At 46.9% G+C, this 1,153,433-nt stretch overlaps 2 protein-coding genes and 1 pseudogene across 2 annotated transcripts; all 3 read left to right on the forward strand.

Moving 5' to 3' along the window:
* The first annotated feature begins 56,807 nt into the window (after positions 1 to 56,807).
* LOC144805712 (NACHT, LRR and PYD domains-containing protein 12-like) lies at positions 56,808 to 935,331 on the forward strand. The gene is made up of 16 exons (XM_078672213.1): positions 56,808 to 56,904; positions 70,531 to 70,905; positions 71,506 to 71,658; positions 72,404 to 72,628; positions 123,161 to 124,880; positions 366,801 to 366,971; positions 475,365 to 475,535; positions 596,451 to 596,621; positions 712,639 to 712,809; positions 752,055 to 752,228; positions 774,413 to 774,586; positions 778,073 to 778,246; positions 855,973 to 856,146; positions 884,203 to 884,373; positions 886,047 to 886,186; positions 935,239 to 935,331. Exons 1-15 carry the CDS (start codon positions 56,808 to 56,810, stop codon positions 886,144 to 886,146), a joined length of 4,221 nt encoding a protein of 1,406 aa, XP_078528339.1. The 3' UTR covers positions 886,147 to 886,186; positions 935,239 to 935,331.
* Positions 935,332 to 935,518: 187 nt separating this feature from the next.
* On the forward strand, positions 935,519 to 937,746 carry LOC144805717 (uncharacterized; annotated as a pseudogene).
* A 44,414-nt stretch (positions 937,747 to 982,160) lies between these two features.
* Positions 982,161 to 1,072,477, forward strand: LOC144805708 (TRPM8 channel-associated factor homolog). The gene is made up of 7 exons (XM_078672209.1): positions 982,161 to 982,777; positions 993,075 to 994,051; positions 1,028,104 to 1,028,198; positions 1,029,388 to 1,029,601; positions 1,031,403 to 1,031,642; positions 1,041,496 to 1,041,830; positions 1,069,434 to 1,072,477. Exons 1-7 carry the CDS (start codon positions 982,161 to 982,163, stop codon positions 1,069,683 to 1,069,685), a joined length of 2,730 nt encoding a protein of 909 aa, XP_078528335.1. The 3' UTR covers positions 1,069,686 to 1,072,477.
* Positions 1,072,478 to 1,153,433: the final 80,956 nt, after the last annotated feature.

Below are 1,153,433 nucleotides of genomic sequence, written 5' to 3' on the forward strand. Positions count from 1 at the left end.
ATTCACTGACAGGTCGTTCTGACATTGTCACTGGTAATCTCTCGAGTTTCTCAATGCTCAGGATTGTATAATCAGCACCCTTCTGTGCCATACTGACTTGTTTATCAGTAAGGTTAAAGATATTGAATAGTGACGTTGTGTTGATTAAACGCCAAGGCACATAGCCTGAACGCAGATTTTGTAACGTCCAGCCAAGCTGTACAATAGAACGCAATTGAGACTGACCGTGTTGTAACAACAGTAAGTCTTGCGATATTATGTCGATTGCTGAAGACACAATGCTGTCCAATGAAAAGATTCTGGAGGACAGAGTCATTAACCCATTGTCCACTACAGAAAGTGATTTTTCCAAATTAATACGGTCAATTTCCCGTATACTTTCTGCTGTCTCAATTTGAGTTACCTTCCAGGCCTCGTTGTAAGCTGCATATACAGAGGCTGCTATGAAGCGTTTTTGACGCTGTTTGCGCGGTCCCATAATGAAATCACGCAAGTCAGCACCATCAGTAAGTAAAGTTAGGTGTTGCTTAATTTCTGTCAGTGTGGAAGTTTGTAGCCATTGAAGGCAGAGTTTGCCCACACTGTAGGTGGTGATTATCCCTGGGTGTTGTCTTTGGGAATATCTAGGGTCTGGCCTGGTCAATGTGAACCCCTGTGTTTTGTTCAGGAATCTGTCTTGACAGTTATTAGTATCTGTGGGCCAGATTAACCATTGTTTCCAATCAGGATGTGTTCTGTTTTGGTTTAATACATAGTTTACGTCTATCTCTTCATCTGTAGAGCTATTGCTGTTCATAGTTGGCTTTGGAATAGACGGTTTATTTAAGTCTTTGATTTTGGCTAGGCCAAGACAGGTAGTTTGTTGAACAGTGTCATTCAAAAATATAATTTGTTCTAGGATCATGCAGGCTCTAAACAATGATTCTATACCTTGTACTTGCCATTCTTTTGTACCCCAAACACTTTTTACTTCAACATTTTTGTCCCAATAATCAAAACCAAATGTATTCATTTGTGCAAAAAATGAGTCTGAATATATCAATTTCGTGTTTGTAAGAATGGTTTTTGTTCCTATCTTATTTGACAATTTGAAATAAAATGTTTCAGCATTACTTGTGTTGAACCCTGAAAAGTATGAATATTTGTCATAAAAGGTTCTTGAGCTTCCTTTTGGAGGGGTTGCACAATGTTCCCATTGATTATAATTTAAAACATTTCTAGGTTGTGCAGATTTATGTAGAAAATGGTTACCATAGTGGTTGTAACAGTACATACTATCAAAATTAGACGAACCCTGCAAATAATCATGTTTGGTAAATTTAGCAGACATCACTAGGTCAGACATCATATTATTAATACTTTCAAAGTCCCAATCATCAGCAAATGAGCTTGGTTTTACAAAGTCACTCAATGAGATCTTGATTTGGTGTGGATATTTCAGGATTTCAACCGGACCATAAATTTCATAGTCAGTGTTGTCCCATGCTACCCCACCCGCTATAGGATTGGCTGTGAAGTTGACTGAAGAAAGTTCTCTTTTCTCGACATGTGAAGATGTGTGTGGTTTGAGGATCAAGTTGATTTTCTGGCTTGCTGTGTCCATTTTAGCATATTTTCCCTCAATGAAGCGTCCCAAGCATAGTATCATGATGAGCCAAAGTATGAGGATAAATGCACCAAAGGCCACCCAAAATTCAATCCATGGAGAAATCAGATAGGTTTCTTTCAGTTGTTTCAAACGTTCCTTAGCTTTATCTTTAAAGGTTTTTGTTGATGGCTGTGTCTTTGATTCACTGAGGTCTTCAGAGGAATCATCGAAGTTTATGAAGTAGCCGGATGCCGTTCTGTCAATTGTTCCAATTGCTTCAGGATTACTGTTTATTGCATATTCGTTTGTTACTTCATTGTAGGTTGGTGTGTCTCTACTAAATGTTTTTATTTGGGTTTTTAGAGGTGTGAGTTCCAATGCATTGTTGCATAGTCCTTGTTGTTGTTCTGTAGGCGTTTCGAATGTGATTAGCCTCTTAGTTAGGACCTCTGTATTGGTAGCAAACCTTGATGTTCTGCTACTTATCGGGAGTCCACTTGGCCTACTGTTTGTTATCGGCCACATGATTGTGGTTTTACCAGGTCGATGGATACAACTCGGTTCTCCTTTTTACCAGCAAGCGGCGGTAGTACAACTGATCTTGTCCCGTTGATAGACAAGACAGGAACTGCTTTTCTGTAAGAAGGCCCAAATTCCTTCTTTACAGCGATCTTTTCTCTGACTAGATCCCCGACTTTTGGAATCCAGACAGGTCTTGCTGGGACAGGTGGTGGTTCTTCAGTGGTTGTTGGCTGCTGTTTCAACTTTATGTTGCTCAGGTCTTTTCTTGTTTCGTTTAAGTCCTGCAAAATAGCCAAACGATCTTTGATATCAAAGCTTTTTTCCTTCACCACTGAAGTCTGACTGTCAAGATCTAAGACCAACATCCTAGTTCCAAACAATAATTCGTACGGACTGAATCCCCTCAGAGAATTTCTTGGCAGGTTGTTTAGACTACGTTGGACACTTATTAGATGTTTGACCCACCCAGCTCCCGAACCTAATATCCTTTCCGTTATAGATAGCTTTATGCCTTGGTTTTTTCTTTACACCATCCCGTATCCCTCAGGAAGGAAGTGAGAAGAATCCCGCTGTGCTATGCTCATTTGGCCATGTTTCCCCACAGGCTTGAGGGCTAAAGTGAAAACATTGGTCAAACGTAGCATGCTCCTAGCGTATATGCCATTTTGACTCGCAAATCTTTGTATAACAGTCCCGACGTCAGCCGAGTGCTGGGGTCTACATTATAAGTGGAAACTAGTCTTTGTTTGTTAATAGGACGCCTTATTCACACTGGTCTTATTGATTATTGCTTAGCCCTTCTTGAGAGAAACGCCGTGGTATTACACCCTTTCTCTCGCCGCTGCGATCTCTGTTGTAGTCCGGGCGTTTTTTTTACAAAAATGTGATGCTGCAGGCTCATGCCTGGCCACCAGTACACTGATTGTAGTTCTTCCAGAGAATCTTTTAGTTTGAGATGACTAAGACCCTCACCTATATGTGTGTCTACAATTAACAAAGTTCTCCTGTCCATGTTTGGAATTACTCTATCCCCCACTCCAGGGATTCGAGCAAAAGGAACGGAGTTTGCATCGATTATGTATGTATAACTGAGTGGATAGTTGATCGGTAGCGCTGAGCAGTCGCCTTTTGATGACGTTCTCACCGCCAGCACTGTTTCACCGTCAATGTATTTTACTGTACGCTTTTTCCTAGCTACGGAAGCCGATTTAGTTGCTACCGCTGTGGCTGTCTCAGCCAATGAATTCCCTGCAACGTGAACGCCATCACGCTGATGACTCAGTGTATGTATCACGTGAGTCTTTGGTAGTTCTTTTTGTAACAGAACTATTTGTTCCCAAAGCAGTTTTTGCTTTATTGTTGCACCTGTGTCATCTTTGTAACCGTTTTGAATCCATTTCTGCAAATCGTTGTTATATGATTTGACGCAGTAATATGAATCGGACACTATAAGTGTCGGGAATTCGCGATCTGCATTATCTAGCGCCATTTTCAATGCTATTATTTCAGTCTGTTGTTCTGAGTTAGTTTCTACTGAGTGTGTTTTTGTTAATAGAGGTCTTAGTTTACCTCCGCGCCACACTTCTTTTGTAATCTCACATGTGGGGTTGTATGCTTGTTCTCCCCAAACGGAGGGTTGAGCATGTCCGTCTGTATAGATTACAAATGCGTACTGTCGTAACGGCAGAATGTCGATTGGCAGAGGGAAAGTTCTTTCATATTTTAGATTCTAGTATTTTACTCTGTCCGATATAATTGAATTCACCCATTGTATCCATTCCGGATTCAATGCTGTTGTTGGTAAATTACACGGTGTTGTTAATGCCTCAAAGGCTGATTCTGCTGTTCTGACTGTGATACGTCTACCGTCAGCTTTATCTTTTTCTCTAGCTATTGCGGTTTGAACTGCATGAACAATGTTTTCTTTAATGCTGAACTTCTTTTCAGCTTCTGTGTACAAGTGTGATTTGAATGCAATTGGTACCTTTTCTCCCTCATTAGAGGTCAGGTATGTGAATCCGCATCTTCCTGGGATGACTCGAATCACAAGATTGCGTGTGTTATCACGTGTTTCTAATTTTGTTTTAATTAGCATGTCTGTTTGTAAGGATCTCAGAATTTCTGTGTGTATTTGAGTCCAATTGGTTCTTTTAAAATCTGGTTTTATTAGATCATAAAGGGGTTTGACCCTTTCTGCGTAATTTGCAATGTATGTTCTTCCGAAATTTAGGAAGCCTAGAATTGACTGTAGGTTTTTTAGTGTTCTAGGTGCTTGGAGTACGGCACATTTCTCTAGGAAATTGTTAGCCAGGCTTTTGCCTTCACTTGATAATTCATATCCTAAGAACAGGACTGTTAGATGGGCAATTCTAGATTTTTTAAAGTTGAATTTGTAACCCTCTGCTGCGAACCCAAGTATTATGGTGTTCACTCTCTTCAAGTGAGTATCCAAGTCATCATCTGTCAGGTATATGTCGTCGACATAAGATAATGCTTCGTCATCATATGTTTGTAGTAACTCTGTTACTCTCGCTGAGAATAATCCTGGGCTGTTCTTGTACCCCTGGGGTAACCGACAGAATTGTTTTTGAGCGCCATTTATTGAGAACGCGGACAAGTATCTGCTCTCTGGTGCTATATTTTGACAAAAGAATCCATTAGAGATGTCTAATGTTGTTTTGTATTTTTTGCGCACTATGTTATTCATTAGTGCAGCACTATGCGAGTTTTGCACTGCAAAAGTTTTGCAACATGAGTTAAGGTGTCTGTAATCCAAAACTAGACGATATGAATTGTCTGGTTTGGAGACCGGAAACAAAGGGTTGATCATTTGTGAGGTGCAAGTTTCAATCACCCCCTGGTATTCTAATTGGTCTAGGATTTCTTTTACCTGTTTTTTAGCTTCTTGCTTGATTGGATACTGTATTTGTGCAGTAGGTTGTGATTTTAACTGGATTTTGTGAGGAGGAGAGTCTTCATCCCATCCTACATGATTTTTATATAAAGCAGGAGCTTGAGCTACTGCCCACTTTCTAGCAAGTGTGTATTTTTTATGAATTGGGATATGATTTGAGAAGGCAGGCATAATTATTTCTTCGCCATGAGGGCACTCCCTGACAAACTCTGGTGGCCAGTCTTTTTCAGCTAGAAGGATGTCATAGCCCTTGGAGAGATTATCCCAAAATAGTCCCCTTATTTTTCTAGTCTTATCCCCTTCTATACGTAAAGTTATTTCATATATTTTCTGAGGTTTGCTAACTCTGGTGTCTGCAGTTTCCACTTGAAGGTATTCATTCGTGTCCACTGTCTCCAGATGATTCATAAGGACTTTGCGAGCTATGCTCACTTCTGCTGCGCTGTCTAGCATTGTCTGAGCCCATTCTCCGTTTTTCAGTTGTGTCCTCATTATTCTCGGCATTGTTAATTACTTTAATACTGGCTACCTTCTTTTTTGGAAATTGTAATTTCTTTTTTAGATGAGCAGGTTCCTTGTCTTTGGACTTGACGTGCTCTTCTCTTTGTTCTGATCGTCCTCTTCTTTCCGATTTCTGCGAGGAAGTCTGAAAAGATTGAGAGGGGCGTGTATCAATTTCTTGATATCTATCAGGCTTCTTTATATTATCCCTATTTCTAAGGTTGTATCTTTTCCCAGAGGGCTCACTTTGGGGAGACCTGCTTCCTTGGTTTGGAGATCTTTCTCTCCGCCGAGGAGACCTTCCTCTGGACTGGAATTTCTTTTCTTTAGGATTGGATTGTTTGTTTCCATCCCAGCTCTTTTTTTGTGATGTTAAATTATTATTAAAAAATACTTTTTCAGGACTTTCAATCAGTCGGGGTTTTACTGGTATTCCACCTAAACTATCTCTACCTAGTTCCTCATAGGATTTTTCTATAATTCTGGCAATTTCAGCTGGTTGGTCTGCTAAATCTGTCTCTTTTAACCTTTGGCGGATCGCCACGTTTGCTGCTTCTCCCTTTATGTTGGCTAGTAGTATTGCCGAGACCTGCTTGAAGTCTTTTAGTAATTTCATACCAAGAGTTAAAACGGGTTCTGGACCGTATTCATCTTGAATTTGTTTTAGCACATCTGGTATTACCGAGATGGATGGAACACCATGCGTTTTTGTGTAAATGGGAGCAAAGACTGTACCCCAAGTGTCACAGTCCTCCACGTGTGGTGCGATTCCCATTGGAAGACAGATAGTCAGAATCCTGTGTTTTTCTAACGGGGTGGTGTCTGGAAACACCGCCTCTATTTGGGTGATTTTTTGTGCTAACCAGAATGGTATTTGTTCCCGTTTAGCTGGTACTTTGCCTAGGCAGGACTGTATGTTCTGTGGTGTAATTTTATTTGTGTTCCCCTGATGAGAGGTCAGCTGTGGAATTTTAATTGCTGGTTGGATTGTTGAAGTCCGCATTACATATTGGACTAATTGTCTATGTACTTTTATTAATTGTTTTAGTTGTACTAAAAGATCTGCTGCAGACATTCTTTCGATGTCTGGATGTGGTGTGTATCCGGCTAGGACCGGCCACGTTGCTCCTGGTCTACCTAATGGACCGAGCCTGGTGATGTGATTATTATGTTTTAGGGCGCCATTAAACAAGAGTAGGTGCTCTTGAAATTTAAGTGGTACTTCCACCTCCTCGAAAGGAGTGTACTCATTAGGAGGTTCCTCTGTTTTGTAATAGTGGAAGTGCTTTGTTACAGTGTTTGCTGCTGGAAAGTGTATCCATGAATAGAATACCTCTGTCTGCCGATATTCGTGTGCCTCTATTACGAATATGACTGTGCCACCTCTAGGTGTCAGTCCATTTTTTATAAGTTTTAAAGTTATAGATTTTCTTATGTTGACCGGGATGAGTATTATATCCGGGTCTGCTTCTTGCATAGTAATATCAGCTGCTACGAGTTCAGCTGCTATTCTAGCTTGCCTTTTTTTCTCCTTCGCTGTCTGACATTGTACTGTCCAGAAGGTTATTACGTTTGTTTGCAGATCAGGTTTCTTATGGAAACAAAGATTAGATGCACAATATTTTGGAACAGTGCATCCTTCAACGTTGACTAAACCAAGAACCATACATAGGAGTTTCCTCCTGCGAGGTTTGGCGGATATGACCTTTCACCCACTCCAGACGTCTTTGGAGTATTATGGGAAAAAAGGGGTCTGAGTGAAAAAGCACGACTGAGTTACTCTAATGTCTTGCGTTAGTTTTATCGCCTTTCCAAACGTTTGGGCGCCATGTAGTGTAGTTCCTATTATCCCAATAGGCTCTGCGCATTGGAATAATACCTTCAATAGTATAGGCCTAGACCAGACGTTAACTAGGTCTTCTATTGTCGATATTAGACTTAAAGTTTTGGGTTTTCCAGCTAGCTCAGAGTTCACTAGAAACTTTCTCGAATAGGCAAGGAGGAGTTGAACTTCCCTGGATAGACAAGAAGGGATTTAGTTTCTGACAACCATAGAACATGACAACTTTGCTCTCCCCTAATCAAGAGTGTATATCTAGAGTCGTGTGAAAACAAAAGACAACTTATTTTACTCAGTCAGTACGTGCATTCTTAGTCTCACCAGATTGTAGAGAAAAGGAAGAGACGGGCGTGTTCAATAAAAGATGGTATTTATTGATCAGTCTCTTTTCTCATACAAGAGAAATGGGTCGATATTATCGCAATACTCATGGTTAAGTAAAGTGCATACAATAAAAGCAGAAGTATAAAATAATACTGTAAAAACATTTATATGGTTTCTAAGCCATATGGTGGTTTAAAATGGATAAAAATAGATACATACACATATACATTTGACTAATCGTACTCAACTGGTGTTTCTAACTACGCCTACCCCAGTGTACCTGACCTAAGCCTAATACGTGGGTGGGAATAGAAAGTAAGAGTTTAAGTTAAGTTTGTTTTGCCAAGTGACTGACTCAAGAATTCTCTGCAAGGGGTTATTCAGTTCTGTACCTGAAATCTAGGATGGTTGAGGGATGGTATCTCTCGTCTTTGGTCTCGATATTCCAGGCTGCCTGCAAGGGCTGCTTGGAAGCGCCGGAGCTGGTTTTCTCGGCAGGAGAAAGCAGCGTCTCGTTCTCAGCGCGTCAGGAAGGCGGGGCTGCGCCAGCGGGGTCTGCTCTGCTCTGGGCTTCGGCAAGTCTGGCTGCTCCGATCTCGTCACCACCGCGTGTGTTTGCTTAAGGCAATATCGGTAATATTTATACCTGTAAGGTGCCGAGATTGACGTAAGGATGGACATAGATACGTCAATAAGGATGTCATACGAACTGGTCGTTAGCACATTCTTTTGCTGAAGTTCTCGGTGAAATCAAAACAATGGCCGCAGGGTTTTTCCCAGGTTGTCATAGGTTTGATTTGTTTTGAGAACTCTGTATGCCTTATCAGGGGCTGGAGGAATATTGCTTGCCTAATTAGATGGCAAGCGTTATGACCTAATCAGATAACACGTTCCTGTGCCGTGGTGTGGCTTAATCAGATAACGGTTTCTGCATCATGGGATGGCTGCTAGTTAACTTGTTAACCAGAACAGGGTCAGGAATAGGGGGATCGATACAGAACCTATAGGAATACATCACAGTGCTACACCAATTAGAGGATGCTGCAGCATTCACACACGTCTAGATTTATGATAAATCTGGAGATGTGCCTTGTTCTATGAGTGTTCTGTGCAAACACGCACAGCAACACCCATAGAGCGCCCTTTCAACGTAAAGTGGTATGTATAATAAGGTTGTATTTACATGGAGAAGAAAAGGTACACAGACTGCCTTTTCCTCTCTTTGTAACAATGAAACAGTGTCTTGCGATATAAGTATGATGCACATGCATAGTATATAAAGAAATAATTTGTATTAGGGTTAATGGCTAGGTCAATTCTTATTCTATGAGTAATATGTAGAAAAATGTCAGTACTGCATAGAGAGAACAAGATAAATTTATAAGCACCATGTCTCTCTATTGAATACCATACCATGTGTGTTGCAGAGAGGTGCTCTGAAGCTGAGTCTTATTTGATACCAGTCTGCAATGGAATTTTCTGCCACATATCTACTCCATCCATCTTCCCTTTTTTCAGCTGTGTGCAAACACACGCCATTGGGCATTTTAATACTTACTTAAACTTACCTCAACAGTAATACACATAAAAAAACGCTACACATTTTATTCAGTTATTTTTTATAATCTAAATTGTGGTAAATTGCATATTTTATAAATTAGGATCTGTGAAAGAAAATACAAAATATTTATAATATATAATAATATATTTTTAACAGCACAGCATAATTTTAACATTTCACAAAGTATTTTCTTTGCCTTTTTTGCTGATCTCAGAATATATTGAATTCCACTAGAAATAGTGATTTCAATCATACTCATCACATAACAGCGGGCAAAAAAAAACAATCAGTAAGATTGTTTAAAGAAAAAACAAGAATCTATCCTTAATAAAATACCATATAATAGAAATTACACACATATAAAATACTTACTGCTAAGCAAATTTTATAACTTACATTTATAAACCCTATAAATGTTGTTGCTTAAAACTATATGCCGAGACAGTGTGCAAGAAAGAGTCCCTAATGCTGGCACTTTTGGAGGCGGGGCTTGCTCGAGGAACATGGCGGCTGGCTGACGCCGGCCGCGGGAGCTCCCGGGGCAGCAACTCTTTCATCCAGTGACTTAGACGCATTTTAAAAATATATTTATGGTAAGAATGTGGCAGCCTGCCTAAAACTGGCAATTATACCTGACTTTGATGCTCTTTTTCTTTTTTTCTCTCTCGGCGGCTGGTTGTTTCCTCCAGGGGGCCGGGAGTTGGCTTCTCTTTTCTACCCCGCTCAGCTGCTCGCTGCTCTGTGGAGGCGCATATGGGGTGGAGGCAGAGCCAAGCTGTGGTTGAGGATCCAGGCTGCAGTCACTAGGATAAACTTCCGAGGTTCGGAGGGGAAAGGCAGCAAGGTAATTCAGCAGGTGGTCTCCGTGCTGAGCAGCTCTGTGGCACAGAATTCCCCTGGCTCCCTCTGTGATTTGGTAAGATGGGAGTCCGGTGGGCGTGAGGTCCAGCACGTTGATATTAATCCTTCCGCCCTCTGTTTGGAACTTTAATGTGGTCTCCCTGAAGGCAGAAAAGGGGCTGTGCGGGTTGTTAACAGCGGGTCTGATCTTTTTGAAAATCATCGTGGTAGGGGGAGTGGGGGTTAGCCTGTTTTATTTTGTGTATCCCCGTTCTGTTAGTATTGTAGTTTGTAGTATAGTATTATTGTTCTCCTGTGTTTTTGGCGCCCCCGGCCCCTGCCGCGCTTCCCGCCACCTCCCCGCTCCCCGCCCCTCTCCTCTGCAGCCCTCCCCATTCACCGCCCTGCTCCCCGCCTCCCAGCTGCCCCTCCCTCGCTCTGCCCCCCCCCACTCTCCACATATGGCAGAGTGGCCAACGCGCAGCGGACGCGCGCAGCGGGAGCACCGAATGAGTGGCGAAGGTGCGCCAAAGGTAAGCCCGTCTGCGCCCGTCCGCGCCTGGACCGCGCCCAGTGCCAGGACCCCTGGCCCCCACCGACGGAAGCCAAACCGACGGACCTACGACGCCACAGAACTCAACGCTCTCAACACCGGCCGAATCCCAGGCTGCTACCGAGCCACACCGAGACGCACCCACGGACCCTTCAGCTGCCACTCCTGCAAGTTCACCTGCAACCGGACCCACGCTACACCAGCACCCACCAAGCCGAACTCCAGCACCACCCACCTGAAGTGCATCCTGCTCAACACCCGCTCCGTCCACAGACACGCCGTCGAGCTCTGGAACCTGCTCGACACCACAGCCCCAGACGTCGCCTTCCTCAAGGAGACCTGGATGAACGCCTCCTCAGCGCCCGACATCGCCATCCCGGACGGCTACAAAATCATCCGGAGGGACCGCGTCAACCAGACAGGAGGAGGCATCGCCATCATCCACAGGAACACCATCCGCATCACGACCAACACCGACGACACCCTCGCACCCACCGAACACCTGCACTTCCAGATCCTCGTCAACCCCAAGACCACCCTCAGAGGCACCCTCATCTACAGACCCCTGGGACCACGCACACAATTCAGCGAAGACATCGCCGACTTCATCCGCCCACACGCCCTCCCCTCCACCGACTACATCCTCCTCGGGGACCTCAACTTCCACCTGGAGAACAACAACGACCGCAACACCACCACCCTGCTGGACAACCTCGCCAACCTCGGACTCAAGCAGCTGGTCAACACCCCCACCCACTACGCTGGACACACGCTCGACCCGATCTTCTCTTCCAGCAAGGACATCACCTTCAGCCACGCCACGGGACTCCACTGGACGGACCACAGCTGCGTTCACTTCAGCTTCAGAAGGACCACGTTCCACCATCACCAGCTACAGGTTCCCCGCAGAAGCTGGAACACGATCACTACAGACCAGCTCACTACTGCCCTGAGCAAGAACCCCCCCACCAGCACAACGAACCCCAGCCAAGCGGCCACCAACCTCTCGAAATGGATCAGCGACTGCGCAGACGACCTCGCCCCTCTGAAGACCCCGCCCAGCAGACCCAGCAGCAAGAAAGCCCCATGGTTTAACGACGAACTCAAGAGCTCCAAGAAGAACTGCAGAGCACTCGAGAAAACCTGGCGCAGAAACCCAACACCAGACAACATGACAGCCCTCAAGCTCGCCACCCGAAAACACCACCAACTGATCCACGCCACCAAGAGAACCGCATTCAAGGAACGACTGGACAACAACGCACACAACAGCAAGGAACTCTTCAACATCATGAAAGAGCTCTCCAACCCCAACGCCGGAAACAATGACATCACCCCTTCGCAAGACCTCTGCAACTCCCTCGCCTCCTACTTCCACAACAAGATCGCGGACATACACAACAGCTTCAGCACTCAACCGACGCATGCCACGACCGAACCACCGCCCCACACAACCACCCTCCGCGCCTGGACCCCGATCAGCACCGAAGACACCATCCACACGATGAACTCCATCCACTCCGGATCTCCGACAGACCCCTGCCCTCACCACGTCTTCAACAAGCCCAACGCTGTCATCGCACCCCACCTACGGGACATCATCAACACCTCCTTCAACACCGCGACCTTCCCGGAGAGCTGGAAGCACGCCGAACTCAGCGCTCTACTCAAGAAACCATCAGCTGACCCCACCGACCTCAAGAACTACCGCCCCATCTCGCTGCTCCCGTTTCCGGCAAAAGTCATCGAGAAGACCGTCAACAAGCAACTGGCCGCCTTCCTCGAGACGAACGGTTCCCTCGACCTCTCGCAGTCTGGCTTCCGGGCCAACCACAGCACCGAGACCGCCCTGATCGCAGCTACCGATGACATCCGAGCCCTGCTCGACAACGGAGAAACAGCGGCCCTCATCCTCCTGGTCCTCTCCGCGGCCTTCGACACTGTCTGCCACCGTACCCTAGTACAGCGCCTCAGCAACGTCGGAATCCAGGAGAAGGCACTGGAGTGGATCACCTCCTTCCTCGCCGGAAGGACACAGAGAGTCCGCCTCCCCCCGTTCAGATCGGAGGCCACCGAAGTCATCTGTGGCGTTCCTCAAGGCTCCTCGCTCAGCCCAACACTCTTCAACGTCTACATGAGCCCCTTCGCAGCCATCGCACGCCAGCACAACCTCAACATCATCTCCTACGCCGACAACACCCAGCTGATCCTCTCCCTCACCAACGACCCCGCCACCGCCAGAGCCAACCTGCATGAAGGGATGACAGACGTAGTTAAATGGATGTCGAACAGTCGCCTGAAACTGAACTCGGACAAGACGGAAGTCCTCATCCTGGGATCATCACCCTCCGCCTGGGACGACTCCTGGTGGCCCCCCGCCCTAGGCAGCGCACCCAAACCAACAGACCACGCACGCAACCTGGGATTCATCCTGGACTCCTCCCTCTCCATGACCAGACAAGTCAACGCCGTCTCCTCGTCATGCTTCAACATCCTGCGCATGCTACGTAAGATCTTCCGATGGAGCCCCACCGAGACCAGGAAGACGGTCACCCAGGCCCTCGTCACCAGCCGTCTGTACTACGGCAACTCCCTCTACGCCGGAACCACCGCCAAGCTCCAGAAGAAACTCCAGCAGATCCAGAACACCTCAGCACGCCTCATCCTGGACATCCCCCGCCGCAGCCACATCTCCGGACACCTGAGAGACCTGCACTGGCTCCCGGTCAACAAAAGAATCACCTTCCGGCTCCTCACCCACGCACACAAAGCCCTACACTACCAAGGCCCAGGATACCTCAACAGCTGCCTCAACTTCTACGCTCCCAAACGCCAGCTTCGATCGACCAGCCACGCCCTCACCGCCGTCCCCCGCATCTGAAGAGCCACCACAGGAGGAAGGTCCTTCTCCTACCTGGCCGCCAAGACCTGGAACTCCCTTCCAACCCACCTCCGCCTGACCCAGAACCACCTCGCCTTCAGGAAGCAGCTCAAGACCTGGCTATTCGAGCAGTAGCGGACCCCTTCCCCCCAGCGCCTTGAGACCCTCCGGGTGAGTAGTGCGCTATATAAATGCTTTGATTGATTGATTGATTGATTGATGGGGATAGCTATCCCTGCAAAAAAACAGATATCAGCTGTGTTCCAGTTTTGAGCCCAAAAACAAAGAAAAACAAGCAGATGTAGAGGGGAGTGCAGGAGTAGTGGTTCCAACTACTCCACCTAAAAGGAAAACTACTAAATCTGGCGATAATAAAAACCTAAGAGTGGCCAAGGTAATTCGCCCTTCTCTCAAAACCACCCCCTCACTTAAGTCTTATTTTAAGATAATGGAGCAGGCAGTTATCTCCAAGGAACCGACAAACACCCCTCAGCAGAGTCCCCCTTCGATCTTGATTGAAAATGTTTTTTCTTCTTTAATGCTGAACACCAAACATGAGAAAGGGGCTAGTTCTGCTACTATGGTTAAACCACCTAATCCTTCTACTGGAGACACCCCCTTAATTTCGGTCCAGCCTCATGCACCTTCTGCTGCTCCTGCCACTGCTACTGCTACCTCTCTTCCACCAGTTTTACTAACACACATGCCTATCGGAGCCAGCAGCGAGGCTTCAGATGGTGGAAATGGAGCAAACAAAGATAATTTAAAGGAGGTACCGGCAGCAGTGGGGGAGAGAGGAGGACAGTCGCAGTTAGAGTCCTTGCTTCAGTCTCTAAGGGGCGATCTACTCTGGAAGGTTGAGATTTCAGAGGCAAACCAGAGAGGGATTCACGAGAAGTGCGAGGCTCTGGATGCCAAAATGGATGATATTGGCACGCGTACTGGGATCCTTGAATCAGAAGTTAAGGCCCTTTCAGAAGCGGTGCAGGGAAATACAAAGGACTTAGAGACCCTAAAAGCTCAGAATAGATCCTTGCAGGCGGATATGGAACAGCTTGAGATGCAAGCAAGGAGGAACAACCTGGGAATCCTTAAAATACTGGAGGGATCAGAGAGTGGAGGATTTGTCTGTGAACTCCTTAGAGAGGGAGTGTTGAAAGACAGACAAGATATCGATCTGGAGAAAGAAATTCAGAGGGTCCATAGAGACCCCTTTAAGTTAGATCCTGATAGGAAGGCCTCCAGAAAAATAATAATTAACTTTCATACTTATGCAATCAAGGAGTTGAATCTGGGAAGAGCTTTAACTGAAACAGCACCTCAATTTGACGCTCTGAATTATCAAATCAACTCAGACCTGGGAAAAAGATCTGCCCAAAGGTAATGGGAGCTTGGCTCCAGAATGCCTGAGTTAAGAAGTCAGGGGCTCACGTTCAAATTAAATTCCCTGCATTACTGAAAGTGGTGTAGAGGAACAAGATGTATCATTTTAGTTCCCCAGAAGAAGTCGATCTCTTCTTGGCTCAAATGAAGGGGTAAATAGGAAAACAGGTATTTTGATTTTGATAGACACTAATTCCGGTATGAAATGTAAGTTAAGGTAGGAGGCCTCACGGTCACCTTAGAGAGGAGAGGAGAAGGGAAAAAAGAGGAAAAAAAGATTTAAAAAAAACTATACATATTCAATAGAGCGGGGTTATGATTTTCTAATTATTAGTCATACTTTCATTATTTGGTGATGTGCCTCTGCTGCCTTGGGGGTGGTCCGAATAGGTGGTTATTCATCGCCAAGGGATGAAAGGAGGTTTCCACACGGGAGTGTGGGGGTGGTGCACAGGTTTGTGGGGAGCAAGTGGGAAAACAGAAAAATTAGTCCTCATTCAAGTCAAAGAAAATAAAATGTTAGATCAATGTGGGTAGGGCGCCTTAAAAATGAACAGGTCAAATAGAATTAAGTTTATAGCGTGGAATGTGAATGGATTGAGAAATAGGAGGTGATGCCGCCGCGAAGCGGACGCGCTTTGCGGACGCGCCGGATCGTCGCCGGAGTCACGCCAGAGTCTAGCCCGTCTGCGCCTGTCCGCGCTGAGGACGCGTTGCAGGACGGGCAGGGCGGTCTCTCTTGCTCCTTCACTAAGCAAGAGTTAGGTATTTTTACCACCTTGCTTTCATTGAGACCCCCCCCCCTCTGCCGTTCCATCATACTATACCCCCTGAGGGTATACATATCAATAAGTGTGGCTGCAACCCTTCCATACCCGCTTGTCCCAGATTACCTAGAAAACGTCAGGCCAAGGCTAAGTCCTCTGAACCTCCGGAAACTCTAGCTGTCTTTCTTATGAACGCCAGATCTTTGATTAAAAACAAGATAGCATTTAATGAATTTGTAGCACAGAGGCAGCCTTCCTGGGGCTTCATAACAGAGACCTGGGGTCCTGTTTCATCTGGCCCTGATCTAGTCGAGGCTATTCCTGATGGCTATGCCCTGACTAGAATGGACCGAACTGGGCGCAGGGGTGGAGGACTGGGAATTATCTTAGATCTCATCCCCCTCGGAGAACCACGAGGCACTGTATTTTACCATACAGTTGGCTCCCTCTGCTTTTTTTGCTGGTATCCTTTGCTATAGGCCTCCTGGCCCAAGGGCTAATTTTTGCCATAATCTACTCACATTATTGGAACCTTTTATCAGTAGGTCTAAGTTCACCCTCTTTGGTGATTTTAATTTCCATTTGGAACTATACGATGACAATAACACCAAATCTCTAATAGATGGTCTAACCACTTGTGGGCTTAGCCAACTTGTTGACGGCCCTACTCATACGGACGGACACACTTTAGATGGTATCTTTTCTAATGACACCAGACTAGCGATCGGAACTCCAATCCCCCTGTCCTGCTCCGATCATAGGGCAATACCATTCTATCTCAACATGACTTCCTGATCAAACCAATTTGAAAGGATGGGAGATTAGGAGGAATTATAACAATATATCCAACATTACACTTATCCCCTTCCTGACAGACATCCGTCTCCTTTCTCTGCCTGAAGCAAATTAAGCTGCTCTGGGTCTGTCGGCTGCTCTCTCTAACGCTTTGGACACGCTAGCACCCCTTAAAAAACATTACTCGGCCAGGAAAAGTCCCTTGTCGCCCTGGTTCACGGAACATCTAAGACTACTACGGCAGAAATGTAGACAGAAGGATAGAGCTTGGTATGCCTGTCCTGACCCCCAGGGGATAAACCTACATAAGTTAGCCTTGAGAGAGTATAAAAAGGCCATAGCGGAAGAAAAAAAGAACTACTTCAGCAAAATCACAACCTCACTAAAATCATCTAGAGTGCTTTTTAAAATCATCGATACTTTGTCAACACCTAAAGTCACTGATTCAATTAATGAGTCGCAGGAGCTTTGCGATGATATCGCAAGCTTCTTCCACTCCAAAATCTCTGACATTCATACTTCCCTCAAATCCATCAACACTGAATTGGATACCAATAGGGCCCTCTTGCCCCCTCCCCCTCTTCTTCCCACAATGAGACCCTTGAATTGGGCTCTCCTCCCAACTTCTCCAGCTTCCCTCATCTGACGCAGGACAAATTAAATTGCCTTCTTGATGCCACTAAATCATGTTCACCTCTTGATCTCTGCCCTCTAAAAATCTTGAAGTCATGCAGAGAGGCCGTCCTTCCCCCCCTCTTGGAGGTTATGAACAGGGCCATCACAGAAGGGGGCTTTCCAACTCCATGGTAACTGGCAGTTGTTAAGCCTCTTCTAAAGAAGCCTTCCCTAAACCCTGAAGTCCTAAAAAAACCTCTGGCCAATATCTATGCTTCCATCCCCTGCTAAGATACTTGAGGCCCACCTTAATTCCCATTTGACTACATATTTAGAAAAGATGGGTCTTTTGGATATTTCCCAGCATGGGTTTTGTGCTGCTCACAGCACCGAGTCTGCCCTCACTGTCGGTGTTAACAACATCCGCTCTGAGGTGGACAGAGGGCAGACTACTCTATTGGTGCTGCTTGATCTTACTGCAGCATTTGACACCCTGTCCCCTTCAATCCTGGTATACCGGTTGAAGGGGATAGGGGTGGGGGGAAGTACCCTGAGTCTCCTATCTTCCTTCCTCTGTCAGAGACAGCAAAGGGTAAGCTCGATAGCTTTCTATCTCCCTCTCAGGCCGTGCAATGTGGGGTCCCTCAGGGCTCTTCCCTGAGCCCCCTGTTATTCAACGTCTATGTAACCCCACTTGCCGAGGTAATAAGATCTTTTGAAAACCAAATACTGACTTATGCAGACGATACCCAAATTATCATTTCCACCACCTCACCGACCAAAGAGACTGCCTCCAAATTTCGAACGTGCATGGAAGCAGTCTCGCAATGGATGGTGCGTAACTACCAAAAGCTCAACGGGGAGAAGACGGAGGTCCTAATCTTTGGAGGAAACCATAACATCAGGTCAGAAGATTGGTGGCCCCCCTCTTTGGGAGACTGCCCTCAACCTACCAACTCGGCTAGGAACCTTGGCGTCCTCATGAATTCTGCCCTCTCCTTTAACCTCCAGGTAAACAGAACAGTATCCACCTGCTGTAACACCATCCGGATGTTGAAAAAGATCGCCCCCTACCTGTCAACTGACGCCCGCAAGCAGTCAACAGTTGCCCTGGTATCCTCCAGTCTTGACTATTGCAACACACTCTATGGGGGCATAAATAATAAATCTCTCCATCGCCTCCAGATGGTTCAAAATTCAGCAGCCAGGATGGTCCTATATCTACCCAGGTTATCATCTGCAACTCAGGCTAGTAAGGATCTCCATTGGCTACCTATACATGCCAGGATTTCCTTCAAACGTATCTGTTTGGCTCACAGGGCTGTGTTTGGATCTGGCCCTAAAGGTATAAAGACTCTTGTTAGTCCCTATTCTCCCAAGAGAACCCTCCGTTCGTCCTCAAGAAATCTGCTTGCTGTGTTCAGATTTAAAAAGGCGAAATGGGGAGGAAGAGCCTTCTCTATTCTGGCCCCTAAACTGTGGAACAAACTCCCTCCTGAACTCTCCAGCCAATCCTCTTTGGTGATTTTCCGGAAGCTTCTGAAGACTTGGCTCTTTTCTCAGGCTTATTAATTCATCCTCTTCTTTTATTTTCATATACCTTTATGTGTGGACTGCACCTTGATGCCCTTTGGGTTAAGTTTGAGCAATATAAATAAACTTTCATTTATTCATTCATTTAGATCAATGTGGGTAGGGCGCCTTAAAAATGAACAGGTCAAATAGAATTAAGTTTATAACGTGGAATGTGAATGGATTGAGAAATAGGAGGACGATGTCCCGGGTCAGCAAATTTTTAAGAACAGTGAGGCCCATTTCTGCTTTCTAGAAGAAACCCATCTAGAGGCCCTTAAGTGTAAGCAGGGTTTTGGTAAGCTTAGATGGTTTCAGGATGTGCTGTGCGCTGAACAGAAAGGCAGTACAAGGGGAGTTGCTCTAATTGTTAGAGCTAATGCGGTAATAAGGGTAGAAAAATGTGATACAGATCAGTCGGAGAGATGGCTGGTGGTCACCCTGACAGTTTGTGGGTCACCCTTAGTGTGAGCAGTCTATTATGGGCCGAATGAAGACAATTCAGTGGCCCTTTTGAAATTAGAGGCTAGTTTACTAAATACATCCGCACCCGTTATAATTGGGGGTGATTTTAATTTGGTATTGGATAAGCAGTTGGATCACTCCTCCAAAGCAAAATACATTACCCCACCTAGAATGTTTTCTGTTCTCAAAAATGTTATTAAAGAATTAAATTTACTGGACATTTGGAGAGTAAAGAATGGAATTTTAAGGGATTATTCTTTTTATAGCAAGAAATATAAACACCATTCTAGATTTGAATATTTCTTGGTAGATCAGACTATGTTTCCAGAAGTTGAGTCTATAGTACATATCCCAGAGACTATATCAGATCTTTCAGCCGTGGAGTTGATACTCAGCTTTAAACAAAAGGAGTGTCAGAGAAGGTGGACCCTCGATAGGACATTGCTTCTAAGAAAAAAGAAGCAAAAGCGGATGAATATTTTAGGTTTAATATCATCTCTGCCAAGCATCAGATAGTATGGGAGGCCTTTAAAACCTATCTAAGAGGGTTATTAACCTCTATAATGATCAGCAATAAGAAATCTGTGAAAAAGGCTGAAATCGACCGGCTCAATAAGATCAAGGAAGAATTACAGCAGGCCTCTCTGGCTTCCCAGAATTTAGTGCTGCAGTTGGAAAGAGAACTAGAGGGTCTTCCTGCAGATTTCCAGGCCAATCTAGATAGGATCTTGAAGGCTAGATGGGATGCTAGTAGGCTCCAGCATTTTGCATATGGTGAGAAATGCGGTTCTCTCCTAGCCTGGAAGACCAGGGCAGACAAGGTGAGAAACCAGATAAGGAGCTTAATTCAAAGAGGGTCAGGAGTTTTATTATACGAGGACGATAAGATCCGGGAGGAGGCCAGATCATTCATGAATAACCTGTATGAGGAGGATATTGAATTTAGACCAGCAAGAGCTAAGGAGTGGTTACATTCTACAGATCTCCCACAATTGGCCGAAGATAGACTGTTTTTTCATACAAGTATAACTGAGGGCGAAGTCAGAGCACAACTTAAAAAGATGGCTAAGGGCAAAGCAGCTGGCCCGATGGGCTTCCAATAGAGGTTTATCTTGGGATACTAGATAAGGTGATGCCGGTTTTAAAAATGTGTTTAAACAAATATACAAGTCAAGTTTAAATACTTTATTCGACAACATTGTCATAAAAGCAGATCCCTAAGCTTATACAAATATAAATACTAGTCTAAAAATAAAAAAGTATTAAATTCTAAGCAGTTTATACTTGTTGGCGAATAAAACAAGAAATAATCCTTTTTTAAAAAAGAGACACAGCACAAAGTTTAAATCACAGGGTCTAGTAGTGCAGTTCATAGGAGTTTTAAAGTGCGCGTGCGTATTATCCATGCCCACCCCATATATTTAGCCACTGCAATTGCAAGATTAGGGGCACAGTTTGATCTTAAAATTCTTAAGGCATCCAAACATTTCCTAGTGCCCAAGTTTCTGCAAGCAGGCTTCAACCATCTATTCCTTGGGGCAGCATATAAGGGGCAAACAAATAAAAAATGTGGGATATCTTCAGCATGAATTTTACAATAAAAACAAGTATTTACATTGTCCGGACACCAATTGGCTGTGAAAGCATTTAAAGGTAAAGAGCCAATTCTAAACTGAAAATACAGTTTTCTATCTAGGGGTTTGGAGATCAGATCCCAAAACTGTTCAAATTTCGGGATTGGTTTAACTTCCAAAAACTGGGATGTCAAGGCAGAAGATTGATCAGAAGTCAATGCAGCATTGTTTATCATGTCCCAGTACAATTTTTTCAATATGCTCTTAGTCGGGAAATCGCCTGGGTCTGCTGCAGACCATAAGTGTTCAAGGTGCAACTTTTGAAGCAATAACCTCACTTCCTTAAGCCATGGTACTTTGTGGAAGGTATCAGAATTATCAACATCCAAGAGGGCAGCTGCGTAATGGCTCAGCTCAGGGGTGGTTTTTATGCGCCTCCAATACAAGAGGGGACGCAGTCTGGCCATGTCCTCGATCCTTTTCCTCCCAAGATCGTAATGGAGTGGGGTCGAGGGAGTGCTCTGAGGAGCATTAATAATGCGCCGTAAGAATTTGTTCTCTGCAACTGCTAGTTTGTTCAAATTGGAGAAACCCCATAATTCTGAACCATAAAGGCATGCACCCAACACTTTCATGCCATAGATCTCCAATATGGGCTGGATTGGTTTGGTGAAAGACAATTTATGTTTCTGGGCAATTGCCCCTGCCAGCTGGTTAAATTTAAGCACTACAGAGTCCATATGTGATCTCCAATTCATATTAGCATTTAAAGAGATGCCCAGATAGATAAAAGCATCCACTTCTTCCAAGTGAGCCCCGTTGTAGATCATTTTCCCCTTAAATTTCATGGAGGGATTCAAGTTCATAAATTTGGTTTTAGATGTATTTATTTTCAAGCCCCGAATTCGACAGAACTCACCAAAGGCATCTAATGTCTTTTGTAGGCCGCTAGGGGTCCGCGAGACCAGCAGGGTGTCGTCTGCAAACATTAGTACTGGAACTCGTTTCCCGTCTAATATTGGAGCATCCGTTGGAGATTGCTTCAAGAAGTCAACTATGCCATTAATATATAGAGAGAATAGGGTGGGGGCCAGGACGCAGCCCTGTCTCACGCCTCTCTCCACAGGGAATGATTCTGTGACATCGCCCTGGGCACCCCACCTAATCCGGGCATAGTTGTGCTCATGCAGCCTTACAAGCAAAGTCAATAATTCGGGGCTTATTCCTAGTTCCCTTAGGACAGTCCAAAGTTTTTGTCGAGGGACCAGGTCAAAAGCTGACTTTAAGTCAACAAAAACAGCAAAAAGGGGACCTTTTAGCAGGGTTACATTTTTCCAGTAGATAGTTAAAAAGTGGAATACCTGGTCGACAGAGGAAGTTAAGGGGCGAAAACCAGCTTGGTATGGGGAAAGGATGTCCTTATCGGCTATCCAGGCTTGAATCTTATTTTGTACCATCCTGCCCATCAGTTTTTGGGCGCAGTCAATAAGACTGATGGGCCTGTAGTTGCTTGGTAAAGCCTTATCCCCCTTTTTGTAGACTGGAATTATTTCCGCGCCTTTCCATGTTGCTGGAATCTTTGCCCCCTGTGCTATGGCATTTCCAAGCCACACAAAGTATTTGCACCAGCTTTCTCTGTCCGCTAAAAATACATCCGCCGGTATTCCATCAATACCTGGTGCCCTGCCTCTGGTCACTCCATCCATTGCCTCCTGTACATCTTTCGCTGAGAATAATTCATTAGTAAAGAATACCATCTCTATGGGGAAATCAGTATGCGACCCTGAATTGTCTGCGTACTGAGGTTTAAAAAAATCAACCCAGGACTCCTTTGCTACATGATTTTTTGGACAATCTGGAATGCCCCCAGATCCCCACTTTAGTATGGCCCAGAACTCTTTCTGATGTTTCTCAACACATGTTTTCTTTAGGTCCAGCCAAAGATTCTCATCCCACCGCTTTTTTGCCTGGATCTGAATTTTCCTATATTTGTCCCTGGCATTTAAAACTCCTACTTTGGATCTTAGTGCTATGCTAAGATTTTGTCTAGCGATTCTGCAAGATCGATCATACCATCCCCTTTTTTTGGGTGGTCCAATACCCTTGCTCTTCTTGGATGTTTTCAAGAATAGCTTCTGTATATTGTCAAAAAACTTTGGCTGAGACTCTTCAATCTGTACTTTAAAATTTATATCATCTGTTAAAACCTGTTGTCTGGATACTTCATCAATGACTAGCCCCTTAAGTGCCTGCATAGCCTCTAAATTATCTGCTAGGGTTATCCATCTAATATGGCGGAGATTGTTGGTTGGAACAACTTCTACATTCGTCAGGTTTCTAGCTACATTTTCGCAGGATACTTTTTGTTCTACGTTGAGGAGCAATGACAAAGGATTATGATCGCTCTCTAACCTTGCGATAACCTGCATATCAACAACTTTGTTCCATCCTCTAACATCTACCAGGATATAGTCTATTCTACTACTCGATCTTAGGTTATCAAAGGTATGCCTACCCTGTAGGTCCGAAAGGGTTCGGCCATTGGCAGCCCTCAGTCCTCTGGACAGGCATAGACTTTTAGTCTGGACAGCTACTTCCGTCCACTTTGTTACCATCGGAAGATCCAACTGGGGAATTCCCCACTTAGCATCTTCCTCTTGAGTCAGATCACTATCCTCACAACCTAGAGGTTCAAATGTTGTATTTAGGTCTCCTCCCACCAAGATAATGTACTGGGTAGCTAACATCTCTAAATCATTATCTAAGGCACCTATTATATCAGAAGATGTGCCCCCTTTGGTTCCCCTTGCATAAATATTGTATATTGCCATCTTGTGGCCAACGCCCCAGTTGAGCACAATAGAGAATAGGTCACTATTGATAATATGAATGTGCCTAATAGTACATTGCAAAGATTGACGTATCCATATGAGTAAACCCCCTGAGGGGCGACCCTTAGTATTCTTTTTCGCGGGCACATAAAAGTTCAGAAAGCCCTGTCGAAAGACTGGTGTCACTGACCATGTTTCCTGTAACAACACAATATCGTACCTGTCAATGAACTCACACCAGTCTGGGGTCTCTATTTTATATTTAAATATACATGCAGGGGGAATGCACTCCAAGTTCATGGTCTGAAGCAACAGTGACCCGAATTTTGAAACCGAATAAAGACCCGCAATACATTGATTCCTACAGACCTATATCCCTATTAAATTCTGATCATAAGTTTTTGCAGGGATATTGGCAGCAAGGGTGGCTACAATTATGAAGGAAATAGTGCACCCAGATCAGAGGGGATTCATACCCGGGAGACAGCTGAATGACCTTATCTTTCAAGCAGTAAGTGCAATTGATGTTGCGGCAGATAAGAAGCTTCTGCTTACGATAGTTGCTATAGATGCCGCTAAGGTTTTTGACCAGCTGAACTGGCCATATCTCTGGGAGACTTTACAAAGCTTTGGTTTTCCGCGCAATTTTGTGCAGGCTGGTAAATTTTAGTTAATGGTGCTCTGACGGATTGGTTTAGTATCTCAAGAGGCACTAGGCAAGGATGTCCTTTGTCTCCATTATTATTTAATTTATATATTGAACTCCTAGTTTGCTGGCTCAGGGCCGATCCGCTTATCAAACCATTTAAAATTGCAGAACTAGAGTTAAAATTTGCTTTGTATGCGGACGATCTCCTTATGTACACATCTAATCCAGTTAAAGCTATACCTAGGCTGTTTGAGAAGGCTGAAAAATTCTGTGAAGTTTCTGGATATAAATCAACAAGGATAAGACCGAAATAATGGAATGGAATTCAGCCAATGGAACCCAGGGGGCAAAGTCCCGAATGAGGTAATTTGGGATCCATTTATCCCAGGATTTGGTGGACATACCAAAGATTAACTGGAAGAGGGTCTCTAAAGAGTTTGGCAGTCTGTTATCACGCTGGGCAAACCTTCCTTTAAATATTTACCGGAGGGTCAACCTCGTTAAAATCATAATTTTGCCCAAAATAACTTTTCTGTATAACTCGATTCCATTACCATTCAGCCCAAAGAATATCGCTAAATTGCAGGGGAAAATTGGCTCTTTTATAAGGACTTACTGTACCAGATCTACTCACTCACTGTCACGCATTCCATTAAAAAAAATTAAGAATTCTGGCCAACAAAACCGATGCTTCCTCATTAGGTGTACTCTTACAGGCAATGTTGCAGGACGTTCCGCAGGGGCAGGAGTTTTTTCTTTACAAGTTTGGAGATCCCAAGTTCTACAAAAAAATTAGACTTAATATTATGAGAGCAGCATTAAAGAACAAGATCTATATTAGAAGGTGTTTGAAAATATCATATTACACATTACAGGCTCCAATCTGGGACTCTCCCATGACCCATGAATGCCTCCAGGATCAACTTTGTCAACCACTTAAATTGGCTGGTATTAGATGTTGGGGAGATCTCGAGAAAGACTCACAGCTGATTAGCTGGGAGTCACGTTCCAGTTTAACTCATGGGACACTGACAAGATTTAAGTTCTATCAGCTATCTGCGTGGTGGGCAACACAGTCCTGGGGCAATGAGGATGCAAGTCTGAAATTCGATTCAGTCTCTAGAACGGGCAGTTGAAAGCGGGAAGTCTCGTTTTGGTACTGGACCCTTTTGGAAGCAGGTGAAGAGGTGGAATCGGGAGTTAGAAAACTCTGGGGTAGTGATTTTGGAGGCAATGCTTAGGTAATGTATAACCTCTGGAATGACTTGTTTTCTATGTTACAGGCAGTAGTTAAACCAGCTGCAATTAGGAGGAATCATCTTTTTACTGCCTACAGAGTTTATTTGACTCCATGGAAACTATACAAAGTGACCAGGAGGGAGTATTACTGTCCCAGGTGTAAGTATCCAGCAGCAGACAATTTCCACATGTTTGCGGATGTTTTCGATTGAGAATCAAACATTTTTGGCCCGAGGTACGTGGCTTCTTAGAAGTGGTGCTGCATCAGCAGATTGAAGTCAGTTCGAGAACAATAATTTTCGGTCTTTTGACAGATTATCGTATGAATGCTTTGGCCTCTAAATTTGTGTTTTATGTAATAATCCTTGCAAGGAGGGAAATTTGCAGGGCTTGGAAATATGAAATCCCTTCGACCTTTGCGGAATGTCTGAAACATATTATTTTCACCAGCGAATCAGACAGGGCTTGCGATAAGCATACACAAGATATTTGCGGTTCTAGTGGCCTGGAGGGAGAAGTGAAGCTGGTCCTATGATTATGCCAGGGTACTATCAGTCCTGTTTCTCCCCAGTAACATACGGTCTTCCAGGAGCTGTGAACAGGAGTGGGATAAAGAAACAGTATTATCTTGCGGGAGAGCTCCTTTTTTCTTTTGATTGGCCTTATCCGAAGTTTGGAATGGAATGGGCCAGTATGGAACGATTGGCGGTAACCCATTAAGAGCGTCCCCGAAGGCATGTATGAGGACAAGGAATTTCTCTTTTTGTTTTAAAATAAAAGAAAATCAATCAATAAGATTGTTTAAAAAAAAACAAGAATCCATCCTTAATAAAATACCGTATAATACAAATTACACATGTATAAAATACTTACTGCTAAGAAAATTGTATAACTTAAATTTATAAACACTGTAAATGTTGTTGCTTAAAACTATATGCTGAGACAGTGTGTAAGAAAAAGTCCATAATTCAAACATATACCTTTCCTTGAGGCCAAATGGTATTATTGCAATTCTTTTTTTTTTAAATTGTCCAATAATAATCCTATTAAATCATAATAATACATTCCTCAGAGGCTGATTTATCTTCCTAAAATGTTGGCTATAAAATATTAGGTAGGAATTTTGTAATTCACTAGGCAAACGTTGCTTGAAAACCAACTGAGCATCATTACAAAGTGTCCAGCCTTTTTCACATTTTAGATAGGCAGTGTAATGTCCAGATGTTGTGGAAGGACCATCATGGAAAATTATTGCTACTGCTACAAAAGTCCTTCCTGATATTGATAGTTGAGTTGCTGCAAAATGTTTTATTAAAGTGTCCAATTTTCTTCCATCAGCTGTACAACGTTGCATCATTAAAAGTATATATTGTCCATATCTTTGTATAAATAATGTTGATAACATTTCTGATTTGCATTGGCTACGCTCCATGTTTTGATTTGCTGCTTTAACTAGTTTATTGAAAGACACTGATTTACAGTCCGGTAATTTCAAATATAGAAATCTTTCAGTGTCTACGTTAGTGCTAGATGTAGACATACATTTTTCACAATGATGTTCCCATTTATAACAAAGATCACAATGATGTTCCCATTTATAACAAAGACCACAAATACAGTAAGCATATGCATTAGAAATTCCTGAGCATCTTGTTGGATATTCTGTGTAAATTGTGTAAAACCAGAACATACATCCAAAAGATTACGACCATCACAAACAATATTGACCACTACATTAGCATAACAGTTAACACCTGAACTATTTTCTAACTGATAACCAACAATCTATTCAACAGTGTCATTTTTCTTTTTGCTTGCAATGACAACATTATCTTTTTTCCCCTTCTCTATACCTTCACTACAGATATTCTCATTCCTTCTTTTTTGACCTACTGCACGCTTTTCAAATACAGGATATTGACATAAATTGGAAGCATATGTTCTTCTTAACCTTTTATACTCTTTTACACAGTTTGCATCTGCAATAACCTTTGTGTCAACAAAATCAATCAAAAACAATCCAGATAAAGTTCTGACTCGCGACAAAGCAACATATGTCATACCCTCTTTAAACACAGTACTTCCAATGTTCACCAAAGCACTGTGTACACTTAAACCTTAAGATGGTTTCCCAAACGGCACTTTGCTGAAGGATATTACGAATGAAGGAGACTTAACTCCAAAATTACGTTTAGAAAACCATCTTTTTTTATTACACACAACGACGAAAACTGAAGAAACACACAGAATGTTCAAATGAAATTGAAATAGCCTTGAGAAAGCCCTGGCGCCACTCGCCACACAGGGCGAAACACGTGTCGGCTGTTTGTGCTCAATCTTGAATCAAAACTTTAATGAGAATGGAATGAATTCTTTACATCTTACCGGCACTTTGCACCCAAGGAAAAAGGATTTAGCCTCAAATTAATGCATCTACAGAACAGGAATACATACTCACACTTTCCTCAAAACTTTGCAATTTTGAAGCTCATAGGGCCCAGAGCCTTGAGTATGATTCCTTTGCCTCTCTAAAAATTGTGATAATAGATATAGGCCTGGAATCCTCGGACCCATTGTTTTGTTGAACCTTCAATACAAGTGTGAAGGTGGTTACACTATTACATGCATAGTGCATACAAGTTTGATGCACTCCGTGCCCTAAAGCCTGGCTCACTGCATGAGTACATGCATACTAACTCAATGATTTCAATACTCTAAGAAGATACACTGGGTGAATTCATAATTTATTGAGTTTTACTTTTGGGAATGGATTAGTACATGGTACTGAAAGAGTCACTATGGGATTGCAAGAGCACTCACAGGGTGTTTGCTGGAGTATATGGATACTAATTGTGGAATTGGAGGCCTGAAACACAAGTGTGAAGGTAGTTAGATTATTACATGCATATTGCAAAGCATACTGACTGAATGATTATAGTACTCTAAGAATCTGAAAGTCTGTACGAGGTAATATGACTGCACACATTCCACATTTTTTAGAAATGCATACGTTTAGTGCACGACTTCTACGCATTGGGTGCGCAACTCTTTAACATACGTTAATCCATCTTAGCGTTAATGCATCTTTTCGTTTGGACCTATTTTCCATAGGAAATCCTCAACATTCTATTCCCAATAACTTTGGTGCCGGTTGACGAACCTTCGCAAAATTTTCAAAACTTTTGGCCAGCTCCGATCCGCTCCTATCCTGAAGGTCTCGGGACGATTCGTCAAGCGGGGGCTGAGAAAAAAGGGGGTCCCAAAATGTGTTTTCCCCATATGCAATTTTCCATAGGAACCGTTCATCGCAGGTACAGCCCGAACTGCTGTGAGGAATTACACCAACTTTGGCAAATAGGTAATTCTTAGTTCAGACTTGTGCCTTTTGCTTAAATGGTGTAAATCCGTTCAGTAGTTCCTGAGAAAATTACAATTAAATGTACATATATATCTATGGCCTCCGTGGATCCGCTCCTCCTGAGCGCACCCTAAGCGCACCGTCCCGATCACGCGCTGAAATCTAATTGGCTGTCAAGTGGTTGCCAACATTCGAAACCAGGAAATGTTGGCAGCCATTTTGTGCCTCGGTAGAAGCGAGGATCTCGAAATTAGTGGAACAAGTGTTCAAAATGTATAAAGGGAGCAGGTTAGAAATATTTGTATTTTATTGAAAAAACAGAGAAATGTGCGCTAGGTGCATGGATTTGCCTTACAAAAAATAAAAACCAAGCGAGGGCTCCTGTGCTTGTTTAAAAATTAGCTTCCTGGGAGGGTCAAATCCCAGGGTCTAAAATATTACATTTGATTGGGGTTCAGAGGGGCCCTGTAGCCCAGGGACCACCATTGCTCGGTGCTACATAATAAATGGGTGAGGGAGCTCAAAGGTCCGTCTAAGCCCCGGGGATTACCACACTCCGGGTCTTTTTACATTTTGGGAAGCGCACCGCGTGGTCTCCATTCTGGAGCAGTTGAAAGCCTTGTTGAACACTACCCCCCAGGAGCGGGTCCTTATGTGTCTTGGGGTGCCTACCCCTGGGACACTGCTGTTTGCTATGGCAGGGCGGGAGTCAAGGTTTCCGTTCTGTCAAAGCAAACTTGAGGACATATTAACAAGTGCCATTTCGCTGGCATTTTTTAAAAAAAAGCCAAAAAATGCGGTGAAAATTATATTGCCTTATTTACTAACAGACACTAAAATGCATTAACGCATGTTAACAGCCGGTTTGCTAATGGCTGGCCTCATATCTCCTATGAGTTGCAATGTCGGCATTCCTAGTGGCAAGGTAGGGTTTCCTATGACAATATAACAATGAAGAGGGAGGTATGACAACAGAGTTGTATTTACAAGGCGGCCCCGGATTTGAGGACCAATAGCAAAAGTATTGGTAATTACGGTTTATGTCGGAGCCTAACATCTGTTGTGAAGTAGACTTTAGCATGTTTAAAATGCAAGGTGGATTGATATGTTAAGTCCATAGTCGTATATTAAGAAGCGTTTCATTTGCGAAAATGAATTATCGCTGTATTTCTTGCAATATTGGAGGCATATTTACAAGGACACGTTAAAATTATCATCGCTTTAGCGTTAAGAAAGTGCTTCTAAAGCTGCCATATTGGGCTTAATAGTAGGCTTTTGAGAATTCATGAGAATTCCAATAGAAGCCCAAGTTTACACCAGAATATTTGAATGCTATCCTTGTAAACATGCCCATTAAAGATTCCTAATTTTATCGTTAAAAAAATGATCACCTCCTGCTAATTTTTATTCTTCCTCTGGATCCCATCTCATGGGCGTATATTCAGCGTTGGGAACTGTGGGTGGAGGCCCAATGTCCTTAAGGTGCCAGTCAGCTCCCTGCGTCCTTCGGAAGCCACAATTACTTTTCCACACGGGGATCTGCTAATATGCAGCTCCCTGTGGGGAAAAGCATTTTGCTTTGTATTTTAAATGAGAGAGTAGGTTTTCGTGTTCTCTCTTTCAAAATGCAAACCAAGGGGCATATTATCAAGAAACAGCGTTAAAATTATTGCCGCTTTAGCGGTAGAAAACTGTCGCTAAAGCGGCGATAATGGGCTTGATAATATGCCCTCGTGAATTCCCATAGAAGCCCATGTTCTGGTGTGAACATGGGCTTCTATTGGAATTCTCTACGGCATATTATCAAGCCCATTATCTCCGCTTTAGCTGCAGTTTTCTGACGCTGATGCAGCGATAATTTTAACGCCGTGCTTGACAAAATGCCCCCAAGTTTACTATGGCAGGGCAGGAGTCTCGGCTCTCACTCTGCCATAGCAAACAGCAGTGTTGAAAAAATCTTCCGGTAAGACAACAAAGGATTATGAAGTCCATTATCGCCGGTTTAGCTGTAGTTTGCTGCCGTTAAAGCGGTGATCATTTTAACGCTGTCCTTGTAAATATGCCCCTAAGTTTTGGAATGTCGACAATCCTGTCTCCCATTTAAATAGGTCTCACAAAGAGAATCTAGACAAGCAAGACAACTCCCTGGACTTTACCAAGACAAACACAATAATCTTATTAAAAACAAACACACCACATACAACCTCTCCCAAAATAATATGTTACCTTTCAAATTGATTTCTAGATTAAGAAGTATGTCAGTAACACACCAGATTTTCTTATACAGAATCTCTGTACTATACAGCTCTTAGCAAAACCAAAAATAGCAAACTTTCCCTCTCATTCTGTACACATATATATGTAAATATCAAATCACATTGCTTCCCACATTAATTCAAAAGCTAACACACATTTCTATTGGTTACACATTTCAGCCCTTTCTAAATGACATAAATTTAAACCCTACCCCCAATCTGCTCACTGCCTGTTACCAAAGAAACAGTTCATGGAACACTCAACTAAACTCATAGGTCAAAAGTTTAGCACACAATGATGCTTGATGCAAACAGCAAGTGTGCTTGACTTTTCAAAATATCAGCTTATCCTTTGTAATGTTCCTTTCAAACCGTTTTTTTTAACCAATAAGAAACATGCTTTTATAAAACAAAAACATGCAACCTACTTTTCAGACTAGAATGAGCTCAGACAGCCAATTATTTCTTTTTTTTTTCAAAATGCATCTTATCCACCATTTTAGAAAAATCTCCCTTCTCAAACTGCCATTTCACATACAGAGACCATCTGAGTGCATCCAGTCCTCCCTGCAAGATGCTTAGAGTATGGATTGTGGGACACAGCTATATTTTCTGGAGCCAAATATATGCTGAAAATAGAGGCATGGACAAAGACCTTGCTTTGCCAAATGTAGACATTAAATGGATTGGACATAGAGGGTTAAAGTGGCACCAATTGATGCCATTGGTTAAATCATTTTTGCATCAACACCCTGACCTCATAATTGTGTACTGTGGTGGCAATGACCTAGGCACTTTGACTGGGGTATGTCTGGAAATGCTTATGAAGGACACCTTTGGAGAATTTATTTCACTTTTCCCCCAAACAGCCTTTGTCTATTTTAACACATGCCAAAGGCAGAAATGGAACAGGTCCAATACATTTTTCCCACAGATTGAGAAAGCTAGGAAACATGTCAATAAATCTGTTTCTGCTTTTCTCTGAGACTATAGGATGGGGTCCATTTACCAGAACAATCTGCATTTCAATATGGATGACATCTACAGATGAGGGTAACAGAGTCTTCCTCGTCAACTTTAGACTCTGCATAGGTACTTACTTGTAGGAACCAAAATCTCTCAATAAACACAAGGGCTCTTTTTAGAGCCCCCCCAGATCTAAACACATAAGATTGATGTATATCTCCCCCAATTTTTTTGCTTGGAGTCGTGCACCCAACACGTCAGAGTTGTGCACCAAATGCGTAAAAGTCGTGCACCAAACACGCTGGAGTCGCGCACCCTACACGTTAGTAGTCATGCATCCAACATGCACACACCAGGGGGGCCGCACTGAGCACCGAGCTAGGTGCACAAGTCCTAATTTTACCGTAAAAAACAATAAATAGCCCCTATCACTAATTTCTATTATCCCCGGGGACCCCATTGCCCAGGGGTTTATATAAAATGTTGGGGACCGTGGGGGGAGCCCCAATGCCCCTACGGTCCCAGCCGGCTCCCCGCGTCCTTTGGGAGCTGGCATTGCTTTTCCTCATGCGGAGCTGCTAACATGCAGCTCCCCGTGTGGAAAAGCAATACGGTTTGGATTTTGAAAGAGAGAGCTGGTTTCTCTGCAAGAGAGAGCAGGTTTCCCTGATCTCTCTTTCAAAATCCAAACCAAGTTTGCTATGGGAGGGCGGGAGCCTCGCCTCCCGCAGTATCATAGCAAACAGCAGTGTCCCGGGATGGGGACCCCGGGACACTGTAGTAGCCGGCCCTGAGGGGTGGCGGTCCCAAGGGCCCCCTTCCAATAATACACAAAGACCCGAGGGGTGGTGGTCCCCGGGGCTTGGGGTGCCTTGACCCCCCAACCACATATTTTGCTGGGGGGAGCCTTGGAGCCCCCCAACCATTTATTTTGAAGCCCCGGGGGTGGCGGTCCCTTGGGCCCGCCACCCCAATATATATATATATATTACCTACTGGTGGTTGCCAGTAGGTAATATATATATTACCTACTGGCGGTCGCCTGTAGGTAGTTATAGTTAGGACCTAGTTTCCATAGGAAATGCGCAACCTTCTATTTGGGATGACTTTGGCGCCAGTTGACGAATCTTCGCGAAATTCTCCAAGAAGATGGGGTGCTCCGCTCCTTCCCACAAAGTTTCGGGATGATTCGTCAAGCGGGGGTCGAGAAAAAAGGGGGGTCCCAAAACATGTTTTCCCCATGCAATTTTCCATAGGGACATTTAGACACGGCTACAGCCCGAATTGCTGAACGGAATTACACCAAATTTGGCAAAAATGTAGAGTTTGGTTCGCACATTACGCGTTTTGTTAAATGGTGTAAATCCGTTCAGTAGTTCCTGAGAAAATAAAAAGTAAAATCATAGATATAGCTATAGACGAAGTACTGTATGCATACAGTACGTGTACACTCCAAACCAGGAAGTATTAGCAGCCATCTTGTACCTCAAGAAAACTGAAAAAGAAACACGAAAAACGCGAAAAATGCAAAATGGGGACAGGGTAGAAACAAGCTGACCCCCTAGGCCTGCTCAGGGGGTTCCACAAGACCCCCAGGACCCAAATTATTATTATTTTTTTTAAACGCAGCTCCCTGGCGCATACTGGAGGTTCCTAGTAGGCTAGTTGGCACCCAGGGACCCTCAGTATTCAAGGGGATTTAGTTCCCCCTCTGGAAATGTGCCAGGGGACTGCTTTGCAGAGAGTTGTAATGAGGCCACACCCCTTTTTACAACTCTCTGCAACGCAGCCCCCGGGTGCATGGTGGAGGTTCCTGATGGGCTAGTTGGCCCACAGGGACCCCAAGTATGCAAGGGAACTTAATCCCCCAACTTAGAGCGTGCTACGGGGTGCGTTTGCACAGTGGTGAAGGTAGGGGGTGGGGCTTGAGGTGATATGTGAGCAAACATGCCCTGTGGTGCGTTTTAAGTTGGGGAATTAATCCCTCTTCAATCCAGAGGTCCCCTAGGGGCCAACGAGCCCAACAGGTACCTCCTGTAAGTGTCACAGAGCTGCTTTAAAGAGTGTTGTAAAAAGGGGGTGTAGCCTCTGAACACCTCTCTGCAACGCAGCTCTCTGGCACATACTGGAGGTACCTGGTGGGCTAGTTGACCCACAGGGGACCTCAGAATTGAAGAGGAATTAATTCTCCAACTTAAAACGTGCCACTGGGCGTGTTTGCACACATGTAACCTCAGGCCCCGCACCCTTCCTTCACTATTGAGCAAAATATTCCTCTAAAATCAGCCGAACTACGAATTCCGATTTACTCACCTGTTATCAGGAGAGACCTCAGTGCTGCATCTTTCAGCCCACTACTGATCCTGAAAAGTAATTCTAACCATACTTACAGTATCTTGAATTTCCTTCCATAGGCTAACATTGACTGGTTTCACTTGGAAATTCTTCTAAGTGTGGAGTTTTGGAATTTAAAAAAATTCCTCTAAAATCAGCCAAACTACGAATTCCGATTTACTCACCTGTTATCAGGAGAGACCTCAGTGCTGCATCGTTCAGCCCAGTACTGATTCTAAAAAGTAATTTTAACCGTACTTACCAGTAACTTGAATTTCCTTCGATAGGATATCATTGCCTGCTATATCATATATATATATATATAAATTAAAAATATATAAAATAAAATAAAAACATTACAATTTCAGTATTTTAAAAAATATTTTTTCAATTCATAATAAAAATATGTAATGTAATTTAAAAAATAAAATATCTAAAAATAAATACTTTAAAACAATGTAGTAAATCAGTATAAAAAAATATAACAAATAATACATTTAAAAATTATCATTTATAAAACCTTTGAAATTCACTGAAAAAACCATAGGTTTCAGCCACATTAGTTAGGAATTAGCATTTAAGAAACCTTAGAAATTCACTGAGAAAACCATAAGTTTTACACATGTTATAGTTACCAGGACATTTCACTCATACAAAACCATTGAAATTCCCCTGTTATAGTTAGTTCATCTAACGATAACTCGCGTAACCGCAATGCACTGCTGATAACATCACATATTACATCACTCATGACATGGTCAGTGACATCACTCATGACATCACTGATGACATCTCAAATGACATCACTGATGACATTTGATAGTGTTCTATAGATCATTGACAGCATGTATGAGTGAATCTATAGGTAAGTGATTAGATGTGTGTGTAGATCTAGGAATCACTGAGTGGGTTTTTAGAAACTTGTATTGGTGTGCCAACTGTTTCAAATATGGTACTCTGTATTTTACTGTGAGTGATGAAAAGTTATACTAGTGTATGATGAGGTGTATCAGATTGTCACGTGGATGAGGTCATCAGTGATGTCATCAGTGATGTCATTTGAGATGTCATCAGTGATGCCATCAGTGATGTCAGTGACCATGCCATGAATGATGTATGTATTTATGTATGTATGTATTTATTTACTTATTAAGCGCGGCTGCCACCCAAAGGGTATCCTGGCGCTGAGACTGCGTCCGTGCTACAAACAGGTCTGCCATTACATTTACCTTGGGAACAAGAACGTTTTCAGGTCCTTTTTAAAAGAGGAGAGATCCTGTCAGCTCCTCAGTGCCAGCGGGAGTGAGTTCCAGAGAGTCGCGGCCGTGAAACCAAACGCCCGGCCGCCCATCCTCACTCTATTTATCCTTGGGACCGTCACTAAGAACGCAGAGGAGGATCTTAAGGATCTAGTGGCGCAATACCAAGAGAAAAGGTTTTGGATCGGCGTCGGCCCCTGTCCATGCAGGGCCTTAAAAACAAGACAAGCTGCCTTGAACGATATTCTCTGCTGGACAGGTAGCCAGTGAAGATCAGCCAATGCTCCAGTGGAGGAGGCAGATCGAGGACGCGCTAGGGCCAGCTTGGCTGCCATATTTTGTATCCTCTGCAGTTTTAGGATTAGAATTTTTGGGGCCCCCAGAAGTAGTGCGTTGCAGTAATCTAACCGACTAAGAATAGAACTGCGCACTACTTCTGTTCTAGCCTCTTCAGGGAGGAGTGGTAAAATCTTACGTAGGGCCCGGAGTAGGGCCATACAAGTCGCTATGGTTCTGTTCACCGACGCATCAAGCTGCAGTTTGAATTCAAACAGAACTCCCAGATTACGGACCGACTTGGCGGCCTCTACCGTGCCAGGAATAGATACAGGCCAGAAATCGTCCGGAAGCGGGCGCTGTGTACAGTCTTAGGAGCAGTGGACCACTTCCGTTTTTAGGCTGTTAAATTGGAGCGAATTCGCACACAGCCACTCGGCTGTAGCCGACATACAGCGATGAAATGTGTCCATTGATACTGCCTTGGCGCCCTCGAATGAAAAAATCAACTGGGTGTCATCGGCATAATTGATGACCGATATGCCGAATGACTTTATCAAGGCGACCAGAGGTTGGAGGTACAAGTTGAATAAAATAGGGCTGATCGCCGATCCCTGAGGGACGCCTTGTTCCACACGATGAGTGGCAGATTGATAAGGTGGTAAAGCCACTGCCTGCTGTCTGTCACTAAGATAAGATGTAATCCAGCTCAAAGCCAGGCCAGTGACTCCTGCCATCTGTAGACGGCTCAGCAATACTGCATGGTCCACCGTGTCGAACGCGGCCGACATGTCAAGCAGCACTAAAAATGCTGATTTGCCCATGTCGACTCGCGCCCTTAGATCGTCCAACACGGCGACCAATGCAGTTTCCGTGCCGTGAGCCGGCCTAAAGCCGAACTGTGATGTATCCAGGCACAAGTTGTTTTCCAGGAAACTGGATAGAGTTCTTGTGACCCACTTCTCTACAACCTTTATTATAAAAGGCAAGAGCGAAATGGGCCTATAATTGGCCGGATTTGAGGGGTCCAGAGAAGCCTTCTTCAGCAATGGTCTAATAATTGCCATTTTCCAGCTTTCTGGGACCACTGCTGTGCTTAGTGACTGACAACAAATGGTGTGGAGCGGCGGGAACAGCTCATTTTGGAAAGCCTTCCAGATCTTGTGAGGCATAGGATCAAGTGGTGATCCTGAAGACACCCCGTTTGCCAGAAGGCAGAAATCTTCCAAGGAGGGGCACGGAAAGCAGGACAGCTGATCCCCCATGACGGATGGTTCTATCGGGGAGAGCACGGAAGATGTTGACTGATCAGAACTCTCGAGTCCACTCAGGATTTTCCTAATTTTCTCCTCAAACGCGTCAGCCACAGAATCACACAAGTCCTGGGAGATGGGGATAGTCGAGGCAGCACAAGGCGGATGGGCTAAGTTGTTTACCAATTTTAACAAAGCCTGCGATTTATTAGCGGCCCTGGTCAAAGTATCCGCCAAAAACTGAGCCTTGGCTTTCTTCAGCTGGGTCTTATATTCCTGCAAGGTCGCTTTATATGCAACCTTGTCTGCTTCCCTATATTCTCCTCTCCAGAGTCGCTCCGCCTGCTTACAGCGAAGTTTTTGCTGGCCCAGATCCTCCGTAAACCAGGCATTGGTTCTTCTAGGTCTGTCCCCTACTTTTCTTAAAGGGATCAATTTATCCAGGGATGTTCCGATCTGCTGACAAAAGGCCTGATAACTTTTACCCACATTGTCCTCTGCCACAAAGGGTTTGGACAGCAAGGTGGGTCTGGTTGAAGATTTCAAGAGACGAGACCACCGCCTGCCGGTCCTAGCCGCACCAGGGCCACCCGTCCTCCGTGTACCAGGCAAGAGGACAGATAGCAGAACCAATGAATGGTCGGTCCAGCATTGAGCCATGACTTCTCCCACAGAGACTAAATCACTGTTGGCAAATACAAGATCTAGAATGTGTCCTCTAGTATGGGTAGGTGCCTTAACCAGCTGTGCAAGTTGTACATTGCTACATGCTTGGCATAGTTCTCTGTACGCTATGTCTTGAGGGCCAGAAGGCCAGAGGTTAAAGTCACCTAGCACCAATAGTCTAGAGTGGGAGTTTGAGAGGTCGTAGATCAGGTCAATCAGAGGCTGAGCATCCGTGGAGGTTGGGGAGGGTGGTCTATAACATAAAAGACCCGCCACCAAGGTACCGCCTTGGGCCATGATGGAAAAACCCATGAGCTCAAACCCTGATACCTCCTTCACCTCCAATTGTGAAAGCGCGATGGAATCTCTGAAGATGTATCCTAATCCACCACCTCTGCCAGTTGTTGTAGGCGAATGTTTTATGAGGTACCCCGACGGGCAGGCCCAGCCAAGCTCTACTTCACAGCTAGTATTAGTCCAGGTCTCTGTTACAAAGAGGACATCAAGATGTAAAGAGTCTATCAACAATGCAATTTCCGCATGGTGTTTTACAAGAGAGCGGACATTGAGTAGGCCACAGGTAAGGGGGGCGGCGAAAGGGCGAGTAATGGTGCGACCTCTGGCGCGGTCACGAGGCTGTACTAAGGGATCCAGATCTCCTAGTGTGTCCATAGAGGACGCACCAGACGTGCCCGAGACGCAAACGGGTGCAAACGGGCTTACCTCTGGCGCACCTCCGGCGCGCACCCGCTGCGCGTCATCGCTGCGCTCTGACCGTCTGCCCATCTTATATAGCCCTACACGTGGGAGGAGTGTGAGGGGAGAAAAACTATTCCCCACTCAAAGATGGCGCCCGTAAATCGGCTGCCCCAGATGCCCTCACAAAGATGGCGTCCGCGAGAGTCCCCGGTATCAGTCCCTGGCTGCCCTAAATCCTGCAAATGCAGGGTGAAAACACCTTTAAATGCAAGTAAGCAGCTAGCGCTATATTAAGCACAAGGTACATGGCGCAGGGGTAGTGAGCGGCGCAATTAAAAGGTCGAATGACAAGTGAGGGGTTTTAAAATTAAACAGCAACCAGCGCGCTGCACGCAGCAAATCTACCTGTGCGCGATCGTCCTGGCGCTTAAATACACTCCTGCACACCTTTTCCAGACGTGGGAGGAGTGTGAGGGGAGGAAAACTATTCCCCACTCAAAGATGGCGCCCGTAAATCGGCTGCCCCAGATGCCCTCACAAAGATGGCGTCCGCGAGAGTCCCCGGTATCAGTCCCTGGCTGCCCTAAATCCTGCAAATGCAGGGTGAAAACACCTTTAAATGCAAGTAAGCAGCTAGCGCTATATTAAGCACAAGGTACATGGCGCAGGGGTAGTGAGCGGCGCAATTAAAAGGTCGAATGACAAGTGAGGGGTTTTAAAATTAAACAGCAACCAGCGCGCTGCACGCAGCAAATCTACCTGTGCGCGATCGTCCTGGCGCTTAAATACACTCCTGCACACCTTTTCCAGACGTGGGAGGAGTGTGAGGGGAGGAAAACTATTCCCCACTCAAAGATGGCGCCCGTAAATCGGCTGCCCCAGATGCCCTCACAAAGATGGCGTCCGCGAGAGTCCCCGGTATCAGTCCCTGGCTGCCCTAAATCCTGCAAATGCAGGGTGAAAACACCTTTAAATGCAAGTAAGCAGCTAGCGCTATATTAAGCACAAGGTACACGGCGCAGGGGTAGTGAGCGGTGCAATTAAAAGGTCGAATGACAAGTGAGGGGTTTTAAAATTAAACAGCAACCAGCGCGCTGCACGCAGCAAATCTACCTGTGCGCGATCGTCCTGGCGCTTAAATACACTCCTGCACACCTTTTCCAGACGTGGGAGGAGTGTGAGGGGAGGAAAACTATTCCCCACTCAAAGATGGCGCCCGTAAATCGGCTGCCCCAGATGCCCTCACAAAGATGGCGTCCGCGAGAGTCCCCGGTATCAGTCCCAGGCTGCCCTAAATCCTGCAAATGCAGGGTGAAAACACCTTTAAATGCAAGTAAGCAGCTAGCGCTATATTAAGCACAAGGTACACGGCGCAGGGGTAGTGAGCGGCGCAATTAAAAGGTCGAATGACAAGTGAGGGGTTTTAAAATTAAACAGCAATCAGCGCGCTGCACGCAGCAAATCTATCTGTGCGCGATCGTCCTGGCTCTTAAATACACTCCTGCACACCCTTTCCAGACGTGGGAGGAGTGTGAGGGGAGGGAAACTATTCCCCACTCAAAGATGGCGCCCGTAAATCGGCTGCCCCAGATGCCCTCACAAAGATGGCGTCCGCGAGAGTCCCCGGTATCAGTCCCTGGCTGCCCTAAATCCTGCAAATGCAGGGTGAAAACACCTTTAAATGCAAGTAAGCAGCTAGCGCTATATTAAGCACAAGGTACACGGCGCAGGGGTAGTGAGCGGCGCAATTAAAAGGTCGAATAACAAGTGAGGGGTTTTAAAATTAAACAGCAACCAGCGCGCTGCACGCAGCAAATCTACCTGTGCGCGATCGTCCTGGCGCTTAAATACACTCCTGCACACCCCTTCCAGACGTGGGAGGAGTGTGAGGGCAGGAAAACTATTCCCCACTCAAAGATGGCGCCCGTAAATCGGCTGCCCCAGATGCCCTCACAAAGATGGCGTCTGCGAGAGTCCCCGGTATCATCCCTGGCTGCCCTAAATCCTGCAAATGCAGGGTGAAAACACCTTTAAATGCAAGTATGCAGCTAGCGCTATATTAAGCACAAGGTACACGGCGCAGGGGTAGTGAGCGGCTCTCATGTAATATGTGACATCATCAGCAGTGGATTGCCGGCTCGTGAGTTATAGTTAGCAGAACTAACTATGATAGAGGAATTGCAATGGTTTTGTACGAGTGAAATTTCCAGCTAACTATAACAGCCCTTAAACCTGTGGGGCCCGATTCACAGAACTAACTTAAGACAAAATCCTAAACTTACTACCATTTTGGTATTCACAGAATGCACTTACTCATTTAGGTATTCACAGAAGGCACTTACTCAATTCAGTATTCACAGAAGTTAGGAGTCCTAACTTTAGGACTCCTAAATGCCTTCTGGGAATACTGAAAGTCTTAAAATTGGGATTTTTCTCAGTTTAGTAGTAGTAAAGTTAGGACTCCTAACTTTAGTACTCCTAAATGCCTTCTGTGAATATCGAAAGTCTTAAAATTTGAATTTTTCTCAGTTTAGTAGTAGTAAAGTTAGGACTCCTAACTTTAGGACTCCTAAATGCCTTCTGTGAATACCGAAAGTCTTAATATTGGAATTTTTCTACGTTTAGTTGTAGTTAAATTAGAAAAATCCTAATTTAATGACTTTTGGTATTCATAGAAGGCATTTAGGAGTCCTAAAGTAAGGAGTCCTAACTTTACTACTACTAAACTGAGAAAAATCCCAATTTTAAGACATTCGGTATTCACAGAAGGCATTTTGGAGTCCTAAAGTTAGGACTCCTAACTTCTGTGAATATCGAAATGAGTAAGTGCCTTCTGTGAATACAAAAATGAGTAAGTGCATTCTGTGAATACCAAAATGGTAGTAAGTTTAGGATTTTGTCTTAAGTTAGTTCTGTGAATCAGGCCCATGGTTTTTTCAGTGAATTTCGAAGGTTTTCTTAAATGATAGTTTTTAAATATAATATTAGTTATAGGTATTTTTTATACTGATTTTCTACAGTTTTTTAAATGTTTATTTTTACATATTTTATTTTTAAATGACATTGTATATTTTTAATATAAATGGCAAAAAAATGTTTTTTAAAATATTGAAACTGAAATATTGTTTTTTTGTTTTATAGTTTTATTTTAATATATTTATATTATTTTCTTTATTGTTCTTTTTTCAATTTTTTTTGGAGGAGTCGCCAACCCAAAGCGTACTTTTCACGATCACTGCGCAGAACCTAGCCGCCAATTTAGGAATGTTGTGAAGGATCCACGTAGGCTGTGCGATGGGTGCGTAATTTCTGAGATGTGCTCGATTGCTATGCAACCGGTACGTGACTCCAGCTCCCGCGCATTCCTGACACATGCACATTACTGTACGCAACGCTTGGGCGGTGACTAGTTCTGCGTGACGTCATATATGTGTTGGGCGCGGTGGGTGCACGACTCCAGCGAATTTTTTTTTATGTCTAAAATGATATATATATATATATATGTCTTTAATATATATATTACGGCAAGACATTATCTAAACTATTCATAAACATAATATATTTTTCCTTGTAATAAACTTACATTTCTTTTAAATGCAATTTCGTGAAGTCGTGTTGGGTGAGTGCTGCCTGTGCGCACGGTGCCGGACCCCATGTGAGCTGAAAAAAAAAAGATTTGATTGGTTCATAACATTTCCCATTGTAACTTTTGAAGGACCCCACCCATTTCAATCATTCTTCTTTGAGCTTCTTTGGAGAGACATCTTTGTGCTTAGAAGAACTCTATTAGCATCATTTTGTTGGGGTGTTTTTGAAAACCAAGAGAATATGGCTTTAGGACAGCAGCCACAGGAGAAGTCAGAACTTGGGGACCTATTAAGATGGCGGACGGACCTGCGTCCGTCCACCATCCCCGAGGTGGAGGAACCGTCCGCAGGGGCAGCGGCGGTCCCTCTGGTGCAATTAGGGTGTGACCGCCACCCTGGCGGTCATATCCCGTATCTTTAACCTTGTGGCGGGTGCTGCTTGAAGCAGCACCCGCGGCAAGGTTAAAAATGCATTTGTTACATTTACATGCACAAAGCGGCAGGCACCACGCAGTGCCTGCCGCTTTGTGCATGTAAAAGATGGGGGGTACCATAGGTACCCCCATGTGCACCCCCACCCCCAACGGGCCCCCAAACACCAAAGACCACATGCTTTTTCACGGCAGAAAAGCCGCCGCGGAAAAGCATGTGTCAATGCAAATCGTAATTTGGCTGACGGTGTCTTGCAGACACCGTCACCAAATAGCCCTCCACACCCTGTGGTTCAGTGGAGAACGGACCTGCCATCCGCCGCTGGTCCCACCGCAATCCCACTGCCATCCTAATCTGGCGGTGGGAGATGTCTGTGGCCGCGGCGGTGAATCCGCATCCTCCAGGCCAGCGGTGGCTTCCGCCGGCCCGGGGGATGCGGATTAACCGCCATCCTAATCGGGCCCATTCTTTAGAGGAATAATTTGCACCAGAAGCTCCACGTCCTCAAAGGCCTGTGTCGGTGGTGTGGAAGCTCTTTACTTTTCCGGAAGGGCAGAAAAAGGTCAATGCCACAAAAGTCACCTGTCGGATCTGTGAGAGTCTTGTTGAGAGGTAGTGCCGAAAAAAATATTCTTGCGGTACTGCCTCAATGTACAAACATCTTAAGACTCTCCCTCTGGTTAATCTGGCTCTGGAGGAGTGTAAGAGAGCCAAAAGAATCCCTCCACCTGCAGTTCCTGAAACCTCTAGAACTTCTACAAGTGCATCACCGCCGGACATACGTCCTGAATTCGCTTTTCTGAAACAGCACTTCATGAAGTGCAACAAACTCATTTCTTTTGGAGACCAGTCTGTGGAAGCAGTTTGTGGTGCTCAATGTAACCATTGTTGCTAGTTTTTTGTTTGCTTTGATTTTAGGAATGACACATAATTCCTAAAGTTTCCTGTTTTTTTCATGTTTTTTTTTTGAAAAAACACCCAAAAAATTAAAAAGTTGTTCTGAAAACACAAAAAAATATTTTAAAAAAAATATATTTTCAGACCTAACTTCTCTGTTTAAAGAAAGAACTATATTTGTATGATAGTGTGTGAAAGTTTGGTTGAATGGATGTGTAGAGCATCATTGACTGAAAGAATGTATTAGTAGTGTATGGTGAATGTATAAGTGCAGAACTATAAGGAAGTGCTGCAGCGTGACACTGTAAGCTCTTTAGCTGCACTGTGCTGTGGTACTTTCTAAGCACAGGGATGCAACATATGTACAGAAATTTGTTGCAACTCTATGCTTCCCTCTGCACTGCTGCACAAAGTGCAGACATACAGTGACACAGGCATCCTTGCACCATGGCACACGCATGTCTGTGTTGTGGACAGATTGTTTTTGTGCAGGAAGGGACACCTTCCTGTACAAAAACAATCAGTGAAGGCATTTTTCGCTTTCAATGTATGCTGTGCAATGCATCATACATTGAAAGAGAAAAAATGAGGAGAAATTAAAACAACTCTCCTTGTTGTGCCTTGCTACACCAACTCGAGGATGGGGCAGCATTCACACACATTTCCAGATTTATGATTTATGATTAATCTGGAGATGTGTATTGTTCTATGAGTGTTGTGTGCAAACACCCACAGCAACTCCTATTGAACGCCACTTCAACGCAAAGTGGTCTGTATGATGAGGTCATATTTACATGGAGAAGAAAAGCTACACAGGGGGCCTTTTCCTCTCCTTGTAAATATGAAGGAGTGTCTGTAGCCATCACTATGTTACAAAAAATGACATATTGTTGGTACAGGATGCTTGTAAATCTGCCCCATAAGTGCTTAGGTATTGGCAGACTATTACAATAAAAACATATTGCTAGTTGATTGATATAAAAATTGCATGAGAGTGACAGTAGGTAAGCACAGAGGTATCTCTCCAAAGATGCTAAAAAATGAATGATTGAAATAGTTGCGGTCTTTCAATAGTTACAATGGGAAATGTTATGAACCAATCTAATCTTTTTTTTCAGGTCACATGGGATCCTATGATAGAGAGATTCCAAAACTACATAGATATAAACTGGGTATTTTGAAGAGTGTATTAATACTTTGTAGCTTCTTTCAGGTTTGCATACTTGGGGGGTCATTAGGATGACGGGCGGACTTAGTCCGCCCGCCATCCTATCGGGACTAGGGACCGCCCGCCATAAGGGCTGCATTCATAACATTGTGGTGAACGGTGCACTCTGCACCGCCCACCACAATGCTATGAATGCTTGCACGCATTTGCATACACAATGCGGCAGGCACCGCGCGGTGCCTACCGCATTGCATATGCAAATGCAGGGGGGTACCACAGGTACCCCCCATGTGCACCTCCACCCCTCCTTCACTTTGGGGGCACTCACGGGGCCCTCAAAGTGAAGACCCATGCCTAAAGGCATCAGTTACACCCCATCTTAATATGGCTGGCCGTGTCTCTTAGACACCGCCACCATATTATTCCTTTTCCGCCCCGGCCGCAAGGCGACCGGGGCAGAAAAGCAGCGGACGATCTTTCCGTCCGACGCGGTCCCCCCCCCACTATACTAATATGGCGGGGGAAAATTCTGGACACGATGTTGGGCGATTGCCTCCGCCAGGCCGCCGGTGGCTACCGCCAGCCTGGCGGATTCAATCCGCCCGACATCGTAATGGGCCCCATAGTATATAAAGAAATTGATTTGTACTAGGGTTAGTGACTAGACCAATCCTTAAGTATTTCCCTCGGGATTCAAGAGGACTTTATCCCCTAAGTTAAAATGCCCACAGAGCATGTTTGCACACATGTCAACTCAGTCCCCCCCTTTCTTCACCAGTGTGCAAACGTAGTCCATTGTGCGTTTTAATACATAGTTAACCTTACCTTGACAGTAGTAGGTATGAAAAAATGCTAAACATTTTTTTCAGTTGTTTTTTATAATTAAAATTTCTGAAAATTTAATATTTTAGAATTAGGATCTGTGAAACAGAAGATAGAATACAGTTATAATATATAATATTATATTTTTTACAACACAACAAAATGTTAACATTATATAAATGATTTTGTTTGCCTCTTTTGCTGTTCTCAGAATATATTGAATTTCACTACAAAGAGTGATTTCAATGTTACTCATCACATAACAGCGGGCAAAAAAAACAATCAATAAGAATGTTTGAAAAAAACAAATCTGTATCAAAAAACTATTTCTAAACATACCATAAAAACTACATCCTCAATAACACACCATATAATACAAATCACACATATATAAAATGCTTCCTTCTAAGAGAATTTTCTTACTTGAATATGAAAGAACTCAAATAATAATTCAATGAACAATTATTTTTAATTTCCATACACTGTAAATGGTGTTCTTTAAAAATATATGCAGTGAGAATGTGCAAGAAGAAGTTATTAATTCAAATGTATACCTTTCCTCTAGGCCAAATGGTATTCCTCAAATCCTTTATACTGAAATTGCCCAATAGTAATCCTATTAATACATTTTAATATATTCCTCATAGTCCAAATTATGTTCTTAAAACTTCGGTTTTAAAAATATTAGGTAGGTATTTGGTAATTCGTTAGGCAAACGTTGTTTAAAAACCAATTGAGCATCAATACAATATGTCCATCCTTTAATGCATTTTAAATAAACAGTATAATGTCTAGATGTTGTAGAAGGACCATCATGGAAAATAATTGCTACTGCTACAGAAGTTCTTCCTGAAATTGATACTTGACTTGCTAAAAAATGTTTACTTAATGTTTCCAGTTTTTTTTCCATCATCTGTACCACGTTGTATCATTAAAATTATATATTGTCCATATCTTCGTATAAATAATGTTGATAACATTTCTGATTTGCATTGGCTACTCTCCATGTTTTGTTTTGCTGCTTTAACTATTTTCTTTGTTGAAACATAATGTCAAATATTTAAATCTTTCAGTATCTAAGTTAGTGCTACATGTATACATAACATTTTCACATTGATGTTCCCATTTATAACAAAGACCAAAAAGATTTTCAATTTCTATTCCTTCATTTTCCAAAACTGCAAGCATATACATTAGAAATTCCTGAGCATCTTGTTGGACATTCTGCGTAAATTGTGTAGAACCAGAACATATATCCAAAAGATTACGAATATCAGAAATGCTTTGCCTTTTACTTTCATCAGTTTTCAATTTTTCATAAATACTAGTTGTTGGCGGAATTTGCATAGTCGTGCTATGCAAAGCTCTGCGAAACGGTAAAAAATCTCTGAGAACATGCAGAAATTCCGCAAACACTCAGAATTGCTTCTTTGCTATGCTTTTTTCCTGTTTGTGATCGCTGTTTGCATGCTCGGGGGGAAATATCTTGTGAACACGCATGATGAGAACGCGAACAAGCAAAAAATTCTGCGACAACACGTAGCGCAGAATTTTAGGCAATTCCGCGTTTTCCGCAGAAAGCAAAATTACCCAAATTCCGCAAATTCCGCGAGCGGGACGGAATTTACCACCCAGGCCTAATAAATACAATGCAGCAAGGAACAAAATCTTTTTTCACGGTTCTCCATAATTTGCTGTTGCAAACTTTCAAGAAAAAAAACAACATTGGCCACTACATTAGCATAGCAGTTGATACCTGAACTATATTTTAACTGATACCCAAGAATCTCTTCAATAGTGTCCTTTTCCTTTTTGCTTTCAATCTCAACATTATCTTGATTTTTCCTTCTCTATAACTTCACTACAGATATTCTCTTATCTTCTACTTTGACCAAATACACGCTTTTCAAATACAGGATATTCACCTAAATTGGGAGCATGAAATTGAAATTGAAATTGAAATTAAAATATTTATAAAGCGCACGACTACCAGGCGGTTTCTTGGCGCTAAGGATGCGGATCAGAGGCCAGGAGGGGGGTAGGCCGCTAGTGTGGAAAAACTTGGGTAAAGAGAAATGTCTTCAATGCTTTTCGGAACTCCAGATAATGAGAGGCGGACCTGAGGGGAAGGGGAAGGGTGTTCCAAAAAGCAGGAGCAAGAGTGGAGAATTTCACGCCTCCCGACTTCTTCTTCCTGAAGTGAGGGACAGACAGGAGAGATTGCGAGGAGTGCAGCTCTCTGCTGGGAAGGTAAGCCTTCATTTCAGAAGTGATGAAAGCAGGGGCCGTCCCTGCCCGGGCCTGGAAAGTGATGCAGCCCATCTTGAAAAGGGCGCGCTCCCGGATGGGCAGCCAATGCAATGCTTTGAGCAGGGGGGTAACGTGGTGAGACTTCGGGAGGTTGTAGACAAGTCGGGCGGCCTGGTTTTGAACCAGCTGAAGTCACCGAAGGTTGTATGCGGGGACACCAGTGTACAGAACATTGCCGTAGTCAAGGCGGGAGATGACCATGGCTGAAAGAATAAGTTTAAGGGCGGAAAAAGAAAAGAAACGGGAAATCTTTCGAATGGTGCGGAGAGTAAGAAAACAGGATGAAACAACTGAACTAATCTGGGAGTGCAAGGTGAGGTGAGCATTTAATTTTATCCCTAAAGTCTTGACAGAGGAGGAGGGAGAAGGAGGAAGGCCCAAAGAGGAAGGCCAAAACAAAGAGTTCCAGGGACTGAAGCAACCACCTGTCAAAACCAACTCGGTTTTATCAGGGTTGAGTTTCAAATGGTTGTAGTTCATCCAGTCCCTGATGAAAATCATGACAGATTGAAAGTTGTGAATGGACTCTGGGGAAGAAGATAAATTAAAAATAAGCTAAAGGTCATCAGCGTAGTTGTAAATTGTGACCTCCATCTGCTGTAGTGCAAAAATGAGAGGGGAAATGTACAAATTAAACAGAAGGGGGGACAGAGAAGACCCTTGTGGAAACCCACACTGAATCTTACAAGGTGGAGCAGAGAAATCAGCCAGGTGGACGGCCTGAGTGCGGTCCCTCAAGAAGGACGAGAGCCAAACCAAATCGGTTCCCCTGATGCCAGCCGCCCCGACACGGGAGAGAAGGATGGAATGGTCAACCGTGTCGAAGGCGGCGGATAAATCAAGGAGAACCAAAGCTTGGGGTTGGTTGGTGTCCGTACCCTCTCTGAGGGTGTCCATAACAGAAAGGACTACGGACTACGTGGAGTGCCCAGGGTGGAAGCCAGCCTGACGAGGTGCTAAGCAGCCATTTTCTTCAACGATAGCGCTGAGCACTTTAGTGACGTGGCGTTCCAATATTTTTCCTAGGAAAGGTAGGAGGGAGATGGGGCGGTAGTTTAGAAGTGAAGAGGTGTCTGCACCGGGCTTCTTAAGAATGGAAATTATAGTTGCGGATTTGTGAGGTTGTGGAACAATGCCTTGGGCAAGGGAGGTATTGAGGAAAGTGAGAGGGGGGGAAGGACAAGCCAGATAGATTTGTCTCAAGATATGTGCAGGACAGATGTCGGATGGGGAGCTGGACTTTACCGTTGTGAGAAGGGACTGGAACGTCTCTCTGGTCAGGGGGGAATGTGGTCAAGGTGCAACCGTGGGGGCAAAGGCTGAGGATCCGAAAAAGAGAGAGAGGGGGGAGAGATGTTGGACTTAATAGTTATGATTTTCTCCATGAAGTAGTTGTTGGGAGAGTCACAGAGGGCCTGAGAATGGGAGGGTTTGAGGGTGACTCTGTCCGAGAAAGCCAAATCTTGCACAATTGTAAGCAGATTTTTTTTTAAGGAGAAATAATCAGTCTTGGCAGAGAGAATAGACTTCTTGTATTGATTAAGAAGTGTAGTGTATTGTAGCTGGAGAGTAGGACAGGAGGTGCGTCGCCAAGCGCGCTCTGCCTGCCGTACTGCCAATTTGGTCTCCTTAAGTTTGTCACTAAACTACCTATTTGCGTCGTTGGCGTGCCTGGCAGTAACTCGTCTTAGGGGGCCACTTGATCGCAGCCTCTGGCGAGCCATTTGTTTGAAGTGTCCGCTGGGGAAGAGGAAGAAAGGTCTTGAAGATTTTGACTGTAGGCAGAGAGAGAGGAGCAAAGGGATGTCATGTCGACGTGGTTCCAATTGTGTGCCCAGGTATTCCTAGGGAGTGGTGGTTTCTTAGTGAGACTGGGGTGCAGGAAAAAAGAAATTAAAAAGTGATCAGACCAGGCACAAGGGGAAATAACAGGGGAAGAAACAGGACAGTTGAGTGACCAAACCTGGTCTAGGGTGTGCCCGTGAATATGGGTAAGGGTGTGAACGTGAGACAGAAAGTTAAGAGAACAGAGAGATTCCGAGAACTCTTTGGATAAGAGGTCCTCAGCAGGGTCGGAGGGCCAGAAGTTGAAATCACCTAGCACTAGAATAGAGGAATTATTCACCGCCAGGGTGGCCAGCAGGTCCTGGACCACGGGAAGAAAGTGCGGGATTTGTTGTGGAGGGCGATACATGAGCAGACACGTAAGAGGTGTTAGGAAGGAGGCAGAGCGAATGACTAAATAGTCGACCGTTGTGATGGAAGGGGCTGATAGTAGTTGAAAATGGAGTCCAGAGCGGACAATCAAGGCAACGCCACCGCCAGCCTTCCTCGCCGGTCGGTCAGCTTGGAGGGCATAGTAAGAGGAGGGGAGGGCGGCTAGTAGAATTGGCAGGGAATCCGGCAAAACCAGGTCTCTGTAAGAAACAGAACATCAGGCTTCTGCGTGTCGAGCATCACAAATAGTTCATGATGATGCTTACCGCGGATCTGGTGTTCAAAAGAAAGACAGAGATTGCAGGGGCCGCTCAAGGTGAGGGAGGCGGTTCTGGTAATATAGGGGTGGAGGGGGGCAGGGGTAATGTGCAAGGGGTGAGAAAGGGAGTGGGAGAAATCGGCTTAAGGGGAAGTTTGGAAATGTTGGCAATGGCGGAACCTGCCAGTGGCCACGAGCCTTGTAAGCATCGGAGCTGGGCTGACGAGTAGGTAAGAAAATGGGCATAGTAGGGTGCCCCTAGCCCCGGCTGACCGCGGACGGGCGCAGACGGGCTTGCCTTTGGCACCCCTTCGGCGCACCCGCTGCGCGCGTCCGCTGCGCGTGCACATGGGGAATCTTTAAATAGGGGAGGAGCGCGAGGACTGCATCGCTGACCTGGGCAGCCTCTGAGCCCCGGTCCAAGAGGGTGCCCGCTACCCCGTCAGCCCGCCGGTTCAAGCGGCACTCAGCCGTGCCAGATCGGGACTCGGGGAGCCGGGATCAACAGAATAAAAAGTAAGTGCAAACTAACAAGTTTAAAATCAACACCAGTTTAAAAGAGCTGCTTTTGTACTCAAAGTGGCGAAATGAGCGAGGCCTTCGTGCACAGCAACTGCAGACGCGAACCCACTGCCACCGGGTCACTAGCATCCACTGTGCGCGTGCAAAGGGAGCTCCTAAATAGGGAAGGAGCGCGAGGACTGCAGCGCTGACCTGGGCAGCCTCTGAGCCCCGGTCCAAGATGGCGCCCGCTACCCCGTCAGCCCGCCGGTTCAAGCGGCACTCAGCCGTGCCAGATCGGGACTCGGGGAGCCGGGATCAACAGAATAAAAAGTAAGTGCAAACTAACAAATTACGCTCTTCTTACCCGATTATACTCTTTTACACAGTTTACATCTGCACTAATCAGTCAGTCAGTCAAAAGGCTTTATTTCGATAAAAATTATCATAAAAGCTTCATAGTAAAAAATATACACAAATTCATTTAGAAAAAGTACGACAGATTAATTACATTGGAATTTTAAAACCTTATTTTTTCATTAAAAGAAGCATTACATAAATAGTTTTAGGTAAAAAGAGGATTAAACCTTTTCTTTTAGCCTTTTGCTCCTAATGCGCCAGGCCCACGATAAAAATTTAGACAAAGTGCAAACATAAAGTGAACGTGAGTCTGACTTTAAAATACGAAGTGCCTCAACATGGTGTCTAGTCCCCAGCATACGACACAAATTCTTAAGCCATTTACTTCTTGGTTTGGTATATTCATGACACTCAAACAGAAAGTGTGCCACTGTCTCCTGTCTGTGTGAACACGCAGGGCAGAGGTCTGTGGTCAGAGTTGGCTTTTTCCACCGACAAGTAAAAGAATGCAGAGGTAGTGTTCCAGTTCTAAATTTAAAATATAAGGACCTATCAAATGGTTTCTCAATAATGTCTAAATAGAGTTCCCGAATTGGTAAGTCCTTGAAACACAGAAAGTCCCCTGTCAATCTACCCAATGTGGGATCAGTGCTCCTCTTGTTCAGAATCCAACTCCAGTACAAGTTCTTAAGTACTGCCTTTGGCGGAGATGATTTGTCGGTTCAGGCTTCACTTATACCCAGATTGCACAAAAGGGATTTCATGTCCTTTAACCATTTAATTTTATGCCATCCAGGCAGAGACATTATTTCAGAGAACCCTTTCACATAAGACGCGAGCTCCGGAACTCGCCACAACCGGGCCCATAGAAGTAAAGGTCTGAACCTTGCCAAATCTTCAATAGGTCGACAGCCAAGGTCAAGCATTAATGGAGTTGTGGGAGTACCTTGTGGGAGTGACATGATTGCCCTACAAAACTTCCTTTCAGAGCTTGCCAGTTCGTTGATTTTGCATGAACCCCATAATTCTGCCCCATACAAAGCAGAGCTAACTCCCTTTGCTACATATATGTCAATAACTGGAGCTATGGGTCTTATAGCACAAGAGCGTTGTTCCTTCAGAAGGGCCCCAGTTACCCTCTTGTGGGCTAGCAACATTTTGTCTAAATGAGGGGCCCACTGCATGTTGTGTGACAAGCGGATTTCCAAATAATCAAATACGTCTACCCTCCCCAAAGGTACGCCATTCAACTTAGGAGGGCGTACAGGTTTTTTGGGCGGATTTATTACAAGATATTTTGTTTTGTCTGTATTGATTACAAGGCCCCGCTCCACGCAAAAGGTCTGGAAGTTGTTAAGGAGTTTCTGGAGACCCGTTGGGGATTTAGACAGGAGGAGCGTATCATCAGCAAAGAGAAGAGTAGGGATACGCGTCTCCGCCAGGGATGGTTCATCTGAAGGGTCTTTAAGCAGGTGCTCAACCACTCCATTGATGTACAAAGAAAAAAGAGTGGGAGCCAGAACACATCCCTGGCAAACTCCTCTCTCTACTGGAATACTGGTAGTTTTTTCTCCCCCTGAACCCCATCTAATCTGGGCAAAGCTGTTATCATGGAGCCTTACAAGTAGTATTAGAATGTAATTTGGTATCCCCATATCACTAAGACTCTCCAGAGGGTCTCCCTGGGTACAAGGTCAAAGGCAGTCCTTAAATCGATGAATGCGAGATAAAGACTGCCTTTGCCTATGACCACCACCTTCCAGTACACTAGCATCAGTCTGAAGGCTTGTTCTATTGTGCCAGTGCCTGTTCTAAACCCTGCCTGGAAGTCAGAAAGAACATTATTTTCATGAATCCATTCCAATATTCTGGTCAATAGTACCTTACCAACTACCTTTTGACTTATATCTAACAGACTAATAGGCCTGTAATTGGACGGGTCATCCCTAGCGCCTTTTTTAAAAATTGGGACGACCTCCACCCCTTTCCAGGATGTTGGGACTGGGGCGCCCCTACAGATGGCAATCAGTAAACTGTGGATAAGTTTCCCCCATGTCGTAATGTCAGAGCGCAGCAAATCCCCAGGAATGCCATCAGGGCCAGGTGCCTTTTGGGGCTTAATGTTACCGATGGCATATTCAACCTCTTTTATAGAGAAATCTAGATCTATTGGGTCTACTTCCCAGTCCTTTTGAGTCCTAATTGGAACCACTTCTCGTACCTGATCTTCCTTAGATGTGTCTAGGGTATTATGATTAGATAGGCGAGTGTATAGCCTAGAGAAATGGATAACCCACTCTTGGCTGGTGATGTTGCATGTTATGCGGTCACTATCTGGTCTGTTTCTTATTCTAATGATATCCCAAAAGCACCTCGAGTCTTTCCTTGCACTAGCCTCTTTCAAGGTGCGCCAGAAGTCCTCATCCCACTCCTTTTTAGCTATTGCCAGTGTACGTCTGTACCTTTTCCTAGCTTCTTGTATCTGGGGTTGTATTTTACCTTTGATACTTTTAATTAGGAGGGATTTTGCATGTCGGCATGTAGAATTTTACCAATCATGCTTACCCATAGGCTTCCGGGATGCCATATTTCCTTTCACACGCCCCTTTTTCAGAAATATTTCGCCTATAGACCTAAGAGTGTCTTCAAAGATTGCTGTCACCCCATCTATTGCCAAGAGTGCGTTAGTGGTGTCTAGCTCCGATTGTGCGGACACAAGTAGTTCTCTTATGTTTTTAAGATTAGTCTCGTCAGTGGCAATATGGTTCCATTTTAAACGTTTCCCACAGGCAGATACAGAGGTTTTGTGGGCATCGTTAGGAGATTTCTCAGTTGATTTGTTAGACCAGGGGTTTGATACAGAACGAGAAAGCGGATTATGATCGCTTTCCACAGTAGAGAGGACTACCATATCCTTGACTCGATCCCATTGCATTACATCTAGCAATATGTAATTAATCCTGGAAGTATGGTTGACTCTGTTATATGTGGCAGCACCCAAGGGGTCAGATGGTGTTCGGCCGTTCACGGCTCTTAGGCCAAACTCTACTGTCAGGGCGTTTAATTGGATCGCACTATGCGACCATTTCTTAATCGGGGGAATATTAAGGAGCGGAATGCACCTTCTAGTATCATCCTCCCACAAGTCCAAAATATCATCAGAGGGGAGTGGCTCATAAGTACAGTTGAAGTCACCCGCAACTATAATTTTTGCACCTTCAGTTTTTTCTCTTAATTCCACTTCGAGTGCGGTTACGATGGGGGACATAGACCCATATTTAGTGCCTCTGACATAGATATTATACAGATCCAATGTGAGCCCCCTACGAGGACCATTTAAAGAGAGTCCTAAGATGTCCGGGTTATTAATCTGCTTGATTTTTATGTGGCAATTGAGAGAGATATTAATCCAGGTAAGCAAGCCACCTGAAGGGCGTCCCTTCCCATTTATGTGTCTCTCTGCAGGCACAAACTATGTTACGTAACCGACTCTATGAAGTGGTTCTAAGCTCCAGGTCTCCTGGAACAGGCAGATCTTATGTGCCTCCACTAGAGAGTTCCATTCAGGTGATGCTAGTTTGCGGTGTATACCCGCTAAATTCCAACTAAGAATAGTTAAGGAACCCTTTTCGTCATAAACATTACTCTTTCCAGGATCCGAAGCTCTATTTAAAGGTATAGTCACAGATAAGGGTGTTGACACAACGTGACCAGCCATTTGTGGAGGAATAGGACTGGCACTAAAATTCATAGTTTCCACTGGGATGTTCCCTTCCTCATTTAGACACATGTCTAGTGGTGGAATATTTATTTCCTCAATATCAAGTCAATCCACCTGATCTAATACGCAAAACCTGTTCCAGTGTGAATATTGTAATAGGAATGGGTCAAAATTAGGGGTATCCTGCCAGGAAGGTTGTCTTTGCAGAAAACTTGGCTGAGGGACTTGTTGGAATGCCCTATTTGTAGGAAATCTATTTCTTGGGATTTGCCTTGGATGGATTAATGGATAGAAGTATGAAAGAGGTAGCGGATGGATCTGTGTGTTAGAGGCACATGTTAGAGTGCTACATATGTAATCTACCGCAGCCATGTCTCTAAAGTTGATAGTTATAATATCCCCTGCTATGGTTTTAATGTTTCTTCCTATCCATTCACCTCGTCTAACCGCTAGTATTTCTCCAGAAATATTGGGGGGTAAGGGTCCATTTACATGCAACCATTGTACGCATTTGTTCTTTAGTTCAATTTGCGTTTCCCTTTTTCCCTCCTTCAGTGATGGTACCCCAGCTAGTACGACCACAAAGGGTAGGGCTTCTGGGGGGAGATTAATTGTCCTAAAGCGTGACAATCTCGTCTTTTCTACTTTATCTTTGTTTATTCCCTCTACACAATGTTGGTCAGTTTTACCTGCCAAAGAAGGAGCCCCACCCGATCCATGCCCCTTCTTTGGTGAAACATGTGTGTTAATAGAAGGTGCACTAGGCTTCAGAGAAGTGGGAGCTTTCTTCCCAGACAGAGCCTTACTTTGAGTTGTGTCCGTTGTTGAAGCTAAGGGTTGTTTGGGTATAGGAACCTTGGCATTCGGGGTGTTTTTATTATTGATAATAATAGAGCCCCCTATTGCCCCCCCCCCCCTTAGATGGTGTATTATCCTTTACCGATTGCCTAATGGGGCCCAACCCTCTGTTGTTTATTAGGGACGTCAGCCTGTCAATTTTTGACATTAGAGGTTTAATGTGGGCACTAATAGTATCTTCGAGATCAGCCTTAAGGCCCGCTACCATGTTTGCTACCCAACAAGGTATTCCTGCGCCTTGAGACCCTCCGGGTGAGTAGTGCGCTATATAAATGCTCTGATTGATTGATTGAGGGATCGGGGCGACAAGATTATGATTTTGCGTAGTACTCTGGCCCTTTTTCCTTTTATTTTTATTGTGTACCGGGGAGACACTGTTCTTTTTTTACTCTTGTTTACTTGGAGTTAGCTTTCCTCCACCTTGAAGGTTAGTCAGGTTACTCTGAGGAGATTCAGTGGTCCTTAGAGGCTCAGTTGGAGTTTGAGCGCATGGAAGATCAGCAAAGGAGGAAGTCACACAAAAACTAAGATCCAAGTCAACAGTAGGGTCAGTAGAGGTAACCAGGGGGTCTATAACTACAACTTGCGAATCATGTAGAAATATTGTAGGTGGTAGCGACATTCTTCTTTCTGTATTAGCAATAGCAGTGGCCACCACCCCTATGGTCTGTTGCAACATTTTGTCAATCGCAGTGAGTGTTGGAACCGGTTGGGGGGCGACCATCTTCTGCTTAGTGCTTGACCTTAAAGTAGGCATCCTGCTTAGTTTGGCAGTTTTTCTCATATTGCACAGGAAAAGGGCAAGCCAAAGGATTAATCACTAGTGAGAAAACGCACTCACAGACTAAATAGATAAAGCCAAGGTTTCCAATAGTATCTTGGTGTAATAAATACCTTCGACAATGGTGTACAACAAACGTTGGGGAGGTGGCCCAGCCCGGCCTCTTCTGGCCTTGGAGGGCCGTAGAGGGCTCGCCCTTTGCCCGGGCTTTGCCCGGTGCTCCCGCGCGCTCCCGCGCAGCGTGTAGTGTGACCTTTTATATTTGTTCACTAAGGCGACCTGGGGGCGGGGCTACCAGGGGGCGCAGACCAGATTACCCAGGTCAGGCAGGGACTCCTGGGAAATGGAGTCCCTGCAGCACACCACCCCTGGTACGATGTATCCTCCTGCCCCAGGCACAGCCAACAAGGTCCCATGGTGGCGAACAGCAAGCCGTGCAGCGGCACCCGCGAAGCGGGTGCTGCAAGTCGTAGAGGCGAAGGCAAAAAGGAGAACAGCAGCAACGTCCCAGGTAGGGTCTCCTCGGCGTTTTGGATTTGAGATTCCCGCCTACTTCAGGAAGTGCAGGGAGATTTGTAGGATGTGCCGTCCAGGGGGCGGGGGTACCAGGGGGCGCAGACCAGATGACCGAGGTCAGGCAGGGACTCCTGGGAAATGGAGTCCCTGCAGCACACCACCCCTGGTACAATGTATCCTCCTGCCCCAGGCACAGCCAACAAGGTCCCAAGGCGGCGAACAGCAAGCCGCGCAGCGGCACCCACGAAACGGGTGCTGCAAGTCGTAGAGGCGAAGGCAAAAAGGAGAACAGCAGCAACGTCCCAGGTAGGGTCTCCTCGGGTAGGGTCTCCTCGGCGTTTTGGATTTGAGATCAAAATCAATCAAATACAATCCAGATAAAGTTCTGACTCAGGACAAAGCAACATATGCCATACCCTCTTTAAACATGGTACTTCCAATGTTCACCAAAGCACTGTCTACACTTAATCCTTGAGATTTATGAATAGTCATTGCATATGCCAGAGAAAGTGGAAACTGTTTTGTACGGACATATAAATCTTTAACAAGCAAAAAACGAACTGAAGAACAACCAATTTGTTTTACTTCTTCAATTTGATCAAATTTGATTTTAAAAAATGTAATTCCATCTCTATTTTGATAATTAACAAAATCAACAACTTTACCCACTGCTCCATTTACTAAACTTTTTTCCACATCTAAATTACGCCTTAAAATTACCCGACAGTTTACACATACATATAGATTCTTTTCCAAACCAGCAGTTTTAGATATAGATTTTTCTAAAGAATCCAATTTAGTTTTTCTGTCAATATAATAGTGATTCCTTCATGCTCTATTTTATCAATAGAAATTACAGGGGAACCCTACTTACAAAGAACCAGGGTAATTATGTTATATTGAGAGACAGTGGTTCTAGTAGACACAATGAATAATGATGCAATGAAACAACTGCACAATGGAAATACAATTGTAAGGGAAAAAGGATAATGCAAGGGGAAAACAAAGAGAACTCTACACAGTAAACCTTGTTGAATTTTTATATATATATACGCAACAAAGAACATTGATATGTAAGCATATATCATTTTTAGATCATTTTTAAATTCAAACGACTGTATGCTTTGTGCAGTGCATCCCCAAGTGAATCATGGAACCAGTGAATAAATATATATATAGTGAATTTGTGCAGGACAAAGTTTCCATATGTACAAGAAGAGACCAGTTAATAGAATACAATGACAGCACAAATGTCTGATAACATCGGCTATGTTCAGTCTTTTCTGTACTCGTGTCGACGGCGTTTCAACCCCTCTGTTGGGTATGGGGTTTCTTCAGGACGATAGATATTGGGGATATCTGCACAAAAGCGCAAAAGCGTCATTTTGCAGGCAAATAATGGAGGAGCGAGAAGGTAATTGTATTAAGGATTAGGTCCACAAGGTTACCTGAATTGCGAGGGAGCAGCCTTAGTGAAGGTGTAAAATCCTGTGCTAGTGAAATAATTAAAAAAAGCTCTCACGTGAGTACCCAGCCGGATGCTGCGTGGCACATGTAGGGGAAGAAACAGAGTTTTGGATAAATTACATGCATTTTCATTTAAACATGGCTAGAGGCCTATTTCATTTCTTGAGTGCCTCTTACCTCACCGTGATGAGGTGTAGGCTGCCTTCAATGGATGGCGGGTGATGAATTCTGCTGTTTGAGCTAGTTGGTGGAAGACACGTAATGGTGTCTGCTTGAAAACAGAAAAAACTGGTAATGATTAGGATGAGGAATGAAAGGAGTGCTATGTTGAAGGAAAGCACTAAATGCTGACTCAGGCGTTATTAGAACTTACTTTTGAGCAGTCTATTGGACTGATTAATAGCCGGGTCTCCTACGATCAGGTATTGGCGTGTAGCCGGATCAGACTCTTCGCGATGCGATGACAGCCACTGTCGGTGTTTGGTCTCTTTTTAAATGTCAGCCGGCCACGAGATTCTGTTAGTTCAGCCTCATTGTCGAGCGTTGAGCCGTCGCTCAATCCGTGATTCGGCGATGCGTTTCCGTGACAACCTCTCTCAGGTCTGTCAACGCCAGTGTTTGTTTATCAAATCTCGTGAGATGGATGGTTGTGGAAGCAATGTTTAAACATGCATTCCTACGGCGTTCTATGCCGCGTTACTATGGCAACCGCATAACCGATTATGAGCCAAGTCTAACGTAATTTAAGTACACGGGATTCCATTAGTATGCCTGGTAATGTTTATTTGTGATTAGGCGTTTCGTTTCTATGACAATCGCTAACGTTTACGTGCTGCGTCACGTGGGATGAGTTGCTGCAGAAGGACTGCTTGCACGTAAATCTGTGCCGCATTGCTATGTCAACCCTGGCTCTGATCTACAGATGCCCGAGTTCGCGCCCGCCTCCTGCAGTGAAGCATGTATCCGAATAAAGATAATTGCCGACTAACGGCACAACGGATAGTCTGTTGTCTTTTGATGTTATAAAGATGCTGCTTGCATATAACCCTCCAACATATAATGCATTTACCATTTTGTTTCAATGGTGACAATAGTGAGTGAGGATCTATCCATGCACATTTATGAATATGCAATGTGAACAATTAGCAACCACAAACAACAAATAAACATTCACAAAGCGTCTATAAATCAATATTGTTAGTATTCACGTTTATCTGTTCATATTATTGACTTTGCACAGATATCGATGTTTCCAATCATTGACAGTTTTTTAACTACAACTGTCATGGACTATAATCCACGCTCACATTCTTATTCTAAATCATGTTATACACAGAAGCAAGTTAGATCTGCTAACTATTGTAGTCATAATTTTTGTCTACCAATTAGTGCAGATTTGTTACAAATCCACACCATTCATCCGCCGAGTTTAGGCCTGCTTCAATAGAGTTAGCCCTATCTATCCATATACATTCTATGCGCTGGAGGATAGTGCTGAAGTCTCCACCTCTTTCTGAGAGGGTGGCGATCGCTATTACTTGCCATCTTATTTGGTCGGCAGTGTGCTGTTTTTCTGTATAGTGAGTGACCAGAGGTGCATTTGGGACTGACCTCCATATACGACTTCTATGTTGGCTGATTCTGGCTTTTACAGGTTGTTGAGTCTGGCCAATGTACATTAGGTTACATGTGCACCAGATACAGTACACCACGTTGCGTGTATTTTATCAATAGCCTCCAATTTTATTATTTGTTCATTTTCTAGCTTCAAAAGTTGTTCATTGAATTTAGAGCACTGGTGCAGTGTTGACATTAGGCAGATTATAGATTTATTTTCTGTAAATTTCATGTATATTTTTTCAGGTATTATATTTTCATTTGGAAACAAGTTTGTAAGTAGTCGACATTGCAATGCTTGTTTGCCATGTTCTGTCAGTACTCCAATTCTTATATCTTGAGCTCTTTGTATTCAAAATATGACCAAATGATAACATTTCCAACACTTCCCAAAGACTCTCTGGTGTCTTCATGTGCAAGTGTTTTAAATACTGGTTGTCCTTTCACAGGAGTAAGTTGCAGTAGATCTCCAAAAACTACCACATGTTTTCCTCCAAATAAGACATCACACTCAGTTTTAAGAATTTGCTGCATTCTTAAATGCACAAAGGCAAGCATTAAGTTTGAGACCATGCTTAACCTCATCAATAATCAGAAGTTTCATTTTCTTTAGCACTCTTGAAACTTCATAGCAAGCTTCTCCAGATAGTTTATTATATTCCAATTTATTTTCATGCTCTACAGGTAGCATAAGTAAACAATTCCTTTAATGTTGTGTGCTGCCAACCCAGTTGGAGCAGTTACTACACAAGACAAATGAGAGTCAGCTGTTTTCTGTAGATAACTGGTCTATACTTTAAGAAACGTTTTCCTGTTCCAGCTTGTTTAATGACATACATTCGGATAGGTTAAAATGACGTGCATGTGCATTCTTTCTTTTCATGAAGAAATCCATGGGCAATCTGTTGTCTCACTTGGTGATATATTTTTTTCTGTTCAACATTTAGTTACATCTTCTTGAGCTCGTTGCATTACTGTTTCCACCTCATTCATGGCGATTGCCCCTTCATTTTCAATAATTGGTTGTCCTAGTGGACCTTGACTCAGTGGAGCAGAACTTTGACTGTCTTGAGAACTGTCTCTAGCAATCTCAGCTGCAATAGTAGCTTCTTGATCGATTTCATCTTTCAACATTTTCAGAGAATTTGCAAAAACTATACAATCTATGGTATCTTTACAAGCATTGAAGGAATCTTCATAGCTCTGAAAATCTCCAAGTAATTCCAATTCTGTACGCGACGGTTTGAAGAGTGGCAAAAGTGCTAAATAGTAAAATTCCCTTTTATCAGGAATATCACAGCTCAGTTTTCTGTGATTAATCAAATTTCCTTACATTTGTTTCACCAAACATACTTCATAACCAATCACTGCATATTTTCCTTCATTTATGTTTTCTGTAGTGTTCCATTTAAAAGTGTAATATTGAAGCACTTCATAAATACATATGTTCTCAAGATGATGACTTCTATTTGGATAATATGTGTAAACATGTTTGTTTTGCCAATATCTATACTTTCTGGTTCTTTTTCTGCTAAATATTCGATTTCGTGTACAGATTGAAGTACTCGATTTTGCATTGCACTAAGACCTAGACTCACACAAATGATTCTTCTGGATTTTGAGTATAAACTTGCAGATGATAACCGATCAGAGCATTCATACCCTCCAATTTCTCGATGGGATAACATCTTCAAACTGAAACTGTATAATTTTTTACTAAGACTCTTCTCGTGAGAAATTTCCTCCCACATTTCTTTCAATTCCATCTTTTTTATTTTTGTAATACAGGATGTCACATACCGGGCAACAGCAACGGAATTATCCGCAACATACTGAATATCCATATTAGCATTCCACATTGAGAGAATAACTGGATTATTATCATTGATATATTTTGATTCTTCACTTTTTCTCAAAGTGCATGTATTTTTTGGAGATTTTCTAGTTATGGTATGTCTCACAGCTGACATAAAATTGTTTCCTCTTCCTTTGGAAATTACAGGACATGGACATCCAAAACGATATTTGGTATACAACTTTTCCTTAGACTTGTACTTTCATCGACAGTATTTTCCACATCGATGACTTCGGAATCGTAAGACTTGTTGCCTTAAGTTGTTTTCTTCTGTTCTTTTTGGTATAGCACATGTGGCATATTCTTCAATAAAAGACAAAACAGTATCATCCGAATCAGTTCTGAATTTGGGTGCATCGTTGCTCCAAATCAGCATATGTGTATGAGGAGCACCTCTAGCTTGATACACCTTTCTCCAAAAGAAATCCACATCTTCTCCAAGAGGAGGATTCTTTTTATTACAGATAAAAGACATCATAGCTTCAAACCTATGATTGAAATATCTGCATACTTTAACAGGATCCAAAGGGCACAATTCTCCAGGTGTCTTGAATTCAAATTTTTTATATTCGAATTTGCCTCTCGAGGAAATTCAAATAAATCATCCGAAGGGTATTCAGCACAACTTAGGGTAAGAAACCACGTAGGAGTTACTAAGTTCTTTAGCATGCATTTACGTTCTTAATGACAACGGTACCAATACTCATTAGTACCACGCTGATATGGCATCAAATTAATCAGCTGAGATTCTAAATGATCGTCTTTCTGATGTACTTTATCCATAAATTCCTTTGCAGAAACATTTTGAAGATTTACTCCTGTTTTTAATATGTGGTTAACTGTATATGAAAGTCCAGACAAGTCACTTTCAAACAAAAGATGAAATATATATGGGATACATTGTCAAAATCTTGGATCTTTTGCAAACAATCTTGTTGTCGATATTCAGATGCAGGAATCTGCACAGATCGTTCATTATGTCGTCCACATTTTCCTGTTGGGAACAGCTGCGGAAAACAACGAGCTTCCAAACTTTTTCCCCGATACACTCATGGGACTTCCCTTCGCGTTTTTCATTTGGAATATTTCAATAGTATTCCTCATCACTTCTTTCGAATGAAGTGGATGTACACTATAATGTTCATAGGTTTCTTCACTTTTGGACATGTCCCCTTCAATTTGACCCTTCAATTTGACCACTTGACGTTTCAGTATCATCTCCTAAAAGTATTTCTTCTTCTCCAACATACAATTTTTGTAGTAATCTTTGTCTATCAGATATAATGTTGCCTTTTGCACTTTTCCTAACATCCACTAATTCTTGCCAGATTTTCTTACTCTTAGTAGGAACACCATTAACTAGAATAACTAGTGGTTCACTTTCTACATTCTCTACACCAATAGTTTCAATATCTTTCTTTAAATCTGGAGGTAAATATACAACTCACCCTTTTAATCCTCTCTGTAAATATGTAGGAGGGAATTTACCTGTTTTAGGCTCCATACGAACAATAGCTTGAGATGAGTGCACACATTGAATCAGAATAGACTCATACGTATTTAAATCTATCAGTTCGGGAGGAATTGTTGCCAACTGTAGGTCATTATGGACAGCTCTAGAGGGCATTTTATTCTTGTCTAATTTGTTATAACAATATTTACGTCAGCCCGGGAACATGGACCAAATAGGTGCGGTTATGGGGCAGGACCCTTGGCAGTAGTCTATTTCCCTGATGAAGAGCATGCTAACAATGCTCGAAATGCATTGGATATGTGGAGAATAACCATGCCCGATTTATAAATGGAATTGTTTGAATTTGAAAAAGAAATAACTGAAATATATACAACACCAATGAACATTAAATAAACGCACAAGATGTGCAATGAACTTTGAATGGAAGTAGTTTTCTTTTACGAAAGGAACATCGTGAATGTGTGTGCCAACCGAGGGATGGAACTAGAGGTTCTCTAGCCCCACAATTTCTGGTTATAGTTGCGACGTCGTAGGACACTCGACGCCTCCTTGTTGTGCACCACCAAAGTACATACCATAGATCACCAGTTGACTAAACTTAATAGCTGTGCATCTATCCAAACAGAACTATATCAATGATGTACTGCTAACATCCTGAAATGATGAAAAACACTTTGACATACTTTTCTAGATAGACAAGCCATAGAATGACCATGCAAACCAGTATTTTTTCTCTTCTCACTCTGCAAGATCTAGTCCTTGCAACATCTTAATTTTTTGTTTAACACTTTTTTTTACTATATTCTCGTAGGAAATTGCATACAATATCAGTAGATTCCTGTTGTTTACTACAAATACTACTGCAATCCCAAGTATACACTGGGGCTTTAGGAGGTGTCCCTAGAACTTCATCAGCTGTCACCTTTTCTACATTTCTGAGAACCATCTTCTCTTTCTCAATTGGACAACCATTTCTAACCTCATAAGCTCGACCACTGGTATCAACTGCATGCAATAAATTATTGGTCTGCATGCAATAAATTATTGGTCTGAAAATAACTCTCTTCATTAAAGAAAGGCTCTGAACTTGAACAGTGTTTCCATTCACCCAAAAAAAAATCACAAAAATTACTTCTGTTAATTACTCTTTTCTTCTTACTTTTGGCCTTCATAAAATGGATTGGTTTATCTAGTGATCAGTTTCTATTTAAAACTAAAATGAATAATTTCCTTTTGAATTCAAAAGCCTTTTCAACAATTTCAAATTGCTTCTTTTTTTATAAAATAATGCTCTTTTTTATATTTTCTCACATCTTTCAACAAATTAGAAACAACTCTATTATAAAAAATCTTGTTTCTGATTTCTTTATACTGACTCTACCTTCTTTTACTATACCATGTGTCTTTTGAATGTCATTTGTCATTTTTTCCATTTTTTTATTCATATTCTTTTTTCTGGTCGAAGCATTCTTTGTACTTTCCACAATCTGCACACTGTTTCTAGGCTTTGAAAGTTTTGCAATAAATTATTTACTTGTCTTACCGGAAGACCTATTCTTTTTCCCCACATGTTGTTGGTCATCCAATACTTGTTGTTCAGTTTACTTTAGATAATAGTCCTTTTTCTGTTCTTTTCTCTTTGCTGACTTTTTAGGCATGATGAGTTTATTTTAATAATGATAAACAATATCTATAAAAAATAAACATATATACATTTATTTTGGTAAATCTATAAAATATAATGTTCTATTACTAAACAAACACATTGTATACAAAAAACATTTAAACACTTCCTTTTATAATCACAATCAATTGACTGAAGTACACAGGTACTAATTAAATATTTATTACAAAGAAAAGGTTTTCTACAAATCCATACACAGAAAATGAGTACCTAGAGTAGTACTAGTTCACAGCACAGTATACCATTGCTTGTCTGAATGCCTGACTCATTCTCCAAGTGCATACACAGTGACTGGGTTCAAAGGTGGCTACTAGTTGACAGCCCAATAAGTGTATAAGTGCTTAAGGTTCAGTAGAGAAATGAGATACTAGGAGTACACACAGACTCACAGAGTGATTCTAGAAAATCATGACTATTCCCTGGACTTTGCCAGGACTGACTCAATAGTCTGCAAGGAATTAGCTAACCATATGCTTAGTGCACATTTGACTAAACCACTGCTTGTCTGAAAACCTAACTCATTATCCTCAAACATACACAGTGACTGGGTTCTCAGAACTGCTACTAGTTCATAGCAAGGTAAGTTAATAAGCGCTTATGTGTCAGCAGAGAGATTAAATAAGCACATGCTCTGTCAGGATGATAATAAGACTACACACAGACTCACAGTGTGATTGCAGACAGGTAGCACTATTCCCTGGACTTTAGCAGAAGAGACACACTAGTCTGCAAGGGGTTAGGTGACCGCATACATTCTACACATTTGACTACAGCAGTCCTTCTGTGAATGCCTGAATCAATGTGCAAATGCATAAGCTTTGACTGGCTTCTAATACTACTAAAAATTGACAACAGGATAGATTTTTCAGCAGTTATGTGTTAGGAAAGAGATGAAGTAACCACATGCTTCTGTCACAATGGTTGCACAGTTGGACACAGACTCACAGTGTGGTTCCAGACAGGCAAGACTATTGCCTGGACTTTAGTTGAAGAGACTTAGTAGTCTGGAATGGGTTACGGGACTGCATACAATGGGCTCATTTGACTGTTCCACTGTTTCTCTGAATGCCTGACTCATTATCAAAGTGCATACACAGTGACAGGGTTCTCATAGTGCTAATACTTATCATAACAATAAGTTTATAAGCACTTATATGTCTGCAAAAAGATTAAGTAAGCACAAGCTTCTGTCAGGATGATTCTAAGACTACACACAGATTCACAGTGTGATTGCAGACAGGCAAGACTATTCCCTGGACTTTAGTAGAAGAGACTCAGTAGTCTGAAAGGGGTTAGGTAATTGCATACATTCTACACATTTCACTACAACACTGCTAGTGTCAATGCCTGAATATTTCTGCGAATGCATAAGCAGTGACTGGTTTCTAATACTACTAAAACTTGACAACAGAATAGGTTTTTAAACAGTTATGTGTCTGGAAAGACATGAAGTAACCACATGCTTCTTTCACAATGGTTGTACAAGTGCACACAGACACACAGTGTTATTCTAGACAAGTAACACTATTCCCTGACCTTTAAGGAGGAAAGACTCACTAGTCTGGAAGGGGTTAGGTGACACATTCTACACATTTCACTACAGCACTGCTAGTGTCAATGCCTGAATCATTCGGTGAATGCATAAGCTGTGATTGGCTTGTAATACTACTGAAACTTAACAACAGAATAGGTTTTTAAGCAGTTATCTGTCAGAAAAGACATAAAGTAGTCACATGCTTCTGTCACAATGGTTGCACAAGTGAACACAGACTCACAGTGTGATTCTAGACAAGCAAGACTATTCCCTGGACTTTAGCAGGAGAGACTCACTAGTCTGGAAGGGGATAGGTGACTGCCTACATTCTACACATTTAACTTCAGCACTGCTAGTGTCAATGCCTGAATTATTTTGCGAATGCATAAGCAGTAACTGGCTTCTAATACTACTGAAACTTGACAACAGAATTGTGGCAGATCTACAAGAAAGTGCTGCAGCGTGGCAATGCAAGACCTTTGGCTGCACCACACTGCGGCACTTTCAGAGCACAGGAATGCAACATATCTACAATGATATCTCGCATTCCTGTGCTCTTTCCTGCGCTGGTGTAGAAACAGCTGCCATGCACCGGCGCAGGCACCCTGGCACCATGGTGCAAGGATGCCTGCGCCATGGGGAGATTGGTTTTGTGAAGGAAAGGGCACCTTCCTGTACAGAAGCAATCACTGCAGGCATTTTCCTCTTTCAATGCGTGCCGTAGAATGCAGCACATATTGAAAGAGGAAAAAAACAGGAGAAGGAAAACTTTTCTCCTCGTTTCGCTTGGCCTCGCCACCCCTATGGTGGTGCAGCAAACTGACGCATTTCCAGGTTTACGATTTCCCGTAAATCTGGAAATGCATCAGTGGACATGGGTGTTGCGTGGGAACACCCAGAGCAACACCCATGTCCCGCCCCTAACACACAAAGTGTTGTGTGAACAGGGGAGATATTTACAAGCACAGGTTAAGTCACACAGGGTGACTTTACCTGTGCTTATAAATATCCCCTAGCAGGCTGCGCCACCGGTGCGTCACGCAACGTGATGCACCTGGTGGCGCATGGGGCTTGTAAATCTGCCACTAGGTTTTTAAGCAGTTATGTGTCAGCAAAGACATGAAGTAACCACATGCTTCTGTCACAATGGTTGCACAAGTGGACACAGACTCACAGTGTGATTCTAGACAAGCAAGAATATTCCCTTGGCTTTAGCAGGAGAAACTCACTATTCTGGAAGGTGTTAGGTGGCTGCATGCATTCTACACATTTCACTACAGCGCTGCTAGTTTTAATGCCTGACTCATTCTAGGAATGCATAAGCAATGCCTGGGTTCTAATATTACTGAAACTTGACAACAGGATACGTTTTTAAGCAGTTATGTGTCAGTGAAGACATGAAGTAACCACATGCTTCTGTTACAATGGTTGCAGAAGTGGACACAGACTCACAGTGTGATTCTAGACAAGCAAGACTAGTCCCTGGACTTCAGCTGGATAAACTCAGTAGTCTAATGAAAAACAAAGGCACCACATACAACCCCTCACAAATTAATAAGTCACCTTTCAAATTGATTTGTAGATTTAGAAGTATCTGAATCACATGCCAGATTTTCCTATTCACACAATGTCTGTAGTGCACTGCTCTTAGCAAAACCAAAAAATGGCAAACGTTTCCTCTCATTCTGCACACATATACATGTAAATATCAAATCACATTGCTTCCGAAATTAATGCCAAAGCTAACACATATTTCAATTGGTTACACATTTCAAACCTTTCCAATTTATATAACTTTCAACCCTACCCCCAATTCTGCTTAATGCCTATTACCATAGTGTTATATTCTCATATTCATGATATCTTGTATATTCACTGAATGTGTTTCTAATGTTAAGTATTCCTTTAAGTACCTGAAATAATGTTGGGCTTGTTACCTAGGTGCACAGTCTGTGCATTCTAGAGTTTAAACATTAACAGGGCAGTTGGCTCTGAGCTGTATCTTCATCTGGTCTGCTGTCTCTGTTGTGTGGCTTATTCCTAATAAACCTCAACTTTCTACTACCGCTGTTCGAGTTAATTACTACAATTTTACTGGCGACGATTCCTGCCACACAGCCATTATTTAAGAAGTCGGAAGATTCACTCTACAAAAAGGAAACCTTTACTTCAAAATGACGCAATCAACTTTCGAGGAGCAGACTGTAACTACTGGAATGCGGTAAGACTATTCCAAGTAATTCCCGCACAACGTAGGACATCAGTCTAATCCTACCTTGCAGACATCACATGCTTTTTCTGTTTCGCTGAAGAACCGCATGGTGCTTGCGGATCATATAAGCGATGTTTCTTGCGGTTTCTGGCATGTCATCATGAGTAGAGGTGCGCGATAATCGAACGTGGGCCTACCCTATATCGACCGACGAGTAACCCAGCGCATGCACATAACCTCTGCCTGAGTGCCTAACTTTTACGCTCCATTCGTCACAGTGCAAAGCAAGGTTTCCAGGCAAAGGCTTGTCTCTGTCTCAGACTCCTACGTTCATTTTACCAAGTGCGCTATTCAAGCCTCATCTGCACGACTATTCAAGCAAATGTGGGACGGCGAATCGGTACAGTGATTTGCACACTTACTCATTTCTTTACAAAGCATTTTCGGAAACTTCAAATGCCGGATGTTCACAGTGATCCGCACACTAATTAGTAGCATTGTGACTTCAACAGTGATCCACACACTATTTATTAGTATTGTGTCGTCAACAGTTATCCACACATTAATTCACGATTGGTGAGTTTTCAAACTGCGGATCTACTCAGTGATTCGCACACTAGTTAATAACATTGTTTTCTAAATTAAACTTCACTTCAACAGTGATCCACACACTTATTCTATATATATATATATATATATATATTTTGTTTAGGTGAACTTTCTCACAATTTCATCCTATTCTTTTCTAGTGCATCCTCTGCGGATCTACACAGTGATTCGCACACTATTTATTCCCATTGTTTTCTAAATTAAACTTCACTTCAACAGTGATCCGCACACTAATTCTATTTTTTGGGGGGTTTATTAATTCCAAATTGTAGTTTACTCAGCATACTTATGTAATATATAGTTGGTCTAAGTACAGCCTATTATATTGTTGTAACACGTCTTAGTTATTTTAACTCCACCTCCTACTTTTCTGGAGTCTGCTGGGGATCCTCCAGTGAGATGGGAAGTTTGTTTTGATGCATTTCAAACTTATCTTGGCACAATAAGTGCATCTAGGTTCAGCAATGAATGAAAGAAATTTCTACTCCTTCTTTCTCTAGGGTTTGAAGGAAGATCAATTTATAAACATCTCCCTGAGGTTGTTCATCCCCCTGGTGAAGATATAGATGTCTTCCAAGAAACAGTTTTAAAATTGAAAACACGCTTTGACAAACAACCAAGTTTAATGGTTTTACGACACAAATTTTTCAAGAGACTGGAGAGGATGTTGACTCATACATTTCTGCCCTTCGCAAATTGGCCGCTGAGAGTCAATTTGAAAATTTCAATGATCAATTGATCAGGGATCCATTTTTCTGTCATTGCAAGCACAAACAGATACGTCAAAAATTGTTATCCTTGTCGAATCCTGACGTAGACGAAACATTAAAAATTGTTAAGAGCATAGAGACTTCTCAAGTTTCCTTGAAAGAATTAGAGGAGAAGCAATCAGATTCTATCAGTATTGTTTCATCTAATCCTAAATTGAGACACAGTGAACTTTCGAAGTCAGATAATAAAAGTTCTACAATTAGGAACATGAACTCTGGTACCGACATTCAAACTACAAAACAAATGTTAAACAGATGTGGGAACTTTCAACATCAAAAAGGCGCAATATGTCCTGGTGCTAATGTAGTGTGTAGTTACTGCAAAAAATTGGACATTTGGCTAAAGTATGTTTAAAAAAAAATTAAACTAACAAAAAAGATCTGTTGCTTGTGTTCAAGAGTCCGATCATGAGTCTGACTCTGAAATTCTTTCTGTAGTAACTGATATTGGAGATTATGTTTCATATGTTGAAGAACCTATTGAATGCATTGATCCTGTTGCTGAGATTATCATAGGTGGAAAACCTTTAAACCTATTAGTGGATTCTGGAGCTAGAATCACCATGTTAACCAAAGAGTTATTTTTGGAAACGTGGGGTGAAAGAATGCTTTTACCACCTGACCGCTCTCCTGTATCCTCTAAAGGTCGGAAAATAGACCTAATGGGATATTTTGAAGATGATCTGTTGTTTAAAGGGAGAAAAATGAGGGGGAAGGTCTATATTGCTGTAAAAGGCTTGAATATTTTAGGATGGTACCACCAAGGCTTGTTCGGTATGATTTTAAAGCCTGGTTGTGCTGAACAAGTCCATGTGGTTTCGGAAGGAGAAGAACTTGTCAAATGGGAAGATCAATTGCCCGCAGCCATTTCCAATGAACTTGGCACCATTCGCGGGTTCAAGCATTGAATCATCGTTAAGGAAGGTTCTTCAGCTGTTGAGCACAAATTAAGGGGTGTACCATTTAGTGTTGGAGAAGATCTCGAAGCTGAACTTAAACGATTATGCGAACAAGGGATCATAGAACCAACTGAGTCTTCTTTGTGGCTTTCCCCACTTGTCGTAGCTCAAAAGAAATGTGGCAAGCTGACCTTAGGTCTCTAAATAAAGAGATCTGAGTGGACTCATAATCCCTCCCTAAGATTAGTGACCTATTTTCTTGTGTCAGAGGCTCTCAGTCCTTTTCTAAATTAGATTTGGCCAATGCGTACCACCAGATTGAGTTAGAACAGGAATCTCGTCATCTTACAGCTTTCATCTCTCCCTTTGGAACCTTCCAAGTGGATGCCGTTAGGACTTGCTTCAGCGGCATCGGTTTTCCAATGTGTTATGCAGGGTATGCTAGGTGATATTAAAGGAATTCTTGTTTTCCAAGATGATGTCCTCATTCACACAAAAGACATTGCTTCACATAATCTCCTTTTGAAGAAAGTGTTTGAGATTTTTAAGGATCATGGTGTAGTTGTGAAGCCTGAGAAGTGTAAGTTTCTTAGTGATAAAATAGAGTATTTTGGGCATCTCATATCAGGTGAGGGAATTAGGCCAAGACAGGGTCTGTTAGATGCCATTATAGATGCTCCCATCCCAATTGACAAAACAGGTGTGAAGTCATTACTAGGATTACTAGAGTATTACTCTAAGTTTATTCCCAATTATGCATCGATTGTACGTCCAATTAGTTCATTACTTAGAAAAGGTGTTTCTTTTAATTGGTCTGATGAATGTGGTGCAGCTTTAAGTAGTGTTAACCCCTTCAGTGCTGTGCGAATTTCACTGCAGTGCTGAAGGGTTTAAAACCGTATTGGCTCATGACGGAAATGTTCCGTCATCAGCACCGGAGCACCGACGCTGATGACGGAACCGTTCCGTCATGAGCATGCAAGGGGTTAAAGAGCAACTTGCCAACAGTGATGCTCTTAAGCCTTACGATCCATCTTTATCCACATGTATCACTGTTGATGCGAGTCAGGTTGGTTTGGGGTGTGTTGTGATTCAGAATTCTCCCAGTGGCGAGAATAAAATTGCTTTTGCGTTAAGAGTTCTCAGAGATGGAGAACTTCATTACTCCGTGATTGAAAAGGAGTTATTGTCTTGTCTCTGGGCCATTGAAAGATTTTGTGCGTATGTCTGGGGAAGAAGATTCTTATTGAAAACCGACCACAAGCCTCTAGTTAGTATCCTTGGTGCAAGTACGAGTAAATGTTGCTCACCAATAATTGTCAGAATGGTTTCCCGTCTGATGCAGTACCAAATCGATATTGTTCATTTTTCAGGTGGAAGGAACGTCAGAGCAGACTTTTTGTCAAGATTTCCCTCAGATATGAATAAAATGAATTCAATTCTAGATGATGATTGTGAAAATGATTCTGGTGACTGTTTTATTGCTGCAATTGCTTTATCTGAACACAGTCTTGGTTCTGAAGAATGTTGGCTTGATGCTCTTTCTCAGGATGAATTTCTTCAACAGGTGTGTGATTATGTGAGGAGTGGATGGCCAAGTGAGCGTGTTTAGCCTCATTATTTGCAACCTTTTTGAAAGGTTGAGTCTGAAATTTCGATAGAAGGTGGTGTTTTAGTTCATGCTGACAAACTCATTCCTCCGCAAAGTTTACGAAAAAATATTGTCACGGCCCACGAGGGACACTTGGGGTTAACGCTCACTAAACGCAGGGTCTAAGATTGTTTTGGTGGCCTTCTATGGACAGTGACATTTCTGAAGAAGTGGATGATTGTTCTATTTGTAGATGTGCTGACAAAGGTTTAAAAGTTGCCACTCGTCCTCTTTATCCTGTTCAATGTCCTCTTGTTCCTTGGTCAAAATTAGGATTGGACATCATAGGTCCATTAGAAATTTTACATGGAGGATGTCGTTTTATTTTCATATTAATTGATTATATGTCAAAATGGCCTGAACTGAAGTGTGTTAAAGATACTTCTTCTTTTAGTGTGATCAAATTTTTGTGCAGGAGGGATTTCCAGAGACTTTAGTGACTGACAATGGTACCCAATTTATCAGTTCAGAATTCGAAATGTTTTTGAAGTTTTCCAACATAAAACATGTACGCAGTACACTTTACCACCCACAGTCAAATGGTCTCGTAGAACGCATGAATAGGGTTGTGGGGGGCTGTGCCAGGTGGGCTAAATCCTCTAATTCTGACATTTTGAACTCTATCAAAAGTATGTTGTTCAGGCAATGGGACCTCATCGGCATCACAAAGATAGGGGACCTGTGGATAAGAGGAGAAATAATATCATTTGGCGCCCTGCTAGAAAAATATGGCTTGGCTGACACAGAGAGATATAGTTTTATGCAAATTAGACACATACTGCAGAGTGCAATCCCAGCAGGCACAACACTTGCCGAATCCTTCCCCCTGAAGGATAGGCTCCTTACGGATTGGCTGGAAAAGAAGGCTATCTCCCAAACGTACCGTAAACTAGTGAATAATCTCCCAGACCCTATAGTAGTGTTCCGCAGCAAATGGGAGGTAGATATAGGGGATATAGGAGACTCAGATTGGATGAATGCTCTGGCATCCCCCAGGGAGACAGCCATACCGTCACGACGTAAATTAATCCAGCTCAAGATATTACACAGCGTATACTATACACGCACTATGCTGCACAGACTGGGTCGTACGCCTGATCCAATTTGCTTACGAGGGTGCGGGCAAAGGGGAACGTACTTCCACACCATATGGGAATGTCTTAGTATACAAACATACTGGGAACAGGTACTAACTGAAATCTCAGAGGTGGGCGAAGCAGAGTTGCGGCCAGATCCCGGATGCTGCCTACTAAACATTTGGAAGCCTACAGACCTCAGCCTAGCATTACAGACATGGGCCACACTGGGATTAGCAGTTGCAAAAAGGAACATTGCAAGGAACTGGGGAATAGGTACAGCCCCCACACGAGCACAGTGGGAAAATGACATGGACATGGCAATGATGGCAGAAAGAGCTGTCTATCAACATAGGGGTTGCCCCAAAAAATGGTCTAGGATATGGGGGAAATGGAACGAATCATGTGGTAATATTTGTGAGCCACCACAGTCCACCACAGACTCTGACACTCGCCCATAAGCTCATACAATACATGTGTGATTCTCCGGGTATGCCTGGGAGAGACGTTTGAGGCGGGGACTTCTGGGTGGAGGAGACCCGGGGGTCACTGAATGCCAGCATTAATTGTGGATTGCAATCTCTGCAGTTATGTGCGATTTGATATTGTATGATTGTTTATCACCAGACATGTTTCCTTTTACCTCGGAGGAGAAGCAAAATGAGGAGGGGGCGGAGGGATGGGAAAGGTCGGACTGAAGCCATAAAACTGTATTACAATGCAATGATGTGAGTGCGGAGATCCAGCTTTTATCTATGACACTGTTTATGGAGTAGTTGTTGTTCACGTTTGACTTTAGATCTGCTGAATGTACTATCCTATTGAAACTCCTAATAAAAATTTTTTTTTTTTTAAAAGTATGTTGTGGTTCAACAGGACCACTCCCCATTCCACAACTAAAGTTTCACTGTTTGAATTACTAAGAGGAAGAAAGGCGAACACAAGTTGGATGAACAAGTTGGATGAACAAGTGGGTTAAGTCCATTCATGATATAAATGGTCTTTTGAGCATTGCTAATGAGAATTTTAAAGTCTCTCAAGCTAAACAAAAAGAATGGATTGATCGAAAGAAGTGTACTAAGACCGTAGCGGTACATGTTGGGGATTTTGTTTGCGTCAAATCTTCCATTCATGTGAAAAAAGGTGAAAGTAAATTTGGACCTCCTGTCCTTGTTACTCGCGTTGGGACAAATGCAGTACAGGATAATGGTGGAATGTAGGAAAAATTGTTAAGGTTAAAAACTCGTCACCTTCCAATAAGATGTTTCCTCCTAAAACTGTTAAATCTGTTTCTTCTCCAAGGGGTGTTGATCCCCACTCCTCGTTGAGAAGAAGTACCAGAATGAAAATGATTCCTTATCAAGTGTAATTGTTTCCTATTGATTTATATGATAAAGTTCTTTATCTGGTCTTTATTTTGTTTTCTTATTTCTCTTCATTTTATTTATTTTGTGTTTTATTAGTGAGAAAAGAGGATATGTTATATTCTCATATTCATGATATCTTGTATATTCCCTGAATGCGTTTCTAATGTTAAGTATTCCTTTAAGTACCTGAAAGAATGTTGGGCTTGTTACCTAGGTGCACAGCCTGTGCATTCTAGAGTTTATACATTACCAGGGCAGTTGGCTCTGAGCTGTAAATTCATCTGGTCTGCTGTCTCTGCTGTGTGGCTTATTCCGAATAAACCTCACCTTTCTACTACCACTGTTCGAGTTAATTACTACACATAGTAACAGTTCATTCAACACTCAACTGACCACACAGGTCACAAGTTCAGCACACATTGTTGCAAATTCAAACAGCAAGTGTGCTTGACTTTTCAAAATATCAACTTATCCTATCTAATATTCCTTTCAAATAGTTTTTACTAAAAAAATAAGAAACATGCTTTTAAAACACAGAAACATGCACCCTATTTGTAGGTCTATAATGTTCTCAAACAGGCAATCATTTCTCTTCTTTTTTTCAAACTGCATTTTATCCACCATTTTAGAAAAATCTTAGATTTCAACCTGCCCATTTCACATACAGACACTTCTGGAGCAAAAGGTATGCTAAAAACAGAGTTATGTAGATATTATATGGATTGGACAGTGAGGATTAAAGTGGCACCAACTGATGCCATTAGTTAAGTCCTTTTTGCATCTCCAACAGCCTGACCTCATAATTGTGCACTATGGTGGCAATGACCTAGGCACTTTGACTGGGGTATGTCTGGAAATGGTTATGAAGGAACCCTTTGGAGAATTGATGTAACTTTTCCTGCAATTTGCCTTTGTCTATTCTAACATATGCCAAAAACAGAAATGGAACTGGTCCAATCAATTTTGTCCACAGATTCAGAAAGCTAGGAAACATGTCAATAAAGCGGTTTCTGCTAATCTCAGAGATTATAGGATGGGGTCCATTTACAACAACAATCTGCATTTTAATATGGATGGCATATATAGGAGAGGTGGTGCACATTTTACAGATGAGGTTAACAGTCTTTCTCAACAACTTTAGACTCTGCATAGGTACTTACTTGTAGGTACCAAAATCTCCAGATAAATGCAAGGGCTCTTTTTAGAGCAACCCAATTTCTAAACACATAAGCTAGATGTATATTTAAAATATGTAATTTTTTTTTTGTTTGGAGTCACGCACCCAGCCCATTTTGGGGTCGCGCACCCAGCGCGTTCACACCAGGTGGCTGCGCTGGGAGTCGCGCATCCAACGCGTTCACACCAGGGGACCGCGCTGGGAGTCGCGCACCCAATGCGTTCACACCAGGGGGCTGCGCTGAGAGTTGCGCACCCAGCACGTTCTCACCAGGGGTCGCGCTGAGTGCCGCGCTGGAGTCGCGACTCCAATTTTTCAGTATTTTTTCTTTTTTAGCTCCTATCAGTAAATTATATACTCCCCAGGGACCCCATCCCCCGGAGCCTATACATAATGATGGAGCCCCAATGCCCCCACGGTCCCACCGGCTCCCCGCGTCCTTCGGGAGCCGGCATTGCTTTCCCACATGGGGAGCTGCTAACATGCAGCTCCCCGTGTGGAAAAGCTATTTGGTTTTTAAGCAGTTATGTGTCAGCAAATAAATGAAATACCCACATGCTTCTGTCACATTAGTTGCAAAAGTGGACACAGACTCAGTGTGATTCTAGACAAGCAAGACTATTCCCTGGACTTTAGCAGCAGAAACTCAGTAGTCTAATTAAAAACAAAGGCACCACATACAACACCTCACAAATGAATAACTCACCTTTCATATTGATTTGTAGATTTAGAAGTATCTGAATCACACACCAGATTTTCATATTCACACAATGTCTGTAGTGCACTGCTCTTAGCAAAACCAAAGAAGCATTTGCAATGCAATAGGCCTCGCAATTGCGAGATTTTGACCTATTGGCATTGTAAATGACAATGCCTTTTATTTATGTGTTTAAAAAACCTGCACTAATAAAAGGCATTTGTCATTTGCAATACAAATAGGTCATAGTTTCTAACAAGCGAGACCTATTGCATTGCAAACACTTGTTAGAAAATGTCCCGGGAGAAGTTATCTGTCCACTAACTTAACAAAGCCAATGTACCATTGCGCTCACGTGGCCATGAATTGAGGTACTGGGTTTTTCAGAACCGGTACCGAACCGGTAACCCAGAGGTGTCAGGGTACACCCTAAGACCTCGAGTACTTTCCTGATTCAGACACAGAAACTCAGAGTCTTCTAGGTGAAGTCAAAGATCGAATGTATTGACTGCAACCAAGTAACAGGCGTCCTGGAAGTACAACAACACGGTGTGTATATTCTCAGGAGACTGCTCAATCTTACAAAACCAGGCTTCTCTTTTTACACGAAATATTGTGCTTTAGGCAAACATTCTTCACATTTTAGTATACCATTCACATGTTTTCACTACAAAGGAAAAGCAGAGTTATGATGACAAGCCCACATTACAGTTCGTCCAGCCCATAACAAATCACCCGGCAAGGCCCAACATTTTCATCAGATATCGGTGGACCCCCAATAAAAACGGGCACCTCCTCCTCGTAAAGCAAGTAAGAGAGAAAGGAACAGGGACAGGTGGGAGCAAGATTAGGCAGGGTGAGTGTGCGATGAAAAGGTTTATGGCAGGCTGTGCCTTGATGCTATCTCGCTCGGCCACTGGGAAAGGAAATGGCCGGGCAGGTTCAGCCTGGGGCAATGGTTTCAGCTTGCCCAGGTCAGAGAGAAGTCAATTAAGGTGTACGTGTCCTTTGGAATCGAATTTAGCTGTATTATAAGCCTATGTGAGGGCAACTCACAAAATGGCTGCCGTACACAAAATGGAAGCCAAGGGTTCAGGACGAAAATGATGATTTCGAGGTGAAATCGTCACTCGAATATGACGAAAATGCTTTTACATAGTGTACTAGCCATTCTCGGTCTTTTGATACCAAATTCGTCACGTTATGATGAAGTTTTATTCACGAGTCCAGAATTTTCAGAACTACAGAATGGCCGGGAGGCGTGTTATGTGAGAGAGCCCAGCTGCAAGCTAGCGCCCTTATCAAACCATCCCTCTCTCAGTGGACAGGCTTGGGGCCCATGCAATAAGGCTGCAATGTGGCAAATGCGTGCTGGCCCCATCTCCCGTCTCTGAAAAGCTAAAATAAACAAACTATTTAAAATAAGACTTAAAAGCATCAGTCTTCCTTCCAGGGTACTAGAAAAAAACAGAACTCAAATGCCAGGAATCGGAAACAGAATGTAACCCCTGCACCTCCCACCCCACCTACAATTCAAAAAACCCAAACTTTCTCCACTGCTCTTATGGCCCTTGCCCCGTGTACTCACAGAAAGCAGGTTGCCAGCTCCAGCGAGTTGTAGGGGGTTCGAGGTGAATGTGAATTACAAAGAACAGACAGCGGGAGGACACCGGGGGTGGGTTAAACCGAACGGACAGCTTGAGAAACAGGAATGTTTAGAACCAAACGCAGTGGTGTCACACGAATGAAAGGCCGGGTTGACCCTGCCAAGATTTGAACTGGTCATATGCAGGATTACACAGATCTTTGCCAGAGTAGCTGCACTGTCCATGCCGTCTGCCATGCCAAGTAAGCATGCCATCCCAGATTAACTTTTTTTAAAGGTGACCTGGACTTTTGCAGGGTATTTCATGATTAGGTCTGGCTACAGTCTCCTTATCTTGTACTAAGACAGCAAACATATTTAAACCTTGAAAGAAGAATAAGCCACCCACAGACCAAACATATATACACCTCACTAATTGTAAAGTCACCAATAATAAGTGTTGAAAGGAACAAAGGCTAGGTATCCTGCCCTTAGTAATGGACATATACACTCACCATTTTACCTGCTATCATTATTAAATTGTAAATTGGAGGCTTTTAAAATGGATCTCCATAAGGGGATTTAGGTACAATACAAACATGATCGAATGTTGTTGAGAGCAGCAACACTACCCTTGACCCGGAGGTCTTAAAAAACTTCCGCCCAATCTCGTTGCTTCCTGCTCCGGCAAAGATGCTTGAAGCTCATCTGAACAAGCATCTTGCGGCTTTTGTGGAATGCGCGGGCTGCTTGGACTCCTCCCAGCATGGATTTAGGAGGGGGTATAGCACCGAGTCGGCCCTCACCATTGTGCTTGACAACATCCGTAGGACAGTGGACGGGGGCCAGACCACCCTCCTGGTCCTTTTGGATCTGACTGCCGCCTTCGACACCCTCTCTCCCTCAGTACTTACATCTCGTCTGAGGGACGTGGGGGTGGGGGGGGCGGCCCTGGATCTACTGACCTCTTTCCTCGCTGGGAAGGAGCAAAGAGTCAAACTGGGCGGGTTTCTATCTCCATCCCGATCTGTGCCATGTGGGGTCCCTCAAGGGTCGGCTCTTAGTCCGACCCTGTTTAACATCTATGTGACCCCACTGGCCAGACTTATAAGATCTTATGGGATGGAGGTAGTTTCCTATGCTGATGACACCCAAATCCTCGTCTCTCTCTCCCATTCAGATGTGCAGACCGCCTCCAAGTTTAGATCTTGTATGGAGGCGGTTGGTCACTGGATGATCCAGAACTCTCTCAAACTGAATGGGGAGAAGACTGAGGTGATGGTGTTTGGAGGGAGCAATAACATCTGGTCAGATAGTTGGTGGCCTAACTCGCTCGGAGCTTGCCCTTCCCCTACAACATCTGCCAAGAATCTGGGGGTGATGATAGACCCGGTTCTGGATATGAATGGCCAGGTGAGTAGAACCATCTCCACCTGCTGGGGCCTAATCCATACCCTTAGAAGGATTAGGAAATATCTATCATTAAAATCCAGAAATCAGGTAGCTGTGGCATTAATAGGCTCGCGGCTAGACTACTGTAATGCGCTGTATGCGGGGCTGAAAAAGAGCCTCCTGCAGCGCTTACAGGTGGTCCAAAATGCCACAGCAAGATTTGTCTTGGACGCTCCCAGACGTACTTCGGCCACGCTAGCCAGGAAAACACTGCACTGGCTTCCGGTAGAACACCGAGTACGGTTCAAGGTCCTATGTATGACCTATAGAGCCATCACAAAAAATAGTGACTCTGGGGTAAGTTCCATCATTTCTAACTACATCCCTGGAAGGAACTTGCGTTCCTCCGGGAAACTGCTTCTCTCAGCCCCTCGTATACGAAGAGCTAAATGGGGCGGTAGGGCCTTTTCCACTCTTGCCCCTAAATGGTGGAACGAACTCCCTTTGGATCTTAGGTCCCTACCCACATTACAGGCATTTCGTGGTGCACTTAAAACCCGCCTCTTCCTGCAAGCCTATGTGTGATGGATGATTGGTTCTACTTTCTGATTTTATTGTTAGGCGCCTTGATACCTTCGGGTTATTGTTTTTGCGCGTTACAAATTATTTTCATTCATTCATTCATTCAACTCCTCTAAAACAAGCAACTGTCCTTGCCTTTTTATTTATTTGTTTATTTTTCACAGAATAAAGTCCCTTTGTAGTGGCGGTTGGGAGCTGAGATGCTATTTAAACCCAAGCATGTGGTGGGTTTTCAATAAATGGCACAGTGCCAGGTTCAAATTGGAATGTAACAAGCAAGCTCCACGTCACACCAATCCCCCAGTAGGAGTTCAGCTGGAAGGTGTTCCCTCTCCACAACAGCTAATAAATAACTACTAAGATGACCAGGAGCACTTTCTCCAAAACAAAACACGAAAAATGGCGGCAGTTGGAGGCTATGCCTACTTCTATCAACATGAACGCACGCACACCTGAAATTCGAAACAGCGCCATAAACAATAGCTCGCGTGGCAGCAGGAGGGAGGGATTCACTCGCAGGGCGATAATTGCGCCCAGATGGGCCGCGTGCTCCCGCAAGTGAATCTCCTGACGTGCACGCGTTGACATTGAAGACAATGGAACGCATGCACGTATTTGGCTGAAAAGCTTAAACGACCGGAAAAACGTCTTTTTCCTTTGCAGGGCATGCGCGCTGGGAAGGCGAGACCTAAAAATGGCACACTTCTCTCATTCTGCACACATAAACATGTAAATATCAAATCACATTGCTTCCCACATTAATTGAAAAGCTATCACCTATTTCTATTGGTTACACATTTCAACCCTTTCCAATTTACATAACTTTCGACCCTACCCCCATTCTGCTTAATGTCTGTTACCGTAGTACCATACCATGGAACACTCAACTGAACACCCAGGTCACAAGTTCAGCACACATTGTTGCAAATTCAAGCAGCAAGTGTGCTTGACTTTTCAAAATATCAGCTTATCATATCTAATGTTCCTTTCAAACAGTTTTTACTAACAAATAAGAAACATGCATTTAAAATACAGAAACATGCACCCTATTTTTCAGGTGCGCGGATCCTAATCTGTAGGGTACGCGGATCCTAATCTGTAGGGTGCGCGGATCCTAATCTGTAGGGAGCGCGGATCCTCTGCGGCCATAGATATCGAAACTTTTTTAATTATAATTTTCTCAGCAACTACTGAACAGATTTACACAATTTAACCAAAAGTTTTCTTTCTGAACAAAGAACTAGCTTTTTGCCAAATTTGGTGTAATTCCGTTCAGCAGTTCGGGCTGTAGCCGTGTCTAAAGTTTCCTATGGAAAACTGCATGGAAGAAACATGTTCGGGACCCCCCTTTTTTCTCGGCATCCACTTGCAGAATCACCCCAAAACTTTCACATCGCGAAGATTCATCAACCGGTGCCAAAGTTATTGAAAATAGAATGTTGTGAATTTCCTATGGAAAATAGGTCTTAACTATAACTACCTACTATTGACCGCCAGTAGGTAAAATCTATATATATATTGTTGCACAACCGGATTCCATTAAGGAACACGCTCTACAGCGGGTGCATCCGCGATGGGGCTGAATCCAAGCCCAAATTTAATTGTTTAACAAAATTGCAAAGCACTCCACTCCCAGTTCGTTTTTAAGCTTATTTATTCAGCATTCTGGCTACAACTAACCCGTTGCAGCCCAAAGAGACCTTTGTCACGGTGAAGGTGATATTTCAGCCCCGTCAGCAATACCACTAGCGAGTGCCCATATGTACTTGGAACAATTATCTCTGTCAGAAAGGAAAACATCACCAGGGATGCCATTAGGCCCTGAAGCCTTATTCCTGACCACCGAGTTTATACTGTGTGATATTTCCTCTAGAGTAAAAAAATGAGGGGTCTGGAGAGTAGTAGATATGGGAATCAAGCCTTCGATAGCCAGTGTTTCTGTGCCAGTGTAGATTGCAGAGAAGTGTTCGTGCCAGGTGGAAGTGGCAATGTTATTAGAGGGAGGCCTTGGTCTATCAGTGTCTCCCCTGGTCACTAAATGCCAAAATTGTTGGGAATCCTTATTTTGGCAGGCATCCTTGATCTGGAGCCATCTGTCCTCTTCCCAATCCTTTCTGGCTTTGGCCTGGGCTTTCTTGTAGGATCTCCTCGCTACTTTCAAGTCTGCCCCATTGTTTGCTCTAATTGCCATGGCTAATTGTGGTCTTGATTTTGTACATTCCTGGAGGAATGTGGTCTGGCTGACTTCGGTTTGCTCTGAGGTCTGAGAGGGATGCTAAAAAATGAAGCTAACTGTTTAGAAAATCGTGTGTGACATGACGTAATCTTTGTGAACCCATCTTGCTGCTCCAGTAGGTTAAGTAGCTCACTAGCAGTCTCTAGCAATTTGTCTTTCATGTCCTCTAATTTTTAAGTATCTATGGCTACACACTTCAGTTGCCTGTTATTATTAGTTGGAAATACCTCCTTGGTGGATGGCCTTGTATGCGGGTGGCCAAGGTTTTTATCCCACAGAGGTTTACAGCATGTAGCTGTAATGCTGTATGGGTCCATTTTTTAATGGTTGGCAAGTCTAAAGAGGGAACGAGCCACATCTCGTCCACATTATCAATGTCAGATACATCTTGGGAGTCCAGGGGTTCAAAGGTCGTATTAAAATCCCTTTTACTGGTGACTGTGGGTCCCTCTCCTTTAGACAATTTTCCAGATCCAGAATGGTGAGAGAACTCAAACCAACCTTGGCAGGCTGGGCATAGAACTTGAAGAGGTCATGTCCAGTGCCGCTCCTGTCCCTGATAGGAAGGGCTAGGATGCCAGGGCTTTTGATCTTAAGTTCTCGGGTGGTAAATTGAAGATTGATTTTTACCCAGATCAACAGTCCCCCTGATCTACTGGCGACTGCTGGGCAGCTATAAGTGACATAACCAGGAATAAAGAAAGTGGTAATGGACCAAGTTTCCTTCAGACAACTAACATCAAATTGCTCAATATACTGGGACCAATGTGGTAGTGCCATCTTGGGCATCACTCTGACAATGTTCCATGATAATATACGAAGGTTGGGAGGTGTTCCTCCTAGAGCTAGGTGGGAAGATTGGATCTCATTCAGTCTGTAGCCTGATACTGTAGTGTAGTTCCTACATTCCCAATAGGCTCTGCGCATTGGAATAATATATCCTATAGTTTAGACGTAGGACTGAGGTCTACTAGGTCTCTATCGAACATATTAGACTTAATTGTGAGTGCCAGGTAGCTCAGAGGTCACTAGAAACTTTCTCGAACTCACAAGAAGGGATTAATTTCTGACAACCGCATAAACATGACAACTTTGTTTTGTAGTGTGTTATCTAGGAAACCTGAATCGATATTCCTATTTTATGCCCTTGTCCGGTTATAATCGATAATATCCATGCAACGGCATAATAATCATATCCATAATTCAGTCGTATCACATGCTGTCACATTAAGCAAGGCTACTTCTCCGGCCCCCTAGTAAGCACACCGAGTTCTCTAAACAAAACCAAGCCTCTAGCAACCTGGGAAATCCCCCTTGCCTTTGTTTTGATTTTGTCCTAGAACTCCAGTAAAGCACTGTAAGAACGGCCAGTTCTTAGTGACATCTTTATTGACGTCTTATGTCCAACCTTACGTCAAACCCAGGCACCTTTCAGGTATAAATATACCAAGGTTGCCTTAAGCAAACACACGGTGGTAATTCTGGAGCAGAGCAGCTATCTACTTCCGAGAGCCCAGCTGATGCGAGAGCCCACGGACGCTGCCCCTCCTCCTTGACGCGCTGAGAAAGACTCTGTCTTTTCTCCTGCCGAGAAATCTAGCTCCGGCGTTTCCAGCCTACCCTTGCGGGTTGCTGGGATATCGAGTCCTGAGAGAGAGATACCAGACCTCCTGCTTTCTATTACCCAGGTACGGAACTGACTAAACCCTTACAGAGAATTCTTGAGTCAGATTCTTGGCAAAACAAACTTAACTTAAACTGCTACTTACTTACTCCCTCCCACGTATTAGGCTTACGTCAGGTACACCGGGGTAGGCGTAGTTAGAAGCACCAGTTGAGTACGATTAGTCAATGTATATATGTATGTATCTATTTTATCTATTTTAAAGTATCATATGGCTAAGAAACCATATCAATGCTTTTACAGTATTATTTTGTAATCCTCCTTTTACTGTACGCACTTTACTTTACCATGAGCATTACAATCGAGGCAATTCATTTCTCTTGTATGAGGAAGAAGACTGCTCAATAAATAACACCTTTTATTGAAAACGCCCGTCTCTCTTTTCTCTGCATTCTGGTGAAACTAAGTACGCACATTTGACTGAGTGCAATAGCTGTCTTTTGTTTTCACACGACTCTAGAGATACACTCTTATTCAGGGAGAGCAAAGTTGTCATGTTTTATGGTTGTCAGAAGCTAATCCCTTCTTGTCTATCCAGGGAGGTTAAACTCCTCCTCGTTTATTCGAGAAGGTTTCTAGTGACCTCTGAGCTAGCTGGCAAACCTTAAGTCTAATATAGTCAGTAGAGACCTAGATAACCACAGTCCTACGTCTACACTGCTGAATATATTATTCCAATGCGCAGAGCCTATTGGGAATATAGGAAGTACACTACATGGCGCCCAACGTTTGGTAAGGCGATAAATCTAACGCAAGAAGTTAGAGTAACTCAGTCGTGCTTTTTCACACAGACCCTTTTTTCCCGTAAATACTCCAAAAGACGTCTGGAGTGGGTAAAGGGTTAAAAATCCGCCGGAACTTAGTAGGAAGAGATTTCTATGTATAGTTATTGGTTTATTCAACGTTGAAGGATACAGTGTTCCAAAATATTGTGCACCTAATCTTTGTTTCCTTGAAACTTGATCTGCAACAAAAACCTTTCTGTCAGTAAAATGGCAGAAAGTGAAGAAGAAAGAGAGGCAGCTAGAATAGCAGCTCGACTCCTAGAGGATGACACAAGTCTCCTACAGAGTGACCCGGATGCAATACTCATTCCGGTCAACATAAGGAAAACTATAACTCTTAAACTTATAGAAAATGGACTGACATTGAGAGGTGGTACAGTCGTATTTGTAATTGAGGCACATGAATATCGGCAGAGAGGTATTCTATTCATGGATAAACTTTCCAGCAGCAAACGCTGTCACACACGAATTCCACTATTACAAAATAGAGGAACCTCCGGAAGAGTACACCCCTTTCGAGGAGGTGGAAATCCCATTAAAATACCAAGAGCACCTGCTCTGGTTTAAAGGCGCCCTAAAACATAATAATCACATCACCAGAGCTCGGTCCACTAGGTAGACCAGGAGCAACGTGGCCGGTTCTAGCCAGCTACACACCACATCCAGACATTGAAAAAATGTCTGTACCAGAACTTTTAGTCCAGCTAAAAATAATAGTTAAAATACATAGACAATTAGTCCAATATGTAATGCGGACTTCAACAGTCCAACCAACTGTTAACATTCCACAGCTGACCCCTCATCAGGGGAACACAAACAAAATTACACCACAGAACATACAATGAGGTCTGGGTAAAGTACCCATAAAACGGGAACAAATTCAATTCTGGTTAGCACAAAAAATCACTCAAATAGAGGCAGTATTTCCGGATACTACCCCTACTGAGAAACACAGAATTCTGACTATCTGCCTTCCAATGGGGATTGCACCACATGTGGAGGACTGTGACACTTGGGGCACAGTCTTTGCTTCAATTTACACAAAAACACATGGTGTTCCGTCCATGGCGGTAATACCCGATGTGCTAAGACAGATTCAAAATCAATACGGTCCAGAACCTGCTTTAACTCTGGGTATGAAATTACTAAAAGACTTCAAGCAGGTCGCGGCTATATTATTAGCCAACATAAAAGGGGAAGCAGCATCTGTAGCGATCCGCCAGAAATTGAAAGAAACAGATATAGCAGAACAACCATTTGAACCTGCCAGATTCAAAGAAAAATCCTATGAAGAACTAAGAAGAGATAGTTTGGGTGGGAAACCCATGAAACCCCAACTAACTGAAAATCCTGAAAAGATATTTATTAAAAATAATCTAAACACTCCAAAAAAGAGCTGGGATGGAAATAAACAATCCACTCCCAAAGAAAAAAGATTCCAGTCCAGAGGAAGGTCTCCTCGGCGGAGAGAAAGATCTCCGGACCAAGGACACAAGTCTCCCCAGAGGGAGCCCTCTGAGAAAAGATACAACCTTAGAAATAGGGATAATCTAAAAAAACCTGATAGATATCAAGATATTGATACACGTCCCTCTCGATCTTTTCAGACTTCCTCGCAGAAATCGGAAAGAAGAGGACGGTCAGAACAAAGGGAAGAGCACGTCAAATCCAAAGACAAGGAATCTGCTCATCAAAGTAAAAAATTAAAATTTCCAAGAAAGAAGGTAGCCAGCATTAAAATAGTCAAACATGCCGAGGATACTGAGGACACAGCTGAAAAACGGAGAGTGGGCCCAGACAGCGCTAGACAGCGCAGCAGACGTGACCATAGCTCGCAAGATCCTGATGAATCATCTGGAGACAGTGGACACGAATGAATACATTCAAGTGGAAACTGCAGACAGCAGAGTTAGCAAACCTCATAAAATATACGAGATAACATTACGTATAGAGGGAGATAAGACTAGGAAAATAAGGGGTCTATTTTGGGATAACCTTTCCAAAGGCTATGACATCCTTTTAGCTGAAAAAGACTGGCCACCAGAGTTTGTCAGGGAGTGCCCTCATGGCGAAGAAATGATTATGCCTGCCTTCTCAAATCACATTCCAATTCATAAAAAATATACACTTGCAAGAAAGTGGGCAGTAGCCCAAGCTCCTGCATTATATAAAAATCATGTAGGATGGGATGAGGACTCTCCTCCTCACAAAATCCAATTAAAATGTCAACCAACTGCACAAAGGCAGTACCCAATTAAGCAAGAAGCTAAAAAACAGCTCAGGGAGATCTTAGATCAACTTGAATACCAGGGGGTGATTGAAACATGCACCTCACAAATGAACAATCCTTTGTTTCCTGTCTCCAAGCCAGACGATTCATATCGTCTACTTTTGGACTACAGACACCTTAACTCATGTTGCAAAACTTGTGCAGTACAAAACTCACACAGTGCAGCACTAATGAATAACATTGTGCGCAAAAAATACAAAACAACATTAGACATCTCTAATGGATTCTTTTGTCAAAACATTGCACCTGAAAGCAGGTATTTGACCGCTTTCTCAATAATGGGCTTGCAGAAAAAATGTTGTCGACTCCCACAAGGGTTCAAGAATAGCCCAGGATTATTCTCAGCAAGAGTAACAGAGTTACTACAAATGTATGATGATGAGGCATTATCTTATGTCGATGACATCTATCTAACAGATGATGACTTGGATACTCACTTGAAAAGAGTAAACACCATAATACTTGGGTTTGCGGCAGAGGGTTACAAATTCAACTTTAAAAAGTCACAAATTGCCCATCTAACAGTCTCCAAGCACCAAAAACGCTGAGGAACTTTCAATCAATACTAGGTTTCCTGAATTTCGGAAGAACTTACATTCTAAATTATGCAGAGAGGGTTAAACCTCTCTATGAATTAATTAATAAAACCTGATTTTAAACCAATCAATTGGACTCCAAAACACACAGAAATTTTGAGATCATTGCAAACAGACATGTTAGCAAAAACAAAATTGCAAACTCGCGATAATACACGCAACCTTGTAATCCGAGTCATCCCAGGAAGATGCGGATTCACGTACCTGACCTCTAATGAAGGGGAAAAGGTACGAATAGCATACAAATCACACTTGTACTCACAAGCTGAAAAATCATTCAGTCTTGCGAAAAATGTTGTAAATGCGGTTCAAACAGCTGTAGCAAAAGAAAGAGCCCAAGCCCAAGGCAGACGGATCACTGTTTTAACAGCAGAATCAGCCTTCGAGGCATTAACAAGCCCATGTAATTTAACTACCGTGGCATTAGATCCAAAATGGATACAATGGGAAAATTCTCTTGCTACAGAAAAAGTGAAATACTATTTTGATCCGGAAATGAAAAAATTGAAATTTCTAACATATGAAAAAGAATATCCTCTGCCTAACGACATTCTGCTTCTACAACAGTACGCCTGTGTAATATATACAGACGGATATGCACAACCCTCAGTTTGGGGAAAACAAGCTTATAACGCTACGTGCGAGGTTGTTAAATGCCGATGGCGCGGAGGTAAATTGATGCCACTGGTAACAATATCACAATCTGTAAAAGACAATTTAGGTCAACAAACTGAATTAATAGCTTTAAAAATGGCGCTCGACATTGCCGATCGCGAATTCCCGACACTAATAGTGTGCGATTCGCATTCCTGCGTCAAATCATACTATAATGACTTGCAGAAATGGGTTCAAAACGGTTACAAAGATGACACAGGTGCCACAATCAAGCAAAAATCGCTTTGGGAACAAGTAGTTCTTTTACAGAAAGAACTACAAAAGACTCACGTGATACATACACTGAGTCATCAGCGTGATGGCGTTCACGCTGCAGGGAATTCATTGGCTGAGACAGCCACTGCGGAAGCAACTAATCCGGCTTCCGTAGCCACAAAATAGCGTTCAGAAAAATACATAGACGGGGAAACCATGCTGGCGGTAAAAACGTTTTCAAAAGGCGACTGTGCAGCGCTACCCGTGAACTATCCACTCAATTATACATACATAATCGATGCAAACTCCGTTCCTTTTGCTCGAATCCCTGGAGTGGGGGATCGAGTGATTCCAAACACGAACAGGACAATCTTCTTAATACAAGAAGCACACATGGGATTAGGTCTAAGGCATCAGATGATCAAAGAATCTCTGACAGAATTACAATCAGAATACTGGTGGCCGGGAATGAGCGTGGATAATCACAAATTTGCAAAAAATTGTGAAAACTGCAACAGAGGTCGCAGTGGCGAACCGACCGAAGTAGTGCCAGAAAACCTAATAGAAAGCATAAGGCGACCTATACGCATGATTAAACAGGAAACATGCGTCCCAATGTATATTATTTAAGACTAGATTCACTTAAAATGTAGACACCAGCGCTCGGCTGACACCAGAACTGTTATAAAAGATTTGCGAGTCTATATCGGCACATACGCAATTGGCATGCTACATTCTGACCAGAGTCCTGCTTTTAGCTCTCGAGCTTATAAGGAGGCCATGACCAGCATGGGCATTGCATTGCGGTACTCTTGTCACTTCCTTCCTGAGGGAAACGAGATTGTGCAAAGAAAAAAACGAGACATAAAGCACTCTATAACGGCGAGGGTATTAGGTACGGGTGATGGGTGGGTCAAACATTTAACAAGTGTCCAACGTAGTCTTAATAATCTGCCAAGAAATTCTCTAAAAGGTTTCAGTCCGTATGAACTATTGTTCGGGACTAGAATGCATATTCAGGACCTCGATAGTCAGACTTCAGTGGTAGAAGAAAAATGCTTTGATATGAAAGATCGTTTGGCTATTTTACAGGACTTAAATGAAACAAGAAAAGGCCTGAACAACATAAAGCTAAAACAGCAGTCAACAGCTACTGAAGAGAAACCACCTGCCCCAGCAAGGCCTGTCTGGATTCCAAAAATTGGGGATCTGGTCAGAGAGAAGATCACGGTGAAGAAGGAATTTGGGCCTTCTTACACAAAAACAGTACCTGTCTTAGCTGTCAACAGAACAAGATCAGTTGTACTACCGCCCCTTGCTGGTAAAAAGGAGAACCTAGTTGTATCCATCGACCTGGTAAAACCACAATCAGGGGCCAATAATAAGTAGTGGGCCCAGTGGACTCCCAAGAAATAGCAGAATACCAAAGTTTGCTACAATACAAGAGGTTCAAACTGAGAGACTAATCACTTTTGATAAACCTGCAGTGAATAAAAAAGGACTATGCAATAATGCCATGGAACTTGTGCCTCTTGAAACCCAAATTGAAACAGTTCGTCAAGAAACACCTGTCTACAACGATGTAGCCACAGACTATGCTAATGAAACAAAGAAAATTCCAAAAGCAAATAAAAAACCGGAAGCAATTCCAACAATTGACAGAACTGCATCTGGCTACTTCATCAACTTCGATGACTTTTCTGAGGATCCGAGCGAACCTGAAGAACAGGCAACAACCAAATCTTTTAAAAACAAAGTAACAGAACTCTTTCTTCAACTCAAAGAAACCTATCTGATTTCTCCATGGATTAAATTTTGGATTGTGTTAGGTGTACTTTTCCGCCTGCTTTGGCTCATCATGGTACTTTGTTTGGGAAAATTAATTGAGGGAAAATAGAGTACAATGGACACAGCAAGTCAGAACATCAACTTGGTCCTAAAACCACACAAGTCATCTCACATTGAGAAAAGAGAACTATCATCCGTGAATGTCACAGCCAATCCAATACCCGGTGGGGTAGCTTGACACAAAACAGATTACGATATTTATGGCCCGGTCGAGCTCTTGAAGTATCCACACCAGTTCAAGATTTCATTGAGTGACTTTGTAAAACCGAGCACATTCTCTGATGATTGGGACTTTGAAAGTATTAATGATATGATGTCAGATTTAGTAATGTCAGAAAAATTTACAGAACATGATTACTTGCAGGGTTCATCTAATTATGACGAATTGTACTGCTACAACCACTTTGCTCATCACTATTTGCATAAATCTGCTCAACCTAGAAATGTTTTAAATTTTAATCAATGGGAATATTGTGCAACTCCACCAAAAGGCAGTTCAAAAAATTTTATGAGAAATTCCCATACTTCTCAGTGTTTAACACAAGTGAAATAGAAAACTTTTATTTCAAAATGTTAAATAAGATAGGAATGAAAACAATGCTGACAAACACTAAATTAGTCTATTCACAAGCATTTTATGAAAAAATGACTACATTTGGTTTTGATTTTTGGAAAAACAATATTGAAGCAAAAACCATCTGGGGTACCAAAGATTGGCAGGTCCAAGGTATAAAATCATTATTTAGAGCCTGCATGATCCCAGAACAAATTATATTCTTGAATGATACCATTCAACAGACAACCTGTCTTGGCCTAGCCAAAATTAAAGACTTAAATAAACCGTCTATTCCAAAGCCAACACCTGACAGTAATAGCTCTACAGATGTCGAGATAGACGTATCCCATATTTTTAACCAAAACAGAACACATCCTGATTGGAAAAAATGGTTGATCTGGCCCACAGATACAAATAACTGTCAAGATAGATTCCTGAACAAACTACAGGGGTTCAAATTGACCAGGCCAGACCCTAGATACTCCCAGAGACAACATCCAGGTATAGTTACAACATACAGTGTAGGAAAACTCTGCCTCGAATGGCTACAGAAATCCACACTGGCAGAAATTAAGCAACACTTGACTTTATTTAAAGATGGTGCTGACTTGCGTGATTTCATAATGGGACCACGCAAACAGCGTCAAAAACATTTCATAGCGGCCGGTATATATGCAGCTTACAACGAAGCGTGGAAAGAAATGCAAATTGAAACAGCAGAGAAAATACGGGAAATTGACCGTATTCATTTGAAAAAATCACTTACTGTTGTGGACAATGAGTTAGTGACTCTGTCTTCCAGAATATATTCACTGGACAGTATTGTATCATCTGCTATAGATATAATAGAGCAGGACTTACTAATGTTACAACACGGTCAGTCCCAATTACGTTCTATTGTACAGCTTGGCTGGACGTTACAAAATCTGCGTTCAGGCTACGTGCCTTGGCGTTTAATCAACACAACGTCAATATTCTCTATCTTTAACCTTACTTATACACAAATCAGCTTGGCACAGAAAGGAGCGGAATATACAATTCTGAGCATTGAAAAACTTGAGAGATTACCATTGACAATGTCAGAACGACCTGTCATTGAATGGATAATACACGGAATAATAACTATTCCGATAACAACTTTCAAATTTAAATTCTGTCAAGAATATATACCAGCAGGCCAGTATGAAAGGTTGGGTAAAGGGTACATTAAGTCATCATGGAAATTACCTTACACACACACATGTTATAGTGAAAAGGAACAGAAAGTATTTCTTAGTGGTAATAATAGTAAAAGATCACTAAGAGGTATACTTTGAGGTTCCGTGACGATTTTACTCGTGTTTGTAACATTGTCGTAAATACATAATTTTGGTATCAGTGAACCGCAAATGATCCATTTAGTATATCCTGGTGTTTTCGCTATGCTACGAGCAAGAGCACTCCAGTTACAAACACATTTCTGTTCTACCCATGGCATCCATCTTAGAACACGGAAGCCATTTTGTATTCCTTGCCCTCACATAGTCAATGGACACGCAATGACCTCTTTTCATTAAAGGACACGTAGGCTTTAACCGGCGATTCACCTTGCTAGTGACACGTGCACCTTAGGCCAGCAACGCTGTAGCAGCATGACTCGGCAAGAACTGCCTCCCCAGCCTGAGGCCAGTCCTGCTATACTGGTTCTTGTGTTCGTTGGCCTGATCATGATTAGGCGGCCGAAACTGGTAACCGTGCCCATTTACGACCCACAAACATCTCTTATCCTGTCTTTCTATCTTCTGCACCTGGCTCTGCTCCTTTCCTTCTGGGCCTTTATTAGGGGGAGGTAACGAAATTTACGATGAGGCGGTCCGGGTCTTGAATGAGAAATTGACATGGGATTATGATGGAATAGTGGGAACCCCTCATTCGTAATGTTTTGACATCAGATACTGTTGACGATTCCTGTGCAACGCCAAATATTTATTGTTTAAGACACGAATGTTTAGAACTGTGGTAACATGTAAAGAATTTGCCCCGAGCAGAATATTTAGTATATAAGGAACAACCCTCTTTGTACAAATGGAACAGGCTCCTAGATACTGCCCATGTGTAGTTTCTGTGACTTCTGTGTCCCTGCAGTAATAAACCTTTGGTCTTTGACGCCACCATCGAGAAGCCCGTGTTTCTGTTTGTTTGTGCACTGAGACAGGTTGAACTCCGGGGTCTTCGGGTGTTTTCCCTGACACCTCTGGACGGAACCAAAAAGTCCAGAACTCCAATTGGCGCCCAACGTGGGGCGACGTCATTCGGTACCGGTCCAAAAGCCTGAAGAGTTCGAGGAGCTTCGTGTGAAGATTTCAGAGGGAGGCGCCCCACTTCATCGATCCCGGCATATCGCAAAAGTGGCCCCGACGTTCTCTTCCGCGAGGGTTCCCGTTCAGACGGCTGCAGTGGTCCGTTGCCTTGACCGTCGCCCTGTCTTGGACCCGAGGTGCAGTCCTTAGTACAGCGAGACGTGACGGGTTTCTCCTTGGTGACGTCTTCAGTGCCTCAGTTAAGTATTTTGTGAGGGTTGCTCCTGTTTGGATAATCCTTTTAGTTCTCAGTTCAGTTCAGTTCTGTAAGATTATCACTGTTTATTCTGGTTACGATAATCATTCTGTTCAGTTCAGGTATCGATACATTTATCAGTTCTGGTAGGCCTAAGTTTTTGGTTCGAGTGCGCATTTTTTCTGTTTGTGTCTCGTTTGTTTTGTGTTCCGGATTATAAAATGGTAAGTCGGAAAAATTGTATGTTGTCTTGTTTCAGTTGCAACAGTGATTCCCAGTTGGAGGACTCGTGTTTGGTTCCTCCGATTGGAACTCCCCTTTATGATCTATATTGCAAATTTGGTGTGGGCCCTATCTCTTATAACGAGGTATGGATCCACTATACAGAGAAAGATGGTGTCCTTAGTTGGCCACTACATGGTAGTTTTGAACCTGAAGTTCTCGATAATCTAGAAAGAAGGTTGTTTAAGAAGAAAGCCCGGCCGGCAATGTTTGATTCTTTTCGTTATTGGCGAAAAGAATCTAAACAGAGAGAAATTAAAAAGTTGAAGAAAGAACAGAAAGAGCAAGAGTTGACTTTAGAACAGTCTGCTAAGCAGCTGCAACTCAACGAGTCTGAGAAAGCGATGGAGGTGGCCAATAGAGAGCGTAATTTAGCGATAGACAAGTGCTATCCTGCTTTGCCATCGAGTACAGCTAAGATAGTAGAGGACCCTGAAAAGGATCCCCTGTTGTCTTACTTGTTACGATCACCCCCACCGTATGCACAGGGTGCTACGGCTCCACCTATACCGAATGTTCAATTACCGGTTGCTGGACAACCTGGTGTCCCTGTTCCCGCTCCCCTGAATCAAGTTCCTGTACCTCCTGTGGTCAATATTAATGTTCCTTCGACAACCCCTCTTCCAGGGTTGCCGGCTTCTTTACCTATGCCTGTGTCGCTCACACCTGCTAGTTCACAAGCTATTTTGCCTGCTACTCCTACTGTTCCTAATCTATCTGTTCCAACTGCTACTCTATTTACTGCCTCTGCTAATATTATGACTCCACTTTCTGTTCGTCGGAGAATCACTGATTCTGTCTCTAATATTCTATCTCCCTTCTATAAAACTCTGATTAAGACTCCTACCTCTGACTCTGTGCAGAGGCGTAGTCAGCTTCCCAGTACTGAAGAGCGAGGAATATTAGATTCGACTGCTCTTAGATGGGTTTCAAAAGTTGGAAGATATAATGTACAAGATGTATTAGATACATTTATGCAATGGAATGAACCGACACAACGATATGTGTTCGATGAAATGTGTTTCCTTCTACGTGAGGAATTGGAAGAGGATGACCCTGAATCAAATCTAGGAGAATTAATTAATGTTCAGAAAGAGTTTGCTGCAGGTATGATAGTTGGTCAAAATATAAAAGAAGCGATGGAACTGGTTCTAAGTTATAGGACCGACTCATCCCTTCGTTCACCGAGAGAGTTAGAGAAACGCAGTACGAAACAAAATCGTCAATACCCAATGAGAGAGGTTCCACCAATTTGGCGTGAAGCTGTGCAAGCTAATGCAAACCTTGGTATTGCAGCCGCTCCGGCCCAATTCCAGAGAGTATGGATACATATTCCATGGAAGCGAGCTGAAGTATTAGCAGTGAAACAGGCCTTGCCAGATCCGCGTAAAAATCCTGCAGGGTACTACAAAGAGTTGGCTCAAACAGTTGACGCTTGTGTATTGAATCTTGCTGACATAGATCTGCTATTTGGTAATGTAGTACCGCAACCAATTTGGGCTAAAATTCGTAAAGAGAATCATCCAGTTGCCCTAGGTGGTGATTGGGCAGCTATAATTGCAGCGGATGGTCAACAAATAGGTGGTTCTAAACCTGAACCCTTAATTGCTAATTTGCCTGGTAGGATAATCGATTTAATGAAAACCTTGATGCCAGCATTGCGCGTTAACTGGGACAAATTGTCCGCGTGCAAACAGAAGAAAGACGAAAGCGTCTCCGACTTTTTCACAAGATTCGAGGAGACTTTCGTGGATCATAGTGGTCAGGATATGAGCACAGAAGGAGGCCAGAGATTATTTGTTGATAAATTTGTGCACAATCTGTTGCCAGAACTTAGTGGTAAATTAAAGAATTCTGAAAGTGCGTGGGCTGTCTCTACGACTGCGCAAATACACAGATGAATGTTCCTAGCACGCAGAGAGAAGTACGTGCCTTTTTAGGTATTACCTCATATTGTAGGCAATGGATCCCAAATTTTTCTCTTTTGGCAAAACCATTGGTAGCCTTGACTGGGAAAGGTGTTCCGAGTCCGGTACCATGGTCTGCAGAATGTCAGCAGAGTTTTTCTGAGTTACGAAATACACTGTGTTCAGCACCTGTATTGGGTACACCCGACTACAGTAAGCCATTCACGCTCTATGTCCACGAGAGAGAAGGTTGTGCATTGAGTGTTTTGACGCAGAAATTTGGTGATAAACAACGCCCTTGTGCGTATTTTTCATCAACGTTAGATCCGGTAGCCAGAGCATTGCCTAGTTGCTTGAGAGCTACAGCCGCAGCTGCAGCTTCCATTCGACAATCTGCTGGTTTAGTAATGAACAACATGCTAGTGGTTATGGTTCCTCATGCTGTGGATACACTCATGAACCGAACCAAGACGCAGCACCTTACCAGTGCTAGATTATCAGGTTATGAACTGACACTGTTAGCTAGTCACATTCAGATCAACAAGAGCAACTGTACATTCTAGAGTAGGGCTTAGTCCTTATGAAATAGTTTTTGGTCGTCCTGCAAATGTTTGGGGGGTACCTAGACCAAAAGAATTCAAGCAGCTGGAATACCCAATGTTAATTGATTACCTTTTCGACTTGACTGCTAAATTGAGTCTTATTCACCAACAGGTTTTCGATGCATTGCCAAAGCCACCGGAGAGTCCAGGCCATCAGCTGAAACCAGGTGACCAGGTGGTCATTAGAAATTTTGCAAGAACGAAAAATCTTCAGCCCAGATTCATTGGCCCCTTCCAAGTCTTACTAGCAACGAGAACTGCTATTCGTGTGGCCGGAAGGAAGAACTGGATCCATACGACACATGTCAAACGTGTGCCTCTACCACTTCCTTACGACAACTGGGTAAAGAAAGGAATCAGTGCCTCTGAAGCAGAACAAACACCCAGGTTCATCCCTTTCAGTGATGCAGAACTGATCACTGATACATCAAACTCTGACTCTCCTCCTGAAACTGCTCTTTTGAACCCTGAACATTTGCCATCTGCGAACGTGAACATTGCAACGTCGGCTGAAAATACATTGTTTCCAGACCAGACAGCTCCTGCAAAACTGAGATACAACTTGCGACCTCGCAATATGGACAAATAAAGCAGGAAACTGCCTATTTTCAGATTTGAATTTCCTATACATTGCCTCCAGCCAGGAAGTTTGCTAATACTTTGTATTGTTTCTTTTTGTTTTAAAATTGCCTTGCCGTCTGGGTAGCCGTAGGGTCGTGGCTGTGTGCCTAGTTGAATCTGCGGGGGTCAGACACAAGGTCGATCTTTCTGTTAGTTCTGGGAACTCCCAGGGCTGATAGAGGCATTTTCATCTACGTACACATCATCAGTGGTCACGAGCGGATTGTAGAAGATGGAGCTTCCTGAGCTGCAACGAGAAAATGTAATTTATGTTCGCAGAAATAGACTGTACAGAATACTTCACAGCAAATGCTTTCTAATGCAATGTGCAGTTACATTTTTAATTGTTTTGATAACGTTGGTGGGTGGAATCGTCTTTGGTGTACATTTGATTTTTATGCCAGTAACTACAGTACCTCCCCTTGATCCTACTACTTCTACGGTTTCTTCTATGCATTCTTTTCACTCATTTCCTGAACACGAACAAGCTCGACGCTCAGAATTTATTAACAATACATTTGTACAGCTCTTGCATCAACACCAACTGGTAGTTAATACTACAGACTGCTGGGTGTGTGGCTTGATACCTCACACTATGGATAAAGGCATTCCCTATCTAGTCTTGCCTTTTAGCTACAATGGATCATTTCAGGCCTTTCAGACCATTTTTTCATATGCCCTTGAGACCTATCCTCCGCGTCCACCACGGTCCACTAAATACAACTCAGCCAACAAAGCTTTAGTCCAGGGAATTATTGACATGATTAAAGACGTCAATAATACTCCATCTTACCCTAGAGATGAATTACGGGTGTATTTGAGTTGGAACTCTACCGAGTATCGCCTTAGTTTGGGAGAAAGCAAGCGTAAAAGCTCCACTTCAGTTTGGGTCGTGCCTCACCGAGGTCAGGTCTGTTTACAAGGAAATGGGAGAAATCTGAGAGCTCAGCTAGGGAGGAGTGAGTGCGTTGAGACTTATGTATTTCCGTCTAACTCCTCCCCTGCCTTCCTTACTGCTAGGGGTACTTACTTCATCTGTCAGGACAGAGCATATACATGGCTGCCTGCTGACTTTTCAGGTTCATGTTATATTGCTCGATTGTTACCTCCGACATACACTGCTTCTTCAGATTATCACAAGACCAGAGTAGCAAGAGGTGTCTTCAGCAAGGAAGATACCGCTGGTCAGGAAGCTGGAGACTTCTTCAAAGGTTTCCTTCCGTTTTGGGGGCCTATGGCCAATAGTAGAAATCTACGTCAACTAACACGGGTAGTTGAATCTACTATTACAGAAACTGCTGGTGCCCTTAGTAACTTAACAGCTGAGCTTCAGGCGGATCGTCTCATGACGTTGCAGAACCGAATGGTTCTAGACGTAATACTTGCAGATCGAGGTGGGGTATGCAGAATGATCCAATCGAGCTGCTGTGTCTTTATTCCAAATAATGCTCCAACAGTCTATGAAGCGATCTCTAAGCTACACAAGATTTCCGACTCTATACACGTAGATAAGGGAAACTGGTCCTTCATGGAGTGGTTTTGGACTCTGGTATCAGCGTGGGGATGGAAGGTTCTGATGGTCATTGGTGTCATCCTAGTATTTCTGTTCTCGTGCTGCCTTATTATCCAATGTGGTCCCGCTTTGTGTAGTCTCTGTGCTGCAACCTGTTTCAGAAAACCACCTGCATTAGGAGAAAAGGCACGAGACAGGATGATGATGCAACAACATGTCACTGACCTAATGAGCATAGAATTAGACTCTGACTCTGACATAGACTGAGTAATTGCCTATGTAAGGGCAAAAGGAGGGTCTGAGGTTCCGTGACGATTTTACTCGTGTTTGTAACATTGTCGTAAATACATAATTTTGGTATCAGTGAACCGCAAATGATCCATTTAGTATATCCTGGTGTTTTCGCTATGCTACGAGCAAGAGCACTCCAGTTACAAACACATTTCTGTTCTACCCATGGCATCCATCTTAGAACACGGAAGCCATTTTGTATTCCTTGCCCTCACATAGTCAATGGACACGCAATGACCTCTTTTCATTAAAGGACACGTAGGCTTTAACCGGCGATTCACCTTGCTAGTGACACGTGCACCTTAGGCCAGCAACGCTCTAGCAGCATGACTCGGCAAGAACTGCCTCCCCAGCCTGAGGCCAGTCCTGCTATACTGGTTCTTGTGTTCGTTGGCCTGATCATGATTAGGCGGCCGAAACTGGTAACCGTGCCCATTTACGACCCACAAACATCTCTTATCCTGTCTTTCTATCTTCTGCACCTGGCTCTGCTCCTTTTCTTCTGGGCCTTTATTAGGGGGAGGTAACGAAATTTACGATGAGGCGGTCCGGGTCTTGAATGAGAAATTGACATGGGATTATGATGGAATAGTGGGAACCCCTCATTCGTAATGTTTTGACATCAGATACTGTTGACGATTCCTGTGCAACGCCAAATATTTATTGTTTAAGACACGAATGTTTAGAACTGTGGTAACATGTAAAGAATTTGCCCCGAGCAGAATATTTAGTATATAAGGAACAACCCTCTTTGTACAAATGGAACAGGCTCCTAGATACTGCCCATGTGTAGTTTCTGTGACTTCTGTGTCCCTGCAGTAATAAACCTTTGGTCTTTGACGCCACCATCGAGAAGCCCGTGTTTCTGTTTGTTTGTGCACCGAGACAGGTTGAACTCCGGGGTCTTCGGGTGTTTTCCCTGACACCTCTGGACGGAACCAAAAAGTCCAGAACTCCAACTTCTGTGTCAAGGTATTAACCTGCATGGGGTCTGTGAGGGGACTTCAAATAACCTTTCATTTCACCAGCATGGCACACCTGCAACTCGAATAGAGCCATTCTTTAGACGGCTTTCTAACGGGAGCTACATTCTAATAGTGGACCACAGATGTTGTGGCATGGTGCCAGGAAAGCTTATCTAGTTAGCGTTAGTTCCATGGTCACTTGCTGTATGCAAGTATTGTTTCCAAACAGCACTCCAGACAGGGAGGAAAACATTTGGCCATTTTTGAATATCTCTTCTATTCGAATTGATACTTTAAGCAGAATGAAGTCTGTCCTTTTGCAGACAACTGTGCCCTTGACGTCATCAAAAGAAACGTATGATCTGCAAGTCGCAAGGACAACGGCAGAGATACATAGCCTTTTATCAGCAAATTGCCCCCTACATTTCGCAGAAATGTTAAGCCAAATCCTAAATATGTCAGATACTGGCGGTATCCCACATATATTTAAGACAATTTTTTCGGGACTGTTAACACCCTTCACAACAGTTCTGGGCATTTTTCCTAATTTTGTCCATTCTGTCTTTGGTGGCCTACCACTCCTGTTGGGACTCGTAACAGGCATTTTATTTTTGATTCTCCTGCTTCGTTATGGCAAGCCAAAACGCAGACAAGACTCCAGCAACAATGGAAGAAACGATCCTAGCTATACGCTATCGGGACTGCATAACTAAAGTCCTTGGATTAGCCCGGCTAAGAGATCTGAATATGACCTGGTTTCTTTCATTCAGACCCATCTGGCAGATCTGTGTCTTACCTGTGCTACGATGTATGCTATGCGGAGAAGAATGCGTGTTGGACTTCTGTCTTACACTACAATCAGAAGTACCATTGGATACAGATACTTTGCTAAGTCCTGTAACGGCTCATGCATCGTGTCGTTCCCAGCGGTTGCCCATCCTGATGACGGCATTCGTTGAGACTTCACCACTGCGATTAAAGGGTAGTGAAGTACGAGATGAGAGCAACATCACCCAGGTACGACCTTCTGTGAGCACTGCTGATCCTGTCATCGATGATAGCAATCATGCTCATGACTGCGCGGTTGCGGCATTTTCCTACTTAGTCGAACTTTCACCTGAAGCGGTAAACTGCTTTTTTGAAAGTCTGTCTGAAATGATGTTTTCCCCCGAACAAAAAGAATAACTTTTAAGCAAACTAGTACACAGCGTTCCATGAACTATGAATTCGGCCTTCGGCTTTGATAAACAAAAGCTACTGAACATATTTGGAACTATATATATTTTTTCTCTGTCCCCTGAAAGCGAAATTATTTTATCCCAATTCCAAACTATTTACCTTTTTTTTGGCACATGTACTCTGCTTGAAGTAGAACTATTCTTAGGGAACAGAGCTTCTATTTTAGGACCTCTAAAGACAATATATCACGTCTAGCACATTTACAGCAACTGTATTTATATGTGATGGAATGGTCTCGCACCTTTTTTCTGTATTAAGAGCCATTTCATGTGTAAATTGCTCAAATCAATCATGCCGATATATATATATGCATCATTTTTAATGAATGATTACACTGCTTGAAACGCGTACAGTACCTATAATCATTTTCATGTATTTCGCATACACCATTTCAAATGCAAAAATGTATTTTGGGGTGGGTTGGTATACACATGCACCTTTTATGTTTACTATTGCTTAAGTTTTAGTAATGATGGACATTAATTCGTGGAGTGGGTGTAGTGTGTTATCTAGGAAACCTGAATCGATATTCCTATTTTATGCCCTTGTCCGGTTATAATCAATAATATCCATGCAATGGCATAATAATCATATCCATAATTCAGTCATAGCACATGCTGTCACATTAAGCAAGGCTACTTCTCCGGCCCCCTAGTAAGCACACCGAGTTCTCTAAACAAAACCAAGCCTCCAGCAACCTGGGAAATCCCCCTTGCCTTTGTTTTGATTGCGTCCTAGAACTCCAGTAAAGCACTGAAAGAACGGCCAGTTCTTAGTGACATCTTTATTGACGTCTTATGTCCAACCTTACGTCAAACCCAGGCACCTTTCAGGTATAAATATACCAATGTTGCCTTAAGCAAACACAAGGTGGTAATTCTGGAGCAGAGCAGCTATCTACTTCCGAGAGCCCAGCTGATGCGAGAGCCCATGGACGCTGCCCCTCCTCCTTGACGTGCTGAGAAAGACGCTGTCTTTTCTCCTGCCGAGAAATCCAGCTCCGGCGTTTCCAGCCTACCCTTGCAGGTTGCTGGGATATCGAGTCCTGAGAGAGAGATACCAGTCCTCCTTCTTTCTATTACCCAGGTACGGAACTGACTAAACCCTTACAGAGAATTCTTGAGTCAGATTCTTGGCAAATCAAACTTAACTTAAACTGCTACTTACCTACTCCCTCCCACGTATTAGGCTTAGGTCAGGTACACCGGGGTAGGCGTAGTTAGAAGCACCAGTTGAGTACGATTAGTCAATGTATATATGTATGTATCTATTTTATCTATTTTAAAGTATCATATGGCTACGAAGCCATATCAATGCTTTTACAGTATTATTTTTTAATCCTCCTTTTACCGAACGCACTTTACTTTACCATGAGCATTACAATCGTGGCAATTCATTTCTCTTGTATGAGGTAGAAGACTGCTCAATAAATAACACCTTTTATTGAAAACGCCCGTCTCTCTTTTCTCTGCATTCTGGTGAAACTAAGTACGCACATTTGACTGAGTGAAATAGCTGTCTTTTGTTTTCACACAACTCAAGAGATACACTCTTATTCAGGGAGAGCAAAGTTGTCATGTTTTATAGTTGTCAGAAGCTAATCCCTTCTTGTCTATCCAGGGAGGTTAAACTCCTCCTCGTTTATTCGAGAAAGTTTCTAGTGAACTCTGAGCTAGCTGGCAAACCTTAAGTCTAATATAGTCAGTAGAGACCTAGATAACCACAGTCCTACGTCTACACTGCTGAATATATTATTCCAATGCGCAGAGCCTATTGGGAATATAGGAACTACACTACATTTTCCCCAAGATAAAACATATCTTCAAAGTTGTGGAAACAATAGATAGATATTTCACTCAGTCAATCGTGCATGCTTCGTTTTACTAGAGATGCAGGGAAAATAGATAGACGGGCGTTTTCAATAAAAATGTTTTATTGAACAGTCTTCTTTCTCAAGCATCAGAAATGAACTGCTACAATCGTAACACTGGTTGTAAAATATAATGCATACAGTAAATAGTAGAATAAAATAATAGAGCATTGTATGGTTCCTAAACCATAGATAAATACATACATAAATAATAGAGGCTAAAAGTAGTTAACTGGTGCTTCTAAAATACACCTACCCCGGTGTACCTAACCTAAGCTTAGTACGAGGGAAGAAGTAAGTGAGGTGTAGCATAAATGTAGTATTCTTTTGCCAAGAATCTGTCCAAGATTTCTCTTAGGGTCTAATCAGCTCCGTACCTTAGTTTAGAATGGAGAAGATCAGTCTCAGGACTCGATTTCCCAGCAACGCGCAGGGTAGCCTGGAAACACTGGAGCTGGATTTCTCGGCAGGAGAAAAGACAGCGTCTCTCTCTCTGCTGGAGGGTCGAATTCCTTCTGCACTTGCTGTAGCAGGGCACGTCGGGCAAGTAGATAGTCGAACTGCTCCAGACCACAGTGTGTTTGCTTGGGCAAGTGTGGGCATATTTATACCTTGAAGATGCCGAGTTTGACGTACAGTTGGACATAATAACGTCATCAAAGAGCCTCAGTTCTTTGAAAACTCTATGAGTTCTTGGTGGACAAATCAATATTCAAGCGAGGGGAGGTCCCTAGCTGCTGAAGCTGAGTTTTTCCAAGAAATCGTTGTGGATTTTTGGAACTAGTGAAAGTAGCCCTGCTGTATTTGGGCTGCATGACCTATGCCTAGATATGGTTATGATCTCTATGCCTATATAGGGATATGGTGATTTATACCTATATAAGGGCATATATCGGGAAAATTACAATAGGGTCCTAAAATGATACACAAAAATACTTGGTCAGCGATATTATCAGGCCGAGTTGGAGCCTCCTCTCTAGGGGTAGCGGTAATAAGCTGTTGAAAAACAGGCTGCCCCGGAGTACTGGGCTTTGGAGTTGGTAGTGTTGTATCTATACAGTGCCCCGGTTTAGTTTATGGTGTTCAACCTTTCTAGTAGAAGGGAATGTTGGGTAAAGTGGACTGGTTTGGCATGCTAGTCAATCATTGGTGGCTAAAGGTGAATCAGAAACTAGAGGGATTTCTTGGCTAGTGGTTGTAAACTGCTGTGAGTTGCTAAAGGGATTGTTTGTTAGTCTAATACCCATTTAGGTGGGAGAACATGTTCTTGCCTCTAGGGCTTTGAGGTTATGGACTATAGAATTGATTAGGGAGTTGTGATGCAATAGCCTCTCTGCCCATACAATATCCTCTCTAACTGATGGTAGTGTTAGACAGACATCTATCACCTATTCCTCTCCACAAAGCAGGCATCGTAGAACAGGTAAGATGCAATCTTGACAGATTGGTCAGAATGACAGGAACCATGTGGTATTCAGATCTCTCAAACGACCCAGGCCAAGATCTGTGTTATTCTGTCACGATGCCTCATAGCCTGGAGCGCATTTCCCATGCTGACTTGGGTATCGCTAGTGACCAGATTTGCCGTAACAGAGCAGGAGGAATAAAAATAAGATCCCTGCTACAAGTCCCAAAATGTGAGGCATGCCGCCAAACACAGAGTGTACGAAGTTAGGAAAAATGCCCAGGACTGCTTCAAAGGGTGCTAAAAGTCCCAAAACAATCGCCTTAAATACATGTACAATGCCGCTGGTATCAGACATGTTTAAGATACGACCAAGCATTTCTGCGAAATGTATTGGCCATTTTGTAGATAATAATGCATGTATCTCTGCAGAAGACCTTGCAACTTGCAGATCATACGTCTCTCTGGATGAGGTCAGTTGCACAGTTTTTTGTGAAAAAATGGCTTTCATTCTGCTTAAAGTATCAATTTCTATAGAAGAGATGTTCAGTGAAGGCCATATTGGCGACTCCCTGTCTCTCTTACTTTTAGGAAACAATACTTGCATACAACAAGTGACCCTGGCTGACACAGTAACGAGATAGCTTATTCCTGGCATCATTACACTACAGCTGTGATTTTTTAACATAATGTAGCTACCATTGGAAAGCTGCCTGAAAATTGGATCTATCACCGCTGTGGGTGAACCCTGCAGGTGGCAAGAAAGGTTATTGGAAGAACCCTCACAGGCTCCGTGTAAATTTATACCTTGACACAATAGTGTACAGCTTAGTGAGTATTCACAATTTTTACCACTAAGAAATACTTCCTTTCCCCCACTCCAACATTTGTGTGTGTATGGTAAATCCCAGGTCAACTTAATGTATTATTTACCCAAACTTTCATACAGGCCTGCTGGTATATGTTTTAAGCAATATTGAAACTGGAAAATCGTCACTGGTATCATGATGGTGCCATGTATTATCCATTCAACTGATGGTTTCTCAGAAACGGTCAATGGTAATCTCTCCAGTTTTTCTATGCTCAGCACCGCATAGTCTGCTCCCCTCTGTGCCAAAGAGATTTGTTTATCTGTAAGGTTAAATACAGTAAACAATGACGTAGTGTTGATTAGACACCAAGGCACATAGCCAGAACGAAGGTTTTGCAACGTCCAGCCTAACAGCATTATAGAACGTAACTGAGACTGACCATGTTGTAACATTAGCAAGTCCTGTTCCATTATGTCTATGGCAGAGGATACAATGCTGCCCAAAGAATACATTCTGGACGACAGAGTTATTAATCCATTGTCAACTACAGAGAGTGATTTCTCTAAATTAATACGATTAATTTCTCGTATTCTTTCAGCTGTTTCCATTTGCGTGACTTTCCATGCTTCATTGTAAGCAGCATATATACCGGTGTATATGAAACTTTTATGACGTGGATTAAGAGGTCCCAGTAAGAATTCTCATAATTCAACGCCATCCTTAAGCAAAGATAAGTGTTGTTTTATTTCTGGAAGTGTGGATTTCTGCAGCCATTCAAGGCATAATTTTCCTACACTATAAGTTGTTATTATCCCTGGATGTTGTCTTTGGATATATCTTGGATCTGGCCGAGTTACTGTAAACCCTTGTGTCTTGTTCAGGAATCTATCTTGACAGTTATTCGTGTCTGTGGGCCAGATTAACCATTTTTTCCAACCAGGATTTGTTCTGTTTTGTGCATATATAATTTACGTCTACCTCCTCATCTGATGTTAAATTACTATCAGGTGTGGGCGTAGGTATGGACGGTTTGTTTAAATCTGCCAAGACAAGATGTCTGTTGGACAGTTTCATTTAAGAACATCATTTGTTCTGGGATGATGCAGGCTCTGAACAATGCTTCTAAACCTTGTACCTGCCAGTCTTTTGTGCCCCAAACAGTTTTTGTCTCAATGTTGTCTTTGCAAAAGTCACAGCCTAAGGTGGACAATTGAACATAAAAGGACGCAGAATAAATTTGTTTAGTATTTGTTAACATACTTTTCATGCCTGTCTTATTAACATTATTAAAGTACAAACTTTCTGGGTTTGTGACATTAAAACCTGTAAAATATGGACATTTTCTAAGAAATGTTTTAGAACTACCTTTTGGAGGTGTTGGACAATGTTCCCATTGATTATAAGTTAAAACATTTCTAGGGTTTGCAGATTTGTGCAAGTAATGATGACCAAAATGATTGAAACAATAAATTTCTTCATAATTTGATGAACCTTCTAAGTATTCAGGTTTTGCAAATTTTGCTGACATTTCTAAGTCTGTGATCATGCTATTAACATTCTCAAAGTCCCAATCATCAGAAAATGTGCTAGGTGAAACAAAATCACTCAAGGAAACCTTAAATTGATGTGAAATCTTTAGCAACTCGACAGGGCCATAAATATCATAATAAGTTCTATCCCATCCTATACCACCGGGTAGAGGAACGGCTGTGATGTTCACTGATGACAGGTCTTGTTGTTCACGATGAGATGATTTGTGTGGCTTCAGGAGCAAGTTGATGTTCTTACTTGCTGCATCCTTTTTACTATATTTTCCATCTATCAGCTTCCCCAAACTTAAAACAAGAATGAGCCATAGTAGGAGAAAAAGTACACCTAATACAATCCAAAGTTCAACCCATGTTGAAACCAGATATATATTTGCAAGCTCTTGACCAAGTTCCTTTACTTTTTCCTTGAAAGATTTGTTTGCTGGCGTAGTTTCAGGTTCACTAGGATCCTAAGAAAAGTTATCAAAGTTGATAAAATAGCCAGAGGCAGTTCCGTCAATTGTTGGTATCGCATCCAGATTATTTGAAATCGCTGGAGCTGCTTGTTCCCTTGACACATTTGTATAGTCAGATGCTACATCATTGTAGACGGGAGTTTCTTGACGAACTGTTATTTGGGTTTTAAGAGGCATGAGTTCCATGGCTTTGTTGCATAGTCCTTCTTTTCTCACTGCAGATTCTTCAAAGGTGATGAGTCTTTCAGTTTGAACCTCTTGGATAGTAGCAAGATTAGGTTGTCTGCTACATCTTGGGAGTTCACTGGGCCTGCTACTTATTATCGGCCACATGGTGTGGTTTTACCAGGTCAATTGACACAGACTGGTTCTCCTTTTTTCCAGCAAGCGGCTACAGTAGCACTGTTCTCGATCTGTGGATTGCTATTCCAGGTACTGGTTTTCTGTAAGAAGGCCAAAATTCCTTCTTGTCCGCTTTTTTCTCCCTGACCAGATCACCAATCTTTGGAATCCAGACAGGTCTTGCTGGGACAGGTGTTTTTTCTTCAGTGGTCGTTGGCTTTTCGCTGGTGTTGCTTAGACTTCTTCTTGTTTCATTTCAGTCCTATAAAACAGCCAAACGCTCTTTGATAGCAAAGGGTTTTAGTTCCACCACTGAAGTGTGATGATCGAGATCTTCAACCAAATAATATTACTAAAAAGGTTTTCATATGGAGGGATTCTACCAAGAGAATTTCTGAGCAGGATATTAAGACTATGTTGAACATTTATTAGATGTTTGACCCACCCATCACCCAAACCTAATACCCTTGCTGTTATAGATTGCTTTATGTCACGTTTTTTTTTCTCCACAACCAAATTTCCCTCAGGATAGAATGGACTCGAAAGCCACAATGCAACGCCAAAGCTGGCCATGGCCTCCCTGTAAGCCCTAGAGCTAAAAGCAGGACCCTGGTCAGAATGTAGCGTGCCGATTGTGTATGTGCCAATAAAGACTCTCAAATATTTTATAACAGTTCGGGCATCAGCCGAGCGCTGAGGCCACATCAAAAATGAATCTGGTCTTAATATTTGTGGGACTGCATCAGTCCATTCGGACGTCCGCATGTAGATAGCTTTATGCTGTCTAACAGTGGTGTCTATACTGGGCTGGCTACACTGTAGTCAGGAATCTGGTGGTCTTCAAAGCTGTGGTATTTGAAACAGTCATCGTGTTAGAGACGGGACCCCCGGCTGGCCATGGCTTACGCCAAAGTCAGTCAGGGATCACCATTTCTAAGTCAGGGCAAGGGAGTTACACACCAAGATAACCCCTGCTCACCCTCTAGGTAACATGACGCGAGCATAAAAGGCTAAACTTGGAGGCGATGTGAGTTAAGTGTTTGCGCACGCACCCCCAGCAACAACACCCAAGGCCCACCACAAAGGAAACTCCACACAAGGTTATATCAAAAATAGCCTTTGTATTATAATAAAAACTCATTAGATAACAAAACACACTTTACAATGTGCCAACAGGCACGGGCAGAATTTACAAGGGATTATGTACAGGACAGGGCCACCTGGACCACTGTCAGGGGTATGCACTTTTAGAATTAGCACTTGTAGGTATAACACTTAGCACATAGACATATAATTACTGTAACACCAAAATAGTAAATGTAGCACACAACCAGTAATTACTGGTAAAGGGTAAATACCTCCTACGCAACCCTAACCACTGTAGGAAAATCACGCAGGGAACTAGGAACTTATTATCAGGACCTATGGGGACATAAACAATCACCTAAGCAAGTCACATTTAGCAAAGGTAATGAAACATAAACAATCCTCTAAGCAGGTCACTTTTAGTAAAGAGAAAGAAACATGAAACACAGTGCATATGAGGCCTTAAAACACATTCAGAGGTGCAGGTAGAACATTTGCGCAGGAATCACATAAGCAAGTAAACCATAAATTGCGCAAGGCGCACATAGGCACAACACTAGAACTGTCCCCAGGCCAACTGGCCTCGCAAGGGCGGAAATGCCCTGAGTCCAAATGGCAGGTAGGCTGCACAGGCAACCAAGAACACAAGCCTAAACGTAGCAACTGTCCACTAAGTGCTCGACAGTTGTAAACTCTGATGATGCCAACGTTGGAGCCTTGTGGGCTCAAGAACAATGGTGGGGCGAAACACAGCGTGGGAGCCACGGGGCTCTAACCAACTGCCTGTGTCCCCCAAGAGCCTCTCAGGACTCGCAAACAAATATAGACTGGCACTTAAGAGCTTCAGCGCTCTAAAACAATGAAATGCCCCCAGAGCCTCTCGGGGCTCAAAGAACAACTGGGGCCCAAGAGCCTTTCAGGGCTCGCCGAACAATGGGGTCTTGGAGCCTCAGGGGCTCGAAAATAAAGATCTGGCCATCCTGAGCCTCTCGGGGCTCGTCACAAATGTGGGCGGAATGTTTGAGTCCCTCACGGGGGACTCGGGGTAAGTAACTGCGAGCCTCTCAGGGCTCTGAATCAACAATGCGCCTTGAGCCCTTCAGGACCGCTCAACAATGGGGGCTCAGGCGTCGGAGTCCCGCTCGGGGGACTCTAAAATTATAATATGGCCCCAAGAGCCTCGGGGGCTCTACAGACACCAAAATGCCCCAGGGGCGAAGATCGGGCTACTGGGGGGGGGGGGGCGGACACCGGCAATGTGTCCTGATGCCCTCCCTCTCATGCAACTCAACACCACGGGCCCCCACTCACCTAGACCTGTGGCGGGGGCTCCCCTGGCCGGTCCCGTGCTCTGGGCCTCTCTTTCGGCGGGCGGGGCTCTCTCTCACTCGGGGGAGCCTCTTGGGGGAACCAGGCAGCCTCAGAAGGCTTCTCCTGTGGGCGGCGCGGGCTCCTCTTCCCTCCTCGAACTGCGGGGGCGGGACTTCCGCTCCTTCTCTCAGGGCCGCGCTACCATTGGCCGGCCAGTTAGCTGCTTCCGGGTCGTCGCAGGCAGCACGGTGGCCTGGTGGGGGGAGACAGAGAAAGCAAATGCCGGGTGGGCACCGGCCCGGGCCACAAAAATAGAGGCAAGGTCCCTGGCGGGGTGGGCACCTGCCATGGGACTAACTGGGCAAGTAAAGCGGGCAAATGCGGCGTGGGCAGCCGCTAGAGCAAAAATAAAGCGCTCAGAGCGCTAGGGCAAATAAAGCGCTCCCAGCGCCGAAGGTCAAGAAAAAGCGCCCTCAAGCGCTAGAAGGCAAATAAAGCGCTCCCAGGCGCTATCAGCAAGTAGGGCTTCAGCAAAGTCCTTTTAGGCAGGCAGGGGGGCAAGGCTGGGCCCAGAGCCAGCTCACTGGGTCTCCAGGCAGGGAGACAATCCAAGTGGCGGTCCTCCTGGCCCCAGCAACAGCAGCAGCCCCCTCTGGCAGGATCCTGGAACAGAACAGAGAACAAATTGTAAGGGGACACAGCCCCTTCTTATACTACTAAATCCTTTGTTTGTAGGTGCAGGGTGGGGGAGAAACCAGTCACAGCTGGTTTTGGAGCACCCTTGATGGCTCAACCACCCATTTCATTCACTAGGGAGGCTAGGGTCGTTAGACGCACCACAGGGGGCGGAGCCAGCAATGTGTGGGGAAAGCCCAGGCCCATCAGGAACCAGGTGCAGCCCTCCCTCACATCAGCATGCTGATCTCTCCACTCACTCCTGGGCAGACTCATCCAGACTTCCTGGAGCCAGGCTTGCCAGCCAGCTCCAGCCAATCACGCTCCAGACCCTCACTGCGCACACACATCAATGTCTAGAAGTGGCACTTCCCTACTAGACACATACACGCTGCACATACCATTGCGTAGCATTCACTCTCACGAGTTCGCACATGCCAAACTCAGGCCGGCACTCCCCACACATCAGGAACTAACATGGACACACACATTCCCCATGCATTCCTATGGGAGGGCAGGCCAGCCACACTACACGCACGCACTTTACTCTGGGACACAGGGAAAAGGTGCGCAGAGACCCAAAAATCACTATCACAGATCACATACTAAAAGCAAAAAGATTAGGGGTGAACCTGCCAGAAGGGCCAAGTCCAATACATCGCAATAAATTTCAAATTTGTATATGTGAGCTTTCATCCCTGGCCACCAGTCCATCTCTTCTAATTCTAGTAGAGATTTAGAGATCCCTTGATGTATCAGACCTTCTCCCATATGTGCTTAGAAAATGAGAGCACCTCTCCTGTTCCTGTTTGGAATGACCCTATCCCCTACTCCAGGGATTCTAGCATAAGGAACTTGCATCAATTATGTATTTATACTCAAGTGGATAATTTAGAGGTAACACAGCTCCGCTGCCTTTGCTCGTGGCACTGAGAGTGAGCATGGTTTCACCGTCTATTGTTGTTTTTTAACCAGTGATTGCAGCTACGGAAGCCTATTGCACAGCTACCTTTGCGGCTTCATCAGCCAATGAATTCCCTTCAACGTGAACGCCATCACGCTGATGACTCAGTGTGTTTATCACGTGAGTCTTTTGTAGTTCTTTCTGTAAAAGAACTACTTGTTCCCAAAGCATTTTATGCTTGATTGTGCAACCTTTTGCGTCTTTAAAGCCATTTTGAACCCAGTTCTGCAGATATTCATTGTAAGACTGGACACAGTAATATGAATCGCACACTATGAGTGTGGGGAATTCGCGATCAGTATTTTCAAGCGCCATCTTGAAAGCTTGGAGTTCGGCTCGCTGAGCTGTACAGTCTCCTAGTGATTGAATGTTTGTGACCATAGGTCTGAATTTACCATCGCGACAGCGACCTTTAACAATCACGCACGCAGCACTATAAGCTTGTTTACCCCCAATTGCGGGCTGTGCTGATCAGTCTGTATATATTATACATCCGTAATGTTCTAGAGGCAGAATCTCAATGGGCAGAGGACATTCTTGTTCGTATTGTAGACATTTTTGTGTTTTCAAGTAAGGGTCAACAGCAATAGAATTAACCCATTCTATCCATCTTGGATGTAGAGCTTTTTGCATTTGGAATGCTTGCCTTCGTAACTGCCTCTAAGGCAGGTACAATTGTACCGACTTTAATGCGTTTACCCTGTGCGTGGGCTCTCTCCTTTGCTACCGCAGTCTGAACAGCTGTCAGAATTTTTTATGTTGAGGTGAATTTCATTTCAGCTTGTGTGTACAAGTGTGATTTGTAAGCTATTGGTACCTTTTCACCTTCATTAAAGGTTAGGTATGTGAATCCACATCTCCCTGGGATGATTCGGATTACAAGGTTGCATACATCGTCGCGTGTTTGTAAATGTTTTGTTGCTAACATGTCTGTTTGCACTAAACGCAAAATTTCTGGGTGTTTTGAGTTCAATTAGTAGGTTTGAAATCAGGTTTGATTAGTTCGTAGAGGTTTTAACCCTTTCTGCGTAATTTAGAATGTAAGTTCTTCAAAAATTCAGGAAACCTATAATTGACTGTAAGTTTTTCAGTGTTTTTGGAGGTTGGAGCAGCGCACATTTTTCTGAAAAGTTTGCTGCCAGGCTTTTGCCTTCACTTGATAACTTGTATCCCAAGAATAGGATGTTGAGGTGGGCAATTCGTGATTTCTTAAAATTGAATTAATACCCTTCAGAGACGAATCTAAGTATTATGATGTTCACCCATGTCAAGTGCCTGACCAAATCATCATCTGTAAGGTAGATGTCATCGACATAGGATAATGCCTCATCATCATACGTTTGTAGTAACTCTGGGGTATATTATCAAGGGGTTTATCTCCGCTTTTTTGGCTTTAAAAGCCAAGAAAGCGGAGATAAAATTATCTCCCTATTACCAAGCTGTCGCTAACACCAGTTAGTGACAGCTAATAGGAGATAGCGACCATCTTGGGCCCCGCTTTGCATGTCAGTGATATTTATCACTAATGACATGCAAAGTGGGCGTGCCAAGATGTTAGCGACTGGAAACAGTCGCTAACATCGCTATCTCCTATTACCAACTTTTGGAGATATTCGCGCTAAGCGCGAATATCTCCAAAAGCTAACACCTGCCCTGAGCAGTTCTTCACCATGTTATCCAATGGGAGGTGGATAACATGGCTAAGAGCATTTGCTCGATAATGCATGAATATCCTGACTTTTCAGCGATATTCATGCATTGCGGCCGTTTTTTATCGCATTTGCGATAAACCTTGCTAATAGCAAGGTTTATCTGCGATAAAAATCGCCGATGTGCGGCGATAATTTTTGTCTCTATACAAGTTAGAGACAAAAATTATCGCTAGTTGTTGGTAATATACCCCTCTGTTACCCTGGCTGAAAATAACCCTGAACTATTCTTGAATCCCTGGTGGAGACGGCAAAATTGTTACGGTGTCCCCATTATTGAAAAAGTGGTCAAATACCTGCTTTCTGGTGCAATGTTTTGACAGTAGAAACCGTTTGAAATAGTTTTATATTTTTTGCGAACAATGTTATTCATCAGTGATGCACTGTGTGCATTTTGTACTGCAAAAGTTTTGCAACAAGAGTTTAAATGTCTGTAATCCAAAACTAGACAATATGTATTGTTCAACTTGGAGACAGGAAACAAAGGATTGTTCATTGAGGAGGTGCATGTTTCAATCACCCCTTGGTATTCAAGTTGATCTAAGATCTCCCTGACTTGTTTTTTAGCATCTTGTTTAACAGGATATTGCCTTTGAGCAGTTGGCTGATTTTTTAACTGGATTTTATGGTGAGGAGAGTCCTCATCCCATCCTACATGATGTTCATATAATGCTGCAGCCTGGACCACAGCCCATTTTCTGGCCTAGATGTATTTTTTATGAATAGGAATATGATTAGAGAAGGATGGCATAATGATCTCTTCGCCACTCCCTGACAAATTCTGGTGGCCAGTATTTTTCAGCCAGAAGAATGTCATAACCCTTAGATAGCTTCTCCCAAAAGAGTGCTTTTATTTTCCTTGGTATGTCCCCCTCCATCCCGAGCGCTACTTCGTATAACTTATGGGGTACACTAACCCTGGTTTCGGTAGTTTCAACCTGAATATATTTGTTCAGATCCACTGTCTCCAGATGATCCTTCAGGATCCTACAAGCTATGGTGACTTCTGTTGCGCTGTCCAGCATTGTCTGGGCCCACTCCCCGTTCTTGAGGTGTGTCCTCAAGATCCTCGGCATGTCTGATTTTTAGACTTTGTACCTTCTTCTTGGTGAATTGGGTTTTCTTATTTTTCTGAACATGTTGATCGTCTTTGGACTTCACGCGTTCTCCCTTTTGTTCTGACCGTCCTCTTCTTTCTATTTTCTGCGAGGAAGTCTGAAAGGTACGAGAGGAACGTGTATCAGTATCTTGTTATCTATCAGGTTTTCTCAAATTATCCCTATTTCTAAGGATATATCTCTTTTCAGAGGGCTCCTTTTGAGGAGACCTTCCTATGGACTGAGAACACTTCTCTTTAGGAAGTGTCCGTTTAGTGTTCCCCCACACTTTTTAGGAGTAGTGAGGTTATTTTTTATAAAAACTTTTTCAGGATTTTCTGTTAGTTTAGGCTTTACTGGTTTCCCTCCTAAACTATCTCTTCCTAGTTCTTCATAGGATTTTTCAATAATTCTTGTAAGTTCATATGGTTGCTCAGTTACATCTATTTCTTTTAGCTTTTGGCGGATCGCCACTGATGCTGCTTCACCTTTAATGTTAGCTAATAGTATAGCCGAGACCTGTCTGAAATCTTTTAGTAATTTCATACCCAGATTCAAAGCAGGTTCTGGTCCGTATTCATTTTGAAACTGTCTTAGGACGTCTGGTATCACCGCCATAGACGGAGCACCATGTGTTTTTGTGTAGATTGAAGCAAAGACTGTACCCCAAGTATTGCATTCCTCCACATGTGGAGCAATCCCCATTGGTAAGCAGATTGTTAAAATCCTGTGTTTCTCATGAGGTATACTATCGGGAAATACTGCCTCTTTTGAGTAATTTTTTAGCTAACCAGAATGGAATTTGATCCCGTTTTGCGGGCAACTTACCAATGACTGATTGTATAGTCTGTGGTGTAATTGTGTTTGTGTTCCCCTGATGAGAGGTGTGCTGTGGAATTCTTACAGCCGGTTGGACTGTTAAAGTCCGCATGACATATTGAACCAACTGTCTATGGATTTTAATTAACTGTTTCAGCTGAGCTAACAGATCTGGACCTGTCATTCTTTCAATGTCAGGATGTGGTGTATAGCTGGTTAGTACCGGCCATGTTGCTTCTGGTCTACTTGGTGGACCGAGCCTGGTAATGTTATTTTGATGTTGTAGGGCGCCTTTAAACCAGAGCTGATGCTCTTGGTAAGTTAGTGGAATTTCAACATCCTCCAAAGGAACGTATTCTGCTGGAGGTTCCTCCACTTTATAGTAGTGGAACTCATGTGTTACTGAATTTGCTGCAGGAAACAGAATCCATGAATAGAATACATCTGTCAGTCGATATTCATGTGCCTCTATTACAAATATTACTTTACCACCTCTCGATGATACTCCATTATTTATGAGTTTGTAAGTTATAATTTTTCGTACATTTGCTGGGATGTGTATAACATCCGGGTCATCTTCATTAAAACCTGTATTATCTAGGTTTTGTGCAAGTGCTGCTGCTGCAGCTCTAGACAATTCTTCTTCACTTTCCGTAATTTTTTACAAAGGTTTGCAGAGCAAGTTTCAAGGAAACAAAAGATAAGGTGCACAATATTTTGGAACACTGTATCCTTCAATGTTGAACAAACCAAAAACTAATACATAGGATTTTCGTCCTACTCAGTTATGGCGGATATTATATCTCCTTTTACCCACTTCAGACGTCTATTGCATTTTTTTACGGGAAAAAGGGGTCTGTGAAAATCACGACTGAGTTACTCTAGTATCTAGTGTTAAATTAGTGCCTTATCAAATGTTGGGCGCCATGTAGTGTAGTTCCTATATTCCCAATAGGCTCTGCGCATTGGAATAATATATCCTATAGTTTAGACGTAGGACTGAGGTCAACTAGGTCTCTATCGAACATATTAGACTTAATTGTGAGTGCCAGCTAGCTCAGAGGTCACTAGAAACTTTCTTGAACTCACAAGAAGGAATTCGTTTCTGACAACCGCATAAACATGACAACTTTGCTTCCCCAAGATAAAACGTATCTTCAGAGTCGTGGAAACACTAGATAGCTATTTTACTTAGTCAATCGTGCATGCTTCATTTCACCAGAGGTGCAGAAAAAATAGATAGACAGGCGTTTTCATTAAAAAGGTTTAATTGAACAGACTTCTTTCTCAAGCATAAGAAATGAACTACTACGATCATAACACTGGTTGTAAAATATAATGCATACGGTATAAATAGTGGAATAAAATAATATTGTAAGAGCATTGTATGGTTCCTAAACCATATATAAAAACATACATAAATAATAGAGGCTAAAAGTACTCAACTGGTGCTTCTAAAATACGCTTATCCGGTGTACCTAACCTAAGCTTAGTACGTGGGAAGAAGTAAGTGAGGTGTAGCAGAAATGTAGTATTCTTTTGCCAAGAATCTGTCCAAGATTTCTCTTAGGGTCTAATCAGCTCCCTACCTTAGTTTAGAATGGAGAAGGTCAGTCTCAGGACTCGATTTCCCAGCAACTCACAAGGGTAGCCTGGAAACACTGGAGCTGGATTTCTCTGCAGGAGTAAAGACAGCGTCTCTCTCAGTGCGTCTGCTGGAGGGTCGACTTCCTTCGGCACTTGCTGTAGCAGGGCGCGTCGGGCAAGTAGATAGTCGAACTGCTCCAAACCACCATGTGTTTGCTTGGGCAAGTGTGGGCATATTTATACCTTGAAGGTGCCGAGTTTGACGTACAGATATGGTGATTTATACCTATGTATTGGCATAAATCGGGAAAATTACAATAGGGTCCTAAAATGATACACAACAATACTTGGTCCGCGATATTATCGGGCTGAGTTGGAGCCTCCTCTCTAGGGGAAGCGGTAATAAGCTGTTGAAAAACAGGCAGCCCCAGAGTACTGGGCTTTGGAGGTGGTAGTGTTGTATCTATACAGTGCCTCGGTTTAGTTTATGGGTGTTCAACCTTTCTAGTAGAAGGGACTGTTGGATAAAGTGGACTGGTTTGGCTTGCCAGTCAATCATTGGTGGCTAAAGGTGAATCAGAAACTAGAGGGATTTCTTGGCTAGTGGTTGAAAACTGCTGTGAGTTGCTAAAGGGATTGTTTGTTAGTCTAATACCCATTTAGGTGGGAGAACTTGTTCTTGCCTCTAGTGCTTTGAGGGTATGGACTTGGTTTGCATCCCTAAGATATAGTTCTATAGAATTGATTAGGGAGATTTGATGGAATATCCTCTCTGCCCATACAATGTTCTCTCTAATAATAGATATGCACCCCCTCACCTTGCGTATCCAATGTATGGATTTATTTATCAAGTAATCTTTGCCCTCGTTTTTCATATACAGGACAATTTTAGGTACATTTGTCATAAAGATGGACATAGCGCAACTTTGGGCCTGATAGCTCGGTTGGCAACTACTCCCTTCTTTTGTGCAGCCTCTGCTTTGGATTACGTCAGATCTACTCTTAACAATCAAAGTTGTCGGGGGAAAGGTGGAAATGGTCATTAAAGGGACTATACTAGTCAAAGTGTGAGACGGCTCCTTTGTAGGTCCCTTGTCTGCGCTGGGCCGCGTTCATCAGAAGTGCCTCTATCTATCAAAAGTTTAACTTGAACAGTAAGTGCTAACATTTGTGTTTAAGTGAGGTTATTTCTCCCCTCAGATCTAAGATAATCCTGGCGGTATCCTCGCTCTGCCAGGTTGTCTCCACAGAAAAGCTCCCAGCCCACTGCACCCTTGAATCTTCCTCTAAAGGTTCTGTAGTCCTCCTTGGCAAGGAAGGATCCATCTCTAGCTCATGCACTTCCTCTATTTGGAGCTGGGCTGATCTTGGAGCTGTAGAAACCTGTTTGATAAGACAATATTGGTGGAAGTGTCGATGTCAGTATTGATCAGGGATTTTTCTACATCTGCAGTGGGAAGTAGGAGTGAAACTACGTCCACAATACCAGTGCTGTCTATAGAATATGTAGCAATGGGGGTACCGGGAGGCAACATTTTTCTACTCTTCGTTTTAGTAAACATTGCAGGAATATGTTTTGCAAGATCAGGAGTGGGACTATGGGTTATGGGCGGGCTCTTCAGAAAGTTATAGGTTGGCTGTAGTAGCAGTGCAGGTGTCAGGAGCCAGGATTTCCAGGCATTCCACTATTAGGTCATTGATACAATCCAGGACACAGTTTTGGTTGTACTCTTACGCGTCAAGTAATTCTGCTGGCCTTCAGACGGGCCCTTCGGCCCGCCCCCTCCCTCACAATTAGACAATTTTATTTTACCCATAATGTTGATCAGTATAATCAGTATAATTTGTGATATAGTTAATACTTGGGATATCGATGGTATCTACAGCGGTGTGACTTAGGGGTGGTAGTAGCTACGTCTATATATGATTGTGTCGTGTGTCGTGTGTCATGGGTCTATCGAGCTTGGAATATGGCCTAATGCAATATTTAAGATAGCAAACCCTCCCAAAACATAAAGGGTGCTCAGACCTCAAATAGCGAACAAAGAACAACAAATCAACCCACAATTTGATAGAGAAAGTCACATTTAAAAAAATAAATAAATACAAATTAAAACAAGTAACTACAGATAAAAGAAAGGTGATTGCTTAGGTGTGGATGTTGCTATCAAAGTCTCAAGTTCTCAGAAACCCAATGTTAATGGAGGGAATGAGGTGGCAGTCATGGCCTCAGCCAAAGGCAAAGAGACAGTCTCCTAGCAATCAGCTAAGACATATAGTCTGTTCAGACAAGGTGATAAGGTGATGGGAAAAGCAGCAAAGGTGGAGCAGGAGTGTAGGTGTCCTGTGCTGCAGGACCCTGGTGCTGTTTTATACGCCTCCTGGTGCGCTTGTTGCATGGAAGCGGCTCCCTTGTCGCGAGGAGCTCTGGTGAATATAGCCTGGGCCACCAGAAAAGCAGCAAAGGTGGAGCAGGAGTAAGGCCGTCCCCAATTAACAACGAGTACGTTCAATCGGTGGTTCACTGAAAGCTAAAAGTGACGCAATAAAAATATCTGGGCTGAAGATACGGCATAAGGATGGTGGCAGAGAGCAAGCCTAACACCTAGGCAGTGAGGTCAACTTCAGCTGGAAATCACAGAGTGCCGAGCATGAGTGCCCGTGCTCTGAGGAAGTCGGGAATTGTACTACTACTACTACTACTACTACCAGATGCTCCTTCTTTGCCCTCCTCACACTTGAAAGAGGAGGAAAGGTTCCATAGGTTGGATCCCAAGAAAGCAGGGAACTTTGATTTAGATTGTACCAAGGATCATCGAGTGGACAATCAACTTTTCATGGGGTTCTCTGGGAAAAGAGTGAGAAGGCTGAGCAGAGGAGAGCTTTGTCAAGGTGGATAGTTCCATATATCAAGATCTACTATACATCGGACTGAAAGCAACCATGTTGGACCTGGCCTCGTGGCGTGGTTCCCCCCGTTCCTCATTACCCCATTAGCATAGCCCTGCACCCAGAGTCCCCTGGTCGTCCTGCTCCCTGTACGCCCAAACACCGTAATCAACGACCAGCCCCGCATGTCCCGTCCCGCTCCAGGCTCCGAGCGCCCAAAACCTGCATGCCCCACAAGGCCCGGCAGCCATTTTCCTTCCCCGAGGTCCCTGACTCCCTGGGCCTAGCATGACCCCGGCCCCAGCGAAATTTAGACTCCCAGGCACGCCAGTCCCGGCTGGGGGGGGGTAAAGGGCCCCCCGGGTGAGATAAGCCAGGGAGTTTCGATGGTACCTCCGGCCTCCCCTGAGAGACTGGTTTCTGCCACACCTTTGGCCCTCCCCTGTGGGCCAGTTTCGATTGCACCTCTGGCCTCCCCGAGTGCTGGCTCCAGACCCTGCTGGGCGTCTGGGAAATCCCTGACGCATCTTCAAAGGATCAAAGAGCCAACCGCCGGACCTCTCCAACGGCCAGCCCCCAAGGCCTGAGACCTCCACCTGCGAGGGCCCGGACATCAAAGGGCCACTGGACTATATCAAGGCCCACCTAATAACTAGCGGGCAGTTGTATCCTGGACAAGAAAGCCCTGCTGATCTGATCGCGGCTGACCCTTGGGAGAACTGAACCTTTGAATTTCTGAGCCCTGCTGACGCTGTCGCGACTCCTTCTTGAAACACGGAACTTGACCATCGGAGCTCTGCTGACGCTGTCGCGGCTCATCCCTGCAAAGAACGAACTAAGACCTCCGAGCCCTGCTGACGCTGTCGCGGCTCATCCTTGCAAGGACCGAACTAAGACCTCCGAGCCCTGCGGACGCTTTCGCGGCTCGAGCTTGAACTCAAAAGAGATCTTCGTGAAACCACCTGAGCCCTGCTGACGCTGTCGCAGCTCCTCAAGACCATCTCCGGATCGAGCCCTGCTGACCTCGTCGCAGCTCGAGGAGAACTCTGGTCCGGCTGGACCATCGACGCTACCATCACGACCTGAGTCGACTCGAAGTGAGTGAAGCAGCCAGTACGACCATCATCTTCCGTATCCCCCGGCTCGAGGATTAAGAGCTGCGCGCAGGGTACGCTTCGTACTGGCCTAAAGACTGAGACTGTCTCGCTTCCCCCTTCCCGAATTTCTGAAGACTTTACGATCCCTCGATAGCTTGTAAATAAGAGTGCTGATTTCTTCTTACTGTTTGATAAAGAACTTGTTACTGTAAACCTACGGTGTGGTGTCTGTTCGTAAGTGTGGTGTGAGCTCAGTGTGTAAGATCCTAGACTCCAAGTCCTCCCCGGTGGGGACCTCACGTTAAAGACTCGGCAGTATTTGTGGGAGAGGTGGGTCCTGGGGTGGTCGGGTGAGCATAACCTGGCCCTCTGAGATCACCCCTTCTAACAAACCACCAGAGGCCTGAGAGCCGATTCCACCAGGGCCAAGGCTGCGACCACTTTGTTGCCACAAGGACTGACTGTCCTTGATATCTGCCACGCTGCGCTGTGGGCATCGGTCACTCTTTCACAAGGTACTACTGCCTGGATGACCTGGTCCGGCAGGTGGGACACTTTTCCCTGGCTTGGTTCTGCAAGACTTTTTATCTTGAGTCCACTCCACAGACCCTCCACCTTTGGGAGTTATTGCTTTTCTACCTATTCTCAGTCAATCAATCAGGTGTTTGTATAGTGTGGCTACTCACCCGTGAGGGTCTCAAGGCTCTGGGGGGAGGGATGCTTGTCCGTCTGGGTGTGGAGGTTCAGTCGAAGAGCCAGGTTTCGAGGTTGAAAATTCTCAGGTGAAGCATCTGCTGTTAAAAGTCTCTCTTAAAGGAACAAGTTATTTACCTTTTGTAGTCCTCTTTCTGGTGCATACTCTATCTATCCGCAGATTCCCCCCTGCCTTTCCACCTCTCCGTTTTGTGACCAGGTCTCTTTTTTATACTCCACCCCTGAGGGTGCAGAAAGGGTGTCTTATACGGCACGGCTTCATCACTTCTGGGGAGTATGAATCGGTGTGGACGATCTTGCAGCCTGTATGTGTTGGTTCCAGCCATGTGTTTGTGACGAGCACTGATTATTTCTGTAATCTTATATAGCAGTGGGCATGAAAATGTGGGAGTGATCCCTCAAAAATGGCTTTAATTATGAGTTTAAGGATACAATCCAATCCCTTCATAAACATGGATTGGAATTTCAGTTTTTGTTGCAAATACCACACCCGCAACTTCCCCCTGACAGATTTCACAAGGATAATCCTGTCAGACGTTTTCAGGGAATAATGAGTGGTAAAAATGCCACATACATTGAAAGAGGAGCAGAACACAGAAACAGCGATTCTACATGTAATTCCCCATTTTCCCATAAACTCAGATTAGCAGATTTATACAGTTTCTGATGAATGGCTCAGCCTGTGGTAGCGGTAGTTCCTGGGACCAGCGCACAACTCACTCATTACCAGGGCACTTGTGATTGGACATTTACCTTGGCATTGGTGGTGTGTGGAGATCCACCCCTGGACTGTGGCCCCCGCGGCTCCTCGTGTGATCTTCACTCGCCATCAGCGATTTTTACTCTCTTGATGAATGTAGAGTCTCCCACACGACTGCTTCAGGGGTTCAGATTCCATTACAGACATTGTAGTGGAGGACGAGGCATTTAAAGGGGGGCTGCACGTGGACTGGTGGGCTGCGGACATGTTTGGAAGAAAGATACTGAACCGCTTACTTTGTTGTTTTTCTTAAGTATTTGTCCTTGTTTGATGAGCCTGTGATGTATTTCTTTTTTTGCTGAAGTACGTTTTCAGGAAATAAATGTAGTTATAACTGAGCCTCCATTTCCTATAATAGTATTCTTTCTTGGGATAATGTCCTTGATCGACATGTACTGATTATTTCAATCCAAAGTCTGTCATTTCATAACAACAAAGAATCCCCAATGCTAAGATCTCCCCACGTAATGTCTTATTCTCTTCAATATCACCAAACAAATACCACCCATTGCAGCAACTATAAATACATCTGAAATGTTTCATGTTCATTGTGACCATGCAATTAAATTAAACTGTAACACTGTTAACTCACATTTTATTCCTAAGTAGATTTTTCATATGTTTTCTCTATTTTTAAACAGATCACAAGACGAAGTACAAGCAGTATATTAAAGAGGAATTCAGAAAAATGAAGGATAATGACAGTAGAATCGGTGAAACTGTGTCTTTAGAAGGAAGGTATACAAAGCTCCTCATTTTAAAGCACTACCGTAATAAGAAAGATAAAGAACATGAAATAATGTCTTGTGGAAAGAGACATCTAGAGCTTATGGAAGAAAGAGCTGCAGATTCATACTCTAGCATCAAAGATTTATTTTCCCCTGAAAAGGATGGACACATCCCCAGGACTCTGGTGCTCCAGGGAGTGGCTGGGATCGGAAAGACAATGACTGCTCGAAAGATCATGTTCGATTGGGCATCGGGCAAACTCTTCAAACACAGATTTGAGTATGTGTTTTACATCCACTGCAGAGAATATAACCAGCTGAGTGCACAGAGGCCGATCGCTGACCTCATCTTACCCAGCATTGAAGGGGGGCCGTGCCTGTCAATAAGTGACATAGAAGCCAACCCCGAAAGGATGCTCTTCATCATCGACGGCTTCGATGAACTTAAAATCCCTGAAGATTTGCTGTCTGGTGATCCTGATAAAAAATCTCCAGAGGGTAAAACAATCTTCAGTTTATTAAGGAATAGGTATATACAGGATTCATATAAAATAATCACCACCAGGCCAACTGCTTTGGACGCCCTTGAAAAGTGCGTGAAGGATGAACGCTTTGCAGAGATTCTTGGGTTTTCTGAAGCCGGTAGGAAAGAATATTTTACAAGGTTCTTTGGAGATGAAATACAAGCTGCACTCGCTATCAGAATTGTAAAAGAAAATGAAATTCTCTACACCATGTGTTTTGTGCCCATCGTGTGCTGGATTGTCTGCAGTGTCATCAAGGAGCAGATGGAAGATAAGGAGGAATCTTTGCGTGATTTGAGAACAATTACTTCTGTCTACCTTCTTTTTCTTTTCAATTTATTAAAGCAGCAGAGTATAGTTCCCGTACAGCAAAATATTACCAGTAACTTAAAGAGTCTGTGTGCCTTGGCTGAGGATGGCATCTATCAACAGAAAATACTATTTGAAGAAAATGACATAGTTAAACATGGTGTAGACATACCTGCTGTCCAATCCCTCTTCCTCAACAATATTGTTTTTAAAGAATGTACTGATATGGTCAGCGTCTACAGCTTCATCCACTTGACCTTCCAGGAGTTTTTTGCTGCGCTCTTTTACATACTAGACGGAAATGATACAACTGCAGAGAACACAGAGAGTCCGCAGCGAGCCGTGACCCGCTTACTGAAGGAATACACAGAGTTGGGAAACAATCACTTGATGCTGACTGTGCGCTTTCTGTTCGGCCTTCTCAGTAAAGAGAGACTGGATAAGATAAGTAGTAAATTCCAATGGGAAGTTTCACCAGAAATTAAACCCGTGCTACAGGCCTGGATAACAGAAAAACTAAAACAAGAAGTAGACAGGATCACTAGCCACATGGTGGACTTATTCCAATATTTGTACGAGACTCAAGATGAAGAGTTTGTGACAACAGAACCTGTATGTGTGAAACACATAAGTATAACAAAAAGTACGATGAGGCGCGAGATGAGTCCCATGGATTTCAGAGCACTCGCATTCTGTTTACAGCATTCAAGAGTCGAGAGCATCAATCTACAGGACATTCCACTGAGGCCCGAGGATATCCAAGCGCTGAAGCCGCTTATAATGAAATGTCCCAGTCTTCGGTAAGTCTCTCATTTTCGTATATTGCACAGCATCTGTGTCTTAGAGTAAAAATACTAAAAAAATAGTAGCATGGGACTTCCTGTCAGGGATGTGCAGTATAAAACACAGGAAATTACATTTGAACTTTGGCAGAGTTTGTCGGCTGTGCTTGGCGTTATCTTCTATTGCACATCACTGAGCCTTGCTAGGCATTTTGTTTCATGACGCTTCTGCGGCTGCTGGTAACTTTGTCATCACGCGTGTGCTTCTGTGAGTAAGGGGCACAGCTAACCATCTGTTCAGCGAATTCATATTTCACAAACTGTTTTGTTACCAGTCTAGAGTAATTCCATTAAGAAATTAGCAGTTTCCAGATTCAGGGCTACTGGGTGGCCTTTCCTCATGGAATTCCTGCTACCATGAGTCAATCCCCATGGAATAGGGAATTACAGTGTGGACTGGAATTACACAGTTCTCTCTGAAATAAAGCGCACATTTACTATCTTCTCTACGCATGCGTTAAATGTGAGTGGTAGGGGGCCCGCAGCAGGGGTGGGGAGGACAGTTGAATGGATTGTGGAAGGAAATGAAAGTCAAGTTATAGTAGGATTTTGTGAATAGCCAAAAAGTGGAACATTTACTCAAAAGTGTAAGTTACTCAAAGTGTGAGTAACTTTTGTGAATCAGAACCTTGCTTTTTTATTCCATACATCAGCAGAGCCTTGTTAGGCGGCCGGACGTTTGTCTACTTCACATCGTCTGTTCAGAATGTCAAACCCAGCTTCCCACATGACACTATCTGTAGGAAGCTGAATCTCTATATAGTGCACTAAAGCAAAGTACACATGTAGAGTCCAGGCATCCCTTATTGGTATACAGATGCAAAAAGGGTAACATTGAATTCTCTCTTTTGTGGTCATGTGGGGGAGGAGTTTAGAGTTATCAGAGGGTGGTGGTAAGCAGTTGTTGTACTCAGAGTCAATAAATGAGACACACACTCAAGAATAAATCTGAGACCAAATAAAAAAATAAGTTGTATATTTATATATATATTTGATACCAAGAGTTTCGTAAACAAGTAATTATGTTTTGAGATATTGAATTTCACAGGTAAATAAAATGTTCTCTTAAATGCATCTTTACGTGTAATGCTTTCCTACAGGAGAAAAAGACATATACAGGTACTTGCAGTTGTTTTCCGGGGGTCCCCTTCAGGGCCAAAGTACTATCAGCAGTTAGTGTTCCTGCCCTGGGAAGTCGAGGTGCAGAGGTGCTGGTCAGGTTGGTAGCCTTTTGCGCTACACCGAAGGAGAGGGGGGGCACCTAAAGACAGGCTTTAGAGTCAAGTCCGAGAGCTCCCGATAAGAGCCTCGGTTCACAAGGGTCCTGGGAGCAAGGCAGCACAGTTGGTTTTTGAGAACCTGGGCCGGCGCACTCGCGTGCAGAGGGGTAAGGTTAGCTGATCTGGTGCATCCCAGGTCTTTTGTATTGTCAGTTTCGCCAGTTGAGCATGCAAAAACCAGGACTGCTGGGCCACTCTGGAAATTGGTCTCTGTGGTGCTGCTGTCCTTTAATGGCTGCTCACTCTCAGTGTTTTGGAGTCCCGACTGGACTCAAACAGGTTTTGGTTGCTGCAAGTGGTCCGGTATTCCGGGTAATGGTGCCATATGGCTCTGAATCGTCCTGGCATCTTTTCACTTTGTGGGGAGACGTATCTGACCTCCTAGAGCATGGGACCGGCTGTTTTTGTGCCTGTGGACCAAAGGGGAGTAGCTCCTATACTCGAAGGGAGATTGCTGGCAAATTGCAAAGGGCTGGCAGTCCACCCCAGTTCTTGGTAGAGGCTCAGCTGCAGGATAAATGTTTTTTTTTATATCGAGCTGGTGCAGGCAGGCAAGGTTTGGCACTAAAAAGTCCACAGCAAGTTTTCAGTTCTTGTTTTCGCGTCTCTTCTTTGTCCTCTTCTTCTGGGTCCATCGACTCTGAGTTCCTGGCATCAGGGGTGCCCCCTAAATACTCAATTTAGGGACATTAAGGGGAGTGACAGGTAGTAGCCAATGGGCTAGTCACCTTTAGGGTGACTACACCGCCTATATGACCACTTCCTGTGGGAAGTGGGCATAAGCCTAACCACCAAAAACCAAGGTGGTGAAATTCTAGTTTGCGGTTCATATCAGGTAGTCCACCTAACTAGCCAATATTCCCACCTGTCCTTGTGCAAAATGGGCCCTGGGCAGGGGGTGTCAGTTTGCCTGTCTGGGAGAAGCATGGGTCACATATCAAAGGCAGCAGAGGCCTTGGAAGCCTCCTACCTTGATATGCTGGTCACTTAGACATCGTCCTTGGAGGAGGTGACAACACATCCTGCCGAGGCAGGCTTTGTTTCTGCCCTGAGAGAGCGCAGGCTCTCACCTGCATGGGAGTAGAAACCTGTCTGTGGTGGGAGGCTGCTCTACACCAGTTAGCCAGTACACTAGAGGTTTGTAGGTTTTCAGGGAGCGTCTCTAAGGTGCCCTCTGGGAGCATGTATTAATAAATCTACCACTGGAATCAGTGTGAGTTTTTTAATACAAGATACCAAACATCTTTAGTTTCAGTGAATCCATCATGTGGCTGGGGAACTCGTAATCACCAGTGCCTGGTACATACACTCATGAAGGCTTCCCTGTTCACTGGCAGTGTCCAGGGATCAACTTGGACACCACAGGGACATATCTGCTCATGCAGATATGTCCTCTCATTTATTACAATGCAACCTGTCTTAGGGCTATAAGGCCTGCTGCAGGGGTGACTTACATCTATTACATGCAGCATCTGTAGACATGGCACACAGAGAGGATGACATGTGGTGTCTTCACTTTTGTCTGCACCATGTCACGTAGGCTGCAATTTTGCGTGAGTGTGTTGAGGAGTTCCTTAGGGTGGCACAATACATGCTGAAGGCCTTAGGTGCCCTCCTTAGTACCCATGCCCTAGGTATCAGTGGCACCATTTACTAGGGGCTTACAGGGGTGCTAAACTTATTGCCAATTGGGGGAACAATTGTACAGTTTTAGAAAACGAAATCTGCCACTGGAGACCTGCAAGGGGGAAACTCAGTGCACTTCTGTCAAAAATGCATCATATGCCAGGCAAACAATGATGGGGTGACCATGTCCAAAAGGGTCACTTTTCTAAGCTGCCCATCCTTAGGAGCCTATTAATGAAGGTGAACTTACACATGAGTAAATCTACACATGGAACTTTACCCTTATTCTTTGTAGTAAAATTACTACTTTAGGCTACTCAACCTTTCCGAGAGAAAATTTACTAGAAAGTGTACACGTACATGTCTCCATTTAGGTCCTTTCCTAATAGCTAATCGCATCGGTATGTATGAATGTTTTGTGACCGCAATTGCGATCACAAAACATTCACATTTTACCACCGACTTCAATTAGGTGGTAACCAATTTGCAAATGGGAAGGGGTCCACAAGGGACCTCTTCCCCTTTGTGAATGTTTGTAAAAACGTTTTTAAGAGCAGGTAGTGGTTCCAGGGACCACTAACTGCTCTTAAAAAATGAAAAGAAAACTTTTTATTTTTTGTTTTGTAAAGCATCTCATTTACCTTTAAGGAAAATTGACTGTTCTACAAAAACAAAAAAATTGCTTTATTGAAAAGCAGTCATGGACATGGTGGTCTGCTGATCTCAGCAGGCCTCCTTCCCCGTGATTTCTGCGATTCCTATGGGGTCACAAATTGCAACAAACCTCATTAATATTCATGAGGTAGGTCATTTGTGACCCCCTAGGAATCGCAAAAGGTGTACTATACACCTTCATACATTGAATTTTGCGATTTCCTAATTGCGGATCCTTGTAATTTGCAATTAGGGATCGCAAAATGCGAGCTACATTCATCTGGCCCTGTATCACTTTTATCTCAGTATTACTCTGAGGTGCCTGTTTTTTTTCTTCAGTTGTGTCATTTTTAGTGGTATTAGGCTAGCAAAAGCTTCCTGTAGCCACTCATATAATTTTTGAACAGAATGTCTTGTGTCTAGATCTGCACTGGATGTTAGTTGTGTTTCTAAGTCTTCCAATTTGAGTTTGTTCCACTGTCGATAGGTAAATGCACGTAAGGTGGTTTTAGGGGCGTTGCTTTGTGTTGTTTTATGTTTGAAATCAAGCAAATGGTGGTCTGACCATGTGACTGGAGTAATTGTTTGCAAGATAACTAGTTCTTTATTAGCAAAAAAACATCTAGGATGTTTTCAGAGATGTATTTGGGACTGTGAGTGATCTGATGCAGGTTCAGTGTGTCTAGGCCAGCGATGATTGTTTTTGGTTGTTGAGGTCACCCAGAATGTGTAAGTTGGAGTGTATTGTTATCATGTTTGAAACTGTGTCTAGAAGTGTCTCTGGGAATGTTGCATTGCTAGGTGGAGGTCTATAAAGGAGCAGGAGGTTATAGAAGGGAGATGGTGTAGGATTGCATCTGGTGAAAAGTGCCTCACAATATTGTATGGAGATGTCATCAGCTTTAGTTATATGTAATGTTTGCCTGAACACAGCAGCTAGGCCACTTCTTCTTTGCCTATACGATATTTTGGGATTGATTGATAGCCTAGATGATGGCCTAATGCAGGACTAGAGCCATATCATCTCCCAACCATGATTCATTTATGCAGAGTATGTCAGGTTTCGCAACAGTGAGAAGGTCATAGATGTGAGGTTTGTTTTTAGAGAGTGATAGAGCATTTATTAGTAGAGAGTTTAGAGAATGTGCTTTGGCAATAGTGTGCCTTCGTTTTGTAAAAGAGTGAGCAGTGTTTTGTGGGCTTGTAGCAGGTGTGTACGTAGTTTGGTATTGGGTATAAGAGGATAGCAATTGTGTAGGTGTTCTGTATCGTGTTCCTTGTCCAGCAGGCTAAGAAGGCATTTTGATGGGTCTGCGTGTGTAGGTGGTAGGGACAGTGGTTGAGAGCGAGTTGGTGAGCTGTGGTGTTTTTTAGTGTAATGTTGTAGTGCAGTAGACATGGAGAAGCAAAGTTGTGAGGAGTGGCATGTAGCTTATTTTGTTTGCTTCTGTTTAGGGTGGAAGGTGTATGGGTTAGGTGTGGTGCTGCAGCATGCGGGTCATGTAGTAAGGTTCTAAATTGTCCAATGCATGAGAGGCAGTTAAACGAGAGTTGTTGTCTTGTTGTATATGTGTTAGGTGTGGGGGAAGAGAGAAAGCTTGGCATTGGAGTTTGACCATGGTGTGTATCCTTTATGTAGTCTGCAAGGTGGGTGTATGTTTGTAGTTTGTGATGGAAAGAATTGTGAGGTGTGTATGAGATATTTTGTTCTGCTGGTGCTTGTGTTATATTTTGATTTTGGGGAGTAGTGAAAGGAGTTTCTGATGTATATGTTTTCTCAGAAGGAGTTGTATATAGAGTATTGTTTGTTAGTGAAAGTTGGAAGGCAAAGGAGGTGGTGATGTGTTTGTGAGTAGAGTGTATGTTGTGTGTAAGAGGGGATGAACTAGTTAAGAGTGGTTGTGTTAGATTTGATTGCTTCAAGAGGTAATATGTGTGGTGCAGTAGAATTTAAGGGCCAGATGTAGGTAATTCCTATTTACCGACTCTTAAATACCGACTCATACCGAATCGGTATTTAAGAGTCGGTAAATAGGAAGGAGGCAGATGTAGGTAAAAAATGACCGAATCTGTAAGAGTCGGTATTTACCGAATCTGTAAATACCGATTCGGTATTTCACATTGATTCCTATGGGCCTTGAAGCCCATAGGAATCAATGTGAAATACCGATTCGGTATTTACAGATTCGGTAAATACCGAATCCTGCAAGGGTGCAAGGGGTGTCACTTTGACACCCTCTAGCACCCCAAGTACAGGCATGTGTACCATGTGGCACACATACATGCCCTAAGGGCATGTCTGTGTGTTACATGGCACAGATGTGCATGCACACCTGATTTCGGTATTTTACCACCCAATAGGATTGGGTGGTAAAATACCGACTCTTAAGGGCCCTTGGCACTCTTAGGAGTGTCACCTACATATGGATTTACAGAATCGGTATATTTACCGATTCGGTAAAATACTGAAGTGGTAAATTTACCGAATCGGTAAATATACCGATTCTGTAAATTCAGACCCACCTACATCTCAAAAGCCAAATACCGGTCGGTAACGGCCGAAATCGGCCGTTACCGACCGGTATTTGGCGACCTACATCTGGCCCTAAGTGTTGTGTGGTTGTGGTAGTGTAGGAGAACGAAGAGGAGGGTGTTGGTGACTGGAAAGATGGAAGGCTGAGTATAGGTTTGTTAGTGACAAAAATGGGGTCTGTTAGGAGTAATTAGAGAAGGGAGTGTGTGTCTGGATGGGATATAGGGCCAGATGTACGACCCATCTAATTTGCGAGTCTCTAATTGCGTTCTTTTGTGACTCGCAATTTGCGACTCACAAATTGCGATTTACAACAGTGTTTGCGATACCTAATGTGGTCACAAAGTGCCTGCCTCATTAATATTAATGAGGCAGGTGCATTTTGTGACCCCGTTGGGAATGGCTAGCACTCCCAGGGACGGTGGCCTGCTGGCGTCAGCACACCACCATTTTTTTTTTAATGCAGCCCATTTTCCTTAAGGGAAAACAAGATACATTTAAAAAAAAAAAAATTAAACGTTACTGTTTTATTTTTTAAGAGTAGGGGGTGGTCCGTGGTCAGTGCCAGTCACAAAGGGGAAAGGGTCCCCTTGGGACCCATTCTCGTTTTGTGAATGGCTTGCCACCCATTTGAAATGGGTGGTAAATTGTGAGTGTTTCGCAGCCGCTATTGCGGCCAAAAAACAACGAGTCGCTATTAGGAAAAAACGCCCTTGGCACGCCCCTTCCTAATAGTGATTCGCAAACCCTATAGGGTTTGTAAATAGGGCAGACCAATTTTGTGGTCTCAAACGGGCTGATTTCCCGTTTACGACTGCAAAAAATAGTCATACATCTGGCCCATAGTTAAGTATGGTGTGGATTTGGTTTGTAATAGTGATTAGTGGATTTTTTAGTGGTATAGGACAGAGTTGTGTATTGTTTGTAAGTGATGGTGCAAATGTGTGGTGGCTTGGATAGAAGGGTGTATAGGTTTGGTTTCTGGGGGTTTGTTGTGGGTGTTGAGACATTGACTTTGTGTAGGGTTAGTTTGTAGTAAATGAGTAGAGTACATGTGCTTTGAGTCTGGAAATCTGGTTGTGGATGGGGTAGGATGGGTACTGGTGTGTGTGTTTTTGGGCAGCATTTCTAGCCGTAGTCCTGGCCAGTCTTGAACAGGCTCAAACCTTGGCCAATGGAACCCAAGCTCTAACCCTAATCAAACACACAACTAGCCCTAAACCCTAGAACCAAGAGGACATTAGCCTCTTACAGAAAATCACAGCCCTAGTCCCAGGAGCAAACCAGAAACCAAACCAGAAACCCTAGGGTCAATAGAAACCCTAGCCCCAGCCCTAGTCCTAACAGCCAATCAGACATGAAACCCTAAGCCCTACATCCAATGAAAACCCTAGCCCTAGCCCTAGTTCCAGCAGACAGTCAGACATGAAACCCTAAGCCCTACATTCAATAAAAACCCTAGCCCTAGCCCTAGTTCCAGCAGACAGTCAGTCACAAAACCCTAAGCCCTACGTCCAATGGAAACCCTAACGCCAGTAACCAATCAGAAATCCTAAACCTATCCACCAATCAGATCACTAACCCTAAGCCCTACATCCATTAGAATCACTGACCCAGGAACCAATCAGAAACCTCAAATTGTCAAACAATAGGAACACTAACCCTAATCCAATAGAAACACCAGATACAGCCACCAATCAGTGCACAGATGTAGCATCCAAGAGAAGCTAATGTAAGGTGCCTGCGACATCCGGCACAGTTTGCGGGGCAGGGGGGCTGGGAGCTGCTCCTCAATTCAGAATCTGCTAGGAACCAGAGGAGAACCAAACGCTCATCCTAAAAGGTCTACCCTCCGCCATTGCACCACTATCTTAGAATGATGATTTGTGATGTAATATTTCAAATAGCTTAATGGCGGAAAGTTCAAAAATGAATGTCACATTGTGAGTCTACAGCACCCCACACACGGTGAAATCTGTAATATCTGAAATTCATTAAAATAGTAAGAACACAACGCTAAAGGAGTATTTAAATATGGACCCATATACTTTCCTGGTGTGTCCTGTCCCTGGTGATGAGGGGGCTTCCAAGATCTCTCGGGGAGGCTTGGGGGGGGCTAAAATGTGGGTAAGAAAGGGTGCGGGTTGCACACAAGCATATTCATAGCCTTGTAAGAGTGTGCACTAGATTGTATATAATATTGGTGACTCTGGCCAATTATTATTATTTTTTTGCAGTTGTTTTTATAATGCAACATGGTCACCAGGTGCATCACAGAAGGACATATTCATTTTTTTAGGCAAGGGGAAATTAAGAGATTTGCCCAGAACCACAGGATGTTTGAGCCTCCCGCCAGACTCGAACCTGGTTTCCAAGCCCAGAAGTTGGCCGCATTGCCGTTAAGCTACACCATCTTCCAAATGTGTGATAGCTAGTGTGTCTTGCCCAAGATGAGTATAATCAAGTTCGTTGGTGCTGTCATCATGTCTGAGAAAAGTTTGCTGGTACCCGCAGAGCAGTTAAAGATACAGAACAAGTTTACAGGCGGAAGGGACTGATGTCTACAGAACAAATAAAAATAGAAATAATATAAAGTTAACAGGTTTGTTTACGAGGGAGATGCTGTTGGCCCACTGAAACCCTCCCAACCGAGCAGTGGCCGACCCTGAACAAAACAAGAAACAAAGCTGAAAGCCTTACCAGTCCTCAGCAGAGCTCTTATACAATGCAGCGAGAGACAGAGGTCGGAGCAGCGTGTAGGTTTACAGTCTGTGGGGCGTACGTAACAACACTGTGCAGGCAAAATATCATTTTAAAAAGTCAGTTTCAAAATAAAGGAATGTGTCCTAACAGTACCAATGTCGTCCGGCAAACTAAAAGTGCCTGCGCTCCCTTTACAGGAGATACGGCGACTTGCAGACCGGCCGCCTCTGCTTCAGAAAGGAGGGGTCGGCCTCCAGCAGAAGCCTGCCTCAAGCGAAAATAAAATGTTGCTGTTGCTTCCCTTCCACAAGAATATGGCGTCGAACAATGGCCATAGTAAAAAAAAAAAACAATGCCTTTTACCTATGTGTTTTGGCTTGGAGTGTTGTGTATGTATGAACAGAGACGCAGATGCAGCACTGCCTAGAGGACTTAGAATGAAGGAGTTACTGATGGGACCAGAGAAGCAGCTAGAAGCACTGCCTAGAGGACTTAGAATGAGGAATTACTGCTGTGACCAGAGACACTGCTGCAGCACTGCCTAGACGGGACCAGAGAATCCACTAGAAGCACTGCCTTGAGGACCAATGAAGATTACCACTGGAACCAGATAAACAGCGAGCAGCACTGGTTTAGAGGACCGAGAATGAGGAATTACCAATGGGACCAAGACACAGCTGTGTTGTATATCAATGGGGTAACCCCTCAAGCCACTGGACCCGGGTACAATGTGGTACACAAAATATGTCACAGTGGCACACATTTACACAGTAGTATCAAGATGTGGAAGACTTAATCTGGAGAACTTAAAGAAAGTAAACCTCCCCGCAGCCTTTAAGGAACCGCCTCCCGGCAGCGCCACGCTAAATTAGCCGTAATTACTTTCCTTTAGCTCATGGCCTCCAGCTTTTATGCCATAAGCGTGCCAGTCTCACACGCGCAGCCTGAACTATGAATAGTGATTCCGCATGTGTCTTTCTTACTTTAGAATCACAAACATTACTTCCCTTCGTAACCAAGCTCTGGTAAGCGCCCACTTTATGCTATGAAATTGGACCGTTCTATCTGCATTAATTTACAATTAGCCTAATGATTAAGTTAGGAATTCCCCAAATTGGTGTTTCTTTTGTTATTTACTTTGCTTCTCACTTAAAATTATGTGCGGATTTCTATATACGTTTACACTAATAATATCAGCTGAATGTATACCTATGCGTAGACCCTACTTCTATATACATAATTACCAAGCACGTGTCTTTGCGCATGCTAGATTCACACTAATGTTTCTACCTATAACAGTTTAATCTTTTTTTCACGCACACCTAATAATTATGTGATAACGCAGGTGGGATCACCTGATAAACATAGATGATTTACTTTGAATTAATTTGAGTCCATTGAATACCAAGTTCGTAGTCATATGTTTTATTTCAATTGGATCAGCCGACATGCATAGATGATTAACCTTGATTTTTCTTGTTTTGCTTGTTTACCGTTTGAATTTAATCTAGAATAAGTGTGTATATATGTGCCAAAATACTGCATTAAACTTGACAATGTGACTCCTTTCTTTCCCCTTTTTTAATTTTTCTTTCTTTCGTCTTTCTCTTTTCTTCTTCTTTCTCGTTTTTCCCCTCTTCCGCTTCTCCCCCACCTATTCACACTTACTCCCAATCCTCCTCTCTCTACCTTCTGGTCTTTGTCCCTCTGTCCCTCAATTTTAATATCATACATTGATACTAATCTTTTACTCCGTTTCTTGACTTTCCTTCTATTTTCCTACACACTGTCAGCCTTGAAAAAGCCCACGGCCAATAGGCCACTAAGGCGAAGCACGTGTCGGCTGTTTTTCATTATTCCTGTCCTCATTTCATGTATGGAATAACAAATAAAGACCACGCATGCGAAACCATCAAAGAACGTCTGATAATCATTCTTCACTAACGTTGACAAATCGAGAGGGCACAATCCTCCATCTCCCTCTATACTTAACCCCATAATGGATCTTGGGTGAAGCCATTTGTGAGGAATGTGCCACAACAAAATTGGACCCTGACAATTGTAGCACCAAAGCCCAACGTAAACATCACCATTGTTGGACTTGGCCCTTCTGACAGGTTCAGCCCTAACCTTTTTGCTTTTAATTGTGACATGGTGTTAGTGATTTTTTGCTTCTACGCACTTTACCACTGTGTCCCAGGGTAAAGAGCGTGCGTGTAGTGAGGTTGGCCTGCCCTCCTGTTGGAAGGGGGGCCGGCCCCTGAGTGGCAGCGTTCAATCGTACTGGTCACACAGGTACATCCCTCTCCCAGGAACCTGCCTAGCGTTTGGGGTCGGACCCTTAGTTGAGGGTTTCGGGCATTTGTATTTGTACACACAGGCGAGCCCCCAATGCCACAGATGGACACCAAACAAGTAGAGGTTAAGAAATTTCTTTATATAAACATCACAAAGCAATAGGACTGGCAACTATAGGTAACGGGGGTAGTACAGTCCAACCGGCTCCAGTGGCGGAGAGGGTATGGACAGGGTTCAGATAGCGGGGGTATAGTGACTACTTCGCCTACTCACAATCTTTCTCGAGTTTAGGAATGTGAGTCCTGGCAGTCTTTAGGCTGTGGGTCTCTCCGCTCCTGAGGGGTGGTGATGCGCGTACCTGAAGCACGACTCGCAATCTGTGAATCACGAGGTAGGTTTTGTCCATCTGCAAGAGAAGGACCCGATGGGGAGGGACTCGCAATCCTCGAGTCTGCTGGGGTCCTGCTCGGATGGCAGCTGATGCTCCGTGGGACTCGCAATTCTCAAGTCTGCTTGGTTCCTGCTCTGATAACAGCTGTGGCTCCGTGGGACTCGCAATCCTTGGGTCCGCTTGAGGGTACGCGCTGTTGTACCCTTCTCACTCAGGCGTTGCTGGTACCCTTCACGGTGCACTCCTGCACTGGGACGTCTGGGGGTACGCTCCGGCGTACGCGTCGTACTCTGGGCTGTGCTGGTCTGCCCCGCAGTACGCTCTTCACTGGGACGCTTGTGTGACAGGAGCAGAGCTGCGACAGAGTCCGCAAGGCTCGAGGTCAGCAAGGTGGAGCCGCGACAGGGTCCGCAGGGCTCGAGGTCAGCAAGGTGGAGCCGCGACAAAGTCAGCAGGGCTCGGGGTCAGGAGGATAGAGCCACGACAAAGTCCGCAGGGCTCGAAGTCCAGAGAACAGAGCCCCAACCACGTCTGCAGGCTTCTTCCGAATTCCAGGACGAACCAACCCCTCGTGTACCACCAGCCACAGTTATATTGTTTCCCTTCCTTTGAAGTCCTTTGAACTCGCTAGTCTGGCCCTGGGGGTCCTTCCCTGGCGTGTCCCGCTTCCGGCCAGCTGTCCCTTATCGTTCATTCTCGGGAGTGAGGGACCGCAGATGACCAGCAGGGCAGGAGCCAGCCCTTGGGCGCCAGGAGGTTTCACTCCACTCCTCCGCCCCCTTCCTTTGGCAATTGCTCGCCATCGCCAGGCGGGAAGATCAAACAGCCGATGACTTCAGTGTTTGGGGGAAGGGGAGTTAGGGAGTCCTTGGGACCGGGTGTAGTTTACGCTGGGGGGCGCTGTGGGTCCACGATAGGGGCACGGTCTCGGGGTTCTGGGGGAAGGCGCTACTTGGCTGTTGTGGTGGCTTCCCCGGGGTCAGGGAAATCTAGGAGGGATTAGGGGAGGCTGCTAGCTTCAGAACGGGACCGGCACATGGGCTTTTAGAGGAGAAGAGGGTTCGGGGGTCTACGCCAAGGGGGTCAGGTCTAACACACGTCCCCCCCAGCTGAAAGGCAGGGAGAACTACCCATCTTCTTGGGGGTTCTCCTCACTGAGGCGTAAAAACGTTTGACAGACCGTCTGCGTTGGCGTGATTGGAACCAGGGCGGTGTTCTATGGTGAAGTCCATTGCCTGGACAGGAAATGGACCACCGCAACAGTTTTGGGTTTTCTCCTCTCATCTGCATGAGCCACCTGACGGGCCGGTGGTCGGTTTGGACCCGGAAGTGAGTTCCGAACAGGTAGGGCCTCAACTTCTTCAGGACCCAAACCACCGCAAAGGCCTCTCGCTCAATGGTACTCCATGTTCGCTCCCGGGGTAGTAATCTACTGCTGAGGAAGGCAACTGGTTGGTCTTGGCCTTCCTCATCCAGCTGGGATAGCACTGCTCCTATGCCATGTTCGGAGGCGTCGGTCTGGATAACAAACTCTCGCGAGTAGTCACTGGCCTGAAGCACTGGGGCGGTGCACATGGCGGTCTTCAATGTGTCAAACGCCTTCTGACAGGCGGGGGTCCAGTGCACTTTCTTAGGCTGTCGCTTGGAGGTCAATTCTGTCAGGGGCCCCACTATGCTGCCATACCCTTTGATGAATCTCCGGTAGTAGCCGGTGAGGCCGAGGAAGGCCCGCACTCCGGTCTGGGTCGTTGGGGGTTCCCATGCCAGGATGGCGTAAATCTTGAGTTGAAGGGGCGCTACTTGGCCGCTTCCTACTTGATGCCCGAGGTAGACTACGGACCCCTGCCCAATTTGGCACTTACTGGCCTTGATGGTGAGTCCGGCTCGGCGTAGGGCCAGTAATACCTCCCAGAGGTGTCGCAAGTGCTCTCCCCACGTGGTGCTGAACACTGCGATATCATCTCGGCATGCGGCGCTGAATTCATCCAGCCCTGCCAATACCTGGTTGACCAGTCTCTGAAACGTGGCGGGGGCGTTCTTCATCCCGAACGGCATCACCCGGAACTGGTAATGCCCATTGGGGGTGGAGAAGGCGGATCTCTCCTACGCCCCTTCCGTGAGGGCAATTTGCAAGTACCCGGAGGTCAAGTCGAAAGTACTGAGATAACGGGCCGCCCTCAGACGGTCAATGAGCTCGTCAGCCCGGGGAATTGGGTGCGCATCTGTTTGGGTGACGGCATTGAGTCCGCGGTAATCTATGCAGAGCCTAAGTTCTGGCTTGGCCCCTAGGGCGGACGCTTTTGGAACCAGAACCACGGGGCTGGCCCATGGGCTGTCAGAGGACTCCACTCCTCCCAGGGCAAGCATCTTGGAGACCTCTTCCTTAATGCAGGCACGGACTCAGTCAGGGACACGGTAGGCCTTTTGTCGCACCGGGGTGCTCTCTCCTGTGTCCACGTCGTGGACACAACAATCGGTGATGCTGGGGACTAGGGAAAATAAGTCTGCAAACTGTCCCAACAGCTGGCGACAGTCCTCGCGCAGTTCCGGGGTCAGGGAGGGGAGAGAATCACTCCCTCCATGGAGCCATCCTGCTTCTTAGCACAGAGAAGGATGGGGAGGGGTTCAGTTTCCTCCTCTGCCCTGTCATTGGTGGCAAGGAGCATGCTCACCTCAGATCGCTCAAAGTGGGGTTTGAGGCAGTTCACGTGGAGGACCCTCAAAGGGTTCCTCGGGGACTGAACGTCTACCAGGTAGGTTACCTGGCTCTTGCGCTCTACTACTTTGAAGGGCCCAGTCCATTTGTCCTGGAGATCGCAGGGTTCCACTGGAGCCATTACCCACACCTGTTGTCCCGGCTGAAACTCGACCAGGGTAGCGTTCTGGTCATACCAGCGTTTCATTTCGGCCTGGATCGCCTCGAGGTTGGCCTCTGCCAGTTCTCTGAACTTCCAAATCTGATTCCTCAGAGCCAGAATGTACCGGAACACCTCCTGGGGAGGGTTCCGGGGGACTCTCTCCCATCCCTCTTTGACTAGACTTCGGGGTCCTCGGACCGGGTGGGCGTAGAGTGGTTCAAAAGGGCTGAACCCCAGGGACTTCTGGGGAACTTCCCGGTACACGAACAAGAGGCAGGGTAGGAGAATGTCCCACTTCCGCCTCAGGGGTTCTTCCAACCCCATGATCATTCCCTTGAGTGTCCGGTTGAATCGCTCAACCAGTCAATTGCCTTGGGGGTGGTACGGGGTGGTGAATTTGTATGTCACCCCACATTCCTGCCACAGGGACTTCATATATATTTCGAAATGAAGTTTGTCCCCCGGTCGCTCACTACCTCCCGGAGAAATCCCACCCGAGAGAATATCCCCATCAGGGCTTGCCCCACCACGGGAGCCGTCACGGTTCGGAGGGGGATGGCCTCAGGGTACCTGGTAGCATGGTCCACCAGGACAAGGATGAATCTGTGGCCCATGGCCGTGCGGGGTCCAGGGGCCCCACGATGTCGATTCCTACTCGCTCGAAGGGGGTACCGACCACCGGAAAGGGCTGGAGAGGTGCCTTGCGCTTTCCCCCGCTCTTCCCACAGGCCTGGCAGGTTTGGCAGGACTGGCAGTGGGTCGCCACATTCTGGCGCATCCGGGGCCAATAGAAATGGGTGACCAGTCGGTGATAGGTTTTATCTTGTAAAAGGTTGCGACACTTGGAATGGGTGTCGTCTCCCTGAGCACAACCAATTGGATGTGAGGACGTCTTGAAGAATTTAATCAAATTTCAAGGAATCATGTTTTCCATAGTAATTTATTCCATGTTTTTTCACAGGGAATTGTGTATATCATGTAGAAAATTGCTAATTTAACATCCTTAAACTTCCCAAGATGTTCAAAAGGACCATTGAGAATTCACCCAATGCATTTCGGACTAGTAAAGTCCTTGGTCAGGGGTGGTCTGAAAATAATATAGAAAAAATATATGTAGGATCTTTTCAAGTGTCTCATTGCACAAACACATTTAAAGAATAAACAACAAATCACATGCTGCTAAATCATTGAGAGGTAAACCATAATAGTATCAGAAACCATAAATGTGATTATAAAAAACGGGTAGCATAAAACCCAATAACCGAGCGTTCTGAAATGGAAGAATAGTTGATAGTCCCTGGAAATTGTGAACTGAAATAAACCATGAGTGTGTCACGTTTACCCCAGATATAACAAACGAATTTCAGAAAATGCAAGTAGCTCGAAGTTAGTTTGAGAAACAAAAGCTTTGATAGATTGTGTACCAAACTCGTAAATGCCAAGTAAAATGATGTGTCAAAAATAAAACGTAACAAAAATACTAGCGAGGGTAAAGAAAGAGCGTGGACCCGAAAATAGTACCAAGGTCAAAAAGATAGCGTGAACCCAGATAAATCAAGCCGGATATACCGTGTGAGAAAGTGCGGTTAGTTAAATAAACGTGCTAGCAACAAGTGTATAAAACTTACTTGAAGGTTCAGAAACGAACAGCGTATCCACGCCGTACAACTATCATTACACCAAAACATGTGTTCGTATAGATGAAATAGTAAAGGGTGAAAGTAAGCTACACATATAAACATAGAAAGAGGACAAGTATGGTGGTGGCCATCTTATAACGGTGTGTTTGAAAGATAAAAAGTAAATAGAGAAACTAAACAGATCAATACTGCCCACATATGAACCAGTACATAAAAAATGCAAACAGCATATAAGAAGCAAATATCAAGAAATGCAGATAATTCATCACTTCACAGGTAACACAAAAATTCCACACGATCATTTAAACCCAGTGGTATTGAGGATTGCAGAAATGTAATCCAGTAATTTTCCCTTTGCAAGAGAAAAGTATTATTGTCTCTGTCATCGCGCTTAGGCACCACTTCAACAGCAGCGAATCGTAATTGACTGATGTTGTGTCTAAATTCTTTGAAGTGAGCTGCTGCAGAAGATTTGAGGTTTTGAGTCCTGATGTTTCTTTTGTGTTCATTGATACGTATCTTTTTTTTTTTTTTTTTGTCCTCATTTGCCACAATGATTTGTTTCCATGATGAAGTCGAGTGGTATACGAGTGGGGTGCTGTCTCAGCAGATATTTTAGCTGGTGGGGTTCAGATTTAACTTTCGATACTTAACCCTCAGCTCCTCCTTCTCAACCAACTTTATTTCACCAAACGAAAACAAACCATTAAAAAAAAAGTAGAAGTTTCCACAATGATACCTGGCCCTGGGGTATGTCCAAGTGGCTTAATCATTGGACCCGGGGAAAAAGAAAAAAAAAAAAAAAAACGAAACTCAATGTGCCCAATTTAGTAGATACCAAAACGCCTTTTTATTTGAGTTACTAGACCTACCCAGGTCTAATCTGGAGACAGTTAGAATCGAGGAGTACCAGTCTTCTATTGTAGGGGGCAAAGAGTCTTTCCATCTTCTGCATATCTCCCTCCTGGCAAGCAAGATAGAATAGAAAACTAGCTTCTTCTCTGAGCTATGGAGACCCTCCCTAATGCCAAAGATAATCAGTGGGAGATTGAGGACTATGTTCGAGTTCAAAGATAAAGACAAAGTTATTTTTATGTCCTCCCAAAAAGTTGACAAAACGGGACACTCAAAAAACATATGACAGTCCGAAACAGCTACCTCACCACATTTAGGGCATGCTACCTGGCTCCCCTGTGTAAATTTCGAAAGCCTTAATGGAGAGTAGTAGGCCCTGTGGATAGTAAAGATGTGATTTCTACGGAGCCAAGATGGTTTCACTACATCCCACAACATTCCACAGGATAGGCTCCAGAGCGTTTGTCGATTACGCCCCATTATGGTTGATGACCAAAGGTCCTCTGGTAATGAGAAAGCTCCATTCCTTTCCTCCATAATCAGGTTGTACCATGCTGAAATTTCCTTTTTAGCGGGAGGTTTATCGACCAAGGATGATATTAATTGGCTGTAACCTCCTATGGAGAATTTATTTCCACGCGTTGTACGAGAAGCATATGCGTGGGACCAGCTAGCTATTTGCATATATTTAAATCTAGCAAAGTTTATGCCAATGATGTTTCTAAGACACTACCACGGGAGCAGCTCTCCTTCTGTGAACAAACCCCCCCAAACAGCCAACCCAGCTTCCTTAATTGGTATCGCTAGACTGTCTCTCAACCAAACGGGAGTCTCAGGGAGATCCCACAGTGGAGTCCTGCTGTTGTAATACCCTACCTTAATGGTTTTAGTTATCTGTGCCCACATTTTGGCCATTCCTTTCAAGATCTTCAACTTAATTTTTTTAAAGAACTTGGGGTCCCCAAACTTAAACAAAAACCCGGAATGGCTAACCCCTTCACCTGTGAGAAGGGTGGAATACAAAGAACCAGCCCCATACCCTGATGGATTTTTAAGAAGCACTCTGACATGTGATAATTGAAATGCCCATGCATATATTTGGAAGTCTGGGGCCGCGATTCCACCTTTTTCTCTGCGCCTCCTAAGATTTTTCCAGGAGATCCTCGAAAGGCGGTTACTCCAGATAAAGGAGTTAATATCCGATTGTAGTTTATTTATTAATGAGGGATCAAAATATAACGGAATTGTGTTGAAAAGAAAAGAGACCTTAGGTAAAATAGACATTTTAATTAAATTAACCCTTCCTAAAAATGATAAGGGAAGTTGTGCCCATGACATTAATAATTTACGGCATTCCTTATCTACAGCTACAAAATTTATCTTGGCGATCTGATTGATATCTTTGATGATGTTAATACCCAGGTATCTCAACTTATTCCCCAGGCGTATCATGATATCTGCTGGAATCTGATCTACGTTCCAAATCAACACCTCTGTTTTGTCAGGGATGATCTCATACCCAGAGATTTCTCCGAACTCCGAGGCCAGCTTTAAAACTACTGGAAGCGCTGTGTGTACCTCTGAGGTGTATACCAGAATATCGTCGGCGTATAGGGCCACCTTTCTCTCCCACCCCTTATACATGAACGGTCTGATGTTAACATTCTCCCTTAAACTCTGGGCAAATGGTTCAATGTAAAGATCGAACAAGAGTGGGGAGAGAGGGCAGCCCTGCCTAGTACCTCTCGAGATGTTCAAGGGCTCAGATAGAATGCCATTTACCAAAATACAAGCACTCGGATTCTGGTATAACAGGTTAAATGCTCTCCGCATTTTTTCACCCACGTTGAACTTCGCCAAGGCCTCCGACAGGTAAACCCAGTTCACCCTGTCAAAGGCTTTGGTTGCGTCCAGCGTGAGGACCGCTAAGAGGAGGGACTCCAGAGAGGCCATATCTATTGCCCCTATTAGATCATAAGTTAACTCGTGTAATTGTCGTCCCTTCACGAACCCTTTCTGATCTGGATGAAGGATTTCAGGAGCCACCATTGCCAGTCTCTTAGCAAGTATTGTGGTAAAAATCTTATAATCCACATTTAGAATTGATATGGGTCTATACGACCCACATACGGAAGGCGCCTTTCCAGGCTTTAGGATTAGGGTTATAGAAGCGTTATCCCAAGATGATGGAGGGCGAATACCGTCTTGTAGAATTTGATTAAATAAAGTTGTCAAAAAGGGGGCTACTTCTTGCACCAATGCTCTATAGATTTCTGCTGGTAGACCATCCGGTCCTGCAGCCTTCCCTTTTTTTGCATATTGAACGGCTTTTTCAACTTCTCCCTCTGAGATTATGCTATCCATATATTCACTCTGTTCACTCGATAGAGTCGGCAAAGCTATTTGATTCAGCCATTTCCTAATTTGGTCAGGGTCAATTATTTTGTCTTCATGATAAATTTCCTGGAAAAAGTCTCTAAAAGCGAAAGGAGAACATGGCGGCAGACGGCTGAGCTGCCGTGGTGCTCCGTGATGCGGGCTTCTGCTTACTTTACCCGGTGACCCAGCCTGATTCGATCCGACCCGATTTAACTAATGGGAAAGCACTCATCGAGATAATTCCATCACTTTAAATCATTACTGTCCGTTTTTAATCGTGGTAAAATTGTAAAAGTGTAAAAACCTGCGGACTTTGAACGGAACTGTGTCCCTCGGAAGCGGGAGTCTTTTCACCGTGTCTATGTGTCAGGATCCCTCCTCCCAGTAAGCTTGATGCAGATTCACTATGTTTTAAAACAAGAAAATGGAGCGCCAGCCAAGGCATCACGTGGTCCCGTTTGTGGAATGCGCGGAATGCTAGGTTAGCAGTCTAGCCTCTTCCAGCGCGTGATTGGGAGTCCAGGTGCAGCGCGCGCTCCTTCGGAACTGCGCACTTCACTGAGGAATCCGGTCACAGAGGTCGTGTTTGAGAGTGTCCTAGAAAATTAGGTTTAAGAAGAAACGATTCCAGTCAGCGAGGTGTTTATCTAAACTTCGCTGCCTTGACCTTGGAGAGTCACGACGACAAAAGGGTTGCAGAGCGTTTTAAGCAGAGTTCGTTTCAAAGGAGAAACTTGAGCTCAGTAAACGGTGTGTCAGCGAGGAACATTACCCAGAGCTGAGAATTCCTGTCAACAAGTCACAGAGCGCGGAGAGAGAGAGAGAGACTCGTTTGGAGCAGAGAAGAAATTCAGAGCTAAGTGGGAGGTTTTCTGTTATCTGTTCAAATTCAAGTGACTATCTATAATAATTTAGCAAAGTTACCAATACAAGGAAAATTCGTGAACTGCTTAAATGAAGTTAAGACTTGCTCACTATTGTTGTTAACCGTCTGCTGAACCAGTGCTAGGCAGAAGACTTCAAGTATTATCTAGAAAGAGTTAGGGACAGTGTTAGAGAGGTATTCAGTACCAGTTTAAGGAGCTTACAAGGAGAAGAAAAGAGAACTTACCTGAAGGAAATGAATGAGATTAATTCATCTAAATTCAGGAGAAAGCACCCAGTATAAAAGAAGAATTTATAAAAGAAAAATATAAGGACAACGTTAAGATAACACTGGTAGGTAGAGAGAACAATTGGAATATAATTTGTACAAGTACGGAGTATAGAGCAGAAAACTATAACAATTTATTATTTTTCAGAAGTTAGAAGGTAGACCTGTCATCTGGAAATACAGAATAGGCAGACCACTCCAAAACTACACTTCAGTATAGAAGAGCAGCAGGTCGCTACTGATTCCTGGGTAGGTGTTCCTAGAAAGAGTAATAAGGAAACCAGAGTAGTTCATAGGTACAGTGAAATTATTGTCTTGTATATGCTTGGTATCCCTAGGGTTCTTCGAGAAGCTGATTGACAAGCTGATTGAAGATTCCAACGGAACTCCAGAGGATCAGGATCAGTCTCTTCTGTTTCTCTTTTGTTATTTTATCCAATTTCCCCCTTCCCCCTGTCTAATCAGTTAGAGTCATGATATATTTCTGATTCTGATTGGTTGGAAGTGGGAGTCGGGAAGCTAGCATCTTCTGTTCCTGTGCAAGTCTTCGAGAGGATTGAGTCGGAAGGCAAGTGGACTCTGACAGAGTGAAGTGCCCACGTTGTAAACTTGCACCCGAACAGAATGGTTGAGGGAGTTAATTTGCAGACTCTGGGGGCGGTTTTAGATACAATACAAAAGGAGTTGGTAGCGGTAAAAGAAGAAAACCAAAGACTGAGACAAGAGGTGATAAACTCCAGAAAAGAAACCGCAGAGTTAGCGCAGCGAGTTGGGTCATCATATTCAAGAAATAGGGAGACTCCGATAACATCTACGGGGGAAACTAGTAGACTAACCACACAGGTAATACACTCCTTGTCCCCGGTTATACCCCTAGCGGCACCAGAGAGGTTTAATGGGGATCCCCAGAAGGCACAGGTGTTCATCACACAATGTTCCTTGCACTTTATGTGTCGCCCTTCTATCTTCCCTGACGCACAATCTAAAGTGGCATTCATCTTATCGTATTTGAGTGGATATATGGCCGCATGGTCAATGCCCTTGGTATCTAGAGATGATCCTCTTCTACAGAACTATGATGAGTGTAAAAAAGTATCTTTGCGAATATTCGACCGAAGAAGAATCTCCCAGGCAGTGGACAATGAGTTGTTGGATCTGAAACAGGGCAATAGAGACTTAGTGGCGTATTTGGCCCAATTTAACAAGTTAATTATGGAGACTGATTGGCCAGAAAGTAAAAGAACTGCAATATTCTATTGTGGCTTACGAGATGAATTAAAAGATGGTCTGGCACAAATACCAAATCGACCCACTGAGATATCTGCCCTAATAGATCTAGTATTAGAATTGGATTTTCGTCAAGGGGAACGGAAGGGTGAAAGAAGACGTGAGTTTCGGAGCACTGTACCCCGTTTTGATAGAGCAAAGTTTGAACCAGGTAAAGGTGCAGAAGGATACAATGGCTCAGAACCAATGCAAATCGGAACGATAAGGGGACCGCTTACTTAGGAAGAAAAAGAGAAAAGGCGAGCCAGTAATTTATGCATGTATTGTGGTTCAAGCGGACATTTTGTGAGAAATTGTCCAAAGAAACCCAAAGGATCCTATAAGCCGAAGGAAAACTAGCTGCACCACCTGTAGAAGGAGTTGTACAGGTGGATGCGAGTCAAGAATCAACTCCAAAAGAACACCAATTAGCAAACACCCTACAGTCGTCTTCCCCACATCTCATATTATCAATGACCATCAAGTTTCGTCAAGAAGTGCGAGAAGGCATAACAGTTATGGTTGACTCAGGGGCAACGGGAAACTTTTGTGACCAGAAATTCGCAAACAAGATAGGATTGAGAGCCATAGCTAAAAATAAGAGTGAACCAGTCAGAGCCATCGATGGGACGAATTTATCTTCTGGGCCTATAGTAAGTCACACGGAATTGCTGCAGTTGATTCGAGAGGATGGTCATCGAGAAGACATTAATTTTAATTTGATCGACACACCTCAGTTTCAGCTGATTCTTGGGCTTCCTTGGCTCACTGAGCACAATCCAACTATAGATTGGGCTGCCAGAACCATAGAAATGACTTCAGATTATTGTAGGAATAATTGTTTTGGAAACCAAACGGAAGACCATAAGGAAAATCCGGCTCAAGCCTTGTGTTCAGCGGATGCAACGGTGTTCGTGATCAATACCCAGTCAATACCCCCGGAATATCAAGATTTTGAAGATGTGTTTGATGAGCAGGAAGTGGAACAGTTACCACCGCATCGTGTCTATGATTGTAATATAGACCTTGAACCAGGGGCGAATATGCCGTGCAGTCGGGTTTATGCTCTGACCGAAAAAGAGCATGATCATTTAAAAGAGTACCTCAACAAGTATTTAGCAAATGGATTCATTCGTCCTTCTCAATCCCCAGTCTCCTCGCCTCTGTTCTTTGTACCGAAGAAGGAAGAAGGCGAGTTGAGGACTTGCATTGACTATCGTGCAATCAACCGAATAACTAAGAAAAATAGGTATCCATTTCCCCTTATTTCCGTCTTGTTAGATCAGGTGAAAGGGGCACGGATATTCATGAAGTTGGATCTAAGAGGGGCTTACCACCTCATCCGAGTAAAAGCTGGGGATGAATGGAAAACGGCGTTTAGGACCCGTTTTGGATTGTTCGAGTACCAGGTGATGCCCTATGGGCTGTGCAATGCCCCGGCTGCTTTTCAGCATTTCATAAACGATGTTCTCAGTGAATACATAGATCAATGTGCAATAGTTTACATTGACGATATTTTGATCTACTCTGTTGATGCACAAGAACATCGGAATCAAGTACAAAAGATTCTACAGAAGTTGAGAGAAAACAAGTTGTTTGTCAAGCTGGAAAAATGTGCTTTTAACGTTACAGAAGTTGAGTTCCTGGGTTTTGTGATCTCGCAGTCAGGTATTCACATGGACAAGCGGAAAATTCAGGCTGTGCTGGAATGGAAGTCTCCGACTAGTGTAAAAGAAGTGCAAGCATTCATCGGTTTTGCAAACTTCCATCGAAGGTTCCTTAGTGAGTTCTCCTGGCGAATCCTTCCTCTCACTAGACTGCTGAGGAAGGGAGTACAATTTGAATGGTCCGAGGAAGCAGAATCAGCATTCAAGGCCTTAAAAGATGAATTCACTTCAGCTCCGATCCTTCTTCATGCAGACCCATCTGAGTCCTTCTATGTAGAAAGGGATGCTTCAGATTTGGCTGTGGGAGGTGTACTTTCCCAAAGGAATAAGGAAACTGGTCAACTACACCCCGTGGCCTACCGTTCACGGAAATTGACCCCAGCAGAGATCAACTATACAATAACCGAGAAGGAACTGTTAGCAATAAAGGACGCTTTCAAAGAATGGAGGCACTACTTAATGGGAGCCCATCATGTAGTCACAGTTTACACTGACCATCGTAATTTGAAGTTTTTAAAATCAGCCAGGACCTTAACACCTCGGCAACTTTGTTGGTCATTGTATTTCGCCGACTACAATTTCGTCATTACCTACAGACCGGGAGCTCAGAATGGAAAGGCAGACGCCTTGTCCCGAATGGGTACAGGAGAGGAAAAAGGGGAAATTAAGACACAAGCAATCATTCCCAATTCTAAAATCATCGGCGCAGTAGATTCTTTGAGTGTAAAAGAACAAATTGTCCAAGTCATGTCGCCTGAGAAAATGCTGGAGTGGGTGCAACAAGGAGATGGAAGAGAAATCATTGATGGATTACCTTATCAGACTGAAGCCTTGTACTTACCCACTTTCACACTACAGAGACAAGCCATGAATGAATGCCATGATCATCTGTTGGCAGGCCACAAGGGTGAACTGAAGACTGTGGACTTAGTTAAAAGGAAGTATTGGTGGCCACACATGAACAAGGACATTGAGCAATATGTACAGACATTTGAGATTTGTGCGCAGGGAAAATCAGAACGGCAAGCACCTAAGGGATTACTACAACCCTTGCCCAATCCTCCTTCTCCCTGGCACGCAGTCACCTTAGATTTGATAACTGACCTTCCCACTTGTCAAGGGTTTAATACCATCTTAGTGGTAGTGGATGCATACACCAAAATGGCGCATTTTGTAGCTTTGAAAGGAACTCCAACCGCTAGGCAGTTAGCAGCTCATTTCAGTGCACAGGTGGTGATATTACATGGAATTCCTGAGGTCATGATATCGGACCGAGGAACTCAATTTGTGTCTCATTTTTGGAAGGCCTTTATGAAGGGACTTGGGGTTGAGACACGTTTTTCCACCAGTTTTCACCCAGAGACTGATGGACAAACTGAACGAGTGAACCAGGAAGTAGAACAGTATTTAAGGTTATTCACGTCGAAGCAGGGTGGAGAATGGTTGGACTATTTATGGACTGCAGAATTTGCCTATAATAACGCAAAGAATGTGTCCACTGGTTATTCACCATTCTATTTGAATTATGGCAAACACCCGAATTCCACAGTGCAGGATGTTCACATCTCGGTCCCGGCAGTTCAGGATTTAGTAACTCACTTACAACAGGTACATGAAGATGCATCTAAGAATTTAGAGCAGGCCAAAAGCAAGTATAAGAAGTATGCTGATAAAAAAAGGAGAGATTCCCCAGATTTGGAAGTAGGTGATGAGGTTTGGTTAAATACTAAGAATCTTCGACTAAAAGGCAGTCAAAAGTTTCAGCCTAGATTCATAGGACCATACCCCATTGTAGAACAGATCAATCCAGTAACCTTTAAACTGACCTTACCGTCGAAACTAAAAATTCACCCAGTTTTCCATGTCTCCTTATTAAAGAAATCAGTTGTAGGGTTGCGAAAAGAAGGAGTTCCACCACCAATTCAGTTGGAAACGGGATTAGAATTTGAGGTCAAGGAAATTTTGGATTCCAAATTTGTAAGAGGAAGACTGTACTATCTAGTGGACTGGAAAGGCTGTGGGCCAGAGGAAAGGTCTTGGGAGTTAGAGTCAGATGTTCATGCTCCTAGGTTGGTGCGTCTCTTTCACCAAAGAAATCCTACCAAACCTAGACCGGGAGGACCCTCCTTGGTGGGGGGTACTGTCAGGATCCCTCCTCCCAGTAAGCTTGATGCAGATTCATTATGTTTTAAAACAAGAAAATGGAGCGCCAGCCAAGGCATCACGTGGTCCCGTTTGTGGAATGCGCGGAATGCTAGGTTAGCAGTCTAGCCTCTTCCAGCGCGTGATTGGGAGTCCAGATGCAGCGCGTGCTCCTTCGGAACTGCGCACTTCACTGAGGAATCCGGTCACAGATGTCGTGTTTGAGAGTGTCCTAGAAAATTAGGTTTAAGAAGAAACGTTTCCAGTCAGCGAGGTGTTTATCTAAACTTCGCTGCCTTGACCTTGGAGAGTCACGACGACAAAAGGGTTGCAGAGCGTTTTAAGCAGAGTTCGTTTCAAAGGAGAAACTTGAGCTCAGTAAACGGTGTGTCAGCGAGGAACATTACCCAGAGCTGAGAATTCCTGTCAACAAGTCACAGAGGGCGGAGAGAGAGAGAGAGAGAGAGACTCGTTTGGAGCAGAGAAGAAATTCAGAGCTAAGTGGGAGGTTTTCTGTTATCTGTTCAAATTCAAGTGACTGTGTATATTAATTTAGCAACGTTACCAATACAAGGAAAATTTGTGAACTGCTTAAATGAAGTTAAGACTTGCTCACTATTGTTGTTAACCGTCTGCTGAACCAGTGCTAGGCAGAAGACTTCAAGTATTATCTAGAAAGAGTTAGGGACAGTGTTAGAGAGGTATTCAGTACCAGTTTAAGGAGCTTACAAGGAGAAGAAAAGAGAACTTACCTGAAGGAAATGAATGAGATGAATTCATCTAAATTCAGGAGAAAGCACCCAGTATAAAAGAAGAATTTATAAAAGAAAAATATAAGGACAACGTTAAGATAACACTGGTAGGTAGAGAGAACAATTGGAATATAATTTGTACAAGTACGGAGTATAGAGCAGAAAACTATAACAATTTATTATTTTTCAGAAGTTAGGAGGTAGACCTGTCATCTGGAAATACAGAATAGGCAGACCACTCCAAAGCTACACTTCAGTATAGAAGAGCAGCAGGTCGCTACTGATTCCTGGGTAGGTGTTCCTAGAAAGAGTAATAAGGAAACCAGAGTAGTTCATAGGTACAGTGAAATTATTGTCTTGTATATGCTTAGTATCCCTAGGGTTCTTCGAGAAGCTGATTGACAAGCTGATTGAAGATTCCAACGGAACTCCAGAGGATCAGGACCAGTCTCTTCTGTTTCTCTTTTGTTATTTTATCCAATTTCCCCCTTCCCCCTGTCTAATCAGTTAGAGTCATGATATATTTCTGATTCTGATTGGTTGGAAGTGGGAGTCGGGAAGCTAGCATCTTCTGTTCCTGTGCAACTCTTCGAAAGGATTGAGTCGGAAGGCAAGTGGACTCTGACAGAGTGAAGTGCCCACGTTGTAAACTTGCACCGGAACAGAATGGTTGAGGGGGTTAATTTGCAGACTCTGGGGGCGGTTTTAGATACAATACAAAAGGAGTTGGTAGCGGTAAAAGAAGAAAACAAAAGACTGAGACAAGAGGTGATAAACTCCAGAAAAGAAACCGCAGAGTTAGCGCAGCGAGTTGGGTCATCACATTCAAGAAATAGGGAGACTCCCATAACATCTACGGGGGAAACTAGTAGACTAACCACCCAGGTAATACACTCCTTGTCTCCGGTTATACCCCTAGCGGCACCAGAGAGGTTTAATGGGGATCCCCAGAAGGCACATGTGTTCATCACACAATGTTCCTTGCACTTTATGTGTCGCCCTTCTATCTTCCCTGACGCACAATCTAAAGTGGCATTCATCTTATCGTATTTGAGTGGAGATATGGCTGCATGGTCAATGCCCTTGGTATCTAGAGATGATCCTCTTCTACAGAACTATGATGAGTTAAAAAAATTATTTTTGCGAATATTCGACCGAAGAAGAATCTCCCAGGCAGTGGACAATGAGTTGTTGGATCTGAAACAGGGCAATAGAGACTTAGTGGCGTATTTGGCCCAATTTAACAACTTAATTATGGAGACTGATTTGCCAGAAAGTAAAAGAACTGCAATATTCTATCGTGGCTTACGAGATGAATTAAAAGATGGGCTGGCACAAATACCAAATCGACCCACTGAGATATCTGCCCTAATAGATCTAGTATTAGAATTGAATTTTCGTCAAGGGGAACGGAAGGGTGAAAGAAGACGTGAGTTTCGGAGCACTGTACCCCGTTTTGATAGAGCAAAGTTTGAACCAGGTAAAGGTGCAGAAGGATACAATGGCTCAGAACCAATGCAAATCGGAACCATAAGGGGACCGCTTACAAAGGAAGAAAAAGAGAAAAGGCGAGCCAGTAATTTATGCATGTATTGTGGTTCAAGCGGACATTTTGTGAGAAATTGTCCAAAGAAACCCAAAGGATCCTATAAGCCGAAGGAAAACTAGCTGCACCACCTGTAGAAGGAATTGTACAGGTGGATGCGAGTCAAGAATCAACTCCACAAGAACACCAATTAGCAAACACCCTACAGTCGTCTTCCCCACATCTCATATTATCAATGACCATCAAGTTTCGTCAAGAAGTGCGAGAAGGCATAACAGTTATGTGTCAGGAATGGTCTAGACCCTAACATAAACCCGCTTACAACCCCACACCAAATGGTTCCTACAGACACGATGTTATGTAGTCACGCTGTAAATTGGACACAACTGGTGGCTAAATTCAGATGCAAGATGGATGTCGCCGCCTCCTATGCCACTGACTGCGCTGTTGGGCAGCGTTCTAGTCTTGCACTCTGACGCGCTATAGCTGGAAATATGATGCGCAAGCATTTTGACCGCTGCGCACTTCAACTGTAATTTCCTGAGAGACGGTAGCCTAACCGTGCTCTCTAGCCCTTTTGAACCGCTTCTCGCGGTAAATACAAGTCCGTTATTCCTGCAGACACTTGTGTTCCTGTCACCCCTTCTCAGCTTCTGTTTTGTGACAGCGCTTCATTTTTGGGTCGTGACCTTTTGAACTTCGTCAGCTGTGTAGCGTCTACGAAGTTATTTTCCTTGCACGTATTCCAGAGAAGACAGCGTTTATTCCTGACAAGCTGTGTGGGGCTTCAGCAGTTATTTCCCTGTGAACGCACTTCAAGGTGAACAGCGTTTCTTTTCTGACAAGCAGTGTCTGAGCGTCAGCTGTTATTTACCGGTAAGAACTTTCCTTGTAATACCGGTTCAGTCCTCGCTGGTGTCAACACTGGAGAACTTTTTCCTGTCTCTGTTAAACGTCACATTATTCATTTGGAGAGAAGCTCCTGACTATTTGGTCTCAGACGAAGACGTGTGACATTTTCTGAGTTCCTGTTATTAAAAGACTATAACTATGTACAGCGCAGCTATTCCTGAGATAGCATTAGAACGTAATCTTCTGGGTTAAGCTTCAGTGTTCATTCTTCGCAAGACTCTGTGAAGTTGGCGGCAGCTGGGATATTAGTCAAGCAGGTTCCTGAATGTAGATAGAAATATATATATATATTTTTGCTTACCAACTCTACTCTTCAGCTACAGCGTTCTATCTTCTGAGAATTCCATTTCCCCCCAGAAACTATTTCTAGCCTATCAGCTCCAGCTCCACAGAACAGTATTCAGACTTAACTTCAGCCAGAAAGACTCATGGTCAAATCTTACGTAAACCAACTATAAGTCTATTCAGCTTTTGAGTCTTTTCAGAGAGAGGCTCATGTACACACTCAGTCAGGTAACGCAAGGGGTTAGAGAAAAGTATATTCTAGTTGAATTCAGATGTTGTGAGAATGTAGTAATGGTTTGTTAACTCTTGCAGGTGAATAACCATATTCAGAAGAAGAAGGAAGTCACCAGTGTGTCTGTCTCTCTGTTTGTAATCCACTTCCCCTTTCCCCCTCGCCTCTGGGTACAGAGAAATCTGGTTCAGTGGTGGAAGGGAGTTGGGAAATTAGCATCACATCTTCAGCCAGGCGTTCCTACGGAAATCTGGAATTCCAGGTACTTACCTTTGACAGATTGAAGTGCCCGCAGTTGCCTTCCGTCTGGGCGTCATGGCTGAAGGTTTAGATTTGAAGGCCCTGGGCTCTATTTTGGAAGGTTTACAAAAACAGTTGAGTGAGACTAGAGAGGAGGTCAAAAAATCTAATCAGGAGACTAGTTATCTTCGCCAGAGGCTTAATGAGCTTACTATTAGTCCCAGTCCAAATTTTGGTGGTCAGAGGTCTCAAACATTCAGTCCTTCCCCTTCGTCCTCAGAACTTACAACTCAGGTAGTGCATGCTATGTCCCCTACAATTCCTTTAGCCCCGCCTGAAAGATTTCTGGGAGACCCAAACAAGGCACAGGTATTTGTTACTCAATGCTCTTTGCATTATTTGTGCAAACCAATAATTTTTAAAGAAGATCAGTCAAAAGTGGCTTTCATGCTGTCTTACCTGAGTGGCGATGCTGCGGCGTGGTCAATGCCTCTGGTATCCACCAACGATCCAGTGTTATATAATTTTGAATATTTCAAAACTGAATTTTTGCGCATTTTTGATCGACGAACAATTTCTCAGTCAACCGACAACGAGCTTTTGGATTTGAAACAAGGAAATAGAGAGTTGGTGGCATATCTTGCTCAGTATAATAAGCTGATAGTGGAAACGAAATGGCCAGAGGCCAAAAGAGCAGCCATATTCTATCGAGGTTTGAGGGACGAATTAAAGGATGGATTGGCTCAGATTCCTAAAAGACCAACTGATGTTTCGGAATTGATAGATTTGGTTCTTCAAATTGATCAGAGACAATCTGAAAGACGTTCAGAACGAAGAAAAGATATCCGACCAATTCCTCCAAGGTTTGACCGAATGCGTTCAGAAGTTGGAAAAACTAAAGAAGAAGTAACTCCAGAAGAACCGATGCAAATTGGTACTGTCCGAGGACCGTTGAGTAAAGAGGAAAGAGAGAAGAGACGAGTAGGGAAGCTGTGTATGTATTGTGGAGGTTCAGGTCATTTTTTAAGGGAGTGCCCTAGACGACCCAAGACTGCGTCATGGGTAAAAGACAAGCTCCACCAGTAGAAGGAGTTGCTCTGGTGGAAGCAGATTCTAAGACAACTCCCAACCTGCAAAGTTTGGCGAATACCTTACAATTTTCTGCTCCTCATCTTATTCTCTCATGTCAAATCTCTTTTGGTAAATCCGGTCTGGCCACTGTGGCAATTATGATTGACTCAGGAGCCACTGGAAATTTTTGCGATCTAGTTTTCGCTAAGAGTTTGGGTATCCAGTTTGTGAAAAAGGCCAAACCTGAGCCTGTACGCGCTGTTGATGGAACTCCTCTATCCTCAGGTCCAATATCCTTTGATACGGAAGTGATCACGATTTTGGGGCCAGGAGAACATTGTAGTTACATCAGTTTCAATCTAATAGATGCCCCGCAATTTCAGTTGATTTTGGGGTTACCTTGGCTAACAGAACACAATCCCAAAATTGACTGGGCTAGGCGAACTGTTGAATTAAGTTCTGACTACTGTCTACAACATTGTTTTCATCCAGTTTCCAAGGAGAGTGAGCCAATTATCTCCTATTGTCTAGCTAATCAACCTCAGATGATTTGCACGGTGGAAATTCCTGAAATCCCAAAAGAATATCAAGATTTAAGATCAGTATTTGATGAAAAAGAAGCTCTTAAACTTCCCCCCCATCGGGAATATGATTGTAAGATTGAGTTAGAGCCTGGAGCGTCTTTGCCATGTAGTCGGATCTACGCTCTTTCAGAATCTGAGAATCTGCATTTAAAAGAGTACCTTGATCAGAATTTGGCCAATGGCTTTATTAGACCTTCGCAGTCTCCAGTCTCCTCTCCTCTTTTCTTCATCCCAAAGAAGGACAAGAGTTTGAGGACTTGCATTGACTATAGGGCTTTGAACCTGGTTACAAAGAAAAATCGTTACCCGCTACCACTCATTTCTGAGCTTCTGGATCAGGTGAAAGATGCCCATATTTACACCAAATTGGATTTAAGAGGGGCTTACCATTTGGTGCGGATGGCTGAAGGAGATGAGTGGAAAACGGCATTTAGAACTAGATTTGGTTTATTTGAATACCAGGTTATGCCTTTTGGATTGTGCAATGCACCCGCTGCCTTCCAACACTTTGTTAATGATATCCTTCGGGAGTATCTGGATAGGTTTGCGGTGGTCTACATAGATGACATCCTTATCTTTTCTAAGGATTTAAAAGAACATGTTCATCATGTACGAACCATCCTAAAATGTTTATTGGAGAATCAACTTTTTGTCAAATTGGAGAAATGTGTTTTTCATTCATCACGAGTCGAATTTTTGGGCTTTATTCTTTCCCCACAAGGAGTTTACATGGATGATACTAAGTTAAAGGCAATCCAAGATTGGCCTGCTCCAAAATCCGTAAAAGAAATCCAAAGCTTTTTGGGGTTTGCTAATTTTTACCGACGTTTCATCCAAAACTTCTCTGAAAAGGTGAGTCCCATCACACGATTGCTCAGGAAGAATGAAAAGTTTGTGTGGGGTTCCGCGATGGAGGAAGCCTTCCAGTTCTTAAAAAAATCTTTTATCTCAGCACCTATTCTGCAGCATCCAGACTCATCAGAACCATTTTTTGTAGAAGCAGATGCCTCAAATTGGGCCATTGGAGGAGTCTTATCACAACGACACCGAAAGACTGGACAGCTTCATCCAGTAGCTTACCATTCTCGAAAGTTATCACCTGCGGAGATTAATTATTCCATTGCAGATCGAGAATTATTGGCTGTGAAGGAAGCTTTCCAAGAATGGCGTCATTATTTACTGGGCGCAAGACATGTGGTCACAGTATTTACTGATCATAGAAATTTGCAGTTCCTGAAATCAGCTCGAACCTTGACCCCCCGACAACTCAGGTGGTCTCTTTTCTTCGCAGATTTTGATTTTGTTCTAACTTACAAACCTGGGACTGAAAATGGAAAGGCAGATGCTCTTTCTCGATTGAATCCAGAAAATGATCCAGCTGATGAGCCAGAGACTAAGTCTGAAGAATTTATCATTCCTAAAGAAAGAATTGTGGCAGTTTCGGTGGTTCATGACCTGGAGGATCAGATCAAAGAAGAATTTCTGAAAAAAGAATATGAGAATTGGACTTCAGAGGGTCCAAATCGGTCAGTAAGGGATGGAAAACCATTTGTCCAAGAAAAAACATTTGTTCCTGGAGCGGAGTTACAAGAAAAGACAATTGGTTTGTTTCATGATCAGCAATTGGCCGGACACAAGGGAGTAACTAAGACTTTGGAGCTCTTGAAGCGGAATTTCGATTGGCCGGGCATGGAAGCTCAGGTGAGACAGTATGTTGCCACTTGTGAACAATGTTTAAAAGGGAAGAGTCTTAGACAGTCTCCACAAGGTCTTCTCATGCCTTTGCCAATTCCTCCTCATCCTTGGCACACAGTGTCGATGGACTTCATAGTCGAGTTGCCATCTAGCCAGGGTAATTCCGTCATTTGGGTAGTGGTAGATCAATTTTCCAAGATGAGTCATTTTGTCCCGCTGAAAGGTCTTCCAAATGCCACTCAATTAGCTACTCTGTTTGTTCAACATGTGGTAAAACTGCATGGAATTCCCCGGGTGGTCATTTCTGATCGAGGGTCTCAGTTCGTGTCTCGGTTCTGGAGATCCTTTTTGAAAGGGTTAGGAATAGACTCTCGTTTGTCCTCCAGTTATCATCCTGAAACGGATGGACAAACGGAGAGGGTTAATCAAGACCTTGAACAATATCTCCGGATCTATTTGATGGAACAAGCTGGGGAGTGGCCATCTTTACTTGGTACAGCAGAGTTTGCGTACAATAACTCAGTACACTCTGCTACCGGGTTCTCCCCTTTCTTCTTAAATTATGGCAGACATCCCAACATGTTGGCAGGTCAAGTAGAAGTTGAGGTTCCGGCAGCTGGTGATTTAGTTCTGAAATTACAACAGGCATATCAGTTAGCTTCAGCAAATTTGATTAAGTCAAAAGCTAATTACAAGAAGCAGGCGGATAAGAGTCGTAAGGAAGGACCAGTTTTGGCACCAGGGGATCAAGTTTGGGTCTCTACTCGCCATATGCGGTTGAGAGGTAACCGAAAATTTCAGCCAAAATTTGTGGGCCCTTATCCAGTGGTGCGAATGATAAATCCAGTGAGTGTCAGGGTTGGCTTGCCTAAAACCTTTAAAATTCACCCGACTTTTCATGTGTCCTTAATCCGCAGACATCCACCTAATTTGCGTAAGGTCCTGCCTCCAGCTCCAATCCAAGTTCAATCAGCTGAGGAATTTGAAGTAAAAAGGATTCTTGACTCTAAGATTAAAAAAGGTCAGGTCTTTTACTTGGTTGATTGGAAAGGCTATGGTCCAGAGGAAAGGTCCTGGGAACCCAGTTCAAACATTCATGCCCCCAGATTGGTGAGAGAGTTCCATAAGGTTTTCCCACAGAAGCCTAGAGAGGGGGTTTTGGTGGGGGGTACTGTCAGGAATGGTCTAGACCCTAACATAAACCCGCTTACAACCCCACACCAAATGGTTCCTACAGACACGATGTTATGTAGTCACGCTGTAAATTGGACACAACTGGTGGCTAAATTCAGATGCAAGATGGATGTCGCCGCCTCCTATGCCACTGACTGCGCTGTTGGGCAGCGTTCTAGTCTTGCACTCTGACGCGCTATAGCTGGAAATATGATGCGCGAGCATTTTGACCGCTGCGCACTTCAACTGTAATTTCCTGAGAGACGGTAGCCTAACCGTGCTCTCTAGCCCTTTTGAACCGCTTCTCGCGGTAAATACAAGTCCGTTATTCCTGCAGACACTTGTGTTCCTGTCACCCCTTCTCAGCTTCTGTTTTGTGACAGCGCTTCATTTTTGGGTCGTGACCTTTTGAACTTCGTCAGCTGTGTAGCGTCTACGAAGTTATTTTCCTTGCACGTATTCCAGAGAAGACAGCGTTTATTCCTGACAAGCTGTGTGGGGCTTCAGCAGTTATTTCCCTGTGAACGCACTTCAAGGTGAACAGCGTTTCTTTTCTGACAAGCAGTGTCTGAGCGTCAGCTGTTATTTACCGGTAAGAACTTTCCTTGTAATACCGGTTCAGTCCTCGCTGGTGTCAACACTGGAGAACTTTTTCCTGTCTCTGTTAAACGTCACATTATTCATTTGGAGAGAAGCTCCTGACTATTTGGTCTCAGACGAAGACGTGTGACATTTTCTGAGTTCCTGTTATTAAAAGACTATAACTATGTACAGCGCAGCTATTCCTGAGATAGCATTAGAACGTAATCTTCTGGGTTAAGCTTCAGTGTTCATTCTTCGCAAGACTCTGTGAAGTTGGCGGCAGCTGGGATATTAGTCAAGCAGGTTCCTGAATGTAGATAGAAATATATATATATATTTTTGCTTACCAACTCTACTCTTCAGCTACAGCGTTCTATCTTCTGAGAATTCCATTTCCCCCCAGAAACTATTTCTAGCCTATCAGCTCCAGCTCCACAGAACAGTATTCAGACTTAACTTCAGCCAGAAAGACTCATGGTCAAATCTTACGTAAACCAACTATAAGTCTATTCAGCTTTTGAGTCTTTTCAGAGAGAGGCTCATGTACACACTCAGTCAGGTAACGCAAGGGGTTAGAGAAAAGTATATTCTAGTTGAATTCAGATGTTGTGAGAATGTAGTAATGGTTTGTTAACTCTTGCAGGTGAATAACCATATTCAGAAGAAGAAGGAAGTCACCAGTGTGTCTGTCTCTCTGTTTGTAATCCACTTCCCCTTTCCCCCTCGCCTCTGGGTACAGAGAAATCTGGTTCAGTGGTGGAAGGGAGTTGGGAAATTAGCATCACATCTTCAGCCAGGCGTTCCTACGGAAATCTGGAATTCCAGGTACTTACCTTTGACATTATGGTTGACTCGGGCAACGGGAAACTTTTGTGACCAGAAATTCGCAAACAAGATAGGATTGAGAGCCATAGCTAAAAATAAGAGTGAACCAGTCAGAGCCATCGATGGGACGAATTTATCTTCTGGGCCTATAGTAAGTCACACGGAATTGGTGCAGTTGATTCGAGAGGATGGTAATCGAGAAGACATTCATTTTAATTTGATCGACACACCTCAGTTTCAGCTGATTCTTGGGCTTCCTTGGCTCACTGAGCACAATCCAACTATAGATTGGGCTGCCAGAACCATAGAAATGACTTCAGATTATTGTAGGAATAATTGTTTTGGAAACCAAACGGAAGACCATAAGGAAAATCCGGCTCAAGCCTTGTGTTCAGCGGATGCAACGGTGTGCGTGATCAATACCCAGTCAATACCCCCGGAATATCAAGATTTTGAAGATGTGTTTGATGAGCAGGAAGCGGAACAGTTACCACCGCATCGTGTCTATGATTGTAAAATAGACCTTGAACCAGGGGCGAATATGCCGTGCAGTCGGGTTTATGCTCTGACCGAAAAAGAGCATGATCATTTAAAAGAGTACCTCAACAAGTATTTAGCAAATGGATTCATTCGTCCTTCTCAATCCCCAGTCTCCTCACCTCTGTTCTTTGTACCGAAGAAGGAAGAAGGCGAGTTGAGGACTTGCATTGACTATCGTGCAATCAACCGAATAACCAGGAAAAATAGGTATCCACTTCCCCTTATTTCCGTCTTGTTAGATCAGGTGAAAGGGGCACAGTTATTCACGAAGTTGGATCTAAGAGGGGCTTACCACCTCATCCGAGTAAAAGCTGGGGATGAATGGAAAACGGCGTTTAGGACCCGTTTTGGATTGTTCGAGTACCAGGTGATGCCCTATGGGCTGTGCAATGCCCCGGCTGCTTTTCAGCATTTCATAAACGATGTTCTCAGTGAATACATAGATCAATGTGCAATAGTTTACATTGACGATATTTTGATCTACTCTGTTGATGCACAAGAACATCGGAATCAAGTACAAAAGATTCTACAGAAGTTGAGAGAAAACAAGTTGTTTGTCAAGCTGGAAAAATGTGCTTTTAACGTTACAGAAGTTGAGTTCCTGGGCTTTGTGATCTCGCAGTCAGGTATTCACATGGACAAGCGGAAAATTCAGGCTGTGCTGGAATGGAAGTCTCCGACTAGTGTAAAAGAAGTGCAAGCATTCATCGGTTTTGCAAACTTCTATCGAAGGTTCATTAGTGAGTTCTCACGGCGAATCCTTCCTCTCACTAGACTGCTGAGGAAGGGAGTACAATTTGAATGGTCCGAGGAAGCAGAATCAGCATTCAAGGCCTTAAAAGATGAATTCACTTCAGCTCCGATCCTTCTTCATGCAGACCCATCTGAGTCCTTCTATGTAGAAAGGGATGCTTCAGATTTGGCTGTGGGAGGTGTACTTTCCCAAAGGAATAAGGAAACTGGTCAACTACACCCCGTGGCCTACCGTTCACGGAAATTGACCCCAGCAGAGATCAACTATAGATTAACCGAGAAGGAACTGTTAGCAATAAAGGACGCTATCAAAGAATGGAGGCACTACTTAATGGGAGCCCATCATGTAGTCACAGTTTACACTGACCATCGTAATTTGAAGTTTTTAAAATCAGCCAGGACCTTAACACCTCGGCAACTTTGTTGGTCATTGTATTTCGCCGACTACGATTTCGTCATTACCTTCAGACCGGGAGCTCAGAATGGAAAGGCAGACGCCTTGTCCCGAATGGGTGCAGGAGAGGAAAAAGGGGAAATTAAGACACAAGCAATCATTCCCAATTCTAAAATCATCGGCGCAGTAGATTCTTTGAGTGTAAAAGAACAAATTGTCAAAGTCATGTCGCCTGAGAAAATGCTGGAGTGGGTGCAACAAGGAGATGGAAGAGAAATCATTGATGGATTACCTTATCAGTCTGAAGCCTTGTACTTACCCACTTTCACACTACAGAGACAAGCCATGAATGAATGCCATGATCATCTGTTGGCAGGCCACAAGGGTGAACTGAAGACTGTGGACTTAGTTAAAAGGAAGTATTGGTGGCCACACATGAACAAGGACATTGAGCAATATGTAAAGACATGTGAGATTTGTGTGCAGGGAAAATCAGAACGGCAAGCACCTAAGGGATTACTACAACCCTTGCCCAATCCTCCTTCTCCCTGGCACACAGTCACCTTAGATTTGATAACTGACCTTCCCACTTGTCAAGGGTTTAATACCATCTTAGTGGTAGTGGATGCATACACCAAAATGGCGCATTTTGTAGCTTTGAAAGGAACTCCAACCGCTAGGCAGTTAGCAGCTCATTTCAGTGCACAGGTGGTGATATTACATGGAATTCCTGAGGTCATGATATCGGACCGAGGAACTCAATTTGTGTCTCATTTTTGGAAGGCCTTTATGAAGGGACTTGGGGTTGAGACACGTTTTTCCACCAGTTTTCACCCAGAGACTGATGGACAAACTGAACGAGTGAACCAGGAAGTAGAACAGTATTTAAGGTTATTCACGTCGAAGCAGGGTGGAGAATGGTTGGACTATTTATGGACTGCAGAATTTGCCTATAATAACGCAAAGAATGTGTCCACTGGTTATTCACCATTCTATTTGAATTATGGCAAACACCCGAATTCCACAGTGCAGGATGTTCACATCTCGGTCCCGGCAGTTCAGGATTTAGTAACTCACTTACAACAGGTACATGAAGATGCATCTAAGAATTTATAGCAGGCCAAAAGCAAGTATAAGAAGTATGCTGATAAAAAAAGGAGAGATTCCCCAGATTTGGAAGTAGGTGATGAGGTTTGGTTAACTACTAAGAATCTTCGACTAAAGGGCAGTCGAAAGTTTCAGCCTAGATTCATAGGACCGTATCCCATTGTAGAACAGATCAATCCAGTAACCTTTAAACTGACCTTACCCTCGAAACTAAAAATTCACCCAGTTTTCCATGTCTCCTTATTAAAGAAATCAGTTGTAGGGTTGCGGAAAGAAGGAGTTCCACCACCAATTCAGTTGGAAACGGGATTAGAATTTGAGGTCAAGGACATTTTGGATTCCAAATTTGTAAGAGGAAGACTGTACTATCTAGTGGACTGGAAAGGCTGTGGGCCAGAGGAAAGGTCTTGGGAGTTAGAGTCAGATGTTCATGCTCCTAGGTTGGTGCGTCTCTTTCACCAAAGAAATCCTACCAAACCTAGACCGGGAGGACCCTCCTTGGTGGGGGTACTGTCAGGATCCCTCCTCCCAGTAAGCTTGATGCAGATTCATTATGTTTTAAAACAGGAAAATGGAGCGCCAGCCAAGGCATCACGTGGTCCCGTTTGTGGAATTCGCGGAAGGCTAGGTTAGCAGTCTAGCCTCTTCCAGCGCGTGATTGGGAGTCCAGAGGCAGCACGCGCTCCTTCGGAACTGCGCACTTCACTGAGGAATCCAGTCACAGAGGTCGTGTTTGAGAGTGTCCTAGAAAATTAGGTTTAAGAAGAAACGTTTCCAGTCAGCGAGGTGTTTATCTAAACTTCGCTGCCTTGACCTTGGAGAGTCACGACGACAAAAGGGTTGCAGAGCGTTTTAAGCAGAGTTCGTTTCAGCAGAGAAACTTGAGCTCAGTAAATGGTGTGTCAGCGAGGAACATTACCCAGAGCTGAGAATTCCTGTCAACAATTCACAGAAGGCGGAGAGAGAGAGAGACTCGTTTGGAACAGAGAAGAAATTCAGAGCTAAGTGGGAGGTTTTCTGTTATCTGTTCAAATTCAAGTGACTGTGTATAATAATTTAGCAACGTTACCAATACAAGGAAAATTCGTGAACTGCTTAAATGAAGTTAAGACTTGCTCACTATTGTTGTTAACTGTCTGCTGAACCAGTGCTAGGCAGAAGACTTCAAGTATTATCTAGAAAGAGTTAGGGGCAGTGTTAGAGAGGTATTCAGTACCAGTTTAAGGAGCTTACAAGGAGAAGAAAAGAGAACTTACCCGAAGGAAATGAATGAGATTAATTCATCTAAATTCAGAAGAAAGCACCCAGTATAAAATAAGAATTTATAAAAGAAAAATATAAGGACAACGGTAAGATAACACTGGTAGGTAGAGAGAACAAGTGGAATATAATTAGTACAAGTACGGAGTATAGAGCAGAAAACTATAACAATTTATTATTTTTCAGAAGTTAGGAGGTAGACCTGTCATCTGGAAATACAGAATAGGCAGACCACTCCAAAACTACACTTCAGTATAGAAGAGCAGCAGGTCGCTACTGATTCCTCGGTAGGTGTTCCTAGAAAGAGTAATAAGGAAACCAGAGTAGTTCATAGGTACAGTGAAATTATTGTCTTGTATATGCTTAGTATCCCTAGGGTTCTTCGAGAAGCTGATTGACAAGCTGATTGAAGATTCCAACGGAACTCCAGAGGATCAGGACCAGTCTCTTCTGTTTCTCTTTTGTTATTTTATCCAATTTCCCCCTTCCCCCTGTCTAATCAGTTAGAGTCATGATATATTTCTGATTCTGATTGGTTGGAAGTGGGAGTCGGGAAGCTAGCATCTTCTGTTCCTGTGCAAGTCTTCGAAAGGATTGAGTCGGAAGGCAAGTGGACTCTGACACTATGCCCTGCTGCAGCGGCTGCGTTACCGCGGCAGTCTTCCAGGATTCGGCGTCTGGGATCAGTGTTTACGGTACTGCGGCATTTCCCCTTGACCCAGCTTCTGTGCTCGAGGACCGCGATACCGCGGTACGTTCCTTTGATGGGGCTGGAGTCGGCGCGGGTGAGGAGACGCTGCATGCTGTTTGGAGGAGCGAGCTTCCTCCTGTGATACTGCGGCGGTGGTCTGCGGCAGCTCTGGAGCTGAGGAGGGGGAGGAGAGCCCGAAACTTGGTGAGAGTTTCTTGTGGCATTTCCACCAGAAGTTGTGAGTTGTCAGCGTCAGCACCCACGGTGAGAGTGGCTTCCGAAGTGGTGGAAGGGTGTTTCAGCAGCAGTAAGGGGGATCCCCAAGAGGTGGGTAGCCCAGAATTGAGTTCTCCCCCTCAGATTAAGACTAGGTCTAAGGGGCAGGGTGGTAAGAGAGGGGGGAAAGCGCTAGCAACCCTCTTAATTAAGGAACCAGCACTGAAGGAGAGTGGAGCTTCTTTTTTAACAACAGAGGTGAAGAGTAAGGGCACTCGCTCAAACACTGCTAAGCTAAAGGCTAAAACAAAGGCAAATACTAAGAGCGTTAATGTTACAGAACTAGGTTCTAAAATTACACCATTGTTGCGCTCATATTTTAAGGCTTTGCCGCAAGTGTTACGCCTTTCTAAGAACCAGGAAATGGCAGCCCTTAATGATGCCGTATATGCTGGCCCATCGCTTGCAAGGGAACATGATGCTGCTTTTAACTCTCCCCCTATATTGAGCTCGTCTTCGGCTCCATTTACTGACCCAGATTTGGGCACAACTACCCTCCCGCCCTCAACGTATGAAGGTGTAGTACCTACAATGCCTATAATGCCGCAAACTGAACTCCCTGCTGATATTTTAGACTCCCTAGGAAATGGGAGTGGATTACTAGCAGCAAACAGTTTATCATCAGCTTCGGCTTTGGTTGAAGAGAGGTGGAACATGAATATGAATAGCGCCGGAAGTCCAAGGGGTGGTACAGGTCCTGATCGGCAAGAACAGATGGTGCTGGAGCCCTCCGCTATGATTTTTGCGGAACCTATAGAGGAGTTGGTAACTGGAGCAAGAGGCGAATGCCCCATAGTAAGCAAAGTTGGAAATGAGCTCCCATTGCAGTCTCCTGTACAGCAGCAGCAGAGTGTCTCTGTTAGTTTAACACAAATAGATACCGCAGTTGGCATTACAGCAGAGTCATTGATGGCAATGTTCTCTGCACTTTCCCAAGATATAAAGAGGGGCTTTGACGAGTCCTCGGCTAATCAAGCGGAGATGAGGAGTTATTACGAGTCCCTTGATACCAAACTAGAGGGCCTGGCGTCAAGAACAGGCGTATTAGAAGAGAATATGGGAGCATTGTCACTGCATGTAGACAAAGCTGAAGAAGACATAGTGAAGTTAAAGAGAGAGGACCAAACCCTTCAGGACAGGATGGAGGTGTTAGAGAACAACGCCAGACGCAGTAACATACGGGTCCTCAATGTGCCTGAAGGATCTGAGGGTTCTGAAATTAAACAGTTCATGGTCCAGCTTTTGAAGGATTCACTAAGCCTGGGATGTTCAATAGAGGAGCTCACCACTGACATCCAGCGGGTGCACAGAGAACCCTTTAAACATAATCCACAAAGGACTAAACCTCGTAAGATCCTGATTAATTTTCATACATATGCCCTCAAGGAACAAATTCTCAATCAAGCCCTTAAACAGAAATCTCTATCAGGGAAGGGATTCTCTTTTCAAATAAGATCAGACCTAGCCAGGGTCACACTTGAGAGACAGTGGGAACTAGGTAGGCGCTTAGACGCTTTCAGGAAGGTGGGCGCTACAGCGAAGATAACATTCCCTACAGCGTTAAAAGTTATGCATAATAATAAGATGTATAACATTAGGACAGTGCAGGCAGCGGATGAGCTTTTGTTGGAGCTGGGCAATAGGGCTTCTGCACTGTAGGGGAGATCGGGTTTTAAAGGGACCTTAGTAATGCAACTTGTGATGTCTCCCTTCTTTGTTTAAGAACATAGTTAAAGGGAAGAAAAAAAAAGGAAAGAAAAAAAAGGGAGGGAAAAAAAAAGAAACCTGGCATTTACACATATATATGCACATAACGAGAAAAAATAAATAAATAAATAAATAAGTGAGGATAACTTTTGGTCATTCTATTAATTTTATCCTTCCATACGTTCTAGCACATAAAATAGGCACAATGGCCTTTACACAAAGGGTTGGGCTCAAGATTAGGTTGGGACCGGGTGGGTTAGTCGAGGTCCGTAGGGGGGTGCCATCTACTGGATTTGATCCGGTTACATACATCTAGGGTTCTCCATGGGACGGGGGGTGGGGGGCGGGGTTAAAAGTAAAATAATTCTCATTTGTCACTTCAATACGTTGTTTTATGAAGTTCGGTGGACACTTTATGGCCTGGAGATGAGTCTGTTCTGGTTAGAGCCCTGTTTAAAGTGGTATAGCGGTATTCCCGGGTCTCAACACTACTATATGGAAAGAACTTGGCTGATCTTTTTTTTTCTTTGGGGATGGCTAATCTAAAGAAATGTTCCTGGAACATAAATGGCCTGCGGACTAAACCCAGAGCTAGAAAATTGTTTCAGTATCTCCGGGATATGGACGTGCAGGTTATTCTGCTCCAGGAAACTCACCTGACCCAAGCTGAGTTAGATGTATGGGTGAAGAAAAATAGGTGGATTGACTTTGCGGTTTCCACCTCCCAAAGTACAAATACAAGGGGAGTATCCTTGATTCTTAAAAAACAGCTAAAGGCAAGATTGTTAAATTGCAAGGCTGACCCAGGGGGCAGATGGGTCATCGCATTATTAAACATCTTGGGGGCTCAATTTACTTTTGTGGGGTACTATTTATTTATTTATTTATTTGGGGCAATTTTTAGAGCGCGCAAATACCCGAGGGTGTCTCGGCGCTGTGTCACAGAACTCTCCATAGGAAAGGAAACTAGGCATGGAATAGCCATGTTTTCAGATTTTTTCTGAACTTAAGCAGGGTAGGTGCACACTTAAGGTGGAGAGGGAGAGTGTTCCACAGTCTAGCTGTGGCAACGGTGAAACGTTTGTCTCCCCAGTTAGCCCTTCTTGTGCGGGGGACTGTTAGCAGATGGGCAGAAGATGAACGCAATGTTCTTTGCTGTTCAGGTGGGCGAAAGGCTTGTTTTAGAAATAGGGGGCCATGGTTATGAATGGCTTTGTACGCTATGCACAAGGCTTTAAATTTGATGCGGCTCCTTACCGGCAACCAATGCAGCTGTTGGATGTAGGGGGAGACAGATGCAAATTTAGGAATGCGTAGCAGGGTCCTAGCTGCTGCATTCTGTACAGTCTGTAATTTATTAAGGACCTTTTGTTGTGCATTTAGGAGTAAGGCATTACAATAGTCAGTCTTGGAAAAGACTAGCGTGCTGACTAAAGTTTTGCCTGCGGAAGATGGTAGGTACGGAATGAGTTTTTTGATTTTTTTTAAGGTGTGGAAGGCAGATGAGACCACTGAGTTTGCGTGCTGCTGGAAGGACAGTTTGTTGTCGAAGATGACCCCCAAGTTTCGTACCTTGATCACTGGTACTGGAGGTTGTCCCATTTGTTGGGGCCACCATTGAGGAGACCAGGTTGGTTGTAGTCTCCCGAATGTCATCACTTCTGTTTTATCAGAATTTAGCTTGAGGCAGTTTGATGACATCCAGGAGCTTATTGCTTCCATGCCAGATTGGAAGTTTGACGCTACTGTTTGGCCATCATCGAATACGGACAACACCAGCTGTGTGTCGTCTGCGTATGTAGTGAGAGAGATACCATGGGACTTGATGACCCTCGCTAAGTCAGACACATATATATTGAACAGTGTCGGGCTTAGCGAGGATCCCTGTGGTACACCGCAAGGCAGGGAGAAGGTCTGGGAAGTGTATTGTCCCAGCTTCACCGTTTGTGGGCGGTTTGACAAGAATGAGGCCAGAAGCTCCTTAGCCTTGTCCCTTACTCCTATGGCCGCGACACGGTCGATCAGAGTGGCATGATCGACCGTGTCGAAGGCTGCGGACAGGTCTAAAAGTATGAGGACTATGGCCCGAATCAAGACGACCCCTCAGTATTAGAGACCATCTTTTTTCACCTTTTATCTTTCCCTGAGCCAGTAATATTCGCAGGTGACTTTAACATCGTACTTGATCCAATTTTGGACAAGTCCCCAAACAATCGGTCCCATATCCCCTCAAAATCTAGGTCTTTTTTGCTTAGCTCGATGAAGCAGTTTGGATACGTGGACGTTTGGAGGGAAAGGTCTGGGACTCAGCAGGGGGTCTCCATTAGAAACTATAAATATCATCATCAATCACGGATTGATTTCGTACTGGTCAGCCAGAGTTTAGTGGCAGGTGTTAAAGATATTCATTATTTACCCATACACTTATCTAATCATGCGGCCGTGGTATTGGATTTATTAGTAGCTCCCAATGCTTCATGTAGGAGATGGACATTTGATCGTTCCTTGCTCTCCCACCCTGATGACATCTTATCTCTTAAAACGGAGGTCCGGCATTTTCTCAATGAGAATGTTGGGTCAGTTGATAATGGTATTGTCTGGGATTCCCTAAAGGCATTTTTACGAGGCCTTATCACCGCTAAGGTGTCCTATAGAAGGAGGGAATATAGGGAGGCCGTTGCTTTGGTTGAAGCAAACATAGTTAAAGCTCAATATGATATTGATACCAACGGGGCTTCCTCTGCAACTCTCTTATTAAATCTACAAAATAAGCTTCTCTCCCTAAAGGGGCAATTAACCTCAATCTTAAACCAGCGTGTTCAAGAAAGATGGGACGCTAGTAAGATCGTCCATTTTGAATACGGTGAGGGCGCAGGGAAATTATTAGCCTGGAAATCCAAAACTGATCAAAATTCGTAACAACATAGATTTGATCACGGTTAACAACATCCCAAGATCATCAGACCTGGATATAAGACAGGCTTTTAGAAACTTTTTCCAGGAAATGGATACGTATCTTCAGCTTGCGAGAAGTTTTCCCAGTATAAATCAATCCACAAGGACATTTAATAATATACACCAGATTTTCAGTATCACATGTGGTATTGAGTTTCAGCTTAATGTCGGTGCCTTTCATGGGATGTTTCAAAATTGACCCTCTGATAAGGTTGTTACAGTTTTGACAATTAAAACAAGGTTGATTGCCTTTGTAAGCGTTGGAATTTGCTTGTTTCGGTTTGGTGATGATTTCTTTTAAGTTGTGACCTCTTTTGTAGGCAAATAATGGTGGACCTTGAAAAATGTGTTTGAAATCAGGTTCAGTACCTATGATCGACCAATGTTTGAGTATGGATGCCTTGAATGATCGCGAGTTGACTGAATATTTAGATACAACCACAGGTCTTTTGCTGGTATCTCTGTTTTTAAAGGTCAATGTCTCCTGTCGACTCAATTTGTCACAACGTTCTTTGGCATTTTTGAGCATGGTTAGCGGATAGCCTCTTTGCTCAAACCGTCTGATCATGGTGGTTGCCTGTTCTTCAAACTTAGTAGTCTCAGATACGATTCGTTTAACCCGAAGCAATTGGGAAAACGGTAAATGGTTTTTCAAAGCAGTCTGGTGAAAAGATTTGTAATGTAAAGTGTTATTTTTATCAGTGGATTTTCGGTATAGGTCAGTTTCCAGATGATCCTTAACACGGGTAATTTTGACATCAAGGAAGGTGATAGTTTCTTGACTGACCTTATGGGTAAATTGAATGCGGTCATTGACATGATTCAGTTGTAGTAGTGCATTGTTCAGAGATTCATGGTCTCCCTGCCATAAGACAAAGATGTCATCAATGTACCTTAGGAAAATCCTGGCATGTCTCTTCCAAGAATCAAGGTTCAGTATATTATTCTCTTCAAAATACTTCATGAACGCATTAGCGTAGACCGGCGCGGCACAGTTGCCCATAGAAGTACCGCACAACTGTACAAAGTGCTGGCCCTCCCACTGGAAGTAACTCTGGTACAGTGTAAAATGCATTAATTGCATGATGAAGATTTGGAAATCAGTGTCCAAGTTGGAGTGCAGTAACATGTTCTCAATGGCTTCCATGCCCAAATCGTGCGGTATGCTGGTGTAAAGTGATTTTACATCAATAGAACAGAGCCAAATGATATCATCATCTTTAAACAATATGTTGTTGATATGATGTAGAAAATCTGTGGTATCTTTGACATATGTGCGTGACTGTTGCACAAAAGGTTGAAAGTATTTATCTATCAGTTTGCCAGTCGATTCATGAATGCTTCCACGGGTTGAAACAATTGGCCTGAATGGAGGATGTGTCAAACTCTTATGAATATTAGGTAGCATGTACATGCTGGGAGTTCTCGGATTCTTAGGAGTCAAAAACTTCACGGTCTTCTGATTGATAATCCCATTCGCGTGTGCTGTAAAAAGAATGTTGACCAACACTTCAGTAAATTGTTTAGTAGGGTTGTGTTGAATAGCCTGATACGTATTATCATCAGAAATATGTTCTTTCACTTGATTGTGGTAAAAGTCAGTGTCCATAAGGACCAAAGCCCCTCCCTTGTCTGCGGATTGGTAGGTGATCCCAGCATTCCTAGCTAGGTTGTTTAGTATGGCAAATTCTTTATTCGTCATGTTGTTGTGTCTTGGGTTGCGTCGGTAACTGAAACCAATGATGTCATGTCTCACAAGATTTTCAAAAATGTCAAATGATTTATGGCTGATGGGGGCAACAAAGGTGCTCTTATTGCGTAAGCCTTTGAGTTGATCAATTTGATCACTTGTTGTTACCGGAAGAATGTTTTCAAAGTAATGTCTGAGTCGTAAGTTCCGCATAAATTTAAATAGACTTATCTCCAACTCAAGCTCATTAGTATGGCTAGTGGGAACAAATGAAGTGCCTTTTTGTAGAACAGATTTTTCTTGTTCAGTAAGTCTATGCGATGAAATATTGACTACTAAATTCATTTCTTCTTCAGATCCTTCAGTTTCTTGGTCGCTGCAGTGCTCCTGGTGTCTCGTTCTGTTTCTTTGTCTTTTCCTTTGGCTCCTCCGGGGTCGTCTCTTTCTCCTAAACCTTCCTCTAAAAAAGGAACCGCAGCAGAAGTGGAAGTACTAAGTGTTAATTCTTTACTTGTGGAAGGTTGTTGAGAGCCAATTCTATTAATATTGGTGCATACATCATCCTCTAAAGAAGATGTTTTGGTTTCTGTGTTCGTTTTGTACGGTTTATTTTGACGACGTTTGGCGTAGACTTCAGCCCAGGAGTAAACCTCCACTAATTTGTAGTCAATGGTATCCCTTCTGTATTTACGTATCTTACGCTCATAAATTTCTCGTGTATGTTTGTCCAATTGTACAATTGTTCAGCTATATCCTCCAGCATCTTGGTCAGTTCCTCCTTGGTTAGCATGTCGGACAAATCCTTTTTACATTGTTCAATGTCTCTATTTAAATCTTCTGAACTCTCAATGATTTTGCAGCATGTGATTTGTTGTTTATTATTTAAATGTGTTTGTGCAATGAGACACTTGAAAAGATCCTACATATATTTTTTCTATATTATTTTCAGACCACCCCTGACGAAGGACTTTACTAGTCCGAAATGCATTGGGTGAATTCTCAATGGTCCTTTTGAACATCTTGGGAAGTTTAAGGATGTTAAATTAGCAATTTGCTACATGATATACACAATTTCCTGTGAAAAAACATGGAATTACTATGGAAAACATGATTCATTGAAATTTGATTAAATTCTTCAAGACGTCCTCACGTCCAATTGGTTGTGCTCAGGGAGACGGCACTCATTCCAAGTGTCGCAACCTTTATCTTGATTACTACACCTTGTCGGGGAGTGATATCTCTGGTGCACACCACAACTTAATCCACATTTACAACTGCGGAGTGCGTAACCTCTACCTTGTTTGCATTTACTTACCCTGACTGGGTTACTGCACCCCTTCTTTACCAACATGGCTTACGATGACATCACAGCACTCACTGATTTAAAAGCTGACACCTTTGCCTTTACCACTGATGACATCGACAAAATATATGCTTTGATCCCGGAAGTGTCCACACATCCTACTGTAACAAGAAGCAAAGAGAGTTGCATCAAGCAACTTCTATACCCAACAAAAAAAGAAATCAGCCAAAGGCTTCATGCCAGAACTTTAATACGCTACCATCGAGCGCAACGAATCCCTAGGGGTCTCCAAATCCCGCTGAAACCACTACTATGCAAGAACAGCTCCAAATTCGTGGATAGATGGTACGCCATCTTAAATAAGTGTTCGTTGGACCTTATACTTCTAATTGTGGATGAACTCTCTAGAGCTCTAGAAGATTTAAATAGAGACATTGAACAATGTAAAAAGGATTTGTCCGACATGCTAACCAAGGAGGAACTGACCAAGATGCTGGAGGATATAGCTGTACAATTGGAAAAACATACACGAGAAATTAATGAGCGTAAGATACGTAAATACATAAGGGATACCATTAACTACAAATTAGGGGAGGTTTACTCCTGGGCTGAAGTCTACGCCAAACGTCGTCAAAATAAACTGTACAAAACGAACACAGAAACCGAAACATCTTCTTCAGAGAATGATGTACGCACCAATACTAATAGAATTGGCTCTCAACAACCTTCCACAAGTAAAGAATTAACACTTAGTACTTCCACTTCTGCTGCGGTTCCTTTTTTAGAGGAAGGTTTAGGAGAAAGAGACGACCCCGGAGGAGCCAAAGGAAAAGACAAAGAAACAGAACGAGACACCAGGAGCACTGCAGCGACCAAGAAACTGAAGGAGCTGAAGAAGAAATTAATTTAGTAGTCAATATTTCATCACATAGACTTACTGAACAAGAAAAATCTGTTCTACAAAAAGGCACTTCATTTGTTCCCACTAGCCATACTAATGAGCTTGAGTTGGAGATAAGTCTATTTAAATTTTTGCGGAACTTACAACTCAGACATTACTTTGAAAACATTCTTCCGGTAACAACAAGTGATCAAATTGATCAACTCAAAGGCTTACGCAATAAGAGCACCTTTGTTGCCCCCATCAGCCATAAATCAGTTGACATTTTTGAAAATCTTGCGAGACATGACATCATTGGTTTTAATTACCGACGCAACCCAAGACACAACAACATGACGAATAAAGAATTTGCCATACTGAACAACCTAGCTAGGAATGCTGGGATCACCTACCAATCCGCAGACAAGGGAGGGGCTTTGGTCCTTATGGACACTGACTTTTACCACAATCAAGTGAAAGAACATCTTTCTGATGATAATACGTATCAGGCTATTCAACACAACCCTACTAAACAATTCACTGAAGTGTTGGTCAACATTCTTTCGACAGCACACGCGAATGGGATTATCAATCAGAAGACCGTGAAGTTTTTGACTCCTAAGAATCCGAGAACTCCCAGCATGTACATGCTACCTAAGATTCATAAGAGTTTGACACATCCTCCATTCAGGCCAATTGTTTCAACCCGTGGAAGCATTCATGAATCGACTGACAAACTGATAGATAAATACTTACAACCTTTTGTGCAACAGTCACGCACATATGTCAAAGATACCACAGATTTTCTACATCATATCAACAACATATTGTTTAAAGATGATGATATCATTTGGCTCTGTTCTATTGATGTAAAATCACTTTACACCAGCATACCGCACGATTTGGGCATGGAAGCCATTGGGAACATGTTACTGCACTCCAACTTGGACACTGATTTCCAAATCTTCATCATGCAATTAATGCATTTTACACTGTACCAGAGTTACTTCCAGTGGGAGGGCCAGCACTTTGTACAGTTGTCCGGTACTTCTATGGGCAACTGTGCCGCGCCGGTCTACGCTAATGCGTTCATGAAGTATTTTGAAGAGAATAATATACTGAACCTTGATTCTTGGAAGACACATGCCAGGATTTTCCTACGGTACATTGATGACATCTTTGTCTTATGGCAGGGAGACCATGAATCTCTGAACAATGCACTAATACAACTGAATCATATCAATGACCGCATTCAATTTACCCATGATGTCAGTCAAGAAACTATCACCTTCCTTAATCTCAAAATTACCCATGTTAAGGATCATCTGGAAACTGACCTATACAGAAAATCCACTGATAAAAATAACACTTTACATTACAAATCTTTTCACCAGACTGCTTTGAAAAACCACTTACCGTTTTCCCAATTGCTTTGGGTTAAACGAATCGTATCTGAGACTACTAAGTTTGAAGAACAGGCAACCACCATGATCAGACGGTTTGAACAAAGAGGCTATCCGCTAACCATTCTCAAAAATGCCAAAGAACGTTGTGACAAATTGAGTCGACAGGAGACATTGACCTTTAAAAACAGAGATACCAGCAAAAGACCTGTGGTTGTATCTAAATATTCAGTCAACTCGCGATCATACAAGGCATCCATACTCAAACATTGGTCGATCATAGGTACTGAACCTGATTTCAAACACATTTTTCAAGGTCCACCATTATTTGCCTACAAAAGAGGTCACAACTTAAAAGAAATCATCACCAAACCGAAACTAACAACTTCCACCGCTTACAAAGGCAATCAACCTTGTTTTAATTGTCAAAACTGTAACAACCTTATCAGAGGGTCAATTTTGAAACATCCGATGAAAGGCACCGACATTAAGCTGAAACTCAATGCCACATGTGATACTGAAAATCTGGTGTATAATATTAAATGTCCTTGTGGATTGATTTATACTGGGAAAACCTCTCGCAAGCTGAAGATACGTATCAATGAACACAAAAGCAACATCAGGACTCAAAACCTCAAATCTTCTGTAGCAGCTCACTTCAAAGAATTTAGACACAACATCAGTCAATTACGATTCGCTGCTGTTGATGTGGTGCCTAAGCGCGTTGACAGAGACAATAATACTTTTCTCTTGCAAAGGGAAAATTACTGGATTAAATTTCTGCAATCCTCAAAACCACTGGGTTTAAGTGATCGTATGGAATTTTTGTGTTACCTGTGAAGTGATGATTTTTTATGTACTGGTTCATATGTGGGCAGTATTGATCTGTTTAGTTTCTCTATTTACTTATTATCTTTCAAACACACCGTTATAAGATGGCCACCACCATGCTTGTCCTCTTTCTATGTTTATATGTGTAGCTCACTTTCACCCTTTACTATTTCATCTATACGAACACATGTTTTGGTGTAATGATAGTTGTACGGCGTGGATACGCTGTTCGTTTCTGAACCTTCAAGTAAGTTTTATACACTTGTTGCTAGCACGTTTATTTAACTAACCGCACTTTCTCACACGGTATATCCGGCTTGATTCATCTGGGTTCACGCTATCTTTTTGACCTCTGTGCTATTTTCGGGTTCACGCTCTTTCTTTAACCTCGCTAGTATTTTTGTTACGTTTTATTTTTGACACATCATTTTACTTAGCAATTTCGAGTTTGGTACACAATCTATCACGCTTTTGTTTCTCAAACTAACTTCGAGCTACTTGCAGTTTTCTGACATTCGTTTGTTATATCTGGGGTAAACGTGACACACTCATGGTTTATTTCAGTTCACAATTTCCAGGGACTATCAACTTTTCTTCCATTTCAGAACGCTCCGTTATTGGGTTTTATGCTACACGTTTTTTATAATCACATTTATGGTTTCTGATACTATTATGGTTTAACTCTCAATGATTTTGCAGCATGTGATTTGTTGTTTATTCTTTAAATGTGTTTGTGCAATGAGACACTAGAAAAGATCCTACATATATTTTTTCTATATTATTTTCAGACCACCCCTGACGAAGGACTTTACAAGTCCGAAATGCATTGGGTGAATTCTCAATGGTCCTTTTGAACATCTTGGGAAGTTTAAGGATGTTAAATTAGCAATCTGCTACATGATATACACAATTTCCCGTGAAAAAACATGGAATAAATTACTATGGAAAACATGATTCCTTGAAATTTGATTAAATTCTTCAAGACGTCCTCACGTCCAATTGGTTGTGCTCAGGGAGACGACACTCATTCCAAGTGTCGCAACCTTTTTCTTGATTACTACACCTTGTCGGGGAGTGATATCTCTGGTGCACACCACAACTTAATCCACATTAACAACTGCGGAGTGCGTAACCTCTACCTTGTTTAGGTTTTATCTTGTCCCAAGTGCCCCGCTAGGGGTACGTCATGGGCGAGTTCCAGTAGGAAGTTCCGGAAACACAGGGGTATCACCAGCACCCGGGCGGACCCTAGCTCTGCTGACTTGGGCTCGCTGTAGAGGAGACCATTCTCCCAGTAAATCCAGTGGGACCCGGACGGATCTCCGGCTGCCTGGGGGGTGGCCTGTTGCCGTAAGCCCAGGAGAGTGGGATAGGTGGCCTGTTCCTGGCAGAACTCTTCCCGTAAAGGTCCCCCTTCCTGTCGCCATTGGTCTAACCCTGGTAGGTCCCCCAGCTCTGCGATCTGCTCATCAGTTGGGCCCTGTGCATCTCCTACGGGGTCAGTTTTCCCGGGGGGGTCAGGTTCGGAGGGGTCTGGTTGTCTGTCCTCCCGTTCTTTTCCCTCTAAGGCGGGGCTCGGGCCCGGTCGCCTGGGTCACTCATCCGTGCGGCCATGGCCCGAGTGGTGGCACACACCCATTCGGGTAGACCCATCATCCTCAGATGGGTCTTTTGTTCCACCTGGGTCCACGGGGAGGTCTCCAGGTCGTTGCCCAGTAAAGAATCGACTGGCATGGAGGTTCGGACGGCTACCTGCAGGGTGCCATATACTCCCTCCCATTCAAAGGGTATTTGCGCCATCTCGCAGAGGCTTTCCAAATTGTCGGACGCTATGACGGGACATAAGACGGCGGGACAATCTGTTCCTTGGATACCAAGTGACAGCGGACCGGCGTGACACTGGCCCCGGTGTCACGTATGGCCTCTGCCCGGTGTCCGTTGACGGTCACCCACTGTGTGTACTTGGTAGTATTGTGGGGCAGTGGGGTTCCGGGGACTATCCCTCCATCTCCTGGGGAAACCAGGGACATCGCCACATGTTCCCACTCCTCGGGAGCTTCTATCTCCTCCTCGAGGGCGACGGCGGTCAGGTGACGGGGAGGATTGCCAGAGATGGTGGGTTTCTTGAAGAGGGGACATTGGGGGTCACTAGCAAAATGGCCAGGTTGTTGGCACTTGTAACAGGCGGTGGAGCTCCTCAACCCTGATCTGTTAGGAGGGGGCTCAGGGCTTGTCTGGGGGAAAGATGCAGATGCTGGTTGCTGGTTTCCTTGGGGGCTACACTGGGGCCCCGGCGGGAATTCTCGCGGCCTACTTTGGCCTCCCCCCCTCGCTGTCGGGGGTCTTTTTCATTCCTCGCATAGTCACCTACTGGGCCCCTGGGGACCCGGGTGTTCATCCAGCTGTCGGCCTCTACAGCAAGCTTCCTAGGGTTAGTAAGCTTGCTGTCAAGGAGGTGCTGACGCAGTTCTACGAAGCAATTTAAGGAAAGGTGCTCCCAGGCGATCAGGTTAAACAATTCTTCATACGTGGAGACCTTGCTGCCCTTGATCCAACCTTCTAAGGCTCTACTGTAAAAGTTGACGTATTCCACCCAGGTGGTACCCGGAAGCTTTTTGCAATCCCGGAACCGCTGTCGGTACATCTCTGGGGTGAGCCCGTACCTCTCTAACTGGGCCCCCTTCATATGGCTGTAGGAATTCAGTACTGTGGAGGGTAGCTCTAGCAAGGTATCCCTCCCTTCACTTAGGAACCGCCCCACAACCCGGCCACCCAATCCTTCTCCGGGACCCGGTGTGAGGTCATCGCAACCTCATAAGCTTTAAACCATTGTTGGATGTCATCATTCCTATAATACTCCTTGACTACGTATTTGGGGATGTGGACCTTGGTTTCTACTGTTCCCCGGGGTCCCGGCTTCCTCGTTCCTAGCTTTGAGCTCGAGCTCCTTCAAGCTCCTGCCCTCATGCTCTCGCTGCAACTTCTTTTCTTCCAGCTCTCCTTGTAACCTCAATTCCGCTATCGCTAGTTTCCGTTCCGCTAGCTTTAGCCCCCCTTCAATTTTTAGCGTGGCTAGCTGTAGCTCGTGGGCTCTGCCTCTCTCTCTGTCTGCTAGCTCCTCGGGGGACAGTACCCTATCTAACGGGTTACTATGTGCAGGGGATGCTGCTCTCTCTTTCTCCGGGGCCCCGGTTTCATCCTGCCGTGCATCCCCAATATCATTCTCTTCTACCTGGGGAAGCAGGGTTCTGGACTCTACCCAGGCCCTCAGGGTTTTGTGGAAGTCTTCCTTGGTGCTTAGGCCAGTAGTGGGGATTTGAAAGTCCTTACAGAACTGTTTTAGCTCCCTGTGGGTGTAGTGATCTAGTTGGTCTTCTTGGAAGGTTGGGTTCCCTTGGGGCTGGATAGTATTCATGGCTGTTGGGGAGGTTCGTCTCTTTCTTCACTAGCTGATGGAATATTTGGAAACTTGACGCTTCGCTACTTCGGGGTTATGTCAGGGTGTGTCTTTGCTAAGTGGCATGTTAGTCTTCCTTGTGTAACAACCACAAATGCTGATTCGTATCCTTCCGTCTGACTCCAGTGTTGGAAGGGGGGCCGGCCCCTGAGTGGCAGCGGTCAATCGTACTGTCCACACAGGGACCTCCCTCTCCCAGGAACGTGCCTAGTGTTTGGGGTCGGACCCTTAGTTGAGAGTTTTGGGCATTTGTAGTTGTACACACAGACGAGCCCCCAATGCCACAGATGGACACCACACAAGTAGTTACAGGTTAAGAAATTTCTGTATATAAACATCACAAAGCAATAGGACTGGCAACTATAGGTAACGGGGGTAGTACAGTCCAACCCGCTCCGGGCAGGGTTCAGATAGCAGGGGGTATAGTGACTACGTCGCACCTCTCACGATCTTTCTCAAGTTTAGGAATGTGAGTCCCGGCAGTCTTTAGGCTGTGGGTCTGGCCGCTCCTGATGGGTGGTGATGCGCGTACCTGAAGCGCGACTCGCAACCTGTGAATCACGAGGTAGGTTTTGTCCATCTGCGAGAGAAGGACCCGGTGGGGAGGACTCGCAATCCTCAAGTCCGCTGGGGTCCTGCTCGGATGGCAGCTGTTGCTCCGTGGGACTCGCAATCCTCGAGTCCGCTTGGTTCCTGCTCTGATGACAGCTGTGGCTCCGTGGGACTCTCAATCCTCGAGTCCGCTGGGGTCCTGCTCTGATGACAGCTGTGGCTCCGTGGGACTCACAATCCTCGAGTCCGCTGGGGTCCTGCTCTGATGACAGCTGTGGCTCCGTGGGACTCACAATCCTCGAGTCCGCTTGGGGGTACACGTTGTCGTACCCTTCTCACTCAGGCATTGCCGGTACCCTTCACGGTACATTGCTGCACTGGAACGTCTGGGGGTACGCTCCGGTGTACACGTCATACTCGGGGCTATGCTGGTCCGCCCCGCAGTACGCTCTTCACTGGGACCCTTGTGTGACAGGAGCAGAGCCGCGACAGAGTCCGCAGGGCTCGAGTTCAGCAAGGTGGAGCTGCGACAGGTTCCGCAAGGCTCGAGGTCAGCAAGGTAGAGCCGCGACAAAGTCCGCAGGGCTCGGGGTCAGGAGGACAGAGCCGCGACAAAGTCCACAGGGCTCGAAGTCCAGAGAACAGAGCCGCGACCACGTCTGCAGGCTTCTTCTGAATTCCAGGACCAACCAACCCCTCGTGTACCACCAGCCACAGTTATATCGTATCCCCTCCTTTGAAGTCCTTTGAACTCGCTAGTCTGGCCCTTGGGGTCCTTCCCTGGCGTGTCCCGCTTCCGGCCAGCTGTCCCTTATCGTTCACTCTCGGGTGTGAGGGACCGCAGATGACCAGCGGGGCGGGAGCCGGCCCTTGGGCGCCAGGAGGTTTCACTCCACTCCTCCGCCCCCTTCCTTTGGCAATCGCTTGCCATCGCCAGGCGGGAAGATCAAACGGCCGATGACTTCAGTGTTTGGGGGAAGGGGAGTTAGGGAGTACTTGGGACAGGCTGTAGTTTACGCTGAGGGGTGCTGTGGGTCCACGATAGGGGCACGGTATCGGGGTTCTGGGGGAAGGCGCTACTTGGCCGTTGTGGTGGGTTCCCCGGGGTCGGGGAAATCTAGGAGGGATTAGGGGGGGGGCTGCTAGCTTCAGAACAGGACCGGCACAGGGGCTTTAGGGGAGAAGAGAGTTCGGGGGTCCACGCCAAGGGGGTCAGGTCTAACACCTCTCATAGGAATGCATGGGGAATGTATGTGTCCCTGGTAGTTCCTGATGCGTGGGGAGCGCAAGGACGAGTTTGGTATGTGCGGACTCGTGTGATTAAATGCTGCGCGGTGATATGTGTGACATAAATGTGTCTAGTGTGGAAGTGCCATATCTAGAAGTTGGCATGTCTGTGTAATTTATGTAAATTGGCTGTCTGGCTTGTGATTGGCTGCAGATGGCTGGTGAGCCTGGCTCCAGGAGTCAGGATGGGTCTGCCCTGGTGGTGAATGGGAGATCTGCATGTTAATGTGAGGAAGGGGTGCACCTGGGACCTGAATAGGGCTGGGCTTTCTCCACACAATGCTGGCTCCACCCCCGTGGTGCTACTGATGACCCTAGCCTGACTAGTGAATTGGAAGAGTGGTTGAGCACAATAGAGTGCTCCAAAACCAGCTGTGACTGGTTTTTCCCTTAACCCTGTAGCCTAGACAAAGGATTTAGGTGTATAAAAAGGGGCTGTGACCCCTTGCAAAATATTCTCTTGCCTGATCTTAATTGGAGGGGGGCCTGCTGCTGCTAGGCGCCAGGTGGAACCGCCACTGGGACTCCCTTCCTGCCTGAAGGGCCCTGTGAGCTGGCCCCTGGGCCCATCTTTGTCCCCCAATTGCCTTCCTAAGTACTGCTCCAGAAATTTTGCCTTCAAGTTCCTGGAAAGCGCTTTGTTTTTCCTCCCAGGGGAGCGCTTTTATTTCTAGTTGCAGCACCGAGCTGCAAGACTTGGGTGTAGGGATTCCCCTGCATTCGTGCCTCCATCACGGGAGCCCACCCCGCATTGTGCGTGAGGAAGAGCTGGTGCCCACCATGCGTCTTTGTGTATGTTTTATACTTTAATACGGGTGCCCACCCCATTTCATATTGAAATTAAAGAGGGAGCCTACCCCTCGTCACCGCCGCAGCCCGGGACGACAAATTCACCGCCGCGACCCGGAAGTGACCCTGCCTGAGGGCGGAGCTACGCACCTTCCAGGCCGGCCATCGCTGAGAGAGAAGAAGTGGCCAGTGAGAGGGAGCACGGGAGCCTACCCCGCCTCCCAGGACGTCCCGAGAGGTGCCAACGGGGCTCCGGTGAGGGAGAACCCCGCCCTCTGCACCCGTGAAGCTGCAGAGGGTCCCGCAAGCAGGCGAGAGCTCTAGCCAACCGATGAGATAGCCAGCGTCCCCCGTCGCCTCCAGGAAGCAGTCCGGTGAGTGGAGCTGCCAGGGAGGAGGGGGCGCGAGAGCGAGGCACAGGGTCGGAGTCCCTTTCCAGAGCGGGACTCCCATGGGCATTGGGGGCATTCTTTTGTATTTCGAGTCCCCAGAGAGGGACTCCAATGGTAAAGGGCCCCTTGTTCTTTAAAGGCTCCGTGGGGGCCCGGGCAGATTCCTTGAGCGGCCCCACTTGATAGCAGGCTGCTCCAACGTCGGGGGCATTTGAGTACTTCGAGCCTGCGGGCTCCAAACGTCACGGGGGCATTTCCGGAGGTAGAGCTGCCTCGGCTGGCAGAGGGCCGCTCCCCCCACAGTTGGCAGTATTTGGTCAGAGCCCATGAGGCTCCAAGGGGGCACAGTTGTATGTGCATAGAGCCCACGAGGCTCCAACGTTGTTTTGGCCCCTACGGTTCATTTGAGAGTCCCAGAAGAGAGCCAGGAGGCCCGCTGGTGCCAGGCTCAGTTCTCCAGTTGCCCAGCACTTAGTGGGCAACTGCTACGTTTAGGCTATGCGCAATCTTCTTGGCTGCCTGAGCAGCCAGCCCTGACTTTGCTGGACACAGGGCGTTTCAGCCCCTGAGAGGCCAGTTGGCCTGGGGAAAGTTTATGTGTTGTGCCCTTGCATGGGGTACATGTTTATGCCCTATGTGATCTTTGCGCAATTGTGATTACCTCTGAATGTGTTTTTATGCATCATGTGAAAATCTTCTTGCCTATACCTCTAAATGTGTTTTATGCATAGGAGGTTGTTTTTCCTAGTATAGGTGATACTAATAAGTTCATGATTTCCTGCGTGATATTTTCCTAAGGCGGTTAGGATTGCCTAGGTGGTACTTACCTTTTACCAGTGGTTACTGGTTGTGTGCTACATTGGTTATTTGGTGCTACAGTTATTATATGTGCTAAGTGTTATTCCTAAAAAGTGCTAATTCTACCAAGTGTTTGTTATAAAAGTGCTTATTTCTGACAGTGGCCCACGTGGCCCTGTCCCATGTACATAATCCCCTGTAAATTCTGCCCGTGCTTATGGCACATTGTAAAGTGTGTGTTTATTATCTAATGTGTTTGGTATAATACAAAGGCTATTTTTATATATAACCTTGTGTGGAGTTCCTTTTGTGGGGGGGCTGGGATGTTGTGGCTAGTGGGTGCGTGCGCAAATACTTAACTCACATTGCCTCCGGGATAAGCCTTACTGCTCGTGTCACGTTGCCTAGAGGATGAGCAGGGGTTATCTTTTGGCGTGTAATTCCCTTGCCCTGGCTAGAGTGGTGGTTTCTGCCTGGTTGTGGCTCAAGCCTTAGTCAACTGGAAATCCCATTTCTAACAACCATGGAAGCTCAAAAAAAATTGTGATTTTATTTCATCACATAATTGAAAACACAAGAATAAATCCAGTAAATAAGACAATACATGTCCTGCCTTAGCATAAAATTGGTGAAAGTGAAGGGAAGTGACAAGTGTTTGGGAAGGAATAGTGATAGTGATGAGGGAGGGGAAGGTAGTGTACATTACATACATCAACATTAAATTGACCTATGCAGCCAGACTCCTGGCATTCGCACATATGGCAAATCATAACATATGAATATAGGTACAGATAAACATTCTTTGTCGCCTATGTTTGACACAATGGAAAAAGCTGTCGACGTTTCGACCCCTTTGAACAAAAAGGTAGCTTGCACCTTAACAGGGGGTCTTCATCAGGACCATGTTGGACTTGTGAGGGGGAAGCTCCTATGAACAAGGAATTATGGGAATAATCTGGTGATGTAGCATTGGGAATATATCAATCAGTGTAATAGTATATAGGTAATTACCAATGTGAAACAACAAGATTCATCAGGCTGTAGATTGACAAAAGGGCCCATAAGGCTCCTTCAACAAGATAAACAGAGGCAACATCTCTAGGGTAAGAGATCCAGCTAGCAGATGAATAGGCAGGGTCACAGTTAGAACTACAACACCCAACTGTTGCCCCGATGCTGATGGAGCAAAGTGTCCGAGAACCAACTATCCTCCACCCTCGCCCAGAACCCATCCACCGACCACACTGACCCAGACGAAGCCGCCCGTATCCTCAGACAGTGGATCGAGAACTGCGCCAACACTCTTGCCCCGCTCAAGAAACCCGCCATCAACCACCCCAGCAAGAAAGCCGCCTGGTTCGCCGAAATGGCTCCACGACCGCACACCAAACAGCTACGCAGCCCACAAGGACAATAATCATGTTCTGTAAATTTTGCTGGCATTACTAAATCTGACATCATATCATTAATACTTTCAAAGTCCCAATCATCAGAGAATGTACTCGGTTTTACAAAGTCACTTAATGAAACCTTGAACTGGTGTGGATATTTCAAGAGCTCGACCGGGCCATAGATTGCGTAATCCGTTTTGTCCCATGCTACCCCACCGGATATTGGATTGGCTGTGACATTCACTGATGATAGTTCTCTTTTCTTGATGTGAGATGACTTGTGTGGCTTTAGGACCAAGTTGATGTTCTGACTTGCTGTGTCCATTGTACTGTATTTTCCCTCAATGAATTTTCCCAAACAAAGAACCATGATGAGCCAAAGCAGGAGGAAAAGTACACCTAACACAATCCAAAATTCAATCCATGGAGAACTCAGATAGTTTTTTTTGAGTTGATGAAAGAGTTTAGTTACATTGTCTTTAAAAGTTTTTGTTGTTGGCGATTGTTCTGGTTCGCTTGGATCTTCAGAAAAGTTATCGAAATTAATGAAGTAGCCAGATGCAGTTCTGTCAATTGTTGGAATTGCTTCTGGATTATCATTTGCTTTTGCATTTTTTGATTTATTAGCATAGTCTGAGGCTACATCGTTGTAGACTGGTGTTTCTTGATGAACTGTTGCTATTTGGGTTTCAAGAGGCACAAGATCCATGGCATTGTTGCATAGTCCTTTTTTATTCACTGTAGGTTTATCAAATGTGATTAGTCTCTCAGTTTGAACCTCTTGTATTGTAACAAGTTTTGGTACTCTGCTATTTCTTGGGAGTCCACTGGGCCTACTACTTATTATTGGCCACATGATTGTGGTTTTACTAGGTCGATGGATACAACTCGGTTCTCCTTTTTACCAGCAAGGGGCGGTAGTACAACTGATCTTGTTCCGCTGACAGCTAAGACAGGTACTGCTTTTCTGTAAGAAGGCCCAAATTCCTTCTTCACCGCGATCTTTTCTCTGACTAGATCCCCACTCTTTGGAATCCGGACAGGCCTTTCTGGGACAGGTGGTTTATCGTCAGTGGCTGTTGGCTGCTGTTTTAACGTTACGTTGCTCAGGTCTTTTCTTGTTTAATTTAAGTCCTGTAAAATAGCCAAACGATCTTTGATATCAAAGCATTTTTCTTCTACCACTGAAGTCTGACTATCTAAGTCCTGAAAATGCATTCCAGTCCCGAACAATAGTTCGTACGGACTGAAACCTTTCAGAGAATTTCTTGGTAGATTGTTAAGACTACGTTGGACACTTGTTAAATGTTGGACCCACCCATCACCCGAACCTAATACCCTCGCCGTTATAGATTGCTTTATGTCCCTGTTTTTTCTTTCCACAATCACATTTCCCTCAGGATGGGAGGGACAAGAGTACCGCAATGCAATGCCCATGCTGGTCATGGTCTCCTTATAAGCTCGAGAGCTAAAAGCAGGACACTGGCCAGAATGTTGCATGCCAATTGCGTATGTGCCGATAAAGACTCGCAAATCTTTTATAACAGTTCTGGCGTCAGCCGAACGCTGGGGCTACATCCAAATGAATCTCGTGCAGGAATCCACTGCTACCATGATATATTTATAGTTGCCATCCCTTTGTAAGGGACAACAGTGGTCCAGGTAAACACAGGATAATGGTTTATCTGAGATTAGAAGGGTCGTCTGTGCTGGTCGTTTCACTGTTGATACTTTCATTATTTGGCATATTTCACATTCTAGAACATAGTTCCTAGTTTGTTTTCTCATGCGCGGCCACCAATATCTCTGTTTTAATAATGATATTGTGGCGGAAACGCCAGCATGTGCAGAAGCCAGCCCTTCGTGTGCCGCTGTAATTAGTCCTAACCTGTGTTCCATGTTTGGAATTGCCCTATCCCCTACTCCAGGGATTCGAGCAAATGGAACATTATTCACATCAGTTATGTATGAGTACTTTACTGGAAAGCCTTTCGGGAGTGATTTTATATCATCTTTTACCGTAGCACTTACAGCTTGCAATATATCGCTGTCTATTTTTGTTTTTGACCGGGTGATAGCAGCTACGGAAGCCGTTTGCACAGCTGCCTTCGCGGCCTCATCAGCCAATGAATTCCCCGCAACGTGAACGCCATCACGCTGATGACTCAGTGTATGTATCACGTGAGTCTTTTGTAGTTCCTTCTGCAAAAGAACTACTTGTTCCTAAAGCGTTTTATGCTTGATTGTGCCACCTTTCGCATCTTTGAAACAGTTTTGAATCCAGTTCTGCAAGTATTCATTATAAGACTGAACGCAGTAATATGAATCGCACACTATTAGTGTGGGGAATTTGCGGTCGGTATTTTCAAGCGCCATCTTAAATGCTAGTAGTTCAGCTCGCTGAGCTGTACAGTCTCCTAGAGATTGCGTTTTAGTGACCAGTGGTCTAAATTTTCCTTTGTGCTAACAACCTTTAACAATCACGCACGCTGCACTGTAAGCTTGTTTACCCCCAACTGAGGGTTGTGCTGATCCGTCTGTATATATATCATACAGCCGTAGTGTTCTAGAGGCAGAATCTCGGTCGGCAGCGGACATTCATATTCATATTGTAGAAATTCTTGTGTTTTCAAATTAGGATCAAATTTGTATACTACGTCTGTTGCAGGAAGAGAATTAACCCATCGTATCCATCTCGGATCTAGTGCTTTAGCATTTGGAATGCTTGCTTTTGTTACCGCTTCCAGGGCTGGTACTGGTGTAACGATTATTATTCGTTTACCTTCTGCTAGGGCTCTTTCTTTTGCTACAGCAGTCTGGACCCCAGTTAGAATTTTTTCAGTAGAACTGAATTTCATTTCAGCTTGTGTGTACAAATGTGATTTGTAAGCTATTGGTACCATTTCTCCCTCATTAGAAGTCAGGTACGTGAATCCACATCTTCCTGGGATGACTCTGATTACAAGGTTGCGTGTGTTTTCGCGTGTTTGTAATTTTGTTTTAGCTAACATGTCTGTTTGCAATGATCTCAAAATTTCTGTGTGTTTTTTAGTCCAATTGATTGGTTTGAAATCTGGTTTTATTAATTCATAGAGAGTTTTAACCCTCTCTGCATGAATTAGAATGTAAGTTGTTCCGAAATACAGGAAACCTAGTATTGATTGTAAGTTCTTCAGCGTTTTTGGTGCTTGGAGGACTGCGCATTTCTCTAAGAAATTGTCCGCTAGGCTTTTGCCTTCACTTGATAATTCATATCCTAAAAACAGGACCGTTAGATGGGCAATTCGTGACTTTTTAAAGTTGAATTTGTAACCCTCTGCAGCAAACCCAAGTATTATGGTGTTTACCCTTTCCAAGTGAGTATCCAAGTCATCATCTGTTAGATAGATGTCATCGACATATGGTAATGCCTCATCATCATATCTTTGTAGTAACTCTGTTACCCTTGCTGAGAATAATCCTGGGCTATTTTTGAATCCCTGTGGGAGTCGACAGAAATTTACTGCGACCCCAATATTGAGAAAGCGGTCAAATAGCTGCTTTCAGGTGCAATGTTTTGACAAAAGAATCCATTAGAGATGTCTAATGTCGTTTTGTATTTTTTGCGCACGATGTTATTCATTAGTGCTGCACTGTGTGAGTTTTGTACTGCAAATGTCTTGCGAGATGAGTTAAGGTGTCTGTAGTCCAAAACTAGACAATATGAATCGTCTGGCTTGGAGACAGGAAACAAAGCATTGTTCATTTGTGAGGTGCATGTTTCAATCACCCCCTGGTATTCAAGTTGATCTAAGATCTCCCTGACTTGTTTTTTAGCTTCTTGCTTAATTGGGTACTGCCTCTGTGCAGTTGGTTGACATTTTAACTGGATTTTGTGAGGAGGAGAGTCCTCATCCCATCCTACATGATTTTTATATAATGCAGGAGCTTGGGCTACTGCCAATTTTCTTGCATATGTATATTTTCTAAGCATTGGAACATGATTTGAGAAGGCAGGCATAATCATTTCTTCGCCATGAGGGCACTCCCTGACAAACTCTGGTGGCCAGTCTTTCTCAGCTAAAAGGATGGCATAGCCTTTTGAAAGGTTATCCCAAAATAGACCCCTTACTTTCCTAGTCTTATCTCCCTCTATATGTAATGTTATTTTGTATATTTTATGAGGTTTGCTAACTCTGGTATCTGCAGTTTCCAACTAAATGTATTCATTCGTGTCCACTGTCTCCAGATGATTCATTAGGATCTTGCGAGCTATGGTCACTTCTGCTGCGCTGTCTAGCATTGTCTGTGCCCACTCTCCATTTTTCAGTTGTGTCCTCAGTATCCTCGGCATGTTTAATTATTTTAATACTGGCTACCTTCTTTCTTGGAAATTGTAATTTTTTATTTAGATGAGCAGGTTCCTTGTCTTTGGACTTGACGTGCTCTTCCCTCTGTTCTGACCGTCCTCTTCTTTCCGATTTCTGCGAGGAAGTCTGAAAAAATCGAGAGGGACGTGTATCAATATCTCGATATCTATCAGGTTTTCTTAAATTATCCCTATTTCTAAGGTTGTATCTTTTCGCAGAGGGCTCCCTCTGGGGAGACTTGTGTCCTTGGTCCGGAGATCTTTCTCTCCGCCGAGGAGACCTTCCTCTGGACTGGAATCTTTTTAGGTCGAGCGACCTATCTCAATGCGCATGCGCATTGAGCGGGAGCGAGATGTATATTGGCTTATCGAGAGTTAACCTAACTGGTGATTCCACTGGCGATTTCTTGCAGTGCATGTGCTTTTGAGGTCATTGCGTAAGCGCAAGCCCTAAAGAGCGCGTGCACAATGCCACCAGCCGCCTGCCTGCCTGCCTCGCATTACCACATCAAAGGCGGCCGCGTCGTCCCCCTGCTGCTTCACACCCTCATGCCGCTCTCCCTGCTCAGCCCCCTCCCCTGCCCGCCGTGTCGCATTTCTCCTCCCCCCTCCCCACAGCAATGCCCTCTGTCTTGTTTTACCCGTTTCTTCTTTTCTCTATCTGTCCCGCGTCCCTTTCTCTCTTTGCATCGCAGCGTCTTTTTTTTTTGCTTCTGAGTACCACCACCACCAGTACTACCACCACCAGTACCACCACCACCAGTACAACCACTACAAATACTACCACTACCAGTACTACCACCACCAGTACCACCACCACCAGTACCACCACTACCACCAGTACTACCACTACCAGTACCACCACCACCAGTACAACCACTACCAGTACTACCACCACCAGTACTACCACCACCAGTACTACCACCACCAGTACTACCACCACCAGTACCACCACCTCCAGTACTACCACTACTACTACTACTACCACTACCAGTACCACCACCACCAGTACTACCAGTACCACTACCACCAGTACTACCACTACCAGTACCACCACCACCAGTACTACCACTACCAGTACCACCACCACCACCACCAGTACTGCCACCACCAGTACTACCAGTACTACCACCACCAGTACTACCACCACCAGTACTACCACTACTACAGCCACCAGTACTACCACTACTAAAGCCACCAGTACTACCACCACCACTACTACCACCACCACCACCAGTACTACCACCATCAGTACCACCACCACCAGTACTACCACTACCAGTACTACCACTACCAGTACTACCAGTACCACTACCACTACCACCAGTACTACCACCACCAGTACTACCAGTACCACCACCACCACCAGTACTACCACTACCAGTACCACCACCACCACCAGTACTACCAGTACTACAGCCACCAGTACTACCACTACCACCACCACCAGTACTACCAGTACCACGACTACCAGTACTACCACTAACAGTACCACCACCACCAGTACTACCACTACCAGTACCACCACCACCAGTGCTACAAGTACTACCACCACCAGTACTACCACCACCAGTACCACCACCACCAGTACTACCACCACCAGTAATACCATCACCAGTACTAGCACCACCAGTACCACCACCTCCAGTACCACCACTACTACCACTACCAGTACCACCACCACCAGTACTACCAGTACCACCACCACTAGTACTACCACTACCAGAACCACCACCACCAGTACTACCACTACCAGTACCACCACCAGTACTACCAGTACTACCACCACCAGTACTACCAGTAATACCACCACCAGTACTACCACCACCAGTACTACCACTACTACAGCCACCAGTACTACCACTACTACAGCCACCAGTACTACCACTACCACCATCACCAGTACTACCACCACCAGTACTACCAGTACCACCACCAACAGTACTACCACTACCAGTACTACCACTACCAGTACTACCACTACCAGTACTACCAGTACCACTACCACCACCACCAGTACCAGTACCACCACCACCAGTACTACCACCACCAGTACTACCAGTACCACCACCAGTACTACCACCACCACCACCAGTACTACCACCACCACCAGTACTACCAGTACCATGACCACCAGTACTACCACTACCAGTACTACCACTACCAGTACCACCACCACCAGTACTACCACCACCAGTACCACCACCACCAGTACTATCACTACCAATACTAGCACTACCAGTACTACCACCACCAGTACCACCACCACCAGTACCACCACCACCAGTACCGCCACTAGCCACCAGTACTACCACTACCAGTACCACCACCACCAGTACCACCACTACCAGTACTACCACCACCAGTACTACCACCACCAGTACTACCACCACCAGTACCACCACCTCCAGTACTACCACTACCATTACCACCACCACCAGTACTACCATTACCACCACCACCAGTACTACCACTACCAGTACCACCACCACCAGTACTACCACTACCAGTACCACCACCACCAGTACTACCACTACCAGTACCACCACCACCACCAGTACTACCAGTACTACCACCACCAGTACTACCAGTACAACCACCACCAGTACTACCACCACCAGTACTACCACTACTACAGCCACCAGTACTACCACTACTACAGCCACCAGTACTACCACTACCACCACCACTACTACCACCACCACCAGTACTACCATTACCACCACCACCAGTACTACCACTACCAGTACCACCACCACCAGTACTACCACTACCAGTACCACCACCACCACCACCACCAGTACTACCAGTACTACCACCACCAGTACTACCAGTACAACCACCACCAGTACTACCACCACCAGTACTACCACTACTACAGCCACCAGTACTACCACTACTACAGCCACCAGTACTACCACTACCACCACCACTACTACCACCACCACCAGTACTACCACTACCAGTACTACCACTACCAGTACTACCACTACCAGTAATACCAGTACCACTACCACCACCACCAGTACTACCACCACCAGTACTACCAGTACCACCACCACCACCAGTACTACCAGTACCACCACCACCACCAGTACTACCAGTACTACAGCCACCAGTACTACCACTACCACCACCACCAGTACTACCAGTACCACGACCACCAGTACTACCACTACCAGTACCACCACCACCAGTACTACCACTACCAGTACCACCACCACCACCACCAGTACTACCAGTACTACCACCACCAGTACTACCAGTACTACCACCACCAGTACTACCAGTACTACCACCACCAGTACAACCACTACTACAGCCACCAGTACTACCACTACTACAGCCACCAGTACTACCACTACCAGTACTACCACTACCAGTACTATCACTACCAGTACTTCCAGTACCACTACCACCACCACCAGTACTACCACCACCAGTACTACCAGTGCCACCACCACCACCAGTATTACCAGTACTACAGCCACCAGTTCTACCACTATCACCACCACCAGTACTACCAGTACCACGACCACCAGTACTACCACTATCAGTACTACCACTACCAGTGCCACCACCACCAGTACTACCACCACCAGTACCACCATCACCAGTACTACCACTACCACTACCAATACTACCACTACCAGTACTACCACCACCAGTACCACCACCACCAGTACCACCACTACCACCAGTACTACCAATACCAGTACCACCACCACCAGTACCACCACTACCAGTGCCACCACCACCAGTACTACCACCACCAGTACTACCACCACCAGTACTAGCACCACCAGTACCACCACCTCCAGTACTACCACTACTACCACTACCAGTACCACCACCACCAGTACTACCAGTACCACCACCACCGGTACTACCACTACCAGTACCACCACCACCAGTACTACCACTACCAGTACTACCACCACCACCACCACCAGTACTACCAGTACTACCACCACCAGTACTACCAGTACTACCACCACCAGTACTACCACCACCAGTACTACCACTACTACAGCCACAAGTACTACCACTACTACAGCCACCAGTACTACCACTACCACCACCACTACTACCACCCCCACCAGTACTATCAGTACTACCACCACCAGTACTACCACTACCAGTACTACCACTACTAGTACTACCACTACCAGTACTACCAGTACCACTACCACCACCACCAGCAGCACTACCACCACCAGTACTACCAGTACCATGACCACCACCACCAGTATTACCACTACCAGTACCACCACCACCAACAGTACTACCAGTTCTACAGCCACCACTACTACCACTACCACCACCACCAGTACTACCAGTACCACGACCACCAGTACTACCACTACCAGTACTTCCACTACCGGTACCACCACCACCAGTACCATCACCAACAGTACTACCACCACCAGTACTACCACCACCAGTACCACCACCACCAGTACTACCACTACCAATACTACCACTACCAGTACTACCACCACCAGTACCACCAACACCAGTACCACCACCACCAGTACCACCACTACCACTAATACTACCACTACCAGTACCACCACCACCAGTACTACCAGTACCACCACCACCAGTACTACCACTACCACCACCATCAATACTACCACTACCAGTACCACCACCACCAATACTACCAGTACCACCACCACCAGTACTACCAGTACCACCACCACCACCAACACAACCAATACCACCACCAATACTACCACCACCACCAGTACCACCATCATCACCAATACTACCACCACCACCAATACTACCACCACCACCAATACTACCAGAAGCGTGGCTCAGTGGTTAGTGGAGAAGCGTGGCTCAGTGGTTAGAGGAGGCAGACCCGGAAACTGAGATCGGTCCTGGACCAGGGTTCGATTCCCCGCCTCGGCGGGTCTCGGGCTCAAAAATTCCACGGACTCGACAATTCTCGCTCCGGTGCCTACTCGACTCACGGGGTCACACTCTGCGACTCTGGGCAATAGCTTGCTTAATCTCCACTACGGCCCCTCGCGGCGGGATGCCTGGCTTTCACCTTGTGGATACCCTGCCAGGGTATCTCACAGGGGAATACCAGGACGGGTTCCCTAAGCAAGCGCCTTGATACCTTCGGGTGATACGTGCGCTATATAAGTCGCAATACATTTACCACTACCAGTACCACCACCACCAGTACTACCACTACCAGTACTACCACCACCAATACTACCACTACCAGTACCACCTGTACCACCACCACCAGTACTACCACTACCAGTATCACCACCACCAACAGTACTACCAGTTCTACAGCCACCACTACTACCACTACCACCACCACCAGTACTACCAGTACCACCACCATCAGTAGTACTACCACTACCAGTACTACCACTACCGGTACCACCACCACCAGTACCATCACCAACAGTACTACCACCACCAGTACTACCACCACCAGTACCACCACCACCAGTACTACCACTACCAATACTACCACTACCAGTACCACCACCACCAGTACTACCACCACCAGTACTACCACCACCAGTACTACCACCACCAGTACCACCACCACCAGTACTAACATCACCAGTACTACCACCACCAGTACTACCACCACCAGTACTAGCACCACCAGTACCACCACCTCCAGTACTGCCACTACTACCACTACCAGTACCACCACCACCAGTACTACCAGTACCACCACCACCAGTACTACCACTACCAGCACCACCACCACCAGTACTACCACTACCAGTACTACCACTACCAGTACTACCAGTATCACTACCACCACCACCAGTACTACCACCACCAGTACTACCAGTACCACCACCACCACCACCAGTACTACCACTACCAGTACCACCACCACCACCAGCACTACCAGTACTACAGCCACCAGTACTACCACTACCACCACCACCAGTACTACCAGTACCACGACCACCAGTACTACCACTACCAGTACTACCACTACTAGTACCACCACCACCACTGCTACCACCACCACCAGTACTACCACTACCAATACTACCACTACCAGTACCACCACCACCAGTACCACCACCACCAGTACCTCCACCACCAGTATCACCACTACCACCAGTACTACCACTACCAGTACCACCACCACCAGTACCACCACTACCAGTACTACCACCACCAGTACTACCACCACCAGTACTACCACCACCAGTACCACCACCTCCAGTACTACCACTACCAGTACCACCACCACCAGTACTACCAGTACCACCACCAGTATTACCACTACCAGTACCACCACCACCAGTACTACCACTACCCGTACCACCACCACCACCAGTACTACCAGTACTACCACCACCAGTACTACCAGTACTACCACCACCAGTACAACCCTACTACAGCCACCAGTACTACCACTACTACAGCCACCAGTACTACCACCACCACTACTACCACCACCACCAGTACTACCACCACCAGTACCACCACCACCAGTACTACCACTACCAGTACTACCACTACCAGTACTACCACTACCAGTACTACCAGTACCACTACCACCACCACCAGTACTACCACCACCAGTACTACCAGTACCACCGCCACCACTACCACTACCAGTACCACCACCACCACCAGTACTACCAGTACTACAGCCACCAGTACTACCACTACCACCACCACCAGTACTACCAGTACCACAACCACCAGTACTACCACTGCCAGTACCACCACCACCAGTACTACCACTACCAGTACCACCACCACCACCACCACCAGTACTACCAGTACTACCACCACCAGTACTACCACCACCAGTACCACCACCACCAGTACTACCACCACCAGTACTACCACCACCAGTACTAGCACCACCAGTACCACCACCTCCTTTACTACCACTACCAGTACCACCACCACCAGTAATACCAGTACCACCACCACCAGTACTACCACTACCAGTACCACCACCACCACCACCACCAGTACTACCACTACCAGTACCACCACCAGTACTACCAGTACTACCACCACCAGTACTACCAGTACCACCACCACCAGTACTACCACTACTACAGCCACCAGAACTACCACTACTACAGCACCAGTACTTCCACTACCACCACCACCAGTACTACCACCACCATCAGTACTACCAGTACCACCACCACCAGTACTACCACTACCAGTACTACCACTACCAGTACTACCACCACCAGTACTACCAGTACCACTACCACCACCACCAGTACCAGTACCACCACCACCAGTACTACCACCACCAGTACTACCAGTACCACCACCACCAGTACTACCACCAGCACCAGTACTGCCACCACCACCAGTACTACCAGTACCACCACCACCACTACTACCACTACCAGTACTACTACCACCACCAGTACTACCACCACCAGTACCACCACCACCACCACCAGTAGTACCACTACCAGTACCACCACCACCACCAGTACTACCAGTACTACAGCCACCAGTACTACCACTACCACCAGTACTACCAGTACCACGACCACCAGTACTACCACTACCAGTACTACCACTAACAGTACCACCACCAGTACTACCACCACCACCAGTACTACCACTACCAATACTACCACTACCAGTACCACCCCCACCAGTACCACCACCACCAGTACCACCACCACCAGTACCACCACTACCACCAGTACTACCACTACCAGTACCACCACCACCAGTACCACCACTACCAGTACTACCGCCACCAGTACTACCACCTCCAGTACTACCACCACCAGTACCACCACCTCCAGTACTACCACTACCAGTACCACCACCACCAGTACTACCAGTACCACCACCACCAGTACTACCACTACCAGTACCACCACCACCACCACCAGTACTACCAGTACTACCACCACCAGTACTACCAGTACTACCACCACCAGTACTACCACCACCAGTACTACCACTACTTACGCCACCAGTACTACCACTACCACCACCACTACTACCACCACCACCACCAGTACTACCACTACCAGTACTACCACTACCAGTACTACTACTTCCTGTACTACCAGAACCACTACCACCACCACCAGTACTACCACCACCAGTACTACCAGTACCACCACCACCACCAGTACTCCCACTGCCAGTACCACCACCACCACCAGTACTACCAGTACTACAGCCACCAGTACTACCACTACCACCACCACCAGTACTACCACGACCACCAGTACTACCACTACCAGTAACACCACCACCAGTACTACCACCACCAGTACCACCACCACCACCACCAGTACTACCAGTACTACCACCACCAGTACTACCACCACCAGTACCACCACCACCAGTACTACCACCACCAGTACTACCACCACCAGTACTTGCACCACCAGTACCACCTCCTCCAGTACTACCACTACTACCACTACCAGTACCACCACCACCAGTACTACCAGTACCACCACCACCAGTACTACCATTACCAGTACCACCACCACCAGTACTATCACTACCAGTACCACCACCAACACCACCAGTACTACCAGTACTACCACCACCAGTACTACCAGTACTACCACCACCAGTACTACCACCACCAGTACTACCACTACTACAGCCACCAGTACTACCACTACTACAGCCACCAGTACTACCACTACCACCACCACCAGTACTACCACCACCACCAGTACTACCAGTACCACCACCACCAGTACTACCACTACCAGTACTACCACTACCAGTACTACCACTACCAGTACTACCAGTACCACTACCACCACCACCAGTACCAGTACCACCACCACCAGTACTACCACCACCAGTAATACCAGTACCACTACCACCACCACCAGTACCACCACCACCACCAGTACTACCACCTCCACCAGTACTGCCAGTACCACCACCACCAGTGCTACCACTGCCAGTACTACTGTTGGAAATGGGATCCCTGGCTGGCCAGGGCTTTCGCCAAAGTCAGTCAGAGACCACCACTGCCAAGTCAGGGCAAGGGAGTTACACGCCAAGATAACCCCTGCTCACCCTCTAGGTAACGTGGCGCGAGCAGCAAGGCTAAACTTGGAGGCGATGTGAGTTAAGTATTTGCGCACGCACCCCAGCAACAACACCCAAAGGCCCACCACAAAGGAAACTCCACACAAGGTTATATAAAAATAGCCTTTGTATTACACCAAAACACATTAGATAAAACACACACTTTACAATGTGCCAGAGGCACGGGCAGAATTTACAAGGGATTATTTACAAGACAGGGCCACCTGGACTACTGTCACGAATCAGCACTTTCAGAAGTAACAATACAATACTTATAGGCCTAGAACTTAGAACATAGAGCCTATCGGACAGTACCTTCCATCCTGGTTGCGCGTGATAATGCGAGTGACCTCCTTAGTAAACTTGAGCGGGTGGCCCAGCGAAGCGGCGCGACTCAGGGGAGAGCGGCGCGGCTCGAGGCTTGAGCGGGCGGCCGGCAAGGTACAAGCGTTTCTCTGGGGCGACCAATGTGTGCGGCTCAGAAGAGGAGGGGAAGGCAGGATGCGGGCGACCCAGCGAAGCGGCGCGGCTCAGGGGAGAGCGGCGCTGCTCGAGGCTTGGACGGGCTGCCGTGCACGAGCTGCCAAGGGAACGAGCAAGGCACACTTCAGCGAGGCCCCAGGGGCCCAGGGAGATCAGACAAGTCCCAGCAACTTGTCAGGGAAGGCACAATAGAGTCCACTGGTCCTGGGACTCTGGTCAGGGGGCGAGCTCAGTATCAAGCCCTTGGAATATCACTTAGAGCATAACAGAAAATCACTGTAGCACAATATAAAAATAGAGCACACAACCAGTAACTACCACCTATGCAATCCTAACCACCTTAGGAACAGGTCACGCAGGGGGGCCAGGACCTCACTAGCACCACCTGTAATAGCAAGCACATAACGCATGATGCAATGCATAACATTCATTCAGAGGTGTAAGGGAAACACATGACGCATCAACACACGTTCAGCGGTGTAAGGAACAAGGCACATGATGCATCAACAACACATTCAGAGGTGCAGAACACAGGGTGCGCAAAACATACTACACATTGTACATTTCCTAACACCCAAAAGCAATAGGACATAGATCATAACAGCATCTAAACCTCAGTTAGCGCATAAATCACCTTTAGCGCAGAACTCACAAAGTCCAGGTTGCGCCACTTGCGCCAGAACCTAAACGTAGCAGCTGCCCACTACTTGCTGGGCAGCTGAGGGACAGAACAGGGGGCCTAAACGCTGCAGCTGGCACTAACTGCTGCGCAGCTGGGGAAAGGCCAGGGATGAAGGAGTGCGCCTCACTCCTAAAGTCCAGAGTACATGTCCCTAGGAAGCAAAATACCTAAACGTTGCAGCTGCCCACTACTTGCTGGGCAGCTGGAAGACAAATCTGCACCAGGGGCCCTCACTGGCCCCTCAGGAACACTGTGCCCAACACGTTGGAGCCCTTCACAGGCTGTGAATCCATAATGGGTGCACGGGAGCACTCTGGCTCCTTAAAGAAATACATGTCCCCCTCGTTGGAGCCACGGGGCTCTGGGAATCAGCTCTGCTCCTGGGAAGAGCTGTGTGGGGAAGCATGGGCCCCTCAGAACAACTGCGCCCCATTGAGCCACCTAGGCTCTGCAAATACTGGGGGGGCTTTGTGGAGCCAACAAGGCTTTAAGACAACTTCATAGCCAGCTGGAGGAGCGGCCCGCTACCAAACGGGGCCGCTCAAATGCTGCCTCTCTTCCCCCTCCCCCGGTCCAGCCCTGACTCACCGGGCTGCACTGGAGGCATCTCGCCGTTTCTGCCGGACTCCACGAGGTCTGCCGGGGCTCTCCCTTGCTAAAGGGAGCCTCGGAGGGTGTCAGCAGGGCAGCGGGCGGGGCTCTCTCACCTCATGAGAGCCCCGCTTTCTCAACACACCGGTCTTCACCCGGTCCCCCATCTCGGGACCGGGACTGAGCTCCAGGCTCAGTCTTCCTGACGGCGCTGGACAATCCCAGCGCGTCGGCGGGCGGGACTTCCTCCGGCAAACCGGAAGTCCCGCCCCGCGTCAGGCACCGTAGTGCCTGACTTCCTGTTTTGCGGCGCTCGGGCCGCGGCGGTGAATCTCGGGGGCATTTCAGAGGGGTGGCACCCTCCAGATGAAAGAAACAGCGAGGTGGGCACTCGCTTAAAGTAATAAACTATGGCAAATAACGCCGGGTGGGCACCGGCTGAGATCAATAGCGCTCCCAAGCGCTAAAAGGCAAATAAAGCGCTCGCCCAGCGCTAGGCACACAGAATACGGCTCTCATGCACCAGGGGTCAATGGAAAGCGCTCCCAAGCGCTAGGAAGGAAAATACAGCGCTCCCAGGCGCTAGGAAGGCACAGAAAGCAACAAAGTCCTTCAGCAGTCCATCTCAGCAGTCCAGGGGCTGGGCAGGGCTCAGGGAGGCAAGCCTTCCCCTGAGCCCAACCAGCAGCACGCCCCTGGCAAGATTCATGTTGGGATCAAGAACATTTTCCAAGAGGTCACAGCCTCTTTTTATACAGACAAATCCTTTGTCTAAGGGTGCAGGGTGGGGGAGAAAGCAGTCGCAGCTGGTTCTGGAGCACTCTTGATGGCCCAACCACCCATTTCATTCACTGGGGAGGCTAGGGTCGTTAGACACACCACAGGGGGGCGGAGCCAGCATTGTGTGGGGAAAACCCAGCCCATCCAGGACACAGGTACACTCCTCCCACACATCACTCATGCTAATCTCACACTCACCACCGGGCAGACCCATCCAGACTTCCTGGAGCCTGGCATGCCAGCCAGCTCCAGCCAATCACGCTCCAGCACCCTCTCTGCACACACACATCAATGTCCAGAAGTAGCACTTCCCTTCTAGACACATACATGCCGCATACACCATCTCGCAGCATTCACTCTCACGAGTTCACACATACTAAACTCGAGCCTGCACTCCCCACGCATCAGGAACTACCAGGGACCCATACATTCCCCATGCATTCCTACGGGAGGGCAGGCCTATCTCACTCCACGCACTCAAGAGTGCGAACGCACTTTCCACTGGGACCCAGTGAAAGTGCGCAGAAACCAAGACATCACTATTAGTTATTTAATAACACGAGGCAAAAAGTTCAGGGGTGAACCTGCCAAACGGGCCAAGTCCAACACAACCCCCTTCCAGCCAAAACGCAGGGTAGGCCAATCACTACTGTGATGGACTTCCCTGCTTGGGGCGATAGAACACGGACGCGGGCCCGCACTGCAGGGACACCCTTCGGTTCTACGCCACTTTGATTCATAAGACAAGCACATACTTAAAAAAAAAACAGGCCCAACTAGGCTACCACACTGGTACTCCTTAGTTGTCCACGGCTAGGACCAGGCCCTAGGCCACCCAGATACCACTGGTCCCTGCCAATCCACAGAGTGGGGGGTTGTAACCCCTGGCCTACACTAGCCACTCTCCACTCCCTTTCTCAGTGTAGTTCCAAACTACCACTGATCCTTCAACCTAGGGTCCGCACCCTCAGGCTGACCAGAGGTCACGGGCAAGAATGCCCCACCCTACCTCTACTTCTGAAGCACCCTCCAGAACACAACTCTCCCACCAGTTTAGGACCTGACTTCCTCAGCAGCAGTGACCACAGTCAGACCAGCACAAGAACGGTGTAGTAAGGCGTTGCACTTTGCGGGTTGCCAGATGCGGCGCAGGCGGCGGCTCGCGGACCGCGTCGAGACGGGGACGGCGAGCGGCATAGACTGCGCGGCCGAAGGCAGATGCTTCTCAGTGCGGTGCCTACAGGACACCAGGCTGGTCATGACAGATAGGTCACCGCTCCCTTAACTGGTCTACCACCTGGGATTCAAATTCACCGGATGCACAGGGGTCAGACTTCCTCTGACCCCCTTCCAGAGTTCTGCACCCTCCCACTGTAGAACAGGGTCCCTCCACTTAAGGTAGGCCCCACCTGCTCTCAGGGTAGTACCACAACACTCAGCCAAGAACCCTAAAGATCCCTGCTAGGCCTGTACCACCCCTTCTGGGAAACACAGGGTCTCTTCACTTAAGATGAGCCCCACCTGTGTTCACAGGGGTACCCCTAGAAGACAAACCGGCCAGGACACTGGCTACAGTCGCCCTGCCGTCCAGGACAGGCAACACCTAAACCTGGCTCCCTAACCTAGGGACGCTACCCTTTGGTTAGATGCCTGGCGCACCAGGACTTCTACAAGTTGAAAACAAAAATCTAAGACTTTCTCTCCTCCTTCAGCAGCAAGGCAACCACTGCAGGTCAATCCCCAGACAGCTTACCCGGTTCCTTCTCTTCAGGCAGGAGTCCCCTCTTGTAACTTCAGGACACTACATACAGTTGCCCTTACGTCCAGATCCGGAAACACCGGCTACTGGCTCCCCAACCGAGGGACATACCCCTTTGGTCAGATGCCTGGCGCACCAGGACTTCCTTGAGGGTGACACATAACTAATGTGTCGTGTACAAGTCTGCCTGACACTCAGGACAGAAGTGGCATCACCATGGTCACTCCCTGGCGATACAACCCTTCTGGCTGGCACCTGACCCACTGGCTCTTCCACTGGGGAACCTATCCCCCTCGCACCCCTCCATCTGGACTTCTGCACCCTCCCAACTGGAGCGGTACTGCCAGACACCAGAACTACTGGAACCCTGGTTACAGAGGTTCCACATTCTCCAGACACTCTGGAAGATCCTCCTCAAATGACCTATGGGTACAGCCTAGGCCCCCGACCTGATGTTCCCTTCAGAAACATTCCAGGCCCTGACACTGGGTTTTGGGCACCTGGAGACATGCAGTCCCACCCACTCCTTCTCCTCTTGAGACAGGACGTGAGCCCCTACACCGAGACCTAGCTGGGCTACACTGAACCTCTTCCACCACGCTGGGCTGGAAGACACCTCAGACACTCCTTTTGGAATCACTCCATCCCCTATGCCTCTCTCCTCCCAGAACATTACCAACTCCAAGATTCTGTCTCTCACAGACCACAGAAATCAAAAGCAGGCTCCACTGTCTGCAGACGTTCTTGTTAAAAGTTTAACACACAGGACTTAGGTATCTGAACAAAACAAGAGTACACAAGCATTCAGCAAGCTCCCCATCCAGAGAACTCACAAACACGTCCAGCGCCACACACCATTCATCCACACACACCCCTCCCCAGACTGGTAAGGCAGTTTCTACCACCCCTGACTTCTCAACATGACCACACTTGACACAGGTACCATTACTCCAGGACAGGGACGGGGGACACATGCACTGGACACACTTATGCTGCCACCACTGGATCCCACCCTTCTGGTGAATCCAGAAAACACACTGCACTTAGGGGGATGATCTACCCTCCCGAGCTAGGGACACCTAACTCAAAGTGCATAAGAAACACATTTCCACAGAAATGACATTTTCAGCAAACTTAAAACAATAATCCCCAAAATGGGGTTATCTAATATGCAGAGTTTTGTGGTGCAGCCAGCTGCTACTGTGGTACAACGCAAACACAAATCCTTATCCTCACCGCTGCGTCCAATGTTGGAAATGGGATCCCTGGCTGGCCAGGACTTTCGCCAAAGTCAGTCAGAGACCACCACTGCCAAGTCAGGGCAAGGGAGTTACACGCCAAGATAACCCCTGCTCACCCTCTAGGTAACGTGGCGCGAGCAGCAAGGCTAAACTTGGAGGCGATGTGAGTTAAGTATTTGCGCACGCACCCCAGCAACAACACCCAAAGGCCCACTGATCCAGCGGCCTATAGAAAATATATCATAAACAACGCTACCCAATTTCATAACCTATAAACAAAATTCTATACTAAATATGGACCCATTTATAAACCTGACATATTTTGGGCCTACTGAATCAGGTGGTCAGATTAAATCTATATACACATTATCTACAAACTATATACATTTTTATACATCTGCGGAAAGAATATTGTCATTAGAATAAAACTTGACCATTTAAACGACCACCATTGGCGACGTGATCTAGCTAATAGTAACCTACACTTCTGAATAACCAAGACCAGCTTGTTTGTCAAAAGTAAGATTTTATTTACTAAATTATGGTATATAAGTTGATAGTTTTATAAATGAATTTTATTAGCAATAAAGCAAGCATGATTGTAAAGAAATATAAGAAAAATACAATTTAAGCAAGTAAATCAAATTTAAAGTGAATATATAAAGTTTAGCATTTCTAAAACCTAATTCCCTAACTGAACTAAATAGATAGAAATTAAAGAAAAGTTCTTTGAGGATTCTTACGTGCTCCACGCAAAGTCCAACAGCACATCACCCTCATCGGAAAGTCAGAAAGCAGCAGCCAGCCCATCCCTAAGGGCTTGACTTTTTATACCTTTCTACGCTAACTAAACTAGCAAAGGAAAGTTTTCAGAAATCTTCGACGTCCCATTGGCTAAGAGTGACAAGTGACATGTCACCCACTTTTCAAAACTTCCATTAAATCACATTTCTTAGAGACCATTGTCTCTTCCACGTGAAACCAGAAGCTTCCTGAGTTTGCAACAAATGTATAAAGTCATTCTCGCAGCGTCCATTGACTTTCAATTGACTTCCGCGGATGCCAAGTTAAGGACTGACAAAATGTTCTTTTTCGACCTTGGCCATGTCCGACAGAATGATGACAGCACATTAGTTTTTGCTTTGTGAACGCAGCTTTTGACGAATAATTTATTTCAGAATGGGCGTCTCGTGATTTTTGCAGAATTACAAGTCAGCTCTTTTCTGCGACTCAAGTGACTAGGCCCAAAAGCAGGCAACTTATGATTTCTAGTATAAAACAAACACAAGAAAAGTATTAATGTAAGAAATAATGTAGATTCTGTATCCACCCCAGGATTTACTAATTAATTAACCCACCCGATTAATCAAAATGTTACCTAGCCATTGCAAACAAATAAAGCAGCGTTTATATCTACCAGTCTCCGTTATTCCATGAGACTCATATGCACCTAGAATAGTAGAAATGACATCACACAGACAAGGAAAAGCAAAACAAGCACATGCTTCTTTTAAGTTTGCAGCAGTTAGTAATGACAAAAACGAAAACAATAAATTATTTTATTATTTTACACGAACAAAAAGATGCAACAATTATGCACGTTTATGAGCACACATGTTAGTCCCCCCATGTGTAAAGTTTAATCTAAGTTGTATTAGCACGACATATCACAAATCATTAATATTATTATTCATGTTATGGAAATATGACTTCGCGAGTTTAAACAAAATTTTGTTTTCTATCTCGCTCCATCAACTCCCTCATCTGGTGATTAACAAATCACCACACCAGCACTCAAAATTTTGATAATTTAAATTTCTAAGAAATCGATTCAAATTCATTTGTATCAGTAAACCTAAAAGTCTGTTTCTGCATAATCTTTGGAATTAGCATAACGCTCTCTATGTAACTCCTGTAATTCGATCTCTCTTTCTTCTTCTTTTCTGAGTTTATAGATTCTTTTCTTTTCTTTCAACTGTTTCTTTCTTTTATGTAACAAACAACCTATTTTGGTCAAAATAAAAATGAATACTATTATAATCAAAGGTGCCAGAATCTTGCCAAGAATTGAACTTCCGATATTATGAAACCAGTTTTTAATTGCTTGAAACCTTTTTGAAAGTTTCCCTGTAAAATCATCTTCTTCTAAAGGAATTATCTCTGAATGCATTTGTGTAATATTCTTAATATACATTTCAATATTCTTACTTTCATCAGGTATATATGTACAACAATGTTGTACATGTAAAATGCCACAGACTCCTCCCTCTTTTGCTAGGAGTATGTCTAAAGCAAGGCGGTCTTGAATTACCATGGATCTAATTGCAATAACTTCAACATTTACTAATTGAAATCCATCAGCTGTGTCAGTTGATAATCTATCAACTATAGTGGACAATTTTCTGATTCTCCCTGCATTTAGGGTTATACCAACAAAAGGTATTACAGCTTGAAAAATATCTCCCAGAACTTCAGTAAAAGTTTCTCTTTTAGCTCTATTTACATAATTATGAATTTTAAACAATCCTTCTGAATCTCTGTCAACATGAAACACTTTAGGAAAAACAATTCCCACATAACAAGTTCCATACCAGTGGTCTGGAAGGTTGTAGTAGGCTTTGTCACCACAAACAAAATAAATCCCAGGAAAGATAGGATCCTTTCCACCTTTAAATCCCCAACCTCCCAAAATCTGATAAGTATCTTCACAGTTACTTGCACCTACAAAATAATTATCAAAAAGTGTATTGTCTCTTCTAATGCAAAGCTTTCCACTAACTGGTTTGTCTATGTGAATTGCAATATTTTCAAGCATTTTGCCATTTAATTTCTCATCCTCTTTTTGCCAGAAAGCTGACTTAGTCTGCTTGACTAATTCATTCCTCTTATAAATTGCTCTTCTCTCCTCAACCATATTCAAAAATTTCTTTCCTTCAGCACTTAATTTACATGTTAGATTATTCTTATAAGCATACTCGTAAGTGAGTTCATTAGTAACAAGGAAAAATTCTCTCATTTGTTTTGCTTTCTTATGCTTATTTAAAGCATTATCAATCTTAATATTTGCAAAAATTTCATCATAATTTGAATAGTAATATTCTAAACGTCCAGTTTGATAAAATAAACTAGTTAATACACTACATGTTACAGCATAAGTGAGAGGAAGCATATTATATGTTACTCCCTCAGAAACAGAAGCAGGTAACTTAACGCAGACATAGCAGTCTTTTGCATCCATTACCTTAACATATTCACTCAATAGCTTTGTGAATGTATTACTTGAAAAATCACCAATTGATTTATCTTGATGAATGTTAGGCTGATGATCAATAACTTTTGTAGACGCACTATGTTTAGTTTGACTAACCAGAGCTTTGCTTGTTATGTTAACTTTGTGTAATTCTCTATTCATCTCCAAAGGGATAATCACAGCTAGAACCAACCAGAGCAGAACTAAAATGAGCAGACATACCAGAGTCATCTTACAGCATCTTTTAAAAACAGAACACTTTGAAGTGCTCTCCTTAACATAAGGCATTCTTGGTTAATTTTAGCCTCAAAAAAAATAAAAATAAATTTTAAAATTTATATACACCCCCCTTTTAAAATTTCTTTTTCTTTTCTAAAACCCTAAACAAGATTTCTTCGACCTTATGTCATACATAAGTTTTCTTCAACTAAACAGTTTTTCTTCGACCTTGTGTCAACTAACAAATTTTCTTCAGCCTTTTGCCAATTTAATATTTCTGTACTTCAATCATTGTCACTAATTTCTTGGATTTCGTTTTCTTCTTCACTACTATCATATATGTCAATAACAGGTGGAATTACTAAGTAAGTCCACTCAGGAGACTTGTATTTTTGGTTTGGTCTTATTATTCTCTTCCCTTTTCTCGATATCACTTCAATTTTTCTTCCAACTCCAACTTCTTTTCCAGGACTCTTTTGACTACTGATTTCTTCAACTTGTTCTTTTGGCTTTTTGATCAATCTGACTCTCAATCTTCCACCTGGCCAGTAGTCTGCTTTTCTCACGTACTTCTTCTTTGGTTCAGAATTATTTGATTCTGACTTCCAAGTCCTTTTCTTTCTGTTTTCACTTTCACCTTCCACGTCACTTTCTTCAGTTTCGTAGTCTGAAATTTCAATTGACTCAGGAACTTCTCTATTCGGCAATTTCACTCCTTCAGGAATTTCACTTTGTCTTCCATCACTGGTACTCGGTAATTCGTTTTCCTCCTCTTCCTCAATTACCTCCAACTTCCCAGATTTCGGATATTTGTTCCTTACTTCAGAGTTTGTTCTCTGCCTTTCGATACTCTCCTGGTCTGAAACTTCTTTTTGTTCTGCTTCTTTGTCTTCAATGGAGACAACCGAATCCTCAGTTATCTTTCCTTTTAACAGATTCTGTTCACCTTCAGAATCTATTTCAATTATTTCCAAGTCTTTTCTTGTCAGATTTCCATTCACTGGCACAGTTTCCAGATGTCGACTTTCTTGTCGATCTTCAGAATCTGGAATTATTTCACCTTCTGTTTTGCCTTCTGCTTCAGAATCAGAATCCTCTGTAGTATCACTTTCAACATCAGAACTCTCAGGAGTTGGTACTGGAATAGTATGACTAGGATGTATCCAACGTTTCAATCCTCTGCACTTTACAGCATTAGTAGTGATCAAGATTATCTGCCTAGGTTTCTGCCATCTAGGAGCTAGACAATTCCTTCTCCGATGCACTTTTGTTCTGACCCAATCGCCAGGTCTCAGATCATGTGTCAAAACCTTTTCATTTGATTGAGCTTCAGTTCCCACCTGATTAGACACAGAAGTTACCATATCAGATAACCTTTTACAGTAATCCAAAATCGCACTGTCATTTATGCTCAACAGTTTACCTACAGGTACAAAAGCTTGCCTCATAACTCTTCCCATTAATATTTCATGAGGACTCAAACCTGTCTTTTTATCTGGTGTACTTCTTAATGACATCAAAACAAGTGGAAGAGCATCAGTCCACTTTATACCTGTTTCAAGACACATTTTTCCAATTCTGTTTTTAATTGTTCCATTTATTTGTTCAACTACTCCTGATGCCTCTGGTCTGTATGCACAGTGTATTTTCTGCTCAATGCTCAAAGCTTCGCAAATTAATTTCATCAGTTTGTTATCAAAATGGCTTCCTCCATCACTCTCAATAGTGACTGGAAAACCGTACCTTGGGATGATTTCTCTGAGCATTAGTTTTGCCACTGTAATTGAATCACAATGTCGTGTAGGGAAAGCCTCTACCCATCTTGAAAACAAGCATACAATTACAAGTACATATTTCAAACAATTGTGTAAGGGCATTTCAATGAAATCCATTTGTAACCTGGTAAAGGGACCACCTTCTCAACCAATTATTCCTGTCCCCACCACTGATTTTCTGTTTGGATTCATTTGTTGGCATGACAAATACCTTTGACAAAAAGATTCAGCAATAGTTCTAAACTTGGTATTGAACCATGTTTCTCTGAAAAGTCTAACCATAGAATCTCTTCCTAGATGTGCTGGACCATGATATAATCTGGCCATGTCAGCAATCAAACAATTTGGTAAGACTACTCTGCCATCTTTGTAAACCCACACTCCATCTTCTTCACGTGGTCTACAATCTGATCTTAACCATAAGTCTTTTTCTTCATCTTCTGCTTCATCTTGTAAATCTCTAATCTCATGCCATGTCTCTACAACAGTTGTTAGCATTAATGAATTTGAATCAGTTTCTTTACTCCTCTCCCGATTGTATGAATAATTTTTCCTTGCGCAGTATTTAGCTGTTTCATCTGCGAAGGCATTTCCCTTGGAAATATAATCAGTTCCTCTAGTGTGCGCTGCACATTTAACAATGGCGATTTCTTTTGGCAATTGTATTGCTTCAATTAATCTCCTAATGAAAACTACATTTTTAATTGGTGATCCTGCTGATGTCATGTATCCTCTCTGTGACCAGAGTTGTCCATAATCATGCACAACTCCGTACCCATACTGACTATCAGTAATGATGGTAACTCTTATATCCTTTGATATTTCACATGTACGAATTAAAGCAATCAATTCAGCCACTTGTGCTGAACGAACTCCTTCAAGACATGATGCTTCTTCAATATCTACGACTGTACAAACTGAATATGAAGCTTTTAAGACACCTCCTTCGGATCTTAAACATGACCCATCTACGAAGTAGACAAAATCCGATTCAGACAAAGGTCTGTCTTTGATGTCTTTTCTTGGTTTAGTGCAGAATTCCATGACATCTAAACATTCATGTTCTGTTTCAATGTCATCAACAATTTCAGAATCAGGCAGTAATGTAGAAGGATTCAGATTCAAACATCTTGAAATCGAAACATTATCTGCTCCTAGTATGATTTTCTCATACTTTGTCAATCTGCTACTTGTTAGATGTTGAGTCTTACCTCTTGTCAGTAATATTTCAACTGAATGAGGCACAAAAACTTTCACTGGAAATCCCATAATGATCCCCTCACTTTGTTCGAGGCTGATACTTGTAGCTGCAACTGCTTTCAAACAACCTGGTAATGCTTTTGCAATTGGATCAAGAACTGCAGAGAAGTATGCAATAGGTTTCTTTAAATTTCCATGTCTCTGAATTAACACAGATAATGCACATCCTTCTCTCTCACTGCAATACAGTTCAAAATCTTTTTCATAATTTGGCATACCTAAAGCAGGAGCTTGGCACAAGCTCTTTTTCAGATTCTCAAAAGAATCCATCTCAGCATCATTGAGAATAATTGGATCTTTTACATCTGACTTTGTTAGTCTTTGTAGTGGTTTTGCAATTACTGAAAATCCACTTATCCATTGTCGACAGTAACCAACCATTCCCAAGAACATTCTGACCTGTCTTTGTGTTCTTGGTGGTAACATTGCTTGAATCATTTTTATTCTTTCTATTGTTACTTGTCTTTTTCCCTTTGCAATTCTGTGACCAAGATATTTTACTTCTTGTTTGCAAAACTGTAGTTTTGCTGGGGACACTTTATGTCCTTCTTCTGCAAGGCGATTTAACAGAATTATTGTGTCTGTTACACAGTTTTCTCTTGTCTTTGCAGCTATTAACAAATCATCAATATACTGCACTAGCGTAGACCTACCAGGTAAGTCTAGATCTTCTAATGATCTTTTTAACAGTTCGTTAAAAATTGAAGGACTTTCTGTATAGCCCTGAGGGATTCTTGACCATCCGAGGGTCTTACCTTGGAATCTGAAAGCAAATATTTCATAACTGTCTGGATGTAAGGGAACAGTAAAGAATGCATTGCAAAGGTCAATGACTGTATACCATTCAGCATCATGTGGAATTTGAAATAGAATTACTGCTGGATTTGGAACCACAGGACAACATGGAACGACAATTTGATTAACCTTTCTCAAATCTTGTACGATTCTAAATGTTCCGTTAGACTTTTTAACTCCCATAATTGGTGAATTACAAGAGCTACTCTCCATTTCTTTTAATACACCTTGCTTAATTAATTTTTCAATTATAGGTGTAATACCTTCAATTGTTTCTGTTTTCATTTTATATTGTGGAGTGTTTGGAAATTCTATTCCCTGTTTCAATGTAATTTTTACTGGATCTACGTTTTTCATCAGACCCATTTCATTTCCAGTAAAATCCCATATTTCAGATTTCACTGTTCCTTTGAGTTCTTCAGGTAAATCTTTTTCTTCAAATGCAGGAAACAATTTTGTTTCTTCTGCTTCCATCATCATCATTGTCATTCTGTATAAACCATCTTCCTCCATTGTTTGTAACTCAACTCCATCAGGAGAACAATATATTCTACAATTCATTTTACATAGGATGTCTCTGCCCAATAGATTTACTGGACTACTATTACAAACCACAAATCTGTGTTTATCTCTGTAGTTTCCAATTTCAACTGGTACTGGATCAGTTAAGTCAGTTTTAATTTGCTGATTACTTACTCCGACAACTTGGATGGTATCCCCAGAGAGAGGTAGGTTTTCAATTTCTACTGATCTAACAGTAGAACGGGTAGCACCAGTGTCCACTAGAAAAGTGATGTCTACATCATTAACTTTCCCGTTTACAAAAGGACCAGACTGGTCAACCTCAAGAGTGGCTCCAACGACACACTCTTCCTCCTCTCTCGGGCACCGTCAGCAATAATCATCAGAATCGCTGTCTTGACTTTCTGTTAATAAGAATTGTTGTGAAGCATTTTGCATTTGAACCCTTTGCTGCTTTTGCTGTTTTTGTGGTTTTATTACCTGTTCACTTCCCTGAAATCCCACGTTTGGATTATATTTTTGAACTCCCCCACAATTCGGAAAAGGTGGTTGTGGCAATTGGTCTTGACGATTATTCACCTGTTGTTGTTGCTGTTGCTGTAACTGTCGCTGAATATTAAATTCGTTTAACCCCTGTTGCATCTGTAGCTGTCGCTGCAGGTCAACACCATTCTGCATCTGTGGATTTAATAAGGGATTCTTTAAGTTTTTAGGAGGATGAGGACACTCGTCTCTCCAATGTCCAATTTCGCCACAATTAAAACAAGGTAATCTTTGCTTCAACTCCTCAATCTTTGGGCTAAATTTCTTTGGGAAATTATTATTTTTAAACTTTCCTTGTATCTGGTTTGTATTTCCAGTTTGAACAAAATTAGTGTTCTTATTACCCATGCTGGCAATCTGTTGCTCAGCCACTTTTACCTGAGCCCACATGGCTTTCTCCTTCAGCTTCTTCTGTTTTACTTCTATTTCATCGCTGCAATACTTTGCTTTTCTTAGAATATCATCTACAGATAGTGATTGCCATCCGACAATACTATTTCTGATCATTTCTCCAATTTCAGGTTTTAGTCCATAAACAAATCTATAGACAAAATGGCTCATGTCTTTTTCATCTAATTTTTCATAACCACTGTATTGTTTAAAGATTAACAGTAGTCTTTCATAAAAAGAATGGACTGATTCTTTTGTTTCCTGTTCTGTTCTTTCTATTTTAACCCAATCAACTTCTTTGGGTGGAATTTTGTTTTTCATCCAAACAATTACTTTTTCATAAAAATCCATTACAAGTGGATTAGGAGCACCTGTTTCTTTGATTCGCTCAGGTTCTGTTTTTGGCCAACTAATCGATATTTTGCATTCTGTCCAAAGATCTGATGGAACGACAATGTCAAAAAATCCATCTAAATCAATCCACAGAACTTTTGACACTTTGATAAATCTATCGACTTGCCTGTACCACTCAACTGGTTTTTCCCTCAATTTTGGAAAGTCATTTGTAAATAACAGAATGTCCTGTCTCGACCAAGGGACATGTACATATCCTCCACCTGCAATTTCTCTCATTGGAAATTGTTTTGACAATTTTTCCAATCTTTCATCTTCCTTCTTTTTCGTCCATTTTACTCTCCATTTGTTCAGTTCTCCTAGCTTTTTGATATAGACAATCAAATCTTTAATGTGAACTATTCTTCCCATTGAGTTTAAACTCTCAATGTCACTTTCTGAAAAGTCTAATCTGTAATGCTTTGCAAAATTCTTTTGTTTACTCACATCAATTTCAAGTTCTGCTGCTAGATCCTCTAGTTGATCATATTTGTTTTTCGTTTTCCACTGAATGCTTTTGCAAATGAACAGTAGTTCATCATCTCGATAGTAATTTAAACTATCTGGACCAATTGTTCCAATTATTAATTCTTCGATATTCGCTTTTAATTTGGCCACATCAAGTTTTGGTGTGGGTACCCTGGCTTCAGGACTCCCTATATCTGATATAGCACCCATTGGTGTTTTTGGAGATAAATCCTCATTGAAGGTTAAATCAGGCATTCTCGATTTAGAAGAGTTTATTTCAGATAAATCTGAATAAAATTTTTCAGCAGCCTTTTGAATTTCTGTATTTAAAGGAATAGTTAATCCAGTTTTGTTTGTCTCCTTTTGATCAAATACGGGCTGAACAGGACCAATTGTTACTGGAACTGTCACAGCTTCCATGCCTTTTGTCATTCTTTTTATTAATTCTTCTTTTGATCTTAAATATTCATTATAATCAACATCTTCAACATTTCTTGCCTCTCTTGTATAATCTTTTGGAGGTTCTCTTGCTCTTGGAGTCATTGTAAAATGTCTACCTTCATTTCGAGCATTCTCGAATTCTGGTCTTCTAGGAGTTTCAATGATTTCACAATTATTTGGATAAAGTTTAGGAGCTTCATTAATTGGAGGTGCACTCGGTGAAGTTTCAGTAGAAACCACCGGAGTCGACCATGATCTAGGAGGTCTCAAAGGCTGATTCTTTCTAGCAGTTGTATATATTTCTTCCATAACTGCATCCTCAGATTCACTTTCCATTGATTTCCCTGTAGGAGAACCCATTACCATTTCATGAATTAAATACAATCCTTCACTCATGTTTCCCTGTCTCCACATTCGCAATCTATCTTCATGAGTTTCTCTTTTCCAAGATGGATTTTTAGAAGGTCTTTTAATTCCACTAGCTTCTCTTTGTAACTGATACATCTCGTCTTCCCACTCAACTAAAGCTTCAAATTGAGTTGGTCTCGGTTTTGGAACAAGAGCATTCATTTTCTCTCGTAAATTTCTTAAGACTTTTACATTAAATGAACCATCATCAGGCCAAGTTAAAACACCGTCGTTTTTAGTATAGCGTTTCCAACTGTCGAACCATAAGACAGTATGATATCCATATTCACCTTCCATATACGCTCCAGGTGTTTTATACTTATGAAGTAGTTTACCACCTCGCGTTTCGATTTTCTTGTCAGGTGAAAATAAATTCTTAAACTTCTGGAATAATGTTGGCTTTTTCTCAACATGTTTAAAATGATAACTCATTTTTAAGAGTTAAATCTAATTCACAAAATCGTTCGTAAAATATTTCCGGGATGTTCCGTAAAACAACCAATCCGTGCGCGAAACACACCAACAAGCCAATGACAGTTGAGCTACGTCACTTTTCTGCTCAACCAATAAATTTGGAGTTTTTCCGAAGGACCAATCAGCTCACAGGCCGTCAGAGACTCAAGAGCCAATCAGAATATAGCTTGTGACGTAGGTCACCCAATCCCAGCGCGGCTCTGTGACGTACACAGCAGCTGCGGTTTCTCGTTTCTCACTCCTGGCGCTTACCCCTCCTTCACAAAATCTTTTCACAGCGCCATTTTAAGAACACTTTTCAGTGTAAATTAATTCTTAACAATGACTATAAAGACAACATCTGTTCGTTTCACTATTTAGGATAGTTTACATACATTCAAGTATCCACACTTCGGAATAGACGGCGCTATTCACACTAAGGATAATATTCAATTGTCAGTAGAGTAACTTTACCCCACCCTTCTAACACGTATAATTATGAACTCGCTTTGCTCTGAACCCACCGCGAAGTGAAAGTTCTAAGAGTTCCACTTGAACATAAAATACAATTCAAACTCGCACTTTCACACTGAAATCTCCCTAATTTCAAACATACATGAAATCCGTACAGGACTCTCACCTGTTTATAGAAATCATGCACCGTTAGCAAAATAACGACGTTATCCGTACAGGGCTCTCACCTGTTTATAGATATGAAACATGTACCCGTACAGGACTCTAACCTGTTTATAGATAATCATGCACCGACGCTAATTTACCCTTCACTCAAGCTCGGATATAACTAATACTTTTATCACAGTGAGTTTTATGGAAGGCGCTTTGTCCCTATTCTCATGCTGCTTTAATTTCTTAGAAAATCCTCACTTTACAAGATTCAGACCTAGCCCTAAAACTGTGCTGCTCGGCGACAACACTATGGTACACGGCGATACCTCTTGTGATACTCGGCGATATCACTACAAACAGAACAGATGGCTTGCGTGACTAATTTCTCGCCACACAATCTATACCGGTATAGCTTACAGATAGCACGAAAAACGAACTTAACATGTGTTAAAACATCGATCCTATTTCCATACCATAACACTTTAGTAACCCTTAGCAACCAACATATTACCTTGGTTACCTTTAGCAACCATCAATTTCTGCTACCAGAGAATTGATCCAGCGGCCTATAGAAAATATATCATAAACAACGCTACCCAATTTCATAACCTATAAACAAAATTCTATACTAAATATGGACCCATTTATAAACCTGACATATTTTGGGCCTACTGAATCAGGTGGTCAGATTAAATCTATATACACATTATCTACAAACTATATACATTTTTATACATCTGCGGAAAGAATATTGTCATTAGAATAAAACTTGACCATTTAAACGACCACCATTGGCGACGTGATCTAGCTAATAGTAACCTACACTTCTGAATAACCAAGACCAGCTTGTTTGTCAAAAGTAAGATTTTATTTACTAAATTATGGTATATAAGTTGATAGTTTTATAAATGAATTTTATTAGCAATAAAGCAAGCATGATTGTAAAGAAATATAAGAAAAATACAATTTAAGCAAGTAAATCAAATTTAAAGTGAATATATAAAGTTTAGCATTTCTAAAACCTAATTCCCTAACTGAACTAAATAGATAGAAATTAAAGAAAAGTTCTTTGAGGATTCTTACGTGCTCCACGCAAAGTCCAACAGCACATCACCCTCATCGGAAAGTCAGAAAGCAGCAGCCAGCCCATCCCTAAGGGCTTGACTTTTTATACCTTTCTACGCTAACTAAACTAGCAAAGGAAAGTTTTCAGAAATCTTCGACGTCCCATTGGCTAAGAGTGACAAGTGACATGTCACCCACTTTTCAAAACTTCCATTAAATCACATTTCTTAGAGACCATTGTCTCTTCCACGTGAAACCAGAAGCTTCCTGAGTTTGCAACAAATGTATAAAGTCATTCTCGCAGCGTCCATTGACTTTCAATTGACTTCCGCGGATGCCAAGTTAAGGACTGACAAAATGTTCTTTTTCGACCTTGGCCATGTCCGACAGAATGATGACAGCACATTAGTTTTTGCTTTGTGAACGCAGCTTTTGACGAATAATTTATTTCAGAATGGGCGTCTCGTGATTTTTGCAGAATTACAAGTCAGCTCTTTTCTGCGACTCAAGTGACTAGGCCCAAAAGCAGGCAACTTATGATTTCTAGTATAAAACAAACACAAGAAAAGTATTAATGTAAGAAATAATGTAGATTCTGTATCCACCCCAGGATTTACTAATTAATTAACCCACCCGATTAATCAAAATGTTACCTAGCCATTGCAAACAAATAAAGCAGCGTTTATATCTACCAGTCTCCGTTATTCCATGAGACTCATATGCACCTAGAATAGTAGAAATGACATCACACAGACAAGGAAAAGCAAAACAAGCACATGCTTCTTTTAAGTTTGCAGCAGTTAGTAATGACAAAAACGAAAACAATAAATTATTTTATTATTTTACACGAACAAAAAGATGCAACAATTATGCACGTTTATGAGCACACATGTTAGTCCCCCCATGTGTAAAGTTTAATCTAAGTTGTATTAGCACGACATATCACAAATCATTAATATTATTATTCATGTTATGGAAATATGACTTCGCGAGTTTAAACAAAATTTTGTTTTCTATCTCGCTCCATCACCACCACAAAGGAAACTCCACACAAGGTTATATAAAAATAGCCTTTGTATTACACCAAAACACATTAGATAAAACACACACTTTACAATGTGCCAGAGGCACGGGCAGAATTTACAAGGGATTATTTACAAGACAGGGCCACCTGGACTACTGTCACGAATCAGCACTTTCAGAAGTAACAATACAATACTTATAGGCCTAGAACTTAGAACATAGAGCCTATCGGACAGTACCTTCCATCCTGGTTGCGCGTGATAATGCGAGTGACCTCCTTAGTAAACTTGAGCGGGTGGCCCAGCGAAGCGGCGCGACTCAGGGGAGAGCGGCGCGGCTCGAGGCTTGAGCGGGCGGCCGGCAAGGTACAAGCGTTTCTCTGGGGCGACCAATGTGTGCGGCTCAGAAGAGGAGGGGAAGGCAGGATGCGGGCGACCCAGCGAAGCGGCGCGGCTCAGGGGAGAGCGGCGCTGCTCGAGGCTTGGACGGGCTGCCGTGCACGAGCTGCCAAGGGAACGAGCAAGGCACACTTCAGCGAGGCCCCAGGGGCCCAGGGAGATCAGACAAGTCCCAGCAACTTGTCAGGGAAGGCACAATAGAGTCCACTGGTCCTGGGACTCTGGTCAGGGGGCGAGCTCAGTATCAAGCCCTTGGAATATCACTTAGAGCATAACAGAAAATCACTGTAGCACAATATAAAAATAGAGCACACAACCAGTAACTACCACCTATGCAATCCTAACCACCTTAGGAACAGGTCACGCAGGGGGGCCAGGACCTCACTAGCACCACCTGTAATAGCAAGCACATAACGCATGATGCAATGCATAACATTCATTCAGAGGTGTAAGGGAAACACATGACGCATCAACACACGTTCAGCGGTGTAAGGAACAAGGCACATGATGCATCAACAACACATTCAGAGGTGCAGAACACAGGGTGCGCAAAACATACTACACATTGTACATTTCCTAACACCCAAAAGCAATAGGACATAGATCATAACAGCATCTAAACCTCAGTTAGCGCATAAATCACCTTTAGCGCAGAACTCACAAAGTCCAGGTTGCGCCACTTGCGCCAGAACCTAAACGTAGCAGCTGCCCACTACTTGCTGGGCAGCTGAGGGACAGAACAGGGGGCCTAAACGCTGCAGCTGGCACTAACTGCTGCGCAGCTGGGGAAAGGCCAGGGATGAAGGAGTGCGCCTCACTCCTAAAGTCCAGAGTACATGTCCCTAGGAAGCAAAATACCTAAACGTTGCAGCTGCCCACTACTTGCTGGGCAGCTGGAAGACAAATCTGCACCAGGGGCCCTCACTGGCCCCTCAGGAACACTGTGCCCAACACGTTGGAGCCCTTCACAGGCTGTGAATCCATAATGGGTGCACGGGAGCACTCTGGCTCCTTAAAGAAATACATGTCCCCCTCGTTGGAGCCACGGGGCTCTGGGAATCAGCTCTGCTCCTGGGAAGAGCTGTGTGGGGAAGCATGGGCCCCTCAGAACAACTGCGCCCCATTGAGCCACCTAGGCTCTGCAAATACTGGGGGGGCTTTGTGGAGCCAACAAGGCTTTAAGACAACTTCATAGCCAGCTGGAGGAGCGGCCCGCTACCAAACGGGGCCGCTCAAATGCTGCCTCTCTTCCCCCTCCCCCGGTCCAGCCCTGACTCACCGGGCTGCACTGGAGGCATCTCGCCGTTTCTGCCGGACTCCACGAGATCTGCCGGGGCTCTCCCTTGCTAAAGGGAGCCTCGGCGGGTGTCAGCAGGGCAGCGGGCGGGGCTCTCTCACCTCATGAGAGCCCCGCTTTCTCAACACACCGGTCTTCACCCGGTCCCCCATCTCGGGACCGGGACTGAGCTCCAGGCTCAGTCTTCCTGACGGCGCTGGCCAATCCCAGCGCGTCGGCGGGCGGGACTTCCTCCGGCAAACCGGAAGTCCCGCCCCGCGTCAGGCACCGTAGTGCCTGACTTCCTGTTTTGCGGCGCTCGGGCCGCGGCGGTGAATCTCGGGGGCATTTCAGAGGGGTGGCACCCTCCAGATGAAAGACACAGCGAGGTGGGCACTCGCTTAAAGTAATAAACTATGGCAAATAACGCCGGGTGGGCACCGGCTGAGATCAATAGCGCTCCCAAGCGCTAAAAGGCAAATAAAGCGCTCGCCCAGCGCTAGGCACACAGAATACGGCTCTCATGCACCAGGGGTCAATGGAAAGCGCTCCCAAGCGCTAGGAAGGAAAATACAGCGCTCCCAGGCGCTAGGAAGGCACAGAAAGCAACAAAGTCCTTCAGCAGTCCATCTCAGCAGTCCAGGGGCTGGGCAGGGCTCAGGGAGGCAAGCCTTCCCCTGAGCCCAACCAGCAGCACGCCCCTGGCAAGATTCATGTTGGGATCAAGAACATTTTCCAAGAGGTCACAGCCTCTTTTTATACAGACAAATCCTTTGTCTAAGGGTGCAGGGTGGGGGAGAAAGCAGTCGCAGCTGGTTCTGGAGCACTCTTGATGGCCCAACCACCCATTTCATTCACTGGGGAGGCTAGGGTCGTTAGACACACCACAGGGGGGCGGAGCCAGCATTGTGTGGGGAAAACCCAGCCCATCCAGGACACAGGTACACTCCTCCCACACATCACTCATGCTAATCTCACACTCACCACCGGGCAGACCCATCCAGACTTCCTGGAGCCTGGCATGCCAGCCAGCTCCAGCCAATCACGCTCCAGCACCCTCTCTGCACACACACATCAATGTCCAGAAGTAGCACTTCCCTTCTAGACACATACATGCCGCATACACCATCTCGCAGCATTCACTCTCACGAGTTCACACATACTAAACTCGAGCCTGCACTCCCCACGCATCAGGAACTACCAGGGACCCATACATTCCCCATGCATTCCTACGGGAGGGCAGGCCTATCTCACTCCACGCACTCAAGAGTGCGAACGCACTTTCCACTGGGACCCAGTGAAAGTGCGCAGAAACCAAGACATCACTATTAGTTATTTAATAACACGAGGCAAAAAGTTCAGGGGTGAACCTGCCAAACGGGCCAAGTCCAACACAACCCCCTTCCAGCCAAAACGCAGGGTAGGCCAATCACTACTGTGATGGACTTCCCTGCTTGGGGCGATAGAACACGGACGCGGGCCCGCACTGCAGGGACACCCTTCGGTTCTACGCCACTTTGATTCATAAGACAAGCACATACTTAAAAAAAAAACAGGCCCAACTAGGCTACCACACTGGTACTCCTTAGTTGTCCACGGCTAGGACCAGGCCCTAGGCCACCCAGATACCACTGGTCCCTGCCAATCCACAGAGTGGGGGGTTGTAACCCCTGGCCTACACTAGCCACTCTCCACTCCCTTTCTCAGTGTAGTTCCAAACTACCACTGATCCTTCAACCTAGGGTCCGCACCCTCAGGCTGACCAGAGGTCACGGGCAAGAATGCCCCACCCTACCTCTACTTCTGAAGCACCCTCCAGAACACAACTCTCCCACCAGTTTAGGACCTGACTTCCTCAGCAGCAGTGACCACAGTCAGACCAGCACAAGAACGGTGTAGTAAGGCGTTGCACTTTGCGGGTTGCCAGATGCGGCGCAGGCGGCGGCTCGCGGACCGCGTCGAGACGGGGACGGCGAGCGGCATAGACTGCGCGGCCGAAGGCAGACGCTTCTCAGTGCGGTGCCTACAGGACACCAGGCTGGTCATGACAGATAGGTCACCGCTCCCTTAACTGGTCTACCACCTGGGATTCAAATTCACCGGATGCACAGGGGTCAGACTTCCTCTGACCCCCTTCCAGAGTTCTGCACCCTCCCACTGTAGAACAGGGTCCCTCCACTTAAGGTAGGCCCCACCTGCTCTCAGGGTAGTACCACAACACTCAGCCAAGAACCCTAAAGATCCCTGCTAGGCCTGTACCACCCCTTCTGGGAAACACAGGGTCTCTTCACTTAAGATGAGCCCCACCTGTGTTCACAGGGGTACCCCTAGAAGACAAACCGGCCAGGACACTGGCTACAGTCGCCCTGCCGTCCAGGACAGGCAACACCTAAACCTGGCTCCCTAACCTAGGGACGCTACCCTTTGGTTAGATGCCTGGCGCACCAGGACTTCTACAAGTTGAAAACAAAAATCTAAGACTTTCTCTCCTCCTTCAGCAGCAAGGCAACCACTGCAGGTCAATCCCCAGACAGCTTACCCGGTTCCTTCTCTTCAGGCAGGAGTCCCCTCTTGTAACTTCAGGACACTACATACAGTTGCCCTTACGTCCAGATCCGGAAACACCGGCTACTGGCTTCCCAACCGAGGGACATACCCCTTTGGTCAGATGCCTGGCGCACCAGGACTTCCTTGAGGGTGACACATAACTAATGTGTCGTGTACAAGTCTGCCTGACACTCAGGACAGAAGTGGCATCACCATGGTCACTCCCTGGCGATACAACCCTTCTGGCTGGCACCTGACCCACTGGCTCTTCCACTGGGGAACCTATCCCCCTCGCACCCCTCCATCTGGACTTCTGCACCCTCCCAACTGGAGCGGTACTGCCAGACACCAGAACTACTGGAACCCTGGTTACAGAGGTTCCACGTTCTCCAGACACTCTGGAAGATCCTCCTCAAATGACCTATGGGTACAGCCTAGGCCCCCGACCTGATGTTCCCTTCAGAAACATTCCAGGCCCTGACACTGGGTTTTGGGCACCTGGAGACATGCAGTCCCACCCACTCCTTCTCCTCTTGAGACAGGACGTGAGCCCCTACACCGAGACCTAGCTGGGCTACACTGAACCTCTTCCACCACGCTGGGCTGGAAGACACCTCAGACACTCCTTTTGGAATCACTCCATCCCCTATGCCTCTCTCCTCCCAGAACATTACCAACTCCAAGATTCTGTCTCTCACAGACCACAGAAATCAAAAGCAGGCTCCACTGTCTGCAGACGTTCTTGTTAAAAGTTTAACACACAGGACTTAGGTATCTGAACAAAACAAGAGTACACAAGCATTCAGCAAGCTCCCCATCCAGAGAACTCACAAACACGTCCAGCGCCACACACCATTCATCCACACACACCCCTCCCCAGACTGGTAAGGCAGTTTCTACCACCCCTGACTTCTCAACATGACCACACTTGACACAGGTACCATTACTCCAGGACAGGGACGGGGGACACATGCACTGGACACACTTATGCTGCCACCACTGGATCCCACCCTTCTGGTGAATCCAGAAAACACACTGCACTTAGGGGGATGATCTACCCTCCCGAGCTAGGGACACCTAACTCAAAGTGCATAAGAAACACATTTCCACAGAAATGACATTTTCAGCAAACTTAAAACAATAATCCCCAAAATGGGGTTATCTAATATGCAGAGTTTTGTGGTGCAGCCAGCTGCTACTGTGGTACAACGCAAACACAAATCCTTATCCTCACCGCTGCGTCCAATGTTGGAAATGGGATCCCTGGCTGGCCAGGACTTTCGCCAAAGTCAGTCAGAGACCACCACTGCCAAGTCAGGGCAAGGGAGTTACACGCCAAGATAACCCCTGCTCACCCTCTAGGTAACGTGGCGCGAGCAGCAAGGCTAAACTTGGAGGCGATGTGAGTTAAGTATTTGCGCACGCACCCCTGCAACAACACCCAAAGGCCCACCACAAAGGAAACTCCACACAAGGTTATATAAAAATAGCCTTTGTATTACACCAAAACACATTAGATAAAACACACACTTTACAATGTGCCAGAGGCACGGGCAGAACTTACAAGGGATTATTTACAAGACAGGGCCACCTGGACCACTGTCACGAATCAGCACTTTCAGAAGTAACAATACAATACTTATAGGCCTAGAACTTAGAACATAGAGCCTATCGGACAGTACCTTCCGTCCTGGTTGCACGGGATAATGCGAGTGACCTCCTTAGTAAACTTGAGCGGGCGGCCCAGCGAAGCGGCGCGACTCAGGGGAGAGCGGCGCGGCTCGAGGCTTGGACGGGCTGCCGTGCACGAGCTGCCGAGGGAACGAGCGAGGCACACTTCAGCGGGGCCCCAGGGGCCCAGGGAGATCAGACAAGTCCCAGCAACTTGTCAGGGAAGGCACAATAGAGTCCACTGGTCCTGGGACTCTGGTCAGGGGGCGAGCTCAGTATCAAGCCCTTGGAATATCACTTAGACCATAACAGAGAATCACTGTAGCACAATATAAAAATAGAGCACACAACCAGTAACTACCACCTACGCAATCCTAACCACCTTAGGAACAGGTCACGCAGGGGGGCCAGGACCTCACTAGCACCACCTGTACTAGCAAGCACATAACACATGATGCAATACATAACATTCATTCAGAGGTGTAAGGGAAACACATGACGCATCAACACACGTTCAGCGGTGTAAGGAACAAGGCACATGATGCATCAACAACACATTCAGAGGTGCAGAACACAGGGTGCGCAAAACATACTACACATTGTACATTTCCTAACACCCAAAAGCAATAGGACATAGATCATAACAGCATCTAAACCTCAGTTAGCACATAAATCACCTTTAGCGCAGAACTCACAAAGTCCAGGTTGCGCCACTTGCACCAGAACCTAAACGTAGCAGCTGCCCACTACTTGCTGGGCAGCTGAGGGACAGAACAGGGGGCCTAAACGCTGCAGCTGGCACTAAATGCTGCACAGCTGGGGAAAGGCCAGGGATGAAGGAGTGCGCCTCACTCCTAAAGTCCAGAGTACATGTCCCTAGGAAGCAAAATACCTAAACGGTGCAGCTGCCCACTACTAGCTGGGCAGCTGGAAGACAAATCTGCGCCAGGGGCCCTCACTGGCCCCTCAGGAACACTGTGCCCAACACGTTGGTGCCCTTCACAGGCTGTGAATCCATAATGGGTGCACGGGAGCACTCTGGCTCCTTAAAGAAATACATGTCCCCCTCGTTGGAGCCACGGGGCTCTGGGAATCAGCTCTGCTCCTGGGAAGAGATGTGTGGGGAAGCATGGGCCCCTCAGAACAACTGCGCCCCATTGAGCGACCTATTCTCTGCAAATACTGGAGGGGGGCTTTGTGGGAGCCAACGAGGCTTTAAGACAACTTCATAGCCAGCTGGAGGAGCGGCCCGCTACCAAACGGGGCCGCTCAAATGCTGCCTCTCTTCCCCCTCCCCCGGTCCAGCCCTGACTCACCGGGCTGCACTGGAGGCATCTCGCCGTTTCTGCCGGACTCCACGAGGTCTGCCGGGGCTCTCCCTTGCTCAAGGGAGCCTCGGCGGGTGTCAGCAGGGCAGCGGGCGGGGCTCTCTCACCTCATGAGAGCCCCGCTTTCTCAACACACCGGTCTTCACCCGGTCCCCCATCTCGGGACCGGGACTCAGCTCCAGGCTCAGTCTTCCTGACGGCGCTGGCCAATCCCAGCGCGGCGGCGGGCGGGACTTCCTCCGGCAAACCGGAAGTCCCGCCCCGCGTCAGGCACCGTAGTGCCTGACTTCCTGTTTTGCGGTGCTCGGGCTGCGGCGGTGAATCTCGGGGGCATTTCAGAGGGGTGGCACCCTCCAGATGAAAGAAACAGCGAGGTGGGCACTCGCTTAAAGTAATAAACAGGGGCAAATAACGCCGGGTGGGCACCAGCTGAGATCAATGGCGCACCCAAGCGCTAAAAGGCAAATAAAGCGCTCGCCCAGCGCTAGGCACACAGAATACCGCTCTCATGCACCAGGGGTCAATGGAAAGCGCTCCCAAGCGCTAGGAAGGAAAATACAGCGCTCCCAGGCGCTAGGAAGGCACAGAAAGCAACAAAGTCCTTCAGCAGTCCATCTCAGCAGTCCAGGGGCTGGGCAGGGCTCAGGGAGGCAAGCCTTCCCCTGAGCCCAAGCAGCAGCACGCCCCTGGCAAGATTCAAGTTGGGAACAAGAACATTTTCCAAGAGGTCACAGCCTCTTTTTATACAGACAAATCCTTTGTCTAAGGGTGCAGGGTGGGGGAGAAACCAGTCGCAGCTGGTTCTGGAGCACTCTTGATGGCCCAACCACCCATTTCATTCACTGGGGAGGCTAGGGTCGTTAGACATACCACAGGGGGGCGGAGCCAGCATTGTGTGGGGGAAACCCAGCCCATCCAGGACACAGGTACACTCCTCCCACACATCACTCATGCTAATCTCACACTCACCACCGGGCAGACCCATCCAGACTTCCTGGAGCCTGGCATGCCAGCCAGCTCCAGCCAATCACACTCCAGCACCCTCTCTGCACACACACATCAATGTCCAGAAGTAGCACTTCCCTTCTAGACACATACATGCCGCATACACCATCTCGCAGCATTCACTCTCATGAGTTCACACATACTAAACTCGAGCCTGCAATCCCCACGCATCAGGAACTACTAGGGACACACACATTCCCCATGCATTCCTATGGGAGGGCAGGCCTATCTCACTCCACGCACTCAAGAGTGCGCACGCACTTTCCACTGGGACCCACTGAAAGTGCGAAAAAACCAAGACATCACTATTAATTATTTAATAACACGAGGCAAAAAGTTCAGGGGTGAACCTGCCAAACGGGCCAAGTCCAACAACTACCAGTACCACTACCACCACCACCAGTACTACCCCCACCAGTACTACCAGTACCACCACCACCACCAGTACTACCACTACCAGTACCACCACCACCACCAGTACTACAGCCACCAGTACTACCACTACCACCACCACCAGTACTACCAGTACCACGACCACCAGTACTACCACTACCAGTACTACCACTATCAGTACCACCACCACCAGTACTACCACCACAAGTACCACCACCACCACCAGTACTACCCCTACCAATACTACCACTACCAGTACTACCACCACCAGTACCACCACCACCAGTACCACCACTACCACCAGTACTACCACTACCAGTACCACCACTACCAGTACCACCACTACCAGTACTACCACCACCAGTACTATCACCACCAGTACCACCACCTCCAGTACTACCACTACCAGTACCACCACCACCAGTACTACCAGTACCACCACCACCAGTACTACCACTACCAGTACCACCACTACCACTACCAGTACCACCACCACCACCAGTACTACCAGTACTACCCCCACCAGTACTACCAGTACTACCACCACCAGTACTACCACCACCAGTACTACCACTACTACAGCCACCAGTACTACCACTACTACAGCCACCAGTACTACCACTACCACCACCACTACTACCACCACCACCAGTACTATCACTACCAGTACTACCACTACCAGTAATACCAGTACCACTACCACCACCACCAGTACTACCACCACCAGTACTACCAGTACCCCCACCACCACCAGTACTACCAGTACTACCACCACCACCAGTACTATCAGTACTACAGCCACCAGTACTACCACTACCACCACCACCAGTACTACCAGTACCACAACCACCAGTACTACCACTACCAGTACCACCACCACCAGTACTACCACTACCAGTACCACCACCACCAGTACTACCAGTACTACCACCACCAGTACTACCAGTACGTCCACCACCAGTACTACCAGTACTACCACTACTACAGCCACCAGTACTACCACTACTACAGCCACCAGTACTACCACTACCAGTACTACCCCTACCAGTACTATCACTACCAGTACTACCAGTACCACTACCACCACCACCAGTACTACCACCACCAGTACTACCACCACCAGTACTACCAGTACCACCACCACCACCAGTACTACCACTACCAGTACCACCACCACCACCAGTACTACCAGTACTACAGCCACCAGTACTACCACTACCACCACCTCCAGTACTACCAGTACCATGACCACCAGTACTACCACTATCAGTACTACCACTACCAGTGCCACCACCACCAGTACTACCACCACCAGTACCACCATCACCAGTACTACCACTACCAATACTACCACTACCAGTACTACCACCACCAGTACCACCACCACCAGTACCACCACCACCAGTACCACCACTACCACCAGTACTACCACTACCAGTACCACCACCACCAGACCACCACTACGAGTACTACCACCACGAGTACCACCACCACCAGTACTACCACCACCAGTACTACCACCACTTTACTATCACCACCAGTACTACCACCACCAGTACTACCACCACCAGTACTAGCACCGCCAGTACCACCACCTCCAGTACTACCACTACTACCACTACCAGTACCACCACCACCAGTACTACCAGTACCACCACCAGTACTACCACTACCAGTACCACCACCACCAGTACTACCACTACCAGTACTACCACCACCAGTACTACCAGTACTACCACCACCAGTACTACCAGTACTACCACCACCAGTACTACCACCACCAGTACTACCACTACTACAGCCACCAGTACTACCACTACCACCACCACTACTACCACCACCACCAGTACTACCACAACCAGTACTACCATTACCAGTACTACCACTACCAGTACTACCACTACCAGTAATACCAATACCACTACCACCACCACCACCAGCACTACCACCACCAGTACTACCAGTACCACGACCTTCACCACCAGTACTACCACTACCAGTACCACCACCAGTACTACCAGTTCTACAGCCACCACTACTACCACTACCACCACCACCAGTACTACCAGTACCACAACCACCAGTACTACCACTACCAGTACTACCACTACCGGTACCACCACCACCAGTACCACCACCACCAGTACTACCACCACCAGTACTACCACCACCAGTACCACCACCACCAGTACTATGTTATGTTATGTTAAATTATATTTATATAGCGCACGGCTACTCCGACAGAGTGTCCCGGCGCTTTCCACAAATAAATCAGTGTGTAATAACATAACACGAAACAATACAGAAAAGAAAAACCCCCCAGAAAGCAACTAAGCATTAAAAAGCCATGTCTTCAAGCTCTTCCTAAATTGAAGAAAGTTAGGAGTACTGCGCAACGCCAGTGGTAAAGAGTTCCACAACTGAGGTGCCTTAAAGCCAAAGGAGCGGCCCCCAGTGCGGGCCTTATGCACGCGAGGAACCACGGCAGTGAAAAGAGCTGCAGAGCGCAGTAGGCGAGCAGGGCGATAGAAAATCAACCTGCGCCGTAGATATCCGGCCCCAGAGCCAAACAGTGCCTTGTGCATCAACGTAAGGGATTTGAACATAATCCGCTTACGGATAGGCAGCCAGTGGAGCTTCTGAAGCAGCCCCGAGGCTCGCGATCGCCTATGCAGGCCGAAAATCGCGCGGGCAGCAGAGTTTTGTGCAACCTGTAGACGCTGGACCAGGTAGTCTGGGAGGCCGAGGAAAAGGGCATTGGCATAGTCCAGCCTTGATCCAATGAGCGCCTGCACAGTGATCCGCCTATGCTCCGCAGAGAGCAATGGAAGAAACTTGCGGAGCATCCTCAGAACACCAAAGCAGGCGCCCACCAGACCAAGTACATGGGCTCTCAATGACAATTTATTGTCAAGTTTAACCCCGAGATTTTTGGCAACCAACGATGACTGTGCCGGGGGATTCATTTCAACCGGCCACCATTGTCGCCATTCAGGGTCAGTGGCACATCCAAAAAAGAGAACCTCAGATTTGCTGGAATTGGCCTTCAAGTTGTTATGCTGGAACCAGTCAAATACCATGGCCAAACAGGCCCGAATACCCTCTCCATCAAATGGCTGGTCTTTGCCACATGTGAAGAGGAGTTGCGTATCGTCGGCGTAGGACACGATCTGGGCCCCATACGCCTCCACCGCCGCCGCCAAAGGGGTCATAAAGATGTTAAATAATGATGGGCTCAACACAGAGCCCTGTGGAACCCCAACCCCCAAAGGCGGCATCTCGGCGGAGCGCTGCGAGACCGAGATCGTCTGGCGGCGGCCTTCCAAAAAAGATGTAAACCATTTGAACACCGTCCCCCTAATGCCGATGTCATGAAGCCTGGCGAGGAGCGCCGCATGAGGGACGGTGTCGAAGGCCGCCGACAGGTCCAACATGACTAGCATGGCCTTGCCACCAACATCCAGAGTCTCCCTGATGATCTCAGAGACCTCCAACAGTGCCGTTTCCGTACTAAAATTAGGACGGAATCCGGATTGGGAAGGATGGAGCAGATGGTTCGTTTCTAAAAAGCTCGACAAGACTCCATGAACATGTTTTGTTGAAAATTAGTACGGTTTGGTGAACATTATCTGCGCCATCTTGCCTCTTCCCCTGATGCCACACTTTTGTCGTGCGCACCCGCCATTTTAAGATGCCCTGATCAGAACAAACCCTTTTGCATGCCGCTGGCCCCTGACATAGCCCTTCGCCCTCACTAAGCCTGCACGCTGACCAACCCCCTGCTTGCACCTGCCTTGAATCATAAACCCCTCTTCGGCGCTGCTCTGCCCCAGGCCCTCATCCTGTTCCCAGCGCGACACCTCCCTTCTTCCCTTTCATGATCCCCGGCCCTTAGATGCAAACCCCCTTTTCCCCGTGTGCCCGTTTGTCTTCCCCGTTCCCAGGCCGACACCCAGCTCTGCCGATACTATTCCTTGCCCCTCCCCGCACAATAGAAAGCTTCCCCCATCAAAGGATCCCCGGGTTGATCAAAGCCCCCTCCCCATGAGATCCGATCGACCCCCACATTCCATGAATCGGCGGAATATCCAGCTGCGCGATACTCATCACCTGTTGTGACTAGGGTGGGGACTTCAACTGTAAATGTGTGTGGGAACGGGCCCGAAGGGGGGATTCCGGGAATGTCTTTCCGTACATCAAAGCTTTATCATATGTATGTAAACTGTAATAAAAACCGCAAACACTGTATATAAGGGGCCAGGCCTCAAACATAAGTTAGAGCACCTCAGAACGATACCTGCTGTCCGTTTTGCTGTGTTCTCCTCCGGAGAGAATAAAAACCTTGTTTCCTGCTTTCCAGTCTCCAGCGCCTGCCTCTTCATTGATTAAATAACTAGAGGGTCACAGAGGCAATACCGCCGGGCAAATATCGATTGTCCCCGACCCGACTAATTGTTTTAACAATTGGCGTCCCAAGCGTGGGGCCCATCAGCGACTCGTGGATCCAGTGGGAGAGGTCCCGACGACAGAGTGAACGACTGCAACGATCGGGAGAGCTCTTGCCCAATAGACCCTCGTCTGGCAGCCGATCATCCGAACTTCACTAGTTCCGAACAGACCTCTCTCGAGTGATCTACGGTCCTGACTGGGGACCATTAGGAGTGCCGTGAGAAATACGAGAAAAAAAGGACGAACGGGCGCTGGATTCGGAAGACAAGAAACTGTCCACACGGTTCGGGTAAGGTCGTGTAATCACGACAAGCTGCGAAATGATTGCTTGATTGCTTGATTGTTGAAAAAAAAAAAAAATATATAAAAAAATACTAGTATTACTCTTTTTTGACCTATTTGGAGATTCACTGTCTGCACACGGAGAAACAGTAGGCTCCTTCTCTTTTGCAAACGGTGAAGGATAGGTAACGTAACCGTCGCGCCTATCTTTCTCCCCCACTGACTCTATTATTTCTTAACGGTTTTTGGGAGACTCCCCTCTCCCTCACTGATTAACTGGGTTCTTTAACCCCGAACTACTGTTCGCAGATTGTCTTCTGGAGATTCTCTGTCTGCAAACCGGAAACAACAGATTCCTCTTTGCGGTTAGTGAAAGGGTAGAGGACGCAGACTTTTGCGCCCTACTTACTCTCCCCATTGTCCTTTCTCTATCTTATTTATTTATTTGATTGTTTGATTGTTCCTCGTTATTGGTTACTCTTTTTTATTTTTGTTCATGAGGTATTCACTGCCTGCAAACAACGAAGAATAGGAATATTCTGTCTAGTCTTTGCACCTAGTGATAAGATAGGCAGTGCTGACTTTTTAGTCCCTCGTTACGAGCCGTCATGTCTGTCTTCTCCCCATTGATTGATAATTGGTTCAGCCCGGACCGTGTATTAGAGGTGGACCATATAGCTCCACTAGAAGGCACCCCTAATAAGGACATGTTCATAAACTATGGATTAGTTACCATAGCCTATAATAAATTGTGGCACAGGTATACCAAAGAAAGTCAAGACAAACAGTGGCCACTGGCAGGATCCTTTGACCTTGATAAAATAGAAACGTTGGAAATAGCCCTTCGCAATAATAAGACAACGCCTATTATGCTCGACAGTCTCGGTATGTGGCGCAGAGAGGCTATGCAACGACAGAGAAAAGACGAGGACAAACCAGGTAGAGAAATATACCGACAGGACAACCCCGGGACACCGCTACCCAAAAGTTATCCCCCGACACTACGCAAAAGACGGCCAGACTTAGGGCCAGACCAATGCGCTTTTTGTAGATATGTCGGACACTGGAAAGCCCAATGCCCGACTCTACTGAGCGTGAGTAAAGGCAAAGGGCCGACAGGAATGACAGGCCAGCAGAATGAGAAAAAGCGCGAGACAAAGAAAAATCCGACTCACACGGACAGACCAGATAGAACCACCACGTTTGATTATGCCCGATGGCACAGGTTCCGCCAGAACGATTTCAGCGGCATGTTCGAGTTTTCCTAGGTCGGACAATATAAAAACGGGAACCCAGCCTAGTTCTAAGTTAACAGACGGAAAAAGATAATTTTGGCCAAATAATCACTGTTTCATGTTTGTCTTCGGATCTTGCGTGTCATACTTTCCTACTACCCCCCGTCTGAGTTTGTGTGTACGTAATATATGAATCTGCGTCATCCCCCTGCACGTGCTTCCATGTTACATAAACTATGTTAATAGAAATTTTAGCATGAAACAACCTGGAAAGAAAGAAATGGGAAACGAAATCAGTAAGCCACTGATAAACACGAACTTTTATTTTAACATAACAGGCAAGGGAAAACACAATAACGCTAGAAAAACAAGAACGGTAAACTGTAGAACATGAAAGTCAATAGAACATTCGCCCCCCCCACATTCTGGAACCTTCCAAAGTAGGGCAGGGTTACGGCTACGCCCAACCAGCGGCAACCCATATAAGGCGGGCCCCGCTGCCAACTCTTGGTCAGGAAATCTTAACATATGGGGAAGCCGGAGGAGAGGCAGGGGCCAGCGGAGTCCAGCCGCAACGGCCCTAGGTAGTTGCCGGTAGTCCCGCCACATGCCTCCTCGGCCCAGCCGCAACGGGCCTGGATAGACTTAAGTAGTCCCGCCACATGTCCAGAGAAGAACGAGGCACCTCTTTCTTTTCCCTTCCGTAACAACCGCAGCAGCTCTGGGCGGCGGGATGCCCTGTCCATACCTCTGCAGGAATGCGTCCAGGTCGGGCTGGGAGGGAGAGGCGACGCGGACGAGCCTCTCCCACCTCCACCGATAGGAGGTCTCCCAGCCCCCGGCCCAACGCCGAACACCCCCAGTCAGGCATACTTGCGCAGCACCGAACGTGCAATGGTGCCCATATTTTCGGAGCACCGAATATGCAATGACTGCACCGATACTTGCGCAGCACCGAGTGTGCGCCACAGATGGCCATACTCCCACAGCACTGAGCACGAGACTTGGGGAGCACCGGATGGGGAGAGACCTTCGTGCGGGCCGATGAAAAAGAGCAGCATGGGGTGCACCGGAAGAAGGAGACGGCGCGAACGAGTCTCCCTCGCCCCCCCAGGTGGGGGCATCACAGCTGCACCCCAGCCGAACGTCCTGCTTTCACAAAACAGAGCCCTCTTCCTTTCACTCCGAAGGATCTCTTCCACTCTTGCAAACTCGACGAGAGTGGCCCCTGTAGGGCCTCAAAATGGCGTCTGGGTCCGCTGGAAGGCGGGCCCCGGCCGCTAGAGTAATTTTGACCAGCAATATGACTCGGACACTTGCCCACTGGGGCACGAGCCCCCATCTCCGACAGCATCTCCGCAGCCTTGAAGATTGTACAAAGGTCCCCGGCGGAGCCTTCGGCCCCTGCAGGCTTCCGGTAAGGGACGGCTGCCTTGATCACTAACGAAACAAGCATGACATTGCCACTCCCTCTGTTAGCATGAATACTAGAACTGCCGAAAAGGACTCTGGTCCAACTGCCGGTTGTAGGAAACATTTTTCCCTGATGCTACTTCCGGACTGAGCCGGCCCCGCCCAAAATGGCGCTGGTATCAATAGGAACTTACGAACACCTCGTGGTGTTCCTTCGCACTAATACAAACTTGATGTTCTGAGACTTATATGATCCTTCGTACACTTGGCTAGAAAAGACAAGGAGAGTTCACTCGACGAACATTGTGAAAGGGTCCCGTTAAAAATGTTGATTACAAATGTGCGGTGTATTATATTTTCGTTGCTGATGTATAACCCCATTTATGACGCACACATACGGTATGCATATAGGAAATCTGATTGCGACTATTATGATTATGCTTCTAAATTATGAAATAAATGCCCCCGAACCCCCAGCCAATTAATAGACGTTTTAGTTTCTTACAAATGAATGAATAAAACTTTCCAATGTATTTATTGCTGCAAGACGACACCCCCACTGTACGCACTTTAGCCATTGCCACGTCCGGCCAAATACGACCGCACCCTCATAATCCACGTACTGAAATGATTTTGCAAAATAAAGGTTTTCGAAACTATGGACGGGTATTGCATGCTTTATTTTAAAAATGTGGGATCGGTGGGAAAGTTCTTTTCTGTGCACCCTACTCTGCTCTCTCTTTAAGGTTGAAAGAAGATGGTTGCCCAGCCCTGGAGGTCGGATCGGATCGACAACACGGCACTCTGCCTTCAAAGTACGCGACTGAGTCATGAACTCTCGCATGGAGGAAGACCTCGACTTCCAAGGATGGGTAAAACGAACGGTGTAAATGGGGAATGTAAAAGAAGGGTGAAATGAAATGATGTAAATATTATGAAGTACAACGCTCGAAGGTACTAGGGAACAGAGTTGAACAAAGAACTAATGAACCGCAGAATGTCACAGCGTTGAAGGAGATTTAAGGACCCCGATAGCTAGATGCACCTACCAACTGGATACCTCACACTAGGTATCTTTGGTTTTCTTCTTAACGTTTTCCTACACCCGACCTATAAGGGCACACTGCCCCTCTCCCCTCCCGACCCCAGAAACCATACCCCCGGGACTCTGCCCCGAGGAGGAAAGACGAGTAAGAGGTAAGTAAAGGACTTATGAATCCATGTATTTGAATATGCGCGAATGCTGTCTCCCCCACCCCCTTTTCCCTCCCTCTGCAGGTTACATCAGAGATTACAGCCGAGGTGTGGCGAAGACCTGAAGCCTTGCCGTGTCTAATGTACGAAGCAGACTAGCGCTGCAAGGTGGTGCCTAAGCACGCCTACTAACTACTCACGTATCGAACAAACCCGTAAAATTAGTATGACCTGATAAAAAGTGATCACCCTTAAACCAGACCACACGAATGAACCCATGTCACGTATGATGCGAAACTATGAGAGAATGTGTGTGTGTGACTGAGGCGTTGACCCAACTGGTCGAAGGACCGAGAATGCGAGAAAGTGCGACAAAATGGTACCTCCTTTCTTCTTTCCTTTTTCTCAAGGCACGTCCCCTCTACCCTGTCTAATGCTCAAACTGCATGATTACAAGATTCTAACACAGACCCGTGAATGTCCTTTACTGTGTAATGCACTAAATAGCCTTTTCTTGAATACACTGCCACCCTCTCTGTTGCACGTGTACTATTTAGCCTGCCGTTGCACTCTCTCTCTCTCTCTCTCTCTCTCTCTCTCTCTCTCTCTCTCTCTCTCTCTCTCTCTCTCTCTCCCTCTATTTTTGCACTCCCACTCTTCCGAGCGATTAGCCCCGAAATTGGCAGACTGCCACCCCTAGCACACCACCTAATTGGCTTCAAATACCGTCAGTATTTGCACAAAACTTGTCTTTAATACAATCACCCTGAGACCGTGTCATTACCTCTCCTTTTCCGCTAGAAGTCAATGAACCGAGGTTGGGCCGTAAGGGAAAGGACAGGTAAGACGACAGAGGTTCCCTAATCTGGCCCGTAATAAGGGAACTACATGTCAACGGCTCCTATGGTATAAAAAAGGACCTCAGAATACGCGACCCTCCCCGCCCCGAATTGTCGCAATACCCAGACAGGAAAAATGATCACCCCTGTTACATCCCCTGTATCAGCCGCTCCAAACTGGAGTTATGAAACTACCCCTCATTCCCGGTTGTGAGAGATGGGTCGATTTACGCCCTTACCATAAGTTTTCTATGTCCCTAGTTGTTTCCCATAAAACCCCTGTCTTTTCTGATTAAGTAATCAGGCCGTAGGAAGCTACGTAGGAACCAGAATGATGTTTTACAAGGTTAAAAGACTAGACCAAAGTGAAGAAATCGTTGAAATGAACCCTGCCGAAAGTGAAAAATGTTTAGTTGAAAAACAGGACGCATTGATAAAAAGAAATGTTTAGCCTATGTTCGTCCCTCAGCAAAATACCTGTTTAGTACCATGTCGATAGCACACAGTACCCTTGGTAAATATAAAACCCTAGAGAACGGCATATCTTTGTCAAGCTCGTCTTACGAAGGTAGGTCTCCATCAGATAAACTGTCGAAACTGTAATGAATAATTATGAAAGAAAGTCATAGTACATCCAACAGGCCCGTCATCGGTCATTTATATGTTAGTTGTGAACCCTAAAATAACGGACGTTTTCATTTCTGTCTGAAGCTGGGAGAGAAATAGACTTTTGTGATTACCTTCCTCTGCAAATTCTCTAAAGACTGTCTTTTCAAACTCGTTTAAGGGTACGGCTGTCAGGAGAGAGAAGAGCACGAGGCCTGACTGCAGACTATGGAACACCTGCGACATGGGCCAAGGCGAGACCGCGACAGAACAGAGCTACAGGACGAGGCACTACCTCCAGCAAAGTGAGAAGAAAGGGCTAACCTGATGCCCCCGCTCTATGTTCGAATGTGTGCCGAAAGGTCCCCGCTCTCTAGACTCGGTCATGAGCCCGCCCATCTGAAGTCTCTCGTTCCCCTAGTTTGTTCCTAATTTGGCCTTGCTCCATCCCCCTTTTTCTCCGACCTACCCTATGGACTGTTTTGTACGCTCTTCTTCCATCTGAACTTTCTGACAATCACCTCAAAGGACACAGGGCGAAAAGGACCTTTCCGACCAGGAATACGAGGGAAAGGTCGTGCCCTGCAACGCGAGACCTAGAATAGAGCTGGACCCGTAGCTCCATCGCCGGTGCTCCACAGCGCCAACGAAAGACAACAAAGAATACTGAGAACTCGTTAACTACGAACATTTTGACGTCCTCAATCACCGTTTCTGCTGCGCCTCATTTCTCTCCCAGCCGCCATTGTATTGATCATGCTCCAATCCGAATCTGATATATGTAATAACCTACCAGTCCACGTTATGAAATGTACTTGCTGCTCTCGCTACAGAATCGTTTTTGTATTGCATTTCTATGACTTTCCTGCTGACCAAGTTTATCAAAGTTTATCAAATAGGTCCACCTCCTAAAAACTAGAAATCTCAAAATGTATTGTTTACAACTCTTTCATCTAGGGTTCCTACCGTTTTCTTTCTCATGCCCACCACAATAGAACCGAGTAGAAAATGAACCAGCAAGATGTCTTGAATATGTTAAAGGGAGGACTGTTGAAAATTAGTACGGTTTGGTGAACATTATCTGCGCCATCTTGCCTCTTCCCCTGATGCCACACTTTTGTCGTGCGCACCCGCCATTTTAAGATGCCCTGATCAGAACGAACCCTTTTGCATGCCGCTGGCCCCTGACATAGCCCTTCGCCCTCACTAAGCCTGCACGCTGACCAACCCCCTGCTTGCACCTGCCTTGAATCATAAACCCCTCTTCGGCGCTGCTCTGCCCCAGGCCCTCATCCTGTTCCCAGCGCGACACCTCCCTTCTTCCCTTTCATGATCCCCGGCCCTTAGATGCAAACCCCCTTCTCCCCGTGTGCCCGTTTGTCTTCCCCGTTCCCAGGCCGACACCCAGCTCTGCCGATACTATTCCTTGCCCCTCCCCGCACAATAGAAAGCTTCCCCCATCAAAGGATCCCCGGGTTGATCAAAGCCCCCTCCCCATGAGATCCGATCGACCCCCACATTCCATGAATCGGCGGAATATCCAGCTGCGCGATACTCATCACCTGTTGTGACTAGGGTGGGGACTTCAACTGTAAATGTGTGTGGGAACGGGCCCGAAGGGGGGATTCCGGGAATGTCTTTCCGTACATCAAAGCTTTATCATATGTATGTAAACTGTAATAAAAACCGCAAACACTGTATATAAGGGGCCAGGCCTCAAACATAAGTTAGAGCACCTCAGAACGATACCTGCTGTCCGTTTTGCTGTGTTCTCCTCCGGAGAGAATAAAAACCTTGTTTCCTGCTTTCCAGTCTCCAGCACCTGCTTCTTCATTGATTAAATAACTAGAGGGTCACAGAGGCAATACCGCCGGGCAAATATCGATTGTCCCCGACCCGACTAATTGTTTTAACAGTTTCTCGGTGATCTTAGCCAACGCCGGCAGGAGTGAAATTGGCCTATAATTGGCCAAGACCTCAGCATCGAGACCTGGCTTTTTCAAGAGGGGAATGACCATCGCCCTCTTCCAGGTACAAGGCACCTTCCCTTCCCTCAAGGAGGCGTTGAGGATAGGATTAACCAGAGGGTTCACCACCGCCGCCATCTCCGCCAAAAATCTGGCCGGGCAGGGGTCAAGTGGCGAACCCGATTTAAGGCTGGCAAGCAGCACCCGCGACGCCTCGCTCGTGACAGCAGGAAAATCTGTCAGAACAGCGACCGGCGTGGGCGGTAGCTCACATCCCGCACCGGGGCCGCAATCACTAACCACGGTGCTCTCCGAGAAGGAGGCTTGAATCGCCTTGATTTTATTTGTGAAGAAGCTGGCAAGATCACAAGCCCACGACTCCGATGATACTAACGGGGGTGTCTGGGAGCTGGGGGACGTGAACTCCTTCACCACCGTGAAGATCTCCTTGCAGGAGTTCGCCGCTGCCTCAATCCTCCCAGCCAGGTATGCTTTCTTGGCCTCCAAGATGTCCCGGTGATAGGCCTTGATAGCCGCCCTATAGGCAAGTTTGGCCTCCCCATTATACTGAAGGCGCCAGGCCCGCTCAGCAACCTTGCACTGGCTGCGAGCCACCCTCAACGCCTCAGTAAACCACGGCGCAGATCGCCGTGCTACCGTGGACCGAGGGGCAACTTGCGGGGCAAGATCGTCCAACCTTTCGGTTAGCCACGACTGCCAGGCCTCCGTGTCTTTTTCCAGAACACCCGAGAGCTGACAGGGGTGTTCCGCGAGCGCCTGCTCCAGCATATCGGCTGTCACTCTGTGCAGCGCTCTCGAAGCTGGTCTAGGTAACACGGGGGCAATATTACCCGGCCGCCCAATCTCCGGCACCGAGAACTTGATCAGCCTGTGGTCTGTCCAGAGCACAGGCAAGGTTTCTACATCAGCAACCGGAACTGATGAGAACACTTGATCAAGAGTGTGCCCTCTCTCGTGCGTGGGACCAAACACGTATGGGACAAGACCCAGCGGGGATGTTATATCCAGCAGTTTAATTGTGTCCGGGTCGACTGTCATATCAAGGTGGAAGTTAAAGTCGCCCGCCACAATACAATGCTGAGTGGTCAGTGCCAGCTCAGAGATGGCAACCTGCAGATCCTCCAGGAAGGAACCCATGGGGCCTGGCGCCCTATAGACCAACAGCACCTTCAGTGCTTGGGACGGGGACAGTCTAAGCGTGAGGGCAATGGATTCCGAGCTCCCAATGGGGTTCGGGGGGAGAACCGAGCATGAGACACTCTTCCTCACCACCACCGCCACTCCACCGCCCCTGCCCTTCTCTCTGTCCTGCCGGTAGATGTTGTAGGCCGGAGGAATAGCGGAGAAAATGTCAGGGTTCGACGCTTCTCCCAACCAAGTTTCGGTGAGGAGAAGACACAGAGGGTTTTCCCTCACAAGAAGATCGAATAAATGTAGAGCGTGACAGCCCAACGACCTTGTGTTCAGCAACAAGCACAGATGTTTAACGGAAGCCTCAGGGGGTCTATGCACGTTGACCGGAGTCCACGTGGGCGACCAGCCACAGGCCGGACAGCGCCTCTTGCCGTTACAGCGGCCAGGGAAGACCGAGCGGCATGAGCATGAGAAAGTCCGCATGGCACGCAACATCGCCGAGGTGTAAGTGCGCATCCTCCCTCATCAACCGGCCGTGACGCAGTCCTCCGACTCCCTGGGGCCTCCGGGACGCTGACGGGCGCAGACGGGCAGGACTCCGGCACGACTCAGGCTAAGCGAGGGCGTCCACCTGCGCGTACCGCTGCGCGTAGGGGAGCGACTTTAAATAGGCTCACCTGCAAGCCCTTTGGCGCGCGAGTCCGCTCAAAGATGGCGGCCGCCGCCGAATCTCAAGCCCCAAACTAAGATGGCTGCCGAAATGGAGACCCGGACCCACCAAAATAGTGGTGCTTTGGAGGCACAGAGGTGCCCTTTTTATGTGCAGTGAGGGGAGCGGAACACAGCTGAAGACAGCGAGTTATTTAAAACAGGTAAGGGAGTAAGCCCACAACACAAAAAAAACCAAATACTAAAACAAAATCGAGTTAAAAGAGATTACACAGCGCTATGCTAGCGCGCTTCCAGCAGTGTGGTAGGTGATATAGGACCACTACCAATACTACCACTACCAGTACTACCACCACCAGTACCACCACCACCAGTACCACCACCACCAGTACCACCACTACCACTAATACTACCACTACCAGTACCACCACCACCACCAGTACTACCAGTACCACCACCACCAGTACTACCACTATCACCACCACCAATACTACCACTACCAGTACCTCCACCACCAATACTAGCAGTACCACCACCACCAGTACTACCAGTACCACCACCAACACTACCAATACCACCACCAATACTACCAATACCACCACCAGTACCACCATCACCACCAATACTACCACCACCACCAATACTACCACCATCACCAGTACTACCACTACCAGTACTACCACCACCAATACTACCACTACCAGTACCACCAGTACCACCACCACCAGTACTACCACTACCAGTACCACTGTGGTAAATAAATAATTAATTACCGGTAATATTTTTGAATACAGTGAATAAAACAGATAGCTCAATAAATAAGAGACAGGATTCGAGGTATCGAAGTCTGACAGGCTTTAATCAGGCATAAGGGAAGGGACAGGAACGGGATAGCCTGCACGGAAATAGAATGAAGGCAGCTGCCGGGGAAATGGGAATCGGGGTATTGGCAAAGAAGGGTAACTTTCAGTAACAGTACACAGTATATATACTAAAACAATTACATTACATTCAATACAGTAGGCGTAGCAGTAGGCGTAACTCGTAGCAGTCGCGAAAGATAAGAGTAAAATGGGTGTAACAAGAAGGCGTGTACAGGGCGTATACATAGACATGTGATGCAAACGTCACAGAAGTGTCATAAATGGGGCGGAAACATGGAGGGGGCTACCTGAGCAGCTGGGACCTTTAACCTAGTGGTGCGCGCAAACGGGCAATGACGTGTTACCAGGAGGAACTGGGGCTATGACTTCTGCGCTAGAAGAGGAGACTACAGTCTACGGTGTCAGAACGACTTGTACCTATAGTATATCTGGTATCTGGTGTTTGGAGTACATATTGATAGAATCCAAAAGTTATCAGGGCAAAGGCTACTTGACACTAAGACTGGTGCGTGCATAATTCTACATGTATTGCGTGTGCTAGGAATATTCTATGAATATTAATACAGTATTTCTCTTACATGGAGACAGGAAGGCTAGACCATGGCTGAAACTACTGATGCGATTCAGTAGCTTAGGAATGCAGAGAAGGAAGGCTGGACTGATAACTAGAAGCATAACATACTCTTGGCAGACTGGCAGGCAGAGCCAGGCCGGGCCGGGCACTGCGAGGCAGGAAGTAAGTGAAGGGTCAGGGATGCAGGTGGGGGCTGTATCGCTCCTCGGAGAGGGTTCAGGAGACAGGAGCTGAATCTGATGTCCGGGCCCTTTTGAGGCCTAGGAACGGGGACAATTCAGTGAATTAACGTGCACACTGTAAAATGTGGCAACATAGGCCTAATACTCGTTGCTTTCACGAGAACTGGAAACTGGCATACTAGAGATGGACACAACTATAATTGCGTCTTTAATCGATCATAGGGGGATACATGCATATCGATCATGCACATATAGCATAATATGGGGAACACGTAGGCACATATAACATGGCAAAATTTACTTTTCCACATTCCCTCCTTGTGCCCTACGTTTCCATTAGGAAACATCAATATTCATGATACCATCTATCTGTTCATATAGCATCATTTGCTCGTCTCGAATTGTCTTGGAACGGGACTTAGGACTAGGAATACAAGAGGTAGCACACATGCCGCAAATCGCAGGGCCACATTGTAAACAGAGGCAGCAACTGAATATGATCATTACTGCTATACCTAGGAATGACAATACTTTCCATCCCCAGGCAGATATGATACTCCAGAGCCAACCGGACCATGTCCAGGTGCCTGGATTCTGGTGTAACTGATGGGCAATTTTATGGAGTCTGGTTATAGCTGAATAAACAGACGGCGCGTTATTAGGAATGAAAATGCAGCAACTAGATCCGATGACTCTACAAGCTCCTCCTCTATCGGCCAGTATGACGTCAAGAACGAGACGATTTTGGAGCACAACGAAACGCATAGCAGATTGCTCTTCAGTTAAGTTACCTAGAGCGGAAGTAGTCTCATTCACTACTGCTTCAAGGGTTCTGGTTAACCTACGTATTAACTTACTATTCTGGACAGGTCCTATAAAGAAAAAGAAACCTTTATTGAAGTCTTGATACTGTTCTAGAGTAGTTTCAGTTTGATCGACAATCGGGGACTCGATCTCCCTTCTATGTCTAACGTGTACTAGATGTGTGTTTCTGTGATAATCAGATGGGGCTAGAAAAACTGGTGGCAGTAGGAAGGCAATGTAACATGTTCCATCCCAATCGAGGGGCAGACGAACATATGCGGTCTGACCACAAACAAAATAAGAATGACGTGAGGCTTTGAAAATAGATTTCCCACTGTCACTATACTCGACAGTAGTAGTACAATCACTATGACCTACATGTGCGGAACCATTCTTTCTGACACATAATTCGCCTTTGACTGGTAGTACTGAAATAGCAGGTAAATCTGGAGTAGTATCGGACTGAACATTCAGGACCATGAAATTCGAGGAATAATTACCTAAATCATATACTTCATTTTCTAGATCTAACCCTGTTCGATGGGAAAGACCTTGCTTATCTGGGAAACATGTTCGATTCAGAAGGGACATATCAATTGAGGATGACGTTAACGTGGACCATGCTCCACACGAACCATTATGTGAAAACGGATAGGGAAAGAGTGGCAGAACTCCCTTCGGTGTCTAGAAAGGGGGGAGTCGACCACACACCCAACAATTAGTGGCATTGCTGGTCTGGTGTGAATAGTGCAACATTCGGATGAATGTATTGTTACGCATAGCAAGACGATAGGATAGCTCGTGAGGAGGCAGATCACTAAATGTGTGCTCTACTGTAGCATTAGAAAACATATGTACATGTAAAATTGGAAAACATAAATGCAAAGCATAACTTGTGCAGGTAATCATAAGACTCAAAAATAACAAGAAGAATAGAACGATAATACATCTTTTAGAGTTTTGGCTAACTCTCTCACTGTGTGGGTCTGTCTCATACATGTCAGGAACCTGTCTAACCGTTTCACCCGAGAGGGACTTAGACAATTAAACTGGCTGACTTATTTTACTAGACCGTAGCTTATCTTTATACTCCTGCTGCAGAGTTTTCTCTAACAGGGGAAGTTTGAATTCAGAGTCTGTTTTTAGGCAGTCCTTAGGAATAAGGCAGTCTTTAATAAATGTCTTTTGTCGTAATCCATGGAATTTCTTGATATGACTGATGTGGACCCATCCCTTCCGGCCTTCTAGCTTGACTGCGGTCCTTGTTGTCAACAACACCATTTGGGGCTCCTTCCAACGGGGCTCCAGCGGACTTGAACGATCAAAATTTCGCACCAGGACATATTCTCCCGGAACGACTTCATGCGGTTTCACCTCAGTGTTGTCTGGAAATGCAGCGGCAACCTGTGAACGACAAGAGTGTAGGGCAGACATCAAGGAAGCTAGGTAATCTGTCAGCATATTACTGGAAACGTCTGTAATACTACGGGGTCTAGGTGTACCCCACATGTTTGGAGGGCGGCCGAATACGACCTCATACGGGGACAGACCTGATCTGGAATGTGCAACCATTCTCATGTAAAAGAGCGCAACTGGCAAAGCTACTAACCAATCTACACCTTTCTCTGTACACACTTTAGCAATGCGGATTTTCAAAGTCTGGTTATGTCTCTCTACGAGACCGGCTGCTTCAGGATGGCGCACACAATGGAACTTCCACTGGTATCCTAACAGAAGGGACACATGTTTCATGAGCTCAGATGAGAATGGCTGGCCGTTATCTGAATACACGACCCTAGGTAGTCCATAGCGGGGAAAGAACTCACGAACCAACTGCCTGGGAGTGGTCGCAGCTGTGTAATCTGGAACTGGATATGCTTCTGTCCACCTGGACAAAGCGCATACAACTACGAGGACATACTTAAAACCTCGACATCGCTCCATCTGAATATAATCCATCTGGAGGACTTCAAAAGGGTGGTCAGGAGGTTGGAATCCACCTTGTTCCACCGGGACACTTTTACCTGGATTGAACTGACAACATATCATACAGGTACGGACTTTCTGTTTGGCTGCAGCTCGTAAATGCTTATTGAACCAAAGGTTCTGAATACTGTCTAACATAGCTTTTTCTCCTAGATGTGCTGGACTATGTGCGGTATTAATAATGACTTGAACCATAGAGTCGGGGAGAAACCATGTGGCTTTTCCCTTCGTCAACCATCCTTGATCTGTCTGGACCCCTCCTTGTTCGGACCATTTCTTGATTTCTTCGGGAGTAGCGTGTAACTGTATGTCTATGACATCTTGTGTAGGGTCCTTAACTGTCATACAAGTAGTCTGATCTGGAGTGAGTGTCTGTGTCGTGTTAACTGGAATGTCTGGAGTCTGAGCTGTAAGCTTGGCTGTTCGATCTGCTAGATCGTTACCTTGGGAAATAATGTCAGTGACTTTCGTATGTGCCTTGCACTTCATGATAGCAATAGCTGTCGGTAAATGTATTGCATCTAACAGAGCTTGAATGAGGAGACCATGCTGGATCTTGGTTCCATGAGAAGTCATAAAACCTCGTTCTTGCCAGAGCACTCCAAAGTCGTGTACGACTCCGAATGCGTAACGTGAATCTGTGTATATGTTTACTTTCTGGTTCTTGGCACGTATGCAGGCTTGGGTCAGAGCGACTAGCTCAATACGATGTGTTTCTATAACTTCGGTTTCAGTAGTCACTGCATACGCGGCTACTAGTTCTCCTGTACTTGTTCTCATACATGAACCATCCACATAAAGTGTCAGGTCGGGATCAGGTAATGCAATATCTGTCAAGTCTTGTCTTGGCTTTGTCATGGTGTTAACAACTTCCACACAGTCATGTGTGGCAGGATTTGAAGTAACTGACGGTAACAATGTAGCTGGATTTAAAATGTTGCAGCGTCGGATTTCTATGTGTGGCTGAAACAGTGTCAGTTCATAACCTGTTAAACGTGCAATTGTCAAGTGCTGAGTCTGGGTTCTGTTTAAAAGAACTTCCACAGAGTGTGGAACTTGTACTGTCAGAGAGTGTCCTAACACTATGGAATCACTTTGTCTGATAGCTAGAGCTGTGGCTGCAACTGACTTGAGGCACGCAGGCAGAGCCTGGGCCACTGGATCTAATGTGCTTGAAAAATAAGCACAGGGCTTGTATTGTCCTGCTTGATCTTGTGTGAGAACAGATAATGCAGTACCATCACGTTCTGTGACAAAAAGTGTAAAAGGCTTACTGTAGTTCGGTATTGCTAGAACAGGTGCTTGGCATAAGGCTTTCTTTAATTCATTAAAAACAAGTGTATGTTCCTGGGTCCAAGGGAGGACAGTCGATACGGCTGCCTCCTGTGTCGTTAACTGTATCAGTGGCTTGGCTAGAAATGCATACTGAGGAATCCATTGTCTGCAGTAAGAAGTGAGGCCAATAAAAGCTCGTACCTCCTTCTGTGTCTTGGGCTGTGGAAGACGTGCTATTAACTGGATACGGTCAGGTGTCAACTGCCTACCCCTCTTGGATAGTAAGTGTCCCAAGTATACCACTTGCTGGACACAGAATTGTAATTTGGAAGGGGACACCTTGTGCCCCATCTCGGCCAGAAAATACAGAACTGTAAGTGACGCACGTTCGCAGTCACGTTCAGAACGGGCTGTGATCAGTAGATCATCGACATACTGGAGCAGGGCAGTGTCAGTTGGCATGTGAATATTGTCTAGTTGTCTCTTAAGTGCTTGACTGTAAATACTAGGGCTTTCTGTAAAACCTTGAGGAGCTCGTGTGAATTTATAGCTTCTTCCATTTAAACAGAAACCGAAAAGATACTGGCTGTCTGGATGAATGGGGACACTGAAGAATGCGTTTTTGAGATCGATAACTGTGAAGAACGTAGCTTCAGAATCAATGGCTGTCAAGAGGGATGAAATATCTGGGACTACTGGGTACTGGGGTATGATACATTTATTAAGCTCTCGAAGGTCAATCACTAATCGATAAACTGGAGGTACTTTTGGATCAGTACGTTTCAGGACAGGAATGATAGGAGAATTACATACGTTGGAGTCAGTTTCTACGACCACTCCTTGAACAATAAGTTCGTCAATAATTTTAGATAAGGCTGCTACAGCCTCAGGTGGCAATTTGTACTGTCTGATTCGTGGTAATACTACACCTTGCTTCAGAGTCACACGATGGGGTGTGATATGCATACAACCTACATCAGTTGGACCTTGCGCCCATAAATGCTGTGGTACCTTCAATAATCTTGGATCAAAATCACGTAATACATAATGACCTTTAAAGTCTCTCAAAAACAGGCGGACCCCTTCTGGGGAACAGCAAATAACTGCTCCTAATTCTTTTAATGTCTTAATGCCTAACAAATTTTCTGGACAAGATTTCGTGAGTAACAAATCAGTAGTTCGGGACAATGGACCGACTTCTAGAGTAACTGGTTTCGACATTTCATTAACAATAGGCTTTCCTGAAAATCCAAGGGAAACATTTCTAGAGCCTGAGAGCGGAGCCCCTGGAACCTCGTCATGACTGATGGTAGTCCTACTTGCCCCTGTATCAATCAGAAACTTTCTGTCTTTCCCTAATACTTGACTGTATACATAGGGACCCTCTTGATCTACAGGTATCTCGATGAGAGGCAAGCCTACCTCCCTCTCTAGGCTGTTTCATGAATATGGCTGATAATCTGGATACTCTGTCTGGGCATACTGGTACATCTGCTGTGTAACATGCTGTGTTGCAGCGATAGGCTGCGGTGCTGTAACTGTCTGTTGTGCATTCTGTGGTGGCTGGGAAGTCTGTGAAACTTGTTCTTGTCTAGGCGGACGTGGTCTTTCTTTGGTTTTACCAGTAGCTATGTTGTGTTTCAGAACTGCACACTCGTTTATAAAATGACCTGGCTGTTTACAGTAATTGCATGTCCCTTTAACGGGAGCTGCAGGATGACTGGCTTGATTCGGACCCCTCTTCTGACTGTCCTGTGGAACAGATTGTGCAACTAATACTTTCATTTTCGTGTCTTTCATACGTCTCCTTTCGTGTTCCTGCTCTTCCCTGATTCTGTTCTGGTGATACTGGAGCATTTGTAACATTTGTGACGGAGTATTAGCTTGTCAGGTACTTTCGACTTTCAATACTCGATTTTTAACTTGTGGACTTGAATTCTCGACTAGTTTAGTAACAAAAAGATGAGGGTACGATTCACTACTTGTTTTCAGACCACTATTAATAATAAAACATTTTTCAAATCTAGAATAGAAATCACTAGTGTCTTCATCTTGTTTCTGTTTACAAGCTGAAATGGCATCCCAATCTTCCTTTTTCGTGGCTAGTAATCTTGGCAAAACTTGCATCAATAACTCGGGCAATTCTTTAGCTTTCTCCCCAAGACCAGTACCTGGTACTCGTAAATTATCTTCAGCTTCTAGAGCTGTCCAATCGATCTTTTTCTCTCCCACCTCCCATTCTTTTTCTTTGAGTTTTTCATATACCCCTGCGGGCAACAGGACCTTTAGCATTTTAATGATATCAGGATACGTGTATTCTCCCATACGGAGCATGTCTTTTAATTCACGGTGGAACCCTGCTGGATCTTTGTCGTGACAGGGAATTAACTTTTTCATCTCTAAGAGTTCCATCTTTGTGATAGGGGTGTAAACAAATACTCGTTCTAGATCACCACCCGTTCCTCTAACTGGGTGTACTTCTCGTAACGGATTCTGTCTATCTATGTAAAATGATTTACTTTCTGGGGGTGAGACATGAACAAAATGCGGATTTAGAAACGTTCGATATTTGTGGCGCTGTTCTAGAATGATACTAATTAAATCAGTACCTAGACCTCTCCATCTATACTGGAGTAATTCCTTCAAAACATCATGTAGAGGACCTGGATCAGAATGCTGTCCCTCATACAGTGTAATGAGGTGCTGGATCATATACATACCCACCAGTCGCTGCTCGGCTGGGGGCAGTTTCAGAAACATTTGTGCCACTATTTCGTCTGGAAAAGTGGTAGAATCAGTAGTCCACCGGACTGCTGATCGGGCTAGTTCTTGTTCATGCATTGTACTAAGCTCACTATAGCCTATTCGTGATTTCAGAATGTGATCGGTAGCTTGGAATACTTGTTCAAGAGAACCCTGTTCTGGTGCTGGAGGAGGGAAAACTTTCTTGTGATCTAGGCGTGAATGTCGGTCGGAAAGTCTAGTTCTACCTACATACGCTATTCTGGAGGGATTCTCGTCGTCTACCTCTTCAGTAGGAGAGTCGTCTTCTTTCTCGGTTACTTGTGCTGCTTCTCGTTTCTCGTGTAACTTTATTATTTCCCTACAAATTTTCTTGTACATACTCTCTATACAGTTCTGTGTCTTGTGTCTTCCCTCGGCTATATGGTCACTCCACTTGGTCAGGACTTTCATTTCTTCTTGATCTTTTCCTGGACAATCTTGTTCTCCTATTAAACAGTTAATTAAAAACTTTAAAAGCATAAGCTGGGTCTCGACTTTTCTTTGAATCATGGCGTCGCGAACACTTTCTGGATCCACTCCTGTACGGATAAAACGATATATTCTGTCTAGATGTTCTCTCATATCAGGCAGGGTGTCCAAATAGTCGGTCACCCGTCTTAAACGTAATGAATATATAACCATAGTACCGTCGCCTGGAACTGGATCATAACGACATTCGGTAAGTGCTCGCTTGATATCTGTAAATGTTTGAATTTTTGGCGTACGCTGTAACGCTCGTTCATGTAGCTCAAGTAGCGTCATACGTCTGTGTTGAGGCGGGGTTCCAGGAGGACTTCCCCCGCGGCTCCTAAACTAGAATCATCGGTGGGTACTGTACGTGCTGGTAGAGTGACTGATGTAGCTGGTACATGTACTGTAGGCTGGGCCGGGGGTGCTGTAGCAGGTGCTGCAACGGGTGCGGTAACGTGAACTGTACCCACGGCCCCGGTGGCTGGAGGAACGGGAATTACATTATTTACGGGAGCAGGCGGAACAGGATTTGCATATTCTGGGACTGTGTCGTCCAAATAGGACGAGAGAAAAATATCAGCTGCGGTCGGTTTGTGACGTAGCTTAATCGGAACTAATGGTGCCGGGAAATTACATGGTGCTTCTGGGGTTGCTTTTGGCAAGCCCTCGGCAAGAAGAGGATACATACCCTTAATAAGGGCATTTCTCTGTCTGTCTGACTGTTCTGCTTTAACTCGTTCACCTACTTCGATTAATTCCCTTTCTTGGGCTCTTTCTGAGGATTCCCTACTTAATTCTGTTTTTCTGATTTCTTTTTCGGTTCTTTTATGAGATTCTTTGCGCCATAACTCGATGGCATCTTTCTGGGACTGTCTGGCTTTCTTTTTCCATAATGCTTCTTCTACTCGCATGATGCACTCGGCATCCCATGTGCCTGATATGGGCCATCTATATTTCTCTTCTAACTCCTTGGTATAGTCCACCCATAAGTCTAGATATAATATGGCACTTAAGCCATGCTTATGATACATAAAATGACCGGGACTGTCCCTAGGCGGGACAGGAACTGCTTCCTCGAGTAACCCTTTTCTGGTCTTTAACTGACGTAACTTGGAGAATAGAGGCATTCTAAACTTGAATCTGAACACAATACAATACACGATAAATACAATAATGACTAGAAAAACAAATCACTCATACCACGACATTGAAAACACATTAAATAACATTTAGAATAACAGTTCGGACAGAAATATTACCTGGTATACTGAAAACAGAGACATGAATTTCTCGAGAACGGAACTTACTAGAATTACTAGATGCACTGCTAAAACAGTACGAAACATACCGGTCCCATAAAGAGACACGTCAGGACCCGTGTCCACCTAGGTGAACACTTCGGACTGGATCTGCGTACCCAAACCCACGGACCAGAGACAAATTAATTGACCCTGTCTAGATACTACCCCAGCAACGGTACTCACCGGGCAGCAAGAACGGAAGGCCTCGGACTGGACTGGACTGCTACGACGTCGGACTACGAACTTCGGACTTCAGTTACAGGTGGGCCTCCGGATACCTCGGACCTTGGACTCTCGGCTTGGGCTCTGGTCGGGACTCGCCGCGTTCCTCACCGCCTCGTCTGGATGCTGGACCGCAACCTCCGTCTCCTCCGTGGGCCTGAGGGATACTTGAAGCAGAAATATCTGCACGTGCACGGTATGGTTCCGTCACGGCTGCAGAGGATCAGGGGGCCTGCGTGGCTTCGCCGGCGCGTGGGGAAAGGGCAAGTCCCTGTTCGGGCGCCATTATGTGGTAAATAAATAATTAATTACCGGTACTATTTTTGAATACAGTGAATAAAACAGATAGCTCAATAAATAAGAGACAGGATTCGAGGTATCGAAGTCTGACAGGCTTTAATCAGGCATAAGGGAAGGGACAGGAACGGGATAGCCTGCACGGAAATAGAATGAAGGCAGCTGCCGGGGAAATGGGAATCGGGGGATTGGCAAAGAAGGGTAACTTTCAGTAACAGTACACAGTATATATACTAAAACAATTACATTACATTCAATACAGTAGGCGTAGCAGTAGGCGTAACTCGTAGCAGTCGCGAAAGATAAGAGTAAAATGGGTGTAACAAGAAGGCGTGTACAGGGCGTATACATAGACATGTGATGCAAACGTCACAGAAGTGTCATAAATGGGGCGGAAACATGGAGGGGGCTACCTGAGCAGCTGGGACCTTTAACCTAGTGGTGCGCGCAAACGGGCAATGACGTGTTACCAGGAGGAACTGGGGCTATGACTTCTGCGCTAGAAGAGGAGACTACAGTCTACGGTGTCAGAACGACTTGTACCTATAGTATATCTGGTATCTGGTGTTTGGAGTACATATTGATAGAATCCAAAAGTTATCAGGGCAAAGGCTACTTGACACTAAGACTGGTGCGTGCATAATTCTACATGTATTGCGTGTGCTAGGAATATTCTATGAATATTAATACAGTATTTCTCTTACATGGAGACAGGAAGGCTAGACCATGGCTGAAACTACTGATGCGATTCAGTAGCTTAGGAATGCAGAGAAGGAAGGCTGGACTGATAACTAGAAGCATAACATACTCTTGGCAGACTGGCAGGCAGAGCCAGGCCGGGCCGGGCACTGCGAGGCAGGAAGTAAGTGAAGGGTCAGGGATGCAGGTGGGGGCTGTATCGCTCCTCGGAGAGGGTTCAGGAGACAGGAGCTGAATCTGATGTCCGGGCCCTTTTGAGGCCTAGGAACGGGGACAATTCAGTGAATTAACGTGCACACTGTAAAATGTGGCAACATAGGCCTAATACTCGTTGCTTTCACGAGAACTGGAAACTGGCATACTAGAGATGGACACAACTATAATTGCGTCTTTAATCGATCATAGGGGGATACATGCATATCGATCATGCACATATAGCATAATATGGGGAACACGTAGGCACATATAACATGGCAACATTTACTTTTCCACACCACCACCACCAATACTACCAGTACCACCACCACCAATACTACCACTACCAGTAACACCACCACCACCAGTACTACCAGTACCACCACCACCAGTACTACCACTACCGGTACCACCACCAGTACTACCACTATCAGTACCACCACCACCAGTACTACCACCACCAGTACTACCACCACCAGTACTACCACCACCAGTACTACCACCACCAGTACCACCACCACCAGTACTACCACCACCAGTACTACCACCACCAGTACTACCACCAACAGTACTAGCACCACCAGTACCACCACCTCCAGTACTACCACTACTACCACTACCAGTACCACCATCACCAGTACTACCAGTACCACCACCACCAGTACTACCACTACCAGTACCACCACCACCAGTACTACCACTACCAGTACTACCACTACCAGTACTACCAGTACCACTACCACCACCACCAGTACTACCACCACCAGTACTACCAGTACCACCACCACCACCAGTACTACCACTACCAGTACCACCACCACCACCAGTACTACCAGAACTACAGCCACCAGTACTACAGCTACCACCACCACCAGTACTACCAGTACCACGACCACCAGTACTACCACTACCAGTACTACCACTACCAGTACCACCACCACCACTACTACCACAACCACCAGTACTACCACTACCAGTACTACCACTACCAATACTACCACTACAAGTACCACCACCACCAGTACCACCACCACCAGTACCTCCACCACCAGTATCACCACTACCACCAGTACTACCACTACCAGTACCACCACCACCAGTACCACCACCACCAGTACTACTACTACCAGTACCACCACCACCAGTACTACCAGTACCACCACCAGTACTACCACTACCAGTACCACCACCACCAGTACTACCAGTACCACCACCACCAGTACTACCAGTACTACCACCACCAGTACTACCAGTACTACCACCACCAGTACTACCACTACTACAGCCACCAGTACTACCACTACTACAGCCACCAGCACTACCACTACCACCACCACTACTACCACCACCACCACCAGTACTACCACTACCAGTACCACCACCACCAGTACTACCACCACCAGTACTACCACTACCAGTACTACCACTACCAGTACTACCACTATGAGTACTACCACCACCAGTACTACCACCACCAGTACTACCACCACCAGTACCACCACCTCCAGTACTACCACTACCAGTACCACCACCACCAGTACTACCAGTACCACCACCAGTACTACCACTACCAGTACCACCACCACCAGTACTACCACTACCAGTACCACCACCACCAGTACTACCAGTACTACCACCACCAGTACTACCAGTACTACCACCACCAGTACTACCACTACTACAGCCACCAGTACTACCACTACTACAGCCACCAGCACTACCACTACCACCACCACTACTACCACCACCACCACCAGTACTACCACTACCAGTACCACCACCACCAGTACTACCACTACCAGTACTACCACTACCAGTACTACCACTACCAGTACTACCAGTACCACTACCACCACCACCAGTACTACCACCACCAGTACTACCAGTACCACCACCACCACCACCAGTACTACCAGTACTACAGCCACCAGTACTACCACTACCACCAGTACTACCAGTACCACGACCACCAGTACTACCACTACCAGTACAACCACCACCAGTACCACCACCACCAGTACTACCACTACCAGTACCACCACCACCACCAGTACTACCAGTACTACCACCACCAGTACCACCACCACCAGTACTACCACCACCAGTACTACCACCACCAGTACTAGCACCACCAGTACCACCACCTCCAGTACCACCACTACTACCACTACCAGTACCACCACCACCACCAGTACTACCAGTACCACCACCACCAGTACTACCACTACCAGTACCACCACCACCAGTACTACCACTACCAGTACCACCTCCAGTACTACCAGTACTACCACCACCAGTACTACCAGTACTACCACCACCAGTACTACCACTACTACAGCCACCAGTACTACCACTACTACAGCCACCAGTACTACCACTACCACCACCACCAGTACTACCACCACCACCACCACCAGTACTACCAGTACCACCACCACCAGTACTACCACTACCAGTACTACCACTACCAGTACTACCAGTACCACTACCACCACCACCAGTACCAGTACCACCACCACCAGTACTACCAATACCACCACCACCAGTACTACCACCACCACCAGTACTACCACCACCACCAGTACTACCAGTACCACCACCACCAGTACTACCACTACCAGTACTACTACCACCCCCATCAGTACTACCACCACCAGTACCACCACGACCACCATCAGTACTACCACTACCAGTACCACCACCTCCACCAGTACTGCCAGTACTACAGCCACCAGTACTACCACTACCACCAGTACTACCAGTACCACGACCACCAGTTCTACCACTACCAGTACTACCCCTACCAATACCACCACCACCAGTACTACCACCACCACCAGTACTACCAATACTACCACTACCAGTACCACCCCCACCAGTACCACCACCACCAGTACCACCACTACCACCAGTACTACCACTACCAGTACCACCACCACCAGTACCACCACTACCAGTACTACCACCACCAGTACTACCACCACCAGTACAACCACCACCAGTACCACCACCTCCAGTACTACCACTACCAGTACCACCACCACCACTACTACCAGTACCACCACCACCAGTGTTAGAAAGGCGACCCGGGGGAGGCAGAAGATGTCTGACTGACCACCCCTAGGTCCACCCCTCCGTCGAGAAGTAGCCGAGCGTTACCGAGAGACCTCCTGAATGAGGGCCCTCTCCTAGGATCGTACAGAAGAGTAATCACAACACTACAAACGGACACCACACAGGAGGTCAAGTTCTCAAGCTTTTATAAGTAATAACGGTTGCGGGTTCTTGGCAGTATATACAGCGGGATCGCGGGATCCGTAAAGTCTCGGACAAGGAGGGTAAGGTAGCGGGACAGTCTTACTCTGGGCGGAGGAAGGGATACCCTACGCACAGCTCTCAATCCTCGAGCTGGGGGGTTCCGAGAGGTTCGAGCCGCGGCGGCGCCAGCAGGCTAACAAGATGGTTCAGCAAGGTAGGACGCGGCAGCGCCAGCAGGCTCTCAGATGGTTCAGCAAGGTAGGCCGCGGCAGCACCAGCAGGCTCTCAGATGGTTCAGCAAGGTAGGCCGCGGCAGCGCCAGCAGGCTCTCAGATGGTTCAGCAAGGTAGGCCGCGGCAGCGCGCAGCAGGCTCTCAGATGGACGTCGGGTTACAGGAAGGATGAGTTCGTCTGGTGTCAGCCGTGACAGCGTCAGCAGGGCTTCCAGTCCAGGATACAACTGGCACCCTACTCCGGGGCTTGCCCAGATATAGGACGGAGGTCCTTTGATGTCCGGACCCTCGCGCCTGGGGGCCAGAGGGGCCGGGATGATGGTGTCCAGACACCCAGCAGGGGGGTGGAGCCAGCGCCCAGGGAGGCCGGAGGGCGATCGATACCAGGCGTCCGGGGACAGCTGGAGGGCCATCGAAACTCCTCTCCCTCCGGGATCTGTCAAGTGGCCACTCGACCACCTGGGTGGATCTTGGTGCCTCGATGTCTGGGCTTCGCTGGGGCCGAGGCTGGGGCCGAGGCCACGTAGTCGTGACGTGGTGGGCCCAAGATGGAGTCGGGCACGGCCTCGTGCTTAGGTCGTGATGGGCCTACGCTGGGGCCAGGCCGATGATGGGGATCCGGGATGGTGGCCGGATCTGTGGTGGTGGGGCGTGCAGGGTCGGGCAGAAGGGGTCGCCCGAGGTCCGGAGGAGGGCTGATGTCGTCCTGGGCCCGCCATGCGGGAGGGGTAGGACCACGCCATGAGGCCGGGTCCAACACGCGTCCCCCCCAGCTGAAGGCAGGGGAGAGTCACCCATTTTCTTGGGGATTCTCCTCGCCGAGGCGGAAGAATCTGGACAGGCCGTCGGCATTGGCGTGGTCGTTGCCGGGGCGATGCTCCACAGTGAAATCCATCCCCTGCAGAGAAATGGACCAGCGCAGCAGTTTCGGGTTTTCTCCCCGCATCTGCATCAACCAACGCAGGGGCTGGTGGTCGGTCTGGACTCGGAAGTGGGTGCCGAAGAGGTAGGGCCGGAGCTTCTTGAGTGCCCACACCACGGCAAAGGCTTCCCTCTCGATGGTGCTCCACCGCTGTTCTCTTGCCAGGAGGCGTCGGCTGATGAAGGCCACAGGCCGGTCGATTCCTTCGGGGTTAACTTGGGAGAGGACCGCCCCGATGCCGTGCTCCGAGGCGTCGGTTTGGACTACAAACTCTCTGCTGTAGTCGGGGGCCTGGAGCACAGGGGCGGTGCACATGGCAGTCTTTAAAGTCTCAAAGGCTGTCTGGCACGCAGGGGTCCAGTGCACCTTCTGGGGTAATTTCTTTGAGGTCAGTTCGGTGAGGGGCCCCACAATGCTCCCGTAGTCTTTTATAAATCGCCGATAGTATCCGGTGAGCCCCAGGAAGGCTCGGAAGGCGGTCTGGGTGACCGGGGGCTCCCAGGCCAGGATGGCGTCTACCTTTGGTTGGAGGGGAGCTACTTGACCGCTCCCTACTTGGTGTCCTAGATAGGTCACGGACCCTTGGCCTATCTGGCATTTGCTGGCTTTGATGATTAGTCCGGCCCGCCGTAGGGCCGTCAGGACATCCCAGAGGTGGGACAGGTGCTCATCCCAGTGAAGGCTGTACACCGCAATGTCATCTAGATAGGCGGCGCGGTATTCTTCTAGTCCGGCCAGCACCTGATTTACTAGCCTCTGGAAGGTGGCTGGCGCATTTTTCATGCCGAAGGGCATCACTTTGAAGTGATAGTGGCCATCTGGCGTCGAGAAGGCCGATCGCTCTTGTGCGCCAGGAGTAAGGCCGATCTGCCAATACCCCGCCGTGAGATCGAAGGTGCTGAGGTATCTGGCGGCCCCTAGGCGATCGATCAGTTCATCCGCCCTGGGGATGGGATGTGCGTCGGTCCTGGTGACTGCATTCAGTCCCCGGTAGTCAACACAGAACCGGAGCTCGGGCGCTGTTCCGGGGGAAGCGGCTTTCGGGACCAGGACAACGGGACTGGCCCAGGGACTGTTGGAGGGTTCGACTACCCCCAGGGCCAACATCTTGGCCACCCCGGATTGGATGCAGGCCCGAACCCGGTCGGGCTCTCGAAAAGCTTGTTGTTTCACAGGGGGGCAGTCTCCGGTGTCCACATCGTGGACGCACCACCGGGTGACCCCCAGCGTGAGGGAAAACAGATCCGCAAACTGCCCCAGCAGCTTCCGGCAGTCTTGTTGCTGCTCTGGGGTCAGGGTAGAGGAGAGCAGGACCCCTTCGAAGGAGCCGTCCTTCTCGGTGGTGCTGAGGAGATCTGGTAGTGGCTCGGAGTCGTCTTCAGCCCCGTCATCGGTCGCCAGCAGCAGACTCAGTTCAGTGCGTGCAAAGTGCGGCTTGAGCCGGTTAGCGTGTAGAACCCGGAGGGGGTTCCTGGGGGACTCCATGTCTACCAGGTAGGTGACGGGGCTCTTGCGCTCCACCACCTTGAAGGGCCCCGTCCATTTGTCCTGGAGGGCACACGGTTCAACCGGAGACATGACCCAGACTTGCTGGCCCGGCTCGAACTCGATGGACGAGGCGTTCTGTTCATACCAGCGTTTCATTTCCTCCTGACTGGCCTCCAGGTTGGCCTCGGGCAAGTTCCCTGAACTTCCGAGTCTGATTGCGGAGTGTCAGGAGGTACCGGTAGACATCCGGTGGGGCATCTCGAACTGCTGTCTCCCAGCCTTCCTTGACCAGGCTAAGGGGGCCTTGAACCGGGTGTCCGTACAATAGTTCGAACGGGCTGAACCCCAGGGATTTCTGGGGTACCTCTCGGTAGGCGAACAGGAGGCAGGGCAGCAGGACATCCCATTTGCGCCGGAGGGGCTCTTCTAGGCCCTTGATCATTCCCTTCAGTGTCCTGTTAAAGCGTTCCACGAGTCCATTTCCCTGGGGATGATACGGGGTAGTGAACTTATATGCGACCCCGCACTGTTGCCATAGGGACCGCATATGCTTCGAGATGAAGTTGGACCCCCGATCACTCACGACTTCTCGGGGGAAGCCGACTCGGGAGAAGATGCTCATGAGGGCTCGGCCCACCACGGGGGCTGTGATGGTTCGGAGAGGGATGGCCTCAGGATAGCGGGTGGCATGGTCCACCAGGACGAGGATGAAGCGGTGCCCCTGCGAGGTGCGAGGGTCCAGGGGCCCTACGATGTCTATTCCCACTCGCTCGAAGGGGGTGGTTACCACAGGGAACGGCTGGAGCGGGGCTTTGACTTTCCCCCCGCTCTTCCCGCTGGCTTGACAGGTCGGGCAGGTCCTGCAGTGGTTCTGTACATCAGTGCGCATTTTTGGCCAGTAGAAATGGGTCACCTGGCGGCTGTAAGTTTTGTCCTGCCCCAGGTGCCCGGCGAGGGGCACATCATGTGCTAAGTTCAGGAGGAAGTCTCTGAACCGGAGGGGTACAACCAGCACCCGGCCGGCCCCTAGCTCGGCAATCTTCTGCTCACTGTAAAGGAGGTCGTTGTCCCAGTAGACCCAGTGGGACCCCGCGGGGTCTCCAGCGGCTTGCGTAGCGGCTTGCTGTTGCATCCCCTCGAGGGAGGGACAGGTTTTCTGTTCCTGCCGGAACTGTTCACAGGTGGGGCCACCTTCTTGGCGCCATTGAGCGAGTTCTGGGAGGTGGTTGAGCTCGGTGAGATCTTCTTGGCCGGGCCCTTGGGGGCCGGGCTCGGTGTCGGCGTCCTCAGGGACGACGGGTGGCGGAGGTGCGGGCTATTCTGGCTCCTCTGTTGGAGCTTCCCCCGCTGGGGCGGAGGCTCGGGCGGACATGGAGCGGGTGGTCGCACAGACCCACTCAGGAAGGCCTAGCATCCCCAGGTGCTCTCTTCGTTCGACGCCAGCCCATGGGGAACTTTCCAGGTCGTTCCCAAGGAGGCAGTCCACGGGGGCATCGTCGCGGACAGTCACTTTCAGCACACCCGACACTCTCCCCCACTCGAAGGGGATGCGGGCCATCTGACACAAAGTTTCGGAGTTATCTGCGGATCGGACTGGGCACAGGACGTTAGGAAGGATCTGTTCCGGGGTCACCAGATGGCAGCGGACCGCTGTCACGCTGGCCCCAGTGTCACGGAGGGCTTCGGTCCGGCGACCATTAATGGTGACCCACTGGCGGTACTTCTGGGTGTTGCCGGGGATCGGTCCTCAGGGGATCATGTCGTGAGTACCCAGGCAGGCTAAGGTCATGGCGGCGGGCTCCCACTCGGCCTGCTCGTGGTCGTCGTCCTCTTCCTCACTTCTTTCTTCACCTAGGGCAGCTGCCGCGATCTGGCGGGCTGGGGGCCCGGTGGTGCCGGGTCGCTGGTTCATCGGGCAGAGGGGGTCATTCGCATAATGACCCTGTTGCTGGCATCTGTGGCACGTAACGTTCGGGCGGGGCCCCGGCCTGGCTGGGGGGGCCCCCTCTCCGGCCCAGGGATGGCGACGTGGAGGTAGGGGATGACCCCTGGGGGGCGTCTCGACCCCGGCTCTGGCCTACTCCACCACCTCGTGGTCGGTGGTTCCCCGGGGACCCCCGGCCGTAATCTCCCATCGTGTTCCGGGGAACTCGGGTGCTGGCCCATCGGTCTGCCTCGACAGCGAGTTTTCGTGGCTCAGTCAATTTGCTGTCGAGGAGGTGCTGCCGGAGTTCGACGAAACAGTTATTGGACAGGTGTTCCCATAGAATGAGGTCGACCAACTGCTGGTAGGTGGTGACCTGGCAGCCCCGAGTCCACCCCTCGAAGGCTCTACTGTAATAGTTCACGTATTCCACCCACGTGGTACCGGGGATTTTTTTGCAATCTCGGAATCGCTGCCGGTACATCTCGGGGGTGAGTCCCTAGCGAGTGAGGAGGGCGGTCTTCATGTTCTCGTACGAGGTCCTCTCGGTATCAGGGAGCTCCAGCAGGGCGTCTCTCCCTTCGTTGATAAACTTCCCCCACAGGCCGGCACCCCAGTCCCTGAGGGGTACTCGATGGGCGGCCATGGCGACCTCGTAAGCTTTGAACCACTGCTGGATGTCGTCGTTCTTATAGTACTCTTTGACGACATCCTTGGGTATGTGCACCTTCGTGTCCACCGGGGGAGGTGAGGTCTTATCCCCGGAGGTGGCAGTCTCGTTTGCCTTGGCTTTAAATTCTAGTTCTTTGAGGACGCGCTCGTGCTCGAGCATGAGTTTCTTCTCCTCGAGGTCTCTTTGTCTTCGCTTTTCTTCTAGGTCTCCTTCTAGCCGTAGCTGCTCGAGGGCTAGCTTCCATTCTGCCAGTTGGATCTCTCCTTCTTGTTTGAGACGAGCAAGCTCCAACTCCTGGAGCCGGTTCCTCTCTCGTTCTCGGGCGTCTTCGTGGGAGAGGCCCGTGTTTGGGTTTGCGGGTCTCTCTCCCGCTGGGTTCAGCTGAGCCTCCGGGCCTCCGTTCGGGCCCGGGCTATCTTCACTCGGAGGTGGCGCCTCACCGGCGTCCACCCAGGCCTGCAGGGCCGATTTGAAATCTTCTTTGGTGCTTAAGCCAGTGGTAGCGATGCCTAGATCTTTGCAGAATTGCTTCAGCTCCTTGTGACTGTAGTCTTCCATTTTCTCCTTCTGGAATTCTGTGCTCATGGTCGCAGTGGGTTTTTCTGGGTAGCGAGTGAATCACTCTCTGTACGATCTGCGTGGGCTCGGATCCCAGCGCTTGCCACCAATGTTAGAAAGGCGACCCGGGGGAGGCAGAAGATGTCTGACTGACCACCCCTAGGTCCACCCCTCCGTCGAGAAGTAGCCGAGCGTTACCGAGAGGCCTCCTGAATGAGGGCCCTCTCCTAGGATCGTATAGCAGAGTAATCACAACACTACAAACGGACACCACACAGGAGGTCAAGTTCTCAAGCTTTTATAAGTAATAACGGTTGAGGGTTCTTGGCAGTATATACAGCGGGATCGCGGGATCCGTAAAGTCTCGGACAAGGAGGGTAAGGTAGCGGGACAGTCTTACTCTGGGGGGAGGAAGGGATACCCTACGCACAGCTCTCAATCCTCGAGCTGGGGGGTTCCGAGAGGTTCGAGCCGCGGCGGCGCCAGCAGGCTAACAAGATGGTTCAGCAAGGTAGGCCGCGGCAGCGCCAGCAGGCTCTGTAAATGTAAATGTAAATGTAAATGTAGTTGAGCTTATATAGCGCACAGCTACCCGCAGTGGGTGTCCCGGCGCTTGCTTAGGGAACCCGTCCTGGTATTCCCCTGTGAGATAGCAGGGTATCCACAAGGTGAAAGTCAGGCATCCCGCCACGAGGGGCCGTTGTGGAGATTAAGCAAGCTATTGCCCAGAGTCGCAGAGTGTGAACCCGTGAGTCGAGGAGGCACCGGGGCGAGAATTATCGAGTCCGTGGAATTCTTAGCCCAAGACCCGCCGAGGCGGGGAATTGAACCCTGGTCCAGGACCGATCTCAGCTTCCGGGTCTGCTGCCTCTAACCCCTGAGCCACACTTCTCTCAGATGGTTCAGCAAGGTAGGCCGCGGCAGCGCCAGCAGGCTCTCAGATGGTTCAGCAAGGTAGGCCGCGGCAGCGCCAGCAGGCTCTCAGATGGTTCAGCAAGGTAGGCCGCGGCAGCGCCAGCAGGCTCTCAGATGGACGTCGGGTTACAGGAAGGATGAGTTCGTCTGGTGTCGGCCGTGACAGCGTCAGCAGGGCTTCCAGTCCAGGATACAACTGGCGTCCTACTCCGGGGCTGGCCCAGATATAGGACGGAGGTCCTTTGATGTCTGGACCCTCGCGCCTGGGGGCCAGAGGGGCCGGGATGATGGTGTCCAGACACCCAGCAGGGGGGTGGAGCCAGCGCCCAGGGAGGCTGGAGGGCGATCGATACCAGGCGTCCGGGGGCGGCTGGAGGGCCATCGAAACTCCTCTCCCTCCGGGATCTGTCGAGTGGCCACTCGACCACCTGGGTGGATCTTGGTGCCTCGATGTCTGGGCTTCGCTGGGGCCGAGGCTGGGGCCGAGGCCACGTAGTCGTGACGTGGTGGGCCCAAGATGGAGTCGGGCACGGCCTCGTGCTTAGGTTGTGATGGGCCTACGCTGGGGCCAGGCCGATGATGGGGATCCGGGATGGTGGCCGGATCTGTGGTGGTGGGGCGTGCAGGGTCGGGCAGAAGGGGTCGCCCGAGGTCCGGAGGAGGGCTGATGTCGTCCTGGGCCCGCCATGCGGGAGGGGTAGGACGACGCCATGAGGCCGGGTCCAACAACCAGTACTACCACTACCAGTACCACCACCACCAGTACTACCCGTACTACCACCACCAGTACTACCAGTACTACCACCACCAGTACTACCACCACCAGTACTACCACTACTACAGCCACCAGTACTACCACTACCAGTACTACCAGTACCACTACCACCACCACCAGTACTACCAGTACCACCACCACCACCAGTACTACCACTACCAGTACCACCACCACCACCAGTACTACCAGTACTACAGCCACCAGTACTACCACTACCACCACCACCAGTACTACCAGTACCACGACCACCAGTACTACCACTACCAGTAACACCACCACCAGTACTACTACTAGCAGTACCACCACCACCACCACCACCAGTACTACCAGTACTACCACCACCAGTACTACCACCACCAGTACCACCACCACCAGTACTACCACCACCAGTACTACCACCACCAGTACTAGCACCACCAGTACCACCACCTCCAGTACTACCACTACTACCACTACCAGTACCACCACCACCAGTACTACCAGTACCACCACCACCACCACCACCACCAGTACTACCACTACCAGTACCACCACCACCAGTACTACCAGTACCACCACCACCAGTACTACCAGTACTACCACCACCAGTACTACCAGTACTACCACCACCAGTACTACCACCACCAGTACTACCACTACTACAGCCACCAGTACTATCACTACTACAGCCAACAGTACTACCACTACCACCACCACCAGTACTACCACCACCACCAGTACTACCAGTACCACCACCAGTACTACCACTACCAGTACTAACACTACCAGTACTACCAGTACCACTACCACCACCACCAGTACCAGTACCACCACCACCAGTACTACCACCACCAGTACTACCAGTACCACCACCACCACCAGTACCACCACCACCACCAGTACTACCACCTCCACCAGTACTACCAGTACCACCACCACCAGTGCTACCACTACCAGTACTACCACTACCAGTACTACCAGTACCACTACCACCACCACCAGTACTACCACCACCAGTACTACCAGTACCACCACCACCACCAGTACTACCACTACCAGTACCACCACCACCACCAGTACTACAGCCACCAGTACTACCACTACCACCACCACCAGTACTACCAGTACCACGGCCACCAGTACTACCACTACCAGTACTACCACTATCAGTACCACCACCACCAGTACTACCACCACAAGTACCACCACCACCAGTACTACCACTACCAATACTACCACTACCAATACTACCACTACCAGTACCACCACCACCAGTACTACCACCACCTGTACCTCCACTACCAGTATCACCACTACCACCAGTACTACCACTACCAGTACCACCACTACCAGTACCACCACTACCAGTACTACCACCACCAGTACTACCACTACCAGTACTACCACCACCAGTACCACCACCTCCAGTACCACCACCACCAGTACTACCAGTACCACCACCAGTACTACCACTACCAGTACCACCACCACCAGTACTACCACTACCAGTACCACCACCACCACCACCAGTACTACCAGTACTACCACCACCAGTACTACAAGTACTACCACCACCAGTACTACCACTACTACAGCCACCAGTACTACCACTACTACAGCCACCAGTACTACCACTACCACCACCACTACTACCACCACCACCACCAGTACTACCACCACCAGTACCACCACCACCAGTACTACCACTACCAGTACTACCACTACCAGTACTACCACTACCAGTACTACCAGTACCACTACCACCACCACCAGTTCTACCACCACCAGTACTACCAGTACCACCAGTACTACCAGTACTACAGCCACCAGTACTGCCACTACCACCACCACCAGTACTACCAGTACCACGACCACCAGTACTACCACTACCAGTACCACCACCACCAGTACCACCACCACCAGTACTACCACTACCAGTACCACCACCACCACCAGTACTACCAGTACTACCACCACCAGTACTACCACCACCAGTACCACCACCAACACCAGTACTACCACCACCAGTACTACCACCACCAGTACTAGCACCACCAGTACCACCACCTCCAGTACCACCACTACTACCACTACCAGTACCACCACCACCAGTACTACCAGTACCACCACCACCAGTACTACCACTACCAGTACCACCACCAGTACTACCAGTACTACCACCACCAGTAACACCAGTACTACCACCACCAGTACTACCACTACTACAGCCACCAGTACTACCACTACTATAGCCACCAGTACTACCACTACCACCACCACCAGTACTACTACCACCACCACCAGTACTACCAGTACCACCACCACCAGTACTACCACTACCAGTACTACCACTACCAGTACTACCAGTACCACTACCACCACCACCAGTACCAGTACCACCACCACCAGTACTACCACCACCAGTACTACCAGTACCACCACCTCCAGTACTACCACCACCACCAGTACTACCACCACCACCAGTACTATCAGTACCACCACCACCAGTACTACCACTACCAGTACTACTACCACCACCACCAGTACTACCACCACCAGTACCACCACCACCACCAGTACTACCACTACCAGTACCACCACCACCACCAGTACTACCAGTACTACAGCCACCAGTACTACCACTACCACCAGTACTACCAGTACCACGACCACCAGTACTACCACTACCAGTACTACCACTACCAGTACCACCACCACCAGTACTACCACCACCACCAGTACTACCACTACCAATACTACCACTACCAGTACCACCCCCACTAGTACCACCACCACCAGTACCACCACTACCACCAGTACTACCACTACCAGTACCACCACCACCAGTACCACCACTACCAGTACTACCACCACCAGTACTACCACCACCAGTACTACCACCACCAGTACCACCACCTCCAGTACTACCGCTACCAGTACCACCACCACCAGTACTACCAGTACCACCACCACCAGTACTACCACTACCAGTACCACCACCACCACCACCAGTACTACCAGTACTACCACCACCAGTACTACCAGTACTACCACCACCAGTACTACCACTACTACAGCCACCAGTACTACCACTACTGCAGCCACCAGTACTACCACTACCACCACCACTACTACCACCACCACCACCAGTACTACCACTACCAGTACTACCACTACCAGTACTACCACTACCAGTACTGAGGAAAATTGAATTTTGCCCTGTCATGTGTCCCTACCTGTTCCCCATCATATGTTATATGTGCATGATTAATACGCATATTTACCCCCTTTGACCGAATAAAGACGCAATTATAGTTGTGTCCAACGTTAGTATGCCAGTTATCCAGTCTTCCTGAAAGCAACGTGAATTAGGCTTTTAGGCCTATGTTGCCAACGTTTTACATTGTGCACGTTAAATCGTCGAGTTGCACCCGTTTCTAGGTCTTACAGGGCCTGGACACCAGATTCGAGCCTCAAGTCTCCTGAAACCACTCCGAGGAGCGATGCAGCCCATCCCGCATCCATGACCCTTCACTTACTCCCTGCCAAGCAGCGCGGTGCCCGGCCTGGCCTGCCTGCCTGTCTGCCAAGAATATGTTATGCCTCTAGTTATCAGTTCAGCTCCCGGGCTTCACATTCCTAAGCTAACGAACCGTATAAACATCTTCATCTATAGTCTAGTCTTCCTGTCTCCATGCAAGAGAATTACTGAATTAATATCCATAAAAGATTCATAGCACACGCAATACACTAAGAAATATATGCATGCACTAGCCTTAGTGACAAGTAGCCTTTGCCCTGATGACATTTAGATTCAAGCAACATGTTCTCCAAACACCAGATATCAGATATGCTATAGGTACATGTCGTCCTGACATCCCAGACTTTAGTCTCCTCTTCTAGTGCCAGAAGTCAGAGCCCCCAGCTCTCCCCAGTTACACGTCATGGCCTGTTTGCGCGCACCAGTAGGTTAAAGGTTCCAGCTGCCCAGGTAGCCCCCTCCATGTATCCACCCACTTATGACACTTCTGTGACGTTTACATCACATGTCTTCGTGCACGCCCTGTGCACGCCTTCTCTTTACGCCCATATGTTCTTATCTTTCGTTTGTCACTTGTTACGCCTACTGTATTCAATGCAATTGTACTGTTTTACTATTTATACTGTATGATGTTAATTTGACATTAGGCTTTTACTTCCCTTTGTCCTGTGTCTGTCCCTTCCTGAACCTTTGCAGGTGATGGAACCCGATGGTCCATTGGCTCGAGCCATCTGATTAAAGCCTATTCGACTCAGATACCACGGATCCTGCCTCTTATTTATTGAGCTATCTGTTCCAGTTAATGCATAGAAAAATAGTACCGGTAATTAATTATTTATTTACCACATAAATGGCGCCCGAATAGGGACGAGCCCCTTCCCCACGCGCCGGCGATGTAACGCAGGCCCCCTGACCCTTCTACAGCCGTGACGGACCCCTACTGTGCACGTGCAGATATTTCTGCTTCAAGTCTCCCTCAGGCCCACGGAGGAGACGGAGACTGCGGTCCGGCATCCAGACGAGGCGGTGAGGAAGGCGGGTCGTTTCGACCAGAGCCCAAGCCGAGAGAGCAAGGTCCGAGGTATCCGGAGGCCCACCTGTAACCGAAGCCCGAAGCCCGAAGCGCATGCATAGTGCGTAGCAGTAACCAGACGTCGTAGCAGTCCAGTCCAGTCCGAGGCCTTCAGTTTGCTTCCCGGTGAGTACCGTTGCTGGGGGTATCTAGACGGGTCCATTAATTTGTGCCCGGTCCGACGGGTTTGGGTACACAGATCCGGTCCGACGTGTTCACCTAGGTGGATACGGTATGACGTGTCTCTTTAGGAGACCGGTATGTTCTGTACTGTTTTAGCAGTGCATCCAGTAATTCTAGTAAGTCTGTTCTCGAGAAATTCAAGCATTATGTTTTCAATGTATTAGGTAGTATTCTGTTCGAACTGTTATTAATGTGTTCTTGATGTCGTGGTATGAGTGATTGTTTTGCTATTTCATTACTGTGTTCATTGTGTATTGTGTTCAAGTTCAAGTACGGTTCAAATATGCCGCTGTTTTCAAAGTTACGTCAGATAAGAACCAGAAAAGGGTTACTCGAAGAATCAGTTCCTGTCCCTCCCAGGGACAGTCCTGGACATTTCATGTATCATAAACATGGCTTAGATGCCATACTGTATCTAGATTTATGGGTGGACTACACCAAACATCTTGAAGAGAAATATAGATGGCCTGTTTCAGGAACATGGGATGCCGAGTGCATCATGAGAGTAGAAGAAGCATTATGGAAAAAGAAAGCCAGACAATCCCAGAAAGATGCCATAGAATTATGGCGTAAAGAATCGCATAAAAGAACTGAAAAAGAATTCAGAAAAGCCGAATTAAGTAGGTAATTCTCAGAAAAAGCCCAAGAAAGGGAATTACTAGAAGAAGGTGAACGAGTTAGAGCAGAACAGTCAGACCGACAGAGAAATGCCCTTATTAAAGGTATGTATCCCCTTCTCGCCGAGGGTTTGCCGAAGGCGACCCCGGAAACGTCCTGTAATTTACCGCCACCCTTGGTCCCGACTAAGCTACGTCATAAACCGACTGCAGCTGAAATTTTTCTTTCTTCCTATTTAGATGAAACTGTCCCAGAATATGCAAATACGAATCCTACCCCGCCTGTTCAATCTCAGCACCCTGTTGATAATGTAATTACTGTGCCTCCAGCCGTTGGTCCCGGGAATCCTGTCCATGTGCCAGTACCCCAGGACCAACCCACTTTAGGTACGCCTGCTTTACCAGTCACGTTACCAGTAGCCGCACATTCAGTATTAATTGACGATTCCAGTTCAGGAGGGGCAGGGGGAGGTATTCCTATCACCCCGCCTCAAACAAAACGCCTGACGCTGAGAGATGCAGCGTTACAACGTACCCCGAAAGTGACTACGTACGAAGCCCTCAGAAAGTATTTCAACGAGTGCGGATCTGATTGTAGATATGATCCAGTACCAGGTGAAGATAGTATGATAATATATTCCATACGCTTACGACGAGTTGCAAGCTTCTTGGTTACCATATCAAATATGAAAGAACATCTAGACAGAATATATCATTTCATCCGAACAGGGGAGAAACCAGAAAGTATTCACGAAGCTATGGTACACAGAAAAGTCGAGATTCAAGGCATGATTTTGCAATTTTTAATAAATTGTTTAATAAGAGAACAGGATCATCCTGATAAAAATCCAGAAGAGATGAGAGTCCTGACCAGATGGAGTGACAATATAGCAGAAGGAAAACACAAGACACAGAATAGTATAGAAACCATGTACAGAAAGATTAGTAAAGAAATTATAGGGATACACGAGAGGGAGAAAGCAAGAATAATAGCAGAGAAAGAAAATGACTCTTCAGACGAAGATGTAGACACCGAGAATCCCACCAGAATAGCGTATGTAGGTAGGACGAGACCTTCTGATAGACACACACGCCTAGACTACAAGAAAGCTTTTCCTCCTCCCGTACCAGAACAGTGTTCTCTTGAACAAGTATTCCAGGCTACCGACAAAGTTCTGAAATTACGGATTGGTTACAGTAAACTTAGTACCATGCATGAACAAGAACTCGCCCGATCAGCAGTCCGATGGACTAGTGATTCTACCACGTTTTCAGACGAAGTAGTGGCTCCAATTATTCTGAAGCTTCCGCCAGCCGAGCAGCGACTGGTGGGTATGTACATGATCCAGCACCTTATTACACTGTACGAGAGTCAGCATTCTGATCCAGGTCCTTTATATAATGTATTGAACGAGTTACTCCTAAACTGATGGAAAGGTCTAGGTACCGATTTAATTAGTGTCATTTTAGAACAACGCCACAAATACAGAACGTTCCTGACTCCGCATTTTGTTTCTGTTTCACCCCCATTCTACATAGATAGACAGAATCCGTTGCGAGAAGTACATCCTGTTAAAGGAACGGGGGGTGAGCTCAAACGAATATTTGTTTACACCCCTATAACGAAAATAGAGCTACTAGAAATGAAAAAGTTAGTGCCCTGTCACGATAAAGATCCAGCAGGGTTCCACCGTGAATTAAAAGACATGCTCCGTATGGGAGAATACACGTATCCTGATATCATCAAAATGTTAAAGGTCCTGTTGCCTGCGGGCATATATGAAAAACTCAAAGAAAAAGAATGGGAGGTGGGAGAGAAAAAGATTGACTGGACCGCGTTAGAGAACGAAGATAATACACGAGTCCCAGGTACTGGTCTTGGGGATAAAGCCAAAGAATTGCCCGAACTGTTAATACAAGTCTTGCCAAGATTACTAGCCACGAAAAAGGAAGACTGGGAGGCCATCTCAGCCTGTAAACAGAAACAGGACGAAGACACTAGTGATTTTTATTCCAGATTCGAGAAATGTTTCATTATTAATAGCGGTCTGAAAACAAGTAGTGAGTCGTATCCACATCTTTTTGTTACCAAACTAGTTGAGAATTCTTTACCACAAGTCAAGAATCGAGTATTGAAAGTCGAGAGTACATGGCAAGCTAATACCCCGTCCCAAATGCTACAGATGTTACAGTATCACCAGAACAGAATCAGGGAAGAGCAAGAACACGAAAAAAGACGTATGAAAAACACGAAAATGAAAGTACTAGTTGCACAGTCCGTTCCACAAGATAGTCAGAAGAGGGGTACGAATCAAACTAGTGATTCTGCAGCTCCCGTTAAAGGGACATGCAATTACTGTAAACAGCCAGGTCATTATATAAACGAATGTGCAGTTCTGAAACATAACATAGCTACAGGTAAGACGAAAGAGAGACCGAGTCCTCCTAGACAGGAACATGTTCCGCAAAATAAGCAACCGCCGCAGAACGCACAACAGTCAGTTACAGTACCGCAGCCTATAGCTGCCACACAACACGTTACACAGCAGATGTACCAGTACGCACAGTCTGATTATCCAGAATATCAGCAGTATTCATGATATAGCCTAGAGAGGGAAGTTGGCTTGCCTCTCATCGAGATTCCTGTAGACCAAGAGGGTCCCTATGTACACAGTCAAGTATTAGGGAAAGACAGAAAGTTTCTGATTGATACAGGGGCAAGTAGGACTACCATCAGTCATGACGAGGTTCCAGGGGCTCCACTCTCAGGCTCAAGAAATGTTTCCCTGGGATTTTCAGGAAAGCCGATTGTTAATGAAATATCGAAACCAGTTTCCCTAGAAGTTGGTCCATTGTCCCGAACTACAGACTTGTTGCTTACGAAATCCTGTCCTGAAAATGTACTGGGTATTAAAACATTGAAAGAGTTAGGTGCCGTAATATGCTGCTCTCCGGAAGGAGTGAGATTGTTTTTACGTGATTTTAAAGGTCATTTTGTGTTACGTGATTTTGATCCAAGATTACTGAATGTACCACAGCATTTATGGGCGCAAGGTCCAACTGATGTAGGTTGTATGCACATTACACCATATCGTGTTACTCTGAAACCAGGTGTTGTATTAACACGAATCCGACAGTACAAGTTACCCCCTGAGGCTGTAGCAGCCTTATCGAAAATTATTGACGAGCTCATTGCTCAAGGAGTAGTTGTAGAAACTGACTCCAATGTATGTAATTCTCCTATCATTCCGATTCTTAAACGTACTGACCCAAATGCACCTCCAGTTTATCGATTAGTGATTGACCTCCGAGAACTCAATAAATGTATCATACCCCAGTACCCAGTGGTTCCAGATATTTCTTCCCTATTGACTGCCATTGAATCTGAAGCTACGTTCTTTACTGTTATTGATCTCAAGAACGCATTCTTTAGTGTCCCCATTCATCCAGACAGCCAGTTTCTTTTCGGATTCTGTTTAAATGGAAGAAGCTATAAATTCACACGAGCACCTCAAGGTTTCACAGAAAGTCCTAGTATTTACAGTCAAGCACTTAAAAGACAACTAGACAGTATTCACATGCCAACTGACACTGCCCTGCTCCAGTATGTCGATGATCTATTGATCACAGCCCGTACAGAACGTGACTGCGAATGTGCGTCACTGACAGTCTTGTATTTCCTGGCAGACATGGGGCACAAGGTGTCCCCTTCCAAACTGCAGTTCTGTGTCCAGCAAGTGGTATACCTTGGACACTTACTGTCCAAGAGGGGTAGACAGTTGACACCAGACCGTATCCAGTTAATAGCACATCTTCCACAGCCCAAGACACAGAAGGAGGTACGAGCTTTTATCGGCCTCACTTCTTACTGCAGACAATGGATTCCTCAATACGCATATCTAGCCAAACCACTGATACAGTTAACGACACAGGAGGCAGCCACATCGACTGTCCTCCCTTGGACCCAGGAACATACACTTGTTTTTAATGAGTTAAAGAAAGCTTTATGTAACGCACCTGTATTAGCGACACCGAACTACAGTAAGCCTTTTACACTTTTTGTCACTGAACGTGATGGTACAGCATTGTCTGTTCTCACACAAGATCAAGCAGGACAACACAAGCCTTGTGCTTATTTTTCTAGCACATTAGATCCAGTAGCCCAGGCTTTGCCTGTGTGCCTCAAGTCAGTTGCAGCCACAGCTTTAGCTATCAGACAAAGTGATTCCATAGTGTTAGGACACTCCCTGACAGTACAAGTTCCACACTCCGTGGAAGTTCTTTTAAACCGAACACAGACTCAGCACCTGACAATAGCACGTTTAACAGGATATGAACTGACACTGTTTCAGCCACATATAGAAATCAGACGCTGCAACATTTTAAACCCTGCTACACTGTTACCCTCGATTACATCAAACCCTGCCACACATGACTGTGTGGAAGTTATTAACACCATGACAAAGCCAAGACAAGACTTGACAGACATTGCATTACCTGACCCAGACCTGACACTTTATGTGGATGGTTCATGTATGAGAACAAGTACAGGAGAGTTAGTAGCCGCGTATGCAGTGACTACTGTAACTGAAGTTATAGAAACACATCGTATTGACACCCTGTCTGCTCAAGCAGCAGAGCTCATTGCTCTGACCCAAGCCTGCATACGAGCCAAAAACCTGAAAGTAAACATATATACAGATTCACGTTATGCATTCGGAGTCGTTCACGACTTTGGAGTCCTCTGGCAAGAAAGAGGTTTCATGACCTCTCATGGAGCCAAGATTCAGCATGGCCCCCTCATTCAAGCTCTTTTAGAAGCAATACATTTACCAAAAGCCATTGCCATTATGAAGTGCAAAGCACATACGAAAGCCACTGACGCCATTTCCCAAGGTAACGATCTAGCAGATCGAACAGCCAAGCTTACAGCTCAGACTCCAGACGTTCTAGTTAACATGACAAAGACAGATGTTCCAGATCAGACGACTTGTATGACAGTCAAGGATCCTACACAAGACGTACTAGACATACAGTCACATGCTACCCCAGACGAAATCAAGAAATGGTCTGAACAAGGAGGGGTCCAGACAGATCAGGGATGGTTGACGAAGGGAAAAGCCACATGGTTTCTCCCCGACTCTATGGTTCAAGTCATTATTAACACCGCACATAGTCCAGCACATTTAGGAGAAAAGGCCATGTTAGACAGCATCCAGAACCTTTGGTTTAACAAGCATTTACGAGCAGCAGCCAAACAGAAAGTACGTACCTGCATGATCTGTTGTCAGTTCAATCCAGGTAAAGGTGTTCCGGTGGAACAAGGTGGATTCCATCCTCCTGACCACCCTTTTGAAGTCCTCCAGATGGATTATATTCAGATGGATCGATGTCGAGGTTTCAAGTATGTCCTCGTAGTAGTATGCGCTTTGTCCAGATGGACCGAAGCTTATCCAGTCCCAGATTACACTGCCAGGCAGTTGGTTCGTGAGTTTTTCCCACGCTATGGTTTGCCCAGGGTCGTGTATTCAGACAACGGCCAGCCATTCTCATCCGAACTCATGAAACAAGTATCTCTTCTGTTAGGGTACCAGTGGAAGTTCCACTGTGTGCGACATCCCGAGGCAGCTGGCCTCGTCGAGAGACATAATCAGACTCTGAAAATCCGCATTGCAAAGGTCTGTGCCGAGAAAGGTGTAGATTGGATGGTAGCCCTGCCAGTCGCCCTTTTTTACATGAGAATGGTCGCTCACTCCCGTTCAGGTCTGTCCCCTTTCGAGGTTGTATTCGGTCGTCCCCCGAACATGTGGGGTACACCTATGCCACGTAAAATTACTGATGTTGACAGTAATATGCTGACAGATTACCTAGCTTCCTTGATGTCTGCACTACTCTCTTGTCGTTCACAGGTCGCGGCTGCTTTTCCAGACAACACCCAAGTGAAACCGCACGAGGTCATTCCAGGCGACCTCGTTCTAGTGAGGAACTTTGATCGTTCAAGTCCGCTGGAGCCCCGCTGGAAAGAGCCGAAGCTTGTTCTGATGACCACAAGGACCGCCGTCAAAGTGGAGGGCCGCAAGGGATGGCTCCACTCCAGTCATGTTAAGCGTTTTCATGGACTCCGTCCAAAGACTTTTTTCAAGGACTGCCCCGATACTGACTCTAAACTTCCCCTGTTAGAGAAAACTCCGCAGCAGGAGTATAAAATAAAATTGAGGTCTAGCAAGTCAGACAGTTTAATTGTTTAAGTCCCTCTCGGGTGAAGCGGTTAGACAGGTTCCTGACATGTATGAGATAGACCCCCATAGTGAGAGAGTTAGACGAGACTCCAAGAAAATACGTTATTGTAAAAACCTGTGAAGCAGATGTGTTATTACGTTATTGTTTATGTTATTTCTGAGTCTTACGATCACATGTATAAGTTACGTTTTACATGTATTTTTTCCTCCTCTTGATTCGCATGTACACACTTCTTCTAATGATACAGTAGAGCACACTTTTAGTGAACTACCTCCTCACGAGTTATCCTATCGACTTGCCATGCGCAACAATACTTTTATTCGAATGTTACACTATTCACACCAGACTAGCAATGCCACTAATTGTTGGATGTGTGGTCGACTCCCCCCTTTCCAGACACCGAAGGGAGTTCTGCCACTCTTTCCCTATCCGTTCTCACACAATGGTTCGTGTGGAGCATGGTTTACGTTAACATCATCCCTAGACGATAAGTCCCTTTTGAATAGAACATGTTTCCCAGACAAGGAAGGTCTTTCCCATAGGACAGGGTTAGATCTAGAAAATGAAGTATATGATCTAGGTAATTATTCCTCCAATTTCATGGTTTTGAATGTTCAGTCCGAGACTACTCCAGATTTGCCTGCTATAACAGTTCTACCAGTGAAAGGCGAATTATGTGTTAGAAAGAATGGGTTAGTACATCTAGGACACAGTGATTGTACTACTGTGGTCGAGTATAGTGACAGTGGGAAATCTACTTTCAAAGCCTCACGTCATTCATATTTTGTATGTGGTCAGACCGCATATGTACGTCTGCCCCTAGATTGGGATGGAACATGTTACATTGCCTTCCTACTGCCACCCGTTTTTCTAGCCCCATCCGATTATCACAGAAATACACATCTAGTACACGTCAGACATAGAAGGGAGATCGAGTCCCCAATTGTCGATCAGACTGAAACTGCATTAGAACAGTATACAGACTTCAATAAAGGTTTCTTTTTCTTCATAAGACCTATCCAGAATAGTAAATTAATACGTAGGTTAACCAGAACCCTCGAAGCAGTAGTGAATGAGACTACTTCCGCTCTAGGTAACTTAACAGAAGAGCAGTCTGCTATGAGATTTGTTGTTCTTCAGAACCGCCTCGTTCTTGACGTCATACTGGCCGATAGGGGCGGAGCTTGTAGAGTCATCGGATCGAGTTGTTGCATTTTCATTCCTAATAACGCACCGTCTGTTTATTCAGCTATAACCAGACTTCATAAAATAGCCCATCAGCTACACCAGAATCCAGGCACCTGGACATGGTCCGGTTGGCTCTGGAGTATAATATCTGCTTGGGGATGGAAAGTATTGTCATTCCTAGGAATAGTAGTAATGATCATATTCAGTTGTTGCCTATGTTTACAATGTGGCCCTGCGATTTGCGGCTTGTGCGCTACCTCTTATATTCCAAGTCCTAAGTCCCATTCCCAGAAAATAAGAGACGAGCAAATGATGCTGTATGAACAGATAGATGGTCTCATGAATATTGATGTTTCCTGAAGGAAACGTAGGGAACAAGGAGGGAATGAGGAAAATTGAATTTTGCCCTGTCATGTGTCCCTACGTGTTCCCCATCATATGTTATATGTGCATGATTAATACGCATATTTACCCCCTTTGACCGAATAAAGACGCAATTATAGTTGTGTCCAACGTTAGTATGCCAGTTATCCAGTCTTCCTGAAAGCAACGTGAATTAGGCTTTTAGGCCTATGTTGCCAACGTTTTACATTGTGCACGTTAAATCGTCGAGTTGCACCCGTTTCTAGGTCTTACAGGGCCTGGACACCAGATTCGAGCCTCAAGTCTCCTGAAACCACTCCGAGGAGCGATGCAGCCCCTCCCGCATCCCTGACCCTTCACTTACTCCCTGCCAAGCAGCGCGGTGCCCGGCCTGGCCTGCCTGCCTGTCTGCCAAGAATATGTTATGCCTCTAGTTATCAGTTCAGCTCCCCGGCTTCACATTCCTAAGCTAACGAACCGTATAAACATCTTCATCTATAGTCTAGTCTTCCTGTCTCCATGCAAGAGAATTACTGAATTAATATCCATAAAAGATTCATAGCACACGCAATACACTAAGAAATATATGCATGCACTAGCCTTAGTGACAAGTAGCCTTTGCCCTGATGACATTTAGATTCAAGCAACATGTTCTCCAAACACCAGATATCAGATATGCTATAAGTACATGTCGTCCTGACATCCCAGACTTTAGTCTCCTCTTCTAGTGCCAGAAGTCAGAGCCCCCAGCTCTCCCCAGTTACACGTCATGGCCTGTTTGCGCGCACCAGTAGGTTAAAGGTTCCAGCTGCCCAGGTAGCCCCCTCCATGTATCCACCCACTTATGACACTTCTGTGACGTTTACATCACATGTCTTCGTGCACGCCCTGTGCACGCCTTCTCTTTACGCCCATATGTTCTTATCTTTCGTTTGTCACTTGTTACGCCTACTGTATTCAATGCAATTGTACTGTTTTACTATATATACTGTATGATGTTAATATGACATTAGGCTTTTACTTCCCTTTGTCCTGTGTCTGTCCCTTCCTGAACCTTTGCAGGTGATGGAACCCGATGGTCCATTGGCTCGAGCCATCTGATTAAAGCCTATTCGACTCAGATACCACGGATCCTGCCTCTTATTTATTGAGCTATCTGTTCCAGTTAATGCATAGAAAAATAGTACCGGTAATTAATTATTTATTTACCACAGTACTACCAGTACCACTACCACCACCACCAGTACTACCAGTACCACCACCACCACCACCAGTACTACCACTACCAGTACCACCACCACCACCAGTACTACCAGTACTACAGCCACCAGTACTACCACTACCACCACCACCAGTACTACCAGTACCACGACCACCAGTACTACCACTACCAGTAACACCACCACCAGTACTACCACTACCAGTACCACCACCACCACCACCAGTACTACCAGTACTACAGCCACCAGTACTACCACTACCACCACCACCTGTACTACCAGTACCACGTCCACCAGTACTACCACTACCAGTACCACCACCACCAGTACTACCACTACCAGTACCACCACCATCACCAGTACTACCAGTACTACCACCACCAGTACTACCAGTACTACCTCCACCAGTACTACTACCACCAGTACTACCACTACTACAGCCCCCAGTACTACCACTACTACAGCCACAAGTACTACCACTAACACTACCACTACTACCACCACCACCACCAGTACTACCACTACCAGTAGTACCACTTCCAGTACTACCACTACCAGTACTACCAGTACCACTACCACCACCACCAGTACTACCAATACCACCACCACCACCACCACAAGTACTACCACTACCAGTACCACCACCACCAGTACTACCAGTACTACAGCCACCAGTACTACCACCACCACCTGTACTACCAGTACCACAACCACCAGTACTACCACTACCAGTACCACCACCACCAGTACTACCACCACCAGTACTACCACCACCAGTACCACCACCACCAGTACTACCACTACCAATACTACCACTACCAGTACTACCATCACCAGTACCACCACCACCAGTACCACCACCACCAGTACCACCACCACCAGTACCACCACTACCACCAGTACTACCACTACCAGTACCACCACCACCAGTACCACCACTACCAGTACTACCACCACTAGTACCACCACCACCAGTACTACCACCACCAGTACTACCACCACCAGTACCACCACCACCAGTACTATCACCACCAGTACTACCACCACCAGTACTACCACCACCAGTACTAGCACCACCTGTACTACCACCTCCAGTACTACCACTACTACCACTACCAGTACCACCACCACTAGTACTACCAGTACCACTGTAGGAGAGTAGGGTCTGCTATCCTATGGTCACCCCAAAATTTTGCTTTTTGCTTCACTGGTTTATGACTTAATGTGGCTGTGGGCCTGCTAATCAGACCCACAGCCTGCTGTTCTCTCTATAAATTGTTACCTATGCACTTTAGGTGCATAACGAAATTGGAACTGGTTCACCTTATTTGCCCCTGTAACAGTGTACCCAGGTACCCAGGGCATAGGTGCTTCCAAGGCCTACCAGGGGCTGCAGCACGTATTGTGCCACCCCTGGCCTGGCCTCCATATTTGACACAACTGGCTGATCACTCAGCTGGGGTAAGTCGGTGTAACCACCCCTTACTTAGGTGTAGTATGCCTATACCTAACCTAAAATGGACACATATATTCCTATCAGCCACTCCTATGGAAGGCCTCATCAATCCTGGAGGCAGAGTGCTTGGAAATATGTGAGATGGTGCACTGGCATGAGCTGAGCCTGTCTGCAGCTTTTGGAACCATGTCGTTTAGCTGTTTCATGATACCGCCATACCATATACTCTTAAGTGCATTATAATCCTCCCGGTTAAATGCTATCTTAGGTTTGGCTTTATCAAAACATGTCGAGTAAGGTGTCATACGAATTGGAATACTACCCCCTTGCCAATTCTGGAGACGGGGGTAGAATTCCACCCTTCTAAAGGGACACGACATGTACCTAACCTGAACACCGGTTAAAGTTAAACAGAGCCTCAGCATCACAAAATGGATGCTGCCACTACAGACACAAGTCTGACCTCCTGTTGCTGGGAGTCCTTCCAGCGAGGGCAGCTTGGACAAAGGGTTTCCTGCCTTGGGAGGTGCTAGCACCACCCAAGACAGGATTTTGTGTATTGGGTAGGACAGGGCTGAATAGAATCAGACATTCCTGGGGCACACAAGGTGTCCCTGTGTATAGGCCAGTTCAAACCGGTGCTGGGGCTTTCCAGCCCCAGTCCTGGCGCGAACTGAACAAAGGAAAGGGGGTGTAACCACTCCCCTTCCTGGTCCCACCCAGAGGAGGGACCTAGTAGGTGATCCGGCCCCCCAGATTCGAATAAGAGTGGGCGCTGTGTCCTGAGACTTCAGATCATCCTGAATCAACTTGAAACTAAAAAGACGACTGGACTTCGACATTCTGCTGCACAGAAGACTGAAGAGCATCTCCCTTGTGGCCTAGGAGTGGCCACCCTGTGAACACAGGCACCATCCAGCAACTCGACGTCTGCTTTGCCGCCGCCTCTTGCCGGAGCCCGAGCCCAGAGCCTGACAAGACCCAGACTCTCAGACTTCTCACAGCCTGATCCACAGTCCCTGCAAAGAAGGGACCCGTGGAGGCACCGAGAGACGTGGGACCGGACCTCTTGGAAGACCCCCGAGAAGCTGACTGCACAGCATCAGAGGCACCCTCGATGCTGTGCTTTAGGGTTTGAGAAGCCTCAACCTCGAGCAGCCCTTGCACCGAAGAGCAGCCCCCCAGCATCTCCACGATCTGCGTGGGGCCCTTTTGCACTGTGCCACTTGTTGCGCCATCCTGGCCACTTGCCACGTAGCTAGCGGCCATCTTGGCGACGAAAACGACAAACTACACCGCTGGTCTGGTTGCTCCAGACTGGCCCTTGCTCCCCTGAAAAGGAGCACCCGCTCTGACCTTGCTGGTCTGAGTGAGAAGCTTGAATCCCTTCCTGCGTGGCTTGCTTTAGCCAAGGCCTGTTTGCTTCAATCAAGTTGCCGACACCGCCATCAGCGAGAAACTTTGTGGGACAGCTCGTGACCAATGCCTGGACATCGTTGACCTCTTCGTGTCCACATGGCTGCAGAGACAATCTTCATGACATCGCCTGTTTGCACCCGACATCGCCTGGTTCCTTCCTAGTTCCACGGTAGTCACTGGCTAGTGACTTTGAACATTGTCCCCTCTGCTTTCAGGTCTTCACCTCTTCAGATCCACCCTTGGATCCACCGGAACTCTTCACATCGAGCCGCCTGCAGCATCTTCAGCTCCAAGCACCATCGACCTGCGTGACATAACCCAACACTACTTCGACCCTGTGCACCCGCTTCCTGGGGGTGAGGTAACTCAGCAACGCCGTTGTTCCCACACTGGTACACACCTCTAGTGTCTGTGTCTAAAGTTTCATCCTTCTAGGTCACTCGGAAGGTTCCTTAATAACTAACTTTGTAACTTTTACTCACCATTGACATTGCATTGGTACATGCGTGCACTTTCCGCACTGCACCCGAGTCCCGCAGGCCTTTCCCGACTTCATCATTGCTAGTCTTGAATAGCTCCAGCAATTCCCCAGGCCCTAGGCCTCTTCACTTTCCCCATAGTGGTTCTTATACCACTATTTTAGTATATGGTTTAGGTGGCCCCTAGGGCTCATCCATAATTGTGCAACTTTTGTATATTTAAACTGTGTTTTGTTTTAACGCATTTGCTTCTGTGCTCATAAAGACTATAGGGGATAATTGTAGAAATAAATCTATATATATTTTCAATATATATCTGTGTGGTGTCCTTTCATTTGGTATTCAAGGGGATTGTGTATGGTAAAACAGCTTGCTTCACATGCCTTTACAGAGTTTAGCCTAAGACTGCTTTGTCCATGCTACCCCTAGGATAGCTTGTCTATAAGGTTGACTTTACAACCTGCACCATAAGGGTTGCTTGGCATGGTACAAGGTGATCACTAGAACTAGTGAGCATCATATACCAGGCCAACTTCTCACAACCACCACCACCAGTACTACCATTACCAGTACCACCACCATCAGTACTACCACTACCAGTACCACCACCACCACCACCAGTACTACCAGTACTACCACCACCAGTACTACCAGTACTACCACCACCAGTACTACCACCACCAGTACTACCACTACTACAGCCACCAGTACTACCACTACCAGTACTACCACCACCACCAGTACTACCAGTACCACCACCACCAGTACTACCACTACCAGTACTACCACTACCAGTACTACCAGTACCACTACCACCACCACCAGTACCAGTACCACCACCACCAGTACTGCCACCACCAGTACTACCAGTACCACCACTACCACCAGTATTACCACTACCAGTACCACCACCACCAGTACTACCAGTACTACAGCCACCAGTACTACTACTACCACCACCACTAGTACCACGACCACCAGTACTACCACTACCAGTACTACCACTACCAGTACCACCACCACCAGTACCACCACCACCAGTACCACCACCACCAGTACTACCACCACCAGTACCACCACCACCAGTACCACCACCACCAGTACCACCAGTACTACCACTACCAGTACCACCACCACCAGTACCACCACTACCAGTTCTACCACCACCAGTACCACCACCACCAGTACTACCACCACCAGTACTACCACCACCAGTACCACCACCACCAGTACTATCACCACCAGTACTACCCCCACCAGTGCTACCACCACCAGTACTAGCACCACCAGTACCACCACCTACAGTACTACCACTACTACCACTACCAGTACCACCACCACCAGTACTACCAGTACCACCACCACCAGTACTACCAGTACCACCACCACCAGTACTACCACTACCAGTACCACCACCACCAGTACTACCACCACCAGTACTACCAGTACTACCACCACCAGTACTACCACTACTACAGCCACCAGTACTACCACTACCACCACTACCAGTACTACCACCACCACCACCAGTACTACCAGTACCACCACCACCAGTACTACCACTACCAGTACTACCACTACCAGTACTACCAGTACTACCAGTACCACTACTACCACCACCAGTACCAGTACCACCAGCACCAGTACTACCACCACCAGTACTACCAGTACCACCACCACCACCAGTATTACCACTACCAGTACCACCACCACCAGTACTACCAGTACTACAGCCACCAGTACTACCACTACCACCACCACCAGTACTACCAGTACCACGACCACCAGTACTACCAGTACTACCACTACCACCACCACCAGTACCACCACCACCAGTACTACCACCACCAGTACCACCACCACCAGTACTACCACTACCAATACTACCACTACCAGTACTACCACCACCAGTACCACCACCACCAGTACCACCACTACCACTAATACTACCACTACCAGTACCACCACCACCACCAATACTGCCACTATCAGTACCACCACCACCAGTACTACCACTACCAGTACCACCACCACCAATACTACCACTACCAGTACCACCACCACCAATACTACCAGTACCACCACCACCAGTACTACCAGTACCACCACCACCACCAACACTACCAATACCACCACCAATACTACCAATACCACCAAGCGTTGGCATAGCCAATAGGTCTCGCTTTTGGGACCTTATAAGTATTTAGTTATGCAGCACAATATCCTTGGTGCAACAACATCAACTGCTGCATGGCTAAACACTTATAAGGTCCCAAAGGCGAGACCTATTGGCTATGCCAATGCTTGTTTCTTTAGGAGTGGATTGTTTATTTCCATCCCAGCTCTTTTTTGGAGTGTTTAGATTATTTTTAATGAATATCTTTTCAGGATTTTCAGTTAGTTGGGGTTTTACTGGTTTCCCACCCAAACTATCTCTTTCTAGTTCTTCATAAGATTTTTCTATGATTCTGGCAAGTTCAAATGGTTGTTCTGCTATATCTGTTTCTTTCAATTTCTGGCGGATCGCCACAGATGCTGCTTCTCCTTTTATGTTGGCTAATAATATAGCCGAGACCTGCTTGAAGTCTTTCAGTAGTTTCATACCCAGAGTTAAAGCAGGTTCTCGACCGTATTCATTTTGAATCTGTCTTAGCACATCTGGTATTACCGCCATGGACGGAACACCATGTGTTTTTGTGTAAATGGAAGCAAAGACTGTGCCCCAAGTGTCACAGTACTCCACATGTGGTGCGATCCCCATTGGAAGACAGATAGTCAGAATTCTGTGTTTCTCAGTAGGGGTAGTATCCGGAAATACTGCCTCTATTTGAGTTATTTTTTGTGCTAACCAGAATGGAATTTGTTCCCGTTTTGCGGGTACTTTACCCAGACATGATTGTATGTTCTCTGGTGTAATTTTGTTTGTGTTCCCCTGATGAGGGGTCAGCTGTGGAATGTTAATTGCTGGTTGGACTGTTGTCGTCCGCATTACATATTGGACTAATTGTCTATGTATTTTAATCAGTTGTTTTAGCTGTGCTAATAGTTCCCGGTCTGACATTTTTTCTATGTCTGGATGTGGTGTGTAGCTGGCTAGAACCGGCCACGTTGCTCCTGGTCTACCTAGTGGACCGAGCCTGGTGATGTGATTTTGATGTTTTAGGGCGCCTTTAAACCAGAGCAGGTGCTCTTGGTAATTTAATGGGATTTTCACCTCCTCGAAAGGGGTGTACTCTTCCGGAGGTTCCTCTATTTTGTAATAGTGGAAGTCGTGTGTGACAGCATTTGCTGCTGGAAAGTTTATCCATGAATAGAATACCTCTGTCTGCCGATGTTCATGGGCCTCTATCACGAATATGACTATACCACCTCGTGATGTCAGTCCGTTTTCTATAAGTTTAATAGTTATAGTTCTTCCTATGTTGACCGGAATGAGTATAGCATTCGGGTCATTCTGTTGGAGAGTTGTGTCTTCCAACAACAGTTGAGACGCTGTAGCATCTCTTTCTTCGTCCCCATTAGGCATTTTACTGACAGAAAGTCTTTTTAATATGCAGATCAAGTTTCAAGGAAACAAAGATTAGGTGCACAATATTTTGAAACACTGTATCCTTCAACGTTGATTAAACCAAAAACTATACATAGGAATCTCGTCCTACTAATTTCGGTCGTATTTTAACCTTTTACCCTCTCCAGACGTCTCTTGGAGTATTTACGGTGAAAAAGGGTCTGTGTGAAAAAGCACGACTGAGTTACTCTAACGTCTTGCGTTAGATTTATCGCCTTACCAAACGTTGGGCGCCATGTAGTGTAGTTCCTATATTCCCAATAGGCTCTGTGCATTGGATTAATATATTCAGCAGTGTAGATGTAGGACTGAGGTCGACTAGGTCACTACTGACTATATTAGACTTAAGTTTTGCCAGCTAGCTCAGAGGTCACTAGAAACTTTCTCGAATAAACGAGGAGGAGTTTAACCTCCCTGGATAGACAAGAAGGGATTAGCTTCTGACAACCACATAACATGACAACTTTGCTCCCTCAGAATAAGAGTGTATCTCTAGAGTCGTGTGAAAACAATAGACAGCTATTTCACTCAGTCAAGTGTGCATACTTAGTTTCACCAGATTGCAAAGAATAGAGAGACGGGCGTTTTCAATAAAAGGTGTAATTTATTGAGCAGTCTTTTTTCTCATGCAAGAGAAATGAATTGCCACAATTGCAATACTCATGGTAAAGTAAAGTGCGTACAGTAAAAGGAGGATTAAGAAATAATACTGTAAAAGCATTGATATGGTTTCTTAGCCATAAGATACTTTAAAATAAATAAAATATATACATACATTGACTAACGTACTCAACTGGTGCTTCTAAATACGCCTACCCCGTTGTACCTGACCTAAGCCTGATACGTGGGAAGAAGTAAGTAAGTAGCAGTTTTAAGTTAAGTTGGTTTTGCCAAGAATCTGACTCAAGAATTCTCTCCAAGGTTTTAGTCAGCTCCGTACCTGGGTAATAGAAAGCAGGAGGTTTGTATATCTCTCTCAGGATATCCCAGTAACCCGCGAAGGTATCTGGAAACACCGGAGCTGGATTTCTCGGCAGGAGAAAAGACAGCGTCTCTCTCAGTGCGTCAAAGAGGAGGGGCAGCGTCTGTGGGCTCTCGCATCAGCTGGGCTCTCGGGCAAGTAGATAGCTGCTCTGCTCCAAAACCACCACCGTGTGTTTGCTTAGGGCAACGTTGGTATATTTATACCTGAAAGGTGCAGAGTTTGACGTAAGGTTGGACATAAGACGTCAATAAAGATGTCACTAAGAACTGGCCGTTCTTACTGTGCTTCACAGGAGTTCTAGGACGAAATCAAAACAAAAGCAATGGGGATTTCCCAGGTTGCTGGAGGTTTGGTTTGTTTAGAGAACTCGTTGTGCTTTCTAGGAGTTCGGGTAAGTAGCCTTGCTTAATGTGACTGCATGGGCTACGACTAAATATGGATATGATTCCTATGCCTTTATAGGGATATTATTTATTATAACCGTACAAGGGCATAAAATAGAAATATCGATGTAGGTTCCTAGATAAAAACACAATAATGGTAGGTTGTAAAGTCAACCTTATAGAAAGCTATCCTAGTGGTAGCTGTGGAGAGCAGCCTTCAGGCTAAGACTTGGAGACGAGTTAAGCAAGTTGTTTTACCAATTATTATCTCTTGGATGATCAAATGAATGCACGCCACAAAAGGTATATATCAAATATATATGTATTTATTCTAAACACAACCCCTCTGCACTCTTTATGAGGTCAGAGGTAAAAGTACAATACAAGGAAGTTGATTAGCATACTATAAGTTGCACAGTATATGTTATGCCCTAGGGGCCTCACAAACAATATACTAAAATAGTGGGATCAGAACCACGCGAGAGTTAGAAAGCAGGCCTGGGGCCTGTGGAATCGCTGGGGCTGCTTTGTACCACCAAAGGTTAGGATGTAGGAGGCCCACGGGAGACACGTGTAGTGTCTAACCACAGCCGCGGGTTACAATTTACTTTCTATGGGAAACAAACAAGTTACAAACATACAGTTTAAGGACACTTCTAGGTGAACTACGATGGAACCCTTTTAGACTAGGACACTTTGAGAGTCAAGACCCACGGGAGCACCGGAGTACTCGTGGTACCTCACCCAGGGAAGCCGGGTGCATAGGTGCCTTTTTATGTCGGGTTTTGTCGATCGTTTCAATGGAGATCTGCAAAGAAGTGCTGCAGGTGACCAGATGAAAAGTGTCCGGGTGGATCCAAGGGTGGATCAAGGAACTGAAGAACCTGAAAGCAGAGGGGACAGAGTCTGGGTCACTAGCCAGTCACCAGGAAGGAACCAGGCGATGTCGAGTCGATTTCAGGTGAAGATGTGAATCTTGTCTCTGCAGCCACGAGGACCAGGAGGCGTCGATGACAACCAAGAGCTGAATTCGAGCTATGCAACAGAGGATCTAGTGGACTGCGGCATTGGTATCCGGATTGGACCCAACAAGCCTTGGCAAACCACACCCTTGCAGGAAGTGAAGATGGGATTCAAGTCAGACCAGGAGGGTCTAGGGAGCTTCTCCGTTGCAGGGAAGCTGGAGCAAGTCTGGAGCAAGCAGGCCAGTGGTATAAATTCAAAAAGAAGTCTTCAGAGGGCTAACTAGCCGGCGGGCTAGCAACCGGGAAGACATGTCGAGCTGAAATGCAGGAGCAGGCCCCACGCGGCACTCGTGGAGTGTGGAGGGCTGAGCTTTGGTGCAAAAGGTGCTTGAGTCTTAGGCTTCAGGGACCCCAATGCACAACTGTGAGTTACCTCAGGAGTCGATGCAGTTAGCCAAATGCAGGAAGTCCAGGGTGTCCGGTCCTACGTCTCTGGTGTCCATCACGGGTCTCGAAGATGAATCGGAGTCAGAAAAGTCTGGAAGTCCAGTTCCTGTGTCGCTGAGCCTTCGGGTTCCGGCAGGAGCATCGACAAAGCAAACCGGCAAGTTACTGGTGGTACCTGTTTGCACAGGGTGTTCACCCCTTGACCACAAGGGAGATGTCTAAAGTCTTCTAGTCGAAATAAAACATCGAAGGTCCAAGAGTTTCGTATCAGAGTTTCGTTCCAGGATAATCTAAAGACCTGGGGACACAGGTCCCATCTTTATACTGAATTTAGAGTTTGGATTACCTGCTAGGTCCTTCCTATGGGTGGACCTGGGAAGGGGGTGGTTACACCCCTTTCCCTTTGTCCAGTTTAATGCCAGAGTGGGGCTGGAGTGCCCCAGCAACTGGTTTGAACCGGGCTATGCATGGAGCACCTTGTGTGCTTCAGGCAGTGTCTGGAAAAGCATCTTTCCATTCAACCCACCCTGCCCCAATACACTACAGGGTGTCTGGGGAGGTGCTAGCACCTCTCTCGACAGGAAACCTATTGTCCAGGCCTCCCTTGCTGGAGTTTCATCCAGCTGCAGGAGGTCAGGCTCGTGTCTGTGGCAGCAGCATCCATTTTGTGATGCTGAGGCTCTGTTTAACTTTAACTGGGTAAATCAGGACCATACATGTCTTTTCCCTCTAGAAGGGTAGAATGCTACCCCCGCCGCCAGGACTGGCGGGGGGGGGGGTAGTATTCCAAAGTGTTTGACATTTTATACGACATGTTTTGATAAAGCCAAACCAAAGTTAGCATTAACCGCAAGGATTATAATGCACTTAAGCATATATGGTATGGCTATATCATAGAACAGCTATAAGGAGATTGTTCCGAAAGCTGCAGAGGGACTCAGCTCATGCTAGGGCACCCTCTCACATAAAACCAAGAACTCTGCCTCCTGGATTGTTAAGGCCTGCCATAGGAGTGACTTAGAGGTTACTATGTGTCTATATAAAAGGTATATATACATATACTATATCTAAGTAAGGGGTGATTGCACCACCTTTCCCATACTGAGTGATCAGCCTAGGTGTCAGTTTAGATGGCCAGCCAGGGGTGGCATAATACATGCTGCAGCCCCTGGTAGGCCTTGGATACACCTATGCCCTGGGTACCTATGGTACACTCTGCAAATAAGATGATAAATATGAACATTGCCGGCGCCATCTTGTGTAATGAAGGCCCCTACGAGAGCGTAAGCGGCAACCATTTTAGTCACTGCAGCCATTTCCCACATTGCTGGTCACCTGCACATCACCCCAGCTGCCCTCATCCGCCCCCGCGCTCTGACTGAACCCGAGCACACATACCGGGGTCGTAAAACCATGTCAGCATGACAATACCCTAGAGCCACTTCCCGCACCAAACCCACTTGTCCTTTCATCCTCTGCGTGCAATCAGGCCCCCCTGATAACCTCCTCCACTGCACCTGGCTACTCAATTCTGCCCCAGGCGCTAACCGACCCCTGCAGACTTAGTTTATTGCCCATGTAACGACAGAACTTGCCTCACCAACAAAGAGGCCGGAATTTACTCAGTGACCCGACCCCTTTGATCCGACCGATCCCACATGTTTTAGATCCTGTCAGAATGTCCAGATGCGAGATATCGATCATCTGTAAGATCGGGGTGGGTGAATATTTGCTACTGGACTTATGTGGGAACTAGCTTAAGGCGGGGATTCCAAGGATGTTTCACTATGTAATAAAGTAACACCAGGAATGTTTGACCATGCAATAAAGTGACGAAAGAAACATATAAAAGGCCAGGCCTCAGAGATGCAGTTAGAGCACCTCCTGACGATAGCCCCGGTGTCGGGTGTGATGTACTCTCCTCTAGAGCAGTACATTTGTTCTTCAACTTCCAACTCCCAGCGCCTGCCTCTTTATTTTGATCGCTAATCTTAAGGTAAATTAGAGGTGGTTTGCACCAAGCGACATCAAAATTCTTGGGAGTCTCGCTGCTTTTCATCAATTGGCGCACCAACGTGGGGGCCATCAGCGACACATGGGTCTGGTAGCGAGTTCCTAATGACTGAGTGAACGACTGCAACGATCGGGAAAGTGCACCTGCCTGAAAGAGACCCTCGTCTGGCAGCCGATCATCCGAACTTCACTGGTTCCGAACGGACCTCTCTCAAGTGACCTACGGTCCTGACTGGGACCTGGCGGGAACACTGCATCTTTGGAGTGAGAGGACAAACGGGCGCTGGAAGGGGACGACGAAGAAACTGTCCGTAACGGTCTGGGTAAGGTTGTGATATGCGACAGGGAATAATTGTTTGTTTGTATTGAAATTGTTTGCTCGAATACTAGTATTCCGCTCTTTGAAGTTATTGGTAGTAATTGAGATATTCCCTGCTTGCAAACAAGCGTAGAATAGGAATATTCCCCCTTTGCAGGCAGCAAAGGACAGGTAGTGCGGACCTTTGTCCACGACCTATTGAGATATTCATATTGACCGCTTGTACGTCATGCCTGTCTTCTCAAAATTGTTTGATTGTTTTGGACCGGACCGTTTGTTAGAGGTCAGTCATCCAGCACCGCCGGAAGGCACCCGTAACAAGGACATGTATGTCAAATATGGAGTTGCCACCGTTGCTTACAGCAAACTATGGCACAAATATACTAGAAAGGACCGGGTAAATCAGTGGCCACTGACGGGATCTTTCGATCACGCAAAAATAGAAATCTTAGAAACAGCGCTCTTTAAAAAGAAAACCACGCAAGCCATGCTCGACAACTTCGGCCTCTGGTGAAAGGAAACAATACAACGAAAGAAAAGAGATGAAGCCAGGCAGGATAAAGAAACATGAAGTCTGCATACCAGAACTGTAAAAAGTTAGAAGAGGATATCAAAGAAAGAGAGAACGATAAAAGAGAAGAAGCAAAATTATCGGGCCAGTGCCCTGTTAGAACGCCTTCAACTCTGTACCCAGAGTTGCCGGCTAAACAAAGAATAAACGATGACCTCTTAATGGGTCCTCCGATTATCCATATGCCACCTCCTTATGCCCCTTACCACCCGTAGTACAGCAACAAGAACAGCAAGGTAACAGCGGAGATGCCACAATCGTTTCCGCTCCAATCGAGCCATTTGCACCAAGTGCCTCATCCACGAACGCATTATTGGTAGTAGGACCAGTAGAAAAAGGGTTACCTAGGATTCTGCGATTAAGTACACACGAGAGGGCAAATATTGATGAGATAGTCAAAACCCTTGTAAATAGAAGAGAAACAGAAGAGTATGTGACAGACATATGCAATTCTTATGACAGGAGTCACAAGCGATTCTTCATTGTGCGCTTCTGCTACTATGCGCTCACTGCCTATGAAGAGAAATACCAGGATGAGGGACCAGCGAGACTAATGGCTCTTTATAGAAAAGTGGACATAGGAGACGAGAATGACAGCGAGGTAGAAGAACTCTTCTTTTCCACGTTAGAAGTATTCCGCCAACTCGTAGACCAAGGGTGGATAGATACAGACAGAGCATCGAAGCCAGTGACTCCCCCAATGGAGAAACTCGACAACATGATGCCGATAAAAGAGGCCCGTATTGGGTCTCCCCTAGAGGACAAGGGACTCATGATGACATAAATCATCAGGACGCTAAAGGGAGGGTGGTGTACAATTGGGTGTACCAGCCATGGGACAGGCAGGACATCTTGACATTCTGTAAATCTCTTCAAGATTTATGGAAGAATCCCACCACCTTTTACACCGAACTAGGTACCGCTTTGGGGTCCACAATAATGACACTTGCTGACATTGACTTGTTCTTCGGGTTATGTTTGCCAGCCGATGTATGGAAGCAGATTAGGAAGATGAACCACTCAGAATTGTTTGGCCATACCTGGGAACAACTCAACACATTAGACAAACAGCGAAATCCTGGCCAAAAAACAGTTAAAGCTATATTGGACCTCCCCGACAAAATAGTGCAGAAAGGAAAAACATTAATACCAGAGAAAAAGATAAACTGGTCCATAGTGACAGCATTCCGCCAGAAACCACAAGAGGATGTCTCTGAGTATTTCTCGCGATTCGAAACAGTGTTCTCCGACTACAGTGGACAGGACATGTCCACTGCGACCGGACAGCACTTGTTCATGCAGAATTATGTAAAAGGACTACTACCGGAGGTATCCCAAAAATTACAGACCAGCCAAAGTTGTTGGGCAGCCTCTAAGCCAGCGGCTATACTCCAAATGGCTCAGTACTATGAGCATCAGAAAAACGAAAATGACAGAGCAACCGAAAAGAAAAAGAAAGACTTGAAGGAAAGAATAATGATAGCCCAGCTCCAAGGGGTGAATACGGGACGGAAACCATATAAAGGAAGTTACCAACAGAATGTCCCTAGAGTACAGCCTCCTAGAAATGACTCAGTGACACCGTATGTACGACGACAGGACTTGGGACAAGACCAATGTGCATTCTGCAAAGAATACGGGCACTGGGAGTCTCAGTGCCCAGCCTTATTAGGAGCTAGTAGAGGCAGAGGGATGAGAGAAATACCACGTGAACAGGGAGGAAGAGGACATGGAAGAGGGTATGCGAGTGAAGCTAGTGAAGGAAGGCCAGGAAGAGTGAACGCATTTGACCGCCCTAGACAGAACCAGTGCCAACAGACAGATTACGACAATATGTATGACTTTGCATAGGATAGCCTGGGGCAAGGGAGGGATCCAGTCGAGCTCTATGTTGACCAGCAAGGCCCTTATGTTACCGCAAAGGTCCTGGGCACAGAGTCACCATTTTTGGTAGACACAGGAGCAACACATAGTGCACTATCCAAACGACTGATTCCACGGGCACCCTTGTCTGGCTCACACATAACCTCTATAGGATTTGACGGTACGCCCTCCACCAACCCTTTGTCCAGACCAATCCCCTTCAAACTGGAAAACAATGTTATCAACACAACGTTCCTTCTCTCCTCCAACACCCCAGATGCCATTATGGGTCTCGACCTACTGAAACATTTCCGTGTGACTATCAGGTGTTCGCCGGACGGAGTACGAGTCATCTTACATGACAATCACCAACACTCGAGAAATAACCCCTCCCAACGGGAAACATCCTTGACAACGCAACTTTTACAACGCACTACCATTACGACGCAACTTTTACAACGCAAGTCATTACAATGAATTACGCTGGAGGGCGCTCTAGGATAGAGAATAGTTTAATTACTATCCAACACCTTCCCTACTATCCATAGGGACTGGAGTTGGAATAGTAAATTAAACTATACACTATCCAGCGCCCCCCAACGCATGTCGTTGTAACGACTTGCGCTGTAAAACCTGCGTCGTAATGGCATGCGTTGTAAAAGCATGTGTTGTAACGTCATACATCCCTCCCAACACATGTACCCCATCTCTGAGGCAGACACATCCCTACTAGATATTTTACCCTTGCATCTATGGGCTAAGGCTGATTCTGACGTAGGACGAATGATGATCGACCCAGTGCATGTGACTATACAGCCCGATCAACCTTACCAAATATACCCCAGTACAAGATATCGCCAGAGGGCGAGAAATCCTTGACCGAAATCATACAGTCACTCGTAGAGGCGGGAGTGGTGGAAGAGGTAGTGAGCAATGTTTGTAATAGTCCCATTCTACCAATCATAAACAGACAGGGAGAGGGAGATGGAACGGCCTATCGCTTTATCTGCGACCTACGGGAGGTAAACAAAATAGTAGTATTCTGTATATATAAGGAACTTACAGACACTACAAGTCTAGATACGCAGGACACATACTCAAATGACATATGCGAACAAATAGCTGATTTCTTTGTCGAAAAAGTTGAGAAAATTCACGCTACTTTCCCTAAACCCTCTACATCAGGAAAGGAAACATCCCCTACTCAAAAGACCATCCTCACTCAATTTACCACACCCGACAAAGAAAACCTGATCAGCATTATTAACAGTATCCACTCAGGTTCCCCCAATGATGTGTGTCCTCTAGCAAAAAGTAAAGACATCATGGAAAATGCTCTTATTGATCAAATAAGACACATGATAACCCTTTCTTTCCAAGAATGCTATGTTCCAGAGGCTTGGAAAACAGCACAAGTCATCCCTCTCAAAAAAAAAACGAACATTCCGGTCACTCAATTTAAAAACCTCAGGCCAATCTCCCTCTTGCCACAATGTGCCAAGATAATAGAAAAAATAGTCAATAAACAACTAATGGCTTTTTTAGAAACAGAAAATGTACTTCATTCCACACAATCAGGTTTTAGACCTGACTATTCCACGGAATCAGCTGCTCTGTATTCCACGGAATGCATCCGCAAGATGGTGGACGAGGGTGAGACAGCAGCGTTGGTCATGTTAGACTTAAGCACAGCTTTTGATACTGTGCTACATGCCACGCTGCTGTCCCGACTTTCGGATATCGGAGTGAAGGACCAGGCTCTGGCTTGGTTCAAGTCTTTTCTCACCAAAAGATCATTCCAGATACATTGCCCACCCTTCAAATCATCTTCTCGTGACGTGAGCTATAGGGTTCCACAGGGCTCTAGTTTGAGCCCCACATTGTTCAACATCTATATGGAGCCCCAGGCTCAAGTCGTAGAGAACTTGGGGGTGGGCATTGTTAGTTACGCTGACGACACCCAGCTCATGTTCAAACTCACGCCTGATAGTCAGAAATTGGCTATCAATTTCTCTGACTGCATGGCTGCTGTCGCCACTTGGATGGACAACAACTGCCTCCGCTTAAATGGAGATAAAACGGAGGTGTTGGTGGTAGGGAACAAAACCTCAATATGGTCCCAGGCATGGTGGCCTACAACTTTGGGCGACTTCCCCCGCCCTGTAGAAAAGGTCAAAAATCTAGGGATAATGATTGACTCGGATCTTTCAGGAAAATCCCAAGTCAACAAAATAATAGGTAAATGCATTGGCACGCTAAAAATTCTGCGAAAAATCATTGATCTCATCCCTACCAAAGCCAGAAAAACTATTGTACATGCGCTTATAACACCTCATTTGGACTACGGAAACGCTCTCCTAGTAGGCCTGAACCAAAAGCAGTTGCACCAGCTTCAATGCATTCAAAATGCTGCCGCCCGCATGGTACTGGGTCTTCCCAGAAGAACATCTTCCAAATCTGCCTTGTCCAAATTGCATTGGCTCCCTGTTAGGGAGAGAAACAAATTTAAAAGCCTTTGCTTCGCCCATAAGATTGCGCACAACAAAGGACCTATCTATCTAAGAAACCTTCTCACTATCCATCGCCCGGCCAGAGATCTTAGATCCTCGGGAATGACACAATTCAAAATTCCCCGTATCCACAGAGCGAAAATAGGTGGCCGTTCCTTTCGCTACCTTGGAGTAAAATACTGGAATGCCCTTCCTGTTCATTTAAGAATGGAACCCTCAGAAACTCTTTTTAGAGCCAAACTAAAAACTTACCTCTTTCCTCAATAATATTCTCTGCTCCTCATCCGTTCTTTTTCCGTTGTGAGTTTTGTTGGCAGTCAGCGTGGGGATACACAGTTGTGCAGCCATGCGCTATATAAATGTTTTATTATTATTATTATTAGTAGTACCACAGTATCCAGTTGTTTCTGACTTCACCACCATCCTAACCCTGATTCCGTCAACTGCTACCACTTTCACTGTTATCGATCTTAAAAATGCTTTCGTCTCCATACCCATTCACTAAGACAGTCGCTATCTCTTCGGATTTACTCTAAGATCCAGCTCATCTAGATTTTGTCGAGCACCCCAGGGGTACACCGAGAGCCCGAGCATCTATAGCCAGGCGCTCAAGAGACAGTTAGATGCAGTTCAATTGCCGGACGGAATGGTGTTGATACAGTATGTGGACGATATCCTTCTTGCAGCGGACACCACTTCATTAGCTGTCATAGCCACCATCCAACTGCTACACTTCCTTGCGGACAATGGCCACAAAGTTTCAAGAAAGAAATTACAGTTCTGCCAGCCACAAGTGACCTATTTAGGTCACCTCTTATCAAAAGAAGGAAGAAAGCTCACACCCGACAGAATCCAGACAATCCTAGACACTCCCATTCCCAAGAATCAGAAGCAAGTCCGCTCTCTGATAGGCCTCACCTCATTCTGCCGACAGTGGTTACCAAACTTTAGTCTCACTGTGAACCCCCCCCTTTTTTTTTTAAACTTTATTTTTGATATCTGTCAGTTGAACAACAAGAATGGTGCATTCATGGTCATACATTACAGTACATAATCAGCAATGCGCACATGTATCCGGACTAACAACAGAGTATAAAAAACATGTCTGTACAAACTATGGAGCCGTTGGACAAGGTCCTCGTCCATGTAGCATGGGCTGTGCTATAATGCAAAGTCTATATGGCAAAAGTAGTTACTCAGTAATACCAGTTCCCCAGGTTGATCCAGTGCAGAGCTATGCACCTTCGCATGCACGAGAGGGATCTGACAAAAACCAAACAAGTAGACAAATTGAGCCGCGCCCTGTAGGCTAGGAGGGATGGCTTGTAGTGTATCATCAGTTAGACACTATTTAGTTCTGCATTCTATCTCTAACTCCATTATGTTAAAGCATTAGTGTGGGTGTTCAGAGGCCCTCCTCATTAAGGCATGTAGTCCATGATCAATGTGTTATTTCTGCATTGTGGAGGTTGTCAGTCTCCAACAGATAACACTGCAGTGGGGCCCAAATATCAGCCGGCCTGGAGGGGACCGGTAGTAGCTCAGAATACGTAGCAATCTGTTCCTGACAGTATGTGAGATCATGTAACCAATTTTTAAACTTAGGGGCTCTGCCTCTACCCCATCTACACGCTACTCTCCTCTTAGCCACCAGAAGTGCCAGTGCAATAAATTTACGGTATGTCGCTGGTATGGGCTCTACATACCCCAGCAGAGCAAGTATTGGAGAGGGCATTATGTCTGTATGTATCATCTTGGACATCGCTACAAATACCTGACGCCAGTAGGCCTGCACACCCTCACACTCCCATACCAAATGTAGGAAGTCAGCCACTGGGGCGTGACATCTGTCACAGGTGTCGGTGTCACGCAGATGAAACCTGTGCATGCGGACTAGAGTGTAATAAAGTCTGTGTATGAATTTGCAATGTATGATTCTGAATCTGCTGCTTGATGAGACGCGTTCAGTATGTTGTAAGCAAAATTCCCATTGTTTGTCCCTGATTACTATGCCCAACTCCCGATCCCAGTGTGCCTTGGCCGCGAGCGGTGGTGTTTCTCTTAATGTATGTACAGCTTTGTAAATCGTAGACACCAGTTTCTTGGGTGTTTCGTCCTGCAATATACGTTGTAGTGGCTCAAAGGCTTGAGGCTCATTAGGGAAGTCAAGGGGTAATTGCTTTCAGTCCCTGGCACAGCCTAATATAAGGGAAAGTGTCTAGAGGAGATGGGGGTGTGTCAAACCCCAGGCTTTCTAGTGTACGAAATATTCCTGCATTATACAGGTCACCCCATGTTGCAACATTTAAACGTTTAGCCAGTTTATGGAAACCAGCCTCTTGCAGCAAGGGCCTGTCTGGAGGATGAGTAAGCGGCAGCAACGGTGAATACAACATGGCTGCGTTCAACATAGTTCCCAGTCGAGCCCATGCATTCACAGTGCCCATCACCATGGACGGTGTCCGATCTCTACCCTGAGAGGGGGCATATAGTGCCCCTTCTAATGGGACTCGATGGGCAAGCCAGTGTTCCGCCGCTATCTGGGGCATGTACCCAGGCTGGTATATCCAAAAATAAGCATACTGTGCCTGAGCAGAGTAATAATATAATTCAAAATCGGGAATACCGAAGCCGCGCTGGTTATACGGTCTAACGAGGACATCCCATCGCAGCCGGGCCGTTTTGCCACCCCACACCAATCGAATGTGCTCCGATCGGAGCTGCTAGAAGAAATATCTTCCAGGATAGAATGGAACATTCAGGAATAGGTTAAGCAATTGTAGCAGCACAACCATTTTTATGAGAGATACTCTGCCCGCCATGGACAATGGAAGGGTGATCCATCGTGTGATGTTTTCAGTGATACGGGACATAGTTGTGCCATAGTTGATCTGCAGCAATTCCTCCCTGTCCCTTGCCACTTGGATCCCCAGGTATCTGAAGTCCTCCTCACACCAAGCAATGGGGTAGTCTAAGTTGAATTTCACAGTGGACGCCGTGAGAGGGACCAAGCATGATTTGCCCCAATTTATCTGGATGCCAGAGAGTTCGCCAAATCGAATAAACTTCCTGAGGATGGGGTTCAGGTTATGACTAGGATCTCGAATGTAAAGGGTGATATTGTTTGCGTACATTGATATCAAAATCTGTCGCTGATTACATTGTAACGCCTTGTCATTATGATGTTGCCGTAGTCTCGCCGCTAAGGGTTCAGTAGCATTAGCAAACAGTAGAGGCGACAGAGCGCAGCCTTGTCTCGTGCCTCTTGTGATGGGGAATTCTTGAGATAGTCTGCCACTAATAGTGACTTTGGCCACCGGCGTTTCATATAATAATCTGATCCAAGATATAAATATATTTGGGAAGCCCATTCGTTCTAATACTGGAACACATAGTCCCATTCCAGGGAATCGAAGGCTTTAGTGGTGTCCAAAAAGATGGCAGCCATAGGCAAATCTTCATGGATAGTATTCATGATTGTAAAAAAAGTATGGCGGCTGTGCGATGTGGCCCTGCCAGGGACGAAGCCCGATTGGTCGGGTAAAGTCAGATTAGGCAGAAGGAGGTTGATGCGTGTGGCTATAATTTAGCAAGTATCTTTACATCGCAGTTTAGTAGTGACAAGGGTCTATATGAATCACAACTATCCGCCGGCTTCCCGGATTTAAGCAATGATTTGATAAGAGCAATGCGCATGGAGGGCGGAAGATGTCCAACCTCCAGTGCGTCCTCATAAACTTCCCGCAGAACCGGGGCCATAAAGTCAATATACGTTTTATAAAACTCTACCGGAATCCCGTCTAGCCCAGTAGCTTTGCCTGACTGCATATGCATTATAGCGTCTCGCACTTCGTCTATTTCAAACGGGGTACTTAAAAAGTTCCTCTTTGGGTTGCTCAGCTAGCCCAGGGATATATCCTGTAAATAGTCATGTAAGTGAAGCTTCCCCGTTCTAGTGGTGGTGTATAATGTGGTATAATGTGCAACAAAAGCATTAAGAATCTGTGTTGTGTCCCTGTATAGTAGCTCATCTGGTCCATTGATCTCTAGTATGGTAGTATGGTATTTGGCTGTTGCGTCAACCTGATTGTTGCAGCAAGTGCCTTCCCTGGTCTTTCACCTTCGCTGTATCTGCGAGCTGTCCAGTGTCGGCCCCTAAATTTAGACTCTCGGTTGGCCTTGTCTGTGTATTCCGTAAGTTTTCACCTGATTTGCGATAGCGTTAAGCCATCTGGGCATTCCGCCAGTGATTGTTCAACCGCTTTGAGCTCAGCTTCCAACTTAGTCAGTTTTGTCACTATACTCTTAAGTACTCCCGACCCCTTTGCTATACAAATCCCCCACAGGGTCACCTTAAAGGCATCCCTATATAGTTTCTACATCCCTCACTGAATACTTGTTACGTTTGAAGAAGTCTAGAACTTCCTCTCGTAACTCCTCCTGAAATACAGCGTCTAGGAGCATTGTAGGCTGTAGTCGCCAGGCAGACCTCGGCAGACCTAGGTCCTCAGTCCTCAACGTTATTTTTACAGGTGAGTGATCGGAGTAAGTCCTGGCTAGGTGCTGCGCTTGAACCAACGCAGGGCAGAGCTGCAGGGATATGAAGATGTAGTCTAGTCTCTCCCAGGACCCAGCCCGTGCTGTGAAGTGAGTGCCCTCTCGTGTAGTACCGTGAAGATGTCTCCATGTATCAACCAAGTTATATTCCTTGATTAAGGTGTGGAGTGCAGTCCTTGCTTTAGTGCAGTGGTGGGGGTCCGGGTGTGACCTATCAATGGTAGGTTTGTGTGCAACATTAAAATCTCCGCCCCATAATATGTGATCTGGACCTGGGCTCATTATATTGGCCCAAAGTTGCGTAAAGTAGTTAGGATCATCAGTATTGGGTCCATAGCTGCATACCATAGTGACCGCCATGTGTCCCAGCCTCCCCCATAGGATACAATATCGTCCCTGAGTGTCATTTTTTCCGCCACCCAGTGTAAATGGCGTACCTTTTTTAATAAGAATTGCTGTTCCTCTAGCATAAGTTGAATAAGAGGAAAAGGCTTTATGAGCTGCCCATCTACAGGCAAAGGTGGGACTAATGTTGGGTTTAAAATGCGTTTCCTGCAGGAAGGCAACATGCACAGGATGTCGGTCCAAGTATGACAATACCTGTCGTCGATTCCGAGGAACTCCTAGCTCTCGTACATTCCATGTGATAAGGTTCAAGTCAGTGTCCGCCATGTATCGTATGTTTCATATCGACGGCGGTGCTTGCCTGTCTGACCCATCCATGCAAAACACCTGACCTCAGTATGACACATATTATTTTCCAGTAGTGTTAAATGAATTCTGTTGTTTCCTAGCATCCATGAAGCGCATTTGTTGCGGAAATAGGCAGTACTCAAGTGTGTATGTCTCGAATGAACCATAAAAACAACCCTTAACCCTCCACCCCCCTCCCCAGTCTGGTCAGCATCCCTTCCTTGATCTTTCCAACAGTCATCCATGTCATGTAGTCATCATGCAACACATTCCCTTCAAAGCCACCCCCCTCCCACTGAAGCATCCCCAACTTGCCAGCATACTTTACCCACCCACCTCCCCTACCCCCAAATAGTTGAACAATCATACCCCAAAACACTATCAAAAGCATTCCCCCAAACAGTACAGTACAATATCGGGGAACACTCGCAGGGGGACAGTCTAGAGAGCAACACCAACACCGTCCTCTCCTCAAGCCCACTGACCTCTGCGCTCCGTAGGCTTTATACGAGGGAGGGCAGTGGGTCTGGAATACGTTACTACTGGATGAACAGTATTCTACCCATCGTCACGGGCAGCAGTCAGTCTAAGCCCCAGCATGTCGCCGAAGTCCTTGGTTATAAGCAGCTGGACCAGCTGTGCTCCGCATAGGCGGGGAATCGGCCAATCAAATAGTTTAGTCCTCTTCGTCGTCGTGTTGAACAGCATCCCGTTGCGCTTCGCCGTGTCCACTACCTCCCCGGTGTGGCCTCTTCAGTGAGCGTAGGTAGTCTTCGACATGTTGTGGGTTTGTAAAGAATCTTTGTTTCCCCTGATGCGTCACACGCAGTCGCGCCGGGTACAATAATGCATAGTCAATCTGTGCTGCGCGCAATTTCTTTTTTCACGTCAATGAATTTACGCCTTTCCTCTTGTACCATTGGAGTGAAGTCCGGGAAGATCGAAAAAGACACTCCATTGTTCACTGCGCGCAGTGCCACATCGTGGTCCCGATAATTTAAGAGCCGTGCGATGATGGGCCTGGGAGGCGCGCCAGGTTTCGGTCGGGGCCCAAGGGATCGATGTGCGCACTCCACAATCAGTTGCGTGGAGAAAGCCTCAGCTCCAATAGATGTCATGAGCAACTTTTCAATGTAGTCCTCCATACGCGGATGTTGTTGCGCCTACTGCGGGCTTCCAAATCTTCGTTCGTCGAAGCAATGACGCGCAGCAAGTTTTCCATCCGTGCCAATTGCGTCGTATGACCCGCAGTGGTGTCTGCATTATCGGAAATGCGCCGTTCGGCCTCTGTGAGCTGTTCTTCATGTTTATCTACTTTGTGCACAATTGCGTCCAGTCTCGAGGACATGCAGTCCACCTTGTCAACTACTGTGGCAAATCCTTGTCTCATTTCCTGCAACACCTGCCTCATGTCAACATCTGAGGATGGTTCGCTGGTGCCCGGTCTGTTTGTTCCATCTGCTTCCGGATCATCCGAGTTCGGCTTAGGCCCTTTTTTTCCCGCCGCCTCAAAGTTGAGCTTAGGCTGCCTGGTGTCTGGTTTCCCCATGGCTCCACCACCCCTGAGTGGTCCACAGTCAGTTGTGCGTGCTCGGCCCGCAGTCTTCTGCAGTATTTCACAGACAACGCACAAATTGTCGCAATGGTCGTCCAGTAGTTCCTCGGGAGGACTAGCAGCTTTTCTACACTTGGCCCCAGTCAAGCAGCTTCAGTTTTGTGCCCCTATTGGTATCAGGTCACGGGCAGCTAGCTTGTGGCTGCGCCTGCCCGCCCACCAGCACCGCGGGGGGTCTTGTAAATAGCGTCTCAGTGGCGCCTTCTTACTCAGTGCAATGTTCCTCCCAGGGGGCTCCTGGCGCAGTAATTCTTCAAGTCTTGAGGCCTATGTCGCCAAAGTCCCATTAAGCAGTAGACGGGCAGAGTGTGACGGGAGCAAAGGGCTGCAGCGCTTGTTCGGGGGGGAGGGGCTGCCTTTGATGCAGCGCTTGTCTTGTGCTTCGACTAGCCGCTATCCGAGCACCGGTATCACAGCGCGCCTCGCAGCACTTCTCGGCAGTCACTAGGGGAGCAGCGCCAATGGCGGGGCGCCTTGGCAGATATTACCGCAGCCAGTGCTCAGCAGCGCTCCAGTCAGCGGTCCCCAGGGCAGCTCCACTCCACGTTCGGCAGGCAATCAACCTTTCATACCGCAGGCAGTGCAATCGTCAATGTGGGATCAAGTGAGCACGATCTTACTTCCATTTAGCGGGCGCAGTCACCATTTGCGGCGGTGCGGCGGTCTCCGACGCCTCGCCGTTCGTGGTCTCCGGGCCCGCCTCCGCTGCAGCAGTCTTAGGCAGCGCGGCCCACTCTCCGCACGGCAATCCCCGGCTTCGCCTAGCGCAGTCAGCTGTCCGCTTCGACCCGTGGAGGACCAGGGTCAGTCTCGGCAGAAAGTTCAGAGGCACGTATCTTCTGAATGCAGGTCCGGACGCGCCTCAAAGTTTCACCGGAGCTGGGCAGACCTTAACGCCCAAATAGGTGCACTCAAATGAGCGTTCAGTCCAGTTTAAGAGGATAAATAATGGATATGAAATCCCAGGTAGCAGGAGACTCACCCAATGGCGGCCAATGTGTTTGTGTGTCCTCTAGCGCCCCCCTTACTGTGAAACCCCTTCTCGCTCTCCTAGCCAAAGATACCCCCTCACCTTTCCCCTGGACACCCGAATGTCAGTCAGCATTCAAAGAATTGCGAGATGCCCTCTGTTCAGCTCCTGTCCTAGGTACCTCAGACTATTCCAAACCATTCTTCCTTAACATTCACGAAAGGGAGGGATGTGCATTGTCCGTCTTAATACAGTCGATTGGTCACAAACATCGCACATGTGCTTACTTTTTTGCCACCCTCGATCCGGTAGCTAGAGCGCTGCCAGCATGCTTACGCGCTGTGGCGACTGCAGCTGTATCCATACGCCAAAGTGAGGGAATCGTGCTCTCCAACCCCATCACAGTGTTAGTACCCAATGCAGTCGACACACTTTTGAACCAGACCAAGACCCAACATCTGACTAGCGCTCGACTGACAGGCTATGAGTTAACCTTTCTAGCACCACACATCACACTGAAACGATGCACTACTCTCAATCCTGCGACATTGTTACCACTACCCGAGACTGACCCTGGTGTGACTCCACCGCACGATTGCGCAACCCTCACTGACGAACAGACGAAGAGTGGAGTAGATCTCCGAGACACTGCCTTCCCAGAACCAGACAGGGAACTATGGGTAGACGGCTCGTGCCTCAAACTTCCCGATGGCACCACCTCAGCAGCATATGCCATAACTGTTAGAAATGGGTTCCCTGGCTGGCCAGGGCTTGCGCCAAAGTCAGTCAGAGACCACCACTCCTAAGTCAGGGCAAGGGAGTTACACGCCAAGATAACCCCTGCTCACCCTCTAGGTAACGTGGCGCGAGCAGCAAGGCTAAACTCTGAGGCGATGTGAGTTAAGTATTTGCGCACGCACCCCAGCAACAACACCCAAGGCCAACCACAAAGGAAACTCCACACAAGGTTATAGAACAATAGCCTTTGTATTACACCAAAACACATTAGATAAAAACACACACTTTACAATGTGCCAACAGGCACGGGCAGAATTTACAGGGGATATGTACAAGACAGGGCCACCTGGACCACTGTCAGGAATCAGCACTTTTAGAACTTAGCACTAGGTAGAATTAGCACTCAGAACATGGAATATAAATCACTGTAGCACAAATTAGAACATAAAGTACACAACCAGTAACTACTGGTAACCAGGACCTCACTAGCACCACCTGCACTAGGAGAACCACCACCTAAGTATCATAATACCTGTAGGGGTATAAGCACATAACACATGATGCATAACATATATTCAGAGGTGTAAGGAACAAGGCACATGAAACATTAACAACACATTCAGAGGTGCAGGGAAGGAAAACACATGATGCCTAAAAACATTTAGCGGTGCATCAACAAGGCACATGACACATAAAAACACATTCAGAGGTGCAGCAAAAGAACAATTGCGCCAAACTCACCGAAGAACACACCTGTGACAGTCCCTAGGCCAACTGGCCCTGTTGGGGCTAGGACACCCTGCATCCCAGTGTCAGGGACCTAAACGTGGCAGCTGCCCACGAAGTGCTGGGCAGCTGTGAAGACAATGGTGGGGACAACGTTGGAGCCTCCCAGGCTCTGCACAAATCACTTGTGTCCCCCAAGAGCCTCGTGGTTCCAAACAAATGACTGGCCCCTTTGAGCCTCTCTGGGCTCTTTGCGCAGCAAAATGCCCCCTCTGAGTCTCCGTGGCTCTAAATACCAGCGGCACTCAAGGGCCTCTTCTGGGCTCGTGAAACAAATATGCCACCTCACTAGGGGAGCTGGGGGGTCCCTCACGGGGGACCCGTGAACAACTGTGGCGGCTTGAGCCTCTCGTGGCTCAACAACAAAATATGACCTTCGTTGGAGTCCCCCCTCTGGGGACTCAAAATAGATTATGGCCACTGGGAGCCTCGGGGCTTCTAATCGCAAATGCGGGGTCGTTGGAGTCCCTCACGGGGGACTCAGAACAAATGCAAATGCCCCAGGAGCCTCGGGGCTCGAAACAACAAACTGCCCCCGTTGAGCCTCTCAGGGCTCTGAAACACACAATGCCCCACTCGTTGGAGCGGCCCCTAGCAACCGGGGCTGCTGTGGGGAGAAAGGAACAACTGCCCCTGCACTCACCGGGATTAGGGGGGCGGCGTCTCTGATGGGCTCCCTCGTCTTGTGGCGGCTCTCCTTGCTCTCCCCGGTGCGGACTCAGACCGGGGGAAGCAGAGGAAGGAGTCGGCTGGTCTACTCTTTTCCAGCCGGATTGCCGGCTTCCCTCCACCTTCTCCACTGGGCTCTCCCTCACTCTTGGGAGCCCCGGGGGAGGCCGACGGCAGGCTTCCTCACAAGGCAGGGGCTCTCCGTACTTCCGGGTGCGCGTGGGGAAGCCCTCGAGGTCAGGCCAATCCCTGCGTGGCCCAAAGATGACGCGACGGGAGTCCCTGCGGCCGGGTACCAATCACCAAGCGGCAATTCCTTCTCCTGGTCCGCCAATGGCAGCACAGCCCTGGGGGGATAGAGGCGGGACAGCGCCTCACAACAGATCCACGGGCCGGCGGCGGTGATTTTCGAGGGGTGAGCTCCCTCGGAAATTAAATCGTGAAGAGAGGTGGGCACTCGCTGGGGCTCCCAAGAACGGCATCAGGTCCCTGGCGGGGTGGGCACCAGCCAGGGGCACGAAATGGGCAAAAACGGGCCAAATGCCGGATTGGCACCGGCGAGGAACAAGTGAAGCGCCCTCGAGTGCTAGGGGTAAAATAAAGCGCTCCCAGCGCTATAACTAGAAAATAAAGTGCGTCCAGGCGCAAATAAAGCGCTTCCAAGCGCTTGGAGGCAAAAATAAAACTCCAGCAAAGTTCTTCAGGTGGGCAGGGTGGAAGGCTGGGCCCAGAGCCAGCTCACTGGGTCTCCAGGCAGGGAGACAATCCAAGTGGCGGTCCTTCTGGCCCCAGCAACAGCAGCAGCCCCCTCAGGATCCTGGAAGAGAACAGAATAACTTGTAAGGGGACACAGCCCCTTCTTATACTAGTAAATCCTTTGTCTGTAGGTGCAGGGTGGTGGAGAAACCAGTAGCAGCTGGTTTTGGAGCACCTTTGATGGCTCAACCACCCCTTACATTCACTGGCAAGGCTAGGATCATTAGACGTACCACAGGGGGCGGAGCCAGCATTGTGTGGGGAAAGCCCAGCCCCATCAGGAACCAGGTGCAGCCCTCCCCTCACATCAGCATGCTGATCTCAGCACTCACCACTGGGCAGACCCATCCAGATATCCTGGAGCCTGGCATCCCAGCCAGCTCCAGCCAATCACACTCCAGCTCCCTCACAGCACACGTACAGCCATGTCTAGAAGTGGCACTTCCACACTAGACACATACATGCCGCATACATCATCTCGCAGCATTCAATAACACGAGTCCGCACATACCAGACTCGAGCCTGTACACCCCACGCATCCGGAACTACCAGGGACACATACATTCCCCATGCATTCCTATGGGAGGGCGGGCCTATCTCACCATATGCACTCAAAGTGCGTACGCACTGTCCACTGAGACACAGTGAAAGTGCGCAGAACCCAAAAAACACCATCACCAGGTCACCATTAAAAGCAAAAAGTCTAGGGATGAACCTGCCAGAAGGGCCAAGTCCAACAGTAACCACAGCTCGAACCATCCTAGAGACAGCCCGCATTGCCCAACGATCCGCCCAAGCATCAGAGCTCATTACCCTTACACGAGCGTGTATTTTAGCGGCTGGCACGACAGTCAACATATACACTGATAGTCAGTATGCCTTTGGGGTGGTTCATCATTTTGGGCTCCTGTGGAGGGAAATAGGGTTCCTGATGTCACACGGCACACCCATCCTACATGGAGATCTAGTCTCAGCATTGACGGAAGCAGTCCTCCTCCCCAAGCAACAAGCAGTGCATAAATGCCAGGCACATAAGAAAGTGACTGACCTCATTGGCCAGGGGAACGCACTAGCTGACATTACTGCCCGAACCACAGCCCAGGACAGAACCACGACATGGATGTACGTGACCAGGTCAGAAGCAGAACAATGAACTCAAGGGCGACTGTTATAGACATACAAACGGCAGGCACACAAGAAAAACTGGCTGAATGGGCTCAGGTGGGACTAAAAGATGAGAAGACTGCTGGAGAACGAGTGACGGGGACAAATGGCTATTACCATATGCCTACCTAATCCCTATATTGACCATGGCACATTTACCAGCACACATAGGATCTGCCGGCATGACCGAATTGATCACCAGAATATGGCATAACAGCAAGATAGCAGAATCAGCAAAACGCCTAGTACAACAATGCCTAGTAAGTCTGCAACACAACCCAGGGAAGGGGACTGTAGTACCTCGGGGAGGGTTTGGAGTCCCCGACCATCCCTTTGAAGTCCTCCAAATGGACTACATCCAACTAGAAAGGTGCCGCAGTCTTAAATACATATTGTTGATCGTGTGCGCTTTTAGCAAATGGGTGGAGGCTTACCCCACCAGCAACAACACCGCCTTAGCCACAGCGAAGGTGCTACTAAAAGAATTCTTCCCCCGATATGGCCTTTGCAGAGCTTTACGGAGCGACAATAGCCCCCACTTCATAGCCGAAGTAATACAGAACATATTGAAGGGGTAGGGGGTAAAGCAAAGGTTCCACGCTGTTTTCCACCCCCAGTCAGTGGGCCTGGTAGAGAGACACACAACGCCACACTCAAACTAAAGCTAGCAAAAATAGTCGCCACAACTGGATTAAAATGTCCAGACGCTCTCTCCCTGGCATTGCTATCAATGCGCTCTACCCCAGCAAAACGCCGACTAACCCCCTATGAGGTGGTTTTTGGCTGCCCTATGAACATTTGGGCGGCACCCAAGCCAACTTCCATCCATGATGTCCCGGACATATTAATGTCTGATTACCTGTACAAATTGCTGACAGAACTAACTCTTATTCACCAACAGGTGCTGCATGCCATTCCAGACGTGTCCAGGGGCCCAGGACATGATATCAAACCTGGGGACTTCGTGCTAACCTGGAATTTCCAGAGGTCTAAGAGTCTTGAACCTAGGTTTACGGGCCCCTGGCAGGTCCTGATTACCACCCGAACTGCCCTTCGTGTAGAAGGAAAGAAAAACTGGGTGCATGCGCACCACTGCAAGAAGATACCTCCAACACTGACGGCCCCCGGAGAAGTGAACAGCCAAGGAGGGCTCCTGACCAAAGACCAACCAGCCCTGAGTTGCTATCCACAAACAGAGATACTTGAATTGGCAGAGTTTCCTGACCCCACGGTACCATCCAAGGAGGGGTACAATTTGAGATCGACGAAAGGAGAGTGCTCCGACAAGCAGGCCACTAACAGAGTCAAAAGTCTCAGATCAGTAGCTAACACTACAAGGCTACCGGGAGATACGCTAGACAAAGGTGTGTGGTCCTGCCAGTCGTCGAGTCTCTTGAAGGTGATGGAAGATCCCGGACGACCGAAGAACCACCGCGACGATTCCAAACTTGCCAAACTGCACAGTGCAAAGACAATAACTCTTGTGGCAGCATCTCTTACCTGCCTCTTGCTGAATGTTGGCATCTGGTACCTTGCAGAAAATGCTCCCGCTTACAGGACAATGTCACCCACCATGCAACCCACCACCGAGAAGGAACACTATCTGGTGTCACTATCGCCACGCCTCCGAGAATGGCGCAAAGAGTTCTGGAACAATTCTTTCATACAGTTATTACACCAACACAACCTTGCTGCAAATGCCACGAACTGTTGGATCTGTGTGTTGCTACCTCATGCCACCGAACATTCCATTCCGTTCATACCTTCACCCTTCTCTGTTCATGGGTCCTGCCTCGCCTGGTTAATGCTCCTGCAAGAGAGATACAAAGACAATGCCACCTCCGACGGAACCATCAAACAGTTTTACAATAGTTCGGTTGAACAAAACAGGGAGAACCTCTGCTCCCTTCTGCCCTCTGACATCAAATGTAACCTTTCCTATGAACATTCCCGCCAAAGAAAGAATTGAAATGCAAGTGTACCACAAGCCAGCCAGACCTACCTTTTCCTATCTGAAGAAACAAACTGCTGCTACTCTGACAGTGGCCCTATCTGTGGTGAAAGTCACACGCCTTATCTGCATCAAAGGCCACGGGACTAAGATCGTGGGTCACAGCTCTTGCCAGATAACAAGGACTCTGAACACTGCTGACCCTCCTTCATTTGTTGCATCACCCAACACGCACTTCATCTGGCGTACCAAAACCTACTCCTGGCTCCCAAAAGGCTGGGGGGGCACTTGCTACATTGCCTTTGTTCTACCGCCAACCTACACAGCATCTGTCGCCTATCACAGAGAAAGGCGGTCCAAAGACACAGAACAAGCAGACTCCGCCGCATCCCAGTTCCTTGATGCAGCAAAAGGACTCGTCCCGCTATGGGGCTCGATGGCAAACAGCCGAGCCATCCGACACCTATCACTAGCAATAGAAACAGCCTTGAACGTCACAGCTGGCATCCTCACCACAACACAGCCGAACTTCAGGCGGTCCGTTTGGTAGCTTTACAGAACCGCCTAGTTCTGGATGTGGTACTAGCAGACCATGGAGGAGCATGCCGCATCATCGGTGCAGGCTGCTGCCTTCAGTCTACAAGGCAATTGAACATCTCCACAGGTTGGTATCAGAGATCCACCAAGAACCAGAGACTTGGACACTGGGAAACTGGTTTTGGGGCATATTAAAGGAATTGGGTTGGAAGATATTGATGGTCCTCTTAGTTCTAATTTTTATAATATGTGGCTGTTGCCTGGGGATACATTGCATTCCGCCCCTGTGTTCTCTTTGTTTACATTCTCTGTGCTCTAAGACTTTGGACACTCAATACGAAAACATGAAAGCAATATATAACAGTGAAGTACAGGACATTATGGACATTGATGTAAACTGACAAGCTGGCCCCTATATGTCCAAAGGGGCGACTGTGGAAATAAGACGATAAATATGAACATTGCCGGCGCCATCTTGTCTAATGAAGGCCCCTACGAGCGTGTAAGCGGCAACCATTTTAGTCACTGCAGCCATTTCCCACATTGCTGGTCACCACCACAACACAGCCGAACTTCAGGCGGTCCGTTTGGTAGCTTTACAGAACCGCCTAGTTCTGGATGTGGTACTAGCAGACCATGGAGGAGCATGCCGCATCATCGGTGCAGGCTGCTGCCTTCAGTCTACAAGGCAATTGAACATCTCCACAGGTTGGTATCAGAGATCCACCAAGAACCAGAGACTTGGACACTGGGAAACTGGTTTTGGGGCATATTAAAGGAATTGGGTTGGAAGATATTGATGGTCCTCTTAGTTCTAATTTTTATAATATGTGGCTGTTGCCTGGGGATACATTGCATTCCGCCCCTGTGTTCTCTTTGTTTACATTCTCTGTGCTCTAAGACTTTGGACACTCAATACGAAAACATGAAAGCAATATATAACAGTGAAGTACAGGACATTATGGACATTGATGTAAACTGACAAGCTGGCCCCTATATGTCCAAAGGGGCGACTGTGGAAATAAGACGATAAATATGAACATTGCCGGCGCCATCTTGTCTAATGAAGGCCCCTACGAGCGTGTAAGCGGCAACCATTTTAGTCACTGCAGCCATTTCCCACATTGCTGGTCACCTGCACATCACCCCAGCTGCCCTCATCCACCCCCGCGCTCTGACTGAACCCGAGCACACATACCGGGGTTGTAAAACCATGTCAGCATGACAATACGCTAGAGCCACATCCCGCACCAAAACCACTTGTCCTTTCATCCTCTTTGCGCAATCAGGCCCATCAGATAACCTCCTCCACTGCACCTGGCTACTCAATCCGGCCGCAGGCACTAACCGACCCCTGCAGACTTAGTTTATTGCCCATGTAACAACAGAACTTGCCTCACCAACAAAGAGGCCAGAATTTACTCAGTGACCCGACCCCTTTGATCCGACCGATCCCACATGTTTTAGATCCTGTCGGAATGTCCAGCTGCGAGATATCGATCATCTGTAAGATCCGGGTGGGTGAATATTTGCTACTGGACTTATGTGGGAACTAGCTTAAGGCGGGGATTCCAAGGATGTTTCATTATGTAATAAAGTAACGCCAGGAGTGTTTGATCATGCAATAAAGTGACGAAAGAAACATATAAAAGGCCAGGCCTCAGAGATGCAGTTAGAGCACGTCCTGACAATAGCCCCGGTGTCAGATGTGATGTACTCTCCTCTAGAGCAGTAAATTTGTTCTTCACCTTCCAACTCCCAGCGCCTGCCTCTTTATTTTGATCGCTAATCTTAAATTGAATTAGAGGTGGTTTGCACCAAGCGGCATCAAAAGTCTTGGGAGTCTCGTTGCTTTTCATCAACACTATACAGGGGCTCACAAAGGTGACCCAATCTGGTATGTACCTAAAGTACATGGTATCAATTCAGAGAGAGAACAGCTGGGCTGTGGGTCTGATAAGCAGGCCACAGCCACACTAAAGTCGAAAAACCAGAAAAGCACAGCAAAAAGTGGGGCTAACCATAGGAAGCAGACCCTACTCTCCTACATAACCCCCCCCCCCTAAAAAAACATAGGGACATTAAACTAACCTTGACCAGTTGAGTCTTCAAGTTCTAAGTGGAAATATCTGGAGAGTACATCTGCATTGGCATGGTCAGTCCCAGGTCTATGTTCCACTGTAAAGTCCATCCCCTGTAGGGAAATGGACCACCTAAACAGTTTGGGATTTTCACCCTTCATCTGAGTTAGCCACAAGAGGGGCTTATGGTCTTTCTGAAGCTTGAAGTTAGTACCAAACAAGTATGGCCTCAGCTTCTTCAGGGCCCAAACCACAGCAAAGGCCTCCCTCTCAATAGCTGACCAATGTTTCTCTCTAGGGGTCAGCTTTCTGCTAATAAAAGCTACTGGCTGGTCTTGACCATTTTTATTCAGTTGTGAAAGAACAGCTCCTACCCCAATCTCAGAAGCATCTGTTTGAATTATTTGGAGTAGCCTGGACTTTGCAGAATAGGTGAAGCGCACATGGCCTTCTTCAGGTCATCAAATGCCTTCTGACAGCTGAACTAGGGGGAACAGTTGCCTTTGGGGCAATGGTGGTTGGAGCTGCCCCCTTTTTAGTGCATTCACTGGTCCAGTGAGTGTTACTCTTACAAAAGTTGCACCATGGTTTCTTTGGACCTTCTTTCATATTAGGTTGTTGGGGACCCCCACCAGTAGAAGCTTTTTGGGGACCTTGAGAAGACTTCTCCTCTTTTGCTTTCTCCCCACCCTTTTGGTCTTGCGTCTTCTGATCACCACCGTGGTTCTGTACCTTATGCTTCAGCCTGGTTCTGACCCTTTTGTCTGCCTTCTTACCCAATTCTTGGGGGTAGGTCAGATCAGTGTCAATCAGGTGTTGATGCAATAGCTTGTTCTGACAATTATTAAGAATCTGTTCTCTCATAATCAAATTATACAATCCTGTGTAATCATTGACCTTACTGCCCACTAACCAGCCTTTCAGAGTCTTAGTGGCACAATCTACAAAGTCAGTCTAGACCTGGGTCTGTGTCTTCTGGGTATCTCTGAACAGCAACTTGTACTGCTGAGTGGTTAGGCCAAACCCATCTATCAGAGCACTCTTCAGAACACTGTAGTTGTCAGCATCCTTTTCATTAACTGTCAGGAGCTTATCTCTACCTTTGTCTGCAAAGGAGAGCCATACAATTGCTGCTACTGACTCTGGGGTACATGCTGTACTTTGCAGGCCCTCTCCAAAGCAGTTATCCAATTGTGGATGTCATCTTCTACCTGATAGGGGGGCACAATTTTACTCTGGTTTCTATGGTCATGACACCTTTCCATATCTTTAGGAATTATGCTGCCACCGGTGGACTCTAGTCCACACAATTATCTCTCTCTTTCAAGAGCCATGGTCTCTTTTGCAAAGGCAATTTCTTGCCTCTTTATTCTAAGCTTGGATTCCCTCGCCCTAGCCTTATGCACTCTTTTCTCAGGGGAGGTCATTCTCCCTAGAGCTGAGGCATGGGACCTTATTGAGTCAACAGAGTGGTTGGAATCACTGGAAAGTGATCTTCTCTTTCTGCGCCCAATGTTAGGTCTACCTGGGGGTCTGGTTTGGATGTAGTGTGTTATCTAGGAAACCTGAATCGATATTCCTATTTTATGCCCTTGTCCGGTTATAATCAATAACATCCATACAACGGCATAATAATCATATCCATAATTCAGTCGTAGCACATGCTGTCACATTAAGCAAGGCTACTTCTCCGGCCCCCTAGTAAAGCACACCGAGTTCTCTAAACAAAACCAAGCCTCCAGCAACCTGGGAAATCCCCCTTGCTATTGTTTTGATTTCGTCCTAGAACTCCTGTAAAGCACTGTAAGAACGGCCAGTTCTTAGTGACATCTTTATTGACGTCTTATGTCCAACCTTACGTCAAACCCAGGCACCTTTCAGGTATAAATATACCAACGTTGCCTTAAGCAAACACACAGTGGTAATTCTGGAGCAGAGCAGCAATCTACTTCCGAGAGCCCAGCTGATGCGAGAGCCCACGGACGCTGCCCCTCCTCCTTGACGCGCTGAGAAAGACGCTGTCTTTTCTCCTGCAGAGAAATCCAGCTCCGGCGTTTCCAGCCTACCCTTGCGGGTTGATGGGATATCGAGTCCTGAGAGAGAGATACCAGACCTCCTGCTTTCTATTACCCAGGTACGGAACTGACTAAACCATTACAGAGAATTCTTGAGTCAGATTCTTGGCAAAACAAACTTAACTTAAACTGCTACTTACTTACTCCTTCCCACGTATTAGGCTTAGGTCAGGTACACCGGGGTAGGCGTATTTAGAAGCACCAGTTGAGTACGATTAGTCAATGTATTTATGTATGTATCTATTTTATCTATTTTAAAGTATCATATGGCTAAGAAACGATATCAATGCTTTTACAGTATTATTTTATACTCCTCCTTTTACTGTACGCACTTTACTTTACCATGAGTATTACAATCGTGGCAATTAATTTCTCTTGTATGAAGAAGAAGACTGCTCAATAAATAACACCTTTTATTGAAAACGCCCGTCTCTCTTTTCTCTGCATTCTGGTGAAACTAAGTACGCACATTTGACTGAGTGAAATAGCTGTCTATTGTTTTCACACGACTCTAGAGATACACTCTTATTCAGGGAGAGCAAAGTTGTCATGTTTTATGGTTGTCAGAAGCTAATCCCTTCTTGTCTATCCAGGGAGGTTAAACTCCTCCTCGTTTATTCGAGAAAGTTTCTAGTGACCTCTGAGCTAGCTGGCAAACCTTAAGTCTAATATAGTCAGTAGAGACCTAGATAATCTCAGTCCTACGTCTACACTGCTGAATATATTATTCCAATGCGCAGAGCCTATTGGGAATATAGGAACTACACTACATGGCGCCCAACATTTGGTAAGGCGATAAATCTAACGCAAGACGTTAGAGTAACTCAGTCGTGCTTTTTCACACAGACCCTTTTCCCGTAAATACTCCAAAAGACGTCTGGAGTGGGTAAAAGGTTAAAAATCCGCCGGAACTTAGTAGGAAGAGATTTCTATGTATAGTTTTTGGTTTATTCAACGTTGAAGGATACAGTGTTCCAAAAATATTGTGCACCTAATCTTTGTTTCCTTGAAACTTGATCTGCAACAAAAACTTTTCTGTTAGTAAAAATGACAGAAAGTGAAGACGAAAGGGAGACAGCTAGAATAGCAGCTCGACTCCTAGAGGATGAAAAGTCTCCTGCAGACTGACCCGAATGCAATACTCATTCTGGTCAACATAAGAAAAACTATCACTCTTAAACTTATAGAGAATGGACTAACATCGAGAGGTGGTATAGTCGTATTCGTAATTGAGGCACATGAATATTGGCAGACAGAGGTATTCTATTCATGGATAAACTTTCCAGCAGCAAATACTGTGACACACGAATTCCACTATTACAAAATAGAGGAACCTCCGGATGAGTACACTCCTTTTGAGGAGGTGGAAATCCCATTAAAATATCAAGAGCACCTGCTCTGGTTTAAAGGCGCCCTAAAACATAATAATCACATCACCAGGCTCGGTCCACTAGGTAGACCAGGAGGAACGTCGCCGGTTCTAGCCAGCTACACACCACATCCAGACATTGAAAAAATGTCAATACCAGAACTTTTAGCACAGCTAAAACAACTGATTAAAATTCATAGACAATTAGTCCAATATGTAATGCGGACTTCAACAGTCCAATCAGCTATTAACATTCCACAGCTGACCCCTCATCAGGGAATACAAATAAAATAACACCACAGAACATACAATCATGTCTGGGTAAAGTACACATAAAACGGGAACAAATTCCATTCTGGTTAGCACAAAAAATCACTCAAATAGAGGCAGTATTTCCGGATACTACCTCTACTGAGAAACACAGAATTCTGACTATCTGCCTTCCAATGGGGATCGCACCACATCTGGAGGACTGTGACACTTGGGGCACAGTCTTTGCTTCCATTTACACAAAAACACATGGTGTTCCGTCCGTGGCAGTAATACCCGATGTGCTAAGAAGATTCAATATGAATACGGTCCAGAACCTGCTTTAACTCTGGGTATGAAATTACTAAAAGACTTCAAGCAGGTCTCGGCTATATTATTAGCCAACATAAAAGGGGAAGCAGCATCTGTGGCGATCCGCCAGAAATTGAAAGAAACAGAATTGCAGAACAACCATTTGAACTTGCCAGAATCATAGAAAAATCCTATGAAGAACTAGGAAGAGATAGTTTGGGTGGGAAACCCGTAAAACCCCAACAAACTGAAAATCCTGAAAAGATATTTATTAAAAATAATCTAAACACTCCAAAAAAGAGCTGGGATGGAAATAAACAATCCACTCCCAAAGAAAAAAGATTCCAGTCCAGAGGAATGTCTCCTAGGCGGAGAGAAAGATCTCCGGACCAAGGACACAAGTCTCCCCAGAGGGAGCCCTCTGAGAAAAGATACAACCTTAGAAATAGGGATAATTTAAAGAAACCTGATAGATATCAAGATATTGATACACGTCCCTCTCGATCTTTTCAGACTTCCTCGCAGAAATTGGAAAGAAGAGGACAGTCAGAACAAAGGGAAGAGCACGTCAAGTCCAAAGACAAAGAACCTGCCCATCAAAGTAAAAAAGTACAATTTCCAAGAAAGAAGGTAGCCAGCATTAAAATAGTCAAACATGCCGAGGATACTGAGGACACAGCTGAAAAACGGAGAGTGGGCCCAGACAGTGCTAGACAGCGCAGCAGAAGTGACCATAGCTCGCAAGATCCTGATGAATCATCTGGAGACAGTGGACACGAATGAATACATTCAAGTGGAAACTGCAAACAGCAGAGTTAGCAAACCTCATAAAATATACGAGATAACACTACGTATAGAGGGAGATAAGACTAGGAAAATAAGGGGTCTATTTTGGGATAACCTTTCCAAAGGCTATGACATCCTTTTAGCTGAAAAAGACTGGCCACCAGAGTTTGTCAGGGAGTGCCCTCATGGCGAAGAAATGATTATGCCTGCCTTCTCAAATCACATTCCAATTCATAAAAAATATACACTTGCAAGAAAGTGGGCAGTAGCCCAAGCTCCTGCATTATATAAAAATCATGTAGAATGGGATGAGGACTCTCCTCCTCACAAAATCCAATTAAAATGTCAACCGACTGCTGCACAAAGGCAGTACCCAATTAAGAAAGAAGCTAAAAAACAGGTCAGGGAGATCTTAGATCAACTTGAATACCAGGGGGTGATTGAAACATGCAGCTCACAAATGAACAATCCTTTGTTTCCTGTCTCCAAGCAAGACAATTCATATCGTCTAGTTTTGGACTACAGACACCTTAACTCATGTTGCAAGACATTTGCAGTACAAAACTCACACAGTGCAGCACTAATGAATAACATTGTGCGTAAAAAATACAAAACAACATTAGACATCTCTAATGGATTCTTTTGTCAAAACATTGCACCTGAAAGCAGGTATTTGACCGCTTTCTCAATAATGGGCTCGCAGAAAATTTCTGTCGACTTCCACAGGGGTTCAAGGATAGCCCAGGATTATTCTCAGCAAGAGTAACAGAGTTACTACAAATGTATGATGATGAGGCATTATCTTATGTCGATGACATCCCTCTAACAGATGATGACTTGGATACTCACTTGAAAAGAGTGAACACCATAATACTTGGGTTCGCAGCAGAGGGTTACAAATTCAACTTTAAAAAGTCACGAATTGCCCATCTGACTGTCCTGTTTTTAGGATATAAATTATCAAGTGAAGGCAAAAGCCTAGCAGACCATTTCTTAGAGAAGTGTGCTGTACTCCAAAGACCAAAAACGCTGAGGAACTTACAATCAATACTAGGTTTCCTGAATTTCGGAAGAACATACATTCTAAATTATGCAGAGAGGGTTAAACCTCACTATGGATTAATAAAACCTGATTTTAAACCAATCAATTGGACTCAAAAACACACAGAAATTTAGAGATCATTGCAAACAGACATGTTAGCAAAAACAAAATTGCAAACTCGCGATAATACACGCAACCTTGTAATCCGAGTCATCCCAGGAAGATGCGGATTCACGTACCTGACCTCTAATGAGGGAGAAAATGTACCAATAGCATACAAATCCCACTTGTACTCACAAGCTGGAAAAACATTCCGGCCTGGGGAAAAAGGTGTAAATGCGGTTCAAACAGCTGTAGCAAAGAAAGAGCCGAGGCTCAAGGCAGACAGATTACTGTTTTAACAGCAGAATCAGCCTTCGAGGCATTAACAAGCCCACGTAATTTAACTACCGTGGCATTAGATACAAAATGGATACAATGGGAGAATTCTCTTTCTACAGAAAAAGTGAAATACTATTTTGACCCGGAAATGAAAAAATTGAAATATCTAACGTATGAAAGAGAATATCCTCTGCCAATCGAAATTCTGCCCATACAACTTTACGCCTGTGTAATATATACAGACGGATATGCACAACCCTCAGTTTGGGGAAAACAAGCTTATAACGCTACGTGCGAGGTTGTCAAATGCCGGTGGTGTGGAGGTAAATTGATGCCACTGGTCACAATGTCACAATCTGTAAAAGACAATTCAGGTCAACAAACTGAATTAATAGCCTTAAAAATGGCGCTCGACATTGTCGATCGCGAATTCCCGACACTAATAGTGTGCGATTCGCATTCCTGCGTCAAATCTTACAATAACGACTTGCAGAAATGGGTTCAAAACGGTTACAAAGATGACACAGGTGCCACAATTAAGCAAAAATCGCTTTGGGAACAAGTAGTTCTTGTAAAGAAAGAACTACAAAAAACTCACGTGATACATACACTGAGTCAGCAGCGTGATGGCGTTCACGCTGCAGGGAATTCATTGGCTGAGACAGCCACAGCGGAAGCAACTAATCTGGCTTCCGTAGCCACGAAAAAGCGTTCAGAAAAATACATAGACGGGGAAACCATGCTGGCGGTAAAAACGTCTTCAAAAGGCGACTGTGGAGCATTACCCGTGAACTATCCACTCAATTATACATACATAATCGATGCAAACTCCGTTCCTTTTGCTCAAATCCCTGGAGTGGGAGATAGAGTAATTCCAAACACGAACAGGAGAATCTTCTTAATACAAGAAGCACATATGGGATTGGGTCTAAGGCATCAGATGATCAAAGAATCTCTGAGAGAATTACAATCAGAATACTGGTAGCCGGGAATGAGCGTGGATAATCACAAATTTGGAAAAAATTGTGAAAACTGCAACAGAGATCGCAGTGGCGAACCGGCCGAAGTAGTGCCAGAACACCTAATAGAAAGCATAAGGCGATCTATTCGCATAATTAAACAGGAAACATGCGTCCCTATTAAGACTAGATTCACTTAAAATGTAGACACCAGCGCTCGGCTGACGCCAGAACGGTTACAAAAGATTTGTGAGTCTATATCGGCATATACGCAATTTGGCATGCTACATTCTGATCATGGTCCTGCTTTTAGCTCTCGAGCTTATAAGGAGGCCATGACCAGCATGCGGTACTCCGCACTTCCTTCCTGAGGGAAACAGGATTGTGGAAAGAAAAAACCGAGACATAAAGCAATCTATAACAGCGAGGGTATTAGGTACGGGTGATGGGTGGGTCCAACATTCAACCAGTGTCCAACGTAGTCTTAACAATCTGCCAAGAAATTCTCTAAAAGGTTTCAGTCCGTATGAAGTATTGTTCGGGACTAGAATGCACATTCAGTACCTCGATAGTCAGACTTCAGTGGTAGAAGAAAAATGCTTTGATATCAAAGATCGTTTGGCTATTTTACAGGACTTGAATGAAACAAGAAAAGACCTGAGCAACGTAAAGCTAAAACAGCAGCCAACAGCCACTGAAGAGAAACCGCCTGTCCCAGCAAGGCCTGTCTGGATTCCAAAGATTGGGTATCTAGTCAGAGAGAAGATCGCGGTGAAGAAGGAATTTGGACCTTCTTACAGAAAAGCAGTACCTGTCTTAGCTGTCAACGGAACAAGATCAGTTGTACTACCGCCCCTTGCTGGTAAAAAGGAGAACCGAGTTGTATCGCTCGACCTGGTAAAACCACAATCATGTGGCCAATAATAAGTAGTAGGCCCTGTGGACTCCCAAGAAATAGCAGAAGACCAAATCTTGCTACAATCCAAGAGGGTCAGACTGAGAGACTAATCACATTTGATAAACCTGCAGTGATTAAAAAGGGACTATGCAATAATGCCATGGAACTTGTGCTTCTTGAAGCCCAAATTGAAACAGTTCATTAAGAAACACCTGTCTACAACGATGTAGCCACAGACTATGCTAATGAAACAAAGAAAATTCAAAAAGCAAATAAAAATCCGGAAGGAATTCCAACAATTGATAGAACTGCATCTGTCTACTTCATCAATTTCGATGACTTTTCTGAGGATCCAAGCGAGCCTGAAGAACAGCCAACAACAAAAACTTTTAAAGACAAAGTAACAGAACTCTTTCATCAACTCAAAGAAACCTATCTGATTTCTCCATGGATTGAATTTTGGATTGTGTTAGGTGTATTTTTCCTCCTGCTTTGGCTCATCATGGTTCTTTGTTTGGGAAAATTCATTGTGGAAAAATACAGTACAATGGACACAGCAAGTCAGAACATCAACTTGGTCTTAAAGCCACACAAGTCATCTCACATCGAGAAAAGAGAACTATCATCCGTGAATGTCACAGCCAATCCAATACCCGGTGGGGTAGCTTGGGACAAAACAGATTACGATATTTATGGCCCGGTCGAGCTCTTAAAGTATCCACACCAGTTCAAGATTTCATTAAGTGACTTTGTAAAACCGAGCACATTCTCTGATGATTGGGACTTTGAAAGTATTAATGATATGATGTCAGATTTAGTAATGTCAGCAAAATTTACAGAATATGATTACTTGCAGGGTTCATCTAATGATGAAGAATTGTACTGCTACAACCACTATGCACATCACTATTTGCATAAATCTGCTCAACCTAGAAATGTTTTAAATTATAATCAATGGGAACATTGTGCAACTCCACCAAAAGGCAGTTCAAAAACATTTTATGAGAAATTCCCATACTTCTCAGGGTTTAACACAAGTGAAGCAGAAGCCTTTTATTTCAAAATGTTAAATAAGACAGGAATGAAAACAATGCTGACAAACACTAAATTAATCTATTCAGAAGCATTTTAGGAAAAAATGACTACATTTGGTTTTGATTTCTGGAAAAACAATATTGAAACAAAAACCATCTGGGGTACCAAAGATTGGCAGGTCCAAGGTATAGAAACATTATTTAGAGCCTGCATGATCCCAGAACAAATTATATTCTTGAATGATACCATTCAACAGACAACCTGTCTTGGCCTAGCCAAAATTAAAGACTTAAACAAACCGTCTATTCCAAAGCCAACACCTGACAGTAATAGCACTACAGATGTTGAGATAGACGTATCCCATATTTTTAACCAAAACAGAACACATCCTGTTTGCAAGAAATGGTTGATCTGGCCCACAGACACAAATAACTGTCAAGATAGATTCTTGAACAAAATACAGGGGTTCAAATTGACCAGGCCAGACCCTAGATACTCCCAGAGACAACATCCAGGGATAGTTACAACATACAGTGTAGGAAAACTCTGCCTCGAATGGCTACAGAAATCCACACTGGCAGAAATTAAGCAACACTTGACTTTACTTAAAGACGGTGCTGACTTGCGTGATTTCACAATGGGACAGCGCAAACAGCGTCAAAAATGTTTCATAGCGGCCGGTATATATGCAGCTTACAACGAAGCTTGGAAAATAATGCAAATTGAAACAGCAGAGAAAATACGGGAAATTGACCGTATTAATTTGGAAAAATCACTTTCTGTTGTGGACAATGGGTTAATGACTCTGTCTTCCAGAATATATTTACTGGACAGTATTGTATCATCTGCTATAGATATAATAGAGCAGGACTTGCTAATGTTACAACATGGTCAGTCGCAATTACGTTCTATTGTACAGCTAGGCTGGACGTTACAAAATCTGCGTTCAGGCTATGTGCCTTGGCGTTTAATCAACACAACGTCATTATTCTCTATCTTTAACCTTACTGATACACAAATCAGCTTGGCACAGAAAGGAGCGGAATATACAATTCTGAGAATTGAAAAACTTGAGAGATTACCATTGACAATGTCAGAACGACCTGTCATTGAATGGATAATACACGGAATAATAACTATTCCAATAACAACTTTCAAATTTAAATTCTGTCAAGAGTATATACCAGCAGGCCGGTATGAAAGGTTAGGTTAAGGGTACATTAAGTCATCATGGAAATTACCTTACACACACACATGTTATAGTGAAAAGTAACAGAATGTATTTCTTAGTGGTAATAATTGTAAAAGATCACTAAGTGGTATACTTCTGTGTCAAGGTATTAACCTGCATGGGGCCTGTGAGGGGACTTCAAATAACCTTTCATGTCACCAGCATGGCACACCTGCAACTCGAATAGAGCCATTCTTTAGACGGCTTTCTAACAGGAGCTACATTCTAATAGTGGACCACAGATGTTGTGGCATGGTGCCAGGAAAAGATTATCTAGTTAGCGTTAGTTCCATGGTCACTTGCTGTATGCAAGTATTGTTTCCAAATAGCACTCCAGATAGGGAGGAAAACATTTGGCCATTTTTTAATATCTCTTCTATTCGAATTGATACTTTAAGCAGACAACTGTGCCCTTGACGTCATCAAAAGAAACGTATGATCTGCAAGTCGCAAGGACAACGGCAGAGATACATAGCCTTTTATCAGCAAATTGCCCCCTACATTTTGCAGAAATGTTAAGCCACATCCTAAATATGTCCGATACTGGCGGTATCCCACATGTATTTAAGACAATTTTTTCGGGACTGTTAACACCCTTCACAACAGTTCTGGGCATTTTTCCTAATTTTGTCCATTCTGTCTTTGGTGGCCTACCACTCCTGTTGGGACTCGTAGCAGGCATTTTATTTTTGATTCTGCTGCTTCGTTATGGCAAGCCAAAACGCAGACAAGACTCCAGCAACAATGGAAGAAACGATCCTAGCTATACGCTATCGGGACCTCATAACTAAAGTCCTTGGATTAGCCCGGCTAAGAGATCTGAATATGACCTGGTTTCTTTCATTCAGACCCATCTGGCAGAATTGTATCTTACCTGTGCTTCGATGTATGCTATGCGGAGAAGAATGCGTGTTGGACGTCTGTCTTACACAACAATCAGAAGTACCATTGGATACAGATACTTTGCTAAGTCCTGTAACGGCTCATGCATCGTGTTGTCCCCAGAGGTTACCAATCCTGATGACGGCATTCGTTGAGACTTCACCACTGTGATTAAAGGGCAGTGAAGTGCGAGATGAGAGCAACATCACCCAGGTACGACCTTCTGTGAGCACTGCTGATCCTGTCATCGATGATAGCAATCATGCTCATGACTGCACAGTTGCAGCATTTTCCAACTTGGTCGAACTTTCACCTGAAGCGGTAAACTGCTTTTTTGAAAGTCTGTCTGAAATGATGTTTTCCCCCGAACAAAAAGAATAACTTTTAAGCAAACTAGTACACAGCATTCCCTGAACTGTGAATTTGGCCTTCGGCTTTGATAAACAAAAGCTACTGAACATATTTGGAACTATATATTTTTTTCTCTCTCCCCTTAAAGCGAAATTATATTTTCCCGATTCCAAAATATTTACCTTTTTTTTTGGCACATGTACTCTGCTTGAAGTAGAACTATTCTTAGAGAACAGAGCTTCTATTTTAGGACATCTAAAGACAATATATCACGTCTAGCACATTTACAGCAACTGTATTTATATGTGATGGAATGGTCTCGCACCTTTTTTCTGTATTAAGAGCCATTTCATGTGTAAATTTCGCAAATCATTCTTGCCGATATATATATATGCATCTCTTTTTAATGAATGATTACACTGCTTGAAACGCGTACAGTACCTATAATCATTTTTCCATGTATTTCGTTTACACCATTTCAAATGCAAAAATGTATTTTGGGGTGGGTTGGTATACACCTGCACCTTTTATGTTTACTATTGCTTAGGTTTTAGTAATGATGGACATTAATTCGTGGAGTGGGTGTAGTGTGTTATCTAGGAAACCTGAATCGATATTCCTATTTTATGCCCTTGTCCGGTTATAATCAATAATAACCATACAACGGCATAATAATCATATCCATAATTCAGTCATAGCACATGCTGTCACATTAAGCAAGGCTACTTCTCCGGCCCCCTAGTAAAGCACACCGAGTTCTCTAAACAAAACCAAGCCTCCCGCAACCTGGGAAATCCCCCTTGCTATTGTTTTGATTTCGTCCTAGAACTCCTGTAAAGCACTGTTAGAACGGCCAGTTCTTAGTGACATCTTTATTGACGTCTTATGTCCAACCTTACGTCAAACCCAGGCACCTTTCAGGTATAAATATACCAACGTTGCCTTAAGCAAACACACAGTGGTAATTCTGGAGCAGAGCAGCTATCTACTTCAGAGAGCCCAGCTGATGCGAGAGCCCACGGACGCTGCCCCTCCTCCTTGACGCGCTGAGAAAGACGCTGTATTTTCTCCTGCCGAGAAATCCAGCTCCGGCGTTTCCAGCCTACCCTTGCGGGTTGTTGGGATATCGAGTCCTGAGAGAGAGATACCAGACCTCCTGCTTTCTATTACCCAGGTACGGAACTGACTAAACCCTTACAGAGAATTCTTGAGTCAGATTCTTGGCAAAACAAACTTAATTTAAACTGCTACTTACTTACTCCTTCCCACGTATTAGGCTTAGGTCACCGGGGTAGGCGTATTTAGAAGCACCAGTTGAGGACGATTAGTCAATGTATATATGTATGTATCTATTTTATCTATTTTAAAGTATCATATGGCTAGGAAACCATATCAATGCTTTTACAGTATTATTTTATACTCCTCCTTTTACTGTACGCACTTTACTTTATCATGAGTATTACAATCGTGGCAATTCATTTCTCTTGTATGAGGAAGAAGACTGCTCAATAAATAACACCTTTTATTGAAAACGCCCGTCTCTCTTTTCTCTGCATTCTGGTGAAACTAAGTACGCACATTTGACTGAGTGAAATAGCTGTCTATTGTTTTCACACGAATCTAGAGATACACTCTTATTCAGGGAGAGCAAAGTTGTCATGTTGTTACATCTTCATTTATATGTTTTGCTATCTGTACCTTTAAATCCTTGTTGTATATCTTTGAGTGTTCTGTAGAACACATCTGGTTACTAGGCTTTGAGGTCAGTTAGATCTGTTCCTGCTTGCCAAGAAGCTGGATGCTTTATATGTTGCTGTGCTGCTGACAATAAATCTACAAAAGCTTCAAGTTGTCACCTCTAATTATTCAACAAATTTTGGCGACGAGGGAGAAACCTTCTTTTCTTGTGGATATACAGCAGCACAGAAGTGGAGTTATTTTGGTAATTTTTTTTTAGAATTCATAATTTTGAAATTGTGCCTTACATCGTTGATATTCGTCTTCATGAGGATTTCTACTTCAGTGTGAAGAAAACGTGGACAAAATAACTCCTACCAACATAGAAAAACTGAATTTAAACAATTTCAGGTTAATCTGTCGTTTGTTTACCTTTGAAAACTGTTACATCCTTTGCCCGAGTCAACGACACGAGACTCAGCACTCTCGCTGTTTCCTAGCACCGGTGGAGATTAGCTGTCGTCATTGCCTTCCAAGCATCTCTGGTTTGGAACCATATGACTTGCATTCTTCAAGCGTCATCTTCAAAAGCTTGAAACCACACGTAACAGGCAGAGCGACTACACGGAAGAAGCAGAGCGAGGCAGAGCGAAAGTTGTATTACGTCACCACGTTCATTACGTGATTACGGTGCGTGGCAGCCATTTTGTTGTAATTCTGTTTTGTATCTCCGTTACCATGGCAATTTATCACCGAGTGTGGTGATTTCAAGATACATGGATGTCGCTTCGTTTTTTTCATCCAACAAGTAAGTTTTATTGAAATATAAATACAACGACACAGAGACAGCTTCAATTTCGATTACAAGGGACCTTTCACTCAATTTAAAAAAAAAAAAGAAAAGGAGAACATTGTTTCTGAATTCACGGTTCTTACTATTGCATGGATAACGCAATTTAAAATAAATACTTTATAATATACAATCATTCTTGCCAAACACAAAGGAATATATTTCATTTACTACTATTATTTATATACAACATGCAATTTGATCCTCCGGAAAAATTCTTGCAAAACAAAGGAGACCCTCCTATTCCATGGACACGTTGGAAAGAAGAGTTTTTCAACTACATGAAAGCAATTGATGGTGAACGTATGGGTTCGGAGAGAAAGAAAAGTATACTTTTACATTGTTTAGGCTCCGAAGGACAAATGGTTTTTAGGGCTTTGCCTCCCATTCCACCTGTAGAGGGAGAAGGTGAAGGTACTAATGTGTATAAAGAAGCTCTCCTTAGAATTGAGAAAAGATTTAAACCTGTTTCGAACATTGCTCTTAATAGGTATAAATTTTACACTCGTGCACAGCAAGACACAGAATCTTTTGATGAGTTTATGACTGCGTTGAGATCATTATCCTTGCATTGTAACTTTGGAAATATGTGTGATGAGATGTTGAGAGATCAAATCATTGTTCATGTAAAGAACAAAAAGACGCAAGAATGTCTTTGGGAACTTGGAGATCCTAAATTAGCTGAAGCTATTGCTATTGCGAAATCCTTAGAGCAGTCTGAGAAGTGGATGCTCACTGTTCAGAAACATAGTGTTAACAAATCGGATTCTCCTGATGAAGTATGTTTAGTTAAACATAAAGATTTACATGTCAATGACAATCAACATCCTTCTGTTAATGTCAACAGGTGGAACAACCCTATGAATATTAAGAGGTCTGACAAAAATGTATATTGCTACAAATGTGGCAGTAGGACGCCTTTGTCCTCGTATTCTGGTTGTCCTGCCATTAATAAAGAATGCAGGAAATGTGGGAGATTAGGACATTTCTCAAATGTATGCAGAGATGTAAGGAAATCTGTTCAAAATCGTAAGAGTAAAGTAGCTTTTGTTTCGGAGGATCTCTCAAAAAATTGTAACTGCTCTTATGATACAAGAGAAGATTGTTCTATAAAAAACAAGGGGTTTGTTGTTTACTTACATGAAGAAATTTCTATGGTTGATGATTCACTTGTTAGTCAAGTCATCAAAAAACCTGTTTGTGAAATGTTTGTCTTGGGAGTAAGTCTTAACCTAATGGCTGACTCGGGTTCTCCCTGGATGATTATTACTAAAGATTACTTTGATGAACGTTTAGGACAATTGTTAAATTTTGCAGAAATTCTTCCCTCTGAAATTTGTGCTTTGAGTTTCAATGGTTCAAAGGTGGAGATGTTAGGCTATTTTGTGGTCAAGATAACTTTTAGATCCAGATGTATTGAGATTAAATTATACATTGCAGTTAAAGGTGTGAATGTGATTGGTTGGTGGGATCAATGGAGGCTTGGCATTATTCTCAATCCCCGTGCCAAAGATCCTGTTATACTTGGTGATGATTTTGAAATTGAAAATGTTTCTTCTGTCCTCAATCCTAAAGGAGTTGAATTGATTAAATCAGAATTTGAAGATGTTTTTTCAGACAAGTTAGGTATGGTTCGAAATGTTTCACATAGAATCAAACTTAAAGCTGGTGCCATCCCGGTTAAACAGAGGCTTAGAGGTGTGCCTATCAATGTTAGGGAAGATCTCAAAAAAACTTTGGATGATTTGGTGTTGGAAAAAATTATTGAACCCATTGATTCTGCAGAGTGGGTTTCTCCGATTGTTTTAGTTAGGAAACCTGATAAATCTTTGCGGATGTGTGTGGACCTGAGGGCCCTTAATTTGGCTATAATTGTAGACTGCCATCCCCTCCCCAACATAAATGAAGTTGTTTCTATGCTGGAAGGTGCCAAAGTCTTTTCCACCCTCGATTTAAGATCGGCTTATCACCAAATTCCCCTCACAGATGACTCGAAGTGTCTCACAGCCTTTATTACACCTCAGGGCCTTTTCCAATATACAAGAATGCCGTTTGGGTTAGCTTCGGCAGCCTCGGTATTTCAGAGAGTCATGTATAATATTTTCAGAGATCTTGATCATTTTGTAAAGTGTTTTCAAGATGATTTTTTAATTTTTTCAAGATGCAATGAGGAACATATACTACATTTGCGTTGCGTGTGTGAGAAATTGAGAGAGAAAGGTTTGACTTTAAAAGCTAACAAATGCAAATTATTTCAATCTTAAGTTGAATATCTTGGTCACACTTTGTCAGGGGATGGTGTAGTACCTAAGAAATCAAATGTTGATGGTATAAGTAAAGCTCCTCCTCCCACTGATAGAGATCAGTTACTATCTTTCGCAGGGATGTGCGAATATTATAGTAAATTTGTCAATAATTTTGCTACCAAAATGGAACCCCTCAGGAAGCTTCTTAGGCAAGGAAATTCTTTTATTTGGGGAAATGAACAGCAGTTGGCTTTTGATTTTATAAAGTCAGAAATTTTACATGCCCCAACTCTTAGACCTTTCTGTTTGAACAAAATGTGTGTTATCACGTTTGACGCCAGTATGTATGGTCTTGGTTCTGTGCTGTCTCAAGTGTCAGGTAAAGAGGAGTGGAATGTATGTTTTGCATCTCGCACCCTTAATGAAACTGAGCGTAGATATGCTGTTATAGAAAAATAACTTTTAGCTTGTGTGTGGGCGATTGAGCATTTCAGGAATTTTATTTGGGGCAGCAAATTCGTACTGAGAATAGATCACAAACCATTAGTGAATATTCTTTCTCCTGGTGGGGGGTTAAATTCTACTGCACGTATTTCCAGATTAACTTCTAGACTTCAAGAGTATTCTTTCACCCCTGAGTATGTTCCAGGAAAAAAAAAAATTGTTGCAGATTTCATGTCTCGTCATCCTTGTGTAACTTCAGATACCAAAAAGTTGGATGATACAGAAGTTGTTGCGTGTCTACAGGATGTGTTATCTACTTCGTTTGATGAAATCTCTGAGGAAATGTGGGATTCTGCTGATAATCAAGATTGAATGTTACAATCTATTAAAAAATATATTTTAGAGGGTTGGCCTGATAAGAAGTGTTTAAAAGAGGATTGTATGTCTATGTTCCATGTCTCCAATGAATTAGAAGTTGAGAACAATTTGGTTTTTAAAGCTGGTAAATGTGTACCACCTTTTGCTATACAAAATATGATTTTGGATGTGGCTCATAGATCCCATCCAGGAATGTCAGCCATGAAAAGGTTAATTAGGAACTACATTTGGTGGCCGGGTTTAGATCGTTTAGTTGAACATAAGGTGAGAGAGTGTACTGTTTGCATGGGGAATGACAAAATGTTAAAAGTCAGTGTTCCCCCTTTGAAGACAACATCTTGGCCCACTGTTCCATGGAAGAAATTAGCTTTTGATATTTCTGGTCCATTTTTGTGTCTTCCAAGAGATTCTCGCTATGCTTTTGTATTGGTTGACTACCATTCTAAATGGCCAGAGGTTAAGTTTGTTTTGTCGGCTTCCACTAACATGGTGGTAGAAGTTTTTTAAAGAAGTTTTTTCCAGAGAAGGTTGTCCATCGACTATTGTCACTGATAATGGAGTTCAACTCACCTCTTTAGAAATGGAAAATGTCCTTAAGTTGCATAGTATTAAACATCATACTGTTTCTTTTTACGAACCACATGAAAATGGTTTAGTGGAACGTTTTAATAGAGTTTTGAAAAGTTTCATTTCTGAGGTGTGTGAGATGGGTAATGATTGGAAAACTATGTTAAGAGAAAAACTTTGGGCCTATAGAATTACCCCTCATTCAACCACTGAAGTTAGTCCATTCCGCCTACTCAAAGGACGTGATCCAGCTTCAACTATCTGTCCTTGGTGGTTTCAGGATAAATGTTCAAATAAATCCTTTTCAAAGGATTTGGTTGAGCAAGCTGTTCAGAAGGTTGAGAATAAACAAACCAAAACCAAATTGTGTTATGACAATAAATGGAATGTTAAAACTCCTGATATTGAAGTAGGAGATTTTGTTAGGATCAAAAGACCTGGTTTTATAACGAAATGTTCTGATAAATTTGGCAAGCCAATGAAGGTTGTTAGAGTGTTTAGTAATAGCGTCATTACCCAAGATGGTAAGTTGTGGAATATCAAACGTGTTGCTAAATGTCCCACTGTTCTTCAACCCATTCGAAAATGTCCCACTGCTCTTCAACCCATGAATTCTTGTCCTCATCAAACAGATAAAGGTTCCATTTCCTCAAGGGTCAAAACTTCTGTTCGACCTAGATTTGTTCCCAGGAAATTTGATGACTATGTTTCATAACCTTTGGTTTTTTTTTATTGGAAGGAGACATGTTATATCTTCCTTTACATGTTTTGCTATCTGTACCTTTAAATCCTTGTTGTATATCTTTGAGTGTTCTGTACATCTGGTTACTAGGCATTGAGGTCAGTTAGATCTGTTCCTGCTTGCCAAGAAGCTGGATGCTTTATATGTTGCTGTGCTGCTGACAATAAATCTACAAAATCTTCAAGTTGTCACCTCTAATTATTCAACACATGTTTTATGGTTGTCAGAAGCTAATCCCTTCTTGTCTATCCAGGGAGGTTAAACTCCTCCTCGTTTATTCGAGAAAGTTTCTAGTGACCTCTGAGCTAGCTGGCAAACCTTAAGTCTAATATAGTCAGTAGAGACCTAGATAACCTCAGTCCTATGTCTACACTGCTGAATATATTATTCCAGTGCGCAGAGCCTATTGGGAATATAGGAACTACACGACATGGACTCTTCCATTCTCAGTCCCAAGAAGTCCTTGGTTAACCTGGTTTAGTTCTCTGACTTGCACCTGACTAGCATCCACTTCAGAATCAGCACCCCCTTGGTTTTCACCAGTGGGATCCCCTGGTGAGGGATGGTCCTCCTCTGTACTACCTGATGGATCTGGGTTGGATGCTTTGTCTACATCATACTCCACTAATATATCTATCTGGTGCTTAATAGTGGGACTTTGTCCTTGTCTCAGCCTTCTGGCTGAACATAAACTTCTCAACTCATGAAAAGTGAATGTGTCATATTTAGAAGGTGCCCTGGGAGGGTCAACTTCTGGTAGACTCCAAATAGGCCCTACATCCAAGGACATTTTCTAGTGAGGTGTGGTGTGTGCACCTACCTACACTAAATAGTATCTACTAGAACCTCTCTAGAGTTGTAGTCAGAGTGTGCTAAGCCCTTTGCTCTACAACATCTGAGTTCAGTCGAACTTAAAGTATTATAAGACTTGATTTATATGTACCTATTGGTACCTTAATGTGATCTTTCAAATGATATTACAAGAATATATGGTAAAACAAATTCAAGCTCTTATCCCATCCGCTGCACACCAATGTGAGAAGTTAGCCTGGCATATGATGTCCACTATTCTAGTGGGCACCTTGCACCAGTCTAATCGACCCTTATTGATGGTGGCTGTAAAGTCAACCTTATAGACAAGCTATCCTAGTGGTAGCATGGACCAGCAGTCTTAGGCCAAACTCCAAAGAGCATGTGAAGCTGTTTGTTTTACCAATTATAATCCCTTGAATACCAAATGAAAGGACACCACACAAGGTATATATCAAATATATATGTATTTATTTCTAATACAACCCCTCTGCACTCTTTATGAGGTCAGAGATCACAAGTTACTCAATTAGCATACTATAAATTGCACAAATACAGTTATGCCCTAGGGGCCTCACAAATCATCTACTAAGTAAGTGGTATAAGGACCACTTCAGGAATAGTGACTAGGCCTAGGGCCTAGAGAATAGCTGGGGCTACACTAGACAACCAAAGGTTAGGAAGTAGGAGACCCATGGGAGACGCGTGCAGTGTCTAAACACAGTTGCGAGTTACCATTGACTTATAATGGGAACGTAAAAGTTACAAAGTTAACGATTTAGGGCACTTCCGGATGGACTACAACAAAACCACTTTAAAGTAGGACACTTCGAGAGTCAAGAACCACGGGAGCACCGGAGTACTCGTGTTACCTCACCCAGGGAGGCCGGGTGCATAGGTGCCTTTTGATGTCGGGTTTCGTCGATCGTTTCAAGGGAGATCTGCAAAGAAGTGCTGCAGGCGACCAGAGGAAAAGTGTCGGGTGGATTCAAGGGTGGACCTAGGAACTGAATAACCTGAAAGCAGAGAGGACAGAGTCTGGGTCACTAGCCAGTGACCAGGAAGGAACCAGGTGATGTCGAGTCGATTTCAGGTGAAGAGGTGAAATTGTCTCTGCAGCCACAAGGACCAGGAGGCGTTGACGACAACCAAGTGCTGGATTCGAGCTGTAACACAAAGGATCTAGTTGACTGTGGCGTCGGTATCCAGATTGGACCCTGCAAGTCTTGGCAAATGCAACTCATGCAGGAAGTGAAGATTGGCTTCGAGTCAGACCAGCAAGGTCTGGGGAGCTTTGCCGTTGCAGGGAAGCTGGAGCAAGACTGGAGCAATCATGCCAGCGGTGTAAATTCAAAAAGAAGTCTTCAGAAGGCTAACTAGCCAGCGGGCTAGTAACCAGGAAGACGCATCGAGCTGAAATGCAGGAGCAGGCCCCACGTGGCACTTGTGGAGTGTGGAGATCTGAGCTTTGGAGCAAATAGCGCTTGGGTCTGGAGCTTTGCGTACTTCAATTCACAACTGCGAGTTACCTCAGGAGTCGATGCAGTTAGCAAAATGCAGGAAGTCCAGGGTGTCCGGTCCCATGTCTCTCGTGCCTGCCACGGGTCTCAGCTTTGCTGTGGAGGTAGATTTGAGTCAGAAAAGTCTGGAAGTCCAGTTCCTGTATCGCTGAGTCTTCGGGGTCCGGCAGAAGAATAGACAAAGCAAACCGGCAAGTTACTGGTGGTGCCTGTTTGCACATGGTGGTTACTCCTTGACCACAAGGGAGATGTCTTCAGTCTTCTAGTCGAAATAGAACGTCAAAGGTCCAAGAGTTTCGTATCAGAGTTTCGTTCCAGGATAATCTAAAGTCCTGGGAACACAGCTCCTATACTTATACTAAGAAAAGGGGCTGGATTACCTGCTAGGTCCCTCCTATGGGTGGACCTGAGAAGGGGGTGGTTACACCCCTTTCCCTTTGTCCAGTTTCATGCCAGAGCAGGGCTGGAGTGCCCCAGCAACTGGTTTGAACCGGGCTATGCATGGAGCACCTTGCGTGCCCCAGGCAATGTCTGGAAAAGCATCTTTCCATTCAACCCACCCTGCCCAATACACTACAGGCTGTCTGGAGAGGTGCTGGCACCTCTCTCAACAGGAAACCTATTGTCCAGGCCTCCCTTGCTGGAGTTTTGTCCAGCAGCAGGAGGTCAGACTCGTGTCTGTGGCAGCAGCATCCATTTTGTGATGCTGAGACTCTTTGTAACTTCTAACCGGGTAAAGCAGGAACATTCATGTCTTTTCCCTCTAGAAGGGTGGAATGCTACCCCCGCCGCCAGTACTGGCGGGGGGGGGGTAGTATTCCAAAGTGTTTGACACCTTACACGATATGTTTTGATAAACCCAAACCAAAGTTAGCATTAACCGCAAGGATTATAATGCACTTAAGAGTATAAGGTATGGCTATATCATAGAAAAGCTATAAGGAGATGGTTCCGAAAGCTGCAGAGGTGCTCAGCTCATGCTAGGGCACCCTCTCACATAAAACCAAGCCCTCTGCCTCCAGTATTGTTAAGGCCTGCCATAGGAGTGACCTATAGGTTACTATGTGTCTACATATAAGGTAGATATAGATATACTATATCTAAGTAAGTGGTGATTACACCACCTTACCCAAGCTGAGTGATCAGCCTGTGGTGTCAGTTTAGATGGCCAGCCAGGGGTGGCATAATACATGCTGCAGCCCCTGGTAGTCCTTGGATACACCTATGCCCTGGGTACCTATGGTACACTATACAGGGACTCACAAAGGTGACCCAATACCCAATCTGGTATGTACATGGTATCAATTTAGAGAGAGAACAGCTGGGCTGTGGGTCTGATTAGCAGGGACACACCAAGTCTAAAGTCGAAAAACCAGAGAATCACAGCAAAAAGTGGGGGTGACCATAGGAAGCAGACCCTACTCTCCTACAATCCCCACTTCTTGTATGCGGGAAATGAGTTAAATCATTACTGTTCTCGTCTGATAATCCACAAATTTGATTGGCGTTAATCCTGCATGGTGTTAAATTAAAATCACCACCCGATATTATGAATACGTTTTTAGTGGTCCTATTCTTAAATTCCTGAAGGGAAGAACGAATAGTTTTTAAAGTTGCAATCAGCAAAAGCTTATCTATATTATTGTAAAAATTAACGAGCACAAAAATTTCATATTTGTTCATGGCAAGGCTTATAATATGGAAATTAGGTCCAGTTTTAAGAGAAACTATTTCTTTAATCTCCAGGAGGTTGGAGATAAATATTATCATCCCACGGAATGGCGGGCGAAAAATAAGTCTTATAACCTTCCATATGTATGGGTGAGGAAGCCCAAGTTTCTTGGAGACAAAGCACTTTGGATTTTTCGGCAAACCTAAGCCATACCTCGTTAATAATTTTCGAGCAAAGACCTGCTACGTGGTGATGTTAAGACTGGACTCGCCAGTGGATACAGTCTGCACTGTGTCCTGTTTGTTTGTGTCCCTTTGGGGGTCACGGTTCATCTTGCTTCCCACGTCTCCCTGTTTTAACACAAAATTACTATGCGACTTTGAGCCAGTGCCTACTAGGGTACCAGGATGATGAGTAGACTGAGAAAGTGATACATGATTAATTTTCACAATAGAAGACCTGGGATTAGGATTTAAAACATGTTCCTGAGGAAGCGGACCCTCCTTAATAAATTCATCAAATACCCTCTGAAAATTGAGTCAGTCTGTTTCCTCCAAACATGATAGCATATCGTACCTGTTGAAAATTGGAACATTGTAGAGGTGACCTTGATTCTTTCTGGCGCTTTTTGAGTTGCATACTCTCACATTCCTACTATGAGGCGGGTAACAAAAGCCGAGCGGTAGAACATTAATCCCATCCGGTATTGATAGATAGTTTCCTTTCACCCTTAGTATTTCTTTAACAAGCAAGGGAGATCTAAAAGTAAGAACTATTTTTCACGAGTCCCAACCCACTGAACCCTTCTCACCATCTTGAATTCATTAAAAAGTTGTTCTGTTAATCCTGTCCTCCTGCCTAACCAATGGAGTGATTTGTTCTTCAGATTCCCAAGTTTCTTTGTCTGACGGGTATTTTTTTGGTACATTTGCCAGGATGATTATATAAGGGGTGGCCTCAGGTGGTAAGTCGAGATGTTGATCCAGTCCAAGTCTATTTTGGGTTTGAACGAGAAGGGGAGGGCCTGAATGTTGCAATGCCTGGGTAAGGGGGTTGAGCTTGTCATCCTCTAGTATCCTCTTAGGTCTCCTGTACCCTTCCCCTTGCTTTGTACTAATTACTGGATTGTTCATCTCCTTTCTGGGCTGAATCGCACTTTCCTTGGGATAGTAATTTTAAGCATTGGGTGCTCAATTTCTTTAGTTATACTTCAACTTCTTTCTGGTTCGCCTGGTAACCCCTTTGCAGGGTGTTTCCCCTATTAGCCACTCTTGGGTCAACAGATGTCAAAATCATGTCTTTACCTAAAGTAATCATATTGGACATAGATGCTTCAATGAGAGTCAATCTGTCATTCATTTGGTCCAATCTGACCCTAGCATAGAGATCCAGTCTTTCTACCAAGGTCGTAAGACTTTTTAACTCGCTACTGTGTGCGTCACAATCTCCTCGGAGGTCTGCTGAGTACAGCCATTCAAGACTGCGTTAGACTCTAAACCAGACCTCACGGAGTCCAAGGGCGCAGGTTGTTCAGGTTCAGGGGTGTTACGCGATATCGCTACCTCTAAATATTCTTCTACAGAAGATATCTGTTTGTCCAGAGCCCCCATTGCCCCTGTGAGATAGCTCAATAGGGTTTGCCGTGTGTCGGTGGAGAACTTTTTTCTCACACTCGGTTTAGCACTAGGCATTTTTCTTTTACCCATAGTAAAAACAGTTCTTCACTGGATGTAATATATGTATGATCTCCAGGGCTCGAAATGCTCTTGCCCTACGATCTTTGTTCCACCGTATATTTAGAAGATACAAAAATATAGCAGTAATATGAGGATTTATATTCCACTCAGCATCCTGCCTTTAACAATTAGCAGAGAATACACCGCATCACTTCAAAATCAGTCACATTTACTATCAGTTCAGTTCCTTAATGTAAGTCTTTATCCGATGTAACCCGGTAGAACCAAGAGAATAGGCCCAGCCCAGCCTCATCCGGGCACAGACTGGAAAGGACGCGCTCACCCTTGATTTTTAAAGGGGCCTCGATATCTCAGCAAGTCCCACGACAGGGCACTGCCTCCTGGGGATTGTAGTCCTGGGCAGTTCTGCACTCCGCTGTCGATGTCAGCAGCGAGTAGTTGAAGCAGTCAGAAGGATCCCAGACGACGTGGCAAAAAGTAAGTGACCAGCACTGTAAGACCTGGCACCTTGGCGTGAGTATCCCTTCCACTTTTTTGCTGATGTGACTCATGTGTTTTGCTGGTGTTAGCTGCTCAGAGCACTGTGCCACTGCCAGTCAGTGCCACAGTGCAAATGCTCCCTAAGAAAAGTGTATACATTGATTGGTTTCCATTATTGGCTTATTTGGTTTACTGTCAGTCCCCAGTAAAGGGCACCAGGAGTGCCAGGGCTTGTAAATACCAATGCTACTGGTGGGCCTGCAGAGCTGGTTGTGCCACCCACATAAGCGACCTAGTAAAATGTGTCTAGGTCTGCCATTGCAGAACCTGCGTGCAGTCTGGTACTGTCATGCTGACTGCACAAGTCCACCTACTTGCCAGTCCTTAAACCTTCCCTTTACTTCATATTAGTCACCCCTATGGTAGGCCCAAGGACAGGGTGCATTTTAAGCATAAGGTAGGACAAGTCCTGATGTATGTGGCATGTCCTAATAGTGAATTACAGACATTTTCGTTTTTCACTATTGTAAGGCTACCTCATAGGCCAGAATAGGCTGCCGGAATTATTACACTCTATAATCCCAGCAGGCTCAGGGAACATGGTAGAAAGTCAAGCTTAGTATGCCTGAACTCAGAATAATAAAATACTTCTTTTAGTAAAGTTTATTTTAATATCCTGTGTTTGCAAATGCTACTTTTAGAAAGTTAGCATTTGCTTGCCTGACCATTTCAGCCCGCCTCTGCTGGGATGTGTATCTGCTGTCGGGTTTCTGTGAGTGACAGGGCTGGGGAATTCCAGGGGACAGTCTGGGCTGCCAGGTAGTGAATAGAGGGATTACCCACCGTATAGGTGGGAGGAGTGCCCCTTGACTCTGAATAGGGCTGTGTTCTGCCACCCCAATGGTGGCTCCACCTCCTGCGGAGCGTCTGATGTCCCTGCCCTGCTCCCTGAAAGAAGAAGGCAGCTTCCTGTAAACAAAGTGCTCCAAAACTGGACTTAACCAGGCTCAGGCCCCCTGGCCTGCAAGAACAAAGGATTTTCAGTATAAATGTAGGAGCCCTGCTCCTAAAAAATTAGAGGCTGTTCATGCCAAGAAGAAGCTCTGCCCGAAAAGGAGGACCTGGGAAAACTACATGGAGGACTACTGTCTCTAATCCTGAGAGACTAGCCTGTGGTAGGGAGAGGTGTGGCGCCGCGGCCAGGGTGACTGACGCTGGAATCTGGGGATCAGGGTTCGATCCCCGGCTCCGGCGGCAGGTTAGCCCAGCACCATGTGACTCTGGGCAATAGCTCGCTTAATCTTCCCGACGGCCCTCAGCGCCTAGAGACCCTTACGGGTGATTGTGCGCTTTACAAATGTGGATTATTATTATTATTATTATTATTATTATTTTTATTATTATTATTATTATTATTATTATTATTATTATTATGTGGTGGGTACCTTGCTACAAGAAGGAGAGGTGAAAGACTGAAGGACTTTTTAAAATCTACTTGTGCATCTTTATGAACAATCTTCAAGGGCTTGCTGGTGAACTTGCCCCCTCAACTGTGCCCCAGGAACGTTGGGCGCTACCCCCCCGAAGGAAGAGCTGCTAGCTGTGCTGCGTATCCCGGTAGCCCTGATCAGGAAGAGCGAAGTGCGTCGTGAATCTGCATCACTCACGCTGAGAACCTGTACCACTCTGTCCCCGCTCATCAACGCGACTTCTGCCAAGCTACGCCGCACTCGCACCGTAAGGACCAGCCCCCCGCTGGCCCAAGCATCGTGACTGTGGCAGAACCCAAGTCGTAGCTCGCAACGTAAGCAGAGACCTGTCCGCTCCACGCACCGTGAGCTTCTGGCCCCGAGCCGTAGCTCACCCCGTAACGTCGGACTCCGCCTGTGTGCTCTCTTCTCCCAATCCAAGTGCTGCTGAAGCGCCCCGCTGCTGTTGAAGTGAATAGCTGCGGCGCGCACTATGGCTGGGTACATTGCGTACCTGTGGATAGTAAGCCGTTCACAACGCAGCCGGCCGCTCCCCCTCCAGGGTCGAAGCGTACGCCACAGTAAGAGCCTGCCACCACAACTCATCGAGAACCCGAGTGCCCTGCAGCTGCCCAGCCTCGAGCCGTAGCTCGCATCGCCCTGGGGAATCAGTGCGACGTATGACGTTTAGCCCCTGCCCTGTGCGCCTCAAACTGCCAAGGACTAAAAAGGTACTGTGACCGTGTTGTGCGCCTCGCACCGCGAGGCGCGTGAGTCTTTGGCGACCCTTCTTGTGTAAAGTATTCTGAGAGTCGCCCCAGAGTCCTATGACTCACATCGCCTCTAAGTCCGCAGTCCCCCTGTGATCGTCAAGTGTTGTGTAGCGCCCCGGACTGAAGTGTCCGCGAGGCACGTATTGAATTTATCAGCCCTTTGCATCACCAACGAGGTACGCGTCGCACAGGAGTGCTACAACCCGGACCCTCGTGAAAATCTAGCCGCGCCGTACGCGTCGTACCGTGAGGCGCATGCAACTTGGCAGGACAGACGAGATCGCACCGCACAAAGCGCTCAGGAAGCCATACAACGCGCACTGACTGCTAAGGAAGCATTTTTCAAAGAACTAAACACTTTTTAAGAACTGTGGCATCATTTTACAAGTAACTGGAATCATCCTGAAATCGTTAAGTCTGTAATACAAGTCTGCTTGAAATTCTATATATAAAGAGTATATTTTTACAAACAAACAGTCTTGTGTCTTTGTGTGGTGGGTTGACGGGTTATTGTGTATGTTATTACAAATGCTTAACCATATGTACTCTAGAGTTTAGCCTTGTCTGCTCGCACCACACCGCCTATAGGGTGAGCAGGGGTTATTTCTAGGAGTAGTTCTTAGCCCTGACTAGAGGAGAGGGTCCCTGTTTGTCACAAGTGCATACCTGTGCCAACCAGAGACCCCCAATTCTAACATTGGAGGCAGCGGTGAGGATCACGTATTTGCATTTGTAGTATATATACAGTGATTGTTGACCATTGCATAGTGAGTACAGTCCAGTAACTCAGCCACATACTCAGAATCCCTCAAAAGTCTACCTCAGAGACCAAGGCTGGGCACGGAAGCCTGGCCACAAATAGCCTCAAAAATAGCAATCCTTCCCACTAGGGCTCAGAGACACTCAAATTCTGGTCCCAAACCCCAGACCTCAAGACCCACTAGAACAAAAGCAGCCATGTCTGACATTGAAGCAGCTGATTTAGCCTCTTCATGCGACCCACCCCCGTTGACTCCCCTAAAGCAAAAATCCAAGTGATCTCCAAATAAACCTTCCCTGCACCAAGCCCCCAAGACCACTCGTCCTCACTATCCTACCAAGGGCGCCTATACAAAAGATTCCCTACAACAAGGAGCTTTTCACCAATTGCTTGCTCATCAACTGCAGGTCGGCTTCGTTACATGCAACTGAACTAGCAGAGGCCATCCTCTCACATGACATTGACATGCGTTCATCACGGAGACCTGGCTCAATGAGCTAGCCTCACCGTGCTTAGACATGCTCGTTCCCCCTCGTTTTTCCATCATCAACAAAGACAGAAAAGACCAAAGAGGGGGTGGGGTAGCTATCATCCATAAAGACAACATGACCATCACGGAAATAGATTCATACAAATACACATTTGAATGTCTCTCAACCAACATTATGACCAAGGATAATGGAACTTTACTTTGCCATCTTCTCTATCACCCTCCAGGTAACACCTCCGCTTTCGGGGAACACTCATCTGACCTGATAGCTCAAGGTGCACTCGGAGATGCCAATCATCTAATCCTTGGCGACCTTAACCTGCGGTGGAATGAACCCAACAACCCAGTAATCCAATCACTATCTAGTTGCCTAAGTGACAACAATTTAGTCTAGCACTGCACAGAGGAGACGCACTACAAAGGAGCCACCTTGGATGCCATCATAGCTCAAAGTAACACAATCACAATCAATCACATACTTCCAGTCGACTGGTCAGATCAACACATGATCTTATTTCATATCAACTAACGCTATTTCAAACCCCTATACAAGACCCTCCTAAACGATTGAGAAACTTCTCCCAGGTTCCCGTGGGAATCCTTGAAGAATGGATAAGCTCACTTCTTCCTGACACTATCAACCATCTCTCCACAAACGATCTCAGTGAATGTTACAACGCTAAGCTATTGTCCATGCTCGGCCAACTAGCCCCCCTAAAGCTGAAAAAGAGCCGAGTCATTCCATCCAGATCCTGGTTCAACTCTGACCTCAACCCCGAAAGGAGAGATCTAAAAGCCAAAGAGAGAAAGTGGAGAAATAACCCTTTCTCCATCCTCCGCGATCAACTCAAATCAGCCCGCAGGAAGTACAACAATCACATAAAAAACAAGCAATCCAGATTTTTCCGTTCGGCGCTGGACAGTGCCAAGAACAGACCCAAGGAGCTTTACAGCATCGTCAGACAACAAACCTCCAAACCTGTGTCCTCCTCTACACAGGCTTCCAAAGAACTATGTGATAACTTTGCCAACTTCTTCAATGATAAGATCACAAAAATTGAACTTTCTCTGGGCATCAACAACACACACCTCTCGAAGTGCATCGTGGTTGAACCGAATGATCTTTCTCCTGGCTCCTCCTCCAATTCCTTGCTAAGTTTCCAGGAATGAAATGAAATGAAATGAAAAAAGAAACTTAATAAAGCGCACTGCGGCCAAGCGGCTTCCTGGCGCTGAGACCAAACTAGACTCTACGGAAGAGACCAAAGGAGCTAACAGGGGAATGCCTGGGAGAATAGAAATGTTTTCAAAGCTTTACGAAAGTGAGCATAGGTGGGAATAGAACGGATAGAGAGAGGGAGAGTATTCCAGAACCCAGGGGCCAGAACCAAAAAGCGGGTGCCCCCCGTTCTGGATTTACGAAAGCGGGGGACATGCAGGAGGGAGAGAGAAGAGGAACAAAGAGTGTGGATGGGGGTGTAAGGGGTGATCAAAGAACTGATGAAGAGGGGGGCTGAGTGCGTGTAGGCCCGAAAGGCCAAACAGGCAAATTTGAAAAATGATCTGAGGTGCACGGGGAGCCAATGAAGGGACTTAAGTGCAGGCGTGATATGAGATGATTTGGGGAGGCGGAGGATGAGTCGGGCAGCCTGGTTTTGGATGGCCTGTAGGCGTCGGATTTCATAAGCAGGAATGCCTACATACAGACAATTCCCATAGTCAAGGCGAGAGGTGATAAGGGCCAAGACTATGGATTTAAGGGCGTCCGCTAAGATATACCGAGAGATCTTCCGGATGAGACGAAGGGACAAAAAACAAGAGGATACAACGGAACTGACTTGGGCATGCATGGTAAGGTCATGGCTGACCTTGATGCCCAAGGTCCGAACAGAAGGGACCGGAGAAGGGGGGGAGCCGAAGGAGGGGGGCCAGTGAATCGAGGACCAGGGGTTGGAGGGACCACCCGTGAGGACAAGCTCCGTTTTGTCGGGATTGAGCTTTAAATGATTGGTGCTCATCCAATCAGAAATAAAAACTAAAGTGGAGCAGAATTTAGGAAGAGAGATCAAGGGAGAAGAAAGATCAAAGACGAGCTGGAGGTCATTCGCGTAATTGTACCCAGAGACCCCCAGCTCGCGAAGGGAAATAATGAGAGGGTGGATATAAAGGTTAAAAAGAAGAGGGGAGAGGGAAGAGCCTTGAGGTACCCCACAGGTGACTGGACGAGGGGGAGCGGAGAAACCAGAGAGGTGGACCGCTTGAGACCTGCCCGAAAGAAAGGACGCCAGCCAAGAAAAGGCTATGCCACAAATGCCCGCTGCGCTGACACGGTCGAGAAGGGTGGCATGGTCGACCATGTCAAACGCAGCGGACAGGTCGAGGAAAACCAGGGCTTGGGGAAGATTGGTGTCCGCTTTCCCCTTGAGTTCGTCCAGGACGGCGATAATAACTGTCTCCGTAGAGTGTCCTGGTCGAAAGTCTGCCTGATGGGAGGCCAGGAGGTGGTTCTCCTCGACATAGGAGGACAGGCAAGAAGTAACATGGCTTTCGAGGATCTTCCCCAAGTAGGGGAGAAGAGAAATAGGCCGGAAATTAGAGGGAGAGAAGGGTCTAGTCCGGGTTTCTTTAGAATGGGAAGAACCCTTGCGGTTTTAAAAGAAGAAGGAACAGACGCCAAGGTCAAGGAGGCATTAAGAAGGGCAAGAGGAGGAGCAGGACAGCTGGTGAAAAGAGCTTTAAGGATCCGTGCCGGGGCACAGTCCACTGGCGAGCCGGATTTGACTTTGGAAAGCAGGTTAAGAAAGCAATCTATAGAAATGAGAGAAAAATGGTCCAATGACGAGGGGGGCAGAGGGAGGGAACAGGGAACACCGGTATGCTGTGCCAAGGGAATATTAGCCTTTATGTTGGCGATCTTATCAATAAAGTAATCATTAAGTGAGAGGCAGAGGGTCTGGGTAGGGACAAGACTAGTGCTAGTGCGATCAGAGGTGGCGAGATGATGAACCCGGGAGAACATTTCTCGAGGTTTATTGGCAGAGAGAGCAACTCTCTCAGTGAAATAGTTAGTTTTGGCCGTCAAGATCGCTTTTTTGTAATCAGTAAGAAGGAGTTTATACTTAGCACGGAGGATGGGGCAGTAGTTACGTCTCCAGTGACTTTCCGAGCGCCTGAGATAGAGTTTAAGATCTTTAAGCTCCTTGGTGAACCATTTGTGTGCGTCGTAAGGACGGACAGATTTAACCTTTTTGAGAGGGGCAACCTGATCGCAGGAGGAGGAAAGCCAGGTGCTAATGGCTTTTGTCTGCGAATCTAAGGAGAGACCAGTAAGGTCTGGCATTGAAGAGGCCAGAGAAGATGAGAGTATGTTAAGATCCGTTTGGTTCCAGCTACGAGCTAGTAAATTTTTAGGTAAGGGTAATTTGACCGCAAGTGCAGAAAAAATGGAAAAAGAAATAGTGAAATGATCGGACCAAATACAGGGAAGTAAAAAAGGGGGTGAGATATCGCGGCGCAGTGACCAGATCTGGTCAAGGGTATGACCCTTGACGTGGGTGGAAACCAAAATGTGAGGTCAAAAATTCAGACACTGGAGGGTGGCAGAAAAGTCTTTGGAGTATGAATCTTCTCTATGGTCACCTGGCCAGTAGTTGAAATCGGCAAGTAAGATGACCAATGAATGATTAACCGCCAGAGTGGCCAAGAGGTCCTGCAAGGTGGAAACAAATAGGGGCATGGATTGGGGGGGGCGGTACATAAGGACGACAGTGAGGGGATCAGGGAAATTAAGGGAACGGGCCACCAGGTAATCCACATTGGGTATTGGTGGGTGGTCAAGGAGCTGAAATTTCAGGGTGGAGCGAATAATCATCGCCACGCCACCCCCAGCCTTCCCAGCCGGGCAATCCGCGTGAAGGGCATAATAGGTGTCGGGGAGAATAGCCAGGAGATCCGGGAGGGAATCAGTAGAAAACCAGGTTTCGGTGAGAAATAAGTAATCAGGGGAATCAGTGCTCAGGAGGTTAAAGAGTTCGATCTGATGACTGACTGCCGAACGAGTGTTGAGCAGGCAAGCAGTAGCAGCAAGAGGAGTGGATGGGGGGCAAGAAACAGGCGGGAGGGCGGAAGAGGGAGATATTGGGCAGGGAGTGAGAGGAAGCGGACAAGGTGGGTGGGGGGCAAGAATACCGAAGGAGTCAAGACGTTGTAACAGAGGGGAGGGGAGAGGGAAGGGAGCCAGGTGTGCAGCGAGTTGGGCTGAAGAGTAGATCAGGGGACAGGCAGGGTCTATGGCCCCTGGTCCCGGTCGGTCGCGGATGGGCGCAGACGGGCTTGCCTTAGGCGCGCCTTCGGCACGCAAACGGCGCACCCGCTGCGCCCGTCCGCTGCGCGAACGTGGGAAGCACATGTTTTATAGCGACGTTTGGGGCGTGGCCTCGGGCAGGTGGGCGTGGCCTGCGGGGAGGCTCGCTGATGGCGGCGAGTAGGGAGAGCCTGTCCCGCAGCAGCGTTCACCTCGGCTGCGGGGAACAGGGAGGCGAGCAGGAGACCCAAAAGAAGGTGAGGAATCAAGGGTTAAAACAATGAAGTGGGCACAGGTATTTTTTAAAAAGCAGACAGGGATTCCAAAGTGGCTGCGTTCCCGGAGAAGCCTCGGGAGAGTCTGAGGAGGGACTGAGCTAGCATTCAGCTCCTAATGAAAGTAAAGTGGGCGTGGCCTCGGGCAGGTGGGCATGGCCTGCGGGGAGGATCGCTGATGGCGGCGAGTAGGGAGAGCCTGTCTCGCAGCAGCGCTCACCTCGGCTGCGCGGGGAACAGGGAGGCGAGCAGGAGACCCAAAAGAAGGTGAGGAATCAAGGGTTAAAACAATGAAGTGGGCACAGGTATTTTTTAAAAAGCAGACAGGGATTCCAAAGTGGCTGCCTCGGGAGAGTCTCGGGAATCCGAGATAGTCAGGCTAATCGCCACCTCCAACCCCTCATCGCATGTCCTAGACCCATTCCTCCTCTACTGACCAAAAAACTGAAACACGCTTTAGCTCCACTCTGGAGCTCAATCATAAACAGCTCCCTGAAAAACGGAATCATCCCAGACTGTCTGAAAATGGGCCAAGTCACAACCCTGCTGAAAAAACCCGGCCTAGATGTTATGGATCTGAACAACTTTAGACCTGTGTCAAACCTCCCCCTTCTTTATAAAACCCTAGAAAATGCATATTACTTCAACTAACCCAACACCTGGACAACATCAACCTCCTGGATCCCCACCAGTCCGGCTTCAGAAAAGGCTGTAGCACAGAAACCGCGATCCTCAACATCATTGACGATATCCACGGTTCACTAGACAGAGATACTCCTCATCTCGAATAAGGAAGAAAACCCCCAAATTGCAGAATGGCTAAAAGCCATCGAAGCGCTCAATGGGAATCTCACTCTAGCAGACTCTGTCAAATCGCTAGGCATCACTCTAGACCCAAAACTGAACATGACAAGACATATTTTGAATTCGGCCAAGAGTGCTTTCCTTAACCTCAGACTACTGAACAAAATAAAACCCTTCATTCCTCCGAGTGACCTCAAACGGGCCACCCAATCACTGGTACTGTCACGGCTAGACTACGGGAACGCAGTCCTCTCTGGAGTTCCTAAAGTACATTTGGCTCCCATCAAGACTACGCTACATGCGGCTGTCAGAATGATCACCGGCATCAAGAAATTCGAGCATATCTCACCTGCACTCAAGGATGTTAAGTGGCTGCCAGTCGATATGCGGATCAGCTTCAGAACAGCCTGCCTCACCCATAAAGCTCTTCACACCGGCAAACCTGAATACCTGGCGAAAAAACTCAAAAAAGCTGTCCAGACCCGGAACCTAAGAAGCTCAAACTCCCTCTTACTCATCCCACCAAAAACAAGAAAAAAAAGAACTGCGGATCGATCCTTCACGGAAGCGCTCCTAAAATCTGGAACTCCATTCCCCCTCACATCAGAACCATTTCCTTCTTTGTTAAATTCAAAAGCCAACTTAAAACCTTGTTCCTCAACCGCTCCCCAGGGATTGGGTAGCTCGAGGCAACTAGTGGACATTGAGCTCTGCTCCAACTCTAAGACTATGAGGAAACCTGAGGAAATTTTTGTCCTGCAAGACAATGTTTGATCTGATGCTCTTTTATTGTTCGTTCTTTTTCTGCTATGTTTCTGGTGAATATCTGCTAATATCTGTTGTAAAGCACTCCGATACCTTAGGGTCAGGCCAGCACTATAGAAAATGTATTAAATAAAAAATAAAATAAATAATCTAAAGTCCCGGGTGACTAGGTTCCTATACTTATACCAAGTTTAGGGGTTGGACTAACTCACTGAATGCACCCACCCTGCCCCAATACACTAAAGCCTGTCTGGGGAGGTGGTTACACCTCCCTGGAGAGGACCCCTATTGTCCAAGCCTCCCCTGCCGCAGTGTCATCCAGCAGCAGGAGGTCAGACTCGTGTCTGTGGCTGCAGCATCCATTTTGTGATGCTGAGGCTCTGTGTAACTTTTACCGGTTAGACCAGTGTTTACATGTATTTTCCCTCTAGAAGGGCGGAATGCTACCCCCGCAGCCAGAACTGGCGGGAGGGTAGTATTCCAAAGTGATTGACACCAAACACAACATGTTTTGATGCAGCCATTCCAAAGTTAGCATTAACCGTGAGGATTATAATGCAATTAAGAGTGTATGGTATGGCTATATCACAGAACAGCTATAAGGAAGGGATTCCGAAAGCTGCAGAGAGGCTCAGCTCATGCTAGGGCACCCTCTCACACAAAACCAAGCACTCTGCCTTCAGGACTGTCAAGGCCTGCCATAGGAGTGACTTATAGGTTTATATGTGTCTGTTTTAAAATTTAGATATAGGTATACTATAACTAAGTAAGGGGTGATTACACCACCTTACCCCGGATGCAAGTGGCCTTGGTGCCATTTTGGAAGGTGTCCAAGGGGTGGCATAATACATGCTTCAGCCCCTGGTAGGCCTCTGGGGTACCTATGCCCTTGGTACCTAAGGTACCATATACTAGGGACTCACAAGGGTAACCCAGTAACCAATCTGGAGTGAACCTAATGTACAGGGAATCAATTTAGAGAGAGAACAGCTAGGCTGGGATCCTGGTTAGCAGGGACCCAGCCAGACTAAAGTCAAAAAACGGTGAAACACCAGCAAAAAGTGGGGGTAACCATAGGAAGCAGATCCTACCCTACTACACGATACCCGACAATTATTATAAAAGAAAGCTGCGGATGGAGCGCTAAGTCACAGTATCAAGACCGTTTATATTGAATTAAAAAACAAGGATATATATGAAGGTGGGGAGCCACTTCTATGCTGTGCTCGAAGAGGAGGAGCATCCCCTCATGCCCAATCTATTTACTAAGGGAGGGCAGCATGTGCCCCCACTCCCTGAGCTGTGTTAGGTGCCAGGGACACATCCCCTGTGGCCTAATATCTTGAATAAGGGGAGCGGCACTCAGCTCCCCTCCCTGAGCAATATTTGGCCTTTGGGACCTGATCTCCCAAGGCCCAATATGTTTATTAAGGAGGGGGAGCTTGGAACCCCATCTACTAGCCTTAAAAATGGCCAGGGAACCCCATCCCTAGGGCCGTCATTTAAAGCTAAAGGGAGCGGGCCTCACACCTGCTCCTTGACCCTTTAATGGGATTGGGAACCCTGTCCTGGGGAGCCCACCCCAGGGACACAGTAGTTTACCTGCCCGCACTACAGCGGCAGGGAAACATGTCTTTGCTCCTGTCTGGCGGGACCATTTTCAACTCTCCTGTCAAACGGGAGTGTTAGACATTGGTTTTCTGCTTGGCAGAGGTATGCACCCTGTCCAAGCAGGAACCACAATCCCAGACAGGGTAAGTCCAAAAGTGGGATTTCTAAAATAGCACTGTTAAATCCATCTGTACCAGTAAATAGGATTTATCATTACTGTTAGACCTGCCAGCCCTAGGGTGGTCTTTCCCTATTTGTTTTTCGCCCTTGCCTCATTTTTCCCACCTTCTTTTTGTTGGCCCTTAGGTCTCCGGGCACCTTTTCATGGCTAATCCATGTTAGGGTACAGGTGCTCTCTACTACAAACATGGCTGCCACTGGCCCCTGCTACTGCAGCGTGGTCTTTTAGTGTAGCACCCTAGTTGCCAGGAGCTGGCTTGATCCTCATACATTGTTGCAATGCCAGCCTGCCATCCCCTGTCCATAGGTAGAGTGGGGAAGCTCCTGGAACCTTCCAGAAGAAAGGCGGAGCTTATTTTGCTGCCTTAGAGAGTGGTCACCTGACCTGGCCATACTTAAGTAAGGGAGGGAACTTTTTTTAGTCAGTTGGGGCATCACTGACCTGGGGAACCCACGCAGGAGATTTAGGCGGGAGGGCCTAGTCAGAGACTTATGCTACTAGGAGTGACAGGATTTAGGTGCTGCCTCTTAAGCTGAGTAAGGTATCCTAGACTAGCCCCCTGATCTGACCCAGTGGAAGGGGACCCCAGGGTCCATCTTCAGTGACCTGAGGACACTCATCCAGCCTCCAACTCAAGCCCCCCCTCTTCAAGAAATCACCTCATAAGGGCGCAGAACCATCCAAGCGCCGAGAAGACTACTTGCCCTTCACCCAGAGACTACTGGGGGATCGACCAGGTACTGGACTTTGCTGCCCCTGCGCACTCCCTGCCTCCATCTGGGCCCATCCTGTCCTGCCTGCCTCCCCCTGACTGAATTGCTCTGCTTTCCATCCTGCCTGCATGACTTGCTGAATAGCTTGAAAAGCGCTGTACTCTGTTCCCCTGTCAAGCGCTGTGTCAGAGACTGCCTGCCCGGTCGAGAGCTGCTGAGGGTGCCGCCCCTTGTCCTGCCTGCGACGAGCGCTGTGACTGGCCCAAGTGCTAGATCGCCCACGTGTCTGCCCCCCTAGCGCTTTGAAAACTGAGCGCGCTGGCCAGGGTGACTCACCACCACGACCCGGAGCCGTTTGCGCCCGCCTGAAGCGCCGAGGAATCTCCACTTGTGGCCGCGGCTCCAGCGCCAACATTGTGCCCCCCTCAGCGGCCCCCGTGTGCCAGGAGAGGGCCGGCGAAATCCTCCACAGGCCTCGCTAGGCCTGAAGTCTCCCTCTTTCCAGGGCCCCCAGCGCTCCGGTGAAGTCTACACCGTCATCTTGCCTCCCTCGGCGGCCCCCGTATGCCAGGAGAGGGCCGCCGCACCAAGCGCACTAGGCCGCGCTAGGCCTGAAGCCATCCCCGGCCCGTGTCACATGACGGGGAGCGCCGCCCCGTCACTGGCCGCGCCCCCGCCAAAGCCGCTCAGCCATTGGCTGCCTGGATCGAGCCCCTCGCAGCGAGGCCCGGCACACACAGAAGCCCCGACTCATCGCGGAGGGGGTCGAGGAGCCTGAGAGCCCCCTCCGATCTGCCGCCACGGGCGCCGGGACCTCGCATCTGCCCCCTTTCACCGAGCTGGGCAGAGTGAACCCACGCAAGGGCCCCGGAGGGCCGAAGCCAACAGGTAACCCCAGGGGAGGAGGGCGGAAGGCCGGGGAAGGCCCCGAGTTTGCCCCTCCCCCGGAGAAAACTGAGACTGGGCACCGTTGGCCCCAATGAGCCTCCAGTGACAAGCTTGGGCTTGATTAACTACTCGGGCATGAACTGTACATGCCTGATTACCTGCTGATTTGTCCAGCAGTGGTTTAGCCCTAACGCAAAGAATTACCTGTATTGAACCATTTATTTTTACAAGAGGAAATGTGAATACTTGCTATTTAGAGCTTCATGAAATGTTGAGTGTTTAGCTCTTGCCAAAGGGATTGATGACCAGTACTGCTACTTAATGAAATGTTTAGTGGCTTGTATTAATTCAAACCTTAGACCAATGCTGAAAAGGTTATTGCGACAGGCTGTGTTACTTATTGATTTGCTACGGTTGCTCACATGATGAAAATGCTTTAATTAAATATTCTAGGAAATTTTGATGAATTGATTACCCTGACTTGAATTCTATATAAAAGATATTGATTTTTAATCAAAAGTGCTGGTGTGGTTTCCATTATTGCGCCCACTTATTGTCTCAGTGGATGAGTGTGTTATGTAGCTACTTTACACGTAAGCCCCTGGTTGCCTTCCTGCTCGAGCCAAGCTACCCCCCGGGGAACTGGCGGGCCCTTACAATTACCATTCCAAAGATATGAAACATGATACAGCTACTCTTTTCTAATACAGCATTACAGCTTAAAGTGTAATAAGGAATTCCCAATGTTAACCTATGAGAGGAGTAGGTCTCACAGTAGTCAAAAACCTATTTTCGTGTTTGTCAGTACCAAGACATGTAAAACATACAAGTACATGTCCTACCTTTTACTTATAGCACACATAAGGGTACGCCAGGTCATTAAGAGCATGCTCTTATATGTGAAGAAAATGCTATTTTTAAAGGACGAGAACCCTCCTCCCCCAGAGGGTGGCTTCATCATTGGGTTCCCTCCTCAGCCAGAGGGAGGCTTTATCATTGGGTTCCCTCCTCCCCAGAGGGAGGCTTCATCATTTGGTTCCCTCCTCCCCCAGAGGGAGGCTTCATCATTGGTTTCACTCCCCCCAGAGGATGGCTTCATCATTGGGTTCCCTACTCCCCCCCGAGGGTGGCTTCATCATTGGGTTCCCTCCTCCCCCACAGGGTGGCTTCATCAGTGGGTTCCCTCCTCTCCCAGAGGGTGGCTTCATCATTGGGTTCCCTCCTCAGCCAGAGGGAGGCTTTATCATTGGGTTCCCTCCTCCCCAGAGGGAGGCTTCATCATTTGGTTCCCTCCTCCCCCAGAGGGTGGCTTCATCATTGGTTTCACTCCTCCCCAGAGGATGGCTTCATCATTGGGTTCCCTACTCCACCCGAGAGTGGCTTCATCATTGGGTTCCCTCCTCCCCCACAGGGTGGCTTCATCATTGGGTTCCCTCCTCCCCCAGAGGGTGGCTCCATCATTGGTTTCATTCCTTCCCAGAGGGTGGCTTCATCATTGGGTTCCCTCCTGCCCCAGAGGGAGGCTTCATCATTGGGTTCCCTACTCCACCCGAGAGTGGCTTCATCATTGGGTTCCCTCCTCCCCCACAGGGTGGCTTCATCATTGGGTTCCCTCCTCCCCCAGAGGGTGGCTCCATCATTGGTTTCATTCCTTCCCAGAGGGTGGCTTCATCATTGGGTTCCCTCCTGCCCCAGAGGGAGGCTTCATCATTGGGTTCCCTCCCCCCCCCAGAGGGAGGCTTCATCATTGGGTTCCCTCCCCCCCCAGACGGAGGCTTCATCATTGGGTTCATCCTCCCCCCGAGGGTGGCTTCATCTTTGGGTTCACTCCTCCCCAGAGGGAGGCTTCATCATTGGGTTCCCTCCTCCCCAGAGGGGGGGCTTCATCATTGGGTTCCCTCCTGGCCCAGAGGGAGGCTTCATCATTGGGTTCCCTCCCCCCCCCAGAGGGAGGCTTCATCATTGGGTTCCCTCCCCCCCCAGACGGAGGCTTCATCATTGGGTTCATCCTCCCCCCGAGGGTGGCTTCATCTTTGGGTTCCCTCCTCCCCAGAGGGGGGGCTTCATCATTGGGTTCCCTCCTGCCCCAGAGGGAGGCTTCATCATTGGGTTCCCTCCCCCCCCCAGAGGGAGGCTTCATCATTGGGTTCCCTCCCCCCCCAGACGGAGGCTTCATCATTGGGTTCATCCTCCCCCCGAGGGTGGCTTCATCTTTGGGTTCACTCCTCCCCAGAGGGTGGCTTCATCATTGGGTTCCCTCCTCCCCCAGAGGGAGGCTTCATCATTGGGTTCCCTCCTCCCCCCGAGGGAGGATTCATCATTGGGTTCCCTCCACCCCCAGAGGGTCGCTTCATCATTGGGTTCGTTCCCTCCAACCCCCCAGAGGGTGGCTTCATAATTGGGTTCCCTCTTTCCCCGAGGGTGGCTTCATCATTGGGTTCCCTCCTCCGCCAGAGGGTGGCTTCATCATTGGGTTCCCTCCCCCCCCAGAGGGAGGCTTCATCATTGGGTTCCCTCCTCCCCCAAAGGGTGGCTTTATCATTGGGTTCCCTCCTCCCCCAGAGGGTGGCTTCATCATTGGGTTCCCTCTTCACACCAGAGGGAGGCTTCATCATTGGGTTCCCTCTTTCCCCGAGGGTGGCTTCATCAGTGGGTTCCCTCCTCCCCCAGAGGGTGGCTTCATCATTGGGTTCCCACCTCCCCCAGAGGGATGCTTCATCATTGCGTTCCCACCTCCCCCAGAGGGAGGCTTCATCAGTGGGTTCCCTCCTCCCCCAGAGGGAGGCTTCATCAGTGGGTTCCCTCTTTCCCCGAGGGTGGCTTCATCATTGGGTTCCCTCCTCCCCCAGAGGGAGGCTTCATCAGTGGGTTCCCTCTTTCCCCGAGGGTGGCTTCATCATTGGGTTCCCTCCTCCCCCAGAGGGTGGCTTCATCATTGGGTTCCCTCCTCCCCCAGAGGGAGGCTTCATCAGTGGGTTCCCTCTTTCCCCGAGGGTGGCTTCATCATTGGGTTCCCTCCTCCCCCAGAGGGTGGCTTCATCATTGGGTTTACTCCTCCCCAGAGGGTGGCTTCATCATTGGGTTCCCTCCTCCCCCAGAGGGAGGCTTCATCATTGGGTTTACTCCTCCCCAGAGGGTGGCTTCATCATTGGGTTCCCTCCTCCCCCAGAGGGAGGCTTCATCATTGGGTTCCCTCCTCCCCCAGAGGGTGGCTCCATCATTGGGTTCCCTCCTCCCCCAGAGGGAGGCTTCATCATTGGGTTCCCTCCTCCCCCAGAGGGAGGCTTCATCATTGGGTTCCCTCCTCCCCCAGAGGGAGGCTTCATCATTGGGTTCCCTCCTCCCCTGATGGTGGCTTCATCATTGGGTTCCCTCCTCCACCAGAGGGTGGCTTCATCATTGGGTTCCCTCGTCTCCCAGAGGGTGGCTTCATCATTGGGTTCCCTCCTCCCCCAGAGGGAGGCTTCATCATTGGATTCTCTCCTCCCCCAGAGGGAGGCTTCATCATTGGGTTCCCTCCTCCCCCAGAGGGAGGCTTCATCATTGGGTTCCCTCCTCCCCCAGAGGGTGGCTTCATCATTGGGTTTACTCCTCCCCAGAGGGTGGCTTCATCATTGGGTTCCCTCCTCCCCCAGAGGGAGGCTTCATCATTGGGTTCCCTCCTCCCCCAGAGGGAGGCTTCATCATTGGGTTCCCTCCTCCCCCAGAGGGAGGCTTCATCATTGGGTTCCCTCCTCCCCCAGAGGGTGGCTTCATCATTGGGTTCCCTCCTCCCCCAGAGGGAGGCTTCATCATTGGGTTCCCTCCTCCCACAGAGGGTGGCTTCATCATTGGGTTCCCTCCTCCCCAGAGGGTGGCTTCATCATTGGGTTCCCTCCTCCCCCAGAGGGTGGCTTCATCATTGGGTTCCCTCCTCCCCCAGAAGGTGGCTTCATCATTGGGTTCCCTTCTCCCCCAGAGGGTGGCTTCATCATTGGGTTCCCTCCTCCCCAGAGGGAGGCTTCATCATTGGGTTCCCTCCTCCCCCAGAGGGTGGCTTCATCATTGGGTTCCCTCCTCCCCAGAGGGTGGCTTCATCATTGGGTTCCCTCCTCCCCAGAGGGTGGCTTCATCATTGGGTTCCCTCCTCCCCCAGAGGGTGGCTTCATCATTGGGTTCCCTCCTCCCCCAGAAGGTGGCTTCATCATTGGGTTCCCTCCTCCCCCAGAGGGTGGCTTCATCATTGGGTTCCCTTCTCCCCCAGAGGGTGGCTTCATCATTGGGTTCCCTCCTCCCACAGAGGGAGGCTTCATCATTGGGTTCCCTCCTCCCACAGAAGGAGGCTTCATCATTGGGTTCCCTCTTTCCCCGAGGGTGGCTTCATCATTGGGTTCCCTCCTCCCCCAGAGGGTGGCTTCATCATTGGGTTCCCTCCTCCCCCAGAGGGTGTCTTCATCATTGGGTTCCCTCTTTCCCCGAGGGAGGCTTCATCAGTGGGTTCCCTCCTCCCCCAGAGGGAGGCTTCATCATTTGGTTTCCTCCTCCCCCAGAGGGAGGCTTCATCATTGGGTACCCTCCTCCCCCAGAGGGTGGCTTCATCGGTGGGTTCCCTCTTTCCCCGAGGGAGGCTTCATCATTGGGTTCCCTCCTCCCCCAGAGGGTGGCTTCATCATTGGGTTCCCTCCTCCCCCAGAGGGTGGCTTCATCATTGGGTTCCCTCCTCCCCAGAGGGTGGCTTCATCATTGGGTTCACTCCTCCCCCAGAGGGAGGCTTCATCATTGGGTTCCCTCCTCCCCCAGAGGGTGGCTTCATCACTGGGTTCCCTCCTCCCCCAGAGGGTGGCTTCATCATTGGGTTCCCTCCTCCCTCAGAGGGTGGCTTCATCATTGGGTTCCTGTGAGAAGTTGGCCTGGTAGGGGATGTTTCCAATTCTGGAACCACCTACTACCTGACCAAACAATCCCCTTATGGTGTCTGGTTGTAAGTCAACCTTATTAGACAAGCTATCCTAGTGGTAGCATGGACTAAGCAGCCTAAAGGCTTAACTTAAGAGGTCGTGTTAAGCGAGCTGTTTTACCACATACAATCCTGTAATACCAAATGAAAGGACACCACACAAGTATATATTATAAAAATATATGTGTTTATTACTAAAAACAATCCCCAGTATTCTTTATGAATAAAGGGGCACAAGCGTTAAATCAAAAGCACTGTTTAAACATACAAAGTTGCACAATTATGGATGAGGGCAGGGGGCCACTCAAACCATATACTAAACAAGTGGTATAAGAGAGGCCACTCGAACAGTGGTTAGGCCTAGGGCCTAGGGAATCGCTGGGAGCAGTCAGGACAAGCAATGCTGAAGTCGGGAATGGCCCTCGGGATTCGGGAGATGTGCGGAAAGCGCACGCATGCACCAATGTTAACCAATGGTGCGTAAAAGTCAAATAGTTAAAGTTTAAGGACACTTCCGCTGAACCTAGAGGAACAAAACTTAACACACAGACCCTAGAGGTGTGCACCAGTGTGGGAACACCGGCGGAGCAAAGTTACCTCACCCACAGGAAGTGGGTGCACAGGGTCGAAGTGGCGTCGGGTTTTGACACGCAGGCTCTTGGTGCTTGAAGCTGAAAGGGCTGCAGGCAGGGTGAAGACGAAGTGTCCGGTGGAGTCCAAGGGTGGACTCAAGTTGTAGAGTACCTGAAAGCAGAGGGGACAGAGTCTGGGTCACTCAGCAGTGACCAGGGTGGAACCAGGACGGAACCAGGCAATGTCGGGCGCAATCAGGTGGTCGTCGAGGCGCTTCTCTTCGCTGTCACGTGGGCTCTGGGGCATCTGCGACGTCCAGGAGCAGGTCACGATCTGTCCCACGCAGGCTCTCACCGTCGGTGCAGTCGGCTTCCGGTTTGGAGCAAACAAGCCGTGGTAAGAGCAATCCACGCGGGATTGGAAGATGGCGTCTCACTCGGACCAGGAAGGTCAGAGTCGGGGCTCCCTTTCAGGGGAGCTGGTGTGGATCTGGAGCAACCAGAATCACGAGTCTTCTTTTGTAGTTCGTCGGCACAGGGACCACAAGCCAGCTGGCAAGTGACCGGGCCAACGCGTTGAGCCAAATCGTGCCAAAGGGCCCCACGCAGCACTCGTCGAGTGTGGAGGGCTGAACTTCGGCTCAGGAGTAGCTCAGGGTGGGGGCTTCTCAAACCCCGGTGTACAGCTTCGAGGGTCACTCGTGGGCTGCACGGTCAGCGTCTCGTGGTCACTTCAAGATGGCGTGCCCCACGCTTCCGGTCGCCTCCACGGGTCTCAGCTTTGCAGGGACTGTGGATCGGGCTGTTAGAAGCTGGGCAGGCTTGATCTCGTCGATCTCAGTCGCTCGAGTTCCGGCGGGAACTGCAACCAAGTAGACGTCGAGGGCTGGATGGTGCCTGCTGCTGCAGGGTGGTCACTCCTTGACCACAAGGGAGATTCTTCGGGCTTCCACGTTGAGGTGGAGGGCGAAGGGTCCAGAATATCGTTTCAAATGTTTCTTCCAGGAAATCTGATGTGCATTGGCACTGCTCCCACTCTTATTCGAATCTGGTGGGCGTGATTACCTGCTAGGTCCCCTCCTATGGGTGGGACCCAGGAAGTGGGTGGATACACCCCCTTCCTTTGATCCAGGCCGCCCTGGCACGAGGGCTGGAGTGCCCCAGAACCGGTTTGGCCGGATTATGCAAGGGGCAGCCTTGTGCGCCCCAGGCAGTGTCTGGTTTCTTTCAAACCTCCCTGCTACAATACACTATCTCCTGTCTGGAGGGCGGTGACACCCTCCTGTGACAGGAAACCCTTTGTCCAGGACCCCCTTGACTGGGTTTCGGTCAGCTCCAGGGGTCCAGACATTTGTCTGTGGCAGAGGCATCCATTTTGTGGATCTTAAGGCCTTTGGAGAAATCAACCGCATTAAAGTGAAGTAACATGTCCTACCCCTCTAGAGGGGTGGAATGCCATCCCCGTCGCCAGAACTGGCGAGGGGATGGTATTCCAAAGCGTATGACACCTTACACGACATGTTTTGATAAAGCCAAACCAGAGTTGCTAAATAACCGCGAGGATTATAAGGCACTTAATAGTATATGGTATGGCATTATCCTGAAACAGCTTAGGGATTTGTTCCCGACAGCTGCAGATAGGCTCAGCTCATGCTAGAGCTCCATCTCACATACAAACCATGCACCCAGCCTCCAGGATTGGTGAGGCCTGTCTATAGGAGTGGCTCACAGGTTTACATGTGTCCAGATATAGGTTTAGACATAGGTATACTATATCTAAGCAAGGGGTGTGTACACCACCTTACCCCAGCTGAGTGATCAGCCAGTTGTGTCAATTTAAGAACCAGCCAGGGGTGGCAAAAGATATGCTGCAGCCCCTGGTAGGCCTTAGTGGCTCCTGTGCCCTGTGCACCTATAGTGCATTCTACAGGGGCTGACAAGGAGTCCATTTCCAATTGGTATGTGCCTATAGCACATGTGTCATTAATTTAGTGAGAGAACAGCAGGCTGGGGGTCTGATCAGCAGGCCCACAGCCTCAGTAGTCGAAAACCAGTGAAGCAAAAAGCAAAAATTTGGGGTGACCATAGGATAGCAGACCCTACTCTCCTACACAACCCCCCCCCCAAACGCAGGGACATTAAACTAACCTTGACCAGATAAGTCTTCATGTTCTAAGTGGAAGTACCTGGAGAGACCATCTGCATTACCATGGTCAGTCCCTGGGCGGTGCTCCACTGTAAAGTCCATCCCCTGTAGGGAAATGGACCACCTGAGCAGTTTGGGATTTTCACCCTTCATCTGATTAAGCCATAAGAGGGGCTTATGGTCTGTTTGCACTAGGAAGTGAGTTCCAAACAAGTAGGACCTCAACTTCTTTAATGCCCAAACCACAGCAAAGGCCTCCCTCTCAATGGCTGACCAACGTTTTTCTCTTGGGGTTAGCCTCCTGCTAATGAAAGCAATTGGCTGGTCTTGACCATCTTGATTAAGTTGTGAGAGTACAGCTCCCACCCCCAACTCAGAAGCATCTGTCTGAACAATGAACTGTTTGGAGTAGTCAGGACTCTTTAGGATAGGTGCAGAGCACATGGCCTTCTTCAGGTCTTCAAATGCCTTCTGACAGCTAACTGTCCACTGAACCTTTTTTGGCATCTTCTTGGATGTCAAGTCATTTAATGGTGTCACTATAGACCCATAGTTTTTCACAAACTTTCTGTAATACCCAGTCAGGCCCAAGAAGGCTCTGACTTGTGTCTGGGTAACTGGAGGAGCCCAGTCCTGTATGGCCTGGATTTTGCTTTCCAGTGGCTGAACCTGGCCTCCACCTACTAGGTGGCCCAGGTATACAACCTTACTCTGCCCTATCTGGCACTTTGTGGCCTTGATAGTTAGGCCTGCCTTTTGCAGGGCCTCCAAAACTTTCTTCAGGTGGATCAGGTGATCCTCCCAGGTGGAGCTAAAGACAGCAATATCATCCAGATAAGCTGCACAAAAGTCATCCAACCCAGTAAGGACTTGGTTCACCAACCTTTGAAAAGTGGCAGGTGCATTCTTCAAACCAAAGGGCATTACCACAAACTGATAATGTCCACTAGGGGTAGAGAATGCTGTTTTGGCTTTTGACTCCTCAGCTAGTCTGATTTGCCAGTAGCCAGCTGTAGGATAGGGTCCACTCCATTTGTCTTGGAGTGCTGCTGGAGCCACTGGCTCCAGTACCCATACCTTCTGTCCTGGTTGGAACTCTACCAGTACAGCCTTTTGGTCATGCCAAGCTTTCTGCAATTCTTGGCTGGCCTCCAGGTTTTTGGATGCTCTTTCCATGTACTCAGCCATCCTGGAGCGGAGACCAAGTACATAGTCCACTATGTCTAGTTTGGGCTTTTTGAGAGGTAACTCCCATCCTTCCTTCACCAAACACAATGGACCTCTCACAGGGTGGCCAAACAAAAGTTCAAAAGGGCTGTAGCCAACCCCCTTCTGTGGGACCTCTCTGTAAGCAAAGAGCAGGCAGGGTAAAAGAATGTCCCATTTCCGCCTGAGCTTCTCTGGTAATCCTTTTATCATGCCTTTAAGGGTCTTGTTAAATCTCTCCACAAGCCCATTGCATTGTGGATGATATGGGGTGGTAAACTTGTAGTTTACTCCACATTCCTTCCACATTGCTTTTAGATAGCTGGACATAAAATTTGTCCCTCTATCTGATAGTACCTCCTTAGGAAAGCCCACTCTTGAGAAAACTGCAATGAGGGCTTTTGCCACCACAGGTGCTGTGGTGGTCCTTAGGGGAATAGCCTCTGGGTACCTGGTGGCATGATCCACTACCACCAGTATGAATCTGTTCCCAGATGCTGTTTGGGGGTCCATTGGACCCACAATATCAATTCCAACTCTCTCAAAGGGGACCCCCACCACAGGTAGTGGTATTAGGGGGGCCTTTGTTGTGCCACCTGACTTACCACTGGCTTGGCAAGTGACACAGGAGCGACAAAACTCCTTGACATCCTCTGACATGTGAGGCCAGTGAAAGTGTGGAACAAGCCTGTCCCACGTCTTGTTCTGGCCTAAGTGTCCTGCAAGGGGAATATCATGGGCCAAGGTAAGGAGGAATCCCCTAAACTGCAGAGGTATCACCAACCTCCTGGTCATGCCAGGCTTGGGGGTTCTAGCCTCTGAGTAAAGGAGTCCCTCATCCCAATACACTGTATGGGTACCTTGGGCATCCCCAGCAGCCTCAGCAGCAGCCTGCTGTCTGAGGGGTTCAAGGGAAGGGCAATCTAATTGAGCCTGCCTCAGGTCTGCCCTTGAGGGTCCCCCTGTCCCCAGAAACTCAACCTGGTCAGGTTCAAGCTCCTCAGAGACAGTCTCCTCTTGGACTGCAGAATCAGTTTCCTCTGAAAGCTGATCCTCAACCTGGGGCAAGGTGGAAGGCGAGGCCTTTCCTCTCTTGCTCCTTCTCTTGGGTTGTGGCTGGTCTATTGTCTCAAGATCCACCACTGGTTCAGGAAGGCACTTCTTAGCCTGAGCCCTTGTCATGGCAAGGACATGCTCTGAAATCCCTAGCATTTCTGCATGAGTCCTGTACTCCACTTCTGACCATGCTGAGCTTTCAAGGTCATTGCCTAACAGACAGTCTACTGGTAGGTCTGCACTCACCACAACTTTCTTTAGGCCATCAACCCCTCCCCAGGAGAAGTTCACAACTGCCACACTATGGGAGGTAGTGGAGTTGCTTGCATTGGTTACTAGGTAGCTCTCTCCTAGTACAATCTGTCCAGGGTCCACAAAGCCAGGGGTCACCATGGTGACACTAGCACATGTGTCCCTGTAAGCTTGAGCCAGTTTCTCATTTATTAAGGGAGTCTGCCTGTATTTGCCCAGGTTAGTGGGGCTTACTGCAGTGGGCAACTCAATGTCCACATCATACAGGAGAACTGCCTGTGTAGGGACTCTGACTAGGCCAGATCCTACTTCAATACCCAGGGTCAACCCAGCTACACCCTTGGACTGTGTTCCACCACTGCTTACTGTACTTGGGGTTGCAGTTGCTTTAGGAGCTGTAGTGGTGGGAACTGGATTTGCCTTGGTGCACTCACTGCCCCAGTGTGAAACTGATTTGCAGGTATTACACCAAGGTGTCTTTGGACCTTTGTTCTTCTTCTTCTTGTTACCATTTTGGGAACCACCCTCCTTACTATTAGTTTGGGGGCCTGAAGACTTCTGGTCTTTTTCTTTATCTTTCTGATTCTGATTACCACCCTTCTGGTCTGTTTTCTTCTGGTCACCACCTTGGTTCTGGGGTTTCTGCTTAATCCTTGTTCTGACCCATTTGTCTGCCTTCTTTCCCAATTCTTGGGGAGAGGTCAGATCAGAGTCAATAAGGTATTGATGCAACAGCTGGTTTGTACAGTTATTAAGGATCTGTTCTCTCATCATAAGATTGTACAATCCTGTATAGTCTGAAACTTTACTTCCCTGTAACCAACCCTCCAAAGCCTTAGTGGCACACTCCACAAAATCAGTCCAGTCTTGAGTCTGTGCTTTCTGGGTGTCTCTGAACAACAACCTGTATTGTTCAGTGGTTAGGCCATACCCTTCAATGAGAGCACTCTTCAAAACAGAGTAGTTTTTGGCATCCTCAGGTCTAACTGTGAGGAGCCTGTCTCTCCCTTTCTCAGAAAAGGAGTACCACAAAATTGCAGCCCACTGATTCTCAGGAACCTGCTGTACCATGCAGGCTCTCTCAAGAGCAGTCATCCATTTGTGGATGTCATCCCCTTCTTTAAAGGGGGGCACAATTTTGGTCAGGTTTCTATTATCATAGGCCCTGTCTTTTTCTCTTGGAAAATTGCTGCCACCAGTGACATCTAAGCCACTTAATTTCTGCTCTCTTGCCAAGGCAAGTTTAGCTTGAGCTAAGGTAAGCTTAGCTTGACTCAGGGCTACCTCCTCTCTCTCTATCTGGAGTCTGACAGCCCTCATTCTAGCCCTATGCTCAGCTTTCTGAGAAGCACTCATGCCTCTCTCTGATTCTCTGGAGGCACTAGAAAGATGAGAGTCCCCTGAGGGAGATCTCACTCTTCTGTTGCCTGGGAGAATCATTTGTTGGGATCTGGGGAGGTGCTGGCCCTCTCCATTTCCCAGTAGGTCCAAGTTGGCCTGGCTAAGCCTACCAACTGGAACCTGGCTACCCTGATCCTGTACTTCTAAGTCCCCAGCATCTGAGTCCTCATCCAAGTCATCATCATCCTCCTCTTCAGGGGGATCAACTGCAGGGGGGTTCCCTCCAGTTCCTGTATCTAGGGAAGCTGCTTTTGCCCTCTCTAAGTCATCCTGTTCTAGGAGTTCTATCAGGGTCAGGCAGGTGGGGCTTCTGCCCCTTTTTAACCCTCTTGCTTTGCACAAGACAATCAAGTCTCTGCGGGTTAGTTTGTCATATCCAGAAGTTGCCTGGGTAGGGTCAACTGTCACAGGACTAGACCCTGAGGCCTTTCCTGTGTCGGACATGGTTACTAGTGAGGTGTAAGTGGTGCACTTACCTACACTAAGTGTTTTCCTACTGGACCTTGCTAGTGAGTTGTAGTCAGGGGTGTGCTACTCCCTTCAACCTACAACTACTAAGTTCAGTAGAACTTAATATGCTAAGCTTTTGATTTTATATGTACCTAGAGGTACTTGATGTGATCTTTCAATTTGATATAAAGATTGCAATGGTAAAACAACAGCAAGCTCAAATCCCACCGCTGCCACCAATGTGAGAAGTTGGCCTGGTAGGGGATGTTTCCAATTCTGGAACCACCTACTACCTGACCAAACAATCCCCTTATGGTGTCTGGTTGTAAGTCAACCTTATTAGACAAGCTATCCTAGTGGTAGCATGGACTAAGCAGCCTAAAGGCTTAACTTAAGAGGTCGTGTTAAGCGAGCTGTTTTACCACATACAATCCTGTAATACCAAATGAAAGGACACCACACAAGTATATATTATAAAAATATATGTGTTTATTACTAAAAACAATCCCCAGTATTCTTTATGAATAAAGGGGCACAAGCGTTAAATCAAAAGCACTGTTTAAACATACAAAGTTGCACAATTATGGATGAGGGCAGGGGGCCACTCAAACCATATACTAAACAAGTGGTATAAGAGAGGCCACTCGAACAGTGGTTAGGCCTAGGGCCTAGGGAATCGCTGGGAGCAGTCAGGACAAGCAATGCTGAAGTCGGGAATGGCCCTCGGGATTCGGGAGATGTGCGGAAAGCGCACGCATGCACCAATGTTAACCAATGGTGCGTAAAAGTCAAATAGTTAAAGTTTAAGGACACTTCCGCTGAACCTAGAGGAACAAAACTTAACACACAGACCCTAGAGGTGTGCACCAGTGTGGGAACACCGGCGGAGCAAAGTTACCTCACCCACAGGAAGTGGGTGCACAGGGTCGAAGTGGCGTCGGGTTTTGACACGCAGGCTCTTGGTGCTTGAAGCTGAAAGGGCTGCAGGCAGGGTGAAGACGAAGTGTCCGGTGGAGTCCAAGGGTGGACTCAAGTTGTAGAGTACCTGAAAGCAGAGGGGACAGAGTCTGGGTCACTCAGCAGTGACCAGGGTGGAACCAGGACGGAACCAGGCAATGTCGGGCGCAATCAGGTGGTCGTCGAGGCGCTTCTCTTCGCTGTCACGTGGGCTCTGGGGCATCTGCGACGTCCAGGAGCAGGTCACGATCTGTCCCACGCAGGCTCTCACCGTCGGTGCAGTCGGCTTCCGGTTTGGAGCAAACAAGCCGTGGTAAGAGCAATCCACGCGGGATTGGAAGATGGCGTCTCACTCGGACCAGGAAGGTCAGAGTCGGGGCTCCCTTTCAGGGGAGCTGGTGTGGATCTGGAGCAACCAGAATCACGAGTCTTCTTTTGTAGTTCGTCGGCACAGGGACCACAAGCCAGCTGGCAAGTGACCGGGCCAACGCGTTGAGCCAAATCGTGCCAAAGGGCCCCACGCAGCACTCGTCGAGTGTGGAGGGCTGAACTTCGGCTCAGGAGTAGCTCAGGGTGGGGGCTTCTCAAACCCCGGTGTACAGCTTCGAGGGTCACTCGTGGGCTGCACGGTCAGCGTCTCGTGGTCACTTCAAGATGGCGTGCCCCACGCTTCCGGTCGCCTCCACGGGTCTCAGCTTTGCAGGGACTGTGGATCGGGCTGTTAGAAGCTGGGCAGGCTTGATCTCGTCGATCTCAGTCGCTCGAGTTCCGGCGGGAACTGCAACCAAGTAGACGTCGAGGGCTGGATGGTGCCTGCTGCTGCAGGGTGGTCACTCCTTGACCACAAGGGAGATTCTTCGGGCTTCCACGTTGAGGTGGAGGGCGAAGGGTCCAGAATATCGTTTCAAATGTTTCTTCCAGGAAATCTGATGTGCATTGGCACTGCTCCCACTCTTATTCGAATCTGGTGGGCGTGATTACCTGCTAGGTCCCCTCCTATGGGTGGGACCCAGGAAGTGGGTGGATACACCCCCTTCCTTTGATCCAGGCCGCCCTGGCACGAGGGCTGGAGTGCCCCAGAACCGGTTTGGCCGGATTATGCAAGGGGCAGCCTTGTGCGCCCCAGGCAGTGTCTGGTTTCTTTCAAACCTCCCTGCTACAATACACTATCTCCTGTCTGGAGGGCGGTGACACCCTCCTGTGACAGGAAACCCTTTGTCCAGGACCCCCTTGACTGGGTTTCGGTCAGCTCCAGGGGTCCAGACATTTGTCTGTGGCAGAGGCATCCATTTTGTGGATCTTAAGGCCTTTGGAGAAATCAACCGCATTAAAGTGAAGTAACATGTCCTACCCCTCTAGAGGGGTGGAATGCCATCCCCGTCGCCAGAACTGGCGAGGGGATGGTATTCCAAAGCGTATGACACCTTACACGACATGTTTTGATAAAGCCAAACCAGAGTTGCTAAATAACCGCGAGGATTATAAGGCACTTAATAGTATATGGTATGGCATTATCCTGAAACAGCTTAGGGATTTGTTCCCGACAGCTGCAGATAGGCTCAGCTCATGCTAGAGCTCCATCTCACATACAAACCATGCACCCAGCCTCCAGGATTGGTGAGGCCTGTCTATAGGAGTGGCTCACAGGTTTACATGTGTCCAGATATAGGTTTAGACATAGGTATACTATATCTAAGCAAGGGGTGTGTACACCACCTTACCCCAGCTGAGTGATCAGCCAGTTGTGTCAATTTAAGAACCAGCCAGGGGTGGCAAAAGATATGCTGCAGCCCCTGGTAGGCCTTGGTGGCTCCTATGCCCTGGGCACCTATAGTGCATTCTACAGGGGCTGACAAGGAGTCCATTTCCAATTGGTATGTGCCTATAGCACATGTGTCATTAATTTAGTGAGAGAACAGCAGGCTGGGGGTCTGATCAGCAGGCCCACAGCCTCAGTAGTCGAAAACCAGTGAAGCAAAAAGCAAAAATTTGGGGTGACCATAGGATAGCAGACCCTACTCTCCTACAGTTCCCTCCTCCCCAGAGGGTGGCTTCATCATTGGGTTCCCTCCTCCCCAGAGGGTGGCTTCATCATTGGGTTCCCTCCTCACACCAGAGGGTGGCTTCATCATTGGGTTCCCTCCTCCCCCAGAGGGTGGCTTCATCATTGGGTTCCCTCCTCCCCCAGAGGGTGGCTTCATCATTGGGTTCCCTCCTCCCCCAGAGGGAGGCTTCATCAGTGGGTTCACTCCTCCCCCAGAGGGAGGCTTCATCATTGGGTTCCCTCCTCCCCCAGAGGGTGGCTTCATCATTGGGTTCCCTCCTCCCCCAGAGGGTGGCTTCATCAGTGGGTTCCCTCTTTCCCCGAGGGAGGCTTCATCATTGGGTTCCCTCCTCCCCAGAGGGTGGCTTCATCATTGGGTTCCCTCCTCCCCCAGAGGGTGGCTTCATCGGTGGGTTCCCTCTTTCCCCGAGGGAGGCTTCATCATTGGGTTCCCTCCTCCCCCAGAGGGTGGCTTCATCATTGGGTTCCCTCCTCCCCCAGAGGGTGGCTTCATCATTGGGTTCCCTCCTCCCCCAGAGGGTGGCTTCATCAGTGGGTTCCCTCTTTCCCCGAGGGAGGCTTCATCATTGGGTTCCCTCCTCCCCCAGAGGGTGGCTTCATCATTGGGTTCCCTCCTCCCCCAGAGGGTGGCTTCATCATTGGGTTCCCTCCTCCCCCAGAGGGTGGCTTCATCATTGGGTTCCCTCCTCCCCCAGAGGGTAGCTTCATCATTGGGTTCCCTCCTCACACCAGTACCACATGGTACCTGGTGGGGGCTACAACTCTCCACCGGAGAGCAGCTGAGATTCTTTTTAGGTATTAAAGAAGAACTTTAGGTGTGTGAGAGGCAGAGTGCTAAGTGTTTGAAGTGCAGTGGGTCTAAAACTATCTCCTGGTAGGCTAAAAACAAATTTTAATCAAGTGTTTCCAGTGGATAGGATTAAAGGAAACGTAAAAGGAGGTTTGGAAAACATATTCCCCTAAGGTGGTCAACATGTTTCTACCTTTTCCATGACCCAGCTCTTGGTTCTTAGGCACACGTCAGGACCAATTGTAGCAGTTACTCTGTGACAATAACAAAAAACTTAAATCCTGTTGCTGGCCTTTTAAATGTAGGCCAGGAGACACCGTCCCAAAATCATATTCTCGGCAGGTGCACAGGCGTATTATAGCATAAGGAAACAACAAATTCCAGAATTATCTGCCCGACACAATAGGAGGAAAATTTAGTATCTTGTTTAAGTGGAAGTATCTGCGTGTCAGTGCCCTCCAACAATGGACGCAAATGTGCAGTGGAATAAGATATGAGCGTTCTAATCCTCCATTAGTCCTGCTCTCTCGCAAGCCTAATTATGCTGCTTGATCCCGAAGCGATGTTAATACGGTTCCAATAGAGTTCTCACGGCAAACAGCTGACGCCTGCTTCTTGTTTCCAGAGTTTATAGAGCTGAAGGCGGAGGTCGTTCACTTATCTCACTCTGAAACTCTAGAACTCATTACCCACCAGCCTAAGACTCGATGACAACTTAATGAGCTTCAGAAAACAATTGAAAGCTTATCGTTATGCCTAAACATCTATCACTCCAGCGAGGACAGATAGCGCTGGGAAGCCTGCGTTGGGTCGCCATGCGCTTCACAAGACGTGAATTGAACTGAACTCCCTTAGGTGTGGCAAGCATGTGTTATATGCAGCATTGACCCTAGAACATACACTTCATGGGCACCCTACGTCAGATTAATAACCATCAGCATACATATGGGAAATCCTCATGGCACACGCTCTTCAATATGTATACTACTGTTCAGAGAAAGCCAAGTTCTTCAAGATACTCTAAGTCTGTTCCAAAATTAATGCCCTTCTACAGACAGCTTTTATCTGCATCGAACCCCGCACCGTCATCATTTTATATTAAGAAATGAAGTTGATACCAGTAAAAGAGTGTGAAGTAACTGGTGAATTTCTGTGTTTTTTTAGTTCGAAACATTATATTGTCACTGACATTTTCACCTAACATCACTTTAACCTTTGTTTTTTTCTGTGAATTTCTACGTTTACTTTATTGTTAAAAAAACACTTTTTACCATATCTAACTACTACTTAATTTTGGGTTTTTCAAGTGAATATCTAGGTTTAAAAAAAAGTGAAATAACATATTTTTTACGAAACACATTACAGTCAAGGAACCAAGAATAGTCAGTGCTCAGTTAAACAAAATGGAACAGGGTAAAAGGAATGCCGGCTGGCGCTGCTACATGTCCCGTCCTCTTAATATTCATCAGCTGTGCACCGTTACGCTCGCACTTAAAAGAGCTTTATTGATGTTTTCTTAACTTTAAGTGCTAGGTCTGCGTGAAGCCTGCGTGAGGCCTCCGAGAGCGAGTAAAACAATCCCTCGCGTGCACCCGAGGGGGTGAAACCTCCGATTCATGCGCTCGCGAACTCTCCACAAGGGTCTGTGTAGAAGGCTTCAGAGGAGCACGAGGCCTTGAGTTATCGCATATTAACCGCGTGCAGATGATGTATGGTGGAGTTTGATGAAATACTGACTTCTATTCTTACAACTCTATACAGGGCGAACGCTTGTTTTTTATGGCAACGTGTCCTCTCTGCTGAGACCTCTCTAATGCGTAAAGGGTGAGTGTAAAAAGCTTTAGTGAGTAACTCACCCCTCTGCAGAGACCTTTTCTCTGGGTGAACACAGGGTGTGAATGGGTTTACAAGCAGCCAGCTCTCTACTGATATCTGAACAGATTCAAGGGTCTGTGTACAAGGTTTAGAGAAAGGCCCGGCCCCGCGGCAGCACGTGTTAACAGGGTACAGACTATGTATGGTAGAGTTTGATGAAAGACTCACTCTTTCTTATACAACTCCACGCAGAGGGAATACTTCAGTTTATGACAACATGGCCTCTCTGCTGAGATCTTTCTACAGGGTAAAGGCTGGTTGTAAAAGGCTTCAGTCAGAAACTCACCCCTCTATAAAGTCATTTTCTCTGGGTGAAGAGGGTGAAGGATTGATTGACAGAGAGAAGCCTCTCCGGTGACACCTCTCAATCAGCCAATCAATCAGGATTTATAAAGCGCGTCCAATCACCCGATAAAGATCCAGGCGGAGATGAAAATGAAATGGGAAGCAGGAGGAGGGGGGGCATCTGAAAGCAAAGAGGGGGGGAGGATTGGAAAACTGAGAGATGGAGAGAAAGGCAGGAATCACTTGCGCTTTCATGGTGTGCTTCAAATACAATAAAACAAGCAGTGACAAAGGCAATAGGTCTGCACTTGACAGGCTGTGCGGATGTTAATTAGCTCTTTATGGCAGACATAAGTCATTGCAAACTTAAAATTGCAAATCATTACTGATGTGGTATTTTACTAATGATGGTTTTAAAAAACAAAGCCTTTCATTCATGCTATGGATTTTATTATTATTGTTGGTGAAGGAGATGAAAATTCATGTTTATCTAACCGAGCACTGAATCTACATCAACTGCAATGTTACTTAAACACTTATGAAGAAGATGGAAAAGGAATCCGCTTCTAAATGGGCTTCTACAAATAACACACTTTAACTCCGCTTTGTCACTGAAGTTGGAGGAGCTATTTTAGGCGGATGTGAGCAATGTGCGCAGAGTTGTGATTGCCCTTCTGTCTGCTGTGGTGGGTGGAGCAAAATTTGAATGACATTTTAGACCAATGGTTGAGGACATCAGACCAAAATCCCTTCTATGTACATATAACAACCAGTGTATTAATAGACAGGTCGCTGCAACAACTACCAAAGTTGTGAGTTCACTATTCACACCGCAACAGAGGATCTCCAGCATGAAACACACATTGATATATTTATGTCCATTTGGCATTGCCTCTGCTAGTCTGAGAACTCCTCTCATGAGGTTCCTATATAAACAGGGCGTGGTTGGATGTGTAAGGTGGGATGTGTCACTAGAGGGGAGTAAGTCAAGGACGGGAAGGAAATGAAGATAAAACTGAAGTTGCGACGCCCCTGTCTATGCTCTGCTTTACTCCTCTCCCTGTCTCTTCTCTCCTGCAGGATGAGGAACTGCTCCCTCAGAGGTTCATGCTGCGAAGCCCTCGCCTCTGTCCTGGAAACAAACACATCTCTCACAGAGCTCGAGCTGGGACGCAATGGGCTGCGAGACACTGGAATGAAGAAGTTGTGTGAAGGCCTAAAACATCCAAACTGCAAACTACAGACACTGAGGTACAGAGCTGAGCAGTACTTATCACGTCATTGATTTCTAAATATACATCGTTGGTGGTGGCTCAAAAACATATTTTATAAATGCATTTAAATGTTTACAAGATTGTCTCTTTTCAGTTAAGGTTGTGCTAAAGGCACCCATTAATAACATTTGTGAATTAAGTCAGGTTTGTGAAGTGGGGGTACCCAAGCCCAAATCCATGGTCATGAAAGAAGTCCCTGTCATGGTGCAGAGGGGCACTTTTTAAAGCTGTTTCTCAGATATTTGGGATAAAATGGAATGAGTCTAAACCAGAGGACAGCTCTGTTACTTCCAGTGAGGGTGCCGACCCCACTAGTCTCCCTGCTGTTACCAGACCAGCCGCTGCATAAGAGGCCGAGGAATGTCAGTTAGACATGGGGGCTCCGAGGCCCTCTTCTTTCACTGCCGGGGGCTCCGTGGCCCTCTTCATTCTTTGCGGGGGGGCATCGAGGCGCTCTTCAGTCTCTGTCGGGGGGGCTCAGAGGCCCTCTTCATTCTCTGCAGGGGGCTCCGAGGCCCTCTTTATTCTCAGCGGGGGGGCTTCGAGTCCCTCTTCATTCCCTGCAGGGGGCTCCAACACCCTCTTCATTCTCTGCGGGGGCCTTCGTGGCCCTCTTCATTCTCTGCGGGGGGCTCTGAGGTGCTCTTCAATCTCTGGGGGCTCCGAGAACCTCTTCATTCTTTGTGGGGGGGCTCTGAGACCCTCTTCATTCTCTGTGGGGGGGCTCCGATGCCCTTTTAATTCTCTGCGGGGGCTCCAAGGCCCTCTTCATTCTCTGCGGAGCGGGGTCAGAGGCACTCTTCATTCTCTGCGGGGGGTTCTGAGGCACTCATCATTCTCTGCAGGGGGGGCTTTGAGGACCTCTTCATTCTCTGAGAGGGGGGCTCTGTGGCGCTCTTCATTCTCTGCGGGGGCTCCCAGGCCCACTTCATTTTCTGCTGGGGCTCCGTGGCCCTCTTCATTCTCTGCAGAGGGCTCCGAGGCGCTCTTCATTCTCTCCGGGGGGGGCTCCAATGCCCTCTTCATTCTCTGTGGGGGGGCTCTGAGGCCCTCTTCATTCTCTGCTGGGGGGGTTCCGAGGCCCTCTTCATTCTCTGCGGGGGGGCTCCAATGCCCTCTTCATTCTCTGCGGGGGCTCCGAGGCCCTCTTCATTCTCTGCTGGGGGGGCTCCAATGCCCTCTTCATTCTCTGCGGGGGCTCCGAGGCCCTCTTCATTCTCTGCAGGGGGTGCTCCGAGGCCCTCTTCATTCTCTGCGGGGACTCTGAGGTGCTTTACATTCTCTGCGGGGGCTCCGAGGCTCTCTTAATTCTCTGGGTGGCTCCAAGGCCCTCTTCATTCTCTGGGTGGCTCTGAGGCCCTCTTCATTCTCTGCGGGGGGCTCCGAGGCCCTCTTCATTCTATGGGGGGGCTCCGAGGCCCTCTTCATTCTCTGGGGGGGGCTCCGAGGCGCTCTTCATTCTCTGCGGGGAGGGCTCCGAGGCCCTCTTCATTCTCTGAGGGGGGCTCCGAGGCCCTCTTCATTCTCTGTGGGGGGCTCCGAGGCCCTCTTCATTCTCTGCGGGGGGGGCTCCATGGCCCTCTTCATACTTTACTGGGGCGAGCTCCGAGGCGCTCTTCATTCTTTGCGGGGTTTGCTCTGAGGCCATCTTCATTCTCTGGGGGGGCTCTGAGGGCCTCTTCATTCTCTGCGGGGGGGGCTCCGAGGCCCTCTTGATTCTCTGTGGGGGCTCTGAGGTGCTTTACATTCTCTGCAGGGGGGCTCCGAGGCTCTCCTAATTCTCTGTGGGGGATCCGAGGCCCTCTTCATTCTCTGCTGGGGGGGCTCCAAGGCCCTCTTCATTCTCTGGGGGGGCTCGGAGGCCCTCTTCATTATCTGTGGGGGGCTCAGAGGCCCTCTTCATTCTCTGTGGGGGGCTCGGAGGCCCTCTTCATTCTCTGTGGGGGGCTCAGAGGCCCTCTTCATTCTCTGTGGGGGGCTCCGAGGCGCTCTTCATTCTCTGTGGGGAGGGCTCCGAGGCCTTCTTCATTCTTTGCGGGGGGGCTCTAAGGCCCTCTTCATTCTTTGCGGGCGGGGCTCCGTGGCCCTCTTCATACTTTACTGGGGCAAGCTCCGAGGCGCTCTTCATTCTTTGCGGCGTTTGCTCTGAGGCCATCTTCATTCTCTGGGGGGGCTCCGAGGACCTCTTCATTCTCTGCGGGGTGCTCCAAGGCCATCTTCATTCTCTGGGGGGCTCCGAGGGCCTCTTCATTCTCTTCTGGGGGCTCCGAGGCCCTCTCCAGTCTCAGCAGGGGGGCTCCGAGGCCCTCTTCATTCTCTGTGGGGGGCTCCGAGGCCCTCTTCATTCTCCGGGGGGCTCTGAGGCGCTCATCATTCTCTGCGGAGGGGGGCTCCGAGGCCCTCTTCATTCTATGCGGGAGGGTCTGAGGTGCTCTTCATTCTCTGCGGGGGGGGCTCCAAGGCCCTCTTCATTCTCTGCAGGGGGGCTACGAGGCACTCTTCATTCTCTGGGGGGGCTCCGAGGCCCTCTTCATTCTCTGGGGGGGGCTCCGAGGCGCTCTTCATTCTCTGCGGGGAGGGCTCCGAGGCCCTCTTCATTCTCTGAGGGGGGCTCCGAGGCCCTCTTCGTTCTCTGTGGGGGGCTCCGAGGCCCTCTTCATTCTCTGCGGGGGGGGCTCCATGGCCCTCTTCATACTTTACTGGGGCGAGCTCCGAGGCGCTCTTCATTCTTTGCGGGGTTTGCTCTGAGGCCATCTTCATTCTCTGGGGGGGCTCTGAGGGCCTCTTCATTCTCTGCGGGGGGGGCTCCGAGGCCCTCTTGATTCTCTGTGGGGGCTCTGAGGTGCTTTACATTCTCTGCAGGGGGGCTCCGAGGCTCTCCTAATTCTCTGTGGGGGATCCGAGGCCCTCTTCATTCTCTGCTGGGGGGGCTCCAAGGCCCTCTTCATTCTCTGGGGGGGCTCGGAGGCCCTCTTCATTATCTGTGGGGGGCTCAGAGGCCCTCTTCATTCTCTGTGGGGGGCTCGGAGGCCCTCTTCATTCTCTGTGGGGGGCTCAGAGGCCCTCTTCATTCTCTGTGGGGGGCTCCGAGGCGCTCTTCATTCTCTGTGGGGAGGGCTCCGAGGCCTTCTTCATTCTTTGCGGGGGGGCTCTAAGGCCCTCTTCATTCTTTGCGGGCGGGGCTCCGTGGCCCTCTTCATACTTTACTGGGGCAAGCTCCGAGGCGCTCTTCATTCTTTGCGGCGTTTGCTCTGAGGCCATCTTCATTCTCTGGGGGGGCTCCGAGGACCTCTTCATTCTCTGCGGGGTGCTCCAAGGCCATCTTCATTCTCTGGGGGGCTCCGAGGGCCTCTTCATTCTCTTCTGGGGGCTCCGAGGCCCTCTCCAGTCTCAGCAGGGGGGCTCCGAGGCCCTCTTCATTCTCTGTGGGGGGCTCCGAGGCCCTCTTCATTCTCCGGGGGGCTCTGAGGCGCTCATCATTCTCTGCGGAGGGGGGCTCCGAGGCCCTCTTCATTCTATGCGGGAGGGTCTGAGGTGCTCTTCATTCTCTGCGGGGGGGGCTCCAAGGCCCTCTTCATTCTCTGCAGGGGGGCTACGAGGCACTCTTCATTCTCTGGGGGGGGTCTGAGGTGCTCTTCATTCTCTGCGGGGGTCTGAGGTGCTCTTCATTCCCTGCGGGGGGCTCTGAGGTCCTCTTCATTCTCTGCGGGGGCTCTGAGGCCCTGTTCATTCTCTGCGGGGGGCTCCAAGGCCCTCTTCATTCTCTACAGGGGGCTCCGAGGCCCTCTTCATTCTCTGCAGGGGGCTCTGAGGCCCTCTTCATTCTCTGCGGGGGGCTACGAGGCACTCTTCATTCTCTGCGGGGGGGCTCTGAGTATTTGCCATAGGACAGCGCAGCAGGCTTTCCTGCTGCGCTGCCCAACGGTAAAAGAAAAGTGCAGAAATGTTCCATATCTATCAGATACAGCGCATTCCTGGAAACATTAGGAGAAATTAAGATATTTCTCCTCGTTGTGCCTCACTCACGCAACCACAGCCCTCCTATGCATCAGATTCTGCCTCTCGCATCGGCATTCCTGGTGCTGAGGACACACTCACTTGTGCTTATTCCACTCACTTTTTCTCTTCAGTGCATCTTCTCTCTCTGTTGTTGGACCGATCTCAGATGCGAGGAACCACAAGGCTCCTCGCTCAGCCCAACACTCTTCAATATCTACATGAGTCCCCCCCATCGCACGCAAACACAACGTCAACATCATCTCCTACGCCGACGACACCCAGCTGATACTCTCACTCACCAAAGACCCAGCCACTGCCAAAACCAACTTCCAGGAAGAAATTAAAGACGTCGCAGAATGGATGAAGCTCAGTCGCCTGAATCTGAACTCAGACAAAACGGAGGTCCTCATCCTCGGACAATCCCCATCTGCCAGGGATGACTCCTGGTGTCCCACAGCACTGGGCTCTGCGCCGACACCCTCGGACCACGCACGCAATCTGGGATTCATCCTGGACTCCTCCCTCACGATGACCAAGCAAGTCAACGCTATCTAGTCCTCTTGCTTCAACACCCTGCGCATGCTCCGGAAAATTTTCAGATGGATCCCCACCGAAACCAGAAAGACCGTCACCCAGGCCCTCGTCACCAGTCGACTGGACTACGGAAACACCCTATACACAGGAACCACCGCCAAACTTCAGAAACGACTTACACGCATACAGAACGCCTCTGCACGACTCATATTCGACATCACTCGCCACAGCCACATATCCGCCCACCTGAAAAACCTGCACTGGCTCCCTATCAGCAAGAGGATCACGTTCAGGCTCCTCACCCACGCACACAAAGTGCTCCACGACATGGGCCCCGAATACGTCTACAACCGCCTTTCGTTCTACACTCTCACCCGCCAACTCCGCTCCGCCAGCCTGGCCCTCGCCACCGTCCCACAGATTCGCAGAACCACCACCGGAGGAAGATCGCTCTCCTACCTGGCAGCCAAAAACATGGAACTCCCTCCTCTCACAACTACGATTGACCCAGGACCATCACACCTTCAGGAAACACGTCAAGACCTGGGTGTTCGAGCAGTAGCAGCACCCCCCCCCTCCCTTCAGCACCTTGAGACCCTCACCGGTGAGTAGGGCGCTCTATAAATGGTTTGATTGATTAATTGCAGAGGATCACAGGTGTGTATTACACTCAGTTCTTATCTTCAGTCCATCTTCTCTCTCTGCTGTTGGGCAGATCTCACCAGGTGTAGATAACTAATGTGTTTCAATACAATCTGCCAACTACTTACCCTCGCCCTTTCACACGGCTTGTTGTACAGTGCCCTGGTCATAGTTGCTGGACTGTGATTGTCCCTCAGAGCTCAGTTTTGCTTAAAGAGGTCGAAGGGAGCTGCGGCTCTGAGACTCCATAGTTAGTGTTCTGAGCTCTGTTCTAACAGCTGATCGTCCCGTGTTAAAGTGTTGTGTTTCTATCTAGGACCCTAATTCGATATTCCAGATTCATGCCCTTATGTGGTTATAACAAATAATATCCTTATAAAGGCATAAGAATCATATCCATATTTAGTAATAGCCCATGCAGTCCAAATACGGCAAGGCTACTCCCATAGACTCCTAGAAAGTACAACGCGTTCTTTAAACAAACCAAGCCTCCAGCAGCCCGGGAAAACCCCTTGCTTTTGTTTTGATTTGCACAAGAACTCCTGGAGTCCAGAAAGAACTGTTAGTTCTTAGTGACGTCTTATGTCCAACCTTACGTCAAACCCGGCACCTTTCAGGTATAAATATACCAACGTTGCCTTAAGCAAACACACAGTGGTTTGGAGCAGAGCGGCTATCTACTTGCCCAGAAGCCCAGCTGATGCGAGAGCCAAAGGAAGCCGCCCCTCCCCTTTGACGCACTGAAAGAGACGCTGTCTTTTCTCCTGCCGAGAAATCCAGCTCCGGTGTTTCCAGGTACCCTCGCGGGTTACTGGGAGATCAAGTCCTGAGAGAGAGATACAAGATCTCCTTCATTCTAGAACCAAGGTAAGGAGCGGATTAAAGCCTTAAGAGAATTTGTGATTCAGATTCTTGGCAAAAACCAACTTAACTTAAACTGCAACTTACATACTCCTTCCCACGTAAAAGGCTTAGGTCAGGTACACCGGGGTAGGCGTATTTAGAAGCACCAGTTGAGTACGTTAGTCAATGTTTTTATGTATGTATATATTTTATCCATTTTAAAGTATCATATGGCTAAGAAACCATATCAATGCTTTTACAGTATTATTTCATAATACTACTTTTACTGTACGTACTTTATTTTATGATAAGTATTGCAATTGTGGCAACTCACTTCTCTTGCATGAGAAATAAGACTGCTCAGTAAATACCACCTTTTATTGAAAACGCCCGTCTCTCTATTTCTCAGCACTCTGATGAAATTAAGCATGCACGATTGACTGAGTGAAATAGTTGTCTATTGTTTTCACACAACTCTAGAGATACACTCTTTATTCTGAGGGAGCAAAGTTGTCATGTTTATGCGGTTGTCAGAAACTAATCCCTTCTTGTCTAAATCAGGACGGTTAACCCTTTCCTGAACATTCGAGAACGTTTCATGTGACCTCTGAGCTAGCTGGCAAAACTAATTAAGTCTAATATAGTCAGTAGAGACCTAGATGACCTCAGTCCTACGTCTACACTGCTGTTTATATGATTCCAATGCGCAGAGCCTATTGGGAATATAGGAACTACACTACATGGCGCCCAACGTTTGGTAAGGTGATAATCTAACGCAAGACACTAGAGTAACTCAGTCGTGCTTTTCACACAGACCCCTTTTTCCGTAAAAACACCAAAAGACGTCTGGAGTGGGTAAAAGGTTAATATCCGCCAGAACTTAGTAGGATGAGAATCATATGTATTAGTTTTTGGTTTAGTCAACGTTGAAGGATACAGTGTTCCAAAATATTGTGCACCTAATCTTTGTTTCCTTGAAACTTGATCTGCAACAAAAAACTTTCTTTCAGTAAAATGGGGGAAAGTGACGATGAAAGGGAGAAAGCTAGATTAGCAGCTTAACTCCTAGCGGATGACACAACCATCCAAGACAATGACCCGAATGCTATACTCATTCCGGTTAATGTAAGAATAACTATAACTCTTGAAATTATAGAAAATGGACTATCACCAAGAGGTGATACGGTCATATTCGTGGTAGAGGCCCATGAATATCGGCAGACAGAGGTATTCTATCCATGGATACATTTTCCAGCAGCACACGCTGTGACACAAGATTTCCACTATTACAAAATAGAGGAACCTCCGGATGAATACACTCCTTTCGAGGACTTTGAAATCACACTAACTTACTAAGAGCACCTGCTCTGGTTTAAAGGCGCCCTAAAACATCAAAATCACATCACCAGGCTCTGTCCACTAGGTAGACCACGACCAACGTGGCCGGTTCTAGCCAGCTACACACCACATCCCGACATTGAAAAAATGTCCAGCGAAGAACTCCTAGTTAAACTAAAAAAATTAACAAAGGCATATAGAGAATTAGTTCAATTGGCAAGGCACGATATAACGTACCTGCAAAAATTGAAAGAGACAGATATAACAGACCGACCATTTGAACTTGCCAGAATCATAGAAAAATCCTATGAAGAACTAGGAAGAGATAGTTTCGGGGGGAAACTAGTAAAACCCCAACTAACCGAAAATCCTGAAAAAACATTTATTAAAAATAATTTCAAAACTCCAAAAAAGAGTTGGGATGGTAATAAACAATCCACTCCCAAGGAAAAATGATTCCAGTCCAGAGGAAGGTCTCCTCAACGGAGAGAAAGATCTCCTCGCCGAGGAGGCAAGTCTCCCCAAAGGGAACCCTCTGAGAAAAGATACAACCTTAGAGATAGGGATAAATTGAGAAAACCTGACAGATATCAAGATATTGATACATCTCTCTCGATCTTTTCAGACTTCCTCACAGAAATCGGAAAGAAGAGGACGGTCAGAACACAAAGAAGAGCACGTCAAGTCCAAAGACCAGGAGCCTGCTCATCAAAGTAAAAAATTACATTTTCCAAAGAAGAAGGTAGCCAGTATTAAAATTAAACATGTCGAGGATTCTGAGGACACAACTGATGCTAGACAGCGCAGCAGAAGTGACCATAGCTCGCAAGATCCTGATGAATCTTCTGGAGACAGTGGGCACAAATGAATACATTCAAGTGGAAACTGCAGACACCATAGTTAGCAAACCCCATAAATTATACGAAATAACATTGCGCATAGAGGGGGACAAGACTAGAAAAGTAAGGGGTCTCTTTTGGGATAACCTTTCGAAAGGCTATGACATCCTGTTAGCTGAGAAAGACTGGCCACCAGAGTTTGTCAGGGATTGCCCTCATGGCGAAGAAATGATTATGCCTGCCTTCACAAATCATATTCTAATTCATAAAAAATACACATTTGCAAGAAAATGGACAGTGGCCCAAGCTCCTGCTTTATATAAGAATCATGTAGGATGGGATGAGGATTCTCCTCGCCACAAAGTCCAGTTAAAAAGTCAACCTACTGCACAAAGGCAGTACCCAGTTAAACAAGAAGCTAAAAAGCAAGTCAGGGAGATCTTAGATCAATTTGAATATCAAGGGGTATTTGAAACATGCACCTCACAAATGAACAATCCTTTGTTTCCTGTCTCCAAGCCAGACGATTCATATCATCTAGTTTTGGACTACAGACACCTAAACTCTTGTTGTAAAACATTTGCAGTACAAAACTCACACAGTGCAGCACTAATGAATAACATCGTGCGAAAAAAAATAAAAAAAGACCTTAGACATCTCTAATGGATTCTTTTGTTAAAACATTGCACCTGAAAGAAGGTATTTGACCGCTTTCTCAATAATGGGGTCGCAAAAACACTTCTGTCGACTCCCACAGGGATTCAAGAATAGCCCAGTATTATTCTTAGCAAGGGTAACAGAGTTACAACAAATATATGACGATGAGGCATTATCTTATGTCGATGACATCTATCTCACGGATGATGACCTGGAGACTCACTTAAAAAGAGTAAACACCATAATACTTGGGTTCGCATCAGAGGGTTACAAATTCAACTTTAAAAAGTCAAGAATTGCCCATCTAACTGTCCTATTTTTAGGATATGGATTATCAAGTGAAGGCAAAATCCTGGCAGACAACTTCTTAGAGAAGTGTGCAGTACTCCAAGCACCAAAAACGCTGAAAAACTTACAATCAATACTAGGTTTCCTGATTTTCAGAAGAACATACATTCTAAATTATGCAGAGAGGGTTAAACCTCTCTATGAATTAATAAAACCTGATTTAAAACCAATACATTGGACTCAGAAACACACAGAAATGTTAAGATCATTACAAACAGACATGTTAGCTAAAACAAAATTGCAAACTTGCAAAAACGTACGCAACCTTGTAATCCGAGTCATCCCAGGAAGATGCGGATTTACATACTTGACCTCTAATGAGGGAGAAACTGTACCAATAGCTTACAAATCACACTTGTACACACAAGCTGAAATGAAATTCAGTTCAACTGAAAAAATTCTGATAGCGGTTCAAACTGCTGTCGCAAAAGAAAGATCCCTGGCACAAGGCAAAAGGATATCTGTTTTAACAGCAGAATCAGCCCTTGAGGCATTAACAAGTCCACGCAATCTAAATGCAGTGGCATTAGATCCAAAATGGATACAATGGGAAAATTCTCTTGCGGCAGAAGACGTGAAATACTATTTTGACCCGAAAATGAAAAACTAAACGATCTAGAATACGAACAAGAATACCCTCTGCCAATCGAAATTCTGCCTCTCGAACAATATACCTGTGTGATCTATATGGACAGATATGCACAACACTACGATGTAGATAAAAAATCCTACAATGCAGCGTGCGCGATTGTTTAAGGTCGCTGGCGCTCTTGTAAATTCAGACCGATGATTACCAAAACTGAATCACTCAGAAACTGTTCAGCTCAGCGAGCTGAAATAAGATCTTTAGAGATGGCGCTTGAAAATGCCGATCGCGAGTTCCCAACACTGATAGTGTGCGATTCGCATTACTGCGTCAAGTCGTACAATAGTGACATGCAGAAATGGAGCAAAAACGGTTACAAAGCAGACACAGGTGCCACAATAAAGCATAAAACGCTTTGAGAACAAGTAGTTCTTTTGCAGAAAGAAATACCAAAGACTCACGTGATACATACACTGAGTCATCAACGTGATGGCATTCACGTTGCAGGGAATTCATTGGCTAACAGAGCAACAGCGGCAGCGGTTCAACCGACTTCCTTAGCCACAAAAAAGCGTTCTAAAAAACACATAGATGGAGAAACCATGCTGGCGGTGAAAGCGTCATTAAAAGGCGATAATGCAGCATTACCTCTCAACTATCCACTCAGTAATACATACATAATTGATGCAAACTCCGTTCCTTTTGCTCAAATCCCTGGAGTGGGGGATAGAGTAATTCCAAACACGAACCGGAGAGTTTTCTTGATTGAAGACGCACACATGGGATTGGGTCTAAGGCACCAAGAGATCTTGAAATCTCTAATAGAATTACAATCAGAATACTGGTGGCCGGGGATGAGCTTGCAAATTTACAAATTTGCAATGGATTGTCCAGACTGCAACAGAGATCGCAGTTGTGAACCGGACCAGACTATTGCCAGGACACCATTATTAGAAAGCATCAAGCGATCTATACGCAGAAATCCAGCTGTAAAAATGCGTCCCCATATTTAGTAAGACTAGATTCACTTAAAAATGTAGACCCCAGCGCTCGGCTGACGCCAGAACTGTTATAAAAGATTTGCGAGTCTTTATCTGCACATACGCAATTGGCATGCTACATTCTGACCAGGGTCCTACGTTTAGCTCTCGGGCTTACAAGGAGGCCATGACCAGCATGGGCATTGCATTGCGGTACTCTTCTCCCTTCCATCCTGAGGGAAATGCGGTAGTGGAAAGAAAAAAACATCACATAAAGTAATCTATAACGGCGAGGGTATTAGGTTCGGGTGATGGGTGGGTCAAACATTTAACAAGTGTCCAACGTAGTCTTAACAATCTGCCAAGAAATTCCCTAAAAGGTATCACTCCATACGAACTATTGTTCGGAACTAGAATGCACATCCAGGATTTAGATTGTCACACTTCAGTGGTGAATAAAAAAGCCTTTGATGTCAAAGACCGTTTGGCTGTTTTACAGGACTTAAATGAAACAAGAAGAAGTCTAAGTGACATAAAGTTAAAGCCAACGACCACTGAAGAAAAACCACCTGTCCCAGCAAGACCTTCTGGATTCCAAAGATTGGGGATCTGGTCAGAGAAAATATTGCGGTAAAGAAGGAATTTGGGCCTTCTTACAGAAAAGCAGTACCTGTCTTAGCTGTCAGCGGAACAAGATCAGTTGTACTACCGCCCCTTGCTGGTAAAAAGGAGAACCGAGTTGTATCCATCGACCTGGTAAAACCTCAATCATGTGGCCAATAATAAGTAGTAGACCCAGTGGACTCCCAAGAAATAGCAGAAGACCAAACTGTGCTACAATCCAAGAGGTTCAAACTGAGAGACTAATCACATTTGATAAACCTGCAGTGAATAAAAAAGGACTATGCAACAAAGCCATGGAACTTGTGCCTCTTGAAACCCAAATTGCAACAGTTCATCAAGAAACGCCTGTTTACAACGATCTAGCCTCAAACTATACTAATGTAACAAAAGAAAATCCAAAGATCAATGGAAATCCGGAAGCAATTCCACCAATTGACAGAACTGCATCTGGCTACTTCATCAATTTCGATTACTTTTCCGATGATCCAAGTGAACATGGAGACAAGCCAGCAACAAAAACTTTCAAAGAAAAAATGACCGAACTTTTTTACCAACTAAAAGAAACATATCTGTTTTCACCATGGATTGAATTTTGGACTGTGTTAGGTGTACTTTTCCTCCTGCTTTGGCTCATCATGGTTTTATGCTTGGATAAATTCATTGATGGAAAATATAGTACAATGGACACAGCAAGTCAGAACATCAACTTGGTCCTAAAGTCTCACAGATCCTCTCACATCGAGAAAAGAGTACTGTCATCAGTGAACATCACAGCCAATCCAATACCCGGTGGGGTAGCATGGGACAAAACTGATTATGAAACCTATGGCCCAATTGAGCTCTTGAAATATCCACACAGGTTTAAGGTTTCCTTAAGTGACTTTGTGATACCAAGTAATTTCTCTGATGATTGCGACTTTGAAAATATTAATAATGTGATGTCAGATTTAGTAATGTCAGCTAAATTCACAGAACATGATTATTTGCAGGATTCATCAAATTATGAATAATTATACTGTTACAATCACTATGGTCATCACTATTTGCATAAATCTGCTCAACCTAGAAATGTTTTTACTTATAATCAATGGGAACATTGTCCAACTCCGCCAAAAGGCAGCTCGAAAACATTTTATGAGAAATTTCCATACTTCTCAGGGTTTAACAACAGTGATCCAGAAACGTTTTATTTTAAAATGTTAAATAAGACAGGAATGACAACAATGTTGACAAATACTAAATTGATTTATTCTGAAAACTTTTATGACAAAATGTCTACATTTGGTTTTGAATTTTGGAAAAATAACATTGAAACAAAAAACATCTGGGGTACAAAAGACTGGCAGGTACAAGGTCTAGAATCATTATTTAGAGCCTGCATGATCCCGGAACAAATAATATTTCTGAATGATACCATTCAACAAACTACTTGTCTTGGCTTAGCTAAGATAAAAGACTTAAATAAACCGCCTATTCCGAAGCCCATACCTGATAGTAATAGCACTATGGATATGGAAATAGACGTATCCCATATTTTTCCCCAAAACAGAACAAATCCTGATTGGAAAAAATGGTTGATCTGGCCCACAGACACAAATAACTGTCAAGATAGATTCCTGAACAAAACACAGGGGTTCAAACTGACCAGGCCAGACCCAAGATATTCCCAGAGACAACATCCAGGGATAGTTACAACATACAGTGTAGGAAAACCATGCCTTGAGTGGCTACAGAAATCCACACTGGCTGAAATTAAGCAACACTTGACTTTACTTAAAGAAGGTGCTGACTTGCGAGATTTCATACTGGGACCTCGCAAACAGCGTCAAAAATGTTTCATAGCGGCCGGTATATACGCTGCATACAACGAAGCTTGGAAAGTAATGCAAATTGAAACAGCAGAATAAATAGGAGCAATTGATCGTATAAATTTGGAAAAATCACTTTCTGTAGTGGACAATGGGTTAACGACTCTGTCCTCCAGAATATATTCACTGGACAGCATTGTATCATCTACTTTTGATATAATAGAGCAAGACTTGCTAATGTTACAACATGGTCAGTCCCAATTGCGTTCGATTGTACAGCTTGGCTGTACGTTGCAAAACCTGCGTTCAGGCTACGTGCCATGGCGCCTAATCAACATAACGGCATTATTTTCTATCTTTAACCTTACTGATAAACAAATCATTTTGGCACAAAAAGGAGCAGACTATACAATTCTGAGCATTGAAAAACTTGAGAGATTACCATTGACAATGTCAGAGAGACCTGTCATTGAATGGATAATACACGGAACAATTACAATTCCGATAACAACTTTCCAGTTTAAATATTGCCAAGAATATATACCAGCAGGCCAGTATGAAAGGTTGGATGAAGGATACATAAAATCAACCTGGGATTTACCTTACACACACAAATGTTATAGTGAAGGGAAAAAGGAGGTATTCCTTAGTGACAATAATTGTAAAACATCACTAAGGGGTACACCTCTGTGTCAAGGTATTAACTTGCATGGATCCTGCGAAGGGTCTTCAAATAACCTTTCATGTCACCTGCAAGGCACTCCTGCAACACAGATAGAGCCATTTTTCAGACAGCGATCCAACGGCAGTTATGTTCTAATAAGTGACCACAGCTGTTGTGGCATGGTGCCAGGAAAACCCTATCTCGTAACCGTCACTTCCAGGGTCATTTGCTGTATGCAAGTATTGTATCCAAACAGCAATCCAGAAATGGATGTGGCAATATGGCCTTATGTGAATATCTCTTCTATTCAAATTGAAACTTTAAGCAAAATGAAGTCTATTCTTTTACAGACAACTGTGCCTTTGACCTCGTCCATAGAAACGTATGATCTGCAAGTTGCAAGGATATCGGCAGAGATACATACCCTTTTATCGACAAATTGCCCGTGCATTTCGTAGAATTGTTAAGTCAAATTTTAAACATGTCTGATACCAGTGGCATCGCACATGTATTTAAGACAATTTTTTCGGGCCTGTTAGCACCCTTTGAAACAGTTCTGGGCATCTTCCCGAATTTTGTCCATTCTGTCTTTGGCGGCCTACCTTTAATTTTGGGACTCGTAGCAGGAATTTTACTTTTTGTTCCTTCTGCTCCGATATGGCAAGCCAAGCCACAGACAAGACTCCAGCAACGATAGAAGAAACGATCCTAGCAATACTCTACTGAGACAAAATCGCTAAAGTCCTCGGATTTGCCCGGCTAAGAGATCTGAGTGCAACTTGGTTTCTTTCATTCAGACCAATCTGGCAAGATTGCATCTTACCTGTGCTTCGATGTCTGCTATGCGGAGAAGAATGCGTGTTGGACGTCTGTCTTACACTACCATCAGCAGTACCAATGGATATCGATACTTTGCTTTGTCTGGTAACGACTCATGCAACGTGTTGTCCCCAGCGGCTACCTATTCGTTGAGACTTCACCATTATGAGTAGGTAGCGGTGAAGTACGAGAGGAAAGCAGCACCAAACAGGTACAACCTTCTGTGAGCATTGCTGATCCAAACATCGATGATAGCAATCATTCTCACAACTGCACAGTTACAGTATTTTTGAAATTGGTCGTACTTTCACCTGATGTTGTAGACCAATTTTTTGCAAGCCTGTCTGATATGATGTTCTCCCCTGAACAACGAGAATAACTTTAAAAAACAACAAGCACACAGCGTTCCCTGAACTCTGAATTTGGCCTTCAGTTTTGTTAAACAAAGCTACTGAAAACATTTGGAACTATTTTTCCCCCTGAAAGCAAGATTATTTTTTTCTTTCGCTTCAAAAATATTTACCCTTTTTCTGGCACAGGGTACTCTGCTTAAAGTAGAACTATTCTTAGGGAACAGAGCTTCTATTTTTAGAGACAATATTTTACCTCAGCCTCTAGCACATGTACAGCATCGTATGAATATGTGATGAAATGGTCTTGACCTTCTTTTCTGTATACAGAGCCATTTCATGTGTAATTTTCGCAATTCATTCAGCTGATATATATATGCATTTAACTGAATGATAACCCTGCTTGAAAAGCGTACAGTACCAATACTCATTTTTTGTGTATACACCATACACCATTTCAAGTGCAATTTATGTATTTTGGGGTGGGTTGGAAAACACACATGCATCGTTATATGTTTAATAATGCTTCGTTTTTAGTAATGATGGACATTAATACGTGGAGTGGGTTTTGTGTTTCTATCTAGGACTCTAATTCGATATTCCGATTCATGTCCTTATGTGGTTATAACAAATAATATCCTTATAAAGGCATAAGAATCATATCCATATTTAGTAATAGCCATGCAGTCCAAATACGGCAAGGCTACTCCCATAGTCTCCTAGAAAGTACAACGCGTTCTTTAAACAAACCAAGCCTACAGCAGCCCGGGAATTCCCCCTGCTTTTGTTTTGATTTGCACAAGAACTCCTGGAGTCCAGAAAGAACTGTTAGTTCTTAGTGACGTCTTATGTCCAACCTTACGTCAAACCCGGCACCTTTCAGGTATAAATATACTAACATTGCCTTAAGCAAATGCACGGTAGTTTGGAGCAGAGCGGCTATCTACTTGCCCGGAAGCCCAGCTGATGCGAGAGCAGAAGGAAGCCACCCCTCCTCTTTGACGCACTGAAAGAGACGCTGTCTTTTCTCCTGCCAAGAAATCCAGCTCCGGTGTTTCCAGGCACCCTCGCGGGTTACTGGGAGATCGAGGCCTGAGAGAGAGATACAAGACCTCCTTCATTCTAGAACCAAGGTACGGAGCTGACTAAACCCTTGAGAGAATTCTTGATTCAGATTCTTGGCAAAAACCAACTTAACTTAAACTGCAACTTACATACTCCTTCCCACGTATTAGGCTTAGGTCAGGTACACCGGGGTAGGCGTATTTAGAAGCACCAGTTGAGTACGTTAGTCAATGTTTTTATGTATGTATATAATTTATCCATTTTAAAGTATCCTATGGCTAAGAAACCATATCAATGCTTTTACAGTATTATTTCATAATACTACTTTTACTGTACATACTTTACTTTATGATAAGTATTGCAATTGTGGCAACTCACTTCTGTTGCATGAGAAATAAGACTGCTCAGTAAATACCACCTTTTATTGAAAACGCCCGTCTCTCTATTTCTCTGCACTCTGGTGAAATTAAGCATGCACGATTGACTGAGTGAAATAACCGTCTATTGTTTTCACATTACTCTAGAGATACACTCTTTATTCTGAGGGAGCAAAGTTGTCATGTTTATGCGGTTGTCAGAAACGAATCCCTTCTTGTCTAAATCAGGACGGTTAACCCTTTCCTGAACATTCGAAAAAGTTTCTAGTGACCTCTGAGCTAGCTGGCAAAACTAATTAAGTCTAATATAGTCAGTAGAGACCTAGATGACCTCAGTCCTACGTCTACACTGCTGTTTATAATATTCCAATGCGCAGAGCCTATTGGGAATATAGGAACTACACTACAAAAGGAGCTTCTCCTGATCCAGCAAAAGCCTCCACTGAAGATCAGGAGAGAGGGACAGCTGCAAGATGAAAGGCAGAGCAGGCTGCGGAGAGGCCCAGCTGTAAGATGAAATGCAGAGCAGGCTACAGAGGGGGGCAGCTGCAAGATGAAGTCAGAGCAGGCTGCAGAGAGGGACAACTGTTAGATGAAAAGCAGACAGGGTTCAGAGAGGGCAGCTGTACTATGAAAAGTACAGCAGACTGCAGGGGGGGACAGCTGTAAGTTGAAAGGCGGAGCAGGCTTCAGAAAGGGGCAGCTGTAAGATGAAAAGCAGAGCAAGCACTGTAGAGGAGCAGCTGTAAGATGAAAGGCAGAGCAGGTTGCGGAGCGGGCAGCTGTGAGATGAAAAGCAAAGCAAGCAACAGAGAGGAGCAGCTGTAAGATGAAAGGCAGGGCAGGCTGCAAAGAGGGCAGCTGTAAAATGAAAGGTAGAGCAGGCAGCAAACAGGGGCAGATGTGGAAGGCTGCAGAGAGTGACAGCTGTAAAATGAAAGATAGAGCAGGCTGCGGAGAGAGCCAGCTGTAAAATGAAAGATAGAGCAGGCTGTAAGATTAAAGGTAGAGCATCCATCAGGGAATGGGCGGGGGAGAGATAGGGCTGCAGTCAAGTCGGCCGGGCTTCATATGAGGTTCCAGCTTCCACTGTGGACTCTCAGCACAAACCTGCACCGCTGACCTGATCTGTGCTGTGTTTAAACCTCCCTGCGTGCTGCAGGAACAAGGCTCAAGCGTACACATCCTGCCTCTGGCCTGAGCTTGGGAGCTTTAAATACTGAAGGAGAGTCTACTTAGGCTGAGAGACAGCTCTGCTCTCAGAGCTCCACAACTCTCTATTCTACTTAGGCTGAGAGATAGCTCTGCTGTCAGAGCTCCGCACCTCTCTGTTCTACGTAGGCTGAGAGATAGCTCTGCTGTCAGAGCTCTGCACCTCTCTATTCTACTTAGGCTGAGAGATAGCTCTGCTGTCAGAGCTCCTCACCTCTCTATTTTATGTAGGCTGAGAGATAGCTCTGCTGTCAGAGCTCTACACTTCTCTATTCTACGTAGGCTGAGAGATAGCTCTGCTGTCAGAGCTCCACACCTCTCTGTCCTACGTAGGCTGAGAGATAGCTCTGCTGTCAGAGCTCCACACCTCTCTGCTCTATGGAGGCTGAGAGATAGCTCTGCTGTCAGAGCTCTGCACCTCTCTGTTCTGCGTAGGCTGAGAGATAGCTCTGCTGTCAGAGCTCCGCACCTCTCTGTTCTACGTAGGCTGAGAGATAGCTCTGCTGTCAGAGCTCTGCACCTCTCTATTCTACGTAGGCTGAGAGATAGCTCTGCTGTCAGAGCTCCTCACCTCTCTATTTTATGTAGGCTGAGAGATAGCTCTGCTGTCAGAGCTCTACACTTCTCTATTCTACGTAGGCTGAGAGATAGCTCTGCTGTCAGAGCTCCACACCTCTCTGTCCTACGTAGGCTGAGAGATAGCTCTGCTGTCAGAGCTCCACACCTCTCTGCTCTATGGAGGCTGAGAGATAGCTCTGCTTTTAGAGCTCTGCACCTCTCTGTTCTGCGTAGGCTGAGAGATAGCTCTGCTGTCAGAGCTCCGCACCTCTCTGTTCTACGTAGGCTGAGAGATAGCTCTGCTGTCAGAGCTCCGCACCTCTCTGCTCAACGTAGGCTGAGAGATAGCTCTGCTGTCAGAGCTCTGCACCTCTCTGTTCTGCGTAGGCTGAGAGATAGCTCTGCTGTCAGAGCTCCGCACCTCTCTGTTCCACGTAGGCTGAGAGATAGCTCTGCTGTCAGAGCTCTGCACCTCTCTGTTCTGCGTAGGCTGAGAGATAGCTCTGCTGTCAGAGCTCCGCACCTCTCTGTTCTACGTAGGCTGAGAGATAGCTCTGCTGTCAGAGCTCCGCACCTCTCTGCTCAACGTATGCTGAGAGATAGCTCTGCTGTAAGAGCTCTGCACCTCTCTGTTCTGCGTAGGCTGAGAGATAGCTCTGCTGTCGGAGCTCCGCACCTCTCTGCTCAACGTAGGCTGAGAGATTGCTCTGCTGTAAGAGCTCTGCACCTCTCTGTTCTGCTTAGGCTGAGAGATAGCTCTGCTGTCAGAGCTCCACAACTCTCTATTCTACGTAGGCTGAGAGATAGCTCTGGTTTTAGAGCTCTGCATCTCTCTATTCTGCGTAGGCTGAGAGATAGTTCTGCTCTCAGAGCTCCGCACCTCACTGTTCTACATAGGGTGAGAGATAGCTCTGCTGTCAGAACTCTGTACCTCTCTGTTCTGTGTAGGCTGAGGGATAGCTCCGCTGTCAGAGCTCTGCCCTTCTCTATTCTACGTACGCTGAGAGATAGCTCTGCTCTGTGAGCTCTGCACCTCTCTTTTCTACGTAGGCTGAGAGATAGCTCTGCTGTCAGAGCTCTGCACTTCTCTATTCTACGTAGGCTGAGAGATAACTCTGCTATCAGAGCTCTGCACCTCTCTATTCTACGTAGGCTGAGAGATAGCTCTGCTGTCAGAGCTCTGCACGTCTCTGTTCTACGTAGGCCGAGAGATAGCTCTGCTGTTCTCAGAGCTCAGCACATCTCTGTTCTACATAGGCTGAGAGATAGCTCAGCAATCAGAGCTCCACACCTCTCTGTTCTACGTAGGCTGCTAGATAGGTCTGCTGTCAGAGCTCTGCACCTCTCTGTTCTACGTAGGCTGACAGACAGCTCTGCTGTCGGAGCTCTGGTACTATCTGTTCTAACTAGGCTGAGGGATAGCTCTGCTACTCTCAGAGCTCCGCACCTCTCTATTCTAGGTATGCTGAGAGATAGCTCTGCTGTCGGAGCTCCACACCTCTCTACTCTACTTAGGCTGAGAGATAGCTCTGCTCTCAGATCTCTGAATCTCTCTATTTTATGTAGGCTGAGAGATAGCTCTACTCTCAGAGCTCTGGACCTCTGTGTTCTACTTAGACTGAGAGTCTGAGGTTACGTGGTTTTCGGCTTCGCTTCGTATGTAGCCGCCATTTTGTGCTTAGCCGCCATTATGTGTTGCCTCACTCAGGCAGCACGGCCAACGTGGTCTTTTTGCCTTTCCAGCTGCTACGTGTCCCTTCTGTTAAAAAGTATCCCCTGTCCTTGTTTACGAAACTTATGTTAGGGCCTGGCCGAGTTTGCTAAATCCATGTCTAGACTCATTAATCCTTACTATACTCCACTGTTTGGTTCCCACCATTCTTCTTGACCTTATCTTATTTGACTGGCCTTCGCTATTCTCTCTGTGTATTCTTTTGTTACATAAACTATCCTTTGAAGCATTCAAACATGTTCTACCACCTGCAAAGTGAATTACGGGCACTAGTGTTGATTAACTTGAGTGGAGGAGAGCACACGGGGTCTGAAAGAAAGTTGTGTTTTGGACATCCGATAGCTTGTTTTCGAACTCTTCCTATTCGTCTGTTTTGTATGTTTTGGGAGTGGGTATTGTAAATGTATATACTATATAAGATTGTGCGCCCCGGATTGAAGTGGCAGTCTCCTGAGAATCTACCCTTAGGGTACTTCGTGGACAACTGTGCTTAGCTGCAGCTAATAAATCTGTTTTCTACGCCAAACAGAGTGTCTCGTGTCTCTGTTCGACAAGGCAGGTGAACCCGGAGATTATAGGCGTGCCCTGCGCCGATTGGCCCACAAGGTCAGGTTCTCCAAATGGCGGCCCAACGAGTGGGCGACTTCAGTGGTAGTGGGTCAGCCCGAGGGTCGTGAGGAGCTTTTCAAGAAAATTCTGGAGGATTTGCGCACCCCTGTATGTCGAAGTGGACCGAAAGTCTTTTGAAGCGCGGCTACTCCTTTCCGGCGGCTGCTGACGACTGCTGCCCTGACTGTCGCCCTGCCTTGGCCCTCTGGTGATGATTGGTATCGCGAGACATTACACGGACATCTGTTGGCGCGAGAAAACATCTAGTTAAGTATTTGTGGGTAGCGCCCACTCTTTGTTTTGGTTTTTTTTATTCGATCAGTGCACTTATCGAAGCTGAGGGGTAAGTACGTTTGTGCTGTGACTATATTGTCTTAAAACCCCTCGACATTTGAAGAATCCAGTCCGTTACGAAATGCCTTGATTTAGTAAGTTTAGGAAATTCTGTTGCTTTGGTGCTCGAGGGATTCCCGGCTAGAGAATTCTTGTCCGATTCCTCCGGTTGGAACTCCCACTTACGAGCTCTATTCGAAACATGGTCTTGGTCCTATTATTTTTAACGAAACATGGATCCGATATACGAAAAAAGATGGTGTTTTGCAGTGGCCACAAAATGGTAGTTTTGTGCCTGATATATTAAATAATTTGGAAACGATTATATTTAAAAGAAAAGCCCGGCCGGCAATGTTGGACTCTTTTCGCCTATGGCGTAAGGAAGCCAAACAGAAAGAAATTAAGCAAATAAAGAAAGATAAGAAGGAGCAAAGTATGAAAACTTTACAGGCTGCCCAACAGTTTAAAAATGATGAGACTGACCAGATAATTGAAGTTTCAGAGAGACAGCATCGTATGGCAATAGATAGATGTTATCCCGTGTTGCCTACTTCCTCAAAGAGTAAGGGTCCTGATGAAGATCCTTTCATGTCCCATCTATTGACATTACCTCCACCTTATGTATTAGGTGCTAACGCACCCCCATTACAACCTGCTGTTAATCCAGTTATTCCAGTTCCTGCACATTTGCCTCTTCCAGTAATTCCACCTCCGCCTCCTTTGCCACCGACTTCTGTACCCCAACCTTCTGTGCCTCAGTCTCCTTTATCTTCAGTCTCTTTTGCTAGTAGTTCTTCTCCTGTTTTACAGAATACGTTGTCTCTTGTTCTAGTGTCAGATTCCCCTAAAGCTTGACAACGATTAGTTAACACTGTTTTCGGTCTCTTGTCACCTTTTCTTGGACCTCTTTCTTTTTCTCCTGCTTCGTCTCGAAGGCAATCTCCTAGCCAGATTCCAAATTTAGAAGAACGGATCAAGTTAGATTCTCTCGCTCGTAAGTGGATCATGAGTAATTTACAGTATAGTGTGCGTGATATTTTAGACACTTTTCTTCAATGGAATGCGCCTACGCAGAGTGAAGGACTAGGCTAATTAAGGCCCAGCGGTGCCAGGGAACAACACCTATAACCTTCGTGGGATACCTGTTTCGGCGCACTAAAGACAGAGACACGGGAGACGTCCTTCATCGTCAAAGATCAGAGTTTATTACTGCAGGGAGGCAAAAGTCACTAGAAGTACAACAGCGTGTAGGTTCTACGAGTCTGCTTCATCTTGCATATGTGAGTCGCTCTCTTTTATACAAGATTTTGCCATTGCACAACATGTGAACAAAAGGTTACAACCCAGTTCCCACAATAAACTTCAAAAAGGGTCGCTTTCATGTTTTCAGAACCCCGGAACATAATCACAGTAACATTACCGGTTCCCAACTGTAAAAGCACATCTTCCCACCGTTAGGCACATTCCACTTGAGTTGTAAATGAGCAAGAGAAAAGAGACAAGAACAGCTGCTAGGAAGTCAGACACAACTAGAGAAAAGAGTGTGGGGGTAATATTGGAAACATGATCGAGGGATCAAAGAGCTCGATCCCTGCACATGCACGGCTGAAACAATAGGCCGGCACGGCAAGATTACCCTCAAGCTGAGCCATTTGCCTCTGCAGTGTCATTCCTCCGGTCATAAAGACGTGTGAAAGGAATATGCATCTTCCGTATGGCTTGGGAACTAAAGGGGTCATGAGGCGAACAGTTGCCTGCTCACTGACTACGTGAGGGCAAGAAACAAAATGGATGCCGTATCTAAAATGGAACCCGAGGGTTCAGGTAAGAAACACGTAATTTAGGCGAACCGTGTCAAGTAGTGTAGCGAAAACGCGTACACTTACCGAACTCGCCATTTACGGTTCATAGATACCAAACTCGTCCATGTTCGGCAATGCCCAAAACACCGTAACGATTTTCACGGAACCTCAGACGCTCCTTTTGCCCTCATGTAGGCAAGCACTAGTCGAAATCATAATCGATCTCGATGTTCATCAGATCATTCAGATGTTGCTGAAACATTATTCTATCCATCAATGCCTCTTTGGTAACAGATGGCCTTCTTATACACGTTGTAGCGCAAAGGCCACATAAGGCAGGACCACACTGTACACAAAGACAACACGTGAACAGGAACGTCACAACAACCCCTATAATCATCAGAATCTTCCAACCCCAGGTCGACATCAGGCCCCAAAACCATCCTAGAAGCGTCCAATTTCCCTCGTCCACGTGTATGGACTCCGAGATTTTGTGCAACTTGGAGATGGCTTGATAAACCGTTGGAGCGTTATCAGGTATGAATATGCAGCAACTCGAATGGAAGACCTTGCACACACCTCCTCTATCTGCTAGAACAATGTCTAGAACCATACGGTTCTGTAACGTCATAAGCCTATCCGCTTGAAGCTCTGCTGTCAAATTACCAAGGGCACTTGCGGTTATGTTAGCAGTTGACTCTACTACACGAGTTAACTGCCTCAGATTTCTGCTATTGACCATAGGGCCCCAAAACGGTAGGAACCCCTTAAAAAAGTCCCCTGCCTCTTGACCGGCAGTATCTTCTCTGCTAATAACACCTCTCTCAACTCTAGTTCGGTGATAATCTGAAGCAACAGTGGAAGTCGGGGGCAAGAGATTTGCAATATAGCAGGTACCCGAGAAGTCATGAGGTAACCACGTATATGCTCGATCATAACATACAAAATAGGTACCCTTGGCAGTTAGGAAGACAGGGGAAGAGAGCATAGGTAGAACGTAAGTATCCACACAAGCGCTCTTCCCAAGCTGGGCTCTTGGATTTCGGCCACGACCTAGCAGACAAAAGTGGCCTAGGTGAGGTACAATCCAGATTGGAGATGAGCTTTTAAGCTGCCTATCACCCACTGATACACTATACTCAGCCTCACTTAGTTCCCTATAGGCTCGCACCTCCTCCTCTGGGATAAGCGATGCGTCAAAAATATCTCTATCTAAATCAGCAATAGCTATTGCCAGAGACTTGTGGTACGGGCCAGGACCAAAGTTTGCTGAGCGTGGCTCTGGATGGGGGTAGGAATCTAGTGCACTACGAAACATAGTTTGAAATGCTCGAGCTGACCCTTGGGGGCTGTACGGAAGAACGAAATACGGGATACCCCTGTCCATGGTATGTGGCATTAGCCCACACACCCAACAATTTGTAGTATTTACCACCAACTGATGCTGATGCAAAAGTTGCACAAAAGAATTGTTTCTAAATTCCGCACGTCTGACTTGCTCATGTTGGGGCAGTATGTGAAAAGAATGTGGAGAAACAGTAGAGACGAAATTTAGATCATGAGAAGGAGGAGTAGGTATAGTGGAGGGCAACAGTGATTGAAAACAAAAATATACTCCACCCACTAGCAGCATAGATACAGTCAGGAACAACATGAAAACCTGTAACAAAAAACATCTTGTACGAAACACCTTGTTTAACGTAGATCTTTGCGCCAACATTTTCTCTTCTTTCGACAGCTTAGAAAATTCCATCCTCTAACGACCGTCCGCGACGTTCTTGACGCACTTTGTTCTGAGTAGCGATTATCAATCCCCAGGAGTTCCCAGAAATTGACAAAAGAAACCGACCTAGTGTCGATAGCTGCTAAACAGAAGAAAGTACCCGCACGGCCCTACGGCCAACCCAGATGATAGGTTCTAGATAAATTGAACATTCAATTTATTATAAGGTTCTTGGCTGCACGAAAAAAAAAAGAAAAAGGTACACAATATAAAATGTTCACAATGTTCAGGGCAAATGTAGGATCCAAAAATAACAAAAATTTATTTTATTAGTCTTTTGTGCGTGGACGAAGAAAGTATCGGCTGCTCCCAGGGCGAGTCTGATCTTCAAACAGATGATTGGATGGCAAATGAGTGTTCGATCGTTCAGGCAATTGTTCAGCACTCGATTTCTCCGAAGTTGACGGAAAGGAAATTGTTAGAGGGGGATCAACAGGGGTGTCAGATAGGGGCTGAGCTTCGCTGAACGGGACAAAACGTTGTGGAGCGTCGGTTTCAGACGATGAAAAACCTCTTCTCATCCAAGTATCCGCCGGCAAAGGAAGCAGGACTTTCTTGGTGTGGGTGGCATGCACCCAGTGCTTCCGTCCCTCTAGCCGAACCGCCGTCCTCGTTGCCAGGAGCACCTGGAAAGGTCCCACAAACCTCGGCTCAAGGTTCCGCTTTCGGCCGAAGTTACGGGACAACACCCAGTCCCCTGGTTGGAGCCGATGACCAGGACCCTCTGTTTGTGATGGCAGAGCCCCAAAGACCTGTTGATGAATCAAACTCAATTTAGCAGTTAGATCATGAAGATAATCAATCAACATTGGATATTCAATTCTATCAAATTCTTTAGGCCTCGGGACTCCCCAAATATTAGCAGGACGCCCGAACACAATCTAATACGGGCTAAGCCCTACTCGAGAGTGCACAGTTGCCCTGGTCGATAAGAGAGCTAGAGGCAAAGCATCTGGCCATGATAAACCAGTTGTTGCCTGAATTTTAGCAAGTTTTAGTTTCAGGGTGCCATTGTATCCTTCCACCAAGCCCGCTGACTGAGGATGGTTAGCACTATGAAATTTCTGTACTATCCCTAAGCCACGACACACACTCTTCATCACACTCCCCACAAACTCACTTCCGTTGTCCGACCATACAATCCGAGGCATTCCATACCTGGGGAAATACTCTTTGAGCAGAATTTTTGCTGTGGACAGGGCAGTATTATCCTTGAGGGGGTAAGCCTCAATCCATCTGGAGAACGCACATACTACGACCAAGACATATTTCAAATTGTTGCATCTCTCCATGTGGATGAAGTCCAACTGGATAACTTCGAAAGGGCATGTAGGAGGGGCAAAATGACCAGGTGGAGTGGGAGTGCCCTTGCCGGGATTATACATCAAACACACCATACAATTCCTAACCACTCTCTCTGCACATTTAGTAATACCATCATTCTTCCATACAGGGGACAACAACTTGCATATGCCTTTTGCGCTTATGTGTGCTGTACCATGAGCCATTGTAACAACAGCGAGCACATATGCATCCGGTAACATCCATCTCTGTTTTTCTGACAAATCAACCCAACATCCATTCTCATCCAACCTCCCCGTACTCTCTTTCCATTTAGTCTTTTCCGTCTTAGTGGCCTCATTCTGTATTCCCCTCACACTCTCAACTGTGTCTTCGCACATACTAGTCTCCGTTGGCCATCTCACTGAACTCGTAACATACATTCGATTTGTCAGATCTTTAGCTGTCTCCTTAGCAATCTCATCTGCAAACGCATTACCACGACCAACATCATCCGTCACTTTCCGATGCGCACTACATTTGATGACGGCCACCTGCTTAGGCAATGTAAGTGCATCTAGAAGGTCGTTCACAAGCTGTCCATGCTGAATCTTCGTGCCATGCGACGTTAAGAATCCTCTTTCTCTCCACAATCGCCCAAAACTGTGCGCCACACCAAAAGCATACTGGCTGTCGGTAAACACATTCACCCGTTTTCCTCTGGACAACACACACGCTCTCGTCAAGGCGATCAGCTCAGCAGCCTGAGCCGAGTTCTGACTCAATCTTGCAGTTTCTACAACCGTACTCAATGTCACTACAGCATACGCGGTCGTCACATCACCATTCGGTAACTTAAAACAGGAACCATCCACATATAAAGTACCATCGGGATCTACCAATGGAGTATCTTTCAGGTCAATACGACCCTTTGTTTCCTCCTCAGTCCTCAGATAACAGTCATGTGGTGCTTCACCACTTGACTCCATGTTGATCGGTAACAATGTTGCTGGGTTCAGCAAATTACATCGTTTTATGCGTATGTGACTAGCCAGTAACGTCAACTCATACCCAGACAACCTTGCGCTCGTCAAATGTTGAGTTTTCGTTCGGTTCAAGAGAGTGTCAACTGCATGCGGAACCATCACCGTAAGCATATTATCCATGACCAGACCTGCGGATTGTCGAATGGACGCCGCAGCTGCCGCTGTTGCTCTTAAACAACTCGGCAAAGCTCTAGCTACTGGGTCTAAGGTCGAAGAAAAATATGCGCATGGGCGCTGTTTGTCACCAAATTGTTGCGCCAGAACACTCAACGCACAACCATCCCTCTCGTGAACGTACAGTGTAAACGGCTTACTGTAATCAGGAGTACCTAACACAGGAGCCGAACACAACGCATCACGTAATTCAGAGAAACTTTTCTGACACTCTTCAGTCCATGGCAAAGGAGTCGGAACATCCTTGCACGTGAGGGCTAACAATGGTTTCGCCAATAGTGAAAAATTTGGAATCCACTGTCTGCAGTATGACGTAATACCTAGAAAGGCACGTACATCTCTCTGAGTTTTTGGCACAGTCATTCGAGAAATCGCTGCAATTCTCTCTGGGGTCAGCCTTCTCCCTTCTTTCGACAATAAGTGACCTAAGTAGGTTACTTCTTGGCAACAATATTGCAGCTTGGAAGGTGACACCTTGTGATGTAAGTCATGTAGATAACGCAATAGTGATACTGTAGCCGTTTTGCAAATAGCCTCCGTATCGGCTGCCACTAATAGGTCGTCAACGTATTGAATCAAAGCCGCACCCGTCGGTAACACAAATGCATCCAGTTGACTTTTAAGTGCTTGGCTATAGATCGACGGACTTTCACAATAGCCTTGTGGTGCGCGTTTTAGTCTGAAACTGCGACCACCTAATGAAAATCCGAATAGGTCTCTGCTTTCCTCAGCGATCGGGATACTAAAGAAAGCATTCTTTAGGTCGATCACCGTGAACCAGGAGGCAGAAGCTGGAATTAGGGTCAACAAAGCCGTTATATCAGGGACCACGGGAAACTGTGGGACCACTATTTTATTCACTTCTCTCAAATCAATTATGAAACGATACACAGGAGGTTTAGATGGATCAGTGCGTTTTAAAATTGGTAGTACAGGACTATTACACACATTTCCTCGAGTTTCTTCAACGACATCCTTTTTGATCAGGTCGTGTACAATCGCTAATAGCGCTCGTTCTCCCTCAATGGAGATACGATACTGTGGTATACGTGGCAGTCGCACATTTGGTTTCAGCTTGATCATTTATGGTGGGATGTCCAAGAGACCCACGTCATTGGGACCTGTGGCCCATAGAGACGCAGGAAGGGAGCTCAATTCCGGTGGGAATATCGATCGACAAGTACATAGGAGAGATTACTCTCCGACCTAATGTAAGCTCCACTCCTTCAGGAGAGCAATACAAAGTCGCATATAACCGTTTTAACAAATCCAAGCCCAGAAGATTCTCACCACAACCAGTAGATAGAATCAATGGAGCCTCCAGCTCGCGAGGGCCAATCGTAAGTGGCAAAGGGCTGGAAACAGGATTGCTAACAGGGGCGCCAGAGAATCCAACGGAAACATTTGTTAAGCCAGACAAAGGTGCGCCAGGGAGTTTCGAATGCATGATGGAACTTTTCGTCGCACCAGTGTCTAACAGAAAAGGCTCAACTACGCCAGAAGTAGCTACTGCGACGTAAGGCCCACTCTGATCAACCGGAACTGATACTACTCCCTCTCTTTGTCGGTGGCTGTCCTAGTAATGATTGTTTGCAACAGTCTCATGTTCAACGTAGTAATCGTCCACATGATACTGTGTAGATCTAACTGACCCCGCATTTCGCTGGTCAAAACAATTATTCGCATCTGCTGACGTATTAGAGCGCTCAGTTTGATTTTGGGAGGTACCGCGGCCTCTACCTCGAGATGCTTGTTGAGGACCACCACGACTTCCACGTGCCGATATACCATTAAGTCGATCACGCAAAGCCGGGCAATCATATTTTATGTGTCCCTCTCTTCTACAATATGCGCACTGATTATACCCAAGTGTAGATCTATAGTCAGAGGAATCAGATCGTGACTGCGTTCTGGAGGACTGTGACTGCGGCCTATACTGCTGTTGCGAATCGTTGTGATTCGAACGTGGAGGATACGCTTGTTGCAACAGAACCTTCGTTCTAAGCTCTTTCGTTTTCTTGTCTGAACGATCACTTTCTTCTTTCTCCCTATTTTCATAATATTGCGCCGTTGCTAATATCTGTGCAGTGGTTGAGACAGCCCATGCACTTTCCGAATTTTTCAATTTGTTGCCTAGTTCAGGCAACAAATTCGCCACAAATTTATCAACAAATAACCGTTGACCTCCCTCAGTACCCATGTCCTGACCACTATGATCAACAAATGCCTCTTCGAACCTCGTAAAGAAATCGGAGACACTCTCATCCTTCTTCTGTTTACAAGCTGCTAATTTATCCCAGTTCACCTTCATCGCCGGCATGAGAGTTTTCATGAGCGTAATGATTTTCTGAGGTAAATCTAAAATTAACTGATCAGGCTTAGCCCCACCAACTTGTAATCCATCAGCCGCTAATAGTGCTGCCCAATCACCACCTAACTCGTTTGCATGATTTGCTTGGCGAATTTTCGCCCAAACCGGTTGCGGTACGACATTATCAAACAGCATGTCGATGTCGGCAAGGTTCATAACAGAGGCGTCCACCAATTGGGATAACTCCTTATAGTAACCAGCCGGATTCTTACGCGGATCTGGCAAAGATTGCTTCACTTGCAAAACTTCGGTTCGTTTCCATGGGAGGTGTATCCAAACTCTTCGGAAGTGCGGTAAAACCGGAGGGTGAGCTTGTGGATCACCTGGCACCCAAAGTGGCGGAACCTCTCGCATAGGATACTGACCAGGAGCCGCTTTCCAAGTTTCTAGGTCGTTATCAAACGATACTTGAGAAGGCACGGTGGATCTTAATGCTAACAATCGCTCTAAGGCACGTCGCACATCTCCACCTACGATCATACCGTTCGAAAATTGACTCTGAAGCTCAGTCACATCGGGCGGTACGGTGTCTACATCATCATTATACCATTGCTCCCTCAGAAAGTTACACATTTCTTCTAACACGAATCTCTGTGTAGGCTCATTAAACTGAGAAAATGTGTTGAAGACCACACGTGGAGGGTAATTAACAGGATGCCTTATCCACCTATGTGCCATTGTCACTAACGTCTCTCTTTCCCTTCCACCAGGGATTTGACTTCGTCTCTGAGAAGTTTCAGAAACGCTGGGTGGTAGTATCGATCCAGCTAGTGGTGAATAGAGCGTAGCAACAGTATTAGGGATACGGGTACGAGCAGAAGGAGAAGAAGGAAAAAGAACAGGAGCGACAATATTAGAAGTGAACGTAGGAACAGCAGAGACAGACGAGACAGTCGAAGTAGCAGAAGCTAGCGGTTGAGGAGGTACAGACAAAGGTGTAGTAGAAATAGGAACAGGTGGTGGGACAAACGTAGGATTAACAACGGGCTGACCAGCAGCCGCCGGAACAACAGGAGGGACAACAGGAGGAACGACAGGCGGGACAACTGGAGGAGCTACAGGGGCTGTAGTACCCTGTGCATAAGGAGGTGGCGAGTTCATGAAATACGTTAACAGGGGATCCTCCTTCGGATCCTCCTCTTTCTTATCAGGACTAGTTGGTAAAACCGGATAACATTTGTCTATCCTCATGTGATGTAATCTAGTAGAAACTTCTATTTCTTTTTCTTCTTTATCTCGCTGACATTGTTGTACAACTTGCATTATTGGAACAAACCCTTCTCTTCGATCCTTTTTAAGCTGTTTGATTTCTTTCTGCTTGGCCTCTTTACGCCACAACCGAAAAGAATCAAACATAGCTGGCCTAGCTTTCCTTTTAAATAATTTAGCTTCAAGATTATCTAAAATTATAAGTTCAAAACTTCCATGCGGTGGCCAACTAAGGACACCATCTCTTTTTGTGTAACGGACCCAATATTTATTATAATTAATAGGACCCACACCATGTCGACTATAGAGCTCATATATCGGAGTTCCAACCGGAGGTATCGGACACGAGTCCTCCAATCGGGAATCCTTGTTGCAACATTTAAGAAAACCAAGAAATCCACTATGGCTAGGCATCGTGCACACTAACCTAGTATCAAACTTCAAGGGTTACCGAAGTACTAAATCTTCGTGTAAGACAAAACCCTCGGTTTTTGGCAATTGCAATTGTCAAATAACCACTAAGGACCAACAACTAAGAACCACAAATGCAATGGAACCATGCATACAACAAAGCTTCAATAAGCTACAACAACCACTAAGGACTGGGAGCGACCCACAAATACTTAACTGAGTGCTTCAATGGCGTCACCAGGAAGACCCGTCTATCGTCTCGCTTGTACGGAAGGTCTACGCCGGGCATCGAAAACAGGCCGACAGTCAGGGCATCGGTCCGTCGCAGCCGTCAGGAGGCGGGAATCTTCGCGGGAAAAATCTTCGGACCACTTATTTCGACAACAGGATCGATGAAGCGGGGTGCACCTTTTCCTCGGAGATTTCACACGAAGTTCCTCACAATCGTCAGGCTTTGGACCGGTACCGCCGATGTCGAGCCCCACGTTGGGCGCCAACTGAAGGACTAGGCTAATTAAGGCCCAACGGTGCCAGGGAACAACACCTATAACCTTCGTGGGATACCTGTTTCGGCGCACTAAAGACAGAGACACGGGAGACTTCCTTCGGCGTCAAAGATCAGAGTTTATTACTGCAGGGAGGCAAAAGTCACTAGAAGTACAACAGCGTGTAGGTTCTACGAGTCTGCTTCATCTTGCATATGTGAGTCGCTCTCTTTTATACAAGATTTTGCCATTGCACAACATGTGAACAAAAGGTTACAACCCAGTTCCCACAATAAACTTCAAAAAGGGTCGCTTTCATGTTTTCAGAACCCCGGAACATAATCACAGTAACATTACCGGTTCCCAACTGTAAAAGCACATCTTCCCACCGTTAGGCACATTCCACTTGAGTTGTAAATGAGCAAGACAAAAGAGACAAGAACAGCTGCTAGGAAGTCAGACACAACTAGAGAAAAGAGTGTGGGGGTAATATTGGAAACATGATCGAGGGATCAAAGAGCTCGATCCCTGCACATGCACGGCTGAAACAATAGGCCGGCACGGCAAGATTACCCTCAAGCTGAGCCATTTGCCTCTGCAGTGTCATTCCTCCGGTCATAAAGACGTGTGAAAGGAATATGCATCTTCCGTATGGCTTGGGAACTAAAGGGGTCATAAGGCGAACAGTTGCCTGCTCACTGACTACGTGAGGGCAAGAAACAAAATGGATGCCGTATCTAAAATGGAACCCGAGGGTTCAGGTAAGAAACACGTAATTTAGGCGAACCGTGTCAGGTAGTGTAGCGAAAACGCGTACACTTACCGAACTCGCCATTTACGGTTCATAGATACCAAACTCGTCCATGTTCGGCAATGCCCAAAACACCGTAACGATTTTCACGGAACCTCAAGAGGTATGTTTTTAATGTTATGTGTAACACTCTTATCAAAGGGTGGGAGATATGGATTTGGATTTACCTCCTCAGGGTTTGTTCGAGATACAGGATCAATTTGATAAGGGACTTGTCGTGGGTCCTGATGTAGTGCATGCTGTTCAAAAGCTTGTTACTTTCCGGTCTTCCTTTTTCTCTCAAGCTTTTCTTGAACCTGATACTGCGGTTCGTCGTAGAACGGCACAATATCCTATGCAAGAAGTTTCTCCGATATGGAGAGATGGAGATGTAAACGCTAATCCGCCTATTCAAGCTCATTTTCAGCGTATATGGGTACATGATCCTTGGTAAAGGTCGGAAGTGTTGGCACTTAAACAGTCTTTACCGGACCCTCGTAAGAATCCTGCTGGGTATTATAAGGAGTTGTCCCAGACTGTCGATGCATGTATCATGAATTTGGCAGACATTGATTTACTGATGGGAAATGTAGTCTCACAAGCTTTATGGGCTAAAATTCGTAAGGTAGATCATGATCAAGCTTTGGGTGGTAATTGTGCTGCCATAACAGCCGCAGATGCAGGACAAATAGGTGGTGCCAAACCCGATGATTTGATCACGGAGTTACGAGGTAGAATAATAGCTCTTATGAAAATGATGATGCCTCCTGTACGTGTGAACTGGGATAAGTTAGCGACGTGCAAACAAAAGACAGATGAAAGTGCCTCCGACTTCTTTACTCGTTTCGAAGAAACTTTCATCGACCATAGTGGTCAAGATCTGAGTACTGAAGGTGGACAGTGATTATTTGTAGACAAATTCGTTTTTAAATTACTTCCAGAGCTATCGCATAAATTGAAACAATCAGAGAGAAAAGGCGGAGAAGAAGACTAAAGAATTGAAAACGAAAATTCTTTTGCAACAGGCGTATTCCCCTCGTTCCGACCAGTCCCAATCGCAACAGCCGCCACAGTTCCAACGATTGTTGCCGAAACCTACATCTTTTGTTCCGCGAGCTCAGTTAGGTCCTAATCAATGCGCCTATTGTAAAGAAGAATGTCATTTTAAGATTAATTGTCTGATTTTATTACAACGCACTGGTGGATAATCCGTGCCACGAGGTCGTGGTGGTGTTCAGTCAGCACCTAGGGGTAGAGGGCGAGGTGCGTTGCCTCAAGTACAGCTTTCCTTACCACCGCAGAATACTATGAACTATTTTGATTAATAGAATTCTAAGTCTGCGCAATATTATAATGACGATTACTATGCAGAGAGTGAAAGTCCCGATTTTCACACTAGCTAGGACAGCCATAGACAAAGTAAGGGAGTCATATCAGTTCCAGTGGATCAGAACGGACCTTATGTTGATGTTGTAGCATTGGGTGTTACGGAACGCTTTCTTTTGGATACTGGTGCAATGAGAAGTTCTATTATGCATTCCAAACTCCCTGGGGCACCTTTGTCTGGCTTAACAAATGTTTCTGTAGGATTCTCTGGCGCCCCAGTTAGTAACCCTATTTCCTGTCCTCTGCCTATTTCCATTGGTCCGTATGATTTAGAAGCTCCACTTCTTTTGACGACAGGTTGCGGAGAGAACTTGTTGGGTTTGGATCTGTTGAAACGCTTGCATGCCACATTGTATTGTTCCCCCTCTGGTGTACATCTTACTTTGGGCGATAAATTGACTTCTCCGATGTATGTGTCTCAAGACCAACTGCCACTTGAACTGCGTTCACTTCCTGCCACACTTTGGGCTACGGGTCCGAATGATGTGTGTTTGCTTCAAATTCCACCTTATGTGATTACTGTTAAGCCTGAGGTTAAGTTGCCACGCATTCCCCAATACAAGATTTCTAACAATGGTGAGAGAGCTTTGTTAGCTATTGTTTATGACTTGGTTCAGAAGGGTGTGGTCGAAGAGACCAGAGGAAATGTTTGCAATAGCCCTGTTCTGCCTGTTCTTAAGCGTACTGATCCTTCCAAGCCTCCTGTGTATCATTTTGTGATTGATCTCCGAGAGGTCAACAAAATTGTTGTCCCTCAATTTCCTGTTGTCCCGGATATCACTGCTCTGCTTACTATGGTTCCTGCTTCAGCAGCTTGGTTTTCGGTCATCGACCTCAAAAATGCTTTCTTTAGCATTCCTATTGCTGAGGAGAGTAGGGATCTCTTTGGTTTCTCTCTCGGATGCCGAAGCTTCCGATTTAAGCGTGCACCTCAAGGCTATTGTGAGAGTCCCTCCATCTATAGTCAGGCTTTGAAAGCTCAGCTTGACACTTTTTCCTTGCCTCCAGGTGCTACTCTCATTCAATATGTGGATGATTTGTTAGTGGCTGCCGATTCGGAAGATGTTTGTAGAAATTCGACTGTGTTGCTCTTGCAACATTTGTCTGATTTACATCATAAGGTGTTCCCTTCTAAGTTACAATATTGCCGTCAAGAGATTACCTATTTAGGTCATCTCTCGTTGAAGGAGGGAAGGCGATTGACCCCAGAACGTATCCATGCGATTGCACGAATGTCTGTACCATCTACACAAAGAGAGGTGCGTGCTTTCTTAGGCATTACCTCTTATTGTAGACAATGGATCCCAAATTTTTCCCTTTTGGCCAAACCTTTGTTGCCGCTCACTCCAACCTCTTCCTCGGACTGATGAATGTCAGAAGAGTTTTTCTGATTTACGCACTGCTTTGTGTTCTGCTCTAGTGTTGGGTACTCCAGATTACAGTAAGCCGTTCACACTCTATGTTCATGAAAGAGAAGGTTGTGCATTGTCGGTTTTAACGCAACAATTTGGAGACAAACAAAGACCATGTGCCTATTTTTTGACTACATTGGATCCAGTAGCCAACGCATTACCGAGTTGTCTCAGAGCAAAAGCAGCAGCGGCGATCTCTATTCGTCAATCTGCTGGATTGGTGTTAGATCATCCTCTTAATGTCATGGTGCCACATGCAGTAGATACCCTTTTGAACAAAACAAAGACGCAGCATTTAACAAGTGCTTGTTTGTCTGGATATGTATTGACGCTTTTAACTAGTCACATACATATCAAAAGATGTAATGTTCTGAATCCAGCTACTTGGTTGCCTGTTTTGCATGGTAAAAAGGTACAAGATCAGCATGATTATTTTCTTCGCACAGAAGAAGAAACTAAAGGTCGAATTGATTTAACCCCTTCCATGCTGATGACGGCCGGGAGCCGTCATGGCACACAGTGCTCGTGTGCTGATGACGGCTCCCGGCCGTCATGACCGCACCCACGATCGGAATGTGCCACACAGGCGCAGAATCGCGGCCGCGCCCAAGGGGTTAAAAGATACACCACTTGCGGATCCGGATGGAATCCTGTGGGTGGATGGGTCTTGTTTTAAGCTTCTCAATGGCGAGACGACAGCAGCCTATGCTGTTACTACTTTGCACACAGAAGTAGAAACTGCACGCATTGCACACAATTCAGCGCAAGCTGCAGAGTTAATTGCATTAACAAGAGCATGTGTGTTGGCAAAAGGAAAGAGAGTGACTGTTTATACAGATAGCCAATACGCTTTTGGTGTTGCTCATAGTTTTGGTCGTTTGTGGAAGGAAAGAGGATTCTTTACCTCCCACGGCACTAAAATACAGCATGGTCAGTTGGTAACTGACCTTCTCGAATCACTTGCTTTGCCTGCTCAAATAGCGATTATAAAGTGCAGTGCACATAAAAAGATTACTGATGACGTGGGTCAAGGGAATGCGTTTGCAGATGAAATAGCGAGGGAAACAGCAAGGAATGTCGAAAGTCGCATGTATGTTGCAGGCCCTGCGAGATGGGTCGCAGAAGGTGGTATGTGTGAAGACACAGTAGAAAGTGTGAAATGAATTAAAAGGAAGCGACTGAGAAAGAATTGAGTAAGTGGAAAGAAAGTATGGGGATGTTGGATACGACAGGATGTTGGACGGAGTTATCAGAGCACGAGCAAAGGTTGTTACCAGACGCGTATGTACTACCTGTAGTAACTATGGCACATGGACCAGCCCATATTAATGCAAGGGGTATATGTAAACTTCTGGCCCCAGTATGGCAGAATGAAGGTATTCCCAAATGTGCAGAAAATGTGGTGAAGCATTGTATTGTCAGTTTGATGCACAATCCAGGAAAGGGAACACCGGCTCTGGCAGGTCATTTTGCTCCCCTTACGTATCCCTTCGAGGTACTGCAAATAGATTATATTCACATGGAACGTTTTAACAATCTCAAGTATGTCCTGGTGGTGGATTGTGCCTTTTCCAGATGGATAGAGGCCTACCCCCTAAAGGAAAATACTGCTTTGTCCACTGCTAAAGTCCTTCTGAAGGAATTTTTCCCGAGGTTTGGTTTGCCGCGCATTGTTTGGAGTGACAATGGGAGCGAATTCGTAGGCCAAATTATTCAAAAGGTGTGTGTGGGTCTTGGTATTAGACAGAAATTCCATGCGGCAAACCACCCTCAGCCGGCAGGTTTGGTAGAGTGTTATAATGGCACTCTCAGGCTTAAGTTAGCAAAGATACAGGCCATCACAGGCCCTTCCTGGCCTGATGCTTTGCCTTTGGCACTTCTCTCAACAAGAACGACAGCCCATTCTCGTCTGGGACTTAGCCCATATGAGATTGTCTTTGGACGCCCAGCCAATGTCTGGGGAGTAAATCGACCTAAGAAATACTCGGATGTTCCATATCCATTGTTGGTTGATTATCTACATGACCTCACCACTAAATTATGTGTTATTCGTCAACAGGTCCAAAACGCTTTGCCGGAGGCCTCCTCAGATCCAGGACACTCCATCCAACCTGGGGATTGGGTGTGTCTGAAGAATTTTCAGAGGAAAAAGAACCTGGAACCTCGCTGGGGGCCGCCGAGACAAGTCTTGCTGGTCACTCGTACAGCAGTGAAGGTCGTTGGGAAGAAAAACTGGATCCACGGCGTGCCCTGTAAGAGGGTACCATTACCCCTACCTTATGACCAGTGGGTCCGAGAAGGTGTTGGTGATACTGACTGTGAGAACGTACCCAGATTTGTACCATTCAGTAGTGCACGCCTGGACTGGACAAGTTCCGAGAAAGAAAACAACGACGTTTTGCAGGAAGCTGTACCTTCACACTTGTGACTAAATACATCAGATCCAGAACTTTTGTTTAAGGACCAAACTATATCTGGCAAGACGCGGTCCATCCTACGACGAAGGTTGACCAAGCACACTTGAGACTTGACATTTTATAAATTTAGTTTTTTCCTTTTCCACTATCCATCAAGTTGCAGGGTCACGGTAGGAGTCTTAGGCTGTGACCTGAATAGTGACTAGGTCAACAGGACTTACAGTCACAATCACAGCCAAGTGATTAAGGAAGATTATCGTGAGCAACGCCTTTAGAGTAATCGATAAAGTAATGGAAGAGGGCGATATTAAAATTATGAAAAGAAACCATTATAAAAAATTCATGTTTAGTCGTTGTGCCGTAGCATTATGCATTTTAGTTTGTTTATGTACTCTGTTAGCATGTCTAGGTTGGATTGTACACGTTATACAGCCAAAACCCGCTCCTACTTCTGTCTCCTTGATTCCTTCTACTACTATTTCTCCGCACAAATTCTATGCACTTCCAGACCATGAACAGATGAGGAGAACGGAATATCTCAATAATTAATTTATCCAATTGTTACATCAACATCAATTGGTAGTGAATACTACTGACTGTTGGGTCTGTGGGCTCATGCCCCACAATACAGAAAGAGGAATGCCGTACTTAGTTCTCCCATTTTCTTATGAAGGTTCTGCTTGGGCTTATCTGGCTATGTTTTCTAATGCATACCAGAATCAACTTCGATAACCTCCGGGTGGGTCCTATAATGGTGGAGTAGATTTTAGTCACAGTCCTTTGATAAAGGGAATAGTAACGATGGCAAAAATTGCTGACATTAGTAAAATTCCCAAAGATGAGAAGTAAGCATATGATGGGTGGAATGTGACTCGTTATATCACTAGCCTCACTGACAAGGTTAAACAGAGATCTTCACCAATTTGGACTATACCTCACAAAGGTAATTTGTGTTTACAAATCAATGGACAGAACACTAAGATTAAACAGGGAAAGAGTAATTGTTCCCATACATACGTTTACACACCCTTGGTTTCTTCACCGTTGGTACCATCCCAAGGTACATATTTTATCTGCCATGATAGAGCCTATACATGGCTTCCTACATATTTCTCGGGAACATGTTATATAGCTTTTCTTCTTCTTCCAAAATATACTGCTCCTGCAGATCACCATAGGAAAAGATATGGTATAGGGGTTATTAATTCTGAAGACACAGCTGGACAAGAGCGAGGAGATTTCTTGAAAGGGTTTCTTCCCTTCTGGGGTCCAATAGTTAACAGCAGACACATCAGACGTCTAGTCCGAGTAGTCGATGATACCATAAACGTGACTTCTGGAGCATTGAATAATTTGACAGCTGAACTTCAAGCGGATCGTCTTATGATTTTACAAAACCGAATGGTTTTGGATATTGTCCTTGCAGATAGAGGAGGAGTCTGTAAACTGATTGGGTCTAGTTGCTGTGTTTACGTTCCTGATAACGCCCCTACAGTATACCAAGCCATCTCTAAGCTACATGTCATTTCTGAGTCCATTCATCAGGACACCGGAGATTGGTCTGTGATGGGATGGTTTTGGGGACTACTGTCCACATGGGGATGGAAAGTGTTAACTTTCCTTGGAGCGGTTCTAGCAATTATCTTTTCTTGTTGCCTCTGTTTGCAGTGTGGCCCAGCCATCTGTGGACTTTGTGCCACTGTATGCGTTCCAAAACCAGTGTCACAGAAAACAGAGAATATTACAATGATGTTGCAGCAACAACTCAATGACCTCATGACCATTGATATCGACTCAGACTAACATGGGTCCCTTTGTGCTTTGCCTGAGTATGGCAAAAGGAGGGTCTGAGGTTACGTGGTTTTCGGCTTCGCTTCGTATCTAGCCGCCATTTTGTGTTGCCTCACTCAAGCAGCGTGGCGAACGTGGTCTTTTTGCCTTTCCAGCTGCTACGTGTCCCTTCTGTTAAAGAGTAACCCCTGTCCTTGTTTACAAAACCGATGTCAGGGCCTGGCCGAGTTTGCTAAATCCATGTCTAGACTCATTAATCCTTACTATACTGCACTGTTTGGGTTCCACCATTCTTCTTGACCTTATCTTATTTGACTGGCCTTCGCTATTCCCTCCGTGTATTCTCTTGTTGCATAAACTATCCTTTGAAGCATTCAAACATGTTCTAGCACCTGCAAATTGAATTACGGGCACTAGTATTGATTAACTTGAGGGGAGGGGAGCACACGGGGTTTGAAAGAAAGGTGCGTTTTGGACATTCGATAGCTTGTTTTCGAACTATTCCTATTCATCTGTTTGTATGCTTTTGTGAGTGGGTATTGTAAATGTATACACCATATAAGATTGTGCGCCACGGATTGAAGTGGCAGTCTCCTGAGAATCTACCCTTAGGGTACTTCGTGGACAACTGTGCTTAGCTGCAGCTAATAAATCAGTTTTCTACGCCCAACAGAGTGTCTCGTGTCTCTGTATTGTGTGTGTTCTTATATAGCGCTGCTATCACCCTACGGGTATCTTGGCGCTCAGTCTCTGTCTGTCGAGGCAGGCGTGCCCTGCGCCGCTTGGCCCATAAGGTCAAGTACTCCAAGATAGCTCTGCTCCTAGAGCTCTGCACCTTTCTGTTCTACTTAGACTGAGAGATAGCTCTGCTGTCAGAGCTCTGCACCTCTCTCTTCTACGTAGGTTGAGAGATAACTCTGCTCTCAGAGCTCCGCACCTCTCTGTTCTACATAGGCCGAGAGATAGCTCTGCTGTCAGAGCTCTGCACCTATCTGTTCTACGTAGGCTGAGAGATAGCTCTGCTCTCAGAGCTCCACACCTCTCTGTCCTACGTAGGCTGAGAGATATCTCTGCTGTCAGAGCTCCACACCTCTCTATTCTACTTAGGCTGAGAGATAGCTCTGCTCTCAGAGCTCCACACCTCTCTGTTCTACGTAGGCTGAAAGATAGCTCTGCTGTCAGAGCTCTGCAACTCTCTGTTCTAAGTAAGCTGAGAGATAGCTCTGCTCTCAGAGCTCTGGTCCTCTCTGTTCTACGTAGGCTGAGGGACAGCTTTGCTACTCTCAGAGCTCTACACTTCTCTATTTTACGTAGGCTGAGAGATAGCTCTGATGTCAGAGTTCTGCACCTCTTGTTCTGCATAGGCTGAGAGATACATCTGTGGTCAGAGCTCTGAACCTCTCTGTTCTACGTAGGCTGAGAGATAGCTCCTGTGTCAGAGCGCTGCACCTCTCTGTTCTGCGTAGGCTGAGAGATAGCTCTGCTGTCAGAACTCTGTACCTCTGTTCTGCGTAGGCTGAGAGATAGCTCTGCACCTCTCTGTTCTGCGTAGGCTGAGAGATAGCTCTGCTGTCAGATCTCTGCCCCTCTCTATTCTACGTAGGCTGAGAGATAGCTCCGCTGTCAGGTCTCTGCACCTCTCTACTGTACATAGGCTGAGAGATAGCTCTGCTCTCACAACTCTGCACCTTTCTGTTCTACGTAGGCTGAGAGATAGCTCTGCTGTCAGAGCTCTGCTCCTATTGTTATTCTGAGCCTGAGAGATAGCTCTGCTGTCGGAGTTCCGCACCTCTCTGTTATATAGGGGCTGAGAGATAGCTCTGCTGTCAGAGCTCTGCACCTCTCTGTTCTACTTAGGCTGAGAGATAGCTCTGCTCTCAGAACTCTGTACCTCTCTGTTCTTCGTAGGCTGAGAGATAGCTCCGCTGTCAGAGCTCTGCACCTCTCTGATCTACGTAGGCTGAGAGACAGCTCCGCTGTCAGAGCTCCACACCTCTCTGTTCTACGTAGGCTGAGAGATAGCTCTGCTGTCAGAGCTCCGCACCTCTCTCTTCTACGCAGACTGAGATAGCTCCTCTGTCAGAGCTCCACACCTCTATGTTCTACATAAGCTGAGAGATAGCTCTGCTGTCAGAGCTCTGCACCTCTCTATTTTACGTAGGCTGAGAGATAGCTCTGCTTTTGGAGCTCTGCACCTCTTGTTCTGCGTAGGCCGAGAGATACATCTGCTGTCAGAGCTCTGCACCTCTCTGTTCTGCATAGGCTGAGGGATAGCTCCGCTGTCAGAGCTCTGCACCTCTCTGATCTACGAAGGCTGAGAGATAGCTCTGCTGTCAGAGCTCTGGCCCTCTCTATTCTACGTAGGCTGAGAGATATCTCTGCTCTCACATCTCTGCACCTTTCTGTTCTACGTAGGCTGAGAGATAGATCTGCTGTTCTCACATCTCTGAACCTCTCTGTTCTGCGTAGGCTGAGAGATAGCTCTGCTCTCAGAGCTCTGCACCTCTCTGTCCTACGTAGGCTGAGAGATATCTCTGCTCTCAGAGCTCGACACCTCTCTGTTCTATGTAGGCTGAGAGATAGCTCTGCTGTCAGAGCTTTGCACCTCTCTGTTCTAGGTAGGCTGAGAGATAGCTCTGCTGTCGGAGTTCCGCACCTCTCTGTTCTACGCCGCCTGAGAGATAGCTCTGCTCTCAGAGCTCCACACCGCTCTGTTCTACGTAGGCTGAGAGATAGCTCCGCTGTCAGAGCTCTGCACCTCTCTGATCTACGTAGGCTGAGAGATAGCTCTGCTGTCAGAGCTCTGCACCTTTCTGTTCTACGTAGGCTGAGAGATACCTCTGCGGTCAGAGCTCTGCACCTCTCTGGTCTGCGTAGGCCGAGAGATACCTCTGCTGTCAGAGCTTGCACCTGTCTGTTATTCTGAGCCTGAGAGATAGCTCTGCTGTCGGAGTTCCGCACCTCTCTGTTCTATGTAGGCTGAGAGATAGCTCCGCTCTCAGAGCTCTGCACCTCTCTGATCTACGTAGGCTGAGAGATAGCTCTGCTGTCAGAGCTCTGCACCTCTCTGATCGACGTAGGCTGAGAGATAGCTCTGCTGTTCTCAGAGCTCTGAACCTCTCTATTCTACGTAGGTTGAGAGAAATCTCTGCTGTCAGAGCTCCACACCTCTCTGTTATATAGGGGCTGAGAGATAGCTCTGCTGTACTCAGATCTCTGAACCTCTCTGTTCTGCGTAGGCTGAGAGATAGCTCTGCTCTCAGATCTCTGAATCTCTCTCTTCTACTTAGGTTGAGAGATAACTCTGCTGTCAGAGCCTCGCCCCTCTCTGTTCTACGTAGGCTGAGAGATAGCTCTGCTGTCAGAGCTCTGCACCTCTCTATTTTACGTAGGCTGAGAGATAGCTCTGCTTTTGGAGCTCTGCACCTCTCTGTTCTACGTAAGCTGAGAGATAGCTCTGCTTTTGGAGCTCCGCACCTCTCTATTCTACGTAGGTTGAGAGAAAGCTCTGCTGTCAGAGCTCCACACCTCTCTGTTATGTAGGGGCTGAGAGATAGCTCTGCTGTACTCAGATCTCTGAACCTCTCTGTTCTACGAAGGCCGAGAGATACCTCTGCTCTCAGAACTCTGTACCTCTCTCTTCTACGTAGGCTGAGAGATAGCTCTGCTGTCGGAGCTCTGATCCTCTCTGTTCTAAGTAGGCTGAGAGATAGCTCTGCTGTCAGAGCTCTGCACCTCTGTTCTGCGTAGGCTGAGAGATAGCTCTGCTGTCAGAACTCTGTACCTCTGTTCTGCGTAGGCTGAGAGATAGCTCTGCTGTCAGAGCTCTGCACCTCTCTGTTCTGCGTAGGCTGAGAGATAGCTCTGCTGTCAGAGCTCTGCACCTCTCTGATCTACGTAGGCTGAGAGATAGCTCTGCTGTCAGAGCTCTGCACCTTTCTGTTCTACGTAGGCTGAGAGATACCTCTGCGGTCAGAGCTCTGCACCTCTCTGGTCTGCGTAGGCCGAGAGATACCTCTGCTGTCAGAGCTTGCACCTGTCTGTTATTCTGAGCCTGAGAGATAGCTCTGCTGTCGGAGTTCCGCACCTCTCTGTTCTATGTAGGCTGAGAGATAGCTCCGCTCTCAGAGCTCTGCACCTCTCTGATCTACGTAGGCTGAGAGATAGCTCTGCTGTCAGAGCTCTGCACCTCTCTGATCGACGTAGGCTGAGAGATAGCTCTGCTGTTCTCAGAGCTCTGAACCTCTCTATTCTACGTAGGTTGAGAGAAATCTCTGCTGTCAGAGCTCCACACCTCTCTGTTATATAGGGGCTGAGAGATAGCTCTGCTGTACTCAGATCTCTGAACCTCTCTGTTCTGCGTAGGCTGAGTGATAGCTCTGCTCTCAGATCTCTGAATCTCTCTCTTCTACTTAGGTTGAGAGATAACTCTGCTGTCAGAGCCTCGCCCCTCTCTGTTCTACGTAGGCTGAGAGATAGCTCTGCTGTCAGAGCTCTGCACCTCTCTATTTTACGTAGGCTGAGAGATAGCTCTGCTTTTGGAGCTCTGCACCTCTCTGTTCTACGTAAGCTGAGAGATAGCTCTGCTTTTGGAGCTCCGCACCTCTCTATTCTACGTAGGTTGAGAGAAAGCTCTGCTGTCAGAGCTCCACACCTCTCTGTTATATAGGGGCTGAGAGATAGCTCTGCTGTACTCAGATCTCTGAACCTCTCTGTTCTACGAAGGCCGAGAGATACCTCTGCTCTCAGAACTCTGTACCTCTCTCTTCTACGTAGGCTGAGAGATAGCTCTGCTGTCGGAGCTCTGATCCTCTCTGTTCTAAGTAGGCTGAGAGATAGCTCTGCTGTCAGAGCTCTGCACCTCTGTTCTGCGTAGGCTGAGAGATAGCTCTGCTGTCAGAACTCTGTACCTCTGTTCTGCGTAGGCTGAGAGATAGCTCTGCTGTCAGAGCTCTGCACCTCTCTGTTCTGCGTAGGCTGAGAGATAGCTCTGCTGTCAGAGCTCTGCCCCTCTCTATTCTACGTAGGCTGAGAGATAGCTCTGCTGTCAGAGCTCTGCCCCTCTCTATTCTACGTAGTCTGAGGGACAGCTCTGCTACTCTCAGAGCTCTACACCTTTCTGTTCTACGTAGGCTGAGAGATAGCTCTGCTGTCAGAGCTCTGCAACTCTCTGTTCTACGTAGGCCAAGAGATAGCTCTGCTCTCAGATCTCTGAATCTCTCTATTTTATGTAGGCTGAGAGATAGCTCTAGACCTCTCTGTTGAACTTGGCCCTTCTGGCAGGTTCACCCCTAAACTTTTTGCTTTTAATGGTGACCTGGTGATGGTGATTTTTGGGTTCTGCACACTTTCACTGTGTTCCAGTCGAAAGTGCGTGTGCACTTTGAGTGCATGTGGTGAGATAGACATGCCCTCCCATAGGAATGCATGTGGAATGTATGTGTTCCTTGTAGTTCCTGATGCGTGAGGTGTACAGGCTCGAGTCTGGTATGTGCGAACTCGTGAGAGTGAATGCTGCGCAATGGTATGTGCGGGTTGTATGTGTCTAGTGGGGAAGTACCACTTCTAGACGTGGCTGTGTGTGTGCAGTGAGGGTGCTGGAGCGTGATTGGCTGGAGCTGGCTGGCATGCCAGGCTCCATGAGTCATGATGGGTCTGCCCGGTGGTGAGTGTGGAGATTAGCATGCTGATGGCTGGGGAGGAGTCCCCCTGTGTCTTGAATGGGGCTGGGCTTTCCCCCACACAATGTTGGCTCCGTCTCCTGTGGTGCGTCTAATGACCCTAGCCTCCCCAGTGAATGAAATGGGTGGTTGAACAATCAAGGGTGCTCCAAAACCAGCTGCGACTGGTTTCTCCCCCACCCTGCGCCTACAGACAAATGTTTTCATAGTATAAAAATGGGGCTGTGTCCCCACAGATGTTGTTCTCTTCCAGGATCCTGAGGGGGCTGCTGCTGTTGCTGGGCCAGAGGACCGCCACTTGAACTGCCTCCCTGCCTGGAGGCCCAGTGAGCTGGCTCTGGGCCCAGCCTTGCCCCCTGCCTGCTCAAAGGATCTTCTGTGCTGGTCCCTGGACTTTGGGGACCTGGTAGCATTTTTATTTTCCTTATAGCTCTGGAGAGCGCTTGATCCTGCCATCCAGCGCTTGGGAGCACTGTGACCCTGTTCCTAGCACTGGGAACGCTGTATTTGTCCTTTGCGCTTGAGAGCACCTCCCTGGTGCTTCGCCGGTACCCACCCGGCATTTGACCCGTTTGTGCCGATCTGAAATTCCCCTTGCAGGTGCCCACCCTGCCAGGGACATTGCCGCCCTAATATCGAGTGCCCACCTCAATTTATTGGGATTTTAAACCTGCCGGTGCCCACCCGGCATTGCCCCTCGAAAATCACCGCAGCCGGCCCAAGGAATCCTTTGTGACGCGCTGTCCCGCCTCCCTACCCCCAGAGGAGAATCGCCGCGCTGCCATTGGCTGCCCCCGAACAGGCAGTCAGGCAGATTGCAGCGTGACGGGGCCAGGCCCGCCACGACCAGGAAGCCGGAAGCAGCCACTGTGTCATGCCCGGGGCTCTCAAGTGAAGGGAGAGCCCTGGGCCTCTCGCCAGCCCCGACGAGGGTGAGAGCCCTGCCGCCGCCGACCGGAGGCTGAGGAGAACCTGCACCGAGCCTCGCGGGCTCCACCCGGAAGGGAAGCCTGTCTCTGCCTTTCCAGGGTGTGGGGCTCTCAGAGTGAGGAAAGAGCCTCGCGGAGAAGGCCCCCTACGCCTGGAGAGTCCCCCGAGGATAGCCCGGTAAGTGTAGAAGGGCTGGGGGACTCCCTCTGGGTATTTGTTCATGCCGGCCAGGAAGGAGTGAGGAGCCCAGAGGGGCTCAGGTGGCATCATTGTTAGAGAGCCCACGAGGGCTCCGGGGGCATTTGTTATCTTGAGTCCCCAGAAGGGGGGGCTCCACGACGGCACCAGCATTTGTTGGACAGCCCCGAGAGGCTCCTAGGCATTTGCACACGCTGAGTTCCCCGAGCGGAACTCCAACCAAGGCTGCAATTGTTTAGAGCCTACGAGGCTCAGAGGGAGCATTTGGGTTATTGAACCTGCGAGGCTCCCACGTGTTACCCCATTGTTTGCACCAGTTGCCCAGCACTTCGTGGGCAGCTGCCATGTTTAGGCCCCTGACTTTGGGACACAGGGCGTCCTAGCCCCCACAGGGCCAGTTGACCTATGACAGTCACAGGTGGTGACTTATGTGAGTTTGGCGCAATTGTTCTTTTTCTGCACCTCTGAATGTGTTTTTATGCGTCATGTGCCTTGTTCTTACACCTCTGAATGTATTGTTGATGCATCATGTGTTTTCCTTCCTTACACCGCTGAATGCATGTTATGCATCATGTGTTATGTGCTTATACCCCTACAGGTATTGTGATACTTAGGTGTTTTTTCTCCTAGTGCAGGTGGTGCTAGTGAGGTCCTGGTAACCAGTAGTTACTGGTTGTGTGCTACAGTGATTCACATTCTATGTGCTATGTTCTGAGTGCTAATTCTACCTAGTGCTAAGTTCTAAAAGTGCTGATTCCTGACAGTGGTCCAGGTGGCCCTGTCTTGTACATATCCCCTGTAAATTCTGCCATGCCTCTGGCACATTGTAAAGTGTGTGTTTTCATCTAATGTGTTTTAGTGTAATACAAAGGCTATTTTTTTTTATATAACCTTGTGTGGAGTTTCTTTTGTGGTGGGCCCTGGGAGTTGTTGCTGGGGTGCGTGCCCAAATACTTAACTCACATCGCCTCCAAGTTTAGCCTTGCTGCTCGCGCCACGTTACCTAGAGGGTGAGCAGGGGTTATCTTGGCGTGTAACTCCCTTGCCCTGACTTAGGAGTGGTGGTCTCTGACTGACTTTGGCGCAAGCCCTGGCCAGCCAGGGATCCCATTTCTAACACTCTCTGTTCTACGTAGGCTAAGGGATAGCTTTGCTGCTCTCAGAGCTCTGCACCTCACTAATCTAGGTATGCTGAGAGATAGCTCTGCAACGCTCCGGTCTATGTAGGCTGAGAGATAGCTCTGCTGTCAGAACTTTGCAACTCTCTGTTCTACTTAGGCTGAGAGATACCTCTGCTGTCAGAGCTCTGCACCTCTCTGTTCTAAGTAAGCTGAGAGATAGCTCTGCTCTCAGAGCTCCCCACCTCTCTATTCTAGGTATGCTGAGAGATAGCTCTGCTGTCAGAGCTCTGCACCTCTCTGATCTACATAGGCCGAGAGATAGCTTTGCTCTCAGAGCTCCGCACCTCTCTATTCTTCTGAGGCTGAGAGATAGCTCTGCTGCCAGAGCTCTGCACCTCTCTGATCTACGTAGGCTGAGAGACAGCTCTGCAGTCGGAGCTCTGGTCCTCTCTGTTCTACATAGGCTGAGAGATAGCTCTGCTGTCAGAGCTCTGCACCTGTATGTTCTCCCTAGGCTGAGAGATAGCTCTACTCTCAGAGCTCCGCACCTCTCTGTTCTACGTAGGCAGAGAGATAGCTTTGCTGTCAGAGCTCTGCAACTCTCTGTTCTACCTTTACCGAGAGATAGCTCTGCTCTCGGAGCTAAGCACCTCTTTGTTCTACGTTTGCTGAGAGATAGCTCTGCTCTCAGAGCTCTGCACCTCTCTCTTCTACATAGGCTGAGAGATAGCTCTGCTGTCAGAACTCTGCACCTCTCTTTTATACGTAGGCTGAGAGATATCTCTGATGTCAGAGCTCCGCACCTCTCTGTTCTACGTAGGCTGAGAGATAGCTCTGCTGCTCTCAGAGCTCTGCACCTCTCTGTTCTACGTAGGCTAAGAGATAGCTCTGCTGTCGGAGCTCCAAACCGTTCTCTGAGGTCTGCAGTGCTCTGTTCTATGTAGACTGAGAGAAATCTCTGCTGTCAAGGCTCTGTAGCTCTCAATTCAACGTAGGTCAAGAGATAGCGCTGCTCTTAGAGCTATGCACCTCTCGTTCCTACGTAGGCCGAGAGATAGCTCTGCTGTCAGAGCTCTACACATCTCTGTTCTACGTAGGCCGAGAGATAGCTCTGCTGTCAGAGCTCTTCACCTCTCCAATCTACGTAGGCTGAGAGATAGCTCTGCTGTCAGAGCTCTACAACTCTCTGTTCTACCTTTACCGAGAGATAGCTCTGCTCTTGGAGCTCCGCACCTCTTTGTTCTACGTAGGCTGACAGATAGCTCTGCTGTCAGAGCTCTTCACCTCTCCAATCTACGTAGGCTGAGAGATAGCTCTGCTGTCAGAGCTCTGTACCTCTCAATTCAACGTAGGCCGAGAGATAGCTCTTGTTGGACTTGGCCCTTCTGCCAGATCCACCCCCCGTGATCATGGCAGCACGAGTGCCACCCCACTATTTACTTGTCATTGCGAGGGAGCCTACCCCTCAAATTCCGCCCCCAAAAATAGCCGCCGCTGCCCGCCTGACTGTGGGCTGGACCGCAGGATGGAAGTCCAGAGTGCGGGCGGACGTGGGAAGACGAGAGAGGAGGTCGGGAGCCTACCCCGCCTCCTCGTGCCAGAGAGGGAGAAAAAAAGTGGGCAGAGGAAAATGGCAGCATGCTGCCCAGGGCTCCCGTGAGCTGTTGGGAGCCCCGGGGGTCCAGAGGAGGAAGCAGCGTGGAGAGTGATGGCGCCTGCCTGTGCGGGGCTCCCATGCTGAGGGAGAGCACCGCAGGCACCAGCAAGTGCGGCCGGATGAGTGAAGGAGGGGAAAATGGATGCTGCCACCACAGACACAAGTCTGACCTCCTGCTGCTGGGAGTCCTTCCAGCGAGGGCAGCTTGGACAAAGGGTTTCCTGCCTTGGGAGGTGCTGGCACCACCCCAGACATGATTTTGTGTATTGGATAGGGAGGGATGAATAGAATGAGACATGCCTGGGGCACACAAGGTGTACCTGTGCATACACCTGTTCAAACCGGTGCTGGGGCACTCCAGCCCCAGCCCTGGTGCGAAACTGGACAAAAGAAAGGGGGTGTAACCGGCCCCCTTCCTGGTCCCACCCATAGGAGGGACCTAACAGGTAATCCAGCCCCTTGATTTGGAATAAAGGTAGGAGCTGTGTCCCAAGACTTCAGATTATCCTGAAACTTGACTAAAGAATAAGAAACTCTGGACCTTCAACGTTCTGCTGCTTAGAAGACTGAAGAATCTCCCCTGTGGCCAAGGAGTGACCACCCTGTGAACACAGGCACCATCCAGCGATCAACGACTTGCTTTGCCGCCACCTCCCGCCGTAGCCTGAGCCCAGAGCCTGACAAGAACCAGACTCCCAGACATCCAACAGCCCGATCCACAGTCACTGCAAATCAGAGACTCGTGGAGGCGACGAGAGACGTGGGACCGGACCTCTTGAAAAGTCCATGACAAGCTGACTGCACAGCACCCGAGGCCTCCTCAATGCTGTGCTTTGGGGTTTGAGAAGCCCCTGACCTGAGCAGCCATTGCACCAAAGACAAGCCCTGCATCCTCCACGAGTTCTGCTTGGGGCCCTTTTGCTTTTGCCTGCTTGACGCGTCATCCCAGTTAATGGCCCGTTGGCTGGTAGCCATTTTAGCAACTCAAGATTGAATTTCCACTGCTGGTCTGGTTGCTCCAGACTGGCCCTTGCTTCCTCCAAAAGAAGCAGCCCCTCAGACCTTGGTGGACTGAGTAAGAAGCCAACATCATTTCCTGCTTGGTTTGCCATTGCCAATGCTTGTTTGCTCCAATCCTGAAGCCGATGCCGCCGACAGCTAGAATCTTCGTGGGACAGCTCGTGCCTGGCTCCTGGTCCTCATCGACATCCTCGTGTCCATGTGGCTGAAGAGACAAGCTTCCATCTTCCACTGTTTTCAACTCAACATCGCCTAGTTCCTTCCTGGTTCTACACCAGTCACTGGCTAGTGACTTGAACACTGTCCCCTCCGCTTACAGGTCTTTAACAACTTCGATCCACCCTTGGATCCACCGGAACTCTTCTCGTCTGGTCGCCTGCAGCATCTTCATCTCCAGGCTCCACTGAACTGCTCCAAGAAACCCGACACACTTTGCCACTACTGCACCCGCTTCCTGTGGGTGAGGTAACGCTGGCACTCCGGTGCTCCCATGTAGGCAGACACTCCTAGTGTCCTAGTTTTAAGGGACTAAGTTCTAGGCTATCCGGAAGACTCCCAAATCTTAACTTTGTAACTTTTATGCACCCATTGCTTTCATTGAGTGCACGTGTGTTGCTTTAGACACTGCAACCAGATCCCGTGGGCCTCCTACCACCTAACTATCGTTATCACAGCGTAGCCCCAGCGCTTCCCAAGGCCCTAAGCCTTACCACTGTTCGATTGGTGGTTCATATACCACTTGTTTAGTATATGGTTTTAGGGGCCACCAGGGCCTATCCATAGTTTGTGCAACTTTTGTATATTCTATCAAGTAACTTGTTTAACGTGTTTTGCTCCTGTGCTCATAAAGAGTTCAGGGAACTATTGTAGTAATAAATACATATATATTTTCTATATATATCCTGTGTGGTGTCCTTTCACTTGGTGTTCAAGGGGTTACATATGGTAATACAGCCGGCTTCACATGCCAAAAGAGTTTAGCCTAAGACTGCTTTGTCCACGTTACCATTAGGATAGCTGGTCTATAAGGTTGACATACAACCAATCACCATAAGGGTTGTTTGGACTGATACAAGGTGGTCACTAGAACTAGTGAACATCATATATCAGGCCAACTTCTCACAAGTGGGGCTCCCAGTGCTTCGTCCAAGCTGCCCCTGTGTGCAGTGGGCCGCTCCAACGTAGAAATGGCGGCAGAGAGGGCCCCGTGGAGATTCCCCCAGGCACCAGAGTGGTGCCCTGTTTCAGAGCGCCCCCGGATAGCAGTGGGCCGCTCCCACGTGCCCCTATGTTCAATAGTCCCCGTGAGGGACGTGGCACCATTTTGTTCTCCCGAGCCCCGTGACCCCAACGCGATTTTGTCCTGCCGAGCCCCGTGGCTCCAATGAAGCCTCCCATTAGTTTCAGAGCCTAGATGACTCCGAGGGACACAATACTTTTAAAGCCTAGAGGGCTTCACCGTAGGCGCAATATGTATTTATGGAGCCTAGAGGGCTCCAAGGTGCGCTTTTCTATTTCAGAGCCTAGATGGCTCTACCCGTTGGCGCAGTCCCTATTCCTAAGGGCCAGTAAGGGCCCCTGTCGCAGTTTTAAGTTCCCAGCTGCCCAGCAAGGAGTGAGCAGCTGCTACGTTTAGGTTTTGGCGCAGTGGCGCGACCTGGACCCTAATGTGATTTATGTGCCTGATGTGATTTATGTGCTAATGCTTTGGGGGGTGTTAGGAAATGTACTGTGTGTCGTATGTTTCGCGCACCCTGTTCTGATACCTTTAGATACGGTTGATGCATACGAGGATGTTTTACATGTTTAGGTTTGGTTTAGGAAGATTATACTTCCCTGTGTGATGTACGCCCCTAGTGTAAGGTTCTACTTAGGTAGTAAGGGTCTAATGTAGTTAAACTGATGTGATACAGTGTATGACGGATTTCATGGCGCAGGCTATTGCAAGGTACCATTCAGTTTAAGAGAAAACGTAGCCAACGCGTTTCGTCCGTAGGACTTCTTCAGGGCGAAAGATATCTTTTGCGTGTTTTATCAAGATATGGCACTCAGGACTCTTTGTATTCTAAATTTTCATTTTCAGCTCTATGCAGCATTTAACAGCCTATTCTTATTATATCTTGTTGTAAAAAAGAGGCTGATATTATTCCAATTTATTTATTCCAATATCTTGGTGTTTCGGGACATCCAGAGTACAGGGCATAAGTGGCCTTAATACGAAGGATAACTGTCAAATCCTTCTATGCGTCATAGTGAAAGGGTCATCCGGACGTGATTAATCTTTTATCCGCAACCCATCAGTTTTCGGTAACGGACAGCGTGTCACGTCTTGCTCGATCCTGGTGGTGCAAAAGCAGTAAAACATTTGGTGATGTCATCACCCTCTGCATATTTAGGGACAACTCCTTTGGGGAGTTTAGGGTCTCGCCTGGTATTATGATATTGCTGCCACCAGAGACAGGTCCTGGGCCCATCTCTTTTCTCTGTTTCTCTATGTCCAGATGTTGAGCTTCTTAGTTCCACCTCCTGGCCACTCTTTCTCGAGGCAGCCTCCTTCTCTGAGGGAGCTTCTTCTGAGCGATGGGACCATGTTGCCCAGTCGTGTGAGCCCCAGCGGACTCATCTTCATCCACTGGATGATCCCTCTCATGTTCTTCCAAATGCCTTCCAAGCGTATCTTTGGCAGCATGAGGGTCCGTTTTCACACCGTAACCTTCAACCCCTGCAGAAGGTCCATACCTGGGAGTATCACAACTCCATGTAGGTGTCAGGTCGAGCTCCTGAACTTGCCTCTCTGGGTTATGCATTATTTCACTTAAGTTGGGATCTTTCTGTAAAGTAACAAACCTTAACTCTTTTCTTTTGTCCTATCTGAAGTAAGAACTTTAAATTCTAGTAACTGGTTTCAGGTACGTAACCAAGGGCCTAACAGATACTTTAAACATTTTGGAAACATCGTAGACTGATGCTGATGAAGGGGGCTGCCTCTAGAGCGTGCCTCGACCCTCAGTGGTAACTGGATTCAGCCCCCACAAGGCCCCCGGAAGTCTTACCCCTGCTGGCATCTATTTGATTATAAAGGGCCTGATTCACCAACCCTTTGCTGCGCGTTCTTACAGCAGAAGTGAGATGGACTCATTCAAAAAGCTTAGTGAACGGGCCCACAGGAGAACTGCTCAATGTATCTAGTGCCACTGGTAGCAACTCAACTCTTTACACTGAGGGGCTTATATATGAGTTGTTTGCATCTCGTTTGCACCACACAATGTGGAACACCCATGACGCAGCCTCTTTGTCAGATTCATGGTGTTTGATGCATTCACAGATTTACAAGGACTTTTAAACCTGGGATTGCGCCAGAGTCTTCCATCTCCCCGTGTGAGGTGCAAGGTGGAGATAGACCTTTATTTCTCCTCGTTCTTTCCTCTTCCATTCTGCACGACACAGAAAGAAGAAAACACCTCATAGGATTGGATTTGTGTAGAAAGGAGGCCCTTCCTGCACAGAAACAACCCTCCCTGCAACACAGGCACCCTTGAACCATGGGGCAACCCTCCCTGCAACACAGGCCCCCTTGAACCATGGGGCAACCCTCCCTGCAACACAGGCACCCTTGAACCATGGGGCAACCCTCCCTGCAACACAGGCCCCATTGAATCATGGAGCAACCCGCCCTGCAACACAGGCACCCTTGAACCATGGGGCAACCCTCCCTGCAACACAGGCCCCCTTGAACCATGGTGCAACCCTCCCTGCAACACAGGCACCCTTGAACCATGGAGCAACCCTCCCTGCAACACAGGCCCCCTTGAACCATGGGGCGACCCTCCCTGCAACACAGGCCCCCTTGAACCATGGGGCGACCCTCCCTGCAACACAGGCACCCTTGAACCATGGGGCAACCCTCCCTGAAACACAGGCTCCCTTGCACCATGGGGCGACCCTCCCTGCAATGCAGGCACCCTTAAACCATGGGGCAACCCTCCCTGCAACACAGGCCCCCTTGAACCATGGTGCAACCCTCCCTGCAACACAGGCACCCTTGAACCATGGGGCAACCCTCCCTGAAACACAGGCTCCCTTGCACCATGGGGCGACCCTCCCTGCAATACAGGCACCCTTAAACCATGGTGCGACCCTCCCTGCAACACAGGCCCCCTTGAACCATGGTGCAACCCTCCCTGCAACACAGGCACCCTTGAACCATGGGGCAACCCTCCCTGAAACACAAGCTCCCTTGCGCCATGAGGCAACCCTCCCTGCAACACAGGCACCCTTGAACCATGGGGCAACCCTCCCTGAAACACAGGCTCCCTTGCACCATGGGGCAACCCTCCCTGCAACACAAGCACCCTTGAACCATGGGGCAACCCTCCCTGCAACACAGGCACCCTTGAACCATGGAGCAACCCTCCCTGCAACACAGGCACCCTTGAACCATGGTGCAACCCTCCCTGCATCACAGGCACCCTTGAACCATGGGGCAACCCTCCCTGCAACACAGGCCCCCTTGAACCATGGTGCAACCCTCCCTGCAACACAGGCACCCTTGAACCATGGGAAAACCCTCCCTGAAACACAGGCACCCTTGAACCATGAAGCAACCCTCCTTGCAACACAGGCACCCTTGAACCATGGAGCAGCCCTCCCTGCAACACAGGCACCCTTGCACCATGGGGCGACCCTCCTGCAATACAGGCACCCTTAAACCATGGGGCAACCCTCCCTGCAACACAGGCACCCTTGAACCATGGGGCGACCCTTCCTGCAACACAAGCACCCTTGTACCATGGAGCAACCCTCCCTGCAACACAGGCACCCTTGAACCATGGGGCAACCCTCCCTGCAACACAGGCACCCTTGAACCATGGAGCAGCCCTCCCTGCAACACAGGCACCCTTGAACCATGGGGCGTCCCTTCCTGCAACACAGGCACCCTTGAACCATGGAGCAACCCTCCCTGCAACACAGGCTCCCTTGCACTATGGTGCAACCCTCCTTGCAACACAGGCACCCTTGAACCATGGGGCAACCCTCCCTGCAACACCGGCACCCTTGAACCGTGGGGCAACCCTCCCTGCAGCACAGGCACCCTTGAACCATGGTGCAACCCTCCCTGCAGCACAGGCACCCTTGAACCATGGTGCAACCCTCCCTGCAGCACAGGCACCCTTGAACCATGGGGCAACCCTCCCTGCAGCACAGGCACCCTTGAACCATGGTGCAACCCTCCCTGCAACACAGGCACCCTTGAACCATGGGGCGACCCTCCCTGCAACACAGGCACCCTTGAACCATGGAGCAACCCTCCTTGCAACACAGGCACCCTTGCACCATGGAGCAACCCTCCCTGCAACACAGGCACCCTTGAACCATGGTGCAACCCTCCCTGCAACACAGGCACCCTTGTACCATGGAGCAACCCTCCTTGCAACACAGGCACCCTTGCACCATGGAGCAACCCTCCCTGCAACACAGGCACCCTTGAACCATGGTGCAACCCTCCCTGCAACACAGGCACCCTTAAACCATGGAGCAACCCTCCTTGCAACGCAGGCACCCTTGAACCATGGGGCAACCCTCCCTGCAACACAGGCACCCTTGAACCATGGGGCGTCCCTTCCTGCAACACAGGCACCCTTGAACCATGGAGCAACCCTCCCTGCAACACAGGCACCCTTGCACTATGGTGCAACCCTCCCTGCAACACAGGCACCCTTGAACCATGGGGCGACCCTCCCTGCAACACAGGCACCCTTGAACCATGGAGCAACCCTCCTTGCAACACAGGCACCCTTGCACCATGGGGCAACCCTCCCTGCAACACAGGCACCCTTGAACCATGGTGCAACCCTCCCCGCAACACAGGCACCCTTGTACCATGGTGCAACACTCCCTGCAACACAGGCACCCTTGAACCATGGAGCAGCCCTCCCTGTAACACAGGCACCCTTGGACCATGGGGCGTCCCTTCCTGCAACACAGGCACCCTTGAACCATGGAGCAACCCTCCCTGCAACACAGGCTCCCTTGCACTATGGTGCAACCCTTCCTGCAACACAGGCACCCTTGAACCATGGGGCGACCCTCCCTGCAACACAGGCACCCTTGAACCATGGTGCGACCCTCCCTGCAACACAGGCACCCTTGCACCATGGAGCAACCCTCCCTGCAACACAGGCACCCTTGAACCATGGTGCAACCCTCCCTGCAACACAGGCACCCTTGTACCATGGTGCAACCCTCCCTGCAACACAGGCACCCTTGAACCATGGGGCAACCCTCCCTGCAACACAGGCACCCTTGAACCATGGAGCAACCCTCCTTGCAACACAGGCACCCTTGCACCATGGAGCAACCCTCCCTGCAACACAGGCACCCTTGAACCATGGAACAACCCTCCTTGCAACACAGGCACCCTTGCACCATGAAGCAACCCTCCCTGCAACACAGGCACCCTTGAACCATGGGGCAACCCTCCCTGCAACACAGGCTCCCTTGCACCATGGGGAGACCCTCCCTGCAATACAGGCACCCTTAAACCATGGGGCGACCCTCCCTGCAACACAGGCACCCTTGAACCATGGAGCAACGCTCCCTGCAACACAGGCACCCTTGAACCATGGAGCAACCCTCCCTGCAACACAGGCTCCCTTGCACCATGGGGCGACCCTCCCTGCAATACAGGCACCCTCAAACCATGGGGCGACCCTCCCTGCAACACAGGCACCTTTACACCATGGTGCAAGGCTGCCTGCATCGGTGCCAGGCTGCTAAAAAGGCACCAGCACAAGAGGACAGGACAGGAATATGCCATATTGGATACATACAGGGTGCATTCCCGCCCTTTTCCTGTGATACAGGGCAGCGCAGCAAGGTGGCTTCCTGTGCTGCTCAGCACCACAATTTTCATACATATGGCCCTAAGTTCAGTTTAGAATAGGTTGACTTGAAAATCAATTCACCCTGTCCATAATTGTGCAAATCAAATCTATAGAATTTATTGGAGCCTTTGACTTCCTGAGAGTGTTCTGTGTGATTGCCTCACATGCTGTGTGTGTGTGGAGTCAAGTGTTGTGTGCGTGGTGTCCTCTAGAATGAGACAGTGAATGTAGCACAAGATGGAGCTTCAATGCATGGAGGTCGAGGCCTTGAAGGAGCCCCGAAGCCTGCACCTCCGACACCCTCTTATCTGTCTTGTATCTGGCTGAAATATACCTCAGACCAGGATGTGTCCAGAGCCAACACCTGAAGCGACCTCTAAGTGATGTGAAGAACAAACCCAACCCGCCTTGAGTTGAGATGTCTGGGATAAGCCTCTGAGTCCTTCCCCCTCTGATCATCTGCTGGCTTCTCCTTCCCTCGAGTTGAGATGTCTGGGATAAGTCTCTGAGTCCTTCTGATCCTCTCTGGCTCCTCCTTCCCTCGAGTTGAGATGTCTGGGATAAGTCTCCTAGTCCTCCCCCTTCTGATCCTCTCCGGCTCCTCCTTCCCTCGAGTTGAGATGTCTGGGATAAGCCTCCGAGTCCTTCTGATCCTCTCTGGCTCCTCCTTTCCTCGAGTTGAGATGTCTGGGATAAGCATCTGAGTCCTCACCTTCTGATCCTCTCTCGTTCCTCTTTCCCTCGAGTTCAGGAAACATGGAAAATGTCTGCAAAAATGGTCTCTGCTCTAGGGGTGTGGCTTCCCGGGGGCTTCACATCCCTGGGAATACCAGGCTAACCAGTGGTATCCCTCGCTTTCCCCGGCAACCTTCTGCCTGCCTTAACAACGGGTAGCCTATCCTCTTGTGTGCATGCTATTTCCCTTAAAGGGCGGCTTCCTCTTGATGTTCACCTTCTGGGTTAAGCCACCCTGTAGTTTTTCCTTCTTGGATGAGATGCGTCTCTGCGACTGGCCCTCTGAAGGCTCTCCTATGAGTTGTTTACACTTCTCCCCCTTAGGCCGTACGGCTGTTTTGAGGACAGACCTTTGTGCAGCACTGGAAACCATGGAAACCAAGTGGCAAATTCTAAAGTTGTATAGAACGTGCCACCCAAGGTGTGCCGTTCCCCAGCTGCACAGAGTAGTATCCAATCAGAGGTGTGAGATATTAATCAATTCTCAAATAATGCATTTATTGGATCTTCATGAATGACACTTCATGAATAATAAAGTTTGTTCCATTCACGTCTTGACAGCAAGAACACTTTAATGAAGCAACTTAGCAATCCTCATGGGAACAGTCCAGCCCGAACTGCCAAGCCATGTCTTCCCTGGACCGGAAACAAGCATCCTGGAAGCGGTTTCGGGTCCATAATTCTCATCAGCCAGACTATCTTGAATCCAGTGGCAAAGTGAGCAAGGGACTCACGTCTGAGCATACCCTGCAAACTTAGAGAGAACAAAGCGGTACCAAAGGGGATTCAAGATAGCCTGGCTGATGAGAGTTATGAACCCGAAACTGCTCCCAGGATGCTTGTTTCCGTTCCAGGGAAGGCATGGTGTGAGAAGTTGGCCTGGTAGGGGATGTTTCCAATTCTGGAACCACCTACTTCCTGACCAAACAATCCCTTATGGTGTCTGGTTGTAAGTCAACCTTATTAGACAAGCTATCCTAGGGGTAGCATGGACTAAGCAGCCTAAAGGCTTAACTTAAGAGGTTGTGTTAAGCGAGCTGTTTTACCACATACAATCCTGTAATACCAAATGAAAGGACACCACACAAGTATATATTATAAAAATATATGTGTTTATTACTAAAAACAATCCCCAGTATTCTTTATGAATAAAGGGGCACAAGCGTTAAATCAAAAGCACTGTTTAAACATACAAGTTGCACAATTATGGATGAGGGCGGGTGGCCACTCAAACCATATACTAAACAAGTGGTATAAGAGATGCCACTCGAGCAGTGGTTAGGCCTAGGGCCTAGGGAATCGCTGGGAGCAGTCAGGACAAGCAATGCTGAAGTCGGGAATGGCCCTCGGGATTCGGGAGATGTGCGGAAAGCGCACGCATGCACCAATGTTGCGTAAAAGTCAAAGAGTTAAAGTTTAAGGACACTTCCGCTGAACCTAGAGGAACAAAACTTAACACACAGACCCTAGAGGTGTGCACCAGTGTGGGAACACCGGCGGAGCAAAGTTACCTCACCCACAGGAAGTGGGTGCACAGGGTCGAAGTGGCGTCGGGTTTTGACACGCAGGCTCTTGGTGCTTGGAGCTGAAAGGGCTGCAGGCGGGTTAAAGATGAAGTGTCCGGTGGAGTCCAAGGGTGGACTCAAGTTGTAGAGTACCTGAAAGCAGAGGGGACAGAGTCTGGGTCACTCAGCAGTGACCAGGGTGGAACCAGGACGGAACCAGGCAATGTCGGGCGCAATCAGGTGGTCGTCGAGGAGCTTCTCTCCGCTGTCACGTGGGCTCTGGGGCATCTGCGACGTCCAGGAGCAGGTCACGATCTGTCCCACGCAGGCTCTCACCGTCGGTGCAGTCGGCTTCAAGTTTGGAGCAAACAAGCCTTGGCAAGAGCAATCCACGCGGGATCAGAAGATTGCTTCTCACTCGGACCAGGAAGGTCAGAGTCGGGGCTCCTTTTCAGGGGAGCTGGTGTGGATCTGGAGCAACCAGAATCACAAGTCTTCTTAGGTAGTTCGTCGGCACAGGGACCACAAGCCAGCTGGCAAGTGACCGGGCCAACGCGTTGAGCCAAATCGTGCCAAAGGGCCCCACGCAGCACTCGTCGAGTGTGGAGGGCTGAACTTCGGCTCAGGAGTAGCTCAGGGTGGGGGCTTCTCAAACCCCGGTGCACAGCTTCGAGGGTCACTCGTGGGCTGCACGGTCAGCGTCTCGTGGTCACTTCAAGATGGCGTGCCCCACGCTTCCGGTCGCCTCCACAGGTCTCAGCTTTGCAGGGACTGTGGATCGGGCTGTTAGAAGCTGGGCAGGCTTGATCTCGTCGATCTCAGTCGCTCGAGTTCCGGCAGGAACTGCAACTAAGTAGACGTCGAGGGCTGGATGGTGCCTGCTGCTGCAGGGTGGTCACTCCTTGACCACAAGGGAGATTCTTCGGGCTTCCACGTTGAGATGGAGGGCGAAGGGTCCAGAATATCATTTCAAATGTTTCTTCCAGGAAATCTGATGTGCATTGGCACTGCTCCCACTCTTATTCGAATCTGGTGGGCGTGATTACCTGCTAGGTCCCCTCCTATGGGTGGGACCCAGGAAGTGGGTGGATACACCCCCTTCCTTTGATCCAGGCCGCCCTGGCACGAGGGCTGGAGTGCCCCAGAACCGGTTTGGCCGGATTATGCAAGGGGCAGCCTTGTGCGCCCCAGGCAGTGTCTGGTTTCTTTCAAACCTCCCTGCTACAATACACTATCTCCTGTCTGGAGGGCGGTGACACCTTCCTGTGACAGGAAACCCTTTGTCCAGGACCCCCTTGACTGAGTTTCGGTCAGCTCCAGGGGTCCAGACATTTGTCTGTGGCAGAGGCATCCATTTTGTGGATCTTAAGGCCTTTGGAGAAATCAACCGCATTAAAGTGAAGTAACATGTCTTACCCCTCTAGAGGGGTGGAATGCCATCCCCGTCGCCAGAACTGGCGAGGGGATGGTATTCCAAAGCGTATGACACCTTACACGACATGTTTTGATAAAGCCAAACCAAAGTTGCTAAATAACCGCGAGGATTATAAGGCACTTAATAGTATATGGTATGGCATTATCCTGAAACAGCTTAGGGATTTGTTCCCGACGGCTGCAGACAGGCTCAGCTCATGCTAGAGCTCCATCTCACATAAAACCATGCACCCAGCCTCCAGGATTGGTGAGGCCTGACTATAGGAGTGGCTCACAGGTTTACATGTGTCCAGATATAGGTTTAGACATAGGTATACTATATCTAAGCAAGGGGTGTGTACACCACCTTACCCCAGCTGAGTGATCAGCCAGTTTTGTCAATTTAAGAACCAGCCAGGGGTGGCAAAAGATATGCTGCAGCCCCTGGTAGGCCTTAGTGGCTCCTGTGCCCTGTGCACCTATAGTGCATTCTACAGGGGCTGACAAGGAGTCCATTTCCAATTGGTATGTGCCTATAGCACATGTGTCATTAATTTAGTGAGAGAACAGCAGGCTGGGGGTCTGATCAGCAGGCCCACAGCCTCAGTAGTCGAAAACCAGTGAAGCAAAAAGCAAAAATTTGGGGTGACCATAGGATAGCAGACCCTACTCTCCTACACAACCCCCCCCCCCAAACGCAGGGACATTAAACTAACCTTGACCAGATAAGTCTTCATGTTCTAAGTGGAAGTACCTGGAGAGACCATCTGCATTACCATGGTCAGTCCCTGGGCGGTGCTCCACTGTAAAGTCCATCCCCTGTAGGGAAATGGACCACCTGAGCAGTTTGGGATTTTCACCCTTCATCTGATTAAGCCACAAGAGGGGCTTATGGTCTGTTTGCACCAGGAAGTGAGTTCCAAACAAGTAGGACCTCAACTTCTTTAATGCCCAAACCACAGCAAAGGCCTCCCTCTCAATGGCTGACCAACGTTTTTCTCTTGGGGTTAGCCTCCTGCTAATGAAAGCAATTGGCTGGTCTTGACCATCTTGATTAAGTTGTGAGAGTACAGCTCCCACCCCCAACTCAGAAGCATCTGTCTGAACAATGAACTGTTTGGAGTAGTCAGGACTCTTTAGGATAGGTGCAGAGCACATGGCCTTCTTCAGGTCTTCAAATGCCTTCTGACAGCTAACTGTTCACTGAACCTTTTTTGGCATCTTCTTGGATGTCAAGTCATTTAATGGTGTCACTATAGACCCATAGTTTTTCACAAACTTTCTGTAATACCCAGTCAGGCCCAAGAAGGCTCTGACTTGTGTCTGGGTAACTGGAGGAGCCCAGTCCTGTATGGCCTGGATTTTGCTTTCCAGTGGCTGAACCTGGCCCCCACCTACTAGGTGGCCCAGGTATACAACCTTACTCTGCCCTATCTGGCACTTTGTGGCCTTGATAGTTAGGCCTGCCTTTTGCAGGGCCTCCAAAACTTTCTTCAGGTGGATCAGGTGATCCTCCCAGGTGGAGCTAAAGACAGCAATATCATCCAGATAAGCTGCACAAAAGTCATCCAACCCAGTAAGGACTTGGTTCACCAACCTTTGGAAAGTGGCAGGTGCATTCTTCAAACCAAAGGGCATTACCACAAACTGATAATGTCCACTAGGGGTAGAGAATGCTGTCTTGGCCTTTGACTCCTCAGCTAGTCTGATTTGCCAGTAGCCAGCTGTCAGATCGAATGTGCTCAGAAACTTGGCAGAAGCCAATCTGTCAATGAGCTCATCTGCTCTTGGAATGGGGTGAGCATCTGTCCTAGTGACAGCATTGAGACCCCTGTAATCCACGCAAAACCTCATTTCTCTCTTACCATCTTGGGTATGAGGTTTTGGCACCAGGACTACTGGGCTGGCCCATGGGCTCTCTGATGGCTCAATCACTCCAAGCTCCAACATCTTTTGCACCTCAGCCATGATGCAGTCTCTGACATGGTCAGGTTGCCTGTAGATCTTATTCTTGACAGGCAGACTGTCACCAGTGTCCACAACATGGGTACACCAGTCAGTCTGGCTGGGTGTGAGTGAAAACAAATGCCTGTGGGCCTGCAAAACTTGTCTGCAGTCCATCTGTTGCTGGTCAGTGAGGCTGCCTGCCAAGGCTACTCCATCAACTGAACCATCATCAGGGTTCTGAGAAAGCAGGTCTGGGAGAGGGTCACTCTCTTCCTCCTGTTCCCCATCTGTGGCCATGAGCAAGCTCATGTCCTCCCTGTCCACAAATGCTTTCAAGCGATTCACATGGATTACCCTGTGAGGGCTCCTGGGTGTTCCAAAGTCTACCAAGTAGGTGACTTCCCCTTTCTTCTCAATAATAGGATAGGGTCCACTCCATTTGTCTTGGAGTGCTGCTGGAGCCACTGGCTCCAGTACCCACACCTTCTGTCCTGGTTGGAACTCTACCAGCACAGCCTTTTGGTCATGCCAAGCTTTCTGCAATTCTTGGCTGGCCTCCAGGTTTTTGGATGCTCTTTCCATGTACTCAGCCATCCTGGAGCGGAGACCAAGTACATAGTCCACTATGTCTAGTTTGGGCTTTTTGAGAGGTAACTCCCATCCTTCCTTCACCAAACACAATGGACCTCTCACAGGGTGGCCAAACAAAAGTTCAAAAGGGCTGTAGCCAACCCCCTTCTGTGGGACCTCTCTGTAAGCAAAGAGCAGGCAGGGTAAAAGAATGTCCCATTTCCGCCTGAGCTTCTCTGGTAATCCTTTTATCATGCCTTTAAGGGTCTTGTTAAATCTCTCCACAAGCCCATTGCATTGTGGATGATATGGGGTGGTAAACTTATAGTTTACTCCACATTCCTTCCACATTGCTTTTAGATAGCTGGACATAAAATTCGTCCCTCTATCTGATAGTACCTCCTTAGGAAAGCCCACTCTTGAGAAAACTGCAATGAGGGCTTTTGCCACCACAGGTGCTGTGGTGGTCCTTAGGGGAATAGCCTCTGGGTACCTGGTGGCATGATCCACTACCACCAGTATGAATCTGTTCCCAGATGCTGTTTGGGGGTCCATTGGACCCACAATATCAATTCCAACTCTCTCAAAGGGGACCCCCACCACAGGTAGTGGTATTAGGGGGGCCTTTGTTGTGCCACCTGACTTACCACTGGCTTGGCAAGTGACACAGGAGCGACAAAACTCCTTGACATCCTCTGACATGTGAGGCCAGTGAAAGTGTGGAACAAGCCTGTCCCACGTCTTGTTCTGGCCTAAGTGTCCTGCAAGGGGAATATCATGGGCCAAGGTAAGGAGGAATCCCCTAAACTGCAGAGGTATCACCAACCTCCTGGTCATGCCAGGCTTGGGGGCTCTAGCCTCTGAGTAAAGGAGTCCCTCATCCCAATACACAGTATGGGTACCTTGGGCATCCCCAGCAGCCTCAGCAGCAGCCTGCTGTCTGAGGGGTTCAAGGGAAGGGCAATCTAATTGAGCCTGCCTCAGGTCTGCCCTTGAGGGTCCCCCTGTCCCCAGAAACTCAACCTGGTCAGGTTCAAGCTCCTCAGAGACAGTCTCCTCTTGGACTGCAGAATCAGTTTCCTCTGAAACCTGATCCTCAACCTGGGGCAAGGTGGAAGGCGAGGCCTTTCCTCTCTTGCTCCTTCTCTTGGGTTGTGGCTGGTCTATTGTCTCAAGATCCACCACTGGTTCAGGAAGGCACTTCTTAGCCTGAGCCCTTGTCATGGCAAGGACATGCTCTGAAATCCCTAGCATTTCTGCATGAGTCCTGTACTCCACTTCTGACCATGCTGAGCTTTCAAGGTCATTGCCTAACAGACAGTCTACTGGTAGGTCTGCACTCACCACAACCTTCTTTAGGCCATCAACCCCTCCCCAGGAGAAGTTCACAACTGCCACACTATGGGAGGTAGTGGAGTTGCTTGCATTGGTTACTAGGTAGCTCTCTCCTAGTACAATCTGCCCAGGGTCCACAAAGCCAGGGGTCACCATGGTGACACTAGCACATGTGTCCCTGTAAGCTTGAGCCAGTTTCTCATTTATTAAGGGAGTCTGCCTGTATTTGCCCAGGTTAGTGGGGCTTACTGCAGTGGGCAACTCAATGTCCACATCATACAGGAGAACTGCCTGTGTAGGGACTCTGACTAGGCCAGATCCTACTTCAATACCCAGGGTCAACCCAGCTACACCCTTGGACTGTGTTCCACCACTGCTTACTGTACTTGGGGTTGCAGTTGCTTTAGGAGCTGTAGTGGTGGGAACTGGATTTGCCTTGGTGCACTCACTGCCCCAGTGTGAAACTGATTTGCAGGTATTACACCAAGGTGTCTTTGGACCTTTGTTCTTCTTCTTCTTGTTACCATTTTGGGAACCACCCTCCTTACTATTAGTTTGGGGGCCTGAAGACTTCTGGTCTTTTTCTTTATCTTTCTGATTCTGATTACCACCCTTCTGGTCTGTTTTCTTCTGGTCACCACCTTGGTTCTGGGGTTTCTGCTTAATCCTTGTTCTGACCCATTTGTCTGCCTTCTTTCCCAATTCTTGGGGAGAGGTCAGATCAGAGTCAATAAGGTATTGATGCAACAGCTGGTTTGTACAGTTATTAAGGATCTGTTCTCTCATCATAAGATTGTACAATCCTGTATAGTCTGAAACTTTACTTCCCTGCAACCAACCCTCCAAAGCCTTAGTGGCACACTCCACAAAATCAGTCCAGTCTTGAGTCTGTGCTTTCTGGGTGTCTCTGAACAACAACCTGTATTGCTCAGTGGTTAGGCCATACCCTTCAATGAGAGCACTCTTCAAAACAGAGTAGTTTTTGGCATCCTCAGGTCTAACTGTGAGGAGCCTGTCCCTCCCTTTCTCAGAAAAGGAGTACCACAAAATTGCAGCCCACTGATTCTCAGGAACCTGCTGTACCATGCAGGCTCTCTCAAGAGCAGTCATCCATTTGTGGATGTCATCCCCTTCTTTAAAGGGGGGCACAATTTTGGTCAGGTTTCTATTGTCATAGGCCCTGTCTTTTTCTCTTGGAAAATTGCTGCCACCAGTGACATCTAAGCCACTTAATTTCTGCTCTCTTGCCAAGGCAAGTCTAGCTTGAGCCAAGGCTACCTCCTCCCTCTCTATCTGGAGTTTGACAGCCCTCATTCTGGCCCTATGCTCTAGCTTTTGAGAAGCATTCATGCCTCTCTGTGATTCTCTGGAGGCACTAGAAATATGAGAGTCCCCTGAGGGGGATCTCACTCTTCTGTTGCCTGGGAGAATAACATGTTGGGTTCTGGGGAGGTGCTGGCCCTCTCCATTCCCCAGTAGGTCCAAGTTGGCCTGGCTAAGCCTACCAACTGGAACCTGGCTACCCTGATCCTGTACTTCTAAGTCCTCAACATCTGAGTCCTCATCCAAGTCATCATCATCCTCCTCTTCAGGGGGATCAACTGCAGGGGGGTTCCCTCCAGTTCCTGTATCTAGGGAAGCTGCTTTTGCCTTCTCTAAGTCATCCTGTTCTAGGATTTCTACCAGGATTAGGCAGGTGGGGCTTCTGCCCCTTTTTAACCCTCTTGCTTTGCACAAGGCAATCAAGTCTCTGCGGGTTAGTTTGTCATATCCAAAAGTTGCCTGGGTAGGGTCAACTGTCACAGGACTAGACCCTGAGGCCTTTCCTGTGTCAGACATGGTTACTAGTGAGGTGTAAGTGGTGCACTTACCTACACTAAGTGTTTTCCTACTGGACCTTGCTAGTGAGTTGTAGTCAGGGGTGTGCTACTCCCTTCAACCTACAACTACTAAGTTCAGTAGAACTTAATATGCTAAGCTTTTGATTTTATATGTACCTAGAGGTACTTGATGTGATCTTTCAATTTGATATAAAGATTGCAATGGTAAAACAACAGCAAGCTCAAATCCGCACCGCTGCTCACCAATGTGAGAAGTTGGCCTGGTAGGGGATGTTTCCAATTCTGGAACCACCTACTACCTGACCAAACAATCCCTTATGGTGTCTGGTTGTAAGTCAACCTTATTAGACAAGCTATCCTAGGGGTAGCATGGACTAAGCAGCCTAAAGGCTTAACTTAAGAGGTCGTGTTAAGCGAGCTGTTTTACCACATACAATCCTGTAATACCAAATGAAAGGACACCACACAAGTATATATTATAAAAATATATGTGTTTATTACTAAAAACAATCCCCAGTATTCTTTATGAATAAAGGGGCACAAGCGTTAAATCAAAAGCACTGTTTAAACATACAAGTTGCACAATTATGGATGAGGGCGGGTGGCCACTCAAACCATATACTAAACAAGTGGTATAAGAGATGCCACTCGAGCAGTGGTTAGGCCTAGGGCCTAGGGAATCGCTGGGAGCAGTCAGGACAAGCAATGCTGAAGTCGGGAATGGCCCTCGGGATTCGGGAGATGTGCGGAAAGCGCACGCATGCACCAATGTTGCGTAAAAGTCAAAGAGTTAAAGTTTAAGGACACTTCCGCTGAACCTAGAGGAACAAAACTTAACACACAGACCCTAGAGGTGTGCACCAGTGTGGGAACACCGGCGGAGCAAAGTTACCTCACCCACAGGAAGTGGGTGCACAGGGTCGAAGTGGCGTCGGGTTTTGACACGCAGGCTCTTGGTGCTTGGAGCTGAAAGGGCTGCAGGCGGGTTAAAGATGAAGTGTCCGGTGGAGTCCAAGGGTGGACTCAAGTTGTAGAGTACCTGAAAGCAGAGGGGACAGAGTCTGGGTCACTCAGCAGTGACCAGGGTGGAACCAGGACGGAACCAGGCAATGTCGGGCGCAATCAGGTGGTCGTCGAGGAGCTTCTCTCCGCTGTCACGTGGGCTCTGGGGCATCTGCGACGTCCAGGAGCAGGTCACGATCTGTCCCACGCAGGCTCTCACCGTCAGTGCAGTCGGCTTCAAGTTTGGAGCAAACAAGCCTTGGTAAGAGCAATCCACGCAGGATCAGAAGATTGCTTCTCACTCGGACCAGGAAGGTCAGAGTCGGGGCTCCTTTTCAGGGGAGCTGGTGTGGATCTGGAGCAACCAGAATCACAAGTCTTCTTAGGTAGTTCGTCGGCACAGGGACCACAAGCCAGCTGGCAAGTGACCGGGCCAACGCGTTGAGCCAAATCGTGCCAAAGGGCCCCATTCAGCACTCGTCGAGTGTGGAGGGCTGAACTTCGGCTCAGGAGTAGCTCAGGGTGGGGGCTTCTCAAACCCCGGTGCACAGCTTCGAAGGTCACTCGTGGGCTGCACGGTCAGCGTCTCGTGGTCACTTCAAGATGGTGTGCCCCACGCTTCCGGTCGCCTCCACGGGTCTCAGCTTTGCAGGGACTGTGGATCGGGCTGTTAGAAGCTGGGCAGGCTTGATCTCGTCGATCTCAGTCGCTCGAGTTCCGGCGGGAACTGCAACTAAGTAGACGTCGAGGGCTGGATGGTGCCTGCTGCTGCAGGGTGGTCACTCCTTGACCACAAGGGAGATTCTTCGGGCTTCCACGTTGAGATGGAGGGCGAAGGGTCCAGAATATCGTTTCAAATGTTTCTTCCAGGAAATCTGATGTGCATTGGCACTGCTCCCACTCTTATTCGAATCTGGTGGGCGTGATTACCTGCTAGGTCCCCTCCTATGGGTGGGACCCAGGAAGTGGGTGGATACACCCCCTTCCTTTGATCCAGGCCGCCCTGGCACGAGGGCTGGAGTGCCCCAGAACCGGTTTGGCCGGATTATGCAAGGGGCAGCCTTGTGCGCCCCAGGCAGTGTCTGGTTTCTTTCAAACCTCCCTGCTACAATACACTATCTCCTGTCTGGAGGGCGGTGACACCTTCCTGTGACAGGAAACCCTTTGTCCAGGACCCCCTTGACTGAGTTTCGGTCAGCTCCAGGGGTCCAGACATTTGTCTGTGGCAGAGGCATCCATTTTGTGGATCTTAAGGCCTTTGGAGAAATCAACCGCATTAAAGTGAAGTAACATGTCTTACCCCTCTAGAGGGGTGGAATGCCATCCCCGTCGCCAGAACTGGCGAGGGGATGGTATTCCAAAGCGTATGACACCTTACACGACATGTTTTGATAAAGCCAAACCAAAGTTGCTAAATAACCGCGAGGATTATAAGGCACTTAATAGTATATGGTATGGCATTATCCTGAAACAGCTTAGGGATTTGTTCCCGACGGCTGCAGACAGGCTCAGCTCATGCTAGAGCTCCATCTCACATAAAACCATGCACCCAGCCTCCAGGATTGGTGAGGCCTGACTATAGGAGTGGCTCACAGGTTTACATGTGTCCAGATATAGGTTTAGACATAGGTATACTATATCTAAGCAAGGGGTGTGTACACCACCTTACCCCAGCTGAGTGATCAGCCAGTTGTGTCAATTTAAGAACCAGCCAGGGGTGGCAAAAGATATGCTGCAGCCCCTGGTAGGCCTTAGTGGCTCCTGTGCCCTGTGCACCTATAGTGCATTCTACAGGGGCTGACAAGGAGTCCATTTCCAATTGGTATGTGCCTATAGCACATGTGTCATTAATTTAGTGAGAGAACAGCAGGCTGGGGGTCTGATCAGCAGGCCCACAGCCTCAGTAGTCGAAAACCAGTGAAGCAAAAAGCAAAAATTTGGGGTGACCATAGGATAGCAGACCCTACTCTCCTACACATGGCTTGGCAGTTCGGGCTGGATTTTTCCCATGAGGCACAGGGTCAGACTGATTTGCATATGGCCATGTCTGAACTGGGGTGGTGGAGTGAGCTAAAGAATGGTGATGGATTAAACCCAGATCTGTTGACTGGGGGGTGAGTGTTTGATTTGCTCAAACGCTCCGTCCATCATCCCCTTTGTTATCACTATTCTAGTGGGCACCTTGCACCAGTCCAAATAACACTTATTGATGGTAGGTTTAAGAAAACCTTTATAGAAAGCTATCCTAATGGTAGCTATGGAGAGCAGCCTTCAGGCTAAGTCTTGAAGGAATGTAAAGCAGCTTGTTTTACCAGTCTATAACCATGATGAAATGAAAGGAGAACCACACCAGGCATATATATAAAATGTATGTATTCATTCTAAACACACCCTTCAGTCTCTTTATGAGGCTAGAGGCAAAAGTACACAAGTTACACTTAAATAGCACATAGTAAATTAGCACAGTATACGTTTTGCCCTCGGGCCTCACAAACTATATACTAAGACAGTGGTATAAGTACCGCTGTGAACATAGAGACAAGACCTAGGGCCTATAGAACCATTGGGGCAACCATGAACCACCCAAGGTAGGGACGCAGGAGACCCACAGTGGACACGTACAGTGTCTAAACACAGCCGCGAATCACCTTTGACTTCTATGGAGAAAGTTAACCACTTGGATGCTGAGCCTGTGCTTGTGCTCCAATGTAATTTCCATTGAAGTCAATGGAAACTCCATGACGAGCTGAGCTCGTCATGAGCGTCGAAGGGGTTAATGTTAGATTTTTAAAGAATAAGGAAACTTAGGAGTGGACTGCGAATAAACCCCTTCAGTACTGGACATTTCGAGAGTCAAGACCCACGGGAGCACCGAAGTACTTGTGTTACCTCGCACAGGGAAGACGGGTGCTTAGGTGTCTTTTCGTTTCCTATGGAGAGCTGCAAAGAAGTGCTGCAGGCGACCAGGTGTAAAGTGTCTGGATGGATCCAAGGGTGGATCGGAGATCTGAAGAACCTGAAAGCAGAGGGGACTGAGTCTGGGTCACTAGCCAGTGACCAGGAAGGCGACAAGAAGATGCCAGACGAAGTTGAGTGCTTTCAAGTGAAGTAGGTGAAGCTTGACTCTTCAGCCACGAGGACTAGGAGGGGTCAACGACAACCAGGAGCTGGATTTGAGCTGTCCCAGGTCGGATGTTGAGTGCTGCGGTGTCGGTATCCGGATAGGACCCAACAAGCCTTGGCAACAGCCACCCACACAGAAGGCAAAGATTGGCTTCGGAGCACACCAGCAAGGTCTGAGGAACTCACCCTTTGGAGGAGGGTCAGCGCATTTCAGGAGCAACCAGGAAAGCCCAAGAAACAAAAGATTTACCTTCGTGGGGATCCACCAGTCAACGGACCAGGGATCGCGAAGGAGCCTAGAGCAGGAATGCCAAAAGTGGGCCCACGGAACACTCGTGGAGTGTAGGCCCACAATCTTCAGTGCAAATGGTGCTCAGGGATTGGACTATAAGTAGCCCAATGCACAAATCTAGAACAAACATATGGTGGCACAGGTTGGAGCCATCTAGGCTCTAAAAACACATAGGGGGCCCTGGGACAAAGTGCGCCAACTGTTGGAGCCATCTAGGCTCTGAGAATCATCGGTGTTCATTGGATGGAGCCCTCTAGGCTCTAAGTCAAATAAGGGGCATTTTGGGGAGCCCTCTAGGCTCTGAAAACGGTGGGGTGGCCCACTGCCATCCGGGGCCACCCTAACCACAAATACGGGGAACGTTGGAGCCAACACGGGCTTTGAAAGGTGTACATGCCCCCACTGAGCCTTGAGGGCTATAAACAAATATTGCCAATCGGGGGAGCAGCCCACTGTCAACCGGGGCCGCTCTCCCTCACCAAATAACCCCGCAATGAAGATAGCGCTACAGGTGGGGGGCGGGCACCGGCAATGTGCCCCAACGTCCCCCTCTCCACCAAGGAACGCAATGGGCTCCACTCACCGTCTAGGTGGGACTCCTCTGGTCGGAGGTGCGGGCAAGGGTCTCTGTCTCCGGGGCTCCCACCACCGCATTGGAGCCCCGCAACACTGGGGCTAGGTTCTGCTGGCGCAGGACTCGGCCAGCTTGGCTTCTCTTCTCGGCGGTTGGGACTTCTCTGCCGGGGCTCCCTCCAGGACACGGAAGCCCCGCAACACCTCGGATCCTCTCTGCTGGCGGCCCCGGGCTCTCTCCACTTCACGGGAGCCCCGGGCCACGGGAGGACGACGTCCCTTCTTCTTCCCGGGGGCTCGAGGAGGCAGGGTGGGCTCCCGACCTCCTCTCTCTACTACAACTTCCGGTTTGCTGCGTCACTTCCATCCGGCGGCCCCGCCCACAGTAAGGCGGGCCGCGGCGGCATTTCTTCTCGGGGATAACGAAGGGTAGGCACCCTCGAGGTACCAGCTAAAAGTAGAAACGGGGTGGGCACCCGTTAAGGTGCATATCACAAGTGGTGGCACCCTCAAGAATCGTCTACACGAAAACGAAGAAGCAGGGTTGGCACCTGCGCACTTGGGGCATTAGGATAAGTGGGGTGGCACCCGCATTAGGCACACAAAGGGCAGGAGCACTTCCCTCCGAGGGAAAATGACAGCGCTCTGCCCAGAAATTAAAAATAAAGCGCTCACAAGGCGCTGGGGGCACAGACAGCACCAATGGCCCCAGAGATGACCCCTACTTAAACCAGGGCCCCAGCAACAAGGTCCTCCAAGGTGCAGAGGGCAGGAGGATCCCAAAAGAAGTCCTCCAGCACCCAGGCAAGGCAGAGCGGTCCCAGCACAAAGTCCATCAGCAATCCAGGGGCTGGGCAGGGCCCAGGGAGGCAAGCCTTCCCCTGGGCCCCAGCAGCAGCACGCCCCTGGTAGATTCAAGTCAGGAAACCAGAACATTGAACATGAGGTCACAGCCTCTTTTTATACACAAAATACCTTTGTCTCTAGGGTGCAGGGTGGGGGAAAAACCAGATGCATCTGGTTTTGGAGCACTCTGATGTGCTCAGCCCCTCTTCCCATTTACTGGCCAGGCTTGGGTCATCCTTCTTACCACAGGGGGCGGAGCCAGCATTGTGTGGGGAAAGCCCAGCCCTATTCAGGCCCCTCACATCAATAATGCAGATCTCTCCACTCACCACCGGGGCAGACCCATCCTGACTCCTGGAGCCAGGCTCACCAGCCAGCTCCAGCCAATCACAAGCCAGACACAAGCCAATTCACATAAATTACACAGACATGCCAACTTCTAGAAGTAACACTTCCACACTAGACACAATAATGTGGCACACATCGTCACGCAGCATTCAATCACAAGAGTCCGCACATACCAAACTCGTACCTGCACTCCACACGCATCAGGAACTACCAGGGACACATACATTCCCCATGCATTCTTATGGGAGGGTAGGCCAACCTCACCACACGCACGCACTTTACCCTGGGACTCAGTGGTAAAGTGTGCAGAAGCCACAAATCACTAACACCAAGTCACAATTAAAAGCAAAATGTTTCGGGGTGAACCTGCCAGAAGGGCCAAATCCAACATACATCATTCTCTGTGCCGCTCCCCTTGAATAAGGGGAGCGGCACTCAGCTCCCCTCCCTGAGCAATATTTGGCCTTTGGGACCTGATCTCCCAAGGCCCAATATGTTTATTAAGGAGGGGGAGCTTGCAACCCCATCTACTAGCCTTAAAAATGGCCAGGGGACCCTATCCCTAGGGCTGTCACTAAAAGCTAAAGGGAGGGGGGCCTCACACCTGCTCCTTGAGCCTTTAATGGGACTAGAAACCCTTGTCCTGGGGAGCCCACCCCAGGGACACAGTAGTTTACCTGCACGCACTACAGCAGCAGGGAAACATGTCTTTGCTCCTGTCTGGCGGGACTGTTTACAATTCTCCTGTTGAGTGGGAGTGTTAGACATTGGTTTTCTGCTTGGCAGAGGTATGCACCCTGTCCAAGCAGGAACCACAATCCCAGACAGGATAAGTTCAAAAGTAGCATTTCTAAAATAGCACTGTTAAATCCAACTTAATCAGTAAATAGGATTTATCATTACCATTCCAAAGATATGAAACATGACAAAGCTTTTCTTTACTAATCCGGCATTGCCGCTTAAAGTGTATTAAGGAATTCCCAATGTTAACCTATGAGAGGAGTAGGTCTCACATTAGTGAAAACATATTTTGGTGTTTGTCACTACCAAGACATGTAAAACATACAAGTACATGTCCTACCTTTTACTTATAGCACACATAAGGCTACGCCAGGTCATTAAGAGCATGCTCTTATATTGTGAAGAAAATGCTATTTTTAAAGGACGAGAACCCTCCTCCCCCAGAGGGTGGCTTCATCATTGGGTTCCCTCCTCAGCCAGAGGGAGGCTTTATCATTGGGTTCCCTCCTCCCCAGAGGGAGGCTTCATCATTTGGTTCCTTCCTCCCCCCGAGGGAGGCTTCATCATTGGGTTCCCTCCTCCCCCCGAGGGTGGCTTCATCATTGGGTTCACTCTTTCCCTGAGGGAGGCTTCATCATTGGGTTCCCTCTTTCCCCGAGGGTGGCTTTATCATTGGGTTCCCTCCTCCCCAGAGGGAGGCTTCATCATTTGGTTCCCTCCTCCCCCAGAGGGAGGCTTCATCATTCGGCTCCCTCCTCCCCCAGAGGGAGGCTTCATCATTGGGTTCCCTCCTCCCCCCGAGGGTGGCTTCATCATTGGGTTCACTCTTTCCCCGAGGGTGGCTTCATCATTGGGTTCCCTCCTCCCCCAGAGGGTGGCTTCATCATTGGGTTCCCTCCTCCCCCCGAGGGTGGCTTCATCATTGGGTTCCCTCCTCCCCCCGAGGGTGGCTTCATCATTGGGTTCCCTCCTCCCCCAGAGGGTAGCTTCATCATTGGGTTCACTCTTTCCCTGAGGGTGGCTTCATCATTGGGTTCCCTCCTCCCCCAGAGGGTGGCTTCATCATTGGGTTCCCTCCTCCCCCAGAGGGAGGCTTCATCATTGGGTTCCCTCCTCCCCCGAGGGTGGCTTCATCATTGGGTTCCCTCCTCCCCAGAGGGAGGCTTCATCATTGGGTTCCCTCCTCCCCAGAGGGTGGCTTCATCATTGGGTTCCCTCCTCCCCCAGAGGGAGGCTTCATCATTCGGCTCCCTCCTCCCCCAGAGGGAGGCTTCATCATTGGGTTCCCTCCTCCCCCCGAGGGTGGCTTCATCATTGGGTTCCCTCCTCCCCCAGAGGAAGGCTTCATCATTGGGTTCCCTCCTCCTCCCCAGAGGGTGGCTTCATCATTGGGTTCCCTCCTCCCCCAGAGGGTGGCTTCATCATTGGGTTCCTTCCTCCCCCAGAGGGTGGCTTCATCAATGGGTTCCCTCCTCCCCCCGAGGGCGGCTTCATCATTGGGTTCCCTCTTTCCCCGAGGGTGGCTTCATCATTGGGTTCCCTCCTCCCCAAGAGGGTGGCTTCATCATTGGGTTCCCTCCTACCCCAGAGGGTGGCTTCATCATTGGGTTCCCTCCTCCCCCCCAGAGGGTGGCTTCATCAGTGGGTTCCCTCCTCCCCCAGAGGGAGGCTTCATCATTGGGTTCCTTCCTCCCCCAGAGGGAGGCTTCATCATTGGGTTCCTTCCTCCCCCAGAGGGAGGCTTCATCATTGGGTTCCCTCTTTCCCCGAGGGTGGCTTCATCATTGGGTTCCCTCTTTCCCCGAGTGTGGCTTCATCATTGGGTTCCCTCCTCCCCAGAGGGAGGCTTCATCATTGGGTTCCCTCCTCCCCCCCAGAGGGTGGCTTCATCATTGGGTTCCCTCCTCCCCCAGAGGGTGGCTTCATCATTGGGTTCCCTCCTCCCCCAGAGGGTGGCTTCATCAATGGGTTCCCTCCTCCCCCCGAGGGCGGCTTCATCATTGGGTTCCCTCTTTCCCCGAGGGTGGCTTCATCATTGGGTTCCCTCCTCCCCAAGAGGGTGGCTTCATCATTGGGTTCCCTCCTACCCCAGAGGGTGGCTTCATCATTGGGTTCCCTCCTCCCCCCCAGAGGGTGGCTTCATCATTGGGTTCCCTCCTCCCCCCGAGGGTGGCTTCATCATTGGGTTCCCTCTTTCCCCGAGGGTTGCTTCATCATTGGGTTCCCTCCTCCCCAGAGGGTGGCTTCATCAGTGGGTTCCCTCCTCCCCCAGAGGGAGGCTTCATCATTGGGTTCCCTCCTCCCCCAGAGGGTGGCTTCATCAGTGGGTTCCCTCCTCCCCCAGAGGGAGGCTTCATCATTGGGTTCCCTCCTCCCCCAGAGGGAGGCTTCATCAGTGGGTTCCCTCCCCCCCCAGAGGGAGGCTTCATCAGTGGGTTCCCTCCTCCCCCAGAGGGAGGCTTCATCATTGGGTTCCTTCCTCCCCCAGAGGGAGGCTTCATCATTGGGTTCCTTCCTCCCCCAGAGGGAGGCTTCATCATTGGGTTCCCTCCTCCCCCAGAGGGAGGCTTCATCATTGGGTTCCCTCCTCCCCCAGAGGGAGGCTTCATCAGTGGGTTCCCTCCTCCCCCAGAGGGAGGCTTCATCATTGGGTTCCTTCCTCCCCCAGAGGGAGGCTTCATCATTGGGTTCCTTCCTCCCCCAGAGGGAGGCTTCATCATTGGGTTCCCTCTTTCCCCGAGGGTGGCTTCATCATTGGGTTCCCTCTTTCCCCGAGTGTGGCTTCATCATTGGGTTCCCTCCTCCCCAAGAGGGAGGCTTCATCATTGGGTTTACTCCCCCCCGAGGGTGGCTTCATCATTGGGCTCCCTCCTCCTCCAGAGGGAGGCTTCATCATTGGGTTCACTCCTCCCCCAGAGGGAGGCTTCATCATTGGGTTCCCTCTTTCCCCGAGTGTGGCTTCATCATTGGGTTCCCTCCTCCCCAAGAGGGAGGCTTCATCATTGGGTTTACTCCCCCCCGAGGGTGGCTTCATCATTGGGCTCCCTCCTCCTCCAGAGGGAGGCTTCATCATTGGGTTCCTTCCTCCCCCAGAGGGAGGCTTCATCATTGGGTTCCCTCTTTCCCCGAGGGTGGCTTCATCATTGGGTTCCCTCTTTCCCCGAGTGTGGCTTCATCATTGGGTTCCCTCCTCCCCAAGAGGGAGGCTTCATCATTGGGTTCCCTCTTCCCCCGAGGGTGGCTTCATCATTGGGCTCCCTCCTCCTCCAGAGGGAGGCTTCATCATTGGGTTCACTCCTCCCCCAGAGGGTGGCTTCATCAGTGGGTTCCCTCCTCCCACAGAGGGTAGCTTCATCATTGGGTTCCCTCTTTCCCCGAGGGTGGCTTCATCATTGGGTTCCCTCCTCCCCAGAGGGAGGCTTCATCATTGGGTTCCCTCCTCCCCCAGAGGGTGGCTTCATCATTGGGTTCACTCCTCCCCCAGAGGGAGGCTTCATCAGTGGGTTCCCTCCTCCCCCAGAGGGTGGCTTCATCATTGGGTTCCCTCTTTCCCCGAGTGTGGCTTCATCATTGGGTTCCCTCCTCCCCCAGAGGGTGGCTTCATCATTGGGTACCCTCCTCTCCCAGAGGGTGGCTTCATCAGTGGGTTCCCTCCTCTCCCAGAGGGTGGCTTCATCATTGGGTTCCCTCCTCCCCCCAGAGGGTGGCTTCATCATTGGGTTCCCTCCTCCCCAGAGGGTGGCTTCATCATTGGGTTCCCTCCTCCCACAGAAGGAGGCTTCATCATTGGGTTCCCTCCTCCCCCAGAGGGTGTCTTCATCATTGGGTTCCCTCCTCCCCAGAGGGTGGCTTCATCATTGGGTTCCCTCCTCCCACAGAAGGAGGCTTCATCATTGGGTTCCCTCTTTCCCCGAGGGAGGCTTCATCATTGGGTTCCCTCCTCCCCTAGAGGGTGGCTTCATCATTGGGTTCCCTCCTCCCCCAGAGGGAGGCTTCATCATTGGGTTCCCTCCTCCCCCAGAGGGTGGCTTCATCAGGGGGTTCCCTCCTCCCCCAGAGGGAGGCTTCATCATTGGGTTCCCTCCTCCCCCAGAGGGTGGCTTCATCATTGGGTTCCCTCCTCCCCCAGAAGGTGGCTTCATAATTTTGTTCCCTCCTCCCCCAGAGGGTGGCTTCATTATTGGGTTCCCTCCTCCCCCAGAGTGAGGCTTCATCATTGGGTTCCCTCCTCCCCCAGAGGGTGGCTTCATCATTGGGTTCCCTCCTCCCCCAGAGGGTGGATTCATCATTGGGTTCCCTCCTCACACCAGTACCACATGGTACCTGGTGGGGGCTACAACTCTCCACCGGAGAGCAGCTAAGATACTTTTTAGGTAATAAAGAAGAGCTTTAGGTGTGGGTGAGAGGCAGAGTGCTAAGTATTTGAAGTGCAGTGGGTCTAAAACTATCTCCTGGTAGGCTAAAAACAAATTTTAATCAAGTGCTTCCTGTGGATAGGATTAAAGGAAAACGTAAAAGGAGGTTTGGAAAACATATTCCCCTAAGATGGTCAACCTGTTTCTTCGTTTTCCATGACCCAGCTCTTGGTTCTTAGGCGCTCGTCAGGACAATTCTAACAGTTACTCTGTGACAATAACAAAAAACTTAAACCCTGTTGCTGGCCTTTTAAATGTAGACCAAGAGACACCGTCCCACAATCATATTCTCGGCGAGGTGCACAGGCATACTATAGTATAAGGAAACCACAAATTCCATATCCACACAAAACATAGGAGGAACATCTAGGGGCCCATTAGGATGTCGGGCGGATCGCCACCGCCATGCGGGCGGTGGCGATCCACCCGACATCCTTGACCGCCCGCCACCTTGCACCTTGCGACCAGGGCAGAAAAGGATTAATATGGTGGCGGTATCCATATTCGGATGCAGGCGGGAGGGGGCCTTTACGTGACGACTTTGCCATCACAGAAATGCATGCGGTCATTCTGTTTGGGGGGCTGTTGTGGGCCCCCAGGATGATGGGGGGGTGGGGAGTCACATGGGGGTACCTATGGTACCCCCCTACATGTGCATGCACAACATGGTGGCACCGCACGGTGCCTGCCACGTTGTGCATGCACATGCACGGCATGCATTTTTAGGATTGTGGTGGGCACTGCTGAGAGCACTGCCCGTCACAATGTTAAAAATGCAGGATGCACCTGCCACTGTGGCGGGCGCATCCTAATTCTCCCCACGGGACCCTTGCCCTTATGGCGGGCGGTCCTGTTATCCAATAGGATGGCTGGCGGACAAAGTCCGCCCGTCATCTTAATGGCCCCCCTAGTGTCTTGTTTAAGTGGAAATATCTGAGTGTCAGTGCCCTCCACCAATGGACAATCAATCAATCAATCAATCAATCAATCAGAGTACTTGTAAAGCGCTCTACTTACCCGTGAGAGTCCCCAAGCGCTATGGGGAGGGGGGGGCGGTGCTGCTACTGCTCGAAGAGCCTGGTCTTTAGGAGTCTTGTGTAGGTGAGTAGGTCTTGTGTCTGCCGTATGTGGGTAGGGAGGGTGTTCCAGGTCTTGGCGGCGAGGTAGGAGAAGGATCTGCCACCGGAGGTCGTTCGTTGGATGGCTGCATCTGCTTTGTTGAATACGTGGTGTGGGCACGGATCAGACGGAGATCCTGAGTGGATGGAGTTCATGACCTTGCATGTCTCGTTGTCATTGACGTTGGACCAGGAGGTCAGGCGGGTGGCGCTGGGGGTGTTCACAGGGGAGGTGGAGTCTGGCGTAGTCGGGGCGTTCGTGGTGTTGAAGCTGTCGTGGATGTCAGCGATCTTGCGGTGGAAGAAGATGGCTAGTGAGTCGCACAGTTCTTGTGAGGGCCTGATGTCGTTGGCGTTGGGGCTGGGGTTGGAGAGTTCCTTTACGATGCTGAAGAGATCTTTGCTGTCATGTGCGTTGTTTTCCCAAGCGGTCTTTGAAGGAGGATCTCTTGGCTAATCTAATGAGGTGGTGGTGTCTGCGGGTGGCGTCCTTGTGGGCTGCGTGGTTGTCCGGTGTGCGTTCGTGGATCCATGTCTTCCCCAGTTTCCGACATGCGTGTTTAGCGGTCTGGAGCTCGTCGGTGAACCAGGTGGCTCTCTTGTTGGCGTGGCTGTTGGTGGGTTTCTTGAGCAGGGCGAGGGTGTTGGCGCATTCGTCGATCCACTGTCTGAGGTTTCGGGCTGCGGCGTCTGGGTTGGTGGGGTCAGTGGGTGGGTTCTTGGCGAGGGAGGTGATCAGCTGGTCTTCGGTGACTTTGCTCCAGCAGCGGCGAGGCAGCTGTTGAGTGCGGTGGTGCGTGGTTGGTTTCTTGAAGGTGAAATGGATGCAGCGGGGGTCGGTCCAGTGGAGTTTGGTAGTGTGGTTGAAGGCGACGTGGGAGCCTGTGGAGAAGACGGGATCCAGCGAGTGGCCGGCGGTGTGGGTGGGTAGGGTGATGAGTTGTCTGAGGCCGAGGTTGGCGAGGTTAGCGATTAGGGTGACGGAGTTGGCGTTGTTGTTCTCGAAGTGGAAGTTCAGGTCCCGGAGGAGGATGTAGTCAGTGGAGGAGAGTGCGTGGGTGCTGGCGAGGTTGGCGATGGAGTCGCTGAACTGAGCCCAGGGTCCGGGAGTCTGTAGATGAGTGTTCCTCTGAGGGTGGTGTTGGGGTCGGTGTGGATCTGGAAGTGCAGGAGTTTGGCGGTGTTGAGGGTGTCGTCTGCGTAGGTGGCGACCATGAGGGTGAACTTGTGGACGATGGCTATTCCTCCTCCGATACCGTTGGCGCGGTCCCTGCGGGTGATCTTATAGCGAAGTCGGGCACCGAGGAGTTTTTCCACCCGGTCTCGGTCAGGAAGGCCACGTGTGGGGCGGAGGTGTCAAGCAGATTTCAGAGCTCGACGGCGTGTTTGCGTGTGGAGCAGGTGTTGAGGAGTATGAAGCGGATGTGGTTGGGTCCAGTCCTTGGAGGTTTGGTGGTTTTGTCACAGGTGAAGCTGCAGGTGTGGCAGGAGAAGGGTCAATCGGTCTGTTTCGGGGTGGCCTGGAAGTAAGTATGAGTGCAAAATCCGTTCCGCTCGCGGATTTTGCGAATTTTCGGTAAATTCGCGATCCGCGAACTCCCGCGAATTTACCGAGAATTCGCAAATCCGCAAGCGGCGGATCCGGGGGCAAAAGTTGAAGCTTTGTCTGTTGTAAATATTTTACAATGGCGCCGGCAAGCTGCCAGCGCCATCCTAAAATAGTTACTAAGCTAGCTTCCACAGGAAGCTCTAATAGATAAAATAAAGCAGGTGCTCGAGCACCTGCTTTATTTTATCTATTAAAGCTTCCTATTGAAGCTAATTTAGTAACTATTTTAGGATGGCGCTGGCAGCTTGCCGGCGCCATCGTAAAATAGTTACACCATGCCCTTCCTGTGACCAGGAGCTTCTGTCTCTTCATCTACTGCTCTGATCGGTCTCAGACCTTTTATACACACAAGAAGCATGTGCACTGATGCACTCGCATGGAAGCCCCGCCCACACACTCGCGGTGTGCACCGTCTTCCCGCCATTGACCCACTATGATGGACAGCTCACCCAAGGGACCCCTGCGCCCTTCTGGGCGATTGCATAGTAACACACACATGGTTGCTGCAACTAGTTGAAGCTCAAATTGAGTGACTCCTTCATCAGCCCAAAAACAATCGTGCGCGTCATCGAGGCTGGGCAGGTGTGCCTTCTTCCCAAATCTACCGTCGATAATCAGCTGTGATGCTGGATAGAGGCCTTTGTATCCTTGACTTTCACAAGCGCAATCCCTTTGATGTTCGTGTGACCAGGAGCTTATGTCTCTTCATCTACTGCTCTGATCGGTCTCAGACCTTTTATACACACAAGAGACATTGTGCACTCGCATGGAAGCCCCGCCCACACACTCGCGGTGTGCACCGTCTTCCCGCCATTGACCCACTAAGATGGACAGCTCCCCCAAGGGACCCCTGCGCCTCTTGGGGCGATTGCATAGTAACACACACATGGTCGCTGGATCTAGTTGAAGCTCAAAATCAGTGACTCATTCATCAGGGCAAATCTGCAGATCCGCAAATCCGCAACTCCGCCGATTTTGCGGATCCACGATCCGCAAATCCGCAAAATCCACGGATCGTGGATCCGCAAAATCCGCCCATGCTTACCTGGAAGCATGTGTGGTTTTGGCCGGCGTTGAGTGCGTGGAGGGTGCTGGCGTCGTAGTGGATTCTGGTGTTGTGGGGTTCGCGGGGTCCAGGGGTTCTGGCGTTGGGCGCGGTCCAGGCGTGGACGGGCGCAGACAGGCATGCCCTTGGGCATGCACTTGTGCAGTGGAATAAGATATGAGCGTTCTTTCCCTTCATGAGTACTGCTCTCTCGCAAGCCTAATTAGGCTTCCTCGATCCCGAAGCTATGTTAATACGGTTCCAATTGAGATCGCAGGTCAATCAGCCAACGTCTTCTTGTTGTCCAGAGTTGAGAGAGCTGAAGGCAGAGGTCCTTCGCTTATTTCACTCTGAAACTCTGGAACTCATTACCCACTAGCCTGAGACTAGATGACAACTTAATGAGCTTCAGAAAACAATTGAAAGCTTCTCGTTATGCCTAAACAGCTATCACTCCAGCGAGGACAGATAGCACTGGGAAGCCTGTGTTGGGTAGCCATGCGCTTTACAAGACGTGAATTGAATTGAACTCCTTTAGGTGTGGCAAGCATGTGTTATATGCAACATTGACCCTACAACATACACTTCACGGGGACCCTACTTTACATTAACAACCAACAGCATACATATGGGAAATCCTCATGGCACACGCTGTTCAATATGTATACTACTGTTCAGAGAAAGCCAAGTTCTTCAACATACTCTAAGTCTGTTCCAAAATTAATGTCCTACTACAGACAGCTTTTATCTGCATCGAACCCCGCACAGTCATCATTTTATATTAAAAAATGAAGTTGTTACGAGTAAAAGAGTGTGAAGTAACTGGTGAATTTCTGTGTTTTTTTAGTTCAAAACATTATGTTGTCACTGACATTTTCACCTAACATCACTTTAACCTTTGTTTTTTTCTGTGAATTTCTATGTTTACTTTATTGTTAAAAAAAACACTTTTTACCATATCTAACTACTGCTTAATTTTGGGTTTTTCAAGTGAATTTCTAGGTTTAAACAAAAAGTGAAATAACATCTTTTTTACGTAACATATTACAGTCAAGGAACCAAGAATAGTTAGAGCTCAGTTAAACAAAATGGAACAGGGTAAAAGGAATGCCGGCTGGCACTGCTACATGTCCCGTCCTCTTAAAATTCATCAGCTTTGCACTGTTACGCTCTCTCTTAAAATAGATATATTGATGTTTTCTTAACTTTAAGTGCTAGGTCTGCGTCAAGTCTGCAGGAGGCCTCCGAGAGCGAGTAAAACAATCCCTCGCGTGCACCCCGAGGGGGTGAAACCTCCGATTCATGCGCTCGCGAACTCTCCACAAGGGTCTGTGTAGAAGGCTTCAGAGGAGCACGAGGCCTTGAGTTATCGCATATTAACCGGGTGCAGATGATGTATGGTGGAGTTTGATGAAATACTGACTTCTATTCTTACAACTCTATACAGGGCGAACGCTTGTTTTTTTATGGCAACGTGTCCTCTCTGCTGAGACCTCTCTCATGCGTTAAGGGTGAGAGTAAGAATCTTTAGTGAGTAACTCACCCCTCTGTAAAGACCTTTTCTCTGAGGGGGGAGGAATAGGAAAACTGAGAGATTGAGAGAAAGGCAGTAATCACTTGCACTTCCATGGTATGCTCCAAGTATAATAAAACAAGCACTGACAATGCCAACGGGTATGGCCTTGTCAGATTGTGCGGATGTTAATTAGCTTTTTATGGCAGGCATAAGTTGTGATGTATTCCTATAGGTACTGTATCGATTCCCCCATTTCTGACCCTGGTCTGGTTAATAATGAACTAGCAGCCGCCCAACGGCGCTGAAACCCGTTATCTGATTATCCACACCACGGCACAGAAGCGCATTATCTGATTAGGTCATAACGCATGCCATCTAATTAGGCAAGCACTATTCCTCCAGCCCCTGATAAGGCATACGGAGTTCTCAAAACAAATCAAACCTACAGCGACCTGGGAAATTCCCATAACCATTGTTTTGATTTCTTTGAGCACTTCAGTAAGGAATGTGCGAACGAACCCGTTCGTATGACATCCTTATTGACGTATATATGTCCATCCTTACGTCAATCTCGGCACCTTTCAGGTATAAATATTACCGACATTGCCTTAAGCAAACACACGCGGTGGTGACGAGATTGGAGCAGCGAGACTGGCCGAGGAGCCCAGTTGAGAGCGAAGCCCACAGACGCTGCCCTGCCTTCCTGACGCGCTGAGAAGAATGCGCTGCCTTTCTCCTGCCGAGAAATCCAGCTCCGGCACTTCCAAGCCGCCCTCGCAGGCAGCTGGAATATCAAGACCTGAGATGAGAGATACCAGCCCTCCAGCCTTCTAGGTCCCAGGTACAGAACTGAATACCCCCTTGCAGAGAATTCTTGAGTCAGTCCCTTGGCAAAACAAACTTAACTTAAACTGCTACTTATCTACTCCCGCCCACGTATTAGGCTTAGGTCAGGTACACTGGGGTAGGCGTGGTTAGAAGCACCAGTTGAGTACGATTAGTCAAATGTATATATGTATGTATCTATTTTATCCATTTTAAATATCATATGGCTTAGAAACCATATCAATGCTTTTACAGTATTATTTTATAATTCTGTTTTTACTGTATGCACTTTACTTAACTATAAGTATTGCAATAATAGCGATTCATTTCTCTTGTACGAGAAAAGAGACTGATCAATAAATAACATCCTTTATTGAACACGCCCGTCTCTTCCTTTTCTCTACAATCTGGTGAAACTAAGAATGCACTGAACTGACTGAGTAAAATAAGTTGTCTTTTGTTTTCACACGACTCTAGAGATACACTCTTGATTAGGGGAGAGCAAAGTTGTCATGTTCTATGGTTGTCAGAAACTAAATCCCTTTTTGTCTATCCAGAGAGGTTAAACTCCTCCCTGCCTATTCGAGAAAGTTTCTAGTGAACTCTGAGCTAGCTGGCAAACACAAAACTTTAAGTCTAATATCGCCAGTAGAAGACCTAGTTAACCTCTGCCCTAGGTCTATACTATTGAAGGTATTATTCCAATGCGCAGAGCCTATTGGGATAATAGGAACTACACTACATGGCGCCCAAACGTTTGGATAGGCAATAAAACTAACGCAAGACATTAGAGTAACTCAGTTGTGCTTTTTCACACAGACCCCCTTTTTTCCCATAATACTCCAAAGACGTCTGGAGTGGGTGAAAGGTAATATCCGCCAAACTTCATAGAGAGGAGACTCCTATGTATGGTTCTTGGTTTATTCAACGTTGAAGGATACACTGTTCCAAAATATTGTGCATCCAATCTTTGTTTCCGTGGAAACCTGATCTGCAAATAAACAAAATCTTCCTGACGGTAAAATGTCAGATACTGAAGAAGAAAGAGAGACAGTTAGGATAGCAGCTGAATTACTAGCAGCTGATACTACTCTGCAGCAAAATGACCCGGATATAATACTCATCCCGGTCAACATAAGAAAATCTATAACTTTAAAACTTATAGAAAATGGACTGACACCAAGAGGTGGTACAGTCATATTCGTAATTGAGGCACACGAATATCGGCAGACAGAGGTATTCTATTCATGGATAAACTTTCCAGCAGCAAACGCTGTAACAAAGGACTCCACTATTACAAAACAGAGGAACCTCCTAATGAGTATACTCCTTTCGAGGAGGTGGAAGTACCACTAAAATTCCAAGAGCACCTGCTCTTGTTTAATGGCGCCCTAAAACATAATAATCACGTCACCAGGCTCGGTCCACTAGGTAGACCAGGAGCGACGTGGCCGGTCCTAGCCGGATACACACCACATCCAGACATTGAAGAAATGCCTGCACCAGAAATTTTAGCACAGCTAAAACAATTAATCAAAATACATAGACAATTAGTCCAATATGTAATGCGGACTTCAACTGTCCAACCAGTAACTAAAATCCCACAGCTGACCCCTCATCAGGGGAACACAACTAAAATTACACCACAGAACATACAGTCCTGCCTAGGTAAAGTACCAGCTAAACGGGAACAAATTCCATTCTGGTTAGCACAAAAAATAACTCAAATAGAGGCGGTATTTCCAGATACCACTCCTCTTGAGAAACACAGGGTTCTGACTATCTGTCTTCCAATGGGAATCGCACCACACGTGGAGGACTGTGACACTTGGGGAACAGTCTTTGCTTCCATTTACACAAAAACACATGGTGTTCCATCCATGTCAGTAATACCAGATGTGCTAAAACAAATTCAAGATGAATACGGTCCAGAACCCGCTTTAACTCTCGGTATGAAATTACTGAAAGACTTCAAGCAGGTCTCGGCAATATTACTAGCAAACATAAAGGGAGAAGCAGCGAATGTGGCGATCCGCCAGAGGTTAAAAGAGACAAATATAGCAGACCAACCATCTGAAATTGCCAGAATTATAGAAAAATCCTATGAAGAACTAGGTAGAGATAGTTTGGGTGGAATACCAGTGAAGCCCCAACTAATTGAAAGTCCTGAAAAGGTATTTATTAAAAATACTTTAAACACTCAAAAAAAGAGCTGGGATGGAAATAAACAATCCACTCCCAAAGAAAAAAGATTCCAGTCCAGAGGAAGGCCTCCTCGGCGGAGAGACAGATCTCCTGACCAAGGACGCAAGTCTCCCCAACGGGAGCCCTCTGTGAAAAAATACAACCTTAGAAATAGGGATACTATAAAGAAACCTGATAGATATCAAGATATTGATACACGTCCCTCTCAATCTTTTCAGACTTCCTCGCAGAAATCGGAAAGAAGAGGACGATCAGAACACAGGGAAGAGCACGTCAAGTCCAAAGACAAGGAACCTGCTCATCCAAATAAAAAATTACAGTTTCCAAAAAAGAAGGTAGCCAGCATTAAAATGATCAACGATGCCGAGAATTCTGAGGACACAGCTGAAAAACGGAGAATGGGCTCAGACAATGCTAGACAGCGCAGCAGAAGTGAGCATAGCTCGCAAGATCCTTATGAATCATCTGGAGACAGTGGACACGAATAAATACATTCAAGTGGAAACTGCTGATACCAGAGTTAGCAAACCTCATAAAATATATGAAATAACATTACGTATAGAGGGGGATAAGACTAGAAAAATAAGGGGTCTATTTTGGGATAATCTCTCCAAGGGCTATGACATCCTTCTAGCTGAAAGAGACTGGCCACCAGAGTTTGTCAGGGAGTGCCCTCATGGCGAAGAAATAATTATGCCTGCCTTCTCAAACCATATTCCAATTCATAAAAAATATACACTTGCAAGAAAGTGGGCAGTAGCTCAAGCTCCTGCTTTATATAAAAATCATGTAGGATGGGATGAGGACTCTCCTCCTCACAAAATCCAGTTAAAATCACAACCTACTGCACAGAGGCAGTACCCAATTAAGCAAGAAGCTAAAAAACAGGTAAAAGAGATCCTAGATCAACTTGAATACCAGGGGTTGATTGAAACTTGCACCTCACAAATGAACAATCCTTTGTTTCCTGTCTCCAAGCCAGACAATACATATTGTCTCGTTTTGGACTACAGACACCTTAACTCATGTTGCAAAACTTTTGCAGTGCAAAACTCGCATAAGTGCTGCACTAATGAATAACATAGTGCGCAAAAAATACAAAACAACATTAGACATCTCTAATGGTTTCTTTTGTCAAAATATAGCACCAGAGAGCAGATATTTGACCGCATTCTCGGTAAATGGCTCGCAAAAAAGTTTCTGTCGTTTACCCCAGGGGCACAAGAACAGCCCGGGGTTATTCTCAGCAAGAGTAACAGAGTTACTACAAACATATGATGACGAAGCATTATCTTATGTCGACGACATATACCTGACAGATGATGACTTGGATACTCACTTGAAGAGAGTGAACACCATAATACTTGGGTTCGCAGCAGAGGGTTACAAATTCAACTTTAAAAAGTCTAGAATTGCCCATCTAACAGTCCTGTTTTTAGGATATGAACTATCAAGTGAAGGCAAAAGCCTGGCTGACAATTTCCTAGAGAAATGTGCTGTAATCCAAGCACCTAGAACACTAAAAAACTTACAATCAATTCTAGGCTTCCTAAATTTCGGAAGAACTTACATTATAAATTACGCAGAAAGGGTCAAACCCCTTTATGATCTAATAAAACCAGATTTCAAAAGAATCAATTGGACTCAAAAACACACAGAAATTTTGAGATCCTTACAAACAGACATGTTAATTAAAACTAAATTACAAACACGTGATAACACATGCAACCTTGTGATTAGAATCATCCCAGGGAGATGCGGATTCACATACCTGACCTCTAATGAGGGAAAAAAGGTACCAATTGCATACAAATCACACTTGTACACAGAAGCTGAAAAGAAGTTCAGTATTAAAGAAAATATTGTTCATGCAGTTCAAACGGCTATCGCAAGAGAAAAAGACAAAGCTGACGGTAGACGTATCACGGTCAGAACAGCAGAATCAGCTTTTGAGGCATTAACAACCCCGTGTAATTTACCAACAACAGCATTGAATCCAGAATGGATACAATGGGTGAATTCTATTGACACGGACAAAGTAAAATACTATTTTGATCCAGAATTAAAGGAATTAAAATATCTAGAATATGAAAGAGAGTACCCTCTGCCAATCGACATTCTGCCCTTACGACAGTACGCCTGTGTAATATATACAGATGGACATGCTCAACCCTCAGTTTGGGGAGATCAAGCATACAACGCCACATGTGAAATTGTAAAAAAGGTGTGGCGCGGAGGTAAACTGAGACCTCTATTGACAAAAACACACTCAGTGGAAAATAATTCAGAAAAACAAACTAAAATAATAGCATTAAAAATGGCGCTAGATAATGCCGATCGCGAATTCCCGACACTTATAGTGTGCGATTCATATTACTGCGTCAAATCATACAATAACGATTTACAGAAATGGATTCAAAACGGTTACAAAGATGACACAAGTGCAACAATAAAGCAAAAAGTACTTTGGGAACAAGTAGTTCTTTTACAGAAAGAACTACCAAAGACTCACGTGATACACTCACTGAGTCATCAGCGTGATGGCGTTCACGTTGCAGGGAATTCATTGGCTGAGACAGCCACAGCGGTAGCAACTGAATCGGCTTCCGTAGCTAGAAAAAAGCGTGCAGTAAAAAACATTGATGGTGAAACAGTGCTGGCGGTGAAAACGTCATCAAAAGACGACTGCTCAGCACTACCGATCAACTATCCACTCAATTATAGATAATGAATGAATGAATGAATTACACATTTGTTACGCGCACAGCTATCCGTAGGCATCCCGGCGCCCTTTGCTCATTCATTCACAAAGTTAGGCAAACAGGTGAGTTTTAACTAGCCTCCTGAATTTTTGATGATTGGGTTCCAATCTAATGGAGTCAGGAAGACTATTCCATAGTTTGGTTGCCTGTAGCGAAAAGCGTCTCCCGCCTGTACGTGTTCTTTTTGTTTTAGGGACCACTAACAGATTCTTATTATTAGATCTGAGGGTCCGTTGAGGGCAATAGGGGGAGAACATGGCTTGAATTAGTACGGGGCCAGTCTTATAGAAAGCTTTATGTACCGTGGTCAAGGACTTAAACTCCACTCTCCTTTGCACTGGAAGCCAGTATAACTGGCGCAAACCAGATCTGGCGGAGGTCCGTCGTGGGATGTCCAGTAACAGACGTGCGGCACAGTTTTGGACCGTCTGGAGGATTTTAATAGCGCCTTGTGGAGCTCCCAGATAGAGTGCATTGGAGTTTAATGGTTTTCCTCAGTTGTCTCAGTAAGGCATAACAGATCGCTGCTACCTTGCGCACCTGTACTCCAAGATTAAGGGCAGGGTCGAGCCAGACCACCAAGCTCTTGATTTGGCTTTTTGGTGGGGGGGGGCTGTCCAAGGCAAGGTGGCCACCAGTTGTCAATGGTGGACGGAGGCTTCTGTCCCAGTAACATTACCTCTGTTTTCGCACCGTTCAATTTAAGAAAGGATGTCTCCATCCATGCGTGGATATCCGTTAGACAGGAGGAGAGATTTTTATAGGGGGCATTCTGAGACGATAGTGAGATGATCAATTGCGTATCATCTGCATACGTCACCAGCTGTACTCCCCAGGGCAGAATCACCTCAGCCAAAGGCCTCATATAGATATTAAATAGTGTAGGGCTGAGGGAGGAGCCCTGGGGAACACCACACTGGAGACGCATTTGGGGTGAAGAAGCGTTATCCTCAAAGACCGCGAAGGTCCTTTCCGTTAGAAAGGAGCGCAGCCAATTGAGCGCTTGCCCCCCAACCCCTACTTCTCTCAGCCTCTGCAGCAAGATGTTGTGATTCACGGTATCGAATGCCGCACTGAGGTCTAAGAGAAGTATGGCGGCATTGCAGCCGATGTCAAGGATCTTCCTAGTCTCCTCTACCACCGTAATAAGGGCGGTCTCTGTTTCCTGAAGGCTCCGAAAGCCTGTTTGCGTAGGGTGCAGTACATTCCTTTCCTCCAGAAATGCAGAGAGCTGGGCATTTACATACTTTTCCGCAAGCTTACTGACTGTTGGCAGCAAGGATATAGGCCGATAATTTGCCCAGTCATCTGGGTTAAGGTTTGATTTTTTTAGAAGAGCCTTTACTCTGGCTTGTTTCCAGGAAGGGGGCACCGTGCCAGAGGCCAGTGAGGAGTTTATCACCTCCTGAATAAGTGGAGTCACCGTCTCCGATACCAGCTGTAAAATCGTAGGGGGTGCTGGATCCAATGGGGACCCAGATTTTAAGTTTTTAAGCAGTCCCTGAGTAGTCTAGACATTCATGGGAGGAAATTCTTTAAACTCCGCCATGTCTTCACCCATAGGAGTAGACGGTTCTGTGGGGGCGTGGGGGAAGGAGGAATAGATATTTATCACTTTTTCCGAAACAAATGTGGCCAGCTCATTACAACGTAGTTGCGCTTTGTTGGGATCGGCCAATGAGGTTGGTGGTGTAATCAATGATTTAAAGATTTTAAACATTTCGCGGGGAGCATTGGCTGAGGTATAACTTTTTTCCTGGAAATACTTAGATTGTGTAATTTTAATTTCCCGTTTGTATTTCCTAAGAGCAATCTTATAGTTCTCCTTCGTATCTGGAGTGGAGTTCTTCCTCCACTTTCTTTCCTCCTGTTTACAACACCGCTTAAGTGCCTTTAATTCTTCGGTGTACCAAGGTTTCTTATTCTCCCCACGTCTGTGGGAGAGTTGGGATTTAGGGAGGGTAAGGTCTAGGGAATTTTCTACCCACTGGTTGAACTGGGCATTCGATGCAAACTCCTTCCCGTTTGCTCGAATCCCTGGAGTGGGGGATAGAGTAATTCCAAACACGGACAGGAGAGGCTTGTTAATAGCAGACGCACATATGGGTGAGGGTCTCAGACACCTCAAACTAAAAGATTCCCTGGAAGTATTACAATCAGTGTACTGGTGGCCAGGCATGAGCCTGCATCATCACATTTTTGTAAAAAACTGCCCAGACTGCAACAGAGACCGCAGTGGTGAAAGAAACGGCATATTACCATGGCGTTTCACTCCAGAATGGATCAACAATAAAAAATAAAGCCAGTATGAATAATGCGTCAAATTAACATATAAAGACTAGTTTTCACATATAATGTAGACCCCAACTTTCAGCTGACGCCAGAACTGTTATATAAAGATTTGTAAGTCTATAATGGCATATACGCTAGGAGCATGCTACGTTTTGACTAATATTTTCCTTTTTAGTCCTTGAGCTTAAATTGGGGAAACTTGGCAAAATGAGCATAGCATAGCGGGACTCTTCTCACTTCCTTCCTTAGGGATACGGGATGGTGTTAAGAAAAAACCAAAGGCAGAAAGCAATCTATAACGGCAAAGGTATTAGGTTCGGGAGCTGGGTGGGTCAAACATCTAATAAGTGTCCAACGTAGTCTAAATAACCTGCCAAGAAATTCTCTGAAAGGATTCAGTCCGTACGAACTATTGTTCGGGACTAGAATGATCATCCAAGATCTTGATAGTCAGACTTCAGTGGTTAAAGTTAAAAGCTTTGATATCAAAGATCGCTTGGCTATTTTGCAGGACTTGAACGAAACAAGAAAAGACCTGAGCAACATAAAGTTGAAACAACAGCCAACAACCACTGAAGAGAAACCACCTGTCCCAGCAAGGCCTGTCTGGATTCCAAAAGTCGGGGATCTAGTCAGAGAAAAGATCGCGGTAAAGAAGGAATTTGGGCCTTCTTACAGAAAAGCAGTTCCTGTCTTGTCTATCAATGGGACAAGATCAGTAATACTACCGCCCCTTGCTGGTAAAAAGGAGAACAGAGTTGTATCCATCGACCTGGTAAAACCACAATCATGTGGCCGATAACAAACAGTAGGCCAAGTGGACTCCCAATAAGTAGTAGAACACCAAGGTTTGCTACAAATACAGAGGTTCCAACTAAGAGGCTAATCACATTCGAAATGCCTACAGAACATCAACAAAGACTATGCAACAAAGCAATTGAACTTGAACCTCTAAAAACCCAAATAAAAACATTTGGTCGAGACACACCGACCTACAATGAAGTAACATATGACTATGCTGATGAAACAAAGAAAACTTCTACAACAAAAAGTAATCCAGAAGCAATTGGAACAATAGACAGAACAGCATCCGGCTACTTCATCAACTTCGATGATTCATCTGAAGATCTGAGTGAATCTAAGAAACAGCCATCAACAAAAACTTTTAAAGACAAAGCGAAGGATCTTTTTCAACAATTGAAAGCAACTTATCTGATTTCTCCATGGATTGAAATTTGGGTGGCATTAGGTGCATTTGTCCTCATACTTTGGCTCATCATGGTAATATGCTTGGGACATTTAATTGAAGGAAAATATGCTACAATGGACACAGCAAGCCAGAAAATCAACTTGGTCCTTAAACCACACACATCTTCACACGTCGAGAAAAGAGAACTTTCTTCAGTCAACTTCACAGCCAATCCTATACCCGGCAGGGTAGCATGGGACAATACTGATTATGAAATCTACGGTCCGGTTGAAATCCTGAAATATCCACACCAATTCAAGATCTCATTAAGTGACTTTGTAAAACCAAGCACATTTGCAGATGATTGGGACTTTGAAAGTATTAATGATATGATGTCTGATCTAGTAATGTCTGCTAAATTTACAGAACATGATTATTTGCAGGGTTCGTCTAATTATGATCAAATGTTCTGCTACAACCACTATGGTAACCATTACCTACATAAATCTGCAAATCCTAGAAATGTTTTAAATTATAACCAATGGGAACATTGTGCTACTCCTCCAAAAGGTAGCTCGAAATCATTTTATGATAAATATTCATACTTTTCAGGGTTTAACACAAGTAATGCAGAAACATTTTATTTTAAATTGTCAAATAAGACAAGTATGAAGACCATGCTTACAAACACAAAATTGATATATTCAGATTCATTTTTTGAGCAAATGAATACATTTGGTTTTGAATTCTGGAACAATAACATTGAAGCAAAAACTGTTTGGGGTACAATAGATTGGCAAGTACAAGGTATAGAATCATTGTTTAGAGCCTGCATGATACCAGAACAAATTATATTTTTGAATGACACTATTCAACAAACTACCTGTCTTGGCTTAGCCAAAATCAAAGATTTAAACAAACCGTCTATTCCAAAGCCAACAGTGAACAGTAACAGCTCTATAGATGTTGAGATAGACGTAAACCATATATTAAACCAAAACAGAACACATCCTGATTGGAAACAATGGTTGATCTGGCCCACAGATACAAATAACTGTCAAGACAGATTCCTGAACAAAATACAGGGGTTCACATTGACCAGGCCAGACCCTAGATATTCCCAAAGACAACATCCAGGGATAATTACCACGTACAGTGTGGGCAAGCTCTGCCTTCAATGGCTACAAACATCCACACTGGCAGAAATTAAGCAACACTTAACTTTCCTTCAAGAAGGTGCTGACTTGCGTGATTTCATCATGGGACCACGCAAACAGCGTCAAAAACGTTTCATAGCGGCCTCTATATATGCAGCTTATAACGAAGCCTGGAAAGTAATTCAAATTGAGACAGCAGAAAAAATACGGGAAATTGACCGTATTCATTTGGAAAAATCACTTTCTGTAATGGACAATGGGTTAATGACTCTGTCCTCCAGAATATATTCTCTGGACAGCATTGTGTCTTCAGCAATCAACATAATATCGCAAGACTTACTGTTGTTACAACACGGTCAGTCCCAATTGCGTTCTATTGTACAGCTTGGCTGGACGTTACAAAATCTGCGTTCAGGCTATGTGCCTTGGCGTTTAATCAACACAACGTCACTATTTAATATCTTTAACCTTACTGATAAACAAATCAGTATGGTACAGAAGGGTGCTGATTATACAATTCTGAGCATTGAGAAACTCGAGAGATTACCATTGACAATGTCAGAACGACCTGTCATTGAATGGATAATACATGGGATAATAAATATTCCAATATCTACTTTCAGGTTTCAATACTGCCAAAAATATATACAGGCAGGCCAGTATGAAAGGTTGGGTAAAGGATACATTAAGTCAACATGGAACTTGCCCTATACACATGCATGTGTCAGTAGTAAAGGCCAGAAAGTGTTTCTTAGTGGCAATAATTGTGCGAGGTCACTAAGCGGTACACTTCTGTGTCAAGGTATTAGTTTGCATGGAGCCTGTGAAGGGTCTTCAAATAACCGTTCATGTCACCAGCTAGGCACACCTGCAACACAAATAGAACCATTCTTTAGGAGACTCTCGAACGGGAGTTACATTCTAATAGTAGATCGCAGATGTTGTAGTTTGCTGCCCGGAAAACCTTATCTCATAACTGTGACTGCGAAGGTCATGTGCTGTGAACGAGTATTGTTCCCCAGCGCTTCACCAGACAGGGAGGCAAGGTTATGGCCCAGCTTGAAAATTGCTTCTATTCGAATTGATACTTTAAGCAGAATGAAGACAGTGCTCCTACAGACGCCGACCAGGCTAACGTCATCAAAAGAAACGTATGATCTCCAAGTTGCAAGGACAACGGCAGAGATTCATTCATTGTTATCAACTAATTCCCCCATATATTTCGCAGAAATACTGAACGAAATCTTAAATATTTCTGATACCAGTGGGGTCTCAAATATATTTAAGACAGTGTTTTCGGGAGCTTTAACCCCATTCAAAGCCATCCTGGGTATTTTTCCAGACTTTGTCCATTCCATCTTTGGCGGACTTCCTCTCCTTTTGGGACTAGTGGCAGGAATCCTATTTTTGATCCTGTTGTTTCGCTATGGCAAACCGTGTCACAGACAAAACACCTGCGACAAGGGAAGAAACGATCCTAGCTATTGGCTACCGGGACCGCATAACTAGAGTCCTTGGACTAGCACGGTTACGGGACTTGAACATGACTTGGTTTCTTTCATTTAGACCGATGTGGCAACGTTGTGTTATGCCTGTATTAAGGTGCTTGCTATGTGGCGAAGAATGCGTGTTGGACACCTGTCTGACACTACAATCGGATGTGCCAATGGACGCAGAAACCTTGTTGGGTCCGGTAACGGCTCATGCATTGTGCTGTCCCCAGCGGCTACCAATCCTGATGACGGCATTCGTGGAGACTTCACCACTACGATTGAGGGGTAGTGAAGTACGAGATGAAAGCAGCATCGATCAGGTACGACCTTCTGTCAGCTATGCTGAACAAAACATCAATGAAGGCAATCATGCTCATGAATGCATGGTAACAACTTTTTCCGAGTTAGTGGAACTTTCACAGGAAGCTGTTGACAGCTTTTTTGACAGTCTAAATGATATGATGTTCTCTCCAGAGCAGAAATAATGACTTTGAGCAAGCTAAGCACACGGCGTTCCCAACACCCTGAATTTGGCCTTCAACTTTAATAATAAAGTAATGTGAACAAATTTTTTCTCCAGTTTACGGACAGCGGGACATATTTTTTTCAGCAGCCCCAAAATATTTTGCAATTTTTCGGGACACTTATCTTCTGCTTAAAGTAGAAACTATTCTTAGAGAACTGAATTTCTATTTTAGGTACTTTAGAGACATTAGCTGCCCTCTGGCATGTTCATAAGTATTTTATTTTGTGATGAAATGGTCTCGCACTTTTCTTCTGTATTAAGAGCCATTTCATGTGTTATTTTCGCCTTTTTTTTCATGCTGATTTAAAAAATATGCGTATTAGATTTAGCATTATTATACTGCTTGAGTGCATATAGTGCAATACTTATCTTTCGTATATTTCATGTTTCCTGTTTTCAAAATGCATATGAATGTATTTTTGGGTGGTACGGTATACACATGCAATACTAGCGTTGTTTACTATGCCTAGATTTGTAAATATGAACATAGTCTACGTGGAGTGGGTGTGATGTATTCCTATAGGTACTGTATCGATTCCCCCATTTCTGACCCTGGTCTGGTTAATAATGAACTAGCAGCCGCCCAACGGCGCTGAAACCCGTTATCTGATTATCCACACCACGGCACAGAAGCGCATTATCTGATTAGGTCATAACGCATGCCATCTAATTAGGCAAGCACTATTCCTCCAGCCCCTGATAAGGCATACGGAGTTCTCAAAACAAATCAAACCTACAGCGACCTGGGAAATTCCCATGACCATTGTTTTGATTTCTTCGAGCACTTCAGTAAAGAATGTGCGAACGAACCCGTTCGTATGACATCCTTATTGACGTATATATGTCCATCCTTACGTCAATCTCGGCACCTTTCAGGTATAAATATTACCGACATTGCCTTAAGCAAACACACGCGGTGGTGACGAGATTGGAGCAGCGAGCCTGGCCGAGGAGCCCAGCTGAGAGCGAAGCCCACAGCCCACAGACGTTGCCCCGCCTTCCTGACGCGCTGAGAAGAACGCGCTGCCTTTCTCCTGCCGAGAAATCCAGCTCCGGCGCTACCAAGCCGCCCTCGCAGGCAGCTGGAATATCAAGACCTGAGATGAGAGATACCAGCCCTCCAGCCTTCTAGGTCCCAGCTACAGAACTGAATACCCGGACACCAGATTCAAGCTCCAGTCTCCTGAACCCACTCCGAGGAGCGATGCAGCCCCCACCTGCATCCCTGACCCTTCACTTACTTCCTGCCGCGCAGCGCGGTGCCCGGCCTGGCTCTGCCTGCCTGTCTGCCAAGAATATGTTATGCCTCCAGTTATCAGTTCAGCTCTCCGTCTTCACATTCCTAAGCTAACGAACCGCATAAACAGCTCAGCTATAGTCTAGTCTTTCTGTCTCCATGCAAGAGAATTACTGTATTAATATTCTTAGAAGATTCATAGCACACGCAATACATGTAGAATATATGCATGCACCAGCCTTAGTGTCAAGTAGCTTTTGCCCTGATAACTTTTAGATTCTATCAACATGTACTCCAAACACCAGATACCAGATATGTTATAGGTACATGTCGTCCTGACACCGCAGACTTTAGTCTCCTCTTCTAGTACAGAAGTCATAGCCCCCAGTTCTCCCCGGTAACACGTCATTGCCCGTTTGCGCGCACCACTAGGTTAAAGGTCCCAGCTACTCAGGTAGCCCCCTCCATGTCTCCGCCCACTTTATGACACTTCTGTGACGTTCACATCACATGTCTACGTACACGCCCTGTGCACGCCTTCTCTTCACGCCCATGTCTTCTTATCTTACGCTTGTCATAAGTTACGCCTACTGTATGTAATGTAATAGAAATGTCTTACTATATATATGTTGAATTGTGATGAAAACGTTGCAGCTGCCTTCCTTCCTTCCTATTTTATTTCAGGCTGTCCCGTTCCAGTCCCTTCCCCTTTGCCTGAATAAAGCCTGTTCAACTCGGATACATCGGATCCTGCCTCTTATTTATTGAGCTATCTGTTATTGTCAATATATTCAAAAATAGTACCGGTAATTAATTATTTATTTACCACATAAATGGCGCCCGAATAGAGACGTGCCCTTTCCCCACGCGCTGGCGATGTACGCAGGTCCCCTGACCCTCTGCAGCCGTGACGGAACTCTACTGCGCACCGGCAGATATTTCTGCTTCAAGTCTCCCTCAGGCCCACGGAGGAGACGGAGACTGCGGTCCGGCATCCAGACGAAGCGGTGTGGAATGCGGTTCGTCCCGACCAGAGCCCAAGCCGAGAGTCAAGGTCCGAAGTATCCGGAGGCCCACCTGTTTCTGAAGTCCGAAGTTCATAGTCCGACGTCGTAGCAGTCCAGTCCAGTCCGAGGCCTTCCAGTTTCTGCTTCCCGGTGAGTACCGTCGCGGGGGAAGTATCTAGACAGGATCATTAGTTTGTTCCTGGTCCGTTGGGTTTGGGTACACAGATCCAGTCCGAAGTATTCACCTAGGTAGGTACGGTATGACGTGTCTCTTTATGGGACCGGTATGTTCTGTACTGTTTTAGCAGTGCATCCAGTAATTCTAGTAAGTTTCGTTCTCGAGAAATTCATGTGTTCTGTTTTCAGTGTACCAGGTAGTATTTCTGTTCGAACTGTTTTTAATGTATTTCTATGTCGTGGTATGAGTGATTTGTTTGCCATATTATTACTGTGATTATTGTGTATTGTGTTCCAAGTGTATTACCGAAATGCCTCTGTTCTCGAAATTACGTCAGTTAAAGACCAGAAAAGGGTTACTCGAAGAAGCAGTTCCTGTCTCTCCTAGGGACAGTCCAGGACATTTTATGTATCACAAGCATGGCTTAGATGCCATAATATATCTAGACTTATGGGCGGACTATACCAAGGAACTAGAAGAGAAATATAGATGACCCGTATCAGGTACATGGGATGCCGAGTGCATCATGAGAGTAGAAGAAGCATTATGGAAAAAGAAAGCCAGACAGTCCCAAAAAGATGCCATCGAGTTATGGCGCAAAGAATCTCATAAAAGAACCGAAAAAGAATTCAGAAAAACAGAATTAAGTAGGGAATCCTCAGAAAGAGCCCAAGAAAGGGAATTAATAGAAGAAGGTGAACGAGTTAGAGCAGAACAGTCAGACAGACAGAGAAATGCCCTTATTAAAGGTATGTATCCTCTTCTTGCCGAGGGCTTGCCGAAGGCAACCCCGGAAGCACCCTGTAATTTACCGCCACCATTGGTCCCAATTAAGCTACGTCATAAACCGACCGCAGCTGACATATTTCTTTCGTCCTATTTGGACGACACAGTCCCAGCCTATGCAAATCCTGTTCCGCCTGTTCCCGTTCATAATGTAATTCCTGTCCCGCCAACTACTGTTCCCGGGGGTCAAGTTCATACTCCAGCACCCCCGGACCAGCCCACAGTAAATGTACCCGTTTTACCAGTCACTCTGCCAGCCCGTACAGTATTAGCTGACGATTCCAGCTCAGGAGGGGCTGAAGGAGGTGCTCCTATCACCCCGCCTCAAGTTAGACGACTGACGCTGCATGACGTAGCGTTACAGCGTACGCCAAAAGTAGCGGCATACACAGATCTCAAGCGACTTCTTACTGACTGTATATATGATCCAGTTCCAGGCGAAGATCACATGATCTTATATTCAGTACGTTTAAGACGGGTGGCCAGCTTTTTGATCACCCTGCCTGATATGAAGGAACATCTAAACAGAATATATCGTTTTATCCGTACAGGAGAGAATCCAGGAAGTATTCACGAAGCTATGTCACAAAGGAAAGCCGAGGTTCAACTTATGATTTTAAAGTTCCTGATTAACTGTTTAGTAAGAGAGCAAGATTATCCAGAAAAAGATCAAGAAGAACTGAAAGTCCTGACCAGGTGGAGTGACAATATAGCCGAGGGAAAACACAAGACACAAGGTAGTGTAGAGAGTATGTACAAGAAAATTTGTAAGGAAATAATACGTATACACCAGAAAGAGGAAGCAAAACGAGCAACCGAGAAAGAGAATGACTCTTCCAGTGAAGAGGTAGACAGCGAGAATCCCTCCAGAATAGCGTATGTAGGTAGAACTAGACTTTCCGACCGATATTCACGCCTAGATTACAAGAAAGCTTTTCCTCCTCCAGTACCAGAACAGTGTTCTCTTGAGCAAGTATTCCAAGCCACCGATCACATTCTGAAATTACGAATAGGTTATAGTGAGCTTAGTACAATACATGAACAAGAACTAGCCTGATCAGCAGTCCGATGGACTAGTGATTCTACCACGTTTCCAGATGAAATAGTGGCCCAAATGTTTCTGAAACTGCCCCCAGCCGAGCAACGTCTGGTGGGCACATATATGATTCAGCACCTCATTACACTGTATGAGGAACAACATTCTGATCCAGGTCCTTTACATGATGTACTGAACGAGTTACTCCAAAACAAATGGAAAGGTCTAGGTACCGATTTAATTAGTGTCATATTAGAACAGCGCCACAAGTACCGAACGTTTCTGAATCCACATTTTGTTCATGTCTCACCCCCAGAAAATAAATCATTCTACATAGACAGACAGAATCCGTTACGAGAAGTACATCCAGTCAAGAAAGAAGATGGTAGTCTAGAACGAGTATTTGTTTACACCCCTATCACGAAAATAGAACTCTTGGAAATGAAAAAGTTAATTCCCTGTCATGATAAAGATCCAGCAGGGTTTCACCGTGAATTAAAGGACATGCTCCGTATGGGAGAATACACGTATCCTGACATCATTAAAATGTTAAAGGTCCTGTTGCCTGCGGGCATATATGAAAAACTCAAAGAAAAAGAATGGGAGGTGGGAGAGAAAAAGATAGATTGGACAGCATTAGAAACTGAAGATAATACACGAGTACCAGGTACCGGTCTTGGGGATAAAGCTAAAGCTTTGCCCGAATTGTTAATACAAGTCTTGCCAAGATTACTAGCCACGAAAAAGGAAGATTGGGATGCCATCTCAGCCTGTAAACAGAAACAAGATGAAGATACTAGTGATTTTTATTCTAGATTTGAGAAATGTTTCATTATTAATAGTGGTCTGAAAACAAGTAGTGAATCGTATCCCCATCTTTTTGTTACCAAACTAGTCGAAAATTCAAGTCCACAAGTTAAAAATAGAGTACTGAAAGTCGAAAGTACCTGGCAAGCTAATACTCCGTCACAAATGCTCCAGATGCTCCAGTATCACCAGAACAGAATCAGGGAAGAGCAGGAACACGAAAAGAGACGTATGAAAGACACGAAAATGAAAGTATTAGTTGCACAATCTGTTCCACAAGACAGTCAGAAGAGGGGTCCGAATCAAGCCAGTCATCCGACAGCTCCCGTTAAAGGGACATGCAATTATTGTAAACAGCCAGGTCATTATATAAACGAATGTGCAGTTCTGAAACACAACATAGCTACTGGTAAGACAAAAGAGAGACCACGTCCGCATAGACAAGAACAAGTTTCACAGACTTCCCAGCCACCGCAGAATGCACAACAGACAGCTACAGTACCGCAGCCTATCGCTGCAACACAACACGTTACACAGCAGATGTACCAGTATGCACAGTCAGAGTATCCAGATTATCAGCCGTATTCATGAAACAGCCTAGAGAGGGAGGTAGGCTTGCCTCTCATCGAGATTCCTGTAGATCAAGAGGGTCCCTATGTACACAGTCAAGTATTAGGGAAAGACAGAAAGTTTCTGATTGATACAGGGGCAAGTAGGACTACCATCAGTCATGACAAGGTTCCAGGGGCTCCGCTCTCAGGCTCTAGAAATGTTTCCCTTGGATTTTCAGGAAAGCCTATTGTTAATGAAATATCGAAACCAGTTACTCTAGAAGTCGGTCCATTGTCCCGAACTACAGACTTGTTACTCACGAAATCATGTCCAGAAAATTTACTAGGTATTAGGACCCTGAAAGAATTAGGAGCAGTAATATGCTGCTCCCCAGAAGGGGTGCGATTGTTCCTGAGAGATTTTAAAGGTCATTATGTATTACGTGATTTTGATCCAAGATTATTGAATGTACCGCAGCATTTATGGGCGCAAGGTCCAACTGATGTAGGTTGTATGCATATCACACCCCATCGTGTTACCCTGAAGCCAGGTGTTGTATTACCACGAATCCGACAGTACAAATTGCCACCTGAGGCTGTAGCAGCCTTATCTAAAATTATTGACGAGCTTATTGTTCAAGGAGTGGTTGTAGAGACTGACTCCAATATATGTAATTCTCCTATCATTCCGATTCTGAAACGTACTGATCCAAATGCACCTCCAGTTTATCGATTAGTGATTGACCTTCGAGAACTTAACAAATGTATCATACCCCAGTACCCAGTGGTTCCAGATATTTCTTCCCTATTGACAGCAATTGATTCTGAAGCTACGTTCTTTACAGTTATCGATCTCAAGAACGCATTCTTTAGTGTCCCCATTCATCCAGACAGCCAGTTCCTTTTCGGATTCTGTTTAAATGGAAAAAGCTATAAATTCACACGAGCTCCTCAAGGTTTCACAGAAAGTCCTAGTATTTATAGTCAAGCACTTAAAAGACAACTAGACAATATTCACATGTCAACTGACACTGCCCTGCTCCAGTATGTCGATGATCTACTGATCACAGCCCGTTCTGAACGTGACTGCGAACGTGCGTCACTTACAGTCTTGTATTTCTTGGCCGAGATGGGGCACAAGGTGTCCCCTTCCAAATTGCAATTCTGTGTCCAGCAAGTGGTCTACTTAGGACACTTACTGTCCAAGAGGGGTAGGCAGTTGACACCTGACCGTATCCAGTTAATAGCACGTCTTCCACAGCCCAAGACACAGAAGGAGGTACGAGCTTTTATCGGCCTCACTTCTTATTGCAGACAATGGATTCCTCAGTATGCATTTCTAGCTAAGCCATTGATACAGTTAACGACACAGGAGGCAGCCGTATCGACTGTCCTCCCTTGGACCCAGGAACATACACTTGTTTTCAATGAGTTAAAGAAAGCTTTATGTAATGCACCTGTTCTAGCAACACCGAACTACAATAAGCCTTTTACACTTTTTGTTACTGAACGTGATGGTACTGCATTATCTGTTCTCACACAAGATCAAGCAGGACAATACAAGCCCTGTGCTTATTTTTCTAGCACATTAGATCCAGTAGCCCAGGCTCTGCCTGCGTGCCTCAATTCAGTTGCAGCCACAGCACTAGCCATCAGACAAAGTGATTCCATAGTGTTAGGACATTCCCTGACAGTACAAGTTCCACACTCCGTGGAAGTTCTTTTAAACCGAACACAGACCCAGCACTTGACAATTGCACGTTTAACAGGTTATGAACTGACACTGTTTCAGCCACACATAGAAATCAGACGCTGCAACATTTAAAATCCAGCTACATTGTTACCGTCAGTTACCCCAAATCCTGCCACACATGACTGTGTGGAAGTTGTTAACACTACAACAAAGCCAAGACAAGACTTGACAGACATTGCATTACCTAATCCCGACCTGACACTTTATGTGGATGGTTCATGTATGAGAACAAGTACAGGAGAACTAGTCGCCGCGTATGCAGTGACTACTGAAACCGAAGTTATAGAAACACATCGTATTGACACCCTGTCTGCTCAAGCAGCAGAGCTTGTCGCTCTGACCCAAGCCTGCATACGTGCCAAGAACCTGAAAGTTAATATATACACAGATTCACGTTATGCATTCGGAGTCGTACACGACTTTGGAGTGCTCTGGCAAGAAAGAGGCTTTATGACTTCTCATGGAACCAAGATTCAGCATGGCCCCCTCATTCAAGCTCTGTTAGATGCAATACATTTACCGACAGCTATTGCCATCATGAAGTGCAAGGCACATACGAAAGTCACTGACATCATTTCCCAGGGTAACGACCTGGCAGATCGAACAGCCAAGCTTACAGCCCAGACTCCAGACATTTCAGTTAACACGACACAGACAGACATTCCAGATCAGACTACTTGTATGACAGTTAAGGACCCTACACAAGATGTGATAGATATACAGTTACATGCCACTCCAGAAGAAATCAAGAATTGGTCTGAACAAGGAGGGGTCCAGACATATCAAGCATGGTTGACAAAGGGAAAAGCCACATGGTTTCTCCCCGACTCTATGGTTCAAATCATTATTAACACCGCTCATAGTCCAGCACACTTAGGAGAAAAAGCCATGTTAGACAGTATTCAGAACCTCTGGTTCAACAAGCATTTACGAGCAGCAGCCAAACAGAAAGTGCGTACCTGCATGATCTGTTGTCAGTTCAATCCAGGTAAAGGTATCCCGGTGGAACAAGGTGGGTTCCATCCTCCTGACCACCCTTTTGAAGTCCTCCAGATGGATTATATTCAGATGGAGCGATGTCGAGGTTTCAAGTATGTTCTCGTAGTTGTATGCGCTTTGTCCAGGTGGACAGAAGCATATCCAGTTCCAGATTACACAGCTGCGACCACTGCCAGGCAGTTGGTTCGTGAGTATTTCCCCCGCTATGGATTACCTAGGGTCGTGTATTCAGATAACGGCCAGCCATTCTCATCCGAGCTCATGAAACAAGTTTCCCTTCTGTTAGGGTACCAGTGGAAGTTCCATTGTGTACGCCATCCTGAAGCAGCCGGTCTCGTAGAGAGACATAACCAGACTCTGAAAATCCGCATCGCCAAAGTATGCGCAGAGAAAGGCGTAGATTGGATGGTCGCCCTGCCAGTCGCCCTTTTTTATATGAGAATGGTCACTCATTCCCGTTCAGGTCTATCTCCATATGAGATAGTGTTTGGTCGTCCCCCAAATATGTGGGGTACACCTAGACCACGTACAATTACCGATGTTGACAGTAATATGCTGACAGATTATTTGGCCGCCTTGATGTCTGCACTACAATCTTGTCGTTCACAGGTCGCCGCTGCATTTCCAGACAACACCGAAGTGAAACCGCACGAGGTCGTTCCAGGTGACTTCGTCCTTGTGAGAAATTTTGATCGTTCAAATCCGCTGGAGCCCCGTTGGAAGGAGCCCCGCCTTGTTCTTCTCACCACCCGGACAGCAGTGAAAGTCGAAAACAGAAAAGGGTGGCTACACGTGAGCCACGTCAAGAAATTCCATGGACTTAAAGCAAAAACTTTTCTCAAAGACTGCCCCGTTCTCAAGGACTGCCCATACACTGAATCTAAACTTCCCTTGTTAGAGAAAACTCCGCAGCAGGAGTATAAAACAAAGTTGAGGTCTAGTAAGTCAGCCAGTTTAATTGTCTAAGTCCCTCTCGGGTGAAACGGTTAGACAGGTTCCTGACATGTATGAGATAGACCCACACAGTGAGAGAGTTAGTCAAAACTCTAAGAGATGTATCATTACTCTGTTTTTTCTATTATTTCTGAGTCTTATGGTTACTTGCATAAGTTATGCTTTACATTTATGTTTTCCTATTTCACATGTACATATGTTTTCTAATGTTACAGTAGAGCACACATTTAGTGACCTGCCTCCTCACGAGTTATCATATCGTCTTGCTATGCGTAATAATACTTTTATCCGAATGCTGCACTATTCACACCAGACCAGCAATGCCACTAATTGTTGGGTGTGTGGTCGACTCCCCCCTTTCCAGACATCGAAGGGAGTTCTGCCACTTTTTCCCTATCCATTTTCACACAATGGTTCGTGTGGAGCATGGTCCACGTTAACGTCATCCTCAAATGATATGTCCCTTCTGAATCGAACATGTTTCCCAGACAAGCAAGGTCTTTCCCATAGAACAGGATTAGATCTAGAAAATGAAGTATATGATTTAGGTAATTATTCCTCGAATTTCATGGTTCTGAATGTTCAGTCCGAGACTACTCCAGATTTGCCTGCTATTTCAGTTCTACCAGTTAAAGGCGAATTATGTGTCAGAAAGAATGGTTCTACACATGTAGGACATAGTGATTGTACCACTATGGTCGAGTATAGTGACAATGGGAAATCTATTTTCAAAGCCTCACGTCATTCTTATTTTGTGTGTGGTCAGACCGCATATGTACGTCTGCCCCTAGATTGGGATGGAACATGTTATATTGCCTTCCTACTGCCACCCGTTTTTCTAGCCCCATCCGATTATCACAGAAACACACATCTAGTACACGTTAGACATAGAAGGGAGACTGAGTCCCCAATCGTCGATCAGACTGAAACTGCCTTAGAACAATATCAAGACTTCAATAAAGGTTTCTTTTTCTTCATAGGTCCTGTCCAGAATAGTAAGTTAATACGTAGGCTAACCAGAACCCTTGAAGCAGTAGTGAATGAGACTACTTCCGCTCTAGGTAATTTAACTGAAGAACAATCTGCTATTAGATTTGTCGTGCTCCAGAATCATCTCGTCCTTGACGTCATACTGGCCGATAGGGGAGGAGCTTGTAGAGTCATCGGATCTAGTTGCTGCATTTTCATTCCTAATAACGCGCCGTCTGTTTATTCAGCTATAACCAGACTTCATAAAATTGCCCATCAGTTACACCAGAATCCAGGCACCTGGACATGGTCCGGTTGGCTCTGGAGTATAATATCTGCCTGGGGATGGAAAGTATTGTCATTCCTGGGTATAGCAGTAATGATCATATTCAGTTGCTGCCTCTGTTTACAATGTGGCCCTGCGATTTGCGGCTTGTGTGCAACCTCTTGTATTCCTAGTCCTAAGTCCCGTTCCAAGACAATTCGAGACGAGCACATGATGCTATATGAACAGATAGATGGAATCATGAATATTGATGTTTCCTGATGGAAACGTAGGGCACAAGGAGGGAATGAGGAAAATTGAATTTTGCCTTGTTATATGTGCCTACGTGTTCCCCATCCTATGTTATATGTGCATGATCAATATGCATATATCCCCCTATGATCGATTTAAGACGCAATTATAGTTGTGTCCAACTCTAGTATGCCAGTATCCAGTTCTCGTGAAAGCAACGAGTATTAGGCCTATGTTGCCCACGTTTTACATTATGCACGTTAATTCACCGCATTGTTCCCGTTTCTAGGCCTCAAAAGGGCCCGGACACCAGATTCAAGCTCCAGTCTCCTGAACCCACTACGAGGAGCGATGCAGCCCCCACCTGCATCCCTGACCCTTCACTTACTTCCTGCCGCGCAGCGCGGTGCCCGGCCTGGCTCTGCCTGCCTGTCTGCCAAGAATATGTTATGCCTCCAGTTATCAATTCAGCTCTCCGTCTTCACATTCCTAAGCTAACGAACCGCATAAACAGCTCAGCTATAGTCTAGTCTTTCTGTCTCCATGCAAGAGAATTACTGTATTAATATTCATAGAAGATTCATAGCACACGCAATACATGTAGAATATATGCATGCACCAGCCTTAGTGTCAAGTAGCTTTTGCACTGATAACTTTTAGATTCTATCAACATGTACTCCAAACACCAGATACCAGATATGTTATAGGTACATGTCGTCCTGACACCGCAGACTTTAGTCTCCTCTTCTAGTACAGAAGTCATAGCCCCCAGTTCTCCCCGGTAACACGTCATTGCCCGTTTGCGCGCACCACTAGGTTAAAGGTCCCAGCTACTCAGGTAGCCCCCTCCATGTCTCCGCCCACTTTATGACACTTCTGTGACGTTCACATCACGTGTCTACGTACACGCCCTGTGCACGCCTTCTCTTCACGCCCATGTCTTCTTATCTTACGCTTGTCATAAGTTACGCCTACTGTATGTAATGTAATAGAAATGTCTTACTATATATATGTTGAATTGTGATGAAAACGTTGCAGCTGCCTTCCTTCCTTCCTATTTTATTTCAGGCTGTCCCGTTCCAGTCCCTTCCCCTTTGCCTGAATAAAGCCTGTTCAACTCGGATACATCGGATCCTGCCTCTTATTTATTGAGCTATCTGTTATTGTTAATATATTCAAAAATAGTACCGTTAATAATTATTTATTTACCACACCTTGCAGAGAATTCTTGAGTCAGTCCCTTGGCAAAACAAACTTAACTTAAACTGCTACTTATCTACTCCCGCCCACGTATTAGGCTTAGGTCAGGTACACTGGGGTAGGCGTGGTTAGAAGCACCAGTTGAGTACGATTAGTCAAATGTATATATGTATGTATCTATTTTATCCATTTTAAATATCATATGGCTTAGAAACCATATCAATGCTTTTACAGTATTATTTTATAATTCTGTTTTTACTGTATGCACTTTACTTAACTATAAGTATTGCAATAATAGCGATTCATTTCTCTTGTACGAGAAAAGAGACTGATCAATAAATAACATCCTTTATTGAACACGCCCGTCTCTTCCTTTTCTCTACAATCTGGTGAAACTAAGAATGCACTGAACTGACTGAGTAAAATAAGTTGTCTTTTGTTTTCACACGACTCTAGAGATACACTCTTGATTAGGGGAGAGCAAAGTTGTCATGTTCTATGGTTGTCAGAAACTAAATCCCTTCTTGTCTATCCAGAGAGGTTAAACTCCTCCCTGCCTATTCGAGAAAGTTTCTAGTGAACTCTGAGCTAGCTGGCAAACACAAAACTTTAAGTCTAATATCGTCAGTAGAAGACCTAGTTAACCTCTGCCCTGGGTCTATACTATTGAAGGTATTATTCCAATGCGCAGAGCCTATTGGGATAATAGGAACTACACTACAAAGTCATTGCAAATTTAAAAATTTAAATCATAACCGATGTGGTATTTCACTAATGATGGTTTTAAAAAACAAGCCTTGCATTTATGCTATGGATTTTATTATTATTGTTATTGATGAAGGAGATGAGAATACATGTTTATCTCACAGACATTAAAAGCAGTGTATTAATAGGCAGGTCGCCGCAACGACTACCAAAGTTGGGTTCACTATTCACACCGCAGCAGAGTGTCTCCACCATAAAACATATATTAATATATTTATGTACATTAAGCTCCGCCTCTGCTAGTCTGAGAACTCCCACCACGAGATACCTATATAAACAGGGTTTGGTAGGATGTGTAAGGTGGGGGTGTGTCACTAGAGGGGAGTAAGTCAAAACGGGAAGGAAATGACGATAAAACTGAAGTTGTGACGCCCCAGTCTGTGCTCTGCTTTACTCCTCTCCACGTCTCTTCTGTCCTGCAGGTTGGATGAATGCTCCCTCACCGGTTCATGCTGCAAAGACCTCGCCTCTGTCCTGGAAACACACACATTTCTCACAGAGCTCGACCTGAAACACAATGAGCTGAGAGACGCTGGAGTGAAGAAGTTGTGTGAAGGCCTAAAACATCCAAACTGCAAACTACAGACACTCAGGTACAGAGCTGTGCAGTTCATATCACGTCATTGATTCCTAAAATATACATCGTAGGTGGGACTCCTACACATATTTTATAAATGCATTTAAATGTTTACATGATTGCCTCTTTTCTGTTAATGTCGTGATGAAGGCACCCCTTAATAACATTTGTGAATTAAGTCAGGTTTGTGAAGTGGGGGTACCCACGCCCCAATCCATGATCATGACAGAAGACCCTGTCATGGTGCCGAGGGGCACTTTTTAAAGCCGGTTTCTCTGGTATTTGGGATCAAATGGAATAGGCCTTAACCAGAGGACAGCTCTGCTCCTTCCAGTGAGGGTGCCTACCCCACCAGTCTCCCTGCTGTTACCAGACCGGCCGCTGCATAAGAGGCCGAGGAATGTCAGTGAGACATGGGGGCTCCGTGGCCCTCTTCATTCTCTGCAAAGGGCTCCGAGGCCCTCTTCATTCACTGCGGGGGGCTCTGAGGCCCTCTTCATTATCTGGGGGGCTCTGAGACCCTCTTCATTCTCTGTGGAGAGTCTCTGAGGCCCTCTTCATTCTCTGCGGGGGGCTCTGAGGCCCTCTTCATTCTCTGGGGGGCTCTGAGACCCTCTTCATTCTCTGTGGAGAGTCTCTGAGGCCCTCTTCATTCTCTGCGGGGGGCTCCGAGGCCCTCTTCATTCACTGCAGGGGGCTCTGAGGCCCTCTTCATTCTCTGGGGGGCTCTGAGACCCTCTTCATTCTCTGTGGAGAGTCTCTGAGGCCCTCTCCATTCTCTGCGGGGGGCTCTTAGGTGCCCTTCATTTTCTGCGGGGTCCTCCGTGGCCCTCTTCATTCTCTGCGGGGGGCTCTGAGGTGCTCTTCATTCTCTGGGGGGCTCCGAGGCCCTCTTCATTCTCTGCGGGGGCTCCGAGGCCCTCTTCATTCTCTGGGGACTCCGAGGCCCTCTTCATTTTCTGCGGGGGGCTCTGAGGTGCTCTTCATTTTCTGTGGGGGGCCTCCGTGGCCCTCTTCATTCACTGCGGGGGGCTCCGAGGCCCTCTTCATTCTCTGTGGGGGGTCCGAGGCCCTCTTCATTCTCTGTGGGGGGCTCCGAGGCCGTCTTCATTCTCTGCGGGGGCTCTGAGGCACTCTTCATTCTCTGCGGGGGGCTCTGAGGCGCTCGTCATTTTCTGTGGGGGGCCTCCATGGCCCTCTTCATTCTCTGCGGGGGGCTCCGAGGCCCTCTTCATTCTCTGGGGGCTCCGAGGCCCTCTTCATTCTCTGGGGGGCTCCGACGCCCTCTTCATTCTCTGCGGTTGGCTCTGAGGCCCTCTTCATTCTCTCCGGGGGGCTCCGAAGCCCTCTTCATTCTCTGCGGGGGGGCTCTTAAGCCCTCTTCATTCTCTGCGGGGGGCTCCGAGGCCCTCTTCATTCTCTGCGGGGGGCTCCGTGGCCCTCTTCATTCTCTGCGGGGGGCTCCGAGGCCCTCTTCATTCTCTGGGGGGCTCCGAGGCCCTCTTTATTCTCTGGGGGGCTCCGAGGCCCTCTTCATTCTCTGCGGGGGGCTCCGTGGCCCTCTTCATTCTCTGCGGGGGGCTCCGTGGCCCTCTTTATTCTCTGCGGGGGGCTGCGAGACCCTCTTCATTCTCTGGGGGGCTCCGAGGTGCTCTTCATTCTCTGCGGGTGACTCCGAGGCCCTCTTCATTCTCTGCGGGGGGGCATCGAGGCGCACTTCAGTCTCTGCGAGGGGCTCCGTGGCCCTCTTAATTCTCTGCAGGGGGCTCTGAGGCCCTTTTCATTCTCTGTGGGGGGCTCTGAGGCCCTCTTCATTCTCTGCGGGGGGCTCCGAGGCCCTCTTCATTCATTGCGGGGGGCTCCGAGGCACTCTTCATTCTCTGCGGGGGGCTCCAAGGCCCTCTTCATTCTCTGGGGGGCTCTGAGGCCCTCTTCATTCTCTGTGGTGGGCTCTGAGGCGCTCTTCATTTTCTGCAGGGGTCTCTGTGGCCCTCTTCATTCTCTGCGGGGGGCTCTGAGGTGCTCTTCATTCTCTGGGGGGCTCCGAGGCCCTCTTCAGTCTCTGCGGAGGGCTCCGAGGCCCTCTTCATTCTCTGGGGGGCTCGGAGGCCCTCTTCATTCTCTGCAGGGGGCTCTGAGGCGCTCTTCATTTTCTGTGGGGTCCTCCGTGGCCCTCTTCATTCTCAGCGGGGGCTCCGAGGCCCTCTTCATTCTCGGTGGGGGGTCCGAGGCCCTCTTCATTTTCTGCGGGGGGCTCCAAGGCCCTCTTCATTCTCTGCGGGGAGCTCCGAGGCCCTCTTCATTCTCTGCAGGGGCTCCTGAGGCGCTCTTCATTCTCTGCGGGGGGCTCTGAGGCACTCTTCATTTTCTGTGGGGGGCCTCCATGGCCCTCTTCATTCTCTATGGGGGCCCCGAGGCCCTCTTCATTCTCTGGGGGGCTCCGAGGCCCTCTTCATTCTCTGGGGGGCTCCAACGCACTCTTCATTCTCGGCGGTTGGCTCTGAAGCCCTATTCATTCTCTCCTGGGGGGGCTCCAAAGCCCTCTTCATTCTCTGCGGGGGGGGGCTCTTAGGCCCTCTTCATTCTCTGCGGAGGGCTCCGAGGCCATCTTCATTCTCTGCGGGGGGCTTTGTGGCCCTCTTCATTCTCTGCGGGGGGCTCCGAGGCCCTCTTCATTCTCTGGGGGCTCCCAGGCCCTCCTCAATCTCTGCGGGGGACTCCGAGTCCCTCTTCATTCTTTGCGGGGGGTCCGAGGCCCTCTTCATTCTCTGGGGGGCTCCGAGGCCCTCTTCATTCTCTGTGGGGGGCTCTGAGGCCCTCTTCATTCTCTGCGGGGGGCTCCGTGGCCCTCTTCATTCTCTGCGGGGGGCTCGGAGGCCCTCTTTATTCTCTGGGGGGCTCCGAGGTGCTCTACATTCTCTGCGGGGGACTCCGAGGCCCTCTTCATTCTCTGCGGGGGGGAATTGAGGCGCTCTTCAATCTCTGTGGGGGGCTCTGAGGCCCTCTTTATTCTCTGCGGGAGGCTCCGTGGCCCTCTTAATTCTCTGCAGGGGGCTCCGAGGCCCTCTTCATTCTCTGCGGGGGGCTCTGAGGCCCTCTTCATTCCCTGCGGGGGCTCTGAGGCCCTCTTCATTCTCTGCGTGGGGGCTCCGATGCCCTCTTCCTTCTCTGCGGGGGGCTCCATGGTGCTATTCATTCTTTGCGGGGGCTCCGAGGCCCTCTTCATTCTCTGTGGTGGGAACCATCATTTTGTTTTACGCCACTGAGGGGACACGTACAGATTCAAGCCCGCAGCTGGGAGTGCATTGTTAGACGAGCTTCGGACCCTTAGAATTGTTTCCTTGTCTCTTGCTAAGTCTTTCCTTGCAGTCCGCCCCCAGGGCCTCATTCATGAGTTTTTGCCGGAGGACAGCGCTGCAGGCCTTCCTGCTGCGCTGCCCTATGGTAAAAGAAAGGGCAGGAATGTTCCATATCTATCAGATACAGCGCATTCCTGGACACATTAGGAGAAATTAAGATATTTCTCCTTGTTGTGCCTCCCTCACGCCACCACAGCCCCTCCTATGCATCAGATTCTGCCTCTCGCATCGGCATTCATGAGGACACACTCACTTGTGCGTACTCCACTCACATATTGTCTTCAGTGCATCTTCTCTACCTCTGCTGTTGGACAGATCTCAGGTGCAGAGGATCACAGGTGTGTATTGCTCTCAGTACTTGTCTTCAGTGCATCTTCTTCTCACTCTGCCGTACGATAGATCTCCTCAGGTGTAGATAACTAATGTGTTTCAATACAATCTGCCAACTACTTACCCTCGCCCTTTCACGTGGCTTGTTGTACAGTGCCCCGGTCACCGTTACTGGACTGTGATTGTCCCTCAAAGCTCAGTTCTGGCTAAATAGTTCAACGATAACTGAGGCTCTGAGACTCCATGGTTAGTGTCCTGAGCTCTGTTCAAACTGCTGATCGTCCAGTGTTAAAGGAGCTTCTCCTTATCCAGCAAAAGCCTCCACTGAAGATCAGCTGCAAGATGAAAGGCAGAGCAGGCTGCGGAGAGGCCCAGCTGTAAGATGAAAAGCAGGCAGGGTTCAGAGAGTGCAGCTGTAGTATGAAAAGTACAGCAGGCTGCAGAGGGGGACAGCTGTAAGTTGAAAGGCGGAGCAGGCTTCAGAAAGGGGCAGCTGTAAGATGAAAGGCAGCGCAAGCGCTGGAGAGGAGCAGCTGTAAGATGAAAGGCAGAGCAGGCTGCAGAGCGGGGCAGCTGTGAGATGAAAAGCAAAGCAAGCAACAGAGAGGAGCAGCTGTAAGATGAAAGGCAGGGCAGGCTGCAAAGAGTGCAGCTCTAAAATGAAAGGTAGAGCAGGCAGCAAACAGGGGCAGACGTGGAAGGCTGCAGAGAATGACAGCTGTAAAATGAAAGATAGAGCAGGCTGCGGAGAGAGCCAGATGGAAGATGATAGCTAGAGTAGACTGTAAGATTAAAGGTAGAGCATCCAGGGGATGGACGGGGGAGAGATAGGGCTACAGTCACGTCGGCCGGGCTTCATATGAGGTTCAAGCTTACCCTGTGGACTCTCAGCAGAAACCTGCACCGCTGACCTGATCTGTGCTGTGTTTAAACCTCCCTGCGTACTGTAGGAACAAGGCTCAAGCGTACACATCCTGCCTCTGGCCTGAGCTTGGGAGCTTTAAATACTGAAGGAGAGTCTACATAGGCTGAGAGACAGCTCTGCTGTCAGAGCTCTGCACCTCTCTCTTGTACGTAGGCTGAGAGATAGCTCTGCTGTCAGAGCTCCACAACTCTCTATTCTACTTAGGCTGAGAGATAGCTCTGCTGTGAGAGCTCTGCACCTCTCTCTTCTACGTAGGCTGAGAGGTAGCTCTGCTCTCAGAGCTCCACAACTCTCTATTCTACTTAGGCTGAGAGACAGCTCTGCTGTGAGAGCTCTGCACCTCTCTCTTCTTCGTAGGCTGAGGGATAGCTCTGCTCTCAGAGCTCTGCACCTCTCTCTTTTACGTAGGCTGAGAGATAGCTCTGCTGTCAGAGCTCTGCACCTCTCTATTCTACTTAGGCTGAGAGATAGCTCTGCTGTCAGAGCTCCTCACCTCTCTGTTCTACTTAGGCTGAGAGATAGCTCTGTTGTCAGAGCTCCACACCTCTCTGCTCTACGTAGGCTGAGAGATAGCTCTGCTCTCAGAGCTCCACAAATCTGTATTCTACTTAGGCTGAGAGATAGCTCTGCTGTCAGAGCTCCGCGCCTCTCTGTTCTACGTAGGCTGAGAGATAGCTCTGCTGTCAAAGCTCCACACCTCTCTGTTCTGCATAGGCAGAGAGATAGCTCTGCTGTCAGAGCTCCGCGCCTCTCTGTTCTACGTAGGCTGGGAGACAGCTCTGCTGTCAAAGCTTCACACCTCTCTGTTCTGCATAGGCAGAGAGATAGCTCTGCTGTCAGAGCTCCGCACCTCTCTGTTCTACTTAGGCTGAGAGATAGCTCTGCTGTCAGAGCTCCGCACCTCTCTTTTCTACGTAGGCTGAGAGATAGCTCTGTGTTAGAAATGGGATTTCCCGTTGGCTAAGGCTTGCGCCAAAGCCAGGCAGAAACCACCACTCTAGTCAGGGCAAGGGAGTTACACGCCAAAGATAACCCCTGCTCACTCTCTAGGTAACGTGACGCGAGCAGTAAGGCTGATCCCGGAGGCAATGTAGGTTAAGTATTTGCGCACGCACCCAGCAACAATACCCAAGGCCCACCACAAGGGAAACTCCACACAAGGTTATACATAAAAATAGACTTTGTATTATACCAAACACATAAGAAACACACACTTTACAATGTGCCATAGGCACGGGCAGAATTCACAGGGGATTATGTACATGGACAGGGCCACGTGGGCCACTGTCAGGAATAAGCACTTTTAGAACTAGCACTTGGTAGAATTAGCATTTTGTAGGAATAACGCTTAGCACATAGAACATATAATAACTGTAGCACCAAATAGCAAATTTAGCACACAACTAGTAATCACTGGTAAAAGGTAAGTACCTCCTACGCTATCCTAACCACCTTAGGCATATATCACGCAGGAAACAAGAACACACTAGTATAACCCATACTAGATAAAACAACCTCCTAAGCATAAACATATGTCAAGAGGTATCAGAACACAGGGTGCGCCAAACATACTAAACACAGTACATTTCCTAACACCCAAAAAGCAATAGCACATGAATCCTAACAGCACATGAATCACATTGGGGTCCAGGTTGCACCACTGCGCCAAAACCTAAACATAGCAGCTGCCCACTACTTGCTGGGCAGCTGGGGACAATAGCAAGGGGCCTAAACGCTGCAGCTGTCACTAAGTTCTGCACAGCTGGGGAAGGCCAAGATAGGGGCGAAGGAGTGCGACTCACTCCTGGATCCAAAGTACATGTTCCTAGAAGGAAAATCCTAAATGTAGCACCTGCCCTCTACTTGCTGGGCAGATGAGGGATAAAACTGCGACATGGGCCCTCACTGGCCCTAGGACAAAGATTGCCACATGTGGGAGCCTTCTGGGCTCTAGAAATAAACAAAGGTGCCCGCGTTGGAGCCCCACATGGGCTCTGGGAATCAGCTCTGCCCCTGAGAAGTACTGTGGGGGAAACATGGGCCCCTCAGGACAAACTGTGCGACACTGAGCCATCTGGCTCTAGAAATACGGTGTCCCCAGGAGCCATTTAGGCTCTGCAAATAATGGGGGGGGGGCTTTGTTGGAGCCACGGGGCTCAGCAAGTGACTAATAACACACATGGCCCCCTGGAGCACTCGGGCTCCCTAAATAACAAGCATTGCCCCCTCTGGGCCCAGGTAGGCAGGAATGGCCCGACGTTGGAGCCACGGGGCTCTCACTTGCAAAGAAATGCCCCTGCACGTTGGAGCGGCCAACTGGGCAAACGGGGCCGCTCTGACTCGGTGCCTGTACTGGCACCACCACCACCTTTTGTTCCCTTGGGGGAGCGGGAAGGTCACCATTGCCCCCCCTTGCTCAGCCCTACTCACCGGGCTCCTCGGGACTCGGCCTCCTCGGTTCCTGGACCGGCGGCCATACTTTGCTTGTGGCACGGGGCTTCCCTCGACTCCACGGAGCCTCGCACCTCTGATGGCGGCCTCAGCTTTGCTTCACCCGGGACTGCTCTCAGGACCCGGGACTTTCTAACAGCCTCTCCTACTCACCCGGGCCCTTCTTCTTGGAGCCGGCGAGGCTCCGAGGCAACTCCAGGGCGGTGAGCGGGACTTCCTGTCGGCAAGCGGAAGTCCCGCCCCGTTTCAGGCACCGGCTGCCTGACATCCTGCTTCGCCACGGCGGCGGCATCTTTTCCGGGGGCATAACGAGGGGTAGGCACCCTCGAGGCATAAAATAAAAGTAGATACGGGGTGGGCACCCGTTAAGGACACTACTAAGCGGGGTGGGCACCAGCAGTAAAAATAATTAAATCGGCATAAATAGGGTAGGCTCTCGTAATTTAGCAATATCGTATGCGGGCATAATGCAGGGTGGGCACCTGCGATTAAGGGGCCACCAGGAAAAGGAGCACAGCGCTCCCAGGTGCCAGGGGGGGCGTAGAAAGCACCAAAGGCCCCAGAAAATGACCCCTACAACAAGGAGGGTCCCAGGAACACAGCCCCCATAGGTGAAGAGGGCAGGAGGGTCCCACAAAGTCCTGGACACCAAAAGATGGAGCAAGCAGCTCCCAAGAAAAAGGAAAGTCCTCCAGCATCCAAGTCCATCAGCAATCCAGGGCCTGGGCAGGGCCTGGGCAGGGCCCAGGGAGGCGAACCTTTCCCTGGGACCCAGCAGCAGCACGCCCCTGGTAGATTCAAGTCAGGAAACAAGAACATTGAACATGGGGTCACAGCCTCTTTTTATACACCAAATCCCTTTGTCTATAGGGTGCAGGTTGGGGAAAAACCAGACACAGCTGGTTCTAGAGTACTTTGTTGTGCTCAGCCCCTCTCCCTATTCAGAGGACAGGCTAGGGTCATCAGTCGCACCACAGGGGACAGAGCCAGTATTGTGGAGGGAAAGCCCAGCCCTATTCAGGTCCCAGGTGTACTCCTCCCTCACATCAACATGCAGATCTCTCCATTCACCACCGGGGGAAGACCCATCCTAATTCCTGGAGCCTGGCACACCAGCCAGCTCCAGCCAATCACAAGCCAGACAGTCAATTCACATTTACTGCACAGGAAGGCCAACTTCTAGAAGTGGCACTTCCACACTAGACACATTAAAGCCGCACACATCATCACACAGCATTTAATCACACGAGTCAGCACATACCAAACCCGACCTTGCACTCCCCACACATCAGGAACTACCATGGACACTCATATCCCCAATGCATTCCTATTGGAGAGAAGGCCACTCTCACACACGCACTCAGAGAGCGCACAAACTTTACACTGTGCCACAGTGCTAAAGTGCGCAAAGACCAGAAATCACTATAATGATGTAACTAAGTATGGGCGAAATCAGCAAAATCGCGGTCCGTGAAATCGTGCAAAAGCGAATTCCCGATCCGCATAAATCGCGAATTCGCGCAAAATTGCGAATTTCTGTTTTTTTGCGTGTTCGCGGAGCTTTTTGCATGTTCGCAGGCCACTTGCATGGCGAGGTTACCCATGCGGTTGTGTATGGGCACAGCACCCTCTGGTTCATCACTGCCACCCTCTGGTTCACCCCTGTCACCCTCAGGTTCAGTACTCACTACTGCCACCCTCTGGTTCATCACAGCACCCTCTGGTTCACCCCTGCTGCCACTCTCAGGTTCAGCACTCACCACTGCCACCCTCTGGTTCATCACTGCACCCTCTGGTTCACCACTGTCACCCTCTGGTTCACCACTGCCACCCTCTGGTTTACAACTGCCACCCTCTGGTTCATCACAGCACTCTGGGTAACACCAGCCACCCTCTGGTTCACCACTGCCACCCTCAGGTTCACCCCTGCCACCCCCTGGTTCACCACTGCCACCCTCTGATTCATCACAGTACCCTCTGGTTCACCACTGACACCCTCTGGTTCACCCCTGCCACTCTCAGGTTCAGCCTCAGCACTCACCACTGCCACCGTCTAGTTCATCACAGCACCCTCTGGTTCACCCCCCCCTCTGGTTCATTACTGCCACCCTCTGGTTTACCAGTGCCACCCTCTGGTTCTTCACTGCCACCCTCTGGTTCATCACAGCACCCTCTGGTTCACCAGTGTCACCTTCTAGTTCATCTCTGCCACCCTCTGGTTCATCCCTGCCACCCTCTGGTTCATCACTGCCACCCTCTGGTTCATCACAGCACCCTCTGGTTCACCAGTGCCACCCTCTGGTTCATCCCTGCCACCTTCTAGTTCACCAGTGCCACCCTCTGGTTCTTCACTGCCACCCTCTGGTTCATCACAGCACCCTCTTGTTCACCAGTGCCACCCTCTGGTTCATCCCTGCCACCCTCTGGTTCATCCCTGCCACCCTCTGGTTCATCACTGCCACCCTCTGGTTCATCACAGTACCCTCTGGTTCATCACAGCACCTCTGGTTCACCCCTGCCACCCTTTGGTACAGCACTATCAGCCTTTGGTTTATCCCCGCCACCCTCTGGTTCATCCCTGCCACCCTCTGGTTCATCACTGCCACCCTCTGGTTCAGCACTGCCACCCTCTGGTTCATCACTGCCACCCTCTGGTTCATTACTGCCACCCTCTGGTTCACCAGTGCCACCCTCTGGTTCTTCACTGCCACCCTCTGGTTCATCACAGCACCCTCTGGTTCACCAGTGCCACCCTCTGGTTCATCCCTGCCACCCTCTTGTTCATCCCTGCCACCCTCTGGTTCAGCACTGCCACCCTCTATTTCATCACAGCACCCTCTGGTTAAAAACTGTAGATTATGGGAGGAAAGCACACCTGCCCAACTGAGATGAATTAATTTGGGGCTGGTTAATGTGTCACTGAATTTGAGCTTCAAGTCTGGCACCTGCTTCCTTAGCTGTAAGTGCTTCCTGTTGCAGTTATTTTTTTAAAGGAGCATTGTGCCATACTTGTAACTATTCTCTGACCCTTGCTTTGACGGTCAGAGCAGGGTCAGAGAATAGTTGCATGTAGGCAACTGAACTCTGGAGGGGCCCCTCAGGAAGCACTACAGGGAATGGTTACAAATTAGCTTGAACTTTTGCACCTGCTAAGTGCTTTCAGTTTTCCAAAATTTGTTTTTCTGCCATTTCGCGAGATTCACGGAGGCGCGAATTCGTGCGAAATCGAACTTGCAATCCGGATTTCTTTTTTTTGCGTGTTCGCGCGGTTTTCTACTTATTCGCGGACCGCTTGCAGCGTACCGACCCCGAGGTTGCCCATGCGGTCGTGTTTGGGCGCGGCCATCTTGTTTGCGTGACGTGTTTCCGTTTCCGGGCGTTTGTTGCATGCTCGCGTCGTATGCGGCGCGCGATTACGTGTTCATGGGCGTTTTTGCGTGCTCGCGGGGAAAATATCGCACAAACTCACCCACGCGGTCCTCTACAGGCGTGGCCATCTTGTTTTTCATTCACTGCTATGGTTTTGGGCATGCTACCTTTCTATCCATCTCACATCTTCGTAATCCTATGTTTTTCTGAACTTTTTTTGTCTTTTTTTGCTTATTATCTCTCTCTTCAATTTCCTACATCCGTATTTTGTGTTTTTTTTACTTTTTGTTACTTTATTACCTACTTTATTTCTTACGCTCTCTCTCTTATTTTTTTCACACCTATTCTTCTTTCCTTCTTGTGCCCAGGACCATGGCTAAGGGAGGCGACAAGGGCAAGGGGAAGGGCCCAGCACCCCGTACCCGGCTCCCTTGCGGGCGTTTGAGGGGGGAGGAAGTCCAGGCCAGGGAGATCTTCTCCGCGGTGGAGGTGGCCGCCTTGATGGTGTTTGTGCAAGTCCACCTCCCTAAAACCGTGGCAACAGGTGGGCACATTGCTTCGGGTTACGGCCTCCGGGAGCGTCGCCAGCTGTGGGAGAAGGTGTGCCGGCGCATGTATAAGGAGTCTGGGGTCCGGTGCACCTACCAGCAAGTGATGAACCGGTGGAGTGACATCTTGGACCGGGAGCATGACATGCTCGACCTGCTCGGTGTGGAGATCCCTGGCCTTGGTAAGTAGCTATTTAATAACTACTTTTTTCCTTCTGCTATGTTATATTGCTAATCTATTTTTTTCCTGAAGCGTACGAATGCTGCTGATTCGATTACATTGCAGGTAAGTTAATGTTTAAATAGCTTCTGTCATTGCAGGTGCTCGCCTGGTTATTGGCGTTGCTACTATGCTTACTTGTTTGCAACTCTTTAGTCATTTGAGAGCATTACTGCATAATGCTAGAGACAGTAGACTCAAGTCTAGTCCTTCTTTGTACGCCTGCTGCTGCCACTTTGAAGAGATAGTGGTGGATTGATACGTTGAGTATATTATTTATTACTTGTTATAGGACATTTGTTAGTGGTCTGCAATCATGATGACGGACTGTGTCTGTCACGCGACGTCTCGTGCTGCTGAGTGATGGCAGTCATCGTAGAACCTTTTTGTTGTTGATGTAGTTAGTGAATTACATAACTTTCCTATTAGATGGTCTGCGAATCCTGCAATACTGTACTACTATCCTCCTAGTTGACCAGATCAGATGCAATTGATGTTAATTTGTTTCCCCAACATAATTTTAGATTGAGTACAAATAAATCAAATATTTCCCAAAAAACAATCATCCATGTTGTGTTTCATTATTTCATGATCACCAGCAGCAACTCCCAGGGGCAAGGCGACAGCGGTGACAGAGACTCCGGCGGCAGAAGGTGGAGAGGCTCAGTCCCTTGCAGGCTCTTCTGCTGGCCCCAGTAAGTTGTTCTATTGTTATATTAATACTTATACTTCACTAACTTTTACAGCTCCTATTCATTAAAAACTGGTTCCTAATAATTCTATGTTTTACAAAATAGTCTTTGATCTTCTTCTAATGTAGACTACTTTCTACATTCTTATCCTGCCACTACCATCACTCTCTGTGCTACTACTATTTACAATTATGAGTCGGTCTGTGTAGGTAGCTAAGCTTGCCCATTCGGCAAACGGTGTGAAACAAAACTCTGATACAGCAATAGCTCTAGGCACTGAGTGCAGTCCTCTGGGTTGCCCTTGCTATCTATTCCAGTCTTCTTAATGTAAGTGCTTTGACAATTTCCAACAACAAAATGTCATTGTTTACACCAAGTAAAAGGTAGCAGTTGCCTTTTTGATTTGAGAGGAGCACATCCCATACCGCTAGTGTTTCAGGGACTATTCTGCACACAAAGAAGTATGGACAAGATAAATAGGACATTGTTGATGATAGGTGCAGTTCGACATTCGACATACCTCAGTCCGAACAGAAGTTGAACCCCCATTCCCCTGACCGACTATCTAGAATGTCTGACCAATCATTTTACGACCCAGAAGAACAGAAGAAGACTACCTCCGAGTCCCGGCCTATCTGAGTCACTGAAACATGACTGCCAAGTGCAGTAGTTCAAACCTTTCCGCTCACTCACTCGTGAACAAAAACCACGCAGTGTTTGTTAGTTTTAAAGTTTTATTTTCAATTAAGAAATGAAAACATTATTTCTTTATTTTTAATAGCGTAGTATTCTGATGGATGAAGATGACGTTAAAGTTTTAACAACGTTCCCATGAATGAAATTAGTATGACTCAAACTTAATAATAGTTAACAGACACAGGAAATTATTAGAATAACTGTGCGTGAGCCCCCACCTTCTTTAAAGTACTTAAAGTACTGATGGTGATGACTCAGTCAGTAGTAGTTGGTGAATCGTCTGGCAGAAGGGCAATGGAATCTTCTTTCTGTAATGAGAAAAATGGTGCACTTTAAGCAAGCATTCATCAGTTGTCATAAGAAGAAGTGTAGCATTTAATGGAATAAGCATATAAAAGGTTAACACCCTCCCCAAAAACTTTACTTTTTTTCAATCCCAGTAATAAAAAATGTGTTATGTAACATTTTCTTCCATTCCGTGACAAAATAGGGGGTTGTGTATGGCATCTGAAAATATGACATGTTTTTCCTAGACGTCACAACATCTGATGCGGCACAGATGACCACCAGTGCCGGGGCCAGCAGTGCGGAGGGGTCCACTTTGGATGCGGCGGCGCCAACAGGAGGAGCTGGGGGGGAAGACTCAGCGGCGGCGGATGGTGGTAAGTTATTATCCTCCTTACTTATTGAATTCTTTTTGAGTAGGCTCGTAAAGGAGTGTATGATGTACTGTACAGTAGTACACAGTACACTAGTATAAGTACACTGTACTGTCAATAACATTTACTAATTTAGAACTACTTTTTGGGCTATCACGGAGAAGACAGTCAACCTTGACTTTTAATAGCATTAGCGGCGGTACTTCTCTGGTAACCAATGGCCCCCTCTATTTCACTTCAACTCAGCTGGCAAATTTTTATTGTGAAGCCAAGTGATATCAGATGTAGTTTAGGGATGTGAAGAACGAAAAGTTAAAGAAGGACGAGCGAGTCTTAATATTTATTTACGACTGTAAAGAATGGTTTGGTTGAGTGCATTTCAACATCAGAAATAAGACGTCGGTTTCCAAAATATAATGAAAAGGGTGTTAGTTGGTTGTTGACAAAAATAAATTTTGGTACATTTGAGACATTAAGAAGAATCATAGACGTACTTTGGAAGCCTGGATGTTATCTTCTTTATCCTCCTCGTCGATAGCAGAGGTGTATGATGTAGTAGAGCAGACGCTGAGTGTATGAAGTATGGCCAGTGGCAGTGCCACCCCTATAGAAAAGTAAGACATTCCTATCCCCACCTGCATGTACTGCTTAAAGTACTGCGAGACTGCATCATCATGGCCTGTGTCTGTATTTCTTGGGTGAAAGCTGAGTGAGCTGCCATTATGGCGGCTACCACAAGTTCACGTACCAGTAATTTCTTTTGCAAAACAAGAGAAAAATAGTAAAAAAGGCCTTTTTTTAGTACTCTCTGACTATGTATGTAGTAGAGAGTCACCCTATAGTGCTGCTAGTGGAATTCCTGAAACTCACAGTGTCACAGGCTTACAAAGACCTCGGAAAGATACATGCCAAAATGTTATACTGTGTTTGCTACTTGCTGGTGTTACTGAGTGTCAACCTTCCGTTGAATTATTTTGACTTTATGTTAAAGACTATTGGCTACAGTATTTTTCTTTCTTTCTTCATAGATGCTACTCCCAAAAAGCTCACCCGTAAGGAGATGGCTGTCCGGGCCAGAGCACGTAATCTGGAGGCTATATGTGTCGAGTATCAGCGGTTATGGGCTTGGGAGCATGAGGAGACATCAACATCTACATCCTCCTCCACTGCCCCCGGGTCCACCAGCCAGAAGCCTCTAGCCAAATAGAGCCATGGCCCGACAGCCTCCCGCCGCCGCCGCACAGCAGCAACAACATCAGCGCCCCCCCAGATCCTGGATCGTTCATGCACCGACTACGCAAAAGAGTGGACTACCTGGAGCGGTTGGCCGAAAAACAACAGCGCCAGCTCCGGGACCTCCGCAAAGAGCAGCGGGACATGAAGCAACAGCTTGCAAAACTACGCCACCGGAGGAAGTGACTGTCCCTTGCCCCATTTTTAAAGACGGTTGGGGGGGTGGGAATTGGGTGTTTGGGAAAGGGGACTTTTGGACTTTTGGACATTGGTTGGGGTTAGGTAGGGGGGTGAGTTGGGTTAATTTATTTCATTTTTTGACTACCTCAATATATTTCTTAATAATTATTTTTCATACGAAAACATAGTATACGCGTTCATATTATTTTGTGTGGGCGGTGGTTACTGGACGTTTGGTTTCTTCCAACTTACCAGCATGAACGAAACATCTAGTCCTGAAATGTACCAACGTGCCAGTAACCGAGTTAGTGAATTCAGTAGCCCTACTAGTACTTTACTAGAGGTACTGGCAATCTCTGCTCTCCTCCCAGTCCTAGCCCATTATTCTACCTCTCCAAAATGCTTATCTTACCTGTGATTCGTGTTTGAGAATCGGGTTGGTAGCCCCAGGGCTGGCTGCATTGCAAATGGTGATTAAGGTTGGTTGTTGACTTGAATCCTCGACGGATGCAATATCATCGTTGTGCTGGTAGCAGTAGTAGTACACACTTGCAGTATCACCATATGAAAAAAAGAGGAAATTAAACATTGAGTGGCCTGAGCGTAGCATTAGAAACAGTACAATAGATAGTACGGTACAGAACAGTGCCCTAAATTGTAGCCTAAGCAGTGCCAACATAAGGTAGGCATTAAGCATTTGATTGTTCACGTCATGTAGGAGGAGGATGTTCTTATCAATCCACGATGGCCCACATGAACTTCTGGTTGCTTTGACCTTGTCCTCCCCAGCAAGTGTGTGGAATTTATTGTTTTTGTCAGTCACACCTCAATGAAATACCACACAGCCCGGGGGAAGAGGGTTAGGGTTTGAAAATTGGATGGGAATGGCGGTTTTTGGGAAAGTTTGGTAGAGAGGAAAAAAAATACAGCATGGACAGTCAAACAACAAATGAAGAGAAACAAATCTTTGGATTTGAAGATATTGATAAACCTTTAAAGGGACATAAAGGAAGTGCACTACTGCATGCCAGAAGTTGTTTACTAAATGGATGGTTAGCTTACTGAAAAGTAGTACTACTACTTACTGCAACTTTCTAGTAACTACGAAGGAACAAGTTGGCAGTAAAGGGCTGCAGTCATTACGCAATTTCACTTGCCTCTCTGCCCTCAGAGAATAAACACTTAGAACATTAAATTAGTGTTAAAAATAGCGAAGACGTATCAAATAGCAGGAGGGATGAATTTGAAGGACAGATCAAACAAACGCACATATTCACACTCGTAGAAGTAAGTTCAAGTTTACAAGAATATCATTTAAAAGATAAGTAGGTCTGTCAACAATCAGCAAGCATGTAGTCAGTCAGTTATTTCAGTCCCACTTGAGGGGACTAGTCTACGAAGACAAAGTTTGTCTTTTCTCCATAATCCATCCATCTGACTTGAAGGAAATGGATAGGGGGAGTCTGGACTAGGAGGAGATAGAGGAGCATGATTGAGTTGTGAACTTGTGAACATCTGAATGCAGACTGCGGCACCTTCAAATCAATAAGGAAAATAAGATGAAGACAGTGCTAATGATGGACTTATTGTGATTAGGTGATTAGAGTTTTGTTGTGGTAAAAGTAGCAAAACAAAGAAAGACACACAGGAATAAAAGTGAATAAGTACAGAAAAAAAGGAAGTAATTTTCAGTCCTTGGTGTCAGGGAAGCAGAGCTAATCCTCCAAGTCTATGAATTGAGACGGGAGTAGGTCTGGTGACCGAGAAGAACTTCCGTCGTCGTCACCTAAGTCGGTGTCCTCTTCTTCCTGCGTGCATTCACGTATTTTGTAATCGGGTGGTATGAAGTGCTGATTCATCTTGATTATTGCTAACCTCCACATTTTTGGGCAAAAGGCGGGTCCTTTTTGAAGTAACAATGGCACCAGCAGCACTGAAAACACGTTCAGAAGACACACTTGCGAGTGGGCAAGACAAATAATTTAGAGCCAGGTTGGTGATCAGTCGCCATTTTGAGCTTTTCGTATACCAATATCCCAATGGGTTCTCATTATGTGTCAGGATCCGTCCACCCCCTCGCCAGAAGGGTGGATTGAGCAGAAGGTGCAAGCTAAAAAACCCTTGTTGGAAAACTTCATTGAGATTCCTAGTGACAGCGCTGCGGAGGTCCGCCATCTTGGGAGTGCGGAAGTCATTCCGTTTCCTGCGTGGCGGTTTACTTTGCAGTTGATTCGAGAGTGTCTGCATATCGCGCACACGCGCAATTCGCGCTGCGCACTTCAACTGAGGAAAATACCGGAGACGCGTGCTTACCTCACGCTCTCTTCAGAGAAAGTTCTTTTGACCAGAGTTTTTGTGTACAAGGCGGCTGAACTGAAACCTTAAGGAAAGTAACACATTACGCTTTGTATTATAGAAAAAGACTTTTCCTAATTCGCCTTTTTCCCTTCAGTATTGTCAAAGCTGGAAGAGTCCCGTTGTCGGAGTTCAGGAGAGAAATTGTGTGGCGGAGTCAGAGCTGGGGAAAAACTTCAGTCAAGAGAAGTTCCCTCAAAGACCTTAAAGTAAGAGTATTATTTTTGAGTTATCTGAGAGAAATCTCCAGGCAATGAACTAAAGACGCGTTAGAACTCACTTTGGCAAAGAGGCTGATGAGCATTGCGTCAAGAGCCTTACTGAGACATCTTGAGGAGAAAGATTTTGATTAAAAACGTGAATTTCCAAAATCTTGTCCAGAGAGAAAAAAAACATGAGATGAAAGACTACTTCCTGTGGAGTTTTCTGAAATATTCTCAGAGTTGAAAGACTGTACCTTCAGAGTTATAACTTGAGTTTCACAGATCACAGAGTGCATTGAAGCATTGTTCTAGTCACGAAAATTCCAAAGACCAGAGTTCATTCTTCCAGTGAACCAGTAGTAATTCTCCAGACATCACTTATAGAGAGTGGCTATCTTCCTAGTTTGCTTAGGTAAGACATAGAGGGTATAATAATAATAAGACAGAGTAACTAAAATTTGTTAAGTAGAGAAGGCTAAAGAATTGTCTTTTCCTTGCAGCGAGTCCAACCTGAGGGCTGTTCGAGGAAACCTGACGAGGAAGAAGTCTCTCTTGTTTTGTCTGTCCACTTCCCCTTTCCCTTGCTGGTGAGGACTGAAGACTGTATATCTAAGCGGTCTTGGGTCTTGGCTAGAGGGGGACTGAGGAATTAGCGTCTGTTCCTGAGGGGGCCGAACCAGTGTATCCTTTACGGTTCTGACAGATTGAAGTGCCTGCCTCTATTGAGGAATCAGGTCTCCTCCCGGACAGAATGTCGGAAGGCTTCGATTTAAAAACCTTGAGTGAAGTTTTAGGAAGTATGCAGGTGCAGTTAAATAGTGCCTTAGAGGAGAATAAATCTTTAAGAGAGGAAGTTAAAAGATCTAGTTTAGAAACCATGCAAATTCGTCAGAGGTTAGAAGGTCTATCAACGACAGGGCCGTTACCTAGAACCGCTACACCACAGCAGTCATCCTCGTCGGGGGTTTCGACTCAAGTAATTCACTCTATTTCCCCAGTCATTCCTTTGGCAGCCCCAGAGAGGTATGGGGGGGATCCGATGAAGGCCCAAATTTTTCTGACGCAGTGTTCCCTACACTTTTTGTGTCGCCCTGTAATATTCACAGACGATCAGGCTAAGGTAGCATTCATATTGTCTTATTTGACGGGAGATGCGGCTGCTTGGTCAATGTCATTGGTCACCAAAAAAGATCCGATCCTAACCAATTACGAAAACTTCAAGGTGGAGTTTGCTCGAATTTTCGATCGACGATCTTGTGCTCAATCCACTGATAATGAGCTGTTGGACCTTAAGCAAGGAAATCGAGATTTGGTGGGATATTTGGCTAACTTTAATAAGTTGGTAGTGGAAACTAATTGGCCAGAGGAGAAAAGAGCTGCAATTTTTTACAGAGGCCTTCGAGACGAGTTGAAAGATGCTCTTGCTCAAATACCACAGCGTCCCACAGAGGTTTCCGCTCTCATAGACTTGGTGTTGCAATTGGATCACAGATTAAATGAGCGGAAACATGAAAAAAGGAAGGACTTTAGACCCATACCTCCTCGATTCGATCGAATGAGAAGTGATTCTCAAAAGAGTTCTGAGACAACGTCCGCAGAAGAGCCCATGCAAATTGGATCCGTTCGAGGTCCGTTGTCAAAGGAAGAAAAGGAGAGACGGAGGAACTCCCTGTTGTGTATTTATTGTGGAGGTTCTGGGCATTTTGTCAGAGAGTGTCCGAAAAGATTAAAGACATCGCAGCCAGTAAAAGATCGGCTTCGCCCGTAGAGAGAGTTGCACGGGTCGAAGCGTCAGAAAAGTCAACTCAAAAATCTCAGCATATTATGAATACCCTCCAGTCGGCTGCTCCACATTTAATTGCGACTTTTGTGGTGAAATTTCGAGATCAAGAAATCAAAGAGGTGTCTGTCATGATTGACTCAGGAGCAACAGGCAATTTTTGTGATTTAAAGTATGCCAGACGGCATGGCATTCAGTTTGTAAAGAAGGTTACTCCAGAACCTGTGCGAGCAGTGGATGGCACCAACTTGTCCTCGGGGCCTATCACTCATGAAACAGAGCTACTTCGATTAACAGGTTTACAAGGGCATTCAGAGTACATCACCTTTAACTTGATTGACGCACCACAGTTCCAGTTGATATTGGGACTTCCTTGGCTAACAGAACACAATCCAAGAATCGATTGGAGTCGAAGAACAATTGAAATGACTTCACCTTATTGTGTCGAACATTGCTTTGGTAAGGAGAAGGTTCCAGAAGAGGAGTCACAGGTCAAGATTTTAGCTTCTGTTCATCCGGCCCAAATCTGTGCAGTGGAAGTTAAGTCAATTCCAGCTGAGTATCAAGACTTAGCAACGGTGTTCGATAAAAAGAAAGCAGAAACCCTTCCTCCGCATCGACCCTACGACTGCAAGATTGACATCGAGCCTGGAGCAATTCTGCCCTGCAGTCGAATCTATGCGCTCACAGAGACGGAGAATCGTTTCCTGAAGGAATATCTAGACAAATATTTGACCAATGGATTTATCCGACCCTCACAGTCCCCGGTCTCCTCGCCTCTTTTTTTTATTCCGAAACGGGATGGAGATCTGCGGGCTTGTATTGACTACCGAGCCTTAAATCAAGTAACTGTCAAGAATCGATACCCGCTCCCCTTAATCTCAGTGCTGTTGGACCAGGTCAAGAATGCTAAGGTCTATACCAAGTTGGACCTTAGGGGAGCATACCATCTCATTAGAGTGGCTTCAGGAGATGAGTGGAAGACAGCGTTTCGGACTCGATATGGATTATTCGAATATCAGGTGATGCCATATGGCCTTTGTAATGCTCCTGCTGCCTTCCAACATTTCGTGAATGACGTGTTGGGGGAGTTTTTGGATCGAGTGGCAGTGGTTTACATTGATGACATTTTGATCTTCTCCAACAGTATGGAAGAGCACATTCCTCATGTAAGAGCAATCTTGAGTAAGTTATTGGAGAATCACCTTTACGTCAAGCTGGAAAAGTGTGCCTTCCATGTCACCAGAGTAGAGTTTTTGGGTTTTGTGTTATCCCCTGAAGGAGTGAGCATGGATGTCACGAAGATCAAAGCAGTCCAGGACTGGCCCTCTCCCAAGTCGGTAAAAGAAGTGCAGAGTTTTTTGGGATTCTCGAACTTTTACAGGAGATTTATCTCAGATTTTTCACAGAAGGTGACCCCCATTACTCGACTCTTAAAAAAAGGAGTCAAGTTTGAATGGAAGGAAGAAGCAGAGGAGGCTTTTCAATTTCTGAAGGATTCATTTACTCAAGCTCCCATACTGTTGCATCCGCGAACCGAAGACCCCTTCTATGTAGAAGCAGATGCTTCTGATCTTGCCATTGGAGGAATTTTGTCACAGCGGCATCCTGATACTGGTCAGTTACATCCGGTGGCGTATTATTCTCGCAAGCTCAATCCTCCTGAGTGTAATTATTCAATCGCTGACAAGGAGCTTTTGGCTGTAAAGAGCGCCTTTGTGGAATGGCGCCATTATTTGATGGGAGCGAGACATAAAGTAACTGTTTTTACGGATCACAGAAATTTACAGTTCCTCAAGTCAGCTCGAACCTTAACTGCCAGACAATTACGATGGTCATTGTTTTTTGCGGATTTTGATTTCGTCCTTACCTTTCGCCCTGGAAAGAGTAATGCCAAGGCGGATGCGTTGTCAAGGATAGATTCAGCCGCCTCAGAGAAAACTGGACGAGAGGAACAGAGCATCATTCCGGAGGAAAAGATTGTTATGGTAACCACGGCAAGTGATCTGCGGGACAAGGTGCAGGAAAGTATGTCCATTCAAGAAATGCAAGACTGGTCTCAGGAAGAGCAGGGTCGAGAAATCAGAGATGGGTTGCCATATCAGGATCAGCGTTTGTTTCTACCGACATCAGAGCTCCGAGAAAAGGCGTTAGAATCTTGTCATGATCATCTATTGGCAGGACATAAAGGAATTCTCAAGACCACAGAATTGGTGGAGAGGAATTTTTGGTGGCCAGACATGAAACCGCAAATCCGGCAATATGTAACTTCTTGTGAGAGGTGTTTGCGAGGAAAAGCAGATAGGAGATCACCTCAGGGGAAGTTAAGACCACTACCGGTGCCACCTCACCCCTGGCATACGGTATCAATGGATTTGATAGTGGAACTACCCTCTAGTTTAGGCTACACCGTAGTTTTAGTGTTTGTCGATGTATTCTCTAAAATGGCACATTTTATCCCTTTGAAGAAGGTTCCAAATGCACCCACTTTGGCACAGCTTTTTTCCCAACATGTTGTGCGGTTGCATGGAATTCCCAAGGTCCTGGTTTCGGATAGGGGAACTCAGTTTGTTTCGCATTTCTGGAAGGCCTTTACCCACAGATTAGGAATAGACACTCGGTTTTCTACAAGCTACCATCCAGAAACGGATGGCCAAACGGAAAGAGTGAATCAGGAATTGGAGCAGTACTTGCGACTATACCTATTGGATCAAAAGATGGAATGGTCTGAGATGGTGTGGGCTGCAGAGTTTGCTTATAATAACTCTGTTCACTCTTCCACTGGTTATTCGCCTTTCTATATAAATTATGGTAGACACCCTACTTTGATTGTAGAAAAAGAAGAGAGTTCAGTCCCTGCAGTGGATGATATAGTCTCTAGAGTGCAGAGGTCCCTTGCCCAAGTTAAAGAAAACCTGTCCAAGGCCAAGGAATCTTATAAAAAACATGCAGATAAAGGGAGGAGAGAAGATCCGGTTTTTTGCCCAGGAGAAAAGGTGTGGTTGTCCACAAAAAATTTGAGATTAAAAGCTAATCGAAAATTCCAACCCCGTTTTTTAGGGCCCTTTACAGTGGAGAAAATGTTAGGTCCAGTAACGGTTAGGCTACACCTGCCCTCTTCTCTGAAAATTCACCCCACCTTTCATGTCTCTTTAATTAAGAAAAGCCCAGAGCATTTGAGAGTAGGCTTAACTCCTAAGTCAGTGCAGGTAGATGGTGAGGAAGAGTTTGAAGTACACAAAATCCTAGACTCAAGGTTCAGAAGAGGCACACTATACTATCTGGTTGACTGGAAGAATTTTGGTCCAGAGGAAAGATCTTGGGAGCCAAGTGACAATATCCATGCCCCCAAGTTGCTCAGAGACTTCCATAAACTTCATCCTTCTAAAGCCCGGCTGGGGAGAGCATCCTTGGTGGGAGGTACTGTCAGGATCCGTCCACCCCCTCGCCAGAAGGGTGGATTGAGCAGAAGGTGCAAGCTAAAAAACCCTTGTTGGAAAACTTCATTGAGATTCCTAGTGACAGCGCTGCGGAGGTCCGCCATCTTGGGAGTGCGGAAGTCATTCCGTTTCCTGCGTGGCGGTTTACTTTGCAGTTGATTCGAGAGTGTCTGCATATCGCGCACGCGCGCAATTCGCGCTGCGCACTTCAACTGAGGAAAATACCGGAGACGCGTGCTTACCTCACGCTCTCTTCAGAGAAAGTTCTTTTGACCAGAGTTTTTGTGTACAAGGCGGCTGAACTGAAACCTTAAGGAAAGTAACACATTACGCTTTGTATTATAGAAAAAGACTTTTCCTAATTCGCCTTTTTCCCTTCAGTATTGTCAAAGCTGGAAGAGTCCCGTTGTCGGAGTTCAGGAGAGAAATTGTGTGGCGGAGTCAGAGCTGGGGAAAAACTTCAGTCAAGAGAAGTTCCCTCAAAGACCTTAAAGTAAGAGTATTATTTTTGAGTTATCTGAGAGAAGTCTCCAGGCAATGAACTAAAGACGCTTTAGAACTCACTTTGGCAAAGAGGCTGATGAGCATTGCGTCAAGAGCCTTACTGAGACATCTTGAGGAGAAAGATTTTGATTAAAAACGTGAATTTCCAAAATCTTGTCCAGAGAGAAAAAAAACATGAGATGAAAGACTACTTCCTGTGGAGTTTTCTGAAATATTCTCAGAGTTGAAAGACTGTACCTTCAGAGTTATAACTTGAGTTTCACAGATCACAGAGTGCATTGAAGCATTGTTCTAGTCACGAAAATTCCAAAGACCAGAGTTCATTCTTCCAGTGAACCAGTAGTAATTCTCCAGACATCACTTATAGAGAGTGGCTATCTTCCTAGTTTGCTTAGGTAAGACATAGAGGGTATAATAATAATAAGACAGAGTAACTAAAATTTGTTAAGTAGAGAAGGCTAAAGAATTGTCTTTTCCTTGCAGCGAGTCCAACCTGAGGGCTGTTCGAGCAAACCTGACGAGGAAGAAGTCTCTCTTGTTTTGTCTGTCCACTTCCCCTTTCCCTTGCTGGTGAGGACTGAAGACTGTATATCTAAGCGGTCTTGGGTCTTGGCTAGAGGGGGACTGAGGAATTAGCGTCTGTTCCTGAGGGGGCCGAACCAGTGTATCCTTTACGGTTCTGACATTATGACAGACCTCTGTTGGGTCATCCAGATAGGCCTGCACCACCGACTCAAGGTTCTCCAGGGTTGATCCACTTTGCGTACCATCTGCAACCTTTTCATCCGACCGAGCTAACCCTTGCTGAGTTAGCCAATCCCCTTCCGACAATATTTGTTTGCGGCCTGGTGCAGGTGAGGATGATGATATGGTTGCTAGTGTCGTTAACAGCTGTGAGGGAAAGTGACTCCCTTCGGCCATGGATTGAGAAGTGGAACTTGATGCCGGATGGCCTGCTGATTCAGTTGTACTTGTGCTGCCTCCTTGAAGGTTCTGCCGGTCTTTTTGGAACCGAGTGGCTGACACAGCTAGCCAATGTTTGTACTTTGAAACATCTGCTTCAGAAAAAGGAATTAAAGTATTGGTGGGCAGTGCCTTTTTGTACCGTGGATCAAGAATAGTGGCACAAATGTAATGTTTTTCGGTATGTATCTTTTTAAGCCTTTCATTGTCAAGTAGGCGCCATAATAACTTCTCCGCCAAACCATATGCTACTCGCTTTTCACCATCATCTCGGAACATTGACGACATCTCCTTCAGTTGGTGCTCTAGCATGCGCAACAATGGGATAGCTTTGCTCAAAGAACAGTCCTCCCTGCTGACTTCACGCGTGAAGAGCTCAAAAGGACGAAGCATGTCTGTCAGGCTTGCAATTAGCTTCCATTCCTCCAACTCTAGCATCAAGTCTTTGTGAGTACAACCCAGTTTAAAGACAAACTCATGTATTACCTCCCACTGCTCAGACAAACGCTCAAGCATGTAAAAGGTGAGTTCCAACGTGTTGCCACCTCCTGGATTAGTCCTTTGACTGGCAGTTTACGTTCATATTGTAGGCTCCTCAGCTCCTTCCGGGCCTTAAAAGAATGGTTGAAATGTGTGCAGATTTTTTGCAGATGGTCAGTACTTTGACGACTGGCTCTTCTGTTTTCAAGAAGGCTTGCACCACGATGTTAATACTGTGCGCCAAACACGGCACTCTGAAATAGCCACCGTTGTCCATGGCCTTAACTATATTACTGCCATTATCCGTGGAAACATAACCACCTGTGCGGTTTCTTGGATGCAGCCATTCATTGACCTTCCTGTTAAACTCCTCCAAAAGGTTAGGTGCAGTGTGAGATTTCTCCATGGCAAACATGCCTACTGTTGCATGTTTGCGAGTAGCTTGAAAAACTTCCTCCGTGTCAACATCTTTGTATTTTAACAGTTTTTCGACCCCTGCAAAAGAGACCAAGTGTGCAGTAATGCACATGTAATCAAGGGCTTGGCAACTGGTTCACATGTCTGTTGTCATGTGGATAGTGTGAACAGCACTCTTCAGAATAGCTGCACCAATCACCTCCAGCACATCTTGATGTAGTGCTGGAACAGCAACCCTTGCAAAATAGGACCGGCTAGGAACCTTCCATTTAGGGCAGACTATTGCCACCAATTCACGAAAACCCACCCCTTCCACGAAAGAGAAAGGGAGAAGGTCCAGCGCTAGACTTTTAGCCAGCTTTGCGTTATACAGACGCACCGTTGGGTGGTTGCGTTCAAATGGCCCATCCGACCAAAACATGCTGTTAATGGTGGGCTGGACCATTTTACATGATGATGATGATGATGATGCAGACTTCAAACCAGTTAGGCTCATTGATTTAGTTTTTTGCATTGGTGTCTGTCCCAGACTCTTAGTGTGCCTCATACATGTTGCAGGGGTAGAGGGTGTGGGCACTACCACTGCAGTGCTGCTGACAGGGGTACTGGGTGTACCAGAAAAAATGTCTGTCGCTTCTTCACTTCCCCCTGCACGATCAGCCTCTCGTCATCATCAGATTCAATATCAAGGGATACATTTGGATTTGTTTTGGTTTTGGCTTCCTCGATGTCACTTAGGTGCTTATACCGCTGGATAGGGTGGTGTTGTTTGAGATGATCTCTCTGGCCTCCGGTACCATAGTTGGTACCAAGCTTACCCTGACTAACTGATACTTTACAAACCAAACAAACAACCATGTTTTCCGCCTTTTTGCTAACAGTAAAGACGTCCCAAACTGGGGACTAGAGATGTCTGCTGGTGGTGGAGGCGCTACTTTGACTTTCAATGCCAGATTAAGCGGAGGATGGGCGTGGCTGAATTTGTTTCTGATGTTCACTTACAGCACCACTACTTGAGGTAATGGAGGTCGAGCTGGATGGAGGTCCCTGCCGTCCCTTTTGACGAGAAAATATGGAAGCTGGAGGTCGTGTTGGTGTTGTAGTTAACTGCGTTGGTGGTGGTACCAGTGCCACGCCGACCACATCCTGCTCAGCAGACATTCGGGCTAGGGTTAAAATGTTTGTCTGCTGCATGCCTGCTGTGGCTGGAGTGACGTCTGTGATGACTGGGTCATCATCAGACTCTTCATCAGCAGCAGAAGGCACCACTTCTTGTTCATCATCAGCCACCATAAGTCAAAGCCTTGCGGGAACTTTCCTTTTAGGCTTAGCTACCTTTGTCGGCTCATGGCGTGCCTCACTGTCAGACTGCATTGGTGGGTTCCAATCAAGATCAAGGTCATCAGAATGAAGGGGGCTTGAAGAAGAACTTGCAGTAGTAGCAGCCCTCCTTAACCTTTTTCTTGCTAGGGATCTGGAAGACAATGGATCATCCTCAGGAGGAGTGGCTTCCTCGGATGATTCTTCCACTTGAATATCAATTTCCTGATGTGCCCCTACTTCTGGAGGAACAAGCGTTGTAGGCAGGTGTGCCGCTCCATGAACCTCTGGTGGCACCTCTACTTGCGCCTCTCCTTATGCATGTACTTGCGCCTCTCCTTGCCCATGTACTTGCGCCTCTCCTTGCCCATGTACTTGCGCCTCTCCTTCCCCATGTGCTTGCGCCTCTCCTTGCCTATGTACTTGTGCTTGTACTAGTTGCACTTGTGGTTGTCGTTGCGGCTGTGATTGTTGAACACTCGCCAACTGAGTTACACCAGGCGTTGAATGGATGGTACTTTCTTCTGATGAGCCAACATCACTGGTCGATGGTGATTGAACAACCAAAGTGGCTGCCGCAGCAGCACTCATGGTCTTGGACCTAACTTGGCGTGGTGGCACTGACCCCAATGAGGCGGACGCCGGCGGACACCGCTGCTGCTGCAGGAGTAGTTTTTTTTTCCCTAAAAAGGTGTCGGTGGGCACATCCGTCTCCTTGGTAGGTGGTGCCACTTGCTTCTTCTGCTATTTATTACTGGCAGTGGCACTGGCAACTTTCTTCGCTGAGGCGCTACGGCCACCTTTCTTTGGGCTCATTTTCTTCAGATGTCAGAACAGCAGGCCGCAGTTGCACGAGTTGCAGAGTTGTCTTGTCTGTGACCACACATGAGGTCGCGTGACGTTGTGCTGCACACACCGCTGCAGGACTTCTTCCTGGCACTGGTGGTTCTCTTGTGCACCTAAAAGCAATGGAAGACAGAGGAACATCAGTTATACACCCCAAAAAGTCGAAAAACACATAGAAATCACCACAATCCCATGCCATCCATGCCCTCAATGATGTTTAAATTCAAGACATCCACAGAAAGACCAGGCCCATGCACCACTGAGTACCCCTGAGCATAATGGATGAAAGCTAGGCAAAATGGGTGCAGGCCTGAGAACACTGCCTGCCTTCAAAATGGCCCCTTGCCCCCCTGCACATGGCCAGGCCCTGCCTGTACCAGCACTCAAAATGGCCCCCACCCACATGCCCAGTCCCCAACAACACCCCCAAAAATCGAAAAACACATACAAATCACCTCAATCCCATGCCTTCCATGCCCTCAATGATGTTTAAATTCAAGACATCCCACAGAAAGACTAGGCCCATGCACCACAGAGTACCCCTGGGTATAATGGATGAAAGCTAGGCAAAATGGGTGCAGGCCTGAGAACACTGCCTGCCTTCAAAATCGCCCCTTGTTCCCCAGCACGTGGCTAGGCCCTCACTGTACCAGCACTCAAAATGGCCCCCACCCACATGCCCAGTGTTAGAATTGGGGGTCTCTGGTTGGCGCAGGTATGTACTTGCAACAAGCAGGGACCCTCTCTCTAAGTCAGGGCGAAGAATTACCCTCTAAAAATAACCCCTGCTTACCCTCTAGGTAGTGTGGTGCAAGCAGTCAAGGCTAATCTCTAGAGCACATAGGGTTAAACATTTGCAGTATCACACACAATAACCACCAACCAACCACACAATGATACCAGACTGTATTCTTGTAAAAATATATCTCCTTTATATATATATATATATACTTTAGGCAGGCTTGTCAATACAGGTATAGCAAATCCAGTTACTCTTTATCAGGTTGCCACAGTTCTTGTTTAGCTGTTCAAAATAGTTCTTATACTTCCCAAGGGGTTAACCTCTCTCAAGGATAGCTTTAAGGTACTGCAGGCAGTCAAAGCAGTTTAAAAGGAGGTAGCCCGGTCCTCACCAGGCTGCTCCGTGCCGTAGATGGTGCCCCAGGCGTTGGGGAACGGTTTGTTGCTTCCTGTGCACTTCCTGCTCGCACTACGGGCCCGGCCTGCCAAAGCTCACGCTTCTCGCGTGAGACGCGTGCGGCCCGGCCGGGTCTATCAGGGAGTACGAGTCGTTCAGCAGTGTGCGACTCGTACAGGAGGTGCAAAGCTTCACGAGCGTATCAGGCGCCCAGGGGACTCTCAGCGTTGCGAGCCTCGCTGGGGCTGCGGCTCGTACCGCGGCTCGGATTTCACTCTGCGGGGCTCCCGGGGCTGCAAAGGTCAAAGGGCGGTGCGAGCTTCAAAGGGCAGGACGCTCGCACCGTGGGGGCAAACAACAGTACCTTAACAGATTTGAAGAGGGTCGAGGAGGCAATGCTGGGGGTCGGCTCGGCGTCCCACGTCACAGTGTCTTCCTTCTTGGGCTGATGAGAGCGACGGCTCGGCTCGGGCCCGAAGGTTGGCATTGCGGCGTGGGCCGGGTCACTTGGGCAAAGCACCTCGGGGTCCTTCAAGAGGGGGCACACTCTGGGTGCGGGCGAAGCTGCAGGGCACGTCAAGGGGGTCGAGACGGGCTTCACTGCACGACGCGCCGCAGCCGCTCACAGACAGCGGCAGGCGCTTTCCCGAGCACAGTTTAAAAAGGGGCAAGCAGGCGCAGGGCGAGGCCTCTCCTCACGGTGCGAGCTATGGCTCGTTTGGGCGACAGTCACGATGCTTGGGCAAGCGAGGCTGGTCTTTGCGGTGCTTCTGGGGCCTTGGCAGGCGGCAGTCACGGTGCTTGGGCCAGCGAGACTGGTCTTTGCGATGCTTTTGGGGCCTTGGCAGTCGGTAGTCACGGTGCTTGGAGGGACGGTAGTGCCCTGGGCCTCTCAGAGTGCGTGGCGGATAATCACGACGCGCTCCGCTTTTCCCATTTAGAACTGCAGGGGAAGGCAGCACTCACAGCAGTTCTTCTTTCAGGGGGGTAGCACCCAATGTTACTTGGCGCTGTTCAGGGGGCAAATCCCACCGCTGCCACCAATGTTAGAATTGGGGGTCTCGAGCCCAGTTCTTTGTTTTAAGAGTCCAGAGAGGCTCAGGGGGCCATTTTTGTTTGTTTAGAGCCAACAGGCTGTTGGGGACACGAGAGTTTTGGCCATAGCCTGCGAGGCTCCACCCTGTTGGCCACACCATTGTTTGCACCAGTTTCCCAGCACTTTGTGGGCAACTGCTACGTTTAGGCCCCTGACATTTGGGACACAGGGCGTCCTAGCCCCTGCGAGGCCAGTTGGCCTAGGGACAGTCACAGGTGGTGACTAATGTGAATTTTGCGCAATTGTGTTCTTTGATACACCTCTGAATGTTTTTAGACATCATGTGTTTTCCTTCCCTGCACCTCTGAATGTGATGTTTATGCATCATGTGCCTTGTTCCTTACACCTCTGAATGTATGTTATGCATCATGGGTTATCTACTTATACCCCTACAGGTATTGTGATATTTAGGTGGTTGTTCTCCTAGTACAGGTGGTGCTAGTGAGGTCCTGTTTACCAGTAATTACTGGTTGTGTGCTAAAGTGATTTTACATTCTATGTTCTATATACTAAGTGCTAGTTCTAAAAGTGCTGATCCCTGACAGTGGTCCATGTGGCCCTGTCTTGTACGTATCCCCTGTAAATTCTGCCCGTGCCTGTTGGCACATTGTAAAGTGTGTGTTTTTATCTAATGTATTTTGGTGTAATACAAAGGCTATTTTTATATATAACCTTGTGTGGAGTTTCCTTTGTGGTGGGCCTTGGGTGTTGTTGCTGGGGTGCGTGCGCAAATACTTAACTCACATTGCCTCCAAGTATAGCCTTGCTGCTACCGCCACGTTACCTAGAGGGTGAGCAGGGGTTATCTTGGCGTGTAACTCCCTTGCCCTGACTTAGGAGTGGTGGTCACTGACTGACTTTGGCGCAAGCCCTGGCCAGCCGGGGATCCCATTTCTAACATTGGCTGGCAGCGTTGGGATCCGGATTTGTGTTTACGTTGTACTGCAGTGGCAACTGGCCGCACTACAAAACTCTGCATTTTAGATGACCACATTTTGGGGATTATTGTTTTAAGTTGCTAAAAATGTAATTTCTGTGGAAATGTGTTTCTTGTGCACTTTGAGTTAGGTGTCCCTGGCTCGGGAGGGTAGATCATCACCCTAAGTGCAGTGTGTTTTCTGGACTCCCCAGGAAGGGTGGGATCCAGTGGTGGCAGCATAAGTGTGTCCAGTGCATGTGTCCCCTGTCCCTGACCTGGAGTAATGGTACCTGTGTCACGTGGTGGTCAGGTTGAGAAATCAGGGGCGGTAGAAACTGTCTTACCAGTCTGGGGAGGGGTGTGTGTGGATGAATCGTGTGTTGCACTGGACAAGTGGTGTGAGTTCTCTGGGATGGGGAGCTTGCTGAATACTTGTGTACTCTTGTTTTGCTCAGATACCTAAGTCCTGTGTGTTGAACTTTTCCCAAGAACGTCTGCAGAAGTGGAGTCTGCTTTTTGATTTCTGTGGTCTGTTTAGAGACATATTTTTTGGAGTAGGTAAAGTTCTGGGAGGAGAGAGGCATAGGGGATGTAGTGATTCCAAAAGGAGTGGCTGAGGTGTCTTCCAGCCCAGTGTGGTGGAAGAGGTTCAGTGTAGCCCAGCTAGGTATCGGTGTAGGGGCTCACGTCCTGTCTCAAGAGGAGAAGGAGTGAGTGGGACTGCATGTCTCCAGGTGCCCGATACGCAGTGTCAGGGCCTGGAATGTTTCTGAAGGGAACGTCAGGTCGGGGGCCTAGGCGGTACCAATAGGTCACTTGAGGAAGATCTCCCAGAGTGTTTGAAGAATGTGGAACATCAGTGAACAGGGTTTCAGTAGTTCTGTTGTCTAGCAGTACTGCTCCAGTTGGGAGTGTGTGGAACTCTGGAAGGGGGTCAGAGGGAGTCTGACCCCTGTGCATCCGGTGAATTTGAATACGAGGTGGTAAACCAGTTAAGGGAGCTGTGACTCAGTCATGACCACCCTGGTGTCCTGTAGGTACCGCACTGAGCAACGTCCGCCTCGAGCCACGCCGCCTCTGCGCTCACCGACGTCATCTCGACGCCGTCAACAAGCCATAGGCTGCACCGCAACTGGAGGGCACCGCAACGTGCAACGCCTCGCTACACCGTTCTTGTGGTGGTCTGACCGTGGTCACTGCTGCTGAGGAAGTCAGGTGCTAAACTGGTGGGAGAGTTGTGTTCTGGTAGGTGCTTCAGAAGTAGAGGTAGGGTGGGGCATTCTTGCCCGTGACCTCTGGTCAGCCTGAGGGTGCGGACCCTAGGTTGAAGGATCAGTGGTAGTTTGGAACTACACTGAGAAAGGAAGTGGAGAATGGCTATTTTAGGCCAGGGGTTACTACCCCCCACTCTGTGGATTGGCAAGGACCAGTGGCCTAGGGCCTGGTCCTAGCTGTGGACAGCTAAAGAGTACCAGTGGGGTAGCCTAGTTGGGCCTGTTTTTTTTAAGTATGTGCTTGTCTTATGGATCAACGTGGCGTAGAACCGGAGGGTGTCCCTGCAGTGCGGGCCCGCCTCAGTGTTCTATCGCCCCAAGCAGGGAAGTCCATCATGGTGGTGTTTGGTCTCCCCTGCGTTTTGGCTGGAAGGGGGTTGTGTGTTGGACTTGGCACTTCTGGCAGGTTCATCCCTGAACTTTTTACGTTGAATTATAGTGATTTCTGGTCTTTGCGCACTTTGACACTGTGGCGCAGTGTACAGTGCGTGCGCTCCCTGAGTGAGTGTGTGAGATAGGCCTGCCCTCCCATAGGAATGCATGGGAAATATGTGTCCCTGGTAGTTCCTGATGCGTGGGGTGTACAGGCTCGAGTCTGGTATGTGCGGACTCATGTGATTGAATGCTGCAAGATGATGTATGCGGCGTGTATGTGTCTGGTGGGGAAGTGCCACTTCTAGACATGTGCCTTCTGTGCAGTGAGTATTCTAGTGCGTGATTGGCTGAAGCTGGCTGGGGAGCCTGGCTCCAAGAGTCTGTGTGGGTCTGCCCCGGTGGTGAATGGAGAGATTAGCATGCTGATGGCTGGGGAGGAATGCACCTGGATCCTGAATAGGGCTGGGCTTTTCCCACACAATGCTGGCTCCGCCCCCTGTGGTGCGACTGATGACCCTAGCCTGCCTGGTGAATGGAAAGGGTGGCAGAGGTAAACACAGTGCTCCAAAACCAGCTGCGACTGGTTCTCCCCCCACCCTGCACCTGAAGACAAAGGGAAAAGGTGTATAAAAGAGGGGCTGTGACCCCATGAAAATGTTCTTGTTCTGGTTGCTGACTTGAATCTACCAGGGGCGTGCTGCTGCTTGGGCCCAGGGGAAGGCTTGCCTCCCTGGGCCCTGCCCAGCCCCTGGATACTTGATGGACCTTTCTTATGGATCTGGCTGCTTGGGTCCTGATAGGAGGGGGCTGCTGCCCTGCATGCCCCTCCTGATGCCCAGGACCTTCTGCTGTGCCTTTGTCCTTGCCCCAGGTCTGTGGCTGCCCCTAGCACCCCGTGAGCGCTTTATTTTGCATGCCTGGGCAGAACGCTGTTGTTTTCCCTCTGAGGGAAGCGCTCCTGCCCTTTTTGTCCCCCAGAGTGCTTCGTTGCACTTTATTCTTAATTGCGGGTGCCACCCCGTTCATTTGGTTGTTTGGCGAGTGCACACCTCGCTGTTGTGGTTTGAACTAATCTCGAGGGTGCCCACCCCTCTTAAATGCCCCCGAGATTCACCGCCACGGCCCTCACGCCGCAAAAAGGAAGTCAGGCGGCCGGGTGCCTGGCGTTGGGCGGTACTTCCTGTTTGCGAAGGAAGTCCCGCCCGCTGCTGTGCCATGATTGGATGCCTGGCCGGAAGAGGGAACTGCTGTCCTGGAGCCACGAAGGCTCCACATCGAGTCCCGGTCCCGAGATGGGGGACCGTGTGAACAGCGAAGCGAAGCGAGCGCCATGAGGAGGGAGAGCCCCGCCATGCGCTACCCCCGCCCGGGAGAGGAGAGCCCCGAAGCCCCGTGTGGCCGCCGGTAAAGAGGAGACGACCAGCAGCCTCCCAGAGCCGGTGAGTGGGGCCCGGGGTGGCTTGTTGAAGAGGGGGGCGTCGGGGCACATTGCCGGTGCCCGCCCCCCACCCTGTGTGCTCACTCCGACCTGGGGCATTGTTTCTAGGAGCCCAGAGAGGCTTGCGGTGCCGCATTTGTTCAGAGCCCTGAGAGGCTCAACGGGGGCAATCAGTTGTTTAGAGCCCACGAGAGGCTCAGGGCCCATTTGTTGTCGAATCCCCCGAGAGGGACTCCACCAGTTTTGGGGGCATTCTCCTTCGAGCCCACGAGGCTCCACGACCGCAGTTGTCTTACGAGCCCAGAGAGGCTCGAGTGCCAGTTCTTTGAGAGGCTCGGGGGGCCATTTTTGTTTGTTTAGAGCCAAGAGGCTCTTGGGGACACAAGAGTTTTGGCCAGATCCTGCGAGGCTCCACCCTGTTGGCCACACCATTGTTTGCACCAGTTGCCCAGCACTTTGTGGGCAACTGCTACGTTTAGGCCCCTGACATTTGGGACACAGGGCGTCCTAGCCCCTGCGAGGCCAGTTGGCCTACGGACAGTCACAGGTGGTGACTAATGTGAATTTTGCGCAATTGTGTTCTTTGATACACCTCTGAATGTTTTTAGGCATCATGTGTTTTCCTTCCCTGCACCTCTGAATGTGTTGTTTATGCATCAAGTGCCTTGTTCCTTACACCTCTGAATGTATGTTATGCATCATGTGTTATGTGCTTATACCCCTACAGGTATTGTGATACTTAGGTGGTTGTTCTCCTAGTACAGGTGGTGCTAGTGAGGTCCTGGTTACCAGTAATTACTGGTTGTGTGCTAAAGTGATTTTATATTCTATGTTCTATATACTAAGTGCTAGTTCTAAACGTGCTGATCCCTGACAGTGGTAAATTCTGCCCGTGCCTGTTGGCACATTGTAAAGTGTGTGTTTTTATCTAATGTATTTTGGTGTAATACAAAGGCTATTTTTATATATAACCTTGTGTGGAGTTTCCTTTGTGGTGGGCCTTGGGTGTTGTTGCTGGGGTGCGTGCGCAAATACTTAACTCACATTGCCTCCAAGTTTAGCCTTGCTGCTCGCGCCACGTTACCTAGAGGGTGAGCAGGGGTTATCTTGGCGTGTAACTCCCTTGCCCTGACTTAGGAGTGGTGGTCTCTGACTGACTTTGGCGCAAGCCCTGGCCAGCCGGGGATCCCATTTCTAACACCCAGTCCCCAACAACACCCCCAAAAATCGAAAAACACATACAAATCACCACAATCCCATGCCATCTATGCCCTCAATGATGTTTAAATTCAAGACACCCCACAGAAAGACTAGGCCCATGCACCACTGGGCATAATGGATGAAAGCTAGGCAAAATGGGTGCAGGCCTGAGAACACTGCCTGCCTTCAAAATGGCCCCTTGACCTCCACCACATGGCCAGGCACTGCCTGTACTAGCACTCAAAATGGCCCCCACCCACATGCCCAGTCCCCAACAACACCCCCAAAAATCGAAAAACACAGAAAAATCACCACAATCCCATGCCATCCATGTCCTCAATGATGTTTAAATTCAACACACCCAACAGAAAGACTAGGCCCATGCACCACTGGGCATAATGGATGAAAGCTAGGCAAAGTGGGTGCAGGCCTGAGAACACTGCCTGCCTTCAAAATGGCCCCTTGCCCCCCAGCACATGGCCAGGCCCTGCCTGTACCAGCACTCAAAATGGCCCCCACCCACATGCCCAGTCCCCAACAACACCCCCAAAAATTCAAAAACACATAAAAATCACCACAATCCCATGCCAGCCATGTCCTCAATGATGTTTAAATTCAAGACACCCAACAGAAAGACTAGGCCCATGCACCACTCACTGCCCCTGGGCATAATGGATGAAAGCTAGGCAAAATGGGTGCAGGCCTGAGAACACTGCCTGCCTTCAAAATTGCCCCTTGCCCCCCAGCACATGGCCATGCACCACTCACTACCCCTGGGCCTACTGGCTAGTGAGGCTTTACAGGCACCCCAAAATAAATTAAAAAAACAACATATAACAGTGAGCTAAAATTCCAAACATAAATGAGAATTAAGTTAAAAAAATCAGAGAAACAGTTGTATCATGCACCCATGACTAACCCTGGGCCTACTGGATACTGTGGCTAGCTACCACCACAATATATATTTTGTTAAAGTTGTGAAAAAAGGTTTAGAACTGGAGTTGCCTCAACTGCAATGCCCCAAACAAACAACACCAACTTACTAGTAAAATCTCAAGTCCAAAAGTGATCCAAACTCCAAAGTCCAAAAAATCCTCAAATACAAAAATCCACCAGCAGCAAGAAAAAGTCATCCTTCCAGCTCAACAGCCAAATGAAAAGTGGGCAGTACATGGACAATGCACTGGAAGGAGCCTGCTGGACAGGAACAGGAAGTTGGAGACTCTGAGGCACTTCCTTCCTCCCACCCCAAAAAATGGACTCCTGCACCAAAAAGTGCAGCCAAATGTCAATCTGAGGAGTCAGCTGCGTGCCGTCGCGGGCATTTATGACATACTCGCTTTGTCAAACTCTCGCTGTGCAAGATGGCAAGCCGCGATGACGTAATTGCGTTCGAAAAACTCTCGCGCGATCACGCAGCAAGATCGAAAATGGCGCAGCACACCAAAACTCGGCAGGCTCAGAGTCAACGCCGCGTGCGCGATATTGTATTTTTCAAGCGCGACCAAGCAAAATATTTCGTAGCTTGCGAATTTGCGAATTATTGGGTAATTTCGCGCAATTCGCGGAACGCGAAATTGGCAAAAATCCGCAAATTCGCCCACAAAACGGATTTTACGCCCACGCTTAGATGTAACATTAAAAGGCAAAAAGTTCAGGGGTGAACCTGCAAGAAGGGCCAAGTCCAACACTCTGCTGTCAGAGCTCTGCAACTCTCTGCTCTACGTAGGTTGAGAGAAAGCTCTGCTGTCAGACCTCTGCACCTCCCTATTCTACGTAGGTTGAGAGACAGCTCTGCTCTCAGAGCTCCGCACCTCTCTATTCTACGTAGGCTGAGAGATAGCTCTGCTGTCAGAGCTCCACAACTCTCTATTCTACTTAGTCTGAGAGATAGGTCTGCTGTCGAGCTCTGAACCTCTCTGTTCTATGTAGGCCGAGAGATAGCTCTGCTGTCAGAGCTCTGTACCTATCTTATCTACCTAGGCTGAGACGTAGCTCTGCTGTCCGAGCTCTGCACCTCTCTGTTTTACGTATGCTGAGAGATAGCTCTGCTGTCAGAGCTCCGCACCTCACTATTCTACGTAGGCTGAGGGATAGCTCTGCCTTCAGAGCTCTGCACCTCTCTGTTCTAAGTAGGCTGAGAGATAGCTCTGCTCTCAGAGCTCTGCACCTCCCTGTTCTACTTAGGCCGAGAGATAGCTCATTACTAATCATGATTCCTAGACTTTTGACCGAGCTCACAGGGGAAGGGGGACACCCTAGTAATGGAGGCCAAAAGGTAGAATTCCACGGATTGGATGAACCACCAGTAAGAATAAGCTCAGTTTTATTGGAATTTAATTTGAGCTGGTCGGCATTCCTCCAATTACTAATAAAATTCATTGTGCATTGGAAACTAGCCATTGATGATGGGGAGGCATCGACCTCTCTCTTTCGAGGGCCAGAATCAGGTAAAAATGTACAAATTAAACAGGAGAGGTGAGAGGGACGAGCCCTGTGGGACCCCGCAGGCCAGTCCTCTCTTCTCAGCAGAAAAGTTGGCAAGATGAACTGCTTGGAAGCGATTGCTGAGGAAAGAGGAGACCGACTTCAATGCCAGACCCTGGATCCCGGCACAGCCGACACAGCCGTGTCAAAGGCGGCCGATAGATATAGGAGCACCAGGGCTTGAGTGGAGCCCTGGTCGGCCCCCCCTCTTAATTCATCTAGGGCTGCCCAGATGACAGACTCAGTAGAGTGGGCCGGTCTAAATCCCGCATGATGTGAATCCAAGTACTGTGAATTCTCAATTAAAGTGCTAAAGCAATTAGCAACGTCGCTTCCAAATTTTTTCTCAGATAAGGCAACAGAGATATGGGTCGGTAGTTTCTTGGTCGGTAGTTTCTTGGTATTGAGGGATCAGCACTCTTCAGGATAGGAACAACTTCCGCACTTTTGAATACGTTGGGAACCACCCCTTGGGTCAGGGAATTGTTAAGAAGCAACAAAGGGGGATCTGACCAGTGTAAAAAAACTTCTTGAAGAATATCGGGAGGACAGCTATTCATAGGGGAACCAGATCTGACTTTTTTAAGTAAAGCAAAAAAAGGCATCTTGGGTGATTTGAAGAATTTGGTCTAAGTAAGTTGGGTCGGTTTGTGCACATGGGGAATCCACAGGTATAGTGACCTTAGGAATGCTAGTTTTGATTGTGGCAATGTTAGTTATCAATAAAAAATTTATTAAGGGGATTACATAAGAGTTGTGCTGGGTGGGATTAGCAGTGACCTGATCTGGTTTGACAAGTCCATCTCCTATAGAGAAGATGTCCTTAGCTTTGTTAGATGATGTAAGAATTTTTGAAGAAAAGTATTCTGCTTTGGTCAGGAGGATAGTGTTTTTATAATCTCTAAGTGCAGATTTAAAAATGGCCTTCTATCTGGACAATAGTTGCGTCTCCACTTGCGCTTAGCTTGACGCAGAGCCAGAAAACCAGCGGTGAGCATCACTGGGTCTCTTATTTGGATTTTCTTGAAAGGGGTTACGCTATCTCTGGCAGATTCTAGCCAGGCGTTAATGCTTTCAGCCTGGATGTGGGGGGATTCCTCTTAAACGATAGGGGCTGAAGCATTTAGTGAGGAGCAGAACTCAGTGTTGTCCACCCGACCCCATGTTTCTGGCCACAATATTACCTGAAGAAGGAATTATATTAGGGGAAGTATTAGGAATAAAAAATGTAATGAAATGATGATCTGACCAAGTACAAGGGGAAATTAATAAATGGGAGATTTCTAGGTTGGATGTCGAAACCTGGTCTAAGGTGTGCCCCTTTATGTGGGGGGCTACCTTTACATGCAGGGGCTTTCTCGTGCATTGTTAGGTCAAAAATTAAAATTGCCAATTATCAGAATTCTAGCATGGTTGACAACCAATTTGGCAATTGCATCACGTGTCACATTGTAAAGCCCTGCGATACATTATGCCTGCACCAGGTATAATGTATGCAGGGAGGGCGTTCCCATTCAGGAAAGCCTGGTAAAAGTGACGCAGTGAAATCTACAAGATTTCACTGTGCCACTTCTAAGACGCCACTGCATCAAAACCTTACGCCTGCTTGAAGCAGGTCTAAGGAGTGATGCATTACAATAAGTAAAGGCCTCAACATGTATTGCTGGAATCACGTTGTGCTTGCATCACAACTCCAGCAATGCGTGACTTTTGTGCCAACAGATGCGTCAGAATTTCTGACGCATTTGTCAATCCTTGCACCATGGTGTGCCGTACTGTAAATACGGTGCATCCATGGTGGCGCAAGGGTATCACAGGCTGACACAGGGTAACTGACGCATCTCGACAGCTGTGTCAGTTTCTTGTAAATCTGCTTCAAAGTGTGTTCGAGTAATTGTGAAGCCTCGTCAGGTCCCAGCAAAGGGGGCACTGCCATGAAAAGATTTCACAAACAAATGAATTCCAATAATGGTTTAAAATATGGAATACGTTTCAACAGGAATGGCTCATGAATTGAGATCTGGAGGTACCAAAATGGATTAAAACAAGGAAGAAATTATTGAAATTCATCCTTTGATTAATGTACACAGGCCTGTGTGCCATGTCAGCTCTTAAGTTTGTCCCACACTTGGACATGCAGACTGTGGGAGCAGCCCTGCTTGGTCCGGGTGGGGGTCAGTAGGGCACAGCCTTCTGTCCTCATGCCATGGGTAACAGGGGTACCATTTACAGGGGAACAGAAGTTGTGGCCATCGTGGTACAGTTTTAGGGAAGGGAGACCTGACACTGGGATCCTGGTTAGTGGGGACTCAGTGCACTTATAGTTCGAAATTACAGAAATCAGGCAAAAAATTGGGGGCTAAGCATGTCAAAAAGAGGCACTTTCCCACAATAACATTGTGCGAAGCATGTGCAGGAGCCATGAAGCGGGCGCAGCGCTGAGCATCCCCAAAAGTGTAAATAAATAAAAATAACATTGCGTAAAGAGCGTGCAGGAAGCACGGCAGCCATGAAGTGGGCGCTGCGCATAGAATCACCATAATGATAAATAAATTAAAAAACATTGCACAAAGCATGAGAATAAGTTAAAAGAAGATTGCCTGCGTGAAGCGTGTGCATGAGGGAAGTACTCGAGAATCGGCCGCCATGCTAAGTGGGAAGTGCAGCTCTGAATGTAAAAAAAAAGTTCCTAAAATCCAAAATCTAATGGCACAAGTGAAGGCGAACAAATTCTGCGACAATACTTCATAGGAATTAACAATTGAGAACAGATGGGTCAAGCAGGAACCAACACTTAGAATCAACGTTTTTTGAAGGACACTGAAAAAATCCAATCAAAAGCTGGAGGTGGGCTCTAAACCCACAGACTGAATACAGCAAGTCTTAAGAGACAGCGCATGCACTGCCTACGCTCGACCTAAAAAGGAAGGTCAAAAGGAAGGTTTAACCACCAGCAAGCAAGCATTTGTAACAGACAGTTGTAGGAACCTGGCTCTCTATATACTGCACTCAAACGAAGTACACTGTGCCGAGAGTCCAGTAAGACCCAGATTGGTAAACAGAGGCTAAAGTAGATAATACTAACGCTCTATTTGTGGTAGTGTGGGCGAGCAGCTCGGCTTATCAGAGGGCAGTGCTAAGAATTTGTTGTACTCACAGAGGCAATAAATGAGGCATACACAAGAATAAATCCAAGACCAATTTGCAAAAAGAGCATCAATTTTTATGTGATTTAGTTCTACGTAAGCACTGTTTAAGCCATGAGTTTTCCAAAGTTCACAAAATAAATCACTCTTGTGCCCAATTACGCACCACTGAAGTCAATGGGAAGAAATAAGGCAATGCAATAAAATCACACAGTTGGGTCTCAAGGTTCACCTTCTGGATTTAGATAAGTAGCAAGGCCAGGCCCAATGTTCCACCAGCGAAATCTCGGGAATGTCCCGTATTCAGCCGGGAGCAGAGTGCTGAGGTTCTTGGAAGCTGGTGCGCTACGAAGAAGGGGGCCACTTGAAAACACACTTCACAAGGGGACTCAAATGTAAGTCCGAGGGTTCCCACTTGAGGGAGCAGATTGCAAGCGCCTCAGGACCATGAGAGCAGAGATGGTGTGTCGTTACCCAGGCGGACTGGCTGGATGCAGAGCAGATAGGTCATCCAGGCGATTTGCATCAATATGTCCTCTCGGTCAGGAGCAGGCAGGTTGCAGGGATGATTCTGGGACAGCTGGGCCACTAACAAAGTGGGTCTCGAAGTCCCTCGATGGATGCTTTCTTCCTGGACAGTTAGAGTCCGGATTGGACTCCATCTCGGTGAGGTTGGATGGGATCTGGAACCTTTGGTATTGGCAAAAGAAACAATTGATGGACGGAATGCTGGACAATGCAAGCATTCACCACTAGTCACAAGGATCTGGGTTAAATCCATCATTCTTTTGCTCACCACACCCCCCATATTGACCCAGCCATGTACAAATCAGTTTTGACCCTGTTCCTTGTGGGAACAGTCCAGCCTGAACTGCCAATCCAGGTCCTCCCTGGTATTGGTACAGCATGGCTCAGGTAGGTCCTAGTGTCTTCACACTTGGTGGGGAGACATATTTGACCCTCCAAAGCTGATGAACCTCTTTTGCCTTTGGTGCTGCATCAGAGTCACCGGGGAGCAGCAAGTCGACAAAGCAGACTTTGCAGGCTCAGTGCCTCTACTCCCAGGGAGTTCTTTGGCTATTTGTCAAAAGTTGAAGGTGCTCCTGGGTTCTTTAAGCCAGCAGAAGGACGAGACGGTACACCTCGATTGTTGAGTCCTTTACCCCTTCGCCGCTGGGCTAATTCCCCCGCGGCGCGGGGGGGCGCGCGAGGCACCGCAGTGCTCATGACAAGCTCAGCTTGTCATGCAGCACAGTGGAGCGACTCCGCCCACTCAATGGATCCCCGCACAGGAGGGGAATTATCCCTGCGTGGGCATTCCGCGGCAGTGATTATGAGCCCAGTTCGTCATGAGCACAGCTCCACTGTGCATCATGACGAGCTGAGCTCGTCATAAGCGCCGAAGGTGTTAAGGCAGCAGGCAGGGTTTGGTGCCACAATTCTGTAGCAGTACTTCAGTTCTCGAGTCAGAAGCTCTGCTTTGTCCTTTTCTTATTTGTGTCTATCGAATTTAAAGTTCAGGGTCCAGGGATTGAACTACTAAAATGATATACCATAGAGCTATACTTACCAATAGCCCATATACCTTATTTACCAAGAATAAGTCAGTCGGCAATGGAGAAGGTTCAATTGTTTATTTTGCAAAGTACCCTATATAGGGGAGCCTCTCTCTCATCTTCGCCCTCAATGGTGCGCAGAGGAGACTACTGGATTACATTCAAAACAGTGCATATGTACTTTCAGCATACCTCATGAAAACCCCGTACATGGAAAAGTACTACTTCTCGTGAAGCCAACAGGAAAACCCATATGAGGTATAATTGCTTGATTCGAAACTCAGCTCAAACTATTCTTGGGGTAGGTCAGGGAAGGTGCCTCCCTTTCGTTCTGGGGGCACGGGAGTACAGGCATGGTGCCTGCAAGAATGTGCTCATCCTACAAGAAAGACACATGCGACCTTGAGTTTCCTAAGTTACAATCAATGGTCCGTTCATTGGCCAGGCCGGCCTCTCAGGCTCTCTTTACAGTAGCAGTTCACGTGTTTTCCTAACTAACGAAAGAGATACAAGGAAATGGAACCAAAATGGTGTTTGTTCAGTCTAGGCCCGATTCTTAATGTATGCATGGTTTGACTGTATTTACAAGGGGTTTTCCTAAGGTAGCATGTTAATATATTGGATACATTAGGTCAACATTATATATTATCGATGTTATATTCCTTCAGACCGTCCTTTTGGCGTGATGTAGCCAATATATAATATAACAGATTCCCTAATCTAAGAACACACATTCATCTATTTGGATTAGGTCTGTAACTTCCTTTTGCACTAACTGCTTCTCAATTTTTGCCTGGCATGAAACTGTCAACGAAGAAGTAAGCTTAGCAGCGCAATAAGATCAACATGCTGGCCCACAATGCAGGCACAGGCAAAAAGTAAATACCACCCCAATTCCTCCAGCTAGGATCATGAAGATCTTCCAATCCCAGGTGGACAAGAGGTTCCAAAACCACCCTGTTACGCACCAAGTACCAGTGTCAGCATGAACTTCCGTGGCCAAGCGATGTAATTTCTGAATGGCCAAATGTATAGTTGGAGCAGAATCAGCTATATACACACAGCAAGAGCTTCTGATCAAGCGGCATGCTCCTCCTCGATCAGCTAGGATGACGTCAAGCACCATCCAATTTTGAAGCGAAACAAGCCTCGTAGCCTGAAGCTCTACCGTTAGGTTAGTCAAAATTCCAGCAGTGGTTTGAACTACATTTTCCACCACTCTGCAGAGACGTCTAACATCTCTGCTGGTAAAAATAGGACCCTATATAAGAATTAGACCTTTTGATATGTCCACAAACTGCTGTAAGGCGGTGTCAGTCTGATCTGTACTATCAGTATCAATACTTCTACTGGCTCGGAAAAGATCTGAATTTTGTTTAGTCAGCTGGTGATTCTTATGAAAATTAGAAGGGGCTATATATACTGGAGGATAAAGGAAAGACAGGTAACACTGCCCTGCCCATCCTCGGGGAAGCCAAGTGTAAGCGTTTTCGCCGCACACGAAATACACATTAGGCAGAGTTATCAATGGCGGGGTGCTATTGGTATGTAAAGAGTAGGTGTAGTTACATCTACTATCTCCTACCTTCACATGACCCTTTCCTCTAATACAAAATGAAGCAGTACTATTTAAAATAGGGACTGGCATTGCCTTGTCATCGGTAACATTACGGTCTTGGAAATACTGGCTCGGAAAAGATCTGAATTTTGTTTAGTCCGCTGTTGATTCTTATGATAATTAGAAGGGGCTATATATACTGGAGGATAAAGGAAAGACAGGTAACACTGCCCTGCCCATCCTCAGGGAAGCCAAGTGTAAGCGTTTTCGCCACACATGAAATACACATTAGGCAGAGTTATCAATGGTGGGGTGCTATTGGTATGTAAAGAGTAGGTGTAGTTACATCTACTATCTCCTACCTTCACATGACCCTTTCCTCTAATACAAAATGAAGCAGTACTATTTAAAATAGGGACTGGCATTGCCTTGTCATCGGTAACATTACGGTCTTGGAAATACTGGAAATATTGCGTGGAGTTAAAGTGTTCAAAATCTAACATTTCTTCCTTCAACCAGGTAGCATTTTCATAAGTGGTATACACATTCATACAGGCACCTGGATCTAAAGATCCCTCTCCTTGGTTTCCCAGAGCGTCAAATCCCTGATGTCGTTCTATATATCTTAAAATATTTTCATAATCTTTTTCAGTATATCTTTTGGGGTCGGCTACATAATGTAAATACATGAGAGATAACAGCTGAAACCATGCCTCACAACTTGCTAAGTGTGATAATGGCAGAGAAATGAATAAATCATGACGATGCATTACAGATTGCAAAAGGCCGCATACCCAACAGTTTGTCTTATTTGTGGTACTATGAGCTTAATGCAACATCTCAATTAACACATTTTTAGCATAGGTCTCTCGATGTCTTTCCTTATGGGGAGCCAAAGTATAGAAGAAATGTTCAGGCGGAACTGCTGTAGTACCTAACACCTTATGCATAGGGTATTGAAATTCTAGATACATGAATACACTCATTAATATTATCATGATTACTGCAATAATTATTACAAAGGCTATCTTCACTCTGGTAGCCTAACCGGAAAACATGGGGACATTTTCAAGAAAAGGTCGGGGAGCAAGGGGTCGTTCATCTTCAAAGGCGAACCAGGCAAAGGGATACATCCTAGCTAGAAGTTCAAACTAAACTCAGGAAAAGGTGCAAGCCAACTGCCAGAGGGTTTCTTCTCCCTGTGTCTGTCTAGAGCCTCACAGGCAGGCTCCTATTTTTCATCCAAAAGGAACAACTTCACACTATGCTTTCACCGTTGCAATTTAGGCCCATAATATAACACAGTCTTTCTTTTTGAACAGAGCAATGTGACAGTTCCAAGCTCTCAACGGGTTCAGTCCAGTGTCTTGCTCAGTACCCCAGTAAAGAGCTATCTCCAACCCTATAGCTCAAGTCTTTCCCTATCTCCTAAATCCGAAACTGCGGTACCGCGTTGTTTTCGGGGCCGTAAATTGTATTGAAGATGGCCAGGTTGTTCCTGGTCATGAAACAACACAGCAGCAGGGACATTCGGTGCCACAAGATTTCCAGAAGCCTCTGAGGAATCAGCCTTGTTAAAAGATTCAGAAACTGGGGCTGATTCGTTTCCTTGCGGTTCAACAATCCTTCCTCTTGCCCGACTTCAAGGGCATCTGAGAAAGGCACAAAACTCAGCCTCCGCTCTCCCTCTTGCGTTAGAACTTCGTCTCGGTTCTGCTGGTCAAGAGGGAGCGGAAGGGGCAATTTTTTTACATTGTAAATGTGAATCCAGTGTTTTTTCCCGTCCACTTTAACTGTTGTTCTTGTTGCCAAAAGAATCTGGTAGGGACGGCTCCACCTTGGTTCCAAACTCGATTTCCGCTGATAATTTCGTACTAGGACCCCTCCAGCAGCGGCTGAAATACAGCTGACACCTGTTGATGAATGGAACGCAAATCTTTAGTTAAAGCGTACAGATAGTTTGTCATCATAGGGTAATCAATATCACGGAAGGACCTAGGTCTCGGGACACCCCACACATTAGCTGGTGGACCAAAAACGACCTCATAAGGTGACAGCCCGGCTCGTGAATAGGGGGTTACTCTTAATGACATTAGCGCTAGGGGCAAAGCATCAGGCCAGCTCCATCCTGTGCTCTCTGAATCTTTGCCATCTTTAACTTCAGTGTACCATTATATTTCTCAACCAGTCCTGCAGACTGCGGATGTCGTGCTGCATGAAATTTCTTTTTTATCTGTAAACCATTACAAATATGTTTGACAAGGTCTGCATTAAAGTGTACCCCGTTGTCTGTCCAAATGACTCGAGGCAAACCGCGCCGGGGCAAGAATTCTTTGATTAGGGCTTTTGCAGTGGCCATAGCGGTGTTATCTCTGGTAGGATATGCTTCAACCCATTTACTAAAAGCACATACCACCACCAGTACATATTTAAGGTTATTCACCCTTTCGAGTTGAATATAATCCATTTGTATTACTTCAAACGGTAAAGAAGAAGGTGCAAAATTCCAACTAAGGACTGTTTCCCTCCCTCCGGGGTTATATTGCAAACAGACCATGCAGTATTTAACTACATAGGCAGCTGTTTTGGGAATATTCGGATTATTCCACACAGGGTCCAATAATGCACGAATACCTTTTGCTCCAATGTGAGCGGGACCACGGGCCATCATAACTACTACGTATACCAGTGCATTGGGCAAAAGCCATCGCGGTTTTTCAGTCAAATCAATCCAACAATTGTTTTTATCCAACTTCCCTATTTCCTGTTCCCATTTTAGTATTTCATCAGGAGTAACTTCTTTCTGTAGATTTCTAACACTTTCAATAGCATTGTCAAACACTGTTGTCTCCGTCACCCACCTTGCTGATACATTGGGGAACATAGCGGACATTTTAGTTTGTGCTGTATCCTTTGGTACCTGATCGGCAAAGGCATTTCCCTCCCCTGCAGTATCAATGATTTTCTTGTTGGCGCTACACTTGATAATGGCCACCTTTTCTGGTAAGGTTAATTCATTCAACAATCTTTCGATCAAAAGGCCATGTTGTATTCTCTGACCTTGGGAGGTAAGAAATCCTCGTTCCCTCCACAGCCGCCCAAAACTATGGGCTACGCCAAAGGCGTACTGGCTGTCTGTAAAAATGTTTACTCTTAAACCTTCGCTCACTTCACACGCTCTTAATAATGCTATTAGTTCAGCTGCTTGCGCTGAGTGATGGGAAACCCGAGCGGTCTCCATTACAGTTCTGAGGGTAGTTATAGCATGTGCAGCTGTTGTCGTGCCATCTGGTAACTTAAAACATGAGCCATCCACATACAACTCTCCTTGGGGTTCAGATAAAGGGTGGTCAGTGAGGTCTACTCGTCCCTTCGTTTCTTCTTCAGTCCGAAATATACAATCGTGCACATCGTCCTTTTGATCACTCGAAGGGAGGGTTAGTAACGTGGCTGGATTCAGAGTGGCACATCGTTTAATAGTAATGTGGGGTGCAAATAAAGTTAATTCGTAACCAGTCAATCCCGCACTCGTAAGGTGCTGGGTTTTTGTTCGATTCAATAATATATCCACAGCATGCGGTACCATCACTGTGAGGTCAGTATTAAAAACAATCCCCTCCGACTGTCGAATGGCCACAGCAGCAGAAACCCTTAAACAGCTAGGAAGGGGTCTGGCAACATTATCCAAAACTGCCAAAAAATATGCACAAGGTCGTTGCTTTCCGCCAAATCCCTGTGTTAGCAATGAAAGTGAACAATTGTCCACCTCATGCACATAAAGTACAAAAGGTTTTCGGTAGTCCGGAGTACCCAAGACAGGTGCAGAGCAAAGAGCAGATTTCAAAGAATCAAACGCATCCTGACATTCATCCGTCCAGGGCAAGGGTTCATGCACATCTTTGGTAACCAAATGCAACAAGGGTTTAGCCAGAAGAGAAAAATTAGGAATCCATTGGCGACAGTAAGAGGTTATGGCAATAAAAGCATGAACATCACATTGAGTACAGGGCACAGACATGTTAGTAATAACAGTTATTCGTTCAGGAGATAGTCTTCTCCCCGCTTTCGACAGTAAATGACCAAGGTAGGTCACTTCCTGTCGACAATATTGAAATTTGGATAAGGATACTTTATTACCGTTAGCCGCTAAATGAGTCAATAACTTGACAGTGGCCTCTTTGCAACATTATGCTGTGTGTGACGCCACCAGTATGTCATCCACATATTGGATGAGAACATTACCAGGGGGCAGGACTAATTCATCTAGTACTGCTTTTAGTGCTTGGCTATAATTACTAGGACTCTCGGTATAGCCTTGAGGAGCGCGACAAAATCTAAAACTGCGGCCAGATAATGAGAATCCGAAAATATGACGGCTGTCAGGGTGGATTGGAATGCTAAAGAAAGCATTCTTCAAATCTTTTACTGAGAAATACTGGGCAGTAGGGGGAATCATAGTAAGAATTGCAGTGATATCCGGGCAATCCCTTGTTTATTAACCTCTCTGAGGTCAATTACAAAACAATATGTATCTTCAAATCAAATCAAATCAAATTTAGCTTTATTCGATTTATCTGAAAAATCATAAAAGCATACAGGTACAGTTTATACCATAAATTTAAAAAGATTTCCACATTAAAAGAATTTGTAAGGGATCTGTAAAACATTTTTCCCTATATAAAAAGTCAGCGAAAAACATATAAGCAAAAAGTCTCATGTTAGAACTTGTAAAGAATTTAAACATGTAAGGCTTACACCATAGAGTTTCTGTATTTCATCACTGACATTAGAAAAATAGAAACAACAAAAATAAGATGCACCTCATCTAATAGAAGTAACTTCAGATAAGCAGTTTTACATGTTCTTATGCCCCAGGATTTTAGAAGAGGTAAGAGGAATAATTTCCTCGGGGCAGAGTAGAGATTACAAAAGAACATAATATGAATGTTACTTTGCGATGAATGGTCATCGCATGGGCAAATTAAATTCGCCGAAGTCCAATCATTATGTTTTGGGAGGGTGACCATACGGAAAAAGGTACCTAAACGTAGCCTTGTAAGAAGCATGCGAGGGTAAGGTGCAGTTTCGATCCTGAGATACATTTGTAAACCTTCACTAGGGGTAATTTTTTGGTAACTCAGGGTAGAAGTCTTAAGTTTCTCAATGTTCCATCTGGCGCTTTCCAAATGTGTGATTAAAAGTTTTTTGAGAGCTGGCCTAGACAAGTTTTCTAGGGACTCTGGAGTATCATAAAATTCGGGGTGTCCAATTTTACAGAACATCAGCTGGACGTATCGTAGCCATTTGATTTTGGATACACCATCCAAGTTCTTACAGTCCGCGATGAGTTCTCTATTAAATTGGCATTCCATAGTGGTCCAGATTTTGTGCCACAGCAAACACGGTGATAACTTTATAGTGTCGCTAAGGTATTTAAGGCCAGTCTCAATGTGGGTAATAAAAGTCGAAGTAGATTTGCTCACACCTAGTAAATATCGGATAAAAAGGTTCTCACAGGTTTGTAACGAGGACACGTTTTCAAAGCCCCATAGGCCTGCTCCATAAGTGACTGTCGCTATACACTTGGCTTGATAGATCTGTGACATCTCAGCAGTCGGTTTGCCCCCCATTTTTGCTGCGAAAGTTCGCAGGGCCCCAATGGCACGACTAAAGGCAAGTTTCCTAGCAGATACTGCGTGTTTCCAACCTCCTTTCCTCTCAAAAACAACACCCAGATAGCAAAAGGTGTCCGTGCACTCAATTCTTTGCTCGTCAAGATATATCGAACATTGTGGCCTTTTGTTCTTTTGGGTGCATGCCATGGAGAAAGTTTTGGAGATGTTCACTTTCAAATTTCGTTTCCCCATGTAAGATGAGAATTCAGTTACTGCTCTCTGCAGCCCTACCTTAGTCCTAGACATGATTGCCGCGTCATCGGCATATAACAGAATGGGTACAGGCCTACCATTGGCAGCTGGATAATCACTTGGCAGATTTATTAAATGCTCTACAATAGAATTTATATAAAAGCTAAATAAGAGGGGCGCAAGTATGCAGCCTTGCCTAACCCCTCTATTTATGGCAAATTTCTGTGTGCATTGACCCTGGGACCCGAACCTCACTCTAGCCCCGGCATCTCTATATAGTTCTTTTATGAATATAATGATGGTGGGATCCACCCCGATATGTTCCAATGTTGACCAGAGCTGTAGATGGTCCACACAGTCAAATGCTGAGCTGAGGTCAACAAAGGTAACAAACAGGTCCCCTTTTTTGGCCTCGGTGTATTTGGAGATCAAGAGGGACAGGTTTAAACATTGTTCCTGGGTACCCATTCCCTTTCGGAACCCGTATTGGAGTTCGGAAATGACCTTTTTCTCTGTCTCCCAGTGTTGGATTCTCTTAAGGACGATCCTTCCTGCAATTTTCATGAGACCGTCCAATAAAGATATAGGGCGGTAGCAAGCAGGATCGTCCCTATTCCCCTTTTTAAAGATGGGCACTACAATTGCATCTGACCAGGTGTTAATTAAGCCACATTTGTTTCCCATATTTAAAACGTTAGTTAAGAGGGGAGCCCAGAATTCGAGGTTTGTTTTATAGACGTCCACAGGGGTGTGGTCGGGGCCAGGAGCTTTCCCTGATGGGCTTTCTCTGATGGCATTTTCCACTTCTAGATAGGTAAAAACCAGATCAATTGGATAGGGGGATACTGGGGAGTCGCTTGCCTGGTAATCCTGAATTAAATTATTCAAGGATGAGGTTTCCTTTTGTTGGTTCTGCGTGTCCCCCTGGCTATTGGTATAAAGTTTACCGTAGTGTTCTACCCAGAGCTCTGCCGTAATTGCTACATCTATGCAATTGTCACTAACTTTTGTGTTATATACCGATCTTATAACTTTCCAAAAGAGGTTAGTGTCCTTATTCCTGGCAGCTTCCCCCAAAGCTTCCCAGGCCTCCCTTTTCATTATTGCCTTCCGATGATTAATTTCCCTCTTATACTCTCGTCTGGCCTTGGAAATTTGCACCCTATCTTTGGGAATAGCATTTAAAACTTTCTTCAAATTCTTTAGGGCAGCTGTACACCTGGAGTCGAACCACCCACGTGTGTGTTTCCCATTCTTTTTGTGGCTCCTAGTTAGCATGTCTTTAATGTAAAGCTGAATATTAGCAAAGGCTGCCATGATCGCCTTTGGATCAATATCTTCTTCTAAACAGACAAATATGTCTGTAAAGCAAGATGATATGAGGCTGTGAAAGAAGATTAAAGGATTCAATTTCTCCCACTTTATCACATAGCCGTTTATCTTTGTTAAAGTGACCTCAAGTGAATATAGCGGCCCACTAGATTCCTTTGCTTTCTCCTCTGCGATCGATACCCCAAAAATAATCGGATAATGATCGCTCATTGGGTCGTCCCCAATCTCCCAAAAAGTTATAAAGTCGGGTTTAGTGGGTGACGTTAGAGCAAAGTCAATTGTGGTTTCACAGCCTCTACCATTGTATGTTGGGGCAAAGGGAACTGGGGGGGGAACATGCCTGATTAATGAAAGTAAGATCAAAAGAAAATATGATACTGTTAAGGAGAGACCCCAAATAGGTGTGTGAGAAGTGGAAAGGGCCATCCTCCTCGTGATCTGAAAGGCCGCACAAACCTAACTCAGAAGATGGGCAGATGGCACACTTAAAATCTCCCACCCATAGAACTGTGTGGTCCCCCGTGTTTTGATCTCTCACTTTATGAATATGGTGTGACATTTTATTCAAAATCAATTCCATTTCATTAGCTGGCATGTTGTTATAAAAATTCACCAGTATCACCTTTTGTGTGGTGCCCCATTTAAATAAAAGAATTTGGAAGTATTGATCAGAATGGAAATCATATACCTTTATATCCCCTACATTCGATGTATATATGCACAGGCCCCCTTTATTTCGACCCTGAGGAGAGGGAACAGCGGGTGAATGAAATGTTCGATACCCCATAATGTGACTTTCCTCTACAAGCCAAGTTTCTTGCAGGCAGAGAACACCATGCTTCTGTACAATCTCCAACCAAGGTTTGTGGGTGATCCTATTACCCAGGCCTGCTACATTCCAAGATGTATGTATCTTTATAGTCAGGGTCACCATCTAGTGGGGCCTTTTTCAAAATCGTTAGAATGGGGCTGTTACAAATATTAGCAGCTGTTTCCTATACCACTCATTTCTTAATTAAGTCAGGAATGATATGCAATAAGGCCTGCTCGCCTTCTGGTGAAATTCGATATTGTGGGATACGTGGCAAATGTGCGTTCATTTTTAAAGTAATTGTTACAGGGGATATTTTTAACAATCCCACATCTGTGTCTCCCCTAGCCCAAAGGGTCTGGGGATTTACGGCGAATTCAGGTGGGAGATGTTCATTTTTTTTAGAAAAAACATTTCTTTACTAAAGATTTGAAGTATAAATTATACAAATAACTTTTTATAAACAATTTCTCATTCCCCAACTTGTTTGCATTTTACATCATGTAATAACTTCATATAAAGTTCAAGTATGAAAGTGCGTTATTGCTTTAATACCTGTTAACAGGCCCAAAAGTCTTGCTTTTTTAATAAAATGGTCAAGTGTAAAAATCATAAAACAATCAATTAGGGACATGTAGTCTTTCTAGTAGTTCATTGCTTCGATGCATTTCCGAAGAAGTTGAGGCAACGTATTACAAATCTAGCAAAATTAACAATAAAGATGATGTCCCCGTTGCAGATTGGAAGATCGTTAACACTGCAGCCTGGCACCACAGGAGGTCTGAAGCGGACGTACGAGGAGGAAGATGAATTTGGAAGTATGCAAATGACCGCTGCTCAAGATGGATGACGATTAGCTTGTGGCTGTACAGTGTACATGAATTGGAATACATAGGAAAAATATTAATATTGTGGAAGGGAGATGTTCATTTTTAACAAAACATTGAGACGTGCATTTAGTAGGAGGCTGCATCGTTAAATAAACACCGTCAGGAGAACAGTAAATGCGAGCATGCAATTTCTTTAATATATCCAATCCTAACAGATTCTCGCCACAACTGTAAGTAAGCAAAAATGAGGAGTCCACAGTAATAGGGCCGATCGTAAAAGGCAGTGGCTTAGAAATGGGGCTTACTACTGGGTTTCCTGAGAAACCCACTGATACATTGTTTTGCCCAGACAGAGCAGCCCCTGGGACCAGCGAATGAGCAACAGAACTATTCATTGCTCCAGTATCCACCCAAAACATCTCAGATGTCCCCACCAATTGCCCCTTTACATAAGGCCCCTGTTGGTCAACTTGTACTGATATGTTGCCCCTGCTCTGTCCATGGCTCTCTCATGCGTAACTATTTCCCTCATATCTGTCCTCCCGATAATCCTCATTGTAGTATTGTCTCCCTTGAGGATCATCAAAATAATTCCTTCCTGCCTCACCACCGGACATGTTCCCGCGTCTCATACTATTCCGATCACTACCACCTCGTCCTCTTCCTCTTCCTCTGTTAAAAGCTCCTCGTCCATATAATAATGGACACTGAGCTCGCCAATGTCCCTCTTGTCTACAATTGGAACACTGATTTATCCCTACATCCGGAGTCGGACCCATTCCTCCTCTCCGACCCATCATTGCCCTTCTTGGAAATGAACCTCTTCCCCCCCTTCCGGCATGTTGTCCCCTACTCACCTGTTGCAGCAACACTCGGGTTTTTAACTCCTTAACCTTTTTATCAGACTTGTCCTTGCTCTCATTCTCTCGATGTTCATAATACTGGGCTATGCTAAGAATAACTGAAGGGGTTGAAGTGGTCCATGTACTTTCAGCAGCCTGGAATCGTGCCATTACTTCAGGCAACAAATTAGTGACAAATCTATTCACAAATAATCGTATGCCACCTTCCGTGGACAAGTCTTGTCCACTAAAGTCAATAAATACTTTCTCAAACCGGGTGAAAAAATCCGAGACACTTTCATCCTTTTTCTGTTTACAAGCCGTTAATTTATCCCAATCCACTTTTCGTGGGGGAATAAGAGTTTGCATGTATGTTATGTTTCGAGCGGGTATAGCTAAAATCTCATATTTAGGTTTATCACCTGGCTTCCGATCTTTATCCCATACTTTAATCTGATCCCAGGTCCCTCCAAGTTCTGCAGCATGAGTCATGTGCCTGTCTCCATATTTCTACTGGGATCAAGAGGCCGAAAAATAACTCAATATCAGCTAAAGTCATAACGGCCGAATTTGCGGCTTCGGTTAATTCTTTATAATAGGCTGTAGGATTTTTACGTGGGTCAGGAAGTTGGGCTTTTAATGTAAGAACCTCACTTTCCTTCCAAGGGGTATAAACCCACTGCTCTTGGAAAGGTGCCTCTACACGATTTCTGGTCACTGTTCCACCTCCATCTCTTACTTCGGCAATCTCTGGATGGAAAAGAGGATGCACTTCTCTCATGGGATGTTGTGCCCCCCAGTCTGGACATTTCCTATGCATTCTCTGTATTGTATCAGGGTCTCAACATTCTGGAATACTTCTTTGACTTGCAATTCGAACTTAGAAGCTCGAGCCCTGACATCACATAATATCTCTTCCTCAAAACATTGTTCCCATAAGGAAATTAATCGGATTGCCATGTGTTCTAATGACAATTGTTGCATAACTGGTTCAAAATCTTTTATAGTACTCCAAATTTCTTCTAAGGTATAAATCGGATTCCGCATCCATTGGGATGCCTGAATCACAAAAGCCCGTCTTTCTTCAGATCCTAAAGACGATCGAGTAAATCTCGTCGGCCTTCCAAACCCCCTATGGGGCGGTGTGGCGTAACATCTGAAGAGACAGTGGTCATTCCCATAGGGGTGACCGCCGGTCCTACGGCTGGGGGTGTTAAAACTACCTGGGACAAGGGAGAAGCAGCAACCGGCCGAGGTAGCAAAGTAATCAAGTCTGAGGTAGTTGGACGAAGGGTAGGAGGAGAAAATAATGGAGCCGGAGGGGGCACGGCTACTGGTGAGGTAGCGGCTAAGGGCACCGCGTCAGGAGATGGAGCTCCAGACCTCCCCGTCCAAGCTATTCGGACCGCAGGATATAAACCTTGAGGGGCATATGGAGGTGGCGGACAGACTTCTAATAATTCCTCTATATCATCTTCTGCCTCAGTCAGTGTCATATAACTCTTATCTGTCTGTAATCGAAATTGTCTATCCATTTGTTCAATATTTTTCTCTACCTTTTGTTTTTCATATGCCACTGCCTTTTGGGTAACAGTCTGTCCAGCTTTAATGTTTCCCAATTTTTCTTCTCTTATTCGCCGCCTTTGGCCTCCCATAACCATAGGTTCAGGGAGTCGAACATAGTTTGACGGCTCATCTTCATAAACAATTTGTTCTGCAAATAATCATTTTTTCTTTCATCAAAAGACCCTGTTAAAGGCCATTGTAGTTCTGAATTATCTTTAGTATACTTGTTCCATAGTGTATTAAACAAAATGGGAGAAATACCATGTTTTACATACATATCAAAACTGGGACTGCCTTCCGGAGGGGCAGGCTGTCTTTCTTCCAGCTGTCCACTTCGATGACGGCAGCATCCAAAACACAATTTAATAAAATACGACATGTTTATAAATTCAATAAACCATATGTTATCTCCGTGCACTCCTTGTATGTACGTATCTTGAAATAGTTCTAGGGGCTTTTGATTGGCGCTATTCTTGTCGCACTGTGTCTGGCAGTGCCTTCAATGAATCTGCGATTGTGTGATATTCTTATCACTAAGGATGCGCGCATTCAACTTGAAACTAGAGGGTTTCTTCACTTAATTTGACGCTTTATGAAAAACAACTCATAATATGGTTTTTCTACAATTCCTTCTTTTTAATTTGCGAAAAGGTTTTTTCCTTCAAGTATAATTACTTCGTATCATATCCAACTTCATTATGATAGTCTGATGGTTCACCATACCAATGCATTTCAGGTCAAATACAGAGACCCTTCATCTGGGGTCTGTTAAATGGAAAACAAATACAGGACCTTAGCAGTCAGGTTCATATTACAAGCGGATATACACATATACAAAAAATGACACCATTGATAGGGGGAGTGCACTGATGTTAAAAAAGTGGTGAGGATTTACAACAGTGTGTGAATGGGCTCTGCTGCGGAGTGAGATAGCACTGGTGAAACACAGAAGCCTCAGGACGTTGTGCAGTGATGGACGTTATGGGGATAATACCGATATCCTGCTGTGTGCTCTCAAGGTTTCGAGCGCTGAGAAAGTGCCCAGCTCGGGAGTAAAGAATGTTCTATGGATTGAACAGATACGAAAAGAATAAGTGCCCAGATCTCTGAAATAAAACTAACTTCAGTAAACGCTATAACGCTAATCTAACTTCCGGGTGGCGAAGCTGTGGGAGCCTCTAAGCCAATCATATTGCGTATATAACATGGTGACACTAGTCACCTGATCAGGGTATGGCGGCTTCACAAATGGCACCTGTAACTATAGCAATCGGCTGACGGAGGCTGAATGTGATAGGGGATGTAAATAAAGACGATTCAATTAGTAATGCGGGTGCATTAAATTTGAAAGAAATGCTTTCAAATTTAATGCACCCATTTCAACCAGACTTACCCTCATGGACGCGTCCGTTCATCCCATACTCTTTCACTCCTAAATCATACAATCCCACTTGCTATCCATACATAAAGTGCATACATTTCGATCGATAGAAATGATTTGGTCATGATTTCAAAATACAAAATGACATGTCTTCCAAATCGAACAGAGCCCGTCGACTCCTGTTCGGGGAATCGATCACGCCAGATTCCAGACCACCAAAATTCACAAAAGAGACGGTCCAAAGACTGCCCTGAGATCACCAGACACGCGAACCACGAACCCTCTTACAGACCATCCCATAGTCCAGTGCTGGTTGGGCCGGGCAGCTGGGCACGTAACTCCAGAACCCAAGGTTACCCAGTTGCTCCTAGGGCTTTTCCGAAGAGGATTCAGCCGAGTGAGCACCCCTCGTGCAACACTAAGGCATCCGATATTGGCTCAAATAGTCACCAAACAAGTCTGTGGGGCATCGGCCCGTGCAGTCACTGCACTACCACGTCAGACCCCCAGATTCCCTGAGGTTCACTAACCACCAAATTCCATATACAGTTAACTGTTTCTCTAAGCCACTTCTCCAAAGTGCTTGTTCCAAAGTCGTCAAAGGACTAACAATACAATTCACTCACCTGGTGCACTCAGGTCTGATTGCGTGTTCTCCACTGCCAACTCCTTTATAGACCAACACGGTCAGCTGTTCCGGGTTAAGCCCGAAGGACTCCGGCGAAGGGTTATTTAGCAGCTGGGAAGGTCACTGGGCTTGAGAGTGGAATTTCCTTTTCTACCACAAACTGGTTTTTCAATTAGGATCCTTTTTCAATCCACCCACTCGACCAGAACCCCTCTCCGTCCTCTTCTCCTGTTTACAGGAGGGAAAAACCCTATCACGGAGTCCCGGCGGAGTCGCCAACTGAAGTACTAAAATGATATACCATAGAGCTATACTTACCAATAGCCCATATACCTTATTTACCAAGAATAAGTCAGTCGGCAATGGAGAAGGTTCAATTGTTTATTTTGCAAAGTACCCTATATAGGGGAGCCTCTCTCTCATCTTCACCCTCAATGGTGCGCAGAGGAGACTGCTGGATTACATTCAAAACAGTGCATATGTACTTTTAGCATACCTCATGAAAACCCCGTACATGGAAAAGTACCACTTCTTGTGAAGCCAACAGGAAAACCCATATAAGGTACAATTGTTTGATTCGAAACTCAGCTCTAACTATTACGGGAGTAGGTCAGTGAAAGTGCCTCCCTTTCGTTCTGGGGACATGGGAGTACAGGCATGGCGCCTGCAAGAATGTGCTCATCCTACAAGAAAGACAGATGCAACCTTAAGGTTCCTAAGATAGAATCAATGATCCGTTCATAGCCCAGACCGGCCTCTCAGGCTCTCTTCACAGTAGCAGTTCACGTGTTTTCCTAACTAACGAAAGATATACAAGGAAATGGAACCAAAATGGCGCTTGTTCAGTCCAGGCCCGATTCTTAATGTATGCATGGTTCGAGTGTATTTACAAGGGGTTTTCCTAAGGTAGCATGTTAATATATTGGATACATTAGGTCAACATTATATAATATCGATTTTATATTCCTTCAGGATGCCACCTAAATGCTAAACTTAGGGGCATTAAAGGGAGTGACAGGTAGGAGCCCACGGGCAACCTACCTTTAGGCTGTCTACACCCTCTAAGCGACCACTTCCTGTGGGAAGGAACACTACCCTACTACTGATAGGCTCATTTCTGCCATCCCAAGATGGAGGAACTGTAAAATGCATGTCTACATCACTTGTCCCACCCTAGGGGTGGTGCTGGATGAATGTTGGCACACACCATAAGCTTACTCATCCCCCCCCATATCCTCCCACCAAATGTGGAACAGTAAAGAGGGTTTGGCATCCTCAACTATCCGGAGATGTATGTCTTGCATTTCAAAGGCGGCATCACCTTTGAAGATTCCCGTCCTGTAAGGCGATCCTGGCCTGGAGGAGGTGTGACACATCTTGGCCCAGAGGAGGCTTTGTTCCGGGCCTCTGAGAGGGGTGGCTCTCACCCCATGAGGTCATAAACTTGTCTGGTGGTGGCTAAGACTCAGGGACCACACCAATGCTTGATAGATTTTCAGGGGACCCTCTAAGGTGTCCCCTGTGTGCATTGATTAATAAATCAAGCATTGGCATTAGTGAGGATTTATTAAGATGAGATGTTTGGTACCAAATATCCCTGGGCCCAGTGAAGCCATCATGGTGCTGGGAAACTCGTCTTGACACGTATGCAGCCCATGCACTCTCTATGGCCCTGTGCACCTACAATATCCAAGGATGGCTTGATATTGTAGGGTCAAATCTGCTCAGATTTTTGCACACATGGGATAGGGTGCACCCTGCCTTAGGGCTATAAGGCAGGCAGTAGGGGAGACTTATATGTACATCATGCAGAGCCTATGGACATGGCACACAGGGCTGTGTTCCATGTCTACTCTTTGGTTTTCTCTGCACCATGACCTGCAGCCTGCTATGTGCATGGCCTGGGTGAGGGGTCCATTAGTTGGGGCAATTCGTGCTGCGGCCCTTAGGGACCCTTTTCAGTTCCAATGCCCTAGGTACCAGTGATACCCTTTTCTCAGGACATACTCTGTTTGGAAAAAAGTCTTAAGCAGGCAAGGGCAATTAACGTCCTTTGAACGGGACATTGGCAGTCTTCGGCTTAGCACCCTGACCAAGGCGCTCGATGCATCTTATACCTCTGGGAAGGCACAGTCATACTTCAAATAAACGCTCCCAATCCAGGCTTGTGCAAAAATTATTTGTATGAGGCTCACTGCACTGCCAATTTCAGACTTCAACCCTGGTTGGGCCCGACAAGATGAGGTAACCTGCTGCAGGTTATGTAAATATCGAAAAGAATCCTGATTCATCTGTTGTGTTGCTGTCCTGAACTGTCAAAGAACGACACTGCCGACTCCTTCCGCTGTGTCATTCAAAATGGGTTAAGCGCTGTCAGGAGGCGTCAGATATGTGCTTTACTGAAAATGCACCAAGTACTTTAGCGAAACTGGGGAAATTTATGAGTTTTATTCTCTTTTCAGTTATGGAAGCAAGGACACAAGCCAGTGGCCGTAGAACCCAGAACAGCATCCGACAGCAGCTCTTAGGAGAACCACCAACGGGAACTGACAAACTCAAGGGACGTGGGCAGCATCCCCAGTGGTCAGGCGGCCCTGAGATATGGGGATTGTTAACCCGGAGAAAACGGGCATCTGCTGCACGCAAATACTCCGGGGTGTTAAGACTGCAGTAACCCCAGCCCTACCAGTAGGAAGTCCTATTATGATGCATACGGCAGATCAAACGGGCAATGGTTGAAGAAGAGATCGCTTTGACAGGTTTCTTAAGTGCTGTCAGGAACTGACGTTCACCCTGAGGGTGTAAGTCCTCCGTCATACTCTCATATGCCTTTAGGCACCGTACCACACACAACTTGGGGGACTCATCAAAACCCGGATAGGATATCACTCTGGATTGGATTTTGTTCCCCGGGAAATGTGAAAGGTAACTCCTTGTGGGGTAAAAACCCGACCTGTAATGTCAATCACTCACACATCTGATACCCTGTGGCAGAAAAACAAACAAAGCAACATTGCCAATTTTGCAGACAGTTATTTTCGTGACAAAAAAAACCACTTGAACAGTGAAAGCACCAAATTGACAGCCAACAGCGATGAATGCCGCGGCTAAGGGGGGCAGCGCCAAGTGGATTCCCCTCATCAGTTTGCACACCAGCGAGTGTTCCCGACCTGTACACCTTGAAGTGAAGTGTGGTATATAAATAAATAATACCGGATCTAGGTTTGACTGGACATAGTAATAACAGATAGCTCAATAAATAAGAGTCAAGATTCGAGGTAGTAGGAGTTTGCAGGTTTAATACAGCATAAAGGACAGGAACAGGACAACCTGCACAGGAATAGGATGGCAGAGCCCGGCAGCTGCCGGGGCTGGATCTGGGATGAGCGCGCTAACTTTAATAACAGTACACAAGCATATATACTAAAACAGTTGCATTACAATACATACAATAGGCGGAGCAGTGGGTGTGGTCAATAGCAGTCGCGAAAGATAAGGGTGAAAGTGGGTGTAACAGGAGGCATATACATAGACATGTGATGTAAACGTAACAGAATATGTCATAAATGGGGCGGAAACATGGAGGGGGCTACCTAAGAAGCCGGGACCTCTAACCTAATGGTGTGCGCAAACTGACAATGACGTGTTACTAGGAGAAGCTGGGGGCTATGAACTCTGTGCTAGGAGCAGAGACTGAAGTCTGGAGAGTCAGGGCGACATGTGCCTAAACAATATCTAGTATCTGATGTTTAGAGAACATGTTGATAGAATCCAAAAGTTATCGGGGTAAAGGCTAACAGACTCTAAGACTGGTGCATGCATTATTCTACATGTAGTGCGTGATGAAGAATATTAAATGACCATAAATACAGTATTTCTCTTACATGGAGACGTAAGGGCTAGACGATGATGGAAACTATTGATGCGATTCAGTAGTTTAGGAATGCAGAGAAGGAGGGCTGAACTGATAACTAGAATCATAACATACTCTTGGCAGACTCGTAGGCAGAGCCAGGCTGAACCGGGCACTGTGAGGCAGGAAGTAAGTGAAGGGTCAGGAACACAGGTGGGGGCTGTATCGCTCCTCAGCGAGGGCTCAGGAGACAGGAGCTGAATCTGGTGTCCGGGCCCTTTTGAGGCCTAGAAACGGGGACTTTACAATGAAATAACATGCACACTGAGAAACGTGGCAACGTAGCTTTACATAGGCCTGATATTCGTAGTATTCACGAGAACTGGGAACTGGCATACTAGGGATGGACACAACTGTAATTGCGTCTTTAATCGAACATGGGGAATACGTATGCATATTAATCATGCACACATAACATAAGATGGGGAACACGTAGGGACACAGAACATGGCAAAATTTACTTTTCCACAGAAAGATGACCTGCAGAAATGGCATAAGTTAATCGTTCTATAGGCCAGACCTTGACACACCAGAGAGGCAAACAAAATCATAACAGGAACAATGTTGCACCCCAAGGGATCTTCATTGAGATGAAAACAGCAACAAATCCACTTTGACCAGGCAGACTTGTATCTCTTTGTCAAATCACAAGCCAGAGTTGGGGCAGAAACATTACAAGCGCTGTGAATATTTACTTGTTTACACACAAGAATTTGACCAACAGAGGAGTCACACGCCTCCCCCATAAGAAAAATGTCTCTAAGCTTGTTGACAATGATATGTAAAAGGGAAGAACCATAATTCATGTATGTAGGTGCTCCCAAGGGGTTCATATCTACCAACTGGGAAGTGTTTCATACAGGCAGTGAACTCAAAGGTCAAAATGAGCAACGAGATAACGCCATGCATCAGCTACAACGCAGAATGAGTTTCAGCAATAGTGAAGGGAAGTTGTTTAAGCTTTTTCATGTGTAGCTTTGTGTAACTAGCTTTAAAGTATAAATACGAGATGACAGTGTATTAATATTGTCAATTAAGGTAATGCAAGGGACGCGCCCATTCTTAAGTGTTGCAGTGTCCAGTTAAATTGCGTTACTGATCTAAGTTGATTCTGTCCATGATACAAGGTGGAAACCTCATTTTGTACTATATCAATTACTGATGACACAATATTGATTAAAGTATAAATACGAGATGACAGTGTATTAATATTGTTGTCGACAACAGCAAGCACTTTATCTAAATTATGTTGAATAATTTGACATAAAGGTACTGCGGCTTCCAGTTGTGACAATTTCCAAAGTTCATTATAAGCAGTATAAACAAATAATTTCAAACGTAGGTATTTTAGACCCAAAAAGACCTCAGATGTGCTTGTATCTTCGGACAGGAGAGAAAGATGTTGTTTTCACTGCAGACAATGTGGAATGTTCTAACCATTGTTGAATTAATTTGCCTACAGAATAAGTAGTAACAGCGTTTGAATGTGAGGTTTGGGTGTAACCGGGATCAGGTCTATTTAATTTGAACCCAGACGTAGTATTCACGAAATGAGAATGACAAACATTCATGTCTGCCGGCCATAATGCTCACCCTGTCAGACCTATCAAAGAAGAATTACATGTTCTGTTTCTTATTATAATATTTATTTGGTTTTCAGTATACTTTGTATAAGACTGCCAATTATCAAAGATGGCCAAGGTTAGTGGGAGTGTTCGATTCTTTAATCTTAGCCAACCGTAGACAAGTAGTCTGTTGGACCGTGTCATTAAGAAAGATAACTTGCATAGGTATCAGACATGCACGATGATTCTGCACCTTGGACCTGCCAGGACTAAGTGCCCAATACGGATTTTAAGTCACTTTTGTCCTTCCAGTAATCATATCCTTTCAAGGCTAGGTTATCAATAAAAAGAGATGAATATATTAACTTGGTCTGAGTAAGTATATATTTCTTTGAGAGAGTGGGGACCAATTTAAAATAGTATGATACCTACTAAAGCTCTGTGTTCTGTGCTTACGGAGAATCCCTGCAACATTCCGCCAGCCCAGGCCATAGACGGCATTCTTTCAGCTTCATGTGAAAGGACGAGGATTTGACACCTTTCCCTGTAATCCACCACACTATGAGGGACATTCTTCCTTGTGGGATTTGAGGGTGATTGTTGCCCAGATGATCCCGAAGGAGATCTGGTGTGTGGGGTAAAAGGATTGGAAAATCCCAGGAAATTTCCAGAAGAACTAAAAAGCATGCTTGAGACTTCCAATATGGCATGATTAGGACTATGGTTGCTTGCTGGCTCGTATCAGTGTTGAGAGACGCATTATCATTACAAAGGGGTGAAAAACACGTACCCCTTCTCCTTCGACCAGTCCTGGAGAAAGACAGCCATCGCTGCTGCCAGCGAATCCGGCCTCCAACTAAAAAACCTATCCACCTCATGGTCAAGGTGAGATGCAAAATGATCCGCTATGAACGGACCCCATGTCTTCTTTTGCGCCTTGAAGACCTGTGGGTCAATTCGCCGAAGACTCATGTCTGGCCACTCCCTGGAGCACTAATCTGCCACCTTTTTGGACGCTCCTGGAAATTACTCTGCCATGGTGGCTACATTGTTGGACAGGCAAAAAGCCCAGAGATCCCTGGCTAGGTCTGCCAGTATCTTCAATCCGGTGCCGCCCAGATGGTTGATGTACTGTAGCACTGAAACGTTGTCCATATTTAGAACACAACAACTCACATTTCCCTTGGTCCTGCACTTTACGGCAAAGGAAGCCTCCATGTGCTCCAGGCATTTTATGTGCAATGATTGCACCTCGACAGACCATTTTCTTCCCCCCGCAGCAGACGCCACAACCTACCTTGCTGACGTCGGATTACATGACTATATCCAGATCCGAACCGAAAATGGTGCACTTGTTCCCGGCTTCCATGTGCATGATGCGGTATCTCGTTCCTGATTTCCTCTGTCAAAGGAACCCGTCGGAATACTGAAGGCCCCTGTGGAGCTGCAAGAACTAGAATCATTGTATGGCCTCGCGATACAAGGACCAGAAAATGAAGGCCCAGAAGGATCGCTTTGATCAAAAAGGACAGGAGGCTCACTACCCTGGTGATCTGGCGTAGCGAGATTGCATGGGTAGGACAGTGTCCTGTGTAGTTTTCACTGAACTTTAGCCACCTTCCGAGAAGGGGGACTCAAAGTCTTCTCTGTGGAGTTGACGATGAACCCCAGTAAAGTGGTCTGTTTGGACAGGGTCAGAAGCAACTTCTTCTTGTTGATCAGAAACCCAGGCTTTCCAGCAAATAAACTGACCTTTTCAGCCGCCCCAACAAAGTAAACAGGTATTGATCCATGAGGAGGAGATCTTAGAGGCAGTAACCCTGGACCTGAGGGCTTCTATGATCCCTTCAAGACTTTGCTAAGCACCAGGGGGCTGAGAAGAATCCGAACGGCAAGGTCTTGAACTCGTAGACCTTGTCCCACCACCAGAACTGATGGAACCTGCGATGAGGGGGGGAAATGCAGAGCGTCCTTGAGTTTGAGACGAACCATTCAATTGGCCAGCCTCAGGAGGTAGCACAAAAGCTGTATGCTCTCCATTTTGAAATACGTTATATCAAACAGGGTCGAACCCAACAGAGTCTAGGGACCTGGGTAGATAATGATATGGACAGAGGGGTCTCAGACTGAGGAGGAAAAATATTTTTTACCATACACCCAAATACAAACACAAATTAACATACAAAGAACAAATCAAGGTACCATGTTTTATTCACAGGGTACTCGAAAACTTCTTATTAGTTTATCAAATATACATCAAAAAGATTTTTTGTTTTTAGAAGCAATTGTGCCCACATACGTGAAAAAGGTGGTGGGGGTGTGCAGTGGAGGGATTTGGTGATAATGAGGAAACAAATCTTCGTTAGGTGACAAACCAAATTTGTACAATCAAAGTGGTTCCCCTCGTAGGGGCCACACATTACGGGTAAACAAAAAACAACAACAACAATCATTGAAAACCAGACTTCTATGGACAGCTGTATTAATCTTGCTAGAGTTAAAAGCTTTTGTCGTGGGGGTAGGTTGTCTACGTTTCGACCCTAATCATGGTAGGGACAGTTTCCCTTACAGAGCGTGTCTTTTTCAGGACAAGGAAGGTGAAGTGGGCAAACTTCCTGTGGGAGAATAAGAAGAAGATTGATTTCCTGGATCTATCTATTATAGCAGAGGACGATACCACCCTATACAGGAAACCGGCCGAGCGAAACTCATTGCTTCAATACTCCAGCCACCACCCTAGGGGTCTGAGGGACAATCTGCCCTTTGAGCAATTATTGAGGATCTGTCAAAATTGCACCAAGAAAGCCTTGTATGGTTTGCAGAATCCATGCATCGGAGGGAAGAGCCTCCCAATTGTGAAGAAGCAAAGCCAGACGACGCTCCACCTTTAGTTTGTAAGAAAGGAGAAAACTCTCCTGATTGGGCAGACTGAAACTGACCCCTGGAGGCACCCTCAGCATTGAAGCCTCTATGGCCTCTTCTCATGGTGAAGAACTCCCCAGAACAGGATAGATCCTGGCATTATCTGAAGCTCTGACCCCAAGGAAGGCCTTGTGTGTAGAAGCAGCGGGCCCCAAAACAATTCAGGAGTGAAAAATCGTCTTGATCGAAGCCTGTGCCTTATACAACAAAGTGAATGTAGCCACAAATGTCCCTAGTTCCTTGATGAAGGGCTCTCTGAAATGGTCCCCCTTGAGCCGCTGCTCCTGCCTCCATCACCGCCAAGTTCCCCAGCTCGGGTCCACCTTAATCAGGAGGGACCTTTGTCTCTCTGCCGACAGGATGTATTTGACATTCCCCAGGAAAATTACAGCGCATTGCACCCAGCCAAATACCACGTCATGGGAATTCACATTACCAAAAGCTTTGGATTCCTTAGCCATCTCTAGGGTTCTTGTGAGTGCGGTCCAGCGGCGTACCAACATCAGATACTCCCCTACCATATACTCACCTGGGCCCATTAACACACACACAATCGAGTAAACTGCTGGAGTCGAAGTTTATAATTTTCCACAATCTTAGGATTAGTTGTATCTTATTCCTAACTAATGTTTCACTGATCAAAAAGTTCTTTATTCTGGTCGATGGACCATTAGTTGAACTAGTTGCTGGTGAAAATTAAAAAATAACTCTATCTTATTCATTTAAAGTAAATAACCACAGACTCCGGAAGTTTTAAAACCTTTATCTAACTTAAATTCATGTGAACCCCTTCGAAAATACACAGAGCAGTTACCATCATTCTTAGGAGAGAAAATTCAATGAATTAATCAAATCAAATCAAAATTCCTTTATTTGGTTCTCATAGAATACAAAAACCATAAAACAGGATACATTTAAAAAATAGTAAACATTTTCATCATCTTTGAATATGTAGTTATAGAGAAAAATCTTTACAAGTACATTCAATTACAATGCAAACCAGCAAGTTAAAATATTGTTTGTTTTCGGAAAAGAAACCAAACGATAGAATACATTCAACCTGAAACGTGTCAAGACGAATCTGTTGAAACCACTTAAATTAAAAGTTAAATAAGGCTGAATAAACATAGTAGTTTGGATTAAAAAGATGTTTTGAACCGAGATGTTATTTGCCTCCGGTGCTATTCTTAATTCTTCCAGGTGTGTCAGGCATAAAGTTTTAAGGTGTTTTCTTGAAATCTCTGATATTTGTGAGGGGTTATGGTAATACCGTACCAGACCTGAGTCAGTCAAGAATTTTTTAACGTATAACAAGCATCCTATCTTGTGAGACTTTTCTAACGAAATACAATCTTTCAATAGCTCCTGGTTAAAAACTAATTTGGAGGAAGACCATATGCGATGCCATAGGAGAATTGGCTGTAGTTCCACTATATCTGTGGCATATGGCAAACCTAATTCCAAATGGCAATTAAAAGTCGAGGTACCTTGTGGTATCGCCAAGAGGAACCTCAGAAAACTATTCTCAACTTTTTGGAGGGCTTCTATTTTTCCATAACCCCAGCACCATACATCACTGTACTGATGCATTTAGCCTTATAAATTTGAATCATCTCCACCGGTGGCCTTTTTCCAAGTCTCTGAGAGAAATTAACTAAAGCGGAAGTAGCCCTCATGAACAGCAGTTTTCTAGCATCTATTGCCTGTCTCCATGAGCACCCATCTTCAGTCAAAATTCCTAAATAAGGATATGTGGCGGTACCCTTCAACTTAGTGTTATCAATAAAAAATGTCCCTCATTTTCTTGTGTCTCGATCCACAAGACATTACAAACATTTTTTTAATGTTGATTCTTAGATCCAAGTTGGCCATATAACTATGGTACCTATTAATGGCACGCTGTAATTCTAGAGAGGTTTGTGATATAATTACGGCGTTGTCCGCGTAGAGTAGGTCGGGCAGTGGGCGTTTTTTCAAGTGTGGTAAGTCCTGGCACCCCTCCAACATGGTATGGTCAAGCCCGTTGGTATACAATGTGAAAACTGGAAGGGCGCCAGGACCCAGCCCTGCCTTACCTCCCTCTCCACCCTGAACGATGCCGTAAGTTCCCATCCTAGGCCAAACCTCACCCTAGCTGTGGCATTTGTGTACAGTTCTTAAAGAAAATTTACTGAGGAGGACTCCACACCCATATTAGTTAAAACTATCCATAATTTAGAATGGCTTATGCAGTCAAAGGCTGCAGTTAGGTCTACGTAAGCCGGATACAGGTTCCCCCCTGGCATTCACATATTTGCCCATTAGGAGGGTTAAATTAAGGGCTCGTTCCGTGGTGCCCAGACCCTCCCTAAACCCAAATTGGAGATCTGACAGCATCTTCTGGTCAGCCGCCCACTGCTGTAAATGTTCGAGGATAATTCGTCCAGTTAGTTTACCCAAAGAGTCTAAAAGGGAAATAGGATGGTATCAAAATGGGCTCTGGCGGTCTCCCTTCTTAAATATTGGGACCAGAATTGACTCTGACCACGAGTCAATGAGCCCAACTGCACAAGAAGCCACTAAGAACCTCGTCAATATTGAGGTCCACAGGTCCATGTTGTATTTAAAAAAACTTTACTGGGACCCCATCAGGGCCAGGCGCCTTTCCCCCTTTACGAGCCTTTAGGGCGTGTTCCACTTCCAACTGGGTGATATCAAGGGCAACAGGGAAAACTGTAGGATTAGGATTGGGGTGCGGGGTCTCTTTTCTGTTAGCCTGCTGTCTTCCTTAGTTCCAACTCCAAATATCTGCGAGAAGTGTTCAACCCATGAAGTTTCATCCATCGCTATTTCAATTTTCGGGTGGTCCTTAGGTTCCACAAGAAAAGGAGATTTAATAATTTTCCAAAATAAAGCGTTGTCCTTATTCATACATGAATTATGTAGTTCTTCCCATAAATCTTTCTTTATTTCAGCTTTTCTTACTTTTATAGCCTGATTATAGGCCTTTCTTAGGAGGACGATTCCATGTTTGTCTCTTTGTTCTTTATGTAAAGCTAATTTTAATTGCGAATAAGCTTTCGTACAGGCATTATTAAACCAACCTTTAAGTTTACTATTTTTATTTTTCAATTGGATAAACAGAGCCTCTTTTACTGCATTTGTTATGAGTCCAAAGCTACTTAGGACCTCTTGTGAGGGGTAGTAGTGTCTAAACATTTCTCTATGGCTTTAAGAGAGTTCTTAACTACTTTTTTTGTAATCTCAAGTGGGTCAACTTTATCCCACTTAAGCAAAAACCCTATAATTCTGTCAAGGGTCAGATCTTTTGGCCCAAGTGTTTTCGGTGGATTAATTCTATCAGATTTATGCGAGTGGGATAATGTAACACTATTTGGGAAGTGATCGCTGGTAGCATTATTGTGTGTTTTAAACTTCAGAATAGGGGACACAGCACTATTCAATACAAATATAAAATCTATAATAGAGGTGGCTCCTCTGCCATTAAATGTCTGAGTGAGTGGACCTGTAGGTACTACCAATTCGTTGGCTAGACCTAGTTTCAAAAAGAATAGGGTCTCATTCAGACAATCCCCACTTCTTGTATGCGGGAAATGAGTTAAATCATTACTGTTCTCGTCTGACAATCCACAAGTTTGATTGGCGTTAATCCTGCAAGGCGTTAAATTAAAATCACCACCCCATATTATGAATACGTTTTTAGTGTTCCTATTCTTAAATTCCTGCAGGGAAGAATGAATATTTTTTAAAGTTGCAATTAGCAAAAGCTTACCAATATTATTGTAAAATTAACGATCACAAAAATGTCATATTTGTTCATGGCAAGGCTTATAATTTGGAAAATAGGTCCAGTTTTAAGAGAAACTATTTCTTTAATCACCAGGAGTTTGGAGATAAATATTATTAGCCCACCTGTGGCTCGCCCACAAATAGACGGAATGGCAGGCGAAAAATAAGTCTTATAACCTTCCATATGTATGGGTGAGGAAGCCCAAGTTTCTTGGAGACAAAGCACTTTGAATTTTCCGGCAAACCTAAGCCATACCTCGTTAATAATTTTCGAGCAAAGACCTACTACGTTCCAATAGGCGATGTTAACATTGGACTCACTGGGGCCCTGGCTAGCCGAGCTGCGAAATGGCCGCTACCTAGGCGAGCTCCGCCGGCTAGGTGATTAATCCTACATTTATCCTGCTCCATTTGTGTCAGAAACAGTGTATCTGAAGTGGACTGAAGAGGTGAACCTCGGAGACGTCGGCGGTGCAAGTTTTGAGGGCAGAAGTGCCGAAATAGCGAAGCTCCGGTCGAAGACCTGTGAAGGCAGCTGCGAAGTGCAGGCTACGGCCGGAGGGCGCTGGTCAGCCTCGAAAATAAAGTCCACGGCGTCGAAGGCCTCAGAGAGCTACAGACAGAAATACTCTGATTCCCCGTGTGCGCTACCATGTGGTGCAACGGGGAGGTGTAAGGCTAAATGCGAGGCTGGGAAGACGTCGCGGCCCTGAGACCGGGACGCTGGGCGAGTGGACGAGTGGATGTGCACTCCCGAACCCTTAGCCGAAGTTGAATAGAAAATGGCGGCGTGCTGGAGGGCGCGCTGTGTTGCTTGATCGCTAATGCTGTGCACTCGTAAGAGGGACATTGAGGCTGTTTTGTTGGTCTGGCTGCTTCATCTGCTTGCCACGAAGTAAGTGATATATGTTTATTTCGTCCACCGGGAACTAACATTGCGAGGCGAGGAAGCGGATCGGGCCGGAGGCCCTCATGCCTATTTCAGACACTACCAAGCCCTGAGGCGAATTGACGTGGATGCCATGATTGCCTGTGGAACTGTTGCAGAGAGGTGAGATGTGGGCCTGCCGGCTGGCAATACTACTGGAATTTTCAGCTACGATCCTGTGCGACGCGGAGGTGATGCACTGACCCGCCATTTTGTCCAGTACGAAGACCTTGCGTGGGGGTCCGGCTGTGTGCATTGGTGTGGGACCATGACACACAGACTTGTGCGCCTACCCTAACGGGTTCATCGGGCAGTGAGGGCGCAAAACGTAACTGGCACTGCAGAGCTGTGGCGGTGATAGGTTGGGTGACACCACAGTGGGAACTCTGTCTTGTGAGAAGGGCGACCCTGCATTGGTGCCGCCATTACATGTGGAAACCGAAGTAACGCTGCAGATCTATTCTCCCCCTCTGCGAATTTGGAGCCCAGGAGGTGAATATACGGGAAGCCACAGACCGTGCGAGGAGGCGAGCTGAGAGGGGCACGGAATCATAATTATCCTGTCTACCGAGTGACATTTACATGTAACGTTACAACAGCCCCGCGCCCCTAAACGCTGGTGTCCGACATGGGGAAACAAGAATTGAAGCAACTTAAAATAACTTTTGACGCCCGCAGGTCGACTAGGCAGGCGGATTCCGAAACTTGTGCACAGGGAGGGCCCAACACCGAAACGCAGGCTGGTGCGGAGGGAGTAGACGTGAAGGCGCTGTTGCTGGAAGTGCGCACTAGCCTCAGGAATATAGATTCCAAACTGGACACTTTGACCCAACATCTGGACACTGCCAAAAATCCAAGTCTCTGTGCATGAGACTAGACTTGATAGGTCTGAAAACTGACATATGGAATTTCATGAGTTTCAAACGGAGACAAAATACCAGATGCTACAAATGGATAAGATGTTGGAAGAAATAAGAGCTAAGAACGATGATTTGGAGGCGAGGTCTAAAAGAAGTAAATTCCAAGTAACGGGAATTCCGGAAACAACAGCAATGTCCAAGATGGAAACGTACATGACTGACCTCCTCCACAAGCTATTTGATCTGCATTTATCGACGGTGTTCATAGTGGAAAGGGCGCACAGGAAGCTAGGCCAGAACCCGCCGGTAGGCAGCACACCTCGCCCCATCTTGGTCAAGTTATTAAACTATCAGGACAGGGATGTCATATTGCGCCTGGCGAGAGAGAGAGGTCAGATAAATCATCAGGGAAACTCCATTTCCTTCTATCCGGACTTCACACTGCTGGTGCAAGCTGCGCGACGAGAATTCATCCCGGCAAAGAGACTACTGTTACAGGCGAAAATTCCATACTCTCTCTTATATCCAGCAAAACTGAAGGTGTCTCATGATGGCACTGCACATAACTTTATGGATGCGAAGTCTGCCCTGAAATTCGTCAAACATGTCGCTGGTAAAAAGACCAGAAAAACAGGAGAAGCGGATAAACCCACTAAAGACAGGATGAGTGACAATGACTAATTTGTTGGGTTTTATTGTACTTTTGTTGGAACTTGTTGATGATCATAAATTAGTCTGGTTACACAATGCGTATTAGGCCGATGGGTCCTGAGGGATAGCCTCGCGAGACCCCCTCCCCCGGCAGGGGTGGGTGTGTATGTGATTGGTATGTTCCCTTTCCCTTATCACAAATGGAGCACTTTATGTAACAACCTTGGCCACCCTGCGTAAGTAGGGGTGTATGCCAGTCTATCCTCACCCCACATGGGAAGGATCCCTATGTAGTATTTGTTTTCTATGGTTAAAGGTTCTGGGGGGATATACTGCAACCTGATTGGGGGGTTGGTGTGGGTGGAGGGTGGGGGTTTGTATGTTTGATTCATAGCCATGTTTCAGAAGCCGCGTATGGTGGGCAGTACTTATGTCTGATTTCAAATATGACAGAGTTGGGAGTAGAAGTAGATACTGTAGATTTTAAATGATGTTGAATGCGAATAAGTTAAACATAATCACTTGGAACGTGCGGGGCTTAAATGATAGGAGAAAGGCGAGACTGGTGCGTGCATATTTAGCACGGCATAATATAGATATATGTTTTCTACAGGAAACGCATATTAATGTCACACCGTCCCAGAAGCTGAAAAATACCAGATGGGGGAGATATATCCAGCTGTGCACTCAAGTTATGCGAGAGGGGTGGCCATTCTTGTAAAGAAAGGATCTGATTGGAAGTGTACACATTCATACATAGTCCCTGAGGGGCGCTTCATTTTGTTGAAGGGGCGTATATGTGGGCGTGAGGTGACATTGGCAGCGGTTTATTGGCCAAACACAGATTCACCTGTTTTTTTCAACAAATATGGCAGAGGATTACGGCGCTTGGCTGTAGTACGATTATCTGGGGTGGAGACTTTAATGCTGTTTTGTCAGATGACGCAGATAGGCAAGGTACAGCGAGGACAATGCACCCACAGACGCGGATGGCTCTTGCGGATATAATGGCAGATGGTAATCTTTTAGATATTTGGAGAGAACAAAATCCCACACTGAGGGAGGGTACCTGTATTTCTACGCACCACATGGCCTGGTCCAGATTGGACTATTTGTTAGTATCTAGAGAGGTGGCTGCCTGGACGATTGCGGTATCGCACATGGCAAGGTCCCTATCTGATCATGCGCCCTGTCTGCTTCAGCTGTCCATTCCCGGGGTCCCTTCGTGCGCCTTTACCTGGCGTCTATCTCAGAATTCACTATTAGACGAGGCATTTAAAGAAGAAATAAGGTCAGATATCAACACATATTTTGATACTAAATCAGGGTCAGTGGACACCGAAACGATGCTGTGGGACGCATTTAAGGTGGTCATAAGGGGGCAATGTATAGCGCGGCAGGCGGGGGTGTTGAAGGCCATTAGGGGGACATTAGCGACGCTAGAGACCCAGATAAAAGACCTAGAAGGGCTGATGTATTCAAATGCAGATGCTAAGACGGCGGTCCTTCTCAAAGCTAGAATTTGAAGAGGAGGCGAACAGAGAGGTTAAGTTCCTTGGGAAGATTTCAAAGGCAAGGCATTATGGAGAGGGTGACAGACCGGGCAGAACACTGGCGAACATGATCAAGGTCACCAAAGATGTGTCATTTGTGCATGAGATTAAGGGAATGGATGGTGAAATGGTGAGAGGTCAATGTGAAGTGCTGAACGAATTCCATAAATTCTACTCTAACCTTTATAAATCACGTGGGGAACCACACTCTGAAAATATGCTTGAATTCTTTGATTCAGTTGCGCTTGCATGGTTCAATGACAACCACAAGTTATATATGGACTTACCCATCACCACAGACGATATAGCGCAAGTGATAAAAAGTCTCCCGCTGCACAAAGCTCCGGGACCGGATGGCTTAACCACGCCTTTTATAAAGCCTATGTCGATGAGGTGCCCTGGAGGCAGAAGTATTACCACCCTCTATGCGTGAAGCTTTGATTATCACATTATTGAAGCCCAACAAAGCAGATGTAGAACTAGATTCCTACTGGTCGCTATCACTAATCAATGTGGATGTTAAGATCTATGCCAAACTTTTGGTCAATCGACTGCAGCCAATGCTCCCAATGATTGCCCTTCCTGATCAGTCTGGCTTTATTCCGGGGAGATCAACATCCCATACCTTGCGCACGCTGTTCTCAGTCATACACTACCTACACCCCAGTGTCCAGGCTTCAGCAATCTTTTTAGACGCTACAAAGGCGTTCGACTTCTTGGAGTGGACGTATATTTTCCAGGTGTTGCACCGCAAGGGTTTCAGTCCACTATATGTAAGGCGGATTAAGTTGTTATATGCTCTCCCCACGGCCCCCGTTAGAGTTAATGGCATGGTGTCGGAATCGCTGCCCAATTCTAGAGGGACACGACAGGGGTGTCCGCTCTTGCCTCTATTGTTTGCCATAGCTATGAAACCATTGGCGGCAAGAATACGACACCACCACACTGCTATGGACATTGGGTTTAGTACACGAAGCCTTCTGATATCTCTGTATGCTGATGATGTTACACAATACATACTAGACCCGGCTGAAAATCTTGACCCAGTGCTGCGGGAGTTTATACGATTTGGAGGATTTGCTGGTATAACCATAACCTGTGCAAAGTTGGTGATTTTCCCACTGACGGAGGGTACAAGGGATATCTTGTCCGAGTTCCCGCTACCGTGGGAGGAAGCCGAAGTGAAAGATCTGGGGGTGTGGCTGAGTAGGAATCTCCAAGACATCTAAACTTTGGCAGGGCTTATGCCTGGCTGGAGGGGAAGGTCGCTATTTGATCCAAATTGCCTCTATCCATAGCAGGAAAGGTGGCACTGGCAAGGATGGTAATCCTGCCTAAATTTCTCTATTTATTTGTGAATGTGCCCATTCCTCTGACCCAGCATTTTTATGGACTCTTGCGCTCGCAACTGCTATCCTTGGTATGGGCAAATGGGCAGGCCAGAGTGTCATGGGATCTCTTGACCCTTCCATTGCGACAGGGGGGACTGGGCGCCCCAGATATGAAGCTCTATGCCCTATGCGCGCAGGCTCCATTCCTCGATTTTTGGATACATGAGACTCCATTCCAGCCACACGTTGCGGTTGAGAGGGACATTATGGCCCCGGTGCCGCTGTCCGTCGCTCTATATCACAAGGCGAAACGTCCGATAGAGGACGTTGACACTGCTGAGATGGTGAGGTGGGCATGGCGCGAGTTGCAAAAGAGGGCGGGATTGTTGATGCTCTATGCACCATCCATGTTGTTAGAGAACAATCCCATGATGCCATGTATGGAGGGAGGCAGTGGCAAGGCCTTGTCTGAGCGTCTGAAGCTCAGGACCTTTGCTGATCTTTACCCGACCAACAAGTTTGGACCACCCCTGCCTGAGGGAGACGAGCAGGATATGTCCTTTGCGGATACATTTTTATGTCACAAACTACGCGCTACATGCCGGGAGCTGGGCACGAATTCCCCCGAGACCCCCCCTATGTTGTTACCACTTGAAAATGTTCTCAAACTGCCCTCGGCTAGGAAATTGGTGACACGTTTATACACCGCGATGCAGCGCACCTACCCGGTGCTAAAGCCCAAATCCATGGAACTCTGGAATGGCGTATTAATACCGCAAATTACAGAGGACCAGTGTGAGTACTGCTGTGGCCAACTGGCTGAGCTGTCACCCAACTACCGCCTGAGGCTCATTCACTTTAAATTTCTGCACAGATACTATAGGACACCAATCAGTCTGCACCGCATGCAATTGAGAGAGGATGATAGATGCTGGAGGTGTGGGTATGCGCAGGCGATGTTCTTGCATGTGGCCTGGGACTGCAAGAAGTTGAGCGCATTTTGGGGTGAGGTGTTTGACATTGTGAGTAAGATAGTTGGCAGGGCTGATTCACCATCCCCGCTACTGAGAATACTAGGATATGTACGTGACACTGTGCCAAAGAGGAGGAAATTACATGCACTCTTGCTACTTTATGCTCGTAGACAAGTGGCAATTCGCTGGGGCAGGAAGAGAGTCCCGAAATTTGCTGAATGGCTATCTGATGTGACGTATGGGCATACTCAATTGAAGCGGTTTTGGGAACAGATGCCTTCTACTTCCCGCCCACGGGAAATATGGGAGCCATTCCTGGAATGGACACGATCGAATGCAGAGGCCCCTGTATGTGATTAGGTCTTTTTGTGTCACGGTAATATGACAGATGGACAAGTATTATTGGAGAATGTGGACTTGGGTGATGTAACTCCTGGGATAGTGCAATTAGTATTTACAAGTATTTATATGTATGTTGTACACAACAGCCTAACCAGCTATGCCAAGTGATATTAACTGCGTATCTTTGTCTTCTGAAGATACTTGCTGAACTGACATCAACTGTATACCCAACCGATCTATACTCTGCACATTGGTAAATGTAAATTGACAGGATCTGAGATTTGTATTGAAATATTGCGGTGTGTTATGCGTACTATGTGTGTGCTGGAAATGGCTATTTGTTAGCGTTTGCTTTTTGTAAGGTAACATGATTTGAATGTTGTAAAACCAATAAATACAATTTAAAAAAAAGACTGGACTCGCCAGTGGATACAGTCTGCACTGTGCCATGTTTGTTTGGGTCCCTTTAGGGGCCACGGATCATCTCGTTTCCCACGCCTCCCTGTTTTAACACCAAATTACTATGCGACTTTGAGCCAGTGCCTACTAGGGTACCAGGATGATGAGTAGACTGAGAAAGTGATACTGATTCATTTTCACAATAGAAGACCTGGGATTAGGATTTAAAACATATTCCAGAGGAAGCTGACCCTCCTTAATGGATTCATCAAATACCCTCTGAAAATTGAGATTTGACTTGGCCAGTCAGTCTGTTTCCTCCAAACCTGATAGCATATCGTACCTGTTGAAAATTGGAACATTGTAGAGGTGACTTTGATTCTTTCCGGCTCTTTTTGAATTTTATACTCTCACACTCCTACTATGAGGCCGGTAAAAAAAGCCGAGTGGTAGAACATTAATCCCATCTGGTATTAATTGATAGTTTCCTTTCACAATTAGTATTTCTTTAACAAGCAAGGGAGATCTAAAAATAAGAACTATACAGTCACCTACAAGCATTCTTTCACGAGTCCCGACCCACTGAACCCTTCTCACCATCTTGAATTCATTAAAAAGTTGTTCTGTTAATCCTGTCCTCCTGCCTAACCAATGGAGTGATTTGTTCTTCAAAGATTCACAAGTTTCTTTGTCTGACTGGTATTTTTTTGGTACATTTGCGGGGATGATTATATAAGGGGTGGCCTCAGGTGGTATGTTGAGATGTTGATCCAGTCCAAGTCTATTTTGGGTTTGAACGAGAAGGGGAGGGCCTGAATGTTGCAATGCCTGGGTAAGGGGGTTGAGCTCGTCATCCTCTGGTATCCTCTCAGGTCCCCTGTTCCCTTCCCCTTGCTTTGTACTAATTACTGGATTGTTCATCTCCTTTCTGGGCTGAATCGCACTTTCCTTGGGATAGTAATTTTAAGCATTGGGTGCTCAATTTCTTTAGTTATACTTCAACTTCTTTCTGGTTCGCCTGGTAACCCATTTGCAGGGTGTTTCCCCTATTAGCCATTGTTGGGTCAACAGATGTCAAAATGATGTATTTACCTAAAGTAATCAAATTGGACATAGATGCTTCAATGAGAGTCAATCTGTCACTCATTTGGTCCAATCTGACCCTAACATAGAGATCCAGTCTTTCGACCAAGGTCCTAAGACTTTTTAACTCGCTACTGTGTGCGTCACAATCTCCTCAGAGGTCTGCTGAGTACAGCCATTCAAGACTGCGTTAGACTCTAAACCAGACCTCACGGAGTCCAAGAGCTCAGATTGTTCAGGTTTAGGGGTGTTACGCGATAACGCTACCTCTAAATATTCTTCTACAGAAGATATCTGTTTGTCCAGAGCCCCCATTGTCCCTGTGAGATAGCTCAATAGGGTTTGCCGTGTGTCCGTGGAGAACTTTTTTCTCACACTCGGTTTAGGACTAGGCATCTTTCTTTTACCCATAATAAAAACAGTTCTTCACTAGATGTAATATATGTATGATCTCCAGGGCTCGAAATGCTCTTGCCCTACGATCTTTGTTCCACCGTATGTTTAGAAGATACAAAAATATAGCAGTAATATGAGGATTTATATTCCACTCAGCATCCTGCCTTTAACAATTAGCAGAGAATACACCGCATTACTTCAAAATCAGTCACATTTACTACCAGTTCAGTTCCTTAAAGTCTTTATCCGATGTAGCCCGGTAGAACCAAGAGAATAGGCCAAGCCCAGCCTCATCCGGGCACAGACGGGCAAGGACGGGCTCGCCCTTGGCCCGGGCAACCGGGTGAGCCCGCGCGCGTCCCGTGCCATGGGAGCCCCGGGTGATTTTCAAAGGGGCCTCGATATCTCAGCAAGTCCAGCGATAGCGCACTGCCTCCTGGGAATTGTAGTCCCGGGCAGTTCTGCGATCCGCGGTTGATGTCAGCAGCGAGTAGTTGAAGCAGTCAGAAGGATTCCAGACGATGTGGCAAAAAGTAAGTGACCAGCACTGTTAGACCTGGCACCTTGGCGTGAGTCTCCCTTCCACTTTTTTGCTGATGTGCCTCATGTGTTTTGCTGGTGTTAGCTGCTCAGGGCACTGTGCCACTGCCAATCACTGCCGCAGTGCAAGTTCTCCCTATGAAAGGTGTATACATTGATTGGTTTCCATGATTGGCTTATTTGGTTTGGTTAGGAAACGGTGACTGAGGCTGGATTGAAGACCTTGACATGCGTGTTGTCCTGGAATCCCCGTCCCGTCATTGTCCACTAATCCCTAACCACTCTTTGACAACATAGCAGATAGGAATTTTCAGACTCCCCCTGATGCATGTAAAGAGGCGCGTCGGAACGTAGCCATTGCTTGGCTTACTGTTCCGGTACACACCTACTTGCCAGTCCCTAAACCTTCCCTTAACTTCATATTAGTCACCCCTATGGTAGGCCCAAGGGCAGGGTGCATTGTAAGCATGAGGTAGGACAAGCCCTGATGTGTGTGGCATTTCCTAATAGTGAATTACAGCCATTTTCGTTTTTCACTATTTTAAGGCTGCCTGTTCTCATAGGCCAGAATGGGCTGCTGGAATTATTACACTCTATAATCCCAGCAGGCTCAGGGAACATGGTAGAAAGTCAAGTTTAGTATGCCTGAACTCAGAATAATAAAATACTTCTTTTAGTAAAGTTTATTTTAATATCCTGTGCTTGCAAATGCTACTTTTAGAAAGTTAGCATTTGCTTGCCTGACTATTTCAGCCCGCCTCTGCTAGGATGTGTATCTACTGTCTGGTTTCTGTGAGTGACAGGGCTGGGGAATTCCAGGGGACAGTCTGGGCTGCCTGGTGGTGAATAGAGGGATTACCCCCAGGATAGGTGGGAGGGAGTGCCCCTTGACTCTGAATAGGGCTGTGCTGTGCCACCACAATGCTGGCTCCACCTCCTGCAGAGCGTCTGATGTCCCTGCCCTGCACCCTGAAAGAAGAAGGCAGCTTCCTGTAAACAAAGTGCTCCAAAACTGGGCTGAACCAGGCTCAGGCCCCCTGGCCTGCAAGAACAAAGGATTTTCAGTATAAATGTAGGATCCCTGCTCCTAAGAAATTAGATCCTGTTCATGCTAAGAAGAAGCTCTGCCCGAAGAGGAGGACCTGGGAAAACTACATGGAGGACTACTGTCTCTAATCCTGAGAGACTGGCCTGTGGTGGGTGCCTTGCTGCAAGAAGGAGAGTAGAAAGACTGAAGGACTTTTTAAAATCTACTTGTGCATCTTTGTGAACAATCTCCAAGGGCTTGCTGGTGAACTTTCCCCCTGCACTGCGCCCCTGGAACATTGGGCGCTACCCCCCCCCGAAGGAAGAGCTGCTAGCTGTGCTGCTTATCCCGGTAGCCCTGATCAGGAAGAGCGAAGTGCGTCGTGAATCTGCATCACGCACGCTGAGAACCTGTGCCACTCCGTCCCCGCTGAACAAACGTGACTTGTGCCAAGCTACGCCGCACTCGCACCGTAAGGACCAGCCCCCCGCCGGCCCGAGCATCGTGACTGTGCGGAACCCGAGCCGTAGCTCGCAACGTAAGCGGAGACTTGTCCGCTCCAAGCACCGTGAGCTTCTGGCCCCGAGCCGTAGCTCACCCCGTAACTTTGGACTCCGCCTGTGTGCTCTTTTCTCCCGATCCAAGGGCTGCTGAAGCGCCCCGCTGCTGTTGAAGTGAACAGCTGCAGCACGCACTACGGCTGGGTATGTCGCGTACCTGTGGATGGTACTGCCGTTCGCACCGCAGCCGGCCGCTCCCCCTCCAGGCTTGAAGCGTACGCCACAGTAAGAGCCTTGCGCCACAACTCATCGACAACCCGAGTACCCTGCAGCTGCCCAGTCTCGAGCCATAGCTTGCATCGCCCCGGGGAATCAGCACGACGGGGGACGTCTGGCCCCTGCCCTGTGCGCCCCTGCCCTGTACTATGACCGCGTTGTGCGCCTCGCACCGCGAGGCGAGTGAGTCTCTGGCGACCCTTGTTGTGTAAAGTATTCTGTGAGTCGCCCCAGAGTCCTACGACTCGCACTGCCTCTAAGTCCGCAGTCCCCCTGTGATCGTCAAGTGTTGTGTTGCGCCCCGGACTAAAGTGTTCACGAGGCACGTATTGAATTTGTCAGCCCTTAGCATCCCTGTAGGAACTGGGGTCACCAGTTCCCTGGGCGGTAGCTTGGCTCGAGTAGGTAGGCAACCAAAGCTTAGGTATAAAGTGACCACACAGCACACACATCCACTGAGACGGGTAACACACACAATGACTGAGAGCACACCAGTGAGATTGATTAAAACAATGTACTTTTATCTGGTTTAAGGTCGCGGCTGATAGACCATTCGGGGCGATCAGGTAATCAAGATAGCATTAAATCAATTCACATTTCCTTGAAAGAGTATACTTTTCATTTCTCAGCCATAAATAGATACATGAATAAATAATAAATAGTAAATAACTGTAGGCCTGGCATCAGCCTTTCTCCTAGTCAGCACCTGTAAGAAAATACACGGTAATAACCTCTTTGTCAAAATTATATCGTATTACCCCCTGCAAGAACTTCAGTAGTGGAAACCTCCATCAATATTGCATTTAGCAAGGGCAGATCTGGTGCATGAGGTCGCAATCAGCTTCTCAATAAATAAGCAGTATGAACATTACATCAGGCCAGGATAGACATTTCCATTAAAAACTAGGCAACATCCTTAAATCAGCGTGAACCTCCTCTTACGGCAGGTATAAACATTTCCTTACTCAGGAGTAACATTATGTAAGGCAATCACCACACTCCTGGTAGTAGGGCCTAACAGCCGCCTGTATCCAACTACTTTCACCAACAAGGGGTTAACTTGGACCAACTTAGGCCCCAAAGGTGTCTCTTGGGGCTCCGGCCCAGTTCCAGTACTTTGGAAGGATTTCACAGGGCCAACGGGGCCCAACAACAGTATTCCCCAGGGGAGGGGCGAACTCGGGGCCTTCTGTAGCCTTCCGCCGTCCTCCCCGGGGGTTACCTGGTCTCCTCAGGCCTCCTCGGCCTCTTGCGGCGATGTCAGCAGGCCTCGGGGTGAGAGGGGCCGGCTGCAGGCACAGCAGGGCGGCACGGGCCCAGAGGGCATCACAGCTCGGAGAGGCTCTCAGGCTCTTCCAGAGCCCTCCGATGGTGAAGCTGCTGGTTCCCAGGCCTGTCGTGATGTCAGCGGTGTGGGGGACCAATGGGAAGGCTGACAAGGAGGGACCTGGCTATCACGGCCAATAGGGGCGCAGATAATGGGGGGTGCACCAGCCGGGACCAATTGCTGTGTGGAGTTTGACGGGGGGCGGGATCCAGGACGACGCCCCGTCACGTGATGGTGGAAGCAGGCTTCAGGGCCTGGCGCGGCCCTCTCCTCAGATCGTGGCCTGACAAAGATTTTCGGCAGCCCTCTCCTGGCCCCCGGGGGCCACCGTGGGGGTGATGAGGTTGGCGCTTCTGGACTGGCAGAGGCCGCGAACGGCGCCTGAGGCTCTGGCAGGGCGGAAAGAGCCGTGGCAGTGAGTGGGGCCACCAGCACTTCTCCTCAGTGCTTCAAAGCACAGAGCTAGCAAGGCTTCGCAGCGCTTCTCCTGGGGGCCCAGCGATTTGGTGACACGCGCTATGGGGGCAGTCACAGCAGTTCTTGCAGGACAGGCAGTCTGAGTAATAGCGCTTCTCAGGTACAGCGCTTCAAGGCACAATAGCTAACAGGACCTCAGCGCTTCTCAAGGGGGCACAGTAGGGGAGCGCTGGGTAGGCAGTGAGGCAGGACAGCGCAGGGGCCACAGGTGCAAACAGAGGGGGCACAGATGGCACAGCCCAGTACCTGGTTGATCCCCAGTAGTCCTGGTCGGTTAGGTTTCTTCTTGGCGCTTGGTGGTTCTGGCTCCCTTTTTGTGGAAGCAGATTCTTGGTTGCTTGAAGGGGGGGTTGAGTTGAAGGCTGCTGACAGGTTTCCTCAGCAGGTCACTGTAGGTGGTCCCTGGGTTCCCCTCCCGCCGGGCCAGATCAGTGGGCTAGTTCAGTGTTTCTCACACAGTTTGGTGGGAAGCCCCTAAACCCTGTAGTGTCTAAACCCTGTCACCCCCAGTGGTATAGGTTTCTGACTAGGCCCTACCGCCTAAGTCTCCTGCGTAGGGTCCCCCAGGTCAGTGATGCCCCACTGACTGGAAAGTTTCCCTCCTTGTTTAGGGCTCGCCTGCTGATGCGCATGCGCATAGCTGGCGAAGCTCTATAGTGGCTTATCCAGACTTTAACCACTGGCGATTCCACTGGCGATTCCTTGCAGTGCATGTCCGCTTTTTAGGTCATTGCGCAAGCGCAAGCCCTAAAAAGCGCGTGCACAATGCCACCAGCCGCCTGCCTGCCTGCCTCGCATTACCACATCAAAGGCAGCTAGCCTCCCTCCCACAAGCTTCTCAGCGTGCGCTCATCCCTTAATTATTCACGGCCGGCCGGCCGTACTTTCAGTTTCACTCCTGTCTCCTTTTATGCTCTCTGATGCTTGTTTTTTTTAACTTGTTTATTTTGAGAGGGAGAGTACCGCCACTTCTCAAGAGAAACGTAATAATTTAATTGGAGTTTACCTGCACTTATATTTTTCAATTTCAAGCACTGGCCGTACAGCAGGGCAAAAAAAACATTGACAAACCCAAGAGGACTCAAAAGCTAAACCTGCTGGCTTTTGATCTCTTCTTCAGCCGCACACTTGGACTTTCCTAGCCCCTCCCCCTTCCACTTCCTAGTCATTTTCCTCCTTACCCGCCAACCCTGATCAGCCCCTTCCCTGCCTCTGCCTAGATTACTCCTTCCTTAGCATTCTCACCCCTCATATGTCTAGCCTCTACAAGACCCCTTATTATTTCTCCCTATCCTAGCCCTTTCCTTTACTCCCCACCCCCCACACCGCCCGCCTCGCGCTATTTGTATGCCCCCCTCCCCCACACCCTCCTTGTTTATTTCTCCCCTGGACAATGATGGCGTTTTATGAAGTTCTAACCGGTTTTTGTCAGGGAGATCCTTCTCGCTGCTGTGCAGCTCAGCGTGACGGATTAAACATCGACTAGTTAAATTAAAATTAATATCAACCGCCTCCTAACTTCTAATGTCATGTTGTTTATAACTAATGAACTGATTAGAGGATGAACACATCAGCGAGCCATTTCTGCATGCCTGCCTCTGCAGGGGAGAGGCAGACACCAGCAGAGTCCCTGCTTTCACCTAGGCTGCCAGATAGCTGCTATTCCAGTCTCTCTCTTCTCATTAGAGCTCCTGCGACAAGCATTTTATGTTATCCATTTTTTACTCAATGACGTATTGGATTTATTAAAGTAAAACTGCTGAAAACGTTCTTAATTTTCATATTTGTTTGGCTAATTTCAGTACAACGCTGTACTTTTGGATTGGAGGATTTTATAGCAGTAGAACTACTGAAATATTTAAAATAAATGTTTCATCAGCTCCTTTGTATACTTTACGTTCTCTTTTCTCTAACCCTCATATTTTATCAAAGCTGTGCAGCTTTATACTTTTAAAGATCAATTCAAACACACAGAATTCTTTTCTTTTGGGCCTTGCTTTAGATTCAGGGGGAAGCTGGGGAAGGAATTAGACAGCACGAAATAAAGACATGCGATTATTTTTGGGAACCCCGCCGACACCCACCACACAGCTCCACCGATGCAGCCACCACACAGCTCCACCGACACAGCTCCACCGAGGCACCTACCACACAGCTCCACCGATGCACCCACCACACAGCTCCACCAAGGCACCCACCACACAGCTCCACCGATGCACCCACCACACAGCTCCACCGATGCAGCCACCACAAAGCTCCACCGACACAGCTCTAACGATGCACCCACCACACAGCTCCACTGGCACAGCTCCACCGATGCACCCACCACACAGCTCCACCAATGCACCCACCACACACCTCCACCGATGCACCCACCACACAGCTCCACCTACACAGCTCCACCGATGCACCCACCAAACAGCTCCACCGAGGCACCCACCACACAGCTCCACCGATGCACCTACCACACAGCTCCACCGACACAGCTCCAACGATGCACCCACCACCCAGCTCCACCGATGCACCCACCACACAGCTCCACCGACACAGCTCCACTGATGCACCCACCACACAGCTCCACCGATGCACCCACCACACAGCTCCACCAATGCACCCACCACACAGCTCAACCTACACAGCTCCACCGATGCACCCACCACACAGCTGCACCGAGGCACCCACCACACAGCTCCACCGATGCACCCACCACACAGCTCCACCGATGCAGCCACCACACAGCTCCACCGACACAGCTCCAACGATGGACCGACCACCCAGCTCCACCGATGCACCCACCACACAGCTCCACCGACACAGCTCCACCGATGCACCCACCCCACAGCTCCACCAATGCACCCACCACACAGCTCCACCGATGCACCCACCACACAGCTCGACCTACACAGCTCCACCGATGCACCCACCACACACCTCCACCGATGCACCTACCACACAGCTCCACCGATGCAGCCACCACACAGCTCCACCAACACAGCTCCACCGAGGCACCCACCACACAGCTCCACCAATGCACCACCACACAGCTCCACCGATGCACCCACCACACAGCTTCACCGATGCACCCAGCACACAGCTCCACCGATGCAGCCACCACACAGCTCCACCGACACAGCTCCAACGATGCACCCACTACCCACTCCACCGATGCACCCACCACACAGCTCCACCGACACAGCTCCACCGATGCACCCGCCACACAGCTCCACCAATACACCCACCACACAGCTTCACCGATACACCCACCACACAGCTCCACCTACACAGCTCCACTGATGCACCCACCACACAGCTCCACTGATGCACCCACCACACAGCTCCACCGATGCACCCACCACACAGCTCCACCGAGGCACCCACCACACTGCTCCACCGATGCACCCACCCCACAGCTCCACCGATGCACCCACCACACAGCTCCACCGATGCACCCACCACACAGCTCCACCGAGGCACCCACCACACCGCTCCACCGATGCACCCACCACACAGCTCCACCGACACAGCTCCAACGATGCACCCACCACCCAGTTCCACCGATGCACCCCCCACACAGCTCCACCAACACAGCTCCACCGATGCACCCACCACACAGCTCTACCGAGGCACCGCCCATACAGCTCCTCCAAGGCACCCACCACACAGCTACACCGATGCACCCACCACACAGCTCCACTGAGGCACCCACCACACAGCTCCACAGATGCACCCACCACACAGCTCCGCAGATGCACCCACCACACAGCTTCACCGAAGCACCCACCACACAGCTCCACCGATGCACCCACCACACAGCTCCACAGATGCAGCCACCACACAGCTCCACCGACACAGCTCCAACGATGCACCGACCACCCAGCTCCACCGATGCACCCACCACACAGCTCCACCGACACAGCTCCACCGATGCACCCACCCCACAGCTCCACCAATGCACCCACCACACAGCTCCACCGATGCACCCACCACACAGCTCCACCTACACAGCTCCACCGATGCAGCCACCACACAGCTCCACCGATGCACCTACCACACAGCTCCACCGATGCAGCCACCACACAGCTTCACCAACACAGCTCCACCGACGCACCCACCACACAGCTCCACCAATGCACCACCACACAGCTCCACCGATGCACCCACCACACAGCTTCACCGATGCACCCAGCACACAGCTCCACCGATGCAGCCACCACACAGCCCCACCAACACAGCTCCAACGATGCACCCACCACCCACTCCACCGATGCACCCACCACACAGCTCCACCGACACAGCTCCACCGATGCACCCGCCACACAGCTCCACCAATGCACCCACCACACAGCTTCACCGATACACCCACCACACAGCTCCATCTACACAGCTCCACCGATGCACCCACCACACAGCTCCACTGATGCACCCACCACACAGCTCCACCGATGCACCCACCACACAGCTCCACAGAGGCACCCACCACACTGCTCCACCGATGCACCCACCCCACAGCTCCACCGATGCACCCACCACACAGCTCCACCGATGCACCCACCACACAGCTCCACCGAGGCACCCACCACACAGCTCCACCGATGCACCCACCACACAGCTCCACCGACACAGCTCCAACGATGCACCCACCACCCAGTTCCACCGATGCACCCCCCACACAGCTCCACCAACACAGCTCCACCGATGCACCCACCACACAGCTCCACAGAGGCACCGCCCATACAGCTCCTCCAAGGCACCCACCACACAGCTACACCGATGCACCCACCACACAGCTCCACTGAGGCACCCACCACACAGCTCCACAGATGCACCCACCACACAGCTCCGCAGATGCACCCACCACACAGCTCCACCGAAGCACCCACCACACAGCTCCACCGATGCACCCACCACACAGCTCCACAGATGCACCCACCATCCAGCTCCACCGATGCACCCACCACACAGCTCCGCTGAGGCACCCACCACACAGCTCCACCGATACACCCACCACACAGCTCCACCGATGCTCCAACTAAGCTCCACCAATGCACCCACCACACAGCTCCATCAATGCACCCACTAAGCTCCACCGATGCACACACCACTCAGCGCAACAACAGCATCACTCAGCGCAACCACAGCATCACTCAGCACCACCACAGCATCACTCAGCGCAACTACAGCATCACTCAGCGCAACCACAGCATCACTCAGCGCAACCACAGCATCACTGGTTCAAATATGTTCTTTCAATGTTTCAAGCTGTTTTCAAGCTTTCATGCTTTATTACAAATCACAAAAATATGTTAATATTTCACTGCTGTTCTTGGATTTTTGTCACTATAAAAAACACTGAACATAATCTTCACAAAATGTATTTACAAAAGTTTAAGCTATAGCCATTACAAATTAAATAAATTATTTAAGTATTAATTATTTAAAAAAATTAAAAGCCATTGTTATTTGTAATATCAATACATCTAAGTCACGTAAATACACAACATGTTGCATTACAAATGCTATAGGTGTTTACGAAAATTATAACTATTGGCATTGTAAATGACAAAGCTATTAATTTAGCTATTTTAAAAAATAACACATAAATAAATAAAAAAATCATTTATAAGACCAATAGCTCAAACTTTCCTAATGCGAACCCTATTGTATTTCCAATGCTTGTCTTTTATAGTCCCAGTTTAGGTGACCACTCGCTGAGATGGCAGTTGGTGACCACTCCCCTATTCCGGAAGGTTCCAGGAGCTTCCTCACTCTAGCTATGGGCAGGGAAGGCAGGCTGGTATGGCAACAATGTTTAAGGGTTCCAGCCAGCTCCTGGCAACTTGGGTGCTACTATCAAGTCCACTCTGCAGTAGCAGGGGCCTGTGGCAGCCATATTGGTAGGGGAGAGCACCTGCACCTTAGCATTGTTTAGCAATTGGAAGGTACCCGGAGACCTAAGGCCAACAAAAGAAGGTGGGGAAAAATGAGGCAAGGGTGAAAAAAATAGGGAAAGACCACCCTAGGGCTGACAGGTCTAACATGCGTCTAACAGGAGAAGTGTGGCTCACTGGTTAGAGGAGGCAGACCAGGAAGCAGAGGTCAGCCCGGGACCAGGGATCAATTCCCTGCTCGGCAGGGTCTTGAGTCCTAAAATGTCCATGGACTCGACAATTCTCGCTCCGGTGCCTACTCGATTCACGGGTTCACACTCTGCGACTCTGGGCAATAGCTTGCTTAATCTCCACAACAGCCCCTCGCGGCGGGATGCCTGGCTTTCACCTTGCGGATACCCTGCCGGGGTTATCTCACAGGGGAATACCAGGACGGGTACCCTAAGCAAGCGCTTAGAAACCGCTTGGTGATTTGCGCTATATAAATTCCTGTACATTTACATTTACATTTACATGCGTCCTCCCCAGCTGAAAGTGGGGAGAGCTTCCCATGCTCTAGGGAGTTCTCGTCACTAAGGCGGAAAAACCGGGAGAGACCGTCAACATTGGCGTGGTCAACTCCGGGTCGATGTTCCACCCTAAAGTCAATCCCCTGTAGGGAAATGGACCACCTTAGCAACTTGGGATTTTTGCCTCTCATCTGCATGAGCCAGCGAAGGGGTCGGTGGTCGGTTGGAATCAGGAAGTGAGAGCCAAACAGGTATGGCCTCAACTTCTTCAAGGCCCAGACCACTCCGGGTCGATGTTCCACCCTAAAGACAATCCCCTGTAGGGAAATGGACCACCTTAGCAACTTGGGAATTTCGCCTCTCATCTGCATGAGCCAGCGAAGGCGTCGGTGGTCGGTTTGAATCAGGAAGTGAGAGCCAAACAGGTATTGCCTCAACCTCCTGGAGATGCAGCAGATGGTCCTCCCAGGTGCTACTGAAGACAGCTATGTCATCCAGGTACGCCGCTGAGAAGGACTCCAGGCCAGACAGCACCTGGTTCACCAACCGCTGGAAAGTGGCCGGAACATTCTTGAGCCTGAAGGGCATCACTCTATATTGAAAGTGACCCTCGGGGTGGAGAACGCTGTTTTCTCCTTTGCTCAATCGGCCATGGCAATCTGCCAGTACCCTGATGTTAAGTTGATGGTGCTGAGGTACCGGGCTGCTCCCAGCCGGTCAATCAGCTCATCTGCCCGTGGGATCGGGTGAGCGTCTGTCTTGGTGACAGAGTTCAATCCCCGATAGTCCACACAGAACCGAAGTTCTGGTGTGGTGCCCGGTGGGGCCGCTTTCGGCACCAACACAACCGGACTAGCCCAAGGGCTGCTGGAAGGTTCGATTGCCCCCAGCTCCAGCACTTTGGCCACCTCACCCTGGATGCTGTTCTTAACTTTATCGGACAGCCGGTAAGACTTGGTTTTTACAGGCAGACTGTCCACTGTGTCCACATCCTAGGTACACAGATGTGTAATTCCAGGCATGAGGGAGAACAACGAGGCGTACTGCTCCAACACCTGGCGGCAGTCCCTCTGTTGCTCTGGGGTCAAGGATGGGGAGAGGACAACTCCCTCCACCGATCCATCCTACTCCTGGGCTGCCAGAAGGTCAGGAAGAGGCTCACTCTCCTCCTCCTCGCTCCCATCCGTCACCATGAGGAGAGCAAGCTCAGATCGCTCATGGTGAGGCTTCAGGCGGTTGACGTGGAGCACCCCATGGGGCTGACGGGGGGTCTTCAAGTCAACGACATAGGTGGTCTGGCCTCAACGCTCCACAATTTCGTACGGACCAGTCCACCGGTCCTGGAGGGCGCTAAGCTCGCCAGGCTCCATGACCCACACCTTCTGTCCAGCGTCCAACTCCACCGTCCGAGCGTTGTGGTCATACCACTCCTTCATGACAGCTTGGCTAGCCTTCAGATTGTCTGAGGCTTCCTTCCACAGCTTGGCCATCTGGCTGCGGAATGCCAGCATGTAGCTGATGACATCACGGGGAAGCTTCTTGGAAGTCTTCTACCATCCCTCCTTGACAAGACTGAGGGGCCCCCTAACGTGATGGCCATAGAGCAGCTCGAAAGGGCTGAACCTGACTCCCTTTTGTGGTACCTCGCGTTATGAAAACAGCAGGCAAGGGAGGAGGACGCCCACTTCCGCCTCAAGCCCTCTGGCAGGCTCTGGATCATCCCCTTCAGAGTCTTATTAAAGCGCTCCACGAGCCCGTTAGTCTGGGTGTGGTAAGGAGTGGAGAACTGGTAGGTCACTCCACACTCCTTCCACATGGCCTGCATGTAGGCCGACATGAAGTTTGTGCCCCTACCTGACACCACGACCTTGGGGAATCCCACTCTGGTAAATATCCCCATCAGGGCCCGCGCCACCACAGGTGCAGTGAGGGTCCTCAGAGGAATAGCCTCCAGGTACCGAGTGGCGTGGTCCTCTAACACCAAGATGAACCGGTGTCCTGCAGAGGTCGGAGGGTCCACTGGCCCAACGATGTCAATTCCGACCTGCTCAAAAGGGGTCCCGACCACCGGGAGTGGTTCCAAAGGCAGCTTCACTTTAGTCCCAGTCTTGCCACTCGCCTGGTAAGTCTTGCAGGTCTTGCAATAGATGTCAGAGGCAACTCTCATCCTGGGCCAATAAAAATGCAGGACTAGCCGCTCAAAGGTCTTGTCCTGGCCCAGGTATCCAGCCAAAGGTATTTCATGCGCCAATTCCAATAGGAAGGCCCGGTAGCATTGGGGGACTACTAAGGCCCTCGAGGATCCATGCACCGGAACCTTAGGCTCACAGTAGAGGACGCCATCCTTCCAGTACATATGATAACTGCCGGTCTCCTGATTGGTCACTTGGGCTTCTGCCTGCCGCCGCATCCCATCAAGCGTAGGGCACTCCTTCTGCGCCCAACAGAATTCCTCCCGGGTAGGCCCTCCTTCCACATGCCACTCGGCAAGGGTCGGCAAGTCCCCCACGGGAACAACATCCACCTCCACGGACTTGACAGAAAGGGCGCGCTACCTACACTGCAGCGCTGATAGAGATCGCGCTATTTTAGGAAATAATTGTTTGATACTGAAGCAAATTTTAAATACCCGTTTTGTATTTGCTTGAACTTTTGTTAATTCTCCCCTGTTTTTAACTGAGCCAACTCCACTTACTTGCACAATAAAACTGTTAAGAGCACCACATTTTGTGGGTCCTCTTCCACTCCTCCTCTCACGGGCGGCCATCTGAGGGGAAGTACGGGACGCTCGGCGGCGCCATCTTTGTTGCCGCGCTAGTGTCTGACAGACAGGTATTTAGGGCGGCCATGCTGACGCGCAGCGTTCGTGAGCACGCCGGAGTCACGCCAGAGTCCAGCCCGTCTGCGCCCGTCCACGCACGGACGGGCGCAGGGGCTGGGACATTTTTCAGTCGCCTATCCTATACATCGACAGAACTGCACCAACGACACACTGATGGTGCTGCATTAGACCCAGGTATTGTGGATACACTATCTGATCTGGGTGTTCTAAGACCGACATTTAGTAAGTCTGCATCAAGGCCACCCCCTTTAAAACTAGCTAGTTTAAATACCAGGTCAATGAAATGCCACAATCTTGAAATATTCTCCCTACTTCAGGACGGGGAAATTGAGGTTTTAACATTAACTGAGACCTGGTTGGGAGACAACTCACTGCCAGATATTATAGCTGCCGTCCCGAGTGAATACGATATTCTATGGCATAATCGAGCGGATAATGCCAGAGGGGGGGGGAGTAGCAATTGTGTTTAAAAAATCTTTGACGGCAACTAAAATTTTGGCAGAAACGATAGACCTAGCTGACATGATAGCGGTAAAATTTACATTCGACAACCTATGTCTGGTGATTCTCACAGTCTATCGTCCACCCAACTCTACCCCAAACTTTAATGACCTATATCTGTCCACTATATCTGACATTCGATCACGCTACAAAAACATAGTAGTAACGGGAGATTTCAATCTACATCGGGACAGGCTAATAAAAGAACCTGCGGCATGTCATTTAGAGCAGACTATGTCATCCTTAGGCTTTAGACAGTTAGTCGATACACCCACGCACATAAAAGGACATATCCTGGACCTCATTTGGACTCTGGATCCTAAGGTAGCTCCCCCAAGGGTTGTGCCTTGCATCTGGTCAGACCATCACTTACTTTATTGTGATATTCCCATAAAGGCAAGACCGATGCAAGTACCACCTAAAGTGAAGAAAATCCGGCAGTGGAAGAAAATCGAACAGGGCACTCTGAGAATGACCCTTTCGGAACTCATTCATCCGTCAGTTCCTAATTGCAATGTAGATCAGGAATATAGGGATTTGACACACAGCTTGACCAAAGCATTTGACCTGATTGTACCTGAGAAATCACAAAGAGTCAAGGGAGCGGGAAAGGGAGCACCATGGTTCACTCAAGCCCTTAGGGATCACAAGAAGAAGCTTCGTAATGCCGAGAGAAATTGGAGAAAGAAAAAAGATGAAATAGCTCGAGAACAATATAGAAATCTATTCCATCTTTATAAAAAGCTTATTTTGGCAACTAAGGCTGCCTACTTTGAGAATCGGATTAGTCAAGCCGATAATGTCCAGAAGGAGACTTTTAAAATCTTAACAGAGCTAAGTAAAAGACCCCAAGAAACGGATATAACAATCCCCTGCAATACCTTTCAAGGCTACTTCTTAGAAAAAGTAGATACTATCCTACAGAATATAAGAAAGGATGCTGGGCCAGGCCTTGTTAACCAATTGACTGGTCATTCTCGGAAGGACGTTGCAATCTCACATTTTCCTCAACTTGATCCTATGAGCCTGGAGCAAATAATGAGCAAAACTAAGTCAGGGTCTCCAGCCGATCCGTGCCCCCCTAGCGTATTTCGCCTAGCATGTTCCATTCTAGAGGAACAGGTCCTCTCATTGCTAAATAAATCACTACTTACAGGGCAGCTACCCGATGGATTTAAAGAAGCTCGGATAAAGCCTTTAATAAAGAAATCAGGAGCTGATCCCAAGTCCTTGAAGAACTATAGACCCATCTCCCAGCTCCCGTTCCTGGCCAAAGTCCTGGAGCAACATGTGCTGAAGTCCTTGGCCTTGTTCTTGGAGTCAAACCATCTTCTCCACGAGCTTCAGGCAGGATTCCGCGCTCACCACAGCACCGAATTGGTGATGCTTTCGGTGCTGGATGAGTTGATAGAGATGGTCGACAGTAAGAAACAGAGCGCCCTGATTCTTTTAGATCTGTCAGCGGCGTTCGATACTGTCGGCCATACACTGCTCCTGGACAGGTTGTCCAGCTTTGGGATTCAGGGGTCAGCATTCTGTTGGCTGAAATCCTTCTTGACTGGGAGAACACAGAGGATTCAGTTGGGGGAGGAGATTTCAGAGGTTGGAAATCTAACATGCGGCGTACCTCAAGGCTCCGCCTTATCTCCTCTCCTATTTAACTTGTACCTTCAGCCTTTAATCAACTCCCTGGCAAAGATGGGGTGTCGCGTTTTTAATTACGCTGACGACACCCAATTGTTGCTGAGTATAGATAATACAGCACAAGCTCAGACCCAGGCACAGAATGTACTCAGATACACCGTCAGGTGGATGTCCTCGAACCTTCTGAAAATAAATCCTGAGAAGACAGAAGTTTTAGTGGTCACATCGACCTGTTCCCCATGGAGTGACCTGTATTGGCCCCAGGAGCTGGGCCCTACTCCTAAACCAGCGGACAAAGTGAAAAGTTTGGGCATTAAGATAGACCGGGAGCTGTCAATGGCAAGTCAGATTGCCACTGTAGCTGGCACCTGTACAGGGTTGATAAGACAGCTACGTAAATTAGCCCCTCATTTGTCCAGGTCCATGCTGCGTACGGTCGTATCCGCGACCATACTATCCAGGCTGGACTATGGAAATGCGCTGTATTTAGGTCTTCCGAAAACACTAACGAATAGATTACAGGTGACTCTGAACGATGCGGCCCGTCTCATTTTTAGGCTACCGAGACGCTCACATGCCTCACTATTGTTACAGAGCCTCCATTGGCTGCCTATAAGGCAGCGGTCTGAATTTAAGAGCCTCTGTATAACCCAGAAAGCGATCTATGGACAAGCCCCGTCGTACATAAAAAAACGACTGGAGCTGTATAAGCCAGAACGGTGCCTTAGGTCTTCTGATGCATAACTGCTTGTCCGTCCTCGTTATAGACTCGCTACAAAAGGTGGAAGATCTTTTTCGGTCTTAATCCCTAAAATATGGAACAAACTTCCTGAGTCCCTCCGCAAAGAAGGAAACCTCCTTCGCTTCAGGAAGTCACTGAAATTTTTTTATTCAGAGAGGCTTTGAGCCTAGCCTAAGCGCGCCCCCTCTCTGGTTGCCCCGCAGGGTAGGATGTTGTATCCTTTTGGTCAAAAGCGCCTTGAGACCTGCCGGTGAGTTGGCGCTATATAAACCGGAAATACAAATACAAAATACAAATACAAATACTCCGGGGGTACCTTCACAGGCTCCCCATCCATCACACGGGGTGTGCCCTCCACTCCATTCTCCTCTGGACCGGCATTGGGTTGGGCCGTAGTTTCAGGCTCCAACCCAGGTTGAATTCTTTGCTGGGCAGAAATGGACCTCGTGACCACGCAAGTCCATCCTGGTAACCCCAGCATCTCAGTATGGGCCTTAAACTCCACTTCCTTGCAGGCGGTATGTTCCAGGTCGTTTCCTAGCAGACAGTCCACAGGCAAGGCAGGGCTTATCGCAACTCTCAACGGGGCTTTAACTCCTCCCCACTCAAAGGGAACCTGAGCCACGGGATAGTAGCTCAGATTGCCGTCAGCCAACACGGCTGGATGGAACACATCAGGTACTACTTGCTCAGGGGACACCAGCCGCCTAACTATGGTGGTCATGCTGGCACCTGTGTCCCTCAGAGCCTCCACCTCCTCCCCGTTAACCTTCACCCTCTGCTGGTACTTAGCAGTATTCAATGGTAAGGACGTCACTGGGACCATCTCTCTGTCCCCGAGTGAAATCAGGGTTAGGCCTGTCCACTCCCCTTCCCTATCTAGTGGCAGCTCCATCCCAAGCGCTACACTAGCCACCCCGGGACTCTTGCCACCTGTGGGGGCTGGGAGTCGTTTGCGACACTGGGCATCTCCCTTGTAGTGTCCAACCTCCCCGCATTCGTAGCACCGGACAATTCTTGGCTGCTGACTCTTGTCAGGGTAAGTGGGCTTTGGGGAACTGGACAGAGGTGGGGTATCTACTCCTTTCCCAAACTGTTTGTTTTGTGGGCCTCGTGAGAACTCCTTCTTTTTATATCCCCTCTCTTTCTTCTGGGGGACGCCCTGTCCGCCTTTTGGGTCATCTCCCCCGGGGCCCTTGTGAGACACCCGGGTGCTAACCCAAGTATCCGCCTCCTCCGCAAGCTCACGGGGATCAGTCAGCTTGCGGTCCACCAGATGTTGGTGCAGCTCCAGAGAACACTTATCCAAGAGGTGCTGTCTCAAAAAAAGATTGTACAGGCCCTCATAATCATGCACCTCGCTGCCACGCACCCAACCATCCAGAGCCTTACGGGCATAATCGAAAAAATCCACCCAATTCTGCGTGGACAGCTTATGGCTGCCACGGAACTTCTGGCGATACCTTTCGGGGTTGAGGCCAAACAAGTAGCGCCTCCTTCATGGGGGAATACCTGAACTGGTCCGCCTTATCAAGCTACAGGAGGGTGTCCCTGACATTAGGGAGTATGTATCGATACAAGCCACCTCCCCAGTGGCTCTCAGGCACCCTATATGCTGTCAAGGCCACCTCATATGCCTCCAACCACTTGGCGATGTTATCCCCCTGAGTATAATTCGCTATCACCTCTTTGGATAACCAAAACCTAGGCTCGTGTTGAGCCCCTGGTACACTGCCACCATTGGGACTTCCGGCGCACTCAATTGCAAGGCTCTCAGCTCCAACTCCTTAAGCTGAAGCTCGTGCGCCAGCTTCTTCTCTTCCAATGCAAACTTTTAATCTTCCCCTTCTCTCTCACTCTCGTGCTCTAGCTTGGCAAGCTCCCACTTCAATTGCCTCTCCTCCTTCCTGTCCTCATACTCCTGCGACGACGTACTCTTGCTAGACCCGCTACTACTTGCCCTGGAACGTCATCCTGGCAACACATTTTCAGAAATGTTTTATCACACTCGCACTCTGTTTCATAACACATCCCAGCAAAGGACACAAAATCAAGTTACGAGTATCAGCTACATGTGACACAATGAATGTCATCTATTTACTGAAGTGTCCCTGCGGACAAGGCTATGTGGGGAAAACTGAGAGGAAAATAAAAACTAGACTGAACGAACACAAGTCTAACATTGAAAATAAACTCATGAAATCAACGGTTGCAGCACATTTCAGTGAGGCATCCCATAACACAAGCCAATTGAGATATACTATTTTAGAAGTTGTAGCCAAAAGAGAAGGTTTGGATAGTAACAAGAATTTGTTACAACGTGAAAACTTCTGGATTTATAAATTGGAAACATTGAAGCCAACTGGGATGAATGATAGGACAGAATACAGCTGTTACCTATAGAGACTTTGAGGATCCGATTGACATTTGGCATTGCCTGCTAAATCGTGTTTTTTCGTCCTTACTATGTCTACACTGAGGTTATTATATATACTACATTAGGTTCACACACATAAGGGCTAGATACATCTTGGGGGGATATATATACACTGATTTGGGTAATATTGGACACATGTTTTGAAGCGCTACATATACTTTGCACCTCCTGTGGGTTATTCGCAGCCACCGACGACATCAGGTCCCTGCTCGACAACGGGGAAACTGCTGCCCTCATCCTCCTGGACCTCTCAGCAGCCTTCGACACCGTATGCCATCGCACCCTGATACAGTGCCTCAGCAACACCGGAATCCAAGGAGCGGCATTGGAGTGGATCATCTCGTTCCTCGCAGGAAGAACCCACCTCCCCCGTTCAGATTCGCAGCCACCGAAGTCATCTGCGGCGTTCCGCAAGGATCCTCACTCAGCCCCACCCTCTTCAACGTCTACATGAGCCCTCTCGCAGCCATCGCTTGCCAACACAACCTCAACAACATCTCCTACGCCGACGACACCCAGCTGATCCTCTCCCTCACCAACGACCCCGCCACTGCCAAAGCCAACCTCCAGGAAGGAATGAAAGACGTCGCAGAATGGATGAAGATCAGCCGTCTGAAACTGAACTCAGACAAGACGGAAGTCCTCATCCTCAGACCATCTCCCACTGCATGGGACGACTCCTGGTGGCCCCCTGCACTGGGCACCGCACCCAAGCCAACGGACCACGCAGGCAACCTGGGCTTCATCCTGGACTCCTCCCTCACGATGGCCAAGCAAGTCTACGCCGTCTCGTCCTCCTGCTTCAACACCCTGCGCATGCTCCAAAAGATCTTCCGATGGATCCCCACCGAAACCAGGAAAACGGTCACCCAGGCCCTCGTCACCAGCCGTCTGGACTACGGGAACACCCTCTACGCTGGAACAACAGCCAAACTCCAGAAAAGACTCCAGTGCATTCAGAACGCCTCAGCACGACTCATCCTGGACATCCCTCGCCACAGCCACATCTCTGCCCACCTGAAAGACCTGCACTGGCTCCCCGTCAGCAAGAGGATCCCGTTCAGACTCCTCACCCACGCACACAGGCTCTCCACGACACGGGCCCGAAGTACTTTGACAGCCGCCTCACCTTCTACACTCCCACCCGCCAGCTCCTATCTGCCAGCCTCGCCCTCACCTCCGTCCCACGAATTCGCAAATCCACCGTCGGAGGAAGATCCTTCTCCTGCCTGGCAGCCAAGAGATGGAACTCCCTCCGCACTCACCTACGGCTGACCCTGGACCATCTCTCATTCAGGAAACAACTCAAGACCTGGCTGTTCGAGCAGTAGCGACCCCCCCCCACCCAGCGCCTTGAGACCCCCCCGGGTGAGTAGCACGCTATAAAAATTTTATTGTATTGTATTGTATTGTATTCATCCCACTTTCACAACTATACATTTATCTTGTATTCTTTTTTCTCATTAACAGACAGTATTTTCATCCTTATTTGAATCACAGGCGTATTAGCGCAGGCGCATACATTCCAGGGATATCCTTATGTATGTTATAGAACCTGCAGGTTAAACATAGAGGATCATTACCAGTCTTAAGATTGCCGCCGTAATTCAGGACAATCGCAATCACTTAATCTTGATTATTTTCACACCAGCGATATTCGTTACAGGATCTATTGTTGTTGGTCTTTATACTAAAATATTTTGATACACACTTTAAGTGTCATAACTCTAAATTAACGATATTTGTAGATATTATTCACTGCTGACTACCCCATTACAAGATGGCCGCCGGTAGATGGATTGAGCCCTGTTAGTCCTACCTTGATGTTAAGGTTAGAAGAGATAACGCGGCTATGCACGCTGCCGATACCTTCTGAATAACGGAGCACTTTTGGATAGACCGAAGTTTTCTTCACAGTGAGTCCAGGTTATTTTGTGACATGCGGGAGGGGAGCACGGAGTTTATCGCTCCTAGCAACTGTTTTTGCGTGCACCTAAGGGGATAATGCTAATACAAGTCGAATTATGTCGTTTTCGGCTAGAATACATTGTATCTTCCCTTGGGATGCTCCCGGTTTAATGCATCTTGTGGATTTCTATTTCACCATCATTTTTTTCACCACGGAGGTTAGCACTGTTTAAAGTTGACACATGGGGATTTTATACAACATGGGCTTTTACCTCCTTTTTTGTTCACTTGGATACCATTTAGTGCACTTTCCGATCGGTTGTAGACATAATGACACATTGAATTCATGACCACTGTTATGTACTTATTTATGATTATATGCATTTTCTATTGTACCCTCATGCATGATCAATTTATCTTGATTGTAGAACTTATATCCCTGATGAAGGCTAGAACATAGCCGAAATGCATTGGAAATGAAAACACGTTTTGGATATGCGGCTGGATGCCCATAACTTTGCTTTGATAATGCAAAATATAACCAGAATCACAAGGTTATACAGATGAATAAATAGATCTGAGAACTTGGAACAAGTTAAACTACATTATTTGAATTTTACAACCCTATGTGGGAATAAGCTGTGACTAGGGGACATCACCCAATTGGGGCCACACAAACTTGAACACATTTTCAGACACATCAATGTTTAGTAGGTCTAGTTCTCCTGAAGCACCCGCCTCCTCTTGTGTGACCTGCCCCTCCTGTTCCCCTTCCCCTCTCCCCTCTGGGTGGGCCTTTACCCATGCCCTCAAAGCAGTACGGAGCTCCTCCTTTGCGGCTCTCCGCCCAACCGGCACCCCCATCCCCTGACAAAATTCCCTTAGCTGCACCACTGTATACTCTTCCAGGTCGGCTAGCTGGAACTTCATTTTGACAGGTGGGGACCCAGATAAATCAAGGGAAAGATACTAAGACGTAGGTAACAGAATTGGGTCAAAACAGGACTCTACACACTCAAGTTAGACAGTGGGGGGGTCTATTGAGTAGGCTTGCATGCACAATAGATGTCTAGTCTAATTGCGGCGCACTCTGTCCCAATGGAGGGTGCTGTATAGTCACAGGTCCTGATCGCACCGCTCGCCACCAAAATGTAGGAACTGGGGTCACCAGTTCCCTGGGGGGTAGCTTGTCTCGAGCAGGTAAGCACCCGAAGCTTAGGTGTAAAGTGACCACACAGCACACACATCAACGGATACAGGTAACACACACAATGACTGAGACTACACCAGTGAGATTGATTAAAACAATGTACTTTTATCTGGATTAAGGTCGCGGATGATAGACCATTCGGGGCGATCAGGTAATCAAGATAGCATTAACTCAATTCACATTTCCTTGAAAGAGTATACTTTTCATTTCTCAGCCATAAATAGAAATAAATAATAAATAGTAAATAACTGTAGAACTGGCATCAGCCTTTCTCCTAGTCAGCACCTGTAAGAAAATACACAGTAATAACCACTTTGTCAAAATTATATCATACCACCCCCTGCAAGAACTTCACTAGTGGAAACCTCCATTAATATTGCATTTAGCAAGGGCAGATCTGGTGCACGAGGTCGCAATCAGCTTCTCAATAAATAAGCAGTATGAACATTACAGCAGGCCAGGATAGACATTTCCATTAAAAACTAGGCAACATCCTTAAATCAGCGTGAACCTCCTCTTACGGCAGGTATAAACATTTCCTTACTCAGGAGTAACATTATGTAAGGCAATCACCACACTCCTGGTAGTAGGGTCTAACAGTCGCCTGTATCCAACTACTTTCCCCAACCAGGGGTTAACTTGGACCAACTTAGGCCCCAAAGGTGTCTCTTGGGGCTCCGGCCCAGTTCCAGTACTTTGGAAGGATTTCACACGGCCAATGGGGCCCAACAACAGTATTCCCCAGGGGAGGGGCGAACTTGGGGCCTCCTGTAGCCTTCCACCGTCCTCCCCGGGGGTTACCTGGTCTCCTCAGGACTCCTCGGCCCCTTGCGGCGATGTCAGCAGGCCTCGGGGGCGGCTGCAGGCACAGCAGGACGGCCCGGGCCCCGGGGGCGTCACAGCTCGTAGGGGCTCTCAGGCTCTTCCGGAGCCCTCCGATGGTGAAGCTGCCGGTCCCCGGGCCTGTTGTGATGTCAGCGGTGTCGGGGACCAATGGGAAGGCTGACAAGGAGGGACCTGGCTATCACGGCCAATAGGGGCGCAGATAATGGGGGTGCGCCAGCCAGGACCAATGGCTGTGCGGCGTTTGACGGGGGCTGGATTCAGGATGACGCCCCTGTCACGTGATGGTGGAGGCAGGCTTCAGGACCTAGCGCGGCCCTCTCCTCAGATTGCGGCCTGACTAAGATTTTCTGTAGCCCTCTCCTGGCCCCCGGGGGCCACCGTGGGGATGATGAGGTCGGTGCTTCTGGGCCGGCAGAGGCCGCGAACGGAGCCTGAGGCTCTGGCGGGGCGGCAAGGGCCGTGGCTATGAGTGGGGCCACCTGCGCTTCTCCTCAGCGCTTCAAAGCACAGAGCTAGCAAGGCTTCGCAGCGCTTCTCCTGGGGGCCCAGCGCTTGGGTGACACGCGCTATGGGGGGCAGTCACAGCAGTTCTCGCAGGACAGGCAGTCTGAGTAATAACGCTTCTCAGGTCCAGCGCTTCAAGGCACAATAGCTTCCAGGACCTCAGCGCTTCTCAAGGGGGCACAGTAGGGGAGCGTGGGTAGGCAGTGAAGGCAGGACAGTGCAGGGGCCACAGGTGCAAACAGAGGTGCAAAGAGAGGAGGCACAGATGGCACAGCCCAGTCCTGGTCAGTTAGGTTTCTTCTTGGCGCTTGGTGGTTCTGGCGCCCTTTTTGTGGAAGCAGATTCTTGGTTGCTTGAAGAGGGGGGGGGTTGAGTTGAAGGCTGCTGACAGGTTTCCTCAGCAGGTCACTGTAGGTGGTCCCTGGGTTCCCCTCCCGCCGGGCCAGATCAGTGGGTTAGTTCAGTGTTCCTCACACAGCTTGGTGGGCAGCGCCTAAACCCTGTCACCCCCAGTGGTATAGGTTTCTGACTAGGCCCTACCACCTAAGTCTCCTGCGTAGGGTCCCCCATGTCAGTGATGCCCCAACTGACTGGAAAGTTTCCCTCCTTTTTCTTTTATAGTCCCAGGTCAGGTGACCCCTCTCTGAGATGGCAGTTGGTGACCACTCACCCTATTCCGGAAGGTTCCAGGAGCTTCCTCACTCTAGCTATGGGCAGGGAAGGCAGGCTGGTATGGCAACAATGTTTAAGGGTTCCAGCCAGCTCCTGGCAACTAGGGTGCTATTATCAAGTCCACTCCACAGTAGCAGGGGCCTGTGGCAGACATATTGGTAGGGGAGAGCACCTGCGCCTTAGCATTGTTTAGCAATGGGAAGGTGCCCGGAGACCTAAGGCCAACAAAAAGAAGGTGGGAAAAAATGAGGCACGGGCGTAAAAAAAAGGGAAAGACCACCCTAGGGCTGACAGGTCTAACAATCCCCAACGAGGTACGCGTCGCACAGGAGTGCTACGACCCGTACCCTTGTGAAAATCTAGCCGCGCCGTACGCTTCGTACCGTGAGGCGCGTGCAACTTGGCAGGACAGACGAGATCGCACCGCTCAAAGCACACAGGAAGCCATACAACACACACAGGAAGCCATACAACACGCACTGACTGTTAAGGAAGCATTTTTCAAAGAACTAAACACTTTTTAAGAACTGTGGTATCATTTTACAAGTAACTGGAATCATCCTGAAATCGTTAAGCCTGTAATACAAGCCTGCTTGAAATTATTTATATATAAAGAGTATATTTTTACAAACAAACAGTCTTGTGTCTCTGTGTGGTAGGTTGACGGGTTATTGTGTATGTTATTACAAATGCTTAACAATATATACTCTAGAGATTAGCCTTGTCTGCTCGCGCCACGCTGCCTAGAGGGTGATCTGGGGTTATTTCTGGGAATAGTCCTTTGCCCTGACTAGAGGAGAGGGCCCCTGTTTGTCACAAGTGCATACCTGTGCTAACCAGAGACCCCCAAATCTAACATTGGAGGCAGCGATGAGGATTGCGATTTTGCATTTGTAGTATATATACAGTGATTGTTGACCATTGCATAGTGAGTACAGTCCAGTAACTCAGCCACATACTCAGAATCCCTCGAAAGTCTGCCTCAGAGACCCCCAAAACTGAGCACGGAAGCCTGGCCACAAATAGCTTCAAAAATAGCAATCCTTCCCACTAGGGCTCAGAGGCACTCAAATTCTGGTCCCAAACCCCAGACCTCAAGACCCACTAGAACAAAAGCAGCTATGTCTGACATTGAAGCAGCTGATTTAGTCTCTTTGTATGACCCACCCCCGTTGACTCCCCTAAAGCAAAAAAAGTGATCACGGGTCTCTGAAACAACCTTCCCTGCACCAAGCCCCCAAGACCACCCGTCCTCACTACCCTACCAAGGGCGCCTATACAAAAGATTCCCTACAACAAGGAGCTTTTCACCAATTGCTTGCTCATCAACTGCAGGTCGGCTTCGTTACATGCAACTGAACTAGCAGAGGCCATCCTCTCACATGACATTGACATGCGTTCATCACGGAGACCTGGCTCAATGAGCTAGCCTCACCGTGCTTAGACATGCTCGTTCCCCCTCGTTTTTCCATCATCAACAAAGACAGAAAAGACCAAAGAGGGGGTGGGGTAGCTATCATCCATAAAGACAACATGGCCATCACGGAAATAGATTCATACAAATACACATTTGAATGTCTCTCAACCAACATTATGACCAAGGATAATGGAACTTTACTTTGCCATCTTCTCTATCACCCTCCAGGTAACACCTCCGCTTTCGGGGAACACTCATCTGACCTGATAGCTCAAGGTGCACTCGGAGATGCCAATCATCTAATCCTTGGCGACCTTAACCTGCGGTGGAATGAACCCAACAACCCAGTAATCCAATCACTATCTAGTTGCCTAAGTGACAACAATTTAGTCTAGCACTGCACAGAGGAGACGCACTACAAAGGAGCCACCTTGGATGCCATCATAGCTCAAAGTAACACAATCACAATCAATCACATACTTCCAGTCGACTGGTCAGATCAACACATGATCTTATTTCATATCAACTAACGCTATTTCAAACCCCTATACAAGACCCCCCTAAACGATTGAGAAACTTCTCCCAGGTTCCCGTGGGAATCCTTGAAGAATGGATAAGCTCACTTCTTCCTGACACTATCAACCACCTCTCCACAAACGATCTCATTGAATGTTACAACGCTAAGCTATTGTCCATGCTCGGCCAACTAGCCCCCCTAAAGCTGAAAAAGAGCCGAGTCATTCCATCCAGATCCTGGTTCAACTCTGACCTCAACCCCGAAAGGAGAGATCTAAAAGCCAAAGAGAGAAAGTGGAGAAATAACCCTTTCTCCATCCTCCGCGATCAACTCAAATCAGCCCGCAGGAAGTACAACAATCACATAAAAAACAAGCAATCCAGATTTTTCTGTTCGGCGCTGGACAGTGCCAAGAACACACCCAAGGAGCTCTACAGCATTGTCAGACAACAAACCTCCAAACCTGTGTCCTCCTCTACACAGGCTTCCAAAGAACTATGTGATAACTTTGCCAACTTCTTCAATGATAAGATCACAAAAATTGAACTTTCTCTGGGCATCAACAACACACACCTCTCGAAGTGCATCGTGGTTGAACCGAATGATATTTCTCCTGGCTCCTCCTCCAATTCCTTGCTAAGTTTCCAGGAATGAAATGAAATGAAATGAAAAAAGAAACTTAATAAGGCGCACTGCGGCCAAGCGGCTTCCTGGCGCTGAGACCAAACTAGACTCTACGGAAGAGACCAAAGGAGCTAACAGGGGAATGCCTGGGAGAATAGAAATGTTTTCAAAGCTTTACGAAAGTGAGCATAGGTGGGAATAGAACGGATAGAGAGAGGGAGAGTATTCCAGAACCCAGGGGCCAGAACCGAAAAGCGGGTGCCCCCCGTTCTGGATTTACGAAAGCGGGGGACATGCAGGAGGGAGAGAGAAGAGGAACGAAGAGTGCGGATGGGGGTGTAAGGGGTGATCAAAGAACTGATGAAGAGGGGGGCTGAGTGCGTGTAGGCCCGAAAGGCCAAACAGGCCAATTTGAAAAATGATCTGAGGTGCACGGGGAGCCAATGAAGGGACTTAAGTGCAGGCGTGATATGAGATGATTTGGGGAGGCGGAGGATGAGACGGGCAGCCTGGTTTTGGATGGCCTGTAGGCGTCGGATTTCATAAGCAGGAATGCCTACATACAGACAATTCCCATAGTCAAGGCGAGAGGTGATGAGGGCCAAGACTATGGATTTAAGGGCGTCCGCTAAGATATACCGAGAGATCTTCCGGATGAGACGAAGGGACAAAAAACAAGAGGATACAACGGAACTGACTTGGGCATGCATGGTAAGGTCATGGCTGACCTTGATGCCCAAGGTCCGAACAGAAGGGACCGGAGAAGGGGGGGAGCCGAAGGAGGGGGGCCAGTGAATCGAGGACCAGGGGTTGGAGGGACCACCCGTGAGGACAAGCTCCGTTTTGTCGGGATTGAGCTTTAAATGATTGGTGCTCATCCAATCAGAAATAAAAACTAAAGTGGAGCAGAATTTAGGAAGAGAGATCAAGGGAGAAGAAAGATCAAAGACGAGCTGGAGGTCATCCGCGTAATTGTACCCAGAGACCCCCAGCTCGCGAAGGGAAATAATGAGAGGGTGGATATAAAGGTTAAAAAGAAGAGGGGAGAGGGAAGAGCCTTGAGGGACCCCACAGGTGACTGGACGAGGGGGAGCGGAGAAACCCGAGAGGTGGACCGCTTGAGACCTGCCCGATAGAAAGGACGCCAGCCAAGAAAAGGCTACGCCACAAATGCCCGCTGCGCTGACACGGTCGAGAAGGGTGGCATGGTCGACCATGTCAAACGCAGCGGACAGGTCGAGGAAAACCAGGAGTTGGAGAAGATTGGTGTCCGCTTTCCCCTTGAGTTCGTCCAGGACGGCGATAATAACTGTCTCCGTAGAGTGTCCTGGTCGAAAGCCTGCCTGATGGGAGGCCAGGAGGTGGTTCTCCTCGACATAGGAGGACAGGCAAGAAGTAACATGGCTTTCGAGGATCTTCCCCAAGTAGGGGAGAAGAGAAATAGGCCGGAAATTAGAGGGGAGAGAAGGGTCTAGTCCGGGTTTCTTTAGAATGGGAAGAACCCTTGCGGTTTTAAAAGAAGAAGGAACAGACGCCAAGGTCAAGGAGGCATTAAGAAGGGCAAGAGGAGGAGCAGGACAGCTGGTGAAAAGAGCTTTAAGGATCCGTGCCGGGGCACAGTCCACTGGCGAGCCGGATTTGACTTTGGAAAGCAGGTTAAGAAAGCAATCTATAGAAATGAGAGAAAAATGGTCCAATGACGAGGGGGGCAGAGGGAGGGAACAGGGAACACCGGTATGCTGTGCCAAGGGAATATTAGCCTTTATGTTGGCGATCTTATCAATAAAGTAATCATTAAGTGAGAGGCAGAGGGTCTGGGTAGGGACAAGACTAGTGCTAGTGCGATCAGAGGTGGCGAGATGATGAACCCGGGAGAAAATTTCTCGAGGTTTATTGGCAGAGAGAGCAACTCTCTCAGTGAAATAGTTAGTTTTGCCCGTCAAGATCGCTTTTTTGTAATCAGTAAGAAGGAGTTTATACTTAGCACGGAGGATGGGGCAGGAGTTACGTCTCCAGTGACGTTCCGAGCGCCTGAGATCAAGTTTAAGATCTTTAAGCTCCTTGGTGAACCATTTGTGTGCGTCGTAAGGACGGACAGATTTAACCTTTTTGAGAGGGGCAACCTGATCGCAGGAGGAGGAAAGCCAGGTGCTAATGGCTTCTGTCTGCGAATCTAAGGAGAGACCAGTAAGGTCTGGCATTGAAGAGGCCAGAGAAGATGAGAGTATGTTAAGATCCGTTTGGTTCCAGCTACGAGCTAGTAAATTTTTAGGTAAGGGTAATTTGACCGCAAGTGCAGAAAAAATGGAAAAAGAAATAGTGAAATGATCGGACCAAATACAGGGAAGTAAAAAAGGGGGTGAGATATCGCGGCGCAGTGACCAGATCTGGTCAACGGTATGACCCATGACGTGGGTGGAAACCAAAATGTGAGGTAAAAAATTCAGACACTGGAGGGTGGCAGAAAAGTCTTTGGAGTATGAATCTTCTCTAGGGTCACCTGGCCAGTAGTTGAAATCGGCAAGTAAGATGACCAATGAATGATTAACCGCCAGAGTGGCCAAGAGGTTCTGCAAGGTGGAAACAAATAGGGGCATGGATTGGGGGGGGCGGTACATAAGGACGACAGTGAGGGGATCAGGGAGATTAAGGGAACGGGCCACCAGGTAATCCACATTGGGTATTGGTGGGTGGTCAAGGAGCTGAAATTTCAGGGTGGAGCGAATAATCATCGCCACGCCACCCCCAGCCTTCCCAGCCGGGCAATCCGCGTGAAGGGCATAATAGGTGTCGGGGAGAATAGCCAGGAGATCCGGGAGGGAATCAGTAGAAAACCAGGTTTCGGTGAGAAATAAGTAATCAGGGGAATCAGTGCTCAGGAGGTTAAAGAGTTCGATCTGATGACTGACTGCCGAACGAGTGTTGAGCAGGCAAGCAGTAGCAGCAAGAGGAGTGGATGGGGGCAAGAAACAGGCAGGAGGGCGGAAGAGGGAGATATTGGGCAGGGAGTGAGAGGAAGCGGACAAGGTGGGTGGGGGGCAAGAATACCGAAGGAGTCAAGACGTTGTAACAGAGGGGAGGGGAGAGGGAAGGGAGCCAGGTGTGCAGCGAGTTGGGCTGAAGAGTAGATCAGGGGACAGGCAGGATCTATGGCCCCTGGTCCCGGTCGGTCGCGGATGGGCGCAGACGGGCTTGCCTTAGGCGCGCCTTCGGCGCGCAAACGGCGCACCCGCTGCGCGAACGTGGGAAGCACATGTTTTATAGCGACGTTTGGGGCGTGGCCTCGGGCAGGTGGGCGTGGCCTGCGGGGAGGCTTGCTGATGGCGGCGAGTAGGGAGAGCCTGTCCCGCAGCAGCGTTCACCTCGGCTGAGCGGGGAACAGGGAGGCGAGCAGGAGACCCAAAAGAAGGTGAGGAATCAAGGGTTAAAACAATGAAGTGGGCACAGGTATTTTTTAAAAAGCAGACAGGGATTCCAAAGTGGCTGCGTTCCCGGAGAAGCCTCGGGAGAGTCTGAGGAGGGACTGAGCTAGCATTCAGCTCCTAATGAAAGTAAAGTGGGCGTGGCCTCGGGCAGGTGGGCGTGGCCTGCGGGGAGGCTCGCTGATGGCGGCGAGTAGGGAGAGCCTGTCCCGCAGCAGCGTTCACCTCGGCTGAGCGGGGAACAGGGAGGCGAGCAGGAGACCCAAAAGAAGGTGAGGAATCAAGGGTTAAAACAATGAAGTGGGCACAGGTATTTTTTAAAAAGCAGACAGGGATTCCAAAGTGGCTGCGTTCCCGGAGAAGCCTCGGGAGAGTCTAGGGAATCCGAGATAGTCAGGCTAATCGCCACCTCCAACCCCTCATCGCATGTCCTAGACCCATTCCTCCTCTACTGACCAAAAAACTGAAACACGCTTTAGCTCCACTCTGGAGCTCAATCATAAACAGCTCCCTGAAAAACGGAATCATCCCAGACTGTCTGAAAATGGGCCAAGTCACAACCCTGCTGAAAAAACCCGGCCTAGATGTTAGGGATCTGAACAACTTTAGACCTGTGTCAAACCTCCCCCTTCTTTATAAAACCCTAGAAAAATGCATATTACTTCAACTAACCCAACACCTGGACAACATCAACCTCCTGGATCCCCACCAGTCCGGCTTCAGAAAAGGCTGTAGCACAGAAACCGCGATCCTCAACATCATTGGCGATATCCACGGTTCACTAGACAGAGATACTCCTCATCTCGAATAAGGAAGAAAACCCCCAAATTGCAGAATGGCTAAACGCCATTGAAGCGCTCAATGGGAATCTCACTCTAGCAGACTCTGTCAAATCGCTAGGCATCACTCTAGACCCAAAACTGAACATGACAAGACATATTTTGAATTCGGCCAAGAGTGCTTTCCTTAACCTCAGACTACTGAACAAAATAAAACCCTTCATTCCTCCCAGTGACCTCAAACGGGCCACCCAATCACTGGTACTGTCACGGCTAGACTACGGGAACGCAGTCCTCTCTGGAGTTCCTAAAGTACATTTGGCTCCCATCAAGACTACGCTACATGCGGCTGTCAGAATGATCACCGGCATCAAGAAATTCGAGCATATCTCACCTGCACTCAAGGATGTTAAGTGGCTGCCAGTCGATATGCGGATCAGCTTCAGAACAGCCTGCCTCACCCATAAAGCTCTTCACACCGGCAAACCTGAATACCTGGCGAAAAAACTCAAAAAAGCTGTCCAGACCCGGAACCTAAGAAGCTCAAACTCCCTCTTACTCATCCCACCAAAAACAAGAAAAAAAAGAACTGCGGATCGATCCTTCACGGAAGCGCTCCTAAAATCTGGAACTCCATTCCCCCTCACATCAGAACCATTTCCTTCTTTGTTAAATTCAAAAGCCAACTTAAAACCTTGTTCCTCAACCACTCCCCAGGGATTGGGTAGCTCGAGGCAACTAGTGGACATTGAGCTCTGCTCCAACTCTAAGACTATGAGGAAACCTGAGGAAATTTTTGTCCTGCAAGACAATGTTTGATCTGATGCTCTTTTATTGTTCGTTCTTTTTCTGCTATGTTTCTGGTGAATATCTGCTAATATCTGTTGTAAAGCACTCCGATACCTTAGGGTCAGGCCAGCACTATAGAAAATGTATTAAATAAAAAATAAAATAAATAATCTAAAGTCCCGGGTGACTAGGTTCCTATACTTATACCAAGTTTAGGGGTTGGACTAACTCACTGAATGCACCCACCCTGCCCTAATACACTAAAGCCTGTCTGGGGAGGTGGTTACACCTCCCTGGAGAGGACCCCTATTGTCCAAGCCTCCCCTGCCGCAGTGTCATCCAGCAGCAGGAGGTCAGACTCGTGTCTGTGGCTGCAGCATCCATTTTGTGATGCTGAGGCTCTGTGTAACTTTTACCGGTTAGACCAGTGTTTACATGTATTTTCCCTCTAGAAGGGCGGAATGCTACCCCCGCAGCCAGAACTGGCGGGAGGGTAGTATTCCAAAGTGATTGACACCAAACACAACATGTTTTGATGCAGCCATTCCAAAGTTAGCATTAACCGTGAGGATTATAATGCAATTAAGAGTGTATGGTATGGCTATATCACAGAACAGCTATAAGGAAGGGATTCCGAAAGCTGCAGAGAGGCTCAGCTCATGCTAGGGCACCCTCTCGCACAAAACCAAGCACTCTGCCTTCAGGACTGTCAAGGCCTGCCATAGGAGTGACTTATAGGTTTATATGTGTCTGTTTTAAAAGGTAGATATAGGTATACTATAACTAAGTAAGGGGTGATGACACCACCTTACCCAGGATGCAAGTGGCCTGTGGTGCCATTTTGGAAGGTGTCCAAGGGGTGGCATAATACATGCTTCAGCCCCTGGTAGGCCTCTGGGGTACCTATGCCCTTGGTACCTAAGGTACCATATACTAGGGACTCACAAGGGTAACCCAGTAACCAATCTGGAGTGAACCTAATGTACAGGGAATCAATTTAGAGAGAGAACAGCTAGGCTGGGATCCTGGTTAGCAGGGACCCAGCCAGACTAAAGTCAAAAAACGGTGAAACACCAGCAAAAAGTGGGGGTAACCATAGGAAGCAGATCCTACCCTACTGCACGATACCCGACAATTATTATAAAAGAAAGCTGCGGATGGAGCGCTAAGTCACAGTATCAAGACCGTTTATATTGAATTAAAAAACAAGGATATATATGAAGGTGGGGAGCCACTTCTATGCTGTGCTCGAAGAGGAGGAGCATCCCCTCATGCCCAATCTATTTACTAAGGGAGGGCAGCATGTGCCCCCACTCCCTGAGCTGTGTTAGGTGCCAGGGACACATCCCCTGTGGCCTAATATCTTGAATAAGGGGAGCGGCACTCAGCTCCCCTCCCTGAGCAATATTTGGCCTTTGGGACCTGATCTCCCAAGGCCCAATATGTTTATTAAGGAGGGGGAGCTTGGAACCCCATCTACTAGCCTTAAAAATGGCCAGGGAACCCCATCCCTAGGGCCGTCATTTAAAGCTAAAGGGAGCGGGCCTCACACCTGCTCCTTGACCCTTTAATGGGATTGGGAACCCTGTCCTGGGGAGCCCACCCCAGGGACACAGTAGTTTACCTGCCCGCACTACAGCGGCAGGGAAACATGTCTTTGCTCCTGTCTGGCGGGACCATTTTCAACTCTCCTGTCAAACGGGAGTGTTAGACATTGGTTTTCTGCTTGGCAGAGGTATGCACCCTGTCCAAGCAGGAACCACAATCCCAGACAGGGTAAGTCCAAAAGTGGGATTTCTAAAATAGCACTGTTAAATCCATCTTTACCAGTAAATAGGATTTATCATTACTGTTAGACCTGCCAGCCCTAGGGTGGTCTTTCCCTATTTGTTTTTCGCCCTTGCCTCATTTTTTCCCACCTTCTTTTTGTTGGCCCTTAGGTCTCCGGGCACCTTTTCATGGCTAATCCATGTTAGGGTACAGGTGCTCTCTACTACAAACATGGCTGCCACTGGCCCCTGCTACTGCAGCGTGGACTTTTAGTGTAGCACCCTAGTTGCCAGGAGCTGGCTTGATCCTCATACATTGTTGCAATGCCAGCCTGCCATCCCCTGTCCATAGGTAGAGTGGGGAAGCTCCTGGAACCTTCCAGAAGAAAGGCGGAGCTTATTTTGCTGCCTTAGAGAGTGGTCACCTGACCTGGGCATACTTAAGTAAGGGAGGGAACTTTTTTTAGTCAGTTGGGGCATCACTGACCTGGGGAACCCACGCAGGAGATTTAGGCGGGAGGGCCTAGTCAGAGACTTATGCTACTGGGAGTGACAGGATTTAGGTGCTGCCTCTTAAGCTGAGTAAGGTATCCTAGACTAGCCCCCTGATCTGACCCAGTGGAAGGGGACCCCAGGGTCCATCTTCAGTGACCTGAGGACACTCATCCAGCCTCCAACTCAAGCCCCCCCTCTTCAAGAAATCACCTCATAAGGGCGCAGAACCATCCAAGCGCCGAGAAGACTACTTGCCCTTCACCCAGAGACTACTGGGGGATCGACCAGGTACTGGACTTTGCTGCCCCTGCGCACTCCCTGCCTCCATCTGGGCCCATCCTGTCCTGCCTGCCTCCCCCTGACTGAATTGCTCTGCTTTCCATCCTGCCTGCATGACTTGCTGAATAGCTTGAAAAGCGCTGTACTCTGTTCCCCTGTCAAGCGCTGTGTCAGAGACTGCCTGCCCGGTCGAGAGCTGCTGAGGGTGCCGCCCCTTGTCCTGCCTGCGACGAGCGCTGTGACTGGCCCAAGTGCTAGATCGCCCACGTGTCTGCCCCCCTAGCGCTTTGAAAACTGAGCGCGCTGGCCAGGGTGACTCACCACCACGACCCGGAGCCGTTTGCGCCCGCCTGAAGCGCCGAGGAATCTCCACTTGTGGCCGCGGCTCCAGCGCCAACATTGTGCCCCCCTCAGCGGCCCCCGTGTGCCAGGAGAGGGCCGCCAAAATCCTCCACAGGCCTCGCTAGGCCTGAAGTCTCCCTCCTTCCAGGGCCCCCAGCGCTCCGGTGAAGTCTACACCGTCATCTTGCCTCCCTCGGCGGCCCCCGTATGCCAGGAGAGGGCCGCCGCACCAAGCGCACTAGGCCGTGCTAGGCCTGAAGCCATCCCCGGCCCGTGTCACATGACGGGGAGCGCCGCCCCGTCACTGGCCGCGCCCCGCCAAAGCCGCTCAGCCATTGGCTGCCTGGATCGAGCCCCTCGCAGCGAGGCCCGGCACACACAGAAGCCCCGACTCATCGCGGAGGGGGTCGAGGAGCCTGAGAGCCCCCTCCGATCTGCCGCCATGGGCGCCGGGACCTCACATCTGCACCCTTTCACCTAGCTGGGCAGAGTGAACCCACGCAAGGGCCCCGGAGGGCCGAAGCCAACAGGTAACCCCAGGGGAGGAGGGCGGAAGGCCGGGGAAGGCCCCGAGTTTGCCCCTCCCCCGGAGAAAACTGAGACTGGGCCCCGTTGGCCCCAATGAGCCTCCAGTGACAAGCTTGGGCTTGATTAACTACTCGGGCATGAACTGTACATGCCTGATTACCTGCCGATTTGTCCAGCAGTGGTTTAGCCCTAACGCAAAGAATTACCTGTATTGAACCGTTTATTTTTACAAGAGGAAATGTGAATACTTGCTATTTAGAGCTTCATGAAATGTTGAGTGTTTAGCTCTTGCCAAAGGGATTGATGACCAGTACTGCTACTTAATGAAATGTTTAGTGGCTTGTATTAATTCAAACCTTAGACCAATGCTGAAAAGGTTATTGCGACAGGCTGTGTTACTTATTGATTTGCTACGGTTGCTCACATGATGAAAATGCTTTAATTAAATATTCTAGGAAATGTTGATGAATTGATTACCCTGACTTGAATTCTATATAAAAGATATTGATTTTTAATCAAAAGTGCTGGTGTGGTCTCCATTATTGCGCCCACTTATTGTCTCAGTGGATTAGTGTGTTATGTAGCTACTTTACACGTAAGCCCCTGGTTGCCTTCCTGCTCGAGCCAAGCTACCCCCCGGGGAACTGGCGGTCCCAGTTCTTACAATTACCATTCCAAAGATATGAAACATGATACAGCTACTCTTTTCTAATACAGCATTACAGCTTAATGTGTAATAAGGAATTCCCAATGTTAACCTATGAGAGGAGTAGGTCTCACAGTAGTCAAAAACCTATTTTCGTGTTTGTCAGTACCAAGACATGTAAAACATACAAGTACATGTCCTACCTTTTACTTATAGCACACATAAGGGTACGCCAGGTCATTAAGAGCATGCTCTTATATGTGAAGAAAATGCTATTTTTAAAGGACGAGAACCCTCCTCCCCCAGAGGGTGGCTTCATCATTGGGTTCCCTCCTCCCCCAGAGGGAGGCTTTATCATTGGGTTCCCTCCTCCCCAGAGGGAGGCTTCATCATTTGGTTCCCTCCTCCCCCAGAGGGAGGCTTCATCATTGGTTTCACTCCCCCCAGAGGATGGCTTCATCATTGGGTTCCCTACTCCCCCCCGAGGGTGGCTTCATCATTGGGTTCCCTCCTCCCCCAGAGGGTGGCTTCATCATTGGGTTCCCTCCTCCCCCAGAGGGAGGCTTCATCATTGGTTTCACTCCCCCCAGAGGATGGCTTCATCATTGGGTTCCCTACTCCCCCCCGAGGGTGGCTTCATCATTGGGTTCCCTCCTCCCCCACAGGGTGGCTTCATCATTGGGTTCCCTCCTCCCCCAGAGGGTGGCTCCATCATTGGGTTCCCTCCTCCCCCAGAGGGTGGCTTCATCATTGGGTTCCCTCCTCCCCCAGAGGGAGGCTTCATCAGTGGGTTCCCTCTTTCCCCGAGGGTGGCTTCATCATTGGGTTCCCTCCTCCCCCAGAGGGAGGCTTCATCATTGGGTTCCCTCCTCCCCCAGAGGGAGGCTTCATCATTGGGTTCCCTCCTCCCACAGAGGGTGGCTTCATCATTGGGTTCCCTCCTCCCCCAGAGGGAGGCTTCATCATTGGGTTTCCTCCTCCCCCAGAGGGAGGCTTCATCATTGGGTTCCCTCTTTCCCCGAGGGTGGCTTCATCATTGGGTTCCCTCCTCCCCCAGAGGGAGGCTTCATCAGGGGATTCCCTCCTCCCCCAGAGGGTGGCTTCATCATTGGGTTCCCTCATCCCCCAGAGGGAGGCTTCATCATTGGGTTTCCTCCTCCCCCAGAGGGTGGCTTCATCATTGGGTTCCCTCCTCCCCCAGAGGGAGGCTTCATCATTGGGTTCCCTCCTCCCCCAGAGGGTGGCTTCATCATTGGGTTCCCTCCTCCCCCAGAGGGTGTCTTCATCATTGGGTTCCCTCCTCCCCCAGAGGGTGGCTTCATCATTGGGTTCCCTCCTCCCCCAGAGGGAGGCTTCATCATTGGTTTCACTCCCCCCAGAGGATGGCTTCATCATTGGGTTCCCTACTCCCCCCCGAGGGTGGCTTCATCATTGGGTTCCCTCCTCCCCCACAGGGTGGCTTCATCATTGGGTTCCCTCCTCCCCCAGAGGGTGGCTCCATCATTGGGTTCCCTCCTCCCCCAGAGGGTGGCTTCATCATTGGGTTCCCTCCTCCCCCAGAGGGAGGCTTCATCAGTGGGTTCCCTCTTTCCCCGAGGGTGGCTTCATCATTGGGTTCCCTCCTCCCCCAGAGGGAGGCTTCATCATTGGGTTCCCTCCTCCCCCAGAGGGAGGCTTCATCATTGGGTTCCCTCCTCCCACAGAGGGTGGCTTCATCATTGGGTTCCCTCCTCCCCCAGAGGGAGGCTTCATCATTGGGTTTCCTCCTCCCCCAGAGGGAGGCTTCATCATTGGGTTCCCTCTTTCCCCGAGGGTGGCTTCATCATTGGGTTCCCTCCTCCCCCAGAGGGTGGCTCCATCATTGGGTTCCCTCCTCCCCCAGAGGGAGGCTTCATCAGGGGATTCCCTCCTCCCCCAGAGGGTGGCTTCATCATTGGGTTCCCTCATCCCCCAGAGGGAGGCTTCATCATTGGGTTTCCTCCTCCCCCAGAGGGTGGCTTCATCATTGGGTTCCCTCCTCCCCCAGAGGGAGGCTTCATCATTGGGTTCCCTCCTCCCACAGAAGGAGGCTTCATCATTGGGTACCCTCCTCCCCCAGAGGGTGACTTCATCATTGGGTTCCCTCCTCCTCCAGAGGGTGGCTTCATCATTGGGTTCCCTCCTCCTCCCCAGAGGGTGGATTCATCATTGGGTTCCCTCCTCCCCCAGAGGGTGTCTTCATCATTGGGTTCCCTCCTCCCCAGAGGGAGGCTTCATCATTGGGTTCCCTCCTCCCCCAGAGGGTGGCTTCATCATTGGGTTCCCTCCTCCCCAGAGGGAGGCTTCATCATTGGGTTCCCTCCTCCCCCAGAGGGTGGCTTCATCATTGGGTTCCCTCCTCCCCCAGAAGGTGGCTTCATCATTGGGTTCCCTCCTCCCCCAGAGGGTGGCTTCATCATTGGGTTCCCTCCTCCCCCAGAGGGAGGCTTCATCATTGGGTTCCCTCCTCCCCCAGAGGGAGGCTTCATCATTGGGTTCCCTCCTCCCCCAGAGGGAGGCTTCATCATTGGGTTCCCTTCTCCCCCAGAGGGTGGCTTCATCATTGGGTTCCCTCCTCCCACAGAGGGAGGCTTCATCATTGGGTTCCCTCCTCCCACAGAAGGAGGCTTCATCATTGGGTTCCCTCTTTCCCCGAGGGTGGCTTCATCGGTGGGTTCCCTCCTCCCCCAGAGGGTGGCTTCATCATTGGGTTCCCTCCTCCCCCAGAGGGTGGCTTCATCATTGGGTTCCCTCCTCCCCCAGAGGGTGTCTTCATCATTGGGTTCCCTCCTACCTCCGAGGGTGGCTTCATCATTGGGTTCCCTCCTCCCCAGAGGGAGGCTTCATCATTGGGTTCCCTCCTCCCCCAGAGGGTGGCTTCATCATTGGGTTCCCTCCTCCCCCAGAGGGTAGCTTCATCATTGGGTTCCCTCCTACCTCCGAGGGTGGCTTCATCATTGGGTTCCCTCTTTCCCCGAGGGTGGCTTCATCATTGGGTTCCCTCTTTCCCCGAGGGAGGCTTCATCAGTGGGTTCCCTCCTCCCCCAGAGGGAGGCTTCATCATTTGGTTTCCTCCTCCCCCAGAGGGTGGCTTCATCATTGGGTTCCCTCCTCCCACAGAGGGTGGCTTCATCATTGGGTACCCTCCTCCCCCAGAGGGTGGCTTCATCGGTGGGTTCCCTCTTTCCCCGAGGGAGGCTTCATCATTGGGTTCCCTCCTCCCCCAGAGGGTGGCTTCATCATTGGGTTCCCTCCTCCCCCAGAGGGTGTCTTCATCATTGGGTTCCCTCCTCCCCCAGAGGGTGGCTTCATCATTGGGTTCCCTCCTCCCCCAGAGGGAGGCTTCATCATTGGTTTCACTCCCCCCAGAGGATGGCTTCATCATTGGGTTCCCTACTCCCCCCCGAGGGTGGCTTCATCATTGGGTTCCCTCCTCCCCCACAGGGTGGCTTCATCATTGGGTTCCCTCCTCCCCCAGAGGGTGGCTCCATCATTGGTTTCATTCCTTCCCAGAGGGTGGCTTCATCATTGGGTTCCCTCCTCCCCCAGAGGGTGGCTCCATCATTGGGTTCCCTCCAACCCCCCAGAGGGTGGCTTCATAATTGGGTTCCCTCTTTCCCCGAGGGTGGCTTCATCATTGGGTTCCCTCCTCCCCAGAGGGTGGCTTCATCATTGAGTTCCCTCCCCCCCCAGAGGGTGGCTTCATCAGTGGGTTCCCTCCTCCCACAGAGGGTGGCTTCATCATTGGGTTCCCTCCTCCCACAGAGGGAGGCTTCATCATTGGGTTCCCTCCTCCCACAGAAGGTGGCTTCATCATTGGGTTCCCTCCTCCCACAGAGGGAGGCTTCATCAGTGGGTTTCCTCCTCCCCCAGAGGGAGGCTTCATCATTGGGTTCCCTCCTCCCACAGAAGGTGGCTTCATCATTGGGTTCCCTCCTCCCACAGAGGGAGGCTTCATCAGTGGGTTCCCTCCTCCCCCAGAGGGAGGCTTCATCATTGGGTTCCCTCCTCCCACAGAGGGAGGCTCCATCATTGGGTTCCCTCCTCCCCCAGAGGGAGGCTTCATCATTGGGTTCCCTCCTCCCCCGAGGGTGGCTTTATCATTGGGTTCCCTCCTCCCCCAAAGGGTGTCTTCATCATTGGGTTCCCTCCTCCCCAGAGGGAGGCTTCATCATTGGGTTCCCTCCTCCCCAGAGGGAGGCTTCATCATTGGGTTCCCTCCTCCCCCAGAGGGTGGCTTCATCAGTGGGTTCCCTCCTCCCCCGCCGAGTGTGGCTTCATCATTGGGTTCCCTCCTCCCCCAGAGGGTGGCTTCATCATTGGGTTCCCTCCTCCCCCAGAGGGAGGCTTCATCATTGGGTTCCCTCCTCCCCCAGAGGGAGGCTTCATCATTGGGTTCCCTCCTCCCCCAGAGGGAGGCTTCATCATTGGGTTCCCTCTTTCCCCGAGGGTGGCTTCATCAGTGGGTTCCCTCCTCTCCCAGAGGGAGGCTTCATCAGTGGGTTCCCTCCTCCCCCAGAGGGAGGCTTCATCATTGGGTTCCCTCCTCCCCCAGAGGGAGGCTTCATCATTGGGTTCCCTCCTCCCCCAGAGGGAGGCTTCATCATTGGGTTCCCTCTTTCCCCGAGGGTGGCTTCATCAGTGGGTTCCCTCCTCTCCCAGAGGGAGGCTTCATCAGTGGGTTCCCTCCTCCCCCAGAGGGAGGCTTCATCATTGGGTTTCCTCCTCCCCCAGAGGGAGGCTTCATCATTGGGTACCCTCCTCCCCCAGAGGGTGGCTTCATCGGTGGGTTCCCTCCTCCCCCAGAGGGTGGCTTCATCAGTGGGTTCCCTCCTCCCCCAGAGGGAGGCTTCATCAGTGGGTTCCCTCCTCCCCCAGAGGGAGGCTTCATCAGTGGGTTCCCTCCTCCCCCAGAGGGAGGCTTCATCATTGGGTTTCCTCCTCCCCCAGAGGGAGGCTTCATCATTGGGTTCCCTCCTCCCCCAGAGGGTGGCTTCATCGGTGGGTTCCCTCTTTCCCCGAGGGAGGCTTCATCATTGGGTTCCCTCCTCCCCCAGAGGGTGGCTTCATCATTGGGTTCCCTCCTCCCCCAGAGGGTGGCTTCATCATTGGGTTCCCTCCTCCCCAGAGGGTGGCTTCATCGGTGGGTTCCCTCCTCCCCCAGAGGGTGGCTTCATCGGTGGGTTCCCTCCTCCCCCAGAGGGTGGCTTCATCGGTGGGTTCCCTCCTCCCCCAGAGGGTGGCTTCATCGGTGGGTTCCCTCTTTCCCCGAGGGAGGCTTCATCATTGGGTTCCCTCCTCCCCCAGAGGGTGGCTTCATCATTGGGTTCCCTCCTCCCCCAGAGGGTGGCTTCATCATTGGGTTCCCTCCTCCCCAGAGGGTGGCTTCATCATTGGGTTCCCTCCTCCCCCAGAGGGTGGCTTCATCGGTGGGTTCCCTCTTTCCCCGAGGGAGGCTTCATCATTGGGTTCCCTCCTCCCCCAGAGGGTGGCTTCATCATTGGGTTCCCTCCTCCCCCAGAGGGTGGCTTCATCATTGGGTTCCCTCCTCCCCCAGAGGGTGGCTTCATCAGTGGGTTCCCTCTTTCCCCGAGGGAGGCTTCATCATTGGGTTCCCTCCTCCCCCAGAGGGTGGCTTCATCATTGGGTTCACTCCTCCCCCAGAGGGAGGCTTCATCATTGGGTTCCCTCCTCCCCCAGAGGGTGGCTTCATCATTGGGTTCCCTCCTCCCCCAGAGGGTAGCTTCATCATTGGGTTCCCTCCTCACACCAGTACCACATGGTACCTGGTGGGGGCTACAACTCTCCACCGGAGAGCAGCTGAGATTCTTTTTAGGTATTAAAGAAGAACTTTAGGTGTGTGAGAGGCAGAGTGCTAAGTGTTTGAAGTGCAGTGGGTCTAAAACTATCTCCTGGTAGGCTAAAAACAAATTTTAATCAAGTGTTTCCAGTGGATAGGATTAAAGGAAAACGTAAAAGGAGGTTTGGAAAACATATTCCCCTAAGGTGGTCAACATGTTTCTACCTTTTCCATGACCCAGCTCTTGGTTCTTAGGCACTCGTCAGGACCAATTGTAGCAGTTACTCTGTGACAATAACAAAAAACCTAAATCCTGTTGCTGGCCTTTTAAATGTAGGCCAGGAGACACCGTCCCAAAATCATATTCTCGGCAGGTGCACAGGCGTATTATAGCATAAGGAAACAACAAATTCCAGAATTATCTGCCCGACACAATAGGAGGAAAATGTAGTATCTTGTTTAAGTGGAAGTATCTGCGTGTCAGTGCCCTCCAACAATGGACGCACATGTGCAGTGGAATAAGATATGAGCGTTCTAATCCTCCATTAGTCCTGCTCTCTCGCAAGCCTAATTATGCTGCTTGATCCCGAAGCGATGTTAATACGGTTCCAATAGAGTTCTCACGTCAAACAGCTGACGCCTGCTTCTTGTTTCCAGAGTTTATAGAGCTGAAGGCGGAGGTTGTTCACTTATCTCACTCTGAAACTGTAGAACTCATTACCCACCAGCCTAAGACTCGATGACAACTTAATGAGCTTCAGAAAACAATTGAAAGCTTATCGTTATGCCTAAACATCTATCACTCCAGCGAGGACAGATAGCGCTGGGAAGCCTGCGTTGGGTCGCCATGCGCTTCACAAGACGTGAATTGAACTGAACTCCCTTAGGTGTGGCAAGCATGTGTTATATGCAGCATTGACCCTAGAACATACACTTCATGGGCACCCTACGTCAGATTAATAACCATCAGCATACATATGGGAAATCCTCATGGCACACGCTGTTCAATATGTATACTACTGTTCAGAGAAAGCCAAGTTCTTCAAGATACTCTAAGTCTGTTCCAAAATTAGTGTCCTACTACAGACAGCTTTTATCTGCATCGAACCCCGCACCGTCATCATTTTATATTAAGAAATGGAGTTGATACGAGTAAAAGAGTGTGAAGTAACTGGTGAATTTCTGTTTCTTTAGTTCAAAACATTATGTTGTCACTGACATTTTCACCTAACATCACTTTAACCTTTGTTTTTTTCTGTGAATTTCTATGTTTACTTTATTGTTAAAAAACACTTTTTACCATATCTAAATACTGCTTAATTTTGGGTTTTTCAAGTGAATTTCTAGGTTTAAAAAAAAAGTGAAATAACATCTTTTTTACGTAACATATTACAGTCAAGGAACCAAGAATAGTTAGAGCTCAGTTAAACAAAATGGAACAGGGTAAAAGGAATGCCGGCTGGCGCTGCTACATGTCCCGTCCTCTTAAAATTCATCAGCTTTGCACCGTTACGCTCTCTCTTAAAACAGATATATTGATATTTTCTTAACTTTAAGTGCTAGGTCTGCGTCAAGTCTGCAGGAGGCCTCCGAGAGCGAGTAAAACAATCCCTCGTGTGCACCCCGAGGGGGTGAAACCTCCGATTCATGCTCTCGCGAACCCTCCACAAGGGTCTGTGTAGAAGGCTTCAGAGGAGCACGAGGCCTTGAGTTATCGCATATTAACCGGGTGCAGATGATGTATGGTGGAGTTTGATGAAATACTGAATTCTATTCTTACAACTCTATACAGGGCGAACGCTTGTTTTTTATGGCAACGTGTCCTCTCTGCTGAGACCTCTCTCATGCGTTAAGGGTGAGAGTAAAAAGCTTTAGTGAGTAACTCACCCCTCTGTAAAGACCTTTTCTCTGAGGGGGGAGGAATAGGAAAACTGAGAGATTGAGAGAAAGGCAGTAATCACTTGCAATTATATGGTATGCTTCAAGTACAATAAAACAAGCACTGACAAAGCCAACGGGTCTGGCCTTGTCAGATTGTGCGGATGTTAATTAGCTTTTTATGGCAGGCATAAGTCATTGCAAATTTAAAAATTTAAATCATAACTGATGTGGAATTTCACTAATGATGGTTTTAAAAAACAAGCCTTTCATTTATGCTATGGATTTTATTATTATTGTTATTGATGAAGGAGATGAGAATACATGTTTATCTTACAGACATTACAAGCAGTGTATTAATAGTCAGGTCGCCGCAACGACTACCAAAGTTGTGAGTTCACTATTCACACCGCAGCAGAGTGTCTCCACCATAAAACATATATTAATATATTTATGTACATTAAGCTCCTCCTCTGCTAGTCTGAGAACTCCCCCCACGAGATTCCTATATAAACAGGGTTTGGTAGGATGTGTAAGGTGGGGTGTGTCCCTAGAGGGGAGTAAGTCAAGACGGGAAGGAAATGACGATAAAACTGAAGTTGTGACGCCCCAGTCTGTGCTCTGCTTTACTCCTCTCCATGTCTCTTCTGTTCTGCAGGTTGGAACTCTGCTCCCTCACCGGTTCATGCTGCAAAGACCTCGCCTCTGTCCTGGAAACAAACACATTTCTCACAGAGCTCGACCTGAAATGCAATGAGCTGAGAGACGCTGGAGTGAAGAAGTTGTGTGAAGGCCTAAAACATCCAAACTGCAAACTACAGACACTCAGGTACAGAGCTGAGCAGTTCTTATCACGTCATTGATTTCTAAAATATACATCGTAGGTGGGACTCATACACATATTTTATAAATGCATTTAAATGTTTACATGATTGCCTCTTTTCTGTTAATGTCGTGATGAAGGCACCCCTTAATAACATTTGTGAATTAAGTCAGGTTTGCGAAGTGGGGGTACCCACGCCCCAATCCATGATCATGACAGAAGACCCTGTCATGGTGCTGAGGGGCACTTTTTAAAGCCGGTTTCTCTGGTATTTGGGATAAAATGGAATAGACCTTAACCAGAGGACAGCTCTGTTGCTTCCAGTGAGGGTGCCTACCCCACTAGTCTCCCTGCTGTTACCAGACCGGCCGCTGCATAAGAGGCCGAGGAATGTCAGTGAGACATGGGGGCTCCGTGGCCCTCTTCATTCTCTGCGAAGGGCTCCGAGGCCCTCTTCATTCACTGCGGGGGGCTCTGAGGCCCTCTTCATTCTCTGTGGAGAGTCTCTGAGGCCCTCTTCATTCTCTGCGGGGGCTCCGAGGCCCTCTTCATTCTCTGGGGGGCTCTGAGACCCTCTTCATTCTCTGTGGAGAGTCTCTGAGGCCCTCTTCATTCTCTGCGGGGGGCTCCGAGGCCCTCTTCATTCACTGCAGGGGGCTCTGAGGCCCTCTTCATTCTCTGGGGGGCTCTGAGACCCTCTTCATTCTCTGTGGAGAGTCTCTGAGGCCCTCTCCATTCTCTGCGGGGGGCTCTTAGGTGCCCTTCATTTTCTGCGGGGTCCTCCGTGGCCCTCTTCATTCTCTGCGGGGGGCTCTGAGGTGCTCTTCATTCTCTGGGGGCTCCGAGGCCCTCTTCATTCTCTGCGGGGGGCTCTGAGGCCCTCTTAATTCTCTGGGGGCTCCGAGGCCCTCTTCATTCTCTGCGGGGGGCTCTGAGGCGCTCTTCATTTTCTGTGGGGGGCCTCCGTGGCCCTCTTCATTCACTGCGGGGGGCTCCGAGGCCCTCTTCATTCTCTGTGGGGGGTCCGAGGCCCTCTTCATTCTCTGCGGGGGGCTCCGAGGCCCTCTTCATTCTCTGCAGGGGCTCTGAGGCACTCTTCATTCTCTGCGGGGGGGCTCTGAGGCTCATCATTTTCTGTGGGGGGCCTCCATGGCCCTCTTCATTTTCTGCGGGGGGGCTCCGAGGCCCTCTTCATTCTCTGGGGGTTCCGAGGCCCTCTTTATTCTCTGGGGGGCTCCGAGGCCCTCTTCATTCTCTGGGGGCTCCGACGCCCTCTTCATTCTCTGCGGTTGGCTCTGAGGCCCTCTTCATTCTCTCGGGGGGGCTCCGAAGCCCTCTTCATTCTCTGCGGGGGGGCTCTTAGGCCCTCTTCATTCTCTGCGGGGGCTCCGAGGCCCTCTTCATTCTCTGCGGGGGGCTCCGTGGCCCTCTTCATTCTCTGCGGGGGGCTCCAAGGCCCTCTTCATTCTCTAGGGGGCTCCGAGGCCCTCTTTATTCTCTGGGGGGCTCCGAGGCCCTCTTCATTCTCTGCGGGGGGCTCCGAGGCCCTCTTCATTCTCTGCGGGGGGCTCCATGGCCCTCTTCATTCTCTGTGGGGGGCTACGAGGCCCTCTTCATTCTCTGGGGGGCTCTGAGGTGCTCTTCATTCTCTGCGGGTGACTCCGAAGCCCTCTTCATTCTCTGCGGGGGGGCATCGAGGCGCACTTCAGTCTCTGTGGGGGGGCTCCGAGGCCCTCTTCATTCATTGCGGGGGGCTCCGAGGCACTCTTCAATCTCTGCGGGGGGCTCCAAGGCCCTCTTCATTCTCTGGGGGGCTCTGAGGCCCTCTTCATTCTCTGTGGGGGGCTCTGAGGCGCTCTTCATTTTCTGCAGGGGCCTCTGTGGCCCTCTTCATTCTCTGCGGGGGGCTCTGAAGTGCTCTTCATTCTCTGGGGGGCTCCGAGGCCCTCTTCATTCTCTGCGGGGGGCTCCGTGGCCCTCTTCATTCTCTGCAGGGGGCTCCGAGGCCCTCTTCATTCTCTGGGGGGCTCCGAGTCCCTCTTTATTCTCTGGGGGGCTCCGAGGCCCTCTTCATTCTCTGCGGGGGGCTCCGAGGCCCTCTTCATTCTCTGCGGGGGGCTCCATGGCCCTCTTTATTCTCTGTGGGGGGCTACGAGGCCCTCTTCATTCTCTGCGGGGGGGCATCGAGGCGCACTTCAGTCTCTGTGGGGGGGCTCCGAGGCCCTCTTCATTCTCTGCGGGGGGCTCCGTGGCTCTCTTAATTCTCTGCAGGGGGCTCCGAGGCCCTTTTCATTCTCTGCGGGGGATTCTGAGGCCCTCTTCATTCTCTGCGGGGGGGCTCCGAGGCCCTCTTCATTCATTGCGGGTGGCTCCGAGGCACTCTTCAATCTCTGCGGGGGGCTCTGAGGCCCTCTTCATTCTCCGGGGGGCTCTGAGGCCCTCTTCATTCTCTGTGGGGGGCTCTGAGGTGCTCTTCATTTTCTGCAGGGGCCTCTGTGGCCCTCTTCATTCTCTGCGGGGGGCTCTGAAGTGCTCTTCATTCTCTGGGGGGCTCCGAGGCCCTCTTCAGTCTCTGCGGGGGGCTCCGAGGCCCTCTTCATTCTCTGGGGGGCTCCGAGGCCCTCTTCATTCTCTGCGGGGGGCTCTGAGGCGCTCTTCATTTTCTGTGGGGTCCTCCGTGGCCCTCTTCATTCTCAGCGGGGGGCTCCGAGGCCCTCTTCATTCTCGGTGGGGGGTCCGAGGCCCTCTTCATTTTCTGCGGGGGGCTCCAAGGCCCTCTTCATTTATCTGCGGGGGCTCCGAGGCCCTCTTCATTCTCTGCAGGGGCTCCTGAGGCGCTCTTCATTCTCTGCGGGGGGCTCTGAGGCACTCTTCATTTTCTGTGGAGGGCCTCCGTGGCCCTCTTCATTCTTTGTGGAGGCTCCGAGGCCCTCTTCATTCTCTGGGGGGCTCCGAGGCCCTCTTCATTCTCTGGGGGGCTCCGACGCCCTCTTCATTCTCTGTGGTTGGCTCTGAAGCCCTCTTCATTCTCTCCTGGGGGGGCTCCGAAGCCCTCTTCATTCTCTGCGGGGGGGCTCTTAGGCCCTCTTCATTCTCTGCGGAGTGCTCCGAGGCCCTCTTCATTCTCTGCGGGGGGCTCCGAGGCCCTCTTCATTCTCTGCGGGGGGCTTTGTGGCCCTATTCATTCTCTGCTGGGGGCTCCAAGGCCCTCTTCATTCCCTGGGGGGCTCTGAGGCCCTCTTCATTCTCTGTGGGGGGCTCTGAGGCCCTCTTCATTCTCTGCGGGGGGCTCCGTGGCCCTCTTTATTCTCTGGGGGGCTCCGAGGTGCTCTTAATTCTCTGTGGGGGGGCTCCGAGGCCCTCTTCATTCTCTGCGGGAGGCTCCGTGGGCCCTCTTAATTCTCTGCAGGGGGCTCCGAGGCCCTCTTCATTCTCTGCGGGGGGCTCTGAGGCCCTCTTCATTCTCTGCGGGGGGCTCTGAGGCCCTCTTCATTCTCTGCGGGGGGCTCTGAGGCCCTCTTCATTCTCTGTTTGGGGGCTCCGAGGCCCTCTTCCTTCTCTGTGGGGGGCTCCGTGGTGCTATTCATTCTTTGCGGGGGGCTCCGAGGCCCTCTTCATTCTCTGTGGTGGGAACCATCATTTTGTTTTACGCCACTGAGGGGACACGTACAGATTCAAGCCCGCAGCTGGGAGTGCATTGTTAGACGAGCTTCGGACCCTTAGAATTGTTTCCTTGTCTCTTGCTAAGTGTTTCCTCGCAGTACGCCCTCAGGGCCTCATTGATGAGATTTTGCTGTAGGACAGCGCTACAGGCCTTCCTGCTGCGCTGCCCTACGGTAAAATAATACAGCGCATTCCTGGACACATTAGGAGAAATTAAGATATTTCTCCTTGTTGTGCCTCCCTCACGCCACCACAGCCCCTCCTATGCATCAGATTCTGCCTCTCGCATCGGCATTCATGAGGACTCACTCACTTGTGCTTATTCCACTCACATATTGTCTTCAGTGCATCTTCTCTACCTCTGCTGTTGGACAGATCTCAGGTGCAGAGGATCACAGGTGTGTATTGCTCTCAGTACTTGTCTTCAGTGCATCTTCTTCTCACTCTGTCGTACGATAGATCTCCTCAGGTGTAGATAACTAATGTGTTTCAATACAATCTGCCAACTACTTACCCTCGCCCTTTCACGTGGCTTGTTGTACAGTGCCCCGTTACTGGACTGTGATTGTCCCTCAAAGCTCAGTTCTGGCTAAAGAGTTCAACGATAACTGAGGCTCTGAGACTCCATGGTTAGTGTCCTGAGCTCTGTTCAGACTGCTGATCGTCCAGTGTTAAAGGAGCTTCTCCTTATCCAGCAAAAGCCTCCACTGAAGATCAGGAGAGAGGGACAGCTGCAAGATGAAAGGCAGAGCAGGCTGCGGAGAGGCCCAGCTGTAAGATGAAAAGCAGGCAGGGTTCAGAGAGTGCAGCTGTAGTATGAAAAGTACAGCAGGCTGCAGAGGGGGACAGCTGTAAGTTGAAAGGCGGAGCAGGCTTCAGAAAGGGGCAGCTGTAAGATGAAAGGCAGAGCAAGCGCTGGAGAGGAGCAGCTGTAAGATGAAAGGCAGAGCAGGCTGCAGAGCGGGGCAGCTGTGAGATGAAAAGCAAAGCAAGCAACAGAGAGGAGCAGCTGTAAGATGAAAGGCAGGGCAGGCTGCAAAGAGGGCAGCTCTAAAATGAAAGGTAGAGCAGGCAGCAAACAGGGACAGATGTGGAAGGCTGCAGAGAATGACAGCTGTAAAATGAAAGGTAGAGCAGGCTGTAAAATGAAAGGTAGAGCAGGCTGCGGAGAGAGCCAGCTGGAAGATGAAAGCTAGAGTAGGCTGTAAGATTAAAGGTAGAGCATCCAGGGGATGGACGGGGGAGAGATAGGGCTGCAGTCACGTCGGCCGGGCTTCATATGAGGTTCAAGCTTCCACTGTGGACTCTCAGCACAAACCTGCACCGCTGACCTGATCTGTGCTGTGTTTAAACCTCCCTGCGTGCTGCAGGAACAAGGCTCAAGCGTACACATCCTGCCTCTGGCCTGAGCTTGGGAGCTTTAAACACTGAAGGAGAGTCTACATAGGCTGAGAGACAGCTCTGCTGTCAGAGCTCTGCACCTCTCTCTTGTACGTAGGCTGAGAGATAGCTCTGCTGTCAGAGCTCCACAACTCTCTATTCTGCTTAGGCTGAGAGATAGCTCTGCTGTTAGAGCTCTGCACCTCTCTGCTCTACATAAGCTGAGAGATAGCTCTGCTGTCAGAGCTCCTCACCTCTCTGCTCTATGTAGGCTGAGCGATAGCTCTGCTCTCAGAGCTCCACAACTCTCTATTCTACTTAGGCTGAGAGATGGCTCTGCTCTCGAGGCTCTGCACCTCTCTGTTCTGCGTAGGCTGAGAGATAGCTCTGCTGTCAGAGCTCCGCACCTCTCTGCTCAACGTAGTCTGAGAGATAGCTCTGCTGTCAGAGCTCTGAACCTCTATTTTGCGTAGGCTGAGAGATAGTTCTGGTTTTAGAGCTCCACAACTCTCTATTCTACTTAGGCTGAGAGATAGCTCTGCTGTCAGAGCTCCACAACTCTCTATTCTACTTAGGCTGAGAGACAGCTCTGCTGTCAGAGCTCTGCACCTCCCTGTTCTATGTAGGCAGAGAGATAGCTCTGCTGTCAGAGCTCTGCACCTCTCCATTCTATGTAGGCTGAGAGATAGCTCTGCTGTCAGAGCTCTGCACCTCTCCATTCTACGTAGGCTGAGAGATAGCCCTGCTCTCAGAGCTCCGCACCTCTCTGTTCTACCTAGGCTGAGAGATAGCTCTGCTGTCTGAGCTCCGCATCTCTCTGTTCTACGTAGGATGAGAGATAGCTCTGCTGTCTGAGCTCCGCATCTCTCTGTTCTACGTAGGATGAGAGATAGCTCTGCTGTCTGAGCTCCGCATCTCTCTGTTCTACGTAGGATGAGAGATAGCTCTGCTGTCAGAGCTCTGCACCGCTCTTTTCTACGTAGGCTGAGAGATAGCTCTGTGTTAGAAATGGGATTTCCCGTTGGCTAAGGCTTGCGCCAAAGCCAGGCAGAAACCATCACTCTAGTCAGGGCAAGGGAGTTACACGCCAAAGATAATCTCTGCTCACTCTCTAGGTAACGTGACGCGAGCAGTAAGGCTGATCCCAGAGGCAATGTAGGTTAAGTATTTGCGCACGCACCCAGCAACAATACCCAAGGCCCACCACAAGGGAACCTCCACACAAGGTTATACATAAAAATAGACTTTGTATTATACCAAACACATAAGAAACACACACTTTACAATGTGCCATAGGCACGGGCAGAATTTACAGGGGATTATGTACATGGGACAGGGCCACGTGGGTCACTGTCAGGAATAAGCACTTTTAGAACTAGCACTTGGTAGAATTAGCATTTTGTAGGAATAACGCTTAGCACATAGAACATATAATAACTGTAGCACCAAATAGCAAATTTAGCACACAACTAGTAATCACTGGTAAAAGGTAAGTACCTCCTATGCTATCCTAACCACCTTAGGCATATATCACGCAGGAAACATGAACACACTAGTATAACCCATACTAGATAAAACAACCACCTAAGCATAAACATATGTCTAGAGGTATCAGAACACAGGGTGCGCCAAACATACTAAACACAGTACATTTCCTAACACCCAAAAAGCAATAGCACATGAATCCTAACAGCACATGAATCACATTGGGGTCCAGGTTGCGCCACTGCGCCAAAACCTAAACATAGTAGCTGCCCACTACTTGCTGGGCAGCTGGGGACAATAGCAAGGGGCCTAAACGCTGCAGCTGTCACTAAGTTCTGCACAGCTGGGGAAGGCCAAGATAGGGGCGAAGGAGTGCGACTCACTCCTGGATGCAAAGTACATGTCCCTAGAAGGAAAATCCTAAATGTAGCACCTGCCCTCTACTTGCTGGGCAGATGAGGGATAAAACTGCGACATGGGCCCTCACTGGCCCTAGGACAAAGATTGCCACATGTGGGAGCCTTCTGGGCTCTAGAAATAAACAAAGGTGCCCGCGTTGGAGCCCCACATGGGCTCTGGGAATCAGCTCTGCCCCTGAGAAGTACTGTGGGGGAAACATGGGCCCCTCAGGACAAACTGTGCCACACTGAGCCATCTGGCTCTAGAAATACGGTGTCCCCAGGAGCCATTTAGGCTCTGCAAATAATGGGGGGGGCTTTGTTGGAGCCACGGGGCTCAACAAGTGACTAATAACACACATGGCCCCCTGGAGCACTCGGGCTCCCTAAATAACAAGCATTGCCCCCTCTGGGCCCAGGTAGGCAGGAATGGCCCGACGTTGGAGCCATGGGGCTCTCACTTGCAAAGAAATGCCCCTGCACGTTGGAGCGGCCCACTGAGCAAACGGGGCCGCTCTGACTCGGTGCCTGTACTGGCACCACCACCACCATTTGTTCCCTTGGGGGAGCGGGAAGGTCACCATTGCCCCCCCTTGCTCAGCCCTACTCACCTGGCTGCTCGGGACTTGGCCTCCTCGGTTCCTGGACCGGCGGCCATACTTTGCTTGTGGCAGGGGGCTTCCCTCGACTCCACGGAGCCTCGCACCTCTGATGGCGGCCTTAGCTTTGCTTCACCCGGGACTGCTCTCAGGACCCGGGACTTTCTAACAGCCTCACCTCCTCACCCGGGCCCTTCTTCTTGGAGCCGGCGAGGCTCCGAGGCAACTCCAGGGCGGCAAGCAGAAGTCCCGCCCCGTTTCAGGCACCGGCTGCCTGACATCCTGCTTCGCCGCGTCGGCGGCATCTTTTCCGGGTGCATATCGAGGGGTAGGCACCCTCGAGGCATAAAATAAAAGTAGATACGGGGTGGGCACCCGTTAAGGACACTACTAAGCGGGGTGGGCACCAGCAGTAAAAATAATTAAATCGGCATAAATGGGGTAGGCTCTCGTAATTTAGCAATATCGTATGTGGGCATAATGTAGGGTGGGCACCTGCGATGAAGGGGCCCCCAGGAAAAGGAGCACAGCGCTCCCAGGTGCCAGGGGGGGCGTAGAAAGCCTCAAAGGCCCCAGAAAATGACCCCTACAACAAGGAGGGTCCCAGGAACACAGCCCCCATAGGTGAAGAGGGCAGGAGGGTCCCACAAAGTCCTGGACACCAAAAGATGGAGCAAGCAGCTCCCAAGAAAAAGGAAAGTCCTCCAGCATCCAAGTCCATCAGCAATCCAGGGCCCAGGGAGGCAAGCCTTTCCCTGGGACCCAGCAGCAGCACGCCCCTGGTATATTCAAGTCAGGAAACAAGAACATTGAACATGGGGTCACAGCCTCTTTTTATACACCAAATCCCTTTGTCTATAGGGTGCAGGTTGGGGAAAAACCAGACGCAGCTGGTTCTAGAGTACTTTGTTGTGCTCAGCCCCTCTCCCCATTCAGAGGACAGGCTAGGGTCATCAGTCGCACCACAGGGGACAGAGCCAGCATTGTGGAGGGAAAGCCCAGCCCTATTCAGGTCCCACGTGCACTCCTCCCTCACATCAACATGCAGATCTCTCCATTCACCACCGGGGGAAGACCCATCCTGATTCCTGGAGCCTGGCACACCAGCCAGCTCCAGCCAATCACAAGCCAGACAGTCAATTCACATTTACTGCACAGGAAGGCCAACTTCTAGTAGTGGCACTTCCACACTAGACACATTAAAGCCGCACACATCATCACACAGCATTTAATCACACGAGTCAGCACATACCAAACCCGACCTTGCACTCCCCACACATCAGGAACTACCATGGACACTAATATCCCCAATGCATTCCTATTGGAGGGAAGGCCACTCTCACACACGCACTCAGAGAGCGCACAAACTTTACACTGTGCCACAGTGCTAAAGTGCGCAAAGACCAGAAATCACTATAATGATGTAACTAAGTATGGGCGAAATCAGCAAAATCGCGGTCCGTGAAATCGTGCAAAAGCGAATTCCCAATCCGCATAAATCGCGAATTCCTGCAAAATTGCGAATTTCTGGTTTTTTGCGTGTTCGCGGGGCTTTTTGCATGTTCGCGGGCCACTTGCATGGCGAAGTTACCCATGCGGTTGTGTATGGGCACAGCACCCTCTGGTTCATCACTGCCACCCTCTGGTTCATCACTGCCACCCTCTGGTTCATCACAGCACCCTCTTGTTCACCACTGCCACCCTCTGGTTCACCACTGCCACCCTCTGGTTCACCACTGCCACCCTCTAGTTCATCACTGCCACCCTCTGGTTCACCCCTGTCACCCTCAGGTTCAGTACTCACTACTGCCACCCTCTGGTTCATCACAGCACTCTGGTTCACCCCTGCCACCCTCTGGTTCACCACTGCCACCCTCTCGTTCACCCCTGCAACCCCCTGGTTCACCACTGCCACCCTCTGATTCATCACAGCACCCTCTGGTTCACCACTGACACCCTCTGGTTCACCCCTGCCACTCTAAGGTTCAGCATCAGCACTCACCACTGCCACCGTCTGGTTCATCACAGCACCCTCTGGTTCACCCCCCCTCTGGTTCATTACTGCCACCCTCTGGTTTACCAGTGCCACCCTCTGGTTCTTCACTTCCACCCTCTGGTTCATCACAGCACCCTCTGGTTCACTAGTGTCACCCTCTGGTTCATCTCTGCCACCCTCTGGTTCATCTCTGCCACCCTCTGGTTCATCTCTGCCACCCTCTGGTGCATCCCTGCCACCCTCTGGTTCATCACTGCCACCCTCTGGTTCATCACAGCACCCTCTGGTTCACCAGTGCCACCCTCTGGTTCATCCTTGCACCCTCCAGTTCACCAGTGCCACCCTCTGGTTCTTCACTGCCACCCTCTGGTTCATCACAGCACCCTCTTGTTCACCAGTGCCACCCTCTGGTTCATCCCTGCCCCCCTCTGGTTCATCACTGCCACCCTCTGGTTCATCACTGCCACCCTCTGGTTCATCACTGCCACCCTCTGGTTCAGCACTGCCACCCTCTGGTTCATCCCTGCCACCCTCTGGTTCACCACTGCCACCCTCTGGTTCATTACTGCCACCCTCTGGTTCACCAGTGCCACCCTCTGGTTCTTCACTGCCACCCTCTGGTTCATCACAGCACCCTCTGGTTCACCAGTGCCACCCTCTGGTTTATCCCTGCCACCCTCTGGTTCATTACTGCCACCCTCTGGTTCATTACTGCCACCCTCTGGTTCACCAGTGCCACCCTCTGGTTCTTCACTGCCACCCTCTGGTTCACCAGTGCCACCCTCTGGTTCACCAGTGCCACCCTCTGGTTCATCCCTGCCACCCTCTTGTTCATCCCTGCCACCCTCTGGTTCAGCACTGCCACCCTCTGGTTCACCACTGCCACCCTCTGGTTCATTACTGCCACCCTCTGGTTCACCAGTGCCACCCTCTGGTTCTTCACTGCCACCCTCTGGTTCATCACAGCACCCTCTGGTTCACCAGTGCCACCCTCTGGTTCATCCCTGCCACCCTCTGGTTCATTACTGCCACCCTCTGGTTCATTACTGCCACCCTCTGGTTCACCAGTGCCACCCTCTGGTTCTTCACACCCACCCTCTGGTTCACCAGTGCCACCCTCTGGTTCATCCCTGCCACCCTCTTGTTCATCCCTTCCACCCTCTGGTTCAGCACTGCCACCCTCTAGTTCATCACAGCACCCTCTGGTTAAAACTGTAGATTATGGGAGGAAAGCACACCTGCCCAACTGAGATGAATTAATTTGGGGCTGGTTAATGTGTCACTGAATTTGAGCTTCAAGTCTGGCACCTGCTTCCTTAGCTGTAAGTGCTTCCTGTTGCAGTTATTTTTTTTACAGGAGCATTGTGCCATACTTGTAACTATTCTCTGACCCTTGCTTTGAGGGTCAGAGCAGGGTCAGAGAATAGTTGCAAGTAGGCAACTGAACTCTGGAGGGGCCCCTCAGGAAGCACTACAGGGAATGGTTACAAATTAGCTTGAACTTTTGCACCTGCTAAGTGCTTTCAGTTTTCCAAAATTCGTTTTTCTGCCATTTCGCGAGATTCGCGGAGGCGCGAATTCGTGCGAAATCGAACTTGTAATCCGGATTTCTTTTTTTTTGCGTGTTCGCGCGGTTTTCTGCTTATTCGCGGACCGCTTGCAGCGCACCGACCCCGAGGTTGCCCATGCGGTCGTGTTTGGGCACGGCCATCTTGTTTGCGTGACGTGTTGCATGCTCGCGTCTTATGCGGCGCGCGATTACATGTTCATGGGCGTTTTTGCGTGCTCGCGGGGAAAATATCGCACAAACTCACCCACGCGGTCCTCTACAGGCGCGGCCATCTTGTTTTTTATTCACTGCTATGGTTTTGGGCATGCTACCTTTCTATCCATCTCACATCTTCGTAATCCTATGTTTTTCTGAACTTTTTTTTTTCTTTTTTTGCTTATTATCTCTCTCTTCAATTTCCTACATCCATATTTTGTGGGTTTTTTTTTAACTTTTTGTTACTTTATTACCTACTTTATTTCTTTCGCTCTCTCTCATATTTTTTTTCACACCTATTCTTCTTTCCTTCTTCTTGTGCCCAGGACCATGGCTAAGGGAGGCAACAAGGGCAAGGGGAAGGGCCCAGCACCCCGTACCCGGCTCCCTTGCGGGCGTTTGAGGGGGGAGGAAGTCCAGGCAAGGGAGATCTTCTCCGCGGTGGAGGTGGCCGCCTTGATGGTGTTTGTGCAAGTCCACCTCCCTAAAACCGTGGCAGCAGGTGGGCGGATTGCTTCGGGTTACGGCCTCCAGTAGCGTCGCCAGCTGTGGGAGAAGGTGTGCCGGCGCATGTATAAGGAGTCTGGGGTCCGGCGCACCTACCAGCAAGTGATGCACCGGTGGAGTGACATCTTGGACCGGGAGCATGACATGCTCGACCTGCTCGGTGTGGAGATCCCTGGCCTTGGTAAGTAGCTATTTAATAACTACCTTTTTCCTTCTGCTATGTTATATTGCTAATCTATTTTTTTCCTGAAGCGTACGAATGCTGCTGATTCGATTACATTGCAGGTAAGTTAATGTTTAAATAGCTTCTGTCATTGCAGGTGCTCGCCTGGTTATTGGCGTTGCTACTATGCTTACTTGTTTGCAACTCTTTAGTCATTTGAGAGCATTACTGCGTAATGCTAGAGACAGTAGACTCAAGTCTACTCCTTCTTTGTACTCCTGCTGCTGCCACTTTGAAGAGATAGTGTTGGATTGATACGTTGAGTATATTATTTATTACTTGTTATAGGACATTTGTTAGTGGTCTGCAATCACGATGACGGACTGTGTCTGTCACGCGACGTCTCGTGCTGCTGAGTGCTAGTGATCGCAGTCGTAGTAGAACCTTTTGTTGTTGATGTAGTTAGTGAATTACATAACTTTCCTTTGATGGTCTGCGAATCCTGCAATACTGTACTACTATCCTCCTAGTTGACCAGATCAGATGCAATTGATGTTAATTTGTTTCCCTGACATAATTTTAGATTGAGTACAAAGAAATCAAATATTTCCCAAAAAACAATCATCCATGTTGTGTTTCATTATTTCATGATCACCAGCACCTCCCAGGGGCAAGGCGGCGGCGGCGACAGAGACTCCGGTGGCAGAAGGTGGAGAGGCTCAGTCCCTTGCAGGCTTTTCTGCTGGCCCCAGTAAGTTGTTCTATTGTTATATTAATACTTATACTTCCCTAACTTTTACAGCTCCTATTCATTACAAACTGGTTCCTAATAATTCTATGTTTTACAGAATAGTCTTTGATCTTCTTCTAATGTAGACTACTTTCTACATTCTTATCCTGCCTCTACTATCACTCTCTGTGCTACTACTATTTACAATTATGAGTCGGTCTGTGTAGGTTTGTCGAATTTTAAAAACCCTGCACCTACCCGGATAGAAAGTTTTAAAATTGATGTACGAATTTTAAACATTTTTGTGTAAATTTACTGAGGGACTAGCGCCTGACAGGGCTCAGAGGGGCTCCAAAGGTAACCTCGGCTGTCTTGCTCATCATTCAAGCCTGCCCGCCCCGGTCCGACTCGGTAGCCTATACCGTTGAGCGGAGGGCCGGGCAGGCAAGAGCAAGACACGCCCAGGGAGGCGAGCGGTTAGCGCTCCAGCTCTCCACTTGACAGGGCTATATAGCCCTCGTCGGCCCTAGCGCGCAGCGGTAGCACACAGTGGGGCGCCGTAGCCAGCGCCGAAGACAAGCCAAAGACCTGCCCGTCTGCGCCCGTGCGCAACTGGACGTGGCCAGGGGCCAGCGGCTATGGCGACACTATCAGCCCCCCGACTTACGTATTCATCACAGGTACTACTGAATATTGCATATCATGTACCGAGGGAATGCTCTAGTAGGGTGGAGGACAACATAGAGGGTCCATTTTCCTGTCTATACTGCAAAACTTAATTTGAGGCTCTTATTGGACCAAGACACACTCCTAAACTTCGTCCTCAAAATTGCCTACCCAGAAACATTCTACCTCAAGATTCTACCTCCATAAATGATAAGACTAGTATAAGCCCCCTGAACAATAAAAACCTGCTATGTAATACTAGATCACTGTCCAAACATGCCGTCGAAGTATGGGATCTAATTTCTAGTGAGGAACCTGACCTATGCTTCCTAACGGAAACTTGGCTTAAACCTCATCTAATCCCCGCAATAACGCTAGGAATCCCATTAGGATATAAGATTGTGAGGGTGGATCGCCCCATGAAAACTGGAGGGGGGTTAGCGATAGTACATAAGCAGGAAATCAGTGTTAAAGTACTAGATGAGATGTGCACACCTGAACTAGAACTGATGATCTTTAAGATTCAATGTTCATCCAAATCAAGCAGAAAGGGTGCGTTGATATACTGCCCCCCTGGACCATGCTCCAATATATCTGTAACATTGATGGAAACATTGGCCCCTCATATACAGGAAAACTCAGATTTTCTACTGTTAGGGGACTTTAATGTCCACAGTGAGCTAGAAAATAGCTCCGAGACCAGGACTCTCTTGGCAGACCTTAACTCTTTGGGACTAAGGCAGAGTAATAGTGGGCCCACCCATAAGGCAGGACACACGCTAGATCTAATTTTCACTAACTCCTTAAAAATTGAATGTTCTCCTCCCCACCAAGTAGAATGGACAGACCACTATGTCATAGAATTCATGACCCCCTCTCCTACCTCATATGACTTTACCCAGCAAAAGGAGACCTTGGCATAAACTGACCCAGCAAAATTTTAATGCGCAGTTTGTAACGCCCAAAACTACCGCAAGTGAGAACGTTGATAATGCCTTGCACCAATATAAAGAGGCGCTACTTAAATCCATAGATGGGGTTATTCCATCAAAAACCTTCAAACCCAAACCTGCACCCAAACAGGAGATTTGGTTTTCGGAAAACCTTAGATTACCTAAACAAGCCACACGAAAATTAGAAAAGAAATGGAGGGCTTCACGCCTAGATAGTGATAGACTGTCATATAAAAGATCTCTGACTGTTTACCACAAAAACATCCGCTTAGCGCAGAAAAACCACATAGCTTCACTGCTATTGGCTGCTGGTAACAACTCTAAGACACTATATCAGATTTTACTGACTTTCACCAAACCCATAGCCTGTGAAAGTCCGGAAGTGGCCTCACAGCAACTATGTGATGATATCTCCAACTTTTTTACAAAAAAAATTGACGCCATTTACGACAAAATCTTACACTCAAACCATACTTGTAAAAATGACAATCACCCTATTTTCAACTCTGAAATGCCACCCCCTCCCACTATTTCCCTTTCTACATTTCCTCCCATTCAGATTGAGGAAATACTGGCACTCACCTCCCAAATAAAGAGTGGTAGCCCAACGGATATCATCCCCGCACGTGTTATGCCCATACTAGCAAGGGACCTGGGACCCACAATCCAGAGTCTAATAAACCTTTCGCTAAAGACTGGGCAAGTCCCTCAAAGATGGAAAAAGGCATTGGTCAAGCCACTCAGGAAGAATACCTCCATTCCTTGGAATGAGCTTAGCAACCTCCGACCGATATCTCTACTACCTTTTCTGGGCAAAATCACTGAAAAACACGTAAATAAACATCTGTCAAGATACATTGAATCTGCAGGAGTGTTAGACCTCTCACAATCTGGCTTTAGGCCTAAACATAGCACGGAGACCGCCCTATTATCAGTCGCAGACGATCTGCACGTGTACCAGGATAGGGGCCTCTCCGTTATCCTGGTGCTGATAGATCTGTCTGCGGCATTTGATACTGTATCCCACTCTATCCTCACTGCCAGGCTAGCTAACATCGGCCTGAAACACCAAGCCCTGGCATGGTTGAGGAGTTTCCTGAACAATCGGACCCAACAAGTAACCATGGGTGAATTTCGGTCAGAGGAAGTTGAAATCTCCAAGGGGGTGCCACAGGGCTCGTGTCTGAGCCCAACCCTTTTCAACATATATGTGGCACCCCTGGCTAACATCTTGAGAGCATATGGATTTGTCCCAATTTCGTATGCGGACGATACTCAACTCCTCTTTCCTTTTAAGACCCTCACTCCTGAGGTCAGGAACTCCTACCAGGGCATGCAAGCAGTAGCACACTGGATGTCTTCCAACTTCTTGCAATGCAATGTTGGAAAGACAGAGGTCATGTTGTTTGGTGAGGTAAAGCGACTCTGGACTCCGGACTGGTGGCCACAAGATCTTGGCCCAGTACCGGAGCCTAAACCAATAGTTAAGAATCTGGGTTTCCGATTAGACCAGGAACTTACCCTCAAACAACATGCCAACCAGGTGGTGGGATCCTGCTTCCATATAATTGGTATGCTACGTAAAATCTTTCCCCTTCTACCAGATGCAAGCAGGAGGATGTTGGTGCAGGCCCTTGTTATGAGTCGATTAGACTATTGTAACGGCCTGCTGTTATCTGCCAACGAGGGAGTCATGACAATACTACAGGTGGTCCAAAACACGGCCGCCCGTCTGGTCTTGAATGCCCCTCCCCGCACACCATCTAAGCCCCTTCTGACAAAACTCCACTGGTTATCGTTCAGACAGAGGGCCAAATTCAAGGTATGTTGTATCATACATAAATGTCTTAACGGGATGGGCCCGGCATACCTGGCCACCAAATTTGTTCCCTACAAACCTTCTCGCTCACTCAGGTCGAGCGAACAAGGCCTTTTTTGTGTACCCAGAGCTAAGAAGGCCAGGCATGGAAGCATAGCTCTCTCGATAGCAGGTCCTTCCCTTTGGAATAGTCTCCCCAACACTCTTAGGCTATGTGCAGATCACCTCCCATTCAGAAAATTGTTGAAAACATTCCTATTCAATCATTAATAGCTAACGGTTCCCTGATTTCAATGTGGTATAAGTCAAAGGCGCGGAGATACTCCCTTGGGAGTCGAAGCCAGCGCGATATAAGCCTGTAAATAAATAAATAAATAAATAGGTAGCTAAGCTTGCCCATTCGGCAAACGGTGTGAAACAAAACTCTGATACAGCAATAGCTCTAGGCACTGAGTGCAGTCCTCTGGGTAGCCCTTGCTGTCTATTCCAGTCTTCTTAATGTAAGTGCTTTGACAATTTCCAACATCAAAATGTCATTGTTTACACCAAGTAAAAGGTAGCAGTTGCCTTTATGATTTGAGAGGAGCACATCCCATACCGCTAGTGTTTCAGGGACTATTCTGCACACAAAGAAGTATGAACAAGATAAATAGGACATTGTTGATGATAGGTGCAGTTCGACTTTCGACATACCTCAGTCCGAACAGAAGTTGAACCCCCATTCCCCTGACCGACTATCTAGAATGTCTGACCAATCATTTTACGACCCAGAAGAACAGAAGAAGACTACCTCCGAGTCCCGGCCTATCTGAGTCACTGAAACATGACTGCCAAGTGCAGTAGTTCAAACCTTTCCGCTCACTCACTCGTGAGCAAAAACTACACAGTGTTTGTTAGTTTTAAAGTTTTATTTTCAATTAAGAAATTTAAACATTATTTCTTTATTTTTAATAGCGTAGTATTCTCATGGATGAAGATGACGTTAAAGTTTTAACAACGTTCCCATGAATGAAATTAGTATGACTCAAACTTAATAATAGTTAACAGACACAGGAAATTATTAGAATAACTGTGCGTGAGCCCCCACCTTCTTTAAAGTACTTAAAGTACTGATGGTGATGACTCAGTCAGTAGTAGTTGGTGAATCGTCTGGCAGAAGGGCAATGGAATCTTCTTTCTGTAATGAGAAAAATGGTGCACGTTAAGCAAGCATTCATCAGTTGTCATAAGAAGAAGCGTAGCATTTAATGGAATAAGCATATAAAAGGTTAACACCCTCCCCAAAACCGTTACTTTTTTTCAATCCCAGTAATAAAAAATGTGTTATGTAACATTTTCTTCCATTCCGAGACAAAATAGAGGGTTGTGTATGGCATCTGAAAATATGACATGTTTTTCCTAGACGTCACAACGTCTGATGCGGCACAGATGACCACCAGTGCGGGGCCAGCAGTGCGGAGGGGTCCACTTTGGATGCAGCAGCGCCAACAGGAGGAGCTGGGGGGGAAGACTCAGCGGCGACGGATGGTGGTAAGTTATTATACTCCTTACTTATTGAATTTTTTTTGAGTAGGCTCGTAAAGGAGTGTATGATGTACTGTACAGTAGTACACAGTACACTAGTATAAGTACACTGTACTGTCAAGAACATTTACTGATTTAGAACTACTTTTTGGGCTATCACGGAGAAGACAGTCAACCTTGACTTTTATTAGCATTAGCGGCGGTACTTCTCTGGTAACCAATGGCCCCCTCTATTTCACTTCAACTCAGCTGGCAAATTTGTATTGTGAAGCCAAGTGATATCAGATGTAGTTTAGGGATGTGAATAACGAAAAGTTAAAGAAGGGTGAAACGAAGGACGAGCGAGTCTTAATATTTATTTATGACTGTAAAGAATGGTTTTGTTGAATGCAATTCAACATAAGAAATAAGACGGCGGTTTCCAAAATATAATGAAAAGGGTGTTAGTTGGTTGTTGACAAAAATACATTTTGGTACATTTGAGACATTAAGAAGAATCATAGACGTACTTTGGAAGCCTGGATGTTATCTTCTTTATCCTCCTCGTCGATAGCAGAGGTGTATGATGTAGTAGAGCAGACGCTGAGTGTATGAAGTAAGGCCAGTGGCAGTGCCACCCCTATAGAAAAGTAAGACATTCCTATCCCCACCTGCATGTACTGCTTAAAGTACTGCGAGTCTGCATCATCATGGCCTGTGTCTGTATTTCTTGGGTGAAAGCTGAGTGAGCTGCCATTATGGCGGCTACCACAAGTTCACGTACCAGTAATTTCTTTTGCAAAACAAGAGAAAAATAGTAGAAAAGGCCTTTTTTTAGTACTCTCTGACTATGTATGTAGTAGAGAGTCACCCTAAAGTGCTGCTAGTGGAATTCCTGAAACTCACAGTGTCACAGGCCTACAAAGACCTCGGAAAGATACATCCCAAAATGTTATACTGTGTTTGCTACTTGCTGGTGTTACTGAGTGGCAACCTTCCGTTGAATTATTTTGACTTTATGTTAAAGACTATTGGCTACAGTATTTTTCTTTCTTTCTTCATAGATGCTACTCCCAAAAAGCTCACCCGTAAGGAGATGGCTGTCCGGGCGGCGGTTGTGGGCTCGGGAGCATGAGGAGACATCAACATCTACATCCTCCTCCACTGCCCCCGGGTCCACCAGCCAGAAGCCTCCAGCCAAATGGAGCCGTGGCCCGACAGCCTCCCGCCGCCGCCGCACAGCAGCAACAACATCAGCGCCCCCCCCCCCCAGATCCTGGATCGTTTGTGTGCGCCGACTACGCAAAAGAGTGGACTACCTGGAGCGGTTGGCCGAAAAACAACAGCGCCAGCTCCGGGACCTCCGCAAAGAGCAGCGGGACATGAAGCAACAGCTTGCAAAACTACGCCACCGGAGGAAGTGACTGTCCCGTGCCCCTTTTTTAAAGACTGTTGGGGGGGTGGGAATTGGGTGTTTGGGAAAGGGGACTTTTGGACTTTTGGACATTGGTTGGGGTTAGGTAGGGGGGTGAGTTGGGTTAATTTATTTCATTTTTTGACTACCTCAATAACGCGTCATCCCGCAGGTTACCAGCTCTCATTTACGCAGATGATACTGTGCTAATGGCAAGAACCCCTGTAGCCATGCAAGCAATGATTACGTCCTTCTGTACTTTTATGGACAAACTTGAATTACAAATTAATTGCACCAAGACCTTTGTGATGAACTGTAGTGGTAATGTCCACAAAAGGAAAAAAACTATGTTTATTGGAACTATCCCTTTACAGCACACCCCTACTTTTCCATACCTGGGAATTCTCTTTGAGCATACTGGGAATTGGAATAGAGCAATACATGCTAGGAACTTACTATTTGCCAAAGCCATAATGGCTCTTAAGTCTTTTAGTAAAAAGATGGGCAAAAAAACAGTCAAAGAACTTATTTACATCTACAAAACTAGTTGTGTCTCGGTTGCACTATATGGGGCAGGTATATGGGGAAACTTAAATGTCAACTTTGGGGGGGGAAAGGGAAGAGTGATCAAAAGGATATTGAAGCACTCAGTGTTTGATAAAATACCCCTCACACACCAAAAGGCCCCTTGGTGTCATGCTTCATCATTGGGGTCTTCGCACCCCTCTATCGGGATGCGGCGTGCTGCGACCTACGGATACGCGGGAGCACTTTCAAGTTGGCTATGTGTAGTGTACAGTGTGTGGGGTATGTGAATAAAGTGAGTAGGGAACGTGGTGAAGGTTTTAAAAAGTACCTGGCACTTGAGAGAAAAAAGATTTTTATTCCGAACTCTGGCTGGTACTATTAAAAATAAGTGCAGGGCGAGATCAACCTGTTGTGTTAATGAACAGGATCTCTGGTGTGCTATGTTGTCGACATGTTTCGGAGACTGGCTCCTTCTTCAGGACAGGGGCACAAACTCCCTTCCCTACTCACGTCTTCTTCTACAAAAAAAGTGTGATTTTTACAGAAAAGTGAAATTTTTGTAGGAATAGGCTAAGTGTGCCTACAGCGGTCTGCTACAAGTACAATGACCTGCAGAAAGACAAAAACCAAAAGACTAATGGTTACCCATGTAGCGGGTAGTTGCAAGACGCAGTCGCCTTGAACCACACCATTTGCTTGATAATAAGCTAGTAAAAACGGACTCACACCACATACAACATAAAACACATAAAACTAGGATTTTACTGCCAGTTGTACTCATACTTATGAAGCCTGGTTGGTGGGCTTCATGAACAGCGTGTAGGGGTGTTGCTCCAATGGCTATCTGTAGTAGAGAATGATGTAGCTGTAATTTTACAATTCAATCTCACTTACTTTGGAGGAAAAAGAGGATCTCTTGTAGGATGTTCTTTTCTAGGTGATATACTCACAAGGTCTGGACACTCTGATCGCCGCCTACCCCTCGCGCTACTCCGCTGGTGTGGAGTCATGCGAAGGACATGGGTATTTATACTCTGTTTCGTTAATTGGGCGGAAACGGGAGTGACACCATGTATGGGTGTTCCGCATGTCAGCCATACAGGGCGATCGTATGTTACTGCTGCGTGAGCACAGGATCAGTGTCTGTCTGGTATGGTTAGTTTCCCTGTGTGCCGCTATGTCTTCGCGCATGCGTTGTGCGAGTTCAGGTTGTCTAATCACTCGCGCATGCGCGGTAAGCCCCAAGCGCCAAGCGCACTGGGTTCATTTATCGGAGGAGCGCGATTGCGGTCCACGTGTCTGCTAGATGCCCCAGTTATTTGTTGAATGGTGCTGAGTGAGGATAGCGACTTTATACATCCGAAGTGATTAGTAACCCCTTGCTAAGGTTGAGAATAAATGACAGTGGATCATGGCAGGGGAACCTTTTGACAGATGGGAATTACTCTATCAAGTACAGTACTGATGTTTTAGTGGTACTTATGCTGATAGTTGGCTCCAGGGCACATCATCATTAAGCCCAATGATATGGGTGCCCAGACGGAACACCCATCTTTGTTCCTTTTGGAAAAGACCAGCATCAGTGGGCAACTGTTCGATTATTGTCCATTTCAAATCGTTGACGCAGTGCTGCATAGTGAGGAAATGTGTGGCCATTTTCGTCGTACTTTTCTTACATCTCACATTGCTTTTGTGTTCATTCAATCGTGTTTTGACGGCTCGTGTTGTCATTCCCACATATTCAAGATTGCATGGGCACTTGATGAGGTAGATAACGTTTTTAGAGTTACAGTTCGTAAATCTCCGCTGCTCCCATGTCGATCCATTACGGAATGTGAGTTTTTTGCTTTTTTCGGTTAAATGGCAGCTGCTACAATTACCGCATGGGAAATGACCTTGAATCCCTATGGATGGTTGAGGGGATGCTGTTGTAGGTTTCGGTCTGGTGTGTACCAAAATATCTCTGAGGTTGCGTCCTCTGCGGTGGGCAAACATTGGTTTGTCTAGATCCAGATCACCGCTCGTCAGTATTCTCCAATGTTTGTTCACAATCTTGGATACTGCATTGGACATTGTGTTGAAAGTGGTCACACAGATTGGTCTTTTGTTTTGAGTGGGTTCCTTGGTTCGTTCCTCCAGTAAAGATTCCCTGTTATTGTTTCTAGCTCTTTTTAGTGCTTTGTTGATGATCCTGTCTGGATACTCTCTTTGTCTGAGTTTGTCTTTAAGGTCGGTCGCCTGTTCCTTGAAGGCAGACACGTCAGTGCAATTTCGCCTGAGCCGTAGGAACTGCCCGTAGGGCAGGTTTTCTCGTAGGTGGCGAGGGTGAAAGCTATCGTACCTTAGTAGGCAGTTCCTGGAAGTAGGTTTAAAATGGGTGGTTGTTTTAAGTATACCAGTATCTGCATAGATGTTGAGATCCAGGAACACCAACGTTTGGTTTGAAATGGTGCTCGTGAATTTCAGGAATGTGTTTTGGGTGTTCAGCCATTCCAAAAAGAGCTTCGCTGATTGGTGGTCGCCTTGCCATATGACCAGGATGTCATCTATATATCTTTTCCAACATTTTATATTTGGCCAGTACGGGTTGTGTTCATGGAGTATCTTGCTGGTCTCGAGGTGGTGCACATAGAGACCAGCTAGGCTCGGAGCAAAGGTGCTTCCCATGCTGGTCCCATGGCATTGTTGGTAAATAGTGGACTTGTACTGGAAAAAGTTTTTCTGCAAGGCCAGTGAGATGCATTCCAGAACTAAGTTACGTGGTGTCTGGTATTTCCATTGGGTCGAAAAGAGAACTTCTTCGATGATCATCAAAGTTTCATCGTGGGGCAGGCTGGTGTATAAACTTTCCACGTCAAGAGACATTAGTAGTTGGGTTTGAGGGTCAAAAGTCACTTCCTGGAGGAGTTGTAGTACTGCCTTGGTATCCTTTAGGTACGTATTTGTGGACTGCACCAGGGGTCTCAGGAATGCGTCCGCAAACTTCGACAAAGGTTCTAGAATAGATCCAATGCCCGAGACTATTGGTCTACCCGGCGGTTTTCTGATGTCCTTATGTATTTTGGGGATACTGTAAAAATATGGAATGCGAGGTTTCTTTTGCATAAGGAATTCGCCTTCCTTTTTGCTCAGCCAATTGTGTGTCAAACCTTCCTCAATCATGCATCCGATTTTTACCCTGAGATGTTCAGTTGGGTCCTGTTGTAGAACCATGTAGTTTCGTCTGTCAGACAGGAGGCGCATGCATTCATTGTCGTAGTCCTCAGTGGACTGTAATACTATTGCTCCCCCCTTGTCCGCTGGCTTTATTACCATGTTGATATCTTCAGATAAATTCCTTAAGGCAAGCTGCTCCTCCTTGGTCGTATTGTGGAAGATTTGTGTGGGTGACACATCCAATTTATTGACATCCGTCATAACTGCCTTCTCAAAAGCGAGTAGCTCAATGGGGAGTGTAGGGTCAGGAGGTGTGAAGGTCGATTTTGGTCTCAGACCAGTGTCTGTCATCACAGCTTGTGTTTGTTTGTCACTGAAAAAGACCTGTAGTTTTAGTTTTCGTACAAATTCCTTCATTTCCACGTTTACTTTGAAGATGTCCGGTTTTTGTGTCGGTACAAATCCCAAACCTTTATTTAGTACCTGTCGTTGGATACTCGTCAGAGGTTTGGAAGTGAGATTTACCACTAGGTCCCTCTCTGGTTGCTGGTTGATGCCTGGTTGGGTAGGGAGCCTGTCATGCTCCTGGTTTGTCTGGGGTTCCCTTGGTCCGTTGATTCCCAGGTGACGTTGTTGCCCTTCCGGTTCTTTCCCCGTGTCCCTGGGCGGGAGCCTAAAAAAGGCTGTGGATCGTAAAAACCTCCATTAAAGTCCTGGTTCCATTGTGGGAAACCCTGTATATCCGGTTGGTGGTTGAACTGGAAAGGTTGGAAAGGTGGGGGTGCCATAAATTGTGGGTACTGGGGCGGGTATCCCCTCCATCCTCTTTGTCTTGGGAATTGTTGTCGTCTTTGTCTCCACCCGCCTCTATTCGGGCGGTTCCTTCTGCCACCGCTGGAATTCGAACCGGTGGAGCTACCGTCTGACCCATCACTATCTGTGTCATTTCTCGTGGACACATAGTCCGCCTTAGTGTAGGGGTAGGTTCCCTCTGGTGTGAATTTGTCTTTGTCCTTACTCAATTTGTTAAGTTTGCTTTGTTTCAAAGTAAATTCAAATTCTGTCATTTGTTGGTTCAATTCATCCAATCTGATTTTAAGGTCTTCTGTTGACATGTATGTATTGAGTTTGACCTCTATTTTACCGATCTCTATTTTAAGTTCTTGTGTGATTCTGGTTGCTGTTTTAATTATTAGGACCAACCAATCCCTGGTACAATGCCAAGAGATCAACGACCATTCTTTTTTAAATTGCATATCAGTCTGGAAGATAAACGGTTCATTTTTTACAATTAGTCCAGCTGGTCCCATCTTGTTCCTCAGGTATCCTGTCATTATCAAACCATGTAAAGCTGCCTTTATTTGGTTGCGTCTTAGTTTTACCAATTCATTCCAATCATCAATGTTTGGGCCGGTTTCAGGGTTAGTGAGCCCCTCAAAAGGATTTACTGCTGCCAAGATCCTGTCAATTTCATCCTCGCCGAAGGTTAAGCCATGTTCGTCCTCCATTTTAGAGAGACCGCTGTGGTCTACAGTTACCTAGTGTATGTGATTATGTGTCTGTGGTGTGATAGGGATACTCCCGCAGCTGCACGCTGCCTAGACTATAGTTTAAACCAAAAAAGGGAGGTAGAGCTATTCGTCGGATTTGTGCTCCACTCTGATACTTACATAAACAAAGAAAATCCAACTTTGGGGGGGGAAAGGGAAGAGTGATCAAAAGGATATTGAAGCACTCAGTGTTTGATAAAATACCCCTCACACACCAAAAGGCCCCTTGGTGTCATGCTTCATCATTGGGGTCTTCGCACCCCTCTATCGGGATGCGGCGTGCTGCGACCTACGGATACGCGGGAGCACTTTCAAGTTGGCTATGTGTAGTGTACAGTGTGTGGGGTATGTGAATAAAGTGAGTAGGGAACGTGGTGAAGGTTTTAAAAAGTACCTGGCACTTGAGAGAAAAAAGATTTTTATTCCGAACTCTGGCTGGTACTATTAAAAATAAGTGCAGGGCGAGATCAACCTGTTGTGTTAATGAACAGGATCTCTGGTGTGCTATGTTGTCGACATGTTTCGGAGACTGGCTCCTTCTTCAGGACAGGGGCACAAACTCCCTTCCCTACTCACGTCTTCTTCTACAAAAAAAGTGTGATTTTTACAGAAAAGTGAAATTTTTGTAGGAATAGGCTAAGTGTGCCTACAGCGGTCTGCTACAAGTACAATGACCTGCAGAAAGACAAAAACCAAAAGACTAATGGTTACCCATGTAGCGGGTAGTTGCAAGACGCAGTCGCCTTGAACCACACCATTTGCTTGATAATAAGCTAGTAAAAACGGACTCACACCACATACAACATAAAACACATAAAACTAGGATTTTACTGCCAGTTGTACTCATACTTATGAAGCCTGGTTGGTGGGCTTCATGAACAGCGTGTAGGGGTGTTGCTCCAATGGCTATCTGTAGTAGAGAATGATGTAGCTGTAATTTTACAATTCAATCTCACTTACTTTGGAGGAAAAAGAGGAAAAAGAGGATCTCTTGTAGGATGTTCTTTTCTAGGTGATATACTCACAAGGTCTGGACACTCTGATCGCCGCCTACCCCTCGCGCTACTCCGCTGGTGTGGAGTCATGCGAAGGACATGGGTATTTATACTCTGTTTCGTTAATTGGGCGGAAACGGGAGTGACACCATGTATGGGTGTTCCGCATGTCAGCCATACAGGGCGATCGTATGTTACTGCTGCGTGAGCACAGGATCAGTGTCTGTCTGGTATGGTTAGTTTCCCTGTGTGCCGCTATGTCTTCGCGCATGCGTTGTGCGAGTTCAGGTTGTCTAATCACTCGCGCATGCGCGGTAAGCCCCAAGCGCCAAGCGCACTGGGTTCATTTATCGGAGGAGCGCGATTGCGGTCCACGTGTCTGCTAGATGCCCCAGTTATTTGTTGAATGGTGCTGAGTGAGGATAGCGACTTTATACATCCGAAGTGATTAGTAACCCCTTGCTAAGGTTGAGAATAAATGACAGTGGATCATGGCAGGGGAACCTTTTGACAGATGGGAATTACTCTATCAAGTACAGTACTGATGTTTTAGTGGTACTTATGCTGATAGTTGGCTCCAGGGCACATCATCATTAAGCCCAATGATATGGGTGCCCAGACGGAACACCCATCTTTGTTCCTTTTGGAAAAGACCAGCATCAGTGGGCAACTGTTCGATTATTGTCCATTTCAAATCGTTGACGCAGTGCTGCATAGTGAGGAAATGTGTGGCCATTTTCGTCGTACTTTTCTTACATCTCACATTGCTTTTGTGTTCATTCAATCGTGTTTTGACGGCTCGTGTTGTCATTCCCACATATTCAAGATTGCATGGGCACTTGATGAGGTAGATAACGTTTTTAGAGTTACAGTTCGTAAATCTCCGCTGCTCCCATGTCGATCCATTACGGAATGTGAGTTTTTTGCTTTTTTCGGTTAAATGGCAGCTGCTACAATTACCGCATGGGAAATGACCTTGAATCCCTATGGATGGTTGAGGGGATGCTGTTGTAGGTTTCGGTCTGGTGTGTACCAAAATATCTCTGAGGTTGCGTCCTCTGCGGTGGGCAAACATTGGTTTGTCTAGATCCAGATCACCGCTCGTCAGTATTCTCCAATGTTTGTTCACAATCTTGGATACTGCATTGGACATTGTGTTGAAAGTGGTCACACAGATTGGTCTTTTGTTTTGAGTGGGTTCCTTGGTTCGTTCCTCCAGTAAAGATTCCCTGTTATTGTTTCTAGCTCTTTTTAGTGCTTTGTTGATGATCCTGTCTGGATACTCTCTTTGTCTGAGTTTGTCTTTAAGGTCGGTCGCCTGTTCCTTGAAGGCAGACACGTCAGTGCAATTTCGCCTGAGCCGTAGGAACTGCCCGTAGGGCAGGTTTTCTCGTAGGTGGCGAGGGTGAAAGCTATCGTACCTTAGTAGGCAGTTCCTGGAAGTAGGTTTAAAATGGGTGGTTGTTTTAAGTATACCAGTATCTGCATAGATGTTGAGATCCAGGAACACCAACGTTTGGTTTGAAATGGTGCTCGTGAATTTCAGGAATGTGTTTTGGGTGTTCAGCCATTCCAAAAAGAGCTTCGCTGATTGGTGGTCGCCTTGCCATATGACCAGGATGTCATCTATATATCTTTTCCAACATTTTATATTTGGCCAGTACGGGTTGTGTTCATGGAGTATCTTGCTGGTCTCGAGGTGGTGCACATAGAGACCAGCTAGGCTCGGAGCAAAGGTGCTTCCCATGCTGGTCCCATGGCATTGTTGGTAAATAGTGGACTTGTACTGGAAAAAGTTTTTCTGCAAGGCCAGTGAGATGCATTCCAGAACTAAGTTACGTGGTGTCTGGTATTTCCATTGGGTCGAAAAGAGAACTTCTTCGATGATCATCAAAGTTTCATCGTGGGGCAGGCTGGTGTATAAACTTTCCACGTCAAGAGACATTAGTAGTTGGGTTTGAGGGTCAAAAGTCACTTCCTGGAGGAGTTGTAGTACTGCCTTGGTATCCTTTAGGTACGTATTTGTGGACTGCACCAGGGGTCTCAGGAATGCGTCCGCAAACTTCGACAAAGGTTCTAGAATAGATCCAATGCCCGAGACTATTGGTCTACCCGGCGGTTTTCTGATGTCCTTATGTATTTTGGGGATACTGTAAAAATATGGAATGCGAGGTTTCTTTTGCATAAGGAATTCGCCTTCCTTTTTGCTCAGCCAATTGTGTGTCAAACCTTCCTCAATCATGCATCCGATTTTTACCCTGAGATGTTCAGTTGGGTCCTGTTGTAGAACCATGTAGTTTCGTCTGTCAGACAGGAGGCGCATGCATTCATTGTCGTAGTCCTCAGTGGACTGTAATACTATTGCTCCCCCCTTGTCCGCTGGCTTTATTACCATGTTGATATCTTCAGATAAATTCCTTAAGGCAAGCTGCTCCTCCTTGGTCGTATTGTGGAAGATTTGTGTGGGTGACACATCCAATTTATTGACATCCGTCATAACTGCCTTCTCAAAAGCGAGTAGCTCAATGGGGAGTGTAGGGTCAGGAGGTGTGAAGGTCGATTTTGGTCTCAGACCAGTGTCTGTCATCACAGCTTGTGTTTGTTTGTCACTGAAAAAGACCTGTAGTTTTAGTTTTCGTACAAATTCCTTCATTTCCACGTAATCCTTTTGAGGGGCTCACTAACCCTGAAACCGGCCCAAACATTGATGATTGGAATGAATTGGTAAAACTAAGACGCAACCAAATAAAGGCAGCTTTACATGGTTTGATAATGACAGGATACCTGAGGAACAAGATGGGACCAGCTGGACTAATTGTAAAAAATGAACCGTTTATCTTCCAGACTGATATGCAATTTAAAAAAGAATGGTCGTTGATCTCTTGGCATTGTACCAGGGATTGGTTGGTCCTAATAATTAAAACAGCAACCAGAATCACACAAGAACTTAAAATAGAGATCGGTAAAATAGAGGTCAAACTCAATACATACATGTCAACAGAAGACCTTAAAATCAGATTGGATGAATTGAACCAACAAATGACAGAATTTGAATTTACTTTGAAACAAAGCAAACTTAACAAATTGAGTAAGGACAAAGACAAATTCACACCAGAGGGAACCTACCCCTACACTAAGGCGGACTATGTGTCCACGAGAAATGACACAGATAGTGATGGGTCAGACGGTAGCTCCACCGGTTCGAATTCCAGCGGTGGCAGAAGGAACCGCCCGAATAGAGGCGGGTGGAGACAAAGACGACAACAATTCCCAAGACAAAGAGGATGGAGGGGATACCCGCCCCAGTACCCACAATTTATGGCACCCCCACCTTTCCAACCTTTCCAGTTCAACCACCAACCGGATATACAGGGTTTCCCACAATGGAACCAGGACTTTAATGGAGGTTTTTACGATCCACAGCCTTTTTTAGGCTCCCGCCCAGGGACACGGGGAAAGAACCGGAAGGGCAACAACGTCACCTGGGAATCAACGGACCAAGGGAACCCCAGACAAACCAGGAGCATGACAGGCTCCCTACCCAACCAGGCATCAACCAGCAACCAGAGAGGGACCTAGTGGTAAATCTCACTTCCAAACCTCTGACGAGTATCCAACGACAGGTACTAAATAAAGGTTTGGGATTTGTACCGACACAAAAACCGGACATCTTCAAAGTAAACGTGGAAATGAAGGAATTTGTACGAAAACTAAAACTACAGGTCTTTTTCAGTGACAAACAAACACAAGCTGTGATGACAGACACTGGTCTGAGACCAAAATCGACCTTCACACCTCCTGACCCTACACTCCCCATTGAGCTACTCGCTTTTGAGAAGGCAGTTATGACGGATGTCAATAAATTGGATGTGTCACCCACACAAATCTTCCACAATACGACCAAGGAGGAGCAGCTTGCCTTAAGGAATTTATCTGAAGATATCAACATGGTAATAAAGCCAGCGGACAAGGGGGGAGCAATAGTATTACAGTCCACTGAGGACTACGACAATGAATGCATGCGCCTCCTGTCTGACAGACGAAACTACATGGTTCTACAACAGGACCCAACTGAACATCTCAGGGTAAAAATCGGATGCATGATTGAGGAAGGTTTGACACACAATTGGCTGAGCAAAAAGGAAGGCGAATTCCTTATGCAAAAGAAACCTCGCATTCCATATTTTTACAGTATCCCCAAAATACATAAGGACATCAGAAAACCGCCGGGTAGACCAATAGTCTCGGGCATTGGATCTATTCTAGAACCTTTGTCGAAGTTTGCGGACGCATTCCTGAGACCCCTGGTGCAGTCCACAAATACGTACCTAAAGGATACCAAGGCAGTACTACAACTCCTCCAGGAAGTGACTTTTGACCCTCAAACCCAACTACTAATGTCTCTTGACGTGGAAAGTTTATACACCAGCCTGCCCCACGATGAAACTTTGATGATCATCGAAGAAGTTCTCTTTTCGACCCAATGGAAATACCAGACACCACGTAACTTAGTTCTGGAATGCATCTCACTGGCCTTGCAGAAAAACTTTTTCCAGTACAAGTCCACTATTTACCAACAATGCCATGGGACCAGCATGGGAAGCACCTTTGCTCCGAGCCTAGCTGGTCTCTATGTGCACCACCTCGAGACCAGCAAGATACTCCATGAACACAACCCGTACTGGCCAAATATAAAATGTTGGAAAAGATATATAGATGACATCCTGGTCATATGGCAAGGCGACCACCAATCAGCGAAGCTCTTTTTGGAATGGCTGAACACCCAAAACACATTCCTGAAATTCACGAGCACCATTTCAAACCAAACGTTGGTGTTCCTGGATCTCAACATCTATGCAGATACTGGTATACTTAAAACAACCACCCATTTTAAACCTACTTCCAGGAACTGCCTACTAAGGTACGATAGCTTTCACCCTCGCCACCTACGAGAAAACCTGCCCTACGGGCAGTTCCTACGGCTCAGGCGAAATTGCACTGACGTGTCTGCCTTCAAGGAACAGGCGACCGACCTTAAAGACAAACTCAGACAAAGAGAGTATCCAGACAGGATCATCAACAAAGCACTAAAAAGAGCTAGAAACAATAACAGGGAATCTTTACTGGAGGAACGAACCAAGGAACCCACTCAAAACAAAAGACCAATCTGTGTGACCACTTTCAACACAATGTCCAATGCAGTATCCAAGATTGTGAACAAACATTGGAGAATACTGACGAGCGGTGATCTGGATCTAGACAAACCAATGTTTGCCCACCGCAGAGGACGCAACCTCAGAGATATTTTGGTACACACCAGACCGAAACCTACAACAGCATCCCCTCAACCATCCATAGGGATTCAAGGTCATTTCCCATGCGGTAATTGTAGCAGCTGCCATTTAACCGAAAAAAGCAAAAAACTCACATTCCGTAATGGATCGACATGGGAGCAGCGGAGATTTACGAACTGTAACTCTAAAAACGTTATCTACCTCATCAAGTGCCCATGCAATCTTGAATATGTGGGAATGACAACACGAGCCGTCAAAACACGATTGAATGAACACAAAAGCAATGTGAGATGTAAGAAAAGTACGACGAAAATGGCCACACATTTCCTCACTATGCAGCACTGCGTCAACGATTTGAAATGGACAATAATCGAACAGTTGCCCACTGATGCTGGTCTTTTCCAAAAGGAACAAAGATGGGTGTTCCGTCTGGGCACCCATATCATTGGGCTTAATGATGATGTGCCCTGGAGCCAACTATCAGCATAAGTACCACTAAAACATCAGTACTGTACTTGATAGAGTAATTCCCATCTGTCAAAAGGTTCCCCTGCCATGATCCACTGTCATTTATTCTCAACCTTAGCAAGGGGTTACTAATCACTTCGGATGTATAAAGTCGCTATCCTCACTCAGCACCATTCAACAAATAACTGGGGCATCTAGCAGACACGTGGACCGCAATCGCGCTCCTCCGATAAATGAACCCAGTGCGCTTGGCGCTTGGGGCTTACCGCGCATGCGCGAGTGATTAGACAACCTGAACTCGCACAACGCATGCGCGAAGACATAGCGGCACACAGGGAAACTAACCATACCAGACAGACACTGATCCTGTGCTCACGCAGCAGTAACATACGATCGCCCTGTATGGCTGACATGCGGAACACCCATACATGGTGTCACTCCCGTTTCCGCCCAATTAACGAAACAGAGTATAAATACCCATGTCCTTCGCATGACTCCACACCAGCGGAGTAGCGCGAGGGGTAGGCGGCGATCAGAGTGTCCAGACCTTGTGAGTATATCACCTAGAAAAGAACATCCTACAAGAGATCCTCTTTTTCCTCCAAAGTAAGTGAGATTGAATTGTAAAATTACAGCTACATCATTCTCTACTACAGATAGCCATTGGAGCAACACCCCTACACGCTGTTCATGAAGCCCACCAACCAGGCTTCATAAGTATGAGTACAACTGGCAGTAAAATCCTAGTTTTATGTGTTTTATGTTGTATGTGGTGTGAGTCCGTTTTTACTAGCTTATTATCAAGCAAATGGTGTGGTTCAAGGCGACTGCGTCTTGCAACTACCCGCTACATGGGTAACCATTAGTCTTTTGGTTTTTGTCTTTCTGCAGGTCATTGTACTTGTAGCAGACCGCTGTAGGCACACTTAGCCTATTCCTACAAAAATGTCACTTTTCTGTAAAAATCACACTTTTTTTGTAGAAGAAGACGTGAGTAGGGAAGGGAGTTTGTGCCCCTGTCCTGAAGAAGGAGCCAGTCTCCGAAACATGTCGACAACATAGCACACCAGAGATCCTGTTCATTAACACAACAGGTTGATCTCGCCCTGCACTTATTTTTAATAGTACCAGCCAGAGTTCGGAATAAAAATCTTTTTTCTCTCAAGTGCCAGGTACTTTTTAAAACCTTCACCACGTTCCCTACTCACTTTATTCACATACCCCACACACTGTACACTACACATAGCCAACTTGAAAGTGCTCCCGCGTATCCGTAGGTCGCAGCACGCCGCATCCCGATAGAGGGGTGCGAAGACCCCAATGATGAAGCATGACACCAAGGGGCCTTTTGGTGTGTGAGGGGTATTTTATCAAACACTGAGTGCTTCAATATCCTTTTGATCACTCTTCCCTTTCCCCCCCCAAAGTTGGATTTTCTTTGTTTATGTAAGTATCAGAGTGGAGCACAAATCCGACGAATAGCTCTACCTCCCTTTTTTGGTTTAAACTAGAAACTTAAATGTCAGCAGCTTACAAATAACTGAAAATGGCTTTTTACGGTACTTACTGGCACTCCCAAAGAGCATGTCTAACTACAATTGCCACACAGAACTAGGTCTGTTTTTCTTGGAAGATCTAATTAGAATCCAACCAGTGCTCCTATGGCACCGGGTATGGACTAATGAGAGATGCCACTTAAATAGACTCATATTGGGAGATGTGTTAAAACTGGATGGGGCAAAAAGGATCAAATGGTTATGTTATATTAAAACTGTTTGTATCAACATTGAGCACCCTGAGTTCTTCTATGAGCCTGAATCTTTGCTAGACATTACTAGGAAGACTTTGAAATATTTATGTTTAAACTTCCTTACGACTCAAAGACAGTCAAGTGAAATGAAGAAAAAGACTGTGATTTCACATCAATTGATTAGTAAAGGAAGGACTACTCAGCCCTATCTTAATCTACAAATGAAAGAGCACGAAAGGTTTCTCTTGACTAGATTCAGATTCGAGATCTTCTTTAGACTACTGAGTTATCCAACCACGAATGATTGGTCTAAGCCTTTATGCAAATGTCCCTGCGACGATGTTTCTGATCAATCGGACATACACGTCTTATTCTTTTGCAGATTTTATGTGACCTCGAGGAAGAGATGGATAATCCCTATCTTAAAATATATGAATCAGAGACAGTGTCACCCTGCTTTTCTTGCTATACAGACATTGGAGGATATTTTCTCCGTTTGTTCCGTTGTGGCATTTTTAAAAAATGTATTCCATTTGCGTAAATCATTGATAATATGATTGTTGGCCTTTATTGCACTAGTACTTTGTAGACTGTTCTCCTTTCATTCTTTTATTAATATTTGATGTTTTGATGTTCTGTACATTTTATTGCTCTGTAAATTTTATTGTGATTTCATGAACTTTTCTGGTTATGAATCATAGCCGAATAAAGTTTTGAATTGAATTGACTACCTCAATATATTTCTTAATAATTATTTTTCATACGAAAACATAGTATACGCGTTCATATTATTTTGTGTGGGGGTGGGCGGTGGTTACTGGACGTTTGGTTTCTTTCAACTTACCAGCATGAATGAAACATCTAGTCCTGAAATGTACCAAAGTGCCAGTAACCGAGTTAGTGAATTCAGTAGCCCTACTAGTACTTTACTAGTAGTACTGGCAATCTCTGCTCTCCTCCCAGTCCTAGCCCATTATTCTACCTCTCCAAAATGCTTATCTTACCTGTGATTCGTGTTTGAGAATCGGGTTGGTAGCCCCAGGGCTGGCTGCATTGCAAATGGTGATTAAGGTTGGTTGTTGACTTGAATCCTCGACGGATGCAATATCATCGTTGTGCTGGTAGCAGTAGTAGTACACACTTGCAGTATCACCATATGAAAAAAAGAGGAAATTAAACATTGAGTAGCCTGAGCGTAGCATTAGAAACAGTACAATAGATAGTACGGTACAGAACAGTGCCCTAAATTGTAGCCTAAGCAGTGCCAACGTAAGGTAGGCATTAAGCATTTGATTGTTCACGTCATGTAGGAGGAGGATGTTCTTATCAATCCACGATGGCCCACATGAACTTCTGGTTGCTTTGACCTTGTCCTCCCCAGCAAGTGTGTGGAATTTATTGTTTTTGTCAGTCACACCTCAATGAAATACCACACAGCCCGGGGGAAGAGGGTTAGGGTTTGAAAATTGGATGGGAATGGCGGTTTTTGGGAAAGTTTGGTAGAGAGGAAAAAAAATACAGCATGGACAGTCAAACAACAAATGAAGAGAAACAAATCTTTGGATTTGAAGATATTGATAAACCTTTAAAGGGACATAAAGGAAGTGCACTACTGCATGCCAGAAGTTGTTTACTAAATGGATGGTTATCTTACTGAAAAGTAGTACTAGTACTTACTGCAACTTACTAGTAACTACGAAGGAACAAGTTGGCAGTACAGGGCTGCAGTCATTACGCAATTTCACTTGCCTCTCTGCCCTCAGAGAATAAACACTTAGAACATTAAATTAGTGTTAAACATAGCAAAGACGTATCAAATAGCTGGAGGGATGAATTTGAAGCACAGATCAAACAAACGCATAGAGTCACACTCGTAGAAGTAAGTTCAAGTTCACAAGAATATCATTTAAAAGATAAGGAGAATTTTGGATACTGTTACTGTTTTTTGTAGTTGTCCTATTGAATTTGTGAAGTTGATGCATCCAGCCATTCCTCTTATTCGCGGTACTCCTTCATTCCATCGGATGCTCCGTCGATCAATCTTGGTGACCAGACACACTGACTGTCCACTGCCTGCCTCATGCGGATTTGCGGATCGCTAATTGTAAGCCTGAGTAGTACATCCATGGCACAGGGTAAAAGCCTGCCTGTAACTGATGATGGAAAAACACAACAGTAAGTGTTAAAGATACCTCGGAGAAAAAAATGTATAAGGCACGCTGTGTAATGCAAAAATTATACTGTCACTTTCAGAGATGACAATCCCCAAAAATCTAGAACACTCCACATTACCCTCCCAAAAACGTGTAGAATACTGCTGCTACCTCGCAGAGGCCTAATTTCGAATCGTGCCAAAACGCACTCAGAAAGTATGGCCAAAACCCCCCTTTTCCACCATGGATTTTCTTCAAACCACTTGCAATCAAAATATACATTCCAACAAGTGTTCCAAGACTCCACCCAGTCGTAAAAATCTAGAACCCCTGCCCAAACACATGCAATACAATACTGCTAACCCTAACGAGCCCTAAGTTAAGAATAGTGGCAAACGCTTTCTTTAACTAGGCCAAATCCCCCATTTCCACCCATGGATTTTCTTCAAACCACTTGCAACCAAAATTACACATTCCCACGAGTGCTCTAAGACCCCAGAACCCAGTTGCAAAAATCTAGAACACTCTCAAACACATGCAATACTTCTGCCAGTGCTAACCCTAACGAGCCCTAAGTTAAAAAAGTGCCAAAACGCTTTTCATCATGGATTTTCTCCAAACCACTTTTATCCAGTATTAGACCTTCCCAGCAATGCCCCAAGACCCGCCAACCCACCTGCAAAAAAGCAGAACACCCCCAAACAGGCAAAAAGCAAAAATGGAAAATCTCATACTTAGAATCGGACTTCTTTCAATTGTTTCCAAATGCGCTGTGCAGCTAGGCCATAACTCCCGTTTTCCACCATGGATTTCCTGAAAAACAAATGCAATCAAAATTAGACTGTGCCAGCAGTGCTGCCAGACCCCAAAACCCACCTCCAAACACAAGGAACCCCCCAAACAGCACCCCAAAGACAAGCAAGTGAGCAAAAACACAAAAACTTTTTCAACTCCGATTTTCTCCAAAACACTTTTATCCGGTATTGGACCTTCCCAGCAATGCCCCCAGACCCGTCAACCCAGGTGGAAACAAGTAGAAGACCCCCAAACAGCCAAAAAGCAAATATACAAAAATGGGGATTTAGAAATTTTCAGGCAAATTTCCAAAATCACTCCGCGTGCGCTCTGCAGCTAGGCCCTAACTCCCCTTTGCCACCATGGATTTGCTTCAAACCTCTTGCAATCAAAAGTATCCATACCCAGCGTTGCTCCAAGACCCCAAAACCCACCCCCAAACACCAGGAACCCCCCAAGCAGGCCCCCGAAAACATGAAAGTGAGCAAAAACGCTAAAAAGTGAAAAACTTTTTCACCATGTATTTTATCCAAAACACTTTTATCCGGTATTAGGCCTTCCCAGCAATGCCCCCAGACCCGTCAACCCAGGCGTAAACAAGTAGAAGACCCCCAAATAGGCAAAAAGCAAAACCGGAAAAGCTCACACTTAGAAATATTTAGGCCTCATTCCAAAATCACTCCAAGCGCGCTGTGCAGCTAGGCCATAACTCCCGTTTTCCAATATGGATTTCCTGAAAAACAAATGCAATCAAAATTAGACTGTGCCAGCAGTGCTCCCAGACCCCAAAACCCACCCCCAAACACCAGGAACCCCCCAAACAGCACCCCAAAGACAAGCAAGTAAGCAAAAACGCAAACAAAATTTCAACTCCGATTTTCTCCAAAACACTTTTATCCGGTATTAGACCTTCCCAGCAATGCCCCCAGACCCGTCAACCCAGGTGGAAACAAGTAGAAGACCCGCAAACAGGCAAAAAGCAAATATACAAAAGTGGGGACAGAAATGTTCAGGTAAGTTTCCAAAATCACTCCGCGCGCGCTCTGCAGCTAGGCCCTAACTCCCCTTTGCCACCATGGATTTGCTTCAAACCTCTTGCAATCAAAAGTATCCATACCCAGCAGTGCACCCAGACCCCAAAACCCACCCCCAAACACCAGGAACCCCCCCAAACAGCACCCCAAAGACAAGCAAGTGAGCAAAAACGCAAAAACTTTTCCAACTCCGATTTTCTCCAAAACACTTTTATCCGGTATTAGACCTTCCCAGCAATGCCCCCAGACCCGTCAACCCAGGCGGAAACAAGTAGAAGACCCCGAAACAGCCAAAAAGCAAAACCTTAAAAAGTGAGACAGCAAATTTCGGGCCAACCTGGAATTCAGTTCAAATGCGCTGTGCAGCTAGGCCCTAACTCCCCTTTTCCGCCAAGGATTTCCTGAAAAACAAATGCAATCAACATTAGACTGTGCCAGCAGTGCTCCCAGACCCCCTGACCCAGCACCGCAAATCTGGAACACCCCCAAATGAACCCAAAAACCTGCAATACTGGTATGTTGAAAACATGGCAAATTGCGCTGTTCACAAAAAACAAACAGCAACTGGTTTCAACAGAGACAGACAGCCATTGCTGTCCACTGCATGCCATCTTCTCATTATTCATTACCTGTTCTACTTTATGTCCGCATCTTCTTCGGAAAGTGAGGGCCCACAGGGCAGCCTCTCTTGTAAATTTCAGAAGTAGGTCTGTCAACAATCAGCAAGCATGTAGTCAGTCAGTTATTTCAGTCCCACATGAGGGGACTCGTCTACGAAGACAAAGTTTGTCTTTTCTCCATAATCCATCCATCTGCCTGGAGGGAAATGGATAGGGGGAGTCTGGACTAGGAGGAGATAGAGGAGCATGATTGAGTTGTGAACTTGTGAACATCTGAATGCAGACTGCGGCACCTTCAAATCAATAAGGAAAATAAGATGAAGACAGTGCTAATGATGGACTTATTGTGATTAGGTGATTAGAGTTTTGTTGTGGTAAAAGTAGCAAAACAAAGAAAGACACACAGGAATGAAAGTGAATAAGTACAGAAAAAAAGGAAGTAATTTTCAGTCCTTGGTGTCAGGGAAGCAGAGCTAATCCTCCAAGTCTATGAATTGAGACGGGAGTAGGTCTGGTGACCGAGAAGAACTTCCGTCGTCGTCACCTAAGTCGGTGTCCTCTTCTTCTTGCGTGCATTCACGTATTTTGTAATCGGGTGGTATGAAGTGCTGATTCATCTTGATTATTGCTAACCTCCACATTTTTGGGCAAAAGGCGGGTCCTTTTTGAAGTAACAATGGCCCCAGCAGCACTGAAAACACGTTCAGAAGACACGCTTGCGAGTGGGCAAGACAAATAATTTAGAGCCAGGTTGGTGATCAGTCGCCATTTTGAGCTTTTCGTATACCAATATCCCAATGGGTTCTCATTATGACAAACCTCTGTTGGGTCATCCAGATAGGCCTGCACCACCGACTCAAGGTTCTCCAGGGTTGATCCACTTTGCGTACCATCTGCGACCTTTTCATCAGTGGACCGATCTAACCCTTGCTGAGTTAGCCAATCCCCTTCCGACAATATTTGTTTGCGGCCTGGTGCAGGTGAGGATGATGATATGGTTGCTAGTGTCGTTAACAGCTGTGAGGGAAAGTGACTCCCTTCGGCCACGGATTGAGAAGTGGAACTTGATGCCGGATGGCCTGCTGATTCAGTTGTACTTGTGCTGCCTCCTTGAAGGTTCTGCCGGTCTTTTTCGAACCGAGTGGCTGACACAGCTAGCCAATGTTTGTACTTTGAAACATCTGCTTCAGAAAAAGGAATGAAAGTATTGGTGGGCAGTGCCTTTTTGTACCGTAGATCAAGAATAGTGGCACAAATGTAATGTTGTTCTGTATGTATCTTTTTAAGCCTTTCATTATCAAGTAGGCGCCATAATAACTTCTCCGCCAAACCATATGCTTCTCACTTTTCACCATCATCTCGGAACATTGGCGACATCTCCTTCAGTTGGTGCTCTAGCATGCGCAACAATGGGATAGCTTTGCTCAAAGAACAGTCCTCCCTGCTGACTTCACGCGTGAAGAGCTCAAAAGGACGAAGCATGTCTGTCAGGCTTGCAATTAGCTTCCATTCCTCCAACTTTAGCATCAAGTCTTTGTGAGTAGAACCCAGTTTAAAGACAAACTCATGTATTACCTCCCACTGCTCAGACAGACGCTCAAGCATGTAAAAGGTTGAGGTTCAACGTGTTGCCACCTCCTGTATTAGTCATTTGACTGGCAGTTTACGTTCATATTGTAGGCTCCTCAGCTCCTTCCGGGCCTTAAAAGAATGGTTGAAATGTGTGCAGATTTTTCGGCAGATGGTCAGTACTTTGACGACTGGCTCTTCTGTTTTCAAGAAGGCTTGCACCACGATGTTAATACTGTGCGCCAAACAGGGCACTCTGAAATAGCCACCGTTGTCCATGGCCTTAACTATATTACTGCCATTATCCGTGGAAACATAACCACCTGTGCGGTTTCTTGGATGCAGCCATTCATTGACCTTCCTGTTAAACTCCTCCAAAAGGTTAGATGCAGTGTGAGATTTCTCCATGGCAAACATGCCTAATGTTTTCCACCTTTTTGCTAACAGTAAAGACGTCCCAAACTGGGGACTGGAGATGTCTGCTGGTGGTGGAGGTGCTACTTTGACTTTCAATGCCAGATTAAGTGGAGGATGGGTGTGGCTGAATTTGTTTCTGATGTTCACTTACAGCACCACTACTTGAGGTAATGGAGGTCGAGCTGGATGGAGTTCCCTGTCGGCCCTTCTGACGAGAAAATATGGAAGCTGGAGGTCGTGTTGGTGTTGCAGTTAACTGCGTTGGTGGTGGTACCAGTGCCACGCCGACCACATCCTGCTCAGCAGCCATTCGGGCTAGGGTTAAAATGTTTGTCTGCTGCATGCACGCTGTGGCTGGAGTGACGTCTGTGATGACTGGGTCATCATCAGACTCTTCAGCAGCAGAAGGCACCACTTCTTGTTCATCATCAGCCACCATAAGTCAAAGCCTTGTGGGAACTTTCCTTTTAGGCTTAGCTACCTTTGTCGGCTCATGGCGTGCCTCACTGTCAGACTGGATTGGTGGGTTCCAATCAAGATCAAGGTCATCAGAATGAAGGGGGCTTGAAGAAGAACTTGCAGTAGTAGCAGCCCTCCTTAACCTTTTTCTTGCTGGGGATCTGGAAGACAATGGATCATCCTCAGGAGGAGTGGCTTCCTCGGCTGATTCTTCCACTTGAATATCAATTTCCTGATGTGCCCCTACTTCTGGATGAACAAGCGTTGTAGGCAGGTGTGCCGCTCCATGAACTTCTAGTGGCACCTCTACTTGCGCCTCTCCTTGTGCATGTACTTGCGCCTCTCCTTGCCCATTTACTTGCGCCTCTCCTTGCTCATGTACTTGCGCCTCTCCTTGCCCATGTACTTGCGCCTCTCCTTGCCCATGTACTTGCGCCTCTCCTTCCCCATGTGCTTGCGCCTCTCCTTGCCCATGTACTTGTGCTTGTACTAGTTGCACTTGTGGTTGTCGTTGCGGCTGTGATTGTTGAACACTCGCCAACTGAGTTACACCCGGCGTTGAATGGATGGTACTTTCTTGTGATGAGCCAACATCACTGGTCGATGGTTATTGAACAACCAAAGTGGCTGCCGCAGCAGCACTCATGGTCTTGGACCTAACTTGGTGTGGTGGCACTGACCCCAATGAGGCGGAGGTGCTGCTTCCAGCTTGGTCGCCGGCGGACACCGCTGCTGCTGCAGGCGTAGTTTTTTTTCCCCAAAAAAGGTGTCGGTGGGCACACCCGTCTCCTTGGAAGGTGGTGCCACTTGCTTCTTCTGCTCTTTATTACTGGCAGTGGCACTGGCAACGTTCTTCGCTGAGGCGCTACAGCCACCTTTCTTTGGGCCCATTTTCTTCAGATGTCAGAACAGCAGGCCGCAGTTGCACGAGTTGCAGAGTTGTCTTGTCTGTGACCACACATGAGGTCGCGTGACGTTGTGCTGCACACACCGCTGCAGGACTTCTTCCTGGCACTGGTGGTTCTCTTGTGCACCTAAAAGCAATGGAAGACAGAGGAACATCAGTTATACACCCTAAAAAGTCAAAAAACACATAGAAATCACCACAATCCCATGCCATCCATGCCCTCAATAATGTTTAAATTCAAGACATCCACAGAAAGACCAGGCCCATGCACCACTGAGTACCCCTGAGCATAATGGATGAAAGCTAAGCAAAATGGGTGCAGGCCTGAGAACACTGCCTGCCTTCAAAATGGCCCCTTGCCCCCCAGCACATGGCCAGGCCCTGCCTGTACCAGCACTCAAAATGGCCCCCACCCACATGCCCAGTCCCCAACAACACCCCCAAAAATCGAAAAACACATATCACCACAATCCCATGCCTTCCATGCCCTCAATGATGTTTAAATTCAAGACACCCCACAGAAAGACTAGGCCCATGCACTACTGAGTACCCCATGGCATAATGGATGAAAGCTAGGCAAAATGGGTGCAGGCCTGAGAACACTGCCTGCCTTCAAAATGGCCCCTTGCCCCCCAGCACATGGCCAGGCCCTGCCTGTACCAGCACTCAAAATGGCCCCCATCCACATTCCCAGTCCCCAACAACACCCCCAAAAATCGAAAAACACATAAAAATCACCACAATCCCATGCCATCCATGCCCTAAATGATGTTTAAATTCAAGACACCACACAAAAAGACTAGGCCCATGCACCACTGAGTACCCCTGGGCATAATGGATGAAAGCTAGGCAAAATGGGTGCAGGCCTGAGAACACTGCCTGCCTTCAAAATGGCCCCTTGCCCCCAGCACATGGCCAGGCCCTGCCTGTACCAGCACTCAAAATGGCCCCCACCCACATGCCCAGTGTTAGAATTGGGGGTCTCTGGTTGGCGCAGGTATGTACTTGCAACAAGCAGGGACCCACTCCTCTAAGTCAGGGAGAAGAATTACCCTCTAAAAATAACCCCTGCTTGCCCTCTAGGTAGTGTGGCGCAAGCAGTCAAGGCTAATCTCTAGAGCACATAGGGTTAAACATTTGCAGTATCACACACAATAACCACCAACCAACCACACAATGATACCAGACTGTATTCTTGTAAAAATATATCTCCTTTATATATATATATATATATATATATATATATATATATATATACTTTAAGCAGGCTTGTCAATACAGGTATAGCAAATCCAGTTACTCTTTATCAGGTTGCCACAGTTCTTGTTTAGCTGTTCAAAATAGTTCTTATACTCCCCAAGGGGTTAACCTCTCTCAAGGATAGCTTTAAGGTACTGCAGGCAGTCAAAGCAGTTTAAAAGGAGGTAGCACGGTCCTCACCAGGCTGCTCCGTGCCGTAGATGGTGCCCCAGGCGTTGGGGAACGGTTTGTTGCTTCCTGTGCGCTTCCTGCTCGCACTACGGGCCCGGCCTGCCAAAGCTCACGCTTCTCGCGTGAGACGCGTGCGGCCCGGCCGGGTCTATCAGGGAGTACGAGTCGTTCAGCAGTGTGCGACTCGTACAGGAGGTGCAAAGCTTCACGAGCGTATCAGGCGCCCAGGGGACTCGCAGTGGTGCGAGCCTCGCTGGGGCAGCGGCTTGTACCGCGGCTCTGATTTTACTCTGCGGGGCTCCCGGGGCTGCAAAGGTCAAAGGGCGGAGCTTCAAAGGGCAGGACGCTCGCACTGTGGGGGCAAACAACAGTACCTTAACAGATTTGAAGAGGGTCGAGGCGGCAATGCCGGGGGTCGGCTCGGTGTCCCACGTCACAGTGTCGTCCTTCTTGGGCTGATGAGAGCGACGGCTCGGCTCGGGCCCGAAGGTTGGCATTGCGGCGTGGGCCGGGTCACTTGGGCAAAGCACCTCGGAGTCCTTCAAGAGGGGGCACACGCTGGGTGCGGGCGAAGCTGCAGGGCACGTCAAGGGGGTCGAGACGGGCTTCACTGCACGACGCGCCGCAGCCTCTCACAGACAGCGGCAGGCGCTTTCCCGAGCACAGTTCAAAAAGGGGCAAGCAGGCACAGGGCGAGGCCTCTCCTCACGGTGCAAGCTATGGCTCGTTTGGGCGACAGTCACGATGCTTGGGCAAGCGAGGCTGGTCTTTGCGGTGCTTCTGGGGCCTTGGCAGGTGGCAGTCACGGTGCTTGGGCCAGCAAGGCTGGTCTTTGCGGTGCTTCTGGGGCCTTGGCAGTCGGCAGTCACGGTGCTTGGAGGGACGGTAGTGCCCCGGGCCTCTCAGAGTGCGTGGCGGATGATCACGACGCGCTCCGCTTTTCCCAGGTAGAACTGCAGGGGAAGGCAGCACTCACAGCAGTTCCTCTTTTAGGGGGGTAGCGCCCAATGTTCCAGGGGCGCTGTTCAGGGGGCAAATCCCACCGCTGCCACCAATGTTAGAATTGGGGGTCTCGAGCCCAGTTCTTTGTTTTAAGAGTCCAGAGAGGCTCAGGGGGCCATTTTTGTTTGTTTAGAGCCAAGAGGCTGTTGGGGACACAAGAGTTTTGGCCAGAGCCTGCGAGGCTCCACCCTGTTGGCCACACCATTGTTTGCACCAGTTGCCCAGCACTTTGTGGGCAACTGCTACGTTTAGGCCCCTGACATTTGGGACACAGGGCGTCCTAGCTCCTGCGAGGCCAGTTGGCCTAGGGACAGTCACAGGTGGTGACTAATGTGAATTTTGCGCAATTGTGTTCTTTGATACACTTCTGAATGTTTTTAGACATCATGTGTTTTCCTTCCCTGCACCTCTGAATGTGATGTTTATGCATCATGTGCCTTGTTCCTTACACCTCTGAATGTATGTTATGCATCATGTGTTATGTACTTATACCCCTACAGGTATTGTGATACTTAGGTGGTTGTTCTCCTAGTACAGGTGGTGCTAGTGAGGTCCTGGTTACCAGTAATTACTGGTTGTGTGCTAAAGTGATTTTACATTCTATGTTCTATATACTAAGTGCTAGTTCTAAAAGTGCTGATCCCTGACAGTGGTCCATGTGGCCCTTTCTTGTACATATCCCCTGTAAATTCTGCCCGTGCCTGTTGGCACATTGTAAAGTGTGTGTTTTTATCTAATGTGTTTTGATGTAATACAAAGGCTATTTTTATATATAACCTTGTGTGGAGTTTCCTTTGTGGTGGGCCTTGGGTGTTGTTGCTGGGGTGCGTGCGCAAATACTTAACTCACATTGCATCCAAGTTTAGCCTTGCTGCTCGCGCCACGTTACCTAGAGGGTGAGCAGGGGTTATCTTGGCATGTAACTCCCTTGCCCTGACTTAGGAGTGGTGGTCTCTGACTGACTTTGGCGCAAGCCCTGGCCAGCCGGGGATCCCATTTCTAACACCCAGTCCCCAACAACACCCCCAAAAATCGAAAAACACATAAAAATCACCACAATCCCATGCCATCCATGTCCTCAATACTGTTTAAATTCAAGACACCCAACAGAAAGACTAGGCCCATGCACCACTGGGCATAATGGATGAAAGCTAGGCAAAATGGGTGCAGGCCTGAGAACACTGCCTGCCTTCAAAATGGCCCCTTGCCCCCCAGCACATGGCCAACCCCTGCCTGTACCTGCACTCAAAATGGCCCCCACCCACATGCCCAGTCCCCAACAACACCCCCAAACATCGAAAAACACATACAAATCACCGCAATCCCATGCCATCCATGCCCTCAATGATGTTTAAATTCAAGACACCCCACAGAAAGACTAGGCCCATGCACCACTCACTACCCCTGGGCATAATGGATGAAAGCTAGGCAAAATGGGTGCAGGCCTGAGAACACTGCCTGCCTTCAAAATTGCCCCTTGCCCCCCAGAACATGGCCATGCACCACTCACTACCCCTGGGCCTACTGGCTAGTGAGGCTTTACAGGCACCCCAAAATAATTTAAAAAAACAACATATAACAGTGAGCTAAAATTCCAAACATAAATGAGAATTAAGTTAAAAAAAATCAGGGAAACAGGTGTATCATGCACCCATGACTAACCCTGGGCCTACTGGATACTGTGGCTAGCTACCACCACAATATATATTTTGTTAAAGTTGTGAAAAAAGTTTTAGAACTGGAGTTGCCTCAACTGCAATGCCCCAAACAAACAACACCAACTTACTTGTAAAATCTCAAGTCCAAAAGTGATCCAAACTCCAAAGTCCAAAAAGTCCTCAAATACAAAAATCCACCAGCAGCAAGAAAAAGTCATCCTTCCAGCTCAACAGCCAAATGAAAAGTGGGCAGTACATGGACAAAGCACTGGAAGGAGCCTGCTGGACAGGAACAGGAAGTTGGAGACTCTGAGGCACTTCCTTCCTCCAACCCCACCCCAAAAAATGGACTCCTGCACCAAAAAGTGCAGCCAAATGTCATTCTGAGGAGTCCGCTGCGTGCCGTCGCGAGCATTTATGACATACTCGCGTTGTCAAACTCTCGCTGTGCAAGATGGCAAGCCGCAATGACATAATTGCGTTCGTAAAACTCTCGCGCGATCACGCAGCAAGATCAAAAATGGCGCAGCACACGCAAAACTCGGCAGGCTCAGAGTCAACGCCGCGCGGGCGATATTGTATTTTTCAAGCGCGACCAAGCAAAATATTTCGTAGCTTGCGAATTTGCGAATTATTGGGTAATTACGCGCAATTCGCGGAATGCGAAATTGGCAAAAATCCGCAAATTCGCCCGCGAAACAGATTTTACGCCCACGCTTAGATGTAACATTAAAAGGCAAAAAGTTCAGGGGTGAACCTGCCAGAAGGGCCAAGTCCAACACTCTGCTGTCAGAGCTCCGCAACTCTCTGCTCTACGTAGGTTGAGAGAAAGCTCTGCTGTCAGAGCTCTGCACCTCCCTATTCTACGTAGGTTGAGAGACAGCCCTGCTCTCAGAGCTCCACACCTCTCTGCTCTACGTAGGCTGAGAGATAGGTCTGCGGTCGAGCTCTGAACCTCTCTGTTCTATGTAGGCCGAGAGATAGCTCTGCTGTCAGAGCTCTGTACCTCTCTGTTTTACGTATGCTGAGAGATAGCTCTGCTGTCAGAGCTCCGCACCTCACTATTCTACGTAGGCTGAGGGATAGCTCTGCTCTCAGAGCTCTGCACCTCTCTGTTCAATGTAGGCTGAGAGATAGCTCTGCTCTCAGAGCTCTGCACCTCCCTGTTCTACTTAGGCCGAGAGATAGCTCATTACTAATCATGATTCCCAGACTTTTGACCGAGCTCACAGGGGAAGGGGGACACCCTAGTAATGGAGGACAAAAGTTAGAATTCCACGGATTGGATGAACCACCAGTAAGAATAAGCTCAGTTTTATTGGAATTTAATTTGAGCTGGTCGGCATTCCTCCAATTACTAATAAAATTCATTGTGCGTTGGAAACTAGCCATTGATGATGGGGAGGCATCGACCTCTCTCTTTCGAGGGTCAGAATCAGGTAAAAATTTACAAATTAAACAGGAGAGGTGAGAGGGACGAGCCCTGTGGGACCCCGCAGGCCAGTCCTCTCTTCTCAGCAGAAAAGTTGGCAAGATGAACTGCTTGGAAGCGATTGCTGAGGAAAGAGGAGACCCACTTCAATGCCAGACCCTGGATCCCGGCACAGCCGACACAGCCGTGTCAAAGGCGGCCGATAGATATAGGAGCACCAGGGCTTGAGTGGAGCCCTGGTCGGCCCCCCCTCTTAATTCATCTAGGGCTGCCCAGATAATGGACTCAGTAGAGTGGGCCGGTCTAAATCCCGCATGATGTGAATCCAAGTACTGTGAATGCTCAATTAAAGTGCTAAAGCAATTAGCAACGTCGCTTCCAAAATTTTTCTCAGATAAGGCAACAGAGATATGGGTCGGTAGTTTCTTGGTATTGAGGGATCAGCACTCAGTTTCTTCAGGATACGAACAACTTCCGCACTTTTGAATAAGTTGGGAACCACCCCTTGGGTCAGGGAATTGTTAAGAAGCAACAAAAGGGGATCTGGACAGTGTAAAAAAACTTCTTGAAGAATATCGGGAGGACAGCTATCCGTACGGGAACCGGATCTGACTTTTTTAAGTAAAGCAAAAAAAGGCATCTTGGGTGATGTGAAGAATTTGGTCTAAGTAAGTTGGGTCGGTTTGTGCACATGGGGAATCCACAGGTATAGTGACCTTAGGAATGCTAGTTTTGATTGTGGCAATGTTAGTTATCAATAAAAAATTTATTAAGGGGATTGGGTGGAGAGGTGTGGCTCACTGGTTAGAGGCTGCAGACCTGTAAGCAGAGAACGGCCCGGGACCAGGGTTCAATTCCCGACGCGGCAGGGTCTTGGACCAGGGTCAACGGACTCGATAATTCTCGCCTCAGTGCCTACTCTAACCAGGGAACACACTCGGTAACTCTGGGCATTAAGCTTGCCTCATCTCTACAACGGCCCCCCACAGACGCCGGGGATGCCTGGTTTCACCCTGGAGATACCCAGAAAGGGAGCATATCACAGGCAAAACCAGGACGGGTTCCCCAGCGGTCTACAGCTCCAGGACACTCGGGTAGAGTAACAGTGCGCTTTACAAGTATCCAACATTACATAAGAGTTGTGATGGGTGGGATTAGCAGTGACTTGATCTGGTTTGACAAGCCCATCTCCTATAGAGAAGATATCCTTAGCTTTGTTAGATGATGTAAGAATTTTTGAAGAAAAGTATTCTGCTTTGGTCAGGAGGATAGTGTTTTTATAATCTCTAAGTGCAGATTTAAAAATGGCCTTCTATCTGGACAATAGTTGCGTCTCCACTTGTGCTTAGCTTGACGCAGAGCCAGAAAACCAGCGTTGAGCATCACGGGGTCTCTTATTTGGATTTTCTTGAAAGGGGCTACGCTATCTCTGGCAGATTCTAGCCAGGCGTTAATGCTTTCAGCCTGGATGTGGGGGGATTCCTCTTGAACGATAGGGGCTGAAGCATTTAGTGAGGAGCAGAACTCAGTGTTGTCCACCCGACTCCAGTTTCTGGCCACAATATTACCTGAAGAAGGAATTATATTAGGGGAAGTATTAGGAATAAAAAATGTAATGAAATGATGATCTGACCAAGTACAAGGGGAAATTAATAAATGGGAGATTTCTAGGTTGGATGTCGAAACCTGGTCCAAGGTGTGCCCCTTTATGTGGGGGGCTACCTTTACATGCAGGGGCTTTCTCGTGCATTGTTAGGTCAAAAATTAAAATTGCAAATTATCAGAATTCTAGCATGGTTGACAACCAATTTGGCAATTGCATCACGTGTCACATTGTAAAGCCCTGCGATACATTATGCCTGCACCAGGTATAATGTATGCAGGGAGGGCGTTCCCATTCAGGAAAGCCTGGTAAAAGTGACGCAGTGAAATCTACAAGATTTCACTGTGCCACTTCTAAGACGCCACTGCGTCAAAACCTTGCGCCTGCTCGAAGCAGGTCTAAGGAGTGATGCAGTACAATAAGTAAAGGCCTCAACATGTATTGCTGGAATCACGTTGTGCTTGCATCACAACTCCAGCAATGCATGACTTTTGTGCCAACAGATGCGTCAGAATTTCTGACGCATTTGTCAATCCTTGCACCATGGTGTGCCATACTGTAAATACGGCGCATCCATGGTGGCGCAAGGGTATCCCAGGCTGACACAGGGTAACTGATGCATCTCGACAGCTGCGTCAGTTTCCTGTAAATCTGCTTCAAAGTCTGTTCGAGTAATTGTGAAGCCTCGTCAGGTCCCAGCAGAGGGGGCACAGCCATGAAAAGATTTCACAAACAAATGAATTCCAATAATGGTTTAAAATATGGAATACGTTTCAACAGGAATGGCTCATGAATTGAGATCTGGAGGTACCAAAATGGATTAAGACAAGTAAGAAATTATTGAAATTCATCCTTTGATTAATGTACACAGGTCTGTGTGCCATGTCAGCTCTTAAGTTTGTCCCACACTTGGACATGCAGACTGTGGGAGCAGCCCCGCTTGGTCCGGGTGGGGGTCAGTAGGGGACAGCCTTCTGTCCTCATGCCATGGGTAACAGAGGTACCATTTACAGGGGAACAGAAGTTGTGGCCATCGTGGTACAGTTTTAGGGATGGGAGACCTGACACTGGGAGTCTGGTTAGTGGGGACTCAGTGCACTTATAGTTCGAAATTACAGAAATCAGGCAAAAAATTGGGGGCTAAGCATGTCAAAAAGAGGCACTTTCCCACAATAACATTGTGCGAAGCATGTGCAGCAGCCATGAAGCGGGCCAGCGCTGAGCATCCCCAAAAGTGTAAATAAATAAAAATAACATTGCGTAAAGAGCGTGCAGGAAGCGCGGCAGCCATGAAGTGGGCGCTGCGCATAGAATCCCCAAAATGATAATAAATTAAAAAACATTGCACAAAGCATGAGAATAAGTTAAAAGAAGATTGCCTGCGTGAAGCGTGTGCCATGAGGGAAGTACTCGAGAATTGGCCGCCATGCTAAGTGGGAAGTACAGCTCTGAATGTAAAAAAAAAGTTCCTAAAATCCAAAATCTAATGGCACAAGTGAAGGCGAACAAATTCAGCGACAATACTTCATAGGAATTAACAATTGAGAACAGATGGGTCAAGCAGGAACCATCACTTAGAAACAACGTTTTTTGAAGGACACTGAAAAAATCCAATCAAAAGCTGGAGGTGGGCTCTAAACCCACAGACTGAATACAGCAAGTCTCAAGAGACAGCGCATGCACTGCCTACGCTCGACCTAAAAAGGAAGGTCAAAAGGAAGGTTTAACCACCAGCAAGCAAGCATTTGTAACAGACAGTTGTAGGAAGCTGGCTCTCTATATACTGCACTAAAACGAAGTACACTGTGCCGAGAGTCCAGTAAGACCCAGATTGGTAAACAGAGGCTAAAGTAGATAATACTAACGCTCTATTTGTGGTAGTGTGGGCGAGCAGCTCGGCTTATCAGAGGGCAGTGCTAAGAATTTGTTGTACTCACAGAGACAATAAATGAGGCATACACAAGAATAAATCCGAGACCAATTTGCAAAAAGAGCATCAATTTTTATGTGATTTAGTTCTACGTAAGCACTGTTTAAGCCATGAGTTTTCCAAAGTTCACAAAATAAATCACTCTTGTGCCCAATTACGCACCACTGAAGTCAATGGGAAGAAATAAGGCAATGCAATAAAATCACACAGTTGGGTCTCAAGGTTCACGTTCTGGATTTAGATAAGTAGCAAGGCCAGGCCCGATGTTCCACCAGCGAAATCTCGGGAATGTTCCGGATTCAGCCGGGAGCAGAGTGCTGAGGTTCTTGGAAGCTGGTGCGCTACGAAGAAGGGGGCCAGTTGAAAACACACTTGACAAAGGGACTCAAATGTAGGTCCGAGGGTTCCCACTTGAGGGAGCAGATTGCAAGCGCCTCAGGACCATGAGAGCAGAGATGGTGTGTCGTTACCCATGCGGACTGGCTGGATGCAGAGCAGATAGGTCATTCAGACGATTTGCATCAATATGTCCTCTCGGTCAGGAGCAGGCAGGTTGCAGGGATGATTCTGGGACAGCTGGGCCACTAACAAAGTGGGTCTCGAAGTCTCTCGATGGATGCTTTCTTCCTGGACAGTTGGAGTCCGGATTGGACTCCATCTCGGTGAGGTTGGATGGGATCTGGTACCCCTGGTATTGGCAAAAAAAACAATTGATGGACGGAATGCTGGACAATGCAATCATTCACCACTAGTCACAAGGATCTGGGTTAAATCCATCATTCTTTTGCTCACCACACCCCCCCCATATTGACCCAGCCGTGTACAAATCAGTCTTGACCCTCTTCCTTGTGGGAACAGTCCAGCCTGAACTGCCAATCAAGGTCCTCCCTGGTATTGGTACGGCATGGCTCCGGTAGGTCGTAGTGTCTTCACACTTGGTGGGGAGACATATTTGACCCTCCAAAGCTGATGAACCTCTTTTGCCTTTGGTGCTGCATCAGAGTCACCGGGGAGCAGCAAGTCGACAAAGCAGACTTTGCAGGCTCAGTGCCTCTACTCCCAGGGAGTTCTTTGGCTATTTGTCAAAAGTTGAAGGTGCTCCTGGGTTCTTTAAGCCAGCAGAAGGACGAGACGGTACACCTTAATTGTTGAGTCATTTACCCCTTCGCCGCTGGGCTAATTCCGCCGCGGCGCAGGGGGGCGCGCGAGGCACCGCAGTGCTCATGACAAGCTCAGCTTGTCATGCAGCACAGTGGAGCGACTCCGCCCACTCAATGGATCCCCGCACAGGAGGGGAATTATCCCTGCGTGGGCATTCCGCGGCAGTGATTATGAGCCCAGTTCGTCATGAGCACAGCTCCACTGTGCATCATGACGAGCTGAGCTCGTCATAAGCGCCGAAGGTGTTAAGGCAGCAGGCAGGGTTTGGTGCCACAATTCTGTAGCAGTACTTCAGTTCTCGAGTCAGAAGCTCTGCTTTGTTCTTTTCTTATTTGTGTCTATCGAATTTAAAGTTCAGGGTCCAGGGATTGAAGTACTAAAATGATATACCATAGAGCTATACTTACCAATAGCCCATATACCTTATTTACCAAGAATAAGTCAGTCGGCAATGGAGAAGGTTCAATTGTTTATTTTGCAAAGTACCCTATATAGGGGAGCCTCTCTCTCATCTTCGCCCTCAATGGTGCGCAGAGGAGACTGCTGGATTACATTCAAAACAGTGCATATGTACTTTCAGCATACCTCATGAAAACCCCGTACATGGAAAAGTACCACTTCTCGTGAAGCCAACAGGAAAACCCATATAAGGTACAATTGATTGATTCAAAACTCAGCTCAAACTATTCTTGGGGTAGGTCAGGGATGGTGCCTCCCTTTCGTTCTGGGGGCACGGGAGTACAGGCATGGTGCCTGCAAGAATGTGCTCATCCTACAAGAAAGACACATGCGACCTTGAGTTTCCTAAGTTACAATCAATGGTCCGTTCATAGGCCAGGCCGGCCTCTCAGGCTCTCTTTACAGTAGCAGGTCACGTGTTTTCCTAACTAACGAAAGAGATACAAGGAAATGGAACCAAAATGGTTTGTTCAGTCTAGGCCCGATTCTTAATATATGCATGGTTCGTCTGTATTTACAAGGGGTTTTCCTAAGGTAGCATGTTAATATATTGGATACATTAGGCCAACATTATATATTATCGATGTTATATTCCTTCAGACCGCCCTTTTGGCGTGATGTAGCCAATATATAATATAACAGATTCCCTAATCTAAGAACACTCCTTCATCTATTTGGATTAGGTCTGTAACTTCCTTTTGCACTAACTGCTTCTCAATTTTTGCCTGGCATGAAACTGTCAACGAGGAAGTAAGCTTAGCAGCGCAATAAGATCAACATGCTGGCCCACAATGCAGGCACAGGCAACAAGTAAATACCACCCCAATTCCTACAGCTAGGATCATGAAGATCTTCCAACCCCAGGTGGACAAGAGGTTCCAAAACCACCCTGTTACGCACCAAGTACCAGTGTCAGCATGAACTTCCGTGGCCAAGCAATGTAATTTCTGAATGGCCAAATGTATAGTTGGAGCAGAATCAGGTATAAACACACAGCAAGAGCTGCTGATCACGCGGCATGCTCCTCCTCGATCAGCTAGGATGACGTCAAGCACCATCCGATTTTGAAGCGAAACAAGCCTCGTAGCCTGAAGCTCTACCGTTAGGTTAGTCAAAATTCCAGCAGTGGTTTGAAGTACATTTTCCACCACTCTGGAGAGACGTCTAACATCTCTGCTGGTAAAAATCGAACCCTATATAGGAAAGAGACCTTTTTGCTATGTCCACAAACTGCTGTAAGGCGGTGTCAGTCTGATCTGTACTATCAGTATCGATACTTCTACTGGCTCGGAAAAGATCTGAATTTCGTTTAGTCAGCTGGTGATTCTTATGATAATTAGAAGGGGCTATATATACTGGAGGATAAAGGAAAGACAGGTAACACTGCCCTGCCCATCCTCGGGGAAGCCAAGTGTAAGCGTTTTCGCCGCACACGAAATACACATTAGGCAGAGTTATCAATGGCGGGGTGCTATTGGTATGTAAAGAGTAGGTGTAGTTACATCTACTATCTCCTACCTTCACATGACCCTTTCCTCTAATACAAAATGAAGCAGTACTATTTAAAATAGGGACTGGCATTGCCTTGTCATCTGTAACATTACGGTCTTGGAAATACTGGCTCGGAAAAGATCTGAATTTCGTTTAGTCAGCTGGTGATTCTTATGATAATTAGAAGGGGCTATATATACTGGAGGATAAAGGAAAGACAGGTAACACTGCCCTGCCCATCCTCGGGGAAGCCAAATGTAAGCGTTTTCGCCACACACGAAATACACATTAGCCAGAGTTATCAATGGCGGGGTGCTATTGGTATGTAAAGAGTAGGTGTAGTTATATCTACTATCTCCTACCTTCACATGACCCTTTCCTCTAATAGAAAATGAAGCAGTACTATTTAAAATAGGGACTGGCATTGCCTTGTCATCGGTAACATTACGGTCTTGGAAATACTGGAAATATTGCGTGGAGTTAAAGTGTTCAAAATCTAACATTTCTTCCTTCAACCAGGTAGCATTTTCATAAGTGGTATACACATTCATACAGGCATCTGGATCTAAACATCCCTCTCCTTGGTTTCCCAGAGCGTCAAATCCCTGATGTCGTTCTATATATCTTAAAATATCTTCATAATCTTTTTCAGTATATCTTTTGGGGTCGGATACATAATGTAAATACATGAGAGATAACAGCTGAAACCAGGCCTCACAACTTGCTAAGTGTGATAATGGCAGAGAAATGAATAAATCATGACGATGCATTACAGATTGCAAAAGGCCCCATACCCAACAGTTTGTCTTATTTGTGGTACTATGAGCTTAATGCAACATCTCAATTAACACATTTTTAGCATAGGTCTCTCGATGTCTTTCCTTATGGGGATCCAAGGTATAGAAGAAATGTTCAGGCGGAACTGCTGTAGTACCTAACACCTTATGCATAGGATATTGAAATTCTAGATACATGAATACACTCATTAATATTATCATGATTACTGCAATAATTATTACAAAGGCTATCTTCACTCTGGTAGCCCAACCGGAAAACATGGGGACATTTTCAAGAAAAGGTCGGGGAGCAAGGGGTCGTTCATCTTCAAAGGCGAACCAGGCAAAGGGATATATCCTAGCTAGAAGTTCAAACTAAACTCGGGAAAAGGTGCAAGCCAACTGCCAGAGGGTTTCTTCTCCCTGTGTCTGTCTAGAGCCTCACAGGCAGGCTCCTATTGTTCATCCAAAAGGAACAACTTCACACAATGCTTTCACCGTTGCAATTTAGGCCCTTAATATGAACAGAGAAATGTGACAGTTCCAAGCTCTCAACGGGTTCAGTCCAGTGTCTTGCTCAGTACCCTAGTAAAGAGCTATCTCCAACCCTATAGCTCAAGTCTTTCCCTATCTCCTAAATCCGAAACTGGGGTACTGCGTGGTTTTCGGGGCCGTAAATTGTATTGAAGATGGCCACATGTTCCTGGTCATGAAACAACACAGCAGCAGGGACATTCGGTGCCACAAGATTTCCAGAAGCCTCTGAGGAATCAGCCTTGTTAAAAGATTCAGAAACTGGGGCTGATTCATCTCCTTGCGGTATCAACAATCCTTCCTCTTGCCCGACTTCAAGGGCATCTGAGAAAGGCACAAAACTCAGCCTCCGCTCTCCCTCTTGCGTTAGAACTTCGTCTCTGTTCTGCTGGTCAAAAGGGAGCGGAAGGGGCGATTTCTTTACATTGTAAATGTGAATCCAGTGTTTCTTCCCGTCCACTTTCACTGTTGTTCTTGTTGCCAAAAGAATCTGGTAGGGACGGCTCCACCTTGGTTCCAAACTCGATTTCCGCTGATAATTTCGTACTAGGACCCCTCCGGCAGCGGCTGCAATACAGCTGACACCTGTTGATGAATGGAACGCAAATCTTTAGTTAAAGCATACAGATAGTTTGTCATCATAGGGTAATCAATATCACGGAAGGACCTAGGTCTCGGGACACCCCACACATTAGCTGGTCGACCAAAAACGACCTCATAAGGTGACAGCCCGGCTCGTGAATAGGGGGTTACTCTTAATGATATTAGCGCTAGTGGCAAAGCATCAGGCCAGCTCAAGCCTGTGCTCTCTTGAATCTTTGCGATCTTTAACTTCAGTGTACCATTATATTTCTCAACCAGTCCTGCAGACTGCGGATGTCGTGCTGCATGAAATTTCTTTTTTATCTGTAAACCATTACAAATATGTTTGACAAGGTCTGAATTAAAGTGTACCCCGTTGTCTGTCCAAATGACTCGAGGCAAACCGCGCCGGGGCAAGAATTCTTTGATTAGGGCTTTTGCAGTGGCCATAGCGGTGTTATCTCTGGTAGGATATGCTTCAACCCATTTACTAAAAGCACATACCACCACCAGTACATATTTAAGGTTATTCACCCTTTCGAGCTGAATATAATCCATTTGTATTACTTCAAACGGTAAAGAAGAAGGTGCAAAATTCCAACTAAGGACTGTTTCCCTCCCTCCGGGGTTATATTGCAAACAGACCATGCAGTATTTAACTACATGGGCAGCTGTTTTGGGAATATTCTGATTATTCCACACAGGGTCCAATAATGCATGAATACCTTTTGCTCCAATGTGAGCGGGACCATGGGCCATCATAACTACTGCGTGTACCAGTGCATTGGGCAAAAGCCATCGCTGTTTTTCAGTCAAATCAATCCAACAATTGTTTTTATCCAACTTCCCTATTTCCTGTTCCCATTTTAGTATTTCATCAGGAGTAACTTCTTTCTGTAGATCTCTAACACTTTCAATAGCATTGTCAAACACTGTTGTCTCCGCCACCCACCTTGCTGATACATTGGGGAACATAGCAGACATTTTAGTTTGTGCTGTATCCTTTGCTACCTGATCGGCAAAGGCATTTCCCTCCCCTGCAGTATCAATGATTTTCTTGTTGGCGCTACACTTGATAATGGCCACCTTTTCTAGTAAGATTAATGCATTCAACAATCTTTCGATCAAAGGGCCATGTTGTATTCTCTGACCATGGGAGGTAAGAAATCCTCGTTCCCTCCACAGCCGCCCAAAACTATGGGCTACGCCAAAGGCGTACTGGCTGTCTGTAAAAATGTTTACTCTTAAACCTTCGCTCAGTTCACACGCTCTTAATAATGCTATTAGTTCAGCTGCTTGCGCTGAGTGATGGGAAACCCAAGCGGTCTCCACTACAGTTCTGAGGGTAGTTATAGCATCTGCAGCTGTTGTCGTGCCATCTGGTAACTTAAAACATGAGCCATCCACATACAACTCCCCTTGGGGTTCAGATAAAGGGTTGTCAGTGAGGTCTACTCGTCCCTTCGTTTCTTCTTCAGTCCGAAATATACAATCATGGACATCGTCCTTTTGATCACTCGAAGGGAGGGGTATTAACGTGGCTGGATTCAGAGTGGCACATCGTTTAATAGTAATGTGGGGTGCAAATAAAGTTAATTCGTAACCAGTCAATCCCGCACTCGTAAGGTGCTGGGTTTTTGTTCGATTCAATAATATATCCACAGCATGCGGTACCATCACTGTGAGGTCAGTATTAAAAACAATCCCCTCCGACTGTCGAATGGCCACAGCAGCAGAAACCCTTAAACAGCTAGGAAGGGGTCTGGCAACATTATCCAAAACTGCCAAAAAATATGCACAAGGTCGTTGCTTTCCGCCAAATCCCTGTGTTAGCAATGAAAGTGAACAATTGTCCACCTCATGCACGTAAAGTACAAAAGGTTTTCGGTAGTCCGGAGTACCCAAGACAGGTGCAGAGCAAAGAGCAGATTTCAAAGAATCTAAAGCATCCTGACATTCATCCGTCCAGGGCAAGGGTTCATGCACATCTTTGGTAACCAAATGCAACAAGGGTTTAGCCAGAAGAGAAAAATTAGGAATCCATTGGCGACAGTAAGAGGTTATGTCAATAAAAGCACGAACATCACATTGAGTAAGGGGCACAGACATGTTAGTAATATCAGTTATTCGTTCAGGAGTTAGTCTTCTCCCCGCTTTCGACAGTAAATGACCAAGGTAGGTCACTTCCTGTCGACAATATTGAAATTTGGATAAGGATACTTTATTACCGTTAGCCGCTAAATGAGTCAATAACTTGACAGTGGCCTCTTTGCAACATTATGCTGTGTCTGACGCCACCAGTATGTCATCCACATATTGGATGAGAACATTACCAGGGGGCAGGACTAATTCATCTAATACTGATTTTAGTGCTTGGCTATAATTACTAGGACTCTCTGTATAGCATTGAGGAGCGCGACAAAATCTAAAACTGCGGCCAGATAATGAGAATCCGAAAATATGACGGCTGTCAGGGTGGATTGGAATGCTAAAGAAAGCATTCTTCAAATCTTTTACTGAGAAATACTGGGCAGTAGGGGGAATCATAGTAAGAATTGCAGTGATATCCGGGGAATCACTATTTTATTAACCTCTCTGAGGTCAATTACAAAACAATATGTATCTTTATAGTCAGGGTCACCATCTAGTGGGGCCTTTTTCAAAATCGGTAGAATGGGGCTATTACAAATATTAGCAGCTGTTTCCTCTACCACTCCTTTCTTAATTAAGTCAGGAATGATATGCAATAAGGCCTGTTCGCCTTCAGGTGAAATTCGATATTGTGGGATACGTGGCAAATGTGCGTTCATTTTTAAAGTAATTGTTACAGGGGATATTTTTAACAATCCCACATCTGTGTCTCCCCTAGCCCAAAGGGTCTGGGGAATTTCGGAGAATTCAGGTGGGAGATGTTAATTTTTTTCAGAAAAAACATTTCTTTACAAAGATTTGAAGTATAAATTATACAAATAACTTTTTATAAACAATTTCTCATTCCCCAACTTGTTTGCATTTTACGTCATGTAATAACTTCATATAAAGTTCAAGTATGAAAGTGCGTTATTGCTTTAATACCTGTTAACGGGCCCAAAAGTCTTGCTTTTTTAATAAAATGGTCAAGTGTAAAAATAATAAAACAATCAATTAGGGACATGTAGTCTTTCTAGTAGTTCATTGCTTCGATGCATTTCCGAAGAAGTTGAGGCAACGTGTTACAAATCTAGCAAAATTAACAATAAAGATGACGTCCCCGTTGCAGATTGGAAGATCGTTAACACTGCAGCCTGGAACCACAGGAGGTCTGAAGCGGACGTACGAGGAGGAAGATGAATTTGGAAGTATGCAAGTGACCGCTGCTCAATATGGATGACGATTAGCTTGTGGCTGTACAGTGTACATGAATTGGAATACATAGGAAAAATATTAATATTGTGGAAGGGAGATGTTCATTTTTAACAAAACATTGAGACTTGCATTTAGTAGGAGGCTGTATGGTTAAATAAACACCGTCAGGAGAACAGTAAATGCGAGCATGCAATTTCTTTAATATATCCAATCCTAACAGATTCTCGCCACAACTGGAAGTAAGCAAAAATGAGGAGTCCACAGTAATAGCGCCGATTGTAAAAGGCAGTGGCTTAGAAATGGGGCTTACTACTGGGTTTCCTGAGAAACCCACTGATACATTGTTTTGCCCAGACAGAGCAGCCCCTGGGACCAGTGAATGAGCAACAGAACTATTCATTGCTCCAGTACCCACCCAAAACTTCTCAGATGTCCCCACCAATTGCCCCTTTACATAAGGCCCCTGTTGGTCAACTGTTACTGATATGTTGCCCCTGCTCTGTCCATGGCTGTCTCATGCGTAACTATTTCCCTCATATCCGTCCTCCCGATAATCCTCATTGTAGTATTGTCTCCCTTGAGGATCATCAAAATAATTCCTTCCTGCCTCACCTCCGGACATGTCCCCGCGTCTCATATTATTCCGATCACTACCACCTCGTCCTCTTCCTCTTCCTCTGTTAAAAGCTCCTCGTCCATATAATAATGGACACTGAGCTCGCCAATGTCCCTCTTGTCTACAATTGGAACACTGATTTATCCCTACATCCGGAGTCCGACCCATTCCTCCTCCCCGACCCATCATTGCCCTTCTTGGAAATGAACCTATTCCCCCCCTTCCGGCATGTTGTCCCCTACTCACCTGTTGCAGCAACACTCGGGTTTTTAACTCCTTAACCTTTTTATCAGACTTGTCCTTGCTCTCATTCTCTCGATGTTCATAATACTGGGCTATGCTAAGAATAACTGAAGGGGTTGAAGTGATCCATGTACTTTTAGGAGCCTGTAATCGTACCATTACATCAGGCAACAAATTAGTGACAAATCTATTCACAAATAATCGTATGCCACCTTCCGTGGACAAGTCTTGTCCACTAAAGTCAATAAATACTTTCTCAAACCGGGTGAAAAAATCAGAGACACTTTCATCCTTTTTCTGTTTACAAGCCGTTAATTTATCCCAATCCACTTTTCGTGGGGGAATAAGAGTTTGCATGTATGTTATGTTTCGAGCGGGTATAGCTAAAATCTCATCTTTAGGTTTATCACCTGGCTTCCGATCTTTATCCCATACTTTAATCTGATCCCAGGTCCCTCCAAGTTCTGCAGCATGAGTCATGTACCTGTCTCCATATTTCTACTGGGATCAAGAGGCCGAAAAATAACTCAATATCAGCTAAATTCATAACGGCCGAATTTCCGGCTTCGGTTAATTCTTTATAATAGGCTGTAGGATTTTTACGTGGATCAGGAAGTTGGGCTTTTAATGTAAGAACCACACTTTGCTTCCAAGGGGTATAAACCCACTGCTCTTGGAAACGTGCCTCGACACGATTTCCGGTCACTGTTCCACCTCCATCTCTTACTTCGGCAATCTCTGGATGGAAAAGAGGATGCACTTCTCTCATGGGATGTTGTGCCCCCCAGTCTGGACATTTCCTATGCATTCGTTCTCTGTATTGTATCAGGGTCTCAACATTCTGGAATACTTCTTTGACTTGCAATTCGAACTTAGAAGCTCGATCCCTGATATCACATAATATCTGAGGAACCAGCCCTTCCTCAAAACATTGCTCCCATAAGGAAATTAATCGGATTACCATGTGTTCTAATGCCAATTGTTGCGTAACTGGTTCAAAATCTTTCATAGTACTCCAAATTTCTTCTAAGGTATAAATCGGATTCCGCATCCATTGGGATGCCTGAATCACAAAAGCCCATCTTTCTTCAGATCCTAAAGACGATCGAGTAAAAACTCGTCGGCCTTCCAAACCCCCTATGGGGCGTTGTGGCGTAACATCGGAAGAGACAGTGGTCATTCCCATAGGGGTGACCGCCGGTCCTACGGCTGGGAGTGTTAAAACAACTTGGGACAAGGGAGAAGCAGCAACCGGCCCAGGTAGCAAAGTAATCAAATCTGAGGAAGTTGGACGAAGGGTAGGAGGAGAAAATAATGGAGCCGGAGGGGGCACGGCTACTGGTGCGGTAGCGGCTGAGGGCACCGCGGCAGGAGATGGAGCTCCAGCCCTCCCCGTCCAAGCTATTCGGACCGCAGGATATAAACCTTGAGGGGCATATGGAGGTGGCGGACAGACTTCTAATAATTCCTCTATATCATCTTCTGCCTCAGTCCGTGTCATATAACTCTTATCTGTCTGTAATCGAAATTGTCTATCCATTTGTTCAATATTTTTCTCTACCTTTTCTTTTTCATATGCCACTGCCTTTTGGGTAACAGTCTGTCCAGCTTTAATGTTTCCCAATTTTTCTTCTCTTATTCGCCGCCGTTTGGCCTCCCTTAACCATAGGTTCAGGGAGTCGAACATAGTTTGACGGCTCCTCTTCATCAACAATTTGTTCTGCAAATAATATTTTTTTCTTTCATCAAAAGACCCTGTTAAAGGCCATTGTAGTTCTGAATTATCTTTAGTATACTTGTTCCATAGTGTATTAAACAAAATAGGAGAAATACCATGTTTTACATACATATCAAAACTGGGACTGCCTTCCGGAGGGGCAGGCTGTCTTTCTTCCAGCTGTCCACTTCGACGACGGCAGCATCCAAAACACAATTTACTAAAACACGACATGTTTATAAATTCAATAAACCATATGTTATCTCCGTGCACTCCTTGTATGTACGTATCTTGAAATAGTTCTAGGGGCTTTTGATTGGCGCTATTGTTGTCGCACTGTGTCTGGCAGTGCCTTCAATGAATCTGCGATTGTGTGATATTCTTATCACTAAGGATGCGCGCATTCAACTTGAAACTAGAGGGTTTCTTCACTTAATTTGAAGCTTTATGAAAAACAACTCATAATCTGGTTTTTCTACAATTCCTTCTTTTTAATTTGGGAAAAGGTTTTTTCCTTCAAGTATAATTACTTCGTATCATATCCAACTTCATTATGATAGTCTGATGGTTCACCATACCCAATGCATTTCGGGTCAAATACAGAGACCCTTCATCAGGGGTCTGTTAAATGGAAAACAAATACAGGACCTTAGCAGTCAGGTTCATATTACAAACGGATATACACATATACAAAAAATGACACCATTGATAGGGGGAGTGCATTGATGTTAAAAAAGTGGTGAGGATTTACAACAGTGTGTGAATGGGCTCTGCTGCGGAGTGAGATAGCACTGGTGAAACACAGAAGCCTCAGGACGTTGTGCAGGGATGGACGTTATGGGGATAATACCGATATCCTGCTGTGTGCTCTCAAGGTTTCGAGCGCTGAGAAAGTGCCCAGCTCGGGAGTAAAGAATGTTCTATGGATTGAACAGATACGAAACGAATAAGTGCCCAGATCTCTGAAATAAAACTAACTTCAGTAAACGCTATAGCGCTAATCTAACTTCCGGGTGGCGAAGCTGTGGGAGCATCTAAGCCAATCATAACGCGTATATAACATGGTGACACTAGTCACCTGATCAGGGTATGGCGGCTTCACAAATGGCACCTGTAACTATAGCAATCGGCTGACGGAGGCTGAATGTGATAGGGGATGTAAATAAAGACGATTCAAAAAGTAATGCGGGTGCATTAAATTTGAAAGAAATGCTTTCAAATTTAATACACCCATTTCAACCAGACTTACCCTCATGGACGCGTCCGTTCATCACACACCCTTTCACTCCTGAATCATACAATCCCACTTGCTATCCATACATAAAGTGCATACATTTCGATCGATAGAAATGATTTGGTCATGATTTCAAAATACGAAATGACATTTCTTCCAAATCGTACAGAGCCCGTCGACTCCTGTTCGGGGAATCGATCACGCCAGATTCCAGACCACCAAAATTCACAAAAGAGACAGTCCAAAGACTGCCCTGAGATCACCAGACACGCGAAAAACGAACCCTCTTACAGACCATCCCATAGTCCAGTGCTGGTTGGGCCGGGCAGCTGGGCACGTAGCTCCAGAACCCAAGCTTACCCAGTTGCTCCTAGGGCTTTTCCGAAGAGGATTCAGCCGAGTGAGCACCCCTCATGCAACACTAAGGCGTCCGATATTGGCTCAAATAGTCACCAAACAAGTCTGTGGGGCATCCGCCCGTGCAGTCACTCCACTGCCACGTCAGACGCCCAGATTCCCTGTGGTTCACTAACCACCAAATTCCATATATAGTTAACTGTTTCTCTAAGCCACTTCTCCAAAGTGCTTGTTCCAAAGTCGTCAAAGGACTAACAATACAATTCACTCACCTGGTGCACTCAGGACTGATTGCGTGTTCTCCACTGTCAACTCCTTTATAGACCAACATGGTCAGCTGTTCCGGGTTAAGCCCGAAGGTCTCCGGCGAAGGGTTATTTAGCAGCTGGGAAGGCCACTGGGCTTGAGAGTGGAATTTCCTTTTCTACCACAAACTGGTTTTTCAATTAGGATCCTTTTTCCATCCACCCACTCAACCAGAACCCCTCCCCGTCCCTCTTCTCCTGTTTACAGGAGGGGAGAACCCTATCACAGAGTCCCGGCGGAGTCGCCAACTGAAGTACTAAAATGATATACCATAGAGCTATACTTACCAATAGCCCATATACCTTATTTACCAAGAATAAGTCAGTTGGCAATGGAGAAGGTTCAATTGTTTATTTTGCAAAGTACCCTATATAGGGGAGCCTCTCTCTCATCTTCACCCTCAATGGTGCGCAGAGGAGACTGCTGGATTACATTCAAAACAGTGCATATGTACTTTCAGCATACCTCATGAAAACCCCGTACATGGAAAAGTACCACTTCTTGTGAAGCCAACAGGAAAACCCATATAAGGTACAATTGTTTGATTCAAAACTCAGCTCTAACTATTACGGGAGTAGGTCAGTGAAAGTTCCTCCCTTTCGTTCTGGGGACATGGGAGTACAGGCATGGCGCCTGCAAGAATGTGCTCATCCTACAAGAAAGACAGATGCGACCTTGAGTTTCCTAAGATAGAATCAATGGTCCGTTCATAGCCCAGGCCGGCCTCTCAGGCTCTCTTTACAGTAGCAGTTCACGTGTTTTCCTAACTAACGAAAGAGATACAAGGAAATGGAACCAAAATGGCGTTTGTTCAGTCTAGGCCCGATTCTTAATGTATGCATGGTTCGAGTGTATTTACAAGGGGTTTTCCTAAGGTAGCATGTTAATATATTGGATACATTAGGTCAACATTATATAATATTGATTTTATATTCCTTCAGGATGCCACCTAAATGCTAAACTTAGGGGTATTAAAGGGAGTGACAGGTAGAAGGCCACGGGCAACCTACCTTTAGGCTGTCTATACCCTCTAAGTGACCACTTCCTGTGGGAAGGAACACTACCCTATTCCTGATAGGCTCATTTCTGCCGTCCCAAGATGGAGGAACTGTAAAATACATGTCTACATCACCTGTCCCACCCTAGGGGTGGTGCTGGATGAATGGTGGCACACACCGTAAGCTTACTCATCCCCCCCCCTATCCTCCCACCAAATGTAGAACAGGAAAGAGGGTTTGGCATCCTCCACTATCCGGAGATGTATGTGTTGCATTTCAAAGGCAGCATCACCGTTGAAGATTCCCGTCCTGTAAGGCGATCCTGGCCTGGAGGAGGTGTGACACATCTCGGCCCAGAGGAGGCTTTGTTCCGGGCCTCTGAGAGGGGTGGCTCTCACCCCATGAGGTCATAAACTTGTCTGGTGGTGGCTAAGACTCAGGGACCACACCAATGCGTGATAGATTTTCAGGGGACCCTCTAAGGTGTCCCTGTGTGCATTTAATAATAAATCCAACGCTGGCATCAGTGGTAATTTATTAATATGAGATGTTTGGTACCAAATATCCCTGGGTACAGTGAAGCCATCATGGTGCTGGGAAACTCGTCTTGACACGTATGCAGCCCATGCACTCTCTATGGCTTCCCTGTGCACCTACAATATCCAAGGATGGCTTGATATTGTAGGGTCAAATCTGCTCAGATTTTTGCACACATGGGATATAGTGCACCCTGCCTTAGGGCTATAAGGCAGACAGTATAGGAGACTTATATGTACATCATGCAGAGCCTATGGGCATGGCACACAGGACTGCACCATTACATGCAGCCTGCTGTGTGCATGGCCTGGGTGAGGGGTCCATTGGTTGGGGCAATTTGTGCTGCAGCCCTTGTGTACCCTCTTCAGTTCCAATGCCCTAGGTACCAGTGATACCCGTTTCTCAGGACATACTCTGTTTGGAAAAAAAGTCTTAAGCAGGGAAGGGCGATTAACGTCCTTTGAACGGGACATTGGCAGTCTTCGACTTAGCACCCTGACCAAGGCGCTCGATGCATCTTATACCTCTGGGAAGGCACAGTCATACTTCAAATAAACACTCCCAATCCAGGCTTGTGCAAAAATAATTTTTATGAGGCTCACTGCACTGCCAATTTCAGACTTCAACCCTGGTTGGGCCCGACAAGATGAGGTAACCTGCTGCAGGTTATGTAAGTATCGAAAAGAATCCTGATTCATCTGTTGTGTTGCTGTCCTGAACTGTCAAAGAACGACACTGCCGACTCCTTCCGCTGTGTCATTCAAAATGGGTTAAGCGCTGTCAGGAGGTGTCAGATATGTGCTTTACTGAAAATGCACCAAGTACTTTAGCGAAACTGGGGAAATTTATGAGTTTTATTCTCTTTTCAGTTATGGAAGCAAGGACACAAGCCAGTGGCCGTAGAACCCAGAACAGCATCCGACAGCAGCTCTTAGGAGAACCACCAACGGGAACTGACAACCTCAAGGGACGTGGGCAGCATCCCCAGTGGTCAGGCGGCCCTGAGATATGGGGATTGTTAACCCGGAGAAAACAATCATCTGCTGCACACAAAAACTCCAGGGTGTTGAGACTGCAGTAACCCCAGCCCTACCAGTAGGAAGTCCTATTATGATGCATACGGCAGATCAAACGGGCAATGGTTGAAGAAGAGATCGCTTTGACAGGTTTCCTAAGTGCTGTCAGCAACTGCAGTTCACCCGGAGGACGTAACTCCTCCGTCATACTCGCATATGCCTTTAGGCACGGTACCACACACAACTTGGAGGACTCATCAAAACCCAGATAGGATATCACTCTGGATTGGATTTTGTTCCCCGGGAAATTTGAAAGGTAACTCCTTGTGGGGTAAAAACCCGACCTGTAATGTCAAACGCTCACACATCTGATACCCTGTGACAGAAAAACAAACAAAGCAACATTGCCAATTTTGCAGACAGTTCTTTTCGTGACAAAAAAAAACACTTGAACAGTGAAAGCACCAAATTGACATCCAACAGCGATGAATGCCGCGGCTAAGGGGGGCGGCGCCAAGTGGATTACCCTCCTCAGTTTGCACACCATCGAGTGTTCCCGACCTGTACACCTTGAAGTGAAAGATGACCTGCAGAAATGGCCGATCGGTACAAGTTAAGTGTTCTGTAGGCCAGACCTTGACACACCAGTGAGGCAAAGAAAATCATAACAGGAACAATGTTGCACCCCAAGGGATCTTCATTGAGATGAAAACAGCAACAAATCCACTTTGACCAGGCAGACTTGTATCTCTTTGTCAAATTACAAGCCAGAGTTGGGGCAGAAACATTACAAGCGCTGTGAATATTTACTTGTTTACACACAAGGGTTTGACCAGCAGTCACACGCCTCCCCCATAAGAAAAATTTCTCTAAGCTTGTTGACAATGATATGTAAAAGGGAAGAACCATAATTCATGTATGTAGGTGCTCCCAAGGGGTTCATATCTACCAACTGGGAAGTGTTTCATACAGGCAGTGAACTCAAAGGTCAAAATGAGCAACGAGATAACGCCATGCATTAGCTACAACGCAGAATGAGTTTCAGCAATAGTGAAGGGAAGTTGTTTAAGCTTTTTCATGTGTAGCTTTGTGTAACTAGCTTTAAAGTATGAATACGAGATGACAGTGTATTAATATTGTCAATTAAGGTAATGCAAGGGACGCGCCCATTCTTAAGTGTTGCAGTGTCCAGCTAAATTGCGTTACTGATCTAAGTTGATTCTGTCCATGATACAAGGTGGAAACCTCATTTTGTACTATATCAATTACTGATGACACAATATTGATTAAAGTATAAATACGAGATGACAGTGTATTAATATTGTTGTCAACAACAGCAAGCACTTTATCTAAATTATGTTGAATAATTTGACATAATTGTACTGCGGCTTCCAGTTGCGACAATTTCAAAAGTTCATTATAAGCAGCATAAACAAATAATTTCAAACGTAGGGATTTTAGACCCAAAAAGACCTCAGATGTGCTTGTATCTTCGGACAGGAGCGAAAGATGTTGCTTTCACTGCAGACAATGTGGAATGTTCTAACCATTGTTGAATTAATTTGCCTACAGAATAAGTAGTAACAGCGTTTGAATGTGAGGTTTGGGTGTAACCGGGATCAGGTCTATTTAATTTGAACCCAGACGTAGTATTCACGAAATGAGAATGACAAACATTCATGTCTGCCGGCCATAATGCTCACCCTTTCAGACATATCAAAGAAAAATTACAGGTTCTGTTTCTTATTATAATATTTATTTGGTCTTCAGTATACTTTGTGTAAGACTGCCAATTATCAAAGATGGCCAAGGTTAGCGGGAGTGTTCGATTCTTTAATCTTAGCCAACCGTAGACAAGTAGTCTGTTGGACCGTGCCATTAAGAAAGATAACTTGCATAGGTATCAGACATGCACGATGATTCTGCACCTTGGACCTGCCAGGACTAAGTGCCCCATATGGATTTTAAGTCACTTTTGTCCTTCCAGTAATCATATCCTTTCAAGGCTAGGTTATCAATAAAAAGAGATGCATATATTAACTTGGTCTGAGTAAGTATATATTTCTTTGAGAGAGTGGGGACCAATTTAAAATAGTATGATACCTACTAAAGCTCTGTGGTCTGTGCCTACGGAGAATTCCTGCAACATTCCGCCAGCCCAGGCCATGGACGGCATTCTTTCAGCTTCATGTGAAAAGACCAGGATTTGCCATCTTTCCCTGTAATCCACCACACTATGAGGGACATTCTTCCTTGTGGGATTTGAGGGTGATTGTTGCCCAGATGATCCCGAAGGAGATCTGGTATGTGGGGTAAAAGGATTGGAAAATCCCAGGAAATTTCCAGAAGAACTAAAAAGCATGCTTGAGACTTCCAATATGGCATGATTAGGACTATGGTTGCTTGCTGGCTCGTATCAGTGTTGAGAGACGCATTATCATTACAAAGGGGTGAAAAACACGTACCCCTTCTCCTTCAACCAGTCCTGGAGAAAGACATCCATCGCTGCTGCCAGCAAATCCAGCCTCCAACTAAAAAACATATCCACCTCATGGTCAAGGTGAGATGCAAAATGATCCGCTATGAATGGACCCCATGTCTTCTTTTGCGCCTTGAAGACCTGTGGGTCAATTCGCCGAAGACTCATGTCTGGCCACTCCCTGGAGCACTAATCTGCCACCTTGTTGGATGCTCCTGGAAATTACTCTGCCATGGTGGCTACATTGTTGGACAGGCAAAAAGCCCAGAGATCCCTGGCTAGGTCTGCCAGTATCTTCAATCCGGTGCCGCCCAGATGGTTGATGTACTGTGGCAATGAAACGTTGTCCATATTTAGAACACAACAACTCACCTTTCCCTTGGTCCTGCACTTTACGGCAAAGGAAGCCTCCATGTGCTCCAGGCAGTTTATGTGAAATGATTGCACCTCGACAGATCATTTTCTTTCCCCCGCAACAGACGCCACAACCTACCTTGCTGACGTCGGATTACATGACTATATCCAGATCCGAACCGAAAATGGTGCACTTGTTCCCGGCTTCCATGTGCACCAACCACCACCGCATCTCGTTCCTGATTTCCTCTGTCAAAGGAACCCGTCGGAATACTGAAGGCCCTGTGGAGCTGGAAGAACTAGAATCATTGTAGGGCCCCGTAATACAAGGACCAGAAAATGAAGACCCAGAAGGATCGCTTTGATCAAGAAGGACAGGAGGCTCACTACCCTGGTGATCTGGCGTAGAGAGATTGCATGGGTAGGACAGAGTCCTGTGTAGTTTTCACTGAACTTTAGCCACCTTCCGAGAGGGGGGACTCAAAGTCTTCTCTGTGGAGTTGACGATGAACCCCAGTAAAGTGGTCTGTTTGAACAGGGTCAGAAGCAACTTCTTCTTGATCAGAAACCCAGGCTTTCCAGCAAATAAACTGACCTTTTCAGCCGCCCCAACAAAGTAAACAGGTATTGATCCATGAGGAGGAGATCTTAGAGGCAGTAACCCTGGACCTGAGGGCTTCTATGATCCCTTCAAGACTTTGCAAAGCACCAGGGGGCTGAGAAGAATCCGAACGGCAAGGTCTTGAACTCGTAGACCTTGTCCCACCCCCAGAACTGATGGAACCTGCGATGAGTGGGGGAATTGCAGAGCGTCCTTTAAGCATGGGCGTAAAATCCGCTCCGCTCGCGGATTTTGCGGATTTTCGGCAAATTCGCAATCCGCGAACTCTCGCGAATTTGTCGAAAATCCGTGAATTCGCTCACAGCGGATTTTTTGCTTGGTGATACAATATTGCGGCGCGCGGCATGGTGCACGGCGTTCACTTTCCGTCATTAAGCATTTGCCGAGTTGTTTTTCTCGATCATATTTTGCGAGTGCTGCGCCATTTTGGATCTTGCTGCGGGATCCCGCGGGAGTTTGGCTCCCACGAATACGTAATCGCGGCTTGCCACCTTGCACAGCACGCCTCGCGAGAGTTCGCAATTGCGAACATGTAGGTGCGGCGGACAGGAACAATCTCGCACTCGCCAAATAGATATTTTGCAATTCTGCACAAGAAATCCACCAGCAAACAGCATAAACCTTCAGAAAATGATGATTTGTATCAGAATCACTCCTCAGGTTGACATTTGCATCAACTTTCACAAGTAAGTTTGTTTGGGGCATTACAGTTGCTGCAACTTCAATTTTGGAACTGTTTCAGAACATTAAATAAAATATATTGTGGGTAGCCACAGTATCCAGTAGGACCAGGGTTGGGTATGGGTGCATGATACAACAGTTTTGTTGAATTTAAACACCATTGAGGCCATGGATGGGCTGGGATTGTGCTGATTTTTGTGGTTTTTGTCGTTTTTTTGGGGCTGCTGGTGGGGCCCTTTGCCCAGGGGTGGTGAGTGTTGCATGGGCCTAGTCTTTCTGTGGGGTGTCTTCTTGAATTTAAACATCATTGAGGCCATGGATGGGCTGGGATTGTGCTGATTTTTGTGTTTTTTGTCGTTTTTTTGGGGCTGCTGGTGTGGCCTTTTGCCCAGGGGTAGTGGTGCATGGACTGAGTGTGCCTGTGGGGTCTCACTCTCTTTAATGTAAACATCCTGGATGGCATTGGATTGTGGTGATTTTTGGGTGTTTTTCGGTATTTTTGGGGTGTACTGTTGATGTGGACTGGCCATGTGGGTGGTGGTGGTGGCCATCTTGAGTGCTGGCTGGTACAGGCAACATGTGCTTGGGGTGCAAGGGGCCATTTTGAAGAGAGGCAGTGTCTGAGGCCTGCACTTATTTTGCCTACTTTTCATCCATTATGCCCAGGGGTAGTGAGTGTTGCATGGGCCTAGTCTTTCTGTGGGGTGTCTTCTTGAATTTAAACCCCATTGAGGCCATGGATGGGCTTGGATTGTGCTGAATTTTGTGGTTTTTGTCGTTTTTTGGGGTTGCTGGTGGGGCCCTTTGCCCAGGGGTGGTGAGTGTTGCATGGGCCTAGTCTTTCTGTGGGGTGTCTTCTTGAATTTAAACATCATTGAGGCCGTGGATGGGCTGGGATTGTGCTGATTTTTGTGTTTTTTGTCGTTTTATTTGGGGCTGCTGGTGTGGCCTTTTGCCCAGGGGTAGTGGTGCATGGACTGAGTGTGCCTGTGGGGTCTCACTCTCTTTAATGTAAACATCCTGGATGGCATTGGATTGTGGTGATTTGGGGTGTTTTTCGTTTTTTTTGGGGTGTACTGTTGATGTGGACTGGCCATGTGGGTGGTAGTGGTGGCCATCTTGAGTGCTGGCTGGTACAGGCAACATGTGCTTGGGGTGCAAGGGGCCATTTTGAAGAGAGGCAGTGTCTGAGGCCTGCACTTATTTTGCCCACTTTTCATCCATTATGCCCAGTGGTAGTGAGTGTTGCATGGGCCTAGTCTTTCTGTGGGGTGTCTTCTTGAATTTAAACACCATTGAGGCCATGGATGGGCTGGGATTGTGCTGAATTTTGTGGTTTTTGTCGTATTTTGGGGCTGCTGGTGGGGCCCTTTGCCCAGGGGTGGTGAGTGTTGCATGGGCCTAGTCTTTCTGTGGGGTGTCTTCTTCAATTTAAACACCATTGAGGTCATGGATGGGCTGGGATTGTGCTGATTTTTGTGGTTTTTGTCATTTTTTGGGGCTGCTGGTGGGGCCCTTTGCCCAGGGGTGGTGAGTGTTGCATGGGCCTAGTCTTTCTGTGGGGTGTCTTCTTGAATTTAAACATCATTGAGGCCATGGATGGGCTGGGATTGTGCTGATTTTTGTGTTTTTTGTCGTTTTTTTGGGGCTGCTGGTGTGGCCTTTTGCCCAGGGGTAGTGGTGCATGGACTGAGTGTGCCTGTGGGGTCTCACTCTCTTTAATGTAAACATCCTGGATGGCATTGGATTGTGGTGATTTTTGGGTGTTTTTCGGTTTTTTTGGGGTGTACTGTTGATGTGGACTGGCCATGTGGGTGGTGGTGGTGGCCATCTTGAGTGCTGGCTGGTACAGGCAACATGTGCTTGGGGTGCAAGGGGCCATTTTGAAGAGAGGCAGTGTCTGAGGCCTGCACTTATTTTGCCTACTTTTCATCCATTATGCCCAGGGGTAGTGAGTGTTGCATGGGCCTAGTCTTTCTGTGGGGTGTCTTCTTGAATTTAAACACCATTGAGGCCATGGATGGGCTGGGATTGTGCTGAATTTTGTGGTTTTTGTTGTTTTTTGGGGCTGCTGGTGGGGCCCTTTGCCCAGGTGTGGTGAGTGTTGCATGGGCCTAGTCTTTCTGTGGGGTGTCTTCTTGAATTTAAACACCATTGAGGCCATGGATGGGCTGGGATTGTGCTGATTTTTGTGGTTTTTGTCGTTTTTTTGGGGCTGCTGGTGGGGCCCTTTGCCCAGGGGTGATGAGTGTTGTATGGGCCTAGTCTTTCTGTGGGGTGTCTTCTTGAATTTAAACATAATTGAGGCCATGGATGGGCTGGGATTGTGCTGATTTTTGAGTTTTTTGTCGTTTGTTTGGGGCTGCTGGTGTGGCCTTTTGCCCAGGGGTAGTGGTGCATGGACTGAGTGTGCCTGTGGGGTCACACTCTCTTTAATGTAAACATCCTGGATGGCATTGGATTGTGGTGATTTTTGGGTGTTTTTCGTTTTTTTTGGGGTGTACTGTTGATGTGGACTGGCCATGTGGGTGGTGGTGGTGGCCATCTTGAGTGCTGGCTGGTACAGGCAACATGTGCTTGGGGTGCAAGGGGCCATTTTGAAGAGAGGCAGTGTCTGAGGCCTGCACTTATTGTGCCTACTTTTCATCCATTATGCCCAGGGGTAGTGAGTGGTGCATGGGCCTAGTCTTTCGGTGGGGTGTCTTCTTGAATTTAAACACCATTGAGGCCATGGATGGGCTGGGATTGTGCTGAATTTTGTGGTTTTTGTCGTTTTTTGGGGCTGCTGGTGGGGCCCTTTGCCCAGGGGTGGTGAGTGTTGCATGGGCCTAGTCTTTCTGTGGGGTGTCTTCTTCAATTTAAACACCATTGAGGTCATGGATGGGCTGGGATTGTGCTGATTTTTGTGGTTTTTGTCGTTTTTTGGGGCTGCTGGTGGGGCCCTTTGCCCAGGGGTGGTGAGTGTTGCATGGGCCTAGTCTTTCGGTGGGGTGTCTTCTTGAATTTAAACATCATTGAGGCCATGGATGGGCTGGGATTGTGCTGATTTTTGTGGTTTTTGTCGTTTTTTTGGGGCTGCTGGTGGGGCCCTTTGCCCAGGGGTGGTGAGTGTTGCATGGGCCTAGTCTTTCTGTGGGGTGTCTTCTTGAATTTAAACATCATTGAGGCCATGTATGGCTTGGGATTGTGCTGATTTGTCTGTGATTTTCGATTTTTTGGGGTGTTCATGGGGACTGGCCATGTGGGTGGGGGCCATTTTGAGTGCTGCAACAGGCAGGCCCTGGCCATGTGCTGGGAGGCAGGCGGACATTTTGAATGCAGGCAGTGTTCTTAGGTCTGAAACCATTTTGCTTAGCTTTCAACCTTTATGCCCAGGGGTAGTGAGTGTTGCATGGGCCTAGTCTTTCTGTGTGGTGTCTTGAATGTAAACATCATGGATGGCATGGGATTGTGCTGATTTTTCTGTGTTTTTCGATTTTTTGGGGTGTATAACTGAACTGATGTTCCTCTGTCTTCCATTGCTTTTAGGTGCACAAGACTCAAGAGAACCACCAGTGCCAGGAAGAAGTCCTGCAGCGGTGTGTGTGTGCAGCATAACGTCACGCGACGTCACGTCTGGACACAGACAACTCTGCAACTCGTGCAACTGCTGCCTGCTGTTCTGACCTGCTCTGAAGAAGATGGCCCCAAAAAAAGTTACCCGTAGCTAGTCTAGCAAGAAAGTTGCCAGTAAGGAGCAGAAGAAGCAAGTTACCAAGCAGACTGGTGTGACGGCCGCCACATTTTTTGGGAATAAAAAAAAAAGTACGCCTGCAGCGGGCTCTGCTGGGGACCAAGCTGGGAGCAGCACCCCCGCTCCTTTGGGCTCAGTGCCACCACCCCCACGCCAACTTAAGTCCAAGCCCTTGAGTGCTGCAGAGGCAGCCAGTCTACTTGTTCAATCACCATCGACCAGTGATGTTGGCTCATTGCAAGAAAGTAGCAGCAATGTCCCTCAATCAACACAGGTTGTTGTAACTCATCTGACGAGTGTTGAACAACCACAGCCACAACAACAACCACATGTGCAAGTACAAGCCCAAGTACATGTGGAAGGAGAGGCGGCGCAAGGAGAGGAGCAAGCAGAGGTGCATGGAGGGTCACAAGTGCCCACAATAGTTGTTCCTCCCGAAGTAGGGGCACATCAGGAAATCGACAATCAAGGCGAGGTATCATTCGAGGAAGCCACTCCTCCTGATGATCATTCATTGTCTTCCACACCCCTAGCAAGGAAGAGATCAAGGGTGGTGTCTACATCTTCTTCAAGCACACCTCCTTCTGATGATACGGATCAAAATTGGGAACCAGCACCACTGCCGTCTGAGAGTGAGGCACACCATGATCTGACAAAGGTAGTTAAGCGTAAAAAAAAGCTCGTCCAAAGTCTCAGAGTTATGGAGTGTGATGAGGAGGCTCAACAAGAAGTGGCGGATACTGCTGCTGATGAAGACTCTGACAACGACGACCCAGTCATCATAAAGGTCACTGCAGCCCCAGCGGGCATGCAGCAAACAGACATTTTGACCCTAGCCCGAAAAGCTGCTGAGCGTGATGATGATGATGTTGTCGACGAGGAGGGAGTGGAAATACCACAATCATTGGAGTTAAGTAGTACACCAACTCGTACCGCTTCCATATTTCTTTCTCGCAAGAAGGGACCTCCATCCACCTCAACCTTAATTAGTGGCGGTGAAAGTGCACAACGTACAAAAGTTAGGAAATCCACATCCTCCACTTCATCTGGCATTAGCAGCATGACCACCACCACCAGTATCGCCGCCTCCTCCGGCCCCCACAGACACTTCAAGTCCCCAGTTTGGGACTTCTTTACTGTTTGCCCAAAAAGGGAAAAGTTCGATATTTGTAGCATTTGTAAGCTTGCAGTTAGTCGTGGTAAGTTTGGTACCAACTATGGTACCGGAGGCCAGAGAGGTCATCTTAGGAGACAGCACGCTGTCCAAAGGTTTGCGCACCTAAAGGAGATCAAGGAAGCCCGAATTGGAAGTCAAGAAAACGTTGATGTTTCATCTGATGATGACGAGGAGGAAGAAGACGTGTCAAACACTTCACTTACACCCAGTACCCCTGTCAGCAGCACACCCCATGTGAGGCACACTAAGAGTGTTGGAGCGAGTGAGACACCAACGCGAAAAAGTTCACCAGCGAGCATAATTGGGTCAACGAAGTCATTATCATCCCGTAAATGCTTGGTCCAGGGCAACATTAGAACCATGTTTTGTTCAGACGCGCCATATGAACGCAACCACCCACTGACGCGTCTGTATAACACTAAGCTGGCTAAAATGCTAGCTCTGGACATTCTCCCTTTTTCTTTTGTAGAAGCGGTAGGTTTTCTAGAATTAGTGGCAGCGCTCTGCCCTAAATGGAAGGTTCCTAGCCAGTTCTATTTTGCCAGAGTTGCGGTTCCAGCACTACATGAAGATGTGCTGGAGGTGATTGGGGCAGCTTTGCAGAAGAGTGCTGTTCACACTATACATCTGACAACAGACATGTGGACCAGTGGCGCAGGCGCTGATTACATGTGCATCACTGCACACTGGGTCTCTTTTTCAGGGGTTAAAGCAAAGCTAAATGCAGGTGTTGACCCGGACCAAGTTTTTAAAGCTGCTCGGAAACATGCAACACTAGCCATGTTTGGCTTGGAGAAACGTCACACAGCATGAAACATTTTGGACGAGTTTAATAAAAAGGTCTTTCACTGGCTGTCCCCAAAAAAACGCCAGATTGGTTATGTTTCCACGGATAATGGCGCCAATGTAGTTAAGGCCATGGAGCTGGGTCATTATTTCAGAGTGCCGTGTTTGGTGCACTGTATCAACCTGGTAGTTAAAAAATTCTTGAATGATGAAGACAGTCCAGCGTGCGAGGTAATGGCCACCTGCCGAAAAATGTGCAACCATTTCAGCCATTCTTTTAAGGACCGGAAGCATCTGAGGAGCCTGGTACATCAACGTCGAATGTCAGTGAAAGCACTCATCCAGGAGGTGGCAACACGTTGGAACTCAACCTTCTACATGCTTGAGCGTCTGTATGAGCAGTATACGGTACTCGATCACTATTTCTTAAAACAGGGTACAGCTCAGAAGGACCTGAGGATGGATGCGGCGCAATGGGACATAGTTAAAAGCCTGACAGAAATGCTTCGTCCTTTTGAGGTCTTCACGCGTGCAGTCAGCAAGGAGGACTGTAATTTGGGAAAAGCTATCCCATTGTTGTGCATGCTGGAGCACCAACTGAAGGCGGTGTCTTCTGAGTTAGAAAAAGATGAAAAAAACAAAGACCCTTTTGTTTTGGCGGAGAAATTATTAGAGCGACTACGTGGTGATGAACGTCTTAAAATGATCAACTCAGAACAGCATTACATTTGTGCTACTATTCTGGATCCACGCTACAAAAAGGCGCTGGCAGGCCAAGCATTCTTTCCTTATGCTGATGAAGATGTTAAAAAGTACAAACTTTGGCTAGCCAGGTCAGCCAAGAGGTTTGAAAAAGAACGGCAGGATATTGAAGGCGAAGGCAGTACATCAGCATCAGCATCAGCCGGCCATCCCCAGTCAAAAGAATCCACTTCTGCACCTGTGGCTGTGGCACAAGTGACCTCTCAGCCGTTAAAGACACCGGCAACCGGATCATCTGCACCACACACAAGAGTAACATTGGCTGCTGAAGAGGATTGGCTAACTTGGCTTGGGTATGGTTCTCGAAAAAAGGTCACAGGCACAGCAAAAAGTAAGCAAAGTGGAGGAACCGTTGAGGACCTTGAGTCGATGGTGCAGGACTATCTGAATGACTCAACAGAGGTCTTTCTTAATGATGAGCCATTGGAGTATTGGCATGGGAAAAAACAATTGTGGCCACAGCTCTCCAACCTGGCTATAAACTACTTGTCTTGCCCACTTGCAAGTGTGTCTTCTGAACGTGTTTTCAGTGCTGCTGGTGGCATTGTAACTCCCAAACGGAGCCGCCTCTCGCCCAAAAATGTGGAGAGGTTAACAATGATAAAGATGAATCAGCACCTCATACCACCAGATTACAAAGTACGAGAAACCACGCCGCATGAAGACGAGGAGGACAGCAACGTAGATGAGGGAATTTGTTCTCTGTTCGGTGACACTGACCGCATCCTGCCTGAATTCGCAGAGTATGATGACGAACTCTTATTCTTATTCCGTGACACCGAGCCCTGAAAATGAGACAATGAATCAATAACTTTCTTTTTCGTCCTTATTCACTTTTATTCCTGTGTGTCTGTCTTTCTTTGTTTTGCACAGTTAATTTAATTCAAACTTTAATCACCTAATCACAAAAACAAGCCCAGCAGCAGAACTGTCTTCACTTGTTTGCTTATTGATTTGAAGGTGCCGCAGTCTACATTTATCAGGTTCACAAGTTCAGAAGAACATGCTCTTCTATCCTCCTCCTCTAGACTCCTATTTCCCTCAAAGCAGAGGGCTGGATTACGCCCAATAAAGAAAGACTCAGCACTTGTGGGGGTGTTCTACTTCTTTGCGGGTGAGTTGAGGGCTCTGGGGCCATTGCTGTGAAGCTCTAATAATGGATAAAAGTGGTTTGGACCAAATATGAGGCGGAAATGTCTTGCCGTTTTTGCTGACTTGCTTACCTTTGAGGTGCTCTTTGGTGGGGTTCCGGGTGTTTGTGGGTGAATTTTGGGGTCTGGGAGCACTGCTGCGACAGTCTAATCTTGATTGCATTTGCTTTTCAGGAAATCCGTGGTGGAAAACAGGAGTTATGATGATGACCTAGCTGCACAGCGCGTTTGGACCGAAGGCCGAGAGATATTGTAAGTATGAGACTTTGCTTTTTGGCTGTTCGGGGGTGTTGTCGTGCTTTTTTGCGGGAGGGTTGGCGGGTCTTGGGGCATTCCTGGGAAGGTCTAATACCGGATAGAAGTGGTTTGGACAAAATCCATGCAGAATTTTTTTTGCTATTTCTTCTGACATCTTGCTCAATGTAGCGTTTTTGGGGGCCTGTTTGGGGGGCTTCCTGGTGTTTGTGGGTGGGTTTCGAGGTCTCTGTCGGAGCACTGCTGCGACAGTCTAATCTTGATTGCATTTGCTTTTCAGGAAATCCGTGGTGGAAAACAGGAGTTATGATGATGACCTAGCTGCACAGCGCGTTTGGACCGAAGGCCGAGAGATATTGTAAGTATGAGATTTTGCTTTTTGGCTGTTTAGGGGTGTTGTCGTTCTTTTTTGCGGGTGGGTTGGCGGGTCTTGGGGCATTCCTGGGAAGGTCTAATACCGGATAGAAGTGGTTTGGCCAAAATCCATAAGGAAAAGCCTTTTGGCACTTTTTGTAACTTAGGGTTCGTTAGGGTTAGCCCTAGCAGCAGGATTGCATGTGTTTCGGGGTGTTCTAGATTTTTGCAACTGAGTTCTGGGGTCTTAGAGCACTCGTGAGAATGTGTAATTTTGTTTGCAAGTCATTTGAAGAAAATCCATGGTGGGAAAGGGGGGATTTGGCATAGTTAAAGAAAGCCTTTGCCACTATTCTTAACTTAGTGCTCCTTAGGGTTAGCACTAGCACTATTTCTATTGCATGTGTTTGGGTGGCGTGGTTTTTGAGTCTTGGAGCGATGCTGGCTATGGATACTTTTGCTTGCTTGCAAGTGGTTTGAATACAATCCACGGTGGGTAAGGGGGTATTTGGGCCTACTTTTACTTTCAAAGTACGTTTTGTCACCAGTTTTCTGCTAGGCCTCGTTTTTTGAGATCTGATTGGGGGTCTTCTACATTTTTGCGACTGGCTTTAGTAAGGGTCTGGGTGGGAGCACTGCTGGGAAGGTCTAATTTTGTTCTAAAACACAGTTTACAGTACACCTAGCTTGAGGGGAAAGATCCGCTAAATTAATTTGGCCATACTTATTTATCCTTCAAAAGGTGACTCAGACAGAGTATGCACTTTCAAAAATATTGTACTGTCTATTAGGAAAATCAAAGTGTGACTTTTTGCACCACACAGCGTACATACCTTATATTTATTTATCAGTGGTATTGTAATAGCACTTACTGTTTTCCGTTCAGTAATTACAGGCCGGGTTTCAGTCTGTGCAATGGGGAAAAAAGATGGAGTCAGGCTTCACATTAACGAGCCGCAATTCAACATCCGCCAGGCAGGCAGTGGACAGGGTGTCTTCTATCAGTGGTCACCAACATTGATGGACGAAGCGTCAGCTGGAATGGAGGAGTGCCGCTAATAAGAGGAATTGTTTGCTGCATGCAACTTACTTACCAAATTCAACAGGACAACTCCAACAACATACAGATACAGTATCCATTGTTTTCTTCTATGAGTGTGACTGCATTTCTTGGATCTCTCTCTGCTTCTAAATTGATCCCTACAGCCATTAAATAGGTTTTACTTCGGCTAATTTTTAAACCTAATTTAATGTAAGAAGTGTTTCTCTGAGTGCAGAGATAGGCTAGTGAAAACGCTGCAGCCCTGTACTGTCGCATTCTAGTACTACTTACTTTTCAGTAACAATGCATGCAGTAGGGCATGCACTTCCTTTATGTCACATAAAATAAAAGATTTGTGGTTAGCTTTGTACCCAAAGATTTCTTTATCTTCAATTATTGTTTGTCCATGCTGTGCTTTTTTTTTCTTCTCTCAACAAAACCTACCCAAAAAGAAACCCCCATTCCCATCCATTTTCCAAACCCTAACCCTCTTCCCCCGGGCTGTGTGGTTTTGCTTGATGTGTGACTAAATGACATCAATAATTCCACACACTTGCTGGGGAGGATAAGGTCATAGCAACAGGCTGGTGAAGGAATGCGAGGATATATTCTAGACTTACTCAGCTTCAGTACTATTTCTTGTAGTAGTAGGAGCCAATGTCAAATAAATTCAACGCAAGTACTAGTTATACTTGCAATACTTTACCATTTGTTAGGCTATATTGTGGCACTGTTCTAGTGTACTGTCACCTGCTATATTCTCTATCGTACCGTAACCGTTGTAATGCTACAGTAAGGACAAACCAGGTTTCGTTTTCTTTTTTTCCATAGGCATGCAACTGCCACTGTGTCACACCACTAGTACCACCGAAATGAGGGCATTACATCCGCCCAGGATTGCCAACCTTAATCCCCATTTCCCGTGGAGTCAGCCCTGGGCCTAGCCCTACTTTCAAACACAAATTACAGGTAAGATAAGCGTTTGGTGGGAGGTAGTATAATGGAGTATTAGGACTAGACGAGAGATTGACGGTAGTACTACTAAAGTCCTAGGACTCTTCAGGAAAACAAACTTACTGTTAAACCCCCACCCACCAGACTCAAAAGCAGTAAAAAACAGGGATGGTCAGATAAAGTTTAAAAAAGTATATTTATGTAGCCCTAACACAATAATCTCCCTCAAGACCCTCCCTAACCCCAACGATTGTCTTTCAAAAGTCCCAAAAAGAACCCAACTCCCAAATCCCACCCCCCAAAAGTCTCTAAAAAAAGGGCAAGGCACACTACACTACTGGAGGGTGCTGTTGAATTTAGCGGCCAGGGCATCATACTCCTTGCGGAGGGTGGCATGGTCGAAGCGGAGGCCCTCCACCAAGTTCTTGTAGCTATGGACCTCCTGCTCCAGGTAGGACACTCTGAGGGATAAGCGGCGTTGGCGTGCCTTGCAACTCCTGTGGGGGGCAGCTGATGTCTTTGCTGCTCGGCGGTGGCGGTTGGCTTTGATAGCCCGGCTCCGTACCGCTGGAGCACTGCGCTGGCTGGCAGCCCGTGGGGGCACGGAGGAGGATGCAGCTGTCCCAGTGGAGGATGTTGTGGTTGCACCGGTTGACTGCGTGTCCTCCTCCTCCAGGGCCACCAGCCGCCGATATTCGGCAACAGTGGCATCCAGCCTCCGTTGCCGGGCCATTCGAGCCTGCTCCCTCCGTGATGTTCTAGTCGATTTGGAAGGAGCAACTATATGAAGAAAGAAAGACATAGTCTGTAACCAATGCTCCTTAACATTAATAACACAAAGTGATTGAGCCGAAAGTTGTGTCACAGTACAAGTAGCAAATTGAAAGCACAGTACATAACTATTGAGGACAGTATCTCTCTAACCTCCCACTTCTTCATCCTTGCTCTAACATTAGTGGGAGTTTAATGAACACATTCTACGACCACTATGGACTTCCATTACAGTCGACTATGACAGTACACCAGTCTTATTCTCATTCTTCTCTCTTGTTTAGGAAAATTGGTACGTTATCTTATGCAAGCCGGCATAATGCCAGCGCAGTGAACTTGCACCCGAGAAAAACAGACGCACACCATGATGAGTGAGACAGACTTGCGTTACTGTACCGGTCCAGTACATGCAGGTGGTGAAGCTATTACTTTTCTATTACGGGTGGCACTGAGAATACTCTGTTACAAGGGCTACTGCTTAATTAATTTAGCTTTCACCCTATAGTGCAAATGAGTACTAGAAAAGGAAAATGAAGAAGCTAAATAATTTGATTATCTATCACTTCACATGGGATGTATTTGATGACATATGGGATGACTTTAGGTGCTTTGCTTATTATTGAGTGAACAGTGATACACCCACACATGAATGACGTACTACTACTAAACTAAAGTTATTAAGAGAGGTACGGAGTGTCCACCGTAATAACCGGATATATGCTGTGCTTGCAGTTGCAATACAAACTACTGCTACTATTCATGGTAGTATTTGGACAAATTTACAACTTCTTTTCCTTGCCTTCCCTACACTGGAACGGACGTGCGGGTGCTCTTCAAGGTAACACTTAGTTCATCCAGTGACCATCTACTCTCTCTAGATACACATATGCTATCTAAGAGTCAGATAATACCATGCTCCAGACATCCATCCATTCAAAGTATATGCACACATACAGTTTCTGTTTCACCCACCCAGGCTGTTCTCCTTCCACCCATCCTTGCTTCATCATTGACCCAGCCATGCACCATACCATATTCTTTCCTTCCCAGCCACCTCGGGGACCAAGCAAACACATATCATTCTTCTTTGCCAGCCATCATAACATTTTTCATCCTTCCACACTTACTTACACCCTTCTTTCGCTTTTCGTTCATCCCATCCATCAAGTTCATCTAAGATCTTATTGGGATTCTTCTCACCAAAAACTTCACAGCTAAGTCGAAGTACATTTAGAGGAGGCTACTACCTGGTTGATTTATAATACACCCGTGCAGAAAGCACACTATGCAGTCTTCAATCTCAATAAGTAAGGAATATATAGCTTACCTCTTCCTGCCACCACCGTGTGAACCCTCACAGGAACGTCCGGCACTTGCACCGCCTCCTCCCCAGAGTCCTCGTCCAACACCACCACCTCCGCGCTGGCCCCGCCACCAGATGTTACACCTACAAAGTACATTTAAGAATGTTAGAATACACCACTCACTACTATATAATATTTGGTCTAGGAGGAATAAAGAAATGTTAAAAAAACGAAATACAATGTAATAATTTGTAACTGTCTACTCTAAAGTAAAAATGTCCCTTTTTCCAGGGAAGGCTGTTGTCTTGCTGCACTTTTTGGCACAACTGATGAATGCTTGATTTTTATTTTTAACACACACCACTTTTTCTCCTAACAGAAGCTTGACTTCTAAGAACACGATCAGGGTCAAGCTCAAGTTCAAACCAGGTGAGAGCTCAGCTCGACCACAAGAAATGTGTCCAATTAATCGTTAGCACTAAGCACTTTTCCATTTTCAGTTAAACGTTTACTTTTATGACAAAGTTGATTTTAATAAATGTGTTTACTTTTAATAAAGCTTTTAAACTTAAATAGACTCTGTGGTTTTTGGTCCTCCATACTAGAGTGGATGAGCTAAAGGTTTTGGAATTTTTGCAAGCATGAGTGCCTCTGACACTTCTTGACTCTGACTCCGTACTCTTGTCCTGCGTTGGATAATCTAATCATCATTGGGGATCAATCATCGGTGACTTTGGGAGCTAAATGACTCTGCCACACTATCTAGTCAGTAAGGAGATTGGGGGTTCTTCAAAGTCTGATATCACTGAGGTATGTGGAAAGAAAGTCTACCTGCGCCTATTATAATTGATAAACAATACACTGTTTAGTGTTCATAGTTCGGTTTGTGCAGATTTGTCCCTGCAACAGTAGTAGAATGGATTGTCCTCCTATCCAAACCAAAAGTAAAGTAGTATCTTATTCTTTCTTGGTGGTCATTCACTTTTTTATTGTTGGCAATTGTCAAAGCATAAACATTTAGAAGACTTGAAAAGACATTATGGACAATCCCAGAGGACTGCACTCAGTGCATAGAGCTATTGCTGACTAGAATGGGAGTCCAATGGAATTGCCAAATGTGCAATCTTAGTTAGCTACACAGACAGACTAATAAGAATAATCTAGTAATACCACAGGGAGTCATAGTCGAGGCAGGATAAGAATTTAGATCCAGTCTACAAGAAGATCAAAGACGATTTAGAAAAAATCGAATGAGGAACGCTAGGAAAAAATAGGTACTCTATATTAAAATTAAAACTTACTGGGGCCAGCAAAGGAGCCCTCGCCTGCCCGATCCTGGCCTGCATCCTGAACAGCACCCTCCTCCTCCTCCAGTGTCCTCTTACCCTTGGGGGGAGCTGATGTACAACATGAAAGAAAGAAAGACCAGAAAACATGGATGATATTTGTCAACCAAATCAAATATTTCAAAAGAACAATAACAAAATATTTTGGCGAAATAGCAAATAGATAGACAACTATTCCACGGGATATATTGACCAATCTCATGTGGTATACTACGTTATTCGTATTGCCTGATTTGCGGACCGTTGACTTTGAAAGTTCCTATGTAACTCACTAAACAGACTACTAAAAAGGTTTGCCTAGGCCTGGCAGGCAGCAGTCCGTCCGGAGGCCATCAGGGGGCGTTCCGGCGCAAGGGAGGGCGTTCCTGCGCAGGAACGAATCCTAAAAGTGGCTGAGGGAAATCTACAGGATGTCAATCAGTCACTTTTAGGACAATGATGCGTGACTGAAACCCTGCGCCTGCTTGAAGTCGACGTACGGCTTGATGCAGCATTGGGGAGATAGGGCACCCCAGAGCATTGCTGGAGCTGCGCCATCGTTGGCACGCAACTCCAGCAATGCACCGCCTTTACGGCACAGTTGCGTTAGGCTTCTGTGACGTTTTGGGCCCATGGGTGGTGGTGGTGGCATGGCGCACAATTACTGCCGCATCCCTGCTACTTTGCAGGGATGCGCCGGTAATTGAAAATATGACCCTTAGTGTCTAGCATTACGCAGTTCTTTACACTACACTCATACATAATTTCTCAGGCCAATGAAATGAACACAAAATACAAAACAAATAAGCATAGTAGCAAGGCTACTGAGAAGGAGAGCAGTGCACCTGAAATGCATAGAAGATTTTGAAATATAATTTACCTACAATGTAATCGGCAGCATTATTGCTCTTGGTAAAGAACAAAGATTTGCAAATAACAGAGCCGGATAAAACAGAGTAGTGATGAAATAGCTAGAAATAGCTACTACTACTCACCGAGCCCGGGGACCTCTACGCCGAGCGTGTCCAGCAAGTCGCGTTCCCGGTCCATGACATCCGTCCAGCGGTGGGTGGCCTGGTTATAGGTGCGCCGGACCCCAGAGTATTTAAACATGGCCCGGCACACCTTCTCCCACCGCTTCTGGCGCTCCCGGATGCCGTAGCCGGTTGCGATCTTGCCGCCTCCCAGGATGGTCTTGGGGAGGCGGCGCTGGACGTGGAATATTAGTGCGGCCACCTCCTCCGCACTAAAAATCTCCCGGGCTGTCACTGTCTCCCCCCTCAAACGCCCGCACGGGAGCCGGGCACGGGGTGCGGTACCCTTCCCCTTCTCAGGATGCTTCCCGGCTCCCTTTACCATGGTCTGGGCAGAAATGAAGTTAAATAATAAAGAAGAAATAGAATAGGGAAGAAGAAAAGAAAAGAGTTTATAAAAGTAGTTTAAAATTAACAAAAAGTAGCAGAAAACACAAAAATATAGAGATAGAAAAATAGAGGGATAGATAATAAGTAAAATAGATCAAAAAAACTTCAAACAAGCAAAGGATGGCAGAGATTCAGAGAGGATACAGAAAGCATGACCAGAACCATAGCAATGAATGAGAAACAAGATGGCCGCGCCCGTTCACGACCGCGTGGGTAAGTTCGCGCGAGATTTTCCTCGCGATCACGCGCGAAATTGTACTAGCGAGCTGCACACTTTGCGAGATTACACATAGCGGGCGGAAACGGAATTACGTCACGCAAACAAGATGGCCGCGCCCGTGTACGACCGCTAGGGTAACTTCGCAAATGTATCGCTACAAGCGCCTTGCGAACAAGCAAAAAATCACGCGAACATACACGCCGCAAAAAAAAAATAGTGTATTCGCACGAATTCGCGGCTACCGAAATCTATCTCGCACGGATTCGCGCCCCGCAAATCGCGCGAAATAGTAGAAAAACGATTTTTGCAAAACTGAAAGCAATCAGCAGGTGCAAAAGTTCAAACTTAACATTAGTAACCATTCACTCTAGTGCTTCCTGAAGGGCCCCTCCAGAGTTCAGTTGCCTATTTGCAACTATTCTATGACCCTGCTATGACCCAAACAGCAGGCTCATAGAATAGCTACAAGTAGACCATAAAGGTCCTGTGAAAAACAATTGCACTGCAACAGAAAGCAAATTACAGATAAGGAAGGAAGCAGGTGCCAGCCAGACTGGAAGTTTCAAAATTACTGACACATTAATCAACCCCAAATTAATTCATGGCAGTTGAAGAAGGGCAGGTGTGCTTGCTTTCACTGCAACAGAAAGCATATTACAGATAAGGAAGGAAGCAGGTGCCAGCCAGACTGGAAGTTTCAAAATCACTGACACATTAATCAACCCCAAATTAATTCATGGCAGTTGAAGCAGGGCAGGTGTGCTTGCTTTTCTTCACCCCCATAATCTACAGTGATAAACAAACCTAATGGGTGGCAGTGAGGATGTACCAGAGGGTGGCATGGGTGTACCAGAGGGTGGCAGTGGTGAAACAGAGGGTGCTGTGAACCTGTGATGATACACCAGACGTAGAAACAACATAGTCGCGACCGTTGCGAGCCGACAAGTAAGTTCGCAATTGCGAACTGGTCCACAAATCCTCGCGAACACAAATAACATAAAAATCTGCAAATCCGCGAGAGTTCGCGGATTTTGCGGATTGCGAATCCGTAAATTCGCAAATTCGCGTACGCCAGATCCGCTAAATCCGCCCATGCTTTTTGAGACGAACCATTCAATTGGCCAGCCTCAGGAGGTAGCACAAAAGCTGTATGCTCTCCATTTTGAAATACGTTATATCAAACAGGGTCGAACCCAACAGAGTCTAGGGACCTGGGTAGATAATGATATGGACAGAGGGGTCCCAGACTGAGGAGGAAAAATATTTTTTACCATAAAACCAAATACAAACACAAATTAACAGACAAAGAACAAATCAAGATACCATGTTTTATTCACAGGGTACTCGAAAACTTCTTATTAGTTTATCAAATATACATCAAAAAGATTTTTTGTTTTTAGAAGCAATTGTGCCCACGTACGTGAAAAAGGTGGTGGGGGGTGTGCAGTGGAGGGATTTGGTGATAATGAGGAAACAAATCTTCATTAGGTGACAAACCAAATTTGTACAAGGTCAAAGTGGTTCCCCTCGTAGGGGCCACACATTACGGGTAAACAAAAACCAACAATCCTTAAAAACCAGACTTCTATGGACAGCTGTATTAATCTTGCTAGAGTTAAAAGCTTTTGTCGTGGGGGTAGGTTGTCTACGTCTCGACCCTAAACATGGTAGGGACAGTTTCCCTTACAGAGCGGGTCTTTTTCAGGACAAGGAAGGTGAAGTGGGCAAACTTCCTGTGGGAGAATAAGAAGAAGATTGATTTCCTGGATCTATCTATTATAGCAGAGGATGAAGTACTTCATACCACCCTATACAGGAAACCGGCCGAGCGAAACTCATTGCTTCAATACTCCAGCCACCACCCTAGGGGTCTGAGGGACAATCTGCCCTTTGAGCAATTATTGAGGATCCGTCGAAATTGCGCCAAGAAGGAGGGTTACATGGACGAATCTGCGTAGCTAATGGACTGTCTGATCGAACGAGGGTATCCTAGGCGATTTACAAAGAGGACAAGAAAAAAGAGCGTGGTTCAACCATCGAGAATCACTCTTGGAAACAAGGGACCGTGCCAACAACGTGGACTCACGCTTAATCTGTGTCACTACCTACACCACTAAGCAATTGTGCCCACGTACGTGAAAAAGGTGGTGGGGGGTGTGCAGTGGAGGGATTTGGTCATAATAGAGGAAACAAATCTTCATTAGGTGACAAACCAAATTTGTACAATGTCAAAGTGGTTCCCCTCGTAGGGGCTAAACATTACGGGTAAACAAAAAACAACAATCCTTGAAAACCAGACTTCTATGGACAGCTGTATTAATCTTGCTAGAGTTAAAAGCTGGTGTCGTCGGGGTAGGTTGTCTACGTTTCGACCCTAATCATGGTAGGGACAGTTTCCCTTACAGAGCGGGTCTTCTTCAGGACAAGGAAGGTGAAGTGGGCAAACTTCCTGGGGGAGAATAAAAGAAAAATATATAAGGGTCTATATACAGGATCCCAGTCAAACCATAGCGGGTTGGATTATCACACGCTTGGGCTAAAACTAAGACAGTTAAAAACATACACATATATAGAGAGAGAACTACAAAAGGAACAGGGTAAACATGGTGTCCTAATTGCCTACCGAAGAGAGTTACCAAAAAGGGGGGGTTCCAGACAACTCATATATAAGCTGGATCAGCAAAAAGGCCAGTAATTGTGAAGGTCTTTACAAAACCCATCCTTTACCTGCTATCGTTAGGTAAACAGTAGGTGGGCGTAGTCAGGCGTCCTGCATCCACACAATTAGTTCAAAAATCTGAAGGGTAAAAATGCAAAGGCATACTTACGTGCTTGCTCTGAAAAAGTAATTACCGAGTCACCAGTACTAGAACACCAACGTATGTACCTGGTTAATTCAGGGAGTTGACAAATTATTGCATCTCAAGGCAAGCGTCGTCACGTTGCTGCTGTAGGAAATACACAAAACTACTTAAATACCATACCGGAGTGGCGTGACTATTCTAATAATAGAGAAGGTGTACACATTTACCTGTGAGAGGATTTGGGTCCAGGTCCTCTCTGATTCAATCTAGGCGAAATGGTGGTGGACTCACTGCTAAAAAGGGGATAGGAAAATATAGATAAGCAGGGAGCTCAAGCGGGAAATTTTTACCGCGGCGCTCTGATTTGGCAAAATTACATTGTAAAGGAGAAAGGGATCATGTGCTTCTTAGTGCAGCTGTAAGCCACGTGATCGTGGTACCATGGACCTAGTCGGGGGCGACATTCGATAAATTGTGGCTGATCCGCTTACCTATCTGCCGTGAGAAGACATCGGAAGGAGCGCGGCCATAGACGTGGTGTATCAAACTCGCGTCTGAGTTAACTCCTAGAATGAAGTAACTCGGAAGTGTTGCGAGGGGACGTGGCTACACCCGCGTTAGAAGAGAGAAAAAATATAAATACGCAGAACGGGAAACTATGCTTATTAATAGGGAGCTAACGGTCGTGCAGTGCACAAACCTCGCAGGGCAGTGAAAATACACAGACCAGGCTGGGTTAACATCCCCCTATTAATTCAAATAGACTATGAAAAGGAAAAAAGGAAAAAATCATGTCAATGGAAATGATCAACCATCAGAATACAGTGAGACATATCATTGTGGACCGTGATGTGCACATGCCATGCAGGCTAATAATAAATCAGTCATAGCTATATCAAACAAAAGGCCACAGTTGTCATATCTTGAAGCGCGTACCTGCCACACAGGGTAGTATAAAGCGCATGTGCCGTGATGGTAGACATCGTTGCAAAGGAAAGGAAAGGAAGAAAATTTAGTGTGAGAAACAGGTTAAAGAGATAGATTCACAGGTTAGCCAATTGTGCAAAACTGCTCTCAGACTCATTAAGGCCACTTTGGATAGAGTCAAAGAATGTAATCTACTTTAATTCCCTGACGTTAAGGATAGGGGCTATATTTCCGCCCCTAGGTCCAAGTGTCACATGTTCCAAAACAATCCATTTTAGACTTTCCGGTGAATGGTCCTTGCTCGAACAGTGTTCAACCATTGGTGCACCCGTCACTTTGCATCTAACTCGACTACAATGTTGTAGAAAGCGCATTTTTACCCGTTGTTGCATTTGGCAAACATAGATTAAGTCACACGGGAAGATTATACAATACACCACATCCATGGTATTGCAATTAGTGTGTGATTTTAATCTAATCTGATGGTGTTTGTAGTGAAATTCTTTAGTTTGAATTGCCTGGGGGCAGGCTTTACACTTGCCACACTTGTAGTGGCCAAAAATCTGTAGAAGGTTCCAAAGTGATGTTAGGGTAGGCAAAGGTGGAGTCTCCAGATAGGAGGAAACCACCTGATCTCGAATGTTTCTGGCTTTCTTGAAAGAATGCATTGGCACAGTATTGCTGTCCAGATCTTCCGATATAATGGGCCAATGTTTATTGAATATTTTCTTGATGGCGTTACTCTTAGTGGTGTAGGTAGTGACACAGATTAAGCGTGAGTCCACGTTGTTGGCACGGTCGCTTGGTTCCAAGAGTGATTCTCGATGGTTGAACCACGCTCTTTTTTCTTGTCCTCTTTGTTAATCGCCTAGGATACCCTCGTTCGATCAGACGGTCCATTAGCTACGCAGATTCGTCCATGTAACCCTCCTTCTTGGCGCAATTTCGACGGATCCTCAATAATTGCTCAAAGGGCAGATTGTCCCTCAGACCCCTAGGGTGGTGGCTGGAGTATTGAAGCAATGAGTTTCGCTCGGCCGGTTTCCTGTATAGGGTGGTATGAAGTACTTCATCCTCTGCTATAATAGATAGATCCAGGAAATCAATCTTCTTCTTATTCTCCCACAGGAAGTTTGCCCACTTCACCTTCCTTGTCCTGAAAAAGACCCGCTCTGTAAGGGAAACTGTCCCTACCATGATTAGGGTCGAAACGTAGACAACCTACCCCCACGACAAAAGCTTTTAACTCTAGCAAGATTAATACAGCTGTCCATAGAAGTCTGGTTTTCAAGGATTGTTGGTTTTTGTTTACCCGTAATGTGTGGCCCCTACGAGGGGAACCACTTTGACCTTGTACAAATTTGGTTTCTCACCTAATGAAGATTTGTTTCCTCATTATCACCAAATCCCTCCACTGCACACCCCCCACCACCTTTTTCACGTACGTGGGCACAATTGCTTCTAAAAACAAAAAATCTTTTTGATGTATATTTGATAAACTAATAAGAAGTTTTCGAGTACCCTGTGAATAAAACATGGTACCTTGATTTGTTCTTTGTCTGTTAATTTGTGTTTGTATTTGGTATTATGGTAAAAAATATTTTTCCTCCTCAGTCTGGGACCCCTCTGTCCATATCATCTCCATTTTGAAATGGCAGTACAACAACTACCCATTGGCTTCTTTGAGGTTGATCACCTGTCTTTGGCCTTCTTCTCGCTACTTTAATAGGAAGAGATTTCTGAAAAACTGCAAGGATGGAGGTGTGCTGGGATGATCACCTCCTTGCAGAGCAGATCCTCTACCTCCTGATGTATCAAGGCACCCTGATCCCCTGAAAAAACCAAAGGACCGGGACTCGAGCGTTGTATGGGGGAACCGCAAATCTCTATTTGAAAGCCTTGTATGGTTTGCAGAATCCATGCATCGGAGGGAAGAGCCTCCTAATTGTGAAGAAGCAAAGCCAGACGACGCTCCACCTTTAGTTTGTAAGAAAGGAGAACACTCTGCTGATTGGGCAGACTGAAACTGACCCCTGGAGGCACCCTCAGCATTGAAGCCTCTATGGCCTCTTCTCGTGGTGAAGAACTCCCCAGAATGGGATAGATCCTGGCATTATCTGAAGCTCTGACCCCAAGGAGGGCCTTGTGTGTAGAAGCAGCGGGCCCCAAAACAATTCAGGATTGAAAAATCGTCTTGATCGAAGCCTGTGCCTTATCCAACAAAGTGAATGTAGCCACAAATGTCCCTAGTTCCTTGATGAAGGGCTCTCTGAAATGGTCCCCCTTGAGCCGCTGCTCCTGCCTCCATCACCACCAAGTTCCCCAGCTCGGGTCCACCTTAATCAGGAGGGACCTTTGTCTCTCTGCCGACAGGATGTATTTGACATTCCCCAGGAAAATTACAGCGCATTGCACCCAGCCGAATACCACGTCATGGGAATTCACATTACCGAAAGCTTTGGATTCCTTAGCCATCTCTAGGGTTCTTGTGAGTGCGATCAAGCGGCGTACCAACATCAGCTACTCCCCTACCATATACTCACCTGGGCCCATTAACACACACACAATCGAGTAAACTGCTGGAGTCGAAGTTTATGATTTTCCACAATTTTAGGATTAGTTGTATCTTATTCCTAACTAACGTTTCACTGATCAAAATGTTCTTTTTTCTGGTCGATGGACCATTAGTTGAACTAGTTGCTGGTGAAAATTTAAAAATAACTCTATCTTATTCATTTAAAGTAAATAACCACAGACTCCGGAAGTTTTAAAACCTTTATCTAACTTAAATTCATGTGAACCCCATCGAAAATACACAGAGCAGTTACCATCATTCTTAGGAGAGAAAATTCAATGAATTAATCAAATCAAATCAAAATTCCTTTATTTGGTTCTCATAGAATACAAAAACCATAAAACAGGATACATTTAAAAAATAGTAAAACATTTTCATCATCTTTAAATATGTAGTTATAGAGAAAAATCTTTACAAGTACATTCAATTACAATGCAAACCAGCAAGTTAAAATATTGTTTGTTCTCGGAAAAGAAATCAAACGATAGAATACATTCAACCTGAAACGTGTCAAGACGAATCTGTTGAAACCACTCAAATTAAAAGTTAAATAAGGCTGTATAAACATAGTAGTTTGGATTAAAAAGATGTTTTGAACCGAGATTTTATTTGCCTCTGATGCTATTCTTAATTCTTCCAGGTGTGTCAGGCATAACGTTTTAAGGTGTTTTCTTGAAATCTCTGATATTTGTGAGGGGTTATGGTAATACCATACCAGACCTGAGTCAGTCAAGAATTTTTTAACGTATAACAAGCATCCTATCTTGTGAGACTTTTCTAACGAAATACAATCTTTCAATAGCTCCTGGTTAAAAAACTAATTTGGAGGAAGACCATATGCGATGCCATAGGAGAATTGGCTGCAGTTCCACTATATCTGTGGCATATGGCAAACCTAATTCCAAATGGCAATTAAAAGTCGAGGTACCTTGTGGTATCGCCCAGACGAACCTCAGGAAACTATTCTCAACTTTTTGGAGGGCTTCTATTTTTCCATAACCCCAGCACCATAAATCACTGTACTGATGCATTTAGCCGTATAAATTTGAAGCATCTCCACCGGTGGCCTGTTTCCAAATCTCTGAGAGAAATTACCTAAAGCGGAAGTAGCCCTCATGAACAGCAGTTTTCTAGCATCTATTGCCTGTCTCCATGAGCACCCATCATCAGTCAAAATTCCTAAATAAGGATATGTGGCGGTACCCTTCAACTTAGTGTTATCAATAAAAATATCCCTCATTTTCTCGTGTCTCGATCCACAAGACATTACAAACTTTTTTAATGTTGATTCTTAGATCCAAGTTGGCCATATAACTATGGTACCTATTAATGGCACGCTGTAATTCTAGAGAGGCTTGTGCTATAATTACGGCGTTGTCCGCGTAGAGTAGGTCGGGCAGCGGGCGTTTTTTCAAGTGTGGTAAGTCCTGGCACCCCTCCAACATGGCCTGTTCAAGCCCGTTGGTATACAATGTGAAAAGGAAGGGCGCCAGGACACAGCCCTCCCTTACCTCCCTCTCCACCCTGAACGATGCCGTAAGTTCCCATCCTAGGCCAAACCTCACCCTAGCTGTGGCATTTGTGTACAGTTCTCAAAGAAAATTTACTGAGGAGGACTCCACACCCATATTAGTTAAAACTATCCATAATTTAGAATGGCTTATGCAGTCAAAGGCTGCAGTTAGGTCTACGTAAGCCGTATACAGGTTCCCCCCCCCTGGCATTCACATATTTGCCCATTAGGAGGGTTAAATTAAGGGCTCGTTCCGTGGTGCCCAGACCCTCCCTAAACCCAAATTGGAGATCTGACAGCATCTTATGGTCAGCCGCCCACTGCTGTAAATGTTCGAGGATAATACGTCCAGTTAGTTTACCCAAAGAGTCTAAAAGGGAAATAGGATGGTATCAAAATGGGCTCTGGCCCTTCTTAAATATTGGGACCAGAATTGACTCTGACCACGAGTCAATGAGTCCAACTGCACAAGAAGCTACTAAGAACATGGTCAATATTGGGGCCCACAGGTCCATGTTGTATTTAAAAAGGTCTACTGGGACCCCATCAGGGCCAGGCGCCTTTCCCCCTTTACGAGCCTTTAGGGCGTGTTCCACTTCCAACGGGGTGATATCAAGGGCAACAGGGAAAGCTGTAGGATTAGGATTGGGGTGAGGGGTCTCTTTTCTGTTAGCCTGCTGTCTTCCTTAGTTCCAACTCCAAATATCTGCGAGAAGTGTTCAACCCATGAAGTTTCATCCATCGCTATTTCAATTTTCGGGTGGTCCTCAGGTTCCACAAGAAAAGGAGATTTAATAATTTTCCAAAATAAAGCATTGTCCTTATTCATACATGAATTATGTAGTTCTTCCCATAAATCTTTCTTTATTTCAGCTTTTCTTACTTTTATAGCCTGATTATAGGCCTTTCTTAGGAGGACGATTCCATGTTTGTCTCTTTGTTCTTTATGTAAAGCTAATTTTAATTGCGAATAAGCTTTCATACAGGCATTATTAAACCAACCTTTAAGTTTACTATTTTTATTTTTCAATTGGATAAACAGGGCCTCTTTTACTGCATTTGTTATGAGTGCAAAGCTAGTTAGGACCTCTTGATGAGGGGTAGTAGTGTCTAAACATTTCTCTATGGCTTTAAGAGAGTTCTTAACTACTTTATTTGTAATCTCAAGTGGGTCAACTTTATTCCCCTTAAGCGAAAACCCAATAATTCTGTCAAGGGTCAAATTTTTGGGCCCAAGGGTTTTCGGTGGATTAATTCTATCAGATTTATGCGAGTGGGATAATGTAACACTATTTGGGAAGTGATCGCTGGTATTATTGTGTGTTTTAAAATTCAGAATACGGGACGCAGCACTATTCGATACAAATACGAAATCTATAATAGAGGTGGCTCCTCTACCATTAAAAGTCTGACTGAGTGGACCTGTAGGTACTACCAATTCGTTGGCTAGACCTAGTTTCAAAAAGAATAGGGTCTCATTCAGACAATCCCCACTTCTTGTATGCGGGAAATGAGTTAAATCATTACTGTTCTCGTCTGCCAATCCACAAGTTTGATTGGCGTTAATCCTGCAAGGCGTTAAATTAAAATCACCACCCAATATTATGAATACGTTTTTAGTGTTCCTATTCTTAAATTCCTGCAGGGAAGAATGAATATTTTTTAAAGTTGCAATTAGCAAAAGCTTAACCATATTATTGTAAAAATTAACGAGCACAAAAATGTCATATTTGTTCATGGCAAGGATTATAATTTGGAAAATAGGTCTAGTTTTAAGAGAAACTATTTCTTTAATCTCCAGGAGTTTGGAGATAAATATTATCAGCCCACCTTTGGCTCGCCCACAAATAGAGGGAATGGCGGGCGAAAAATAAGTCTTATAACCTTCCATATGTATGGGTGAGGAAGCCCAAGTTTCTTGGAGACAAAGCACTTTGAATTTTCCGGCAAACCTAAGCCATACCTCGTTAATAATTTTCGAGCAAAGACCTGCTACGTTCCAATAGGCGATGTTAACACTGGACTCACTGGGGCCCTGGCTAGCCGAGCTGCAAAATGGCCGCTACCTAGGCGAGCTCCGCCGGCTAGGTGATTAATCCTACATTTATCCTGCTCCATTTGTGTCAGAAACGGTGTATCTGAAGTGGACTGAAGAGGTGAACCTCGGAGACGTCGGCGGTGCAAGTTTTGAGGGCAGAAGTGCCGAACTAGCGAAGCTCCGGTCGGAGACCTGTGAAGGCAGCTGCGAAGTGCAGGCTATGGCCGGAGGGCGCTGGGCAACCTCGAAAATAAAGTCTGCAGCGTCTGAGGCCTCAGAGAGCTACGGAGAGAAATACTCTGATTCCCCGTGTGCGCTACCATGTGGTGCAACGGGGTACACTGAGGGAGGTGTAAGGCTAAATGCGAGGCTGGGAAGACGTCGCGGCCCTGAGACGGGGACGCTGTGCGAGTGGACGAGTGGCTGTGCACTCCCGAACCCGAGGCCAAAGTTAAATAGAAAATAGCGGCGTGCTGGGAGATGCGCTGTGTTGCTTGATCGCTGATGCTGTGCACTCGTAAGAGGGACATTGAGGCTGTTTTGTTGGTCTGGCTGCTTCATCTGCTTGCCACGAAGTAAGTGGTATATGTTTATTTCGTCCACCGGGAACTAACATTGCGAGGCGAGGAAGCGGATCGGGCCGGAGGCCCTCATGCCTATTTCAGACACTACCAAGCGCTGAGGCGAATTGACGTGGATGCCATGATTACCTGTGGAACTGTTGCAGAGAGGTGAGATGTGGGCCTGCCGGCTGGCAATACTACTGGAATTTTCAGCTACAATCCTGTGAGAAGAGGAGGTGATGCACTGACCCGCCATTTTGTGCAGTACGAAGACCTTGCGTGGGGGTCCGGCTGTGCGCATTGGTGTGGGACCATGACACACGGACTCGTGCGCCTACCCTAACGGGTACATCGGGCAGTGAGGGCGCAAAACGGAACTGGCACTGCAGAGCTGTGGCGGTGCTAAGTTGGGTGACGCCACAGTGGGAACTCTGTCTAGTGAGAAGGGCGACCCTGCATTGGTGCCGCCATTACATGTGGAAACCGAAGCAACACTGCAGATCTATTCTCCCCCTCTGCGAATTTGGAGCCCAGGAGGTGAATATACGGGAAGCCACAGACCGCGCGAGGAGGCGAGCTGAGAGGGGCGCGGAATCATACCCATCCTGGCTACCAAGTGACATTTACATGTAACGTTACAACAGCCCTGCGCCCCAAACGCTGGTGTCCGACATGGGGAAACAAGAATTGAAGCAACTTTAAATAACTTTTGACGCCCGCAGGTCGACTAGGCAGGCGGATTCCGAAACTGGTGCACAGGGAGGGCCCGACACCGAAACGCACGCTGGTGCGGAGGGGGTAGACGTGAAGGCGCTATTGCTGGAAGTGCGCACTAGCCTCAGGAGTATAGATTCCAAACTGGACACGTTGACCCAACAGCTGGACACTGCCAAAAACCCAAGTCTCTGTGCAAGAGACTAGACTTGAAAACCGACATGTGGAGTTTCACGAGTTTAAACGGAGACGAAAAGCCAGATGCTACAAATGGATAAGATGTTGGAAGAAATAAGAGCTAAGAAAGATGATTTGGAGGCGAGGTCTAGAAGAAGTAACCTCCAAGTAACGGGAATTCCAGAAACAACAGCAATGTCCAAGATGGAAACCTACATGACTGATCTCCTCCACAAGCTCTTTGATCCGCATTTATCGACGGTGTTCATAGTGGAAAGGGCGCACAGGAAGCTAGGACAGAAGCCGCCGGTGGGCAGCACACCTCGCCCCATCTTGGTCAAGTTATTAAACTATCAGGACAGGGATGTCATATTGCGCCTGGCGAGAGAAAGAATTCATCCCGGCGAAGAGACTACTGTTACAGGCGAAAATTCCATACTCTCTCTTATATCCAGCAAAACGTAAGGTGTCTCATAATGGCACTGCACATTACTTTACGGATGCGAAGTCTGCCCTGAAATTCGCCAAACATGTCGCTGGTAAAAAGACCAGGAAAACAGGAGAAACGGATAAACCCACTGAAGACAGGATGAGTGACAATGACTCATTTGTTGGGTTTTATTGTACTTTTGTTGGAACTTGTTCATGATCATAAATTAGCCTGGTTACACAATGCGTTTTAGGCCGATGGGGCCTGAGGGATAGCCTCGCGAGACAACCCCCCCGGCAGGGGTGGGGTGTATGTGATTGTTATGTTCCCTGTCCCTTATCACAAATGGAGCACTTTATGTAACAACCCTGGCCACCCTGCGTAAGTAGGGGTGTATGCCGGTCTATCCTCGCCCCACTTCGGAAGGATCCCTATGCAGTATTTGTTTTCTATGGGTAAACGTTCTTGTGGGATATACTACATCCTGATTGGGGGGTTGGTGTGGGTTCAGGGTGGGGGTTTGTATGTTTGATTCATAGCCATGTTTCAGAAGCCACGTATGGTGGGCAGTACTTATGTCTGATTTCAAATATGACAGAGTTGGGAGTAGAAGTAGATACTGTAGATTTTAGATGATGTCGAATGCGAATAAGTTAAACATAATCACTTGGAACGTGTGGGGCTTAAATGATAGGAGAAAGGCGAGACTGGTGCATGCATATTTAGCACGGCATAACATAGATATATGTTTTCTACAGGAAACACATATTAATGTAACACCGTCCCAGAAGCTGAAAAATACCAGATGGGGGAGATATATTCAGCTGTGCACTCAAGATATGCGAGAGGGGTGGCCATTCTTGTAAAGAAAGGATCTGATTGGAAGTGTACACATTCATACATAGTCCCTGAGGGGCGCTTCATTTTGTTGAAGGGGCGTATATGTGGGCGTGAGGTGACATTGGCAGCAGTTTATTGGCCAAACACAGATTCACCTGTTTTTTTTCGACAAATATGGCTGAGGATTACGGCGCTTGGCTGTGGTACGATTGTCTGGGGTGGAGACTTTAATGCTGTTTTGTCAGATGACGCAGATAGGCAAAGTACAGCGAGGACACTGCACCCACAGGCGCGGATGGCTCTTGCGGATATAATGGCAGATGGTAATCTTTTAGATATTTGGAGAGAACGAAATCCCACACTGAGGGAGGGTACCTGTATTTCTACGCACCACATGGCCTGGTCCAGATTGGACCTCTGGTTAGTATCTAGAGAGGTGGCTGCCTGGGCGATTGCGGTATCGCATATGGCAAGGTCCCTATCTGATCATGCGCCCTGGCTACTCCAGCTGTCCATTCCCGGGGTCCCTCCGTGCGCCTTTACCTGGCGTCTATCTCAGAATTCACTATTAGACGAGGCATTTAAAGAAGAAATAAGGTTGGATATCAACACATATTTTGATATTAATTCAGGGTCAGTGGACACCGAAGCCATGCTGTGGGACGCATTTAAAGTGGTCATAAGGGGGCAATGTATAGCGCGGCAGGCGGGGGTGTTGAAGGCCATCAGGGGGACATTAGCGACGCTAGAGACACAGATAAAAGACCTAGAAGGGCTGATGTATTCAAATGCAGATGCTAAGACGGCGGTCCTTCTCAAAGCTAAGTTATTACAATTTGAAGAGGAGGCGAACAGAGAAGTTAAGTTCCTTGGGAAGAATTCAGAGGCGAGGCCTTATGGAGAGGGTGACAGACTGGGCAGAACACTGGCGAACATGATCAAGGTCACCAAAGATGTGTCATTTGTGCATGAGATTAAGGGAATGGATGGTGAAATGGTGAGAGGTCAATGTGAAGTGCTGAACGAATTCCATAAATTCTACTCTAACCTTTATAAATCACGTGGGGAACCACACTCTGAAAATATGCTTCAATTCTTTGAGTCAGTTGCGCTTGCATGGTTTAATGACAACCACAGGTTATATATGGACTTACCCATCACCACAGACGATATAGCGCAAGTTATAAAAAGTCTCCCGCTGCACAAAGCTCCGGGACCGGATGGCTTAACCACCGCCTTTTATAAAGCCTATGTCGATGAGTTGACGCCCAGACTACTGGCTGTGTATGAGGAGGCCCTGGAGGCGGAAGTATTACCACCCTCTATGCGTGAAGCTTTGATTATCACATTATTGAAGCCAAACAAAGCAGAAGTAGAACTAGATTCCTACCGGCCGCTATCACTTATCAATGGGGATGGTAAGATCTATGCCAAACTTTTGGTCAATCGACTGCAGCCAATGCTCCCAATGATTGCCCTTCCTGATCATTCTGGCTTTCTTCCGGGGAGATCAACGTCCCATAACTTGCGCACGCTGTTCTCAGTCATACACTGCCTACACCCCAGTGTCCAGGCTTCAGCAATATTTTTAGACGCTACAAAGGCGTTCGACTCCTTGGAGTGGACGTATATTTTCCAGGTGTTGCATCGCATGGGTTTCAGTCCACTATATGTAAAGCGTATTAAGTTGTTATATGCTCTCCCCACGGCCCACGTTAGAGTTAATGACATGGTGTCGGAATCGCTGCCCAATTCTAGAGGGACACGACAGGGGTGTCCACTCTCGCCTCTATTGTTTGCCATAGCTATGAAACCATTGGCGGCAAGAATACGACACCACCACACTGCTAGGGACATTGGGTTTAGTACACAAAGCCTTCTGATATCTCTGTATGCTGATGATGTTACCCTATACATACTAGACCCGGCTGAAAATCTTGACCCAGTGCTGCGGGAGTTTATACCATTTAGAGGATTTGCTGGTATGACCATAACCTGTGCAAAGTCGGTGATTTTCCCACTGACGGAGGTTACAAGGGAGATCTTGTCCGAGTTCCCGCTACCGTGGGAGGAAGCGGAAGTGAAAGATCTGGGGGTGTGGCTGAGCAGGAATCTCCAAGACATCTGGAACCTAAAATTTGGCAGGGCTAATGCCTGGCTGGAGGGGAAGGTCACTATTTGGTCCAAATTGCCTCTATCCGTAGCAGGAAAGGTGGCACTTGCAAAGATGGTAATCCTGCCTAAATTTCTTTATTTATTTGTGAATGTGCCCATTCCTCTGACCCAGCATTTTTATGGACTCTTGCGCTCGCAACTGCTATCCCTGGTATGGGCAAATGGGCAGGCCGGAGTGTCATGGGATCTCTTGACCCTTCCATTGCGACAGGGGGGACTGGGCGCCCCGGATATGAAGCTCTGTGCCCTATGCGCGCAGGCTCCATTCCTTCATTTTTGGATACATGAGACTCCATTCCAGCCACACGTTGCGGTTGAGAAGGACATTATGGCCCTGGTGCCGCTGTCCGTCGCTCTATATCACAAGGTGAAACGTCCGAGAGAGGACGTTGACACTGCTGAGATGGTGAGGTGGTACAAAGAAAATCGGATCCGAGTAGTGATTGACTTAATGTCTAATGATATGTGAAACTTAATTTTAACACACAATCACCATTGAATTTGATCAATTGACATTGAATTTTGCAAAAAACTCTTCAGAAAACTCTCTTCATATTTATTCATGCAGAGTTATTAATTGATCATTTAACAATAAATTTATCAACACGTATACCCAAGTTATTTCAATGTAATTGTTGAGTCATTACATTTTAAAGTGCTCTCGTGAGGAAAGGAAAGGATGTGTATAGGGAGTGAGGGACAGGGTAAAGGTGCTGTGACATATTGAAATCATCATATTAAAATCCAAAAACGCCTTTACAAACACAATTATGAGAAAAAGTTCCCGAATGACATCACTCATAGGTTCAAATCAATTCCATTAGTTAAGTTCTATGGTGTGTGGAGATGGCGTAGTTCTACGTTTCGACCCCCGTAAAAGTTAAAGGGTTAGTTCAAGCCTCATGCTGGGGTCTTCATCAGGAAGGTAACTGGGAGAGCCTGAAAATAATAATATATAGACTGGTTTCAGTTCATGAGGTGATTGTAAAAATAATAATACCTGGAAGGTAATAGGGGATTGTTACCTACATCAATAGACGATAACTGTCTGTACCTTCTTCCTAGAAAGGGCCGTGGTGGGCTCCTCGGGTTTCTGTAATAAATTAAACGAAGTCTCAGAGGACTAACATAGGACTTAGAGCCTATATGGGGGTGAGTGCGGGAGAAGGACTTACTTATAAGGTATTCATCCTGGCCAGTTATGGAGCATCTGCTGAAACAAATTAAACAGGTACGCTGCTCGGGTCCCGTACTGTGGAATAAATCCTTCTGTAATGTTTAAAATAAAAGGGCGCCATCAGTAATGTGACGGGCGTGAAGCCGGGCTTAGTTGATGTATCAAGAGAGCACAGACATATCGAAGAATGTGCGCATTGTCAATTACAGTTAAAGAACACAAAGGGTGAGAGAATTCCCTTCTTTCTCCGTCATTGCGGCGTTTAACCAAAGTGAATTACCTCTAAGGCGGGAGATGGTGAGGTGGGCATGGCATGAGTTGCAAAAGAGGGCGGTATTGTTGATGCTCTATGCACCATCCATGTTGTTAGAGAACAATCCCATGATGCCATGTATGGAGGGAGGCAGAGCATCTGAAGCTCAGGACCGTTGCTGATCTTTACCCGACCAACAAGTTTGGACCACCCCTGCCTGACGAGCAGGATATGTCCTTTGCGGATACATTTTTATATTACAAACTACGCGCTACATGCCGGGAGCTGGGCACGAATTTCCCCGAGGCCCCCCCTACATTGTTACCGCTTGAAAATGTTCTCAAACTGCCCTCGGCTAGGAAAATGATGACACGTTTATACACCGCGATGCAGAGCACCTACCCGGCGCTAAAGCCCAAATCCATGGAACTCTGAAATGGCACATTAATACCGCAAATTACAGAGGACCAGTGGGAGTACTGCTGTGGCCAACTGGCAGAGCTGTCACCCAACTACCGCCTGAGGCTCATTCACTTTAAATTTCTGCACAGATACTACAGGACAGCAATCAGTCTGCACCGCATGCAATTGAGAGAGGATGATAGATGCTGGAGGTGTGGGTATGCGCAGGCGATGTTCTTGCATGTGGCCTGGGACTGCCCGAAGTTGAGTGGGTGAGGTGTTTGACTTTGTGAATAAGATGGTTGGCAGGGCTGATTCACCATCCCCGCTACTGGGAATACTACGATATGTATGTGACACTGTGCCAAAGAGGAGGAAATTACACGCACTCTTGCTACTTTATGCTCGTAGACAAGTGGCAATTCGCTGGGGCAGGAAGAGAGTCCCGAAATTTGCTGACTGGCTATCTGATGTGACGTATGGGCATACTCAATTGAAGCGGTTTTGGGAACAGATGCCTTCCACTTCCTGCCCACGGGAAATATGGGACCCATTCCTGGAATGGACACGATCGAACGCAGAGGCCTCTGTATGTGATTAGGTCTTTTTGTGTCACGATAGTATGACAGATGGACCAGTATTATTGGAGAATGTGGACTTGGGTGATGTAACTCCTGGGATAGTGCAATTAGTATTTACAAGTCTTTATATGTATGTTGTGCACAACAGCCTAACCTGCTATGCCAAGTGATATTAACTGTGTATCTATGTCTTCTGAAGATACTTGCTGAACTGACATCAACTGTATACCCAACCGATCGATACTCTGCACATTGGTAAATGTAAATTGACAGGATATGAGATTTGTATTGAAATATGGCGGTGTGTTATGCGTACTATGTGTGTGCTGGAAATGGCTATTTGTTAGCGTTTGGTTTTTTAAGGTAACATGATTTGAATGTTGCAAAACCAATAATTACAATAAAAAAAAAACTGGACTCGCCAGTGGATACAGTCTGCACTGTGCCATGTTTGTTTGGGTCCCTTTAGTGGCCACGGTTCATCTCGTTTCCAACGTCTCCCTGTTTTAACACCAAATTACTATGCGACTTTGAGCCAGTGCCTACTGGGGTACCAGGATGATGAGTAGACTGAGAAAGTGATACTGATTCATTTTCACAATAGAAGACCTGGGATTAGGATTTAAAACATATTCCCGAGGAAGCGGACCCACCTTAATGGATTCATCAAATACCCTCTGAAAATTGAGATTTGATTTGGCCAGTCAGTCTGTTTCCTCCAAACCTGATAGCATATCGTACCTGTTGAAAATTGGAACATTGTAGAGGTGACCTTGATTCTTTCTGACTCTTTTTTAATTGAATACTCTCACATTCCTACTATGAGGCGGGTAAAAATAAGCCAAGTGGTAGAACATTAATCCCATCTGGTATTAATAGATAGTTTCCTTCCACCTTTAGTATTTCTTTAACAAGCAAGGGAGATCTAAAAATAAGAACTATACAGTCACCTACAAGCATTCTTTCACGAGTCCCGACCCACTGCACCCTTCTCACCATCTTGAATTCATTAAAAAGTGGTTCTGTTAATCCTGTCCTCCTGCCTAACCAATGGAGTGATTTGTTCTTCAAATATTCCCAAGTTTCTTTGTCTGACGGGTAGTTTTTTTGGTACATTTGCCAGGATGATTATATAAGGGGTGGCCTCAGGTGGTAAGTCGAGATGTTGATCCAGTCCAAGTCTATTTTTGGTTTGAACGAGAAGGGGAGGGCCTGAATGTTGCAATGCCTGGGTAAAGGGGATGAGCTTGTCATCCTCTAGTATCCTCTTAGGTCCCCTGTACCCTTCCCCTTGCTTTGTACTAATTACTGGATTGTTCATCTCATTTCTGGGCTGAATCGCACTTTCCTTGGGATTAGTAATTTTAAGCATTGGGTACTCAATTTCTTTAGTTATACTTAAACTTCTTTCTGGTTCGCCTGGTAACCCACTTTGCAGGGTGTTTCCCCTATTAGCCATTCTTGTGTCGACAGATGTCGAAATCATGTCTTTAACTAAATTAATCATATTGGACATAGATGCTTCAATGAGAATCAATCTGTCACTAATTTGGTCCAATCTGACCCTAACATAGAGATCCAGTCTTTCGACCAAGGTCCTAAGACTTTTTAACTCGCTACTTTGTGCATCACATTTTCTACTTGCCTCATCCTTGCCTTCACAAGAGCCTTTTCTTGACCCTGCCCTCCTTTTCCCTTGATGAACTGATTTTAACACGGTATGAACAGTTGCTTTAGATGTTTTTGTGCCACCTCCACCAATGCCATGATCAGTCCTTAACTTCTCCACAGGTGGAGGGTTCCTCCGCTTTTTCTGAGGAGGTTGTAGTGAGGAGTCAGAATCACTCACCACACTCTCCTCAGAGTTCTGCTGAATACAGCCATTCAAGACTGCGTTAGACTCTAAACCAGACCTAGCGGAGTCCAAGGGCGCAGGTTGTTCAGGTTCAGGGGTGTTACGCGATAACCCGACCTCTAAAGATCTGTTTGTCCAGAGCCCCCTTTGCCCCTGTGAGATAGCTCAATAAGGTTTGCCATGTGTCGGTGGAGACCTTTTTTTCTATACTCGGTTTAGGACTAAGCATTTTTCTTTAGCCCATAATAAAAACAGTTCTTCACTGGATGTAATATATGTATGATCTCCAGGGCCCGAAATGCTCTTGCCCTAATATCTTTGTTCCACCGTATATTTAGAAGATACAAAAATATAGCCGTAATATGAGGATTTATATTCCACTCAGCATCCTGCCTTGAACAATTAGCAGAGAACACACACACATTACTTCAAAATCAGTCACATTTACTACCAGTTCAGTTCCTTAATGTAAGTCTTTATCTGATGTAGCCCGGTACAACCAAGAGAATAGGCCCAGCCCAGCCTCATCCGGGCACAGACGGGCAAGGACAGGCCCGCCCTTGGCCAGGGCTTCAGCCGTGTGAGCCCGCGCGCTTCCCATGCCACGGGAGCCTCGGTGATTTTTAAAGGGGACTCCATATCTCAGCAAGTCCCGCGAGAGCACACTGCCTCCTGGGGATTGTAGTCCCGGGCAGTTCTGCGCTCTGCGGTCGATGTCATCAGCGAGTAGTTGAAGCAGTCAGAAGGATCCCAGATGACGTGGCAAAAAGTAAGTGACCAGCACCAAATGGCTTTGGGCGTCCCATTAATTAATCATTAAACATATACTTTGGACTCACGCAATGATCAATGCTCAGGAAAGGAGAGGACAGAGAGAAAAGAACATCTGCAAATAACGTGAAGTTATAGTTACCAAGAATGGTGTGAAGACCAACCCCCTGGCCAGAGGGCTGGTGGGGGTCCCCTGGGATAGTTCAGGCGACAAAGACTTCAGGACAGGATTCAGGATAGGATAGTTACCTCTCTAATACCGATGGTTGCGTCGCACCCCTCTCTGACACTCTCTTCCTCCTCGAGATTCTTCCGAAATCTTCTTATCTAACCCCATTAAATTAGGATAGAAAGTTCTGCATTTGGCGTCTTCATCAGCATCTCACAGCATCTCTCCCAGAGTCATCATCACCTGCTACACCAACAGCATCCTGAGCTCTGCAGCATCAGCATCTCACAGCATCTCTCCCAGAGTCATCATCACCCGCTACACCAACAGCATCCCGAGCTCTGCAGCATCAGCATCTCACAGCATCTCTCCCAGAGTCATCATCACCCGCTACACCAACAGCATCCCGAGCTCTGCAGCATCAGCATCTCACAGCATCTCTCCCAGAGTCATCATCACCCCCTACACCAACAGCATACCGAGCTCTGAAGCATCAGCATCTCACAGCATCTCTCCCAGAGTCATCATCACCCGCTACACCAACAGCATCCTGAGCTCTGCAGCATCAGCATCTCACAGCATCTCTCCCAGCCTCATCATCACCCGCTACACCAACAGCATCCCAAGCACTGCAGCATCAGCATCTCACAGCATCTCTCCCAGCCTCATCATCACCCGCTCCACAGACAGCATCCCGAGCACTGCAGCATCAGCATCTCACAGCGTCTCTCCCAGCCTCATCATCACCCGCTACACCAACAGCATCCCGAGCACTGAAGCATTCAGCAAATCTCCGTCTCTAACTAACTAACTAAAACTATTTCAATTATACCTTTCGTTCTTCATGTTCCACCCACTAAAGTTTCAATATCGTAAAATTACTAAATCTAATTGGTCAGGCAAGGGGGGAAGATCATCACACCACGCCTACATGTCACTTTATTCAGTTCAACCATTGTTCACAAACCCATCCCCTTAATTTTAATTCATATTTTTATTTCCCAGCTGCATTTATGTTTAATTTGCAACATTTGTTTAAAATCTGAAATCTAGGTCCATTCAGTACTTTTCACCGTCCGTTCTCAGGCTGGGTCATCTGGTGACCTTGGCTTTGGTTCAAACTCCATCTCATTATTCCAGGTTCACCTTCAGTGGACATGCGCAGCTGTCATGTGGCTCAGCTTAATTCAGTTATACACGAGAGGCCCAAATACGCACTAGCGATAAAGTCAGAAAGGCAAATGTTACTTCCCAAAAAATAAATGGTTTCACTGAATACCACCCATCTCCACTCTATTCCCCTTTACTTATTAATACTTTCCCCGCATTAGCATTACTAAAATAGCTCCTTTTTGCTTCAGCTAAGCAGGTGCCATGTACGAGAGTCTTCAAGACACCATTTTAGTGCCTTCTGCTCATGCACAAGAATTTCCCTCCAAGCTTTAATTTGTCATATTGCATAGATGCAGTTGACGCATGCGCAGTAAAGATATCCCTGTTTAAGCGTTTTTTCTTTAGTCCTTCGTACATGTTATTAGTGTTAGCAAACACATAGGCGAGCTTCACTAACCTGCGTGTTCATGTGGTGCATAATAGTTTTACACAACACGTAATTAATAACATGTTAGTGAGTTAGACGAGGGGATTTCTTCTGAGTAAGTCTCTTCTTTGCGAGTCCTTGCTCCATCACTATGACATCCAATAGTTTGTCCTGGCAGGACTTGCAGGGCCTGTCTATACCTTTCTTAGGATCCTGTACGTACTTTAGGAGGAATGTGGCAATTCTAGCGTGCCAGTTAGAGACGGGGGCGGACATGCCGCCCAGAGACGGGCCCACGCCTCCTTCTCCAGAGGTTTGCCCAGTAGGAATGCTGCATATTTGCCCACTTTAGCTGACAGGAATCAGTCATGTCCAAGGAATCCTCCGCTGGGTGTCTAAGGGTGCAACGGAGGGAGTGGGAGGAGGACACCAGGGAATGGGACAAAGTCAGGTTGAGCTGCGCGTCCATGGCGTCATCCGCACCATCTAGGTCTGTTGGGTCAGAGCGAACAAGGAAAGCCTTCTTCAACCTATTAAAGGCACTGAGGTCCATGCTAGAATCAACTTTCCATTTGGGGGGCCTGAGCAAAGGGTGGTTTGGTTCTTGTAGAGAACCCGAGGACAGGGGTTATTCCTGGAACCAGTCAAGGGGCCCTGAGTAAGAGTTCCCCAATTGCATCAGTCACCTTCCAATGGTCCCTTGGAGGCATCCACCGCCTCACAACACTCGGTGTCTAGAGAAAGGACCTTGATGGTTTCTTCCTCTCGGTATTCCTGTAGTATCTTACATGTTTCAGCTAACACTGATAGGCATTGTAAATCAGTGTTAGCTCAACTGGAATGTTGGGACTGTATCTTAGTTGTCCCTGGTGATGGGGTGTTGATGCTTGAAGGGGGCAGTTATGAAGAGTTGAAGCTGACCTGATGGTGGCTGGCTGCTGAGGCTGAAGTGTATTAGTTCCTACTTAGTAAATTCCCTTGGTTTATCATCTACTGCTGTCTCCAACTTCATTTCAATTCCCCTTGGTGCATGATTGCTGTTGAGTTCAGAAGGGCACCAAAAAATCGCAGGACCTTGGAGCAGAAAGTGCTCGGCACTGGGTGCACCCAGAACGCTCAATGCCTGTTAAGAAGTGTCATGACCATTTCAGGTTAGCCCTAGGGCTATGTTTTGCACTGGGCAATACCTGCTTCACTTTGGCATGCCAGAGGCTCTAAAGGGGTCTGAGCCCCAGGGTTGTAATCCCTAATATGCTACAAAGGGAAACACACTACCGCATAGGCCCAGTCCCACAATTGACACCGAGCGTGACCGCTCTATAACCAGCACATTTTTTGTAATAGAGACCTTGTGAAACTGGGCATCAGCTGCTTAAAGTGCTTGTAGCAATATTACAGAGCCTAGCAAGGCGCCAGGCTTCCAAGCGGCTCGGGAAAAGGCAGTAGGCTCCGCTAGTTGTCACCTTCTCAGTTTTGCAAAACATCGACATGTGGCGCACATCTCTGTGGTAATTGCAGGCGCCCTATAGTGGGTAGTATGCGGTGTGAGAAGTTGGCCTGGCATATGATGTCCACTATTCTAGTGGGCACCTTGCACCAATCTAAACGACCCTTATTGATGGTAGGTTTAAGAAAACCTTTATAGAAAGCTATCCTAGTGGTCGCTGTGGAGAGCAGCCTTCAGGCTAAATCTTGAAGGAATGTAAAGCAGCTTGTTTTTCCAGTCTATAACTACATGAATGATCAAATGAAAGGAGAACCACACCAGGCATATATATAAAATATATGTATTTATTCTAAACACACTGCTCTAGTCTCTTTATGAGGCTAGAGGCAAAAGTACACAAGTTACACTTAAATAGCACACAGTAAATTAGCACAGTATACGTTTTGCCCTAGGGGCCTCACAAACCATATACTAAGAAAGTGGTATAAGTACCGCTGCGAACATAGAGACAAGGCCTAGGGCCCGTTGAACCACTGGGGCAACCAGGAACCACCCAAGGTAGGGACGCAGGAGACCCACGGTGGACACGTACAGTGTCTAAACACAGCCGCGAATCACCTTTGACTTCTATGGAGAAAGTTAATGTTAGATTTTTAAAGAATAAGGACAATTAGGAGTGGACTGCAAACAAACCCCTTCAGTACTGGACATTTTGAGAGTCAAGACCCATGGGAGCACCAAACTACTCGTGTTACCTCACCCAGGGAAGCCGGGTGCATAGGTTTCTTTTCGTGTTGGGTTTCGTCATCGATTCCAGTGGAGAGCTGCAAAGAAGGGCTGCAGGCGACCAGATGAAAAGTGTACGGATGGATCCAAGGGGGGATCGGAGATCTGAAGAACCTAAAAGCAGAGGGGACAGAGTCTGGGTCACTAGCCAGTGACCAGGGAGGCGACAAGAAGATGCCAGCCGATGTCGGCCGATGTCCGGTGCTTTCAAGTGAAGTAGGTGAAGCTTGACTCTTCAGCTACGAGGACCAGGAGGCATCAACAACAACCAGGAGCTGGATTCAAACTGTCCCACATCGGATGTAGAGTGCTCCCGTGTCGGTTTCCGGATCGGACCCAACAAGCCTTGACAACAGCCACCCATGCAGAATACAAAGATTGGCTTCGGAGAAGACCAGCAAGGTCTGAGGGACTCACCCAGGTGACTGGGTTCCTATACTTATACCAAGTTTAGGGGTTGGAGTATCTCTAGGGTCCCACCTATGGGAGGTCCTGGGGAGGGGGTGGTTACACCCCTTCCCCTTTGTCCAGTTTTGCGCCAGAGCTGAGGCTGAGTGCCCCTGCAACAGGTTTGAACTGGGGTATGCACAGGGACACATTCTGTGCCTCAGGCAGTGTCTGAAAAGCATTCACTGACTGCACCCACCCAGCCCCAATACACTACAGCCTGTCTGGGGAGGTGGTTATACTTCCCTGGACAGGAAACCTATTGTCCAGGCCTCCCCTGCCGGAGTGTCATCCAGCAGCAGGAGGTCAGACTTGTGTCTGTGGCTGCAGCATCCATTGTGTGATGCTGGGGCTCTGTTTAACTTTTACCGGTTAGACCATTGTGTACATGTCTTCTCCCTCTAGAAGGGTGGAATGCTACCCTCGCCGCCAGAACTGGCGGGGTAGTATTCCAAAGTGTTTGACATCAAACACAGCATGTTTTGATGCAGCTATTCCAAAGTTCGCATTAACCGTGAGGACTATAATCCACTTAAGAGTATAAGAGTATATGGTATGGCTGTATCACAGAATAGATATAAGTAAGGGATTCCGGAAGCAGCAGAGGGGCTCAGCTCATGCTAGGGCACCCTCTCACACAAAACCAAGCACTCTGCCTTCAGGATTGTCAAGGCCTGCCATAAGAGTGACTATATGTTTATATGTGTCTGTTTTAAAAGGTGGATATAGGTATACTATATCTAAGTAAAGGGTGCTTACACAGCCTTACCCAGGATGCAAGTGCCGACCTGTGGTGCCATTTTGGAAGGCTACCCAGTGGTGGCATAATACATGCTTCAACCCCTGGTAGGCCTCTGGGGTACCTATGCCCTTGGTATATACTAGGGACTCACAACCCAGTACCCAATCTGGAGTGAACCTAATGTACAGGTAATCAATTTAGAGAGAGAACAGCTAGGCTGGGGTCCTGGTTAGCAGGGAGCCAGCCAGACTAAAGTTGAAAAAAAGTGAAACACCAGCAAAAAGTGGGGGTAACCTTGGGAAGGCCCGACAATTATTATAAAAGAAAGCTGCGGATGGAGCACTAAGTCACACTATCATGACCGTTTATATTGAATAAAGAAACAAGGATATCTATGAAAGAGGGGAGCCACTCCTATGCTGTGCTCGAAGAGGAGGAGAATCCCCTGAGGCCCAATCTATTTACCAAGGGAGGGCAGCACGTGCCCCCCTCCCTGAGCTGTTTTAGGTGCCAGAGACACCATCCCCTGTGGCCCAATATCTTGCTTAAGGGGAGAGGCGCTTAGCTCCCCTCCATGAGCAGTATTAGGCCTTTGGGACCTGATCTCTCAAGGCCCAATGTGTTTATTAAGGAGGGGGAGCTTGCAACCCCATCTACTAGCCTTAAAAATGGCCAGGGGAACCCTTCCCTATGGCCGTCAGTAAAAGCTAAAGGGAGGGAGGCCTCACACTTGCTCCTTGAGCCTTTAATGGGACTGGGAACCCTGTCCTGGGGAGCCCAGCCCTGGGACACAGGAGTTTACCTGCCCGCACTACAGCGGCAGGGAAACATGTCTTTGCTCCTGTCTGGTGGGACCATTTTCAACTCTCCTGTCGAACAGGAGTGCTAGACATTGGTTTTCTGGTTGGCAGAGGTATTCAACCTGTCCAAGTAGGAACCATTATCCTAGACAGGGTAAGTCCAAAAGTAGGATTTCTAAAAAAGTACTGTTAAATCCATCTTTACCAGAAAATAGGATTTACCATTACCATTCCAAAGATATGAAACATGACAAAGCTACTCTTTTTCTAATCAGGCATTACAGCTTAAAGTGTATTAAGGAATTCCCAATGTTAACCTATGAGAGGGGTAGGTCTCACAGTAGTGAAAAACGTATTGTGGTGTTTGTCACTTCCAAAACATGTAAAACATACAAGTACATGTCCTACATTTTACTTACAGCACACCTAAGGGTACGCCAGGTCATTAAGAGCATGCTCTTATATGTGAAGAAAATGCTATTTTTAAAGGACGAGAACCCTCCTCCCCCAGATGGTGGCGTCATCATTGGGTTCCCTCTTTCAGGACCACAAGGCACCTGTTGAGGGCTACAACTCTCCACCGGAGAGCAGCTGAGATTCTTTTTAGGTAATAAAGAAGAGCTTTAGGTGTGAGTGAGAGGCAGAGTGCTAAGCATATCAAGTGTAGTGGATCTAAAACTATCTCCTGGTAGGCTATAAACACATTTTAATCAAGTGCTTCCAGTGGATAGGATTAAAGGAAACGTAAAAGGAGGTTTGGAAAAAATATTCCCCTCAGATGGTCAACATGTTTCTGCCTTTTTCAAGACCCAGCTCTTGCTTCTTAGGCATTCGGCAGGACCAATTCCAACAGTCACTCTGTAATAATAACAACAAGCATTTACAATGCAACGGTTTCACCTTTGCAAAAGTTTGAGCTATTGGCATTGTAAATGACAAACTTTTTATTTATGTGTTCGTTTTGAAAACAGATAAATAAATGGCATTGTCATTTACAATGGCAACAGCTTAATCTCTCGCAAATGCGAAACCTATTGCATTTTCAATGCAATAGGTCACGTATTTACGCAAGTTTGTGCTATTGACATTGCAAATAATTCGTTTTATTTATGTTTCAAAAACTAAAACATAAATAAAAGGTCTCACACTGCTGTCTCTCTCACACTGCTGACTCTGCCTTGAACACACCCACTGCTGTCTCACTCACACACACTGCTGTTTCTCACACACTGCTGTCTTTCTTACACACACTGCTGTCTCTCATACACACTGTCTCTCACACTGCAGGTGTCGGTTGTTTCCAGCTCATCCCGGCTCTCACAGGCACCTCCTCCGGGGATTGATAAACATGCAGGGACGCGCCTGCTTCGTGGGAGAGCAGACCAGCGGGATGTGCTAGCGCTGAGAAGCCATGTGACGAAGGATGCGCCTACCATGTAATCAAAGGTCGAAGTGCATTAAAAAGTATGGAAAGTGTGGGGGGGAGTGGGTGCAGGGTCAAAGGCGTGGGTCATTTATTGAAATAACCTAACAGATCAGAAAGTAGCCCTGGTTGGGGGAGAAAAGGGTAAATGGATGAGGACAAGCAAGGTCTGTGGTGAAGACTGGTGAGAGACGAAGGTGGTCAGCGAGGAATTTCTGGTGTTTCATTCATCCCCCACAGTGCAGGCCTCTCCTGAGCTTCAGCTAAGTGCAGCATAAAAATAGGTAAGGTAGCACCCCTCTCACAGGCGGAGCAAAGAACAGCCTCTCACTTCCCATATCGCACCCTCTCATTGCAGAAAGGCTGCTCCTTTCCCCTTGAAAAGCCTTTCACCCCCAACAAAGAGGCCTCATTTCCAACAAAGGCAACGTATGTCACACTAGAGAAGTCTATCAATCCACAGTAACCTCACTGGACTCAGAAGCCTCTTGCTACCTAGTCCTAAACATTACCTTAATCTCTTTTTCTTTTTATGTCACATTTCGTTTTTATTATCAGAAACTAAAACCTTAATGTATCCAGTGTTTTATTATAGGAAGTTTTCTTAGCATTTTATTATTTGTCATTTGCGTAAACCCTGATATATACATACCCAGTGGGTGCACAGCTCTGCCAGGATACAAGAACCAGGATATGTTCCAGGATATGTGTGCCACCTGTGCACATAGTGTATCAATGCACGTCAACCCTCGCTTGCCCATGCCCTATGCCTATACAGTTCTGCTAGGGTAATTAACAAACTGTTTAAACACTGCACACAGTGCTAGTGTGCTTCAACACTCACCTGCGCATACCTAGTGTATGCACAGCCCTGCCCCACAACACAACCATGACCTGCACATAACATGCACACACAGCTCTGGTGTCAGGGATACTGTACTGGGCCCTGAACCGGAAGTAGGCTGCCGATGCGGAGACAGTATGATACAAGGGACAGAAGCTTGGAGCTCTCAGGAACCCAAAAGGGAAGCCCCCACTCCACACCACCTGTCCCCAGACCAGTAATGATGAGGCAGCAAGGGGAGGGGTGATCCTGACCTGAAACAAAGGCTGGTGATAGGAGACGACAGGAGGACAGCGCGTGAGACTGACGCTGCAAAGCTTTCTTCACTCGGGCGACGGCCTCTCCTCATAATATAAATAGTGGTATCCCGCCTCCCCACACTCCCACGCTGAAACCTTTCCTGCACGGGTCACATCACACTTCGCTGGACCTCTCGTCTTTTTTGCAGGCTGCTAATCTATTAGCTCATAGTTACCACATCCTTCATGACGCACTTTTCTCAAAACAGTACACAAATAAACCAACACGAAAAGGGAAAACAAGCAACAGGGGGGCGGGGGGTGAGAAAACGAGCAACAGGGGTGGGGGTGAAAAAAACATGAGCCCAGCAAGTAGAACGAGGCAACAATGATAAAACAGCACGCACCAAAAAAAAGACGGCACTGCAAAACAGCTTCGCAAGTAAGCTACTGCCCGGGTGCCATCTTCGGAGGAATGACAAAAACAAAGCTTTGAAAAAAATAAATAAACAACCGCCCACCGCCACATGACGTTCTAAAAGAGGCAGGATGCGAAAAAATCTAGGGAACGCCCACGAATCTGCTCCGACAATTACGGACAGATCTCTCTTCCAATGGCTAGCCGCCAGTTATGGAGCTAGCCAATGGAAGAGAGAAGCGGGACAAAGCCCCGTACTGGTAAACATAAGATTTCGCCTGCGCGAGCACTGCTGCGCAGTGCTACGCCAGGCGAAACCTAACATTTTTTATCTGCATCAAACCCCGCAAGGCCGCAACGTCATCATTTTATATTAAGAAATTAAGTTGATACGAGTAGAAGAGTGGGTAGTAACTGGTGAATTTCTTTGGTTTTTTTTAGTACAAAACATTATGTTGTCACTTACATTTTCACCTAACATCACATTAACCTTTGTTTTTTTCAGTGAATTGCTAAGGTTTTTTTATTATTAAAAAAAATACTTTTACCATATCTAACTACTACTTAATTTTGGGTTTTTCCAGTGAATTTCTAGGTTTACATTTTTTTTTTATATAACATCTTTTTTACGAAGCACATTACAGTGCAGGAACCAAGAATAGTTAGAGCTCAGTTAAACAAAATGGAACAGGGTAAAAGGAATGCCGGCTACTAGATGTCCCGTCCTCTTAAAATTCATCAGCTTTGCACCGTTACGCACTCTCTTAAAACAGATATATGGATGCTTTCTTATCTTTGAGCTCTAGGTCTGCGAGAAGTCTGCAGGAGGCCTCCAGAGTGAGTCCCTGCGCGCACCCCGAGGGGGTGAAACCTCCGATTCATGCTCTCGCGAACTCTCCACAAGGGTCTGTGTAGAAGGCCTCAGAGGAGCACGAGGCCTTGTGTTATCACAATATAACAGTGCACAGATGATGTATGGTAGAGTTAGATGAAAGACTCGCTCTTGTCTTATGATTCTATTCAGGGTGAATGCTTGTTTTTATGACAACACGCCCTCTTTGCTGAGATCTTTCTACGGGGTAGAGGCTGGTTGTAAAAGGTTCAGACAGAAACTCACCCCTCTATAAAGTCCTTTTCTCTGAGTGAAGAGGGATTGGATTGACAGAGAGCAGCCTCTCCTGTAACACCTCTCAATCAATCAATCAATCAAGCAGGATTTATAAAGAGCGGCCAATCACCCGCTAGAGATCCAGGCAGAGCTGAAAATGAAGCGGGATGGAAGCAGGAGGGGGGGCATCTGAAAGCAGAGGAGGGGAGAGAGAGAGAGCACCAGAAGAGGAGGGGATGGGGGCATCTGAAAGCAGAAGGGGAGGGGGAGCACCAGAGTGGGGGGAGAGCACCAGAGGGCACCAGGGAGGAGGGGAGAATAGGAAAAACGAGAAATTGAGAGAAAGGCAGGAATCACTTGCTCTTTCATGGTTTGCTTCAAGTACAATAAAACAAGCAGTGACAAAGCCAACGGGTCTGCCCTTGGCAGGCTGTGCGGATGTTAATTCGCACTTTATGGCAGACATATGTCATTGCAAACTTTAAAATGTAAATCATTACTGATGTGGTATTTTACTAATGATAGTTTTAAAAACAAGCCTTTCATTTATGCTATGGATTTTATTATTATTGTTATGGATGAAGGAGATGAGAATACGTGTTTATCTCACCGAGCCCTGAATCTAAATCAGCTGCAATGTTACTTAAACACTTAGGAACTTTATAAAGAAGAGCGAAAAGAAATCAGCTTCTAAATGGGCTTCTACAAATAACCCACTTTAACTCCGCTTTGTCACTGAAGTTGGAGGAGCTATTTTTAGGCGGATACGAACAATGTGCAGTTGTGATTGCCCTGCTGTCTGCTGTTGTGGGTGGAGCAAAACTTAAACAACATTTTATACCAATGGTTGAAGACCTCTGACCAAAATCCCTTCGATGTAGATATAACAACCAGTGTATTAATAGACAGGTCACTGCAAAAACTACCAAAGTTGTGAGTTGACCATTCACACCTGCTGAGGGTCTATGAGAAAAATCACACATAGGCAATTGTATCCTCTTGTCTATACATTGATAAATGGGAGAATTAAACCATCCAAAAATTGAGTTCTGTCTTTATTGTCATGATTTTTAGAGTTTCCTGAAGAAGGCGCTGGTTCGCCGAAACGCGCGTCGAAATTATTATTGTGCCACCTTTTTTTGCTCTGTATTGTGTTATAATCTTTTTTCTATTTGTGATATTGTTTTTAATAATATTGTGTTTGATTTGTCATATATTGTATGCCAATACCATTTTTTTTTTTAAATGATGTATGTTTAAAAAAAAGTTTTTTATAGAAACTCTAAAAATTATGACAATAAAGACAGAACCCAATTTTTGGATGGTTTAATTCTCCCATTTATCATTGTATAGACAAGAGGATACAATTGCCTAGGTGTGTTTTTTCTCATAAATATTTGCCCCTGACCTAGGAATTGAGCTAATTATTGTTCAGGGGGTCCTCGTTTTATACACCTGCTAAGGGTCTCCAGCATAAAACATGCATTAATATATTTATGAATATGTCTATTTAACTCTGCCTCTGCCAGTATGAGAACTGCCCTCGTGAGACTCCTTTATAAACAGGCCGTGGTCGGATGTGTAAGGTGGGATGTGTCCCTAGAGGGGAGTAAGTCAAGGACAAGATGGAAATACAGATAAAACTGAAGTTGTGACGCCCCTGTCTGTGCTCTGTTTTACTCCTCTCCATATCTCTTCTCTCTGCAGGCTAGAGTGCTGCTTCTTCAGCAGTTCTTGCTGCAAAGACCTCGCCTCTGTCCTGAAAACAAACTCATCTCTCACAGAGCTCGAGCTGAGCTACAATCATCTGCGAGACTCAGGAGTGAAGACGTTGTGTGAAGGCCTCAATCACCCAAACTGCAAACTACAGACACTGAGGTACAGAGCTGAGCAGCTCTTATCACGTCATTGATTTCAAAATATACATCGTAGGCGGGGCTCAGACATATATTTTAAAAATTCATCTAAATGTTTACATGATTGCCTCTTGACCAGCTGAACTCCCTGCGAAGCGGTTGCTCCTTGCTCACCTCCTGACCTACAAGCGCCACTGCGGTATCGTAGCGCTGATTATTTGATTCATTTGAATCACTGGCTTATCTTTCATCTAGCATTTTACTCTCCCGTGATAAAGCGCCCATTCCACCGCGTAGCGCTCCGCATTGCGTAGCTGATAGCTGTTTAGTGCAGACACTATCTCAGGCGTATTGTGCTATTACTACTGTTGCCCATCTGGAGATTTTTAATATTAATTGCTACCTGTGTGCATAGCGCCGACGCTGTAACTGACCGCATTTGTTTTGGTGCATCTACTCTGCCCTCGCATAGCGCCGTGTTGTTGTTTAGAAACCCTCCATTTTGTTGTGCCTGCAGCCCGTCCCTCCCCCTTCGCTAACGCCTCCCAGCTCACCCTCCCACCCACGAAGCACTTGGAAGCACTCGGCTGAGAAGCCCCTGTGACCAGCTGAACTCCCTGCGAAGCGGTTGCTCCTTGCTCACCTCCTGACCTACAAGCGCCACTGCGGTATCGTAGCGCTGATTATTTGATTCATTTGAATCACTGGCTTATCTTTCATCTAGCATTTTACTCTCCCGTGATAAAGCGCCCATTCCACCGCGTAGCGCTCCGCATTGCGTAGCTGATAGCTGTTTAGTGCAGACACTATCTCAGGCGTATTGTGCTATTACTACTGTTGCCCATCTGGAGATTTTTAATATTAATTGCTACCTGTGTGCATAGCGCCGACGCTGTAACTGACCGCATTTGTTTTGGTGCATCTACTCTGCCCTCGCATAGCGCCGTGTTGTTGTTTAGAAACCCTCCATTTTGTTGTGCCTGCAGCCCGTCCCTCCCCCTTCGCTAACGCCTCCCAGCTCACCCTCCCACCCACGAAGCACTTGGAAGCACTCGGCTGAGAAGCCCCTGTGACCAGCTGAACTCCCTGCGAAGCGGTTGCTCCTTGCTCACCTCCTGACCTACAAGCGCCACTGTGGTATCGTAGCGCTGATTATTTGATTCATTTGAATCACTGGCTTATCTTTCATCTAGCATTTTACTCTCCCGTGATAAAGCGCCCATTCCACCGCGTAGCGCTCCGCATTGCGTAGCTGATAGCTGTTTAGTGCAGACACTATCTCAGGCGTATTGTGCTATTACTACTGTTGCCCATCTGGAGATTTTTAATATTAATTGCTACCTGTGTGCATAGCGCCGACGCTGTAACTGACCGCATTTGTTTTGGTGCATCTACTCTGCCCTCGCATAGCGCCGTGTTGTTGTTTAGAAACCCTCCATTTTGTTGTGCCTGCAGCCCGTCCCTCCCCCTTCGCTAACGCCTCCCAGCTCACCCTCCCACGCTCCGCCCCCTCCACCTTCCATTTATGGCCAATGCCCCCACGCGCAGCGTCCACGCGCTTCGGCCACGCCGAAGGTGCGCCAAAGGTAAGCCCGTCTACGCCCGTCCGCGCCTGGACCGCGCCCAGCGCCAGACCCCCTGCCCCTCGCGCTGCCCAGCCCCCCCGCGTTACCTACGATGCCGCCACCCTCCTAGCCCTTAACCCCGGTCGCGCCCCAAACTGCTTCCAAGCCGCTCCTGGTCGCACCCATGGACCGTTCTCCTGCCCCTCCTGCGAATTTAGCGGCACCGACAACATCTCCGCTACGACCACAACACAGATTCCCGACCCCAACCACCTAGAATGCATCCTTCTCAACACCCGCTCGGTCCACAGGCACGCCATTGACCTTTGGAACCTACTTGACACCATCTCTCCTGACGTCGCCTTCCTAACGGAAACATGGATGAACGCTTCCTCCGCCCCTGACATCGCCATCGCTATCCCTGATGACTATAAGATCACACGCAAGGACCGCACTGACCATACAGGAGGTGGAATCGCCATCGTCCATAAGAAAACTATCCGCATCTCAACCAGCTCTGATGCCAACCTCGCCAACTCCGAACACCTTCACTTCCAGATCCACATCGACCCCAAGACCACACTCCGAGGCACTCTCCTCTACAGACCACCAGGACCCCGCGCAAAATTCAGTGAAGACATCACGGACTTCATCACCCCACACGCGCTCCCCTCCGAAGACTACATCCTTCTGGGAGACCTCAACTTCCACCTTGAAAAGAGCAACGACCGCAACACCGCCACCCTCTTAGACAACCTCGCCAACCTCGGACTTAAACAACTGGTCACTTCCCCCACCCACATCGCAGGTCACACTCTAGACCCCATCTTCACCTCCAGCAACCATGTCTCCTTCAGCCACACTACGGATCTCCTCTGGACTGACCACAGCTGCGTTCATTTCACCTACAACAAGCCGAAACCCACCATCCACCTCCAACCAACTCTACAAAGAAACTGGAACAAAATCACCACAGAACAGATCTCCACATCGCTCCTTCAAACCTCCCCAGCCCTCTCTTCAAACGCCAACGAAGCCGCCTCCAACCTCACCCTTTGGTTATCCAACACCGCCGACAACTTAGCACCACTGAAAAAACGTCAACACAAACCTGGCATCAAAAAGGCCTCATGGTTCAATGACGACCTCAAGAAGTCCAAGAAACTGTGCCGCTCCCTTGAGAAGACCTGGAAAAAAGACCCATCCACCAGCAACAAGGACGCCTTCAAAAGCGCCATCCGTACTCACCACCAACTGATCCGAAAAGCCAAGAAAACAGCATTCAAAGATCGACTTGACAACAACGCCCACAACAGCAAGGAACTTTTCAACATCGTCAAGGAATTTTCCAACCCCTCGGCCAACTCCAACGACATCACCCCCTCTCAAACCCTCTGCGATTCCCTAGCCTCTTTTTTCCACAACAAGATTGCTGACATCCACAATAGCTTTGACAACCAACCCGGAAGCCAACCCACCCTACCATCAGCTGACCATCTTCCCCCCGTTAACACCCTTAACGCCTGGAACCCAATCTCCACTGAGGACACCATCCGCCTGATGAACTCCATCCACTCTGGTTCCCCCACAGACCCATGCCCTCACCACATCTTTAACAAAGCAGACTCCGTCATAGCTCCGCACCTCCGAGACGTCATCAACTGCTCCTTCAACTCCGCTACCTTCCCAGAAGACTGGAAACACGCTGAACTCACCGCCCTTCTGAAAAAACCAACAGCAGACCCCACCGAACTCAAAAACTACCGCCCCATCTCGCTTCTTCCATTCCCGGCCAAAGTCATCGAGAAAGCTGTCAACATCCAGCTCGCCGCCTTCCTCGAAGCCAACAAATCACTCGACCCCTCACAATCTGGCTTCCGAGCCAAACACAGCACTGAGACCGCCCTCATCGCAGCAACAGACGACATTCGAACTCTACTGGACAATGGAGACACAGTCGCCCTCATCCTCCTCGACCTCTCTGCAGCCTTCGACACAGTCTGCCACAGCACCCTTTTACAACGCCTCAGAAATATCGGAATCCAAGGAAAGGCACTGGAATGGATCACCTCGTTCCTCACCGGAAGAACCCAGAGAGTTCGCCTCCCACCATTCAAGTCCGAGGCCTCTGAAATCATCTGCGGCGTACCACAAGGATCCTCACTCAGTCCCACCCTCTTCAACGTATACATGAGCCCCCTCGCGGCCATCGCCCGCCAACACAACCTCAACATCATCTCTTACGCGGATGACACTCAACTGATCCTATCCCTCACCAAGGACCCCAGCACCGCCAAAACTAACCTACACGAGGGAATGAAAGAAGTCGCTGAATGGATGAAACAAAGCCGTCTGAAACTGAACTCAGACAAAACAGAAGTCCTCATCTTAGGTAAATCCCCCTCTGCATGGGACGACTCTTGGTGGCCGGAAGCCCTCGGAAAAGCACCCATCCCGACAGACCACGCACGGAACCTAGGCGTCATCCTGGATTCCTCACTCTCTATGAACAGACAAGTCAGCGCCGTATCCTCTTCCTGCTTTAACATTCTTCGCATGCTCAGAAAAACATTTCGCTGGATCCCCTCCGAAACAAGGAAAACAGTCACCCACGCTCTGGTCACGAGCCGACTGGACTACGGAAACACCCTCTACGCAGGTACTACCGCAAAACTCCAGAAGAAACTACAACGAATCCAAAACGCCTCAGCCAGGCTCATATTAGACATCCCACGCAACGAACACATCTCTGGTCACCTTAAAGACCTCCACTGGCTACCCGTCAATAAGAGGATCACTTTTAGACTGCTTACCCACGCACACAAATCACTCTACGACATCGGACCAGAGTGCCTCAACTCTCGACTGTCCTTTTATACCCCCTCCCGCCAACTTCGCTCCTCCAGCCAAGCCTTCGCCACTGTACCTCGCATCAACAAGACCACCATGGGAGGCAGATCCTTCTCATACCTGGCTGCCAAAACATGGAACTCTCTCCCCGATTACCTTCGCCTCACCCAGAATCACCTAGCGTTCAGAAAGCAGCTTAAAACGTGGATATTTGACAAATAATCCTCCTCCCCTTCCTAAGCGCCTTGAAACCCTCTGGGTATGTAGTGCGCTATATAAATGTTATGACTTGACTGACTTGACTTGACTTTTCTGTTAATGTTGTGATCAAGGCACCCCTTAATAACATTTGTGAATTAAGTCAGGTTTGTGAAGTGGGGGTACCTGAGCCCCAATCCATGGTCATGAAAGAAGCCCCTGTCATGGTGCAGAGGGGCACTCTTTAAAGCCGGTTTCTCCGGTATTTGGGATAAAATGGAATAGGCCTTAACTAGAGGGCAGGTCTGTTCCTTCCCGTGAGGGCGCCTACCCCACTAGTCTCCCTGCTGTTAACAGACTGGCTGCTGGATACGGGGCAGAGGAATGTCAGTGAGACACGGGGGGCTCCCAGGACCTCTTCATTCGCTGGGGGGGCTCTGAGGCGCTCTTCACATTCTGAAGGAGGAAGCTGTAAGATGAAAGGTAGAGCAGGCTGCAGAGAGGGGCAACTGCAAGATGAAAGGTAGAGCAGGCTACAAAGAAGGCAGCTGTAAGATGAAAGGTAGAGCAGACTGCAGAGAAGGGCAGCTGTAAGATGAAAGGCAGAGCAGGCTGCAGAGAGGGGCAACTGGAAGATGAAAGGTAGAGTAGGCTACAAAGAAGACAGCTGTAAGATGAAAGGTAGAGCAGGCTGCAGAAAAGGGCAGCTGTAACATGAAAGGTAGAGCAGGCTGCAGAGAGGGGCAGCTGTAAGAATATAGGCAGAGCAGGCTGCAGAGAGGGAAAGCTGTAAAATGAAAAGAGGAGCAGACTGCAGAGAGGGGCACCTGTAAGATGAAAGGTAGAGAAGGCTGCGGAGAGTTGCAGCTGTAAAATAAAAGGAGGAGCAGACTGCAGAGAGGGGCAGCTGTAAGATGAAAGGTAGAGCAGGCTGCGGAGAGCAGCATCTGTAAAATAAAAGGTAGAGCGGGTTGCAGAGACGGGCAGCAGTAAAATGAAAGGAGGAGCAGGCTGCAGAGAGGGGGCAACTGTAAGATGAAAGGTAAAGTAGGCTACAAAGAAGGCAGCTGTAGGATGAAAGGTAGAACAGACTGCAGAGAGGGGCAGCTGTAAGATGAAAGGTAGAGCAGGCTACAGAGATTGCAGCTGTAAGATAAAAGGCAGAGCAGGCTGCACAGTGGGGCAGCTGTAAGATGAAAGGTAGAGCATGCTGCAGAGATGGCAGCTGTAAGATGAAAGGTAGTACCGCCTGTAAATTGTAGCAGCTGTAAAATGAAAGGTAGAGCGGGCTGCAGAGAGCGGCAGCTGTAAGATGAAAGGTAGAGCAGCCTACAGAGAAGGCAGCTGTAAGATGAAAGGTAGAGCAGGCTACAGAGAAGGCAGCTGTAAGATGAAAAGCAGAGCAGCAGCTGAAAGAGGAAAGCTAGAGCAGGCTGCAGAGAAGGGAAGGTGCTAGATGAAAGCAAGAGCACATTACAAAGAGGATCATGAAATGAAATGAATGAAATGAAATGAAAATTGCACTTATATAGCGCGTATCTACCCGGAGGTAGAGATGAAAGGCGGAGCAGGCTGCTGAAAGGGGTAGGTGTGGTTCCCAGTGTGCTTAGACAGCAGAGCTGCTGTGGTTCACTGTGTGCTTAGACAGCAGAGATGCTGACGTTCACGGTGTGCTTAGACAGCAGAGCTGCTGAGATTATCACGTAGGACAGGAGGCATCTTTGTAAATAGTCTCTTTAAAGAGGGACAAACACCCCTGCCAATAGTTCCTGTTAGAAATGGGATTTCAGGTTGGCTAAGGCTTGCGCCAAAGTTAGGCAGAAACCACCATTCTACGTCAGGGCAAGGGAGTCACACACCAAGATAACCCCTGGCCACTCCCTTGGTAGCTTGGCACGAGCAGTCAGGCCTATCTCAGAGGCAATGTGAGTTAAGTATTTGCGCACGCACCCAGCAACAACACCCAAGGCCCACCACAAAGGAAACTCCACACAAGGTTATATATAAAAATAGCCTTTGTATTATAGCAAAGACATTAGATAAAAACACACACTTTACAATGTGCCATAGGCACGGGCAGAATTTACAGGGGATATTTGCACAGGACAGGGCCACATGGACCACTGTCAGGAATAAGCACTTTTAGAACTAGGATACTTGTTAGAAATAGCACTTTGTAGAACATAGAATAATAATCACTTTAGCACAAAATAGAAAATAGGACACACAACCAGTAACCACTGGTAAGAGGTAAGTACCACCTACGCAACCCTAACCACCTTAGGAAAATATCACACAGGGAACCAGGACTTCACTAGTATCACTATACTAGGCAAACAACCTCCTAAGCATTACAATAGATTCAGAGGTATAGGCAAGAACTTTGCATCAATGACATTAGGCAGGTATCACATGTGCGCAAAATATCACATAGGGCCAAAAACATGTACTCCTAGCAAGGACACAACACATAAAAAGGTCCCCAGGCCAACTGGACTCTCAGGGGCTGAAACACCCTATGTCCAGAAAAGTCAGGGCAGGCTGCGCAGGTAGCCAAAGGAGAAATGCGCAAAAGAAACAGGCCTAAACATAGCAGCTGCCCACTAAGTTCTGGGCCGCTGGAGAGTAGTCAAATGTGGCATGGGCTTGCAGTAGCCCTTTAAACAACTGTGCCCCCTTCGTGGGAGCCACGGGGCTCTGGGAAGCAATAATACGGGCAAACACGACGTGGGAGCCTTGTGGGCTCTGATCAATTAAATGCCCCCTAATCAGCGTCGGAGCCCGCAGGCTCTAAATACACAAATGCCCTTTGGGAGCCTCGTGGCTCAAAAACAACTAGGCTCTCGTGTTGGGGGTGATCTAAGGGGTAGCGGCCCGCTGCCTTCCGGGGCCACCCCAGGAATATGCCCAGGCCCCCTCGGGACCATTACAGAACAATGGTACCCGGAGCCCTAAAACAATTATACCCCGCGCCGCTGGAGTCCCGCACTGGGGACTCGGTAGGTTAATGGCCCCTGGAGCCCTCGTGGGCTCTGAAAGATGCAAGTCCAGACGTTGGAGTCCCTCCTCTGGGGACTCGAAAGCCACAATGCCCCCTGGACAAGGATCGCGCTACGGGGGGGGCGGACACCGGCAATGTGTCCCGACGCCCTCCTCTCCTCACAGGGACAACCCTGAGCCCCCACCTTACCGGGCGCCTGGCTCCGGGTATCCGGCGCCGCTCGCGGCGATCCTCTCCACCGGCAGGGCTCTCTTTGTGATGCCGGAGCCATGCCTGCTCCTCCAGGCGGTGGCTCCTCTCCTGGGCTGCGGCCTCACCAGCGAAACTCCTCCTGATTGCAGGGGCGTGGGGTAGGCTCCCGCTGCTTCCTCCTGGGCTGCCTAGACTGCCGGGTCCTGGGGGGGAAGCACTTCCGGAACAGCGCCTCAAAGAGGATCCCCGGGCCTGCTGCAGTGACTTTGAGGGGTAGGCTCCCTCGGTAATTAAATAATAAAACGGGGTAGCACCCGTTATGAATTAATAAATAAGATGGGCAAAATAGGCAGCCAGCAATGCGGGGTGGGCACCCGCGCTGCAAATTCGTCCAAATTGAGGGGCCACTCGCAGGGTGGGCACCTGCTACGAAAAGAAAGCGCTCCCATGTACTAGGGGGATAAATACAGCACTCCCAAGCGCTACTGCGATAAGGAGGATAAAAGAAAAGCGCTCCCAAGCGCTAGGGTCCCCCAAAGTCCAGGGGAAGTATTTAAAACAAAAGTCCGTAGGAAGGAAAGGGGGGGGCAAGGCTGGGCCCAGGGGCCAGCTCACAAGGTTCTCCGGGCAGGGAGGCAGTCCCAGTGGCGGTCCTATTGGTGCCCAGCAGCAGCAGGCCCCCCTCAAGCTTGGCTCAGGAACAGAGAAACTTTTGTAAGGGGACACAGCCCCTTCTTATACTAAGAAACCCTTTGTCCTTAGGTGCAGGGTGGGGGAAAAACCAGATGCAACTTATTTTGGAGCACTTTGTTGTGCTCAGCCACCCTTTCCATTCACTAGTCAGGCTAGGATCATCAGTCGCACCACAGGGGGCGGAGCCAGCATTGTGTGGGGAAAGCCCAGCCCTAATAAGGACCCAGGTGCACCCCTCCCTCACATCACTCATGCAGATCTCCCATTCACCACCGGGGCAGACCCATCCTGACTCCTGGAGCATGGCACACCAGCCAGCTCCAGCCAATCATAAGCCAGACAGTCAATTCACATAATTTACACCAACATGCCAACTTCTAGAAGTGGCACTTCCACACTAGACACAGTCACACCGCACACATCATCGCGCAACATTTAATCACACGAGTCTGCACATACCAGACTCGCACCTGCACTCCCCACGCATCAGGAACTACCAGGGACGCACATTCCCCATGCATTCCGATGGGAGGGCAGGCCAACCTCACTACACGCACGCACTTTACCCTGTGACACAGTGGTAATGTGCGCAGAAGCCAAAAATCACTAACACCATATCACCAGTAAAAGCAAAAAGTTTAGGGGTGAACCTGCCAGAAGGGCCAAGTTCAACAGTTCCCTTCACCATGAGGCTACAAAGATAAACACAGAAGAAGGACCACTCAACCAAGTCCTGGTACAGCGTCATATCATGCTTGGAGTTTAATGTATCAGAACTAGACCCGGGCCCTCACCAGAAATAGGAATAATTGGAATTATTTGCCCTCACATGCAGTGCTTAAAAGAAAATGAAAAGGCACATGCAGGGTCGATAGGCCTGGCCTCGGCTGGCATTGCAATGGTGAATTTTTATTTTTTTTATGCCATAATTTGGCATTACAAATTATTAAAAAACATTCAGCGATGTAGCTGTTTTACTAATGATGTTTTGAAATAACAAGTATTTATTTTGGGAAACAGCGTTTACACTGCAACCTTTACAACGCATGAATTTACCCTGCATGCCGTTGCAGCGAAAAAGGTGTGAAGCAGTGAGTAGAAGGTGTTGGATTTAACTCCAACACCTTCGCTACTGTTGCACACACTGGAGTTGGAATAGAAAATTAATCTATTCCATCTTGCAGCGCTCCCCCGGCAGTAAGTCGGGGTAATGTTTGGCTTTGCAACGGCATGCGGGGTAACGTCACATAACCATTTAATTTATGTCATAAATTTCATTGTTATTGGTGAATGAGACAAGATTACATCACCATCTAACCAAGCACTCAAATAAAAATCAGCTGCAATGTCATTTAAACACTTTTTAACTTGAAAATAAATCATCATGGGGGGGCGTGGCTTTCGCGCAGCCAAGATGGCCGCGTTTTTCTAAGCTCCGTCGCGTCGCCTGGAGGTTACGCAATTTTATTATGTAACGAGCCTGTCTCTACATCTGAAAATTCAAGATTCTGATGGCGGAATACCTGGAGAGGGTTGTGTTGAGTTTGAAGAGGCTGCAACAGTTTTTCAATAAGCTATTCCTTCTGCAGCTTATCTCTTCAGGAACACCCCTCAAAATGGCGGCTCCTATGCTTTGACTGGAATTCAAGAGCGTCTCAGTTTTAGGAGTCTCCGTTTGTCGCTTCCCATTGACTTAGAGCTGTTCTCTGTAGTTAGAGACCGTCTTTCCTGTGGTCCCTGCGTCAGGACATAGCGGAACTCTTCCGGTATTTTGGCGGGCTTTCTGTGCTTTTTACCTCAGCCACCTTTTTTCTGCTGCAGCGTCGTCCTCTTCTTTTTGCTTTGCAGAAGGGGCGTATATTGAGCGCCTGGTTGTACACCGTTTAGTGCTTTGTTTTGGGCGTTGTGAGGTGCTTCTTAGGCAATTGTCTGAAGAGAGTCCTTTTTTGACCAGTAACGTGTCGAGTGTACGGTCTGTGGGACATATTTATGTGGAGACTTTATTCATTGCTATTTGCTTTTCTTGCCTATTCTCCCAATGACTCTAAAGCTGCTCTTAAAAGGTCTTAACAGCATTCTCCCACTCCGGAACTCGTACCGAAGGACTCTGCTACTACTTTGGATGCTATTCTTTCTCGCTTGAACACTGTTCATGATATCGCGCAGAGTATAAAAACCAATACTGTTAGACCTGGCACCTTGCCGTGAGTCTCCCTTCCACTTTTTGCTGATGTGCCTCAGATGTTTTGCTAGTGTTCGCTGCTCAGGGCACTGCGCCACCGCCAATCCGTGCCGCAGTGCAAGTGCTCCCAATGTAAAGTGTATCCGTAATTGATGTCCATGATTGGCTTATTAGGTTTACTGTCAGTCCCCAGTAACGTGCACTAGGAGTGCCAGGGCTTGTAAATACAAATGCTTCTAGTGGGCCTGCAGCACTGGTTGTGCCACACACAGAAGCGGCCTCGTAAGATATGTCTAAGGTCTACTATTGCAGAACCTGCGTGCAGTCAGGTACTGTCACGCTGACTGCGCAAGTGTACACACTTGCCAGTCCCTAAACCTTCCCTTAACTTCATATCAGTCACCCCTATGGTAAGCCCAAGGGCAGGGTGCATTGTAAGTGTAAGGTAGGACAAGCCCCAATGTGTGTGGCATGTCCTAATAGTGAATTACAGCCCTTTTTTGTTCTTCACTATTGAAGGGCTACCTGTTCTTGTAGGCCAGAATGAGCTGGCGGAATTATTACACGCTAAAATAATCCTGGTAGGCTCAGGGAACATGGTGGCACGTCAAGTTTAGTATGCCTGAACTCAGAATAATAAAATACTTCCTTTAGTAAGGTTTATTTTAATATCCTGTGTTTGCAAATGCTACTTTTAGAAAGTTAGCATTTGCTCACCTGATCATTTCAGCCCGCCTCTGCTAGGATGTGTATCTGCTGTCTGGGTTTATGTGAATGACAGGGCTGGGGAATTCCAGGGGACAGTCTGGGCTACCAGGTGGTGAATGGGGTGCTTACTCCAGGATGGGTGGGCGGAGTAGTCGTTGACTCTGAATAGGGTTGTGCTCCACCACCACAATGCTGGCTCCCCCTCCTGCGGAGCGTCTGATGTCCCTGCCCTGCACCCTGAAAGAAGATGGCAGCTTCCTGTAAACAGAGTGCTCCAAAACCGGGTTGAACCAGGCTCAGGCCCCCTGACCTGCAAAGACAAAAGAAACTGTGTATAAAAGTAGGAGCCCTGCTCCTAGCAAATCAGATCCTGTTTTGACCACGACGAACCTCTGCCTGAATAGAAGGACCAAGAGAAGCGGAAGGAAGGAAACCTGTCCCTGACCTTGGGGACTGGCCTGCAGTGGTGCCTTGCTCAGAACGGAGAGGAAAAGACCAGAGAGGACTTTGAAGACTTGTGCCTGAAACAATCTCCAAGGGCTTGATCTCGAGCTTTCCCCCTGAACTGAACCCCAGGACCAGTGGGTTCAATTCTGCCTGTGCCCGTCTGCTGCTGGGCCCTTAAGTCGCCTTCCCTCGCCGGTGTTATGACTCGAGTGCCTTCGCCCCTCCTAAGGTCATGACAGCTCGGAGCCTGGTTGCCCCGCCACCGAGAGCCCCGCTCAAGCTTGAGCCGCTCTCCGCATCCAATGCCGGGCCGCCCACTCTCCTGTCACCTCGCCTGCTACAGAGCGCGTTGTGCGCCTCTCATCTTCTCCCGCCGGAATCTGCACAGAGCGCATCTGATAGCCCCGGACGGTCTGTACTGTCTCGCTTTGCCCTCCTGCATACCAAGGCCCGTGCCGCACCACAAGGAAGCCTCCAGTACGTTGGTACCGGAGGCCCGGTGCTGCACCTGTCTGCCCGAGAACGCGACGCCCCACACCGACCCACAGGTACGATCCTGCGTACTAAGAAGTAGCACACCCCGCAGGCCTGAACGGTGCCTCGCCCCGTGAGTTGCTCCAGACCCCGGACCGCCGCATCCCTCCATACCGTCCCGCTCACCCACCTCGCACCTCGAGGGGGCTTCGAGCCGGATAGATTCCTCAGAGAACCTTTGGCCCCGTCCCGGGTCCACCCTCGCCAGTGGCCGCGCCTGAAACGCCTCGGACACTCAGCCCAAGGTACACTTGAACTCGATCCCGAGTTCACATCGGATCCAGGGTCCGCAACATTTGTTTTCCCTGTCGTCTGTCATTCATCAACGGGTTGCTTCACCAGCGCGAAGTGCGCATCGACCCTCAGCGCACCTTGCTGACCAAGAACACTTAAGAACTTTTGCCTATTTAAATCTGGTGGCCTCAATCGTTAAACGTTATATGGTCTAGTGATCATCCTGCATATGAAGTATATCTTTTAGATAAAGTCTACGTATTTTTGATACAACCTTACGACTGGTGTCTGTCTGTGGTGGGTCAATGGGTTTACTGTATGTGATCATAAATGCTTAACTAACTATCGCCCTGAGGATTAGCCTTGTCCGCTCGCGCCACGCAACCTAGAGGGTGAGCAGGGGTTAATCTTACGGAGTAGTTCCCTTGCCCTGACTAGAGGAGAAGGTCCCTGCTTGTCACAAGTGCATGCCTGTGCCAACCAGAGACCTCCGATTCTAACAAATACTGACTTACTTCAGGTCGAAGTTGCAGCAATTAGAACTGATTTTAAGAACCTCTCTCTTCGAGTTTCTAATGCTGAAGCACGTATCAGTGTGGTAGAAGACTCTACGCATCAACAATCAAAATCCATGCAGAATATGGAGTGATCCTTAGCTGAATTACGAAGAGATATCACGGAGTAGGAAGACAGAAACCGTCAAAGTAATATACAAATTTTTGTTTTACCTGAGGATGCTGAGAAAAAGTCTCCCTCAATGATTGATTTTTTACTCACTTGGATCCCTTCGGTGCTAAATATTTCCTTTCTGAAAGACTTTGAAATAGAACGTACTCACAGGGTTCCTGCTTTCAAACCGAAGTCTTCACCTCACCCTAGGTTGGTGGTTTTCAAACTATTACGACATCAACACAAATTTTAGCACAGATCCGGAAAGATTAAGCGATTACTTGGGTAGGTCACAGAATCGCTATCTCTCAGGACTTTGCTAGAGATACTGTCATCCGACGGAAGGAGTTTCTCAATCTACGACGGCGACTGCTGACATGAATATTCCATTTTCTTTTGCTGGTCCTTCACGGTCTTGAATAACTTTTAGAGGCAGCTCTCAGATTTTCTAGGAACCTTCCGACTTGTCTGCTTTCTTGGACAATCAGACTGAATCGCAAATGGAATCCTCGCCTTCTTCTAGCGCCTCTGGTTCCTGAATAGTCCTTGGAATAATATGTATTTCTGGTCTGTACCTGTTGTTATACCCTTCTGGTATTTGCGAGCTTACATGTCTTTGCTTCAGAATGTTGGTTGTTTGTATTGGTAGTGTTGAACTGTCTCTACTGTTCTCTTTATAGGCTTAGCTGTATGGTTTAGGTTATTCATTTCGTTTGTGCTTATATTATTGGTATTCAGTTCTTATTTATGTTGACTCATTTGTACTCTTTTGGTAGTGTTCTCCTATTTTAGTTCCTCGGTGTTGTGATAATTTTTTAGCCTATTGACTAAGATAATAATTTCTCTTTCCTCTTTATCCTTTCTTTTTGTGAGTCTCTCATTGTTATAAGTACACTGTATTTTTTTAATCGTGTCTTGTTCACTATTTTATTTTTCTACTTATCTTGTTTTTTTTGCTTAACAGAGTCAATGTTTCGGAGTATTCGGATGTTTTGTTTGTGTCTCTTTTGTCCTCTCTGTGTTACTCTTTTTCCATGTGCTAATATATTTCTAGCATTTCCTTTTCTTGTTTTCGATAATTTTGTGGCATTTTGATATATTTCTTTTTAGCTTGTTGCTCTTTCTTAATCTTAAGATTTTCTCCATATGAATTATTTTCTTCTGATGTTATGTTTGGTCATCTTTTTTATATGCTGTTTCATATTTATTCAGGTAATATATCTTACCTCATATTGTATAATATTTAGTTATGATTAAGATGATTTTCATATATGCTTCTTTATGCCTAATATTGTTCTCATGTATTCTTAACTTATTTTTTTAATGATTTTCTGTTTAATTTAATCATATTTTTAATATTTCCTTTTCTTGCTTTGGATGATTTTGTGGCATTTTGCTCTATTTCTTTTTAGCTTGTTGCTCTTTCTATAAGCATAAGATTTTTCTCCATATGAATTATTTTCTTCTGATGATGTTTTTGGTCATCTTTTTGATATGCTCTTTCATATTTATTCAGGTAATATATTTTTCCTCATATTGAATGTTGTTAAGTTATGATTAAGATTATCTCATATATGCTTCTTCATGCCTAATATTGCTCTCATGAATTATTAACTTATTCTTGAAATGATTTTCTGTTTAACTTAATATATATATTATATTGTCATTAGTTCTTGTTATGGGGGCTAATATGTGTATATTTATATGCTGTTTTTCTCTGTTATGTCTAAGATGTTCCTCATATATGCCATTAATGCATTCTACTGTTTCTCATGAATTCATTCTCCTGCTGGAATAACTTGTTGCTCACTTAGTTTTATTGTTATACTACCTTATTCTTGTGCTATGACTTAACTCTCTTTTCCTCTATTTTTCGCTCCTTATTGGTTTTATTTTTTCTGCTTGCGTAGTATTGGCTCTCTTCTTGTTTCTTCCTATTGGCCTTCTTGGCTGCTCTCTCCATGTTCCTCCCTCATATGCATTTTGTCTCCTATGGACTTCCCCTGGTGGGTTCTTTCTTCTTTCTTTCTCTGTTTTCTCTTTTCCAGTCTCTTCTTTCTCTTTCTCTCTCCACTCTTCTCTTCTTTCTTCTTTCTTGGAGTCTCCTGCTTATGTTCCTGGTCTGTGTTTTCTTGGATTTTGTCTTGCTTTTCTTGTATGATTCCTTCTGTGTCGTGGCTTTACTCTCTGGCATCATGTGGTATGTGGTTACTTGTTTTCTTGTTATTGTGCCAGGTTTGAATGTTTTATCCCTGAATGTCCGTGGTTTGAATCACCCAGTAAAAAGGGCAAACATTTTGGATTACTGTAAGGGTCTTTCTAGTGACCTGGTCTTATTACAGGAAACCAAAATATCATACAAAGTAGCGTTGTTGTTACAGGAAGAGTGGATTTTGGATGTGGTTAGTTCTGAGGCCTCTGGTTAGAAGAATGGAGTCATAACCATGATTTCTAGAAATTCGGGACTGACGGTTGTATCTGCGGAACATGATTCTGAGGGTAGGTGGTTGCTGACTCGATTATCCAACGGCTCTCTTGATTTTTATGTCATGAATATTTATGCACCGAATGATGATGATCCATCTTTTTGGCGTTCTATTACTAAAAAGCTTTCTGATGTTCCTCGTAATGGCAATTTGGTTGTTGGTGGAGCCTTTAACCTCCCAATGGATCCTATTCTTGACAGACACTCAGCTTTCAAATTTCGGCCACCTAGAGCTCACAAACAGATGTCTAATATGTGTTCCTCTTCCAACCTTACCGATGTGTGGAGATTACACAATCCCTCTGGTAGTGACTTTACTTTCTTCTCTTCTCTCCACTATAGCTTTTCTCGCATTGATTATTTATTAGTCCACTCTGCTTTACTTCGACACTCTTCCAACCCTGTTATTCATCCTATCCTTATTTCTGATCATGCTGCGGTTACTTTCACGCTCCTTAATCTATCACTGACTAGGGAACCCCGCACTTGGCGTCTGAACTCTGAAATCCTACACGATCAGTCTCAAGTGGCCTTACTTCACAAAGATATTGAACATTTCTTTCTTGAAAATGAATCTTCGGTTAGCTCCCCTGTGGTTCTGTGGGATGCTTTTAAATGCACGATTAGGGGTCAGATTATTAGTAAAATGGCAAAACAAAATTCAAATATCAAACAGGAACTTGCTAAATTGGCGGATGACATTTTTTACTTTTGCCTTCACCACAGCGCATTCTTGGCTCGCGCTTACCCGGACACTGAGTGGACTCTGCGGACTGCGGACTGCGGACTCCCCTCAAGCCTCGCCGCACCCGCTTCGCGGGTGCCGCTTCGTTGTACTACCGAGGAGGAGCTGGTTGAGACACCGTCGGCGGAGGGCTGCAGGGCTGCGAGCGTGACAGGGACTCCAATTCCCAGGAGTCCCTGACAGACCAGTGACAACATCCGGTCCGCTCTCCCTGCCGGCCCGCCCCCGCCCACCGGAGTGTAATTTACAAACCCCTGGCAGCTCAGCATACATTGGGACAGCATTTTTTTTTTTACTTTTGCCTTCACCACAGCGCATTCTTGGCTCGCGCTTACCCGGACACTGAGTGGACTCTGCGGACTGCCCTCAAGCCTCGCCGCACCCGCTTCGCGGGTGCCGCTTCGTTGTACTACCGAGGAGGAGCTGGTTGAGACACCGTCGGCGGAGGGCTGCAGGGCCGCGAGCGTGACAGGGACTCCAATTCCCAGGAGTCCCTGACAGACCAGTGACAACATCCGGTCCGCTCTCCCTGCCGGCCCGCCCCCGCCCACCGGAGTGTAATTTAAAAACCCCTGGCAGCTCAGCATACATTGGGACACCATTTTTTACTTTTGCCTTCACCACAGCGCATTCTTGGCTTGCGCTTACCCGGACACTGAGTGGACTCTGCGGACTGCCCTCAAGCCTCGCCGCACCCGCTTCGCGGGTGCCGCTTCGTTGTACTACCGAGGAGGAGCTGGTTGAGACACCGTCGGCGGAGGGCTGCAGGGCTGCGAGCGTGACAGGGACTCCAATTCCCAGGAGTCCCTGACAGACCAGTGACAACATCCGGTCCGCTCTCCCTGCCGGCCCGCCCCCGCCCACCGGAGTGTAATTTAAAAACCCCTGGCAGCTCAGCATACATTGGGACACCATTTTTTACTTTTGCCTTCACCACAGCGCATTCTTGGCTCGCGCTTACCCGGACACTGAGTGGACTCTGCGGACTGCCCTCAAGCCTCGCCGCACCCGCTTCGCGGGTGCCGCTTCGTTGTACTACCGAGGAGGAGCTGGTTGAGACACCGTCGGCGGAGGGCTGCAGGTCTGCGAGCGTGACAGGGACTCCAATTCCCAGGAGTCCCTGACAGACCAGTGACAACATCCGGTCCGCTCTCCCTGCCGGCCCGCCCACCGCCCTCTGATCTCTCTACAATTGGGGGCACTTCTCCCGCAGCGCGGGACGCAGCCCGGGCGAAGACAGGGCAAAGACTGGGCCATTTGAGGCCGTTCGAGGACTAAGAGGACTGGGCTGGGCCACGTTCCTTGGCTGGCGCATTATACAGTTCTTATTGGTGGTATTTTTTAAATATTTAATTATTTATTGTGCTTTTATTAATCTGTATAATGTGCTCACGAGGTAGTCGGAGTAAAACTCTCATGGCCGCGAGTAACTCTAATCGGACATTGGATGATTTTCTCGTTAAAACCAATTTAGCCATTGATGAGGAAATTAACAAAATGCAGCACAGGGTCTCATTGGATCTTGAAGCTGCACGAAGGCTATCTGAGCATTTAGCTAGCACTAGAAAATCTTCCATGGGGAATATTGCTTTAGCACGTACCCCTGAGCATATAGCAGGTCCAAGGCCTTTGTTGATCACGGCTGCTATCCATCAAGCCCCTTCCCCTACTCCCCTGATACCCCCTTCGATCCCTTTACCCATTCCACTGGAACCAACTAAGGATTCTGTCCTACTATCTGGCATGTCAGGCACCCTGTATCCCCCTAAAACTAATCAATCTATGAATTTAGGTAGGACTAGGAAAGCTGCAATTTATAAAAAGAAATGTATTGCTAGGGCCGTACATGCACGCAAAAAAGCGAAAATTGCCAGATCACAGTTTTTCAATAGTAGAAGGGCACTGGGATCTTTGGGGCTAAAGGATGACAGTATGAAAACTAACCCAGGTATCCTGGGTGGAATAGCCGCTCCAAATTTAAACACCTCAGCGGATGCTTGCATCCTGGTTGCCTCCCCAGAGTCGATTGGAGCGAACGACCAAGTGGGGCAGTTGTGTGGATCAACAAATGATAGAGGGGGAGATGAAGAATTCCTTAAAACGGTCTGGGTTACGTTAAAACAACTACTTACTCCTTTGGAATTGAGGCTTTCTCGTATAGAGAATAACCTCTTAGAAATGGATAGAACTATAGTTACTCTGGCCAGTTTGAGCTTAAAAGAAATGGAAGCTAAACATCCACGTGAAAGTGAATCATCCCCTCAGCCAAATGAACTAGCACCCTTACCACTACCCGTACAGATACCCCAAAATATTGCTACCCACTTGCCAACAGTCAAACCAATACCGAAGCCACGTACCACTGTTGTAAATCAGACTGCATTAACTCCTAGTTCTGTTGCACCAACATTATGTCCTTTGCCTAATCCAGCACATAGGCAGAATTCAAACCCACGAGCTGCCTCACAACACCCTATAAGGCAAACCTATAACTCTCAGCGGCCATCCAATCGTCCCAACTTTCGTGGAGGTTTTATTGACCTTCCACCAGAAGTTGGACCTTATGTCATCATTTTAGCTGGTGTCCCCGAGTTTGGCCAGCATTCCCAGGAGAACCACCACTCCCTGAAAAATAAAGTCACTCACTGGCTTAATTCCAACACACAGCTTCCTGCCCAACAAAGAAGCAGTGTGTTAATGGTTCGAAGAGTGCCTTGGATTGGACCTACCCCTAAGTCCCTGCCAGGTGATTGTATTGTGGTTAGTTTTGCTGATCCTCATACAGCACAGTATTTATGTGCACGTCCACCGTATGAAGCTAATCTCACAATAGTCCTGAGACCCCTTAGCTTTTTTTATCCTCCAAGAAACTATCTAGCTGGGGAAGGTCCATGGACTATTGTCCAGAACACCAGACGGATAACAAACAGGCCCGATGGGTATAGCCAGCATAACTGGTGGCAAGGGGCACCCAATACAAACATGTTTAGCTGCCCGCAGGAGGTGGCGGGGTGGTTCCCAAATAACATCCCTCTAAGAAACCGCTTTGACCCACTTGTGGGCATGGATGAGCAAGACTGACCACTACAAATTTCCCCTGTTAATGACCTGACAGAAGGAGAACCCAGCCAGAGGGAGAAGGGAGAAAGTCGTAACGATAACTTATGGGGAAATGTTCCCATGAGTGACGATCGTGCTTCTAACCCCCAAGCCCCTAAGGCTGGTATCAATATTGAAAGTGCCACAAGCCTAACTATCCTAGGGCAAAATTCAGAGGAACTACTTGAGTCAGCTATAAAGAACCAAAGTGAAACAAGGGTGTGTTTAATCTCTTGGAATATTGCGGGGCTTGCTCCAAGATTGGAGGATGAGGCATGGTTAGACTTTGTGGGTGTTTGTGATATTTTGTGTCTCCAGGAAACTTGGAGCCGTTCCACTCAGAATATTGAGGGCTTTTGTGCTATCAATACCCTAGCGGTACCTTCACAAGCGGGTAGGGCCAAAGGTGGTCTAATGACAGCAATTTCGTTAAAACTTTGTAAACCTGTAATCACTAAGATAACTGATACACCATGGTTTCAAGTGACGATGTTGGTGAATTTGTTTCCTGAACCACTGCTATTAATTAATTGGTATTATAACATCTTTGACAACAATGAGACAACTGTTATGTTGAAGTTAGAGGAGGTCATAGCCAGGGCACGCCACGACCAACCCCTACTCTTTGTCATCTGGGTGGGTGATTTTAACTGTACATTATGCACCCATGGGGACTCGAAGGTGTGTGGTTTGAGAGATTCTTATGACTTTCCTTTGACTCACTTCAAACATACACCACAGGGGGACGCTTTAAACAATATCATTATTTTAAATGATTTATCTATAGTAGAACCCTGGGTTGGTCCAGATTTGGCTCCGATACCAACTTTTCAGGGAAGTAGAGGTACAACGAGCTTCATCGATTTTGCAATTATTTCCAGTGGGTATACTCACTATGTTGACAAACTGGAGGTAATCGCTAATGCTGCCAGTGACCACAATCCTTTGACTCTATCCCTCTTTTGTCCTGTTAAACCCAAACACTCTGTCTGGGAACAACCTATTAAGTATAACAGAAATCAAGGTATCACTCTTAAGTGGGGCAAAATAGATGCAGCAGGTCTAGAGGACAAAATAATGAATAGATATAGCACAGAATATGAAGCATGTCTATCATCAATAGCTAACCCTGAAAAGGTTATAGAGAATTTTGAGTTATTATGTGGGCATGTAGCTGAACGGCTCATAAAACCAATTGGAAAAAATAAAAGGCAAGGGCCCAGATGGTTTGACGCTGTATGTTCGGCAACACATAGATCCCTGAAGGTGGCATTAAAACAAAAACCTAGGGACATAGATCTGGTTAGGGCATCTAGAGTGGCTTATAAAGAAGCCATTAGAAAAAGGAAGCTGGATTTAAAAAATCAAGCTTGGGAAGACCTAGAAAAGGCCTCAGAATTGAAGGATAGTAGGCTTTTCTGGGATGTAATTAATCGCCCCCTTTTTATAAGTAACGGCAAGGACAATATCACGATGCAGATTGCATGTGAAACATGGGAGTTACATTTTGGGGATATTTTTAATCCACATGGAATCTTATCTAATGAACCTTTAATAGGAGACCGTAGGGATTTGGTGGTCCCACAATCCTCTCTGTCCCTGAGCTTATCACTTAACCTGCAAGAAGTGGAAGATGCTTTGTTGAAAGGCATACCATTAAAAGCTCCTGGTCCTGATTTAGTCCCATTGGACTTTTTTAAGTACAATATTAAGATTTGGGCTCCATTTTTGTTAAATGTATTTAGAGCAGTTGTTATCAGCCGTATCCCAACTTCATGGAAGGAGGCAGTAGTGGAGTGGTGCCGATTTTCAAGAAAGGCAACAGATCTGATCCCCGATGCTATCGTCCAATCTCCCTAATTGATGCATCATGTAAGATACTGGGTAGGGTCATTTTAGCCAGACTAGAAACATGGGCAGACTCGGTGGGCCTTATCGTAGATTCCCAATATGGGTTCCGAAAAGGCAAAGGCACCGTTGAACAGTGCCTGAACCTGGCTCTGATTATAGGGAAATACATGAAGGCAATGAACTCTTCCATCCACCTTGCTTCATGGACCTCTCTAGTGCATTCGACACTGTGTGTTGAAGCAAGCTGTGGGAAATGATGGATGCTATGGGTTTTGAGGAACCATTGGTCCACTTGCTACGTAGACTTCATGAGGCAACCACAGTAGCCATAAGGTTTGGCCCAGGCGGAGAGAAAACTAAATCCATCCCCTCGACTGAGGGTGTCCGTCAAGGATGTATTTTAGCCCCCTTTTTGTTTCTAGTTTACACTAATGGGTTGGAAAAATATCTGTTGGACCACTGCCACGATTTCCCTAAGGTTAATGGTAGGAGCATACCGATGCTTTCTTATGCCGATGATACGGTATTAATGACACTCACAGGAAATAGCATGCAGCTATGTCTTGATGCTTTTCATAGCTTTATGTTGGACTTAGACCTGAAGGTAAACTTCTCTAAATCCTTTGTCATGGTCTGCGGCCCAAAGGGCACAAAAACCAGAAAGTTTGTAGTAGATAGTGCCATTATTGAAAAGGTGGAAAATTTTAACTATTTGGGAAACCTCTTCAATAATAAATTAAGCTGGGCCCCGTTAATGAAGACCCGAGTACAGAGTGCTAGTCGCTCTATTGAAGGTCTGTTTCGTTTCTGTGGGAAGCTGGGTCAAAAACCCGTTGATCATCTAAAATCTTTGTATAATGCGAAATGTGTGTCGGTAGCTACCTACGGGGCAGGGGTTTGGGGAATTGAAAACCCTGACATAATACAAACCACTGAGAACAAATTTTTGAAGCGTCTATTGGCTATTCCATTAAGTTCTTCAAATAGATTTGCCCATGAGGAGATAGGTCTGAGTTATGTGAGTGACATTATACACCTTTCCCCCCTATTATTATGGGGCAAAATATGGCTATCGGAGGATCTACAATTATCCAGAGACATCCTTCGGGATTGTTTAAAATTGACGAACACGAATAAGATCCCGTGGCTATCCTATGTTAATACAACACTCCACAAAATAGGCCTTGGTGACATTTTTGATAACCCTGAAAATATTCGGGGAGATATTAAATCTGTTATCAAATTAAGTTATTGGAAATCCTCACTTGTGCATTCCTTGGTTAGGCCTCACGCTCTTAAGGTTACTTTTCAGCATCAGTTTTATTTAACCTTTACAAATCATGTGCAATGGCGATTCTATTTGACTAGGTTTAGGTTACACATTTTGCATTTTCTTTTTGCGTTTCCAAAACAGGGGAGTTGGTGTGAGAGACTGCCCCCCTGTCCCTGTAACAATAGGGTTAGCCAAAGTACCATGCATTTTGTTCTCTTTTGCCCCTTATATAAGGATCCGAGAATCAGGTTTATTAAGCCGATCCTTAAGGAAAAGCAACCATGCCATTATAAAGAGGGTTATGACCATTTGTTAACCTTGTCCACATCTGATGTTTGTTGTGCAATGCTAAATTTTATACGTGTGTCATTTATGATTAGAAAATGGTATGGTTAACCTTGGTGCTATGAATTTGTTTTGTAGCCCATCCATATTGTTGTTTATGATCTTTTCTGCCATTGATTTTTTCATAGGCATCAGGAACTCATGATTAACTTAGCCTAAATGGATTGAAAAGCTATGGGCTACAATTTTGATTTTGATTATATAACCAAATGTCTTTACTAAATAAGTGTTATAGGTCAAAATTGTTTTCAAATGATTTTCAAACTATGTTTTAAATGTATTGTTTGACTTTTATGATTCTTTGTTGGAATCGAATAAAGTTTTTTTAATCGAATCGACATTAAACATAAAGAATCTCTGTATAGACATTCCGCGGATAAGTCGCTTTTACAAGACATCAAAAATCTTAAATATTCTTATAATTCTGTTGTGACTAAGCGAGCTCATAATGGCGTCCAAGCTCAGAATTCTAAACGTCTGCTCCTAAAAAACCGTGCTGGGAAGGTTTTGGCCGCTACGTTGAAATTCCAAGAATCTAATGTCAGATCGATACAGATATCTTGTATTAATGAAAGTTCTGGTGCTAGTAAGTTCCAAACTAAGGAGATCCTTGAGGTCTTTCGAGATTATTATAACAAGTTATACACTCCCCTCAAGCAATCTTCTCTTGATCAATGTCAGCAATTTCTTAATACAATTCCTATTCAAACGGTATCTGACTCTGATGGGGCCAAATTGGGGGGACCGATTGAATTTGATGAAATTATTCATGCTGTCAAAGCCACCCGCTCTGGGAAAGCTCCAGGTCCGGATGGATTTACCATTCTCTTTTACAAAACCTTTCTCCCTTCCTTTGTACCCCTCCTTAAAGACGTGTTTGATTCTTTTATTTCGACTGGTTCTGTCTCTGGCTCTGCAGCAGACGCTACTATTGTAGTAATTCCCAAGGAGGGTAAAGATCATTCGGACCCTCAAAATTTCCATCCTATTTCCCTCCTTAATATGGAAGCAACATTTTTTGCAAAGATCTTGGCCAAGCGTCTAGAACCGTACATCCCTCTTCGTATTGATCCCTCACAAACTGGTTTTGTTAGGGGTAGATTGGCTAGGGATAATATTTGAACATTTTGTCATATCCTGGGGAAGGCAAAGTTATCCACTCTACCCGCTGTGGCACTTGCTCTTGATGCCGAAAAGGCTTTCGATAAGGTTTCTTGGCCTTTTCTACAAGCAGTTCTCCGTGCTCATAATCTTGGAGATCCCTTTGTTAACATGGTGATGTCTTTGTATTCACATCCTTGGGCAAATATTAGTGTTAATGGTGCTACCTCCTCTTTTTTAAATCTGTGTAAGGGTACTCGACAGGGGTGTCCTTTGTCTCCTCTTTTGTTTTTATTGTCTATTGATCCGCTTCTTCGTTTACCTAACCTTAATCAAGATATTAACCCCTTCAGTGCTAATGACAAGGGTAACTCGTCATGTAGTTCCCATTGATTTCAATGGAAAGTCAATGGACCTACATGCATACCCCTTAGCAGCCAAGTGGTTAAGGGGTTTCAATTTGGTCCCCATTGTCTTAAAACAGCTGCTTATGCGGATGATGTGCTTATTTTCTCTGATGATATAGTTACTGCAATTCCTGCTATTTCTGAGACTATTAGGCTTTTTTCTGATGTCTCTGGTTATACTCTTAACAAAGACAAAACAGAAATGTTTTCCTGCTCATATGGGCGATGCTGATTTCAAATGGCAATCCAAACGTGTTAAGTAGTTGGGGATTTGGTTTTGTAGTACTATCACAGAGACGGTTTCGTACAATGAAGCTCAAACCCTGATTAAGGTTCGTCAACTGTTGGACAACTGGTCGCCTAAATTTATTTCATGGTGGGGACGCATTCAAACTTTAAAAATGATGATCACTCCCATTATTAATTTTGTGTCCTCAATGCTTCCTTTTAAATTGTCCTCGTCTTTCTTCCGCAAAATTGATTCTCTCCCACTTCCACCTTTCTTTGGAGTGCCAAGAGAGCAAGAATAGCATATAAACATCTGAGGAAACCTTATGACATGGGTAGTTGTAAGTTCCCAGATTGGGACCATTATCAAGTGGCTTTCTTGGCCTCTCAAGGGGCTCTTTGGTTTGCTACAGACACTTTTCACACCCCTCAGTGGGTATTTATTGAACGACATCTCTCTTCGCCTTTACCTACTTCATCTTTTTTAACTACGTCCACATTGTCTATTCCTTTCTCTCGTACTATTATTCTAGATACTATTACTATAGTTAAAGCGATTGATAGGAAAGTTTCTACTCCAATTCATAAGTCTAGGTGGTCTACTCTATGGCGCAATCCCAGAATTAAGATGGAGGCTGATCTGCCTTTGGTGACCTATTGGACTAACAAGGGTATTACCCTTGTTCAACATCTTTATGATTCTAATCATGATCCATTACCCTTTTCCTCTTTAGCTCGGCAGTATTCTCTTACTAATCTGGATTTTTATACCTTTTTGAAGATCAAAGCTGCGGTGTCTAAGGTTAACTTTGCTCCGATCTCCCATACAATTTCTCTTTTATCTATGTGGTTTAAGTCGGGTCATGTGGCATCTAAGATCTATGAATTCCTATCTTCCACGCCGCCTTCGTTGACTACGGTCACACAGCAAAAATGGCTACATCATTTTGACCATGATTCTTTTACACATATTTCTCCAGAAACTTGGCAAATTATTGGGAGATTTTCTCTTCGTAATAAGATTGCCCCCTCTCTAATTCAGTCTAAATTATTTTCTATTAATTTATTACATTGGACATCGGTTCATCTTCATTCTCTTAATCTTCAAGACAATGACCTTTGTTGGAGTTGCAAATTAGTCGCTTGTACACACCAACACATGTTTTTTTAATGTTCCTTACTCCAACCTTTTTGGGATTCGATTCATAAACATCTTATGCTACTTTTTAGCATTCAGTTTCAGCTTTCGCTACCTTTAATCTTATTGGGTCCATGGGCTACATTATTACCTTCACCGCTGGACTCTTTAGATATGTATTTATTAGACTTACTATAGACAATTGCGGTTAAAGTTGTTCTTACGGAGTGGAAATCCTTTGCTTCCCTATCTTATCATACTTGGTGGGCCTGGGTCTCGTTTCTCCGTGGAGCTCATACCTCTGTGGAGGAGAATAATCTTTCTCCCTCTATTTCTAGTGGGGTTTGGAGATCATTGGATAGATATGTGGATTTGGCTTCGAAAGGTTTGGTGGAACAATATCCCTTTGTGTCAATGTCTTAATTTCCCTGTGTCAGCCTTTTGTTGCAGGAGACTCCTTCCTTCCTTTCTTTTTCTTACTTAATCTCTCTTTTTTCTTCTCTTTTTTCCTCTTTTCCTCTCCTTCTTCCTTTTCTTTTTCTCTTCTCTTTCCTTTTCCTTTCTTTTGATCAGTTTTTCTCAAGCAATTACATCTGGCTTTTATATTGTGGTTCCTTGCTGCTTGTGTATGTACACTATATGATCTACATTGCTATGGAGAAGCTATTTCTGATTGTTTACACTCTGTATTTGATTCTGCTCTTTTGTCAGTGTATTGTTTTTTTAATATACTTAATTATTTATATGTCGTTTATAACCCAATTGTAGGAGAGTAGGGTCTGCTATCCTATGGTCACCCCAAATTTTTGCTTTTTGCTTCACTGGTTTTCGACAACTGAGGCTGTGGGCCTGCTGATCAGACCCCCAGCCTGCTGTTCTCTCACTAAATTAATGACACATGTGCTATAGGCACATACCAATTGGAAATGGACTCCTTGTCAGCCCCTGTAGAATGCACTATAGGTGCACAGGGCACAGGAGCCACTAAGGCCTACCAGGGGCTGCAGCATATCTTTTGCCACCCCTGGCTGGTTCTTAAATTGACACAACTGGCTGATCACTCAGCTGGGGTAAGGTGGTGTACACACCCCTTGCTTAGATATAGTATACCTATGTCTAAACCTATATCTGGACACATGTAAACCTGTGAGCCACTCCTATAGACAGGCCTCACCAATCCTGGAGGCTGGGTGCATGGTTTTTATGTGAGATGGAGCTCTAGCATGAGCTGAGCCTGTCTGCAGCCGTCGGGAACAAATCCCTAAGCTGTTTCAGGATAATGCCATACCATATACTATTAAGTGCCTTATAATCCTCGCGGTTATTTAGCAACTCTGGTTTGGCTTTATCAAAACATGTCGTGTAAGGTGTCATACGCTTTGGAATACCATCCCCTCGCCAGTTCTGGCGACGGGGATGGCATTCCACCCCTCTAGAGGGGTAAGACATGTTACTTCACTTTAATGCGGTTGATTTCTCCAAAGGCCTTAAGATCCACAAAATGGATGCCTCTGCCACAGACAAATGTCTGGACCCCTGGAGCTGACCGAAACCCAGTCAAGGGGGTCCTGGACAAAGGGTTTCCTGTCACAGGAGGGTGTCACCGCCCTCCAGACAGGAGATAGTGTATTGTAGCAGGGAGGTTTGAAAGAAACCAGACACTGCCTGGGGCGCACAAGGCTGCCCCTTGCATAATCCGGCCAAACCGGTTCTGGGGCACTCCAGCCCTCGTGCCAGGGCGGCCTGGATCAAAGGAAGGGGGTGTATCCACCCACTTCCTGGGTCCCACCCATAGGAGGGGACCTAGCAGGTAATCACGCCCACCAGATTCGAATAAGAGTGGGAGCAGTGCCAATGCACATCAGATTTCCTGGAAGAAACATTTGAAACGATATTCTGGACCCTTCGCCCTCCATCCCAACGTGGAAGCCCGAAGAATCTCCCTTGTGGTCAAGGAGTGACCACCCTGCAGCAGCAGGCACCATCCAGCCCTCGACGTCTACTTAGTTGCAGTTCCCGTCGGAACTCGAGCAACTGAGATCGACGAGATCAAGCCTGCCCAGCTTCTAACAGCCCGATCCACAGTCCCTGCAAAGCTGAGACCCGTGGAGGCGACCGGAAGCGTGGGGCACGCCATCTTGAAGTGACCACGAGACGCTGACCGTGCAGCCCACGAGTGACCCTCGAAGCTGTACACCGGGGTTTGAGAAGCCCCCACCCTGAGCTACTCCTGAGCCGAATTTCAGCCCTCCACACTTGACGAGTGCTGCGTGGGGCCCTTTGGCACGATTTGGCTCAACGCGTTGGCCCGGTCACTTGCCAGCTGGCTTGTGGTCCCTGTGCCGACGAACTACCAAAGAAGACTCGTGAATCTGGTTGCTCCAGATCCACACCAGCTCCCCTGAAAAGGAGCCCCGACTCTGACCTTCCTGGTCTGAGTGAGAGGCAATCTTCCGATCCTGCGTGGATTGCTCTTACCAAGGCTTGTTTGCTCCAAACCTGAAGCCGACTGCACCGACGGTGAGAGCCTGCGTGGGACAGATCGTGACCTGCTCCTGGACGTCGCAGATGCCCCAGAGCCCACGTGACAGCGGAGAGAAGCTCCTCGACGACCACCTGATTGCGCCCGACATTGCCTGGTTCCGTCCTGGTTCCACCCTGGTCACTGCTGAGTGACCCAGACTCTGTCCCCTCTGCTTTCAGGTACTCTACAACTTGAGTCCACCCTTGGACTCCACCGGACACTTCGTCTTCACCCTGCCTGCAGCCCTTTCAGCTCCAAGCACCAAGAGCCTGCGTGTCAAAACCCGACGCCACTTCGACCCTGTGCACCCACTTCCTGTGGGTGAGGTAACTTTGCTCCGCCGGTGTTCCCACACTGGTGCACACCTCTAGGGTCTGTGTGTTAAGTTTTGTTCCTCTAGGTTCAGCGGAAGTGTCCTTAAACTTTAACTATTTGACTTTTACGCACCATTGGTTAACATTGGTGCATGCGTGCGCTTTCCGCACATCTCCCGAATCCCGAGGGCCATTCCCGACTTCAGCATTGCTTGTCCTGACTGCTCCCAGCGATTCCCTAGGCCCTAGGCCTAACCACTGTTCGAGTGGCCTCTCTTATACCACTTGTTTAGTATATGGTTTGAGTGGCCCCCTGCCCTCATCCATAATTGTGCAACTTGTATGTTTAAACAGTGCTTTTTTTGATTTAACGCTTGTGCCCCTTTATTCATAAAGAATACTGGGGATTGTTTTTAGTAATAAACACATATATTTTTATAATATATACTTGTGTGGTGTCCTTTCATTTGGTATTACAGGATTGTATGTGGTAAAACAGCTCGCTTAACACGACCTCTTAAGTTAAGCCTTTAGGCTGCTTAGTCCATGCTACCCCTAGGATAGCTTGTCTAATAAGGTTGACTTACAACCAGACACCATAAGGGATTGTTTGGTCAGGTAGTAGGTGGTTCCAGAATTGGAAACATCCCCTACCAGGCCAACTTCTCACATTGGTGAGCAGCGGTGCGGATTTGAGCTTGCTGTTGTTTTACCATTGCAATCTTTATATCAAATTGAAAGATCACATCAAGTACCTCTAGGTACATATAAAATCAAAAGCTTAGCATATTAAGTTCTACTGAACTTAGTAGTTGTAGGTTGAAGGGAGTAGCACACCCCTGACTACAACTCACTAGCAAGGTCCAGTAGGAAAACACTTAGTGTAGGTAAGTGCACCACTTACACCTCACTAGTAACCATGTCTGACACAGGAAATGCCTCAGGGTCTAGTCCTGTGACAGTTGACCCTACCCAGGCAACTTTTGGATATGACAAACTAACCCGCAGAGACTTGATTGCCTTGTGCAAAGCAAGAGGGTTAAAAAGGGGCAGAAGCCCCACCTGCCTAATCCTGGTAGAAATCCTAGAACAGGATGACTTAGAGAAGGCAAAAGCAGCTTCCCTAGATACAGGAACTGGAGGGAACCCCCCTGCAGTTGATCCCCTTGAAGAGGAGGATGATGATGACTTGGATGAGGACTCAGATGTTGAGGACTTAGGAGTACAGGATCAGGGTAGCCAGGTTCCAGTTGGTAGGCTTAGCCAGGCCAACTTGGACCTACTGGGGAATGGAGAGGGCCAGCACCTCCCCAGAACCCAACAGATGATTCTCCCAGGCAACAGAAGAGTGAGATCTCCCTCAGGGGACTCTCATCTTTCTAGTGCCTCCAGAGAATCAGAGAGAGGCATGAGTGCTTCTCAGAAAGCTGAGCATAGGGCTAGAATGAGGGCTGTCAGACTCCAGATAGAGAGAGAGGAGGTAGCCCTGAGTCAAGCTAAGCTTACCTTAGCTCAAGCTAAACTTGCCTTGGCAAGAGAGCAGAAATTAAGTGGCTTAGATGTCACTGGTGGCAGCAATTTTCCAAGAGAAAAAGACAGGGCCTATGACAATAGAAACCTGACCAAAATTGTGCCCCCCTTTAAAGAAGGGGATGACATCCACAAATGGATGACTGCTCTTGAGAGAGCCTGCATGGTACAGCAGGTTCCCGAGAATCAGTGGGCTGCAATTTTGTGGTACTCCTTTTCTGAGAAAGGGAGGGACAGGCTCCTCACAGTTAGACCTGAGGATGCCAAAAACTACTCTGTTTTGAAGAGTGCTCTCATTGAAGGGTATGGCCTAACCACTGAGCAATACAGGTTGTTGTTCAGAGACACCCAGAAAGCACAGACTCAAGACTGGACTGATTTTGTGGAGTGTGCCACTAAGGCTTTGGAGGGTTGGTTACAGGGAAGTAAAGTTTCAGACTATACAGGATTGTACAATCTTATGATGAGAGAACAGATCCTTAATAACTGTACAAACCAGCTGTTGCATCAATACCTTATTGACTCTGATCTGACCTCTCCCCAAGAATTGGGAAAGAAGGCAGACAAATGGGTCAGAACAAGGATTAAGCAGAAACCCCAGAACCAAGGTGGTGACCAGAAGAAAACAGACCAGAAGGGTGGTAATCAGAATCAGAAAGATAAAGAAAAAGACCAGAAGTCTTCAGGCCCCCAAACTAATAGTAAGGAGGGTGGTTCCCAAAATGGTAACAAGAAGAAGAAGAACAAAGGTCCAAAGACACCTTGGTGTAATACCTGCAAATCAGTTTCACACTGGGGCAGTGAGTGCACCAAGGCAAATCCAGTTCCCACCACTACAGCTCCTAAAGCAACTGCAACCCCAAGTACAGTAAGCAGTGGTGGAACACAGTCCAAGGGTGTAGCTGGGTTGACCCTGGGTATTGAAGTAGGATCTGGCCTAGTCAGAGTCCCTACACAGGCAGTTCTCCTGTATGATGTGGACATTGAGTTGCCCACTGCAGTAAGCCCCACTAACCTGGGCAAATACAGGCAGACTCCCTTAATAAATGAGAAACTGGCTCAAGCTTACAGGGACACATGTGCTAGTGTCACCATGGTGACCCCTGGCTTTGTGGACCCTGGACAGATTGTACTAGGAGAGAGCTACCTAGTAACCAATGCAAGCAACTCCACTACCTCCCATAGTGTGGCAGTTGTGAACTTCTCCTGGGGAGGGGTTGATGGCCTAAAGAAAGTTGTGGTGAGTGCAGACCTACCAGTAGACTGTCTGTTAGGCAATGACCTTGAAAGCTCAGCATGGTCAGAAGTGGAGTACAGGACTCATGCAGAAATGCTAGGGATTTCAGAGCATGTCCTTGCCATGACAAGGGCCCAGGCTAAGAAGTGCCTTCCTGAACCAGTGGTGGATCTTGAGACAATAGACCAGCCACAACCCAAGAGAAGGAGCAAGAGAGGAAAGGCCTCGCCTTCCACCTTGCCCCAGGTTGAGGATCAGGTTTCAGAGGAAACTGATTCTGCAGTCCAAGAGGAGACTGTCTCTGAGGAGCTTGAACCTGACCAGGTTGAGTTTCTGGGGACAGGGGGACCCTCAAGGGCAGACCTGAGGCAGGCTCAATTAGATTGCCCTTCCCTTGAACCCCTCAGACAGCAGGCTGCTGCTGAGGCTGCTGGGGATGCCCAAGGTACCCATACTGTGTATTGGGATGAGGGACTCCTTTACTCAGAGGCTAGAGCCCCCAAGCCTGGCATGACCAGGAGGTTGGTGATACCTCTGCAGTTTAGGGGATTCCTCCTTACCTTGGCCCATGATATTCCCCTTGCAGGACACTTAGGCCAGAACAAGACGTGGGACAGGCTTGTTCCACACTTTCACTGGCCTCACATGTCAGAGGATGTCAAGGAGTTTTGTCGCTCCTGTGTCACTTGCCAAGCCAGTGGTAAGTCAGGTGGCACAACAAAGGCCCCCCTAATACCACTACCTGTGGTGGGGGTCCCCTTTGAGAGAGTTGGAATTGATATTGTGGGTCCAATGGACCCCCAAACAGCATCTGGGAACAGATTCATACTGGTGGTAGTGGATCATGCCACCAGGTACCCAGAGGCTATTCCCCTAAGGACCACCACAGCACCGGTGGTGGCAAAAGCCCTCATTGCAGTTTTCTCAAGAGTGGGCTTTCCTAAGGAGGTACTATCAGATAGAGGGACAAATTTTATGTCCAGCTATCTAAAAGCAATGTGGAAGGAATGTGGAGTAAACTATAAGTTTACCACCCCATATCATCCACAATGCAATGGGCTTGTGGAGAGATTTAACAAGACCCTTAAAGGCATGATAAAAGGATTACCAGAGAAGCTCAGGCAGAAATGGGACATTCTTTTACCCTGCCTGCTCTTTGCTTACAGAGAGGTCCCACAGAAGGGGGTTGGCTACAGCCCTTTTGAACTTTTGTTTGGCCACCCTGTGAGAGGTCCATTGTGTTTGGTGAAGGAAGGATGGGAGTTACCTCTCAAAAAGCCCAAACTAGACATAGTGGACTATGTACTTGGTCTCCGCTCCAGGATGGCTGAGTACATGGAAAGAGCATCCAAAAACCTGGAGGCCAGCCAAGAATTGCAGAAAGCTTGGCATGACCAAAAGGCTGTACTGGTAGAGTTCCAACCAGGACAGAAGGTATGGGTACTGGAGCCAGTGGCTCCAGCAGCACTCCAAGACAAATGGAGTGGACCCTATCCTATTATTGAGAAGAAAGGGGAAGTCACCTACTTGGTAGACTTTGGAACACCCAGGAGCCCTCACAGGGTAATCCATGTGAATCGCTTGAAAGCATTTGTAGACAGGGAGGACATGAGCTTGCTCATGGCCACAGATGGGGAACAGGAGGAAGAGAGTGACCCTCTCCCAGACCTGCTTTCCCAGAACCCTGATGATGGTTCAGTTGATGGAGTAGCCTTGGCAGGCAGCCTCACTGACCAGCAACAGAGGGACTGCAGACAAGTTTTGCAGGCTCACAGGCAAATGTTTTCACTCACACCCAGCCAAACTGACTGGTGTACCCATGTTGTGGACACTGGTGACAGTCTGCCTGTCAAGAATAAGATCTACAGGCAACCTGATCATGTCAGGGATTGCATCAAGGCTGAGGTGCAAAAGATGTTGGAGCTTGGAGTGATTGAGCCATCAGAGAGCCCATGGGCCAGCCCAGTAGTCCTGGTGCCAAAACCTCATACCCAAGATGGTAAGAGAGAAATGAGGTTTTGCGTGGATTACAGGGGTCTCAATGCTGTCACTAGGACAGATGCTCACCCCATTCCAAGAGCAGATGAGCTCATTGACAGATTGGCTTCTGCCAAGTTTCTGAGCACATTTGATCTGACAGCTGGCTACTGGCAAATCAGACTAGCTGAGGAGTCAAAAGCCAAAACAGCATTCTCTACCCCTAGTGGACATTATCAGTTTGTGGTAATGCCCTTTGGTTTGAAGAATGCACCTGCCACTTTCCAAAGGTTGGTGAACCAAGTCCTTACTGGGTTGGATGACTTTTGTGCAGCTTATCTGGATGATATTGCTGTCTTTAGCTCCACCTGGGAGGATCACCTGATCCACCTGAAGAAAGTTTTGGAGGCCCTGCAAAAGGCAGGCCTAACTATCAAGGCCACAAAGTGCCAGATAGGGCAGAGTAAGGTTGTATACCTGGGCCACCTAGTAGGTGGAGGCCAGGTTCAGCCACTGGAAAGCAAAATCCAGGCCATACAGGACTGGGCTCCTCCAGTTACCCAGACACAAGTCAGAGCCTTCTTGGGCCTGACTGGGTATTACAGAAAGTTTGTGAAAAACTATGGGTCTATAGTGACACCATTAAATGACTTGACATCCAAGAAGATGCCAAAAAAGGTTCAGTGGACAGTTAGCTGTCAGAAGGCATTTGAAGACCTGAAGAAGGCCATGTGCTCTGCACCTATCCTAAAGAGTCCTGACTACTCCAAACAGTTCATTGTTCAGACAGATGCTTCTGAGTTGGGGGTGGGAGCTGTACTCTCACAACTTAATCAAGATGGTCAAGACCAGCCAATTGCTTTCATTAGCAGGAGGCTAACCCCAAGAGAAAAACGTTGGTCAGCCATTGAGAGGGAGGCCTTTGCTGTGGTTTGGGCATTAAAGAAGTTGAGGTCCTACTTGTTTGGAACTCACTTCCTGGTGCAAACAGACCATAAGCCCCTCTTATGGCTTAATCAGATGAAGGGTGAAAATCCCAAACTGCTCAGGTGGTCCATTTCCCTACAGGGGATGGACTTTACAGTGGAGCACCGCCCAGGGACTGACCATGGTAATGCAGATGGTCTCTCCAGGTACTTCCACTTAGAACATGAAGACTTATCTGGTCAAGGTTAGTTTAATGTCCCTGCGTTTGGGGGGGGGTTGTGTAGGAGAGTAGGGTCTGCTATCCTATGGTCACCCCAAATTTTTGCTTTTTGCTTCACTGGTTTTCGACAACTGAGGCTGTGGGCCTGCTGATCAGACCCCCAGCCTGCTGTTCTCTCACTAAATTAATGACACATGTGCTATAGGCACATACCAATTGGAAATGGACTCCTTGTCAGCCCCTGTAGAATGCACTATAGGTGCACAGGGCACAGGAGCCACTAAGGCCTACCAGGGGCTGCAGCATATCTTTTGCCACCCCTGGCTGGTTCTTAAATTGACACAACTGGCTGATCACTCAGCTGGGGTAAGGTGGTGTACACACCCCTTGCTTAGATATAGTATACCTATGTCTAAACCTATATCTGGACACATGTAAACCTGTGAGCCACTCCTATAGACAGGCCTCACCAATCCTGGAGGCTGGGTGCATGGTTTTTATGTGAGATGGAGCTCTAGCATGAGCTGAGCCTGTCTGCAGCCGTCGGGAACAAATCCCTAAGCTGTTTCAGGATAATGCCATACCATATACTATTAAGTGCCTTATAATCCTCGCGGTTATTTAGCAACTCTGGTTTGGCTTTATCAAAACATGTCGTGTAAGGTGTCATACGCTTTGGAATACCATCCCCTCGCCAGTTCTGGCGACGGGGATGGCATTCCACCCCTCTAGAGGGGTAAGACATGTTACTTCACTTTAATGCGGTTGATTTCTCCAAAGGCCTTAAGATCCACAAAATGGATGCCTCTGCCACAGACAAATGTCTGGACCCCTGGAGCTGACCGAAACCCAGTCAAGGGGGTCCTGGACAAAGGGTTTCCTGTCACAGGAGGGTGTCACCGCCCTCCAGACAGGAGATAGTGTATTGTAGCAGGGAGGTTTGAAAGAAACCAGACACTGCCTGGGGCGCACAAGGCTGCCCCTTGCATAATCCGGCCAAACCGGTTCTGGGGCACTCCAGCCCTCGTGCCAGGGCGGCCTGGATCAAAGGAAGGGGGTGTATCCACCCACTTCCTGGGTCCCACCCATAGGAGGGGACCTAGCAGGTAATCACGCCCACCAGATTCGAATAAGAGTGGGAGCAGTGCCAATGCACATCAGATTTCCTGGAAGAAACATTTGAAACGATATTCTGGACCCTTCGCCCTCCATCCCAACGTGGAAGCCCGAAGAATCTCCCTTGTGGTCAAGGAGTGACCACCCTGCAGCAGCAGGCACCATCCAGCCCTCGACGTCTACTTAGTTGCAGTTCCCGCCAGAACTCGAGCGACTGAGATCGACGAGATCAAGCCTGCCCAGCTTCTAACAGCCCGATCCACAGTCCCTGCAAAGCTGAGACCCGTGGAGGCGACCGGAAGCGTGGGGCACGCCATCTTGAAGTGACCACGAGACGCTGACCGTGCAGCCCACGAGTGACCCTCGAAGCTGTACACCGGGGTTTGAGAAGCCCCCACCCTGAGCTACTCCTGAGCCGAAGTTCAGCCCTCCACACTCGACGAGTGCTGCGTGGGGCCCTTTGGCACGATTTGGCTCAACGCGTTGGCCCGGTCACTTGCCAGCTGGCTTGTGGTCCCTGTGCCGACGAACTACCGAAGAAGACTCGTGAATCTGGTTGCTCCAGATCCACACCAGCTCCCCTGAAAAGGAGCCCCGACTCTGACCTTCCTGGTCCGAGTGAGAGGCAATCTTCCGATCCTGCGTGGATTGCTCTTACCAAGGCTTGTTTGCTCCAAACCTGAAGCCGACTGCACCGACGGTGAGAGCCTGCGTGGGACAGATCGTGACCTGCTCCTGGACGTCGCAGATGCCCCAGAGCCCACGTGACAGCGGAGAGAAGCTCCTCGACGACCACCTGATTGCGCCCGACATTGCCTGCTTCCGTCCTGGTTCCACCCTGGTCACTGCTGAGTGACCCAGACTCTGTCCCCTCTGCTTTCAGGTACTCTACAACTTGAGTCCACCCTTGGACTCCACCGGACACTTCGTCTTCACCCTGCCTGCAGCCCTTTCAGCTCCAAGCACCAAGAGCCTGCGTGTCAAAACCCGACGCCACTTCGACCCTGTGCACCCACTTCCTGTGGGTGAGGTAACTTTGCTCCGCCGGTGTTCCCACACTGGTGCACACCTCTAGGGTCTGTGTGTTAAGTTTTGTTCCTCTAGGTTCAGCGGAAGTGTCCTTAAACTTTAACTATTTGACTTTTACGCACCATTGGTTAACATTGGTGCATGCGTGCGCTTTCCGCACATCTCCCGAATCCCGAGGGCCATTCCCGACTTCAGCATTGCTTGTCCTGACTGCTCCCAGCGATTCCCTAGGCCCTAGGCCTAACCACTGTTCGAGTGGCCTCTCTTATACCACTTGTTTAGTATATGGTTTGAGTGGCCCCCTGCCCTCATCCATAATTGTGCAACTTGTATGTTTAAACAGTGCTTTTTTTGATTTAACGCTTGTGCCCCTTTATTCATAAAGAATACTGGGGATTGTTTTTAGTAATAAACACATATATTTTTATAATATATACTTGTGTGGTGTCCTTTCATTTGGTATTACAGGATTGTATGTGGTAAAACAGCTCGCTTAACACGACCTCTTAAGTTAAGCCTTTAGGCTGCTTAGTCCATGCTACCCCTAGGATAGCTTGTCTAATAAGGTTGACTTACAACCAGACACCATAAGGGATTGTTTGGTCAGGTAGTAGGTGGTTCCAGAATTGGAAACATCCCCTACCAGGCCAACTTCTCACACCAATAAAATATTAGAACAAAAAAAAGTAAATAAATTATCATCTAACTGGGCATCCAAAGTCCAGGGAAAAAGAAATAACCATTCTGTAAAATGAATATAAAATTAAATAACACATTTTAAATCCTGTTTGTCACTAAAAATCAAGGAACTATCTTTAGGCAGATGTGAACAAAGTGCACAGGCCTTTGAGTGCCCTGCTGTCTGCTGTGGAAGCAAAGTGTGAACGACGATTTAACAGACCAATGGGTGAAGGTTTCTTATCAGAAGCCCGTCCATGCATTCATAACAAGCAGGGTATTAATAGCTATATTGATGCTTTCTTAACTTTGAGCTCTAGGTCTGTGAAGTCTGCAGGAGGCCTCCAGAGCGAGTAAAACAATCCCTCGTGTGCACCCCGAGGGGGGTGAACCCTCCGGTTCATGCTCTCGCGAACCCTCCACAAGGGTCTGTGTAGAAGGCTTCAGAGGAGCACGAGGCCTTGAGTTATCACATCTTAACAGGGGCAGATATATATGGCGGAGTTTGATAAAATACTGACTCCATTTCTTACAACTCTAAACAGGGTGAATGCTTGGTTTTTATGGCAACATGGCCTCTCTCATGCGTAAAGGTTGAGAGTGAAAAGCTTTAGTGAGTAAATCACCCCTCTACAGAGGCCTTGTCTCTGAGGGAACGCAGGGTTTGAATGGGTTTACAAACAGCCAGCTGTCTACTGATATCTGAACAGATTCAAGGGTCTGTGTACAAGGTTTAGAGAGAGGCCAGGCCCCGCGGTAGCGCGTGGTAACAGGTACAGATTATGTATGGTGGAGTTTGAGGACAGACTCGCTCTTCCTTATACAACTCCACACAGAGGGAATGATTCAGTCTAATGAGAACATGGCCTCTCTGCTGAGATCTTTCTACAGGGTGAAGGCTGGCTGTAAAAGGCTTCAGTCAGAAACTCACCCCTCTTTAAAGTCCTTTTCCCTGAGGGAAGAGGGTGAAGGATTGACTGAGAGCAGCCTCTCCGGTGACACCTCTCAATCAATCAATACATCAATCCATCAGGATTTATAAAGAGCGGCCAATCACCCGATAGAGATCCAGGCGGAGATGAAAATGAAATGGGAAGCAGGAGGGTGGGGGGGCATCTGAAAGCAAAGGGGGAGGGAGAGCACGAGGGGGAGAGGATTGGAAAACTGAGAGATGGAGAGAAAGGCAGGAATCACTTGCGCTTCGATGGTGTGCTTCAAGCACAATAAAACAAGCACTGACAAAGGCATTTGGTCTCCCCTTGTCAGGCTGTGCGGATGTTAATTACCTTTTTATCGCAGACATAAGTCATTGCAAACTTAAAAATGTAAATCATTACTGATGTGGTATTTTACTAATGATGGTTTAAAAAAACAAGCCTTTCATTTATGCTATGGATTTTATTGTTATTGTTATTGATGAAGGAGATGAGAATACGTGTTTATCTAACCGACATTACAAGAGTGTATTAATAGGCAGGACGCCGCAACGACTACCAAAGTTGTGAGTTCACTATTCACACCGCAGCAGAGTCTCCAGCATAAAACACTCATTAATATATTTATAGATATGTCCATGTATTTCCGCCTCTGCTATTCTGAACTCCCCTCATGAGTTACTATATAAACAGGGCATTGTTGGCTTTGTAAGGTGGGATGTGTCATTAGAGGGGAGTAAGTCAAGGACGGGAAGGAAATGAAGATAAAACTGAAGTTGTGACGCCCCTGTCAGTGCTCTGCTTTACTCCTCTCCATGTCTCCTCTGTCCTGCAGGTTGGAGCACTGCTCCCTCACCGGTTCATGCTGCGGAGACCTCGCCTCTGTCCTGGAAACAAACTCATCTCTCACAGAGCTCGAGCTGAGCCGCAATGAAGAGCTGCAAGACACTGGAGTGAAGAAGTTGTGTGAAGGCCTAAAACATACAAACTGCAAACTACAGACCCTGAGGTACAGAGCTGCACAGTTCTTATCACGTCATTGATTTCTAAATATACTTCGTAGGTGGGGCTCACACATATATTGTACAAATGCATTTAAATATTTACATGATTGCCTCTTTTCTGTTAATGTCGTGATAAAGGCTCCCATTAATAACATTAGTGAATTAAGTCCGGTATGTGAAGTGGGGGTACCCAAGCCCCAATCCATGGTCATGAAAGAAGCCCGTGCCATAGTGCTGAGGGGCACTTTTTAAAGTCTGTTTATCTGGTATTTGGGATAAAATGGAATAGACCTTAACTAGAGGGCAGGTCTGTTCCTTCCAGTGAGGGCACCTATCCCACCAGTCTCCCTGCTGTTAACAGACTGGCTGCTGGATACGAGGCAGAGGAATGTCAGTGAGACACGGGGGGGCTCAGAATCCCTCTTCATTCGCTGGGGGGGCTCTGAGGCGCTCTTCACATTCTGAAGGAGGAAGCTGTAAGATGAAAGGGAGAGTAGGCTACAGAGAAGGCAGTTGTAAGATGAAAAGCAGAGCAGGCTATAGAGAGAGGCAGCTGTGAAATGAAAGGTAGAGCAGGGTGCAGAGAGGATCATCTGTCAGATGAAAAGTGGAGCAGGCTGCTGAAAGGGGTAGCTGTGGTTCCCAGTGCGCTTAGACAGCGGAGCTGCTGAGGTTCATGGTGTGCTGAGACAGCAGTGCTGCTGAGGTTCACAGTGTATTTAGACAGCAGAGCTGCTGAGGTTCACAGTGTGCTTAGACAGCAGAGTTGCTGAGGTTCATGGTATGCTTAGACAGCAGAGCTGCTGAGGTTCATGGTGTGCTTAGACAGCAGAGCTGCTGAGGTTCACGGTGTGCTTAGACAGCAGAGCTGCTAAGGTTCACTGTGTGCTTAGACCGCAGAGCTGCTGAGGTTCACGGTGAGCTTAGACAGCAGAGCTGCTGAGGTTCATGGTGTGTTTAGACAGCAGAGCTGCTGAGGTTCATGGTGTGTTTAGACAGCAGACCTGCTGAGGTTCAAAGTGTGCTTAGACTGCAGAGCTGCTGAGGTTCATGGTGTGCTTAGACAGCAGAGCTGCTGAGGTTCACAGTGTGCTTAGACAGCAGAGCTGCTGAGGTTCATGATGTGCTTAGACAGCAAAGCTGCTGAGGTTCAAGGTGTGCTGAGACAGCAGAGCTGCTGAGGTTCACGGTGTGCTTAGACAGCAAAGCTGCTGAGGTTCAAGGTGTGCTGAGACAGCAGAGCTGCTGAGGTTCACGGTGTGCTTAGACTGCAGAGCTGCTGAGGTTCACGGTGTGCTTAGACAGCAGAACTGCTGAGGTTCACAGTGTGCTTAGACAGCAGAGCTGCTGAGGTTCATTGTTTGCTTAGACTGCAGAGCTGCCGCGGTTCACGGTGTGCTTAGACAGCAGAGCTGCTGAGGTTCATGATGTGATTAGACAGCAAAGCTGCTGAGGTTCAAGGTGTGGTTAGACAGCAGAGCTGCTGAGGTTCATGGATGCTTAGACAGCAGAGCTGCTGAGGTTCACTCTGTGCTTAGACAGTAGAGCTGCTGAGGTTCACGGTGTGCTTAGACAGCAGAACTGCTGAGGTTCACAGTGTGCTTAGACAGCAGAGCTACTGAGGTTCATTGTTTGCTTAGACTGCAGAGCTGCCGCGGTTCACGTTGTGCTTAGACAGCTGAGCTGCTGAGGTTCATGATGTGATTAGACAGCAAAGCTGCTGAGGTTCAAGGTGTGCTTAGACAGCAGAGCTGCTGAGGTTCATGGTCTGCTTAGACAGCAGAGCTGCTGAGGTTCACTCTGTGCTTAGACAGTAGAGCTGCTGAGGTTCATGGTGTGCTTAGACAGTAGAGCTGCTGAGGTTCATGGTGTGCTTAGACAGTAGAGCTGCTGAGGTTCATGGTGTGCTTAGACAGTAGAGCTGCTGAGGTTCATGGTGTGCTTAGACAGCAGAGCTGCTGAGGTTCCCGGTGTTCTGAGACAGCAGAGTTGCTGAGGTTCATGGTGTGCTTAGACAGCAGAGCTGCTGAGGTTCATGGTGTGCTTAGACAGCAGAGCTGCTGAGGTTCACGGTGTGCTTAGACAGCAGAGCTGCTGAGGTTCACAGTGTCCTTAGACAGCAGAGCTGCTGAGGTTCACAGTAAGCTTAGACTGCAGAGTTGCTGAGGTTCACAGCGTGCTTAGACAGCAGAGCTGCTGAGGTTCATGGTGTGCTTAGACAGCAGAGCTGCTGAGGTTCACAGTATGCTTAGACTGCAGAGCTGCTGAGGTTCACAGTGTGCTTAGACAGCAGAGCTGCTGACGTTCATGGTGTGCTTAGACAGCAGAGCTCCTGAGGTTCACGGTGTGCTTAGACAGCAGAGCTGCTGAGGCTCATGGTGTGCTTAGACAGCAGAGCTGCTGAGGTTCACAGTGTGCTTAGACAGCAGACCTGCTGAGTTTCACTGTGTGCTTAGACATCAGAGTTGCTGAGGTTCACTCTGTGTTTAGACAGCAGAGCTGCTGAGATTCATGGTGTGCTTAGACAGCAGAGCTGCTGAGGTTCATGGTGTGCTAAGACAGCAGAGCTGCTGAGATTCATGGTGTGCTTAGACAGCAGAGCTGCTGAGGTTTATGGTGTTCTTAGACAGCAGAGGTGCTGAGGTTCACTCTGTGCTTTGACAGCAGAGCTGCTGAGGTTCACTGTGTGTATAGACAGCAGAGCTGCTGAGGTTCAGCTGTGCTTAGACAGCAGAGCTGCTGAGGTTCATGGTGTGCTTAGACAGCAGAGCTGCTGAGGTTCACGGTGTGCTTAGACAGCAGAGCTGCTGAGGTTCTTGTTGTACTTAGACTGCAGAGCTGTTGAGGTTCAGGGTTTTCTTAGACAGCAGAGCTGCTGAGGTTCACTGTGTGCTTAGACAGCAGAGCTGCTGAGGTTCACTCTGTGCTTAGACAGCAGAGCTGCTGAGTTTGATGGTGTTCGTAGACAGCAGAGCTGCTGAGGTTCACGGTGTGCTTAGACAGCAGAGCTGCTGAGGTTCACGGTGTGCTTAGACACCAGAGCTGCTGAGGTTCATGGTGTGCTCAGACAGCAGAGCTGCTGAGGTTCATGGTGTGCTGAGACAGCAGAGTTGCTGAGGTTATTGGTGTGCTTAGACAGCAGAGCTGCTGAGGTTCACTCTGTGCTTAGACAGCAGAGCTGCTGAGGTTCACAGTGTGCTTAGACAGCAGAGCTGCTGAGGTTCACTCTGTGCTTTGACAGCAGAGCTGCTGAGGTTCACTGTGTACTTAGACAGCAGAGCTGCTGAGGTTCACGGTGTGCTTAGACAGCAGAGCTGCTAAGGTTCATGGTGTACTTAGACAGCAGAGCTGCTGAGGTTCACAGTGTGCCTAGACAGCAGAGCTGCTGAGGTTCACTGTGTGTTTAGACAGCAGAGCTGCTGAGGTTCATGGTGTGCTTAGACAGCAGAGCTGCTCAGGTTTACAGTGTGCTTAGACATCAGAGTTGCTGAGGTTCACTCTGTGCTTAGACAGCAGAGCTGCTGAGGTTCACGGTGTGCTTAGACAGCAGAACTGCTGAGGTTCACAGTGTGCTTAGACAGCAGAGCTGCTGAGGTTCATTGTTTGCTTAGACTGCAGAGCTGCTAAGGTTCATGGTGTGCTTAGACAGCAGAGCTGCTGAGGTTCACAGTGTGCCTAGACAGCAGAGCTGCTGAGGTTCACTGTGTGTTTAGACAGCAGAGCTGCTGAGGTTCATGGTGTGCTTAGACAGCAGAGCTGCTCAGGTTTACAGTGTGCTTAGACATCAGAGTTGCTGAGGTTCACTCTGTGCTTAGACAGTAGAGCTGCTGAGGTTCACGGTGTGCTTAGACAGCAGAACTGCTGAGGTTCACAGTGTGCTTAGACAGCAGAGCTGCTGAGGTTCATTGTTTGCTTAGACTGCAGAGCTGCCGCGGTTCACGGTGTGCTTAGAGAGCAGAGCTGCTGAGGTTCATGATGTGATTAGACAGCAAAGCTGCTGAGGTTCAAGGTGTGCTTAGACAGCAGAGCTGCTGAGGTTCATGGTGTGCTTAGACAGCAGAGCTGCTGAGGTTCACTCTGTGTTTGGACAGTAGAGCTGCTGAGGTTCATGGTGTGCTTAGACAGTAGAGCTGCTGAGGTTCATGGTGTGCTTAGACAGTAGAGCTGCTGAGGTTCATGGTGTGCTTAGACAGTAGAGCTGCTGAGGTTCATGGTGTGCTTAGTCAGCAGAGCTGCTGAGGTTCACGGTGTGCTGAGACAGCAGAGTTGCTGAGGTTCATGGTGTGCTTAGGCAGCAGAGCTGCTGAGGTTCATGGTGTGCTTAGACAGCAGAGCTGCTGAGGTTCACGGTGTGCTTAGACAGCAGAGCTGCTGAGGTTCACAGTGTGCTTAGATAGCAGAGCTGCTGAGGTTCACAGTAAGCTTAGACTGCAGAGCTGCTGAGGTTCACAGTGTGCTTAGACAGCAGAGCTGCTGAGGTTAATGGTGTGATTAGACAGCAGAGCTGCTGAGGTTCACAGTATCCTTAGACTGCAGAGCTGCTGAGGTTCACAGTGTGCTTAGACTGCAGAGCTGCTGAGGTTCATGGTGTGCTTAGACAGCAAAGCTCCTGAGGTTCACGGTGTGCTTAGACAGCAGAGCTGCTGAGGCTCATGGTGTGCTTAGACAGCAGAGCTGCTGAGGTTCACATTGTGCTTAGACAGCAGAGCTGCTGAGGTTCACTGTGTGCTTAGACATCAGAGTTGCTGAGGTTCACTCTGTGTTTAGACAGCAGAGCTGCTGAGATTCATGGTGTGCTTAGACAGCAGAGCTGCTGAGGTTCATGGTGTGCTAAGACAGCAGATCTGCTGAGATTCATGGTGTGCTTAGACAGCAGAGCTGCTGAGGTTTATGGTGTTCTTAGACAGCAGAGCTGCTGAGGTTCACTCTGTGCTTTGACAGCAGAGCTGCTGAGGTTCACTGTGTGTATAGACAGCAGAGCTGCTGAGGTTCAGCTGTGCTTAGACAGCAGAGCTGCTGAGGTTCATGGTGTGCTTAGACAGCAGAGCTGCTGAGGTTCACGGTGTGCTTAGACAGCAGAGCTGCTGAGGTTCTTGTTGTGCTTAGACTGCAGAGCTGCTGAGGTTCAGGGTTTGCTTAGACAGCAGAGCTGCTAAGGTTCACTGTGTGCTTAGACAGCAGAGCTGCTGAGGTTCAAGGTGTGCTGAGACAGCAGAGCTGCTGAGGTTCACGGTGTGCTTAGACAGCAAAGCTGCTGAGGTTCAAGGTGTGCTGAGACAGCAGAGCTGCTGAGGTTCATGGTGTGCTTAGACTGCAGAGCTGCTGAGGTTCACGGTGTGCTTAGACAGCAGAACTGCTGAGGTTCACAGTGTGCTTAGACAGCAGAGCTTCTGAGGTTTATTGTTTGCTTAGACTGCAGAGCTGCAGCGGTTCACGGTGTGCTTAGACAGCAGAGCTGCTGAGGTTCATGATGTGATTAGACAGCAAAGCTGCTGAGGTTCAAGGTGTGCTTAGACAGCAGAGCTGCTGAGGTTCATGGTGTGCTTAGACAGCAGAGCTGCTGAGGTTCACTCTGTGCTTAGACAGTAGAGCTGCTGAGGTTCACGGTTTGCTTAGACAGCAGAACTGCTGAGGTTCACAGTGTGCTTAGACAGCAGAGCTACTGAGGTTCATTGTTTGCTTAGACTGCAGAGCTGCCGCGGTTCACGTTGTGCTTAGACAGCAGAGCTGCTGAGGTTCATGATGTGATTAGACAGCAAAGCTGCTGAGGTTCAAGGTGTGCTTAGACAGCAGAGCTGCTGAGGTTCATGGTCTGCTTAGACAGCAGAGCTGCTGAGGTTCACTCTGTGCTTAGACAGTAGAGCTGCTGAGGTTCATGGTGTGCTTAGACAGTAGTGCTGCTGAGGTTCATGGTGTGCTTAGACAGTAGAGCTGCTGAGGTTCATGGTGTGCTTAGACAGTAGAGCTGCTGAGGTTCATGGTGTGCTTAGACAGCAGAGCTGCTGAGGTTCCCGGTGTTCTGAGACAGCAGAGTTGCTGAGGTTCATGGTGTGCTTAGACAGCAGAGCTGCTGAGGTTCATGGTGTGCTTAGACAGCAGAGCTGCTGAGGTTCACGGTGTGCTTAGACAGCAGAGCTGCTGAGGTTCACTGTGTCCTTAGACAGCAGAGCTGCTGAGGTTCACAGTAAGCTTAGACTGCAGAGTTGCTGAGGTTCACAGCGTGCTTAGACAGCAGAGCTGCTGAGGTTCATGGTGTGCTTAGACAGCAGTGCTGCTGAGGTTCACAGTATGCTTAGACTGCAGAGCTGCTGAGGTTAACAGTGTGCTTAGACAGCAGAGCTGCTGACGTTCATGGTGTGCTTAGACAGCAGAGCTCCTGAGGTTCACGGTGTGCTTAGACAGCAGAGCTGCTGAGGCTCATGGTGTGCTTAGACAGCAGAGCTGCTGAGGTTCACAGTGTGCTTAGACAGCAGACCTGCTGAGTTTCACTGTGTGCTTAGACATCAGAGTTGCTGAGGTTCACTCTGTGTTTAGACAGCAGAGCTGCTGAGATTCATGGTGTGCTTAGACAGCAGAGCTGCTGAGGTTCATGGTGTGCTAAGACAGCAGAGCTGCTGAGGTTCATGGTGTGCTTAGACAGCAGAGCTGCTGAGGTTCACGGTGTGCTTAGACAGCAGAGCTGCTGAGGTTCTTGTTGTACTTAGACTGCAGAGCTGTTGAGGTTCACTCTGTGCTTTGACAGCAGAGCTGCTGAGGTTCACTGTGTGTATAGACAGCAGAGCTGCTGAGGTTCAGCTGTGCTTAGACAGCAGAGCTGCTGAGGTTCATGGTGTGCTTAGACAGCAGAGATGCTGAGGTTCACGGTGTGCTTAGACAGCAGAGCTGCTGAGGTTCTTGTTGTACTTAGACTGCAGAGCTGTTGAGGTTCAGGGTTTTCTTAGACAGCAGAGCTGCTGAGGTTCACTGTGTGCTTAGACAGCAGAGCTGCTGAGGTTCACTCTGTGCTTAGACAGCAGAGCTGCTGAGGTTGATGGTGTTCGTAGACAGCAGAGCTGCTGCGGTTCACGGTGTGCTTAGACAGCAGAGCTGCTGAGGTTCACGGTGTGCTTAGACAGCTGAGCTGCTGAGGTTGATGGTGTTCGTAGACAGCAGAGCTGCTGAGGTTCACGGTGTGCTTAGACAGCAGAGCTGCTGAGGTTCACGGTGTGCTTAGACACCAGAGCTGCTGAGGTTCATGGTGTGCTCAGACAGCAGAGCTGCTGAGGTTCATGGTGTGCTGAGACAGCAGAGTTGCTGAGGTTATTGGTGTGCTTAGACAGCAGAGCTGCTGAGGTTCACTCTGTGCTTAGACAGCAGAGCTGCTGAGGTTCACAGTGTGCTTAGACAGCAGAGCTGCTGAGGTTCACTCTGTGCTTTGACAGCAGAGCTGCTGAGGTTCACAGTGTACTTAGACAGCAGAGCTGCTGAGGTTCACGGTGTGCTTAGACAGCAGAGCTGCTAAGGTTCATGGTGTACTTAGACAGCAGAGCTGCTGAGGTTCACAGTGTGCCTAGACAGCAGAGCTGCTGAGGTTCACTGTGTGTTTAGACAGCAGAGCTGCTGAGGTTCATGGTGTGCTTAGACAGCAGAGCTGCTCAGGTTTACAGTGTGCTTAGACATCAGAGTTGCTGAGGTTCACTCTGTGCTTAGACAGCAGAGCTGCTGAGGTTCACGGTGTGCTTAGACAGCAGAACTGCTGAGGTTCACAGTGTGCTTAGACAGCAGAGCTGCTGAGGTTCATTGTTTGCTTAGACTGCAGAGCTGCTAAGGTTCATGGTGTGCTTAGACAGCAGAGCTGCTGAGGTTCACAGTGTGCCTAGACAGCAGAGCTGCTGAGGTTCACTGTGTGTTTAGACAGCAGAGCTGCTGAGGTTCATGGTGTGCTTAGACAGCAGAGCTGCTCAGGTTTACAGTGTGCTTAGACATCAGAGTTGCTGAGGTTCACTCTGTGCTTAGACAGTAGAGCTGCTGAGGTTCACGGTGTGCTTAGACAGCAGAACTGCTGAGGTTCACAGTGTGCTTAGACAGCAGAGCTGCTGAGGTTCATTGTTTGCTTAGACTGCAGAGCTGCCGCGGTTCACGGTGTGCTTAGAGAGCAGAGCTGCTGAGGTTCATGATGTGATTAGACAGCAAAGCTGCTGAGGTTCAAGGTGTGCTTAGACAGCAGAGCTGCTGAGGTTCATGGTGTGCTTAGACAGCAGAGCTGCTGAGGTTCACTCTGTGTTTGGACAGTAGAGCTGCTGAGGTTCATGGTGTGCTTAGACAGTAGAGCTGCTGAGGTTCATGGTGTGCTTAGACAGTAGAGCTGCTGAGGTTCATGGTGTGCTTAGACAGTAGAGCTGCTGAGGTTCATGGTGTGCTTAGTCAGCAGAGCTGCTGAGGTTCACGGTGTGCTGAGACAGCAGAGTTGCTGAGGTTCATGGTGTGCTTAGGCAGCAGAGCTGCTGAGGTTCATGGTGTGCTTAGACAGCAGAGCTGCTGAGGTTCACGGTGTGCTTAGACAGCAGAGCTGCTGAGGTTCACAGTGTGCTTAGATAGCAGAGCTGCTGAGGTTCACAGTAAGCTTAGACTGCAGAGCTGCTGAGGTTCACAGTGTGCTTAGACAGCAGAGCTGCTGAGGTTAATGGTGTGATTAGACAGCAGAGCTGCTGAGGTTCACAGTATCCTTAGACTGCAGAGCTGCTGAGGTTCACAGTGTGCTTAGACTGCAGAGCTGCTGAGGTTCATGGTGTGCTTAGACAGCAAAGCTCCTGAGGTTCACGGTGTGCTTAGACAGCAGAGCTGCTGAGGCTCATGGTGTGCTTAGACAGCAGAGCTGCTGAGGTTCACATTGTGCTTAGACAGCAGAGCTGCTGAGGTTCACTGTGTGCTTAGACATCAGAGTTGCTGAGGTTCACTCTGTGTTTAGACAGCAGAGCTGCTGAGATTCATGGTGTGCTTAGACAGCAGAGCTGCTGAGGTTCATGGTGTGCTAAGACAGCAGATCTGCTGAGATTCATGGTGTGCTTAGACAGCAGAGCTGCTGAGGTTTATGGTGTTCTTAGACAGCAGAGCTGCTGAGGTTCACTCTGTGCTTTGACAGCAGAGCTGCTGAGGTTCACTGTGTGTATAGACAGCAGAGCTGCTGAGGTTCAGCTGTGCTTAGACAGCAGAGCTGCTGAGGTTCATGGTGTGCTTAGACAGCAGAGCTGCTGAGGTTCACGGTGTGCTTAGACAGCAGAGCTGCTGAGGTTCTTGTTGTGCTTAGACTGCAGAGCTGCTGAGGTTCAGGGTTTGCTTAGACAGCAGAGCTGCTAAGGTTCACTGTGTGCTTAGACAGCAGAGCTGCTGAGGTTCAAGGTGTGCTGAGACAGCAGAGCTGCTGAGGTTCACGGTGTGCTTAGACAGCAAAGCTGCTGAGGTTCAAGGTGTGCTGAGACAGCAGAGCTGCTGAGGTTCATGGTGTGCTTAGACTGCAGAGCTGCTGAGGTTCACGGTGTGCTTAGACAGCAGAACTGCTGAGGTTCACAGTGTGCTTAGACAGCAGAGCTTCTGAGGTTTATTGTTTGCTTAGACTGCAGAGCTGCAGCGGTTCACGGTGTGCTTAGACAGCAGAGCTGCTGAGGTTCATGATGTGATTAGACAGCAAAGCTGCTGAGGTTCACAGTGTGCTTAGACAGCAGAGCTGCTGAGGTTCATTGTTTGCTTAGACTGCAGAGCTGCTAAGGTTCATGGTGTGCTTAGACAGCAGAGCTGCTGAGGTTCACAGTGTGCCTAGACAGCAGAGCTGCTGAGGTTCACTGTGTGTTTAGACAGCAGAGCTGCTGAGGTTCATGGTGTGCTTAGACAGCAGAGCTGCTCAGGTTTACAGTGTGCTTAGACATCAGAGTTGCTGAGGTTCACTCTGTGCTTAGACAGTAGAGCTGCTGAGGTTCACGGTGTGCTTAGACAGCAGAACTGCTGAGGTTCACAGTGTGCTTAGACAGCAGAGCTGCTGAGGTTCATTGTTTGCTTAGACTGCAGAGCTGCCGCGGTTCACGGTGTGCTTAGAGAGCAGAGCTGCTGAGGTTCATGATGTGATTAGACAGCAAAGCTGCTGAGGTTCAAGGTGTGCTTAGACAGCAGAGCTGCTGAGGTTCATGGTGTGCTTAGACAGCAGAGCTGCTGAGGTTCACTCTGTGTTTGGACAGTAGAGCTGCTGAGGTTCATGGTGTGCTTAGACAGTAGAGCTGCTGAGGTTCATGGTGTGCTTAGACAGTAGAGCTGCTGAGGTTCATGGTGTGCTTAGACAGTAGAGCTGCTGAGGTTCATGGTGTGCTTAGTCAGCAGAGCTGCTGAGGTTCACGGTGTGCTGAGACAGCAGAGTTGCTGAGGTTCATGGTGTGCTTAGGCAGCAGAGCTGCTGAGGTTCATGGTGTGCTTAGACAGCAGAGCTGCTGAGGTTCACGGTGTGCTTAGACAGCAGAGCTGCTGAGGTTCACAGTGTGCTTAGATAGCAGAGCTGCTGAGGTTCACAGTAAGCTTAGACTGCAGAGCTGCTGAGGTTCACAGTGTGCTTAGACAGCAGAGCTGCTGAGGTTAATGGTGTGATTAGACAGCAGAGCTGCTGAGGTTCACAGTATCCTTAGACTGCAGAGCTGCTGAGGTTCACAGTGTGCTTAGACTGCAGAGCTGCTGAGGTTCATGGTGTGCTTAGACAGCAAAGCTCCTGAGGTTCACGGTGTGCTTAGACAGCAGAGCTGCTGAGGCTCATGGTGTGCTTAGACAGCAGAGCTGCTGAGGTTCACATTGTGCTTAGACAGCAGAGCTGCTGAGGTTCACTGTGTGCTTAGACATCAGAGTTGCTGAGGTTCACTCTGTGTTTAGACAGCAGAGCTGCTGAGATTCATGGTGTGCTTAGACAGCAGAGCTGCTGAGGTTCATGGTGTGCTAAGACAGCAGATCTGCTGAGATTCATGGTGTGCTTAGACAGCAGAGCTGCTGAGGTTTATGGTGTTCTTAGACAGCAGAGCTGCTGAGGTTCACTCTGTGCTTTGACAGCAGAGCTGCTGAGGTTCACTGTGTGTATAGACAGCAGAGCTGCTGAGGTTCAGCTGTGCTTAGACAGCAGAGCTGCTGAGGTTCATGGTGTGCTTAGACAGCAGAGCTGCTGAGGTTCACGGTGTGCTTAGACAGCAGAGCTGCTGAGGTTCTTGTTGTGCTTAGACTGCAGAGCTGCTGAGGTTCAGGGTTTGCTTAGACAGCAGAGCTGCTAAGGTTCACTGTGTGCTTAGACAGCAGAGCTGCTGAGGTTCAAGGTGTGCTGAGACAGCAGAGCTGCTGAGGTTCACGGTGTGCTTAGACAGCAAAGCTGCTGAGGTTCAAGGTGTGCTGAGACAGCAGAGCTGCTGAGGTTCATGGTGTGCTTAGACTGCAGAGCTGCTGAGGTTCACGGTGTGCTTAGACAGCAGAACTGCTGAGGTTCACAGTGTGCTTAGACAGCAGAGCTTCTGAGGTTTATTGTTTGCTTAGACTGCAGAGCTGCAGCGGTTCACGGTGTGCTTAGACAGCAGAGCTGCTGAGGTTCATGATGTGATTAGACAGCAAAGCTGCTGAGGTTCAAGGTGTGCTTAGACAGCAGAGCTGCTGAGGTTCATGGTGTGCTTAGACAGCAGAGCTGCTGAGGTTCACTCTGTGCTTAGACAGTAGAGCTGCTGAGGTTCACGGTTTGCTTAGACAGCAGAACTGCTGAGGTTCACAGTGTGCTTAGACAGCAGAGCTACTGAGGTTCATTGTTTGCTTAGACTGCAGAGCTGCCGCGGTTCACGTTGTGCTTAGACAGCAGAGCTGCTGAGGTTCATGATGTGATTAGACAGCAAAGCTGCTGAGGTTCAAGGTGTGCTTAGACAGCAGAGCTGCTGAGGTTCATGGTCTGCTTAGACAGCAGAGCTGCTGAGGTTCACTCTGTGCTTAGACAGTAGAGCTGCTGAGGTTCATGGTGTGCTTAGACAGTAGTGCTGCTGAGGTTCATGGTGTGCTTAGACAGTAGAGCTGCTGAGGTTCATGGTGTGCTTAGACAGTAGAGCTGCTGAGGTTCATGGTGTGCTTAGACAGCAGAGCTGCTGAGGTTCCCGGTGTTCTGAGACAGCAGAGTTGCTGAGGTTCATGGTGTGCTTAGACAGCAGAGCTGCTGAGGTTCATGGTGTGCTTAGACAGCAGAGCTGCTGAGGTTCACGGTGTGCTTAGACAGCAGAGCTGCTGAGGTTCACTGTGTCCTTAGACAGCAGAGCTGCTGAGGTTCACAGTAAGCTTAGACTGCAGAGTTGCTGAGGTTCACAGCGTGCTTAGACAGCAGAGCTGCTGAGGTTCATGGTGTGCTTAGACAGCAGTGCTGCTGAGGTTCACAGTATGCTTAGACTGCAGAGCTGCTGAGGTTAACAGTGTGCTTAGACAGCAGAGCTGCTGACGTTCATGGTGTGCTTAGACAGCAGAGCTCCTGAGGTTCACGGTGTGCTTAGACAGCAGAGCTGCTGAGGCTCATGGTGTGCTTAGACAGCAGAGCTGCTGAGGTTCACAGTGTGCTTAGACAGCAGACCTGCTGAGTTTCACTGTGTGCTTAGACATCAGAGTTGCTGAGGTTCACTCTGTGTTTAGACAGCAGAGCTGCTGAGATTCATGGTGTGCTTAGACAGCAGAGCTGCTGAGGTTCATGGTGTGCTAAGACAGCAGAGCTGCTGAGGTTCATGGTGTGCTTAGACAGCAGAGCTGCTGAGGTTCACGGTGTGCTTAGACAGCAGAGCTGCTGAGGTTCTTGTTGTACTTAGACTGCAGAGCTGTTGAGGTTCACTCTGTGCTTTGACAGCAGAGCTGCTGAGGTTCACTGTGTGTATAGACAGCAGAGCTGCTGAGGTTCAGCTGTGCTTAGACAGCAGAGCTGCTGAGGTTCATGGTGTGCTTAGACAGCAGAGATGCTGAGGTTCACGGTGTGCTTAGACAGCAGAGCTGCTGAGGTTCTTGTTGTACTTAGACTGCAGAGCTGTTGAGGTTCAGGGTTTTCTTAGACAGCAGAGCTGCTGAGGTTCACTGTGTGCTTAGACAGCAGAGCTGCTGAGGTTCACTCTGTGCTTAGACAGCAGAGCTGCTGAGGTTGATGGTGTTCGTAGACAGCAGAGCTGCTGCGGTTCACGGTGTGCTTAGACAGCAGAGCTGCTGAGGTTCACGGTGTGCTTAGACAGCAGAGCTGCTGAGGTTCATGGTGTGCTCAGACAGCAGACCTGCTGAGGTTCATGGTGTGCTGAGACAGCAGAGTTGCTGAGGTTATTGGTGTGCTTAGACAGCAGAGCTGCTGAGGTTCACTCTGTGCTTAGACAGCAGAGCTGCTGAGGTTCACAGTGTGCTTAGACAGCAGAGCTGCTGAGGTTCACTCTGTGCTTTGACAGCAGAGCTGCTGAGGTTCACTGTGTACTTAGACAGCAGAGCTACTGAGGTTCACGGTGTGCTTAGACAGCAGAGCTGCTAAGGTTCATGGTGTGCTTAGACAGCAGAGCTGCTGAGGTTCACAGTGTGCCTAGACAGCAGAGCTGCTGAGGTTCACTGTGTGTTTAGACAGCAGAGCTGCTGAGGTTCATGGTGTGCTTAGACAGCAGAGCTGCTCAGGTTTACAGTGTGCTTAGACATCAGAGTTGCTGAGGTTCACTCTGTGCTTAGACAGCAGAGCTGCTGAGGTTCACGGTGTGCTTAGACAGAAGAGCTGCTGAGGTTCATAGTGTGCTTAGACAGTAAAGCTGCTGAGGTTCATGGTGTGCTTAGACAGCAGTGTTGCTGAGGTTCATGGTGTGATTAGACAGCAGAGTTGCTGATGTTCATGGTTTGCTTAGACAGCAGAGCTGCTGAGGTTCACGGTGTGCTTAGACAGCACAGCTGCTAAGGTTCACGGTGTGCTTAGAGAGCAGAGCTGCTGAGGTTCACAGTGTGCTTAGACAGCAGAGCTGCTGAGGTTCACGGTGTGCTTAGACAGCAGAGCTGATGAGGTACATGGTGTGCTTAGACAGCAAAGCTGCTGAGGTTCACTCTGGTCTTAGACAGCAGAGTTGCTGAGGTTCATGGTGTGCTTAGACAGTACAGCTTCTGAGGTTCACTCTGTGCTTAGACAGCAGAGCTGCTGAGGTTCACTCTGTGCTTAGACTGTAGAGCTGCTGAGGTTCATGGTGTGCTTAGACAGTAAAGCTGCTGAGGTTCACTCTGTGCTTAGACAGCAGAGCTGCTGAGGTTCATTGTTTGCTTAGACTGCAGAGCTGCTAAGGTTCACGGTGTGCTTAGACCGCAGAGCTGCTGAGGTTCACTCTGGTCTTAGACAGCAGAGCTGCTGTGATTCACACTGTGCTTAGACAGCAGAGCTGCTGATGTTCACAGTGTGCTTAGACTGCAGAGCTGCTGAGGTTCATTGTGTGCTTAGACTGCAGAGCTGCTGAGGTTCATGGGGTGATTAGACTGCAGAGCTGCTGAGGTTCACGGTGTGCTTAGACAGCAAAGCTGCTGAGGTTCAAGGTGTGCTGAGACAGCAGTGCTGCTGAGGTTCATGGTGTGCTTAGACTGCAGAGCTGCTGAGGTTCACGGTGTGCTTAGACTGCAGAGCTGCTGAGGTTCACGGTGGGCTTAGACAGCAGAGCTGCTGAGGTTCACTCTGTGCTTAGAGAGCAGAGCTGTTGAGGTTCAAGGTGTGCTTAGACTGCAGAGTTGCTGAGGTTCATGGTGTGCTTAGACTGCACAGCTGCTGAGGTTCATGGTGTTCTTAGACAGAAGAGCTGCTGAGGTTCATTGTTTGCTTGGACAGCAGAGCTGCTGAGGTTCACTCTGAGCTTAGTCAGCAGAGCTGCTGAGGTTCACGGTGTGCTTAGACAGCAGAGCTGCTGAGGTACAGCTGTGCTTAGACAGCAGAGCTGCTGAGCTTCATGGTGTGCTTAGACTGCAGAGCTGCTGAGGTTCATGGTGTTCTTAGACAGCAGAGCTGCTGAGGTTCATTGTTTGCTTGGACAGCAGAGCTGCTGAGGTTCACTCTGTGCTTAGACATCAGAGCTGCTGAGGTTCACGGTGTGCTTAGACAGCAGAGCTGCTGAGGTACAGCTGTGCTTAGACAGCAGAGCTGCTGAGGTTCATGGTGTGCTTAGACTGCAGAGCTGATGAGGTTCATGGTGTTCTTAGACAGCAGAGCTGCTGAGGTTCATTGTTTGCTTGGACAGCAGATCTGCTGAGGTTCACGGTGTGCTTAGACAGCAGAGCTGCTGAGGTTCATGGTGTGCTTAGACAGAAGAGCTGCTGAGGTTCACGGTGTGCTTAGACTGCAGCGCTGCTGAGGTTCATGGTGTTCTTAGACAGCAGAGCTGCTGAGATACAGCTGTGCTTAGACAGCAGAGCTGCTGAGGTTCATGGTGTGCTTAGACTGCAGAGTTGCTGAGGTTCATGGTGTGCTTAGACAGCAGAGCTGCTGAGGTTCACGGTGTGCTTAGACAGCAGAGCTGCTGAGGTTCATGGTGTGCTTAGACAGCAGAGCTGCTGAGGTTCATGGTGTGCTTAGACAGCAGAGCTGCTGAGGTTCACGGTGTGCTTAGACAGCAGAGCTGCTGAGGTTCACGGTGTGCTGAGACAGCAGAGCTGTTGAGGATCACTGTGTGCTTAGACAGCAGAGCTGCTGAGGTTCACGGTGTGCTTAGACAGCAGAGATGCTGAGGTTCATGGTGTGCTTAGACAGCAGACCTGCTGAGGTTCACGGTGTGCTGAGACAGCAGAGTTGCTGAGGTTCATGGTGTGCTTAGACAGCAGAGCTGCTGAGGTTCACGCTGTGCTTAGACAGCAGAGCTGCTGAGGTTCACAGTATGCTTAGACTGTAGAGCTGCTGAGGTTCACAGTGTGCTTAGACAGCAGAGCTGCTGAGGTTCATGGTGTGCTTAGACAGCAGAGCTGCTGAGGTTCACAGTATGCTTAGACTACAGAGCTGCTGAGGTTCACAGTGTGCTTAGACAGCAGAGCTGCTGAGTTTCATGGTGTGCTTAGACAGCAGAGCTGCTGAGGTTCACGGTGTGCTTAGACAGCAGAGCTGCTGAGGTTCATGGTGTGCTTAGACAGCAGAGCTGCTGAGGTTCACAGTGTGCTTAGACAGCAGAGCTGCTGAGGTTCACTCTGTGCTTATACATCAGAGTTGCTGAGGTTCACTCTGTGTTTACACAGCAGAGCCGCTGAGGTTCATGGTGTGCTTAGACAGCAGAGCTACTGAGATTCATGGTGTGCTTAGACAGCAGAGCTGCTGAGGTTTATGGTGTTCTTAGACAATAGAGCTGCTGAGGTTCACTCTGTGCTTTGACAGCAGAGCTGCTGAGGTCCACTGTGTGTGTAGACAGCAGAGCTGCTGAGGTTAACAGTGTGCTTAGACAGCAGAGCTGCTGAGGTTCACTCTGTGCTTTGACAGCAGAGCTGCTGAGGTTCACTGTGTGCTTAGACAGCAGAGCTGCTGAGGTTCACTGTGTGCTTAGACGCTAGAGCTGCTGAGGTTCACAGTGTGCTTAGACAGCAGAACTGTTGAGGTTCATGGTGTGCTTAGACAGCAGAGCTGCTGAGGTTCACTGTGTGCTTAGACAGCAGAGCTGCTGAGGTTCACTGTGTGCTTAGATATCAGAGTTGCTAAGGGTTCACTCTGTGCTTAGACTGCAGAGCTGCTGAGGTTCACTGTGTGCTTAGACATCAGAGTTGCTGACGTTCACTGTGTGCTTAGACAGCAGAGCTGCTAAGGTTCATGGTGTGCTTAGACAGCAGAGCTGCTGAGGTTCATGGTGTGCTTAGATAGCAGAGTTGCTGAGATTCAGGGTGTGCTTAGACAGCAGAGCTGCTTAGATTCACAGTGTGCTTGGACAGCAGAGCTGCTTAGATTCACAGTGTGCTTGGACAGCAGAGCTGCTGAGGTTCACTCTGTGCTTAGACAGCAGAGCTGCTAGAGTTCACGGTGTGCTTAGAGAGCGTAGCTGCTGAGGTTCACGGTGTGTTCAGACAGCAGAGCTGATGAGGATCATGGTGTGCTTAGACAACAAAGCTGCTGAGGTTCACTCTGGTCTTAGACAGCAGAGCTGCTGAGGTTCATGGTGTGCTTAGACAGCAGAGCTGCTGAGGTTCACTCTGTGCTTAGAATGCAGAGCTGCTGAGGTTCATGGTGTGCTTAGACAGCAGAGCTGCTGAGGTTCATTGTGTGCTTAGACAGTACAGCTGGTGAGGTTCACTCTGTGCTTAGACTGCAGAGCTGCTAAGGTTCACGGTGTGCTTAGACAGCAGAGCTGCTGAGGTTCACAGTGTGCTTAGACTGCAGAGCTGCTGAGGTTCATGGGGTGATTAGACTGCAGAGCTGCTGATGTTCACGGTGTGTTTAGACAGCAAAGCTGCTGAGGTTCAAGGTGTGCTGAGACAGCAGTGCTGCTGAGGTTCAGGGTGTGCTTAGACTGCAGAGCTGCTGAGGTACAGCTGTGCTTAGACAGCAGAGTTGCTGAGGTTCACGGTGGGCTTAGACAGCAGAGCTGCTGAGGTTCACTCTGTGCTTAGACAGCAGAGCTGCTGAGGTTCAAGGTGTGCTTAAACAGCAGAGCTGCTGAGGTACAGCTGTGCTTAGACTGCAGAGTTGCTGAGGTTCATGGTGTTCTTAGACAGCAGAGCTGCTGAGGTTCATTGTTTGCTTGGACAGCAGAGCTGCTGAGGTTCACTCTGAGCTTAGACAGCAGTGCAGCTGAGGTTCACTCTGTGCTTAGACAGCAGATCTGCTGAGGTTCACGGTGTGCTTAGACAGCAGAGCTGCTGAGGTTCATTGTTTGCTTGGACAGCAGAGCTGCTGAGGTTCATGGTGTGCTTAGACAGCAGCGCTGCTGAGGTTCACGGTGTGCTTAGACTGCAGAGCTGCTGAGGTTCATGGTTTTCTTAGACAGCAGAGCTGCTGAGGTACAGCTGTGCTTAGACAGCAGAGCTGCTGAGGTTCATGGTGTGCTTAGACTGCAGAGCTGCTGAGGTTCATGGTGTTCTTAGACAGCAGAGCTGCTGAGGTACAGCTGTGCTTAGACAGCAGAGCTGCTGAGGTTCAAGGTGTGCTTAGACAGCAGAGCTGCTGAGATTCATGGTGTGCTTAGACAGCAGAGCTGCTGAGGTTTATGGTGTTCTTAGACAGCAGAGCTGCTGAGGTTCACTCTGTGCTTTGACAGCAGAGCTGCTGAGGTTCACTGTGTGTGTAGACAGCAGAGCTGCTGAGGTTCACAGTGTGCTTAGACTGCAGAGCTGCTAAGGTTCACGGTGTGCTTAGACAGCAGAGATGCTGAGGTTCATGGTGTGCTTAGACAGCTGAGCTGCTGTGATTCACACTGTGCTTAGACAGCATAGCTGCTGAGGTTCACAGTGTGCTTAGACTGCAGAGCTGCTGAGGTTCATGGTGTGCTTAGACTGCAGAGCTGCTGTGGTTCATGGGGTGATTAGACTGCAGAGCTGCTGAGGTTCACGGTGTGCTTAGACAGCAAAGCTGCTGAGGTTCAAGGTGTGCTGAGACAGCAGTGCTGCTGAGGTTCATGGTGTGCTTAGACAGCAGAGCTGCTGAGGTACAGCTGTGATTAGACAGCAGAGTTGCTGAGGTTCACGGTGGGCTTAGACAGCAGAGCTGCTGAGGTTCACTCTGTGCTTAGACAGCAGAGCTGCTGAGGTTCAAGGTGTGCTTAGACAGCAGAGCTGCTGAGGTACAGCTGTGCTTAGACTGCAGAGTTGCTGAGGTTCATGGTGTTCTTAGACAGCAGAGCTGCTGAGGTTCATTGTTTGCTTGGACAGCAGAGCTGCTGAGGTTCACTCTGAGCTTAGACAGCAGTGCAGCTGAGGTTCACTCTGTGCTTAGACAGCAGATCTGCTGAGGTTCACGGTGTGCTTAGACAGCAGAGGTGCTGAGGTTCATTGTTTGCTTGGGTAGCAGAGCTGCTGAGGTTCATGGTGTGCTTAGACAGCTGCGCTGCTGAGGTTTACGGTGTGCTTAGACTGCAGAGCTGCTGAGGTTCATGGTGTTCTTAGACAGCAGAGCTGCTGAGGTACAGCTATGCTTAGACAGCAGAGCTGCTGAGGTTCATGGTGTGCTTAGACTGCAGAGCTGCTGAGGTTCATGGTGTTCTTAGACAGCAGAGCTGCTGAGGTACAGCTGTGCTTAGACAGCAGAGCTGCTGAGGTACAGCTGTGCTTAGACAGCAGAGCTGCTGAGGTTCACGGTGTGCTTAGACAGCAGAGTTGCTGAGGGTCACTCTGTGTTTAGACAGCAGAGCTGCTGAGATTCATGGTGTGCTTAGACAGCAGAGCTGCTGAGGTACATGGTGTGCTAAGACAGCAGAGCTGCTGAGATTCATGGTGTGCTTAGACAGCAGAGCTGCTGAGGTTTATGGTGTTCTTAGACAGCAGAGCTGCTGAGGTTCACTCTGTGCTTTGACAGCAGAGCTGCTGAGGTTCACTGTGTGTATAGACAGCAGAGCTGCTGAGGTTCTTGTTGTGCTTTGACTGCAGAGCTGCTGAGGTTCAGGGTTTGCTTAGACAGCAGAGCTGCTGAGGTTCACTGTGTGCTTAGACAGCAGAGCTGCTGAGGTTCACTCTGTGCTTAGACAGCAGAGCTGCTGAGGTTGATGGTGTGCGTAGACAGTAGAGCTGCTGAGGTTCACGGTGTGCTTAGACAGCAGAGCTGCTGATGTTCACGGTGTGCTTAGACAGCAGAGCTGCTGAGGTTCATGGTGTGCTGAGACAGCAGAGCTGCTGAGGTTCACGATGTGCTTAGACAGCAGAGCTGCTGAGGTTCACTGTGTGCTTAGACAGCAGAGCTGCTGAGGTTCAGTGTGTGCTTAGACATCAGAGTTGCTGAGGTTCACTCTGTGCTTAGACTGCAAAGCTGCTGAGGTTCACTCTGTGCTTAGACTGCAAAGCTGCTGAGGTTCACTTTGTGCTTAGACAGCAGAGCTGCTGAGGTTCACTGTGTGCTTAGACATCAGAGTTGCTGAGGTTCACTCTGTGCTTAGACAGCAGAGTTGCCGAGGTTCACTCTGTGCTTAGACTGCAGAGTTGCTGAGGTTCCCGGTGTGCTTAGACAGCAAAGCTGCTGATGTTCACTCTGTGCTTAGACAGCAGAGTTGCTGAGGTTCAAGCTGTGCTTAGACAGCAGAGCTGCTGAGGTTCACTCTGTGCTTAGACAGCAGAGTTGCCGAGGTTCACGGTGTGCTTAGACAGCAAAGCTGCTGAGGTTCACTCTGTGCTTAGACAGCAGAGTTGCCGAGGTTCACGGTGTGCTTAGACAACAGAGTTGCCGAGGTTCACGGTGTGCTTAGACAGCAAAGCTGCTGAGGTTCACTTTGTGCTTAGACAGCAGAGCTGCTGAGGTTCACTCTGTGCTTAGACAGCAGAGTTGCCGAGGTTCACGGTGTGCTTAGACAGCAGAGCTGCTGAGGTTCACTCTGTGCTTAGACAGCAGAGTTGCCGAGGTTCACGGTATGCTTAGACAGCAGAGCTGCTGAGGTTCACTTTGTGCTTAGACAGCAGAGCTGCTGAGGTTCACTCTGTGCTTAGACAGCAGAGTTGCCAAGGTTCACGGTGTGCTTAGACAGCAGAGCTGCTGAGGTTCACTCTGTGCTTAGACAGCAGAGTTGCCGAGGTTCATGGTGTGCTTAGACAGCAAAGTTGCTGAGGTTCACTCTGTGCTTAGACAGCAGAGTTGCCGAGGTTCACGGTGTGCTTAGACAGTAGAGCTGCTGAGGTTCACTCTGTGCTTAGACAGCAGCGCTGCTGAGATTAGTGCATAGCACATGAGGCATCTTCATAAATTCTCTTGTTAACTGACCTATGATCACTCACAGTAATTCCTTTAAAGAGGAACAAGAACCCCAGCCAATAGTTCCCATCACCTGGAGGCTACAAAGATAAACACAGAAGAAGGACCACTCAATCAAGTCCTGGTACGGCGTCAGATCATGCTTGGAGTTTAATGTCTCTGGACTAGACCCGGGCCCTCAGCAGAAATAGGAATAATTGGAATTATTGGCTCTCCCATGCAAGGCTTAGAAGAAAATGAAAAGGCACAGGCAGGGTCAATAGGCCTGGCCGCGGCTGTCATTGCAATGGTAAGTTGTATTTTGTGCCATAATTTGGCATTACAAACTATTATTTTTAAATCATTCAGAGATGTCGCTATTTTACTAATGATGTTTTTAAATAGCAAGCATTTATTTTGGGAAACAACGTTTACACCGCAACCGTTCCAACGCATGCATTTACCCCGCATGCCGTTGCAACGAAAAGGGGTGTGAAGCAGTGGTTAGAAGGGGTTGGATTTAACTCCAACACCTTCCCTACTGTTGCACTCACTGGAGTTGGAATAGAAAATTAATCTATTCCAACTTCCGTGCTCCCCCGACAGCAAGTCGCAGTAAGGTTTGGCGCTGCAACAGCATGCAGGGTAATGGCATGCGTTGTAACGTCACAAAACCATTTAATTTATGTCATGAATTTTATTCTTATTGGTGAATGAGACAAGATCACGTCACCATCTAACCAAGCACCCAAAGAAAAATCAGCTGCAATGTCATTTAAACACTTTTGAACTTGAAAATAAATCATCATCTAAGTCCAGGAAAAAAGAAATAACCAGTCTTTAAAATTAATATGAAAATAAATAACACATTTTAAATCCGGTTTGTCACTGGAGATCAGGGAACTATTTTTAGGCGGATGTGAACAATGTGCACAGGACTTTGAGTGGCCCTGCTGTAGGCTGTGGAAGCAAAGAGTGAACAACGTTTTAACAGTCCAATGGGTGAAGATTTCTAATCAGAAGCCCGTCTATGCTACATAACAAGCAGTGTATTAATAGGCAGATCACTGCAACAACTGCTAAAGTTGTAACTTTACCATTTACACCACAGCAGAGGGTCTCCAGAATAAAACATAGTAATATATTTATGTACATTTAGCTCTGCCTCTGCCAGCCTGAGAACTCCCCACATGAGATTCCTATATAAACAGGGCGCGGTTGGATGTGTAAGGTTGGATGTGTCACTAGAGGGGAGTAAGTCAAGGACGGGAAGGAAATGAAGATAAAACTGAAGTTGTGACGCCCCTGTCTGTGCTCTGCTTTACTCCTCTCCATGCCTCTTCTGTCCTGCAGGTTGGATCGCTGCTCCCTCACCGGTTCATGCTGCAAAGACCTCGCCTCGGTCCTGGAAACAAACACATCTCTCACAGAGCTCGAGCTGAGCTGCAACAGAGAGCTGGGGGACACTGGAGTGAAGAAGTTGTGTGAAGGCCTAAAACATCCAATCTGCAAACTACAGACACTGAGGTACAGAGCTGTGCAGTTCTTATCACGTCATTGATTTCTAAATATACTTCGTAGGTGGGGGCTCATATATTTAAAAAATGTATTTAAAATACATTTCATGATTGCCTCTTTTTTGTTAATGTCGTGAAAAAGGCTCCCATTAATAACATTTGTGAATTAAGTCATTCTCTGGGGGGGTCTCCGAGGCCCTCTTCATTGTCTGGGGGGCGCTCCGAGGCCCTCGTCATTCTCTGCGGGGAGGGGGGGCTCCGAGGCATATTCACTTGTGCAAATTCCACTCAGTTCTTGTCTTCAGTGCATCTTATCTCTTCTGCTGTTGGACAGGTCTCCTCGGGTGTAGAGGATCACAGGTGTGTATTGCACTCAGTTCTTGTCTTCAGTGCATCTTCTCTCTTCTGCTGTTGGGTAGATCTCAGGCGCAGAGGATCACAGGTGTGTATTGCACTCAGTTCTAGTCTTCAGTGCATTTTCTCTCTTCTGCTGTTGGACAGATCTCCTCAGGTGCAGAGGATCACAGGTGTGTATTGCACTCAGTTCTAGTCTTCAGTGCATCTTCTCTCTCTGCTGTTGGACAGATCTCCTCAGGTGCAGAGGATCACAGGTGTGTATTGCACTCAGTTCTAGTCTTCAGTGCATCTTCTCTCTTCTGCTGTTGGATGGATCTCCTCGGGTGCAGAGGATCACAGGTGTGTTTGCACTCAGCTCTAGTCTTCAGTGCATCTTCTCTCTTCTGCTGTTCGACAGATCTCCTCAGGTGCAGACGATCACAGGTGTGTATTGCACTCAGTTCTTGTCTTCAGTGCATCTTCTCTCTCTGCTGTTGGACAGATCTCCTCAGGTGCAGACGATCACAGGTGTGTATTGTACTCAGTTCTTGTCTTCAGTGCATCTTCACTCTCTGCTGTTGGACAGATCTCCTCAGGTGCAGACGATCACAGGTGTGTATTGCACTCAGTTCTAGTCTTCAGTGCATCTTCTCTCTTCTGATGTTGGACAGATCTCAGGTGCAGAGGATCACAGGTGTGTATTGTACTCAGTTCTTGTCTTCAGTGCATCTTCTCTCTCTGCTGTTGGACGGATCACCTCAGGTGCAGAGGATCACAGGTGTGTATTGCAATCAGTTCTTGTCTTCAGTGCATCTTCTCTCTCTGCTGTGGGACAGATCTCCTCAGGTGCAGACGATCACAGGTGTGTATTGCACTCAGTTCTTGTCTTCAGTGCATCTTCTCTCTCTGCTGTTGAACAGATCTCCTCAGGTGCAGAGGATCACAGGTGTGTATTGCACTCAGTTCTTGTCTTCAGTGCATCACCTCTCAATCTGCTGTTGGATAGATCTCAGGTGCAGAGGATCACAGGTGTGTGTGTCGGCCATCTTAGAGTGGAGTACCTATTTCATTACTCTATACTCTGATTCTTTGCCGGTATCTGTTATCTTTATGTAGCCTTATTGCGGTCCTAATGAGAACATACGACTCTTTTATTTCTATATCTCTAATTATACACCCTACTATAAACATTATATATGTGGCCTATATGTATGTGTCGGTCCCGAATTACGACCTATGCTCCTACTGTGTCAGCCATCTTTGAACGGGGTAATTCCTCCGAATTGATAACGACTATTTCAGATAAAATACCAATATATTGGCAAATCTTATTTGGGTATTTATTATCAATAGGGGTCAGAGGGTGTTTCGGTGTTGCTGTGCGACTACCATCAATCAATGCCTTTCACATATCAAGAAATGTTTTTTTATTTAATTATATTAATCGGAAGACAAAAATTAATTCTTACCATACTAGTAAGTGCTAATTACTGGGGCTGATTCCTATCCCATATGTAGTTTTGTACTTATGTTGTCTATAACGTAAACGTATATTGCCAAAGTCATTTATAATACCTTATTCTAGTCTCAATAGGGTTATATCAAAATACTCCCGCTATATCTGATTTACTACTGTTTAGTTTTAATGTCTTTCTCTATCATGTATCATGTGCTGAGGTTCATGGTGTGCTTAGAGAGCAGAGCTGCTGAGGTTCAGGGTGTGCTTAGACAGCAGAGCTGTTGAGATACAGCTGTGCTTAGACAGCAGAGCTGCTGAGGTTCATGGTGTGCTTAGAGAGCAGAGCTGCTGAGGTTCAGGGTGTGCTTAGACAGCAGAGCTGTTGAGATTAGCACATAGGACCGGAGGCATCTTTGTATATTCTCTCGTTAGGTGACCTATGAACACTCACGATTATTCCTTTAAAGAGGAACAAGAACCCCAGCCAATAGTTCCCTTCACCTGGAGGCTACAAAGATAAACACAGAAGAAGGACCACTCAACCAAGTCCTGGTACGGCGTCATATCACGCTTGGAGTTTAATGTATCAGGACTAGACCCGGCCCTCAGAAAAAAAAGAAATAATTGGAATTATTTGCCCTCCCATGCAAGGCTTAAAAGAAAAGAAAAAGGCACAGGCAGGGTCAATAGGTCAGGCCTCGGCTGGCATTGCAATGGTAAATAGTTTTTTTTTGTGCCATAATTTGGCATTCCAAATTAATATTTTTTCAAATCATTCAGAGATGTCGCTGTTTTACTAATGATGTTTTTAAATAGTAATCATGTATTTTGGGAAACAGCGTTTACACCGCAATCGTTCCAACGCATGCATGTACCTTGCATGCCGTTGCAACGAAAAAGGTGTGAAGCAGTGGGGAGAAGGTGCTGGATTTAACTCCAACACGTTCCCTACTGTTGCACTCACTGGAGTTGGAATAGAAAATTAATATATTCCAAGTACCAGCGCTCCCCCGACAGCAAGTTGGGGTAAAGTTTGTCGTTGCAACAGCATGAGTGGTAATGGCATGCGTTGTAACGTGACATAACCATTTAATTTATGTCATGAATTTTATTATTATTGGTGAATGAGACAAGATTACATCACCATCTAACCAAGCACTCAAAGAAAAATCAGCTGCAATGTCAATTAAACTCCTTTTAACTTGAAAATAAATCATCATCTAAGTCCAGGAAAAAAGAAATAACCAGTCTTTAAAATTAATATAAAAATAAATAACACATTTTAAATCCGGTTTGTCACTGAAGATCAAGGATCTATTTTTAGGTGGATGTGAAAATTGTGCACAGGCCTTTAGTTGCCCTGCTGTAGGCTGTGGAAGAAAAGTGTGAACAACTTTTTAACAGTCCAATTCGTGAAGATTTCTTACCAGAAGTCCATCAATGCTACACAACAAGCAGTGTATTAATAGGCAGATCACTGCAACAACTGCGAAAGTTGTAACTTTACCATTTACACCACAGCAGAGGGTCTCCAGCATAAACAACATATTTATAAACAGGGCGTCGTCGGATGTGTAAGGTGGGATGTGTCACTAGAGGGGAGTAAGTCAAGGACGGGAAGCAAATGAAGATAAAACTGAAGTTGTGACGCCCCTGTCTGTGCTCTGCTTTACTCCTCTCCATGCCTCTTCTGTCCTGCAGGTTGGGAGGCTGCTCCCTCACCGGTTCATGCTGCAAAGACCTCGCCTCGGTCCTGGAAACAAACACATCTCTCACAGAGCTCGAGCTGAGCTGCAACAGAGAGCTGGGGGACACTGGAGTGAAGAAGTTGTGTGAAGGCCTCAAACATCCAAACTGCAAACTACAGACACTGAGGTACAGAGCTGAGCAGTTCTTATCACGTCATTGATTTCTAAATATACATCGTAGGCGGGGCTCAGACATATATTTTAAAAATGCCTTGAAATGTTTTCATGATCGCCTCTTTTCTGTTAATGTCGTGATAAAGGCACCCATTAATAACATTTGTGAATTAAGTCATGAAAGAAGCCCCTGTCATGGTGCAGAGGGGCACTTTTAAAGCCGGTTTCTCAGGTATTTTTCTCAAATGGAAGAGGCCTTAACTAGAGAAGACACCTCTCCGCACCTCTCTGTTCTACGTATACTGAGAGATAGCTCTGCTGTCAGAGCTCTGCACCTCTCTGTTCTACTTAGGCTGAGAGATAGCTCTGCTGTCAGAGCTCTGCACCTCCCTATTCTACGTAGCCTGAGAGATAGCTCTGCTGTCGGAGGTCTGCACCTCTCTGTTCTACGTAGCCTGAGAGATAGCTCTGCTGTCGGAGGTCTGCTCCTCTCTGTTCTCCGTAGGCTGAGAGATAGCTCTGCTGTCGGAGGTCTGCACCTCTCTGTTCTACATAGCCTGAGAGATAGCTCTGCTGTCGGAGCTCTGCAAACTCTGTTCTACATAGCCTGAGAGATAGCTCTGCTGTCAGAGCTCTGCACCTCTCTATTCTACGTAGGCTGAGAGATAGCTCTGCTGTCAGAGCTCTGCACCTCTCTGTTCTACGTAGGCTGAGAGATAGCTCTGCTCTCAGAGCTTTGCACCTCTCTCTTCTACGTAGGCTGAGAGATAGCTCTGCTGTCGGAGGTCTGCACCTCTCTGTGCTACGTAGGCTGAGAGATAGCTCTGCTGTCAGAGCTCTGCACCTCTCTGTTCTACGTAGGCTGAGAGATAGCTCTGCTCTCGAGGCTCTGCACCTCTCTGTTCTACGTAGGCTGAGAGATAGCTCTGCTGTCCGAGGTCTGCACCTCTCTGTTCTACGTATACTGAGAGATAGCTCTGCTGTCAGAGCTCTGCACCTATCTATTCTACCTAGGCTGAGAGATAGCTCTGCTGTAAGAGCTCCACACCTCTCTGTTCTACAGAGGCTGAGAGATAGCTCTGCTGTCAGAGCTACGCACCTCTCTGTACTACGTAGGCTGAGAGATAGCTCTGCTGTCAGAGCTCCACACCTCTCTGTTCTACAGAGGCTGAGAGAAAGCTCTGCTGTCAGAGCTCCACACCTCTCTGTTCTACAGAGGCTGAGAGATAGCTCTGCTCTCAGAGCTCTGCCCCTCTCTGTTCTACGTATACTGAGAGATAGCTCTGCTGTCGGAGCTCCGCACCTCTCTATTCTACGTATACTGAGAGATAGCTCTGCTGTCAGAGCTCTGCACCTCGCTGTTCTATGTAGCCTGAGAGATAGCTCTGCTGTCAGAGCTCTGCACCTCTCTGTACTACGTAGGCTGAGAGATAGCTCTGCTGTCAGAGCTCTGCACCTCTCTGTACTACGTAGGCTGAGAGATAGCTCTGCTGTCAGAGCTCTGCACCTCTCTGTACTACGTAGGCTGAGAGATAGCTCTGCTGTCAGAGCTCTGCACCTCTCTGTACTACGTAGGCTGAGAGATAGCTCTGCTGTCAGAGCTCTGCACCTCTCTGTACTACGTAGGCTGAGAGATAGCTCTGCTGTCAGAGCTCCACACCTCTCTGTTCTACAGAGGCTGAGAGATAGCTCTGCTGTCAGAGCTACGCACCTCTCTGTACTACGTAGGCTGAGAGATAGCTCTGCTGTCAGAGCTCCACACCTCTCTGTTCTACAGAGGCTGAGAGATAGCTCTGCTCTCAGAGCTCTGCCCCTCTCTGTTCTACGTATACTGAGAGATAGCTCTGCTGTCGGAGCTCCGCACCTCTCTATTCTACGTATACTGAGAGATAGCTCTGCTGTCAGAGCTCTGCACCTCGCTGTTCTATGTAGCCTGAGAGATAGCTCTGCTGTCAGAGCTCTGCACCTATCTATTCTACCTAGGCTGAGAGATAGCTCTGCTGTCAGAGCTCTGCACCTATCTATTCTACCTAGGCTGAGAGATAGCTCTGCTCTCATAGCTCTGCACCTCTCTGTTCTACTTAGGCTGAGAGATAGCTCTGCTCTGAGAGCTCTGCACCTCTCTGTTCTACGTAGGCCGAGAGATAGCTCTGCTGTCAGAGCTCTGCTCCTCTCTGTTCTACGTATACTGAGAGATAGCTCTGCTGTCAGAGCTCTGCACCTCTCTGTTCTTCGTAGGCTGAGAGATAGCTCTGCTGTCAGAGCTCTGCACCTCTCTGTTCTTCGTAGGCTGAGAGATAGCTCTGCTCTGAGAGCTCTGCACCTCTCTGTTCTACGTAGGCCGAGAGATAGCTCTGCTGTCAGAGCTCTGCTCCTCTCTGTTCTACGTATACTGAGAGATAGCTCTGCTGTCAGAGCTCTGCACCTCTCTGTTCTTCGTAGGCTGAGAGATAGCTCTGCTGTCAGAGCTCTGCACCTCTCTGTTCTTCGTAGGCTGAGAGATAGCTCTGCTGTCACAGCTCTGCACCTCTCTGTTCTACGTAGAACGCAAGATAGCTCTGCTGTCAGAGCTCCGCACCTCTCTGTTCTGCGTAGGCTGAGAGATAGCTCTGCTGTCAGAGCTCTGCACCTCTCTGTTCTACGGAGGCTGAGAAATAGCTCTGCTGTCTGAGCTTTGCACCTCTCTGTTCTACGTAGGCTGAGAGATAGCTCTGCTGTTCTCAGAGCTGTGCAGCTCTCTGTTCTACGTAGGCTGAGAGATAGCTCTGCTCTCAGAGCTCTTCACCTCTCTCATCTACGTAGGCTGAGAGATAGCTCTGCTGTCAGAGCTCTGCACCTCTCTCTTGTACGTAGGCTGAGAGATAGCTCTGCTGTCAGAGCTCCACAACTCTCTATTCTACTTAGGCTGAGAGATAGCTCTGCTGTCAGAGCTCAGCACCTCTCTCTTCTACGTAGGCTGAGAGATAGCTCTTCGCTCAGAGCGCAGCACCTCTCTGTTCTACGTATACTGAGAGATAGCTCTGCTGTCAGAGCTCTGCTCCTCTCTGTTCTACATAGGCTGAGAGATAGCTCTGCTGTCACAGCTCTGCACCTCTCTGTTCTACATAGGCTGAGAGATAGTTCTGCTGTCAGAGCTCTGCACCTATCTATTCTACCTAGGCTGAGAGATAGCTCTGCTGTAAGAGCTCGGGACATCTCTGTTCTACGTAGGCCGAGAGATACCTCTGCTGTCGGAGGTCTGCACCTCTCTGTTCTACGTAGGCCGAGAGATAGCTCTGCTGTCAGAGCTCTGCATCTCTCTGTTCTATGTAGGCCGAGAGATCGCTCTGCTGTCAGAGCTCTACACCTCTCTGTTCTCCGTAGGCTGAGAGATAGCTCTGCTGTCAGAGCTCTGCTCCTCTCTGTTCAACGTATACTGAGAGATAGCTCTGCTGTCAGAGCTCTGCTCCTCTCTGTTCTACATAGGCCGAGAGATAGCTCTGCTGTCAGAGCTCTGCACCTCTCTGTTCTACGTATACTGAGAGATAGCTCTGCTGTCGGAGGTCTGCACCTCTCTGTTCTACATAGGCTGAGAGATAGCTCTGCTGTCAGAGCTCTGCTCCTCTCTGTTCTACGTATACTGAGAGATAGCTCTGCTGTCTGAGCTCCTCACCTCTCTGTTCTACTTAGGCTGAGAGATAGCTCTGCTGTCAGAGCTCTGCTCCTCTCTGTTCTACGTATACTGAGAGATAGCTCTGCTGTCAGAGCTCTGCACCTCTCTGTTCTACATAGGCTGAGAGATAGTTCTGCTGTCAGAGCTCTGCACCTATCTATTCTACCTAGGCTGAGAGATAGCTCTGTTGTAAGAGCTCGGGACATATCTGTTCTACGTAGGCCGAGAGATACCTCTGCTGTCAGTGCTCTGCACCTCTCTGTTCTACGTAGGCTGAGAGATAGTTCTGCTGTCAGAGCTCTGCACCTCTCTGTTCTACCTAGTCTGAGAGATAGCTCTGCTGTAAGAGCTCGGGACATCTCTGTTCTACGTAGGCCGAGAGATAGCTCTGCTGTCGGAGGTCTGCACCTCTCTGTTCTACGTAGGCAGAGAGATAGCTCTGCTGTCAGAGCTCTGCACCTCTCTGTTCTACGTAGGCTGAGAGATATCTCTACTGTCAGAGCTCTGCACCTCTCTAATCTACGTAGCCTGAGAGATAGCTCTGCTGTCGGAGCTCTGCACCTCTCTGTTCTTCGTAGGCTGAGAGATAGTTCGGCTGTCAGAGGTCTGCACCTCTCTGTTCTACGTAGGCCGAGAGATAGCTCTGCTGTCAGAGCTCCGCCCTCTCTGTTCTACGTATACTGAGAGATAGCTCTGCTGTCAGAGCTCTGCACCTCTCTGTTCTACGTATACTGAGAGATAGCTCTGCTGTCGGAGCTCCGCACCTCTCTGTTCTATGTAGGCCGAGAGATAGCTCTGCTGTCAGAGCTCTACTCCTATCTGTTCTATGTATACTGAGAGATAGCTCTGCTGTCAGAGCTCTGCTCCTCTCTGTTATACGTATACTGAGAGATAGCTCTGCTGTCAGAGCTCTGCACCTCTCTGTTCTATGTATACTGAGAGATAGGTCTGCTGTCAGAGCTCCGCACCTCTCTGTTCTACGTATACTGAGAGATGGCTCTGCTGTCAGAGCTCTGCACCTCTCTGTTCTACATAGGCTGAGATATAGCTCTGCTGTCAGAGCTCTGTACATCTCTGTTCTACGTAGGCTGAGAGATAGCTCTGCTGTCTGAGCTCCTCACCTCTCTGTTCTACTTAGGCTGAGAGATAGCTCTGCTGTCAGAGCTCTGCTCCTCTCTGTTCTACGTATACTGAGAGATAGCTCTGCTGTCAGAGCTCTGCACCTCTCTGTTCTACATAGGCTGAGAGATAGTTCTGCTGTCAGAGCTCTGCACCTATCTATTCTACCTAGGCTGAGAGATAGCTCTGTTGTAAGAGCTCGGGACATATCTGTTCTACGTAGGCCGAGAGATACCTCTGCTGTCAGTGCTCTGCACCTCTCTGTTCTACGTAGGCTGAGAGATAGTTCTGCTGTCAGAGCTCTGCACCTCTCTGTTCTACGTAGCCTGAGAGATAGCTCTGCTGTCAGAGCTCGGACATCTCTGTTCTACGTAGGCCGAGAGATAGCTCTGCTGTCAGTGCTCTGCACCTTTCTATTCTACGTAGGCTGAGAGATAGCTCTGCTGTCAGAGCTCGGCACCTCTCTGTTCTACGTAGGCCGAGAGATAGCTCTGCTGTCAGAGCTCTGCACCTCTCTGTTCTACGTAGGCTGAGAGATATCTCTACTGTCAGAGCTCTGCACCTCTCTGTTCTACGTAGCCTGAGAGATAGCTCTGCTGTCGGAGCTCTGCACCTCTCTGTTCTTCGTAGGCCGAGAGATAGTTCGGCTGTCAGAGGTCTGCACCTCTCTGTTCTACGTAGGCCGAGAGATAGCTCTGCTGTCAGAGCTCTGCTCCTCTCAGTTCTACGTATACTGAGAGATGGCTTTGCTGTCAGAGCTCTGCACCTCTCTGTTCTTCGTAGGCTGAGAGATAGCTCTGCTGTCAGAGCTCTGCACCTCTCTGTTCTTCGTAGGCTGAGAGATAGCTCTGCTCTGAGAGCTCTGCACCTCTCTGTTCTACGTAGGCCGAGAGATAGCTCTGCTGTCAGAGCTCTGCTCCTCTCTGTTCTACGTATACTGAGAGATAGCTCTGCTGTCAGAGCTCTGCACCACTCTATTCTACCTAGTCTGAGAGATAGCTCTGCTGTAAGAGCTCGGGACATCTCTGTTCTACGTAGGCCGAGAGATAGCTCTGCTGTCGGAGGTCTGCACCTCTCTGTTCTACGTAGGCAGAGAGATAGCTCTGCTGTCAGAGCTCTGCACCTCTCTGTTCTACGTAGGCTGAGAGATATCTCTACTGTCAGAGCTCTGCACCTCTCTAATCTACGTAGCCTGAGAGATAGCTCTGCTGTCGGAGCTCTGCACCTCTCTGTTCTTCGTAGGCTGAGAGATAGTTCGGCTGTCAGAGGTCTGCACCTCTCTGTTCTACGTAGGCCGAGAGATAGCTCTGCTGTCAGAGCTCCGCCCTCTCTGTTCTACGTATACTGAGAGATAGCTCTGCTGTCAGAGCTCTGCACCTCTCTGTTATACGTATACTGAGAGATAGCTCTGCTGCCGGAGGTCTGCACCTCTCTGTTCTACGTAGGCCGAGAGATAGCTCTGCTGTCAGAGCTCTACTCCTATCTGTTCTATGTATACTGAGAGATAGCTCTGCTGTCAGAGCTCTGCTCCTCTCTGTTATACGTATACTGAGAGATAGCTCTGCTGTCAGAGCTCTGCACCTCTCTGTTCTATGTATACTGAGAGATAGGTCTGCTGTCAGAGCTCCGCACCTCTCTGTTCTACGTATACTGAGAGATGGCTCTGCTGTCAGAGCTCTGCACCTCTCTGTTCTACATAGGCTGAGATATAGCTCTGCTGTCAGAGCTCTGTACATCTCTGTTCTACGTAGGCTGAGAGATAGCTCTGCTGTCTGAGGTCTGCACCTCTCTGTTCTACGTACACTGAGAGATAGCTCTGCTCTCAGAGCGTCGTACCACTCTGTTCTACGTAAGCTGAATGATAGCTCTGCTGTCAGAGTTCTGCACCTCTCTGTTCTACGGAGGCTGAGAGATAGCTCTGCTGTCTGAGCTTTGCACCAATCTGTTCTACGTAGGCCAAGAGATAGCTCTGCTGTTCTCAGAGCTGTGCAGCTCTCTGTTCTACGTAGGCTGAGAGATAGCTCTGCTGTCAGAGCTCTGCACCTCTCTGTTCTACATAGGCTGAGAGATAGCTCTGCTGTCAGAGCTCTGCACCTCTCTGTTCTACGTATACTGAGAGATAGCTCAGCTGTCAGAGCTCCGCACCTCTCTGTTCTACGTATACTGAGAGATAGCTCTGCTGTCAGATCTCTGCACCTCTCTGTTCTACATAGGCTGAGAGATAGCTCTGCTGTCAGAGCTCTGCTCCTCTCTGTTCTACGTATACTGAGAGATAGCTCTGCTGTCAGAGCTCTGCACCTCTCTGTTCTACATAGGCTGAGAGATAGTTCTGCTGTCAGAGCTCTGCACCTATCTATTCTACCTAGGCTGAGAGATAGCTCTGTTGTAAGAGCTCGGGACATATCTGTTCTACGTAGGCCGAGAGATAGCTCTGCTGTCAGTGCTCTGCACCTCTCTGTTCTACGTAGGCTGAGAGATAGTTCTGCTGTCAGAGCTCTGCACCTCTCTGTTCTACGTAGCCTGAGAGATAGCTCTGCTGTCAGAGCTCGGACATCTCTGTTCTACGTAGGCCGAGAGATAGCTCTGCTGTCAGTGCTCTGCACCTTTCTATTCTACGTAGGCTGAGAGATAGCTCTGCTGTCAGAGCTCGGCACCTCTCTGTTCTACGTAGGCCGAGAGATAGCTCTGCTGTCAGAGCTCTGCACCTCTCTGTTCTACGTAGGCTGAGAGATATCTCTACTGTCAGAGCTCTGCACCTCTCTGTTCTACGTAGCCTGAGAGATAGCTCTGCTGTCGGAGCTCTGCACCTCTCTGTTCTTCGTAGGCCGAGAGATAGCTCTGCTGTCAGAGCTCTGCTCCTCTCAGTTCTACGTATACTGAGAGATGGCTTTGCTGTCAGAGCTCTGCACCTCTCTGTTCTACGGAGCTGAGAGATAGCTCTGCTGTCAGAGGTCTGCACCTCTCTATTCTATGTAGTCTGAGAGATAGCTTTGCTGTCAGAGCTCTGCACCTCTCTGTTCTACATAGGCTGAGAGATAGCTCTGCTGTCAGAGCTCTGCACCTCTCTGTTCTACGTATACTGAGAGATAGCTCTGCTGTCAGAGCTCTGCACCTCTCTGTTCTACATAGGGTGAGAGATAGCTCTGCTGTCAGCGCTCTGCTCCTCACTGTTCTATGTAGCCTGAGAGATAGCATTGCTGTCGGAGCTCTGCACCTCTCTGTACTTCGTAGGCTGAGAGATAGTTCTGCTGTTCTCAGAGCTCCGCACCTCTCTGTTGTACGTAGCGTGAGAGATAGCTCTGCTCTCAGAGTTCTGCACCTCTCTGCTATACATAGGCTGAGAGATAGCTCTGCTCTCAGAGCTCTGCACCTCTCTGCTCTACGTAGGCTGAGAGATAGCTCTGCTGTCTGAGCTCTGCACCTCTCTGTTGTACGTAGGCTGAGAGAGAGCTCTGCTGTCAGAGCTCTGCACCTCTCTGTTCTACGTATACTGAGAGAGAGCTCTGCTGTCAGAGCTCCGCACCTCTCTGTTCTACGTATACTGAGAGATAGCTCTGCTGTCTGAGCTCTGCATCTCTCTGTTGTACGTAGGCTGAGAGAGAGCTCTGCTGTCAGAGCTCTGCACCTCTCTGTTCTACGTATACTGAGAGAGAGCTCTGCTCTCAGAGCTCCGCACCTCTCTGTTCTACGTATACTGAGAGATAGCTCTGCTGTCTGAGCTCTGCTCCTCTCTGTCCTACATAGGCTGAGAGATAGCTCTGCTGTCAGAGCTCTGCACCTCTCTGTTCTACGTAGGCTGAGAGATAGTTCTGCTGTCAGAGCTCTGCACCTCTCTGTTCTACGTAGGCCGAGAGATAGCTCTGCTGTCAGAGCTCTGCACATCTCTGTTCTACGTAGCCTGAGAGATAGCTCTGCTGTCGAAGCTCTGCCCCTCTCTGTTCTTCGTAGGTTGAGAGATAGTTCTGCTGTCAGAGGTCTGCACCTCTCTGTTCTACGTAGGCCAAGAGATAGCTCTGCTGTCAGAGCTCTGCACCTCTCTGTTCTACGTAGGCCGAGAGATAGCTCTGCTGTCGGAGCTCTGCACCTCTCTGTTGTACGTAGGCCGAGAGATAGCTCTACTGTCAGAGCTCTGCACCTCTCTATTCTCCGTAGGCCGAGAGATAGCTCTGCTCTGAGAACTTCCCACCTCTCTATTCTATGAAGGCTGAGAGATAGCTCTGCTCTCAGAGCTCTGCACCTCTCTGTTCTACGTATACTGAGAGATATCTCTGCTGTCAGAGCTCTGCACCTCTCTGTTCTCCGTAGGCTGAGAGATAGCTCTGCTGTCAGAGCTCTGCACCTCTCTGTTCTACGTATACTGAGAGATAGCTCTGCTGTCAGAGCTCTGCACCTCTCTGTTCTCCGTAGGCTGAGCGATAGCTCTGCTGTCAGAGCTCTGCACCTCTCTGTTCTCCGTAGGCCGAGAGATAGTTCTGCTGTCAGAGGTCTGCACCTCTCTGTTCTACGTAGGCTGAAAGATAGCTCTGCTGTCAGAGCTCCGCACCTCTCTGTTCTACGTAGGCCGAGAGATAGCTCTGCTCTCAGAGCTCTGCACCTTTCTGTTCTACGTAGGCTGAGAGATAGCTCTGCTGTCAGTGCTCTGCACCTCTCTGTTCTACGTAGGCTGAGAGATAGTTCTGCTGTCAGAGCTCTGCACCTCTCTGTTCTACGTAGCCTGAGAGATAGCTCTGCTGTCAGAGCTCGGACATCTCTGTTCTACGTAGGCCGAGAGATAGCTCTGCTGTCAGTGCTCTGCACATTTCTATTCTACGTAGGCTGAGAGATAGCTCTGCTGTCAGAGCTCGGCACCTCTCTGTTCTACGTAGGCCGAGAGATAGCTCTGCTGTCAGAGCTCTGCACCTCTCTGTTCTACGTAGGCTGAGAGATATCTCTACTGTCAGAGCTCTGCACCTCTCTGTTCTACGTAGCCTGAGAGATAGCTCTGCTGTCGGAACTCTGCACCTCTCTGTTCTTCGTAGCTTGAGAGATAGTTCTGCTGTCAGAGTTCTGCACCTCTCTGTTCTACGTAGGCCGAGAGATAGCTCTGCTGTCGGAGGTCTGCACCTCTCTGTTCTACGTAGGCCGAGAGATAGCTCTGCTGTCAGAGCTCTGCTCCTCTCAGTTCTACGTATACTGAGAGATGGCTTTGCTGTCAGAGCTCTGCACCTCTCTGTTCTACGGAGCTGAGAGATAGCTCTGCTGTCAGAGGTCTGCACCTCTCTATTCCATGTAGTCTGAGAGATAGCTTTGCTGTCAGAGCTCTGCACCTCTCTGTTCTACATAGGCTGAGAGATAGCTCTGCTGTCAGAGCTCTGCACCTCTCTGTTCTACGTATACTGAGAGATAGCTCTGCTGTCAGAGCTCTGCACCTCTCTGTTCTACATAGGGTGAGAGATAGCTCTGCTGTCAGCGCTCTGCTCCTCTCTGTTCTATGTAGCCTGAGAGATAGCTCTGCTGTCGGAGCTCTGCACCTCTCTGTACTTCGTAGGCTGAGAGATAGTTCTGCTGTTCTCAGAGCTCCGCACCTCTCTGTTGTACGTAGCGTGAGCGATAGCTCTGCTCTCAGAGTTCTGCACCTCTCTGCTATACATAGGCTGAGAGATAGCTCTGCTCTCAGAGCTCTGCACCTCTCTGCTCTACGTAGGCTGAGAGATAGCTCTGCTGTCTGAGCTCTGCACCTCTCTGTTGTACGTAGGCTGAGAGAGAGCTCTGCTGTCAGAGCTCTGCACCTCTCTGTTCTACGTATACTGAGAGAGAGCTCTGCTGTCAGAGCTCTGCACCTCTCTGTTCTACGTATACTGAGAGATAGCTCTGCTGTCAGAGCTCTGCACCTCTCTGTTCTACATAGGGTGAGAGATAGCTCTGCTGTCAGCGCTCTGCTCCTCTCTGTTCTATGTAGCCTGAGAGATAGCTCTGCTGTCGGAGCTCTGCTCCTCTCTGTACTTCGTAGGCTGAGAGATAGTTCTGCTGTTCTCAGAGCTCCGCACCTCTCTGTTGTACGTAGCGTGAGCGATAGCTCTGCTCTCAGAGTTCTGCACCTCTCTGCTATACATAGGCTGAGAGATAGCTCTGCTCTCAGAGCTCTGCACCTCTCTGCTCTACGTAGGCTGAGAGATAGCTCTGCTGTCAGAGCTCTGCACCTCTCTGTTCTACGTATACTGAGAGAGAGCTCTGCTGTCAGAGCTCCGCACCTCTCTGTTCTACGTATACTGAGAGATAGCTCTGCTGTCTGAGCTCTGCACCTCTCTGTTGTACGTAGGCTGAGAGAGAGCTCTGCTGTCAGAGCTCTGCACCTCTCTGTTCTACGTATACTGAGAGAGAGCTCTGCTCTCAGAGCTCCGCACCTCTCTGTTCTACGTATACTGAGAGATAGCTCTGCTGTCAGACCTCTGCACCTCTCTGTTCTACGTATACTGAGAGAGAGCTCTGCTCTCAGAGCTCCGCACCTCTCTGTTCTACGTATACTGAGCGATAGCTCTGCTGTCTGAGCTCTGCTCCTCTCTGTCCTACATAGGCAGAGAGATAGCTCTGCTGTCAGAGCTCTGCACCTCTCTGTTCTACGTAGGCTGAGAGATAGTTCTGCTGTCAGAGCTCTGCACCTCTCTGTTCTACGTAGGCCGAGAGATAGCTCTGCTGTAAGAGGCTGCACCTCTCTGTTCTACGTAGGCCGAGAGATAGGTCTGCTGTCAGAGGTCTGCACCTCTCTGTTCTACGTAGGCCGAGAGATAGGTCTGCTGTCGGAGCTCTGCACATCTCTGTTCTACGTAGCCTGAGAGATAGCTCTGCTGTCGAAGCTCTGCCCCTCTCTGTTCTTCGTAGGTTGAGAGATAGTTCTGCTGTCAGAGGTCTGCACCTCTCTGTTCTATGTAGGCTGAGAGATAGCTCTGCTGTCAGAGCTCTGCACCTCTCTGTTCTACGTATACTGAGAGATAGCTCTGCTGTCAGAGCTCTGCACCTCTCTGTTCTCCGTAGGCTGAGCGATAGCTCTGCTGTCAGAGCTCTGCACCTCTCTGTTCTTCGTTGGCTGAGAGATAGTTCTGCTGTCAGAGGTCTGCACCTCTCTGTTCTACGTAGGCTGAAAGATAGCTCTGCTGTCAGAGCTCCGCACCTCTCTGTTCTACGTAGGCCGAGAGATAGCTCTGCTCTCAGAGCTCTGCACCTTTCTGTTCTACGTAGGCTGAGAGATAGCTCTGCTGTCAGAGCTCTGCACCTCTCTGTTCTACGTAGTCTGAGAGATAGCTCTGCTGTCAGAGCTCTGCACTTCTCTGTTCTACGTAGGCTGAGAGATAGTTCTGCTGTCTGAGCTCCGCACCTATCTATTCTACTTAGGCTGAGAGATAGCTCTGCTGTAAGAGCTCCGCACCTCTCTGTTCTACGTAGACTGAGAGATAGCTCTGCTGTCAGAGCTCCGCACCTCTCTATTTAATGTCCGGAGTCTGTCCCTGCATTTACTTTAGAATCGTTCCTACCAGAGAGAGCCCCGGTGCTCTTTGGATACCCTTCTTCTAATACATGCATTCTGCACGACACAGAAAGAGGAAAACACCTCAGAGGATTGGATTTGGGCAGAAAGGTGGCACTTCCTGCACAAAAACAACCCTGCCTACAACACAGGCACCCTTGAACCATGGAGCAACCCTCCCTGCAACACAGGCACCGTTGAACCATGGTGCAACCCTCCCTGCAACACAGGCACCGTTGAACCATGGTGCAACCCTCCCTGCAACACAGGCACCCTTGAACTATGGAGCAACCCTCCCTGCAACACCGGCACCAACATGGTGCAAGGCTGCCTGCATCGGTGCCCGGCTGCCAAAACGGCACCAGCACAAGTGGACAGGACAGGAATATGCCATATTGGATACATACAGGGTGCATTCCTGTCCTTTTCCTGTGATGCAGGGCAGCGCAGCAAGGTGGCTTCCTGTGCTGCGCAGCACCACAATTTTCATAAATATGGCCCTAAGTTCAGTTTAGAATAGGTTGACTTGAAAATCAATTCACCCTGTCCATAATTGTGCAAATCAAATCTATAGTATTTATTGGAGCCTTTGAATTCCTGAGAGTGTTCTGTGTGATTGCCTCACATGGGGTGTGTGTGGAGTCAAGTGTTGTGTGAGTGGTGTCCTCTAGAATGAGACAGTGAATAAAACACAAGATGGAGCTTCAATGCTTGGAGGTGGGGCCTTGAAGCAGCCCCCGAAGCCTGCACCTCCGACACCCTCTTATCTGTCTTGTGTCTGGCTGAAATATACCTCCAGACCAGGATGTATCCAGAGCCGACACCTGAAGAGACCTCTAAGGGAAGTGAAGAGCAAACCCAACCCACCTTGAAGTACTGGGTTTTCCGGAAACCAACGGTGCCAGGAACACACTATGACTTTGGTTTCTTCCTGTTTCAGACTACAGAAACTCAGAGTCTTCTAGGTGAAGTCAAAGATCGCGTTTATTGGCTGCAACCAAGTAACAGGCGTCCTAGAAGTACAACACTGTGTATATTCTCAGGAGACTGCTCAATCTTACAAAGCCAGCCTTCTCTTTTTATACAAAATATTATGCTTCAGGCAAACATTCCTTATTTTACAGTTGACCATTCACATATTTTCAATACAAAGAAAAAGCAGAGTCATGATGACAAGCCCATATTTCAGTTTGGTCAGCCCACAATCAATTACCCGGCAAGGCCCAGTATTTTCATCAGATATCAATGAAACCCCAATAAAAACGGGCGCCTCCTCCTCGTAAAGCAAGTCATAAAGAAAGAAACAGAGGCAGGTGTGTGTAAGATTAGGAAGGGTTTGTGTGCGATGAAGGGGTTATGGCATGTTGTGCCTTGATACTATCTCGACCGGCCACTGGGAGAGGAACTGACCGAACAGGTTTTGCCTGGGGCAGTGGAGTCAGCTTGCCCAGGTCGTGCAGGAGTCAGCAAAGGTAAACGTGTCCTTCAGGCTCGTTTTTGGCCTTAGTCCCCGGCCTATGTGAGGGCAACCACAAAATGGATGCCGTATACAAAATGGAACCCGAGGGTTCAGGACGGAGTCCCTGATTTAATGGTGACTCCGCCGCCCAAATACGACAAAAATTGGAGTATGTAGTGTACTCGTCATTCTCAGTCTGCTGATACCAAAATCGTCATGATACGACGATGTTTTTGACACAGGTCCAACATTTTCAGTACCACAGGCCCTCCTTTTGCCCTTACATAGGCAATAACCTATACTCATGCTAATCTGAGTCCAGGTCTGTATTCCTAAAATCATTGAGATGTTACTGTATCATCATACTATTACTTAGCTCGTCCCTCGATACAGGTTTCCTTACACACGATGTAGCACAGAAGCCACATATAGCAGGAGCACACTGTACGCACAGACAGAACAGAAAAAGAATGGCTAAGATCATCCCAATGACCATCAGAATCTTCAATCCCCAGGCGGATATCAGTTCCCAGAACCATCCCAACAACGACCAATCGCCTTTATCCACATGAATAGATTCGGAAATCTTATGCAGTTTGGAAATGGCCTGGAACACTGTTGGAGCGTTATCTGGAATGAAAACACAGCAACTCGATTGGATCACTCTACATACCCCACCTCGGACTGCAAGTATGACGTCTAACGCGACCCTGTTCTGAAGGGTCATACGACGATCCGACTGGAGCTTAGCAGTCAAGTTACTAAGGGCACCGGCAGTTTCATCTACGGTGGATTCAACCACCCTCGTCAGTTGCCTTATGTTCCTGCTGTTAACCGTGGGTCCCCAAAACGGCAGAAAACCCTTCATGAAGTCTCCAAATTCTTGTCCTGCAGTGTCTTCTTTACTGAAGACACCTCTAACTATCCTGGTCTTGTGGTAATCTGCCGCAGCTGTGTAGGTGGGAGGCAACAGGAACGAAACAAAACATGTGCCCGAAAAGTTAGGGGGCAACCATGTATAGGCTCTATCATGGCAGATGAAATAGGTACCCTTAGCTGCTAAGAACGAAGGGGAAGTCTGAGACGCAAAAACATATGTCTCAGTGCAGATGCTCTTCCCTAACTTAGCTCTGGGATTCTTGCCATTACCTTGCAGACATAGGTGACCCTGATGGGGTACAATCCAAATCGGGGAGGATCTTTTACCTCGCTGTTTTTCACTCAGAGTAACTCCATATCCGGTCACGTTCCATCCAATATATGTTAGTGTCTCATCTCGCGGGATAGTCTCGTAGGAAGTATCTTCCCTAATCATATCTACTATACCCTTAACTAGAGCACTATTCTTTGGATTGTCTTTTACAGAACATAGGGGGTAGACTTCATGTGCGTAGATGAACATTGTTCTGTATGCCCACACAGAACCATTGTGGCTGAATGGCAGGACCAGATAAGGGATGCCTTTATCCGTTGTGTGGGGCATAAGACCACACACCCAACAGTTAGTCGTGTTCATTACTAGTTGGTGTTGGTGCAAAAGCTGAATGAAGGAGTTATTAATAAACTCTGATCTCCTAACGGACTCATGTTCAGGAAAAGGGTGGAAAGAATGTGAGGAAACAGTAGGAGGAGGTATGGGCGATGTAGTGGGTGCAAATGTCATTCGAAAAGAGAATAAAACATATCCTATTAAAAACATCATTACACTGAACAACATGAAAATGCATAATATCAAAAATCGTTTCTTGGTCATCATTCTACATATTTTTGTTTAAAGTTCATCTCTATGGCAGGTCTCTCCATCACGAAAAACTCCATCCTCTCTAAAAGCTGCTCGCGATGGTAGGGTGTTCTATGCTAAGGAATGCTTCAGTCAGTCCAGGGCAACTCCCTTAGATCAACCAGAACTGTCGACCTAACGTCTTCAGCTGCACGCCAAAGACTTGTGCAACCGCGACCCTACAGCTGAACCCGGATGGTGGTTCGAAAAACAAAAATAAAAAAGTTTCTCAGATGGGAGAGCTGCACTTTTAAATTTAGCAAAGGAAAGAAAAATGTATTAGTCCATATCTCTCGGCCTCAGGTTATAGCGTCTTTTTCCAGGTAATGTCTGGTCTTGAAACAGCAGTTCATGGCTCTGCAGTGTCCAATTGAATTGACGGTGGCACAGCTCCTTGTAAAAGTTTGGCACTTTCCTGTTCAGAAATTGTTCCTTTTATGCGTGCATCGCTGAAAGGTAGAAAACGAGGCACAGTCTCAGTCTCAGAGTCAGCAACACCCTCCTGGACCCACCGGTCGTACGGCAGAGGCAAAGGGACCCTCTTGCAGTGTACGCCGTGGATCCAGTTCTTTTTGCCTTCCACTCGCACGGCGGATCCCGTTGACAGCAGGACTAGGTGGGGGCCGGTCCAATGGGGCTGGTCATTCATTGTTCGCTGGAAATTCTTGACCAGCACCCAGGATCCAGGATCGATATGATGTCCTGGAGCTTCAGAGACCTGAGGCAGAGTATCGTGAACCTGTTGGTGTAAAACACGCAATTTAGCCGTCAATTCGTACAAATAGTCAAGCAGTACAGGGTGTTCGATCTCACTGAATTTTGTCGGCCTTGGCACTCCCCATATGTTGGCCGGACGGCCGAACACTATTTCATAGGGACTAAGTCCCACTCGCGAATGCAGAGTCATTCTTGTTGATAGGAGTGCTAAAGGCAGGGCGTCAGGCCATTTAAGACCAGAGCTCACTTGGATTTTGGCCAATTTTAGTTTTAATGTGCCATTGTAGCACTCTACTAGTCCAGCTGATTGGGGGTGATTTCCAGCGTGGAATTTCTGTTGGATGCCTAGCCCTTCACATACTTTCTTCATCACTCGACCCACAAATTCACTCCCATTGTCACTCCAGACCATTCTCGGCAATCCAAACCTAGGGGAAAATTCTTTGACAAGGGCTTTAGCTGTGGATAAGGCAGTGTTGTCCTTCAGGGGGTATGCTTCTACCCATCTTGAAAAGGCACAAACAACAACGAGTACGTATTTCAAATTGTTGCACCTTTCCATATTGATGAAATCTAGCTGAAAAACCTCGAACGGATACGTTGGAGGCGCAAAATGACCAGCTGGAGTTGGGGTTCTCCTACCCGGATTGTATTTCAGACACACCATGCAATTCTTGACTTCATTCTCTGCGCATTTTGGGATTCTAGCATTTTGCCATACTGGAGCCAACAACTTACAAATCCCTTTCACACTGATGTGAGCCATTCCATGGGCCATTGTAACCACTGCAAGCACATACGCATTGGGTAACAACCATCGCTGATGCTCTGACAATTCAACCCAACAACCATTCGCATCCATTTTACCCGTACTCTCTCTCCACACATTCAACTCTTTCTCTCTAGCTTCAGCTTGAATAGACTTCACACTCTCTATCGTGACTTCACACATTCCAATGTCACAACCCATCTCGCAGGGCCTGCAACATACATTCGGCTCATCACATCCCTCGCTGTTTCTTTTGCGACTTCATCAGCAAATGCATTTCCACGACCAACATCATCAGTCACCTTCTTGTGTGCACTGTATTTCACAATCGCAACTTGCAGGGGCAACGTAAGTGACTCAAGAAGCTCATTCACCAACTGACCATGTTGTATCTTAGCTCCATGCGAAGTCAGAAATCCACGTTCTTTCCACAATCGTCCAAAACTATGGGCCACACCGAATGCATACTGGCTGTCAGTATATATGGTCACTTTCATTCCTTTTGATAACACACACGCTCTTGTAAGTGCAATCAACTCTGCTGCTTGAGCTGAATTATGTGGGACACGTGCAGCTTCAACAATTGTATGCAAAGTCGTAACAGCATATGCTGCAGTCGTATCACCATTCGGAAGCTTGAAGCATGAACCATCCACCCATAAGGTACCATCACACTTCGCAAGAGGAGTGTCCTGAAGGTCTACTCTCCCTTTAGTTTCTTCATCTGTTCTGAGAAAACAATCATGCTGTTCAGAAGCATCTGTCTCTGTTACAATTGGCAACAACGTAGCTGGATTCAACGTGTTGCATCTCTTTATGTGTACATGACTTGCTAAAAGTGTCAACTCATAACCTGACAATCGAGCACTAGTTAAGTGCTGTGTCTTGGTCCTATTTAACAACGTGTCCACTGCATGTGGAACCATCACAACCAATGTATTATTCATCACTAAACCCGCAGACTGCCGAATAGAAGTAGCTGCTGCCGCTGTGGCTCTTAAGCAACTTGGCAAAGCTTTAGCGACCGGGTCCAAAGTTGACGAAAAATACGCGCATGGACGCTGCTTGTTTCCGAACAACTGTGTCAACACTGACAATCCACAACCTTCTTTCTCATGGACATACAATGTAAAGGGTTTACTGTAGTCGGGGGTACCCAACACAGGAGCCGAACATAATGCATTGCGCAATTCGGAAAAACTTTTCTGACACTCTTCAGACCATGGGAGGGGATGCGGTGTATCTTAACAAGTTAATGCCACCAAAGGTTTGGCCAACAAAGAAAAATTCGGTATCCATTGTCTGCAATATGATGTAATGCCCAAGAAAGCACGCACTTCTCTCTGTGTCCTTGGCCTGCTTAATTTTGCAATTGCCTGAATTCTTTCTGGCGTCAGTTTCCTTCCCTCCTTCGATAAGAGATGACCTAAGTAGGTCACTTCTTGTTGACAATATTGCAATTTGGAAAGGGACACTTTGTGATGTAAATCAGACAAATGACGCAACAACGACAACGTGGCTTCTTTACAGATTTTCTCAGTATCTGCAGCAACAAGCAAATCATCAACGTACTGAATAAGTGTAGCGCCATCAGGTAAAACAATCGTATCAAGCTGTGTTTTTAGAGCTTGACTATATGTTGATGGACTTTTACAGTAGCCCTGGGGAGCGCGTTTGAAGCGGAAGCTTCGACCTCCTAAACTGAAGCCGAAAATATCCCTACTCTCCTCGGCAATCGGGATGCTGAAGAACGCATTCTTCAAGTCGATCACCGCGAACCAAGTCGCAGAAGCTGGAATCATAGTCAATAGGGCAGTGATATCAGGGACAACTGGGAATTGTGGCACAACGATTTCGTTTACTTCTCTAAGATCAATCACAAATCTGTAAACGGGTGGCTGAGAAGGGTCAGTACGCTTCAAAACAGGCAGAACAGGACTATTGCAAACGTTGCCTCTTGTCTCTTCAATTACATCTTTTTCAATCAAATTATAAATGATCGCTAGCAACGCTTTTTTACCTTCACTAGATATTTTATATTGGGGAATTCGTGGCATTTTAACATTGGCTTTCAATGTCACAACATAAGGCGGTATTTCCAAAAGACCCACATCATTAGGACTAGTAGCCCAAAGAATATCCGGAAGAAGCGACAACTCTGTCGGAAGTTTATCCTTTGACAAATACATTGGGGAGACCACTTTCTTACCTAGTCTAAGTTGCACTCCTGAAGGAGAACAATACAATGCCGCATACAATCTTTTCAACAGATCCAATCCTAACAAGTTTTCACCACAACCTGTTGTCAGAATAAGGGGTGCTTCTAATTCACAAGGTCCAACAGAAAGGGACATAGGACTAGAAATCGGGTTCCTAACCGGGGCGCCAGAAAAACCTACTGAAACATTCATTTCGCCATACAAAGGTGCGCCAGGGAGTTTAGAGTGTATAATAGAACTCTTTGTAGCACCAGTATCCAACAGAAAAGGCTCTGACACACCTGATGTAATCACCTCAACATAAGGTCCACTCTGATCTACTGGAACTGAAACAACTCCCTCTCTTTGTATATGGCTGTCCTAGCAATCATTACCTTCCATATTCTCATCTTCTGCATAGTAGTCATCAGCATAGTACTGAGGCGTCCTACGAGACGCGTTATTCTGCTGATCAAAACTGTTCATTGGGTTCTGTGGCAGAAAAGATCGCCTGTTCTGCAGGAAATTTCCACGTCCTCTACCTCTAGGCGCTTGTGGAGTACCTCGACCTCGTGCACTAGAAACACCATTCATACGCTGTTGCAGAGCAGGGCAACTACTTTTAAAATGGTCCTCCTCTTTACAATATGCACACTGATTAGGGCCTACAGGAAAGCGTTGTTGAGGATATTCGGTCCTTTGCATGTTTCTCTGAAACTGCTGAGGCTGCTGATAGTTACTCTGACCACTACGAGGCGGGTACGCCTGCTGTAAAAAAACCTTTGTTTTTAACTCTTTCGTTTTCTTGTCTGCTCTATCTTTCTCATCTTTATCTCGATTTTCGTAATACTTGGCAGTAGCCAATATCTGTGCTGAGGAGGAAACGGCCCACGAACTTTCTGAATCTTTTAATTTCTTACTCAACTCGGGAAGCAAATTATGCACAAACTTGTCAACGAACAACCGTTGACCACCTTCTGTACTCATATCTTGACCACTGTGGTCGATAAACGTTTCTTCGAACCTGGTGAAGAAATCAGACACAGTCTCATCTTTCTTCTGCTTACACGCAGACAATTTGTCCCAATTCACTCGCATCGCAGGCATCAAAGTCTTCATGTAAGTAATTATCCTACCAGGGAGGTCTGCCACTAAAGGTTCGGGTTTAGCACCACCAACTTGTCTGCCATCAGCAGCAGCAATATTAACCCATGTGAGGTTCCGTAAAAATCGATACGGTGTTGTGGGCATGACCAAATATGGACGTGTTTGGTATCTACGAACCGTAAATGGCAAGCTCGGGCAGTGTACGCGTTTTCGCTACACAAACTGATAGGGTTCGCCTAAATTACGTGTTTCTTCATCTGAACCCTCGGGTTCCATTTTAGGTACGGCATCCATTTTGTTTCTTGCCCTCACGTAGTCAGCAAGCAGGCAACTGTTCGCCTCCTGACCTTCTAGTTCCCAAGCCTTGCGGGAGACGCATATTCCTTTCATGCGTCTTTATGACCGGAGGAATGACACTGCAGAGGCAAATGGCTCAGCTTGAGGGTAATCGTGCCGTGCCGGCCTATTGTTTCAGCCGTGCACGTGCTGGGACCAAGCTCCTTGATCCTTCGATCATGTTTCCAATATTACCCCCACACTCTTTTATTCTATATGTGTCTGACTTCCTAGCAGCTGTTCTTGTCTCTCTTCTTGCTGATTTTACAACTCTAGTGGGATGTGCCTAATGGTGGGAAGATGTGCTTTTACAGTTGGGAACCATTGATGTTACTGTGATTATGTTCCGGGGTTCTGAAAACATGAAAGCGACCTTTTGATGTTTATTATAGGAACTGGGTTGTAACCTATTGTTCACATATTGTGCAATGGCAGAATCTTGTATAAAGGAGAGCGACTCACATATGCAAGTGGAGAAGCAGACTCGTAGAACCTACACGCTGTTGTACTTCTAGTGACTTTTGCCTCCCTGCAGTAATAAACTCTGATCTTTGACGCCGAAGGAAGTGTCCCGTGTCTCTGTCTTTAGTGCGCCAAAACAGGTATCCCACGAAGGTTATAGGTGTTGTTCCCTGGCACCGCTGGGCCTTAAATAACCCAGTCCTTCAGTTGGCGCCCAACGTGGGGCTCGACATCGGCGGTACCGGTCCAAAACCTGACGATTGCGAGGAACTTCGTGTGAAATCTCCGAGGAAAAGGTGCACCCCGCTTCATCGATCCTGTTGTCGAAATAAGTGGTCCGAAGATTTTTCCCGCGAAGATTCCCGCCTCCTGACGGCTGCGACGGACCGATGCCCTGACTGTCGACCTGTTTCCGACGCCCGGCGCAGACCTTACGTACAAGCGAGACGATAGACGGGCCTTCCTGGTAACGCCATTGAAATTCTGAGTTAAGTATTTGTGGGTCGCTCCCAGTCCTTAGTGGTTGTTCTAGCTTCTTGGAAGCTTTGTTGTTAGCTTACTAAAGCGTTGTTGTTCTAGCTCATTGAGCTTTGTTGTAGCCTTTTAAGGCTTTGTTTTATCGCATGGTTCCATTGCATTTGTGGTTCTTAGTTGTTGGTCCTTAGTTGTTATTTGACAATTGCAATTGCCAAAAACCGAGGGTTTTGTCTTTCACGAAGAGTTAGTACTTCGGTAACCCTTGAAGTTTGATACTAGGTTAGTGTGCACGATGCCTAGCCATAGTGGACTCCTTGGTTTTCTTAAATGTTGCAACAAGGATTCCCGATTGGAGGACTCGTGTCCGATACCTCCGGTTGGAACTCCGATATATGAACTCTATAGTCGACATGGTGTGGGTCCTATTATTTATAATAAATATTGGGTACGATACACGAAAAGGGATGGTGTCCTTAGTTGGCCACCGCATGGAAGTTTTGAACTTACGATTTTAGATAATCTTGAAGCCAAATTATTCAAAAGGAAAGCTAGGCCAGCTATGTTTGATTCTTTTCGGTTGTGGCGTAAAGAAGCCAAGCAGAAAGAAATCAAACAGCTTAAAAAGGATCGAAGAGAAGGGTTTGTTCCAATAATGCAAGTTGTACAACAATGTCAGCGAGATAAAGAAGAAAAAGAAATAGAAGTTTCCACTAGATTACATCACATGAGGATAGACAAATGTTATCCGGTTTTACAAACTAGTCCTGATAAGAAAGAGGAGGATCCGAAGGAGGATCCCCTGTTAACGTATTTCATGAACTCACCACCTCCTTATGCACAGGGTGCTACAGCCCCTGTAGTTCCTCCAGTAGTCCCGCCTGTAGTTCCTCCTGTTGTCCCTCCTGTTGTTCCGGCGGCTGCTGGTCAGCCCGTTGTTAATCCTACGTTTGTCTCACCACCTGTTCCTATTTCTACTACACCTTTGCCTGTACCTCCTCAACCGCTAGCCTTTGCTACTTCGACTGTCTCGTCTGTCTCCGCTGTTCCTACGTTCACTTCTAATATTGTCGCCCCTGTTCTTTTTCCTTCTTCTCCTTGTGCTCGTACCCGTATCCCTAATACTGTTGCTACGCTCTATTCACCACTAGCTCGATCGATACTACCACCCAGCGTTTCTGAAACTTCTCAAAGACGAAGTCAAATCCCTGGTGGAAGGGAAAGAGAGACGTTAGTGACGATGGCACATAGGTGGATAAGGCATCCTGGTAATTACCCTCCATGTGTGGTCTTCGACACTTTTTCTCAGTTTAATGAGCCTACACAGAGATTCGTGTTCGAAGAAATGTGTAACTTTTTGAGAGAGCAATGGTATAATGATGATTTAGATACCGTACCGCCCAATGTGACTGAGCTTCAGAGTCAATTTTCGAACGGTATGATCGTAGGTGGAGATGTACGACGTGCCTTAGAGCGATTGTTAGCATTTAGATCCACCGTGCCTTCTCAAGTATCGTTTGATAACGACCTAGAAACTTGGAAAGCGGCACCTGGTCAGTATCCTATGAGAGAGGTTCCGCCACTTTGGGTGCCTGGAGATCCGCAAGCTAACCCTGCAGTTTTACCGCACTTCCGAAGAGTGTGGATACATCTCCCATGGAAACGATCCGAAGTTTTGCAAGTGAAACAATCTTTGCCAGATCCGCGTAAGAATCCGGCTGGTTACTATAAGGAGTTATCCCAATTGGTGGACGCTTCTGTTATGAACCTTGCCGACATCGACATGCTGTTTGGTAATGTCGTACCGCAACCGGTTTGGGCGAAAATTCGCCAAGCAAATCATGCAAACGAGTTAGGTGGCGATTGGGCAGCACTATTAGCGGCTGATGGATTACAAGTTGGTGGGGCTAAGCCTGATCAGTTAATTTTAGATTTACCTCAGAAAATTATTACACTCATGAAAACTATCATGCCGGCGATGAAGGTGAACTGGGATAAATTAGCAGCTTGTAAACAGAAGAAGGATGAGAGTGTCTCCGATTTCTTTACGAGGTTCGAAGAGGCATTTGTTGATCATAGTGGTCAGGACATGGGTACGGAGGGAGGTCAACGGTTATTTGTTGACAAATTTGTAGCGAATTTGTTGCCTGAACTACGCAACAAATTGAAAAATTCAGAAAGTGCATGGGCTGTTTCAACCACTGCACAGATATTAGCAACGGCTCAATATTATGAAAATAGGGAGAAAGAAGAAAGTGATCGTTCAGACAAGAAAACGAAAGAGCTTAAAACGAAAGTTTTGTTGCAACAAGCGTATCCTCCATGTTCGACTCACAATGATTCGCAACAGCAGTATAGGCCGCAGTCACAGTCCTCAAGAGCGCAGTCACGATCTGATTCCTCTGACTATAGATCTACACTTGGGTATAATCAGTGCGCATATTATAGAAGAGAGGGACATATAAAATATGATTGCCCGGCTTTGCGTGATCGACTTAATGGTATATCGGCACGTGGAAGTCGTGGTGGTCCTCAACAAGCATCTCGAGGTAGAGGCCGCGGTACCTCCCAAAATCAAACTGAGCGCTCTAATACGTCAAGAGAGGCGAATAATTGTTTCGACCAGCGAAATGCGGGGTCAGTTAGATCTACACAATATCCTGTGGACGATTACTACACAGAACATGGGACTGTTGCAAACGATCATTACTAGGACAGCCACCGACAAAGAGAGGGAGTAGTATCAGTTCCGGTTCATCAGAGTGGGCCTTACGTCGCAGTAGCTACTTCTGGTGTAGTTGAGCCTTTTCTGTTAGACACTGGTGCGACGAAGAGTTCCATCATGCATTCGAAACTCCCTGGCGCACCTTTGTCCGGCTTAACAAATGTTTCCGTTGGATTCTCTGGCGCCCCTGTTAGCAATCCTGTTTCCAGCCCTTTGCCACTTACGATTGGCCCTCGTGAGCTGGAGGCTCCATTGATTCTATCTACTGGTTGTGGTGAGAATCTTTTGGGCTTGGATTTGTTAAAACGGTTATATGCGACTTTGTATTGCTCCCCTGAAGGAGTGGAGCTTACATTAGGTCGGAGAGTAATCTCTCCTATGTACTTGGCGATCGATAAATTCCCACCGGAATTGAGCTCCCTTCCTGCGTCTCTATGGGCCACAGGTCCCAATGACGTGGGGCTCTTGGACATCCCACCTTACATGATCAAACTAAAACCAAATGTGCGACTGCCACGTATACCACAGTATCGTAATTCCATTGAGGGAGAACGAGCGCTATTAGCGATTGTACACGACCTGATCAAAAAGGATGTCGTTGAAGAAACTCGAGGAAATGTGTGTAACAGTCCTGTACTACCAATTTTAAAACGCACTGATCCATCTAAACCTCCTGTGTATCGGTTCATAATTGATTTGAGGGAAGTGAATAAAATAGTGATCCCACAGTTCCCCGTGGTCCCTGATATAACGGCTTTGTTGACCCTGATTCCAGCTTCTGCCTCCTGGTTCACGGTGATCGACCTAAAGAATGCCTTCTTTAGCATCCCGATCGCTGAGGAAAGCAGAGACCTATTCGGATTTTCGTTAGGTGGTCGCAGTTTCAGACTAAAACGCGCACCACAAGGCTATTGTGAAAGTCCGTCAATCTATAGCCAAGCACTTAAAAGTCAACTGGATGCATTTGTGTTACCTACGGGTGCGGTTTTGATTCAATACGTTGACGACCTATTAGTGGCAGCCGATACGGAAGCTATTTGCAAAACGGCTACAGTATCGCTATTGCGTTATCTACATGACTTACATCACAAGGTGTCACCTTCCAAGCTGCAATATTGTTGCCAAGAAGTCACCTACTTAGGTCACTTATTGTCGAAAGAAGGGAGAAGGTTGACCCCAGAGAGAATTGCAGCGATTTCTCGAATGACTGTGCCAAAAACTCAGAGAGATGTACGTGCCTTTCTAGGTATTACGTCATACTGCAGACAGTGGATTCCGAATTTTTCACTATTGGCGAAACCATTGTTAGCTCTCACGTGCAAGGATGTTCCGACTCCTTTGCCATGGACTGAAGAGTGTCAGAAAAGTTTCTCTGATCTACGTGATGCGTTGTGTTCGGCTCCTGTGTTAGGTACTCCTGATTACAGTAAGCCGTTTACACTGTACGTTCACGAGAGGGATGGTTGTGCGTTGAGTGTTCTGGCGCAACAATTTGGTGACAAACAGCGCCCATGCGCATATTTTTCTTCGACCTTAGACCCAGTAGCTAGAGCTTTGCCGAGTTGTTTACGAGCAACAGCGGCGGCCGCGGCGTCCATTCGACAATCCGCAGGTCTGGTCATGGATAATATGCTTACGGTGATGGTTCCTCATGCAGTTGACACTCTCTTGAACCGAACAAAAACTCAACATTTGACAAGCGCAAGGTTGTCTGGATATGAGTTGACGTTACTGGCTAGTCACATACGCATAAAAAGATGTAACGTGTTGAACCCAGCAACATTGTTACCGATCAACATGGAGTCAAGTGGTGAAGCACCGCATGACTGTTATCTGAGGACTGAGGAGGAAACAAAGGGTCGTATTGACCTGAAAGATGCTCCATTGATAGATCCCGATGGTACTTTATATGTGGGTGGTTCCTGTTTCAAGTTGCCGAATGGTGATGTGACGACTGCGTATGCTGTAGTGACATTGAGTACGGTTGTAGAAACTGCAAGATTGAGTCAGAATTCGGCTCAGGCTGCTGAGCTGATCGCCTTGACGAGAGCGTGTGTGTTGTCCAGAGGAAAGCGGGTGAATGTGTTTACCGACAGCCAGTATGCTTTTGGTGTGGCGCACAGTTTTGGGCGATTGTGGAGAGAAAGAGGATTCTTAACGTCGCATGGCACGAAGATTCAGCATGGACAGCTTGTGAACGACCTCCTAGACGCACTTACACTGCCTAAGCAGGTGGCCATAGTCAAATGTAGTGCGCATCGGAAAGTGACGGATGATGTTGGTCGTAGTAATGCGTTTGCAGATGAAATTGCTAAAGAGACAGCTAAAGATCTGACAAATCGAATGTATGTTACAAGTTCAGTGAGATGGCCAACGGAGACTAGTATGTGCGAAGACACAGTTGAGAGTGTGAGGGGAATACAGAATGAGGCCACTGAGACGGAAAAGACTAAGTGGAAAGAGAGCACGGGAAGGTTGGATGAGAATGGATGTTGGGTTGAATTGTCAGAGACACAGAGATGGATGTTACCGGATGCATATGTGCTCGCTGTTGTTACAATGGCTCATGGTACAGCACACATAAGCGCAAAAGGCATATGCAAGTTGTTGTCCCCTGTATGGAAGAATGATGGGATTACTAAATGTGCAGACAGAGTGGTTAAGAATTTTATGGTGTGTTTGATGTATAATCCCGGCAAGGGCACTCCCACTCCACCTGGTCATTTTGCCCCTCCTACATGCCCTTTTGAAGTTATCCAGTTGGACTTCATCCATATGGAGAGATGCAACAACTTGAAGTATGTCTTGGTCGTAGTATGTGCGTTCTCCAGATGGATTGAGGCTTACCCCCTCAAGGATAATACTGCCCTGTCCACAGCAAAAATTCTGCTCAAAGAGTATTTCCCCAGATATGGAATGCCTCGGATTGTATGGTCGGACAACGGAAGTGAGTTTGTGGGGAGTGTGATGAAGAGTGTGTGTCGTGGCTTAGGGATAGTGCAGAAATTTCATAATGCTAACCATCCTCAGTCAGCGGGCTTGGTGGAAGGATACAACGGCACCCTGAAACTAAAAATTGCTAAAATTCAGGCAACAACTGGTTTATCATGGCCAGATGCTTTGCCTTTAGCTCTCTTATCGACCAGGGCAACTGTGCACTCTCGAGTAGGGCTTAGCCCATATGAGATTGTGTTCGGCCGTCCTGCTAATATTTGGGGAGTCCCGAGGCCTAAAGAATTTGATAGAATTGAATATCCAATGTTGATTGATTATCTTCATGATCTGACTGCTAAATTGAGTTTGATTCATCAACAGGTCTTTGTAGGAGAGTAGGGTCTGCTATCCTATGGTCACCCCAAATTTTTGCTTTTTGCTTCACTGGTTTTCGACTACTGAGGCTGTGGGCCTGCTGATCAGACCCCCAGCCTGCTGTTCTCTCACTAAATTAATGACACATGTGCTATAGGCACATACCAATTGGAAATGGACTCCTTGTCAGCCCCTGTATAATGCACTATAGGTGCACAGGGCATAGGAGCCACTAAGGCCTACCAGGGGCTGCAGCATATCTTTTGCCACCCCTGGCTGGTTCTTAAATTGACACAACTGGCTGATCACTCAGCTGGGGTAAGGTGGTGTACACACCCCTTGTTTAGATATAGTATACCTATGTCTAAACCTATATCTGGACACATGTAAACCTGTGAGCCACTCCTATAGAAAGGCCTCATCAATCCTGGAGGCTGAGTGCGTGGTTTTATGTGAGATGGAGCTCTAGCATGAGCTGAGCCTGTCTGCAGCCGTTGGGAACAAATCCCTAAGCTGTTTCAGGATAATGCCATACCATATACTATTAAGTGCCTTATAATCCTCGCGGTTATTTAGCAACTTTGGTTTGGCTTTATCAAAACATGTCGTGTAAGGTGTCATACGCTTTGGAATACCATCCCCTCGCCAGTTCTGGCGACGGGGATGGCATTCCACCCCTCTAGAGGGGTAAGACATGTTACTTTACTTTAATGCGGTTGATTTCTCCAAAGACCTTAAGATCCACAAAATGGATGCCTCTGCCACAGACAAATGTCTGGACCCCTGGAGCTGACCGAAACTCAGTCAAGGGGGTCCTGGACAAAGGGTTTCCTGTCACAGGAGGGTGTCACCGCCCTCCAGACAGGAGATAGTGTATTGTAGCAGGGAGGTTTGAAAGAAACCAGACACTGCTTGGGGCGCACAAGGCTGCCCCTTGCATAATCCGGCCAAACCGGTTCTGGGGCACTCCAGCCCTCGTGCCAGGGCGGCCTGGATCAAAGGAAGGGGGAGTATCCACCCACTTCCTGGGTCCCACCCATAGGAGGGGACCTAGCAGGTAATCACGCCCCCCAGATTCGAATAAGAGTGGGAGCAGTGCCAATGCACATCAGATTTCCTGGAAGAAACATTTGAAACGATATTCTGGACCCTTCGCCCTCCATTTCAACGTGGAAGCCCGAAGAATCTCCCTTGTGGTCAAGGAGTGACCACCCTGCAGCAGCAGGCACCATCCAGCCCTCGACGTCTACTTAGTTGCAGTTCCCGCCGGAACTCGAGCGACTGAGATCGACGAGATCAAGCCTGCCCAGCTTCTAACAGCCCGATCCACAGTCCCTGCAAAGCTGAGACCCGTGGAGGCGACCGGAAGCGTGGGGCACGCCATCTTGAATTGACCACGAGACGCTGACCGTGCAGCCCACGAGTGACCCTCGAAGCTGTGCACCGGGGTTTGAGAAGCCCCCACCCTGAGCTACTCCTGAGCCGAAGTCCAGCCCTCCACACTCGACGAGTGCTGCGTGGGGCCCTTTGGCACGATTTGGCTCAACGCGTTGGCCTGGTCACTTGCCAGCTGGCTTGTGGTCCCTGTGCCGACGAACTACCTAAGAAGACTCGTGAATCTGGTTGCTCCAGATCCACACCAGCTCCCCTGAAAAGGAGCCCCGACTCTGACCTTCCTGGTCCGAGTGAGAAGCAATCTTCCGATCCCGCGTGGATTGCTCTTGCCAAGGCTTGTTTGCTCCAAACTTGAAGCCGACTGCACCGACGGTGAGAGCCTGCGTGGGACAGATCGTGACCTGCTCCTGGACGTCGCAGATGCCCCAGAGCCCACGTGACAGCGGAGAGAAGCTCCTCAACGACCACCTGATTGCGCCCGACATTGCCTGGTTCCGTCCTGGTTCCACCCTGGTCACTGCTGAGTGACCCAGACTCTGTCCCCTCTGCTTTCAGGTACTCTACAACTTGAGTCCACCCTTGGACTCCACCGGACACTTCATCTTTAACCCGCCTGCAGCCCTTTCAGCTTCAAGCACCAAGAGCCTGCGAGTCAAAACCCGACGCCACCTCGACCCTGTGCACCCACTTCCTGTGGGTGAGGTAACTTTGCTCCGCCGGTGTTCCCACACTGGTGCACACCTCTAGGGTCTGTGTGTTAAGTTTTGTTCCTCTAGGTTCAGCGGAAGTGTCCTTTAACTTTAACTTTACAACTTTTACGCACCATTGGTTAACATTGGTGCGTGCGTGCGCTTTCCGCACATCTCCCGAATCCCGAGGGCCATTCCCGACTTCAGCATTGCTTGTCCTGACTGCTCCCAGCGATTCCCTAGGCCCTAGGCCTAACCACTGCTCGAGTGGCATCTCTTATACCACTTGTTTAGTATATGGTTTGAGTGGCCCCCTGCCCTCATCCATAAAAGTGCAACTTTGTATGTTTAAACAGTGCTTTTGATTTAACGCTTGTGCCCCTTTATTCATAAAGAATACTGGGGATTGTTTTTAGTAATAAACACATATATTTTTATAATATATACTTGTGTGGTGTCCTTTCATTTGGTATTACAGGATTGTATGTGGTAAAACAGCTCGCTTAACACGACCTCTTAAGTTAAGCCTTTAGGCTGCTTAGTCCATGCTACCCCTAGGATAGCTTGTCTAATAAGGTTGACTTACAACCAGACACCATAAGGGATTGTTTGGTCAGGTAGTAGGTGGTTCCAGAATTGGAAACATCCCCTACCAGGCCAACTTCTCACATTGGTGAGCAGCGGTGCGGATTTGAGCTTGCTGTTGTTTTACCATTGCAATCTTTATATCAAATTGAAAGACCACATCAAGTACCTCTAGGTACATATAAAATCAAAAGCTTAGCATATTAAGTTCTACTGAACTTAGTAGTTGTAGGTTGAAGGGAGTAGCACACCCCTGACTACAACTCACTAGCAAGGTCCAGTAGGAAAACACTTAGTGTAGGTAAGTGCACCACTTACACCTCACTAGTAACCATGTCTGACACAGGAAAAGCCTCAGGGTCTACTCCTGTGACAGTTGACCTTACCCAGGCAACTTTTGGATATGACAAGTTAACCCGCAGAGACTTGATTGCCTTGTGCAAAGCAATAGGGTTAAAAAGGGGCAGAAGCCCCACCTGCCTAATCCTGGTAGAAATCCTAGAACAGGATGACTTAGAGAAAGCAAAAGCAGCTTCCCTAGACACAGGAAATGGAGGGAACCCCCCTGTAGTTGATCCCCCTGAAGAGGAGGATGATGATGACTTGGATGAGGACTCAGAGGTTGAGGACTTAGAAGTACAGGATCAGGGTAGCCAGGTTCCAGTTGGTAGGCTTAGCCAGGCCAACTTGGACCTACTGGGGAATGGAGAGGGCCAGCACCTCCCCAGAACCCAACATGTGATTCTCCCAGGCAACAGAAGAGTGAGATCTCCCTCAGGGGACTCTCATATTTCTAGTGCCTCCAGAGAATCAGAGAGAGGCATGAGTGCTTCTCAGAAAGCTGAGCATAGGGCTAGAATGAGGGCTGTCAGACTCCAGATAGAGAGAGAGGAGGTAGCCCTGAGTCAAGCTAAGCTTACCTTAGCTCAAGCTAAACTTGCCTTGGCAAGAGAGCAGAAATTAAGTGGCTTAGATGTCACTGGTGGCAGCAATTTTCCAAGAGAAAAAGACAGGGCCTATGACAATAGAAACCTGACTAAAATTGTGGCCCCCTTCAAAGAAGGGGATGACATCCACAAATGGATGACTGCTCTTGAGAGAGCCTGCATGGTACAGCAGGTTCCTGAGGAACAGTGGGCTGCAATTTTGTGGTACTCCTTTTCTGAGAAAGGGAGGGACAGGCTCCTCACAGTTAGACCTGAGGATGCCAAAAACTACTCTGTTTTGAAGAGTGCTCTCATTGAAGGGTATGGCCTAACCACTGAGCAATACAGGTTGTTGTTCAGAGACACCCAGAAAGCACAGACTCAAGACTGGACTGATTTCGTTGAGTGTGCCACTAAGGCTTTGGAGGGTTGGTTGCAGGGAAGTAAAGTTTCAGACTATACAGGATTGTACAATCTTATGATGAGAGAACAGATCCTTAATAACTGTACAAACCTGCTGTTGCATCAATACCTTATTGACTCTGATCTGACCTCTCCCCAAGAATTGGGAAAGAAGGCAGACAAATGGGTCAGAACAAGGATTAAGCAGAAACCCCAGAACCAAGGTGGTGACCAGAAGAAAACAGACCAGAAGGGTGGTAATCAGAATCAGAAAGATAAAGAAAAATACCAGAAGTCTTCAGGCCCCCAAACTAATAGTAAGGAGGGTGGTTCCCAAAATGGTAACAAGAAGAAGAAGAACAAAGGTCCAAAGACACCTTGGTGTAATACCTGCAAATCAGTTTCACACTGGGGCAGTGAGTGCACCAAGGCAAATCCAGTTCCCACCACTACAGCTCCTAAAGCAACTGCAATCCCAAGTACAGTAAGCAGTGGTGGAACACAGTCCAAGGGTGTAGCTGGGTTGACCCTGGGTATTGAAGTAGGATCTGGCCTAGTCAGAGTCCCTACACAGGCAGTTCTCCTGTATGATGTGGACATTGAGTTGCCCACTGCAGTAAGCCCCACTAACCTGGGCAAATACAGGCAGACTCCCTTAATTAATGAGAAACTGGCTCAAGCATACAGGGACACATGTGCCAGTGTCACAATGGTGACACCTGGCTTTGTGGACCCTGGACAGATTGTACTAGGAGAGAGCTACCTAGTAACCAACGCCAGCAACTCCACTACCTCCCATAGTGTGGCAGTTGTGAACTTCTCCTGGGGAGGGGTTGATGGCCTAAAGAAAGTTGTGGTGAGTGCAGACCTACCAGTAGACTGTCTGTTAGGCAATGACCTTGAAAGCTCAGCATGGTCAGAAGTGGAGTACAGGACTCATGCAGAAATGCTAGGGATTTCAGAGCATGTCCTTGCCATGACAAGGGCTCAGGCTAAGAAGTGCCTTCCTGAACCAGTGGTGGATCTTGAGACAATAGACCAGCCACAACCCAAGAGAAGGAGCAAGAGAGGAAAGGCCTCGCCTTCCACCTTGCCCTAGGTTGAGGATCAGGTTTCAGAGGAAACTGATTCTGCAGTCCAAGAGGAGACTGTCTCTGAGGAGCTTGAACCTGACCAGGTTGAGTTTCTGGGGACAGGGGGACCCTCAAGGGCAGACCTGAGGCAGGCTCAATTAGATTGCCCTTCCCTTGAACCCCTCAGACAGCAGGCTGCTGCTGAGGCTGCTGGGGATGCCCAAGGTACCCATACTGTGTATTGGGATGAGGGACTCCTTTACCCAGAGGCTAGAGCCCCCAAGCCTGGCATGACCAGGAGGTTGGTGATACCTCTGCAGTTTAGGGGATTCCTCCTTACCTTGGCCCATGATATTCCCCTTGCAGGACACTTAGGCCAGAACAAGACGTGGGACAGGCTTGTTCCACACTTTCACTGGCCTCACATGTCAGAGGATGTCAAGGAGTTTTGTCGCTCCTGTGTCACTTGCCAAGCCAGTGGTAAGTCAGGTGGCACAACAAAGGCCCCCCTAATACCACTACCTGTGGTGGGGGTCCCCTTTGAGAGAGTTGGAATTGATATTGTGGGTCCAATGGACCCCCAAACAGCATCTGGGAACAGATTCATACTGGTGGTAGTGGATCATGCCACCAGGTATCCAGAGGCTATTCCCCTAAGGACCACCACAGCACCTGTGGTGGCAAAGGCCCTCATTGCAGTTTTCTCAAGAGTGGGCTTTCCTAAGGAGGTACTATCAGATAGAGGGACGAATTTTATGTCCAGCTATCTGAAAGCAATGTGGAAGGAATGTGGAGTAAACTATAAGTTTACCACCCCATATCACCCACAGTGCAATGGGCTTGTGGAGAGATTTAACAAGACCCTTAAAGGCATGATAAAAGGATTACCAGAGAAGCTCAGGCGGAAATGGGACATTCTTTTACCCTGCCTGCTCTTTGCTTACAGAGAGGTCCCACAGAAGGGGGTTGGCTACAGCCCTTTTGAACTTTTGTTTGGCCACCCTGTGAGAGGTCCATTGTGTTTGGTGAAGGAAGGATGGGAGTTACCTCTCAAAAAGCCCAAACTAGACATAGTGGACTATGTACTTGGTCTCCGCTCCAGGATGGCTGAGTACATGGAAAGAGCATCCAAAAACCTGGAGGCCAGCCAAGAATTGCAGAAAGCTTGGCATGACCAAAAGGCTGTGCTGGTAGAGTTCCAACCAGGACAGAAGGTGTGGGTACTGGAGCCAGTGGCTCCAGCAGCACTCCAAGACAAATGGAGTGGACCCTATCCTATTATTGAGAAGAAGGGGGAAGTCACCTACTTGGTAGACTTTGGAACACCCAGGAGCCCTCACAGGGTAATCCATGTGAATCGCTTGAAAGCATTTGTAGACAGGGAGGACATGAGCTTGCTCATGGCCACAGATGGGGAACAGGAGGAAGAGAGTGACCCTCTCCCAGACCTGCTTTCTCAGAACCCTGATGATGGTTCAGTTGATGGAGTAGCCTTGGCAGGCAGCCTCACTGACCAGCAACAGATGGACTGCAGACAAGTTTTGCAGGCCCACAGGCATTTGTTTTCACTCACACCCAGCCAGACTGACTGGTGTACCCATGTTGTGGACACTGGTGACAGTCTGCCTGTCAAGAATAAGATCTACAGGCAACCTGACCATGTCAGAGACTGCATCAAGGCTGAGGTGCAAAAGATGTTAGAGCTTGGAGTGATTGAGCCATCAGAGAGCCCATGGGCCAGCCCAGTAGTCCTGGTGCCAAAACCTCATACCCAAGATGGTAAGAGAGAAATGAGGTTTTGCGTGGATTACAGGGGTCTCAATGCTGTCACTAGGACAGATGCTCACCCCATTCCAAGAGCAGATGAGCTCATTGACAGATTGGCTTCTGCCAAGTTTCTGAGCACATTCGATCTGACAGCTGGCTACTGGCAAATCAGACTAGCTGAGGAGTCAAAGGCCAAGACAGCATTCTCTACCCCTAGTGGACATTATCAGTTTGTGGTAATGCCCTTTGGTTTGAAGAATGCACCTGCCACTTTCCAAAGGTTGGTGAACCAAGTCCTTACTGGGTTGGATGACTTTTGTGCAGCTTATCTGGATGATATTGCTGTCTTTAGCTCCACCTGGGAGGATCACCTGATCCACCTGAAGAGAGTTTTGGAGGCCCTGCAAAAGGCAGGCCTAACTATCAAGGCCACTAAGTGCCAGATAGGGCAGAGTAAGGTTGTATACCTGGGCCACCTAGTTGGTGGAGGCCAGGTTCAGCCACTGGAGAGCAAAATCCAGGCCATACAGGACTGGGCTCCTCCAGTTACCCAGACACAAGTCAGAGCCTTCTTGGGCCTGACTGGGTATTACAGGAAGTTTGTGAAGAACTATGGGTCTATAGTGACACCCCTAAATGACTTGACATCCAAGAAGATGCCAAAAAAGGTTCAGTGGACAGTTAGCTGTCAGAAGGCATTTGAAGACCTGAAGAAGGCCATGTGCTCTGCACCTATCCTAAAGAGTCCTGACTACTCCAAACAGTTCATTGTTCAGACAGATGCTTCTGAGTTGGGGGTGGGAGCTGTGCTCTCACAACTTAATCAAGATGGTCAAGACCAGCCAATTGCTTTCATTAGCAGGAGGCTGACTCCCAGAGAGAAACGTTGGTCAGCCATTGAGAGGGAGGCCTTTGCTGTGGTTTGGGCATTAAAGAAGTTGAGGTCCTACTTGTTTGGAACTCACTTCCTGGTGCAAACAGACCATAAGCCCCTCTTGTGGCTTAATCAGATGAAGGGTGAAAATCCCAAACTGCTCAGGTGGTCCATTTCCCTACAGGGGATGGACTTTACAGTGGAGCACCGCCCAGGGACTGACCATGGTAATGCAGATGGTCTCTCCAGGTACTTCCACTTAGAACATGAAGACTTATCTGGTCAAGGTTAGTTTAATGTCCCTGCGTTTGGGGGGGGGTTGTGTAGGAGAGTAGGGTCTGCTATCCTATGGTCACCCCAAATTTTTGCTTTTTGCTTCACTGGTTTTCAACTACTGAGGCTGTGGGCCTGCTGATCAGACCCCCAGCCTGCTGTTCTCTCACTAAATTAATGACACATGTGCTATAGGCACATACCAATTGGAAATGGACTCCTTGTCAGCCCCTGTATAATGCACTATAGGTGCACAGGGCATAGGAGCCACTAAGGCCTACCAGGGGCTGCAGCATATCTTTTGCCACCCCTGGCTGGTTCTTAAATTGACACAACTGGCTGATCACTCAGCTGGGGTAAGGTGGTGTACACACCCCTTGCTTAGATATAGTATACCTATGTCTAAACCTATATCTGGACACATGTAAACCTGTGAGCCACTCCTATAGAAAGGCCTCATCAATCCTGGAGGCTGAGTGCGTGGTTTTATGTGAGATGGAGCTCTAGCATGAGCTGAGCCTGTCTGCAGCCGTCGGGAACAAATCCCTAAGCTGTTTCAGGATAATGCCATACCATATACTATTAAGTGCCTTATAATCCTCGCGGTTATTTAGCAACTTTGGTTTGGCTTTATCAAAACATGTCGTGTAAGGTGTCATACGCTTTGGAATACCATCCCCTCGCCAGTTCTGGCGACGGGGATGGCATTCCACCCCCCTAGAGGGGTAAGACATGTTACTTTACTTTAATGCGGTTGATTTCTCCAAAGACCTTAAGATCCACAAAATGGATGCCTCTGCCACAGACAAATGTCTGGACCCCTGGAGCTGACCGAAACTCAGTCAAGGGGGTCCTGGACAAAGGGTTTCCTGTCACAGGAGGGTGTCACCGCCCTCCAGACAGGAGATAGTGTATTGTAGCAGGGAGGTTTGAAAGAAACCAGACACTGCTTGGGGCGCACAAGGCTGCCCCTTGCATAATCCGGCCAAACCGGTTCTGGGGCACTCCAGCCCTCGTGCCAGGGCGGCCTGGATCAAAGGAAGGGGGTGTATCCACCCACTTCCTGGGTCCCACCCATAGGAGGGGACCTAGCAGGTAATCACGCCCCCCAGATTCGAATAAGAGTGGGAGCAGTGCCAATGCACATCAGATTTCCTGGAAGAAACATTTGAAACGATATTCTGGACCCTTCGCCCTCCATTTCAACGTGGAAGCCCGAAGAATCTCCCTTGTGGTCAAGGAGTGACCACCCTGCAGCAGCAGGCACCATCCAGCCCTCGACGTCTACTTAGTTGCAGTTACCGCCGGAACTCGAGCGACTGAGATCGACGAGATCAAGCCTGCCCAGCTTCTAACAGCCCGATCCACAGTCCCTGCAAAGCTGAGACCCGTGGAGGCGACCGGAAGCGTGGGGCACGCCATCTTGAATTGACCACGAGACGCTGACCGTGCAGCCCACGAGTGACCCTCGAAGCTGTGCACCGGGGTTTGAGAAGCCCCCACCCTGAGCTACTCCTGAGCCGAAGTTCAGCACTCCACACTCGACGAGTGCTGCGTGGGGCCCTTTGGCACGATTTGGCTCAACGCATTGGCCCGGTCACTTGCCAGCTGGCTTGTGGTCCCTGTGCCGACGAACTACCTAAGAAGACTCGTGAATCTGGTTGCTCCAGATCCACACCAGCTCCCCTGAAAAGGAGCCCCGACTCTGACCTTCCTGGTCCGAGTGAGAAGCAATCTTCCGATCCCGCGTGGATTGCTCTTGCCAAGGCTTGTTTGCTCCAAACTTGAAGCCGACTGCACCGACGGTGAGAGCCTGCGTGGGACAGATCGTGACCTGCTCCTGGACATCGCAGATGCCCCAGAGCCCACGTGACAGCGGAGAGAAGCTCCTCAACGACCACCTGATTGCGCCCGACATTGCCTGGTTCCGTCCTGGTTCCACCCTGGTCACTGCTGAGTGACCCAGACTCTGTCCCCTCTGCTTTCAGGTACTCTACAACTTGAGTCCACCCTTGGACTCCACCGGACACTTCATCTTTAACCCGCCTGCAGCCCTTTCAGCTTCAAGCACCAAGAGCCTGCGAGTCAAAACCCGACGCCACCTCGACCCTGTGCACCCACTTCCTGTGGGTGAGGTAACTTTGCTCCGCCGGTGTTCCCACACTGGTGCACACCTCTAGGGTCTGTGTGTTAAGTTTTGTTCCTCTAGGTTCAGCGGAAGTGTCCTTTAACTTTAACTTTACAACTTTTACGCACCATTGGTTAACATTGGTGCGTGCGTGCGCTTTCCGCACATCTCCCGAATCCCGAGGGCCATTCCCGACTTCAGCATTGCTTGTCCTGACTGCTCCCAGCGATTCCCTAGGCCCTAGGCCTAACCACTGCTCGAGTGGCATCTCTTATACCACTTGTTTAGTATATGGTTTGAGTGGCCCCCTGCCCTCATCCATAAAAGTGCAACTTTGTATGTTTAAACAGTGCTTTTGATTTAACGCTTGTGCCCCTTTATTCATAAAGAATACTGGGGATTGTTTTTAGTAATAAACACATATATTTTTATAATATATACTTGTGTGGTGTCCTTTCATTTGGTATTACAGGATTGTATGTGGTAAAACAGCTCGCTTAACACGACCTCTTAAGTTAAGCCTTTAGGCTGCTTAGTCCATGCTACCCCTAGGATAGCTTGTCTAATAAGGTTGACTTACAACCAGACACCATAAGGGATTGTTTGGTCAGGTAGTAGGTGGTTCCAGAATTGGAAACATCCCCTACCAGGCCAACTTCTCACAGTCTTTGAGGGTCTGCCATCACAAACAGAGGGTCCTGGTCACCGGCTCCAACCAGGGGACTGGGTGTTGTCCCGTAACTTCGGCCGAAAACGGAACCTTGAGCCGAGGTTTGTGGGACCTTTCCAGGTGCTCCTGGCAACGAGGACGGCGGTTCGGCTAGAAGGACGGAAGCACTGGGTGCATGCCACCCACACCAAGAAAGTCCCGCTTCCTTTGCCGGCGGACACTTGGATGAGAAGAGGTTTTTCATCGTCTGAAACCGACGCTCCACAACGTCTTGTCCCGTTCACCGAAGCTCAGCCCCTATCTGACACCCCTGTTGATCCCCCTCTCACAATTTCCTTCCCGCCAACTTCGGAGAATTCGAGTACTGAACAATTGCCTGAACGATCGAACACTCATTTGCCATCCAATCCACTGTTTGAAGATCAGACTCGCCCTGGGAGCAGCAGATACTTTCTTCGTCCACGCACAAAAGACTAATAAAAGAAATTTTTGTTATTTTTGAAATTCACATTTGCTCTGAACATTGTGGACATTTTATATTGTGTACCTTTTTCCTTTTTCTTTTTCGTGCAGCCAAGAATCTTATAGTAAATTGAATGTTCAATTTATCTAGAACCTATCATCTGGGTTGGCCGTAGGGCCGTGCGGGTACTTTCTTCTGTTTAGCAGCTATCGACACTAGGTCGGTTTCTTTTGTCAATTTCTGGGAACTCCTGGGGATTGATAATCGCTACTCAGAACAAAGTGCGTCAAGAACGTCGCGGACGGTCGTTAGAGGATGGAATTTTCTAAGCTGTCGAAAGAAGAAAAAATGTCGGCGCAAAGATCTACGTTAAACAAGGTGTTTCGTACAAGATGTTTTTTGTTACAGGTTTTCATGTTGTTCCTGACTGTATCTATGCTACTAGTGGGTGGAGTGTATTTTGGTTTTCAATCACTGTTGCCCTCTACTATACCTACTCCTCCTTCTCATGACCTAAATTTCGTCTCTACTGTTTCTCCACAATCTTTTCACATACTGCCCCAACATGAGCAAGTCAGACGTGCGGAATTTAGAAACAATTCTTTTGTGCAACTGTTGCATCAACATCAGTTGGTGGTAAATACTACAAATTGTTGGGTGTGTGGACTAATGCCACATACAATGGACAGGGGTATCCCGTATTTCGTTCTTCCGTACAGCCCCCAAGGGTCAGCCCGAGCATTTCAAACTATGTTTCGCAGTGCACTAGATTCCTACCCCCATCGAGAGCCACGCTCAGCACACTTTGGTCCTGGCCCGTACCACAAGTCTCTGGCGATAGCTATTGCTGATTTAGATAGAGATATTTTTGACGCATCGCTTATCCCAGAGGAGGAGGTGCGAGCCTATAGGGAACTAAGTGAGACTGAGTATAGTGTATCAGTGGGTGATAGGCAGCTCAAAAGCTCATCTCCAATCTGGATTGTACCTCACCTAGGCCACTTTTGTCTGCAAGGTCGTGGCCGAAATCCAAGAGCCCTGCTTGGGAAGAGCGCTTGTGTGGATACTTACGTTCTACCGATGCTCTCTTCCCCTGTCTTCCTAACTGCCAAGGGTACCTATTTTGCATGTTATGATCGAGCAAATACGTGGTTACCTCATGACTTCTCGGGTACCTGCTATATTGCAAATCTCTTGCCTCCAACTTTCACTGTTGCTTCAGATTATCACCGAACTAGAGTTGAGAGAGGTGTTATTAGCAGAGAAGATACTGCCGGACAAGAGGCAGGAGACTTCTTTAAGGGGTTCCTACCGTTTTGGGGCCCTATGGTCAATAGTAGAAATCTGAGGCAGTTAACTCGTGTAGTAGAGTCAACTGCTAACATAACCGCAAGTGCCCTTGGTAATTTGACAGCAGAGCTTCAAGCGGATAGGTTTATGACGTTACAGAACCGTATGGTTCTAGACATTGTTCTAGCAGATAGAGGAGGTGTGTGCAAGGTCATCCATTCGAGCTGCTGCATATTCATACCTGATAACGCTCCAACGGTTTATCAAGCCATCTCCAAGTTGCACAAAATCTCGGAGTCCATACACGTGGACGAGGGAAATTGGACGCTTCTAGGATGGTTTTGGGGCCTGATGTCGACCTGGGGTTGGAAGATTCTGATGATTATAGGGGTTGTTGTGACGTTCCTGTTCACGTGTTGTCTTTGTGTACAGTGTGGTCCTGCCTTATGTGGCCTTTGTGCTACAACGTGTATAAGAAGGCCATCTGTTACCAATGAGACATTGATGGATAGAATAATGTTTCAGCAACATCTGAATGATCTGATAAACATCGAGATCGATTATGATTTCGACTAGTGCTTGCCTACATGAGGGCAAAAGGAGCGTCTGAGGTTCCGTAAAAATCGATACGGTGTTGTGGGCATTACCAAATATGGACGTGTTTGGTATCTACGAACCGTAAATGGCAAGCTCGGGCAGTGTACGCGTTTTCGCTACACAAACTGATAGGGTTCGCCTAAATTACGTGTTTCTTCATCTGAACCCTCGGGTTCCATTTTAGGTACGGCATCCATTTTGTTTCTTGCCCTCACGTAGTCAGCAAGCAGGCAACTGTTCGCCTCCTGACCTTCTAGTTCCCAAGCCTTGCGGGAGACGCATATTCCTTTCATGCGTCTTTATGACCGGAGGAATGACACTGCAGAGGCAAATGGCTCAGCTTGAGGGTAATCGTGCCGTGCCGGCCTATTGTTTCAGCCGTGCACGTGCTGGGACCAAGCTCCTTGATCCTTCGATCATGTTTCCAATATTACCCCCACACTCTTTTATTCTATATGTGTCTGACTTCCTAGCAGCTGTTCTTGTCTCTCTTCTTGCTCATTTTACAACTCTAGTGGGATGTGCCTAATGGTGGGAAGATGTGCTTTTACAGTTGGGAACCAGTGATGTTACTGTGATTATGTTCCGGGGTTCTGAAAACATGAAAGCGACCTTTTGATGTTTATTATAGGAACTGGGTTGTAACCTTTTGTTCACGTATTGTGCAATGGCAGAATCTTGTATAAAGGAGAGCGACTCACATATGCAAGTGGAGAAGCAGACTCGTAGAACCTACACGCTGTTGTACTTCTAGTGACTTTTGCCTCCCTGCAGTAATAAACTCTGATCTTTGACGCCGAAGGAAGTGTCCCGTGTCTCTGTCTTTAGTGCGCCGGAACAGGTATCCCACGAAGGTTATAGGTGTTGTTCCCTGGCACCGCTGGGCCTTAAATAGCCGAGTCCTTCACATGTATCACCTAACTCCTGATCATGATCTGCATGACGAATATTTCCCCATAAAGGCTGTGGAACGACATTTCCAAACAACATGTCTATATCCGCTAAGTTCATAATGCAAGAGCCTGCAGTTTGTGACAATTCCTTGTAATACCCTGCAGGATTTTTACGGGGGTCAGGCAAAGTCTGCTTAAGGTCCAAAACTTCAGCTCGCTTCCATGGAACATGTACCCAAACACGCTGAAAGTGTGCCGGTATAGCTGGGGGAACATTATTCAGACCAGCCGCTACTTCTTCCTTCCATACCGGAGGAACCTCTCTCATGGGGTACTGTCGCGCTTTCCTCCTAACAGAGGAATCATGTTCGAATAACGGCAGAGAAACACCCTCACTCCTAAATGACAACAATGTCGCAATTGCTTTTTCAACATCAGAACCCACAATTGTGCCTTTTGCAAACTCGTACCGTACACGACACAGCTCAAGTGGGTTGCATTCTAAATCATTTTCCTCCAATTCCTCACAAAGAAAAACACACATTTTCTCGAAAACGTATCTCTGTTTCGGCTCTTCCCACTGATGGAAGACATCCATAACAGAATCTAGCTCATATCTCGTAGGGTCAGTAACCCATTTGTGTGCCAAATAATTCAATGTTTCCCGCTCTCTAGAGTCGGGCAGTTGACTATGCAACTGTTTGCTCGTTGAAACAGGGGTCATACTCGTTGCCCCAAAAAGAGGATACAGAAGACTAGCAACAGTGTAGTCATTCTTTGTCGAACAGAAGGAGAAGTTGACGAAAGAACAGGAGTAAAAGCAGAGTGAGGCAAGGCAGATGCAGATGTAGTAGCAGTAGCAGTAGGAATATCAGAAGAGGCAGTCGATGCAATAGGCAAAGTCGTAAGAAGTACAGGATGAGCAGGTAGTAAAGTCAGCGGCCCTTGAGGAGGCTGAGCCGTAGCAGTAGGAGCCAGCTGAAGAGGAGCTAGCGGTTGTGGAAGAACCTGGGGCACAACAACCGGAGGTTGCACAACTAAAGGTTGCGGAGGTGCAGTAGCACTCTGCGCATAGGGGGGTGGCGAATTCAATAAGTGAGACATTAAAGGATCTTTCTCAAGTTCTTTTGCTGTATCCTGCTGAGGAGATGGCAAAACTGGGTAACATTTATCGATCGCCATTTTACGTTGCCTGTGCAACTGTTCACTCGCTTGTTCTTCCTCATCATCTTTATATTGCATAGCAGCTTGCATTATTGAAATACCCTTTTCTCTTTTATTCTTTTTAGCTACTTTAATTTCGTTCTGTTTGGCTTCCTTTTCGCCATAGGCGGAAAGAGTCAAACATTGCCGGCCGGGCTTTCTTCTTAAAACGTCTAACCTCTAGATTATCTAAGATCTCCGTGTCAAAGCTACCATCTTGGGGCCATTTTAGAACACCATCCTTTCTGGTGTATTGGATCCATACTTCATTATATGTGATGGGGCCTACGCCATGTTTCACATATAATTCATAGGTCGGAGTTCCAATCGGAGGAACCGGACACGAGTCCTCCAATCGGGAATCCCTATTACGACCAAGACAAAACAGATTTCCAAGTCTGCTAAGACCAGGCATCTTCGCTCTCTAGTCTAGCTTCAAACTTCAAAGGATTATCGATTACGATAGTCTCGTGAATACACGAGTCCCTCGGCTTTGGTACTTGCAAGTCCCAAATCAAAGATCCTAAGGGGATACCCAAATTAAGAACAAAACTAAGGACTGGAAGACGCTCCACTTATACTTAACTGAGGTATCGATGATGTCACCAGAAGACTCGTCTATCGTTTCGCTCTACCAATCATCAAGGGTCCAAAACAGGGCGATAGTCAGGGCAGCAGTTCTTCGTAGCCGCCGGGAAGCGGGGAACCTCGCAGCAAAGACTTTCGGACCACGTCGACATGCAGGGGTCGATGAAGTGGCGGCCTTCCTCCAGAATTTTCACACGAAGCTCCTCACGAACCTCTGACTTGGACCGGTACCGCTGATATCGCCCCACGTAGGGCGCCAACTGAAGTACTGGGTTTTCCGGAACCCAGCGGTGCCAGGGACACACCCTATGACTTCGGGTCCTTCCTGTTTCAGACTACAGAAACTCAGAGTCTTCTAGGTGAAGTCAAAGATCACGTTTATTGGCTGCAACCAAGTAACAGGCGTCCTAGAAGTACAACAGAGTGTTTATTCTCAGGAGATTGCTCAATCTTACAAAGCCAGCCTTCTCTTTTTATACAAAATATTATGCTTCAGGCAAACATTCCTTATTTTACAGTTGACCATTCACATATTTTCAATACAAAGAAAAAGCAGAGTCATGATGACAAGCCCATATTTCAGTTTGTTCAGCCCACAATCAATTACCCGGCAAGGCCCAGTATTTTCATCAGATATCAACGAAACACCAATAAAAACTGGCACCTCCTCCTCGTAAAGCAAGTCATAAAGAAAGAAACAGAGGCAGGTGTGTGTAAGATTAGGAAGGGTTTGTGTGCGATGAAGGGTTTATGGCATGTTGTGCCTTGATACTATCTCGACCGGCCACTGGGAGAGGAACTGACCGAACAGGTTTTGCCTTGGGCAGTGGAGTCAGCTTGTCCAGGAGTCAGCAAAGGTAAACGTGTCCTTCAGACTCGTATTTGGCCTTAGTCCCCGGCCTATGTGAGGGCAACCACAAAATGGATGCCGTATACAAAATGTAACCCGAGGGTTCAGGACGGAGTCCCTGATTTAATGGTGACTCCGCCGCCCAAATACGACGAAAATTGGAGTATGTAGTGTACTCGTCATTCTCGGTCTGCTGATACCAAAATCGTCATGATACAACAATGTTTTTGACACAGGTCCAAAATTTTCAGTACCACAACCTGGAGTTGAGATGTCTGAGATAAGTCTCTGAGTCCTCGTCCTTCTGATCCTCTCTGGCTCCTCCTTTCCTGGAGTTGAGATGTCTGGGATACGTCTCCTCGTCCTTCTGATCCTCTCTGGCTCCTCCTTCCTTCAAGTTGAGATGTCTGGGATAAGTCTCTGAGTCCTCATCCTTCTGATCTTCTCTGGCTCCTCCTTCCTTCGAGTTGAGATGTCTGGATAAGTCTCTGAGTCCTTTGGATCCTCTGCTGGCTCCTCCTTCCCTCAAGTTGAGATGTCTGGATAAGTCTCCGAGTCCTCCCCCTTCTGATCCTCTGCTGGCTCCTCCTTCCCTCGAGTTGAGATGTCTGGGATAAGTCTCTGAGTCCTTCTAATCCTCTCTGGCTCCTCCTTCCCTCGAGTTGAGATGTCTGAGATAAGCCTCTGAGTCCCTCTGATCCTCTCCTGGCTCCTCCTTCCCTCGAGTTGAGATGTCTGGGATAAGTCTCTGAGTCCTCGTCCTTCTGATCCTCTCTGGATCCTCCTTTCCCTTGAGTTGAGATGTCTGGGATAAGTCTCTGAGTCCTCGTCCTTCTGATCCTCGCTGGCTCCTTCTTCCTTCGAGTTGAGATGTCTGGGATAAGTCTCTGAGTCCTCGTCCTTCTGATCCTCGCTGGCTCCTTCTTCCCTCGAGTTGAGATGTCTGGGATAAGTCTCTGAGTCCTTCTGATCCTCTGCTGGCTCCTCCTTCCCTCGAGTTGAGATGTCTGGGATAAGTCTCTGAGTTCTTCCCCTTCTGATCCTCTCTGGCTCCTCCTTACCTCGAGTTGAGATGTCTGGGATAAGTCTCTGAGTCCTTCTGATCTTCTCTGGCTCCTCCTTCCCTCGAGTTGAGACGTCTGGGATAAGTCTCTGAGACCTCGTCCTTCTGATCGTCTCTGGCTCCTCCTTCCCTCGAGTTGAGACGTCTGGGATAAGTCTCTGAGTCCTTCTGATCCTCTCCGGCTTCTCCTTCCCTCAAGTTCAGGAAACATGGAAAATGTCTGCAAGAATGGTCTCTGCTCTAGGGGTGTGGCTACCTAGGGGCTTCACGTCCATGGGAATACCAGGCTAACCAGTGGTATCCCTCGCTGTCCCTGACAACCTTCTGCCTGCCTTAACAACAGGCAGCCTATCCTCATGTGCGCATGCTATCTTGAAGATCACCTTCTGAGTTCAGCCCCCATGTGGCTTTTCTTTCCTGGAGGAGATACGTCTCTGCGACTGGCCCTTGGATGGCTGTCCTAGGATTTGTTTACACTTCTCCCCCAGAGGCCAGAAGGCTGTCTTGAGATAGACCTTTGTGCAGCACTGGAAACCATGGAAAGAAAGTGGCAAATTCTAAAGTTGTATAGAACGTGCCCCCCCAGGGGTGGCGTCCCCCAACTGCACAGCGTAGTATCCAATCAGAGGGGTGAGATATTAATAAATTCTCAAAGAATGCATTTATTGGATCTTCATTAATGACACTTCATGAATAATAAAGTTTGTTCCATACACGTCTTGACAGCAAGAACACTTTAATGAGGCAAATTAGCAATCCTCATGGGAACAGCCCAGCCCGAACTTCCAAGCCATGTCTTCCCTGGACCCGAAACAAGCATTCTGGGAGCTGTTTCGGGTTCATAATCCTCATCAGCCAGACTATCTTGAATCCAGTGGCAAAGTGAGCAAGAGACTCACGTCTGAGCATACCCTGCCAACTTAGGGCGAACAAAGCAAAACAAAAGGGGATGATGGACGGAGCGTTTGAGCAAATCAAACACTCAGCCCCAGTCAACAGATCTGGGTTTAATCCATCACCATTCTTTAGTTCACTCAGCCACCCCAGTTCAGACATGGCTATATGCAAATCAGTCTGACCCGGTGCCTCTTGGGAAAAATCCAGCCCGAACTGCCAAGCCATGCCTTCCCTGGAACGGAAACAAGCATCCTGGGAACAGTTTCGGGTTCATAACTCTCATCAGCCAGGCTATCTTGAATCCAGTGGCAAAGTGAGCAAGGGACTCACGTCTGAGCATACCCTGCAAACTTAGAGCGAACAAAGCGGTACCAAAGGGGATTCAAGATAGCCTGGCTGATGAGGGTTATGAACCTGAAACTGCTCCCAGGATTCTTGTTTCTGGTCCAGGGAAGACATGGCTTGGCAGTTCGGGCTGTACTGTTCCCATGAGGCACAGGGTCATACTGATTTGCATATGGCCATGTCTGAACTGGGGTGGTAGAGTGAGCTAAAGAATGGTGATGGATTAAACCCAGATCTGTTGACTGGATGTGAGTGTTCGATTTGCTCAAACACTCCGTCCATCATCCCCTTTTGTATCACTATTCTAGTGGGCACCTTGCACCAGTCCAAACAATACTTATTGATGGTTGTTAGACCTGGCGCCGTGGCGTGAGTCTCCCTTCCACTTTTTGCTGATGTGCCTCAGATGTTTTGCTGGTGTTCGCTGTTCAGGGCACTGCACCACGGCCAACCCGTGCCGTAGTGCAAGTGCTCCCTATGTAAAGTGTAACTGTGATTGATTTTCCTGATTGGTTCATTGTATTTACTGTCAGTCCCCAGTAAAGTGCACCAGGAGTGCCAGGGCTTGTGAATGCCAATGCTGCTAGTGGGCCTGCAGCGCTGGTTGCGCCACCCACAGAAGCAGCCTTAAAACGTGTCTAGGGTCTCCCATTGCAGAACCTGCGTGCAGTCTGGTACTGTCATGCTGGCTGCGCAAGTGCACACACTTGCCAGCCCCTAAACCTTCCCTTTGCTTCATATTAGTCACCCCTATGGTAGGCCCAAGGGCAGGGTGCATTGTAAGTGTAAGGTAGGACAAGCCCTGATGTGTGTGGCATGTCCTAATAGTGAATTACAGCCAATTTCGTTTTCACTATTGTAAGGCTACTTGTTCTCTTAGGCCAAGATGGGCTTCTGGAATTATTACACCCTATAATCCCAGCAGGCTCAGGTAACATGGTAGAAATTAAAGTTTAGTATGCCTGAACTCAGAATAATAAAATACTTCTTTTAGTAAAGTTTATTTTAATATACTGTGTTTGCAGATGCTACTTTTAGAAAGCTAGCATTTGCTTGCCTAACCATTTCAGCCCGCCTCTGCTAGAATGTGTATCTGCTGTCTGGGTTGTGGGAGTGACAGGGCTGGGGGATGACAGGTGGTGAATGCAAGGATTACACCTTGGTGGGGGGTGGGAGTGCCCATGGACTCTGAATAGGGCTGTGCTCTTCCACCACAATGCTGGCTCCGCCCCCTGGGGAGCGACTGATGACTCAGCCCGACACCAGGCCAAGGAAGGGGGAAGCCTGTCAACAAAGTACTCCTGGCTGCCCCTGTCCACACAATGCTGGCTCCACCTCCTGTGGAGCGTCTGAGGTGCCATCCCTGCTCCCTGAAAGGAGAGACCCGAGTTTACCCAACACAGTGCTCAGAGACTGAAAGAAGTTATGCAGAGCCCCCCCCCCCCCGGCATGCAAGAACAAAAGAAAAGCTGTATAAAAGTAGGAGCCCTGCTCCTAACAAACTAGATCCTGCTGGTGAACCAAGACGCCCCCTCTGCCTGAGGAGAAGGAACCAAAGGAAACTGAAGGAGAAAGACTGTCCCTACCCTGGGGGACTGACCAACAGTGGGAACCTTGCTGTGAAAGGAGAGGAAACAACTCTACTGAAAAGACTTTGCTTTTTATTCTTACTTGCTACAAAAAAATTTGTGCTTCCCTAGCTGATCTCCAAGGGCCTGGAAGTGAGCTGGCCCCCTGACCTGAGCCCCAGGACTATTGGGCTCTTCTGCTGCCTTCACTGAATTCACAGAGCCTGCTTCGCTGACTCGCCGCTGGACCCGCACTTCTGGGGCCGCCCTGAGACCCTAACTCGCTGCTAAGTCCATGCCGTACTGCCTGCACCGTGCGTCTCCGCTCAATCCTCGAGCCGAAGTACGCACTGCCCCAAAGCCAGACCGCACCGCACAGCGTTGTCCTTTCTGCCGCCCAGAGCCGCTGTGTCCCAGCCGCCATCGGAGATTTGCCGCCTCGCAGGACCAAGTGCGACTCGTACGCTTGGAGCGTACCAGCCGCCCTGCACCGCACCTCTACCCCGAAGCACCCGCTCTACTGGTGTGACTCGACCGGCATCGCGTACTGCCCCAGTACGCCTCGAATCCCTGCACATACTCTGAAGGTACGCCACTTACGCCTAAAGCGTGAGTAATCGCCTTGTGCCCTGTACGCCCGAACGTACGCCGGATACGTTAGAAGTGTAAGAAATTGCACTGTGCACCTGTATGCCGCGAACGTACGCCTGAAGCGTACGCCGGCGCCCTGTCCCTGACCGCAACAGAGAGCCTGGAAGATACGGCTCGCACACCGCCCTTGTGACCTGGCATTGTTTCCCCTTGAGGTCGCGCCGCACTAGAGAGCCGCCCTGTACCCTTGAAGCGTATCGGCCGCTCGGTGCCGCATTGCCGCCTCGGGGGTCCCTGACACCACAAAAGATCGCCGATGACCCCGACCTTCCCAGAGCCCCTCCGAGGTCCCGCCGGGACGCCCCGCCCTGCGGCGCTTCTCCCCAGCCTGATCCCCGCATGGATCACAAACGTTCCCGTTTTGGCCTTACAGCTGCTGCACGCAATCAGGTACATTGTGCTCTAACCCCCGGGGCCCGCAGTAGACCAGAGGGTCAGTTTTTGTGACTAACAAGCCTCCTGCCTGTTAACTAGTAGAGGCCCCCACCCGGGAATCAGAACCGCGCAGAGCGCTATTTACAAGAGCACACTGGTAAAGAAAAGTATTGTGGGCATTTTTTTAAATAACGTGATTACTGATTTAAAGACGCTTTGCTGAGGGAACTGTATCTTAAAAAAACGCTTGAATTGAAGTATTGAACAGCCAAGTAAGTATCCATTCCAAGTTGGTGAAAAGTATTGTGTGCATCCTGAATTTCATGTTATTTAAGGTCTTGTGATAAATCTGCAAAGCTACTATCTTTTACATAAATATACGTATTTTTATATAAATACAGCCTAGTGTCCATTTGTGGGGGGGTCAGTGTTATTTATTGTATGTGATTACAAATGCTTAACTAATGCGCCCTGAGGATTAGCCTTGACTGCTCGCGCCACGCAACCTAGAGGGTGAGCAGGGGTTATTCTTAAGGGGTAGTTCCCTTGCCCTGACTAGAGTAGAGGGTCCCTACTTGTCACAAGTGCATACCTGTGCCAACCAGAGATCCCCAAATCTAACAATGGTAGGTTTAAGAAAACCTTTATAGAATGCTATCCTAGTGGTAGCTGTGGAGAGCAGCCTTCAGGCTTAGTCTTGAAGGAATGTAAAGCAGCTTGTTTTACCAGACTATAACCAAATGAATGATCAAATTAAAGGAGAACCACACCAGGTATATATATATATAAAATATATGTATTTATTCTAAACACACCCCTCTAGTCTCTTTATGACGCTAGAGGCAAAAGTACACAAGTTACACTTAAATAGCACTCAGTAAATTAGCACATAATACGTTTTGCCCTAGGGGCCTGACAAACCCTATGCTAAGATAGTGGCATAAGTACCGCTGTGAACATAGAGACAAGGCCTAGGGCTGTAGAACCGCTGGGGCAACTTGGAACCACCCAAGGTAGGGACGCAGGAGACCCACGGGGTACCCTTGCAGTGTCTAAACACAGCCGCGAATCACCATTGACTTCTACGGAGAAAGTGAATGTTAGGTTTTTAAATAATAAGGACACTTAGGAGTGGACAAGGAACAAACCCCTTCAGTACTGGACATTTCGAGAGTCAAGACCCATGGGAGCACCGAGGTACTCGTGTTACCTCACCCAGGGAAGCCGGGTGCGTATGTGTCTTTTCATATTCCTATGGAGAGCTGCAAAGAAGTGCTGCAGGCGACCAGGTGAAAAGTGTCCGGGTGGATCCAAGGGTGGATAGAAGATCTGAAGAACCTGAAAGCAGAGAGGACAGAGTCTGGGTCACTAGCCAGCGACCAGGAAGGCGACAAGAAGATGCCATCCGATGTCCCGTGCTTTTAAGTGAAGTAGGTGAAGCTTGACTCTTCAGCCACGAGGACTAGGAGGGGTCAACAACAACCAGGAGCGGGATTTAAGCTGTACCACATCGGATGTAGAGTGCTGCCGTGTCGGTATCCGGATTGGACCCAACAGCCACCCACGCAGAATGCAAAGATTGGCTTCGGAGCAGACCAGCAAGGTCTGAGGGACTCAATCTTTGATGGGCAGTTAGGGCATGTCTGAAGCAACCAGGAAAGCCCAAGAAACAAAGGATTTACCTTTGTGGGGACCCACCTGTCAATGGACCAGGGATCGCAAAGGCGCCTTGAGCTGAAATGCTGAAAGTGGGCCCATGGAACACTTGTGGAGTGTACGTGCAAAATCTTCAGTGCAAATGGTGCTCAGGGCTTGGACTACAAGTAGCCCAATGCACAACTCCGGAAAATCTTGGAAAGTGGATGTACTACCAAATGTGCAGGATGTCCAGGAGTTCCGGTCCCACGTCTCTCGTGATGGCTACAGGTCTCAGCTTCACTGGAGACTCGTGTCGGCCTCAGAGATGTCTGGAAGTCCATGTCCTGTGTCGCAGATTCTTAGGGATCTGGCAGGAGCCTCTAAAATGCAGACCGGCAAGATGCTTTGTTGGTGCCTGTTTGAACAGGGGAGTCACTCCTAGACCCCAAGGGAGAATACTCCCGTCCTCCAGTCTATATAGAATGTCGAAGGTCCAAGATATATGTTGCAGAGTTTTGTCCAGGGTAATCGAAAGTCCCAGGTGACTGGGTTCCTATACTTAAACTAAGTTTAGGGGTTGGACTAACTCGAGGATCCCACCTATGGGAGGACCTGGGGAGGGGGTGGTTACACCCCTTCCCCTTCCCCTTTGTCCAGTTTTGTACCAGAGCTGGGGCTGAATGCCCCTGCAACAGCTTTGAACTGGGGTATGCACAGGGACACCTTGTGTGCCCCAGGCAGTGTCTGAAACGCATTCACTGAATGCACCCACCCTGCCCCAATACACTAAAGCCTGTCTGGGGAGGTGGTTACACCTCCCTGGACAGGAAACCTATTCTCCAGGCCTCCCCTGCTGCTGTGTCATCCAGCAGCAGTAGGGCAGACACATGTCTGTGGCAGCAACATCCATTTTGTGATGCTGGGGCTCTGTTTAACTTTTACCGGTTAGACCAGTGTGTACATGTCTTCTCCCTCTAGAAGGGGGGTAGTTGTCCAAAGTGTTTGACACCAAACACATGTTTTGATGCAGCAATTCCAAATTTAGCATTAACCGTTAGGATTATAATGCACTTGAGTATATGGTATGGCTGTATCACAGAACATCTATAAGGAAGGGATTCCGAAAGCTGCAGAGGGGCTCAGCTCATGCTAGGGCTCCCTCTCACATAAAACCAAGCACTTTTGCCTGCCATAGGAGTGACTTATAGGTTTATATGTGTCTATTTTAAAAGGTAGATACTATATCTAAGTAAGGGGTGCTTACACCACCTTACCCAGGCTGCAAGTGCAGACCTGTGGTGCCATTTTGTGAGGTGTCCTAGGGGTGGCATAATACATGCTGCAGCCCCTGGTAGGCCTCTGGGGTACCTATGCCCTTGGTACCTAAGATACCATATACTAGGGACTCACAAGGGTAACCCAGTAACCAATCTGGAGTGGACCTAAAGTACATGCAATCAACTTAGAGAGGAAGCAGCTATGCTGTGGTCCTGGATTGCAGGGCCCCAGCCAGACTAAAGTCGAAAAACAGTGAAACATCAGCAAAAAGTCGGGGTAACCATAGGAAGCAGATCCTACTCTCCTACACGCGGCTCCACAATTATTGTAAAAGAAAGCTGCGGATGGAGCACTGAGTCACACTATCATGACAGTTTTATTGAATAAAAAAAGAAGGATATCTATCAAAGACGGGAGCCACTCCTATGCTGTGCTCGAAGAGGAGGAGCATCCCCTAAGGCCCAATCTATTTACTAAGGGAGGGCAGCACGTGGCCCCCATCCCCTAGCTGTTTTAGGTGCAAGGGACACCATCCCATGTAGCCCAATATCTTGAATAAGGGGAGCGGCACTCAGCTCCCCTCCCTGAGCAATATTTGGCCTTTGGGACCTGATCGCCCCAGGCCCAATGTGTTTATTAAGGAGGGGGGAGCTTGCGAACCCATCTACCAGCCTTTTAAATGTCCAGGGGACCCCGTCCCTTGGGCCGTCACTTAAAGCTAAAGGGAGGAGGGCCTCACACCTGCTCCTTGACCCTTTAATGGGATTGGGAACCCTGCCCTGTGGAGCCCAACCCAGGGACACAGTATATTACCTGCCCGCACTACAGCGGCAGGGAAACATGTCTTTTACCTGTTTGGCGGGACCGTTTTCAACTCTCTTGTCAAACTGGAGTGTTAGACATTGGTTTTCTGGTTGGCAGAGGTATGCACCCTGTCCAAGCAGGAACCACAATCCCAGACAGGGTAAGTCCAAAAGTAGCATTTCTAAAATAGTACTGTTCAATCCATCTTTACCTGTAAATAAGATTTATCATTATCATTCCAAATATATGATGTAGTGTAGTTCCTATATTCCCAATAGGCTCCGCGCATTGGAATAATATCTTCAATAGTATAGACGTAGGACAGAGGTTAACTAGGTCTTCTACTGACGATATTAGACTTAAAGTTTTGTGTGCCAGCTAGCTCAGAGTTCACTAGAAACTTTCTCGAATAGGCAAGGAGGGATTTAATCTCCCTGGATAGACAAGAAGGGATTTAGTTTCTGACAACCATAGAACATGACAACTTTGCTCTCCCTGATCAAGAGTGTATCTCTAGAGTCGCGTGAAATCAAAAGACAGCTATTTTACTCAGTCAATACGTGCATACTTAGTTTCACCAGATTGTAGAGAAAAGAAGAGACGGGCGTGTTCAATAAAAGGTGTTATTTATTGATCAGTCTCTTTTCTCATACAAGAGAAATGAATCGCTACAATTGCAATACTTATAGTAAAGTAAAGTGCATACAGTAAAAGCAGGATCATAAAATAATACTGTAAAAGCATTGATATGGTTTCTTAGCCATATGATACTCTAAAATGGATAAAAGATATACATACATATATACATTTACTAATCGTACTCAACTGGTGCTTCTAACTACGCCTACCCCGGTGTACCTGACCTGAGCCTAATACGTGGGAGGGAGTAAATAAGTAGCAGTTTAAGTTAAGTTTGGTTTGCCAAGAATCTGACTCAAGAATTCTCTGTAAGGGGTTAGTCAGTTCATTACCTGGGATTTAGAAGGCTGGAGGGCTGGTATCTCTTTCTCAGGACTCGGTATCCCAGTTACCCGCGATGGCAAGCCGGAAACGCCGGAGGCTGAATTTCTCGGCAGGAGAAAAGGCAGCGTCTCTCTCAGCGCGTCGAAAGGGAGGGGCAGCGTCCGTGGGCTTCCTGCATCAGCTGGGCTCTCCGGCAAGTAGCGCTGCTCCAAGCTCATCACCACCGTGTCTTTGCTTAGGGCAGCGTCGGTATATTTATACCTGAAAGGTGCCGAGTTTGACGTAAGGATGGACATAATACGTCAGTAAGGATGTCATAAGAACTGGTCGTTCTTACATTCTTTACAGGAGTTCTCGAACGAAATCAAAACAAAAGCTGCGGGGGATTTCCCAGGTCTGCTGGAGGTTTGGTTTGTTTTGAGAACTCGGTGTGCTTTCTAGGGGGCTGGAGGAATAGTGCTTGCTTAACGTGACAGCATGCGCTATGACTTAATCTGAAAGCGGGTTTCTGTGCCGTTGTATGGATATTAGTGATTTATTAACCGGACAAGGGTCAGAAATAGGAGTATCGATACAGGTCCCTAGATAAACATACTACACCCACCCAACGCATTTATGTACATATTTACTAACCTAAGCAATAGTAAACATAACTAACAGTGCATGTGTATACCAAACCACCCCAAAATACATTTTCTTTGCATTTGAAAAATGGTATTGCGAAATACACAAAAATGAGTATAGGTACTGTATGCATTCAAGCAGTGTAATCATTCAAAAAAAGAATGCACATTTTAAATGAGCATGAATGATTTGCGAAAATTACACATGAAATTGCTCTTAATACAGAAGAAAAGTGCGAGACCAATTCATCACATATAAATACAATCACTTGTAAATAAGCTAGAGGTTGAGGTAATGTCTCTAGAGTTTCTAAAAATAGAAGCTCTGTTCTCTAAGAATAGTTTTACTTTAAGCAGAAGATAAGTGCCAAAAAGGGTAAATATTTTGGATTGGGAAAAAAGTTTTCGCTTTTCAGGGGAGAAGAGAGAAAAAATAGTTCATAGTTGCTTTGTTTTTCAAAGCCGAAGGCCGAATTCAGAGTTCAGGGAACGCTGTGTGCAATTTTGCTTAAAGTCAATCTCTCTGTTCTGGTGAAAACATCATTTCAGACAGACTCTCGAAAAAACAGTCTACCGCTTCTGGTGAAAGTTCGAGTAGGTTGGAAAATGTCGCTATCATGCAGTCATGAGCATGTTCGCTTTCAGTGATGTTTCGATCAGAACTGCTTACAGAAGGTCACACCTGGTCGATGCTGCTTTCATCCTGTACTTCACTACCCTTCAATCGTAGTGGTGAAGTCTCTACGAATGCCATCATTCGGAGAGCTCTCCAACCCCAACGCCGGAACCAACGACATCACCCCATCGCAAGACCTCTGCAACTCCCTCGCCTCCTACTTCCACAACAAGATCGCTGACATACACAACAGCTTCAGCACAGAAACAACGCTCCCCACGACCACACCAACGCCCCCCACCACCACCCTCAACGCCTGGACACCGATCAACCTCGAAGACACCATCAGCACGATGAACTCCATCCACTCCGGATCTCCAACCGACCCCTGCCCTCACCACGTCTTCAACAAGGCCGACGCTGTCATCGCACCCCACCTGCGGGACATCATCAACACCTCCTTCGACACCGCCACCTTCCCTGAGAGCTGGAAGCACGCCGAACTCAGCGCTCTACTAAAGAAACCAACGGCGGACCCCACCGAACTCAAGAACTACCGCCCCATCTCGCTCCTCCCGTTTCCAGCCAAAGTCATCGAGAAGACCGTCAACAAGCAACTGGCAGCCTTCCTCGAGACGACTGGATCCCTCGACCCATCTCAGTCAGGCTTCCGGGCCAACCACAGCACCGAGACCGCCCTCATCGCTGCCACTGACGACATCCGAACCCTGCTGGACAACGGAGAAACAGCGGCCCTCATCCTCCTGGACCTCTCCGCAGCATTCGACACTGTCTGCCACCGCACCCTTGTGCAGCGCCTCAGCAACGTCGGAATCAAGGAGAAGGCACTGGAATGGATCATCTCCTTCCTCGCCGGAAGGACACAGAGAGTCCGCCTCCCCCCGTTCAGATCAGAAGCCACGGAAGTCATCTGCGGCGTCCCTCAGGGCTCCTCGCTCAGCCCCACCCTCTTCAATGTCGACATGAGCCCCCTTGCGGCCATCGCACGCCAATATAACCTGAACATCATCTCCTACGCCGATGACACCCAGCTGATCCTCTCCCTGACCAACGACCCCGCCACCGCCAGAGCCAACCTACACGAAGGGATGAAAGACGTGGCCGAGTGGATGACGACCAGCCGCCTGAAACTGAACACAGACAAGACGGAAGTCCTCATCCTGTGCTCCTCACCCTCCGCCTGGGACGACTCCTGGTGGCCCCCCGCCCTGGGCAACGCACCCAAACCGACAGACCACGCACGCAACCTGGGCTTCATCCTGGACTCCTCCCTCTCCATGACCAGACAAGTCAACGCCGTCTCCTCGTCCTGTTTCAACATCCTGCACATGCTACGTAAGATCTTCCGGTGGATCTCCACCGAGACCAGGAAGACGGTCACCCAGGCCCTCGTCACCAGCCGTCTGGACTACGGCAACGCCCTCTACGCCGGAACGACCGCCAAGCTCCAGAAGAGACTCCAGCGTATCCAGAACGCCTCGGCGAGACTCATCCTCGACGTCCCCAGACGAAGCCACATCTCCAGACACCTGAGAGTCCTGCACTGGCTCCCGATCAACAAAAGAATCACCTTCCGGCTCCTCACCCGCGCACACAAAGCCCTACACAACCAAGGCCCGACTTACCTCAACAGCCGCCTCAACTTCTACGCTCCCAAACGCCATCTCCGCTCGACCAGTCACGCCCTCGCCGCCGTCCCCCGCATCCGAAGAGCGACAACAGGAGGAAGGTCCTTCTCCCACCTGGCCGCCAAGACCTGGAACTCCCTCCCTCCCGACCTACGCTTGACCCAAGACCACCTCTCCTTCAGGAAGAAGCTCAAGACCTGGCTGTTCGAGCAGTAGCGGACCCCCCCCCCCAGTGCCTTGAGACCCTCCGGGTGAGTAGTGCGCGGTATAAATGCCTATGATTGATTGATCATCAGGATAGGTAGCCGCTGGGGACAGCACAATGCATGAGCCTTTACTGGACCCAACAAAGTATCTGGATCCAATGGTACTTCTGATTGTAGTGTAAGACAGGTGTCCAACACGCATTCTTCGCCGCATAGCATGCACCTCAATACAGGCATAACACAATTCTGCCATATGGGTCTGAACGAAAGAAACCAGGTCATATTCAGATCTCGTAGCCGGGCTAATCCAAGGACTTTAGTTATGCGGTCCCGGTAGCGTATAGCTAAGATCGTTTCTTCCATTGTTGCTGGAGTCTTGTCTGTGACATGGCTTGCCATAACGAAGCAGGAGTAGCAAAAACAAAATGCCTGCTATGAGTCCCAACAGGAGTGGAAGTCCGCCAAAGATAGAATGGACGAAATTAGGAAAAATACCCAGGACTGCTTTGAATGGTGTTAACAGTCCCGAAAAAACTGTCTTAAATACACTCGCGATACCACTTGTATCAGAAATGTTTAAGATTTCGTTTAGCATTTCTGCGAAGTGTAGGGGGCAATTTGTTGATAACAATGCATGTATCTCACCCGTTGTCCTTGCAACTTGGAGATCATACGGTTCTTTTGATGACGTCAAATGAGTTGGCGTCTGTAGGAGCACAGTCTTCATTCTGCTTAAAGTATCAATTCGAATAGAAGAGATATTCAAACTGGGCCAAATCTTTTCGTCCCTGTCTGGAGCGTCATTCGGGAACAATACTCTCTCACAACAAGTGACCATGGAGCTCACGCTTATGAGATAAGGTTTTCCTGGCATTAAGCCACAACATCGGTGATCTACAATTAGAATGTAACTCCCGTTAGAAAGTCTTCTAAAGAATGGTTCTATTTGTGTTGCAGGTGTGCCGAGTTGGTGACATGAAAGGTTATTTGAAGTCCCTTCACAGGCCCCATGCGAACTTATACCCTGACACAGAAGTATACCACTTAGTGATTTTTCACAATTCTTACCACTAAGAAATACACTCTGTCCTTTATTACTGTAACATGTGTGTGTATAAGGTAAGTTCCATGTTGACTTAATGTATCCTTTACCCAACCCTTCATACTGGCCTGATTTGTGTATCAGTAAGGTTAAAGATACTGAATAATGACGTTGTGTTGATTAAACGCCAAGGCACGTAGCCTGAACGCAGATTTTGTAACGTCCAGCCAAGCTGTACAATAGAACGCAGTTGTGACTGACCGTGTTGCAACATCAGCAAGTCTTGCTCTATTATATCGATTGCAGAAGATACAATGCTGTCCAGTGAATATATTCTGGAAGACAGAGTCATTAACCCATTGTCCACAACAGAAAGTGATTTTTCCAAATTAACACGGTCAATTTCCCATATTTTCTCTGCTGTCTCAATTTGAGTTTCTTTCCAAGCTTCGTTGTAAGCTGCATATATAGAGGCCGCTATGAAACGTTTTTGACGCTGTTTGCGTGGTCCCATAATGAAATCACCCAAGTCAGCGCCTTCTTTAAGTAAAGTCAAGTGTTGCTTAATTTCAACCAGTGTGGATGTTTGTAGCCATTCGAGGCAGAGTTTCCCTACACTGTAAGTAGTTACAATCCCTGGATGTTGTCTCTGGGAATATCTAGGGTCTGGCCTGGTCAATGTGAACCCCTGTATTTTGTTCAGGAATCTATCTTGACAGTTATTTGTGTCTGTTGGCCAGATCAACCATTTTTTCCAATCAGGATGTGTTCTGTTTTGGTTTAAAATATGGGATACGTCTATTTCAACATCTGTAGTGCTATTACTCTCAGGTATTGGTTTTGGAATAGACGGTTTGTTTAAGTCTTTAATTTTGGCTAGGCCAAGACAGGTTGTCGGTTGAATTGTATCATTCAAGAATATAATTTGTTCTGGGTTCATGCAGGCTCTAAATAATGATTCTATACCTTGCACTTGCAATCTTTTGTACCCCAGATCGTTTTCGTTTCAATATTATTGTTCCAGAAATCAAAACCGAATGTTTTCATTTTTTCAAAAAATGTCTCTGAATAGATTAATTTTGTGTTTGTAAGCATGGTTTTCATTCCTGTCTTATTTAACAATTTGAAATAAAATGTTTCTGCATTGCTTGTGTTAAACCCTGAGAAGTATGAGAATTTTTCATAAAATGTTTTTGAACTGCCTTTTGGTGGAGTTGCACAATGTTCCCATTGGTTATAATTTAAAACATTTCTAGGTTGAGCAGTTTTATGCAGATAATGGTTACCATAATGGTTGTAACAATACATCTGGTCATAATTAGATGAAACTTGCAAATAATCATGTTCTGTAAATTTGGCTGACATCACTAGATCTGACATCATATCATTAATACTTTCAAAGTCCCAATCATCAGCGAATGTGCTTGGTTTTACAAAGTCACTTAATGAAATCTTAAATTGATGAGGATACTTCAGGAGCTCGACCGGGCCATAGATTTCGTAATCAGTTTTGTCCCATGCTACCCCACCGGGTATAGGATTGGCTGTGAAGTTTACTGAAGAAAGTTCTCTTTTCTCGATGTGTGAAGACTTGTGTGGTTTCAGGACCAAGTTGATATTCTGACTTGCTGTGTCCATTGTAACATATTTTCCCTCAATAAAATGTCCCAAGCATAGTACCATGATGAGCCAAAGTATGAAGATGAATACACCTAGTGCCACCCAAAATTAAATCCATGGAGAAATCAGATAGGTTTCTTGTAGTCGATGAAAGAGTTCCTTTGATTTGTCTTTAAAAGTTTTTGTTGTTGGCTGTTCCCCAGGTTCACTTAGATCCTCAGAAAAATCATCGAAGTTGATGAAGTAGCCTGATGCTGTTCTGTCAATTGTTTCAATTGCTTCTGGATTCCTTTCTGCTTTTGGAATTTGCTTTGTTTCATTAGCATAGTCAGTGGTTACATCATTGTAGATTGGTGTTTCTTGATGTAAGATTTTGATTTGGGTTTCAAGAGGTTTAAGTTCCATGGCTTTGTTACATAGTCCTTGTTGATTCACTGTAGATTTATCAAATGTGATCAGTCTCTCAGTTTGAACCTCTGTATTTGTAGCAAACTTTGGTGTTCTACTACTTCTTGGGAGTCCACTTGGCCTACTACTTGTTATCGGCCACATGATTGTGGTTTAACCAGGTCGATGGATACAACTCGGTTCTCCTTTTTACCAGCAAGGGGCGGTAATACTAATGATCTTGTCCCGTTGACAGACAAGGCAGGTACTGATTTTCCGTAAGAAGGCCCAAATTCCTTCTTCACCGCGATCTTCTCTCTGACCAGATCCCCGATTTTTGGAATCCAGACAGGCCTTGCTGGGACAGGTGGTTTCTCTTCAGTGGTTGTTGGCTGTTGTTTCAACTTTATGTTGCTCAGGTCTTTTCTTGTTTCAATTAAGTCCTGTAAAATAGCCAAACGGTCTTTGATATCAAAGCTTTTTTCTTTCACCACTGAAGTTTGACTATCGAGGTCCTGGATTAACATTCTAGTCCCAAACAATAATTCGTACGGACTGAGACCTCTCGGAGAATTTCCTGGCAGATTATTAAGACTACGTTGGACACTTATTAAATGTTTGACCCACCCAGCTCCCGAACCTAATACCTTTGCCGTTATAGATTGCTCTATGCCTTGGTTTTTTCTTTACACCATCCCGTTTCCCTCAGGAAGGAAGTGAGAAGAGAGAAGAGTCCCGCAATGTAATGCCCATGCTGGCCATGCCCCCCCCATAAGCTCGAGAGCTAAAAGGCAGGACATTGGTCAGAATGTAGCATGCTCCTAGCGTATATGCATTATAGACTCGCAAATCTTTTTATAACAGTTCTGGCGTCAGCCGAGTGCTGGGGTCTACATCTATAAATGAAAATAGTCTCTACATGTTAATATGACGCATTATTCATATTGGGTTTTTTCCTTTTTATTGTTTAATCCAGTCTGGAGCGAAACGCCATGGTAATATTCCGTCTCAGTCGCCTCTGCGATCTCTGTTGCAGTCTGGGCAGTTTTTTACAAATATGTGATGTTCCAGGCTCATTCCTGGCCACCAGTATAATGATTGTAATTCTTCCAAAGAATCCTTAAGCTTAAGGTGTCTAAGACCCTCACCCATATGTGCGTCTGATATTAACAAGACTCTCCTGTTCGTGTTTGGAATTACTCTATCCCCCACTCCAGGGATTTCAGCAAAAGGAACGGAGTTTGCATCGATTATGTATGTATAATTGAGTGGATAGTTGATGGGTAGCGCTGAGCAGTCGCCTTTTGATGACGTTTTTACCGCCAGCATTGTTTCCCCATCAAAGTATTTTTCTGAACGCTTTTTTGTAGCTACGGAAGCCGATTTAGTTGTTTCCGCTGTGGCTGTCTCAGCCAATGAATTCCCTGCAACGTGAACGCCATCACGCTAATGACTCAGTGAGTGTATCACGTGAGTCTTTGGTAGTTCTTTCTGCAAAAGAACTACTTGTTCCCAAAGCGATTTTTGCTTGATTGTGGCACCTGTGTCATCTTTGTAACTGTTTTGAATCAATTTCTGTAAATCGTTATTGTATGATTTGACGCAGTAATACGAATCGCACACTATAAGTGTCGGGAATTCGCGATCGGCATTATCTAGCGCCATTTCTAACGCTATTATTTCAGTTTGTTGTTCTGAATTATTTTCCACTGAGTGTGTTTTCGTAAACAGAGGTCTCAATTTACCTCCGCGCCACACGTCTTTTACAATCTCGCATGTGGCGTTATATGCTTGCTCTCCCCAAACTGAGGGTTGAGCATGTCCGTCTGTATGTATTACACAGGCGTACTGTCGTATGGGCAGAATGTCGATTGGCAGAGGATATTCTCTTTCATATTCTAGATTTTTTAATTTTTTCATTTCCGGATCAAAATAGTATTTTACTTTGTCTGTAGCAAGAGAATTTTCCCATTGTATCCATTTTGGATTTAGTGCCATAGTAGGTAAATTACATGGGTTTGTTAATGCCTCAAAAGCTGATTCTGCTGTTCTGACTGTAATACGTCTACCGTCAGCTTGGTCTTTTTCTCTTGCTACAGCTGTTTGAACTGCATGAATAATGTTTTCCTTAATGCTGAACGTTTTTTCAGCTTCTGTGTACAAATGAGATTTGTATGCTATTGGTACCGTTTCTCCCTCATTAGAGGTTAGGTATGTGTATCCGCATCTTCCTGGAATGACTCGGATTACAAGGTTGCGTGTGTTATCGCGTGTTTGTAGTTTTGTTTTAACTAACATGTCTGTTTCTAATGATCTCAAAATTTCTGTGTGTTTTTGAGTCCAATTGATTCTTTTAAAATCTGGTTTTATTAGATCGTAGAGAGGTTTAACCCTCTCTGCATAATTTAGAATGTAAGTTCTTCCGAAATTCAGGAAACCTAGAATTGATTGTAAGTTTTTCAGCGTTCTTGGTGCTTGGATTACAGCACATTTCTCTAAGAAATTGTCAGCCAGGCTTTTGCCTTCACTTGGTAATTCATATCCTAAAAACAGAACAGTTAGATGGGCAATTCTTGACTTTTTGAAGTTGAATTTGTAACCCTCTGCTGGGAACCCAAGTATTATGGTGTTCACTCTTTTCAAGTGAGTATCCAAGTCATCATCTGTTAGATAGATGTCATCGACATAAGATAATGCCTCATCATCGGATATTTGTAGTAACTCTGTTACTCTTGCTGAGAATAATCCTGGGCTGTTCTTGAACCCCTGTGGCAAACGACAAAACATTTTCTGCTAGCCATTTATTGAGAAAGCGGTCAAATATCTGCTTTCTGGTGCTATATTTTGACAAAAGAATCCATTAGAGATGTCTAATGTTGTTTTGAAATTTTTGCGCACTATGCTATTCATTAGTGCTGCACTGTGTGAGTCTTGCAACATGAGTTTAAGTGTCTGTAGTCCAAAACTAGACGATATGAGTCATCTGGTTTGGAGACAGGAAACAAAGGATTGTTCATTTGTGAGGTGCACGTTTCAATCACCCCCTGGTATTCAAGTTGATCTAAGATCTCCCTGACCTGTTTTTTAGCTTCTTGCTTAATTGGGTACTGCCTCTGTGCAGTTGGTTGAGATTTTAGCTGGATTTTGTGACGAGGAGAGTCCTCATCCCATCCCACATGATTTTTGTATAATGCAGGAGCTTGGGCTACTGCCCACTTCCTTGCAAGTGTATATTTTGTATGTATTGGAATATGATTTGAGAAGGCAGGCATAATCATTTCTTCGCCATGAGGGCACTCCCTGACAAACTCCGGTGGCCAGTCTTTTTCAGCTAGAAGGATGTCATAGCCTTTGGAGAGATTATCCCAAAATAGACCCCTTATTTTCCTAGTCTTATCTCCCTCTATACGCAATGTTATTTCATATATTTTATGAGGTTGGCTAACTCTGGTGTCTGCAGTTTCCACTTGAATGTATTCATTCGTGTCCACTGTCTCCAGATGATTCATCAGGATCTTGCGAGCTATGTTCACTTCTGCTGCGCTGTCTAGCATTGTCTGAGCCCACTCTCCGTTTTTCAGCTGTGTCCTCAGTATCCTCGGCATGTTTGATTACTTTAATACTGGCTACCTTCTTCTTTGGAAATTGTAACTTTTTATTTTGATGAGCAGGTTCCTTGTCTTTGGACTTGATGTGCTCTTCCCTGTGTTCTGACCGTCCTCTTCTTTCCGATTTCTGCGAGGAAGTCTGAAAAGATCGAGAGGGACGTGTATCAATATCTTGATATCTATCAGGTTTCGTTAAATTATCCCTATTTCTAAGGTTGTATCTTTTCTCAGAGGGCTCCCTCTGGGGAGACATGTGTCCTTGGTTCGGAGATTTTTCTCTCAGCCGAGGAGACCTTCCTCTGGACTGGAATCTTTTTTCTTTGGGAGTGGATATTTTATTTCCATCCCAGCTCTTTTTTGGAGTGTTTAGATTATTTTTAATAAATACCTTTTCAGGATTTTCAGTTAGTTGGGGTTTCACTGGTTTCCCACCCAAACTATCTCTTCCTAGTTCTTCATAGGATTTTTCTATAATTCTGGCAAGTTCAAGTGGTTGGTCAGCTATATCTGTTTCTTTCAACCTTTGGCGGATCGCCACAGTTGCTGCTTCCCCCTTTATGTTGGCTAGTAATATTGCCGAGACCTGCTTGAAGTCTTTCAGTAATTTCATACCCAGAGTTAAAGCAGGTTCTGGACCGTATTCACTTTGAATCTGTTTTAGCACTTCTGGTATTACCGACATGGACGGAACACCATGTGTTTTTGTGTAAATGGAGGCAAAAACTGTGCCCCAAGTGTCACAGTCTTCCACATGTGGTGCGATCCCCATTGGAAGACAGATAGTCAGAATTCTGTGTTTCTCAACAGGGGTGGTATCCGGAAATACCGCCTCTATTTGAGTGATTTTTTGTGCTAACCAGAATGGAATTTGTTCCCTTTTAATGGGCACTTTACCTAGACAGGACTGTATGTTCTGTGGTGTGATTTTATTTGTGTTCCCCTGATGAGGGGTCAGCTGTGGAATTTTAATAGCTGTTTGGACTGTTGAAGTCCGCATTACATATTGGACTAATTGTCTGTGTATTTTAATCAGTTGTTTTAGCTGTGCTAAAAGATCTGGTATTGACATTTTTTCAATGTCTGGATGTGGTGTGTATCTGGCTAGAACCGGCCACGTTGCTCCTGGTCTACCTAGTAGACCGAGCCTGGTGATGTGATCATTATGTTTTAGGGCGCCTATAAACCAGAGCAGGTGCTCTTGGTATTTTAGCGGTATTTCCACCTCCTCGAAAGGAGTGTACTCATCCGGTGGTTCCTCTATCTTGTAATAGTGGAATTCCTTTGTTACAGCGTTTGTTGCTGGAAAGTTTATCCATGAATAGAATACCTCTGTCTGCCGATATTCATGTGCCTCAATTACGAATATGACTGTACCACCTCTTGATGTCAGTCCATTCTCTATAAGTTTTAAAGTTATAGTTTTCCTTATGCTGACCGGGATGAGTATTGCCTCTGGGTCAGTCTGTAGGAGACTTGTATCTTCCGCTAGGAGTTGGGCTGCTATTCTAGCAGCCTCCCTTTCTCCCTCGCTGTCTGACATTTTACTGACAGCAAGGATTTTTTTGTTTTTGTTGCAGAGCTGGTTTCCAAGGAAACAAAGATTAGGTGCAGAATATTTTGGAAAAACTAAATAAACCCAGGGGCAGAGGCGGTGACTAACATATTGTTATTGGCGCCACTCACTGTTTTTTCACACCGTTTGGAGCACGCAAGATGCACAACTGTGACCATAAACAAACCATTAACTGTTTGTCTTGTCCTCTATGTGTGTCTGTGTCTTTCTTTCCTTACAGGTGCAGAAACCGTAACGAAGGAAGCCTCCTAAACCAGGAGTCTATAGGAAGCTATTTTATCTTCCTATTTTTCGCACTTTTTCACCTTTATTATTTTTCACAAGTATACGTCCTTAGGTAAGGGTGGGCCTTAGCGTGCCCATACCGCCGGGGTTTAGTACATTTTAAATAACAGTCCTGAAGAAAGCCTGGTAAATCTACACCGTCTCGAAGGCAGAAACATGTTGACTGATTAAGGAAATAACCACCCAATTAATCTGTGGACTATTTTCCTACACTTATTTTTAATAATATTTCCCAAGTGATCTCTTAATAAATCATTTTCTGATACACCAAAGACATTTTTAATCCCCTCACCACTATTACGTTTCTTTTCTCACAAGCACGCCTAAAAACTCACAATACCTGCTCCGCAGTAGATCTGGCGTTGAAGCACATTGAGGAGGCACTCTGCCTCTTCAGTGGAGCCCAATGATGAAGCATGTCATCACCAGGTGGTGAGTGAGGGCTTTCCTAAAAACGTCCTGAATGTGGCCGTTACCTATGTGGTGCTCCGCGCATGTGTGTTTTTTCCAAAACCATATGACATCCCTTTTTTTGTTTAAACGAATATAACCGGGGAATAAGGGTGTCCCTCAAATACTCCCTCCCTCTCTCTTTGTTGGTATAAACCAAAAACTATACATAGGAGTCTCCTCCTACTAAGTTTGGCGGATTTAACCTTTGACCCACTCCAGACGTCTTTGGAGTATTACGGGAGAAAGGGTCTGTGTGAAAAAGCACGACTGAGTTACTCTAATGTCTTGCGTTAGATTTATCGCCTATCCAAACCATTGGGCGCCATGTAGTGTAGTTCCTATTATCCCAATAGGCTCTGCGCATTGGAATAATATCTTCAATAGTATAGACGTAGGACAGAGGTTAACTAGGCCTTCTACTGACGATATTAGACTTAAAGTTTTGTGTGCCAGCTAGCTCAGAGGTCACTAGAAACTTTCTCGAATAGGCAAGGAGGGATTTAATCTCCCTGGATAGACAAGAAGGGATTTAGTTTCTGACAACCATAGAACATGACAACTTTGCTCTCCCTGATCAAGAGTATATCTCTAGAGTCGTGTGAAAACAAAAGACAACTATTTTACTCAGTCAATACGTGCATACTTAGTTTCACCAGATTGTAGAGAAAAGAAGAAACGGGCGTGTTCTATAAAAGGTGTTATTTATTGATCAGTCTCTTTTCTCATACAAGAGAAATGAATCGCTACAATTGCAATACTTATGGTTGAGTAAAGTGCATACAGTAAAAGCAGGATTATGAAATAATACTGTAAAAGCATTGATATGGTTTCTTAGCCATATGATACTTTAAAATGGATAAAAGATATACATACATATATACATTGACTAATCGTACTCAACTGGTGCTTCTAACTACGCCTACCCCGGTGTACCTGACCTGAGCCTAATACGTGGGAGGGAGTAAATAAGTAGCAGTTTAAGTTAAGTTTGGTTTGCCAAGAATCTGACTCAAGAATTCTCTGTAAGGGGTTAGTCAGTTCAGTACCTGGGATTTAGAAGGCTGGAGGGCTGGTATCTCTTTCTCAGGACTCGGTATCCCAGTTACCCGTGAGGGCAACCCGGAAACGCCGGAGGCTGGATTTCTCGGCAGGAGAAAAGGCAGCGTCTCTCTCAGCGCGTCAAAAGGGAGGGGCAGCGTCCGTGGGCTTCATCCATCAGCTGGGCTCTCCAGCAAGTAGCGCTGCTCCAAGCTCATCACCACCGTGTCTTTGCTTAGGGCAGCGTCGGTATATTTATACCTGAAAGGTGCCGGGTTTGACGTAAGGATGGACATAATACGTCAGTAAGGATGTCATAAGAACTGGTCGTTCTTACATTCTTTACAGGAGTTCTCGAACGAAATCAAAACAATAGCTGCGGGGGATTTCCCAGGTCTGCTGGAGGTTTGGTTTGTTTTGAGAACTCGGTGTGCTTTCTAGGGGGCTGGAGGAATAGTGCTTGCTTAACATGACAGCATGCGCTATGACTTAATCTGAAAACGGGTTTCTGTGCCGTTGTATGGATATTAGTGATTTATTAACCGGACAAGGGTCAGAAATAGGAGTATCGATACAGGTCCCTAGATAAACATACTACAATGAAACATGACAAAGCTACTCTTTTCTAATCCGGCATTACAGCTTAAAGTGTATTAAGGAATTCCCAATGTTAACCTATGAGAGGAGTAGGTCTCACAGTAGTGAAAAACACATGATGGTGTTTGTCACTACAAAGACATGTAAAACATACAAGTACATCTCCTACCTTTTACTTATAGCACACTTAAGGGTACGTCAGGTCATTAAGAGCATGCTCTTATATCTAAAGAAAATGCTATTTTTAAAGGACGAGAACCCTCCTCCCCCAGAGGGTGGCTTCATCATTGGGTTCCCTCCTCACACCAGGGCCACAAGGTACCTGGTGGGGGCTACAACTCTCCACCGGAGAGCAACTGAGATGATTTTTAGGTAATAAAGAAGAGATTTAGGTGTGGGTGAGAGGCAGAGTGCTAAGTATATGAAGTGTAGTGGGTCTAAAACTATCTCCTGGTAGGCTAAAAACTCATTTTAATCAAGTGCTTCCAGTGGATAGGATTAAAGGAAAATGTAAAAGGAGGTTTTTGGACTTGGCCCTTCTGGCAGGTTCACCCCTGAACTTTTTGCATTGAACTCTGAGATAAGTATAGTGATTTCTGGTCTTTGCGCACTTTAGCACTGTGGCGCAGTGTAAAGTGCGTGCGCTCTCTGTGTGCGTGGGTGAGATTGGCCTGCCCTCCCATAGGAATGCATGGGGATATGTGTGTCCATGTTAGTTCCTGATGTGTGGGGAGTGCAGGCTTGAGTTTGGTATGTGAAAACTCGTGTGATTAAATGCTGCGCGATGATGTGTGCGGCATTCATGTGTCTAGTGTGGATGTGCCACTTCTAGAAGTTGGCATGTCTGTGTAATAAATGTGAATTGGCTGTCTGGCTTGTGATTGGCTGGAGCTGGCTGGTGTGCCAGGCTCCAGGAGTCAGGATGGGTCTGCCCCGGTGGTGAATGGAGAGATCTGCATTTTCATTAAGCATGGGCGAATTTTGCGAATCAGCGGTTCGCGAATTTGCTCGAAATTGCATAAAAATCAGCAAATTCGCGAATTTCCCTGCAAAATCGTTGATTTTTTTGCGATTTTGCACCATACTTAACTGGAGTACTTTCTACTGGCTAATCAGTAAGCGCTACCTCGTTGGGTAAATGTATAGTGCTTTTCCTGCACTACAGCTGCCTAAAGTGCCAGAAAAGTTGTCTCCAGTGACCATGTGTGTGTAAGGACGCAGGGGTCCCTTCAGTGAGCTGTCCATCATAGTGGGTAAATGGCAGGAAGACGGTGCACACCGCTAGTGTGTGGGCGGGGCCGAACGGGCAAAGTTTCCATGCGGGTTCACATGCCTCTTGTGTGTATAAAAGGTCAGGCACCGATCAGAGCAGCAGAAGGGGAGAATGAAGCTCCAGTGACCATGTGTGTTACTATGCCATCACGCCTAAGGGCGCAGGGGTCCCTTGAGTGAGCTGTCGACATTAGTGGGTAAATGGCGGGAAGATGGTGCACACCGCTAGTGTGTGGGCGGGGCCAAACGGGCGAAGCTTCCATGCGAGTTCACATGCCTCTTGTGTGTATAAAAGGTCAGGCACCGATCAGAGCAGCAGATGGGGAGAATGAAGCTCCATTGATTTTTTGGGGCTGATTAAGGAGTTACTGAATTTGACCTTCAACTCGGGCACCTGCTTTATCTGTAAGTGCTTCCTGTTCACGGAGACTCGTTGTCTACTTGTAACTATTCTCTGACCCTGCTTCGAGGGTCAGAGCAGGGTCAGAGAATAGTTGCAAGTAGGCAACGAGGCGCCGCTCAGGAAGCACTTACAGGGTTATAGCAGGTGCCCAAGTTGAAGTTAATTTGTTTTTAACCATTTTGTAGATGGTTACAAAGAAATTAGCTTCAACTTGGGCACCTGCTGTAACTGTAAGTGCTTCCTGAGCAAAATTCGTCCCGCTTGCGAATTCGCGGATTTTGCAGCGATTTCGAGCGATTCGCGGATCGCGAAATCGTGGAAAATCCGCAAATTTTGCGAGCGGAACGAATATCCCGCCCATACTTAATTTTGATGTGAGGGAGGGGTGCACCTGGGACCTGAATAGGGCTTTCCCTACACAATGCTGGCTCTGCCCCCTGTGGTGCGACTGATGACCCTAGCCTGGCCAGTTGCGTCTGGTTTTCCCCCACCCTGCACCCTAGAGACAAAGGGATTTTGTGTAAAAAAAGAGGCTGTGATCTTCTGACTGGAATCTACCAGGGACATGCTGCTGCTGGGGCCCAGGGGAAGGCTTGCCTCCCTGGGCCCTGCCCAGCCACTGGATCCCTGGAGGACTTCTTTTGGACCCTCTTGCCCTCTGCACCTAGGAGGACTTTGTTGCTGGGGCCCGGTTTTCTTAAGGGGCCATTCCTGGGACCTTTGGGTGTTTGTGGTGCCCCCGGCGCCTCTGGGAGAGCTTTATTTTAGCCTGACAGCACTGAGCTGCCCTTTGCCCTGAGGGAATCCCCGGTGTAGGGATTCCCCCGAATTTGTCGCAATTGCAGGTGCCCACCCTGCGTCACTCCGATGTTTTATTTATTTAATTATGGGTGCCCACCCCATTTCTACTTTTTTACTTTAATATCGAGGGAGCCTACCCCTCGTATCCCCCCGAGAAAGAAAATGCCAGTGCTGCCACCGTGGCAAAACCGGTAGCCAGGCCTGAGCCTGCCTGACTGTGGGCAGGGCCTGGATGCTGTCATTTCCGCTTCCCCCTGCCTGGGGAAGAAATTACTGCCTTGCTGGTCTCCCGGGTCAAGAGGGAAACCGGAGATGCTGCCCGCAGCCCAACAAGGACCTGGTGCTGCATGGAGAGGCCGGGAGCCCACCCCGCCTACCCGAGTTGCCGTGAGACGTCCTTGCGGGCTCCATTTGAAAAGTCCCGGTCCCGAGATGGGGGACAGGGTGATGCGGGCCGGGCGCCTTGTGAAGGCAGGGCTCTCAGGTGGTGAGAGACCCCCGCAAAGTGCTACCACCGCAGGAGAAGCAGAACCGCCTGGAGGAGCTCCCGCCAGGAAGTCCAGTCCGGTGAGAGAGAAAGGGCTGGGGGGGGCTCCGTGCAGGCGATAGATGGTGCCTGATTATGGCACAGCGGTGCATCCATGGTTAGAGCGGCCCCGTCATGCAGAGGGCCGCTCCCGTAGGGGCCATAGATGATTTAAGGGGCCAGAGAGGCCCAGGTCTCCCCCCCCCATTTAACCCAGAGTTAGGGAGGCCCCGGATGGCAGTGCGCCGCTCCACCATTGTACCGAGCCATGCATGGCTACAACAGGGGACACCTTCCGTTTTCGAGCCCTGAGTGGGCCCACCAGCGGGCATGATTCTTTTAGGAACTAGAGGGCTCCTGCGGACACATTGTTTTAGAGCCTAGAGGGCTCCAACGATGGGCAGGTGTTATTTTCAGAGCCAGAGGGCTCCAACCCTTTGCACATTTGTGCGCAGTCTTTGTCCTAGGGCCAGTGAGAGCCCATGTCGCAGTTTTGAGTCTACAGCTGCCCAGCAAGTAGTGGGCAGCTGCGCCGTTTAGGACCTTTCTTTCTAGGGACATGTACTCTGGACTCAGGAGTGAGACGCCCTCCTTCTCCCCTACTTTGGCCTTCCCCAGCAGCTTTTAGGCCCTGTTCTTGTCCCTCAGCTGCCCAGCAAGTAGTGGGCAGCTGCTACGTTTAGGTCTTGGCGCAGTGGCGCACCCTGGACCCTAATGTGATTTATGTGCTGTTATGATTCATGTGCTATTGCTTTTTGGGTGTTAGGAAATGTACTGTGTATAGTATGTTTTGCACACCCTGTGTTTTGATACCTCTAGATATGGTTTATGCATAGGAGGTTGTTTTACCTGCTTAGGTTTATGTTATGGAGACTGTACTTCACTGTGTGATTTACGCCCCTAGTGTAAGGTTTTACTTAGGTGGTGAGGGTCTAATGTAGTTAGACTGATGGGATACTGTGTATGATGGATTTCAAGACGCAGACTGTTGCAAAGTACAGTGATTTACCAGTGGTTACTGGTGGTGTTGTACCATGATTATTTGGTGCTACAATTATTCTATGTTCTAAGTGCTATTTCTACAAAATGCTAGTTCAACCAAGTGCTTATTCCTGACACTGGTCCATGTGGCCCTATCCTAGTCAAGTCAGTCAAGTCAAATAATTTATATAGCGCGCTACATACCCAGAGGGTCTCAAGGCGCTTGAGGAAGGGTGGGGAATTACTTGTCGAATATCCAAGTTTTAAGTTGCTTTCTGAATGCTAGGTGGTTCTGAGTGAGGCGAAGGTGAATGGGAAGTGAGTTCCAGGTTTTAGCTGCCAGGTAGGCGAAGGATCTTCCTCCCATGGTGGTTTTGTTGATGCGTGGTACAGCGGCAAGGGCTTGGTTGGAGGAGCGTAGCTGGCGGGAGGGGGTGTAGAAGGAAAGTCGTGTGTTGAGGCATTCGGGTCCAAGTTCGTAAAGTGCTTTGTGTGCGTGGGTTAGGAGGCGGAATGTTATCCTCTTATTGACGGGGAGCCAGTGGAGGTTTTTCAGGTGACTAGAAATGTGGTCTTTACGCGGGATGTCTAGTATGAGTCTGGCTGATGCGTTCTGGATGCGTTGGAGTTTTTTCTGAAGTTTTGCGGTGGTCCCGGCGTATAGGGTGTTACCGTAGTCCAGGCGGCTCGTGACCAGTGCGTGGGTGACCGTTTTTCTAGTTTCGGTGGGGATCCAGCGAAATGTTTTTTGGAGCATGCGAAGAATGTTGAAGCAAGATGATGAAACGGCGTTGACTTGTCTGTTCATCGAGAGTGAGGAGTCCAGGATGACGCCCAGGTTCCGTGCGTGGTCCGTCGGGATGGGTGCTTTTCCAAGGGCCTCTGGCCACCAAGAGTCATCCCAGGCGGAGGGGGAGGTACCTATGATAAGGACTTCTGTTTTGTCTGAGTTCAGTTTCAGACGGCTGTGCTTCATCCACCCGGCTACTTCTTTAATTCCTTCATGTAGGTTGGTTTTGGCGGTGTTCAGGTCTTTGGTGAGTGAGAGGATCAGTTGAGTGTCATCAGCGTAGGAGATGATGTTGAGGTTGTGTTGGCGTGCGATGGTCGCGAGGGGGCTCATGTATACGTTGAAGAGGGTGGGGCTGAGTGAAGATCCTTGTGGCACGCCGCAGATGACTTCAGTGGCCTCTGACTTGAATGGTGGAAGGCGGACTCTCTGGGTTCTTCCAGTGAGGAACGAGGTGATCCATTGCAGTGCTTTTCCTTGGATTCCGATGTTTCTGAGGCGTTGTAGGAGGGTGCTATGACAGACTGTGTCGAAGGCTGCGGAGAGGTCAAGGAGGATGAGGGCGACTGTGTCTCCATTGTCCAGTAGAGTTCGAATGTCGTCTGTTGCTGCGATGAGTGCGGTCTCAGTGCTGTGTTTTGCTCGGAAGCCGGACTGTGAGGAGTCGAGGGATTTGTTGGTTTCGAGGAAGGCGGCGAGCTGGTTGTTGACAGCTTTCTCGATGACTTTGGCCGGGAATGGTAGGAGCGAGATGGGGCAGTAGTTTTTGAGTTCGGTGGGGTCAGCTGTGGGTTTTTTCAGAAGGGCGCTGAGTTCGGCGTGTTTCCAGCTTTCCGGGAAGGTGGCGGAGTTGAGGGAGCAGTTGATGACGTCTCGGAGGTGTGGTGCTATGATGGAGTCTGCTTTGTTGAAGATATGGTGAGGGCATGGGTCTGTGGGGGATCCTGAGTGAATGGAATTCATCAGGTGGATGGTGTCCTCAGTGGAGATAGGGTTCCAGTCATTAAGGATGTTCAAGGGGGGTGAGGGTACGGCAGAAGGTTGGGAGGGTTGGTCTCCGGGTTGGTTGTCGAAGCTGTTGTGGATGTCTGCGATTTTGGTGTGGAAGAACGAGGCTAGGAAGTCGCAAAGGGTTTGAGAGGGAGTGATGTCGTTGGAGTTGGCTGAGGGGTTGGTAAATTCTTTGACTATGTTGAATAATTCCTTGCTGTTGTGGGCGTTGTTGTCTAGTCGGTCTTTAAGTGCAGCTTTCTTGGCAGTCCGGATCAGTTGGTGGTGTGTGCGGGTGGCATTTTTGAAGGCGTCCTTGGTGCTGGTGTTTGGGTCTTTTTTCCAGGCCTTCTCAAGGGAGCGACAGAGTTTCTTGGATTTCTTAAGATCATCGGTGAACCAGGGAGCGTTTTTGCTGCCTAGTTTGATTTGACGTTTTTTCAAAGGTGCTAGGTTGTCGGCGCTGTTGGTTAGCCATTGAGTGAGGTTAATGGCTGCTTGGTTGGGGTTTGAAGAGTGGGCAGGGGGGTTTTGAAGAAGCGATGAGGAGATCTGGTCAATGGTGATTTTGTTCCAGTTTCTTCGCAGAGTAGGTTGAGGATGGTTGTGGGTTGTGGTCTTTTTGTAGACAAAGTGAACGCAGCTGTGGTCCGTCCAATGGAGAACTGTGGTGTGACTGAAGGAGATATGTTTGCTGGAGGTGAAGATGGGGTCGAGTGTGTGACCTGCGTAGTGAGTGGGGGTGTTAACAAGTTGTTTGAGTCCAAGGTTGGCGAGATTGTCCAGAAGGGTGGTGGCGTTGCTGTCGTTGCTCTTTTCCAGGTGAAAATTGAGGTCTCCTAGTAGAATGTAATCCTCGGAGGGGAGGGCGTGTGGGGTGATAAAGTCAGTGATGTCTTCACTGAATTGTGCACGGGGTCCAGGTGGCCTGTAGAGGAGGGTGCCTCTAAGTGTGGTCTTGGGGTTGGTGTGGATCTGAAAGTGAAGGTGTTCGGCGCTAGCGAGGTTGACGTCTGAGCTAGTTGAGATGCGGATGTAATTCTTATGGACGATGGCGATGCCACCTCCTGGTTGCTTGGTGCGGTCCTTACGGATGATCTTGTAGCCTTCCGGGATGGCGATGGTGATGTCTGGGGCTGAGGAGGCGTTCATCCATGTTTCTGTTAGGAAGGCGACGTCCGGAGAGATGGTGTCTAGTAGATTCCAAAGGTCGATGGCGTGGATACATTTTAGGTGATTGGTGTCAGATCTCTGTTTGGTGTTCATGGATGTGGAGTTGGTCTTGGTGCCGTCATACTTGCAGGAGTGGCATTTGAAGGGTCCATGGGTGTGTCCTAATCCCTTGTAAATATTGCCGGTGCCAGCTGGCACAATGTACATCCTGTGATTCTGATTCTGATGTGTTCTGATAATACAAAGGCTATTTTTATATAACCTTGTGTGGAGTTCCTTTTGTGGGGGGCCTGGGATGTTGTTGCTGGTGGGTACGTGCGCAAATGCTTTACACATCGCCTCCGGGATAAGCCTGACTGCTTGTGCCAAGCTACCAAGGGGGTGAGCAGGGGTTATCTTGGCAGGTGACTTCCTTGCCCTGACTAGAGTGGTGGTTTCTGCCTGGCTTTGGCGCGGGCCTTAGCCAACCAGAAATCCCCATTTCTAACAGAGGTTTGGAAAACATGTTCCCCTAAGATGGTCAACATGTTTCTTCCTTTTCCATGACCCAGCTCTTGTTTCTTAGGCATTCATCAGGACCAATTCTAACAGTTACTCTGTGATAACAACAAAAAACGTAAACTCTGTTGCTGGCCTTTTAAATGTAGGACAGGAGACACGGTCCCACAATCGTATTCTCGGTGAGGTGCACAGGCGTACTATAGCATAAGGAAACAACATATTCCAGCATAATCCACCCGACACATAGGAGGAACATCTAGCGTCGTGTTTAATTGTGCCCTCCACCAATGTACGCACGAGTGCAGTGGAATAAGATATGAGCGTTCTAACCCTCAATGAGTACTGCTCTCTCGCAAGCCTCAGGTCAAACAGACGACGCCTGCTTGTTGTCCCAGAGTTTATAGAGCTGAAGGCGGAGGTCGTTCACCTATCTCACTCTGAAACTCTGGAACTCATTATCCACCAGCCTGAGACTAGATGACATGTTAATGAGCTTCAGAAAACAATTGGAAACTTATCATTATGCCTAAACATCTATCACTCCGGCTAACACAGATAGCGCTGAGAAGCCTGCGTTGGGTCGCCATGCGCTTTACAAGACGAGAATTGAACTGAATTGAGCTCCATTAGGTGTAGCATGTATGTGTTATATGAAACATTGACCCTACAACATACACTTCACGGGCACCCTACGTCACATTAACAACCAACCACATACATATGGGAAATCCTCATTGCACACGCTGTTCAATATGTATACGACTGTTCGGAGAAAGCCAAGTTCTTCAAGATACTCAACGTCTGTTCCAAAATTAATGCCCTTCTACGGACAGCTTTTATCTGTATCAAACCCCGCACCGTCATCATTTTATATTAAGAAATTAAGATGATACGAGTAGAAAAGTGCGAAGTCACTGATGAATTTCTTTTTTTTTTTTTAGTACCAAACATTACGTTGTCACTGACATTTTCACCTAACATCACTTTAACCTTTGTTTTTTTCAGTGAATTACTAATGTTTTTTTATTATTAGAAAAATACTTTTACCATATCTAACTACTACTTAATTTGGAGTTTTATCCAGTGACTTTCTAGGTTTAAAAAAAAAGTAAAATAACATCTTTTTTACAAAACATATTACAGTCAAGGAACCAAGAATAGTCAGTGCTCAGTTAAACAAAATGGAACAGGGTAAAAGGAATGCCGGCTGCTACATGTCTCGTCCTCTTAATATTCATCAGCTCTGTACAGTTACACTCTCACTTAAAATAGATATATTGATGCTTTCTTAACTTTGAGCTCTAGGTCTGCGTGAAGTCTGCAGGAGGCGCCAGAGCGAGTAAAACAATCCCTCGCGTGCACCCCGAGGGGGTGAAACTCCCCACAAGTGTCTGTGTGAAGGCTTCAGAGGAGCACGAGGACTTGTGTTATCACATCTTAACAGGGTGCAGGTGATGTATGGTAGAGTTAGATGAAAGCCTGCCCCATGTCTTACAACTCTATAGTGGGCGAACGCTTGCTTTTTATGCCATGGCCTCTCTGCTGAGACCTCTCGAACGCGTAAAGGGTCAGTGTGAAAAGCTTTAGTGAGTAACTCACCCCTCTACAGAGGCCTTGTCTCTGAGGGAACGCAGGGTTTGAATGGGTTTACAAACAGCCAGCTCTCCACTGATATCTGAACAGATTCAAGGGTCTGTGTAGAAGGTTTAGAGAAAGGCCAGGCCCCGTGGTAGCGCGTGTTAACAGGGTACAGACTGTGTATGGTGGAGTATGAGGAAAGACTCGCTCTTTCTTACACAACTCCACACAGAGGGAATACTTCAGTTTTATGACAACATGGCCTCTCTGCTGAGATCTTTCTACGGGGTAGAGGCTGGTTGGAAAAGGCTTCAGTCAGAAACTCACCCCTCTATAAAGACCTTTACTCTGAGTGAAGAGGGTGAAGGATTGATTGACAGAGAGCAGCCTCTCCGGTAACACCTCTCAATCAACCAATCAATCAATCAATCAATCAATCAATCGATAAATCCATCTGGATTTATAACGCGCGGCCAATCACCCAATGGAGATCCAGGCGGAGCTGAGAATGAAGCGGGAAGCAGGAGGGGGGAGAGCACCAGAGGGGGGGGAGAATAGGAAATCTGAGAGATTGAGAGAAAGCCAGGAATCACTTGCACTACTCTGGTGTGCTTCAAGTACAATAAAAAAGCACTGACAAAGCCAATAGGTCTGGCCTTGGCAGGCTGTTCGGATGTTAATTCGCTTTTTATGACAGGTATAGGTCATTACAAATTTAAAAATGTAAATCATTACTGATGTGGTATTTTACCAATGTTGGTTTTAAAAACAAGCCTTTCATTTATGCTCTGGATTTTATTATTATTGTTATTGATGAAGGAGATGAGAATACATGTTTATCTAACCGACATTACAAGCAGTGTATTAATAGGCAGGTCGCCGCAACAACTACCAAAGTTGTGAGTTCACTATTCACACCGCAGCAGAGGGTCTCCAGCATAAAACACGCATTAATATATTTATAAATATGTCCATTTAGCTCCGCCTCTGCCAGTCTGAGACCCCCCATGAGATTCCTATATACATGGGTCATGGTCGGATGTGTAAGGTGGGGGTGCGTCACTAGAGGGGAGTAAGTCAAGGACGGGAAGGAAATGAAGATAAAACTGAAGCTGTGACGCTCCTGCCTGTGCTCTGCTTTACTCCTCTCCGTGTCTCTTCTGTCCTGCAGGTTGGATCGCTGCTCCCTCAACGGTTCATGCTGCGAAGACCTCGCCTCTGCCCTGGAAACAAACTCATCTCTCACAGAGCTCGACCTGAGCTGCAATGAAGAGCTGCGAGACACTGGAGTGAAGAAGTTGTGTGAAGGCCTAAAACATCCAAACTGCAAACTACAGACACTGAGGTACAGAGCTGAGCAGTTCTTATCACGTCATTGATTTCTAAATATACATCGTAGGTGGGGCTCACACGTATATTTTAAAAATGCCTTAAAATGTTTTCATGATCGCCTCTTTTCTGTTAATGTTGTGAGAAAGACACCCATTAATAACATTTGTGAATTAAGTCAGGTTTGTGAAGTGGGGGTACCCGATCCTCAATCCATGGTCATGAAAGAAGCCCCTGTCATGGTGCCGAGGGGCACTTTCAAAGCCTGTTTCTCAGGTATTTGGTATAAAATGGAATAGATCTTAACTAGAGGGCGCCTACCCGACCAGTCTCCCTGCTGTTACGAGACCGACTGCTGGATACAAGGCCGAGGAATGTCAGTGAGACACAGGGGGCTCCGAGGCCCTCTTCAATCTCTGCGGGGGGCTCCGAGGCCCTCTTCATTCTCTGCGGGGGGCTCCGAGTCCCTCTTCATTCTCTGAAGGGGGGGGGGGCTCTGAGGCGCTCTTCATTCTCTGCGGTGGGGGCTCCGAGGCCCTCTTCAATCTCTGCTGGGGGCTCCGAGGCCCTCTTCAATCTTTGTGGGGGGCTCCGAGGCCCTCTTCATTCTCTGTGGGGGGGCTCTGAGGCCCTCTTCATTCTCTGCGAGGGGGGCTCCGAGGCACTCTTCATTCTCTGAAGGGGGGGCTCCGAGGCTCTCTTCATTCTCTGCGGGGGGCTCAGAGGCCTCTTCATTCTCTGCAGGGGGGGCTCTGAGGCCCAAATCATTCTCTGCGAGGGGGGCTCCAAGGCTCTTTTCATTCTCTGAAGGGGGGGGCTTTGAGGCCTCTTCATTCTCTACGGGGGGCTTCGAGGCCTCTTCATTCTCTGTGGGGTGCTCCGAGGTCCTCTTCATTCTCTGGGGGGGGCTCCGAGGCCCTCTTCATTCTCTCTGGGGGGCTCCAAGGCACACTTCATTCTCTGGGGGGGGCTCCGAGGCCCTCTTCATTCTCTGGGGGGGCTCGGTGGCCCTCTTCATTCTCTCGGGGGGCTCCGAGGCCCTTTTCATTCTCTTGGGGGGGCTCTGAGGTGCTCTTTATTCTCTTTGGGGGCTCCAAGGCCCTCTTCATTCTCTGCTGGGGGGCTCTGAGGCGCTCTTCATTCTCTGCGGTGGGGGCTCCGAGGCCCTCTTCATTCTCTGCGGGGGGCTCCGAGGCCCTCTTCATTCTCTGTGGGGGGGCTCTGAGGCCCTCTTCATTCTCTGCGAGGGGGCTCCAAGGCTCTTTTCATTCTCTGAAGGGGGGGCTCCGAGGCTCTCTTCATTTTCTGTGGGGGGCTCCGAGGCCCTCTTCATTCTCTGCAGGGGGCTCCGTGGCCCTCTTCATTCTCTGGGGGGGGCTCCGAGGCCCTCTTCATTCTCTGCAGGGGGCTCCGTGGCCCTCTTCATTCTCTGCAGGGGGCTCCGAGGCACACTTCATTCTCTGGGGGGGGCTCCGAGGCCCTCTTCATTCTCAGCAGGGGGGCTCCGAGGCCCTCTTCATTCTCTGGGGGGGGGCTCTGAAGCCCTCTTCATTCTCTGGGGGGGGGCTCCGTGGCCCTCTTCATTCTCTGCGGGGGGCTCGGTGACCCTCTTCATTCTTTGGGGGGGCTCGGTGGCCCTCTTCATTCTCTCGGGGGGCTCCGAGGCCCTTTTCATTCCCTGCGGGGGGCTCTGAGGCCCTCTTCATTCTCTGCGGGGGGGCTCTGAGGCCCTCTTCATTCTCTGCTGTGGCTCCGAGTCCCTCTTCATTCTCTGTGGGGGGCTCTGAGGCCCTCTTCATTCTCTGCGGGGGGCTCTGAGGGCCTCTTCATTCTCTGTGGGGGGCTCCGAGGCCCTCTTCATTCTCTGCGGGGGGTTCTGAGGCCCTCTTCATTCTCTGCGGGGGGCTCCGAGGCCCTCTTTATCCTCTGCGGGGGGGGCTCGAAGGCCCTCTTCATTCTCTGTGGGGGGCTCCGAGGCCCTCTTTATCCTCTGCGGGGGGGCTCGAAGGCCCTCTTCATTCTCTGTGGGGGGCTCCGAGGCCCTCTTCATTCTCAAAGGGGGGCTCCGAGGCCCTCTTCATCCTCTGCAGGGGGCTCCGATGCCCTCTTCATTCACTGGGGGGGCTCCGAGGCCCTCTTCATCCTCTGCGGGGGGGCTCCGAGGCCCTGTGCATTCTCTGCGGGGGGCTCTCAGGCCCCCTTCATTCTCTGCTGGGGGGCTCTGAGGCGCTCTTTATTCTCTTTGGGGGCTCCGAGGCCCTCTTCATTCTCTGTGGGGAGCTCTGAGGCCCTCTTCATTCTCTGTGGGGGGCTCTGAGGCCCCTTCATTCTCTGCAGGGGGGGCTCTGAGGCCCTCTTCATTCTCTGCAAAGGGGCTCTGAGGCCCTCTTCATTCTCTGAAGGGGGGGGCTCCGAGGCTCTCTTCATTCTCTGTGGGGGGCTCTGAGGCCCTCTTCATTCTCTGCGGGGGGCTCTGAGGGCCTCTTCATTCTCTGTGGGGGGCTCCGAGGCCCTCTTCATTCTCTGCGGGGGGCTCTTAGGCCCTCTTCATTCTCTGCGGGGGGCTCTCAGGCCCCCTTCATTCTCTGTGGGGGGCTCCGAGGCCCTCTTCATTCTCTGCGGGGGGCTCCGAGGCCCTCTTCATTCTCTGCAGAGGGCTCCAATGCCCTCTTCATTCTCTGTGGGGGGGCTCTGAGGCCCTCTTCATTCTCTGCTGGGGGGGCTCCGAGGCCCTCTTCATTCTCTGCAGGGGGTGCTCCGAGGCCCTCTTCATTCTCTGCGGGGACTCTGAGGTGCTTTACATTCTCTGCGGGGGCTCCGAGGCTCTCTTAATTCTCTGCGGGGGTTCCGAGGCCCTCTTCATTCTCTCCGGGGGGGCTCCGAAGCCCTCTTCATTCTCTGCGGGGGGCTCCGTGGCCCTCTTTATTCTCTGCTGGGGGGGGGCTCCAAGGCCCTCTTCATTCTCTGGGTGGCTCTGAGGCCCTCTTCATTCTCTGTGGGGGGTTCCGAGGCCCTCTTCATTCTATGGGGGGGCTCCGAGGCCCTCTTCATTCTCTGGGGGGGGCTCCGAGGCGCTCTTCATTCTCTGCGGGGAGGGCTCCGAGGCCCTCTTCATTCTCTGAGGGGGGCTCCGAGGCCCTCTTCATTCTCTGTGGGGGGCTCCGAGGCCCTCTTCATTCTCTGCGGGGGGGGCTCCATGGCCCTCTTCATACTTTACTGGGGCGAGCTCCGAGGCGCTCTTCATTCTTTGCGGGGTTTGCTCTGAGGCCATCTTCATTCTCTGGGGGGGCTCTGAGGGCCTCTTCATTCTCTGCGGGGGGGGCTCCGAGGCCCTCTTGATTCTCTGTGGGGGCTCTGAGGTGCTTTACATTCTCTGCAGGGGGGCTCCGAGGCCCTCTTCATTCTCTGCGGGGGGCTCTGTAGCGCTCTTCATTCTCTGCGGGGGGCTCCGAAGCCTCTTCATTCTCTGCGGGGCGCACTGAGACCCTCTTCATTCTCTGCGGGGCGCACTGAGACCCTCATCATTCTCTGCGGGGGCTCCGTGGCCCTCTTCATTCTCTAAGGGGGGCCTGAGGTGCTCTTACTTCTCTGCGGGGGGCTCCGAGGTGCTCTTCATTCTCTGAGGGGGGCTCCGAGGTGCTCTTCACTCTCTGCGGGGGGCTCTGAGGCCCTCTTCATTCTCTGCAGGGGGCTCTGTGTCCCTCTTCATTCTCTGCGGGGGGCTCCCAGGCTCACTTCATTTTCTGCGTGGGGGCTCCGAGGCCCTCTTCATTCTCTGCGGGGGGCTCCCAGGCTCACTTCATTTTCTGCGTGGGGCCTCCGAGGCCCTCTTCATTCTCTGCGGGGGGCTCCGAGGCCCTCTTCATTCTCTGCGGGGGCTCAAAGGCTCTCTTCATTCTCTGGAGGGGGCTCCGAGACCCTCTTCATTCTCTGTGGGGGGCTCCGAGGCCCTCTTCATTCTCTGCGGGGGGCTCCGAGGTCTCTTCATTCTCTGAGGGGTGCTCCGAGGCCCTCTTCATTCTCTGTGGGGGGCTACGAGGCCCTCTTCATTCTCTGGGGGGGGCTCCGAGGCACTCTTCATTCTCTGCGGGGGGCTCCCAGGTCCTCTTCATTCTCTGCGGGGGGCTCCGAGGCCCTCTTCATTCTCTGTGGGGACAGATCTCTTCAGGTGCAGAGGATCACAGGTGTGTATTTGTTAGGGGGGCACAGAATACGCTTCTGACCACCCCGTGACCCACCTCTCCTAGGAACACTGACGAGCACTGGCGGGAGACCCTTCAGTGGAAGAGTCTTGTATTCTAGGATCGCACACGCGGAGCTCGCACCACTCAACAAAGGGACACCACACAGTAGTTTCTGAGGAACGGTTCTTTTATCGATCAGAATATCTGGATCTTTATGATCCTCAGGTCACGTATTTACAAGCAGAACAAGTGTTCATAGAGTCTCGGTAAGGATAGGGGTAGCAGGACAGTCTCAATGTTCAGGGTCAAATGCAACAGCGTATCCGGCGCACAGCTCTCAATCCCTGAGCCGGGGGATACGGTAAGATCTTGGGTCCAGCCGGACCAGAATATTCTCAGAGCCACCACCCAGTCAGCAGGGCTTGAGCAGGAATGAACAGGAGGTCTTTCGATCTTTGGAGAGCCGCGATCCAATCAGCAGGGCTCAGGTGTTCTCAAGGTTCAAGGGAGCCGCGACCACGTCAGCAGGGCTCGGATGGTTCGGTCAGATGTTCGTCTCTGCCAAGCTTGAGCCGTGACGATGTCAGCAGGGCTCGCCAAGATTTAAAAGTTCAGGTAGCGTTCTTCTTCGATGTTTCCTCGAGCCGCGACCACGTCAGCAGGGCTCTCTTCGTCCAGGATTCAACTGCCTGATAGTTCCAGAGCACCCCTTGCTATAGTCATGTTCCCCTTTGAAGTCCGGAGTCCTCGCAGGTAGGGGTCCTAGCGCCTGGGGGCCGCTTGTCGGGGTTTCCTGCCACCCGGCCCTTTGATCCTTTGAAGTTTGGTCTGGAAGGGATCCCAGACACCCAGCATGCGTGGAGCCAGCCCCCAGGGAGGCCGGAGGGGCGATCAAAACCCATCTCCCGAGAGGAGGTCAGAGGTGTGACTGAAATGACTCCTCCCTATCTTGCTCACGGGGAGTCCTCTACCCCCCAGCCGGGCATGGCGCGTCTAGGGCCTAGGTCTCGCTGGGGCCGGGGTCGGCCATTTTAGGTACAGGGGAAAGGTTACGGGAGGCCTTCGGGTGTGATGGGGTGTGGGGGCGTCCGGCACCGGTAGGATAGATGGCGGGTACGGGGAAGTCTCGTCCTGTCTGTGGGGTCATGGGGGAGTGGGTCAGATAGGGCAGTGACAACCAGGGATCTTGTGTGGTGCATGGGTCAGGGTTGGGACGCTAAGGGTCAGGGAGGCCCACACGACGAGGCCGGGTCTAACAGTATTGCACTCAGTTCTTTTCTTCAGTGCATCTTCTCTCACTCTGCTGTTGGACAGATCTCCTCGGGTGCAGAGGATCACAGGTGTGTATTGCACTCAGTTTGTATCTTCAGTCTTTTCTCTCTGCTGTTGGACAGATCTCCTCAGGTGCAGAGGATCACAGGTGTGTATTGCACTCAGTACTTGTCTTCAGTGCATCTTCTCTCACTCTGCTGTTGGACAGATCTCCTCAGGTGCAGATGATCACAGGTGTGTATTGCACTCAGCTCTTTTCTTCAGTGCATCTTCTCTCACTCTGCTGTTGGACAGATCTCCCCAGGTGCAGAGGATCACAGGTGTGTATTGCACTCAGTTCTTGTCTTCAGTCCATCTTCTCTCTTCTGCTGTTGGACAGATCTCCTCGGGTGCAGAGGATCACAGGTGTGTATTCCACTCAGTTCTAGTCTTCAGTGCATCTTCTCTCAATGCTGTTGGACAGATCTCCTCGGGTGCAGAGGATCACAGGTGTGTATTGCACTAGTCTTCAGTGGATCTTCTCTCTCTGCTGTTGGGCAGATCTCCTCAGGTGCAGAGGATCACAGGTGTGTATTGCACTCAGTTCTTGTCTTCAGTGCATCTTCTCTCACTCTGCTTTTGGACAGATCTCCCCAGGTGCAAAGGATCACAGGTGTGTATTGCACTCAGTTCTTGTCTTCAGTGGATCTTCTCTCACTCTACTGTTGGACAGATCTCCTCGGGTGCAGAGGATCACAGGTGTGTATTACACTCAGTTCTTGTCTTCAGTGCATCTTCTCTCAATGCTGTTGGACAGATCTCCTCGGGTGCAGAGGATCACAGGTGTGTATTGCACTAGTCTTCAGTGGATCTTCTCTCTCTGCTGTTGGACAGATCTCCTCAGGTGCAGAGGATCACAGGTGTGTATTGCACTCAGTTCTAGTCTTCAGTGGATCTTCTCTCTCTGCTGTTGGACAGATCTCCTCGGGTGCAGAGGATCACAGGTGTGCATTGCACTCAGTTCTAGTCTTCAGTGCATCTTCTATCTCTGATGTTGGACTGATCTCCTTGGGTGCAGAGGATCACCGGTGTGTATTGCACTCAGTTCTAGTCTTCAGTGGATCTTCTCTCTCTGCTGTTGGACAGATCTCCTCGGGTGCAGAGGATCACAGGTGTGTATTGCACTCAGTTCCAGTCTTCAGTGCATCTTCTCTCTTCTGCTGTTGGACACATCTCCTCTGGTGCAGAGGATCACAGGTGTGTATTGCACTCAGTTCTTGTCTTCAGTGCATCTTCTCTCTTCTGATGTTGGACAGATCTCCTCGGGTGCAGAGGATCACAGGTGTGTACAGCACTCAGTTCTTGTCTTCAGTGCATCTTCTATCTCTGATGTTGGACAGATCTCCTCGGGTGTAGAGGATCACAGGTGTGTATTCCACCCAGTTCTTGTCTTCAGTGCATCTTCTCTCACTCTGCTGTTGGACAGATCTCCTCAGGCGCAGAGGATCACAGGTGTGTATTGCACTCATTTCTTGTCTTCAGTGCATCTTCTCTCACTCTGCTGTTGGACAGATCTCCTCAGGTGCAGAGGATCACAGGTGTGTATTGCACTCAGTTCTTTTCTTCAGTGCATCTTCTCTCTTCTGCTGTTGGGCAGATCTCCTCAGGTGCAGAGGATCACAGGTGTGTATTGCACTCAGTTCTTTTCTTCAGTGCATCTTCTCTCTTCTGCTGTTGGATAGATCTCAGGTGCAGAGGATCACAGGTGTGTATTGCACTCAGTTCTAGTCTTCAGTGCATCTTCTCTTCTGCTGTTGGACAGATCTCCTCAGGTGCAGAGGATCACAGGTGTGCATTGCACTCAGTTCTTGTCTTCAGTGCTTCTTCTCTCTTCTGCTGTTGGACAGATCTCCTTGGGTGCAGAGGATCACAGGTGTGTATTGCACTAGTCTTCAGTGGATCTTCTCTCTCTGCTGTTGGACAGATCTCCTCAGGTGCAGAGGATCACAGGTGTGTATTGCACTCAGTTCTAGTCTTCAGTGCATCTTCTCTCTTCTGCTGTTGGGCAGATCTCCTCAGGTGCAGAGTATCACAGGTGTGTATTGCACTCAGTTCTAGTCTTCAGTGCATCTTCTCTCTTCTGCTGTTGGACAGATCTCCTCGGGTGCAGAGGATCACAGGTGTGTATTCCACTCAGTTCTAGTCTTCAGTGCATCTTCTCTCAATGCTGTTGGACAGATCTCCTCGGGTGCAGAGGATCACAGGTGTGTATTGCACTAGTCTTCAGTGGATCTTCTCTCTCTGCTGTTGGGCAGATCTCCTCAGGTGCAGAGGATCACAGGTGTGTATTGCACTCAGTTCTTGTCTTCAGTGCATCTTCTCTCACTCTGCTTTTGGACAGATCTCCCCAGGTGCAAAGGATCACAGGTGTGTATTGCACTCAGTTCTTGTCTTCAGTGGATCTTCTCTCACTCTACTGTTGGACAGATCTCCTCGGGTGCAGAGGATCACAGGTGTGTATTACACTCAGTTCTTTTCTTCAGTGCATCTTCTCTCAATGCTGTTGGACAGATCTCCTCGGGTGCAGAGGATCACAGGTGTGTATTGCACTAGTCTTCAGTGGATCTTCTCTCTCTGCTGTTGGACAGATCTCCTCAGGTGCAGAGGATCACAGGTGTGTATTGCACTCAGTTCTAGTCTTCAGTGGATCTTCTCTCTCTGCTGTTGGACAGATCTCCTCGGGTGCAGAGGATCACAGGTGTGCATTGCACTCAGTTCTAGTCTTCAGTGCATCTTCTATCTCTGATGTTGGACTGATCTCCTTGGGTGCAGAGGATCACCGGTGTGTATTGCACTCAGTTCTAGTCTTCAGTGGATCTTCTCTCTCTGCTGTTGGACAGATCTCCTCGGGTGCAGAGGATCACAGGTGTGTATTGCACTCAGTTCCAGTCTTCAGTGCATCTTCTCTCTTCTGCTGTTGGACACATCTCCTCTGGTGCAGAGGATCACAGGTGTGTATTGCACTCAGTTCTTGTCTTCAGTGCATCTTCTCTCTTCTGATGTTGGACAGATCTCCTCGGGTGCAGAGGATCACAGGTGTGTACAGCACTCAGTTCTTGTCTTCAGTGCATCTTCTATCTCTGATGTTGGACAGATCTCCTCGGGTGTAGAGGATCACAGGTGTGTATTCCACCCAGTTCTTGTCTTCAGTGCATCTTCTCTCACTCTGCTGTTGGACAGATCTCCTCAGGCGCAGAGGATCACAGGTGTGTATTGCACTCATTTCTTGTCTTCAGTGCATCTTCTCTCACTCTGCTGTTGGACAGATCTCCTCAGGTGCAGAGGATCACAGGTGTGTATTGCACTCAGTTCTTTTCTTCAGTGCATCTTCTCTCTTCTGCTGTTGGGCAGATCTCCTCAGGTGCAGAGGATCACAGGTGTGTATTGCACTCAGTTCTTTTCTTCAGTGCATCTTCTCTCTTCTGCTGTTGGATAGATCTCAGGTGCAGAGGATCACAGGTGTGTATTGCACTCAGTTCTAGTCTTCAGTGCATCTTCTCTTCTGCTGTTGGACAGATCTCCTCAGGTGCAGAGGATCACAGGTGTGCATTGCACTCAGTTCTTGTCTTCAGTGCTTCTTCTCTCTTCTGCTGTTGGACAGATCTCCTTGGGTGCAGAGGATCACAGGTGTGTATTGCACTAGTCTTCAGTGGATCTTCTCTCTCTGCTGTTGGACAGATCTCCTCAGGTGCAGAGGATCACAGGTGTGTATTGCACTCAGTTCTAGTCTTCAGTGCATCTTCTCTCTTCTGCTGTTGGGCAGATCTCCTCAGGTGCAGAGTATCACAGGTGTGTATTGCACTCAGTTCTAGTCTTCAGTGCATCTTCTCTCTTCTGCTGTTGGACAGATCTCCTCAGGTGTAGAGGATCACAGGTGTGTATTGCACTCAGTTCTTGTCTTCAGTGGATCTTCTCTCACTCTACTGTTGGACAGATCTCCTCGGGTGCAGAGGATCACAGGTGTGTATTACACTCAGTTCTTGTCTTCAGTGCATCTTCTCTCAATGCTGTTGGACAGATCTCCTCGGGTGCAGAGGATCACAGGTGTGTATTGCACTAGTCTTCAGTGGATCTTCTCTCTCTGCTGTTGGGCAGATCTCCTCAGGTGCAGAGGATCACAGGTGTGTATTGCACTCAGTTCTAGTCTTCAGTGCATCTTCTCTCTTCTGCTGTTGGGCAGATCTCCTCAGGTGCAGAGTATCACAGGTGTGTATTGCACTCAGTTCTAGTCTTCAGTGCATCTTCTCTCTTCTGCTGTTGGACAGATCTCCTCAGGTGTAGAGGATCACAGGTGTGTATTCCACTCAGTTCTTGTCTTCAGTGCATCTTCTCTCTCTGCTGTTGGACAGATCTCCTCAGGTGTAGAGGATCACAGGTGTGTATTCCACTCAGTTCTTGTCTTCAGTGCATCTTCTCTCACTCTGCTGTTGGACAGATCTCCTCAGGTGCAGAGGATCACAGGTGTGTATTGCACTAGTCTTCAGTGGATCTACTCTCTCTGCTGTTGGACTGATCTCCTCAGGTGCAGAGGATCACAGGTGTGTATTGCACTCAGTTCATAATTTACACTGTGCCACTGGCACGGGCAGAATTTACAGGGGATTATGTACATAGGACAGGGCCACATGGACCACTGTCAGGAATAAGCACTTGGTAGAACTAGCACTTAGAACATATAATACTTGTAGCACCAAATAGCAAATGTAGCACACTACCAGCAACCACTGGTAAAAGGTAAGTACCTCCTACGCAATCCTAACCACCTTAGGAATATGTCACGCAGGGAACCATGAACTCACTAGTATAACCTATAGTTATACTAGATAAAACAACCACCTAAGCATAAACCATATCTAGAGGTATCAGAACACAGGGTGCACAAAACATACTACACACAGTACATTTCCTAGCACCCTAAGAAGCACATAAATCATAATAGCGCATAAATCACATTAGGGTCCATGTTCCACCACTGCACCTAAACGAAGCAGCTGCCCACTACTTGCTGGACAGCTGAGATACAAGAACAGGGCCTCAAAAGCTGCAGCTGGCACTAAGTGCTGCACAGCTGGGGAAGGCAAAAGTAGGGGCGAAGGAGTGCGACTCACTCCTGAGTCCAAAGTACATGTCCCTAGAAAGAAAACCTAAACGGTGCAGCTGCCCACTACTTGCTGGGCTGCTGTGAAGCAAACTGTGACCGGGGCCCTCACTGGCCCTTGGGACAGAACTGTTCCACAGGTTTGGAAGCCTCTAGGCTCTAAAAACACATAGGGGCCCTTGGGCAAAACTGCGCCAACTGTTGCAGCCCAGTGGGCTCGAAAGAAATGAACAACTGTGTCCCCTGGAGCCTCTCAGGCTCTACATACAAAAATGACTGTGGGACAACGTGGGAGCGAAAACAAATGCCCCCGTGTGCGTGGAGCCTCGTGGGCTCTAGAAATATACTGCCCCCTTTGAGCCTCGTGGGCTTGAGAAACAATGCTGCCCGCTGGGGGGGGGGGGAGCGGCCCGCTGCAACCTGGGGACGCTCTACCCTCTTAGACACCCCGAAATTAAGCTGGCACCACTGGGGGGGTCGGGCACCGGCAATGTGCCCCGATGCCCAAAGGCACACAGGGGCCATCGGTGGAGCCTTCGCGGCTCTAAAACTATGGGGGCCGAACGTTGGAGCGGCCCACTACCAGACGGGGCCGCTCTGACCTGGCACCTTGCTCCCTCCAGAGCGGCAGCGCTTCTCTCTTCCTTGGTGGCGGCCCCGGGGCTCTCCATAACTCACCGGAGCCCCGGGCCGCAAGAGGCCATCTCTCGGCAGGCTGCTTCTTCCTCCGGCCAGAGCGGGACCCTTAGCCAATCCCAGCTCGGCGGCGGGTTGGACTTCCCTCCAAAAACGGAAGTCCCACCCCGCGTCAGGCACTACGGCAGGATTCGATGTAAAACACCGAATGCGCCTCTTGTGGACCGTTTCATCGAAAAGATCATACCGAAATGGATCTACAATGGACAATCATTGACGCAATAAAAGTCCCACCAAGGGGCGAAGATCTCAACAGACTCATGAACAAGGAAGAGCTCAAATGGATACTTAAGACTAAAAGCAACCACAATGGTCTCGACCGTCTCGAAGATTGGACTTCTTTGCTATGACCATGCAATTTCTTCTGGATTAATTGACTATGACACTGCTACACCATCATAGTCCTGTATAACTCTATATGTATGTAATTTAATTGTTTTATTGGTAGTGGTTGGATGACTCACTCATTTGTTGGACTTATTCATGCCTTAAACAACACCTTCCAAAATGGCCACCTCATTAGTTTACCTCTTCCTATGCAGAAGCATGAGACCTTCACTTCACACCCTTCTAAAATGGCTGACTCATTAGCTCACTTCTCCTAGCCTAAAAGCTAGTGACCTTCACCCGGTCACATGGTCACTGTCACATGATCGGCCCAAACTTAATGGAGTTTCAGTTCCAAGCCGCGTACAGTCACTCTGAGCATCGTCTCGACTGTCGGCTTGGACCCCATTCTAGGACCACTGCTCATCAACCACACGGTAAGAGTACTGGTTGTTTCCATCTGCCCTAAAAATAAATATATAAATTATGACGGCCGTACCGGCTCCTCATTCCCCCTTGTTTCTCTCTCCTTAGGCTAAATTCTGCCACCTTAACAAGAGTTTACAGATTCTAAGGTAAGCGGCACATAGGACACCAAAACGCATGCCTCAGTACGGTCCCATTCCATTCCATTCCCTAACTCTAATTCCCCCTCCCCAGCTACTGGATTCTAATCGCAAACCTGCATTGAGAACGCAGCGCGCCGTTGTATGACGGTAAGGACACCACCAGCCACTGCTGCTTGCACGATGTTCCATGTAGCGTCTTAATCACTATGGGGCATATTTACAATAAGTGTTGCATCCCTGCATATCAGCAGGGATGCGCCACTTATTGTGCGCCACGCCTCCGCCACCATGGATGCGCCGCATTTACTATGCGGGGCACCATGGGGCAAAAACGGCACAGATGCGTCACGCAACTGTGCCGAAAAGTGACGTATTGCTGGAGTTGCATCGCAAGCGCGACGCAGCTTCAACAATGCTCTAGGGTGCCCTATCTTGTTAATGCTGCGTCAATCCTTATGCCTGCTTCAAGCAGGCGCAGGGTTTTGACGCAGCATGGGCCCCAAAGTGACTGAGTGAAATCTTGTAGATTTCACTCAGCCACTTTTAGGAGGTGTTCCTGCTCCGGAACACCCCCCCTGCTTTACAACGTGACGCATCTCCCAGATGCGTCACGTTGTAAATACCCCGCACCATGGCGCATCTTTTGCGCCGCTGTTATGTCACAAAAGTGACGCAACGGCGGCGTAAAAGAGGAGCAAGGGGCTTGTAAATCTGCCCCTATATGCCTCTTTCACTTGCAGAATAAATGCTTTTTTTAAAACTTAACCGGCTATCTCCACGTACGACTATTGTTACTCCGGCATTTTCGTAGGTAAGCGCCATGATCCGCCTTGTTGCACCGCACTCCTTGATACTTTTAGGCATTGTTAATTTCACCCGCGCCCGCACTTTTTAGATTTTTCACGGTTCTTTGGCCATGTATAATTCCTAAGGTACTGGCCTTGGCTACGATTTATCGCATCATAGCAGCGCAGGTCCGGTAGTACCAGCGGGCATTCTTCTCAGGTGCATGCCATGTGTGAATCTATTTAAACGGGCCTTCCCACACCAGCTGAAATTTCCCTCATACCATATCGTTCCTCCACGGAGAAATTCGTCCAACCCTCTTGTAATGTAACTTATTCCACATGTATTGTAAATAATGTTGATATTAGGGCACCCTGTCACATGGATCGGTATTATGATACTCACTGGTCACACATGGTATGGTATGGTATGGTAAAAAGTTTTGTACCGCGCTCGACCACCGTACGGTTTCATGGCGCTCGTGAAATAATGCGGGGAGGCTGGGACATATGTTATTTACTCAGAAGCAGACTGAAAAATATACGTTTTTAGCAGCTTACGAAAACAACCATAGGTAGAACAATGCCGAATGGCCGGTGGAAAAGCATTCCAGGTTTTGGGGGCGCAGAAAGAAAAACAAGAACCACCATGTTTTTTCCGTTTAGTTTTTGGGATGACTAGCAGATTGTGTCCGGAGGAACGAAGATTTCTGGAAGGGACGTAGCATTTCAATTTAGAAGTGATAAAGATAGGAGCAAGATCGGATAGGGCTTTAAAGATTGTACAGCCCAGTTTGAAAATGCAACGCTTAGCTACAGGGAGCCAATGAAGGCTCCGTAGTAGAGGTGAGACATGTTGATGGCGGGGTTGGTGAAAAATCAGGCGAGCGGCCTGGTTTTGCACGAGTTGCAGTTTGTGAAGGAGGTATGCAGGAATGCCGGCATACAAGGCATTGGCGTAGTCAAGTCTTGACGTGACCAGGGCCATGATGACGAGGATCAGTGCGTCTCTGGTAAGAAATCTACAGATTTTTCGTATCCTGCGTAGTTGGAAAAAGCAGGATGACGTCACCGCACTGATCTGGGGACCCATGGATAGGTCGTTAGAAATGACCACGCCAAGGCTCTTCACAGATTTGACAGGACAATGAGGGAGCCCTAATGAGGGGGGCCAAAAACTGTCATTCCAGGGATTAGCTGCGCCACCCACCAAAAGAAGCTCAGTCTTAGTGGGATTCAATTTGAGTTGACTATGGTACATCCACTCGGAGATCTCGAGCAAGGTGGACTGAAAGGTGGTACAAGAGGAAAGGGAGGTATCGGTTGGAAAAATTAACTGCAAATCGTCCGCATAATTAAAGATGGTAGCGGCGGACTTACGAAGGGAAAAAATCAGGGGTTGCATATATAAATTAAATAATAAAGGGGATAAAGCGGAGCCCTGGGGGACACCGCAAGATAAAGGGGAGTAGGAAGCCGAGAAAGTGGACAAATGCACAGCCTGCGAGCGGTTATCCAGGAAGGACTTGACCCACTCAAGGGCCATACCCCGGATGCCGGCGTTCCCAACACGGTCAATCAATATTGCGTGATCAACCGTGTTGAAAGCCGCCGACAAATCCAGGAGGACAAGGGCCTGAGGGATGTTATTATCAGCGCCCTTTCTAAGGGTGTCCATAACAGCAACGATAACCGACTCGGTGGAATGAAGGGGACGGAATCCAGCTTGTTGGATATCCAGAAAGGATGAGGTCTCAATTAAAGCACTCAGGCAGCGGGTGACATAGGTCTCTAAGATTTTCGCCAAATAAGGGAGAAGGGAAATGGGTCTATAATTGCTCAGGACCGTTGGATCGGCATTGGTCTTTTTCAGAATTGGAGTCACCACTGCCTGTTTAAAGGAGTCCGGGACCGTCCCTGTCGCCAAAGAATTGTTAAGGAGAGCCAGGGGGGGCTCGGGACAGGCCAGAAAAATGTCCCCAAGAACCTGGAAAGGGCAACAGTCGGTAGGGGAGCCAGAACTCACTTTATGCAGGAGTGACCCAAACTCTGAAAGGGAAATAGGGGGAAAAACATCCAAACTACAAGGGTTTCCAGGGGGTAAGGGAGGGGGGTGAGGGGATGAAGGCGGAGGAATATTGTTCTTAATGTTGATCATTTTTTCAGAAAAAAAAGCATTGAGTGAATCACACAGGAGTTGGAAAGGCTGAGGTGGAAGGGTGACTCGGTCTGGTAATGAAAGCTCATTCACAATGGAAAAAATATCCTTTGTTTTAGAGGCGGACTCCGTACTTTTGTGAGAGAAGTAACTGGTTTTGGCCGATAAGATAGATTTTTTTATAAGTTCTCAGGCAGTCCATAAACTCAATTTTCAGCTGGTGGTCATAGTTACGCCTCCAGCGGCGCTCAGCCTGACGTAAAGCCCGTTTATCTGCTTTCAGTTGGTCCGTGAACCAACGTTGGGCATCATGAGGGCGCCTAGTTTTTATATTTTTTAAAGGGGCGATGGTATTGCAAGCAGAGGATAGCCATTGGTCAAGAAGAAAAGCCTCGTGGGACACCAGGGTCGAAGTCGGAGGGATTGTGGAGGACAGAATGGAATGAAGTTCCACCAGATTAGCTGTCTTCCAATTTCGGGCAGTAAAGTTAGTCAAAGGCGGAGGGAGGTTAGGAGTTACCAAGTTAACAACAAAAGAAATAAAATGTTGGTCGGACCAGGAGCATGGGGTCACCGTAGGGGGGAGGATATCTAAATTGGTTGTCCACACCTGATCCAAGATGTGACCTTTACAGTGGGTAGGGGTGGTAATATGTTGATTATAGTTCAGGCCTGATAGAAGGTCGGAAAATTCCACCGAGAGGTGACTTTCTCGGGGATCAGAGGGCCAATAGTTAAGGTCCCCAATAATCATAACCTTGGCATTGTTGATAGTCAGCTGTGAAATATAATCAGCAAACTGACGAGGGAATGAAGGCATGGAGACAGGAGGACGATAAATAAGGACAACAACAAAAGAAAACCTAGAGGAAATAAATTTGACAGTGAGACATTCAATTCTAGGGATTGCAGTACAGGCTAGAGTAGTGAAAACATACCGAGAACGGATAATGGCAGCCACCCCCCCACCGACTTGGCCTGCTGATCGATTGACCTGCAGGATATAGTACCCAGCAGGGATGGCAGCAAGAATATCGGGGACAGAGTCCTCAGTCAGCCAAGTCTCTGACAGGAGGAGAATATCTACAGAATCATCGTCTAGTAGGTGGAAAATTTCCAACTGGTGTTTCACCAGTGACCGGGTATTAAGATACACCACGGACAGTGGAACAACATCCGGCGGTGGCAAGTAGGAGGGGAGAGATGTCGGCACAGAACAAGGAAGCGAAGTGGCAGGACTGAGGGTAACTGGGGAAACATAAATACCACAATTCAGAGCAGCCTGTTTTGCCTGGGCTGATAAGGAGTAGGAGTAGCGAAACGATAAGAGGTCAGTGGAGGAATAGGAGATAAACTGGGCATTATGAGCGGCCACGGGCCACAATCGGCCGCGGACGGGCGCAGACGGGCTTGACTTATGCGCGACTTCGGCGCGAAGTCGGCGCTCCCGCTGCGCTTCCGCCATGTGACCATGATATACCCTGAGTAGAGTGAGCCGCTAGTCCGCTGACCTGCACGATGGAAGGCAGGGCGGAAGTGGGGAGGAGGGCAGGAAGTGTTGCTCAATGCTGACCCTCCGCACAAACGGCACAATGCCGGCCGGAACGGGGTCTAGAGCAAAAGATATAATACAACAAGCCCGAGCCCAGTGCCCAGCGGAGTGCAACAAACAAATGCAGGTAGGCGTCAGGAGTACAATTTTTTAAAAGCTAGTATTCAGCTAGAAATATTTAAAATATGCTGCAGCGCAATCTCACAGGCGCAGCCTCAGTTACCTGTCTTAATTATGTACATTATGTTTATATAATTTATATACCTCTTTTCTCCCCATTTTTCTTCCCCCTTTTTCCCCCAATTGTCAATCCATGTTTATGTATTGTCTATGTGATATGTTTTTAATTTCTATCTGGGCTTGAAGTAGATAAGGAAATTTAACACAGGCATGAATTTCAATGTCCTGAGGATGATCCCCTCATCTTAGCATAGGGATCGAAACGTCGTTGACACCATATACACTATATGTTTTTGACTATACTATATATGTCACAATAGTGTATTTACGATTTATTAGCCTGCCAAATTTGACCGTACACAGACTTTCTCCCCTTGCCTGACACTCCCCCTTTTTGTATGTCACACTTGTCTATATGTGGTAGTAGGACACAGGCTGTGTCCCACTTGGCTTTGTATAGATAATTGACTACTTTAACTTATGATATATTAAATCCTGTCCGGCTGGAAAAGAATATAGAAATCATTTCATCTATATTTATTTCTCTTTTGTATCCTTCACTGTCTAGGGTCCGCTGTCTTTAGAAATACTGTATGTACCCATGGTCCCTGACCAATCGCTTTATCGGGTTTCCCTTGTGCCTTGTACCAAAGTGGATTAACAGCAGGGCTGGCCTCTGTGGGCTCACGGCAGGCTACAGGCAGCAGAGAAGTCCTTCCAGGTACAGCGAGGCAGTCTAGCAGAGTATGCAGCAGGTCACAGCAGCAGGCAGTCCTCTCAGAGTCCTTCGAGGTACAGCGAGGCAGTCTGCAGAGTATGTAGCAGGTCACAGCAGCAGGCAGTCCTCTGAGAGTGCTTCGAGGTACAGCGAGGTAGTCTAGCAGAGTATGCAGCAGGTCACAGCAGCAGGCAGTCCTCTGAGAGTCCTTCCAGGTACAGCGAGGCAGTCTGCAGAGTATGCAGCAGGTCACAGCAGCAGGCAGTCCGCTGAGAGTGCTTCGAGGTACAGCGAGGCAGTCTGCAGAGTATGCAGCAGGTCACAGCAGCAGGCAGTCCTCTGAGAGTCCTTCCAGGTACAGCGAGGCAGTCTGCAGAGTATGTAGCAGGTCACAGCAGCAGTCAGTCCGCTGAGAGTCCTTCCAGGTACAGCGAGGCAGTCTAGCAGAGTATGCGGCAGGTCACAGCATCAGGCAGTCCTCTGAGACTCCTTCCGCAGGTCCAGAAACGGAGCTGAAGAGTGGGGCTGACGGCCCTATTTTTATACCTGGTTCCCTTCCTCTGGAAGGTGGGAGAAGCTTTTAGAGAGTTTCTTAGAAGTGCATCGAACTTCCTGACTCCCCTGCCCTGGGTCCAAGATGGTTGCAATGACAATGTGGAGGTGATAAGTCATTTGTGTGAAGGAGGAGCACAGCCTGTTCATCTGCAAGTGGGGCTGTCCTAAAGAGAGGTGTCTGTCTATAGAGATAGGTCTGTCCATAGAGAGGAGTCTGTCCATAGAGAGGAGTCTGTCCATAGAGAGGAGTCTGTCCATAGAGAGGAGTCTGTTCTTAGATGGGAGTGTGTTCATAAAAAGGAGTCTGTCCATAGAGCGGAGTCTGTCCATACAGAGAAGTTTGTTGATAGTAAGGGGTCTGTCCATAGTTAGGAGTTTGTCCCTAGAAATGAGACAATTCCATAGAGATGTGTTTATTCTATAGAGAGGAGTCTGTCCGTATTGCCTACGTACAGACAGACCCTTTTTATTGACAGACTACTTCCTATGGTCAGACTCCTCTCTATGGACAGACCTGTCTCTATAGAATAGACTCCGCTCTAAGGAATTGACTCCTCTCTCGACCGACTTCTCCCTACGGACAGATATTTCCTCTATATGAGCATAGTCTACGGACAGAGTCTTCAGTCCTTCCATAGAGAGTGGTTCGTCCATAGAGAGGAGTCTCAACATAGAAAGGGGTCTGTCTGTAGGTGGGAGTCTGTCCATAAAGAGGGTCTGTCTGTAGGTGGGAGTCTGTTCATAGTGAGGAGTCTGTCCGTAGAGGATATTTTATACAGTGATATAAATGCCAACAATATTTGTTCCTGATATTTTTGTACTCACCGTTGTAAGTATAGGATATTTTTGACATCGATATTTATGTCCCAATATTTTATATTTCAATATTCAATTCAATATTTTTGTATCACGATATTTCCAGAGGCGATATCTGGTCAGCGATGGAACTCGAGTGTGTTGCTTGTATTTCATGGACATGGCATACGTCACACAAAGATATTTTTTATCTCTTAGGAGACACCTGTGCATGCCGGGGGGATGGGACACTGTGCAAACTTTCACCAAACGAGCGCGATATCTGTCCGCGGTCACATCCTGCGCCATGTCACAGCTCCTGGGAAATGAAATGAAATACCAGTATTTGTAAAGCGCACTGCTACCTCTGGAGAGGTGTACCGCGCTGGGGGCCCTCGGTAAGATTAAGCGAGCTATTGCCCAGAGTCACACGGTGCTGGGCTGACCTGCAGCCGGCGCCGGGGATCAAACCGTGAACCCCGTGGTCTGGAGTCAGGCACCCTGGCCGTTGCGCCACACCTCTTCCTTGGAGAGCAAGATGTCCTACAGAGGTGCTACTAGTTCATGCTACCGCTCACCGGGCAGCCAGCAATGCCCCCCCACATGAACCAATGCCCCCTGCATCCGCAGCACAGCGCCACCACTGTCCTCCTGCCCCCTGCATCCACAGCACAGCGCCACCACTGTCCTCCTGCCAACACTGCATCCGCAGCACAGGTCCACCACTGTCCTCCTGTCCTGCCAGCACTGCATCCACAGCACAGCACCACCACTGTCCTCCTGCCAACACTGTATCCGCAGCACACCACCAGCACTGTCCTCCTGTCCTGCCAGCACTGCATCCGCAGCACAGCGCCACCACTGTTCTCCTGCCAGCACTGCATCCGCAGCACAGGTCCAGCACTGTCCTCCCGCCAACACTGCATCCGCAGCACAGCGCCACCACTGTCCTCCTGCCAGCACTGCATCCGCAGCACAGGTCCAGCACTGTCCTCCCGCCAACACTGCATCCGCAGCACAGCGCCACCACTGTCCTCCTGCCAGCACTGCATCCGCAGCACAGGTCCACCACTGTCCTCCCGAAAACAATGCACCCACAGCACAGCACCACCACTGTCCTCCTGAAAACAATGCATCCGCAGCACAGGTCCACCACTGTCCTCCTGTCAACACTGCATCCGCAGCACAGCACCACCACTGTCCTCCTGTCCTGCCAGCACTGCATCCGCAGCACAGCGCCACCACTGTTCTCCTGCCAGCACTGCATCCGCAGCACAGGTCCAGCACTGTCCTCCCGCCAACACTGCATCCGCAGCACAGCGCCACCACTGTCCTCCTGCCAGCACTGCATCCGCAGCACAGGTCCAGCACTGTCCTCCCGCCAACACTGCATCCGCAGCACAGCGCCACCACTGTCCTCCTGCCAGCACTGCATCCGCAGCACAGGTCCACCACTGTCCTCCCGAAAACAATGCACCCACAGCACAGCACCACCACTGTCCTCCCGAAAACAATGCATCCGCAGCACAGGTCCACCACTGTCCTCCTGTCCTACCAGCACTGCATACGCAGCACAGCGCCACCACTGTCCTCCTTCCAACACTGTATCTACAGCACAGTGCCACCACTGTCCTCCCGCCAACACTGCATCCGCAGCACAGCACCACCACTGTCCTCCTGTCCTACCAGCACTGCATACGCAGCACAGCGCCACCACTGTCCTCCTTCCAACACTGTATCTACAGCACAGTGCCACCACTGTCCTCCCGCCAACACTGCACCCACAGCACAGCGCCACCACTGTCCTCCCGCCAACACTGCATCCGCAGCACAGGTACAGCACTGTCCTCCCGCCATCACTGCATCCGCAGTCTCTCTCAGCACCCTGTCAGCACAGCTGACCTACATCAGAGGACAACCCCCTGAACACTACAACTCCTGCTGTCTGCCACCCCTCCTCCCTGCATCTGCAGCACTGCCCCCGCACTGCTCTCCTGCCCTCCATCCTCATTCCAGAAGCCTCCCTGCCCCACTGCACACGGCAGTCACACTGCACCCTGCCCACTGCACTGTAAACTAACACCCCCCCCCCTCAGGCAGTTCTGTGCATCTCTGATGGAGGGTGCAGGGTGACGGGGAGACCCCCTCCCTGGACCCTCGGCCGCTCATGGCCCCTCGTCGCTGCTGAGGAGCTGATGCTTCTGTTCTGTAGAAGTGCATCACAGAGCCCGTAGGGGGGACAGATGTGTGCAAGAGCACCCAGGCATCAGAGAAAGCGCTGGGAATAATTCCTTGTCCACACTCCTCTGCCTGTTGGGCCCCTCCCATGGCTGCAGGGCCACTGAAAACACACAGCGTTGAAATGAATGGCTGCAGGTTACCCAAAGAACTTGGACATGTGCATTACCGACTGAGCTACCTCACATGGTTTCCATCCTGAATGTTGCACTTGAATCTCAGCAGCAGGTGGGAACAGTTTGCACCCGCACTTCCTGGAAGGGTCATCACATCACATCACATGGGTATTTGTAAAGCACACGTATCACCTGAAAAACAGATGTATATTGTTACCCACCTCAATGGTACTCATTTTATCGACCTCAGACGGATGAAAGGTTGAGTGTACCCTCTGTGATTAGAACCTGTGACCATGAGGTCGAACCCAGGCCCCTGCTGTGGATGCATTAGTCCACTGCGCCACCAGACCCGGACACAGGTGACCATGAGCCGGGGTCACACTTACATTCTGAGGAGCACTGCCAGAGAAGGAGGAGGGGTATTATTGTTATGGGAAGGAACCTGCTGAAAGCTCTGACGGGTCATATGCATCGAGTCACTTCTCAAGAACAACTTCCACTCATTACGACCTTTCCCCCTCGAGCCTCCCAGCCTCACTGCTTGTATTTAAGTGTAACGAGATATCAGGGACTGGGCCAATATTACGTCTTTTATTAAAAGCCTCCACGCGGTAGAACAAACCTCGCTCGCATCTTCCGACACTGAAATTAAAGCTGAGAACGAGAGGGTCTGTCTCAAATGTAGCGCCTTGAAACGCTGAACAGATGGGAGTGAAGAGGAGCAGGAAACATGGCCTAAATAGATGGAGGCAACAAACCCACTATCATGGGTAACATTTGAAGAGAGAATTTGTTGTTTCTCAAAACTGATCAGATCTTTCTTTATAATCTGAACTTTTTGTCTCTGGAGATAAGTTCACCCTTTGCTGAATGAATCACAAACCAAGAAACGGATTATCTGAGTCAGACTCATAGACTTAGGCCTGATTTAAATGTTGGCGATGAGCATTCTCTGTTGTGACGAGGAGTTCTTACCGCCAACATTACGGCTGAACGCTGAATTTGAAAGCAGGCCGACCATAGCTTGACCGCGGTGGAGACGTGTCTGTCTCCACCCTGGATGAACACACTTCTCTGACAGCCCCACAGATGCCTGCGTGTAGATCGGGCAGGCATGCACATTAAAAAGACAAATGCTGTGTTTATCACCAAATATCAGCGTCTCAAGTGACATGTACAAGCATCAAGACAGGCATGATAAACAATATCCGTGACAGGAACTTTGGCGCAAAAATGTTAAATTCCAACAAAACAACATTTCATAGTAATTCCATAACAATCCCGAGGTCGGGTGATTGTATGAAAACAGAACCAACCTGCGGGTAACGAGCAATCAGCCCTTGACCCCAAATCTGCTATTTTGGGTCATAAGTTTAGCAGCAAAGCCGAGCTACGGAAAGCACCACTATAGGGTGAGACCTAGTGGAGATAAATGAATACTTACCCAGGAGCCAACATTACGAGTTAAACATTGACAATGAGGAGTGCTTTTGTAATCTAATTACATATCTAAAGAGGGATTACTCACCCCATCCTGGCAAATTCACACTTGTACCGTGTATCCCTTATCTTATGTCCGCACTCCAAAATATGAACACCTGAAAAGGACCCAATATGAGATGTTGGTCTATTCTTCAATATACTATTTTATTTTGTGAATAAACACCTCGTCCCACAAGGGTACTGACTGTGCTGTGGGTCCTGGCCAGTAGTATTGATAGAGATCGCAGGTCACCCGACCAATAATTTAACCACTTGGTTTCGGGCCCATATACTTTAATTCTCCATCTACATTAATCAGGTGACCTTACAATCTACTACCAATAACCATGAGTCCTTTCGATTGTTTCAGGTGTACCCGACTTACCATCCACCGTTACGGGTACCTAATGACACGATGAATCAGGGAGCTAGCTGTAAAGAAAGGCAGGCAAAATACAAACCCAACTTTATAAACCTTGATATTTCATAAAATGACCACGGACAACTGGGAAGTTTTAAGATTTTTATCTAGAATTCGTCTTCTAAGAGCATTAGGCTTACAGTTAAAAAGGCAGTCGATAATCAAGATAACAAAAATCATATAACCATAAAGGAACAATGTAAGGGCAACCATTTGGGTTTTTCTAAATAATAGTGAACAGGGAACATGCTAAGTAGAGTAAAAAAATGTAATTCAAGAATGGACATCTATAAATGGGCAAACTTATGCAAGTACTAGAGTTACACTATTGGGAAATACTTAAAGTTGGAGTAAACTCAGTGATCCTATACATTGATAGGAAGGAATGATAAAGGGAACATGCTATAAATCTAGAAAATTACTTAAGTCAGTTTTATAAGAGAAAATTATAGACCACATCAGAAGATTGCAAACTGCAATGGAGAAAATGATTTCTAAAAGGTAGGGTAACATAGGAACACGCTATGAAATTAAATGCAACTGACTTTATGATATGCAATGGTTGCGGAAAGCATGGGAAATTATCGTATGCAAAGGTATGTCTTTATTGAAGCAAAGACAGAAAAATAGAAAGGTGCAGTTTTAGAGTTTCAGTGAGATATTTACCTAGACTGGTGTGAAGACCAACCCTGGCCACGGGTCAGTTAAGGACAGGAAATACCCCAAGGAAGGATAGTCATCAATGGGACAGCAGGTGCAGAATGGACACCCCAGGACAGGACAGGAAAACCAGATTAGGATCAGGACAGGATCACCAGGACACGACCAGCACCCGCAGTTCAGAAGCAACGCCTGCGCTCCACCCTCTCTGCAGCTACCGGTCAGAACCCCGATTGGGTTAGCGAACTTTCCAGCAAAGTGCTCCGCCAGCACTTAAGGTTTAGTAAAACCTTTGAGTCTATGGTCAAATTCGGACAGAGTGCTCCGCAGCGCTCTGTAAATTCGGTCACCTATTGAGTGCGTTGGGTCAGTGACAGGACAGCTAATTCAGACAAGTCGGACAAATTCCCTAGGTGAACCTAGGCTAGTTATACTGTTTTGCGGGTCAGTGCACCACCCCCCAATGTTGCAAAGTGTCAGAATCCCCAATTTCGATTGGTTCTAAGGTAGGATGGGTTAACACACCAATCAGAACAGACTTTTCTAAGACCTAATTTACATTCTAGGGTACCGCCTAACAAGATTGGGGTTCTTATGAGACAAATCTTTGGAATACAATGAAATATTAACAAATGTTTCAACTTGGGTACAGCCAACTCCGTCCTGCTGGGTCGCAGGTCATTTTCTCAGGAGCATCTTGACTGTGGCTGCCAGCTGGCTGAGTTCCACTGCTCAAGGCTACATCTCTCCCGGGCTGCGTGAGCATGCGTAGAAGGGACCTTCAAGATGGCTCTTGGTACATTCAGACCCCCATTTCCCGCGATACATGAAAAGTAAGCGAAAGCAAATTAAAACATAGAAATGAATGAATGTACCATATATCATGAATAACTACTTTATATTTCTTACTTATAAAAATATACTATGCAATTAAGGGTAAGTGCAACAGACAATAACACAAAAGCAGCGGTGCAAGCTTCACCACGTTATTACAATGACAGCCATTTTATGGCTATTACGCATGCGCACCCTTTCCCTCCAGAACGGCAACTACGTCACATCACGTGAGTGTGTCTAACGCATGCGTAGAAGCAAAATTCAAGCAGCGGCCATTATTATATACAAGGGTTATTCATATTAATGAAACACATAGGCAAGCATCACTACGATACACACGGATATTCAAAAATACGTAAAATTAGTAAAACGAACAAATTGGATTATAGGATTATAACAGATTCGAGGTTCTTGACTCGAGCAAGTCGCGATGCGAATTCTTGCTCTATCAGTATAACAAAAGTACTGACTGTGTTGTGGTCCTGGCCAGTAGTATAACAAGGGTACTGGCTGTGTTGTGGGTCAGGGGCCGTAGTATAACAAGGGTACTGACTGTGTTGTGGGCCCTGGTCAGTAGTATAACAAGTGTACTGACTGTGTCGTGGGTCCTGGCCAGTAGTATAACAAGTGTACTGACTGTGTCGTGGGTCCTGGCCAGTAGTATATCAAGGGTACTGACTGTGTCGTGGGTCCTGGCCAGTAGTATAACAAGGGTACTGACTGTGTTGTGGGCCCTGGCCAGTAGTATAACAAGTGTACTGACTGTGTCGTGGGTCCTGGCCAGTAGCATAACAAGGGTACTGACTGTGTTGTGGGCCCTGGCCAGTAGTATAACAAGTGTACTGACTGTGTTGTGGGCCCTGGCCAGTAGTATAACAAGTGTACTGACTGTGTTGTGGGTCCTGGCCAGTAGTATAACAAGTGTACTGACTGTGTCGTGGGTCCTGGCCAATAGTATAACAAGGGTACTGACTGTGTTGTGGGCCCTGGCCAGTAGTATAGCAAGGGTACTGACTGTGCTGTTGGCCCTGGCCAGTAGTATAACAAGGGTACTGACTGTGTCGTGGGTCCTGGCCAGTAGTATAACAAGGGTACTGACTGTGTTGTGGGCCCTGGCCAGTAGTATAACAAGTGTACTGACTGTGTCATGGGTCCTGGCCAGTAGTATAACAAGTGTACTGACTGTGCTGTGGGCCCTGGCCAGTAGTATAGCAAGGGTACTGACTGTGCTGTGGGCCCTGGCCAGTAGTATAACAAGTGTACTGACTGTGTCGTGGGTCCTGGCCAGTAGTATAACAAGGGTACTGACTGTGTTGTGGGCCCTGGCCAGTAGTATAACAAGTGTACTGACTGTGTTGTGGGCCCTGGCCAGTAGTATAACAAGTGTACTGACTGTGTCGTGGGTCCTGGCCAATAGTATAACAAGGGTACTGACTGTGTTATGGGCCCTGGCCAGTAGTATAGCAAGGGTACTGACTGTGCTGTGGGCCCTGGCCAGTAGTATAACAAGGGTACTGACTGTGTCGTGGGTCCTGGCCAGTAGTATAAAAAGGGTACTGACTGTGTTGTGGGCCCTGGCCAGTAGTATAACAAGTGTACTGACTGTGTCGTGGGTCCTGGCCAGTAGTATAACAAGGGTACTGACTGTGTTGTGGGCCCTGGCCAGTAGTATAACAAGTGTACTGACTGTGTTGTGGGCCCTGGCCAGTAGTATAACAAGTGTACTGACTGTGTCGTGGGTCCTGGCCAATAGTATAACAAGGGTACTGACTGTGTTATGGGCCCTGGCCAGTAGTATAGCAAGGGTACTGACTGTGCTGTGGGCCCTGGCCAGTAGTATAACAAGGGTACTGACTGTGTCGTGGGTCCTGGCCAGTAGTATAAAAAGGGTACTGACTGTGTTGTGGGCCCTGGCCAGTAGTATAACAAGGGTACTGACTGTGTTGTGGGCCCTGGGCAGTAGTATAACAAGGGTACTGACTGTGCTGTGGGCCCTGGCCAGTAGTATAACAAGGGTACTGACTGTGTCGTGGGTCCTGGCCAGTAGTATAACAAGGGTACTGACTGTGTTGTGGGCCCTGGCCAGTAGTATAACAAGTGTACTGACTGTGTCGTGGGTCCTGGCCAGTAGTATAACAAGTGTACTGACTGTGCTGTGGGCCCTGGCCAGTAGTATAACAAGGGTACTGACTGTGTTGTGGGCCATGGCCAGTAGTATAGCAAGGGTACTGACTGTGCTGTGGGCCCTGGCCAGTAGTATAACAAGTGTACTGACTGTGTCGTGGGTCCTGGCCAGTAGTATAACAAGGGTACTGACTGTGTTGTGGGCCCTGGCCAGTAGTATAACAAGTGTACTGACTGTGTTGTGGGCCCTGGCCAGTAGTATAACAAGTGTACTGACTGTGTCGTGGGTCCTGGCCAATAGTATAACAAGGGTACTGACTGTGTTATGGGCCCTGGCCAGTAGTATAGCAAGGGTACTGACTGTGCTGTGGGCCCTGGCCAGTAGTATAACAAGGGTACTGACTGTGTCGTGGGTCCTGGCCAGTATTATAAAAAGGGTACTGACTGTGTTGTGGGCCCTGGCCAGTAGTATAACAAGGGTACTGACTGTGTTGTGGGCCCTGGGCAGTAGTATAACAAGGGTACTGACTGTGTTGTGGGCCCTGGCCAGTAGTATAGCAAGGGTACTGACTGTGCTGTGGGCCCTGGCCAGTAGTATATCAAGGGTACTGACAGTGCTGTGGGCCCTGGCCAGTAGTATAACAAGGGTACTGACTGTACTGTGGGCCCTGGCCAGTAGTATAACAAGGGTACTGACTGTGCTGTGGGCCCTGGCCAGTAGTATAACAAGGGTACTGACTGTGTCGTGGGCCGTGGCCAGTAGTATAACAAGGGTACTGACTGTGTGGTGGGCCCTGGCCAGGAGTATAACAAGGGTACTGACTGTGTTGTGGGCCCTGGTCAGTAGTATAACAAGGGTACTGACTGTGTTGTGGGCCCTGGCCAGTAGTTCCTCATTAATGAAACCCACACCTTCAAGCACGGGACTAATAATGTCCTTTATGCACGCGAGACGCCGTGCACGGCGCTTCAGAGGAGGCGGAGAGTTTTCAACACACAAATGGCGTTTCTCTTACGGAGCTTCACTCTAGTTTCTACATATGAAGATATATGTGGCAATAAATATACATTCCTTACTACTTTGTGGTAACGTGATGCTGTTATTTCTGTTGAGCCCTGACGCGCTAATAAAGAAACCGCCCCTGGATGTGTCACTAGAGGGGAGTAAGTCAAAGACGGGAAAGAAATGAAGATAAAACTGAAGTTGTGACGCCCCTGTCTGTGCTCTGCTTTACTCCTCTCCATGTCTCTTCTTTCCTGCAGCTTGTTGAGCTGCTCCCTCACCGATTCGTGCTGCGAAGACCTCGCCTCTGTCCTGGAAACAAACACATCTCTCAAGGAGCTCGACCTGAGCTGCAATCATCTGCGAGACTCAGGAGTGAAGACGTTGTGTGAAGGCCTCAATCATCCAAACTGCAAACTACAGACACTGAGGTACAGAGCTGAGCAGTTCTTATTACGTCATTGATTTCTAAATATACATCGTAGGTGGGGCTCATACATATATATTTTATAATGTGAAAAACGCACATCCGTTCCATGACAATACAAGGTGTGCAATAAGTGAGGTCTGTGAAGTGGGGGTACCCAAGTCCGAGAAGTGAGTTTGGAACAAGCCCCCCTAAATGGTGCAGAAGCGCAGACTTTAAAGCTTGTTTTTCAGGTATTTGGAGTAAAATGTCAACAACGGTGCAGATCGGCCCATAAGTAGTATATGGTCAGCGGCGTAACTTGAAGGGGGTGTGAGGCGGGGGAAGACCCGTAATGGTTCCTTAAAGTCCGGTCTCATCCTCTTGACAGCCCAATGACAGCTGCTCGTCACTGCAAGTGTGAGATACCCCCTAGTGTGTGCGTCTGTGCGTCTGTGTGTACCTGTGTGTGCTTCTGTGTCTGTGAGGCTGTGTGTCTGTTTGTGAGCCGGTGGCATGTAGGCAGCAAGCGCAGAGGTTGAGCCATTAATTTGCCAGCTGGTGCAGCGGGCCCCTGACAGTCAGTGTGTAGATCTGTGAGTCAGAATGTAAGTAGGTCTGTTAGACAGAAAGCAGACAGATATGTGAGACAGAATGTCTGTTGGCTTTTGAGACAGAATACAAACATACAACCTGCACTCCCAGCTTTCCTGTGTGAGCAGATTGTGTGATCCTCAGCAATAATGTCAATGTTCCATTAGTAAGGTGACGCTAACAATGGGTTCATTATCTTTAGGATACTACATGGGAGATTACTTGAAGAAAACATATCTTTGTAAAGGTGCAAAGCGATTAAAAATATGTCTGCACACCTGGAATTTCTCTGTTAAAAGACATTTTGGTGAGACTCCATGTGTTTCACTTTCTTTAGATTGAACTAAAAGTAAATATATAGACCAAGGGTCTCTAAGTGACTTTCCACCTGGTCTCCACAAACTTTCTACATTTTACTTTCTGATTAAAAGCAGAAATATAGTGACTTAGGTTTCTAATTGATTATGAAACTTGGCCTCACTGAATATGAATCATTGTATCCTGACTTGAGAGTGTGCACTGAACTAACAGAGTCCATGTTTACAAACAATTCTTTTAAAAAATTCATTGTATTTTATCCATTGCTTTTAGATGTATTGCAATGAAAATGATTTGATTCAAATAGCCTTGTTAGACATTGAGCATTGGGTCGTGTGAGCTGGTTCAGTGTATCCTACTCGAGGTCAGTGGCACAAAAGGGAATCTTGTTCTTTGTGAATTATAACCGCCCGGTCCCTTTTGGCTTAACTGGGGTAACGCTCTCTTTTTTGTGGGGTGTGATCCTCAGCGACGCCTTCATTGCACTGAGCCTCCTTTTCTTTCATCATCCCATCTAAGAGCGCCTTGAAGCGCATCAGTCCAGGGTGTGCGCTGCACCAAGGGTCCTGCATGTGGTTTGATAGACTCCGGTGCGGCTCCAGACATGGGTTTGGTTGGGCGGCGCGTCCTAGGCGGGGTCTGGACATGACACACGGACACAGGGGCTCCTCTGCAGGGTGTGTGCCCAGAGGCGGCCCTCAGGGAGGGCGGGGCTTAGAGTTTGTATGAAACCCCCGTGGGTGAGTTACCCCGGGTCTGACTGATGCGCCTGCTTTTGCTCCACAGTCTGGATGGTGAGAAGCTCTCACATGAGACCCCTGCAGACCTGAGAGAAGCTCTTCTGAAGATGCTGTCACGGAGGGAACTCAAGCTCAACCCACACTGAGAAGCTTCAGCGACTGAGGTCTCTGCAACTGAACACCAAGGTGAGATCCCTGAGTCTGTCCATAGAGAGGAGTCTGTCCATAGAGAGAAGTCTGTCCGTAGAGAGGAGTCTGTCCGTAGAGAGGAGTCTGTCCATTGAGAGGTGTCTGTCCGTAGAGAGGAGTCTGTTCATAGAGAGGAGTCTGACCATAGAGAGGAGTCTGTCCATAGAGAGGAGTCTGTCCATAGAGAGGAGTCTGTCCATAGAGAGGAGTCTGTCCATAGAGAGGTGTCTGTCCATAGAGAGGAGTCTGTCCATAGAGAGGAGTCTGTCCATAGAGAGGAGTCTGTCCATAGAGAGGAGGCTGTCCATTGAGAGGTGTCTGTTAACAGAGAGGAGCCTCTCCATTGAGATGAATAGTAATGCTAACAAATGTGTGTGTGATTTCCATATTTCATTTAAGACTCTGGGCAATGTCTCATTAACCCCTTCTCTGCGGGGGTTATTCCCCTGCTGTGCTGGGGGGAGGGGGGCACGCACAGCGCCCGCATGCTCATGACGAGCTCAGTTCCTCACAGGTGCAGAGGAATTCTCCCCGCACCTGAGCGTTCCACGGGCCATGACGAGCTCAGCTCGTCATGAGCTTAGGAGGGGTTAACGAAGCAGAGAACTGACCATGTCTGCTCCCTTGAAGCTCGGGCTCCGTGCAGTGTTCACAGTATAACGCTATCCTGCCTTGTACAGAGCCGACTTGGATGGAAGCGAGAAGAGAGAGATTTGCAAACCTTCTTCCACTTGTGCAGAAAGAGCATTGTACATGCTTTGAAGGGGCCACACAGATCTATGCAGGAGGGCCCCGCCCCTTCTATAGGGAATCATTGGAGAGTGGTATAGATGGACGCTAGAATCAGGGAGGGGCCACACAGGCCTATGCAGGAGAATCATTGGAGAGTGGTATAGATGGACGCTAGAATCAGGGAGGGGCCACACAGCCCTATGCAGAAGAATCATTGGGGAGTGGTATAGATGGACGCTAGAATCATGGAGGGGCCGCACAGACCTATGCGGGAGAATCATTGGAGCGTGGTATGGATGGACGCTAGAATCAGGGAGGGGCCACACAGACCTATGCAGGAGAATCCTTGGAGAGTGGTATAGATGGATGCTAGAGTCAGGGAGAGGCCACACAGGCCTATGCAGGAGAATCATTGGAGAGTGGTATAGATGGTTGCTAGAGTCAGGGAGGGGCCGCACAGACCTATGCAGGAGAATCATTGGAGCGTGGTATAGATGGACGCTAGAATCAGGGAGGGGCCGCACAGACCTATGCAGGAGACTCATTGGAGAGTGGTATAGATGGACGCTAGAATCAGGGAGGGGCCACACAGACCTATGCGGGAGAATCATTGGAGAGTGGTATAGATGGACGCTAGAGTGAGGGAGGGGCCACACAGGCCTATGCAGGAGAATCATTGGAGAGTGGTATAGATGGATGCTAGAATCAGGGAGGGGCCACACAAACCTATGCAGGAGAATCATTGGAGAGTGGTATAGATGGATCTAGAATCAGGGAGGGGTCACACAGACCTATGCAGGAGAATCATTGGGGAGTGGTATAGATGGACGCTCGAATCAGGGAGGGGCCACCCAGACCTATGCAGGAGAATCATTGGGGAGTGGTATAGATGGACGCTAGAATCAGGGAGGGGCCACACAGACCTATGCAGGAGAATCATTGGAGAGTGGTATAGATGGACGCTAGAATCAGGGAGGGGCCACACAAACCTATGCAGGAGAATCATTGGAGAGTGGTATAGATGGACGCTAGAATCAGGGAGGGGCCACACAGACCTATGCAGGAGAATCATTGGAGAGTGGTATAGATGGTTGCTAGAATCAGGGAGGGGCCACACAGCCCTATGCAGAAGAATCATTGGGGAGTGGTATAGATGGACGCTAGAGTCAGGGAGGGGTCGCACAGACCTATGCAGGAGAATCATTGGAGAGTGGTATAGATGGACGCTAGAATCAGGGAGGGGCCGCATAGACCTATGCAGGAGAATCATTGGAGAGTGGTATAGATGGACGCTAGAATCAGGGAGGGGCCGCACAGGCCTATGCAGGAGAATCATTGGAGAGTGGTATAGATGGATGCTAGAATCAGGGAGGGGCCACACAGACCTATGCAGGAGAATCATTGGAGAGTGGTATAGATGGACGCTAGAATCAGTGAGGGGGCCACACAGCCCTATGCAGAAGAATCATTGGGGAGTGGTATAGATGGACGCTAGAATCAGGGAGGGGCGGCACAGACCTATGCAGGAGAATCATTGGGGAGTGGTATAGATGGAGGCTAGAATCAGGGAGGGGCCACACAGACCTATGCAGAAGAATCATTGGGGAGTGGTATAGATGGACGCTAGAATCAGGGAGGGGCCACACAGACCTATGCAGGAGAATCATTGGAGAGTGGTATAGATGGACGGTAGAATCAGGGAGGGGCGGCACAGACCTATGCAGGAGAATCATTGGGGAGTGGTATAGATGGAGGCTAGAATCAGGGAGGGGCCAAACAGACCTATGCAGAAGAATCATTGGAGAGTGGTATAGATGGACGCTAGAATCAGGGAGGGGCTACACATACCTATGCAGGAGAATCATTGGAGAGTGGTATAGATGGACGCTAGAATCAGGGAGGGGCCACACATACCTATGCAGGAGAATCATTGAGACTGTGGTATAGATGGATGCTAGAATCAGGGAGGGGCGGCACAGACCTATGCAGGAGAATCATTGGGGAGTGGTATAGATGGACGCTAGAATCAGGGAGGGGCCACACAGACCTATGCAGGAGAATCATTGGAGAGTGGTATAGATGGACGCTAGAATCAGTGAGGGGCCACACAGCCCTATGCAGAAGAATCATTGGGGAGTGGTATAGATGGACGCTAGAATCAGGGAGGGGCCGCACAGACCTATGCAGGAGAATCATTGGAGAGTGGTATAGATGGACACTAGAATCAGGGAGGGGCCACACAGACCTATGCAGGAGAATCATTGTGGAGTTGTATATGTAGGAGAGTAGGGTCTGCTATCCTATGGTCACCCCAAATTTTTGCTTTTTGCTTCACTGGTTTATGACTTAATGTGGCTGTGGGCCTGCTAATCAGACCCACAGCCTGCTGTTCTCTCTCTAAATTGTAACCCATGTACTTTAGGTGCATAACGAAATTGGAACTGGTTCACCTTATTGGCCCCTGTAACAGTGTACCCAGGTACCCAGGGCATAGGTGCTTCCAAGGCCTACCAGGGGCTGCAGCATGTATTGTGCCACCCTTGGCCTGGCCTCCATATTTGACACAACTGGCTGATCACTCAGCTGGGTTAAGTCGGTGTAACCACCCCTTACTTAGGTATAGTATGCCTATACCTAACCTAAAATGGACACATATGTTCCTATCAGTCACTCCTATGGAAGGCCTCATCAATCCTGGAGATGGTGCTCTGGCATGAGCTGAGCCTGTCTGCAGCTTTCGGAACCATGTCCTTTAGCTGTTTCATGATATTGCCATACCATATACTCTTAAGTGCATTATAATCCTTGCGGTTAAATGCTATCTTAGGTTTGGCTTTATCAAAACATGTCGAGTAAGGTGTCATACGAATTGGAATACTACCCCCTCGCCAGTTCTGGCGACGGGGGTAGCATTCCACCCTTCTAGAGGGACACAACATGTACCTAGCCTGAACCCCGGTTAAAGTTAAACAGAGCCTTAGCATCACAAAATGGATGCTGCCACCACAGACACAAGTCTGACCTCCTGCTGCTGGGAGTCCTTCCAGCGAGGGCAGCTTGGACAAAGGGTTTCCTGCCTGGGGAGGTGCTAGCACCACCCCAGACAGGATTTTGTGTATTGGGTAGGACAGGGCTGAAAAGAAACAGACATGCCTGGGGCACACAAGGTGTCCCTGTGCATAGGCCAGTTCAAACCGGTGCTGGGGCTTTCCAGCCCCAGTCCTGGCACGAAACTGGACAAAGGAAAGGGGGTGTAACCACCCCCCTTCCTGGTTCCACCCAGAGGAGGGACCTAGTAGGTGATCCGGCCCCCAGATTCGAATAAGAGTGGGAGCTGTGTCCTGAGACTTCAGATCATCCTGAATCAACTTGAAATAAAGAAGAAGACTGGACTTCGACATTCTGCTGCACAGAAGATGGAAGAGAATCTCCCTTGTGGCCAAGGAGTGACCACCCTGTGAACACAGGCACCAACCAGCAACTCGACGTCTGCTTTGCCGCCGCCTCCCGCCTCCCGCCAGAGCCCGAGCCCAGAGCCTGACAAGACCCAGACTCCCAGACTTCTCACAGCCCGATCCACAGTCCCTGCAAAGAAGGGACCCGTGGAGGCACCGAGAGACGTGGGACCGGACATCTTGAAAGACCCCCGAGACGCTGACTGTGCAGCATCAGAGGCACCCTCGATGCTGTGCTTTGGGGTTTGAGAAGCCCTAACCTCGAGCAGCCTTTGCACCAAAGATCAGCCCCCCAGCATCTCCACAATCTGCGTGGGGCCCTTTTGCACCGTGCCACTCGACGCGCCATCCCGGCCACTTGCCACGTGGCTAGCGGCCATCTTGGCGAAAAAACCTACAACTTTCACTGCAGGTCTGGTTGCTCCAGACTTGCCCTTGCTCCTGTGAAAAGGAGCACCCACTCTGACCTTGCTGGTCCGAGTGACAAGCCTTTCTTGATTCCTGCGTGGCTTGCATTAGCCAAGGCCTGGTTGCTTCTATCAAGTCGCCGACACTGCCAACAGCGAGAAGCCTGCGTGGGACAGCTCGTGACCGACTCCTGGATGTCTTCGACCCCTCGTGTCCACGTGGCTGCAGAGAGAAGCTACACCTCGACGCCTGTATGCACCCGACATCGCCTGGTTCCACTCTGGTTCCACGGTAGTCACTGGCTAGTGACTTTGAACATTGTCCCCTCTGCTTTCAGGTCTTCACCTCTTCAGATCCACCCTTGGATCCACCGGAACTCTTCACATCGAGCCGCCTGCAGCATCTTCAGCTCCAAGCACCATCGACCTGCGTGACGAAACCCGACACTACTTCGACCCTATGCACCCGCTTCCTGTGGGTGAGTTAACTCAGCTCCGCCGGTGTTCCCACACTGGTACACACCTCTAGTGTCTGTGTCTCAAGTTTCAGCTTTCTAGGTCACTCGGAAGGTTCCTTTTTAACTAACTTTGTACTTTTTACGCACCATTGACATTGCATTGGTAAAGCGTGCACTTTCCGCACTGCTCCCGAGTCCCGCGGGCCTTTCCCGACTTCTTCACTGCTAGTCCCGAACAGCTCCAGCGATTCCCCAGGCCCTAGGCCTCTTCACTTTCCCCATAGTTGTTCTTATACCACTATTTTAGTATATGGTTTAGGTGGCTCCTAGGGCTCATCCATATTGTGCAACTTTTGTGTATTTAAACTGTGTTTTGTTTTAACGCATTTGCTTCTCTGCTCATAAAGAGTATCAGGGATAATTGTAGTAATAAATCTATATATATTTTCAATATATATCTGTGTGGTGTCCTTTCATTTGGTATTCAAGGGATTGTGCATGGTAAAACAGCTTGCTTCAAATGCCTTTACAGAGTTTAGCCTAAGACTGCTTAGTCCATGCTACCCCTAGGATAGCTTGTCTATAAGGTTGACTTTACAACCTGCACCATAAGGGTTGCTTGGCATGATACAAGGTGATCACTAGAACTAGTGAGCATCATATATCAGGCCAACTTCTCACATTGGTGAGCAGCGGATTGGGATTTGAGCTTGCTGTTGTTTTACCATTACAATCTTTGAAAATATCATTTGAAAGATCATACAGGTACCTGATAGGTACACTAAAACAAGACTAGATATACTTAAGTTCTACTGAACTTAGTTGTTGTAGAGGATAGGGAGTAGCACACCCTGACTACAACTACTAGATAGGTTTTGTAGGAAAACACCAGTGTAGGTAGATTGCAACACATCCACCACACTAGAGCAATGTCTGGAGCAGAGGGATCCACTGGACTCATCTCTGTTGAGAGTGACCCTCCAAGGGCACCATCCAAATTTGCTACCTTTCCATTTAAGGAACTGAGGCAACTGTGTTCCATGAGAGGAATCAAAACAGGTCCTTCGCCTATAGCAGGACACCTCAGAGAGCTATTAGACCAGTCTGAAGCTCTAAGGGACTCCAAACCAGGCCCCTCAGGGACTGGAGATGGAGGATCCCCCACTGAAGATGATAACTCTGATGCCCCTGCCCCTGTAGTTCAGGTAGATGAGGAAAACCAGACCCCTGGGAATACTCAGCCTGAGGAAGAAGAAGAGGAGGAGGAGGAGGAAGAGTGTGAATCTGATGATGGGACTAGCCAGGTGTTAGTCAGCAGGCTTAACCAGGCTAACTTAAGCTTATTTGGGACTGAAGGTGGGTCCAACCCATTCAGACCCCCAAATGGACTTAACCAGGAGCATAGGAGGAGGAGGAATCACTCAGGTGAATCCAATACTCGGCCCATTACGATCTCTGTCTTGCGGACTCCTTAATGTTAGGTCGCTCTGCAAGCACTATACCGAGATTGCCTTCCTGATCGAATCTTCAGGATTGGACATTCTGTTTTTAACGGAAACGTGGACCCGGGAGGACTGTCTGGTCGAATTAGGACTGGCCTGCCCCCTAGGCTTTAAAATTATTCACACCCCACGCCCAAAGAACAGAGGTGGTGGAATCGGCATCATCTATAGAGAGTCGCTGGGTCTCTTCCAGCTTAAAATTAGTGAGGTTTCGGGTTTCGAGCTGATGGGATTTTCCATCAAAGACCGGGAAAGAACACAGTTCGCGGGGGTGTTATGTTATCGCCCGCCGGGCTCTGCCCCCTTTCTATCAGACTTTCTTGATCTAATATATGATCTCTCGAACTCTCACGCTAAGCTGCTGGTCCTGGGGGACTTTAATCTTTGGCAGGGTGGACCTCTGGATGGGGCGTTTTCGACACTTTGTCAAACTCTCGGCAACATTCAGTTGCAGCAACTGGTAGGCGCTGCGACTCATAGAGGAGGGCACATCTTGGACCTGGTATTCGCTGACGCTCAAGCAGCAGCGGTAAACGATATCTTAAGCCAGTGCTGGACAGACCACGCACTGGTGGCCTTTTCCCTTGATTTAGGGACCTACCCTGCGGAAGCTGCGGGGGTAGGAGGCTCGAAACTGGGTAGACCCTGGTCTCGTCTCTCCAAGTCACCCTCACTACCCGCACTACTATCAGCCAACTTCTGTCTGAGCAACTCGGTGGAGGAAAGTTATCTTTCCTTATGTCAGTCTATCACCGAATCGTTGGATAGGCTGGCTCCTCTTCGTCAGTCTCGAGGGAGAGTGAACCGGGCTTGCCCCTGGTATACGGAAGAGCTACGACTGCTTAAACTGGGTTGTAGACGTGCTGAGCGGGCGTGGAGGAAGCAGTATCTGCCATCGGCAAAGGCCTCGTTTAGGGCTGCTCTGCTGGGGTATAAGGCGCAGATCAAGTTGGCCAAGGCGGCCTTTTTGGAATCCATCTTGAATAAGGCGCCTAATAAATCGCAAGCCCTGTTCAAAATCGTCAGGGACTTGTCTCATCCAGCTTGTGTGGCCAACACGGTCGTGGCGTCGCAAACCCTGTGCGATGCACTGGCGGGTGCCTTTGAGGAGAAGACTGCTAAGATCCTAGAGGGCTTAAAAAACCCTCTGCCAGCAGACCTCGGTCTGGGAGCTCCGGTTAGCTCGATCAGTCGACCCCGGTCAGGCGGGTCTCGTCCTGACCCGGGAGCTCCGAACGGGTCACCCAGTCGACCCCAGCCGAATGATGCAGGCCTTATACAGGCTACGCTTGGAGTGGGAGCTCCGGGTGATCCCTCCAGTCGACCCCAGGTGGATACACCCGGTCCCACTCTGGGAGCTCCGGTCGGAACACCCAGTCGACCCCACTCGAGTGAACTTGGTCTTTGCTTGGGTGCTCCGGATATTTTATCCAGTCGACCCCAACTAAGACAGTTTCCCCGTCCCTCCTATGAGGAATTCTGCAGTTTGGCACAAACGGTTGCTTCGGGCTCTCCGCTCGACCCACTACCTCCCAAATTTTGGAAGGTCTTCCATGCAGAACTCTTTCCGCCGTTGCACGCCATCTGCCTCCAGTCCTTGGAGTCGGCTTGGGTTCCTGATTGCTGGAAGTTAGCAGTGGTATCTCCACTGCTTAAGAAGCCAACGTTAGACCCTGCCTGTCTTTCCAACTACAGGCCTATCTCTTTGCTCCCATTTCCTATCAAGATCATGGAAAAATGGGTGACCCGCTCGCTCTCTGGTTTTCTTGAGAACATCGGTTGGTTTGACGAGGCACAGTTTGGCTTCCGCCCCGGGCATGGGACGGAGTCAGCACTGGTTACCGTATTGGACAACCTCCGGACGCGTGTCGACAGTGGACGGGCAGCCTTTTTAGTGCTGCTCGACATGTCGGGCGCGTTCGATACGGTCTGCCATCAAACCCTCATCAGAAGACTGGAGGAGTGCGGGGTCACAGGGAGCGTAAGAGATTGGTTGGTTTCTTATCTGGGTAGCCGGCAACAGCTGGTCTCGCTTCCTCCTTTCCGCTCTGAGCCACGGAAAGTGGGACAGGGGGTTCCACAGGGCTCGGCCATCAGCCCGATACTTTTCAATCTGTATCTTCGCCCCCTAGTCCAGCTTATTAAATCTTTTGGTGTCTCGGCTTTTAATTACGCCGATGACACCCAGCTGGTCTTTTCTCTGGAAGGTAACAACGCGGTCTCACTGGAAACTTTCCATCGCTGTATGGCAGCTACAGCGGATTGGCTTGGAGCCAATTCCCTCCAATTTAACAGCTCTAAGACGGAGGTGCTCCACTGCTCCAGTGATCGAATTCCGCGGGCTCTTCCAGAGAACTTCTGGCCCACTGCTTTCCCGGAACCAGTAGCGGCGGCGGAATCAGCCCGCAACTTGGGGGTTATTTTTGGCCCGAACCTACAGCTCGACCTGCACGTAAACAAAACTATCGCCACGTGCATGATGCTGTTACGCATGTTGCGCAAAGTTCTGCCTCTTCTCCCCGCCCAGGCCAGGCCAGAGGTAGTTCGCAGTACTATTTTAAGTCGTTTAGACTACTGCAATGCGCTGCTTCTGGAGGCCCCAAAAAATCTGGTGGGGAAGTTACAACGGGTGCAGAACATGGCTGCCAAGCTGGCTCTCTCGCGGGCTAGATTTAGCTCTTCCACTCTGGCTCTAAGAGACCTGCACTGGCTTCCGGTGCATCTGCGAGTGATGTATAAGGCCGTGTGTTTGGTGTTTAAGGCCGTACACCAACAGGGCCCAATACCACTTCGCGACATGTTTGCTTGGTATGCTGCCTCGCGGCCCCTCCGCTCATCCTCAGCCAGCTTGTTGGTGGTCCCGAGGTTCCAGAGAGTCAGGATGGGTGGCCGCTCATTCAGTGTTGCGGCGGCCAGACTCTGGAACTCCCTTCCTCTCTCTCTGAGAAGCCACAAGGATTACCTACCATTTAGGAAAGCGCTGAAAACGCATTTGTTCCCGAAAATTGTTTGAGCAGTGAGTTGTGTGCCTGCCGAAGTTCAAAGCGCCAGGATGCCCTCTGGGTGATAGGTTGCGCTTTATAAGTACACAAATAAATAAATAAATAAATAAATACTTCCCATGTTTCTAGAGGTTCTCATGGCAACTCCAGAAGGGAGTTGACTAGCCCTCAGAGAAGGGAACATGAGGCCAAAATGAGAGAGGCTGAACTTAGGATCCAGAGACAAGAATTAGAAGTTGCCCTGGCCAAAGAGAAACTTGCTAGAGCAAGGCAGCCTAGAGAGAGTGGATCAGATTCCACTGGTGGCAACACTATCCCTAAGGATAAAGACAGGTCCTATGACAATAGAAACCTGAGTAAGATTGTGCCCCCCTACAAAGCTGGGGATGATATCCACAAGTGGATGACTGCACTTGAGAGAGCTTGAGAGAGCTTGCAAAGTACAGCAGGTTCCTCAGGAGCAGTGGGCAGCAATCTTGTGGCTCTCCTTTGAAGGTAGAGGCCGAGACAGACTCCTCACAGTTAGTGATGGGGAGTCTAGAAACGACCTGGTCCTGAAGAGTGCTCTGATTGATGGGTTAGGCTTAACCACTGAACAGTACAGGTTAATGTTCAGAGATACCCAGAAGACACAGACTCAGGACTGGTCTGAATTTGTTGAATGTGCCACTAAGGCTCTGGAGGGCTGGTTGCTGGGAAGTAAGGTTACAGACTATGAAGGATTGTACAATTTGCTTATGAGAGAACAGATTTTAAATAAATGTCAGAACCAGCAGTTGCATCAACATTTGGTTGACTCAGATCTAACCTCTCCCCAAGAATTGGGAAAGAGGGCAGACAAATGGGTTAGAACCAGAGTTAAGCAAAAGAACCAGAACCAGAACCAGGGTGGTGACCAAAAGAAAACAGACCAGAAGGGTGGGGAGCAGAAAGCTAAAGACCAGAAGTCTTCAACAGGGCCCCAAACTAATACTGAGGGTGGGTCCCAAACTTCCAAGAAGAAGAAGAAAGAAGGTCAAAGAAAACCCTGGTGTAGCTTTTGCAAAAACACCATTCACTGGACAAGTGATTGTAAAAAGGGTGGAGCCACCAACACTACAGCCCCTAAGGCACCTGCACCCACTAGTACAGCTAGCAGTGTTGGACCACCGACTAAGGGGGTAGTGGGTATCACCTTGGGAACTGATGGAGATTCTGACCTAGTCAGAGTCCCCACACAGGCTGTTCTGATCTGTGATGGGGAGATTGATTTCTCCCCTACTGTCAGTCTCAATAATTTGGGCAAGTACAGACAGACACCTTTAACTAATGAAAAAGTGGCTCAAGCATACAGGGACACATGTGCCAGTGTCACTATGGTGACGCCTAGCTCTGTGGACCCTGGACAGTACATATCAGGTGATAATTACCTGGTGACCAATGTCAGCAATGTCACTACTACACATAGTGTGGCAATTGTTAACTTTTCCTGGGGAGGGGTAACTGGCCTAAAAAGAGTTGTGGTTAGTGCTGATCTCCCAGTAGAATGTTTGTTGGGCAATGACCTGGAGAGTTCTCTATGGTCAGAAGTTGAGTACAGGACTCATGCAGAGATGTTAGGGATATCATCACATGTCCTTGCTGTGACCAGGTCACAGGCCAAAAAGTGCCTCTCTGAACCTCAGGTCTTGGATCCTGGAACAATGGACCAAGTACCTTCCAAGACAAGGAACAGGAGGGCAAAGGCTGTGCCTTCCCAAATGCCTACAAGTGAGGATCAGCCTTCACAGGAAGATGATTCTGAGACCCCTGAAGGAACTGTCCCTATAGAACTTGAACCTGATCAGGTTGAGTTTCTGGGGACAGGGGGGCCTTCTAGGGCAGACTTGGGGCAGGCTCAGTTATCCCGTCCTTCTCTTGAACCCCTCAGACAGCAGGCTGCTGCTGAGGCTGCTGGGAATGCTCAAGGTACCCATAAGGTTTATTGGGATGATGGGCTCCTTTATTCAGAGGGTAGAGACCCCAAGCCTGGTACAACCAGGAGGTTGGTCATACCTCTGCAATTTAGGGGCTTCCTTCTTACCTTGGCACACGATATTCCCTTAGCAGGACACCTAGGCCAGAACAAAACATGGGACAGACTTGTCTGTCACTTTCACTGGCCTCACATGTCAGAAGATACAAAGGAGTTTTGTCGCTCCTGTGACATTGTTGGTCCAATGGATCCCCCTACAGCATCTGGGCACAGATTCATACTGGAGGTGGTGGACCATGCCACCAGGTACCCAGAGGCAATTCCACTTAGGACCACAACAGCTCCTGTTGTGGCCAGGGCCTTACTTGGAGTTTTCTCCAGAGTGAGGTTTCCTAAGAAGGTAGTATCTGATAGAGGTGCAAACTTCATGTCAGGTTACTTGACAGCTATGTGGAAGGAATGTGGTGTTAACTATAAGTTCACCACTCCCTATCATCCACAATGCAATGGACTTGTTGAGAGATTCAACAAGACCCTAAAGGGCATGATCAAAGGATTACCTGAGAAGCTCAGGCGAAGATGGGATATCCTTCTGCCCTGCCTTCTGTTTGCTTACAGAGAGGTCCCACAAAAAGGAGTTGGCTTCAGCACCTTTGAATTGTTGTTTGGACATCCTGTAAGAGGACCCCTATGTCTGGTGAGGGAAGGATGGGAGTTACCTCTCAAAAAGCCCAAGCAAGACATAGTGGACTATGTACTTGGTCTCCGCTCCAGGATGGCTGAGTATATGGAGAAGGCATCCAAAAACCTTGAGGCTAGCCAGGCCTTACAGAAAGCCTGGCATGACCAAAAGGCTGTCCTGACTGAGTACCAGCCTGGACAGAAGGTATGGGTGTTGGAGCCAGTGGCCCCAGCAGCACTCCAAGACAGATGGTCTGGACCCCATACAATCATGGAGAAAAAGGGAGAGGTTACCTACTTGGTGGACCTTGGAACTCCCAGGAGCCCTTACAGGGTGCTCCATGTTAACAGGCTGAAAGCATATGTCGACAGGGCAGACATGGGCTTGCTCATGGCTACAGATGAGGGGCAGGAGGAAGAGAGTGACCCTCTCCCAGACCTGCTGACTCAGAACCCTGAGGATGGCTCAGTTGATGGTGTGGCCTTAGATGGCAGCCTCACTGAACATCAGCAACATGACTGTAGACAGGTTTTGCAGTCATTTCGACATATGTTCTCCCTGACACCCAGTCAGACTAACTGGTGTACCCATGTGGTGGACACTGGTGATAGTCTTCCTGTAAAGAACAAAATTTACAGGCAGCCTGACCATGTCAGAGACTGTATCAAGGCTGAGGTACAAAAGATGCTGGAGTTAGGTGTCATTGAGCCTTCAGAGAGCCCCTGGGCTAGCCCAGTGGTTCTGGTCCCCAAACCTCACACCAAAGATGGGAAGAGAGAGATGAGGTTCTGTGTGGACTACAGAGGACTCAATGCTGTCACTAGGACAGATGCACACCCAATTCCAAGAGCAGATGAGATCATAGACAAATTGGCTTCTGCCAAGTATTTGAGCACATTCGACTTGACAGCTGGCTACTGGCAAATCAGGTTAGCTGAGGAGTCTAAAGCCAAGACAGCATTTTCTACCCCCAGTGGGCATTACCAATTTGTGGTGATGCCCTTTGGTTTGAAAAATGCACCTGCCACCTTCCAAAGGTTGGTGAATCAAGTCCTTACTGGGTTGGATGACTTTTGTGCAGCATATCTGGATGATATTGCTGTCTTTAGCTCCACCTGGGAGGATCACCTGGTCCACCTGAAGGAAGTGCTAGAGGCTCTGCAAAAGGCAGGCCTCACTATCAAGGCAACCAAGTGCCAGATAGGGCAGAGTAAGGTTGTGTACTTGGGCCACCTTGTGGGTGGAGGCCAAGTTCAACCACCGGAGAGTAAGATTCAGACCATAAAGGACTGGACTCCTCCAACTACCCAGACTCAGGTCAGAGCTTTCTTGGGCCTGACTGGGTACTACAGGAAGTTTGTTAAGAACTATGGGTCCATTGTGACTCCTCTTAATGATCTGACATCCAAGAAGATGCCCAAAAAGGTTCAGTGGACAGAATACTGTCAAAAGGCATTTGATGACCTGAAGAAGGCCATGTGCTCTGCACCTATCCTGAAGAGTCCTGACTACTCCAGAGAGCTTATTGTCCAAACAGATGCTTCTGAGTTGGGAGTGGGAGCTGTGCTTTCACAACTTAATGTAGATGGTCAAGACCAGCCCATTGCTTTAATTAGCAGAAGCCTGACCCCCAGAGAGAAACGTTGGTCAGCCATTGAGAGGGAGGCTTTTGCTGTGGTGTGGGCCCTGAAGAAGTTGAGACCATACTTGTTTGGCACTCACTTCAAGATTCAGACCGACCATAAGCCCCTCTTATGGCTTAATCAGATGAAGGGTGAAAACCCCAAACTGCTCAGGTGGTCCATTTCCCTACAGGGGATGGACTTTACAGTGGAGCACCGCCCAGGGACTGACCATGGTAATGCAGATGGTCTCTCCAGGTACTTCCACTTAGAACATGAAGACACAACTGGTCAAGGTTACTCTAATGTCCCTGCGTTTGGGGGGGGTTGTGTAGGAGAGTAGGGTCTGCTATCCTATGGTCACCCCAGATTTTTGCTTTTTGCTTCACTGGTTTATGACTTAATGTGGCTGTGGGCCTGCTAATCAGACCCACAGCCTGCTGTTCTCTCTCTAAATTGTAACCCATGTACTTAAGGTGCATAACGAAATTGGAACTGGTTCACCTTATTGGCCCCTGTAACAGTGTACCCAGGTACCCAGGTCATAGGTGCTTCCACGGCCTACCAGGGGTTGCAGCATGTATTGTGCCACCCCTGGCCTGGCCTCCATATTTGACACAACTGGCTGATCACTCAGCTGGGGTAAGTCGGTGTAACCACCCCTTACTTAGGTATAGTATGCCTATACCTAACCTAAAATGGACACATATGTTCCTATCAGTCACTCCTATGGAAGGCCTCATCAATCCTGGAGGCAGAGTGCTTGGAAATATGTGAGATGGTGCTCTGGCATGAGCTGAGCCTGTCTGCAGCTTTCAGAACCATGTCCTTTAGCTGTTTCATGATATTGCCATACCATATACTCTTAAGTGGGAAACAACCTTTACAACGCAACTTTTACAACGAACGACCATTACAACGAAACTATTACAACGCAAAAACTTTTACAACGCATACCATTACAACGCAGGATTTTACAACGCAAGTACCTTTACAACGCATACCATTTCAACGTAAGTATTGGTAAGTATATAATTATTTTTAAAATATTATATGTTTGGGTTTTTGGGTAAAGGGGTATTTTTAGGGTTCAGGGTCAGTTTTCAGTTTTTGGGTAAAGGGGTATTTTTAGGGTTCAGGGTCAGTTTTCAGTTTTTGGGTAAAGGGGTATTTTTAGGGTTCAGTGTCAGTTTTCAGTTTTTGGATAAAGGGGTATTTTTAGGGTTCAGGGTCAGTTTTCAGTTTTTGGGTAAAGGGGCATTTTTAGGGTTCAGGGTCAGTTTTCAGTTTTTGGGTAAAGGGGTATTTTTAGGGTTCAGGGTCAGTTTTCAGTTTTTGGGTAAAGGGGTATTTTTAGGGTTCAGGGTCAGTTTTCAGTTTTTGGGTAAAGGGGTATTTTTAGGGTTCAGGGTCAGTTTTCAGTTTTTGGGTAAAGGGGTATTTTTAGGGTTCAGGGTCAGTTTTGGGTTTTTGGGTAAAGGGGTATTTTTAGGGTTCAGGGACAGTTTTGGGTTTTTGGGGTACAGGGTTAATTTGTAAAAATAAAATAAAATTATATTTAAATTAAATTAATTAAATGTAATTAAATAAAAATTTATTATATTTTAATAATTTAAATTAATTTAAATTAAAAAAAATATTTTTAGGGTTCAGGGTCAGTTTTGGGTTAATTTGTAAAAATAAATTAAAATTATATTTAAATTAAATTAATTAAAATGTAATTATATTTTAATAATTTAAAATAATTTATATTAAAAAAAATATTATATACTTACCAATATTTACGTTGTAATGGTATGCGTTGTAAAGGTACTTGCGATGTAAAATTTTGCGTTGTAATGGTATGCGTTGTAAAAGTTTTTGCGTTGTAAAAATTCGTTGTAATGGTAGTTGTTGTAAAAGTATGCGTTGTAACGTCATACATCCCTCTTAAGTGCATTATAATCCTCGCGGTTAAATGCTATCTTAGGTTTGGCTTTATCAAAACATGTCGAGTAAGGTGTCATACGAATTGGAATACTACCCCCTCGCCAATTCTGGCGACGGGGGTAGCATTTCACCCTTCTAGAGGGACACGACATGTACCTAGCCTGAACCCCGGTTAAAGTTAAACAGAGCCTTAGGATCACAAAATGGATGCTGCCACCACAGACACAAGTCTGACCTCCTGCTGCTGGGAGTCCTTCCAGCGAGGGCAGCTTGGACAAAGGGTTTCCTGCCTGGGGAGGTGCTAGCACCACCCCAGACAGGATTTTGTGTATTGGGTAGGACAGGGCTGAAAAGAAACAGACATGCCTGGGGCACACAAGGTGTCCCTGTGCATAGGCCAGTTCAAACCGGTGCTGGGGCTTTCCAGCCCCAGTCCTGGCGCGAAACTGGACAAAGGAAAAGGGGTGTAACCACCCCCCTTCCTGGTTCCACCCAGAGGAGGGACCTAGTAGGTGATCCGGCCCCCCAGATTCGAATAAGAGTGGGAGCTGTGTCCTGAGACTTCAGATCATCCTGAATCAACTTGAAATAAAGAAGAAGACTGGACTTCGACATTCTGCTGCACAGAAGACGGAAGAGAATCTCCCTTGTGGCCAAGGAGTGACCACCCTGTGAACACAGGCACCAACCAGCAACTCGACGTCTGCTTTGCCGCCGCCTCCCGGTGGAGCCCGAGCCCAGAGCCTGACAAGACCCAGACTCCCAGACTTTTCACAGCCCGATCCACAGTCCCTGCAAAGAAGGGACCCGTGGAGGCACCGAGAGACGTGGGACCGGACATCTTGAAAGACCCCCGAGACGCTGACTGCGCAGCATCAGAGGCACCCTCGATGCTGTGCTTTGGGGTTTGAGAAGCCCTAACCTCGAGCAGCCTTTGTCCCAAAGATCAGCCCCCCAGCATCTCCACGATCTGCGTGGGGCCCTTTTGCACCGTGCCACTCGACGCGCCATCCCGGCCACTTGCCACGTGGCTAGCGGCCATCTTGGCGACGAAACCTACAACTTTCACTGCAGGTCTGGTTGCTCCAGACTTGCCCTTGCTCCTGTGAAAAGGAGCACCCACTCTGACCTTGTTGGTCCAAGTGACAAGCCTTTCTTGATTCCTGCATGGCTTGCATTAGCCAAGGCCTGGTTGTTTCTATCAAGTCGCCGACACTGCCAACAGCGAGAAGCCTGCGTGGGACAGCTCGTGACCGACTCCTGGATGTCTTCGACCCCTTGTGTCCACATGGCTGCAGAGAGAAGCTACACCTCGACGCCTGTTTGCACCCGACATCACCTGGTTCCACTCTGGTTCCACGGTAGTCACTGGCTAGTGACTTTGAACATTATCCCCTCTGCTTTCAGGTCTTCACCTCTTCAGATCCACCCTTGGATCCACCGGAACTCTTCACATCGAGCCGCCTGCAGCATCTTCAGCTCCAAGCACCATCGACCTGCGTGACGAAACCCGACACTACTTCGACCCTATGCACCCGCTTCCTGTGGGTGAGGTAACTCAGCTTCGCCGGTGTTCCCACACTGGTACACACCTCTAGTGTCTGTGTCTCAAGTTTCAGCTTTCTAGGTCACTCGGAAGGTTCCTTTTTAACTAACTTTGTACTTTTTACGCACCATTGACATTGCATTGGTAAAGCGTGCACTTTCCGCACTGCTCCCGAGTCCCGCGGGCCTTTCCCGACTTCTTCACTGCTAGTCCCGAACAGCTCCAGCGATTCCCCAGGCCCTAGGCCTCTTCACTTTCCCCATAGTGGTTCTTATACCACTATTTTAGTATATGGTTTAGGTGGCCCCTAGGGCTCATCCATATTGTGCAACTTTTGTGTATTTAAACTGTGTTTTGTTTTAACGTATTTGCTTCTGTGCTCATAAAGAGTATCAGGGATATTTGTAGTAATAAATCTATATATATTTTCAATATATATCTGTGTGGTGTCCTTTCATTTGGTATTCAAGGGATTGTGTATGGTAAAACAGCTTGCTTCACATGCCTTTACAGAGTTTAGCCTAAGACTGCTTAGTCCATGTTACCCATAGGATAGCTTGTCTATAAGGTTGACTTTACAACCTGCACCATAAGGGTTGCTTGGCATGATACAAGGTGATCACTAGAACTAGTGAGCATCATATATCAGGCCAACTTCTCACAGTATAGATGGATACTAGATTCAGGGAGGGGCCACACAGACCTATGCAGGAGAATCATTGGAGAGTGGTATAGATGGACGCCAGAATCACGGAGGGGCCGCACAGACCTATGCAGGAGAATCATTGGGGAGTGGTATAGATGGACGCTAGAATCAGGGAGGGGCCACCCAAACCTGTGCAGAAGAATCATTGGAGAGTGCTATAGATGGATGCTAGAATCAGGGAGGGGCCACACAGGCATATGCAGGAGACTCATTGAGAGTGGTATAGATGGATGCTAGAATCAGGGAGGGGCCACACAGAACTATGCAGGAGAATCATTGGGACTGTGGTATAGATGGATGCTAGAATCAGGGAGGGGCCACACAGACCTATGCAGGTGAATCATTGGAGAGTGGTATAGATGGACGCTAGAATCAGGGAGGTGCCACACAGACCTACGCAGGAGAATCATTGGGACTGTGGTATAGATGGACGCTAGAAACAGGGAGGGGCCACACAGACCTATGCAGGAGAATCATTGGAGAGTGGTATAGATGGACGCTAGAATCAGGGAGGGGCCGCACCGACCTATGTAGGAGAATCATTGGAGAGTGGTATAGATGGACCCTAGAATCAGGAAGGGGCCGCACAGACCTATGCAGGAGAATCATTGGGGAGTGATATTGATTGACGCTAGAATCAGGGAGGGGCCGCACAGGCCTATGCAGGAGAATCATTGGAGCGTGGTATAGATGGACGCTAGAATCAGGGAGGGGCCACACAGACCTATGCAGGAGAATCATTGGAGAGTGGTATAGATGGATGCTAGAATCAGGGAGGGGCCGCACAGACCTATGCAGGAGAATCAGTGGAGAGTGGTATAGATGGACGCTAGAATCAGGGAGGGGCCGCACAGACCTATGCAGGAGAATCATTGGAGAGTGGTATAGATGGACGCTAGAATAAGGGAGGGGCCACATAAGACCTATGCAGAGGAATCATTGGAGAGTGGTATAGATGGACGCTAGAATGAGGGAGGGGCCACACAGACCTATGCGGGAGAATCATTGGAGAGTGGTATAGATGGACGCTAGAATCAGGGAGGGGCCACACAGACCTATGCAGAAGAATCATTGGAGAGTGGTATAGATGGACGCTAGAAACAGGGAGGGGCCACACAGACCTATGCAGTAGAATCATTGGAGAGTGGTATAGATGGACGCTAGAATCATGGAGAGGCCACACAGGCCTATGCGGGAGATCATTGGAGAGTGGTATAGATGGACGCTAGAATCAGGGAGGGGCCACACAGACCTATGCAGGAGAATCAGTGGAGAGTGGTATAGATGGACGCTAGAATCAGGGAGGGGCCACACAGACCTATGCAGAAGAATCAGTGGAGATTGGTATAGATGGACGCTGGAATCAGCATGGGGCCGCACAGACCTATGCAGGAGAATCATTGGGACTGTGGTATAGATGGACGCTAGAAACAGGGAGGGGCCACACCGACCTATGCAGGAGAATCATCGGAGAGTGGTATAGATGGACACTAGAATCAGGAAGGGGCCGCACAGACCTATGCAGGAGAATCATTGGGGAGTGGTATAGAGGGACGCTAGAATCAGGGAGGGGCCACACAGACCTATGCAGGAGAATCATTGGGGAGTGGTATAGATAGACGCTAGAATCAGGGAGGGGCCGCACAGACCTATGCAGGAGAATCATTGGGACTGTGGTATAGATGGACGCTAGAAACAGGGAGGGGCCACACAGACCTATGCAGGAGATTCATTGGAGAGTGGTATAGATGGACGCTAGAATCAGGGAGGGGCCACACAGACCTATGCAGGAGAATCGTTGGGACTGTGGTATAGATGGACGCTAGAAACAGGGAGGGGCCACACAGACCTATGCAGGAGATTCATTTGAGAGTGGTATAGATGGACGCTAGAATCAGGGAGGGGCCGCACAGACCTATGCAGGAGAATCATCAGAGAGTGGTATAGATGGACGCTAGAATCAGGGAGGGGCCATACAGACCTATGCAGGAGAATCATCGGAGAGTGGTAAAGATGGACGCTAGAATCAGGGAGGGGCCGCACCGACCTATGTAGGAGAATCATTGGAGAGTGGTATAGATGGACACTAGAATCAGGAAGGGGCCGCACAGACCTATGCAGGAGAATCATTGGGGAGTGGTATAGATGGACGCTAAAATCAGGGAGGGGCCACACAGACCTATGCAGGAGAATCATTGGAGAGTGGTATAGATGGATGCTAGAATCAGGGAGGGGCAGCACAGACCTATGCAGGAGAATCATTGGAGAGTGGTATAGATGGAGGCTAGAATCAGGGAGGGGCCACACAGACCAATGCAGGCGAATCATTGGAGTGTGGTATAGATGGACGCTAGAATAAGGGAGGGGCCACATAAGACCTATGCAGAGGAATCATTGGAGAGTGGTATAGATGGACGCTAGAATCAGGGAGGGGCCGCACAGACCTATACAGGAGAATCATTGGAGAGTGGTATAGATGGACGCTAGAATCAGGGAGGGGCCGCACAGACCTATGCAGGAGAATCATTGGAGAGTGGTATAGATGGACGCTAGAATCAGGGAGGGGCCACACAGACCTATGCAGAAGAATCATTGGAGAGTGGTATAGATGGACTAGAATCAGGGAGAGGCCACACAGACCTATGCAGGAGAATCATTGGAGAGTGGTATAGATGGATGCTAGAATCAGGGAGGGGCCACACGGACCTATCCAGGAGACTCATTGGAGAGTGGTATAGATGGACTAGAATCAGGGAGAGGCCACACAGACCTATGCAGGAGAATCATTGGAGAGTGGTATAGATGGGTGCTAGAATCAGGGAGGGGCCACACAGACCTATGCAGGAGAATCATTGGAGAGTGGTATAGATGGACTAGAATCAGGGAGAGGCCACACAGACCTATGCAGGAGAATCATTGGAGAGTGGTATAGATGGACGCTAGAATCAGGGAGGGGCCACACAGACCTATGCAGGAGAATCATTGGAGAGTGGTATAGATGGACGCTAGAATCAGGGAGGGGCCACACAGACCTATGCAGGAGAATCATTGGAGAGTGGTATAGATGGACGCTAGATTCAGGGAGGGGCCGCACAGACCTATGCAGGAGAATCATTGGAGAGTGGTATAGATGGACAAGAATCAGGGAGAGGCCACACAGACCTATGCAGGAGAATCATTGGAGAGTGGTATAGATGGACGCTAGAATCAGGGAGGGGCCACACAGACCTATGCAGGAGAATCATTGGAGAGTGGTATAGATGGACGCTAGAATCAGGGAGAGGCCACACAGACCTATGCAGGAGAATCATTGGAGAGTGGTATAGATGGACGTTAGAATCAGGGAGGGGCCACACAGACCTATGCAGGAGAATCATTGGAGAGTGGTATAGATGGACGCTAGATTCAGGGAGGGGCCGCACAGACCTATGCAGGAGAATCATTGGGGAGTGGCATAGATGGACTAGAATCAGGGAGTGGCCGCTCAGACCTATGCAGAAGAATCATTGACAGTGGTATAGATTGATGCTAGAGTTAGGGAGGGGCATCACAGACCTATGCAGGAGAATCATTGGAGAGTGGTATAGAAGGACGCTAGAATCAGTGAGGGGCCACACAGACCTATGCAGGAGAATCATTGGGGAGTGGTATAGATGGATGCTAGATCAGGGAGGGGCCGCACAGACCTATGCAGGAGAATCATTGGGGAGTGGTATAGATGGACGCTAGATCAGGGAGGGGCCGCACAGACCTATGCAGGAGAATCATTGAGACTGTGGTGTAGATGGATGCTAGAATCAGGGAGGGGCCACACAGACCTATGCAGAAGAATCATTGGAGAGTGGTATAGATGGACGCTAGAGTTAGGGAGGGGCCACACAGACCTATGCAGGAGAATCATTGGACTGTGGTATAGATGGACGCTAGAATCAGGGAGGGGCCACACAGACCTATGCAGGAGAATCATTGGAGAGTGGTATAGATGGACGCTAGAGACAGGGAGGGGCCACACGGACCTATGCAGGAGAACAATTGGAGAGTGGTATAGATGGACGCTAGAGTTAGGGAGGGGCCACACAGACCTATGCAGGAGAATCATTGGACTGTGGTATAGATGGACGCTAGAATCAGGGAGGGGCCACACAGACCTATGCAGGTGAATCATTGGACTGTGGTATAGATGGACGCTAGAGTTAGGGAGGGGCCACACAGACCTATGCAGGAGAATCATTGGAGAGTGGTATAGATGGACGCTAGAATCAGTTAGGGGCCACACAGACCTATGCAGGAGAAACATTGAGACTGTGGTATAGATGGATGCTAGAGTCAGGGAGAGGCCACACAGGCCTATGCAGGAGAATCATTGGAGAGTGGTATAGATGGACGCTAGAATCAGGGAGGGGCCGCACAGACCTATGCAGGAGAATCATTGGAGAGTGGTATAGCTGGACGCTAGAATCAGGGAGGGGCCACACAGACCTATGCAGGTGAATCATTGGACTGTGGTATAGATGGACGCTAGAGTTAGGGAGGGGCCACACAGACCTATGCAGGAGAATCATTGGAGAGTGGTATAGATGGACGCTAGAATCAGGGAGGGGCCACACAGACCTATGCAGGAGAAACATTGAGACTGTGGTATAGATGGATGCTAGAGTCAGGGAGAGGCCACACAGGCCTATGCAGGAGAATCATTGGAGAGTGGTATAGATGGACGCTAGAATCAGGGAGGGGCCGCACAGACCTATGCAGGAGAATCATTGGAGAGTGGTATAGATGGACGCTAGAATCAGGGAGGGGCCGCACAGACCTATGCAGGAGAATCATTGGAGAGTGGTATAGATGGATGCTAGAGTCAGGGAGGGGTCGCACAGACCTATGTTAAGAATCATTGGAGAGTGGTATAGATGGACGCTAGAATCAGGGAGGGGACACACAGAGCTATGCATGTGAATCATTGGAGAGTGGTATAGATGGACGCTCGAATCAGGGAGGGGCCGCACAGAACTATGCAGGAGAATCATTGGAGAGTGGTATAGATGGACGCTAGAATCAGGGAGGGGCTGCACAGACCTATGCAGGAGAATCATTGGAGAGTGGTATAGATGGACCCTAGAATGAGGGAGGGGCCACACAGACCTATGCAGGAGAATCCTTGGAGAGTGGTATAGATGGATGCTAGAATCAGGGAGGGGCCACACAGACCTATGCAGGAGAATCATTGGAGAGTGGTATAGATGGACGCTAGAATCAGGGAGGGGCCGCACAGACCTATGAAGGAGAATCATTGGAGAGTGGTATGGATGGACGCTAGAATCAGGGAGGGGCCACACAGACCTATGCAGGAGAATCATTGGACAGTGGTATAGATGGACGCTAGAATCAGGGAGGGGCCACACAGACCTATGCAGGAGAATCATTGGAGAGTGGTATAGATGGACGCTAGAATCAGGGAGGGGCCACACAGACCTATGCAGGAGAATCAGTGGAGAGTGGTATAGATGGACGCTAGAATCAGGGAGGGGCCGCACAGACCTATGCAGGAGAATCATTGGAGTGTGGTATAGATGGATGCTAGAATCAGGGAGTGGCTGCACAGACCTATGCAGGAGAATCATTGGAGAGTGGTATAGATGGACACTAGAATCAGGGAGGGGACACACAGACCTATGCAGGTGAATCATTGGAGAGTGGTATAGATGGACTAGAATCAGGGAGGGGCCGCACAGGCCTATGCAGGAGAATCATTGGAGAGTGGTATAGATGGACGCTAGAATCAGGGAGGGGCCGCACAGACCTATGCAGGAGAATCATTGGGACTGTGGTATAGATGGACGCTAGAATCAGGGAGGGGCCGCACAGACCTATGCAGGAGAATCATTGGAGAGTGGTATAGATGGACGCTAGAATCAGAGAGGGGCCACACAGACCTATGCAGGTGAATCATTGGAGAGTGGTATAGATGGACGCTAGAATCAGAGAGGGGCCACACAGACCTATGCAGTTGAATCATTGGAGAGTGGTATAGATGGACGCTAGAATCAGGGAGGGGCCACACAGACCTATGCAGGTGAATCATTGGAGAGTGTTATAGATGGACGCTTGAATCAGGGAGGGGCCACACAGACCATTGCAGGAGAATCATTGGAGAGTGGTATAGATGGACGCTAGAATCAGAGAGGGGCCACACAGACCTATGCAGGTGAATCATTGGAGAGTGGTATAGATGGACGCTAGAATCAGAGAGGGGCCACACAGACCTATGCAGGAGAATCATTGGAGAGTGGTATAGATGGACGCTAGAATTAGGGAGGGGCCGCACAGACCTATGCAGGTGAATCATTGGAGAGTGGTATAGATGGACGCTGGAATCAGGGAGGGGTCGCACAGACCTATGAAGGAGAATCATTGGAGAGTGGCATAGATGGACGCTAGAGTTAGGGAGTGGCTGCACAGACCTATGCAGGAGAATCATTGGAGAGTGGTATAGATGGACGCTAGAGTTAGGGAGTGGCTGCACAGACCTATGCAGAAGAATCATTGGAGAGTGGTATAGATGGACGCTAGAATCAGAGAGGGGCCACACAGACCTATGCAGGAGAATCATTGGAGAGTGGTATAGATGGAGGTTAGAATCAGGGAGGGGCCACACAGACCTATGCAGGAGAATCATTGGAGAGTGGTATAGATGGACGCTAGAATCAGGGAGGGGCCACCATGATCTATGCAGGAGAATCATTGGAGAGTAGTATAGATGGACGCTAGAGTTAGGGAGGGGCCACACAGACCTATGCAGGAGAATCATTGGAGAGTGGTATAGATGGACGCTAGAATCAGGGAGGGGCCACACAGACCTATGCAAGAGAATCATTGGAGAGTGGTATAGATGGACACTAGAATCAGGAAGGGGCCGCACAGACCTATGCAGGAGAATCATTGGAGAGTGGTATAGATGGACGCTAGAATCAGGGAGGGGCCGCACAGACATATGCAGGAGAATCATCAGAGAGTGGTATAGATGGACGCTAGAATCAGGGAGGGGCCATACAGACCTATGCAGGAGAATCATCGGAGAGTGGTAAAGATGGACGCTAGAATCAGGGAGGGGCCGCACCGACCTATGTAGGAGAATTATTGGAGAGTGGTATAGATGGACACTAGAATCAGGAAGGGGCCGCACAGACCTATGCAGGAGAATCATTGGGGAGTGGTATAGATGGACGCTAAAATCAGGGAGGGGCCACACAGACCTATGCAGGAGAATCATTGGAGAGTGGTATAGATGGATGCTAGAATCAGGGAGGGGCAGCACAGACCTATGCAGGAGAATCATTGGAGAGTGGTATAGATGGACGCTAGAATCAGGGAGGGGCCACACAGACCAATGCAGGCGAATCATTGGAGTGTGGTATAGATGGACGCTAGAATAAGGGAGGGGCCACATAAGACCTATACAGAGGAATCATTGGAGAGTGGTATAGATGGACGCTAGAATCAGGGAGGGGCCGCACAGACCTATACAGGAGAATCATTGGAGAGTGGTATAGATGGACGCTAGAATCAGGGAGGGGCCGCACAGACCTATGCAGGAGAATCATTGGAGAGTGGTATAGATGGACGCTAGAATCAGGGAGGGGCCACACAGACCTATGCAGAAGAATCATTGGAGAGTGGTATAGATGGACTAGAATCAGGGAGAGGCCACACAGACCTATGCAGGAGAATCATTGGAGAGTGGTATAGATGGATGCTAGAATCAGGGAGGGGCCACACGGACCTATCCAGGAGACTCATTGGAGAGTGGTATAGATGGACTAGAATCAGGGAGAGGCCACACAGACCTATGCAGGAGAATCATTGGAGAGTGGTATAGATGGGTGCTAGAATCAGGGAGGGGCCACACAGACCTATGCAGGAGAATCATTGTAGAGTGGTATAGATGGACTAGAATCAGGGAGAGGCCACACAGACCTATGCAGGAGAATCATTGGAGAGTGGTATAGATGGATGCTAGAATCAGGGAGGGGCCATACGGACCTATGCAGGAGAATCATTGGAGAGTGGTATAGATGGACAAGAATCAGGGAGAGGCCACACAGACCTATGCAGGAGAATCATTGGAGAGTGGTATAGATGGACGCTAGAATCAGGGAGGGGCCACACAGACCTATGCAGGAGAATCATTGGAGAGTGGTATAGATGGACGCTAGAATCAGGGAGAGGCCACACAGACCTATGCAGGAGAATCATTGGAGAGTGGTATAGATGGACGCTAGAATCAGGGAGGGGCCACACAGACCTATGCAGGAGAATCATTGGAGAGTGGTATAGATGGACGCTAGATTCAGGGAGGGGCCGCACAGACCTATGCAGGAGAATCATTGGGGAGTGGCATAGATGGACTAGAATCAGGGAGTGGCCGCTCAGACCTATGCAGAAGAATCATTGACAGTGGTATAGATTGATGCTAGAGTTAGGGAGGGGCATCACAGACCTATGCAGGAGAATCATTGGAGAGTGGTATAGAAGGACGCTAGAATCAGTGAGGGGCCACACAGACCTATGCAGGAGAATCATTGGGGAGTGGTATAGATGGATGCTAGATCAGGGAGGGGCCGCACAGACCTATGCAGGAGAATCATTGGGGAGTAGTATAGATGGACGCTAGATCAGGGAGGGGCCGCACAGACCTATGTAGGAGAATCATTGAGACTGTGGTGTAGATGGATGCTAGAATCAGGGAGGGGCCACACAGACCTATGCAGAAGAATCATTGGAGAGTGGTATAGATGGACGCTAGAGTTAGGGAGGGGCCACACAGACCTATGCAGGAGAATCATTGGACTGTGGTATAGATGGACGCTAGAATCAGGGAGGGGCCACACAGACCTATGCAGGAGAATCATTGGAGAGTGGTATAGATGGACGCTAGAGACAGGGAGGGGCCACACGGACCTATGCAGGAGAACAATTGGAGAGTGGTATAGATGGACGCTAGAGTTAGGGAGGGGCCACACAGACCTATGCAGGAGAATCATTGGACTGTGGTATAGATGGACGCTAGAATCAGGGAGGGGCCACACAGACCTATGCAGGTGAATCATTGGACTGTGGTATAGATGGACGCTAGAGTTAGGGAGGGGCCACACAGACCTATGCAGGAGAATCATTGGAGAGTGGTATAGATGGACGCTAGAATCAGTTAGGGGCCACACAGACCTATGCAGGAGAAACATTGAGACTGTGGTATAGATGGATGCTAGAGTCAGGGAGAGGCCACACAGGCCTATGCAGGAGAATCATTGGAGAGTGGTATAGATGGACGCTAGAATCAGGGAGGGGCCGCACAGACCTATGCAGGAGAATCATTGGAGAGTGGTATAGCTGGACGCTAGAATCAGGGAGGGGCCACACAGACCTATGCAGGTGAATCATTGGACTGTGGTATAGATGGACGCTAGAGTTAGGGAGGGGCCACACAGACCTATGCAGGAGAATCATTGGAGAGTGGTATAGATGGACGCTAGAATCAGGGAGGGGCCACACAGACCTATGCAGGAGAAACATTGAGACTGTGGTATAGATGGATGCTAGAGTCAGGGAGAGGCCACACAGGCCTATGCAGGAGAATCATTGGAGAGTGGTATAGATGGACGCTAGAATCAGGGAGGGGCCGCACAGACCTATGCAGGAGAATCATTGGAGAGTGGTATAGATGGACGCTAGAATCAGGGAGGGGCCGCACAGACCTATGCAGGAGAATCATTGGAGAGTGGTATAGATGGATGCTAGAGTCAGGGAGGGGTCGCACAGACCTATGTTAAGAATCATTGGAGAGTGGTATAGATGGACGCTAGAATCAGGGAGGGGACACACAGAGCTATGCATGTGAATCATTGGAGAGTGGTATAGATGGACGCTCGAATCAGGGAGGGGCCGCACAGAACTATGCAGGAGAATCATTGGAGAGTGGTATAGATGGACGCTAGAATCAGGGAGGGGCTGCACAGACCTATGCAGGAGAATCATTGGAGAGTGGTATAGATGGACCCTAGAATGAGGGAGGGGCCACACAGACCTATGCAGGAGAATCCTTGGAGAGTGGTATAGATGGATGCTAGAATCAGGGAGGGGCCACACAGACCTATGCAGGAGAATCATTGGAGAGTGGTATAGATGGACGCTAGAATCAGGGAGGGGCCCCACAGACCTATGAAGGAGAATCATTGGAGAGTGGTATGGATGGACGCTAGAATCAGGGAGGGGCCACACAGACCTATGCAGGAGAATCATTGGACAGTGGTATAGATGGACGCTAGAATCAGGGAGGGGCCACACAGACCTATGCAGGAGAATCATTGGAGAGTGGTATAGATGGACGCTAGAATCAGGGAGGGGCCACACAGACCTATGCAGGAGAATCAGTGGAGAGTGGTATAGATGGACGCTAGAATCAGGGAGGGGCCGCACAGACCTATGCAGGAGAATCATTGGAGTGTGGTATAGATGGATGCTAGAATCAGGGAGAGGCCACACGGACCTATGCAGGAGAATCATTGGAGAGTGGTATGGATGGACGCTAGAATCAGGGAGGGGCCACACAGACCTATGCAGGAGAATCATTGGAGAGTGATATAGATGAACGCTAGAGTTAGGGAGTGGCTGCACAGACCTATGCAGGAGAATCATTGGAGAGTGGTATAGATGGACACTAGAATCAGGGAGGGGACACACAGACCTATGCAGGTGAATCATTGGAGAGTGGTATAGATGGACTAGAATCAGGGAGGGGCCGCACAGGCCTATGCAGGAGAATCATTGGAGAGTGGTATAGATGGACGCTAGAATCAGGGAGGGGCCGCACAGACCTATGCAGGAGAATCATTGGGACTGTGGTATAGATGGACGCTAGAATCAGGGAGGGGCCGCACAGACCTATGCAGGAGAATCATTGGAGAGTGGTATAGATGGACGCTAGAATCAGAGAGGGGCCACACAGACCTATGCAGGTGAATCATTGGAGAGTGGTATAGATGGACGCTAGAATCAGAGAGGGGCCACACAGACCTATGCAGGTGAATCATTGGAGAGTGGTATAGATGGACGCTAGAATCAGGGAGGGGCCACACAGATCTATGCAGGTGAATCATTGCAGAGTGTTATAGATGGACGCTTGAATCAGGGAGGGGCCACACAGACCATTGCAGGAGAATCATTGGAGAGTGGTATAGATGGACGCTAGAATCAGAGAGGGGCCACACAGACCTATGCAGGTGAATCATTGGAGAGTGGTATAGATGGACGCTAGAATCAGAGAGGGGCCACACAGACCTATGCAGGAGAATCATTGGAGAGTGGTATAGATGGACGCTAGAATTAGGGAGGGGCCGCACAGACCTATGCAGGTGAATCATTGGAGAGTGGTATAGATGGACGCTGGAATCAGGGAGGGGTCGCACAGACCTATGAAGGAGAATCATTGGAGAGTGGCATAGATGGACGCTAGAGTTAGGGAGTGGCTGCACAGACCTATGCAGAAGAATCATTGGAGAGTGGTATAGATGGACGCTAGAATCAGAGAGGGGCCACACAGACCTATGCAGGAGAATCATTGGAGAGTGGTATAGATGGACGCTAGAGTTAGGGAGTGGCTGCACAGACCTATGCAGAAGAATCATTGGAGAGTGGTATAGATGGACGCTAGAATCAGAGAGGGGCCACACAGACCTATGCAGAAGAATCATTGGAGAGTGGTATAGATGGACGCTAGAGTTAGGGAGGGGCCACACAGACCTATGCAGGAGAATCATTGGACTGTGGTATAGATGGACGCTAGAATCAGGGAGGGGCCACACAGACCTATGCAGGAGAATCATTGGAGAGTGGTATAGATGGACGCTAGAGACAGGGAGGGGCCACACGGACCTATGCAGGAGAACAATTGGAGAGTGGTATAGATGGACGCTAGAGTTAGGGAGGGGCCACACAGACCTATGCAGGAGAATCATTGGACTGTGGTATAGATGGACGCTAGAATCAGGGAGGGGCCACACAGACCTATGCAGGTGAATCATTGGACTGTGGTATAGATGGACGCTAGAGTTAGGGAGGGGCCACACAGACCTATGCAGGAGAATCATTGGAGAGTGGTATAGATGGACGCTAGAATCAGTTAGGGGCCACACAGACCTATGCAGGAGAAACATTGAGACTGTGGTATAGATGGATGCTAGAGTCAGGGAGAGGCCACACAGGCCTATGCAGGAGAATCATTGGAGAGTGGTATAGATGGACGCTAGAATCAGGGAGGGGCCGCACAGACCTATGCAGGAGAATCATTGGAGAGTGGTATAGCTGGACGCTAGAATCAGGGAGGGGCCACACAGACCTATGCAGGTGAATCATTGGACTGTGGTATAGATGGACGCTAGAGTTAGGGAGGGGCCACACAGACCTATGCAGGAGAATCATTGGAGAGTGGTATAGATGGACGCTAGAATCAGGGAGGGGCCACACAGACCTATGCAGGAGAAACATTGAGACTGTGGTATAGATGGATGCTAGAGTCAGGGAGAGGCCACACAGGCCTATGCAGGAGAATCATTGGAGAGTGGTATAGATGGACACTAGAATCAGGGAGGGGCCGCACAGACCTATGCAGGAGAATCATTGGAGAGTGGTATAGATGGACGCTAGAATCAGGGAGGGGCCGCACAGACCTATGCAGGAGAATCATTGGAGAGTGGTATAGATGGATGCTAGAGTCAGGGAGGGGTCGCACAGACCTATGTTAAGAATCATTGGAGAGTGGTATAGATGGACGCTAGAATCAGGGAGGGGACACACAGAGCTATGCATGTGAATCATTGGAGAGTGGTATAGATGGACGCTCGAATCAGGGAGGGGCCGCACAGAACTATGCAGGAGAATCATTGGAGAGTGGTATAGATGGACGCTAGAATCAGGGAGGGGCTGCACAGACCTATGCAGGAGAATCATTGGAGAGTGGTATAGATGGACCCTAGAATGAGGGAGGGGCCACACAGACCTATGCAGGAGAATCCTTGGAGAGTGGTATAGATGGATGCTAGAATCAGGGAGGGGCCACACAGACCTATGCAGGAGAATCATTGGAGAGTGGTATAGATGGACGCTAGAATCAGGGAGGGGCCCCACAGACCTATGAAGGAGAATCATTGGAGAGTGGTATGGATGGACGCTAGAATCAGGGAGGGGCCACACAGACCTATGCAGGAGAATCATTGGACAGTGGTATAGATGGACGCTAGAATCAGGGAGGGGCCACACAGACCTATGCAGGAGAATCATTGGAGAGTGGTATAGATGGACGCTAGAATCAGGGAGGGGCCACACAGACCTATGCAGGAGAATCAGTGGAGAGTGGTATAGATGGACGCTAGAATCAGGGAGGGGCCGCACAGACCTATGCAGGAGAATCATTGGAGTGTGGTATAGATGGATGCTAGAATCAGGGAGAGGCCACACGGACCTATGCAGGAGAATCATTGGAGAGTGGTATGGATGGACGCTAGAATCAGGGAGGGGCCACACAGACCTATGCAGGAGAATCATTGGAGAGTGATATAGATGGACGCTAGAGTTAGGGAGTGGCTGCACAGACCTATGCAGGAGAATCATTGGAGAGTGGTATTGATGGACACTAGAATCAGGGAGGGGACACACAGACCTATGCAGGTGAATCATTGGAGAGTGGTATAGATGGACTAGAATCAGGGAGGGGCCGCACAGGCCTATGCAGGAGAATCATTGGAGAGTGGTATAGATGGACGCTAGAATCAGGGAGGGGCCGCACAGACCTATGCAGGAGAATCATTGGGACTGTGGTATAGATGGACGCTAGAATCAGGGAGGGGCCGCACAGACCTATGCAGGAGAATCATTGGAGAGTGGTATAGATGGACGCTAGAATCAGAGAGGGGCCACACAGACCTATGCAGGTGAATCATTGGAGAGTGGTATAGATGGACGCTAGAATCAGAGAGGGGCCACACAGACCTATGCAGGTGAATCATTGGAGAGTGGTATAGATGGACGCTAGAATCAGGGAGGGGCCACACAGATCTATGCAGGTGAATCATTGGAGAGTGTTATAGATGGACGCTTGAATCAGGGAGGGGCCACACAGACCATTGCAGGAGAATCATTGGAGAGTGGTATAGATGGACGCTAGAATCAGAGAGGGGCCACACAGACCTATGCAGGTGAATCATTGGAGAGTGGTATAGATGGACGCTAGAATCAGAGAGGGGCCACACAGACCTATGCAGGAGAATCATTGGAGAGTGGTATAGATGGACGCTAGAATTAGGGAGGGGCCGCACAGACCTATGCAGGTGAATCATTGGAGAGTGGTATAGATGGACGCTGGAATCAGGGAGGGGTCGCACAGACCTATGAAGGAGAATCATTGGAGAGTGGCATAGATGGACGCTAGAGTTAGGGAGTGGCTGCACAGACCTATGCAGAAGAATCATTGGAGAGTGGTATAGATGGACGCTAGAATCAGAGAGGGGCCACACAGACCTATGCAGGAGAATCATTGGAGAGTGGTATAGATGGACGCTAGAGTTAGGGAGTGGCTGCACAGACCTATGCAGAAGAATCATTGGAGAGTGGTATAGATGGACGCTAGAATCAGAGAGGGGCCACACAGACCTATGCAGGAGAATCATTGGAGAGTGGTATAGATGGAGGTTAGAATCAGGGAGGGGCCACACAGACCTATGCAGGAGAATCATTGGAGAGTGGTATAGATGGACACTAGAATCAGGGAGGATCCACCATGATCTATGCAGGAGAATCATTGGAGAGTGGTATAGATGGACGCTAGAGTTAGGGAGGGGCCACACAGACCTATGCAGGAGAATCATTGGAGAGTGGTATAGATGGACGCTAGAATCAGGGAGGGGCCACACAGACCTATGCAAGAGAATCATTGGAGAGTGGTATAGATGGACACATGAATCAGGAAGGGGCCGCACAGACCTATGCAGGAGAATCATTGGAGAGTGGTATAGATGGACGCTAGAATCAGGGAGGGGCCGCACAGACCTATGCAGGAGAATCATTGGAGAGTGGTATAGATGAACGCTAGATTCAGGGAGGGGCCGCACAGACCTATGAAGGAGAATCATTGGAGAGTGGTATAGATGGATGCTAGAATCAGGGAGGGGCCACAGAGACCTATGCAGGAGAATCATTGGGGAGTGGTATAGATGGACGCTAGAATCAGGGAGGGGCCACACAGACCTATGCAGGAGAAACATTGGAGAGTGGTATAGATGGACACTAGAATCAGGAAGGGGCCGCACATACCTATGCAGGAGAATCATTGGAGAGTGTTATAGATGAACGCTAGATTCAGGGAGGGGCCGTACAGACCTATGAAGGAGAATCATTGGAGAGTGGTATAGATGGACGCTAGAATTAGGGAGGGGCCACACAGACCTATGCATAAGAATCATTGGAGAGTGGTATAGATGGACGCAATAATCAGGGAGGGGCCGCACAGACCTATGCAGGAGAATCATTGAGAGTGGTATAGATGGACGCTAGAGTTAGGGAGTGGCTGCACAGACCTATGCAGGAGAATCATTGGAGAGTGGTATAGATGGACGCTAGAATCAGGGAGGGGCCACCATGACCTATGCAGGAGAATCATTGGAGAATGGTATAGATGGACGTTAGAATCGAGGGGCCGCACAGACCTATGCAGGAGAATCATTGGAGAGTGGTATAGATGGACACTAGAGTTAGGGAGGGGCCACACAGACCTATGCAGAAGAATCATCGGAGAATGGTATAGATGGACGCTGGAATCAGGGAGGGGCCACACAGACCTATGCAGGAGAATCATTGGAGAGTGGTATAGATGGACGCTAGAATCAGGGAGGGGCTGCACAGACCTATGCAGGAGAATCATTGGAGAGTGGTATAGATGGACCCTAGAATGAGGGAGGGGCCACACAGACCTATGCAGGAGAATCCTTGGAGAGTGGTATAGATGGATGCTAGAATCAGGGAGGGGCCACACAGACCTATGCAGGAGAATCATTGGAGAGTGGTATAGATGGACGCTAGAATCAGGGAGGGGCCCCACAGACCTATGAAGGAGAATCATTGGAGAGTGGTATGGATGGACGCTAGAATCAGGGAGGGGCCACACAGACCTATGCAGGAGAATCATTGGACAGTGGTATAGATGGACGCTAGAATCAGGGAGGGGCCACACAGACCTATGCAGGAGAATCATTGGAGAGTGGTATAGATGGACGCTAGAATCAGGGAGGGGCCACACAGACCTATGCAGGAGAATCAGTGGAGAGTGGTATAGATGGACGCTAGAATCAGGGAGGGGCCGCACAGACCTATGCAGGAGAATCATTGGAGTGTGGTATAGATGGATGCTAGAATCAGGGAGAGGCCACACGGACCTATGCAGGAGAATCATTGGAGAGTGGTATGGATGGACGCTAGAATCAGGGAGGGGCCACACAGACCTATGCAGGAGAATCATTGGAGAGTGATATAGATGGACGCTAGAGTTAGGGAGTGGCTGCACAGACCTATGCAGGAGAATCATTGGAGAGTGGTATAGATGGACACTAGAATCAGGGAGGGGACACACAGACCTATGCAGGTGAATCATTGGAGAGTGGTATAGATGGACTAGAATCAGGGAGGGGCCGCACAGGCCTATGCAGGAGAATCATTGGAGAGTGGTATAGATGGACGCTAGAATCAGGGAGGGGCCGCACAGACCTATGCAGGAGAATCATTGGGACTGTGGTATAGATGGACGCTAGAATCAGGGAGGGGCCGCACAGACCTATGCAGGAGAATCATTGGAGAGTGGTATAGATGGACGCTAGAATCAGAGAGGGGCCACACAGACCTATGCAGGTGAATCATTGGAGAGTGGTATAGATGGACGCTAGAATCAGAGAGGGGCCACACAGACCTATGCAGGTGAATCATTGGAGAGTGGTATAGATGGACGCTAGAATCAGGGAGGGGCCACACAGATCTATGCAGGTGAATCATTGGAGAGTGTTATAGATGGACGCTTGAATCAGGGAGGGGCCACACAGACCATTGCAGGAGAATCATTGGAGAGTGGTATAGATGGACGCTAGAATCAGAGAGGGGCCACACAGACCTATGCAGGTGAATCATTGGAGAGTGGTATAGATGGACGCTAGAATCAGAGAGGGGCCACACAGACCTATGCAGGAGAATCATTGGAGAGTGGTATAGATGGACGCTAGAATTAGGGAGGGGCCGCACAGACCTATGCAGGTGAATCATTGGAGAGTGGTATAGATGGACGCTGGAATCAGGGAGGGGTCGCACAGACCTATGAAGGAGAATCATTGGAGAGTGGCATAGATGGACGCTAGAGTTAGGGAGTGGCTGCACAGACCTATGCAGAAGAATCATTGGAGAGTGGTATAGATGGACGCTAGAATCAGAGAGGGGCCACACAGACCTATGCAGGAGAATCATTGGAGAGTGGTATAGATGGACGCTAGAGTTAGGGAGTGGCTGCACAGACCTATGCAGAAGAATCATTGGAGAGTGGTATAGATGGACGCTAGAATCAGAGAGGGGCCACACAGACCTATGCAGGAGAATCATTGGAGAGTGGTATAGATGGAGGTTAGAATCAGGGAGGGGCCACACAGACCTATGCAGGAGAATCATTGGAGAGTGGTATAGATGGACACTAGAATCAGGGAGGATCCACCATGATCTATGCAGGAGAATCATTGGAGAGTGGTATAGATGGACGCTAGAGTTAGGGAGGGGCCACACAGACCTATGCAGGAGAATCATTGGAGAGTGGTATAGATGGACGCTAGAATCAGGGAGGGGCCACACAGACCTATGCAAGAGAATCATTGGAGAGTGGTATAGATGGACACATGAATCAGGAAGGGGCCGCACAGACCTATGCAGGAGAATCATTGGAGAGTGGTATAGATGGACGCTAGAATCAGGGAGGGGCCGCACAGACCTATGCAGGAGAATCATTGGAGAGTGGTATAGATGAACGCTAGATTCAGGGAGGGGCCGCACAGACCTATGAAGGAGAATCATTGGAGAGTGGTATAGATGGACGCTAGAATCAGGGAGGGGCCACAGAGACCTATGCAGGAGAATCATTGGGGAGTGGTATAGATGGACGCTAGAATCAGGGAGGGGCCACACAGACCTATGCAGGAGAATCATTGGAGAGTGGTATAGATGGACACTAGAATCAGGAAGGGGCCGCACATACCTATGCAGGAGAATCATTGGAGAGTGTTATAGATGAACGCTAGATTCAGGGAGGGGCCGTACAGACCTATGAAGGAGAATCATTGGAGAGTGGTATAGATGGACGCTAGAATTAGGGAGGGGCCACACAGACCTATGCATAAGAATCATTGGAGAGTGGTATAGATGGACGCAATAATCAGGGAGGGGCCGCACAGACCTATGCAGGAGAATCATTGAGAGTGGTATAGATGGACGCTAGAGTTAGGGAGTGGCTGCACAGACCTATGCAGGAGAATCATTGGAGAGTGGTATAGATGGACGCTAGAATCAGGGAGGGGCCACCATGACCTATGCAGGAGAATCATTGGAGAATGGTATAGATGGACGTTAGAATCGAGGGGCCGCACAGACCTATGCAGGAGAATCATTGGAGAGTGGTATAGATGGACACTAGAGTTAGGGAGGGGCCACACAGACCTATGCAGAAGAATCATCGGAGAATGGTATAGATGGACGCTGGAATCAGGGAGGGGCCACACAGACCTATGCAGGAGAATCATTGGAGAGTGGTATAGATGGACGCTAGAATCAGGGAGGGGCCACCATGACCTATGCAGGAGAATCAGTCAGTCAGTCAGTCAAATAAGTTTATTCGGTTAATTAAAATCATAAAAGCAGTGCAGAGTTCGTAAGCAATAAAATACAATTAAAAAACAATTAAATTTACAATTAAAATTTCAAAGATGATTGCAAATCCTAAGAAAGAATCCATTAAAAAGTGCAGGAGAATCATTGGAGAATGGTATAGATGGACGTTAGAATCGAGGGGCCGCACAGACCTATGCAGGAGAATCATTGGAGAGTTGTATAGATGGACGTTAGAATCGAGGGGCCGCACAGACCTATGCAGGAGAATCATTGGAGAGTGGTATAGATGGACGCTGGAATCAGGGAGGGGCCACACAGACCTATGCAGGAGAATCATTGGAGAGTGGTATAGATGGACGCTAGAATTAGGGAGGGGCCACACAGACCTATGCAGGAGAATCATTGGAGAGTGGTATAGATGGACGCTAGAATCAGGGAGGGTCCACAGAGACCTATGCAGGAGTATCATTGGAGAGTGGTATAGATGGACGCTAGAATCAGGGAGGGGCCGCACAGACCTATGCAGGAGAATCATTGGAGAGTGGTATAGATGGACGCTAGAATCAGGGAGGGGCCACACAGACCTATGCAGGAAAATCATTGGAGAGTGGTATAGATGGACGTTAGAATCGAGGGACTGCACAGACCTATGCAGGAGAATCATTGGAGAGTGGTATAGATGGATGCTAGAGTTAGTGAGGGGCCGCACACGTACGGACTGGTTGCTTTTTGAGGTAAGTGTGGAAACTGCTTGTCGTGGCATGATAGAATTTACGGAAATACAGTAACCAAACATGACTAAGCATTTTTAAGGCTGAGAGCTTTGATGCAAAATGAATAGAGATCAGTCTAAGAGAGTAGGTTTGTGCAATAAGAAGTCAACAGGCATTTTAAGTCTTGCTTTAGTTTTTAAAAAGACTGTTGAGGTTTTCACAATAATTATCATTATTCTGATACACATAATTAGTAGTCTAATGAGGCATAATAAATAATTGTATGTTGTAAAATACCAATTATTGTGTGTACGTTGTGTCCAGGGTACAGGGCGGCTCCAAGGATACACCCACTGTAGATGAGAGGGTTTCTGACTGGCTTCTCAGACTCCTGACGCTCCAATTTGAGAGAAGAGAGACACCTGTTCTTTGTTTCTACAAAAATGGGGTGTTACATATACTTCCTCTGGAGGATTAGGAAATCTAACTGGGTGTGCCCCCAAAATTAGTAGGAATCACAACATGGCGATACCCTGTTCCCTTATCACACAACCATTGTCCACCACTGCAGCACCTCTCTTGCTGACCATAACTCTCTCTGTATCTCTCTGGATGATATAAAACACCAGCAAAGCCTCCTTCATGATCACTAATTTACGTTTACCAGCTGCCGTCCCTTGTCTCTTGCTGCCGGTACTCCCTCTGACCTCCCCCTGCCCCTTTTTTCTTTAGCCCCCTTCCTTCCATTCTCCAGTTGTTTCCCCAGTTTGACCTCTGCATGCTTCCCTTCTCCAAACTCTCAAAGCTCTTCCATTAGTATCCTGCACAGCACCTCATCCCTTTTATGTCTCTTTTGACCATCATCATCTACCTCATCCTCTTCAGTTCCACTCAATCGCCTCCTTCATTCCCATTCATCTCCCTGCTTTTGCCTCAAACAGCGAGCGCTGCTGAACCCCGCCTATCCACAAGCTCTCCCAGCCCAACGTTCACCATCGTTGTACCCCTTCAATATTCCTCCTCCCTCCAGTGACCCTGGCTCTTCCCTCCTTCCTCTTCTCTCCTCTTTTGATCCCATCTTTGTGCCCCTTCAATCCTCCTCTTCCCTCCAGTGACCCTGGCTCTTCCCCTCCTTCCTCTTCTCTCCTCTTTTGATCCCATCTTTTCCCTTCAATCCTTCTCTTCCCTCCAGTGAGCCTGGCTCTTCCCCTCCGTCCTCTTCTCTCCTCTTTTGATCCCATCTTTTCCCTTCAATCCTCCTCCTCCCTCCAGTGAGCCTGGCTCTTCCCCTCCGTCCTCTTCTCTCTTCTTTTGATCCCATCTTTTCCCTTCAATCCTTCTCTTCCCTCCAGTGACCCTGGCTCTTCCCCTCCGTCCTCTTCTCTCCTCTTTTGATCCCATCTTTTCCCTTCAATCCTCCTCTTCCCTCCAGTGAGCCTGGCTCTTCCCCTCCGTCCTCTTCTCTCTTCTTTTGATCCCATCTTTTCCCTTCAATCCTCCTCTTCCCTCCAGTGAGCCTGGCTCTTCCCCTCCGTCCTCTTCTCTCTTCTTTTGATCCCATCTTTTCCCTTCAATCCTCCTCTTCCCTCCAGTGACCCTGGCTCTTCCCCTCCGTCCTCTTCTCTCTTCTTTTGATCCCATCTTTTCCCTTCAATCCTTCTCTTCCCTCCAGTGACCCTGGCTCTTCCCCTCCGTCCTCTTCTCTCCTCTTTTGATCCCATCTTTTCCCTTCAATCCTCCTCTTCCCTCCAGTGAGCCTGGCTCTTCCCCTCCGTCCTCTTCTCTCTTCTTTTGATCCCATCTTTTCCATTCAATCCTCCTCTTCCCTCCAGTGAGCCTGGCTCTTCCCCTCCGTCCTCTTCTCTCTTCTTTTGATCCCATCTTTTCCATTCAATCCTCCTCTCCCCTCCAGTGAGCCTGGCTCTTCCCCTCCGTCCTCTTCTCTCTTCTTTTGATCCCATCTTTTCCCTTCAATCCTCCTCTTCCCTCCAGTTACCCTGGCTCTTCCCCTCCGTCCTCTTCTCTCCTCTTTTGATCCCATCTTTTCCCTTCAATCCTTGTCTTCCCTCCAGTGACCCTGGCTCTTGCCTCCTTCCTCTTCTCTCCTCTTTTGATCCCATCTTTTCCCTTCAATCCTCCTCTTCCCTCCAGTGACCCTGGCTCTTCCCTCCTTCCTCTTCTCTCCTCTTTTGATCCCATCTTTTCCCTTCAATCCTCCTCTTCCCTCCAGTGAGCCTGGCTCTTCCCCTCCGTCCTCTTCTCTCTTCTTTTGATCCCATCTTTTCCCTTCAATCCTCCTCTTCCCTCCAGTGGCCCTGGCTCTTCCCCTCCTTCCTCTTCTCTCCTCTTTTGATCCCATCTTTGTGCCCCTTCAATCCTCCTCTTCCCTCCAGTGACCCTGGCTCTTCCCCTCCTTCCTCTTCTCTCCTCTTTTGATCCCATCTTTGTGCCCCTTCAATCCTCCTCTTCCCTCCAGTGACCCCAGCTCTTCCCTCCTTCCTCTTCTCTCCTCTTTTGATCCCATCTTTTCCCTTCAATCCTCCTCTTTCCTCCAGTGACCCTGGCTCTCCCCCTCCTTCTCTCCTCTTTTGATCCCATCTTTTCCCTTCAATCCTTGTCTTCCCTCCAGTGACCCTGGCTCTTTCCCCACTGTCCTCTTCTCTCCTCTTTTGATCCCATCTTTGTGCCCCTTCAATCCTCCTCTTCCCTCCAGTGACCCTGGCTCTTCCCCTCCTTCCTCTTCTCTCCTCTTTTGATCCCATCTTTGTGCCCCTTCAATCCTCCTCTTCCCTCCAGTGACCCCAGCTCTTCCCTCCTTCCTCTTCTCTCCTCTTTTGATCCCATCTTTTCCCTTCAATCCTCCTCTTTCCTCCAGTGACCCTGGCTCTCCCCCTCCTTCTCTCCTCTTTTGATCCCATCTTTTCCCTTCAATCCTTGTCTTCCCTCCAGTGACCCTGGCTCTTTCCCCACTGTCCTCTTCTCTCCTCTTTTGATCCCATCTTTTCCCTTCAATCCTCCTCTTCCCTCCAGTGACCCTGGCTCTTCCCTCCTTCCTCTTCTCTCCTCTTTTGATCCCATCTTTTCCCTTCAATCCTCCTCTTCCCTCCAGTGAGCCTGGCTCTTCCCCTCCGTCCTCTTCTCTCTTCTTTTGATCCCATCTTTTCCCTTCAATCCTCCTCCTCCCTCCAGTGACCCTGGCTCTTCCCTCCTTCCTCTTCTCCCCTCTTTTGATCCCATCTTTTCCCTTCAATCCTCCTCTTCCCTCCAGTGACCCTGGCTCTTCCCCTCCTTCCTCTTCTCTCCTCTTTTGATCCCATCTTTTCCCTTCAATCCTCCTCCTCCCTCCAGTGACCCTGGCTCTTCCCTCCTTCCTCTTCTCCCCTCTTTTGATCCCATCTTTTCCCTTCAATCCTCCTCTTCCCTCCAGTGACCCTGGCTCTTCCCCTCCTTCCTCTTCTCTCCTCTTTTGATCCCATCTTTTCCCTTCAATCCTCCTCTTCCCTCCAGTGAGCCTGGCTCTTCCCCTCCTTCCTCTTCTCTCCTCTTTTGATCCCATCTTTTCCCTTCAATCCTCCTCTTCCCTCCAGTGACCCTGGCTCTTCCCTCCTTCCTCTTCTCTCCTCTTTTGATCCCATCTTTTCCCTTCAATCCTCCTCTTCTCCCCTCCAGTGACCCTGGCTCTTCCCCTCCTTCCTCTTCTCTCCTCTTTTGATCCCATCATTTCCCTTCGATCTTGCAAAATAATTGGATCCTGGTTCATATCCTGCTCCATTTGTCCAGCATTCATGCCAGCCTTTTGCCCCTTCCCTCTATCCCACCTTTCGCTGCTGTTCATATCCTAACACCTTACCTTGAGCGACCTCATACCTGATCTTGAAACTTCCCCCTTGTCTTGCTTGTCCTCTCCGGCTCCTCTCTTCCAATCACCTTCACCGTCCCTTCCTGCAGCTTTCAATTGACCTCAACCATCGCTTACTGCCTTCTCTGCTGCTCTCTCTGTCCTTTCCTGCTTTTTCTCCAGACTTTTGATCACATGTGCAATTAGCGTGCCCAAGCAGGTGGGCCCAGCCTTCCTTCCTGGAGTTGCTGGCTCCATCACACCGCCTCCCTCTGTAGTTAGGTTCTAGGCTTCTGCATTTAGTCCGCCTTCATAAAGACCCCGCGCTGTTCCCTAGGTTCCCTTTATGCCCTGCAGCGAGTATGAATGGAGCGACACAATGATACTACCCCCCTCTCCATCCATGAAAGGAAGTTGGTGGCAGCCTGGCAGGCATGCAACACACACACACACACACACACACACAACCTCACACACACACACACACACGCACACACCCACACACACACACACACACACTCTCACACACACACACATACACACACACACACACACACACACACACACACACTCACTCCAGCACGCACCCCTGTTTTAAACTGCTTGTTGTTGGAATGGCCCTTTAAAGGCCTCCGTTCCCCAATTTGATTCTGACCCAGGTGTTCGAGTATAGGGTTTCTATTGCTTTCAGGAGGTAAGGGGAGAGTTTCCAGTTCTTCAGTTTTTCCCAGAGCTTGTTACGGTCCACCCTGTCGAAGGCGGCTTGGCAATCAATGTAGCAGAGATAAAGGGGAATCTTTGAGATTTTGGAGAAGTCAAATATAAGAGACAAGGCTGGCATCATGTTTATTGTTGTACCCGATTTCCTGGTGAAGCCCGTTTGGCTGAAAGGGAGGATGGGATTTAAATTGGCCCAGTCGCTTAGGTGCTCTAGTTGGACTCCAGCGTATTATTTCACCTCGTTATCAATCAGGGTTATCTATCAGCCAATAATTTACTGGTTCAAGTTTATTTCCTCCTTTAAAGATGAGAGAAATTGTGGATCCTCTCCAGGAGGCTGGAATTGACCACCTGCAAGATTGTGATTGAAAAGTGGCACCATATCTTCGGCCTATTTTGTTGGTCTGTTTAATATATTTCAACTTTCATACTATTTCATACTTTCCTGTTCCAGTGTCTGTACTCGGTTCGTAGCAACACGGGGAACTGAGTACAGATACCGGAACGGGAGTGTGATGCACTAAACGTGATTAGAGTGACTGGAATTGGACGTAATACGAAGTATACCCCTAATATTTACAGAATATCAGATTCACATAAGTAAGAAATCAGTTTTACTCACATTTGATCTTGACTGACGAACTAGAGTTTTCCCTCTTTATAATAGGCATTGGATCTTATTTGGGAATCAGACTGCGTCTTCAGTGTACATTCCTGAGGCGAGCTTTGAGTTTAAACATAGTGTGACATAAATATTAAGATACCGGTAGGAGCAAGATAAAGGTGTTGCCCTCACTAAAGGAGACTGAGATTGATCAAGTCTAGTCAACTACTGGAGAAATTATAGTTTTTGAGTTAATATACTGTCCTGGTGAAGGTGATGGTTACAAAATAGAACCCACCGAAACGCGTTGACGCTTAAAAAAAGGGAGGCCCACTACGAATCCAAGTGGACAACTGTTGTTGAGCACATAGTATGAATGATCTTCTTGTAATAGTACAGTAACCGTGATCCATTTAAGATTTAGTAGCTCTCTGTGAGAAGTTGACCTGGTAGGGGATGTTTCCAATTCTGGAACCACCTATTACCTGACCAAACAATCCCTTATGGTGTCTGGTTGTAAGTCAACCTTATTAGACAAGCTATCCTAGGGGTAGCATGGACTAAGCAGCCTAAAGGCTTAACTTAAGAGGTCGTGTTAAGCGAGCTGTTTTACCACATACAATCCTGTAATACCAAATGAAAGGACACCACACAAGTATATATTATAAAAATATATGTGTTTATTACTAAAAACAATCCCCAGTATTCTTTATGAATAAAGGGGCACAAGCGTTAAATCAAAAGCACTGTTTAAACATACAAAGTTGCACAATTATGGATGAGGGCAGGGGGCCACTCAAACCATATACTAAACAAGTGGTATAAGAGATGCCACTCGAGCAGTGGTTAGGCCTAGGGCCTAGGGAATCGCTGGGAGCAGTCAGGACAAGCAATGCTGAAGTCGGGAATGGCCCTCGGGATTCGGGAGATGTGCGGAAAGCGCACGCACGCACCAATGTTAACCAATGGTGCGTAAAAGTTGTAAAGTTAAAGTTAAAGGACACTTCCGCTGAACCTAGAGGAACAAAACTTAACACACAGACCCTAGAGGTGTGCACCAGTGTGGGAACACCGGCGGAGCAAAGTTACCTCACCCACAGGAAGTGGGTGCACAGGGTCGAAGTGGCGTCGGGTTTTGACTCGCAGGCTCTTGGTGCTTGAAGCTGAAAGGGCTGCAGGCGGGTTAAAGATGAAGTGTCCGGTGGAGTCCAAGGGTGGACTCAAGTTGTAGAGTACCTGAAAGCAGAGGGGACAGAGTCTGGGTCACTCAGCAGTGACCAGGGTGGAACCAGGACGGAACCAGGCAATGTCGGGCGCAATCAGGTGGTCGTTGAGGAGCTTCTCTCCGCTGTCACGTGGGCTCTGGGGCATCTGCGACGTCCAGGAGCAGGTCACGATCTGTCCCACGCAGGCTCTCACCGTCGGTGCAGTCGGCTTCAAGTTTGGAGCAAACAAGCCTTGGCAAGAGCAATCCACGCGGGATCGGAAGATTGCTTCTCACTCGGACCAGGAAGGTCAGAGTCGGGGCTCCTTTTCAGGGGAGCTGGTGTGGATCTGGAGCAACCAGATTCACGAGTCTTCTTAGGTAGTTCGTCGGCACAGGGACCACTAGCCAGCTGGCAAATGACCGGGCCAACGCGTTGAGCCAAATAGTGCCAAAGGGCCCCACGCAGCACTCGTCGAGTGTGGAGGGCTGAACTTCGGCTCAGGAGTAGCTCAGGGTGGGGGCTTCTCAAACCCCGGTGCACAGCTTCGAGGGTCACTCGTGGGCTGCACGGTCGGCGTCTCGTGGTCAATTCAAGATGGCGTGCCCCACGCTTCCGGTCGCCTCCACGGGTCTCAGCTTTGCAGGGACTGTGGATCGGCTGTTAGAAGGCAGGCAGGCTTGATCTCGTCGATCTCAGTCGCTCGAGTTCCGGCGGGAACTGCAACTAAGTAGACATCGAGGGCTGGATGGTGCCTGCTGCTGCAGGGTGGTCACTCCTTGACCACAAGGGAGATTCTTCGGGCTTCCACGTTGAGATGGAGGGCGAAGGGTCCAGAATATCGTTTCAAATGTTTCTTCCAGGAAATCTGATGTGCATTGGCACTGCTCCCACTCTTATTCGAATCTGGGGGGCGTGATTACCTGCTAGGTCCCCTCCTATGGGTGGGACCCAGGAAGTGGGTGGATACACCCCCTTCCTTTGATCCAGGCCGCCCTGGCACGAGGGCTGGAGTGCCCCAGAACCGGTTTGGCCGGATTATGCAAGGGGCAGCCTTGTGCGCCCCAAGCAGTGTCTGGTTTCTTTCAAACCTCCCTGCTACAATACACTATCTCCTGTCTGGAGGGCGGTGACACCCTCCTTTGACAGGAAACCCTTTGTCCAGGACCCATTTGGTCGAGTTTCAGTCAACTGCAGGGGTCCAGACATTTGTCTGTGGCAGAGGCATCCATTTTGTGGATCTTAAGGTCTTTGGAGAAATCAACCGCATTAAAGCAAAGTAACATGTCTTACCCCTCTAGAGGGGTGGAATGCCATCCCCGTCGCCAGAACTGGCGAGGGGATGGTATTCCAAAGCGTATGACACCTTACACGACATGTTTTGATAAAGCCAAACCAAAGTTGCTAAATAACCGCGAGGATTATAAGGCACTTAATAGTATATGGTATGGCATTACCCTGAAACAGCTTAGGGATTTGTTCCCGACGGCTGCAGACAGGCTCAGCTCATGCTAGAGCTCCATCTCACATAAAACCACGCACTCAGCCTCCAGGATTGATGAGGCCTTCTATAGGAGTGGCTCACAGGTTTACATGTGTCCAGATATAGGGTTAGACATAGGTATACTATATCTAAGCAAGGGGTGTTTACACCACCTTACCCCAGCTGAGTGATCAGCCAGTTGTGTCAATTTAAGAACCAGCCAGGGGTGGCAAAAGATATGCTGCAGCCCCTGGTAGGCCTTGGTGGCCCCTATGCCCTGTGCACCTATAGTGCATTATACAGGGGCTGACAAGGAGTCCATTTCCAATTGTGGTATGTACCTAGGGTACATGGAATCCATTTTACAGAGAGAGCAGATGGCCTGGGGCCCTGATTAGCAGGGAACCAGGTCAACTAAGTCAAAAAACCAGCTAAACACAGGCAAAAAATCCGGGGTAACCATAGTCAGGTAGCCACCTTCCTACACTCTCTCTATGATTAGGAATTATTTTCCTGTTTTCCTCCCAACTGTTTGTGTTGCTGCTATATGTTGCTGCTACAGGACACTTTTGTGTCTTTTTAATGAGAGTGCATTGTTAGGTTTTTATAGGCATTACTAATTGTACCTATGAATTGACTGTGACTTTTAACTTGTTTTAATATAATTCTTGTGCAGTAAATTGTATACATGTATAATGAATACATTTATATTGTTCTTTTGATGTTTTGATCTTGTGGCTCTTATGTCCATTGTTTTCATACTGGTGATACTGGGCTGTGAATGAAAGTTTGTGTAGGTGTATGGATGCTTTCCCAAAGGGGGGTTTTCTGTTTTATATATCGCCTGGGGGATGTTGTTTGGACCAGGGGCCCCAGTGTTCTGCCCCTTGATTATCTGCTGCTGCACCTCATCGGGTATGATTGTGAAGATGCCGCACATGTCTGGCTCCCACCTCCGGTCTGCTAGGAGGTCCGGTCCCGGGTGATCAGACCCCGAGTTGTACATGATGTATCTGGAGCAGCTTGTGGATTGAAGTGGGTGTGCAGGAAAGTGTCCCAGGAGACTTCTGGGATGTCTGAACCTAGCTTCCCGTGCGTGGATTTTTCAAAGCGTTCACTGTGAGCCAGAACTTACTCGAGTTATTGTGCTCAAGGTCCCAGATGATCTTTGCCAGTAGGTCTCTGTATTTTGCCTCTTGATTGCCCATCTTTCTTTCCTGAAGTCCTGTTTGGCTCCTTCAAGCTGGCGCATTTTGTTCGTTGAGTGGGAAGCGTCGGACTGCTCTTGGGCTCTATGTACTTTCCATTTCAGTTGTTTGTGCGCATGCCTTGTATAGTTTTTGAGTATTCAATATGATGTGTCCGTACTGCTCCTTTGCTGGATTTACTTGTGTGGAGAACTGGTTTGTGTAGGTCGCTGTGAATGCCTCCAGTTATCTTTGGCTGTGCTGTGGAGTTGTTGAGAACTTTTCGAATGGTGCACTGCCTCCTGTACCAGGCTCCCTATTGGTTCAGAGGCCCATTAAATTATTTTTAAATTGATTGAAAAATTGGACCCTACTGCTTCTGCTGTGCACTTACTCTCTGTGACAGTAGTGGCAAATTCCAGCTACTGGGGTAGATTATCACTTTTGGGCTTTGAGCTCATTTTGAAGGAGAGAACTGAGTGTAGTAGGGAATAGATAACAAGGTGTAGTCTATTAGTGAGCTTCCCGATTGAGAGTGAAACGAGAGGGCTGGGGGATGTCTCTGGTGGTTTGGCCATTTAGAACACGCAGCCCCAAATCCTGACCAGGATTAGGCCCAACCCATCTTCTCTCGCTGTGCTGATTTGGTTTTGTTTGGGGATACTCTACTCCCGTTCCTGAGCCTCAGTGACTTCTCTCCTCATGGAGTGTCCTGGCAGCGTCATATTGAAGTCCCCTGTCACTATTAGTGGGGTGCCTGGATGACGTCCTTCCAGTCTGATGATGTGTTCTATCAGCTTTTTTGTAGCTCCCTGTGATCTTTCCGTGCTGGTGGCACATAGATGTTTATCAGCCTGAGGCCGTGTTCCTTCCCTTAATTACAAGAGTTTGATGCAGTATCTAAAGTCTGTTGTGTTCTGTTGTGTTCTTGCTCCTCACTTTAAGAGCTGTTGATAAATATACTCCTAATCCACCCTTCAAGCCGCCAAATGTTGGGTCTTAGGTGGCCGGGATCGAGGCATGAGTAAATCCTGGCATTAATAAATACCAGAATTGATATTGGTTCTGATGCCCAAGTTTCCTGGAGCGCTATGATTGAGAATGTGTGGAGATAACTCAGTGTTCCAGGGTCACTGATCTTGTCCTTCAGACCAAGGATATTCTACGAGCAGGGTCATTAAACTTCTTACTGATAACATCTTTTCTCTTCTTTCCCGCCTGTTGATAAATGTGTACTCTAAAACATCCAAAATATGTTTTCAAGCAAGCTCCCTGTGACCTTGACACTGACCTGGGAATGTCAACAGTGTTAACCAGGTTGGGGTTTGTATATTAGATAAGATTTCTTGAGTGGACAGCGGAGTTTACTTTTAATGTGTATGACCCACTGCTCAATATCAAATGCTTATTTGTATGTGTTAAAATTCACAATTTTGTCAGTCAAAAATGTACACAATATGATGTTTCTGACACTGTGGATCTTTCAGAGTTTAGTCTAATAATCTCCTAAAATGGACTTTAACGAATGAGCAGGTTTTGCAAGTAGTTCTGGTTTCCGGTCACATGTTATAGTAACTGTATTCGTAAAGTGTACTGTCACCTGCGAGGGATCCTGGCACTGAATAGGTGTGTGTACCTAGTCCTACCTATGGTGTGTTGGGTAATTGAAAAGCCAGTTCTTTTGCTTCTTGTGGAATTCAAGAAGAGAGGAGGAGGCTCTGACGTGGAGAGGGAGGTTGTTCAAAGCATTAAGGAGCAATGTAAGAGAACGCTCATCCTTCTGATCTGGTTCCTTCTATGTGTGGGTATGGTTGCAAGGAGGAATTAATGCAGAGCTGAAGTGTCAGGATGGTTGGTGGAAGGAGATGCAACTGTTCAGGTAGGTGGGGCCTTAGTTGTGGCGTGCCTTGAGTGAGTGTGTGTGTGTGCGCACGCGCGCGTAGGCAGGCTGTTCTAGTAGTTGGGGCCTGAGCTGTGGAGTGCCTTGAATGTGTGTGTGTGTGTGTGTGTGTGTGTGTGTGTGTGTGTGTGTGTGTGTGTGTGTGTGTGTGTGCAGGCTGTTCTAGTAGTTGGGGCCTGAGTTGTGGAGTGCCTTGAATGTGTGTGCGCGTGCATCTATTTCTCTGAATCAGAGAGAGCCACAGTACACCCAGAATCCATCTTTTCAGGATGTCCACATCAGATGCATTTGCATTCACTTAATCTAAATGAAACTTAAATGTCAAATCAGTGGTTATCCCGAGAATCTGTCTGGGACTTGTCCTTTCCGAGCCTACATGGTTACCACTGCTCTGAAAAGACAATGTATTCAGCATAACATCCTGAAGTAATTTGTGGTATCTCTATTCTACAGGGCATGGACATCAAGTAATGAAACAGACATTCAGACTCTACTGGTACCATCTGAGGTGCTCACGAATGACTATGGCAGCAATTGCACTGAGCAGAAAACATTGAAAAAAAAATCATAAAGGAATAGCCGGTTTGTAGCCAGCAGAATCTATCGGCAAATAACACAAATCAAGAATGAACTAAAAGTGTACACAAATGTTTCCTTTTTTCATATTGACTGGAAACAAGTCAAAGGGCATACCCTATTGAGAAACTATGCACTCAAGTATGGAACTGGTTACAGTGACCTATCAGCAATGAGTACGTCCCAAAAAGAACACACTGATAAGAAACCTTATGCATGCACTGAATGTGGGAAATGTTTCTGGTCCCCATCATTAATGTATAGGCACCAGCAAAACACACAGGTGATAAACCACACACATGTTCTGAGTGTGAGAAAAGTTTTAGGTTCCCATTGTTACTGTACAGGCATCAGCAAAAACACAAAGGTAAGAAATCATATTCATGTGATGAATTCGGAATTAAATTTAGTCAAAAAATCATATTCACCCGACACACACAAAAACTCGTGGGTGCATCACCTGTGGCATCTCCTAGCTATGGAGAGTATGTTACTAAGTGTGGATGGGAAGGGTAAAGATTTTGCAAAACTCTGGGCACCTTTCCTGCATCTCCTCACTCAAGACATGAGAGAAGTGACATGCCCGAAATATTTACAGATCCTCAAGCTTGTCCCCCTGGAGCCCTTGGGCCCCATTCAATCTTAGGTGGATCATGCAGATACCAATATGAATGATGGAGTGGTGCCTCGGGAGGAAGGTCTTTATCTAATGATGGAACTGGTGTGGTGGTGGATGGGGGGAGGGACTGGGAGGTGGGGGGGATTTTTAGTTAGATTGTCTTCTTCTTTGATTTGCTGTTTTGTTCTTACCGATGTCCATAAATAGGAAATCAGTATGACAGTCCTACTCGTTGGCCGTTACTGTGTTAATCTTTCACGTTGTATGTCTTATAGCGATGCTTTGGTATTCATTTTTGCTCTGACGGCCTTAGGACGTGGGCAGGACGCTGTGTACTATCATTCTGATTTCCGAATAATAAAAAGGATTAACTCTAAAAAAACACATGGGTGAAAAAGCACAGCTGTGCTCAGAATGTGGAAAGACTTTTAGGTTCCCAGAAGCATTGATTCAGCACTTTCAAATACACATTGGAGATAAGCCATATTCATGTAAGGAGGGTAGAAGGTGCTTCACTCACCTTTCAGTACTAACTCAACATGAACAAGGACACCCTGGTCAGAGGCTCTACAAATGCAGTGAATGTGGAAAGAGTTTTCACTCCTTAACACCATTGGGACGTCACCAGCGGAAACACACTGGTGAGAGACCATTCGAGTGCACTGTGTGCTGGAAAGGTTTTTAGGAACTGTCATATTTGTGCACGCACCAGAGTATACACACTGGTGAGACCCTATTTGTTTGTACAGACTGTGGGAAGGCTTTCCGATTAAAATCAACATTGCAGCGTATGGAAACATACTGGTAAAAAAACATATAAATGTACAGAGTGTGGGAAAGGTTTGAGTGACCTGTCATCACTGTATAATCACCAATTAATACACACAGGTGAAAAGCCATTTCACTGCAGTGAGTGTGTAATGCTTTCAGATTAAAGACTTCTTTTCAGCAAGTTAAACAAATTCACACAGGTGAAAAACCATACTCCTGTTCCGATTGTGGGTAAGCTTTTAGATTGAAAGCATGTTTTATGCAACACTAACAAATACACACAGGTGAAACACCTTATGCATGTTCAGAATGTGGGAAAGCATTCCGATTGAAAGTATCATTGCAGCATCATCAGTGGAGACACACTTTTGAAACTGTATATACATGTCTTGAGTGTGGAAACATGTTCAGATTTCAAAGATCATTCCAGCAACACCTGAAAATTCACAAAGGTGTAACATTTTTTGCATGTTGAGACTGTGGGAAGTCTTTCGGGTTAAAGGACTCTTTCCGGAAACACCAACAAATGGACACAAGCGAGAAACTGTACAAATGTTCAAAATGTGGGAAGGCATTCAGATTAAAAGGCTCTTTTCAGAAACACCAACACATTCACACAGGGGAGAAACCATCCACAAGTTCAAAATGTGGGAAGGCTTTCAGATTGATAGAATCACTAATATTACTTGTATTAATAGTTCAACACAGCGAAAAACTGCAGTATAAAATGCTGTCTCAACAAGCATTGCCAAAGCTAATATGTCTGGGATGCATTTTATAAGCCAGAAATACTGGGAATTTCAGAAGTCATCAATTGCACTGAATTAGTATTTAGCAGAGACCCAGCGCAGGAGAGAAGCCAGATGTGTTTTAACTTGGTTGCTAGACATCAAAGGATGGTTCTTCAAATGGAAACAACACTAGGAATGACTCCTTTGTTATGCTTTGAAATGTATTTTATTTTTCCCATTAATAAAACAAAATGTCTAGCTGTGAAAAAATGATTGCTTTTTGTACACAGTTCATGCAGAATACAAACAACTGAATGTAACATAAAGTGTGATTATTGTGTCTGCTTTTTGTTATAAAACAGTCCCTTGGGCACTGCATTAGAGCAGCTTCATAGGAGGTGGATTGATGAACCGAGCAGCCATAGCTTGAATTGAGAGCTGTATACCTACTCTTATTTCCTGCAGAAAGTGAGTTCAATCACAGAGCCGTTTGGGCTGCCCGACGTGTCCTCTGGTTTTGAGATTTGTTGCACAAACAAGTAGAGCTAGCCTGGAATGACGTGCTGTAGGTGGATTGTAATATGGAGCTTTTGTTAAAGGAGGTGGGCCCTGAGCCTTGAACAGCAAGAAAAGCTGTAGCCGTCGCTGAAAGGTGAAGCTTTAGTCCTCTGGTAACCATTATAGAGCTTAGAGGGTGGAAGAGAAGTATGACCTGGAATAGTTTTGCAGCTGCGTTCTGGGTTCTGTATCTTTGTAATTACTAGGTGAGCCGCTCAAAGCTTTATATCTTTCATGTCATCTAATAGGGAGAGTCCCGGGATGGTAGTGATTGGCACTTTTGATGGAATTTTAAATACGAGACTATTCAAAACAGACATCTCATCCTGTAAATCGATCCCTTTGTAACCTGGTTCAATCGAAGTGCCAGCAGGAGGCTGATATTCAGTGTCACACCTAAAATCCTTACTTGGAGGATCGGGCTAGGAATTGGGCTCATTTGACCAAATAGTGTGTGGGGGGAGGGGGTGGGCAGGGGCCATGAGGGTGTTTACTCAAGCTAGTATCTCAGTTTTCGATGCTTTGGTTTGAAGTAACTTCTTTACATCCACAGCTCTGGCTGCAAGGCCTTGGCCAATGGCACATGACTATAAGTTAGATGGGTTTCACCTTTAGTGCAATACCTGTTGTTCACCTGGTTGTAAAAGGTGAGTTTGAAAGAGCAGATCAGCTCCTTTAGTGGTCTGAGGTATATGTTGAAGGGGGGGATGTTGGTTCCTTGGTATTCAGTTGGACAGAAAGGATGGAGAGACTGGAACCAGCACAGTGAAGAAAGGATCCCAATTGATTTGAGTCTTTGGAGCAAAGTCTCACTACACAATTACGGTTCGCTGTAGTTTTGTTGTGTCCCATGTAACGATGAGTGCAGATCCTGTGCTTCTACCTGGGGAAGGCCTGTTTGGGTGTTGTCAAGAATTTTTTCTCCTAAGTCATATCTTTTGTTCATACGTATCTCTTTGAAGTTACTTCCCAAGGAGAGCACCATCGCACATTGGTCCATATGCAGATGGGAGTGTTGGGTCGTAGCCTGTAGAATAGGTTTGTTGTGGGCAATTTTAAGATCTCCAGGGTTTCGGCCATCTGTATCAAGCAGCTGATATATCTCTGCGGTGGCAGCTGAGCTGTGGACAAGAAGGTCCTTTAAATTATTCAGAGGGCAAACTCTTCATAGGCAATGAGGATTTTAACTCTCGCTCTCAATTGAACGATGGGTTTTATATGGAGCCTTAAAGCTGTGGACCAAGTCGATACTCTCATCTTCCTGTTAGCCATACTGGACACAGAGAGCCTAAGATAGCCGCCCTGAGTCTCCAGTGATGAATGCGGAACAGGGGTGCAATCTGGATGCTAGAATACCCTCTGGAGGTAAATGCAGCATGCTGAGTGAGTGAGTGAGTGAGTGAGTGAACGAGTGAGTGAAACAGTGCAAAGACAGAAGAATGTGTTGATTCAGCCTTTTAAAACTCAGATACCCATGATGCTTGTCCGTATCTTGAGTTGAGAGATATTTATTAGGACAAGGGGCTCCTGAGCACTAACTCAGGGGAGCAAGGGGAGGGGGTGACACAATCACTGGAGCACCCCTTCAGGAAGGTGAGAAGATCCCCGGGCAGAAGCTGATGCATCTTAACCATGAGTGGAAGATGGACAGAATTGAGATTTAAATTCTGTGCAGAGGAAGCCATTTTCAGGGCCGTCTCTGTAAAATAACGTACTGAGGTTGGCAGCTGAAGGATGGCACTAAATGTGAAAACTTTATATGACTGAGACAACCATTGAAGCACCAAGTCATACAATGGAAGACACCGGAGCTGAGAAGCATGGCTGCTGCAGAGAGAGAGGAACTCCCGACCACTGCGTCAGAAGCAGAAGCCACCAAGGTGGGATTTGTGATCCCTTACATTCAGAGCTCTGGTGATCCAGTAATACCTGTTAGCCTGAGGGGCAGATTTACTGTAGGTGACATAATCAGGCCTAGAAGAAACAAAGATCTGGTGATGGGCAGAGACACATGAGAATTGATGAAACACATCTGTGGCATCCAGGGGTGAAATCAACCAAGAGAACTGAGAAGAAGCAGCCAACTGGGGGCCTGGAAGTGGAGTACATGCCCGAGGCGATCAGACGTATCCTATAATCCCCCCTGAGGTTCTGAGATTCTGAACCCGTTCAATAAAGGTTGTCGTATCATGATGATTTTGGTATGAGCTGAACGAAAATGGCGAGTATAGTATGTACGAGTGTTTTCGCCATGTTCGAGTGATGGATTCACAACAAAATATGGGATTCCATTCTGAACCCTTGGGTTCCATTTTGTGAACGGCAGCCATTTTTGTGGTTGCCCTCACATAGGCCGATGACTAAGGCCGAACGAGTCCTTGGGACACGTACACCTTTAGCTGACTCTTGTGTGACCTGGGCAAGCTGACTCCGTTGCCCGAGGCCAAGCTTGTTAGGCCAGTTCTTTTCCCAGTAGCTGATCAAGATTAACGATCAAGGCACAGGACATCATAAACCTTTATCACTCACAACTATGTCTAATCTTACTCGCACCTGTCTCTGCTCCTTTCTTTATAGCCTGTTTACGATGGGGATGTGCCCGTTTTTATTATGGGTTCGATTGACTTGTCTTATGAGGAATGTTGGGTTCGACCAATAATTGATGGTGGGTTGGACGATGAAATGTGGGTTTGTCATGCAATGCTTTTTGTCGTGTACACATGGGATTGGTTTACTGTCAATTCAATTCAATAGAGACTTTATTCGGTTATATTTCACACCTTAAAAGTACACATATATGCAATATCATTAAAAACATTATTCTTACTATTACAATAATTCATAGCCACACAAAAAAAATCATATTACACGTAGCCCATTGCCAATTAATTGATCCAGATACATGGTAAAGTGCAGAAGGTAAGTACAATATCATTGATCTAAGCAATTCCTTAATTTGACGGTTAATTTTAGAAATTCTTTAACCTGTAAAACACTATCGCTGTGCAAAAGCTGCAGATAAAGAAAGGCAGGTTTGATTTGGTTAAAATTAAGTTTCCTTAAAAGTGCAACAAGATAACGTTTGTGGGGGTATTCATAAAACCTACATAAAAACATAAAATGCAGCATATCCTGAGGAGACTTCTCGTCGCAGCCACAGGGTGCTGTAACCTTATTAAACATGTCTGACTTCGGTCGAATTAAAAGATGATGGAAGATGTCAAATCTAAACCTAGTCAACAGGAATTTCTCATGAGAGGTGAAATTACTCATTAAATAAGACTCCATGCCTTCACAGGTTTTTAACATCACATATTTCCTAATTCTTGGTTTCATAAGCTCCTCACTTTCCCTTTGAGCCAGCTTATCCTTATAGAAGGCTTGTTTGATTGCTGTTATATCCCCTTTACAATTCCGCTAGGATTTTCAAACAAATTCAGGCGACCTAGCCTTGAAAAACAATTTTTCAGATATTTTAACCAGGGGTCACACATATATTTATCCTGAGATACAAGATCTCTTACAATCAGATGGGTAAGAGGTATGTCCTGATTTATCCACAGTTTCACCCAACAAGTCAGAGGCCTTATGGAAAAAATATCACTTAGATACTGGGGGGCATATTATCAAGGGGGTTTATCTCCGCTTTTTTGGCTTTAAAAGCCAAGAAAGCGGAGATAAAATTATCTCCCTATTACCAAGCTGTCGCTAACACCAGTTAGTGACAGCTAATAGGAGATAGCGACCATCTTGAGCCCCGCTTTGCATGTCAGTGATATTTATCACTAATGACATGCAAAGTGGGCGTGCCAAGATGTTAGCGACTGGAAACAGTTGCTAACATCGCTATCTCCTATTACCAACTTTTGGAGATATTCGCGCTAAGCGCGAATATCTCCAAAAGCTAACACCTGCCCTGAGCAGTTCTTCACCATGTTATCCAATGGGAGGTGGACAACATGGCTAAGAGCATTTGCTCGAAAATGCATGAATATCGCTGACTTTTCAGCGATATTCATGCATTGCGGCCATTTTTTATCGCATTTGCGATAAACCTTGCTAATAGCAAGGTTTATCTGCGATAAAAATCGCCGATGTGCGGCGATAATTTTTGTCTCTAAACAAGTTAGAGACAAAAATTATCGCTAGTTGTTGGTAATATGCCCCTGGATTCCCAGTTCTTCATGTACTGCCAGGTTGGGTGTACTGGTGGGGACACAAAGTAGACGTTTTAGGAAATTGTTTTCAGCAACCTGCAACTGTTCTCCAGCCAGATATCCCCAAAGTTCGCTACCATATGCAGCTGTAGCAACAGATTTGGCATTGTAAAGCTTAATCATTGCATTAGTTGGCTTCTTACCCAGTTTTGTCGCAAAGTTAAAAACAGAAGCATTGCCCTTGCCAGTTCACCTTTCTTTTTAGCCAGGTGGGGACCCCATTAAGCTTGGTATCAAACAAGACACCAAGATATGAAAATGTTTCTGTGACTGGTATTGGGACATCATCCAATTTAAAAATAAAATTCTTTTTGGGTTTGTGGCCAACATGCATTATCTATGATTTGGAGTTGTTGACCAAAAGATTTCGGTCAGACATAAAAGTGTTAAAAGAATTTAAAAGCGCCTGGAGTCCCTTCTCCGTTCTTGAGATTAAAACCGCATCATCTGCGTATAAAAGAACTGGAATACCCCGCCTGCCAACTCTAGGGCAGTCTGCCTGTACATTCTGTAGATAATCATCTAAATCATTAATGTACAAATTAAAAAGGAAGGGGGCAAGAATGCAACCCTGACGCACTCCCTTCTTTATGTCAAAATTACCCGTGGTGTCCCCATTTACAGAATATCTGACATTAGCACTGGTATTACTGTGCATATCCACCAGAAAGTCAACTATCCCTGTGTCCACACCTTTCTCCCTCATGGACCTCCACAGCCCCCCCTGTTAACACAGTCGAAGGCTGAGGAAAGGTCCATGAAGGCAAGATGGACAGTTCCCCTCTGCACGATGGTATATTTGCTCAATACAAGGAAGAGGTTAAGGCACTGGGTTATGGTGGAGCGCCCCCCACAGAAACCATACTTGGAGATCGACATGATGTTATTTTCAGTCGCCCAGCATGTTATTCTCTGGAGTAGAATTCTCCCCATAATTTTGACCATGGAGTCAATTAATGAAATTGGCCGGTAGCAATGAGGACTGCCCTTATCTCCTTTTTTAAAGACGGGAACAATCGTTGATAGTCCCCAGGAGATAGGACAGCCCCCTTTGGCAGCTGCATTAAATACTGCAGCCAGGACGGGCACCCAGAAGTGTGGATCAGACTTATATAAGTCTGGGGGGATCCCATCAGGCCCTGGGGCTTTTCTAGCAGTAAGTCCTTCAATGGCCAACATGACTTCACCATTAGTAAACCTAATAGTACCTTCCCTAGCATCAATCAATTTCTCAGTTGTAACAGGTAGCCCAGAGGAGTATAATTGTTTGAAGTGCAGTTCCCACTCTTCCTTAGTAATACAGCAATCCAGACCATTACCTGGGTTTTCTGTCAGGAATGTTTTTTTAATTATTGTCCAAAATCTGGTGCTGGATTTTAAGGTAGAGGGATCAAGTAACTCATTCCATGCTTCTATTCTTAGCGACTCCTTATGGGATTTAAGAATGGACTTATATTCTCTGCGGCACAGTTTGACATTTTCCTGCACTCTCGGAATAGCTGCCAGTGCTAGCCTGAGGTTACGAGCAGCTTTGGAGACATCATGATTGAACCATCTTGGCCCGCATTTTTCCACACTCGTCTTTACTGGGACCAACATCAGTTCTGACACCTTCTCCGACAAATTTTGATAAGCAGTGAGAACCCGTCATGGGTCTGCCCCCACCTGAGTGCAGTTCACGATGTCCTCACTACATGTATCTACAATGTTTTTATACAATAAATCTGGAGTCACCATTGACCATTTAAGTCGCCGCCTCCCATCTGTGGTGTCCAGCCTCCCGGAGTTACATATCTGTTTTTCCTTAGTAAACCAAGGTCCCTTCAGAAGGATTGTGAAAGGATTATGGTCACTGAATTCGCTTGGAACAATATCAAACGAATCCAGAAAAGGCAGCAGTGTCACTGACAACAGCATATGATCAATAAAGGTGCCCCTCCCGGGTCCCTGAGAGTCATGGCCAGGGAGAGATCCAAGTTATCAAGAAGAGCATTGCATAATTCCCCAGCCATTGTATGATCCAGGTGGAGTCCCTCCATACGGTCACATCTTAAGTCATTTATACATTTGTGCAGGGGGTCTCCACACAAATGGACATTGAGATCCCCCACAATCATAAGATTATGATTAAAATCCTTTAGAGAGGAGATGAGAAAAGCATGCAGGACAGATATGGGGTTAGATACTGAAGTGACATTTGCAGCATTATAAAAATTCACTAAACATACTCGGCAGTGTTCCCCGTTTAAAACCAAACCCATCATACCAGGATCATTTGCATCAATTCTACTGATTTTACAGGTAACAAGGATAGAAACAAAAATCACCAGCCCACCCTTGGGTCTGCCTCTTAATGATGGTGTGGCCGGGACGTAGAAGGCCTTGTACCCTTCTATAAAAAGATCACATTCGACCAGCCATGTCTCTTGTAGGCAGATAACATTAAATTGCTTAACGTAATTGACCCAGTTTGTGTCTGCCATTTTTGCAGCCAGCCCCGCAATATTCCACGAAACAACATTGCTACCACAATTTTTATCCTGTGGGTTCAGAATAGGTACCAGTTCATCTGAGATTGAGATGCCCTGACCCACAGGGATCTCATGTCAGTCACACATATCCAGGCCAGATAAAAGGTTGTACCTATTCTGTGTGTTAATGTTAAACCCAGGCTTAGGTTGGCCCACAAAATTAGGTCTGTTCTGTGTGTTGGTAATGTTTCCAAGTCCTCTCGAGTTAACAATATTATACTGAAAGCGGGTATCCATAACCTGAGACTGAGTTTCAGCCACTGGGCTAAACAGCCTTTGTTGGGGGGGGTTATGACAGAGATGGGCATAGAAGTACCCCAGAGGTCGAACACAAATACTGCTCTCGTTATTTATCAGTGACGAAGCTCTTAAGAGAGCAGTGGCCACATGTTGGGGATGTTTGAAGTTCACAACAATGCAGTCACCGCATCCCATTTTTTTCGATGGGCCCACCCAGTTCACCCTCCTGACTGCCACTATCTGGTCAGAATATGCAATTGGAAAGCCACAGTTTTTATTAAGCCATGACACTGTTTTATTTTTAAGTGAGGCATGAGACTCGTCATAGGCTGAGGCAGGATGTGTACCGCAAGGTGGAACATTAGTTAAAACTACCACAAATGGCGCACAGTCAGGTGGTAGATTAAGATAGCATTTACTCCTGTGCGGCCTGCTATCTGTTCCCTGTCTTGAAACAAGGTTAGACCGAATCTGTGGATCCACTGTTACTTGGGTGGCTGGTGTGGTTACTTTTGTTGGTACCCTACTCGCAGTGGTAGGTACTGCCATCGCATTAGTGGAATTCAGCTGAGTTTTCCCCCGCACCATCCCTGCCTGTCTGCCTTCCCCAGAGTTATCCCCTATTCCGGTAACTGCAGCCTGGTACGAAGATACCAGACCGCCAAGCCTGGACACCTCAGCTGTTAAGGTGTCTATATTAGTGGTTAAGGGTCTGATAGCCTCCTCTACCTTACATTCCAAGTTAGACTCAATGTTTTTTTATAAGGGCAACCAATTGTGAAATAGTAGCATTTAAATGATTCTCCTTATTTCCAGTGAACACAAAGGGGTTATTAGGTGGGACATTAATAATAGCAGAATCTACAGCAGTAGTTTTTTTCTTCTGTTTCCCACCCCCTTTTGCCTGTGTTCTCCTACAGTTACGTACCGGCCTTATAGCTGGCGGAACTTCCTCCAAATGCTCACTAAACGAATCTTGGTGTTCTAAATGGACCTCAGCCCTTACCACAGTCGGGGTAACCAGTTTTTCTCTAGCAGCACCGATGACGCTGGCCTCTCCTTCAACGACCATCGCTATCAGAGGCGGCATCTCAACCGGTGCTGTAGCTGGAGGCCCTTTCCCTAGAGATGCCCGACGTTCACAGTTGATCTGACTGACTTTTTTACCATGTAATTATCAATAGTACTATGGCCCATAGCACTTTTATCATTTTTAGCTTTAGACATCCTAGATAGACACAATACGTGTTTAAGTTGCAATGCGGCTATACACAAATGTTAAAAAGAATTAAAGTCTCACTTGTTACTTTTAAAATAAGGGGTTAGTTCGCGAAGACCAAGGTCTCTGGCCCAGCCCAGTCTCTTCGGGCCTCTTCGGGCCACAGAGGGCCCGCCCTTTGCCCGGGCTTCGCCCGGCGTCCCTCTCGCGTCCCGCGAGGCAGGGGTGCTAGCGTCTTAAAGCACCTCCTGGCGCTCCTCACCCGTCACTGCCCCGCACCGCCGCTGAGGCTGCCGGTCTTTGTGGTCCCGGCGCGGCTATGGCGGTGGCGGTGGCGGGGGTGTCAGGGGAAGAGGCTCTGCACGGTGGCGTTCTCTGTCAGGCCGCTGGACTCTTGGCGATGGATTCGGCAAACCACAAGTCCCCCTTCGCCAGGTAAGCTCCCCTCCGCTCTGCCGAGGTGCTAGCGTCTTAAAGCTCCTCCTGGCGCTCCTCACCCGTCACTGCCCCGCGCCGCCGCTGATGCTGCCGGTCTTTGTGGTCCTGGTGCGGCTATGGCGGTGGCGGTGGTGTCAGGGGAAGAGGCTCTGCACGGTGGCGTTCTCTGTCAGGCCGCTGGACTCTGGGCGATGGATTCGGCAAACCACAAGTCCCCCTTCGCCAGGTAAGCTCCCCTCCATACACCGTGTTGTACTTCTAGGATCTCTGTTACTGGCTGCAGCTAATAAAATTGATCTTTGACGTCACCAACAAGTACCCCGTGTCTCTGTACTCTAAGACAGGTGGACCCGGAGACTAGGGCATTTCCCCTGGCGCCGCTGGGTCTTAAATAACCCGGTTCTTCATTTGGCGCCCAGCGTGGGACGACTTCAGCGGTACCGGTCCAAGCCTGAATTTCGTGAGGAGCTTCGTGTGAAAATTCTGGAGGAAGGCCAGCTACTTCATCGACCCCTGTATGTCGTCGTGGTCCGAAAGTCTTTGCTGCGAGGTTCCCCGCTTTCCGACAGCTATGAAGGACTGCTGCCCTGACTGTCGCCCTGTCTTGGACCCTTAGATGATTTGTAAAGCGAGACGATAGACGGGTCTTCTGGTGCCGACATCGATACCTCAGTTAAGTATGAGTGGAGCGTCTCCCAGTTCTTAGTTTTTGGGTAACCCCTTGGGATCTTTGATTTGGAACTTGCAAGTACCAAAGCCGAGGGACTTGTGTAGTCACGAGACTATCATTTTTTTTTTCCCTTGAAGTTTGAAGCTAGACTAGTGAGCAAAGATGCCTGGTCTTAGAAGACTTGGAAATTTGTTTTGTTGTGGTCGAAATAGGGATTCCCGATTGGAGGACTTGTGTCCGGTTCCTCCAATTGTAACTCCAACCTATGAGCTCTATGTGAAGCATGGTGTGGGTCCCATCACATATAATGAAGTGTGGATCCGGTACACTAGGGAGGATGGTGTCCTAAAGTGGCCCAAATTTGGTAGTTTTGCCACGGAAATTTTAGATAATCTAGAGGTTAGACTTTTTAAGAAGAAAGCCCGGCCGGCGATGTTTGACTCTTCCGCCTATGGCGAAAGGAAGCCAAACAGAAAGAAATTAAATTAGCGAAGAGAAATAAAAGAGAAAAGGGTATCTCGATAATGCAAGCTGCTATGCAGTATAAAGATAACGAAGAAGAACGAGCGAGTGAGCAGTTGCACAGGCAACGTAAAATGGCAATTGATAAATGTTATCCAGCTCTGTCGCTTCTTCAGCAAGATGCAGTGAAGGAACTTGAGAAAGTTCCTTTAATGTCACACTTGTTGAGTTCGCCACCCCCTTATATGCAGAGTGCTACAGCACCTCCGCAACCTTTAGTTGCGCAACCTCCGGTTGTTTTGCCTCCGGTTATTCCACAGCCGCCAGCTCCTCTTCAGTTGGCTCCTACTCCTTTGGCGCAGCCTCCTCAAGGGCCGCCGACTTTGCTACCTGCTCCGTCTTTAATTCCTACGACTTTGTCTCCTGTACTGTCTACCCTTTCTGACAATGCTTCTGATACTGCCTCTGCGTCTGCTTTGTCTCACCCTGTTTTTCCTCCTGTTCTTTTGTCGACTTCTCCTTCTGTTCGACAGAGAATGACTGATACTGTTGCTAGTCTTTTATCTCCTTTCTTTGGGTCATCGAGTATGACCCCTGTTTCAGCGCGTAAACAGTTGTGTAGCTAACTGCCTCATTCCCGAGAGCGGGAAGTATTGGATCATTTGGCGCGTAGATGGGTTACTCATCCTTCAAGTTACGATGTAGATTCTGTTATGGATGTCTTCCATCAATGGGAAGCCCCGAAGCAGAGATATGTTTTTGATAAGATGTGTACTTTCCTTTGTGGAGAATGGGCAGATGATGATTTGGAACAGACTCTGTCTGAGTTGTTCTGTGTACAGTCTGAGTTTGCGAAGGGAACTATAGTGGGTTCCGATGTTGAGAAAGCAGTTGCGATCTTGTTGTTGTTTAGGAATGAGGATCCTTCTCAGTCGTTGTTTGAGCCTGATCTTTCTGTTAGGAGAAAGGTGCAACAATATCCAATGAGAGAGGTTCCTCCTGTATGGAAGGAAGCAGTTCAGGCTGATGTCGCTAATATTATTGATGCTGTTCCGGCTCATTTTCAGCGTGTTTGGGTACATGTTCCATGGAAGCGAGCTGAAGTTTTGGCCCTTAAACAGACCTTACCTGACCCCCGTAAAAATCCTGCAGGGTACTATAAGGAATTATCACAGACAGCAGACTTGTGTATTATGAATCTAGCTGATATCGACATGTTGTTTGGGAATGTTGTCCCACAGCCTTTATGGGGATTGATTCGTCATACGGATCATGTGCAAGAGTTAGGTGATACATGGGTTAATATTGCTGCTGCCGATGGCAGACAAGTTGGTGGTGCTAAACCAGAGCCTTTAGTTGCAGAACTCCCTGGTAAGATTGTTACTTACATGAAGACTTTAATGCCAGCTATGAGAGTGAATTGGGATAAATTGTCTGCGTGTAAGCAGAAGAAAGACGAAGGTGTGACTGATTTCTTCACCAGGTTTGAAGAGACGTTTATCTACCATAGTGGTGAAGACATGAGTACGGAAGGTGGTCAACGGTTGTTTGTTGACAAATTTGTGCGTAAACTGCTTCCCGAGTTGTTTAAGAAGTTGAAAGATTCAGAGAGTTCTTGGGCCGTTTCCTCCTCAGTGCAAATACTGGCTACTGCGCAGTATTACGAAAATAGAGATAAGGACGAGAAGGATAGAGCAGACAAAAAGACTAAAGAGTTGAAGACGAAGGTTCTTTTACAGCAGGCGTATCCACCATGTGGTGATCAGCGTGATCATCAGCAACCTCAACAGTTTCAGAGAAACTCGCAAAGGTTCAAATCTTCTCAGACGCTTTTTCCTGTAGGCCCTAATCAGTGTGCATATTGTAAGGAAGAGGGTCATTTCAAGAGTAGTTGTCCGGTTTTGTTACAGCGCGGGAATAATATCTCTAATGTGAGAGGTCGAAGTGTTCAGCAAGCTTCTAGAGGTAGAGGACGTGGTGTGATCCCCCAGAATGCACGTTCCTTTCCTCAACAGAATAGGATGAATTGTTTTGATCAGCAGAATGGTGCGTCTGGTAGGACGACTCAGTACTATGCTGATGACTACTATGTCGAATGTGAGAATATGGATGGTAATGACTGCTAGGACAGCCATAGACAAAGAGAGGGAGTTGTTTCAGTTCCAGTAGATCAGAGTGGACCTTATGTTGAAGTGATTACATCAGGTGTGTCAGAGCCTTTTCTGTTGGATACTGGTGCTGCGAAGAGTTCTATTATGCACTCTAAATTCCCTGGCGCACCTTTGTCTGGCTTAACGAACGTTTCGGTAGGTTTTTCTGGCGCCCCAGTTAGAAATCCGGTTTCTAGTCCTATGTCTCTTTCTGTTGGACCTTGTGAATTCGAAGCACCCCTTATTCTGACGACAGGTTGTGGTGAGAACTTGTTGGGATTGGATCTGTTGAAAAGATTGTACGCGACATTGTATTGTTCTCCTTCGGGAGTACAACTTACACTGGGTAAGAAAGTGGTCTCCCATATGTATTTGTGGAAGGATAAACTTCCGACAGAATTGTCGTCTCTTCCTGATATTCTGTAGGCTACTGGTCCTAATGATGTGGGTCTTTTGGAAATTACGCCATATGTTGTGACGTTGAAAGCGAATGTAAAATTCCCACGAATTCCCCAATACAAGATCTCTAGTGAAGGTGAAAGGGCGTTGCTAGCGATCATTCATGACCTGATTGTGAAAGATGTAATTGAAGAAACGAGAGGTAATGTGTGCAGAAGTCCGGTTTTGCCTGTTCTAAAAAGGACTGATTCCTCACAACCACCTGTATATAGGTTCGTGATCGATCTTCGCGAGGTGAATAAGATTATAGTTCCGCAATTTCCTTTCGTTCCAGATATCACTGCCTTACCGACCATGATTCCAGCGTCAGCGACTTGGTTCTCGCTGATTGATTTGAAGAATGCTTTCTTCAGCATCCCGATTGCCGAGGAGAGTAGGGATATTTTCGGCTTCTCTTTAGGAGGTCGAAGCTTCCGGTTCAAGCGCGCTCCTCAAGGCTATTGTGAGAGTCCATCAATATATAGTCAGGCTTTGAAAACACAGCTTGATACAATTGTTTTAACTGATGGTGCTGCTCTCATTCAGTACGTCGATGATTTGTTAGTAGCTGCAGATACTGAGGAGTTTTGTAAAGAAGCCACCTTGTCGTTGTTGTGTCATTTGTCTGATTTGCATCATAAGGTGTCTCGTTCGAAATTACAGTATTGTCGACAAGAAGCGACCTACTTAGGTCATCTCTTATCGAAGGAGGGAAGAAGATTGACCCCAGAACGAATTCAAGCGATTGCAAAATTGAGTGTCCCAATTACACAGAGAGAAGTGCGTGCTTTCTTGGGTATCACGTCATATTGCAGACAATGGATACCGAATTTTTCTCTACTAGCCAAACCTTTGTTGGCATTTGTTGGACTTGGGCCTTGTGGCAGGGTCACCCCTGAACTTTTTGCCTTAAATTATAGTGATTCCTGGTCTTTGCGCACTTTAGCACTGTGGCGCAGTGTAAAGTGCGTGCTCTCCCTGAGTGCGTGTGTGAGATTGGCCTGCCCTCCCATAGGAATGCATGGGGAATGTCTGTGTCCCTGGTAGTTCCTGATGCGTGAGGTGTGCATGGTCAAGTTTGGTATGTGTGAACTCGGGGGAGTGAATGCTGCGAGATGGTGTATGCAGCATGTATGTGTCTAGAAGGGAAGTGCTACTTCTGGACATTGATGTGTGTGTGCAGAGAGGGTGCTGGAGCGTGATTGGCTGGAGCTGGCTGGCATGCCAGGCTCCAGGAAGTCTGGATGGGTCTGCCCAGTGGTGAGTGTGAGATTAGCATGAGTGATGTGTGGGAGGAGTGTACCTGTGTCCTGGATGGGCTGGATTTTCCCCACACAATGCTGGCTCCGCCCCCCTGTGGTGTGACTGATGACCCAAGCCCTGCCAGTGAATAGAATGGGTGGTTGGGCCATCAAGAGTGCTCCAGAACCAGCTGCAACTGGTTCTGCCCCCACCCTGCACCTACAGACAAAGGGTTGCTCTGTATAAAAAGAGGCTGTGACCTCTTGAAAAATGTTCTTGTTTGCCAACTTGAAACTACCAGGGGCGTGCTGCTGCTTGGGCCCAGGGGGAAGGCTTGCCTCCCCTGGGCCCTGCCCAGCCCCTGGATGCCGTCTCCCTCTGGGGTCTTTCTGCCTTGCCTTGATGCCCTGGAGGACTTTTCTCTGCTGTGCTTGTCCCTGGACTTGTGGGGCTTCTTTGCCCTGCCCAGCTCCTAGATGCCAGAGGGACTTTTGCTGGACTTCTGGGCTTCCAAGTGCCTGGAAGCGCTTGATTTCTCCTGCAGCGCTGGGAGCGCTTTCCTTCTCCTTAGCGGCTGCCCACGCCGCAAATTACCGTTTATTTTGCCCCTAGCGCACCTTGGCGCTTTGTCGCCCTTGTCGCGCCCTGAGCACTTCATGCTCGTCAGCCGGTGCCCACCCGGTATTGTCCCCGGATCACCGCCGCAGCCGTGGGTCGAGGAGAAGCCGGGGAAAGCAGCCGCCCGCCTTCCGCCCGGGCCGCGCTGTGATTGGTCCAGCCGGCCGAGCCTCCTGATGATGCCTTCCCGGGGCCGCGCCGTGATTCGCTGGCCGGCCCGGGATTCCCTTATGACATTTTCCCTGGGCCGCGCCGTGATTGGCTGCCGGCCCGAGGAGATTCCCCTATCCCGCCCCCGCCGGGGAGCGAGGCGGAAGCAGGCAGTGGTGCGAGCGTTGCGGGGCTCCCGTGACCAGGAGGGAGCCCCGGATACTGATTTATCCAGGAGTCACTAAGGCTCCATGTCGAGGCCCGGTCCCGAGATGGGGGACCGGGTGAGGCAGAGACCGGCGCGTCTGAAGCCCCGGTGGAGGAAGAGAGCCGCTGCCAAGCGCCAGAGTCCGGTGAGTGCCTTACAGGGGCGTCGGGGCGTCGGGGCACATTGTCGGTGCCCGCCCCTCCCCTCCAGAGCGAGTCTCGCTGTGTTCAGAGGCCCGTGAGGCCCCCCCTAATGCCAAGTCCCCCGGGAGGGACTCCGCCTACCGCCCCCATTGTTCTCGAGCCCCGAGAGGCTCTTGGGCCCCACATTGCTTCTGAGCCCTGAGAGGCTCTTGACCCATTTGGCCATATCGAGTCCCCAGAGGGGGGACTCCAGCGAAGGCCCCCCACCCTATTCACGAGCCCTGAGAGGCTCAGGGAGCATATTCGTTCTCGGGTCCCCCGTGAGGGACCCCAACAGCCCAGTGAGGCTGCATCTTTTTGTTTTAGAGCCAGAGGGCTCAGTTGGGCACAGTCCTTGTCCTGAGGGGCCAGTGAGGGCCCCTGTCGCAGTTCTGTTTCCAGCTGCCCAGCAATTAGTGGGCAGCTGCACCGTGTAGGTCTTTCTTTTCTAGGGACATGCACTGTGAACTGAGGAGTGAGGCGCACTCCTTCATCTCTGGCCTTTCCCCAGCTGCGCAGCATTTAGTGCCAGCTGCAGCGTTTAGGCCCCCTGTTCTGTCCCTCAGCTGCCCAGCACTTTGTGGGCAGCTGCTACGTTTAGGTCTTGGCGCAGTGGCGCAACCTGAACCCTGGACTTTGATGTAAGTTCATGTTAATGTGATTTCTGCAAAGTGCTCTTTGCTGCACTGCTGAATGGGTTGTTGATACATCATGTGCCTTGTTTCTCTTACACCTCTGAATGAATGTTATGCATTGCATCATGTGTTTTGTCCCCAGGTCTATGCCCCTACTTGTATTGTGCTACTGAGGTGGTTGTTCTTGCTAGTGCATGTGGTGCTAGTAAGGTCCTGGTTCCCTGCGTGACCTGTTCCTAGGGTGGTTAGGATTGCGTAGGGGGGACTTACCAGTTACCAGTGGGTACTGGTTGTGTGCTTTATGTCCTATTTTGTGTTACAGTGATCTTCTGTTATAAGTGATCCCAAGGGCTTGATACTAAGCTTGCCCCCTGACCAGAGTCCCAGGACCAGTGGACTCTATGGTGCCTTCCCTGCCAAATTGATGGGACTTGTCTGATCTCCCTGGGCCCCTGGGGCCTCGCTGAAGTGTGCCTCGCTCGTTCCCCTCGGCAGCTCGTGCCGGCAGCCCGTCCAAGCCTCGAGCAGGGCCGCTCTCCCCTGAGCCGCGCCGCTTCGCTGGGTCGCCCGCATCCTGCCTTCCCCTTCTCTTCTGAGCCGCACACATTGGTCGCCCCAGAGAAACGCTTGTACCTTGCCGGCCGCCCGCTCAAGCCTCGAGCCGCGCCGCTCTCCCCTGAGTCGCGCCGCTTCGCTGGGCCACCCGCTCAAGCTTACTAAGGAGGTCACTCGCATTATCCCGTGCAACCAGGACGGAAGGTACTGTTTGATAGGCTATGTTTTAAGTTCTAGGCCTACAAGTATTGTATTGTTACTTCTAAAAGTGCTGATTCCTGACAGTGGTCCAGGTGGCCCTGTCTTGTAAATATCCCCTGTAAATTCTGCCCGTGCCTCTGGCACATTGTAAAGTGTGTGTTTTATCTAAATGTGTTTTGGTGTAATACAAAGGCTAATTTTATATAAACCTTGTGTGGAGTTTCCTTTGTGGTGGGTCCTGGGTGTTGTTGCTGGGGTGCATGCGCAAATACTTAACTTACATCGCCTCCAAGTTTAGCCTTGCTGCTCGCGCCACGTTACCTAGAGGGTGAGCAGGGGTTATCTTGGCGTGTAGCTCCCTTGCCCTGACTTGGGAGTGGTGGTCTCTGACTGACTTTGGCGAAAGCCCTGGCCGGCCGGGGATCCCATTTCCAACAGCATTGACTTGTAAAGATACACCGAATCCCCTCCAGTGGTCTGATGATTATCCGAAGAGTTTTTCGGAATTGCGCGATGCATTGTGTTCGGCTCCTGTGTTGGGTACCCCCGACTACAGTAAGCCCTTTACACTGTATGTCCACGAGAGAGAAGGATGTGCGTTATCAGTGTTGACACAATCTTTTGGGGACAAGCAGCGTCCATGCGCGTATTTTTTGTTGGCTTTGAATCCGGTAGCTAGAGCGTTGCTGAGTTGTTTGAGAGCCACGGCGGCAGCAGCTGTTTCTATTCGACAGTCTGCTGGTTTGGTGATGAATAATACGTTGATTGTAATGGTTCCACATGCAGTGGATACTTTGCTAAACAGGACCAAGACACAACACTTAACTAGTGCTCGATTGTCAGGTTATGAGTTGACACTTTTAGCGAGTCATGTGCACATAAAGAGATGCAACATGTTGAATCCAGCTACGTTGTTGCCGATTGTAACATAGACAGATGTTTCTGAACAGCATGGTTGTTTTCTCAGGACAGAAGAGGAAACGAAAGGGAGAATAGATCTTAGGGACACTCCTCTTGTGGAATGTGATGTACCTTATGGGTGGATGGTTCATGTTTCAAGCTTCCGAATGGTGATACGACTGCGGCATATGCTGTTACAACTTTGCATACGATTGTTGAAGCTGCACGTATCCCACATAATTCAGCCCAAGCAGCGGAGTTGATTGCTTTAACGAGAGCGTGTGTGTTGTCAAAAGGGAAGCGAGTGACTGTGTACACCGATAGTATGCGTTTGGTGTGTCTCACAGTTTTGGACTCTTGTGGAAGGAACGTGGTTTCCTTACGTCTCATGGTTCGAAGATACAGCATGGTCAGTTGGTGAATGACCTTCTGGAGTCACTGACCTTGCCGTTGCAAGTTGCGATTGTGAAGTGCAGTGCACATAAGAAGGTTACTGATGATGTTGGTCGTGGTAATGCATTTGTGGATGAAGTTGCGAAAGAAACGGCTAGAGATGTGATGAGTCGAATGTATGTTGTGGGTCCGGCAAGATGGGTTCCGGATAGAGGAATGTTTGAAGATACGGTAGAGAGTGTGAAGTCAATTCAAGCTGAAGCTACAGAGAAAGAGTTGAGCGTATGGAGAGAGAGAGTACGGGTAGATTGGATGCGAATGGTTGTTGGGTTGAGTTGTCAGAGCATCAGCGATGGTTGTTACCTGATTCGTATGTGCTTGCAGTGGTTACAATGGAGCATGGGATGGCTCATATCAGTGCGAAAGGGATTTGTAAGTTGTTGGCTCCAGTATGGCAAAATGCTGGAATTCCTAAGTGTGCAGAGAATGTGGTCAAGAATTGTGTGGTTTGTTTGCAATACAATCCTGGTAAGGGAACTCCAACTCCAGCTGGTCATTTTAAGCCTCCGACGTATCCGTTTGAGGTTCTGTAGTTAGATTTTATTCACATGGAGAGATGCAACAACCTGAAATATGTACTTGTGGTAGTTTGTGCCTTTTCGAGATGGGTTGAAGCATATCCCCTGAAAGATAATACTGCCCTGTCCACAGCTAAAGTCCTTGTTAAGGAGTTTTTCCCTAGATTTGGTTTGCCGAGAATGGTCTGGAGTGATAATGGGAGTGAACTTGTGGGTCAAGTGATGAAGAGAGTGTGTGAAGGGTTAGGAATTCTCCAGAAATTCCACGCTGCAAACCAGCCCCAATCAGCTGGTCCAGTTGAGTGCTATAATGGCGCACTCAAACTGAAGCTGGCCAAGATACAAGCGAGCTCTGGTCTTAAATGGCCTGACGCTTTGCCTTTAGCACGTTTGTCGACAAGGATGACTGTGCATTCACGAGTGGGACTTAGTCCCTATGAAATTATTTTTGGTCGCCCGGCAAACATATGGGGAGTGCCGAGGCCGACGAAATTTAGCGAGGTTGAACACCCTGTATTGCTTGACTATCTGTATGATTTGACGGCTAAATAGCGTGTTTTACACCAACAGGTTCACAATACTTTGCCTCAGGCTTCTGAAGATTCAGGACACTCTATTATTCCTGGATCCTGGGTGTTTGTGAAAAACTTTCAGTGAACGAAGAATGACCAGCCCCGCTGGAATGGCCCCTACTTGGTCCTGTTGTCAACACAATCCGAGGTGCGAGTTCAAGGAAAAAAAAACTGGATCCACGGCGTACATTGTAAGAGAGCCCCTTTGCCTCTGCCGTACGACCGGTGGGTCCAGGAGGGCATTCCTGATTCTGAAACTGAGACTGTGCCTTGTTTTCTGCCTTTTAGCGATGCACGTTTAAAGGGGACAAGTTCTGAGCGTGAAAGCGACGATCTTCTGCAAGGAGCCGTGCCATCGTCAATTCGATTGAACACTACTGAGCCTGACCTTTTGTTTCGTGAGGAGACATTACCTATGAAAAGCCGTTATAATTTATGTCAAGAATTATGGACAAATAAAGTTGAAATTCTTTCCTTTGATATTTTTGAAAGTGCAGCTCTCCCATCTGAGAAACTGTTTTGACTGATTTTTGGTTTTCGAGCCGCCATCTGGGCTCAGCTGTAGGGTCGCGGTGTCAAGTCTTTGAAGTGCAAGCCGAAGACACAAGGTCGACTGTTCTGGTTGGTCCTTGGGCGTTTCCCTGGATTGACAGGCGCATTCCTTAGCACGGAACACCCTACCTCCGCGAGCAGCAAGGTTAGAGGATGGAGTTTTTCAAGATGGAGAGACCTGTTAAAGAAATGAATTTTAGAGCCAAAATGTGTACAATGATGAGTAGAAAATGTTTTTTAATATTGTGCCTTTTTATGTTGCTTAGCTTAATGATGTTTTTAATGGGATATGTTATATTCTCTTTTCAAGTGACGTTTGCACCCACTACACAACCCATACCTTCTTCTACTGTTTCTTCGCATTCTTTTCATCCTCTGCCCGAACATGAGAACGTTAGAAGATTAGAGTTCGTTAATAACTCTTTTGTTCAGCTTCTGCACCAGCACCAGCTAGTGGTGAACACGACTAACTGTTGGGTGTGTGGCCTGATGCCCCATACTACTGATAAAGGTATTCCTTACCTGGTCCTGCCATTTAGCTACAATGGTTCTGTGTGGGCATACAGAACGATGTTCATCTATGCTCGTGAAATCTACCCCCTACGTTCTGTGAAAGACAATCCGAAGAATAGTGCTCTGGTTAAGGGAATAGTCAATATGATTAGAGGAATAGATTCCTATGAGACTATCCCGAAAGATGAGACACTTGCGTATATTGGATGGAACGTGACTGGATATGGAGCGAGTCTGAGTGAGAAACAGCGAGCTAAGAGATCTTCTCCGATTTGGATTGTACCCCATCAGGGTCATCTATGTCTGCAAGGTAATGGCAAGAATCCGAGAGCTCAGTTAGGTAAGAGTATCTTCACTGAGACGTATGTTTTTGCATCCCAGACTTCCCCGTCGTTCCTAGCAGCTAAGGGTACCTATTTCATCTGCCATGATAGAGCCTATACATGGTTGCCCCCTGACTTCTCGGGCACATGTTTTGTTTTGTTCCTGTTGCCACCCACCTACACAGCTGCGGCAGATTAAAACAAGACAAGGACAGTTAGAGGTGTCTTCAGTAAAGAAGACACTGCAGGACAAGAATTAGGAGATTTCTTGAAGGGTTTTCTGCCGTTTTGGGGACCTATGGTTAACAGCAGGAACATACGGCAATTGACGAGAGTGGTTGAGTCCACCGTAGTTGAAACTGCCGGTGCCCTTAGTAACTTGACTGCTGAGCTCCAGTCAGATCGACTTATGACTCTGCAGAACAGAGTTTCGTTAGATGTCATACTTGCAGATAGAGGAGGGGTATGTAAATTGATCCAATCGATCTGCTGCATTTTCATTCCAGACAATGCTCCGACAGTGTACCAAGCCATTTCCAAGCTTCATAAGATCTCCGAGTCTATACATGTGGACGAAGGAGATTGGTCATTAATGGGATGGTTTTGGGGATTGTTATCCTCTTGGGGATGGAAGATTCTGATGGTCATTGGGATGATCTTAGCCATTCTTTTCCTGTTCTGTCTGTGCGTACAGTGAGCTCCTGCTATATGTGGCCTCTGCGCTACTTCGTGTGCAAGGAGACCTGTATCAAAAGACGTGCTAAGTATGAGGATGATGCTACAGCAACATCTTGATTATCTGATGAGTATAGACCTAGATTCAGACTGACGTGGGGTTAGGTTATTGCCTATGTAAGGGCAAAAGGAGGGTCTGAGGTTCCGAGATTCTGAACCCGTTCAATAAAGGTTGTCGTATCGTGACGATTTTGGTATCAGCAGACCGAAAATGGCGAGTATAGTATGTACGAGTGTTTTCGCCATGTTCGAGTGATGGATTCACAACGAAATATGGGATTCCATTCTGAACCCTTGGGTTCCATTTTGTGAACAGCAGCTATTTTTGTGGTTGCCCTCACATAGGCCGATGACTAAGGCCGAACGAGTCCTTGGGACACGTACACCTTTAGCTGACTCTTGTGTGACCTGGGCAAGCTGACTCCGTTGCCCAAGGCCAAGCTTGTTAGGCCAGTTCTTTTCCCAGTAGCTGATCAAGATTAACGATCAAGGCACAGGACATCATAAACCTTTATCACACACAACTATGTCTTATCTTACTCGCACCTGTCTCTGCTCCTTTCTTTATGGACTGTTTACGATGGGGATGTGCCCATTTTTATTATGGGTTCGATTGACTTGTCTGATGAGTTCATAAAAGTAGGGATGTGCACCAAAAGGAGTACTCGGTAGCTCCAAATCTTATTCCCAAATTTCTTTTATTTAATTAATTCTCATAAAAACAGACTCCTCAGCCAACGCGTTTCATTCACATTGAACTTCGTCAGGTCTGAAACAATTAAAAATGTGCAATCAATACACAGCTTGAGAAACATACAATATAAATACAAAAACACCAACTTACAAAACACCACATTAAAAACAAATGTGTTTATATGCTTCAGTCAAATCATGCTACACTGGTTCTTGGTTTGGAAGGGAAACCCCAGGAACCCCTGGAAGCACAGTCCGAAGCAGAGCACATTCCAATAAGTTATTATAACTTTCCAAAGAATATATATCTATATATCGTCTCACGAGTACGTGGGGACATAGATTCTACACAGTGGTAGATTTCAAGTGTCAGCAATTTTAAACATAATTTTGGAACCGCCTACATAGACTGTCCATTGATTCTTCAAGTATTGTCTTATTGCATTAGTCTCCAGTTTCCAACCACCAAGACACGTAAATTGTGAAAAAGAGAGAAAAGAGAAAAAGAAATAAGATAAGGAAAAACCAGAAAAAAATTTCTCACCTATTGAAGTGAGAAAACAAATCTGCTTTGTCAAGCTCCTCCTAATATTTTTACAATTTGTTTCACAGAGGGCTATTTCCAAATATGGAAAGGATGGTAAGATTGGTAAGATCAATAGCACTTTATATGTAAAGGAAACATCGTGCAACTCAGTACTGCACGCAGATAGTGCTCACCCACCCTCAGTAAAGAAGAACATTCCATACAGCGAGATGGTAAGAATCCGACGGAACTGTAGCGAAGAAGAGAATTTTGATGCTAACATAGAAGACACTGTTAGTAGGTTTGCCAAGAGGGGATACAATGGAGGTGTACTCAAAAGAGCCCAACAGAGAATCAAAAATGTCACCAGGAATGATACCTTAAGAGAAAAAGCCATTGATAAAACAAACCACTCGAAAGTACGATTCGTGACTCAATACACCACACGTAGTGGTACGGTGTTCAATGTTTTACGGAAACATTGGCACCTTTTACAGGATATCCCAGGCCTAAAAGAGCACATTGAAAATAGGCCAACCGTGACATATAGACGAGGGGTTTCATTGAGGAACACACTATGCCCAAGTTATATAACTACTCCAAAATGCATTCCAAATTGGTTCCCATAGAGACCAAAAGGTTTTTTCACATGTTGGAACTGCAATATATGCCCCATGGGTAAAAACAAGATTTCAAGCTTCTGTTACAACTCAAGCAGGGAGTATAAAATCGACTCTTTCATAAATTGCAATACGACACACGTGGTTTATATACTTGGATGCAGGTGTAACATCATTTATGTAGGCAGCACAGTGCGCCCCCTTAAACTGAGAATCCAAGAACATGGACGTGCGATTAGAACCAGAGATATTAGATATCCCATCACGAATCATTATGTGGCCGAACATGCTGAGGATCTTGACTTTTGGTTTCATGCTATAGAGCACATCCCGACCCCAAAAAGGGGAGGTAATAGAGAACTGCTACTACGACAAAAAGAGGCAAAGTGGATTTGTCGTTTAAGGGCCATCAGCCTCGGGCTCAATACTGATGATGAGATGCATCACTCCTGTAGGGCATACGATCTACACCTCTATCCCATTGGGCTCAATGGGTATACTATGAAATCCTGTAATTGAAACAAAGTAATTGAATAAATTACTTATATGTTGACTTTGGTCGATTTTTGTATGACATGCCATGATACTATGAAAAAATAACTAAGTGAACAAATGTTCTGTGAATTTGCATTCAGCAAAAGTAATTGGGTTTTGTATTGTATATAATTTATATATGTCACACTGTCCTTTCTTTGTTTCTACTTAACCCTTTTCTTTCCTTGCCTGTCCCTGATTTCAACCTCAGTTTGACTAAACGTAGTATCTAATTATGTCAATGCTATTTTGGATAGGGGCACTCATAAGATTTCCATATATGTTATACTGAACCTTACCATTCCAAGATAGCGCCCCAGCTACGACTTGGTTAGTCCATCTTCACATTTGTGACACAGCAACGATAGATGTTTATGAAATTATTCCTCGTTATAGCGGCAGAGCCCACACATAAAATATAGATGTCTCGCCAGTTTATGGAGAAAGATAAAAGTAAATATACATGCCTCATATATCTGGTTGAATTAACTTGGGACACCACCCCTCACGAACATATACCCTCGTTTAACTGCAGCTTTACGAGGTAGAATATTTGGACCAATATGGGGAATATTCCCGTAGACTAATATAACGTTTCAATCAGCCAGTTTGTTAAAACACACCAGTAGGGTGCAACTATTAATATACGGCGCACACTACAAGATGGCGCCAACACAAAAGCGGCAGAATGGACGAGCCATTTCCGCTAAGACGTAGCACACAGGAAATTGAAATTGTGGCGGGGTTAAGTAGGGTTTTTAAACTGGGAAGCTACGATGGCTCGGTTTGCGACTTTCTTTCCACCTGGGATACGACGAATTATTCGGTAAGTGAAAAAGAGGATGCTTATTCTCTCGTCACGTTTGTTCGTCAGAAAAAGGGGTTTTTGACTTAGATTTCCCAGGTATAACGTGTGGACTCTTGATGGACAAGTGTACTTGATTATTATATTATATATTTGTTTATCAACGAAGTCCTGTCCGACTTGATGTTTTTTCTCGATATGGGACTAGATGGGAAAATGGATAGGTAAACATCTGTAGGCTGGTCGTGTTACATGATATTGTGTTTCAAATATGGTAGATATTATGGATGGCCCGGGTTTTAAATGCATTGACCACTATGGTAGTTCTGAGCCTCCTGTTACAATGTACCTTGAGATAATGAGACCGTGAGACGAACTCGATAATCACTGGCATCTAATTGGTTTCTTTTGTTGTTTTTTCTTTTATTTATTTTTTGATTTTTATTTTCTATTGGCTCTTGGACTATGTATTAGAAAGGGCGGCCAAGACCTATGGCGGGACCCTTCTCAAGTTATTAAGCTTTTGGGATTAAGCCAGTTATTCCGCTATAGAAAGGTAAGACTTTCTTTCTGTTTACCGCATAAAGTGGACATGTAGATATTGAATCTTGACAGATTATTCTCACAATGGACCTATAATATGTATAAACTATGGTCATTTTGAATGGCTGTATTTTAAGTAATTACTTTACATAGTGTCTCTATTATAATTAGTTTGTCTTGTTCACAGAACAGAAACACCCTGGATCACTAATTGAGGGACTGGCTGTTTTTTTATCCATATTTGGAAATAGCCCTCTGCGAAACAAATTGTAAAAATATTAGGAGGAGCTTGACACAGCGGATTTGTTTTTTCACTTCAATAGGTGAGAAAAAAAATTCTGGTTTTTCCTTATCTTATTTCTTTTTCTCTTTTCTCTCTTTTTCACAATTTACGTGTCTTGATGGTTGGAAACTGGAGACTAATGCAATAAGACAATACTTGAAGAATCAATGGAAAGTCTATGTAGGCGGTTCCAAAATGATGTTTAAAATTGCTGACACTTGAAATCTACCAATGTGTAGAATCTATGTCCCCACGTACTCGTGAGACGATATATAGATATATATTCTTTGGAAAGTTATAATAACTTATTGGAATGTGCTCTGCTTTGGACTGTGTTTCCTGGGGTTCCTGGGGTTTCCCTTCCAAACCAATAACCAGTGTAGCATGATCTGACTGAAGCATATAAGCACATTTGTTTTTAATGTGGTGTTTTGTAAGTTGGTGTTTTTGTATTTATCTTGTATGTTTCTCAAGCTGTGTATTGATTGCACATTTTTAATTGTTTCAGCCCTGACGAAGTTCAATGTGAACTAAACGCGTTGGCTGAGGAGTCTGTTTTTATGAGAATAAATTAAATAAAAGAAATTTGTGAATAAGATTTGGAGCTTTCCGAGTACTCCTTTTGGTGCACCGTCCCTACTTTTATGAACTTTGGGATCTGCTTTGCAAGAGAGTAGCTGTGCGGCATACTCTGGACGTTTTGTGCACAGCCTTTGGACTTTGACTTCATACTTTGGAATATCATGTGCATAACTAAAGTCAGCCGCTCTTTCTTTCTCAATTGACCTGTCTGATGAGGAATGTTGGGTTCGACCAATAATTGATGGTGGGCTGGACGATGAAATGTGGGTTTGTCATGCAATGCTTTTTGTCGTGTACACATGGGATTGGTTTACCGTAAATAAGGAATGTTTGCCTGAAGCATAATATTTGGTATAAAAAGGGTTGACTGGCTTTGCAAAGTTGAGCAGTCTCCTGAGAATATACACCATGTTGTACTTCTAGGATCTCTGTTACTGGCTGCAGCTAATAAAATTGATCTTTGAAGTCACCAAGAAGTACCCCGTGTCTCTGTACTCTAAGACAGGTGGACCAGGAGACTAGGGCGCTTCCCCTGGCACCGCTGGGTATTAAATAACCCGGTTCTTCACCCCAAACCATGATCCCTAAGTGTTGGCATCCTGACAACACTTCTTGAGATTCTGCTGATTTCCCTCATAAGAGGCCCAACCTCCAATGCACCTTGCTGCCGAGTACAGCTGGAGATAGCAGTGCTGGCTGCGGAATCAGAAATTGAAAGTTGGGCCCTGAGGGCGTGATTGGAAAAGGGACTGAACAGGATTTATGTCCAGAGTCTTATTATGACTTTTAGGTGATACTCTCCTGGTGTCAAAGAGACGTTTACTTAAGGCTGTCACATATAGATATTAGTTGCTCTAGTTAGCCATGTGTGCCCTTGTTCATTTACTGGTAGAGGGGTTTGGTCTCCGGTATGATCCGGCTGCTACCCTACTCTGTGCTGATGGTTGTACACTTGTTTGGGATATTTCACAAATTTTGCAATTCAAACCCCGCTCAAAATTTATAGGGGTCGCTTGGAGCAAAGACTTCTATACTGAGGGAGTTGGTGGGTGACTCTGAGATGCTCCGTGGAGCCCCACAGCAATTGAAGTTTGATATAGATCCGGGTCCAATACACTCATATCCCCCAGCGGACACTTTGTATGATCCTGCAAGGGCAGGTTTCTTCCTGGTCTCTTCAAATGTACGAAGTTTAAACTCCCCCGTAACAATCGCTAATCTCCTCAGCGGTCAAGGTTATACCTCCCAATGAGCTGAATTTAGATCTGTGTTCACTGCGCCTGTGCTCAACTCTCTGAAAGCTACCACAGTAGGCCTCCCAAATTTTAAACATACAAAAAGTTAAAGGAGCACATGTATTTTGCAAGTAACAATATATTATTAACAATTCTTAGAACTAATCCAGTCCACAGGCCTTTCGTTGATATAAAAAATGGCACTTTATTATTTTCAAGAGTTCATTTCAAATGTTCATTTTCTTGTTCTCAAAATTCTTCAGCATTGTTCATCAGTTTTTCGTACATCTTAACATACACAGCATACGTGTTTCGTTCTAACACAGGACTTCGTCATGGCTGTAATGAAAACAAATAGAAAATAAAATGTGTATGAATATATTATTCAATGTGCTATATCTATTTTTAAAACACATCTATCCTATTCATAACTCATCAAATATTGAAGACTTACCTATATCCATTCTGAGTATATAATATTACATGATACAGGTGGAAAACGATTGTCAAACAAAAAACTGTACAAATGTCATCTCAAAGCTCGTGAATATTATCATTGTTACATTGGTTTTATCAAAAACCTTATCCCCCATAACAATATGATCACCCCACTCCGGGTGTCAAGTCTCATTATACACGCGAGTTCAATACTGGCTAATGATATTCTAATGTTGGTGCTATACTTGCTTATCATTTAAGTAACATCAGTAATTATACTCAAATTTAAAAATATCAAATTACCAATGCTAATATGTAGAATGATCTCGAAAATATTCGCAATCTTTTCATTGATTTGACCTTGTTATTGATTTAACCTGAATCATGGTCAATCAAAAAAGCTTGTTTTGAAAATAATCACTAAAAGATGAATGTATAGAATCTGAAGTATCAAACCGAACTACCTTCCTAATTTCTAATAAAAGAGTTCATCTCAACTTGAGGGCGGGTATCTGTTCTAAAATCTAGAATTCAAGAAGGAAGTCCAAGTATAAACACAACATCGTGTTTGATATAATTATTCTGTTACTAATGATAATTCATATGATCACGAATTCTCTTTTGATTCTTTTACCATAATTATACAGCTTCTCCCCTATAGGTCAGGAGATAGTCCATCAGGAGTCAAATCTAGTTTGATTAGCCCTCCTATTAAATTACCACCCCATACAATGAAACCTTGGACTTGAAATGGAAATACTTGCCAGATAAGCCGCATGCTGTTCATTTCTTGTCAGAGTCCAAAATCCTCTCGGGCTTCTAAATGAACCCATTCAGTTTCCAACCTATATCAGTCAAAACATGAAGTTAATCTTCTGTCTGTTCTATGCTAGAAATAGTATTGAGATGTCATCAGTGATGTCATCAGTGATGTCACTGACCATGTCATGAATGATGTAATATGTGACATCATCAGCAGTGGATTGCGGGTGCGCGATATATAGTTAGTGCAACTAACTATATATGGAATTTCATTGGTTTTATGTCAATAAAATGTCCAGCTAACTATATATGGTCTATAACCTATGGTTTTTTCAGTGAATTTTCAAGGTTTTGTAAATGCTAATTCCTAACTATATATGGTCTATAACCTATGGTTTTTTCAGTGAATTTCAATGTTTTTTTAATAGCAAATATCATAAGCTGTCGAATGTCAAGTACGTGGTAAGTAAAAACATTTTCGTGTTTATGCACACTGATCTGCTTTGAATGCTGCCCCCCACCCCTCATTTCTATTAGGAGTACTCTCTCTTTGCAGATAGTGAAGGGTAGTTAACGCAGGCCTTTGCCCCCGTTGTAATCCGTCGTGCCTGCTTCTCTCTCCATTTGATTCATTGTTCTCTTTGGTTCATTCTCTATTTACAAACAAGCACAGAGTCGCAATACTCTGTTTAGTCTTTGCAGATAGCGAAAAATCGTGTAAAAAAACAAAAGGAATCGAGCAAAATCAGTAGGCCACTAATGGGATCTCTTTTTGACCTTGCTAAAATAGAAACATTAGGAACAACCTGTTGAAAATAGCAATGTGTATGTACATAATGTGTTCACAGTACCCCTTGTTGATTGTTTGAATCGAGCATTGAATTGTTCGAAGTTGGTTCTCTTAAGGATCTTCTCTGCCTGCAAACGAGGAAGAATAGGAATATTCTCTCTCCCTTTGCAGATAGTGAAGGGTAGGTAACGCAAGCCTTTAACACGTCGTACCTATTTCATTCCTCATTGATTGATTGATTGTCCGAACATTGACTGTTTGGGAATTAGTTCTTTTTGGAGGTATTCCCTGTTTGCAAATAAACGTAGGAAAATCTTTGCAAGTAGTGAAAGGGTAGGTAATGCGGACCTTTCTCCCCCGTTGTAATCTGTCATGCCTATCTACTCCCCACTGATTGATGCACCTGTTTCACCCGGACCATTTACTAGAGATAGGTCATCTGGCCCAACAAGAGAGCACCCCTAGTGAAAAGGACATATGCAATAATAACGAAGTGATCACTGTATCCTGTTAACAGAAACTTTAGCATGAAACAACCTGGAAAGAAAAGAATAGGAAAACGAAAATCAGTAGGCCACTGATGAACTTTTTATTAAATAACAAACAAAGAAACGATAACAATACGTAATGATAAAACCTATTATTGTCCTAGAAACAAGAAACGTTAGAAGTAAGCCCGTAATAAGAAACCTGAAAACATCGCCCCTCACTGCCCCAAAACGTGTCTGTCCCACCGCCTGCCATGGCCAAATAACGGCAAACTGGGAAAGATAGAAGCAGCAGACATCCGCCCCATTCTAGAAACTTCCAAAGGGCAACAGGTTTTCGGCTACGCCCAGCCGGAAGCAACACATATAAGGCGGGTCCTGCTGCCACGCCTCGGAGATCATCACGTAGGGTGTAGCCGGAGGAGAGGCCGAGGCCGAGGCCAGCGGGACCCGGCCAGGGGGATTGACAACGCTGGAGAGTTGCAGGGGGGGGAATGTCCGTGTCCTCGACCCTCCCCTCTCTCTCCCAGTCCGGCCGCGGTGGCCCTTGACAGTTTCAGGTAGTCCCGCCACATTCTCTACCGGTCCGGCCACCAACGGCCGGGGCCGATGGGATCCGGCTGCAGCCGATAAACCAAGGAACCCGTTCATGGGGCCAGAGCAAGGGGCGTCCGGCCGACATCCACCGGAAGCCCGGCCCGAAGACGGACGGGACATTTCTTCTTTCTTCAATAATGGCTTTGACAACACTGGGGGGGATGTCTTGCACATGCCTCCGACCCCCCCCCTCGTCCTCATCGCCTGGTCCGGCCATAACAAATCTCAAGCGAGATGCCGTGGGGTGCACTGGGAGGGAGAGACGGTGCGAACAGGCCTCTCCCGCCTCCCCAGTGGAGGCTTCCCACCTGCACCCTCAGCGCTCCAGGCGCCCGGAAAAGGGTTCTTCCACTGTGGCGATGCTGCAACGTCTCGCCCGGCAGGGTGGAGCCCGTCCGCTCATTTGACCCTGCGATCGCCAGTAGCTACCGAACTCTCAAAATGGCGATCGACCTGGCAAGAGCGGGCCCAGCATAAAGAAATGGCCCGGTCACTGGTTGACTCCACCACCGTAGTCCTCCACGACCTTGAAGATTCTAGAGGAGCCGCGGGAGTCTCCGACCCCCGCAGACACCCCCGATGGGGAATGACTGCCATGATCGCCCGTGGAGTGACGAAACTGTATCCGCGGGACGTCGGCGCTCCCATGCTGGCGCCAGCCTCACTTTGAATTACTAGAATCCTGCAAACCTCAGTTCCGGTGAAAGCACACTGTGACCCGGTAGGAAAAATTGTTGCACCCCCTCCCCTTTTTGACTGATAGTTCAAACCACCGATCCTTTCCTTTGCCCTTTTACCAGAACTTTGGACTGCCTCCCCCTCTTTTACATTTTCTAGAGAAAACAAAACATTAACCACTACATTAGCATAGCAGTTGACACCAGAACTGTTTTCAAATTGAAAACCAACAACATCTTCAACAGAATCCTTTTTGTTTCTGCTGTGACCCTGCTACAGCACAGGCATTGTCCCCAGCAGTAATTCTGCAATGCCGGTAAGAATAGCTGTGGTGCCTACTGGACTCACTCACCCCCGCGGCGCCCCACGCCGTTATTTGCTGGGCGGCAACTTACTAGACATCACCTTCGTGCCATCTAGATTTCAGCGCGTTCTGCTGCCTTGGAACTATTCGCACAACAGACTGCTACTGACGACCCACCCCCAGGCAACATCTTCTGAATTTTCATAATTTGAAAGAACTAGTAACATGTCCTCATCAGGAATTTCCTCATGAAAAGTCTGCAATGATGATTCTTGTAACTCTATGGTCTCCAAACATTCGATAAATTCGCCATGAAGAGATTGATCAAAAAAATCATTCAAGTCATCTCCTCCTTGTGAGAATATTTCATTGTTGGTGCTGTCAATTTCAATAAATGTATTGGATAATTCAAAAGAAATTGCCACGGTCTCTTCGTTGTTTAAATGTTTTTACTGTTTTTGTTTTGTTGTATATATTTATAAGTTATTAAAGTTTTATAATCCTACTACTTTGTTGGAGTGCTATATATTTTTAATGTGACACATAAATGTAAAAACTTTGATGTACAAAGAGTCATCCCTGGAATCTTCCGCTTCAGGCTCGGTCCCCTCCCCAATCACAATACAGGATGGTTTTCAGATAGTAGGAAAACGTGTGGTGTGACGGATCTCATCGGGTGTGGGCCTTGATCTACTATAACTCCTTTGAAGAGGGGTGATTCTTTACAGCTGGGGCCATAAACTACATCTGCAGGGCTAGCTGATAGCCTGGACAATCGGACACAGAGGAAGAGGAGTGTCAGAGGGTGCGGTAGTGAATAGGGCGAAAGGGAGGTGTCGGGCGGGCACAGAGTGTGATTCTCAGGGAAGAGCAGCGCAGATGGGGAGAGGTTTATTGCCCATGCATAAGACAGAGAGCGGGGTGACCACTGCCTGGGTGAGATGCTTGCGAGGGTGGGGAGCCATGCTACGAATCGACAGCGTGCAGAGAGTGGGTCTGGTCAAGGCATCTAAAATGGCTGCCGTGCACGACAAAAGTGTGGCATTTCAAAAAAGGCAAGATGGCGCAAACAATGTTTTTCAACACTTCCTCATTTCCTTCGAATCGAACGTTAACAGACGTTGGTGCATATTACCAAAGTTAAGCGATATTTATCGCTAACGATGCTTACCAACGAATTTTTTACCGCTAAGCATCGTCAGAAATTATCGAAGATAAACCTTGCTATTATCAAGGTTTATCGCAAATGCGATAAAAAACGGCCGCAATGCATGAATATCGCTAAAAACTCAGCGATATTCATGCATTACCGAGCTAATGCTCTTAGCCATGTTATCCACCTCCCATTGGATAACATGGCTAAGACCTGCTCAGGGCAGGTGTTAGTTTTTGGAGATATTCGCGCTTAGCGCGAATATCTCCAAAAGTTGGTAATAGGAGATATATATCTTGCATGTTGTAATGCAAATTATTGTGGTATATGGAACTCATACCATAATCTCTCAGGAAAGCAGAAACTGATCCTTTTGGGACCACCTGAGAAGGCCTAGGGGGTGAGGGGTACTCTACTTTGCCCCCTTTTCACGTTCCGAACTATTTTATTTTACTCTCTTTTGTAATTACACAAAATAGCAGCGATAAGATGCATCAGAGACACACAGTGAGAGAAAGGAGGCCGGAGATGAAGAAGAGATGTCAAATACACATTGGAGATAATATAGTGGGAGAAGGGAAGTAAATATGAGTAAACTTACCATGTAACATAAAAATGTTGCACTCTATACTATAAGTCTCATTTTATACTACAATCACTTCGCTACAACCTCATAAATTAAAAATAAAAATGAATAATGTCTCAAACAATTTTTGATTTCTAAATATAAATTTATTCTTCTGAATTTTCTAAATTTGAAAGAACTAGTAACATGTCCTCATCAGGAATTTCGTCTTCAATCATCTCATCTGGAATCTCCTCATTAAAAGTCTGCAATGATGATTCTTGTAACTCTATGGTCTCCAAACATTCGATAAATTCGCCATCAACAGATTGATCAAAAAAATCATTCAAGTCATCTCCTCCTTGTGACAATATTTCATTATTGGTGCTGTCAATTTCAATCAATGTAGTGGAATCATTCAAGTCATCTCCTCCTTGTGACAATATTTCATTATTGGTGCTGTCAATTTCAATCAATGTAGTGGACAATTCAAAAGAAATTGCCACGGTCTCTTCATTGTGAGCCATTTTATTTTGAAATTGCTTGCTGTAAATTGCAGAAAAAAATAATCACTTTCATTTATCGTTTTTAGTAATACATAATATAAAACTAACTTTATCAAGTATTTAGTATAACAGAAGGACTGCAAATAAATAACAGAAAACATATTTCAAATTATCTTCAAGTGTACAACATAGTTCCCCTTACAAATTAACAATTCACCTTTTTAAAAGTAGGAGAAGTGTTAGTACTGTGTAAATCAAACACCAGAAATTCACCACCAAAAATTCCTCACAAATGTACCTCAGACAGTAGTATCACAAAATGGCTGTGGTTTCCTCTCATTTGAGATATATACATAACCAATTAACTTTCATCACACACAAATACAAAACCAAAGTAACATTTTAATTGGTTCTAAATTTCAACACTTTCAAATGTGTTTTCCCCATGCAATTTTCCATAGGACATTTACATACGTCTACAGCCTGAATGGCTGAACGGAATTACACCAAACTTGGCAAAATGGTACATCAAACCTAAGAGGTCAGGAAGGATCTACTATGCCCCCTTATGGTCATTTGCCCCTTCGCTTTGGCCTCCTCTTGTCTCTCGATCCTACCGAGAGACAAGATGGCGGCCGCTACGGACTGTTTGGAATGTTTACAGACGTCGGAGAACCAATCAGCTTCGCAAAGCTCCGTAATGCGAAAAGTACGCGAAGCGGAGCGCTGTTACAGATATATATCTTTTTTTGAACGTTAATTTCTCAAAATCCACTGGAGCACATATATTGAGACCTAGCAAAGGCACATCGGGCTACCAGTCCCTAATATTTTGCCAAGTTTCGTGCAAAACCATTCAACCGTTCGATTATTATTATTATTATTTTTTTTTGCCCCGCGGGGCCCTTTTAAATCCTCCACATCAATCCTAGGGGGTCAGCGAGGATCTACTATGCCCCCTTATGGTCATTTGCCCCTTCGCTTTGGCCTCCTCTTGTCTCTCGATCCTACCGAGAGACAAGATGGCGGCCGCTACGGACTGTTTGGAATGTTCACAGACGCCGGAGAACCAATCAGCTTCGCTTCACAAAGCTCCGTACCGCGAAAAGTCCGCGAACCGGAGCGCTGCCCGGTCCGCTGTTACAGATATATATCTTTTTTTGAACGTTAATTTCTCAAAATCCACTTAAGCACATATATTGAGACCTAGCAAAGGCACATCGGGCTACCAGTCCCTACAATTTTGCCAAGTTTCGTGCAAATCCATTCAGCCGTTCGGGCTAAAAGTGAGGCCAACCTCCCTATGGGAAACTCAATGTTAAAAACACGTTTTCGGACCCCCCTTTTTTCTCGGCCCCCCCTTGACGAAACCCCCCCAAATTTTCAGGGGCTGCTCAGAAACAAAATGTTCCATTTTCCTGAAAATTTCAGCCAATTCCGTCCACAAACGCCAAAGTTATTAGACATAGAATTTTCAAAAATCCCATAGAGAAAAAAACCTAACTATATATACCTACTGGCGACCGCCAGTAGGTAATATAGACATCACGAGAGACATGGGACCGGAACTCCTGGACATCCTGCAATTTTGCAACTGTGACTGTGTCCTGAAGTTTCCCGAAGTTGTGCATTTGGGTGTTTGAAGCCCATGCCCCAAGCACCTTTTGCACCGAAGCTCAGAGGCCTACACTCCACGAGTGTTCCATGGGCCCGCTTTGTGCATTTCTTCTTGAGGCTCCTTTGCAATCTGTAGTCTGTTGGCTAGTGTATCCCCAAGAAGGACAATCCTTTGTTTCCTGAGCTTTTCTTGTTGCTCCAGATGTGCTCTGACTCCCCTCTAAAGGGTGAGTCCCTCAGACCTTGCTGGTCTGCACCAAAGCCAATCTTGTCATCTTGTGTGGGTTTGCTATTGCCAATGCTTGTTTTGTCCAATTCGGATACCGACACTGCAGCACTCGACATCTCTTGTGGAACAGCTCGAACCCAGCTCCTGGTTGTCGTCAGCATCTCCTGGTCCTCGTGGCTAGAAAGTCAAGCTTCACCTCTTTCACCTTAAAGCACCCGACATCGGCTGGCATCTTCCTGTTGCCATCCTGGTCACTGGCTAGTGACCCAGACTCTGTCCCCTCTGCTTTCAGGTTCTTCACATCTCCTATCCACCCTTGGATCCACCCGGACACTCTTCCTCTGGTCGCCTGCAGCACTTATCTGCAGCTCTCTATTGGAATCAACGACGAAACCCGACACGAAAAGACAACTATGCACCCGGCTTCCCTGGGTGAGGTAACATGAGTACTCCGGTGCTTCCGTGGGTCTTGACTCTCAAAGTGTCTAAATCTAAAGGGGCTCCATCGTAGTTCACCCCTAAGTGTCCTTAATCTTTAAAATTGTAACTTGCTTTTCCTCCATAGAAGTCAATGGTGGGTCTCCTGCGTCCCTACCTTGGGTGGTTCCTGGTTGCCCCAGCGGTTGTACAGGGCCTAGGCCTGACTTCTAGCCTTCAGGTGGTTCTTATACCACTTACTTAGTGTTAGAAGGGGCAATCTCAGAGGGCCAGGTTATGCTCACCCGGTCACCCCAAGACCCACCTCTCCCACAGATCTTGCCGAGTCTTATCGTGAGGTCCTCACCGGGGAGGACTTCGAGTATAGGATCGTACACACTGAGCTCACACCACACTACGAACAGACAACACACCGTTGGGTTCTTAGTAACAAGTTCTTTATATACGGAATAAAAGAAGGAAGCACTCTTATGTACACAGTGATCAAAGGATCACAAAGTCGTTGAGGGTTCAGGAAGGGGGAAGCGGGACAGTCTTTTAGTCTCTGGGGCAGTACGGGGCGTACCCTACGCACAGCTCTCAATCCTCGAGCCGGGGGGTACGGACGATGATGGTCGTACTGGCTGCTTCTCCTCCGTCGAGTCGGTTCAGTCGTGATGGTGATCTCGATGGTCCAGCCGGACCAGAGTACTCCTCGAGCCGCGACGAGGTCAGCAGGGCTCGATCTGGAGAAGTTCGTGAGGAGCCGCGACAGCGTCAGCAGGGCTCGGATGGTTGCAGGTTCAAGCTTGAGCCGCGACATGATGCTGGTCTTCAATTGGCCCACAAACTTAAAGATCTCAAATACAAATATATCTAAGATAGCTATCTACCGTCCTAGATTTCACAGTAGCTGTTCAAGAAGCATGACAGGCCTTTCTTATAGCTAAAAAGGACATCCAAGATTCGGGTCTAGAATATGCAATGTTGTTGTCTGCCAAACTGTGTATAATCCAGAAAGGGAAAACAATTTTTTTCACTGACCCTAAAACAACACTGTTGCACTGAAAAAATTAAATCAGAGTCTTCTCCTGTTGAGGCCCGCATACTTCTGATGAAAAGCATAACAGCCTGAAGGACAATGGTTAATAAACAGGTCAAGGAATTGACATCAGATTTACAACATCCATAATGAACAGGTTATGACTGCCACTTACATGGCACAATGAGAGAGAACACAATTCAATGTTGATAGACTATGTTTTTTTCCAAGTGCAGAAGTCCCACGGGTGCAAGTACCATATATCACTTCTCTATTGTGGTGTATATTTGCCTGGGGCTACCACATCCACCCCTATTATATATTGCCCTAGAAACACCTTTATTAAGGAGATGGTTCTTGAGCGCACTTTGGACTGATGGATATACTGTATGGTTTGCCTCTGGGATCCCCAAGGGAAGCTTGCATCAAGGGTCTACTTTCTGTTGTTTGCTTTGTATTGTTCTTTGGTTTTAATTTTAAGAATGAGTGGGCTTTTTGTACTGCTAATTGGAGTCTACAGTGTGGGAAATGGATTGTAGGAGGGTATTGCTTTTGTTTATCAGATCCATTAATTTGACCTTTAAGAAAACTTATGCTATCCCGCAGATTATGGTACTGAACACACCTTTGAGCTTAATTCTCCTTTGGGTACATATGATAAGACTAAGTTAGTGTTTATATTTAACTGCCCCAAACATGTAAATGTAAATGTAGTTGAGCTTATATAGCGCACAGCTACCCGCAGTGGGTTTCCCGGCTCTTGCTTAAGGAACCCTTCCTGATATTCCCCAGTGAGATAGCAGGGTATCCACAAGGTGAAAGCCAGGCATCCCGCCGCGAGGGGCCATTGTGGAGATTAAGCAAGCTGTTGCCCAGAGTCGCAGAGTGTGAACCCGTGAGTCGAGGAGGCACCGGGGCGAGAATTATCAAGTCCGTGGAATTTTTAGCCCAAGACCCGCCGGGGCGGGGAATTGAACCCTGGTCCAGGACCGATCTCAGATTCCGGGTCTGCCGCCTCTAACCCCTGAGCCACACTTCTCCACATGCTGGCTCATCATCCTGTAAAGCTCATTACTTGGAATATTGACTATCTGAATGTTAAAGGTCTCAACCTACCACATAAAACCAGGCAGATTCTTGCTATATCAAACAGCTCGCAGTAGATATCTCACTTCAAGAGAAGCATTTTCCTCAGCGCGCTGAGACACACATCGCCAAATTGTGTAGCCGCCACAGATGCTTTGCTTCTTACAGGTCATTTTGCAAAGGTTTCTATATACTGATCTGGGATTCGATATATTTTAGGCATGAATTGACTGTTGCAGACCTAAAGGCCATTATTTGCCACTTGAGGGGACCATAGTCCGTAAATGCTATATCTTTCTAAACTTGTATGGCCCCATTACTGACATTCCTTCCTTATATGAGGATAGTATGTGCCTTCACCTGGCCTCAATCATCTCTATTATGAGGTGAGGATTGTAACACTATACTTGCCACCAACCTGGACAGATCCTCACTTTTCTCACGAGTCCTATCTTTTGCTGCCTAGATTGTAATGGACCTAATGTAGCAGTAAACATTACTCAATTTCTGATGGATTGAGCAACCCATCCTACTAACCAGGAATATTCATATTACTTACTTCTGTAGCGGATATTGGAACAACCAGGAAAGACCTTCTCCAGGGATGACCACAGTAGGGGTGTGTATGGTTATGAAAGTGCAGAGGCCCGTCCATCTGGTGACAAGTTGAGAGTAGACAAACTCGCAGCTATGCCAGTAGATATCCGTGCGGAGGTGCCCCATTTCATTATTGTCCCACAATTTTCATTGGTGCCAAGTGAGAGATTTCCTTTGCCTCTGAAACACAAACAAAACAGTGTAAGTTTCTGTACAATTAGGGGTCTCCCCTTCCCTTCCAGACGCGTGTGCCTTTCTATATCAGTGGCCCATATTGATGATATGGCACAGTTCAATATTAATGGCATGTTTCTAGTAAAATATTCATGATATGTCATAGTTAAATATTGATGATATATAGTAGTTAAATATTAATGGTATGTTCGTAGTAAAGTATTGATGATATTTCACAGTTCAATATTATTGGTATGCTTCTAGTAAAATGTTAATGATATGTCATAGTTAAATATTGATGATATATTGTAGTTAAATATTAATGGTATGTTCGTAGTAAAATATTATTATATGTGTAAAAACCATGATTATATGTCAGCTATCATAAGTGATAAACTGATAATTTAGCAAATAAAGTGTATGGCAAAACACTAGGGGCCGTATTGCCAGAGTGCCGGGGGGGGTAACTGGCATTTGCGCCCTCTTTGCGCACCCCAGGGACACGTTGGTATTACAGAAGGGGCCGCAGATGCTTGTGTGTAGCCTTCTATAGTACCGATAGAACTGGTGCACATAAAGCGCCAGCGCTTCCATCAGAGGGCGTTCCCTCATTTGGATGGGGCATGAAAATGAGGGAATCCGTTTGCCTCTCCACCCGTGCCGCGTTACAGACACGAGCACAGAGGCAAAGAAGCTGTCAGGAGGCGCACAGACAGTGCACCACCTTAAACAGTGGCACACTGTCAGTGTGCCCCCTAATAGCAGCCCTCTGGGGAGGGAAAGGGGTCCCATGGAGCCCCCAGACTTCTCTTGCAGGTGCATGCAGTCACTCACTGTACCCGCCTGCAAGGAGATCTCTAATCTTCCTTTAAAGTGCAGGCGGTTAGCCGTCTGCACTGTAATAAACACGGAGTGACTTCACGAGTTCGCAAATGCCCTGGGGGCAGAGCATTCACTATAATGTGGTACAAGGAAAATGCACCCATATTGTAATATGGCCCCAGGTGTGTAAGTGTAAGTGTAACATAAGTGGGGTAAAAAGAGAAACTGTAGCATTACACTCAACGTGCATTGATAAAAGCAGAGCTTCCCTCAGGTGTGCAGAGCTTTGCTAACAGTCCTGTGCTCATCAATGGCAAGGCGGCCTGGATCTTTGCAGTCCTTGGATATTTCTAACCCCTGGGGGCTTGCTGCAGTAAAATATGTACCTCCACCCTGCTCAGCTGCAGCTGGTAGACCATTAGTGGGAGACTGACCAACTGCAAACATCTAGGCTACAGAGATGGAGACCTGCTTGTGTGCACAATGGCACTGAGGTTGTTGTGAGTTAGAGCAAGGTGGGAACTATCCACTGGAAGAGACTGAGGGTCCTACTTCTGATGCTGTATCCGTTGCTCTTGCACCGCACCACTTTGTTCAAGAGTGATGGAAACCTTAAGACGGATTTTGAAGCCATGCAAAGCCACTTTGTGGGGCTCTGATTGGCTCAAAACATTTGGAGTAAGACAACGGAGAGGAATGCGATATGTTGCGTTCCTCTACCCTGGAAAGTCATATCCTTAGGCGTTTTGTAGGTGTTCCAATACCACTCCCATGGTTTTTGACGTATTCCTAGATTTAGAAGAACATGTGAATCTGTGAATGTGCCAAAATCATAGACCTTCCCAGATGAGCCATAGTAAAGAGAAATGTCTTTATTTCCCCTTGTTTTTTCCTAATTTTATGTGTGCCGCATTCTGCATCACACACAAAGAGGAATATGGCTTCCAGGGTTGGTTTTGTGCCGAAAGGTGTCTCTTCCTGCACAAAAACAATCCTGCATGCAACATAGGCACCCTTCCGCCATGGTGCAAGCGGGCCTGCATTAGCACTAGGCAGCCAAGGGGCGCCGGAGAAAGGACAGGAATGTGAGACATACTTTCTTTTTCCCGGTCACGCAGCGGAGTAAGGAGACTTGCTGCGCTGCGCTGTGTGACTTCTTCATAAATAGGCCCCTGAGCATGGAAGAAACAAACATTTCTATACATCCCTAAGAGCTCAAATTGATCAAAACTTTTGACCACACAGTACCCCTAGACGCAGACGTGAATGTGCCCTCAGAAGGTGCACATTTACTTTTACAAAAGGGAGAATAGCATATTACTTCTGTCTCTAGGGACGTGTTTACTAACATTCTGCTTCGTGGTTGCACCACTTTTGTGGAGCATTCATGATGCAGATATATACAAAGCCACGCAAGTGGCAATTTGAAAAATGGTAGTAGTTTATTCTGTGGTTAATAAAAACTTTAACATATAGACATACAGATTCAAAGCATTCAGCATGCAAAGATAAAACGTCCCATCTGAGTCTGGCACAAAAAGATTAAGCTGAGCCATTGTTAAAACAGAAAAACAGGATTTGTAGCAGATTTGATTGCTAAAAGACAATGCATAAAATTGCAATAGCAGCATAGACCATACCATGCCCATTTAAGGGCCATGTCCAGAGGGATTTTTAAACGTGTCGCAGGACATTTTTGCAAGCACACACCAGAAGTATCAGGTTGCACAGGTGTTAACATTTTAGAGAAAAAATGCAATGTGCAGGAAAAATTATAGAAGGGGTGCTTAAGCTGTGACGCTTGACGTCAGGTTGTTTGGAATTAATATCGTCCAGTTTGGCCGCAGCTATCCGCAGAAACTTAACAGTTTTAACTTTTAATAAGAAGTTTACAGTGTTCAGACTGGCTATTACTGCCTGTTGGCAGGTAGAACTCCTAGGCGAAAAAAGTCAGTGCGGAGAAGGATTTTCTTTTGCTGCAGCAAAAAAGGCCAAGTGCATAGGATATGGATCAAAGTTGTGTATTCCTTACCACAGAGACGGCATTTTATATTGGTGGGAGCTGAGCGACGTCATGCCGGAATGTGAGCTCACAAGTTCCACTCTCCCAGTCTTAATGCCACTGGGTGGGCCTTATTCCTCATAGGATATGTGCAAGAAAAGTAGTTCTGTTGCTTATTGGGAGAGTAGAAATTGATTACTGACCATGCACTGGAGAGCTTGCTCAGTGATGCCATATCATCCAGTCTAAAGAGTTATTTTGTTGTGGTTCACTTTAGGTTTTTAGAGACGTTCGGCCATATTATCGAGAGCGGGCGATAACACTAAAGTGTCGATAAGGGGCTTGATAATGTGCCCTAGAGAATTCCAATAGAAGTCCATGTTCTGGTGAGAAGGATATCAAACCTTGGCTTCTATTGGAATACTCTAGGGCATATTATCAAGTCCCTTATTTCCGCTTTAGCAGCAGTTTACTGCCGCTAAAGCGGCGATAATGTTACGCCCGTTCTTGATAATATGGCGCGTTGTGAGACAGAGGCATACCACAAGCCACGGTATGTGCAAATTGTTTTAGCATGCCTTCAAGGTGTTGCCAGTAGGATTAAGTTGGACTGGTGTAATTTGCACCAGATTAGGTCATGCGTGGATTCTTGCGGTGCACGTCTAAGCCTCTGAGAGAAGATTAAAAAACATCTGGCTTTGAACAAATGCTGTCTTATGATGCTAAACTCAAGTCTTACTTGCGCTGGTGATGCTCTCTTTGGCAGATGGAGAACCACTTTATAAATTCTGATGATGAGTTTATTGGTCTTGGTAGTCTCCCTGCCCAGGGTGATTTCGCTCCTGTAAATTAATGCAGGGATGACCTTTGCTTTCATCACCTGGAGAAGGGAGTCAAGACTTGGGGGCATATGTATGAAGAAACCGTTTTGCAATTCTCAAATTGCCATTTTTAGAGAATCGCAATTAGAGAATCGCAAAATGCAATGTAGGTAGTATTTGCTAAAAATGTAGCGGATCCTACATATTCCTTATTTGCGATTCGCAAATTAAGATTCACAAATAAGGAATACCTCCCCATTCATTCCTAAGGGCTAGGAGGGAAGACATTCTCAATTTGCGATTAGCAATTAGAGAATCGCAAATTGAGAATGCAATTTCAAGGGTGCAAGGGTGTCATAAGGACACCCTGATGCACCCCTGAAATTATCCTGTGTGCACATGTGGCGCACATACATGCCCTTAGGGCAATTTGCCATTTCTTATGCCAAATTCGCACATCTTAGGTGCTTTCTACATCGCATTTAAGGAATCACAATTTGCAATTCCTTAAATGCAATCGCAAAATAGAGAATCTCTAATTTGCAATGCCCATTTGGGATGATACATTCCAAAAGGCCTTTCCCTGTTCGCAAACGGGCGGATTCTGAGAATCGACCCGTTTGCGAATGGGAAAAGAGCTTGATACATGCGCCCCTTGGTCCTAGCAGGTTCTGAGCGACAGCTGAAAGAGCAAACATTAGGCTGGAGGCTTTGCTGTTCATATCGCTAAAGTGAGAATTGAATGATCCTTTACTGTCTAGATAAACACCCAAGTATTTGTATTCATTGCTATGATGGAGCCAGGCACCATTGAGCTGCCACCTGCCGTGTCGGATTGTGTTCAGTTTGAATGTAACCATCAAGGTTCATGTTTGATTGATTTTGAGCCCGTTCCTGGTGATATAAGCATGTAAGATGGATAGTTGCACTGAAGGCCAGTCTTCATCTGGCTAAGGAGCACGAGGTCTTCTGCATGGAGCAGCTGGTTCATGCGTGGACCTCCCAGTTTGGGCAGTTGACACTTTGCTTCATCGAGGGGCTTCAACATATCAGCAATATATAAATGGAAGCACAAGGGAGCAAGCACATTTCCTTGCTTGAGCCCAAATTTTGTGTGGATCTTCCTTGGGATCTGAGAGCCCTCTCCTAGCTTGACACTCACCCAGGTATTAGTTTACAGCTGCTCGATTGATCTCAACACGGAGGCTGGCAGGCCCCAGTCCACAGTTTGTGTCATAATGGGCCCCTTGGTATTCAGTTCGAAGCAGCTTTAAAGTCCACGTCCATTTATTTTTGAGGGCTTTGTCACGTATAAGGGCCAGGGCCATCAAATTTGAGAGAGTACCTTATTATTCCCTCAAGCTACATTGATTTATCGAAATGACTTGGCTTTCCTTTGCGAGGCTCTTAGATCATCATAAAGTAGACTGGTGCATCGCTTAGCGTCATAGATATAGGCAGTAAGTCGATAATGGCAAGGATCCAATTTAGATGGGTGATTCGTTGTTGAGCGTGTTTGTTATAGGTATTTTTGCATTTTCCAGAACAATGAGGGAGTCTCTTGGTGGACAATGAGGAAGTAGTATGGTTGAACACTCAGCATCTGGCGAGAAGTGTGTTTTCAAAAATGAGACCCAAAAGGTTCTTGAATATTCGCATTGGAGCCCCTCTTGCTTCCAATTGTAACTTGATTAACCATTGACCAAAATTGCTTATGTGTTCTTTTACTTACTAGCAAAGAGCAGTCAGGTCCAGAACTCCTTATTTATTTCCTTTTTGAAGAGCCAGATTGATTTACTCAAAAGGGACATTGATTTACTTAAATCAAACTTTGCAGTACGATAAGATGGCGGTTGGACAAGGGGCAATTTGCACCGCCTTACGTGGCTTTGTAAAGAAAATGTAACTCAATGCTGCGGCCTGAGCTGCATTGCTTTAAATTTCATTCTGGGAGGCGTTCCACGGGTGGAGAATGGTTTCTTCTCATTATTTCCTCTTTCTATGTGAGCTGCAATATTCAGTACACATAGAAAGAGGAACATGCCTCGAAAGATTGCTTTTGTGTTGAAATTGTTTATTAGCATTTACTAAATATAATAAAATATAGACAATATACAGAATCATGTAATACAATAACGTGAATTACATTGGAATTAATGTGTGCAGGAAGGAAACCCTTCCTGCACAAAAACAATTCTCCTTGTAGCACAGGCACCTTTGCACTGTGGTGCAAGGGTGTCTGCATTTGCGCTAAGCTGTCTGAAGTGTGCCAGCATTATGAGAGAACTGCAGTGTGCCATATCCTAGTAGATATGATGCATTTCTGTTCACTCCCTTTAACTCAATGCAGAGTGTAAGTTGTGAAAGGTTAGTAAATATGGCTGATAGTGTATTCAGCCACAGACCAGTACATTTCTGGTGATGTAAGGATGATTATTGTTAATTCGGTTTTTGATTTAAATATTTTCAGGAACAAGAACCACGTTGAGATGAGCCTCATGGAATCTTACAAAGCCTTGACTCAAGGCATTAACAGTTTGGACCTTACAGGAAGTTCCATTCCTTGTGAACTGCTCCTGATTGGGGATAAAGCCTTCCCTGTGCTTGTGAGTACCTCTGGCCAAGTTGTGATTGCAGCTTCTCACTACGGGAAGGGTCGGATCGTGGTAATCTCTCATGAGTCCTACCTCAATAGCCCAAAGTTCTCAAAGCTTCTCCTCAATGCTGTCAACTGGCTGAAACCCTCAAAAGATGCTCTGGTTGGTGTCCAGTCTACCTTTGCCTCCCTGGTGAAGACCTTGTCTAATGGTTGCATCAAGGTGCAGTCCACTGGTGGGTTTCTGGAATCCTTTGGCGTGTATTGCATGGACGCTTATAATGCCAATCAGAAGAAAGAGCTTATTGCATTCGTGAAGAACGGAGGCGGTCTCCTCATCGCGGGTCAGGCCTTGGATTGGGCCTCCAAGCACGGCACAGAAAATGTCTGCTTTGAATTTCCTGGAAATGAAGTGATCAATGTGTCCTGCATCTATTTCACATCCAACTGCGTTGAGGGCAGAGTTTTCCCTATCTCCAAAGAAATCCCAGTTTCTCCATTGCTTGTTGGGTGAGTAAAAACCATTCCTTATCATTAAAATGTGTTGATTGACAAAGGAGGAAACTACTGAATCAACTATGCAATTTCTCTTTTCTATGTAATATGTAGACAGAGTTGCAAATGGAATAAAGATGATGAACTTAAATACAAAGAAAAGAAACATTCACACACTGTGTAGAGGGAGAAATCTTGGCACACTCGACCTGTGCATGGTTATAATGATTTCCATAATATATGAGCTGAGGCTGAGGGTTGCATGTGATTGAGCTGAGGAGGTGGCAGCGCTGTTGGGTCAATTAGTGGTGGTTGATGGACTGAGATGTTGTTTTGGGGTTCGAAAAGTCATCTTCTGTGACCCAGCCAGGATGGGCCTGGTGGCCCTGTCATTACTTACGGGACCCATTCTAGCATTCTGTGGTACATACAATAAATGAGGTTGGCATGAGCAGGTCCTCATGCCAGCTCCCCCTGCAATGGTTCTCCCGTCCAGAATGCCCGTCATCCTCTACCCTCTGCTGCCTTTGGATTTGTACCTCTTCTGCTCATTTCTGCTCCTTTTTTCTGCCTCTTCTCTGCTAGCTCCTGACCTCTATTCTGCCTCTTGCTGCTCATTCTGCCAATTATTTTGCCTCTTTCTTCTCGTATCTTACCTTTATTTTGCCTCTTTCTGCTCATTTCTAATCTTTATTCTGCCTCTTTCTCCTCGTTTCTGACCTTTGTTTTGCCTCTTTCTGCTCGTTTCTGATCTTTATATTGCCTCTTTCTGCTCGTTTCTGACCTTTGTTTTGCCTCTTTCTGCTCGTTTCTGATCTTTATATTGCCTCTTTCTGCTCGTTTCTGACCTTTGTTTTGCCTCTTTCTGCTCATTTCTGATCTTTATTCTGCCTCTTTCTGCTCATTTCTGATCCTTATTTTGCCTCATTCTTCTTCTTTCTGATCCTTATTCTGCCTCTTTCTGCTCATTTCTGATCTTTATTCTGCCTCTTTCTGCTAGTTTCTGACCTTTATCCTGACAATGCATTCGCAGCACCCACATACTCCTATAGGCGACAGTGCTGTGCTATACAAATTCTGATTGATTGAAATGACAGCCAAAACAGGTCTGTGTTCCAGGTAAGTCAGTGGGACTTCCAAGTCACGATCATTCCGATAATTTTGTGGCACCGGGGCAGGCCTCTGTGTATGAACGTTGCCAGTAGTGGGATGTACAGCAGCCACTCCAACCATCAGTAAAATATTACAAAGTCATAGGCATGGTGAACAACCGTTACAACGAAACTATTACAATGCACTTCCTTTACAACGCGGTCATTACATCGCAAACCATTACAACGCATTGCACTGGGGGGCGCTCTAGGATAGGGAATAAGTTTAATTTTCTATCCAACACCTTCCCTAGTGTCCACGGGGACTGGAGTTGGAATAGAAAATTATACTTACCACTATCCAGCACCTCTAAGCGCTATGCGTTGTAAAGGTTTGCGATGTAAAAACCGCGTTGTAAAGGCAGGGGTTGTAATAGCCTGCGTTGTAACGTCATACATCCCATAGGCATCTGCATGTACAGCAAATATTAATGGATTCCATACGTTAGGAATGCCTCTGTTAAGGAGATGTTGTGTGATTGATGTCCTGTAATTTACACTTATTGCAACAGGTTGGGCCATTTTAGAAAATGTATTCAACAAACTTTAGGTAAAAAAACTAGAAATCACAGAATGGGGCACCACCATTTATGACCCAAGCTTGACAAGTCTGCAGTCAATAGGGGTCACCTCTTTAATCAGAAGGACTGCACCGGTATTATAATAGACATCTCTGATTAATTGTGATAATCGTTTGAGTGTGTCATCAAATACTATCCAAAGATCTAAAACATTTGAGGCCCACGTTGGACACAAAAAATGGTTCTCTAGGGTCCCCCTAGAGCTGAAGGGGTTGGATTTCTAACCCCCGACATTAGGGGCTCAGTTGATGTGCCACCCTGAATTAGGAATACAGTTGGACTACAACCATACGCAAAGCACTCAACACTATTGCGTAGGACGTCTTTCCTGGTAACCATCGGTCCTATAGGATGAGTTCAGGGACAACAGTAGAAATCTAAGCACTCTTTTGTTGTTGAATAACACCCTCAGATTGCAGTAAGAAACAGGATATGTATTTTTGTTTATTTTAAAATCCTAATCTAGTGTACACAATGTGCATGATGGGAAGAGTTGTGGCGCAGCGGCCAGGGAGACTAACTCCAGAACCCAGGGGCATACGGTTCACATGTGACTCTGGGCAATAGCTCGCTTAGTCTTCCTGACGGCCCCCAGCACCTTGACACCTTTGGGTAATTGTTCGCGCTTTATAAATACTGGACATTTACATTTTCATGATAACCACCCAGAATATGAACAGTAATCCAGAGAAGCAGGTTATGGATATCAAAAATAGCAAAACAAAGTTCTTCCTTTGCTATTGAGTTCAATAATCCTAACAACCCCATTTTGTTACCTCTAGGCGCTAACCAAGCTTTAACTAAATCAGTGAACAATAATCCTAAGCTTGAGTTTCAGAGGTGCTGCACTCCAGAAATTTTAACCAGAATGGCTGTTCATACCAGCCTCCTCTCAGATCTGGATAGTGGTGGCACTTTGCTCCTGGATCCCCCATAACTCACACAGATACCTCATGAGTGATGACTGGGTCGAGGACGAGGGACGTAGAGGTAATGCTATGATTACATACGGTAATCCCCATTACTCTTAGTCCTACTCGTCCTCGACCCAGTCATACTTCCCACCCTCCCTCCCTGTCCAGGCCTTTGTTGCTTGGTGTGTCAGGATGTGCTTCTGGTGGTTGGGTCTGATATAGCACCTGGCAGGAGGGGGGGTGGAGCCTAAAAAGCGTTTCCTGTTTTGTTTCCTGTCTGTGGAATACCTCATGAGTGATGACTGGGTCGAGGACGAGTAGGACTAAGATTAATGGTCAATATGGGGTTGCGATACTATTTACTCACATTACTGGTTAGGCTGCATGAAAATAGCTTTGCCCAGATTAGGTGGGGTTCAGGAGGGGAGAAAACTAGCAGTATCCCGGTAGAGAGAGGGGTCCGCCAGGGATGTGTCCTTGCTCCCACCCTGTTTTCTCTTTATATCAACGGGGTGGTGGAGCATCTTTTAGAACATCCTTCAGATGAACCATCCCTGGCTGGAGAACGTATACCCACCCTCCTCTTCGCGGATGACACGCTTTTAATATCGAAATCCCCGATAGGCCTCCAAAGGCTTTTGAATAATTTTCAATCTTTTTGTACTAAACGGGGCCTCGTAATCAATACAGGCAAGACTAAATATCTTGTGCTGAATCCCCCCAAAAAATTAGCACGTCCTCCAATCCTGAATGCTGAACCCTTGGAGAGAGTAGAGATGTTTGATTACCTCGGCATCCGCCTATCTCACAAAATGCAATGGTCTCCACATTTGGATAAAATGTTACTATCCCACAAAAGGATCACAGGAGCTATTCTTAAAGAGCAACGCTCCTGTGTAATTAGACCAATAGCTGTTGTTCTTGATATTTATGAAGCTAAAGGGGTTAGCTCTGCTCTGTATGGGGCGGAGCTTTGGGGCTCATCCATTACCAATGAATTGCCAAAATCCGAAAGGAAGTTTTGTAGGGCGATTATGTCCCTTCCACAGGGCACCCCTACGGTCCCATTAATGCTTGACTTAGGCTGTCGCCCTATTGAAGATCTAGCAAGACTACGTCCACTCCTACTATGGGCATGATTGTGGCGAGTGCCTGAACTTAGTAAATATGCGCAAGGCCTCGCAGAAATTATGTCCTTGCCAGGGTGGCACAAAATTAAATGGCTGAGTGACATTAAAATCTTGCTATTTAATTTGGGCCTAAAAGATTCATGGGCTAACAGATCCTCTCCTCCAAAGGCAATTCTCAAGAAACTTTATTGGAACTGGATTATGTCACAACGAAACACTAATGCTTCTATGGGCAGTCTTACTGAAGAGTTTTTAAAATTCAAGGACTCTCCAAAATGTGAACTTTATCTGGATGCTATTGGCAAACCTTTTGATAGGGCCCTCTATTTTAAATTTAGAGCAGGAATTTTACCATTGTATACTTTTTCTTCAAGATGGAAACCGCCTGCACAAACTGTAGAGCTTTGTCCAGTATGTTTAGCTAAACCAGAAACATTGGCACATTTTATGTTCGAATGTGGAGAGTACAATCTACCTAGGAAAATATGGCTCAAACATCTATGTCGCCAATTGGGTGCCAGGTGCCATTCAGACGCAATTCGTATATTAATGTCTGATAGCCGTACTACCTATGCTTGTGCTCTCGCTAAATTTTTATCATGGGCCCGGTTAATCCGAGCCAAAAGGCTTAAATCAATTGTTTAATTTCCTTTTTAATTCATGATGTGTAAATAATTGTTTATGCATAGATTTTCTCAGCAACCTGTTTTACTCTTGGCTTCTTTTATTGTACCTATGAATTTCATGTGAAGCTTTTATGATAAATTTTTTATCGAAATAAAGCCTTTTTGACTTGACTTGACTTGACTAAGAGTAATGGGGATTACCATACGTATTCATAGCAATAATGAACAAAGATTAAAAAATGAAAAAATATACAAAAGTGAATAAAGGAAAAACAACAATAATAGGCGACTGAACGACCTAAGCCGGAATACAAAAGGTGAGTAAAACGTGGAAAAGACACCCTTAGTGTGTGGAAACCCTATGGTGTATGAAAACAATATTGATGTGACCATGTAGAGAAAGGCAATTAACCGAAATCACATGTGCTGGTTGTAAGAAATGGGGTAACCAAATCTCCAGGGGGGTAGCACGGAACCAAGCGGGCAGGCCAAACTTCGGAGGACATGTGAAGCACTCACGCAGTACCCACAGACGACACACCAGGAACACCACAAAAGAGGCAGGACACCAGTTTGAGTTGGAAAATTAGTAAGTAGTTTAGTATATCTCCAACCTGCAAGGCAAAAATGCATAAACATTGGTATCACAACACGGCGCCAACTGGCACCAGAGCCAAGTGTATCAGGGGGGATTATTTACATGGGAAGTAAGGGCTGAGTCCGTAAGTCCATGGCTGAAAGGAAAAGAATGTGATTAAATTAACATTAAACCTGGGGTCAATATGGTGGGGCCAACTCAGGCTCTCATCCTTACAGTAGACTGTCACTGCAAAGTACAACATTAGCATCAGGACACCCCATGCAGTATAACTCCAACACGACCCCTGTAAGGGAAAACTTCATGGTATCACAGCACATATTAACAGACAGGAGCACCTGTAACAAATCACAACAAGGTTTCTTCCACCATCCACCTGTGGGAACTACGCCTCAGGCAGGGCCAGCTCACGCCTTAATCCTTGGTAGTAGGCTGTAATTACAGAATACAACATCATACATAACCCCTGTAAGGAAAGACATCTTGGCATCCCAGCATCTAATAGCAGGAGGGTATAACCATAGGACCATTAGGCCGCCTTCGCAAGATCTACAGGGCATGCAGAACCCCAGTGCTGTAGCCTTCGGGAAAAGACCTGGGGAACACGACTCCTTAGCCCCCAACCTGCAACACAAACATCAGGCAGTGCATTGGCATCAACAACATATGAACCAGACAGGAGCACCTGGGATAAAGCAGCAGGCTTGCACATTAACATGGGATGTAACAAGGGGCCTGGAATGACACGTCAGGCCAGCATAGGAGCAGGTCACCTGTAGTACAAGAGCACATCCCGGTTTACCCCACTCTCAACCTGCGGGCATAAAACATCAGGCGTAGCTTGTGAGGCATTAACTCTTCCAGGGTCCCCTTAGGGGGAACAATAACCCATGGGGCATAGAACCGTAGGCCTACGAACCTCAGCATAGTGCAAACCCTCCCCGGGACCTAGACAGGCCGTTTTGTGAACACACAGAGTAACTTGCGTTATCATAGACCGCAATCAACAGGGAGCACAAGGAAATGACATGGGACGTCAGGCGGTCAGCACTGACCCCAGTAGCACACTTCGATTTCGATTTCAAAAACTTTATTCGATCATTATAAAATAATCATAAAAGTGCAGCTGTATATCACAACATTTACAGTTTACATTTACAATTTTACAACATACTGTTAAAAGGACATACTTTTCCTAAAAGATATAGATTTTAAAATATATACAGCCATAAAAAAGCACACATCAGGTTTGGCAAGTGCGAATAAAAGGCTCATAGCTGTTTCCACGGAGGATACCTTATATTTTTTTTAAAGTGGTTTGAAGTATATAATCCGGAGTAGTAGATAATAAGGGCAAATCAATAAAAAGTGCACGGTGCTCTGTTTGGAAGATCCGTCACACGGACAAGGGGCTACAGTGTGAAATTGGATGTGCGGACAGGCAACAAGCAGTAGCACACTTTACTGTAGGCCGTTAATCAGCACTTCCTTAACCAGGGATCACTCGGTCATTAGGCCAGGATAACCAGTTCTTTAGGGCTCAGGTAACTCTCTGTCATAATGATCTTCTAGAGCCTTTTCCTTCCCTACCCAGGGATTAATTCTACTTATGGCAAGAAACTTGGCCTCCACTTCTCACTGTGGGGATGTTGCCCAGTCTAGGAGGTCTCCTGCGTACCTCCAGGGCCTATAGGGCCGAATCCCAATTTCCAACAGAAGAGGGGTGGGGGCGAGCACCGACCCTGTGCCCCGTTGCCCTTTCCACACCCGTCACAGTCTAATTAAGGCCCCACTCACCGGCAGTCCAGAGGATGTCTCCTCGAGCACCGGCACTCTACCTGCTTCACCCGGGCCCCTCCTCTCTCTAGGGGACCCGGGGCCTCTAGAGTGGCTGCTCCGGACTCGCGGGAACACAGTCAGGCTTGGGCGCTCAGGGCTCTCTTCAGATCAGGAGAGTCCCGCCAGCAGCAGCTCTCCACCGGGGCTTCTGAGGCAAAGGCAGGGCAGGCACCGATCCTGCGCCTCGCAGCCCCCCTCCTCCCGACAGCCGGGCTCCCTCTTCACCCGGGCCCCTCCTTCCTTCCGGGGTCCCGGGGCTTCCGTCGGCCTGCTCGGGCTCTCCTCGGGGCACTCCGTCACAGGCGGAGGCGGGGTAGGCTCCCGCACTCCGCTCTCTCTCCTCACGGCGGCGACGCTTCTCGTGGCCAGTCGGGGCTCCCTCTTCACCACGGTAGCCCCGCAACACCGCCGTCGGCTTCGCTCGGGTTCCCTTGGCCTCACGGGATCCCGGGGCTTTGCAGCGGCTTCCGCGGCTTTACGGGACTCTTCCTGCTGCCCGGCTGGGTAGCCAATCCGTGCGAGGCTGGGCGGGGGCGCGGCCAATGACGCGGCCGGGCGCCCCCATCACGTGACACCGGTGACGGCGGCCTCAGGGCCTAACGCGGCCTCTCTTCACTTCGGCGGCCCTCTCCTGGCACCGGGGGCCGCTGCAACATTAACCACAACAGTGGGGGTCCCTACAAGGCGTCGCCGGGCTGCGGCGGTGAGGACGGCCGCAATCAGGGGTAGGCTCCCTTCTAATAATTATTTATATTTCCGCAAGCGCGCCAAAACGAGGGTAGGCTCCTCCAGCTCTATCCCCCTCACAGTCCCTTCAGGCCACACGGCGCTATTCTACTCAGCAAACTGCGCTATTCACAGCGCACCCCTCCTCCCTCGGCCCACACAGCTCTCAGGGCCAACAGCACTCCGGGGGCCACACCAGTCACAGGGCACGGTGCTTTAGCATGCCACAGTCCCTCGGGGGCCCAATCCTCCCCAGGTGGCTCCTCACGGCCCAGCGCTTCCAAGGGGGCCACAGCTCCTCCAGAGGGGGGTAGACAGTCCCACCTCAGTTCCTGACGGGCCCACTCCTCACCTCCTGGGGCTCCTGCTACACAGCGCTGGCGTAATTCACAGTCCCCACAGTGTCAGGGACCTGGGTAGGGGCCCTCCTTCGTCAGGGGCCCGGGGGACAGTACAGGAGGGGTTAGGGGGCAGGGCCCAGCTCACAGGCCCATGTGGCGGTAGCACCTCGCAGCAGGTCCCCTCACGTTCCTGTCCCAGCTCTGTCTGACTCTCTGGTGGCACATCCCCCTTACTTATACCCTCCTCCCGGGCGGTGCCAGAACCTTCTAGAATGTTGGCAAAGCTGGCCTAAACTGGCTCAAGGGGAGGGGTTGAGCACCCTGGGTGCCAGGCTTCCCTCCAAAATCTAGGGGTGACTGGGTACCTAACGACTAGACTGCTAACCTCCTGCAGTCAGGTGGCACACACATAGCCTGGGCATCCATTTTAAAAACACAGCATTTCACCAGGGTACATTTTACACAATGGGGGAAATTTACATGTGCTCACACCATTACATGATATTCCATATTAACAAGGTGTCTCACACCACACATGGCCTATACAGGTTTATACCCATGGGGGAGACATCCCAAATTAGGGGGGCAAAAAGCAAAAAATTTCAGGGGAAAGGCCAAGTCCATCAGTGGTACATTGTAATAGGTCACATAAATGTCCGGACGGAGATAATAAAATCAAAATTCTCTAGTGTTCCTAAGAGAAGACAAAATCCTAAGGCATAAACAAAACAATTGTAATACTCCAATAGACAATGTGGTAGTGGGCATCAAAAGTGAAATATACAGAACGTATGATGTGTCCTTGAAGACGTTGAATCCTAAAAGAAGACAAAAGGGCCGTTCGTGTGACACAGTGAACAAAGGTAATATCTAGGTGCGTCTAACAAGGAACCTGTTATGAAAAAGATAAAGAGCTCAAAAGGGAACCAAAACCAAACTTTCAGATCGACAAATACACTTAAAATTTTGGTGTTGGACGACACAGAAGTATATCACCGGAAAGGTCTCACAAAGGTGAGTATATAGCAACGTAGTTCCAACCAAGGGGCAAAATGTGCATAGCGTGTCATAATCATTGCACATTTCAGAAAAGGACAAGACTGATTGTGTTGTTGTTTCCCACAGTGTACACTCTGGAAGGATTGTGTTGTTGTTTCCCACAGTGTACACTCTGGAAGGATTGTGTTGTTGTTTTCCACAGTGTACACTCTGGAAGGATTGTGTTGTTGTTTCCCATAGTGTACACTCTGGAATGACTGATTTGGGTTTCCCACACTGCACATGCTGAGATGATTGTGTTGTTGTTTCCCATAGTGTACACTCTGGAAGGATTGTGTTGTTGTTTCCCGCAGTGTACACTCTGGAAGGATTGTGTTGTTGTTTCCCATAGTGTACACTCTGGAAGGATTGTGTTGTTGTTTCCCATAGTGTACACTCTGGAAGGATTGTGTTGTTGTTTCCCACAGTGTACACTCTGGAAGGATTGTGTTGTTGTTTCCCACAGTGTACACTCTGGAATGACTGATTTGGGTTTCTCACACTGCACATGCTGAGATGATTGTGTTGTTGTTTCCCACAGTGTACACTCTGGAGGTATTGTGTGGTTGTTTCCCACAGTGTACACTCTGGAATGGCTGTTTTGGGTTTCCCACACTGCACATGCTGAGATGATTGTGTTGTTGTTTCCCACAGTGTACACTCTGGAAGGATTGTGTTGTTGTTTCCCATAGTGTACACTCTGGAATGACTGATTTGGGTTTCTCACACTGCACATGCTGAGATGATTGTGTTGTTGTTTCCCACAGTGTACACTCTGGAAGGATTGTGTTGTTGTTTCCCGCAGTGTACACTCTGGAAGGATTGTGTTGTTGTTTCCCATAGTGTACACTCTGGAATGACCGATTTGGGTTTCTCACACTGCACATGCTGAGATGATTGTGTTGTTGTTTCCCACAGTGTACACTCTGGAGGTATTGTGTGGTTGTTTCCCACAGTGTACACTCTGGAATGACTGATTTGGGTTTCTCACACTGCACATGCTGAGATGATTGTGTGGTTGTTTCCCACAGTGTACACTCTGGAATCGCTGTTTTGGGTTTCCCACACTGCACATGCTGAGATGATTGTGTTGTTGTTTCCCACACTGTACACTCTGGAAGGATTGCGTTGTTGTTTCCCACAGTGTACACTCTGGAATCGCTGTTTTGGGTTTCCCACACTGCACATGCTGAGATGATTGTGTTGTTAAATTCCACAGTGCACATGCTGACATGGTTGTGTTGTTAATTTCCACAGTGTACATACTGAGATGGTTGTATTGCTGTTTGCCACAATGCAAAGGCTGTCATGATTGTGTTGTGTTTTCCACAGTGCACATGCTGACATGATTGTGTTCTTGTTTTTCAGACATGGGATTGACATCATCAAGGATATGAGGCATCTTCTAACTGGTGTCTCAGACCTGAACATTAATAATGGAGGGACAGCCTCCCATCTCCTGGTCCATGGGCAACTGGCCTTCCCCGTTGGACTTGATGATTCTCATCGGTCAATTCTAGCTGCGGCACGCTATGGGAAAGGAAGGGTTGTCGTGGCTGGACATGAGAACCATATAAACACAGCTCCTCTGAAGCCCTTCCTCCTCAACGCAATCTCTTGGCTGGCTGCAGGGAGAAAAGGGAAGATTGGCATGGTGAGTGGTCTGAAGGGGCTCCAGGAACTTCTCAATGCAAACAATGTGGCAAGTGAATATTCGATCCTAACCCCAAATCTCAGCGTCTACTGCTGCACGTCGTACAGTGATAGCGAGGCACAGAAAATCCAAGAGTTTGTGGCTGAAGGAGGGGGCTTGCTCATTGGAGGCCATGCCTGGTGGTGGGCCTGCAAGCATCCATATGAACACGCTGTAGCAGAATATCCCGGCAATAAAATACTGAATACATTTGGAATCTCCATCCTGAGCCAAACCCTCACGGCTAAAACCTACAACGCTATGGATCCTGAAGATGCACCGAAGGTCTACCACTTCCGCAGAGCTCTTTCCAAGTTGCTGCAAGAGAGCAGCGGAAAGTGGGATACAGAGCCATCTCCTGCATCTCGGATCACAAAAATGGGGCAGGACTGTGCTGAAATGATGAAGCTCTCCGCAGAAGGCTCTGCAGCGGTCCACTCAATTCACCAAATGTTGAAGGATCTGCTGTGCCGCACTGGGATTCCAGAAGTGAGCAAAAGAAATAAGATTCAAAACAAATCCAACAAGTACATACTGATCGAGTTGGCGACATCTCTCTATGAGAATTACCCTGACCTGCCTGAGCTCTTCCAACAGCCGGATTTGTCCAACGCATCTGATTTGACCGTGTCCATAGATGCCAACAATAAAGGTAGGGCTAAATCCAGATATTTTGTTCGTATGGAAATTGTTCACTTTTTAGGTGGTTGGTTTTGTCTGAAAGTTCATAGGAAAATAGGCAATCACACCCAGCCACTGGAAATAAAGGTTTTATGATTTTATGCAAATATATATTTTTCATGCAAATACAGTTTCCATTGAGGCCCTGGATGCTCTGGCTCTTTGGAGGTTCTCATGCTTCTGGCCACCAACTGGACAATGATTACTACATCTCGGAAATGCAGTAGGGGTGGTGTAACAGGCGTAATTCTCTTTAGCGTAATTACTTATAATTACTGCATAGTTACTCGTAATTTTGCAAAATTGTGTGAGAAGCATAATCCAGCATGTAGCACAAAATGTATTTTGTGCTAAGAAAATAGAACTAAATGCTACAGGACACGAAGAGTAGCAGCCAGCAGCTGCTCGTTCTCCCATAGATGGCTTTTCCTTTGCTCCTGCAAATTACCCTTAATTACTGAAGCTGGCATAGTCACATAGTTTTGTAAACTTCGCATCACAAGAGCAATGCGTAATTACGCATTTTTGGTCTTTCCATTGCTCGTGCAGTAGAATTTTTGACCCAAATTACTCTTAAATACTAAACCCGGCAAAGTTACGTAATGTTGTTAACTTTGGATCACAAGAGTAATGCGTACTTACGCATTTGTTGTGATTCCTTAGCTCCTGCTGTAGGATTTTTGACCCAAATTACTCTTAATTACTGAACCCGGCATAGTTACGTAATTTTGTTAACTTTGCATCACAAGAGTAATGCGTACTTACGCATTTGTTGTGATTCCTTTGCTCCTGCAGTAGGATTTTTGACCCAAATTACTCTTAATTACTGAAGCTGTCGTAATCGCGTACCGTTGTTGACTTTGCATCACAACAGTAATGTGTAATTACTGAAATTACTCCAATTACTCCTGTGTAATTAACAATTCTCCTAGACCTAGAATATAGTCACAATAGTGAAAGCCAAACGTGGCTTTGTTTACCCTGGGGATATTGCAGAGGAGATCCCAGCACATGATGGGAAGCCCTGATCTCAGCAGCAGGGACCAGTCTAGAATTGGCACACATGATGCCAGAGAAGAAACTGTCTGGGTAGCATGTTATGCAGCATTGTTTTCAGCTCTGGGACATTTACACTTCTGGTAAAAACTGGGACCACAACAGCAACGCAGCTCACATCCTGGTGATGAGCGCAAACATGCCCGGCGAGCCACAACACAGTCACCAATGGGTTGTCACTACTTTTTACAAAAAACAAATAGTCTGTAAATGACTGAGATCATCAGCAAGTCTATACCCCGGGCATCAGCAATGGTGGCAGGCTTCGCGATATGTATGCACATCTACCTGCAATTTGAGTATCAATCACATGACACGTTTCCACCTAAGAGGACATGCAGGTGCCTAGCTCAGGTGAAGTACAGGATGGTCTTCTCAAGTAATAAAAATGTTGAGGATTTCGACTGCGTCAGCTGGGTTTGAAATCTATGTGTCTTAAGTGCCAGAAGAAGTGCATCCGGGATTCAGGGATGGACACTGTGGTTAGGCTAGGTCAGCATCTGTAGGTAACCATGCAGTTGCATGCAGTGGAAAGCGTACAGACACCTCAAATAGCACAAAGCGGAGCAGCTGGGCATGCTGAAAATGAGGACTTATCCAGTATAAGTAGTGTCTCTGTGAGTGACGCAAAGAGTGCGCGTCACAGTAGATCACAAGGTGGTGTTGTTGATACAGAAGGCTCCACTACACTTGTGCAGCAAAGGTCAGTGCACAGTCTGCCCAACACGAATATCTCTTACATTTGTACAACATTTTGTATTTTGTTTGTTGTACTTTTTCAGTAATGTGTACTGATGCTGTCCTTGCATTTGAACATTCTGAGGAATGCAAAGTATGTAACATACCTTTTACAACCAGAGAAATTAGGGTTATTTACTTTGACACTGCATTTCTTGTTTAGCCTTATGCAAAATGTAACACACAGCATCACTCACATACCTTAAAAGTAATTGTTTGTAACGGCCGTGTGTCTGGCTCGTCCTTCTGCTGCCAATGTATCTTCTTGTGCTGCCTGTGCTGTTGGGTGTTGTTGGTCAGCTTCATCAGAATCAGAGTCCAAACCTATCTCTGGCAATCCTCTAGACCAGCGTTTCCCAAACTGTGGTCCGCGGACCCCAGTGGTCCGTGAGACATTCCCAGAGGGTACGCAGGACTCGAGTGCCTGTCCTCATAGTGAAAAATGAAACGCCCATGCGTCCTCACAGCACACAAGTGCTGTGAATGTTGGCGCAGGGTCGGCGAGACCACAACAATACAATCGTGAGGCGGGGGCATCGAATGGGCAGTTGGTAGTGAGGGGGGCGGGGCCACAGGGGCACAGCGGCTGGGGAAACGAGTGGTACAGAAGGCAAAAGGGGCACAAAAACAAGGAAAAAATGAGTGGCACAGAAGGCAGAAAGGCACAAAAAACGAGTGGAACAGAGGGCAGATGGGCACAAAAAATGAGGGAAAAACGAGTTGAACAGAGGGCAGAAAGGGACAAAAACGCACAAAAAAATGAGTGGAACGGAGGGCAGAAAGGCACAAAAAATGATGGAAATGAGTGGCACAGAGGGCAGAATGGCACAAAAAACGAGTGGAACAGAGGGCAGAAAGGCACAAAAAACGAGTGGAACAGAGGGCAGATGGGCACAAAAAATGAGGGAAAAACGAGTTGAACAGAGGGCAGAAAGGGACAAAAACGAGGGAAAAAATGAGTGGCACACAGGGCAGAAAGGCACAAAAAACTAAGGAAACGAGTGGAACAGAGGGCAGAAAGGCACAAAAAGGAGTGGAGCAGAAGGCATAAGGGCACAAAAAACGAGTGGAACAGAGGGCACAAAAAAACGAGAGAAAAACGAGTGGAACAGAGGGCACAAAAAACGAGAGAAAAATGAGTGGCACAGAGGGCAAAAGGGTCACAAAACGAAGGGAAAACGAGTGGCACAGAGGGCAGATGGGCACAAAAAACGAGTGGCACAGAGGCAAAATAGAGAATACAGAAATATAGGGGCAGCTAAGAACAGAAGGCAGAACTGGCAGAGAGGCACGGGGGCAGCGAGGGGAACAGAAGGGAAAACCGGGCAGAGACACGGAGCAGCGAGGGGTACAGAAGGAAAGACCGGGCAGAGAGCACGGGGACAGCGAGTAGAACAGAGGGAAGGAAAACGGGCATGGACCACATAGAGGCAGCAGGCGATGACAGAGAACAGCAGTCACAGACACATCAATGAATATACAGGCAATACAATAAAAGCAATAAAGCATTGAAAGGCACAAGTGTGCAGGTTACCGTTACTTGAAAGGCAGGTAAAAATAGATGCAGCCAGGATCAGCAGTAGGATTTTCCTGGTGCTGTCCGATTGCTTACTTTCCACAAGCCCTTGGGTGAATTATGTGTGCTGTCAAGCTTTCATATTCAGCCATATCAAGCTGTTGCCTTTGCAGTTTGTTGTTGGCAAGGGACGGGGCAGCGGGCATCCTAACAGGAGAGGGTCATGTCAGGTGCCACGCGAGGCCTCTCTGAAATATGCCTGAACTGCACTGCTCACCCCTTGGTGGTAAAATGTTGTTCTGCTGTCTGTGACTAAAGATAATGTCTAACAGGGGTTTATGGTAATTGTGTGGTAAATAAATAAATAATACCCTATTTTTGACTAGACTTATAGCATAACAGATAGCTCAATAAATAAGAGTCAAGATTCGAGGTAGTAGGAGTTTCTGCAGGTTTATTACAGCATAAGGACAGGATCAGGACAACCTGCATAGGAACAGAATGACAGGGCCCAGCAGGACAACTGGGGCCCAGCAGGGGAAAAGAGGCCCAGCAGCTGCTGGGGCTAGGTCTGGGATGAGCGCGCTAACATTTAATAACAACATTGACTTATATACATAGCGCAAACACATAGCATTACATTGCAGTAGGCGTAACAGTAGGTGGAGTAGGAGGCGTGACGCGTAGCAGTCGCGAGAGATAAGAGTAAAAAGGAGGTGTAACTGGGAGTTTACTTAGACATGTGATGCAAAACGTAACCGAATATGTCATGAAATGGGCGGAAACATAGGAGGGGGCTACCTAAGGAGCCGGGACCTCTAACCTGATGGTGCGCGCAAACTAGCAATGACGTGTTACTAGGAGAAGCTGGGGGCTACGAACTCTGTGCTAGGAGCAGAGACTAGAGTCTGGAGGGTCGGAGCGACATGTACCTAAACCCTATCTGGTATCTAATGTTTAGGGAACATGTTGATATAAACTAGAAGTCATGAGGGGAAAGGCTAACTTGACTCTAAGACTGGACCATGCATTATTCTACATGAAGTGCGTGATGAAGAATACTAAATGACCATTAAATACAGTATTTCTCTAACGTGGAGACGAGGAGGCTAGACAATGACGGAAACTATTGATGCAGTTCAGTAGCTTAGGAATGCAGAGGAGGAGGACTGAACTGATAGCTGGAACTATAACATACTTTTGGCAGACTCAGAGGCAGAGCCGGGGTGCACCGGGCACTGCGAGGCAGGAAGTAAGTGAAGGGTCGAGGATACAGGTGGGGGCTGTATCGCTCCTCAGCGAGGCTTTCAGGAGACAGGAGCTGAATCTGTGGTCCGGGCCCTTTTGAGGCCTGGAAACGGAGACTTTATAATTGAATAACGTGCACACTGAGAAACGTGGCAACATTACTTACATAGGCCTGATATTCGTAGTATTCACGAGGACTGGAAACTAACATACTAGAGGTGGACACAACTGTAATTGCGTCTTTAATCAGAAATGGGGAATAACATATGCATATTGATCATGCACACATAACACATGATGGATGAGGCGTAGGGACACAGAACATGGCAAAATTTACTTTTCCACATTCCCTCCTTGTCACTACGTTTCCATCAGGAAACATCAATATTCATGATACCGTCTATCATTTCATACAGTACCATTTGCTCGTCTCGAATTGTCTTGGAACGAGATTTAGAACGGGGCTTGGGACGGGGAATACAAGAGGTAGCACACATGCTGCAAATCGCAGGGCCACATTGTATACAGAGGCAGCAGCTAAATATAATCGCTACTGCAATACCTAGAAAGGACAGGACTTTCCATCCCCATGCGGAAATTATATTCCAGAACCAACCGGGCCATGTCCAGGTGCCTGGATCTTGGTGTAACAGATGGGCAATTTTATGGAGTCTGGTTATAGCTGAATAAACAGACGGCGCGTTATTAGGAATGAAAATACAACAACTGGATCCGAGAATTCTACAGGCCCCGCCCCTATCGGCCAGTATGACGTCAAGGACGAGACGATTCTGTAAAACGACAATTCTCATAAAGGATTGCTCTTCAGTTAAGTTACCTAGAGCGGAGGTAGTCTCATCTACTACTGCTTCAAGGGTTCTTGTTAACCTACGAATAAGTTTACTATTTACAACTGTACCTAAATAAGGGAAAACACCTTTATCTATATCAATGAATTGCTCTGCGGCGGTTTCAGTATAATCGACAATCGGGAGATTTCTCTTGTGTCTAGTGTGTACTAAGAAAGAATTCCTATGATAGTCAGGTGGGGCTAGAAAAACAGGTGGCAGTAGGAAAGCAATGTAACAGGTTCCCTCCCAATCGAGGGGCAGACGGACATATGCAGTTTGACCACAAATAAAATAAGAATGACGTGAAGCTTTGAAAATAGATTTCCTACTGTCACTATACTGGATAACAGTAGTACATTCACTATGACCTATGTGTACAGAACCATAACTACGGACACATAATTCGCCTTTGACTGGTAGTACTGAAATAGCGGGTGAGTCTGGAGTAGTATCAGACTGAACATTCAGAACCATGAAATTCGACGAATAATTTCCTAAATCATATACCTCATTTTCTAAATCTAAACCTGTTCTGTGGGGGAAACCTTGCTTGTCTGGGAAACATGTACTGTTAAGAAAAGACATATCTGTTGAGGATGACGTTAACGTGGACCATGCTCCACACGAACCATTGTGTGAGAATGGATAAGGAAAGAGTGGCAGAACTCCCTTCGGTGTCTGAAAAGGGGGGAGTCGACCACACACCCAACAATTAGTGGCATTGCTGGTCTGGTGTGAATAATGTAACATACGGATAAATGTGTTATTACGCATAGCGAGGCGGTATGCATATTCGTGAGGAGGCAGATCACTAAACGTGTGCTCTACTGTAGCATGAGCAGACATATTTACATGAGGAACTGAAAAACACAGATAGAAAGCATAGCTGGTGCAGGAAATCATTATGCTGATGAATAATACGAAACTCAGAAAAACGATATATTTGATTGAGCTTTGACTGACTCTCTCACTATGGGGGTCTATTTTATACATGTCAGAAACAGTCTAACCGTTTCACCTAGGGGAGGACTTATACAATCAAACTGTCTGACTTATTAGACCTGAGCTTTTGCTTATACTCCTGTTGCGGAGTTTTCTCTAACAAGGGAGGGGTTGTAATAAAGTCTGGTGCGGGACAGTCCTTCAAAACAATGTTCTGGCAATCCTTCGAATCCTGGGAAATGTTCTTGGGAATGTTTTTAAAGACTGGTTTCGGTCCTTTGAAAAGTTTTACATGAGAAAGGTGGACCCACCCCTTCCTGCCTTCCAACTTGACGGCAGTTCGGGTGGTCAAGAGGACCTGACGTGGCTCCTTCCAACGTGGTTCCAGCGGACTTGATCTGTCGAAATTTCTGATCATCACAAGGGACCCTGGAACGATCTCGTGCGGTGCCACCTCGGTATTGTCTGGAAATGCGGCGGCAACCTGTGAACGACATGAGTTGAGGGCAGACATCAAGGAAGCTAGGTAATCTGTCAACATATTACATGAAACATCGGTAATACTTCGGGGTCTAGGAGTACCCCACATATTAGGGGGGCGGCCGAATACGACCTCATACGGGGACAGACCTGATCTGGAATGTGCGACCATACGCATGTAAAACAGAGCGACTGGCAAAGCTACTAACCAATCCACACCCTTGTCTTTACATACTTTTGCTATACGGATTTTCAGAGTCTGATTATGCCTTTCGACTAGTCCAGCTGCTTCTGGATGGCGTACACAATGGAACTTCCACTGGTACCCTAACAACAGGGAAACGTGTTTCATGAGTTCAGATGAGAATGGCTGGCCGTTATCAGAATATACGACTCTAGGGAGTCCATATCTAGGGAAGAATTCACGAACCAACTGCTTGGCAGTGGTCGCGGCTGTGTAATCTGGGACTGGATATGCTTCTGTCCATCTGGATAAGGCGCATACAACTACAAGGACATACTTGAAACCTCGACATCGCTCCATTTGAATATAATCCATCTGGAGGACCTCAAAAGGGTGGTCAGGGGGCTGGAAACCACCTTGTTCCACCGGAACACTTTTACCTGGATTAAACTGACAACATATCATACAGGTACGGACTTTCTGCTTGGCTGCAGCTCGTAAATGCTTGTTGAACCAAATGTTCTGGATACTGTCTAACATAGCTTTTTCTCCTAAATGTGCTGGACTATGTGCGGTATTGATAATGACTTGAACCATAGAATCGGGGAGAAACCATGTGGCTCTACCCTTCGTTAACCATCCTTGATCTGTCTGGACCCCTCCTTGTTCAGACCACTTCTTGATTTCATCGGGAGTAGCATGTGACTGTATATCTATGACATCTTGAGTAGGGTCCTTAACTGTCATGCATGTAGTCAGATCTGGAATATGTGTCTGATTAACTGGAATGTCTGGAGTCTGTGCTGTAAGCTTGGCTGTGCGGTCTGCTAAATCATTACCTTGGGAAATAATGTCAGTAACTTTCGTATGTGCTTTGCATTTCATGATAGCAATAGATGTCGGTAAATGTATGGCATCTAACAGGGCTTGAATAAGGAGACCATGCTGAATCTTGGTTCCATGAGAAGTCATAAAACCTCTCTCCTGCCAGAGCACTCCGAAGTCGTGTACAACTCCGAATGCGTAACGTGAATCTGTGTAAACATTAACCTTCAGGTTCTTGGCATGTATACAGGCTTGTGTCAGAGCAACTAGCTCTGCTGCTTGAGCGGACAGAGTATCAATACGGTGTGTTTCAATAACTGCAGTGTCAGTAGTCACTGCATACGCGGCGACTAGTTCTCCTGTACTAGTTCTCATACATGAACCATCCACATAAAGTGTCAGGTCAGGATCTGGTAACGGAATATCTGTCAGGTCTTGTCTTGGCTTAGTCATAATGTTAACTACTTCCACACAATTATGTGTGTCTGGATTTGAACTAACTGATGGTAACAGTGTAGCAGGATTCAGGACGTTGCAGCGTCTAATTTCTATGTGTGGCTGGAACAGTGTCAATTCATAACCTGTTAAACGTGCAATTGTCAAGTGCTGAGTTTGTGTTCGGTTTAAAAGAACTTCTACTGAATGTGGGACCTGTACTGTCAGGGAGTGTCCTAAAACTATAGAATCACTTTGTCTGATAGCTAGTGCTGTGGCTGCAACTGACTTGAGGCACGCAGGCAACGCCTGGGCGACTGGATCTAATGTGCTCGAGAAATAAGCACAGGGCTTGTATTGTCCTGCTTGATCTTGTGTGAGAACAGATAATGCTGTACCTTCGCGTTCTGTAACGAAAAGTGTAAAAGGCTTACTGTAGTTCGGTGTAGCTAGAACTGGAGCTTGACATAGGGCTTTCTTTAACTCGTTGAAACTAAGTGTATGGTCAGATGTCCAAGGGAGGACAGTCGATACGGCTGCCTCCTGTGTCGTTAACTGTATCAGTGGCTTGGCTAGGAATGCATACTGGGGAATCCATTGTCTACAATAAGAAGTAAGGCCGATAAAGGCACGTACCTCCTTCTGGGTTCTGGGCTGGGGAAGACTCGCTATTAACTGGATACGGTCGGGTGTCAACTGCCTACCCCTCTTGGACAGCAAGTGTCCTAAGTATACCACTTGCTGGACACAGAATTGAAGCTTCGAAGGTGACACCTTGTGTCCCATCTCGGCAAGGAAATACAGAACTGTAAGTGATGCACGCTCGCAGTCACGTTCAGAACGGGCTGTGATCAGTAGATCATCGACATACTGGAGCAGGGCAGTGTCAGTTGGCATGTGAATGTTGTCTAGTTGTCTCTTGAGTGCTTGACTGTAAATACTAGGGCTTTCTGTGAAACCTTGAGGAGCGCGTGTAAACATATAGCTCCTTCCATTTAAACAAAATCCGAAAAGAAACTGGCTGTCTGGATGAATTGGAACACTAAAAAATGCATTCTTGAGGTCAATAACAGTGAAAAACATGGCTTCGGAATCAATGGCTGTTAACAGGGAAGAAATGTCTGGAACAACTGGGTACTGAGGAATAATACATTTATTAAGTTCTCGTAAATCAATCACTAATCGATATACTGGGGGTGCATTCGGATCAGTACGTTTCATGACAGGAATGATCGGAGAATTACATACATTGGAGTCAGTTTCTACAACTACTCCTTGAGCCATGAGCTCGTCAATAATTTTGGATAAGGCTGCTACAGCCTCAGGTGGCAATCTGTACTGCCGGATTCGTGGTAACACTACACCTGGCTTGAGAGTCACACGATAGGGTGTGATTTGCATGTAACCTACATCAGTTGGACCTTGCGCCCATAAATGCTGCGGAACATTAGACAATCTTGAATCAAAATCTCGTAATACATAGTGACCTTTAAAGTCACGTAGGAACAGACGTATTCCCTCTGGGGAACAGCAAATAACTGCACCTAATTCTTTCAGTGTCTTAATGCCTAATAGATTTTCTGGACATGACTTAGTAAGTAACAGATCAGTAGTACGGGACAATGGACCTACTTCTAGAGTAACTGGCTTTGATATCTCATTAACTATGGGTTTTCCTGAAAATCCAAGGGAAACATTTCTTGAGCCTGAGAGCGGAGCCCCTGGAACTTCGGCATGACTAATTGTGGTCCTACTTGCCCCTGTATCGATCAAAAACTTTCTGTCTTTCCCTAATACTTGACTGTGAACATAGGGACCTTCTTGGTCTACAGGTATCTCGATGAGAGGCAAGCCTACCTCCCTCTCTAGGCTGTTTCATGAATATGACTGGTACTCTGGATACTCGGACTGTGCATACTGGTACATCTGCGATGTAACGTGCTGTGTTGCAGCAATAGGCTGCGGTACTGTAACCGTCTGTTGTGCATTCTGTGACTGAGGAGTCTGTGAAACTTGTTCTTGTCTAGGCGGACGTGGTCTTTCTTTAGTCTTACCAGTAGCTATGTTGTGTTTCAGAACTGCACACTCGTTTATAAAATGACCTGGCTGTTTACAATAATTGCAGTTCCCTTTAACGGGAGCCGCAGGATGACTGGCTTGATTCGGACCCCTCTTCTGACTGTCTTGAGGAATAGATTGTGCAACTAGCACTTTCATTTTCGTGTCTTTCATACGTTTTCTTTCGTGTTCTTGCTCTTCTCTGATTCTATTCTGGTGGTACTGGAGCATCTGGAGCATCTGGGACGGAGTATTTGCTTGCCAGGTGCTTTCGACTTTCAAAACTCGATTTTTAATTTGTGGACTTGAATTCTCGACTAATTTGGTAACGAAAAGATGAGGGTATGACTCACTACTTGTCTTGAGACCACTGTTAATACTGAAACATTTTTCAAATCTAGAATAAAAATCACTAATGTCTTCATCTTGTTTCTGTTTACAGGCTGAGATTGCATCCCAGTCTTCCTTCCTAGTTGTCAATAATCTGGGTAAAACTTGAATCAATAATTCTGGTAATTCTTTACATTTATCTCCAAGACCGGTACCTGGTACTCGTGCCTTGTCTTCAGCTTCTAGAGCTGCCCAATCGATCTTTTTCTCTCCCACCTCCCATTCTTTTTCCTTTAACTTTTCATACACCCCTGCGGGTAGCAGGACCTTTAACATTTTAATGATATCTGGGTAAGTGTATTCTCCCATACGGAGCATGTCTTTTAATTCTCTATGGAACCCCGCTGGATCTTTGTCATGACAGGGAATTAATTTCTTCATTTCAAGGAGTTCCATCTTTGATATCGGAGTGTATACAAACACTCGTTGCATTACGCCACCCGCCCCTTGGACTGGGTGGACTTCTCGTAGCGGATTCTGTCTGTCTATGTAGAATGGTTTACTTTCTGGGGGTGAGACATGAACAAAATGCGGGTTCAGGAACGTTCTATACTTGTGGCGCTGTTCTAGAATGACACTAATTAAATCGGTACCTAGACCTCTCCATCTATACTGGAGTAACTCGTTCAGGATATCGTGTAACGGGCCTGGATCAGAATGTTGACCCTCATACAGGGTAATGAGGTGCTGGATCATATACATACCCACCAGTCGTTGCTCGGCTGGGGGCAGTTTCAGAAACATTTGTGCCACTATTTCGTCTGGAAAAGTGGTAGAATCAGTAATCCATCGGACTGCTGATCGGGCTAGTTCTTGTTCGTGCATGGTACTTAATTCGCTATAACCGATTCGTGATTTCAGAATGTGATCGGTAGCTTGAAATACTTGTTCTAGAGAACCTTGTTCTGGTGCTAGATGAAAAATAGACTTGGGTTCTAGACGTAAATGGCGATCTGGAAATCTGGATTTTCCTACATACGCTATTCTGGCGGGATTCTCGTTCTCTTCCTCTTCAGGATCAGAGATACTTTCTTTCTCGCTTACTTGTGCTGCTTTACGCTGGTCGTGTAACCTTATTATTTCTTTACGAATTTTCTTGTACATACTCTCCATGGCACTGACGGTCTTGTGCTTACCCTCGGCTATATTATCACTCCACCTTGTCAGGATTCTCATTTCGGCGGGATCTTTAGACGGGTAGTCTTGTTCTCTTATTAGACAATTGATCAGGAATTTTAATATCATGAGCTGAATCTCGGCTTTCCTTTGAGACATAATCTCGCCAATACTTTCTGGATCATCCCCTGTACGGATGAAACGATATATTCTGTCTAGATCTTCTTTCATATTTGGTAAGGTGACTAGATACTCGGTCACCCTTCTTACACGTACGGAATATAAAACCATATTATACTCGCCTGGGACTGTGTCATAGACACATTCGGCAAGGGCTTGTCTGATTTCTGTAACAGACTTATTACTTTTAGGAGTACGCTGTGATGCTTGAGCATGTAATTCGAGTGCTGATAAACGCTTGTGTGGCGGCGGGGTTTGAGGAGTAGCTCCTCCTGCGGCCCCTAAACTGGAGTCGTCTACTGAGGCTCTACGTCCTGGCAGAATGGAAAATGGAACTGTAGGCTGGACCGGGGGTACCGTAACAGGTACTCCGGTGTCTGGAGGAACATGAATTACCTGGTTTACAGGGACTGGCGGAGCGCGAACAGGATTGGCATATTCGGGGACTGTGTCGTCCAGATAGGACGAAATAAAAATATCAGCTGCGGTCGGTTTGTGACGTAGCTTGGTCGGAACTAATGGTGGCGGGAAATTACTGGGTGCCTCTGGGGTCGCTTTTGGCAAGCCTTCGGCAAGGAGAGGATACATACCCTTAATAAGGGCATGCCTCTGTCTGTCTGACTGTTCGGCTTTGACTTGTTCACCTATCTCGATTAATTCTCTTTCTTGAGCTCGTTCTTGGGATTCTCTACTTAACTCTGACTTTCTGACTTCCTTTTCCGTTCTTCTATGCGCTTCCTTACGCCATAACTCGATGGCATCTTTCTGTGACTGTCTGGCTTTCTTTTTCCATAATGCTTCTTCTACTCGCATGATACATTCGGCATCCCATGTACCCGATACGGGCCATCTATACTTTTCTTCTAACTGTTTGGTATACTCTACCCATAAATCTAGATACAATATGGCGCTTATGCCATGTTTCTGATACATAAAGTGACCTGGACTGTCCCTAGGCGGAACGGGAACTGCTGCTTCCAGCAGACCCTTTCTAGTTTTTAACTGACGTAACTTGGAAAAGAGCGGCATTCTAAACTTGAATCGGAACACAATACAATACACGAAAAACAATAACAATTGGGAAAACAATTCAGGCATACCACGACATTGGAAATACATTAAACGACATTATAAATAACAGTTCGAACAGAATACTACCTGAAAATACTGAAAACAGAAACAGAACAGAATTCTCGAGAACGGAACAGACTAGAGTTACTGGATGCACTGCTGTAACAGTACGGAACATACCGGTCCCATAAAGGAACACATCAAGACCCGTATCCACCTAGGTGAACACTTCGTTTGTGGGCTTGGGTACCACCAACCCACGGACCAGGAGTCAATTTAGACTGACCCTGTCTAGACACTACCCCAGCAATGGTACTCACCGGGCAGCACGGAACGGAAGGCCTCGTACGGGACTGGACTACGACGACGAACTTCGGACTTCGGACTTCAATTACGGGTGGACCTCCGGATACCTCGGACCTTGGACTCTCGGCTTGGGCTCTGGTCGGGACTCGCCGCGTTCCTCCACCGTCTCGTTCGGATGCTGGACCGCCTCCTCCGTCTCCTCCGTGGGCCTGAGGGATACTTGAGCAGAAATATCTGCCACTGCGCAGAAGAGTTCCGTCACGACTGCAGAGGGTCAGGGGGTCGGCGTGGCTTCACCGACGCGTGGGGAAAGGGCAAGTCCCTATTCGGGCGCCATTATGTGGTAAATAAATAAATAATACCCTATTTTTGACTAGACTTATAGCATAACAGATAGCTCAATAAATAAGAGTCAAGATTCGAGGTAGTAGGAGTTTCTGCAGGTTTATTACAGCATAAGGACAGGATCAGGACAACCTGCATAGGAACAGAATGACAGGGCCCAGCAGGACAACTGGGGCCCAGCAGGGGAAAAGAGGCCCAGCAGCTGCTGGGGCTAGGTCTGGGATGAGCGCGCTAACATTTAATAACAACATTGACTTATATACATAGCGCAAACACATAGCATTACATTGCAGTAGGCGTAACAGTAGGTGGAGTAGGAGGCGTGACGCGTAGCAGTCGCGAGAGATAAGAGTAAAAAGGAGGTGTAACTGGGAGTTTACTTAGACATGTGATGCAAAACGTAACCGAATATGTCATGAATGGGCGGACACTTTGGAGGGGGCTACCTAAGGAGCCGGGACCTCTAACCTAATGGTGCGCGAAAACTAGCAATGACGTGTTACTAGGAGAAGCTGGGGGCTACGAACTCTGTGCTAGGAGCAGAGACTAGAGTCTGGAGGGTCGGAGCGACATGTACCTAAACCCTATCTGGTATCTAATGTTTAGGGAACATGTTGATATAAACTAGAAGTCATGAGGGGAAAGGCTAACTTGACTCTAAGACTGGACCATGCATTATTCTACATGAAGTGCGTGATGAAGAATACTAAATGACCATTAAATACAGTATTTCTCTAACGTGGAGACGAGGAGGCTAGACAATGACGGAAACTATTGATGCAGTTCAGTAGCTTAGGAATGCAGAGGAGGAGGACTGAACTGATAGCTGGAACTATAACATACTTTTGGCAGACTCAGAGGCAGAGCCGGGGTGCACCGGGCACTGCGAGGCAGGAAGTAAGTGAAGGGTCGAGGATACAGGTGGGGGCTGTATCGCTCCTCAGCGAGGCTTTCAGGAGACAGGAGCTGAATCTGTGGTCCGGGCCCTTTTGAGGCCTGGAAACGGAGACTTTATAATTGAATAACGTGCACACTGAGAAACGTGGCAACATTACTTACATAGGCCTGATATTCGTAGTATTCACGAGGACTGGAAACTAACATACTAGAGGTGGACACAACTGTAATTGCGTCTTTAATCAGAAATGGGGAATAACATATGCATATTGATCATGCACACATAACACATGATGGATGAGGCGTAGGGACACAGAACATGGCAAAATTTACTTTTCCACAATTGGCATAGCATTATTCCATGATCTCGCTGAAACAATATGCCTCCTGTGCAGATACCTTCCTGCCATCTCTTGCACTTCCATGATGAACTCCTAATATAGACCTTGAATTTGCTCTGTACACTGGACTCATCGCTTTGTGCACTATCTTGTAATATTTTAGACCTTCCTAAACTGTGAATAGGTAAACATGCTAATAATTCACAATCATTCAACCTGTTGCTGTAAGGAAGGGTCACCACTCCAAGGCTCTGGAATGAGAATGTAGAGGTGCTGCTATGGCAGAGAGCAGGAGACTTGCACCACTGAATAATACACTTCTGTATGCATACATGTCCGTGCCAATAGAGCCAATTCAGGCCGTCTCCCTCTTGAAATTGCCTCTGCTTCAAAAGGCGTTTTTAAAAAGAAATTTAAATTGTAGAAATTGCTTGGGGGTCCCCGGCTTCCAGTAGTGATTCAGTGGGGGTCCTCGGGAGTCAAAAGTTTGGGAACCACTGCTCTGGACTTCGCAACATAATGTAGAGTTACGCTTATAGCAATTATCTTGCAACTTGTCTTTGGGAATATTGTAGGACCTCCTCACTTTGTGTAGCCAACAAAATCTTCTTTTCAGTTGGCCAAATATCCTTTTAATTACAGAGCGGGTCCGTGTTTGTGCTGCTTCGTAGAGTACCTCCCTTTGACTCGCTGGATGTAGATATGGTGTTAATATTGATGGCCTCAGGGCATATGCACTGTTGCTTACAAAACATGTGGGAATGTGGTTACTATAGCTACAATTTAAAGTTTTTGACATTTATTTCATATACATAGGCCATATTTACCAAGTAGATAGGCATCTTTAAACTCTTCTCTGAGAAGATGGGAGTGAATGCCGCTGTGCCTGAACATGAGAGAGTCATGTGTACTGCCAGGGCCCTGTATTTTAAGTGAATCAGTGCTTTTTCTATTTCTAAATATATACTCATTGTATGAGGGAGGACCAGGGAAAATGGATGCCATCAAAGCAACAATTACGTAGGAAAACTGGGAAATGCAGGAACAATAAAATGTTGCTGCCTGCAGCTTCTGTGCTGGGGAAAGTAATATGGTGATGCATTCTCTCTACCATTGCATCTAGAAACTCATTTTAAAAAACTAAAAAGGCGACTCCGTGATATGCTACCTGCAGTGGCAATGACACCTAGGTAACTCCCAGATGCTAAAAGATGTAGTGATCAGACTGCGTGCCCATGGGTGGGAATGGCATTGCTTGTGAGATTGTTTCTAAAGATGAGGTTTTAGTTCTGAACTACCCAGCCTCCACTGATCACAAATGTCCTCTTCTATTTGCTGGAAGAGAGAGTGTCGGCTTCACTCTGAATATCCGTTCCCATCTCCGCCCCTTTCTCTGCAGGGCTTAAGAATCCATATCCTCCTCGCGATTATATATAGTGCTGCCATGTGGAACATTCGGATGCATTTTGTGCCTCTTCATATAGGTTGCCCCTGGTACCATCTGATCACGGTTGGTGGCAATTTGTTCGTGTCACTAAAATACTGATTCGGTAACTTGTGTGTTCTGAAAAATAGCAAACAAGTGCATTTGATACATTCGAAAATGCAATTTTTGCAGTTGCTAACCGGTTTGCGACTGGTAAACGATTTGGTAACGTGTTGTACATTAAGCCCTTAGCGGCATATGTACCAAATACAGGTATTGCAATTCTCAAATAGCGATTTTTAGAGAATCGCTAATTGAGAATCGCAAAACGGGATGTAATAAAAAATTCGCAAATATTTTGAGATTCCTTGGAATTCCTTAATTGAGATTCGCAAATTGCGCAATTAAGGAATACCTTTCCATTCATTCTTATGGGCTAGGAGGCCCATAGGAATGAATGGGAAGCCATTCTCAATTTGCGATTCGCAATTAGAGAATCGCAAATTGAGAATGCAATTTCAAGGGTGCCAGGATGTGTAAAGGACATCCTGTTGCACCCTTGAAATATGCATGTGTGCACATGTGGCGCACATACATGCCCTAAGGACATGTATGTTTGGCACATGGCACTTTGAAAAAAGCATAAAAGTACTTTTTTCAAAGATTTCGCAAATTACCACCAACTATCAGTTGGTGGTAATTCGCAATTTTTAATGACAAATTTGCGCAACTTAAGTGCTTTCTACATCGCATTTAAGGAATTGTAATTTGCAAACTAGAGAATCACAAATTTTCAGATTCTCTAATTTGTGATGCTCTTTTGGGAAGATACATCCCAAAAGGCCTTTTCCCATTCGCAAACGGGCGATTCTGAGAATCGGCCCATTTGCGAACGGGAAAAGGGCTTATACATATGCCCCTGAGTCTGATAAGAGCATATTTTATTTAAAAAACAGCTTCATGGTATGGGTACCACATCTGGAGATGGTCAGTTGAACATGGCGGTTGTGTGATGGCCACCCTTAGATTGTTATTAATAGTATAATTAAGCAAATTACCATTAAAATCTTACTGCTTTAATACATTTCCCAGGGGCACCCAGTGCAGCTTTATTTATTTGTAGTGCCAGTTACTGGTATTCCCCAATGCAACATATTTTTAACATATTTTTAATGGGCCAATGCCTTGGAGGCAGTATATGATAGACTTATTTTTAATTGTGATATTCGGCTGGATCCTGGGTGTGCAGACTCTGTTGCCAGAATGGAGATAAAATGAATCCTATTAGCCCATAAAACAGAGGCCCGCTCCCGTGTAACTAAGAACCAAACAACTTCTATTTTTTATCTGCAACTGGATCTTAAACAGGGTTTCCAAACTTACCTGTCAGTCGTGACAAGAGCATCACACCGATTTGTGTTGACACGCCTAAGATTGGGTACTCCACATCATCTTGTTAATTTCCCAGTTCTGAAGCAGTGTACAGTTCAACCATGCCCATGTGATGGAATTTCCCGACAAAGCTGCTGCCACATGTTATTATTCTGCAAATGTTATTTGCACTTTAGAAAATTTTATTTAAAACCATTCTTTTTATACTATTATATAAGATCTACTAAAGATGCCATGAAACTGCTCTTTAGACTACAGGACCCAGGATTGTGTTTTTATTTAGCCACATTTCTTTTGAAATCTATTAGTATTAGGAAATCGATGACACTTGACTGTAAGACTTTTAGGGCCTCACATGTAACTATTTGCACTTGCACTTTTTGTATTAGGGCCCATACATGTTTATGTAGATCACTAGGGTCAATACATGAACTATTGCACTTTCTGTATTAGGATTATTATATGTTTACACACTTTTATGTATATATATTTCATTAGCCCTGTAGTTGTATATCTCTTAATTATTATTGTAGATTGATTATGATTGTATTGCTTATATGGTTGATTTATTTAATCGAATAAAAGCTTTCAAATCTTATTGAATTGATTGATAGACGGGACCTTTTTCCCCAAGATCGAGAAAAGACCCTTCCAAGATAGACGTATGTTTTTACCCCCTCTATACAACTTCCACCCAAGTTCCATTTGAAAGGGCAACGCTGCCTCATACCTCTACACGTCACCACCTTGGCTCCAGGTATATTTACCGTCAGATGCTTGTCTCTTGCATACTTGAAAAGAGCATCGAAGTTACGAAGTCAGCGTAAGATCCAAATTTACATCATCAGCGTATAACAAAACAGGCAGATTGTGTTGCACTTTATGAGGAGGGAAATTCTTGAGATTATGAAAGTGAAAGGAAATGTCACATAAATACATTGAAAACAAAGGAAGGGCTAGAACGCAGCCCTGTTTCAGGCCATTCTGTGTCGGAATTTGTTAATGTTACATCTAATCTTAGTAGATTGGGAGGTATACCCAGGCAAACCATTTCCTCCAAAGGATGTAGTTGGAAAGTCAACAAATACAGAGTATAGAATCTGACACTTAGAGACCAGGGGGCATATTTTCAAGAAAGTGACGCTGTGCGGCACCACAAGCCATTTGACTAAGCCGTGCTGCGTAATTTTTAAAGCACAAGGATGCTTCATATTTACAACAATATGTCGTATCCCTGGCGCACAATTAGCTGTTGTGCTTCAATGATGACACTCTTGCACCATGGTGCAAGGGTGACTGCGTTTTAGGAGAGATTGCTTTTCTGCAGGAAGGGACACCTTCCTGCACAAAAACCATCTTGTGAGCTGTTTTCCTCTTTCTAAGTCTAAATCTGGAATGCAGCAGAATCCACGGGTGCTGTGTGGGAACACCCACCGCAACACCCATGGCACGCCCCTTTTAAGCAAAGTGCTGCATGAAAAGGGGCCCTATTTGGAAGGCCACGTAAAGCCAGGCAGGTGACATTATATAGCCTTGTAAATATGGAGCACCGCACTGCATCCCCGGAGCGTCAAAAAAAGTGACGCATCAGTGGTGCAAGGGGCTTGTAAATATGCCCCCACATATTTATCAATGAGAGATTGAACCCCTGCTATGTTGTCTATCACTGAGTGATGGAGTCTAAACACCGCTGGACACCTGGCATCACCCATGACACATATGCTCATTCTTCAAGATGCTCCAGGAGGCTGGACGCAAAGATCTTCCGCGAAGAGTCCAGCAGGGCAGTTTGGCGACAGGTATTAGGCAAGGAGCGCGTTCCCTTTTTGTGTATCAGGGCAGTGACGCTCCCCGTCCACGAGCTTGGTATTCACCCCAAATCATAACACGATGCAAGGAGGTGTATTTGAAGTTTACCAGGTCCTTTTTCGTCACCTTTCTTGGGATCCACTCTGGACCCCTCACTGCTGATAATCTTGCTTCATTAATTTGTGACATTATTTGTTTTTCATTCTGAGGATTTATTTGCCCATTGTAGCTTTTACTGTAGGTAATAGAAGTGGCTTGTGCTGTACCATAGCTGTGTTTTTGCTTATAAATCAATAAACTAATCCATCCATTCATGAGGAGAGATAGGAATTACAGAAGGGGCTCGGTTTCTACAGGTGTACTTGGCGACTAGATGCCAAAAGCAATTGGACAAGAATCCAGAGCACACTTAGTGTATCAAATCTAATTTCAATCTTCAAATGGTCAAAATGGTTGAAGCGATGGGATAGATCAAACACGCATAAGTATTTCAAAACGGTTTTATTGTTCAACAGTGTTCTTTCCTCAGAATCACTGTGCTTATCACTCTAGCCTACACGTGTTTCATCACAGCATGTGGCTGTGAATCTTCAGGGCTGATCTGAATGATCAAGGCGCGTTATCGGGAGACCGGTGATAATTCCGTCCCGGTCCTAATCGGGATGTTTATGTTTGTAGGAGAACGGTACCGAAAGTAATCGGTTGCCGTTTCGTCAAAATGGGGATCGTGTGTAACAGTTCACACAGCGTCGGTGCTATTCGGGCTGTTTGCCCGTGGGTTGAGCCGAGTGCAGCTCCTGTTTCCGAATCCGCCTCCTACAAACATAAACATCCCGATTAGGACCGGGACGGAATTATCACCGGTCTCCCGATAACGCGCCTTGATCATTCAGATCAGCCCTGAAGATTCACAGCCACATGCTGTGATGAAACACGTGTAGGCTAGAGTGATAAGCACAGTGATTCTGAGGAAAGAACACTGTTGAACAATAAAACCGTTTTGAAATACTTATGCGTGTTTGATCTATCCCATCGCTTCAACCATTTTGACCATTTGAAGATTGAAATTAGATTTGATACACTAAGTGTGCTCTGGATTCTTGTCCAATTACATTAGAGAGAGGTCCCAGAACCTCTTCTCTTACAGAGGTTAAGGTTTTCCTCTGCCAAGAAGCACCTAACTCTATACCACGACACTTTAATACTTACCGTGACTAGTTGTGCGCCATATTTCTGAACACTTAAAAACCTGTTCTCTGACTCTATATAGATGCCAAAAGCACTGCCATCAAATCGAACACAAATTACGTGTACTGTTCACATGGAAATGTATTATGATTAGTGCAATATTATATGTTTTGTCACTATTTTATTATGAGTAACATCAATGCTAAAATCAATTATGAATTTTGTAGGATGGTTAAAAAACTGGACACGATCGATATATGTGAAAGTATATCTTCTCTGTCTATGAAGTATCAAGTCTATTTCTAGAAGCATTTTGGCACAATAATGTAACTCGAAAAATGTTTTTGCCGAAACGCTTCTTCTTAGTGCATAAATAAATATTTTTATGCTGTGTTTATTCTTGTAATTCCAGGAATTACCAAAAGGATATTACATGTATATATTATATATCTTTTGGCAATTCCTGGAATTACAAGATAGGGACGTACCAAACCATAAATTAAGTAAGTGGTATAAGAACCATGACTGATATAGATATAAGGCCTAGAGCCTTTAGAACTGCTGGGGCCACCAGGAACCAACCAAGGTAGTGACACAGGGGGACATGTGTATTGTCTAAACACAGCCGCGGATCACCATTAACTTCTATGGGGAAAGTCGCGGTTGGAATTTTAAAGAAAGTGGTGCTGGCATCCAAGTGGAAAGAGTCCAGGTGGATCCAAGGGTGGATCGGAGATGAGAAGAACCTGAAAGCAGAGGGCATTGGGTCTGGGTAACTAGCCAGTGACCAGGAAGGCGATGAGCGGATGCCCACCGATGTCGGGTGATTTCATGTGAAGGAGGTGAAGCTTGACTCTTCAGCCACGAGGAACGGGAGGCGTCGACGATGACCAGGTGCTGGATTCGAGCTGCTCCACGAAGGATGTCGAATGCTGCGGTGTCTGATTCTGGATGGGACTAAACAACCCTTGGCAACAGCAACTCATGCAGAAAGCAAAGATTAGCTTTGGTGCAGACCAGCAAGGTCTGAGGGACTCACCTCTTGGTAGAGAGTCAGGGCACGTCTGGAGCAACCAGGGAAGCCCAAAGGAAAGAAGAGTTACCTACCACCAGTCGACGGACCAGGGATCATGAAGGGGCCTCAAGCAGAAATGCTAGAAGCAGGTTCACAGAAGACTCATGGAGTGTAGGCCCACAATCTTCGGTGCAGATGGCTTGGAAAGTCAATGCACTTGCAAATGTGCACGGTGTCCATGAGTTCGGGTCCCACGTCACTCGTGAGGGCTGAGGGTCTCAGCTTTGCTGGGATCTCGTGTCGGCCTCTGAGAAGTCTGGAAGTCCATGTCCTGAGTCGCAAATACTTCAGGGTCCGACGCAAGCCTCGGAAATGCAGACCAGCAAGATGCTTCTTGGTGCCTGTTTGAACAGGGGAGTCACTCCTTGACCCCAAGGGAGATTCTTCCGTCTTCTAGTCTAATAGAATGTCGAAGTTCCAGGATATATGTTGCAGAGTTTTGTCCAGGTGTAATCTGAAGCCCTAAGCACTGGGGTCCTATACTTATACTAAGATAGGGGGTTGGACAAACTCTGGGGACCCACCTATGGGAGGATCTGGGGAGAGGGGTGGTTACACCCCTTTCCCTTTGTCCAGTTTTGCGCCAGAGCAGGGGCTGAGTGCCCCTGCAACTGGTTTGAACTGGGATATGCTCAGGGACACCAAGTGTGCCCCAGCACTGTCTGAAAAGCATTCTCTGAATGCACCCACCCAGCCTCAGTACACTAAAGCCTGTCTGTGGAGGTGGTTACACCTCCCTGTGACAGGAAACCTTTTGTCCAGGCCTCCCCTGTCGGAGTTTCGTACAGCAGCAGGAGGTCAGACCCGTTTCTGTGGCTGCGGCCTCCATTTTGTGATGCTAAGGTTCTTCTAAACTATTACTGGTCAGACCAGTGTGTCCATGTCTCTCCCTCTAGAAGGGTGGAATTCTACCCCAGACGCCAGAACTGGTGGGGGGGGGGGGTAGGATTCCAAAGTGTTTGACACCAAACACAACATGTTTCCATGCAACCGTTCCAAAGTTAGAGTGGGCTAAAGAATGGTGATGGATTAAACCCAGATCTGTTGACTGGGTGTGAGTGTTTGATTGGTTCAGATGCTCCGTCCATCACCACCCCCTTTTGTACCGCTTTTGGCCACCATAAGTGTGGCAGGGTGTAGGAAGGTGGCTACCTGACTATGGTTACCCCGGATTTTTTGCCTGTGTTTAGCTGGTTTTTTGACTTAGTTGACCTGGTTCCCTGCTAATCAGGGCCCCAGGCCATCTGCTCTCTCTGTAAAATGGATTCCATGTACCCTAGGTACATACCACAATTGGAAAATGGACTCCTTGTCAGCCCCTGTATAATGCACTATAGGTGCACAGGGCATAGGAGCCACCAAGGCCTACCAGGGGCTGCAGCATATCTTTTGCCACCCCTGGCTGGTTCTTAAATTGACACAACTGGCTGATCACTCAGCTGGGGTAAGGTGGTGTACACACCACTTGCTTAGATATAGTATACCTATGTCTAAACCTATATCTGGACACATGTAAACCTGTGAGCCACTCCTATAGTCAGGCCTCATCAATCCTGGAGGCTGAGTGCGTGGTTTTATGTGAGATGGAGCTCTAGCATGAGCTGAGCCTGTCTGCAGCCGTCGGGAACAAATCCCTAAGCTGTTTCAGGATAATGCCATACCATATACTATTAAGTGCCTTATAATCCTCGCGGTTATTTAGCAACTTTGGTTTGGCTTTATCAAAACATGTCGTGTAAGGTGTCATACGATTTGGAATACCATCCCCTCGCCAGTTCTGGCGACGGGGATGGCATTCCACCCCTCTAGAGGGGTAAGACATGTTACTTTGCTTTAATGCGGTTAATTTCTCCAAAGACCTTAAGATCCACAAAATGGATGCCTCTGCCACAGACAAATGTCTGGACCCCTGCAGTTGACTGAAACTCAACCAAATGGGTCCTGGACAAAGGGTTTCCTGTCACAGGAGGGTGTCACCGCCCTCCAGACAGGAGATAGTGTATTGTAGCAGGGAGGTTTGAAAGAAACCAGACACTGCTTGGGGCGCACAAGGCTGCCCCTTGCATAATCCGGCCAAACCGGTTCTGGGGCACTCCAGCCCTCGTGCCAGGGGGGCCTGGATCAAAGGAAGGGGGTGTATCCACCCACTTCCTGGGTCCCACCCATAGGAGGGGACCTAGCAGGTAATCACGCCCCCCAGATTCGAATAAGAGTGGGAGCAGTGCCAATGCACATCAGATTTCCTGGAAGAAACATTAGAAACGAAACTCTGGACCCTTCGCCCTCTTTCTCAACGTGGAAGCCCGAAGAATCTCCCTTGTGGTCAAGGAGTGACCACCCTGCAGCAGCAGGCACCATCCAGCCCTCGACGTCTACTTAGTTGCAGTTCCCGCCGGAACTCGAGCGACTGAGATCGACGAGATCAAGCTTGCCTGCCTTCCAACAGCCCGATCCACAGTCCCTGCAGAGCTGAGACCCGTGGAGGCGACCGGAAGCGTGGGGCACGCCATCTTGAATTGACCACGAGACGCTGACCGTGCAGCCCACGAGTGATCCTCGAAGCTGTGCACCGGGGTTTGAGAAGCCCCCACCCTGAGCTGCTCCTGAGCCGAAGTTCAGCCCTCCACACTCGACGAGTGCTGCGTGGGGCCCTTTGGCTCTATTTGGCTCAACGCGTTGGCCCGGTCACTTGCCAGCTGGCTAGTGGTCCCTGTGCCGACGAACTACCTAAGAAGACTCGTGAATCTGGTTGCTCCAGATTCACACCAGCTCCCCTGAAAAGGAGCCCCGACTCTGACCTTCCTGGTCCGAGTGAGAAGCAATCTTCCGATCCCGCGTGGATTGCTCTTGCCAAGGCTTGTTTGCTCCAAACTTGAAGCTGACTGCACCGACGGTGAGAGTCTGCGTGGGACAGATCGTGACCTGCTCCTGGACGTCGCAGATGCCCCAGAGCCCACGTGACAGCGGAGAGAAGCTCCTCGACGACCACCTGATTGCGCCCGACATTGCCTGGTTCCGTCCTGGTTCCACCCTGGTCACTGCTGAGTGACCCAGACTCTGTCCCCTCTGCTTTCAGGTACTCTACAACTCGAGTCCACCCTTGGACTCCACCGGACACTTCATCTTTCACCCGCCTGCAGCCCTTTCAGCTTCAAGCACCAAGAGCCTGCGAGTCAAAACCCGACGCCACTTCGACCCTGTGCACCCACTTCCTGTGGGTGAGGTAACTTTGCTCCGCCGGTGTTCCCACACTGGTGCACACCTCTAGGGTCTGTGTGTTAAGTTTTGTTCCTCTAGGTTCAGCGGAAGTGTCCTTTAACTTCAACTTTACAACTTTTACGCACCATTGGTTAACATTGGTACGTGCGTGCGCTTTCCGCACATCTCCCGAATCCCGAGGGCCATTCCCGACTTCAGCATTGCTTGTCCTGACTGCTCCCAGCGATTCCCTAGGCCCTAGGCCTAACCACTGCTCGAGTGGCCTTTCTTATACCACTTGTTTAGTATATGGTTTGAGTGGCCCCCTGCCCTCATCCATAATTGTGCAACTTTGTATGTTTAAACAGTGCTTTTGATTTAACGCTTGTGCCCCTTTATTCATAAAGAATACTGGGGATTGTTTTTAGTAATAAACACATATATTTTTATAATATATACTTGTGTGGTGTCCTTTCATTTGGTATTACAGGATTGTATGTGGTAAAACAGCTCGCTTAACACGACCTCTTAAGTTAAGCCTTTAGGCTGCTTAGTCCATGCTACCCCTAGGATAGCTTGTCTAATAAGGTTGACTTACAACCAGACACCATAAGGGATTGTTTGGTCAGGTAGTAGGTGGTTCCAGAATTGGAAACATCCCCTACCAGGCCAACTTCTCACATTGGTGAGCAGCGGTGCGGATTTGAGCTTGCTGTTGTTTTACCATTGCAATCTTTATATCAAATTGAAAGATCACATCAAGTACCTCTAGGTACATATAAAATCAAAAGCTTAGCATATTAAGTTCTACTGAATTTAGTAGTTGTAGATTAAAGGGATTAGCACACCCTGACTACAACTCACTAGCAAGGTACAGTAGGAAAACACTTAGTGTAGGTAAGTGCACCACTTACACCTCACTAGTAACCATGTCTGACACAGGAAAAGCCTCAGGGTCTACTCCTGTGACAGTTGACCTTACCCAGGCAACTTTTGGATATGACAAGTTAACCCGCAGAGACTTGATTGCCTTGTGCAAAGCAAGAGGGTTAAAAAGGGGCAGAAGCCCCACCTGCCTAATCCTGGTAGAAATCCTAGAACAGGATGACTTAGAAAAGGCGAAGCAAGCTTCCCTAGACACAGGAAATGGAGGGAACCCCCCTGTAACTGATCCCCCTGAAGAGGAGGATGATGATGACTTAGATGAGGACTCAGATGTTGAGGACTTAGAAGTACAGGATCAGGGTAGCCAGGTTCCAGTTGGTAGGCTTAGCCAGGCCAACTTGGACCTACTGGGGAATGGAGAGGGCCAGCACCTCCCCAGAACCCAACATGTTATTCTCCCAGGCAACAGAAGAGTGAGATCACCCTCAGGGGACTCTCATATTTCTAGTGCCTCCAGAGAATCACAGAGAGGCATGAGTGCTTCTCAAAAGCTAGAGCATAGGGCCAGAATGAGGGCTGTCAAACTCCAGATAGAGAGGGAGGAGGTAGCCTTGGCTCAAGCTAGACTTGCCTTGGCAAGAGAGCAAAAATTGTGTGGCTTAGGTGCCACTGGTGGCAGCAATATTCCTAAAGAGAAACCCAGGTCCTATGATAGTAGAAACCTGACAAAGATTGTGCCCCCCTACAAGGAAGGGGATGACATCCACAAGTGGATAACTGCTCTTGAGAGAGCCTGCATGGTACAGCAGGTTCCTGAGGAACAGTGGGCAGCAATCTTATGGTACTCCTTTTCAGAGAAAGGGAGAGATAAGCTCCTCACTGTCAGACATGAGGATGCAAACAATTACAAAGTCCTGAAGAGTGTCCTAATAGATGGGTTTGGCTTAACCACTGAACAGTACAGGTTGAAGTTCAGAGATACCCAGAAGACACAGACTCAGGACTGGACTGATTTTGTAGATTGTGCTACTAAGGCTCTGGAGGGTTGGCTACATGGCAGCAAAGTACATGACTTTACAGGATTGTATAATTTGATTATGAGGGAGCAGATCCTAAGTAATTGTCAGAACCAGCTCTTACACCAGCACCTGGTAGACTCTGATCTGACCTCTCCCCAAGAATTGGGAAAGAAGGCAGACAAATGGGTCAGAACCAGGATTAGGCCTAAGAATCAGGACAGTAACCAGAAGAAGGAGTCTACCAAGCCTCAAGATAAGGGTGGGGATAAAAATAAAGAAAAGACTTCCCCAGGGCCCCAAAACTCCAAGGATGGGGGTGGGTCCCAAGACACTTCTTCAACTGAGAAAAAGCCTTATTGTTATGCCTGTAAACAGGTGGGGCATTACAAAACAGACAACTGTTGTCCCAAGAATAACAATAAAGAAAATATACCTCCAAAGCCAGCTTCAACACCTCCTGTTACTGTCAGCAGTAATCCCCCAGGAAGTGGAAGCACACCCAGGAATCTGGGTGGGTTTACTTTTGGAACTCAGGTGGACCCTGGCCTATCCAGGTCCCCATCACCCACTAATCTTGTTTATGAGGCTGGCATGGGGTTTGCCAACTTCTCTGCTTGCCCAAATACTTTGAGCAAGTATAGACAAGAACCCATCATCAATGGTTTAAGAGTTGAAGCTTTTAGAGACACAGGGGCTAGCATCACCATGGTGGCTGATGGCATAGTCCCCTCTAAGCAACTTTTACCTGGTGCCACATACCAGGTAATAAACATTGATGGCATCCAAACAAATCATCCCATGGCAGTAGTAAGTCTCAGCTGGGGAGGTGTCACTGGCCCAAAGAGAGTGGCAGTGTCACCAAACTTGCCTGTGGACTGTCTACTGGGTAATGATTTAGAAATCTCAGCCTGGGCTGAGGTTGAACAAGAAACCCATTCTAGAATGGTGAATTCCCATGGAAAGGTTAGTGAGGCTGTACTGGCTACAGCCCCAATCCAAGATGTCCTTCCTGAAAAGGTTGGTAGGGCTGAGAAACTCTCTGCCCCATCTTTAGTAAAAGCTCTTCCTGAACAGAATAGCAAAGCTGTTATGATAACAGCAGAAACCCAAACTGAGTCTCCTCCTGAAAAGGTTGGTGGGGCTGTGATGGCCACAGCCCAAACTCAAACTGACATGTGTGTTGTGAAACCTGAAATGATGGATAACTCCACACAAACTGAGAGCATGGAGGAGGAAGAGAAATCTCCCCCTCACCAGACTTTAGGAGAGGATCAGCCTCCTCAGGGAACTGATCTTACCCCTGATGAAGGAGCTGCCCCAGAGGTGGTTGGGCCTAGCCTGACAGAACCTCTGATGTCAGTGGACCCTTCTCAGGTGGGACCCAGTCTGGAGCAGGTAACCTGCCCCTCTCTATCTTGCCTTAGCCAGCCCAGGGCTGCAGAGGACAAGAAGGACAGTGAGACCCAGAGGGCCCCCTGTCAAATAAAGCACCCCCATCAAAAGATTAGGTGCACCAAAACTAGTAGCCCTAGTAAGGTGAAAACTTTAAAAACTCCTGAGGGAGCCCCCTTAAAAGTAGTTAGGGACCTCCCACAGATGGATTCTGTTGGGCACAGCCAAACCTGGGACCCAAGGGGCCCAAACCTGAACTGTCCCTCCAGCAAGCCAAACAGAGGGACCCAGCCTCCAGCTTTAGGTAGCCAGAGGCTGACCCTGAGAGCACAGTGCAACTCAGTTAAAGAAAGAAAGGCACACCTGGTGGAAGATAATTGGAGGAAGCCAAGCCCTAACTTAGTAGAGCCTAACTTCAATACTCCATATCCAAACCAGCCTTTAACTTTGCATAAACACACCCAAGGTAGTGATTCCCTATGGTGGAGACCCTCTAATACCCAAAGGGTGAGGGACTGCTTAGTGGACCATGAGACAAGGGGTACCCATGCTAGTGCAGGTACTTCCTTATATGGCCACTCAGGCAATATAGGCTTACCTGGCCAAGGATAGCCTTATCTCCTTTCGTTTGGGGGGGGGTTATGTAGGAAGGTGGCTACCTGACTATGGTTACCCCGGATTTTTTGCCTGTGTTTAGCTGGTTTTTTGACTTAGTTGACCTGGTTCCCTGCTAATCAGGGCCCCAGGCCATCTGCTCTCTCTGTAAAATGGATTCCATGTACCCTAGGTACATACCACAATTGGAAAATGGACTCCTTGTCAGCCCCTGTATAATGCACTATAGGTGCACAGGGCATAGGAGCCACCAAGGCCTACCAGGGGCTGCAGCATATCTTTTGCCACCCCTGGCTGGTTCTTAAATTGACACAACTGGCTGATCACTCAGCTGGGGTAAGGTGGTGTACACACCCCTTGCTTAGATATAGTATACCTATGTCTAAACCTATATCTGGACACATGTAAACCTGTGAGCCACTCCTATAGTCAGGCCTCACCAATCCTGGAGGCTGGGTGCATGTTTTTTATGTGAGATGGAGCTCTAGCATGAGCTGAGCCTGTCTGCAGCTGTCGGGAACAACTCCCTAAGCTGTTTCAGGATAATGCCATACCATATACTATTAAGTGCCTTATAATCCTCGCGGTTATTTAGCAACTTTGGTTTGGCTTTATCAAAACATGTCGTGTAAGGTGTCATACGATTTGGAATACCATCCCCTCGCCAGTTCTGGCGACGGGGATGGCATTCCACCCCTCTAGAGGGGTAAGACATGTTACTTTGCTTTAATGCGGTTAATTTCTCCAAAGACCTTAAGATCCACAAAATGGATGCCTCTGCCACAGACAAATGTCTGGACCCCTGCAGTTGACTGAAACTCAACCAAATGGGTCCTGGACAAAGGGTTTCCTGTCACAGGAGGGTGTCACCGCCCTCCAGACAGGAGATAGTGTATTGTAGCAGGGAGGTTTGAAAGAAACCAGACACTGCTTGGGGCGCACAAGGCTGCCCCTTGCATAATCCGGCCAAACCGGTTCTGGGGCACTCCAGCCCTCGTGCCAGGGCGGCCTGGATCAAAGGAAGGGGGTGTATCCACCCACTTCCTGGGTCCCACCCATAGGAGGGGACCTAGCAAGTAATCACGCCCCCCAGATTCGAATAAGAGTGGGAGCAGTGCCAATGCACATCAGATTTCCTGGAAGAAACATTAGAAACGAAACTCTGGACCCTTCGCCCTCCATCTCAACGTGGAAGCCCGAAGAATCTCCCTTGTGGTCAAGGAGTGACCACCCTGCAGCAGCAGGCACCATCCAGCCCTCGACGTCTACTTAGTTGCAGTTCCCGCCGGAACTCGAGCGACTGAGATCGACGAGATCAAGCTTGCCTGCCTTCCAACAGCCCGATCCACAGTCCCTGTAGAGCTGAGACCCGTGGAGGCGACCGGAAGCGTGGGGCACGCCATCTTGAATTGACCACGAGACGCTGACCGTGCAGCCCACGAGTGATCCTCGAAGCTGTGCACCGGGGTTTGAGAAGCCCCCACCCTGAGCTGCTTCTGAGCCGAAGTTCAGCCCTCCACACTCGACGAGTGCTGCGTGGGGCCCTTTGGCTCTATTTGGCTCAACGCGTTGGCCCGGTCACTTGCCAGCTGGCTAGTGGTCCTTGTGCCGACGAACTACCTAAGAAGACTCGTGAATCTGGTTGCTCCAGATTCAAACCAGCTCCCCTGAAAAGGAGCCCCGACTCTGACCTTCCTGGTCCGAGTGAGAAGCAATCTTCCGATCCCGCGTGGATTGCTCTTGCCAAGGCTTGTTTGCTCCAAACTTGAAGCTGACTGCACCGACGGTGAGAGTCTGCGTGGGACAGATCGTGACCTGCTCCTGGACGTCGCAGATGCCCCAGAGCCCACGTGACAGCGGAGAGAAGCTCCTCGACGACCACCTGATTGCGCCCGACATTGCCTGGTTCCGTCCTGGTTCCACCCTGGTCACTGCTGAGTGACCCAGACTCTGTCCCCTCTGCTTTCAGGTACTCTACAACTCGAGTCCACCCTTGGACTCCACCGGACACTTCATCTTTCACCCGCCTGCAGCCCTTTCAGCTTCAAGCACCAAGAGCCTGCGAGTCAAAACCCGACGCCACTTCGACCCTGTGCACCCACTTCCTGTGGGTGAGGTAACTTTGCTCCGCCGGTGTTCCCACACTGGTGCACACCTCTAGGGTCTGTGTGTTAAGTTTTGTTCCTCTAGGTTCAGCGGAAGTGTCCTTTAACTTCAACTTTACAACTTTTACGCACCATTGGTTAACATTGGTGCGTGCGTGCGCTTTCCGCACATCTCCCGAATCCCGAGGGCCATTCCCGACTTCAGCATTGCTTGTCCTGACTGCTCCCAGCGATTCCCTAGGCCCTAGGCCTAACCACTGCTCGAGTGGCCTTTCTTATACCACTTGTTTAGTATATGGTTTGAGTGGCCCCCTGCCCTCATCCATAATTGTGCAACTTTGTATGTTTAAACAGTGCTTTTGATTTAACGCTTGTGCCCCTTTATTCATAAAGAATACTGGGGATTGTTTTTAGTAATAAACACATATATTTTTATAATATATACTTGTGTGGTGTCCTTTCATTTGGTATTACAGGATTGTATGTGGTAAAACAGCTCGCTTAACATGACCTCTTAAGTTAAGCCTTTAGGCTGCTTAGTCCATGCTACCCCTAGGATAGCTTGTCTAATAAGGTTGACTTACAACCAGACACCATAAGGGATTGTTTGGTCAGGTAGTAGGTGGTTCCAGAATTGGAAACATCCCCTACCAGGCCAACTTCTCACACAGGGTATGCTCAGATGTGAGTCCCTTGCTCACTTTGCCACTGGATTCAAGCAAGCCGGGCTGAAGACAGCTGAAATACCAGAAACCGGTACTCGGAAGCTTGTTTCTGGTCCAGGGAAGGCATGGCTTGGCAGTTCGGGCTGGACTGTTCCCATGAGGCACAGGGTCAGACTGATTTGCATATGGCCATGTCTGAACCCGGGTGGCAGAGTGGGCTAAAGAACGGGTAATGGATTAAACCCAGATCTGTTGACTGGGTGTGAGTGTTTGATTGGTTCAGATGCTCCGTGCTACGGTATCACAGATGTTTCTCATATCAATCACATTGACCCAGTGGTTCACCAACAACAGATACTCCACTACCATATACTCACCTGGGCCCATATACTCACAGTAGTTAAACCACTGGGGGGTGGTGAAGTTTAATAAAATTCCACAAACTGTTTAGGATTAGTCTATTCAATAAATTTGTTCATTTTTCAAACTAACCCTTCACAGATCAACAAGTTCTTTCCTCTGGTCGATGGACCATTAGTTGAACTAGTTGATGGTGATAATGAATCACCTACCCAGCCGGACCTTGGGTAGACATTCCCTTCGTCTCTTTTGTACTGCTTACCTAAATCATGGCATAGTCAAACGTTTGGAATGTTACAGCAAACGACAGTGGATTTGGTAAAAAATCTTCATATATGAAGGAAATTGCTAAAAAGCTTCCCTAATCGTACAGTTTTTTATGTGACATTGAGTAAGCATACTTAACCAGAGTTATTTGTGAACTGCTTGCCTCCCACTTTCCAAAAAAACCTTTTGAGAGGCAGTGTTTCTCTCACAAGTCAGGACCAGCTGTTCTAGGGCTGATGATGGCCACCTCAGTTGGTCGCTCCACGATGCTTGATCACTCCTGGACAATCGAACTGGTCATCGACCTGAACTTAATCACATCCTTCACCTGTCCGTGATCCTCTTTCTCCCTCCAGGACATGTACTTTTTTAACTTTCCCTCGACTGTGGAGACCCTGCTATTTGACCAAAGCCAGGTATAGCTACCTGTTAGCTGAAGAGGAGATGGGCTGTGCATTCCCCCTCGGCCGTCACCTACCCAGCCGGACTTTGGGCAGACTTTGCTTTGTCTCTCTGTCGTATCCCCCTCCTTCCCATTCACCCTACCCCCTTATGTTTTTCTGTTGAGACCTAGCTATTTGACCAATGCCCGTTGGAGCTACCTGATACCTGAAGAGGAGATGGGCTGCGGATTCCCTCCCAGACATCACCTACCCAGCCGGACCTTGGGTAGAGATTCCCTTCGTCTCTCCATCGTATTGATACCCTACCTTTTTCCCCTACTCCCTTTCCCTTCCTCAGTCCATTTTCCTTTTCTTCCATGCTCCTTAAAAGTTTTTACTGGTATTTTTGGTAGCTTGTAACTGATGTATGTTTGCAACTATATGGAACCTTATGTAAAATGCTCTGATACCTTCGGGTCTCGCCAGCGCTAAATAAAACACTTTAAATAAATCTTTGGCAATTATAAATGTCTGTTATTTGCTATTGCTCTTGATCTTTTCTCTCTGTCCTCTCTCTTCCCGGCATCAATTATTGCGTGAGTCAGAGATAAATGTATTGCGTTTATTAATTGAATTTTCTCTCCTATGAATGATGGTGACTGCACTGTATTGAGATTGTTCACATGCATCTAGAATTTTAGATGAAGATTTAAAACTTTCTCGAGTCTGTGGTGATTTACTTAAAGTATAAAAAAGTTAGTTTATGGTAATTATCACCATCAACTAGTTCAACTAATGGTCCATCGACCAGAGGAAAGAACTTGTTGATCTGTGAAGGGTTAGTTTGAAAAATGAACAAATTTATTGAATAGACTAATCCTAAACAGTTTGTGGAATTTTATTAAACTTCACCACCCCCCAGTGGTTTAACTACTGTGAGTATATGGGCCCAGGTGAGTATATGGTAGTGGAGTATCTGTTGTTGGTGAACCACTGGGTCAATGTGATTGATATGAGAAACATCTGTGATACCGTATATATGTACATCCTGCCCTGGATTAAGGAACATTCCGCCAGGTGCTGGAGGAACCCCTTATAGGTCAAATAAGTGACTCATAGATTATTCACTTTTGCAGTAAGTACTTTTTAGACTCAACTATGTGAGTTTCTGCAACACAATCTTCAGTCGATTTGGCGCTCAGCTCTTGGGGTGCTTTAGCCATTTCCTCATGATTTTCCTTTGAACCATGTGTGACCTCTTGCAGGACCCGCGGCTTGGAGAAGCACCGGCCTTTATCTCTATCCAAAGCAGAAAGCATCCATTGAGCTCCCATCATCAGCCATCGGAGCAAAGCTGAAGGTAAGACACTGCTTGTCATGGGAAGAGCTGCCATTCAATGTCATCTCAGCCATGAGATCTGTGAAGAACATAGCCCACTCCTTGCAGACAACTCAGGTGGCATATTTAGAAGCCCTTATCACCACCACTGCGTCACTTTTCTTGACGTTGTGGTGGCGATAGGGGCTGCGCCTTATTCTCAAGGCAGCGTTAAGCCACTTATCTTATTTTATTTTAAGTATCTATCTGACACTTGTAAATAAGGCACCATTTCATGCTACACAGCATTTAAAGGGTTGGGCAATGGGTGTTGCAGTGGGCGTTCCACCGCAACACCCATTGATTTTGACGCTGCCCCCTTTTTACAAGGGTGGCATAAATATGGCGCAGCGCCAAAATTAGGACCAGGGTAAACTTGGTCTTAATCTGCCAAAATGAAGAGAAATGTTTTATTTCTCCTTGTTTTTGCTGTTTCTATGTGTGCTGCATTGTGCAGCACTCATAGAAACAGCAAAAACACCGTGCATGATTGTTTATGTGCGGGAAGGTGTCCTTTCCTGCACATAAACAATCATTTTAAAAGTGACGAGTTGCAACATCTATGTGTGCTGCACAAAACAGCACACATAGAAGTTACAAATCACAATTTAAGATTGTTTATGTGAAGAAATGGACACCTTCCATGGCAGCTGAAATTAGCACCAGCGCAGGGGGAAACGCAGGGCATCATTTGAGATTGTACACTGTATTTACAACAATAGGGTGCAGCCCTGACTTTCCCCCTGCACTGGCACTAATTTAACTGCCTGGCACCAATGTAGACGTCATTGCATCATAGTGCAAGGGTGCCTGTTTTGCAGGGAATGTGTCCCTTCCTGCACACAAACAATCTCTGTGTGCGGTCTGAGACCCATACTCATGACTGTTCATGTGAAAAAGGAGCTTGACCCATTCACACAGTGACTGATTCTCCTCACCCAATGTGTGCATCCTTTTCATGCTGCCTGTTATGTCTGTGATCCATTGGTCCCCACCAGCATTGATTGATGTCAATTGTAACCACATGTGATTCCCACACAAGGACAGAACTTTTTCATAGAGTGGTCCTTGAAGAAATAATGTGGTCCAATGGTCCCCACTCCTGATGATTGATGAAAAGTATAGCCATGCCTCCTTTTCACCTGCTGACTGCATGTACCTGACCCCACAGGTGCAGATTGGATGCCAATCGGATAACCTCTGTGGTAAAGAGGAACTCTTTCGCCCGCCGGTAGTCATCAAGGTCTTCGAGGTTAAGAGCGAGAAGATGACCATCTCCAACCTGTGGGGCGGCCTCATCTATATCCTGGTGCCAGCCGGATGCCAGCTTGGAAAATTGCCGGTCACCGTAAAAAAGGCAGTGCGAGCACCCTTCTACAAGCATGGTGAGTATTGTGCATAGGGCGTAGACACTGTTACATTGAGCAGCTATTAGAGCATTAGCGTTATGTGGGCTGGTCACTTAATGTTTAGTACAAGGAGGGACTGTTGCATGTTGGTTGGCTTTGAGGGTGCAATTGTGGGTTAAGAGTGGCTTGCCAAAATGTCATCACCACTGTCTATATGTGAGCTTTAGAGACCACACCAAAGGTCTGAAGTCCTATGGACGATGGATGTTTTCCCTAGGATATGTAGTTGGGATGTGGGTGGTTGTGTTAGATTATTAATATGAACAATGGAATATATGGAGCTATCAATGGAAAACACTAGAGTTCTGGCTACTGGTACCAGATTCAATGTGATCCAGAAGCAGGCTGATATATTCTTGTACAGGTGGGTGGGGATTTTAGGAAAGAAGAAGAATGAACTCAGTCATTGCAGAGTTCAATCTTTCAGAGGTACTGCTAATTCATGTCAGCATATCAGTGGAATGTATTATTTTCATCTTGAGTCTTTTCTGAAAAGGGTTCCAAGTATAATTCAAATTGGTTGAGTTAGAAGAGGGGTCCTGGTGGTACACAAGAGTTTAAGAAGTAAGTTGACAAATCACAGAGGTTGAGAATATGGAGTTGTGTTCAAGCAGACTGAAATATCTGGAGCTAATCGAGGACTGATCCTCCTAGCCCCATTCTGGGCTAGAGAATGTTCAGTAAGGTTATATTGTTTACAGTCTTCAATGCAGCCCACAGGTCTCAAATTGCAATTAGGCAGGGTTTACCTTTCATCCAGGAGTTTAAGGATATTCTTTATGGTATGGAGGGTGGATCATTTCTGTATGTTTCACCCGGAATCCGTAATGAAGTTTATTTTGGAGTTTGTTCCTGGTTCTATGCATAGTGGGTTTGGAGGTTACCATTTTCTAAATAATGTTGCCAGAAAACAGCAGAATCTAAGTTTGGCATCTTGAGTAGCAGCATGACTGTTCATCCAGTAAGATCCTTTCACTGATGAGGTGTTACAACTTTGAGGAGTATGGTAGAATATGCCCAGCTCAGGTTTTGATTAAGCATTCTAGCAAACCTTCTTCTCTATACCTTGATGGGTTTGTGGTAATAGTAATCCTATGGAGCTCTTCAATTTAAAGAGGTTAAAAAAGATGACCATTAGGTCACTGATATTTTCAAAATGGTCGGCTCATATTTCCAAAATACGGGGTCGACAAAGACTGTGATTAAAATATTTGTGCATTGTCTTTATTTCTATTGTGAAGAATGCTGCGATTGTTGCTGCCTGGACTTTCAAGCTTGGAATCTTAGGTTGTTTGGTAAGGTTAGAACAGAACCTAATGGTTTGAGAAAAGGAGGCTGGGGCTACTTGTTTCACTGATCTTGTTTCTGAAGGAGAAGATTCTTTTTACCGTGAGAACTTTCTGCCTTAGAGTTTACCAGATGTGATACTCTGCACAAATGTGGCTGGTGTCCCGTCTGCAAAGTGTATAGTAGCCTATGCCACTTGCAATATGGCACATAGGATATCCATCATGTTTTGTTGGAGTATCTCATGGACAAAACTCTAAGTAAGTACCTTAAGTCTCAATAATTTAAAATTGATGCAGAGATAATTGAAAATAAGGAGATTTTGTTCTGAAAAAATGACCACTACTACGTTTCCTTGTGAATAACCAGCTCAGAGGTTTAGTTAATAGGGTATATAGAGAGTAACTCATATTTATGCCTAAGTGCTGGCTTGTTCTGGTGTTCTGATTGGATAATAAGTACATTAACTTTATCTTTGATTCTACTACAGGAGAAACCACTGATTCTGCCTGGCTGGATACCATCCGACACTACCCTGCCCCTTGGGCAGAGTTTGCGACTGACAATATCATCCTCACCGTCCCTACGGAGTTCGCTCAAGTGGTGGAGAAGCCCAGCGCCCTGATGTCCTTGTGGGACCGCATGATGGCAGCGGTTGCAGAGCTGGCTGCCCTCCCTATGCCCTTCTCAAGGCCAGAGAGAATTGTGACAGATGTTCAAATATCTGCAGGTTAGTTCTACACCTTGCCATTTTACTCCTGCACACCACCACCTTCAGTTCACACAAAAGTGGCACTAGTGGTAGGACAAGGGCCTGCCACACACCAGGGCAAGTTTAGAGTTCACAGTGACTATTTTTTATCTCAATTCTTTATTAAAGTTGCACACGATTTTCAGATACAAACATCAGACACCAGTGATACAGATATGATAGATCACGCAGGCCCAAGACATTACAAGTTGAAAACATCTAAAAAGACAGTGAGAACTTAAAACATTACTCACAACCTATACTACAACCATAAATTGGTGAATCAAAGAGTGAAGGGAAGGGGACTGCTACATTGTGATGTCGGACCCCCAGACCGTCCCCCTTGAAACCTCGTCCCAACATAGTGCAGCCAAGGGACAGGTGCAAGACCCAACTAAGTAATGGTGATGCCCACAGCTAACCACAGAGGAAGGGGCCCCAGACCTCCTCAAACTTCTGCAATTGATCATTAAGCTTATACATAAGCCATTCATAGGAAGCCATGTTGTGTATGTCAGCGAGCCATGTGTTATGAGACGGTGGCAAAACGGATTTCCAATGGTGCAATATTTTTACCTTCACCACTGTCAGAGCCGTGGCCAACCAGCATTTGCCATGACTCCTCAAGTCTGAAAAGTCAAGTTGTGGAGTCAAACTAGATGGTCTATTTTATTGTCCACATTTTACTTACCACTTACATCCACAGAACATTCTAATTTAAAATCAACTCTTGAATCAGTTATTAGGAAGGCAGCATTAAAACATTCATCACATTTGGTTGCCTGTCTAAATTGAACTAAAGTGCCAGTCCACCTCCACAAGATCATAAGCTAAAGACGATGCAAGGTAACGGACCAGGGACCATATGTAGGTAAATCTATTTTACAGACTCATAAATACCGAATTTTACCGATTCGGTATTTATGAATCGGTAAAATAGAAGGAGGGAGATGTAGGTATATCCAGATGTGCATTTACCGAATCGGTAATATTCGGTATTTACCGATTCGGTAAATACCGACCGGTAATGCCCATTCATTCCTATGGGCTTTGAAGCCCATAGGAATGAATGGGCATTACCGATTCGGTATTTACCGAATCGGTAAATACCGATTTTCACTAGGGTGCAGGGGGTGTCACTTTGACACCCTCTAGCACCCCCAAAACAGGGTCGGGTGCACTGAGGCAGGCATACATGCCCTAGGGGCAGGTCTGTCTGTCATATGGCACAGGTGTGCATGCACACATGTGCATGCACACCGGAATCGGTATTTTACCATCAAATTGAATTTGATGGTAAAATACCGATTCGGTAAGGCTTGTGGGACTCAGAAGAGTCCCACCTACATATCAAATTTACCGAATCGGTAAAAATACCGATTCGGTATTTTACAGAATCGGTAAATTTACCGATCGGTAAATTTACCGATTCTGTAAAATGACTGGCCCTACATCTCAAAATCCAATTACCGGTCGGTAACGGCCAAATTCGGCCGTTACCGACCTGTAATTGGCCACCTACATCTGGCCCCTAGTAGAGCGCACCTCACTCTATCGCTGCTGTCTTATTAAGAATGGTCGTGCACAGTACTCCACTACCTGTCACCCTTTGGTGCCACTGTTTACAGATTTGTAAAGCAAATTTAACACAAGGAGGTGCACCGAACAAAGCACATTTAGTCAGTTGTGATTTCTGTAATTTCTTCCTTTATTTTGACATCAATACATGCTCATAAAAACAGCCAACATGTTTCGTTCCTCCAAAACACAGAATGCAAATGTGCTGTATGGTCCTGGATTGGGTATGGGATATTCCTTGTAGAGATCTCTTCCAGGCATCACGAAGAATGGTCTTGGACTGCTTATCAAGGTGGCAAACTTTGACTATTTGGAGCACAACTCCGATACCAATCCGCTACCACTGTTATATGATAAAATTGGTTTAAAAGATGAACAGTTGCATTCTTTCTCCTCATGGAGAAATCCATGTTCTATTTTCTCTTTTACTTCCATATAAATATCCATCTGTTTGTTATTCAATTGTGCAAGTAACTGCTCCAGATGTGTACTTTCTTGTCAAACCTGTTCCATTGCACTTTCCACCTCATTCACAGCTATTGCAGCTTCATTTTTAATAATAGGTGGTCCAAGAGGATCTTGACTGAGTAGTTCAGAACTTTGAATGTTTTGTGAACGGTCCTTAGCTACCTCTGCTGCAAATGTTGCTTCTTGCTGACTCTCATCAGTTAACATTTGCATATAATTTTGGAAGGCTAAACACTCAATACTATATTTCACAACATTAAATGCATCTTCATAGCCGTAATAGCCTCCAAGTAATTCCAATTCTGCACGCCAAGGCTTGAACAGTTGAAGAAGTGCCAAATAGAAAAATTCTCTTTCATCTGATGTTTGGCAACTAAGTTTTCTGTTGTTTATTAAGTTTCCTTTAGCATGTCTCACTAAACAACCATCATATCCAGAAGAACTTCAGATAAGCACATATGTTCTAGATGTACACCTCTTCTTAGGTAGTATGTATCCAACATGTTGGATTTTACAATGTCAGTACTTTCTTTGTCGAACTCTGTACAGTTGATACTGAATTTCTGAAAAAGACTTTAACACTCTATTTTACATGCTTGCTAGACCTAGACTTACCGAACCAAATCCCCTCAAATTCGAGAAGTAAATGGCTGAACTCAACCTGTCACAACACTCATAAGAACCCACCTCCTTATGGGATAGCATTTTTAAACTAAAGCTGTACAACTTTTTGGTAAAACTCTTTTCTGTAGAAATATCCAGCCACATCTTTTCATTTGAGTGTTGTAATGTAGGAAGTCACATAATGAACCTCAGCAATGGAGTTGTCTGCAACAAATTGAATGTGCATATTTGCATTTCATATTTGTGAATTGGAACATACATTACAATCATTAATGAACTTGGAAGCCTTGGTTCTGAGGTTGGATGTATTTTTCTGTGATTTCCGTGTAACTGTATGTCTCACTGCAGACATTAAGCTGTTGATTCTTCCTTTGAAGTAACCGGTCATGGAAATACAAAATGACATCCTGTGTAAAATCTTCCTTTGCTTCTGTAATTTCGTCTAATGTACTTTCCACATCTATATGTTTGGAAAAGTAAAACGTGTTCTCTCAAGCATTTGTCAGTAGTATCAATTGGGATGGCGCATGTCACATACTGTTCAATAAAGGACAGCGCACAGTCAAATACTGCCTTCCAAATTTTGGAGCATCTTTTATCCATAACATCATGTGAATCTGAGGAGCATCTCTAGCTGGGAACTCTTTATGTCAAAAGAAATCAGTTACTTCGCCAAGAGGAGGATTAATTTTGTTGCAGATAAAACACAGCATGGCTTGGAATCTGTGGTTAAACTATCTGCAAACATTAAGAGGATCTACAGAGCAAAGTTCTCCGGCTGTATTTACGTTGATGTTCTCAATGTTTGAGTTTGCCTCTCGTAAAAATTCAAGCAGCTCATCCCATGCATATTCATCATAGCATTTGACTTCTCCAAGATTACGATACCAATACTCGTTGGTGCCACGTTGGCACGCCATCAAAATAAATTAATTAAGTTGTATTCTAAGTTTACATCTTTTTCTTGAACTTTATCAACAAATTCCCACGCAGAGAGATTTTGAAGATTAACACCTGGCTTCCGTATATGATTCACAGCATATGAAAGTCCAGACAAATAACTCTCAAACAGAAGATGGAATATGCATGGAATGCACTGACAAAATCTTGGATCATCTGAACATAATTGTGTTGAGCAGTATTCAGCTGCTAGTCTCTGTACCGGAAGGTCATCATAGCAGGCTCCTGCTCCAGTAGGAAACAGTTGGGAGACTACACTCAAGGGAGCTCCTTTTGCTTGTTTTATTTGAAACAGCTCAATAGCATCGCCAATGATTTCTTTAGAATGCAGGGGATGGATGCTGTAGTGTTCATAAATTTGTTCTGATCTGGATTGGTCCACTTTTTTTTAGTGTGTCCACTTTATGCTAATGGCTCATCCTCTATACGAGTTACATTTTCAGCAACATCTCCATTTGTATGGTTTCCCAAGCACCTTGTCCCTCCCCTTCTTGATAGCTGTTTGGGTCATTGTTCCAGGCTCCAGACACCTCTGACTTTGGCAGCTTTGCACCTTATGGTAATACAGACCTTTTCAGGCAATCCCAACATCTCCAAGTGTGACCTAAACTCTCCCTCCCTGCAGAAAGTGTGTTCCGTGTTGCATCCCAACAGACAATCTACAGCACGGTTGAGCTCACAGCTAGTTTTAGAGAACTTGAGATCCCACCACTTGAAGGAAACCAGAGTCAATGGTAATTGAATTTCACGATTGTCGGCGACTATGACTTGGTGGAATGTGTTTGGAAGGACCTGCTCTGTGGATACCAGCTAACAATGTCCAGTAGTCTCCTGGCTCCTGTTTCCCTCGAATCCTCTCCCCATTGCCCACTCATGATGACCCACTGACTGTACTTAGTATTGGCAAGCATATGGGCTTTTGGCACCATCTCATTATGCCCCAAGGAAACAAGGATCATCTCTGCCTGTTCCCCAAAGCTAACTGGAACTCTTCACCAAGTGCTACACTCAACAACCCAGGTGTTTGTCCATCAGCTGGGGGCCATGCCCTCTTTGGACATTTGAAGCTGCCCTTGGAGTCTTCATACCTGTAGCACTCTGTGAATTGGGGCTCAAATCTTTCTGTCTGCATATCAAAGAACCCATTCTTCGTAGGCTCAGACCACCACTTCCTTGGGAAATATTTTGGAGGCCTTTAGAGAACTTTGTATTTTTATGTTTTTCTCACGCCTCTTTCTTCTGGTAGGATCCCTGACCACTCTTGTGAGAGTTCACCCAGATATCTTTTTGGACACTCTGCTGCTAGCCCAGAGTTCTGCCTCCTCAGCAAGCTTCCTGGGGTCAATCAGCCTGCTTTGAACTAAGTTCCGGAAAGCAAATATTGAGCATGTGCTCTCTCATTATCAGATTGTAAAGCACATTGCAATCATTAACTTTGCTTCCTTGCACCCAACCATTCAGTTCCATTGCTGGAGTAATCCACAAACTCTATCCAGGATGCACTAGAGAGCTTCTAGCTATCTTTGAAACTTTGTTGGTACTTTTCGCAACCAAAATGGCTTTTATGGCTGTGCTCCAGACACACTACAGGGGGGCAAATACCAACATTCTATAAGTGCAAAAAGAACAATTGATGGACAGAATGTTGGACAATTTCAAACATTCACCCCAGTACAGAGATCTGGGCCTAAATCCATTGTTTCTTTGCTCCCCATACCATTCCAGTTTAAACCCAGCCACATGTAAATCAGCCTTGATCCTTTAACTTTCTAAAAGTCGCAATTGCTAGACTGGCATTTAAAATTCAACTTCACCATATGTAGTGATTTTAAATTGTGAGTTCAGTGACACTAAGCTTGAAACGTCTATGCCTTCCCAATTGCGAATTATACTTAAAAGATTAAATAAGGTAATCCCAATGTTATCCTATAGGAGAGATGGACCTTAAAGTAGTGAAAAACAAAATTGGGAGTTTTTCACTACCAGGACATGTAAAACAGAAGGGTACACGTCCTTGCTTTTAAATATATGGCTCCCTGCCCTATGATTAGACAGGGCATGCTTTAAGGTTAACTTATATTTATAAAAAGAGAAGGTTTAGGCCTGGCAAGAGGTTATCTTGCCAGGTGGCAGTGGCTGTTAAAAACTACAATCATTAACATTTGTAAAGCGCGCTACATACCTGTGAGGGTCTCTCAAGGCGCTGGGGGGGAGGGGGTAGCTACTGATCGAAAAGCCAGGTCTTGAGAAGTCTTCTGAAGGCCAGCAGGTCCTGGGTCTGACGTAGGTTGGTAGGGAGAGTGTTCCAGGTCTTGGCGGCGAGGTAGGAGAAGGACCTGCCCCCGGCGGTGGTTTTCCAGACGCATGGAGCAGTGGCGAGGGCGATGTTGGCAGAGCGAAAGCTGCGGGTGGGTGTGTGGAAGTTGAGACGATTGTTGAGGTATGATGGTCCGGTATTGTATAGAGCTTTGTGTGCGTGGATGAGGAGTTTGAAGGTGATCCTGTTGTTGACGGTGAGCCAATGCAGGCCTCTCAGGTGGGGTGAGATGTGGCTTCGTCGGGGAACATCGAGGATCAGTCGTGCTGAGGCGTTCTGGATGCGTTGCAGCCGTCTCAGGAGCTTGGTTGTTGTTCCTGCGTAGCAGGCGTTCCCGTAGTCCAGTCTGCTGATGACCAGGGCCTGGGTGACGGTTTTTCTTGTGTCGGGGGGGTCCATTTTAAGATCCTGCGGAGCGTTCGGAGGGTGTTGGCATTGACCTGCTTGGGCATGGAGAGGGTGGAGTTGAGGATGACCCCCAGGTTGCGTGCGTGGTCGGTTGGTTCTGGGACCATTCCTAGTGCTGTTGGCCACTAGGAGTCATCCCAGGCTGAGGGGGTGGGGCCGAGGATGAGGACCTCCGTCTTGTCTAGGGGGCACATGTAGTGGACTTTACTAGGGACCCTTAAGTAAATTAACTATGCCAATTGGGAGTAAGCCAATATTGCCATGTTTAGGGGAGAGAACAGAAGCAAGTTAGCACTGGTCAACAGTGGTAATGTGTGCAGAGTCCTAAACAACCAAATATTAGTCATAAGGTCTTCTGCAACTGAAAGATAAAAGCTATAGGCAAGACCTGAAAAGACCTGCTGGCATTAGTTAACTCAGCACACAATATACCCTGATTTAATTATGTTTGCCAAAGGCAACTGACCTTTCCCAACAGAATGTCAGTGGCCTTATTTTTAATTTTAACAACTTGTAAAGCCCACAAATACCCGTAGGTGTATCAGCACCATAGAGACCTATGTTACTTTGTAGGCTCTTTAATTTTATTTTGAGGTCTTATGACACCATTAGATGGTGGAATGGACTGTCTGATTGCCAACTGCATCGGTCATACTTTCTAACAAATAAATTGGTTATTTACCAGTTAGCAGAGTAAGAGCTCCATCTTACATTGCAAGAGCCATCTAACCCCTAACTCATGGTTGCCCTGCAGCATTTTGAGTTGAGAGTTCTCTTGACCTGTTGTCAATCGTGCGCTTCAGATTTTCCACCACAGGACTGGTGCCTCTGATGCATCCGGAGCCCCCCTCGTGTAAGGTAGGCCTCCTAGTGTGAAATTTCCCCACATAGGTCATCAATGCGAGGCACAGCAAACTCGTGCATAAAAAACAACATTGACCCTCACACGCAGGAAGAAACCATCACACATCTCAAAGTCATTGTTTTTGTCATTGGGGGATGTTTTTGAAATGGAAAGAAAATGCCAAGTAGACTGCAAATACATGGCGGCCAGCCCAACATTCCTTCTAGAGGAGAGCACTGGTACTGCATCATTGTAAACACTTTTATCAAAATGTTACCCACTAGGCAGGCTTGGGTCATTCATTACAAATGGCGGCCTACTGCTGGGCGGTGGAGGCAAGTGGTCTTCTACAACTTCTAAAAGCTGTAACTTTGACTACTTATTGGATTTATTGAATGCACTTTCTTATGTCATACACTATCTGAACCCCATGCCCTGCATTATGTGTTTTGATGGGAGCTGAATGAGAGGTAGGAAGGCCCCTGAAGACTCATATTCATTGTCTGGACAGGAAAATTCTAGAGCACCTTCTTCAAGTAGCCTGGCCAAAGTCAAGACGCGGAGGCCTGGGAGTTCCTGCTCATCCAGACTGCACTTGCCTCAGAGTCCTGGGCTGCATGAGTGAAACTGTCTGGGTTTCACATTACATGTGCATATGGGACCCAGACCACTGTATAAAAGGTCTGAGTGGGCATCAGACCCAGGGCCGGACTGAGAACCAAAACTGTCCCTGGCAAAGTGCTCGGCAGCCTCCCTCCCCCCCACAGGGTGTTGGTGGTATTGCCGAGCTCTTTGCCGGGCCGGTTTCGGTCGATTTTGTTACAGGGCCGATTTTGCAGCTATGTACCAAAAATGGACCCCAGGGGCCCAAAACCAGCCTCCACCAGTGGGGCGTACCGGGGGATTGCCCAGTGCCCACTATGGCTAGTCCGGGCCTGCTCAGACCTACCAACCGTACTTTGAGTTGTTCGTCTCATAATAATGAGTTTACCATTTGGTTCATATTTTTCTTCATTCTGGTACAGATATGAACCCGATAAACATATTGGTTTTTCAAGAAAGCAATGCAAGATAACCTAACTGAAAGGGAATATTCTCTTTAAAGGATGATTTTCCCTCACTCACAGAAGGTGGCATGCTTCATCATAGGGAAGCTTCTCACGCAGTGACAGCTGATCAGAGTGAAGACCGCAACTCCTTCAGCAAGAAAGAGGAGCACTGCATGTGTTTGCAGAGATAAGGCAGGCACCCTATGGTAGGCTCAGCGAAGACGAGGGCTGCAGAGCATGCAGGAAGTAAAAGTGTGAAGTGAAGGTTAAAACTGATTACCGATGCACAAAGAAATTTATTAGTGCACACTCGCGTCAGGATTAAAAACAGTGGACACTTCAGGAATCTATTAACTCTTCCTATATGTGTCACAGAAACAAGCGGTCAACATGTTTCTGCAGTTTCACCCTCAAAAGAGGTGTATTGGCCTTCACCAGGACCAATAAAGATATGCTTCTGTTCAAAATGAATTCATGAATAAATACAAAATCAAAAGAGGTCCACTGTAGAAGCAAAGAGGGATCACATGTTAAATAACCTGTCGGGAAGAAAACAGATAGTTTACCATTCAAAGAAAGATGGTAAAACTATTGCGCTGTGCAACCAGGTACCCAACTTCAGTGGTGATTACAACTACAGTCATGATTGAAACAATTTCCATACCCAATACCTTTCATTATGAATATAAGTGAAATACACACCCAAGTGTTTCATTCATTGATATCATAAACTTGGGAGAAAATTCTCTGTGGTCTATAAATCTCCCGCTGTATAATTTTTGTGTTTTGACAGATATGATACTAGCCACTTCCAGTACTGCTACAATACCAGGTGGGGTACCTTGGCTGGCCTGTGGCACCCATAGGACTGTATTTGGAGACATGTTCAATAAATCAATCAATCATGAGTTTGTGAAGCGGGACTACTCACCCGTAAGGGTCTCAAGGCATGTTACACAGGACATACCCATACCAAGTACTCTCTGCAGTCTCTTGTTAGTAAAGATCATGATATGGCAAGTGGGCAGAGTAATAAACTGTGCCTTGTGTCAGTCCTTCATTCAGGGGAACCTTGAGTTACTAAGGCTAGGTTTATCGTCTCTGTTCAAGACACAGGCCTGCCGTCAGGTGAGGTGTCTACCCCCTGTACCTACATCCAGATCCTTCCACTAGTTGTTAATAGATTTGTCTCTGTCATTTATCTGCAGCCATAGAATCCCTGTAACTTTACAATGATTAATAAAGGGAGCTGAAAGGATTACTTGGTTGGTTTTAATGCGTGCACCCTTGTGGTGGGTGTTCCACTACAGTACCATCAAACTGGTTTAAGGAGACCACATTTCTGAGTCAGGCAGGGTAAAACGTTTTGTTGATTGTTGAAGCAGGAGGACGTGATGGGCGGGTGGAACTACAAATATCATCTGTGACTTCTGACAGCAAATGATCTGTCCCTACACAGACTCTCGGAGAGAGACACAGCAACCTAGACTATTGTCTGAGTGTACAAAGCTGTTGTTCATGTGCTGTGTTTGATGGTTCTTCTGTGGGATGCAGTAGTTGTCATCTTTTGTCTTCTCCTTTCAGGCTGGATGCACGCTGGCTATCCCATCATGGCCCACACAGACTCAGCCAAAGGCCTCCTTAGCGTAGAGTTAATTACTGCATCGAACTGGGGTCCCCTTCACGAGTTGGGGCACAATCAGCAAGGCTGGAACTGGAACGTGAGTCCTAACACCACAGAAGCCACCTGCAACCTTTGGTCAGTCTACCTGAGCGAGAAGGTGCTGGGAGTCCAGAGGAGCAAAGCTCATGGGGCCCTTCGCCCAGAAACCAGAGAGCAGCGCATCAAGGACTACATCAAGAAAGGGGCACAACTGGAGGACTGGCATGTCTGGATGGCTCTGGAGACGTATCTGCAGGTGAGCCGTGAGGGGAAATGGGTGAAATCATGTGGTTTCTGCAGACTGTCTGTAGGGGTAGAGCATTAATGGAGTAATCTCAGAATAACCCTCTTAGTAAACTTCAGTATCCATGACATTCTACTCCTGACACCTCGCACACAGCTCTCTGCCTCACAAATGCTGCTCAGCACAGGACCCTCAGTCCTTATCACTACACTCCCTCCAACAAATCGCATGCATCAGGCATCAAACACAACTAGGGAATTCCTCAAGAATTTCTAAGAAGTCATGAAGCCAGATATGGCAAAATGTACCTGAGTTGTCTCAGATCAATGGTGTGAACCCTGATGTCCTTCTGTGAGAACCGGACCCTGGAGACATAGCTAAGATTTCAGAAAATGTGGAGTTATCATCTTATACTTGGATAGAGTCTTCAAAAATCCTGCCTTTTTCCTGTTCTTTTGCAATTTTAAGCCCCTCACTAATGAGTAAAACAATCAACAAACCTTCAGGGACACCACAACGAAGGAAACCTTCTGTAAACCCAGCCTGAGATAGAAAGTATCATACATGATTCACTACAGCAATACATGTACCTGTGGTACCCGTGCTCTAAAGCACATTAAAAAAAGCAGAGGAAGCCACTAGGCAACTGGCAGACTCCAGGAATGTGTAGAGCCATCTTTAACTTCCCCTTCAGCAGCAAGATCAGGAAGAAGAGGTTGCAATCCAACCACAAGGACTCCTGGTTTCTAACTCAAATCTCCATGGCGGAAAATCTGGGTTGAGACCAAAAAGAAGTGTAAAAACCATAATTGATGAAATGAATAAAGATCTACTATCCTCTCTAGATGCAGCTCACTGAAAGATCTGAACTGAACCAGGATGGGAAACATCACTTACAACGCAACTTTTACCACGCAATGCTTTTACATCACAACTTTTACAACGCAAACCATTACAACGCATTGCGCTGGGGGGCGCTCTAGGGTAGGGAATAGATTTAATTTACTATCCAACACCTTCCCTACTATCCACAGGGACTGGAGTTGGAATAGTAAATTAAACTATTCACTATCCAGCACCCCAAAGCGCTATGCGTTGCAAAGGCATGCGTTGTAAAACTTGCGATGTAAAAGCATGCGTGGTAAAAGCATGCGTTGTAATATCATACTTCCACCAGGATATCACCCTCTTGAAGAATCCTCCAATTGAGTCATTCTTTCTGGTCAAATTCACCCTTCTCATTATCAACCGTAAAAGCCAACACGTGGTGATCCACTGGTTCCTCACGTCTCCACTGATGTACAGAAGAAGCGTGTGACTACTGGACCCGTTGACTTTGCAATATTACCTGCAGCATCATTGATAATACTCAAATCCATTTATTAATGGGGAGTGTGAAAACACTACAACTCGACTGAACCGTATTTACTTATGTATGAAGGAGACATATCTCTGCTTGAGGATGGGACATGGACATCTTCCTGACTTGGAGATCTGTTTCACTGCATCCTTACCTTCAACTGGATGTAGGAATTATGGGCCACACTAGTCACTGCCAAAGCAATAAAACCACAGCAGTAACCAAAAACACAAGCTTTCATCTCATGAGACATCTGTTGCTGCCTTTTTTTCACTGTATTGATTTTATCAGAGACTTGATGGCCATCAAGGAATTATTAAATGTTGTGTGAACCAAAACTCTGAAGAAAGATGTTGAAAACCAAAGAGATTCTTTCTTCATAAGGAAATCATCCCATGTCTGAACTGCATTGGCTTCTGCTGGTACAGAGGACCTTGTTCTAAATTCTCTTTGTCATTTTTAAAGCCTGTACAAGACAGGGTCCAAAAGATCATCAGCCATTGCTCCTGAATTTGATATTAAAGCCCAACGTAAGGTACAGAAATGGAACTCCATTTGTTATGGTCAGATTCCATTGACAAGCCACTGTGGGCGTTCCATCCACGCGGTGGGAGCCCTGCTTTGGAACGCACTGACCCCAATCCTATGGAACATACTTTAAATCCACCAAATTCTGGGCATTGACTCATTCAAGAAGAAGGGTTTGCAAACAGCAAGAACTGCTCAGGATCAGCTGGCAACCCATAAGAAACAAGTCAACAAATAACAACCTTCAAAACAAATAATTAGAGTCATCATGAAACAGCAATGCTCAATCCCTCCTGTCTAATGCTGATAGACCTTCCATGGGTCAGGCTCCAGTTCTTGCCAGACTGGGAGTGGTCAGTGCTGTCCCGGCCAGCCTCACTTCTTCTTTCTCCTTTAAATACTGAGCTTCAGTCATCAGTTCAGAAAGTATTGTTTGGCTGGTAATTGGCAGGTTGTCCTACAGACATTTTTCTCTGTACGCGTGTAGATAGTTACCGCCCCGTGATTTTATTTGTGTTGTAAATTTTGTTATCTCTCACTTTTCACTGTGTGCTGCACCATCAGCACCTCCACAAAATGTGCTTAATACTAACATTGAATTTGAAATATACACTTTTTGATATGTATTTCTCTTCTTCTCATATTCCAGTCTGTTACTTATTGATCTTCTTCTTGTTTGGTTGCTGAAAAAACAAGGAATGTTTGTTGCAGTAAATAGAATACCTTGGGTTGGTTGTCTGATAAAATATTAAGGAAACAAATATCGTGTAGAGCGATTTGGTCCTTGACATTATTGTGTCAAAAATATCAAGGACCAAAATATTGAAAAGGTAAATGCAATGAGTTAAGTATAGATTTACAACTCAACTCCACATCTATGCAGCTTTAATATTTATATATCGTCAGGCTACATATAAGTGTAGTTAAATATAGTTAAAGTTTGATTACCCATAGTAATGATGTTTCTGTCCTCGAGATTCTTTAAACACATTATTTTGTCCACACAATTTCTTTTCTCCAATATTTTGTGCAAACATCTTTGGGTTGGGTGCTGGGTAACATTTATAAGTTGGTTCTAATTGTGTTGAATAAATCTTAGTTCCCTAAGACTTCGGGTTCTTCCTGTTTCAGACTACAGAAACACAGAGTCTTCAAGGTGAAGTCAAAGATCGAATTTATTGGCTGCCTCTAAGTAACAGGTATCCTAGAAGTACAGCACGGTGTATATTCTCAGGAGACTGCTCAATCTTACAAAGCCAGCCTTCTCTTTTTATACAAAATATTACGCTTTAGGCAAACATTCTTTGTTTTACAGTTGATCATTCACATATTTTTACTACAAAGAAAAAGCAGAGTCATGATGACAAGCCCATATTTCAGTTTGTCCAGCCCACAATCAATTATCCGGCAAGGCCCAGTATTTTCATCTGATATCGACGAACCCCCAATAAAAACGGGCACCTCCTGCTCGTAAAGCAAGTCATAAAGAAAGAAACAGAGGCAGGTGTGTGTAAGATTAGGAAGGGTTTGTGTGCGATGAAAGGTTTATGGCATGTTGTGCCCTGATACTATCTCGTTCGGCCACTGGGAGAGGAACTGACCGAACAGGTTTGGCCTTGGGCAGTGGAGTCAGCTTGCCCAGGTCACAGGGAATTCAGCAAAGGTGTACGTGTCCTTCAGATTCGTTTCTGGCCTTAGTCATCTGCCTATGTGAGGGCAACCCACAAAATGGCTGCCGTACACAAAATGGAACCCGAGGGTTCAGGACGAAAACTATGATTTCAGGGTGATTTCGTCACTCGAATATGACGAAAATGCTTGTGCATGATATACTAGTCATTCTCGGTCTGCTGATACCAAAATCGTCATGATACGACGATGCTTATGACACAGGTTCAGAATTTTCAGTACCACAGCCCCTCCTTTTGCCCTTACATAGGCAATAACCTATACTCATGCTAATCTGAGTCCAGGTCTATATTTATGAAGTCATGGAGATGTTGCTGTAGCATCATCCTATTACTTAGCTCGTCTCTTGATACAAGTTTCCTTACACACGATGTAGCACAGAGGCCACATATTGCAGGAGCACACTGTACGCACAGACAGAACAGGAAAAGAATAGCTAAGATCATCCCAATGACCATCAGAATTTTCCATCCCCAGGCGGATATCAGTTCCCAGAACCATCCCATTAACGCCCGAGAAGTGAGACAGAGAAGATACAAAGTCTGAAAGACTAGAAAAAGTACCCATCAGCCCACTCAAAAGTGGAATCTCGTCATCTGGGTTGTTCAGTGTTGGAGACAGGTGTCCTGTAGGCTCCTCCTCAGGGAGAGTCTGAGGTTGCCTAATGATGGACCCTGGGATCAAGCATCCAACCAACAGAAGACAGTCTGTGAGCGGAAGGGGCAAAAGTTGCAGTGCTCAAAAGAAGAACAGAAAAGGAAAATAATCCTAGTGATTTAAAAATACCTACTTTGATGACATAAAGAAACTTTATTGGGTCTGACCATCAAAGTGGTATTATTAAAAGCAGTATGCTGATAGTGTGGTAAATAAATAAATAATACCCTATTTTTGACTAGACATATATCATAACAGATAGCTCAATAAATAAGAGTCAAGATTCGAGGTAGTAGGAGTTTTGCAGGTTTAATACAGCATAAGGACAGGAACAGGACAACCTGCATGGGAATAGGATGACAGGGCCCAGCAGCTGCTGGGGCTGGATCTGGGATGAGCGCGCTGACTTTTAATAACAATACATGAGCATATATACATAACGCAAACACATAGCATTACATTGCAGTAGGCGTAGCAGTGGGTGGAGCAGAAGGCGTGACGCGTAGCAGTCGCGAAAGATAAAGACAAAAGTAGGTGTAACTGGGCGTATACATAGACATGTGATGCAAACGTAACAGAATATGTCATGAATGGGGCGGAAACCATGGAGGGGGCTACCTGAGGAGCCGGGACCTCTAACCTAGTGGTGCGCGCAAACTGGCAATGACGTATCACTAGGAGAAGCTGGGGGCTATGAACTCTGTACTAGGAGCAGAGACTGAAGTCTGGAGGGTCGGAGCGACATGTACCTAAACAGTATCTAGTATCTGATGTTTAGAGAACATGTTGATATAAACTAGAAGTCAAGAGAGGAAAGGCTAACTTGATTCTAAGACTGGACCATGCATTATTCTACATGTAGTGCGTGATGAAGAATATGAAGAATATGAAATGACCATTAAATGCAGTATTTCTCTAACGTGGAGACGTGAAGGCTAGACAATGACGGAAACTATTGATGCAGTTCAGTAGCTTAGGAATGCAGAGAAGGAGGACTGAACTGATAACTGGAATCATAACATATTCTTGGCAGACTCAGAGACTGAGCCAGGCTGGGCCGGGCACTGCGAGGCAGGAAGTAAGTGAAGGGTCGAGGATACAGGTGGGGGCTGTATCGCTCCTCAGCGAGGTTTCAGGAGACAGGAGCTGAATCTGATGTCCAGGCCCTTTTGAGGCCTAGAAACGGGGACTTTATAATAGAATAACGTGCACACTGAGAAACGTGGCAACGTAGTTTTACATAGGCCTGATATTCGTAGTATTCACGAGGACTGGAAACTGGCATACTAGAGGTGGACACAACTGTAATTGCGTCATTAATCAGACATGGGGAGTACATATGCATATTTAATCATGCACACATAACATATGATGGATGACACGTAGGGACATAGAACATGGCAAAATTTACTTTTCCACATTCCCTCCTTGTCACTACGTTTCCATCAGGAAACATCAATATTCATGATACCATCTATCATTTCATACAGTATCATTTGCTCATCTCGAATTGTCTTGGAACGAGATTTAGAACGGGGCTTGGGACTAGGAATACAAGAGGTAGCACAAATGCCGCAAATCGCAGGGCCACATTGTATACAGAGGCAGCAGCTGAATATGATCGCTACTGCGATACCTAGAAAGGACAGGACTTTCCATCCCCAGGCGGAAATTATATTCCAGAACCAACCGGACCATGTCCAGGTGCCTGGATCTTGGTGTAACAGATGGGCAATTTTATGGAGTCTGGTTATAGCTGAATAAACAGACGGCGCGTTATTTGGAATGAAAATGCAGCAACTAGATCCGATGACTCTACAGGCCCCACCCCTATCGGCCAGTATGACGTCAAGGACGAGACGATTCTGGAGCACAACAATTCTCATAAAGGATTGCTCTTCGGTTAAGTTACCTAGAGCGGAGGCAGTCTCATCTACTACAGCTTCAAGGGTTCTTGTTAACCTACGGATTAGCTTACTATTTACAACTGTACCTAAATAAGGGAAAACACCTTTATCAATATCAATGAATTGCTCTGCAGCAGTTTCAGTATAGTCGACAATCGGGAGATTTCTCTTGTGTCTAGTATGTACTAAGTAGGAATTCCTATGGTAGTCAGGTGGGGCTAGAAAAACAGGTGGCAGTAGGAAGGCAATGTAACAGGTTCCCTCCCAATCGAGGGGCAGACGAACATATGCAGTTTGACCACAAACAAAATAAGAATGACGTGAAGCTTTAAAAATAGATTTCCCACTGTCACTATACTTGACAATAGTAGTACAATCACTATGTCCTACATGTACAGAACCATTATTACGAACACATAATTCGCCTTTGACTGGTAATACTGAAATAGCAGGTGAGTCTGGAGTAGTATCAGACTGAACATTCAGGACCATGAAATTCGACGAATAGTTACCTAAATTGTACACTTCATTTTCTAGATCTAAACCTGTTCTGTGGGGGGGACCATGCTTGTCTGGGAAACATGTGCTGTTAAGAAAAAACATATCTGTTGAGGATGACGTTAACGTGGACCATGCTCCACACGAACCGTTATGTGAAAATGGATAAGGAAAAAGTGGCAGAACTCCCTTCGGCGTCTGGAAAGGGGGGAGTCGACCACACACCCAACAATTAGTGGCATTGCTGGTCTGGTGTGAATAATGCAACATGCGGATAAAAGTATTGTTACGCATAGCGAGGCGGTATGAATATTCATGAGGAGGCAGATCACTAAACGTGTGCTCTACTGTAACATTAGAATGCTTATTTACATGAGGAACTGGAAAACACAGATAAAATGCGTAACTAGTGCAGGAAGTCAAAAGGCTGAGAAATAATATGAAACTTAGAAAAACGATACATCGGATTGAGTTTTGACTGACTCTCTCACTATGGGGGTCTATTTTATACATGTCAGAAACAGTCTAACCGTTTCACCTAGGGGAGGACTTATACAATCAAACTGGCTGACTTATTTTACTAGACCGTAGCTTCTGTTTATACTCCTGCTGCGGAGTTTTCTCTAACAGGGGAGGGGTTGTGTCAATGTCATTTGCGGGACAGTCCTTAGGAACAATATTTTGACAAGTTTTTAAATCCTGGGAAATGTTCTTGGAGACCGGCTTTAATCCGTAGAATTTCTTGACGTGCGAAAGGTGTACCCAGCCGCGGCGTCCTTCCAATTTCACGGCTGTACGGGTGGTGAGGAGGACCTGACGGGGCTCCTTCCAACGTGGCTCCAGCGGACTTGATCTGTCGAAGTTACGTACGAGGACCATTGAACCTGGAACGATTTCATGCGGGGCCACCTCGGTATTGTCTGGAAATGCGGCGGCAACCTGTGAACGACATGAGTTGAGGGCAGACATCAAGGAAGCTAGGTAATCTGTCAGCATATTACTTGAAACATCGGTAATACTTCGGGGTCTAGGAGTACCCCACATATTTGGGGGGCGGCCGAAAACGACCTCGTACGGGGACAGACCTGATCTGGAATGTGCAACCATGCGCATGTAAAATAGAGCAACTGGCAGAGCTACTAGCCAGTCCGCACCTTTTTCTTGACAGACTTTGGCGATGCGGATTTTCAGGGTTTGATTATGTCTCTCAACGAGACCGGCTGCTTCAGGATGGCGTACACAATGGAACTTCCACTGGTACCCTAGCAAAAGGGAAACGTGCTTCATTAACTCTGAGGAGAATGGCTGGCCGTTATCAGAATATACGACTCTAGGGAGTCCATAACGAGGGAAGAATTCACGAACCAACTGCTTGGCAGTGGTCGCGGCTGTGTAATCTGGGACTGGATATGCTTCTGTCCACCTGGACAAAGCGCATACAACTACAAGGACATACTTGAAACCTCGACATCGCTCCATCTGAATATAATCCATCAGGAGGACTTCAAAAGGGTGGTCAGGAGGCTGGAAACCACCTTGTTCCACCGGGACACTTTTACCTGGATTAAACTGACAACATATCATACAGGTACGGACTTTCTGCTTAGCTGCAGCTCGTAAATGCTTGTTGAACCAAATGTTCTGGATACTGTCTAACATAGCTTTTTCTCCTAAATGTGCTGGACTATGTGCGGTATTAATAATGACTTGAACCATAGAGTCGGGGAGAAACCATGTGGCTCTACCCTTTGTTAACCATCCTTGATCTGTCTGGACCCCTCCTTGTTCGGACCATTTCTTGATTTCTTCGGGAGTAGCATGTAACTGGATATCTATGACATCTTGTGTAGGGTCCTTAACTGTCATACATGTAGTCGGATCTGGAGTATGTGTCTGATTGACTTGAATGTCTGGAGTCTGTGCTGTAAGCTTGGCTGTGCGATCTGCTAGATCATTACCTTGGGAAATAATATCAGTGACTTTCGTATGTGCTTTGCACTTCATGATAGCAATGGATGTCGGTAAATGTATGGCATCTAACAGAGCTTGGATAAGGAGACCATGCTGAATTTTGGTTCCATGAAAAGTCATGAAACCTCTCTCCTGCCAGAGCACTCCAAAGTCGTGTACGACTCCGAATGCGTAGCGTGAATCTGTGTAAATGTTAACTTTCAGGTTCTTGGCGTGTATACAAGCTTGTGTCAGAGCAACTAGCTCTGCTGCTTGAGCGGACAGAGTATCAATACGGTGTGTTTCAATAACTTCAGTGTCAGTAGTCACTGCATACGCGGCGACTAGTTCTCCTGTACTAGTTCTCATACATGAACCATCCACATAAAGTGTCAGGTCGGGGTCTGGTAACGGAATATCTGTCAGATCTTGTCTTGGTTTTGTCATAATGTTAACTACTTCCACACAGTCATGTGGGTCAGGATTTGAAGTAACTGATGGTAACAGTGTAGCAGGATTTAAAACGTTGCAGCGTCTGATTTCTATGTGTGGCTGGAACAGTGTCAATTCATAACCCGTTAAACGTGCAATTGTCAAGTGCTGTGTTTGTGTTCTATTTAAAAGAACTTCCACGGAGTGTGGAACTTGTACTGTCAGGGAGTGTCCTAAAACTATGGAATCACTTTGTCTGATAGCTAGTGCTGTGGCTGCAACTGACTTGAGGCACGCGGGCAAAGCCTGGGCGACTGGATCTAATGTGCTAGAAAAATAAGCACACGGCTTGTACTGTCCTGCTTGATCTTGTGTGAGAACAGATAATGCTGTACCTTCGCGTTCAGTGACGAAAAGTGTAAAAGGCTTACTGTAGTTCGGTGTGGCTAGAACTGGAGCTTGACATAGGGCTTTCTTTAACTCATTGAAACTGAGTGTATGTTCAGATGTCCAAGGGAGGACAGACGATACGGCTGCCTCCTGTGTCGTTAACTGTATCAGTGGCTTGGCTAGAAATGCATACTGAGGAATCCATTGTCTACAATAAGAAGTAAGGCCGATAAAAGCACGTACCTCCTTCTGGGTCTTGGGCTGAGGAAGACTCGCTATTAACTGGATACGGTCTGGTGTCAACTGCCTACCCCTCTTGGACAGTAAGTGTCCTAAGTAGACCACTTGCTGGACACAGAATTGAAGCTTAGAAGGGGACACCTTGTGCCCCATCTCGGCTAGGAAATACAAGACTGTAAGGGATGCCCGCTCGCAAGCACGTTCAGAACGGGCTGTGACCAGTAGATCATCGACATACTGGAGCAGGGCAGTGTCAGTTGGCATGTGAATGTTGTCTAGTTGTCTCTTAAGTGCTTGACTGTAAATACTAGGACTTTCTGTGAAACCTTGAGGAGCGCGTGTGAACATATAGCTCCTTCCATTTAAACAGAATCCGAAAAGGAACTGGCTGTCAGGATGAATAGGGACACTGAAAAATGCGTTCTTGAGGTCTATGACAGTGAAGAACATGGCTTCGGAATCAATGGCTGTTAATAGGGAAGAGATGTCTGGGACAACTGGGTACTGTGGAATAATACATTTATTAAGCTCTCGTAGGTCGATCACTAATCGATATACTGGGGGTGCATTTGGATCAGTACGTTTCATGACTGGAATGATCGGAGAATTACATACATTGGAGTCAGTTTCTACAACCACTCCTTGAGCCATGAGGTCGTCAATAATTTTGGATAAGGCTGCTACAGCCTCAGGTGGCAATCTATACTGCCTGATTCGTGGTAACACTACACCTGGTTTGAGAGTCACACGATGGGGTGTGATTTGCATGTAACCTACATCAGTTGGACCTTGCGCCCATAAATGCTGCGGGACATTAGACAGTCTTGAATCAAAATCTCGTAATACATAGTGACCCTTAAAGTCACGTAGGAACAATCGTATTCCCTCTGGGGAACAGCATATAACTGCACCTAACTCTTTCAGTGTCTTAATGCCTAATAGGTTTTCTGGACATGACTTAGTAAGTAACAGATCAGTAGTACGGGACAATGGACCTACTTCTAGAGTAACTGGCTTTGAAATCTCATTTACGATAGGTTTTCCTGAAAATCCAAGGGAAACATTTCTTGAGCCTGAGAGCGGAGCCCCTGGAACTTCGGCATGACTAATTGTGGTCCTACTTGCCCCTGTATCAATCAAAAACTTTCTGTCTTTCCCTAATACTTGACTGTGAACATAGGGACCTTCTTGATCTACAGGTATCTCGATGAGAGGCAAACCTACCTCCCTCTCTAGGCTGTTTCATGAATACTGCTGGTACTCTGGATACTCAGACTGTGCATACTGGTACATCTGCTGTGTGACGTGCTGTGTTGCAGCGATAGGCTGCGGTGCTGTAACTGTCTGTGGTGCATTCTGTGGCTGAGGAGTCTGTGAAACTTGCTCTTGTCTAGGCGGACGTGGTCTTTCTTTAGTCTTACCAGTAGCTATGTTGTGTTTCAGAACTGCACACTCATTTATAAAATGACCTGGCTGTTTACAATAATTGCAGTTCCCTTTAACGGGTGCTGCAGGATGACTGGCTTGATTCGGACCCCTCTTCTGACTGTCTTGAGGAACAGATTGTGCAACTAGTACTTTCATTTTCGTGTCTTTCATACGTTTTCTCTCGTGTTCTTGCTCTTCCCTGATTCTATTCTGGTGGTACTGGAGCATCTGGAGCATCTGGGACGGAGTATTAGCTTGCCAGGTGCTTTCGACTTTCAAAACTCGATTTTTAATTTGTGGGCTTGAATTCTCGACTAATTTAGTAACAAAAAGGTGAGGGTATGACTCACTACTTGTCTTGAGGCCACTGTTGATACTAAAACATTTTTCAAATCTAGAATAAAAATCACTGATATCCTCGTCTTGCTTCTGTTTACAGGCTGAGATTGCATCCCAGTCTTCTTTTCTAGTTGTCAATAATCTGGGTAGAACTTGAATCAATAATTCTGGCAATTCTTTACATTTCTCTCCTAGACCGGTACCTGGTACACGTATCTTATCTTCTGCTTCTAGGACTGCCCAATCTATCTTTTTCTCTCCCACCTCCCATTCTTTCTCCTTGAGCTTTTCATACACCCCTGCGGGCAACAGGACCTTTAACATTTTAATTATATCCGGGTATGTGTATTCTCCCATACGGAGCATTTCTTTTAATTCTCTATGGAACCCTGCTGGATCTTTGTCATGACAGGGAATTAATTTCTTCATCTCTAGAAGTTCCATCTTTGTGATTGGAGTGTATACAAACACTCGCTGCATTTCGCCACCCGCTCCTCTGACTGGGTGGACTTCTCGTAACGGATTCTGTCTGTCTATGTAGAATGATTTACTTTCTGGGGGTGAGACATGAACGAAATGCGGGTTCAAGAACATTCTATATTTATGGCGTTGTTCTAGAATGACACTAATTAAATCGGTACCTAGACCTCTCCATCTGTACTGGAGTAACTCGTTCAGGATATCATGTAACGGGCCTGGATCAGAATGTTGACCCTCATACAGAGTAATGAGGTGCTGAATCATATACATACCCACCAGTCGCTGCTCGGCTGGGGGCATTTTCAGAAACATTTGTGCCACTATTTCGTCTGGAAAAGTGGTAGAATCAGTAATCCATCGGACTGCTGATCGGGCTAGTTCTTGTTCATGCATGGTACTTAACTCACTGTAACCGATTCGTGATTTCAGAATGTGATCGGTAGCTTGGAATACTTGTTCTAGGGAACCTTGTTCTGGTGCTGAATGATGGGAAATTGGCTTGTGTTCTAGACGTAAATGGCGATCTGGAAATCTAGGTTTTCCTACATACGCTATTCTGGCGGTATTCTCATCGTCTTCTTCTTCAGGATCAGAGGTACTTTCTTTCTCGCTTACTTGTGCTGCTTTACGCTGTTCGTGTATCTTTATTATCTCTCTACGGATTTTCTTGTACATACTTTCCATGGCACCAATGGTATTGTGCTTTCCTTCGGCTATATTATCACTCCACTTTGTTAGAGTTTTCATTTCTTCCGGGTCTTTAGACGGATGATCCTGTTCTCTTATTAGACAGTTAATTAAGAACTTTAATATCATGCGCTGAATCTCGGCTTTCCTTTGAGACATGGCATCACTAATACTTTGTGGGTCATCCCCTGTACGGATGAAACGATATATCCTGTCTAGATCTTCTTTCATATTCGGTAGGGTGACTAGATACTCGGTCACTCTCCTTACGCGTACGGAATATAAAACCATATTAAACTCGCCTGGAACTGGGTCATAGGCACATTCGCCAAGGGCTTGCCTGATTTCTGCGACAGACTTATTACTCTTGGGAGTACGCTGTGATGCTTGAGCATGTAATTCGAGTGCTGATAAACGCTTGCGTGGCGGCGGGGTTTGAGGAGGACCTCCTCCTGCGGCCCCTAGACTAGAATCGTCGACTGATATTCTCCGTGTCGGAGCGGAAAATTGAAATGCTGGCTGGACCGGGGGTACCGTAGCAGGTACTGCATGGGGTGCCCCGGTGTCTGGAGAAGCAGGATGTGCCTGATTTACAGGGATTGGCGGAGCGCGAACAGGATTTGCATATTCAGGGACTGTGTCGTCCAGATAGGACGAAATAAAAATATCAGCTGCGGTCGGTTTGTGACGTAGCTTGGTCGGAACTAGTGGTGGCGGGAAATTACTGGATGCCTCTGGGGTCGCTTTTGGCAAGCCCTCGGCAAGAAGAGGATACATACCCTTAATAAGGGCATGCCTCTGTCTGTCTGACTGTTCGGCTTTGACTTGTTCACCTATCTCGATTAATTCTTTTTCTTGGGCTCTCTCTTGGGATTCTCTACTTAATTCTGATTTTCTGATTTCTTTTTCGGTTCTTTTATGAGCTTCTTTGCGCCATAACTCGATGGCATCTTTCTGTGACTGTCTGGCTTTCTTTTTCCATTATGCCTCTTCTACTCGCATGATGCATTCGGCATCCCATGTACCCGATACGGGCCATCTATACTTTTCTTCTAACTGTTTGGTATACTCTACCCATAAATCTAGATACAATATGGCACTTATGCCATGTTTCTGATACATAAAGTGACCTGGACTGTCCCTGGGCGGGACGGGAACTGCTGCTTCCAGCAGACCCTTTCTAGTTTTTAACTGACGTAACTTGGAAAATATGGGCATGACTGAACTGTAATCTGGACACAATACAATACACAATGAACACGATACTTATACCCCATTCATACCACGACATTAAAATACATGAAAAACATTTAAAAATAACAGCTCGAACAGAATACTACCTGGAAATACTGAGAACAGGAAACATAAATTTTCTCGAGAACAGAAACTGACTAGAACAGAAACTAGATGCACTGCTGAAACAGTACGAAACTTACCGGTCTCGTAAAGAGACACGTCAGGACCCGCATCCACCGAAGTGGACACTTCGTTTGTGGGACTGTGTACCACCAACCCACAGACCAGAGTCAATTAAATTGACCCTGTCTAGATACCACCCCAGTAACGGTACTCACCGGGCAGCAAGAACGGAAGGCCTCAGACTGGACTGGACTGCTACGACGACGGACGACGAACTTCGGACTTCGGACTTCAGTTACGGGTGGACCTCCGGATACCTCGGACCTTGGACTCTTGGCTTGGGCTCTGGTCGGGACTCGCCGCGTTCCTCCACCGTCTCGTCTGGATGCTGGACCGCCTCCTCCGTCTCCTCCGTGGGCCTGAGGGATACTTGAGCAGAAATATCTGCCACTGCGCAGAAGAGTTCCGTCACGACTGCAGAGGGTCAGGGGGTCGGCGTGGCTTCACCGACGCGTGGGGAAAGGGCAAGTCCCTGTTCGGGCGCCATTATGTGGTAAATAAATAAATAATACCCTATTTTTGACTAGACATATATCATAACAGATAGCTCAATAAATAAGAGTCAAGATTCGAGGTAGTAGGAGTTTTGCAGGTTTAATACAGCATAAGGACAGGAACAGGACAACCTGCATGGGAATAGGATGACAGGGCCCAGCAGCTGCTGGGGCTGGATCTGGGATGGGCGCGCTGACTTTTAATAACAATACATGAGCATATATACATAACGCAAACACATAGCATTACATTGCAGTAGGCGTAGCAGTGGGTGGAGCAGAAGGCGTGACGCGTAGCAGTCGCGAAAGATAAAGACAAAAGTAGGTGTAACTGGGCGTATACATAGACATGTGATGCAAACGTAACAGAATATGTCATGAATGGGGCGGAAACCATGGAGGGGGCTACCTGAGGAGCCGGGACCTCTAACCTAGTGGTGCGCGCAAACTGGCAATGACGTATCACTAGGAGAAGCTGGGGGCTATGAACTCTGTACTAGGAGCAGAGACTGAAGTCTGGAGGGTCGGAGCGACATGTACCTAAACAGTATCTAGTATCTGATGTTTAGAGAACATGTTGATATAAACTAGAAGTCAAGAGAGGAAAGGCTAACTTGATTCTAAGACTGGACCATGCATTATTCTACATGTAGTGCGTGATGAAGAATATGAAGAATATGAAATGACCATTAAATGCAGTATTTCTCTAACGTGGAGACGTGAAGGCTAGACAATGACGGAAACTATTGATGCAGTTCAGTAGCTTAGGAATGCAGAGAAGGAGGACTGAACTGATAACTGGAATCATAACATATTCTTGGCAGACTCAGAGACTGAGCCAGGCTGGGCCGGGCACTGCGAGGCAGGAAGTAAGTGAAGGGTCGAGGATACAGGTGGGGGCTGTATCGCTCCTCAGCGAGGTTTCAGGAGACAGGAGCTGAATCTGATGTCCAGGCCCTTTTGAGGCCTAGAAACGGGGACTTTATAATAGAATAACGTGCACACTGAGAAACGTGGCAACGTAGTTTTACATAGGCCTGATATTCGTAGTATTCACGAGGACTGGAAACTGGCATACTAGAGGTGGACACAACTGTAATTGCGTCATTAATCAGACATGGGGAGTACATATGCATATTTAATCATGCACACATAACATATGATGGATGACACGTAGGGACATAGAACATGGCAAAATTTACTTTTCCACAATAGCGTGCAAGGAATTGCTATCTACCATGAATGTTAGTTGGTCGACATGTTTCAGCCTAGAGCGGCTTTCTTCAGGACCTATGATTTGCTACTGCAACACTTACTTATCGTGTTATAAGACGTGATTTACAACCATTCTCCAATTGATTAAGAGGAAAGATGGTATATCTTCTCCTGTGTATACTATTATAGTCACACAAAACATTTAAAACATTTCATTAGTTTTAAATGTTTTAAATGTTTTGTGTGACTATAATAGTTGCCCTGAAATTAACTTCAGATCCATGCGCTTATTTACAGTGCGTGGCCTCCTTCCAACCTGAGCTGTGCCAGGTGAGGTGAGGTTTTTTCTCCCCACAATGAGGGTGAGTGAGAACTACATTTTTCATATTATATTTTTTTCACTTGTACAGAGTTGTGAAGTGTATGCTACAGATATGCATATTTCTAATACTGTTTTACTTTTGTCTCCCACATTTGTATACACAGGAGAAGATATACCATCTTTCCTCTTAATCAATTGGAGAATGGTTGTAAATCACGTCTTATAACACGATAAGTAAGTGTTGCAGTAGCAAATCATAGGTCCTGAAGAAAGCCGCTCTAGGCTGAAACATGTCGACCAACTAACATTCATGGTAGATAGCAATTCCTTGCACGCTATCAGCATACTGCTTTTAATAATACCACTTTGATGGTCAGACCCAATAAAGTTTCTTTATGTCATCAAAGTAGGTATTTTTAAATCACTAGGATTATTTTCCTTTTCTGTTCTTCTTTTGAGCACTGCAACTTTTGCCCCTTCCGCTCACAGACTGTCTTCTGTTGGTTGGATGCTTGATCCCAGGGTCCATCATTAGGCAACCTCAGACTCTCCCTGAGGAGGAGCCTACAGGACACCTGTCTCCAACACTGAACAACCCAGATGACGAGATTCCACTTTTGAGTGGGCTGATGGGTACTTTTTCTAGTCTTTCAGACTTTGTATCTTCTCTGTCTCACTTCTCTGGCATGACATTGTCACTTGTTTAGATTAACAGTGTGGTCTGAACATTAATATGGGACACAATTAGGTTCCAGTAGTTCTCTGATTTCTAGACTTTTAGTACCTCTCGTGTTTTTTGCTGTCAAGTTGGGGGACTAGGTACTCTCACGGTCTATAAACAAACTCCCCTAGGACCCTCCACCACTCCTTTTGTCTTTTTGTTTTGCCATCCCATTAACGACCAATCTCCTTTATCCACATGAATAGATTCGGAAATCTTATGCAGTTTGGAGATGGCCTTGTACACTGTTGGAGCGTTATCTGGAATGAAAGCACAGCAACTCGATTGGATCACTCTACATACCCCACCTCGGTCTGCAAGTATGACGTCTAACGCGACCCTGTTCTGAAGGGTCATAAGACGATCCGACTGGAGCTCAGCAGTCAAGTTACTAAGGGCACCGGCAGTTTCAACTACGGTGGACTCAACCACCCTTGTCAATTGCCTTATGTTCCTGCTGTTAACCATGGGTCCCCAGAACGGCAGAAAACCCTTTACAGCATCTTTTATTGTGCACATGACTCGCTAATAGTGTCAACTCGTAACCTGACAACCGAGCACTAGTTAAGTGCTGTGTCTTGGTCCTGTTTAACAACGTGTCCACTGCATGTGGAACCATCACAATCAATGTGTTATTCATCACTAAATCAGCAGACTGTCGAATAGAAACAGCTGCTGCCGCTGTGGCTCTTAAGCAACTCGGCAATGCTTTAGCTACCGGGTCTAAAGTCGACAAAAAATACGCGCATGGACGCTGCTTGTTTCTGAACAACTTTGTCAACACTGACAATGCACAACCTTCTTTCTCATGGACATACAATGTAAAGGGCTTACTGTAGTCGGGGGTACCTAACACAGGAGCCGAACATAATGCATCACGCAATTCGGAAAAACTTTTCTGACACTCTTCAGACCACGGGAGGGGATTCGGTGTATCTTTACAGGTTATTGCCACCAGAGGTTTGGCCAACAAAGAAAAATTCGGTATCCATTGTCTGCAATATGATGTAATACCTAGGAAAGCACGCACTTCTCTCTGTGTCCTTGGCACACTCAATTTCGCAATTGCCTGAATTCTTTCTGGGGTCAGTTTCCTTCCCTCCTTCGATAAGAGATGACCTAGGTAGGTCACTTCTTGTCGACAATATTGCAATTTGGAAAGAGACACTTTGTGATGCAAATCAGACAAGTGACGCAACAATGACAATGTGGCTTCTTTACAGATTTCCTCAGTATCTGCAGCAACAAGCAAATCATCAACGTACTGAATAAGGGTAGCGCCATCAGTTAAAACAATCGTATCAAGCTGTGTTTTTAAAGCCTGACTATATATCGATGGGCTTTCACAGTAGACCTGGGGGGCGCGTTTGAAGCGGAAGCTTCGGCCTCCTAAACTGAAGCCAAAAATATCCCTACTCTCCTCGGCTATCGGGATGCTGAAGAAGGCATTCTTCAAGTGAATCACCGAGAACCAAGTCGTGGAAGCTGGAATCATAGTCAATAGGGCAGTGATATCAGGAACAACTGGAAATTGTTGCACAATGATCTTATTCACCTCTCTAAGGTCAATCACAAACCTGTAAACAGGTGGCTGGGAAGGATCAGTACGTTTCAAAACAGGCAGAACAGGACTATTGCAAATGTTGCCTCTTGTCTCTTCAATTACATCTTTTTCAATCAAATCATAAATGATCTCTAGCAATGCTTTTTCACCTTCACTAGAGATCTTGTACTGGGGAATTCGTGGCATTTTCACATTGGCTTTCAATGTCACAACATATGGCAGTATTTCCAAAAGACCCACATCATTAGGACCAGTAGCCCAAAGAATATCGGGAAGAAATGACAATTCTGTCGGAAGTTTGTCCTTCGACAAATACATTGGAGAGATCACTTTCTTACCTAGTGTAAGTTGTACTCCCGAAGGAGAACAATACAAAGTCGCATACAATCTTTTCAACAGATCCAATCCCAACAAGTTTTCACCACAACCGGTCGTTAAAATAAGGGTTGCTTCGAATTCGCAAGGTCCAACAGAAAGGGACATAGGACTAGAAACTGGGTTCCTAACCAGGGCGCCAGAAAAACGTACTGAAACATTCGTTTCGCCAGACAAAGGTGCGCCAGGGAGTTTTGAGTGCATAATAGAACTCTTTGTAGCACCAGTATCCAACAGAAAAGGCTCTGACACTCCTGATGTAATCACCTCAACATAAGGTCCACTCTGATCTACTGGAACTGAAACAACTCCCTCTCTTTGTCTATGGCTGTCCTAGCAATCATTACCTTCCATATGCTCATCTTCTGCATAGTAGTCATCAGCATAGTACTGAGCCGTCCTACCAGACGCGTTATTCTGCCGATCAAACCTATTCATTGAATTTTGAGGCGGGAAAGGACGCGCGTTCTGGGGGAAATTTCCACGTCCTCTACCTCTAGGAGCTTGTTGAACACCTCGACCTCGTGCACCAGAAGCACCATTCGTACGCTGTAACAAAATAGGACAACTATACTTGAAATGACCCTCTTCTTTACAATATGAACACTGATTGGGACCTACAGGAACACGTGGTTGAGAAAACTCGACCCTTTGCGAGTTTCTCTGATACTGTTGAGGTTGCTGATAGTTACTCTGGCCACCACGTGGCAGATACGCTTGTTGTAAAAGAACCTTCGTTTTGAACTCTTTAGTTTTCTTGTCTGCTCTATCCTTCTCATCTTTATCTCGGTTTTCATAATACTGTGCAGTAGCCAATATCTGTGCTGAAGAGGAAACGGCCCAAGAACTTTCTGAATCCTTTAACTTCTTACATAACTCGGGAAGCAAATTATGCACAAACTTGTCAACGAACAACCGTTGCCCACCTTCTGTACTCATATCTTGACCACTGTGGTCGATAAACGTTTCTTCAAACCTGGTGAAGAAATCCCACACCGTTTCATCTTTCTTCTGCTTACACGCAGACAATTTATCCCAATTCACACGCATCGCAGGCATTAAAGTTTTCATGTAAGTAATTATCCTACCAGGGAGATCTTCTACTAAAGGCTCGGGTTTAGCACCACCAACTTGTCGGCCATCTGCGGCACTAATATTAGCCCATGAGTCACCTAACTCTTGATCATGATCCGCATGACGAATCTTTCCCCATAAAGGCTGTGGAACAACATTTCCAAACAACATGTCCATATCAGCTAAATTCATAATGCAAGAGCTTGCAGTCTGTGACAATTCCTTGTAATACCCTGCAGGATTTTTATGGGGATCAGGCAATGTCTGTTTAAGGGCCAAGACTTCAGCTCGCTTCCATGGAACATGTACCCAGACACGCTGGAAATGTGCTGGTACAGCATCAACGTGATTAGCTACATCAGCCGCAACGGCGTCCTTCCATACTGGAGGAACTTCTCTCATTGGGTATTGTCTCACCTTCTTTTTAACAGAGGAATCAGACTCAAACAACGACCGAGAAACACCCTCACTCCTGAATGATAACAATGTCGCAACTGCTTTCTCGACATCGGAACCCACAATCGTGCCTTTTGCAAACTCGAACCGTACACGGCACAACTCAGGCGGATTAGGCTCCAAATCATTTTCCTCTAAATCCTCACAAAGAAAAGTACACATTTTCTCAAAAACGTATCTCTGTTTCGGTGCTTCCCACTGATGGAAGACATCCATAACTGACTCTAGCTCATATCTCGTCGGGTCCGTAACCCATTTATGTGCCAAATAATTCAATGTTTCTTTCTCCCTAGAATCAGGCAGGTGGCTACGTAACTGTTTTCGTTTTGAAAAAGGGGTCATACTTGCTGCTCCAAAGAGAGGATATAGAAGACTAGTAACAGTACTAGTCATTCTCTGGCGAACAGAGGGAGAAGTTGATGAAAGAACAGGCGGAAAAGCAGAGTGAGGCAAGGCAGACGCAGAGGTAGTGTCAGGAGGAATACCAGGAATGGAAGTCGATATAGTGGTCAAAGTCGTAGGAAGTAAAGGCAGAGCAAATGTCAAAGTCGGTGGCCCTTGAGGAGGCTGCACCGGAGGAATAGGAGCCAACTGGAGAGCAGCTGGTGGCTGTTGAAGAACCTGAGGCAAAACAACCGGGGGTTGCACGACTAAAGGTTGCGGAGGTGCTGTAGAACTCTGCACATAAGGGGGTTGCGAACTCAACAAATGTGACATTAGGGGGTCTTTTTCAAGTTCTTTTGCTGCATCTTGCTGAAGAGGCGGCAAAACTGGATAACATTTATCGATTACCATTTTACGTTGCCTGTGCAACTGCTCGCTCATCTGTTCCTCTTCGTTATCTTTAAACGGTATAGCAGCTTGCATTATCGAGATACCACTTTCTCTCTTATTTCTCTTTGCTAATTTAATTTCTTTCTGTTTGGCTTCCTTACGCCATAGGCGGAAAGAGTCAAACATCGCCGGCCGGGCTTTCTTCTTAAAAAGTTTGACCTCGAGATTATCTCAAATTTCCGTGTCAAAGCTACCATATTGGGGCCATTTTAAAACACCATCTTTTCTGGTGTATCGGATCCATACTTCATTATATGTGATGGGACCTACTCCATGTTTCACATACAATTCATAGGTTGGAGTTCCAATCGGAGGAACCGGACACGAGTCCTCCAATCGGGAATCCCTATTACAACCAAGACAAAACAAATTTCCAAGTCTGCTAAGACCAGGCATCTTCGCTCTCTAGTCTAGCTTCAAACTTCAAAGGAGTATCGAATACGATAGTCCCTCGGCTTTGGTACTTGCAAGTTCCAAATCAAAGATCCCAAGGGGATACCCAAACTAAGAACCAAACTAAGGACTGGGAGACGCTCCACTTATACTTAACTGAGGTATCGATGACATCACCAGAAGACTCGTCTAACGTTTCGCTCTACCAAACATCAAAGGTCCAAAACAGGGCGATAGTCAGGGCAGCAGTCCTTCGTAGCCGTCGGGAAGCGGGGAACCTCGCAGCAAAAGACTTTCGGACCACGTCGACATGCAGGGGTCGATGAAGTGGCGGCCTTCCTCCAGAATTTTCACACGAAGCTCCTCACGAACCTCTGGCTTGGACCGGTACCGCTGGTATCGACCCACGTTGGGCGCCAGATGAAGCACTGGGTTTTTCGGAACCCAGTGGTGCCAGGGGTACACCCTAAGACTTCGGGTCATTCCTGTTTCAGACTACAGAAACTCAGAGTCTTCTAGGTGAAGTCAAAGATCGAATTTATTGGCTGCAACCAAGTAATATGTATCCTAGAAGTACAACACGGTGTATATTCTCAGGAGACTGCTCAAACTTACAAAGCCAGCCTTCTCTTTTTATACAAAATATTACGCTTTAGGCAAACATTCTTTGTTTTACAGTTGATCATTCACATATTTTCACTACAAAGAAAAAGCAGAGTGATGATGACAAGCCCATATTTCAGTTTGTCCAGCCCACAATCAATTATCCGGCAAGGCCCAGTATTTTCATCAGATATCGACGAACCCCCAATAAAAACGGGCACCTCCTCCTCGTAAAGCAAGTCATAAAGAAAGAAACAGAGGCTGGTGTGTGTAAGATTATGAAGGGTTTGTGTGCGATGAAAGGTTTATGGCATGTTGTGCCCTGATACTATCTCGTTCGGCCACTGGGAGAGGAACTGACCAAACAGGTTTGGCCTTGGGCAGTGGAGTCAGCTTGCCCAGGTCACAGGGAAGTCAGCAAAGGTGTACGTCTCCTTCAGATTTGTTTCTGGCCTTAGTCATCTGCCTATATGAGGGCAACCCACAAAATGGCTGCCGTACACAAAATGGAACACGAGGGTTCAGGACGAAAACTATGATTTCAGGGTGATTTCGTCACTCGAATATGATGAAAATGCTTGTGCATGATATACTAGTCATTCTCGGTCTGCTGATACCAAAATCGTCATGATACGACGATGTTTATGACACGGGTTCAGAATTTTCAGTACCACAGAAAGGTAGGCTAAGAAGTGAGTCCTACCTATGTTAGCGGCACATATGGAGCTCACAATCCCCAACTTGCCCACTAAGAGCAGCTTGACAAAAAACAATTCACCTTCATAGTCCAACCAGGTCTTCAGCACTTTGGAGAGGAGGTTCAATCCTAAAAGGGTGGCTATTTCACATTTCTTCGAGGAGCTACGTGATGGTCTCCACTGACTGGCACTCGCCGCCTCTGTCCACCATTGTGCCTACTCAGTTTTATTCCAATTCAAGAGACTCCTCAGGGAAAGGTGTGTTTCTTTAAGCAGAGCAATAACTGCATGTTTTGTATGGAGATAGTTACAGTTTCTTGTAGAGCGCATGGATACCCAGACACGGGCTTCCCAGCACTGACAGGGATCATGATAAAAAGAGTGCGCTGATTATATGAACAGGTAGGTCTTTAGTTGCTTTCTGAAGCTGGGAAGGTTCCTGGCTCTTAGGTGAATGGGGAGAGAGCCTCAAAGCTTGGACACCAGGAAGGCAAATGACAGTCCTTCACTTCTGGCCTTTTTAGTTCTTGGAGTGACCAATAAAGATGCGGTTGTTTGACCTTAGCTTCCATGCTTTGTTATGCGGGACAATCAATCAATCAATCAGGGGGTTTATAAAGTGCGCTACTGTGAGGGTCTCAAGACGCTGATGACTATGGATGTGTAGGCACTGAGGGTGTTTTAACATGTGCGCAATCCAGAGAGCTTTAAATTCAATTTTTTTTTCTCACCGGCAGCCAGTGAAGGCTAGCCAGATGTGCAAACTGTGATTTTGGACTTGGGCTGCATCATTTTGAATAACCTGCAGTCTCCCGGGGACGTAGGCAGGGCTGCCTAGGTAGAGCGAGTTGCCATAATCTAAAAGGGAACGTATAAGGCCTAGCACCAGAATTCTCCGGGCTTCCACAGGGAGCCATTCGAACGTCTTCCTAAGGGCTCTTTGAAGACAGAAGCATGTCCGGGCCACTTTCTTCACCTGGGAGGCCATGATGAGATCTTCATCCAGGAAAACTCTCAAACTCTTTACTTCTGATTTAGGGTAAGGGCAGTCACCCCGACATGAAGGCCATAGGAGACGGTCCCAAAGGCATGAGTTGTTCCCACCTCCATGCCCTTTGTCTAATCGTTGTGCAGTTTCAGGCAACTGGTGGCCATCCACTTAGTCACTCATTCCTGGCAGGGAGACAGACTCACCACAACTTGACCGATATTCAATGCCAATAAAATGACAATCTTGGTGTTGAAATGCAAAGACCTGGGCACACGTCACAATCAAGCTATAAACCAATGTAAGGAAATGTAAAAGTCCACTTAAAAGTAATGTCAATTTCCACTATAGAAAAGTTTGTGATAGTGTCCAAGATTTATTTCTCAAGAGCAAACAAAATAAACAGCTGACACGTGTTTCATCGCTTATCGGACATAATCCTGTGACTTCCTCAGGGCAGAATATGAAGTGAAAAATAAAGAAAATTGCTCTGCGGTTATAATTCCAACCCGGCTGTCTGAGGCTGCAAAAACGCCCCATCTGAATAGAAAGTGTCTATAAACCAGTGCGGTCAAATCAACAAAAAGGTGTTCTAAATATATAAGCAAAGATCGGAGATCAATTATTAGTGACGGCAATGTAGTCCACATGAAAAGTATTAACACTATGAGCGGGTGCGCAGAGATATTTGCCGTCTATTAAGTAAAAAGGATCAACGTGGCCCCCTGAAATTATCCCCGAACCGTGTGCACAATTGGTGCTGAGGATCCCCTCTGCAGTGTCAGTTCTCCGATTGAGGACACTCGCTGTCAAAGCGGAAGCACCATACTTCCCGAGTTATGAATAACCCTTAACCAGTGTAGAAAATCTCGGTGTTGGTCCATGTATGGCACCATAGTAAAGCCAGATGCACAGATAATATCAGCTAATGGACACACATACACATTAAAAAGAGTGGAGCCCAGGGATGAGCACAGGGGCACTTCACGTTTGACCTGATGGACCTCCGACAATAGGGTAATTATTTTTTTCGTTTCACATAGTGCGACAGACCATTAGCATTCGAAGACAAGATCAATAGTAGCTTTGACAGATGTAGGGGAGAACTATAAACTGTATTCAACACAGGTAGCAAATCCTTGTAGACCAGGGTGAAGGGAAGGAAGAGGAGGAGGTACAATGAGGGAGAACTATTTGTACTCGAGTGGTAGGGGGTCTCCGTAGTCTTCCAAATGTGCATTGCATAGTCAGGTTACATAGTGTAATCAGGGGCAACAGATGCTTGAAAGAAAAAGGCAGGAAAAGGAACGAGAAATGGGGAAAGGGAAGAAACCACAAAACCTTACGTTGTGAGCATGAGAGCCGCCCTAAATGCAGCAGCAAGAATGGTCACAGGAGCAAAGAAACACAAACACATCCCCCGCGCTGCAAAACCTAAAGTGGCTACAAATCGAAGCGCACTGCTGTTTTCAAAACTGCCCATCTCACCTGTAAAGCTCCACACAATGGCAAACCAGATTGCTTTGCAGCCAGACTCACTAAAGCAGGACAATTGAGAAGCCTTTGAAACTCCAACACTCATCTTCTTATCCTCCCGAAAAGACATAAGCATAAGCCTTTTCTCGCTCTTTTAAAGGCAACGCCCCTAAAATCTGGAATTCTCTCCCAATACATATCAGCACTAACCCCTCCTTTGTGAGCTTTAAGAGACAACTAAAAGGATTTCTCCTCAACCTACATCTCTATCCCTCTGGAAAATAGCTGCGGAGTCCCACCTTGACATCCCCACCTAGCTACATTTTCCGCTCCCGTAAAGTTTACTCAACAATCCGATGCTCAACTCCACAATCGAAATTCTTTGTTTGACTTTGAATGGCAAACTCCTGAAATTGTACTTAAACTACCTGAATTTGACTGATAACAAACTGAAATCTGTGTTAATATTAGTGACTGTTTCTGATTTCTGTTGTTAATGTTGCTGTAAAGCGCTCTGATACCTCTCGGGTTGTGTCAGCGCTATATAACCCTCCTCCTAAAATAAATAAATAAATAAAGTAAGCTTAGAGACTAGAGAGAGAGAGTAGCAGAGACAGAGCTGGCCTGGTACTGTAGGCATGAAGAGGGAAAGGAGCCTTACGGCTCCTTAAGCTCTAGTGGACTCACAAAACTCCCAACCATCAACCCCACTTCAGGATTTCTCTTGGTTCTTTCTTTGGATGCTGCTGGGTTGAGGGGTGGCTGAGACCTGTCTCTATCTTTATGAAGAGAGTCCACAACCTGTTGCTAGACCTCACAATCCCATTCAGCCCAAGCAAAGACTTCTAACATTGTGAATGGTGGTGAGGTGACTGCCAAGGCTGCATTCCCAAGTATTTAGGGGAGGATCTGGCACCTCCTGGGTGACATGGGGATCCATACTAGAGTCCTCCACCCTGTCTAAGAAGGATTCAAGGATCAGAGAAGTCTTTAGTTTTGTCATCCATAGTAAGGTAACATTCATTAAAGGCCATACTGGAGGTTGCATTGCCATGGGCTGAGGTTGGAGTGCAAGAAACACCCCAGCCTTGATGCTGAAAGCTGATGAATAATTTACAAAAAAAGAGATACAGCATCCCTTATACAGCAGGCGTCCTTGAGTTTCCATGTGGCTTGTATGATGGGTCTGACATGCTTTGGCGTGGGATGCAGGCAATGATGGGGCTTGGGGAGTCTCGAGGCCTGGCAGTCTGAGCCTGAATGCAAGGGGTCCCTTGAAACTCCAGTGGTTTTGAGATTTGTCATGAAGTGGTGTGTAACAACTGTCCCTACAAAGGATGTAGGGACAGTTGGATAGCATGTCATAACAATGTAGAAATGTATATAATGCTGCAACCCCTGACCTCAAGGGATATATGGGAACCGCTGCAGGTCTCCCAAGTTCAGGATGATGTCACGCACACTGATGTCCATGCACACACCCCAAAGGTAGACAATGGAGTGGATGTACATACATACATGGCTCCAGGCGGCTGGATACTGCTAGACCCGCTTATCTCACATACGTACTCATTGCATGCAGAATATTATGTTCATGGTGAGTTCAACTGTCTGTCGCCAGAGGGCACGTGCTGTCTATGCCTAATATAAGGTAAACTATTCAGATATATCATTGTAATTCCCCTGCTGATTAGACCCAAGTGGTGGAATGGGCCCTCAGGACACCACGTGATCCTCACAGGCCAGCATAACCACACTCGCTATGGGGTAACCTGGCTCCCACACCTGCCCCGGGCACTCTCACAAACTTGTATTATTTGTAGTACCCGGAGTGTTTACCACACGGTTGAGTCGCGATCAGAGGACTCTTTGATCTCCACTCTCTGCTTCCTATAGTTATTGGTCTGAGTTTGTGTGTTTTAAAACATTATATATAAAAAATATATATATAATGTTTTGATAGTGTTGCACACAAATGTCTTTTTTTTATAATTGTTCAATTTCCTTTTAAATTGTATGTAAGATGTATTGCAAATGGTTTTAACCCCTTGGCTGCAGGGTGTTTTCCCCCCGCTGTGCGGGGAGGAGGAGGGCAGCGCGCGGCGCCGCTGTGCTGTTGACGAGCTTGGCTCATCATGAGGCACAGCGGAGCTGCCCTCGGGACGAGCTGAGCTCGTCACACCACATCCATTTTTAGAACGTTCAGGCCAGCGGGGAAATTATCCCCGCGTGCGAACGTTCCAACGGCTGTTACGAGCTCAGTTCGTCATGAGGGCAGCTCAACCGTCCCTCATGACGAGCTGAGCTCATCAACAGCACACAAGGGGTTAAGTAACTGTGCAATATAAATAAATAATAATTCAGTGTGTTTCAAAACATTCTGTCTCTTGTCCCCCAGCTGCAGGAATGCTTTGGGTGGGCTCCCTTCATCCAGCTCTTCTCCGAGTACCAGAAATTGACTGACATCAAAAATGAAAACCCCTCCAAGATGAACCTGTGGGCTGAAAAGTTCTCCAATCAGGTTAAGAAGAATCTGGCCCCATTTTTCAAGATGTGGGGCTGGCCGATCAAAGACAGCGTCTCTGCAAAGCTGTCTTCACTGCCGGAGTGGGAGGAGAACCCGATGAAGAAGTTTGTTGCATGTCAATAATTACAGAAACGCACGACTTCGAGAGATGAACATGGTTATCCAGCTGCTTCTGTAATAGCTGCTTCTAATACACATGATTGCATATATTCTTCTTGTGTGTGTATGTGGGGTGCCCACCTCATTCCAGCCTAACGCCCTGAGCTTTTTATCTTCATATCACTGATGTCAGGGGTGTTTCTCTAATTAGTTTAACCCGTTCCGTGCTGCCGTCAGCACTACTTCCCTAGTGCTGCCGTCGGCCAATGGCCGGCACGGCCCCTACCGTTTTGCGGAAGTGCGCACTTCCGCAAAATCGCGTCCGCCGTTAAGGCGTTAAAGAAAGCAAAACAAGTCCACAACACCAGATTTATTTAGGTGATCACACGAACGAGCGTCCAGGACTGGGAACTGTGGGGCAGATTAACAAGCCCCTTGCGCCACTTTTCCAATGTTTAAAGTGACACAAAAGTGGCACAAGGGACTTGTAAATCTACCCCACTGTCTATAGTGACCTGGAGTGAAAGGGCCACTCTCTGCTTATGTGAGTTCAACGTGTAGGTGTTGTGAGGTAGAATCTTCACCCGTGGTACCATCAACCCCCTCACAACATCCTTAACAGCTCTAATGTGATTACAGATGAACACATGAAACAAAAACTGTCTCACCGGATCCATAAAGAGGGGGGTCAAACAAGGTACAGAGTTCCTATGAGCATGTAACTATGTTTGCATGTGCAGCCCTCACACTATCACCCAGGCCTGGTGGAATCCCCGGAAGTTCCTTCTTCAGAATTATTATCATCGGGGCTCCCGGGAATTTCGGAGGGTGGGGAATAGTAGGGATTAGCAGGTTTTGTGCAAAAACATGTATGAATCATATTTACGGTGCTGAATCCGACAGTTTTTTTCTGGTACTGCACAAGAGTCCTCACCTGCTTGGAGCAGGTGTATTACAGGTGTGATAACCCTCATCAGCAGTGTGCCTGCTGACTCTATAATTCCACTGGTGCCTATAACTGTCCTTACAGGTCCCAGTGGAACTGATGGGACCGTTGAAATGATGGCTATTGCCTCAAAATATGATCTGTTCTTTTAGGCGAAACATCGGGGTAACCAATTCGAAGGACTCTACGTCTCCAAATCTACTGGTTGGCATTCACTGCGATTTCTGTTTCATGGGCACTGCTGCCCATTTCAGCTTTAAACGATGCAAAGAAATCTTCCCTTCCCCTAGTTTATTGGGGAATGCCTAGGAAGTGGTCCCACCACCCACTCATTACTTTTTGATTCCTCAAAAATTGTATTTGCTCAAAAGATCAGGGGGCAAAACCAACTCAATGTGAACTCCCAGTGGTCCTTCGATTCCAATGCATTGACGCCTTGAACCCTCAAATACAACTTTGTATCATTATTCCTGTCTGTAAATAATACATTCACCCTGCAATAACCTGCAATGGCTAAAGATTGAACTTCAAAATCTCTGCAATAATATCTGATTCTTCTCAATCAGTCGCATCAATCAATGTACCCAATTTCCTATCATACTTTTCTCTTGCTGGGACCATTGATGGAGAGACGGATGCTGTAGTGAGAGGAAAATCCTTCTCAAACCCTTAATCAAACCTGTAACTCACACATTGGCGGTCCCTTTTCTCCTCATGGTCAGGTATATCTTTATGATTTGAGATATATACATATATGAGATATGATTTGAGGTATATACACATGTTACCCAGTGGTGGCTGCCACTGGGTAGTTATAGTTAGGTCAGCTGTTCTATAGGAATAGTGTTTTTAGAATTGCTATTAACTTAGGCACCATTTGACGAACCTCCACAAACGTTCCAAAAAGGTGCTAATTTCGGATTAATTTGTGCATTTCAAGACGTGGAGGTTTTGGAGCCCCCAGCTACATGTAGCTTTGTGGGTACTCACAGTCTCCTCTCCTAACTCTTCCCACCCTGATAATGATAGGCCATTTACTCCAACCCTGGCTTGAGTAACTCTCCTTCTAGGACTGGAGGGGAATTGATCAGCCCCAGATTTGATCATGGGGTGAGGGGGAAGCATTTTCTCCACAAGGAAAAATGTTTTCTCCACGTAGAAAAGAAATGCGCAGTTGAAGAGGAGGCTCCATTTCCCATGTGCTGAATTCTCTGCTCTGAGGTACTCAGCAAGGGGGTCATTTCCACTAGTACACCTTGAAACCTGCCTTTAGCACAACTTTCCGGGTGTAATACTGGGAATTTGTGTGAATAGGAATAAAGATAAAAGGGTGGAAGTTTAAATCTCTCCCAATATGTTTACTTAATTGGCCCCCATATCACCCCAGGGCAGGTCTAGCACGCGGCGTGAAATATTACTCTAATCTAAATTATGCCCCATCATATTCAGTGAAATCCCCTAGTTCTGGAATTAATAAACATGAGGATATAAACACTTATTTTCCGCACACAGATCTAAGGCAATGCGACAAACCATGTTCACCTCTCTCAGTCTCCACTTCATGAGCTTCGGTACTTAGATATATGTCTCAGGCGCATCATCCATAAAATTGCGGACATCAACTGCTGAAAACGATTAACAACATTTGTAACATTTCTGTGCACCTCATAACTAGCATGTAGTAAAGTCATGTAGACACAATTATTTGTGCACAACCAAAACAATGATGAGTCACACTAAATACAGCGTTTGACATTGATTGTTGTTATTCTGGTTTGATATGCACTTAAATATACATTGGCCTTGGCTATGCACCTATATTTGTTCATTTGAGTCTTGATCTTTGGAATAAAGCAGTTGTGTCCGGGTACTCGTGTTGTATTGTTCTTGATGATTGCATATCATTGTGGAGCGGGAGGCTTTGAGATATATACATATTACCCAGCGGTGGCTGCGACTGGGTAGTTATAGTTAGGTCAGCTGTTCTATAGGAATAGTGTTTTTAGAATTGCAATTAACTTAGGCACCATTTGATGAACCTCCACAAAACGTTCCAAAAAGTTGCTACTTTTGGATTCATTTGTGCTTAGACTGTTTCTTTTTTTTTTTTATTGATTCAGTTCAAAGCCACATAAAGCAAACAAATGTATATGACAATTACACAGACATAATCAAATAAATATTCCAAGCAGACCGCACGGCATTATATATAAACAACAATATTATCATAGTTTTCACATAATAAAAAAAAAAGAAATCAAAAAAAAAAGACAATCATTTTTATGAGTAAATTTTGCCATGTTCTGTGTCCCTACGTGTCCCCCATCTTATGTTATGTGTGCATGATTAATATGCATATGTATCCCCCATGTTCGATTAAAGACGCAATTACAGTTGTGTCCATCTCTAGTATGCTAGTTTCCAGTTCTCGTGAAAGCTACGAGTATTAGGCCTATGTAAAGTTGCGTTGCCACGTTTCTCAGTGTGCACGTTATTTCATTGAAAAGTCCCCGTTCCTAGGCCTCAAAAGGGCCTGGACACCAGATTCATCTCCTGTCTCCTGAACCCTCGCTGAGGAGCGATACAGCCCCCACCTGTATCCTCGACCCTTCACTTACTTCCTGCCTCGCAGTGCCCGGCTCAGCCTGGCTCTGCCTACGAGTCTGCCAAGAATATGTTATGATTCTAGTTATCAGTCCAGCCCTCCTTCTCTGCATTCCTAAGCTACTGAATCGCATCAATAGTTTCCGTCATTGTCTAGCCTTTACGTCTCCATGTAGGAGAAATACTGTATTAATGGTCATTTAATATTCCTCAACACGCACTACATGTAGAATAATGCATGCTCCAGTCTTAGAGTCTGTTAGCCTCTCCCCTCCTGACTCTTAGTTTATATCAATATGTCCTCTAAACATTAGATACTAGATAGGGTTTAGGTACATGTCGCCCTGACTCTCCAGACTTCAGTCTCTGCTCCTAGCGCAGAAGTCATAGCCCCCAGCTTCTCCTAGTAACACGTCATTGTCAGTTTGCGCGCACCATTAGGTTAGAGGTCCCGGCTCCTTAGGTAGCCCCCTCCATGTTTCCGCCCCATTTATGACATATTCTGTTACGTTTACATCACATGTCTATGTATACGCCTCTTGTTACACCTACTTTCACCCTTATCTTTCGCGACTGCTATTGACCACACCCACTGCTCCGCCTACTGTATTCACTGTAATGCAACTGTTTTAGTATATATGCTTGTGTACTGTTATTAAATGTGACGCCAACGCCGACGCCGATTCCTTTTCCCTAGCGCGCTCATTCCCTGTCCCCCCTGCAGGGCCCTGCCATCCTGTTCCCGTGCAGGTTGTCCTGTTCCTGTCCTTTATGCTGTATTAAACCTGCAAACTCCTACTACCTCGAATCTTGACTCTTATTTATTGAGCTATCTGTTATTGCTATGTCCAGTCAAACCTAGATCCGGTATTATTTATTTATATACCACATAATGGCGCCCGAATAGGGACTTGCCCTTTCCCCACGCGCCGGTGAAGCCACGCCGGCCCCCTGACCCTCTGCAGCCGTGACGGAACCATACCGTGCACGTGCAGATATTTCTGCTTCAAGTATCCCTCAGGCCCACGGAGGAGACGGAGGTGGCGGTCCAGCATCCTGACGAGGCGGTGGAGGAACGCGGCGAGTCCCGACCAGAGCCCAAGCCGAGAGTCCAAGGTCCGAGGTATCCGGAGGCCCACCCGTAACTGAAGTCCGAAGTTCGTCCGTCCGGCGTCGTAGCAGTCCAGTCCAGTCCGAGGCCTTCCGTTCTTGCTGCCCGGTGAGTACCGTTGCTGGGGTAGTATCTAGACAGGGTCAATCTAATTGACTCTGGTCCGTGGGTTTTGGTGGTACACAGACCCAAAACGAAGTGTCCACTTCGGTGGATGCGGGTCCTGACGTGTCTCTTTATGAGACCGGTAAGTTTTGTGCTGTTTTAGCAGTGCATCTAGTTTCTGTTCTAGTCAGTTCTGTTCTCGAGAAGATTCATGTATTCTGTTTTCAGTATTCCAGGTAGTATTCTGTTCGAACTGTTATCTTAAATGTTCTTCATGTATTTTTAATGTCGTGGTATGAAAGTGGTGTAGTTATCGTGTTCATTGTGTATTGTATTGTGTCTAGATTACAGTTTCGTCATGCCCTTATTTTCTAAATTACGTCAGTTAAAAACTAGAAAAGGTCTGTTAGAAGCAGCAGTTCCTGTCCCGCCTAGGGACAGTCCAGGTCACTTTATGTATCAGAAGCATGGCATAAGTGCCATATTGTATCTAGATTTATGGGTAGAGTACACCAAAGAGTTAGAAGAAAAGTATAGATGGCCCGTATCAGGTACGTGGGATGCCGAGTGCATCATGCGAGTAGAAGAAGCATTATGGAAAAAGAAAGCCAGACAGTCACAGAAAGATGCCATCGAGTTATGGCGCAAAGAATCTCATAAAAGAACCGAAAAAGAAATCAGAAAGTCAGAATTAAGTAGAGAATCCTTAGAACGAGCCCAAGAAAGGGAACTAATCGAGATAGGTGAACGAGTTAAAACCGAACAGTCAGACAGACAGAGGAATGCCCTTATTAAGGGTATGTACCCTCTTCTTGCCGAGGGCTTGCCAAAAGCGACCCCGGAGGCATCCAGTAATTTTCCGCCACCATTAGTTCCGATCAAGCTACGTCACAAACCGACCGCAGCTGATATTTTTATCTCGTCCTACTTGGACGACACAGTCCCAGAATATGCAAATCCTGTTCCGCCAGCTCCTGTAAATAATGTAAATCCTGCTCCTCCAGTCACCGGAGTACCTGTTACGGTACCCCCGGTCCAGCCCACATTACAATTTCCCGCCGCGCCAGCACGAAGAGTATCAGTCGACGATTCCAGTTTAGGGGCCGCAGGAGGAGGTCCTCCTGGTACCCCGCCACCACACCAACGTGTGACGTTAGTCGAGTTACATGAATGTGCGTTACAGCGCACGCCCAAATATAAGTCCGTTGCAGAAATCCGACGAGCCCTTACTGAATGCCGCTATGATCCAGTCGCAGGTGATGATAGTACAGTTATATATTCCATCCGTGTAAGACGGGTGACCGGGTATTTGGACACCCTACCGAATATGAAAGAAGATCTAGACAGAATATATCGTTTCATCCGTACAGGGGATGATCCAGAAAGTATTGGCGAAGCCATGTCTCAAAGGAAAGCTGAGATCCAGCTCATGTTATTAAAGTTTCTGATTAATTGTTTAATAAGAGAACAAGATTCTCCGACTAAAGATCCGGCCGAAATGAGAATCCTGACAAGGTGGAGTGATAATATAGCCGAGGGTAAGCACAGAACCATCAGTAGTATAGAGAGTATGTACAAGAAAATTTGTAAAGAAATAATAAGGTTACACGAGAAACGCAAAGAAGCACTAGTAAACGAGAAAGAAAATGACTCTTCTACTGAAGAGGTAGACGACGAGAATCCCACTAGAATAGCGTACGTAGGTAGAACTAGACTTTCCGACCGACATTCACGTCTAGATTACAAGAAAACTGTTCCTCATCCAGCACCAGAACAAGGTTCTCTAGAACAAGTATTTCAAGCTACCGATCACATTCTGAAATCACGAATCGGTTACAGTAAGTTAAGTACTATGCATGAACAAGAACTAGCCCGATCAGCAGTCCGATGGATTACTGATTCTACCACTTTTCCAGACGAAATAGTGGCACAAATGTTTCTGAAACTGCCCCCAGCCGAGCAACGACTGGTGGGTATGTATATGATCCAGCACCTCATTACTCTGTATGAGGGTCAACATTCTGATCCAGGTCCGTTACACGATGTCCTGAACGAGTTACTCCAGTATAGATGGAAAGGTCTAGGTACCGATTTAATTGGTGTTATTCTAGAACAGCGCCACAAATATAGAACGTTTTTGAACCCGCATTTTGTTCATGTCTCACCCCCAGAAAGTAAACCCTTTTACATAGATAGACAGAATCCGTTACGAGAAGTACACCCAGTTAGGACAGCGGATGGTGAAATGCAACGAGTGTTTGTTTACACTCCGATTACAAAGATGGAACTCTTAGAGATGAAGAAATTAATTCCCTGTCATGACAAAGATCCAGCAGGGTTCCACCGAGAATTAAAAGACATGCTCCGTATGGGAGAATACACGTATCCAGATATAATTAAAATGTTAAAAGTCCTGTTGCCCGCAGGGGTATATGAAAAACTCAAGGAAAAAGAATGGGAGGTGGGAGAGAAAAAGATCGATTGGGCAGTTCTAGAAGCTGAAGATAAGATACGGGTACCAGGTACCGGTCTAGGAGAGAAATGTAAAGAATTACCAGAACTGTTAATACAAGTTTTGCCAAGATTATTAGCCACTAAAAAGGAAGACTGGGATGCAATCTCAGCCTGTAAACAGAAACAAGACGAAGACACTAGTGATTTTTATTCTAGATTTGAGAAATGCTTTAGTATCAACAGTGGCCTCAAGACAAGTAGCGAGTCATACCCTCATCTCTTTGTTACTAAATTAGTCGAGAATTCAAGTCCACAAGTTAAGAACCGAGTTTTGAAAGTCGAAAGTACCTGGCAAGCTAATACCCCGTCCCAAATGTTACAGATGCTTCAGTATCACCAGAATAGAATCAGAGAAGAGCAAGATCATGAAAGGAGACGTATGAAAGACACAAAAATGAAAGTACTAGTTGCACAATCTGTTCCTCAAGACAGTCAGAAGAGGGGTACGAATCAAGCCAGTCATCCTGCAGTTCCCGTTAAAGGGACCTGCAATTATTGTAAACAGCCAGGTCACTATATAAACGAGTGTGCAGTTCTGAAACACAACATAGCTACCGGTAAGACTAAAGAAAGACCACGTCCGCCTAGACAAGAACAAGTTTCACAGACTTCTCAGCCACAGAATGCACAACAGACAGTTCCAGCACCGCAGCCTATTGCTGCAACACAGCATGTTACACAGCAGATGTACCAGTATGCACAGTCCGAGTATCCAGAGTATCAGCCATATTCATGAAACAGCCTAGAGAGGGAGGTAGGCTTGCCTCTCATCGAGATACCTGTAGATCAAGAAGGTCCCTATGTTCACAGTCAAGTATTAGGGAAAGACAGAAAGTTTCTGATTGATACAGGGGCAAGTAGGACCACTATAAGTCACGCCGAAGTTACAGGGGCTCCGCTCTCAGGCTCTAGAAATGTTTCCCTTGGATTTTCAGGAAAGCCTATTGTAAACGAGATATCTAAGCCAGTTACTCTAGAAGTAGGTCCATTGTCCCGAACTACTGACCTGTTACTTACAAAGTCATGTCCAGAAAATCTGTTAGGTATTAAGACACTGAAAGAATTAGGTGCAGTCATATGTTTTTCCCCCGAGGGAATACGTCTGTTCTTACGTAACTTCAAGGGTCACTATGTATTACGAGATTTTGATCCAAGATTGTCTAATGTTCCGCAGCATCTATGGGCGCAAGGTCCAACTGATGTTGGCTATATGCAAATCACACCCCATCGTGTGACTCTCAAGCCAGGTGTAGTGTTACCACGAATCAGACAGTACAGATTACCACCTGAGGCTGTAACAGCCTTATCCAAAATTATTGACGAGCTCATCGCTCAAGGAGTAGTTGTAGAAACTGACTCCAATGTATGTAATTCTCCGATCATTCCAGTCATGAAACGTACTGATCCAAATGCACCCCCAGTATATCGATTAGTGATTGACCTTCGAGAACTCAATAAATGTATTCTTCCCCAGTACCCAGTTGTCCCAGATATCTCTTCCCTACTGACGGCCATTGATTCTGAAGCCACATTTTTTACAGTCATAGACCTCAAGAACGCATTTTTCAGTGTCCCCATTCATCCAGACAGCCAGTTTCTTTTCGGATTTTGTTTAAATGGAAGGAGCTACCAATTTACACGAGCTCCTCAAGGTTTCACAGAAAGTCCTAGTATTTACAGTCAAGCACTTAAGAGACAACTAGACAACATTCACATGCCAACTGACACTGCCCTGCTCCAGTATGTCGATGATCTACTGATCACAGCCCGTTCTGAACGTGCTTGCGAGCGAGCATCACTTACAGTCTTGTATTTCCTAGCAGAGATGGGGCACAAGGTGTCCCCTTCGAAGCTTCAATTCTGTGTCCAGCAAGTGATCTATTTAGGCCACTTGCTGTCCAAGAGGGGTAGGCAGTTGACACCTGACCGTATCCAGTTAATAGCGAGTCTTCCTCAGCCCAAGACCCAGAAGGAGGTACGTGCTTTTATCGGCCTCACTTCTTACTGCAGACAATGGATTCCTCAGTATGCATTCCTAGCCAAGCCACTGATACAGTTAACGATACAGGAGGCAGCCGTATCGACTGTCCTCCCTTGGACATCTGAACATACACTTAGTTTCAATGAGTTAAAGAAAGCCTTATGCCAAGCTCCAGTTCTAGCTACACCGAACTACAGTAAGCCTTTTACACTTTTTGTCACAGAACGTGAAGGTACAGCATTATCTGTTCTCACACAAGATCAAGGAGGACAATACAAGCCTTGTGCTTATTTTTCGAGCACACTAGATCCTGTAGCCCAGGCTCTGCCTGCGTGCCTCAAGTCAGTTGCAGCCACAGCACTAGCTATCAGACAAAGTGATTCCATAGTATTAGGACATTCCTTGACAGTACAAGTTCCACACTCCGTGGAAGTTCTTTTAAACCGAACACAGACTCAGCACTTGACAATTGCACGTTTAACAGGTTATGAACTGACACTGTTCCAGCCACACATAGAAATCAGACGCTGCAACGTTCTAAATCCTGCTACACTGTTACCGTCAGTTAATTCGAATCCTGCCACACACGACTGTGTGGAAGTAGTTAACACTATGACTAAGCCAAGACAAGATCTGACAGATATTCCATTACCAGATCCCGACCTGACACTTTATGTGGATGGTTCATGTATGAGAACAAGTATAGGAGAGTTAGTAGCCGCGTATGCAGTGACTACAGACACTGAAGTTATAGAGACACATCGTATTGACACTCTGTCCGCTCAAGCAGCAGAGCTAGTCGCTCTGACACAAGCCTGCATACACGCCAAGAACCTGAAAGTCAATGTTTACACAGATTCACGTTACGCATTTGGAGTCGTACACAACTTTGGAGTGCTCTGGCAGGAGAGAGGTTTCATGACTTCTCATGGAACCAAGATTCAGCATGGTCTCCTTATTCAAACTCTGTTAGATGCCATACACTTACCGACATCTATTGCTATCATGAAGTGCAAAGCACATACGAAAGTTACTGACACTATTTCTCAAGGTAATGATCTAGCAGATCGCACAGCCAAGCTTACAGCACAGACTCCAGACATTTCAGTTAATCCGATACAGACACATACTCCAGATCTGACTACCTGTATGACAGTTAAGGACCCCACTCAAGATGTCATAGATATCCAGTTACATGCTACTCCCGATGAAATCAAGAAATGGTCCGAACAAGGAGGGGTCCAGACAGATCAGGGATGGGTAACGAAGGGAAAAGCCACATGGTTTCTCCCCGACTCTATGGTTCAAGTCATTATCAATACCGCACATAGTCCAGCACATTTAGGAGAAAAAGCTATGTTAGATAGTATCCAGAACATTTGGTTCAACAAGCATTTACGAGCTGCAGCCAAGCAGAAGGTCCGTACCTGTATGATATGTTGCCAGTTTAATCCAGGTAAAAGTGTCCCGGTGGAACAAGGTGGATTCCAGCCCCCTGACCACCCTTTTGAAGTCCTCCAAATGGATTATATTCAGATGGAGCGATGTCGAGGTTTCAAGTATGTCCTTGTAGTTGTATGCGCTTTGTCCAGATGGACAGAAGCATATCCAGTCCCAGATTACACAGCCACGACCACTGCCAAGCAATTGGTTCGTGAATTCTTCCCCCGCTATGGACTCCCTAGGGTCGTGTATTCTGATAACGGCCAGCCATTCTCATCTGAGCTCATGAAACATATTTCCCTTTTGTTAGGGTACCAGTGGAAGTTCCATTGTGTACGCCATCCTGAAGCAGCCGGTCTCGTAGAGAGACACAATCAGACCCTGAAAATCCGCATTGCCAAAGTATGTAAAGAGAAAGGTGTGGACTGGCTGGTAGCTCTGCCAGTCACTTTGTTTTATATGCGCATGGTCGCACATTCCAGATCAGGTCTGTCCCCGTACGAGGTCGTATTCGGCCGCCCCCTAACATGTGGGGTACACCTAGACCCCGAAGTATTACCGATGTTTCAAGTAATATGCTGACAGATTACCTAGCTTCCTTGATGTCTGCCCTACACTCTTGTCGTTCACAGGTTGCCGCCGCATTTCCAGACAATACCGAGGTGGCACCGCATGAAATCGTTCCCGGATGTATGGTTCTTGTCCAGAATTTTGATCGTTCAAGTCCGCTGGAGCCCCGCTGGAAGGAACCCAAACAGGTCCTCCTGGCCACCCGTACTGCCGTCAAGCTGGAAGGCAGGAAGGGCTGGGTCCACCTGTCTCATGTGAAACAGTTTTACGGACTAAAGACTGTTCCCAAGAACATTTCCGAGGATTTGAAAGACTGCCAAAGTACTATTCTCAAGGACTGTCCCGCAAAAGACAATGATACAGATCCCTCCCTGTTAGAGAAAACTCCGCAGCAGGAGTATAAGAAGAAATTAAGGTCTAGTAAAATAAGTCAGCCAGTTTGATTGTCTAAGTCCTCCCCTAGGTGAAACGGTTAGACCGGTTTCTGACATGTATATAATAGACCCCCACAGAGAGAGAGTTAGTGAGAACTCTAAAAGTTGCACTATTATTTTATGTTTTCTGCTATATCTCAGCCTTATGATTACCTGCACGAGTTATGCATGTTATTTATATTTTCCAGTTTCTAATGTAAATGAGTCTTCTAATGCTACAGTAGAGCACACGTTTAGTGATCTACCTCCTCATGAACTCTCATATCGTCTTGCTATGCGTAATAATTCCTTTATCCGCATGTTACATTATTCACACCAGACCAGCAATGCCACTAATTGTTGGGTGTGTGGTCGACTCCCCCCTTTCCAGACACCGAAGGGAGTTCTGCCACTGTTTCCTTATCCATTTTCACATAATGGTTCGTGTGGAGCATGGTCCACGTTAACGTCATCCTCAACAGATATGTCTTTTCTTAACAGTACATGTTTCCCAGGCAACCAAGGTCTTCCCCACAGAACAGGGTTAGATCTAGAAAATGAAGTTTATAATTCGGGTAATTATTCTTCGAATTTTATGGTCCTGAATGTTCAGTCTGATTCTACTCCAGACTTACCTGCTATGTCAGTATTACCAGTAAAAGGTGAATTATGTGTCCGAAAGAATGGTTCCGTACATGTAGGCCATAGTGATTGTACTACTATTATCAAGTATAGTGACAGTGGAAAATCTATTTTCAAAGCTTCACGTCATTCTTATTTTGTTTGTGGTCAGACCGCATATGTTCGTCTGCCCCTCGATTGGGAGGGAACCTGTTACATTGCCTTCCTACTGCCACCAGTTTTCCTAGCCCCACCTGACTATCATAGGAATTCCCACCTAGTACATACTAGACACAAATGAGACCTCCCGATTGTCGATTATACTGAAACTGCTCTAGAACAATACATAGATATCAATAAAGGTGTCTTCCCCTATTTAGGTACTGTCGTGAATAGTAAACTGATACGTAGATTAACGAGAACCCCTGAAGCAGTAGTGACTGAGACTACTTCTGCTCTAGGTAACTTAACCGAAGAGCAATCCTTTATGAGAATTGTCGTGCTCCAGAATCGTCTCGTCCTTGACGTCATACTGGCCGATAGGGGCGGGGCATGTAGAGTCATCGGATCTAGTTGCTGCATTTTCATTCCTAATAACGCACCGTCTGTTTATTCAGCTATTACCAGACTCCATAATATTGCCCATATGTTACACCAAAATCCAGGCACCTGGACATGGTCCGGTTGGTTCTGGGATATAATTTCCGCCTGGGGATGGAAAGTATTGTCCTTTCTAGGTATTGCAGTAGCGATCATATTCAGTTGCTGCCTCTGTTTACAATGTGGCCCTGCGATTTGCGGCATTTGTGCTACCTCTTGTATTCCTAGTCCTAAGTCCCGTTCTAAATCCAGTTCCAAGAAAATCCGAGACAAGCAAATGATACTGTATGAAATGATAGATGGTATCATGAATATTGATGTTTCCTGATGGAAACGTAGTGACAAGGAGGGAATGTGGAAAAGTAAATTTTGCCATGTTCTGTGTCCCTACGTGTCCCCCATCTTATGTCATGTGTGCATGATTAATATGCATATGTATCCCCCATGTTCGATTAAAGACGCAATTACAGTTGTGTCCATCTCTAGTATGCTAGTTTCCAGTTCTCGTGAAAGCTACGAGTATTAGGCCTATGTAAAGTTGCGTTGCCACGTTTCTCAGTGTGCACGTTATTTCATTGAAAAGTCCCCGTTCCTAGGCCTCAAAAGGGCCTGGACACCAGATTCAGCTCCTGTCTCCTGAACCCTCGCTGAGGAGCGATACAGCCCCCGCCTGTATCCTCGACCCTTCACTTACTTCCTGCCTCGCAGTGCCCGGCTCAGCCTGGCTCTGCCTACGAGTCTGCCAAGAATATGTTATGATTCTAGTTATCAGTCCAGCCCTCCTTCTCTGCATTCCTAAGCTACTGAATCGCATCAATAGTTTCCGTCATTGTCTAGCCTTTACGTCTCCATGTAGGAGAAATACTGTATTAATGGTCATTTAATATTCCTCAACACGCACTACATGTAGAATAATGCATGCTCCAGTCTTAGAGTCTGTTAGCCTCTCCCCTCCTGACTCTTAGTTTATATCAATATGTCCTCTAAACATTAGATACTAGATAGGGTTTAGGTACATGTCGCCCTGACTCTCCAGACTTCAGTCTCTGCTCCTAGCGCAGAAGTCATAGCCCCCAGCTTCTCCTAGTAACACGTCATTGTCAGTTTGCGCGCACCATTAGGTTAGAGGTCCCGGCTCCTTAGGTAGCCCCCTCCATGTTTCCGCCCCATTTATGACATATTCTGTTACGTTTACATCACATGTCTATGTATACGCCTCTTGTTACACCTACTTTCACCCTTATCTTTCGCGACTGCTATTGACCACACCCACTGCTCCGCCTACTGTATTCACTGTAATGCAACTGTTTTAGTATATATGCTTGTGTACTGTTATTAAATGTGACGCCAACGCCGACGCCGATTCCTTTTCCCTAGCGCGCTCATTCCCTGTCCCCCCTGCAGGGCCCTGCCATCCTGTTCCCGTGCAGGTTGTCCTGTTCCTGTCCTTTATGCTGTATTAAACCTGCAAACTCCTACTACCTCGAATCTTGACTCTTATTTATTGAGCTATCTGTTATTGCTATGTCCAGTCAAACCTAGATCCGGTATTATTTATTTATATACCACAATGGGTCCAGATGATCAATCATTGCCTGCCAAATTTTATACCCTTTTTGCATTTTGCTGACAGATCCAATCCGATAAAGGTTGTATTCTAAATAAAAGACATTATAGAACTTTGTGCGCCACATTTCATATATAGGAGCTTCTGGCTTCAACCACATTGACGATATACATAGGCGCGCAACCGCCATTGCCATAAATATCAGATATCTATTATTTTGATATCCTAAAAATAAATTATTATCAGTAGATAAACCAAAAATGATCATCTCTCTTGAAATTATAACATCACATTTTGTAATATGAGCTAGAAATTTTTCAATGGATATGAAAAAGGGTTTTAACACTGAACAGTCTGAAAATATATGTACAATATCTGCTTGATCAGATTGGCATCTATAGCATTTCCCGTTATTAGCACTACCCCATTTCATCATTTTAAATGGCGTATGATAAAGATTAAATAAAGTTTTATAATGTTGTGAATATAAATTGGCAGACCGGATAATTTTATCCGCTGTAGAAATGGATTCTAGAAAGGGTACGACCAGTGTGCCCATTCTATTACACCATTTGGATTCCTGCGATCCCAAATCGTCCTGATATCGATTCACCAAATGATTATATATAATTCCAATACGAAAAGGTTTTTTGAGAATATCAATGAAATTATTGTGACAAAGCAGTAGCACATTTGGGTGTTTGAAAATAAAATCGCGTATTTGTAGATACTTAAAGAAATCATGTTGAGAAAGATTATAGCTGTTTTTTAACTCCTGAAACGAGGCAATTGTACCATCCTTGACCATATTGCCTTAAGTTAATATACCCTTTTGCCCCCATATAACCATAGTGTGATCCCAGAATATTGAAGGAAGCAGTTCTATAGAGTTACATGGGGTATAAAAATTAATAGGTCCAAATGAGGTAAGCTTCCCAATGAACCGCCATCCTTTAAATGCAGCCATCACCAGTTTTAATCTAGTTCTTTTATAGTAACTGGGTTCTAGAAAACGAAGTAGCATTTGATGAGATTGAGGGCCTAATAAAAGACAAAAGATATCAGGGCACTCAAATATAGGTGGGGTTCCACCGATCGCAAAATGTTTGATATTCTGCATAAGGCACGCTATATAATATAATGCGAAGTTTGGAACTCCCCAACCCCCACTTAGTATTGGTAGTGTCATAAATTTAGATGCCCTCCGTGCCGATTTCCAGCCCCATAGAAATCTATCAGTTACAGATTGTAATTTCTTCAATTGTATTAAAGGTATCTCCAATGGCACGGATCGAAAATAATATAAAACTTTAGGCAAAATGGTCATTTTTAAGACATTACGTCTCCCAACTAATGACAAATGTAAACACTCAATTTTCTCAAGTTGGTTTCTTGTGGAATGTAGAATATCTGACCAATTTGCCATGACTAGCTCTTGAAGCGATAATCTAATTTTAATACCAAGATATTTAGCCTCAGTAGTGACCCTATTATCGTTGAGACAAAGTCCTGATGAACATATTACCTCAGTTTTTTGAATGTTAAGTTTATACCCTGATACTTTGCCAAATTCACTAGTCAGATTTTCAATCTCGTGTAATGCCCTTTCGGGATCAGACGTTATAATCGCTACATCATCAGCGTAAGCTAATACACGTATATTGCCCCCAGGTAAGGCCATAGATTGTATATGTGGAGAGATCATCAGCATTCTTAAAAGTGGTTCTATATAAATAGCAAATAATAATGGTGAGCATGGACAGCCCTGGCGTGTACTCCGAGTAATGTTAACTACTATTGATTCTTGCCTTGACAAACATATCCTAGCCTTAGGGTGTCTATAAATTACTTGTAGAGCAAATATGAATCGAGGTCCAAACCCCATTTTCCCCAAAATCGCCCAAAGAAATACCCACGCTACACGATCAAACGCTTTTTCGGTGTCTAAAAAGATCAAGCCAACGTTTGCGTGTTTTACAGTTGCATAATCTAAAGTTGCAATGACGCGGTGTATGTCATTAATCGTACCGTGCCCAGGAAGAAAGCCATGTTGTTGATTAGAAACAAGTGCAGGGACAACTTGTATCAACCTATTCGCAAGAATTTTAGAGTAGAGTTTTGCGTCTGTATTAATAAGAGAAATAGGTCGATATGACCCAGGAAGATGCTGCGGTTTATCTTTCTTTTTAAATACAATTATGCTAGCGTTATCCCATGATGGATGGGGATTTCCATTTTGAACATCTAAAAACGTTGCCAGCATGTCGTCTTTAATAATGGGAAACAATATACGGTAAATCTCTAATGGAAGTTTGTCTGGGCCAGTGGCCTTCCCTAGTGCAAGTTCATTAATAGCATTTTCAAGCTCTTGCATTGTGATTGGTAAGTCTAAATCCTCTTTATTCGCAGGGTCTAATTGTGTTAGGTCACACCTATCAATGTATTGGTCAATTGAATCACCAGAAGATTTATCTTGGGTATATAAATCTGTATAGTAATCATGAAATACCTGTATAATGCCTTCTGGTGACTCTATTAAATTACCGTGTCTGTCTTCTAAGGAAGTTATCCGTTGTGCTGTCTGGCGCCCCCGCATTCTTTGGGCCAAACATCTTCCCACATTTTCACCATATTCGTATCGCTCAGCACGATAACATTTATATTGGCGTGCAATATCCTGACTCCATATCCCATTTATTTTAGCTTTGCATTTGGCAACTCTGGTTTGTGCTGCACTACTATCTCGGTGTAGGCTTATTTCATGTGTAAGGTCTAACTCTGCATTTGTTAGATCCTGCAAAAGTTGTGTCATCTTTTTTTTACCTTCCTGTTGCAAACTCCAACCATAGCTACAAGTCTCCCCACGTAGGCCTGCCTTAAAGCAATCCCAAACCATTGCATAAGAGGTAGAGCCTCTATTAAGATCAAAAAACTGTTTGGCCCATGCTACAACTTGTTGGATATATGTTTCATCCAAAAGCAATTTCTTATTGAATGAAAAAGACCTTATTATACGTTGAATTTTAAGCAGGGGCACATCTAAAACAATAGGGGCATGATCAGATGTGATGCGTGGCATTATGAACATTCTCGATCCCTCTGCCATTGACCGAGGTAGAAAAATATAATCAAGAAGCACAAATTTCTTATGAGGTGAAGAAAAAAAAGTAAATCCGGGATCACTCGGGTTAGTCAAAGGCCACCCATCAATCAAGCCATGTTGAAATAGCAGTTGCCGTAGTTCTTTAAATACTTTAGGTTTCCTACCTACGTAATGGCTGAACCCCCTGTCCCAAGTATTCAACTCCCCATGGATATTAAAATCCCCCAGTAAGAAAAGTGGGGTCCCCCATAAAGCCAGTTCTACATTCAAAAATTCTATCACAGCAGCGTCATCCATGTTGGATCCATATACTGTACATATAGTAACCACTGCATGACCTATAATACATTCAATAATTGCCCAACGCCCCAAGCTATCCACTTTGCTTCTACCTGTCGTAGATATAGATTGTCGCCCCAATGTGGCCACCCCGCGATTCATTGTAGATTGTTGAGAAGCCGCAAATACCGAATACCCAAGGTCATTCAAAACTTTTCTATTGGTCCATGGTATATGCGTTTCTTGAAGACATATTATATCTGGTTGAATCAAACGAATTTCATGCATCACTCGTTTTCGCTTCTGGGTATTATTGAGACCTCATACATTAAATGAACATATGCGAAGACTACTACTAGTCATGGCTATTAAATACATACCATGCATGTTTACACCCAAAGCAGAACAATACGTATATTCTAAACATTTTGTGACTTTGACTGAATTTTTTCCCCCCTGTTTCTCCCAAGCACACCCCCCGTACCCCCCCAAACCCTCTCCCCCCCACCAAACCCCCCCCACCCCTTGTGACCCTCCCCGAACATTAAGGTAAAGGTGCCAATCGCCCCTTTGATGCGTGTGAGATCCTCTCTCAAGCTTTGAAGAGTCAGTTAACCAATAAAGAACAAGCATGAGAGATAAACAATATACCCAAATAGGAGTTTAAGATTAGTACATTTTCTAATGCTAAAGAGTTTAGATATTCCTTCGCTGGAGCCTCCATTGTAAAAAACCGATTCTGTCCTTTATATATCGTTTTTAGGGTAGATGGTTGAAGGAGAAAAGCTTGAGCACCCTGCTTTTGAAATGGCTCAATCAGCTGACGCAATCTCCAGCGGTTTTCTACGGTGGCATGACAATAGTCACGGCGAACAAAAAATTCAATACCCTTTCCAGATCGCTTTCTATCCGGTCTTGCAAGGTCATACACTTTTTTGTCTCGCCAGAAAGTTATTAACGGATATCAAAATTGCACAGGGGTATTGTTGGCTTTGATTGGCCCGTGGCGCTTACGAAATGGAAAACGATGAGCCCTTTGAATCTCTTGAGACCACTGCCAGTCTTTAACCTCTGGGAAAGCTTCTTCAAAAAGTTTGACTATAAACTGTCTCATATCTGATCCCTCACATCCTTCAGGCACCCCCAAAACTCGTAAGTTATTGCGGCGAAGCCGATTCTCCAAGTCCACCAGCTTGATATTCACGTCATCTTTCTGAGCTTTGATTCCATCAATATCAGTTCTATTAAGTGATGCCTGATCTTCTAATGCAGATATACGACCTTCCGCTTCTGTCATCCTATCGGTAAAATCATTGCATGATTTTGCCAGCCGACGTACAGTATTTTGCAATTTTTTACAGGCATTGTGAGTTTTCAAATGTTCAGCTCTGGCCTCCAAACGTTGCTCAGTGATGGCTTTCAAAATGATGTCTACAGGAGTTTGACTAGGAGATCCAGAGTTTATACCATTAATGCCATTTTGCTCAGTAGGAATTACTTGGTCTCCCGAACGGGATTGATCCAAATCTATTGTAGTCACGTCTCCATTAGAAATTTCCTCGCTCCAATTACTATCCATTTGTGGATTAGCTGTGTTACAGCCCCTCTTGGCCTGGTGCCCTATCATGTTGGACCGACCCATGAGAAGGGACATACCCTGGATCTGACTTTCTCTACCATCCCCATAGAGATTCATGCACCTATCCAGGTGCTATGGTCGGATCATAGGCTGATTAAATTTCACATTCTGGAGGTCAGGAAAGCTCCCTGTGCCCCTCGGCTGGTTTCCCAGGGATTCAGGGCATTGCATCGGGTCACCCCGGAATTACTGGCACAGGTATGTGCGGCCCACCCCTGTATTCTGACAGGGGATCTAGACGGGGATGCAGAGCGGTTGCAGGCATGGCTCCTGGAGAGGCTTGATGATCTTGCCCCTGTGAGGCCCCCTCGCAAGTTAGATAAACGTACCTCTGCCCCTTGGTTTACCGAAGCGCTGGCGGTGTTACGTCGACAATGCAAGGTAGCGAAGAGAGTATGGCGCGCGAAATATGACCCGGCGGCTAAATGTGCCTACAGGTCTTTGGTGAAAACTTATCATCGAGATATCCTCTCCGAGAAGAAGGGATATTTCGCGAGAAAAATTGAAGCTGCCTCTAACTCCTGTAAGGAGCTTTTTGCCATTGTGCGGGAGTTTACGATATCGCGCGCTGCGTCGACTCAGACCCCCCCCCCCTTGAATCCTGGGTCAGCGCAATTGCTGATTTTTTCACCTCTAAGATCCGACTGATCCAGGATTCTCTCCCTGTGCAGGAGTCCGAGGTGCCCGGCCTGGCGGAGAATGTCTTGGCTATCCCGTCTAGTGCAGGCTCGGTTCTGGCAGTTTTTCCCCCTCTTTCTATGGCCTCTTCGCTGGATTTGATGGCCTGTCTAAAATCAGGCTCCCCGCGGGATGCCTGTCCCGCCAAGTTTGTGGCGAAAATGGCAGTAGCCATCAATCCATATGTGAACCCCATGCTGAACTGCTCTCTTGCTCAGGGTGTGGTTCCTCAGTCATGGAAGCAGGCGATGATTATCCCCCTGCTTAAAAAGCCCGGATTGGATGCGGAGGTGCTGGCGAATTACAGGCCTATCTCGCTTTTGCCTGCTTTCGCTAAGATTCTTGAAAAACATGTGCATAAGGTGCTTTCCGAGTATCTGGAGTCCCATGATCTACTGCACCCCACTCAGTCTGGATTCCGCTCTAATCTCAGCACCGAAACAGCACTCCTAGAAGTTTCAGAGGCTATTAAGGAGGTGCTGGATCCAGGTGGTAGGGCAATGCTGGTGATGTTAGATCTGTCGGCGGCCTTTGACACCGTCCCCCACGAGGGTCTCCTCGTAAGACTTTTTGAGATCGGTCTGAGGGGGACGGTGCTCAATTGGTTTCGTTCGTTCCTGGCAGACCGTCGACAAACGGTCTGGGCCTCTGCCTGCTCCGCCGAGATGTCGCCATTGGGTGTCGGAGTCCCCCAGGGCTCAGTTTTGAGCCCGACTCTATTCAACATCTTTATGACCCCTCTGGCGGCTCTGGCGGAGTCTTTCGGGGGCTCAGATCGTTTCCTACGCTGACGACACCCAGCTCCTCTTCACCTGTGCGAGTGGTGCGGACTTTGATGGAGGGAAGATCCGGGGTTGCCTTGAGGCTGTTTTTCAGTGGTTCCAACATAACGGCCTCAAGTGCAACTCGGATAAATCCGAGGTCCTCTTCTTCGGGTGCAGTTCAGATCCGGACTGGAAGGTGTGGTGGCCACAGAACATGTTTCCACCAGTAAGCTCGTCCCAGGTGGCTAAAAACCTAGGGATTAAAATTGACAACGGCCTAACATTACGTTCTCAGATAATCGGCCTCACTGGCACCTGTTTTGGTTTGCTCGGGATGCTGCGTAAGTTTCTCCCTTTACTATCGGAGGAGCATAGGAAGATCACAGTGCAGGCGATAATTGGCTCGAGAATTGACTATTCGAACATTCTCTATCTCGGCCTGCCAGAATATCTGCTTCAACGGTTGCAGGTGGTCCAGAACTCGGCAGCACGGGCAATCTTTGGACTACCTCGCCATGCCAGAGACTCGGCCCTCCTGCAGGCACTGCACTGGCTTCCCGTTCGGAAGCGGATTATCTTTAAGACCTTGACTCTGGCGCATAAAGCTCTGCATGCCTCCGGAGCAAAATACCTTCAAAAAAAGGTTGGCCTTTTACCATCCAGCCAGGCCCCTGAGGTCAGGATCCTTGTTCCTCGCCGTAGTCCCTCGGGTCAAAAGGGCGCGTATTGGAGGCCGCTCTTTTAGATTGCTGGCTCCCCAGCTCTGGAATGCGCTGCCAGTGACCTTGCGTAGTACTTCAAACCTACTGGCCTTCAGGAAGGGGCTCAAAACCTGGCTTTTTACTTCTTAGCTGCATCTTCGGGTTCTTTTTCCCCTGTGTCTGGATTTTTCTTTGTTTTTATGTTGTTATGTTATGAGATAGGTGTGCAAACCAAAGCGCCGGGACACTCTTTGAGTAGCCGTGCGCTATACAAAACCAAGTATAACATAACATAACATAACATAACATTTCCAAAGAGGAAAACTCCCCATCGTCCTCTAAGGCGCCTTCCAAATCAGAGCCCTCAGAATGCTCAGAAAGCGAGTAGAATTCACTGTCTTTGCTGCTAATTGGATCACCTCCCCCTCCATCTATCCCTTCTTCCAGCCCCGTTATCGCTTTAACCCTGGGGGGGCCCAGTTCAGGATCACCATCGATATCGATATTAGCAGCAGCTTCCATGCTAAGCTCCTGCGGCGGCATAGACTTTTGTAATATAACAGGTGGGGCAACAGAAGAGGGTATCGGTGAGACTATTAATTGTTCAAGTGCCTCAACCAAAGTCTTGTCCTGTTCCTTTTCAGTAGTTGCAGCCCCCAAACCGTCAATAGCCTTCTTACTCCCCCCTCCATCTCCATATCCAGCACCAGCATCTGCTGGGAGCGTATTTGCCATTGGGGTTTTCCCTTTTGTGTTAAACATTTGAGGTATTTTCGGAGTACCTGTTTGGCCAGCATCTACTTCTGCTGCTTCATTGTTCCCATTTTGTTTTGTCTTTGCTGCTAAAGCAGCTCGTGTACCAATCTGATTCTCACCGCTGGGTCTTGTTTTCCCACCACGTGCGTTTTTTTGGGCCATAATAAAAGCTTATTAACCACTCAGCAAGGTACGGGCTTTCAATCTAACAATTAGAGCCTAGAGAGTTTTTATCAATATCAGCAGTATTTTTCTTCATTAATAGATAAAGTCTTTGTTAACAATTGTCAAAAGTACTTCCAAAATTATTAAAGTCGAGTCCACCGACTAGCAGACTGCCAGGGCTACTCTCAGCGCACCTGAGCACAGAGCAAAGTAACAGCCCGTCTCCCGGCGTTTTCCTCTCAGCACTTTTTTTTTTTTTTTTCCCCTTTTAAATTTGTCGACTTGTACCTTTACATAGGCGTCTTCTTAGCCTCAGGCTTAACCTCCGTCAATTACCGTACCGCCGTAGCCTCCAAATGGCTTCAAGCCCTGCAGCCGTGATAACCAGACAGCAAGCCGCCAGAATATCCCCCGACAACCGCCTCCAAACGCAGCCTCCAAACGCAGCCGTGGCCGCCGCCGAAGCCGCAGCAGAAGCAGCAGTCGTCCACGCCTCCGCTCACGAGGCTCCCCACCCAGCGGCTCAGCGGCTCGGCTCAACCAGCGACTCAGCTGTGCCCCGTCCCTCTACAATGATGGTGGGCAGTGGAGCTTTCAAGGACGTTGTTTTTCACCTCGCCTCGGCTCCCAGTATCGGCAGCGCAGGTCCGGTGAGGTAGCGTGCGGATGGCAAGAAACAGCAGATAGGGCTCCAGTATAGCCTTTTAGGTGACCTCCAAGCGGAGCACCTCACACACACGCCCGACGTGCAGGCGCCATCTTGCCTTCCCATGCATGTCCTACTTTTAAAGCTGTTTTAGACTGTTTCAAGGGGATGCATCAGGCGGGAGTGGAGAAAAGGGATTTTCCCAAACTGCGAGCCCCCATGAATTTTCCATACACGACTTTAGACAAGGCTACAGCAAAATCTACTGAACAGAATTACACTGAATTTGGAAGAAAGCTAGATATTGGTCCACAGATTGTGCTTTTTATGGTCTGGTGTAAATCCTTTCACTAGTTTTTGAGACATTAAGTAGTCCCACCCCAGCGTAACCACCAACAGGCACGGACCTCCAGTGGCGGCCAAGCAGCATTTCCCCCCAGGCTCTGTGCACCGGCATGGTTCTCTCGGCCAAAGGCAATGGGGCACGCCCTGCACCTCAGCCTACCAGGGGTTTTCCAATGTCAGGGGGCCACAGTCAAGGTCACTCCGATGGGGGGAGGGGCAGTCAAGCAGTTCTCAATGGGCGTTCCACCATACAGGGCGCCCTGGGTCCAACATGCAGTCACTTCAGACTAGGACAGCTCACGCTCACTCCGCGTCCCAAGCGTCTGCTCTCTTGGCAGCGGAAGCCTGTTTCAGTATTCGGGGTGGCTGTGCCACAGCTGTGTAGCAATGAGGAGCCAATGGCTGAGAGGTGTTTCAAGTAGATTTACTAAGTCTTAGTTGAAGGTTATTAAGTTGATGTGGAGGAGCCTCTCCAGGAGCAGCCTGCCTGCTGCTCAGCCCATACTTCAACTCTCACATCTCACCTCACTGGCACCCAAACAATCAATGAAGCATTGCCGCACCAACGTTCCAAGCAGAACACTCACACTGGCTGAGCAAACAGGGAGAAAGCAACAGGAGAAATACATATACAGGATACTGCATATCCTCCCCCTTTATATAACACAAGATTGAAACTTCAAAACGCAATAAGGAGTACACAAAAAGAACCATAAAAAGAGATGTTATGCTGAGGTACACAAATGCAAGAAGAGAAATGCCCAGGAAACTATACTAGGGAAAATGAAGTAGATGCATTGGATAAATATACAGGATAATTAGGCTGTGGGGCTTTAGGTTTAAACCTATAATAACTGATAAAACCCCACTGAAAGAAAAATAGCCCTCACCGGTGAAAACATATAAACACTGAAAAAACACCTGCACAACCACAAACTAAATGCCATTCAAAGAAAGGAAAAAGAAAGTGAAAGAGTCATTTTGTTCTTACTGAAGGGTCAATAAAATGTAACTTTGTTATACAAGCTAGCAGTAAGGAAGACTGGCTAACATTATTCTGCTTGAGTTTTGTTATTTAGGGATGCCACTAAGATATTGTTTCTTTTTCTTTTTACTTTTTTCAGTTTTATGGCCTTTGGTCTAAAGATGCAGGGTTTAGTTTCACGTTTTAGGTTTAGTTCAATTATTTTATAAACTGTAGAGAATCAGGACATATCAAACTCACATTTGATATTTTGGCTGCATTTGATTCTTTCACTGATAGGTAAAATGGCTAGTTTCCTAAAAATCTTTCCTAATATGTGTCATCACATTTACCCACAGAGAATTGGTAAAAACCCTTAATACATCAGATCATAGTTTCTACTGGGTCAGTATTGATAGTAGGTGAATTGCCAACACCTCAGGCTTTAAACATTAAATAACTAAAAAGGAGATTCCTTTCTGTGTGTTTGACTTCTAGATAAACAATACCATTTGTTCTAGTCAATTATACCAACAGCCCACCACACATAACATTTAAGTCAAAACCCTTTAAGTCAAAAACATTACATTTGATGTATCTAATTTATTATTTCTTTCTATTTAAAACCAATTTTTCATATACACAGTATACACAATTTATTAAAACATATAGGCTTTTTAGCAAAAAATCATATTACATTAGTCCAAAATAGTTTATCCTGACAAAACATATAAAAACACAAAATAGTACAATTAAAAAACTCTTTTTATCAAAGGTTTGTCGACCCGTTTCGGTGCTTTGTTGTTTGGAACACCTTCCTCAGGACTATTAAAACATCTTCTTTGTGTAAAGCAATTTTTATTTTGCAGTACCAGATTCAATCCAGGGCTGGTTATAACATTAGTGGCTCCTCCTCCCTGTTATGTCATCAGAGACTTTTTCGTTTGCGCTGAAGCAGTCCAAGACAATTGCTGCACTCGTATAAACTTGTTTTTCCGTTTCTTCCGTGTATCAGTCTGGTCACACGTGATCCTAAATACTTCACGGGTTCAAGAACGGATACCTCCTCTTATTCAATTAAGGCAGGTCTGCAGTGTCTTCACTATCAGCGAACGTTCCGTCCGTCCGGTCTCTCTGGTTGTCGGTATCGAAGACACTGCAGACCTGCCTTAATTGAATAAGAGGAGGTATCCGTTCTTGAACCCGTGCAGTATTTAGGATCACGTGTGACCAGACTGATACATGGAAGAAACGGAAAAACGAGTTTATACGAGTGCAGCAATTGTCTTGGAAGAATTATCTAGAAGTCAAACACACAGAAAGGAATCTCCTTTTTAGTTGTTATATGTCCCGGTCCTTTCTGGGTTTATGAGGGAAAACTCTCTCCTTTTTTAAGTTTAAACATTAAATGCAAGGTATAGTGACAAGTATATATAACACCAAGCATCTGGGATAGTGGTGAAAACGTAACACCAGACTTTTGGAAAACATGGAACGCAGTGTCACTTATTATGCTCTGCAAAAAAGGTTCTTTCCAAGTTCAACAAAGATTGGAGTGATATTGTTTGTATTTGTAGTGATTAAGATACGTATATAAAAAATTTGTGTGGTAACCTGTCAAAATTGATACCCGAGCTGAAGTGATTCCCTGTAGGAGATCCTTGCCACATGTTAGATGGTATGCTGAAAGCATCTTTACAATCTTCAGAGTTAATGAGGGATGCTATTGACTTTTTAGTCCATTCTGGTGCACTGTTTTCTTTTTGCCCAGGGACTTAAACGCAAATATTTATCATTTCGTGCTTTATGTGGCATCAAAGAAGGAGTCATACCAACTGTGTCCCTTAGCTGATGGTTCTCAGTCCAAGGGGCTATGAATGCTGAGGGGGCCTTTTCACAGAAGTTTACACGGGAAGGAAAGCACAAGCGCACATGACGAAAGACTCACTGAAGAAGTATTGTATGGTGTACTACAATAAGATTAATTTGCAAAAATCTCTTTGGACCTCATATACACTGTACGTACACTGTCTATATACCATTGTTCTTTCAGTGCAGAAAGCAAGCAATGATAAAAGCAAATCGTTCCATAAACACAGGAAAAACACTTTTTCTGTTGTTTTTAGTGGTGTGAAAATGTGTAACCACTGATAACAACTGTTTTTTAAGATATTAAAAACACTGAAAAAACCCCACCAGAATTTACCAAAAATAGAAACTGAAAACAGGAAAGCCTAAGGATAATATATCACACATCCTCCCCTTCTATAAAATTCATAAAAAATATATCAGAAGAGAAAACATTGGGGCATATTACCAAGCAATAGCGATAATTATCGCTATTGCTTGGTTAGCGGGAAAAAAATATCACCGAGCACCGAGGATTTTTACCGCTGAGATACCTTGATATTATCAAGGTTTATCTCAAAAGCGGTAAAAATCCTGCGAAATGATTTTTCAGCGATATTCATGCATTATCGTGACAATGCTCTTAGCCATGTTATCCAGCTTCCATTGGATAACATGGCTAAGAACTGCTTTTAGCAGGCGTTAGCTTGTGGAGATAATAACGCTTAGCGCGAATATTTCCAAAAGTTGTTAATATGAGTTAGAGATGTTAGCGACTGTTTTCAGTCGCTAACATCTTGGCACGCCCACTTTGTATGTCATTAGCAATAATTATCGTTGACATGCAAAGTGGTCCCCTAAATGCCCACTATCGCCTACAAGCTGTCGCTAACTGGTGTTAGCGACAGCTTGGTAATAGGGCGATATTATTATCTCCGCGGAAAAAGTCCCGCTAATGCGGCAATAATGCCCTTGGTAATACGCCCCATTGTCTTTAAAACCCTCGTTGTTAGAAAGCAGACAGAGAAAGAACACTAAAAGTTCTTCCTAAACAAAAAGAATAACAACAGAATCGCACCTAGTATCGCCTGCTACCACTGCAACTGGCAAGACAAGAATGAGAGGTAGCACAACACAACACCCCATGAACAAGCCGCAGGCACGACTCATACACACATGTGATGACATAGACAAAATAGGTGAAGTACACCCGACCAAACATCCCCAAAACAAGGGCGAATGGAGTACCTTGTGGCAACAGGTGACACTCACACCCACCCACCCATGAAACGAGTAACATACAAAGGGCGAACCCACCCACTTGGTCATCCCTCATATAAAAGGTACACAAACTACACTATGAAAATAGGCAAGTCCCACCCTTAACGCAATCCCACGTGTAAGGGAAAGTGAAGTGGAAAACTCCAGTAGAAAAACCAACGCAAAAGACCCCATGTTCTGTAAGGAACGACTCCAAGACCATAAATGAACTATTACAGCCATACACAAACTGACACAGCTAGCATAGCAACACACATGCTGGTATACAACACACTGGTAAAGAAAACAAACCCAGACATGAATATGGATACAAGAAAACATTGCATGATAAGCATACTGCTGACAATAAGAGTAGTATGTGACCTCCTAAGCAACATTGAGCGTGGTGAGCAACCCGGAAATATAACATAAAGTGGAAACCAAAATATACAATTTAAGTGAAGCAAAGAAAAAAATACCTATGAGACAGAACTGGGTCACTGGTGATTACGTCTCATCGCAAACTGCAGGTGTGATCACCATATGGACAGGCTGCACAGCCCAACGGTATGCAAAACACATCTAAAACGGCACTGTGGTGCATTGGCTGCTACTAAGTGGAATCGTAAGCATATATAATGTTGTGACCAGCCAAACATAGCCACGATCCTGACACAGCCCACTGGGAGCAAGTCGTAGAGCTCAAATGTTTCCAAAATAGAACATCTGTCCGGCATCCATAAAAATAAAGATTTGTCAACTTAACAGCACCCCATTGTGAAGACAATATTGATAAGAGATAGCCAAATGGGAAGGCTTCCGATCGACGGAGACGGTCACTCAAGAAACACAACATCCGCTGTGGCGTAATGCACAGCACCCATTCCAAGCAATGAACAGCAGACGTCACTGTCAATCTCGCAACATTGCGTGGCAATAGAGATGTCGCAGGGGTGCTTGGAACACCTCCCCGTGACCCCTGGAAATGGTAAGGTGCACGCGCTAAGACCGGCTCGTGCTTCCAATTTTAAACCGCATCGTAGCGGTTTGAGCGACGTCACTTGAAGCAAGAAAAAAAACTTGCCTCTGTTTCTTTCATCCTGACGGCCCCCCTACAACCGCCGGCACCAAGGCTCAACACTCAATAAATAATGTGCGGAAACTCCAAAACTTCTTGGGCCTCATTTATGAAAAGTGATGCATCGCTGCGTGAAAGCAGCGATGCGTCACTTTTCACTGCGCCCTCCTTGCGACACCAATGAATCATCATATTTACAGTATGACGCATCATGGCGCAAGGACTTACAGATACATCAGTATTTCTGACGTATCTGTAGGCGCAAAAGTGACGCATTGCTGGAGTGTGTCACAAAAAATATGTGTGTGTGTACAGGAATTTATATAGCGCAAATCACCGAGCGGTTTCTAAGCGCTTGCTTAGGGAACCCGTCCTGGTATTCCCCTGTGAGATAACCCCGGCAGGGTATCCGCAAGGTGAAAGCCAGGCTTCCCGCCGCGAGGGGCCATTGTGGAGATTAAGCAAGCTATTGCCCAGAGTCGCAGAGTGTGAACCCGTGAATCGAGTAGGCACCGGAGCGAGAATTGTCGAGTCCATGGACATTTTTAGGACTCAAGACCCTGCCGAGCCGGGAATTGAACCCTGGTCCCGGGCTGACCTCTGCTTCCAGGTCTGCCTCCTCTAACCAGTGACGCAACTCCAGCAATGTGTCCTTTCACATGGGGCACGCCCCATGTGAAAGGACCTGCGTCAGTCTTACCCCTGCTGTGAGGCAGGTGTAAGAAATTGACACATCGGCGTCCTAGAAGTGACGCAGTGAAATCTTATAGATTTCACCGCGTCACTTCTATGACCCTTTCTTGCGTCAGAACGCCCCCCTTGCATACATTATACCTGGCACAGGTATAATGTAGTGCAGGGGTTTACAAAGTGATGCATCTACCTAGATGCAACACTTTGTAAATATGGTGCAACAAGGCACATTTTTTACGCTGCTGGTGCGTCACAAAAAGCGACGCACTGGCGACGTAAAAGTGACGCACGGCCTCATAAATGAGACTCCTTGTATTCATAATGTAGATCACACCATAAAGAAACGCTGCGAGCATAGTCCACCATGTCAGCTGCTGCTTTCTTCTCACCAAACACTGATCAATCATTGAACGCAGCATGTTCGCTTCGGATGGTATGGAATGGCCTTTCCTGTGCGCACACAATAACGACTATACAGCTCGACCAAAGAGCTGATTAGCTGGGAACATTATTCTACTTCTGTGGTGACAAATCCAAGTTGATGGAAACGCTCAGTGTACTGAATGCCTGCAAGCATACTGGAACTCACCAATGTCAAAAACAGAAGCAGACCCTGCCTGGGGCCGGCCGATGTAGAGGACGCTGGTGGGGCCGAAGAGCTGCAGAGCAATCTGTCTCTCTCATTGCTTCAAGTTTCCTTAATTTTATTTAAAAGATCCGCTTTCTGTAAATTCATTTGTAGCACGCAGGGTTTCTTTTCCTAAAATCGTCGCCAAAATGTTGCAATGAGGATCCAGTGGACTATATGTTTCAAATATGTTTATTTAGTCTTAATTGTAGGGTATTAGGAACATGTAAAACAGCCCCACCAGGAGCAGCCAGCCTGCTGCTCATCCCATACTCCAGATGTCACACCTCACCTCACAGGCACCCAAACATTCCAACCATCATCACCACACCAACATTCCAGGCAGCACGTTCACACTGGCTGAGCAGCTGGTGCCCAAGGTGACAAGGGAGATGCACATATACATAAGCAAGAAATAACATATCCTCCCCCTTTAGAGAGAAACTAAAATTTAAGATACTAGATAGAGACAACTATTCACATATACACTAGTAATGGAAAATGTGTTAAATACACGTGGATGCAAGGTGGAACAAACATCTTGTGAAGAACTCGTGATGCTTTAGGGTATTAGTTGCGCTACATAAATAAATGAAAGAAAGAACTAAGCAATAAAGAAAGCAGAGAGGATGCAAGGATTATATCCACCATCACCACACCAACTTTCCACGCAGCACATTCACACTGGCTGAGCAGCCGGGGAGAAAGCAACAGGATACATACATATACTGAATACTACAAGCTGTTGCTCCATCCCCCAACCCACAGCCGTGCAGAATCTCTTCGCAGTGGTACACCCCCACCATGATTCTAGGCCGTTGTTGAGTACACCATAAAACACTGTAGACCGAGTGCACCTCAGAGGGCGCCCTACTCAGGTACAGGCCTTTTTACAGTTCACTATTGGTTAGTACCCTCAGGCCATGTGAAAGCAGGCACCTCTCCGATCATGCCTCCCAGGTGCTCTTTTGAAGGGTATCGGGGGCCACTTCTTTTTCCAGCCCATAGTGTAAGCCAAATTCTACATCTAATTTGATGCATGCTATAGCAAACTTTTAACACAAATACTAAGAATTACTCTGCCATATCAGCCAGACAGGAATCTGCCTTCGAGAACAGGTCTCCTGCATCCCAGGCGGTGGCCATGAGCTGAATCTCTAACAGTCAAGGACTCCTAACTCGACTGGAAAAGAAAAGGCTTCAGAAAACTGCAAAACAAAATATATATGGTAGGGACCTAACATCTCGAAAAACACATATTAAGAAAGAGAGAGAAAAGATAAGGCCATGCCAAAAAAAGAGACTTGTCCATTTTTAGGTCTCGGCTAGGCAGCGCATGCGCTGTCTTGTGGAGAGATGCTGTATACAGTATGGTGTAGAAAACTCCGCCCACTTTCCTCTTTTTCTTTGGCTGAAATGTTAAATGCTGCATTGTGATTGGTTTTCGGCAAGTTACTCCCGCCTCCTGACGACCATATTGTCATGTTTCTCCTTCCATGGCTATCAACCCCTTTACTTTAAAAACTCTTTTGTGCCCCTGCCTCCCCCCGTTCCCTTCCACAGTCTGTGCCCACCAAAACCTCTCCCCCCACTCCTTTTCGTGCCTTTTTGGACGCCCTTACTTTTATTTACAATGCAATTGGGCTCTCGTAAATACGAGACCTATTGCATTTTTAAATGCTTGTTTAAACCTGGGATTGGCTGAGTGCATTCGTACTCTATTTTGCCTGACTTGTCCTGAACACATGCGCAATACAGACGTTACCCGGAAGCGAAAGCACAGCTGTGAGAAGGCAGAAGGGTGAATGTCAGCAGCAGCATGGCGGCTGTAAAGCTAATGCGAGTGCTGCGGTGCGCTTTACCGAGGGCAGGCAGGCGCCTCAGCTTGCAGCCACGGGGGATGAGGAAAGATAGGGGCAGGTTTACCAAGGGCAGGCAGGAGCCTGAGCTTCCACACACAGGGGTCAAGGGAAGGTACATGCAGCTTGTGCAGGGCACCATAGCGCTCGGTGCACCCCTGCCTTTGTAAGCGCTGTCAACAATAACATGTGCCTATGGCCTATTTAAACTATTGTTTGAATTGTCATGTAAGCCCCTTTCATGTAGCAATTACAGCACACGGACAGCGTGAGGGGAGGCCAGGTTTCTACCCAGCCCAATTATCTCATTGGAGCATGCACATCCCTTGGAGCCCCCACCCGGAGTGAAAACATAGACTGTCTGTCTGCATGCTGTGGACGCGTAGTGTATGCAGGCCTGTGGGGTAGAAGGGACCCCACTGCATATAAAGAAGCCCCCCCCCTGGGAAAACTCTGCATTTACAGGAGATATGTGAGGGGCACGGTGCGGGGAGAGTACCTGCGCTTCTGTTTTTGCGTTTCAAGCACTGCTTGTACAGCCTTATCATCCATGGAGCATCTTATAAACTACAAAGGAAAACATTTTTGAAGGTTCATTCATTTCTGCTTGATCAGTGACAGACTGGTTTCTCTTCATTTTGGGAAAAGAAAGGCAAACCATGTCTCCTCTCTAGTTCACTCTGAGAATCAATCAAAAACACAGGACACACAAAGCAGGGTTAGCAATGGGTTAATTGCTTCATAAGGATGTTGAGAAGAAAGGGTGTGGGGTCAAGTTAAATATATTTATTTTAGAATGTTCACACTAAGGGGCAGAGTTTGCTCATAGGTATTCTAAACCCAAATACTCAATGGGGCATATTATCAAGGGCTAGCGATAGAATTATCGCAGCTTTGGCGTCCGTTTTTGGGCAAAAAGCGGTGATAATTTTATCGCATTATTAACAAGGACACGCTAGCGCGTGTTTCCTTGATTTAGCTCCCGTTTTTGTCTCGATCGCACCGCATCAATAATGAGATGCAAAGTAGGCGTGGCTGTCAAAACAACACGGAAAAATATTGCTAAGGCAGCTTTGCGATATTAACAACGAGGCATAGCGATAATCATAATCGCGCTAACTCTACCTTAACGCAGGAATTTAACGCCTGCTAAATTCCTGACTAAGGCATACCTAACATGGGAGGTGGTTTATCGCGTTAAGGCCACAGGGCCTTATTACCAAGCTTATCGCTGTTTTATAAGGGATATTGCTGGTTTTTCAGCGATGTTTGGCCATTTTCCCACTATTGCTGGAATATTTATCGCTATAGCGCTAAGCGTTGATAATACAGCGCTAGCTTGGCGATATATTCCAGTGATAGACAGCAATAATAAACGGCACGCTAAGCGAGCCCAGCGATAATTATCGCAGGGGTTTGATAATATTCCCCAATGTGTTTACAAAAAATAATTAACCAGGCGGGAAGGAGGAAATTACCCCTTTCCTTCCTCTTTCAGTCTCGCAGAGCGGCTGGAGCTCTCAGCTGGCATGGGTGTTTGTTTTGCAGGCACCCTGGAAACTACCAAGTAATGCCTGTACTAGAAATTGTTTTTGTAAAATCGAATCTAAATTCCCATGTTGTTGGGTTGCCAAACTTTTAGTAAAAAAGCAATTGCAAATTCCACTTAACAATTTGCTGTGTCTTTCGAGAAGGTTGCTATGTGAGGAGTGCAGTATGCGATGGGCTGGGAAGCTGCACTCTTTTACAGTACAGCATGTCTAGTACATGCTGTAGCTGTGTGTACAGTGCCATGTTTGCCCCCCACACCAGTCATCGGAGATTGAATGTGACGGTTTATGTGTTGTTCTGGCTAAACTAGTTTGCCTTATCATGCTTAAGTAACTTACTTAAATGTTCTATTTTTGGCTATAAAGTGGATATTCAGCCCTGCCAGTACATGATATACATTTCCTAGCTCAGCAGATAAAAAAGCATAAGTAAAAAACATAGTCATATACGATACTAATAGCTCTAATTAAAAGAAATGCGAGACCGATTGCATTGCATATGCTTGTTTCAGTGAAGGGGTCCTCAAAAGAAAGTAACACACTGGGAGGCCCGGCAAGAATGTCAGACGCACCCTCTTCATCAGCAGAAACTGGAGTTGGCATCAATGATGATGGAGTAATCTCAGAATAAACGCAGGGCTTCAGCCCACAAAGGCCGGTGTTCGTCAGCACTGGGCAGAATGAAAGCAGAAGTGAGGCCTCGGAACAGAAGGCTAGGCCTGGGCGGTAAATTCCGTTCCGCTCACGGAATTTGGGTAATTCCGCGTTCTGCAGAGAACGCAAAATTACCCAAAATGCTCCGTTCCGCGATTTCGCAAAATCTTTTGCTTGTTGGCATTTTCAAATGCGTGTTCGCAAGATATATCCCCCGAGCATGCAAACAGCGATTGCGACCAGTAAAAAAGCATCACAAACAAGCAATTCCGCGTGTTCGCAGAGATTTTTACCGTTTCGCGGAGATTTGCGTAACGCGATTAAGCAAATTCCACCCACCCCTACCGAGGACCACATCAGGTCAGGAACCTAGCATCATGCCAGGTCAGGAACCGAGGACCAAATCAGATCAGGAACCGAGCACCATACCAGGTCAGGAACCGAGGACCATATCTGGTCAGGAACCAAGCACCATATCAGGTCAGGAACCGAGGACCATATCAGGTCAGGAATGGAGGACCGGTCCGGCTCCATATTCAAACAACTAGTGGCCGAAAGACATCACAGACAACCAATGGAGCTCACCTCAACTACGGTTAAGGACACAAAGTCATCTGAAACCACACACCTTGAAAACCTGAGTCTGCTGATTTTCACACTTCTGTTCTCCTCAAGAGGAGCATGTGAGTCAGATCAAAGATACTATGCCTTCTGAAAAATATTCCATCATTTGAATACTTTTACTCTGATCATCTTGTGGCCCTTCACTTCACGATGATATCAGTCCAAAAGAATCAACCACAACCATGTGGGTAGACATCAAGGAAGCGAATAACATAATAAAAGTGCGCAAGTCATTGAAGACTGGGGACTCCTCATCAGCCAACCCTCTCGCGGAAAATATCTGCGTGTATTATCCCACAACCAAGGGGCTTGGAAACATGCATCCAACAAACCAAGCAGCAAATTAAAAGGTACACCACAATTGTTCCACCCAAATGGGAGGATAGCATAAAGGTGTATCTGGCAAACATAAGGAGCAGTAATACAACAGGATACCCAGGTTAAGTGACACAGCATGGGCCAATGTCAACACAGAGAACTGTCTACCGGACGCCTTGAACCAAGCACCGGTAGATACATTGCATACCTAACATGGGGCTAAAAGTTTCAGGAGGGCGTGGCTAGCAGGGTCAAGATGCGGTCTATGCTGCGTGGTGTCTCGTGAACGAGGAGTGAAGCATTGATGGCAGCTGACAGTGCGGTGTGCTGCTGCTTTGTGGGTTCCCGCTGTTCGCCGCCCAGCTGCTGGGCCATCCTGTGCAGTCTTGAGGTGTGGACCCTGGTGGCGACATGGCTGAAGATACAGGAATCTGAGCCACTTGGAGGCAGGGGCCCTGCCACAGAGATGAGTGGAGCTGGGGTCCTGGTGAATGCCCTAAGGGCTCTGGTGGTGCACCCTTTCATCCCTAAATTCACTTAAGAACAGGTGAGCGGGGTAGAATTACCGAGCCACCACACTGTCGATTCCGCCTGTAGTGCAGCAGCTGAATATAGCCAGGGGACCGTATAGGGCCTAGCCTCGCCTTTGTATGGGGCACTCTGGGCGGCTAATGAAGGAACTGGAGGCGCTGAGACCAGCAGACCCTACTCGGATTAACCTGGTCGGCGGGGCTGTGGTGCAAAGAGGGGATACACTGTGTGCTGCGGCCAGAGGACAATCCCAGATGGTGAAGCATGCTGCGGTGGTGCTCGGGGGTCATGCTGGGCAGAGGCCTCACTACTGCTATTAAACCAGGCGAAACATTGTGTTACCAATTGGAAGACACACAGTGGGCCCTCCTGCTTTACACGCTTGCTTAATGCTGTGGCTGCATTCTGCTGATTGAACCTGGTTGTGAAGCATTAATGACCATACACAATAACGCTGGGGATACGCTACAAACGGACACCACAAGCAGTTATAGAATAATAGTTATTTTTATATAGACTAAATACAAGGCTTTAAAGCGTTCAAGAAGCCACAATGCACATAATTACAGATTCACTTCAAAAGCAATAAAGGCAATCAAAAAGCGAGTGAAACAATCTCAGCTCGACCCCGGGGTCCACTCGACCCGGTGATGCACAATGTACCTGATTTTAAAAGGGGCACAGCATGCAGCCTCACAAGGAAGCCACAGTGATCACAGGCAGACTCGCAGCGGGCACAGCTCCTGGTCTAGTTCCTGAAGGCTAGCACGCAGCTATATACATCCTGGGGAGGTTTCCTGGGAGATTGCACCCAGCCTTCCTTGACCAGACTCAGAGGTCCCCTGATCGGGTGTCCATAGAGAAGCTAAAAGGGACTGAACCCTAGAGATTTCTGTGGCACCTCTCGGTAGGCAAAGAGCAGGCATGGTAAGAGGATGTCCCACTAACGCCTCATGGGTTCCTCAAGACCCATTATCATGCCCTTCAGGGTCCGGTTGAACCTTTCAATCTACCCGTTTCCTTGGGGGTAGTAAGGAGTGGTGAACTTGTAAGTCACACCACACTCCTGCCACAGGTACTTCATATACTTAAAAATGTAGTTGGTTCCCCGGTCAGACACTCCCTCACGAGGGAATCCTACTCGTGAGAAAATTCCCATCAGTGCTCGTCCCACCACGGGGTCCGTCACTGTCCTCAGAGGTCTTGCTTCCGGGAACCAGGTGGCATGGTCCACCAAGACCAGGATGAACCTGTTGCCCATGGCTGTCGTGGGGTCCAGTGGCCCCACAGTGTTAATCCCCACCTGCTCAAAGGGGGTACTGACCACAGGGAATGGCTGGAGAGGCGCCTTGTGCTTCCTTCCACTCTTTTCACTTGCCTGGCAAGTCTGACAGGTCCTACAATGAGTATCTGAACTCTTGCGCATTTGGGGCCAATGAAAGTGGGTGACAAGCCTCTCAAATGTCTTTTTTTGACCCAAATTTCCTGCTAAAGGCACATCATTAGCCAGCCCCAGTAGGAAGGCTCTGAACTTCTTGGGTACCACCAGCACACGGGCTGACCCAGGTTCGGCAACCTTAGGCTCACTATACAGGAGACCATTCTCCCAGTAAATCCAATGTGATCCTAACTGATCCCCTGCTGCCTGGCTTACAGTCTGTCGCCGCAAGCCCTCAAGAGAAGGGCATTCTTTCTGCTCCTTGCAAAATTCTTCCCTGGAGGGGCCTCCTTCTTGCTGCCAATGGGTCAGCTCAGGCAGGTCCCCAAGTTCAACTATCTGCTCCCCAGTAGGCTCCAGGGCATCCCCCTCAGGGTCTACCTCCTCTTGGGCCGTTGAAACTTCGGGGGCTGGTTTCCTGCACCCCCTGCTACTTCTCTCTAAGGCAGGTTCCTGGGCCTCTCTCTCAGGCTCCAGGTCCTCTTGAGCACCCTGATTGGCTACCATTGACCGGGTGGTCACACACGCCCAGTCAGGCAGATCCACCATCTTCAAGTGAGTAGTCTTCTCCACCTTTTCCCAAGGGGAGCTCTCCAAATCGTTCCCCAACAAACAGTCAACAAGCATGCTGGGCCTCACAGGTACCTGAAGAGTACCAGAGCCCCCCCCCACTCAAAGGGAATCTGAGCCATGGGATAATGCCTCACTGTGTTGTTGGCGTAAACAGCTTGGCAAAATGCATGAGGGACAATCTGCCCTTGAGACACCAGGGGACACCTAACGGCTGTCACACTGACTTGTGTGTCTCTAAGAGCCTCCATCTTTTGGCGATTGATGGTCACCCACTGCCCATATTTCTTAGTGTTCCTGGGTAGCTGAGCTTCTGAGACCGTCTCACAGTCTCCTAAAGAGACAAGGGTCATCTGTGCGGGACCCCACCCACCTTGGACATCCATCTCCTCCCCCAAGGCTACACCAGCTATCTGCCGGGGCGGAGCACCAGTGGGTGCTTGTTTACCAAACAGGCGGCACCTGGTATCCTTCACCTTATGCCACTTGTAACATTTCAGGGGCCCCTGGGGAACAGGACTACCTGTTGGGGCCCCTTGCTTTCAACTCCCGTTCACGCCAATGATCGCTATCGCGATCACTTTCACTTTCGCGGCCAATGCTTGTTTTTAACGACTTCTGCCCTGGTCACATCTAAATTGGCAAAGAACAGGTAATAACAGGGGGCTAACCACAAGAACAATTGGTGTAGCACCTCACACTCAACTCAAGAGCCAGCAATTAATTCAGCCAAAGTGGACGTTCACAGCTGTTAGTGAAAACTCTACTCTTATGCTACCTTGTATATCTCAGGCAGTGCGTGCTGCTGAATGTAGTGTCTCAGGGGGGCCTCGGCCTGCCACAGGGAAGACATGGTAATGGGATCCCGGGCATCAATAATTCACAGGCGGCATCTGCGCTCCACACTGCCTGTCCTACAGGGACTCAGTGCGTCTAAATCACTGTTGCATGGCAACAAGGCCCCCGCCTCTGACCACACGAGGGCCGAGAAACCATGTTTCAATATTTCCAGGCATACCTCATTAGGTCCTTTCTCAATACCTTGTCAACATCGAAAGTGCCGCATGGGGCCAGTCTTTGGATAAACGCAACTGTAGCAGCCATCTTGAAAGGGAAATTCTTCACATACAGCGCACAAAAACAAACGCACAGAATACAAACCTGGAACTGCAAAAGACTAAAAGTAATGCCGTAGCTCGAGAACATTTGCATTTAGAAACATCATAAACGAATTAACTATACACGTGTAAATAGATATCGTCGGTACAGAAAATGTGGTCGTCTCGTTCCTAGGCTGGCTAGCAGGCTTGCATCGGCAGCCTTTTCTTTCTGCTTTGAGATAGCCATGTGCGTCGCAGGCAGCCAGTCACGGTGGCGGCAATAACCCCTTCCTGTCAACCTGGGCTTCGATGCAGCTTCGCCCGTCATGGGCCCTTACAGTAGGACTCTTCTTGGAGCCCTGCTTGGGTTGGTGGTCAGCTCCAGTGTATGCTACTGGCTGTACAAACGGCTGTTACGCAGTGAGCCATCTAAATCGGGGTCTTACACAGGGGACGGTGCGGAGGAAGCACAGGACAGAGATGAGGCGGATTCCAAGAGCCTGACTTGGGCCCCTGAGGCAACAAGCGGTCTCCTGCACAGGGTGTCCGGAATGACTTTGGTGGCCCAAGTGAGGGAGAACCCTAAAGGTAAGAATAACACCACCTTCGCTGCATGCAATTGAATTTCAGTTGTACTTTTGGATGAGTACCTGTACTTTATATGTTTCCATTTAAAGCACTGAGGCTTTCAGATGCAGCGGTACCAATTCTCACTCAGTGCTAGTAACACTGATAGATTTACAGTTTGAATTAAGAAAGCACAGATCTACAAGTAGTAATGTTAGTACCGACCACCTATATCTTCCCTAAACATTCATACATAATAAACAGACCTTCAGGGGCTTTGATAGGCCAGCACGCTTCATCCATTTGTCTTTTAACTTAACATTTATATTTTGCTTCCGCCCACCAAACCAACCAGCATGAGGCATTGGTCGAGCCCACTTTGCTCATAGGCTCCCTTCACTCTGAGTGACGCCACAAAGCATTAGGACATTTGTTTTCACGGTTTGTCTCTTCAGTGGCAAAGTTGATTCAATGTGTACTTTTAGGTGTCACTTATTTTTTTGTTTTGACTTTAAAAAGTTATTTTTATTTCCTGAACTTTGGGTGCTCATTTTGATTGTGATATATTTTCCGTCTCATTTTTAAATTCTGCCTTTTTACAACAACTTTAGCGTTCTCGCCAAACTATTGTTTTTACAAAAATGTATACTCAATATACAGACATAGAGGGGCTTTTGGTCGGCAGGCTTTACCACGTCATTCACATTTTACCACAGCATACACCATGTGGCAGTGGGTTAGACTACTTTATCATTGCCTCCCTTCACTTTGAGTGACTGCCCAAAGCCTCTACATATTGTTCTTTTCTACAGAGTTCAAGGCTGTTTCATAGTGTGCCTTTTCTTCTTGTTATTACTTTAATGAGCGCGGGGCCTACTAGGGACACCGCTCTCACTTTATTTATGTTTATTTATGCAGCGTCAACTTCATGGACACCGCGTTCTGTTTTTTGTTATTTTACTTTGAAACTGAGCACGGCACCGCTTCAAGAACACCACGCTTGGTTTTGTTATATATTTTTTAACTTTAAAACCAAGCGCAGTGCCCGCTTCAAGGACACCGCACTCAGTTTTAAAGTTAAAAAATAAAAAGAAACCGAGCACGGAGTTCTTAAAGCGGCCCCGCACTCAGTCATCGCCTGGTATAATACTGATTCACTTAAAATACCATCCAATGTTCCTTTTGTCCCCCTCCTCTCCAAGTTGCTTCCTTGCACGCAACCACACTCTCATCTGTCACCAGTTGCTGTTCCTCACCCCACCCAGTGTTGCTTTTCCTCCCAACCCGCAGCATTGCTTTCAATCCCCAGCAGCAGTCTGTTTTTCCATGGCACCTTCCGTTTTGCCTCCACGTTCAAGCTTTTAAAAAAAATGCTTTCGCGCATTTTTTGTTTTATTTGCCGATACAACACCCAAATAAGCATTGGCATAGCCAATAGGTCTCGCCTTTGGGACCTTATAAGTGCTTATCCATGCAACAGTTGATGTTGCTGCACCAAGAATATTGTGCTGCATAACTAAACACTTATAAGGTCCCAAAGGCGAGACCTATTGGCTATGCCAATGCTTGTTGTAAAACTCCTTCACCACATCCTTGGGAATATACACTCTACTTTCTACATGTACTGACGGTACGCTGCCACCAGAGGGAGTACTTTCCAAACTCTTAGCTTTTAAATCCAACTTCCTCAAAACCTTCTCATGGTCAAACTGCATTTTCTTTTCTTCCAGGGCTAACCTCCTGGTTTGCATTTCAAATTCTAACTGCCCACTTAACTTCAGTTTTATCAGCTCCATTTCATGCCTTCTATTTCTCTCTCTGTCCTCCAACTCCTCTCGAGACAGACTTTTGCCAGAACCAATGCTACATGCAGGGGAAGGTATCTTCCTTCCACCTGAGCCCAATGGCCCTTAATGTTGTACTTCTGCATTATCCTCCCCTTCCTCAATTATAGGGGTTTTCCTTGCTTCTATCCAGGCCCTCAGCGCCTGTAGAACTCTTTGTTCACTTTAAATCCAGAAGTGGAAACATTTAATTTCTTGCAGAAGTGCTTCAGCTGTGTTACTTTGTAGATTTCTAGCCTCTATTTTTCCCATTCACAATCAATAGAGACTATGGATTCTGCTCTCTCCACTGAATTAGGCATCTTTCAAAAATAGACAATCCAAAAATAAAAGGTCTGCACTCACTAAGTAGTGTTCACCAATTACTGTACATAAGTCACAAATGCAAGTCCAGAATCCTCACCGCTGACCACCAATGTTAGATTTGGGTGTCTCTAGTTGGCACAGGTAGTTACTTGTGACAAATAGGGACCATTGCCTCTCGTCAGGATGAGAGGATTACACTCTTAAATAACGCTTGCTTACCCCCTTGGTAGCTTGGCACTAGTAGACAGGCTTATCTCAGAGGCAGTGTGTAAAGCATTTGTGACCACATACAGTAACTCAGTGACAACACTACAAATGGACACAACACCCGGTTTTTATATAAAAAATAAGTATACTTCATATAGAGTTACCACAAGACCATAAACGACAAAAATACACAATACTGTTAATTTAAGATGGTAGATTTAAGCTTAGTTCAGTTCAGTTCGTCCATGCGACACCTTGCGTAAATGTACCTGAGGTTGCGTTGTGCTTCCACGACAAGCAATGTCACAGCGATGGAAATGCGGCAAAGTTCAGGTGCAAATAAATAAAGACGCGAAGATCTTCCAAATGCGGCACGCTTCTCGGGGATGAGAGAAGCGCTCGGTTCAATGCGTGGGCTACAGCGGCGACATCCACGATGCGATGGCAGCAGCTCCAGCGGCGACACTCTTCTCCCACGATGCACGAAGCTTCAACACGATGCGACAACTACAGCAGCAATATCCAAGATGCGACGGCGGCAACTCCGACGGCAGCACGCTCCTCGGGGATGCGAGGTGCTCTTCTTCGATGCGGTGCAGTGCGACAGGTCCAGCGGCGACATCCTCCTTTAGAGCTGCGACGGCAGGCACAGCGACGGCGACACGCTACGACCTCGTTGCGAGATTCTTCTCCTGATGCAGTGCAGTGTGACAGCTACAGAGCAACACTCTCCTTCGGAGTTACGACGGCAGCAGCAGCAACGGCGACACGCTTTCACTCCGATGCGGTGCAGTGCCACAGTTCCAGCGGCGACACCCTCCTTCGGAGTTGCGACTGCAGGCACAGCAACGGCGACACGCTTCTTCTCGTTGAGTCACGCTTCCAGCTCCTTGCGACACGCAGTTCCTCAGAAGGCCCGAAAATAGCAGCATGCACTTCCAAAGAACTCTGGGGAGCTGGGGAGATGAAGTCTGTTGTCCCTGAGACTTCAGCTGGAGGCCAGCTCTTTTCCAAACCCTTGGAGATTCTTCACAAGTTGAAAGCAAAGTACACAAAGTCCCTTTCTCCTTCCCTTGGCAGTAAGGCATCCACTGCAGGCCAATCCCCCAAGCAGCACTTCAGCTTAGGAATAGTCTCTCCTCAGTTTCTTTAGGTTCCTCTCCTCAGTAAAGGTTTCTACTTGTAGTCCAAAAGTAATCTAATTTCATGGGATCAGGGTCCCAATATTTATACCCCAAAATCCTTTGTTCTCTGAGGGAGAGGGTCCTGTGCCCAGTCTAAACCAGTTCTGAAGCACTCAGTTTACCAGACTTCTTTCCTTTCACAGTGCAGGGCAGAAACATCAGACTCCCCCAGGAGGCGGAGCCAGCATTGTGGAAGGCAAGTACAGTCCTGGAGCAATTTGTTTACATGACTCCTTCTCTTCTTTCAGTGTGCAGGGCAGAGACATCAGCCGCTCCCCAGGGGGTGGAGCCTGCATTGTGGAAGGCAGGCACAACCCTATTCAAGGTTCAGGTGCAACTCCTCCCTCCCTTCTAGATGCAGATGTTCATTATTCACCACTGGGTGACTCAGCCTGTCTCTTGGAATGCCCCAGCCCTGTGACTCACAAAACCAGAGGTTTCCAGAGTGAACTTGCCCTCGGCTACAGGAGTAGCATTTTCCAGTACCTCAAGCCCTTCGTGACTTTGGTGTGAGAGGTCTAACAGCAGCGAGGCCGCAGAGGAGGTGAGAGGCGCGGCCCCGGGACTGCGAGGATCAGCGTCTAACACCCTCAGCTGTTTCCTCTTCCCGTGTGAGCCGCGCCCCCTCCCAGTGCCTCGCCCCCACCAGAGTGCTTTAAGATCTCACGGCCCCCGCTCCGCGGGTGCCGCTCGCAGTGAGGTTTCCAGAGTGAACTTGCCCTCGGCTACAGGAGTAGCATTTTCCAGTCCCTCAAGCCCTTCGTGACTTTGGTGTGAGAGGTCTAACAGCAGCGAGGCCGCAGAGGAGGTGAGAGGCGCGGCCCCGGGACTGCGAGGATCAGCGTCTAACACCCTCAGCTGTTTCCTCTTCCCGTGTGAGCCGCGCCCCCTCCCAGTGCCTCGCCCCCACCAGAGTGCTTTAAGATCTCGCGGCCCCCGCTCCGCGCGTGCCGCTCGCAGTGAGGTTTCCAGAGTGAACTTGCCCTCGGCTACAGGAGTAGCATTTTCCAGTCCCTCTGCCCTTCGTGACTTTGGTGTGAGAGGTCTAACAGCAGCGAGGCCGCAGAGGAGGTGAGAGGCGCGGCCCCGGGACTGCGAGGATCAGCGTCTAACACCCTCAGCTGTTTCCTCTTCCCGTGTGAGCCGCGCCCCCTCCCAGTGCCTCGCCCCCTCTCACACTGGTCACTTTATAACAAGGACACTACCGCGCACCGCGGGACGCGCCCGGGTCGCAGCCCGGGGCGAAGCCCGGGCCAAGGGCGGGCCCGTTGTTGCCCGTTAGTGCCCGGTAGAGACCGGACCGGGCCACCTCCCTTTTATCACTGAAACATCAGCCAGCAGACAACACCATGCCACCGAAAACTAGGAGTACCTCAAAGCCCAAATCTAAACACGCACAGGAGGTTGCTCAAGTAACGGGTCCTATTGATCTACTTATCTCACGGACTCACGAGGTAATAAACCAGAGCATTGCCCTGATGGAAAAGAGAGTGTCATTAGACCTCATGAACGCGAACGCTAAACGGTCCTCTTTAGGTGCCATAGCAAATGCCACTTCTCCTATTCATCTCAATTCACAAAACTGTTCCCTTCCCGTGACCTTGTCAGCTTCTGACATAAATACAGTGCCATCTATTGTAGATCTGTCTGTAACACAGTCCGAGCTTGATCTCTCATCAACTTCGGATGACTTGGAAGCAACCCCTGACCTGGAGATCTGTCAAACTCAGGAGGAAGCCCAGATAAACGTTAACCTGCACCGTCAAGGAGAAAGGGAAGGAGCCACCCCAAAACAAAACAACACAACAACTACCGAAAATACAGTATCCACTGCTCCCTGCTCAGATCATGCCATAACTCATCTAAACTACACAACGCAACAAAACACACTACTCCCCTCTGTAACTAATCTACCTCACTTGGTAACTTCAAGTGAGGCTCCCGATAATCTCTGCAGAACATGCAAAGTCACCTCGCAAGTTCTGACAACAACAAAAGACCTCCTATTCCAATACCTGAAACCCATTCAACTCAGTATTAGAAACATAGAAGCTCAGCTGAATATAATCTCTGCAACACTCCTTGACACTAATACGCGCATAGAAGTAAAGGGCCAGCGAAATCCATCGCAGCCACCCAAAATGCAATTCCAAGCGCAACCACACAAAGTAGAAAAACGTCCAAATCCAACCACTCTACCTCAAAAAAATCACAAACAAAACACTCCAAATCAAAATTTGCCATCCACAACGCCCCAACCACAGCGGAGTAAAACCTCTCCTGTTCCAAATCAACAAACGCAAAACACAGACTCACTCACTGTAGACACTCCAGGAATAGCGACAAATAATAATACCAGCAAAGTTGTTCCGGAAAAAAAGCCAGTATCTCTCCCATTGAAACCAGCGGCCTCCCAGCCGTCTCGCAAGAATATCACCAAAAAAACACCAGTAACCAGACGTTCAGCCCATTTGCCCCCGGGAGCCACCCCCTATACAATAGTTCTCACAGGCGTACCAGAGTTAACTGATGACATAACTGAAACTGCATGGTCACTTAAAAACAAGGTCATGCAGTGGTTAAGTATTAACAGACCTTTAGAATCCCATCTTTCTGGAGGGATCTCCACAGTCCGCAGGGTAGTCTGGGTAGGGAAAACAACAAAAACAATCCGCGGAGACTGTATTATAGTAACATGCAGAGACCCCTCCGCAGTGGACTGCATTTGCGCCTGGCCCTCGCTGGAAAAAAAGGGGGGGATCGATGCACGTCATCTTTCTTTCTTCTACCCCCCAGCGAGACAGCATCGCAATACCCCGCCCTGGTCCTGGCATCAGATCCCCAAAGAACCATGGAACCAAGAGCCATGGAACCAGATGGAGTACACTTATGAACACGGAGGCAGAAATGGGCCGCGAGAACGGCCGTGGCAACACTGGCAAGGAAGACCCTGCCAAACTTATGAAGGCTGGCAGGGCCTTTCAACGCAAAATCGATTTGACTGTCTAGAGATGGTCGATTGACCACTCAGGGAGGAACCTAGACATGCAAAACTCACTACCACACCCCAACCAGCCAACTCCATACAGCATCTAGCACCCTCACAGTCCCCTCCTGATTACCATAACAACCCTTTTCAGAAATTGCTAATCGCTAACCCAAATATCCCTACAAAAGCCATCTATACAACCTCTTCATCAGAGGATGAAACTACCTCTGGCTTGTTTCACCAGCCAACTGTAGCTCTCAAAGTTTCAGCTGAACCCCCTCAGGTCAAACCACAACAATTATCAGAAACCCAGACTGCTAACACCCTGAGAACTCCACCACATATCTTGATGGACACCGCAAATCTGGGTTTCTCCATCGCATATTGGAACATCGCAGGCCTGTCCTCAAAAATAACATCGACTCTGTGGCTTGACACAGCAAAGCAACACCAGATTCTGTGTCTGCAAGAAACTTGGTGCACAATCCCATTACATCTTGTGGGTTACAAAACTTTCTTTACTCAAGCAGTACCTGGAAACATGGGCAGACCAAAAGGGGGGCTCACGACCTACATTGCTAACACCCTCCCCCTCAGAGTGAAATTATTAAAGGAGTCATCTACTTCTCAAATCATGCAATTCACGCAGACAACAGCACTCAAAGAAAATAAATACATACTCATAAACTATTATAATAACTCAGGCACTCTGGAATGCTGGTCAAACCTAGAAGAGATAGCCGCGTTTCTAACCTCACTTCAACACGACAATAAAATATCTCCAACTCTTCTCATCTGGGGCGGCGACTTCAATTCCCCTTTGTGCCCAAAACACAAAAATGGAAATTGTGGTCTCGAGAATGAACTTGGGAACCCTACCCCCCATTTCGCACATTCATCATGCGGTAACAAACTCAACGAAATCCTCTTCTCCCTAGATCTGGATTTTGTTAACGAATTAGTTGACCCGCAGCAGGATTACTTGCCCACCTTCCATGGGCGAGGCTGTTCTACAACTATTGACTACATAATAGCCTCAAATTCATTTAAAGGACAACTAACAAACTACGAAATTGGGACAAACCCAATAAGCGATCACTACTCGCTCAGCGTGACAATCCACATGAAACAAGCAGGAGTACACCCTGTAAAGCTTAGTTCCCTTGATCAACATCTAGTGTCCATGAACAAACTGAATGGGTACACAATCAAATGGGCAAAGATTGACCCTGAAGAGATGACACAGAGGATCCTAGGAAAAACACACCATTGGCTATCCAAATGCATGTCTCCGGAGACGCCACCGGAAACAATTGTCTGATGCTTCCAGAGTATCCAGGAAACAATAAGGGACGAGCTATTTGTCAACTTAAAAAACAAGATCAAGTCCCCCACCACGAGATGGTTTGACACCGCCTGCCGAAAGGCACTTACATCCCTAAAAGAAGCTTTGCGCAAGCCTATGAGAGACCCCCAGGAAATCTCTCATTTGAGGAAAAACTATAACTCTGCTCGGCAAGACCGCAAAAAACAGATCAAACGAGACCTTTGGCTACATCTACACGACAGTGCTCAAAGGAAAGATAACATTGCATTTTGGCAAACCATAAGATCACCTTTTTTGGCCAACAGCACTGACCCTGATCACCTTGATGTGGCAATAACGGAGGATGACTGGGTCTCCCACTTTGCAAAAATTTTTGGAACATCATCAGATGCCAACACACGAAGCCCGACTGGAGAAAAACATCTACCCGATCAAGATACGTTTCTCCCTTAACGAAATCATAAAAGCAATTAAGGCTTCAAAAATTGGTAAGGCCCCTGGCCCCGATGGGGTCCCAATGGACCTGTTCCTTTATGACGTAGACTCTTGGTCAAAAATAATCACACAGGTCATGTCAGCAGTAGTTTCAACCGGTCTCTTCCATTTATGGTCAACCTCAATTTTATTACCCATCTTCAAAAAAGGCGACCGCAACGATCCCGCCTGCTACAGACCTATCTCCCTTCTGGACTCCATGGGCAAGATTGCAGGTCGACTACTCCTGGACCGACTACAATCTTGGGCCCGGGAGAACAACATCATTACCGACCTGCAATATGGTTTCCAGAAGGGGCTTGGGACCGTGGAGCAGGCCCTCAACCTTGTTCTCCTGGCTGGAAAATATGCTCGCGCCAAAGGAGGTAACATCTTCCTTGTTTACGTTGACCTAAGCGCGGCATTTGATTGCGTCCAACATGCGAAGCTTTGGCAAATACTATCAGACCTTGGTGTGGACCCCTCGATACTAACCTTCCTAAGAGAACTTTATACAAATGCTGAAGGCCGAGTACGATTTGGCACCAGCGGCGAACTGTCACGACCCTTTCAAATAACGAAGGGAGTAAGACAGGGATGTGTACTGGCTCCCTTCCTGTTCAACCTCTACACAAACGGGCTTGAGCAGGCTATGCTGGAAGGGAGCCAGGATCTGCCCCAGATAAATCATCGCCCGATACCCACTCTCCTGTACGCTGACGATTCAGTAATCTTAGCACGGACCCTAAATCAACTTCAGTTACAACTTAACAAATATATAATATTTATGGACTCACTTGGCCTTAAAATTAACATCAAGAAAACGTTTACAATGAAAATCGGCCCCAGGACCAAAATCTCCAAACCCATAATGGTCAATAACAACAGACTAGAAAAAACTCCGGTCTATCCATACTTGGGCATCCCAGTGGATGACGCAATGAACTGGAAAAAGGCAATTGAAGCCAGGAATTTACATTTCCGCCGAGCAACCACAGCACTAACCTCCTTCTCAAGGAAATTGGGAAAACCAGCACCACATGAACTTTTAACCATATACTATGCAAAATGCCATAGTGTGGCTACTTATGGAGCTGGAATTTGGGGCCATGGTCGTATTGACCAGCTTCAGATCACTGAAAACGCTTTCATAAAATACATCCTAGCCCTCCCCCAAAGTTCCCCGATATTAGCCTCACACCGGGAGCTTGGTATGGAATACATCACCGACACCATTCGATGCCAGCCCATCTTATTGTGGCACCGAATATGGTGTAACCCTGAAAGCCATCTAACCCGCTCCCTCATCACTGACTGTTTAGGCCTGACAAACTGGCGGAAAATCCCGTGGCTAAACTATATACGTAACTTCTTTAAAGACCTGGATTGTGAACACTACTTTGACGAACCACCCTCAGTTGAAGATATTTCTAAGAAACAACTAAAGCAAATGTGTTTGGGTCACCTGAGAGACCTCCGTAACCAGGCAGAGATTACCAAACCACAAAACGAAAAAATATGTGCATTGCAGCCTGGAAAAGCTATTCAGCCTTATTTGACATACTTTTTATCCAACTATGAAAAGTTCTTACTCACAAGATTACGCTTTGATGTTTTCTTCCGTTTGGTTTCATTTCCGGAAACGCAGAATTGGTCCCATAATTTGATGAGGTGCCCCTGTGACGGAGTCTCCACACAATCTACGATCCATGTCGTCCTTTTTTGCAAATATTACAAATTAGCAAGGAAAACATGGATCATTCCTACTCTTCGATCCAGTGGACTTAGACAATCCTACCCAGCACTTTCCTACTTGCAATCCTTAAAATCGCCACATGAAGCCAAACTCATAGTGACCTTTCTCAAATCAGTTATAACAACACGTCGCAACATTTCTAGTTAAATCAGCATTGTTATAAAGTATAAAAACTATTCTATTGTTTTAAAAAAAATGCCTTTTTTTTACTATGATCTAATTTCTTTGTGATTCTACTATTTTCCCAACTTTTTTCGCTCAAAACTTTTAAATATGTACTTTTTATGATTATTCAAACTGATAATCGAATAAAAGTTGATGAAACTGAAACTGACAAAGGAATACACAAACTAGCTGAGGCAGGCTTGAATGGTCAGACAAGCAAATACCTACTTTCTAAAAGTGGTATTTGCAAACACAGAATGTTAAAGCCAACTTCACTAAAATATGTATTTTATCATTCTGAGTCCAGGCATACTAAACTCGAATTTCTACCATGTTCTCTGAGACAGTTAGGATTATAAAATGTAATAACTCTAAGAGCCCATTCTGGTCTATGGAGAACAGGTAGCCTTGCAATAGTGAACAACGAAAATGGCTGTAATTCACTATTATTACATGCCACACACACCAGGGCTTGTCCTACCTTATACTTATAATGCACCCTGCCCTTGGGCCTACCATAGGGGTGACTGATATGAAGAAAAGGGAAGATTTAGGGACTGGCAAGTGGGTGCGCTTACCCAGTCAGCATGACAGTACCAGTCTGCACACAGCCTCTGCAATGGCAGACCTTAGACACACTTTACAAGGCTGCTTCTGTGGGTGGCACAAACCAATGCTTCAGGCCCACCAGCAGCAATTTGATTTACACGCCCTGGGCACACTCAGTGCACTAGACTAGGGTCTGACAAGTAAATCAAATAGCCAAACATGGAACCACTGATTAATATATCAATTTACAATTTACAATAGGGAGCACTTGCACTGTGGCACTGGACAGCAGTGGCACAGTGCCCAAAGCATTTAACACCAGCAAAAATAAATGAGGCAACAGTAAAAATGGAAGGGAGACCCACGCCAATGGTGCCAGGTCTAACAGAGTGTAATTCACTATCAGGACATTCTACACAGACCAAGGCATGTCCTACCTTTCACATAAACAAAGGAATCCACTAACATGGGTTTGGTGATCCCTACAGTTTAACAAATTGAAGAAAGACAAAGATCGTTTTACAGCAGAATGGGCTTACCCATATACAAAGGCGGATTATGTGTCTAATGGTAACACAAGTGATGCCGACAGCGTCAATTTAGATGGAAGTACCACTAGTACTAACTCAGGGGGATTCAGGAATAAAAGACAACAGAGGGGTGGCTACCGCCAACAGAGAACCCAGTTCCCACGTCAAAGAGGGTGGAGAGGCTACCAAGGACCACCCACTTTTAACCCCTTCCAAGGCCAGTATCAGATCCCGCAGTATCAATACGGCCCCCAACAAATGGGACCAATATACCCACAGTGGGTAGAAGACCCTACCACTGCACCACCACAGAATCAGCAGCCTTTTTTATCATGGGGCCCAGGATCCAACAGAGGCAGGAACAGGAGAGGGAAAAATGTTACCTGGCAGCCAGCACCCGAGACAGACCCCAGGGTACACACCAGGAGCATGACAGCGGGTCGAGCGTCAACGAGCAAGAGAGGGACCTAGTCATAAATATATCGCCATGGCCTCTAACTAACATGCAGAAACAAGTACTCAATAAAGGTCTAGGATATGTCCCCACTAACAAACCGGATATATTCCGCCTACACAAAGAGGTTCAGGACTTTGTCAGAACTATCAAGCTGAAGGCTTTCTTTTATAACCAGGAACCCATAGCTGAGACATCCGATACAGGCCTAAAACCTAAGTCATCCTTCATACCACAGGATCATCAACTCCCTGTTGAAGTCTTAGCCTTCGAAAAGGCTGTGATGTTGGAATTAGGCAGAATGGATACCGACCAGAGAGTATTCCAAAACATGAGCAGACAAGAAAGCGAAGCCATAAGGGAACTTTCTCAAAACAAACAGATAGTGATAAAACCTGCGGACAAGGGTGGGGCAGTGGTTATTCAAACAACCACGGCATATGACCAGGAATGCAGAAGACTCCTCTCAGACAGGAGGAACTATCAGGTTCTGGCTGAGGACCCCACAGAGTCCATACGCATCCAAATAGGGGCCATGACTGAAGAAGCCCTGGCCCATGATTGGCTTTCAAAGAAGGAGGCCCAGTTTCTGACACAAAAAAACCCTCGAAAACCTTATTTCTACACTATACCCAAGGTTCACAAGAACCTACAGAATCCACCTGGCCGCCCCATCGTTTCCGGCATTTCTTCGGTACTCGAACCACTGTCCAAGTTCGCGGATGCCTTCTTGAGACCTCTGGTTCAAGCTACTGACACATACCTCAAGGAGACAAAAGCGGTGCTCCAGATGTTACATAACCACCCATTCAACCCTGATTCCCAAATATTACTGAGTCTCGATGTAGAGAGCCTTTATACAAGCCTCCCACACGACGAGACTCTCCTCATTATAGAGGAAGTATTACACAGTAAACAATGGAACTATCACACCCCTCGTGGAGTAGTGATGGAATGTATCTCCATGGCCCTTACCAAAAATTTCTTCGAATATGAGGGAACCCTGTATCTACAACGCCACGGGACAAGCATGGGCAGCACTTTTGCGCCGAGCCTAGCGGGTCTCTATGTTCACCACTTGGAGACTACAAAAATCCTGCACCCCAGCAACCCGTTCAGGAGAAGAATCCTCTCCTGGAAGCGCTATATTGACGACGTCTTGGTCATTTGGTCAGGGAATGGTCAGTCTGTCATGGATTTCATGCAGTGGATCAATAATCAGAACAACTTCCTGAAATTTACCCACCAGATGTCCAATGATTCAATGTTTTTTTTGGACCTGAACATTTACCATGAGGCAGGCCATTTGAAAACTGAGACACATTTCAAACCTACAGCTAGGAACTGTCTCCTTAGATATGACAGTTTCCACCCACGTCACCTAAGAGAGAACTTACCATATGGGCAGTTCCTACGCCTACGCCGCAACTGTAGTGATGTGGGAAAATACAAGTCCCAAGCCCTAGACCTGAGCAAGAAACTGCAACAAAGAAGATACCCGGAAAGAATTATAAAACAGGCGATGAAAAGGGCCCGCAACAACAATCGGGAAGCCCTCTTGGAAGACAGTCTTCCAAAAGAAGTAACAGAGAACAGAACAGTCTGTGTAACAACGTACAGTTCCGTCTCAAACCAGGTCTCTAAACTGGTGAATAAACATTGGCGGATTCTAACAAGCGGGAATCTAGAATTAGAAAAACCCCTGTTTGCCCACAGAAGAGGAAGAAACTTTAAAGATATCTTGGTACACACTAGACCACATACCCAGGTGATCCAACAAACGAGACTGCAAGGTCTTCATGGGCACCATCCATGTGGTAACTGTAATAACTGTCACCTCACTGAAAAAAGTCTTACTCTTGAATTCAGAAATGGCACCAAATGGGATCAACGTGCTTTCACGAACTGTAACAGCAGGAACGTCGTGTACCTGATCACATGTCCTTGTGGGAAAGAATATGTGGGGATGACAACACGTGCTGTGAAGACTAGAATTAATGAACACAAAAGCAACGTGAGGTGCAAAAAACAGACCACAAAAATGGCATCACACTTCCTTGAGGCACAACACTGTGTGAACGAGATACATTGGACAGTTATTGAACAACTGCCTTCAGAAAGGGGTCTTTTTGAGAAAGAACAGAGATGGGTATTTCGCTTGGGCTCAGATACAACCGGGCTAAATGACTCCATTCCATGGAGCCAATTACGCTAACAGACACATGACTGTAAACCATTATTATCTTCAGCCTATTGAACAGTATCTCCCCCTCTCACAATGAATAACTTCAGTTAAATGAACAATGTCTCCCCCTCTTACTCCCATATACACTCCTTAATAGGTTGTAATTTTTGTTATCAGAGGCCCTGATAAAACTTGGGCAGGTGAAAATCATCACCTTTGTTATGAGATGCGTTAATACCAGTACATGCTCACGGGCCCGCACTGCACCGAATCTGTAGACACCGGTAGCAGGAACATCACACTCGCGCATGCGCGAATGATTTCCAACCCCGGCCCGGGCAACTTCGCAGACACTACCGCCGTGCGCATGCGCCGATGAGCAGTGTCTTCTCACTACGCACGCTCAGTTCCCTCTTTAGACGCGCCCAGCCACCCCGCGCAGAACCGGGTGAAATTGAAGGGCCACATCCATTTTTGGGCATTTCCTTTTCCAATTAAGGGTCAATTAACCATGTGTTACGATACTATAAAACGGACTACCTCTTACAGGACCGACACTTCGTCGGAGCCGCGTTGAGGGGAGGAAAGCCAACCAGGCTCTGCTGTAACCGTGAGTGTGTGTGTGTATGTCTGTGGTTTACTGCCTACATTCTAAATCTGGGTCTACAGCCTGTGATCCTAATACCTGATTGCTTAAACACCTATAGGTTGCCACAGTGGGCAGGACAGGAGACCCCCAATACCACGCATCTGGCTCATGAGGTTACTAGACCTGTTATCATAAGTAAGCTACATATTTCCTTACAGCATGCCTCCAATTCCTTTTTTCCATCTCATGGAACCAGATGAATATCTTCAGATACGATTAATATGTGTCCCTGTCTATGTGTTTGTACGTATTTTCTACTTTATTTTTCCTAGGGTTCCTGGACCGCATTTTTGGCTCCTTAATACCCTGTTGTGTAATTACACATTTTTTCTTGAATACATGTTGGTTTATTTGACCTCTTGTTCATTCACAGGTTCAGCAAATCGCCAATTGGGCGCAACGAACTTTAATAGAACAGATAGGTACATTTCACCTAGAATTATTTTTGTAGAGCACACTTTTACATTTACACCCATGTGAGTAAGGTGAGGATACCTAGTGCACATCCTTGTCCTGAAGAAGGAGTCTTCTACGCCGAAACATGTTGACGACGCACTTGTGAGGTTACCTTACCCTAATTAGTAAAGACAACCTCCCTTGCACTTTTTAATGATACCAGCCGGGGACTGAATAAAATTTTTTTAGAAACCCACGCGCCAGGTATTTTTTAATTTTCTTGTTCACCTCACCACTCACATAATATCACCCTCACACACACCAACACATAGTTCACTTGTAAGTGCTACTACGTAGTCGTGAGTCGCAGCACGCCGCATTCCATAGAGGTTTGCGAAGACCCCGATGATGAAGCATGACACCAAGGGGCCTTTTGGTGTGTGAGGGGTATTTAAACAACACTGGTTGCTCCCCACCACTGTAGGGATCACCGAACCCATGTTAGTGGATTCCTTTTGTTTATGCATATTTCTAGGGGAGACAGAATCCACTTCTCCTCTCCCTCCCCCCTTTTGTTTATTACCTACCTTTCACATACACTGCGCCCTGCCATAGGGGTGACTTATATGATGCCAAAGGAAGGTTTAGGGACTGGGAAGTGGGTTCGCTTCACAGTCAGCACAGCAGTTCTGGACTGCACACAGACTCTGCAATGGCAGGACTGGGACACACTTTACAAACTGCTTTTGTGGGTGGCGCAATCAGCGCTGCAGGCCCACCAGCAGTATTCAGTCTACCAGCCCCGGGCACCCACGGTGCACTTTACTAGGGACTAACAGGTAAACCAAATGAGCCAATTATGGGAATACCAATTCATACAGTAAATTTACAATAGGGAGCATTCACTCTGTTGCGCTTAATGGCAGTGGCACAGCGCGAGGAGCATCTAACACCAGCAAACACAGAGGAGACAAAAACGGAAAATGGAAGGGAGACCCACGCAAATGGTCCCAGGTCTAACTGGTGCCACTAACCCTCTCTTACGAGCTCTTGTAGGGGACACTGAATATTTTCCTGGTCACAGTATGTGGTGAAAGAAAGCACTGGCCATGCACAGCAGATTGTGAAGTAGACGTATAAGCTTTAATCAAAACACAGCCTGACATCGGTATGCAACGTTTACAACAAATTTTTTACAACGCACTACCATTACAACGCAGGTATTACCACGCATACCATTACAACGCATTGCGCTGGGGGGCGCTCTAGGGTAAGTAATACGTTTAATTTTCTATCCAACACCTTCCCTAGTGTCCACGGGGACTGGAGTTGGAATAGAATATTATACTTACCACTATCCAGCACCTCTAAGCGCTATGCGTTGTAACGGTATTCGTTGTAAATACCTCGTTGTAAAGGTATGCGTGGTAAAAGTATGCGTTGTAACGTCATACATCCCCTGACATCACTCCTTCCCAAGATCCCAACAGCAACTGGCACCAATGGAATTCCCTTTGCCTTACAGTCTAATAAGGAGTCATAGTAACAGAACACATGCAAATAAAAGAATGTAGTTGCATCATAACACAATGGCTACCACCCCTACTTTAACACGTGTGCAATGGGAATCGGGAGGGAACTTTAGACATGGATATTTACTGAGCCCATCTTTGCAAAGCACCATTCATACACCTGGCACCCCCATCCTGTCTAGACTCTCTGGCCACATGTGCAATTGAAATTGGAGCACCGCTGCCTCTTCCTCTACAGGTGCTGCTTGTGGTCACCTGATCCTGGGTCTATCTCCGCCTCTCCTCAGTCGCTGGAACCCCTTCTGCAACCGCCACGTTGTCTCACTCATGAGGCGCTGTATTAACCAGGCACATGCCCAAAACGGGCATGCAGTGCAGTGGTGACCCAGATAACTGACAGGTATCAGCTATTGTGCCTCCTCCGGCCCCACTCAATTCACTGAAGCACTATTGACACAGTTAGCAGAAGTTACTGGTGGAGGCAGTGATTGGTCACCAAATACAACAAATCCACTCAGCCTGAGTGGTGATGCTTAATTGTACGCTTGCCTAAAGGTCCTGCTACGCTTAGACTGGTGGCAAATTGGTGATGTGTTCTGTGCCTGAGTGGCCCACTGGATACCATGTGTATGAGCCATGGCTGTTATATTAAGTCTGTTCTGCTTATGTTTACCCCTCTGACTTCATCTCAAGGACCGATGAGGCTTATTACTGATGGCAACCTCCCCAAATTGCCAAGAACTGCTACTTCTCCTCTGAAGGAAGTGTGCGTCTTGAGCTGCGCAGGCAGATGTGAGGTGCTGAGGCCCCCTAGCATTGCACACCACTGTGTTGTGGTGCACAACTGAACTGTGAAGCCACCGAATGAGAAATTACGATATGGGGTGACTGCGCTCGGCCACTCAGAGCATACCTGCACATTCTGCAATGGCTGCTGGTCAATCAGATGGGGATGTTTCACAACCCAGAAGCCCCAGGTCTTTCAGTGGCACTGGAAAGTAAGTTTGACACTCTCCTGGTGGCCATCGAGGGTTATAGGCCTGCCAGAATCAACAATGTTGTTACAGACCTTACGCAGCTGCATGCAGACCTTCTCAGGTTTGCTGAAAAGATCGGATTGGTGGAGCAGACCATAGCTGACATACAGTCCAAAACCCAACGCATGAAATCTTCCTTTCAAGACACTAACGGTCTACATACACATACTGGAGCAAAGAGACGAAGATGCAGAGAGCTGATCCAGGAGGAACAATATCCATATAGTAGGATTACCGGAGGAAATGGAGTGTCGAGATGCAGCTACATATATCGAAGACTGGATATGAGACCTGCTTCCTGCACCTGCTATGTCACAATATTTCTCCATTGTGCTTGCACACCGGTCCCCGTGCGCAGACCAATGCCTGGTTCCTATCCAAGTTGAAAGAAGGGGGGTTAGGCCCGAATGACTGAAAGCAGGTAGGGCTAATAATCAATTTGTTTAAAGAAAAAAATACCTGGAATCCAAACTCTTTAGTGAAAAAATGTATCCACTCTATATACTTTTAGTGGTACGGGCTATCTATTTACCCATTTATTTTTTCAATTATTATTCAATTTAAGTAGGAAACTCTCTTATTTCCAAAAGAAACATACACAAAGTACACAAATTATAATCACATTGATCACATTAATCACATATAGACATTTACAATAGACAGAATCAATAATACTCCAAAAACATTCATAAATTGCACAATACGTAATGTAAATAGTAAACAAATCACATTTGGTTACACAATTTGTAAATACTTGATATGTACAACCGAAAAACTGAATCAATCGTAGAAAAATTCAATCTAGATATCCTGATTTATCAATTTGAGGTATTTTATATCAGATAAAGAATATGCCATCAATTAAAGAATATGCCTCAATTAAAGAATATGCAGAAGCGTTCCTAGCCACGGTTAATTCCTTTGCGGGCTTTCATCAGGGCTCCTGAATACAAACATATTGAAGTGATCTTCTGAAGATTTCTTATCGGAAGACAACAGAAAAATTTGAATCAATCCTGGGGAGGCAGGCCCGGGACTTGACTTATTTCAGATTGATGACTTGCTCTCTCCTTATGTTAAGGTGTATCTGTATTTCTCAAAACGGTGTACTGAATATACCGTCCTGACTCTTGGCGGAATATCCTCTCCTATAGTACAAGTCTTTTGTTCGTGATCATTTAGGGCCAGATGTAGCTCGCCAATTACCGGTCGGTAACGGCCAATTTCGGCCGTTACCGACCGGTATTTGGGAATTGACATGTAGGGGGCATATTATTTACAGAATCGGTATATTTACCAATTCGGTAAATTTACAGAATCGGTAAAATACCGAATCGGTAAATATACCGATTCTGTAAATCAATATGTAGGTGGCACTGTAATCAGTGCCACAGGTCCTTACCTAATCGTTATTTACCATGGAATGCTATTCCATGGTAAATAACGAATTACAGTGTACATGCACATCTGTGCATGTACACCTGTGCCATGTGGCACACAGACATGCCCTAAGGGCATGTCTGTGTGTCACATGGTACACAAGCCCGAAACAGGGGTGCAACAGGGTGTCAAAGTGACACTCTGTCCCCCTTGTAAAATGGGTAATTTTACCGATTCGGTAATTACCGAATCGGTATTTGCTATTGAATCCTATGGGCTTCAAGGCCCATAGGAATCAATGGCAAATACCGATTCGGTAATTACCGAATCGGTAATTACCGAATCTTACATATTCGGTATTTTTACCGAATTATTTACCTACATAGCAATTACCGAATTGTAAATACTGAATCGTTAAAATTCGGTATTTACCATTCGGTAAATTGCTATTACCTACATCTGGGCCTTAATGATTTACTGCTATTTTGGTGTCGTAATCAAGCAAGGCTAAGCCGTATTGCTCCTTAGCTCCCACGCCGACGCCATCACTTACTCATTTTGGTATTCACAGAAGTTAGGACTCCTAAGTGCCTTCTGTGAACACCAAAATGGTAGTAAGTTTAGGATTTTGTCTTAAGTTAGTTCTGTGAATCGGGCCCAGTGAGCCTGCCTGACCATGTATTCCTAAGTCAGGGTTGACAGGGAGCTCATAACGGGCGAATTAACTAATAAAGATGCCATGTCATTTTTATACATAAATGTATTGTTGCTCATTTTGACATCGATTTTCTCAATATTAAGAAGCAGAAGCATGGGACAGTATAATGGGTGACTTATACCTGGCTCTCACCAACTATAAATCAACAACTACCATGAAGCATCCACGCAAAGTTCTTAATCCCCTTACATCCTTACAATATCAACACAAAGGCCATACAGATGATAGAGCGCTCCTCCAAAGGCCATGTCAGAAAAAGGAACTTAGACACCAGATGCATATATCCATACCGGAAAGCATGGCCGGACATTACAGAGTGCTGCCTATGTAACTATAAAAAGGAGTCCCTGGCACACATCTTTCTATGCTGTCCAGCGGCATTGCTGGAAATGATTGGCCACACGCATTGCATAGTTAGGAATGCTCAACAGCACAAGCACACTTTGAGAAGTTTTTTAAACTATTTTCTGCTGCCTGAACCAGTCTGGAATCAGCACCTTCTCCTGAGCTACCAGAGCCCCATGGATACTCCCCTGCTGATTGCAGCGCCTAGAGTCACACATGCAGAGTGAGTGACAGCACAGGGCCACTGACCCGTGTCCTCCAATCACACGTGAGCATGCAGATATACTGTTACACATAAGGAAGCATTTATTCATAAATGCAAACCTCTCCTGCCTGCTGTTCCTACAGGAACCTACTATGTTTAATGCGAGCTGGCAGACTGCTTTTAATCACTGTCTCAGGCCCTTATCTACCTAAACACTCTTTTTTAAGCACAATTTTACGCGTAGGTTTCATTATACGAAATGCATATGAATGCAGCTGTGGAGCCCTGTGTAGACATTTCCCTTACATCTATATACTTTGAATGCAAGTGGCGAGACTTTTGGGATAACATACCAACACTGGAATTGAACTGCATAAGTGCAGAAAACCGAATATGCTGCACAGATAAAACTGTGTCTTCGCACACACACAGCACAGGCGGAAAAACAGATATATCTATTTTATGCTGAGCACAAGTTCAGCACATGCGTGAATTATTGAAGCTGCTTCACCAATCACTTAAAAATGTTCAAAACAATTAGTGCAATTTCGAGTCATTGGTTGACAGCGTTCATTAGAGTGGGAACTCCGTGGGGAGCAGGGAAGAAAGGAAGCTGGAAACTCACCATCTCCCTCTTGAAACGCGTCACTAGTGGCTTCGTGGTCCCGGCTGGAGCCGTACCGGAAGTCTTACCTGGGGCAGGTGTGTCAGAGGGCGCGCAGTCGATAAACAGCTGGGAAGGGCTCTTAACCAGAGGGACCCAGAGTATGTATCTCTTCTCTTTTCATGTCAATTAATCAATCAATTAATCAATCAGGTGCTCATGAAGCGCACTACTCACTTGTGAGGGTCTCAAGGCGCTGGGGGTAGGGGGTAGGGTGGGTGCAGCTCCGGTTCTGTCAAAAAAATAGGTCTTGAGGCTCTTCCTGAAGGGGTGCAGGGTGGGGGAGCATCTGATGTTGACTGGGAGCTCGTTCCAGGTCTTTGCGTATGAGAAGGCTCTTCCGCCTGCTCTGTTTCTGTGGATGTGAGGGGTCTCTGCCAGAGAGGAGGTTCCTGTTGGGTACGTGGAAGGAGACTCTTTTGTTGAGGTATTTGGGTCCGATGTTGTGTAGAGGAATTCTGTTATTTCCTGTGTAGAGGGCATTGCCACAGTCCAGTCTGTTGGTTATGAGTGTGTGGGTGATGGTCTTTCTGCAGTCGAGGGGGAGGGGGAGGGGGGTTCATTTGAAGGTCTTACGGAGGATGCGAAGGCAGTTGAAACTGGTGCATGGTCTGTAGGGGGGGGGGCAGGCTTCCGAGGGTAGAGGGCTACCATCTGTTGTCCAATGTGGAGGTGGTGGGTCCAAGGATGAGGACCTCAGTCTTCTCCGAGTTGAGCTTTAGGCAGCTATCTTTCATCCAGGCTGTAAGGTCTTTTATTCCTTCCCGGAAACATAGTCTGGTGTCTTCGGGGTTCTTCATGAGGGAAAGGATGAGCTCGGTGCCGTCGGCATATGATATGCTGAGCCCATGCTGTCTGACGATGGTGGCGAGGGGGGTCAAGTAAATGTTGAAAAGCGTGGGACTGAGCGATGGTCCTTGAGGTACTCTGCAGTTGATCTCTGTGGGTTTGAAGACGAAGGGGGGGAGTCTGATCCTCTCGGTTCTGCCGGAGGGAAAGGATTGGATCCAGTACTACTGCTGGCTTTAGTGAAGGCATGCACCAACCACGACCAGCTGCTGCATGGTGAACGCAGGCTTGCGCTCTCCGAGTAAACGCTGAGGACAGATGGTCGTATGGTGCAGTGTACAGAACGTTATCATCTGGCAAGCATGAAAAAGGAGGAGTAATAGCCCTTGAGTGGCAGGGGGTTTAGAACGCAGGGCTTTAGTGTGGAACCCCAAAAATGCGCCTCACAAAACAATAGTATTATATCTCCTTATCGCAATTAAGCTTCTGTCTGTATCTACAGCTTCTGTCCGTAGCTACCGTTTCTGTCCATTGCTACAGCTTCTGTCTGAAGCTACAGCTTCTGTCCATAGCTACAGCTTCTGTCCATAGCTACAGCTTCTGTCTGTAGCAACAGCTTCTGTCTGTAGCTACAGCTTCTGTCCTGTATATACAGCTTCTGTCTGTAGCTAAAGCTTCAGTCCTGTATCTACAGCTTCTGTCTGTAGCTACAGCTTCTGTCCGTGCCTACAGCTTCTGTCGGTAGCTACAGCTTCTATCTGTAGCTACAGCTTCTGTCCGCGCTACAGATTCTGTCCTATAGCTACAGCTTCTGTCCTGTCTCTACAGCTTCTGTCCGTAGCTACAGCTTCTGTCCTGTAGCTACAGCTTTTGCCCATAGCTACAGCGTCTGTCTGTAGCTACAACTTCTGTCTGTAGCTACAGCTTGTGTCCATAGCTACAGCTTCTGTCCTGTAGCTACAGCTTTTGTCCATAGCTACGGTGTCTGTCTGTAGCTACAACTTCTGTCTGTAGCTACAGCTTCTGTCCATAGCTACAGCTTCTGTCCTGTAGCTACAGCTTCTGTCCTGTAGCTACAGCTTCTGTATGTAGCTACAAATTTTGTTCATAGCTACAGCTTCTGACTGTAGCTACAGCTTCTGTCCATAGCTACAGCTTCTGTCCTGTAGCTACTGCTTCCTTCTGTACATCAAGCTTCTGTCCTATAGCTACAGCTTCTGTCCTGTAGCTACAGCTTCTGTGTGTAGCTACAGCTACAGCTTCTGTCCATAGCTACAGCTTCTGTCTGTAGCTACAGCTTCTGTCCATAGCTACAGCTTCTGTCCTGTAGCTACTGCTTCCTTCTGTACATCAAGCTTCTGTCCTATAGCTACAGCTTCTGTCCTGTAGCTACAGCTTCTGTATGTAGCTACAGCTTCTGTCCATAGCTACAGCTTCTGTCTGTAGCTACAGCTTCTATCCATAGCTACAGCTTCTGTCCTGTAGCTACTGCTTCTTTCTGAACATCAAGCTTCTGTCTACTGCTGGCTTTAGTGAAGGCATGCACCAACCACGACCAGCTGCTGCATGGTGAACGCAGGCTTGCGCTCTCCGAGTAAACGCTGAGGACAGATGGTCGTATGGTGCAGTGTACAGAACGTTATCATCTGGCAAGCATGAAAAAGGAGGAGTAATAGCCCTTGAGTGGCAGGGGGTTTAGAACGCAGGGCTTTAGTGTGGAACCCCAAAAATGCGCCTCACAAAACAATAGTATTATATCTCCTTATCGCAATTAAGCTTCTGTCTGTATCTACAGCTTCTGTCCGTAGCTACCGTTTCTGTCCATTGCTACAGCTTCTGTATGTAGCTACAGCTTCTGTCCATAGCTACAGCTTCTGTCCGTAGCTACGGCTTCTGTCTGTAGCTACAGCTTCTGTCCATAGCTGCAGCTTCTGTCCTGTAGCTACTGCTTCTTTCTGTACATCAAACTTCTGTCCTATATCTACAGCTTCTGTCCTGTAGCTACAGCTTCTGTATGTAGCTACAGCTTCTGTCCATAGCTACAGCTTCTGTCCATAGCAACAGCTTCTGTCTGTAGCTACAGCTTATGTCCATAGCTACAGCTTCTGTCATGTAGCTACTGCTTCTTTCTGTACATTAAGCTTCTGTCCTATAGCTACAGCTTCTGTCCTGTAGCTACAAATCCTGTCCTGAAGCTATAGTTTCTGTCCTGTAACTACAGTTTCTGTCTGTAGATACAACTTCTATCCTATAGTTACAGATTGGGTACTGTATCAACAGCTTCTGTCATGTATCAGCAGCTTCTGTATGTAGCAACAGCTTCTGTCTGTAGCCACAGATTCTGTATCCATATCGTATTTGTCTCATTTTTTTGGGTCAATATTTTCTTGCCTTTAGGTTGGTGACTTGGTGTATGAGTATGGTAATGAAACAGTCATGTATTTGGAATTTCTTTATTCCAGGTCCTCATAAGGAAAGTGCCTCACGTTCTCCAAAGTCCCTGTTAGCTCAACTAATAGATCCATTGGAGGACCACATTTTTAGGTCTCATGCGCTGAATGCACTGTCTCAGCGAGACCTAAAGTAATCTCTATGTGGGCTTAAACTTCATGTAATCTGTTTATTCACTTGCTATTGGCTTACTTGTAGTATTGTTGTTGTTAGCTCCCTTTCTGTTGGCTGTTGGTCATTTGCAAACTTCCGTGTTGTCCCGTTTCAGCGGCGCCTAACTACAGTGTTAGTCCGCTCTGTTTGCACTTCTTGCCATCTGTTTTTCACGCTGTTTCAAGCTGTAGCCTGCGTCTGTAATTGGACTCTGCTCTACTTAGGTGCGAGTCTGCCTCCTGTTGCCCGATGGCTGCGCTCGTGTTTTCACTCTTTCCTCTTCTGCAGGAACACTAATGCACAAAGGCAGGCAGGCTCGCTCGTAACACTTGCCAATTCTGCCTCACGCCATCCCATGCACAACCTGCTGGGCCCGCCTCCTGTTGCCCAATGGCTGCGCTCGTGTTTTCACTCTTTCCTCTTCTGCAGGAACACTAATGCACAAAGGCAGGCAGGCTCGCTCGTAACACTTGCCAATTCTGCCTCACGCCATCCCATGCACAACCTGCTGTGGCCCGCCTCCTGTTGCCCAATGGCTGCGCTCGTGTTTTCCCTGTTTCTGATCTGCAGGCACACTAATGCACAAAGGCAGGCAGGCTCGCTCGTAACGCTTGTTTTCGTTCCTGCATCTCATTCCACTTCCTGGCGTGCCCATCCCTCCCACCACCTCACTCACTCCTGTACTCCCCCTCCCGTAACTCATGTGTTTAAACTTCTTCTTAAAAGCACTTTTTAAAGTGTTGTGTTCGATAAAACCGGCCCACTCACATACAGCGTCATGCTATCTGAATAGCATTAATGGAAACATGTGCATTTACTGTGGATGTACGAACTGTTCTGTAATTGGAAACTGTCCTGCAGTTTAGACCTGGCCTGTGACCTCCGGCGCTTACTGCCGCGGCTGCCTCGGAGGCAATACCATGTCACTGGCTGTAGTCCCAACCGCCAGTAGTAGTAGAACAGCCTTTAATTGAATCCGGATGGAGGTCCCTGTTGCCGGTTTCCCACTGGCGCCTCCCCGCCCATGGCAGTGACATTCTAGCTGCCATGTATTAGCAGAATTATGTCAACCACCAAGACGGTGATCGAGTGCAGCACTCACAGCCATGCTAGGGCTTTTTTTGGGTTCCTGCATGTCATCCCACTTCCTGGCTTGCCAGTCTCTCCAACGACCTCCACCCCATGTATTCTCTTTCCCTGCTCTTTGTGTTTTTACCTTCTGCTTAGAAACACTTTTAGAAATCTTCCGATAAAACCGGCCATTCACAAAGAGCTATTTCCACTTGCACCGCCCCACCCTTGTTGTGTCACTGACAGTGACCTGGCTGCCGTGGGATCCTTGCAGGTCACTGGTTTATCTTCAGTGCCTGACACCAGCCTTATGACTCCCAGGGCAGTGCCGATGGACACTGGACAGGCTGCCACTATCATGATACCAGTCTGCACTCTGCAGAGATTCTGGCAGCGGGATGTTTTTAATTTTCCTGCCAGTCCAGGCCCCCATGTACTGCTGCTGTAAATTATGCAACAGTGTCTGCCCTAACCTCACTCGTGTTGCTGCCCTGTTCTGTGTAGGAGGGGGGGCCGGGGTAAGTGTGTCCAGTTGTAGTGAGAGCAGAGCCACACAGCTCTCAAGACAGCGTAGGCACCACTTCAAGAGCTTTGTTTTGTTAACACTACAAGGCAGGGTCTTCAGGGATTATACATCAATCTGATCTCTGCCCAGCCTGCTTCCAAGTCCACTCTGGGTAGCTCTCAGCAGCCCACTTGGTCTCTACAAGCAAGCAGTGCTTTCGTAGTCCAGATCATGAGGCAATAAGCATGATGCGCCTTGCACGTTTTGCGCAAATGCATCCCCCACTGGTGAACAGTTGAGCACACAGACAGCAGATTTGCAGCTGGCAAACTCAATTGTTGCGCCCTCCATGAGCAGAAGAGCGATCTTCCCGCACCATGCTCACCCTACTGTGGTCATGTTGACCCCCCAAAGTGCTCTCCCTACTATGGGGCAGAGTCATGCTGAGGAATACTGCTGGGTCAGCTCATTCTCCAGCCTGGGCAGACATCGCCAGGGCCCACCGTAGATTGTGGACAATCCTACGATCGTACACTGCATTGAGCATTTGCTAAATTGGAGAAAGCCCCTCTTAGTGCACTGGAAAAGCTCGCAACAGTACTTCAAAAGTGACCGTTCGCAAGATGGCCTGCACTCTAGGAAGAGTGTGGAGTATTCTTCTTTGGGCACTGATAGGGATTAGTTCCCATTCCCAGCAACAAAATAATATTATTTATTTTTGTGTGCTTGTACCTATACACTTAAGGACGGAATTTGTAAATCATAGCAAGTTCTATGTTAAGTGAGTTGTATCCTCCGCTCGTCCCAGTAGGAGTTGCAACCCCAGTGACAGAGCCTATGCAAGTACAGATTGAAACCTTTGTGCGATTCGAGCCCGGTAAATTTTGTTAGGGCAAGATTTGCTGTACAAAATGAATTGTTCCATGTATTGTACTCCATAAGAAATAAAATTTCATACCAAGGATGAGGAGGCGGTGTTTAGAATATCTAGACAAATGACAGAAGAAAGGGCTTGCATCCCTTACTTACGGAAAATGACTTACCCCCTATGCTAAGAGACACAGTCTTACCTGAAGTATGGGATTTTACAGGAAAGGACATTGGATTGATGAAAGGAGTACTTCCAATTCCAATCACGTGAAACCAAATGAAGAATACACATGAACGTCAGCATATAATTTAAGTCCTGAGATTATTGCTGCTATAACACAGTTGATTGAAACTCTGATCGCACAAGGAATTCCGAGAGAGATTTAGGGCAGTCCGTGTAATTCACCTACCATGGGCATACAAAAACCAAACGGAGTATATAGAATTCTTCAGTATTTGCGAAAACGTCATCCGGTTGTGATTCCTTATTATCTAATAGTACCAAATCAGATTCAGTGCGAAGCAGAAGGATTTTTGGTGATTGACTTGTGTCAAGTTTTTTTCGCCAATCCCTTGCATCCGGACAGCTAATACTTGTTTGTGTTTCGGGTCGGAAACAGTGTTTTGGCATGGTGAAATTTGGACTCTTTTGAAATGCTGAATCATTCTGTGTTGGTACTGTACATAGATCATTTGTTGTTTGCATCAGGAACTAAAGAAGCATGTGTTACTGATACCGTTGCCTTAATGAATAATTTGGAAGTGAGTGGATATAAGCATAAGGTGTCACCATCAAAACTCCAGATTTGCAAAATAGATGTTCTCTAATCGGGACATCACATTGAAAAAGGAGTCAGAAAAGTGTCACAGGATCGAATCACTGTTATTTTGCAGATGATCCTCCCAATATACAAAAGGAGGTTCAAATGTTTTTGGAAAAGGTTGGTTATTGCATGCGGTGGATACCAATTTTTTCTCTAATAGCCAAGCCTCTACACAGACTGACACACAAAGATGTGACGGAGGAATGCATGCACTCTTTTCTGGAACTGCGAGACAGTTTGTATCAAGCTCCAGCTTTTGAAATGCCCAACTTTAACAAGAGTTTTACTCTGGTTTGCAATGGGCATGAAGGTTGTGCACTATTAGTTTTAACGCAAATTCATGGAACTGCACATAGACCTGTTGCATATTTTTCAGCTACTTTAGATTCTGTCGCTGCTGCTTTACCTGGATTTTTTTTAAAGCTGTTACTGCAACGTGTGTTAGGTTGGAGCAGTGTGAAAATATTGTGATGGGTCATCCTTTGAAATTGTATATACCTCATTCTGTTGAGATTTTGTTGACTCGAACACAGCATCTTATGAGTAGTTGGTTAACAAAATATGAACAAGTGATTCTGGGTGCAGAAAATGTGACTGTGACAAGATGCACACATTTAAACCTGTCTACCCTGATGTCATTACCAGGACATAAAGTTGTAGTGGATGAAACTGATCATGATTGTCTTCATATGACCCAATTATGTACCAAACAGTGACCTGACATCCAAGACACCCCGTTTCCTGAGTCAGATCATGTTCTGTTTGTGGATGGATCATGCTTGAGAGATTCAGGAGGTACCTTGAGAGCTGCATATGCAATCTGTACTGTGGTGGGTGTGGTTGAAGCCTCATGGTTAAAAGGAGTGTACTCAGCACAGGTTGTTGAATTGATTGCACTTACCAGAGTTTGCTTCATTACATAGAAAACTAGGGTAACTATATTTACGGATTGTCAACATGGTTGACATATTCACTCCCCCATTTATCTCGGACAGCCGCCCTCTCCGGTGGGGTGTCCCCCAGGGCTCCTCACTGAGCCCCCTTTCATTTAATGTTTACTTCTCACCCCTTTTTGATATCATCGCCCAAACAGGAATAAAGGCCACCTCCTACGCCGATGATATTCAATTATTGTTTTCATTTAAGAGTATCACCCCAACAACCTTTGATACCCTAAAAAACTGCCTTCGCACAATTGCTCAGTGGATGGACAATAATTTCCTGAGGCTAAACGCAGGGAAAACGGAGGTACCTTTTTTTTCCACCAGCCGTCTCCAATTGACCCTAACATCTGGTGGCCTCTTGACTTGAGTGCTCCTCCTTCACCCAAAGATTCAGTGAAAAATTTGGGGCTAAGGTGGGATTCCAACCTCACACTTCATCATCAAGTTCACACAGTCTCTGCGGCATGCTTCACCAAGATCAGAATGGTAAGAAAGTTTATCAATTTCTTGCCCAGTAACACCAGGAACATTGTAGTCCAGGCGTTGATTACTTCGCACCTGGATTACGCCAATGGCTTGTATACTGGCCTGTCTGCCGGTCTTTGTCATCGCCTCCAGACAGTCCAGAATGCTGCAGTCCGACTGGTTGGAGGTATACCCCTACGTGAACACATCTCGCCCCACCGTCGTAGACTTCATTGGCTCCCGATACAAAAAACGGCGGAATTCAAGGCACTGGTATTGGCACACCGTGCACTGAGAGGCAAGGGTTCTGCATATCTTTCTACCTGTCTGGTCCCCTATAACAACATCAGGACTCTTCGCTCCTCTTTAAAAAACGTTCTCACTATCCCAAGATTTAGGAAAACTCGTTCTGGCGGAAGAACTTTTCAGGTGTTCACCTCGACCCTCTGGAACAAGTTACCAAATTCCATCCAGTTGATTCAGGAAGAACAACCCTTCCGGGAAGCCCTAAAAACCCATTTCCTCTTTCTAAACAACAGCTGGCCAGCATCTGATCATACAGGAGCGCCGGGACACCCCGTTGGGGTAGCTGTGCGCTATATCAAAATACACTAAATAATAAATAAATGGTTTTGGTGGTGGTACACGACCTTGGGCAGTTGGGGTCTCAACGTGGATTCATGAACTCTTCCTATTCATCAATATGAAATGGAGAGTGCATGAAAAACCTACTGTTGGCACCATAACTGCCGGCTCAGATTGCAGTGGTGAAATGTTCTGCTCACTAAACTGGCCATGAATATGTGACAGTTGGCAATCGTTACGCTGATGAAACTGCACGTGATTGCACCCTAAATTGTTATGCATTCAAGGAACAATATTTGAAGGAACAGTCTGATGACACCAAATGCAGGCTGATGTCTTTAGTTGTGGAAATTTGGGAAGAAATCAGAGAATTACAAGATGCAGTCCCACAAGCAGAGAAAGAAGGGTGGATTAAACCAGGGTGTAATCGTAGACAGGAAGATGAGGTGTGGGTATACACGGATGGGAGACCTGTGTTGCAAGACAGCTTGTTGTCTCCGATGGCAAGAAACGGCCGTGGACCTGCACATGTAGGAAAGATGCTATGGTATGTCTCTTTTGCCAAACGTGGTACAATCCGTGATTTAGAGCTGCTGCAGAGATTCTGTGTCAGAGATGCATTATATGTCAACAACAAAATGCAGCTTGATTTCATTGGCATGCCCCCTTGCCATTAGCTTAACTGCTTCTTAGAGAGTTGATCTCTTGGTTTGGATTTCGAGGCTCGTTGGAATCGTATAGAGGTACAGATTTTAACAGTGAAGTGGTACAAATGCTCCGTGCTGCATTGCAAATTGAACAAAGTCTACACTGTGCCTATCGGCCAGAGCCATCGATTGTCGTTGAGCAAGTTAAAGGAACTATAAAGTCCAGATTGGCAAAGGTGTGTGCGTCCACATAACCGTAAATGTCCTGATGCACTACCCCTGTTGTTAATGAGTTTGCTAAATATCCCAGACAGAAGGACTGGACTGTCCCCTCCCTCAAGAGATAATAATGGGGAGGGCTATGAGGCACCCTACAATCCCAGAAAATCAGCTTGTGAATATTTCTGATGACTTGGTGCTCGATTATTGTAAAGAACTGGCTGATGTGGTGCGTTCTGTGTCTCACCAAGTTGGCAAAGACATAACTACACACATAACAAGTAAAGCAATCTGATACCCTCAGGTCTAGCTAGAGCTATATAAAATGTAGAAGTAAATAAATAAATAGATGTAGTAGGCCCAGATGTTGTTGGACCAAAGAAATGGGAAAATATTGCTGGAAAAGCCCTGCACATATCAGTAAAACAATCATGCAGCACCCCAGACAGGGAACCAAAATTAGAGTTTAGATTTTCCATCTGAACATTGTCCTCCCTCTGAAACTGCCTCATTTCACAGAGCTCCATAGGGTCCCGACCATCATGAGGAATCCCAAGACTTAGTCAATGGTGGGCTTGGTGAAAGTGCACCCAGTGGCCTCCTTTTGCTGGCCTACAGATTCCCTCCTATGTACCCTACCCGCACTATCCTGTGCCTTTGATCCAGTGTGCCCCATTCCACTAGTTCTGGGCTGAACTGGAGGTAGAGTTCGATCAACAGAAGCCAGGACTGGGGGGATCAATATTGGGGCATTGTTAATTTAGACACAGGAAGTGGAAGTATCCAGAGGCTGAGGTACGGTAATAGCTTGGGTGGGGGTTGTAAGTGTTGTCTGAGTCAGACTCACTGGAGCTGTCTGCCCAGGCAGACCAAATGAACCACCCTGGTCCTCATCATCAGGACTTCCGAGACTGGATACCTCACTGAAGGCTTGTTCCTAGTCTGGAGTGGAGGAATCATGAGTAGCAATAGCAGAAGGTTGTGCAGGTACTCTGGGTGTTGGTCCTATATTAAATGAAACACAAATATTAATTTTAGAGGTCTGAATGATACCTCAAATGAGTTTGAAGCAACACATAAAGCAACCTAAAAGGGAAAATTAAATTAAACTATTTTGATTATTATACTTTTCAGTAGCATTATAGAAAATTACAAAAAACAGTTTGACTTACATACAAAACAACTTCCAAAAAGCAGGTAAAATTATATCCAGATATGAAAAAACAATTAGAAAGTATACATAAAGTCTACCAAACATGTACAACATAGTAGAGAGGATAAATGTGAAATAAACCATTCCAAGGCCTGGCAGGCTAAAACTCTGAACATTATCCAACTGAGAAGTAGCTGTAGTCACTATATAAACATTGAAAAGTGCATTTGTTTGGAAACAATTGATATTCAGCATACAAAATTAACATACCTTACCATTTTCTACGTCAACAGATTTTGATTTGTGAAATAAATAACATGAATTCAATAACATCACAAGAAAATGACTACATACTAAATTAAAACCAAAAAATTTCAAAACATAGAATAAAATAGATACTGACAAATACTTAACACTTTAGCATATGTAAAATCTGAAACAAAAGAGATTGACAAAAATAACATTGCAATATTATTTTAATACAAAAAAAAGGCATCATGATATCACGGTGGGCGTGTGTGCACGACGGCCGGGGCCGTCCGCGAGTTGAATATCTAGCACTGCGGCGGAATTCGTGCCGCAGCCGAGGTGTTAAACATACATAGTATAATATATGCAGTAAAAATAAACAGACATTTACAATATAAAACACATATATATATAAAATATGTTAACAAGTAAAAAAACACAAGCACCATAACATCATGTGAAAATTATTGGAGATTGACAGCTGTAATCTGAAATACAAATAAATACATTCAAACAAACAAGATAAAAACCAAAAGGATGACAGGAAAAAAACACACATATTGACAAAACATAGTAAGAATTAGTAAAAGGAGAGAAACAACAATAATGCTACATATTTCCTAAATAAAACAGAAACAATATTTACATATAAGTTTATATGTTTGAAAAAGGTGCAAAACACATTAGCAACAACTTAATTAAATGCAAAAAACTAAACGTAAGTTAAGTGGCACATTGAAAATTACAATTTAGCAGTCTCCACTCCACCAGGGATTCCTGTCAAACCTTCAGGGTGTAGCATCTGCAAGACCTTATCCTCCCAGGGAAATAGTTGTAAGTGGGGGCTGGGAGAACAACCACCAGTTCTCTGAGCCGCAGGTGATGATTGGAGGTAAGGAAACTCACTCTTCCTCGCAGGTTGTTCCACCTCCTCCTAATTTCTTCCCTTGTGCACAGGTTGCTTGCTACAGCCTTCACTCTATAAACTCTTCTGGTCCACATTTGCCTTTTTTGAGCGATAGTTGTATTTTGTACTTGGGCATGAGAAGGGATTTTTCCTCCCTACCATAATAAAAAAGTTAAACTTAAATAAATGTTATAACCCACAAGTATATGAATTACAGAAGAAAAAACAAGCTTTTGCAATGCAATAGGTCTCACATTTACGAGAGTTAAAGCTATTGGCTTTGTAAAGTACAATGTCTTTTACCTATGTGTTTTGGCATGGAGAGTGATGGGTACATGTAAAGATGAGTCAGTTGCCTATAAAATAGTTTACTCATAAACAACCAGTTAGGGTGAAGCAGCCAGTGTTTCAGGCCATACGCCACTGTGTCTGCAAGAATAGGTAAGCATGTATTAAATGTTAATGGTAGACTGGCAGATGATAGCCTTGGTTGTGGCAGATAGTTCATACCTGCGACTCCACCGTAAGGACCGTTTTTGTGTTAATATACTTTGTGAAAAAACAATGGTAAGAGCGACACAAATTCACGTATGTGCACTGGGATTACCTGTCAGACATTTGATTATTGGAAAATCCAATCAACAAGTATTGTATTTCCCAATAAATACAAATATAAAGCATGTGAGAAAAATAGAGCTGCTATTGGCTGAACATGTTTTTAGTAAATGAAGGTAAATACTATTTCGTTTTTTAAAACATACCTATCCCTATAACCCCTTTACAATGGCAAACCCTCTGCTGAGAGTAGCAGAGGCTGCCACAAATCAACTACATGCGCTGACATTACAGAAGAGCACACTTTGTTCCCAACAAATAAACAAATGAACTTTTAAAGCCTCAGCACGCTAAATTAATATAAAAATTTAATGAACAAACTGGAATAAAAAACAAAAAATCTCTCATCAACTGTGTACCTTAAAGAACACATGAAAAAAAATGAATCAAAACTTTAAAGCTTTTACATGGTGACTCAAAATATAAAGGTAATCATAATACCAACAAACAACGGGGCTAGTTGGCGGTTCTTCATTACACTCAATTTTTTTATTTAAAGACCACACAGTCAGTGCATTGCCTGACTCCTTTGTTAATAACTCTCCTCTGTTTGGTCTCCAGTTTTACCCCACTGTTTCTCAGCCCAGTCTGGCGGAAAAATAAATAGATTGGACTGGGTTATATAGGGCTCGATATACCTGGGTGCTACATGAGATGCTTTACATTGTTGTTTTTTTTAAAAACAGCTACTCATTGTTGTGTCGCGCTCTAGTCGTTGAGAGCGACACTCACTGCATGCCGGGATATTGGAGAGTCGCCATTTTAGAGGGCTGACAGCCAGTCACGCAAAAAGGTTGTATTCCCGGCGCTCTGGATTAATAAAGCTTAAACTAAAGCTTCATCGCGGCTCAGCCTCTCATTTATTCGCCGCAAATTGCTACAAATTGGCGACGAGGCTTCCACGGGTGCCGCCGCTGGTCTACACTGGGCGGCGCACACCTTAGGACCCACAGAACACCGACCAACCGTCCCGAGCACGGCAGAGGAGACAGCCCCAACCCAGGGGGGAGTGCGCACGAGAGCGCCACAGACAGAGAAGACAGAGCTGTAAACCCCTGCCTGTTCCTACACATGCAGGTGCAGGGGAAACGAGCGGGCAAGGCCCCGAGCTCGTGGCAGCACGACAGGAAGCACCCTCTGGCCCAGACCCAGAAGGGTGGTGGAGCACACAACGTCCGGCACCCCAGGACTGCCCCACCTGCAGCAGAACAAGCGTGCTGCACGTCTGATCAGGCCACCGGAAGACAAGGAAGAAGACTGCACCTCCCACACAACTGTAAGTGCCCGGCAAGACTCCGCAAATCAATAGTGCATGTGCGTAGCGCAGCTCTATAGAGAAGAGCACTTACCCAGCCAGCAACAGTCACCGCTCCCCGCGGAAGGCGCAGAACGCCGAAGCACCAAAGCTCAGGGTACAAAGGGGATAGCAACCCTTCAACCACGCAGGCACTAGTGTCCAGGGAGAGGCAAGCCCCAGGGAGCCCACCAGGAGCTGCTGAACAACCAGCTCAAGAGTCACGTAAAACGCCTAAAATGTGCGCGCACAATTTGGTCCCCTTCTTACCCAAAATGGGCGATCCTGCAATGCCATGGGAAGATTGGAGGCGCTATTTCCTAAATTACTTATCCAAACTGGAAGAAGAAGGGGATGGTGCCTTCTCCAGCTCAAGGAGGAAGAAGATCCCAATACACAACTAGGCCCAGAAGGTATCAGAGTGTACGACAACCTGGTAAAGAAGACCAGACCCACAGATGACACGAATGTGTTCCAACAAGCGTTAGAAGATCTAGACTCCCGCTATCGCCCAGTAGTATGCACAGTAGTATGCACAGCAATTGACAGGTGCAACTTTTACCAACGGAAACAACACAGCGGAGAATCGATAGACGAGTACGTAGCGGCAATACAGAAGCTAGCGGTGACGTGCAAGTTTGGTGCGCTTCACGATGAACTCATCAGAGACCAGATTATAATGCACACAGTGAACACAGCGATCCAGGAAAAGTTATGGATCAACGGGGATGCCCCCCTCAAGGATGTGGTGGCACTCGTGAAGAAAGCTGAACTGTCAAAGAGATGCGCAGAAGCAGCAAAAAGAGAAAGCATCAACAAGACTCCGGTGTGCAAGGTCTCGGACAGGAACAAACAAAAAGCAACACAGCAACAACCACCGCAGAGTGCGAGGTACCAGAAGAAATACCCTTCCAGGTTCTCGAAACCCCAAAGACCACCAGGTGACAGCAGAAATACCTGCTACAGATGTGGTAGTCAGACACATGCAGGAAACGATAAAGGATGCCAGCCTTCAGAGCTAAATGCTCATACTGCGGAATAATGGGACACTATGAAACAGTGTGTCAACGCAAGCCCCGGAGAACGGAAGTGAAGTACGTCACTCAGGGATCGGATAGACACGAAGAAGGCCCCGAAGAGGAAAGAGAAGACAAAGTCCTATGCATAGATGCTCAAGTACTAGGGATAGACTGTACAAGGTCCAGGATGCCGGCATTACAAATGTCAATTGGAGGAATACAAGTGAACATGGGTACTAGTGTGTGTGTGGTGTGTGGTAACTGAGTGGTCGTGAGGCGGAAGCCGGGACGGTAATTGAAAATTGCAAACTGTTTTTAAAACTGTTAATCTGCTGAACTGCCTATTTTTAAACGCGCACCAAGGAATTTAGAGGGACATCACTCACCCTGTTTTTAGTTCATCTTGGCATCATCAGGAGCCTAATTGGCTCACTTGCCTCCATTTCCGCCCCCACCGCAGCCGAGTAGGCGCTGCCGGGGCCCGCCATCTTGAGTGAGGAGCAGGGCCAGCAGACTAGTGCTAGGCCCCTCCTGCCCTCGCCAGTATAAAAGCCAATCCAAAAACATACCCCCACTGATTACTAGTGTGTGTGTGGTGTGTGGTAACTGAGTGGTCCTGAGGCGGAAGCCGGGACGGTAATTGAAAATTGCAAACTGTTTTTAAAACTGTTAATATGCTGAACTGCCGATTTTTAAACATGCACCAAGGAATTTAGAGGGACATCACTCACCCTGTTTTTAGTTCATCTTGGCATCATCAGGAGCTTAATCGGCCCACTTGCCTCCATTTACGCCCCCACCGCAGCCGAGTAGGCGCTGCCGGGACCCGCCATCTTGAGTGAGGAGCAGGAGCAGGGCGAGCAGACTAGTGCTAGGCCCCTCCTGCCCTCGCCAGTATAAAAGCCAATCCAAATACATACCCCCACTGATTACTAGTGTGTGTGTGGTGTGTGGTAACTGAGTGGTCCTGAAGCGGAAGACGGGACGGTAATTGAAAATTGCAAACTGTTTTTAAAACTGTTAATATGCTGAACTGCCGATTTTTAAACATGCACCAAGGAATTTAGAGGGACATCACTCACCCTGTTTTTAGTTCATCTTGGCATCATTAGGAGCTTAATCGGCCCACTTGCCTCCATTTCCGCCCCCACCGCAGCCGAGTAGGCGCTGCCGGGGCCCGCCATCTTGAGTGAGGAGCAGGAACAGGGCGAGCAGACTAGTGCTAGGCCCCTCCCGCCCTCGCCAGTATAAAATGGCACCCCCCCAAGGATGCGCAGCGGACGTGCGCAGTGGGCGTGCTGGCGGCAAGCCCGTCTGCGCCCGTCCGCGACGGGCCGGGACCAGGGGCCTCAACCCCTGCCCAATTGCCTAGCGACACATCCATTGGGCCAAGGATCTCCACCACATATTCCAGCAGCGAGCTGAAAAAATTCAATACCATACGGGTAAGGAACTCGGCGTTATGCGCACAAGTAGGACCCTTAAATACCATGGGCCCCTTCTGCTGTCAGAACTGCAGATGGGATAGTAATTCCTGGTATTGCCCCGCCCCAACAAACACCTCAAACCTTGCCTTTGCCTGCGTTTTTTTTAATGCAAGATCCTTACCAAAACACGCGATCAATATTTGGGACACCCTGAAGGAAAAAACAAAACGATTTGGCCTTTATTACCGAGACTTGGCTCGATAATCATAGTACCCCCGATATTGCAACAGCCCTCCCAGCGGAGTATAAAATACTGAACCTGAATAGAGTAAAGAAGAGAGGAGGAGGGGTAGCCATATTGTTCAAAGACTCTATCACCTGTAGACAGGAGGCCATCACACAGGCTGACAATCATGAAGCAATGGCATTTTCAGTGTCTATAAACACCAACATATTATTTGGCGGTGTGATCATCTACAACCCACCAGGGAGCACGTTAGACTTTAGCACCCAGCTCATCGCACAAATCATGCCGGTCTGTCTTAACAATAAAAATATCCTGCTACTAGGTGATTTTAACATACATTATGAAAACAGAAACAATCCCCTGGCTAAACACCTAGCGGAGGATATGGAAATATTACAATTGACTCAGAAAATTGAACAACCAACACATATGGCAGGACACATGTTAGACCTCATGTTTTCCAATATAGGATCCATCCTCATTAAAGAAATAAAACCATTGACATGGACAGATCATTACATGATTGAGTTTACCATCAATCTGTCCGTTAAAAACACCAGACCATTAGTTCTGGCGGCGGCAAAAACTAGGAGCTGGAATAAGTTCTCAGTGGAGATATTCCAACAGCATTTCATCCACACAAACATGGTAGGAACTTCCATTGACGACGAAATTGACCAATTACAGAACAACATCACGAATGCACTAGAACACTGCTCAGTGCTACGTTCCAATCATAAACCCAGACGTACTATGTCAGAAAAATGGTACGGGCCAGAACTAAAGTTACTAAAGAGAAAATGTACAACACTTGAACATAAATGGAGACTTATGAAAACCCAAGATTCCCGACTCACATATAAAAAAGAACTCACAATTTTACAATAAAGCCATTAAGAAAGTTAAAAAAGAATACTTCACACGCAGAATAACAGAAAATAAAGACTCATCCAAAGAACTGTTTAAAATAGTGAAAGAACTTTGCAATCCCACAAATCTCTCATTAAATCTTACTCCGTCACAAGAAGGTTGTGATAAAATAAGTGACTTTTTTGTGATAAAATAGATAAAATTTACACCTCGTTCTCCAACAAAGAACTGGAGCACATAGATCACCATGTGTTACCCACCTCACAGGCCGGTTGTTCGAGTTTTGGCCCTTTCTCAGAAGAAGATGAGGGTAAAGTCATGTTAGAAGTCAAATCTGGCTCCCCGTTGGATCCCTGCCCGCACCATATTTTTTCACTATTAACCCCGATAATCTGTCCGGCTGTAACACAAGTACTCAACCACTCGCTAAATTCTGCGGAATTTCCAACAATCTGGAAAAATGCGGTAGTCACCCCATTGATAAAAAAAGCAGGTGTAGACATCAATAACCCCGCCAATTATCGACCCATATCACAATTACCCTATCTATCGAAAGTCTTAGAAAAACTGGTTAACAGGCAGCTTTCTAATTTTCTCGAAATCAACAACTTACTGGATGTTTCTCAGACGGGTTTCAGGGCCAATAATAGCACTGAGACAACACTCTTGGCCGTGCTGGATAGCATCAGAACACAGGTAGATCGGGGGAAAACAGTCTCCTTGATATTATTAGATCTCTTGGCGGCGTTTGACACCGTACCACACAACCTGTTATTAGGAACCCTCGCAGCAAAAGGAATCCAGGCAAAAGCATTAGGTTGGCTACAATCATTTTTGTCAGAGAGAACTCAATCGGTGCGCATGGGTAACTTTTCGTCTTCCCTCCGGAACATCAAATATGGGGTCCCACAGGGGGCCTCATTGAGCCCAACGTTATTTAACGTGTTTGTATCTTTCCTGGAAGCGATAGGAAGAAAGTGGGGTATCGATATCTGTTCATATGCAGACGATACCCAACTAATGGTAACCGTAGACGGAAAATAACCCGAAGGACAGGCTGTCAAACTGCCTCATTGAACTATCCGGCTGGATGCACAGTCACCGTCTAAAGCTTAACGCCGATAAGTCGGAAATACTGCTGTTCGGTGGACACACGCAGCTTTGGGACAACAGCTGGTGGCCCAGAACTCTGGGTACCCCCCCAATCCGACACTGACAGCAAAGAATCTAGGAGTTATCATTGATAGCACCTTGTCTATGGAAAACCATGTGTCAAAAATCTGCGGCAAAGGTTTCGCACTATTAAAAATGCTCAGAAGAGTCTTTCCCTGGATCCCCACTGAATGTAGAAAGATTCTAGTCCAGTAACTGCTGATGAGCCGGCTGGTCTACGGAAACTCCCTGTTTGTAGGTATGGCAGACTACCTCTTCACAAAACTACAATTAGTGCAGAATGCAGCGGCAAAGGCAATCTGCAATAGAAGAAAATATGACCCAGCCAAGAGTTGTCTAAGAGAGCTCCATTGGCTCCCAATGAGACAAAGAACCACTTTCAAAATGCTGTGCATAACACATAGAGCACTGTATAACACCGGCCCTCATATCTTAAAAAATAGGATCAAGTTTTATCCACCCACTAGGAATCTCCGCTCTCAATCAACAGCGAGAGCAACAACTACCCGAGTGAAAAGAGCCAGGATGGGAGGACGGGCCTTCTCCCACCTGGCCGCAACTAGATGGAACGATCTGCCCAAGGATCTCAGACTCACGGACTGCCACTTGCCTTTCAGAAAAAAAATTAAAAACCACTCTTTTTCCTAAACCCGACTAAACTCTGTATTATTCAAGTATTAGCCCACCGCTTATTACAGAAATCATAGCGCCGTGATATCCTACCCAGGATGATTGTTCGCGCTCTAGCGGATTCCGGCTCCGCATACACAATAATTCAACGCAATGTGTGGGAGCAAGACTTTGAACCCCGAGTAGGTGGTCACTTGATCCCCACAGACATACATCCAGTCACATTCACAGGTGAACCCATACCAATGGTAGGCTATTGCCCACTGATGTTCGAGTTCACGGGGCGAACAGCAGAAGGAACATTGTATGTCGCAGAGAAAGGACCTCCACTGCTAGGGTGGATGGACCAAGGAGCCCTAGGCATCCAACTGAACCCCTATAGGCACGACCCAAGTGCTCATGACTGACACTGTCCAAACGTATGAGAAAAACGCATGGAAGGAGGAATACCCAGAAGTCTTCAAAGGCACGATAGGGCGACTGACAAAATTCACCCACAAAATCCACCTCAAGGATGGAGCAAAACCCATAAGTCACAAGGTTCGCAATATTCCCTTCAGGAGCAGATAAGCGGTGCAGGAAGAACTACATCGCCTAGAAAGAAATAGAGTAATCAAGGCCATTGAAAGTGCGGAGTGTCTTGCACCATTAGTAGTGGCGCAGAAACCTAATGGCAAGGTGCGCCTCTGTGTGGCCCTAAGGGAACTCAACAAGAACTTAGTGGTGGACAAGTTCCCACTACTCCGGATAAACGAGATGTTGGCAAAGGTGGACCTTACCTCAGCATACCACCAAATTGCCTTACACCCCGCATGCAATCACCTGACATCATTCATCACACAGTTCGGGTGCTACAAGTTCCTAAGGATGCCGTTCGGCTTAGCGTCTGCTACTGCGGTATTTCAGAAATTCACGCACCGTTTGTTCCAGGAGGTAGAAGGAGTGCAATCCTTTCAGGACGATATCCTCGTCATGGGAAAGTCAAAATGCAAAACTAAGGGCGGTCTTGACTGTGTTGGCACAAAACGGGCTCACGGCACAGTGGGAGAAATGTAAATTTGGAGTAGGGTCAGTGACATACTTGGGCCATGAGATTAGTGAAAGAGGTATAGAGCCAAAACTAGCAGCCATCAAAGAAGTGCCCACACCAAAGGAGAAAGAAGATGTTTGTTCCTTCCTTGGGATGGCGGAATTTTACAGCAAATTCGTACCTCACTTCGGGTCCAAGACACACCACCTGCGACAACTCCTAAAAGAAAAGAATACCTTCAAATGGTCGGAAGATGAGCAAATGGAATTCGATCGCTTGAAGCTAGACATTTGCGCTGCAGTGTCTCTCAACGGGAATGGTCAGGCGGTGCTGTCTATTCTGACCACCTTTGCCAGCGACAAGGGGCTAGGCGCGGTACTAATACAAAAATCTCAAGAAGGGGAAGTCACAGCCATCAGTTTCGCCTCACGGTCGTTAGCATACAATGAAAAAAAAATCAGTGTGATAGAGAAAGAAATGTTGGCAGAAGTCTGGGCCATGGAGCGGTTCAGGCAATTCATAAGGGGCTCGAAATTCTTGCTCCGCACGGATCACAAACCCCTGGTGAGGGTTCTGACTTCCTGCGGGCACACGCATGCGACACCCCGCATTGCGAAGATGACCCTGAGGCTACTGGATTACGTATATGAAGTGGAGTACCTTCCCGGCACCAGAAAAAAAGTTGCGAATTTCCTAAGTAGGGTAGCGGCAATGGAACCTGAAACAGAACAAGAACCTACTGAATGGGAAGAGTTCATAGTAGCGCTCACACTAGACCATGAAGTGGTGATTAGTGTGCAAAAGTGGGAGAAGGTCTACGCGGACGACGACACACTTAACGCTGTAAAGAAGTACATGACACAAGGGTGGCCAGACAAGAAGCACTTAGACAGCAGTCTGAGAAAGTTTTGGGAAGTTCGAGAAGAATTGTCCTTTGGAGACAACACAGTTTTCCAATTCGGAGGAGACAAAGTGGTTCCCCAGCAGCCCTTAAGAAATCGTCTTCTTGCCATCCTACACGAAGGACACCTGGGAATAGTAAAGACCAAGGCGAGGACGAAGCAGGCGTACTGGTGACCTGCCATAGACAGTCAAGTGGAAAAGCACGTAAGGATGTGTGAACCATGCAGCAACGCAGACAAAGCTCAAGTCTTGTTACGTCCACCACTAGGGAGAATCGCTTGTCCCTCCAATCCATGGGAAGAACTATCAGTGGACATCTTGGGCCCCATCTTGGATACAAATGGGTTACGCAAACATGTGATAGTGCTAGTGGATAGATACTCCAGTGGCCGGAAGTGGAAGTGTGTGAAGAGGCCAACACAGAAGCAGTGCTGTCCTTCCTCACCAGCACGTTCTTAAGAGAAGGTATCCCAAGGATCGTGAAATGTAATAACGGGCCAAACTTCATATCAGCGAGATGGAAGGCCTTCATGGAACGCAACGGGATAGAAGTCAAGCACACCCCAGTGTACCACCCAGCAGGGAATGGACTAGCAGAGAGGTTCAATCGAGTCATCGTGGGTTTGGTACAGGCTGCGATAAGCGCAGGGAAAAACTAGGAGAAGGAACTCGAGCGGATGGTCTGGGACTATCGCATCACCCCAGCGAACACTGGGTACATTCCGTTCAAGGTCTTACGTGGGCGTGACCCCTTCACAAGAGACAATCTAGCATGGAAACAACTCGTCATCCAAAGCAAGTGGTCCCCGGCAGTGGTGCGTCGCAACATCGACAAAGCGAAGGCCCTATACACGGAACACTACAACAAACGACACAATGTTAAGGAAGTCACCCTGGAAAAAGGTGAATGGGTAAGGGTGAAACATGCTGTATTAAAGAAGAAAGGAGACAGCAAGTTTAGCCCACCGTTACAAGTTGTGAAGCCCTACGCAAGGTCAGCCTTGCTAAGTGATGGGAAAGTGTGGTCACACGACAGGATGGCAAGATGCAACCAGATCATGAGGTGGGAACACTCTGCAGCATCGGGTACCACTGACCTGGCAGGAAGCAGTCCTCCAGAAACGACGCCAGCACCGGAAGGAGCAGTTCAAGGCCCAACCACTTCCTGCCAAGAAAGCGAAGATTTGGACACCCTGGATGGGAACGATGGCGTGAATGATTGTGGTCTGTCAACACCCCAGAGCCCTGGTACCAACGGAAGAGAGAGGTTGACGCTGATAGAGGAAATAACCAACGGAAGTCTCCCAGCGAGTGGCCAGCATTCGGACATTGTCCGGACACACCCACGCACAAGAGTGGGTAGACTGGTCAAGTTGCTGAAGAGATTTGAGAAATTTGACATGAAGACCAAGTAAGACTATGGTTACCTAACACTTCCCCTGTTCTTCCCCCCCTTGTCTTTTCTTTCCCCTCCTTGCTAAGGGGGGAGATATGTGGTGTTGCGCTCTAGTGGTTGAGAGCGACACGCACTGCATGCCGGGATATTGGCGGGCAGCCATTTTAGAGTGCCGACAGCCAGTCCCGCGAAAGGTTGTATTCCCGGCGCTCTGTATTAATAAAGCTTAAACTAAAGCTTCATCGCGGCTCAGCCTCTCATTTATTCGCCGTGAATTGCTACACTCATTTAATTCTGGGAGCTGTAGTTTTTGTTTAACCTGACAAGAATATACTTAAAATCCTCAGCCTGTAAATTGCTGGACATGGGGCCCTGGGGGGTGTGACATCATAAAAGCAGCATACAACAAAATCAAATATAAATAATTTAATGCAATTCACACATACACCGCTAGAACTGGCATGCTTTTGCAAGGAAGATCAGCGTAATGGCGTCTTCAAATTCAAAGCGAAAGAAGCCCAATCTCCCATAAAACAAACCCCAAAACCAAACTGCACAGCTAACTTTGAAGCTTGGAAATTGCATTTCAGCTTTGGCTCCAATACTTTTGGAGTGTGGGACTCAAGTGAAAAAAAAACATTCAGTTGAAAAACAAGCAAATGGGAATGACAAATGCTGCATTAAAAAATGCAATCACAGGCACACAGTATCGTCCATCAATTGTTCCTTTTGCTATGACAACGCCAGCACAACTGTGAAATCTAAATAGGTTCCGCACAATCCCAATGTTAGCCAGCAGAGGAGTCCACCGGGTCGACTCGATTACATGATGGAAAACTGTCATGGTTTCGCAACGTATGTTAGGGGTAAAGGGGTACTCTACACCTATATCCCGCTCCATTTCCCCGGTATGCTATGACAGCGTGACTGGAGTGAGAATGTTGTGGGACATCCCGCGTGTCTGGAGCCTGCTGAGGGTCTAGAAACCCATCGCTGATTGGGCGTAACGGAAGACCCGCACTGGAACTGGATGGAACTCCGCTATAAAAGCCCCGCCCTTGCCTGAGTTCAGAGGTGTGTCTACAAGTGTCTGATGTGAGTTCCAGGAAGACCCCTCCCTACTCTATGTGTTTGTGTTGTCATGTTAAGGGGGTTTAGTATCCTGTGCATCACGTCTCTTTATTTCTTCCCCTGCAGTGACTCCGAG

Source organism: Lissotriton helveticus (genome assembly GCF_964261635.1).
Source record: "Lissotriton helveticus chromosome 1_1 unlocalized genomic scaffold, aLisHel1.1 SUPER_1_unloc_2, whole genome shotgun sequence".
NCBI lineage: Eukaryota > Metazoa > Chordata > Amphibia > Caudata > Salamandridae > Lissotriton > Lissotriton helveticus.

Bases quoted from the DNA above. Each gene is read 5' to 3' on its own strand.
- LOC144805712 (XM_078672213.1), top strand. From the start codon at position 56,808: ATGGTGGCGAACAGCAAGCCGTGCAGCGGCACCCGCGAAGCGGGTGCT. The intron at 56,905-70,530 runs GTAGGGTCTCCT...CTTGTGTTCAAG, and splicing joins GAACAGCAGCAACGTCCCAG to AGTCCGATCATGAGTCTGAC. The intron at 475,536-596,450 runs GTACAGAGCTGT...TCTGTTCTGCAG, and splicing joins TGCAAACTACAGACACTCAG to GTTGGAACTCTGCTCCCTCA.
- LOC144805708 (XM_078672209.1), top strand. From the start codon at position 982,161: ATGAGCCTCATGGAATCTTACAAAGCCTTGACTCAAGGCATTAACAGT. The intron at 994,052-1,028,103 runs GTAGGGCTAAAT...GACCTCTTGCAG, and splicing joins CATAGATGCCAACAATAAAG to GACCCGCGGCTTGGAGAAGC. The intron at 1,031,643-1,041,495 runs GTTAGTTCTACA...TTCTCCTTTCAG, and splicing joins AGATGTTCAAATATCTGCAG to GCTGGATGCACGCTGGCTAT.